The following is a 938,100-nucleotide window of genomic DNA, read 5'->3' on the forward strand; positions in this document are numbered from 1 at the left end:
CCGCACTTACTCTGAGAACCTGTGGTGTGCAATTTCCGAGATGAGATTTCCCATAGTTCCGCGAGCAAGCATGAAAGTATACATCGAGCTGGATCAAGGTGACTTAATAAGAACGAACTGCGAAACGATTTCCGGAAAGGTCGTTGTTGAATCGAACTCAACATTGAATATCTCCTCAATCACTGTCACGCTGTCTGGGATCTCTATTTCCAGGTCGAGAAATTTTGAGCGGAGCGAGACCCATAAAGTAATTGTTATTTTCCAATACCATTACAGTGGGTCCATTCTGACAAAGTTCAGCTTTTTCAAAAAAGTGAAAAGGTGTTCCCTGAAAAGAGTTTACCAAAGCATTCCTTCTGTGGCTTGCTTTTGGGTGAAGGAAAATATACGTTCCCTTTTTCAATAAGAGTAAGGTATCCCTTGGATAATAACCTTCTTTCTTCGAATAAGGATCTGACGGGTATATTTTAGTTCGCCCCGGTATCTGAATGCTATGGAGTGACATCAATCAATCCTCGCAGAATGCGAAGTGAGGAACCTCACGTTTTGCGTCGGCTGCCTCCATCATGCGGGTACCCGGGATCTGCAGCGGAAATAAAATATTTTCTAGAAGTTCTGACAATGGGGGATAAAATATTAAAATCTTACAACGTGGTTGAGTTTTACAAATGACGCTTAGAAAATTTAAGGCACATTTCTTTCTGACTCAAACTATAGACCCATGAAATATGCTTTTGCCCGCTTTCGAAACTGACGCCCACGAAATCACCTATGTGTCGGCAAGCATCTATTTGCATTGCGATGGGCGATCTTACCTCACCGGATGAATTCTCGTGTCAAATCAATGTAAAACTCCTGAACGGGCCGTGTCTTTTTTCTCAAAATTACATTCCGCTGGCCATCGAAATCAATCAATTGCGTGGAGACCGGTCGGAGCTTAGGTTAAACGACTTCCAGACTATGCTTATTGAAACAACAGAAATCCGCGTAGGTGACTCCATCGAGTCCCTTCAGCGCTGCTGGATCATTCAAACCATGACGAACATGAATGAAAGCCTTTTCGGAGAGGGCATGCCGCTTGGAGATTCCGCCGATCTCCCGAGTTCCATATGGTCGGCTCATCCGGTGCCTTCCTCAATTACCCCAAGCTTTGAGATCTGCAATATCAAGCGAACATATCAACTTGAGGTCCGGCTTGGCTTTCTAGTTGGGTCCTCCAAGGTAGAGCGGAGATGACCCCATTTTTTGATACCCCAACTTTTCTGATTCATGTTTATAGATCAAAAAGTTCATCCGGGAGTTTCATTTTCCCGTCTTCATCTTAGTGAACAATCCTAGTTATCAGGAAAGCCATATTAGGCTCTAGGCGTTTAAGTTCTAGAGTTCTGAGACGGGCTCAAAGAATGGGTGCAGATTATTATTCTGGGTGGCTGCTAAGAATGTGAGGGGGTGCAAAGAACTTGAAACTTGTTAAAACATTTTTTTGTTGGGGCAACTTAAGGTGGAGCTTCCCCAGGATTTGAAAATATCCACAGACCGTATCGAGATCCTCCCATGGTTTCTAAATATTTGATCCAGTTAGTGCCATGAAGAGCAACTAGTTCCTTTCAGGAGCCTTTCGTGTTTTCTTTCTTTTTCGTTTTCACGAAGAATACTGGTAATATAGTAGTATGGAGCGAGAACTGGCTGGCATTATATGTATGACTGGATGAACGAAACTCTCCCTGATGCATGCCCCAGAGTAATCATATTCCCATTTATTATAGACCCACTATCCCGATACTCGACAGGAAGCCAGACAGCCCTTTCGCCGTTTAATTTTATCCATTGCCCGTCGTCAATGGAAATGTCTGGATTCTCAGGTTTTGAAAATGACATTTCAACTTGCGAGAATCGCCAACCAGGCTTGAAGTAGAAACTGCCGCGGGAGAAAGCCGAAATATCGTAAATTTTTTCCGAACGCCAAACATTTGAGATTGTATCCGCAGCCAGATTCCAGAGGCACACCGTGCAATCATAGATGCACACCGTGCAATCATATGACCACGAGAATATACGACAAATGGTCGCAGCGAAAATGAATAATGGGACAGATAACGCCACCAGTCGATCAAAGTCGCTCTCGCCAGGCCATTGTGTAGGTAGGAAACGATCTGTTATGATCTCTTCGAAGCGATGATTGAAGAACAAGGAAATGTCTTTCTCGATGACCTCTAAGGGGATGTCATGGAGACTAAAATCCTTGTAATTCTGTCTTACAAGCTTTGAGAACCCGAGGCGAATTGGTAAATCGGGCCTGCTGGTCAAAAGCACTCTTGGGTATGTAGCAGTATCTGAGTCGTGAATTTGTGGAAGGAGTTGTAGTATGAGACGAATGTCACTATCTCCCTCGCATTCATCTAATGCATCAATAACAATGACATTGATATAAGATGAGACGTTAGAGCGGTCATCTTGCTTGAGCGTGTTAAGCTTTTGAAGAGGTTTAAGAATAAGTTTATCGAATTGCCCCCGCATACCCTTCTCTGCAATGTCGGGATTGTCATGAATTGCTTCGCGGATCTTTGGCAACAGGAGAGCATTATTGATTGCCAATTGCCTTGCATTTGTTGGGAAAAGCTTCCTTGCATTGCCCCTGTCACCGTCACCTCTCTCAAAGAAGAAGCTTGCTCCTAATTATCGTGTATCACTGAGAAATTTCGCGATAGTGCGTGAAATGGTCGACTTTCCCGTCCCAGTCCCATTTAGCCAGAAAACGTCTTCTTGGTGTGGTGAAGAATACCATTTTTTAATCTTGTCAAGGATATCAGTTCGTGTACCTGGGAGGCATTCATCCTTATGTTGGTTCACATAGGAGTCAAACGAAGCCTCTGGCACAGTTGGAAGTTTATTTTCAAGATCTGCATTAAACTTGGCACTGTAGACACTAGGCGAAGTCTCTGAAGATACCTGGTGCGAGATTGAACTCATTTGTGATCGACCCGTGGCTAATCCCTACGGCCAACCCATAATTGAAGCCACGAAGTGCGATATTCGTTTCCATAGCTCTTCCTTGTCGCAACTCAAGAGGAACCACGCGGGGTAAATCGCCCCCAAGTGACAATATTTCTCACCATCACCGGACAACCATCCCTCATACGGCGGCTAGCTTTATGCACCAATGACATTGAATGACATAGCGCACATGCAGGCGCCCTGGTATCAAGAGTAAGAAACTCGTTGTGGTACGCACTTGAGAGACCAAATTTTGGGGTCCACTCGTTTTCCGGCAGATTAGGCGGCGCTCATCGAAAGAAATAATAGCTCCTCCAGCTCTCAAGATTTGTTTGATGAATGCAACTGCTGGCCAAGTTCCAGCTTGATTGATCTGGGATGAGCATGCTCCGCCTGAGATGTATGGCCATCCGAAAGATCATCCGCGATGAAGCCGCGTGGTCGCAATAACGGCGATTCCGCCCATGAAGGTTATTTAAACAATGCAACCGAGCAATACAGCCGGATTTATCAATATATTGCTCAAGAAATCGTTGGATAGCTCAAAGGATAACTACGTTGAAGCTTTGAAGGTAGGCTGTTGTTCTCAACGTCGCAGAGAGAGACGTCGTGGGGCTCGGCGGGCTCGGCGCTTTGACATTCCGCCGAGGTCTACCTGCCGCTCCCAAGCATTTCAGCTTCGTTTCGCATCTTTCCATTCTCATCTACTTTACTTGCATGGTATAGATCGCGATACCATTTTCATTTGATATCATGCGAGGGCCCCTCGCGAATTTGCCTCGCTGCCCTGCTGTGCACTTGCACATCCCCTGCTTCGATGCCAACCGCTACTTGTCTACTATGGAGTCCCCCAGATCCACCACCGATACGCATTCACAAAAAGGTCAGTATTTCAATTATGAATCATGATTCTGAAACCTGTTTCTAACTTTAGAGTACACCAGGTCGTGCCTCCGACGGTTTATTGCGTTTAATGCCCCTGGGTGGATCCGTCACTCGGGGTGTTGGCTCGTCTCATGGGGCTGGATATAGGAAGCCGCTCTTGCAATTACTCAAAGACCAGGGAATCAATTCATGCATGGTAGGCTCGCGCAAGGATGGCTCTATCCCCAACAACGAGCACGAGGGCTGGCGTGGCTTTCGGATCGACGAAATCGAAAAGAAAGCCAAGAAGTCAGTGAAACGTTTATCACCAGATATATTCATGGTCAATGCCGGCTCCAATGATTGTATCCAGGTCTTCAACACTGCAGAGGCTGGAAGGCGTATGAGTCAGATGCTCGATTATCTTTGGCTCGCATGCCCTCAATCCACGATCCTGCTTTCTACTCTCATTCCCAATGCAGACCCACAGGTCGATTCGGTGGTGAGGGATTTAAATGATCAGTTTCATGCATTAACAGAGAAAAATAAAGACGAAAAAAAGAAAATCTTGCTGGTTGATATGCACTCATCGGAAGGGCCCGAAGCACATGAGCTTGTTGACGGTATACACCCTGATGACGGGGGATATGAGAAAATGGCCGAATTATGGGTTCGTGGTATAAAGGAGACTATTGAAAAGGGGTTTATCGATTATTAAAAATCCAATTACAGTCATTATCAATGTGTCTTATACCACTATGCTTCTTCCGACGGACTTGTTGGTATTAGCTTAGTTTCAAATAAACTCTGTTTAAAGGGGTCTTCCAGACACTTAGTTTGGGAAAACCTAGTCAATCAGCCAAGGATCCTCCAAACTTGGATTTATTAACTAATACCCTTGTATTCTAGCTATTTCAAAGAGGTAAAGGTCGAAACTTATTACTAGATACTGCGCTATTACAGTAATGATTACGGACGTCTATTCAAACTCCTCAATATTTCGATTCAGCTTGGTCGGAAGCTTGATAATCGCTTTCCGTACTAGATTATTTTGAGGCTTGAAGAACAAGATGGAATTGCGTAGAATTTTCTAAGATATCATTTCAATTCGACAATGGTGGTATGGATCGGAGACTCGGGTGTGAATGGCCATCTGGTAAATTGCATCAAAATTTCACACTGTGATTCTTGGAGATCAGCGGAGACCTTTCGGATTCGTTGGCTCTCCAGCACATCGTTATGATCCACAACAGTTCTGGCATTTTCCTCCTCGAGCTCGATCATTCGTTGCGCACACAGGCCGGAATATCGATCTTGCCAAGCTCCGTGGTAGAAAGTGGACTGAAGCATCATATTCACGGCTCTTCGCCGGATGAGGGGGTGGCGGCAGCGAGAGGCGACAAGGAAGAGGGGAGGAGTGAAACCAAGGTCGAAGCTGAAAAGCAAACTAAAGGTCTGTGCATCTTTCCATGAGCTAGTGATATTCTCAGCGAGTTCAACGGCGGTTTGAAAGTGACCGATATAGTTGTCAAATATCGTTTCACTCTCAGAGCCATATGTCTCGGCTATAATTATTGAGACGTGGTAGTAAAGATTCAAGAGCTTGATTGTGCAGTCTTGCAATATCGGCGGCTCTCCAGGGAATTGATATGAGCTAGAGTTGAGAGCGCTCTTCCACTGGCGTAAAAGAGTGCTAGAAGCTCGTCTTGGAGCTTCATCCCTCACAGGCATATCACGCTCTGAAGATGAGAATATGTAGTTCATCACTCGGTCAAAGTCCACGCGGGCGGAGTTAAGGGATGTGTATGATGATGGAATTATTGGAGGTGGTAGGCAAAGGGGAACACCGAGATCTTTTAACGCATGTCGGGAGTCCATGCATAGAGAAAACTGCACGCGCAGCCGCTGTAGGATCGGGGTAATCTGATTATTGACAAAGTCAACGGTTGGCCGAGAGTACTCCTGTAACTTGCTATATGTCGCAGTTTTGCGCCTCCACCAATATAGCAGTCTGAAACCTGCACTAAGGTGGAGAAGACAGGCAGCATCACCGCTTCGGAATTGCTCGAAACAGATAAAAAGGATACAAAGGATCAGAACAATATCCGGTCGATGGGACATGTCGGGTGTTTCCGTCTGCACAGATTTGATGGCGAATGTATAATGTCTCAGTGCTAACATTTGTGCTGAGATCTCGGCATGTTTCCCTGATCGACGTATAGAGGTAGACGCATTTCCAGGCTCTAAGCTCTCATGCAGCGAGGCCAATGCAGTTAGGGCATGCTTGACTGGGGCCTCTTTGTGACCAATTTGCAGCAGTGTGGGAAGCCAGTTCTCCACATCGCGGTGGCCAAATATCCGATGGGCGGTTCTACTGCGGAAAAAAAGGAACGCTCGGCGTTCATCATCTGTAAGAGAATCAAATGACAGGGCTTGCTGAGGGGAAGTTGAATAGCCCTCGCATATTCGCTTTGTAGTCACACAGCGCAGGCACGATGGCTTGGTCTCGTCACATTTGATACGTCTGCGTCGTGAATGGTCAGCTGGGTAGAAAGTACCTTGCTAGTTCAATGGTGTCTACACACCGAGACCTAGAATCCGTCGGTTAGCAAGGGTTGAATAGAACATTTGAGATAAACTCACTTGCAAGTAAGACAGCCACTACGTGTCTTGCGTTTTGATACTGCTGTTGAAGCACCAGTCTTCATTGTGGAATGAGTGCCGAAGGCAGTGGTTTCGGGGTTCCTCCGATGCGATAACCAGAGGCAGCCTGAAACTACTATCAACCTGGAAGGTCAACCGCGGTGAGCTCCAGCTCCGGCAGCGATCATTCTGGAGAGGTCATCAGACTTGTAGGATGGGGGATTAATGCATGATATGCGTCAGTGGGAAGTTCCTCTGAAGTCGGGCGGAGAAATGACTGCCCTGCCGCCTTATTTACCAGGTGTCGACAAAACCAGTCTCGGTCGAATTTCCTGTAGAAATAAAAACCTCGTAAAATTGTCGACAGGGCCCGCAAATCGTCTGACCAAATTGCCAATACTATAGTACTATGAAAACTGAGTGATGATTTACGATCCAAAACCTCAAAGAATTCTTCGTGGACAGCCGTACAAGAACATTGATCTATCATGTTTTCCCTTCTACATTCAAGGTTCTGTTTCTCTATCTCTGGAACTAGTATTTTTATTCGGAAAGTCTATATCTATGTTATTTTAGGCCTCTCGAACGCATTCTACTATCTGCAGACTTTTGCAATCTCCCTATCAAACTTTAACACACCACTTCCATTTCCAATCCAATAACGCCCATCGCGACAGCGTTATACTGACCATTCCAACAAACAATATTGCGGAATAAAACCCAATCAAAATTTGAGGGGTTGTCGACTGAAGCAATTTTCCGCCGACGGGGACCGTCAACAAAACTCCAAACGACGCCACACTATAGATTGTGCCATAAAACCGACCATAGTCTTCGGTTCGGCAGAGCTGCCCTGCACATACAGGGGCTAACGATAGCCATCCACCAGAGCCAAACCCAAATATGGCTACAACAGCGTATAGTGTAGCTTCATCTTGCGAGCCGAATGGGACCCATACTGCTGCCATGACGATCAGGGTAGCACATACCATCGATAAAAGTGTGTTAAATCGGCCAAGTTGGTCGGCGGCGAAGCCCGGTATAACCCTTCCGAAAAGACTCATGCCATTTAGGAGAGTCAATGAGTAAAATTGCACATCCTCCGACATATCCGCATAGCGAACGTATGTTGGTAGCAATGCAGCGCAGCCAAATATGATGAATTCGAAAGAGAAAACGGCAACGGCAAGAAAGCATAGACGGGGCGAGCTGAATGCTTTAAAGTCAATTGTTGACTTTGTCGTGTTTTTAGTTGGAAGACGCTCCTTAACAAGGAACACGCCAATCGCGTAACACCCTAGAGCTATAAAAGCAACGATTCGAATTGACCATAGCCAGCCGTGTTGCTTAAGTAGAAAACGGAGCATCAATGGAATAAGAGCTCCGCCGGTTGACGACCCTGCCATGCAGATTCCAGATGCCAGACCACGGTTTCGATAAAACCAGTGACTGAGGACTGCTATAGAGACTGTGGTGATGATAGCGGATGATATACCACCGAGAACACCGAGGCATAGCATAAAGTGCCAGTACTCGGTGCATTCTGCCAGTAAAATATAGCAGAGAAAGTTCCCTAGACTTCCCCCCTATGATCAAAGATCTTGAACCGTATCGGTCAAACAGAGGGCCGACTTGAACACCAAGGAAAAGTGTTAAGAAAACAAAAACCGCAGTTATCCAGCCGACATTACTGACGCTATATTCGGAAAGTTGATGGATACTGATGTAGTCTTGGACGGATCCGACTAAAAGCCGGTTAGCATGATAATTCATGGTACGCGGCGAGGAGAAGGTGCTTTCATACTCGCAGTCTGGAAGCCAAATGACGGAAACATCATCAGAAATGAACCTAAGAGGCATGACCATGCTTGTCTGCTATTCTCTGGGAATGTGTCCTTGTCATCCTCATCTTCGGACGAATCTGTATCCTGTCGAATCTCGGCCGACTTGTCGCTGATCGGCTGCTGATTTAAGGGCGCACGAGGTTCGGGTAGTGTTGATCGTCGCATATTTCTTTGAATTTTGTCTGAAACGTTAAGTTATTAGCATTTTATGGCAGGATAACTTGGAAGCTAAACTGGGTGACATCGTGCATACTGGTGACGTTAACCTCCACTTGGGTCAAAAGACAAGAGTTCCGTCAAGCAAAGCTATGAAATCACCCGGGCACCGTTGTGAGAAAAAGATGAATTAAGCTGCTGGTAATAAAGCAATCAAATCGAACATTTTATTTTGGAAATAAGAGAAAGAAAAGAAAGAAGAAAAGCTGAAGATCCTGAGAGGATATACTATTACGCCTCAAGACAACTCGGCGGGGGTATTCACTCTTCTCCGATTGGCCCGGTCGCTTTTTTAACTCAACAGCCAATCAGCGTTCGATTATTTTCTGGAGCCCGTGTACTTACTCGTCGATTCTGGTGGTTTACACTGATAACCAAAGATGAATTTTCATTGAGGCCGAGGTGCAGTTCGCTACTGTAGGCCTATTAGAGCAAATCATTTATCCTGGTCTTGATCTCGGCCTGGCTTCAGAACCGCACTGTCATTCAAGTTTGTCTAAACATCTACCAGGAACAAGCCCCTTTACATTCTGGGCAGTCTTTCTACGAGATGGACCAAGCTGGAGACTTACTATATTGATATAAACCTAACTAAAGAGCATTTTTACGTTATTGAACCAGTAGGTCACTTCAAGTGAGATGGATAGAAAAGAGAAAGGTTGTTTTCAGAGAAACTACAACTTCAACTCGAACCGTACGGGGAAACAGATTGAACACGTTAAAATGCATGAATTGCTATCGACTGTACATGAAAGGGAAATAACCTAGACGCGACAGGAAAGGGGATCAAACGGAGTAAAGGAAATATGGAGACAACCACCTCCACTGGCCAAGAAAGAATCATTACCTGCCCATAGGAGGGGTTAACGGAGATCTAGATGTAGAAAATTCGACCCATTCCTGCTTCTTTTTAGAAAGACGCTAAGAAATCAGGTTGCGGGAGGGTGAGGGAGGCTTTTCGTTTTCTTTTCATTTTACATGCCGGGGGAGATCAGCTTGCCCTCGGCACGGCTCTCGGGGTGCCAGCCACCAGCGAAGGGGGCACTGCCGAGCTGCTTCTGGTGCTCGCGGATGCGGGCCTCCAGTTCGGGACGGAAATGACGGATAAGACCTTGAATGGGCCAGGCGAAGGCCTCACCAAGAGCGCAAATAGTGTGACCCTCGACTTGCTTGGTGAGCTCCTGGAGCATGTCGATCTCACGCTCGCGGGCGTTACCGGTCTCCATACGGGACATGATCTGCTGAGTCCACTTGCTGCCCTCACGGCAAGGAGTGCATTGACCGCAAGACTCGTGGCGGTAGAAGGACGAGAGGCGGGAGATGGCGCGAACGATGTCAGTGGACTTGTCCATGACGATGACGGCAGCAGTGCCCAGACCACTCTGGGAGTCCTTGAGGGCGTCGAAGTCCATAAGCTGGTCGTCGGCGACGGACTTGGGGATAACGGGGGTCGAGGAACCGCCAGGAATGACAGCATACAGGTTGTCCCAGCCACCACGGACACCTCCACAGTGCTTGTCGATTAGTTCGCGGAGCGAGATGGACATCTCCTCCTCAACAGTGACGGGGTTGTTGACGTGACCGGAAATACAGAACAGCTTGGTACCGGCGTTACGCTCACGACCGAAGGAAGAGAACCAGCTGGGTCCACGGCGGATAATAGTGGGAACAACAGCCACGGTCTCGACGTTGGTGACGGTACTGGGGCAACCGAACAGACCGACGGCAGCAGGGAAAGGAGGCTTAAGGCGGGGCTTGCCGGCCTTGCCCTCGATGGACTCAATGAGGGAGGTCTCCTCACCACAAACATAGGCGCCCATTCCGCGGTGGATGTAAACGTCGAAATCGTAACCGGTGCCGCAGGCGTTCTTGCCGATGTAGCCGGCCGCATAGGCCTCGTTGATAGCATTTTGCAGGACAGTCGCCTCGTGATAGAACTCGCCACGAATGTAAATGTAAGCCGCGTTGGCGTTCATAGCACGGCCAACAACCAAGCAACCCTCAATCAGCTTCTGGGGATCCTTGCGCATAATCTCACGATCCTTGCAGGTACCGGGCTCACCCTCATCAGCGTTGATGACGAGGTAGCGGGGGCGGGGGTCCTTGTCCCAATCCTTGAAGTTCATGAACGACTATAATCGAGAAAACGAAGCCTCTGTCAGCCAATTGCCCGCACAATGCGTGGAGTTCCAGAACAGGTCGGCCTATCGGTCTATCCCACTTACGTATTTCAGACCCGAGGGGAAACCGGCACCACCACGGCCACGCAGGCCAGAGGCCTTGATCTCAGAGATGAGCTGTAGAATTGTGTTAGAACAGTCAATTGGAATTCAAGTTTCACCGTGTCCACCCGATCCTTGACCCGAGGTGGACGGGAAACGTCATGACACTCACCCAGTCGTGACCCTTGAGGACGATATCCTTGGTGCGGTGCCAATCACCATACTTCATTGCCGACTTCAGGTCCGCGCCATGGTGTCCGTAGAGGTTGGTGAAGATCCGATCCTGGTCTTGGAGGCCGCCATGGTGCTTGACTGGGGGTGCCTCCTGCACGGTTGCGAAGGAGCGGGCGGCCGCCCCATGGGCGCGGAGTGAGCGGGTGGTGAGCTGGGAGAGGGAGGAGGACGAGGGAGCCGCCGCTCGGGATATCATGATGACGGATTGCGATGTGTGATGGCGGGTCTCAAGCGGTCATGGAGAGGAAAGGAAGGGGAAGCTGCACGGCAATTCCTGCGCTTGCTGAACGATCCGCCTTTACGAGGCGCTTGATTGGACAGTGGGGGCACGTGATGTGCTGACTCAGTGTCCCTTCCGGTGGTTTCCTATTTCGGACGAGAAGTATTGTTCTTAGCATTAAGCACCCAGGACAATAAAAAGTATAGTGGAGTATGAACGAGAGTGTCGAGACTAAAGAGAGTTAAAAGTTGAGTTCTCGGGGCATCAAATCTGGGCCGTTCTATCACGTGCATTTGACCTGGGCGCGGCTGCCTGCGCGTATCAGGTGATATCACGATACTCTAGCAAGGCTACCTATCAGCTCTATCTTCTAGGAAGAACCTCTTGGTAATTAAATGGATTTTTCAATTTGCTCAAGAAGATTTGTACATAACCAAGTTCATTAGTACCTACTCAGGCGGCCAATTGGCCAATTGTTTAGGCTTCCAACAACCCGAGTTCTTTCTTATTTCTATCTATACTACTCCTGCGGTACATACAGCACCGCCTGCTTTGGCATCGCCGGGCTGTTGGTTAACACCTGGAGCGGATCTAAAGGAATCAAAACCATTTCCCCATTCACCACTCGCCAGGCCCATTGCAGCCACTTCGAGTTTAGCCACCCGCTCTCCGAGTCCAGCCAAGTTACCCCATCAGACTCAGCCCACAACTGTGCACCCTGATTCTGGGCGTATGCCCCCAATTTTTCGAGGACTTCACTACATTCATCCTCTGGGCTGTTCTGAAGAGGATACTCTTCCAGTAGAAAGTCCACCCACCGAATCAGACGTGACGACAGCTGGGACTGCGCTTGAGCTGAGCGTCGAGTAGCAACCAATAAGTTCACCACCAGCGCAAACAGAGCCTGCGGATCTGTCTTGAGGGCGGGGACGCGCTGGCTACTAGCCTCCTCCAAAATGTGGGCGAAACATTGCTGGCTCGGCGCTTGCATCTCAACTGGAAGTAAACTGTAGATCTCTCCCAGTCGGAACAACTCCCCATTCTTGGGGAGAAGAGACGGTCGCTCCAGCACACGCACACGAATCCGGGACATAATCTCATGAGAGAAATGATCTGCCGGAATCTTCTGCATATGATCGTTGAGAAGAACCTTGATATCCTCCCAGTCCTCCCCCCGCTGATGCTCCCGTGCACGAGAAATCGTCCACGCCGCAATAATCAAGGCAGTCTTGTCCAGTGTGATTTGTCCGTTGCGATATATTTGCGCAAAAGCCTGCTTCAAGTTCGATGGCTGTTCTGGCAAGTCTTCGGCAGTTTCCTGAAGGTGCGCAATATGCGCAATAAGCTCGAAGCTAATTTGCGCTAGAACTGCCAATGTGTTTCGTCCGCTACCGTAGCCACCGGGGATAGAGATACTGGTTTCTGTAATCTCTAACTTCCTGCGCTCGCGCTCATTGGCCTGCATGACTGCTATGGCGTTGAAAAGAGCTGGCGAGAAAATCGAGTGTTCCATTGGTCTTTCCTGTGCCAGCAGTGGGTAGAAAATGTTGAAGATGTAGTAATGGTCTTCAACGGCCTTGGCCAGCTCTGGGAACATTTCGGCCTGGCGGGCTTTCGCCTGACCAAGTGGGCTCTCTTCTGGGAGGCCAAGCTTGACAATACGGTAGTCCGTGGGGTTATTCAGGATACAGAATCCGTAGTTCACCAGCACTGTTTCATGTTAGATCTATCAATACCAATGCATCTACACCGGGGAGAGGGGGGACTGACACTGCTCATTGTTACGGGGTCCGTAGTTGTTGGAAATTTCCTCGCCAGGTGAAACATTTTCCTGCACAAGCAGACCAACATCTACATCTCCAGCCCGCCACTCCACCTTCGCCAAGGGTCGATGGTTAGGAAGATCGATCAATGGCAACAAGACCGGGACTGAATCTTCCGGCAGGTCAGCATCCTCCACAGCCCCGGACAAGACCTTGGGCGAGAAAGCCCGCGATGTGATAATAGTTGATGCCCACAGGTACAGTTCCCTAGAGGATGATCAGCCCGGCCCTTGAACCTGGAGTAATATGACCGTCGAAAAAAGCCCATCCAAACTCACCAAGTAAACATCTCCAACCCTTCAACACCCAACTCCTCAAGCTTAGCCATCCCCTCGTCAAATTTCTTATCCCAATGCTTATACCTAAAAACCGAAGCATCCGGAATTCCAGTACCCTGAAGCCAATCGACATCATGCTCGCCAAAAAATAAAGGCGTCGTCAATTGGCCCGGCTGAGGCAAAGTCCGCAGATCAGGGAAACCAAAATCCCTCCTCGCCACGCAGGAACTGACCCATTAGGTAAAACGCCGTCGTCTCCTCCCTCCCGACAGCCTCGATGAATTCCCTCGGAAATACGACGCCGTGGCTGGGGAATGAGCCCTTGGGACATGTGTAGTCGATCGCGTTGAAGTAGGACATTGTCACATTCAGTGGTGTGTTGATTACACGCGTCTCTTTGCTGATGGCTTCGGGCAGGTCTGTCCTCACTTGGATGTGGACGCCCCGGGTGTCGTCTTGGGCGACGAATACAGTATCAGCGATGTAGCCGCCATGATTTGTGACCCACTGCACTAGTTCTTTGTGTGATTCTAGTGAATGACCGTTTGATGGACTGGTTTGTAGGTTAGCTATTTTTGCTGCTATGGCTGTGGGAGGGGATATAAAAGTGCAATGGAATGATGTTGCTACTCGGATACTCACTCCTGAGACGCAGCCATGATTCAGTACTTAACCAGGCAGTCCCTCCTGGTCGGGCTAGTCTTAATATTATGACAGTTTATATCCGTGTTGAGCAAAGCGAGAGCGAAGAGTGATATCATCGAAAAAGTTCTGGCGGGATGGTGGGCGATCCATGAGCCCGGCCCACTTTTTTTTTCCGCTGCACGCCCACATCTAAACTTGAACCACCCCTCGGTCTAAAAAGAGTCGAACATTCCCCAGCCACGGCGTCGTATTTCCGAGGTCATCTGGGTGCTGTACTGCTTATCTGGGGGCTGCGATTCCCCCGCGCCCACAACTCCCGGCAAGTTTTAAGTTTGGGTGTCAAGTACAGTAACTTCAGTTTGTATCTCTACTGCTTGGTCATTTTCTCGTCAATCTAATTTTACCAAACTCTTTGCGACTCTTAGCGTGCAACTTAAATCAATTCATCTTCTCTCACAACTATCGTACAAGGGCATAAAGTCAACTCAATTGGAGACCAAGAATCATGGGACTCGTTAGATTCTTCACTCGGTGCAGGCGATGGCTCAGACTCAAACACCTCATAAAAATGCATATCCACCCCCAAAGATTCGAACCAAAGATGGAAAAAATATATACAAATCCCACATGGTATGGATGTAGGCCTCCCAGCGAGAAGCCTCGAAAGCAAAGTCATCGAATGCGCTCATCTAGATTTTTCCCCGAACAGCGGGCGAGTCTCGTAAGTATGCAGGCAGTGGGTCCAAAAAATGTAAATTTGAGATTGACGAGTGCTGTTAGATCATCCAGCTCTGGGCCCCTCTTTAGTTAGAGGTTGAGGACTTTCGACCCGGGACAAGGATTTCTACAAGCCCGTCATCCTCGCCGTCACTGCTGTCGTTCTGGTCGTCGTCAAAGTGGGATCCGCTCACAACCCGTGATCGGCGGAAGCTGTCGTACCGAGCTTGACTCGGGTGGTTGGAGTAGCCGAGAGACTCGTTAATGATAGCCTCATCCTCGTCGTCCGAGTCGATCATCCCAGTGGCGGTAGGTGCGACCATTTCACCCATCTCGTCATCATCTTCTTCGACCTCCAGCGGGACACGGACTCGCCGCCTCACGGATTCAGAATGGCCGTCTCCATCCTCATCAGAGGAATTGTCAGAGAATGAGTCGGGAGGACTAAAGCCCGAGTCATGGAATGTGGGAGAAAAAGGTGTGATCCGCATTGGATCCAAAGTTTGAGTTAGGGAAAGCCGAGCCGCCTCCATCCACGTCATCATCAATTCCAGCGATCACGAAAGGATTCTCGGACCACTCAGAGTCTCGAGCCCTGGCGTCTTCGCCGTGGTCATCACCATCCTCGTCAACATCATCATTCGCCTGTTGCTTTTGGGCAGCAAGGCGGGCAGCCAACTGACGCCTAGCTCGCGAAGGACCAAGGCTCAGAGGGGCAGGGGGAGGAGGTAGAATTGGAATTGGTTGGCTGGTGGAGTTTTCAGAAACCTAGACAAAGGCATTGTTAGCGCTAATTTCTGGAACTCATGGTTGGGCAGTAATGCAGTGGAGGTGCAAGGGTTCGTGAAGCTAAGCGCCACCTCCATAGGAAGGCAGCGCTGGTCAACACAATATGTTTGAGTTTAAGAGCAGCGATAAAACAGCCAGTTTCCTCTAACATCGATGAGGCGCCCAGAGAAAATACAAGAAACATGATCTCAAGAACGTGGTACATGCAGTGGATGGATCCAATTGAAATATGACAGATATCATAGACTAGGGAGGGAAGAGATGACTCAAAGATTGCAAGCGGAAAGATCAGTGTCTCTGGCGAAAAGCACATCGAACCAATCTACTGGCCGGTATAGCGCCATTCGCCGCCTGATCGATCCGATTGCCTATCTTGCACCAGTCTTGCCAGAGTCATTGAATCGACATCATTTAAAAGGTATTATCAAGGGTAGGTAAGGTGTATTGGGAGGTATTGTGCGCACGTTCGTCACGAGCCGTGTTCGTTAGGTGTTGATCGAAAAGTTACCCACATTCTCGGAGTCGCCTTGGTCGGCATGAATAGTGTTGTCGTCCTGGTCCTCCATTTCCTCGTCTTCATCGTCGCTTGAACTGGCAAAGCCGCTTAGAAGTGATGTGCCACCACCGGCTCCGAATGCTCCTCCAGAAACGCTTCCTGAATTGATGTCAAAGCCTTGGAATGTCGATCCGCCGATACCGCCGTTCAAGCCTGCGTCGGACAGAGCGGAAGAGTTTGAGAATCCTCCCTGGTTCGAGCTAGCCGAGGTGAGTACAGTCTGGCGAGATCCGACAGACATATCTGGGCGCACGCCGCCAAGGATCGCGTTATCCCGTTCCCTGGTCTCAGACAGGGTTTGCTCGACATAGTCGATCCACTCGGGGTTCAAGACCGACTCCATGACGGACCGTGAGAGCAGCTCAGGGGGGTGGCGTTCACTGAACTTCACAACTTCTTCGGCGACAAGGGTAAGATGGCCCATGTAGCCAAGTCGGATCTGCTTAGTTTTCTGCGCTTCATCACTGCGCTTTTGTCCCTCAATAATTGCAGTGGTGATTTGCCCTGTCTCAAAGACATTGATGGCCAGAGCCCGGTTATAACCACGCTCCATCGGACCATTGAAGACTTGTTGAACAACGTCATAAACAACATTGTGGAGGAAGTTGTTCCATGGGAAGCGGAAGAAAAAGCCCTGCGTATAAGTTAGTGTCGGCACCCTGATGAATTGATCAAGGTCAATAACTTACTAGTATCGTTGGAACCACCTTATTCTCAACGAACATAATCTTCAGATAGTCGCCAACAACAGGTTGTCCATCAGTATCATACTGAATATACTGCTCGGCAGGATCTTCAGCACTACCATCATTGATCCTCTCGGATTCTTGTACGGGTTCGGAAGCAGGGGGGACCTCTTCATGTTCAGCAGGCTGTGAGACGGGCTCTGCTGACTGCTTCTTTGGGGAGAAAAGTGGTGGGGGAACGTCCTCGGGTTTGGGTGATATGGGGTCCTTTTGCTCGACTGGCGTAGAAACTTGCTCCTCGCTTTGGGCTTCAGTTGCGAGCTTGATGTCGGAAACCTGATCCGCAAGAACGCCACCGGGGCTTTCTGGTGTTTCGGTCTTTATCTCATTGGTCGAATTAGGCTCGGTGTCTACCTCAGAGGTCTGACCAAAGACTTCGGTCTGTTCTTTGTCTTCAGGCTTCTCGCCAACCAAAACACCAGAAGCTCCGACGTCCTCGAAACCTTCTTCTTCACCTGCGCGTGGGCGAAGAGCTTCGGGTGACCCGGTGTCCATGGCAGAGCCATTGGTAAAATCTGCCGTTGTCTCATTGTACTCCATACCGGAATGGTCGTTTCGACTGGGATTGAAGAACCCCTCACGAATCAACTTCTCGCGCTCCGCATTGCGCTCTCGGACATAATCGTCACTGCCAGGCTCATTTAGAAGTCCCATGTTACTGCAGTGAAGAAGCTCCGCCATCAACTCGCAAGTCTTAAATCGATCAAAACCGAGGGGCTCAATCTTTCCACCCCAAGCTGAGTTAAGGCTGCCCCGGTCGACACTCCTCAGTTGAGTACCATCATGAACAGCGTGCTTGGAACTTTTGATTAGATCCATGAAATGGGGGATATGGCGAGCAAATAGACGGAGGAGATTGCCAAGGTAAATCGGGTCATAAGGAGTAGGCATAGATTCAGGTCCACTTAGGTTCTCGGGGTCATAGTCGGAGTTGTTCTTGCGAATAACCTCAATGACGATACCCACACCGACCGTCAACGGATTGCCACCTTTCAGCATAGCATCAATAAGCTGCTGCACACACTCAGCTGAAACTAATTGGCGGGTCAGGCTGTTGGGGCCAATGCAAGATTGGTCATTGGGAGTTGCGTTTGCGGAGATGGTGATGATCGCCTTCAAGAAGTCACCGGCGGAGGTCTGAACAGAACCAGGGTATTCTGGCGTGAGGAAAGAAAGCAGAGTTGGAATCAAGCCTTGGGATTTGAGCCAGTCTACTGTTCCTTGGCCTCCCTCGGCTTTCTCAAGGCTGATGATTTTCAACAACAGATCCATCACCATTGGGTTATCGACGTGCTGTAGGAGTGAAGGAACAATTCCATCCAATGACTTGAGAAAATCCAACATCTCCTCTGTCTTTTTATCCAGCAGTGTCTCATTCACCTTGGTGAAATAACTTGCTTGTTGGGAGTCCAGGGATGGAGGTCGTCGCAGGAACCCCCAGAAGTCGCGCAGATAGGTCGGACTTTCCATAATTGATTCCAGGATGGAGTATGTCTCTGAGGAAAGGATCTCGCAAGCGATGTAGGCGTGCTTGATGCGGTTCTTTTCGACCCTTTCCAGTTCCTCTGGACCCAGGACATCCTTGAGGGGATCGGACTCTTTCTCTTCCTCGTCCCCATTGTCTTCCTTATCCGTTTGTTCATTTAATGTGGCCTCTGCACCGGTATCCTCGGAGGGCTCCTTAGGGGACTCCTTTTCGTTGGTATCATCGTCATTTTCTTCGTCGTCATTGACCAGGCTCGGTGCGGTCACGTAGTCCATAAGCCGTTTCAAGACATGATCCTCGCGCAGGTATTCTATCAGTTTCGTATTATGCTGTTTCAGCTCCTGGATGATCTCCGGCTCATCCAGCAGGTCCTCGAGGGTCACCTCGGGCTTATCGAGAAGGGTATCGATGGTGGAGATACTTGCATATCCCCCAAAGCGCCAGAACATGATGGAGTATATAGCTAGGCAGAGAGATTCATGAGAAGTCTTTTCGTGTCGTCAATCTCCGAGGTGTCGTAACGGAGCGGGCTATGGTACACTAGAAAGGGATTCGGCAGGGTGGAAGTGGTGGGGTGAGGAAGTTCACCGGGAGCGCGATACGCCGGGAAATCCACACGCACACAAAAAGCTCACGAAAGGGCCCTGTTGGGGGGGGAGGGCACGTCGAGGCCGAATGTAGTATCGAAAAGAGGGAAGGATAGAAGGAGGAAAGTTGATATAGGCCGAAGCGAACCTAGCGCTAAAGCTGGAGTTAGCGATCGAGTGTGAGTGGTTGCATCAACCCCGGAGCGGATGGTGTGCACCACGGCGCAGGCGGATCTGGATCTCACGAGGCAGGATGCTGTGGGGCCAGTGTGAGAGATGAGGTGGGGGTGTGAAATTGCAGGGGTGGTGAGGTAGTGAGGTGAGATTGAGATGAGGTTGGGAAAGAGAAGCAAGGCGCACAACGTACCTCCGAAATGCAAAGAGAGTGACGGAGAAAGATATGGGGGGGGTTGGTTGGTGGAGGTGGAGGTGGCGGAGGAGGAGGTGGGAGAATTCACCCGGGAAGGTTTAAAGGGAGCCAAATGGAAGTACGAGCAGGAATGCAAGGGCTCACCGCGGGTCCATCAAGGAACAAGGGGAGGAGATATGAAGTTGTGAAGAGGACGGGGAGTAAGAGAGGTAGAGTAGAATAGGTAGTACTAGTAAGTGCAGGGGCGGACCAGATCAGTCATCCGGGAGTTGTGGGCGCGGGGGAATCGCAGCCCCCAGATAAGCAGTACAGCACCCAGATGACAGAGTAGGGATTAGTTAGTACCTCAGTATGGAGTATGGAGTATGGAGTATGGAGTACCCTTTACTACATTCTACAGTTGATACTTCTATCCATTCCAGCCATTCCAGCCATTTATATTCTCAACTCCCTGGCGACGGCCTGGATATGCTTAACTCCGCCCTGGAGTGTTCACTATTCGCCTAGACCAAGCCAGGCTGGCTCCAACTCAGTCCTAATCTTTCACACTGAATAATCCCGACACTCTTACTGCTACCACCAGTTCCAATTTCGTTCCAGATCCCAGTCATCTGGATTGATAATGTGGACACAGATCTAGCCCCGAGCCCCCGAAATGGACATGACACGCACGAGGGAAGTGCCCAGGGACTTGGTTCTTGGTCACGTCCACACGTGTGCCCAATCCACTGCCCAAGTCAAGTGTCAATGTGACGCCAGTATGAGTATACCTGCATAATCAGATAGCAAGAATTAGCCTACCAATATCAAATCAATGTGAGAAATCATACCGAGAGAACTAGCACCTCGTGATGTATTCCCAAGACTATCTCATGTAGTCATAGTTCCAAGGTTCTCGCCTTTCTCCTCATCACGTGTTCTGTATCTATATTGATGCCTCAGGCGTCAAGGCCCCACTGACGTCGGCCTCCGCATGGTTGTTGGTTGTTGGTTGTTACCTAGCTGTGAGCATCAGATCAAATCAGACCTGAACGGGAACAACAGCAGATTCGGTGTCAGGACTCAGCTTCCTACTTGCTTTTCAATATTTATTCACACCAACCCCCTTCCACCAAGACCGCATTGTCTTTGCAGCTCCAACCTTCGTACCCCTCGTCCACATCTCGCCCCTCACAATGAACCGCCTATTTGGCTCCAAGAGCACGGCTCCCAAGCCGACGCTCGACGGCGCGATCTCCAAGGTAAATACACCAGAGCTATACTAGCCTGCGAGTATATTATCCCCATAAAGCATACCCTAACAAACCAAACCCCCAGGTCGACGACCGCGTATCCAATATCGACGTCAAACTCGCTGCCCTAAACTCCGAACTATCCACCTACCAAGCCAAACTCTCAAAAATGCGCGACGGGCCCGGCAAAAACGCGCTCCGCCAAAAGGCCCTCAAGATCCTCCAACGGCGAAAACAATACGAGGCCCAGCGCGACCAACTCTCCCAACAATCCTGGAACATGGAGCAGGCCGGCATGATGCAGGATAATCTAAAGAACGTCATGACGACAGTCGACGCGATGAAAACCACAACCAAGGAACTGAAGAAACAATATGGAAAAGTCGACATCGATAAAATCGAGCAGATGCAGGATGAAATGGCTGATTTGATGGAAGTCGGTAATGAGATTCAGGAGAGTATCTCGCGAGCCTATGATTTGCCCGAGGAGGTGGATGAGGCGGATCTAGATGCGGAACTCGAGGCTCTCGGCGAGGAATCGATGTTCGACTCGGCTATTGGGGAAGATACTGTGCCGAGTTTCTTACAGGATGAGGTTGCTCCGCCACAGTTTATCGATGAGCCGCCTGAACAGGCCAAGGTTAAAGAGGCTGCGGGCGGTCTTGGATAAATGCTTAATTGATAGCAGAATTATTCTACTTATTATAACACCTGGCCTATGGGCCTTCGGAGTGGATGTTATGGAGTTCTCTGTTTTCTGTTGTTTTCCTCTTACTTGGGTTACCCCATTTACGACCATATCATCTGATAAACTATTTGTATTCATGCGATGGGATGCTTATTATCCGTATCGATAGCGCGAAAGCATAAGAATTGACTAAATATGCATGATAAAACCATAGTGACACTTCCAAGGACTGGGTCAATTCCTTGGGACGCAATAATTTTGCTTAAAAGGCGCTGCAGTGATGCTATAGCACCACGACGTAGATGCAATGTACATGCAGGGGGGGGACAACGCTATGCAATGGGCAATCAAGATGCTTTACCCATGCCCACCAACACCAGGAGAGCCACATTCATCACCACAATAATAAGCCAGACGAGGACTGCAATCACCGATGTAATAATGTGGTTCCGCATCGAGACCTGCTCGACCGATACCTCCCCATCGTTCTCGGTCCGTTCGGTGGGCACAGTCATGTAACGGTTAAAGCAAGTAAACCAGATAAGAGGGGCAGAGACGAAAGGAAGAATAACGCTCAGGACAACCTGGCTGGCAGTGAGAGTCTTGTCCAGCCCATCTCTGCCAACAGCCGCGGCAATGATGATACTGGGAATGATGCTGATAGAGCGGGTGATGATTCTGCGCACCCATGGTTTAACACTCCACTTTAGCATGCCTTCACTAACCATCTGGCCAGCCATCGTGCAGACAATACCAGCCGAGATACCAGATAGAAGGAGTGCAAGGGCGAAAACCAGGCCGGCAGCTGGCGAAATAGAAGAGGAGAGTAACTTGTGGATACCAAATAGATCGGCATCAGCGCCACCCGCGACATCGTAGAGAGAAGCACCGGCGACGATGAGAATGGCACTGTTCACGAACAAAGCGAATGTAAATAGTGATAGTGCCAGCTCAATAATTGAGTACTTCAAGCAGCCACGAATAGCCTGTAGGGTAGGGCGGTACTCCACCTCCCCATCACTACTCCCTAGAGGAACGGTGGATTCGACATAGCCTGCTGTGACATCGAATTCCTTCAAGCGTGACTGTACCACACCACTGCCAAGGAAGAGGGAGTGGGGCATAACCGTGGCGCCAAGGATACCACAGCTTTGATAAAGACTATATAGATCAGCTATTAGTCAAGTGAACAATTTGAAATAGAAGGTTGCATGGATCGCGTGCTCGTTTGGCTTACCCTTCAGATTGAACGATGGCCGAGGATGGGAGATATCCGCGGAACACCTCTCCGACTGATTGGTCTTTGATCAGAGAGAGCTGAATGCAAAAGCAGACAACGACTCCCAAGACCAGGGCCATGACGAAGAATTCAAAAAGGCGTAGCCCCCACATGGATCCATCGGGGCGGTAGAAAAGGAGAGAAGAAATAGGACATCAACCAAGGTAATGGCGCAGCCCGCTACGAGTGGAATCTTCAGAAGTAGATTCAACGCAATCGCGGATCCAACAACCTACATCACATGTCAGTCAAGCAGTTCGCGTCAGCATACGATTTCAGTGCAACATACCTCTGCAATATCAGTGGCGATAATGGCCGCTTCCGCGAAGATGTACAGGATGATAGTCAGCCAGCGCGGGAGGTGTTCACGACAGTTCTCTGCCAAGTTCAGGCCTGTCACAGTGCCCAGTTTAATGCACAGGGATTGTAGGAGGATGGCAAATAGGTTTGAGACGAGAACGATGAAGAGTAGTTTATACTTGAACTCCGCACCGGCCGCAACGTCCGTGGCATAGTTTCCCGGATCGATGTAAGCGACGGCGATCAGGAAGCCGGGTCCGATGAAGCGGCCGAACTTGGCCAGGCTGCGGCCACAGTGAAGAGCGGATGATGAAAGATAGTCGTTAAAAGGACGGCGAGGTGATCGGCCGGTCATCGAGGGTGGTTGGCACCCCGAGGCCGCGATCACCTCGCCGCTCGGGGACTTCTCGGTGGCGAGATCAGGTTCGTTCAAACTTTGCGGGCGAGAGTCAATGGACATGGTGTCATCGCCTATTGCACCACCATCGTTGCCAGGCCTCTTGCGATGAACTCGGGAGTTGGCGATTCCATTCAAGTCACTGCGGGTCGTGGTGTCCGGGCTGAAGGTCGGGGGGTTCTGGTTCCAGCCCGGATGCTCTAGATCGTCATCGGTGCGCGAGGGGCAATTCATTTCACGAGTGTCGTGTGTGTGTTTGTCCCGGTGTAATTTGCGACCTGTCTCAAGTGGGCTGCAGAAGGCTAAGTAGTTGAGAGTGGTGAGTGGTGCCTTGTGGTCGGGTGAAGACTCGGGAGCGTCTATCGGAGGAAGATCATAGACCGAAGGACCCTGGGAAGTCCGATACTGCCCGAATTTCGTGATGCTTGGCCGAGGAGAAGTCTTGTCTTTAGAATTTTTGCTTCATCCCAAGGGTCTGCTTCAAATTTGTGTTGTATGTTTTGAATATTTAGACAAAAAAATAGAGCAGAGTGGACTAGATTGGGGAAGTGTCTCAAAATCATGCAGGAGTAAATCGACGATTGCGTTGATCGACCCTTTGGGGAAAGAGAGGGGCATCGCAAACGGTAAAAGAGTGGACTGTCCCAGGATTGTGGGTCTCCCCAAGCTGAGACCACGCGATCGCAGATATATATACTCATCACACCAGGGCAGAATGTGTGTAAGAGTAGTATTTAGTTCAAGTTGTGGCCCAATTGCCCGAAACTTGCAGTGAAGCCCTGGAGATAGTTGGTAGTGGGGTTGGTTGTGCGACATGATGCTGCATAAACGAGCTGAATCCGGGATGTTGATCAGAATATGGGCCACGAGGTGCAGGGAAAGTAAGTTTGGGCTTTCAAGTTATGGAAGATAATGGTAAAGTACAAGTGTAGTCAATAGTACTTTTGGTGAGTAGTAGTAAATAGTGGGATGTGGTAGGAAGTGTGGTGTGGTGGTGCTAGTAGAGGAAAGTCACGGTCACGGTAGAAGTATACATTACTACCAATACTCTACTTCCACCACCACCACTTCTAGACCACCGCCCAACCCTGGGGAACAGGACCTTTGAACTTGAACTTGAACCATGGAAACAATCAGCATCGGCCATGTCATCCTGCAGCTCGTTTTCCCCTTCCCCTTCCCCTCACCACCATGACATGCTTGTCCAACTGGTCCAACGATTGACCGCCACCAAACGCTGGTTGCCCCCAGCAACCTCCCAGCCCGCACCAATGTTTACCTTTCCCCCACTCTATGCACCCAAGACCAACCCCGAGGATCGCCTCACACACTAGTTGACCCGGTTGAGAGTGAAGTGGAGATCTCATCCTGGATGTTGCCAACGGCAGCGACTGACCTGTGAGACTTGCTTCAAATTCCCGGGGCAGCCCGCTTTGTTTTCCTTCCCATCATCAGCCTTTTTTTTCTGTTCGACCATTTCACCCTGCATTGCATTTTGTTTTCTCGCTTTCATCGTTTATTTCTTCACTTGCTATTCTTCTTCTTCGCCTTCCTCATCTTCTTCTTCTCCGGTTCCTTTTTTCACTTCCCATCATCATCCCCGGTCGGGTGCCCGTTTGCGCGCTGTTCTCTGTTTTCAACGTTGATCATTCCCGTACGTATCACCTGTCCCTACCCATTCCAATCTTGACTGTCGACTAACCTTACTCGCCCCAGTTGCTGGCCAAAGGTGATAAGCAATGGCGTTCAGTACCTCCGGCCCTCAGATCTTTGATGATGCCAATCGTCCCCCGGCTCGATCTTCGGTCTTCCGGACAATCATGTCCAAACCTCACAAGCGAAACCAATCCGCCGATGATGCCATGGCTCCGCCCTCACCGACCAAACAACCAACATCGGTTCCATTCCCCTGGGCAAACGGCCCATCGTCAGGCCCTGGTCACCTCCCACTATCCGAGATCGTCCCCAACCGCGATGCCGGCGATAACGGCGGTCCCGCTCAGAAGATAGGAAGCAAGGGGAGCAAGGGTGCTCTACATAAGAAAACCAAAAGCGCTGTCTCTCTTAAATCCCTACGAAGCTACATGGGAAAGGACAAGTCCGACGAAACCAACAGTGTTGCGTCTGACGAAATGCAACCAAAGAAGACTAAATCGACCAACAGCCTGTCGGCGATCCTGAAGCGTTCCCAGCGAGGACGCAAAGGTGATGGCTCCAAGCAGAGCCGTGAGAAAGAAAACCGCAGTCCCACCGATCTCATTGACAATTTGAATATGCCCTCCCCGATGCCATCTCCAGTTTGGCTACAGTCGGCCCCGATCTACAATGATTCTATGACTCGTGCACGACAGAATTCCAACGCCGATAGACATCGAACCCTGGCAGACGAGGTCTCGCTCTACACCCCAAAGGGCTATAGCCCCGCTCAACAACGCAATTTCTATGATTACCACCAGCCATCCCTCACCAGAGCTGGGGAAGCGAAGCCCCGGCCCAAGTCCGATTGTCTACAGGGTAACAGAAAACTGAAGGATCTCATGGGAACCATCCAACGCGAGCAATCGCGGGACAGTTATGCCATGGAGAAGGTCGACACAGCATCCTCGAGGGGACCAAGACTCGAGAGGTCGAGAAAGATGTCCGCCCCAGAATCGCCTGCGAGACCGCAAGAGCAGCCAAGTCCCAAGAAGCTGTCTCGGGTTCAGGCAGCCATCTCTGCATTCAATGCAAAGGAAAAGACGTCGACGTCCACAAACATCTAGATTCCAAAGACCTCGAAAGCGAGTTCGAGAAACTACTGGTTGGTGCTCCGAGATCTCGCTGCCTTGCAGTAAATATACTTACACGTCTTTAGGATGCGAGGAACATTCCTCATAACATGCGGGACAAGATGCGGTCCCTCGATACCAACATCAAGGCCGACTTCATCCAGAAAGACAGAACCGAGAACGGAACGCCTCACAGCGCAGGTACGGCCGATAGCCGTCGGGGTCGCGGTAACGAGACAAAAGATTCTCAAGACCGCAGAGGTTCTCGCTCTCGCTCCAGAAGCCGTGGCTTTGCCTTTGGTCGCGGACCCTCATCCCCTGGGAAGAAAGCTCGGCCTGAGAGTGGAAGTAGCTTCCATCGTCCCCGATCGGTTGACCTTTCTCAGCCCGTTGGCGTCTACACCACTCTCTCGGCAGCTGGATCAACGGCCTCTCTCACTGATGCCGCGGCGGTAGACACTGCTGCGGATCCATCTGACTTTGTCCATTATCTGCGAGAAATCCAGAAGCCAGAGATGATTGAGGTAGGCAAGATTCACAAGCTCCGTCTTTTGCTCCGAAATGAGACTGTCGCTTGGGTCAATGGCTTCATCATGGAGGGAGGCATGGATGAGATTGTGCAGTTGGTATACCGCATCATGAAGATGGAGTGGCGGTAAGAATTTTTCTTTCAAGATGACATGTTAGATACATACTGATATACGATACAGTGAGGATCACGAGGATACCCTTCTCCACGAAGCATTGCTCTGCCTGAAGGCGCTCTGCACTACCTCTATTGCACTGGCACATCTCACCAGAATTGAGGCCGAACTCTTCCCCGCTCTTTTAAAGATGCTGTTTGGCGAGGACAAAAAGGGACCGAGCGAGTTTACGACTCGAGGCATCATCATCAACCTCTTGTTCACTCAACTCTCGGCCCTTGCCCCAGGCGAAGCCCCCGGAACGCGTGCCAAGCGCATCCTCTCCTACCTGCGCGACCCATCTCCAGAAGACGAAAGTCAACCCGTTGCCTTCATTGCGAATATATACCAGTCACGGCCATACCGTGTCTGGTGCAAGGAGGTCACAAATGTGACCAAAGAAGTCTTCTGGATCTTCCTGCACCACTTGAATGTCATCCCCCTCCCCAAGGGAGGTTCCCAAATGGAAGACCCCTTCACAGAGAAGAACACCTCGGGAGAGACTACGCCGTACTACCAACGTCACTTCCCGTCCGCTCGCCCCCCTGTTCCCGCCGCTCCATACGTCGGAGGCGTAGAATGGGATGCGACAAACTACCTTGCCGCGCATCTGGACCTGCTGAATGGCATGATAGCCTCCCTACCCACAGTTGACGAGCGCAACCAGCTCCGCGACGAGCTGCGAGCCTCTGGCTTCGAGAAGGTGATGGGCGGCAGCCTGCGCACCTGCAAAGAGAAGTTCTACTCAGCCGTGCACGAATGTCTTCGCACCTGGGTCGCTGCCGCAGCTGCAGATGGCTGGCCCTACATTGCCGTTCGTGAGGGTCCTCCTCGTGGCGGTGATCCTGGCTCTCCTACCAAGTCCCCCAAGAAAGCCCCCGGCAGTCCCAAGAAGGGTGCGCTGGAGGAAAAGCCTCCTAAGCTGGAGCTTGCACTCGACTTTCCCATGAGTCGACCACCTGCCGGTCCTGAAACTCCTTCGAGTGATTTGCGCAGCTGGCTTTGAACGTCGGATAGGATACAACATCCTACCGACAAGATGTTTTTTTTTCACTTCTTTCCTTGTGTTTTTTCTTAACCATTTCTTTTGCTTTTCTCCTCATGTTTCATGATCGGCGTTTTTGAGGGTTTGTCTTTTACCTTTACAGTGCGTACGTACGGTGCCAGCCTCTTGTGCTGACTCGTTTGTTTCGCTTTCGGAGTTCTCTTTTGGAAATCTCTTCTTTTTTACCTCTGGCGTTGGCATTACTGGTGTTTTTGGGAGTTGCATATTCATTTTGTCCGGAGAGTTCTTCTTTTGCTCCTGGAAAGACATGATGTAATGAAGTCAAGTTACGGTGCAGGTGGCGGGGAGAGGAGGAGGCAGAGTCCTGTGTCGATGTTATTTTTTTTAAACTCTGTTCTTCGTTCCTCTTCGCGGTATAGCGACGCCTGCTTTTCGGACTGGATTTGCTCATGATATTTGATCGATGACAGAAATGAGAATTGAATGATCATTCACTGATACACTTGATGGTTTGTTTGGTGGTTATGGTTATAGGAGTTCCGGTATATTGTAGTTATGTTATATTGTACAGTACAACAAATGACCAATAATGTACAGAAAGCACAATGACATGACAGATCGGTGATGCGCTTCGTATTTATCTTCAGTTGTTCTCGTTCGTCTTCTTGACAGGACCAGGGGGGTGGGAGCGGAGAAAACGCCCTGCAACCCAGAGAAGAAGTTCTCTCGGAGCTAAAAAAAGACCACTAGTTAGCTCACGGATCAGATAGACTCAGGTCTAACGCAATTTGTCAGATTATCAGAGATCAAAACTCACTCCATCGAAAGGTGTATCCTTGGTATCCCAATTCATAAACAGCACTGCATAAATCACGACAACTATATAAATCAAGGTCATCAGCAACTAATCTTAATTTCCTGAATATCCCAAATACGGCACAGGATGGGGGGTATCTATTAAAAGAAAACTATACTCACACCCGATAACACCCCACTGCACCAGGGTCACAGTCTTGATAAACTTAGGCCGGGCATACTTCAGCGCCGCGCGCCGGCGATACTTGCGCTCAAGGCGAAACTGGTGTTTGGGCGAGAGCTTGGACATATCCGGTGGCCATTGGCGCTTGGGCTTGTGGGGGCTGTAGTAGGCGTCGTCGTTGGAGGGAGAGTGTTCGTGTGCGTGTTTGTCGGAGGAGAGGCGGAAGGGTGAGGAGGACTTTTGGGTGGTGAGTGTGAAGCGCGATGCGGGCGTCGTGGAGAAGAGGCGGGTAAATGTGTTGAGGGGGGTTTTCTGTATCGTGGAAGTTATTGTTAGGATGCGCTGCTTGCTTTGATGGAGGAGGATTTGGTTTCGAGATCGTACAGCTTGGAGCCATGTTGATGGCTGGATGGTTTGGCCCTGGAGAGTTGCGCGTGAAATCGAGCAGCTGGATCGCGCTGCCGTAGTAGCAGCGCTGAATAATTGCCGTATCATCGGGTGTAAATGGTAAGCTGGGGTGGGCGAAGATTGAGAATGCCCAGGTGCCGGTGATTTGGAGGTGCTGGAGTGCGGAGGTTGATCGGGCGAGAAATTGGATAATTTGACCGCCGTGCTCCGCTTGCTCCACTCGGGCAGCCCTTGTACGAGTATGCAGTGCAGAGTCCTCGGGGCATTTGGGAGTGATTAATTATTTATCTTTATTTTTTGCCAGTGTTTATATATTCGTTGGTTTTAACAAGCTTGCTATGCGCCTACAGGTATCTTTCAATTCGCATTGTATCTGCTAGTACCGGTAGTGTCAGTGTTACTAGGGGTCAGTACTATTGGCCTGGTAATGTATCTGGCACTGTGATGCTACTACTACTAGAGAGCTACTGAAGTATACGTCACAGCACTGCTTTGTGGGCGGTATTAGTATGTGCAGAAGTAGACTAGAGGTGCCAAAACGAAATGGAATATCTGCGGAGGTAAATCATCGGCAGGGTGCCAATGTCTCCACAGTTAATATCCCAAGTGAGTACGTAGTATCACATTCAAGATATCAGCATAGAGCTGGGATGCCGAGAGGAATCGGTCCTGTGCAGGTTGTTCGGGTCAAGCGGGATCGACAGAGGCCCATATGACGTCTGGCCGTCAATGTGTTGAGCCGGGGTAACCTTGACTTTCACGTTCACGTTCATCTGATATGTACTTCGTAGGGGACTGGCATTTTCACATGTTCACATGTCGGGGATCCCTCAATATGGGGGGCCCATCCCGTGACTTCGCCTCGGAACAACAATGATGCGGGTGCCTCGGCTCAGCACGGCGTTCAGTATGCGGCGGATGTCCTTCGAACAAGGGAAATACCACCGGATCCACGTTTGCTTTAAAAGAGAGAGACACCTCCCCAGATTTCGTGGACCACTTTTCATCCTACCCCGTGGTGTTTCCCCCCTTTCTCATTCATTTCCCCCATACACCCCTCAGACCTCTTCCCATATTGACGTCATGTCTTCCGGTATGTACTTCTCTGTCAGCTGTCAGCAAAAAAGATACAGCAGAGCATCTACATGTCTTTACCGAGCATTTGAGCTCGACTGTTGAGAGAGAATCATGAGCTAACTATTTTCTTCAGCTCAGCAACGCCTGAACCAAGTCTCCTCCCACTTTAGTGGCAAGAAGGGAGCCGCCGGTATCACCGAGAAACACCCCGATGACATTGTCGTGACCTGTGCTCTGCGCACTGCCCTTACCAAGGGTGGAAAGGGTGGCTTCAAGGACACTGCCGCCGCTGACCTGCTGGCCGGCGTCTTCAAGGCCGTGATCAACAAGAGTGGTATCGACCCCAAGGCCGTCGAGGATATTGCTGTCGGCTCCGTCCTGGCCCCCGGTGGTGGTGCGACCGAGTTCCGTGCCGCAGCTCTCGTTGCTGGTTTCCCTGAGACTGCAGCCGTCAAGAGTCTGAACCGTCAGTGCTCCAGTGGTCTTCAGGCCATCGTTGATATTGCCAATGCTCTTCAGTCTGGCATGATCGATGTTGGTATCGGTGCCGGTGTTGAGAGCATGTCCTCCCAGTACGGGTGAGTAAACCTATATTATCACAATTTGTTCCCGTGAAGATCCAGCTAACCATTATTTTGAAAACAGCCCCGGTGCCGTCACTGAGTTCTCCGAGCTCCTTGAGTCTCACCCCGAGTCCGCCAACTGCAAGGTCCCCATGGGTGTTCTGTCCGAGGATATGGCCAAGGACCGCGGTGTCACTCGTGCCGCTCAGGACTCCTTTGCTGCTTCTTCCTACCAGAAGGCCCTCAAGGCCCAGAAGGCTGGCCTCTTCAACGAGGAGATCGCCCCCCCTTGATGTCAAGTGGACCGACCCCAAGACTGGCGAGGAGAAGACTATCACAGTTAAGGCTGATGATGGAATCCGTGAGGGCATCACCGCCGAATCTCTGGGCAAGATCCGCCCTGCTTTCGCCAAGGACGGCTCTATCCACGCCGGTAACGCCTCTCAGATCTCCGACGGTGCTGCCGCCGTCCTCCTCATGAAGCGCTCCACCGCCGAGCGCCTCGGCCAGAAGATCATCGGCAAGTACGTCTCTGCCAGCGTTGTCGGTGTCAAGCCCCTGCTCATGGGTGTCGGCCCCTGGGCTTCTATTCCCCTTGCCCTCGAGAAGGCCGGCATCACCAAGGATGATGTCGATATCTACGAGATCAACGAGGCTTTCGCCTCCCAGTGCGTGTGGTGTGTCAACGAGCTTGGCCTGCCCCAGGAGAAGATCAACCCCAAGGGTGGTGCCATTGCCTTCGGTCACCCTCTTGGCTGCACCGGTTCCCGCCAGGTCAGCACCCTTCTGACTGAGCTCCACCGCACAAACAAGAAGGTCGGTGTCACCTCCATGTGTGTTGGTACCGGTATGGGCATGGCTGCTGTCTGGGTTGCCGAGTAAAATAAGGCGCATCTTCTTTTCTTGTATTCTGCACAGCGACTTTTTTCTTCTCTTTCTTCTACCTGCACGAATTCTTATATGTATTGAATACCTCTGAGGATACCACCAGAGATTGATTGAAATTTCATGTATATTTTCACACTTCAAAGGACTTGCCTCCGGAATGGACCGGCGGATATTTGCTTCAAATTCCAGCACTATGCAATTAGTATAAGCACTTTCCAGTAGTACTAGTAGCCCGTGGACTTCATATTAAGCGCGAAAATCCCTAAAGGCCTGTGTAACAGTCATACCCTGCGCTACAGCTTCGATAGCCTTTTCGTCCATTGATATCAACTTTGGCATCAGCTCCATGACTGGGTCAAGCAAGTCGCGAGGAATGACGACCACTCCCTCGAATGGATCACAGAAGACAATGTCACCCTAGAAAGAACAACGCATTAGCTATCCAGTTCAGAACCGACAACTTGAAGAACACCCACCGGAGATACAGTCAACCCTCCAATAGAAATAGGCACATCACGCGCCACAGCCTTAGCTTCAGCACCAGTTCCCACAGTCGATGTAGACCGTGCCCAGATCTATACAAAATGGAAACAATTAGCCACATGTCCTTGACCTTCATTCACACCGATTATAAAAGGATCCAAGACACACCGGCAACCCAGTCGCTTGAAGCTCTCTCAAATCCCGAATTCTACCCCCAACAACAGCACCCTTAAGGCCCAACACTTTCATCCTCGTCGCCATTATACCTCCAGTTACAGCACAGTATTGATCGCCAGGTTGTTCAATAACGATGATAGATCCCGCATTCGCCGGGTCAGCCGCGGCAAAGTCGCCCGCATAGTCGACCCAGTGCTTACCCGGCGGGAAGCCGTGCTTTTCGGGGTTTTCCGTTGCGATAGTCGGTGGTGTGGCTCCCTTTGAAAGGAACTTGAAAGTTGTAGCTGGCGCGGCGATCTTCTTCGTTGTTTCATTTCTGCCGATTATCGGGGAGAAGGGGGCTGTTGATTCAATTATTAGTGAGGTGTTTTGTATCCGGTGGTGATGAGCGATGACCTGCGCCCTATACTATTTTTTTTCTCTGTGCTTTCAATCCTAGTGCTCACAGGAGAGCGGGAGTGGAAGGAGGAGGAGAGAGACTTGTAAAGCAAGTATTCAAGGGGAATCGTACCCAGATCAGCCAAATAGCCTGCTCGTGCCGTACCGCCCTCTGGCACTTTTTGTAGTTTGAGGAGGGCATCTGATATCTGTCCAATGTACTAGTCAGTTCAGGTACTGGAATCGGATGAAGCTGTAGCATGTTATGCGCATACTAGCAGCTCATATATATCTTCTTAGGCAGATCATACATCGCAGGCTGTGTACTTCTCCACTAGAGTCGCAAGTTGCTCATTGAGGGTGGACATGGCGGGGTGCGGGGTGCGGGGAGATGAAGACGCAAGGAATAAGATCTGGTTGTGCAGCGATGGGCGTTCGATTGTACTATATGCCACCAGAAGAGGATGTAAACGTAAACTGGTGCAGATGGTTTAATTGTATTGCCGATCAAGTCGCGCACATGTCCGCTAGTCCGGGTATCGGAATCGACTTCATCAGCCCACCCTATGCCACCCGAGGATATCCTGTTGCATGGTCCGGTTCTCCACTTCTAAGCGGAGGCTGTCCCAGGGCCATACTACACATCGATGTCGACACATATATCTGGGCAGTGACCTAGAAGATCTTCATGCTGTTAGGCTTATGAATGTGACAGAGAAACAAGTACCTAGGTAGGTCAATGGTATTCAACAGACGTGGTGGAAAATACTAGTAGAGAGGATAGTCCGAAGCGATCCCGTATGTTGTTTTCCAAAAGCTAAGTTGATAACTAACTATGCAAAGATTTGAAGAGTTGAAATGATGCCAAATATGTACTCCCTGCAATTCCATGGAAATAACCAGCGGCGAGCTTTATACATAGTATCAATCCTCCTCAGCACCTGGGTTGCTACTAGGCCGTCTCTACCTTTGTCGTCCCATCTTCGTACCATAGCCTCATCGCCATCTGACTGATACTATCCCCATCCCAGCCCTTTTCCATCAAGTCAAGTAGCTCAGGCTGAGACTTAAACTTTAGAACTTCGATCGCAGAATGACGTAGTCGATAGAGAAGCCAATGGTTGACAAAATTAGACTTATTTAATGGAAGAGGGCGTCCCGTTTCAAAAAAGGGCGATCGGTCATCCAATTTAGAGGCACGCAGTGGATCTGGAGATGGCTGATCTTTGGTGTAATCGAGGAGATACTCCTTCAACAAATCCCGCCATTCATCGTCTGTGACTACGACGATATCATCCTGAGGCATTTTGCGCCCAGGATGATTCTCGAGTCGAAGATGTGTTTCATTTAATCCCCCCTCAATGTTATTTCTTTCATCTTCATACTGTTCAAGGAACAGCTGCGCGTTATTGTCGAGGGGTAGACCATTCTGCCCGCGGAACTTCTGTTGATCAACTATCTTGATGTATTCCGTCTCACCTCGGGTAAGCTTCTCAAGTCTTGTACGAAGTACCCGAGCATCTTCGACAAGGGAGATGTATTCAGCTGCTTCGGGAGAAAAGTCGTGAGTATCTTCGGCAGGTACATTATGGTGCACTGGCGAGTCAGAGTGAACATCGATGTCGTGCTTCTCTTGGGCGAGGAGCGTAACATCTTTGCGTAGGATACCAGTAAGCTCTGCCATGTGCTTATCTAGATCTTGTTCTTTCTGCTCTAATGCATCTTCTACCATTTGGTATTCGGCTTCCAGCCCTAGATAGGATGCTGTGGCTGCCTGCAGGTTCTCGATAGTCTGGCTTATTCTCAAAGCTTTTGCATCCACCTCTTCAGGTATGATAGAATTGAGATTATTCTGGAGGGCTCGTCGAATCTGATTCTCTTGTTCCCGTTTGTGTCGAAGTACACTGCGGAAATTCCTGGCATGGGATCGTTGGACGAAGAGATCCTCCTGGAGGGCGGCAACCTTATCTAATATGGTTGCTAGATGAACGTCGTTATCTTGTATATGCACTGGCAAATTATCGGGGAGGTGGAATTGTTGGGATGAGGCTGAAGATAGGCAAGGCTGCGTTTCGTGGATGCGCTGAACTCTCGCGTTCAAATCTGGGTCACTTTCAATAACCTCTTCGGCAGGGTATCCATATAGCGGGACAGTTGATGTAGTTTTGGGAGGAGAATCGTCGGATATCCAACGGGAGTTTGGTTGCAAGGTGTCGGTTGCTGTTGAGACTGGGGACGTCCATACTGGGCAGTCCTCTGCTGGTTGCAGCATAGGTGATAACCTGGCGGCGTAGACCTCGCTCCTAGTATCTTCCCATGGATCTCCAGCAAATGATGCCTATAGTATGAAATCTTGAATATAAGCCAAAGAACAGGATATGTATCTATGCCGAATACGATGGCGATTAAGCTTACCAATGCAGAATGGCTCCGTGAGGTCCCAGGCCAGGATGCCATGACTAGTACTAGTTCAACATCAACTGATCACATCTCGATGTGAAAATCGCCGAGATTAACCGCAAATCCAGCAGGTTAACAGGGATAGTTTGCGGGATGGAGCAAAGAAGTATCCAAATGTATGAAGTGAAAGATACAAGAAGCACAGGTCGCGGCTAGTGTCCGTCGGGCGCAAGCAAGCGAGCCTCGCAGGGCGTCGAGCAGCCCAATCTTCGTTGTTGTGTCACCTGAAACTCTGGCCATTTAGCGCCCCGAGCTTCCGACGTGCTCCGTCGAGCTATCGGATTTCTACATGTTGTGGTTTGCCGTCTTTAATCGAGCTGGTAGCCAGTTGTTCAAGTTATTATAGATCGAATCCCGAGGCGACCGTTAATCGAGCATGAACGACAAGGTACCGTACTTTTGCATATATATCTGTACTTCATTCTCATAATATATTTCGCCATATCAGTCCAGGGCATGTGATTTTTCTTGGCGCGCGAGTGAGTTCAAAGGTTCAAGTTTCTATGATAATTCTTGATCTAGGTAGTGGGAATTACTCGGTCATTGCAGAGTGCCCTTGTCTCTCTTTTAGCTTCAGCCCTGGAGTACTACTACTAGTACTACTTTTGTAATGTAAGTCAGAGTATGAATGCACTTTGCTAACAATTTTGCGTTCTGTTTGGCAAGATGACCGAGTGGTTAAGGCGCCGGTATGGGAATTACTCAACATCCGATCATCATGATCATATCACTAACAAATCAACGGTGTTTAGGTATCTGTACTCTGTACAATACAAATCCCGCGGCTCGAAAGAGCGTGGGTTTGTCCCACTCTTGTCATATTTTTGCTTTTTATCGTAGCGTACTAGTGTTATTTCATAGTGTTGTTGCAGCCAGACTGCATCGTCTCCCGGGCGGGGTCACACGCCATCTTCCAGCTGCATAAAAATACAAATATTTCTCGGTGGACTACTTATTTCACTGCTCAATTCCACAAATATCTGACAAGGAGAATCATTCTTCTGTCGCCTATCATAGAGGCAGTAAAACCCGGCGGTCCTATTCTATTCAGAGGAATAATAAGTGGGTTATCAATTGACAAACCATAAGATACTACCCTACCCTACCCTGAACATGCATGTATATCATCACGACGGCAGAAATCCTCCCACGTAGACAAATAAATCGAGTCACAGATATAGTCTAGATTTCTTTCCTTATTGTTGCTCGCTCTACTGGAAGACATTAAGGCACCAAGGCACCAAGGCTAAGATTGACCGCCCGCAAAGATCTCACCGCCCGCCGAAATTTCCCATACAGATGCAGCATCTTTTTTTTCGTCCTCGATTAAATCACCACATAGCAACCATGAAGCGCAAACTGGATGCAAATGATGTCCCGTCACCCGAAACTGCGGGTGTCGAAGACCAGGAGCCTGACTTTGAGGCTTTGGGCCTGGATCCCCGACTGCGTCAAGCCTTGATTAAGGAAAAGTTCACCAAGCCGACTCTCGTACAAGCCAAGGCAATTCCTCTGGCCCTCGAGGGCAAAGATATTCTGGGTAAGTCACATTCGAGACAATTTAGATATTTACAGCAAATACTGACAGATTCAGCTCGTGCGAAGACTGGCTCTGGAAAGACTGCCGCCTACGTTCTCCCGGTTTTGCAATCCATTCTCCAACAAAAATCTGTTAGTCTTATCCAATCTACCACCGACGCCCCCAATGATGGGCCCGACTGTGGATTTTATTAATGCGTCAATCAATTAGGCCGATCCCTCGTCGAAAGCCACCACCGGCCTTATCCTCGTCCCCACCCGCGAGCTGGCAGAGCAAGTCCAGAAAGTCGTCACATCTTTCACTTCGTTCTGCGGAAAGGATGTTCGCTCCATCAACCTAACACAGAAAGTCTCCGATGATGTGCAGCGTACGATGCTCGCTGATTTCCCCGATCTGGTCATCTCAACCCCGACTCGCGTCCTGGCGAATGTCAACAATTCCGCTCTGTCGCTCGAGAAACTCTCTTACCTGGTAATCGACGAGGCTGATTTGGTCCTGTCCTACGGTTACGATGAGGATATCAACCTTCTTGCCAAGGCTATCCCGCGTGGTGTGCAGACATTCCTGATGAGTGCCACTCTCACCTCGGAGGTGGATACTTTGAAGAGTCTGTTTTGCCGCAGCCCGGTAATCCTGAAGCTGGAAGATAAGGAGGAGAAGGGCGCTGGTGTTAGCCAGTTTGTTGTCAAGTGCGCGGAGGATGAGAAGTTCCTTCTTACATATGTTATTTTCAAGCTCCAACTTGTCAAGGGCAAAGTCATCATCTTCGTCGGCGATGTTGACCGTTGTTACCGCGTGAAGCTTTTCCTCGAACAATTCGGTATCAAGAGCTGTGTCCTCAACTCAGAGCTTCCCATCAACTCCCGTCTGCACGTTGTCGAGGAATTCAACAAGGGTGTTTACGACATTATCATCGCAGCCGATGACCAGGAAGTCATGGGTGTGCCCAAGCCAGTCAAGAAGTCCCCGGAGGCAATTGAAGACGGAGCGGAAGAGAAGGAGGAAATCGGTTCCAGTGAAGATGAGGAGGTGCCCGAAGAAGAAAAAGGCAAGCAAAAGTCGAAGCGCCGCAAGATGACCAGCAAGGAAAAGGACTACAGTGTTGCGCGCGGTATCGACTTCCAGAACGTCGCCTGCGTCCTCAACTTTGACCTCCCAACCACTTCAAAATCATACACCCACCGCATCGGTCGTACCGGCCGCGCTGGCAAGGCCGGCATGGCCCTTTCATTCGTGGTACCCGCCGAACAGTACGGCAAGCACAAGCCCACATCAGTGTCTTCATCCAAAAAGGACGAGACCGTCCTTGCTAAGATCGTTAAGCGTCAAGGCAAGCTCGGCCACGAAGTCCGTCCCTACCACTTCGAGATGCAACAAGTTGATGCATTCCGCTACCGTATGACCGATGCTCTGCGCGCCGTCACCCGATTGGCGGTCCAAGAGGCTCGTGCTCGTGAGATTCGACAGGAGCTGATCAAGAGTGAGAAGTTGAAGCGCCATTTCGAGGATAACCCCGATGAGCTGCGACAATTGCGACACGATGGAGAACTGCGGGCAGCGCGTGTGCAGCCCCATCTGAAGCACGTACCCGATTACCTGATGCCTACTAAGGGGCGGAAGGGTATCTCGAATGAAGATGTGGGTTATGTTGGATTCAAAAAGGCTGGCAATGAGAACCGCATTCGCAAGGCGAGAGATCGTAATCGTGCCAGTGGAAAGGGCAAGGGAAAGAAGGCTGGTGGCAAGGTTGATCCTCTCAAGACATTTAATAGGCGGAAGTAGATTGGGTTTAGCTGGGTGACAGGAAGTCGGCGCATGATAGTATGATTGATACCATTGTACAGTTATTTGAAGCCAAAAAAGGAATCATATTTGCATATTTTTATTTTCTTCCATTCGATTCACTCTATGTATGCTTTTATGCACCCGATCAATAGGTACTATTGGATTTTCTTTCTACATGCGACACCAATATACAAGTTCAAAACTGCTACGCGCGACGGGAATCAACCTCCTCCATCGTGATAGGCCCCTCGATCCACTTGCCTTTGGCCTTCACTCTCAGATCCTGAATCTCCCGAAGCACCTTCTTGCCCAGAGAAACGGCATCTTCCCAAGCCTTCCGTCGTTTCTTAAAGCGTGCTAGAATGCGTTCATGCTCCAGATTCCACATCTCAGCCGGGGAAGCAGGCGATTGCTCAGACGCATGAATAGACGAGGCGAGCGAAAGCTCACGCCGACTCTCAGAATTCTCAAACCGCGCCAAAAGCTGAGTGTCCGATCTAGAGATCTCGTTCATCCACTGGCCATCCTTGGGGTACTCGAATCCTGGTCCCAAATTGATCCACTCGACATCTCGCCAGGAACCAGTCCACTCGGGCCCGTTCGAGCCAGGCCGGTAAGGTTGACCGTCGGGGTCAGTGCCTGTCCAGGTAATGGCGGCGAGCCAATCGCTGCAGCCTTCGAGATCAAGCCATTTCAGGCAGTAGATGGATCGAGATAGTTGGCGGAGAATAGCCGCCGACTCGGCCCAATTGTTCTCCATCGAGGCATACATGTCCGTGCCGCTGTAGGAGAATCTCAAGGAGCGGTTGGTTGGATGAACCAAAGTGGCATTCGTAGCATTGGGTGTGCGAGTTGGAACTGGCCAGTAGGCAAGTGACAAGTGTGTGATAGTTGGAAGATGTGACATGAGATGCAACAAAGTGTTCCAATTTGCGGCGCCTGAACTCGGATGTGCGAGCGAGAGGTAGTGGAGCTTTTTAAATCGCATTCCTTGACCAATAGCCTTCGGAATGATGGTAGTTGGCGGCATATGTGTAGACAGATCATCGGTAGGTTCCTCTAAGTCCAGATCTTGTTCCTCTTGCTCCCACGATGCTGGGACAGCTTCCTGGACATCGGGCTTCGAGTCAACAGCCGTGGGTTTCGTCGATAGGAGCAGCTCATGAGAAAGTTCTTTCAATGTAATCCAGCGGCCCAAGGCGCGGGACAGATCTAATCTGATGATAGTTGCATCGCCCGCAGTTGCAGTCGTCCGATGTCCAATTTCAGGATTATCGACATCGGCCAGGAAGAGCGGCTTGAGCCCTTTCATGCGGTCCCTCAATTCTGGACCATGGGAATGCATTGCTAAATAACTCAGCAAAAGCTGCTTTATGTGGCTAGGAAGCTGAGCTAGAAAGTATCCATCATAGTCTAGATGCCAACACCAATTACGAGCCATGGACATCAAGAGCGTATGCACGAAGGAGCGGTCCCCAGGGAAGGCAATTCCGGGCAACCTGTCGAGTCGATGGGTAACTTGAACATCTTCACAACCAAAATCCACTGCATCGTCCTGAGCCGAAGAGCTCGAGTTCTCGGTATCTCCCGATAGCCAGCTCGCGGGTGGCGGGGGTCCAGGGATAGGGCGGATTGGTCGGCTCCCAAACACCGTTCGACGAGGACGAGGCGGTGGGGTTTCTGGAAGATGTAGGAGGTTCCGAAGTGAGGGATGGACTGATCGAGGGGACACGAAAGATGGTGCTCTGGCCGGGCCTTCGTGGGAGACTTGGGTACGCCGCAGGTGACTGATCAAGTCGTTAACAGAGGGATCGGTGGTGGAACCTGCAGCTTGGCGGGACTGATCATTCTGGCGTATGCTGGACGGACCAAGAGAATGGTGAGGGGTGCTTGGTGGCTTGTAGACGAAAGACTTTTTCTGCTTTTTGGGCATGAGAACTTGAATCGTCCTTGCGGGGAGTTGTGGAGGAGAAGCGGCGACTCGGCTGGCAATCACATTTGGACTAACGTGGTCGCCCCCACGCCAGGTATATTAAAGGACAATGGTTCTATTAAACACAGGGCCCCGCATGTGCAGTCTTCTATCAAAAGCTAAGTCTATACAAAAATATGTGTACATCGTAATTTTTACAGTTGGATCAGATATCCCGAACCCAGGAATCATCCTTCATATGACCTTCCCGGTTGGGGCCCTCTTCCAGCCATGTCTCGACCAGACCCTCTTTCGGATCTTCGTCTGGAAGACCTCGTGATCGGCGGACGTCGAGGACGAGGTTTCGGATCTTAAAGGTGACTTCTTTGCGTAGCGCGACAGCCTCTTTGTCGTTTAACAACGCATCACTTAAGACGCCAGTAGGAAGATCTCGGGATTGCGGATCTGCCTTCTCAACCCTGGTCTTCAATTTCTGCCACCGGGATCTCACTTCGCCAAAGATCTCTTCAGTATCCACCTTGGACCCGAAAGTGACACTCACGTCCTTGCCGGGACGAGGAAGGAATCGTGGGAACTCGCGGCTCTCGTGCATAATATCATCAACGCCCTGAATCCACATAGGAACAACGTCGGGGCATTCCTTTGTTTCGAGAATCAGTCGAGCAACGCCCCACTTGAAATATCGCATCGTCTTGCGGGGTGCTTGGTGGATCTTTCCCTCGGGAAAATGTGAACCCACGAGTGGGAGTTGCATGAGTATGCGGATGGTGCCGAGTGGGCGTCTTCGCCATTGGTAGTATAGGCTATGGATAGATCTGAGAAAGGGTCGATGCAGACATTCTGGAGGCTGAACTGTTGGCGTTCGGGGCTGGCACGGTGGTGATCAACGGAGAAGGGACCTTTGGACAACAATCGGATGGCTTCTGTCATGGCAGGTTGACCCAAGCCACCGAAAGGAGAATGGGCTAGGCGATGTGTTGGTAGTACTTGTCCCATGGTGAAGAAGAATGACAGCGGTCTATGGCAAAATACAACGTTCCCTGTTAGCATTCATTTTGAAGCAACACGCGTAACACAGACTTGCAACTGACCTGGTTTGGAAACAGATATCATGGCTACCGAACGACCACCGCTTATTCCAAAATCGCATAGGCAGTAATCCCCAGATCAAAGGATCATCCATACTAATTCGTCGCAACTTGATGTCAGTCATCTATGTCGTGATCCGGCAATATAGACTTTCACGAGGGTAGGCAGTTCGAAGGTACATACACACTAATATGATTTGAAACTGAGACGAATTGATCAGCGATCAGTCCTCTTCAATCACGCTGGCGCAAATGCTGGCGGGGGGAGCCTTACCTGTAATCAAACCCTTTGACCTTTGCGCCGGGTCCTTTCTCGAATCGAGCAGGGCAGTGAACTCCTCATGGCCATGAAGTTCCGCATGGCACAGCCCTGAGAGGAATGCGCGGCATAGCCCGGCGACTCCATACATTGTCGTGTTTGACCAGACCCGCCAGGGGAGGGACGGGGCCTCGGCCGTTGAACCGGAGTCCATTGTGTTGGCTTGGGAAGGTGTTGACTTCATAGAAAATCCATGTACGATATGCGTGTCTCGGAGACGCAGCGAATGGTCTGGGGTATCAAGACCCTTCGTCAAGGTCGGGTGTGCGCAAAAGGAAAAGCGCGATTGGATGTTTCGGCGAACACATTTGTCCCATCGGAATCACATGATCTACTCCGGGGTAAACGTTCAAATTGTGTCACAATCGAGTAATGTATAATATTAGACAGTGACTGCGGCTCGATATATTCAAACCCATCCGTCCTAGTTTCCTCCCGATAATTATTATCATTTTGCAGTCATTAGTGGTACTTGAATGCGCGACAAAGTTTGCCGTCCATCCGGGATTGTTTTATAGAGTAGCGCACGGACCAGTCGCAGTTCCGACTTCGAGATCGATTTTGCTGCGGGTTAAACTCACCACCCGCAACGTCCAACAGTCATGTTTAAACCTACGAATGCCCTTTTCGGAGGTCTTCTCTGGTAAGCATTTCAGTTTCTCCCGGCTAGCTGCATTGATAAGAATGACCCTGGTGAACTAATACACCCTTTTGTGAATCCACAGGAAGACTCCGTGGCGCCTGTCCTCCCCCCAGAAAGCCCGGCAACGCAAGCGTCTGCGCGCCGTGGACAGCGTTGTCGATACCCTCAGTGCTGCCCTCGCTCGCAATGGACAGAGCGCAAAGGCTGTTGAGCGGTGGTATGCGGAAATGCCGCGCGAGGAGGAGATGCTCCCCAAGGACAAGTACACTCTCTTCGATAAGAAGGAGAAGAGCTACCGCAAGAGCATTCACAGTATGCCAAACCCACTTCCTCCGGACCTACCCTTGCTTTTTGTCTTGGGGAATTATACTAATGGATATTCCTTTCTTGCAGAGCTGCCCAAGTGGACTCGTGTCAGCCAACGTGTGAACCCCCCTGGTTTCTAAATTCGATTTTTGCAATACCCCGAACACGAAAGCACTCCTCCTATTCGCCGGCCAAAAGAACATCGGCATCTGTATTATACGCATCAACCCCGACCTGGCAGTGTCATTCATGCGTCCTGCTTGGGTAGTAAGGAAGGACCGGAGTTTTTGGCATCTGAGAAAATCGTCGTGGCTATTCCAAGAGGAGGCCAGACTTACAAGATTTTATTTTCAGCGATTAGAATTTATCAATTCAATTATCTTTCGAACAATGAGTTACGTCTAATCGATTCCTGATTGAGGAAGCTCGCAGTAGGGATAATATGTTCAAAGCCGGGCTCGACAGGTAAGAATATGACATCGGTGAGAAGTTATTTGAGATATAACAGGCTCCTGTGAGATAGCGAGAAACGAGTGAACAACAGCCAATTGCTATAAACTTTGCCCGGACGAACCATCAGGTTCTCACACCACAACCATTCCAGAAGTCGGGACCCGTTGAGCATCCTTGGAGACGATCTTAAGTGATGTAGACCGGCAACCTCTATGAACTCGACTAGCGACCTCTTTCACCCAGTAGCGGTTGACACGTCCCTCCTGGATGGTTTTGCGAAGACGGTAACCCCGTCCGATATGCTGCCAGTCTTCAAATGTCTCTTGCCAACCGGTCCCACCTTCGTACCACCCATTCTTTTGCTTGGTAGAAACCTCAAATCCCTGAGGTGGCCTCGGGAACATCCAGCATCCTGGGTCGATATGTCCATCGGGCGGCTCTTCAATGGAGTTCTCGTATAATTCCACGGTGCGCACTGCATCGCGAAGTCCAGATTTTTTTTCTCCGTCGGTTGACTGTGGCGCGCCACGAATCGATACGAGGTGTATAGGCACGCTTTTGAATAGGGACCGGGTATTTCGGCTTGGAGTCATATGTCGGCTCCGGATAAGGGACATTGAAGCGTGGGTCTCCCCACTCTCGTCTGGAATCAAGAGCCACTCTTGATACCGGATCGATGACTAGCCAGGTCTCTCTGTTTAACCAGTGATTTGCTAGTTGTGCAAAGTGATACGGCTTCTGGCCGGGAGTCATCTCGTTGAATATCCACACCAACTTGCGTTTCAATCCATCTATCAATCTGATCTCCCAATCGCAAAGCTCAGCATCAGATTGTCGGTCTAACCGATCCAAGAGAACCTTATCATTTTGCGAAGACGATCTAGGTCTGAAAGGCAAACGTAGTCTGACCTCCAGTCCCCTCGTGTGTCCTATTGTCTCGAAAATCGGGCTTGAAACCACTTCCTCTACTGACATGTGGCCCAATCGTCGACGAAATCTGGCTGGTAAGGTGTGGAACTTTGTGATTGTATCGAGAGGTGCCCTTGGAATTAGTTGAAAGCTTTGGTCAAGCCCGACCTGGTTAGCCGAATATCCAACTTCTCTGTTATTCCTGGGTTCTCGGCTGATTGGGATTGATTCTAAAGCAGTCTGTTCTGATTGGAAAGTGGACAGCATGTCAGTAAACGGGGTCCCCGGGGGGCCAGATAAGTCTCGTAATTCACATGGCACTAGCCTATCTGCCTTGACCTGCATTTTAGCAGACCACACACGGAACTTGCGTAATTGAGCATGTCGGCGCGGTGTCTCTGATATAAGCTCTGCTATCGGATGCCTGGGCATTCTGTGGGAATCCACATAAAGCCTGCAATCCTTCAGTTGCAGATTTCCTCGGTTCTCAAGGTGTTTATTCGGAGGCATGATGACTTTGCTGAAATCGGGAACGGACCAGGATTTGATCCCCAACGGAGGAACCCGAATTTGTGACTGCAGCTTCGGGGGGCAAGTCTTGTTTAACGGGGTTGGCGATATAGACTGCATTATTGCGGCAAACACCTCGCTTTGATGACTGTTATGCTCCTCATAGCTTCCATGCATATGCTCGAGCCGAGTAAAGCATTCCTGGTAAATTGAAACCTCGCTGGCTTCCGATATGTGTGTTCTTGAAAGTTCCTGTGATAACCGACTTAAGCTGATTGTCGAGCTCGCCATCGAGGGTTCTGTCATTTGATCGGTCTGGATCTCAATCATGTCGATCAAAGCGCCATGGCATTCGGTAGGGGATCCCGGGTTCCAAATTTGATCGGCTGGACGAGGCTCATACCTTTGAAGAAACCGAGGCATCCAGCTCGGGGTTTTGCTCCGCCGCTGGCGCTTCTGTGTCATTTCTTGACCCGGATCCCACCATACCCAGCTATAGTCCATTCTGCTCGACTCCCACGACAGCCAATCGAGAATACAACTGAATATATTCGTGATTATTCTTTTGTTTCTCTCGTGTACATCGAGCGGTACCCAGCCATACCAAGTCCTGGCATGGCGAGTGGTTGTCAACTTGCCCTCTCTTAGCACTCTGTGTCTGTTCAGCGATCGGACATACTTGCCAATTTTCCAGAAGAGAACGGCAAAGATGAATATACCGACTGTTCCGGCAAATAACTCGCCGAGAACAGCGGGGTTGATTTGGGCATTTACACTGATTGGGTGGGTGTATGGTCCTTTTGGTGGCCGAGGGGGCGATGGGGTAAAGGAGTGGTTCTGGCGGATTTTCAGTGGCGCCATGCTGGTGTGTGCCCATAGACGGAAAAGACTAGACTGGAATATTGATATGAGACATGAGTGAAGATGTTGGCTCAAGGGCGAGATCCAAGTGAGGAAGATCGTGGCTGTGGTGATTGGGAGCTGTCGGGGGACGCTGTTTACTTTGCGGCTCCGACGGGCTCGGGTGGCAGTTGCTGTCCAAGTTGCTCTGCATCATTTTGTAGTACTAGTACCTAGGTATGATTAATGATCTACTCACAACTCTTTGGAAGTTTTCGTTCGGCAAATTGAAAAGGCCAGAGTCGGACAGGGAGAGTCTGACACTCCGATTAGTCGTGGCGAAGTATACAGTACTATACACCTGGGCATTGCAACATTGAAAGAGGCAGGCTTAAATGAGGAATTCCTCAAACATGCTCGTTTTGATGGCGAGACGGTGATAATTTGCGACAAGAAGCTCACCAAATACATCAAATTACCGGGCGGGGACGAGCATTCCTCTCGCAGCCGACCCGAAATAGATCGGACAACCCTCCGCGATATTCTTCTGAACTCCGTACCACCACACCTCATTCGGTGAGGATGTCGCCTGCGTTCTATAGATAAAAACCGCAGACTGATTTTCGACCATGGCATAGAGTCCGGATACGACCTGGTTGTGGGAGCAGAACGAGTTTGGAGCAAGACTCGCAAACTCATTTCTGACCAAATGTCGACTTATGCTGGCTTGACAAGCTATCGTTGGAGAATACCCGATGCAATGAAAATAGCACCCGAGAGCTATAAGCTTGTCAACGGAGAATCGGTATTATCCTACTCTGACGGACGTGCGAATATGGCCCACAGCTTGGGGACGGCAGCCTGAATGTGTATACATTCACACCATTGGTTGGAAAACTGGAAAGCAAATGAACAATTTGACCTCCATGATACTGAAGCGACCAGGATGGCATTACTAGACGAATTCCACGACCGGGATCCGGAATTGCTGGATCTAGTTCGTCATGGGCAAGATCCTGCTCCCCGTTCTCTCTTTATGCTTCCTGTGGGCTGGTCGTGAGAAAATTGCCCTGGGATGACCTTGGTCGGGGATTGCTGCCCATGTCATGACACCCTTTGCAGGTGATGGCATCAATCTCGGCATGCGGGATTCTCTGCTGCAGTCTCGGGCCATACTTAAGGCTTCCAAATCGCCCTCACCCGAGACCAGTCTACTGGCCGAGATCAATTCTCTCGAGAAGCACCTGTTCGTACGAACAGGCCGCAAGTTTGACCAATTACATGCGGACATGGTTATTTTTCATTGATGGATCTCAGGGGTCTGTGATAGAGAAATAGATACTGCGGATGAAGACCTTTCACGAGAGGGGAATCTTGAATAACAAAGAAAAAAAACATTTTGAATTGAAAAAGCTGAAGACCAATGTGACGTGATGCTTGGTGCATTCACCGGCATTCAATGTCCACGTGGGGTCTGAAACAAAATGAAGTCCAAACGACAGGTCATATCAGTCTCCAGTAGTTCGTAGCCCCTCGTTGGTAAATGGAAATAATTGGGCTATTTCACCGTATGGCGGTGACTTTCACATGTCAGACTCAATCTTCAAGCCCGAAGGTCGAGCCCCAGTTCTCCAACAAGGTCCCGCCTTCCTGGAAAGAGGGATGATCCATGTTCATCCGGGAGAACGGAAGCAGGGAAGTAGGGAAACAAAAAGCAAAGATCTAAAACCGGCACGATCCGAAAGAGGTGATAAAATGCCGGTCTCTATCCAAGCGCCGGGTCCACCGAAGCTCGAGCCGTAGAGCCTGCCTAATCGGGAAGGCATAAGGTCCACCGCCACACCGCTCCAGCCACTCGCGCCACTCCCTTGCGTTCAGCCACAGTAGCCACAGCATCAGCCGCAGTGGCGGTGCGACTATTGACATCGGAGCGGGTCTGATCGGCCCCGGGTCCCTGTCCCTGTCCCTGTCCCTGTTCATGAGCGAACAAGGTTCATGGTCACTTGTCCTCCCTTGGAATTTTACTATTTTGTTGAGAAAATATGTCTCGGCTTTCAAGTTTCTGCTACGGGCTACGTGGAGGATCCGAACATTCCCGGAAATTACAACCTAAATCCCATGCATGGGATGACGAGTTGATGCTTGTCTTGTGTCATTCCCAGGGGATATCTTGGGCTCGCCTAGTCCTGTCTTGTTTGTTTCCCCCCAAAAGTTTAAATCCCGGAGTTGCATACCATGAACCATGGTTTGATCCTTTGAAACACGTCCACCTGATCTCGAACATGTCTCAAAGATGCAGATGGCCAAGAACAAGATCGTGATCGTGGACTCCGAAAACCTCCTCCCAGTCGAGAGTTAGCTGTCGATTGCCGAGATGACACTCGACCACGATCACTAATTGCTTTTGCACCCACCCTTTGCTGGCCTGAGTCCCATTTAACCGAATTGGCCCATAACAGTGGATGCGGGAAACCCCAAACCACGACCTGGGAGGAACTATCGACTGGTCCGTGTCAGATCAGCGGCATGATCGTCGAGTCTAGCCTCGCTGGGAGCGGGACGTGCCAAGCATCATACAGGACCTGACCGAAGCTTTTTCCGCGTGGAACACATCTCAGATTCTTGACCCCAAGTCGTATCCTAGCTCGCACATGGTGTTGCGGATCCGACCTCCCCTGATGGTCCCCGATGCGCAGAACAACCCCGAGTGGGGCCTGGCCTGGACGATTCTCGATGGGGCCAAAAAGTGAGGCTGACGAAGCTAAAAGTTGTGGCTAGTGAACGATGGAGTTCCATCACCCCATTATCCAAGGCAGCACTATTGCTTGGAAATCTGTAATATGCGTAACCGGGAAATGAGGAGAAAGAACATCGATCTGGCGCATTATTGCGCTCGACCCATCAAGCTCCAGCACGGCTGCCGAACACCTTTCGGAGTGACCGATGGATTTTGGGCATGATTACGAAATGCGCATATAGTCCCCATGCGCCACAGTTCGCCGTTTGTGGCTTGCATCTTCATGCCTAGAGGCCCGACTTCTGCAGGCTCTTCTCCCTTGATAGATTTCAGCCGTGTCGTCGTCAACTCTATTGTGCTCTACTGAGTTGTTGTCACGTTGTGCTCAAGGCCAGAGAAGCTACCACCTCCCAGAGAGCACTAAACATAGATATGTAGCTGCCTTAGTGGCACTCCCATGATTCGCCTTTCCCCCGCGGGACAGACAAAGCTGAATCTCCCCATGAAGAGCTTTCATCAGCGCCACGATGTGATCTAAACACGTCGTGACAGCTGCAACAGGACGGTTATCGCAGGCGGGGCAGCTCGGGGTGGATCCGTGCACGGAACTATTGGAACACCACCCGTCCTCTGGTTTGCCCCTGCACACGAACGTCGATCGTGCATGGCTAGGCGCGTGTCAAATGTGCACCAAGGTCGCCCCTAGTAAAATCGGTAAGAGAGCGCAAAGTGACCGAATCAAAATCCCGACTGCCAGACGGTGGGCCATGACCTGAAGTGCTCCAGAGTCGATCTACACGCTAGTATCAGATCTTCCTGCAGCGCATCTTCAATTTCTCAGATCTAGCACTTGCCGGCCCTGCCCCCTGCCCCTCTGCCCCTCTTCTGGTTTAACCATTTCCCTGTAAGAAGGAATTTGTCGATCATTCGGTTTGATTTTTTGATTTTATTTTTTCCCCCCAAAATTCATATTTCGATGGATTATTTTCTTTTACCACCCCAATTTTCCCGGAACGTGCTCCTGCAAGGATGTATGCAGACGCCGAAGAAACACCTCATCGGCCGTAAGATCTTCACTCATTCTTGCCCAGTTATTCGATTTATTTCGATTTTTCTCAATGTGAATTCAAATTTCCATACCCGCACGGCATCATAGCTGTCTTGGCCTCGTCCCAGGAACCTGGACACCGACCATTTGTGTAGTACTTTTGCGGGTGGCAACATGTACTAGCTCTCTGATGGTTGACCACACGCATTCTCTGGAACATGGCCCCTAGATGGGATATTGAATGTTCGATATTGGCGTCTCGGCTGCTGCGGGGACGTATATGAAGACCAGGCGATCTCCCGTGAACCATATTTTTTTTCAACCATAATCATAATTTCTCTCATCCCTTTTCAAGGTTCTCACTCCTCCCTACTCTTCAACGTCTATTTTACAGATCGTGGCTCTTGATCTGTCCTCATCTACACTGCGAAAGTTTATCTTACGATCCACCTACTCCAATTATACTTCTCCGATCTGTTTTCCCTATTGCTCCCCGATTGGTTCCATTCAGATCGCTTGGACTTTACTTTGTATTTGCCATACACCCAGGCTAAATATCTCGGCACCCCCAAAATCTTCAATTCGAAGGTTTCGCGATTTTTCTAAAAAAAGGGACAAAAAGATGGCGGCCCGTGAATTCAACCTGACTTTTGAAGTCGCTCCTCCTCCCGCTGTGCGCCCCGGGCTCCCTTTTACCATCCCCGTCATCATAGCCGTTCGGCCTATCGGTACACCTGCGCGAAATGTACAACATCTCGTCGTGAGCGCTAGTTTGCGCGATGAAAATAGTACAGCCCCTGCTGTTGGATTGGGTGGCAGTTTAACGGCCAGCGTTCGCAGCCGCAGCGATAATGCGATGAGCGGATACGCCAAGTTCCCCTCTCTCACAGTCTCGCGACCAGGGAAGTATCGTGTTCGCGTGATGCTGAGTGCAGCTTCTGTCAATGGGGTCGTCACCAAGGAATTCGTCGATTCGGGAGTCATTAATGTGCACGCTGCTGCTCCGGCGGCCCAAAGACCGAGTAAGTGGGGGTGATAAATCATCATTCAATCAATTGAATGCTTCTTATTCGTGTGCCCTATCTATTCCATTCCCCTCAGTGGTTCTCCCGCCATAACGGCCAGTTAGCCGTGGCATCGGGTCTGAGATCACAAGTGGCGCGGCCCCATCTTCCTTTTTTGGAATCTTGCTGATGACTCGATTTTTTTTCTCATCAGCCCCCCTCCAAGCTGGAACCTTGCAGCGACTGACAGCTGAAAATCTGGATATCTCTACAGCGGATATCGCGAAGTGGCAATCTGCATGATCGTATTGCAGTCTCGGAGGAAATGGAACCATTGTTATTGGGTGTTGATGTGGAGTTTCCTGGAGTTTCCTATTTGTTTTGATCGATTTTTCTTTCGATTTTGATTTCATTTTTGTTCGGTCGTCAGGTTCTTGCTTCTGCTTTTTTTTAGTTCTGGTCTTTCGATATTGTTCTTTTTCGTTTAGACTTTCTTTCATACCTTGGAGGCTTGCTACTACTTTGGGAGAATCGCAAGTTTTTTCCACCCCTCCATCTAGTGATTATGCAACGAGTAATGGACAGTCTCTACCAAGAGAAATTTTTTGGATCATCTTTGTTTTTTACCTTGGTTCTTTTCTCTCTTCTCTTCTTTTGGGGTCCCGGGATCCTGGGGGTTGGGAGGGGTGATTGTGATGACGTGACAAGAGTGTTAGTCCACTTTTTCCCTTATTTTTTTTTTTGCGAACGGCGAATTAGAGACTGTAAATCAAATTTAAGAAAAAGAAATCATGTGATATAACCTGGCTCTATTCGGAATTCATCAGAATCGCCGTATCTAATTGGTTACCAATACGAATTTTCATCCGCCCGAATCGCAACTCCATCTCTGTGTGGGTGGTCAATAGTTCAAGGCACTCTTATAGTTCCGAAGAATCCCCAGACTCTGTGCCGATCCGAGCACATACTGCAGAAATGTGGGATAGTCCCAGCCTATGCTCCCAGCTGCGAGTCCCATCAAGCTGGTTTGGTCGTCACGGCCAGGCCGCCCAGGCCCTGTGATATTCTGCAGGTTCGATCAAGGGTTAGCACTTTTCCTGATTTTTGCGATATTGAATATCATTTTGCCAAGCTTCTTCAGTTGTGGGTCATTTGCGGAAACAATCAACTCCGCAATGTCAAAGGAGAGGGGAAAGCCGCTGTCAATTCAGTCGCGCAAAACAGAGTAGGAGAAGCCACAACAAAAGCAATTTTTTGCCGTGCCCCACTATGTGTGGTTGGATTGGAACTGTGACTGATTGTGACCAGATTATGGCACATGCTGACTTACCGGCTTCATGTTTATATCAAATAATGCGAAATTAGTCCCAGGCCCAAATCGGCGAATATCGATCCTTAGTGGTGCGGTTGTCTTCAATAATCCAGCCACACCCTCGCATTCCCTCATAATATTGGAATATGCTGAGTCGCTCTCTATTTCCGCCGCTGTCACAGCGCGTGAATTGACCGTCACGGCTACATTGCCGCTATAGGGAGCTATTCCATCAACATGGTTAAATCGAGTGACGGGAGGCAATGCCCAATGCTGATCTCGTCGATCAGAGGGTGGCATTATGGTTATGGTACCCTCTTCTTCTTTTAAATACTCCTCCAAAAGTACACGGGGCGATTCGTCGAACAGGTAAGCAATATGTTCGCGGAGATCGGCTGGGTTTCGACAGATTTTCACGCCGTGGCTCCCCCTGCCACGCACTGGTTTCGCGACGATGGGATAGTCGTTCTCCTTGATCAAGGCAAGAGTTCCATCCAAGGTCTTCTGAAGGAGTGCATATTCGGCTTTACCAGACCGGGGATCATCCACTGTCCATGATTGGGGCAATGTAAATCCTCCATGCCGCCGTAGTTCGTCATTAGTAAATGACTTGTCGTCGAATCTATCTGCGCAGATTGGGGGTTGGCCGATGACTTTCAAATTGGATTCATAGGGCGTCAATCGAGTCGAGGTCTGTAGCGGATGTTCTGCAAAGAGGACTGTATTGGCCCAGAGGTGTGTCGCCCCTTTCTGAACTACCTCTAGAATCCCTTCTTCGGTGTCGGGATAGCACCATTGATTCTGATCTGCAGGGTCTGGATTTTCCACGGGTGTGAGAATAGTAAAACCTTCTCTTGCAAGCGCATATGCGACATCCGAGCCAGAATCTCGGTAACCTGTATTTTTGTCAGTCGGGTGGTGAAACTAAAGTTGGATGTCTTTTTAGTCTATGCACGAACCACCAGGTTTGGGCGGTTTGCTAACGCCGTCATACATAGGCGGCGCAAGGGCCTGGTACAGGACCGCGATGACGGGCTTTTTGGGGGCCATTTGAGAGTATTGCCTGAATGGTAAAGGAAGTGCGAGCGGTGGGATGGGGACTTGGACGTGGGGGCTGCAGCAGCGGACTAGTGGATGAAGGGGCAGGTTCAGGTTTTGGCGAAGAAGTCGGAACTTGAATCCACCGTTCATTGTATTTGACATGGTAACATGTACCTTTGGATCTTGACCATTCTCTTAAATGGTCAATGTGGATGTTTTCGATGGTCGGAGAACTGCCGATTCTCGGAGGCGGAGCGGAGCCATCCTGAATGAAGCGGAACACTCCGTCAATACGGAACTACACCGGAGAGAAGGGGAAATGGTAGAAAATCTTGAGTAGACAGCACAGCTGGGTCATTTAATTCATAAATATAGCGAGTAAGAATGAGAAAAAGATGAGAAAAAACAAAAGGGACATTGAGCACCAGCTCATACCCAAATATAAAACTAAGACTAGCGTAGCTAGATCACACATGACCAGCAGAGATGATGAAAGGGTATAACATAAGTCATAAGAGTGACATATCGGGGCAGGGAAATAATCCGCTATGAAATATGAAAGCGTGTCCTTCGATTGAAGTTGCAAAGCGATCAATACAATGACAATGCCTCAAGGAGGGAACCTGTCATCCTCGGTGCAAGACCAATGCATGTCCGAGACATGAAGCCTTCTCCGCACTCGGAGATGACATCAAATGTGGGGGAGAGACAAGGATGTTTCGATGGCGAATCAAATGTCGGTTCTCAATTCCTCCGTCGAAGAGATCATTGGATCGTCTCCGCGGCGGGGAGTAACGCATTGTTTGGGGGCCGAATATCGCACGGGGCAGGATTGCCAATTTTGGCTATCAGAAAAGGGGAGGAAAGATAGAAAGCTCATGGGCTAGTAACTCAACCATCCTTGTTGCGAAGCTTGTCAAAGCTGTCACGGACGGTCTCACGAACACTGAAACCACCGAAAAGCCAGTCATTGGAGTGTCGCCCGTAGTGGTTGATGGTTCCACTGTAGCGCTTGTGGTCGCCGCTGTTCTTGCGAGTCGGGGTGGGAGCACGCCTCGGGAATTCTCCTTTAGGTGAACCAGGTGACGATTCGTCGGGCGACATCTGAACAGGGCTTGTAGAGCCGTGATGTTGATCGAAGTAGGTGTGGTTGTGAGGAGCACTGCGGGGGATGTCACGAGGCTGAGACATGCTGGCGGATTTGTGTCTTGAATGACTCTGAGAAATTGCGATCGGGTTCAATGGCTTTGAGGCTGATCGGAATCGCCTGGTGATCGGATTGGAAGATGTGCTGGAGTGTTTCTTCTCGTCGGAACGCTGACTGGAGCGCGAGGAGGTGGTGGTGGTAGAAGTTTGGGACAGGGATCGCTTGGGATACTGACCAGATTGGTATGATTGAGAGTGCATCACCTGGAGAGGAGGGGAGAGGAGGGAATATAAGAGTTCCAAGTATGAAGGTAAAGTTGGAGGACACGGGCCCTCCGGGGATATTTATGTTTATGCTGTCTCTGCCAACTCACCTTCCCTCGTACTCCTCACCTCTCACAACCACCCACAACCACCCACAACCACCCACAACCACTTGCTTTCGCCCCAAGTCTCCTCTTGTGGGTGCCAATTTCCCTGTGATCGTCCTTACGGCCATAGGGCAACCACTTAAATTGCAGCGGGGGATGTCGCAAACCTACCCTCAGACCTGTCGAAAAGGAACGCCCCCAGCCGTCTGTCTCCAATCAGCTCTGCAGTTCAGCCCGAAGTCTCCATTGATAGCGGACCGGCCCTGGAATTCACCAACCGGAGGCTGCAGCAGGCGAACCCACGTATCCACTGGTAAGGTTTAGTCGTGTCGGTGAGAATACACCAAATCCCACCGCGTTGGCCACCAACGAGCCAATCCGCGTTTCTGTCTGCCTTGGAGCCTCCTCGAGTCCGAGCTGGGACCCCGCAGATTGACCGCTGCCCAGAGACACGTCGCCATTTCTGCCGCTATCTCTGCTGCATGCTTCTGTCCAGCTGGTTTCCGTATTCACGCGACCCATACGAGTACATAGGGCTGCACTGCAGAACTTCTTCCCCCCTATTCCCATTGCACCATAAGCACTACGGAAGATGCACATACAGACTACTAGTCAACTATCTTACCAGCTTGTCATGCGGTGAGATTTTGGGGCCTTGTCATAGGGCTGGCTTTTCCCCTTCCCGCGGAGTTAGGCAACCAGCAATTCTCGCTTTATGAAGATCATCCACTTTCTTTCGTCAGTCATGTGGGTCGTACAGCAGAAAGGTCGACCAATCCATCACGAGGCTCGGTCGCCCCGAGTACGACTTGCCAGCCCTATGGATTGGCAAAGATAAAGACCCATTCCTTGTCCGCTCCAGGGCGCTGCGCTCACCAATGAATTATACATCCCTGAGACATTGCCCTTCTAGCGCCCTTCGAGAAGGCCGTCCTAACCGAAGGCCACAGCACGTGTGTGCGACTGACTCATTTGGCCCCCACGCGTTACACGGAGCCAAGAAAGACACAGCTCAAGGCATTCTGAGACTCGGCACGGTCGCTCCGAGCACTGTGCTGCGGTGTTTCGTTGTTGGCACCATTCGGGTGCATTGCTGGCTTGTTTTGAAACGCGTTTACATCATTTGGCAACCCGGCTAAGGGATGACCACGAACATACCCTATGCCGTGCTCGCCTGATGCTATCGAACAAGCTTAGCTCTCACTCCCCGCCAACCTTACTTCAATTTACATATTTCTTGGCCCTAATGTGACATCATGGTATTGGCATTGATCGACTATGTTCTAACATAGTTCTCTTACATGGTCATAACACATCATTCAGCACCAACCAGCCAAATTTAAATCTTGCTGGTAGCAGATGCGGTCTTCGGTAGGCCGAACTTTGAGATATCCTCCACTGTCTGACCATCCACGGCCAGCTCCGCCAGAACTCGTCCAAAAGCCGGGGCAAACTTGAAAGCATGGGCCGCACCTAGACCCACAATCACGTCCTTGTGGTTGTCCAGTGGACTGATAACGAATCGTCGATCGGGGGTGATAGTATATTGACAGGTGACCGTGCGCAACGGCTCACGGCCCTTGTCGGGCATGAGCCTTTGCAGGAATTCAGTCAACTCCCCCTGCAACCGGGGCGAGGGTACATATGTACGCTCTTCGGGAGTCATCATATTCTGCGCAAAGTCGTGGGCAGCCTTAATAGTTGGCTCACCATAACAAGGGAAGCCATAAAAGCATGGAGCACCACCCCAGATCCAGGTCGGGAAATGGGGGGATTCAAACTCGGCTGGTTCGCTGGGCTTGAAGTATGTCACTTGCTCCTGCATGATCTGCAGAGGAATATGTACGCCGAGAGGAGCGAGCAGCTTGTTTGTCCAGGCGTCCGTGGTGAGAATCACCTTATTTGCATGGAAGGTTCCCTGCGACGTTTGAATGACAACGCCCTTTCCGGACGACTTGGGCGTAACGCGCTCGACACGAGTCCTCTCCTTCAGCACTGCACCTCTGGACCGGGCCACCCATTGCATTGTCGCAACTGTCTTAGACGCATGGACGATTCCCGTATCGGGGTCATAAACAGTATCGACCGAATCGGGTACATTGAACTGAGGCCATCTCTTATTCACCTCCTTGTTGTCAAGAAGCTCATGTGGGACATCGTTCGCAGTGAGAGCTTGTGTGTAGTTACTGGCTGGGATCGGAGCGTCTTTGGGGAGGAAAAAGAGACCGCCGGTGGTGGTTAGAAGCTTCTGACCGGAGATCTTCTCGAGCTCAGCCCAGTCCTTGTAGGCAGCCTTGACAAGCTTCACATATTCCGACTCGGAGTTGGATTTCCGGACGATACGCGATGTATCGTGAGATGCTCCGTGGACGTGTCCGAATTCGAATTGTTCCAGCCCAAGGACCTTGGCACCCTTGAGGGCGGCGTGGTATGAAGCTGCGCTTCCGAGGACACCAAGTCCAACAACGGCAACGTCGAAATGCTCCATTTCTTCTTGCGTGGTCTGTAGAAAATAATTAATGGTCTGAAAAGGTTTGATAGGCTACAACAAGACGACACAAGCCCATTTAAGAGCTAGCGATGGTGACTTCGTGAGGATGGCGGGGGCTTCCTCCGCTCACGTGGAACCAGCGATGAGGCGGGGGAGGCGGGCCTAGATGATACCAAAGCTCCCTGAAGAATGAAGCGAATGAGACCTTTATCCAAATCCGAGCTGATAGGGTTGGACAGCATCCACCCAAGTGGGACATACAATCCGGGGATCACCCCGTCCCCGCGTTTGGCGTATAGATATCGCTGCAAACCACTGGTGAGATAGCTACTCCGCACACGTGAGCGGAGATCCCCCGGTCACCCACCAGAGCCAAAGTAGAATATTCTTGAATCATCCCAATCAAGAAGCTAAAGTAACTTTTAGTAAGCTCTATCCCCGAGTTTTCTCTGAGGCCGGCAGAAATGACCTGCAAATTCTCATTATTCAAGTTGGATCTTCTGCACTCTTGCAATATCGGGGCAGTGGACGGAAACGACTTTCGAGGTTGAAGCGAGTATCATTATCTTGCTCTCAAAATGTGTCAAAATATTTTCCAAAAAGGTAAAGCACTCATAAATATTGGGGGCAGACGTAAAAGATCCCAACCAAGAGGATCCAGGTATTCATCAAATCGACCTATCTAGAGAAAAGTCAATTTCATACCCATGAGCTGTGACTAGTGCGGAATTTTAGGCTTTATTATAATATCATGGTTTTAACGTATTGATAAATAAACGTTTTCTGAAGAGAGATATTCGAAGTGACCGATACTGCTAAGAGAAGTTCCAGAGCACTGCATCGGATATTCTCCGATTGTCGGGATTTTCCCGCATTCCAAGATTGAGGGCGGTGCAATTAACACTACTCGATGCCTTTTAACAGGCCACAGACTTAAATTTCTCCATGGCACGCATCGAGGCAAAAACTGCTTGAATAGACCGTGAAATGGATTCTAAGTATTCAAAATACCCTTCGTTTAGCGACCTGCCTCTACAGCAGAATGGTCCGCACGGCAATTCTTGGGGGCTGTGGGGTCCTAATGACCAGATCGGAACTTTGAATCATCTCAGTGAGGACGTTGTTGCAAAGGCCGCAAAGCAGGAAATCAAATCTGGGAAGCGAGTCTGTCTAAAGTACGTTGTTTCATACCATTCCTCATGTTGAATTATATCAGCGAAGCGCAGATCCATTGACACAAGGGCGCATCCAGTTGGACTTTGACTGGCTCTTCCTATCCAACATTAGGTCGCAAAACTCTTGAGATCAAGTTGAATAATAAAGCCCCGCTCAAGATCGCACATGACGACGAGGTATGTTTGAGTCTTTGAGATCGCTATCTTTCAGGAAACGGAATTTCTAACCATGCAATTTCCAGTGGACCTTCAACTCTCAATGCAGCTCCCAGTGGGATGGATTTAGACATTATGCTTATCAAGAGGAAGAAGTTAGTTGCAACAGCATCATGGGTCTCTCGATTTATTAATACTGACGTATGTTTCAAGCTCTATTACATGGGCCGGAAAGCTGCGGAGTTCGCAGAATCTCCAGTTCCCAATGGCATCCAACGTGAGACAATTTGCCATTCCTGCTATTCCGACAAGACGAGAAGCACATCCAGTACTTCTTATGCTATAAATAGTACTGACTCTATACAGATATTGCAGAGAAAGGCATTGCTGGACGCGGCATTCTGGTAGATTGGTACAAATGGTCCCAAGAGAATGGCCATACTGTCGATGCCATGACTGCTCACCCGGTATCATTCAATGAACTACTCAAGGTACTAGAAAGCCAAGGGATTTCTGAAAATGAAATTCTTCCTGGCGATGTAATCCTCATCCGCTTTGGCTATATTAGCCAGTATGAAGAAATGGGCGATGAAGAACGGGCTCGTCTGGACCAACTCTACCGGAAACAAAAACCGGAAAACATCGGGATTGAGCCCTCGAAGGAGCTATTGGCATTTCTATGGGATAACAAAATTTCTGCGGTTGCAGGAGATACGCGATCCTTTGAAGTTTGGCCCTGTTCGCAGACAGAATGGCATCTGCATGAGTGGTTGCTGGCTGGTTGGGGAATGCCAATTGGCGAATTGTTCGATCTGGAGAAGTTAAGCAAAGCTTGCGAAGAAGCCAACACGTATACCTTCTTCTTTACAAGCTCTCCCATGAATGTAAGTATTTTTATCCTGGTTCCTATATCCACCGATGAAAATAAGAAGCTGATACCTCTCATGCGATCCAGGCACCTGGGGCGGTTGCAAGCCCACCGAATGCATTTGCGTTCTTCTAAATGACATTTATCCGCAATACTTGTCATTTAAAGCTGTCTGCCTTCGAGATTGACTTCAATTGTTGTGTCACGTACAATTTTGTGTTCAAGTCTAAACGCGATAAGAAGCCCCGGGTACGCCGGGGTAGTATACATCTTTCATGAGAAAATCTCAGAAGTGAAGATGGCTGGTTGGATTGTAAATCTTTAGTTCTCCTTTCTTCTAAATATAATCTAATTATATCTGGCTTTTTCATGACATTCAACCCACACTGATGTGGTATAATGTAAATAAAATATCAATAAGAAAAAAAGAAAATCAATCCTCGGCTATCAGCTACACATCAATTGGCTACAGTGTGTATCTGTATAGAGGACTGTTTTCTCCCATAGCCACCAGCTGCTCCGGGCTATACTGCTCCCTAGCCTCATTTTCATCCATTCTGCTCTTGGACTTGTTCAATCGCCAAAGACTATATTCAAGGGTGGAGGCGGCAGCTATACCAATGCAAATAATACCAAGACAAACCCCGTACCCAATCGTGTAGTGTGGCGCTTGATCTTCCAGGAATACGTTCGTTCCAATAAAGCCTGAAATTATCAATATCTTTCCTCGCTCTTCTGTGTTAGAAAAGGAAACTCACTGGCAGTATTTGCTGCGGCTAGAAGCCACGCAATTCCGATTGAACGTTTCCATGATTGGGGCAGATTGTTGGTCGTCCAACTTGATATTCCAGGAAGTAAGGGGTATATGCCGATTTGTGCAAGAACAACGGCAAAGTACATAGGACCTTTGTACTCTTCAATATTGGCCGACAATATTAAAAGAATTATGAAGGCCACTAGCAGCAAGCCCATTGGCATGACAATGAATGGAAATCGCCAAGCAAAGCGATCGGCGAGGCGGCCAGAGAGCCAACTTGAGACAGCACCGCAAAAGTAAGGCGGGATGGTTAGTAGCTGAGCCTGTGATGCTTGGAAGCCTAGTTTGTTGATGATTGTGGGCATGGTATAAGAAAATGCCGCATTTGGAGCCGCATTTACCATGGCCATCAGTACGGCCAAAAGAATTTTCCAATCACTCATCGTTTTGAGAAGAAGAGACCAATAAAACTTGTCTCCTTCTCCTGTGGTGGAGCGATGACCAGCCTGTCGGAATCGTAGATCTATGAACAGCTTCTCCTCAGCGCTGAGCCATCCTACCTTTTCCGGGGAGCATGGGAGAATCAATGGCAGAAGCAAACCAAAGATTGTCGGGACGACTCCTTCCAGTATGAAGATCCATCTCCACCCAGCCACGCCACTAAGACCGTCCATGTTGGAAATTGCGTATGCGAGGAGACCGCTAAAGGCCCCAGAGATGGCAGAAGCAGTGTAGAGAAGGGCTAGACGTTGTTGAATTACATTGGGAGGGTACCATTGTGTGACCAGATAGACGGCACCGGGGAAGAATCCTGCCTGAGGTCGGTCTGTTAGCTCTGAATTGTCCAAATAGGGAATTCTGGATGGTAGATTACCTCGAAAACTCCCAACAGAACCCGACACACTGTTAAACTTGCAAATCCTTGAACTGCGCCCATGCAGGTCATGACAATACCCCAGGTAACGACCTGTGAGGTTAGCCAATAACTTGGGTCGGTTTTCTTCAGCATCACGTTGGACGGAATTTCTGAAAGTCAACAGTCAGCGGTAAATGTGAGATCGATAAACTCGAGTCAATAGAATCATACCAAATATAATGTATGGGACAAAGAAAAGAGTACTCGCAATATTGTATTGATGTCCTACCAACCCCAAGTCCGTATTCATCCCCTCAATCTTCGCATTGCCTAAATTGTTTCGATCGACATGGGAGCACAGGTAAAGAAATGCCAAGACAGGGAGCAGATGAGCGTCAATCTAGCGATGTGATGAATAGAAAGCTTTGAAGTATATTGAGAAGAAGATGAAATACCTTTCGAATCACTTTCTTCCCTTTAGAGCCGTCATATTCGCGAAGAATCGCAGCCTCTTCTTCCGAAAATCGTGTGTAGGCGAGAGACTCGAGGTGCTTGGCATCGAAGTCCTCTTTTGAGTCTTCGGCTCTTTCTTGTGTCATTTTCTGATTTCGGCCGACTTGAATGACGAAATACTCGCGATTTGAAGCGTCAAAGTCCACGGGTCTAGTTAACGGCTCTTGTGAAAGGAGGTCGAATTGGTATAGAAAGTGGAAATATGTTTGCTCGAAGCTAGGGTCATACGATCGAAGCCCCTTTATCTTGGGAAATTCGATAGCTCCTTAACATCTGGGGTAGGGCTGGATCCATAGGTACCCCACGGGGTCAGTCCGACAAGGGAAATTTCCGAAACAAATCTGAAAAGCATTTCCTTCCACCAGAATGCGTCGGGAAAATACCGATGGATTTCCGTCATTGTCAACAGCGGTGTAGCCTATAAGGGCACCTATTTATCTCGGCTACATCACTCTAAAGACCAGAGTCGCCTGACAGCGAGATGGAATAATGATGAAAACTTACTGAGAGACCAGCCGGGACCCCAAACTAGCCGATTCTGCTGTTTTGGAATTTCAGTTTACCTGCGAGGAATGGGAGAGATACTTCTCGGAGGCTGATCAAAAGCAAGATGATTCGAGAAGTTAGGATGTTTCCGTGCCAAAATGCTCCCGTTTTTGTATTTAATTTTTAGCCTTATTCCTGGTCTACTATTCCGAAAGTGTCATGCTCTTATTCTTGTTGCCCCTAAAGAACGACGCCCAAATCTGAACTTAAATGCATTCAAACTCCAAAACGATGATTTGCCGGCCCGGCCTCCTCATTTCCTCCTTCCTCTTGTAGAGTCCACAGGGTAGCACTAGGTCTCCTCCATGCACGTGGTTGTTCGGAATGACACCGTCGATGTCGTCGCTCTGCGCCAAATCTTGTATCTTCACTCGCAGATAACACCGTTGGACGTCTATTTGTCATTGCGATCGGCCGCGCAGAGCTTCTCGCAGGCATCCAACCCGATATCATGAATTGATCGCGAGTACTTATGGTTGGCATAACAAATAGCGATCTAGTCTTATCGAGCGGGGGACGCCGAATTAGACGACGTAGGACACTGCGATGAACATGCTTCCGGGCTTCGATCGCAGATTCAGATGCTTCCAAGTCCTCATTTCTGTCCCTGAGTAAAGGTCGAGACCAAATCCGGTGCGTCCGGGGTATGTGTGATGGTACGATACCTGCCATCTCGGCGTCGTCGTTGGCAAACTCCTCCGTGATGAGAGGAACCACTGTTGCTTGCTGAAAAGACCATGGTGTATGGCCAGGGGCTCCAGTTCCAGGTTTGGAAACACGTAATTCGATCCTGCGTGGCTCTCGCATGCATATTTCAGAGCCGCAATGGGGCCAGGAGTGGTGTCTTCTGTGATTGCGAAGGTACGGCATCTTTGTCGCTGACATAGGGCGATCAAGTTGAATTAGAATTTCGCGATTTTGAGGCTCTTTACCCCGTCTTCATCATGCGTGTCGTGGATGGATTTGCTGGGCTAAGATGCGCAGATCTGAACAAAATTTCTCAGCTTACATCCGGCTGGCAGGTAGCAGCATTATAAATGAACGACAAAAACCCCCCTACGCCTCTTGGACTCGCACATGCTAGGTCAGGGTGCTGCGCCCAGGCCCGGGTGACTTCAATATCATTCGCTGTTTGAAATGACCCTAGGTTTGGGGCAACGTGGGGTAACAAAAATGCAAAATTACTACTAATAGGTACCACTGGCAGAGCTTCAAGTTCCGAGTCAACTAGAAGTTGGGGGGCGGTTAGACAATGGGCTCTTTAATTAATATATATCCCCGCTCAATGATTCTCCAAAAATAACAACAGAACTTGAAACTACCAATGCCACCAATAACGGTATAAACCTTGGAATAGTAAGTAAAACTCCGATTTCCAATGAAAAATCTTGTAGGCACTAACGGGTGCGGGATTCCAGTTTCAAATGATGACCGTTGGCGATGACGAGGTCAAGCGGGCTCGGCTGAGCGCCCGGGTCATCACCGCGGGCAGGTCGCATGACTAGGGACTCGAGCAAGACAAGACTTGGAATTTCCGTACATTAATGGACAAGACCGGAAATAGATAGACTTCCCTTAATTTCCTACTGACCGGAAATAGCTTGTAGGTGGCCATCTTCAATTTTAGCAGATGATGGGTAGCTTTGATTCCTTTGGTAGTCATCTAACTCATTTTAAGCACATCATAATGTTTCAGTGTAAGTCATATGACTGAATCAGGTTTCTTCAGATCGAGTTGAATGTCCAGTAGTCTGTCGTACTTGGTGCTTTGACAGACGAATTTTAATTATAGCGTTAAGATATAGGCTGATGTGGTGGTTAACAGGAGGATGTTGTAAATGTTAGGGTATGGGGCGCTGCTTCAAGCCGTTCATGATGCATAAATGTACGAATTCGGTATCAACCACCCCCAAGTGGTCGAGCAGTAACTCGACTATTTCATCTTCCTTGGTCTAGTGGTCATGATTTCCGCTTGTCATTAAAACCGATAAGCGCGGGAGACCGGGGTTCGATTCCCCGAGGGAGAGTTTCTTTTTGTCATTTCGTTTTTGACCTTTGAAAGGTTCTTCAAGAACCGAAAATGAAAATAGTTTTTTTATATTTTTTTTTTCGTTTTATTTTTTCCCTTCTTCCCAACCACAAAGCTAGAGAGCATGCTTGATTCATGGCACTGGCACTATGTATGAAGTTGCCGAAATGTAGATGGTATATTACAGCAGGCATTCAACGCAGCGATGCGATCTCATTAAACAACTCTCTCAATATCTTCAACATGCTCTGTCGCAAGTTTTACATCAATGGCCTTTGTGGTTGCAACGCGTAGTGCTTCCGCCTCCATTGCCTCTAATGGGCGCTTGGACTGCTTGGCTACCTTGTCACGTATCGGAATAATCGTGGGGTGATGGGAATCTCGATCAAAGTAGACATCGAGATCTTCCAGGGTCCGGTACGCAGTTTCTGGGTAAAGAAAGTAAACCACAAATATGAATGCGAGATTAAATACCGCAAATACTAGAGACCAGTCAGTTTTCCATAATCTTCCTGATGCAATTCGACGACATACTGATATAAAATCGATAACCGATATTCTCGATTCCGGTCGGAGTGAATTGGGTGCATATGAACCCAGCCAACTAAAAAGACTTGAGATATAGAAACATGGACATTAGAAAGGAGAAGGACCCTTACCCAATTCGTTGCAGTTGCAGACGCAGCACCAACAGTTCTCATGGCCAGAGAGTTGATCTCTGCCTGGTAAACCCACGGGACCATACCCCAAGTGCAACCGAATGCTGCGTAATAGAAGAACAAAAACGAGACAGCAACGATTCCCCACTGAAATAAGACTTAGCTTAGAATAAAACAAAATGCACTAATTCTCACTTACCTGGAATGGTGCTTGATCAAGGAGAGCAATGGAGATTGCAACCATCACATATGCTAAACATTGAAGGGACAGTCCGCTCAACATGAGGACACGGCGCCCGCATCTTTCAATCAGCCAGAAGCATAGGCCGGACGAGATCATATAAGATGTAGCATTGCAGCCAGTGAGGATTCGAGCCATCATTTCATTCATGCCGACATTTTTCATAAGAATGATGGTAAAGTAATAATTGAGAGCGTTTATACCACCGAATTGCTATGAATTGTTGAGCAACAAGTTTTCAATAATCAAGGCGAGGACCTGATACCTGCATAAACTGGCCACCACACCCGAGAAGAAGCCGCTTCAAGTGGCTAGATCGATCGCGCCGAGCCAAAACGTGAGTAAAAGAGATTTTTGATTCGCGCTCTATGAGAATTGCACCAGTGATAGAGTGATATTCACTTTGCACAATGGGATCATCAATAGTCAGTCCTTTCCCCAGATAGCGTCGTATAGCTTCCAAGCCCTCTTGACTTCTGTTCTGCATTAAGAGCCACCGTGGGCTGTCAGGAACTAGCGGGAGTAGTGCCACTAGAGCCGAGCATGGCACAAGCTAGACCAGTACGCATGGAATATTAGCGGTCTTGCATGTGAAAACTAGAAAAGGCAATTCAAAGTACCTGCAGTGCTAGAGGAAGTCGCCACTGATACCCTCCTTGGAGAAAGGAGCAACCTAATGTTATCCATGTCGCGGCACAGTAAAAAACGACGTTGTGAAGAACAACTATCACGGATAGCTTGCCACGACGATCGCTGCGACAGGACTCGGCCTGAAACACGCCACATGTCGAGCTAGTCACTCCTGGAAAAAGAAAACAGTCAAAAACTTGACGAGACTTTAGGAGCTACTAGATTGAACAAACCGTTTCCTACACCGTTTATAACTCGACCAACAATAAGTTGAGGGAAGGAATAGGCAGAGAATTGCAGCACAGCGCCAAGGGCGCTGATCATGGCACCAAATCTTAGCGTATTCTTTCTGCCCAGGCGATCACCATAGCATGCTGCAAGTAAGCAGCCCACTAGATTTCCAAGCTTCAAGATGATAAGAATCAGTGCATACTTTTGTGGTGTTGTGGTCATACCGAGAAGCAGCTCGCTGTGATTCCTTGGACAGATGAGACCTTGGTCTGAGGGAAAACATTGAGAAAATCGGGACTGATAAGAAGACCCGCGACAACACCCTGTCTCATAGCATTAGCGAGATCATTGAGATGGGAAACGTGGCTTTAAGAGGGAGCACAGGAACACCGACCTGATCCCACCCATACCACGATTGAGCAGCTGAGTTGGCGCCGGTTAATGCTATCTCAAGACTATACCCGTCTAACATCATGTTTAAAAACTTGAACCGACCAGAAGCGAGGTCGACAGAATATGTCAGAATTGAAACTTGGGAAATGGGGGAATTCTCACCATTTAAAGCTCCTCGCTGGGATCGCCGAGCATTCCTTTAACCAGCCACAAAAGGGGATAGGGGTTGTATAGTCAACCCCGGATTTTCCCCGCATAATCTAGCCACACCCTAATCCATCAAAGACGAGTGACCGATTGGACCGCAATCTACACTGCCGGGCCGTCTCCACAGGAGGAGCAATTTCTTACCCGCGCCGGAGCAGACATGGCCCGCGAGTTAAAGAGCTAAGATAAATTCCACACCAGTAGAAGATGATTTATTTTTTGGGTGAGAAGACTCGACGCACCTTAAATTTCAAGTTGGGAGGGCCTTCAGTATAATGAGATACAAGGGTGTCAACACTTGTTTATCTAATAGGTCAGGAATTCTCTCGAGATGGATGTTTGAAAACGTTTAGACGAGGTGTGATTTGGAAATATGCCTTAAATCCTTAACCTTGGCGGCACTTTCTAATATAATATGAAAGAAAATTCCTAGTTTTCATATCACGGAGTTCTGCTATCTTCATACTGCTAATCCCGGTGAAACATGGAGCCCGCTATCGCACCAGTCCCGCAAATCGTCCTTGATATTCAATGTAGAATATCGCAAATCAAAGAATCGCGAGGGGAGTGATGATTCTGAGATTAAAGATCTATGCTCTGAGATTGCCGTACGAATAACGCTTTCGTATCTTAGAGCCAATGGCCATCTCTTGCCTGAACAAAGTAGAGCATATGCCATGGATCTCACGCCGCTCGGAACATCGGCGTTAACTGTTTTCGCATAGACTTATGAGAAATTAGATGGTGTAAAAGAAATAGATGATTTAGGATTGAAATACCGATATAGTACCGTGCGACAGTGAACAAGCAGAACACCAAATGTGGATTACTGACACTGAGCTCTTCGTCAGTCATCTGGCGAACCTTGAAAACCATGTTGTCACAGGCATAAATGCAGCGATTGGTTGCATATTGCCACTAGAGATGTTAGAGGATTGAATAAAACTATTGACAAGAAGCTCTCACTGGTTCTGAGGACCGGTCAATTTCTTTAGGAATTGTAGACATTCTCTGAAAGAGAAGAATAACGGCCCTTCAGAAGTTAGCGAAAATAATGCGAAAAAAACCAGGCTGAACATACACATCAAGAACACAATTTGTTAGGACGATATTCGGATCCATTTCGGCACGCTCCTCTTCCGCATATTCCGCGTTGATCAGTCTATAAACCGCCGCAACAAATTCTTCACGCCAAACTGTGAGGCGTTCATCAATTTTCTGAGCTTCGGTCTGCCACTGGATGCGGTCGTGAGTGTTGCTGAGGTTCCATGTTTTCTGAAGGAAGTGATGAATAAACCACAGCTCATTTGTGCCAAATATTATACACAGCGAGAAGGCCGAAGAGTACCGGAATTGACCGAATGACCACACGTTAATTATATGTTCGGGAAAGGCCCACAAGGAATCGCTGCATGGTAGAATTCCATTTGGTATGGGCGGTGACGAGCCTGTATCCCAGTCCACACCGACAGTTGACATACTGTCTAGCATTTCGGACATCCAATATGCCCGGATCCGCTCCTCCCGATCAATGATTGTAGTCGAGAGTGGATGAAGGCGAGGAGGCACAGACGCAGAAGAGCTGAGTTGTTCCACTTGCTTTTTGACCAAAGTTCCACAGCCAAGTTGAGACGAAATGCTGATTTATTTTAGTAAGTACTATGCTAATAGGGTTGATCGACTAACCGTTTACATAGAGCAATCAAATTCCAGAATTGCTCAAATCGACCCTCTCCGTAATCAAGATTAGAGAGAATTAGTAAAGCCTGCAGACACTGAAGGGAAACCTGCTTCAAGGCTTGGCAACAGATAGCATCGCACAGGCTATTTGACCACTGCTTTCGCTCATCTATGCTAACCAGTGGTGACTCATAGTGTACTAGTGTTACCGCACAGATGGCTTTAATAACTAGATACTGATTTGAAGACTCTAAGGATTCTAAATGTTGCAATGAGGTGGTTAATGACGGCTGATGCAGAATCGGAAACCATGGATGGTATTTTTTGAACCAGATAGAGCAAAGCTCAGACAAGACGGGATATGATAGTGGATCAAATTGAATCGAGCGTCTAGAAAGGGTGTCGTTCTCTGAATTCGTATTTGGGGATGCAAGAAGCGGCCTGTTGGGTGGATGGGAGACTGAAAGCTCTTCATCTGGCGAGTAGACACCCCCGGCTAGTGTGACATCAGGCTCACTGGCAATAGGGGTAGTCATTTCTTGACCATTCGCCGAACTCTCTAAAGTTAGTTAGCTTCCATGTTGATATTCTGTATTGGGGTTGGCATGATTTTACCCTGAGAGGTACTATTTCCCTCAAGCATGTGTACTCGCTGCTCCAGTTCCACTGATACAGAGTTAGCAAATCGCATACCAAGACAAAATATCACGAAAAAGGGCATACCTAAACGTCGGTCTAATTTGGAAATATACCCTGCACGAACACCGGGCCGTCGTCCCGCCGCATACTGACATTCAAACTGATTCCTGGAGCAAAAGCCACAGTTTGGCTTTTGCCGATCGCAAGCGACCTTGCGGCTTCGGCAAGTAGTGCAACTAGATATCCATTAGCCTAGGATTACGATTCAAAAAACGGAGTCGACTGACGCGGCATTCAGTTTGGCCGACATGTTGACATGAGGGGGTTGGGAGTTCAATCTGGCCCCAAAGGCTGTGCGCGTTCAAGCTCGTGCGACGGGGTAATGCGGAGAGAATGCCGACCCTGCGAAGAGATGACGAGGACAACAATGTCAACAATCCTCGGGCTATCTCCCCTGTTTCGTGTCCCCAGAGGTCATGGGGATCCTTGGTTACCGTTGGGTATAGCTTGGAATTTGAGAAAAGACCGAGGATATTCCTAGACTTCGACCGAGTGCCCCCACTCTCTCCATATTTTGGCGTTGATCTGGGGATTTCCCCACATGCGCCCGTCTTTGTCTGAAAGCCGGCTTAGAGATGGCCCGCTTTACTTGAGCTGATTGGTGTCTCGATATTCTCTCCTCGATCAACACGGAGAAGCATTGCAGTCAACGCGCGACACGGAGCTCTCCTCTCCATCATGCGTGAAGGTGGGAAGGGGAGGGGCAGATGATGAAATGAATTCTCCAGCTTGTCGACATCTATTTAAACGCGACATGAAACGGGAGCAAGTCGGTCTTTCTCAAAATCTACAAGATCCATTTGAATCGACTGAAGACCGATTCCAAGATTTCATTTCTCTTCTACAGACTTTTTTCGCGACTTCCACGGCCCATCCAGCAACATGACAGCTGCACGGTACGACCACATTATTGATCTCCCCACGACAGCGCCTGTCGATTCTGTTGTGGATCCGCATCAGATAGCAGAGAAATGGCTCGGCAAACTCGAATCAATTTTTGAAGATGGAGATTTCTCACAGATCAAGGACATCTTCAACAAAGATTCGTGGTGGCGGGACATCATTTCGCTCCAGTGGGACTTTCGCACTATTCATGGAAATGAAAGGATTGAACAATTCCTAAGACAAAATCAGAGCCTTGGACCGATCACCTCCTTTAAACTCGAAGAGACCGGTCACTTCAAACCAAAGCTTGAGGTTGTTAAAAAGGACACCGGCTTTGCGTGGATCTCTTCTCTTTTCCATTTCGAGACACGCATTGGCCGAGGATCGGGGGTTTTACGATTGACCCAGGAAAAGCCCGGAGAATGGAAAGCATTTTCCGTCTATACATCCCTCCAAGAACTTAAGGGGTTTGAAGAGCCACTAGGAACAAAGCGCGCCTATGGAACGCTCGATTCCATGCCTGGTGGTATAGAAAAGGGAACTTGGCTTGAGCGCCGACAACGTCAACTTGACTTTCTGGATGATGAGCCTCAGGTGTTAGTGATAGGAGCCGGTAAGTTGCAAGCCAAATATTTCCGACCATGAAAGCTAACCCACAAAAGGCCAGTCTGGTCTCAACATAGGAGCTAGATTACAATCACTTGGCGTCTCGACTCTCATCGTCGAGAGAAACGATAGAGTCGGGGATAATTGGAGGCATCGTTATCGGGTAAGATAATTTCTCATTGTTATTTTCCAGTAAAAAAACATTTCTAATACAGATTTAGACTCTTGTCACGCACGATCCCGCCGAATTTACTCATACGGCCTACCTCCCTTTCCCAAAAAACTGGCCACAGTTTACCCCGAAGGACAAGCTTGCAGATTGGTTCGAGAATTATGCATCGATAATGGAGCTCAATATTTGGACAAAGACCAAGGTGACCAATACAAGCTATGAGGACGTGAGGGGCGAATGGACCGTGGATATCGTCCGTGATGGGAAGCCACGGACCGTGCGGCCTCATCATGTTGTATTCTGCACAGGCCATGCAGGCGAGCCCTTGATCCCTTCTTTCCCAGGCCAGACCGGGTTTAAGGGGACAGTTTACCATGGGAGCCAGCACGAAGATGCATCGAAGTACGATGTCCAGGGTAAAAAGGTAGTGGTTGTTGGAACTGGAAACAGTGGTCATGATATTTCTGAGAACTTCTGCCAGAATGGAGCAGAGGTGACAATGCTGCAGCGAAGTGGTACATATGTATTAACCCTAGACAAGGGCGTTTTTATTCTCCATGAAGGAATGCACTGTGAGAATGGGTGAGTTTCCAAAGCAGCATTTATTAGTACTTAATCGGCTCTAATAAGAAGGCAGACCACCCACCGAACAGAGCGATATAGTAGGCGAAAGTCTACCCTTCCCTGTTCAGTTTGCTCTCAATATAGATATGACACAGCGCATTGCAGACGAAGAAAGAGAGACCATCGAAGGCCTTCAGCGTGCGGGTTTCAAACTTGAATGGGGAATTGACGGCTCAGGAATTGCGAGACTCTACTACACACGCGGAGGTGGATATTATGTTGATGTTGGTTGCAGCAAGCTGATTATTGATGGGAAAATAAAGGTTCATCAGAGCCCCGAGGGTATCTCCGGATTCACACCTGATGCTGTTGTGCTTAAGGACGGAACACATCTCAACGCAGATGTTGTGGTACTTGCTACAGGATATGACAATATGAAAACAACAGTGCAAAAAGTGATGGGAAACAAGGTCGCAGATCGATGCAACGATGTCTGGGACCTGGATGAGGAAGGGGAGCTGAATGCAGTGAGTACTATTGAGCTTGCTTTCACTTCCACTTTATGGCTAACATCGATAAAATTTAGATTTGGCGACCCAGCGGTCACCCAAACTTTTGGTTCATGGGTGGAAATCTCGCCTTGTGTCGCATTTATTCAAAGTACCTGGCATTGCAGATCAAAGCAGCGGAGGAAGGGCTAATGCCATCGTCCATCCCCAACTAAATGGTGGACCGTCTTTTATTTACTGAAGATTCTAGATTGCCCAATATAGTTCTCGTTCTTGATTGATTGTTTCAAATATTCTATGAAAGCTTGCAGATAATTTGACTTGGCGGAGTAGGCAAATGAATGGGAATTCATGGGTATTCTGCTAGGTGAATCGAAGCTACCCGGAGATCTCATCCAGCGCAAACCCTTTCATAACCATTTGATCCTAAATTTGATATTAGTGAAAGATCAAATTAGTGAGCCAGGAATTTTACGCACCCTTATGAGAGCCCCTTCTCCCTCTGCCAGAGAATTCTTAACCATTTCTGCCCTCTCGCCGAGCTAAACCTTACCAGTCGGACCACCTAGTATATGGTCAACCACTTGATTTGCATATTCTTCTCGAGGCGTTTGCGGCATTCCATCAGTGGCCTGAACGACGGTCTTTATCTTCTCTTCGGCGGACTTGTATCGAGAATTCGCTGGAAGTTTCCAATCTCCAAGATAGGTTTGGCCATTTGTCTGGATGGCCCCGATCACGACCATGAGGCCTTTGAATTTGAAAGGCATCAACTCAAGACGGAAAACATCGGCAATCTGCTCCTGGGCAATCTTTGAAGCGCCATAAGTACCTGATGGTATTTTCTTCAAGTCAACTATTATTGCAGTATGGAACATTTCGGTTTGACACGCCCATCGTTGGAATAGCTCCGTGGCCTGCAATTGAAGTAATACTCACCAGTGTGCCTTGTGCCTCTATAAAAAGGGGAGCAAATGCTTGAGTCACAGCAAGAGGCCCCCAAACATTTGTTTCAAAAATTGCTTCCGCGGCATCAATATCATCATCAAGGAGAGGCATGAAATGGTTGCGTGCCGCATTGTTAACGAGACGGAAAAGCTTGCCACTTGTTTGAGAGGAGACAGCTTCAACCGCATCTTGAATATGGCTCTTATTAGTTACATCAAGGGCGAGGAGAGTGACGTTTGGAAGATCTTTTAAAGAGGCCATCTTGTTGGGTTCCCGGTTTGTGGCAAAAACATGGTACCCTCTTTGCTGAAACACATGGGCAAGGCTCGAGCCTATTCCTCCATCACCGCAGCCAGTGATCAATATCGAGTCTTTCTCCATAATTCCAACTTTCTTTAGAATTGTTATATCAGAGCAAAGATAATCAAAGTGCGTGAAAAAAATGAACATTGTTTCGACTGGGCGCGGGTGGATACCTTTGAATGCATTTTGAAAACGCTTTAGAATCTTCCGTAGAGCAATATAATCGGCTTTTCAAAATGATAGCCCAGAAATAAATACCATTCTGGCTCTAGTGGATATATGACGTGGATTCTGAGGTGCCCAGGTAGATCACTGTTTAGGTCACTCATAGGTCACATCTTGGGGCCAGAAGCCAACATCTAATCTAGCTTCTATATTTGTACTAGTGCCATGCACATTAGCGAGGGGACCAATCCGAAAGACTCAATGCTTCGTTCCTTTTCGCTTCGGCATATTGATTTAGAACGGTCTTCCCTGCAAGGCTGCCAAAAGGTCTTCTCGGTCTGTTGTGCATGAGACCCAAATTGTTAGCATGGCCCCTGATCGAATCTGGAATCATATAATGCTTACCGTGAGGTGTTTGGAAAACCATTGAAACAGCCCCTTCTCGAGAACCGACATTCATAGTTTTGGGATTGCGTGTTATGATGTTCGCCATATCTAGAACAGTTCCTCGGTTGTAAGGCAGACGTGGGAAGCTGACTCGGGTACCTTCTTTGGACGACTCGGAAGAATCTGAGGGCAAGGACATGGTAAACCATTTGTCAGGAATATTGTCGTCCCAGCGGGCAGCAAGCTGGAATCGATTTCCCCGACGCCAAAGTTGGGCTTCCGCCCCTCCTTTGCCAGACTTTTTAGAGCCAAACAGCGATTTGCCCTTGGTGGAGAGTGATTGGACCCGGCGAGAGAAAACGAGCTCGTATAGAGGGGAAAGTGAATTGAGAAATGAGCGAGAGACGGGCTCAGTATCAAAATGGATTATCACCTTCCTGGATTTTTTCTCACAATGAGAGAACCCGACTGGTTCATCAGCACGATAAAGCTGGTCAACGTGTGTGGAGATATAATCTGTATGGGAGATGGCAGGGAAACGGATGCTGAGAGATGAATGCTCGTAGGCGTAGTCGGTATTGCGATAGATGTAGTAAACATCGAGATATCGCCATGATGAGTGGTTCTGAAATAAGACAACTGCTTTGTATTGTTTATGTTCGGTTCCAGTATCAATGACCTCGTAAATACGACCGGAACTACTAGGCTCAGACCACGAAAAGTCAGGCCGGAAGCTCAGATCCATAATTGCCTTTTCGAAATCTTCGGCGCCTTGTTGTGTACCAAAATGTAGACTGAACCCGAGGTTTGGAGCATTTTCGTCGTAGCTATATGAGTAAAGAGTGTTGTAATTTCCATCTGTTCTGTCCGATCGTTCCTGACAGGCATCGGACCATTTGAGGAGAAATTGGCGAGACATATCCTCGTGATTGATTTGAACCCCACCTAATGGCATGAAAAACTCCAAACATCGTGGCATTGTTTGTGCGACGGAGGGGGTGATTACTACTCTTCGAGTAGACCGCCAAGCTTCCCCAAAGGTCCTTTCCAGGATACGAAGCTCGCAAGACTTTATCGTGACTGGTGGATTGAGGGGTTTCATAGTTGGAGGTTTCAGCTGTTCAAGCATTTCAACAGATCCTTTGAAGATAACGCTTTCGGTAAAGTCCTTAGAATCAATTGGCTCTCTCAGCCAAACGGCATCGAAGTAGGCCTTTGGAATGTTGATAAACAGCCCCATATCTGACTCAAACTGGAAGGATATTGAAACGCTCGTGTTATCGAACTTGAATGGCAATGGCTCTGAAACTCTAGCGCCCGGGAATCCAGCCCTTATAGCATTTTCGAGTACAATCATCGGCGGTAGATCGTCAGGCACGACTGGTGTATAGATCAGAGATTAAATCCCAATATTTGGTGAAAAAGACTTACAGTTTCTTTGGAGGTAAAGAGATCCACTTTGGTTGCACAGAATGAATTTTGGCTCACTTTCACCCTCTCGGGCGGCTAGCAAGAGCATATAAGGCGCACCTTTAGAGCGCATTCGGAACTTTTTGCCTCCAATTCCTGCGTTGACAAATGTCCTAAAGAGGACTATCTCTTCCTCAGCACCAGCATCTTCTTTATCAACGGATATCCATCGCGCATTGTCAAGGCCAAATGAAAAATCAAAGCTGCTATCAGGAGTCTCTTCCGGCTGCAGAGACTCCCAAATAGCGCAATTTTGCGAAAGGATATTTTCGGTATCTGGTATGTCAAGGGAGGTATACTGGGAAAACTCGTAGTTAATACTCTGTCGATACGTCAGTATCCAGGAAGCCACCACGTTGGCATTAGAAAGAAAACCGATGTACCTCTGAAAGCTCAGCAATTGATTTGCGATTCTCATCGGTCAAGAGAGCAGGGGAGCTTTCTTCTTTCAGAACAACGTCGTAAAGAATATACGATGCTTTCAGCAGGTCAACATAAGCCTGGTGAGAGCTCGAAGCGGAGTCTGTCGACGGGCTCAAGCTGCCTCGTGCGCTAGTATACTTATTCCTGCTACCGTTGGCGAGAGTCGTACGAGCTTTCAATAGCCACCAGGTAGAAATGCGTAACCAGTCTCGCGTGATTAGTCGCCGGACTTGGAGCTCTTCGTTGACAGAAACTTCGAATAAATAGATAACTTCTGGCATTGGCGTGTGTGCCGGGTTCTGTGGCTCATACCGAATTGGTCGTGCAAGCTGCTCCTTCAGGCGGACCTGGCGCAATTGATGCATGGCGTTTGATACAGCCTCCAGAACCCGATGGTGAGGATTTTCCTGGGAGCCCTCACTGCTTATCTCCAAACTTTGCTTCTCCTGGCTTTCCGAGTTATCTTCCCAAGACACCTTTTCGTGAGTTCGACCGTCAATCGTTTCGTTGGAGGGCTGCTCGCCCCTGCTTTGAGAGAGGCTGATTCTACCCATCATACTCTGCGAAGGGGAACGGGTTGTGTTGAAAGAGGTGGGAGAAGTAGGTGCGGTCCCTCCATAGAACGACCCGTCAGATCCGGAAACTATAGACTCGGAGGAGATCGAAGTATTTCTCCGTTTGCCGTTGTCGTGCCTTGCTTGACGCAGGGGTGCAACGTGGAGGCGATCTGAGTGGTATTTATCATGCGCGCTTGCATCTTCAGGATCACCGGATACAATTTCTCTGATGCTCCGAGGGGAGCCGAGGGTGTCGGAGTCCCGCCTAAAAGATGACTCCATGACATGCATGGCGTGTTCATCATCTTCCATCGCTTGTGCTATTGTTTGCTCTAACTGAGCGAGAGATGCACTGATATTGGTTAGTGACGACAAAGAAATTTTCGGCGTGGTCGCGTTCCCTCTGAACTTACTATCCAATAGAGCTCATGCAAAGACTCAAATTACACGTATGGACAATGATTTTAGACCGAATATCTTCGATCTGAACCCTCTGGGTAGACCATTTGATCCTTTGCCAGAAAGTCTTGCCTTCGCCAACACCCAAGTCGCGATATCGTCCGAGAAGAGATTTGAGGCGTTGGAGGGTTTGGTAGCATGCGCTCAGACATCTTTCTAGTGCTTGTCTTCGGCTTGTATCCATCTCCTGAAAAAAGAATGCGTTTGAGCTCACATCCTCACTGAGCGCTCGCAGGCTTCCCTGCAGCGACCCCAAATCATTAATCAGGTTTCGAAATCCATCTGGTGCATCTTTAGACAAAGGGTGAAATTGATTGTAAAGTTCCCAGGTGACCCTGGCCAGGGCAGGGATGTCGAGAATACCACAATTCGATGGCATGCTGGAAGAAGGGTCCCAAAGAATACTCAGTCTCCAGGTCAAAGGAAATTCCGTGGAGTACGAGGGCTCTGTTTCATCCTTCAAACGTAGAGGCTTAACTTTGCGCCCGTGCCGCAGTTTGAAGCCACCTAAGTAAGCGGCAGTTAGCCTCGCGGGAGAGGCGCCAACGACGAAGCTGCAAGAGTGGAAAGCTGCTAGTTTTTGCTCGGGGGGTTGGACAGCGCCAACTCGTTCCAAAGAAAGGACAGTGTTGGGGACAGCTATCAAGAAATTGACAGAGAGAGAATGACGATGATGGCGGAGAGAAGGATTTGACCCCTGTCAGTTTATTGAAAGACCTTGCCATGCTGACATCTTGCAGGGAAACCTAGTCGGGCACGAGGCGCTTGGAGCCAAGCCGCGATTTGGGGGCTGCTTCGACCATTCGACGCCGATCTTTTCGTATATTTCGTCATCTCAAGATAAATGCCCGTTTATAATTCTCTGAAGGTATTTCTACCTGGGAGAGCTCCCCTATATGAACTCACTTCTCCGAAATTTGGTAGTATTAGCATTTGTTGACATACTTGAGTGGAGTAGTGGAAAATAGATAAACTCCCAAAAGCGAAGAGCTCATCCCAGATTTATAGAAACCGCATAGCAAATATTCTGAGTCCTGACCACAATTTGATTCACACCTGGACAATAGTTGCTTAGGTAGTCTGAGCAGAAAGGGTGCTGCGAACTTGAACTTGAAGGGTCTTATGTTGCTTGGACCCCGGATTTCCCCGGATTTGGAGGATGCGGGGACGAGGCTGCGATTCTTCGCAAAAATGACGGCGCCAAAGCGAAAAATTGGAAGTGATTCGAAAGGTCTTTTGTCATCTTGTCAATGGGATTCAAAGCTACTAGTATATAATCCATGGATAATAGATCGAGGCCCATCTGCTCCCTGCCCTGTCATTTCTTTATCTTTCCTCCACAATCGAAACAATTACAATATCGACAAGGCTTTTTAAACCTCTTTTTGCGGAATGTACCAAATGGCCTTTTCTGTTCAACAAGAGGCTCGCCATTTTTACTCCTTTTTCTCAACTTAGTTTCGTGGTTCAGTTCTTCAGCTACATGCCCCACAACGACACCTGAGGCAGCATAAGTGATCGCCGTGCCCCTGATTGAATCCAATCCACATCTCAATCGCATCGCGATTGGTTTTTTTCTCTCTTATTTTTTTACTCTTCGCCCTCTTCCACGACCCCCGCGCTCTCCGCGCCCTCATTAACCTCACCTCAGCACCCCTCACACCATCGCGACTCGCGAAAATCCACCCACCATGTCGACAAGCGACAGCTTCGCCCTCGACACGCCAACGATGCTCTGCATCGCATTCGCGCTCTCCTTCATGCCAATCGCCTACATACTCGGAACAAGCCTAATCCCATCCACCCAAACCCGCAACCGCATCCTCTTCTTCTGGCACGCCTACGACGCCCTCACACACATCTTCATCGAGGGCTCGTTCCTCTACGAATGTTTTTTCAGCTACACTACCATCGCCGGCATCCACAACACGCGCGAGCCCTTCTTCCTAAACCAACGCGACCGCATCTACGGTCCAGCCTACGGCACCGGACCTAGCAGCCGTCTATGGCAGGAATACGCCAAGGCTGACCGTCGCTGGGCGGGCGCAGACCTCACCGTCGTCTCGTTGGAATTGTTAACTGTCTTCCTTGGTGGTCCGGCTGCCATTTATGTCTGCTACCAGCTTTATCGGGCTTCTAGTGAGCGGGTCGGTGCGCAGGTGCGTGGGTCTGCGAAGGCGAAGCTTTGGTTTGTTGCGCTTGCTTTGGCCGTTGCGGAGCTTTATGGAGGCTTCATGACTTTTGCGCCGGAGTGGTTGACTGGTAGCTCGCAGTTGGCGACGGAGGATCCGGTTTACATGTGGTTTTACCTTGTCTTTTTCAATACTCTTTGGGTCTGGATTCCTCTTTGGGTGTTGTGGGAGGGTGGTAAGGAGCTTCGTTCGGCTTTTATTGTACAGGAGACTCAGTCTGAACAGCGGAAGGGTCAGTGAATAATCAACCTGTTGGATGGTAATGTCACAGTACGGGTCAGGATGTACAGTCGTGGGGAGTTAGATCCTCCCCCGGAGTTTGAATCAGTCATGAACCTTGGAAGCCTTTGTGATATGTTGAAGTCAATGATGACCCGAGTTGTACATATGACCTCTTTGTTAGAGTGAAATTACACACATCTCAATTTGAACTGCCTGACAACCATTCTAAGGTCCAAGCTAAGGAGCATTGTTTCCTTATATTTTGTAGTATTATTAGTCTTTTCCCTGATAGAGCATCTACTAATATCTTTAATTCAAGCAGACTAGTACTACTAGTAGTACTTTGTTCAATTCGCTTTTACCTCAAAGTGGTACTAGTATCAATAATAAAATTTTGCTCAAGTCCAGATAGAGTAGATACAAACAAAGGAAAATGCAATTATATACTATACAACCAGAAAAAATAATAATCAAATGAATCACAGGCTCAATCTGGTCTGGCCGAAACGTGGAATCATTGAAATCAGCTCGGACCTATCCACTCACCCTCCTTCATTCTTTCCCAGGATTGTAACCGCGGTCTTTATCCCAAAACCAATGATAGAAGCTCTTCCATTCGGCCGCCTCATCCTCAACATAGTCACCAACAAGCTCGGCCGTCTCATTAATCTCGTCGTGAAGTGGTGGAACCTTCAGACCGGAAGAAGCATCCACGCCATGCCCAGCACTGGCATCCTTTGCTGCCGACGCCGCGGCCGCGGCCGCAGCATTAGAGCTAACATCAACATTGACGTTACCGGAATGGATGGTGAGAGCCTCCTCTGCACCCTCCTTTGTCCTCTCGACGAGATCGCGAGCGCCCTCGCGCGCGACTTCGCTGAATTCCTCCGCTTGTTCTCGCGCGCGCTGAATCAGTTCGTCTGGGGATGGGTAGCGGCGGAATACCATAAGCAGGAAATAATAGACCTTCACAATAGATGCATAGACGGCATCTTTGGCTAGCATGGTGAAACCATGAGAGAAAAAGCCCTTCAAGACTTCACCAGGAAGACCAGCATAAAGGGCCGAAATACCTTCCGTCCGAGCGATCGTTCCAACAGTAGACACAATCTTCGGCGTAACCGTAGAAAGGATCGAGCTCGAACTCTTTACCCCCGCGGCACTTCGCGAGGAACTCAACGCCTGCGCCCTCGTTTTCGCAAGTGAGAATGGATACGTAATCGACGACGCGGCCGATTTACTCAACGCGGCAAGTAGGAAGGTCACCGCAGCAGAAGGACGCTCGCGCTTGGCACGCGACAGAAGAGCGTATTTGAGGACTTCGTTCAGGAAAAATGTTATAGATGGGTTGAGGGTCAGGATCAACGTGGCCGAATATCCGGACCAAAAGCCACGAATGCCCTTCTCGGCCCTAATCTGCGCCGCGATATCGCTCGTTGATAATTCTTCGCCATCCTCTTTACCCTTGCCCTTGCTCTTGCCCGCCTTGCGAGCTGCGATTTGCTTTCGTGTCACGATATTTGACAGCGGGGTGGTAAATAACTTCGCGAACGAGCCCGCCACCACGCCAACGGCAAGCTCGTCGAGGATCGGAAGAACGATATTCTTGCTCTTCGCCGCCTTGGCCGCGCCCACGCGGGCGACTATCCGCTTTTGTCGGACTGTGTTGTAGGCGAGGAAAAAAGAGGAATGAATCCAGGACCGTCTTGAAGGTATCCTGTGCCAGACCTGGGTAGAATCCCGCAATACCTTGCTCCAGATAGATCTTGTATGCTGCATCGACGATATCCTTGTATTCTTCTTCGTCATCATCGGAGGAGGAGCCCTCCTTTGATTTGTCTGTCTTTTGTTGCGTTTGTAGACGCGCGACGATCACGCTGAGAGGGTATACGATGACGCTGGAGATGGCTGAGCCTACGGCACCGGCAACGGCATTGCCTAGGACTGGTAAGGCGGGGCCTCGGAGGGCTGCGGTTTTCCAGTCATCTTGCGGCTCCTGAGTTTCCCAGCGGTAGGAGGGGTGGAAGGCATCCTGGCGGTGGGCACCATGGTTAGAGTATGCGGTCGGAATGTGGTATTGCAAGACGTACCAGTTGTGACTCGTAGGCGAGCTTGAATTCTGGCATTGTGAAGGTACAGAAGGGGACCCCCCCTTGTCGTTGTTGAGGAAGGATCCGGGTGTCAGATGTCAGATGTCAGATGTTTTGGTCGTCAAGGGTGGTCAGATCGATCGTTTGGCGAGCTATACAGATGCCAGGGTGGAGTTTTCATGCAATTTTCGATGCCTCGCAATGCAAATTAGATGGCAGCGAAAGAAAGACCACGAGCGACCGGTAGATATTGTGGGAAGGGGTGTCTGAACGTGATGGTCTCGCAGTACAAGGCCGAGGTTGCGGAGATCGATTACATCATGCCGATCATGTGGTCTGTGCAGGGTGGGTTGGTGGATGTACGAGTACATACATTTAAGAATACAAGTTACAAAACTCCGATCTGGCATTTATAATAACAGGGTATCAGGGTAGTATTTTCATAGGGGTAGTATGATAATTGTGTGATCTTTGTCACCAGGTGGTCCTACTGATGATAAGAAAGTACTGGATGATTCATGCTAAGGCCGATTTTCCGATCCTATTGATTTAATAACACTAAAATAAATCCCATAACCTCAGATAACCAAGAGACCATAACCACCAAAACCCCAGCCAGTCGTGATCCAGTAGTGCCAGACCCGACGAGGCGAATATTGATTTCAGGACATAGAAAAAGAAAAGCAAGTTCCATCACACCATATCGCATAAAAACCCAACGTTGACCGTTAAAAAACAGCCATCAGGATGGGCGGACAGAAGTCCAAAAGAGTAAAGCATTGCAAAGCAACCGCTTAACCACCGAAACCGTACAGGGTACGGCCCTGGCGCTTGAGGGCATAGACAACGTCGAGAGACGTGACGGTCTTGCGCTTAGCGTGCTCGGTGTAGGTGACAGCGTCACGGATGACGGACTCAAGGAAGGACTTGAGGACACCGCGGGTCTCTTCGTAGATCATGGCGGAGATACGCTTGACACCGCCACGGCGGGCGAGACGGCGGATAGCGGGCTTGGTGATACCCTGAATGTTATCGCGCAAAATCTTGCGGTGACGCTTGGCGCCGCCCTTGCCGAGGCCCTTTCCACCTTTGCCGCCTGTTGAATGTGGGTCAGCATGGGGTTACAAGTTGAGAGAAGGGTATGGTAGTGTAGACAGAGGCCGATGAGGTCGAGGTAATGGATGGAGTAGATGGGGGTGATTTAGTGAGTGGGCAGACGATATGGGCTAGCCTGGTTGGGAAAGGTGAGATGCATGGTTGCCTTGAACCTCAGGCACAAAGGCACTAAGAGAAGGAACCACGCATCACGTGTTCTCCAGGGGCATCACCACCACGACCTCACGACAACAACACAAAGGGAAGACGACGAAAAAAAGAAATAGGAAGACCACTCACGTCCAGTCATGATGCTAGGGTATGAAAATTGATGGATTTAGATGGAAAATAGATGGAAAATGGGTGGGAGTCGCGTGTTGATGGTAGCCGAAGTGACTAACAAACGCGTGGAAAATGGGTGTACAGAGGATGGAAGAGAGAGAGAAAAAAAAGGGAAGCCAGTCAAAGAGCGGGGGGAAAATGGGCAATACTTAAATATGGGTGCCGACTACGCGTGATTTCGGGAGGTGGGTGGATTATCTAAGCAAGGAAATTCGCATTCTGCAATGCGGCGGTGATTGGCAGGACAAAAGGCTGTTATAACAGGCAGGTTTCGAGTGCATTTTTCTAAGCATGGGGGTGCCCGCATTTCCTGCTGGGCCGTTTTGCTGGGCCAGACGGCTGCACGGTCATGTGGTGATAGCTGCCGCGATAAGGGTGGGGCTGGGCTGGATTCCATACCCGCAGGGGGGGGGGGCTTGGCGCGCCACTTTGGGGAATTTACGTACTGTATGCACATACAGAGAAGTATAGAACTCATTTCCATTCCCCATTTTTGTATCAAAGGAGAAAAATGCAATACTATAAATCCCTGGGGCTGGGAAATACCCCTACCCTAACTACACTACCGCTTAAGGTCTACTTGGTCTACTTCATCTACACGAGGACAAAACCATGGCTCAAATCACATTCATTCGTATCCCTCATGTCAAGACTACGTCGTTGTGAACAGACCGTAGACATTCTGAACTGCGGATCATATCTCATGCAAATCAATCGCAACCTCCCCATCTGATCGGATCAGAAGCGATGAAGCATCTCACGCAATGAAACAACATATGAGAGAAAAAAAAACACGAGGAAAAAACGGCAAAGAAACAAGAAAACCACCCCGTAACACCATGCAAAGAAATCAGAAACAGGCAAACGAACACAAATGCATCGGGAATGGAGGCGGGCGAGACTAAAAGGTGACTTTTGGAGAGAAAATGGAGATCTGCGAACAAAGCAGAGAAGAAGAGAAATTGGGGCCTCAAGGATGATCATGTCGCTTTGCAACACAATAAGAACAATAACGGAGGAGAGGAAAGGGGGGCGCGACACAAAAAAAAAAAGTTGACAAACAAGCGGAAATTTCGTGTGCTCATCATGCGTAATCAAAACAAACGCGGGTGTGTTCGACAATATTCAAACACCCCGCGGTCAACGTGGCTAATTCTGGAGCCACATTGGGCAGCACTCACGTCGATAATTTCTCCCGACGCAAATTCTGACGGCCCAATGCCGGGCAAGTGCTTAACGACCAAGTTCCCGCGGTTTATTATACATCGCAAGAACCGGGATCGTTTCACAATTCGCCGCAGCATTGAGCAACCACGATCGGACATCAAGTGTATCTCGGAGCGAAAAACCTCATCCATGCAAAGTGGGAAGAAAGTGTTCATCACTGGGCGCCGACTAGAGGAAGGTATGAACAATCGGCAACAAGGGGGGAATAAAACGAATCAACCGGTCGATCCATCTCCAGGTAAGAAATATCGAAGTCTCTTTAAAGAAACTGTTAACAACATGCAAAGGTGTGGGCGAGGAAGGATAGCAGCCGGACTCCGTGACGGTCAAGCGTTTTCAAATGTCACTCACCCTCGGATGACTGGCGATGATTGAGGGTCCTTCATGAATCCATTCTGCAGGGAGTTGTAGGGGAAGCGAAAGGACAAAGAGGAAGGGGATACCCGCGGCGAAGATCGTGGACTAACAGCTGGCGACGATGAGGACCCGGAACGAGATTCGCGAGGCGCCTCAACTGCGGCTGGCTCTAATGGCGCGGGGGAGCGAGGTGAAAGAGGAGGCGAGGGAGATCCAGTAGAAAAGTACTTGGAAGCTGCCTCGCCATTCACGTTGACCGAGAAGCTCTGGGGCTTGGGGGGCGAAGATTTGGGGGTGCCGTACTAAATGATCGGGTTAGTCGAGCCCCATGGTGGACAGGTGAACAAGCGACCTACAAAGCAGTACTTATCCACCAACTCTTTGTACACCGAGGACTCCAGGCATGGTTTGCTAGACACCAGTGAGGATGGTTTCGGGACATCCTTCTGAGCGTGATCGCTCACAGCAGGCTTCTGGCTAGAGCCAGTCTCCGGCTCCTCCACAGTGGAACTTCTCCGAGGAGCGTCCGAAGTTTGACCCCATCGGGCTCGCGCGGTTAGCGTGGTCCGATCGACTGGTGGCTTAGTCTTCATGGCGGCGGTCAAAGACGCTCCAAAGTCATAGCGGTTGCCGAAAGCTTGTTGGCTCGGCTTCTCGCGTCGTTTGGGGGAGGAACGGTGTCGATGTCGTTTGATGAAGCCCGGCTCAACGGGGGTGACTTGACAGAGTTGAAAGGGTTCGAGAAAGGAACCTTCTTACTGGACTCGTCAAACGACGACGAGGGCATGGAGTGGGGACGAGTGTGCAGGCCGGTGAAGGATCGACTGCGGGGCAGGGCCGGGCGTGCTCCACTGGATGTTCTGGTATTAGATGGGTGGGCCGAGGCCATCGGCTTCTGAGTCTTGAGGAAGTCGACTCGGTAGTTCATGCCACAGTTGTTATCCCAATATTCTTGACCAGCGACATTGTATCGCATACAGACATGCATGGTCTTGCTCTCTAGCTTGGCTTGGTCGTCAAGCTTGATATCAAACGTGAACCGGTCATATCCATCATTCCCATAGGTGTGATGAACATCGTGACAATATGTGGCACTCACTTCCGACACCGTTCTCCAAGAGTCAAAGGTAAACCGCGCAGCGACGTTCTTGTGGAAATCAAGATTGGCCACCGCGACCGATCCAATCAACGTCGTCTTATCTGCAGACAGAAACAATCGTTCGAGGCGGACGGGGTTGGTGGAACGTGATGACGGATTCTTCGGGAAGTTGGAAAGTTGAAGTTCCCACTCCCATGACGAAGCACCCTTATTCGATCTGTTACCAAAAGGAAACTCGTCCTCGCCGTCGTGGTCGTCAACAGGCGATGTCTCTGCACTCACGGCCAAAGGTCGGTCGAGCTGCAAGAAGTGACGGATGTGTTCTAGTTGAGAGTCGAAATGCACGGCCTTTGCAAATACGGGGGTACCTGGCATGCTGGAAGGACGTCGTCGAGCCGTTGCCGGTCGAAGTGCTGGACGAACCAGTTCGCCAGACTTCTTTCGGACCATGGGTGGCTTTGGTGACAAGTCTGCATCGCTGTCATCGGGAGAACTTGTCAGTGCTTCCTCCCTCTTATAATCAATGGCTGTTTCGGTGGAAGAGCGGGAATGGGCAATCTTGCGGGCCTCTTTGGATAATCGGATGAGATTCGGTTTTAATGGCTTGTTCTCTGTTCTCGTTGTTGGTTGGCTCGATGAGGATCGAGCCTCGGTGCCCAGCTGGTCCGCAGGTCCCATTCTCTTCGGTTCCCTTTCCGGTGAGCTCTCCCGTCGCTGTTCAATCGATCGTACCGCAGCCTCTAGCTCCTCGAGCTTGATATCTCCAACAGGTGAAGATTCCTCGTCCGAGTTCTGGGTTGATTCGGGGGGTGAGATCACCGCCCCGGGTGGAATGGCAGCATTGGTTAACGGTGGCGGGGATTGACGGAGACTGGCATGGGGGTCAATAACAGGAGAGAGACGGGAAGCTGGTTCCGAGAAGGAGTGCACGGCCGATTTGTTGCCGATAGATGGGCTTCTGCGGTGCCGACGAACGTACGAGGTAGAAGAGTAATTGCGGGAGTTCTGCACGCGTGCGGAGGCAGATCGGGCCAAGCCAGGCCGCTCGGGGCGAGTGTCCTGAGAGGGATCACTGTACTCGATATGCTGCGCGGAGAGCAACGACTTCAATGGCGCAGTGTATGGCATCCGGCCGACTTGTGTGTCTCAACACAAGAAGGGGGGTAGTGGGGGAATGACGAGCTCAAGAATTGGAAAAGTCGACTCAAAAAGGTCCTGGAAGATAGTAAATGAGACCTGTTAGTTCAATGAACAGATATTAAATTTAGAAAGTGTGGCGAGACGAGGCGGAGAAAAACGGACAAGACAACCAGGGAAGAGGCATAACCATGTACATCAGACGAGATTGTGATGGGAAAGGAGGGACGAGTCGAAGCGGAAGTCGGGTTGGTGCAGGGAGAATGCAGATGGTGGTACCAGATGGCGAGAGGAAAGAGCCAGTGAGAGGAATGGAGGAAGTATCACGACACACACACAGTAACACCGACAGAGACAGAGCTGGTTGGGGAGACAATGGGAGGGAGAAAGGAAAGGAAGAAGTGGAGGAGTGATAGGAAAGGAAGGCAGCGAGCTTATCAATTCTTACGTTGAATAATAGATAGTGGTCGTAGTTGTAGTGGTAGTCGAGACCCTCGGGTTGGGTAGCTCCGGTGGTGGCGATATGGCGTATCTCGGTGGGTGGGGGAGGGAAAGTTGAGGAGGCCGGAGGGGGGGAGGGGAATAATAAAAAAAGGGAATATATAAAAACGCAGAATGCAAATGCAAATGCAAAAAAGAAGAAAAAAAAGATACAAAAAGCAGCAGCAGAATGTACAAGAGCTCCGGTGCAGCCGCGGGGGCGAATGGGATGATCGAGTAGGGCGATCACCTCACTTAGTACCTCAGATGTACCCGGGAAGTCGTGATGGCGAGAGGCAAAAATTTAAATTTACCAAGCCATTGCCGCTCTGACCGTTAGGATTGGAGGGAGTCGGGCCAGGATCCTTGGATTATCAGTCCTTTTAGGAGGATGGGAAGGGATGGGAGGAGAGAAAAAAAACGACGAGAGGAAGAGATAAGCCTGGCAATATACTTGAGTGGATTAGGGGGGGGTACCACCCTCTCTCATCCCTCAACCTTGAAAAATGAATTAGGAAAAAAGTAGAAAAAAAGAAAAAAAAAAAGTGGAACAAGATAAATAAAGGACCCCAAGCGCCTGGGAAAACCGGTGCGGCTTGCATTGACTCCGCTTTCGATGCTCGTCAGTGCGTCCCGTATACTTCTCTTGGGGACACGCAGTGGGTCGGAGGCTTTTTCCACTTTTTTTGGATTTTATTTCTTTTTTGATTTTACTCTTTTCTGTTCGTTTCAATTTACATTTACATTTACACAATACATTCACATTTACAGAATATCCATACTGTACCTCTAGACTAATCTTATGGTAGACTACTTTTGGTACATAGACTCCATATGGTAGTCTGCACGAGGCCCTGGCCTAACCCTGTCGCATCATTCTTCGGACTACAACCCTCCTGCTCAGCCCACTCCTGGCGCTAAACCTTGGGGAAGTCCACTCTTTCGCAATCTGTCTGTGTTCCCTGTTTCTGGACTGACGTATGTCCACTGTACAACTTTATGCCTGTACCCCCTGATGATTCCGATTCCGATCACGGGGAAGTGACCAGGATGTCATTAGATTAGAGATAGGAGGTGGAAGAGGAAGAGGAAGGGGAAGGGGAAGTGGAAGTGGAAGTGGAAGTGGAAGAGTGACCCTAGGACAGACTCGCGATACCTACCAAGGTACGTACGAGTATCTCTTATCAAGAGAGGCCCGAGTCACTCCTATTCGATCAGACCGTAGGTTTTCACTCGTTTTCAGTTTGTAGTTTGTACACCTGGGCTGGACCCAAAACCAAGAGTCCAGTCTCAGGCAACACTCGCTCCCCACAGCCCGCCTCGCCCATTCTTCATGCGCAACCTGGGGATACACAGTGCGCAGCGCACGTTGAAGCACCATCATACCTGAGATCCCTCGCTAGTCCCAAGTGAGATGCGACACGCAAATCGCCCCTCTCTGATCGCATCCCGCGTCGAGTCGAAAAAGAAACAGGTTCGAGATGATGATGGGGCCATGGGCCATCATGGGCCATGGAACTTGGAACGGGAACCACTCAATATTGTAACCATGGACGAACTGCTTTTGCTTGCACTCATTTTCGCTTTTTGCCTTGTTTTTAATCTTTCTCACTGATGCGATCGATGCAAGGAGTCGCTAACCCGAACCCGAATCCCCTCATCCTCCCCCTGTAGCGAGACGCACCGTTAAGAACACGAAATACTGTACGAAATACATATAACCTGAACCATGCCAAAAATAAGGAGAATTTAGCAAATGGAAATCCATGATTAGCCCTATTCAGACTGGTGGCCCCTCCCCCCCGCGACACAAGTGAAATTCCTCCGTGACATGCAGCGTGCAGTTGGTATCGCACGGTGGATCAGCGAGGCTGCACTCCGTACTCCACCGACTCCCCAGTGTGCCGCGAAGGCCGGAGACTGCGGTGCCGACCGAACCCGGGGTCTACTTACTACTAGTACTGCGGGTGGAGGAGCACTGGCAGAAAACAGGGCCGATAAGATGAACCCTTGAGGATGAAGAGATGGATCGCCCGGTCCGATCGGCTCATCTGGTAGTAATGACCAAGGTAATATAATAGATGGATATGGATATGTATATCCATGGAGATATGAGTATACATAATACTACAGTAGTAGAGATATCCAGCTTGAAGTAGATATACATAGTAGTAGATATACATAGTGACTTAGTTTATGTACATACATCGTCGTAATGCCACGGAACGTGGATGACGTCAAGATGCAGTGACAGGCCCGAGGGTCCGCGCACTTCCTTGGTTTGCGCCTCCTTGGCGAGGGTCTGGGCCCCAAACAGCCAATCCACTAGCGCCATTTCACCATATGCTCAGAGTATACGGAGTACGGAGTACTGGACTACTCGTAGACCTACGACTCGTGTGGTCCTCCAACTCTGCCTCAATTCGGAAAATATTTATCAGCCGCATTGCCACAACACTGCTGCTACTGACGATGCTGGAATAGCAACTGCTTCAATTTTTTTCTCCTGTATCACTTGCGACCGGGGGCCATGTTCACCGCAGCCAGTCCCACCATTGACCTTGTCGGTGGTTACACCGGAGCGCATTCTGGAATGGACAGTGGTCAACATAAAATACTTTAACTAGAAGTATATCAAATATCAAGTATCATATTACAAATATAATATAATATCATATACTCCGTATACTTCAATTAAATTACTCCTATACGAGTATTCATACCATACCAGCTACCTAACGGCTCCATAGCTACTCTATACGAACATCAAAACTTAACTATGTACTAGTAGGTATGCACATATGGGTCTACTCAAATCTAGATTAGTTCTTACCCTTGAAATAACACGATTAGGTAGCGCCTTGCTAACTACTTTTGTTTCATCGTCCCGTCCCAAACAGCGACACCGGCGTATGTCTCACAGAGAAGGCGAATCTTATTGCCATTTCAAACATCGTTCTTCTTATTTGATTATTCCTGTCAATTCAATTGCAACTCTACTCCCGGCGCCCGGACCACCGAACCCCTTACGAGGTTCTTTGTTTTCCCTAGCGGCGCAGAATTTTCTTTCCATTTGCCACCACCTGGTGGAAGTGCAGAGCTGGGAGGTGGCTCTACCATATTAGATTTCCCACCTTGCCGCGCTAAACCCCAGAGAGGACAAGCCGGGCTCTAATCCCACAGTTGGCAGCCGAGTCGGCCCCATCCATACCCCCAACAAAGGCCGAGACTGATCTAGCGTCGTTCATCTGACCAGCCTGCCGCGATCGTCCTTGGGCCTGCAGTCCAAGGCTCGTTGATCTCTCCAGATTTATTTTCACTCCCTCTTCAAACATGTCCATGCCCCTCCCCCACTCTCCTTCCCCAGGGACCACAAATCCTATCCCCCCCCCCCAGAGAGGGGTATCGCGTCCAGAGTAAGGGGATCCATGCATCTCCGGGCGTTCATCCTCAATTCGCTTTTAGCTTCCAAGAAATAGGGTTAGTTGGTCTTATCGGAATCGCAAAAAAAGTCTCGACCACACCCAAGCTCCTGCAAGGTCGTAGAAGGTTCAACCATAGCGGCAGCGACAGATCCAGGCGATAACGCCTGTTGGCTGGCCTCCCCCCCCTAATTGCTCATCAAAACCTGTAACAGCCTCCGTGCACTTTTCGTCCGATATCGATCTTGGGATGCACAAAATGCAATGTGCAATCCTTCTCTGTGTCGGTGGCCATCCTTCCACTCACCGAAATCGCGTTATGGACAATGTGAGCCCTGACTCCTGAGCATCGGCTCATGGCACCACCCGAATCACGCCTTCTCCCGTCGCAAATCTTCGTCGTGAAACCAAACCCCCCCTCTAATCCCTGAGGGCCGAAGCACCCGAGCGCTCTGACCATTCTGTATCAACGTCAACAGCGATTCCATCTCTGGGATTGGTAGTCCCGTTCGGAGAGTTCAGCCCTAGATCTTAGTCTCTTGACACATCGGTGTGCTTACTCAATGTTTACTCTATATCGCTCTGATTATAATTTTTGTGGAGATCGACAAGAGCTGCTTGAAACTCTCTTACATGGTTTTACTTCTCTAATTCCCCAGGACCCTGGGCCGATCGCCTAAATTCACACCGCTCGCGCGCCAGTTGCTTCAATTGCTGGGGCGATCCTTTGGCTCTCTTTTCACTCACCGGAGACAGACCATTCTCGCCGGGGCCTCTATACGGTCCCCGCCTCCCCTAGACGCTCTGGTGGCTGCGATGGCTGAACCTAGCGGAGGAGCTCCTCTTTCGGCAGGCTTGATCCCGAGCACAGTCCACAATTAGCACTTTGATCTAGGAACCATTGGAATGGTGAAACGAGCCATCAATTCATCTATCGCCCCTATATTGCCTGAGACGCCGCCGAGTACAGACCTCGATGTCTAGCCCGCCGCCACACGATTGCCACCAAGACACGAATTGATGAATGGGAATCACTCAATGGCTTAGGACGGGAAAGTCGATCGCGCGTCGTCTGGCTAGGCATGTATACGGAGAACGAATAGACACATACCCCGCGGTGGATCATCCCACATTCCCCAAACGTCAATCTTTTGGGAACGCACACCATTCGTGCTGGGGGGGTGTTTTGACGTGCGATTCCGCGGAGGATCTACTCTGGAGATGCTGACTGCAGTGCGGCGCTGAAGCCCCCTTGGTCATATTTGCGGGGAATACTGCCCTCTTGTGATAGGAAGCACAGCCCTCGAATAGAAGGTACTCGTGGTATGAGGTATCGCTTCAGCCTTATCTGCCTAGCCTAGCTATTTTTTTGAAAAATTTCGGTGTTATCCCGGCTCAATTGATATTTCGGAAGCACTGCCTGATACTGCCTAACCATCAATGTATACATCTACTTTAGGGAATATCAATTGCCCCACCCTTGGGCTAGTTAATACAGATTACAGAATACCTAGCTACAGGGTACATAGGTTTGTTTTCAGGGAGCTCGAAGAAATGTGCATGTTCCCCACCTCATTGGCTACTTAGCTAGTCTCAGCTTACACAGAAGTGTCTATCTGATAATCCAGTAGTACTTCGTATATCGAAGCACGCCAGCAAAACCTACTCATAGGCGCCCTCCGATGTGTTGCGGGGCAGCACATGACCATTGTTATTTCCTGCAGGAGAGGGACACGTTGTCGGGCAAAGTACTTAGGTACTTGGTGGTCGCAGGGGACGTGCCATAACGGCCCCCTGGTCACAGCTTGAATAGGGTGATCGTCTCCGCAGTATGTACATACAAAAAGCGACGCGCTCAGGCGATCATGGGCTGCAGCTTGTAGCTGGTCCGTGCGATTCAAGGTATACAAGAAGATACGGCATGTACATCCAAGCCTTAGCTCAAAAGCCCACGTATGCGATAAATAGCAACGTATACAAATTTGGACAACGCTTATGCATGGCATGAGACTGGCGCAGCCCACCTAGCCCCGCCAAGACACACGCCAGTAACCCAGTCGACCGTAGCCTAGATTTCTCCGTGCGGCAGTCAGTGCGTTGGATCCCGTTGATACAACTCGATGGTTGGTGGTTACGAGTGGGTCTGGTGGCTGCATGTAGCTTGGTGGACTGCACTCCGTACATAAGATGGTGCATTAGTGCGGCGAACTGACAATTTCGATGCACGTTGGAGGTCAGTGCATGGCGTCATCTGTTTTTTTTCCCACTCCTTTAAACGGAGTACCTCTCGGAGCACCGTTATCTCAGGGGCTATGGTAAGTATGGGGTTTTAGTCTCTTTTTTTTTGGTGAATGCGGAGGATCGCCTTCCTCTGCAACTTGGAAGAATACTCCGAGAAACGGAGCCTAGTTTCCATCCGGACTTGTGTTGTGCACCTTTATTTGCCGAAACGACGCTAAAAATAAGATAGAGGCAAAATAGAGAGAAAAAGATACCATTGTAATACACAAGGCCAATTTCGCGGTTTCAAGCTATGGCGTTTCTTCTTCTCGGCGGAAACTGCCTCCCACAAGTCACAGCTCTATAGTTCCACCCGGCCCCTTCGTATACAGCGGGCCTGAGAGCGGAACCAAGGTAGCTCCCGCCGTCTAGTCTACTCTAGTACACCCTAGTCGATCGTAAGAGAAAGGTCGCGCTAGATCATGAAATCTTTAAAAGCTCGGTTCTCCAATAAGCAACCAAGCATACCGCGAGAAGCGGTCGACGATCAGGCCATCCTAGCAAAAGACAAACGGGCCCAAGTACACTGCAAGTTGTCCGTGCAAAATCAAATCCCCCGAATATCGCTCGTGGGACTATGCACCGGCCCTGCAGCCCGTCATGAGACAACATTGCGCGATGCTACCAGAATCCCAACCATTTGATACGCCTTTTCCCAACCCCAAGCCTCAAATTTTCACCGTGGCGGGAGAGGCGCCCGCCGTCGCCGCGCTACTGCCGGACTGGAATCCACTCAGGAAACGAGACTGAGCGCAAGTCGGTGCACTCTACTCCTGATAACACACGAGAGCGAATCAAACTCAAACCACGCCATTATGTGCAACTGAGCCACGGCGCACTAATGACAAGCTGAGCTCCCCTAGTTGCCTTACTCCTGGCCCTGGCTCCGAGAAGTCTCCGATAGACGAGTTTGCTATGACTAGTACTAGTATGACATTAGTTAGTTAACTATGTCTCGGTGGCTGCGTAGAGTCAGCTTTCTATCTGGGCTGCTTGGGGGCTATTGTCGATTGACGGTTACAACCTGCCGATATCCCGTAGACGAGTTTCGCGCAGACAATAGTACTCAGTGTTATAGTATTGTGGCCACAGCCAGGGCCAAAGAGCAGGCCATTGGTGAGAGATATCCTATCTAACCTAACGAGAAGAGATCCCAGTGCTCACGGCCCCAATCTCCTACCCGCACAGGCACGCAGAAAGGGACAAGCCTCAGGAACCTGGGTTGGGTTAGAACAAGATCCAAGGTTATCATTATGAAAGCAAAATGACCTAGTATCGTGAATCCAGTTGCTCTAGACTTGTTCTATTATTATTGTTTGACTAATGGGCTTGTCCCAACTCCAACAGACTAATTATCTGGCACCGGCAACCCCCACTCAAGCTGATGCCGAGAGTCATTTCGGCGCATAGCAAGCACTAGTTGCCAACTGACTTCCTGAACAGCTAATGCAGATAGGGGGGCCTCCAGGTTCCAATCCCCTTGGAGACATGGGGTGCATATGTGGCCGAGTGGCTCTACTGCGGGGTGCGTCTTTTCTGCCCTCTTGTATCTGCAGTAGCTAGGGCTAGCCGCTGATGCTGCGACTACGTACGATTCTCACCTTCACAAGAAGTTCCCGAGGTCAATCACGAAAAGAGAGGAAGGGAGAGAAAGCCAGACCCCGCGCTCTTCCTAGCTTTCACAGCGTCAGCATTCGTGCCCCTCAAACGCTTATGCAGCAGCATTCCGCGTCACGAGGTAACGGAATAATCTGGAACATCCCTAAGGGGTCGAAAGGGACATCTATTTTTCACAAGAGCTGTAGCACGTCTTCATTCAACTTGTACGGCTCTCGCTTCCCCTCTTTTCGAGCTCGAACGAACGCTGTACTCCCCTCTTTCCCCGTACTCTTGTCAGCCACAACCGACCCAGGGCGTTCAGACCCCAGATTGTACGCCAGATGCATATTCTCCCCCGTTCCCCTCCTCTCCGATGCGCTGGGAGACTGGATGTTGGGTTGGGAAATATCTCTCCCCTCCTCCCATTCTGCCTATCCACACGGCTGCCTACCGTTTCATGCTTGCATCGTGCGCCGGGATCTCCGCGTTGAATGCCCTTCTGCAGATACTCACAAGAGCCCCCGGATGCTCTCAGTCACATAGCTGGCAGCTCGTACTAAACGCACATGATGCCTAAGGAACAGTCTGTAGTTCCGAAAGCTCCGGCCACGATAGATACTCAAGTTGCCATAGCCACTACCGGGCAGAGGGACTTCAAGTTCGAAAAGAAGGAGAAAAAAGGCAAAACATCGTAGCAGGGTTTAAAACAAATCTCACCATGCAAAAAACAAACACTTCTCTTCTCTTCCCCTCCCCCCCTCAGCATGCCCTCGGGGGTGTGTTGGTTGGCTCTGCGTAAAACTCACACCCACACTCAACCCATCGTGTAGACAAAGTCAATTCTTCGCCATCTATCGCTGTCTCAGACTCTTTGACGCTACATCTTTCCTCACCGCCGTGGCTCAGATCCCTCTTCACAGCGTCTTGCACTTGCACCGTGTCAAGCCACGTGCGCCACTGGCACTGAACTGCACAATCGACACGCCTAGGCAGAAAACTTTTGTAACTAACTAACAAACTTTGCTGGGTACTTTGTTTCCCTTTGGCCCCCTCATCTCCTCTTCTTCTGTGCCAGTGGTGGCAAAGGAAGAAGACAGCCAATATATCTCCTCGCGTCAATCTGAGGCCGGGACCCCTTCGAGTCCAGGCCGGGTACTCTGGTTGTCACTGGGAAGTATCCCTTCACCTTGTACAGATTTGTCTTGGTCGGTTGGAGGCTATGGCGCGAGGGACGTGTCTTGCATAACCGCCACCACAGATCAGCGGTAGATGTTGGGAAATCGTTAGATGGTCGTGTTCAATTTCAACTAGTGGCATGATGGAATATCCTAGATGATATTGATGTTTCAAATCATGATGGCAAACACCTAGCTCAATGAGGCGTAGTGATGATATTATGACATACTCGGCAGTGCAATTGAAGATACGCCGGTTGTATGCATTATATCAGGCTTGTTGATAATTAATCTTGAGGGATGGGTAGCATTGCCACAATGCGTCAGGTAAAACAGCAAAAATCCTTCGGCTGGCTTGCAGTACATCGATTGCAGATATAGACTAACTCATTGATAGAGTATAGAAGAAGAGATCTTGGATGAATATATGCCACCTAAAGCTAAAAATATGAATTTGCCTCTGCTGGAACATGAATCAGATCTTTCACGGCAACGGTGTTAGTGTTTCCATGACTCCATGAGTGATAAGCTTCCGCAACGCAACATAATAAGAGTTATGCTTCACCAGTCTTTCCCTGCGTTTTTAAGACAGAGGTTACTTGATCGAATCCATATATGTTTCCTCAATAGAGCACTTTTTCCTGACTCTCAAGAGGAAAACTGAGTTTCAAGAAATCAATACCGTCTCATGCCATCACGTGTGGGTATAAGCTGCCGAAGACAACAATCGATGTTCAAAAACACATCAATGCCGCAGATCGCTTGAACCATAGGTATCTGTTATTGACGATGCTCGGAGCTGAACCTCCACTGCTTTCAGGTGGAATGATTTAGGACAGTCGCGGGTTGAGTAGGAATATGCCTGTCGAGTCGCACACGTTTTGTGCCCAGGTAAGCGGCCCTGCGAATTCACAGCTAGCAAACGATCAGAATCATCAGCGTGACTGCATGAATGATGATAGGAGTTGCGCAAATGATATGGTAAGATGGCAGATTCTGAATTATACGAGTAGTCTCGTGGTCAAGATCAAGGTGAGCCGAACTCGTGGCACTTGGGTGCCCAACCCCGCGGATCTGCCACAGAAATCGGTTCTTTAAAAATATCACAGAGTCAATATTGTCGGAGATCTGGAAATGTGATCCAAATCGTTCACGTGCGGCATGGGTTCACATCGTGGGGTAGACTTGTAGCCCCGAGGACCAAAGAGATCGTGAAGCTTGGTGGGACAATGCAACCGCATTGCACTGCCGGCATAGCCATGAGCCGCAAGTAAAAAATTCCCAAGCAGGCAGCTGAGTAAGATAGTGAGAGGAGTGAGAGGAAAGAATCGTGAAGTGTAGTGTAAAGAGTAAAGTGGAATAATGTGGGAGGCTCGACTAAATTGATGCGGAGGATAAGCTTGGTGGAACCCATCGAACTTGCCCACCCGCACATCCCACTCTCCGAGCCTTGGTTGTGACCACCTTCGTTCCTTGGCTCTTCTCTCTATTTACAAGTTCCCCCCAACAACACACCCACTCATCACCAGATACGGCCCTGGTGGCTTCTTTCTGATGTCTCAAGTCCGAAGCCCTGGCTTGGCCGACCTTGAGAAAGAGCTGGGCTGCTCGGTAGGTGCTATTGTGCAATGTGCTCATTCCAGAAGCATTCCATTCCTCTTTGCCTCCCACTCTCTCTACCCCTTGCCTGCGACCTCTGCTAATCTAGACCCTTGTTGATAGATCTGCACCGAACTTCTCTACCAGCCCCTCACCCTCCTCGATTGTTTGCATACCTTCTGCGGTTCCTGCTTGAAGGAATGGTTCTCTGCGCAAGGCTCACGCCGCCATCCCTCACCCCGATTTACATGCCCATCATGTCGAGCCGAGGTACGGGGCACTCGCCCTAATGCTACTGTCACCACTTTATTGGACATGGTGCTTCTGGCTCAGCCCGACCAAGCAAGATCAGCGGAAGAGAAGGAGGAGATCGCACAAAGATATAAGCACGGGGACTCGGTCTTCCCTCCACCACGCGAGGACAACGAAAGCGAAGGCGATGAGGATGATAGACGGGTATTGGAAGAGGTCCGCGAATTAAGTCTTCGAGAAAATCGGGCGCAGGCGCGGCGCGAAGCCCGCCGGACAGGACATGGAGAGGATGGTCGCTCGAGACGGCGGCGTGAGGAAGACCCAGAGCGGCTGCGACGCCCGTCACGAAACTCAGATGCAGAGCGCACAAGGCGGATCGAGCACCAATCTAGTTTGCGCTCACTCTTGAGCCTCTCATCGGAAGCCGAGAACATGGAAGAGGAAATCATGCGGCAGATCATAGAAGAAGGCTTGCTGGATGACATCAACCTAGACAATCTCGGCCCTTCACAGGAGGAGGAACTTAGCGAACGCATTGCGGATGCATATCGCCGGAGGCATATGCAACAACCGCGTCCCCGCCCGGAGCAAAGAAGAAGACAGTCGCCCGATGAGAGTGGCCATACTCGCCCGCGATCTCTGTCTGCAAGGGAATCCAACGAAGTGGCTACGACAACTCGAGACAATAATGACCGGCGACCACCTATATCAAGACCTCATCTACTCGACTCAAACACATCCCGCCCTACTGGAGGACATCGGCGACGAAATTCTGAACAAGGTAGAACACAACGGGCTACTTCACCCATTCGCGTCAACCAGGCATCGACCTCCGACGACACTCTACGGCCTGCAGTTCGGTCTTCCAGCGATATGACCTCCGAGCGTACGCGCGGGGCTTTGGGCCATTCAATAGCAGAGTCGTCTAGCAGAACCCGACGGGCAACAGATTCTGACAACAACATTTCGGAGACATGGATGGGCGGAGGGCGAGAAAGGGCCTCGTCCAGAAATGTCACCAGTCAATCTGCATCCGATTCCCCTTCCTCGGTCCATTCACCCTCCAATTTATCACACAGCTCCACTCCGACTGAGCGCTCGGCCCCAATGCTATCCTCGCCACTTGTACCACCCCGGAGTGAAAGACGACCTAGAACATCTCGAACACAGTATCCCGAGCCGTCGATCTCGTGTGACGCATGTAGTAGGCCGGATATTCAGTATGAGCTACATAAAAGATGCCCGACGTGCAAAAACGGCAGCTACCACCTCTGTCTTCGATGTTATCGTTCCAGCCGGGGCTGTCTTCAATGGAACGGCTTCCAAAAAAGTGCGCAGGCGGCCTTTGAACGGATGCTTGCATCATCAAACAACCGACCAGCCCCGGCCTCTGATGCGGGCCACCTTCTCGTTTCCCAAAAATACGAAAAGCCTCGAGAATCGTTCCAAGTGGTGACAAACGGAGACAGAATTTTGACGAACGATAACCCTGCGCGACGTTTGCAAGCTGGGCTATTCTGCGACATATGTTCCTCCTCGGCAAACGAATGTTTCTGGAAGTGTAGTCAATGCAACGAAGGAGACTGGGGCTTTTGCAATCATTGTGTGAATCAAGGCCGGTGCTGCACAGATCCCCTGTTACCCATTCGGCGGGTTTCCGGAAGCCCAGACTCATCTACCACGACGAGTTCGACCGAAGTGGCGACCTCGACATCACCAACCTCACTTGCAGAGAGCTTCAAAATCCTGTCATTCTCCACCAACTGCGACATCTGCACCTACCCGATTCCGGCCTCGGTGACGCGTTTTCATTGCTCACAGTGCAATGATGGAGACTATGATGTCTGCACAAACTGTTATCGCAAACTCGTCATGACCTCGAAGATTACCAAAGACAATGGATACAATGGGTGGCGTCTTTGCCTAAAGGGTCATCGGATGATCATCGTAGGATTCGAGGATGGGCAAGATGGACAAAGACGAAAGATTGTCCAAGACCTGGTTGGAGGACACGCTTTAAAGGAGGAACATATGAATCGCTGGCCTGCGTCATCTCCTATTACCAGCGGACCTAATGCATCCCCGGAACTTGGCAGTGGCCATTGGAGCTGGAAGGAATCTCAAGGCCAAGAACGTCGCAAGAAAGCTTCACGTGTGCGAAGCCCCGTCTCCCAAAACGGCAGCTATACATATTCTCATTCAGATACCGCGGGTCAAACCAACGGTACGCCTACATCGCAGTACGCTCCTCCTCTCCGTCGTTTCCCTCCGGATGGAGGGGTCGGTCTCGTCGTTTATGCTATGTGGTCTTGTTATCCCGAAGAAGGGATTGATGATGAATTGGTGTTCCCGCGTGGTGCTCATATAAAGGAGGTAGAGAACATCAATGATGACTGGTTTTGGGGATGTTATGCTGGCCGAACGGGACTGTTTCCTGGCTCAATGGTTACTGTGGTCGGGGAGATTAAATGAGCATTGGCATCGACTTGGAGGGGTGTTTTCTTGCACTTTTTATGCCATTGCATGATGTTATTATTATTATGACGATGATGATTATGATACGCATGATTGCATGTACATCGATTGGAACGTAATTGATTGAACCAAGGAACTTTTTCTACGCTCTTTCTTGGAATATGGTATCCAGACATGACAATGTGGACTTGTCATCCACTCGACATTTCATTTCATGAGGGGCGTAGATCCATAAACTCATGCCAAAGGGGAAATAGAAAACTGGTATCTGATAAAGTACACGCAAAGTGAAGACCAAATGGCAACAACAATGAAAGCTGAATGAGGAAGACGATGAAAACTTTGAGAAAATCCAAAAAAAAATGGAAATGGAAATGTCATGATAACCCTGCACGCCTTTGGACTCTTACTCCAAAAGAGCAACCATCAAGCGCCCGTAATCACCGGATGTCTCCCCACGTACACGGTCAATCAGGTTTTTACCAAAGCGATGGCGATAGGCAGCCTTGACACGTTCCTTATGATTCCTGTTCCAATGAACCCGAACCAGACGAACAACAAGTTTTTCATCCTTAGTCCCCATGCCCGCCATGCACTCCTCAAGCAGAATAGCATCCCGCATAGCAGGATCCGTCGCCGTACGAAGCATATGCAAGAAAGCATCCTCCATATGACCCGAAAACTCCTTCTCGAGATGTTTCTCCAGCGAAACATTATACCGGCGATGGAATCCCTGATCAATAGCCCTGAGCTCCGCGTCCGACGAGCGGGCCAGAATCCCCGAAACTTCGGCGATGTTATTAACCATCCGGCCGGCGGTAGATCCGTGCAGCGTGCGCACTTCATCCTCGACAGCTTGCGGGTTGATGGGGACGGACTCCTCGCGACGATCGGCGCGGATAACAGCCTTGAAAAGGTCGGCCGTTTTGAAGGAGAGATCGCCGGCGACGTCGTCGCTCAGTTTGCGACGGTACTTGCGCTCGTAGCCTGTCTTGATGGCGTTGAGATCGGCGTTCGATCGACCCAGGACGATATCGTTTAGCATCCATTCCTTGGTGCCCATTCCGTCGATTGCTTCGTGGGCGCAGACTACGTCGTGCGCGAGCGGTCCTTCGATCACAGCTAGGAGGCCTTGCTCGAGATATCCGCCCGTCTCGGACTTGACGTCCTTGTACAGGTCGCGGCCGATGTGGGTGGTGTATGTGGCGCGCACGGCGGCCATTTGGAGCGGGTCTAGCGGGGCCAGGACGGAGATCAGGGCTTTCTCGTCGGTACCGAAGCCTTTCATTGCTTTGCGGAGGATGTCACATTGTTGGCGGAAGTCTCCTGGTGCTGTTTGACCGGGCGTATAGCCTAGTGATGGCATGGCTGGGGGTCCCATTGGGGCACCGTAGGGTGCGCCATGAGGTGCACCATGGGGAGCACCCTGGGGAGCACCATGGGGAGCACCGAATGCGCCTGGAGGAGGGGCGCCATAGCCGGGACCTCTGGGGGGCCCGGGGGGAGGGGCATAGCCGTGTTGTGGCTGGCCGTAGGGTTGTTGACCAGGTGGGGGGAGCTTGTCCGTACGGTGGCTGCGGTGATGGAGCGTGATAGCCTGCTGGGGGTTGAGGGGAGGGAGCACCGTAGTGACCCTGTCCATGCGGAGGCTGTGGGGGGGAGGCTGACCGTAGCCTTGCTGAGGAGGATAGTGGCCTTGTTGGTGTGGAGGAGGAGCACCGGGAGGAGCACCGTAGGGTTGTTGAGGGTAGGGAGGTTGCTGGGGATAGCCCTGGGGAGGATGACCCTGCTGAGGAGGGTATGCGCCGTATGGAGGCTCTGCTGCAGGTTAGGATAACTACTAGTAGTTCTTGAGATGATGCAGGATTCACTCACGGTTTGGAGGGGGGTATTGTTGATAAGACATGACGGGAGGTAGGGGATATAGGGAAGAGGGAAGAGGGAAGAGGGTAGAGGTAGAGGTAGAGGTAGAGGTAGAGAAAGCTTGACAGATCTAGAAGAAGATCCGGGTCAGGTCAGACTTATAACCTGGAATGGTTCCTGTGTCCCTCGAGTTCTCAGTTCTCTCGTTCTCTGGTTCGCAGTGTGGCGCAGTATCGAAAGGTGGGGGTGCGCAGCCCTGCTGGGCTCGTGTTAGCGCCTGTTCATCCATCAGATTGACGTGTGCCAATGTTCACTCATTCGCCCTAAGCCACAGGAGGGGGAATGCTGCCTGTTCCCAGAGGATTGGTGGCGCAAAGTCTAGACTGGATGAGTGGTAGTGGTAGTGGTAGTGGTAGTGGTAGTGGTAGTAGTTGGTCATTAGTAACCAGTACTACTCCTCCAGTCACCAGTATTCTAGGCTGTGCAACAAGGCTGAAATTAATAAATCACGAACAGTGGAGATGCGATTACTCGTACCGGGTATCATGAATAGAATATTAATGGAATATTAATAGAAGCACCTTAATTCCACTCCAGGGCATCTTGCCTGGAACCATGGACCATGGTTGGCGACATTCGCTCAGCTGCCATGCGATTTGCATCCGTGGATGATGATGAGGCTATCGTGATCTGATCATATATACTAGTAACTTGAACTTGAATATATGCAGTAAACTCCCAAACGCTCCTACTATCAAAGGTGTAGTAGCACTTGAACCTGGAACTTTCCAAGAAACCTCCTATTCCCCCTACTCGATAGCCAAGCACCAGACCAAATAGTTCCATCCTTGTTTGCGCCTTCCTAAACCTTGGAACACCTAGGCAATCAATCTTTTCTGATCAAACCTATCTTACTCAACTTGAACTTCTCCCGATGACGTTTCCCCGCAATTCCGATCTTTCCCAACCCCGTTTCGGCTATGACTACCAAACAAAGGGCATGATCTCCAACTACTCCAGCGATCATCATTTTCTTCGCTAACGAGACGGATCTCGCCGAGTTCCAATTCAAGACTGCAAGATGATCGTCGACAGGAGAAATATAAAATGATGGCATATCAATATCCAGAACGCCCGTCCTTGCCTAGATTCTTCTTCCAAGTGTTTTCATCAACACCTCTAACTCCGATTCATCAAATTCAAATTTAAGTTCAAGTTCAAGTTCCAAAAATGGGACCTTGTTCGTACCTAGCGGCCTTGCTATTCACTGGCTATGCAGGTGCAAATCTTGTCTACAAATCAAGACCCGACCTCGCCGCACCGGTGTTAAATATTACCATCCCAGCAACAAACGAAACGGCCGATGGGCTAATATTCTACACACCTGAGAGCATCTACGCGGATAATACCGGCCACGGGCCCGCACAGTCTGGGCCGTATATTTTCACCGACAAGGGTGATTTAGTATGGACCGGCTTTGGCTATGTCGGACCTCGAAGCGAAAACTTCCTTGTCCAGAACTATAGAGGACAACAGGTCCTGACGATATTTGAAGGCTCTCACAATTCACCGATGGGCCATGGACATGGCCACACCAGCATCTTCGATAATAAGTATCGGCTTTTGAAGCAAATTAAGGGTGGTGGACACAAACTCGCCGATCAGCATGAGTTTCTCATTTTCAATAACCATTCCGCTGTCTTCACTGTTTATGATCCCGAGATCGCCGATCTCTCTCCTTATGGAGCGAAATCGGATTCCCAGCAATGGATTCTTGATAATAAAATACAGAAGGTGGATACTGATACAAATCGTGTCCTCTGGGAATGGAGCTCTCTCGAACATATCGACCCAGCAGGAACCAACCTGACCCTGGAAAGCGGAAATGCCGGTACCGGCGTGAACTCGAGCCAGGCCTGGCATTACTTTTACATGAATGCATTTGACATAGACGTGGCAAACAACAAATATCTTCTCTCTGCCCGAAGTATGTGCACGATCTTCAAGATGGACGGTGACACGGGAAAGATCATCTGGCAACTTGGAGGGCCGAATTCGAATTTCTCTCTGGGAGAGGGAGTGGACTTTTGCTGGCAGCATGATACCAGGATGCATCAGAAATATCTCGAGCATGAGACGAAAGGATCCAAGGAAATTATTTCTTTCTTTGATAACTCTGCCCATGAAAATCTCGCCGGTGGACCGGATCTACAAACCCGCGCGTATAGTGCCGGAAAGGTTGTCGAGCTGGATACTGAAAACTGGACCTCGAAGCTCATTTCTGAGTTCCGAGCACCGGGGGGATCTCTCTGTTCGATCGCAGGGGAATTTGCAGCTGCTTCCGAATGGAAATGCGTTCATTAATTGGGGGTATGACGGGGCCATGTCAGAACATAAGCCTGATGGCACAACAATATTCTTTTCCGGAATGGACTCTGGGAAGCTTGGTCCCGGATCAGAAAATTACCGTGCGTTCAAGTTTGACTGGCATGCTTTGCCATATGAGGAACCGGCCTTGGTCGCATTCAAGGAGTCGAATGGTACAGCTTTATATGTTAGTTGGAACGGAGACACAGAAAGTAAGATGTGGAAGTTCTTCGGGGAAGATGAAAGGGGACAGAAAATGCTACTGGGTCAAGCGAAGAGGACCGGGTTCGAGACCGGCTTTCGCACTTCTCACACACCTATCCGCGTGGTAGCCGAGGCTTTTGATGTCCGAGGTCACCGATTGGTGTCCTCTTCGGTCGTTAAAACAAGGGATTACAAGCTACGACTTGAATATTCTTGAGGCTCGAATGCTCAAGACATCCCTGCAGTTTGCGAGCGGAAGCTCTGTGCAATATTTAAAGAAATTCATCCATTAAGTCCGGCTTATGAATCGGGTATCACAGAAAGCCAGCAAGATTACCTAGTGGGTAGAACCTTGAAAACTGCCGCAAATGCAAATTATTCAACGATATACACGAAATATCTCGCAGGAATCATTAACTCAAACGGCCCCAGTGCCAGCCGGGATATAAATTCCGCGCAAGAGACCGCGAGGTCAATGCAAATCTGAAGTCGTAAAGCTTGCCTCTCCATAATGTATCAAACACCAACAGGAAATGAGGGCAGAGTAAAGGACCGAAAGTCTTGCACAGGGATAAAAAGTGAATGGAAGAAGGCAAGAAAAGAAAAGAAAAAAAAAGAAGGAAATATAATGCTGTCGCAAGGGTATTGGATATATCATGCAAATCATATAGAAATCATGCTTCGTAATGTAATCATGTAGGTCGGCGTGGAGCACTGTTAAACGCTTGCTGTGCGACGCTTAACCTCACTCGGCTTCTGTGCATATGCAATGAGCATGCGGAATCCAGTGCCTCGCTTTTGACACTCGCGGAGCGTCTTGCGATCATTCCACATGCTGGGGTCGTTGTCGCCCGTATTGGGGAGAACCGGGTCTTCGTAGCATTTGGTATACCACCAACGACCAACACGAGCCACAATCTTGGCAATGGACTCATCATTCGCAGCAGAAGGAGAAGGGTCTGAGAGTAGGTCTCCCAGAGAGATATTATCATCTGAGGGGGAAGATTTGGATGCTGTCCGTGTGCTCTGGCTTCCTGTCGCCGTGGAAACAGAAGTAGAAGTATTAGGAAAGGAGAATCCGGTTGATTGGGTACCGGCTGATGCAGAAAAAGACCGACCCGAGGAAGATGTCGTTGAGTCGGAAGATCGAACAACCATTCCCGCGACTGGAATACGAACCATGCATCGGCGAAGGTTGTCAAATCCTTGAGTGCCAATTAGTCGCTGGACGCTATCGCTTGCCGGGCTGAGGCTGATTGTTGAGTTGGCAAGACATGTCATTTCTTTCAATCGTCGAACGGCTTTGCGGGTGCGAACACCCATATTCACCATGTCTCGGTCTAGCACACTCATTTCGAGGTAGCCACCGGAACGAAGAACTCGCCTGCACTCTTGAAGCATATTGCTTTGCACCGCCTCGGATGTTGCTGCGGGGAATCGTAAAACTGTAACTGCAAAGTAGTCCTTCGGAAATGGAAGAGGGTTCTGTAGCCCGGCATGATAGACTGTGTGGTGATTTGTCGGAGGTTGCCAGGCAGCAGGGTGAGATATCGCTGTGGAAACTGGTCGGCCGCTTAGACTGTATACTTCTGCATCTGGATAGGTCAAGGAGCAGTAAAATGACCAGTCATCATTCCCAAGGCCGTCAATCACAAGGATTCTCCCATGAGTTCCAGACTTAACATGGTTGTGTGCTGGACTGAAGAGAACACGACCAAATGATAGCCAACGGCTAGTCATTAGGGAGGCAGATCGCATATTGGTACGGGTCACAGCATCCCAGTCACGCTCGGAGGGCTCGTAAACAGTTCTGCGTCCATCCGGCTTTGGCTTCGTTGGAGGAACCGCCGCCAGGGAGTGCAAGAATGATGATTGCTGATGCTGGACATGGTCTGAAAATTCCAATTTGGGATTCCGAGGACTGCCGAGACTTTCTTCACGGTCTCCGTAGCTAGCAATAAGATCGCTGTAGGATGGTTGGGTTGAAGGGGCCATTGGTGAATACAAAGCAGAGACAATTCGTGAGCGGCGAAGGTGAACCGAATCACCGCTGTCCCTATTCGACTCCTCGCCTCTTGGCACAGGTGGTGGCTGAAGCGAGTTAGGGTTCTTTAAGCCATCCTGAAGGGCGATGCTTGCCATTGTTGCTTTCTGGAATCTAGATTCATCCTCGGGTTTGGCAGACTCATCAGGCTTAGGATCTTCTGGAGAGAAGTGATCTATAAGGTCATCGTACTCGTTCCACACCTCATCTTGGGTCGGCGCAGTGGCTGCACCGGGAACAACAGCAGTGACAGCAGCTAGTGCCCCGGAACTGCTTGATGAAACAGAGCCTTTGTGTGGAGGCGAGAAGTGTAGAAACTCACTAGCTGAGTAAGGGCCAGCAAGGAAGTCCAAGGCGCTTATTTGCTCGGGTGCGCTAAACACTGGGTTGTAGCCATATCCCCAGTCGAAAGGCTTGCTTGACGACACGTTGGGAGAAGATTGATCAAGTCGATGATATTCATTTTGACTTTCCACTACCGGGGCCGGGATAGAGAGCGACTCCGCAACACTGAAAGGTCGAGAAAATGACTGCATATCCTGTCTCAGTTGCCTATCACGCCTTGAGACAACCTTTGGAATGCGGCCCACTGAGGCAAGTCTTCTTGGCCGGCGGTCTTCGGGACTACCCTCAGGTTCAGGACCCATGATATTGCGATTGAACATGGCAGTCTTCGGAGAAGGTTTGTCACTATCGAATTCACCATGCATCTTGGGCGGAGAGCGGAGTAGAATTGATGGCTGTCTTTTCTTGATATTCAGACCAGCAGGAACTTCCACTGGCGCGACGGGGACTTCTTCTTCCGTAGGTGGTGAATGCTCAATGTTGCTGATAATTCGTTCAAGCTCGTCGGAATCTTCGTCAACAATTGCGTAGTGGGCAACGGGTCGGGTATTTAGAACAGGAGAGATAGCAGCATGAAGCTGGGCCGCGTGGGCAGCTCGCGCAGGTACAGGGACAGTTTGGGAAGAGCCTTTGACATCGTTGCCACGGCTTCTGTGGAATGGGTTCCAACGTGAGGATTTTGATTTCTTTACCAGCTGTTCTTCCGGCTTTGTAGGCTCCTGCTTGGTGGAGACATTCGGGGCTTGTTTTGTTGCTAAAGCTGTGTCATGGCTCGAGAGAGACGTGGTACCGGGACTGGATGCCAGCATACTCATTTTGTCTTTGGGAACCGGCATCCGTGACCTCTGAACCTGGGGATTGACAAGGGCTAGTTTCTTTACCGGGCTCTTGCTTCTAGTCTGTCCAAGACTCGCAACAGATTCGTTGGGCGTATTTGTTTCCCCGAAAGTACCCGTAGAAGTAGCCAATGACTCAATAGATTGCACAGTTGAAGATGTAAGTGGTGTCGGATGAGGAAGGTTTGAAGAGGTCACGCTCATGCTGCTGATGCTCTGCTCACTTTGAGTCCTTGAAAGAGTTCCCCCATCCATACCTCCGCCGGTAATGACGACCGGTTCAAGTCGGCTCGAGAAGAAGTCATCCAGCTCAAGGTCGGGTCGACTAGACATACTTCCTTTACTGCTGGCTACTGAACGAGAAACGCTCCTTGTTGTGCTCGTTGATCTCGTTCTCGTGCCAGTGCTGCCGCTGGCACTCGCTTTGCGGCCCCGCTGAGAATATTTCCCATATCCCTCATGGCCAGTCCCTGCAGCCGGTCCCTTGCGAGCCGTACGAGCTTGGTCGATCGATGAATCATCTAGGTCTGGTTTTGACTTCTTAGAGAAAATACCAAAGCGTTTGGGAGAAGCAACCACTGATCTTGTCTCGGATTTTTTCTCTAGGCGGCTCTTTGGTGAGTGTTCGAGGTGATTTTCGGGCCATTACAGGAGAGCCTGCTTCCCGTGATGGAATCCGTGATAGATCCTTAGACCGCAAAGAGTCTGTTGAAGTGGCAGCAGAGTGATTTGGAATGGGAGTGGTGCTTTTCTGTCCCTGCATCCGTATTCTTTCAGCCGATTCGCGACGTGTATGACCCGTCGATCTGAGATATGGTAGATTGCTTTTTATCACGGGCGAAGTTTCACGATCTAGACGCGGTATACCATCTCTACTAGGTCGCGGTGGAGTCTTTGGCACACTTGGCTCTGGACTCGAAATGACAGCTCTCGGATGATGGGAATTGAAAAGTTCCAGCTCAGCTTCTTCAACTTCTTTCTTGGCCTTTTCGACATCAATTTCAACATCCTTTGATGGGCTGAACTTCGTTGATGATTTCCTTGGAGGCGGGCTATGTGGCGGACCTCTTAAGATAGCAACAGCGGGTCTACTCAGCTGTTTGGGAGTATTGATAGCTGGTCTTGTGCCGGCAGTCAATGATGCAGGCAGCTTGGGTGTCGTCTTTCTCTGCGGTTTCAGGTCTGCGTGCTCAACTGTTGCACTCTGTGGACTTGTTGTTGTGGCTGGAGGCGAAAATACAGGCAATCTGGTTTGTGATGTGCTTGGCTGTCTCAAACGGCCAACTTTGGTCGAATGCACAATGCCTGGAGAGTATGAGGACAGCGAGGTTGGCGTCGAGCCGCGACTCCACATGCCAGGAGATTCCGAATATCGGGTCGAAGGAGTACTCGCAGAGGGAATGAGGGGAGTTGTTGAGGGTAGTAGGGGCTCATTGGGGACTGCTGTACGAAGACTTGCCAATTCGACCGGGCCATGTGTTGTTGGTGTATCCATCACATAATGATCTCTTTCATTGGCTGAGGTTTGTGCAGGTTTGTGTGGCTCAATTGATTGCGAGATAGAAAACGTTTGAGGTTTGGCGTCTTTCATTTCCACAGAGCGAAAAGTTTGGGGTATGAGTAGGCTCAGCTTTTGGGACTGCTGCTCAACATGTTTTCCTATTGTTGGTGCTTTTCTCCGAAGCACGTTGCGAGGTCGTTTTGGAGGGGAGGCTTGGTATGTAGGTACAAATGCAGATGGACTGGTGATATCGGGTGTAGATATAGACGAGGGTATCGATTGTGTTGAGAACTGAGGCGATATCGATGATGCAGGGGACGTTGATGATTGTGGTTCACCAGTACTAGGGCGTGGGAGCATCGACAGGCGCTTGGTACGGGTTGCTGGCTGTAGCGTTGACGTTGATAAAGCTGGCACTTGGCCAATTCCTTCTGCCGCAGATACAGACGATGCCCTATTACTTCGAGGTGTGAATTTGAGAGGTCGTGCTATTTGAGATCGAGGGATTTGAGGAGCGTATGTCATTCTAGAGGTGGTGGTACCTCGATGTGATATGTCTGCAGGCTGAGCATATTGATTATTCGACGGCATGCGACGGTCGCCATTATTGTACGACGACATGGTGCGACGTTGACAGAAGTTGGAGACTCCAATTTTGAGACAATATGTCTGCTAATGAGGACATGTGCATCGAAATCGTAATCATCACGGGCGTAAGCAATGTGGCAAGGGAAATTCACTAAGCGCCAGAGTTTGAATAAGTATGGAGAAAATATTCAGAGGTAGATGGCAAAAGAGCGTACAATCTTCTACCACATCAATCTCCACAGGTAGGGCTTTAAACCACTTGCCAGCGAGAATTGATTAATAGATAGAGTTGTGCGGACCCAGGGTATCTCAAAGCGAACGTGACGCCAACTATAGAGCAAAAAGGTAATTAGAATTAATAGTAAAAATTATGAATGACGAAAGTAACAAGAAACTTGCAGACGTCAAGTAGATAAAAGATGGAAATTCACCGACATTGGGCTGATCGGCGCCAGCGGAGCTGCAGCTGCTTCGCCACAGTTTGGAGCAATGTGGCACTCAGGGATTTCCAGCCTCGGCCACGTCAGAGGTGGGAGATCCATAGGGGCCTAAAATAAAAACCCCCAGAAAGGAAATCAAGTTTTGACCGCCGTGGATTATAGTCGTGGCCGAAGAGGAAAGAAAAATTCAAGACGTGATCAGACAACTACACCGCGAGGCGGACTTTATGTGCTGACTAGATTTCCCCCCTCTTGCAATGTGGGGGTTAGCGAGAAAGCCTCTGGGTACGCCATATAGAAAGCAGCGAGTGGCATCTTCGGATCAAGTCGACGGCGGACCCGGTACTGGCCAGGAGAAGCCGGCCAACTGAACCGTCATTGGGCGTAGATTTGTGACTACATTTGTGATGAGGACCGATGCGCGGACGCCAGGGTCTGGGGCCTGCGAGGGGCCCGGATCGTGCACGTTTGAAGCAGAGGCCCCGAAAAAAGACCAGACAAAGTTAATTCGCTACTCCTATCACGAACCGTCGTACTGTTTCAAGGGCCAGTGGCGCCGTGGTGGAAGGAATAGCGCATCGGCCCACGTCTGAACGACCTGGCGATATCCCACGAACGAGCTCGGCGAGTTCAGCGAGTCCAACAATCTCAGCTGACTACTTCCAAAGTGCGTAGACAGATACCGCTGATAGTTGAATAGAAGAGCCAACGGGAGGCTCACCGCGTCTGCGTCGTCTCGTTGCCAACGCATCGATCGGAGACGCCGAACCCGATCGGACTGCACCGTCGATCCGCCCAAAAAGCCTGACTTTGCGCACGTTGCTTTCTTTCTTTGGCTCATTTCGTGTGGAAAGATTTCGCTTGGTAGTACCCAGTACGGTGGCCAGCTCGCGACTGTTTCCCCAGAACTCGGAGAATTATCCAAGGGGGCACAGGTGCAGTAGCAGATGCAGCTGTACATACTAGGCATGGGGGTACATGGTACATTGGCAGGCGATGAGCTAGTGCTTTCGGGCTATCAACTATCCTCCCAGGCACTGTATGTTGAGAATTCCCTTTCAAAGCCGAAACTCGAAATTTCAAGACCGAATCCACTTGTGACCAAGTTAAAACCGTTATCCAGAGTCTGGTTCAGAGCAAGGCCCGTCCCGTGAACCAGGATAGGATGAGACCAGGGCCCCAATTCTCCGACCCCAAAATTGAGCAAGCACTGTTGATGCTATTGGTGGTGTTGGCTCTGTTGGATAGGTCAAGTCTCGTCCGCCAGTGAGATGTCGTAGATGGCGTTGACTCTTCTTGGTGGTTCAACCCCGGGGCTACGGCGACTCCACTTCGTAGCAACATGGCGTCCTCGATGCTCATTGCACGTCTTACCGCCCTAAAAATAACAGTGGGAGCGAACAAGAGCCCAGAATTCATGGTCTGGTCTCTTCTCGGTGGAGATGGCGCTAAAGACGAGCCCTGGCCATATCACATCCATCCCATCGGCCTCATTGGCGGCGGGGAAGTGGACCATCTCGTTCCGCACTGTTTGCTCATCCCGTCTCGAGACCGTGCGACGAAGCACAAAGTAAACCCCAAGCCGATGCCGGCGAGGTCCAGAGTATCACGTTTGAAGGCTTTCATTTCGACAGGTGGGTTCGTCGATCCCGTTGTATTGTGCCGATCTGGAGGGGCCAGCCCCGTTCTGAAGCCACACTGGCCAGCGCCCACGCTGCAGGAACAAGAGGCTAATGCACATTTCAGCTGGTGGGGTTTCGAAAGTAGACAGAGAGAAAAGCCTCTCCACGCTTCTTCGCACGGATTGGGGAAGTGGGACCCTTCAGGGAAAGGAAGTGGTGAAAGAGAGAGAGGGAGAGCGTTCCAAGGTTGATGACAATTGGAACCTCGAAGGAAAATGCAGTCTACTTTGGTCAGCACATAATACGCCTCTACTGGAGTAAACATCTACAATATGCATTGTTCAAATGCCTTCTTCCAAAACTGAAAATAAGTTTTTGAATCCAAATTAAATTCAGTTCGATTCCTTGTTAACATATTACAAACGCCCGTAAATAAGTAAATCCGATATGTAAAGCAACTTCCTTGAGGTTCACACTCCACCAAACTCAAGCCGCCTGTGCAAATCGCTTCTTGCGAGCCTCCATTGCTGCATTATCCTTCTCACTGAAGTTCGATTTAGGCCGGCCCGAGGCAGCATTGCCACCTCCAGCCCGCTTTTGTACTCCATCTCCACGTCCATCCCCACGACCGTTGCGGTTGCGGTTTCGACCCATATCCCGTCGCTTGCCTCCACGGCCCCCTTGGTCCCTGGGACCCCTCTTGCGGGACTTTTCGTTGGGAAGAGCCTGGTCAAGGCCGTGGACACCCATAGTGGAACCACCCTCCGCCTCGGCTCCAGTACCGAAGCGCTTCGCCCGGGACAGCTGCTTTTCGGCCTCCTTGACAGCTGTATCGTGGTCCTCGACGATGCCGAACTTCTCAGCGCGCGCCTTGCGCTTCTTCAGTTCCTCCTCCAACTCCGTGGCCGGAAGACCTCGAGTATAATCCACCGCAGGCTTCTTCTCCGCCTCTTCGACAGCAGCCTCAGGCTGGGCAGCATCGGTAACACCTGTCGATTCCACCTTCAAGTCGTCTGTCGCGGCGGGATCAACATCAAGTTTTTGGTTCGGGACGGCGACGGGGTTGGCAACAGCACCCTTGCCGCCAGCAGCAATGGCAGTCGCACCAGCTTCGGTCGATGCGTTGGCAGCTTCGGCGGGAACATCGTCGTCCCAGTCGATCACATCTTCGGCGGCGGTGTCGGCCTTTGTCTCCGCGGGAGCAGCGGCGTTCTTTGCATCATCCTCTTGGAGGCGCGCGACCAGATCCGCCTTCTTTCCAGTGTGCGCAAGCGAGCGCGACTTGAGAATCTCGACCAAGTCAGCGTTGGTCTTCTTGCCGTAGTCGGTAGCCATATTGAGAGGTGGCTTCGGATTGCGACGTGCGGTATGGAGAGGGTAGGTGTCGGGGGGTGAAGCCGGGTTATAGCGGGGAATGGCAGGTTGAGATAGAGGAGAATAGTAGGTTAAATGTCACTATTACTCTGCATGCCCTCTGTGATGGATGGATATGAAATGGATGCAATTGAAGGAGTGAATGATGTAGCAATTGCCAATGACGACGCGACGAACCGCCTTTGCGGTCGCGGCTGCCTTGCCACGTGATCGCCAGCCACAGTTCTATGTTTGAACCATGGTACGAAGTATACAATAACACTACAACATACAACATCAACATACAACAACTCGGCAGTCTCAACTGTGCATTGTGCATTGTGCACTCCGGTCAAGAGACATTATTCCTCAGCACACCATACGTGGACCCCTCATCCAACAGAGAGATGGCCATGTTGCAAGTGGCAAAGAACCTCTGCTGGCCAAGTCCGACACGCAATACACGGTTACAAACTTTGCCTATAATTTGTAGTCCCATGTAACATTCGGTGACTCCGACTGGGCGAGTATACTTTGCAACTTGTCACTGCTGGTTAGGATCAGCAACCCTGGGTAAGATGATGGCCAGTGCTAAGCGTTACTGACAGCTATCAAATCCTCCGAGCCGCCATCCAAGCGCCTGTCAGACAATGCTCGGATCAAGGTCGAAAGTTGGAGCTTGAGCCCTCGAAAAACTCTGCATCATCCTTGTCCTTTGAGTCATAATTGACAGCTGTCCGCTGAACATTCTGAAGTCCACCGGTGGAGCATGTGCACGGACTGCGCCACACCGTGAATATCCGACTGCGCCACGAATGCCATGGAGCTATTGGTAGGTTAAAATTTGCTTGTTCTTCTGGTTTCTTAGTGGATATTGCTGCAAGTTTTCGAAAAAAAAAGAAACTTTTTCAGGTCGAAACAAACTTCTGCATATTTTGGCTACTATTTAATATTTGCATCTAGAGTTCTGGGTCAAAATCGAATAACCAGATGCTGCTATATGATCAAAGATCAAAATTCACCAGGCCCTTTGCCAAAGAATCCCCCCTTGGTAACTTTCAGCCATGGAACGGAGTTAGCATCGTACGTGTTGGACCCAACTGTATTTCCCCACCAATCGAATTTGACAGCATGGTATCCCAGAGCGAAAAAGATTATGATTGTCGCAATGGCCGTTCCAGTATCCATAGCTGCTTGCAATAGGTCTAAAAACGAGAACAGTTAGAGCTTTGCCATTAGGGCGGATTGATTCATAGACTTACAGTTGTAACGTCTCCACCAGTCGAACGCGCGCTTGCGGATGAGATAGTTGAAAACAAAACCAACGATGAACCACAGAGAATATTGGGCTATTAAATTAGCCATTATTGGACAACATGCAATACAATCTTCGGACTTACTAGTATTTGCCGGTGGAATGTTACCCGCCGCATTGAAGAAAATTGGGACATTGATGTAACGAATCCAGCTATTGGGATAGCGACGGTAGAGGAGATAGACCATTCCAGTGACAACAGGCTTAATAGAGTTGTTAAAAAGACGAGATATACTACCTCAATAGATTTGAAAGCTTACCCCGATGATAAAAAAGTACACAAGTTTGTTGTATACTTGGCCAGATTGGAACATTCGCTGCGGTCCAATCGTGCCCCAGATTACTGAAGCCTGGTACATCACCTTGGCACCATTGCATGTGAAGCGTTCTTTGTTTGTCGATTCACAGAGGTCTTTGATATTTCCAAGCATCCATCGTAGAACTTCATTTGTTAGCGGAATAAGTTTTGCATCTGCACAACGAGAAATTTACCTCCTGTCTGGGTTGCCGTTGCTAGGATACTAGCATAGATCTGGCCGAAAAATAGAACGCGAGGAGGAATTTTCTGGAACTGTCAGCGGTATTATTCAACTCAAGGTTTCCCAGCACATACCATATATTGACCTAGCTTCAAGTCCTGCGCAAAGTCCATGCCATGTTTGACGGCATTATAACCATAGCACTTGACCATCAGATTAGCTATTGGCTTTCCGGGCCAGGCATACCCTGCGATCATCTCCGTTATTATGTTAAGAAAGACTCTTTGGTTGGTCGTGCCTTGAAGAAGCCCTTCGGGTACTATCAGCAGGGCAGCTAAGCCAAAGCAAACCACGATGAACCCCCAGACTGGCAGCTCAGTCTCCCAGTTCCTTATAGTCAAAATACCCAGTCCAAACACCACCAGAGTGAGAAGACCATACCACCATTCAGGAACCTCATCATAAGCATTCATCAGTCGCCGGTGGACATCTTCACCTCCGTGTCGGACATTTTTGAGTCTAGCCCAAATCTCGGAGCCATTGTATAGGTAGGTGTGCACCACGATCGCCGTCACTGCGGCAAAGGATAATCCGTACGTGAGAGAATAAGACATCGAGATATACATAGGAGAATAATCCTTGTAGTTGCTCTCGAGGAATTCCAAATTTTCCCCAACCACACGGGATATATTGTATGAACCGCCCGTGTTGTCGAAAGTGCTGGAGGATAACAGTGGAAGACTGGTCCATTAGCATAAGAGCTATCACCACAGAACCTAGTAGAAGTGAGACTTACTATGCGCTGTACCAAACATTCGAATAATACAGAATAGGCGACAAAAATAAATAGAACAACACGACGACTGCAAATGCATTACACGTAATGTAAAATGGGGTCGTGAGCGGGAATCCTGCGTAATTGATCTGCGTCCAATCAAAGCTAATTGGTATCAGACCCAAGCCGGAGTTCATCTGGAAAGTTAGTTACATCTCTCGGTATTATAAGAGATAAATTTTACTTACCCCGAAAATCGTATTGACCTTTTGGTTGTTAGGGAAAATCCACGTCATAAAAGCAAACGTACTGAGGCTTGTCCAAATGTAATCTGGAAACCAGAATGCCACGAATGCCATTGCCGTCACGTATGAGAAAAAGCGGTAGCGAGTGATAGTCCAGCCATTTGCTGGCTTGCGGCTTTCGGGTTCATGGAGTGCCCGGAAAAGTACCGTCGAAGAGAGAGAAGTAGGCCATATCAGCGCAGCAGGATACACAATCCATCGACGGGAGAGGCCTGTCAAACCAAATCTAGAGATGTTTAGTAGTTTATCGAGGTCTTTTTCTCGAAAAATCTTACCCTATCATCTGTGTTGTTAAGAGATACAAAAATGAGAAGCCGGCCCCAAGATCACGATTCCAGTATACAGGGCTGATTATTGCGACCAATGCACCTTGCGCATAAGCAGTGGAGGCGCTTATGTTAACGCACTAATTTTCCCGTTAGATATTTTTCTCTTCTGGTCCCTCCTGCGACCTAACTTACGATCACTATGAAAGCGTGCTCTTTGATGGTGAACTTCCCAGGGTTGATATCAAATGAAAGTCTTCCCAAGGGTACTCTCCATCTAGGAAGCTTTTCCCAGGCCCTACCAATAGGGAAGACCAGAATTTGAGCGACAACATAACCGATCGTGAGGGAAGGCTAAATCCAGTCAACAGATGTCTATTTTTGACGATCAGAAATACCGACATATCGTAAGCCAAAAAATTGATTGACTCCTGAAAATAGGATGACAAATATTGTCATCAGTATCCAGGCTCGGACGGCTGTGATAATTATCAGGCTAGGTTATATCGCAAAAGTTCTTCCTAGCAACTCACTATTGCATGCTATGGTAGGATCATCTTTATTCGACACACAAGCAGCGACCTCGGGAACTATGTGAAGGATGTGAGCTTGAACCCCATTTTTGGATCCACCATGTGTCGCATCAACATACAGGGTGACTCGTCTCCTTCAACATTCCACTTCAACGCTTCGACGGGTGTAATCTCTGTTAGCTCTGATCGATATAGCTTGTCGCCTGGATCTTGTTTAGAGGTTTCTGCTTCGAGATCTGCGGTCGGCCTTTCCGACTGATCTGGAATTTTATTGGAGTCGTTCCGCGGTTCCATCTTCTTTGAACTGATTTCAGATGAGCTATCGACTCGATGCAGAGATTCAGTACAAAAAAGTTCCCGGATATTATTCCTCCCATAACAAGGACACCTACTTATACTTCTTATGGCTCCTTGCAGCCCCGTATGCGATGGTCACGATATATGCACCAAAAATCGCAACAGGCCATCTCCGGTAGCTTACGCCGAGTTTAGTCCACTACTCTACTCACTAACCCTTTGAAGTCTCTAGCCCCGATATTGGCATATTTCCAAGTATTAACCCATCGAATATTCGATGACTTTATTCTTATGGCTCCAAGAATATGGCATTTCTGGTTCTTTTTAAACTTAACACAGAATCCGAGTTTCAATCGTCCCAATACCAAGGGTGAACTTTTGGTGCAATAGATGGCCTGAAACTGTTCCCAGTACCCAGGTTCTATGTGTAATAGATTGAGACAAGGTGGATTATTCTCCAAACTCAATCTAACTTGATCACGCCTGCCTGACCAGGTATTATGTGATCCTATGGATTTACGGGGGGGGGGGGGTTCAGGGCTGAGATTAAAGTTCTTATGCTTAAAAGCAACATTATATAGATTTTGATTGGGTCAGAGAGTTGAATCAATTTCTCAAATAAGCTAAGATCGCCAATTTTATACAATGTTTTCTTCTCCGGGCGAATTTCCCATGCCAAATAGGTACTAACTACTATTGCAACAGGTGAATCTTCGGAGTAGTTTCGGCACTACTAGTATGCTAGATCGCCTACATTAAATTTTATCGTTGGCGTGATAACGCCGCTTTATGGGCTTATCTCTTAGCTCAAAAAGACTTTGCCTAGATTCAGAACCAGATAGCACGAACAGTGAATTACAGTACCTTGCTTACAGATCATACAGTAGCTACATGACATGACTTATTGTGAGAATTCAGTTGAATTCCGTGGAGGCCGATAGTGAGTCTCTGTGAATTATGTGTCTACCCCTCCACTTCAATCTCGGCACTTCGAAAGACTCCTATGCATCGAGCTAGTTTAAGCATGCTTATTCAATAGCTTTTGACTTTGTAACTCTGATCGCCGATGACAGCAACAATGAGATTTCACATGACGACTATACGGTCACGTGGATCTGCGCCTTGCTACTGGAAATGACAGCGGCCAAGAGGATGCTGTACAAGCTCCACCATCAACTGCCCCAGCCCAAATCCGACAACTCGAGTATCCTTGGGATCGCATGAACTCGTCGAACAGGGAGCTTTAGCAAAAGGGGTAACTATCACCTACACAGAGCCCCTCCCCTGTCACCGGAAATAATTGGGCAAAAACCTACGTGCCCGAGTCAACCTGAAAAATACAACGAGATCGCACAAATTTCAAATCTCGTTTTCTCTTACTTGCTCAGTGAGAAGCTTTTGTACAATACAATAGGCAGTGCCGAGATCTGCCGGCATGGAAATTTGATAATTCCAAGACATTCATGAGTTTCCTTGATTGAACCTATGCCGTCCTAATTTTACTAGAGTTGTGGACAAAACCGAAATTGGCTGAGTATCTATCAAACAGGATGCAGTGGAGGCAGAAAACTGGGCGCACAGTAGAGACTTGGCACATAATTACCAAAGCTCAGGTGTGAAATGGAGAATCTGGGCGGTTGGGTGCGAGGGCCCGATACATCCTCCGACCTTTGTGCCATCTTTCCGGAACCGGCTTCAGAGAACCCAAATCAATCCGAGCACTTTCAAGCAAGGCCTGCTTTACTTCGGTATGACCGAATGTTTCGGCTGCACCCAACGGGTGGCATCCCCTCTGACACGTATGGTTTGGATCTGCGCCTGCCTCCAGCAGCATCTTCACCATCGCAAGATCTCCCCTTTTGGCCGCGTGCCAAAGCGGAGTCTCATCTTCTAAATCCCTTGGATCCGGATGCGCTCCGTGCTCGAGTAAAGACCTGACGATTTCACTCGTTCCCTGGGAAGCTGCAAAGTACAAAGCAGTTTCATTCCGTTCATTGTAGTGGTCTACTTCAATTCCAGGTACACCGAGGAGCAGGTTTGCAATATGCGGGGATTTGAGCGCAGAGGCGAGTAATAGAGGGTTTCTTTGCTTTCGCCATACAGAGCGAAGGGGACCAGGACTGCCCTGGATATTGAAGTCAATCTCGAGGCTAGGGCGATTGAAAAAGCTCCTGACAGTTTCGAGTGACTCTGAAACAACCGCGTTGATCAAAGGGGTGCGATCAAATCGGTCGTGCGCGTTCGGTCGTATCCCAGGAACATCTAGCAGTATATCGACCACTGTAGCATGGCCATTTCTCGCAGCTAGGAAGAGGCAGGATGTCGCGATCAGTCTGCACTCAGAGCTAGCTTCTCGAGCCTCCAGGACGAGGAATTCCAGATTCATTCGATCATCTTCCAGCAGAGCTTTGACGACGTCCACATGTCCTGCACTTGCTGCTAATTGAAGAGGGGTCATTCTTTCATTTTTGTCGCTTGAAATATCTTCATCGCTTGAATCATTGTCGATAATGTTCAGATTGACCTCTCTTTGTGTCAAAATCAAAGACACCAACGTAGCATGTCCATTCCTGGCCGCCTTTGCGAGAGCCTTTCCAAAATTCTTCCTTCTGGTTTTGCAGAGAGAGCTATTATTGATTGATAGTGAGGCTGTTTGAATGGAAACATTGTTTGACGCCCACCTGAGTGCGCTCATATCATGGAGCCAGGCATCAGTTCGATACAGGGATACAGTCAGATTGTTGCACAAATAACGACTTGCCCGAACCAGTGAGTTGATGTCTCGAGTATCCTTTAATTCATTTGCGATCGCTAGCAGAATTTCCGCTGGTAGGTTCTCCAGGTTGGGCATTTCTTTTGGCGAAGGCCTATGATACAGTACGAATATTTTTTCGCTCTAGCGAACATCAACGTCTGACCTCAGGACACTAAACTATATAAGTAAATTTGTTAGCCTGCTTACGTTATATCATACCGAGCACTAGAATACAGATAGTTCTCCACTGTGAATCATATCGTAGAAATGCTCGTGCTTTGTAGGGGCTAGATTGGGTGCTATTCTGATTTGACTACTTGGGATTGACTGCTATAATCTCCCCGTACCAAGGGACAATGATTTTCAAGTGGGGTATCAAGGTGTCAGATGTATGTATTAGTGTTACGAGTGAATACACCACGCCATATGTTCTGGTTACTACGCGTAAGAACCCATACAAGTCCACTGACAGGGGTGCTCTGGAGACACTCCCAATATAGACTAGTATGTCTTGGCAGGTAGAGTTCGAGAAATAATCAAAGAGTATAGATGGTGACACCAGTTTCGGGAACTACTGTAATAGATATGTGGTTAACATTTACAGGGAATTCTAGTATTTACTCTATACCCGCTCTCCGATCAGATAGCTCTTTCCACTCCCGCTCAGTCTACCTACTGCACCTCTCCTCCCATCCAGACTCTTCCCTCCTCCTTGCTTCTTCTTCTTGTTCTTCTTTTTATTTTCATTTACACCTCTCGCACCTCACACTGTTACCCTTCTAGGCTGTTTCGCCATTCGCTTGCACATCGCGACACCCTGGTTCCTTCACTTCGCCCTCCTCCTCCACCAACACCACCATTATTGTCACTCACTTCTAGCACTTATGCCTCTCCGATCTCACAAACGGCTAGTTCCTCGCTTTGACCTTGCCATCTGCGGCAAATACTGGTCAAGATAGCTTTTCAAGTTATCTCTCAACTGCAACACAAACTCCAATCTTTGGACCTTAGCCAGTCCAACCTCAAGTGCTGGGTCTCAACTCTAAAGCTAGGGTGATCTTACGGTATACCTCTCTGCTGCCCCTAATTCAGGGAAAATTCATTAGCTGACAACACTCACAGACTCAAATAATATAATATTTACATTCAAATGAATCACTTCTTATGGCCTGGGCGTCTCATCTTCCAGGATAGACTTCGTGCACAAGCTCAGTCTAAGTTAGTGGCCACCCCGGATGCACCAATTTTCAGACCAAGGGGAGCTGGATCGCGATTTTGATCTTCGTCCGCAACCTTCAGAGTCGAAACCAACCATTGATCATTGACAAAGCAGCATGATTTTCCAATACCCTCCCGTTAAGGGTCCTTTGAAGGGGCCGCTACGCGACGAGATTAACACTCATGATCGCAACCCTCTGAACTCATCTTCTTCTACCCGCAGGAGCGTCAGAGAAACGTTTGGCCTAAAAATCCTCATGTTTTCTCGCTTGCCTCGAGATAAACAATTCAGGGGTGTATAGCCAATATGCAGCAGATGCACAGGCAAGGGAACCAACAGACTCAGTCTTAGATACACAATCTGGCACGCAATTGGAAGATTTCTAATATGATCACCAAGTCCCGCTGGAAGGTCTTCTTCAAAGCGGACGCCGCAAATGAATACTGGGCCGTGCCCTAGCTCCCAAGTACGCATTCGAACAAGTGGAGGATAAAAGATAGAACCTTTGGCAGCGTGCAATTCGAATAGCTTTCGATGAAGTGCCTAGGTGGGTTTTGCAGGTAATCTGCTATGGGCGGTGATAATTTTCAAATTCATGAACTTTAATTTACATTTCATCCGTAGAACCAATATTCTGCGGCATATTCAACGAGTACGGTATCATTCTGCACCACGCATGTTGTTGGAGCAACTCCGCCGATGGTCATTACTCGATAGACTTCCTAGATATTGTGTTAGCATGGTACGGATTTGTAAACCTACTCGACTACTTTGCTTACCTTGACGCCCTTGCAATCCTTGCAATCAAGCTTTAACCATGGAACATCGCTCTCGTCTTTTCCAGATATACGAGAAACTCTTGTTGGTGCGCTCACAGACGCATCCTTCTTGCACGCCATCCAAGCATCTGACCCACTCATGCTCAAATCAAAGAAGGGATCTCCTGCGGCATTGAAATAATGTTCACCGATGATCAGGTTGCTCGAGTTTGTAGTTAGGGTCAAGGCCTCGGCCATGAGGGCAAAGGACCCCAGCGGAGTTTGAGAAATAACTGCAGGGAGCTCGTGGAGCAACGTCACTGACTGTGATGCTATACAAGAAGCATCAAAAAAGAAGAGCCACCGCTCCGACCGCTACCGGTGTGGCAGACTTTTTTGAGGAATGTGAGCTCTCGGTGGATGAACATGAATAATTTTGAGTACCACGCCCCAGGGCAATGTACTTGAGATGCAAATGAGGTGACGGCTCTGGGAGCTTGGTCTTGGTATAACTGATTGGGAGTGTCACATTATTGAGAGAGCAATTTCCCAAGCTGATATTATCAAGCTCGGTGGTGATGCGGGAGAAGGTAGAGGCCAGTCGCAAGGGGCCGGGAAGGGCAGATACTCCTAATAGACATGTAGTCAGGAGTATAAGCGGCGTCAAGGTGATTCGCAACATTATGGTAATGATTATATGGAGAATAATATCCGTGTTTCTTCGGGAATCGAGCCTCAGTCAAGAATGGAAAGATGACAAAGATGATAGAGGGCTAGAGATGGAATTTGGGAAATCAGAAACAAGAGGAGACAGGGTTTATTTAAATAAGCGGAAGCGCCTAGGAGGAGGAACCCCAGCACAAAGAAAGTTGAAGAGCATGTACCGTTTCTTTGGCTCGGATACTAGGCAGGAAGTTGACAAGGCTTACTCCAGTCCAACATGCTCCAACTTTAGATGCTGTGCAAGGTGGTCCTGTTTCTTTTGAGATCTACCACGCCAGAAAAGGCGGCTATGTCTAATCAGCCCAACAACAAAAGTCTTCAAGGCTTACAAACTGGGGCCAACATCGGGTCGCCTATACTAAAACTGGTCTCTTTGTTAGCCACTCTCGCAAAGGTGAACTAAAAGCTTGATGACTAAGAATCCGATCTATGAAGGTCCAGAAAGTAATTTTAGCTCCATTTCAGTGACCAATAAAAGGTATACATAGATGTTACTATCTAATATAGCCTAGAGAATGTTACATTCCAAAGGCAGTGTCCTACCAGCCGCCTGGGAAGCGTTGGTGTGACCTCTGTGCTCAAATCATATTTCATCTTGACTATCATGGGGCCGACAGATCTGAGACTTCGTTGAGCAAGTAGTTTCATCGAAATTCTATTTACAAACAGCATGACCCCGTAGCACTAATAAATTCTGTATCGAACAAGATTACTTCGTCTTGAGATACCAACAACCCGAGGACCAAGGCACATTGCCCCAAGGCGCAAATATCAACACCACAGCAAAACTTAATATATAAATACATAAATTGACTCTCTATCTAGATAGTGTTTAAAATAGTTGTATTGAGGGTTGTTCTACTGAAACGGCAAGTGTGTGACATAAATAGACCCTAAGCGCCCACCCAGCGCCACGGTGAGTTTGGTGTGAGGCATCCTCCGAGGTCAATTTCCCGGTTCCTAAACAGAAAATTTCTGTAAAAATTTGTGGCTCTCCATTTTCACCCCCAGACCAATACCTATGTAGAAAGATTGACACAATTGAAGTCTTCATGCATGACATAGATGGACAATATGTTTGGTTGCCATGTGGCCTGAGGCAGAAATTGATAGCTGATCATCGCATCACGTGAGTTCCACTAGCGCGACCGTCACGGGTGAAAATGCACGTCGCGGCAGGCCATCAAACGACACAGCTCCATTATCATCAATGCTGCCGTTCTAACGGTGCCCGATCCGGATGTAGCTGCTGTTACGCATTTTGCGCGATCATAAACTCATCCATCATATCTGATCCTTGACTCGACATCACCATGTCCGACGGTGCGCATCCTGTGACTCCCCTCACTGACCCATTGCTGATGACTCTGATAGCCGATATTGAAGCTGTCCGGCGGCTCCAGGCGGAGCGTAATGCCGCCGCTGCTGGCAAGAATGGCTCGAAGACTTTTGATCCCTCTGCTCAGCGCACTGACAACTCGACTAAGGCCTCCCTTACCGAATCCTTCGACACAACTCTTTACGAACGGGAAGGGGCAGATCGATTCTCAGGCTACGATACTTCGATTGCAGTGGACGGTGGCGATGAAGAAATGGAGGATGCGAACGGCGGCCACAACTTGGTTGGCCAATACACCGCTACCAGAAACCAAATCGATGAGATGGCCCGTGGCAACGGAGTCGAGGAGGAAGATATCTTGACAGGCCGTGAGAAAGCGGCGAGAATCGCGGATCGCGAAACCGATTACCAGAAGCGCCGATTCAATCGCGGTGCTCTGACACCGACTCGCGCCGATGCCTTTTCCGGAGACTCAAACGTGGAGGGACAAGGGCAGACGTACCGAGAGATTATGGCTGAGCGTGAGCTTCAAAAAGAGGAGGAACGTGTTCAAAAGCTGATTCAAGAGAAGCGAGAGCGTGGTGAAGAAGTTCCCGAGCACCAGCCCACTCTCAAGGCCGTGGAAGACAACAAGGAGAACGAGGATGATGGCTCAGCCGCCGCCGGACGCAAGCGAAAGAAGCGCTGGGACGTTTCATCGGAGTCCACAGATGCTACCAAGGCCCCCGAAGAGCCTGCCGAAGCGAAAACCAAGCGGTCGCGATGGGATCAAACACCCGCCCCGGGTGCGCCAGACGAAGGTTCCAAGCGACGTTCACGCTGGGATCAAGCACCGTCCCTCACTTCTGCTACTCCGGTCGGGAACCAGGGACTTGCTACCCCAATGCATCCGTCTCAAGGTGGTGGTGCCGCTACTCCAGCCGGCTTTGGAACTGATTTGTCCGGCCGAGGTGCTGATTGGACCGACGAGGAGCTTGATATAATGCTCCCCTCAGAAGGCTATAAAATCTTGGACCCGCCACCAGGTTATGCGCCAATCCGGACACAAGCGCGCAAGATGATGGCGACTCCAGCGCCTGTTGCCGGCGCGGCCGGTCTTGGAGGTTTTATGATGCAGGAGCCCGAGAGCGTTCGCTCGATGGGTAAGGAACTTCCAACCGACATTCCCGGAGTTGGCGATCTTCAATTCTTCAAGCCGGAGGATATGGCTTACTTTGGTAAGCTTATGGAGGCTGGAGACGAGAGCTCCATGTCAGTTGAAGAGATGAAAGAGCGAAAGATCATGCGGTTGTTACTGAAAGTCAAGAACGGCACACCACCCATGCGAAAGACGGCATTGCGACAAATCACAGACAATGCGCGAAACTTTGGAGCCGGCGCTCTATTCAACCAAATTCTTCCTCTGCTTATGGAGAAATCATTGGAGGATCAAGAACGCCACTTGCTGGTCAAGGTTATTGACCGAGTGCTTTACAAGCTGGACGACTTGGTCCGTCCCTACGTCCATAAGATTTTGGTCGTTATTGAACCCCTCCTCATCGACCAAGATTACTATGCTCGTGTTGAGGGTCGAGAAATTATCTCCAACTTGGCCAAGGCCGCCGGTCTTGCCACTATGATCAGTACTATGCGACCTGATATTGATCACGTCGACGAGTATGTTCGAAACACCACCGCGCGAGCATTCGCAGTCGTCGCCTCCGCCCTGGGTATCCCAGCTCTCCTCCCTTTCCTCCGTGCCGTCTGCCGCAGTAAAAAGTCCTGGCAGGCTAGGCACACTGGTGTCAAGATTGTCCAACAAATCCCCATCTTGATGGGCTGCGCCATTCTTCCTCACCTCAAGGGTCTTGTCGACTGTATTTCCGATAACCTCAGCGACGAGCAAGCAAAGGTCCGAACCGTCACTGCTCTAGCTGTGGCTGCTTTGGCCGAGGCCGCTAACCCTTACGGTATCGAAAGCTTCGATGAGATCCTCAACCCCCTATGGACTGGTGCCCGTAAACAGCGTGGCAAGGGTCTCGCTGCCTTTTTGAAGGCTGTCGGTTATATCATTCCTCTCATGGACGAGGAGTATGCCAACTACTACACCAGTCAAATCATGGAGATTCTCCTTCGTGAGTTTTCGTCTCCTGATGAAGAAATGAAGAAGGTTGTTTTGAAGGTGGTGTCACAATGTTCCAGCACGGACGGTGTGACTGCCAGCTACCTCAAGGAGCACGTCTTAACCGACTTTTTCAAGAGCTTTTGGGTCCGTCGCATGGCCCTTGATCGACGAAACTACCGCCAGGTGGTGGATACCACTGTTGACCTTGGACAGAAGGTTGGGGTTGGTGAGATTCTCGAGCGTGTTGTCAACAACCTGAAAGATGAAAGCGAGCCATACCGAAAGATGACCGTGGAGACGGTGGAAAAGCTAATTGCGTCACTGGGAGCTGCGGATATCTCAGAGCGACTGGAAGAGCGACTCATCGATGGTGTGCTCTATGCCTTCCAGGAGCAAAGCATCGAGGACCTTGTCATTCTCAACGGGTTTGGCACCGTGGTGAACGCCCTCAGCACACGATGCAAGCCCTACCCTCCCCAGATTGTCTCTACCATTCTGTGGCGGTTGAACAACAAGTCTGCCACTGTCCGACAACAGGCCGCAGACCTCATCTCACGCATTGCTATGGTTATGAAGCAGTGCGGTGAGGATGCTCTTATGGGCAAGCTTGGTATTGTGCTTTACGAATATTTGGGTGAGGAGTACCCCGAGGTCCTTGGCTCTATCCTGGGTGCCCTGCGTTCCATTGTCACAGTGGTCGGTATCAACCAGATGCAACCACCAATTCGCGATCTTCTCCCTCGACTTACTCCCATTCTCCGCAACCGACACGAGAAGGTACAAGAAAACACCATCGACCTGGTCGGTCGTATTGCCGACCGTGGTCCTGAGTCCGTCAATGCTCGTGAATGGATGCGTATCTGTTTCGAGCTGCTGGATATGCTCAAGGCTCACAAGAAGGGCATTCGTCGTGCTGCCAACAACACATTCGGTTTCATTGCCAAGGCTATCGGTCCCCAGGATGTCCTGGCTACCTTGCTGAACAACTTGCGAGTCCAAGAGCGTCAATCTCGTGTCTGTACAGCCGTCGCCATCGGTATCGTGGCTGAGACTTGTGCTCCCTTCACAGTGCTCCCTGCCCTGATGAACGAGTACCGAGTCCCTGAGTTGAACGTGCAGAACGGTGTTCTCAAGGCGATGTCCTTCTTGTTCGAGTACATCGGTGAGATGGCCAAGGACTATGTCTACGCCGTCACTCCTCTATTGGAGGATGCTCTTATCGACCGTGACCAGGTTCACCGGCAGACCGCTGCTAGTGTGGTCAAGCACATTGCCCTGGGCGTTGTCGGCCTGGGCTGCGAAGATGCCATGCTCCATCTTCTCAACCTCGTGTTCCCCAACATCTTCGAAACCAGTCCCCACGTCATTGACCGGATCATTGAGGCCATCGATGCGATCCGCATGGCCGTCGGTACTGGCACAGTGATGAACTACGTCTGGGCTGGATTGTTCCACCCGGCTCGAAAGGTCCGCACGCCCTACTGGCGACTTTACAACGATGCCTACGTGCAAGGTGCGGACGCGATGGTGCCCTACTACCCAGGTCTGGAGGCGGATGGCTTGGATCGACCAGAGTTGTCTATCATCATCTAAGGGATGGTGCTGTAATTTGACTGGGTTCTTCTGCTATTGTTTTCTCTCATGCATAACTACGTCTGGGATCTTTTGCTTTGCTTTGATAGCCGGTGTCTTACTATTTCATTTTTATTTCCTTGTTTCCTCGTTCATTCTTCTTCATGCAGGCACGATCGGACGTTCGGCGTGGGTTGACTGTATATCAAACTGCAAAAGTCATTTAGGAATATGTCGGATCAAATATGACCAAGACCATCAGGAACCGTGCTAGTAGTAGTCAAAGCAGTAGTCTGTATCATTTGCGACCGGTGGTAGACTATTTTACTAAGTGGCGTGGCTCCTGTCAGATTTACTTAGGCTGCGGCGTTTCGCGGTCGCAGTCGATGGGGCCAGCGGTGGCAACAGCTCAGAATTATTATGGACCGACGCGCACGACAGAGGCTTTTTCCAGAAATTGTGATAAAAATTAATTAATCCCTCACTTATGATTTAGTATAAGTCGGAGGAAAGTTGTCTCAGTACGAGTACGTCAGTGTCGATAATAAGCAAATTGATTTATAGTACCTAGGTACCTAGCTAGTACTAATAGTAATTGTATGAGGCGTTGTGCACACGACGATGCGTGAGATATAGTGTCCTCCGCTGGGGGCCGATTCTGGGGTGGCTTCGCACTAACAAAAAATATATATTGCAAGACAATCTAAATCGAACAGGACCGATCGCACTGATCGCGCGGTCTACGCCATACGCCACGGGCGCGATGTGGAATATCTTTAACTATGAATCCAAGCCAAAGCCAAGATAAGATGAGCCTTGAACTGTATAGAGTTGATCACCAACGATCCCTGGAAAGATTCAGCGGTGACAGGGGGGGTGGTTCACGTTTCCGAGCAGCGATCGCTCTTGACACGGACAATCATGTCAATCCCGACTATCTTCTCCCTCTCCGGGCGACAGGAGTCCGGGGTAGGGTTTCTGCAGCGACGCCGACGGAGTGGTGAACTAGCGAGGACCCTGGATTAAACAGATCCTGGCGCCAGTATGTCACTATTTACATAGACTATCTGACGGCGCGGCGTAGTTTACGGAGCCCGATGGAGACGATGGGCTTGAACTAGTTTGATTGACAATTCAGCTAAAAGCTGAGAGAAAAGATTTTGGACTGGGATGGGGGGAGGGGGGATTACTTCACCCCCATCTTTCTCTTCTCTGAATAATTCGACAATTTGCCACAGAGCTAAAATAGAATAAAAATGGGTAGAAAATCTTTAAAATCACCCAACACGTAAGATAGAGAGATACGAGTTACTCGAGCTCCGTTGAGAGGAGAGTATTATGGACAACAACAGCTACTCGTACAGGTCCGAAAATTTAGAAACCTCCCAGGGGATCCCTTGAGGCAAGCAGGGCGAACAGCCGCCAACCACCCAACAGCTTGGAAGTCAACGCTAAACCCATCGAGATTGCCAAGACGCGCCAAATGCCTAAGCTTGCCGTGAGAAGGCCTTGGCACAGGTTGTGGCCGCGTAAGCTCTCCATGAGGACGTCAGGCCTGCTGCTTGGCTGTGGGGAAGGGGAGAAGGGGGTTGCGCGATATTCGTGGTACAGGTCCAGTCAGGGACCCTTTTTTCCCTTTTAGGGTCTGGTAGGGTGGTAGTACTGATTTACCCAGGTTGGATTTGATTTATGTCATTTATTCTATTTTCTGCTCCGTACTCGATACTCTATTCTCTTCTATACAGAATCCTAATCCTCCAGAGATGTGGTACTATCGGGTTCCGTGGTATGTACTCCATAATAAGGAATTTAGATATACTCTTGGGCGGGGTGCCCGACAGAGATGTGCAATTGTCTCACTTTATTCCGAGCAAAAAGGGCAGCGATCACTGCTAACTCCAAGTTAATGTGAACTAAGCTCAAAAAAAGGTCGAAAATAAGGGCAAGACGGGTTGGATTGTCTCGTTCTCGTTCTCAATTCGGAGCAGAGAATAGATACGAGTCTGCACTAAGTAGTACTACGAGTACATACAATAGAGGAAAAATTCAATCAATCAATATTTTGTATACTGTACGAGTACTTCGTATCTACTCCGTTTACGGAGTACTCGGTACATCTACACAGCCTCCCCCTGATTTCAATGCTCAATGGAATCTCCAATCACGCCAGGCCCGCGCGCCGGGGAATGAAGATGGAGTCTGCACACTCTTCGCTACCGCAATTCCCATCTTCAATTTTCTACCAACTATACACACAGACCCTGCGATAAGGGGGTGGGAGGGGCCATTGGGGGCGTTGACTGTGTGTAACGCGTTCCCGCCATTTTATCCGGTTGTAGCTAGATCCATGATGCGAATTTTTTTGATTTGATGGGTTTTTCTTTTTTTTTCTTTTTTCTTTTTTCTTTTTCTCTGGGTCTTTAAATGGTGTGCCGGGTGGATTTTCAGGGTCTACGGGTTGCCGTTTTGGAGTCCTTGGGAAGGGCCTTGGGCTGCCGGGAGGGCGCAAATCCAGATTTAGAGTTTTTCTCTGTATTTTGATTTTAGGGAGATGGCTTTTGTCTAATTGCTTTTTTAATTATTTTTTTTGACTATTTTTCTTTTCTCCATTTGATACTTCACTTTGCTCTGTTAGTACGGCGGCTGGGAGCGCCTCCTCTCCCATTCCTATTCCTTCTGGGAAGTGCCAGCCTTTGGCTGGGCGTACGGAGTACTAGTTGCATAATGGAGACCATGACTCCCAAATAAAGGTTCAACACCACCAAATGCCCCCCACCGATGGCAGTCTCCATCTTAAGATCGTGGAGGCGTCGGTGGCATATGCAGGGTATGAGCGCTCAGGGTCCACTTCAGTGGGTGCCAGTGCTTTTTTGGATGTCCGTGGATATCATTTTCTCAGTGATTCGTGATCGCAGATTTTTTTTTTGCCGTCAAGGTTATACACGTACTGTAGAATTTAAAGCTATGCATGTGGAGTTGGGAGGGTCGCGTGCGGCAGGTTCTGCGAGGCCGCGTACCACACCTGTACCTGTCAAGCCATGTATGTATGCGAGATACCGCGGGTTCATGTGAGAAGTTCTCCGGGGAGCATCGAGCATGCAGAGCCAATAAGATCGGATTGGGCAGGGAATATTGCGCAAGAGGGCAGGGATCATGGATTGGGGAGAAGGGTTGCGCTCTGAATGATTGGTCCTGAATCAACAATGCAGGTGGAACTCGGTCAGGTTTTCCTTACAATGAATGTGTGGGTGCTATGGTGCTATCCTCGACCGGTCGCGAATAGTTCCAGACAGCTGGGACTATGTATGAGATACGAGTATGGTCGATGTTTTGGGCTACTGTATACTACTAAGAGGATATAGATTGGCTGAAATACAAGCATAGCTCGTTGAACTAGGTTAGAATAGACAACATTGTAAATGGTTTCATTTGCAAGGGACCGGAGACCCTGCATCGCGTACAACGACTCTTGCTTGACTACATATGAGTCCGAGTGCAGAGCGACATACGAGACGTCGCCTGGTCGATTCGGCGAGGGGGCGGCGCGTTTGGTGGATCGCCCTTGGGGCGTGCCCACCCTGGCTCAGGTTGGTGCATCCTTTTCAGATGTCATCCCATCCCATCCAAAGTCGCCCGCCCCCTTCCCTCCAGGGCTGTGAGGGCAGTTAGGGCACTCAGGGCCCCGGGTCGCATGGGTTTAGCTCCCCGATGCCTGCCAGTGACATCTGCCAAGGACATAAGCACTCCACTTTCTGCAAGTGCAGCTTTACCAGGGGAAGCTTGATCCGGGTACTGGGGATGGATGAGGAGCTACGAGTATATTTTGTGAGGATCAAGGAGCCCTGAGTTCAGTGAAGGTCAGATGGGAAGAAGAAAAAAGCACAGCGCACACCGTAACTTTGGGGAGGCGTTAAATGAAAGTACAGTAAACTTTAGGGAAGGATTATTGGTTTGTTTTCTTTGGACCAAACTTTTGGTGGCGGGGTCATCCAGCAGCCACCAGCAGCCACCATCACTCACACCATATCTCCAAAGGCTATCTAAGCTTCGAATCACGGGAACCCGAAGTACTCCGTTGGTACGGACAAGGCAGGACCGCGCGAAGAAAGAATGGAACGGGGATTGGGAGATGGGAGATGGGGACCGACGAAGGATCTCTCCATCGGAAAAGAACCTCGGAAATGGCAATATCGGAACATACGTAATGCCCAAAGGGGGAAATTAGAGGTTTCTGCTCTGGACGGAATCCTGCTCTCGATGTTAGACCCGAAGTGGCCCATTTCGATCTCGAACGGTTGGGGGTTTGTGGGTGAGAGTCCGGAAGAAGAAAAGAGCCAAAAGTGGATGGTTCGGGGAACAGCGGTTCTGCTCCACGGGCGTCAGCCCCCGGCGTTTCAGGTGTCCTTAGCGTTGACCCTGAGAGTGGCAGTGTTGTACCTAGCGGCAACAGCGGAGCCCTCAGGATCGAAGACAGGGATTGTTCTTTGCAAGAGGGAAGAGGGGCCAACGGGCTTTTGCGGGGGACTAGCTGCGCCTCGACGTCATGGCTGAACATGGCTTGCAGGGATGTGCTAAAGGGTAGAGGTTGATGTATACGAATCGTATACAGTATAGATGACTGCATGAAAACAGTACCTGTGCATCATGTATCCGTACATGGATGCAGCTGTACTCGTACCTAAACAAAAATAGCACAAAAATCTCCTCGAGCCCAGGAACTCTCGACTTTGGGACAGGAGAAAAGTCGCCTCCTCGAGACATACCACGTTGACCAAGACAACACTGCACGGGACAGACGCGTCAGCTCCTGATGGGGCACTGCTAAGCATCGGTGTCAATTGGTCGATCCCACACTGCCAAGGTCGGCTATCGACTATCTGCCGTCCTAAAGTGGAGACCAACTAACCAAATTTGAGACTAGTTCACCAGTGGGTAACTTCTGCACAAACAAGAATGTGGTGGGACTCCTCTGATCCGTGCGGAACCCAGTTAAACTACGGCGGATAAACCCCAAGCCCATCCCATTAGTGCGCCAATGGCAGTCACTAGCCCTTTTTCTTTTCTTTTACTTTTTTACTTTTTTTCTTTTCTCTCGTGGGAGAGTGAACGGGGGGCCGGTATCGGGTGTAATGTTCCACCCACCAATCACCGTTTATCCAAAGCTCCTCCTTTCCTTTTCAGGGGGGGGGGGGAAATTACCATTTAGCCAGTCTACTCGTTCTCCATACCAAGGTGGATCGCACCAGGTGTGCGGTTCTCTTGAACGTTTCAAACTTCTCTGGTGATAATGTGGTTATGGTAATTTCCTTTCTTTCTATCTATAGAAACATCAATAGCTAGATGACGCGGAAGGATGCAAAGAAGCATTGACTCCGTAAGAGATTGAAGATTCCAGTAAGTGTCATGAGTTGTAAATGCAAAAATGCAACGTTAACCCTCCCCTCACCCCCTCCCTCTCCAGATGCGCAATACTAGCACATGAGACAAAGTCAACCTTGAATTTAGAGGACAATCGCGGACGATCTGCCGTGTGGACACCGCCAAGATCGGAGCCCCGTGCAGATGACAGATGAACCAGGATGGTTTGCCCTAGGAGGCGTGGTTCCTGGATGATTGGCGTTTGGATCGTCGATGTCATTGTATATCCAGCGATCTTTGTTATCTGATGGTCGAATTCATCTACGTAGTGCTATATGGAGCATGAAGAATCGAACCACATATATTCTCAATCTTCGAAACTCTCGACGAAGTCAATCTGCAGTACTCGTACCGAGTACATACACAAACCGGCAATTGGTCTGGGGAAATGGGGATGATTTCTCCGACAATTCAGCGGTGCTGACCGCCCTTTTCTTTTTTCCCCTCTCGACAATCCTACGAGTAACCGTGCATAACCGTGAAGTTCGATGGGAGAGGAGAGGAGAGGAGAGGAGAGGAGAGAAGGACTTGGGGCAGCACCGGAGTCTGACATGTATTTTGGCGCGTTCCTCGGAAAGTCAACATGTGTCCAACACCGCACTGGGCCAAGCGTTATGCTGGCCATTTCCAGTAACGCGTCATAATCATAGGCATGATGGAAAAATGACATGCAAATCAGAGAAAGGGAAAAATAAAAACAAGAATCCCAAATCAAATCATTTCTGTGCCGTGTTACCCCTCCCACTCCCACTTCGACTCCCACTCTCTATTGAGGCCAAGAAGCGGTCAACCGCGTTCTCGCTCTTCCTCGACAGAGACAACATCCACGACTGCCCCACATCTCCCGTGTCATAAGCTTGGGCCTCCGTTTTCTGTCTTGATGGTGGGTGGAGCGATGGTTCGGAGATACACTTTGCGGATTCGCGATCGTCTCTGTATGTCCTTGGTACCCTGCCCATCCGGCTGCCTCCGTCTTCCCATGGCGGTTGTTACCCAACCGTCGGCATCAAAAATGTCCTCTCTTCAGGGGAGAAAGTTGGAGATTACAAGCGCCGGGGGGTAAATATCGTCGGGGATACATTGGTTTCAGCAACAGGTGAAACCGGGAGGCTTTCGTCACTCTCCACTCAATTGGGCACAAATCCCTACCAAGCCATATCTGTCATGCCCTCACCCTTCCCAACTAGGTAGTTACTACTCAACTGGCAGTCAACTAAAGCACAACCCTCCGAGGAGGACTCCATCTGTAGCAAAACAAGAATCTGACGTAGCTCGGTGAGTCTAGTGGACCAGACACGGCATAGGAAAAGGGGGCAAGACAGCAGCTTGGGTGCTTGTTTTTCCAGGTCGAGCCTCGAAACGGGGCCAAATGAAATTGCACTCCATCAAAAAGACCCGGACCAGACACATACTCTTCCTTCCGCGCTCCCGCGTCTGCTATACTATTGTCTTAACTATGGCCCGTTTCGTTCCTACCACGATATGTGTGTGTATCCCACTGAACCGATCGTTGCCCAACCCAGCTAAAGTCCGAGCCTGGCCTTCGAACAAAATCACCCCTACTAGTACATGAAGGGTTTGCTCCTCCGAATGGCTCATCTCCGTTTTGCCGTTCGGAATAGCGGGAGGATTTGTCGAATTCTGCCATCTCCGGATTATGATCCGGGAGTCAAAAACTAGTAGTACTAGGGCCCACGAGTACGGAGTATGGTTTTCAGCATTTAGAATTTAGGATTTGGAGTCGAACCACCGCCTCCCACGAACTCTGACCATTCACACGGGATCGTAGGGACCCACGGTTATCCTCGAGGAACAACTTCCCAGACCCATGGGCACGACATTGAAGTCTACCGCATGCGGCAAACCCACGCCGGGTTTTAATCTGAGAAACGAACTGCCGTTCGGCGTGGGATGGTTGTATCTAACTTCATTTTCTATCTTTCTTAACATTTGGCTTTTCTAGAAAACCGCCTAACCATGGATCATCCGGCCACCGTGGGACGTGGGCGACGGTATTTTTTTTTGAATTTTGGGTTGGGTGGAATGCGGAGAAGGAAATTACGAGTAAAAATCACCTGGGCGAGGCTTGCCAGTCCGTGGATCCGACAGGTGAATTTCCGAGCAGCTCTCCGCAGTGGCGGTGGTTCCCGAGAAGCCCGGAGGATCCCAAGACTCAAGACTCCTCTCTTGTCTCAAATGAGAAGCCATGGGACCGTAGGAAAGTGAATGGGTTATACTCCGGCGAAGAATTCCGACGATAAATTGTTCGTTGAAGAGAACCACCACTACCGGAATTAGTAAGGTGTAAAGTTTAACTACTCGTAGGAGGGGCTTCTTCAGCCTCCCTCGGCTCATCTCCTTGTGATCGAGAAGCTTAGCGGGGGGGGAGAAGAGGGGGAAATACTAGTCTCGGGTTTAGCAGTTGGCATCGATCAAAAAGAGCTCCACCTTTTTGAATCAGCGTGGATATCGCCATTGTAGCCTCGAACTCGAACTCGACCTCGACCACCTCGACATCGAGAAGAGTACGGAGTAGCTGGAAGGAGGGGCGCGATTTGCTCGGTCCTCCACTGTGATGTGTCCGATCCTGGGTAGCGCTCGCATCTGCCGCGCTATTGCAGGAGCCGCGCCGCTAATGTCCCCATGGCGGGATGTGCTGGTCCGCTCTCTGACGTCGTTGTTCAGCTGAGGGCTCCGAGATACGAGGAATGAATGACACACTTTACCCAGACCCCCGGTCGCAGGTTGCACGGCTAAGTGATACAGGTCGCATGGTGCCGAAAGGACGAGGACCCGGCTCTGCAGAGGAATCCATCTATAGTCATGTATTTTGTACATAGTAGGAAGTATGTATGTAGTAGTAGTACATACACCTCCGCGTGAGGAGGAGCATTGTTATGTAATCGGCGGAAGCCCATCTCGTATACCTAGGTACTCCGTATGGAGTACGGAATATCTTGATTGAGTGAAGGCGGGTAAAGTCTCGAAGTTCACGGAGTACGGAGTATGGAGCACGAGTTTACAATTTGCCATTTAAGAGTGGTGTTCGATGCGAACATTCCCAACCCCGACCATATACAGTAGTACAGAGCACATACATACAGCACATACATTCTATCATTGATCTATCCCCACCATGAGGTGTCGACTGGGTCCTGAGCTGGAGTAAGGCTGGGACTGGGACGAAACAGGGGTTCTTGCGCGTGGGTGTCAAAAAACCGTCGTCATCATGCGCATTTTTACCCATTGGCTGGGAAATTCCTCAAGAGAACGAGAGAGGAGAGGAGAATGTAGGCGTCAATAATGCACAGGCTATCGAATCGATAATGCTGGGTAATGCGATTTCGTCCCGAACACACACAGAGGCATGGAGTCAATCAGTATACTTCCAATGGCACCACGGCACTACCCCCAAAAAAGAAAAGAAATCAAACCAAACCAAATCAAATCAAATAAAGTCAACAGGTGAAGTAAGGTCGCCTCCCACGCTAAGCCTAAGATGGCCCGTGTCAAAGGCCTCCTCTCCCTCGCTATCCCACATGCAGTACTAATTGTCCTGTACATGGCTGAACGCCCTGCGTGAGAATCGTCATTTGGTTCCATTTGGTATTTCTCCAATTTTCTTCTTTTATTTCCCATTTGATTTTTCCCTTTTGGCCCGGTTTTTGCCTTTTTGCCTCCGGGAGGGTCCTCTCCCTGCACCAATAATGGGCTGCCCAAAGTTGTCCCCCCCGTGGACCTCCCCTCCCCCTCCAGGACTACTCCCACATTTGGGTTTGCCTTGAGAGGCGTAACCCTAACCTGGGGGTTCAAGCTTCACTTTTTGGGATTTATTCTTTGTATTCAAAATGAATTTAAATTACTTCCTTCGTACGGGGTAGTTTTATTCCAGATTTTCCTTATTTGTATCTATTCTCTCTCTTCTTCTTCTATCAACCAATCAAATATAGAAAGTAATCACTCCAAGACATACTAGAAAAGCCCCCCGACCCCCCACGCCAACGGGTATACCCTTTGACGTATGGGATCACCATCCCCGCCGCCTTGAAACACAGTCAGGGCGAACCTTGGTCGCTGCATCGTGAGTTTATTTCTTGGCGTCCCTTTTCTTTTTCTCCTTTTTCCCTCTTTGCGTTTAGCGGGCCCCGCCGACACGGCAGAGATGGTCCATTCAAGAGGCATTCCACACTGTGCTGGACATTCTCTTCCTGCCCGTCCCTCGATGCTCCACTCCAACAGAAAGTCAAGCGTGGACTTTCCTTTGCCCCCCCTCCTTCTCTCTCCCCTTTTTAGCGGGCTCTGAGGTCACCGACTGCTTTTTGGGTCCCATGATGGTTCCCCTTTTCGTATGATTTAGCCAATTTGTCGAATTCTGTCCGATCCCGGAGAGTTTGACTGGGATGGATGCCGAAGTCGTGGGTTCTTCGGTTCTCTGGTTCTCTATCACTGTCGTTCTTTGGTTCTTTGGTTCTGGAAACTTGAATACTTCACGATGGGAGGGAGCAATGGGACTCCATACAGGAACCGGCACATTAACATTACATTACATTCTTTGCAGCGCGTCTAAATCAGATGGGTTCTCTCGATCTTCCATTCTTCAACCTAATAGGTGCATCTCGAATGGGGGATTTATTGATTTTTGATGACGAGAGGATGTTACAAAAAAGCCCGAGATCATCGTCATATCAAGAGTAAGCAACAATCAAACCAAATAGTACGAGTAGAAGTAGAACAGTATATCTCGTTGAAGAGGGTCCGAGGAACTGGTTCCCTAGGTAGAAGAAGACAAGAAGAGAGCCACATTTGGCACTAAGCAATGCCTCCAATCCTGCAAGATAAAATAAAATAGAATAAAATAAGGGAAAATAAAAAAAGGGAAAGAAAATACAAATCAAATCAAATAAAATAAAAAAGAATAGTGGATCCCCAGGGAAAAGGTAAAATTACGAGTACATGTACTAAAAGTGTTTCGAGGATCTGCAACCGTCGTCAGTGGCTCTTGGAGTTATCGTGCCTCACATCTCTTGCTAGTACTAGTAGTGGTCCTACTAGAGTACAAGAGTACTTTACTCTAGTCCTGTCGATGTTTGTCCCTTCTTAAGCTTCGCCGATCCCCTTTCCCCAGACTGCCTTTTTCTCTTCCCTCCTGATCGATCCAAAAAAATAATTAAGAAATAAGGGGATCTTCTGCTTATCACTTGCTCCTTTCACCCTTTCTTCTACCTGATACTCTCTCTCTCTCTCTCTCTTTACATCTCTACTCTTTACCCTCCCCCTCTTGGATCATCAACAGTCGATCACTTCAACTTCCACCACTCCCCTTGTTCCTGTCTATCTTGAAGAAATTCGGCGCGCGACAACGATACACTCACATACACACCACCCTCAATGACGATGGTAATGGAAAACCAAAACCGCCCATATGGCGGCATGAGCTTCGACAATGTCTATCATCACACTCCTCCCCAATTCACAGACCCTTGGGCTGCCGCGCATACTACTTCGCACGCGACGCCTCCAGTCTACGCGACTTCGATGGGTAACAGCGCCAGCATTCCCGTCAACTCGGTGAAGCAAGAGGAAGTTGGCCGAGCGGCCGCCATGTCGATTCCTTACCCCAACATCCCCGTCTCCGCGCCCTCCCTCGTGCCCGCCAGCAACTACACAACCACTGGATATGGTCCTGAGGTGATGGGTCTGCAACATGATGTGCCACGCACAACCTTTGAGCAAGCTCCCTCATACACCACTGCTCCCCCCATGAGCAGCTTTGCGCCGCCCAGCTATGCGCCAGTCAGCTACGCCCCAATTCACCCCCAATCACAAGACGCTCGTCGCATTTCTCACTCGTAAGTCCCCAAACCGATCACGATCGCATACTCGCGGATTTCCCTCATTTCTGACCCTTGACCCTATAGAGATGCTCGCGTCGGCTCTTCGCAACCACCCGCGCCCACTCCCACCTTTGGTGATGCCCTCGACGCTAGCCGTGGAATGGTGGCGCTCAGCCAGGATTTGACCCCCCGAAACATCTACGGACCTCGCGGGACTCGAGGATCCGCTGATTCCTACGGATTCCCCTCCACTCACTCATCTGCCTCGTCGATCTCCTCGGGTAGCAACTACCCTTACTACAGCGCCTCCGTTGGCTCTGTCGACTCCTCCGTGACCGACTACAGCTCCACAACATCCGAGTCCTATGAGTCGCGTACTCTTCCCCGGCCAACCAGCCTCCTGGCTGGAAGCGCACCCCCAGGACCCCAGTCTATGATGAGCCAATTCAGCTCCAAGATGCCCTCCAACACCCAGAAGAAGCACAAGTGCAAGGTCTGCGATAAGCGATTCACTCGCCCATCTTCATTGCAAACACACATGTACAGCCACACCGGCGAGAAGCGTGAGTTTTTACCCACCACAATTTTTCTCTCTTTCAAAAAGAGAGGAATAAAACAAAATAAAAATATAAAACTTGACACTAACCCAGTTTACAGCATTCGCGTGTGATGTGGAAGGTTGCGGGCGACACTTCTCCGTTGTCTCAAACTTGCGCCGACACAAGAAGGTCCACAAGGGCGAGAAGGACACCGGCTCCCCCGATGAGGATGAGTAGATTACGCATCAAGTGCATAATCTTGAAATTTTTCAATTCTGCGACGAATGAACCTGCTTTCCTTTCGGCGCGCTCTCTTTTCCCCCCTTCCCCGGGTGCCCCTGACTCCATGGCCTCAATCCTTTCGCCAAATTATCCACACCTCCCGCCACAGCCGTCTTCCGTCTGGAATTGACCTGGCCAACTGCATTGGCTGGCCATTTCAGATGGCAATCCTTGTACAACAGCTTGGACCTCATCTTCACCCGCCCCTTTTTATCTCCTACATTCTCATCTCAACCTCCCGATCGGGTGTCGGGAGAATCATCTCATACCCAACACATGGGTCTGTGACCGTGGATTCTCTTTTTATTACCTCAGGGGCTGCGAAAAGAGAGAGCTTTATTTTGATGCTTGTCTTTTTTGTCGCCTATTTTCGTTTCTATTACCCCCCAAGTTATGACCATAGAGGTGCCGGCTGGTTTGCGTTCATGGTTTACATTTTTTTTCTTATTCTTTCGCTAGACCTGGGAGTCACCTTGTGCTTTTTCGATACCAATGGGCTTGTGATGATGCGATGTTTTCTTTTGTGGGGTATTTCCTACCGTCTTTTTTTTTTCTTTTCTTCTCTTCATTTTTACCTTCATCTTTCCTCCACCTCCACAGCAGGCCACCGTTTTTTTCTTCTCTTAATATTCTTCACCTTGCATCTGTCTCGCATGGTCTAGAGCCTTTTATTCAATTTCTCCTCCCTTTTCCTGTCTGCTGAGTCGTGTCTGCGAATGTGCTTCCAACTCTCCTTTCTGTCTGTTCCTTCCTCCGCCGGCTCTACTGTGTTTCAATCGTACCGTGTGTACAGTTTGGGATTTGGTGTTGGTTTGATACCCGTGGCATTGGTGTGAGAGTGGTTGTTTTTATATTTACCTTTCGGTGAACCTGGCGGACCTCTGTTGTGATATCAAGGCCGCTGGTGTATTCCACTACAGTCGCTATAGTAAAAACTATTGTCTAATAAACAATTGAACGCTTTAGTGAACATCTGATCCCTATTATAACACTCCACTCTCCCTTCGTCAAGCTCTAAAGATGACTGACCCCAGGGCTGTTGATAGTAGTTTTCGAAATCAGTTTTACCACTAGCATTCATTCTATTAAGGCGTTCTGAGGGTTCTATGTACTAGTAGTATTATAACGGGTTTATTATAATCACGTCCTTTAATGAGATATCGTCATTACCACCGCAGTTCTGCCCACCCTAAACGGATTGTTTTTATCTGCTAGCACTAGTTCTATACTAGTAGTATAATACTTATACTCTTATAGCCTACTAACAGCCCTGGCTGTCCCAAGACTCATCGCCGCAGCTCGTCCAGCCCGTCGTCCAAACACAGCACCCGAAGTCAACCCGCTTCCTCCGGGATAATTATCATGGAAAAGACCACCAAGCATCTCCCCAACACAATACAGCCCAGGCACCTCCCGCCCTGTCGTCTCCGAAACCACAGCCGCCGTCTCCGGATTAACAGCCAGTCCCCCAAAGGTAAAAGTAATACCAGAAGTCACTTTCACAGCTAAAAACGGCGCCTGATCAATCGGCAACGCCCAATTCGACTTCGGCACGACCAAACCCGTTGTACTAACCCCATCCTTAACAGCAGGATCCCACTTCTTCCCCGGTTTAACCGCAGCATTATATTCAGCCAGGGTATCCAGAAACCTTTCTCGACCAGTCAATCCAGCCTCCACACACCGATCCGCCAATTCCTCAACACTATTCCCAACCAAATGTTTCGTCACAGAAGCCCTATACTCCTCCTCCCGTAACCACCCCGTCGTCCGCGCATCCCAAACCTGAAACGCAACCTGACCCGGCTGCGCCAGAATCCGCCGCCCAATCATCGCATACGTGTAATTGCGCATATCGGACCCTTCATCGACGAATCTTTCTCCGTCCCGATTCACCATTATCCCAAGCGGATATCCCGATTTCGTGAACTCGTTCGATACACCCCGGTCTCCGCCGTGAGCAGGCGCATCGGCGTCCCAGGCTACACTGTGACACCCGGACCAATTACCGACGGCCTTTGCGGCAACGTCTCGCTGCGCTATCTGGAGTAGATCACCGGTGTTATAGGGTGTTCCCCGGACTCGTGCTGCGTCCCAACCGGGTCCGAGATATTGTGCTCGGAGTTGAGGGTTTGCTTCGAAGCCCCCGGCTGCGAGAATGACGGCTTTGGCGCGAATGGTGAACTTTGCATCCTGGGTTCTTGGAGGTGGGTTGCTAGCACTGGTACTGGAATTGGCGCGATGGTGAACTTCAACACCGATGACAGCGTCAGTTCCCGAGGACGAGTCCGTGAGAAGTTTGGTCACGGCCATATCGAAGAAGATCTTTACACCATTCTTCTTCGCGGCACGGATATGATCCTCAACCAGACCTTTGCCGCCATCTTCCGTTTTCAGCGCAAGACCGCCCCAGAACTTGATGCGGTTGTCTACTTCGTATGCTTGGCGATTGAAGGATAACTGGAAGCGAACGCCGTTCTGCGCCAGCCAGGCGATAGCACTGCGCGAGTCTTGGACTAAGATATTTGCTGGGCAGGATCTGTGCGGCCGTTTGTCATGCGGTTTAGGTCGTGGGTGAAGTTTGCTTCGGAGTAGATGGGCATGTCGATTCGGTTGGCTTTCTCGGGACTGTCGAGGTTGTTTACCAGTGGAAGGAGATCGGGTAGACCATTGTGCACGGTGCGAAAGGCTCCTGCGGTAAAGTAGCTGTTGCCGCCGGCCCAGGTTGAGGGACATTTGTCGATTAGGACTATGTCTGCTGCTGGGTTTGTTTGGGCAGCAGAGAGGGCGGCGGAGAAGCCTGCGTTGCCGCTGCCTATGACGAGGATGTCGCAGGATGCGGGGATACTCACAGTCATGATGAAGATTAAAGAGGAAGGTTTATGATTGAATCTTGGATTTCTGTGAATTGAACTCGCTGAGGTGCAGCGAGTTGAATTTATATAAGTTTTATACTTCTGAAATTGTAAGTGATGTCGGAGAGTTACCGTCCGGGGAAGCCCCACACCTCCCCCGCGGACGGAGAGTCACGTTCCGTTGGCTGCAACTTCAAGTTGAAGGTGCATTTGGACCTTTGAAGTCGACGAAGCCTATAGAATGTGGTGTGCACAATCGTAGCTGTTAATACTGTGATTAAATTCCAACTCAGATATTCTTGTAACGAGTGTAGTAAAAATTGGTCTTGGCTCGGGAAAGGTGGACATACTAACCAGACTTCGAACTTGAACATTAACTTGATAGATTGGGATTGCTTTCCCTAGATTACTACACACCGCTGAAGGATAATACCGCTGAGAATGTGAAAATTGGGTGACAATTATGATACTGAATTGATAGTCTAAATGGCTGGTCCAACATCCCACCAGCGCAGCGCAACACCGCAGTGGCACCAAATGCAGAAGAAATGAACGACCACCCAGAACGCCGTTATTTGTGATTAATATCCGTGATGAGAGGTCGTCCCATGAGGTCGACGTCAATGTCGATGTCGATGATAAGTGAACTGTACAGCACCAGGCATGTCCCAGCTCTTCCCGAATAGCTCGGATTTAATTGATGCGGTCCAGCTTGGCCCGGTTCATAGCAATCTGATCGTCGACGTAGTCGCTCTGTAGAAGAAATTGGTCAGAAAAATAGTCAAGGAGTATGAAGGAAGTCTCCGAGTACTAACCTTGCCAGTAATACGATCCAAGTGACGGTTCTGCTCGTCAAGCTCCTTGCCGGTGGCCTTGGCAAGACCGTTCAGCCGGCCAGCGGCACCACCGAGCAGGTCCAAGTTCTGTTCGATTTCGTCTTCCATCTGTTCATCCTCACTGTCGGCCTCGAACTGGTACTTGGCTCGCTCGGTGACATTGGCCTTCTTGCCCTTGCTTTGCTTGGCCGCATCGCGGTCGATATCACGGAAGACACGGTCCATACGGGCATTGGTCTGGTAGGCTTCATTGCGGGTTCCGGTACGTTGATCACGCTCCTCGCGGTGCGTGTTGAGGATTCGCTCGTCGCGCTCACGGCGGCGCGAAGCGCTGGTAAACGGATTGGACACGTGCACAGCAAACATGCTTCCGTTGAGGGTCTTCAATTCTCGAGCCTTTTCTTGCGCAAGACGGCCCTCCACTGAAGCCATGTCCAGGTTCTTCTCTGCGCCATGGACCATCTCACCCTGTGCACCCAGGCGGGCCAGAGTTGAACGACCAGTTTCCTCTGCCTGAGCTGCAACACGGAGGGCGTTCCGGGTGGAGGCAACATCGCCCTGTTTCACGAAGCGCATTTCTTGCTTGGTAGCCTGAACCTGTTCCTCCTCTTCTTCCTCCGCTGTCAACTGTCGGTCTTGGTAGGTGGCCATGCTGTACTCATTGCTGCCGCCACCGTAGTTGGTCGGCTGGTCGTTGGAGTATGGAGGCGGGGCGCCAGATTGGGGTGTCTCTTGGCCACCGTTACTGGCACCACCACCACCACCACCACCACCACCACCACCGAAAAGCTCATTACGAGCGGCATCGGCATTGGGATCGTTGGGGTCGGTGCTGCCTAGACCTCCATAGCCTCCATATCGTGAGGCGCCGGCGCCGGCGCCAACGCCAGAACTCCCGCTTCCGCTGCCAAATCGGTCACTGCCATATCCTCCCTGGTTACCATAGCGGTTGGGAGTATATCCTCCTCCCTGGTACTTATTATCACCTGGGATATCGTGGGGTCCTCCTGCGGGGGAGGGGGATCCCATGCCACCCGCCGGGAGGGGAGCTACACCGGCGTTGATCTTGGCCTTGGTGTAGGCATCGAGAGGGACAGGTTGGGCGTAAGGGTTGGTAGACTGCGCGGGGCTCTTGTTCTTTGATCGACCGAAAAGACCACGACGGGTGGACTCTTCGGAGTCGGCATCGGATTTATCGGATTTCTTGAAGATTCCCATGACGCAGGCGGGTATGAGGTGGGATTTTTCGAGGTAGGACGCTTTTGAGACGAATCAATAAGACTGGGATTCGGTGATGTGATGGGATGTGATATTCAGCTGATCAAACGGGGAAAGGAAATTAAAGGGAAAGAGAAGGGGAGGAGTGCGAGGCGAGAAATGTTTCGATTGAATTAATTGATTGGCGCCTCAGGGGAGCGCAGCGGCGGCGATGGGATGTGCCGTATACAACAAATAAGAGCGTGACGGGTGTGACAGGCAGAAAAAGTGGCAATTTTGGTCAGATTACCGCATTCATACATCAGTACAGCTGACTCAGCCCCGTCCTCCCGCTAGTCCCAAAGAAAGCAGCTACGCCTCTCCGCCCAACGCTATTTTTGGTGGTTTGGCTGCTTTCGCTTGTTGCCTGCCACTGTCACTGCCACTCTCCGCCCATCTTGACTTCGCCCCTTTCCTCGCTCAGATGGCACCCCAGGGAGATGCCGACTATTGCAGAGATCAGGCCCGCAGGGAACTGCTAGCCCTTCTTGAAGGCGTGAGTACGGTACTCTCTTACCATCCCCGAGCTCTCTGCTAATGCTGCCTAGGCTCGGGGAAAGAAGAACCTCGTCATCAGTCAGGAGCTGGCAGGTCCAGTCGGCCTCTTCGTCAAATTCTCCGAACTGCAGCAGTATGGCGTAGACCGGATCTTCCTGTTGGAAAATGCAAACATCGATTCGTCGCAGCGCAATGTCGTCTTCTTGGTTCGTGGTGAGAAGGCTCACCACATCCGGACCGTCGCAGGTACGTGACTTCTTCGCCCTTTTCCTGTCTGCTGCCATTGCATCGTTTTACCCCCACCCCCTGTCTTGTTGGGAATTCAGCAGTTACGTATGAGCTTCCATCTCTACGTAATCGGTTGTGGCTTCGGCCTACGCTCCCTAGATTGAAATCTGGTCATTTTTCGCTCATTTATCTGGCTTTCATCAAGTTGCCCGCCGATCGATAGTCATCAGATTGAGCTAACATCATCTCTCTTTTAGAACAAATCAAACGCCTACAGAACAATGGCAATGTCCAGCATGAGTTCTCTATTCTCCTCACCCCTCGACGCACCCTCGTAAGCAATGCCGTCCTGGAAGGCGCGGGAATCATCGGAGATGTCACAATCGTCGAGTTCCCACTCCACTTCTTGCCGCTGGAACAGGATATCTTATCACTAGAATTAGACGATGCCTTCGGTGACTTGTATCTGGTAAGTGATTTAACCCTTGCCGCGCTGTGAAGTCCTCGCTGACCCCCCTTAGAATAAAGACCCCGGCTGCATTTTCCATGCCGCCAAGGCACTAATGGGAATCCAACAGAGACACGGGTACTTTCCGCGTATCGTAGGCAAAGGCGATAATGCGCGTCGTCTAGCAGACCTTCTGCTGCGGATGCGGAAGGAACTGGATGCCGAAGAGAGCTCTGGACTGGCCGATACCTCCATGCGAGGTCTTCTTCCAAGCGCTGACACGGAGAATCTGATCATCATCGACCGTGAAGTCGATTTTGGAACGCCACTACTAACACAACTCACATATGAGGGCTTGGTAGATGAATTTGTGGGCATCAAAAACAACCAAGCCGAAGTGGAGACTAGTATCGTCGGCCAGGCTTCAGGGCCACAAGCTCAAGAATCATCCAAGACACCCCAGCAGGCCAAGCAAGGATTGAAGAGAAAGATTCAACTCGATGCGTCGGATCAATTATTCAATCAATTACGAGACGCCAATTTTGTTATTGTCGGCGACCTCCTGCACAGGGTGGCCCGCCGCCTGGAAACTGAATATGAGACACGCCACTCGGCCAAGTCTACGCACGAACTCCGCGAGTTCGTTAACAAGTTACCGACTTACCAAATAGAACACCAAAGCCTTCGGGTTCATACTAATCTTGCCGAGGAGATCATGAGGTTGACTCGCTCCGAGACCTTCCAGAAGATGCTGGAGATCCAGCAGAACAGCGCAGCAGGCATTGACCCCACGAATCAGCATGAGAACATTGAAGAGCTTATTGCGCGAGACGTGCCTTTAAAAAATATACTCCGATTGCTGTGCCTGGAGTCGTGCATGAACGGTGGACTGCGCCCCCGCGACCTGGAGAACTTCAAGAGACAGGTTCTGCAAGGTTACGGTCATCAACATCTCCTCACTTTCTGGGCACTGGAGAAGATGGAACTCTTGCAACCCCGGTCCTCGGCTACTGCTATGCTCCTCCCAACATCTGGTGCACAGGCAGGCACCAAGACGAATTACGGATATCTTCGAAAGAATCTACGACTGGTGATTGAAGATGTCAGTGAGAAAGAACCCAATGATGTCTCCTACGTTTACAGTGGATTTGCTCCCCTCAGCGTACGGCTGGTCCAATGCGTTCTGCAAAAACCTTACATGCTGTCCCTCATCAAGAATGGTACACCGGTTGCAACAGTAAACAACGCCAGTGCGGCGTCACCCGGCTGGCTCGGGTTCGAAGACGTGGTCAAGAGTGCTCGTGGTGCCACATTCAGTATCGTTCAAAAGGGCGATGACAAAGCTATTCGAGCCCGACAGACGATCAGTGGAAACAGCAGCCCGAAGAATGTCTATGTATTCTTCTTAGGTGGCATTACCTTCACCGAGATTGCTGCGCTACGGTTTATCGCAGCCCAGGAGGCTCCGCGTCGGAGAATTATTATTTGTACCACGGGAGTTATTAGTGGTGACCGTATGATGGACGCTGCCATTGAGAAAGGTAGCTTCGCCAAAACGGAATAAATAACCTATCCATCATGGCCTCAAATCTAGTTCTATCTAGAATAATATCACGACACGACATTTCTCAAAGTAAATTCTTTTTCATACTAAGTATGAGTAATTGGCTCTAGTATTTTATCTGGATTCCAAGTTTCAATACTTGAAGCCCGAGTTGACGCCCATCAATCGACCTTGATACCGCTCCATAACCTCTCCAAGTCGGACCATAACTCCAGCGGAAAGTGTCCTGACTTGCTCGTTTGGATCGGCTGTGGCACTGAGATTTGATTTATCGCTGGAGGGTGTGCGGTCAAAGACCTCGGAGGCCCATTCGCGTAGCTCGATCACTTGCGCTGCATACTCAGTAACCAGACGCTCCTCACCGTTGGAGCCGGAAGCGATGTTCAAGTCCACAATTGCGAGAAAGAGATTTAGCAGTGCGGCAGCAACAGTCGGTTCACTTGACGTGGGGCTCGTGTGTAGGGAAAGAAGCAGGGAGAGTGTTTCATGGGTCAAGCCCGGTAAGAATGGAGTATGAGGGCCTGCCGTCGAGACGATAAGAGAAACCGTCTGGAGGAAAAGGGTTAGGATGTGCGGAACGAAGAATGGGTTGTATGAAGGCGCAGATGATCTGGACTCAGTTAGTGACGACATTCTCCAACGGTAGCAAAGCTTAACGACTCACGAGGAGAACTGTAGCATCATGATTTCGAAGCGTCCTTGAAGAGGATAGAAGAAGCCCTCAGCAAGAACCTTGTTCAAGTCTTTCACCATGCCTTTTTGTCTTTGGGCATCACGATCCTGGCGCTTCTTTTCGACCTCCATGCGCGATGAAAAAGTGCGCACTTTTAATGCGCTGGGGCCGGCAAGCTCGTCTGCAGCGTTAGCAGCCAATGGCTGTAACGACGCCTGCGACATCTTCTGGGTCAATTTTGCGATTGGGGACTCGTTATCTGGACCCATGAACATAGCCTCCAATGCAGGCGATAGCCTTTTTGAAGGGAACGAGGTGTCCTGTAGCTTCGGGAGACTCAAAGCTCGAGAATCATCTTCTCCGTTTCCAGCTACTTCGCGAGCACTTAAGCCCAGGGCTGTAAGTACTGCAGATCGCTGGACCTGGGAGAGATCGCCGTCGAAAAAGATTGCAGTGAACCAGCGGCCCATTTTGAGGGGCTGCGAAACAATCAATGCGATCATGCTTTGAAGACGGGACTCGTGGAACTGCGGGTGTTTGTTGTCGTTGTTAAGGCCTACTATGATCAGAGCCAATTCCTCGATTTGCTCAGCAAGCTCGCTGCCAAAGCCAGTTTTGCGGCGAATCAAAGATGGAGCGGTGGTAATTGCAAGCTGATGACGTTCCACGTTCTCGGTATCTCGTAGGTAAGTGATGAGATCTCGTATATATCTAGGCATTGATTAGTGATGTCCTCATCTCGAATATCAATGGGTGACTTACACAGGGGCAATGGGCTTGTTTCGTTGGACAAGTGTTGGATCTTCATCGTCGTCGTCCTCGTCGTCATCAGGTTTTTCGTAGGGAATTAGATCTTCGTCTTCATCACTTGCATCACTACTGTCATCGATTTCTTCGATAGCAACGATCTTACTCCTTTGCTGTTGCCCTGGACGTGGTTGCGGTCGTTTGTCGCTGTTTACCCGAGCTCCCTTCTGGGGTTTCTGGTGTGTCATTGATTGTTGCGCCTGTAGTGCTTTGATGGATTCACGCGGCCCGACCTTGTCTTGCACTTTAGTGAGACTAAGGTACCAGCGTGCTTCCTCACTCCGCATCTCTTCGAGGTCAAATTTGAGTGATTTTCCTGGCTCTTCAATGATCTCAGATATCGCGGTGCCAACAATCATGCCGAGGAACCGCGCCCTATTTGACGATGCTGCCAGTCTGTTAGAGACTGCGTTGAGGAAAACACCAGTGCGACCGATATCCCTGACTTGTGAGGGGTCAAGTTGTCTCAAATGACCAGCTGTGAGAAGTATGGTTTGGGCATTGGCTGCAATATTTTGTCAGTCTCGAAATAAATGTAACTAGGATCCAGTATTGACACACCATTTTGGGTAATGAGGGAACGTGTTTGATGCCAAACTTGTCACCAAAATTTTCGAGGCTACGCACAAATAGTGATTTAAGAGAATCTGCTTGAATTGGTTAGACTTATACCTCCATACAAAATGAGAAAACGTACAACTTGAGTCGTGGTAGGAGGCCAAAAGTGCTCGACGCAAACCTATGGTCTGTATTGAGCCGCCTTGACTCTTAGATAGCCATTCCGAGGTTTGATTTTTTAGAAGAGACCGATCGCCAATAATCGCAGAGCACAAAGCCGCCACTCTGGAGACAATTTCGGTGTGCGTGGCTAGCTGTTCAGGGTCTTCTGAATGCTCTGCTGAGAAATAACGCTTCTGGATATCGCGGAATATTGCCTCGAGCATGACGAGTTGTTCTGACTGCCGAAGATGGTCTAGAAGCAGACCAAATCTATCCACGAGTTGTTGATCAAGAAGTAGGGCTGAGTATATTTCTCGTACGAGCTGATCTATAAAGAGGTTAGTATGCCATGTAGTTTGTAGTGATTTGTCATGCGTGCCTGCATATCCCAAACTTAGACCCCGGCCTGTCAAGAAAGCGAGAGATCCCCAGCCGCTTTCGTCGTCCACTTTGAGCTTCGAAGCCATATAAGCAATGTTATTACCGAGCCATGATGTATAGCGAGAGCCTTCGCCTGTCCAAGAAATTGAGGATGGAATTTCAGATTCACCAGAGACAGTAAGCGCCTCGGCTGCTGTTGAGAGGACTTTGCCAGCGCCAACAAGAGACGCTAGCTCCCGCCACGCAACCTGCTCTTTTGTTTTATTGCCATGGAGAGCTGAAATATCTGAATAAAGACGGAACAAAAGATCCCTAGGTTCCAATAAAGAAGCAAGAACGGAAAGAAGATCTCGAACCGCAAGCGAGGAACTTGAGCCTTCTGCTTGTTGGGCATTGGCTCGGGCTGATGCGATTTGAGATCGAAGCTGAGTGATGAGGGACCCAAGACCTGCCACGCTGCTGAGGCATCGTAAAATAGCTGCACGGGTCTTGGTTTCCTTCGACGTCTTGACTTTTTTATCCAGTGATGCCCAATGATCCGGGATGGTGGTGCTGACTAAAAGTCGGAGGATTTGAGCCGTTGTTGGACTGGGAACTCGAATGTCAAGATCTTGAATCTGTCTGAATGTGTTGAAAGGGTCGATAGCAGATAGCGTAATGAATAGTTCGTCCCGATCAGGATGGGAGCCCAGCACATCTAGAGCCTGTTGTGAAGATATATCATGTTGATCAAAGTCAATGGTGGGTTTGGTGGGATTCTCGCGAGCCTGAACCTCACTGGCAGCAGCGACCAGGGGTGAGTTCTGATCTCGCTTCACAGTTTTAACAGCGGTTAATAGGCCATCCATTGTGAGAGTTGGATCATTGAGAAGATGTTGAAACCTTGAAGCCGCTGTTCCACCTCAAGCTTAAGTTGTATGCGGGCCACCAACCACAGTCACGTGGCCCGTGCCTGCCTTGCCCACCAACACCAACACCAACACCAACTTGAACGCCGCCATGTCATCTCCATCCTCTCTCCACCATCACAACTTTCTTCTTGCCCTGGAGAGAAACCTCCAATATTCGAGACATAGAAGACAAGAGTGAATTTTTGTGAACACATTCTGACAGAACTTTCCCAGAATCCCCAAAATACATCGTTCCCTGCGAAGTGGGACTACACCCCCATCACTTCTAAAGAATCCGCGCGTGCACGCCAAGTGGACGATTTATGATTGGTATCGAAATGACAACATCGAGTGCGAACATGAAAGGCAAACAGGGCCAATGGTGAGATTTAACAGAAGTTTCCTAGTCTTCTCCGGTCTTGGGAATATGTTTACTAACCTCGTACAGGCAGCATCTCTATAAGGTCTTGTCGAAACCTGGTCCCTACAGTGATGAAGATTGGGTCCCTGGCGTGGAGACAGTCAATGCTCTAGAATCTTCGAAAATCTTGTAAGATGATTCACAGCTAGCTGTGTCGAAGGGAAGCGCTAACTAATTATGAATAACAGAGTGATGTTTGTCTCAGCATGAGTCTTATCTGTTCGAAAGTGAAGCCCAGACTAACCCATGTATCTAGTGGAGCTGGTGGACTAGGATGTGAAATATTAAAGAATCTGGCACTATCGGGATTCAAAGACATTCATGTCATCGACATGGGTATGCTCTTCCTTGGCTATTCGTTGGTCACCCGACTCTAACATGATAGGCAGACACCATTGATATCTCAAACCTCAACCGGCAATTTCTTTTCCGTCAGGCTGATATAGGCAAACCAAAAGCAGAAGTTGCCGCGGCGTTCGTGGAGAAGCGTGTCAAAGGGGTCAAGATCACACCCTTCGTTGGTAAAATCCAAGACAAAGATGAAGATTACTATATGCAATTCAAAATCGTCATCTGTGGTCTCGACAGTATTGAAGCTCGTCGTTGGATCAACTCGACTCTGATCGGAATGGTCGACCCGGAGGATCCGGAGAGCTTGAAGCCCTTGATCGATGGCGGAACTGAAGGTACGCTTTTCACGAGAAGACTATATGATGATGCAGTCTAACTGTGGACTAGGTTTCAAGGGCCAGGCCCGTGTTATTCTACCTACACTATCTTCATGCATTGAATGTCAACTTGATATGCACGCGCCTCGACCCGCAGTCCCGCTTTGCACGATTGCTACCATCCCGCGTCAGCCCCAACACTGCATCGAATGGGCCCACCAGATTGCGTGGCAGGAAAAACGCAAGGATGATTCTTTTGACAGTGATGACATGGAACATATTTCCTGGGTGTACAATGCTGCTCTACAACGGGCGCAGCATTTCCACATCCATGGTGTTACTTTCCAAATGACCCAAGGCGTGGTGAAGAACATCATTCCGGCCATTGCATCCACCAATGCAGTGATTGCAGCATCCACGACCTCAGAGGTGCTGAAGATTGCGACATCATGCAATCCTTACCTCGAGAACTACATGATGTATGCCGGCGAAGAGGGAGTATACACCTACACGTTCGAGGCCGAGAAAAAGCCCGACTGCCCTGTCTGCGGTAACCTTGCACGGAAGATGACTGTAAATGCGGACATGACGCTGGGTGATTTTATTGATAGTCTTGGAGAGAGAGCTGAAGCGCAGTTGAAGAAGCCTAGTCTGCGGACGGAGGAAAAGACTCTGTACCAGCGCTTCCCACCTCAGCTGGAGGAGCACACCAGGCCCAATTTGCGACTGAAGCTACGAGAGCTCCTCGAAGATGGCGAGGAGGTTGCTGTCAGTGATCCAGCATACACCATCGACTTCCGATACAGGCTAAACTTTCAATAAACTTTCCGTGTGCTGTTATTCTAGGCACGAGAAAAATACAATGAAACGACTGGAATGATTTTGAGATATAGCTTTATTCAAGTCTCTGGGAATTCATTTCCAAAGATAGCCACCTGCCCTCATTGATCTAAAACCAAGTAATATCCGGACTCCGGCCTCGTAAAGCCAACTTCTTGACCGAACTTTTTTTTCGTAAATGTACAACGCGAACGAAGCTCGAAAATTTCCAACGCCAGTGAAATGCATTATGAAGGTTATAACAGCGAGATTTGAAGGAACCCGCGGCTTTATGCCATGAGATCGTTCAAGCCACGCTTCCAACGCGCGCACTTCAGCTTGAGAACCTTGACGGATTCCAGGAAGAGGGTATCGCTCTCGAATTGACCGGTGCTCTCCACGTTGAAGATGAAGTGGTCGCGGATACGGCCGAGCTTGACCTTGCCTTGGAACTCCTCATGGCGCAAGCATTCACGGCTGACGGTGTCGTTGAAAGCATCACGGACGACAGCCTTTTGCTCACCAGCGTGGCCCTCATAGCCACTGCCCTTACTCGAAGCCTCGGCAGAGGTGACAGGCTCCAGAGCAATGACACCCTTGGGGAAGCACTTGGCAAACTTCTTGGCATCATCTCCAATGATGGGGCGCAGAATATTGATATCCGGCATGAGACGGTAGGAAGCGGTTGCAACGGGGGAGAACTTGGCGTGGTCGGCTCCGATACCCTTGATACAGTGGAGTTCCATATCGATCTTCTGACCGGGGCGCATCTTGGCGATCAAGATGTCCGGGTTGACAGGCTGGATGGCACCATCGCCAACGAAGTATTGATCCTGACGGCCGACGGGGGCGAAGGAGATATCCTTGGCGTAGACGTGGGCGTGGTTGTAGAGCTTGCGGGGGTCCTCTTCGTCCGGGTGGGCATTAGCATTCTTGGTACACTCGACCACCAAATGCATGACAACGGTGTTGAAATCGGAGGGACCATCATCCTCGGAAGCTTCCTCATCTTCAGCGGGCTTCCGGTACCAGCGCATCCAGTTGATTCCGTCCACTGAACCCTTCAGCGGGATCAGACCCAGACGCTGGGCGAGCACTTCGTCCTGGATCACGGAGGTGTTGTTGTGAACGAAGACGTATTCAATGGCCAGAGTAGGGATCTCTGCCATGAGGATGCGGCGAAAGGCATTGGCGACCGCGGCGTCCAGGCCGATCAGCGAAAACGAGGCCTCGTGGGGATCATTGCGGTGATAGTCGACCTTGAAGTTCTATAGTCGGAAAGAAGCGGTTAGAAAATAGCTCCGATGAGCAATGGGCTAGAAGCGGAAGATTGACATACTTCCTTGAATTGATCAAGGGCCCAGCCGTGTGACTCTCCGGGCCAATGGCCAGGGAAATCTGTGGAGGGGATGTTGGTGACAGTCTCTGCATTGATGTCGATGATCTGGGCGATGGATTAATATTTGCGAATGGGAGAAGAAGAAGAGGGAAAATCTGGACTCACACGACGACGCTGCAGCTCCTCCTGCGACGCGACAAGAGGTGCCATGGTGGGCGAGCTAGAGGGGACGGGTGAAGGTAGAGGTGAAGGTTGATCGGCGATAAGAATAATTTCTCATGAGGGTCACAACCCGTCGGCCTCAAAAAGTATTTCCGGTGGCCTGAGGCAGAAATGGCAGAAATGGGGTGGGCATTTAAAAAAAGAGCAAAATGACACCTGGGGCCACCAGGGAGAGCGGTAAACAGGAACTAGTCTAACCTAATATGGAATAGCGCCAACTATACTGGGTGCAGAATAGGTGGGGTCAGACTGACCAATCAAATCCGCACTGATGACCGGGCAGCTGGTAGCACGTGACTTGTAAAATGGAGCACGACGTGCAAGACGGACCTCGTCTCCTACGCAGGTTCCTTCCGCCCAGCGTGCCCACTCCGCCTCCAATCCATTGAATGCGCCTGGTCTGAGGCCCAGATTCCTTTCCTCGACCCCCCCGGACCTCTCCTCTCACTTTCCCCCATGGCCGCTTCATTCACCCGCCTCGCGGGCAATGCGCCCAAAAGGCTCTGCCTCCGCCCCTCCAATGTCCTGAACACATCTGTGCCTCGCTCCCGCTCAATTGCGACCACACTCCCTCGCCAGCAGGCTGAGGCGACTAGCTATCAGGCTACACGACTCATTCCGACTGACCCGATGTTCACTCATCTTGCCAACAAGCCCGCTACCTCACCCCCGGACGAGCCCGCTGGCCTTGAATCCGAAGCTAAGAGCTTGAAGGGTCGCAAGATTCGCCACTACACCGTCAACTTCGGTCCTCAGCATCCTGCTGCTCACGGTGTGCTTCGTCTGATTCTGGAGCTGAACGGCGAGGAGATTGTTCGCGCCGATCCCCACGTCGGTTTGCTGCACCGAGGAACCGAGAAGTTGATCGAGTACAAGACCTATATGCAGGCCCTGCCTTACTTTGATCGTCTTGACTACGTTTCCATGATGACCAACGAGCAGTGCTTTTCACTCGCCGTTGAGAAGCTGCTGAACGTTGAGATCCCTGATCGTGCCAAGTGGATTCGGACCCTGTTCGGCGAGATTACCCGTATCCTTAACCACCTGATGTCCGTTCTATCCCACGCAATGGATGTTGGTGCCCTGACTCCCTTCCTGTGGGGTTTCGAAGAGCGTGAGAAGCTCATGGTAAGTTTGCCGGAAACCCGGAGTTTCGTCGGGAAAGTAATCGGCAATGTGCTAACTCTTACTTTGTGTTATAGGAGTTCTACGAACGTGTTTCCGGTGCCCGTCTCCACGCCGCCTACGTCCGCCCCGGTGGTGTCTCTCAAGATATTCCCCTCGGCCTGCTCGACGATATTTACCAGTGGGCCACCCAGTTCGGTGACCGTATCGATGAGACCGAGGAACTTCTCACAGACAACCGTATCTGGAAGCAGCGTACCCAGGGTGTCGGTGTTGTCAACGCTCGCGATGCTCTCAACATGAGCTTCACTGGTGTCATGCTCCGTGGTTCAGGTGTGCCGTGGGATATTCGTAAGTCCCAGCCTTACGATGCCTATGACCAGGTTGAGTTCGATGTCCCCGTTGGTGTCAACGGTGACTGCTACGACCGTTACCTCTGCCGTATGGAGGAGTTCCGTCAGTCCCTTCGCATTATCCACCAATGTTTGAACAAGATGCCCGAAGGCCCCGTCCGTGTCGAGGACTACAAGATCTCTCCCCCCTCCCCGTGCCGCCATGAAGGAGAACATGGAGGCTCTGATCCACCACTTCCTGCTCTTCACCAAGGGTTACTCTGTGCCCCCTGGCGAGACTTACTCCGCCATTGAGGCCCCTAAGGGTGAGATGGGTGTTTTCCTGGTCAGTGATGGCAGCGAGCGCCCTTATCGCTGCAAGATCCGTGCTCCTGGCTTCGCCCACCTGGGTGGTTTCGACCAAGTCTCCCGTGGTCATCTTCTGGCTGATGCCGTCGCTATTATCGGTATGCATTTCTTCTCTTCACAATCTTGGCTCATCGTCTTTTCATCATGCTAACTCTAAATTAGGTACCATGGATCTGGTGTTCGGTGAAGTCGACCGGTAAAGCATCCTCGCAACGCAATAATACAAAAAATCATACCAAAAAAACAGGAAGAAGACTATGAAATGGCCTCCCTTTTTAGACGGCTTCTGTGCCATTCATTTTAGGGTTCAAAAACAGAGAGCAGGGATCTATCGACTCAATCTTCTTTCTCTCCGTGATTAACCCTTGGAACCCTCGACTCTCACCCAGGTGTACCAAATCCTCCATGTTTTCTCCCCATGGCGTTGTTTTATTATGTCCTGTCAATTTCCTTTTGTCTCTTTTCTGCCTCCTACCCCCCATCAGCCCCTGTGTATAGTGAACATCCGAATTTTTCCGAGACATGCTTTTTACTCTATTTTCCCGGTTATATCTCGTAGAATGACGTGGAGATCCCATGGTGCATTGTTTGTTTCTGGCGGGTAATTCGATACTGGATGCTTTTGACCTAGGGAACTTGAAATATATCGGCGGGACCTGACGAGTCGCTATGATTGGCGAGATCGCCTATATGACCGTATGAGGGTTCAATGTGGATCTGGAGAGGCAAAGAGGTGACAAATCAGACAAATCATAGCCCGACTTACGACCTCTGTAACTTTGACTCAAGAACAAACACTCGTTGAATTTTTGCAGAAGGGGAACACGTTGCACGAGCATTTCAATGAAGATCCCTGAAGGAGGGCCCGAGTGTCAGAACTTGAATTCACACCATGGCGGCTCCGGCTCCCAACGGGATCTCTATCGAAACCCATTTCAATTCCGGTAGCCCCCGCCGGAGGCGCGATGGCTGTACCGAATGTCGCAGAAAGAAAGTTAAGGTATTGAGACTTTGCTATATACTGTTGTAACACTAGGTAATAACTGACTGGCATGCATAGTGCGATCTTCAGAAGCCCGTATGCTCGCGATGCATCCGGTTTCCCAGACAATGTTCCTACGACTTGAGTATCATTGCTCTAAAGCCACAGAGGCCAAGAACACCGCGACGAAATGGCAGAGAAATCTCTTCTCCTGCCCCCAAAGACTCACATTTGTCGTTGAAATCCATGCCCCTGGTTTATCAACCTCCAATCAACCCGTCCCCATTCTTGTCATCAAACGAATCCAGATTTTTGATGCATATCTTTGGCACCCAGACCGCGAAGATGCTATTTCCAGCAGCTCCGGACTTCTTTCTCCAAAGGATGATTGGTGCTGCCATGGAAACTCCTCACTTGCTCTACGCTCTTCTGGCGTCTGCATGCAGTCACCACAGTCGTCTTATCAAAGACTCAACTCCGAACCCAAAGGTGACTTGTCTGAAATATACGAACATGGCGATATCTAGTTTGCGCGAGACGCTTCAAGATGCAAACCAGTCGCTCAAAGCTGAAACAATTACAACGGCAATGGCTTTGTGTACGAATGATGTCTGCAATGGAAACATGCATGTTTGGCGAACACATCTCCGTGGTGTCCTTCGTTTGCTGGCTGCGTGTCTGCAGCACCAAAGAGAGACATACGCCACCGACGATCCATTCTTGCTATCATTAGCCAAGTGGTTCAAGACTATGGATATCATCGCAGCCTTGTCGGGACTTGACGGAGAGTGCATTCACGATCCCGAGGATGGACCGTTGGATAGAGGTTCGATCTTGGGAAATGACTTCGTTGATAACATCTGCGGCTACTCAATCGACCTGATTCCGTACATGGCACGGATATCTCACATGGTCCACTCTAAAAGGCCCGAGAATAGGCCTGCGAGCACTAGCCTCGGTGAAGTGGCATCACCTCAGATGATTACCAAGGTAGAAGTTCTCGAAAGCGGCATAATGTCTTTGATAGACAAGCCTATTTCTGATCCAACATTCCGGGAAGGTGAAGCCTTTGCCACCGAGTTGAGAAGCACACATCTTGCTTTTGTGCATTCTGCTTTACTGCACCTCCACCGCCGAGTCCAGCTGCTACCAATAAATCACGCCAAAGTCAGATTAGACATCCAGAATATCCTCGACGCTGTTCGAAATATCAATCCCACATCAACGGCAAATATCTTGATCTTATGGCCAGTGTTCAGCGCAGGGTGCGAGACGACTATTTCCAGTGAACGAGACATGATACGAGAGCGAATGGGCATAATGCAAAACTTCGGAATGGGAAACTTTACGAGAACTCGTGATCTTCTGGAAAAGTTCTGGAAATCCGGCAGCGAGTTACGGTGGGATGAATACTTTGCACGACTTGGGCTTGAGCTGGTCCTCTTTTAGCCATACGATAATAACGAATTAATGGAAATTGGAATACTGTCAGTCACTACTAGTATGTACCAAACCCAACCCGATCGCACTCATTTAGTTGCAAGAGGTACACTCTCGAACCCATTCTCCATGAATTCCCGCAGAGCTTTCAATCCGTCCACCAATACCTGTCGCTCAGGAACATATCCCACGCGAACATAACCTTTAAAGTCCTTTCCGTCCCCAAAGCACTGGCTACCAGGAGCCAACATAACCCCATTTTTCTCGTAAAGGTGTTGGCAAAATGCCACATCGTCAACGGGGACTCCATTCTTGATGAACTTAATGAAAGCAGTTGTTCCAGCCCGGGGGCGGACCCACGTCGCCATGCTCTCATAATCACGGACAAACTCTTCCAAATCCTTCAGATTCTGCCGTGCAAGATCTGTATTACGCTTGAGTAGGTTTCCAACGCATGATGTGGACAATGCATGCGTCGCGACGCTGTCATCGAGTTGCCCAACCGAGATCAGGGTGTAGTGACGCGCGTCTGCGCAGGCTTCGATGATCTCGGAGCTTCTGGATGCGACCCATCCAAGTCGAATACCTGCCAAGCTGAACGCCTTGGACATTGAGCTCGTTGAAACTGTCTTTTCATACCCGAAGTCTAGGATAGATGGCGGGTTTTCTGGCACTTCTGGGCCCAGGAATGGAATAGTGGTCGGTAAACCTCGTCGCAATGAATCGTAATGTTGTGTTGTTTGGCAATATTGACAATCTCCTGTAGCGTCTCACGTTCAATGATAGCGCCAGTTGGATTTTGAGGATTACTGACAAGGGTTAGTAGAGTTTACTAGGAAAGGTATTTAAGGGTGGGGGATTCTCACTTGATGATGATCAGCTTAGTGTTTGGCTGAATAAGAAACTTCAGCTCTGCCAGATCCAACTTCCAATCATTTTCCTCTGAAGACTTCCAAAGAGACACTTCTGCTCCAAAGGATTTTGGCACAGAATACAACTGCTGATAGGTCGGGTAGTGACAGATGACATGGTCTCCCGGGCCGACGCTAGAATAGAGAGCGAGGAAATTGGCCTGAATAGCTCCATTGGTGACAAGTACATTCTCAGAGGTCAAAGGGGTAGTCGAGTCACTGGAATTGTATAATTTTGCAATATTCGAGCGTAGAGCCTTTGAGCCGCGAATTGCACCGTAGGTCTGCTTATGCGAGAAATCTATAATATCCGTCTCCTCTCCCGAGAGGGACTGGACATCTTTGAGAGAGAGGGATGCGCAGCAGGTCTCAGCCAGATTATGCTTCGCATTGCCCTCATAAAGATCCATCCACTTGAGGGGTTAGCAGAGGTCATCTTTCTTTTGGGGAAGTGGATTCTTACCTGCTCCACGGCAAATGTTTCGATTTTGACCATTTTGGCTTGATTCTGTACGCTTGGTATATTGATAGATTATGAGAGTGAGGAAGTAAAATCCAAATCGGCTGAAAACTGGCCGCATTATATAGCTTCTCTTCCACCGCGTAGTCTTTGGGTCGTAGAAATGATTGGTCAAATCGCCTGGATTACCTCTTTGGGACGACCAGCCCCACCAAGTTGATACCTAGGTATGCCACCAGAATGTTCGAAAGCATTGACTCATGTTCAACCTGGGGCAGTCCGAGTCTGATAATACTATCTGGTTTTTAAGAAAAGGTGTAATTTAATTGAATATTTTACAGGGTCAAAGATTAAAACTCCCAAGAGCTACTAGTGATATAGAAAGTCTCTATTCCATTTGTACAATTTAGTATTTAGTATACATATCTCAATTTCTAGCAGTATGAAGCAACTCCTTAATAACATGTGCCAGCCTTTGAATCCCTTCAACTATCCTCTTCTCGTCCTCCCACATGAAACACAACCTCAAGCTTCGATGAAGTTCCTTTTCCGGAGATCTACTTCCAGGAACTTCAAATACATCGCCACACCCAAGAGTCAAATTTTGCGTCTCGGATGCTCTCCGACAGACCTCAGCCGCCATGAGAGGAGCGGGAAGCTTGAGCCAAACACAATACCCCCCAGATAATGCTGTGCCTGGCGCACTACTAATACTATCAGAAGACATCACGGCACCGAGAGGACTGAGATATTCCCTTATGGCAGAGAGAATGGCCAAATGTCGCCGACGACCCTGTGGGATAAGAACCGTCGCAATATGCTGTTCTATCATCTTACTCTCGAAAAGCTCATTGACAAAAGTCGACATGAGCTGGCATGGTGCACCGCCGGAAATATTTTGGCCCCTAGCAAGGTGTTTTTCGTTAGCCTGGGATTTAATTCGATCAACGTTTCTATATTTCCTTTCATGAAACTTGAAATTTGAAGCTTCAAGGGACCACACTGGAGCACATACGCTTGCGAAAGGCCATATGCAAACTTCGCCGTCCCTTCAGCCCACCCAACACGACAGCCTGGACCAATAAGTTTGCTAAACGTGCCGTTGCTGACCACATTCCCGAAGCAGTCTGAAGGACCTCCGTCGAGAGTGCGATCGATATCAACAAGGCGCTGGAAGGGGCTCGGAATAGATTTCACATCTTGCAGATCCCAACCGAGAAAGTCGTAGACATCGTCGCAGACGATAAGCGCGTCGAATTTCCGCGCAATTCTGACCAGTGACTCACGTCGTGAAGTAGTCATAGTAGTACCCGAGGGGTTCGAGAAGCTGGGGACGCAGTAGATGACATGTTTGTATATTTTGCGGTAGGATTTGTTGGGCTTGGAAGTTTTCTATCGTTATAGTTCAAGTTATTATACACTGTCTGTGCACTCTGGAAGGAACACGAATCTCTTACTTTATCGGCATCTGGAGTTGAATTGTCTTCCTCCTGGAATAACTCCAGAGCTCTCTCGAGAGCATTGGCATCCATACCCTCCTCATCCTCCGGTATTCCCCTCATCTGATCATGGAAACCCGCGTCCTCGAAAGTGCGAAAAACGAGATGATAGGTAGGTTCCACTAGCCAGACCATCCTGGTCTGAAGAGGATCAGTGAAGACCGTCAGAATGCTTGTTAGATTCTGACTTGCGCCGCCTGTGATGCAGAAGCGTTCTGCATCGATAGGCTGTTGGGTCCTATAAAAGTTTGATAACCAACTCGCTATATTCTGTCTCAATGGGAAATACCCCTCGTCAGGCCCGTACCCCAAACCGGGATCTGAGACGGTTTTATCAGAAAGAGCTTTGACAGCGGCATTTTTGAGATGTTCTGTTGGGAGGAGGTCTGGTGCTGGTCGTCCTTGGAACAGATCAATCGGCTCGAGAGGCATCATTTTGGCGGTGTATAGTAATGACTATTAATGTTTATCCGTTGGCTGTATTTTCACGTTAAATTGGGATATCCCCTTCTGCAGAATGTTCCTATCTTATATACCCCATACTCGTACACTTTGGTCCGTTGTCGGACCCACAGCACCTAGTTTGGGAGCCCAAGCGACCTGACGAATCAAACCCAGGGATTCTTGGCCTATCGAGTCAAATCAGCGGAGAAGGTGATCAATAATTTCTAAGCTTGAAAGGGAAGCTGTCTCCGATTCTTTCTAGTCCACAGCCTTCTCTAGTCTTCTCAGGTACTAGTATCTATTGATATTTGTAAGGCGGCTGGCAAAGCCAATACTTTGATCCACTCCAGAGAGATGGTCCAAAATGATTGTCTATATACCATGTAGTATGTAACTACAAATGATGATTTTTCTGAAAGAAAGGGTAAATTCCAGTGAAAGATAAATTCGCTGAGTAATATGTTATGTTTCAACCGTGACGCCGTCATAACCCTATAACCCTCCCACCCAACTTGACTCAATGGTCGACCGCAGATAAAATCCAGCGCCAGTAATGCAGAGACGGAAAATATGTAAGAAATAAAAGCGACCAGCTGTAAGGGATCCTCGGGGGTCTCTCCTGGACGACAACGAAGCCCTTCTTGAGGACGATCCACAGAATGTTGGCTCAAGACTAGTCACAGAGCTGCCGCACTTGATCGCTTGGTCGGATTATACGTTATCGTCTTCGTAGACAAAGGGAATGTCTCGGATTCGGCGTCGGTTGTATGCAACGAATTCGCTGTCACCTGGCGGGCGCTCATCTCGGGTGTTTGCCGTGAGCATGCTTTGGAGACTCATGCAGACGCTTTCCACAGTCTGGACAGGGGACCAGCCGGTCGTGCTGAGAAGATCAAGGCATATGATTCCATTACTGTAGATGTGTGGGTGCATTGGAATCGGGCGGGGGGTATCGGAAGTGGTGGGGACATCGATGAACTGGACTTCGGGGGGGCTCTGTAATTGCATTGTCATTAGTTGGAGGACATAAGTGAGAGGGGTCAGTGGTAGGTGTACCGATTGGGTATTTGTTATTGAAAGTGAATTTGAGTCGGTAGGTGTGGCCTTTGTAGAGAGGGTTTTCATCGAGAACTTTTATATCCATCTGCCATTCTTCAAGACTGTCTGACTTGACGATGGTGATCCCCGGTGGGACATGGTCTTGCATCTGGTAGGAGTAAAATGTGTCAGGAAAAGGGTTGTTGTAATATTTTGAGTCCATGGTGTTCGCGGCAGGCAGAGAGAAAGGCAGGCAGGTTCAAAGGGGGCGAAATGCGACAGTTCATACCTTGATGAGCTCCTGTATGAAGTGACAAAGTTCCTGGTCAGCAAGGTTGAATCAAGTGAAGTACAGCTGGAGTTGATAATTCCAAGCTAAGAAACACAAACATACCTTGCTCAGACGTTTGCTGGCGAAAGAACTCGCCATTGTGATTTCCTTTGGTCGATGAAGTGAGGATGTACTTTGCTGATAACTAACAGACGCCGCTGCCTTAACCCAAGGTGGGTGGGGTCGAAAGATGGATGGAACCCACGGGGGCTGAATAGGGCGTTCGGGATATCTTTGACCTCCAGGTGGGATCGGGGGACCTTTAATGAGGGGTTTGCAGGAAATCGTTGGAAGTAGGAAAGTAGAAAGAGACGGAGGAGTACACAAAAACGCGCCTTGAGTTGGGGGAAGTTCGAAAGTTCCAAAGGTTCTTTGGGTTGGCGGGGATGATAAGGGTCACGTGATTGATACCCCAGCCCCGCCCCGGGGCGGTCACCGTGGCATACTCTTTCTAAGTGTGGATAGTAGGATAGGATAGTATCTACTTGGATTAAAATTATTTATTGAATGATTTATTGAGAGAGAGAGAGAGAGAGGTTTCAGTAAGGCATCGTGATGACCGCGACAGATTATGTGCACATTGTATTGACCTTGGGGAATCAAAAACTATATCCAGAATGACGGCAAACTACAACTCATGAACCAGCATTGAAAGAGACAGAGACAAACAGAGACGATAAACAAATGACCAAAATGATACCATATTAATGATGCGCAGCTTTTTCACGTGCCTCACGCTCCACCTTCTCGCGCTCCTCGTTGTCCTTGGCCTCACGAACCTTGGCCAGAACCACCTCGCGGAAGATAGCACCACGAGCAACCTTGCTAAGGCTGCGCTTCTTTGTGGTAGGCGCCGCAGAAGAATCACCGTTGGCTGATGATTCCTCTTCTGCAGATTCAGCCATGGCGACAGGGCTTGGAATATCCTCGGCGCTTTCGCCATCTTCTTCGTGCATCTTGAGAGCCTCGATTCGGTTGGCGAGCTTGACAATCTCGATACCGCGACGGAGACGGGCACGCGTAATGTAGGTGCGGATTTCGGGCAGCAAGTCGCGGTCGCTGGCGGATTCTCCGGTCAACCACTCGTGCTTGAGAGCCTCGTCGGAGGTCACGCGCTTGCTGGGATCCGGTTGTAAAAGGGTGAGAATGAAGTCCTTGGCATCCTGGGATACATCCTTCCAGTATCGCTCATGGAAAATGATACGGCCTCCTCGGCATTCTTCGATCAGATCTGTCAAGTTCTCGGCGCGGAATGGAGAGTAACCGCAGAGGAGGGTGTAGGTAATGACACCCAGCGACCACATATCGACAGCCTTTCCGTGACCCTGCTTGAGCATGACTTCCGGCGCAGCATAGCCGAAGGAGCCTGCCATGCTGGTGAGGACTTCAGTAGGGTTCTCCAGCATCTTGGCGATACCGAAGTCAGCTAGAACCAATTCTGAGTCAGAGGCGCGGGTGAGGTAGAGGAGGTTCTCGGGTTTCAAGTCTGGAGACTGGTTAGTATAATGATAATAGATACAATGAAGGTGTGAAATGCGTGGAAGGGGTTGATCTGACCTCGGTGGACAATGTTTCGGTGGTGCAGGTAGTTGACAGCGTCAAGGACCTGGCGAATTGTCTGTGAAGCATCCTTCTCTGTGAATTTTCCGTAGTCGCAAATGCGATCGAACAGCTCTCCGCCGGTTGCTAGTTGCGTGACGATATAAAATTTGTCCTGTTTGGCCGTCAGTAAAACTATGAATCTATCCAACTAGGGTTGAATTGAGACTCACCTTGGACTCGAACCAGTCCACAAAAGAGACAATATGAGGGTGCTTGAGCTTTTGCAACATCTCCAACTCGTCATAGACCATGCCTTCATTGCCGCGGACATTTTTCTTGAGGATAATCTTGACTGCAACCTTATCGCCAGCAGTCGACTCGGCCTCGCGGACAATTCCGTATGTACCAGCACCTAGAGTGCGTCCGAACCTGTAGAGAGCCCTAGAAGAAGCAGAAATAAAGCATCAATATACGTAGACAATATATCAATCCAATCAATTGGGGGGTGGGGACGAATCGTACTTCTTCTCGTAGCTCTCCGGCTGTCCAGACAGCTTGTTGAGCATATTTGCGACTGTAAGATTGGAGAGAAGTCAGTCAATCGGTCAATGGAGACTTGCAGAGCTGGAGTAAATGGAAAAGAGATCTGCGCAAGAGCAGGGCCAAGTATATAGATGTGCAGATCGAGAAACAGAAGAAGCAGAGGCAGACCATCGGAATAAATAGTGTAGAGAGCAAAAACAAGATCGGCAAGGAAGCTCGCGACAGCAAAGAACCCGACGAAAACAAAGGAGGCGAAACCGACTAAACACAGATTCCGCATGGTAGAAGCGCAATGCAGGTCGAGACCACCAGCACGAAGATGGCTTGAATCAAGAGGTGCGGGTGATAATAACCACGCGGCTGTTCACAGTCGGGACGCAACAAAGCCTGAAACCAGTGTATATAAGATTGACTCACAACTCATTGTGTGTGAAAAAAGGGCAGCCTATAGCCAAGTCGATTGGAATAGGATCGGTGTGCGACAGGCTTAATCGAGGAGACCCGTCGTCAGGTAGCAAAGGCGGGCTGGTGAACCCCGCAGCGGAGAGGGGCGGGGAGGGAGAAGTTGAGAGTTGAAGAGTGAGAGGAAGAGAAGAAGGAGAGATAAGAGTGGTGACAGTAGTAGGAGGAGTAGCAGTAGTAGTGGAGGTATATCTAGGAGAAATGGGGGTGTTAATGGAGGAAGACAAATTTCAGCCTTCAGCCTTGAGGGGCTAGCGGGGGGAGGAGGAGCTGGACAAAGTGTGGGTGTGGGTGCGGCTGACGAAGGTCTCCGCCAGGGGGAATGGGAATGGGAATGGGAATGGAAGTACCTTAGTACCTATGTATTTATCGGAAGGGGTTCGCTGTGACAGAGTGTTGACGAGGAGAGAATGGGAGGAGGAAGAAAGAAAAGAGAGAAAAGAGAGAAAAGAGAGAGGGGTACTCCGTACAACTCCTGAGTTCTAGACGCGCGATAGCACTTCCACTTCCACTTCCACTTCCACTACATTTCGGGGCTACAACGGTCGCACCGCCACAGCTGAACGTACTTGGGGCTAAATTATGTGTACGAGTATATCGTATGTACTCGTCTGCTCGTATCTACACCTCCATCTCAGCTATCTTCATTGGCTATGGGATCCTCCGATCGCTGGATTTGACTGCATCGGGTCAAGGGTGGCTCCGCCTAGCGCTGCCCTACGAGTTATGTATTTGTATACTGTACTGATTTACTTCCTATCATTGGCTTAGGCTTTTCAAAAGTCCGTTTACGCCTTGTAAGGTTGCTACCTGTCCTTTTATCCCCAGGGGCACACTGCTGCTATTCCCACCTTCATCGCTGAGCCCATGAAACACTAGCTTTAGACCATGGCGCGACCTCACCAGCTAGACCGCTCCAGCTATGATCCACCAGTGGCTGGTCACTAGTGACTAATTAGTACGAGTAGGTAAACATGTGATAATTCCGATGTATACAGAACCCCACTGGAACCAAGGAGATATCGAGTACAGTACCTAAAAGGATAGCAGCCATTCAATTCTCCCAGGGCAAGCTTCCAAGGTTATCTACTGCTGTCATCAATTAAAATTAATTTAATTCGGGACCCCCCTGCCTACTCTGAGTCTGATTTGTAGTGCAGACCCCACCGCGCCGAGATTGTGTTGCACGCAGCGTCATATCCCACGCCCAGGACGTCATAGGCTTGATACCCAAGAAGTAGTACGGAGTACATATAAATAATTAATCACCACCACCAGGGCTGGTAGCAGCCAAAGACAAACCATACTGAGACTCGGATTCACCACAACTTCTAAGAACCACAAAAATGTTCTACTTCATTCTTTATCTCGTCTCCCAGCTGGTCCTGGTGGCCGCATGGGTTTCCGGCACTTTGGACCCCTACCAGAAAAGGCTGCAAGAAATTCTGCTCGATCAAATGGGCGAGACAAAGGTTTCATTTGGTCTGAAAAGTAGGTTTGGATCTTTTATTTCCCTTTAAATCCTTCTTTTTTTTCTAGATGAAAAAAAAAAACCTATGCTTATACATGGCCATCTATCTAGAGAGCCTGACCGCTAAGAAGCTCATCGAGGATGAGAATCTCTCCAAGATCCAGGATCAGCTAGGGAACCAACTCGGGGGTATTTTTGGGAAAGGTGGAATGGGCCAGGGCTTTGGGTCTGTGTTGAGCAAAGGGCTGTGAATACATTCTACTGTTTTTTCGGACTGGAACATCAATGCCCTCAATTGTTGATAGCTCTGCCTTCAGGTTTGTCGCCAGGTTCAAGTTTACTTACTTCAAAGAAGAATGAGTTACTCTAGCCACTCGGAACAATTCAGTCACACCGTTAATCTTTCATGATTCTTAAAATAAGCTTCGTGTAACTCATCTGAACGCTGCAGATCCGCAGATCACAAAAGAATTCTCCGGAAAAAAAGGAAGATGAAAAAAACAAAACAAAGCAAAACAAAATAGCATTCAGATGGAAATCAAATCAAATCAAATACTCCAACCTCGAATCATCCATCGAGATCATTTCATTCCATCCCATGATACCCCCATCTCACTGATCCAGATACATCTCATTCATAACCATAGTGCAAAATTCCTGATAATACCGCGACCCCTTCCATGTACTCCGGGGCGAACGCAACCCAACAGTCTTCCATCCCTCCGACCGTAGACGAGCAATTCGCTGCGCCTTCGTCTCCTTCACCAAGAAATTGCCGAATTCATCTAGAATCGGCTCCCTATCTTTACCCGCACCAACTTCCCCTTCGTCGTCATCGCTCCTAGACTTGATGGGATCAAAGCTCCAGAATGAGATGGAACGCTGCATCTGGCGAGATCGACGGGCGCGTTGAATATTTAAGACGTGATCCACGTGCTGTTGTATCGAATTTATGTTTATTGTTATCTGTGAGCGCAGAGTCTCGATTCTGCGATTATGTCGGACAACTCTTGCCGCGCGCGCTGGTGTCATTTCCTCCGTGGGTTCCGCAGGCGCAGTGGTCTTTCGCGAAGTTTGAACATTGTGGTCCCCGCTGGAGAGAGAGGTTTTCATATTGCTGGTAGGGACACTTTTTATATCGCCTTTCTGAGCGTCGATATTTAGTTTTGTGGCTGGGATGATCCTCAAAGGTAAGGGCGGCGGACGAGGTCTATTCGAGCTTCGACCCAGGGACTTCGGAGAACTGCCGCTGCTGCTGATATTTTCGAAAGACCTTGGCTTGGTCAGGCGAGGTCCCAACTCCTCTGGAATTTTTCGGACGCGCAGAGGAGAGGGTATAAGGGTGGTAGTGGTACTCCTCTTAACTGGCTCTTTGATCTTGGCTGCCGATATTCTGGTCGGAGAGCACATAACGCGAAAGAGACGATCCTTTTCGGCCTTTGTAGCCAGATTTCTTGCGAGTGGAGATAGGGACAACATAAATGGGTTCTCGCGACCTTTCTCGTTATCTGACATGAACGGGTCGTCTTCTTCAAAATCCCAAAGAGAGATGTCAATCAGCCGGGTGATACTCCGAACGAGAGAATCACGCCTCGGTGACTGAAAGAGCCCCCCATCAAACGAAAGTAGACTGCATCTAGGTGTCCGAGGTGTCGAAGGGTAGTATACAGGCGGACTTGAAGGGGGAAGTGTTTTCTCAATCGCAGGGAGCTTCGGTAGAGGCATTGGCTCCGGTAAGACCGCATCGCAGTTGGTAAAGCAATCCAGCGCCGCATTCAAGAAAGATATCTTCATGCTCGAATACAGATGGGCTGCTTGTCCCAGTAGTTCATAAGATATAGCGGCGTAGAAATTGAGGAAGACTTGGTGGATAGGTTCGATCTGTAGCATGCATGGCTCGTCAACTGGGGATTCTCTCCCGCTCTCAAGAGGTAAGGGCCGAAGGAGGATCGGGAACATACCGGTGAACTTGGAGTTCTGAGAAGAGACGTGGCCCGTGTTGCACACTGTTTATACTGCTTCTGAAGATATAGGGATTTGACCTCTGTGAGCGCGTCATTCCATTCCTTGCGTGTCCGAGGTAGGGCTGGAACCAGCCGGGGGGCGAAGGCCGCTGGCGAATTCTTGCTAGAGAACCCTCCCAGCATGATGGAAATGAGCGAAAGGCTATTATTTAACACACACAAAAAAGAAGCACAAAGAAAACCACTGGAAGGGAAGAAAAGGAGAGGAGAGGGAAAAAGAGAGAAGTTCAATGTGTGTGGTTGTGGGTTGTCCGAGTCTGCCTTCGCCTGCTGTACTTGCCTGGAGTCACTGGCACTTAGTAGTACAGTACAAACACCTACTACTACTAGTAGTACTACTCAGGCTTAAAGTAATCCGAACATCTTCAATACCCTACTTCACATTGATCAAAAGCGGTAAGAATAAATAAAAGCATCACCTCCTTTTATTCCATAAAATCTGTCGTGTAGTATCAATATGGTAATTCCTATTAGTAGGGGCACACAATGAACGGATATGCAGGCGATGGCAATGCAAAAACTATAGCTCTCTGTGGAGATCAAGAGCTTGGAACTATTATTTAAACTCCAGTAAATTCAAAACAAATACCAAGATAAAGACTCGTCAACCTTGAGACTATGGTACTGCTTCGGCAGGGTGGTGAGCAACACCATCCGCTTTCGGCTCTGCACCAGCCCTTGAAAGAGCCTCTCCTGTCGCTGAAAGGGCACCCAGGAAGTCACCTAGCAGACGATCCAGCTCCGCTGTAACCGCAGCATCATCGGCACTTTCCATCAAGCTGTCGGCACTTGGGGGAATCAAGGTTGGAAATGAGATAGTGGGATCACTATCAGTCACCAGTGGCGCGGCAAATGAAGACATATGATCTCGACGACGAGCGGTCTGCAGGGGCTCCTCAATGATAGGTGACCCTGGCTCAGAGATCTCAACGGGCGTGTCACTGGGCCTGTCATACACCGGAATGGCAGTGGGCGGCGGCAAGTCATCCAAAGATATGATATCTGGTTCTTCCTGCCACATTGGATGGGACTCTTGGGATACTTCTTCTTCTTCTTCTTCTTCTTCTTCTTCTTCTTCTTCTTCATCTGGTCCGGGCCCATCAAGGACTCCGGCAGAATCATCATCAGAGGCGTTATCGACTAAGCTTGGGAATTCCGCGTCGAATGAATTGGGTTGTGATGAAGCCTTGGGGGTTGTTGGTCGGTCAAAGCGGAATGGATCATAATCAGAGTCAGACATAGTCGAGCTGTTGGAGGCTGAGGTTGACGGGCGAGAGATAGCGGGTGAATGTGTAGGTTGTCTTTGCAAACCAGATACAGGCGCTCTCACAGTATCGTGGCGATCTGTATCAGTGCTCACCTGTTCATCCATGGCAGGCATAACCTCTGGTTGAGACCCCATGACAGGGAAAGTCCACTCCATGGTAGCACGTTTCTCGTCTTGAAAGCTTTCTTCTTTGATTGGTTCAGTGGCTGGTTCCTCTTCTGCACCCTCAGCTTCGTTATCAGCGTCGGCCTCGGGTTCAACATCCTCAGGCTGTGCCATGGAGAATGAAGGAAATTTCCAGTCCATAGTGGGAGGTCGCGGGCCTGACGGTTTGAACTCCTCCTCGTGAGGTTCATTAACATCGGCATCGCTGTTCGAAGACTGGGAACTAGAATCATTAGATCCACGAGGAATGCGGATACTAGACCGATTTGCGCGAATGGTGTCCGCATTGGCAAGCTGGAAAGGCTGTGCGGACGGTGCACCAGCTGCATAGTGGGAGGAGTCAAAGGAGCCAATATCGATATCAATGAAAGTCGATGTCACCGATGATCGATCCGTGTTGGTGCGGAGAGGGAGATCGGAGGGTGGAGGGCTGGGTTGGATAGGAACAAAATCTCTCTTGGTTTCATATTTGTAACTTGGCATATCCTCGTTAAAAAGTCCTTCCATGGCTTCTGCACCACGGCGGACTCGCTCGTCGAAATTGGCTTTATCCTCAGGATCCAGCTCGGCTTCGTTAAATTCATCACCAAGATCGCTGTCGGGTGCTGGGGTTGTCGGACTGATCGCTTCTTCCATCTCAGCAAGGGAAGCGGCGATCTGATCGAGATCAATGACAGAGAATCTTCGTTCAAAGCCATCCGTCGTGCTGAAGCTCCAATCCTCTTCGGTTTCTTCGGTTCCTGGGAGCTCTGCCGCTGCTGCACCCCCAGGGTGAAATAAAGACACTCGCTGCCCGCCCCGTTGTGACCATTGATAGTAATTCCGAACAAGCTCAGCAACGGAGAGGGTCGGGTATTCCTCTTCTGTTTCGGCAATATAGGGGTGTGCGAGGATGTCTGCCATTGTTGGACGAGTCGCTGGATTGGAGTCAAGTGCATACGCAATAAGATCCTTTAATCCCTGACTATACTGGTCACTATCAAGCTTGGGGGCATTTCGATTGAGTTGACGTCCGATTTGCATTCGTTCGCGGAGTCCCGAGTTGGGAGGATTGCCTGTAGCAAATTCGAACAAGGTGCAGCCGTATGCCCACACATCAATCTAGAAGATGTCAGCAAATCTAGTTTATGGCAAAGAGAGGGATGGGCTTACCTCATTGCCATAATGGTGCGCCGGCCCCCTCATGGAGAACATCTCAGGGGGCATCCAGTGTGGCGTTCCGATCCACGTAGAGCGTTTGTCCTGATGCGATTGCAAGACACCTGCAACACCAAAGTCACAAATTTCCAATCGTCCTTCTTCGTGGATGAGGATGTTCGCAGCTGATATTTGTCAGCTGGGAATCTTAACCATAATTGAATATTATTTCAAATTACCCTTTACGTCACGGTGGATAATACCAGCTTCGTGAATAGCATGTAATCCAACAGCAAGCTCTCGTGCAATAGGAATGATGTAATTCTCTTCGAGTTTATCACCAGTTGCTCGCATCTAGAAGGGTCAATATAGAGGCCGATTACACGGGAGGCTAGAAGGGGAGCTCACCAAAGTTCGCACACTACCACCGGGGCAGTACTCGCAGACTAGCCACAATTGGGAATGGATGGAGATTGCTTCGATGAGCTCGTTGATGTTCTTAGCGCCTGAGTCTTTGACTTGCTTCATGACCTTGGTCTCATGAATAAAATCCTTGATTGACTCATCTCGAAAGTCACGCAATGACTTGTAGTCCAAAGAGTCAATATCAAGGACTTTGATTGCTACCAACCGGCCAGAAGGTGTTTCATGACCCTTATAAACTCGGCCATAGGCACCCTTGCCGATCAATTCTTCGAACTCGTAAGGCGGCACCTCAGTCTTTGCGCGGCGACACATCTCCCTAACAGCAGTCCCCTGCTCTCGTGCCAGCTTGATCGCCTCGGCTTTATGCCTGGTGATCGCTGTGATGGCAGAGGAGGGGTCCAAGAAAGTTGACGCACGTGAATCCATCTTGATGTGCTGGTATGTCTGAGTCGTTAGACCAGACAGGGTGGAGAGGTGTTGATATCGTGTTCTAGGGTGTGCCTGATCTGAATTTCTTAAAAATTCGAGAAAGGCGAACTTTAAACCTTCCCGTGGCTCCTCTTTGAATGCCTTGACTGGTCGAGGACCGTCTCAAAGATATGAAAGAAGAGAAATAACGATGTGCCCTGGGCGATTTGGGGCAATTCCCGATTGATCGCCGATGCGTAAGCTTTTCCCTGTCACTGTCCTGGACGCTCGATGAATTAGCCTGTGTGATGTTTTCGCAAGCAGCAAAAGCGCGTTGATTATTCCGGGGTATGGTTTCCAAATGATGTGCAGGACTATCGCCGTCATTTGCACATTCATCCGCCGGAAAGTCATCAACAACCTGCCTGTAAGACTGGCTCAAGGTGCGACCAGGAAGCTTGACGCCAGGGAGTAACGCTCGGGAATCCTGGGTACTCGAGCTGGAAGAGTCACGAAAGAAAGTTTCTGTCTCACCTAAATCGTTGTCGTAAATAGAAGGACTGGGCGGCGTGGTGCGTCCGTGGGTTGTACCCGGGTCAATAGCCAGGGGTGTTTCTCCTTCGAGACGTTCAAGCAAATCTGATAGTAGGCTATTCGAGTCTAAAAAGCTGTGGTCCTGAGAACGGTGTTCTATGAGAGCCGACGGCGGATCCTGGATTGGTGCAGCAGTCTCAGGAGGCCCGTAGTCTCGTGGTCCAATGACTGGTAGCTGGAAGCGTGCAAGAGAGTCCCTAGAATAACAATGAGTAAATAATGATCAAAAGCTACCGATATGGAATTCACATACTGTTGTGATGATCGCGCATCCAAAGAATCAGAGGCCTCTTCGTTTTGCGAGGACAAGGCGCTGGCGACCTTATGAACCGTCTCTGTACTGGAGAACCCCTGCAAAAACTCTGGATTTTGTAGCAAGCGAAGCGCAAAGTCTCTATCGGAAAGCGAGATTGAGGACTCCTCGCGCAGAAGCTGGATTTCCCGATCGAGGTTAGACATTTTGATATTCAAATTCGCAGTGGCGGGCAATAATGGGGAGAGAAGGTAAATAGGGTGGTCGCAACGGGCGATGGCGGGGTGAAGTAAAACAAGCCCGACACGAAAGCTTCGAAGCTCATGTGAGGGAATCTCCATGGGTACACAACATATAGTCAATGCTTACTTACCAACAGGTCGTTAATGTACTGATCAAATGCGGGAGGTACTTGATACTCGCAGATCAAAGGGTCCTTTGCCGGTGAATATCACCGCAAAATACCCATTCAGTGGGAGCCTCGATCCCTTCAAGCTCACGACCGTCCGATATGAGATGATCCGGTAGGTCTCAAACATATGAAATGCCCCGAATGCCCTTGCTGTGATATCTCTTTGAAGGTTGACATCTTCATCAACGCCGTTGGCGGTCGACGAAACATGGCCACGTGACTGGTGCCTGAGGCGAACATTGACATTAATACTCTCTGCCTGCGATTGGAGGCAACGAAATCGAACAAATACTTAGTTATAGAATTGAAGAGGTCGAAATAGATTGCTAGTATGAGCCCAGGAAGGTCGTCAAGGAATCCAATCTACGGTCAATTTGATGAAGAGCTGGAAAATACCTGTAGTTTTTGCCGTAACAGCTACAAAGCCAGGCCGGTTCTATTATGGACCGGTGAATAGAAAGGCGCAAGATTTACAAAATTGCATCAGGATCAGCAAGGATAATGTATTAATTCGTAATGCCATTGGTAGTGAGCCTAAGGCTTTTCATGGCTATGATCCAAGCCACTGAATACCATGAAATATGATTAAATGGGCAACGCAAAGCCCCCACAAAAGGTCACTAATGCAAATGGAAACAAGCTCCAAGTATTTGCTAAATGTCGATGCGATGCATTACAAACCTGGTGTTCGTTCGAATAAAACGCACCTCTTATTCGAATGATCATTTTCTTCCGCCATGATGCCCTCTAATATGCCGGTCTTTCCCGAGGCGATGTGAGGCGTACCGTGTGTCTTCCTCGCTGTCGCTGTCCATCTGGTCCAGAATACGATCGATCTCATCCCCTGCGTGAGCCTCTAGGCCTAATCTAAGGCTTTGGGATTTCGCATCTTGGCCGTAAATGGACTCGCCACTCTGTGGGCTTTGACTGTGTTGAGTTCCTGCTTCTGTTCCGTGCTTCTCATTGTTGCCATACAGCGATGCATTCAAACTTTGTTGCGTGGCAGGCGGTTGCAAGGGTCGAGGACTGGAGCGGTACCCGGAGTTCTCAGGGCTAGACATGAAAAGCAACGTTTCGATTGCGTCCTGCTCCATAGCAGTGTTCTCTGATTGGGTTCGTGATCCGTAATACCCGTTCGATGATGTAGGCGCCCGACTTGTTGGAGGGATGGACGGTGTTCCTGGCCCTATAACTCTTGGTGACCCATTAAATGGCCGGGCGAAGGGAGGGATCTTGATATGAATGATGGCGTCGGTGCCGGGCGTATGGGCTGCGATCGAATGGTTGAGCGGCCCAGTTGGGATTTGGTCGCCGCCGCCGGGTGTCTCCATTTGATGCAACGATATCAACGGGAGGCGCCAATCTGGGGATCTGAAGGAGTTTGCCAGGGGAGGAAATTGCTGAATGTGATCTATGGTGAGAATGATGATTTGACGGTGCGTCGGTTGATGACGGTCGTTGGCTAGGTTGCGAGTTTAGCGTAGGGGTCAAGTCTGAAGCGCTCGAGGGAATATTCGAAGTAGATAGACTTTCGAGCCCACGCAGCGCTAGTTCCGTATTAGATGGTGACTGCCGTGACTTTTCTATTTTTGCAGCCGCATATGATAGTCGTGTGCGGATATGAACGGACAGCTTTTCTTACGTCAATAACACTCAGAATGAGCATTCAGAGAGAGTCCTTACTTGAGCAATTCTGCTTTCGTGGGCTGGTGAGCCCGTGCTTTTTGACCGACGACGTGCTCCATTGACGTCCGAGGCGACAGGTGCAGCCAATGTGGAGATAGGTTTTACATCTCCAGTGACTGTTCGTTTGTGGCCCGGTGTATATCGCGTACCGGCACTCGAACGAAGGTTGGAAAGATTTGACGATCGCAGAGGTGACAGAGAGCCATTGCTCTGTTTTTCTAATTTCACTGCGCCGTTTGTGCCGCTTATTAACCCATTTCCATTGGTCTTCTTCAAATTATGCAATGCTTCCGAGGTTGATATTTCTTCATTTGTATTCGCCATCGCAATATCGCCATTCATGTAGTAGGGGTTATCGAGGTCCATGGACCGATTGGAGTCGTTTAGTGAAGAGGATGGTTGGCTGGGGGGGGTAGTCTGTGAAGGTACTCGCAGAGTGTAGTTCTGGTCGCTGGCCGTCGGACGTCTCACTACCACGGTGGGACGATTCGACATAGCTGACGTTAGAATCTCTCCGACTGTAAACCCCAGCCTCAAGTCCATTCACTTGCAGAGAAAGAGGTTGGGGTGAACGTGGAACCTGGACTTGTCCCGCGCGGCTCGAGTCTGTCGCAAGTGATGCGGCGGTGTTCACCAGGGTATCCGCACTGGCCTCCGAATGGGGAACCCCGCGACTCGAGGGCCCATTGTAGATATCATTCATGGTCAAGCAAAGGGGCCTTTGCGGGGAATTTCGGTCAAATGCAGAGCAAACCTAAGAAACCCAAGGCGCACACAGCACGCGACCAGGCGTCAATTGTGAAATGACGCGGCCGCGCAAATGATCTAAACATGCAAGAGGATCTTCTCGCGCCTTGTCGCTCGTCGAGACGCACCAGGAATGTCCGAGGTCAAGCAACCGAGGATGCGCTAGATTAACGGTCAGGATCTGAATGTCTGCGAGGACGGACGGGAGAATGCCAGAGACGCCGCGGTGGGTGCCAGGAGCATCTGCCCGATGCAGTGGCGATCGACCAGCACGCGCAAGGTTGAGCACGAGCGGCAAAGCGGCCGGTGAGCCCTCCAAGGAAATCCAGTCCGATGAACCCGATGGAATGGAAATAAATTCTTCAGAAATGCTAGTCAGGTGCAGGAGCAAAAGATCGAACCTCACGATGTACTGGAAAATCCAAGGTTTCCTGAGGGAAGTCGAATGCGTCGTCTCGAACGGGCCGGCGACGCGCGTGGTCACGTGTACCGGGTCAGTAATGCGGATGACTATAGGGTATAGAGTACGGAGTAGAAGAGAATATGATATGATTGATATAAGTAGTAAGGTATACAGGGGGTATTGAGAGAATACCGGGATTGGATGCTTGGTTTTTATTTATTCCAGCAATATCATAGTAGGCTTGGTGTACCTGGTGGATGAAGGATACTTGTAGCACTTGGAGCTTGAAGCCTGCCCAGGTGAAGATTTTGAAGAAACTAGAACCTCTTGAAGGTCAATGGTTAGGTGCTACTACCTATAATCTAAAATTATACGCCAGGGATCCTCCAAAATCCAGCTTGGGAAGAACTTTACGGGCAGCCACTGGAAGGATAGTTGCAGCTACTAGTCTCACCCCCTCCAGTGATAGAAACACCAGAGAAAGAAAAGTCCGAGCAGCTATCCGAGCCACAAAGGATGTAGTAGTCCTTGGCATCATCAGTGGCTGTACCGGTGACATCGGTGAAAGTGACTCCAGAGATAGTCACACCGTTGGTAGGTTCGCCGGTAGGACCGCCATTGAGATAATCCTGCTGGATGTCGATACCATAGTCGGTGATTCCAGAGACCGTGATGTTCTGGTAAATGATGTTGCTAACCTGTTTAGTTGATAACATTTATTAGCAATTGTTCTTTTCTTTCTCTTTTTACAAAACAGAATTTATCAAGAACGGGACTTAAACTCACACTGCCAGTAGTCTCAGAGTTGGACTTGATGCGGCATCCATTCGAGCTGTCCACCACCTGGGAGTTCTTAAATGTCACACCATCCACAGTGTTGTTGCTCTTACCACCAATAGACCCGATGCTTAGACCGTGACCACCAGAGCAATAGATGTTGTCAACGGTAATCTCGGTTCCACTAGTGACAGCAACGCAGTCATCCTGGTTATAAACGGAGATGTTCTCCAAAGTGACATAGTCACTAGCAGATATGTCGAAACCGTCACTGTTGTGAGCAGCTGCGTCATCACCGCTAGCGCTATTAGGCTCATCGCCAGCAGAGTTGTCCAGAGTCAACCCAGAAACGGTGAGGTGCTGAACACCATTGATATAGAAGCAGTGGACAGGCCAGTTCTTGATGTTGAGGGCGGTGATTTCGGAGTTATAGACGTGCTTCACTACAATGAAGTGATTGGGTCTGGAATAGCATGTTAGAACTGGTACGCATAATTGCTCTCATATCATTACTTACTTGTCTTGACCGCCGTTGGAGCCCTCACCATCCCAGTAAGCGGCACCGTTGCCCTCGATGACGTGGTCAGAGGTACCAGTAATGGTAATATCAGTTCCGGAAATAACAATAGGATCGAAGTCAGAGTCGAAAGTATCACCGAAGGTCTACACACCACGAAGAAAGACGTTAGTGATCACTATAGGGTGTTCGGCTTAGTTTACCACTTACGGTGGTACCAGCAAAGGTGACCGTAGCACCGGTTTGGAGGCTCTGCAGGTCGATGGTGCTAGAGGGAGGCGCAGAGATGTTGGAAAGAACGATGTTGGTGCAAGACTTGACAGCAGAAGAGATAGATGCGTATTCAGTAATAACGCAAGCATCCGAGGCAACAGAGGCAGCGGCAACATTGCTAGAAACTGTGGTGGGTGCTTGGGTTGTTTCCGGGACAGCAGCTGAAGAGGATTGGGTTGATGATTTGGTAGTCTTTACCAAAGTCGTCTTGGTCTCGACAGGTGTGCTAGTCGACACGGAGGGGACAGCGACAGTGCTGGTAACCGCCGCCGGGGCAGTAGTTGGCTCAGCGCTAGACTATACAGAAAATCGAACATTAGACTAAATATAATTGTAGACTATCGAGATCGATATTCTCTCACCCCCTCAGTGGAACCGGACCCGGCACCAGCCGTAGCCCAGGCTGTGTCAAGACAACTGCATGCACTCGACAAGTGTCCGGTTTTGAAGTCACAAGCCGAAGCAAAGCTGGGCAGACCAGTAGTAGCAGTCACCTTGCTCGCAGTGAAGGTGGCACAGAAAGCAGCAGCCTCCGAGCTGGATGCAGTGTATGCGGAAGCACAAGCATGGCTGGCAGGGTTATTGCATCCCAAGACCAGGGGAAGGAATGAAAGTAAAAGCGCGCTGCGCATTTTGAAAGAATAAAATCCCGAAAAGAATGAATAAAATAAAGAATGTATGAAAATAAAGGAAAGGGGCTACCAAGAACTTCGGGACCAGGGCGAAAAAAGAGATCGAACCATTCTTATACACACAGCTAAGCCGAGCAAAGTGAAGCTTGGACACTGCTTGATAGTCTGGGCTCCATCAGAGCTGGACCGATAGTTACTAGTATGCCAGTATACTCCACTGTTGGCGCTAAGCCGGAGAAACTTCGCCTCCAATGAATCTAAGCCTATCAGTCGGTTCATAATCTGCATGTCCCCTGAATATTATATTGATTTTTCCTGCTGGGTATAGGCTAAAGTGCGCTGCTGACGTCTTCCGGCGTCCTGGAAATCAAAGGTCCATGTTAGTAGTGAATTTTGGCGCTATTTCCATCAGGGGTACTTCTCCGGTGGCACCAAGTGCGAAGAGGGTGTTTCATCTTGATGGGGTGGGGAGAACGATGGTGCTGCGGCGTTCACTCGGCAGAAGGAAGCCAAGGCATGCTAGTACTATAGCGTGCTAGTGTGAGGCTATCAACGACCGTTGAAACAAGCCGAAACAAACCATCACACGCTTGGAACTAGTTCATCATGGTCGGCAGTCACTAGCGACATGGCGTGGGTCAGATGCCGGACATGCTATGCAAGAGATTAGGAAGTGTGATATCTAGACAATGAAAGGTTCCAGACCAGGGCATCAGATGTGGTTGGCTCTACCTCAGGCACGTAATACCGGGATGGTTGTCTGAGACTGAGGGAATTTTTGACAAAAATTGATATACATTGGCTTTTGGGACTCAAAACACCGTCTATGCAAAACAAAAATGTATCTATGTCCATAATGACATGTACAAGACTCCCAAGTGAGATTAACCGCGTCGCTTTCCACGACCACCAGACTCGCCATCTGGATTCTTGCGCTTCTTGCCCTCGCGACGCCAGTAATCGTCGCGCTCTCTCTTCTCGCGCGCCGCTTTCTTCTCCAGGCTGTCGGCCACCTTTGCACGATAGACCTTGCGGCGTTCTTCCTGCTTGGCCGACCGCTTCGCTTGCTTCTCGTTGCGCAGGGTGGTAAGCTTTTGCATCAGATCGCGGGCCTTCTTTTCTTCGCCGCCAAGAACAACAGCGCGCTTTTGCATATAAGTCTGATCCTTTCGACCCTTCATCTTGGTGATCTGCGACTTGAAAGGCAACTCGGCAGCCAGCTGCTTGGGCACACGCAGGGGGTTGAAGTGACGAGTAGGACGCTCGATCTTGTGGTAGGCAGAGTCTTTGTTGAGGGGAGTGGGGATGCCTTGATCCCGGCGGACTTCACCTGTAAGACGCATTCCTTGCCAGCCGCCATCGTCCATTTTACCGTCACCCTGATCAAGCAGGTTTGTCACAGGGTTGTAGAAACGATGGGGCTTGATGGGATACCATGCGCGCAGGAACACAAGGTCACTCATCAGGATCTTGTCCTCAAATGTAGCACGGAAGTGGCCTTCAGGCTTGCTGAGGGCTCGCTTGATTTGACCACGGATACCAGAGACGGTGCGGATGGAGGCACCCTCAAATTTGGCAATCTCCAGGAAGAGTTGAACATGTCCTTAATGAAGGCAGTGTTCTTGAAAATCTTGTAAGGAGCACCAGTGAGTTTGAGCTTCTTAACAATCTCAGTGTGCTCGTCCACGCTCAAAACCACGCCGGTCGCAGCAATACGGAAACCAGGGTTCTTGTTGGAGAATGATTGAACACAGCAGAAACCAGTGTTCGGGGCCACGAGAGGGCCGTAGAAGACACCGAAGCAGTGCATGTGCTCGGGAGTATACTTGAGCATACGGTTTCGAGTCCGACTGTCAGAAGTACTGTAGATTGGCAAGGACTGGAAACGACGCCAGCCCAGTGAGAATATCAAAGGATCGTTGCTCTTGAGAATCTTCTTGTGCCAACGGTGACGCTTGATACGGATCTGAACATATCCGAAACGGTCCTCGGTAGGAGCGAGTCCTCCGACAATGACGGGGTAACGAGGGCTGAACTTGGACGCAAACTCGTAAGGGACGTTCTCAAGGACAATTCGTGCGTAGGTACCGGCCTTGTAACCTTCAGCACGAGCTCGAGAGGACGGATCGAGGGTATCAAACTCAGCACGGTTGATATCAAGCTGCTTTTGCATCTTTGCCTTCTGCAGATCATACCAATCGTCCTCGCCGAACTCGCCATCCCCACCATCTCGCTCGCCTTCTTTAGCATTGGCAAAACCTTCACGATCCTCTTCTTCGAAACGAAGTTTCAATTCCTCCTTTTTCTGAGCATTGCGTTCACGCTCAGCCTCCAGATCCATAGGTTCTTCAGGCTCAGCCTCTTCGTCTTCGTTTTCCTCATCCTCCTCGCCATCTTCCTTGAAGCCATCGAAGGTTTCACCCGTCTCCAGATCCTCGAATGCTCCATCGCCCTCGTCATCTTCGCCGTCGTCGTCGAAATCATCCGAGTCAACTTCGTCGAGATCGTCGAGGCCACCAGCAGAGAGCTTGCCGGTGACAAAGCGCTGTTTAAGAGATTCGATCAATTCCTCGTCGCGCCATTTTCGCTCCAATTCGTCATAGTCGTATTCAGGCACGGCACGGTAGTCGGATTCGTCCTTCTTCTCGTTGTTTGTCTTCTTGAAGAAGTCGTCGGTTTCTTCCTTTTCAGCTTCGTCGTCGCTCTCTTCCTCATCATCATCCTCTCCACGCCATATTTGCACAACATCAGCGGGACTGATAGACTCGTCATACATCATACGCGAGAGATCGGCGACACGGAATGCAGGTCGCTTGCCGTGAAGAGCTTTTGCGTTGGCCACCATGTTCTCCTTCCATCGGGCATTCCCCTCTTCATCCTCATCCTCGTCATCTTCTTCTTCTTCGTCATCGTCCTCCTCCTCCTCCTCCTCCTCCTCCTCCTCATCGTCCTCTTCACCACCGCTCTCAAGCTCTTGGTCCTCGACAGAAGAGATGGAACCCAGGTCAGAGTCACTATCGGCGAACGCAATATCTTCATCATCGCCATCATTCTTGCCGTTCTGACGCTGTTTGAACTTCTTCTCGAAATCAGCTGGCGCGGAAACGTCGACTTCGTCATCATCTTCATCACCGCTGAAGTTCTCTTCCTCGTCATCTTCCTCGTCATCATCGCCGCTGAACTCCTCGTCGGATGCAGCAGCACCGTCTTGCTCGATATCAGCAATACGGGCGTGTCTTCTGTGCTTCCGACCACTCTCGTCATCTTCGTCCGCTCGGGAGATCGCATCACCACCACGGAAGAGGCGCACACCCTGATCGGCTTCACCAAGCAGTTTCCGCTCACCCTGTAGACCAACAACAAGCTGTTCACCAAGACCACGACGGTCCTCGCTATCGGATTCTTCCTCGTCTTCCGAGTCCCGATTAAAGGTTTGTGTCTTGATATCAATATACACGGCATCCTTGTCAACCAAGACACCGCCAACATCGGACATGGGAGCAAACAGTAATTTTTGTTTGTCTCCAAGTCTGCGTCGAGAAGTCTTGCCAGATGCCTTTGCTATTTGCTGGTCCATATGTGGGGTAGGGCAAGGATCAGGAAGACCCTCAATTCCAGAAACTGTCAAGTCGCCAACACCGGGAACATGCACTCTAGCACCATTGGCGGGAAAATTGGTACCTCGAAGATAGCCGTAGAGCGCAACGGTACGGTCACACTTGGGGTTGGCTTCAATGTTGGTGGGAGGAGTGATATCGAGGAAGCGATCGGCAAGCGCATACGGATGCGAATTGCGCCAGATGAGCGGACGGGGGTTCTTCATGATGGAGAGGAATCGAGATAAATTGTGGACTTCACGATCGGGATAGCGGCCGTTGATAACACCGGAGAGGTAGAAAAGCTTGGCACCCTGGTAAAGTTCGCTCCAGAAACGGTGCTTAAGGCGCTTCTTGGCCATGCGCAGGGTACTCTGTTTTTTGAAGAGATCGAGATGGGTGAGAATACCAAATACGTTACCGGGCATACCGCTGGTAGATAAGGCGTTCAAGAATTCCATTGTCTCCATCTCGAAACCATAGTTTCCGTCGATCATCAGCAGGATGATATCCGCGACCTTGGCCACATCGATCATAGCGGCCAGAGAGTCGGAAGGGCATTCGATAAATGTGAGGCGCTTCTTCTTCGACGTGACGACGGTCAAGGGTCCTTGGGGCGAGCTCAGAGTTTGCTTCGTATAGCGCTTAATCAAAGACTTGAGCAGAGTGGTTTTTCCGACCTGAGAGGAAGTTATTGTCAGTGCCGAAACGATATTCGAAAGATACACCAGCTAGAAACTTACACCAGAGGGTCCGACGAGCGCAACGACCGTCGGAGGAGCCTCCTCGGGCATGCGATCCACTTGGGGCACATGAAGACGCTTTTCCTTGACCTACCGCAGCAAACCAGGTTAGCAATAGTATAACAGCTTGGTCTAATGGAATTGGTACGTACATCGTGGGACCGCGCTTGCTGACGGTTGAGTTTTCCGGTTTTGGAGAATGTGAAGGCCTTCGGATTTGACCCTATAGAGTAGAATATCAAGTTAGCAAGATGTTCCTCCTCCATCGAGGTTTGGCCGCAAATTCAGATTGCGCGAGTTTGCTGTGAGCATACCTTCGAATTTCTTCTTCTCCTTTGCAGGTCGATGAGACCTGTTAGATTGCTGCTCCATTTTGGCAGCAAAGAGGTCCCTGACCTCAGTTCTCTTCTGTGAAAATTCACCAAAAGAGAGCACTGACAACGAGGGGACAGCGACTGGGTATGGCCAACGACTGCTCCAGAATTATTTTTTCGAGGCGGAGAGACCCGGCAATTTGAGAGGCGGTGGACCTGGAACGGAATGCTAAATCACGTGGACCGCCAAGGTACGGAGTATACGGAGACCACCCCATTTGCTAAATAGACCATTGTGGTAGCTATTGTAGACCTATATCTAGATCAGTATATACTCGAATATAAGATGGAGGCAGCTATATACCTTAATTTGAGACAGTGGCAAAGCTATCGAATCAGAGCAAGAGGAGATATAGGTATCGGAGGTCCTAGACATTAGACGTAGAGGTCGCATACCCAAGTTTGTATGGGAATTACACATTAATCTGGATTCGGAAGGACCATGGTCCATTAAGTAGAAGGGTGGTCCGTTCAGCAACCCTCATACGGATCATCTACGGATCATCTACGGATCACGGGTTCCAGATCCGGCCCGTAGCTTCCTGTTCAACCTCCGGGCTCCAGCTATAAACAGTAAACTACTACATTTCTACTTCCCGTATCGGTCATTCATCCGCTAACATCATGAACACTCTAAACGAGTCTCTTTCTCCCCTCGCAGACGCTTCTGATACCCCTGGTCAAGACTTTAATCAGCTTGAGTTTTTTCTTCTCGAGTCCGACAGTTCCTGCTTCACGAGTGTCCGGGGTTTCCGAAAAACTGTATACCTCCACCGAACAGCACTTTTACAAAATAAAACGTCAAAACAATTCCTCGTGTTTACTGAAGTACCTCTGTCTAATTTTTATACACTATCTTCGGATGACGAATCAAGACAACGTCGTCTATATTACAATGTTTTGACAAAAACATTAATCGTCAAAGTTCTACCTCACCAGGCACACGAAGTAGCGATTCGAGATTTTGACAAGTTAGTTGGGAGGGAAATCACTAGATTAGGATTGGATGATGAAGTTATCCCACTTGGTTCTGCAACAACAACAGTAGGAAACTGGAAAAAAGAAGCTGATTCAAATTGGGTTTCTATAACAGAACATCATAATCCAAAGCTTGTTCTCGAAGTTGGACTCTCCCAGTCACAACGACAACTTGACCTTGTCAGTCGTGGGTGGCTTGAGTCTTCTGATTCATCTGTTCAAATAGTGATCTCAATCGCGATTTACCGTGATGTTCCTAAAATCCAGATCAACCGTTGGGAACTTGTGCCAAACCCCAACTACAGCCGAGCAACACACTCATTATCCCTCATATACTCTCGAACTGCAACTAAACAAATCTCCCACGCTGGCAACGAGACGGTTTCTACTTCTGGGACCTCGGACCTTGGCCTTGATTTCCGAAAGGTGACTGGTCGCAGCCAAGGTCCGGAAGCGAACTTCACCTTGAGTGAAGAGGGGCTTCGAAGATTTGCGGAACGAGTTTGGTTCGTGCAAGATTTCCTGAGAAATTTGCTTGAAATGGGCACTTGACCTTCTGCCTCGTTCATGAGCATTCCTATCTGGCTCCAGAGAGCGATACAGCGGCGCCGCAAAAGCTTCCAACTAGTAGCTACCTGAGACGAAAAGAATGGCCAATTTATACCATCTCAGGTAGCTACTAGTCTACTATTCGAAGGCGATAAATAATGGTAGGCAATAGACAGCTGGAAACTTCAAGCTTACAGCGCCACTGTACCCCCTATAACTTACTCCGCTAACCCTTGTGAGCTAAACTCTCTCTCTCTCTCTCTCTCTGAGTCTTCTTATAAATCATCAATTTTTTCTTTGGGATATTCATTGAGATATTGGCTATAATTTAGAAGGATAGCAGCGTGCGGAAGTACCTCTATCTATATATAAGCTCTGGAGACCTCTTGAACAAGAACAGCCTGAGGTAGTTAAATGTCCGGAGTACAATGGACGTACTAGCGGAGGTGTATCTAAATTTGGATTGGGAATATATACTAACCTACTACTAGCAATAGACTAAGAAGGACCATGGTCAAATTTAGTAAAAAGGGTGGTCGAAATAGCACTGGGGACCGGAGGAGGAGCGATAACCCCGTCGGGCCGACAGGGATGGACGCCGTTTAGATCCAACTCCCCACTATCCAGGGCCGGTGAATTGTGAATGGTATCTTCATGCGATGGCGTCAGATTTATCGGGAAATCCTCCCGACAGTCGCGTTGCTGCGATAGTTCGACTAGATCACGTCAAGAGCCGATATCGAAAAAGAAGTACGTAAAAAGGTCCATTCGACTCCGCTCGTATCGAAGATGCGGGGCAATCATTGGAAGATCCAAGTCCCAACTCTCGGATGGACATACATATAGAATAGGTATAAGAATGCGAGTAGCGGAGATTTGCCGTACCGACTAGGCTACTAGTATATAAGTGAAATCCATAGCGCATTTAATTGATTAGGAATATTTCGTTTACTACTACTCTCTAATACTATCCTCCATCTCGAAAGATGTCTGCCGCTCGTCGACCCCCGCCAGCCTACACGGCCCCTCCTGACTCGGGCATACACGCTACCTCCCAACTCTACCAGTCAATCTCCAAAACTGCATCCGACCCAGCAGCTCGTCTCCCCAAGGAATCTTTCACAATTCGACCATGCTCCGGTCAGGCTTGGGTAGTCCCCGCCGGTCACATCTGCCGGTTGACTACACCGCAGGGCCCGCAAGTGGGTGATTTGAACATCTGGAATGCTAACAACCCCCGCGAGCGTATGTGGGCCGCTCGCACCCGTCAGATCCACGCTTCCCATGTGTCTGTTGGTGATCGTCTATGGTCCAATCTACCCTGCCTGCGGCCACTGGTGACAATCACCGGTGATTCCCTCGGCGGCGGGCAATTGCATGATGTACTTGGCCCAGATGGGACGCGCAAGCCAGAAGTTGAATTCGGGACCACACAGTTTGGAGGTCGAGTGCACGACTTACTGGGGACTCGCTGCGACCCCTACGTCAATCTATTAATGGGCGGCGAGACATTTGATTTCCACTGCCACTCGAATCTCACGCGTGCCGTGTTTCCCTACGGATTGACCGAGTTGGATGTTCACGATGTACTGAATGTGTTTCAAGTGACGGGGCTGGATGAACAGGGGAAATACTTCATGGAGACCTCCCCCGCAAATTCGGGAGAGTACTTCGAGTTTTTTGCCGAGGTGGATGTTCTTTGTGCGCTATCTGCATGCCCTGGTGGTACGTTTCACTTCTGACACGAGGGCGCGAATACCCTGGACAACATTTTACCAATTGTACTGACCTTGTTTTCTCAGGCGACCTCTCTAATTGGGGGTGGGATGACAAGGAAGGGGGTATGGGCGCGACCTGTCGCCCTCTGGGGGTGGAGGTGTATCAGCTGGCGGACCCCAAGGTGTTGGAGGGGTGGAAGACGCCGGATAGCCCCAAATATCAGGGCCAACACGGTATGCGGATGCCGCCTCGCGAGAAGGATGGTTATACTGGACTGTAGCAAAAACAAGACTCGGAGCAAGACCAGAAATGACATGCATTCACACGTACACGTGATCGCCAGTGCCCCGCGTTTTGAGGGAGTTCCAGGATCGTAAGTAATATCGTCATCGGGTATTTGCCGCATCGTTACATCAACTCGGACCAAACCTAAACTAAACTGGGCCACCAGAATAGAGTGTTGGTCCACACAATGAGGTAATCCATCAATGGCGCAAGCAGTGTGCGAGGCACATCATCATCACCGTCAGCCTGGTAAGCTGGATATGTATGTCCTAGACATACTTATGGGAAGTAAGCTACGTAGAACTACTGCCTTAAGGTGGACTAATTGTAGAGACAATCACGACATGTTCATGTCGGACAGTGTGGAGACCCGCCGTGTAGTGTAACCGGTCAAAGTCGATAACCATCCGCTAGGTACGGAATACAGGAGGTACTCTACGTAGTAGTATGGAGTAAACGAGTCACCCTTATCAGTTTAGCCCAGGTCAACCCATTTCAACTCAGTTCAGGTACTGCCCTGGTAATACTGAACTAGGAAGAAAGCCTGGAGGAAAGGGAAACTTGAACGAAGGGGAAGTATTTAAGTCGCCCCTCCCCCCCACCTCCGCTTCTTCTTATCTCCACCACAGCTCGACCCTCCTTCGCTTCCCCTCCAACTCCTCTTCCTCCCTCTGTCCCTTTCTCTTTCTCCCTTGCTCAAATTCTATTGCACACTCCCTCCAAACAAAACTCGGATCCTTACCTCAGTTCTATTCCGTTGATCCAAAATGCCTCTTTACAACGTATGTGGCTAGCTTATCTTCCTACATCTCCAACTCAAAGGAACATCCGCTGACATCACTCACATCCAGGTTACCCTGAAGCAGGACTCTCCTCCCGAGGAGCTCGAGAAGTTTGTCCACCTCGAAATTTGAGTACACCGTATCTCTAAGCTAACAAAATTTGTTCACTCAGGGCCAAGGACCAAGCTCGTGAGAAGGGAGGCACCATCAAGCATGAGTACAGTCTCATCAAGGGCTTCACGTAAGTTGACGCGCCGGTACCCCTCAAGCCCCTCAAACCCCTCTATCCCGCCCCCTCCTCTCCCTTTCCCACCTAAATCCGAGTTATCACCGTTGGAAAACTTACTCACCATCAACCTATAGCGTCGAGTACCCTGAGGACCACGTCGATACCCTGGAGTCATCCGAGCACATCCACGTGGAGGCTGACGGCAGCGTCTCGACCCAGTGATTCGATTTCCCTTTCTTGATCAGTCTGGCTGTACCGATGGACCGTTGACGCTTCATGGGCCTTTCAACCAGACCAGAAAGGAGAGCGGGGCGGTACTCTTGCTTTTGGCGTGATGACTCAATACTGGACACACGCTTCGCCGCCATCTGCCTATCTTCTGTACATACTACCTTCTTCGAGCGTTTGATCCCGACTGGGACGGTTCATCCCCCTGTGTACCCTAGTAGGGAATGATTTTAACGAATGTCAATGACATCTTTACGATGGATCTTTTGTTTTTCTCGGTTCTACGCGAATCTATAGTACAGGAGTACCCAACACCAGGTACCTCATGTTACCATCTTCATAAAAGGCGGTGCTGACGCATCCTGCACCTTCTTTGTCATGATATGCAGGGAGGCTCAGATCGTCATGCAGGGCGTATGCTGTATCCAATGTCGAGCCACCCCTCAAGTTCGCATGGTGGGGGTTTACACTCAAAAATTGAATTGAATATACTGCAAAATTTGAACATGAACAGATAAACTGTGTCGCTGGAGGTATACTTGCTTCGAAAGTATCAAAGATAAGCAAATACTTGCATACCAAGCAGGGAAGTTCCCTGATAGTGTCCACTGTCCACTAGTAAAGCATTGCCAGGCCGAGGATATCCGCCCCCAGCGGATCGTCACCGCCTCAACAAAGATGAGCACGACCGAATTATCTCCCACACCAACTTCTCCCCTCCTCTTGCCCCACGGCACAAAATGGCTGCCATAATGTCAAGAACTCTGCCGGTTGGAGTTCAAAGGCGACTCTTGTGCACGCCCCAGAGCCTACTTCGCCTGTCTTCAACATCGCGGCCGGCTCACAATTGGTCCCTTCACAGGTCCGGCTCGGATGCCGCCAGAGACGAGGTTGCTCAGCTAGCCTCAAGCCCGCGTCGACGCTTGACACTGGCAGATTTACTGAGGTATATGACTGTTGATTCTTCAAACCTCATTTATCTTGAATAGCGCTCACACATTCTCCATTGTCTAGGCAAGGACGTCCACCACTGTCCAAAGAAGCACTGCTAGCTTCGGCGAATTTCACCCTCTCCCTCCCCCCGCGCGGTTAGCCTCGCGGATCCAAGCCCTGCGTAACCTCCCATTTATCGTCGTCTCCAACCCCCATGTGTCGAAGATATACAACAATTACCAACACTCACTGTCGGCCCTACTGCCCTACCAACAACGGGAGATCACAACTCTCGAGGAAGAGAATCGTTTCGGTGACGTGCTCGCCGACCTCGTCCAAACACATACCAACACCATCCCCGTTCTCGCGCGAGGATTCCTCGAATGTCAAAAGTACGTGAGTCCGGAGGACGTGACACGCTTCTTGGACACCCATTTACGAGCACGTATCGGCACTCGGTTGATCGCCGAGCAGCACCTAGCTCTGCATTATGCCTCACAACCAGTAACCGACGATCCAGCGAGTCGAGCACAGGCCGAGCCAGCCTCGCCTAATAGCTCTATTCCACCCAACTACATTGGGGTCATAGATACTGGTCTACAGCCTTCCCGAATCATCAGGCTCTGCGAGGATTTTGTTGGGGAAATCTGCGAGCTCAAGTATGGAGTCCGCCCACGTCTCGAAATTGGAGGAGAGCCAGAGGCTACATTCGCGCATATCCCTGTGCATGTGGAATACATCATTACGGAGTTGCTGAAAAATGCGTTCCGCGCGACTATCGAGTCGGGCAATGAACGCGAGCCCATTGAGATTACAATCGCCGCTGCGCCTGATGTCCCCGGGAAAGAGCATCCGTATCAGGAAGAGGCCGATGCTGGGGTCGATCTAGCCGAGGATACGTCTTCTACGAATGAGGCGATCGGATATTCGAACCCATCGTCGCAGAGTATTACAATTCGCATTCGTGATCGGGGAGGTGGCATCCCCCCTGAAGTCTTGCCTCATATCTGGTCATACAGTTTCACCACATTCTCTGATATGGATTTTTCCAATTCGGCGAATGGGAATCTTGACGCCTTGAATACACTGTCTGGTAGTGGTGGCCATTTGAGTAGTATTGCTGGTCTTGGGTATGGATTACCTCTGAGTCGTGCCTATGCAGAATACTTTGGTGGTAGCATTGCTGTGCAAAGTCTTTGGGGATGGGTACGGATGTTTACTTGACTCTACAAGGCGTTGGTAAGGTTGATTGAAAGATGTCATAATGTGAACAATCCCGGCGCGAGCTCGCCAAATGAATGGGACTCCTTTTACAGTCTCCCTTTGGCCACTGGCCGAGCAAGCAAGTCCACCAAGTCCACAATCGGTGTATCCATGTTCTCAACAACCTCCAACATATGGGCTATCTCTGTCTCTGAAAACAGGTGTGCCATATTGCACATGAATTTCGTTTGCAAAGCTCGCTTGGTTCGGGCGTCTCGCACATGGCCAATCGGGTACTCGACTAGAACCTCTGGAAGTACTGTGCCGTCTATAAGAACGACTGTCAACCCTGTGCCAATACTCTTCATGTCTAGATCCAAATAATCCCGGGTGAGCTGTGGATCAGAGCGAACACTTATCTTGCCCCTGAGATGTGCCAACTCGGCACTGACTGCCCATGGGCTTTCATCGGAGTAATCGGTTGCTGCTGGAGCACTACCTTTCAGGAAAGACAGAGCGACAACATACTGAATACAATGGTCTCGATCTGCCGCATTTTGTAGGGGACCGTTTTTGTTGATGATCAGGTTGGCCGCTTCAGATGTGCGCAGCTCAATACGTTCGATATGCTTGGTCGGCTCAGGCAGCCCTTGGTCCACTATCCTCTGCCGCTGCACGATAGCTGCTTCCACGGCCGAGATACCATGCCCCTCGACAGGCATCGTTTTGAAGAAAACATTTCGAACAGTCCACGTGCCAAATGGCCTGGGAAACTCGAACCCTCGTTCACCGAATGTTCGAGCCAGAAATCCCCATGGCTTTGCGGTCAATGCCTCTGGTGCCCCGGGCTGGCCAGCCCTGATATATAGAGCGATTTGTACAGCCCTGTGAGCGGCATCACCTGCGGCCCACCCTTTGCGTGGAATCGTGCTGCTTTTAGAACGGTAGACCCGGGTCGGGTGCCCATCCATCCAGACATGAGAGATGGAAGCCATAGTTTGTTCCTCCGTCAAGCCCATCAGCCAAGATACAACAGCGGTAGACGCCAGCTTCACCAATACTACATGATCGATTCCATATTTGTTGAATGCATTCTGCATTTGATAGCATCCCTGTATCTCGTACGCTTTAATCAATGCCTCAAGCAAGGTAGTCATTGTCAAGGGTGGTCCTGCATGTCCAGGACGACCTGGTATGGAAGCGCGAGATAACCAATCCATAACGGGAAGAATGGCTGCTAGGTTATCTATATTCATTCAAGTTGGTCAACTTCTGTTTCTATCCAGGATCATTCTATCTTCGATATGAAATACCTGATGGGTGGCCCCATTCCGCTCCTCCCAGTGCATCATTATGATCCAGATACCGTATCAAAACCCCCAGGTCGAAAGCGCCCTCGACAGGATCGACTTTTAAACTTGTCCCCGGCACTTGAAACGCACCGGGGATGATCGTGTCCTGAATAAGAGGCTGGATTAGACTCTGAGCTTCCAAGCTTGTCACTGCCGTCTCTATCGCACATCCTAATGCATCAAGAAGTGCCGTTCGAGCCCGTTCCCATATTATTCCATCGCTCTTGTCGAGTTTGAAATGATAGACGTAGTGTGTCACGTCAGCTATGGCCTTATCATACGGGCGAGCCATAGACTCAAGCAGCCTTGAGTATGATATCTATGGTGTATGTTGCGGTAGGTGGATGATGTGTAATTCAACTGGAGCTCTTGAAGATTTCGGCTGGACTACACTCTACTAGTAGATCGTTTGTCTGTAATCGTGTGCGACCATACCAGGCTGCAATGTTGCTTGGCCGGGCTCGGTCCATTCATGAGATTACCAGTTTAAACTCGAATGTCCCGTTCATCGCCATCCTTATCAGCCCCATGGTTACAAGCAGTCGTATATTTCAAGTTCTATATCCATTTTGCATTTTGCCAAGCTTGAAGATATTCCACCAGATCCTCGTAGATTTCTCGACTAGCTCCAAAGAGGAATTATCTCCGAAAATGACAAGCTGCCCCGATACTAGTAGCAGCTGAATAATGCAGCAGATGTATATGACGAACGGAATTATATGACCGAGGCGTGTCACTAATACCTAATACATAAGATGTGGGGGGGGCCTAGGAAGTATTGTTAACCCTTCTCGTTCCTTAGCCATGTCACAGTCAACACCCGAGGTTGATCCCACGTCGATTTATTAAATGTGATAAAATCTACTGATCGCCTGGCTGGGAGAGGCGCATTTGTATGTAAAATAGGGTTCTTCGGTAAAGCAAGACCTAAGCTGGAGGAGATGCCCCCACGCCTCCACATCCGTCGGACTTGTGTCCGAAGTAATGAGGCACTGCCAGTGGCGCGGGCAGCGATTCTGCCCCAGCTTCCCCTCATTGAGGTTGATTAAATAGCCATTCGTTATTTATACCTCGCCAGCTACCTTTACCTTTTTCATGGTGTGAACCTTTTTGCAAGTAAGAACAAGAAAGCAATCATGTATGTGCACAGTCTAGTATCCTGGAATCCAGTCCTCAGCTCACCCAAGCCAGGGTTTATACCGCATCTTTTGCATTCTTTGAAGCTCTATGGGAGGTAAGTAATGAGAGCACCGACAAGATCTCGAGGCTTTGCTCATTTAATATCTACCAACCAAACCGAACCTCATGCTAACTACCATCCCAGGGAGGCGTAACCCATGTCTTCGTCAATCTAGGCTCCGACCACCCCTCAATTCTCGAGGCCATGGTCAAAGGCCAAAAGGAGAGAGGAGACCAATTCCCCACGATTATAACCTGTCCCAATGAGGTACGTCGCGGATCACACCATTCGAAGATCAGCACCTTACCCCTCCCCCTCCCTCCTCGGCTACCTTCGGAAGGCACATACAGTACATACTATTACATTGTACAACGAATGAATCACATCCATTGGAGTTGAGCCCCACTGACCTGAACACGATGGTAGATGGTCGCACTCTCAATGGCCGATGGCTACGCCCGTTTTTCAGGGAAACCGCAAGCAGTCATCGTCCACGTCGATGTTGGAACGCAAGGACTCGGCGCAGCAGTGCATAATGCCTCATGTGGACGCGCACCGGTTCTTATATTCGCGGGTCTTTCGCCGTATACGATTGAAGGCGAGATGCGCGGGTCACGCACGGAGTATATTCATTGGATCCAGGATGTTCCCGATCAGAAACAGATCGTTTCGCAGTATTGTCGATATTCCGGAGAAATCAAGTCCGGTAAGAATGTCAAGCAGATTGTTAATCGGGCCTTGCAATTCGCCACAAGTGATCCCAAAGGTCCGGTTTATCTTGTCGGTGCACGCGAGGTGATGGAGGAGGATATTGAGCCTTATCAGTTGAATCAGAAGGTTTGGGGTCCTGTTGCCCCGGCGGCTTTGCCTCCTGCCGGCATCGAATTGATTACTTCGGAGCTGGCTGCTGCAAAGAATCCTCTGGTTATTGTCGGGTATACGGGTCGACAGGCTCAGGCTGTGACGGAGCTGGTCTCGTTGGCAGATACCTTCAAGGGTATTCGTGTGTTGGATACTGGCGGTAGTGATATGTGCTTCCCAGCGGACCACCCAGCCTGGCTGAGTCTGCGATATCCTGGACACGAGGCTGTTCAGTCTGCCGACTTCATTTTGGTGATTGATTGTGATGTACCTTGGGTCCCTACCCAGTTCAAGCCATCTGAGACGGCTAAAATCGTCCATATCGATGTGGATCCCTTGAAGCAGCAGATTCCAGTTTTCTATATCCCATCCATGGCTACCTTCCGAGCAGATTCTGTTACCGCCCTCAAACAGATCAACGATCATGTCGCGAGCAACAGTGAGCTGCAGCAGTTTGTTAGATCCAAGGAGAATTTGCTTCTACACCAGGGCCGTGATGAAGTCTACCAGGCACGACGAAAAGGAGATTGCCGACCTCGCAGTCGTCCCGGAGGGTGGTCTCGATGCACCCTTGAATGTCAACTACCTGATGGGCCAAGTACGAAAGTCCTGTCCGTCTGATGCGATTTGGGCGATTGAATCCGTGACTCTGACACACTTCGTCGCCGACCAAGTAGCAGCCACTGAGCCAAATTCCTGGATCAACTGCGGTGGCGGTGGTTTGGGATGGAGCGGCGGTGGAGCACTGGGTATTAAGCTTGCTACAGATGTGCAGCATGGAGGACCTGGCAAGGGTAAATTCGTCGTGCAGGTGGTCGGTGATGGAACTTTCCTTTTCTCCGTGCCTGGATCTGTCTATTGGATCTCACGTCGCTATGGAATCCCTGTTCTGACCATCGTGCTGAACAACAAGGGTTGGAATGCTCCGCGTCGTAGCATGCTGCTGGTCCACCCGAGTGGTGATGGTTCGCGTGCCACGAACGAGGATTTGAATATCTCGTTTGCGCCGACGCCTGACTATGCTGGCATTGCGAAGGCTGCGGCTGGTGGGGAGATGTGGGCTGGTCGGGCGTCGACTGTTCAGGAGCTGTCAGAGAAATTGCCGGAGGCTATCAAGAGTGTTTTGGATGGTAAGGGTGCGGTTTTGGAAGCGCAGCTTGATGGAACGACCGGCAAGTATGTAGAGAAGTCATAGAAGTAGTTTAATTTTGCCTGGTACTGAATAGACATCTCGTCGCATTTCGGCAATAATAAGCCCATAGGTAGCTATAGTCTAGACTGAGGTACAGAATGAATTAATTACTAGTATGATTGACTAGAGTAATGGCTGTAGAAAATTCCATTTGCATTCAAGCTAAGCCGCCGATTGCTTTTCCGTAGTCTCAGGAGACCCGCGCGTAGAGTATCGCATGCAAGCCCACAAGACGAGAAGGAAAATACTGCTGAAGAGCAGCGTAATGTAGGCTATATTGTCGCCTATGACAGAAAACATCCGATTGTCCCAATTCGCCCACGAATTGCCATCCACCTGAGTGAAGAAGACCCAAGGGTCTGCACCAGGGCGCCCATCCATGAGAATATGATATAGAGGGGCGAGCCCAGGCTCGTCACTACCTTGGAGCCATTCTTCTTCGCGGGATAATAATGAGTGATATCTTTCCCACATTGCTGTAAAGTACCACTGGCCACTGGCATACATGATCGTGGCGTAGGGGAGTATGTAGTTCACTTGCCAGCGGAGTAGATTATCGGTCAGGAGGGAGAATAGTGGATGACCACGCTGGCCACCGACAATATTGTTACTCAGAGCTCCGTGGCCGCCGTCGGTAGTAAATGCTGGATAGTAGAGGAGTGGTTCAAGGTTTGCAGCACAGCCCTGGTACACACGTAAAAGTCAACCAGCGAATCGATGTAGACGAGAGAGAGAAAGATGTGCTGATTTAGAACCCACTCACATTATCCAAATCGATGTAGATCCCGCCATAGTAGCGAAGGACAAAGTATTTGATAACATCTACCTTCTGCACGGGATATGGGTATCGATCGTAGACGGGGAGGAACCAGGGGAACTTTTCCTCAATGAACTTGCGAGATGATTTGGTTGTCCACAGCTAGAGTAGAGCCACTCGATTTTAGCGCCGTGAAATAAATATCCAGTGAAGGTCTTGGGAGCACTTACCATATGCTCCCAGTCGGGATGAAGATTCACACAGGTTTTCCGGGCTGCGGCCCAGTCTGGCCGGAGAGTATCATCGTTCGCATCGTGCCAATTGTGGAAGATCTGGTGGATAATTTTGGGAACCAGAGGCTCTCGCGGATCGGGGTTGGTCTTATGGGCAGCTGCAATCTCGGCCTGGGTAATTCGAATGCCGGAATGGGGCTTTGTGAGACCGAATAATTGAGCAAAGGCGATGATGCGGGAGATGGTGTAGATCACAGCAGCGATGGCCAGCAAGGTGAGGGTAGTGAGTAGAACACGGCGATACAATCGTGGACCCATGATGGATTCACGATGGAAGAGGGTTAGAGATTAGAGAATAAAAGAAAGGAGAAGTGGAAGTAGAAGAAGTTCAAGTTTATTGATTGAGGCTGCCTTTGGTATGTGAAGCAGTGTTGGCGATCCCATGACTGCACGTGGTGGCCCTCGCGAGTTCATTGGCATGCAAGTATACCTAGGTACTATAGCAGTACTAGTACTAGTAGAAGTATACTTCATAGTTAATAGTTATATACTATTATTATATACGTAAATAATACTAATATTATGCTCTGCATCCTCATACTATAGACATAATGCTAGTAAGTGTAGTAACTACTGTAGCAAACCTGTATAGATCGAGTGGGTCACGGTCGCAGCTCTTCTTTAGCAGCCCCTTCGCTTCTCCAATTTGGAGAACGGAGACCTTCCCGCAATTGCCAGCTTCTCCGCATTCCCTTCTTCCCTCCCCCACCCCCATCAATCATGCACCATGAATATTATGAGCCATGAGCAGCAAGCCCTATCAGTGTCGTCGGTGCCCACGGGCCTTTGCTCGTTTGGAGCATCTCCAGCGCCACGATCGCTCTCGTCCGTCCACGCTCCTCCGCCCCACCTCAACCAAACCCGCTTTGCTAATCCTTCGACAGACACAAAAGAGAAACCCTACACCTGTGGTCAATGCCCCAAAGCCTTTACACGAAAGTACGTCGATCGGTCTCAAACCATGCGTGAGGCTCTCTGGCCACCTAGCCACCTCCTAACAGCGACCTAGGGACCTGCTGGCTCGTCATGAACGACTCACCCATCAAATCGGAGACACTCCCGCAAGCCATGTGCAACCGCCCTCGCCTGCCCGTCCCGTTTTCGATGGCCTGGATACATTGGCATCAGTCGTGGCCAACCATGGTCATCCTCATCTGCCACTCCCGGGGAGCAATGGCCAATTTCCGGACAGCCTGCCCGCTCGCCAAACCCCGGCGCCGTCTACTACCCAGCTGCAAAATCCACAAACCCCGTCGGCAGGCCCGACGACTCCAATGGATGGCTCGGTCTTTGGCTATGCGATTGATAGCTTAGCGGCAGGTTCATACGAAGGGAACGACTTCACCTCTTTCCTTGACAGCGTTCCTCTACCGAGTCACCCCTACTCCCCCGCCTTCCAGCCCCTTCCGCTATTCCCGCCTCTAGTGTTTTCCCCAGTTACGGACTATGAGCATTCCTCCGAAAGAGACCACCCATCTGCGGAGACGGCTTCAACGCCGTCAAGCTCTGTTCTGCCCCGTCATGGCGCACACCTGCCATCCCTGCAACCGGAGGGCTATCAAACTACGGCCAAGGCACGCCAACCAACAGGATTTGTTCCTGTCACAAGTCAATGCCGTGATAAAGTTCTCGCGCTTCTGGAGGGTTTTGCTACTGTAGCGCCAAACCCTTCGCTGCCTTCCCGTCATGCACTGTCTCGATGCCTGACGGGGTATCTAATGGGATTTCACGATCACTATCCGATCGTACATAGGCCGACATTAGATGTGGACTCCCTGGGCCTTCCGCTTTTCCTCGCCATGGCCGCTCTAGGTGCTCGTTATAGTCGAGAGCCAGATACAAGCATGCGCTTGTATCAGATCGCCAAACCTGTCACACTGGAGCATTTTCGCCGAGTCTTCCAGTCGGGTACTTTACCAGCCGTGAATGCAGCTAATGATATCGATACCCTTGAAACTATTCAAGCTCTGCTAATGCTCATGTCTGTCTCATCGTGGTTTGTGGATAATCCTCCATATCATGACGCGCTGTCGATTCAAAGTCTGATGGCGACGCTCCTCAGAAAAGACGGTGTTAACCTTTTACCGGAGCAAGATGGGTCATGGGCCAGCTGGATCCGTTATGAAAGTGTGAAGCGCACGAAACTGATCGTTTTCTGCTTTTTCAATATTCAAACAATTGTATTCGACATACCCCCAGTCATCTTGACCGAGGAGCTATCCATGGACCTTCCCTGCACGGAGCGAGAATGGCAGGCTTCTACCCCGGAACAATGGGAAGCGGCGAGAAGCCAAAGTCAAGGGGAGCCTGGATTTCAAGGTGCCCTATCTGCCTTGTTTAGCCCTGATAGTGCAATGGAGCCAGGATTCTCCTCTCTTGGCGGAATTGTGTTGATCCATGCGATGCTTCAAGATATCTGGGTGATGACCAAAGCGACCCGCTTGGCTCTGTCACGATATAACCGGCTCGGCTCACCTGTCCCTTCTACACCAGGCCTGCTTGCAGTTGAACAAGCATTGGAAAGATGGTGCCAGTGCTGGGAGCGCAATCAAGAGTCATCGATTGACCCACTCAGTCCACATGGCCCACTGTCCTTTACTTCCGCGGCCCTTCTACGGCTAGCTTATATCCGGCTGAACGCAGACTGTGGTTCCGCACGGCAGTTGCAGACTTGGGATCCGGTGCAAATTGCTGCCAGTCTTAATAATAACCTCTCAGTACAACGTGGAGATCGCCTCACACGAGCAGCGCTCCACTGTGCACATGCGCTTAGTACCCCAGTCAAGCTCGGGATCGGGTTTGTGGCCCACTCACAGGTCGCTCTATGGTCAAACCAGCACGCCCTATGCTCGCTTGAATGCGCGGTGCTTCTAGCTAAATGGCTCGAAGCGGTGACCGTAGTGAACCCAGATCCCGCATTAACGAACCAGGAGACCCGCTTGAGGGACTTTGTATTGGAGATGGTGATGGAGGCACAACATGATGTCTCACGCGAGTGGCTTCTTGCGACTAATACTCGACTCAGCGCAGCGGTCACCAGGCTGTGGGCACGCCTTTTCACTGCAGACTATATTTGGGAGATGGTGAATCTGATCGGGCGATCATTAAATAGTTATGCGGAACTTTTGGAGCAGAAGACGGCCCATGTTAGTTAATAATTAGATAAGACAAGTCTCTGTAAATTGGCGAAAAAACAGTGCTGGCAGATTTTCTGTACTCGTACTTATTCCCCGCGGAGATGTAGTGTATAAACCGCGACCGACTGCATTCTCGTACGTGCCGTGACCACATCCAAGCGGATCGATGCAATTCCGCCACTATTGAGCTTGACTAAGAGCTCATCCGTACTCGGTGACTCACCCAAGCCCTAATTCTATGAAGACGGTATTTATACTCCTCATCGCCCTTGCCTTAGTACACCAAATCCCACCAACACCAACGGTTTAGCCTGAATCAATCAATAGCCCATCCACCATCCACCATCCACCATGGCCCCATCCCCGCTCACTGCAAGCCCTCACCTCCAGGCTCACCTCAAAGCCCTACACTCTCAATCCTCCGTTCAAGAATCAGGTTTGGACTGGGCCAGCCTCCCCAAGCAATGCACCGATGCCTTCGACGATATCATGCGCGACAAGTTCATCGCCTTGGATCAGGATAAGTGCGAATTGATCTACCATGTTCTGCGCAGCATCAATGCCAAGACAGTCGTCGAGGCTGGAACTAGCTTCGGTGTAAGCACCATCTACCTTGCTCTCGCGGTTGCTCAGAATGTAGCCCGCGATTCTCAGTCTCAGGCACAACAGGGAAGAGTAATTGCCACAGAGAAAGAACCATCAAAGGCGAGTATTGCACGGGAGAACTGGGAGCGCGCTGGAGATGAGATCCAGGGCGTGATTGATCTGAGGGTTGGCGATTTGCGAGAGACTTTAGAGAAGGACTTGGGAACTGTGGATTTCCTCCTCTTGGATAGTGAGTATACCTCTTTCCCCTTCTGCGGACCATGGTTGACCTTTTTCCAGTTTGGACACCGCTGGCCCTACCTGCGGTCAAGCTTGTCAAGCCATATCTCAGGCCTGGTGCCGTGATCATGGCAGATAACACGCTCAAGGCGGATGTTGGTTATGAAGATCTTTTGGACTATCTGGATGCACCGGATAGTGGGTTCCGTCGAGTTACTCTGCCTTATACCGGTGGCCTGGATATGATTATATACCAGTAACCTGTGCACTATGTATATGAGGGACTATAGCTGCCAAGTCCGCCACATCGCAATTTCGCCTAGTAACCAGGAATCTTGCTGGCAGAAAAACCGACGCCCTGTCAATTTAAACTCTCTATCTTCTATATATCTCCAATATCTATTACGTCTAGGCTTTGAGAGAGAGAAGAGGTAAATTAATATTCATCAATACTATTACTAATCATTGATAATTAATTATTAGTTAAACAAGGTAAGAAGAAAGAATATATACAAAAAACAATCAGACAATAGCTACCTACTAAGTATATATTACTAATAGCCAAAAAATAAGATATTCAAAAAGTAATTAGAGAATAGCTATGAAATACTTTTTTTTGAGGAAGACCTCGGGAGTACATAATCATATTTAAGATCCAGACTCTTCCAACTTGTAGCTTCAATGGGCAGCCTCAAATTGTAACTTTTCATTTGTTTTCTAGGCAGAGCGGTGCTCATTTTCGCCTTGCAGGACCCAGTGGCTAGGGCCTATCGAATTCATCACGAGCCGGTATCTTTCATCACATAGAAAATAGTTGTTAAAGGAAGCCAGAGCATCCACAGATATTGTATCATTGCGTGGTTTGAGGACATGCCCCTCAAACTGAGAATAGGGATGAGGATTCCCAAAACGCCAGCACAACGCACCTTGAGCAGAACCAATGCCTCCAGCTCCCACGAGTAAAAAACGATATTGTGGTGAGGAGCGAGCATATATCGCATCAGGCAACAACGTCATGACATATGGACTGATCCCCGGCCTTAAGTTAATCCAATTGGTAGACTCGGCTTTCTCCAAGACCATAGGTTCGAATTTCAGGATCTTGAACCGTGACCTCTCCCGGGGCCTCACCCGCGGTTCGCCCCGGCTCAATAGACGGCAAATCATATTCTGCTCGTTTGGGTATATATGAGTGCCTACCCAGGGGACCTTGGGAGAGTATCGTAGTTCCTGTACCCGCAAGCACAGGCTAGGCTTCGACTTGATGGTCTCAAGCCCTCTGGGCAAAATCCTAGCCTCGACAGATATAAGACGGGTAGTCTTCAAGCCTAGGTCATCTATGGATTCGCGAACTTCTGTGTAGCGTAGGGAATCGGGTCTAATTCCAAAAGAGGGCCCATGCTGGGACCTTCGCATTGCAAGTTGAAGGTGAGCGAAACGGAATTGGACAGGTGGTGGGAGATAATAGGGGCCTCTCCGACGAGCCGGTTTTCCGCCTATACGGAGACCGTCTTTCTTTATCTCGGCGCTAATTATTGGATATTTTAACTCCGGGAGCTTTATATCCTCCCACTTATGAAGTCCCAGGCAGTCAAAACAGAAGTGAAAGTGCGGTAGCTTGGGATCCATCATTTTCAAGAAATTTATGCGATGCTTTTGAGCAAGCTGGAAAGAAGAGGTCTTTTTGAAAAAAAGACACGGGAAATGTCTTTGTAACACTTTCATCAGGCTGTGATTATATAGCGCGAGGCTGGCGATATCGACTGGTTTCAGGGAGTCGCAGATGCATAGTATGAGTTCAACGGGGAGGTTTCCCAGGTGGCATGGCATGGCTTCGGCCATTTTAATTTAACAGCGAGAGACGTGAAGGAATTTTAGAGTGATATTGTATGAGAAAAAAAATGGTGTTCTACTATAGTATAATGGACAATGGACGACAAGCCCGATGCCCAGTCGGGAAATATCGTAAGAGTAATTGTACCATGAAATGGACAAAGTTTATTCGGTCTTAAATCTAATTGAGAACACCAGAAAAGTATTAGTCAAAGGAGACATAAATTTAGACAGTATAGGAATACCAGGCAATCATGGTATTCAAGTTCACATTCCGAGGTTGTCAGTTTGAACTTCCAAAGGCTTGGGATACTCCAAACCCCGCAAAGCTCAGTATACTTCCCCACCCTCGAATTCCCCGCTTCACTTCACTTCACTTCAAGTTCGACCTCACACTCTATCTTCCGCCATTGACCCCCTCACAAACCCCATACACATCCAATGGCAACCAACAATTTCCATCAACCGCCCAAAAACGAAGAAGGCGCCTTCTGCGCCGGCGGTCCCACGCCAACCTTCAACCCACCCCAAACCCCAACAACAGCAAACTACCGCCTCAACCACCTCGCAATCCGAATAAAAGATCCAACCCGCTCTCTCCGTTTCTACGTCGACCTCCTCGGCATGCGCGTCGTGTTCTCTATGAATGCAGGCCCATTCACGATATACTATCTCGGCCACCCGCCGCCCGGAACGGAGGATTTGGATAGTTGGGCTAAAGAGACGAGTGAGATCCCGGTTATGACGCGGACGAGTGGGTTATTGGAATTGTACCATATGCACGGGACGGAGTCGAAAGGAGATGGTAATGGCAATGAGGATGGTGGTCAAATATCCAGTGGCAATGTGCCGCCCAATCTAGGCTTTGCGCATTTGGGATTCACGGTGCCGGATGTACCTGTTGCGGTGGAGAGATTGAAGAGTGCGGGGGTGACGGTTCTTAAAGATGTGGGTGTTTGTGAGAGGGGGCATGTTCCTTTGTCAGAGTGGGAGGCTGAGAGGGGCGTGGGTGTTGGGGAGATTCATCCTAATTATGCTTGGTTTTTTGAGAAATTTGCCATGGTGGCTGATCCGGTGAGTTCTTTCCGTGCTCTTGTGTCTGTGACTTGATTATATTGGCTGCAAGGATACACAGTATTCTATACTATATACGTGGGCCAGGTTTGCCAAGAACTTGAGCTTGAGCTGACGGCTCCAGGATGGATATTCTGTCGAGTTAATCCCGCAGAATATTTGAGCTTTATCGAATCCTACCTGTAGAAATATGGGCTAAGCTGCTTTACTTTTACTTGCGAGGCAGGAAACAGGTTGTGCGGGCAAAAAAAATGGGGCTGACTTTGAGCATCAAACAGCCCCAAGACGTATTTGGAAATAGGCCTATACATATCCAATGGTACACAAAGTGAGAATAATATTATGCTTTCACCAGCTTTCGTCCTCGGCCACGTCGTAATCCATCTCGTTGTTCTCTTTGCGCGGTGGTGGCGCGCTCACCGTCGGAGTCGAGTCCATCATCACGTCTTGCTCGTCATCACCGCCGCCATTCTTTGACTCTGCTGTTGGACCAGATGTGGGATTGGCGACCGGTAGGTTGGGAAGCCATGAAAGCTGGGCTTCACCAGAGGAGGTGAGAGACCAGGGACTGAACATGAACTTCTCGGCCTGGTATCGCTCTTTGAATGCCACGACGACGGAATCAGATTGGCCGGGGTTCGACTCTATAGATTCGTAGTCGCCAACGCCCTGGAAAAAGAAGAATAGTTAGCATTTTTTCCAGAGTCTTCTCCAACACTTGCGAAATGACTTACCATTAGATGCTGTCGCAGGGCTTCGTCTTTCTCCGAATGCAGTGACACGCCTGATACGGCAACTCGTCGAGGTCGGTTGTCTAAACGCAATACACCTCCGCGGCCACGAGGAGCAAATCCACCTCGGCCACGATATCCACCCCGGTATGAAGGATCGTAGGTTCCACGTCCGCGGTATCCGCCTCGGCCACGGAAGCCCCCGCGGCCACGATAACCACCACGACCGAATGAAGCGTCAGCATTAGCGTCAAGACCGAGGGTCTGAGCTTCAGCTTCGAGGGCAGCTAACTGTGCGCGGAGCTTCTTAGTTTCATCGCTCACATTCTCGTCCTCAACCTGCATGCTGGAATCTTCCTCTGCGCCTTCACTGCCGTTACTTGGCGCAACGCCCAATCGCTGGAGAAGACGTGATTTTTCTTCCTGCTGCTTTTTCATGAGTTCGTCACGCTGGCGCTCGAGAGCTTGCTTGGCTTCTTCGGCTTCTTGCCTCTTCTTCATTCGCTCCTCATGCGATTTTTGCGCCTCCTGCTGTTGCTTCTCAAACTCCTCTTGGTTGAATGCGGGCTCTTCGGGCTTATTCTCGCCGTTCCTCTCGTCACGCTTGGGTTTATGCCAGTAGACCTTTACAAAGCGGTTGTCGAAGATCACCTTCGGACTGGACCAGGCCTGCTTGGCCTCCGCGAAGGTTTCAAACTTGACCAAGGCGATCTTTTTGTACGGTTGCAACGTCACCTCCGTGATGTTGCCGAATTGAGAGAAAAACTCGCGCACTGCCTCTTCGGAGAACTTGTCGTCCGGGATTTGTTCCACGACAATTGTCGTGATAGATCGGTCCTCGTTTGGTCCTGCAGACGAGAAATCGGACCGGCCGCGTCCTCGTCCGCCGAAGGCACCACGGCCACGGCCACGTCCCCGATCATTGCCACGCGTGGACCCGCCATCTCTTTGTGAGTCGGACATCATTGTCGAAGATCGCGGATCATATTCTAAAGCAGTAAATCTTAGTAAAACAATCACAAAACAGCAAACAACTATTGCATACCGTTGGTATTGGAGGACTCGGGTCCCCCATGCTTGTAAGGGCAAGCCGCTCCCAAGTAGCAGATACCCTGATTCTCATACAACGGGCAAGGCTGGCTGGCCATTTCTTCGGCACCGGGCTGGCCTGGGCCTACAGGCATTCCTGGCATAGGCGGCATGCCGGGCATCTGGGGGGAAACCCATGCCTTGCATAGCCATCATAGCTGCCATAGGATCATTCGGGTCGAATGGCGGGAATCCAGGCACCATGGGGAAACCACCAGGCTGCCCTTGCTGAAACTGCTGCCCAGGACCCTGCATATGGCCTCCTCTGCCCATCCAGTCCCCACGAGCACCGCCGCGGCCTCGGCGCGGAGTTTTCATAGCACGATTCTGCATATTTCCACCATCACGCTCTGGCTCGCCTTGGAATCCCTCGTTGAATGACCGCTTGCGACTGTTGTAATCACCCCTGGGGCCGGTGGGTGCGCCAGTGGGTGCGCCGAATTGCTGCTGGAACGGGGCTGTGGGAACGGGTTGCGGGATGGCTTGGGCTTGAGGAGCTTGCTGTGCTGGTGCTGGCGCGGGGGCTGAGTTGGGGCCAAAGTTGGCAAAGAGCTCATTGACAAACGGGGTAGTATCTAGAGCAAGGTAAGCGACCGGTCAAAATGTCTCAGCGCAAGTTCTGACAAGCCTACGTTCGCGGAGAAAGTCTTCGAGGTTCTCTATCGAGACTTTTCGGATTTCATCATCTGGCGCGTCCGACCTGATAAGTGCCAGCACGTAATCTGCGAGAACATCTGAGTCTGCATCGGAGCTAGAATTGGAGCAAACGGACGGTCAGTAGGGATTCCTGGCGAGAAACGACAGTGTCTTGCGAGTGGCTCACATGTCCTCCAGCTTCTTGACAACCCAGTTCTTCACCCGGTCGGCTTCTGCGTCGGTAAGCTGCATCGCGACGAGGATCGCAGGGCCTTTAGTCACTTGAGAGACCGAATTGATAGAGGCAATGGGAATCGATTGATTAAGGCGCCGGTAATTGCAAGGATTCGGGTGACGGCAAGCTGCAGAAAGCTGTGGGACAGATTCCTCACACGGAGTTTCGGCGATTTCCCGTAAAATGCGAGGATAGCGGATCAAGTAGTGCAGTTTACGAGAGTAAATAGAACTCTCCTCCAACCACAGCAACAGGCGATTGAGAATAAAAGTTTGGAAGCGAAGAATCAACGGAAAACGCGATGGCGCGCGATAATGATCACGTGATGATATGATGGCGCCAAGACCGTCTATTCAAGTGTGGCTGATTGTGGCTGATTGTGGCTGGTGGTGGGTGAAGAGCTTTCACTCGTACTTGAATTATTCAGCTGCAAGACTATTATACTACACGGCTACAATTTCACGGTACTACAATGCTACAAGAAAACGCTACTACGAGATAATGCACAACGGTTTAAGTCTAGCATACCATATTGATTTTCATGTCCAAATGGCAGCCAGACAGCAAAAAAAAACATCAAAAGGAAAATCGAACATCATCAAACAATAACCATGGAGACAATAGCAAACGGACAGCGTCCAAAGGTGCCCGAGACATCCCTCGGCGCTCCACACTTTCTAAAGACGGCAGTGATTGAAGCAAGCCCGCCAAGCGGCGGGTATGAATTTTTGTTTGAACCGGGAAGTTGTATTGCATTCATCAATCTCATAAAAAAAGATTCCATATTTGGCTCCCAAGAGCGCAGTTTGACCGGCCGTTAACTTTTTTACAGCTTGTCGTAGTACTATTGAAATAGAAGTTAGTAAATGATCAACCAAAAGGCATGCAGTAAAAGATGAGTAAAAACTTACGTTCTCGTAGCCGGGAACAACCTCCTTGAGACCCTTGCGCTTACGCATCTCAGTAACAACCTGACCAGGCTTGGTGGTGGTGTCCAGAGGAGAACCACCGGGCAGGATAGCCCAATGATCGAAGACGGACTGGGGGAAGGCCTGACCACCGGTGGCGGAGCGCAGATCGGAGTTGAAGCCGAAGGACTCGTTGACGGGCAGGTAAGCCTTGACGTTGAACAGAGGGGTACCGGGGCGCTGCTCCTCAGTGTAGACGTGACCACGACGGCGGGTGAGGACACCGTAGATACCACCCATAGCCTGCTCGGGAACCTGGATCTCGACGTTGAAGATGGGCTCAAGAAGACCGGGCTCAGCCAGCATAGCGGCGGCGTACAGAGCACGACGAGCAGTGGGGATGATCTGACCACCACCACGGTGAATGGCATCAGCGTGCAGGGTAACATCAAGGATGTTGAAGCGGACGGAGCGCATGGGCTCCTCAGCAACAGGACCCTCACGGGTGGCCCACTGGAAACCGGAGACAACGGAATCCTTGATCTCGTTCAGGTACTGAACAGCCTTGGTCTGGTCAATGAGCAGGTTGGCACCGGTGGTGTCGGGACCGAAGCACCAGATCTTACGGGCATCGGTGACATCCCAGCCGTACTCGTCAGCCATGACACGGGCACGAGCCTTGAAATCGTCACGGGGAGAGACCTTGCCGGTCTCGATGGCCTGGGAGAGTTCCTCCTCCATGGGCTGAGCAGTCATGTACAGACGGTTGTGCTTGTTGGGAGACTTGGACAGAGCAGTCATGGAGGAGAGGGCAGTGACGGTCTCACGGTAAGAGACAACGGGGTCGGAGATACGGAGAGGGACACCGGCGTGGTCCTCCTCGAGATCCTTAAGACAGATCTCCAAGTGGAGCTCACCAGCACCAGCGACGACGTGCTCACCGGACTCGTTGATCATGGTCAGGACACAGGGGTCGGACTTGGACAGACGCTTGAGACCCTCGACCAGCTTGGGCAGATCCTGGGCGTTCTTGACCTCAACGGAGCGCTGCACAACGGGGGAGACGGAGAACTTCATGACCTTCAGGTTGTGGGCGGTCTCATCGGTAGTCAGGGTACCGGACTTGAGCAGGAACTGATCGACACCGACCAGACCGACAATGTTACCGGCAGGAACGTCCTCAATTGGCTCGACAATACGACCCATCATCAGAACAGTACGCTGGATGGCCTTGATGAACAGGTCCTCCTTCTTTCCGGGGACGTAGTTGGGGCCCTGGATGCGGACCTTAACACCAGACTTGACGGTACCGGCGTAGACACGACCGAAGGCGTAGAAACGACCCTTGTCGGAGGTGGGAACCATCTTGGAGACGTACAGCATCAGAGGAGCAGTGGGGTCACAGTCGCGGATACCAATGCAGGCCTTGTCGTCGAGGGGGACCCTCGTACAGAGTCTCGGCACGGTACTTCTGAGCAGTGACGGGGGAAGGCAGGTGGATACAGATCATCTCCAGAAGGGCGTCAGCGGCAGGCAGGAACTTGCGCATGACACACTTGAGGAGCTGCTTGCCCTCGAGGTCCTTCTCGTCGTTGGCGAGCTTGATGTCGAGCTTCTCCAGAAGGGTGGTGATCTCATCACGCTTGTTGTGGTTGACAGCAGCGAAGATCTTGAAGATGGGGTCCAGGATGAACTGGTTGAAGGCACGCTCAAGGGGCTTGCCATCGGCACCCTCACCCTTGTTGGTCCACTTCTTGGTCTTGGGGTTGAAGTAGTTGTCGCCCCACAGACGCTCAAGCATCTTCTTGCGGTCGACACCGAACTTCTTGGCGTACTTGATAGCGAACTGGCGGACAGTGAAGCACCAGCCGTGAAGACCGGAACCGAAGGCAATGGTACCTCTGTCGGGGTAAACCTGGACGTCACCGAGAGTCTTGTCGAAGTAGGTGGAGATGATGACGTTGACGGACTCGACGGTACGGGAGAAGGACTGGTACAGATCCTCCTTGGTGCACTGCAGCTCAAGAAGGGCACGGTCGACCTTGTTGATGCACAGAACGGGCTTGATACGCTCGGTCAGGGCCTGACGCAGGACAGTCTCGGTCTGGACACAGACACCGGAGATACAGTCGACAACGACCAGGGCACCGTCAGTGACACGGAGAGCGGCGGTAACCTCAGACGAGAAATCAACGTGACCGGGGGAATCGATCAGGTTGATCAAGAACTCGTGACCATCGACCTTCTGGGGGATCTCCTTAAGATCCTCGGGGTCGGGGAACTTGGCGTACAGGGAGATGGCAGTGGACTTGATGGTGATACCACGGTCCTGCTCATCAGGACGGGTGTCCATGTAACGACCCTCACCAGCCTTGGCGGAGGAAATGATACCGGCACGGTGGACAAGGGCATCGGACAGAGTGGACTTTCCGTGATCGACTGGATGAAGATGGATGATTAGATGGTGTGATGAGGGAGATGGGGATGGGGATGGGGGTTGAACATACCGTGAGCAATGACGGACATGTTACGGATGTTGGCCGGCTTGTCCATCAGGCCACGGATCTCCTCAAGAGTGAAGCTGGAGTGATGTTAGTTGGAAAATTCATCAAGATCCTCACGCTGCACATTTTTTTTCGGTGATGCTCTCCAGAGTTGACTTACTTGACCATCTTGGCGGTTGTTTCCTCAAATGAGCCCTAGAGGCGGGGTAATGAGAAAAGGAAGAGAGTAAAGAAGAGCAACACACACAAATGATCGAGACCGAGTATCAACCCGAGTACGATCAAAAATGCCTATGTGCAAATGCTCCTATAGAAGGGGATGGGGAGAGAAGAAAGAAACGGAGGTTGGGAGGAGGGGGGGAAGTGGGAGAAAAAAAAATCGAGAGCGAGAAGCCCCCACTTTTTTGGGAAAAAGCCCCGCTCGGGTTTGTGCGTTGCCTCTCCTACCTTGCCCTCCCCTCCACAGCAGGTTTACTCGGTTTACGGGTTTACCAGTACACGGGTTGACACGGGGTTTTCCAAAGTCATTTCAGACTCATTTCAGACTCATTCTTCTGCTTTCCCTGCAATCTTTTGTGACTCACTCAGATCTATGGCTATCCGAATAGATCCGTGGTTTCTACTCGTCAGAGCTAGTCTTTGGAACGTGACAGCACACACAGCTCTCAATTGCCACCCAAAGCTAAGCTAAGCAAAACTCAAGTCCTTCTCGGTTCACCCAACGGGGAAATCAATCCCTAGCTCTCCCTCTCTCAGCCCCGAAATGAAACCGCACCTCGTCAGGTCGAAACATCCGCCCCGCCACTCACCACTGCCCACCACTCACCGCCCACCGCGGGGTTGGGCGCTTACTAATGCTGATCCCCGCTGCACAAGGGTACTGATATCCTGCAACCAGTTGTACTCGGTAGTAATAATATAGTGTTTAATTCTATATTCAAGTTAAATCATAGATCTAGTCATCGTTGTTCAGGGCTCTAATCCTACTCATGCTTGTGGTGGCCAGATTGGTGGCCATTCAGTGCAGACCCGAGAGTGGTACAAGAAAACTGTTTGTAGAGAAACATGTAACTCCTTCACTTGGATTACTCGTACTATTGAAAAGTTTCAGTGGATCTCTAATCCATAGTTTAGATCTCGTCCTTAATCCATGGGTCACATGCCAATGCATCCTTTACATCCGAACACGAGATAAACACATATCCCGGGAAACCCTCCTCGAGACCTTTATTTCTATACCATATCCTATCGCGTCTCTGGTCCTTGGTCCACCAAAGCCCAAGATCTCCACTATGACCCTTATTCTTCTCATGACCAAAGAGCCCAATAATACAATCCTGGATCATACTTTTCCAGTTCATGCCGGATTCCTCTTCTCCGCCATTAACAGGATCGAATCCAAGCTCTTTCATTATCGCAAAACAGCGGACCATTGTCTGCCAGCAGTATTTGAGATATTTCCCAAGCTGCTCTCGATTTGAAGGGTGTAGAGGATCATGCGGTGGGTCCAATTTCCTGTGAACTGGTTCGTAGTTGGCGAATTCCATGATATCCAATGCTAACTCAACAGGTAGACCCTTAGAGCAGAGCGTCATCCGGACGCGGGTAGTATCAGAAAGCGAGGGCCCATCGGATAGATAAAGAGATGTCGACATTGACAGGTAATCATGAATCGGCTTCCTTCCATAAGGGCCTGGGTGCTCTTGCTCTCGGTCGGTTGCATATTTTCTCCATCTTGGTGGACGTTTTTCTGCGTTCTCTTCTGTTCTTATTCTCTGTTCAACTTGGTGTGGAGGATCCAGACCAAGGAACTGGTTATGCGGAAATTTTCTAACGGTAGAGTAGTGGTCATAAGGGAATATCGCGCAACGATCAATGGCTTTTTGGTAGAAAATCGTGTTGCGATAGTCCTTTTCTGCTCTCCTTTCGGATTTGGGCTCACATAGTTCCGGAAGCAATATTCTACGTTTAGGCACATTTACATCCAGAGCATGTCTCGACCTATCCCTTGCCATCCAATGTAGTTGTATCTTGACTTGAATCCCGTCAGTATCAAAATCCGGCCACGAGATTGATGCAAAGCATGATGAATGGATAGTTGGGACCTACACGACTACAATCGAAACGAACACGTTTATCATAGGTCCTTTTAAGATGCGTCTCTGGATGAGCACAAATACGAAAGAGAGCATCCATCTCTCCGTAAAGAAGCAATGTTTTCACAACTTCGAGATTGAAAAGTACAGCGTTGTTTTGACGAAATTAATGGCAATACTCAATGTTATCGAATTGACGAAGAAATGCAGACTTTTGTCTTTCTTTCATTGGAAGGGGTTCGCATTTGCAGGGTTCCGAATCAGGATCCCTCAAGAAACAGGTTTCGGAAGGGCATAACCTTTGAGACCACCCATGTTTTCGCCATCGCCGAACTGTAGGTGATATTTTTCGAACGGTGGCTTCATTGAGAATCACATCTGATGGCTGGGGAGGGACATCGTGTTGCTGATACTTTTTTTCGTTCACAGACCGCATGCTCCTCGAGATTCTTTACAAAGGCGTCGACGATATAATTCAGGTCAGCAGCTTGATTGGATTTCATGCGTGGCTAGAGGTTTGTTCCGAAGTTGTCCGAAGGTCTTGGGGCTTTCCACTCTAGATTTGATGTGAGTAGATCCCATGGGATATTGTGCGCTTGATGCGCCATGAAGTAACAAGTTGCTCGATTAAGATAGTGGGGAAGAGTGGAAAAAATGAAATAACGGCTTGAATGAGGATGGAATGTGGTGGGTCAATCAGATATTTATTATTTCTACTACTACTACTCTCCGACTCGGAGTCTACACTGGTTGGCACGTTTATGGCCGCCAACTGGAAAGGAATTGTTGCGGCGATTTGACTTATGGCCCCCAACTGATCAGCGGGCGAGTCACAGAAACTGTGTAAAACCGAGAAAAGTGCGATTACGATCCACCCTGGCCAGGTATTACTACTAGTAGTACGATTATATTTCAATTTTAAACAATGATTGCTAGTTTATGGTTTTTAAGTTAATATTACACCGTTATACCTACTATTTTAAACAAAAGTCTTACCGTGAAATATAAGCGGGGCGAACCGCTCAGGTCCTAAAGAAAAGCTCAAAATATGCACAGTCTACTCAGGGAGCAGCTTAAGCAGTGTTACCGTCACATTTTTTTACTACTGGAGCAAGTTCTCAGGCCGACCCGTACTTTGCCCCTCTACCGAAGCCTCCGCGGCTACTCTCACACTAGTGATGTCTTTGGAAGGGCAATTGGTTTGAAATTATCTCTTCCAAGGTTTCTCTGGGTGTGATTATCAGGATAATGGTATAAACTCTGAGTCTGAGTCGCAGATTGAGATCCAAGGTTGTGAAATTCCGGGGTGTCCGTACTAGTACTAGTAGGTAGTAATAATATATAACTACAACTGGCCGATGGTCGAGTGCCCAGGTGCCAACCGTGGAATGGACGGGCCGTGTATACTCTTAGAACTTTGGAACCCAAGATCTCGATGGCCTATAATTAATATCGAAGAACTAGTAACTCGTAGAAGAGCTTGAACTCTAACTACGGAGTACTCAGGAACCAGTGGTTTGTCATTGCTGACAAGAAGCCTTTAATAAGCGCCGTTTATCCGTAATTCCGCCTTGCGCCAAATTAACCGGCGGCAACGGATATACAACATCACCAGTTCCTTTTTTTAGCGGCCCTGCCATGCTTAAAAAACTGCGGAACTGCCCCGTCGATTTGTAACAATCCCGATCATTTTTAACAATTTTATCTACTAGTACTCTCAATCGCCCCGTTTATCATACTATTACTCTATTTAAAAACCCTTCCATCCGCAACTATGGCCACTCGTACTATTCTTCGACCGGCTTCCACTCTCCACAGCATCTGCCGAACACTGGGATCCACCTCAAGACCGCAAACCACATTAATATCGGCCCAACCCCCGTCAATTGCACAGCTATTTCTTCGTCCATTCTCAACTTCTCTCTCCAAGAACTCCCCCGCCACCCCCGCCACCATGACCACCGACGGCCTCCTGCAGGCGACCCAGACCCGCCGCACTATCTACCAGCTCGGCAAGAACAGCCCCGTCCCTGACTCCAAGGTCGAGGAGCTCGTCAACCACGCCATTACCCACGTCCCCAGCTCCTTCAACACCCAGTCCACCCGCCTGGTCGTTCTGCTGCACGAGGAGCACGACCGACTCTGGGATCTGGCCGCTGAGGCTTTCGCTCCCCTCGTCCAGTCCGGTGCTGTCCCCGAGGAGGTCTTCAAGAACCAGACTCTGCCTAAGCTGCAGGGCTTCAAGGCCGCTGCCGGTACCGTGAGTAAATCCCAACCAAAGCTGAACAAAAGGCAATGTCTAATCCATCAATCTAGATTCTCTTCTACGAGGACCCTGCCCACGTCAAGGGTTTCCAGGAGAAATTCGCCGCCTACGCCGACAAGTTCGAGCCCTGGGCTGACCACTCCAACGCTATGCACCAGTACTTCCGTATGTTGATATTTCACCACCCCAGAATAATAAAATAATAATACTAACAATGTAATTCAGTCTGGACTGCTCTCGAGTCCGTTGGTTTCGGCGCCAACCTGCAGCACTACAACCCCCTTCTTGACGCCTCTGTCGCCAAGCAGTGGAACCTGCCTACTGACTGGCGCCTGGTTGCCCAGCTTGTCTTCGGTAGCCCCGAGGGCCAGGCTGGCGAGAAGGTCCAGAAGCCCATTGAAGACCGCGTCAAGATCTTCGGCAAGCAGTAAATTTCGCCCAATGCTGTGCCTCACGCCCTCATGACTTTCTTTACTTTGTTCAGCCCTGAAACGGCTGTAATTGTAGATACACATAGATGCCGTCATTGATGTTCTAGAACCTGTCAATAGAATAGAATACCTACGTGTTTTGATATTAGATCTACAATACCTCGAGCATATAAAATGTCCCCAAGTTTAAAGATGAATTGTCTTTCCCTTAACACCATGAGAATATCAACAGTTCTAATGAAATGTACAAGATTTCCTTCAAAGATAAGCCTCTTCAACCCGCTTCTTCTCCCGCTTCAAAAACTCCGCAAAGGTACTCAATTCAATATTCCATCCTTTCACCTTCTGAAAATCAACGAAAATAGCCATGTCGCGCAAAAGCAACTGAGGTCCCAGAAAAGGATCCGTTGCCATCTTTCCCTTCACTTCCTCATCAGACAAAAAGACAACCTCCATGTCTCGCCCAGTGGCCTGGGCAATATCCTTAATGATGGCCTCTGCCCCCATCATTTGCGACGCGATCTCGACCTCCTTCCCATGGAATCGGATCGGATCGCATACTGCCGCAGCAGCAAATCTTCCGATATCGTAAGGATCAACCATAGGAAGGATCGTCTCGGGGGTAAAAGCCGTTGTGAATTTTCCAGTCTCAACAAAACCCTGATACATTCGAACGAGGGGGTTCAAGAAGTTCGACATGAAATTTCCCGGTCGTAGGATTGTCCAGTGCTCGAATCCAGCGTTGCGAACTTCCTTCTCGATGGATTGTTTGCCGAGAAGGACATTCGCAGCAAGGTTTGTGGGATCCCAGCGAGGTAAGCGTTCGGGATTGACGGTGCCCATTGCACCAGTGTAGATGATTTGATTGATGCCGATCTCTTTTGCGATGGATATGATGTTCTTTGCTTGGTCGAGTTCGGCCGATGGGTTTAGATGATTCGGGGATAGATTGAGAAAAATGCTGGTGCAGTTGGTCATGGCCTTTCGTAGAGTTTCTTCATTGTCGAAATCACCCTCAATCAGAGATACGCCGCGGTTACTGATCTTTTGAGCAGCTTCCGATTGGATGTTGCGAGTGATGGCGTGGACTTGGATGTTTTGTTGTAGAAGGTGGGTGGTAAGAGCACCGCCTTGGGTGCCTGTTGCGCCGCAAACGAAGACAATGGGAGAGGCCATGATGTACTAGCTTTAGAGATAATTGCTTGGATGATTTCTCTTCACAGGCAGGTAGTGGCATTTAGATCTAATTTATGTTTTCTTTGACTGATGTTCAAATAAATCTCATACTGCGCAACTCCGCCGGGTCGGCCCACTCAGTCGCAGTTGAACCTCTCCGATTGGCGGCCCGTCGCCACTTTCTTGCTTAGCGTGCGGAATTCCGCTCTAGGTCTCTGGCCTCATTCATGCTCTTCTTCCATTCCACTTCCTGGCCATAATCATCAGTTCTGATAGGCTATGATGGCTCATCAAGACCCAGCTCCACCTCGAAGAAAGTCTTGTGAGGCATGCAAGACGGCTAAACGGCGTTGTGACCTCGCCTTTCCCGCCTGTTCGCGATGTATCAGCAGAAATTTGCCCTGCAGTTACCCTGGTAGACTACCTGCAGCCTACCAAGATCTCGTGGATGAATCACCTCCAACCATACCCACGAATGCCATGGATCACATGTGGCTCACCACCGCCATGACACATCCTTCGCCAATTCACAACGGCTTGTGTGCTGAGTCGATTTTAGACTCCGCGCCGGAGCCACGAGAGCCTCAGCTAGATTGGAATCAATACGTTTCTGACGAGCTTTCAACCACATCATTTTTTGAAGGCCCCTTATCTCCCACAAACTTTGCCGTCGCTCTTCCGCGAGCGCGATCATTAAGACCACTTTCGGTTATAGTGGCGTCACATCTCCAATTCACCATTGACGTTCTTAAAACCGCGCCTCAAATGATGGTAATAGAGAATCGAACACCATGGTGTCATCAACAATTATATAAAAGCCATAATATGCCACAAGTCATGCAAGGTATAGATTCTCCGATATCCCCTTCATGTTTATTAGTGAGTGCTCTTTTAAACTGCCAGTGCTAACACATATCAATATAGATGCTTACGCATGTTGCTCTCTATACATGTGCAAAAACGACATAAACGCCCCAGTAATAATGAACCTCTTTGATGCACGCACAAGAGAACTCCTCTCAGCACCTGAACCAACCGAGACCCTTGACATCCTCGCTCGCACCCAAGCACTAATCCTCTACCAAATAATGCGACTCTTCGATGGAGACATCCGCTCTCACGCCACAGCCGATGCCTTATTCACAACACTCGAGTCATCAGTCCTCACACTAATGGCGATAGTGCCAACCCCCAAACCCTACGATCCGACCGAACTTCTCCCGCTATCAATGGAAGACGCTGCGACTTTCTGGGAGGGATGGGTTTTGCAAGAATCGGCGCGGCGCACAGTGCTGTTTACATATTACTTTATTCAAATCTTCAAAGTCCTTCAAGGAAGAGTACCTGTGTCGTGTGATGGCAAGCTGGGCCTTGAGCATTCCTGGTATCTTTCGGGTGACTTGTGGAACGCTTCCAGTGCTTTTGATTTCGCGGTCGCTTGGACGGAAAAACAGCACCATATTGTTTATAATCTTGATTTCGAGCCGGTGTTGCAGAATGCACAACCGGGTGAGGTGGATTTGTTTGGGAGGATGCTACTAGTCACGGCTTTGGGGATTGATAAGGCTAAGGCTTGGTTCCATATCAGAGGTGCTATATTATAAAGTCCATCATCATGGATGACCTCGACATAGCGGAAACAATAAGATTATCCGTTGAATGACACATTTACGATTGAAAGTAAAAGAATGCCCCAGAAGTATCAGTCTTCTCTCTCTCTCTCTCTCTCTCTCTCTCTTTTCGTAAATGACTCATCTGCGCTGGAAAAATGGCGGGGCTCCAAGGTTTCCAGTTGGCCGAAGCCTCGTGTCATGATGCAGGCGGGAAGAAAGGGGCTGAAACTGGTGGAAGTACAACGTAGTGCAAGGCTGCAGAACGCCGATCTGACCAGGCAGCTTTAGGCAGCGAGACGCTTGGAATCGAACCCAATAGTGAAGCCCAGAAGCTTAAAGAAGGTGAAGAAAAATATTAATGCGAGTATAAATCCAATGGGAAATCCCCAAAATTATTACTAGTATCATCCGGGAATACTACTAGTATTTCTCAAACAACCAACTCTTTGCGGGGAGACGACTTCTCACCCCACTCAACATGGACCCTTATTTATCCCGAACGCTCCAATCACTCACTCGAAGTAAAATCCACGAGCTTGAGAAACAACGAGATGCATATGAGCTGAGAAAAGTTGAGGCTCTCACGGGCGCGGACCAGTGTCCCACTCTGCGTGAGCGCGTCGAGCATCTCCTAGTCAGTACCAGGAAGCTGCTTCCAGTTTTGAACCGCGACGCGGAAATTTCGAACATCGAACACTGGGTTGATCAGGCACGCTTTGACTCTTCGATCCCAACCAAGAAACTTGAAAGTTTTGAAAAATATTTGCGCAATAAGTTGGAGCCTCATAGCCGCAAGCTCCAACTCGCCGATTTGTATTCGCGTCTTCTGACAGAGTGGATGAACCCACCGTCTGGAGAAAAGGAGAATCCGGAGCCCGCCTCTGGTGACGCTGATGAATTTTTGGTGGTAGAGGAAAGACAAAAGCAGAGGCAGCAGCAGCTCTGTGACCAGTTTGAGGACATGGTTTTCAAATCCCACGAGACGGATCCTAGCGAAATTGAGGCCTTTCTGGACGCTCTATTCCCCGATGAGGAACAAAAGCAACTTTTGAAAAACTTTCGTGATCAAGTGAGCAGAGCCACGGAGTCTATTTGGGAGCAAGAAGATCCCTTCACTGTCGACTCCCTATCAGCATGCATCCGGGGCATTCAATGCGAGGAAATTGTCACTGACGAAAAACAAGAAACATTGAAGCATTTTGTGAACAATAAGGTAGCTCTCAGTGAGATTGCTGATGTTCTCAACATGCGATATGCCGACCTAGTCAATTGGGATTGGCATACAGGTGAGGAGGGCGTACCTGTCTTACCTCGCCAACAATTGAACGGCAAATATCGAATCTGGATGGATGATGATATCCTAGAAACGATTTTCGTTGAGCATATCTGTATCAAGCTGTGTAAGGATTTAAAATCGGCTTTGACTTATCTCATCAGCGACGAAAGAATGTTCAACTTCGTGCAAGGACACAAAATGACCAAAAACGACAAAATCCGCCGAAGATACTACGCCAAATATGAAGCCAGTGGATCCACGGCACAAAAACGGCGAGAAGACTATTTCGAAAATTTCTTCCTAGCAGCAATGCCAGAAGGAGAGGACACTTTAGGAAATCGCTTTGGTGGATACGATGACGACCCCGAGACGCATGAAAGCTCTGCACCGAAGAGTGTGAAACAGAAATTGCTTCGAAAGATAGTGACTGAAACTTTGCTGGAACGTCATTTGAATGGAGAAGCAGCCGTCATTCAGACAGACTTGCAATGGTATGCGACTTCGATTCCACACAGCACGGTTTACGCCTTTCTGGCTTATGCCGGGTTTTCGGATCGATGGATCAACTTTTTCCGCAAATATCTCGAGACTCCGCTCAACATGGATCACTCTTTCGAGGGACATGAAAATCTTGGACCACGAAAACGAAGAAGGGGCATTCCGATTGCACATGCTTCAGAGAAGCTCATTGGAGAGCTTATCCTCTTTTTTATGGATCTTGCCGTAAACAAGGGAACTGGGATGCTGTTATACCGGCTTCATGACGATATTTGGCTCTCCGGAAAGCCAGAGAAGTGTGTTAAGGCGTGGGATATCATGCAGAACTTTGCCAAGATCACTGGACTCGAATTCAACAGGCACAAGTCAGGATCTGCTTATATGGGCGAATCCTGGATGAGACGCGAAGCCACCACCCGTCTACCAGAAGGTCCTGTAAGGATCGGCTTCCTTATGCTGGATATATCATCTGGCGAATGGATAATTGATCATTCCCAAGTTGATGCGCATGTCCGCCAACTGAAAACACAGCTCGATCAATGCAATAGCATCATTTCCTGGATTCGTACTTGGAATAGTTGTATTGGTCGGTTTTTCAAAAACACATTTGGAGAGCCGGCATACTGCTTCGGGCGGCCACATATTGATGCTATTCTCAGTACATATGAGAAAATGCACAAGACCATTTTCGAAACAGCCGAAAACCCAACGCAATGCACAGTCACTGGATTCCTAAGGCAAAAGATCGAATCTCGTTTCGGCACATCCGATGTTCCGGATGCATTTTTCTATCTTCCCGAAAAGCTAGGAGGTCTTGGTCTTCGAAATCCATTCATTTCAATTTCTCTCATCCGGAAAAAGCTCAACAAGACCCCAATTGAGCTGGTGGATGATTACTTGAGTGAGGAACTCTCCCACTATGAAAGGGCGAAGAGGAATTTTGAGAGGACTACCCGGAAAGATCGCCGTGCTCTTTTGGAGCACTTGCAGCCCGATCGCGCATTCGAAGATCTCAACATCATTTCCACAGAGGAGATGGATCAATTTATGACGGTTAATGAATGGAACAAATTGCGCGAAGAGGAAAGCTACTATTTTTCATTGCTATATGAAGAGCTCATGAATGTTCCTACCTGTGTCGGTCCTCGTACTACTGCTGTGGTTAACGATGCCATATCTGATGCTCGTGAAGATTTCGACCTTGGAAATCTGGGGATAGAGACGAAATGGGTTCTTGGTCTATATGCAGAGGAGCTGATGAGAGATTTCGGAGGGTTGAACTTGGTGGATAAGCAATATTTGCCTATGGGTGTATTGGACATGATCAAGGACAAGAAAGTTAGATGGCAGATGGTTTTGTAATTCAGAGTTCCATGAGATTGCTTTTGTGAATTTATCTCTATTCTGAGTTTGACTTTTTTTGAAATGATGAAGTAAAATAATCCAGTCTAAAACCCCCCTATTTCATCATGATACGCTCGGCGTTCTCCTTTCCACCACTCCCCCATTGATCCCAGGCGAGTGTGAATGAAAAAGTGTCTCTCCACAGGTCATTCGAATCAGTTCCAGCTGGTGGCTCCTTCCCATTTCCGATTTTGCCTTTCTCCCTGCCTCCGATAAAGCGAATATGCCAAGGCGTCAATCCTATTTTTTCAAACCCCATCTTCTCTGCCAATTTAGCACTGGCAGGGTTTGCCGCACTAGCTTGCCAATGAATACGGCGAAGACCCAAGCCACCATTCTCTGGTGTTTCGAATGCATATTTCAATGCAAGACCGACAGTATTTGTGGCAACATGGCTGCGCTGGTATGGTGGCAGGATAAGGATGAATCCAATCTCGGTACAGAGATTAACAGGCGACGTCCGAATAAAAGACACGGTACCAGCGAGTTCACCTTCAGGGTCCTCTGGTGACGCGGGGCGTGTTTTATCAATGACCGCAAATGCAATGGACTCAGGATTGGAGAATGACAAGATGTGGCTGGTCGATCGGTCCAGGAATTCGGCCTTAAGTTCGGCCAAAGAGTTGAACGGTCCGATGGGCATGTGTGCATATAGTTCTGGGTGCGACACAGAAAGGCGAAAGAACGTGTCTAGGTGGCGATCGAGATTGAGAGGGATAAGTTTAACACGATCATTGGAAACGGCATGGACCGGGAAATGAAATCGGGAAGACGAGGCCATCTCGACATTCGATCTCGATGAGCAGGGAGATGAATCTTAACCAAACTTTTATGGAGAAAAAAAAGACTTGCTATTCAGGTCCTGTCGTCGCTCATGATGAACCAACAAGAATTGTTTGGAGAAACTCGTATTTCTTAGAAAGCTCGATGAGTCATTCTTGAGCCTTGGTCAACGTCAGCCCTGGAAATGAAGATGACATCGTCAAATAAGTAAACATGGCAGATGTGAGGATGCTCAGATACTCACGGGGATCAGGATACGACGTAGCAATATCTGGCAAAGGAATTAGTAGCGGGTCGACGACACTGGTAGCTTGAGGGGAAGCAGGAGGAGGAAGCTGAGGTGGAACTAGGCGTAGATGCTAAGTGGATGCCGCAGGCGTAAGGCATCCGCGAATGGTAACAACGTCAGTTCGTTACAGCAGAAGATTCATCACAATTCGACCAGCAAAAAGAAAGATATTTTTGTATCTATGTCAACCCAGACTATTAAATGTGAAGGGCGGCAAAAGGGTCTGATTTAGATAGTAATTAATTTACGATGATTTGTCCCAAGGCAATAATTGCAACTAAAAATTCCAGAAAAAGAGTCAATTCACCCACCATGGTCACAATTCCTTCCAATATACAGCAAAGTAACCAAAAAATTGACCGACGCAGGGGTCGAACCTGCAATCTCTTGATTCGTAGTCAAGCGCCTTGCCATTGGGCCAGCCGGCCTGGGATGAGCTGTTCAGCAAAATTTTCGCTATGAGTGGGGGCTGTTGCGGGGCTACGAAGCTACTCCACCTAGAGAATAGAATAATCGCAATAAAATACAGAACTTTACTAGATATATTTAATGATTCATCACCAAACCCTCTTGAAAGGGACAGGGGCGGGCTTTCGGTGAATCTAATTGACTCCGTCAAGAGACACGGTCTTTGTATCGGGGAAGCAAGCTTTTAAATAACAGCCCAGGCGGTTTTCATAATGGCACTATGCGTATCGGCCAATTCCAAATGGAGACAAAAAGCAAAGGGGTCTTCGAGGATTATGAAGCTTGGGTCTAAATACAAATGATCAGATTTCTCAATATGGCGACACCATTTAATCCGGTTTAGTTGCCATCAGAATACCTGGCGTACATAAAACCACTAATGAATGACATGAACGTACCAATATTTGAATCATATTTGATGTACAAAATCTGTCTGATATTAAATTCTGGTTTTATGAGAATATTTGTGAGGATCGAGAATAGCAATAGGAACTACAATCATTCCTGATGATTCCTGGTTATTTCCGAGCAGCAGCTTCGTTTCCGCTCTAAGTCCGACTAAATCCGATCGCAACCAACACGCAGATAATGTCCCAATTATAAGAGAGTAGAAAGTTTCTGATTACAAAATCATTCTTCTACCCAACTACAAAGCTGCAAGACTCGGGCCATAAGCATAATTCCCAAAATCTTCTCGAAATGTCTTCGACAAAGAGTCAACTGAATGCACAACACTGTCGCGACTTTGTTTCGACTCTTCATACCACGCCTTACGATGCCATTAATCCCGCAGCGGTAAATTTGCCTTCTCCCTTTGTTGTATGCATCATTGGAGGTAGAGGTGCAGCCGGAGGGGGTTTGGCACGGGCATATGCTCGAGCGGGCGCATCAGGTCTAATTCTTGCTGCCAGGACTCGCACCGCCCTTGAAGAAACAGCGAAAGAGGTTCGCTCGATAAACCCAAGTTCAAAGGTAATCGTTTCTGAATGCGATATCACATCAGAGAGCCATGTCAAGTCTCTAGCAGAGACCGTCAAGACCGAGTTCAACGGCCGCTTGGACGTGGTTATTGTGAACTCTGGCTACTCGGGGCCGATGATTACAGATGTTGTGCAGGAATCTCCAGAGGACTACCGTAATGCCTTTGATGTGAACACTATTGGCGTTTTCTATGCCGCTCACCACCTCTTGCCGTTGCTAGTTGCGACAAATTCCGCAGCTATGAGCTTCATTGCGATCAACTCGATGGCGGCACCTACAGTGTCGGGTCCTTTTGCGCATGCTCATTACTGTGTGAGCAAGGCAGCACAGGCCCGACTCATCGAGATGATAAATGAACAATACTCTGCCAAGGGAATTTTCTGTTCCAGTGTGCATCCTGGTGGTATGCGCAGTGACTTTTTGAGGGGTGCGCCGGAATGGCTTTTCAAACGTGAGATAATAATTCATCACTATCATTTAAATAAAGTGCATTTTTGCTGACTGTCATCGGTTATGCAGTTCTTGTTGACAGCCCAGATCTGGTCGGTGCTTTCTGTCTTTGGCTGACATCACCCATAAATTCTGAGAGACGACGGCAGGTCTTGAATGGTCGATTCCTTTCCTGCAAGTGGGATGTCGTTGAGCTAGAAGCAAGGTTTGATGAGATTCTAGAGAAAGACTTGCTCAGGTTCCGTCTTGCCGTGGAATAGAGTCTGCGGGATATAATTACACATTAAATAAGAAAATTATCAGAATCTTGTTATCCCTCTTTTAGGAAATGGAGAAGAAAAAGGAAATTAATTTAGATAAAACATATTCAAACACCATGCAAGTCTGAAAGTCATGCCTCATGGCTAGGCCGCTATTGCTTTCTCATTATACTCCAATCTGAGCAAGCACATCAGGCGAGCTCCAGAAAGCACATCTCTTCGCGAGGTGCTCAGAGGTATCACCACTACCATCGATGGTAAACATCTCACCTCCATTGGGACCCCCGATGATCCTCACGCTGGGGCTCGAATGAGTCAAAGCATCAGACCAGCCAGGTAGCGTTCCATTTCTGTGTGATGGATCCCCTGAGACAGCAAATGATGCCCAGCTAGCACTCATCTTTGACGAGATCTCGACGTCAAGTGGAGTCGCAAGGAATGAATACCTCGTCTTGGCCTGATTGAAAACATAAGGGATGTCACTGAAGTGTGAAACGCCGAGGTATGATGTCTGCTGCTGTTTGTATAACGGGGTGAACATAGTCTGGTTCAGGATATAGAGATAGTTTGAAGTGCACGACTTGGAGTACTTTTTATTCATTTGCACCAAATGAATGCTCGGGCAAGTAAACTCATAGTCACGGGACATTTGGCTTGCACGGAAATACTGAGCCGAGATATTCTCACTCGGCATGTCTGAGAATGATGAAGGTGGGTAAAGAGCAAGAGCACGTTGCATATTTTCCTTGGAGAGATCCGGAATTGACGAGGAAAGGTATTCGATGACATCCGATTCAGTCTTGATGCTTGATGGCGTAAAAAACGACTGGTCATCTTCAGTCCAGCCGGTTATAACGTCAATATCATGCGCAAAGCGACCAGAAGACAGAAGCTTTGAGGGACTATCAGGAATAAAATCGGAGGGTGCGGTAGGCACAAAGATGTCGAAGCTCATCGAACCCTCAAAGCTGAATTCATATTCCAGTGCAGCAGGAAGTAGCTTTTTGAGAGGGATCTTCCGCAAGCAAGCAAGCTCATCAATACCGACCGAAGAGCTACAGTTGACTTTCTTGATGAACTCGGTAGTGCGGATAATAGTTTTGTTGGTCGCAGTACCTTGATCAGCCGAAGCACTACCGGACTGCATAATCGCTCGTCTAAAAGGAGCCTTTTCCTTGCCTCCATATGCCGTGATCTGGAGACCAACGCCAGTAGCACCGTCACTTTCTCCAAATATTGTCACGTTGTCGGGATCTCCCCCGAAGGCAGCGATATGTTCTTGTACCCACTCCAATGCAAGTCGCTGGTCGCGAAGTCCTGCATTTAAAGAACGGGATTCGTTGAGAGCCTGGGTAGCAGCAAACCCAAAGATACCCACACGGTAATTCATTGCAACATAGATAACTGGATATCCGTTCTGCCCCGCTCCATTGATCAAAGAAGTCGGATCATATGCTGTGTCGTAAATCTGACCAATGGAATCCCCACCTCCGTAGATGAAAGCCATGACAGGGAGCTTGTCTTGATTGGATTTCCGGGCGGGTCGATCGACGCGCAATGTAAGACAGTCCTCGGATATACGAGTGACATTATCAAAAACTTCCAGTCCTGGTATTGGGACTTTTTGTTGTGGGCATGCGGCACCTGGGAGGGATGCATTTACCACCGACCCTGAAGGATAGCTGAAAGGTTTGGGGGCGGCAAAGCGGTTGTTGCCTGATGTATCTTCGGCAAAGCGAATGTTCATGAATGATTCGACATTATTAGCTGATGTTCCTTCGAATCGGACATTATTTGAGTCTCCAAGAACGACTGTAGGGTGCGACCTGCGAAGAGGACCTGCAGAGCCGCAAGTTGATATGGCCAAGAAGGCGAGAAGCCCAATCGTACTAGTAGAATATGTCATGCTTCAGGATTTGGAAAAATCGAGAGATCTAGTATTGAAGTTGCGTATAGATGAGGTAGATAGATTTTGGAATTATATGGATATTTCGACTGTATTTATACTTGGTGGGACTGAGAAAAGGAATAGGAAAAAACAAGGCCAGCTTCAGACTTGCAAATACGAGCGGTACGCCCAAAAATAAGGTATATCGAAGTTCGATCCAGTCAGCGCAAGCGACCTAACCGAATTCAGAAACCATCGCGGTCTGAGAGAGGCGCAGAGGGCTGAGAGCCCCACTCTGCTAAGCATTTTGGGTAAGCATCTTGCATGCCGCTTTGGGAAATTGGCCTTTATATATTATTAAAGTTTCATCAGCCTAACTAATGTAGGGGCCAAAACTAACTTGAAAGACAGTCTAAATTTGAGTTAGTAGCTGTGGTGGTTATTCTTAGGCAGCGACTTCAAAGATTAGGCGCCCCATGACAAACCACAGAAACACCTTGGATGGGGCATATACAAGGGGCGCCTATTGGTGATTCCATATCAGCGACGACGCATCGGACTCGAGCGGATATAAGTGTAATACCGTCTCCCTTGCCTTATGTGAAGTGGCATTTTAAAACAGGATACCGACCCGAGTATGCAGATGCTGTATCTACTCTGCAGACTCATGCATGAGGGCTCTTCCAAGGCAGAGCTCGGTGCTAGCCCTGGATTATTCGGTGAGATCAAAACTGGATTCGAGCATCAACAGACCCTATTAGTCCATGGGTCTAGTCATATTTGCTAGTATATCAAATCCACAGAGTTCAATGTATGTAACACAACCCTACCTAGAGTATCGTTAGTCATCCAGACAGAGCCACTTACGTTCCCTCACCGCCCTGCGCCACACTGACGTCAGGTTAGCATCCCAGTTCACGACCAAGTTCCCGTTCCAGCTCAACTGCCCCAGGGAAGCTTGGATTCGATCATGTCAATGCCCAGCACTCTTGTGCTTGGTCTTGGTCTCGCTCCTGCTCCTCTGCATCCCCACAATTTCCCCTGACACATGCGTCATGAGTTGATTGCGCCCCCAACACTGCCTGCTTCCCCGACAATGCCCTCTTCCTCCTACAAACAAAAACCAACACCAACAAGATCACTCAGAAATATCATACTAGCAAAGGCCCCCCTTCTGCACCTCTGAGATATACGCCTTTGTTATGCGTCCACCGACACGGGGCTGCGTGTCCCTTTTGTCGGCTACACGAGGCTCCCTATCATGGCGAGGCATGACGGCACGACCTCTGGCCGGTACTACAACTGGGTTAATTGGCATCCACTGTGGCCCGCAGAGAACTTCACTCAGTCAATTACATATTCTCTCCCGGAGAGCTACCAGTGATACCCTTTCGACGCAACTCCGATCGGATCAAGGTGGATTGAGTGTTTCTCTACTTGCTGGTTGTCAACAAGCTCGGTACTTCAAAAAGGCAAACTATGTGGAAAAAATCGGTGACAATGAGAGAACGGAGGAGTTATTGGAATCCTTGGAGGAGAAGCATAACGAAAGAAAGACTGGCTCCTCGCGACATGTGTTAGACAAGGATGGGAAGAGGCCTTCGACAGAAGGCCAGGACAAGAAATGGTCTGAGGATATGACGAAAGGTAAGCCGATGATGGGGTCTCGAAAGTCCTCGCTAATCATAGCTAACACGAATAGGGAAACTGTTGACAACACCATCCCGACTATTCAAGCTTATCATCCCTTTAACAACGGTCGACAGCCGCGATAGCGATAAAGGTATTACTGGCATCCATCAACAGTTCCTCGGTAAACAATTCTAACAATCGACAGGCATCGAACCAATAGCTATCCTTATCCACCCCCAGCAACCATTGTCATACCTCGAGCGATTGATCCAGTCCGAAGTTCCCCCCCATAGAGGGAAAGCTCGAAAAGCTCCGCCCACCAGCCATATCCTTCATTGCTCTCCAGCACGAAGACAACGCGATCAAACCAAGAAAAAAGATCGACGAGCTTGAAACCGACGAAACTCGTCGTGTGGCGGTGGAAAAGCAATACAGCAATGATACGCCTGTCCAACGTCGACGCTCCCGAGAGGAAGATGCCGAGATATACAGTTACCCGCGCAAGACAGATAGCAGCTTGGACCCGCTAGACGGCGCGCCGGAGCGATTTGTCCGGTGGTCGCAAGCGACGGAAATCGGGGATTTTGTTCGTGACGCTGCGCGGGCGGGCGAGTTCATCGTTACGATCGAGGGGGCACCAGCGGGCCTGGGTCAGATCCGAGTTACGGTGCCATCTTTCAATGAGCGCACGTACTTTCTACGACTGCGAATGCGTAAGCTCTCACGACGGATCCAAAGTATTGCTGAAATCAAGACCAAATGTGACGAGCTTGCGCATCGCGGGGCCCAAAGAGTTGCCATTGGTGGTTTTGGAATCCTCTCGGTCTGGTGGTATAGTGTCTACAAATTGACTTTCGAGACGGATCTAGGATGGGATACTATGGAGCCTGTGACATACTTAGTCAGTTTGTCAACATTGATGGGTGGTTACTTGTGGTTTTTATATCATAACCGTGAGATATCATACAAATCCGCGCTGGACTTTACAGTCAGTACGCGCCAGCGAAAGCTGTACCAGCAGCATAACGTCGATCTTCAGCTTTGGGAGTCCTTGATTGATGAGGGCAAGACTCTCAGGAGAGAGATCAAGAGCATTGCTGCCGAGTATGATGCGGAGTGGAATGAGCGGTCTGACGAACAAGATGAGCGGGTCACAGAGGTGTTGCGGTCGAATCGCGGCGAGAAGGATGGGAAAAATAGGGACAAAGATGATAAAGACGGCGACGACGATGATTGAATTGGGATTCATTAGATCTGCATTCTGGGAATTGGCTTTCTACCATTTGCATTACTTGCATTACTCTCCTCTGTTATACCCGGTCATAACCACCGATCATCTCGGGCCACTATGAACAACCAACAAAGTAGATTCAGAAAACATGGAGCATTACAATCTAGAGTGTCCCATTTCGCACTGGGTCGTAGTACCCTTTCTTCGGCGAGGCGGTTTCTTCGTTCTGCTTTGCTTTTTTCGGATCTACTCGTAACCCAAGAGAATTAGCATCTTTTCCTTTTCCAAAACCCTGTCAATATCCCTCCAAAGGAACCGTTGCATGTCTTACCAATCTCTGCGCCGGAACTAGTCTCCCCCTTTCGCCGATTCCGATTATTTCTAACATCTCTGGACCGAAAAACGCTATACAGCAACCAACCCGAAACCCAATTCGGTCCATATTCGCCATTCGTTCCACCACGATCGAAGAGTGGGCGTGTGAGAGGGGCTGCGTTGCGCCAAATCTCCGTTATCGCCCAGCGCTGTCTATCTGGTCGAATATGGTGCCAGAAGAAAGGAGGTCGCGTGGTGGGGTCGGCACGCACACTATCAAGGAGATGTGAAGTATCCTGATGCATGCGGTTATAAACTATGATTGCTTCATCCTGCTGGGTGTTAGAAATGTATTTGGAACGGGTTTGTAAATGTCAAACTTTTTGTGTTTGATGAAAATGTAGTACTTACTCGCATGGCTCGGTAATACTGTTCATGTTGTGCATCCTGTGGGTTCAGTCCTAGCGCTAGCATAAATTCTTCCTTGGAGACTCGAGGACCGACAGGTGACATGATGACTGTATAGGTGGCGAATGATCAGGTACGTATTGTCTAGGACTAATGCGTGTTGAAGATGCTGTGCGTCGTACTCTGGTGCCAGGTATATGTGCGCGGAACACCGTCGTTGAGAGTAGAAAAGTGTGAGGAGACCGAGAGGGAATCTGTGACGGTGGAAATACAACTGAACACCGGAGGTCTCATGAATTCTCGGGATCTTTATAGCATGCCCCAGAAGTGAATGACCTCAAACAAAAGAAAAGCGCAGAAGCAACTCCCTCAGCGGCAATTAGCCCGAGCATGTACAAGATTTCCGTTGAGGAGCGAACGCAATCGGATCTCTTTTGTGACGGGATAGGACAGAGCAAGCGAACGGACGAGTGTGTGGACAATCAAGCAGGAAAGCAATGCGCAAACCAAGTGGGTAGGCGAGAAGGCGAGATCTAACAGGCGTAGACGCACATGCAGAGAGAGCCTGCGAGTGAGATGTCGAGGGTGAGGCAAAACGGGTAGCTATTGCCCAACGGCTTTTGTTGGCATGGCAAGGCAGGGCTAGGGTCCATGTGTCTCCGAGACACGCAGACGGGAATTTACTCGACTGGTGATTTGACATCTATCGTAAAGTGTAAGAACTAGTCAGACGAGAATAGATCGAGTTCACAGACAAGGACTAGGGGTGGATGCTGAACGGGATAAAAAAGCTTCATCTTGAACACCTGATCTTGCTAGTTCTCCAGTATCCGTTGGGAATTCTAATTTGTATAATCCAGGTTGCTGTAGTTCAATGCGTCTACAGGATTTGCTGCATCGTGGAGCGGCTGGGGTTGTACAATGCGCCTTTTCACCCATCTCAATCCTCGCGGAACTCACATTATGTCTACTTCAAGCTTGGCTAATAATGAAGATACTTGACTACGAATGTGGCCATGAAGTAAGCAATTTTCTGGGTTGACTAGTCCGCTCCCGAAGTGCTGTCCGAACGGTTAAGGTCCGGGCCGTGTGTGCATTTGCTCACTTCGATAGAAAACCACGAGACAAACGGGTAATATGGTTAGTAACGAACAGACAGGTGCTGCGGTTGTACACCCTGTCCCAATCTTCCATGGACATCTCGCATCAAATGCAAACACCATAAGACACGAAGTTGGGATGGAGGGACTGAGCGTAGCTTGGTCAACTGCTCGAGGGAAATTCTGATATCGAGTCCACCATCCGAGACAAAAAGGAGGGAAGTTATATGCGGTGTATGCATTGAGTCGTTCGACCTCGGTTTGAATATCGGGTAGAGTCGATACAGGGGATGCTGCAAGGCCTCAACGAGGTGGGTGTTGACCAATTTTCAGGAAGTATGTGAGTATCCGTAGACGGCTCGGGTCAAGTTACAATAAATGTATAACAGTCAATAACAACTCCGAAGAGGCTACCTAGACAAGCCGTAAGATTCTTCTTCCTCGAAATATTCCCCTGCAATATTGATTGAGTATTAATGCCAGATCCAAGAGCGACCATCTGAAGCACCATCTCATTTCTGAACTTCCCCTGGAGCCGCTAGCTGTCAGAACAATCTTAAAATCCAGCTGTCTATCTGTATCAGGCCGCGGCTCAGCGAGAGAAAAAAAGACTTGTTGGCCATGCCGTGTGACGCACCAGGCCGTTTCCCGGGCTCGTGCGCAATATTTTAATCTTGCGATAAGAAAAACGGCCAGCCTACTTGCATCTGCATCGGAAAGATATCCGTGCTGACTCCTGTGAAGCGTGCATGCAGTCTGGGGAATGCAAGCTCTTCGCCTGTGTAACGTGTACACATCGGGGCCGGGGGTGGTCTTGGGGCTGCTTGGGCTGAAGAGGTAACAAAAACATAGATGACTCTAGTATCTACTCAGACTTTTCACCAGTGAATATCAATGGAATTCGAAGTTTATTTACCTGAAAGACTCGATCCACCAAAAGTATTCTTCAATACGAGAGAAAATAAGACAGAGCATGATGAATCTATGAATAAGGGAAGCCAGAGGGCAGTTTCCCCAGAGCTGAAGACAGAAATACGGTATGGAAGATAATTTGATCAGCATTTCTATATGAAATCCAGAGAATGGACAGCTGGGATATCGGTGGGTTGTAAAGGAAGACGAGGGAGGTACAATCATCGTGGGCGGGTAACGCAGGGATGAGGACTCCCATCGGAACTTTTCGCATCGCCATTCACAGGAGATAAAATGCCTGGAAAAGATACGTCGCGTGTTTTCGTTTTCATTCCTGCACGCATCCGTTCCTTTCAATTTTTTGACAGCGATATCCCAACCTCAAACCTTACGGAACTAATTTCTTCAAAATTGTGATCGCCAACAACATCAGCAACCCTTACTACTACCAACCCCAAATATGGAAGGAGCAATAATTGAAGCCTTTTAAATCTCGATTGATGGAAGACATCAACGTCGCACGGCCCTCCACCACACCAAGCCTAAACATGCACGTTCCCGATATCCCCGTTTTGAAAGCCCCCATTCCTGCATGCAACTGCGGCTGCAGGCGTGGTAGGATGTCAGATTCCCTCCGTAATCTATGGGACCGGGGTTCTTCAATATGACAGCTAAAAGCTATACTTGTCAATTTGGTATTGGTGGCTGGAGGCTATGATTTCTACTACTAGACAGCGAATCAAGTGTCTATTGCTCCATCTACGGAGTACCATCAGATATTATTAGGTATAGCTTCATAGGTGGAACAACGATCCGTTTTTGTGCCTGGAATAAAAGATAACAACAGAGGTATTCATAATTAGTACTAGTAGAGAAGATCTTTAACAGCTAAACATGCTCCGCAATCGGACGCGGTCAATATTACTGGGTCCTACCATGCCAGAATACCGTCGTGAAGTGGCTACGTTCTCATATTATTCTTAGAATGATGAGGAACTCGAAGTAGTATACTTCTGAATGAATAAAAATTCATCTAAAAATTATTCCCGCTCAATCGCAGTATAGAAAAAGAGGGTTGCGACCAGTGTGACGCAAAGGATGAGTCTAGAGAAAACAATATCTACTACAACTTAAAATTCACCGCACTTTAGTTGCTGGGAGAGACCCGGCACATACGTCCATCTTCCGAGACAGTCCACTCATCAGAGCCAACGGCAGTCAAGCCATAGAAGAGGTGGTGAGGGTCATATTTGGCCTTGATGGCACGCAGCTTGTCATAGTTCTTGCCATAGAAAGCCTTCTGGAAGTTGGGCTGGTCGAAGTCGGCCTAGAATCGATTGATGGTTAGCATTTGTCATAAATCGTTTCTTATAATTAAGTTAATAGTATACCTCATTAAGATAGGCTCCTGACTCAGGAGACAGGTTGCTCAAGCTGGGAACCAAGACATCGGTCATCAACTTCCGCTTCTCACGCATCTTCTCTGGCTTGTTGAACTCCCATGGAGTAGACATGAGAACGTGGGCAATCGCGCCGCGCCAGGCCGGGTTCACAGCATTGTAAACGTCACCAGTGACCTCCTCGGTGACCTTGACACCGACAGTAGTGAAAGTGGCGCCGTAAGAAAGCACATTACGAGCCGCCTTAGTCAGTTCGTGTCTGGACTTGGGACTTTCAACAATCGAGCGGGGAAGAAGCCAGCTACCATACTGAGCGACTCCAATTTCAACAAGCGGGGTCTGGGCATTGAATTGATCAAGATAGTTGCTGAATTCCTCGGCTTGCATCTCATACTTGATGCCAAGCTTCGTGAGTCCGTCACGGAAAGGCTGGGTAAGGCTCTTGAGCTCCTTCAGAGAAATACCGGGAGCGGTCATGGGGGAAAGAGAGAAAGAAGCGTTGGTAAGGAAGTTCAGACTCATAATACCACGGTCCACGTAGGAAGGCAGGTGGGTGTTGTAAAGTTCAATGGCCTTGTAGAAGGTTTCGTCGGAGATACCGTCGGTGGTGAAAGTGAGGTTCAGGCCAGACACATGGCTATCCTGATGAGCCTTGGAGGTCATGGACCAGACAACACCGTAGGTTCCACCACCGCCACCGGTCAGAGCCCAGTAGATGTCACTATTATGGGTGCGGTTTGCGGTGAGGAATTGACCAGTACCGTCGATAACCTCCCATTCCAGGACCTGGTCCGCACCAAGCCCGTGCTTTGAGGCCAGAGACGAGTGACCTCCTCCCTGACTGTATCCGCCTGCGATGCCGACAGTGGGACACTCTCCGCCGACCATGCGCAGGCCGAGCTTGCGGGCTGCTTCATAGGCCTCGATTCCCTGAACACCGGCGCCGAGCTTAGCAACCTTTCCGGTATAATGCTCGTCCTTCCAGTTCTTGAACTCAATGTCCTTAAGGTGGTGTGTCCAGACCGAAAGAGCACCAGCGCCAGTGGACTTTCCGTTGTAGCTAAGAAGAGTCAGTAATGGTCAATCAAAGGTATTGGCTGGGAGGGCAGCATACTCATGACCGGTGTTGCGGATGATAAATCGAATGTTGTGCTTGGTGGCGAACCTCAAGGTCTTGGCCACATGTACGGGCGAGGAGACATTGACTGCATATTTGACGAAATTTCCAAGGGTGCATGGCTTGGAGACAGGGTGGTATGGGTCGCAGGTTCCATTGGTGAAGAAAGGAGCCATGAAAGACGACGAGGATTGATAGCTGAAGAATCCATCAGTTAATTACGCCTCGCACAATATACATGACTCTAAAAACTTACTGCTCCTCAAGGAGAAGCCATCCTTCCTTCAAGGCCGCACACTTCTTGTCATCGTATGAGGGGACATGACAGGGTGTTGCGAGAGGGACGGTGGCAACAAGACGTCCGTCAACAGATTGGTTGAAGGCTTTCCAGGTCGAAACGGAAGGCCAGCAGTCATCTCCGGGGAGGCAACGGCACGAGGAGCTCTCAGATGCCGCAATTGTGGGGGCAATTGCAGCAAGACCGAGGAACGCTCCGATCTTGAGGGTGTTGAGGGACAGCATCACGACTTGTTGTCCAGCCTCGTATTCCGTTGCAGGGGATGAGAAGAATTAAGTTTTTGGCATGTACTTATTTACCCAGCGTGCGGACATTCCGAGCTCGCACACATGCTCTTTCAAGCTAGTACGAACTAATGCAGGAGATGCACCGGCGTAGAAGTTAGGGATGTCCAGGCCTCCCTAATGAGATGTAGATCTGCTGGCGCGAATCCTTCGGACCCACCGCGGGTCGAAACGACATTTTGTTCTCCAGAGATTCCAAACTTTGAGCCACGCGGTGACAGGGATCATGACTCGTGTCCTGCTTCTCAGTATTTCAACTCAAAATCAAGGCATCTGAAGCCCAGTTAGCCGGGCGTTGAGAAAGATTCTCCGACCCCTTCCTTGCTTGGGGTGCCGGTATGTCGGCCATTGCGGAGACTAGACTTTCAGCCCCCAGAAAACATGGAAACCCCCGTTTACTTTTTGGATAAAAGGAAGTGTAAGCAATTCAATCCACTTGTGTCCTCAAACATGATCAAGAATTGGTTTTCGGTTGTACCATTAGTATTTGATACAGTGGTAACTGATGACGAACAACAAATACTGCGAGAACATCCACTTGCGCCCACTTAAGCTAGTATGGTCACCCCATACTCCGTGTTTATCACTGTGCTCGGACATATGCACGATGTCTACTCCGTACTCCATAAACAGTTGCCTTATGCAAGACTCTGCCGACATTGCCTAGCACAACGCCGATCCAAATCTTCAATTCTGTAGCAGCTGTCTCACGGCGATACCTTTCTTCGGAACTCCGCCGTAGGACAATCCATTCATTACATCCGAAGGATGCACTAGAGACGCATAGCCTAGGTCCATCGACCCAGCAGCCAACTAGTATGAACGTGGGCCATAGCGTCAAACGCCTCCACATCGCTGAACCTTCGAAACACACAGGAACGGTCCGACAGTCTCGGTTCATATGACAGTCATGACAGCGGCCCTAAATCTTCAACTTTAAGTATATTCTGCCTCAATCACTTGTGCTGCATTTCACCCTCGCGCTATCTATCCAAACTATACGCACTCTTTTATTCGTTTTTATACATTTCGCAACACTCAACATGGGGGAGAAAGTCGGCGTGATTCCTCCCCCAGCTGGGGTGACGCCTGATTTCGACTATTCCAATCCATGGGATTTTAAGGAAGATTTGATCATTGTTGGCATTGGACTGACTTTGAGCACGCTCTTCTTGGCTATGCGAATTTATACTCGAGCGTGCCTGCTATCTAAATTTGGATGGGATGATGGTGTGTCGATATCTCTCTAAATGGATTGCCTCGGTGCATTGCTAACTCTCTGAACAGTATCGATGATATTAGCCTGGGTAAGGAAAGCCGATATGACAATGCGATCTCAGCGACTCGAAACCCCTAACACCCTGACAGGTATTCTCCTTGGGAACGCAAGTCGTATGCATACGTATGTGCTACCTTTTCTCACCACCACCACAACCTTGGAAGACAATCTTTCTGACATGATTTCGCAGACGGCTACCGCTTCGGTGGAACAGGAATCCACATGTGGAATGTGACTCCAGAGATGTTTACCGTCTTCCAAAAGGTATGTACTCAATAGATCTATAACCATACCAAGCCGACTAATATTCCCGATGCAAGGTCATCCTCGCCGCCGCTGTTGTCTACGTCCCAGCCCTCGCATTCGCCAAAGTTGCCCTCATCATTCTCTACCACCGCATTGTGAATAAGCAACCAATCTACGTATGGTGCCTTCATATAATTTCGGCCGTCGTTTGCGGATACAGTGTTGCCATCGTCTTCGCTTTGATCTTTGCATGCAATCCCATTGAAAGAGGATGGAACGCTGCAATTACAACAGGCTATTGCGTCAATCGCAATGGCTTGTATATCGCAACCGCGGTCACAAACATTGTCACCGATATCGCTCTCTTGGTGCTTCCTTTCCCTCTTGTACTCGGCCTGCAGATGCCGCGTATCCAAAAAATTGGACTGCTTCTGATGTTTATTGTTGGTTGCGCGTGAGTGCCTCCTCCCCATCTCCGGGACAGGCTGCTTGGTTATACACCCTCAAGATATTTAACTAACTCTGGAACAGCACACTCATTACAAGTATTCTACGACTCACGACCTTAATCGCTTATCTCAAGACAACCGATTTAACATACCAGCTAGCTCCATCCCAGCTCTGGATGTAAGTAATACTAGTACTCCGCCTATGTGGATCATACTAAGAACTGATAATTTCTCTTTTACAGCTACGTCGAGGCCAACCTCATCATCATCTGCCCCTGCCTACCTTTCCTCCGCCAATTTATGCGCCGCTACTCACCCGCCTGGATCGGCGAAAGTGGTCGACGCTATTTCCGCGAGTACAGTTCCGGCACCACGGGCCTCTCACGCAGCCGTCGCAAGCAGGGACTCAGCCGTCTACATGATGATATCGCTTTGGCGGAAAATGCCGGAAGCACACACAGCCAATCACATATTGTCAAAGAAGTTCAATGGCAAGTGACGGAAGAGCGAATGGAAGCGGGATCTTCACGTAGTGACGCACAATTTCGTCGGGAATAACGAAATTCAGGGGAGAAAAAGGAAAAAAGGGGGCAGGGAATCAATACGGATCGGAGTTCAGATTAATCGCCGCTCGGCTACAATGTAAATACTATAGCGACAAATAATAATAACTGACATGAACTCACCATCTTCTCTCCACTTGTTACTTCGATTCAACGCAAATTCCGATCTAAACAGGCCCCCCTGTTTGGCAAAGTTACCGCGTGTCTGGTTGCCGAACGCCACGCAATACCGGCGGAATACTCGCAAGGCCAAAATTTCCTCGATGAATCCGACAAAACAGATGATCCTTCGGGGTCTGAACACTCTTCGAATTAGGCAAATTCCCATCTTCAAACAACGGATTCCGCCGATCGACCCCACGCCACCATCGTCCGCACTAGCGATTGGCGCAATGAATCCCCCGGAAAGACCGCACAGAAAGCCGAAGGCCCAAGCGGTCGTTAAGCTAGACGAGCGTGGGTCGCGCTTCTGGAACACTTCGTTCTCAAATTTCAGCTTGTACCCACTTAGCCTTCACCTAACGGATGTAAAAGAGAGCCTTGTAAGCCCGGTGGGTCGTGACAATTGTAGTCCAGTCCGAACGTTACTCGTAGTACTCCGTACTCGAATCCCCTAAGTGAAGTTTGCCCGCAATATCGTACACATGATTACGCCAAGCCAAGGCCAAGTGAGGCGCGACGCCCGGATAATGGATGTATTGTGTATGGAGTAATTGTTTTGTGCTTTGCAGTGGCGCCAATAGTGCGGGGCAATGAATCCTTCAAGATATAGTTTGTGGCCCTACGGACGTACTAAGTACTAGTAGTATTCATTTCTCAACGATTCTAGTATTTATTTTATCCGGGGCCGCTTTGATCAAATAGTCTTCCATAGTATTTGGCTTGGCCATGACAGATTCTTATATTCGCTAGTAGCGCCACGGGCGTGCGCCAAGTTTATACAATGCCATTCAAGTTTTGAGGCAAATTTTGACTTTATATAACTTGAAGCTCCGTGCAACTGCCGAGCATGGAATACTATGTACTAGTACTAGTACAAGACCAGAGCAAAATGTCCATACACTATTACTACTAGTATTAGTACTGACGAGGGTGTCGGCCACATTGAAACTATCTCATATGTACTAGAACTACTACTAGTAGTACGGGAATAGTAAGTCAGCACTTGGAGGATAAAGTTTCAAGACCCGAACTTCCAGAATAAACCATATTGTACGGAGAACTACCTCCAGGGCCGACCAGGAGTACTCCAGTGCTAAATAGTACCCAACCTTTAATGTCGGCACATGAGAAAATAAACACATCCTTCCAAGGTTCGCCATTGTCCAGACAAGTGCAGAGTTCTACACACACCTTGCAATCCACTATTATAAAGCTTTCTTACAATTAAAGTTGCTCTTTCAAAGATCTCACACTGCCAACCATGCTCCAGGTTCCAAGCCGACCCATCCAATCCGTAGAATCATGCTGCAGGGCTCTATCTGGGAAAGGTGTTGATCGCCTCACCTGAAAGAATTCGAAGTCTGGTCGGAAGGGAGATAGCAGGTAGTTAGTAGAAGCACCACCAATGTCAGTCCTACTAAATACAAACTTGAACCAAGTATGCATATGTACGAGTATGCACATATTACCCATCGATCAGATTTATTTCTCATGCTCCATAGAATCCGCCACAATCCAACCGTCGATCCACACTGCGGCCCGGTGCGAGCGAGCCACGATGTGGCGGGAGCTTGGAACCAATCGAGGTTGATGTGGATCGAAGTCCGGCACCTGGGCATATAATAAGATTCAGTACGAGTACCGAGTACATCCATGGATAGTAGGATGAATTGTTCTTCCATATTGCCGTTATATTTGAATTTGCTATTATATGCATTCGCGTTCACCCATCCACTCATAGGCTTGTACGCAATGGTCATTCCGCATCTATAGGCTCGACAGCTCGTCGGATTGGTTACAGCTACAAGACAAAATGGAATCTGAGTGGATATCATAAGATGCAGACGAAGCTCTGGTTCCATTATTCTCCAACTGGGTATTGTGACTATCGATCGAATCTGAGACCAGTCAAGACAGGAGTGGGGGATCTTGGGCTGGTCTATCCATCGGTGGGTGTGGCCAGGGTGTTGGGAGGTGGATTTGTATGTACTGCGGAGAGCGAGGCGATGAATAGATGGGAAGAGGAGATAAAAGAAGAAAAGAAGACGATGAAATCGTGGAAAGGAAGGAGGTGTGTGAGTATGTGTGTGGATAAGATGAGAATAAAGAAAGGCCATTGCAATGCTCCATCCGTCGCTAAAAAGGATTAAAAAAAGTGAAGGGTTTGCTGGAGATCAAAACAAGCGAGAGAGGGAGAGGGAGCAAAAAAGAAGAGCATGTAACGGAGCTTGGAATGTGTCGCCTGCCTTATTCAGATCCGGTCCGAATTGAATCGAATCAAGCCACGTGAAAGCTATCATTGTGTGTGGGCTGAGCCGAGTCTGGCAAAGCCTATTTCTTCGAGTCCTCCTTCTTGGGAGCCTCGTCCTTCTTCTCCTTCTTCTGCTCTACTTCCTTCTTTTCTTCCTTTTCTTCCTTTTCTTCCTTTTCCTCCTTCTTTCCTCCTTCACCTCGGGCTCGTCCTTCAGTTCCTCGCCATAGAAACGGCGCAAAAACCTCTCGACCTTGACAAACTCAACCTTGACCTCTTGGAGGGTGTTGTCGATGTTCTTCAAAGAAACGTTCTCATCAGGCTCGTCGGTGGTGCCGGCCTCGTCCTTGCCGGCGCCGAAGTGCTGGATCTTCTCGCACCCGTCCTTAACGTTCGTGAGACCCAGTGTAGCTGAGGATCCCTTCAGGAAATGGCCCAGCTGTGACAGTTCCTCCAGCTGCTTATCCGCACTGCAAGCTATTAGCACAATGCAAAATCATATTGAGCTCCAGCCAATCCGGTGGTAGAGATCTTTTGACAGAAACAAAGGTGGATGCTTACATCGCCTTCTCTATCTTCTCGAAAGTAGCATGTGCCTGGTCGAAAAACCCATAGACAATACCCTTGCTGAAATCACGGTCGTCATCATCGTCCATCTCTAGGATCTGCTCAAAGGTGCTCTCATCGATCAGCTCCTTGACATCGGAGAGCTTGGGCGGACCCGTCTTCTGCCATGTGTTAGCGACATCCATCTCGGCCGGCTGGGGGGGTCGGTGGACGCACGGGCTCTTCTGCCTTCTTGGGGTCTGTTGGCGCCATCTCGTCGTGTACTGAGGGGGTCTAGGTGGGTAGGTGGGATGAATGCACCTAGTGCGTGGGGGATCGGATCGTCAAAAGGTAGTAAGAATCAAGCCGGCTCGATCTGAATGAGACCAGTCGAGATCTGCGATAATGGGTTAGCGTTGCTTATTTGAGGACAGCGGCGCAAAGAGGCGCAGAGAAATGCAGGTAGTCGAGGCAGTGAATGGTAGGCAGGTGGCAAACAGGAACAGGGATGTGATGGGTCATCAGGTGTAGGCGGGTGTTCAGGTGGGATGTATGGATGTATCAGAGGCAACCAACAGCCGAAAACCCCGTAATCATACCCTCGCAGTCAAGTCGAACCAGTCAGATTGAACAGAGTTGCGAGCAAGTTACAAGGTTTGTGAATTACAGATAGAAGTTGTGTTTGGGGGTAGGTAGAGGGGATAGTGGAAGTGAGGCAGTGGGCAGCAGACAGTAGACAGTGAATAGATCAGTGTCTGAAGCTCAACAGGTAGGGCGGTGACGCAGCGAGAGGTCGAGGCAGGCAGTAGTCAATCACGTCAATCACGAATTGGCGGCTTACTATGAGAAACCGCTGGTGGCAGGGGGAGATGGAACTATGCGCATATAGAGTGGTGGTGGTGGTGGTGGCGGCGGTAGCACACGGTGGGGAAAGGTATCGCAGCCAGGTGCCGCCAACAGTAGAAAAGAAACAAGAAAGAGGAAGGAGCAAGTGATCGAGGGTTCGAATGAAGTAGACAAAGTAGGTATACAATGAGTAGATCAATCGGGTATCGTGTGGCTGAGGGGATTGGAGGGGGAGGGGCAGAAATTGAAGTCCGTTTGGGGGGGGGGAGAGGCTGAGGTTGGATTGGATGGCAGATTGCGGGGGGTGGGCAAGTCGGAGGATTCACCTTTTTTTTGTGATTTTATTATTTTGTGTGATGGGTGATCGACGTGGAGGGAAAAGGGGTAGAGAAGAAAGGAAAAGAGTCGAGAAGGGGAGAGGAGAGGGAGAGAAGAGGAAGAGAAGGAGAGAGGAAGTGGAAATGGAAGTGGAAGAGAGAGGGTAAGGGGCGGAGACGGTGTGGGTAAGCCTGCCACTTGACTGCCACTCTCTCTCTCGGGGAGGAAGATTATGAGGAATCTGGAAATTTCAACTCTTTTTAACTGATAGCATCAATGGGATCCCCTTGATACTATTCTTTACTCTTAATCAGATTCGATCTAGAGTTCTCTATCTTCCTATTTTACCTTATACAATAAATGGTGTGGGGGGTTGATGTGGTCCATGTTCCTCCAATGCTTCTACACCCTTCCATGCTCTTGCATTGTACTATTTGGTCTCTCCTTTTAACTCCGAATAACCCACACGGAGTGGTTCCCGTACGGAGTATTTCTGCGATATTAATACCTACTATTCTTCGGGGTATCTCATTCCCCCTTTTGCGGGCGCCCTACAATGAGTTGGAGTATTCTTTTGACCTTCCTATACCAGATCATTTCCGGGGCCCGATGGGCATTGTAAATGAGAATAAATGAGCCTGAACACCAAACCAGTTAATATATGGTTAGTTCTCCCTCAGCGGAAAGTGCGCGAGCCCCCAAAATGAAGGGTTTGGAAAAAGAAAAGAGAGGATGAAAAATCCATTCCCCCGGGTGTCGCTCCACTCCGTCCCGAACAATGTGAGGTCATCGGTCAGGCCCTATCGGCTCCCACTCAACCCTATTCGGTAGGAGACTGTAGGTGAACCAATGTAGCAGTGGAGAAAGAGGGGCTACCAGAGACAGCAATCTAAAAGAAAGATAAAAATAAAAATAAGATAGTGACAGCGAGAGAAAAGAGAAAAGAGACAAGAGACTAGCCGCAGCGGAGCAGCCGCAACGCGACATCACTCATCTTTCATGCATCACCGGGCGCCGATCTTCTATCAGCGCAATCGAAATGTAACCAGGGGTAGCAGCAGTACCATAGGTAGCACAATGACAGGATAGAATTGAAGAAGGCGAAAGCGGAAACGGAAATGGAAGCGAGGCAACTGGACGTGTGAAGGTCTTCCAGACAGACCAGCAGTAAAGTGCGAGTAGCAGCGGGTCACCTGGGTGGGACACTCTTAGAACAGGAGCTGGTAACCGGCAGCAAATCCCGTCGAGTTCAGGACAAAGAGCAAGGAGACGAGGGACCCGATCCTTGGACCGCAAGCGGACATGGCCTGGGCCTTCTGGGACCATACCGTCGACATTGGTAGGGCCAGAGCCCGCTGGCTTGATGGTTAGCTGGTTTGCTAGTTAATTAGCCCGTGAGCTGGTTTGATGGTTTTGGCTGGTCCGGACGCAGAGCAGGGCAGAGGTTGGGCTAAGACAGGATGCTGTCACCGATGACGAGGTCGGGCATGGGCCGACTGTGCTGCTCTGTTTCTGTTTCTTTTCTTTTTTTGCTTTGGATGAGACCTGGACCGACTGGCCTAGATTGCACTAGAACAGGAACAGATGACACAGAGCTGTCAGGACTTACAGTTTATTATGGAGTCAGCCTTGAACAGAAAGCCTACTCCAAGTGTTATTATATATGGACAGCGCAAACCATTTTCATTTTGGCAAATTCACAATTTGTGGTCGTCCCGGCAGGCTTCCACCAATCAGCGACAGATCCTTACGCCATGACATCATGGCGGGGAATCAGCCTCTGATGTCATAACCAGCCATAAACAGCCATAAAATACTAGAGTAGAGTAGAGTATGAGTATCTAGAGTATACGGTACTACGGAGTATGATCTAGCCTACCTTATTTAGGTACAGACCATCACTGCTAGTATAACCTGATGAAGTACGAATTATTGATAGACCAGCATACTCGTAGCCGCAACATGCTATAGTTACCCTCAAACGTACTACTAGTACTCTTACTACTAGTACTAATACTACACCAATATGCCGAGCACAATAGTACCCCCTGCATGATGTCAGGCTGCATCGTGCAACCTCCGAGTCGGACTGGGGAACATTGCCAATCAACTCGGTCACACACGCATTTCATCGCCGACAGCTTCGGCACATATCAAGGAACCGATCGTCCTCTCATTATCACCTGGACCGGCCAGCTGCTCGTATCGGACCATGCTGCAAACCTCGACTCGATCACTTCCAAAAATAGGTCGTCAGATATGCCAGGACTAGTGCCGGTGCCAATACCAGTGCCAGATACGAGATGACAGGCTGTGGAACACACCCAAGCCTACATAGGTTTAGCGGCATGTTAGAACTGACCGGCGTGGAAACTATCCGTTTGGCCCCCCCAGCCTAAACAACCAGACAAATCAGCAATGCGCGATATCATCTAGGCCGTAACCGAACAGACGAATGCACATGGCTAAGAGAGAAGCACGCTAGAGTTGGAGCAAATACCCGGTCAGTGCGAGCGTTGAGGGATGATCGCGGATGACTTCAAAACAAACGGGACTGGAGGACTGGGGGAACAAAGGAGAGGGAGAGAAAACAAGAAGTGCCCAGTCTATTGAAGCAACAGCCTCATTCACCTACCCCGGACACTCGGACACCAGGATTAATAGCCCCCATAGCCACCCGGGCCGCCGGGGGGAGCCTTCGATCACCCTTCTAGAAGGCTTATGTCATCATCCGAGGTCCGTTTTGTTGAGCTTCACCTGCAAGACTCCTTTCCCAACGCCAACCCCATCGTCAACGAGGAATCATTCCTCCCCTCCTGAGTCCTCGACTCGATTCAACCCCTTCATCAATAATCACGATATAGTCATCTACCAAAATGGCCTCCAAGCAGCCTCGCTCTTCCTCTCCCTCAGGCCTGACCAGAGGGTACCTCTTCCTCTACAACACAACCAATCTCTTCACCTGGGCCATCTGCGTGATCTATACCGCAAGCCTCATTCCCGCCGCCCTGCGAAATGATTCCCTCCATACCATCTTCCAGGAAACTGCCAACCCCCTTCTCATCGGGACGCAATCGCTGGCCATCCTCGAAGTTGTACACAGCATCCTCGGCCTCGTGCGCGCTCCCTTTCTCACCACCGCGATGCAAGTTGCGTCGCGACTGCTTCTGGTCTGGGGAATCATGGCAATCTTCGGTGGCGATATCGTTGGTGCCGAGAAGACGCAGCTAGGTGACTACGCTTATCTGGGCTGTGTGACAGCTTGGGGTATTACTGAGATTATTCGCTACGGTTTCTTCGCTATTACGCTCTCTGGAAACCAAGTCCCCGCTTGGTGGACTTGGCTGAGATATAATACTTTTTATGTCCTGTACCCCGTTGGTATTTCCAGCGAGTGTGCGCTTGTTTATCTTGCGCTTGGCCCGGCGGGCGAAATTGAGCCGCTTCTCAAGTGGTTCCTGGTTGCTGTCTTGGCTATCTATGTGCCAGGTAAGTCTTTGATGTCTCCCCCTGATCATTTGCTTGACTTTTCCTTACGGATGATTCAATTAGGCTCTTACGTTCTCTACACCCACATGATTGCGCAGCGCCGTAAGGCCCTTCGGGGTAAGAAGCGTGCCGATTAAATTCGGGCTGGACGGAGTTGCGGATTTTATTATTAGAGAGGATCAGCTGGATCTCTTGTTATTCCTGGATATCAATTGTATGATAGACGCCCGAAAAGTCGGGCTAAAAGTTCGACAATAATCTATAAGTTATAATATTCCATAGACCAACCTGTGCGTTTCCAGGTCGGAATAGATTCAAGTTGAAGGATATACAGTATCCGTCGACATCTATGGCAAGCTTTGGAAGTATTCACAGCTCACGCATTATATCCTGCACCGCTTTCGCAGCAAACCTTCTTCGCTCACTGTCTGGCAACTCGGAGCCCATATCTAAATGCACCAACCCGTTAGCAATGCACCAAAATCGCCAGAGAATCAACGTACCTCGTAGAGATTGCATGCGCATGATCAATGTCTCTATCGATTCAACTTTATCCTCTTCCTCATCGCCATCACTCTCCCCATCACTATCTCCATCGCCGCCGCCTCGCTCAATCGCCATCCGCAGACCAACCATTTCTCGCTCCAATTCATTTACCTCCATTCCAAACCCACTACCACCCTCCCGATCAAACCCAAGCAATTCCGCCTCAAGATCATCATCGAGTCCATCCTCCCCTGCAGCACTCCAATCATGCGTTTCAAGAACCTCTTTGACCCTCGGCATGCCCTCGTATTCTACATATATCAATTAGCATGGCCCCGAAAAAGCAGAGCAGGGTAGAGCAGCAACATACCACCAAACTTGTTCTTAGTCTTCTCCTTCTCCTCCCCAAGCGGATCCCACTCAACAACCTCCCATCCAAACAACCCCATATCAAAAAGTCGATCTTCCCACCACCCCACTGAGAGTGGTACATCTCCCCCAAGCTCATCCCCGCGTCCTCCTCAGGATCCCGCGCAGACGCGGAAGCAGACACGGGAGTTGACTTCCCACCAGCCCCAACAAGCAAAAATACACCAGGAACATCCATCCCACCCCGCTCCTCATCAATACATCCCTTCACAGCTCCGATGTCACGCATCAGCGCGCTCAGGGCAAGGACATCTTCGGACTGGGCGACGTCCACATCTGCATTTGCATCGTTGCGCGGACCAGGGGCCCGGACAGCGACGACTAGAGCGCCGACGGCTTCGCGGACGATTTGAGCCTCTTCGCTAAGGAAGTCGTTTTTCCATATTTCTGAGCCGGAACTCGAGTCGGGGGTGGAGGTGGAGGTGGAATTGGAATTGGAGTTGTTCTTTGGCGCGGGGAGGAGGGGCACCTCGTCGACCCAGATTGGTACTTCGGCTGTGTAGTATTTTGTACTTAGGCGGAGGGGGCTGTGGGTTGTGTAGCCTGCGAAGGAGGGTTGGGGAGGTATTGGCCTTTGCGAGCTTGTCTCTGGCTCTGTCTCTGTCTCTGTCTCGGGCTGTGTTTGGGATTGCGATTGTGTTTCTTGCTCGTTATCTTTTGATGATTCGGGGATTGGCTGTGAATTCGGGATCTCTGTTACGGGGACGCCGCTTAGAGTGTGCAGTAGAGGAGGAATGATCGAGGGGGATTGTGTTGGTGGGGTTAGGATGAGCAGACGGCGTGGATTGGGGACGTTCTTTGCGGGTGGTTTGGATGGGGCGGAGGTTGATGAGGGCATGGTGAGTCTGATATTGTTGGAGGTAGGTGTGTATCTCTGGATGATTGTTTCGCTCAAGGTTGATGTGGGTGCGCTTGGTTGAAGTTGTAGTGGGAGGTTGGAAGGTCGAAGTTGTCCCCGCATTGAGAAAAGTTGCGGAGATTCTGCTGAGGGGCAAGTCTCGAGTATAAAATTGGCCAGCTCTGTCTTTTAGGCCATTGGATACCCAGGCTGATGATTAAATGGAAGTTTGAGATAATTGCAGGGTATTCCTGTTTTATTTTTATTTTCAGTTTTTTTTGGGTTTCAATTTCTGCTTTGCTACGTTTGTCATTGTGCAGCGCAATGCCCTCGTGGGCGATCAAACAAGGCTCACAGAGCATATACCATTGACAATTGTAATAGAATAGCCCCACTGCCCGTGAATAGCAGTGCTATAGCATCCGTCTACGCAAACTTAACTGGACAGCGGTAACCGGGTATTCATTCGTGAGCGAAAATACAAGCCAGACGAATGACGCCCAAACCCAGCAAGAAGAAGCCTGAGAATTTTCCCCTAAACCAAAAACAAGTGAAAAAAATGACAAACGCCAACCACGGTAATCCTGCCAGGTCTCGTTGCTTCGCTTCGCTTCGTCCTCGTCGGGATACCCATTTTAACCCCTCCGCTGGCCGCGCGCGCGCTGCACGGTGGCCTTACCACGGGCCAAACCGACACCGCGCCCACGCACGCCTCGTGAGCGGAACATGGGGGCGTTCCTAGAAGAATATTCCGTTAGCAAATGTTGTTTCAGAAGATCCGGTAGCCCTCTTGGCTGCCGGTAGGATGCTAGTTGCTAGCTGCTACTAGCGCTTGACGTACCTCAGCATGTCCGGCACGATGAAGAATCGCACATGGCTTCCCCGGATGTAGACCTGATCGAGATGGGAGACGCGGCCGTCGCGGGCAGTAACGGTGATATCCTTCAGTTGGACGTTCATGTTGTCCTCGGCTGCGATTGAAAACTGTTAGCAGAGGTTCGAGCTGTGGCTGTGGGCGGATCTATTGCAATTGCCAGCCAGGCAACGTTCCGAAACCCTCCCAGATCCAGATTGCAAGCCCATTCAGCCGAGATATGATGATCCACGCACCTTCCAAAAGCTTCCCCCGGTAGACGACTCCCGATGTGATTTCGAGGGTAACGACATGGCCCTGCGATCAAGTTAGCGGTCTGCAATCACAAGCGAACGAGAACTCCCAAGGAAGTGGAAGAGCTCTCTTCTTTCTCTTCCGCTTCTTATTGCATTCTCGGGTAATTGGAAGCAATGAGCTGGACGACGACGGACCTGCGCTTCGTTGAGGAGCTTGATCGGAATGCCGATCGTGCTAGTGAGCTTGCCCATCGCGGCAGAGTGAGAAGGCGGAGAGAGGAATCGATGAGAAGGCGAAAATTGAATTCGAGGTGAGCTATCCCAGTGACTCTTGGTGTGTCACGGGGCGATGGCGGGGTGGATGAGGGCGAAGAAAGCGACGGTGTTGAGAGAAGAAGCGGAGGGCGCGAGGTGAGTTTTGCGGCGCAACTCCCTCCTTTCCGCTTTGGGCCACCTTTCTCCGCGAAAACCAACCACCACCACCACCACCACCCATTCACCAATCTTCATGGATTTACTACAATAACACTTCCCTCCTTCACCTTCACAGCACATCTCCTGGGTATCATCTAGCATACGCAGCTATGGCCGGCTCACCCAATTCCAACCTCCGCGCCTTCAACCACGCCGTCCACACCCTACTCAAACAACCCGCCCAGTTTCTCCCACACCTCACAATCCCAACCTTCACGTATCTCCCAGAGGAATTAGGGCCGCATCTCGTCAATTCAGACCCCCAAAATACCTCCAAAGCAAAAATCCCCACAATCAAAGCCCTGGTCCTAGACAAAGATAACACGCTCTGTCCCCCGAAAACAACAACCTTCCCTCCACAAATCCTCTCCAAACTTGCTGCTCTCCGACAATCACCAACCTCTCCCTTCCGCCACCCAAACAGCATTCTCATCGTCTCCAACCGTGCAGGAAGTCACCCCAAATATGACCATGAAATCTCATCACTAGAGTCCCAGCTCGCGCACCTCTCAATCCCAGTCTTCCGACTCCCCGCCGGCGTGGAGAAGAAGCCCTTCTGCGGGAATGAAGTCGTACAATGGCTTCGAGAGCGGGAGGTTGTTGATTCGCCGGACCAGATTGCCGTTGTTGGGGATCGGTTGGGAACAGACGTCGTGATGGCGGGTTTGATGGGTTCGTGGAGTGTTTGGTGCAAAGAGGGTGTTTTTGAGCCTGGTGAGGCTGGGAAGCCGGAGCGTAATATCTTGGAGAAGATGGAGGTTTGGGTTGAGAAGTACTTGAGGGGGAAGGGCTATAAGGCGCCAATGCCGAGGGGTTGGGAGAAGGTGTAGAGTAGATGGGTTTTGTATTGGGGGTGGAGGGGAGATTGTTCGAGTTTGTAGGATACGATTCTGAAGCATCTATATACCCAGAGCGGCGCGCGCACTTACATTATTATTGATACGACTACATTCCAGTACCTAAGTCCCAAGGTTAGTAGGTTCAAGTAAGAAAGCCATGCTACCAGAGTGGAAGATACCTGTGAAGACCATCTAACCTACAATATGGATCATCAGCGAGTCAGAGCTCGCAAGAACAACCGAAGTAAATAATTATGAACGCCAGTCTCGGTCTTGGTGGAGTGAATAAGTTCCCTGATTTCAAGTTCCTTCTCAATCTCACGGAGAACCCCCACAGTATATTCAAGGTTGTTGGTCTATGCAAGGAAAACTTGAAGCCAATAGCTCCGAGGATCCTTTTGGTAGTTCTCGGGTACAATTGATATTGAAGTCGCACTGGCAGAAACCAGGAGAAAAAGGCGCGATGAACAAAGACGAAACGAACTCGAACCAAGGTTGATAAAATAATGTAAAAGCAAAAGGATGAAGAAACTTGAGGCAAACCGCCAGAGGGGTCAACTGGTCTCTCGCACGCAGCTTACCAAGTTATCCATTGTGAAAAGTGCCGAATCACGATGCCAATATGACCTCAGGCCTTGAAAGGAACCTTGGAAAGCTGATTGGTTTTAGTATGCGAAGAACCCAGAGACGAACGATGAAGCCCAGACAACTTGAACATGCGGTACTAATAGTAGTAGTAGCATTTGACGAACTTGAACTTAATAGTACCTCCAAGTACGGGGAAGAAGACTCGGGGCCGTCCAAGGCTCCTCTATGTCCTCCAGGGCTGCACTATACGAACTATGAAAAATTTGAACTTGAAGTCTCGATAAGAAATGCAGTATCTTAATCACAGAATGATCATGCTTAGATATATCTCAGTACTATGCTTGACAAACAAAAAGTAGATTCGGGCCCAACATCAATCTCCCACTACGCCGCCAGACCAGCGCCCTCTTTCAGCTTCCAGAAGCCCGAACAGAGAATATCTCAACTCAGGCCGAACCCCTAGAAGCAACGCCGGAATCGCCAGTTCCCATAGGAGACCGACAGGACAGCTCGTGCAAAAAGACAGGCTCCAAAACTCGTAAAAGAATGATCATCAAACACGAGGGGGATGGTATGCAGACTGTCACGTCGCCATGGAAATAAATCCTGGAACAAGTCAAGTCTGATATGCCGCCCTCGGCTAAGCCAAAAAAACATTCAAACAGGAAAAAAAAAGTGGAAAATGAAAAGGAAATTCAGGGGGGATGGAAGTCGCCGTCCAAGCCGGTCGGTCTGTTTGGCATAACCGCGTAAAAAGGGCCCTGGCCAGCAAACCAAGGCAAGAAAAAGAAGACAAAATGAAAATGCTGGTTTGCAGACCAGGGGACGAAAAGAGAATTTCAGAAGTAAAAAAGGCAATCAATGATTCAACCGGGACATCCAGGAAACATTGAAAGGGTAGAATGTAATGAAAATAACAATCCAAAATGGAAAGAAAAGTAGCAAAAACTCGCTTTAGGACCGGCCCCAGAATGGAAAGGGTATTAGAACAACGCACAACAAAAGGGATATATGCCACGCAATGAACAGAAAAAGCAGTAACAAGTCCAGTCGAAATTGCTTTCCCGGTCATCGCCAGCGAGACGCGTTATCCGAATCAGACCAGACAATCATGTTTGCGCCAGCCAGACCCGGGTAACCATCGAATACATCCGAGATGGAAACCAGAACCCATCAACATAAGCGCCGTAAGCACTCCAAAGGCCGTGAAACGTGAAAAAGGGGAATCAAGTAAAAAAATGCTATAATCAATTTCTGCGCCAGAAGCATTTGATAGCTCCGTTCAGGACCCAGTAGGAAGGCCGTTTGAGTTGATCTCGTCGAGGTTGACCATACCATGGTGAGAGTAATCGGGCATCCCCGGAGAAGCATGGCCAGGCATGCCGTGCATCGGGAGGTCGAAACTAGGACCATCATGAGAGACGGTGTAGTTGACGTTATGATGCTTGGGGTACATATCGTTCATTGAAAGGCCGTCCTCGGCGAAGTCCGATTGCTGATCATGCGCGAAGCCATACATGTCGGATGAGCCATGGGACAGGTTCGACAAAGGAGGAGAGTGGTTGGCAATCATAGGATCCGCTGGGCTGACACCAGAGTAAGGCGATGGCGCATGCGATCCGACAGTGGATGTGTCGGAGGGTCCTGCAGAAATATACGAAACATTGAACTGCGGAGCCATGCTGGCGACTGGTGTTGAATCTCCTCGAGCGGCACTGCTGAACATCGACGGGCTGGCAAATTCAGATGGCGAACCCGCGGTAGTCGCAGACATGGGGTTCGGTCGGAAATCCAATCCATAGCCCTCGGTGTCGATGCGTAAATCTGTGGGAAGGGCGTGGACGGATTGCGGGATAGGCGCATAGATTCCAGAGTCGGTGTGGTTGAACGGAGCGGGCGTTTGCGGCATGTGGAAGGAGTGCATGGGGGCTTGCAGGGCAGAGATGTCAACCGCCGCCGGGACGGACCGACTACGCTGGCGCTTGTGACCACGAGCAGCGGGCATATTGAAGCCCAGATGATTGGCGTCCTGGTACAGTCCCACATAGGGGGCCTGAGCGTAGTGATTGGGCTGAGATGCAGGGCGCTGAATAAAGGGAGGCGACATCGTGGAGGGTGCAGCAGGTGTGGTAGGTACGGCGGGTACAGCAGGGACAGCAAAGTTGTTGTTGTTGGCATGGTATGCCAAGCGGTTCTGGAAGGATTCCAATGATACAAGCTTTGCGAGCTGGACACTCAAAACCTTGGGGTGACCCCCCTAGGTGATGAACCATGATCTGACTCGCTTGCTGCTCCTCGGTGAAATCACCACATTGGTAGAAGCCCCCTGAGTTGGATGAATCCATGTAAAACATAGGTGGACGGTTCAATTCCACCACTAACCCACCAGGCCGAGGTGGCGCGCCGTTCGGTCCTGGGGTCGGGCCCCTGTCTCCAATGTGATGTTCTTGATATGGGCGAAGGGGTACTCGATCTTATAGCCGGCAGAGTCGTTGTTGATATAATATGTCATGCAAGCCTTGTCAGGTGAGTAAAAAACCACCAAGTCCATGGCATTCTGGCCAATGCGCCGCCAGCTACCGATAGTCAAGGAGCGACAGGTGAAATGCGAAATGACTGTTAGTTGTTAGCCGAATGTTCAAATCGTGTGGCGCCCGGAGTATTGTATACACGTACCAACTTTCCCGGTAGGGCTAGTCTCATTCGCATACATGCTGGGAGCTCCGTATCCTGCCGAACGGCCAAAGGGGTCTCGAGTTCCGGGTTTGGTGGGGTCGAATTGCATCGCAAGGTAATGGCGCATCGACTCGGGAATTGAATCGCAGCCTTCGCCAGTCTCGATACTCTTCTTCGCAAGCATCTTGATTTTAGCGCGACTAGTAGAGTCAGCATTTTGATATTCTAGGGCTTCCAGCGTTCTTTGAGACCTACCGGTTCTGGAACCAAATTTGTACTGATCGCTCGGTCATATTGATGTCACTTGCGATTCGTTCCCGAGTAGCAGCGGTGGGGGTAGGGTTCTTGTTGAATTCGACTTCGAGGGTGACGAGTTGATCCTGGGTGGCCCGTTGACGCTTGTTGTTCTTCTGTTGTTGGGTCAATGTGCTCTTGCGCGGTGGGCGACGCGCAGAATTGGCTGTTGTGACGCTTGAGGTTGAAGGCGAAGGGGTGGAGTTTGTTGGCGAGGATGAGGCAGCGGTATGCGCGCCTGTTAAGTCAGGCGTTTCTGTAAAGGAAGACATTTTCAATGTTGCGATACGGCGATAAGCACAAATATTTCGAAGGGTTTGCCTAGAATGATGTCGCGAAAGTAATCCCGAGTATTTCCGTGTGCTTTTTTATGACTTTTTTTCAATTGCGGATGCCGTATGTGTTTCAAAGGGTGAAAAATGTTCGAAGCGTGACGATCCGGCCGACAAGTAGAGATGTTGGGGGGTGTGGTTGTAGAAAATGAGGAAGAGTCTTCCAAGTCTTGTTCTCTCGAAGCAGCGTCAAGCGCGAGAGGATAATTCAAAATGAATGAAAGGGATTCTGGGGAAAGATCGAGTCGAGTCAAATCGAATCAAATCGAGATCGCGATCGATGCTGGGCAGAAACCGGGGGGGGGGTTGGGTTGGGTGGTAAGGGCGCGTCGCAGAGGCGTCCCGTGTAAAGGAAGGTGGGATAAATAAAAGGCTGGCCTATGCAGCAGTAAAAGAAGGGCGGATTGATTCAGTGATCGACCTGGTCGGATAAAAGACTGGAGGTTGGATGACTGGAATCGCAAGGCCTAGTTGAATCGATCAACGGGTTGGGAACGTGGAATCTCTCTGTTCTTTTTGGGGGGAAAAGGATAGGAGAAGCCGGTTCGAGTGAAATGAAAGAATGGGTGGGGGATAGGGGGGATGGGAATAAGAATGAGCGGTACGGTCGTCGTGAAAGAGTGAAACGAACGACCTAGTCGAAAAAGAAAAGAAGGTGAGAAAAAGGGAATGAAGACGACACACGAGAAGAGGAACAGAGAGAGAGGCAGAGGAGGTGGAGGAGTGGGCACATCAGGAGATGCTGACTACTCAACTGGCAACTGGCAACTGGCAGCCACAGGCACAGGCAGAGACTATTGGCAGCTCGTGGGTCTTCTCCCCCCCCCCCAAGCACTACTGACTTCCTTGGTTTGCGACTATGGATCTGATGGATCATATGGATATCGACTGTCAAAACTATCTACTCCATAATCCTTTCTTAGCATTGCTTCTATTTTGACAATTACTTGTCTTCTCGTCCTCTACTCTGCCTCTATCTACTTCTCCCCGGTTGCCCGTTTGCCCTTGGCCCCATGCGTCTGCCTGCATCAACATGGGGCCGGACACTGGGCATTGGGACATCGCTGCCTCACCCTCGGGCTCCTTGCACAGAAAATCTGTCCCACTCGTTGTGCGACCGATCGTCTAGTGTCAGACTGGGGAATGCCCATGAGCGTGGGCATAGACATGGGCACGGTGGCGTCCCGAGAACCAGAACTGAACATCCCTCAGTCCCCTCCACTCTTTTTTTCGACCGTCCAGAACCCAAAACCCGCTGGATCGTCCGTCCCAAGTGCCGCCGAACGGCATCCAAACACGTGAGATCCGCGGGGGATCTGAAACGCTGGTACGAGATGCCTGTGATGCTGGAATGTTTGGAGGGGGGTACGAGTACGGAGTACGGAGTACCAAGATCTGAGATGCGACAGACCCAACAAGGACATGTTTGGGTCTCGACTCTCTCTCTTCCCCCTACTCGTAGTTTCGTTTCGCTTCGCTTCGCACCTGCGCTATCGACTGTCCGCTGTCCATTGCGCTGTCCGCGCCGCCCGCAGCCTTCCTGCAGTTCTGTTTTGTCGGTCTCAGGGACCAGCCAACCCCTGATTCGCGAACTCTTTCAGCCACGGGCTCCGCTAAGCGCCACCGCTGGTTTTCCCACGGTTGTCAGGGGCTTCTCCGGGGACTTGGAACCAATGAGAGTACAATTGGTACAATTGGTCACTGGCCCACGGTGCCCCGAATGTGCGGACAAGACGGACAGCCATTCAGGTACCCGCACTGCCGGTCATCATGATTGGTTTCGCCTGCATGACAGGTCATTCCAGACATAGGTTGGACAAGTTCAGTCCCGGTCCCGGTCGACTGTGGACTGTGGACTGTGGACTGCTGCAACTTTTTACGGGGGTCTAGCCTTGCCATTTTCACTAGCAGTTCCTCCCCCTCCCCTCGAGTTCCGTGCGCTATCTTACTGGGTCCCATTGGTGCGATTGAACCGAGACGGACAGCGTGAGGGACTACCTTGCAGCGCACGTCACAGGTGAGACTCCGTGCGCAGTCGCGTCTTCCGTCGCATCCGTATGAGTACTTCGTAGGAAGAAGAAGGGCTTTGTAGGGAGTACTCCGTACTCGTTCTGCGGTTGGTTTCAGTTCTGGTCCTTGTTCTGGGCCAGGAACATAAAAAAAAACTTTGTGGCACCGTTCTTGCCGTTACACAGTCCAGGCCCTTGGCCCCATCAGGCCCAAAGGCTAGGGAAAGGTGTTCTTTGGAAACAGAGTTGGAGTTGAAGTGGGCAATGGAGATCCTTGCCTGGTCGGATTCAGACTCTTCTGGTGGCATACCCAATTTAGTTAGTGCCATTCTACAGAGTACGAGAGCTCCTCGAGACTTGGACCTTGGACTAGGTGTGTGCGACAGTATTGTCAGATTCTATGTGTAATGAAGCATCAACTTGAACGTGGCTGTCTCTCTGACGTGGGATATGTCATATTATCTCCTTGGGCCAATGCAAGTTTATTTTCACTTCAAGTTCGCCTTTGTCATAGATGGCCCACATGTGATGAACCTTGGAACATCGCCACCCCCGGTTATATTTAGAAACATCTCCATCAGGGCTCCGAGTCTTCACGAGGATTTCACTCTCTCCGGTCAAAATGCAAACAAACAAGATCCTGCATCTAGGGCTTTAATCTGTCTGTCTGCACTCGAAACCGCCTGGTCCGGGTCAATCTCAATCATGCCAGTGTTCTTCAATTGTAACTCGTCCGTGATCTCCCAGACTCGCTCCGTGAGTCGCATCGCCATGTTGCGTTGTTGTTCCCGATAGTACTCGGTCATCGACCGATGCTTCTGTCGCACCCAAGCACGGTCGCTCGGGGTGACAGCCTCCCGAGCTGCAAGATAGAATGGTTGCGGCAGTGACGAGTCGGGGCCACAACCTGTAGAAAGACGATCCATCAAGCCAAAACAGGTTTGTGTAAGATGCTGGACTCGGCGACAGCGAGTTGGATCTCTAAACACGCGTCGCGCGAGTAGTAAATGAGCGGTCCAATAATAGCACTCCGTGAGAATGTCTAGCGGTGGTCGGCTTTCACACCCCGTCAACCCTGAGGTGATACCCGTATAATGAGAACCCCATGAGCGGAGATCATTTTCTAATCGATGAGCTTGAGCGAGGAGATCGCTGATCGACGCCTGTTGCTCCAAGCGATCCTCAACGTCACACGCAAGATGCGCAATCCTCACTAGAAAACACATCAGGGGTTGGGGACATCCCGTCATCTCGTGGAAAGAAGGCTCAGTCCCGTCCCACCGCGCCGCATCAGGTTGGTGCAGAATGAAGTTGCCAGGTGCGTACGGCCGTCGCTGTCGCGCGATGGCCAGCATCACGTCAACCATGGCGAACCGTTGCACCGCCATCCGGGTGAGGGCGCTGCGTGGTATCTGGTCAAAGTAGTCCAGCGTCTGCATGAGGAATGATGCGCATCTGACATGCGGTTCCAAGATCCCATCCTCTGACTGGGCGACGACAACCCCTTGTAGGACAATTGCTGTGAGTAGTGCCTCGTGATCGCAGGATCTGGTTGGTACTACTACGTCTCTCGTTTCACAGCCATTCCCGGCTTCAATCAGTCGCAGGTTTTGTCCAATTGTTCGGAGCATGCGTTGTTGACGGTGCGCTGCTGTTGACACGCTGCCCAGGCCAAAGTTGAGCATGTGCTCCGTAGCTATGCAGACTATTGTGTCCAAGAGGACCGGGGATGATAGTGCCGTCCATGAGAGTTGTCGGTACGGATTGTCTGGTCCGTCTAGCGCAGGGACGTTGGAAGAGACCAATCTCACATCTAGTCTGTGTCAGTGTGGAAACGTCACGGTCCTCACACAACGGAGACATACAGTATTCCCAAGCTGACTTTTCCTCACCGGATTGAAATAAATTGCCCGAAATAGTGAGAGGGGCCCGCTAGGTCCGTGTACACTATCGGGTTCCTGAGGCTCCTTGCGAGATCGATGTCTCGACACTGTAGGTTGCGCACGACCCACCCATTTCAGCGTCGAAGGGTACTGGCAGGTCAATCCTCGTACAGCGCAAAAGGAACACAGGGGGCGCCTCTCGTCGCATTTCTCGTGCTTTTTTCGACATGGTAGACATCCTACCGTGCCGTGTTAGTTTTGGCCTTGCGCATCATGCATGAGTAGTATAGGCGAGTTTCCTACCGGTTCGCGATCGTGTGAAACGCTCCCCACGGGGCATTCCGTTGATACGGTTGACAAATACAGTAGTACTTCAATCAATGCAAGGCAGGTGAGATGGCAATATAATTGAAGTGGGGAGTGGACCAGGCCAGCCACATTTCCCCGCTTATCGAGACCCGATCACATGATGAAGTTTAAACGACGCATTGGTTGAATTTGTTGTATTTTCATCAATAGGTTTTGTGAGGTTTAATTGCGAGTGTAGCTTGGAGTGGTGTTCATAGTATCATTTACTTTGTAAGTGCGTTTTGGTTTTTGTCAATTGGCGATCTCCAACGAAGAAAAGCGCTAGACTTTAATGCGTGGTTTCTACAAATAGGGCAAACCTTGGAAGATTTGAAAGATGCCTTTAATAGAATAAAATCCGAGAGATCTGAATGTTAATCCCCCTTCATAAGTCCCTTTCTGAGTTGGACAAAGACAAGGTATCCAAGGACCGCATAATCATTAGCAGTCATTTCCACTGCTAGTAGCCTCGACGAGAGGACATCTTGCTAACCTTTCAAAATATGGAGCAGATCATCTAATATCTCGATGTAGAGACAGTCAAATGAAAGGTACTCCTTCCAAAACAACTCAACAGAATATGATGACGCACTTATTTTCAAAGATTTTTCCAAAAATAGTCAAAATACGACTGTCGATCTCCAAGCCTTCCGCCAACTCTAAACATGATTCCCATTCAAGATCTTGGCTCTCCACTCCTCGTGTTTATTACCCCTTGATTAAACGAGGCACGGAATACTTGATTCAGATACGAGCAACACAGACCCGGAGGCGATCAACAACCTCCGATCTAATCAACATGTGTCGGGCCTCGTAAACTATTATTGGATATCCACTTGTCGTATTTTCTAACAATCAAAGGATCTTTCTCTGGGTCGTCACGGACTGGCCTGGAAATCCGACCAATACGTAGCTGGGATTTCGTGCACCTGGGTCGTTTAGTTCGCCTGGCCCCCATTTCATCAACTCTCTGCAGATTTATTTCTATCTTGATTCGCAGATCTTCATTCTGATACAATAAAAACACGATCTTGCATACTTGGCAATCAAAATGTCCATACTTGCGGTTCCTCCAGGCTATTCAAACTTGATCGCTGGGTGAATACTTAAAACCCGACATCCCTCGTCACTCAACGATACAATCCCAATCAAACGAATCTATAACTCGTTATCCTCAATCAATACTCCACAATCATGAAGTTCTTCGCCACCACTTTTCTAGTCACCTTAGTCACCAGCGCTGTCGCTGTCGCTGTGCCCCATTCAAACACCTCCTCCACCGACGTTGGAAAGAAGATCCTATCAACAGCCATGACAGCCAAGGGCACGCCCTATGCTTGGGGTGGTGGTTCCTGCAGTGGGCCTAGTGACGACCAGCCTCCGTATGACTACGGTGATGTTGGCTATGACTGTTCCGGTCTCGTCTGCTGGGCCGTCTGCAAGGTGACCGGTCGCGACCTTTTCACCGAGGGTCTTCGCGTGACTTCATCCATGTACTGTGCATCTGAGAGCAAACTGGGGTATAAGTGAGTGCATTCCTGTCGCGTGCTGAAATTTGCAAGTCCAGGTAGCTTATCAAACTGTCTGCAGGAAATATCCCCTGTCCAAGCGCCGTGCTGGAGATGCCATTTTCTTTGGTGGCGAGTGTGACTGCAATGAAAGTGGCAGCATTCATCACGTCGGACTTATGATGTGAGTTTCATTTCAGTTGCTTTCCAATTCACTGAGACTGACACGAATCTTAGGGATTCTGGCGATCGCATGTGGAATGCTCCCAATGATCGTGTCAACCAGGTTCAGGAAAATAGCATCAAGGGCTTTGGCGAAGAACCTTGCCCTTATGTTATTCGCTTTACATCGTAGAGACTTTGCTTGTTCTTGAGAGAATGGTTTTGATATACTGTGCTATATTGCGATAGAATTGAATTCGATGATGTGTAAAAGCTCCGGCAATAACGCATGGAATTGATTTCAACTCGAAATCATGACTTATGATAACTAGGAAAACGATTCATTATGGCAGAGCTTCTTAAATAGTGGCGGAAAGGATATGAGGCACCTCAACACTCCTACAACTCAACCAAGGACTTCCTGGATCACTTTTGATGCACGATCGACAATCAATTCAATCTCCGCTTTGGTGGTGTTGTACGGCGGAGCCAAGCAAATATGATCGCCATTAACACCATCTGCACCACCATTACCTGGCATCAGCGAGATTGCATACTCCGGTTTCAGGCCAGTTGCGTGGAGAGTCCATGCAATTTTCTTAGATGGAGGATAGGATTCCTTAGTACTCTTATTCTGCACGAATTCCAACTGTAAACCGGTAAGCTTATCTCAAAATATGTAAAAGCAGAGACGGGTAGCAACTTACAGCCCAGAAAAGTCCCCGGCCACGAATGTCACCAACGTGAGGGTTATCGCCCAATTTCTCGTGAAGGAGACAACCAAGATATTCACCCATTTCACGAACATTAGGAAGCAAATTGTCTTCTTGGATAATCTGTTGCACTCTGTAGGCAGCCGCACATGAAACAGGGTGACCCTGGTATGTCTGACTGTGAGCAAATGCTCCTGTGCCTCGAGTAAGGGTGTCGACCACATGCTTGTTCACCAGAAGACCAGCAATTGGAGCATATCCAGCGCCAAGCCCCTTAGCTATGGTCTGTAGGTCGGGAACAACACCTTCTTGCTCCCAAGCATGGAGAGTTCCGGTGCGGCCCATTCCAGACATGACTTCGTCTAAGATAAGTAGAGCCCCGTGACGCTCGCAGACTTCTTTCATGGCTTTCAGATAGCCAGGCAGCGCAGGCACACATCCTAGTGTCTTTCTATGGTCAGTTGTGGCTCATCCAGTCCCGAGATAATATCAAACTTACAGCTCCAGACATGGTCTCTGCCACAAACGCACATACTGTGTCTGGGCCCAGACTCTGAAACTTGTCCTCCAGTTCCTGTGCTAATCTTGCAACGTAGCTCTCGGTGCTTTCTCCGTCCTTCATTCCTCGATATGGATAGCACTGCGATACATGATGCACGTTCTTTGTCAAAATACTCTCATAGATAGCTCGGCGGGCAATATGATGCCCAACGGCGAGGGAACCAAGGGTATTGCCGTGATAGGATTGCGTGCGTGAAATAAATTTCACTCGTTGGGGCTGCGGGGTAGGAAGCTCTCTGAAGTACTGCATGGCCATCTTGACAGATGCTTCAACGGCCTCGGTGCCTGGGCGAATGGATACAAGTCAGTAATCAAGAGAGAGATCCGGCAGACGATGACGACTAACCTGAGCTCACGATGAACGCTCGAGACATCTTCCCACCGGTCGAGTCGACCAGAATCCTAGACAGATTCTCTGCGGCATTATTGGTGAAGTATAGCGAGTAAGCGTAAGGAATCTTTTGTAGTTGTTCCATGATAGCATCATGCACACGCTTATCGCTGTGTCCAAGGCAAGATACGGCTGCACCGCAGGTGGCGTCTCAGAATCTCGAGGCCATCATCAGTGATGAGATAGCTGCCTCTTCCACCGACTATGTTGAGAGGCTTCTGGCGAAGTTGGTGATAGAGAACGCCGCTATCATTGGTAGAAATATCCTTCAGTTGATTCCCTGTTGCGGCAGGGGTGGGCGAGGCAATAGTCTCGGGCTGGTAGTCACCCATAGTGGAACCGATATATGTAGTAGAACGAAAATACTAACTTCAAAAGTTTGGAGTAGTAGTAAGGGGACTCGAATGTGTATGTCTCATGAGATTGGAGCAGTTGAAGAGATGCCTTTTGAATTGGTCGGTCATACCGTAATTTATATGTGTTTGCCAGGAGCAGGCCGGCCGTTAATGACTTCCCCACGTCCTGAGACGTACAAGAACAACCCTCCAATTTACTATTGGCTAATGATAACTCATATTGCTCTGGTTCAAACGCCATAGCTGAGAGTATCTTCTCCAGTGCTCCAAATGGTGGTTAGGTATGGGGATTTTGTGGTTTATCGAGGAGAACACTAATCCCAAAAAGGAATTCTTTGTCGGCCCACAAGGTGCGGCGTCCAATTGGAAGGCGGTGGTTGGCGGCGGGGGAGCCATGGGTTGCAGATCGGCAGATCAGGCGATAAGAAATGCCTCCAGTATGCCAAGAGGCTCTAGCCATGTTCGACCGACCTAGTTCCTGGCATTTTGGATTGGCTATTAAGGCCGTCTCCGGTGTTTCAAGTGAGCTGTGATTTGTTCAAAGCGCCCTTCGAAATGACATCTCATATGTGTCGTGTAACCCGGAAACTGCATCTGTTGAAATCTAACTATGATGTGGGATGCCAATCGATGTTGTATCAACTATAGCCTCTAAGGTTCAGAATGAAAAAAGAAAGATATTTTATTTATAAATTGGAAAAAATCATTACTAACAATAATTCCAATCGTCTCCAACTTGAAGTTCCAAGGTTGGTCCAGTTGTGACCTCGGGACCTCACTGCCCGGCATATCAGAACATCCCAAGGTTGGAAACCTTGGAATATATGTTAAGTCGCCAAAGTTACTACTACCTAGGTACCTAGGAACTCAGTACTAGCAGGGCCGGTAGCACTACTACTTGCCCACTGGCAGGTGGAAGATTTCAGTTGAATCTTGAACTTGAAGAACCCCAGGGCTCCAAGTTGAACTTCCAAGTTGAAGTTTCGGGGCGTGATGTCCATTCCCACTGAATCGGGACAGGCAGTACTCTCTAAAATGACCATGATAAACAAAGCCAAACAAAGCAACTACTAATATCAAAAAAAATTGACCGAGCGATAATTGAGGACAATCATTAGTCTCTGAAACCAAATAACCACGCAATCTCACTGAATCGATCGCTGACCACCACAATGATGCAAATATACCAATCGAAATCATAACCAGGACCTGGATCCTGTCGAACCCACCATCTATGCACCATTCTTCCAGACAATTCTGTCCAGTGACAATTCACAAGACACATCATCCGAGAGCCGGAGCTTTTCCATCTATGAAAAGAAGCAGAACAAGAAGACAGCAAATACATGCCAGCGAAAATAAACACGCACGCAAAAAGCCATCGTCATAAGTCATAACATCATAACCATATTCCACAAACCCAACCAACCACACGACTGGCTGAGCCGAAAACTCCTCTCTCCCTACCTCATATCCAAATCCTAAGCCTCCTGCCTCGAATAAGCCAACTCCCTCGCCGAACCAGGGACCCCACTAACAATAACCCTCTCTCCACGCTCAAGCATGACCATTCGCTCGGGACTACTTCCACCACTCCAACTACCCCCACTACTACTAACCGAGGTATCTGTATCATCGTCTCGACTAGACTTGCGTCCCGTACCGATTGCAACGGGGATCCCCTGCACAATGCCGCCGTGATTTGTACCGGCAGGGTACTTGCCGTCATTGACGGAGAAATTGCGGCAGATCAGGTACGCGCGCATGGCGGCGCTTTCTCGGGCTAGCTCTTCGCTGCCGTAGACTGCGTCTGTCTGGTACTCGCGGTTGTTAACGCGTACGACGCAGGTGAAGCCCGTTGGTGAGGTGTATGCTTCGTAGGAGGGTTCTGGCCAGCGACGACGGCGGCAGAGGCCTGTTTTTTGTTGGTCAGTTAGTTGTTCTGTCGTTTTCTGGGCTTGGATTTCCTGTGTGTAGGGAAATATAGAAGAAAAAAAGTAGGTAGCAGATGAGGGGAGGGCTTGTGTGATGGTGCTGCTAGTAATATCCGGGGTGCGGATGATTTCTCTGAGATCTCAATTGAGATCTGCACCGGTGGAGACACAAGCGAGGAAATCGATTCGGGTCGAGGAGCAGCAGAGCATGATGAGGCTGTTCTGCGTCGGGATATACGTACTTGCAAGGTAGAGAATATAGTACATCTCGGCGAGTGGATCTTCAACGGCGAAAACGGCCACAGGGAATAGAGATAGAACGGAAAGCGGCGTTGCCACTGTCGACTTCGCAATCTGAGGCGCGGCTAGCCCGACAGCATTGAAGGGATTGGCTGATGAAGTGTGAGACGGGAGACGGGTAGGGCTGAGGCGGAACTGCGGAATGGAACTGCAGCTACAAGATATGCGGATGGCGATGCCCAACGGTGCTGTTGTCTATCATAGACTAGGCGAGCCAAGATCCGGGATAGTGGGATTTGGTCGGTTTTTCTTGCTTCTTTGTTCTTTGATTCAATGCTGACTGGTGGTTTTGCTGGTTGTAATTTTGACTTTCTTTGTTGGGTTGGGACTTTTTTTCTTTTATTTCCAATCCTTCCTTTCTGATTCAAACTTTTTTTTGGAGGCGTCGTTCGTTTCACGGGAAAGATGACCGAGACAAGATGCTAATGCAAATGTAACCACTCTGCTCACCACTCGAGGATTAGGAGGATATGGGAAAGGTGGAATATGGGGAGGAAGGGAGAAAGAAGGTGTGAATGAGGAACCAAAGGCTTGAAGAAGGAGGCATTAGAAAGATGCAACGCCACACACACATATACTGAATACACGTCCCCCTCCGTACCACGCAGGAAGGCAAAAATACAGGACGAGGTTTTGGTGCAAACAGAGAAAGAAAAATTAATTTTTTACCAGGCCTCGCAAGCTATGCTTAATTGATGGTTTTTTCCTCTACCGGAAACGGGTGGGGCATTTGCATTGATACAGAGTCATACCATGTGTTGTCCCCAGTGTATCCGAAACCTCTATGCGCCAGCACAAGAAGAGCAGCGACGGAGGTAGAGGGTCCAAGAGGGGGGACAAGGAATTGGACGGTTGCAATCGAGACAGCGCACAAAGGAGGCAAAAAAACCTGGTACCAAATACCTCACTAGGATCATACTAGAAGGCTAGGCTTACGAAGAGGGGGGAAAGGAAAATCATATTTGAATTCTGCAGGAAGGATTCGACACCGTTGTCTCAGTAGTCGCTGCAGAAACCTGAAGAGGTAAAAGATAGGACGGAGGAGACCGTTTCTCCTGGAGATTAGCATCTGCTTGCGCAGTCTAAAGAATTAGAGAGGGGGGGCTTTCCGGGACCAAAAGTACCCTGGTCATATGTAAAGTAAGAGGGAACCTTTGCTCTAATTCTGATACATCCTGAGAGAAAAACAAAAGAAACTCTCGGATTACCCTGGAACATGGGTCCGGGTTCAAGCCCGGGGGGAAGAACGGGAAATGTCTTGATGGAAAATTGAGTCGTATTGAGGTACAACGCTCTTAGGGAAGCATGTCATGGATGTCGCGGGAATGCGGTGACCAGATTGGCTGCGAACGAGGGGGAAAGGCCTCAATGGCCCAGGCTGTTACTCTGAAAAGGGCCCCAGGGCAGGGTCAGTGGGAAGCATCGTACTGTAAGCGTGCTGCGGTATGTTTTCTCGGTGGGTTTGGAAGCAATGATGCGCTGGCATAGCTGTTTGCCAGTCGAATCAAGCCGAATGGAGGCACGCCCTCTCCGGGGCCCGGTGGGCTTAGGGTTCCCCCGCCTGCAATTCGCCGATCGAAACAAAGAGCTCGGAGACTAAGCAGCTTATCCCGGGTGCTTTGTCTCGAGGCCTGGTCCTGGACTTGGACTGTAACTGAGCTCTTGGGTCGGGGATGGGGGCAGCTCGCCCCTTTTTTAGTTGACCAAATCTAGTACCTGATTTGAAGCTATCAAAATATCCGGCGACTGGGGTCTCGTCAGGGGCCAGAGAGCGGACAGTCGGCACGCATAATCTGCAGATACGGAACAAGTCCATTGCCCCTCGGTTCGTTTGAGTTTTGGCTTGGGCCCTTTCCATCGCCCCGCAGTAAACGCAGTATGAAAATTTGCCGCTGGATCTTCCTGGAGGCGCGCTGCAGGAATCCACCGCAAGATGGGCGTGATAGGAGCACTCTGTTGGCGCCAAGGAGGACCCGGGGTCGACGATGTTGTGCAGAACGCGCCTGGAATTGAGATCCTTTGGGATTGGAATTGGAATTGGAAACATAGTTTGAGCCTTAGGACATCGAATTTATTTTCGTCTTTTGTCAATCCACCCGGAGATGCGCTGGAAGAGATCAGATCAACTTCGGAGCTCGGGATCGCAGCCTCGAATGGAATCGAACAGACAAAGTTACTCGACAGGCATCAGATGCAGTGATGAGTTGGCATGCGGTGGGGGTGCAATTTATTTGCAGTGACGATGACTTTTGCCAAGTTGGGCCTCGTGCAGGTTAGTGAATGGCAAACAATGTTCATTTTGCTGCAGTTGAGAGGTGTGGGTGGCTACAATACGGTTGATATTTAGTCCACTACTCCGTACAGAGTATATGTTGGCATTCCTTGGAAGGTTTACATCTAGAGTCACATACAGACATCAATGCAACGAAAACGCCAATATTCCTAGTAGTATCCGAAACTTGCTTGGACTAAGAGAGAAACTAAATAACAACGCGTGCAATCATTGCCGATGTCGCACTGGCCAGATTGATCCCTTGCATCTCGCATGCCCTGATTCTAGCACTTTCTCTCTCTCTCTCTCTCTCTCTCTCTCTCTCTCTCCAGCTCATGAAGCTTGGACTCATCATTCGCGTGGCTCCCACGGGGAGCCCCGACCGGAGTGAAAAAAAAGTAAAAAGTAAATATTTTCCCAAAACCCCCTTGGACGGAGCTGTGGTGGGCCTCCCCGGCCCAGTTCCTTCTTTAGGTGACTCCTGCAGGTCGGACGCGTTGGTCATTCTCAGCCTCCTCGTAAAACCCATGGAGTTATATCATTCATTGAAGGTGTCAAGCCAGATAGGTTGTGTTTCACCATTGAATGGTGATCAGTTCACGCCCCTCGGCCGCTAGGTTACAAAGGGTTCCGCTTCATACCAGAGCCGCATCTTCTCGGCGGCTTGGTGCGGGATTACATAGATGGGGTGGAACGCCGTTAACCGGTCGCTCTTCTCAAATACATTTTCATCGGCGCTAGTTGGTTTCGACCGCCACGAAAATGCCGAGGAGAAATTTTTGTTGGCACAGGGGCTGGAGTCCGTGCGATAATGGTGGTGTTGTGTTGCGCTCAAGCCCGTGAGAACGTAGCAGCTGTGGTAAGCATCCGCATGCCTGAGTGTGACGGTCAGTGACTGCTGCAAACAAATATCATAAGTGTACCCGGGTACCCAAGCACTCACTTTCCAGGCTTATCGCGGAGACCCCCTTGGGGTGTTGGCAACACGCGAGAATGTATCGGTCCAATCCCTCGCGGCTGAACAGACTGCCAACCGTTGTTGACGGTGCACTAGCAGATTGCGGCTTGCCGTCCAAGGCAGATTGTAACAGTGGCCAACATCCGCCTACCCAGTGACTGTAGCAACCGTCGACGAGCTTGTTGGTACGCCCGGAAAACCCACCCTCTGGAGCATACTGACGTGCAGATAGCCAAGACAGCAGCAGGGGTAGATTCATGTGCCTTGAGGCGAAGTCAGTGTGACAGATCTAGATGAGCAGTTGGGAGGTCATACTTTGCAATGGTCTTTTCGGGAGGACCCAAAATGGAAAGACATGCCAATGCACAGAAAGCATAAGCACCATGCGCTTCAACACCGGGGCTCCCGGAGATACCACCTTCAAAAGACTGGCCTTTTAAGTCGGGTTAATACAAATTGTTTACGCAAATTGCATGGTACTAAAGTAGGGAGGTGTCTTACATCGCGACAGATACTCCCAAGGCCATCTGTAAGATTGTCAAAGCCCGCGAGTCGGGCCTCGGAAGTGGGAGGCAAGTCCAGGGGCAAATTTAACAGCGATATAATGACCGATGCGCAGTATGCGCCGCTGCAATGACGGGAACGATTAGAACGAAACAGGAAAACTTAGATCTTGCATCGATTGAAGCTGGAGACTTACCGCACGTCCTCTTCTCCGCCTTCGCAAACGCGAAATCCACCATCAGCCTGCTTCAAGCGGCCCAGCCATTGCCACCTAGAGACTTGGTCAGAGGCACGAGCTTAACAAGCTAAGGCAAACCCTCTAGGCGATAACTCACATTGCCTGCCGATCCACCAGTGCGAAAGCGTCCGAGCTCCCGACCATTGCGAGCGACAGAACGGCTGCATAACTGCTCGCGAGATGAGATATTTGACCATGCCCGCCACCAAAGCCACCCGTGGGGTTTTGCATGGGCCGAATTGATGCAAGCACGCTGCAGGAGCATAATTAGTGACATGTTTCTCAATGAATCTTGCTTCCTGTCATGTTCGAGTCTTCGCAGGAAAAGAGAAGGGGTATAAAGCAAAAAGCAAAAAGATATATGATCCATATGAGAACCAAATAAGGATAACATTGTGGCAATGAAGCGATTGAATCCGTGAAACAATCAATAATGTTGGTGACGGAAAAGCAAAAATGTCTGCAGCCGTGCCATATGGCCCGGGGGAACGAGAAAAAAAAGCAAACAAGGAAAAAAAGAAATAACACACCGTTGATGGACCCGACTGACATCCTCCCCCAGAAGAGTTAATCCTGCCAACCCCCAGTAGATCATCCAGGGGCGGCTGGAGTCCATGGCCACGAAGCCAGCGGGATAATCTTCCAAGGAATCATAGAGGTATTCGACATGATCGTCACGTTGGAGGGCAGGTACACCAGATGCATTAAAGGGACCCTTTTGGAGGTCGGAGATACCCTTGAGAAATGGCAGGCATTTGGAGAGCGTTGCGTCCTGCAGATCGGTGGTTTCTGTCACGAGCGGGTCGCGGATGGGCGGCGGCTGCGTGAAAAGGGCTGGGGTCCCCGGGTGAGGAGCTGCTTGGCTGGCCATTTTCCGGCCTTGAGATGAAGTGGAGCGAGTGTCCGGGCGCTTCTCCTGATTCTGATTTTGTTTCTGGGTCTGCTTCTGCGGTTTCTGTGCCGTGGTGAGGGGTGCAGATTTAAGATGTGCGAATGGGAAGCAAACGTTGCGACGTTTCCCCGCGACCGTCGGCATATGAATTAAAAGGAATTGGATGAAATAGGATGGGTGCAATTGATATAAATCGAGAAGAAGTCAATGGCACTGAATGGGGTACCAATGGGAAATTATTGATTGTTGCTGTTCCATGAATGAACCCGTCGAGGATTGACGTTGGCATTGTTCTTCCTTCCGCGTTCTGCCTCCCCCTCCCCCACTTCACTTCCACTGCTCCCTCTGGCGGGGCCCAACTCCAGTTCACTACACTACACTGCACTGCTCTGCACTGTTTGTCTACTGCCAGCATGCTAGCATGGCGACACCATATTATAGCCAATGATTCTAATTATGGATCCTTGACAGCGTGCAGGAGTTAAACTGAATCCTCCGGCGCCTGCATGTCACGACTCCACCCATACTCCCGTCCAATGCATACGAGTACACGGAGTACACGGGGTTGATGTGATCTATCCAATTTTTACGTCTGCACACGCAAAGTGGCTAGTGGTGTCATCGCCGTGTCTCATCGTGCAGAGTGGCTTGTTTCTCTTCCCCTCCTTGCTTCTTGCTTGCAGATGGCCCAACCGTGCAAGAACCCAACCCCTTCGCCTTCCGAACGATTAGACCTGTCGAGAACTTACATTCTGCCCGGACTATGATCAAGGTTCATGCTCATGCTCATGCTCATGCTCATGCTTCTCACAATTTGCTAAACGTGAACTCGCCGAGCTAGTATGCTTCGCAGAGATCATCGTCATCGGCTTATCCCTGTATGTCCACCTGTTCGGGGCCCGCTCCGGCCTCGACGCGGCCAATCTACTTCTTACGGACCAGGTTATGAGTATGACTATTCCATACTGGGAACAAGAAAGAAAGAAAAAAACTCTCTGCATGGCCCCCACCGTCCATGAGGGAATCCCAGGGAGAGACCCTGGAATATACGAATCACGGGCGTTGTGCACATCACCGACCACGATGATTGGACCCAAACCGGGACACCATTGCACTATCAACGATCGCATGTCAGATCGGCTCATGCACGGTCCTGGAGGATTGTGTGCTGGACCTTTCCCGGTCATACCTATTCCTATTGCCACAGCCTTTCAACACTCGGTTACTCCACTGATCTCCCGTCCCGCCATTCCCGTGGGCGAGACGCGGGACTCTCTCCCACGGTCCCCATTCATTTGGTCCAGCACTACATACATACATACATCCCTCCTCCAGTAAACAAATACACCACAACAAATATCAGGGCTCTGATCAACTGGTGTACAGACCAAAAAGAAGATTCAAAATAAGAATCTCATCTCACCAGGCGACCCGGGGAGAGGGGGCCAGCGACCCAGGCCGCATTCCGGCCATGCGGGATCATGGGACCAGAAACTAGCGATTCGCACTGCCTCTCCAAGTCTCCAAAGTCTCCAACTTCAACAAATCTCTGCTGGGCCAACAAATCTCGAGGAATCGCAGCCCTCGCGTGGCAGTATGGCCCCATCCATCGACGCCAGCGAGCAAAGCGCACGCATCAGCCAGCCTCCACTCTCCACACGATTTTCCCCTAGCGCATCTCTGCTCACCGCTGCTTTGTCCCCCCCACCGCCTCACTCGCCCACTTCTCTCATGGCTGTGTGACTCTCTCTGAAGAAGGCCTTTTCATCCAGGCTGGCCCTTTCCCTTCTTCTCCTTCCTGCCTTTCCCACGTTATTGGCATCAACAAGACGCCATGTCAAATGTCGATTTATCCAGCGACGGCCTCATCGGCGTCGATTACGACGCCAGAGGCTATCTCCAGCAGGCATGGCCTGTGGCGGCCGACCAACACCCCTCACGGTCAGACGAAACCCACGACCTGTCGCCTCTACAAACAAGCGGTCACCCCCTGGAACAGTCGGTGGCCCAGGATCCCAACCTCTTGGTCGACTGGCAATTTCAACAGCTCCAGGCCCCTCATCAGCAACAACTACCATATTCGCCCGAGGACCATTCATCAGCACCGCAGTTTACCGCCGCTAGCTATGGCATGGCCATCCAATCCTCCCCAGTGGACCTCATGTCTGGGCCCCACGGACAAATGAGCACCGGTTTTGTCGACAGTTCCTATCACTTACCCCTCTCCGCCCCTGTCGATATGGTACCATTCACCTACCACGACTTCCAGACGGATCTGATGGGGTTCCCGAATTCGCTCACAGATGTCTCATACGCGGCCCCGCACCCGGTTCTGGAGAGCAGTTCGCCGACAGACACCTACCTTGAAGTCCGTTCCCTATCGAGCAGCGATAATGGCTGGAGCACGGTGGATCACCGGCGTTCCTTCGACTTTGGTTTCCCCGAGCAAGGCATATTCGTCAACCCCACCCAGACGTTGCACGACCGCAGTCTCTCAGAATCGTCTTACTCGACCTCCTACGGTAGCTTTGTCGACCTTGCCAATCCGATCAACTCTCCCAGCTCTGAGAACAACATGGATCTGCCATACAACAACCCCCATGGTGTCAGTCTCGCAGGTACCTCGCCAACCAGCAGCTCCATTGTACGCCACGAACGCTCTTCACCGGGATCCCGCTCCCCATCAGCCGTCAGCCCTAGCACAGCCATGGTACGACCTATACCGGTCCCCATCAAGAAGTCTACTTCGCCAACTCGTTCTTCTGGTTCTCAATCTTCAGCATCACCGCCCAGCCGGAAACCATCAAGAAAGAGTCCCATTGCGGCCAAGACGGCGGAGACCAAGGTCCGCAAGCAATCCCAGACTGGCAAACCAGACTCTGAGAAGCGGGTTGGTAAGCGGAAGGGTCCTCTCAAGCCTGATCAGCGTAAGCAAGCCAGTGAGATCCGGAAGCTGCGTGCCTGCTTGCGTTGCAAGTTCCTGAAGAAGACTTGTGACAAAGGCGAGCCCTGTGCCGGATGTCAGCCGTCGCACGCTAGGTTGTGGCAAGTGCCGTGTACCCGCATCGACATCAAGGAGATTGGGTATTTCATGAAGGACTGGAAGGCGGACTACGAGAGACACATCTCGATGGGCTTCTCCGTTGGCAATATCAAGGGATTCTCGGACCAAGAACGTACCTTGTTCATCACCCATGGCTATGGCCAAATCCTACCTATCAATGCTCGCGAGGTCTACGTCCGTGACGAGCAGTGCTTTACCATCGACTGGGTCGAAACATTGCACCGCGAGCCTACACAATATGAAGTCGAGACCGCCAAACTCTCCGCTGGAATGGAGGGCATCTCGCACGCCATGCTATCTGACTACCTGGACCGACACATCGACGGCAACGGCACCTTCGAAAAGTTCGTAGACGACTACTTTGAAGGAACGCCGTTCCTCACCCAAATGCTCAAGACCGCATTCCGCTACTACTACCGCACTAAGCTCCCCGTCATCCGCAAGGCCTTGAAGCTGATCATCGCTTATAACCTGACTCTTCACGTTACGATGGTCGAGGGACTGGGCTCTGAGGATGATTTCATGGGCAAGATCCAAGAACCGGGCTCCAAGTTCCGCGGCAAGACCATGGCCCCAGTGATGATCAACTTCCAGATCAAGTGCGCGATGGCGAGCATGTGGCGTGAACTCCAGAAGGATGTCCTGGAGGAGCTCTCCTCACTTTACTCGAGTGTGTACAGTGGTGATAAGCTGAAAAACTGGCCGACTATCTTCATCCTGGCCTCAATTCTGCTGGCCGTATGGGAGGAGATGCAGTTCGATTGCCATTATCGCACACCCGACCAGGCTGCTGTCGACAAGTTTTGCACTGATATGGAGACCACTCCCGTCGGTGTCATTGTCGGTTTGTTCCAGGCCATCTCCCAGAAGCTGCCCCCCCTTTACCGAGTGGGACTCGCAGAAGCACCACCAACTGCTGTACTCCAACCCGGATGTGTGCAACACCATGATCGAGGTTCGCCAACATGTTGAGCAGCACGGTAAGCATTTTGAACCGCTTTCCTCTTTTAGTCCCCTCAAAATACTAACTTTCCCCTCAGAGAGCTATCTGCGTGGTCGCACCGGCACCAAATTCAACCGCGACGATTTTGACTGCCTTTCCAACAAATTTGTTTCCCGCCTTGTTATTCGTGCGAACTGAGAGACGACCAGATGATGCGCATGCGCATGATAACGATGATGTTTTCACCCACGACTACTGTTTTCCTTCAGCGACTGCTGTCCAGCGATTGAAGATTTTCCCGTCCACGATTTTTGTTTTCGCCACGCCCTGGATGATACAAGAATTCAATAAACTAACCCCTCACGCGAAACGGTCGTGACGATGCGCGAGCGCGTCTCCCCCGCTCTTTTATGAAACCAACCCCTGGGCTCTCTCCTAGTGAGATCGAACCCCTTGTGCTCTTTGTGACTCTTTTATTTCCCTCTGGTTTTTCTTGTTTCCTTAGCATTGTGGTTCCCAGCAACCGCCTATCTTTCAACCTTTCCTTTCTCTTTGGTGTCTACTCCTGTCAATTGTTTTTACTGTTTTCAACCTCCTGTGTTTTTTACTGTCTTTTGTGGTTATACCTTGCTCGCATAGCTCTCAGCGATGAACGAGGATTATGAACGTTATGACTGTGTACGGCCGACTTATAACTTGTTTCTTTTTCACTTTCCCCCCAATTCCGTTGTGACAGCACCTGGCTGGTCAACACCAGTCCCCGTCCCGGTTTCATCTTGAAACTGAAAGTCGTGAGTGTTGTCCGTCTCTCTCCTCGGTCGGGGAGAGATCGTGCCAGGGGAAAAGCGTGGGCACCCGTGTCCAACTGTTGTCGCATTTCTTTTTATCGTTTACTGCATGTCTTTTAGTGAAACCGGCGTGCCGAGAGGCGTCCGGGATGGGTGGAATTTTCCTAACGGCCTGCGTGTCTATATATCCTGAATGGATCTACCATTGCCACTGGCATCTATCCATAGTGTACTACCTGTAGTTCTGTCCACTCTATACTGTATCGGCAGTCGTCCGGATCCGGGGTCAGCTGACAGTCACGTGCAAGTATACGTAATCCACTTCGGGTGCATCACTGGGTACTTCGATGGTTTCAGACATTCTCACTGGCCAGAATGTCACTCAAATGGAGTTCGATGGTCTAATCTTGTCCTCAAATGTGGACACGCCCTGGTCCACCCCCTCCTTTTGCGATAAGCCCCTACTAACGTCATTGCCCCAGCCACTGCTGCCTTCGTACTTGTCATTGCCTGCAATGGCCCTGCGCCCCGGCAACACGGCACCCGTTTCGGAGCGGCAACTTGGGTGAAAACTTTGAATGTTATAGCGTAGCGTACTAGTAGAATGAGAGATGGAGTATTTCGGCAGGTACCAGCCAATGTACATGTAGAACCAGAAGAACTGGAAGAGCCTAGAGTGGCCACTGGTGGCGTCAATGACCCTGTTCCTCTTGACTCATCGGCTTTCTAGCAACTTCCCATCCTCGCGCTTGCTTCGTTTGTCACTGCCACTGCCACATCTGACTAAGGAACTCTCGCCCCCTCCCGGCTTTCATACTTAAGGCCTGTTCCCCTCTTTCACCACCGTCCCCTTTCCTCTCTCTCTCTCTCTCTCTTCTTCTCACACCCCCCTTATCATACCGCATACTCTCCCACACCACCAAACTACCTGATCGCACTCCCACCATCATGCAGATCTTCGTCAAGACCCGTGAGTCTCCTTCCTGCGTCTCCCCCGGCAAGGCCGCATCGCATCGCACCCGATGCGGCCTTGTCGCGATGTTGACCGCCACTTGCCAACACCGCATCCTCTACTCTCCTCCCTTTGAATCTTCCCTGCTAACTCGCCACAGTCACCGGCAAGACCATCACCCTCGAGGTTGAGTCCAGCGATACCATCGACAATGTCAAGTCCAAGATTCAGGACAAGGAGGGCATTCCTCCTGACCAGCAGCGCCTGATTTTCGCAGGCAAGCAGCTTGAGGATGGCCGTACTCTTTCCGATTACAACATCCAGAAGGAGTCTACTCTGCACCTGGTTCTCCGCCTGCGTGGTGGTATGCAGATCTGTATGTCTTCCTCTATTACCGTCGCCTCACCTCACTTAAGAATGACCCATACTAACTGTTTATAGTCGTCAAGACCTTGACTGGCAAGACCATTACTCTTGAGGTTGAGTCTAGCGACACCATCGATAACGTGAAGTCCAAGATTCAGGATAAGGAAGGTATTCCTCCTGACCAGCAGCGCCTGATCTTCGCAGGCAAGCAGCTTGAGGATGGCCGCACCCTTTCCGACTACAACATTCAGAAGGAATCCACCCTTCACCTGGTTCTCCGCCTGCGTGGTGGTATGCAGATCTTCGTCAAGACCCTCACTGGCAAGACCATTACTCTGGAGGTGGAGTCATCGGACACAATCGACAATGTAAAGAGCAAGATTCAAGATAAGGAGGGTATTCCTCCTGACCAGCAACGTCTCATTTTCGCTGGAAAGCAACTTGAAGATGGTCGCACTCTCTCTGATTACAACATTCAAAAGGAATCTACACTGCATCTGGTTCTCCGTCTCCGTGGTGGTATGCAGATCTTCGTCAAGACCCTGACCGGCAAGACTATTACACTGGAAGTGGAATCGTCGGACACGATCGACAACGTTAAGTCGAAGATTCAGGACAAGGAGGGCATTCCTCCTGACCAGCAACGTCTTATCTTTGCCGGTAAGCAGCTGGAGGACGGCCGGACTCTTTCCGACTACAATATTCAGAAGGAGTCTACTCTCCACTTGGTCCTCCGTCTTCGGGGTGGTCAGTAAACGCTCTTTATGATTGCTCGACTACGAGAGGTCCTTTGTGGCCTGCATGGCGTTTGGTCGGTTTCGAGGCTGCGGCTTCTTTCCTCTTTTTTTTCTTGATGGGTTTACGGGCATAACACTTCTCTTTCTCGGACACCCCTGACGGTGATCCATAGTCCTTTATCTATGAATTGAAACTCGCTATTCTTGCGGTTCACTAATATCTTTCCCACGTAAACATGCATATACTTCATAGTCAATATTCGTACCGTAACATCCGTCGCTTACTTCCACCCTAATAATATTTCTCGCTGACAGCCTGGGCACAAGCCATTCAATAATCGCCACTCCGTGTCAAAATCAGACGGACTTAAACAGTTTTTGCCTCTCGCCACCCCGGCCGTCCTTCAAGGCTGCCCTGGAACTGGCAGATCCGGGGATGATTAGTCATTGCCTTATCGCAATCAACCCACGTCGATGGGAACAACTGGGAAGTTCCTATGGCTTGAAACCCCCAGATGATCGATCTTATTGATGCCCATCCACAGTGTAAAGGGTGTAATCGCCCGGGATGCCCGCCTACTTCTATCATCTGATTCTTGAATTCTTTCCCGGCCCACAAAGCTCGTCGCCGACAACCTCGCTCGCTCTCGAATCCGCATACGAAGCACTGCGCCCATTCCAGAACATCGCCAGCTCCAAGTCCACTCATGCCTCCAGCGCAAATACCAACAACGAACTGACTCTCAACAAAATATCACGACATCGTTACCCTGACTCATCGAGTGATAGCGGACACCCAAGCGCCAGCGCAAAGACAGCTACAAGTACACCGAACAAAAGCCCCTCCTCATCACACACCCCATCTACCTCACTATCATCCTCCAATAACTCCACCGACATCCGTTTCGACAGTATCGCCATCGAGTGCATTGATATGGTTACCCCGGACTGTCCGCCGAAGCGTGCCCGCGCCCGCAGCACCGCGCAGGAAGAAGATAATCTCGTGGCGGCGGGCATCGGCACTGAGATCCTGAGGTGGAGTACGCACAAAGGGTCGCTATATCCCTCTCGATCAGAAAGTTGGCGAGAGTATCTGGGGAATCGTTCATTTGTATCGCGATGCGCGGGAGTCGTCCTTTCTTGCCGATGATGATGATTACCCGACCTATCTGAAAGGGTCTTCTGCTGCTGTTGCGCGACGTGGGCCCGACTCCGGGGGCTATGATGCTATCGCTGCTGGCAGTGGTCCGGGCGCGAGTAGCAAGCATGGGACCAGACACGGACATGGACATGGAAGGTCGCGGTCTGGAGCGCGGAGCCCTGATTTATCGGGATACCCGTTTCCTGTGATTGCGTCGTCGTCGGCACAGGGCCCTGAGGAGGATTGCACGACGCTGTGCATCCTGGCTGTGCCGGCTTATCTTTCTGGTTCTGACTTTCTGGGTTTTGTGGGCGAGAAGACTCTTGATGAGGTTTGTCATTTTCGAATGATTAGGACCTCGCGTGCCAATCGGTACATGGTTTTGATGCAGTTTCGGAGTGGGAGGAAGGCGAGAGAATGGCAGAAAGAATGGAATGGGAAGGTCTTCAATAGCATGGAGGTATGTCTCCCCTCTTTCGTCTTTTTTGTTGCTTGGGGGTATATCGGTTTGCTAACTGCCTCTAGCCTGAGACCTGCCATGTTGTCTTCGTCAAGTCAGTTGAAATTCAGGTAGCTGAGCCGGGATCTCTTTCTGGTTTCTCGTCCGACTCTGGCGCACTTCCGCCTTCCAGCAGTCAAGTCACGCCCCGACACGGTGTTGTCTCATCAACTGGACAAGCAACTTTATCCTCGAAACCCCTCGCCCCTCCAACACCAGCTCTCATCGAGCTCCCAACATGTCCCGTCTGCCTCGAACGAATGGACGAAACGACCGGCCTATTAACAATCATCTGTCAACACGTATTCCACTGCACGTGTCTCCAAAAGTGGAAAGGCAGCGGCTGCCCCGTCTGCCGCTACACCCAAGACGAATTCCGCAAAGCTAGCCAAGTGCCCTGCGAAGACGAAGACCCCGCCGAATGCAGCGTCTGCCAATCTGAGCTTAACCTCTGGGCATGTCTGATCTGCGGCAGCGTCGGCTGCGGCCGATACGACGGTGCCCACGCCTTCGACCACTGGAAACAAACCTCGCACGCCTTCGCCATGGACCTTACCTCCCAACGAGTCTGGGACTACGACGGCGACGCATACGTCCACCGTATCATCCAAAGCAAACCAGGCGGCAAACTACTCGAACTTCCAGCTGCTGATCACTCCGCGCTGGATCCGCCAGACTGGGAAGACGCCGTCCCACGCGAGAAACTTGAGAATATGAGCGTGGAATACACCCACCTTCTCACGAGCCAGTTGGAAAGTCAACGCGCGTATTTCGAGGAGATTGTTGAACGGGCTGCGGATAAGGCGTCGCAGGCTAGCGCGGCTGCAGCAGCTGCCGAGGCGGCTTCTTCCAAGACTACGATGGCTTTGGAAGATCTTCAGTCTAAATATGATGCTCTCTCCGCTGAGACGATACCGGGTCTCGAGCGTGATCGAACACGTCTTGAGAAAAGAGCGGATAAGTTCGAGGCACTTGCCAGGCGGATGGAGAAAGATTATCGCGAGGAGAAGACTATGAATCAGTCTCTTTTGGAAAGGCTGGATCTTCTTTCTGGAGAGAATACGACGCTGAAGGCTGCCAAGACGGATTTGGAAGATCAGAATCGTGATCTGACCTTCTTTATCAGTAGCTCGCAGCAATTGCAGGGCCAGGGGGAGGATATTGTTCAGGGAACTGTTAGTGTTCCTGAGCCTGAGGTGAAAAAGAAGAAAAATAAGGGCAAGGGGAGAAAGTGAACGACGATTGATTAGATTAGTCTCTTGACCCTTGTTTTCTAATAGCGGGGGTGCTTTGCTTTGCATACTAGATCTTTCTGGTGCATGGGGGTTCGAGAGTTGTATGATTATGATTTATGATTTGAATGAAACTCAACGAGAATACCTCGGTTTACACCGCGTTGTCAACTTGCATCTGTCGAGATATTCTGTAGTTTTATTAAAGCCCGGTCTACTGGGCTGCACACCTGGGCAGACAACTTGAACTTGAACAAGTAGATGTGAGCCTTCCAACTCGAAGCTTGAATACTCAGGAAACCTTGAACATGCTCAGGTACTGGCAAGGAGACTGGGATAGCTTTGGAAATTATTGGGCCTCCCTACCTAACTACATAGGTATGAACTTGAAGCTGGATGCAGGCTATAAATCTTGGAAAGCTATTCAAGTTTCTACTTTATAATTCAGAACAAGCACCGCCAAGTTACCAGTATGTTTCTCTTGAGAAATCGCGCTTCTAGTAAAGTTATTGTACAAAATGCATATATCTTACAAGGATATCTATTTTACGCCCTCAAATTCCCTTCTTCACAGCCCAGAAGTAATTTCCCCAATCCTCGGACCCGGGCACGATCTTCCACCCCAGGCCAGGCACATAAATAGTCCCAACGCACTTCCAGCGCATACCATCCAGTGCAGCGGGACCCGCGCGGGTCACGTTGGTATCAGCAGCACGCATGAGACCCTCCTGGGCCCAGGAGTACAATTCCGAGGGGTTCACAAACTTACTCCACTCGTGCGTGCCGCGTGGTACGACGCCAATGGGCCAGGGTGCTTCGGCAATGACTTGGTTTAAGATCCAAGATGGGAATGTGCGTGAGATGGTTGATCCAATGAGCCAGCCGCCGGGCTTAAGGGCTCGCAGGCAGTTTGCAAGGAAGGCTTGGGGTGTTGTGGTGGTTGGGTCGATGTGTTCAATTACTTCGAAGAGGGTGACCATGTCGAATTGCTGGTGTCCAGTTGGTGAAGATGAGGATGCGGGGGTGGAGGCGGAAGTGGAAGCGGGCGTGGAACCAGCAAGCACGTCTTCTAGTGTGGTGTTCAGGTATTGGAAGCGGCCACTACGCATGTGTGCCTCCACGGTGGGATCCATGCGTGCGTGGTCCCGTGCGATCTGGATAAGTGTTGTGGTTGGGTCGATTGCTGTCATGGAAGCGGCACGCGTGGGCGTTGGGGCTGAGGCGGCGCGATCGAGCGGGATGGTGCGCGCAAGCGATTCGGCAAAAATTCCCCCACCGCAGCCAATGTCGAGGTAATCGAGGTTCGCCGCGGTCTCGGGGGTCGAGGATTGGGGAACTGGGGAGCCAGCTGGCGCACTGTCTGCCAGACACGACGCAATGAATTCGTGACGGAGCGGGTTCATTAAGTGGAGGATTCGTGATGGTCCCATGGGGTCCCACCAAGAGCTGGCGAGCTTGGAAAAATGCGAGACCTCATCGGCAGAGACGGATGATGTAGAATGCGATCGGTTGTTGGGAGATCTTTGTGATAGGAGAGAGGGAAGACGAGAGGTGTGACGATATAAGGGTCCGGAGCTGGTTGGAGCTGTGCGGAGTGCGCGGAGCGCGAGTGATCGAGGCCGGAGGCTTGCCATTGTGCTCAGTCAGATCTAACTGGTTCAGACGGACCAGTGGTGGAAATGCGTGTTGTGTAATCGGGCGAAGTCTGGACGATTCGAATGGTCTGCGAGATTGGGTCGATAGAGATGGGCAGAAGGACTAATTCACAATTAGCGCACTGGCACAATCATTGACGATGATATTTAGAGCAGTATAACACCCACCTAGAATCAGTGCATCATCTTCATTGCTTGTCTAGAGGGCCGACCGGGAAGAAGGTCCTAGGTAGGTTGAAGCTATCCACATATCGCGACTCGGAAAATTTGCGGGCCGATACGGTTGGAGGCCGAGGTGCCCGCTGGAGGCCATGTCTCTCTTACTCCAGGGCTATCTGTCTTCAAGTTGTCTACCTAATAATAAGCCCTGAAGAGTCGAGAAAACCTTGTCCGAGTAATTCTATCATCTATGCCAGGAAATAGTATGTTGTATTTACACCTGATATTTGAAGCTAGTAACTTCTGTTTGCATTTCTACTAGGTGGTAGTTAAGTAATAGTTAGTTAGTAGATAGTACAAGTAGAAGGTATATCGACAATAGAACTTGAAGCACTAGTATAAATAATCAATTCTATTCTAATTAACTCCAAATGGTATCATAAAAGTCATAAAAATCCGCATATAGACCCGAGTCAAACATATCTTAGGAAAGCAGACAATCTTGATAATCAAGTTCAGCTCCTTGGGGCATCCCAGCCATGGTAATAGTCTCGATTCGCTTGCAATCGGCTTCATCCTGCAAGTCTCTGTTTGCGAATGAATCCCATCCATGCTCAACAGCCCATGCACTTAGCTGATCAGGCGTGGCAGCGCCAAGAGTAGGAAGAAAATTGCCAGTAGTGATTGTGCAATCCAAACCTAACACCGACTTGCAGCGGTCTAGTAAGTCCGGAAACAAATAAGATGGCGAGCCACGGATCTGCGACAGCGTGTGAAGTATACCCCAAAGCAGCTCCCGGGGATCGATCGTCGACTCGGAAAGCCGGTCGACAGCTTTCGAGCCAAGGGATCGGGTCACGTCGGCGACTGACGATCCCATGTCGAAGAGTTTTTGCTCCTGTAGTAGTTCAATTAGTATTCGTACACCATATGCTTCGAATTAGAGACCCGAAGGAGATCTTACCATTCCGATCCCATGCGCATCTACTGCACCCTGAGATGCAGATCCAATCACGCTCATCACGGCTTTTCCGACCAATACCGGGAGGTGAAAGGGCAATACCGAGTCATCACGCGAGCCTGGTTGGGTCGCATGGCTCATGGATAGCTTCCACATCATAGATTGTAACCATTGTTGTGTAATCAAGATATCCACTTGTTGAATCTCGAGAACACCCTCCAGTGATATGGGCTTGCAAAGACTGGACTGGATAACGGATGTCGGTGGTCTCTCGACCAGTCCATCGCCCCCTCCAGCGGCAAGCCAGTCGTAAAGATTAGCGGTGAGCTTCTCGAAGATATTGATCAAGTTGATAAAACCGTATGCTAGAATTGGATCTTCCGAGCACAGGACCTGCGGTTTGTGGATCGAACTGCGAAGCATGACTGGCCTAGACTGTTGAAGCGCGTAGCCCCTGATTCAATTAGCGTGTAACTCTTTCAGGGGTCGAATCGAATGCCAACCTTTCTGTTATAAATAGAAGCCAGAAGACTCGTCGCCTTTCCTCGGCCTCTTCTGGCGGATACTCTGCGTATCTTGACTCGCGATTCAAACCCAAAGTAAATACCATCGAAGTAGCCTGGCATAGATAAAACCAGGCTTGGCTTTGCTTGTCGAGATTTCCGTAGGAAGCAAAAAGAAAGAAAGACGTGAGAAGGTTCTCGATACTGATCTCTTCCACGATGTCACATTCGCGTCGCGCCCGCACGGCCTCCGCCAATAATTTCTCCCCGCAGACGAGGGAATGGCCATCGCCTAGACTTTGCAGGCGAATAGGATCCGGAACCGGAGTAGCTCCATCAAGCTTTAATTGGATATGGGTCGCCGCACACAGTGATGCCAGGAAAGCGTACCGGTGGGGAGAGAGTAGCTCTGGCTGGTGACTGTCGCGGCGCAACTCTTCTCCTCGGACGACCGGTATGATAGGAAACAAGTACTTCAAATAAACATTCACATGCGCCAAAAGAATCTGGGGTGTCAAGCGGGGCGAACGCGGGAGTGCCTGGCTGTTCGCCCATTCCGCTGTTGAATCCGTCGAATCCGGAGAGGAGACCAGCTCCGGAGGCGGTAGTTGGGAGAGTGTATCGGAGGCATCTTGAGAGGAAGCGTAGTGCGCATCGGAGATTGCAAATGCTGGCGAAGCAGGCGAACTCAGTCTAAAGGCGGAAGAATCGGGAAAATTGTCCTGGTCGGCATAGAATTGATCTCGGGGGGGTATCGCTTCGGGCCGAAAGGGGATGAACGGGGGCGAGAGGGTACAGCGTTCGGAATTTGGGGCCTTTTCGGCGCAAGACGTCGCTGTACGAGCAAGAGAGCAATAGGCGTTGGCATTTGTCGCAAGGCAGCTCGCGCGAACATTTGATCTTACGCCTGCGACAATTATCACATGCTTGTTTCGAGGATGGTTTGGATGGCGGTGCGAGGTCCATGGTTTGTCGCAGACTGGCGAAGAGAGCGTCAAGGGTCAGAGTAAAAGATAGTTGTAGTGCATGATACCAAGACAGAGTGACAGAGTAGTAGGTGTGGATGATAAGTTTAAGTTCCACTGGTGGGCTCACAGCTGGGCTGGGATGGTTGAATCATGGAATCATGAAATCATGAAACCATGAAGTTTAAGACTATTCTGGGGAAAAAGCGCGGGGCCTGCTAGCAGTTCAACCCCGCAAGGCCCATGCACGACGAAGGCCCTGATTGTACAGTATTACTTTGGCTATTATTACTCCGTACTCGTACATCCATTTACATCCACCCTTAGTCTAGCACTTCTATAACCTCAATCTGGCTCTGGTCAGATTTATGCCTGGCCTTTACGTTGGCCCCACGTTCTTATGCCCGTGCTTGAAAAGATTGAGAGAAGTCTATCAGGGGTCTAGGGTCCGTCCGTTTGACTTTCGAACCAATAACACGAGGATCTAAGACATCCATCCTTCCAGAATCATGCAAGACAGCCATGAGGCGGAAACCTTCGCCATCTAAGCGAAGCATTCGACGAGATCCCCCTGTTTATCGTCCCTTGGCAAGTATGACGACGAAAGAGAAGACACCCTAGGGACGGGGTATAGTGCCTTCTATTGGACTAGAGCTTGTCACTTACGCCCTGTTCACCCCCAGATGGACCTCTAAAGTGGAGGGTTATGCGGGGCGATGCGCGATTTTCTGGTTGATGAGTCTGACTATCACAGTAGCGTCCACCACTAAGCCACGACAAGCCAGCGTCTCTGCAAGTCTTCAACGAAGACGGCCTTTAATATCTGTGGAAATTTCTAGACTCCTAGGGACGGCCCAGCCGATCCAATCAGATGCCTCATCCTGCCGCTTCAGGCTTCAGCGGAATGAACAATGTGATATTTGGGAGGGGTTGCCATGCCGAGAGACTGCTTGCTTCCTCGGGAAGCCGAAATTGTGACGAGAAAGTTGAATGCTAGTCCAGCCCAGCTCATCAATCTTCTTGCCCCAACAATCATGTCACCGCTCGAACTCTAGCACGGTGGATCTTCGGAGAGTGCCGCCATTTAAGTACTCAGCTTGAAAACCCGACACTCAAAAGGTCCCGAGATTCCGGCGAGAAGATTCCCAGATGCTTGCCACGAGCAATGTCATATTTCTCAAGAAACAAGAGTATCCCGTCACCGGGGGGTCCTTCATTTCGATCGTGCCGCTAGCGTGAAAAGGCTCACCGGTTGAATCCAACTAGGCCCGAACCGCAAACTCTGGCGAAGCATAAGCTATCAAGGTTCTCCGCTTTCCGGGGTTGTTCACCTCAACAGGAGGGTTGGTTTGTGCATCGGGGAATAATTAGACTCCGCACTTCAGGGCTTTTAGAGATCTTGCTACTAGTATCCGTCTTCAGTGACGGACATTACAATATCCATGGTTTGCTTGCCTATTTTGAGCTGCCCGATTTCGGCTTATTTCGGCTTCTTTCAGCTTCTTTCAGGCCTATAGCACCACCTCTAGGACACCGACACCCACATGGGCACACTCTACTTGTAGTAACTAAACAGCTAGAGAGAGAAGCTCGGGCAATTATCGGACGACCAACCAATCACCGGCCTTGATCCACGGAGCGGCCTTGAGCATACGCTAGTGTATGACAACCTTCGGCTCTTGAAGGATCTCTGCCGACTTTACCATATTGGGTATGGATTGAATGGCGCCCATGGTAGGAGACTTCCCTAGGGAGGTGCTTAGAGGATGTTTACCTCAGAGTGGAATGCAAGTGGGATGATCTGCCCCGCATACCACCAAGCCCTCCTGGCCCCTTCTCCTCCCAACCCCGCAAAAACATTCAGCCACTGGCACTGGCACTCGCGCGCAGGGGCATTGCGCTTGAGCTCAAGTGTGTCCCCAACGTATTCACGGAGATTCGACGGAAATTTTATGTTGTCGCTCTGAGCTCACTTCCGTTTGATTCGGGATGCCCTCGGTGTATCCCCTGTCGGCGAAATTGCATCCGAGACTGTAGTGCTACGAGAGCTGCAGATTGACCAGCCCCGCAATCAACTATAAGAGAGGCTGGTGACAGGATCTAAAGACGCGTTCTTTTTCTCAGAACTCGACAGAAGAGAGACGAGAGACTGTTTTTTTCGAAGGGAGAACACCTCGGTCGCTATGGTTGGATTCGCAGACATACTACTTGGTGCTTGGCTGTTGCCGGGGGTCTATAGCGCTAGTTCCAGCGCGACCCTAACGCCAAGCAGCTCCATTTCCTCGGCATACCATCAGTTTACTATCCCCGCCGATGCAGACGAAGGGGCTAATCTGATCGCAAACATCGACGACCCCGAGGCGATTGATGCACAGACCGCCTGTCCTGGGTACAAAGCTTCAAATGTGAAGCAGACTACCACTGGAGTGTCAGCCAGCTTGGCATTGGCTGGAAAAGCATGCAATGCATACGGAACCGACGTGGAATCTTTGGATTTCTCAGTCGAGTACATGGCGAACGATCGTTTGAACATCCAGATCGTACCGAGCCATGTGGACTCTTCGAATGCGTCGTGGTACCATCTTTCCGAAGATACTGTGCCTCGCCCCAAGAGTGGAAAGCATGCGTCCCGCGAAAACAGTGATTTGGAGTTCAAATGGTCAAATTCTCCTTCTTTCAGCTTCAAGATCATTCGGAAATCCACTGGAGATGCAATCTTTGACACAACCGGCTCGGTTTTGGTATTCGAAAACCAATTTACTGAGTTTGTTACTTCTCTTCCAGAAGACTATAACCTTTATGGATTGGGCGAGCATATTCAGCAGTTTCATCTGCTAGAAAACTTGACCCTGACCATGTATGCCTCGGATATTGGAGATCCCATCGATACGTGAGTTGACAAGTTGACCTCATGGAGAAGAACAGTTGAACTGACCCTCTACAAAGAAATGTATACGGAAGTCATCCTTTCTATCTAGATACCCGGTACTATGAGGCCTCCCAGAAACGCGGTTCGATGTCTCCTGTTTCGAGCGACAAGATCGACAGTGCTAAGGACTATGTTTCCTATTCCCATGGTGTCTTCCTGCGAAACGCCCACGGCCAGGAAATTCTGACCGGACCTAAAAAGCTCACTTGGCGCACTCTTGGTGGTGGCATTGACTTGACTTTCTATTCTGGCCCTTCACAGGCCGAGGTCACTAAGAACTATCAAATTAGCACGATTGGACTGCCCGCAATGCAGCAGTACTTTACCTTTGGCTATCACCAGTGTCGATGGGGCTATCGTAACTGGACTGAGATGCAAGAGATTGTTGACACGTTTGAGAAGTTTGAGATTCCTCTAGAGAACATCTGGTGAGTTAAACACAGACGCTATGGGCTTTTGCATCGAATACATTTTGACGGCTTCATAGGAATGATATCGACTACATGCACGGCTACCGCGACTTTGAGAATGATAACAGCCGATTTCCCTACGAGGAAGCAGAAGTGTTTCTAGGAAAATTGCACGAGAGTGGCCGTCACTACATTCCGATCGTTGACTCAGCACTCTACATTCCAAACCCTCATAATGAGTCTGACGCGTAAGTAACCGGTGGAACATCCTACACTCTCAATGCATGAGCTCATATGTATCTAGATACGATACTTATACCCGCGGTGCCAAGGATGATGTCTTCCTCAAAAATCCAGATGGAAGCACCTACATCGGTGCCGTTTGGCCCGGATACACTGTCTATCCTGACTGGCACCATCCGAAAGCCGGTAGCTTTTGGTCCAACGAGCTCGTGACCTGGCACAAGAAGGTTGCCTTCGATGGTATCTGGATTGACATGAGCGAAGTATCATCTTTCTGTGTCGGCAGCTGTGGATCCAAGAACCTGAGCATAAACCCTGTCCACCCCGGATTTTCGCTACCTGGCGAACCCGGCAATATCATCTACGATTACCCGGAAGGATTCAACATCTCAAATGCAACAGAGGCTGCGTCTGCCTCCGCGGCTTCGTCCAGTCAAGCCGCTGCTGCTGCAACTGGTGATTCGTCCCCTACGTCCACTACGTCGTACCTTCGAACTACTCCTACAGCCGGAGTACGCGATATCAACTACCCTCCCTACGTGATTAATCACGACCAGTCTGGTCACGATTTGGCTGTGCATGCGGTGTCTCCAAATGCAACCCATTCCGATGGTGTTCAGGAATACGATGTGCACAACCTCTTTGGTCATCAAATTCTTAATGCCACTTACCATGGTCTCCTTGCTGTGGCCCCCGAGAAGCGACCATTCATTATCGGTCGCTCCACCTTCGCTGGATCTGGTAAATGGGCAGGTCACTGGGGTGGCGACAATGCCTCCAAGTGGGCATACATGTTTTTCTCAATCCCCCAGGCGCTATCTTTCTCGCTGTTCGGTGTTCCGATGTTTGGAGTTGACACGTGTGGTTTCAATGGCAACACAGATGAAGAGCTCTGTAACCGCTGGATGCAGCTCTCGGCCTTCTTCCCTTTCTACCGCAACCACAACACTCTTTCCGCAGTCAGCCAAGAGCCGTACCAATGGGAATCGGTCATGCAGGCGTCTAAAGATGCTATGAAGATCCGTTACTCCATTCTGCCGTACTTCTACACATTGTTTCACTTGGCTCATACCACTGGATCGACTGTCATGCGAGCTCTGGCCTGGGAGTTCCCCAACGAGCCCCAACTGGCTCGTATCGATACCCAGTTCCTTCTGGGACCATCTATCATGGTTGTTCCTGCACTTGCACCTCAGGTCGATACTGTGCACGGTGTATTCCCCGGTGTGAAGAACGGCGAGATCTGGTATGACTGGTACAACGGCTCTGCTGTCCAGGCTGAGCCTGGTGTCAACACTAGTATCCCTGCTCCCCTGGGTCACATCCCGGTTTTCGTGCGTGGCGGAAGTGTCATTCCCATGCAAAACCCTGCCTTGACAACCCGCGAGTCTCGTAACTCGCCGTGGTCTCTTCTCACGGCCCTTGACGCCAATGGAGCTGCCCAGGGAGATCTCTACATCGATGATGGCGTAAGCCTCGTTCAAAACGCCACTCTCAATGTCAAGTTCAAGGCAGCCTCATCTAGTCTCAGTGCCATCCCTCAAGGCGACTGGAAGGAAGAAAATGCGCTCGACAAGGTTACTGTTTTCGGTGTCAAGAAGAGCCCCCACTCAGTGACTCTCAACGGCAAGACCGTTCCATCTTCATCTGTGCACTATAATTTGACATCGCACTCTCTGTCAGTAGGTGATTTGCAGAAAATTACTTCAGAAGGGGCTTGGAGTAAGAAATGGATTCTGAAATGGTGAGCTTCTAAGGAGTCAGTAGCAGTCTAAGTACTAGACCGGGGTCGAAATTTCAATAGTTTGCCTGTTATACTCAAACAACCTGGTTTGGATCGCTTATCCTAATACGAATGAAGTACTCATGACCAAGCTCAGCACAGGACCAATAGTCCAAGCTATATCCATGAATTGAAGTAACAACAATCGTTTCGTTGAACCAATGGCCCTATTTTAACCCCGACTGTCAAATGTCCATGCATTCCGCTCCACGGAAATTAGTAGAAGTCGGCCTCGAACCAAATCAGAGAGTTTGATACGAGTATGTTAAGGCCGAAATCCGAATTTCGAAACACTGCTAGTGCATGCACCTCATGACCACTCCTTCTTTGCAATGTGGGACAACCTGAAGTGTAAACCGGTTCCTCCAAGCCGAATCCACCGTGACGCGGGTCCGTCTAGTGCTTATGCGTGAAACATGCGAACATCTACCCTCTCCACTTCCAAACAGACGCAGAACAGATTGCAGAGAGGCAGCCAGGTATCATGCAGGCATCGGGGACTTTGAGAAAAAAAACTATGGATTGCACTTGCTATAATATTGGCAGACCAATTTAATATCTACAAAGTTCAACGCTCGTCGGGGGAATATCAACAACAGGAATGCGATCGGCAGCAGCCCCCAAGCATTTCCAGCCCCCGTTGTAACCCCATCTGCGACCCTGGAAATTTAAGGTCCGCGATCGGGCAACCTGATTGATCGACGGCATGTCCGAGCAATGATTCTTTCAGACTAGGACTGTGATTTCGGACCCCCAAGGGCCTGGCGTTTGCAATCCTGCGTTAGCGTCCTGACATGTGGACTTGCTTGGCTAAATCTGTCATGGGTCAACACAATTGAAGTGGTGAACCAAGCCACCTAAATCGCGATCTGGGCAAATCACAGTGTGTATCATGTCTTTCGGGGTTTTCAGCGTGAAAGCCGATGATCTACCACCTTTAATATCTGGTTGTTTTGGATTTAGTCGCTTCGCCTCTGAGCTGCTGCACTTCGATGAACCTTGGATAGGGGGTTCTAGTACCCCATAAATTTTGCCCCTCTCTCGACCGTATATCCTACTGCGTGTTTTCCTAATTCAGATCTTTGCGACTGGGATCAGTCAACTGAAGAAAATTTACGACGATGTCCTGGTCGCTCTTTCGTTTTCTTAGAATACTTTGGTGAACATCAATTGTGTGTCTGGTATCAACCAAGAAGTACTCATTACTGACGCATTTGGAATCATAGTGAATCAAAAAAAGAGCTCACTATCCGACCTTATACATCCTTGATTTGAAGATCAAGTTTTGCAAGGACATTATGCTTCTGCGTTTCCCCCTCTTTGCAAGCCTGGTCGGTTCAGCAATTGCTGCAACTCCAGCTCAATGGCGGTCCCAATCTATCTATTTCATGCTCACTGATCGGTTCGCTCGAACTGATGAATCGACCACTGCCAGTTGCGACACCAAATACGGAGTGAGTCTTGATTGGAAAATCCTTTCGATCTCACTCTGGGACTAATGGATTGTCAGAGATATTGCGGCGGTACCTGGAAAGGCATTGAGAAAAAGGTATGACCTTGCTTCCAGGATATTCGGGGTAATACTGATGATATTTTAGTTGGACTATATTCAAGGAATGGGATTCACGGCCATCTGGATTACTCCCATTACTACTCAAATGGAGGGAACCACTGCCGATGGATCTGCCTACCATGGATATTGGCAGCAGGACATGTGCGTAAAATACGGAACTGAAACTTACCCTAAAGACAAACTGACTTCTTATCTGCAGCTATGGTCTCAATTCCGAATATGGCACGGCTGATGATCTGCACTCCCTCATTTCGGCTCTTCACGACCGGGACATGTACATGATGGTCGATGTTGTTGCCAATCACATGGTTTATCTCTCCGTATCAAATTCTTGCCTTCGAATGATAATCTGATTTATATGGTTTCTAGGGATATGACGGCTCCGGAGACTCAGTTGACTACAGTGTTTTCGACCCATTTGACTCTCAGAAGTACTTCCATTCTTATTGCAAAGTCTCCGACTACAGCGATCAAACAAATGTCGAGGATTGTTGGCTCGGTGACTCGACTGTTTCTCTACCAGATCTAAACACAGAAAGGAACGATGTTCAGAGCCTGTGGTATGATTGGGTTGGATCACTGGTGTCCAACTATTCAAGTGAGGCACTCTTCTCTTAACACGAATGTTGCCCAGCTGACAGAGTAACATAGTTGACGGTATACGCGTTGACACTGTCAGACATGTCCAGAAGGATTTCTGGCCGGGTTTTAACAAAGCTGCCGGTGTGTACTGTGTAGGTGAAGTATTTGACGGTGATGCGGGATTTACCTGTCCCTATCAAGAAGTCATGGATGGTGTCCTCAATTATCCGGTGTAAGTACAAATTGAGCCTCCTATGAAGGTTCCAATCGGCTAATTTTGCAACAAATCTAGCTATTTCCCGCTACTAAGAGCCTTCCAGTCTACTAGTGGGAGTATGAGCGATCTTTACAACATGATAAATACCGTGAAATCCACATGTTCCGACTCAACGTTGCTTGGAAACTTTATTGAAAACCATGACAACCCTCGTTTTGCTTCGTATGCTCACAAAGTCTCACCAGTCAGGGAGAATTTAACTTTTACTAACAAGTCTCAGGTATACGGATGACATTTCTCTTGCAAAGAATGTGGCAGCGTTCACCATTATGGCTGACGGGATCCCAATAATATACGCGGGTCAGGAACAGCACTACAACGGGGGTAGTGACCCATACAATCGCGAGGCTGTCTGGCTTTCCAAATATGACACAGACAGCCCATTGTATAAGCTGATTGCGAAGGGGAATGCTATCCGCTCGCGTGCAATTTACCAGGATGATGGTTATCTCTCTTACAAGGTATCTTGAACATGTTCTATCTCTTCAGAAAGTCTCAATATTCTCACACGAAGCTACTAGAATTATCCGATATATCAAGATCAAACAACCCTCGCAATGCGGAAGGGCTACAAGGGCACTCAGACCATCACAATTCTCTCCAACAAGGGTACTGATGGAGACGGATATACCCTTAATCTGTCCAACACTGGATATGAAGCTGGTATGAAGCTGACTGAGATCATCAGCTGCTCGACTATTACAGTCGGCGATGATGGGAAGGTGCCTGTTCCGATGAAGGAGGGCCTGCCGCGGATCTTGTATCCAAGTTCTGAGCTGAAGGGATCTACTCTGTGCTCGTAAACCTTCTTGGGACTGGAGATCATTTATCCTGTACGAAACGGGTTCTTATATTTAGTAACTCTTAAATAGATTGCGCCTTTCGTGTTCTTTGATCAAGTTGCAATATTTTGTATTCAGTATCTTTCCATGTTTCTCTGGGTGTAGAAAGCCAGGTTGGAATAAATTCAACTTTTGTACTCGTACACAACAGAACCTCCAAGGTTGAAATGGTTTTTTATTTTTCAATTCTCAGACGATTGTTTCATTTTTCTTTCATGGCTGCTCAACAGCGCAACAAGAAATTATGTCCGACATTAAAGAATTTACAAACCCGATTCCCCTTCAAGCCCCTGCCATAACAGTCCGTATCCTATTTGCCAAACCCGTTGTGCCAAAAATCATCAACATTAACTATGTACTCGCAGAAAGGAAACACTTGCAAACTCTTATTTTATTCACTCAATAATCGTGGAGTGCTCGAGGAACCAAACTGATGGGCATAGCACCACCAGTCACAGGTGCTGGGTGCTGGAATACGGCTGGCGCCGAAAATGCCTGCTGGGGTGGAACATATCCACTGGCAATGAGTTGATCATAACATCCGTATCCATCAACGATGCCGTCCATAGAGCCACCGGTAGGGATCAGCTGACCGATATCTATGTTCTCTGTGCGAGGTGCTTGAGATGCCACAAAAAGCGCATTGCTGGCACTGGGTGAGGTTTGATCAGCTGTTGCTGCTTCAGAGTAGCGGCGTTGAACTTCGCCGATGATGCAAGCGATACGGTAAGCGAGGTGATCGCTGCTCGGAGAAAGATGTAGCAAAAACGCCCGAACTTGATCAATGAGAGGATCAGATGGACTATAGTCGCACAATGTCAGAGCAGCATATCCAAGGATATAATAGACATTGTCTATCAGGCCTGGCGCAGCAGAAAAGCGCGTTTGAAGAGACCGGGATATGATCAAGCGCGCGTTGTTGCATGTTTCGGATATTAGTTGGTCGGACTCAGAATGCAGTCTTATAGCAGTTCGATGAAGAATCAGCTGGCAGAACCAAACACTGAGCTCTAAAGCGGATTTGCCTTCATTTGCTTGGAAACCGGTTAGCCGAGGGAACGCGAGTATCCGAAGAGAGAAAAGTACTCACAGAAGAGGTGTGTCCATTCCATTTTCCAGCGCTCGATCTCCTCATATTCAGTCTCGGCGAAGCGAAGACGATGAGGGGAGCTCTGAAGCTTGAGAGCAATGCGATATAATTGAATCTCTGCCACGATTCTGCCATCTTCAGGGGTAGCCCGATGGTGATCAAGAATACGAATACAGTGATCCAAATAATGCAGTTGCACGTTGAGAGTGCGACCGTATCCAAAAGCATAACTAAGAGCTGGATATTAGCGAAATTCGATTACAAGGAGAGGTGGACGCACTGTAAATGAGTTAAGCAGAACATATTCCAAAGACGCATCTGGGAGAGCATCTCATCGGTTAAAGCACTTTTTGAATGAGAAACGTTGAGAAAGCCGAAAGAAATCAAAGCGTGGTTCATCGAGGTCCCGCTCAACAACCAGCCATCGACAAATCCTTCCTTATGACCTGAAGTCAGGATAGAGACATAGTAATGCCAGGGCCTGGAGTACATCATTCGACAAGGAAGATTTCCCCCACATTGCCTGCGTGATAGCGTTCTGAACTTGAAGCGAAATGTTATGAATGGTAGCTTCGGGCATGCCAGGCAAATACCGAGAAGCTAATAGACATGCCGTATTAAAAAGAAGAGTATCAGATCGCTGAATACTGGATGCTGGATCTGTTGCCATCCATGAACTATAATATTCGACAAATCTAGAAGGTGTCAGTCAAACTTGAAACTAGACTGCAGGCCGATAACTCACAGTTCCATTAATTTGTAAGAGAGCTTTATGTCAATAATTCCCAAGGAAACCACATCTCCGATAATGTCGGCATCACCGGTGAGGCCATCTCGTCCACTGAAGCATTCAAGCTGTAGATCTCGAATAAACTGGACGGGTTTGATAGTGAAAGGTGGTAATGCTCCAATTTCTCCACTGGTAGATTCATCTAGACTTCTTGTTGCCTGGGGGCGTGGGCTGCCCGCCAAATTGGATGTGTTGTTTACCATCTGTCTCATCAGGTGGATCATTTCACCCATCCCGTGTTCCAGGTGGAGCAACCGTTCCTCGATTGAGGGGATGGCTCCATTGCTGTCCGGCCATGCCGAGGCCTGGTCCTGAAAGCGATCTGGGGTTTCTGGTAGCTCGCATTCGAGCCTTTTGAAGACAGTTAGCTTTTTGTTTGAATCACAGTTTGTCACGGCCCGGATTTGAAAGCAGGGATTTGGGGGCAGAGGAAGAAGAAGAAGACGAAGAAGAAGAAAAAGAAAACACTTACCTCAGTGATAAGCAGCGGCGACAAGCATGGCCACGAGGATCTAAATCACATCGAGTTTTCAGCTTGCGGCATGTGTTGCACGCAGTCATTGATCGGCGAATCCGCCCTCTGGGCCGTGAATCCTGGCCGACCGAGTCCATTCTATTGCCATCATCTGTAGTGGCAATACTTTTCGTCTCCCATGAGGCAGCACTGCATGTGGGTTCAGTTCGCGTCATAGCGATGGATTTTTACACTGTCAGGGAATCATTTAATCGGACGGGACAAAGAGTAAATAGTTGCGACAACAAGATCGGTTGGAGGGTAGCAGAATGATCAACCACTAGGTCATTAAGCCAAGTTTCAAATCCACGGAGATCATTCACCAGGTGGAGAGATCGAGGCTTATAAAAGATAGGAGCCCGTGTCGTGTTGGCCAATTGCGACAAGGCGCCGAGGACTGACGATATCGTCTCCGTCGGCGTGCGCAGGTACGTGATCCACTTGCAGTAGACCTGGGGTAATCGCAAGGCATCAACCAATCTCGACAGTCGCGACGGGCTTCTAGAAAGGTAGCGATGACCGTGTCAACTGCATATTTCCTGGAGCGAAGAGGGGTTATCGCGCATTGGCTCTTTTAACCCCCCTGTTCGCCGATGTGAGCCGTCTAGAAACGTTCCGGGCGGGAGGGGGTGATTGCCACCATGCCCAGTATGGTTTGGGTGGTCTGGGGTCTCTCGCTAGGTTTGCAGACAAGTTGTCGTTATCGTCAGGTCCTGCGTGCCGGGCGTTGGGCTTATCTTTTTGTTTTTTTCTTTCTAGATTATTCCTTCGCGAGAGCGGGTTTTATCCTGACGCCCACCCGCACATCTTACAAGGATACCTCCAAGGGTTGGCTACGACAACTCTTAGCTCTGCAAATATTGCCAGGATTTTTAACGGCCAGTGATCATGCGAAGTGGGGTTGATATCATATCATGCATCTAAGGTATATGTGACGAGTGGGTCGAGAGAGGCAGGAGGATAGGGTCAGGAGTGGAAACAGAACAGAACGGTGATTGCAAAGGCGAGAGGCAAAAGGGGAATCGGGATATCTGGGTCTAGCATGTGCAAGTGTCTCGCAGGAAAATAGACAGTCCAATGGGCTTGGCCAGGCAATTCGGGGATTGAGCCAGGGGGGTCTCAGAAGCAATGCGACATTGTAACTTTTCACTACCCGGCTAACGCCGGATCTTTAGCCGGTTTATGCATGGACCCCTGCTAGCCTTATCCTTAGCGACTAACATTCATATCGAGCGAATTTCACCCCCTCATTGTATCTACTATCGAAGGGTCAATTGAGATCGCGTTGGACCTTGGCTCACAGAGATAGTGGACAGCTGTCGATACAATCGGCGGCCATCTTTTGGTTGTTCCAAATACAATACGAGCTACCAGGATAGTTAGACTTCAAAGAGACTAAAAACGCTTCAGATAAAAACGTACTAGACCTAAAAACCGTAGAAGTGGGTCAGAATGGGGTTCTCTAGACCTGAACCGAACGTAAATCAACGGTCTTCGAAAATCTCTTTTCCTTCTCTTAAATCGCGCTTTAGCCAGCACTGCCATGAGCCAAAATAAAATATTCACCCGAGGCACATCTAGTAGTCTTTCCCCACTACTGGATCCACTTCTCTCAAAAGCCAATATAGTACACTTCCTGCAGTCGCTTTTGTGCCTGCCTGATTTGGATATAGTGTGATCCTAGACTTTATATATGAGGTTGGATAAAGGAGCGGTCAGAGCCGAATTGATTGGGCTGGTGGCTTGCCCAGGTCTCTTGGCTGTTTGCTGGACTCTGGGGTAAACATCCCGCCCAACGAAGGGCCGAAGGACTGGTCCACGATCCATCCATAATGGGAATGAAGGATCTAGCGTGCGTCCTGCTTCCAAGGCCAAGTGTGTCTGTTAGATATTACACTCGGAGTACTCCGCTTCAGTCTATATCACAAGCTCTGCATCTGTGACACAATTAATTGCGATCGTCCGTCGATTTGCGTGCCAAGCCCAAACGCTGCGGCTTGACTTGTGTCAAGCAATGCCCTAGTGGTCTGATATTGCGCCCCTCTCTGGTACATACTCGTATTCTTGCGCAAGCTCCGCACTGTATGTTAGACCCTTGACCCACTTGGGGTTGATACGAGGCGGATTTATTAGCCTTTAACTTAGTACGTGTTCTCCCCCGTCAGCTCATTCAAGATTGTTGCTAGGATACTTGACATAAGAGGACTCTTACAGGACGCCGAGCGCGCTTATGCAGGCCATCACTTTAGAGCCCCCGTCGATGTAACAGCCAAACTTTACTAGACAAAGATCGGGCCAATCGATGAACCTGGACTGGGTTCCACCTAAATCATGATTCCCATGAACTGAGGCCCGTCGTCGCAATTGGATGGAATTGCATGCAAGACCACTTGTTGATTGGCGGAGAAGAAATTTCCATTTCCCTTGTCTTCTAGAAGTTCCTGCGAGGCACGCCGAATATCTCCTCATAATCTCGAGCACTTCGCTTCATGCCTGATGACGACACGATTACCCCCGATTATATGCCATACCAGTCAGTGAAGTTCAAGGATGATAAGAGCTTACGAAAATAAACGGGCAAAGCCGATTTCATGTGTCTCAAAGATAAGAGCCCAGCATTAAATCATTTCAACACTAGAGGCATCGAGAAATTTGGACTTGCACCTCTGCTGCATCTACCTCTCAAAGTTATACTCGCAGCTTCGAAGTCCCTGGTCCATCGGAGATTTTTCCCAATGCAGACTCCACTAGTGCAAGAAATATGATCATTTGGCTTAAATTCTAAAGCAATCAAATTCCCCCCAGACGCGCACTTCACCGCACAAATTACATTCCTTATGAACACTCAGGGTTGAAGACCGCCCTGCGTCTGTATTCCAGCATACCTGGGACCCTTAAAGTAGGATCAAATTGGATATCCATGCTGACTCCATATGAACCTGTCAGTCCCGACTGCTCTGTGTTGTCCGAGTATCACGCTCTAGTGCAACCTAGGCCAACCAGACCAGGTCTCATCCAAGGAGAAAGAAAAACAGAAAACATACTTAGATGTATGAGTCCCAAACCCAAACCCACCCAGCGCCTACTTTTCCTCGTCCGCTTTCCTGCGCTCTCGATTTAGGTACAATGAGGGCATAATGGACCATGGTGAAATATGCAAAAGGGTACTTTTATGGTGGGTATGCTTACCTTAGGTCAGATATACCTTACTAGTAGTGAGGGTGCTCAGATACTCGCGGACCAAGATATGACGAATATGAATCAAGCAAAGTGTAGTAGTGGTTCGACGAAAGTAGCTGAGGGGATGGGGAAGCAGGAACTGGTAGGTACAAGGTGTCAGGTGTCAGGTGTCAGAGTGGATGCCATCCGATCTAGGCAACCAAGGCAACAAGGCTGCAAAGGTAATAGTTGATCATATGGGTTCATAACGATGACCAGTTGAGTGGTCACGTGGCACTCCCATTGCTCCATTTCCAGTCTCGAAAGTCTACGGATCACCAAACACTAGCAACATGGCGCAGAATCATGCCACTAGCCCACATAAAAACACGCTTCCTGATATGCTCGGACACCCATGGAATGGACAGTTTACCCGGCTTCATTCCGTATGCAGACGTCGCTATTCACTGCGGAGATCTCACTACCCAATCTCAACTCCATGAATACAAAGCATCAATCCGGTTGCTCCAGGCTATCGACGCACCTTTGAAGCTTGTCATCGCCGGAAATCATGATTTCACAATGGACATTCCCATGTTTCACAAAAAGATCGCAGAGGCCCAGTCATTAGAGCGTGAGCTCGTTGAGCAAGCGTATGGAAATGACGGGGAGGCTAGAAGATTGTTTGAAGGCACAGGAATTACTTTTCTCGATGAAGGCGTACACTCTTTTCATTTGCGGAACGGTGCTTTGCTGACTGTTTATGCCAGCCCGTACACGCCTTCACTTGGAGATTGGGGTTTTCAGTACCACCCCGATAAAGGCCATAACTTTATGATAGACGGTGACAGTGGTAATAACGCCGTGGATGTTGTGATGACACACGGCCCACCGAAGGGAATCATGGACTACACTCAGTCCGGTGAACGGGCAGGCTCCGCTGAGCTCTTTCGCGCCCTCGCTCACGCTCAACCACGACCGCGGATGCATTGCTTCGGTCACATTCACGAAGGCTGGGGCGCGAAACTTATTACGTGGCGTGACAGAGTTACCCCTGTGCCCTCTCACCTAACGGATATCGACAATGGACAGTCTTTTCCTATAGCGAAGCTCTCCGACATGAAAGATAGAGCTGGGCAAGGCTTAGATGGGAATGGCGTACCAATGAAGTACTTTGCTACTAGTCACTGTTCGGGCGATTCCCATCCACTGCGTTGGGGCTCTCAAACGTTGTTTGTAAATGCTGCCATTGAGAGGCTTCCCCAAGACATGAATGACCAGGAAGGAAATCCATCAATGCAGCTACCATGGGTTGTTGACCTTGAACTCCGAGCTTCTCCCTGAGGATCAAAGAAAGCACCCGGGCGAGAAAAGTGAACCTAATATGCAGCCTTCTATGGAAAATGTCACAAGATCAACTTTATGTTGTTTGGTATCACCTCTCGTAGGATCCAACCATAATTGGGACTTACCACTCATCGTGCGAGGAAATACGGTCAAATTTTAATCAACAGGCCTGCCATGCCGCCGAGACCTAAGACCTGAATATTTGAATACCGCCACTGCAACCGTATTATTCAAGCAATATAGAAGTTATCTGGCCATATGTGAGTCAACATACAGTGTTCCAACGGTATTTTAATAGAGACGTATTGTTTTTATAGTACTAGTACTACTTGTAGTATCTAATAGCATTTACTAGTATATCCGCTGTGAACGCTTCTACCCTAGTAGATACCTAGGTATATAGTATATCTTGATCCTTTTTTTTCTTTTATAGCATGCATAAATAGTGGCTGTTCGGGCATGCGATATGACAAAAGCTTCCTACTTAATAATTCTATTTTAATAATGGAAAGTAGGCACTTTTTTATTGGTAAAACAGTTCACCACGAGTGTTTCGTATCTGTTCAAGTAACTAGACCTCATTTTCAAGCCCGTTCCGAGCTGCTGCGTCAGTCTTCAAATTCTCTTTATCTTTACGCCAAACGAGCCACCATGAGCTCAATATACCCGAGATTGCCAAGCAAAGAAAGGAGAGGCAGATTATATATGACACATGGTATGTCGGACCAAAGACCGAGCTGTAAATATGAGGGCCTGCAATTCCACTGAACTGGGCCATGGCATTTGTCAGTCCAATTCCGATACCTGCAGCCACAGTTCCGTCGAGAGCGCGAATACGCTCTGGCCAAATCACGGGGTACGCAGACCCGGCACAGGCGGTGGCGACAATGAGAGCAATGTATTTGACGATCGAATTTGAGACCGTGATAAGTATGATGTAGCAGATAATAATGGTGCTTTCGACTGCTTGCTGTTAGAAATGCCCAAGTATAGATTTGAAAATACAAGAGCAAGAATACTGACTCGCTACTGCACTAGTCCAAGGTCTAATCCATCCTTTGTGGAGTAGGTATCCAAGAGTGTTTAGAAAGAAAAAACATGCGACGTATGGAGGCTATGAACCCCGACTTGAGTTAGAATATCTGGGATATCTGATCACGAGATACTGTGAACCAACTCACTATATTCATTAATTGAGATAATGCCGTGGAGGTGAAACCGAGCTCGTAGATTACCGTAGGTAGTGCATAGTTTACACCAAATCCGCCGATACCGTGTCCTATCCAATATACAGAAAATGTATAGAGGGTAGGGCTAGAGAATAGCGCCTTGATACCAGCCCAGTCCCAGCTTTTGTCTTTTCCTGAAGGAGCAGAAGAGGATAGACGGCCGTTGAGGAAAATCCGCTCCTCCTCGGTTAACATGCGAGCATTCTCGGGGTAGTCAGGAAGACCGAACAATGCCACAACAGATAAGACAATGGCAGGAAGACCTTCAAGAATGAACAGCCACCTCCAGCCTGAAATTCCGCCTGCCCCATCCATGTAACTGATGGCGTATGCCAGTAGCCCACTCAACGCGCCAGACACCTGACCGAGGGAATAGAAGAGAGCAATTCTCCAGCGCAGCTCGGATGGCTTATACCAGAATGCCATATGGTAGAGCACCGCTGGATAAAACCCGGCCTCTGCTAATCCGATCGCAAACCGCACGCACATCATCCCTGGAAAGTCCTGTGCAGCCCCTGCAGCACAAGCACAAACGCCCCAGGAGAGGATCAGAACAAACATGCATCTCGACGGTTTGATCCATTTGAGAAGAACCGTGTTAGATGGCTCGAAAATGAGATAGCTGTAAGAAAATATGGACTGTGTCCATGCCCACTGTGACGCGTTGAAATTAAGCTCCTTCTTGATTCCAGTGCCAGCTTCCAAGTTGATAATTGCGGCGTTGGCATAATTTTGGGAGTCGATGACACGGAAGATATAAACAAGTGAATAAAATCCAACAAGCCAATAGTCGATTTTTCGCATGACTCTTCTCTTCAGCTCAGCATCGTTCTTGATACTCATATCGTCACGATGTACCCCATTTGGCGGTGACGAAGTCACACTGGTGGTGGTCACCGTGTCTTCGCCCTTACTGAACGCCATAGCTCTTGTTCCGCTTCCACGAGGAGTCGATAATTGACTTCACCTGCTAGAGCAAGCTGAACAAAGAGGGAATCGGATGAGTTGTTTAGTTTTAAGTGTTTCTATCCCTCCTTTTTCATTGACAGCTTTCCTGGAGTAAGGTATTGATTTTGAGCACGACATATTATTATCCGGCTGCATTTATTCCAAGGAAGTTATGTCTATTCCAGCCCGGCCAATGTCTGGTGCTAATTGTGCCGCCAGATTGCGGAATACCCAGAAACCATAATTCTTATCAAGCAACCAATTTGCGAAAGTCATAGAAGTGTATATGTATTTACACCACGTGGTAGTGGATTCCAGCTTCATTCTCGCCTTTTGAGCATGATGTCGCAATCGTTTCGATGAAATCGGGGTTTTTCAAGGCTACAAGCTACTCACCAATTACTGACTGGTTATTCTAATTGGACGTTTATCAATAATAGTCAGCTTTCGGCATTAGAGGGCCGCGATAAATAACGCAATGCGGAGCAAAGATGATAACATCCGAGACCCCGCAATCTCCAAACTCAACGACAGTCGGATAAAATATAACAAGCTCGGATGGTTTTCGATTTATGAAATTCTAGACTTATATAGATATAAGTTGTGTTCAATCGCATCTGAAATTACCATCTTGGTACCCCATTGACGCTCTGTAAGTCAAGAAAAAGAAATGGCGCCGTCCGCAATTGAAGAGCAAACAGCAACAGAGCCGGTACTTGTCAAGCAATGGAGCCGCCCTGAGCCAACAAAAGAGAATTTGGACTGGGCACCACTAGTTGAGATTGATCTATCTCTTTTTGACCAGCCGGGTGGAAAGGAAGAGCTTGCAAAACAATTACACGACGCCGTTACGCGAGTAGGATTTTGGGTCGTGGTCGGGCATGGACTTGGTGATGATCAAGTTCTACGCCAATTCAGCATCGGAAATGCATTTTTCAAAGAGTCTCTGGACGAAAAGCGAAGCTTTCCATGCAATTTTGCCGAGGGCGAGTATTTTGGATACCGCGAGAACGAAAGATGGATTGGGGACACAGGAGTCAAAGACAATGTAGAAATGGTATGAACATCTCTTCTCCAACTCTAATTAGTGCTCGTGTATCTGATCAATCTGCATAGCTCAATATTCCAAAAGCCATTCCCGAATGGGACAGTGTTCCTAAGCATAGGATTACTCGTCAGAATTATCCTGAAATTGCAAAATTCCACCGTGACCTCTATCAGAAAGTTGTTGAAAAGCTGTTCGTGCTGATGGCTATCATTCTTGAGCTACCCGAGGACTATTTGGTCAAAGCCCATGCCTACAATCAGCTTTCAGATGATCACCTGCGTTACATGATCTATAATACCCGCACCCAAGAGGAATGGGACAAGGCACAGGGCTATACCAAAGGTGGCCACACAGACTTCGGCAGTTTGACATTGCTTTTTTCACAACACGTCGCGGGCTTACAGATTCAGACTCCAGAGGGCGAATGGAAATACGTGAAACCTGTTGAGGGTGGAATAACTTGCAATGTCGCTGATACGTTGTCATTTTTGACAAATGGTGAGCACTCATATCGAACACTACCGAGACATCACATTAATAGAACTGAAAAGGCTTCTTGAAATCAACAATCCACCGCGTTGTCACACCACCAAAGGACCAGATTCATATCCCTCGTCTTGGACTGCTCTACTTTTGCAGACCAGGTGATCATACCATAATGAGGACTGTCCCATCGCCTTTGCTTGAACGCCTTGGGCTTCTCACCGAGGAGGATAAAAATCCCACCGGGCCTGCTGCCACAGGAACTGAATATGTCCGTGCCCGAGTCAAGGATGTGCACCACAAGAAAGTTATCGATCGTCGAGAAAACACGTCGTTCGAATTCAAGGGACTTAAGGTACCCAATTATTACAAATAATAATCTGCAGGATTAGCTTGAGAGCCCGCGCCCATCAATTGTATCAAAAATTATAAGTTATGATGGATTGAATTGTATAAAAGAGTATTTTAGGCTTTGTAGTTGGCAATCAATAGACAGATTAAAATTTGGCTCGAAGCCATCCAAAGTTATCGGAAAAGTTGCAGAATAGTGGTTTGCATTCAAATCTGCCTTTTTTTGAATTTCTAGATACCATCCGCAATTGAATGCTGGATTATGATATTGCCACGTAGGAAGAACCCAGGGCTTGGCAAAAATGTTAATATGTACTTGAATCTTGACTCTGCAGCAGTCGACTTGCCCTACGGTATGCTATGTTGCATTACGGCTCTGAGGTCGTGTGCTCCACCGCAGACGTACGCATGTAGAAGCCACATGGGTTAAGGGATTCTTTAGCCAACTCACTAGTGCCACAGTTCGATGGAGAATTGCGGTCTGGATAGCAATAATCGAGGATATGCGAATATGATACCATAAATGTGATGGTGCTTTGCCGACTTCCCTTGCAGAATCTTTAGACGTGGTGCCAGGTTTTGGCACAATTGAGCAGGGAGAAAAGTCGGTGACTCGATCTGAATATGTCTGAGATCTCTGACACCTCTTCGTGCAGATGTATGCTTCTCTAGTACAAGACATACAGCCCTGGAGAATAATAATTACATACTAGTACTGCCCGAACTCTTGCATTGTACATTCAAGGAAGGGATCAGTGGGCGGAAAACTTATCTCGGATGTTCCGTATTATTACACACATATGTAGTACTACTACTAGTACATACAGAACTGACCCCCACAATGAAGTCAATTTGGATGGTGTTTCATGTCAACCACAATTCCTCAAGTCGTGCTAGATCATTACCATATGTATTTATTACAAGTGGGTAAAATATAGACTCCAAACCTTCTCTGAAAACTTCTCGAAGGATTCATAACCAGCCTAATTCGGAAGTCTCCGTGCGAATGCAACTCTGGAAAGGCTACTCGGCGCTATTGATTTTACTACGTGTAGGGCAGTGGGGCAGTGGGCGATCATGGCAAGAAGAGACAGCCCCACTAAAAATCAATAGTTCTGTCTAAAACTTTTGACAGAACCGTTGATTGCACGCACGGTACGGAGTATGGAGCAAGGTCGTAGCCTTTGCCCGACACTACCGGCCTCAATTTTAGTCGCTCGCCATTGTGAGTACGAGAGGCACAAGAATCAGTTTAAAAAAGCAACTGCATGACCAACAACTGGTCCACGGCAGCAAGTGCAAAGTCATGCGATACGAGAGTTCAGACGTGTCATGTTTTCTCCATGTACTCTGAGGCCCAGTTGCAATGAACGCAAGTCTACTGTACATATGTTCATGTACCTAGCAAGGCAGGTCATGCAGCAGGACTCTGATTGGCTCGTATGTAAATAGACCAGCGAACACATCACGAACACCTGATCGATCTGCACGCGATCATTATCGACGCTACGGCCTGACATGAGACAGCTCACATTTTAGAAATTGACAGGTCTTAAATGCAGACTTCAGCCATGACGGTTCCTCGTCACTACCCCGTACTCCGTGGCTAGAACGCGATGGTCGTCGCAGCCATAAAGCAGCGGTGGCACCCTATCGTGGACTCGAGCATGGTCCCAATTCACCGCCATGTGATGAATCAGGGATGTCGGATATTTTCCATCCGCCTTGATATTGATGCAGATATAGCGGTATTCTTGTTCCTGCGAGGGTTCCTGCAACAGTAGTGGTGTTTGAGAATGTGACTAGAGACTAGGAGGTGCATAATCGCGGCCGATGCCGGGCAACTATGGATCCCGCCCTGCACAGTACTTTCTACTCGTACTCAGTTTGGACCAATTAAGTATTGAGGTGGTCTCGTTTTCTTTGATTTCGCCAAGTTACCCTATTCGCCTGGACTCTGAGGTGTGGTACGAGACTCCTTCCTGAAAAAGCCAAGCTGGACCCCCAAATCGGAGACAACCATGTTTCCAAGGATGTGCCAGTGATATAATGATCATCCTCATTCCCGAAACTTTGCGACCAACATTTGACTTTTCGTCACGTCGTATACATATGTGGTCCGTAAGATAGGATGACAGCCCCAAATGAACTGTTCTTTTCCAGTGTATTTTTCTCTCTCTTTTTTCCATATTATTTTTCAAGCAATGGTTTTTAAATTGACTACGCATATTTTTAGATAGACAAATTTGCCATTTAGCCAAATGTTTCAGACTATGAGTGGGCAAAACGCCCAGGAGCGAAATCCCTGTTAGTAGGTGGAAGATAGAAGTATGGCTCCGCGTATCACACTTTGAATCACCAGGCTGCCCATGCCCATGCCCGAGGACAGGCACGCAGCTGGGGCCCTCGAAAGCCTAAGCCGAAAGAGCATGTAGCACCGAGAATTCTCCATATGGAAGCAGATCATCTAAGCACTGTGGAACAGATTGACTGCAATCCGGAGAATTCACGTGGCTGGATCCGCAATCTAATTTACTCTCTCCAAAATACAAAATTACAGGGTGAAAATTCCAAGACACTATGTTGGCCGACAGCCCAAACTCTAAGTGATGGCGTACCTCGTTTCCAAGTGTCAGGCCCGCGAACCAATATCCGAGATTTCTCTTCAGTACGAGTAGGTTGCACATCCGTTCTTCCCGGACTAGTACAAGGTACCAGAAATTGCCATCAGCCATATAAATCTGTCGAATTGAGAGTTACGAGTAGGCGATAGAAATACGAAAATCTTCTAAACAAGAACTGGAGAAATGTGACAGCTCACACCAAGATCATCGCATCGCATCGCGTTCTCGGCAAGTCACATAACCGCGCGGACGAACCGAACTCTAAGCGCTGTCAAAAAAGGTAGAGTCCCCGATCAAAAGAAAAGATCAAAACAAAAATGAGGAGCCAAAAAACGTCATTCATCACTTCTCCAGCAAATAACAGATCTTGATCACAATTTGAATTTTTAAGCAGGCAGCTGTCTGGGTCAGTGGGTCCAAGTGGCAGGTCGGGATAAGAGGTGGCTCCTATGATCCATTATTGAGATTGAGAAAACAGGATCCATGGTCTAAATTTTGCGGACCCAATATTGAGGTCGATCCGGCATCTGTCACAGCTGATCCTGCAGCCGTACTCCGTAATTTCACTCGCAGATTCTCTCTCTTTTCCCTCTCTCTATACTGTAGTAGGCAGGTACAGAGGCTAAGGCGCTTGCGGGATGGGGTTAGAACAGGGATTATTGGCTTCAAGGGAATCACATCCTTGTACAGTATCCCCCCCAATATCGGCATGCAACTATTTTCCGCCCGAGTCCAAGCCCCTGTTGATCCGCTGTTTTAGAGGGGGATTCAATACTCGTATGTGTCAGCCACCCACCATCGAAACAAAACTATTCAAGGATTTTCGGGAGTCGCGGGTAGATGATGAAGCTGAAAATGGTCCCGCGCCTCTCAGCTGGGGAGGCGGACTGAAGATCGGCAATTGGATTGGCTCGACAGGTGGTCCACCGCGTGCCGCTTCGTAAGGCATGATCCACGTTCCCGTCATGCGTGCAATAGATATTACGGGATCGTCGAAATTGCTCAGGGCGATGGCGGTAGGAATTGATTAGGGTGCATTATGTGCCTGCTTTTCCGAGATGACAGTGTATTACTTCAAGAGGAACTACTCTGTACGAAAATCGGAATACCCGACCCGTCATTCGGAGCCACGAAATGCTACTGTCTTCGCATGTACATAGAGGCGATAGGAATGTTTTAAAATGAATATATGCTATGTTATGCTAGACGTATGTTGCAAAAGTCGAGTGACACCTAGTAATGCAATTTCGAGTTCTCCTGCGCAGCGGTACACAGGCACGCGATGTGGCGAGATGCGATGCGACAGGCACCAGTGCAGTGCAACCTTGCCTAATGTCGAGGTCCATGCAACAGCAGACTCGGAGACATGCAAGAAACTTGGAAGAAAAAATATGTATTCCCATGCGATTTGAAGTACCTCTTTCCCGCTGTCCTAGCAAAACTCGGCCCGCTTGGTACATAACATCGAGAGTGTAAAAATGGGTATCAAAAGCGATATCATGAGGACTTACTTGTCTTGGCAAGCAAGGGCCCCCTTTAGAATCAAAATCAGAAAACAAATAAAACAGATCGAGCAATCTTAAGACATAATAAAAACACATAGGAGAAAGAGAACATGAATGTAGAAGCCAATGCCAGTCTATCCATCCACCTTTGCCGTAAACCAAAAAAAGACCCCGTAACTCATAGTAGAAAATAGGTGGGAGAAATAACTTCCCGGTCGTAATCAAAATGAACGCTGACGTTGCGAATGCCGTGTAACGTGTGCCGAAAGGCGTAGCAAGTGTAAATGAGGCCGTGAAATAAAAGAGGAGTAGAATAAAATGGAAGCTTAAGCCGAGGTTGGGCCGTCCAGTGCCATCGTATCAGCAGAAGCTTCCGCGTGTATGTGTGTCGAATGGAAACCAGAAAGTTCTAGTGGTGAGGAGATGGCAGGTGGTCGTCGATATCACTGAAAGGAGACTGCCGGGATGAATCTGGGTCTGCTCCGCCGCGCATTTGGTTGCGTAGCGCAGGCAGTTGCCGTCGTCGTGCATTGATAAACCAGTTACTGATCTGCAAGGAAGGTGTTAGCTGCTGCTGCGTTATGGATGATGGTGCATTGAATGCCGCTCTTACCTGGCTGATTGTGAGCCCAGTCCGAGTCATAAACATTTGCTTATCCTCTTCGCTGGGGTAAGGGTGATCGAGATGCTCGTGGAACCAGGCGCGCAAAATATCCGTTACTGGCTTGGGTAGGTTGCCTCTCCGGCGTCTTGTCCTCGGGTCAACCGGGTCTCCCAAGATACCGAAGTTGGCTTGATTTGGATGCGGCATCACCTGCGGCGAAATCTGTTCGAGGTCTCCTTGATAGGCCATTGCTGGGTGTCCGTGAGGGGCCTGGCCCTGCATAATAGGTGCGCCGAGCGGTTCAGGGTTTCGGCGATCCGACAAAGGAGCTGACATTTGGGCAACTCCACGATATTCGTGCGCAAAGGGGTCAGAGCGAGGGGCCATGTGGCTGTCCGGATAACCTTGACGTTCGGGCATAGAGCCTAGATCGCGTATCGGAGGCAACATCGGAGAGTTGTCTCTCATAGACATGTGGTCACTCATTGGTCGTGGGGGATGTTCACCGGTACGTGTGGTGTAATCGCGGGGATATTCGCTATAGGGCATTTGAGGTGATGGGTTTGATGGGTAGCCGGGGAGCGAACGAGCATCGGCGGCCATTTCATGGCCAGATGAAGGGCGTTCTTGAGACCGGCGAGAATGTTGATATGTAGAAGAATCGATTTCGTCATGGAGGTGTGGTGGGAGAAGCTAAATCGAGTCCACACGATCAGATACAATGGTACTTTTGTAGTATTGCGGCGCATCGCGCGCAAAGTGCAGTGTCTAGTGTCTTACCTCGCGAAATGACGGTAGCTGTTGGGCGTTTCCAGCCGGCGCTCTGCTCGCATAGGAAAGAGACATGTCGGTATCCTCGTCGAACTCACGGGACTGTGACATAGACGAAATATGGAGAGGCGTGAATGTAGAAGATCAAGGCGTCGCACAATTCAAGGACAACTATAGGTGGTGAGGTGCGATTAGAATGGAAATGGGGCTTTATTGCGAGGTATATGTGATTCTTGAAGCTGGTCCACGCAAGTATCCAAGAGAGGTGAGGTAAATAGGAGTGAGGGGAGAGAGAGGGAAGGGAAAGGAAAGGAAAGGAAAGAGAGGAAGGTAGATGGGGCGAATATGGATATTAACTCACCTGGGAAACTGGGCTGATTTTACGTTGACATCGCAGGATAGCCAAGATTATGCAAGGTTGGGGAATGAGGGCAGAAAGCGATTTGGGGCGTCCCAAATAATGCAGGGCGCTGTACATTTTAAAAAAAAGACATGTTCCGATGCAAGACCCAGCTGTTACATGTCCATGGAAAAGCAAGAACAGGGGGGGGCCCAGAAAAATGACGATCGTGGGCGTGAGTGGGTACTTGGAGCCACAAACTACGGAATACCAGGACTGTTCCGTATTCTCAAGGCATGCAGAGCGGAGAAGAGGGGTGCAAATCAAGAACCCTATGGAGCATCCTTAAGGTTGACCTTGACAGATAGTGCCAAGGACCTCTCTTTCTGGTGCCTGTCAAGCTGGAATAGTCCGTCGTGCTAGCGCCAGGATCTATCAGGTGGCGGGCCCTTCAGGAACTCCTGGTCCCCCCAGTCCCGCACTATTCTGTAATTAATTAATTATTTTTTATTGGATTTTTATTAATTTGTAGACCGAATCATGGCTTTTAGTTTTTTTTTTTGATTTTCCAATTTTGCAAAAAATAATTACAATAATAGTAATCTTAGTAATAATCTTAAAAAGTATTTATTGCTCGTCGGGCCAAAGGATTTCCCGGCACTAACCATAGAAATGGAAATGGAAATGAAAATAGAAATAGAAATAGAAAAGGTAAAGGTGAAAAGAAAAGGAAAACCCCCAAACCCTAGGTTTGCTCTTTACCCCATTATCCAAGTTTGGGACAGACATGGATTGGCGCCTTCAAAAACCAATACCTCGGTATTGGGACGGCAATGAAATCCGATCTCAGAAACCGGATCGCAATTTTGACATTACCATGTCAATTTTGGGAACGTGATCATGTTTTTTTTAATAGCAATCATGATTTTTTAAAATAATATTATTATTTTATTAACATCGAACGTCACAATCCTCGGTCTCTCCGGCCGCATACCGACAAAGTTGGGGAAGGAGGGGGGGGAGGGGGGGGATGCCGGCAGCAACAGCCGCAGACTCAGGCAGGGGGTGGGAGGGAGGACAAAAAGTGGAGAACGACATTCTGCCATTCACGATGTACCTGAGTCAGGCTGAAGTTAATTAAATCAAATACTCAACCAGACATTTGCTTTTTATGGTGGAGACCGGTGTGCCCCAATTTGTGACAGCGTTCGGGGGGGAAGGGGGAGGGAGACAGAGAGAAAAAGAAGGCAGTTCCCACGCGAATGGAAACACCGGACCTCACCCAGATGTTCGACCTAGGTTTAGGTTCCTAGACAGTCAGAGGTTTGCGGTACGGAGTACGGAGTACGGGGTGTATGGTAAAAGTCAAACCAGTAACTAATCTCCAACCCATCATCAGGTGGATCTCAGACCCCCCGAATCCAAGGAAAAGATCGCCAGATGTCCATCACTAAGCCAAGGGCTCCACCACCCAGCTTGGGTGTCAGAAGCCCGTTCGTGGCCTGCGACTGGCTACCAATAGATCGCACATCCCGAGGAGCTTATCCCCAGTGGGTAAGAACTACAGTACCCTGTAGGAGATAGCCGGTTTCCTCGATCCGTGGCCAGACGCAATACCATTGAGTGCATATCCAATACGCACACAGGTGCCAGATCAAAAAGGTCTTGTTCTGGATTGTTGGATGCTGGGGGAAAGGGGATGACAAAAAATGGCGGGCACTCTCGGATCGATCCCAAACCCAAGCCCTCTGATCGGTGGACACGGAGATCGATCGACGACCACAGAAAGGGCGAGGGGCTTGGTATCCATGGGTGGTGGGCAGGGATGGATAGATTGGCTGATCGCCTAAAGGGAGGGGGCAGGGGAGGTTCTTCTATTGTAATTCCCCACTTCCTTCGAGATGTGTGGCGCCGGATCCACGCTCTGGTCTCCCGTACGTCAGATCACGGAGAATCCCCAGTGATTCCTTTTTTCTTTTCCTTTTCTTTTTGAGGGCTGAATGAATCAAGCAAGCATATGATTGGCACGAGCATGACCAACCACCAACCAACAACCAACCTAGGTCAGTGCCCTTGAATGACCTATGTAGGTGCGGATGTCGTGTACAATTCACAAGCGAATGTGCACTTGCATATGATATCTTACTTTTTTTTTTTCGGTGGTCATGTTTCTTTTTTTTTCCCCTTTCTGCATCCGCTAGGGAGGTGGAGTGGTTGGGGTGGACGGACTGACGTGGTGTTGGGGCCCGGGATTTGACCACTCGATGTGACATGACTTTTTTCTCTTACCACTGACACTGCAGTTCCTCCGCTTCGATCCGCACTAGCATCGCTAGCATTTGCTCTGCGGCTCGCGTATCGCGTACGGAGTAAAGTCTTTCAACTCAGCTCGACGCGACCTAACTCACTTAGCACCGCCGTAGCACCGCCCCTCATCACGCCAACTCCAAAAATCAAGCTGGGCGCTGGACCCGCTTAGTGGAACTCTAGGCAATAATGGCGCAGGATACAGATGTCGGCCCCGAAATGCCATCAAAGATCCTCCTGTCGGTGGGGCTCCTTTCAGATGCGTCGGCCAAATGCCCTACAATCCATGAACCGAATCCTGTACATATGAAGTACTTACTTACAGAGGACAATGGGTTTTTACATACATATCCACTTTGCCCACTTGAAGTAGCCTCTCCGAGCTCTCCGAGAGGCCACTTTATGGATACATAGTGGCTTCGATCAAGTTCATCATTGCTCGGGTGGTGGCGTTCCTGGAGATCTCAGATTTGAGACCAACTCGTAACTGAAGTTTGAGCTCTATTCTTAGAGTTGAGAACCGAGGTGGAGATCAGTAACAACAACGCCCTGGATTCTGGCAGCGTTGGGCAGCGGTTTTGTTTCGCCACAGTTAGAGAATCCCTGTAGCCTTGTCAATGTGACACTCTTTGACACTGATCCTGCCGAGGATGAGTGGACATGCATATGTAGTAATTTAGGTTCGGACGCTCTCCGCACATGCGTTCGTAACCTTTTCGCTAGTAGACCTATTTGTAGGGCTTGAAATCTAGTGTCGGAATCGAGCTGTAACTACTCCGTACTCGCACTGAAATGGGAGTCAACCCCGGAGCCTATGGATCCTAATTTGTTACTGGCCGACGCCACAGCATGGTGCAAACAAGCGGAGGCTAAGAATCCCGGATTACCCACCCATCAAAATCGGATCTTTCCCCCCTCGGTGAACAGACCGGATGCCACTATGGAATTTGGATCCAGCCTCGTGGTAGGATCTATCTGCCGGCCCCTACTCCGTTTATAATTGGCGGATCATTCAAGGGCGAGATCGAGGCCGGCGGATAGCTCAAGAATTTCGCTTCCTTACTCGCGACCTTACCACCTACGGCAATGTTATCTGATTTCTTTTGTATTCCGCACATCAACTACTCGTCTGCTCACATTACTTGGTCACTAGTCTTCGAGTGGATTTTCCTTTTCCCTTTCTACATGCCTTGCTGACAGACCGTGGTTTTCTTTTTCTTTTTCTTTTTCTTTTTTCCGTACCTAAGATCCAACCGAAGAATGATAAAAGCCGAAGAATAGAAAGGGGAAAAGAGGCCCACCCCTACCACCCCCAGGCATGGATAGCGTAGTTGGAATTCTGGCGGATCATCATACCCATGCCCTTAAAGATCCGAGATCGTGCATAAAATGGAGTAGGGATGCAGATCATCGGATCTCACATCAAGCGCTTGCGCAGCCATTTTGATCGGGTAATGTCATCCTCAGACCCGGGAAATGGACCGGAAGTATTACTCCAGAACCACGGGAAGAGACGATCCAGCGTAGCGCAATGCGCCATGCAGGAATTTGTCATCGTGCAACCAGATTTCCCGGTACCTGGGTATGGCCGATCGCTCGTACTCGACCAATAACTTTTGCCGACCTTACGTATTGGGTAGCATGTGTTGAGCGTCTGCGCGCACTGCCAGCAACCAACTAACCTTAATTCCTTGTGGGTAGAAGGGTCAAAGCGGCCAGCGCGCCTCAAATTCGTGATTCAATATATCGATCAATTACAGTAGTTTTGCGGGGATCGTCACAGGGTCTGACTAGCAACGGAGTACGGGGTAGTATTTCATCCAGATCTCAGTTCCGGGAGGAGTTTGCGGCCGCTAGTTCATAGGTGTGAGCTCGAATTTTAGCAGCGCGAGATTCAAATCTCAACCGCATGTCGGGCGCCTAGTAAATATCGGTCTGGAATGTGAGGAGAGCGCCCGATCATGCAGGGCATCATCCAGTAAGGCACGAGGAAAATATGGGGAGGAAATCAAACTGCTCCTGTCGCCAGTCACTTTAGTCTCGTTGGCTGTCCCAGCCTCCTGGTTTCTGGGATCTCGCAGGAACTATCCGTTGAGCAAAGAAACCTTGTTCGAGACAGCCCGTGAATGGGATCCACGTCATCTACATTAGGAAAGTCTATATCGACATCGATATTGGCATCACCTTGGGCGATCGAGTCAGGGGCAGAAATAATATTTTCTGCGCTTCATTCAGAACCCTGTTCTCCGTAGTTTTTCCGCTGTATACCTATACCCAGAAAAATGAAACAGATTTTAACAAACATTCGGTCGTGTCTTTCCAACTTTTTCTTTTTCGTACCATGGTTCGGCCTGCCACAAATACCTCAATTGATGTTTGGTACGAGGTACATATCAAACATGTCCACAGACTCCTTTGTTTCAATAAGCATACTCCGCCCCTCCGTACATATCGTGGAATTCGTATTTTTGGGGTTGGCAGATGCAGGCGCATGTTTGCTCCATCCCGAGCACCTGGACAGGACAAACAACTGATCTGGAATCCACGTCATTTGGTAACCAATCAGCCCATGGCGTGGCTTGGGTGCGACCGTGACAAACTGCCTCTGGTAGAAAATATGTAGATGTTGGGGCCTAAACAAGATCATTTGAGCGACAGGCTTTTTGAATCTATGGGCAGCAAGCTACTAGGCCTGGAGGATTGTCGACCCAATCTTGTTGCATATGAAACGATCAATGACCTACAGAGGGGCTGTACTCCAGGGCTGGGCTTCGCAATCCCTCTTAGTATGGATACGCCCTTGTCAGGGGCATTTGTGAGTAAACAATATTACTTTTGAATAGAGCGACTAAGTGTCACCCAGTAGCGATTTCAAGCATCGTGCTACACACGTAGTAGCATATGCACATACCATCCTTCAAAACGACACGAACAGCCTGTGCTTGATGCATATTAATTTCCCACGATGCAGCATAAAATAAGCAACGTTGCTTGATGAAACGTTGACAATTGAAGAGAGAAAAAAGCAATCATGGAGAAGCAATCCGTTCCTTGAATCACCGAACGCCCAGTTTTGAGAACAAAACAAAACAAAGAACAAACTATCAAATTCACTAAACAACGACCCGGCATTTGTGATGACCTCTCGAACTGGGACGACACTTGCATATAAGCTGTCATCGCCATTGGCCCGATAGGATGCCGTGTCCAATGTGGCCCCGTTATGGCCCCAATACGTTGAGGGGCGAATCCCGTGGCAGTCGATGACAGACCAGGGGATTATCCTGTGCATGCCTGCACAGGATCCAGCTACGTGATATCAAGAATAAGCAAACATGTTGATGCGCAATGACCTGCTCGGCTTTAATCGGTGTCGGGGCTGGCGGTTATTTGGTTCTGCTGAGGGGTTGACCGATGCTAGGATAATCCTGGCTCGTTCTTTTTCTCTGACTCTCTGCCCACTTACCGAGAATTGCGTGGCCAGGATGTAGCGTTTTTGAATTCCATTTTACATCACACTATCACACTACAGATCGTACCTACATACTCCGTACTAGTAGTAGTACTAGCACTAGTTAGGTAACACTCTGGTTCAAGTTCCAGGTCTCGTCGGCTTTGGATGAAGCCCCTGTTTTACTACTACTACTTAGTAGTTTGCACAATACTAATATACTATACACACCCAGTCCATCAGTATAGCCTCCAAGTTTGCACAACCTTGGAGGCCAATTTCTGAATCGAGATTGTCTTCGCCTAAATCCAATTCACCTCGTCACAGTTGCATCGATCAAGCTCTGGAGGAGACTAGTACCAGACTAGAACTCTTTCATCCCTACTCCGTAGATGGTACTAGCATCACCTCATGCCGTTAGTTGTGAGCGAGCACGGAAATTAAAAATTGCCCAGACGGTTGCATTGTATCTCCAACCCGAATTTGTAATTCAGGCAGTATGACAGGTATCCGTGGTCCTTTTCAGAACCTGCAGTCCGTAAGCATCTAAATAACTTGAAATATTGCAGAAATGGATCGGCCGAACATGCCTACCTGGGAAGGCCAAGTCTGTGAGCGAGAGCGAGAGCTTCTACCGGGGCAATGTCGGAAACAGGTGCAGCTAGATACTAGTACTAGTACATAGTACTTGTGTCAACTCGAGTTGTCGAAGGTGAGAGAATCCAATGCTGCAGTCTCTTCCAAATCCGTACTAGGTACAGAATAGACAGGTAGTTATGTGCACGAAGAAAACCACCTCGACGGCATGACGCTGTTCGTGGCTTGATTAGTGTGTGATTGTCAGATTCGTTCCATCCAATGGAAATCAACGCATAGCGAGAGCTGCCAGTGTTCCGACTAGCTATGCCCGAGTCTAATTAAACTGGCTGAGTCGGTTTCTGAAACTTGAAAAGCTCAATTGGCAGTGACCTGCGTCGAGTATTAGTACTAATATATTACAAATTGACACTCGGGGTTAGCGTGTTCAACCAGCAATTTGGAATTGAATCAACAATATACCCTGATAAAAACCAAACACTTTGAAAGAAAGATTGATGCATTTCGATAATATCATTTTGCCTCTTCCGCTTCTATAAACAATCTATTTAGCAAGGGTGTTACCCAACTCCGCCGCCCGATCAGTCGCAGACTTAACAGCCTTATCAACAATCTCCTCGAAACCCTCCTTCTCAAAGGTCTGCAGCGCCGCAAAAGTCGTTCCGTTGGGACTGGTCACGTTCTTCCGTAATTGACCGGGCTCCTCGTCTGAGGTAACCAGCATCTTGCCGGCGCCGAGACAAGTTTGCGTCGCAAGGCGGGTGGCTTGTTCCTTTGAGAGACCGAGGGCAGTGGCGCTTGCGACGAGGTGCTCGACCATGGCGAAGAAGTATGCGGGGCCGGATCCTGTTCAGTGATTGAATTGTCAGTACGAATCGCAGCAAAAGCAGAAGCAGCAGCAGGGAGTAGAAGTGGAAGTGGAAGCGAAAACCCACCCGACAACCCAGTAACAACATCCAACAAGTCCTCCTTATCAACCCATTCCGTCGCCTTGCTGACACTGCCCAACAACTCATTGACAAGATCCTTCTCCTCGGGGGTGACATCAGCGGAAGCAAACGCGCCCGAGGCACCCTCAGCCACGAGGGCGGGGGTGTTCGGCATGACGCGAACAACATGAGGACGGCGACCATCGGGGGTGGTCGACCACTCCTGCAACGAAGAGAGGGTGATACCGGCAGCAATGCTGACGATAACGGGAAGCGACTGACGGCCAGCCCAGCTCTTGGCCAGCTCTTCACAGACGCCCTTGGTGACTTGTGGCTTGACGGCGATGATGATCAGGTCTGCGCTTCCACCTGCGACGACATTGTCTGTTGTTGTGTTCACGCCTGTTGCGGCCAGCTTGTTCCGGTTCACTTCCCATGGCTCGGAGACGGTGATGTTGGTTTTGGGTACGGAGTTGGAGAGAAGACCGCCGATGATGGCGGAGGCCATGTTGCCGCCGCCGATGAAGGCGAGAGTGCTTTGTTGGAGGGAGGGCATTGTGAGGGTTGCTGTTGCTTTTCGTGTGTGGAGGAGGGAGCGAGAGGGAGAGGGAGAGAGAGGGAGAGGGAAGAGGAGAAGTTGTGAGGTGATGATTCTCCGATGCGGCGCAAGTTGATTCCCCCACTTCCAATCGAGTTGGGCTTATCGGTGGGGCTGGAGGGGAGTTCGCTGTTGACGTTTGACAGTTGACAGACCGCCCGCAGTGTTGGAAGGTACCTAAGTAGTAAGCTGATAGCTGGAGCTGGACTGGGAGGTTCAATTGATGCAATTGAAGATAGGAAGTAATTTAAATTGGGAGAAATAGAGCAAGCAATTGGTCATTTCTCTGGCTTTATACGATTCCACGTGACTCATAGTAATGAGCCCGACATCGCGCACCGGCCCGGTCAACCGGCTTGCCCTCGTAGAATTTCCCCATGCGAAGTGCGGGGGCCAGGAACCGGGGTTGGATGATCGCACGCCCTATTGTGGGGTATATAGAGGGGTAATGGAAGATTGAAATATAGCCAGGGTCGAGTCATGTGGAGGGAGAGTAGGACTGCAATAGCGATAAGTTCAACCACTCCCCAATTCGTCATAGGAGCCAATAACTAGGACTATCAAAACAGATGAGAGTATATGTAAGACTTCTTTGATATTCGGGCCTCTAATGTAAAGTAGATAAAAGGAAACCGGGTTACAGAAACAGAGACGGAAATTTCAAGGTTGATACTTGCAGTACAAGAACTGCAAGCAAAGACGACCAAGACAAAACATAAAAAAAGTTCAAGGAGGTAGTTTAAAAGAGAAAGCCGACCCGCTAAAATACACGAAGAAACATTTGGTGAGACAGGGAACCTGACAAGATTGGTTCGGTTTCCCTTTGCTGGACCGGCCACAGTGATCACCGAGGGGAATGGTTAGATGAGACCATGGGAAATGCAATGCAGAAAGGCAAAGTGAAAAAGCGACGAAAAAGGATCGAATATGTACATCGAATGGCGCATGATGAATGATGAATGGCGAACGGCGGCCGAGGGTTAATAGATTGACGTGCAGAAGCAAAGAATGTAAAAAGGTAGAAATTTGACTCCGGTTCGGAACAAATCAAGATTACCAGGTTTCCTAGAAATGAAGTTAGTTAAACGGTTCTTGAGAGACAAATCACCGCCAGAAAACTTACAGCAATGTACTGGCCAGCCTCCTTCTTCCGCTGCCAGAAGAAAGTAGCCTCTTCGGAGTTGAGATTGCCCTTAGCCATGGCAACTTCGACGAGAGCAGCCTCGACGCCTTCTCCCATACCCTTGCCACTACCGCAAACAAAGACACGACCATCAAGCGCATTGATGACGTACCAGACAAGGTCAGCTTGGTGACGAACTTCCTCCTGAACGTAGCGGCTCTCGCCACGACGGCTCTGAACGACAGTGCGAACCTTGTCCTCATGCACACCCCATTCACCACTGTAGAGCTCGTCGAGAAGAGAGTCACGGACACCCTGGAGAACCCAAACTTTGTTGGCGCAGTTGGCTGACTGCAGACGTCGCTGAACGAAACCGCGGAACGGCGCAATACCGACTCCAGCGCCGATGAGAAGCATGGGTCCGTCAGAGGCGAAGCGCGTGGCAAGCGGGTTGGCCATGAGACCGCGGAACATGGGGATGTGGATATCGAGCTTTTCGCCCCGAGCTTCAGCAGCAATGGCCTTGCGTGCAAGACTCTCCAGGTATCCAGATCCAACGCCGGTACGAGTACCGTTATGCCAGTCATCAGACTCGGCGACAGTGACTGCGACTTCCACGAGACGGCGGCATTCGGTGCCCTTGAATTGGCAGGAGATCATGGGATCCTGGGACAAGGAGTAAAATCGGGGCATCAAAGTGTTCAGGACGGAGAGAATGTGGTCGAGAGGGGGTTGAGAGGAGGGGAAGGCGTGAAGAAGCTGAGACAGGCTGATGTGGGAGCTGGTGCGTAGTTCGCAGAAGGCACCTTGACCTTGGGCCGATGAGAGATATTCAAGAATCTTTCTCTCGTTCTCCTCATAGGTGTACTCGGCGAGGGTGCGGAAGAGCGCCTTGGTCGGGGCGTAACTCTGGATATCAGAACACCAACTAAGGACCTCGCGGCGAGAGGTGATCAGCTCGCGGGGCTTATCGTCACCCCAGATGGTGGGCCAGCGGCCCTTGGTGGTCCGCATGAGGACCTTCTTGTCACGCATGGACTTGGGAACGCCAAGCAGATTGAGTATATCCTCCACCTCTTCATCCTTGTTCTTCGGGCAAACGCCGATAGCACCACCTACGACGAAATCGACCATGCCGCTCTCGGCGGGGTAGTCGGTGACATCGATATCGAAGTGATAAGTGCGCTTCTCGGCCCCACCCTTGGTGAGCTCACGGGTGTGGTGGAGAGGAGCGCGGTACACCTCATAGGGAGGATGGGGTTGTACGAAGCGTGGGGGGTGATCTTCGGGGCCCAACTGGATATCGGCGGCGTGAGCGGGGGCGGGGGAGAAAGAGACGGTTTTTTCCGGGAGCGGGGCAAGGTTAGAGAGGTTGCTATCCAAGGTGAGGAGATCGACATTGAGACCAAGGCTCTCAAAAGCGTCATTATCTGGTGCGGTGATGGAATTGAAGCCAGAAATTGGACCGTCCAGAGGTTGGAGGGGGCGACCCCGGCAGCAACCCCCACCACAGCACATAGACTCAATTTTCTGAGTACCACCTGTGCCAACATTCTCCAATACCCGACGCATGTCATCCGAGTTCTGGGAAATCAGGATGGTCGAAGCGCGACGAGCGCGACCGGTGGGTTTACCAGCATTATCCTCTGAGATTGATAGGGTCTGCAGGTCGGGAGGAGTGATAGGGGTGGCGGGGGAATCGTCGCTGCTGGATTCAGTCTCTTGGGAGGAAGCAGGCGAGCCATTGAAATTGAAATCGGTGATTGAGAGGGAACGAACGCCTCGAGGCTCTTCGGGAATCGGATTATCGGGGTGAGAGGTGGAGGAGACGGGGATTTCCTGAAAAGTGCCCTTGCGGGGGCGGGCCACCGTCGAGGAGGGCATAACGATGGCGGGTTCGATAGCGTGGACTATGGAAAGTGGGAGAGGTAAGAAGGGATGTCCACTTTAGAGGAGGGCGAGAGCGAGGGAAGATTGCAGTGTTGAGGTTGTAGTGTTGAGGTTGGGGGGAGAGAGAGGAAGGGGAGAGATTTCACACGTACCCATGACAGACGGAAGCGAAGAACCGAGGGCCGGTGGAGTCGCGGGTCTCGCCGCGATGGAGGAGAGATAGAGATAGAGGAGGGGAGAGTAGTAGAGTAGTAGTCGAGGATGTAGTAGAGTAGTAGAGTAGAGAGTAGAGTAGTAGAACGGATACTTTTAGAATAATAAAAGAACCGGGTTGTCAAAAGACTCGGTGGAAAAGGTGGAAAAGGTGGAAAGGAAAAAGAGGCGGAAGACCTCGCCAGATTTGGGCCGGGAATTATCTGATTTTGCCACAAAAGTTAAAACACAAGCAGGTCTACTGTAGCAGGGGGATGAAGGATGAAATCGGGACTTGATTACTGGATACAGCTGGGACACGGTTGGCCCCAGATCGACCGTGCATGTACACTAGTACTTTACTGTGATTCCCTCCGTATTTTTGTGTGCTGGTCAGCCTGGGGTGGTGGGCTCCAGGGCTGTTATACCTAGAGCGGTATCGGAATGAGCGTAGTAGTAGTATATACTATAGTCGCCAGTCACTACAATAGTATACTACTAGCTGCCATATTCACTATTCTGTATACTGGATAAAGTATAGACATCCTCACAATACCTCCTGGTAATAATACAATACGAGTACCCTACTCTGTCCCCTAACTCAACATGATCCCACTCGTCCCATCGCAAGCCGACTTCCGGAGTGGGCCGACCGATTCCGTTATCAATCAATCTGATAATCATTGGCTGCTCACCGTATCCCTCATCCCCATACTCCGTACTCCATACTCTACCCCCTTTTTTCTCACACTCTCTCTTTTATTGTCCAATGTACGGAGTACTCACCCCCACTCTCCTTCGCTCGCTGTGCCCACTTTCCGAACTGTCGGTTTCTAGCCCATCCCTGTCGCTTGGCTCTCGGTAGGCTTAGCTCCAGACATCCCATCCAGTGGGTCTTTCTAGAACACCTATGGAGGCTCAGAAAAAAACGGAAAACGAAAAAGGGGGTACTTTTGCAGATGCCTAGATCATCCCCTAACTGCTCGACTCGCGCGTGCAAGCGAGATGAACTGGGCGGGATGGAAAGAACCAGATGATGGATCAGGCTGTGCGACATCTACCTGTCCTGTCTCGGGAAGTGCTCGGCACAGAACGGGGCCATCTGATAACTTAATTTGCAGACGGTTGAGACTAGGGGTAGGAGTTGGGCATGCCTTCCCCGAAACGAAACACGAGTCATGGGCCATAAAACTAAGACCCGAGGCTGAAATCGGTTCGAATTCTTCATGTTTCAAACCACCCTGGTCCTAGCATCACGCCATGTAGCAGGGATTATTGAACCACGCCAGGTCGGAAGTATGGAAGATTGATTGAATTCCGTCGGAAGTGAAAATCCGAGCCTTAACCCCCGTCCACCCTCTATATACTTGACGTCACATCATATCATCAACCTGGCTGGATGTCTGGTGTCTGTACTCCATATTCGGGCAGCCAGGCGTCTTGAATAAAATTAGGTACATGTCGAAAAAAAATAAATCCAAAAAAAAAAAAAAAAAGTAAAAATAGTCATCATAGCCAGCCCCCTGGGGGAAGACTCCTGATCCTCGGATATGCGGAGTCATTTCCGGCGCGGTTCGTTTTCGCTTCTACCTCCATTGAGCCTCGCATTTTGGCATGGTAAGTGAGCATGTCATAATAGTGACAAGGAGCTTGTATAGGTCAGAAAGTGCCTTCTCTCTTTACCAAAGCCACGGGCGGAATGAAATGATGCCGCCCTCTAGCCCAATAATATAGAGACGCCGATCCGATGACGCCAACGTACATGACGACACCCCAATTCATAGTTTCACGAGTGACCGGCGTCGACAAGGGGAAGAAGGCAAAAACAAATACTGGCAAAAGAAAGGCTAGTGCTCCCACGTTGACCGCCAGACCAAATCGACCGAGTGTCCAGCGGTGAGGCGGAAGCGATTCACCCCGAAGGCGCTTGAGAAGCACGCAACCGATCGAGATAATGTATGCAGACAGAAGCGAAGTGATTGTCAGCGAAATAACCGCATTGAGAGCTACCTCGGAGCCGATGTTGATGAGCGAGAGCAAAATGGTCACCCCCAACGATACCATCACCGAGTTCAGAGGGATGTTCCATCCTGGTGTAACCTGCCAGTATAGTCAGCTGGGCCTGTTTGAAAGTACGATCGGAAGTCTTAGGCCGGTGTGCTCACGTATGCAAAGAAAGACGAAAATGGGAGTCCTTCGTCACGGGCAAAGGACCAGAGTTGTCGCGATGCGGTCGCGACTTCGGTAATCGTGCTTGCGGTGAGTGTTACCACCAGTACTGCAGTCATTGCATTTGTCGCGGCGAGACTGCCAGTCGTGTTATAGAAGATTTGAATAAAGGGAAATTCTGTTGGGCTTTCAAGGACCGCATCTACTTCGCCCAAGGTGAAGCAGAGTGTCACCAACATAATAAATCCCAAGACGCCGTTTACCGCGACAGAGGACATCATGGCCCTAGGTAGTGTTTCCGACGCATCTTTAATTTCTTCGGCTGCAACACGTAAGTATAAGTTGTTTTCACGAACTGGCGCATTCACTTACACATATGCACAGAACAGTCGTAGCCGAGCATCGAGGTGATGGTGGTAGAAAGACCAACGAAGGTCGCTGTCCCGGCATCGCGCCAACCACCTCCGTTGTGAAAAGTAGTAAACACAGCATGAGCATTATTGCGCGGCGCAAGCACCCATAGTGGGATAATAATCGCAAATAGGCCGATAACATGGATGATTAGAATCAACCCTTCAACGAACGGGAGGTTCTTGGCGAGGAAGGTGTTGAATAGAATCGAGAAAGTCGAGATTGCAATCACCAGCATTGTTCCATGCCATCGCTGAAAATCGTATTCCGGTTGATTCAGCACGATAAGACCTTGGATAATAGTCCCTGCGAGATAAGCGATCGAAACAATTGCACATTGCCATCCCATTGCAGAAAGCCATCCTGAATTTGATATTAGCAGGCCATGGATCGATCCCGTAACGGAGATAGGGCGGATATTCGCACATACCTGTGATATAACTAAGGAACTTTTGTCCCGTTCTTGGTGCAAATTCAGATACCCAGTGATACTGTCCACCGGCAGTGGGAGCCCTATTTTCCGTCAGTCAGCATGAGGAAGTTGGCTTGCTTGATCTCACAGGCAGTCACATACATCGAGGCCATCTCGGAAATGCTGGCATATACCAAGGTGAAGCCGATGGAGACACCAACAAAGCCCCATATGAGACCAGCAGTTCCGCCATCGGTCAAGCCGGCAGCTAATAATCTGTTCGCGTGATAAGTATGCGCATCTACCGCCAAGAACTTGCCCTAAGGCCAAGCATGTGGAAGGGTGACAAACGTCAAGATAACCTCCCATGTGCAGATCAACGTGCAGCCAAATCCAACAATGGAAATAAATTTGAAATTTCTCTTTTTCCACGCGTTAGCCACTTCATCAGATAAACAAATTCGCAGCCGATGCTTACTCGCAGAACCTGGACTCGTCCAAGCGCACTCATATCCTTCTGGTCAGCCAATGTCCCCATATATCGGGGCGCGACGAGGCCCTTCTGAGGAAAGTCCTCCAGATCAGTGAGCGTGTCCGTCATCTGCGAGTCGTTCCCTGACCTATAGGTATGCACCATCTTTCTGGCGTGGGAGCCAAATCCGGCCTAGACTGGACAAGTCGAAGATGATGATCGAATGACAATCACAAAAATCGCGCCAGCAGGCAAGAATGAGAATGATCTTTCTCAGCGCAGCGGCACAAGATATCGCACGTCGCACGACCGTCTAAGCTAGATAGTATTTGCAAATTAGAAATAAAAGAAGGAAAGATGAGGGCTCCTAGAGCCGGAAGAAAGAGACCGCGAAGTCAAAGTTACTAGCAAAGAGCCGTAACCCAAAATAGCAGTTCCCAGGAGAAGGGCCAACAAACTGAGATCATACCGGGCGCATTGGGGCAATCGACTGGCAGGATTCGAGCGTGGTATCGACGTGGGAGCAAGGCGTGGCTAGGAAGAATTCTCGCGCGCCAGCCATGTGGGCAAAAGCCCGGGGAGAGAGGGTGCTACTAGCAGATTTCCAGACGATTTGCATGACACATCGAATGTTTGATTGAGAGGACGAGAAGGGGGCATGTTGCACTGAGCATGGACCGCTTCGAGATTTCATTCTCGATGGGACTGTGGACGGAGGACGGTCGGTTCCCCCTTGAATTTCGGAGGGTGTTGAAGAATGGGCGATGAAGCTATCGGCGCCTTGCATGCCAAGGGGGAAGATTGCATTTGTCCCTTACGAGCAGGCAACTAAGTATTATCGATAAAAATCGACGTGTGAGATTTATTCTGGAGCCTCATTTATTGCCAGGTGTGCAGACAATTGCTTTTGAATTCCTGTCTGCTTCCAAGATTTGTGTGAGGTTTCAACTGGTAAACAAATTGTATCTGCGATAACTGGGATATACTTCGAAAGGAATCGATAGCTTTTGCCCTGCGCCCCGCTGGGAACGCCGCGCCGGCAAAGCAGATCCAACACCCGAGTTTGTGACCTATCACCCACGCTAATGGCAGATCCCTGCGTGAATCATGATCCCATCCCTTGATGCTTAGCCAAACGAAAATCAGCACACTGCAAACCGAGCCGGCCAAGGGAGGATGCGCCGGCTAAGTGCGCCACCCCTCGCATGTTTGTCCAAAGGGGGAACAGCCACATGGTCCTATCGGAAAGCTGCCCTGTGGACCCACGAGCACAGAGCTGGCATGCTGGTTGATTTCCAGTATTGGCGTCGGGCCGAGGGATTGGAAAGAGACTGTCATACCGTCGCAGGTGGTCTCAGACGTGAGGGGAGACTGCTATGCCTTGTTCCAAGAGAGTTATATCAGAAAGATTGCTAGCTGGAGATACACAATTTTAGCATATCGTGCATAGTATTGCTTCTTCTTCTGGCTTTTCTTTTCTTTTTTTTCCTTCTTGACTTCTTTTATTGTTATTTTAGTTCATTCTTGTCTAGAAAGGGATGTCTCGATGGTAATACTATGTAGTATGTCACGCTGGACTCTTCTCGGCGTGGGAAAGCATAATCAGAGTGAGCGTAGCTGGTGCTCTTTCCTCGATGGAGCTTCCTGCTTCATCTTGTCCCAGTGCTCCTCGAACCGACTGAGTCTTACCGGTCGATGTCAAATATTGATTGCGTGGTCTCTATGAATCCCTGGTAGATCGGCCCTCTCCATTCGCTATAGCGGCCTCTTCGTCTTTCGTCAAATATAATCCGAGTCATCACACTAAGTGATTGCTGCGCGGCACCTAGGTATATATATCGATTTTGAGTCGGCCTGCCCTCCCCTTCGAGTCCCGCTCTGCGCACATGGGCGTGTCTGCTCCACATTCACGGTCCTTTTCATAAGCTCCATTCACTCATCGTCTTTCCTCATGATACAAGGTGTCGTTCGCTCAAGTGAATTCCCAGATTCCCCGTGATGGGCCCCTATGTGCCACCAGGACAGTCGCCGCCCTTTGAGGTCATCGACGAATACCACCGTGCTGCATACATCATTATCACGACGGCGCTGGGACTGGTGATATCGTTGGTGTGCTTTCAGATTAGGCTCTATGTTCGACTATATCTAATTCCGCCTTTTGCACGAGATGACTTTGTGTTATTGGGGGCGACAGTGAGTTCTGAAGCAGTCGAAGGAGTGGTCCACTGTGCAATGGCTAAAATTATCCCGTACGCTAGGTACTGGCTATATTGCAGTCCATACTGGTTTTTTACGCCTGTTCTAGAGGATTTGGTACATCGATTACTTTGCTGGACGAAAGTCGGCTGAATCAAATTCAAGCAGTAAGCTCAGTCCCAGCGCAATCTTGATCGAGAAGGCTAACTTACTTCTAACTTAGCTAGTTGCGACAAGTGATGTTTTCGCATTGATCATCATTTACCTTTCTAAATGCTGTGTGATTGCTATCTACTTCCGACTCACTCCACAAAAACAACACAACAGAGCTTCTGCGGCTACGTTGGTTCTATGTACAGCTTGGCTGATTCCAGCGGTGTTTATTATTCTGGTCAACTGCGAGCTTAACAAGCCATGGAGATCACAAGGAGGGCAATGCCGGAATCTGGTTTGTTTCTGATTTGCCACAGACATTTGATCATACACTAATATAATTCTTAGTACCAACGTTGGCAGTTCATTGCTGCCGTGGACGCGATAACAGAGCTCATAATTTTCGTACTCGCCGTTGCCCTTCTAAAGGGGCTTTTTATGAATCTGAGGCGCAAGCTCACTATTGGATTTGCTTTCATCTTCCGCTTTCCGTAAGCCGTTCTCGTGAGAATCATTCTATTGATATACTGACTGATGTCATTCAACCTCTAGACTAATAGTATTCACAATTCTCCATATCACAAAATTACACGCAGCACTCGGTGAAACGGATGTTACCGTCGCAGCGATCGAACCGTCTCTCTGGCTTCAAGTCCAAGTCCATTACGCACTGGTCGCTTGCAGCGTCTTCTGCCTTCGTCCATTTATGGCAGCCGTCAGCACAAACTATGGGACCGCGGGGGACTCGACATTAGAAAGCAGCGCATCCAGATCTCGCGGTACAAAAGAAAGCTCGAAATCAGGATCTAACTCAGGGTCAGGATCGAATTCACACTCAGCATCGAGGTCAATGTCAATGTCGCGGATACAAAGGAAAAGAGCAGGGACGGCGGCAACTCCACCTTGGTCTAAGTCCTATGCGATCCCACACTCCTCGTCGAAGGAAAACCTTTGTCAAGCCGGGAATATACAGCCCATCATTCAGGATCCAGAGATGCCCCGGAGAAAGCAGAAACAGGCTTCTCCCCAAGAACGAGAATCTGCAGTCCGCACACCTCAACGACGATCAATGTTCCCTCTGGGTGAGCCGAGTATGCCGCCGCTTCCGAAACCGCAGAGAGGAAAAGAAGGGACCAGGAGGCAAGCGCCTGACCAGTCCCTTTTAGACACCGATGCAATTGAACTCATGCCTCAACTTCATCGGCAACATGGTCGCCAGCAGAGTGAGGTCACAGTCGAGAGTGACGATTCCGATAGAATGGTCATTCGGAAAGAGGTCGGCTACTCAATTCAGTATGAGTATGATGATGCGCGTCGGAGAGGACAAGGGCCTTCTAAGAAGAGTTCCACTGATGCAGTGGCTTACGTTTAAGCCACCTGGGCACCAGATAGATAAATTTTTACACGGCAGTATATACATCGGGGAGAATTCCATTTATCAATAACTCTAACCTCACTTCCATAATAATTCACATAGAATCCCCATACTACTGAACCAAAATTTCTTGTTATCCAATCATGTATCGTCCGCTGATGACATTTTTGGGACAATACAGACTAAATATAAACCTTGGAATCTTGGAAGCACATTTCAAGTTGGAGCGAAGCAACGATGATAGTCACGATCTATTGGTGATTTGGTAACATCTAGTAGTAACTTCTATCAAACGATTACATTGCCAGTTCTATAAAGCCCTGGAAGACTTTTTTCGTCAGATACTTTATGGAATACTAGTAATGGCGTGGTAGTAATAATATAGGAACGACTAGTACATTCTAGCACTATATAGACCAGGCCCCATTACTACTTGAAAAGTGCTAGTCTCAGGCATTAGACGGCTTAGCAGAGCGCAACGAGATCGGAATCACAGTATCATCGTCAGTGACATTCCAGACCAGAGAGTAAATCCCTTCACCCGCGGAAGACGATCGGATGTAAAAGCTAGAAGAGATGTCACCGGAGTCATTTTCCACCATCACCCACTGTCCGTAAAAAATGAATCCAGTAGTGGTCTCATTTGTCATTTTCTTGGAAGTAAAGCCCATTTCGTGGGAGGAAGAAGAAGAGCTAGGGACATAGAGCATCTCATCTGACCAACTGTAATTGGCGTTTGTAGTCGTCACGTTCGGGTTAGCAATCCAGGAACTGGAGGAGGATGCCGAAGCGCGGGTAACTATATTTTTTCAAGTATTAGATGTTCAAGTTAATTCCATTGTTCATAATTGCGAATATCTAGGTTCATGTTCTTACAAGAAACAGGGGCTGCATCCGCGGCAGTCGAGTTGGTAGGATCACCAATCATGGCCTTGCCTGTGAACTTATTAGCCCACACTCAATGTCTGACTACCTGAGCGTTTAAAAGATATCGAACCTTCGGCGTAAAAAAGTGAAAGCCCGCCGATAGAGTCGCCGTAGGCATACAATCCAAACTCTTCATTCACATCCGGAGCATCACGGGTGGCCAATGCAGAGGCCGAGCCTATAAGGCCGAGAGCCGCAAGAGTGATCGAAGAAATGAACATTGAGAATTTGAGAAAAGTGATGGAGAAAAAAATTTGAAGGAATGAATATTCAAGCTATAAATATCGGTGGTCTAAATATCTTAGCTGTAGATTCGACCAAGTTCATTAGTACTAGGAGCGCGGTATTTAAAGCGTTGGACCGTGTCAGGCTACCCGTTAGGCAATAGTATAATAGTCTAATAAACTCAATTCGGAGACATCGGGCTATCGCGAATACAATTGACCTATTGCACCTTGAATGTTTACGTTGATAGTGCGGGAGAATTTGATACCCGGGCCGCGCGTTAGCTGACGTCTGTCTCGGTATTGCTGCGGGTACCTGAAGCCACCCGGCTCGTCCCAGTAAGCTTATGGGGAAAGGTAAAGCTTAGTGTTATTTTGCCCCATGATAATAATTCTGAGTATTACGGGCTTGGACGCAGTGGTATCAAGATGCTTGTTTCCAATGCGCTTTAAGTTCCCGACCTTGCAAATATAGAAGACAATTATCTCAAGAGACAAAATCTCATCATTGATTTATGGAATTGATAGGTACCAGAATAAAGGTTTGAAATTGTTTCAAGCAAACACCTTTCGAAACATCAGGTTCTTTCACTGATTCTGATGCCGCGCAATTGTACTTCTAAGACCCGTCCAGGTAGGATCCAGACTGCTGCCGGTCCACCATTATGCAGATTTGACCGGATCGGGTTTGCAGAATGCCAACTTTTAGGCCAAAAGTTCAAAAGTCCGGACAAAATAAAAATAACTAGCCAATTGACTTGTCTCCGAAGCCTCTCCGAGTGTCAACGTCAAAATGATTACGCCTCCAAACTTTCTTCGGTGGTCCCTTGGCATGTCATGCATAATGGAAGCCAATAAAAAACGAGATATACGAAACCAAACCTCTCTATCGCATTCAGCCCCACGAGTTGAACGATCATAGGTAATATTATATGGGACACGCGACATAAAAAAGTCCTGCTGTACTGGCCAATGCAACCTATCCATCTTCTATAAAGCTCTGTAGATTATTCAAATGCTCTAGTTGTTCTTTGAAACCAGTCATTCGCTTTCTTCTGCACAATTTCTATACCGAGCCACTACTTATTTTCTTTTACTTTCTTTTTATAAAGTGGCCAAAACTTCTTCGTGCGCCATGAGATACTTCTCATTCTTTGTTGCGCTCGTGGGAGTCGGCTCGGCTACATCTATGCATGGCCGTAAAAATAATCCTTATTGGGCACGACATGTCTCTCACAGGCGCGATACTTGCTCAGGAAACTCCGCTAGCGATAGACAGACTTGGTGCAACTATGATTTGAGCACAAATTACTACGATGTTGTGCCAGATACTGGGGTGACTCGGGAGTACTATTTCGATATTCAAGAGGTCACAGTCGCTCCTGACGGGTACTCCCGAACAGCCATGGCAGTCAACGGCTCAATCCCCGGCCCGACAATTCAAGCTGACTGGGGTGACAATGTTGTTGTGCATGTGACAAATAGCCTTACCTCTGCAAAGAACGGATCCAGTATCCACTTCCACGGTATTCGTCAGAACTACACCAACCCAAATGACGGTGTTGTTTCCATTACCCAATGCCCTACGGCACCAGGCAAAACAACGACCTACAAATGGAGAGCTACTCAGTATGGATCAACCTGGTATCACTCGCATATTGGGTTGCAAGCCTGGGAGGGTGTCTTCGGGGGCATTATAATCAATGGCCCGGCATCCGGGAACTATGATGAGGACAAAGGAGTGTTATTTTTGAATGACTGGACCCATCAAACCGTTGATGAGATGTACGATTCGGCTCAGTCAAATGGACCTCCAACCCTGGACAATGGATTGATTAACGGCACCAACGTATACGGAGACGATAATTCAACAAGCCAAACGGGATATCGTTTTAACACCTCATTTACGGCCGATACATCGTATCGCTTCCGCTTGGTGAATGCCGCTGTTGATACACACTTCAAATTCTCAATTGACAACCATACTCTCACTGTCATTGCCATGGATCTTGTTCCCATCGAGCCTTTCAACACGACAGTTCTGAGCATAGCAATGGGTATGCAAACACTAATCTTCTGTTTTCCTGGAATAGCGCTAACGGATTCGCGTATAGGTCAACGATACGATATTGTTGTCAACGCAGATCAATCCACCGGGAATGAGAGCTTCTGGATGCGCGCAATCCCCCAGTCAGCATGCTCGGATAATGACAGCACGAACAACATCAAAGGAATAGTGTACTACGGCAGCAGTCCCTCGACACCTACCACATCCGCATACTCCTATACAGATAGTTGCGATGATATGGACTCGTCTTATTTGGTTCCCTCCCTATCACAGAGTGCATCGTTGCCGTATTACAATGCTAGTGAGCCTGTCACGCTGGGAACCAATTCTGAGAATTTCTTCCGTTGGAAAATGAATGCGACCTCAATGCAAGTCTACTGGGATAACCCCACTCTGCTCCAGATCTGGAACAATAATACCTCGTTCACCAACACTAGTGGCGTGGTACACCTTCCTCGAGCCGATGAGTGGTCTTATGTGGTGATTGAGACGACCCTTGCTGTTCCTCATCCTATCCACCTCCACGGCCATGACTTTTTCATTCTTGCTCAGGGAATTGGAACATACAGTTCGTCGGACATAACCACTCTAACCAACCCACCACGTCGTGACACCGCAATACTGCCTAGTTCGGGTTACCTTGTCGTGGCATTCAAGACTGACAATCCCGGGGCATGGCTTATGCACTGTCATATTGGCTGGCACACGGAAGAAGGCTTCGCGATCCAGTTCCTGGAACGCTGGGAAGAAGCCCGTAAGCTAATTAACTATAGTACTCTCAACTCTACTTGTGAGAACTGGACTACATATACGACGGAAGCCACGCTTGAGCAGGATGATGATGGAATCTGAAGTTTGGTGTCAGAAGATAGAATAGAGACATGAAGATAGAAATTATGTCGCTCGCTCATTTCAAAAATGCTGTGCCGATATCGTTTGCCGACAAGAAAAGACAAAATATTCCAATTGGCCGCACTTAGAAGCCTCCGCTTGGACGCTTGAAAGGATGGGCCTCAGTACTCCTAAAGTAATTGGTCAGCACCTAAACATGTCACACGTATTTTGATAGTGTTGCTTACAAGACATAGTCATCCAGACTAATATGACTTGGCTCTGAAAATATGAGGTAGAGGTATTTGAGCGTCTCGGCGAGCCAAAAGCTTTCCATCTTGTCACTCAACTGTGGCTCGCTGTCACGAACGTCTTCGATGGACGAATGTCCAAATTTGGTGCGTGTTGCCTTGTCGATGTTCTTGAACATGCGCCATGCGGCATCTTGGAGCGATTTGTCGCCAGTAATTCTGTACATGATAAAGATTGATTCCAGGGCTTCGGGTCTGTAGAAAGGATTGTCAGTTTGAAAGTTTTCTCTCTTTCTAAGAATGATGTCTCACCGGAGCTTGTACGCCGAGTCCCGGAGGACAGTCACGCCTGCTGGGAGGCGCTCATGTTTGATCAACTTCTGCACTTGATGTCGTTCGCTATCCGTCTTCAGCTGGTCTCCCCACACACCTTCATACCACTTGGCATCATCGAACGGGCAGTTGTCCTTGTCGTCGCACGCAGCAACCTCCATTGCTTCAGGCATGATTCCCGTGGGCATGACGTCATAGGACCAGATACAACCGTCGGTAAGCTCTCGTGCGATGGACATGTCCTCGGTGCGATTGAAGATCTTGGCTGCGATACCGACAGTACCGCCTAGGAAGCACTTCAGGTGCTCCTGGAGAAACCGTTCTTGATGAACACTGCCACCTCGATTGACTACCAAGTTTGAGGTGAAGAGGATTTGTTTGTCTTGGTCCTTGAGCATGGGTCGGAATAGCATATGCTTCTTGATCGCTTCGATCGCATCGGTGTACATGTTGCGGTATTGATCTGTCTGCGCACCGAGAAGGATATGCTCTTTTGGCAAGTATTCGTAGGCCGAGTCGGCGCATCCACCGAGAGTGAATTCGGCGTTGTCGAACCAAAGATGATCGGCGTCAACAATTGTCGGCCACAGTCCAGGGAGTCGAGTCTCTTGTTGGTTCTTTTCTAGTACGTCTGTGATCCGCTGAACAGCATCGTAGTACTTTGGGTCGCCGGTCAATTGGGTGAGTCGGGTAAATTCAACCGTCAATGAGGCTAGTTCTGCGAGATTGGTGACTTCACCAGGTTGGATTTCCAGATTTTGGGCCGATTCAGACCACTCCCAGCGCATTTGGGGCATCCGGTTATGCGTATCGAATGCGTTGTAAATCATTTCGCCAAGCTCGACGGCTTTCTGGAGTAGGATGGGATGTTTACCATCAGTAAGGTCGTGAGCTGCAATCATTCCCCCCATATAGCGAATAACAATTTCGAAGACGTTGACGTAGGAGCTCGGAGTAGTCGTGAAATCGATTCGTTTCAACGCATCCAAAGCGATTTCAAATTCGTCATCGAGGCCCATGATGACCAGGGCATCTAAGGAATCGACGAGAGTGGCCCCCCAGCCACTAAATGAATCATCATATCTGCCACTTGACGGCGAGACCTCATCCCGCATCCACGCATGGTCCTTGTATCCACTCCACGCGTGCAAGAATGTTTGTTTTATAGTTTCCCGCTTCTTGAGCCTCGCCTTGCGCTCTCGTCGCGATTCGACAGGAAAGTCGTGTTGAATGCGGGGAATCGATACTGGCGATGTCGGTAGAGGGATGTAGGAGGTAACAGGAAACCTCTCTATTGAGTTATTTATATGAATATTGTTGAGCCGATGCCATTGCTTTTCTATGGCAGTCGGCTGGGCTTTGTGGGAGAAGAGTTGGTGGAGAGGCAGCCAAACAAGAAAAAAGTAGGCGACTAAAAGAAATAATATCGTGGTTGTGAGAGAGCGACCTTTGCGGTTGGATATCATAATGAAGGTGGGATAATGCTGCAAAACTGTGAAAAATAACTCGATGAGATTTTATAAGGAATGACAATCATGGGATGATTATAGCGATGGTGGGAAGGAGTGTACAAGCCATCAACAGCTTCAAAAAAAAAAAAAAAAAGAGAGCAACGGAGTCAAGAGGTAGACAGTCTATCACATCGCACAGGTGGAGAAGAAGACATCTGAACACGCGAGAACGCTAGAAATTCCCCAGAGCAAAAGCTAGCTAGGGATGACAGAAGTGCAACCATGTGGGAAAATCACGTCAAGAATTGTCTTTGAGGGGATCGGAGGGCGCAAGGTTTGTGATGCTCCGTTGATCGACAGGGTTGTCTCTGATAGTCGTTTGACACGCGTCCCCGGGTCCAAAGATACAACAGCAGAGCGATGATTGGAGAGATTTGGCATGTAAAGGGGCCGCAATGTGGCTCCCTACCCGTGCAAGCAAATGATATGCGATCTCCTACGTAAGGAGGAGCTCTCAGGGTCCAAACATGTATTCTTGGGATGTGGCGTTTTTATGTGCAAAGTCTAGGCCTGTCTAGCCATAGCTGTACTGTACGGAGTACATAGCTGCCATATTAAAAAGTATCCGCAACATTGGCCCGTGAGCTGCTGTCAGTACAGACCTCGGGCCCCTGTATCTGTCTTGATCGGGTTAAAAGTGGCCCAGCCGATGGCTACGGGGTTTTCAGGCCAGTGTGGCGGAGCTGGTCAATCTCTGTGGGTCGGTTCTCGTTTTTGTGATGACACGATTGGATTGAATTGCAGGTTAACTTTGCTCTATGTACTTGAGGATTTACAATTAATCCGATGGTATGGGGAAATTGAAACTATCGTTATGGACAATCTCTTCACTCTGCTAACTACATAAAACCTAACATCAATGTCATTATAGAGTACTCTGGCTAACAAGGAGAACCTTGGAAGTTGAGAAATGTTGGTTGCCTAGTGAATCCTGCCCGACTCCACTTTGTGAGCTCATAAGCCGTCACGGTGTTTAATGTCAGATCGCTGATGATCTTGACGCATCTGAAGTTAAGAGTCTTGCCAGTGTATTCATTTAGACGAAAGTAATCACAATTTACGAAATCAATTGACATTTCTGAATCCGGGATTTCTAGTAAAGGGGTCATAAATCATCACTTCTATCTGGCGGTCTATATTCTGCGGTCCGCCTCAAGAATGAACAAGTCTTTCGACACGGGTCAACTGGCTACCACGAAGCTAAGCAAGCTACCAGCAGCCAGGCCTCCGACCAGCATCGTGCCCATAAATCCTCCCGCCGCATGCCGTTCATCTGCAGATACCCAAAAGCTAGCACCCATCATGCAACTCGATGCCAGGTATCCGTTGGTTATGCCAAAGAAAAATTGCACAATGAAAAGATAGAAAATGTCACTTTTCACCGACGCTCCTTGGCCATTGATGTTGCATAGCAGATAAAGCGGGATGAACCCAAGTCGCAAGAACGACAGAACGAGGGCTAGCCACGGGCGGTGGCTGAGAGACAGCTGCGGAATGGCCACAGCAATTCGCCCGGCAAGATCACCGATGTTCCAGAATAGAAACGCGAGGGGAATGAAGACTGGGGCATCGTACAACCGCGATTTGCTCGGGTCATTGACCGAAAGAATTCGGGAAGTGTATACAGGGAAGATCATCATAGTGACAGTGAAAACCAAGAACACGGCACAGGCCAAATGCCGGAGTTTAAGAAACAGGGTCCAAAGACTGACGGATTTGTCTTCGGTGCCCTCAACCAGAGCCGTATCCTCATCGTCGTCATTGTTGGTTTTCGGGTTGGGACTCGGTCGGTTCCTGAGGAGGTACAAGAAAACCAACAATGTAAGTACGGAGACACCAGTCGCAGTGAGGAAGTAGATGAATGCGGATTTCGGCGAAGATCCCTGCGGCCCACCAGAGGCATTCTTTGGCACTGCCAAAACAGAGAGAATTTGTATAATGCACGGCAAGACACCGGAGATACCCTGTCCACTCATGATAGCTTGCATATATTCCTCCCGACCAAAGCCAGCGACATAGGCGAAAACGCCGTTTTGGTTGAGTCCGGTGGCGAAGCTAGTCCCAAAAACCATGACCATAACGAAAGCAAAGTATACCTTAACAGAAACATCTGTCAAAAGGACCGTGGAGAAAGCCAACAAGGTGAAGATGGCGCTGTTGATCAGCAGCGAGAGTGTAATTCGCCACGGGTAGGAAACATTTTTCTGGATTCGGGCAAAGGTGTATGCGGAGGCGAGGTTGGTGACGGTCGAAACGGACAATATGGAGGACTGGTAATGTGTTGCAGCCCATTCATTCGATTCAAAGCGACTGTGGAAGTACGGTGCGGCGGCGAGGAACATGTTCCTTCACGATGTTAGTTAAAGCGACAACATGAACGAAGCTCATGCTCTTGTCCGTAACTAGGAGAGGAGAGCACATAGAGTAGCACTTACCAGGCCCATAGCATCGCAACTCCTAGTATGAAGAAGACAGCATACTCCAGCCTCGAAAAGCGAGCCCATGGCCGTTGTCGTTCCTCTACCGATCCGGCGTCATCTTCCGGTGAATCCTCCAGTGGCTCGTATGCTGGAGTTTTAGCGATAACTCTGCGCAAATAATCCATAGTGTCGATATACCACAATCCTCCTCCAGGTTTGGGGCTTGGAGGGATCGCTTATGTTGAAAGTCACAGTCCACGCGGGTTGCGCAGGTGAGCTGCTATCGGAGACGTCCGCGTAGTCCGCGGATGATTCAGCGGGGGCGGCACCTGACCAGGCCAAATGCGGAGACTGATGTACATATGATGGATTGGCGATCTACACACCGATGTATTACATATGGGAGAGTCACTTATAGTCAAATTTATTTCAATGTTTATACACAGTATAGTGTCCGTTTAATATCTATCGCCAAAGAAAACCCCATATAAAGGCTGAGGCGCATAAGAGAGAAAGAGGAGGGGGGAGGGAAGAGAGTATCCAAAAAAGAGTAGCCCAGTCGGGCGCTGTTAAACATGTAATTGTGAGCGAGTCTAGTCCCTCTTCTTCTTCTCGGACTCTGACTCCTCTACTTCGTCTTCTTCGAGTTCCGGCTCAGGCTCCGTTTCCTTTTGGAGCTTGTAGAGTTCGTCGGGTTCAACGGACCGAGTAGGCGGGTTTTGGGCCTCCCCGCCGCTCAACTGCCATTCCATAAGCTTGGTGAAAGCTCCATCGGGGCGAGAGCTGAGCTCTTCATAGCTGCCTTGCTCTGCGACAGTGCCGTCGTTGCCAAGGACAATAATGGTATCAGAGCGTTTGATCGTTGAGAGACGGTGAGCGATGCTGATAGTGGTATTGTTACCCCGGAGAAGAGCGGCAAGCGCGCTGTTAACGAGTGTCTCGGACTCAGCATCCAGGGCGGAGGTAGCCTCATCCAGAATCAAAATGTCAGGCTCCTTGATCAGGGCACGCGCAATGGCAATTCGCTGTTTCTGTCCACCCGAGAGCTGGGCCCCGCGGGCTCCAACGTGAGTGTCGAGGCCATCAGGCTGCAAGTGGTATTAGTATGAGGGAATGCATGTGGCGCATTGATGGAAAACTTACGAAATCACTGATGAACTGGCAGTTGGCCTGGCGGGCAGCAGCAATGATCTCCGACCGTGTGGCGTGAGGGCGACCATAGGAAATGTTGTCTGCGATGGTTCCTGAAAAGAGCACAGGTTCTTGGGCAACCACGCCAATCTTGCGACGAAGAGACTTGGCATTCATTCCACTGACATCTTTGCCATTGATCAAGACACGACCCGCGGTAGGGCTATAGAACCGAAGCAGGATAGACGCAATGGTGGATTTACCACCTCCAGAGGGACCAACAATGGCCACATTGGTACCTTGAGGGATCTCAAAATGGAGGTCTTTGAAGATAGCCACGGCAGGGCGAGTAGGGTAGCTAAAGGAAACATTCTCGAACCGGATCGGCCCGCGAGCAGACTCCACCTTGAGTCCCTTTGTCGGGTGGATCGTCGGTTGTCGGTCTTGCAGTTCGAACAGTCGGCTTGCAGCACCGACACCTTTCATCAGCTCGGAGTAAAAGCTTGACAGACCAAACATGCTCGAGCCAGCGTAGGCAGTGTACATCAAGAAAGAGGTTAGCTCTCCAATGCTGATAGCTCCTGATTGGACCATGCCAGCTCCCACGTAGAGAAGACTCAAAATCGTCATATTGCCCATCAAGCCAGTCTAAAAGTTGTTAGTTAATCGTTGAAAGATAGGCGCCGCTGGGGTTGCTTACTGTACTGAAAAAGGTCGCACTGATCAGAGACTCCCGTTTTCCGAGATCGAAAATCTTGCGAACTTGGGTGTTGTAGCGGTTAACTTCCTGGACTTCAGCTGCAAAGGATTGACTAGTTTTCACATTTCCCAAACGCTCCTCGGCAATTTTTGTCAAACTACCAAGGTTCTTCTGGATCTTGCGACTGAGATTTCTGATTGCCCGTCCATAAAAGAGAGCGCCAAGTCCGATCGGTGGCAAGAGTATAGCCAGGATACTTGAAAGCTTCAAGCTGGTATATGCCATCAAACCGAAGCCTGCGAAACCGCTGACACCAGCCCGCAATCCATCTGATAGGTTCTGAGTGATACTTTTACCAACAATAATCGTATCCGAGCTCAGGCGAGAGATCAGATCACCGACTCGGTTGGCATCAAAGAATTCGGCATCTTGAATGAAAGTCTGGCGGAAAAGCTTCGAGCGGAGTCTCGCAACAATACGCTCACCCACGATTCGAAGAATGATTATACGGCCGTAGTTGGCGGCGGCACCAATGAGAAGAACTCCACCCAGAGCAGTATAGAACATGGGCATGCTCAAACCAAACAATTGACCACCGCCCTCTTCGACGCTCTTGGTAGCTCCATCCATGATCTTTCCAATGGAGAATGGGATCGACATAGTAATAGACGATGACACCAACAAGAAGAAGAATGCGAAACCAAGCGCTTTGGCTTCGGGTCGTGCAATCTTGAATAGTCGCCAAATCTCCGCAAATCCAGACTTCTTGCCCGAGGACCCATCCTTCGCCAATTTGGCTCGTAAATTTACTTGCGCTGCTTGCGCGGCTCTCTCGGAGAGCTCGAATCCTTCCTCTTCCTTCTTCTCTGCTTCCGGGGTGGCAGCGCCATTGGATTGAGTCGAAGTGGAGTCTGAAGACGGTGATGGAGGTTTCGCTTGGAGGAGTCGGGAGGTAGAGGATAGAGATCGTGTTTGGTAAATAATCCGAGAAGTGGAAGTGGTATGTGTGAAGCCATTCCGACGCTGCGAAAACGGAACCTCGGCTGGCCGGGGAAACCCCCGGGAGCGTCATGAAAGACCCCAGAGGCGGTTGAGAAGAGTCGGTTGGCAGCATTGAAGTCGCCAGGCCGGGATACCGTAGTGTTCGATTGCGTGAAGAGCTGGCGCAGAGCAGGGCTCTGTCTCACCGTCGGCCGAGAGCAGACACCCGGCGCCCAGGCCGACAACCGGAGGACGCGCATCGTCGGAGTGTGTCGATAAAAAGGAGGGAAATAGGAATAATGATATCACCGAGAATCACGGAAGGCCATTATCTCAGAGGAAAGCTCTCGCAGTGGCATTCCAACTTGTGAAGAACCTCGTCCCCGTAGCATGTGGAGGTCGGAAAGTCGGACAGCCGGGGGAGGTTCACCCCAAGTGCTCGCTTAGTCATTTTCCAGCCCGTCGTTGCCCGTGGAAGCTCCTCGAGCTGTTGAGCCACTTGCGCCTTGTTTTTTTCTTCTTCTCTAGTCTGATATTCATTCTGAGGATTCTTCCTAACGTGGATTAATTCTATTATCTGTCACCACTGCTATCTATACGCTTCCCAGAGATTCGCGCAAACCTCCGTTTGTCATTACATTCCTCTGAGGCTCTGACCATCCCACCATACCCCGCCGCCCACCTCGTGTTACTCACAAGATGGTCCTCGACTACAGCAAGTGGGATCAGCTGGAGCTTTCCGATGATTCGGATGTCGAGGTTCACCCCAATGTCGACAAGCGCTCATTCATCCGCGCCAAGCAGGCCCAGATCCATCAACAACGTGAACAGCGCCGCCACGATATCAAGACCCTGAAGTACGAGCGCATTATCAATGACGGTCTACTTTTGCGCATCGACAAGCTCCTCGAAACTCTTAAGAAGCACGAAGACACCTCTGCCTCCCCCGATCAGTTCCTCTTCGAGACCATCATGGAGTTTGCCAGCAAGCCCGCGGAGGATCAAGCCCCACCTCCACGGAGGGGGTTCATACACACGAGAAGGAACAGCCAAAATACTCACAGATGATGGGTGCTCTTGTGGATCAGGTCAAGCAGGAGTTTGAGGACTCCAAACCCGACAGTCTAGTCAAGGCATATATCCAAGGTGTGACGGGACACAAGACTAAGGTGCAGGATCTGCAGAAGGAACTGTTGACAAAGCTTGCCGAGCTTGAGAAGGAGGAGGGAAGCAAGATTACCAGCGATACACTGCACGAAGGCTTCAATACTTCCCATATCACAAAGGCTGCAGAGAAGGAGAAAGAGAAGGCCGCCGCTTCGGGAAAGCAAACAGAGGTTGAGTTGCTCAATCCCGCCTCGTCGAGCCAGGCTTCCAGCGGTGCAGCCGACTATGATGACGAAGACGACCCCGCGAATGTTGAGATCAGTGAGCTGGCCAAGAAGTTTGCTGCTCTCAAGCCCAATGACTACAACTCCTACCTGTCATTTATCTCTGCCAATCCTCAAATTGTCGCCGAGAAGGAGACGGATGGTCTTCTTGTTGAAGCTTTCAACAGCCAAATTAAGGGTGATGAGGCCTATGCCCGTCAATGTGTTCATCAAGGACTGCTCCTGCAGTATTGCCGATCCCTCGGCCCTGATGGTATCAAGCTCTTCTTTACTCGGTACGTCTATCAACCACATGTGCTCTAGTGAAGTCTTACTAATAACATTACAGCATCACCACACAGGCCCACCGTGCCTCCACTCTCTTCAACAACGATGTCAATGATACCTATAACCGTATCAAGACCCGTGCAGTAGAACTCAGCAAGGATAGCTCCGCATCCAACGATCCAGCTGGTGTGGAACAGATCCAACTGCACGCTGTTGATCCCAACACTAAGATCACTATCAACCTCCCCGCTGCCAACAGTCAAGACCCCACAGAAGTCGAAGCGCGTAAGATCTTCGATGCTTTCCCTGCAGACCTACAGAAGGCGTTGGCCAGTGAGTCACTAGACGAAGTGAACAAGGTCCTCGGCAACATGTCAGTCGATGATGCAGAGGTTGTCGTTGAGCAGCTGGGAAATGGCGGCATGCTCAGTCTTGAGGAGGGCATCATTGACAGCACCACGGAAGAAGGCCAGGAGAAGCTGAAGGAGCTTGAAGCTGAGGGCAAAGAAGATGTCGGGGAGCCGGGCGGCGATGTTACGGAGTTGGATTGAACATAAAAGTGCTACCTCTAACCTTTGAAACGCGATAACTGAATACATGCAAACATCCTTCATAAGCATCTGAGAGTCTTTTAAATAATCCAGTCTAGTGTAATAGTGTAATGAGGACAGGGTCCGTGGATACTCATTATCACGAACCTATAGTAAGGCCGCACTACTCCACTCAAGCTCTAAAACATACTACCAGTGATTAATTATATTATACTACTGTCAAAAATGGTTATTCATTATAGGGGGTAATTTCTAACTTGTAACAGCCTGAGACTAGCATGCTATGGTGGATCAGCACCCAGGTGGTCGGCGCCAACAATCATGTTAGTGTTTCGGAGCAACTAACATGAAACTTCCGAGACCATCTCTCACTGTCGGAGAAATACTCGATGTGAACATCGGAGAAATATATCATAATTTCCAGCATAGTGCGACACGGAGTAATCATGAATTGCTGGAGCAAAAGGATTTTCCCATTTAAAGTCCCTTTACAAGGCTTTCTATCCCACTCCCGACTGCAAAACAAAATACAGCCTCGTGAACAGCAACAATGAACACTCTCGGAAATATTGCAGCCCTCGCCCTCATCGGCTTTGTCAGTGCCCAAGACACTGTCGGATTTGGACCTGCCTTCTCTCTCGGCCCTACACAGTCATGGATCCGCGAAGCCAACACCACACTGGTCCTTCCCGAAACCCCAAGCCCCCAGAAAGACCGTCTCGCCCTGTGGCCTGGCATGGGGACAAGTGGTGGTGACTTGATCCAGGCTCTCGCTGTTTCTTTCTCCGACCCTAATGCGTAAGCCAATCAAGGAGAAGTTTCATGCGAGCACTGGCTAACTTTCCATAGTAATTGTGGAGCGACATCCGGGCAATGGTGCACCTGGGCTAGTACTCTTCAAGGAGAGCAGCTCGGTGGGAAGCAGGTCCCTGCTTCTGCCGGTGATGAGCTCACAATGCACTGTAAGAATTTTCTCGTTCACTATCCAAATTTTCCGGGGCTAACAGGAAGATAGACAAGTACAACGATGACACCGGCAAATATGACCAAACGGTCTACATCAACGGGGAGAGCGTTTCTACTCTTTCGACTAGTAAGTATTCTCTTTTGTCTAGATGAGCTCTATGCTCAAGCTAATTCTCGTTTTAGGCTCTGGACAAGCTCAGGGTTGGGGCACTGCTGTCGAGTGCCAGGATGATGCATGCCAAAGCACCACTGCAGCACATGGTGAGTTGCCAGCTCTGTAAGAATTCATACCTGGATCCAGTGCGCTAATAGACATGCTTCTTGCAGAATACCTTGACACCACTATCATCTTGAATGCTGCTGACTCTACCTTTGCTGGTACCTTGGGTCTCAATGAAGCCACCTCGTCCGGTCTGAAAACAACTGATAACAAGGTCTACACTGTGTCGAGCATCAAGATCCAATCTCACACTTATAACCTGTGATTGTGATTATTCGTCCAATTTGAGCATTTCTGTAACAATTATCACTTGAATATACTAGTATTTTATTATCGCAATGTATACGTTGACAACTATGGAAGTGTCATGTCTATTGACTCTGCTTTGCTTCAGAAGAAAGGATGATGTATAGAAGAGGCTAGTGATGGACACGCCTTTCTGGGCTATGTTGATTTAGTATTAAATAATGGAACCTAGGCATAAAGCCTGGTTTATGCGAGCAGGGGAGGTCCCTCAAGGTTCATCATTTTAAACAAGCTAAACTCCGAAGTGCGGCAGTGCATCTGACGTCAAAAAGGGTGCATTGTCTCCAATCTACGCCAGGCGGCTTTAATGATCATCATCTGCGTTCTTCTCACACTGCATGAGACTGGGTAGCCGAAAGTTTTATGAAATCTAATCATCCTTTGCGTATTCCGTGATCCGATTGTTCTGTTTCATCTTTCTCGCAGCGGTGTACATCTTCTGCATAGTATCGATATACTTGTTGACATTTTCTTCATCATCACCTATAGGGAATTAGGAGACGAAGTACCAGAGAACTTAAGTAAGGGGACTCACCGGCATATTCGCTAATGAGGTAGATGAACTCCGCCGTATGAAGCTTGCTTGGATCTACCGCTGAGATACACATAATGTCTGGCGCAAATAAGGTCAGCGAGTACTAAACATCCTTTTGCTAGTGTGGCAAGACTCACATCCGAGGACGCTCTTGTACTTGCTTGAAAAGCCCTCTCCGGAAAAATTCCAGCGCCACAGCTTTTTGTCATAAAGTTAGCAATCATCTGAATACGGTAAATTGATGGGCTGGCGTATGTACCTTTACATCGACTCTGATGATGGTGTTGTGAACCATGTAGACGAAGAACTTCTCCTCCGAGAACTCTCCTACCTCCACGTTGCCGAGGAAGACATTAAGAGCTGTTTTAACGACGCCCTGGTATTCTTTTAGCATTCTTTTCTGACTATACGTACCATCGAGTGCATACCTTGAAGCCCTCTTTCACTGCATTGGAGGTCTTTTCTCCTCCGGCGCTGAAGAATTGGTCGACGGTCTCACTGATCGAATCCGCTGGCTATGCAAAGTTAGCTTTCCTTCAGCTTTTCTTTATAGAGAGTATACTAACATTGTCGGAGATTTTAGTCAGGGAACGTCGTTCCCACCTGAGGGCGCGAATACCCGGAACCTGGGTCTTGGACGTCGCGTCTGGATTCAAGAACCGTCTGTTTGTAGAAAGTTGAGTGAGAACCACTACACAGCCATAAAAGGATCTTCCATCTTACTTACTCATTAATCTCAAACTGAAATTCATTCAGTTTTGAATCGACAAGCTTTTGAAGAATGTCAAGCTCCTGCTTTGCCTTTTCTTCGGCAATCTTGTCCGCCTCCTTGACGGACTCTCTCATGGCAGAAATAGCCTGTCCCATGTTGAAGAAGAGGGAAGAACTGAAAGTTCAAAGATGTTCTGCTAGAATCTTTTGGGTATGATATTATTCAAATGAGCGGTTTACGGGCAATCGGTGTCTTTTTATAAATAATTTGTCGACGTGCGCTTCCAACACGCCCACGTTCAAGTTCGATAGAAGAGCCCATAGTTTGTCAATCAGTGCCACGTCGCCTGCTACACCCTCCGAATTAAGCTCATCTAAACCAATAAATTTCATGACACTTCGCCTATTTTGACTCAAAAGGTTGGCTGGTAAGCATCCACCCATCGCTTGAAAGCTCAATGTGTTGAAAGCTTTAGGCCTCAGGCAATGGTCTTCCCCTCATCCCCCGCTCAGTGCACTTCTTTTCTTTCAAAGTAATTTCTAGAGAGTAAAAGTCTATCGATGTTTCTCTCCCTTTTTCTCATCTGACATTCAGTTTGATTTGTCAAACGTTTATCTATTTTTCTTTGTCGGTGTTCGCCCTTATTTCGAATCTGATGTATACTGGACTTCTAATTCTATCTGGACGAAAGCCCCAGAAAAAATATAGAACGCCGTACTATACTATTTGGTGGAAAGTAAGTGGACAACAGGTCAAACACCTTTTAAGCTCTGGCGGCTAGCTGCCGAAGGTTGGCATGGTTTAGCACACAACATACTAACCTTCAACAGCATCTATTGCTCAGCGGGCCATGGGAAATGTCCAGAATCGGCGCAGCCGAGTGGCTTGAATAGCCTCGGGTATTATGTCTTCGGTCTTTCAACATATAATACTCGTAACGGAGACAAAGTCTAGTAACTTGATGCTGCGCCCCTGGGAACTGTGGGGTCGGAGTGGCGGTTCTTCAGGGCCGTGCCGTTCACCGGGTAAGACCGAGGAGCTTGAACCTGTTCTTGCTTTGGCAGGATGACCTTTTGAGCAAGCCAAGAAGATGCAATTGACCAATTCATTCGAGACGAGATGGCAAAACTTTCCTGCGATTTTGAAATCAGATGATGCGCCATAAAGCTCGACCCGAAGCGGTACTCGAATAACACATGAAGATTTCCACGACGCCACTGTGTCAAACTCTCAGCCAGAACGCCGGCTTGCATAACTGAAATCACATAAAAGTTAGATATCTAGCTATGGCGCAGATAGTCATGTCCGGAGTTCCCGTCGTTTGAAGTTGTTCGCATTCCAGACAAAGAATGGTCATACATCGGCCTTTTAAGATATAAGTCCCCTCGTTTCCACAGTTGAAATCCATCAAAGAAACTTGAAGAGTCTTCATATATTCGCTCCGTCTTCCTTATATGACACAGATGAATAAATAATTCGCCGCTTTTCTGATCATATTATCATATTTTTCTCCATTGAGGAGCTTGTGACCTGGGGCGAGCCCCTGGGAGCAATGAGCTAACTTCTGGGGCTTCCCCGAGACCAACACGAACGATATGAGAAACAACTCTCACGGTGTATCGGTCTCGCTATTTCCACACGAAGAGAGGTAAACCTGCAACAATATTTCGAGCATGATTTCGTAAGCAAAATTTTTACCCTCGCCCTGGAAGTACTGCCACTCAGATGTCCATCCCGTCATGTAAAGCAGCTCAATGATCTGGGCCAGATTGAGGAGCTTGTCAGGAAGATCCATCCCACGGCCAACGGGACTGGGCACGCTGTTAGCGCCATTTTCAGCAATTTGATGCAAGAGGGCCCCGTATCCTGGAGTAGTGTTGTTGTTGTAGTAACGTCTAGTAAGTAGTAACAAGATGTCTCATATTTGCCATTTGCTTGTTTGGCAATTACTACAAAGCTATATCCATACCAGTGGATTGTCTGGGGACAGTACTAGGATTAACCTACTTCCAACCCCCAGAGCAATCATGCAGAAACTGATTTAGCATTGGCATGATCTATGGACCAGAGTTCTGATATACCGGTCTGTTCGAAGTTTGGGGTGTCATCATCGAGTGAGTATTCCCAGGTTCTGACTGTCAACCCTTGGGGTTTGAACTAGACCCGTGGACTATTATAACTGCACGTTTTAGCAGGATACAACGGATAAATCATGAGTACTGGTATTGACGATGCCATCAGTCTGAAATATTTAAATTACACATACCCCTTGGAGGCTTCGCTGCATGGAGAGAGAAGAAAAATTCAATAACAGGACAGGGTAAAATAAGAAAAGGAAAAAGAAAAGAGAAAAAAATAAACGAACACCTCTAAATCCAGACTGACGCATACTGCTGTATGGCTAAAGAAAAGAGCAGCAGTTCCTCAAGTTCACCAGACGCCCAGGCGTCAATGATCCGTGTCGGGTTCTGACATTTCGCATCTCACGTTCCCCCAACGTCCACCCATTTAACTCAAAACGTAAAGCAACCTAGATCCCGCTGGCGCCTGGGGCTTCCTGGTCTTTCCGCAATTCGACGAGCAACTCGCGGAAGCGCTCCTTGCCAGAGCCGCTGCCACCGCCGACGGAGCCCTTGCCGGAGACATCGACCAGCTTGGCAATGCGCTCCCAGCTGGTACCACCGGCAGAGGTGTCTTCGCGGTTGGCGAGGAATTGTTCGGCTTCGGTCTTGGTCTGGGCACGGTGCTTGTCGGCCTTGTTGTTGTATGAGACGTAAAAATCATCGACGTCCTCCTGGGCCTTCTTGACGGTAGCCTCCTTTTTCTCGTTCGAGACCTCTGCGCGCCGGGCGATCTCGGCATCACGCTTCTCGCGCCATTCACTGTACAAAGAGAATCCACCCGTTAGCTTGATCGTATAGAAAAGCGGGACAAGGGGGAACTGTAAACAGTACGCGCCCTGCCAGGTGAGGGGTTCCTCGGACTTACCGGACGGGCTCCGCCTCTGTCTCGGGCTCCTGAGTACTGGGGTATCCGGTGGGAGGGAAAGGAGATCCAGTGCCTGTGATGGTACCACCGGGGGCAACGCGCTATATCAATTAAACATCCCGTCAGCATATCTCCTTGGATTTCTAGGGGAGGGACATAACATCTAGCTCATACCTCATTCTGGTTCTGGGTCTCCACTGATGGGAATGAGGATTCGAATCCACCTAGGTCCTCCGCGGGGGTATCATTGCTTCCACCGCCAAGCAGGTCATCATTGCCGTCGGCGGCGTGGTCTTGAGGGGTCGCAAATTGGTCGGCGTCTTCACCCAGAGCGGCGCGCTCACGGGCCAGAAAGTCGTCCTGGCCGACGCCAGTGTTATCAACAGCCTCAGTTTGGCCTGAAGAGATAACAATGTCAGTTCATGATTTCGCGGATGGGGGGTCCTCGTGCAGGTGGGTGGAGTGTACCTTCAGAGAAGTCCTCCAGAGAAGGGAAACGGTCAGCCATGTCGCCGAATGGGAATTTGCTTTTTTGAGGTAGTGTAAAGAGAAAATGAACGGGAAGAAATTGAAAGCAGATCCAGAGAAAAGGTCGGAGATGTAAATGGGAAAGCAGAAGTGAGTGTTGAAGTGACAGTTGTTGCCCGGCGAGACCCCCGGAGTGCCCGTCCGTCACTGGCAAAGGCGGTGAGAACAGCTTGCCTCTTCAATATGACACAGCTTCACCTTTTCCTTTCACTGCATATGATCTTCACAATTGGTCTGGCTGTTTCTGTTCGTGCCTGTCCGGTCTGATATAGCTGGTGTTTATATTTTGACGGTGACACATCCTTATAACCCCGGTCCCACACGTCGCAGCCTGGCTACACCTCTTCACGTTTGCTATTGTTGCTCTTGCGATAACAGCTCCACACACCAACAACCCTCTTCAATCTCTCTTTTCTTACTCACAAGGCTCGTATTGATTGCCAAACATGGCATACACGGATGATGCCGTTAAGGCAAAGCTCTCTACTCTGAATGAGACCCAGGAAAGCATCGTTACTGTTGCTCAATGGGTCATGTTTCATAGGTACACTCTTGAGGTCTTTCGCTGTATTGTGACAACGCTAATCTGGATCTCTACTCAAAGGCGACACGCCGATCGAACAGCGCAAATCTGGCTTCAAAAGCTTCGTGATGCGCAGCCCCCGAAGCGACTTAGCCTTGTTTACCTCGCTAATGGTACGTGAAACCTCCAATCGCATTGCTGTTGTATCCAACTAACGACTACCCGAAGAGGTCGCCCAACAATCGAAAGCCCGAGGAAGGGGCGAATTCCTGGATGCCTTTGCGCCGGTGAGTTGCTGTCATTGTGGTTGGAAAATTCGGAAGTCAGGATTGACAAGAACATAGATTATCGCCGAGGCCTCGGCCACGGCATACAGAGGCTCCTCGGTGGATATCCAAGGGAAACTACGTCGGGTGATTGAAGTATGGAGGCAGCGCAATGTGTTTGATGTACCGGTACTCGATGCAATCGATGCCCGTGTGAACGGTAAGCTCCTTCGTAGCTCTTCGAAGCGACTTGCACTAGGTTTCTGACTTAGATCCGATTCCAGATATCGACAAGACGCGGTCTACGACCAAGAAGCAGCCTCTCGGGGGCTCCTTTTTCAAGGACGCTTCGAGCGGATCAACCCCAGCCGAAATCCAGCCCCTGGTTCCCTTGCAAGTCGCCCTTACCAAAGCCGCCATGTCCTCGAATACCTCGGCCGCGACCGCAAATGCGGAGTTCGAAAAGCTTCAGAACCCCGAAGACCAGCCACTTCCTCCTGTCCACGCAGCTCGCCTCAGTTCCTTGCTCAAGACCCTCGCCAATGCCGAAAGCTCTGTGTCGGAAGTGATCAAGTCGCGACGAGCCTTGATCGACGGACTTGAGAAGCTTCTTGCGACGAACCGCACGGAGCTCGCAAAGGAAGAGACCTTGGCCATTGAGCTGACTGAGAAGAAGACAGAAACGGATTCCAAGAGGCGCGACGTTGAGGATGCAATTGTTCGTGGGTTCACGGACGAGAGCGCCGGTGGTCAAAACCAAGGCGGCGATGGTGGAGATTATGCCCGACCCGAGGTAGAAGCATTGACTCCTCCGCCGGTGGAAGCCCTCACCCCAGTAGGGTCTCCCAAACCGGAGCAGGCACATGCACAGGCTAGCCATGGTCCCTTCTCAGAAGAGCCATCCGTCCCCTTGCCTGACGCCCTTGTCATTCCCCACATGGGCCAGCCTGACAATGAAATTTCCTTCCCAGATCCATCGGACCTCTCACCTGGCGGGGGTAACGACTTTGATCTCAGCAACAGTGCAGCCAAACGGCGTAAAGTAGCCCACAGTGAGGAGGATTATGCACAGTTCGCGAATGAGGATCTGGATGCGGATGTGGCAGAGCTGATTGCACAGCAAGGGCAGCAATGAGCATAAGCGGAGGCTTATTGCGCACTTCTTTCTTTCCTCTCAGATTCTACCTGTACGCAGGAGCCTTCTGTTTTGCGTTTATCTATTTGTCCTAAATGGTTCACGCGTGGTACATACTGCGTATTTCTGTACCTAGGGAGGGACGATGATCTTGTTATGAAAATACATCCAATGGATTCCATTTTCAGATTACGTCACAGTTTACCTATGCTTTCTTGCCCATACTAATACTAATAATATTAGTAGAGGATAAGTATTTCAAGGTTGCTACGAGCGGACTGGTCGGGAGGTATTCAATGTATAATGATACAATGGTCATTCGGCGCTTCTCTATTAACTATGATACTATGAAGAAGAATGAGATCGTTATCGGAATATATCCGGGTCCATCCACCTGTCTCTTGCAAATCGCCTTGACGACGAATGTCTTCTAAGACGATCTACCGACGCTATCACAGCGCGAATATTGTTGGAACTTTCATCCTCAGGTGGTGGGGATGGCGAGCTACTTTTCTTCGGCTTAATGACTAAGAGGATGATCAATCCAATAACCACAAGCGCCAATAATAACATCGCCTTCCGCTTGGTAGTCCGCCGTTGATAATTAGTGGCCTGCGAAAGCAAGTTAGAGCAGCTCTGGCCGATTGAAAACAAGTGAGAAAGCATCACTCTATAGAAGGAGACTTACCACTTTCAGTTCCGTATCTGCGGACTTGACATCAGTGTTCATTTTCTCGACATTGTAGTCGATGCGGTCGAGCATGGTCCCTTGGTCGATAATCATGCTTTGAAGTTCGCGGAAGATGTCGGACAGCTCGATGATACCCTTGGCGATGTCATTGATTTCCCGCTCACGTTGCGCGATCGCGGCATCATTTACGCCCGCTTGTCGTTGCGACGTCTGCATTAACATTGTCTGCGAGAAAGATTTGTCTGCGTCCGACTCCATCAGAGAGGGATCTGTATACGGGTTTTGGGCGGGCGTAGGTGCGCTATCGAATGGCGTTGAGATGCCGTCCAGGTCTCGGAGTTCTGCAAGGTGAATCGCCAGTCAGTCGTAGTTCCCTCGTTGATCATGGGGTATCTGGGAGGATCCATACTTCTCAAATACGTGCTCTGTTTCTTGCGGAACCTGGCACTGGATTCCTGAACCCTTTGTGCTAAGGAGATCTGGATATTCTTCGCCATGGTCTCCTCGCCGCTCGTGACACCAACCTGTTCACGAACCATGGCCTCAATCCGCTGGATAGCCTTCTGGCAATCGTGGAAGCTCCGGGTGATATCCTGCGTCAGACGCTCGATGGTGCCTTCGTCCTTTCTGCGTACATCTTCGTCTCCGAACCCAGGCAGTAGGTGCTTCTGATGCAACTTATCCAGTTCGGAGGACTTCTGCGCAATATCGGCCAAGTGCTCAGAGACCTCCTCCTGTACATCGACCCAGCGCGGCGGGAGCAGATCCATCTCAATAACCATGTCGCCATCTTCTTCGAAGCCGCCCGTCTCGGAGATCAGGCGGCGGCTCTCCTCCGGCTGGGATGTATCGAAGCCATTGGAGGGGCCGCCAAAGCGGGGCTTTTTAGAGGGGTGGTGTGCGAAGGATTGTCGGTAGGAGATATAGCTAGTAGAAGACGCAATCGATTAGTATCACGAGCTATGCTGTGGCTGCGAGGGTCGGGGCCTAGCTGTCGGGGTAATGTGTACAGATTGGTGCGATCCCGCCACATGGTGGCTATGTGGTAGAGGGAGGTAGATGAGAGAGGTTTATTGAGGGTGTAGTGTCGTATATGCGAATATCATTATCGGTGTGGGCGGTGTTGGTGTCGCATTCGAGGGAATGAATGGCGATGAGGTCAATCTGGAGTTGAACTTGAATGAGCCGCGATTGGAAGCTCCCGAGGGTCTCTCCGCTCCCGCCGCGCAGGGGCGGCCCCCAATATTACCCTGTATTACGCCGTTATTTACCGGTCTATTCCCACCAATTCTACCCGTATATTTGGTATGGCCTGTACTGGGTAAAGGGTGGACTATAGAGACGTTGATGCGTTCCTCTGTTCACACAGAAAGGTATGTATGTACTAACTACTAGTTAGTAGTACTGACTAATGAAGCTCTGTTATTTGCACCGGATGAAGCCACAGCCGCCGAAAGCGCCTGGACAGCAGTATCCGACCTTCTAGACTTTTCTGCTTATGATTTCGGCTCTCTACAACTATATAGAAGATGAAAGATAAGTACACTCTAGCCGTGTGACCACCTGAATGACCCCAGGGACCGATGAGTCTTTCGTTCTGGTTTACTCACGGATAGGTTCGCCGGGGATGGGGGCGGAGCTGGCTGATGCTTGTGATGAGAGAGAGGTTCGTTCAGCTTCAGCGGGGCGACTAAACTAACCCGATATCTACCAGTGGTTATAAATGACTATCATACCAAGTAAAATAGAATCACCATAGCAGTAGCAGTAATGTTGTTGTTGTTGTAGGTGTATACCTGTGTTTCAAACATCTATATTATTGTCTTGTTGGTCTTGGTTCTCTTTTCTTTCCTCTGCTTTGCTTACGTATCACCAAGAATGAGGTGTGTCATTTCTTTGCAGACTCACCTGGGCAGGATACGAGCCCCAATTATCATTCACACCGATAGGGGGGACCCCAGCATTAGGCAGATTCTATTTAGGGACCAGATCTACTAACCGAGTGATCCATCACTTCCCTGGTTTAAATTCACCTCCGAAATATATGCGCCAAATGATCCAATCAGTGTTGATGGTTGATTGAGGGCATCACCTCGTGGGAACAGGCCTCGATTGTGTAACCTTGGTCAAACAAGTGACACAGGCACGCATTCAGAGCGTACCTGATACGGTTATGGCCATGTGGTTCCCGCGGGCCGTTTACTACCTCTGCTTGATATTCTCTTGCTAATTTAAACGGACCATGAATGGCAGAGGAGACCAAGAGCATTTTCGAAGTACTTCTTGGGGGGAAAAACAATGACTTGGAGGCTTAGACTAACGGGAGCGGCCCGAAAGTCGGTGTAGTCTTGCAGCTGGTCTCTCCACTCCACCGCGGATGCAAATGTCATGCACATTAGTACTCCGTATACTCGTATGTGCGCGGGAAATGCGGGTTGTTTGCACGACCCGCGTGAGCATTTCTCCGTGATGAAAAGTGGCTGCAGGTGCAAAGTGGCTGCAGGTGAACACGTGTATGATATCACATCGCGTGCAGTTCAACGGCCAGCCTTATAATTTTACTTATTAGTCTTGCTTTTCTTGCCAGATGGCCCGGTATTCTCCAGTATTCTCTTCAAGCCGCCACTGGCCTTACAACATAATGAGGTCCAATCAATCCGATGAAGAGAACAAGCCCCTGATATCCCTACAGAGCAAAAGCCCTTGTACTTCGAGCTCTACTAGTATCGGTTATGACGACATTAGCGGGAAAGACCGAGGTTTCAAATCATATTGGGCGCGCTTTCGTCGACCCTCGGTATGCCTCAAATTCCCTCTGCTGATTCCCTGAAAAATAATTTGGGTATCGCGGCTAAGAACACGGTATTTTAGCCAGCATGGATCATCTGTCTCTACACCATTTACGTCATGGTCTTTGGCATCTTGACTGTCCCCGAGCTCAACTCTACATTTGCCTTGATATGTCACCAGCGATACTCGGAAAGCAAGAATTCCTTGGAGCAATCAGAAACTAAGGGCCCGGATCTTTTCAAAGAACTTGACAATTGTCTTGGGAACGAGCATGCACAAACACAACTATCGCAATTTTTACTCTACCGCGAAATAGCGTCCGGTCTTCTCGGTGCCGTTTCGACACCAGTATTGAGCTCTCTGTCGGATCGGATAGGTCGCAGGCGAATCCTTGCTTTTACCGCAGTAGGTCCTCTCATAAAGGAGGTCTTACTTCTCCTTCTCCTATGGTATCCCGACTCGGTAGATGTATACTGGCTTCTCGTGGGATATGCCGCCGAGGGCCTTAGCGGTGGATTTATCGTCTCGATGAGCACTTCACAAGCATATATCACCGATCTCGTTCTCCTTAAAGACCGAGCGAGGGTATTTGGCTATCTACAAGCTAGTTTATTCTGCACTCTGGTTTTGGGTCCTATCATTGCGGGTGTGCTTCTTACAGCTTTCAGCTCCTTCCAGTTAATATTTGAGGTCGCGGTTTGCAGCCACTTACTCCTCGGCTTGATCTTTCGCTTCGCCTTGCCGGAGTCGCGCCAAAGTTCTTCCAGTAGTATGGTTGATACAGAGCACCTATCAGACGAAAACGGAATTCGGTCGATGTGGTCATCACTCAAGTCGATTCGTGCGTCGAGTATCTCACGACGAAGAAATATGGCTATTCTAGCCTTCGTGGATTTCGTTGTCTTCGGTGTTTACCTAGGCATCAGCCCGCTTCAGTTGGCGTATCCAGGATATTTATTCCACTGGACGCCAGCTATCCAAAGTTTAGTGATGGCTTTGACATCATCGTGGAGTGTCCTAGTGCTAATCGTGCTATTTCCCACGGCAATGATGCTTGTGCGTCGGCGTGACAGGCGAACTTCTAGTGTCTCTCTGCTCAAATTTGGAGAGATGGGTGCTGTCAAGCTCTGCTTGATGCTCCAAGTTATGGGATACATTGGCATTTCTTTAGCTCGAACCCCTGGCGCTTTCATCACCTCGTCTCTGGTTGTTGCATCGTCTGCTCCCATATCTCCTCTTTTAACATCCTGTCTTACCGCGTACGTGTCCAGTGATCAAATAGGTCAGCTACTTGGGATTTTGAGCTTTTTGCATGCGATTTCTCGGGTTGTTATGCCTGCTGTGATGAATGCTACCTACAGCAGGACTGTGGGCATTTTCCCGGCACCGCTGTTTATGCTTTTGGCAATCTTTCAGGGCGTTTCATTACTGGCAACAATGGGTGTCAAAGCAGATGTTGTTTAATCAGTTTATCAAGAAGAAATCATTTAGTCCCGAAATTTTCCTTCAATTATTCTGAAACCTTCATACATAGACTTGAGTCAATATTGGTAAGCGAAGCTTGGTAAGCTGGCCTTGAGCAATACGAGAGCCGCGATTCACTTCTGTCTTTGGTGGAAAGTCTAATTGTATGCCACTTTTCTGAGATATTTGAACTCAAAGTACTTGAGTCATACTGACTATTTTTGATGCTAAACATCGATCACGATGAGACGCCTAGAGACAAATAATGCATCATCGAGGCAAATTTTATTCTATTGGTCAACAATCTTTTGCAAAAGAGGCCGCTAGGAGTACTAAAAGTAGAGGGTTCTTCGACCATTTACCTGAAGGAAAAGTTTATGTTTTCCGAATTTCCTGTGATATATGCGTACATCGATGGTGCTATTGCTTCTTTCCATATGCTGACGCAATTCGATTTGCGGGGTCCGGATTCACTCCGGCTCCTAGGCTGTGTCGGCGTCGGAATAGGGCTAGTCAAAAGCTTAGGGTGTAACCATGGATTAGCACCGAAAGCCATCATCGCATTAGATGCCTAATCTGTAAACCTTTTATTTTGTAGCCGCTTCGGTTAGATCGATCTATAGAAAGTACGACGTGAATGTATTTCAAAGCGGCGACTCTAAGCGGAAACTGATCGCTCAAGTGCTATGCGTCTCACTGGAGCCTTGGAAGGCTTGTTTCCCCAGTTCTGTCTAGGCAGCACGAGTCATCATCGTTCACTGGGAGTAAGCCCTGGGGGCTGAGTAGTTATCTCCGATATTACAGGAGGATGGCAGTGCCCATGAGTCATGATGGATTTCTAATAAGTGGTTCTAAAATGCTTATTTAAACAATAGTTCTCCCTGATCGAGGGTTTATAACTTCACTCTGCTATACTCCTCTCCCATTACAATTGGCTCTACTTGACGTACAAACATTCAACTTGAAGTTTATCATCAATTCAACATCTATATTCCTCTGATATAATAATCATAATGGCCGGCGCCGGTTCCCTTCAACGATCAACGGATGGCCCAACTCCACGCACAGATGTCCAAGTCGCAAAGGATGCGTGGAAGTTTGTCCAGCGAAAAGTTCAGAAACATCGCAGCCCGCCCTCAATTCCCGAAGAAGATTTACAGAAAACACTTTCACAAGATTCGGCCATGAGCAAAGCAAACACTCTCGTTGTTGCTTCAGATGATCAGCCAGCCAAGAAGGCTGAAAATTGAAATACGACCAGTTAGGTTGAAGAAGGAAAAAAAAGGCTCGTCGATAATTGGGTACTTGAAACCTGGGATCTTGGAAGTCTTAATTGGATTTTGAATGGTTATGCGTCTAATGTGGTGCCTTTGGAGTTTTCCCTCTTTTTGATTTGTTTCCCTTCCTTTATCAATATTACTACGCCCGCTAGTATGTTGCCGGCTTGATCTGCATGCTGGTGGGGTTGTATGGATCCCCCGACTCGGAGGACTTGAAAGATTACTATCTTCTTCAATATCTATGACCGCTAATTTATAAATGTATTCAATGGATATGTGCTAGAGGTTCCTTACTGAATGAGCCCTGAATTTTCGAAATACCTGCGTTGACTAGCATAAACATAGTCTTGTTCTCTCCGCATGGTGCCAACTACGGAGTACTTCCCAGGATGTTAGCTATGGGAACCCACCACTCAGCCCTACCCTCGGCAAAATAAGCAGGGGGAAGGAGATGGGGGTCTGGGGCTTGGCCTTGGCCTTGGCCTAGGACTTGGGGCCTAGCCGAGTACCCTCCGTGGCGAGTGGCAGCACCATGCTTTCCGTGGGGAGTAGACAGGGTCAGCTGCGGGGCTGATAGCACCACCAGGCTCGAATCCGCAGGGATAAAGAACGACCTTCATCTGCAGTCATGGTTCTTGGCTCGTACTAGCGGGGCGGGAAAGGCCAAACACCAAGCTTTTCTTCGATCCGCCGGGTGTCGTCAGCTGAAGGAGTGTTTCGAACACAGCCAGGGTAGATAGAACCACGAGGATCGAAGAGGGAAGCAGCTGTCAAAGCAGAGGATACCTTGGGTAGTGAGTACAGTACGTTATCTGTCAAGTACGGAGTAAACCTTTAGGAAAGCAACTTGAACTGTCAATAACTACCCACAAAGTACAGATGGAAGGTCACGCTGACCGCCTGGTCCATGGTTGTCTCTAATTGGCCATTCATTGTGTTCTGCCACCTCCGTAAGGCTGGCTTTCCCCTTAACTTCCTCCCCGCCAGAAACTCCATCGACCCCCCCCTCTCTCTCCCCATCTTCTGTTTTCTTTCCCCCCTCCCCCCTTTGCATATCCCTCCAGATCTAGCAAACATGGTATGCCTCTGTTTTGTTTTCCGCCCTCGTCGCTTTTCATCCATCCTGTATCGCAGAATGGAGAGCCTTCCTCTCAAAGCCCTTCCCCCGCACCTGCGGGACAGACCCTGTTGTCCTGTTTGTTGACTGACCGCGCCATCGCACCTATCTAGGCCGATTCTCTGACCGAAGAGCAAGTTTCCGAGTACAAGGAGGCCTTCTCCCTCTTTGTGAGTTATCCAATCTTCGAATTGAATTGCGATCGTGGGATCATTTAGGCTGACGAGTTATCTTGTGATCGACAGGACAAGGATGGCGATGGTAAGTGCGGCCTATGCTGAACACCTTGTGTCCTTTTCGCGGGCGGCGTTTCCTTCGCGATTGGATTCCATCAACTCATCGTTGAACCCTGCTAAAAACTATTTGCGATCTGTAGGAGAAATCACCACCAAGGAGCTTGGCACCGTCATGCGCTCCCTCGGCCAGAACCCCTCCGAGTCTGAGCTGCAGGATATGATCAACGAGGTCGATGCCGATAACAACGGTACCATCGATTTCCCCGGTACGCTCCCCCTTTCAATTCCGTTATCTACTCCTCCTCTCTTCTCGTCTCCTCCGCCCGTCAAAACAAGATGAATATTGACATGCGCCCACAGAGTTCCTGACCATGATGGCCCGTAAGATGAAGGATACCGACTCCGAGGAGGAGATCCGTGAGGCCTTCAAGGTCTTTGACCGTGATAACAACGGTTTCATCTCCGCCGCTGAGCTGCGCCACGTCATGACCTCCATCGGCGAGAAGCTGAGCGACGATGAGGTTGACGAGATGATCCGCGAGGCCGACCAAGACGGCGATGGACGTATCGACTGTACGAATACCCTCCCCCCACCCCCACGTCAAGTCGCAATCCTTGAAGACCCGCTGACCCAAATCGTCTACTAGACAACGAGTTCGTCCAGCTCATGATGCAAAAATAAACTTCCACGTCGCCATGTGTTCTCCGTCTTTAGCTGAAATCGCGATTTTCTCAACGAGGATGTTTCTCTATTCTTCCTTCTCTTATTGTCTTCCAGCTCAGTTCCCGATACTGTCTCTGTAGTCTATGCTTTTTTACTGGGCTATGGCTTGGACTCTTCATGATCAAGCGTGCACTTTGGAATGCAGGTAGCGAGGGATAGGGGGGGAAGATTAGGCCGTGGTGTGGGCTGCGTTTCATCGTACATCTATGAATTGATATTCAACTTCGCATCTACCAAGATGCATGCTGCTACCCTTCACTTCGCCCGCGCGACGCAGACCCAGTAAATAATGTAGATGATGTAGATGATGTGAATAATGAAACACCCAAAATATGCCCCAATCACCGATTAAACCGTAAAACCTCCATATACTGCCTCGCAACATCTGTCCCAGCCTGCGGATTAGGGTCATCCTCGGTAGGACCAGAAAGTCCACCCCCGGTATTCTTTGCACCCTTAATCTTCACCAAGCGCTCCTTAACTTCACTCCCAACCCCAGGAACAAGAATAGCCTCCCTAGCCCCTTCAACCCCAACCCGGACCCAAAACTCGCGAATCAGCAACGCCGTCGCCGCAAACTCAGCATCAACATCGCTCTCCTCCAACGCAGACAAAGACACATCGACGCCAGAGTCCGTCTCCCCATTGACATCGGACGTAACAGCGCCATCTAGAGAATCAATCACCGAAGGACCACGCCATTCGATCTCAACGACCGCCCCACGTACACGATTCGTCGGATAAGTCTGTCGCACATCGCCCAGTCGCACGCGGAAATCGCCGATATCATAGAACACGCCGTTCTGAACCACGACGGTTAATCGGTGACACCAGAAGGGTTGGCACGCGTAGGTAAAATGCTGGAACAGAGTCGAGTACGAGGAGTGCGGTACCGTCGTCATTAGCATCGGCGAGATATTACTCGTCGTACTATCGTTGACACTTCCCGTCGTCGCCGCGCCAGCGCCAGCGCCGACACCGGCACCGGCACCGGCACCCTGAAGCCCCGGCGTGGCCGGAGTAGCAGCAGGTGAGGGCGAGGCTGCATTATGTGGGTGGAACGGTTTCTCTGTCGGCTCTGAGGTATAAATGAAGCCGTGGTTGTGGTAATGGCTCAATGAGAGAAATTGCATATACCGTGGCTTTGAGGGGCGTTGGTTTGGACCCGAGGACGTGGGTAATAGGCCCGGTGTGTCACGCATGAGCTTCTGTTCTAGTGTCCACCGGCCTAGTTGGATTAGGTCTTCATCTGGGAAGGAGGAGCGCAGACGCTCTGTTATGTTTCCCAAGGCCGTGGAGGCGTTTGGGTGTGCTGGGATGAAATAGACTCTTCGGGTTGTTAGTTCGGTCACGGTGTGTATGGTTGGTTGTTCCTGGTGGATTTATTTACCCTGTGACTGGCATTTTGTGGATATATGTCTGCGTTCGCAGGAATTCAAGTTTATATAGACCACGGGGTTGGGGTTAGATGCTGATGCTCTGGCCTGTCCTGGCGATTGACTTTCCCAAATGAGGAGCCTTGAGGACGGCTGTTCTTCAATGAGATTGTCTAAGTCTCGGATCTCGCTAGAGCATTCGTACAAGTAGCACAAGCCCTTGCATTCGTCCAAGCTTGAACTGCGCCCAGATGACAGAGACCTGGTTGGTTAATGTAAGGTTATGCCAATTGATATCAATGCCAGATATGAACCAAGTTATGCAGTAAATACTCCGGACCCTATTCCATATTAGTACGTCCTCTTTCTTGACAAGCAGATGGAGGATATACCAGCCCAGCTTTGTGCAGTAATTCGGTGTCTTTAATTGAGTGATTGATTCAAGGAACGCAGATTAACGGCAGAAAGTCAGGCATCACCTCCGCCTCAGCCATCAGGCCTGGGCAGAATACGTAGGCGGTGTGGTTCGTTCATGGAGTATAAAAATGGTAGTGTAGTAGTGCGAGCTTGCTGAAGCGGAAATATATGAAAGCGAAAATTGGGGCAATTGAATTGTGGAGTAAGACTTTAAGGATGTTGAGGTAGGACAAGTAGGCAGCCAGGCAAGTGAAAGAGGAATTACAGAGGGCAAATCGACCAGTGCAAGTTTGCAAATCTCCCACTGCACTAGGTAGAAGACTTCGAAGGTTGATGTGAATGGTGATGTACCAACTTGAATGCTATAATGTGACTTCTTTGTACAAATCTCCGAGTTCTTCGCCAACCGACCCCAAAATGATGCATGCCAAACCGTAATACCTTGCAAAATATGCACCGCAACAACTCCAAAATGATATCCCAAAAATGCTAATGACAAATTAAGAAAAGAGAGAAAAGAGCACCAATCAAACGTTAGAAAAAGTCCTCCTCGACTAGCCATTGCGAATCCATGGCATAAGCGACAAGATCAGCCGCACAGCACATATCCTCATGTCCATGTTCCAGGTCAAGAAGATCAAGAACCGTTTCCATTCTACCCTCTAGCACCTGCTTGAGCTTTGCGATTTTGCTCTGCAGGCCCTTGCTCTGGTGTTCCTTAACAAGGGCACCAGCACCAGCGTGCTCTTTCGTCTTAGCTGGCTTGGCACTATCTGGTGCTCGACTGGTTGTCTTCCGGTTAGGCGAACAAGGCGCAAGTGCTCGTCGTTGAGGCTGGGCAGGAGGTACAGTTGCTACAGCCTCTGGCTTGCGGTTCTTGAGAAGATTCTTGAGGAGAAAGAGTAGCCAGACCAAGTTCGTCCGAGGCGCATACTCTGCCCAAATTCCGGGAATATCTTTGATCTTTTCTGTTTGCGAGGGATCACCCGTGTAGACTGTTGCGCGCATGCTGCCAGATGGTGTTAGAATGATACCAGCGGATAATGGAATATGGGATCAAACACATACTATCTGTACGTATTTCGCAGCAGAATCTCATCCTCGTCTTCACCGACCGCATCGAAGATTTGCTTCTTATCCAAGTCCGAAGAAGCAATTTCCACCACGCCTTCAGGGTCATCAGGCAGATCGGCCAAGCGGAGGTCGGCACGCGAGAGCGAGTAATCGATGATGGTAGTCTCGATAGAACTCGTGCCGAAACCACTGGAAGAAGACTGTCGCATAGCATCCAGATCCGAGGGAGGCTCCATGGAACCGTCTGGCCTAGTTGACCGAATGCAAACATTCCCAAGATGGAGATCGCGATGCTAAATCAAGATTAGAATTGGGTCGTCAATTCCCCACCGTATCGAAACTAACCTCAAACATCGCATATTCCTCAGCACGGGCAAGAGCCATAGCAACGCCCCAAAAGACATCATAGATTTGGAAGATCGATGACCAAGAGAATTTCTCCAATTCACAACCAGCATCATCCATCTCTACAATCGCCCACAACTGCGTATCCGCATACGACTTCTTACTAGAGGGATCAGGATTCAAGCAATCGTCCTTCGTCTCCTTATAATGATCCCACGCCTTCTGGAAGCTCTCGGGGAATCGACCCTGCACAACATGAATCTCTCTGAAGCGCGCAAACCCAGGGATTGGATCAAGGTATTTCAGCATCTTCGCTTCGGAAGCAATTTCCTCGATGGAAGTGAATTTCTTCGAGCCGGGTCCTCGCGGAGCATTCAGTGGGACAACCTTGAAGACACCATCTCCATATGCTCGCAGCCTCGCCAATCTTGATTTCGAGACCATCGGTCGCTCACCCTCCTCGCGCAAATGCAATTTGTAGACTTCGCCGTAGGATCCCTCGGCTAACTTTGCGACGTGAAACATCTTCGTTGATTTGGAAGCCCATGAGCCGAACTTTTGAATGCTTTGTGATGCGATTGGGGACAGGGCTTCGTCAAGGATTGGGCGAACGTAGGCGTTGGTTTTGGGGTCGTGGATGAATCCGGAGGATCTCCGTCCAGCAGAGGTCTTCTTCGTAGATCGCTTTTCCGGGGTGGGATTGTTGGGTTTGAGTGCTGCCTTTTTGGGTGTTCTTTGCGCGCGCGCTTCTTCGGAGGAAATCCGGACCTCCACCATTTCCTCATATCGCTTCATCTCTGCTGTCTTTTCGGCGGGCTGCTCGGTCGGAACATCCATGGACGGGGGCGTGGGCTGGGGATCGGTGGTCGTAGATGGTGGACCATCGGGGTACTGAAGTTTTGATTCATCTTCCTGGTCCTCTGCTGCTAGCCCCCCGTTCTGCGGCGTCTCTACCTTTTGCGCTGCAGATACTGGCTCCTCGTTGATGGTTATTTCAGCTAGCTTGGATTGGATGGCCTCGACGGTCGCATCAACAGCCTTGCATGTCTCTCTCGCTGGGCTCTTCTGATCAAACACTGCCCTGGGCGCGTTATTCTTCCGCTTCCCGTACACCCTTCTCTGAGCGACCGTTCTGGTGGTGGGTTTCCGAGTCTCCATGATTGTCGTTCGGTCCGCAGAAGGGGGGAAAGTGGGAGGATCGATATAGTCTTTAGGTCGCTGTCGGATCCCGGGCACGGTATAAATCGGCGAGAGGTGTCGACTGATAGCGGGAAGAAGAGTTGAATTAAGGGGATTGCTGTAGCTGTCAAACGCAATCGATGCTGGTCCGCCGACCGTATTGACGTTTGCCCAGAATAGGACTATCGGCCTGTTGCCGCGGTGACGCCATTCTTCCAACGGGCCAATCAGCGGCCCCCTTCATAGTAGTATACAGGAGTGGGCTGTGTACATTACATAGGAGAGGCTGGATCCAGATGGCTTGAATAATATTTGGTTGGAGAATATGGCAGAGACACGGTAGCCATCAACCAGCTAGACCCGCAGATTAATCCCAATGTACACATTGGTTACTAGTAAGATGCGGGAATCAAATTAGATATACTACGTATTACCTGGTACCTACCAGTTACTACTAGTAGTTAGTAGTAGCTGGAAGATCATAGTACAGTCACGGTTTTCAGGTTGAAGTTACCTACTTTTATCTAATATGAAGAACACTTCAACAAAGGATGAATTATTAATATTTGCAGGGGAATCTGTTGAAGCATAAACATACATAATCTGATGGCCGTGGGATGGGTTGGGTGGGGACGGGCAAGAAACATCGCGGAGCCACCGAAGGTCACCGCCGCCGGCTTTCAGAGTGGATGCCCGCCACCCAGTCACCTAGATCATGAGTTTCGCAATCATGAGATCTCATAGCCTCCGAGACGTCAGCAAAGAACTGCAGGGCCTTCTTGACAGAGGTTGGTCTTGAAGAGGGTACCAGTGGATGACCCACCTCGCCAATGACTCACTCTCTACTACTAGTATCCTTTAAAAACACTCTGAATCTCGGACCGTTTGGCTAACAATAATCTATCTATCTCTACTGACTATTGCCTCTCAGCTGAAATGGCTTCCACACAGGCCCCAGAAAAGCCAATAAGCGAGAAACACCGAATCAAGCTTGAGAAATTTGCTCAAAAGAAAGCGAGACAAGCACAACACCAATCTAATACAACCCCAAAAGAGAAAAAGCCCAGGAAGCTAGATGCCCTTGCCATCAATGCAAATGATTGGGTCGATGAGACCCCTCCTGGACATAAGAAAATTTTGAAATCGCTCGATGATGACTTCCTGAAAGCTTACGTGCCAAATGTTGTCGAATCGTCCTGGTATAGTTTCTGGGAGGAACAGGGGTTGTTCAAGCCGCGCACAAACGAGGACGGCAGTCTGAAACCGAAAGGTAGCTACGTGATTGCGATACCGCCACCAAATGTACGTAATAAAGTCTCAAAAAATTGGAAGAAATACTAATATAAGCTGTGAATAGGTCACCGGAAAACTACACATCGGACACGCTCTAGCGCTCTCGCTGGAAGACACCCTAATTCGATGGCACCGCATGCGACAGCTCTCAACGTTATACATTCCCGGCTGCGACCATGCAGGAATTGCGACGCAGGCTGTTGTCGAGAAGCGACTTGCAAGACAACCGATAGATGGAAAGTCTAGGAGGCAAGACTTCACACGGGCTGAATTCGTCCAACTGTGTCAAGATTGGAAAGAGGATTACCGCAAAGAAATAAATAAGACAACTCGCAGACTGGGGGCGTCGGTAGACTGGTCACGAGAGGCGTTCACAATGAGCCCACAGCTATCAAAGGCTGTCACCGAGACTTTTATTCAACTTCATTCAGATGGTCTGATCTACCGGGCCAACAGGCTCGTTCATTGGTCATGCCACCTCTCCACGGCATTATCTACACTTGAAGTGGATCAGCTCGAAATTGACGGGACAACAAAGCTCACAATTCCTGGCTATGATAGGAAGATTGAATTTGGAACTCTCACGTATTTCAAATACCCAATCGAAGGCTCGGATCAAACAATCGAGATCGCAACTACTAGGCCGGAGACCATGCTAGGAGATACCGGAATTGCCGTTCACCCTGACGATGACAGATATAGGAGCTTCGTGGGAAAGATCGCGCGACACCCTATCATACCTCACAGGAACTTGAGGATTATCGCTGACGAATATGTGGAGAGAGAGTTCGGGACTGGTGCTGTCAAGCTGACGCCTGCTCATGATCACAACGATTTTAATCTAGGCAAGAAGCACAATCTTCCATTCATCAACATTCTCAACGAAGATGGGACTTTCAACGAAAACGCTGGTCCCTACACTGGACAGAAACGGTTCGATGCCAGATATGGTGTTATCGAGGAACTCAAGAAGCTCGGCCTCTTCACTCGACAAGAGCCAAACAAGATGGTTGTCCCGATATGTAGCCGATCAGGAGATGTCATTGAATCGCTGTTGAAACCGCAATGGTGGATGAGAATGGAACCATTGGCGAAGCCAGCCATAGAAGTCGTTGAGAGTGGCGAGCTCGTGATTCGACCAGAGGCTCAGAAGCGACACTATCTACAATGGATGCGAAATCTCCAGGACTGGTGCTTGTCAAGACAGCTATGGTGGGGTCATCAGATCCCGGCATACTTCGTTACCGTTGAGGGCGAAGATAAGGCAGACGATGTCAATGATGACTATTGGGTGTGTGGGAGGACCGAAGAGGAGGCACAGGAAAAAGCTGAAGCGAAATTCCCTGGCAAAAAGGTTATACTCAAGCGGGACGAGGACGTCTTGGATACCTGGTTCAGCTCTGGACTTTGGCCATTTAGTACTCTTGGATGGCCGGACCAGACGGCAGATCTCGAAAAATATTTCCCAAATACGACCATGGAAACTGGTTGGGATATTCTGCCGCTATGGGTCAGCCGTATGATTATGTTCTCACTCAGATTGACCGGCAAAGTACCCTTTAAAGAGGTCTTCTGCCATGGTCTAATCCGAGACAGCGACGGCAGAAAAATGTCCAAGTCCCTCGGCAACGTCATTGATCCGAAAGACATAATGGACGGCATAAGCCTCGAGAATCTAAACAGAAAGCTACTGGTAGGTAACCTACCACAGGCGGAGGTCAAGAATGCCGAGAGGTATCAGAAAAAGGCCTTCCCACAAGGTATCCCGGAGGTGGGAGCCGATGCGTTACGCTTCTCGCTCGTTCACTACACACAGGTATCCGGTAGTGACATCAATTTCGACGTCAACACAATGCAGAGCTACCGAAAGTTCTGTAACAAGATCTATCAAGCCGCGAAATATGCTCTTGGCAAGTTTGGAAACGACTTCATCCCCCGCGCTAGCAGTGGACTATCAGGCAATGAGAGTCTAGCAGAGAAGTGGATTCTCTCGAAGATGAACACGGCCACAAAACAAATTAACCAAGCACTCGAAGAACGAGAATTTTCCCGTTCCACAGAAATCATCTATAGGTATCTCTGGGACGATCTCTTTGGCATCTACATTGAGAATTCCAAGTCCATCATTTCAGACGGTACGCCCGAGGAAGCGCGCTCAGCCAGGGATACATTATATACTACATTAGAGACAGGCCTGCGTCTCATCTCTCCATTCATGCCCTTTTTGAGTGAGGAACTTTGGCAACGACTACCACGCCGCCCAAGAGACGACACGCAATCCATCACGATCGCGCTGTACCCGGAGTACGAGCCCTGCATGGATAATCCTGACTCGGTAGAAGCATATGAGCTTGTGCTGGGTTGTTCAAAGGGAATTCGTTCGCTCATGGCGGACTATGCCGTGAAAGATGTCGGCGTCATGCATATCGGGCCTTTGAACGCAAGAGCGCACGATACTATATCCACTCAGCTTCCCGCCATCAGGTCACTCTGCTCTAAAATACCGACAGAGATAAGGATCGGTGTTCTGGGAGCTGGAGAGCGTAGTCCACCGGGCTGTGCTGTCTTTCCTGTTTCAGCAGATGCGAATGTTTTTCTCGCTATTCAGGGTCGCGGAATAGATGTCGGGAAAGAAGCCGAGAAAATTAGGGCGAAACTGGACGAAGCTAGGAGAGACCGGAATGAGGTTTATACGTCTATGGAAGAGCTGGGCAAAGTTCTTAATAAGGATGTTAGCGAAGCTATACGGTTGGCCGAGAGTCGAAGGCTAGATGTGGAGGCAAAGTTGGGGGTTTTGGAGGAGGCCGTTGCAATGTTGGAGATGTAGAAGGGTTTCCTTTTCAAATTTCTACTGTGTGTGATTTGTTTTGTTTTCAATGATTTTATTACTATCTGTTGGTGATTATAATATGTTCTTTTGACTACTTGATCCTTCCTATCGTATACTCCGGAATAAGGAGTATGTTTTTACTTTTCTGATATTGGACCCACTCAAGTGCTTGTGGACATGGCAAGTATGAAACCGCCATGCCGGTGATCTACGTTCCATATCCCTAGATGATGTTTCAGTAAGAGAAAGACCGGACGGTAACACAGAGAAGAGAAGACGAATAGAAAAAGATCAACTCATTTTTCCCTCTTCCCACCTCGACCCACCAGATCTGCGACGTCGCATTAGCACCGATGGAGCCCCATCGTCATCGCCAACACCTGCTCGCGTGATGACAGAACGTGAGCGTTATACTCCGGACATGCTCCCAGGGCCACACCGGCCAATCAGGCGATCAAGCGCAAGGAGAAGAGCATCCCCCGCTATGATGAGACGCGAGTGAAGGCTGGACGCGGGCGACCCTCACGATCGGCAATAAAACGGCCGATTGTGGCCCCGGTGTTTGACCGTGCACGAAAGCGCGTCCAGCCCCTATCCGGCTCTTCCAAGAAGATTGTGGGAGAGACAAAGTGGGCTGGGACTTATGCAGCACAGGCACATCACCGGCATCGGGTGCGATCTGAATGGCCGATAACCGCACCAAGTGGGAATACCCTCGGGGCTGGTCGGAAGGGTGGAGTGTAGGCAGGCTGTGACGTACGGATGAAAGGGGATGTACTCCGTACTCGAGAGGATAGTTCTGTCAACGGAGAGGAACAGAGGATGAAGTGAATTGTAGTAGAAGTAATAAATAAGTAGTATGTGGGAAGTAAGTAGAAAGTAATGACATGCTGTGAGAGTGGAAGTGTGCTGGTGAAAAAACCGGCAAGCAAAGAGCAAAGCAGGTGACGACCCTCGGGAGTGCTCAGTCCTTTTTCTCTTCCCTCTTTTTCTCCTTTCGCCTTCGTCTTTGCCATTCATCGCCCCCTCGCGTTAACTTGACAACCCTCCCCTCCTAGTCTTTTTTAATTTTATTTACTTTCTTTCCATTTTGTATTTCCCTCTCTCTCAATGCCCGGGCATGGCGTTCAACTTCAACTGGTCGCCTTTGATGGCGGACGCGAGTTTTTACTCTCGCGCCCAAGAACTCCTCACAGCCGCCCTCAATAAGTCCCCCAAACCACCCATTATTGTCGACGATATTATTGTCACCGAACTGAATTTGGGATCTATGCCTCCCAACTTGGAGATTTTGGAGATCGGCGATCTGGCCGAGGATCGCTTTCGCGGAATCTTCAAGATGTCCTATTCCGGCGACGCCTTCTTGACCCTCAAGACTCGCGTCCAAGCCAATCCTCTCAACACCTTTCTACTTACACGACCGTCTTTCGCCTCGCCGCAACCGCTTGCTGCTGCGTACGTACTTGCTCCAAAATACAAGCTCCCTCCTCTCTCTCAGCGCATGCGCATGCGCATCATACTGCCGACCAGGACGGGACTTGACTTTCTTTGATCGCGTGGGCTGACCTGTGTCGCATATAGTACTCCCCTCACAATACCTCTTCAAATTACCCTGATCCGACTTCAAACTCTCCGGCTTCGTCATTCTCGTTTTTTCCAAACAAAAAGGAATCACCGTCGTCTTCCGCAACGATCCGCTCGAATCGCTCAAGGTCTCCTCCACCTTCGATTCCATCCCGTTTGTGCGCGATTTCCTGCAAAAAGAAATTGAGGCCCAGCTTCGAATCTTGTTTATGGATGAACTGCCCGCTATTATTCATCGCTTGTCACTGCGCCTCTGGGTTCCCGAATATCGCTCTGGTGAGGAAAACCAAAACGAAACCGACAATACCGAAACCGCAACGAGTGAGGGGCCCGGCCAGGATCCCTTAGCCAGTCCCCCACAAGACCCTGTCGATTCTCTCGGAAACGCCTTGAACGAGTCGGAGATCGCATCGCTGTCCTTGGATTCATCGGTCGAGACCCATTCTCTCTTTTCGCAAAAGAACCTGCTCCGCCTCGCCGCCCTCACCGATTCCCAGCGCACTCTCTCGTTGTTTACCCCGTCTATCCAAGAAGTTGTATATCGCGCATGGACATCTCCGGCCGATGTTAGCGAGTTCCCCTCAAGTGTCGCCTCCCCGCTCAGCCCCGCCCTCTCCCGGACTCACTCCCATGTTGGTAGTCTGGCATCCTCCATCCACGAAACCTCCAGCAATGTTTCTTTACAAAGTCGACCTTCCATCGGTGGCCACTCCTACAGTAGCTATGGTCTGAATGTTAGCACTGGACGTCACTCAAAGGCTCACTCACGGAAGCGCAAGAAGCGAGTGGTGGACCTACGCCGTCCTAAGACCACCGATGACGCCATGAGCGTCAGCGATGACAGCTCTTTTAGAGAATCTACCAGCCCTCCGTCGATCTGCTCCGCGCCGCTGCCCGCCCTCAACGAACAGAACGATGACCCGGTAACACCACCGTTGTCCCCGGAGGCTGGCTTGCACCTCCCATCGATTCCTGAGCGCCATCGCATGAGCATTTCCCGTCCGTCTATCCTCCGCAACACGCAGGACATGCCAGAGCTCTCCTATTCCACTGAGACTATTCGTGCACCGAAGGGAGAGGACATGGATGCTACACCTCGCGCAACTGTGCGTGGTCGCCCCGAGAAGGCGGAAGCTGGCCCCTCATCAATCTCGACCCGCCCGCCACCGCCCGCCACTATCATTCCTCTCAATAAGGAGGAGAAACCCACTGGCGAATCTGTCGATCCCGTTTTGGTGGAACGACTGGCAGGCGAAATCGCTCGTCGTATCCGCGAAGAGAAGTTTGCGCCTAATAGCGCATGCAGCCCCTTCTGGAGCCGCGCTCAAGATGATTCACCACCCCCGGCCTATGGCCACTAAACACTCCGCCTTTTCTTTGTTGTCGAACACTTCTTTTCTCTCTCGAGCAAGACCTCGAGCCTTTTATGACCGTTACGACCTTTATTCATTTTTTTTTTCTTGTTTGGAAGCGGGACTGTACAAAAATCATGGGTTTCAAAGTTTTTGGCGTCTCGTTTCATTTTCCAGGGTTTTTCTTTTCTTTTTTTTTCTTCGATTTCTTTTGTCTACTCTTTTTTCGTTGGATACCACACTCATTTGAGTCATTTGTGTATTATCTTGGGCAATTGGGATACAGGGGGATATATCCATTATATATAGGACTGGGACTTGAATTTGGACATTTACTATCTATCCCTCGTGTGCTATTCCCAGATCATTGTAGTATACTAGGCATATCTTGTAGATACGAGTCGTGGAGTATGAGTACTCCGAGTCGTAGTTCTGTGCGGCAAATGGCAAAAAACTGGAGAAAGTCCGTGGGGGGCGCTAAGGCCAGCACAGCTTAGCTCCGCATTCGCATTTCGCCTTCTCTCAACCTCCTTTCCCTTCCATCCCCCAACATCTTCCTCCTCCATCGCAATCATGGCGGGTGTGTTCAAGAATGTGTTTGGCTCCCCTGGGGCTGCCAACCCTGATGATGGTGAGTGCTCAATTGCGCCATTGCTTCCCTTTCCCCCCACCCAACAACTAACAACTGTCAGATTTCGCCGACTTCGTCGAGGCCCCGAACCCATCGCCCGCGTCGCTTGTCGCCGACACGACCACTGTCCCAGCCCTCAACACAGCCGGTGCCGTCCCCTACACAAAATGGTACCGAGTCTGGGAGCGCACCTCGCCCAAGGACTTCATGCAGGAGGCCATGATCATGCCATTCATCCTGGTGATCGTCCTCTTCCACGTCTGGGGTACACGGAAGAACCGGAGCCAGGCCCGCAAGTGGGCGCAGGCTCATATCCCCGCGCTGCAGAAGGAATTCTCGGTTGTTGGCTTCGATGGAATCGCGCGTCCCGGCCCGGAGGAGGGCGCCGACTCCGTCACCGTCGAGTTGACCAACCCGGAGAACCTGCTGAAGGAGCGAGCGGCGAACGAGTTCGCCGCATATGCGACCGGTCGTCAGAACATTGCCTTCCTCGATATCTCGCTGAAGCTCCCCAAGCGCTATAACCCTGTCACCTACATCATGGAATATGTCTTCAGCTTCTTCTTCGAGAGCTGGGAGGCACCTACCCAGAAGTATGAGGCTCTGATGTACGCTTTTGACGGCAAGGAGAAGGATCTGATTCCGGTTCTGGGCAAGGATACTTCTTCGTTGAAGGTCAACCAGTCTACCTATGATGGATTCATCTGGGCTGTTGTTCACAAGAGCCACATGGGCAAGTTCCGCACCGATCGCTACGACGCCTCGATGACTTTCTCCAAGGACCACCCTAAGCTCCCCTCCTGGGTGACTGTCATGTCTGAGAGCGCCGAGATTACCGAGAACCTTCTTACGGCGGACTTGGTGCAGGCTATTGAGAATGCGGGCCACGACTTCGAGTATCTGATTGTCACTGACCAGCCCGTCGACAAGCCTACCAAGTAAGCAATGATCAAATGAGCTCATTCTATCAGCTAAGCTAACGGTCTCCCCAGGATCGATGAGACCACCCCGAAGAAGCGCCTTCAGTTGTCCGTCAACATCAGCTCCGACTACTCCTCGACTCTGCCTCTCTTCAACCAATACCTCCGCCTCCCCGACCGACTCGTCCAAGTGGCTCACTGGCGTGGAGAGGTCATGCGCAAGGTGCGCAATGCCCGCGAGGAGGAGATCAAGAAGCTCCGCCGCGTTGAGGAGGAAGAGAAGGCCGAGGAGCGCAAGCTGGCTGCGGAGAAGGTTAAGAAGGAGGACCGCGAGCGTCTTCTCCGCGGCATGAATGCCGAGGAGCAACGCAAGTTCCTGGACCGCGAGAGCCAGAAGAACCAGCGCAAGTCTCAGAAGAAATACAGCCGCAAGGGTTGAGTTTGAGTGATAATTATGGGGATGGTTCGCATGGATGATGACAATGGACGATGGCATAACGGGGTTATAGGGATGGGACCATTCACCTTTCGCCTTTCTACTCCCTCTCGATCGAATCCGACTGCAAGCTACGGCTACTATGGTCAGGTCCACATTGAGAGGGAGAATTGTTTTACTTCACCTTTTTTTATTTCCCTGTTTTCCCTCTAGTTTTGTTTTGATACCTTGGCCTGCAGATGTACTCATACCTGAAATGCCCGACAGTTCCGATCTTGGGTGGCTTAGTGCTGTTGTCCTCAGTGGCAGCCCTCTCTTTCCAATGCTAATCTTGCCTGCATCAAACCCTGCTTTTGCCTGCGTTTTGCTTGCATTTGCTTCCAATTCTCTTCTCGTGGCAGTCACGCTGTACTTTGCTTACTTTTCTTGCCTTTTCTTACCTCGCTGCACCTTCCTCGTATCTGCCCTTGCCAACTTGACGGCTTTGTTTGCTTGTCTTGGCTTCATCTTCTTCTTCTACCCGAGGGTTGACTGCTTTACTTCCACTTCTATTGTCCTCATCTCATACTTCCCCTCAATCTTATAAGATCCTCCCCCACCCACGCTGTTGTACTTTCACTCGTTCAGCACTTAGCAGGGCTGTCCCTCTTCTATACTTCTACTCTAAAATCACTCACACGCTCTGAACCCTATCAAAATGCATCTACTTCCTTTTTTGACCACAGTCCTTCCTTTCATGGCCTCTCTATCATCGGCCACCCCAGTCGAACTCGCCACCCGTCAGACAACCTCCAAAGTCGCCGTCGGCGCTGTGATTAACAGTTGCGTGGTCCCAGGTACAATCGCACTGACATTCGACGACGGGCCTTGGGACTATACCCATACTCTTCTCGACACACTCGCCGAGTACAATGCCGTCGCCACATTCTTTTTAAACGGAATCAACAAAGGCAGCATCACATCTTACCCGGACATACTCCAACGGGCCGTGGCAGAAGGTCACCAACTCGGCTCACACACGTATGTTTACGGAAACCACTTCCCCTTTCTTCTCCCTGTCTTGTCCTCAGATCCCTCGGGGAGATGTAGCCCATTCTAACAAACCCCGTCCCCAGTTGGAGCCACCCATACCTCGAAACCCTAGATCACGCCGCGATCCTCTCGCAAATGACCCTTCTCGAAGACGAATTCGTCCAAATTCTCGGCTACTTCCCTTCTTATATGCGCGTTCCATATCTCTCGTCCAATGATGCGATCCTAGCCGCTATGGCCGAGTTGGGGTATCGTGTTATTGGCGCGAGCATCGATACAAAAGACTATGAGAATGACGACGCGGGTCTCATTTGGAAGAGTTTCGAGAAATTTCGTCTCGAGCTTGATGCCGGTGGTTCGATTGTGTTGTCGCATGATACACATTTTTACACCGTTGAGACCTTGGTGGATAATATGCTGCAGGAGATTCGATCAAGAGGGTTGAAGGGTATGTTGTGTTGTCGCTCTTCACTTTATTTGGCTTCTTCTTCTCTTGGCTTTTGGAACGTGCTGACCTTTGTAGCTGTTACTGTTGCTGGCGTCTCGGAGATTCAGGCAACTGGTACCGCACTTCGCGATAGGCGTGGCTGGTCGAGGGTATGGTCACGATATAATATCGAGCTCCCGAAGTCGGTGTGCTGCGCGGATGCTATGTTTATTGCGTTGTTTCGGGTGAGGGTTGGCTTCCCGTATATAAAGTATCCTTATGGCGCATAGCATGACGAAGTGTTATCTGTTCAACTTCAAGTTCTCTACTAAATGGGCTCTCGCCTGCGGTGGACAACCCTGGAATCAACTGGCATTGTCGAAAGTACTAGTATTAGTCGAGCGTCGTTCTGGGAATTTTATCTATCCATTTTGAAGCAATAATCAATGCCATCCTCTTATCTATGTCAACTTGGATTTCTATTGTGTTAAATTTATGTACTCGACTTTAAGAGATTGATACTTTGATAACATTGCCTCTAGCTGAACGAGGAGCACAAAGTCCGTGTAGCACCTAGAAGTTTCAAGCATGGAAAATGGGTGTTTTACAACTAATAAATATGACAGTCATAATTTCAGTATTTATATGACCGCATTGGACCCATTGGTCGCCCAAACACTCAACAGCCGTCCCACATGTAAGCACTAGCTACGGAATTTGGAATGATGCTCCATGCTCCCGTTTTTAGGCTGCCCATGAAGAGTTTAAACTCATCAGCACAGAGTGTCATGTCATTTCCTTTTCTCAACCTCCTCCCACTAGTATCTTGATTTTACAGTCCAATCACAAGAAAAGCCCACGCCAAGATGGCCGCAACAGAAGCACCGCCAAAGAAAGCGACAGGCGACGGCCTACTCATTATCAACGCGGGCTTATTCCGCAGCGCCACCAAATCAATGGCCCTCGCATACCGAATCCTAGGCTTCAAAACACACCACGGTCTACTAGAAGAAGTCGCAGAAATACCCTGGGTCTCCCTCGAAAAAGCTGCCGAAGCGACATGGCCATCTACGCCAAACGCCCGGCCCCGAGCAAGCTTCACGCGTGAAGACTGGGACGAGCTGTGGGGGAATAAATACGACGCCGTCACAGACCTAGCCTCGCCTTTTACACTGGAACTCATAAGTGCCTACCCAAACGCAAAGGTGGTAATTGTGCAGCGTGACTTCGAGAACTGGTGGCCTAGTTTTCAGACTGAAATTCTCGACCGTGTCATGCTTCAGCCGATGGCTGCTATTAACGGGTTTCTGGGCTTACATCTAATGGGGATTCCTGCTGTACAGGCGATGCGGAAGATCCATTTTGGCTTCTTTGGTGCGAAGAGTCATGGGGAGATTCGGGACCGTGCGAGATCGGTATATGAGGCTTATTATCGCGATGTGAGGGCGATGGTTCCGGAAGAGCGGAAACTTGAATATCGGATTGGTGATGGGTGGGAACCTCTCTGTCGGTTTTTAGGGGTTGATGTTCCCGGTGTGCCGTTCCTCTAGGGATAATCATTCGGCTTCGCATGATCAGGAGGCAAGGGCTAGGGTGAGGCTTATTTGGACTGCTGGTGCTAAGGTTGCGGTGCCGCTTGTGCTTGGGTTGGTTGCTGTCTGGGCTGGGCTTGCGTATAAATAGTAGGATAATACCGTGCCTACTAGCACTAACAAAGGGTGAATCGAGGTGAATATCGGATATGTTCGCATTAGAAAAATTATATTAAATCATGGCATAGACACCAAATTGATCATGGAACGAAATGTTATATGAAACGAATTGAAATCTGAATTGCCCCTACCCAAATCATGGTGAGGTACTGCCAGTGTATAAAAATGTCCAAAGAAACAATAGTGATCGACTAGGCAGGGACTCTGCAATCCAAAGTCCCTTGACTTCATTATTTGTAGGTCTATAAGACCATCTAATAGCATTTCTCCAAGAAGGAAGGAGAAACTAAGAAGAAAAAATGAATGCTGAAAATGCTTTCCGAGATGAACACCCACGAAGTTGTCTTAGTTATCCTCAAGGGGAGCGTAGGTGATGCCAAAGTTGACACTGCGAATGGTCTCGTAGCCCTTCGAGCTGTGACGGTCACCGAAGATCTTAAGAGCACGCACAATCATAGTGTAGTTGCCTTCCGGAACATACGAGCCGTTGGCAAGTTGACCCTGCCAGGAAGTAACAGTAGGGGCAGTGCTGATCCCATCAACAGTTCTGGCAAGGGCAGTCTGCTCGGAAATCAAGAGAATGGGGCCACCCTTCGCTGACTTAACGCCAACGAGGAGCAGATCCGTACCCATGGAGAGAATGGGTGCGAAAACGGGGTAGGTGGTGTTGGCCTGCTCTGATGTGGCGTTCTGGTTTGACACAATGAATTGGTGGTCGGCCTTCACAGGCTCCTTGGTGCTGCTATCGGTCAGGACGTTGTTACCGTCCTTGGTGTCCATGATAGTAACGTTGCGCATGTCGGTGGCAACACCCAGATAAGGAACGGAGAAAGAATCGCTGGATGAAGTGCCGTTGAAAGTGATGTATCCGCTGTAGACAGGGATCAGGCGCGAGTCGAGACCCTTAGGGGGTGTAGCAGTGACCTTGAGGACAGCAGACTCACCAGCAGGGACGCTAACGCTGGATGAGCTGAACTCAAGCGAGGCGCCCTGGCTGGTGCGATTGACGAAATTACCAAGCTTGTTCTCCTTGGGGATAGTGCTGTTGCCGTCGAGTGTGAAGACAGTGGCGGCGCCGACGTGGCCGATAGTGTAAACACGGGGCGATGAATCGGTGTTGTTGATGCGGATATAGGCCGGGGCGATATGCTGGGTGTCATTGAACGAGATGGTGCTGATGTTGAACTTGGTAGTGGCGTGCACAAACTTGTAGGCATCGATCAGACCGCCACCCTGTTGGGCAACAGATCCTAGGAAAGGTGAAGCGGTGACACCGTCATGGAAGACATTGGGGTTGGCAGTGGTGGACAGCAGAGCCTTGATCTCGGCGGGACTGACCTTGCCCTTACCGCGAGCCTCCATCAAAAGAGCAACGCAACCAGCCACGTAGGGAGTGGCCATAGAGGTACCACTCTCGATAGCATAGCCACCCTCAGGGAGAGGCCAGGTCGACAGCATAAATCCACCCACTCCAGAGACAGCGGTCGATGGAAGAATCTCATTGCTAGGACCCCACTGGGTGAATTCACTGATCTGGCCGCCGGACTGAGGGTTGGTCTCGTTAATGAAGATGGTCTTTGCAAACTCGGCACTGGTCATATTCAGAGTGACATCGGCGCCAGATGCGACCAGGTTGACGAATTTCTCGCCAGTCTGGGCGGAGAGCATTCCATACCCACTCAGGCTGTCGTTCACAGCAGAAAACTCGTAGGTACCAGGCTCGTTGAGGTAGATCAGGATGTTCTTCGCTCCGGCCTGGATAGCATTAGCCTGCTGAACTCGACTGCTACAGCCACCATAGCGGATCAGAACAATCTTGTCGGAGAGGTCGGGGTGGGTTCCGGTCCACGGCTCGCAGGAATCATTGACGATAGATGTGTTAAGGCTGCCAGGGTACAGGCCATAGGTGCCGTTCTTGAAGTCGTGGCTAGCCGCCGGCTGCCAGCCGAACTGCTGAGTACCGTTGGAGGTGTGGTATGTAGCGCCAGTGAGCAGCAGAGGACTATACTTGTTGTTGAAGGATCCAATGCCAACTCCAGCAGGGTTGTCGATACCGTTGGAGCCCAGGAACACGCCGCTGGCTCCGTCGTTACCAGCGGCGATGAAGGAGGGAATACCAGCTTCGGCCAGCCTCTGGACTGTTTGTCCGAATGGCTCGTCACTCCAGCCCTTGTAACTACCAAAAGAGGCAGAGATGATGTCGACCTTGTCTTCGTACGCTCTCTTAAACGCGGCGGTGATGATGTCAGTGCTGTATGTCACCTTTTGTTTTCCAAGGATCTTGTAATGACCAAGAGTCACGTTCGGGGCCACACCAGTGAACCCGTAGGGGTTGCTCTGAGCAGCAATCAATCCAGAAGTGTGAGTTCCTGTGGAAAAGAATTAGACGACAAGTTTAACATCGTTTACCGATTGTCTCTGTGTGTGAACATACCGTGGCCGGAATGGCCTTCATACGGGTCAGTGGTGTTGTCCAAGAAATTCCAGCCGAATTCAACCAGGCAGCCCTTTCCAAAGCAGCCACCAAGGGCGGGATGCGTATAATCAATACCCGTGTCAATAACAACCACTTTGATACCAGTTCCCAGGTAGCCTTCCTGGCGCAGTTTGTCAACACCGGTCATAATGTGAGGATAGTCGTTGCTTTCGTGACCCGCGGTATCACGGCGACGGAAACCGTGAGAGCTAGCAGAGCGGCGGGCATGAGAGTTGTGCGCTACACTCGAAACTTCACTCTTGGGTTGTTCCAACTCCCTGACGGGGGACACCTTCTTCACTGCAGCCCATGAAGAGATCTGTTTAATAACGGCAGCTTCGTTCTTGTCATCCTCGAGAGTGAATGAACCACCGTGGAAGAGATCGAAAGACAGGTCATGGTTAAGAGTTGCTTGAATGCCGTGTTTGTTTAGAGTAGACAGGAAGCTTGCAGATGACTATTCGAATCAGTAGATTAGCAGATAGCCCGTTGATCCCAGTTGACGCGTAAGAATAGACGAACAGTCTGGGAGTTGGCAAACTCGACAATGTACTTCTGCGCGATGGGGTCACCGTGGCCAGCCAGAGCCACCGGAAGTGCTGCTAGGAACGCGCCCAGCCATGGCCAGAGAGGGGCCATATTTTAAAGAAAGTGGTTTGTTCCGGAGTAGTAAAAGAGTGACTGGGAACAAGAAGCAATGAGAGGATGACAGGGGAGGGGAGGAGATTTAGGTATATGCAGGCTGGCTGTCAAAAACAAAACACTGCAAGTGCCGGCCCCTGATTTCTCTTCCATACTCATCGATAATCCATCAAAATGTCAACCTTAATACCCTACTTTGTTGATTTTTCTGCTGATCCGAAAGCCCTTGATGGGCCCGAATCCCGTAATCGTTCGTGATCGGCATCGATAGCCGTCGATCTATGACTATTCCGGCTAGCGCATCGGGCCCGGCAATCAGGATCCAACCGTGATTGGCCTTTCGGAGATTACCTCAACCTTCGATCTGTGGTTCGTTCTGTGGTTCGACAAAGTCGGCCCTACAAAGCTCTCTTCAGCTGTGCGATCGGGGCAGTGCTATTGAATGCCAAGCTCGGCTTTTATTTATTACGTATTGGCACTACAGACAGTGTTGGGGTACCATTCACCAAATAGCATCGTTTATGAGGTACGAAGCGGTCGTCTGAAATTGTCCTCGTTCCAAGAACTATCACATCATACAGTTCTATCTACTGTCTCCTTTGATCAAGATACTTGAGTGCCAAGAGTCAACTATGGAATCGATCGTCATAGGCTCGCCAAGATAAATGACTTCTTTCTTCCTATGGGACTCCAGGTTGATCATACGGAAGTTCCGGTAGGCTGAGTGAGGTTCTCATTGAAGTTTGCTATTCGAGATAACGAGAAGAAGTGTAAATTCAATTTCATGCTATGTGCCGAGTACTCTATTTCCAAAAATAAAATAAAAAACCAAATACATCGTGAAATGAAGATATGTGAAGCCTTTGGAAGGCAGAAAAATAACAACAATCTGTCGAGCCATCGATCTGATCTGTGAGTCCGGAGACGCTCAATAATGACCTTTTAGTTGATCTCAACAGTCCGGTTCAAAGTCTCGAGGTAGGGGTAATTTCCCGCCTAAATTCCAGAGTTAGCCCAGTCTGAGTCTACAATCTCATCGGAATGAATTAATACTTACACCAACGAGGGCGAAATGGGCGATGTTGATCTGGGCCTTGCCATCCTTAATACTGGAGGGGATTGTGACAGTAAAGTTCTCGTAAGGAGGAGCGCTAGACTCGTGGTATACGGGCTTGAAGTCGCCGTGGTAAAGGATGGTGCCCATTGTGTCCGTGGGAGCCATGCAAGGCGAAGAAGCACACGAGGAGATACCAATTGCGACTGACAGCTCAGTCGATCCGGTCAGGGAGTTCTAGTGGTGATATTAGCAACTTGAATTCGTGAAACATGGCCTATGGTGTCGTTCTTCACACATACAGGTCGCTGGATCTGCACCACAGTATCGCTGCCAGCCTCGAGCTTTTGACCCTCGGCGGGATATCCAATGCCGGCATTCTGAGCCAGAGCGACGCTGGCGATGGCTGCGAGAGAGACAAGGAACTTCATATTATCGGCTGAGGTGGTAAAAAGGGTTGAAATACAGATATAAAACGTGTTTCAGAACGAATGTACAGTTAGAAGATGTACAGTTAGAAGATGTTTAGATGAAGATGGATGAGATGTGATTGTATCTAGGGTGTGGAGGAATATCATGGGGTATTTATAACCTCGAATAAATCTGGCCTGCAATTAAATCGACTTTTAACCAGAACAACCAAGGTTTCAAGACAACCATGGTCCCGGGGTGGTGATTCGCCAAGTCTCAGGCAGATCGCGGTGAAGTGTCTCGGTAAGCTGCCCAATGCCAATGTTTCTCATCTCCTTGTGGATCCCCTTTTTGCGGATGGCCCAATCAAGTCTACCCAGGGGGCCTTGGAATAACCAGTTTGTACCAAAGAATTGATTCTCCACGCCAGGACTGTGAAGTTCTTTTTTTGGGTTGGCCCCTTGAAATCCATCGGATGGTTACCCCGGGACTGGTGATGGCGGCGCGGCGATCCGGCACTTGAGGCGCCCAGGGCCGGGCGGGTGTCAGGGGGGCTAAGCCGTACGCCATCAAGCCACCGGGCTGCCTAATTTGCATTTTACATCACCCAAAAGCTCAACGGATGTGGCCGGATGTAGTAGTTGTTGTTGAGTAAAGCTATTTTAAGGGTGCTTCTAATGCAAGGCTTAGCGGTCTGCTCACCAATAAAATGTTTCAGGTAAGCTTCCAAACTCACAATGACCACAAGGCTGGAAACGCCTCTAGTCTACGTAACTATTACCAGAAAGGGGGTTTGCAGGGTCAGCTGTCTAAGACTTCGCCAAGGAGAAATTAGTAGATAGATCAACTTCTTATGGCTAATCTCACGAGTCGTTTCATCAATTTCAGATACAATCCACTCAAATGGCATAGGGTGCTTTAAGCTTGTAGGCTGGTGTTATTTCTAACCAACCCGTCTCTAATCAATTAGCTGCAACTGTGCTATTTTTACCAAGGATCACTGGCATGGTAGCATTTCTCTTATTTTATGCGAAATTGTCCTTATTTTCTGCTTTTGATTTATGAATTCCGATGAAGAGGTTGAATATAACCTTGGAAGTTTGTGACCTGCCTTTTTTTTTTTTGCTGGGGCGGCCTTTTCGTACAGGAAAGGGTTCTTAAGTTGGAGACTGCAGTGGCTAGGGCTCTAACAAAACTACTGACCTCTCAGACCTCTATGAGCTCTTAGGATATTGATGTCCTGAGGACGTAAAAATCCGATGTTACGCGAAAAGTTCATTTCTTAATGCCAAAATTAGATTGCGTAGATTGCGCGAAATTCAAGTTTGTGTTGCAAAGTCGAACTGATACCAAGGTTGATCTTGCTGTGGAATATAGCGAGTAGAAATAGATCAACGACCTACCAAATCAAGTTGAGAAGTTGGAACGCCTCAAATAGTACTATTTCACCTGATCGACAAATTCGTTACAAATTTTAATCCCACATAGTCCTCGTGCTTTTTCTCGTCACAACTTGAAGATGTATACAGGGCGTCGATCAGTACTGCCTCCACGCTAGGTGTCCGATAACTCAGTGCTAGTTAGTAGGTGTGTCTCGACCGAACGATAATTCGCGACCACTAATTCGCTTTCGATCAATAGAAACAGCTGCTTGGCCACTCTGCTTTCGCGGTTTCCTTGAAGGTAGAGAGTCACCGTGCTTCCGCGACGATCTTTAGATGAATTATGTCTAGAAAGTCCTAGCTCCACAATTGTTTAATTCATTGACAGGCTTCCCTCCATCTTGACTTTACCCTGAACTCTAATCACAATACAAGATAATGTAGATTGTGGGTATAACTCCAGAGAAAATGAACCAATTAGAGGAGCAGCACAAAGGCCAAATATTATAAGTTCTTTAAGAGACCGGTTATTTTGTACTATGAAGTGATCTTTTCTGTGGGCCTTTGGCCCTTTGCTGTGTTGAGGGGTGGGGGAAGTTCGAAGAGCCTTAAATGCTTAATTAGTATTGAGGTCAACTCTGTACCCTCGTGGCATGACCTCGAGAGACAGTGCTGGATTTATATCAAAATTTGGTAACCCAAGTGGCCGTAGATAAATTTAAGGCCCAATGAACAGGATTATTCTATCAAGATTCTTCTGAAACTATATGCGAAAGAAATCATGGGTCAGAATCTGTCTCATTTGTGTCGTCTCACAGGGAAGTGATCGGTTCTTTGAAGTGGCAAATTTTACAGAATGGCAACTTGAAGTCATTGATGGGTATTAACTTGTGTGCTCAAAGTACTCCTACCCCGTCCCCATGTGAGTTTGCAAAAGAATGACTTGTAGTTCGCAGAAAATACGCCGATCGCAACTTTATCAGGTTAGATCAATCCCAATCTTAGAGACCGGAACATAATTTCCTATCTCGGCTGGATTGACCTGACCGACCTCGGGATCAGATGTTTTGGATCAATAATCCTCAAGGCATCAGTATGTCACAAGATGCTTGAAAATAGAAAGGGAATGAACTGAGTTTCCATGTGAGTTCATGATACGAACTCCAACCTGCCATAAACAGGCGCTGAAGATTCTGTTGTCTTAGCGTCGCAAATTGCAATACGATTCTAAGCGCTAATGACGTCAAATCATGAAAAACATTCGACCAGTTAAAGCGACAGGGCGAGATCGACGGGCTAAATGGCGGGGTATAAGGGGGAACCTGGATGATGGATCCCCATGAACGCCAACGGGGTGTACCCACACCTCGGCTTCAGGTGGTCCGGTCAAAGAAATCAAATATAGATAATGTTCCTGATTTCCCCAGACTTATCCCCTCTCTTACACCATCAACACCTCTCCCAAAATGACTGCCCCTATGCGGAACCCAAAAGACTCTATGAAGTCCACCTGGCGACTATGGGACAAGTCAGAGTGGAATATGGGCCACTGGCTTCTCGAAGTCTTGAACGTCCATCATCTGAACCTGGGCGAGGATGTCCCAGTTCACCAAAAGACCGACAAAGTTCCCTATGCACCTGAAATGCAATTCCATCGTTGGGTTCTCATGCACGCTTTCATTCCACTCGTTATTCACCAACTATACATCAACTTCTTCGGCCGACCCCATGGGTTGCTGGTTTTCATCTTCTACAGCCTAGCTCTCGAATTCAATGCTGTACACGAAGTACGAGTTCTACGTCGTGTCGGCCACAAAATTGGATTTTTCGACGGGGACAAGCATGCTCGCGATGGTGTGCCTGACGTGGGCGTCGGAAAAACCGTGCAGACCGTGTTATCCGTTATCATCTTCCGCCCAATGTTCACCGTTTTCCTTGCCTATCGTGGCGACGAAGCCCCTGCCTCCATCCGATGGGGATGGCTTATCTTTGAAACCGGCATGTATGCTGTTGTCCTTGACTTCTGGTACTACATGTTCCACCGTGCCTCCCATGAGACGGAACATCTCTGGAAGTTCCACCGCACCCACCATTTGACCAAACACCCTAACCCTCTCCTGACTGCATATGCGGACAAGGTGCAAGAGTTTATCGATGTCATTGGCACTCCGGTTATCACGTATGGAACCATGAAACTGATGGGATTTCCCATGGGTTTCTATGAATGGTGGGTTTGCCAACAATACATCGTGTTCACCGAGGTTCTCGGTCATAGCGGTCTACGAATGCTCGCCACCGCGGTCAACCCATGGACTTCTCTTCTCAGATTATGCGATATGGAGCTTGTGATCGAGGACCATGATCTTCATCACCGCAAAGGCTGGAAGAATAGTCACAACTACGGCAAACAAACCCGGGTGTGGGATCGGCTCTTCAAGACGTGGATTCCTCGTATCGAAGGATATGCGGATAATATTGACTATGTAAACACGGCTGAGATTCCTCTGTGGTAATGGCCGTGACTGCTTGCTATGGAATTTTTATGCGATATATCTGTTTATAATTCACTCTTAGGAGGACCAGAGGGATAATTTGTCTATGTCATTCATACTAGTTAGTATACTATAGATCATAAAATTAGAAGCACAAGCAGGCAAATGAAGATTATGACCCATTTCAAAAAGGGGTTTTCAAATACTAGTACCCTACTCTTAATGCAACTGCCGAGCCAGATCTTCAACCTCAAGGTCAAACATTCCATGAAAACTAGTTCACATATTGCCAACGGAAGGGGTATGTAGTAAATACTTTCAAACTTTTGTATCTTTGTTTTAAGAGCTATGAGCCAATAATTTCAAACAAATGAAAGGTGCATCATAGCGAGGACATATTCACTAAGTCGCTGGGTAATTCCAGGTGTGCTACTGTGAATATGATCATAAATTACTAGGCATGCAAGTCTGCCAGTATGTTACAGGGCTAACCGGGATGCATGTATCTCGGCCGGGATGTCCAATGAAATTTCCTCGCTTTAAAATATCCGATCAACTTTGAAACGGAATTGGAAATTTGAAATGTCGGTCCTATTGGAAATGTATATAGGGGGTCAACCTTTAGAGAGGGATTAGTGAGCCCCGCATAGCCTACGCAATGAACACGCATGTAATAATTTGAGATTGTTGGGTTTTCTTCCAGAAATTCTTGCAGTTGCATACATAAATCTATTCTTCATCTTTAGAACTCATCCTGTTACCAGCATTTGATCATGATGTCATCCGCCGAGAACCACGTGGAAGTGATCGTTGTCGGTACGGGGATTGGTGGTTTGGCTGTCGCTTAGAGATATTCTCCTGGTATCAAAATTATCCCACATGGATGAGAAAACAAGGGATCCCTAGAACTTCAAGTTTTGATTTTACAACATCATGTCCCCTGGCTTGATGCTACAACACGGTAAAATAATACTTATTTCGTTCCCTAGCAAGGTAGAACTCTCTCCTCTGGTGCTGCCTGCGATCTTAGAGAAGTCATTCCAAGACGGAGTGATCTACGAAAGAAGAAAGTTTTGAAGTAAAGTCTGATCCCAATTTGTGCAAAGAAAGATGCTAAAACAAATGCTAAATACAAAACAGATTAAATATGACAAAATCATACAAAGCTGACAGAAATTTCTCCCTGCGTCACTTTTTTACAGTTCCTCTTCGATCTCGCCGTTGTTCTGTCCGAGATCCAACTCCCAGAACTTAATCTCGGTCTGGAGGGTGTCCTCACTACCCGCGGCCTTGCCACCACCAAACTTCTTGAGGTCCCACTTCTCAACGCCCTCGACGCCAGCCAGCTCGGTTTTGAACTGGTTGAAGACTTCGGCGTTAAGGCTCTCGTACTCGGCGTAGTCCTTGGGCCAGTCACCCAGGCGCTGGACGGACAGCTTGAGGAGCTGCAGGTGCTGGCGGGCGTGCTCGCCCTCGGAGAGAGTAACTCCGCTGCCAGAGTCGCTGATGTCCAGCTCGTAGGCGGAGCCATCCATGCTCATAGAGCCGTCAAGGCCACCCTCAAACTCAGCGAAGGAGGGGTCGATGAGAATGCGGAGGAGGTTCTCGTGAACACCGGCGCTCTTCTTATAGTACTTACCAGCCATATGCTGACCACCCTTGCGCTCCAGGTACTGCTGAGCAATGCCAGTGTACAGCTGGGAAAGGAGAGTAGAGATCTCCAAGGTGCTGTTGTGGTGAGCACCGTTGACACGGCGACAGTTGTAGACGACGTCCTCGGCGAGACGGGCAGCCTTGAGAGCGTCACCGGACAAGTAGCGGGCCAGAATGTAGCGGCGGGCCAGACCCAAGGTGATGCTGGAGGACCAGTTTTGCTGGTTGCGGCTGGCCCAGAGACCGGACAGCAGCCAGACAAGGTTCTTGTAGTCCTTCTGCTCGCCGAGCAGACCGATGAGGATGTTGAGGTAGTCCAGGCCGATCTGGGCCAGGTTGATTTTCAGGTCACTGATGACACGGAGAACCTCCTGGATGATGATGGCAGAGACGCCGGACAGCTTCTTCTGAGTGGTCTGGCCGGGCTGAGGCTGGCTGGTACGGCCAGTGATGAAGACACCGAGGGTGAACACGAACTTGACAACTGAAGGAGTTCGGAAAGAGTCGTGGGCCGAGATGTACTGGAATGCAGCCAGGGCCAGGTTGGAAGCCTCTTCATAACGCTGGGCTTGAAGGAGCTCCAGAACACGAGTGTTGCTGGCGATACCGACCGAGCGAATGAAGTTAGAAGAGGTGTGGGTATGGAAGTGGTCGACGATGGTCAAGAGGAAGATCTTGACCTGAGCAGCATCGGTCAACTTGGTTCGCTTGCCCTCAGTACCAATGAAGTAAGTGACGAAGTCGCCAAAGACGACGTTGGCAGCGGTGGAGCGGTTGCTGCGGATCAAGAACTGATACAGACGCGAGGCAGAGACAGAGACGGTGTGGAAGGAGGCAGTCTTGGAGGTGGTCAGGCTGCGGAACTCCTCAAAGTACACATACTCGGTGGTCAGCGCGGCCAGGATCTCGGTGATGGAGGATGTAGTCCGGCGCAGGCTGTGCTCAAGCTGGGCCAGGAAGACGAGGCTCTGGCGGCCCTGCTTGGAAACGTCAAACTGGGAGTTCTTGGTGTTAGAGGTGTCCTTCATGACAACCTGGCGGTACAGCTCCTCCGACATCTCAGTCGCCTTGGAAGACTGGTTGGTCTCAATATAGCTAGAAGCGATAGCGATAGCAGCAGAGACAAGACGAGTGGAGGAAGTCTCCTGGGTGAGGACGTTGATGGTGGATTCCTTCAGCTCCTTGGTGACAGCAGAGCTCTCGCTGTGCTTGGAGTGGAAAGAAACAATCTTCTTCAGCTCGGAGATAGACTCCTCGGAAGCCCAGCCTGTCTCCTTACGCATAGTGGTAATGCGCTTGCGCAGAACCTTGGAGGCACGCTCAACCTGGCTGGCCGAAACCGACTCGGACTTGGAAAGGGCGACGCTGGTCTGCTCCTCGTAGATGCCATCAAGAGTGGCAGAGATCTCCTCAAGATCAATCTCCGTGGTCTTGGTCTTCAGCAACTCCTCGTACAGAGCGATGGCGTCAGTCTCGTAACGCTTGGACTCCTGGCAGACCTTGGCGAGAGTCAAAGTGGCCTGAATAGTGATGGTAGCAGTAGCACCGAACACAATCTTGACCTTCGTCTGGAAGTCCACGGTGACCTTGTGAATCACAGAGTAGTCAGTGCGGACAGTGCGCAGCACGTGAGTGTAACGGTCGAAGATCTCCTGGACAAACTTGGTATCCTGGAAGCGAGGAGACTTGGGCTGGTTCAGGAAAGTAGTGAACAGCAGAGCGAAGTAGTGCACAGCATCGGAGTAGCGGCTCTGGGTCCAAAGCTCAGTGGCAACAATGATAAGAGGCTCAATAGCATCAGGCTGGCAAACCGGAGAATCCTTGTTGAGAGCCTTGATGATGCGCTGGTAGTACTCGACAGAGATAGGGCGAGGATGAGTCTTCTGAGCCAAAGTCCACAGAGTCTTGATAACAATGGGGTTCTCGGGGCCATAGTGCTTGATCTGGTCATCAAGGATCTCCTGCCAGATGCTGATGACATTGTCAGGCTGCTTAGAGATCTCGTAGAAGCGGATCAGCTCCATTGTGATGCGCTCACGCAGCTTGTCATCGACAGGGCGACCGGCACGAACAGCACGGTAGACGCGAATGCGAGTGTTCTCCTCACGAGGGAAGCGACGGCGGAAGTGGTAGCACTGGCTGAGGCGCTCGGCAAGGTCGACACACTTCTCGACGTGCTTGGAGGGCAGAGTCACATCCTGGATAGAGGGAGCAAACAGCGAAGGCCACAGGCCCTGGAGGACCTTCTTGACAACGCGAGTGGCATCCTTCCAGCGGTGCTGAGCAACGTACAGCTCAACCAGGGTGCTGGTAGCAGTGAAGGAGCTCTCGTCAATCTTGGAAATGGACGAGGAAGCCTCGTACACAATCTCCTCCAGAGTAGACTCGGAGGTGACCGAGGACGACGAGCTAGCCTGCTTAATCACTTGCTGGTGGGTCGACTTGATGCTCTCCTGGATCTCAGAGTAGGAGGAAGACTTGGTGCTGTTGGTGCTCTGGTAGTAGTGGGCACACTGCTTGAAGATAGACAGGGCAGCGGTCGACAGACCGACAGCAGTCATGACCTTAGCAATCTGGTGGAAGTGCTTGGTGGTAGACTCGGACAGAGCAAGGCTGGTGTGACGGTACTCCTCCCAGACGCTGGACAGGATGGAAGAGGACTCAGTCTCACGCTTCTGGGTGCGCAGGAACTCGGAGTACACAGTAACGGCCTGGAGCTTGATTTCCTCCCAGTAGGTGGAGTATTGGATGCGAGACTCCTTGCTGGCACGCTGCCAGATCTCAACGTACACACGCTCAGCCTGGGCAATCTTGCCCTCAGCAGTGTACTTCTGGGCAAGCTGCACAAGAGCCTGGTAGTCGAAGGAGTCCGACTCACGCTCATCCTCCTCGGCATCCAGAACAAAGCGGATTCCGAAATCGCTATCCTGGCGCTTGTGGCCCTTCAGGTGCACATGGAGATCACCACGAGTATCATTCTCGTATCCAGTATCGACGGTAGTGAGAGCCTTCAGAGAAATGGTGATCTCTTGCAGCTTCTGCTCCTCCTTGGTCAAACGATAGTGCTCGATCAGGGTGTTCAGGGTGCTGGTCACACGCTCAGAAGTCTGACCGTAGTGAACCTTGTAGCTCTCTAGGACGATCTTGAGGATCTCCTCACGCTTGATCATGATGTCGGTCCTCGAGGTGGTCACACTCTCGGTGGTCAGCTCAATGAAAAGAGCAGCAATCTTCATAGTAATGAGGTGCTTGGCGGTCAGCAGAGTGTTACTGATGGTTGTGAGCTCGTAGAACAGAGTGACGGCCTCAGGAAGACGGCTAATATCACGGTTGAAGAAAGCCAGAGTGATGATGGACTGCAGAGTCACCGGGCTGTTCGTGGTCAAAATGTTACGGAGCAGGTTGGTGACAGTGGTCTGGTAGGTGAGCAGGGTCGGGGTCGAGATGGAGTGCCACAGAGTGTTCTGAAGGAGAAGCACAGTGATACTAGTGGGGAAGACCTTGCTGTACTCCTTAGCCGTGGGAACATCACCTCCGGTGGTGTAGGTGGTGGTCTGGGTAAGGTGACGGGGCCAGTAGCGCACGGCAAAGTCCAGAAGAGGGTAGCGGTGCGTCAAGAGGTTGATGTCCTGGCGATCCAGAGGAGTGAGCGAAGGCTCGTGTTGCTCGGGAACAGCAAACTTGACGTAGACCAAAAGACGAGTGACAAAGTCGGCGTGGTGATCCTTGATGGTAGGAATCAGCTTCCCCTTGGAGAAGATATCCAAGACAGCAGAGCGAATCAAGCCGTGACGCAGATACAGCTGACCGTCCTGGAGGAAGATAAGAGAGCTCAAGGGCTGGAGAATCTTCATCGGCTCGACCTTGCGGTCGGTCACAGTGAGCTTCTCGGGCTGAACCTGGCTCAAAGCGACGAGCTCACGGGGCGACAGAGGACGGTCGGCCGTAGCGAGCCACAGCAGCATGTGCTTAGCATCCTCGGTGACATCGGTGTTTGACAGCGAGTGAATCACAAAGTCAGTGACGGTGATCTTGCTGCTGATGACAGTATCAACGGCCTTGGTCAGGTTCTCGGGAGAAGACTCGTGCTGGGCACGCTTGGAGCAAAGCTTAGCCCACAAGAAAGAGCCCTTGGAAGCCTCGGAGATCTTATCAATCACGGTCTCCTGGTCCATCTCAGGCATCTGTTGGAAGACCTTGCTGTGCTCCAAGTTGCTGCGCACCACAATAGAGATATCGTCGGCGATGCGCTCATCGACGATCGGGACATGGAGGACGTTGTCGGAAGCAGGAGGCTTCTCAGAGCCCAGAGTAACCAGCCTCACGTTGGTACCATTGGCAGAAGCAGTGGTCAGCTTCTTCAGCAAAGCGCTCTCGCCGAAAGCAGCCTCATCGAGGCCATCAACGATGATGACCAACTCCTTAGCATTGCGGAGGGCGGCAGCTAGAGCACGCTCCAGGGCGTTCCACAGAATAGCCTCGTAGTCCTCGGCAGAGGTGGTCTTGCGGCTACGCTCATAAGCGTCACCCAGAATTTGCAGCAGCTGAACATTTCCAATACGCTTCTCGAACAGTTGGGACAGAATGGTCTTCGCGACGGCAACGGGCTGGGTGGAGGCTGGGATGCGGGCGTCTATTGGGAGATATTGGTCAGATGACGGAGATGCTGAGGACAGTTTGGGTATACTCACTGATGGGAACGAAGAGAGTCTTATAGGTGACACCACCAATGGGGTCCTGAAGACGGTCGACGATGACTGAGGCCAGGACGGTCTTTCCAGAGCCAGGCTTGCCAGTGAATGACAGGGAAGACTTGTCACTCTTAAGGAAGCGAGTCAGGTGGGGAGCCATCCAGAGGCAGGTGTTCTCTTCACGCTCATGGGCAAGGTGGGAGGTGTTCTCGGCCAAGTGGCTGAGGACACGGTCCTCAGGTGCGAGCCAGGACTTGACAGCCTTGAGAACGGAAACTATCAACGATAAAACATTAGCTCAAGCCCTTAAGGTTGGCCCGGATGAGGCGCATTTCGAACTTACCCTTATCGGTCTCAACGCCTTCCCTGACAAGCTGGTGGCGCCACATGGACTCGGCAATCTTCTCGCAACGCTCACGGAAAGACCCAATCTGGTTGGGGAAGGTGTGGTAGATATCGACGGAGACAGATTCGGTGGTCTGGTCGTTGATGGACTGGTGGAAATAGATAGAGACACTCGCAACCAGGTTAACCAAGTCAGACAGAGCAAGAATGAGCTGCTCCTTGATCTCCTGGGAGACATCGAACAGCTCAGTGCGCTCCATCAGGTTGACCAGCACGGAAGAGGTGCTGTAGAAGAAGCCGAAGGAGAGCATGAGAGCCTTGGCATTCTCCTTTCCGAGCTATAGATAGTAAAAAATATCTGTTAGCAAAGCTAATTGCCATTCAATTGCTTGAGTCAATCGTCTTAATTTACCTGGAGGAGCAGATCACAGAAGCCATAAGACAGCTGGGTAGCAAGATGGCTGTCGCCAGCAAAGTGGTGGATGTTGAGCTCGAAGGAGTGCAGACGCTCGACGAACAGCTGCGCCCAACCCAGCACCTTATCGTAGCTGCTACCCTCAGCGGGCAGGTGGCTCATGCGCTGCTGGCGAATCCATTCGATGATGGAAAGGTGAGTGTGGTTGTGGCTCAAACGAGAGAAGGCACTAGCACCGAGCTCATTGCCACTGCGCGCATACCAGCTGTTCACAACGCTGCTGATCTGAGAGTTGCCAGCGCCAACAAGCTTGCGTGGGACTCCAGACTCCCGGCGCACCGAGCGAGACATGCCATTCTGGGAAAGACTGTCACTCTCGAACATAGCAGAAGCGCTGGAGACCTGACGCGAGCCGAAGCCGTTGTTATAGAGGGGGGAGAGGGGAGTACCCGGCACGGGGGAAATGATACCAGGAGCCATTTTGCTATTTGTTTCAGTGGTAATAGTTTCTTCGGTAACTGCTTTGCGAGTTTTATTTCTTGTGAGAACTTCGGGGATAGGTGCTCTTTCACTGTATACCGATGGGTTGCTTTTGGTTTCTCGTGGAGGGTGTTGATGCGAATTGGGATCAGATGTTTCTTTTGATGAGCAGCAGCTCCGAAAACAACAAATTAATCGAGACAACTTGGCGACGAAGAGTCAGGAAATCAAGAAGAGGAGGAAGAAGGAATTAAGAAAGCTGGGGGCACATTCGTGAGGGATCAGACTCAGAAAATGTTTGAAAAGCAAAATTTCCCTGGAGAGGAGGCATTCCACGCCTTTTGTAGCAGCTCAGCATGTGGAACTCCCACCATCTCCTATCTTAGCTAGGGTCCTGTGAATCCACATCTCAGTTCTCAATTGGGAGATGGCTGGGTGGTGGAGGCGAAGTATCTGTACGGTGGAAGCTCCTACGGAGTCATGTACTATAGGATTACGCCTTTTGGTATCAGTAGAGTGGGTATGGATAGAGCTTCAGCTGCAGGGTGGGCGCGAATTTTTGCCATCACCCCTCAAACTATCTCTGATCAGCTGCAAAGTAGGATTCCCCCGCTTCTCTTTGACAGAAGAGCTAAATCTAGTGTGGCAACAGCTTCCCATGATGTACGTATCTTGCATAGCCTTGCTGTATTTGGGACGGTCAAGGTTTCAATGCATGCATTGGCGTCCGAGACGAGGTGGTTCCAAAGCACAACCAGTCCAATAGTTGGTTAATCTAGCAGAGTACTCAGTATTGTTGAGTACCAATTATCCCGCGTCTCCGCCAGGTGGATGGTAGCGTGGAGAATAGAATCTGCATGATGATGAGGTTACTCGGTGCCTCCTCTCCACTCTCATCATCATAGTGACATATGATTCGGCATCAATGGTGTGAAACAGCCACACATTAAGGATCCATATGAGCTACGAAGAAAAAAGAAAGAAAAACGGGCACGGAGTAGATCTGTCCATTTCAGAGTCCAGATTTCGGAGTCACCGGTACATTGTAGCGTCGTTAGAAGCAGGAGGCAGTAGTTTCCTTACTAGTTTGCGTACTTTTGGTGTCATACTTCCATGTAGTACATACATACACCGTGCTAGCTGCCAAAGTGTGCACCGTGCACTGCACATGGCTGGCTGGCAACTCGTAAACTATTTTTCTCCCCTGGAATATGGTGCGGAGACGACATATGGGTCTGGCCAGTACGATGGTAGCCAATCGAGCCCACAGGATGAGTATAAATGTGGACAGTACTGTAATTCGGACGAACGGTCGATCGATTGGCATAAGAACATGCCGCTTTCATAGAAAACAAGTCGAGCAGTCGTCATCTTTGCGCGGGGTTGGGAGCCTGGGTCCTCTCCTGGGTCGCCGGTCGGTGCTAAATCGCGAACCATGCAGGATTCATAATGAATAGGATCCACTATGATAGGGTGAACGTGCTCCCGAGTACCCGAGAGACAGATCATTTTTTTCTTCAACTTTTCTCCGGACACGAGGAGCGCCTGTCATGCGGCAGCGGGAGCCCCGGCTGGGGCGGAGCTATTGATAGATCATCACGGCGGTTAGGGCAAGAAATTCAAGTCGTCAGCTCCGAAGTATAGTTCTAATATCAAGACTCCATTATGCCAGTCAACTCAATTCCAAATACTGTAGCTTTGTTTCAATCGGTGAAATCCGTAACAAAAAAGGTCGCGGCCAGGTCTGTGTTCGTGTGGTCGGATGTTTTCGCCAAGGTGCATTAGCATAATGGGGCGTGTGGAGGATCGATGGAGGGAAGTCGCAGAACAAGGTGGAGACGGGGGGAAGTCGTGGTACTGCTGGAGCTGAAGAAGTGATCCGCATCGGCTCGATACTCAATCAGAGACTGACTTAGACTGACACTTGAGCCCGAGTCAATGGGAGGCTGAGGCGAGACCCGCGCGGGCTCCACCGATTGCGCCGTCCTAAGGGGGTTGGCTGCATGAAAATGGACCAATACTCATTCTTCGGTAAGCAAACCCCTCATCGAACGTTACTAGCGCGTCTCCGCCATACATAAACCTTTGTTCCCGGCTGTCAAACCTCAGATCTCGGGAAATTTTGTATGTATGTAATAATCAGGGTTTTTGTGCCGATCCACTGTTCGTCCTGGCAACTTGGCCAAGCTAGTAGCTAGTGCGATCGCGAATCCTTCCTGGTTTTCTTCCTCCGTATAGTCAATCCCTTGAATGACACATCATAGCTTTGAATCGAACACTGTAGTGTTCACCAAACTGCCGTGTCTAGGTGGCAAGTTCCCGACGATTTAATATGGTTTGGTGTATAGCGTATGCATATCGAAGAGTTTATACTGCAGGACGCATGTGCAAGCGCCGACAAAAAACGCCAACGGGACAGATGGGGGAAATATTTCCCTTTTTTCTCTAAAAGTCGAATGTAGGATTACGTCCCATACAAAAAAATGTGAAAAAAAAGGCGGCAAACCAACCCATTTTCGAGGATGTCTTCTCCTCGATCCCCACTCCCCGTCAGCACCTTGTGCGGTCAAGTAAATAAGGAACTGTATATACGGAGTATACTAGTAGTATGTAGTAATGTTGTAGTAAGCATACAGAAAAATCATAGAGAGGAAAAAGAAGAAAAACGCCCGGATAGGAAAGAAGACACTGCAATAATACATCACCCCACACTCATTGCTCCGCCATGACTCGCTTCAGTTGGATTTCCAGCCCTTGCGCACCGGGCGGTAGATCGGCTCCATCGTCATTTTTGTCGAAATACAACCTCCATAGCTCTTGACCATCGACGATCCCCAGCTCCTGATCCGACCGATCCCGGGCCTCATCTTCCGACAATCGTACTGCCAACCACCCTTCCCACCCGTCTAGTGTCACGAATTGCTCGTCTTTAGTCCAGCTGTACGGCCCACATACGTGATCTTGACTGTCGGGGCGGCCACCCCAACGCATCTCGTGCGTTTGGGCGTCGAGGAATACCCATCGAAGTGTGGGGGGTTTCCTCTCCGCTGATGGTCACCATGCCAGAGGTATTATTGGGAGGAAAGTCGGGATGTTGATAGAATCCTCCATTGAAGGGGACCATAGATGAACTCGGGTGTTTCGTCATATAAAACTGTTGTTTTTGAGGAACAATACATCGTCAGTTTCGACTCAGATACCTCGTGCTCGTCTACAGGTCGGAGACTTACCTTCCCGTCCAGACCCACATAGACTTTGGCATTCTGAATCTGTTGCCGCAATTCGGGAGTGCCCTGGCTTAACGAACAGGTGGCCACTAGGTGAACGCGCTGTTTACGCTCTGTGGTTCGTCGGTTCTCCTCCTGATCGCGGCTCCCCTGAGTTGCCTCGTTCAGGCCAATCATGGTTGGCAGCATAGTTGCCATCATGACAACCCCAAGCACCATTTTGAGCGGACTTTTGGCGCAATAGAAAGGGGAATCACGGCGGGGTTGCGGTATTAGGGCTAGAGGTGGTGATGATGGTGCGGTTTCAACATCGGCACCAGAAAACAGATAAATACAGGAGAAATGTTTCCAGCCCTCAGAGTGGGGAGGAAAGCAGATGGCACGAAGTGGACTCGATTCGAGTGGATCCTGCATCCACTTTTGTCTCCATAGGTTGCATCACCTTCTCTGCGGCTTAACAAGAGCCGGATTGACCCAAGACAGAGTTTGATAGCCATGTACAATTGGGACCAGCAGTACGTAGATCACCAAGGGAGTGAAGCTCAGCTTGTGTTCCAAGCTGGACAACGTGCCGGTACGAAAAACTTGAAATAGCTCATAGCGTGGCTTCTGTTGAGTCGACCAGCTCCCCTCGCACTGTTCCATTGATCTATATTTTTCTTTCTCCCGCCCATCCCTCTCCAGTCTCCCATATTAGACATCCACAATGTCCGACAGGTAAATTCCCACCCTGAGCTACCACTTACTCACTTCCAATTCATTTCATTCTTCATTCTTCTCATCCCTATAACCCTCACATCACATATCTATCTGATGTCGAAAGGCAAAAAGCCCAAGAACAAGCCACGCCCGCCTCCAGCGCCGGGATCAAGGCGTGACACGCCACAAGACGAGGAGCTAGACCTAGCTAACTTGCCTCCTCTTCCATCCAGTCCCGCCACTTCCACTCGTCCTGACCTTGGCAACCGCAAGCCTGGCCAACAAGACCCCGTGAGCGATGTTGCCAGCCAGGCCGGCGATCTTGCCGACGACCTTACCGGCGGTCTCCAGATCCCCGGAAAGACCCAGGGCGGCGACGAGAAGGAGGGTAGCTTGCGGATCAAGGTTCACCTGAACCTGCACGCGAAGGTCCGCCTGGAGCTGGATGCCCAGATCTACGGTGATATCGTGATTGGTCTGCTTTAAATGATAATGGTGAGAAGAATCCTGTCCAGAATTGTACTGCTCGGTCATAATACTAACTAATTGGACTCTTATAGATCGAGGCGTTATCAATCAACTGGAAATTCACGAATGTATATCAAACGAGTTTAAACATGTCAAATTCAACCTTGGAATAAACGGGTTCTCCACCCCAATTCATTCACATAGTACTACTGCTGTGTAACAAAAAACGCTCCTGCATACATCCGTAGATCCACAGCAATCTCTGCGTATCCCAGAACTGCAACTCGGATGTTTTCAACGAGTCCTGTCAACCTGTCAAGCGAATTGCTTTTTCGTACTACAATACCTTAACCATGGTTGTCGTGTACATGGGTACAAGTAGTTTGGATCCGGGCCGAGCTGAACCAAACTTTTAATCCGACCCCATCCCTACCTCTACTAGAAACATGCTATACTACCCAACCAACACCGATCACAAAAACAAATAAAACAAGCGAACTACTCAAAAATCAGAATAATACATTTTTACAATCTTTCGTCGCCTTGCCCGAAACCAGGAGGGTGGATCCTAATTTTAATTCGTCGGGTCTCGGCAGGAATTGCCCACGGCTGTGATGGTGCCTGCAGGATGCAAGACAGTGGTAAGCAGCAGTGGCCGCGCAAGTCGACCGTTTGCAAGCCTGGGACTTTGACAGGGATCCATCCATGTCTGGCAGTTGATTTGGACTTCATACCCTGCTGCTATTTTCTCCCAAAGATCCGGGGTAGCGCCCGCATGTAAGAACTAGTCTCCAGTTCGTTTCGTGTCAGGCGACTCGATAGTTAGCTATTTCTAGTTCGTACCGTATTACCTGAGGTTTATTGCGACGGTATTTCCTGCCGATTGGTCTGTTCGGGCGGGGGGTTGTTCGTGCTGTCTTCCTAGGTTGCTTTTCAACGCTGGGTACTACTACCTAGTAGCTATTCCGAATCCGAGTCGGTAGATGTTCCTCGTATCCAGCACGGATTATCTCAAAACATATACATTGCTAGTGGTATCTCGCTCAAACCTTCCAAAAGAACCAGAACTTGAAACTCGATTGAAACTTTTAAGACCTCTCGTCGGACTTGAGCGAAGGTAACAGAGGCCCCGAGTCAGAGACCATGAAAGTGGTGGATTTATGCGAATGTGTAGAATATCTAGGAGAGAACGCGATAACAACTTGAACAGAAAGGCGATCATGGATGCCTGAGGCTCGATACCTCGTTACCATCAAAAGCTTGGAACATAGTAATCCCTGTTACATTAAGTACAAACAACACAAATAATCTCTATAGTAACAATTTATTCATGGTATATACTATCTAGGTAGAGTAGGTACGGTAAAACCAACCCAAAAGGAAAAAAAAGACCAGACTTAAACAGAAAAGTCGGGGTATCTCAACAAACAACGCCTTTTGCGTCCAATCCAGGACGATGAGGATGACTGAAAGGAAAGACGAAGGGAAGATGTGATCCAAATCAACAAAAGGTGGAAGAAACAAACGCTATGAGGGAATGACCGATGCTGAGAAGACGAATAGGAAAAGCATGAACGGCAACAGAAACAGAAACAATTCACCAAGCCACCCCCCACATATACATGATATACACAAGTCGGGTTCAATAAAAGTATAGACTTTGAGAAAGGGGAAAAAGAAAAAAAAAAGGAAAGGGAGGGGGTTTCCAAAAGTAGAACCAGAATGGAAGCGGAGCAGAATGGAAGAGAGGTCTTCACTTCACTTATCACTTCAACTGACCCTTCCGAATAGTTCCAAAGCCCTGACTAAAGAGCTCTTGAATCTCAACAGAGCGTCGAGGCGCACAGGAACCCTCCGTCTCCGTGTCCGGCGTCGGCGCGGACGGTACAGCGGGATTACCACTACTCGTAGTGACAGCAGGTGGTGGCGCAGGAACAGCCTGTACAACCTGCCCAGCAACCTGACGAGCGCGCTCAAGATCAGCATCAAGTTCCCGCTCACTGTCAACACGAGACTCGGACAGATCGGAATAACTACCCCCTTCGCCCTCGACCTCGATTTCCTGCGCAGCGGGTTTTTGTGCAGGCGAGGATGAGGGGCCGGTCATCACGCGGGGACGAGAGAGGAGTTCTTGAACATGTCGTTCTCTCGCGTCCATTTCTTCGTTCTCGCGGGCGATTTCGAAAGAGGATCGTTTTGTCCCGCGGTCCCAGCCTTGTTGGAGTTCTGAGGAGGCGGCTTCTTCGAAGCGTTTCCGGATGTCGAGGTCTTGTTCGTATTCTTGGAAGATGTCGACGTCCGTGGGGAAGAAGAAGGCGCGGAGGGTGGAGACAGTCAACTCGAAGAGTAGAACTGAGGCGACGGTGATCAGGAGAACGGTCCAGAAGAGCAGGTTGTGGCCGACGTGGTGGATGAAGTTATCGGGTACATCGTAGACGCCCTTTCCGGATTCGAGTTTGTAGCGTTCCGACAGGATAAGATTCCACAGGAACCAGCCACCGACGGAAATAACGATTATGATTATGGATAGGTAGGTCTTATTGTGAACTTCGAGGAGTTGGAGCTTGAAGTTGATGACGACGACGCAGGCGGAGAAGGTGAGAAGACCCAGGGCGAAGGTGTCGACGTCGCTGGGGTTGATTTGGACCATGCCGAAGAGTCCGTACATGCAGAAGAAGATGATCATTGCTTCGCAGGTAGCCATAAATGTCCAGCCTAGCCAGAGGCGGATGTTAAAGCCGCCATTTTGCTGGCCCTTGGTGTAGAGCTCTGGCACAGCGAGGAGGGTCGAGGCCGCGAGGTCTTTGGTAAAGATTCCCAGGAAAATGACACAGAGAGAGGTGAAGAGAGTATTGAACATACTCAGACTCCACGACTCGTACAGACTGGTTCCAGTGTATCCATTCCATCGCTGGTACAGGGCTTGCGTCAGGTAGAAGAGCATTTCCTTCCAAAAAGTGCCGAGCGTATACTTGCAGGCGCGCATGTAGTTCCAGCGGCCATGAACGAGAAGAAGTTTCAAGAGGAAGCGGAACTGCGCGATAGAGTAGTCCGAGATACGCGCAGCCTGGAGACCTTCTTTACCAGTGATGCCGATACCGACGTGCGCCTCCTGGATCATAGCGATATCATTGGCACCATCGCCGATCGCAAGAGTGATGGAATCCTTGACTTGCATGCGAATCGACTTGACCAGGAACGCCTTCTGCTTCGGGCTGGCGCGACAGCAAATAACCGAGTCGACCTTGATGGCAAGATCGAAGAAACGCTCACGCATGGTTTCGTCAGCCTCAATGGTCGACAGCGTCTGTCCATCGACAACAACGACAGAGTGAGCGACCTTGCTGCGGTTGAGATTTTGAGTAAGGCGGGTGATAGTTTGGTCGACATCACCATTCTCATCGTCGAGGATAGTCAAAGTCGAGTAGTCTTTGACCAAGCGGCAAGAGTGACCGACATTGATGGCAGTCTCCCGCTTGTCACCGGTCAACATCCACATCTTGATATTAGCACGACGCAGCTTATCGATCGCTTCGGGGACGCCTTTCTGCAGCTTGTCTTCGATGGCAGTTGCGCCAGTCAACTCCAGCCCCTGTTCAATCTGCTCACCAACCTCCTCAATCTTCTCCTGACGATCAACGATGCTGGTGCTCGCCTCATGGTAGGCGGTCTTCCAATTTTGGTAGCTCGACTCGTCGAGAAATCGGTGGCCATAAAGCAGGGTCCGCAGCCCCTCCGTCGCAAAGTCATTCAAGTGCTGGAAGCATCTCTCAAAGATGGCAGCCTCATTCACAACAAGAGCCTCCTCGACCAAATCCTCATCTTCTTCTCCATTGGTCTCGCTTCCAGAATCCGAAATCGCAGTCGAGAATCTACCCATCTGCGCCGAAGGACGAGGACTGTAATACTCAGGATCGTCACGGTTGAGAATACCACCCTCCGTCTCACGATCACGAAGCCAAACATCAATACTTTGACGCAGGGTCGAGGTATGATTTCCCGAGACCGAAGACCGGCGACGAGCAAAGCTAGGTCGACTCGCAAAACTGTTCCGGACGCCGCTATCCTTGCGACTTTGGTACTCGCTATTGCGGCGGATGATCTGGTTCGCCTCGGCAGCCTTGCGCTTCATGACGCGGTGTTCGATCTCAGTCGCCTTCTCTTGCGCCAGATCGGCCTTCTTGAGCAGTCGCATGAGTGTGGTATCGGCACCCTTGCAGAAGACGCAGATGCGCTGGTCGGGCATGCGAACAACAACCGACATGCGCTTGCGTGCACTGGAGAATTCAATCACATCCATAACCTCGTATGTTTCGTCCACAGATGGTTCGTTGGGACCATTGGGGTGATTGCGGATGGTAAGCGAATTAGACTGGCGATCTAGAACGAGGTAGCCGAGTTCCTGTGCAGCCAAAACCAGGGCCATTTCATCGGGGAGGCGGCTTGGAAGGTGACGGAGCCGTTCTCATCCTCTTTCGGGAATACAAGTGTGGCAGAGGGCGATAGACAGGAGGAAGAGCTTGGCCTTGCGAGCAAAAACGGTGTACGGCTTGCGCTGGATGTACTCGAGCATTTCAGCTGTGCGATAATTGGCAGCACGGCCATGGGGCCGCAGGGCATCCAGGCCGGCGGAGATATTAGAAGGACGAGGAGCCATGCGAGCATCTGAAACGTTGGACTTGCGGTTTGCAGTCTTCTTGCCTTTCAGATTCCGCTTCTTATGAATGAGCTTGTGCTGGTCGCCTTCGCGAGCAGCCTCCTCTTGCAGGTCAAGGTCGTGCAACCAGGCGGTACCCGCAACGCTCATCTTGCGAAAGCGCATGGAGTTGTTTGTCAGAGTACCAGTCTTGTCAGAGAAAATGTAGCTCACTTGGCCGAGCTCCTCGTTGATAGTCGAAGTGCGTGCTTCGAGGGGCGTATTGGTTTCCGGGTCGTACATGTCAATGTCGTTTAGAAGAAACATCTGGACGACCTTCACGATCTCCATACTGACGTAGAGCGAGATGGGGATCATGGTATTGAACATGATCAGGAATGAGGTGAAGATTGGACCAATTTCCACACTAGCATCGCTGAGGTACCAGGAATGCTTCTCCACATCATCAGACCAATAGGTGTAGGCAATAGTGCATGCAGCAGCCAAAATCAGAACCAACAGCACAATGAGCACGACCACGCGGTTGACCTTGCCTTGCAGAGCAGGCTTCTTAATGCGCGGGTTCTTGTTCGCATTCATGCGAATCTTGCACTCCTCGCCGGTATAGATAACCATACCGTATGCGCAATCAGTATTCCGCATAATGCTACCACGGTAGACGATTTCATTGTTGGTAAGAGGCAGCTTCTGCTGGGCATTGACCGTGACATGGCCGTCGAATTTGTACAGGTCGATATTCGGGTCCTCGACGACAAAATGCAACGCATTGCTGACTATATCGTCAACGGTGGCGCAGCCTTTGGCGACAGGCTGGCATGGTTGTTTATTCTTGAGATTTGTCTCGCCGTCCAAGGCCATGGTCTCGATGTAAGCGACCCCGTTAGGACCATTAGCATGCAGCAGGGCAAAATCCGCAGGAACGGGCTGGTCACGATGGAGTTTGATCACATCACCAACACGGATCTCCTTCCATTTGATCTCGACCCAGTCGTGAGCACCACTGGCCATGGACGCACCGTCCGTGACGGGCAACTGACCAGGTCGAAGAACCCAAGCGTATCGATTATTCTCCTCCTTGTCGAGACGATACCGGCGCCAGTCATCAAATCCTTCTTTTCCCATTGAGATACCAACAAAGATCAAAAGTGGAACGATGGTAGTGTAAGTTCCGGTCGTGCTCAGTCCCGGAATCATTTGCAAAATGGCGACAACCAAAAAATAGAAATTGGCCAACTTTGTGAACTGCGCAAAGAACTGTCGAGGGAAGAAACTCCAGAAACTGTAGCGGCTCGAGCGAATCCAATTGGAGATGTACGGTTTTCCGGTGCGCTCGTCGACCAAGGTATCAACTAATGACGGGTTGAGATCGATGTGGCGGCCGTCCTTTGTTGGGGGAATATCCTTAATGCGCAAGATGAACTTTTGCAAAGTGGTCATGAATGCCTCGACGCGAGTCATGATAACCGCTCCAGCGGCCTTCTTCTTCTTCCACTCGCCTTGAGCCACAGACATGTACTCCTTCAGCGGGCCTTCCGAGGGATCAGACCATACAGAGGTGGCGACTTCTTCCTTGGTGGGAACTTCAATCGTGGCTGTAGGGAGCACCTGTAACTCATGCTTCTCGTCGATCGGGCTAGGTGCGCCGGATGCAGGAGCTTCCGTTATTTCAACCGATGCCCGGGGGCTGATGCCGGGGGAGGCATCTTGATCGGGGCTCTGGATGGTTTTATTGAAAATGGACCGACGGAGCGAGTAGCCACGATTACGCGATCGGGAGCGATTGTTGGAGGACTCTGGACTCTGCGGCGAAGTTGGGGAGAGGGTCGCAGCGGCGAGAGGGTTGGCATTGGGGGAGATGGCACTCGGGGAAAGGGGGGATGTCGGCGAGCGAGCGGGAGACCGGACGGTAGGCGGCGCAAGTCTGGTGTCGATAGTGAGGCCTCGTGAGCCAGGACGACGGTCGGTGTCGGCGTTGTCATTGTCATTGTCATTGTTATTGGTATTGCCAGTGGCGGTTGCACTGGCAGTGGGATTGGGATTGACATTGCTGGCGCGGTCATCGCTCGGCCTCTCGAGATCGGTGGAAAAGCGCACGTGTTGGTGAGAGGCGCGGCGACCCGAGTCGGACATGGTACGCGACGAGAGCAAGGATGGGCGCCTCAGAATGTCGGGCTGCTCGTCCGGTCGGGTGTTCTCTTCATCGTGGTTGGTCATGGCGGGAATGCGTCGTGGATCAGGCCTGCGCGGAGGCGACGATCGGTGATCGTCTGGAAATCTGAAGTCTCCCCAGATGCCTTCTAGAATGAATCACAGTAGTCGAACTAATCAGAGTTCAAACGAGAATTCATCCTCTTTTACCACATACCGCGAGAGTGGTGTGATGCGGTGCGGTGGTGATGGTGATGGTGATGGTGTGGCGTTCACGATCAGATCTGGGTTTTGCAGAGAATGCAACGATCTCCGGTGATCGGTGGTGAACGAGGGGTATAGGGAGGGGATGAGACACGAAGAAGGGTCGGGTGAGGGAGAATCAGGGCAGTATGGAAGAGGATTGAAGGAGAGTTTAGGAGAGAATAAGAGGCGAGAAGGATAAAAGAGGTAGCCTAAAGGCGTACGAGTACTCGTACCAAGAGTGCACCGAATGCGGGTAGAGGCTTGAAGCGGTGCGCAAAAAGCCGAAAGAGAGATAAAGTTAACCCAGGCTAACGGTTAAACTGGAGAACAAATGAGGAAGAAAAATGTTTGGGAGGATTTGGATTGAGTGGAGACGGTTGCAGCGAAGAAACAGCAGAAGTTGGAGTAGACAGAGTAGACAGAGTAGAACCAGAGAGAGAGAGACAGGGCAACACAGCCCCCCGAAGAGTGCCAAGAGGTGGATATTCTTAGCACCCACGCCTTTCCCACGCCTTCAACAGACGCAACCGTGGATGGCCTGGACAGATTAGGCCCCGCCTGCAGTCAGATATTCCAATTCCCAAGGAACGGGCATGCTTCTAGAAGGCCACTTATGTATGATGTGGCAACCTCATTTGCCCTACCTCTGGTCCAGTATCTCAAGGCGCACCACAGGAAGTACCTCCCAGCACATACATACGCGGCCCATCATCTTCAGACCTTGGTGACTGTCGATCGCTACACGCTAGATGCACAGACCGGTTCGTCTACTACATGGTAATGGTGTGGTAGTATAAGAATATCCCTGTAGGGCCAGTGGATCTGAAACGTGGGATGACATTCCCCCGCCATTCTATGCTACTCATCAGCCCCCCGAGACTAGCACGGACAAAAGTTACAGAATAAGGTAAATGTCAAAGTTAAACTTGGGGAAAAAGTGCACAACAAAATTTCAGAAAGTGGACCCCCTAAGACCCCCCTGACGTCACTAATAACGACGCGGTGGCGGAGGATACGCGCCAGCCGGCGGATACCCTGGTGCGCCTCCTGAAGGGTGCGGCGATGACCCGCCATATCCATACGGCTGTTGCTGTGGCGGTCCATATCCTGGGGCTTGTCGACTCGCACCGGAGTACGAGGGCTGTTGTTGATGTTGAGGGGGATAGCCGGGCTGTGGGCTGTGGCCCTGGGGAGGATAGCCTGGGGGTGGTGCCCCGGGTGGTGCCCCATACCCTCCGGCTCCAGGCCCAGATGGTCCGGGCCCTGGCGGCGGCTGGTTGTATCCGCCGTAGGAGCCCTGCTGCGGAGGTGGTGGTCCAGAACGTGAGCTTTTCTCATCCTTAGTGTCATAAGAAGAGTCGATGGCTCCGAGCATGAGTTTGGCACACTGCAGAGACAATCAGTATGGAAAGCAACAGAAACATAGAAACTGAGGTTGGGGGAAATTCGACATACCCAAAGCTCACGAGTCAGGTGGATAGGCGGATTGGCTCGAGACATCTCATCCTGCTCAACTTCAAAGTCTATCGTGAAATCATCAGGTGAAGCCCTAATATTACATTTAGATTGTCAAGTTCCACTTACTCGAGGTGCAATCAATCAGATGGCCGATCTGCGGATCTTCATCCAGATCTCCGAGGAACTCGCGGGCGCGCTGATCAGTTCCGACTTGCGAGAATTGAAACGAAACCGACCCACGACCGTACCGAGTGCGTGAAGTCTCCTCGACGGCATAGCGAATGGCATCACCCACAGCACCGTGGGGCTCACCGGCCGGCTGTCCATCGGTAATAGTGATCACCAGCACAGGTTTGTCCAAACGGTTGGCGCGGGCCGGGCCTACGATCATCGGGTCGATCACCTTGCTCCTCAGGTTCGTGCCGAGAGGAGTCAATCCTGCGAAGCGAACCCGGTTGACCAAGTTGTTGACATCGTCGGCGTTACGGATTCCATCACCGCTCTCGGTCGAGTTCATGAATCGCACCGAGATACCGTCCTGGTCGAAGGTAGACGCGGCCGTGGCAACGAGACCGAGAATCTGTCTCAACTGATCCTTGCGCAGACCCTTCTCCTCAAATTCGATTGAGCCACTATCGTCCACGTAGAGAATCACGTCAAATAGAGAGAGCTTCATGACATCTGTCGCGACTTCCATCGGCACAGCCCATTCGTGGATGAGTCTTTGGAGTTTTCCCGGTGCCTCGTTCACCAGGCTCTGTACCAGGCGGTCCAGGCGCTCTGGTGGGTAGAAAGACTGCAGGTTCTTCTCTTGGATTGTACTAATCAACAGCTGGCGATATGCTGCGACTTGTTGCGGAGTGGCTGCAGGAGCCTGGGGCGGAGGGGCACCGCCGGGAGCACCATACTGGCCACCGGGAGGTCCAGGTGAAGGGCCGGGGCGGGTGCCTTGAGGGGGATATCCAGATGGAGGAGCGCCCTGGGGAGGGTAGGAAGGAGGTGCCTGGCTCTATGAGAGGTGTCGGGTTAGCATCTGGCATCCTCTTGAAGTTCAACATAACGCAGACTCCGTCGCCAAGCACGATACAAAGCTCAACGCAGTATCAGGGATACATAGGGCTCATCTGTACATAGGGTGGTTGCTGTCCAGGGTAAGGGGAGTGGGCTCCAGGATGCGGCGCTTGTTGTCCAGGGTAAGGTGAATGCGAAGGCGGTCCGGGAGGGTAGGGCGACGAGGAGGGTCCCGGATAAGGAGCCTGTTGTCCGGGGTAGGGCGATCCCGATGATCCATAAGGCTGACCCTGCGGTGGCGGCGGTGCTGGACGTGCATAACCTTGACTTTGGCCCTGGCCCTGCTGACCTTGCGGTGCGGGGTAGCCGGTGGGCTGTTGCGGAGGAGGTCTGTTGTAGGAACCGGCAGGCGGAGGACTGTAGGGCTGGTATGGCTGAGCAGGTGAGCCACCGTACGGAGGATATTGCTGATATCCCTGTTGGGAGTAGTGGCCTGACATGTTGCCGGGGACCGATGGAACCAAAGGACCGAGACAGACCGAGGGGTATCGTGGAGGATGGAGGGTGGAGGATGGAGGGGTAGCCGCCAAAAAAAAGTTGGGAAAAACAAAAACAAAACCCAAGTGGAGAAGAGAGGGGAAGAAACCAAGATGAAAGGGCTAGGGTGAGAGATGTAGAAGGGAGCTTACCGAGCCCTGAGGAGGAGGAGGGGATCCAGGATAAGCCTGGTACTGCTGCTGCTGCTGTTGCTGTTGCTGTTGCTGCAACCTGCGTGTCAACAACTTGCTCTCTCTGTCTCTTTCTCTCCGCCATGACGTCGCCAGATGGCCTGATCGAGTATTGACTTACATATCCACCAGCCCGCAATGCAGAGGGAGGAGGGCCACCTGTATATCCCGTTGGGGGAGCGCCGCTGTAGCTACCACTCATGGTCTGGTCTTGACTTGGTTGGTTTTGCTGGGGTTGTTGGTTCTGCTGATTCTGCTGACTAGCTGCGAGTTTGGCAGCGAACTGGGGCAATTAGCTGGTGAAGAAGGGAGGGTGGAAGATAGCAAGGGGATACTTACACCCATGGTTGTGAAGGAGTGAGAAAGAAAGATGGAACTTGAAGATGGTAAGCAGAACTTGCAAGTGACCAGGAACTAAGATGACGCAGTCCGATCAGGCGCCATCCAAATGGGGCAAGGCTGAAGGTGAGGCTGTGCTGGAGGCGGTGTTAACCAGTGATCAGCTAGGATACAGTTGATATTCATCCTAGTTCTAGTAGTACTAGGTATAATGGTATAGATATTGGTAATGCTAGAACTATAGAACTTGAATACTCTAAGTAAATACCAGCTACCAGGTACCAGGTCACATCACTGCATCTCAGTATACTGCAGTACAGTACTGTCAGTAACTAGTGTACTGTACTGTACTCTGCAGTACATGCTTTGTGTACCTGGCCCACCAGCTCCACTCTGCCCGATCTACTTAGTATATAGTAGTACTACATACACTAGTAGTAGTTATAGTATACATTCAGTGCCTTCTAGTAGGTCTATACAGATACGAGTATCCAATGTGATACAACATATTTCCCAATCCAATGGACCCAGTGAATCTACCCACGGTCGCATTCTGCGGAGGCTGAACCAACCATGTCTAACGTGTCCAACACGGTGAGAGCCCACTGATGTCACTGCCGAGCATACCAACTCCTTGAGTCCTGAGCTGAACCTGAAGGATTTCAAGTTCCATTCATACTTTCTTTGCCTAACCTTCCAACGTTCCATCTTGAACTTACCCAAGTTCCCCTGTTCACTCCCCCTTTCTGATCTCCCTTCAATGAACATCCCCTTTCATCTTCACCTTTATCTCACATCAACACCATCACAATCACAATCAGCATAACCCTAGGACAGCTGTCCTGACCCCTACTGCTGAGTCTCTTCAACGCCACCATGTCCACCCCGGTCCTGCGGCTTGGCATCTTGGGCGCCTCCCAGACCGCCGAGTCCATCCACCTGCCAGCTCTCCACGCCCTCTTCACTCGTTTCAGCCTTACTATCCTCCACGATGCCTCCACCGATTCTCTCAACCGCTGCCAGAAGCGTTTCAACTTCAAGGAGATCACTACATCCACCTCCGACGTCATAAACCATCCAGACGTCGACCTCGTTCTGAACCTCCTCCCTTCGAATATCATGAGCAACACACCATCGCGGCCCTCGAAGCCGGTAAACACGTCATGGTCGAGGTCCCACTGACTTTAAGCATCGATGGCCTCCGACGCATCCGCGCCGCTACCAAAAAAGGCACTGCCAACTCCCGCTTCGAAGGCGGCCCAAAAGTCTTCGTCGGATGCGCGCGTCGCTACGCCCCCTGCTTCACAGAGAACTTTAAGAAAGAACTCGCCTCTCTAGACCGGATCTACTACGCGCGATGCCGGAACATCGCCGGTCCCTTACCATCTTCCCTCAATCCGTCCACTAGTGACACCATAAGCATCAACGGCAACGGCAACGGCATCAGTAACGCCTTCGATCTGAGCTTGAATCTAAATGGAAACACCAACGGAAGCACCAACGGCTCTCTAGCCGTTCCCAACACTATCATCAACACAACCAAATTCCACACCCTACTCACCGACATCTTCGGAAACACAGACGACCTCACTTCCGACCGAATCGCCTTCGCCCGTTTCCTCGGCACAACAGGCTCACACGATCTCTCCCTCGTCCGAGAATCATTCGGCTACCCCGATGCTGTTGCCAACATCTCAATCACCGATCCCTTCTACAGCGCCATGTTCCACTACACCGACACCGCGAGGGACGAGCATCCTTTCACAATGATCTACGAAGCTGGTATCGACGCTGTTCCACGTTGTGACTCTCACCTCACTGTCTACGGCGCAGGCAAGACGATTAGCCTGGAATACGACTTCCCCTGTCCTTCTGGATCTGGCGAGGGCGCTATGCGGGTTATTGTCGAGGAGGCGGAGACTCCTGAATCAAAAGCCAATGGTTCCACTGCGAATGGAAATGGCACAAATGGAGCCGGCTCCGTCACAAAACCTCAAGTCAAGAGAACTGTTCACACAAGCACCGTTGCCGAAGCATACGAACGACAGTTTGAGGATATGTACTCCTTTTTCACTGGAAATGTGACTGCGAAAACAGATACAGCCGATGCCTTGAATGATCTCAAGCTCGTGCGCATGATCTTCGAACACTACGATCGACAGTGTGGTACTATCCGGACACCGCTGGGTTAAATTGATGGCGGGTCTATCTTCTCGGTTTTCTTTTTTTCCGACTTGCTCTCGATTGTCATCTCAATTGGCGTTTTCCATGGGATGAGTGGAGGACGGGCATTGAATGAACGATCAACCTTTCGGTTTCTTCTTCTGGGGCTTGTCGGGTTAGCTTTATGCGAAGACTGCCATTTGCAGCGTGTGGATTAGGTGTTCTGGAAATGCATGTTACCCTTTAGGCAAACGATAATGACCAAGCAAAAATATTAGCCCCAGTCATCGATACTTTAATCGAGTTGAAGTAGTTAAAACAACTCGATCAGCCCCACAAGTGGGTCAGGCCGATAAAGCATGTACGAGTAGGCATCGAAATACGGCAAGGCTGTCAAGATCGTACTTCGCGCAGTATGGATCATTAACCCGAAGATCAAGAAATGAACGACCTTCCAGAGTCTTCGTCATTTTCAGCCGCAGAATCGCATAGTGTGTCTACACAGCCATATTTGATGCTAGCAACTATTCTGGCGGTAAAGCACACAGGTGACAGGGCAGCAGGCTTGTTTGCCCTGCGAGCACATCTGCATGATTTCCCCAATCAGATGCTTTGGCTGTGGGCAGCGCCTCGACTCCGCCCCTAACGAGGCTGATCCTTCCAATCACCGCGAAGGAGCCAGTACGCCATGCTGGCAGGGCGACCAAGGTCGGATTACGCAGGACGAGGGCCCATGATGGAGAGGAGTCGTTTTGGCCCCCGTTTCCACCCCCGTGAGATGCCAACCCTCCCAATTGCTTCCCCGTCCGTTTCTACTGATTATTCACCTTTTCACATATTACCTGTGCTACCTCTTCTCTCATCTGATTTCCAAAGAGGCCTCCTCTTGACTCCACTCTACGGGCCCCTGCATGTCAGGCCGTTCTCTGGCTGCTGCGGCTCCAGAGAATAGGTCAATCACCCAAAATGGACGAGAGTGATTCCAGTACCCCTGATTATCGAGTTGCAAAGAGACAGAAAACGAACCACTCCAGCGATTTATCTGCTCTTCAACATGAGTCGTACACAGTCGCGTGGATTTGTGCTCTGCCTATCGAGATGGCAGCAGCCCTCATCATGTTGGATGAGAAGCATACCCCACTACCGACACGCCCCGGTGATAGTAACACATACAAGCTGGGAAGAATCAAGCAGCACAATGTCGTGATTGCTTGTTTGCCATCGGATCAGTATGGGAACGTTAACGCGGCCAATGTTGTGACGAACTTGACACGGACCTTCCCATCAATCAGGGCGGGATTAATGGTTGGAATTGGTGGCGGGGTGCCTAGCAAGTCTAACGATATAAGACTGGGAGATGTTGTGGTTGGATCAAGAGTTGTACAGTATGATCTTGGTAAAACTGTCGGCAATGGAGAGCTACAGACGACAGCTTCACCGAGATTTCCACACCAACTACTAAGCACTGCGGTTTCTGCGCTACGGTCGGAGCATGAGCGAGGCCCTAGTCAGATACCGTACATCCTGACACAGAGACTCGAGAACGACCCAAGTTTTCGTCGCCCTAAATTGCCGGATCGCCTCTTCTACACCAATTACGATCATGAGCTTGCTGATCAGGATTGTGATCAATGCGATCAGTCCAATTTGACTCCACGCGGCAAAAGAGTCTCCAGCGACATTGTAATACATTATGGTCCAATTGCCTCAGCAAATCAAGTAATGAAAAGCGGCACCACCAGAGACAATCTTGCTCGGCAGCTGAAAGTCATATGCTTTGAGATGGAAGCAGCGGGTCTCATGGACACTTTGCCCTGCCTGATAATCCGCGGAATTTGCGACTACTCGGACTCTCACAAGAGCAAAGGCTGGCAGAGATATGCCGCTGCGACAGCAGCTGCCTATGCAAGAGAGTTACTCGGGGAGTTATCAATGACCGAAAACGAATACAATCGCAAGCCCGCTTCAAATTTTGAATCCAATTCTGGTGAATTTATATTCCTTTTCTTTCAGGCCATAATATACGGTAGTTAATACTTTATAGCACAAGAAGGTCCGCATGACCATCGACAGGGTCTGCTAGACTCCCTGAGATTTGACCAGATTGCCTCCCGAAAGTTGAATATCAAAGCGGCCCATGCAAAGACATGCCGATGGTTTCTCAAACATCCTGACTACCAAGCATGGCTAGACTCAGCCAGACTAATACATCATCATGGATTTCTATGGGTCAGTGGTAAACCAGGCGCTGGCAAGTCAACAATCATGAAGTTTGTCTGCTTGGACATGCAGAAGAAATTACAAAAGTGCCAGAAGCAGGCTCTTGTTGTCTCATTCTTCTTTAATGCCCGAGGCGAGTACCTAGAAAGATCTATTTTGGGGATGTATCGATCATCACTCTTCCAACTTCTTCAAGGATACCCTGACCTCCAGTCAGTGCTGGATGACTCTGATGTTATCTCGCACGGATGCACTTCTTTGAATGTGCTGAAGGATCTCTTCAGCACTGCGGTTCTGAGACTTGGTGAGAGATCCTTGACCTGTTTTGTCGATGCCCTCGACGAGTGCGATGAACAACAGGTTGTGGATATGGTTCAGTACTTTGAAGACCTTGCCGAACAGTGTGTCTCTGAAAATATTCCATTCAAAGTTTGCTTTTCTAGTCGCCATTATCCCTATATCACCATCAAGCAAGGGATCCGACTTACTCTTGAGGATCAGATGGGCCATTGTCAAGATCTGGAGACCTATATCACAAGCCGCCTTCAAATTCAAGACTCGGCTCTAAACACGGAGCTACGGCCACAGCTTCTCGAAAAAGCTGCAGGTGTTTTTATGTGGGTGGTCCTTGTTGTGGACATCCTCAACAAAGAATACCGACGAGGTGGACTATATCTACGCAAGAGACTCAATGAGATTCCGAGTGACTTGAGCGAACTGTTCAAAGATATCCTCAGGCGGGATAATGAGAATATGGAGGAGCTTCTTCTTTGTATTCTTTGGGTTCTTTTTGCAAAGCGTTCCCTACAACCTAAGGAGTTTTACCATGCTCTCTGGTCTGGGTTAGCACTCAAAGGCCTTGTCGATGATAATCCGGTGGTTTTTAGTGACCCAGATTCAAGTGACAGCTTGAGTAGGTTCACCAGATGTGTCATCAGCTCTTCGAAAGGCCTCGCCGAGGTCACAAAGTCCAACACTCCAATAGTGCAGTTCATCCATGAATCTGTCAGAGATTTTCTGATCAAAGATAAAGGTCTTTATCAAATGTGGCCGGATCTAGGCCTCGACTGGGAAGACTCGGGCCATGAGATGCTCAAAAAGAGTTGCAATGTCTATCTCAAGCACGTCTTTGCTCATATATCTACCAAAAATCGCACGTCCTCGGCCGAATTCGAATCGAGCAGGGAATCACTTATGAACTCTGCAACTTCATATCCATTTTCAGCCTATGCTTGTCAGCAGTTGCTCTATCATTCTGAGATAGCGGCGGGATCCATTCCCCAGTGTGAATTCCTGGATGACCTCAATGAATTTCAACTTTCACGATGGATTGAAGTCAACAACCTGTTCGAAGAGTTCAAAGTTCGCAAATACGGTCCGGACGCGAGTCTCATCTACATACTTGCTGACATGGGACATCCAAATCTAATTCGGCAATGGTCTAGCCGCGATCCACATATTCACTTTAAGTGCCCGAAGGAGCGGTACAGATACCCATTCTTTGCCGCCATTTCCAGCGGCAATAAAGATGCTGTCGCTGCTATACTGAACATACCCTCCAGCGTTTACAATGGGTTCGACATCATGGAAGATTTCAACAGCAAGAAAAACCTAAAGCGGTACAAAGGTCAAACCCCGCTTACCTGGGCAGCTATGGAAGACCGGATAAGCATTATGCAGATTCTTCTGCTTCAAGGCATGGACCCGAACGAGAAAAATGATAGGAAGGAAACTCCGCTCTTCTGTGCTTTGAAACATGGTCAAGAACTTGCCACCAACTTTCTCCTTGATATTGGGGCAGACCCCTGTCAAAATTCGTTCGGATTTGTCTGTGAGAAAGGTTTCTATCGTTCTGCCATTCTTATGATCAGCAGTGGAATAGAAATCGATCGGCGGGGCGGTGATTTTAAAACGACTCCGCTTTTCTTAGCGTCGGAGAACGGTCATATTGAAATAGTGAGGCTTCTAATCCAGAGAGGAGCAGCAGTGAATGCTCTCGACAAGAAAGGAGATACGCCCCCTCTCTGAGGCGTCATTCTACGGACACAAAGAGGTGGTCGAACTCCTTATAGACAATGGAGCTGAGCTGAACACAGTCAGTGGCTCGAGCTCGCCTCTTCTTACAGCATCAAGCGGCGGACATGAGGCTGTTGTCCGGTTCCTCGCAGAGAAGGGGGCGGATATCAATGGGCAAGATTTATCCAAAAAAACGCCTCTTCTTGTAGCATCAAGTCACGGGCACGAGGCTGTTGTCCGGTTCCTCGCAGAGAAGGGGGCGGATATCAATGGGCAAGATTTATTCAAAAATACGCCTCTTCTTGTAGCATCAAGTCACGGGCACGAGGCTGTTGTCCGGTTCCTTGTAGAGAAGGGGGCGGATATCAATGGGCAAGATTCATCCAAAAATACGCCTCTTCTTCTAGCATCAAGTCACGGGCACGAGGCTGTTGTCCGGTTCCTCGCAGAGAAAGGGGCAGATATCAATGCGCAAAATGTCTCTGGAGACACGCCACTTCTTGTAGCATCAAGTCGCGGGAACGAGGCTGTTGTCCGGTTCCTCATAGAGAAGGGGGCAGATATCAAGGCGCAAAATGTCTATGGAAACGCGCCACTTCTCGTCGCACGCTGGTCCCCGAATATTGCGAAAATTCTCATCGACCTCGGAGCTGACGTCAACTCTAAGAATACGAATGGGCAGACGCCTTTGTCGTTTGCTAAAAAGAACAATCTTCATGATTTCATAGAGCTTCTCAGAGATCATGGGGCTGATGAATCTTCCTAGGTTGAGAGACCAAAAATTTACCTCATTTCTCTGATCTCGGCATCAGGCTTGGTCAAACTCCAGACTTTGTACCCCGGATTCCCAATAGCTTTTTGTCTAGTAACTCAAATCCCCCTTCCACAAAAAAGGGTATAGATTATTCAAGACAATTAAACCTCTCAAAATAACGTGTACTAGACAAGATTAACACCAGATACCTTCCCTGGAGAGCTATGCATTATCCATCACTAGTGGTAACTCAAGAATTCCTAACCATTCCCAGATCTAGCTGGGATCTTTGGATTTGCGTATGCTTCTTAATTCCACTGCCATTGAATATCACAATACTTGAACATTCGTGGGTAATCGATGCCTATGGCATAGTTTATTGTATCAACAGCTTGAAGTCATATCAAATATTCCGCGGTTTCAGTTGCCCTTTTCACCCTCTGACGCAATGGCCATCTCGGGTGCCACGGAGATAAGCGATTTTATAATCCGGTTTTACTTCGGAGGCCGAGGCCCAGGATCGAAGGCGGAGAACATGCATACTAGAATGTACTCGTCCGAGGAATCATTGGTTCACTTCGAAAGATTCAAGAATCCTACTGAGTAATCTTATCTCGATCTCCGACCAAGTCCGTTCTTCTGTTTCACCCAGAGCCTCTCATCGCCAAATCATGATCTCCAAGGTTATAGAGTATATGAATCGCTCAAATAGAATCTGGATCAGTACTTAGCCTCAATGTTTTTCCAAGGTTCTCTTTCAGTTCTCAGCCTTATCACGATTTATCTTCCTAGAAGCAAGACAAAATGTCACGTACCATTAGAAATGTGGCTCTCGCCGGGGTAAGGTCTAACCCAAAACTCCGCCAATGGATCCCGAATTTAACGATATTATTAGGCGAGTGGAAATGTCGGAGCTCAAGTACTCAAGGCATTGCTCGCCGTCAAAGAGTTCAATGTAACGGTTCTTAGTCGCAGTCCCAAGTCCTTCCCAGCTGGTGCTCAGATTAAAGTCGTTGACTTCACATCGATTGAAGATCTATCCACGGCCCTCATTGGACAAGACGCAGTGATCGATACTACTTCCTCGCCCGATGTTGCCACTCCTCTCCGATTGATCGAAGCAGCAGCTAAGGCCGGGGTTTACCGCTTGTTCGTGAATACATTTTCCTCATATCAAGAACAACCTAGCTTTGACTGATGCTCTACTCTTTTTCCACGCATGATTAGTATAACAAGCGACTTTGGATTAGACCCCGAACTACCAGGTGTTTACGACCTGCCTGTTTTTAGCCGAAAGAAAGCATCCTACGAAGCTGTGAAGAAACAAGCTGCTGAAAACCACATGACTTACACCCTGGTATCTTGCGGTGCATTTCTTGACTGGTGTCTCTCGAGTGGTTTTGCCGGTCTGAACTTCCAATCAAGAACAGCTTGGATCTTCGGTGATGGAAATAACGTCCATCCATGGACAACGTTGGAAGATGTTGGCAAAGCGACCGCCAATGTCCTCTTACATCCGCAAGAAACTCTGAACCGACCGGTCTATATCTACTCTGTTTTCATGTCGCAGAGCCAACTCTTCGACATCGCCAAGGAGGTTTCAGGTGGGGAGTGGACGGCCACATATAACGATATGGAACCCATTATGCAGAAGGCTTTGGAGGATCTCAGATCTGGCAATATTAGTGATGCAGCCTTTGTCGTGCAGATCCAATACTGTCTCGCTACCAAGGCCCTGGCGCACCCTGGGAAAGCGACGACAATCGTCTAGTTGGTTTGGAGGAATGGAAATGGGAGAAGGTGAAATCGCTGGTTCAGGATATCGCCAACAAGAAGGCTGTGTGAAGTTCCAATATTGTATTTTCCTCGGATGTCAGAGTCACTGGCAATAGAGAGGGTGATATCGGGACATTTCAGATACTAGTAGTACGATAGTCGCAAATATTCCACTCTACTTTCTGTACTCCAAATCGCCAATATCTACTCCTAGTAGGTGCTAGTTAGTACTAGTAGTATGCGCAGTACTAGGAGCAACAACTGGCTCACTTCAGGGCCGCCAAATGCTAGTAAGAACAGAGTACTATTAATATAAATCCTTTTATAATCCTACTAGTAGTCAATCCCATACGAGTGCAGTACGAGGAAAGAAACTCACGATTCACGGAAAGATTCATGCGTCAAGGCTCAAGCCTGAATTCTCATCTATGCAAAGACATGACATATACACCAGCAACAGAGTGATAAACTACCGCTTGCCCTTCTTTTTCTTATTCTGTTTGTTGGATACAACAGTGCTAGCAGGCTTCTGCTGAGCGGAGCTATCCAAACTCTCATTAACAGCACCACCTTGGGTACGTTCCGCAGCACGTTGCTTGCCCTTTTTGCCCTTGGGCCGGTACGAAGAGCGGTCACGGATGGGAAGCCAGCGCTCAGGGTCAGCCTGCTTTGCCGGGTCGTAGTCCTTTGGCAGACGAGAGTGGCGAACACGCTTCTTGACTTGACCCTCCTTGTCGGTGGCGGAACGCTTGCGGGCTTTGGCGAAGGCTGCCGCCGCCACGGAGGCGGAGGGCATGATGCCTGCTGACTCCAGGGCGGAGACGTCTACATCACCGACAAGCTCGCCGATTGCGGGGAGACGGTCGAGTTGCGATTCCACCTGTGAGTAGTCCAGTGTCGCTTGTGACGCGACGTAACCGGCGATGGCAATACGGTCTGCGGAGTCTTTCTGGTGCAGGGATCGGAAAAGGTCGCCGGCTGCGACCAAATCGGCTTTGTCGTCGGAGTGGAGCAGGGAGGTTGCAGCAGCGCGCAGGAGAGAGGTTGGGGCCTCGGGCTTCTTCTGCCAGTATGAAGCGGCTTGTCCCAGTGTAGAACGGATCTGGAGCTTCCGGCCCTCGAGCTGGTAAAGAGAGACGAGGGTGCTCAGCAGGCCGGGGTTGAATCGGGCATCCTGGTCGGCTTCGGAGATGGACTCCTCCAGGCTGCGTAGTGAGCGTTCCATAGCTGTGATTGCGGAGGTTGTGTTGCCAGCCTTGACATAGAGCTGAACAACAGTCAAAAGCAGACCCAGGTCCTTTGGTCGGCGCTCCAAAAGCGGGACAATCTTCTTCAGGGCCTTGGCGCCATCCTGTCCTTCCGCTTGGCCAGCGGCATTGTACACGGAAAGAAGGTTGGTGCCCGACTCAGTGGACGGGCAAGAGCTCTTAGCAAGGGCCTTTGCCGTTGATCGAACCATACCATCATATTTCTGAACCAGAAGGTCCGCAGCGTGGGCGTTACCCACCAAGGTGTTGTCTTGGAAATCGAACAAGCGGTCGTTGTTGGTAGCGTCGGGTGTGGAGTGGAGAGACTTGTAGAGGGTGAAAGGGTTGGTCGCTGTTTGACGAGCCAGGACAATGTTGTTCCGTGCGATCTTCTTGGTCGAGAGTTCGTGGATACTGAATCAATGGTAAGCGTAAACTCTTGTCCGAATAAGAGTGATGGCCATCTTACTCGTCCACGGAGATCTCCTTCAGAAGCGCCTCGGCCTCTTCATTCTTGCCCAGTCGAATCAAAACGTAAAGGTGTTGTACAGCAATTGGAAGCAGCTCTGCGGCCCGGTCTTCGGGTGTGAGGTCCTCCGATGTCTGGCAGATATCTGTATGACAGTCAGAGAAAGTTCACCGTGGGATACGTTCATGGAAACTCACTCTTCGCTCTGTTGAGAAGAACCTCACCCTGGGGCAAGGCTCCCCGCGCAATGTTCAAGCAAGCCGCGTTGAAGGTTGTCTCAAAGGATTCCAGGTCCTCCCTCGACGGCCGGTCGTGGCGTACATGTTCCGGCTCGCCTTTCCACTGAAGCTGGGCATCGGTAGCCCACGAGTTGATGCTCAGGTCGTTATCTTCATGGCGGTGCGCCTCCTTATCTTGGGACAGTTGTTCGTAGAGATCGGCAGCACGGCGGAACTGCTCAGCCCGGTAGCTCTATTCAAGAGAAGACAATTAGCGATTGTCCAGCGTTCCATATACCATAAGGCTCGGGATTCTAGGTAACATACCACTTGCGCATCGAGATGGTTAACGCCTCGGCTCCTTTCCGATTGGGACAGGACAGTCATAGACTCATTCAGTTTCCCGATTTTGTATAGCGCATATGCGTACTCGAAGCTAGCCCGTCTCTTCAAATCATCGCCTCCGGTCTCGAACACGCGGAGGGCATCTTCGTATCGGTCGAGCTTTAATAGGGCGATGATCTTAATGTGATGAGCGTTCAGGTCGGACTTGTTCTTGGAGAGCGAGTTGGTGCAAGCCTGGAGAACTTCCTCGTGATCGTCAATCGATGCCCGCTGAAGGAGCGAGCTCAGCGATTGCGCGACCATGGCGGGGTTGCGCAAGATATAAATTCAAACGATAGGATAGAAAGAATGCTTGCAAGCGGTGGTTGATAGGCGATAGACAAGTTGGGCGAAGTCCGTTGATATCCACCTCTCCGCAAGGCCAGAGTGTGCGGAATCAAACCTTCCCCATCGGGCCTGCCTGCACTTGCACTCCGACTGCCCCGCCGTAGTGTCACGTGAGCATACAGAGCACTGTTAGTACTAGCACAGGCAATTTTGATTCACTCAATTAATGAATATGTACTACGGAGTACTTAGGTACGCTTTGAAAAAATGTGAGTTTGTTGGAAATATCTGGCCGGAATGTTTGGTAAAGTTCAAGTTCAAATCTACTGATCTGGCCATAAAAGGGCCGTTTGATGGTTGGGGCTGGTCCTACTAGGTAGGTAACGGGATACCCCAGTATATATCTCCGACTCCGGGAACTGATTCATCGGCCCGACCGTGACGAAGTTCCAATATTGGCAATACTCGTAGTACTAATACTCCGAAATAGGTATGTTACTAGTTATTTAAGATTTGTAGTATTTTTTAAACATCCAATCCGTATTGCATTTGCACATTATGTACCCCTGACCCCGAGACCGAGTTCTGAATCGCGCCACAATCACAACATGGCTTGCTCTAGACCAGACTATACAAAACCAGGTCAGCCAATTAGGCATAGCGGGAATGCGGTGGTCAGTAGCTTCAAGTTCCAGTTCCGAACTTGAAGAATTAAATATTTTTTCACTTCAGTCAGATTGAACCAGGCTTCCTACAACTAGCGAATATGTATACGCCCATTGAGAGATAAATGAGTGCAGCATAGGAGGTCCGCCGATTGCCAAGGTTGAAATATGCGATAAGATCTCGGTCTTAGAGACGGAGATTGATACATGCAGGGGTTTGATGTGTACACCACAGCTCACAGGACCCTTGAAATTAATTGGGGTTCAGAATAGCCGAGCTTCCCGTATACTAGTAAGAGGGAGTTTGGCAAATGCAATCTATAAGAGGTCACCTGATCGCCAAAGGATTCGACACAGCCCCAAACCTGCAGACCAGATAATGTCCAGTTCAAGTTACATACAATAGGATAAAGATGCTGCCTTATTTCTAGCACAAAGTATCAGTACGAGGGGTAATTCTTGGGGAAGTATTTGGGGCCAAGGGCCCCCAACTTGCAATGCAGTACCGAAGTACCATTCGCCTCGCCCATCCAGTCTGGTTGGACCCTGAACCCTGAAAAGTCTAGGAGGATCAGCCTCGTGACTAGCACCAAGAGGGAGCGAGCCTAGAAACTCAACTGTTGAGACCCATTTGAACTCGGTGAAAGCGGGTCAAGGACAGGGGCAGGGGGCAGATCTGCGACACGATCGTCAGAATGAGATTGCTCGAACGATACAAAGATGCCCGATTGAATGTGGTGCCTTCTGGGTACTCGTATTTGGGATCAATCTTTTGATCTCTCTGGATTGTCCATTTGTTTCCAGGGTCTGGGATCTTGCTGCGGGGTGGGAAGGAGAGAAAGCCTTGCCAAGTTGGGATGGGCCCACTGTTCTCAGGTAAAAATGACGCGTGGACGTGGAGCTGGGCGGGTGGGCGAAGGCGAGTGAGAATTGGCGGGTGGGCTTGGCAGCGGATAAGGTGGTCGGAGTACTCGGAGAAGGGTCACTGTACGAGGCTCCGGAGTATACAGAGGATGTAGTTTATATAAGGATGTTCATGATGGTATTGGTCTAGATGGAAATATAGGATATACAGGGCAGAGTATAGAAAATAGAGTATTTTCTCCCCTAGACAGTACCCTGGTTATACTATCGAATATGTGAAATCTATGCACCTTATGTAGCAGTGGTCACGTGACCGACGTCACCAGGGCCCCTGGGCGCTTTGCCCTCCCATGGAACTGCGATCGTCTCTCGCTCCCGTCTCGTTTCCTCGTTTTCCTGAGAGGATTTTGCCTCATTCTTTCACTTCTTCCCTCCCCTCCCCGGTACATACCGTCTCCCTCTCGCCGCGGATCTCCAATTCCTTGTTTGTTTGAGTCCTTTCTGCGTCGGCCTGCGCAATGCGGATATTCTCCAGGTGACTTTCGCGAACAAGTACATAGGATCAGCCAGGCTTCAAAAAACCTCCTAAATTTTACAGAGAAGAGTATCGTCATGGTATTCAACCGGGAAGGGGCCATTCCGGCCTCATGGGCCTGGAAGAGAATGCTGCGCTTCGTCGTCATCTTCCTCGCCGTCGCCGGTTTCGCGACTTTACTCTGGCCCTCCCACAAGCAACACGCCACTCCCATGCGAACCCAATCCAACAACATCACCATTTCCTCAAAAGTACAATGCGACCCGGATGTCGACATGCTGCATCGCTTGAATATCAAAAAGCTGGCTGACTACACCCGCCGAGAGATCGTGGTGGACTTCAACCCGAACCCGCTCGCCGTCAAGCAGAAAGTCGACCAACCGCTGTGGGGCACGAAGTTGATGGGGGTTGCCAACCAAGAAGAGGGAGTGGTGCAGGATGGTTGTTCAGTCTCAGCCCCCCCTCACCCTCCAAGTGCCCGTTCCCCCCAAATCGACCGACGCATCGCACATTGACTTTGGCGTGGCGACTACTGTTTCCCGATTGAACGAGTCACTAGATCAGTTTCAACACTGGGCCGGATACACTCGAACTCGCATCTTTGCGCTGATCGAGCCCGATGAGACGAAAAAGGGCGTCCAAGAGGTGAAAATCAAGGCAGAGAACCTAGGGATCAACCTATTCATCACGGAATCAGCCGATGACTACCTCCATCGGTACTTCGCTCTTGTATCTCTCTTGGAGAAAAACATGCGCGAACAGACGAAATGGGCCTGTATAATCGATGACGACACCTTCTTCCTCTCCATGCCCGCGCTGGTCGATGCCTTAGCCGAATATGACCACACCAAGCCGTACTATATCGGCGGTGTCTCGGAAGGTCTTCCCCAGATTGCCGTCTTTGGAATAATCGCGTTTGGAGGCGCTGGCGTCTTCTTGTCGCGACCGCTGTTGAACGATCTAGCCGTCGTATACGACGACTGCCAGCAGATGACTTTCACCGGCGACCGCCGCATTGCCAACTGCATCTATCAGTACACCACCACCCACCTGACCATCGACCACCGCCTTCACCAGCTGGATCTTATGAAGGATGCCTCGGGATTCTTCGAGTCAGGCCGCGAGGCGCCTCTGTCCGTGCACCACTGGAAGTCCTGGTTCGAAGCCGACATGCCCAAGCTGAGCGTGATCTCCAATCTTTGTGGGGAATCGTGTCTGCTGCGCCAGTGGCATTTCGGTGATGGTTGGGTCCTGACCAACGGTTTCTCCGTCATCAAATATTCCCTACCTGTAGAGAATGAGATCGCCATGGAAATGACCTGGGAGCCGCACAACGGCGCTACCGATGAGTCTTACCTGCACGAACTCGGCCCGCTCCGCCAGAGAGACGATGGCAAAATTAGCTTCCAGCTGGTGGATGCAGTGAGCGAGCCGAACGGTCGCGTGACACAATGGTACATTCTGCGTGACAAGGATGGCGACCAAGTTTTGGAGCTCTCATGGCGAAAGCGGTGATGACGTGACCCTTTTAGCGTTTTTGCTTTCCTTTCATTTCATACACGCCCTGTTTGTCTCCCCCTTTTTGTAGTTGCTTCCTTATTGGGGTCATTGTGGTCAGGGTGGCCCTTTTTCTGGCGGTTTTCTGTGGGCCTTTCCTGTCTTCCATTTCATCAGTCCGGCGCTTGGTCTTAAGCACTTTGCATGGGATTCTTGTTTATAGATCGGTGATACACCTTTGTCTACACTGTTATAATGCCCCGGGGACGCACTTAATGTGACATGGAATACTTGCACTTGATCAGCAGTAGATTCGTAAAGTGATTCTTGGTAGTACTGTCAGCTGTGTTACACTGTGCGACGCAACACAATGGTGGATGTCGGTAATGATCTTGCTAGCACCTTTTGAGCAGCATAATCTTGAGATCAAATGCCATCAATACCGCCGATCTTACCAAAGGGTATATTGCCTAATAAGGCTAAGGTATTTCACTGCCCACACAAGTACTTCATCTTCAAATTCAAGTTTCTACCCACTTTTGAATGCATTGGGTTGGGAATATTTTCGCGTTATATTGCTGGGAGGTCATCTCTAGTCCTCCACAAGATTATTACTGGCCATCTGGAGCCTAGATATATGAGTATACTAGTACGATATGTCCGCGTTTTCTGTGTAGATGTAACTTGAATCAACCCTACCTAGTAGGTATCCATATGGCGCCCATGCTTTGGCTATAACCTCCACCATTGATTAGCGTAAGTTTGTATGCCTGAGTACCTGTATTCGATGTTGCTGAGAAGTACGCGGCATCGAAGTTTGAGGGAAACGGTCTGATGTTTTTCTTTATAAATGGAGATATGAAAAGTGACATGCAGTTTCCAAGAAACCATGAGCGGAAGCCCAGGCAAGTGGTATTCAATGGAGTGTATCAGGCTCGTCTAAGCGTTCGAGATGGGATCAGTCGACACTGCTACATCAGATCGTAAAGATCGGATACAGTGGGTGGCCAGGCTTAGAGGAATAAAAAGGGCTGAGAGATTAACAGTGAAAGTGAGGATCTTCTTCGTATTGACCTCAGTGACATATTTGGACTAGGTAACTACGATCTCAGAACTCGTGAACCAGTTTTTTTCGTTCGAAACTATGCGAGTCTACTCTCGGACTTCATGCTGACGCTATCACCGGAGCTCAAGAGATCTCTGTGTAGTGCAAGATGCTACGAAGCTGATATTATGATAGTGGTCTTCTATCTTCCCAATTTATCTGTTCCAGTGATAGAAAAACAGTTTGGAACCTCAAGATTCAGCGTGTTTAAAATATATCGAGCTTGGCTTGATATCTAGATAGCCTCGAAGTTCAGGATCTATTCAAGTCCCCAAATGGTCTCACCTCAAATTCTAGCTGCACTATCCTGGAATATGAAAATGGCGGACTTCAAGTTTAGTGAAGCAAAACCAGAAAATCCCTAACTTACTACGTAGTCGCGTTCTATAATTCAAGACGACCCCCTCATTCTAGAAAAGAGACCCATGGCCCTGATACTAGTTGGTTCATTTAATTTCACAAAGTCCATAAACAAGTCCCAATAAGCCAAGCCATGCCTAGAACACTATAGTTCGCGATCAGACCCAACCTTAGAAACAAAGTCGTCACTTCTACATAGAGAGTCGGTGTATACTACATGATCTACGCAAAGGACGTGCGCATTTTGCGATCCCAGATTTAATTTCCACCATCGTCTCCGCAAAGACCCTCAATTCTGAGAAAATCCCTTTCCCAAACCCACTTAGTCTCGTGTGTGTCATGCCCACTATTAGCGTGGTCTCTAGTACTCTGTAGTCTCTTGTTGCAAAATCCGCCAGGACATGCCTCATCCGAAACAGGCGGGAAAAGCGGGTTTGGCCACGATAGAGGGGCTTCTCATTTCGTTCGGCATTGTTCGGGCTCGCGTAAAGTGGAATTGATGGAATGGAGGCGCCATATGACGCGGTATCAGCTAATGCTGTGGGAAGAGAAGAGCGAGATCAGATAAATCCTTCCTTCTATTTTCTAGATCAGACGCCACAGGCGATAGAAAAAGATGTGGCTTGATAGTTAGGGCGTAGTGTGTTAAGTTTAGTCTAGTTTCGTCTTATCTATGCTTTCTTTTTCGATCTGACCACAGTGGCAGGCTAAGGTGAAGAATTGCTTTTTCGTTACGCAATCGCGGTATGCATCGAACTGGATCAAGGCAAGGCAAGTTTCTGCAAGTACTCCGTACTCGTAGCCTCGATGGGGCTCACTGCTGGGCCCTTTGGAGATTTTCAAACGGGACCACACTTAGCGAAATGAAAAAGGGCTGATCGATGGGGGATCGATCCGAACTATTTGATATTTGAATGGGTCGGGATGAAGATGAACGAGGCCAGTGCACGATTTCCCCAGTGACATCATCCAGGGGCCGCTGGTCCAAGCGTGACCGTTGGCCATGGATCAGTTGGATTGTATGTTTATGTTTGTGTTTATGCACAGAGTTTATGGCACCAGGTACAAAAGTCTTATGTACTTGGAGATGCTGGTCTTTTCTGCAAAGTTGTTGGTACACGCTGAAACGGTACTCTGCTGCCTTCCCAACTGCCAATACCAAATACGCGGGACAATGTGATTGTGCCACGCGTGTCCAGGGGTAATTTCCTGTTCTACTAATAGAAATATGGAGACTAGCGCGTTTTCAATACACCAAGACAACGTCTCAGCCACAACCATGTGGGCAGTGCCCCGTGCTAACGACCAATCGAGAGCCGCAGAGGCGGCTGTTGCCGGCGAATTCGACGACTCCCCAGCACTCCTCTCCGGTTGTGGTGCTGTGCGATGTCGATTATCTACCAGATGATTGGCTTGTCTGAATTTTGAGACCAGGTTTTTTGGGTTTGTTTTTTTCTGTCTTCCCCCTTCTCCTCTTTTTTGACCAACTCCCACCATAGGCCTAGTCTATGCTATGGGGTGCAGAAGTGGCTTGCTTTGTTTTTCGTCAGCCGGGTTCTTCTGCACCCCAGTCATTTGGCTCTGAGGCAACCAATCTCGGACAGCCTCCGCAGGACCGAGTACGAAGTTGCAGCTGCAGCTGCTTCCTTAGTGGCGGCGTAACGGTTGTCAGGGGTGTCTGAGTGTGTTGTAAGCGGGGGAAAAGACAAAAAGAGTTGATCACGACAAATAACAGGAAGTGTCCGGGACAACCAGTCCAGTCGATTGGCCCAGCCTCGTCGATGCCCAACCACTAGAACCTTCTCCCCTTCCCCTTTCCTTGACAGCCTGCCAATCCAATCCTGATCGAGAATCGGAACGAGACAAAGCAAGATTACGGTGTATGTAGGTGTTGATTCTGTATGGTTCGGAGCATCGACGTCTGCCCGAGAGGGGGTCAACCGGGGGTCCGCAAGGATGTGCACCAGTAGGGCTTGGACCCGATGCATCCGTGCAGGATGGGGTGGAAGCAAACAGTGACCGCTTTTTTCCCCCTTGAGCTGCTTCCATAGACCTTCGAAATCCTTCTGGCGGCCTTCCAGAAGGCCAGGAGAAGGCTTAGCGGGTCCAGTCCGGAGCGATCATTCAGCCCTCTGTCCCGTCTGTGTGGCAGTGAAGTGGATTCTCTGGAGGCTGAATCCGGCCGGCGCCTTCTAGCGTCCCCCAGAATGGAAAAGGGGCATGGACGAGATGGGGTTTTAATTACCGACGCCGGCCAAGAGGGTCCACTTGGGGAGGGAGGGGAGATGGATCGTCAGGAAATCTCACCAAAGCTCGCGTCCACGGGGAGAAGGGCAGAGTCCGTGAGATCAAGCCATGTAATTGTTCGGGGAGAGGTTGCACGATGAACAGGCAGGCGAGAAGGACCAGATATTCATTGTTTCACGAAAAAGGTGTCAGGAGCCACCTTGCGTCCCGTGTACTCCGTTGAAATGTGGGAGAGGAGAGGAAGGGGGCCCTTCGAAACCTTCTAGAAGGAAAAGCATGGATCGATTTTAGCCTTCCGCCGTCCAAGTCGGCTAGCAATAGTGGGATAGTGGGAACAGACTATCGAGATGGTGAGGCACATCCCTTTCATCCACAACCCGCATTTGAAGATCTACTTGCTTCCCCGTCCAGTCGCATCATCTCTCATCACTCATTGTCGCACCATTATCCAGGAGAGACAGAGACATGCATGTCATCATGTCCACCTGTCCCGTTTCCGACACACCTCTTCCCCCCTTTTTGTAGCAGCCGAAAAAAAAGGGAGTGAGATGGAGAAAGGGTTCCGGGTGCCCGGATACACGTTGCTTTTTGACAGCCTAGATATGTAGGGGGAGTCGGAGCCTGTAGCAGGCACTTCCCCCTATCATGCAGGCGCTGGCGGGCTCCACATCTGCCCGATCACAACTTGCGTCATGTTACCTGCTCTAAGTTTCTATAGCTCGTTTCACCCTCGGAGACTGATGTGGAAGGGTTGGGCAATGAGCAACCAACACCGTAGCTTTCCGTAAGGAGTCTGGATGGTATGCCATATGGAGTGCATATGAGTTGAAGGATGAAGTCGAGAGCCAAGAGTTGGAGAGGGTATATTCCAGAAAGCGTAATGGTAGAAAGGGAAGAAGAGATTGCGATTCAGATCGGCGTGGCTCACTTCGTATCCACCAGGAGTCGCGCCGGCCGCAGGGACGGAGAAAGACACGTTGTGGAGCCGGCAGAGTGACGGGGGGGGCTTCTGGCGCGGTCAAGTTTCCTTCTAGCGGACTTCGCTGGGGCAGACTAGGGGGGAACTAGATCCTAGTGGGAGCTTTCACTGCAGGAAATAGCCTTGGTGGCCCGGTCGAATGTGGTAAAGGGGAGAGAGAGGGAGAATAGGAGGTGAAGGAGGTGAGGAAGAAAAGAAGAAGTAGGCAACGGCAATATCAACGACACCTCAATAGACAGAAAATAAGAATAGAATACTCAAAGAAGGGTATGAAATGGGGTAAAAAATGAAATAAAAATAATAAATAAAAATCAGAATTAGAAAAAGACCAGAACAGGGTTTATTTTCCAGAACCACTCCCTACTAAAAGTGGGGATTGCGATGAAAATGGGAGAGCATCAGAGGGAGAGCCCAAGGTAAATAATGATGTCGTCGAAGGTGTGTAGGAGTAGGGTGTGTAGCACCTACCACACCTAAATACTTCCGACTCTCTCTCTCTCTCTCTCTTCTACTTCCCTACACCTACTCCCTCTACTCATACACATCTAGTCTACTATTCTACTATTCTATTACTCTACACTCTACACTCCATACGCTACACTCTACTCTCTACTCTCTCCACTACCTACCACTCCCACCCGGCTTTGTTTTCGCGATTTCTCTCCGACTTCCCGACTTCACCTTCCACTTCCGCCCTGTCACCCTGTCACTCCCTTTCTCCCCAAATCTCTCCAAACCTCTCCACATTTCACATCTCTCGATCCTCTCTCCCAGATCTGACAAGGTACGTTGATTGTTCCTTTCTTCCCCCTCCCTGTCTTCCACACCGCGCTTTCTCCCAACCCACCGCGACGCCGCTGCCCGACATGACTTTTTTTTTTTCCCGCCGCGCCCCTTTTCTTCCTCCGAGCACTTCCATCTACCATCGGAATCAAACTGGACGCTCTGATTCTTGCTCTCCTGATCGCTCTCCACGGATCCTTGGTGCCGGTCCACCTTCTTGGTCTCAGCGTGGCGGATCCCTCGGAAACCCAAGCACGAGGACGCCGACGCCGATGAGGATAAGCGGTCGCGACACTCGGGTGATGAATGCGCGATATTGGCAATGAACTGCATCTCCTTGAATATCTGAGCTGACCCTCTCTGCTTTTCCACAGACTTCCCACCTGTCTCGTCACTCCTTCCTCTCACTCCGCTCCTAGCCGGTTCCCAGAATTGCAACTTGACTCGATCTTAATTGCATCTCTCGAATCAGACTCGAGTACGCCTCATCTACGCAAATACGACCTTTCCCAGACGTGTCTTCTATTCGGACCCCAACGTCAGCACGAGTGAGCCCCAAGGCCCCCCAAACAAGCTCAGCTCGACTGCGCGGCCTTGCATTCCAGTGCATGAATTAGACCGCCATATCATTCTTCACCACGACCTCAAATAACGAGGCGCAGCCCGTGTTGCATCGCTATCGGCAGGAAGCTTATCTACCTGTCCTTGGCCACGGTCTGCAGCTGATCGTCGGGTCGGGTCATGGACATCACGACCATCTTGAACCGCAAGAATTCTGCAGCCGCTGCAGCCGCCGCCGCAGAAGCACAACTTCATCAACAATACCTGCAAAACTCTCAGCTGAATCAACCCACAATGAAGACTGAACCGGGTGCCGTGGACGACCCCGTCAACGCATACCCACCTCACCCACACCTCCAAATGGAACCGGGACTGGCTGAAACCTTCTATTATGCTCAACCTCCAGGTGCCGCGCCTCGGAATATGGGATACGTTCCGGGTGGATATGCTGGTGAACCGCAGATGCAACAAGCGCCAATGCAGACAGGGAGGTTGAGTGCGGACGCACCGCCCAAGACATTCCACTGCAAGACTTGTCAAAAGGGCTTTGCCCGACGAAGTGACCTTGCGCGACATGGTGCGTTTTACAGCATCCCTTTCCCCTACAGCAAGAACCATCGTTACTAACAGCTAATTATGCAGAGCGAATCCACACTGGCATCCGACCTCATGCTTGCGACTGGCCTGGCTGCGGGAAACAGTTCATTCAGCGCTCAGCCTTGACAGTGCATTCGCGGGTTCACACCGGGGAGAAGCCCCATATGTGTGAGCGCTGTGGCAAGGTGAATAAAAGTTATTGACCTCCCGCCAAGTTCCCTTTGCTGATTATTTTCCAGCCCTTCAGTGATTCCTCATCGCTCGCCAGACATCGTCGTATTCACTCCGGGAAGCGACCCTATAAATGCCCGTATGCCAACTGTCAAAAAACATTCACGCGCCGGACAACCTTGACCCGTCACCAAAACCACCACACCGGAACGATCGAGGAGGCTGCCGCCCAAACGGAGGCCAGTCTACGCCAAAATAAGGAACGGCGAGGCCCGGATGGCATGTTCCCTGATCATGCCTCTATTCAATCGACTCCTTCCCCAGCCCAGCATGCGTCGATGTCACCGCCGGGTGGTGACCTTCCACCACTGACTATGCACCGCTCGGCCAGTGACTACTACATGAACAGTGCTCCTATTCCGCCTCATGTGCGGGGAGACTTCTCCCAGGGTAGCCCTCGCGCTTCTCCAACTGCGACATCCCCTTCTCTGTCAAGCTTCAGCAGCGTGCCCCACTCTCGGCCACAGATGACCTCGCATCCTTATGCTCCGCCCCAACCGCTGGAGCCGCCTGCCAACAACGACCATCGGCCCAACAGTGTCAACGGAAGCCCACACATGACGAGTCTTGGATGGGCCTCGCCCTCTCATGGCAGCATACCCTCGCCGGGATCTGCCAATGACTTCACCTACCCTGAGCCAAATGGGCCAGCCTACCCGACCTCGATGCCGCCTCACATGTACTTCCCCAACTCTACGATCCGTCGACCTACCAGTACCGAGCCGGAGAACTATGAGACCAAGCCTAGGATGGCCGACCACCCCTGGGGAACTCCGGTATGAGGCGGGCTATGTCGGCTTACTATCTTGGATATTTTCATATCCACGCTTTCCTATGTTCGATCGATTTTCATTGCATTACCCCCGATTCCCATGGAAATAAAACTATTTCCATCGTTTTTCCAATTACCCCATGTGTCATTGTTTCTCTTATCATTTTTTCATTATTTCGCATTTCCTTTTTTTTGTATCTATACTGGGGGAAAACACACTACGGAGTCGGGACTATCCGCGTTGCAAGCTGGGCTTTTTTTGTCATGTTTTTAACGAGTTGGTCATTCCCCTTGACTGCTCAGCTCATTTTCTTTTGTTCAATTGCTTGCGTGCGGATGACATGGTTTTACCGAGACACGACCAGACGAGGAAACAGCATAGATAGAGCGTGGGACCGAGGATCTTCATATGGGTTAACATTGTTATTGGATTTGGGAATATGGATGTGGGTTTTATTTTTGCTGGGAAAGATCCCAACGGTGCGGTGTCTGGTCAGTATCTGGGTTATATTTTTGCTTTTTCTATTTGGTTTTTCCTTTGTCTGAGTTTCGCATACTGGCCCCTGTGTTTTTCTTTTCTTTTTTTGTCATTTTTCCTCCCTTCTTGTCTGTCTCATACATCTTACTCTTAATATCTTGTTTTTCTATTGCTACCTGTCTTTTCAGATTTTGCTTTGATGCTATTGTCGGATCTCTTCGCAACCAATACCAGCTTGTCGAGGTTGATTTTCCGTTTTTCTGTACGATATGTGTTAATAGAAAGTGCAGTCATATCAACCTTCTTTTTACCATAAGCTATTGGTCCTTAAATTATTGGTAGTAGAATTTCCTTATACAATTACCTATCAACACTGCCAGCGACCACGGCCTTAAGCTGAGTCCGTACCTAGGAAGCGTATATGGAAGCTTTATTCAGAGCTATGGTTCTCAATTAGCTAAGTAGCAATGGACAGGAGCAACCACAAAAGCCCAGAGTAGATGAAAGCGATAGCCTTCTAAATAGTCGACTCACTTCCTTCCGAGGAACATTCAAGCTGTGTATCAAAATCACTCAATGGAACCTTTGGATCATCCACACTGATCCCCCATACTGAAGCAAGGTAATAGCGATAATGATAGGGACCGCATTCATCGATGTTCCTGGCTCCCTCTTCATCATCAACATCATCAGAAAGCTCAAACGAATTGCCATATCTGTCTCGTCGATCGTGACCTAGGTTAACCTCTCGAATGTTCAAACAGCACCCACAGTCTAAAGTGCAGTGTCCAACTCCAAGTTGCCCAGCCGAACTCTTCGCACGTTGCGGACTGACACAACATCCACACTCAAGACCGCAACATCCTCCACGACCTATACAGTCTTCCACAAGAACCGGATGCATATACCACATGGGATTTAACCTCCATAAACCAAAGGCCCTCTTCATGGGACCCGAACTGCCCACTAGATAGCCGCTCCAGTACCACCAACTTCGGGATAAGCTCCAACTCTCTTCTTGAAGTTCATTCAGTGAATGCCCATTTAGTGTTTTTTGAATAGCAGAATACCCCTTCTCTACCTGTCTCAATGCCACTTCTTTTGGGCAGGTTGACCGTAAACGCCGTTCCCTCTCTAAAAATGAGACAATACCGTCATATTCCATCACCTTTGGGCGCATCTCGTGAAGATTATATCGGTATCTTTGTAGAGTAGCAAAACATCCTCTTTTCTCCAGTAGAGCTTCTTCCGGTGTTTTATCGCCTTGCAAACATAGTAGCTGAGGATCTAGAACCAGTTGCCTGCTCGGCTCACTACCCCGGGAGACTTCCATAGCGAGAAATGTGCTAGGTAAATGGGGAAATGTTTGAGGACGATATTTGTTTGTTCGCCAACCTTGACGGTAAAGAGGGGAAGTATTCTAGTAGTAGTGAGCGCTTACAGCTATCTAGTGAACGTCTCATAATGACGTTCCATTTCAATGGAATTGAGTCTGGTATTGATCGTCGGGGCTTAGAAAACATCAATAGCTATTTTGATAGGACAGATGTATTCCTAGAGTGGTATCTGGAATAATTAACTTTTGAAGGGGTGAGGTTAATAATGGTGTAGGTTGTTGCCGCAGTCATAGTACTTGGCTGAATTCAGGTTAATAGAAATCCTGGAAAAAAAATGTCAAATCCGCAGTGAAAAATTGAACTCGAATAATTCCAAAGCTATTGAACTGCCCCAAGTTCCTCAGACATGATATGGTTGCTCAATTGTATCTGGTTGTGGAGGCATATTCTTGAGGGCTAGGATTGTATGCAAATAGTATTCTATACACGATATACAGAGTAAGGACCCTCAGCATAGTACTCCGTACAAGGGGAGAGACAGGAGCCCCGCTGGCTTGAATGGGACCAAGATGACGAATTGGCACTAATTTGAAGATCAGCAAGCATGAAACGTGAGAGTCAAGATTAAAATACAGCGGGGGCTTGAGCATGTCGAACAAGGGTATGGAGAGCGTCTGAGCCTGAGGTCGCACAGGATCTGCCAATGAAGCAGAGATCATATTGATCAGAGCGCCATGATGGGTTGAAATCCGAATCCCAAGAATTACCTGTTGAAACTATTCCCCGTGCACCCCGCTCTTTATAGGTTCTGTACGACATGCTGACCCATGTGACTGACATACGGAGATCGAGCCCGCGATCTCAGTGCATTTGTAGCGGACAGTGATTTGTATTTGTATTTGTAGCTACAGGCAACCCGGCAAGGATGGAAATTAATTTAAAGTAATTAATGAACTTGAAATGGCAGACAAGTCACCAAGCTAGTAAAACTAGTTTCAATATTTCCGTACCCGAGGACCACTGGTTAGAATTCATCTCATAGGGGTTTTCAGGTCGGGTCTATCTATCCCAGGCACTGTCAGAGAGAAGAGAGAATCAGTCAATTGTGACCGATCGGCGCCAGTAAATCCGATTCCTCTCAATCATTCCACCAAAGAAACCCCCGTCCAGTCTAATCCAGTCCCATGCAGCCACAGTCCAGGGGCAGTCGGAGCTGGTGGAGCCAATAACCCAACAAACCCACCGAGAGCTCCGAGTGGAGAACTCGCCGTTCATCACGCTACCCAGAAGGAAGCTGTTTGCCCTGTAATTTATATTTTAACCCAGGCCTTGGGTTCTGCCGATGCCCGGGGGGGGGGTCTAGCGGAATACCAGATACCGTGACATCGAGAACAAAGCGCAAGGGGGATAGTAGGTGAATGGGTGAATGGGGGAAAGGAAAGAGCAAACCCGGAGCCCTGTCTCTTCAGCACTTTAACCAGGGAATGAAAGTACAATGAAACCAATGAAACCAGTGAAACACCGATGTGAACTATTTTTGACGAACAATGGGGCTGGGGGTTGATACAGCGAGGATCCCCGAGTCTAAGCCACCTCACGCTCGGTCGCAGAGTTGAGGAACCGTTCGTGGCAAATGGTCCGACTTGATGCGTGGACGGAGTACGGTGTACATACTTAGTGGTCGATTAATCAACAATTCAATTACCTGGTTCTGTATGTATTTGGTCAAGTAAGCATGATCCATGTTCAATGGAAGAACCCTGTTGTTTCCTGTGGAAGGTCTTGAGGCGCCCAATCTTGAAACTCCACCTCAGCCTCAGCCCTACTACGAGTATTATTCTTGTTACGGAAACCCAACAGGTAATGGTTGTTCTATATTCGGATACTACTTGAAAGAATTAGACCAGGCTGCATCGATTTGGTTGAGATCTTCTATGTAATTGATCAGGCGACGCCCGCCTATCTTTTCGGACAAATGGCCCCCCCCGAGGCATATCTGCTTCAAGGAGTGGTGGCCGGTGTCTCAGTTTCAAGTTCTTACTACCAGCTTACGGCCCGCTTGGGGTTCGTATGTACACTTGGCTCGTATTCTTGTGGCGACGACGACCGGGGTACTGAGGACCCTGCGACCGGGAATTGACTATTTATGTACAGAAGGGTGATGAGGCATGGGGTTCAGTGTACATAGATGACCTTGTATTCAGGTACCTGTGAAAGGGGATTGTCCAGGAAACAAGACCGTGGTAGGGATCGTACTCGTAGCTGTTCAACGGCAGATCTACGATGCTAGTAGTATGGAGTCCGAAGTCCGAAGTAGTACCATCATCCACCTCTCGAAGCCACAGGCCCTCTTCCCTCGCACTAAGCCGTGGGTATCCATTTCTCACCACCGACTAGGTAAGCCTTGCAGGACGCGATACGGCGACACCGATACGGGGTGGGGAAACCGAGTTCTGCACCATACCGAGATACTTAAGGCTGTGATTACTCATGTATGTAGTACCAGTATTAACATAAATGAGCAAAAGAAAAAGGCGAGGATTGACGGGGTCAGCCCAATGACCTCGGGGGTACCTTGGGCAAATGTTAGTTACTAGTGCTGGTACTTGGGTATGTGCTGGGTGGCGACTAAAGTGCTGGCCCACCTATAGCTATTGGCCTGCAAGGAGGACCTTCGTCTACCCCCAGGCAATGAGAGTTGTTGCTATGGAAATCTGTATTCGAGGGTCTTAGGACAAGTTACACCGGATTGTACTTACATCGCACAGCGGTATACCAAGAAGTACATAGCAGCAACTCTTTCCCTTGCGGAGATTCTTGTACATATCAGTATGTTCATCGACGAGACCAGGGTACTGAGTAATTAAAGTACTTGGTGGGGGTTTCTTGTCTTCCATCCTAGTATTGATCTACATACTCCTATGGTCCGCCTAGACGCCCTCGATAACCACCCCTGTGCACATCTACGTCCCGATGAACGCCGCGGTCGGGAGGGGACCCCGACGAGTGCCAACTGGAGTGGGTTATTTTACTGCCTCTGGTATAGCCGACGGGAGCGCGATGATGGTGATTCTGGCGGCTAACCCGGGCAGATCCCCGCTCTGCAGGTCCACCTTGACGGTGCCGGGTGAGGAGGTAATGGGTACATAGTATGTATACGGAGTAATGTAATACGTTTTCCTAGAGAACGATGAGGAGAGAGCGGGGGAAGCGACTGTGGCGGTTGGGGCGAGGGTATGTTTATTTGGAAGGTTTTGGCGAGGCCGTTCCGAAAAGTTGAGTTGGATTGGATTGGCTTTGATTTTGAGTGTGGGCGTCGGAACTGGGAATGGGCTAGAAAATGAGATGGGATCGAGATTGAGATTGGGGTTGCTGGAGACGAATGGGAAATCTGCAGGGTCCGAGTCATGTCATGATTATTTTTTTATTCCGTAGATGGAGTACGGAGTACTGTATCCATGTAAGTAGTCCAGAAAGCCGGAAGCGTTCCACGGGCTAGTCATGGGCTAGTCAGTGCGGAGGAAACCCGGCCGAGTCAGGCACCGCTTTCCAATCATCCTGCAAAAGTCGTTAGTAATATCCCCTGTCTCAGGCTATGTATGCGCAGTGAGAGGCGTGGCGCAAGGGATCCACGGCATGCTTATCCACCCAGATGGGATCGGATTAGAACGTGTTTGAGTCCAGTGAGCTGGACATAGGCATAGAGAGTATGGACCATACTCATGCTCATATCCAGAGTTTACTTTTCCTCTCGTCTGAACAGGAGAGTTGTATTGGTCAAGACAGAGCAGAAACGAGCAGAACAGAACAGGGACGGTGCAACGGAGCCTCGGTCGTACAGAGCCGTGACGAATGACCATGGGAGGCCGGGAAATTTAATCCCATCGACGACTGCTAGTGTAGTCAGTGGTACTCCGTCCCAGTGGTACACCTGCATGAGAGGGGTTCTGGCATTCTTCGGGTGATCGGCCGTCACAGCCCGGCATGTACAGAGCAGGGCAGCGGAAGGCAAAGCAGGGCAGCAGGAGTAGCAACAGTAGCAGTAGAAGCAGCATGATGATGCAAAAGTAGCAGACAGAGTAGCAGACAAAATACATTCTATACTCTGTCACTCTGGAGTATACTTGTGTATAGTAGTCCGGCCACTGTATTGTATTGAAGGAAAGACTCCGGCCACACCCGTCTCCGCTGGGATTTGGGAAGACCCATTCTGGACCTGTCGTCCCACTCCGATTCGGAGGTGAGTTTGTATGAGGGGGGGGACAGGGTTACAGCTCGGAGGTCTAGATTTCAGGTCGGCGGGAACCAAAGAGTCAAAAAAAAAAGAATGAATACAAAGGAAGAGAGTCAAAAATAAATGGGAAAAACAAGAAACAAAACAAAGCATACCATTGATAGAGGGGATTGAATGCCATAAGAATAGTACACTCTTTGGGGGGGGGGGTGTCATAAGAATAGACTGAAAGGTACAAAGACAAAGATACGTAAGTAATATAAATGGTATGGTAATACCCGATGGGGTCGTCCGTATAGATGGTGGCTTCCGGAGACCAACCCGGGTACGGAGTAACTTACTACAGACTAGTAGTCTTGCCTATTGGGTACCGTGAACTGGGTATTGTAATACCAATACACCCTGCACTGCGAAGACTCCCCTGCCAGGGAATCGCCCGTCAGCTCTCCCCACTCTCCGCTTCGCCTTATTCTCCTCCTCACCACTTCCGATTCTCCCTCTTACTCCTCCATCTGACTTTCTCTCTCTCCCCTCCTCACCCTCTCTCTCTCCCCCTCTACTCTGTTCATACCTTCACACTCTCTTTTCAGCGTCCTGCCAGTTTCGGCCCATTTGTTTGCTACCACCTTATGGCGTATGGTCTTTCCTCGACTCGTGCAGTTGGCCGCCTGACCTGCAGCTCTCACGCTGCCATCCGACCCTGCCCGTCTCGACGCTTCTTCTCCCTCCCCTCCCAGATTTTCTCATCTTCACCATGACTGTTTTGGAAATCCCCCAGGATGGTTTGACTCTCCGGGCGGAGAGTCAGGCTGGGGAGCCCGCCGCCACACGAGCCCAGTTCATGCGGCTGGCTCTCGCCCAGAACACCCTAGATGAACTCATCAGCAGTATGCAAAAAGGCCAATCGGCCCGAGTTCGTCTGGGAAAACATCCATCCCTCCAGTACGCTGGAAAAACCGAGTCCTTCCACGCCTACCCCGAAACTCACCGCTCCGAGGTCTACGAGACCTCCGATAAGCGGACCCTCTATTTTGCCGGAGTCCTGAGTCACAGCTTGGAGGTCGCAAAGGCCAAGGAGGATACCGAGGATGTCTCCAAGGCCTTGGAGACCCTGCAAGCGGGCCTCAGTGCCCACGAACGGGAAAAAGAAGCCAAACAGTCCTACCTAGTCTCGCACCCGGATGAGCTGAAGGCTCTAGCCAAGGTCAACAAGGGCAATCGGATGTCAATCCGCTCGGGAGGCCCTAAAGACAAATGTATTGACTTGCTGCTTTCACTACTGTGCTTTTGAAGACAGATGCTAACGTGATTACAAAGCCCGCCGCCTCGGAGCCTCTGGGATGGGGAGCCTGCACCCGAGTCCCAAGCTCGGCGCCGCCGGATCACCCGCCCTCGCCCCGACCTCCGCCCCCTCGCAATCCAAGAGCGATATTCGTCTCGAAGCCCTCAAGACCCCCTTCGTCCACCTTCTTGCCGTCCGCGCTGTTTCCACCCAGTACCTCTCCCGCCTCACATGCGCTCCTCCCGATGATATTACTACACTCGCAAAGAAGTTTGGCGTGGAGAATCGTCTCAACAGAGAAAAGTTTGACTTGAGAGATAAGATCTACAAGGATCTCGATATGTGGAAGTTCCCTTACCCAAATGATGACGACCGAGAAAACGCCATTCAAAACGCCATCTCCGCCTTCGATCGCATGCGCATCTCCCGAACCGACAAACTCTGGCAAATGCTACTTCCGAAGGAGGAACGTGGCAAGGGAAAATGCCTTTCACGCCTCAACCTTCACACTATAAGTGCCAGCAATGTGCCCACAAAGAAGGCTACCACGCCACGGATCCAGGTGGATGGTGCCGAGGACCGAGCCGACGAGACCGACCGTGCCAAGGCATCGGATGCACCTCGGCCAACTCAGAAATCCAAGGAGAAGGATGGATCGAAGAAGCAACTGAAGGGAAAGAGTGCCAATAACAGCACGCTGACGGGCCGAGTGACAAAGAAGACTGCCAGCAAGCCTGCTCCTGCAAAGCCCGAGGGCAAGTTCAAATCGGCGGAGTTCGTCAACTCTTCTGACGATGAGGATGACGATATGCTCGATGCCCCCTCACCTCAGCCTGCACCAGCTCCCGCTCCGCGTCCGAAGGAAAGCAAAAAGGCACCGGCCACAGCTCCAATCAAAAAGACCCAATCCGCGGCCAAACCCCAACCTGTGAAGCCCGTCGCTTCTACTCCTAAGGTCTCAAAGGCGCAGACATCCACACCGAAGCTCGAGTCATCTCAACCTACCCCTTCCTCTAAGCGACCTGCCCCTCGACCCTCGACCTCGCCCCAAAAGCCATCCCCTCTGGGTTCATCTCCTCCCGCAAGCGCATCTGAAAATGCCCATGGTCGCAATCGTTCCGACAGTCAAAACCAGTCATCAGGTTCATCTTCATCCTCGCCTCTTATTTCTCAACTTGCCCGAAACAGCAAGGCTACCGGCACAGCTGCACGCCCACCATCAAAACCTGCAGCGTCGGCCAATGGTCCTCACAAGCCCCTTCCCACCAAGGCCTCGGCCCAACCACCTCCGAGTAAATCTGCGCCTCCAAAGCCCGCCCCCAAACCCGTTCCCGCCAGACCAACATCCACCAAGCCTACGCCCCTCGACTCAACCCGTAACAAGCCAACTCGTCCAGGTCCTGTCATTGGCAGGACTGCAAGCAAGACCTTGCCCGCGGGAAATCCCCGGAAGCGCAAGGCGGACCCAGATCTTGGGTCCGAGTCTGAGAGAGATGGACATCTAATTACCACTGGCAACCTTGAGCACAAACGGCGCCGCGCAGTTAGTACCTCCAGCGGCAGCACGGGAAGTGCATCTCCATCTATGACCCAGGAGGTTCTCCGGAAACGATTGCTGGACAAATCGGAGAAGTTCAAGGAGTATTATGCCAAGTACTCGGCCTTGCATGAGACACTGGCCAAGCAAGCTCAGCCCATCCAACGGGATGTGGACAAACTAGAGAAGCAGCACAAACGACTACAGCAAATGAAGCAGGAGATCTGGGATGAGAACCGACGTCTCCGCGACGAAGGTATCATCTCATGATTCTTTATTTCCTTATTTCCTTATCTTATTTATTGTTTTTCTTTTCTTTTTGCATGGTGATCGATTGGTCCCCCTCAAACAGCGAGGTCAACCGTTCTTTTCGACAGATGGTTATTTCGGCGTTCTACGGCTCTACGGTCTTTTCCCGGCTCAGGTGATTATTGATATTTTACTGCCTTCATTTCTCAACTTTTCTTCACCTGCATGCCTTGTTTATCTCCCCATCAGCACATTTTTATCTGCATTCCCATGATCTGTGATATAGAATTGCATTCCCTACGGCTGCATCCAAGTGATGCTTTCCGGTTCATACGCATAGTATGTCTCTACGACATGCAATAAAAAAAAACTCGACTTGACGTCAAATCCTCTTCCACCTCATAGTCGTATATGTATCTCTATTTTCTCCTTGGCCGCAGATCAGCCTGGATTCTACCCCGGATTCGCGCATCTCTGGTTCGCTGGGCCGACTGTGGGCCGGTGGCGCTTGCCTCATGCTATCATTGGCAGGTAGACACGTGGCAGAGTCACGGGATCCATACGACCCATACGGTACTGATACACATAATATAAATTACATCGTCACCGTTGACCCCCACTAGTCCGTAATTGGTCTAGCGCGCTTGATTCTGTGCCAGCAGCAGCTCAACGGCGGTGGGATACTCTCGCAAGCTCCGAGTTGACCTCATTCTCCACGTCTTGTGCAATTGAAGTCCAATCCTCTTGGGCATAAAAGGACGCTTCACAATGACTCCCCCCGCTCGAGGCCGGGGAACCAGTCAACGCAGCCCGACCGTTCTGGTACGTATCCGCGAAAAGCAATTATCCCGTTCACTGCTGCTGCTGCTGCGGCGGCTGCCGCCGCAGCTTCATCTCCAACACCCAACGGAAAATCCCTTACATTTGCTGATGTACATTCTTCCCATTCACAATAGGTAACCGACTCACGCGACCAACAACAAGCCTCCACCCCCCGACGCCGCAGATCCCCCGCGACTCGCTTCATCACCGTCGACAATGTCTTACAATATGCCTCCGACGTCCCGTCCATGCAGCAGCGGCACCCGCCGCCAATTTCGCGCTCGCGCAGACTTGCTTCGGCCAGCGGTTTGATTGGTGGAGCAGGCAGTTCCACGACATCTAATAGCCGACTCGCTGCCCAGCCGCGCCTCCCACCACGCACGACGAAAGTTAGTGAGAAACTCGTGCTGTTGCCGGATACTGGGGGAGTAGGCGAGCCAGACGAAGGCGAGGACGATGAAGATGAGGATCAAGCGGATGGCCATGCTGATCAAGTAGACGAGGAGCTTGTTGCGCGCATCGCGCGTGATAAGCACGTTGAGCCCGAGGCTGTGAGGCAGGCTCTCCTTGCGCAGAAACGGCTCAGTGTTGGGGACTTCTCGATCGATAATGATGTTGCGCCACTGAGGGCGGATGAGGAGGTAATTCGCAAGCGACGAACTCCTGAGCGCGCGAAGAGTTATGCGGAGCGCTTGCCTAAGGCTAGGCGGACGGAGAAACTTGCGCGGGTTACAGCTTATTGTACGGCGCAGGCGTATAAAATGGGGTCTGTCGCTTCGTTTGTGAAGGAGTGGCATGGTGCTAGGACCAAGCTGTATGATGATTGTTTGTACACAGCGTATCATTTGCCGCTTGTGCCAGGCCATGAGGGATATCGGTTACGCAGTAGCCCCGTGTTGAAATTCCCGGGCGGCAAGTCGCTACTGGATGAGGAAATTGAAAGGAATGAGCAGAGAGACCATCACGATGACTGGATGGGAGAGGCAGAGGAGCATTCTGTCGGTGGTCGCAATAGGCCAGAGGAAGAACATCATCATGAAGCGTCACCACAAGACCCGGGTACTGCCTCGAGGGAGGAACATCATGAGTTCCTGACTCGGGTTTCTGAGGAGGATGCGCGGCTTCAGGATCGTACGCCCGATCCGGATGGCCAGTCGAGTGAAGAACACAATCTGGACCTTCGACCTCGTCGTCGAAGACACAGCTCCGATGATGGTCAAGCTCTGATGAGAGCTCGCTCGGCCTCCCCGGTCAAACCGTCGTCGTCCTCCATGCCTGACCGGCCTGCACGAACCCTGTACAATGTCGCCGAGATGTTTGTTTTCAGCTATGGTGTTGTGGTGTTTTGGAACTTTACAGAACGCCAGGAGAAGGATTTATTGGCGGATCTGGCATTCGCTACATCTTCGGCTACTGGTACTCCTATCCCACTGACAACCATGCCTCTCCATGAAGAGGATTTCGAGACAGAGGAATTTCATTTCGAATACTCGACTGAGATCTCTCGGCCTCGCGTTTACAACGATATGATCACACTCCGCAGTGGGGACCACATGATCAAACTAGCAATCAGTCATGGTATCTCTCAGAGTACCAAGTTGTGTTTCTTTGAGGAGGTTATGGCGCGTCAGATGGCTGATGCGAAGGATGTACCACGAAGACTCGCTATGACCGGTCAGCTCGGCATGAAGCGTGAAGAGGTCTTCCGGATTCTGGGACGACTTTTCAAGAGCCGAGTCGAGGTCAATCTTTGTGAGTGGGCACGTCATGCCATCAATACCATGCAACGCTAACAATCTCCAGCATCAAACATGCTCGACGTTCCGAATTTCTTCTGGGAAAGCGAGCCAACACTCTACCCCCTTTACATTGCCGTCCGCGAGTACCTCGAAATCAAACCTCGGATCCAGGTTTTAAATGAACGCTGCCGGGTGTTCCTCGATCTAGCAGAGATCCTCTCAGACTCCATCGCTGACAACCGCACATCTTGTACGCCACGCCCCAACCCATTGATTACTCACCGATGCATCTAAACAGCACTGACAAAACAAATCTAGATCAAACATGGGTTGTCATCGTTCTCATTGTCATCTCCATCCTCGTAACTCTCTCTGAAGTCTTCCTCCGTTTTGGCCTTCTCCACGCTAGTCAAGGCACAACGCCGGCCAGCATCATCGCCCGCGCAATGGGACGCTCTCCTCCGTCCCCATCCCCATCTCCAGGCTGGTCCTACCCTAATATCCCGGCAGGATGTATCTGCCCCTCTCTTGCTCCGACCGGCGGGCCTGACATGGGTGTCAGTGGCCTGATGGGAGGCCTCTAGGCGTTGCTCGCTCGTTCTTTCATTATGTATTCGATTTCAACATCGCACACGGAAATATGGAAGGTGTATGGAGTTTTGGACGGGCACATTATTCTGTTACGTACAGTTCTTTTTTTAAATTATCTAGTACTCGAGACTACTTCTTGACATCAATTAAAGCGTGCTATGCTTGAGCTACAAGTGTCGATCGCGATCTAAACTGACTATCCATTTGCGAGCACATACATACAAGGACCAAAATGTCTAGAGCTGTAAACGAGATCCCAAAGGTGGGATGGAGCTGCATTTTTGGTATTATTGATGGCTGGATGCCCCGAAACTAAGCACCCAGCCCCACAGTGCTAGCACAGGTACATTTTACCCCCTTAGGATTTAGGGGCATCTATAGACTATGGGGTTCGGCGGGTCGACATTAAAGCGTTTGACTCTAACGGGAAAATAAAGTCTCAACCTAGGTGAGGCTAATTCAGAGTCAAAGACATGCGAAACACGCTATTCTCACGAAACCTTCACTAAAGTCAGGGTGGGAGGAAAAATAACTCAAATTGGGGGGGGCCATTCAGGATCCTGTTCAAGTTTGAGAGGGATCATCGCGCAAACTAAGTTTGAACCTGCCTTGCGTCCCCCCTGTGGAAACAAGTTACCCATCACACCAAAGTTTGCTCTTGGCCTTTTCGCCTGAAAAAAGAGAAAGCGTCATATCTTTATATTACCTTAGCGCGACTCACTCGATTTTGAGCATTCCCCCGCGACCTTCGCAAAATGACAATGTCTGCTGAAAGACACCTGCCAGGTGCCAATCTTGTCCCTGGGGACATTTACCCGCTATACCCATTCGACAGCGATAAGACAAATCGCTGTTTCGTATCCTGGCTGATGAGATTTAATGATGTTCTTGACCCTGAACAATTGAACAATGCTTTGGCACGACTATTGGAGATTGGGGATTGGAAGAAACTCGGTGGTCGGCTACGATGGAAGGTAAGGGTATTTTCCTGGTTTGACCGGGCTTCACTAACGTCAATTAGGAGAACGGAGACCTAGAGGTCTGTGTCCCGAACATCTCGGGGGAAGAAGATTCAAGAAAGACTTTCTTCACCCATCAGACTTTCGACGTGGAAATTCAGAACCACCCGGTGGCTTGTCAATTCCCAACACGGACTGCCGGTCCATCAATCCAACCAATTTCTGAAGACTTCAAGCCATTTGTTACACGGCAAAGCTTCCCAACCTTCCAGCAGCTAGTGCAGGAGAAACTGCCATTGATATCTCTCCATATATCCTCTTTCCGAGATGCAACCCTGGTATCTCTGGTCTGGCCTCACGCGCTGATGGACGCGTTTGGGGGCCAGGCTCTCCTCGCTGCCTGGTCATCGGTATTAGCCGGACGCGAAGAAGATATTCCTACCATCAGTGGTTCACGGAAAGACCCTCTTCGTGAGGCAGTTTCGTCCAACCCCGAGAATTGGGAAGATCTGAAACTCGAAAAAAGGCGTCTGAAAGGTATGGGTCTTATCAAATTCTTATCTCGGTACTTGTGGAACAATACATGGGACGCCCCTCGAGAAAGGCGTGTTATCTTTCTTCCGAAGATCTTTTTGGACAGGATGAAAAACCTTGCCCAGAAACAGATTCGCGAAACACATTCGTGTCGCGATTCTGGAGTGCTCTGTAGTGGTGGGGATGCACTTATTGCGTGGGTAACGCGAGCAATGGCATTGTCAGAACCAACAATGCGCCCAATTACGATTTTGAGTCTCTTAAACTCTCGCTTTCGGCTTCCAGAGTTTATTAACTCAGCGGGGGTTTTTCTTCAAAATCTAACGCTGGGAACCTATACATTTCTCTCATCACAAGAAGCAAGAGGGCCGATTGGACCCATTGCACTCAGTCACCGCCAACATTTTAATGAACAATCCACAGAGCAGCAGGTTCGTGCTTTTATGAGAACCGGCTACCAAGATATCGACGCGGGTAAAACACCCGGGGTGCTTTTCGGGGAGGCAAATGCCCTACCAATAGTTCTAAATAATATGGTCAAGGCAGACTTAATAAACACGGTCGATTTTAGGGCAGCTGTTGTGCACCAAGGGGATACTTCGAGGGACAGAGTGAATCCGTTAGGAACGATGCTCATGTACTACTATGAAAACGTGGGCGAGCCGTACAAAGGCTTCAACCTTTTTACGATGCTTGGTCAAGACCATACTGGTAACCACTGGCTTATGGGGACGCTTTTACCACGGGCATGGGATAAGATAATAGAGGAACTTGGAAACGTTTGAAATAGTCAGGGTTATATCAATTAAAGAAATTATACTGCAATATACTAGTCTTATAGTCATGTTCATAAAACGAGTAGCGATCGAGAGCATGAGTTCTCTGTCCCAAGATGACTTTTATGAAGTTTAGAACTAGTACTAGTAACTGGTCTCAAAACAAACTACCATCCTCCAACGTAAAGATACCTACTTCACAATAAAGAACTGGAAGCTGCAGATTTTTATCTATGAGATGCCGAGGTTGATTGAAATATACACGGTGGGGCATTGTCTCACTAAATGTATTGTCTCGTCAAGAAGCTAGGCGGAATTCGAATTTAGCTTGAAGAATCAGAACTCAAGCGTCGTAAACACGAAAGGGTCGATCTTGTATTTGCTCTACAGGGCCAAGATCGCCCAGGGGTAGGCTCCACCCCATCGTATTTGGCTTGGCGAGCTGAGTTTCACAGAGTTGATGCGTATCGGATTCTTCAAATAGCTGAATTGATTTAATGGAAATAGCATTGACAATCTCTTCTTTAACTAGAAAACTATCGTTTTTTTCTTGAATATCACACACTTTGTACGAGGTCAAATCTGTCTCGACAATCATTCTCACGGAATCTTGTTCGCATTTGTAGGATTTGGAGACCTTTGATGCCTGTCTAGTCATCATGCCAAGCAATCCTTCGAATACGAGCAATCTCAAAATAGACGTCTCCGAAATCTTCTAGTCAGATACTATTGGTTTGGTTGACAATTGCTGTAAAAGGATGGGGTATCATTCCGCGAAGCAACATACTCATTGAATTTACTAGAACGATCAGCCAAGCTGGGGAAAATAGGGTATAAAGATCTTGAATAGGAATCCGATTTCAGTCTGCAAAATCTTCTCCGTCTCGTCTTGGTTAACTACTAGTATTTCCACCTGTTCCACACCAACTACCCAGTCCTTTTACACAGTAAGTTGCTTGCGTAACAAAGAAGGACAGTTAAGCAAAGAGCTCCCGACTTTTCTAACATTTTTTTTTAAAAAAATTTGAAGCCTATCGAAATGAAGTTCCTCGGAGGATTTACCACGCTTCTCCTCCCTCTCGGAGCCCTGGCTAGCACGGGCTACTTTTGCGAAAACACGCCCCACGTCGGTGCTGTGGCCCCCACCTATAACTGCGGAAAGCAGTGCGGACTGGACAGCTACAACACCCAATTCTCGACCTACCACTGCTGGGTGGATGGTGATGGTGTCAAGTCCTGCTTCAAGAAGTGTTGCAAGGATGCGGGCAGGGAGGTGGGCACTATCTCGGGTCTTTAAATATGCCCTGGAATGGCTCTGTTGATATGAAAAGAGCTGGTCCCTGGAGCTGTGGCAGTCTATATTGAATGTGTTTGGACGATTCCATGACAACTTGGCGACGACTTCCTCGAACTCATTGTGACTATACTAGTAGTCTACAGGCTTGTTGAAGGTTGGCTGAAATCATGATTCCTGTGGCACGAAAAGTTTTCTCTATGATGTAGTATAACGAAGCTCACAATATGAGATCTGCTAAGAGTTCAATTTGTTCCACACTAGGGTATAAAATGGTGTTGATACTATTCCCAGTATGGCTCAATGTTCCAATTAGGCATAGTGTAGTGATATTATCAGACAAAAGAAGTGCAGTTAACAAAGGCGGTGGCAAAAAGAGGGGGCGGATGGAGATGAACATAGGAGATCGACATGGATGACATGGAGATGAGAAGCATCATGGTTTATGAGACTAGAGGGAGCTGATGGTGCTATCTTATTTACTTTTTGGCGTCTATGGGTCATTCTCCCTTTGAAGTAAGTACGATCCACCAGGTATGCCTCACTCCGCTGACCATCAAGGCTCCAGTGTTGCGGCAGACCATGCCGATATCGAACCTGCATGAAGGGGAACCTATCAATATGCACCTTGGCGATCACGATCAACAGAATGAGTTTCAGCCTTTTCTTATGAGTGAAGAATCTGGCCCACGAGAGCGGCTTCCCCGGCGACTTCTAGGGCAACTTTCAAGGTCGTGGCGCAAGGCACAGGCGTTGATCACCTCTGAGCATGGCGTCAGTATCTTCAAGTGCAGCCTTGCGTATTTACTCGCATCTCTAGCGGTTTTTATTCCATTTATTGGGAAACTTCTGGGTCAGCAATATGGCAAACATCTAGTAGCGACCATCACCATTTACTTCCACCCGGCAAGATCGCAGGGCAGCATGTACAGGGCGCTGATATGCGCCTCCGTCGCATTTCTTTTTGCGACGTTTCTGTCATTGTCTAGCATGTGGGTGACCATTGTCTTCCATAGAAAGCATGACTTGATTGAAATAGGTCATGCTGTGGTTCTGGTCGTCTTCGTCCTGGGTGGTTTCGGGTTTATTGGATGGATCAAACAGAGACTCCAAGACCCGCTCGTCAATGTTGCATGCTCTTTGGCTTCTTTGGCCTCGATTCTGGTCATTACCAAAGAAGGTGCTATACAAACAGGTGATCTTTCCTTCACAAAAATCTCCCAGATACTCAGGATGCTGCTTTTGGGTATTGGAGTCTCAACGGCCGTATCTTTCTCGATAATGCCCGTTTCTGCCCGGAATAAATTTCGTGGAGACTTTTCTACCTTGATGGGTACAACCTCAATGATGTTGATGACTCTTACGGAGAGCTTTCTCCGAGGTACAGACCGGGAACTCAAAACAGCCGACTTCCTCCATCTCTCTTCACACCATGACAAAACCTTTGGCCACTTGAAGCAGCTACTAAGCGAGACAAAGCTCGAGCACTATGTCGCTGGGACGAATCGAGAGTATTCTCTTGAGGAAGAACTTGTGCAATTAATGCAAGATATTACCCACGGCCTAGGGGGTCTGCGCAGTGTACTGGCCTTGCAGTCTGAATTGCTTGCACCAACTAAATGTACAGAACTTCCACAGCCTTCAAGAATGAAAGGCCAGCTTTCTACCCCTCCTCTATCTGAAAATTCGAGATTGACGAGCGAGTCAAGTGTCGGCTCGCCAACATACACACAAGATGTCGACAATGAATCGTCAAGTTCGGCTTCACAAACTAGACAACAGTCCTCTTCGATTCAATCTCCCGCTGAAATCTTTCAGCAACTAACATCTCGTCTCGAGATCTCTATCGTAAGTGCGATCACGTAATCTATCCATACCCAAACTTTTTGCTCACAGATGCCTGGTAGCTATCGCTTGCTGTTGCCCTGAAAGAAACATTTGAAGAAGCTTCTTTCGGATCTGCACCCGACCGCCGTCTTTCAATAAGCGAGGGAGTGATTTCCCGCATCAATGAAGCAATAGACTTATATGAAGAATCTCGGCGTGCTGCGTTTCATTCGCTTCGACGAGATTGGCAGATGATATCTCCAGCTCAGGTAGACAAAGCGAGCCTTGAAGAAATCTTCGCTAATTGCGAATATTTCTCCGTTGGTTTACTCAAGCTGAGCGAGCAGCTGCGATCCCTTTTATTGGTGTTGGAGGATCTGCAGCTTGAGGTTGATGAAAGACCTGCCGGGAAGTCTTGGAGCTGGCTCCGTCTTCCATGGTGGCCGACTCGTCGGAATGAAGACGTGCGAGGTTCAGGTGAAGGTAAGTGAATGCATATAGATGTATAACATAGAAAGTGTTCGAGAAGAGCGGCACTAATTTGACTCTCGCTAGCGCCTTTGTCGGGACGCCACCGTGCGGTCGACACCCGAAGCTCTTTACAGCCGCTCAATATCCGTGGTCGGCCGCAAGACCCATACCGAGGACGAACACATCACCAAGGAGGGAGGAAGGATCCTGTGAGAGTGTTTGATTTCCTGCGAAAGGATGAGATCAAGTTTGCTCTAAAAGTAGGCATTGGAGCGGCGCTTTATGCCCTGCCTTCCTTCATATCCGTGACCAGACCACTTTATATATCATGGAGGGGAGAATGGGGTCTCATCTCGTACATGTTGGTATGCTCCATGACCATCGGGGCGTCAAATACCGCCGGTTTTGCTCGCTTCCTCGGTACATGTCTCGGGGGCCTTGGTTCGCTGGGTGCTTGGTACCTCGCAGGAGGTGATGCTTTTAAGCTCATACTTACGGGCCTTGTCATGGGGATTGGACCCTTCTACTTGATTATTGTCAAGGGGCAAGGGCCTATGGGCCGATTCATCCTACTAACCTACAACCTCTCTGTGCTTTACGCTTACTCACAGTCGCAAATTGATACTGATGATGGGGCCGAACATCTCGATATCACTTCGATCGTTCTCCGCCGAGTCGTCTCCGTCATTGCTGGCAATGTTTGGGGCATCATAATTACGCGAGGAATATGGCCCATTCGCGCACGAACAAAACTTGATGAAACCCTGCAATCGCTGTGGCTCAGGTTGGCATTCATTTGGGAATCAGACCCGTTGAATACCATATCCAGGGATGGGGCAAACATGCCTATTCTTTATATGAACGATCATGACAAAGCCGAGGTTGAACACCTTCTCTCTCGGCTTGACCCCATGCAAGCATCCGCGCGTTCTGAAATCGAATTGAAAGAGCCGTTTCCAGATTCTGCATACGGTAGCGTGATTCGCCGAACAAGAGATATTGTGGACAACTTTCATTCCATGGACCTGATTCTCTCTGGACTGGGTGTACCTTCAGAAGGGCAGCTTTCGCTTCTGCAACACACTACCACTGCTAGACAGAGAATGTCTGATTGCATCGCCAATTTACTTACAAGTAAGTTCCAATTTCACGATAACCGGTTTCACCGTTATCGACTCAAAGATTACACAAGTATTACTCTTTTCTAACGCCTGACTTCTCCTGCAGCTATAGCAGCGGCTGTTGAGGTTGGACATACCTTCAGCGATTTTCCTACGAATGTTGACCGTCCCCGTGATGAACTTCTGGCACATATATCTCGATATCGTCAAGATAAACGCGTGTCTGTCACGACAAATGATGAAGACTATGTCTTGCTTTACGCTTATAGTAAGTTCGCTTAAGAATGCTTTCCCCAGGGCCCCTTGAACGCTCCAGTTGTACTGACATGAAATAGTCATTATGAGCCGCCAGTTGTCGAATGAGGTGATTCAAATCACCACGGAGCTGGCTCACATCTTCCCGGCCCCGGAAGGAGATCTAATTGGTGCCTTGCGAGTTTGATCGAAGTAACTATATACAATGTACTACTAGTAATTCTGCCTTAGAATCGAGTTTCCCGGTCGTGCAATGACCTTGTGGTTCAAATTCCCAGAGCTGACATTCCAAGCACTGCCATCTGTGTCTGAATCCTCAAATTTTCCTGAAATGCTTCTCGCTCGTATGCCGCCTCCTCAGATGTACCGGCTTCCTTTCCCTTCACCCCGCGAATGATTGCTTCTGCTACTTTGCAAGTAACCATCTGACAGCTGTCGAGTACAATGTTGTACTTTTGACCGAACTGGCTCACTATATGAGTAATAAGTAAGTATTGGGGACACCTCTTAGGACACCCAACCCTAGAAGAGAACTGCCAGTGGAACTCACTAAGCACCTGAATCTTGTCGTTCACGAACTTGGTCCGTCCCAAATATTCATACGTATTTTCCATCTGTAGGCCTTTCTCGTAGTCGAAGGGGCTAACATGAGCCACCGCGTCTTTGTTGGTGAGTATTCCGTTTTTCGTAGAGACCCAGCTGAACATAAAACCCGTTGTCGAGGCCTTTGGTAAGCCGTCATTCTCTATGGAGTCGGCAACTAGGAGAGCGGAACGGAAATTGAAGCATGGAGCAGAAGACGATGGAGAAGAAGGATAAGCCCCCCATTTAACAAGCTAGACGTCTCTTTCTCGCATTTTTGGGTCATGCATCCCAATCTTCCATCCGAAGCCTCTGTTTCGTCTAAAATACTTTCCAAGCTTTCCAAACGATAAAGCCATTTTTGAAACGCACCAATGTGATACCTCGCGAAACAGCCGAAATCGACGGGCTTGAATAATTCTGGTAGGGCGAGAACCTTAGAACTATGAGAAAGGGGCACTGGACAGTGTCCATATTTAACTAGATTTCAGTGCGTCTGCTCTGGACGTGAATCATGAACCTTGGAACAGAGAGCACCAATTGGATTATAGAAACGACATAATGCGTTGCTCAATATCTTTCAAAAAGCTAAACTGTTCGATCCTGATAACATTTTTGGAGTAAAAGAACATTTCAAGCATATGCGTCTTGTAGGATGAGACGTTGTCCGATCCATCTGATGTGAGAAAGGCTGGCCGAGCTGAACATGCTGCATGGAGCAAACCTTACCGTTTGAGGCTGGTATTGCGATCGGTGCCGGGTGAGGTCGTTCTGGTGACCAGTGTGCCTAAATGATAATATTACAACATAGTGAGTCATTTCGGAGTTCTCCTGGTGGTCGTTCAATGGGTTATTTGTGAGTGGACGACCTGGCAGTCGGCACATGGGACTAGGGTTAACTCCGCCATGTCGTTCCTCGCCAGCCTCAGGCTCTAAAAAGAGCCAACTCAGTATGTGAATCGTCTACATTTACCAAATCGTCTACAGAAGAAAAAGAAAAGATGTGATGAATCCAAAATCTCCGTTGAGATGGACAAAGCCAAGCCATGCTAATATGAAACACAGAGACATTAGATATCAGTACAAGGGCCGCGAAAACCCAAGAGCCGCGCGATCAAAGGCGCATGCTCTTTGGTGCCCGATTCGATTCAATTCAATTCGATTCCAATTCCAATTCCGTTTTGTTCGTATCCAATTCCACCGTTTACCTCGTTCAACGTTTGATTTCCATTCTCAAAGTCGACCCATTTAACCGGTAACCTTGAAGATGGACTCGGCCAGACGCTGCACGTTGCCGGTGGTGATACCAGCAACGGAGATACGGCCGTCCTTGGTAGCGTAGACGGAGTGCTCCTTGGCGAGAGCATCCATCTGCTCGGGCTTCAGACCGGTGAAGGCGAACATGCCGATCTGGCTGGTGATGTGGGACCAGTCGTGCTTGCTGCCGAGCTTCTCGAGGTTGGTGCGGAGGAGCGAACGCATCTCAATGATGCGGTCGGCCATGCCCTTGACCTCACCGAGCCACTGCTCATTCAGAGAAGGGTCGTTCATGATGGCAGAGGCGACACGGGCACCGTGGATAGGAGGGTTGGAGTAGAAGGGGCGGATGAGAATCTTGATCTGAGACTCGACGCGCTTCTTCTCCTCGGCGTTCTCGCAGACGAGGGAGAAGGCTCCGACACGCTCACCATAGAGACCCTATTCGATTGTTAGTATGGCCAACTCAGTTTGACTTGCTGGATTCATGGCCCGGGATCAGACGTACCATGTTCTTAGCGAAACTCTGGCACAGAGCGATGTTGTGGCCCTCAGCAACGAAGTGGCGGGGGGCAAAGGCATCCTGGTCAGCGTTACCGCTGGCAAAGCCTTGGTAGGCCATGTCGAAGAAAGCGAAGTGGCCCTTCGACTTCATGACATCGCTGATCTGGCGCCATTGGGCCTGGGTGGGGTCAACACCGGTGGGGTTGTGAGCACAGGCGTGCAGCAGAATGATGCTGCCCTCGGGGGCGGCCTTGATGTCCTCGATGAGGCCCTCGAAGTCCAGACCAATGGTGTCCTTGTTGTAGTATCGGTACTTCTCGACCTCGAGGCCGGAGTCCTTGAATACGGCGTTGTGGTTGGCCCAGCTAGGGTTGGGCAGGTAGACCTTCTTCGCGCCAGGGTAGAAGCGCTCGAGGAACGCACCGCCAATGCGGAGAGCACCGGTTCCGGAGATGGTCTGGGTGATGACGAGGCGATCATCCTTGATGACGGCGGAGCCGGTACCATAGGCCAGCTCGGCAGCGGCGTTGGTGAAGGCAGGGATACCGGTGATGCCAGCATACTCCTTGTCACTGCGCGAGGCGACGACCTTGTCCTCGGCGGCGCGGACGGAGGGGAGAACGTAGGGCTTGCCCTTGTCGTCACCTAAATCGAGGCAAGACAGTTAGCAATTGATCGCAATCAAGAATTGGATGAAATAGAGCTTTGTTTGGACTCTCGCGAGGAGGGTTATGACATACGGTAAGCACCCACACCCAGGTTGATCTTCTCCTTGAAAGAGTCGGCCTTGAAGGCCTCAGTGATACCTAGGATGGCATCCTATTTATTTCGAAGAGGTCAAGTCAGCATTGGAGATGGCAATGGCATTTTCTAGACATCGGAAATCCAATTCCAAGCTTACCGGAGGGCCCTGGGGAACCTTGGACCAGGCCGAGGCTTGTCTGGCACCGAGAACGACGAAGTTAGCTTCGCGGGCAGCAGCCGAGCGGCTGGCGACACGCAGAGTGGAGAGCATTGTGTGTGATGATGAGGATGGAAAGAGTGATGGAATGGAATCAGAGAAGGGAAATCCCAAAAAGTAGGGGGGAGGAGAAAGTCGGGGAAGAAAAGGACGAAAGTCGGAGATGCTGCGAATGGGGCTTGACTGGCTTGACTCATGTGATACTTGTGCCCAGGTGTGTAGGTATTGAGTACCTGGATTTGTGTGGGGAATTACACCGGATGACAGGTACCCGGTACATCCCGAGTACTACTGCACAGCAGGTAGCCTCCGGAGAGATCAGCGACCACAACAAGGGGGATCTTGTCTGTGCTTTGATGTAAACAGGAAATACCTGTCAACTATTACTACGAGGAATACCTTTAATACCTTGTATAGTATTATACATAGGACTACCTGTATGTTGATCTATCTGTATCTATGTCCTAGATCAAGTTGTTTATGTTTACATACAGTCTGGCATAACGGCACTATACTCGTACAACTACTAGTAGAACCTCCACCCACTGCACTGCACTCACCTCCGACATTGCGCGACTCGGGAGGGCCTGCCCCGGTGAGCTGATCTGGCCGATTCTCCACCGGGCGCGCCTTTTCCCCTCACGCAGTTGGGGTAAAGCGAAACCCCGGTCATGCCATCCCATTCAGTAGGAATAAATAGTATGGTCTACTCACCGAGTCGGGCGCAGTCTCGGTTAAATTGAAAAAGGGAGGTGAAAAAAAGCAATGATCATAGCAAAAGCAAAAGCAGAGAGAATACATACGAATACTCCCGTAGACCCCCAAAAAAAAAAAAAAAAAAAAAAGAGCTTTCGTTTCAATTAACCCTAAATACCCGCGCATCCCCACACGCGGAGACAATCTGGAGTGGCCTGGAGAAAATTCTATTACGTAGCAACGCGGAGACACCCTAAGTAAGCCCTTCGGGTTCATCGGGTCGATCGGGAGACTCGGGAGGACATGACGAATACAGCTAGTACCTAGTAAACGTTCGGGTTCTTTCGTTGAACTTGAAGGGTTTCCAATTCCATTAAGGGGATATCGTAGCGCGATCTGACTTATACTACTGACCTACCCCATGGCAGCGAGGTACGTAGCAGTGATAGCTCGCGGCTCTATGTACGTCAACACAAAATAATCTCTGTCCTGACCAATTGGCTCCACCTCATCCTAGTCGCACTCCAGCCTGGCGCTTCTTACGCGCCGTCTCCTCCATCGCATTGTTCATGCCGGTATGTTGACTGCTGTCTAGTGCACTCATCGCCTCGCGCTTCTTTTCCTCCTCGATCTTCTTCAATCGCTTCTCCGTCTTCATCTTGCCGCTGCCCTTGCCGTGGAACTGGTGACTGAGGTGCTTGAATGCCTCCTTTTGGTTCATTGATCGCCCGTGCTCGTCCACGTATTTCAATTGCACATCGGGCTTGTACTCCCGGTTGAAGACTTGGGCCATTTCACGCGCCTCCTGTTGGTCGCGTTGCTTGTTCTCGTAACGGGCGTATTCTTCACGCTCGCGCGCAGACATACGGTCCAACTTGCCGGAAGCACGGTCACGCTCACGTTGTGTTCTGGCGCGGCGATCGGCATCGACCTCGCGATTGGCCTTGTCTGCGAGGAAACGTTGTCGGTCGCGGGTCAGGGCATTGCTAGATCCACTGTCTGTTTCCTTGACCAGGCCTCGTTGTCGTAGCATGGACAATGTAGATCCTAGACCCTGGTCTAGTGTAGCTTCTTCTTCTAAACCAGTGCCAGTGAGCTCTTGCTTATTCTCCTGGGATTTCTCGCGCTGGAGGCGTGCTGCAAGATCCTCGTCATCCTCAACATCGTTGTATGACCGCTCCATATCCACATCTTCAGTTTCTGCCTCAGGCTCCTCGGCAGGCTTTTCGATCGAGGGCTCTGCTCGTCGCTCTTCCCGCTCGGGAATGGTGGATTTGTGAAGATTGGAGACGAATTCCGAGGTTTCGTCAATAACAAGACCTGGCTCGTCGCCAGCTTCCTCTGGGGTCTCCACCTCCATGGGAGTTTGAGATTCTTCCTCACGAAGCTGTCGGGCGATATCTTCGGGGCGCATCTTCTTGCGTTTCTTGAATGCGGCGCGTCGTGTGGCCGCGAGAGAGGCTTGCAAATCATCGTCATCCACAAAAGAAACGTTCTGGTCGATCACCTTTCGTGGAGCAGGAGCCGATGCTCCATTCGTAGAGTCGATATCCATAGATGAATCGCCTGTTGGTGTAGCTCCGCCAAACAAGTCTTCATCGTCGATCACGGCTCTTTGTTTCGTAGTCTTGCTCTTCTTCTTTTTCGGCTTCTTAATCTTAACTTCGCTGATATCCATATAATCCGATGTCGGGACTTCGGGTTCGAGGTCGAGAGTAATGGCGCCCTTCTTCAGTCGTTCAGAAACCTCTTGTCGCTTGGCCTCTCTTTCCTCCTCGGTTGAACCCTTGGCATCGAGTGTAAACCTTTTGCGTTTTTTCCCTTCGATCTCTTCATCGTAGTGTGATAGGATACCCTGGTTTTCGGCGGTAGGGTCGTAAACGGGCTTGTTCTTCTTCAGTTCCAGTCTTTCTTGGGTCTTTTCCTTATCGACCAAGTTGACATCCTGGAGCTCGTCGCCCTCCTCATCGTCGTCCACAGCAGCATCCTTCAGAGTCAGGATATGGTCTTCGCCACCTTCAAAATCGTTGACAGCATGTCCAACCTTGACACCGGCAAGATCTGCAGCTGTGTACTCGACCGCAGCAGCGCGTTCCCGCTCCTCCAGCTCTTCGGCGAGCTTGCGCGCGCGCTCTTTCTCGATCTTCTTGGTGCGCTTCTTCGATTGCATCAACCAAGACTTGGTGTCGAGTTCTCCATCAGCCTCTCCAAGGGTGGTACCCTCGAGCTGTAAATTTCGCTGAGCCGCATCACGAGCCTTTTTGATGGCAGCACTCCGCGCCTCTCGCTTCTTTTTCGCTTCGGCATCATCCTGGAGCTTCTTCCAATTGTCATAACCTTGTGCTTGTCGGGTTTCAACTGTGCTCGCGGGCTCTTCTTCGGATTCGGAACCGCTGTCGCTATCGCTATCGTCTTCCTTGAAGGATGGACCGGCGCCGGGGACGGGGAGTGGAGCAAGGCCGAGTGCCACTCGGATTTTGTTGTTCTGTTCGATCGAGAGAGCGTCCGCCATGGTGAGAGAAGGTAGAGGAAAGGTAAGGTGACGGGCGAGATCCAAGAAGATCTGGCGGCGAGACTCTTCAATGGAGATTCTGGAGATTCCAGCCCGGCCTTGATACGCGGTAACACGTGATTTGATGGAACTAACCGTAAGCGGCTAGCGGCACAAAATCTTCGGGCGGTTAAAAAGCGAACGAAGCCGCCGCTTCTTCCTTTTCTTCTTCTTCTTCTTCAAGCGGATCTGTGTCCAGCACTCCCGTTCACCTCTGTGTTTCGGTCGAGCGCTGGGCAGTTCGACGATTTCGGAGCCATACTTTTTTATGTGTATGGCACTTAACGGTGTCCTGTCGACAGGTCCCAGATTAATGTTCTACGCCGGGTCACCCTCGGGTCTTGAGCTCCCGCCTTGGTGAGCTCGGCCTGAGAGCCTGGAGGTAGACGGCGTCATATTTCATGTCCCTTTGCCGATTGGCCATTGGCTAGTGAGGTTAGGGAAAAACCATGACTTGCCAACATCCCCCTTTATATAGAATTCTTTGGTAGGAATGAAAATATCCACTGTGCTCCTAACAGAGCCAGCCAAAGTCGCCCATATGGAGCGCATGATACAAAGCGTCTATGAACGCGAAGTCATCCTTCCAGGGTGCAAACCAGAAGCCGTCATGATGTGGACGCAACCAAAGTCGCCCGTTTGGAGCGCAACCCAAAGTCGCCTATCGAGAGAGCGCAAGGCAAGAAGCGTCTATTGAGAATGCAAAGCCGTCCCTGCTGGGCGCAAACCAATAAGTCCGCCTGTTCAGAGCGTAGACAAAGTCCGCCTATGCAGAGCGTAAGACAAAGTCCGCCTATCAAGAGTGCAAAACAAGAAGCGTCCATTGAGAACGCAAAGTCGTCCCTCGAGGCGCGAGTGAAAGTCGCCTATCAAGGACGCATAATGACAAGTCCAGCCCATCTAGAGCGCACATAATAGTCCGCGATATGCCAGGACGCCGATAAAACAATTCCCCGAGTAGCTGGACATCTTGCATAGTACTACTTAGCCGAAGAACTTTCTGGCTTCCCAGCGCAAACTCTTCCATAGAAATCACCTGGGGCATGGTGCCAGTGCAAATGCAAATGTCCATTGCCTCTCTTGGCCAATGCTCCTGTTGAAGAGCTATGTACGGCTGTAAAACATATAAATAAGGTCTGGCATAATCAGCTACGTGTGTGCGTCCCATTGATTGTCATCGACATCATGATCATTATTTTCTATCAGGCAGGGATACCATGAAATATAGCAACCATAGCCTCTGATGTATATCACAGCAGTACATTTTGTATTCACAGAAGCTTCAAGTGGCCGGTCACGTCGTCCACGACACTCTTCGGTCCCAGGATACCCAGCACCGTCCGGCTACCAGCAGCAATCTGCGTGCGACCAGCATCCTGGATCACACGCGCGCAGAGTCCCAAACTCATAGCCTGCGCCTGTAGCAGCAGTAGCTCCTCCTCTCCCTTGATTTGTAGCGCGATCTTCGCTTGGCCACCGCGTTCCCAACGCGACAGGATTGGGGACTCGGGCTGGTGCTCTTTGGAATATTTGTAGCAGGAAAGGGAGGCGTGGGAGGCTTGCGCAGCCATCTTGCCTGGAAAGAATTAAAAGAGAGGTTAGCACGATGATCTCATTGACTCGTTGCAGCAATTCTCCGTGGTAGAGTCGGCCAATTCTCACGTACCCTTGGTCATGCCCAGGTCTGTCCGAATGACCAGCACCATCTTCACCTCCTCGGCGTTATCCTTGAACTGCGCCAGTTCTTCGCCATTACCTTCATCTTCGCTATCATCCTCTGATTCTTCCTCCTCGTCCGAGGAGTCGCGGTGCACCTTAACGTCGTAGCTGTTAGGCCAACTTTTTTTCTCGTGGAACAGGCCGAGCGAGGCGCCTTGGCCAATGAAATATCCAACGACGCCGGCGATGATACCGGTCGCGATCACGTAGGCGGTTGTCGTTGGTGGAACGCGATCAAAAGGCACGGGAGCAGCCATTTTGTTGCCTAGGTGGAAGGGGAGGAGGAAGGTTGAAGTTGGTCAAAGGTGAGAGGCGAAGGTGAAGGTGAGGTGAGGTGTGTTGAACTTCAACGTGACTCGGCCGCCTTCAAGTTCAATACCATGAATCCGGCGACTATTTAACTACTACCTCGGAATTTTTGAGAACAAAACATCTAGGTACCAACCAAACTGGCTATTTTGGGTCATCCTTAAATTAAATAGTCTAATCTCAAGCTTTTGCTTATTTGATTTGGGCGCGAGCAGAAAATGACTTGGTGCCTCCGCAATATATACACCCAAGTAACACTAGGTGTACCAGTACTACTAGGTGCCTAGGTGTATCCATTCAAACTTCAACTTTGCCAACTTGAACTACCTAGTACTAGTAGGTACTAGGTACTTCTAGGACTAGTACTAGTATCCCGCAATTTGAAATGGTTGAACTTTGGAAGTAATGCCAGACGTACTTTTTCTACTCCACTCAAAATAAAATGCCCTTTTTTCAACATTCGAGATCAAACCTTCAGCTGGTGCAGCACCCGCTACAAGATCCAGTTCTTCGTTTTCGTCTCTCGTTCCAAGGCTTCAAGCTCCTCCTTGATCAATCTATAAAGCTCGTTGATGACAGACAGTGTGTAGTCCAGGCTTCCATTGATCTTCAACCGCTGGAGAATAATTTGTTTCATTTCCATCGTTAAGCTTCCGCTGATTTTCCGCTGCTGGAGGATACTCTGTATCAAGGGGTCTCCTTTCTGCAAAGAATGGATTAGGAGCAGAGAATATTTTCCTTCGTCCAGATCTTCACAGAAGCCTTTACTATCAATGTACTGCATATTATTAGCATGAATTTCTGATCACGAGGAACGGTACAATCTACTTGCCTCCGACGACGTCAGATTCTGGTAGTCTTCGCGGATTTGGAAATATCGTCCGACTAAAGTAGAATGATTTTCAAGTTCAAGGTGTCTTCGGCGTCGTTAGTCTAATTAACGCAGATTTTATCGTACGAGGGCCATTTTACTTGTTCGTGGTAGCTTCGACTCGACTCAGACGGGTGGCAAGACGAAACAACGCCGATGTTTCTAAAAGCAGCAACTTAGCAAGAGGGAAGTCAAAGATAAGCGTGAAACACAAGTGGTAGAAACATACTCGCATCAATCATACTCAGATACTCCTTCTCCGTCGGAACTATGCTATTCCGAGTCCAATAGAGATCAAGAAGTTTGCTAAATATACACATAAAATGGACCCTCAGCCCCCCAAAAATCAGTTTGTGATGGTTCGCTAAATCCATGATTACTCGTATGCTAATCTCCGTATAATTTGGCTAGTATGGTGCTCCGGTCGCATGGCGTTTATGCTAAGCAACCACAGATAACTAACGTGGCCTTGGATAACGACAAACAACCTTGAAAGACTCCGATATTCTCGTGGACCGAGAGCTAATATAAGGTTCAATCGAAAATTCTATTTCTTCTAGGGCAAAAGTGTCATTTTTTTAAGATCAGATCTTTTCCTCATTTCATGCTCACAACACCGTCAAGGTGGAGCTGATGAGGCCGATGTGGAGAGGTGCCCATACCGCGCGGGACGCTCATGCACGATCGTGATATGATCCATATTTACCTGCAGGCCACTAGTCAGCATTCTGCAAATGCGCGGGCTGAGAACGCAAGGAACGTGCGCATTTTCGATTGGGTTAAATAGTAGCCACACAGAGAATTTTACCATTAGACCCTGTGCCTCGAAATTGTGAACACTCCATTCGTCGAGCAACATGTTCGCCGGGTATCTTGGCAAGACTTTGGATTCCATCACCCTTTCACCTAGTTTGCTGTTCTATGCTACGGGAACTGTTTTGATCGCTCGATTACTGCAAGCTTTGACATGGCGATGGTGGTTTCACCCCTTTGCGTCGGTCCCCGGGCCACGGTTAGCAGCAGTCTCTAGTCTGTGGCAGATATGGCAAGATGTTTTTCGAGATGGGGACACTGCTCGAGCTATTGACAAACTTCATCAGGAGCATAGTGAGTACGCTTTCGTGACCACAAGGCTTAGTGACTAATTTTCTAGATACTGATATTATTCGCATTTCACCAAACCATGTTCACATCAAGGACCCCGACTTCTACTTCAAGTTGAGTTTTGAAAATATGTGCTATCTCGCTGCAAAAACTAAAGATAAAATAGGATCTATAACGTCGGTCCAGGATTTGATAAAGATCCGGATTTCTATTCTAAGCTAGGGGTTCCGCATTCAATTTTGAGCGCTGACACTAAATCCGCCCGAGCTATGCGGAGCAAAGCAAGTGCCATCGTCGCACCGCGAGACTGGGGGGGTAATGGTGGAGAAGGCCTATTCTACCACTAAGCATGCTTCCGATCAAGTTGCAGCCCACTCTCAAAGAGGCGAAGAGATCAATCTGTTCCATACAATTCGGACTATATCGGTACTTAATCAATGAGCTCTGCGCATCACTGTGTCAATCATCAATGGGTCCTGACTAAATTCCTTTTGATTAGACCGATATCATCTGCAATTTATGCTTTGGGTTCGCTCCTGGTTTCGTCAAACGGCCCGAGGATGCATCACAACTTTTCAATGTTCTTGACATGTGCTTGGAGGGGCTTTGGTTCAGTAAGTTTTGATATGTCACAGATTCCGGCACCACAATTGATTGATATCTTTTATTTTCAGCTGTGCATATTCCGTATCTTGCGGAATACCTGAATAGACTACCGAAGTGGTTGCTCAAGATTCTGCTTCCGGGACTGACATACTTCAAAAATGTAGGAGGCTCACCACCATCTTAATGATCGCGCTAAATTTGAATTATAGCAAAGCGGAGAGTGGGTCGATGAGACTTTGAGAAACAGCAGGAATTCCAGCGTGGAAGATCGCAAAACGACGATCATGGATGCTCTGAACCCTTCGCCCAACCAAAATATCGGCACAGCAGATCGCGATTGGCTAATTGACCAAGCCAATACGTTTGTATTTGCGGGCGTGGATACGACATCTACGATGTTGATGTATACTTTCCACAAGGTTCTATCTTCCCGCGAAATTCACAGCCGCTTACAACACGAGCTACGAAATGCCAATATTTCGATTCAAGAAGGTTACGATTGGAAGGCGGTCCGAGATTTACCCTATTTGGTACGTCTATTGAGGAGAGATTTCTAGTAGTCTCGTGCAAACTGACATTTGTGACAGACTGCAGTAATAAAAGAGGGACTGCGGTTGAGCGCTGTTATCCCAGGACGACTTCCTCGGACGGTCCCAGCTGGAGGGGTAGAATACAAGGAGACCTTTCTTCCCGGGGTGTATGTCACTTCAGCTACTCCAAAAATTCTCTGCGCTAATGGCAAAATGTAGACCGTTGTGTCGAGCACGATCTACTCGATGCACCATAATTCGACGATATTTCCCGATCCAGATATCTTCAGTCCAGACCGGTGGCTAGCTGAAAACAGCGTCGAGCTTGAGAGATATAACGTTGCTTTCAGCAAAGGGAAGAGGAGCTGCATTGGAATGAAGTAGGTTTCCTGTGTGTTGCACGGTTTGAGGAAGTAGATGGCTGATACAGCGATTCATTGCAGCCTGGCGTACTTGGAAATTTACGTCACAATGGCACTTTTCTTCAGTCGGTTCGATATGGAGTTGAATTACCCAGCACCTGGAAAGGAGTTGGATTGGGCAGATTGTCTTGCAAGAAGGTCAAAGGATTTCATCAAAGTGAGAATAGTCGCAGACAAATTTTCCACTCCGATTTAAGGGATCGAATTGTGTTAAGGGAATGAATTCGATTAAATTCAGACATAGAAATTCTCTTTGAATTTTCTCTTTTTTTCCAAAGCAAACAGTTTGTCTTGGCTTGTCTTCTCTGCCATCCACCCGTCTACTTTTCATAACCACAACCACCACAAATCCACTGGGAGCTGTCCACCCTAACCACACACTGGACGAGCACCTTCGTGGACAGAAAGCATAAATTGCAGCCGTGCTCATCCAGAGATCTACAACAACACCATCTGAGATGCCTTTTATTCCAGTTTCACCGAGCACATTAATGTCCTGGAACTTTGTTGATCAAGGATCGATCGATCGAAACTTCATCGTAGGAACCACAATCACTCATCAAGGCAAGTGATTGAAGCGTCTACCACTAGCCCTGGGAGAAGATGAAACCAATACACTGACATAGAAAGAACAGGCAAGCGTCAAACAGACATGCCGGACGACAAAACACTTGCACGGGCTGTTATCTCGGCAATGATGGTCTGCTTTGCCATTGTCGTACTCGGGATAGTGATCGCCAAGTACAAAGGCCGTTGCATCGATAGCTCCTTCGAGCTCGAGGGATATCAGCAACGAGCATCAGTTACTCCAGATCCTTCAACCCGTTCACAAGCACCGCCCACGCCGGCGTTAGACACTATGGGCTTCATCATAGATTTTCCTCGTCCCCAGCCATTCCATTCATACCACAGAGGGGATTTCCAGGTCGGGGCGCCGCAATATGGACCCGATTATCGACGCCCAAGATGTCAAAGAGACACCTTGACAGACGATTTCAGTCGATATGGAATTTCCACCACCCGCTTATGTTTGCTCCTCCTCCCTACAAACTCTGATGAGAGGAGGGAAAGAAAGAAAGAGTGGGGGACCCAGCAAAGTTAGGGCCATGGCAGTTTGCCCTGAGGTTTACCGTGGTCAGTAATAGTATGCAGTTTCAAGAAATCAAGATCATTCTCTAAAGTATACTACAAAGTATACTAGTTACTCGTACTCCATAGATAATGCCTAAGGTACAAAGTGGATTCCCCCCGCGTGCCAACGGGAGAGATGTGATTGGTCCGGGCGACAGTCGCAAGCTGGCCTGATCCGCGTGGAGCTGCCAATGCCATTTGCCTTTGCCTTTGCCAATCTCCAGCTTCCTTTTCCTTCTCTCCTTATCCCTCGGGTGCCGCTGCATTGAATCTACCATTAAGGTCCGTATCATTCTTCTATCTCTATCATCCCCTTGATCTCGCTCCACCTTCCCCTCCCGCTTACCCGCCACTGCCACTGCCACTGCCACTGCCACTGTCACTGTCACTAACACGCGTCACAGCCATCAAGATGCGTTTCACTTCGCTCGTCGCCCTCCTCCCTGCCGTCGCCCTGGCACAGGAGCAGGTCCCCCTGGCCGACCGTGTTCAAGGATGGTTCAACAAGGCCAAGGCCTACGTGCCAACCGCCGTCCCCGCTGCCCCCATCGAGAAGTTGGCCGAGACAGTCTCTGAGAAGAGTGTCACTCCGGTGACCCTTCAGAACTGGGAGTCCATCCTGACCCCCGGCACCCAGGAGGAGGACTGGTTCATCTTCATCACTGGTGGTAATAAGACCTGCTTCGGTCGCTGTGATCGCGCCGAGAAGGCCTTCAAGGTAAGCACCCATCGCGTCGCGACTCTCCCTGCACCACCATTTGAGCACTCGGACTCGGACTCGGACTCGGACTCCCTTGCTAATCCATCCATCCAGGAATCCGTCCTTCTCTTCTCTGCCGATCCTACCGCCCCCAACCTCGGTCTGCTGGACTGCGAGCAGGAGCGCGTTCTCTGCGCCGCCTGGTCCTCCGGTGCCCCCTCCGTCTACTACTACCAGGTTCCCCAGGCCCAGGCCGCCGACCAGGAGCGCCTCCCTTCGCCCCTGCACGTTCTCTACATGAACACCACCACCGTCACTCCCCAGGAGATTTACGAGATCCACTCCAAGAAGACCTTCCTGGATGTTCCCGCCTACGAGGGTGCTTTCCACCCCACCGACGGCTGGGTCGCCAAGTACAACCTCACCCTGCCCTTTGGTTACTTCATCTACGGCATCGGTGCCATCCCCAGCTGGATGTTCATGATCGGTATCAGCTTCTTCAGCCGTACCTTTATGTAAGTTCCACCTTGGTGGCGTATCCGCCGCGGAACTCCTCTCCTCATCTTACCCTTCCACGTCGATACTAATACGAAATCTGATTTAGGGGCCGTCGCATGGGCAACGTTGGCGCTAACCGCGCTCCTGCTGCTGCTCCCGCTGGCAGCGCAAACTAGAGAGATTTTGTTCGACTTTGGGTATGGTTGTACATAGTGAGCGGCCGGCTATTTGACGGGAACAGATGCAGTTAGGTTGGCCTGGCATGGCTTCCAGAAGATACCTGGTTGAGTTCAATGCGGGCACCATATTGATGGCGTTTCAAGAACTATTAGCTTTTTTTAATTGGATGGGTGACATTTTTGACAACTTGAACTTGAATCGTGTGATTATGTAGCGTGCCCCTGGCTAGGCTGGTTTCGGATTAGACGCGGCGTTCTCACCTTGGTTCTATGGTAGGGTAGGGTACGGCCAGGAATTGTCCGGCTGTTATTCTGTCGGGTACAGACCAAATTGTAGGTCCTGGGGTATATATACTAGTACTAATAGTATTTTGTACCTGGGGTATACTCGTAGTAATGGTTGGCTGATCTGCAGCGGCAATACTGGTTTATGTAGACAAAGAAGGGTTGAATTAATTAATGCTCGATTGGGTCATGCTGTATTTCACAAATTTCATTCGTGCTATTACCTGTATCTGTATCCATACGTACTGTATGTACAGTGTCGAATTCTTTGATCCAATTGATCCAATTGATCCAGACCGATCAATCTCGATTTCCAGTCTAGATCGACACTGCTTTGTCATGTGGCAAACCTCGCACTAATCAAGTACAGTACGAGTACTTGGGCATTACTTCACATGCGGGCACCTCCGAAATCCAGCCTTGACCTGTGAAGATAGAGAGACAAAGAGCAATTAAGCTCCATAATGGAGCACAGCCAATCTTTGGATTGTGGTTTTGTCTTTAATTCATGGCATGGTCATAGTAAGACCAAATTTGGGGTTGACCACTACGTATGACGTAGAGGAGTCGAGCTCCTAGAGGGGGGCATAGGACCATGGGATATGCTAGAGAACTCAAGATAAGCCCTAACTGGGGTACGTCAGGTACCCTAACTACAGAGTGGCTAGATGGACATGTACCATGTACCATAGACCAGGAGATATTGAGTGATGGAGTGAATAACTATGAGAAATTCCAGGCAAGTCCAACCCCGCCAGGCCGATGTCGGTTCCCCGCCAGCAGATCAATTGGAATGCAGAGAGGCAGAGATGAGCACCAGCAACAATAAACGAGGAGGCAAAAATAGTGCAAAGACTATGTATCCATGTGAAAAAGCCAAAGGCAAAGGCACCAGGAATGGAATGGAGTACAATGTACAGTACAAGAGGAGTCAAGGGCGTGCGAGTAATGCAGATCCAATTGAGTCATGAAAGCGAAGCCGGCGAGCAAAAAGGTAGAAAGCAGAAAGCAGAAAGCAGAAAGCATCAGAGTGGGGACCCAGTAAATTCCCCCACTGATTATTGGTGAACTGTGACTGGGTGACTGGGACTGCTGGGCAACCCGCGATTTTTTTTTTTTTTCCCTCCATTTGCCGCCTGCGAGACGAGGACTAATCGTGATTACTACGCACTGAATGACCCCACTGCCTACTATGACTCTTATTCTCTCCTTCACATCTCCATCATAAATATTCCCTCCTGCTTTTTCTTGGGTTCCCCTCTTTCACATCCGTCCCTTCGTGAATAATAACCCTTTCGCATCTTTTTCCCCTCCAAACCCCTCCACCCCACCTCTCCATATCCATCCACAATGTGCCCTGGCGCTGACCACGAGGCCAATGGCGCCCCCGCCGTCGCAAATGGTGCCGATGCCAATGGTATGTCTCGTGAACTTGCCGAAGATTAACCTAGTTATTCAATATCTACTCAAGAACTCGGAATTCTAACAGTTGTACTACAGGCGACCACCCCGGTTTCGTCGGCATTGAGACTCGCCAAAATCCCCACCCCGCCACCCGCAATCCCTACGGCCACAACGTCGGCGTGACCGACTTCCTGAGCAATGTCTCCCGCTTCCAGATTATTGAGAGCACCCTCCGTGAGGGCGAGCAGTTTGCCAATGCCTTCTTTGACACTGAGAAGAAGATTGAGATCGCCAAGGCTCTTGACGACTTCGGTGTTGACTACGTGAGTCATGGATCTGCAGAGAAAATATGCAGAGGATGTCCAATCTTGAAAGAAAACGGCGAGACTAACCCAGCACGGCTTGGATAGATCGAGCTTACCCTCCCCTGTGCCTCGGAGCAGTCCCGTGCCGATTGCGAGGCCATCTGCAAGCTCGGCCTGAAGGCTAAGATCCTCACTCACATTCGCTGCCACATGGACGATGCCCGTGTTGCCGTTGAGACCGGTGTCGACGGAGTGTGAGTTACCTAAAAATTCCACTCAAAACATATTCACGCAGGAATTCGACTTATGCTGACTTGGTAACAGTGATGTCGTCATTGGTACCTCGTCCTACCTCCGTGAGCACTCTCACGGCAAGGACATGACCTACATTAAGAACGCCGCCATTGAAGTTATCGAATTCGTCAAGTCCAAGGGCATTGAGATCCGTTTCTCCAGCGAGGACTCCTTCCGTTCCGACCTGGTTGACCTTCTCTCCATCTACTCCGCCGTCGACAAGGTCGGTGTCCAGCGTGTTGGTATCGCCGACACCGTCGGCTGTGCCTCCCCCCGCCAAGTCTACGAGCTTGTCCGTGTTCTGCGCGGTGTCGTGGGCTGCGATATTGAGACCCACTTCCACAACGACACTGGCTGCGCCATCGCCAACGCCTACTGTGCCCTTGAGGCCGGTGCCACCCACATCGATACCTCCGTTCTCGGTATCGGTGAGCGCAACGGTATCACCCCTCTTGGTGGCCTGATGGCCCGCATGATGGTCGCCGACCCCGAGTACGTCAAGAGCAAGTACAAGCTGGAGAAGCTCAAGGATATCGAGGACCTGGTCGCCGAGGCCGTCGAGGTCAACATCCCCTTCAACAACTACATCACCGGATTCTGCGCCTTCACCCACAAGGCCGGTATCCACGCCAAGGCTATCCTGAACAACCCCAGCACCTACGAGATCATCAACCCCGCCGACTTCGGCATGACCCGCTACGTGCACTTCGCCTCGCGTCTGACCGGCTGGAACGCCATCAAGTCGCGTGCCCAACAGCTCAAGATCGACCTCACCGACGCCCAGTGCAAGGAGTGCACTGCCAAGATCAAGGCTCTGGCTGATATTCGTCCCATCGCCGTCGATGACGCCGACTCGATCATCCGCGCTTACCACCGTAACCTCAAGTCTGGCGAGGACAAGCCCCTCATGGACTTGTCGCCCGAGGAGCAGGCCGCGTTCGCTGCCAAGGAGAAGGAGCTTGTCGAGGCCCAGGCTGCCGGTCTCCCCGTCAACTAAACTCCTTCTCACAAATGTTGAGAAGAATCATTTGCATATGACTGTTTTTTGAGCATGGGGGGACTCGGAACTGGGGATCTTTATACCTCCTTTCCCGGGACCGTTTGCCACTTTCTTTTTTTGCGCGTGGGATTTTCCTTTTCAAATTTGGATGCGACGATTTGATGTGATTTATGTTTGGGGATTTTCTTTTATATGTTCTTTTTTTTTTTTTAAACAAAACTTTCTTTTTCTGCTGGTTTCGATAAAAAGTGTTTTCCTTTGGATTCTGCTGGGACCCGAAAAAGAATTGATGAGGGTGGTGTTTGAGGAGAGTTCCTCTCCATCTTGTACATAAGCGCAGCAGCCTCTATGGCAATTTATAAGTTGTTTTATTACTTTGTTCGTTAAAATCTAGATGTAGATGTATCTGGTGGAAGAACGATGCGGATACTCTAGTCGGGTATCTTGAAGAAGAGGCTCAGGCCAATGTGAATCCTTCACTGCGTGAGGGGCGGGGGGGGATGGACGCCATCAAACTTGAATCACGCTTTTGAAATGAGGGGGAGCAAACATGGATTTTACTTCATGGAAGAGAGCATGACAATGCCTTTGTGCTTGCATAGGCGAAATATACTATGGAGGAGATAGTACTAGTGTGCCCGCCCATAAAATCCATTGAGTCCAGGCGCGCGCTCGATTTCAAGTCCAGCAAAATGGAGATCACGCTTTCGACTGAATTTGGAAAAATACAAATTTACAGAGAAAACTTGAATAAAATGTTGTATGAGTGACTAGCACTAGCAATTTCCTAATATATACTACTACTAGTACAGTCAACTCTCACTTATTGCACACCCGCTCTTAGCACACTCCCGCTTATAGCACACAATTCGCTTGGATGGGCCCACTTTTTCTTGATTTTACATACAAAACTCCCACTTTTAGCACACTCACCCTTTGCACACAATTTTCATCCCATATTTGCTGAGTCATGCGCTTAGTCAGTCATGTCGACCAATCAGAATGCCTGAAATCTCCGATCTTCCACCTCTTCCAACTGTCAGACCAGCTACACAAGCTGCTCTACCACCAGCAAAGCGTGCTCGATTAGGCATATCAGATGCCCAAAAGCAGGCATTACGTGCCTTCTGGTCTAATTCGAGCCCTAGACCAACCCAATCCGCGTGTGTAGATTGGTTTTTGTCCCAATTTAAACATAAGATTAATCGTACAACGGTCTCAAGAATTCTATCATCTCAATATGATTATCTTGATATAGGGCTTACTAAGGCAAATTCACGATTTTCTTCATCTTTCTGGCCTATTCTAGACCAGAAGCTTTCGAATTGGGTGAATAAGCATATTGAATCAGGGTTTCCCATCACTGGTCCTTTGATCCAGATCAAAGCAAACGAGCTTTGGTCTCAGATCCCTGAATATCGAGATCAACAAAAACCTGCTTTCTCAGAGGGTTGGCTTACGCGCTTCAAAAACCGGCATAATCTTCGATATCATACTTTCCATGGAGAAGCTGCTTCAGTCCCATCTTCTGTACACAATCATATGGAAGAAATTCGTACGATATGCGATCAATATGAACCATCTGAGATATATAATATGGATGAAACTGGCCTATTCTGGAGGCAGATGCCAAATGGGGGTCTTTCCCATGGAAAAATTGCTGGAAAGAAGAAAGATAAGACTAGAATATCTCTTGTCGTTACAACAAGAGGAAGATATTATATATGAAGATGAGACTGATGGGCAAGATATATATATTGATATAGAGAGCTCGGAAGCACAAGATATTGAAGAAAATGGGCCTCCACCAGAGATTCTGTCTAATTCTGATATAATGGGTCATCTACAGGATATATTACTATGGGTTGGAAGCAAGGAAAAGAGCACATCAGACCATATACGTCAGGTGACCCTAGAGGATATGGGATGGAAGCCTAAATAGGCAATGGGGCTAAGGGCTAGCTAATTTATTGATTATGTCATCCTCTCACTTATTGCACCTCCCGCTTATTGCACATGATTTTCCTTGGATAGGAGGGTGTGCAATAAGTGAGAGTTGACTGTATATTGAAGTACCTAGTACCCTCCAGGCTGCGACCCGCGTGCTTGTACACCTGGGCAATAGGTACTAGATAAAAAGTAGTCAAACTTACTATATGTAGGTGTTTTTTGCTGTAATACCACCTATTACATATGTCAATTAGTGCCATTAAAATCGGCCACCGACTCTAGGGGAATTGGGATATTTAGGCGCTGAGATACGATATCACTTATGTTACTTGGCTGGCTATGATATCATACTAGATACTTATTTGTAACAATTGAAAGCGAAGATCTTCTTGCAAGGGGAGAAAAATAAGGGAATCAAATCTAACCGAAGTCACCTTAATCAGGGTCCCGGTACTATAGTTATAGTGAGACACCGAAAGTACTACTAACCTGTTAACTTGTTAGTGCTCGTCATGTGGTAGAACCTCGGCAGGACGTTGCGCCACGACGGGACGGGGACGGACCTTACTTAACATCCTGTTCCGCTCTCCGCTCTCCGCTTCCCCCCAGGTCCCTCTCCAACATATTCTTATTGTCTCTCTTCTTATCGTTAGGGATACAATGAGTTCCGCGGCACTTCCAGTCGCTTTGCAGAATAAGCTGCTGGGCTATGGCCGGGCGTCCAGTGCCCATCTGTCCGCAGTGAACCTGGACCTGTAAGTGGCCTCGAACGTACCTTCATTCCCCGCGGCCGAACATTATCTTTGGTCTGGATCTGACATTATCTGGAATCAAACAGCCTACGAAATATCGTCTTCATTCTATTCCTCTTTCGATATACGCGCAAAACCTTCTACTCGCTCCGCGGCTACGGCCTCTTCGGAAGTATCCGCAATGTCTACGTCGCCATCCGTCTGTTCTGCTACTCCATCTTCCTCCGCACCCCCGGCGTGCGCGGCCAGGTCGACAAACAGGTGTCCACTGCCATCACCAACCTCGAGTCTAAGCTCGTGCAGAGGGGACCAGACGTGAACCGCTACCTGACTCTCCCCTCGGAAGGCTGGTCGGCAGATAAGATCCGGGAGGAGCTCAACAAGTTGTCCGGTCTTGAACACACACGCTGGGAGGATGGCCGTGTCAGCGGTGCGGTGTATCATGGTGGCGAGGACCTACTGAAGCTTCAAGCCGAGGCTTTTGGCCAGTTTGGTGTCGCAAACCCGATCCATCCGGATGTCTTCCCGGGAGTCCGAAAGATGGAAGCCGAAGTCGTTGCGATGGTACGCCTTTTATCCGTTGGAAGTTTTAATATCAGCCGAACGGACCAACTAATGTTGTTTGCAGGTTCTCAACTTATTCTATGGACCTACTGATGGTGCCGGTGTCACCACCAGTGGCGGTACTGAGTCTATTATCATGGCCTGTCTGGGAGCCCGGCAAAAGGCCTTTTATGAGCGAGGTGTGACCGAGCCCGAAATGTGAGTCTCGATTTTGTCTTTGGGTTGAATGTAAACGCGCAGTTGCTCATTCGCCATAGGATCATTCCCGATACGGCACACGCTGCTTTCATCAAGGCCTGCGATTATTTCAAGATCAAACTGCACCGTGTCCCCTGCCCTGAACCTGAGTTTAAGGTCGATGTCAACGCAGTCCGTCGTCTGATCAACCCCAACACTGTTCTTCTTGTCGGATCGGCTCCCAACTTCCCTCACGGCATTGTCGATGATATTCCTTCCCTGTCTCGCCTTGCTACCAAATACAAAATTCCCCTTCATGTTGATTGTTGCCTGGGGTCTTTCGTTGTCGCACTTCTCAAGAAGGCCGGCTTCCCCTCTCCCTATGAGGAAGAAGGCGGTTTCGACTTCCGTCAACCTGGCGTGACTAGCATCAGCGTTGACACTCATAAATATGGATTCGCCCCCAAGGGTAACTCGGTCCTGCTCTATCGCAGCAAGGCCTACCGCAGCTACCAATACTTCATTTACCCGGATTGGTCTGGTGGTGTCTACGCCTCTCCCTCCGTGGCTGGATCTCGTCCCGGTGCCTTGATCGCAGGTTGCTGGGCCAGTCTGATGAACGTTGGTGAGGCCGGCTATATCAACAGCTGCACTGAGATTATCAATGCCGCTCGCAAGTTTGAGTCCGCCGTGCGTGAGCACCCCGTGATTTCGCTTCATATGGAGGTCGTAGGAAACCCCATGGTCAGTGTTGTCGCCTTCCGAAGCAAGAACGGAGCCATCGACATCTATGATATTGCCGACGACCTTTCTTCCAAGGGCTGGCACCTCAATGCGCTCCAGTCCCCCGCGGCTTTGCATTGTGCCTTCACCATTCCTACTGCCAAGGCCGTTGATACACTGACCACTGATTTGGTCACTGTCATTGATAAGGAGCTTGAGAAGGCCGAAGAGCGCCGTCGTCAAGGCAAGAGCTATATCCTGAAGCGGGGTGATACCTCTGCTCTCTACGGTGTTGCCGGTAGCATCCCTGACAAGAGCATTGTCAGCCGTCTGGCCGAGGGCTTCCTCGACACTCTCTATAAAGCATAAGCACGTTTAAGGACTCGTCTACTGTATATCATCAACGATTCCTCGCTCCTGGCCTTGAGTTCCTTGCTTTCAAGCCCCCTTGTTAGCAAAAAATGGCTTGCACTTGTTGGCACAGCGGCGTTTGCGGTATTTTTAGGAAGCCTTCCCAGTGCACGCGAAACCGGCCGGCACTTTTTATCACTTATCCATAATTCAAATTGCACATATTTTGTTTCTTCTGAGTATATTGAAATAGTGTCCGGTATAGTACAGTCAGCGAGATAAGTGGACGTAGAGTACATGACATGAAAAAAGCCCGCTCCATGCAAAAGTTCGACAGAAAAAAAAAGGTAATAGAACAGAAGAAAAAGACCACCTCCCTCGTGGTCCAGGTATCCAAATCACATCAGCAATGGCAGAGGGAAAAAATGAAATATCAATTGCAGCCATGATTATCGAAACATCATGCTTGGTTGAATCGAGATGCGTCCCATCTTACTGTCCATTGATTTCGCTTCGTTCCTGCTCAGCCCTCTTCTCAACGTAGTAGCCAGGATCGGGCTTGCGCTGCAGATGCACTTCCTGCTTCGTCAGGCGGCGATCGACTTCCTCCACAGAAACAAGCTCCTTAACTTTCATAATCTGACCTGCCACAGACGGAGAGACGGCGTGGAAGACGGTGGCCATTCGCTTTTTCAAGCCAAGAGCCTTGAGGACATCTGTTGAGCGGCGAGGAAGACCGATAGCGGAACGGAGAAGGGTGACACGGAAGAAGCTCATTTTGAAGGTATTTTGAGGGAAATGACGAATAGGAGGAAGTTGGTATGCGGGAAATGCGTCCGAGGAGTGCTGTTGAATGTGTCGGATGTTCGAAAGGTTTCGCGGAGAACTGCAATTGATCTCTGCTTCGAAAAGGGCCGATGGGCGGCAGAAAGGTGTTCAAATGAGGAGTAATTGACTGGTTAAGGACCCAATCTTGTGGTATGAGTCTACCCAGAGAGCGAGGATGCAAGTGGTCTGTCGTTGACAATCGCGAGATCCGCAGATGCGCGGGCCGCAAAACCTAGGGCGGTGTATCACGTGGAACTGCATTTCTGCCGTGGGCTGGCAGCTCCGCAGCTACTTTGGGGCGCGAGTGGGACGGAAATGCATGGGGAACCCGCCATTCCCCCCATTGAACACTTACTCCTTGACAACCCTTTTTGAGCGCACTGTCAGTAACTGGTGCTGCAAGGCCGACTGATTCCCAACAGCTCGAAGCGTTTTGAAAGACCGAATCCGATCGCGAATACAACCACAACCGTCCGCCCTTCGCCGCTAAGGCCACCGTCATCATGGCGCAGAACGGCGGCAACACCGATGGCACGGTCGTCATGCCTAAGCTGGAGGATCTCCTGCGCCATCCGGAAGACCTGGACAAGATCGGTGGATTGAAGGCCGAATATCAACGAAAGAAGACCGCTGTCGACTCTCGACTTCGGGAGGGCCTTCGCGATCAGCTCGAAGCCGTGCAGCGGAGTATTGGTATCTTGACCGAGGGACAAAGACAAGTCTCCAAGACCAAAGATGAGCTTCAAGGCATCGACAAGCTATGCACAGAATCACAGGATAGCGTGGAGGATTTCGCACAGATCGATAAGCTGGCTAGCATCCAACGACAGTTCGACGCTACATTGATGATGAAGAAGGGACTGGAGAATTTTAATGCGGATATCCAGGAAGTGGAGGATCTTTTAAGGGAGGATGACGATGATCTGGAGAATCAACCAAACCTGCTCAAGGCGCATATGCAGATCTCTCGTCTACGAGATTTCCGTGACGAGGCAATGGATCAGATTCGCAAGGCGCAGGACAACAGCAGCGAGGAGACTTTGACAGAATACTTCCAAGGATTGGACTCGGTTATTGATTGGTTCGATGATCACCTGGGTACAGCGTGCATGAATATCATTCCGTTGGTGCAAGAAGATAATAAGAGCATGGTCGTTCGGCTGGCCGTGGTTGTGCTTAACGAAGAGAAGAACGATGATACTGTGCGTGCCTTGCAGGAGGCTCAAAAGGATCATAAGGACCTGGCGAGCCGCTTCAAGTCTATGAACATCGGCCCCAAGACTGTTCGGGGCTACAAAGAGAAATTCTTACAAGCGGTCGAATTCTACGCCCAAAATCAATTTGAAAACACAAAGGAAGAGTTCCTAGGTGATCCTGACCACCTTGAGAAGAGTTTCCGTTGGTACTTCAACGACCTCTTCACGGTGCAAAAAGGCATGCAGAACCTTGTTCCCAAGAAGTGGAAGATCTACAAGACATATACCGATATCTATCACCGAATGATGCACAATTTCCTTGTTGGGATGATTGACGACCCAGAGGTTCCTGCGGACAACTTGTTGAAGATCATCCACTGGAGCGAGAAATACTACAAGAAGATGAAGAAGCTTGGCTGGGCCCCAACTGACCTCCAACCTAATTTACTGGATGACCGTGAGCCAGAATTGGTCCGCCAATGGCAGAGTGTCATTATCAACGCCGTGGAAGAATGGATGGAACGTATCTTCGACACTGAAAAGAAGGGACTCATCGAGCGACAACCAGACGCATTGGAGAACAACTCCGATGGGTACTTCCGTACGAAAACCATTGGAGACATGTGGCGCATGCTGCACGAGCAGGTTGTGGCTGCAGGGGCCTCTGAGCGAGCAGACGTGGTTGAAGGTGTCATCGATGCCATGTTCCGGGCGCTCAAGGGTCGACAGAGCGCGTGGCAGGCATTACTTGACGAGGAGTGTGCCAAGAATAAGGCCCCCAGTAACGACCAGCCAGAGGGCGTTCAAATACTTCAGGACTGGCTAGTCGGCGTGGCCAACGACCAGATTGCCTGTATCGATGACAACGAAGACACCGGCCAGATGGGATACTTGACCAGGTTCAAGCGCGACATCGAGCCGTTGGTGACACCAAAGTACATGGCAACGCGCGCCAGCTCCGAGCTGGATGCCCTGCGCGATGGCTACGTCGATCTGAGCACACACTGCCTGTCACAATTTGTCGACATTGTGTTTAGCGTGGATCTTCCCACTGTTGTTACGGAGCTGTTCACACCGAAATGGTACGGCGAGTACGCGATCAAACGTATCACCTCTACATTTGACGATTATATGGCCGATTACTCGCCCGTACTGCATCCTTCATTGGTGGACATTTTGGTCGAGGAACTTTCAGATGAATTGCTAGTGCGGTATCTGTCTTCGGTTCGCAACCGGGGCGTCAAGTTCCGCCGCTTCGTGGATCCCTTCACGGAGAAATTCAAGGACGACGTCCTTACAGTCTTTGCCTTCTTCCAAAAATACGAAGATTCTTTCGAAGCCACGATCAAGCAGAAGTGGCGACTTGTCAATTGGTTGGTTCGCTTGCTCGAGGCCGACAAGGGTCAGCCCGTTGTCGATGTTTACGAGTCTTTCAAAATCGAGTATTGGGATCTCCAGTTGTCATGGGTGGAGGCTGTACTGCGTGACCGCGATGACTTTGAGCGCAGTATGCTCAGTGCTGTTAAGGCCAAGGCGGCTGAGATGTCTGTTGAGCGGGGCATGGAGACTATAATGAGCCGTGTGAGATAATGTAATCAGAGCCAACTCGTGTTGATCTGCATTTTGTCAACTGCGGAAGGATAAGGTCTTTTTCTCTGGTGAAGGTCAAATAACCTTCAGAAGAGCGCCCGCAGCCTTGGTTTGTTTGGGCATTATACCATCTCCACCACCTCAAGCGGGCTTGAGGTGGATTGTCTTCAATTATATTGCAAGTAACCTAAGAGCATGAATAATAGAAATGAAGCCCATTAGAACATGGATATTCTCATCGTGTAAAAGATGGAGAGCCAATATCAACGCAACCTGACACCCCCGTCGACACTCCCCTGGCTGATCGGCCTACTAGACGCTCCCGTGGAGCCAATATTCCGCTGCGCAACAACAGTGTACTTCTCTCCTAGCCGCGCAGTCCACAGCGCACTCGCTGGATCTGCCATCGCAGCATTATCAAGATCGAGCTTCTTAGCGCCCATCTCACAGATACAGATCGAATCGATGGGGATCTTGTCCGCCCAGATAAACGGGATCTGGCCTGCAGAATCCCTGGCATTTTCGTCGTGGTGGATAAGGTCTGAAAAGTTGCGAGGTATTGTCCGAGCTTCATCGATATAGTAATCGCGATATCTGGCTAAAAGATGCCTAGCATCGAATTCGATGCGCTTAGGTCCACCCTTGTGCTTTGGACCATTTCCGCGTCTTGCTTTCGGCCGGCCGCGGACATAGATCGTGTTGACTAGCGTAGCATGTAGTAATAAGGGTCGCGGTTTTGGCTTGCGTGCTAGAGCAGTCTCATATGGATCCAATTTCGGTTCTCGTGTCACTGTGAGGTGTCCTTCGCGATGTTCCTCTTGTTTTGGTGAAACATTGTCCTCAGCCGCCAGATCTGGACAGGTAGAGGAAGGCTGGGCATCTTTATTCGGGGTAATACTCTTCATGTCTGACTTCTTTTCACCCTCTCCTACAATGAATCCGGCTTCAATGAATTTATCCCGTAGCATAATGCAGAATGGATATAGGCGACCAGTTGGGTCAACCGGAGAAGCATGTAGGACCGTCGCCGTCTTAGCACGTGGCAAGGCATGAAGGGACTCCAGAGAAATCATGAATTCATTTGAATGATTTAAGGGTGCATGGCAAGATTCAGGAGGCGTATCGATGCCACGGAGATCCTTCGAGGATAATTGCGTGGCCCGCAAGTCACCAGCCACGCGCTCCGCCTCGCACATCAGAGCGCGTAAGTCCAACGAGTGGAAAAACGACAAAGCCTCACCGAGACGATCCTTTTTTGCAAGACTCATTACACCTAGAGTCAGGTGGAGAGTTCCCAGTGGACGCAGAGCACCATGGGGGATGAGCGGACGCGAGATGTCTTGGTGGACCGCGGGGCCTGGGCTGTGAGGCAATTCTGCTACCGGCACAGGCGGATATGCTGCTTTGAATGTGGCGACGGATGTCTCAAGCTGCGGGAGAGAAGCTTCATTCACGAGAGGCAGACACAGAAAATGTGTTAGAGGCGGCTTCTTTTCTGGACGTTGATTTCGAGGTTGGGGTTTGGACCCGGAGGCGTTACGCTTGGCCTCGGCCATGACTGGTTGGCTCAATGTTGAAAACGAGTTGCATCTAAAGGCTAAATGAATAGATAGAGAAAAGGGCCAGATCGGCCGATGTATGCCCATATGGTATAGTTTGAAAGAGTAGTTGAAGCGGGCAATGACAGATGATGGCCCGAATCACCTCAGTGCAAGTGGCCAATTTGATAGACGCACGGGCCCAGCTCTATACTAGTCTAGTAGTTAGGCTGATCAGGTTTATTCGGCTGGCCAAAAACAAATAGCAAATCTGTTGATATGTTAAACACGATGTATTTAAATAATGAAGTACCTAAGCCCTAGTGACTACTGGTATCTAACCCATACTCTATAACTCTATACCCCAGGGTACCCTAATACTAAAGGTACCTTAACTTCTCCCGCGGTGATAGCCGTTCTTATCGCCCGCCAAGCCCTTTCAAATTCGACCTCCCCCGAGGTCCCTCCATACTCAACTTAGGCTCTCAGCGAGTCCAACATCGCGATAATGAATAATGACCAGTTCCGCCGGATGCTGGCGGGGAACTCATCCTCAAATTCAGCCGAAAAGTCCAACACCCCAGCGCGCAATGCAGCTCCCGGCAGCGCAACCCCCGGTGGCCTCCTGGGTTCGCGAATGCGCTCCAGCATCCCCATGACCCCGTACGTCACCTCCCGAGAAATGGATTGGTATATTGTGAACTAATAGATTGATCTATTACCAGACGCTCCGTGACTGGAGTAGACTTTGCGCGCCAACTGGCCGAGCAACGCCGCGAAACCGACGACCGACCAAGCAAGCGATTCAAGTCCTCTGCCGCGCCGAAGGGAAGCAAGCTGCCAGAAGGGTATCAAGATCGCGCACAACAACGTAACACCGAAGACGAGAACCCAGATGATCTCCAAAAGCGCGTCAAAGCGTTGGAGGAAATGGTCAAACTAGGCCAAATCGACCAAGCGACCTTCGATAAGCTTTGTTCGGAGCTGGGTGTTGGCGGTGATGTCGGGAGCACACATATGATTAAGGGACTGGACTGGACGCTTCTCAAGCGAGTCAAAGCTGGCGAGGATATCTCTAAGGCAGCCGAGAAACCGGAGCCAGTACCGCGGGAAGAACCCCTCTCTGCTGAGATGGCCGAAGAGGAATTCGAGCAATTAATGGAAGAAAAGGGACTGGAACAAACTACGGCTGCTCCAAAGGCACAGAAGGAGAAGAAGAAGGGCACTATGGCGCCTCCCCCGCCGCGCAAGAAGACTCGCGACGAGATCCTGAGGGAACTTAAGGCTAGTCGAGCCGCACCGCGTCCACCGCCAGAGTCTACGTTGGGCTCCCGGTTCAAGAAGCTTGGGGATGACAAGCCAGAGAAGAAGCGATTTGTGGAGGTTGCAGAGAATGGTAGGCGCCGGGAGGTCCTAGTCATTACCGACGCGCAAGGCAATACCAAGCGTAAGGTGCGCTGGATTGACAAGCCCGGCGAAACGGCACCTTCTTCCGAACTTTCAAAGTCCGAGGATGCTAAGCCCTGGGGGATGGAGGTGCCTGCCGAAATTGCCGCTAAAGCTGCCGCCAATGCTACTCCGGATGACGACGACGATGACATCTTCGCAGGCGTTGGTGCGGACTACGATCCTCTTGCCGGGATCGAAGACGACGATGACTCGTCATCAGATGAAGAAGGCGAAGCCAAAGAGAAGCTCGGGAAAAAGTCAGACGCAAAGGATTCAACGGAAGACGGGGAACGTCTCGAAGACGAGAAGCAACCCGCCAAACGGAATTATTTCAGTACCAGCACATCCGATGCTGTCATGGAAGAAGAACCAGAAGACAGGTCCAACCCTCTCATGAAAGACCCTACAATCATGGCAGCTCTGAAACGAGCAGCCGCTCTTCGACAAACATCACCTTCAGCAGAAGATTCTGGCGAATTCGGCGAGTCCGCTCTCCGACAAAAGAAATTCCTCGAGGAAGCTCGGCGACGAGACGCCATGGACGCAGCAGATATGGATATGGGATTCGGTGGAAGTCGAAACGAGGATGGCGAAGAAGAGGATGTGCCTCTCCTCGACTTTGATGATGATGGCGACGGCCAGGAAAGAGGAGGAGCTAAAAAACGCAAGCGTGGGCCCAAGAAGAAGAAGGGCGACAAGAATAGCGTATCGGATGTGATGTCAGTCCTTGAAGGACGGAAGAAAGATTGATTAGGTAGAACATATGCGCCGCACTCTTCATGAATTTCAGGCTTGGGCCTGGGAAACTCTTGTTCGCTATTCAAATGCAGTAAATCCCCTAGTTAGTAACAGTTTGTCCCGTGGTTCATAATCCCTACTCGGATATCGTACCGATGGGAAGTCCTATATCATAAAGAATTAAAAGCCTCAGGCTTCCAACTTGAAGGTTCCAAGTTGAAACCGGGCGGAGATCATGCCCACCTGGCCAGGTAATATTTTAAGGTTCCAAGGTCTGAATGAGATTTGATCAATACTAGTAGTCTTGAGGAAACGGTGTACATGTTGCAATGGTACTACTACTAGTATACTCGCAGGAGCATAATATCACTAGCTACAAATACTGTAAACAGTCACCACGAGATGAGTCTTTTAATCCTGTAGGCACCCGGACAGAATAAAGCACACTGAATAAAACCTTGGAATGAGAGAAAAAACCACAACCCCAGTTCGCCATCAGATATATAATACTACCAGATCAAAAGAAAACCATGATCCAGTCACCGCTTTTATGGACTTCGTTAAATCGTTTCCCATCCACCATTGTTAATCTCCGATTCCAGCTTACGACTGATAGTCGCCGGAACGCCGTGCGAAAGCCATACATCGCGAAGAAGCTTGTCGTATCGCTTCTGGTTGAGGATTAGTTGGCGGTTGCGGCGGAGGCCGGGGTCAACCTCGCCGTGACGATCCAGGTATGGGGCAGTGTGCCAGGATCCGTTTTGGTTGTGGAGGTAGAGAACTGTGCACTTTCGGATATTGATAAAGAGACCGATATTCTTGCCACACCTGTAATTCGGGAAATGGGTCAGTGGTCTGATATATGGAGATCTAGTTAGGGAATGGAAATGAAAACATACTTCTGGACATGCTGATTGCAACCGCCTAGCTTGTTGTGCATGCAGCATACTGCCTGCGAGCAGAAAATGTCTCCACAGAAAAGACAGATGCTCGGGTCGCTAAGCTCCTTCTTTGAGTTGGGGCAGCGGCGACGGTTTGCCTCCTCGATGAGGCTGTCAAAGTGCTCAGGAAGACCAACAAGCTCAAAGATGGCGGGATGGGGGAGACTGGGCCAGAGCCGGTGATCTTCGAATCTGATACCCGAGCGAGATGCGTTCCAGTGGAAGATCCAGCCCGAGATAACTGTATCAAAGAGGTTGTTGCTGGTCCGCGCGGGGTTGATGGACATCAAGATTTCGTCCAGGGTCGGCAAATGCAGAACCTTCGTGAGTCGATCCAGCTCAGGCGCATCTATGTCGTTGAAGCCGGTATTGGGGAAATCGACACCATGCTGGACGTGAAGCAAGATTACGGACTTGCGCAGGAAGGTGAGTGCGTAATTAGAAACGAGACGTCGGAGTGCAATGATGATGTTGGGAGTCGCTGACTCTTCACCATCCTTGACGTATCCACTCTCAGCGGGGAAGGATGATCCCTCAGCGCGCCCAACGGAGTTTGCCTTGAGCTCTGCCACAATGGAATCAAAGAAATGCTTGGTAACTGCATATTCCTCGCCGGAGACATTTGCACCAGGCAGATCCTCTTCACCGTGCTTAGAGAGCTCCTCCTTCAGACCAAGAGGCCACAGAATGAAAGTAACGGCGACCTTGACGATCTCGGCCACATAGCACATCTGGATAAGATGACGAACGTCGATGTGAAGAACAGGGAGCAGAGAAATAGAACTTTCAGCCAGGAAGACAAATGTATCCATGGCCAGCAGGGGTTCGATGTTCCTAACATCGTTGAGAAGTGGAGTCCCGCTAAGACAAGGGTGTCCAACAAGCAGCTGGCAGATCTTTTGCCGGTGCAGTTCCTGGAATTCATTGCTCGGACGACTCTTTTGCGGGTTGCTAGAGACACATGCGACAGCAGCATATGTGAGTGCGGTCTCCGCTAGAACACGCAAATGAGTCAGTGTCAAAGGAGGAATCGTCTCCAGGAGAGTCGACCCGGGATCCGACTGAACACCTCGCTGGGCGATTTCAACAGCCGCAATACTCAATCCAAAGCTGCGAATCAAAGAGTCTGTGTGAGCGAGCTCATCCGAATTGATGTTCTCGGGAGTACTGCTGAAGATGGAGTTGACGTGGTTCATTTGGATGGTACTCTTGAGTCTCCTGACAATTTTCATGAGTTCAAAGATTGGCCCATCAGCAGGGGTCACAGCCTGTTGCAGCGGACTTGACGGCGACATGTCCTCAGTGCCTGGGAAAATACCTGGCATAGTCGACCGAGTTGATTGCAAATAACCCGACACACCGCCAGACAAAACAGGCGAAGACAACAACTGTGATATCTTCGACGAGAGTGGAGTGACCAATGTTCTCGATAGATAATCCTTGAACAATTCAGAATATGGCTGTTGGTATGCCTTTTCTTTCTCAGTCATGAGAACAGGATAGTTCTGAGACTGGTTTAGAGCCGTCTTCAGCCCAGTGTTCATCAATTCATCAAAGGATGAGGAAGTGTTTAGAGCGCCAGGGTAAGATTCTTCTTTGCCTTTCCAGACGATCGGGAGGAATGCATTGCCGAGAGCCTTGCACAAGGGGCAAACAAATTCCTTCAGTACAATATTTTCAGGATGTTGGCGGGCGATTTGCTGGTTTTGGCGTCGTTGCGTCGCGTTGTTGTAGGCATCAAAGCACGAGAAATGCATAATATGACCACATCCGGTAGTCACAGGCCCTCGCAAGGTATTTCGAGGGTTGAAGCCTTTGCTCAATCCGACCTTATTACTAATTACAGTACCACCGGCCGAATCAAGACGGCGTATCTCTGTCCGATTTTCCCCGGCAACACCAAAGGGACGAATGTCTTCCGCAGACCTGTCAAGACTCGAAGGAGTTTTGAGAGCTTCACGGATCCTGTCTGCATCCCTGATATCGGTCTGTCGCAAGATTGTGCTGTCTTGGATCATTGCAAAGGTACCGTAGAGTCGCGAATCGGCAGTTTCTTCTTGGCACCTTTCCTGGCACAAGAGACATGTACCGCTGGGGTATTTCCAAGTCTTGGTTTCATGGGAAGCCTCATCAGACTCAAGGTCGCTGAAGTCCTCTTCGCCCCAATCGATATCGCCTTGCTTCTCCAAGAAACTTTGCTGTTGCTGTTGGAACTGGGCCATTACCTTTGCATTTCTCTCAGCAGCATGCCTTCTCTTTGCTTCCTTTTCATTGTCGATGTCGATGGCTGGGGAGTTTGTATCGATGCGATCAAAGGGGAATTTGAGGGAGGCCGTTGCAGCCGCATAGGTTCGAGGTTGCTTTTGCCACAGTCGCTTGAGGATATGACGGATCTTGGGACCACACGAAGCAAATTCGCCTGTGACAGAGATCTTCTCCAGAAGACCCACAATGGTCAAATGACCAGCGGCAATCTCTCTAGTCTTGGTGAGAGCATGGAGGTTGAACGATTTACCTTGTTCGGTCTCCATGTCACCATCCCGAGGGTCATCCTCGAGGACTGATGCAAGGATGAGATGCAACAAAACTTGGAGGAATGTTTCCACGCGTGTCGGCGGGATGGAAGGTGTGCTTTGTTGGGACACAAGCACATATTCTAGGCATTGGTGCACAATCTGCGCAAACAACATAGTTCCGGTGAATCGAGGAAGATCGGAGAAAACACCAGAGCTGATGGGTCGAAGCTTCGGCTCAAACACAATGTCGGACGCATTCTTGCCAGTCTTCTTAGCCATCCACTCCTTATAGATATTTTCCGCTTCGTCACGCTGGTTCTTCGAGAAGTGGGTACTATAGGGGTCTACTAGATCCAAATACTCCTTTTTCAGTTCGAACTTGCCAGAGTCATTAACGCCCTCGGGGAAGTGGAAATGGGTGACTTCTTCTAGCACACCCTGGAACATATCAGAGTCTTGTAACTTATCGTTCAGACGAGTGGAGAGATCGGAGAACGACAGAGGCTTGAAGCACAAGACGTGGGCAATGTCGCGACTGATTGTTTCCTTTGTCATGTGAACGCTGTCATCAATTGCAGAGACAGAAGTTCGATCGGTCAAGAGGATAACCAGGAGATGAACAAACTCCTCGGCAACGTCAATGATCTGGGAATCCTCGTAACCAGGTCGAGGAACGTAATTGCGGAACATCCAATCAACAATTCCGAATCGATGTGCGATGGAGGCAAGGACTCTGCTGGGGTCACAGGTGACCAGCGCGGTTTGGAGAAGGAATATGTCCCGATAATAGGCGAAGTTGCGAGATGAAACACCGCGATACTGGGACATCTGGTGTCGAAGGCTGAGACCGTTGCGAACCCACATACCGGCCTTCATTTGTGCAAGCCAAGCACACACTCTGAGCGGGTAGTCAATCATGATCAAAAGAAGATCCTCCGGTCCAAGAGCGAGAAGGCTATCATCGATGGGCTGGTTGTTGGCAACCTTTGCTGCATGAAGATGTTCCCTGGCGGTCTCTGCAGCTTCGAAGAGAGTGCGACGCATCACGTCGCTGCTAATTCCCCGACCGCACTCAATCAGCCACGACAGGGTGTAGTGAATTGCGTGGTGGAAACTAATAGATCCCTTCTCGACGACAAATTCGACGACTCGGTGGCAGGGAATTTGGCCGGAGGCGCCGACTTCGAAGTCAAATGGCTGCAACGTTTTGAATCGGACCTCTTCTTTGATTTCTGCTTGGTCAAAGCGCTTGCGCTCAACACCAGCTGAGTGTAGGACTGCTGTGACGGTGGTCGTCTTAATTGCACGTAGCAAATTCTCTCCATTGTCGATCTCAGGGCTTCGGAAAGCTTCGCAGAACTGTTGACAGAGGCGGTTGATTTCGCGCATGAGAATGGAGGCGCTGATCCAGGCGTCGGTTTCATACTCCACATGTTCGCCCACCGCACGGACATTGGGACAGATACCCTGTGAAAGTTTGACGAGATCGAGGAATTGGGGTAGGTATTGCTCCTCGGTGCGAACGCGATGCTGTACATATTCGGACTGGAGGAGGTAGCGGAGATCGAGGAAGAAATGGTAGAGACGTCTGTTTGTGACCGAGCCGGCATCAAACGCCAAAGTTGCATTAGGGTTGACAGCATGAGGTTCTTCAACCTGTCTGGTTGTCAAGAAAGTGTACAGAATAGACATGACTTTGGTGAGGAAGTTCCCGCGGAGGACGATTTCCTCCGTGATAGACGGGGTGGTCAAAAGTTGTAGCGAAAGGTTCACAATGGAGTGGTCCGGCTCTCTGTCTGCAATAAGATAAAGCTGAGCCAGGGCTGTATAGAGTGCAGACAGGCGAAGACCCATAATGCGCTTGAACTGTGGCACATTGACAACTGTGCTAATGTAGAGGTCGCGAAGATCAGTCCTAGTTTTCTTCCACAACCTCAGATCATAAAGCACGAGCCAATCCAGACGGGTGCGTTGCCACAAATCTTCGTAAGCAGCAACCTTCTCCCCAGGAGCATGTGTTGGAGGCTGGACTTGCCAGTGGCTTTCTGTCCCTCCAGGTTTAGGCCTAACCACGTGTGAAGGTGTTCGCGGGATAGGGACATAGCTGTTGGGGTTGGGCGGTTGATTCCCCGTATCGACTACCGGTGCCTCTTCAGGGGGGGGTTTTGCTGCTCCGATGTCTCTTCCGGCTCCTGGGTTGCCGCGCGAAGAGGTGCTCGTCCACCACGGGCTAGGTCGGCCAGAATTCGCTCTGCGAGAGCCAGCTCTTCTTCGTCAATGACAGTTCCGTCCATATCCATATCTCCATCATCATCTCCAGGATCCTGAAGGTGGGCGAGGGTAAGCTCCATATCATCGTCCTCGTCATCTGCATCGTCATGGGCTTCCACATAGTCCTCGTCATCTTCGTCCGGGCCATTCTCGTCATCTTCATCTTCATCGATACCTTCATCCACAGCTTCATTAACCTGCACCACAATTTGCCCGTGGTTTGGCAATGAAAGTAGGACAGGGCGGCGTCGAGCATGCTCCGCAATCTCATGGTCATCGATACCTTTCATTCCAATATCTTCATTATAACCACCACTTCCCTTCCGCCATGGACTGAGGAGCTCTTCGCAAATAGCCTGTCGGAAGATTTCGTTGTCCTCCAGAATGCTGCAGCCAGCAATATCGGCGAGCCATTCAACTATAGTTCCACACATTTGTTCACGGAACGTGTCTCGAGAAGAGCGCACCGTAACCGTAACCTTGATCTGTTCTATAACGCGCGACACTCCGAGTAGCTTCTGCAGATCCTTCGAGTACTTGATGACACTACGGCCAATGTCATTCGTCTCATGGGCGCGGGCGATACCGAAGCTCTCGCGTTCACGGCATGCCCGCGTGACCTGGTTGGAGACGTCACGAATGGTATGTTTTTCATCGTTCCATAGTAATAGAGCAAACTCAGGCTCTTCCTCTTCTAGGTCACCAGCACCATACCAGTTCGGACGCAACCGCGACGCTTCTTCATCTGCCTTGATTCCTTCCACGGTTTTCGGCAGACGCAATTGCTCCGGGGAGCATGAAATGACATCACAGAAGTAATCCAACACGCGGGATATAGTCAACCGAATCGAGGACAAGAGTTCGGATGGAAGCTCGATTTTTCTGCGCTCCTTCTCCTCGTCGTCGCCATTGTCCGTATGAATCGCGCAACAGAGCGGTAATCGCCAAGCCTCGTCGTCACCGCAATCACAGCAACCGCAGTTCCCCGAAGATAGGGAAATTTGATATTGATGACCTGTGTGGTCGGACGAATCGAAGCATCGGCTACATAGTACACAGGTATCGTCCGAGGCGCAGGTCAAGCAACGGTAGGTAGCCTCGCCGGCACGGAAAATATGACCACATCGCTTGCCCCGCGCGGCCTCGCTATACTCTGCTCCTTCGCGAGCACCCTGAGATTCGGCCAGTTTCCAGGAACCTGTTGGGGCGCCATCGGGAAATAGGTGGTGTATGAGTTCTTCATTGTGTCCCACGAGCGACCGAAAGAGAAGCTCTAGCAAATCCCTCTCGGCCTGCGGGCCATATCGGTAGCCGTGCTGCTGTGGCAGTCGTAACAGACCATCGCCGAGGATCCTCTCACACTCTGCGAGCATGTGCATGGCTTACAGGGTTGAGCAGAAATCGAGAGGACCTGCCGCTCGTCTGTCACAGGTGTGAAGGTCGAGAGCCGTTGGCCCGTGAGGCGGAAGGTAGTCTGAATCGGGAGTACCGAGCGTATCGAAATCGTCCAGGATACTCGAACCAGTTGAAAAGAAAATCTCCGCTATAACTAGACAAGTCCTAAGAATGAGCGCAGTGTCAGGAGAGGTCAAATGGTTGTGTCTTCAGTCTGCGAGACTGGACGATCGTAGTGGGGGGAAGGAGGAATTACAGGCGAGATGTGGGCCGATGAGGTCGCAAAGCACGATCAACCTTTCCACTAAGCAATCACCTCGTCCGAATAATAGAAACGACAAGATGTAGGTAGAGAGCGAGTTGGGAGGGATGAGAAAAAAGTGGTAGTCTAAGGGTAGAGAAGAGAAGGAGGGATATGAACGATGGAGAAGCACTGGCATTTTTACCTATGACATCGGCGGAGCGGTCTCGCTGCTGCCCCAACGCCACAGCGCGGTCACCGCGGCCGCTACGCTACGGGCAATACATGCAATGCAGCCACCACTTTTCACTTTCGAAACTGGGCAAAAAAAGGGCACGGCACTCCAGAAAAAATAGTCAAGTCAAATACAGATTTCTGTCTATCGCGTACAAGCCCGCAGCTGGAATAAGTATAAGATCACAAGGCTGCGGCAATTGAATTCCTCATTCGCTTTTCCATCACTTCCTTCCCCCCCTGACAGTCTACCTATATAGACCGCAGGAATTAACCTCATTTGATCATGGGCGGATTTAATCATCATCCTCCTCCTCGGCCTGGACCAGGTAACGGGGCTTGATGTCCTTCCATTGGCGCTGAACATGGGGTTAGCAAGATATTCGGATAGAAATCGGGCGATCCGGGAGATCGGGTCGACCGAGGTATTCGAGAAAGAAGAGCGAAAACACATACACCGGCGTTCCAGGAATCCCAAACCTTGTTGGAGAAGGTGTCGAAGGAGCTGTTGTGCAGAAGTTTGGTCAGAAGTTGTTGTATAATATGGAAGGGGGGTGGGTAGGTAGGATGTAACGCACAGCTCGAAGGCGAAGGCACCGGCGAAGATGGTGGTCAGGAAGACCGCATTCTTACGAATGATGGACCTAGAAGACGGTTAGAGAGAGGAAAGGCGAGGGCGATTGCGACTGCGACTGCGACCACGATCATGGGGTTGGGGGTTGGGGGTGGGAGACATGCTGGTAGATAACGTTGGAGATCTGTGATCGCGCGACAACCAGTTAGCTCGGAAACTTCAAGCTGCAGGGAAAGCATTGTAGTCAAAGGCTTGAGAAAGACTTACGCCGGCCATTGTGAAGGAGTTGTGCTGACAATGAGGTGGGGAGTCGAACGGAGGGATTGAAGAGGTTGAAGTTGGCTGAATTCGCTGAGGACGAAAAGCAGCGGGAATTCCCGGCTCGCTGATTGGCCATTGACCGCGTCCCCTCCGGCCATCCGTTCACTCGAAGCCGCAGTTGGGCTTGCTTTGTTTTTGGGTTTTTTGATATTCTCGAATTCCTTTCCAGGACTCTCGACGATTGCTCTGTCGGGGGTAAATTACAGTCCTCTACTTAGGTTGGTGCATTCGATCATTTACAACCTTTTTTTCGTCTTTGTTTCTCCGATTCCCTCCTCCTCCTCTCATCGCCCTCGACCATGTCTACCAACTCCGGTATCACCACCGACGCCACGACTGGCGAACGCTACATTCCTTCCTCACTTCGAGCAGACGGCTCGAAACGCCGTGAGATCAAGGTAAAGCCGGGATATAAGCCCCCAGAGGATGTGGAGCTCTACAAAAACCGTGCTGCCGCCGCATGGAAAACTCGTGGAAGAGGTGGGGTGCCTGGGGCCGAAAGTGTGAGCAGCGAGGACGACAAGACCGCTCAAACCGCGGCTAGCAATAAGAACGCCAAGCGCAGGGAAGCCAAGCGTAAAACCAAAGAGAACGAGGAGTCGAACAGTCCCGCCGAGAAAAAGGGCGCCGAGTCGGAGAACTGGCGTGTCCCCGCCCCAAAGAAGGAAGAACAGCCTGCTCAGGACCCCGTCGACATTGAGGCCGATAAGGAAAAGAAAGCTCGCAACTTGAAGAAGAAGCTCCGTCAAGCCCGTGACCTGAAGGAGAAGAAGAGCCAAGGTGAAGCTTTGCTCCCCGAGCAGCTGGAGAAGGTCATCAAGATCCAGGAGCTTGTGCGACAGCTCGACGTCCTGGGATTCGATTCCAATGGCGACAAGAAAGACGATTCCGGCAAGGAGAATGCTTGATCAAACACTCCTCTGTGTGGTGCCTTCCAGCACCCCTACTTTTACCCATAATGGGACGCCATCAGTGTCACACGCAACCTAGGCCCTGGCAGATATGCAGCGTGCTATTACCACCAACTGAAATTCATGTCTAAATCACCCTGCAGACCTGCAGGTGCATTGGGCATATATATTACAGTCAGCACTCAAAACCGGCCAGCCTCAACCGACACCTCCAGTTTCTCACATACTGTCTGGCATATTCAACGGCGTGGCTGGGTAAGATGCGACACTCCGACCGCTCGAAATCAAAATCACTCTGAGATTGAGCTTTGTATTCATCCGATTCTTTCTCTCGGGTCGGTTTGAAAATTAGAGAGGCATTGTCGGAAATGAATCGCCCATGTATGTTCAACCTTGCCAGCCTGGAGCAACAGAACAGCAATAGTCTACCAAGAATTCAAGTTTACATTTGTCTACGAAGAATATACTTCAGTATACTGTTCTGGCTTTCGCCCTATGCATCCCTATTGTCACTACTTGCCTGGCTATATCGTACATAGTATATCTATATCTTATATTGATAGCTGTGAACTACCATCGGATTGAGGTTTCAAGTCCCCAAGGGCTTCAGTCCCAATCCACAGGACTTGAATTATCGAGGCTCCACATCCACGATCCGGACTGGCGCTGTAGGTATACCACCTTGCATGTCCCAGTTCTCGTAGTCAAATGACAAATGATGATCATGGACGACGAAGGAATCTCCACGTCTCAGCTCGGCCCTAGGTGGAAGTTTGAACCCGACACCATACGTTGCAGCCATAATGCCCTGTTTGATACAGTCCCCGACACCGACTCCGTTGTACCAGTTTCCAGCGAGGACAAGTCTCTGGTCAAAGTCACGCTTTACCGTCTTAGACAGCTCATACATGCGGTCCAGGTGACCCACGGTATATTGAGGGATGGCATCCTGTTGCAGTCGGCTTCGCGCAATAGCAGGCTTCTCCGTGACACCAAGATGCCGCTCAAGCATTTTGCATGCCATGCTGACGGCAGTTTCATGGTCTGGATAGTCGCCGGGTCTAAAATGGTCCCAGTAGTGACCACCCATCATCACGGTCAGTTTGGTACCTTTGGCAGTGTCCTGTGAGACGGGCTGCCTTCTAATCGTCCATGAGCCGTCGCCGGCTTCTTCGCATTCCCCTAATTCCTCGCCGGAACTGGAGTCAGTAGCGAATATAACACCCAGTCCACACTCCGGGTTCTCGCTAGCCGGCGTGGAGCGCGGGATGAGGTATCCGAAACCACTGATGGAAAGAAGGTTGGGGTTGGAATAATAAAGATTGACAACCATCACAGTGGTAGCATAATCGAATGACTTGAGTTTCTGGATCGTATCACTTGGCAGCTTCGGGCTAGAACGTCCCGTAATCTTAGGGTGGTTCGTCGATTTAGGGGGTGCGGCGAGGATTTTGGTCAGTGCAGGGGCGGGGATGGCAGCGATGACATGGTCGTAGACTTCCAGGCTTTCCGAGGTAGAGATCTAAGATGTATGTGAGCCCGGGCGAGATTCCTCGGCGATTTTGAATAAGCAGAATCAACTTACCTCCATAGGACTGTAGCTTCCCGGCTGGTGTGAGATCGTTTTTATATCCGCCTGGGTCTTGACATTGACCTTGTCCGATTTTCTTAAGGCGGAAACAAGCCCATCGATGAGCTGCTGTGTCCCACCTTTGAAAGTAAAAGTACTAGCGTAGCTACCCATTCCGCAGAGCCCTGGGAGCCTTCGGACAATCGTAGTTCCCGAATTGCTCAACCTTGTCTCCTCGGCAATCAGAGAATCATCCATCGGCAAGGATTTTGTGCGATTCCATGCCCTCATGATCATACTATACATAATGCCGCTGCCTTCGAGGTTGCGCATAGGACCTAGTAGAGTTTGGGCGCTCAGTTTATCAATATCTCCTGCATAAATACCATGCATCACTGCGGAGACAATGTTGTCTGCAACCTGGGAGTTAAAACGACGTGATATAAAATGTGAGACGGATTCATCTTTCTGCCATTGGTCGGGCATGCGAGCAGGCTTGATGTGTTCAAATAAAACGGCCGGAATTATTGGTCTGAGTAAAGGCTCCTGTATGAATGATCGAAAAGCATTTGCCAAATTCTGCATGTAGCTCAAACCGGGGATGGGCCCAGGCAAACGAACGAGATGATCGGGATAGTAGATATACCGATTCATTGCCGCCGATGCCGATTTGGGTGTGAAGATTACTTGATCGCCCAGTCCAATTGAGTCAGCCTGTATAGCAAAAATGTCAGCCATCGGCTTTGTATTTCCAGGGTATGCGTGTGCGTGGTGTATCTTACCATATCCATCATGCACTCTCCTGTTGTCGACGTCCATTTCAATGTGCGTGGGCCATACTCGAACACCACTTTGCCGTCACCGACAGGAATTTCCTCCGATTCCATCCATCCGCCAAATTTGTGTGATTTTTCGTAGAGTGTGATGCCGGTGCATTTGGGGTCTCGCATAAGTTTCCACGCGGCTGTCAGACCGGTGATGCCACCTCCGACGACGGCAACATTGTACGCGCGTCGCTGACAGGTGATTGCGGAGATAAGAGGTCGCGTTCTAGCTCGTATTCCATTCGAGATGTAGGGTAGGGGCATTTCGGCGAAAAAAAGACACCCAAAAGGTCCAAGGACGAGCGGAATTCTGGGGTAGTCGGGGCGGCAGCTTCCGTGAATCGTGATCCCAAAGGTAACGTGACCGCCTAACTATAAGAGAACTTGGATATGGATAGGGGGGGTCACAGCAACCATCAATTTAACTATGTATATATCTGTGACAGTAATTACTATGATTGGATATAATAGTCAAGAAAAGGTAAGCCCATTGCTAGATCTAGATAGGATTGATGCTAATGTTGACAGTATTATGGTTATCGAAAGCTGTGTGCGGTAGCTTCTACCCTGTAGAAAGCAGCCGAAGCTACCGAGTAGTGGGACCAGCTCTCCGTTTAGTACTAGTTCGGGGCCCCTGATGTATATGGTGAACCGTGGTGAGTTTCGTACTCGTAGTAGTTATCACCTGTCGAAGTCTATGTAGTGGAAGATGGAGATCGCCGTGTGGTGTGGGGCTGACAGTTAGGGTGGTTTGGGTTGGCAATATTTGGTGCCGACTTGCCTTCCGCGCACCGACATATCAAGTCGATTTGAACTTATTCTCGAATACTGGATCAGTGCTTAGAGGCTTTGCTCTCGATCAGATATGGGTGGTGTTCCCTTCCAGTCCAAAGGGTGCCAAACGTGTAAAAGCCGCAAAATCAAGGTGGGCAGATCACATCGCATCCGCCCTCGTGAATTTCAAGCCGACGGTGCATTGCTAATGTAGGGTACAGTGCGATCTCCAGCAACCCGAATGTGCACGGTGCATCAAGCGTGGTCTCTCCTGTCCAGGGTATGACAAGGATCGAACTTTTGTTCATTATAAATCCGCAAAAAGACTAGTAGCTGCATCTCAAATCGGGGTGACCGCAGCAGGACCCCAGTCGTCTCCCCTGGAGATTGCCCAAAATGTGCCTCTACCCGCGCCTGTTAATTCCCGCCCCGAGAATCGTTCCCAGATATTTTCTTCTTTTCTAAGCGCCTACTTCCCCCTTGATACAGTGGGACTCGTGGGCGCTGATGTATGGTACCATTTGATCACCGGCTTTGCTACTCTCCCCAGCAGGACCGTCACATCAGCATCATTATTGGACAAATCAATGTGTGCAATGACTTGTGTTGCTTTAGGTCAGATAAAGCAGGATCAACAGCTCGTATATTATGGTACCTCCCTCTATAACGCTGCAATAAAACACATGTCGAACATGATTCACCGAAATACCCCCAACGAAGAACTCCTTTATGCAACAGTGATTTTCCAGAGACTCGAGGTGAGCTTTCCCAGGTCGGTACGTATCAACATCTAATCTTACAGCCTTTCTTCTGTATGCAGCCTTTATTTTCTCCCCTTGGTGTTGAGGCCTGGATTGCCCATTCCGAGGGAACGAATGCCTTTTTGAGAAAATGCCATCGTGATGCTCCAAACAATCCCCTAGTCGAATCAATATATCAGCATCAAAAAATATTGGGAGTGGTATGTCGAGTATCCCGGTTTGAGTCTTCATACTCTTCTAATTTAAGTCATCATGATGCAGACGGACCCATTGAAGTCCTCAGAGACCGCTGGCAAACCCATTGCCGGGCCCTTCGAGATATACGCAGCATTCAAGCCCATCCTCGCCGGATTTAAGCAGCTGAACACTCTCAGTAGTCCTGAGTATTGCGAGAAGCTCCTCAGGGATTGCATTTCCCACAAAGATAAAATATCCGCCTGGTTCGCCAGCATAAAGCCATCACTTGGCACGGAGCCCACTTCTTACCCAAACTTCAAATCAACCTGTGCACATTTGCCCGCAACAGATGAAGTTTTCGGTGCCGCATATCAGTTTCCTGATCTCAAAAGCGCTAGGCTTCATGTTCTCTACTGGACGGCATTATGTCTCGTGTATCCAATGATCTACCAGGCCAAGATACACACCATGGCGCACGATGGACGCGCTAGAACTATGGATCCAAACACTGACCAGGACTACATGCTCTCCTGGTACTATGCAGACGAAGCTTGTCGAGGTATCCCGTATTGTCTGACGAATACTGAGCAAATATGGGGCGCCCAGGGCGTGATGTTCTCCATAGCTCAGGCCTCAATGATATACAGCAATATCAGATGGCGAGAGAAATTCATGTGGTGCCAGAATGCATTTACGGCTATAGAGTATCTCGGATTTGGACTTGCAGTTTGCCTTAGAGAGGCTGCCTTGAAACATTGGTTTGTCTCGGAGGATACACATGTGATGCCCACTACAGTTCTTCCATTGAGAGATGGGTCGCTGAAGACACCAGTGCCGTCAACGGGTGAAGGACCGAGGACAATTCTGGAGATAATTGAGCTATCGACTGATCCTTAGCTTTCTCATTCATGACCTACTACTATAGACATGCTTTCGGGGTCACAAGACGTTCTATACTATGGTTGTCGCTACATAAGTATCATACATATTTGAACTACTCAAAGTACTCCAGGGCTGTGTTTTAAATCGCCCAATAAAGGAGTGAGGATTCGTAAAGACACTTACAAGTACTTAGGGGGGGCTGAGGACCTTGGTTATATTGAGCACCTTGGAAGTCATCGTACGCCAGTGAAAGATTCAGTCGAGTCTATAAGAACAAGCGGGGCTTGTGGATAATTCGTATTTTCCAAGCAGATCAAGGGGATATCTATGTACAGGTAAAGTCGGGGCAAGCAAATGCATCATCAAGGTATGAACGCCCTCTCCATCCATCCATTCATCAATTTCAGATTGTACACAAAATAATATTTTCCGCGCAGGCATCGTGGCCAAAGGATATCAATTGAGGCGTAGTCACGCGGTCAGCTCCGGGTTCTGGGATTCATCGCCGTCGGGCTTAATGAGTTCCTCTGGGCCATCTTCGTTGGCGACAAATTTGCGATCGCTAACGTGGTTCCCGGAGTTCGGCGTCCAAACCTTGTCACCAAGGTTACCGCGCTGGCCTTCGGCGTGCTTATACGGACACGTGCGGTTCATACACGGGTTAAACTTGCAGGCCGTGTCCAGGTGGGTGAACTTGCAGCCTTCGGTCTTGCAGTCGGCACCGTTTTTGCAGAGCGGCATGCTGGGGTGCTTGAAGTGGCAGTTCGGGTTTGTGCAGTGGGGGAAGAATCTGCACATCTCTTCAGCCTGGTGGACAGATCGAACGGCTGGTGAAGGATGACGGCCGGTGCATTTTCGGTTCTTGCAGGCACCTCCAAAGGAACAGACGTCAGAGACATCGACGGATGTACCCTCGGGAGCGGCGGGTGATTGGTGGGCAAACTGGCAGTCGGATCGTGTGCATCGGAGGTTAAAGCGGCAAACGCCCTCGGCCTCGCCTTGCGCGCTTGGCGCGCCATCCATCGCTGTATCCATATCGGCATCGGTTGCCTCTCCACCCTTGTTGTGCTGGTTCTGTCCGCGCTTGTTAAAATTGCCACCTCCACGTTGACCACGCTGACCACGCTGGACACGGTCAAACAACGAGCGACTTTGCTGGCCGTTCTGGAAAGCCGGGTTGACGGCGGGGGGAACAAAGCCGGGCATGAGCTGGGACATCATTTGGGCTTGTTGTTCCAGCATCTGCATGAGCTGCATCTGGTTCTCAGGGCTCATCATGTTGCCTTGCATTCCCATATTACCGCCCATTTGGCGACCACCACGACCCATATTATTTCTAGCGCCCTTCATTTGGCCTCGGCCGTGACCACCGATGCGACCATTCCCTTGGTTTCCATGAACGCGGTGAAGCGCGGAGTCGTTTCGATCCAAATTGCGATTAATTTGGTTGAGCATCCGCCCTCTACCACCTCGTCCACCGCGCATCGCTTTCGGTCCGGTTGGTCTGTTAAAAGTAGTCAGCATTGTGGTCATAAGGCAAAAAGAAACGATGAGTCTGAGAATTGGTACTTACACTGAGTCACCGACATCACCCATCTCGGCATCTCCATTCATCTGGAATCCAGGCGCCTCGGGGTTCAGACCCGTGGGAGCACTTTGTTGGCCCCCAGCGATCCCATTCGATCCCACATCCGGTCCTCCATTAATCTGCTGGTTCAGCATTTGAACCTGGCCAAAAAGCCAATTTGAAAACTCGAGCGCTTGTGTATCGCCTTCGTCCAGGCCCAAGAAGTCGTTTGAAAGCTCATTTGCGAGTTGCTCTTGTGACTTGCCGTTAATGAGCATGAGTACGATATATTCAATCAAAGCAGACTCTTGGCCGTCATCTGTACTCCAACCCATCTCGACCAGTTTAGGCTGGATGACGCTGGCAACAGCCGCCGCGAGGGGCGAGTCTTGAGTGATGGTCGGGAGGACATCCATGTTGGGCGAAAAGAAAATGCGAAGATGTTTAGGTAGGAATCGGTCGGAGAAAGAAGTTATCAACGGCGGTTGATACTTTGCGCCACCGAGCTAGAACGGTTCTTCGACCGGGCTGGCGTGAGGAATGGCCGGAGGATTGTGAAAAGGGAGGATTTGTGCGCTTTAATATATTGAAGAGAATTGAATTCCGCGTGGCGGTCTGGTCGAAAGACGATTCAGATCTTCGTTCAGAGGTTGACGCGACAATGAAAGCTTGGATGTTGGAAGAGGACGAATTTGGAAATGCGCCAGGTTGTGTCACGTGGGCGGTACAAACTTGAAGGTACAAAGGGTGCAAAGGGTGCAAAGGGTGCAAACAATAACATCGCCCAAAGCGGATCTTGAAGCGGCTCCTTTGGCTTTGTTCCGGCATTGTATGCCTTGAAACACTTCAACTCCATTGTTTGGGTAGTTTTCTGGGTTAAATAAGGGTCGGAGGTCCCAAATATATATAAAATATAAAATATACGGTATTTTTGCCGGTTTCATCTCTTAATCTTGATTGATTCAACCAACTTGAATGCATCCCGAGGTCGCTGAAACTTTGAAAGACCATTTTGTATAATATTTTCAGTCAGTCTGGTATACTAGTACTAGTACTAGTAGCACCATGATGGATGCCATTCACCGGACAAACTAGTACCTACCAATGTCACGGACTCACGGTACAGCCCGGGGTCGGGAGAACGACCCGCCCTTCGAGGCCACTAGTATGTTTTAGTATTCAATTTAGTGAGCTCTTGGTTAATCTTTGACCGTATGGCAAAATCCCGGGGGGACTGGTATAGGACTTGTACTTGGTCAAATATATGGCTCTCAATATCATGAAAGATAATATTGAGATACTTCAACTTGAAGCAGATTTTATTGCATACCTAGAGTAGTATAGTACTACTCGTAGTAGTTGGTCCCTTTTTTCCCGCCCGGGGTCTCCTGACCTCGAGACTTAATTTATTAGTTACTAGTAGTACTAGGGTGTGCTCGTGGTCATGTCTGACATGGATGATTTTCAGAAACATCCCCACAGTAGCCGCAAGCCTCTCAAGCGACCGCGGGATCACGCTGGAGCCGCCCCGATGGTAATGTATAATGTAGCTTATGCACACTAAATAGGCTGCATGCTGGGTGATCAATACTCCCAGGCACCTGCACAAACTAGTCATGTATTGCTTGGCCAAAAGCAATGATGTAGATCTCCACACGGGAATCACCCCATGTGAAACCGGCTAGCCGAGGTCGTTCTCCACACATACTCTACAGTATTCCACAAATTTCACACGGACACGGACACGGACACGGATATGAACAGCATTTCCCCGGATTGTTGGACCACTGACGAGACCGTTGAAGAGAGGAGATAATCCGGGGGAGATCCACAGTAAGACGGCAATTGAGATACTAGGGACCAGTAATAGATCGAGGGGGCCTGGCTCTGACACATGATACCTCAAATGGAGGGATGTTGCACTGTGGTAGATGAAGTCATCCGGCGGGGCTCGCAAGCACCTCGCAAGGATACCTCGAAGAAGCCACTGGACTTTAACTTTGTGGGGAGGTATGAGATATCAGACTGCCGCCATAGGGCGAGTCCACATCCGGTGGAGCCCCCGCGTTGCTTTTCTCCGGGGGGAACGGGGTCCACGAATCCACCCAACCTTACTTCGACTCGCTTGCTTTAAATACCTTAGACTACCCCTCCCTCGCTCGCCTTACCGTAATGACTTGAAGACGTTGCGAAAACCAATCGTTGTATGTGCCCTTTGAGTCCTACAGAAGCCTTTTAAGCAGACTGCCGGTCCCTTTCCATGACGCCAAGGTGACAAGGGCACCTAGAACTCACAATCACCATGATTGAGGACCTCTTGATGGGCAAGATGCCCGGACAGGCGTTTCTCTGGACCGTATCACTCTTCGTTGCTATCCTCATTGTCCGCAAACTCCAGGTATCCGCTCAGATCTCTCGTCTTGGGGCTCGAGCTCCCAAGATCTCGTTTCATCTGCCATATGGTACGTCATCTGTCCAACTTATTAGCCACATTTGATCAGAATCGCTCACCACCCCCACTAGCTCTCGACTTCATTTACAAGGGCCAACAAGCCAACCTGGTCCATAAGGATATCGAGTTCTGGGATGCTTCAATAACCGCCGCAGGGGGGATGCGAAACTGCAAGACCGCCGAGCTTGATGCGGGCGTCTCCACTCGTGCAGTCATGACCAAAGACCCAGAGAATATCAAAGCTCTTCTGACCGGCCAATTCGCCGATTATGGCAAAGGCGAACCTTTCCACCGCGACTGGAAGGAATTTCTCGGCGATAGTATCTTCGCCACTGATGGAGAACTCTGGTCCAACTCCCGCAAGCTCATCCGCCCCATGTTTTCCCGCGATCGCATCGTTGACACCGATGTCTTTGAGAAGCATGTGCAGAAACTCATCCCGCTCCTGGGTGGTAGCACTTCGCCCAAGGGAGGCCGAGTGGTCGATGTCGGATCACTCTTCTTCCGTTATACCCTCGACGCTGCAACAGACTACCTGCTCGGCCAAGGCACAGACAGCCTGGAGAATCCTGCTACGCGGTTTGCAGAAGCATTCAGATATGTGCAACAGCGCCAGGCCAAGCTTTTCCGATTCGGGTAAGTGATTTCGATCTTGTGCGACGTTAAAAAAAATCCCCAGTCATCGAAAAGTTACACCAAAAAAAGGAAGATGACTCAATTTACTAACCTCAATTTTCACACAAACAGAGTCTTCAGCTTCTTCATGTCTCGCACAGAATTCCGCCGTAACTTGAAAATCATGGAGGAGTTCATCCAACCATACATCGAAACTGTCCTCGCTCTCTCCTCTGATGAACTCGAACAAAAGCTCTCCAAGCGCGAAACTTTCCTTGACGCCCTAGCTCGATTCACTCGCGACAAGCAAGTGCTGCGCGACCAACTCGTTGCCGTCCTCCTTGCCGGCCGCGACACAACGGCCGGAACCCTCTCTTTTTGCTTCTCTGAACTCTCCCGCAACCCAGAAGTCGTCGCGAAGCTGCGTGAAGAAATCAGCTCTCACCTGGGCGTTGGTGAGGCGGGTCAGAAACCCACCTATCAAGATTTAAAGGAAATGAAATATCTGAACGCAGTCATCAATGAGACTATGCGCGTTTATCCCGTCGTTCCGTTCAATGTGCGCTACTCATTGCGCGACACAACGCTTCCTCGCGGCGGTGGTCCAGATGGTCAATATCCTGTCGGTGTTCGCGCTAACACACGCGTGATATACTCGACCATGTTAATGCAGCGCGATCCAGATCTCTATGACAGTCCGGACTCGAAAAATTACTTCGATCCGGGCAAGTGGATTCCTGAACGGTGGGTTTCGGGCTGGTCCCCGCGTCCGTGGCAGTTTGTTCCTTTTAATGGCGGTCCGCGCATCTGCATCGGGCAGCAGTTTGCTACTATCGAGATGGGGTATACTATTGTTCGAATCTTGCAGGCTTATGAGCGTATTGTTGCGCTGCCGGTTAGTGGAAAGGATAAGGTTGAGGATCCCATTCTGCGGTTCGAGATTACGCTCAGTCCCGGCTCGGAGTTGAATTGTGTGTTTGTGAAGGAAGGGGAGGAATTTGCGCGCAGCTCCTCGCAGGCATAGGTTCACCTTTCATGTCGAGTCTGATTGTCGCAGCTTGATAAATTGTTAATGGCTTGGCTTAGCTTGAGTGACTTTATTTGGGGTATTTTTGCCGCAATACCGTCGAAATTTTATGGAAAGGCTATGATGTATATGATCACCACTCTGTGAATCTTGAAAGATAATGTTGATTTAATTGATCACGCCAATTTGACACAAGAGGAAAGGAGATATTTGAAGCTCTAACTCACACCTATCTAAGCCTGCTAGCATTCCCGCAATACGTAAGCTAAATGCGAAATATCATCACGAAATCCTGCATGAGGATGAGGACCTCACTAGAAGTAACCAAGCTTGAGTTTCCGGAGTCTCTTTAACTTTTGCAAGATCTCCACTTTTCTCAACTCTAGAAATAGATCTTCCTCATCCGCATCATCGAGGTCAGTCGATACACCGATGATCGATGCAATTGAAGGCGCTAATTCAAGGTTCCCCTTGGTTTTCTGTGCCTTGACCTTTATTGTGGTGTTGGCGCAGGCCTCAGAAACAATATCTGAGATCAACAGAGATGTATTTTGCGTAGAAGGTGGCTTTGGCGATGAGAAATTGCAATCCGCTAGTGGAATTGGTGTTCCGTTGAACTTTGGCTCTGACGAGTTGCTATTCGATGTTTCTGCTGTCTTCTCCGTCTCAATCCAGCCACGGCTCATTTGGACAGCCTTCTCCCATTCTGCAAACTTAACTGTGCCCTCCTCACGCGTGATCTGCGGTTCGAACACCGCGCCGCCTCCTCGGTTGATATCTCGTAGCTCGGCGAAATTACGCCATACGCCAATAGCGAGACCTGCTGCAATCGCGGCGCCTAGAGCGGTGGTTTCGCGCATTTTTGGACGGTACACAGGGATAGAGATTAGATCTGCTTGAGTCTTTGATTCAGGAGTTAGTCTCAATATGACTCTGTTTTAGGCAGTGCACTGCAAACCTGCATAGTCAAATCGGAGTTGCTCATTCCTCCATCCACGGCGAGCTCCGAGAGTGCCTTTCCACTGTCCTTTTCCATGGCGTCAAGGATAGCCTTTGTTTGGAAGCAAGTGGCTTCAAGTGTTGCGCGGGCAATGTGGCCTTTTTGTGTGTACTGGGTGATACCGACTGAACAAGAGTACATGTTAGACACCGGCAATACAAGGAAGTGAGGGTTGGGAGTCAAGATTTACAGATTGTTCCCTTCGCATCGTCAATCCAATATGGGGCGAAAAGTCCACTGAAAGCTGTGACAAAAACACAGCCACCATTATTTTCAACCGATAGTGCAAGGTCATTGACCTCCCTGGAATCCTGGAAGAAAGTCAAATTGTTTTGCAAGAACTTCACCCCAGACCCGGCGACTGCAATGCTTCCTTCTAACGCATAAACCGCTTTCCCTCCAAAGTTGTACGCTACAGTTGCCAGCAATCCATGTGTCGAGATGACGGGTTTATCGCCGACGTTGTAAAGCAGGAAACAACCAGTACCATAGGTGTTCTTCGCCATACCGGGAGAGAACCCTTTCTGCCCAACCAACGCAGATGACTGATCACCGAGACATCCCATGATAGCAACGCCCTCCAAAGCACCGGACGCCAACCAGCCGTAGGCAGACGAGTCAGATGAAGGGACAATGGTAGGAAGATGAATTTTGCCCTTAATGCCGAAGAAATCGAGCAGGAAATCATCATACCGCAGAGTGTGAAGATTCATGAACATGGTACGGGAAGCGTTTGTCGAATCCGAGACAAAATAGTTGGCACTGACACCGTTCAAACGGTAGACAAGCCAAGAGTCGACGGTACCAAACGCAAGGGTGCCTCGATCGAAGGCTTCTTTCACCTTGGGAACGTGCGCCAGCATCCATAGCAGCTTCGTGGCCGAAGAGTAGGTGGAGAGCGGTAGACCGCAGATGGCTTGTAATTCGGACGAGTTGGATCTCTGTTTCAGCTCGTTCACGATTGCCTGAGATCGAGTGTCTGTCCAAACAATCGCATTATGAAGAGGCTCGCCGGTCTCGTGGTCCCAAACGACGGTAGTTTCTCGTTGATTTGTGATTCCGACGCAGTGTATGCTGGACCGTGAGTAGCCTTGTGCTTCGAAGTCATGGACTGCATGGTCGATACAAGCTTCGACGGAGGAGACGAGCTCGAGGGGATTGTGTTCATGCCAGCTGGGGGAAACATCAATGTCAGTAGAGAAACACCAGATGTAAGCAAATACAGGACAGCCTTACCCTGGATGAGGATAGATCTGAGTGAACTCGACTTGATGGGAGGCAACGGGTTCTCCATCTCGATTGAAGATGAGGAATCGAGTGCTGGTTGTGCCCTGGTCGATCGAGCCGACGAAGATTTCTGAGTCCTGCATGTTAGCCATGTGTTTACTCGAAAGTGATCTTACGCAACAACGTCCTCAAATCCAAGGGGGAAAAGACCAGCAGACATCTTAAATAACCACTGCCTCACCAGGGTGACACAAATCCTCCCGCGCGGGGGAAACAGAGCTGCTTAGTGGGGGTCAACTGGTCTCTGGCCCTGTAGATTGGTGGGAATAATCCGCTGGTAAGGACCAAGACGATTAGGGCATTCACTGCGGCTTGAGCGCCCGGTTAGTGTGTGTGGGTGAGAATGTATTTGTGTGTGTCTGTCAGGGATCCAGGGATCCCAGTACGACGCAAGGCAATGCACCCTCGAGGGTCTGCAGTTTGATTATCATGACCTCCAGTTGTCGCCCTTGGAAGCCTTAAAACAAAAGCCATGCTGACGATCCACTGATACGCTCGACTCCACTGAGCGACAGCGACGATCCGGGGAAATGAAAGGGGCAGAACCCACGGCCGAAGTCGCGTCACGGGTCACGGGGTACAAAGTACAAAGTACAAAGTAGTAACTACTACTAACTACTAACTACTAACTACCTCTCATTCTGCGGGGTGAGAGAACTACACCTCCCATGACTATATTGCACTCTGCTAGTTACTCTCGCTGCAAAAATGTGATCAACGCCTGTACAGCCCGAATTCCAACGCTCGAATCCCAATTACAATCCTGCTAGTCCTGCGGGAATAACCGTGTCTTTGCGGAAGACAAGCACCTTGTTCTTCTCTCTTACCATTCACCACTAATCTTGCTTCTCGCTCCTAGCCTGGTCCATCCCAGCGCCGACATATCACAGAGCATGGGTTAAGGTGTCACACAGGCGTTGCGCAGGGGTGGTATCATGTCTCCATCGTAACTAGCCATGGTGCCAGATGTGACGCTCAAAGTTCAACAGTATAGCGCAATGCATAACTGGCAGTGATTCAGATAAAAGAAATAGGCCAAAGCGTGCAATGGAAAGACCGCCAGACCGACAAATCGACAGATCGACAGAAGAGCAGACTATGAAGCATGAAGCGAACAGCCGCCAGATTGAGACCAGCAGGCTTCCGCCATCGGAATTGTCAACTCCCTCCGTCTCCTTTCCAACTCTCACCATTGAGAAAGCTTCCTGACGGTAGGACAGCTCAACCTTCTAGAAATTACAATTGGGCCCGCGTGGACTTCGTTTTCCCAATGTAGTGACTGTGAGTAACAGAAGCAATGGAAGATTCTCCGTGAGTCTAATCTCCAACACACACACACACACAAGTTATCTCCCCCTTCCAAAGAATATAACCCCAAAAAAGATTAAAATTCAAGAGAAGATGGGAGGTCTACCAGGTACATCGCACTTTTGACAGGTGATGACACCCTCCATCTAGCCGTGTTACCCTAAAGTGGCCATGCAAAAAACCAAGATTGTCTTTCTCTCTGCCAAATGAGACCAATAAGAACATAACAATATACACCGTTCTTGGGAATGAACCAGCAAGAATCGGAAATGGGCCGGTGTTTTCCGGCTACCCAAAACCAAACGGCTGCTGTTTCTACAAACGGGGTTCCCGCAACCCTGGCGGCTTAGTCTTGGGCACGAGCTCCAGATCTATCACAATTCTGCACTATCCAAGAGTCGGTCCGGGGAAATGAAAAGTAGCAGTAGATAATCCGGTGTGCGTTGTGGCTGGCGTGAGAATCGCCAAGTTCACGGTCATCCCGAGTCAGTCCCATTTTCCTCCTGAGCCAGGCAGACCGGTGGCCCGGACCAATTCCCTCGCTTCTTTCCCCCTGCACGACTCACGCGGCCTTGAAAGTAGGCAAGATATACGCCTTTCTGTCGAGGACCCTGCGTCATCCAATAGACCCGAATTACGAGGGATCCGGTCAAGAGTTAGTTGCAGAGGTTACACGACTATGCCTGGTCAGCATTCGCTGATATATCGCTGGATCACCACGCCACTGCTGGCCGAGGACCCGTCCATATTCAACATCAAACAAGATTCCAATTTTCTATTCTTGAAGTTGTTCATCTCCATGGGCTCTTCGACTAGAGTCAACATTGATCCCATGCCGATTACTACGCACAAAGAGGTTGATATTACTGCGAGCCATGCTAGCGGGTCTACTTCTCTATCCTTGCGAAGTAAAAATGAACCATCTATCCATGACCTCGCTATGGAGATCGAGAGCTCTGCAATCAAACCGCCTTTGATATGGTACAAACTCAGGGCCTACGGTCGTGATGCATTCTCCGAGTTCTTTGGAACTATGATCCTGATTCTATTCGGTGACGGCGTCGTTGCGCAAGTCCTCCTCAGCCATGGCCAGAAGGGAGACTATCAATCAATATCTTGGGGATGGGGGTATGCTTTTCTAACAAATTTCTCCAATATTCTCCCCGCCTGACAATGAGCCTTCAGTCTAGGTGTCATGCTCGGAGTATATGTTAGCGGAGCCTCAGGGGCCCATATCAACCCAGCCGTCACGTTCGCCAACTGCGTCTTTCGTAAATTTCCATGGCGCAAATTTCCTGTTTATGCTATATCTCAAGTACTCGGCGCTATGTGTGGTGCAGCAATTGTTTACGGAAACTATAAATCGGCCATCGATGTCTTCGAGGGTGGGTCCAATATACGTACCGTGCCGGGGTACTCGGACACAGCAACAGCGGGGGTTTTCTGCACTTACCCTGCCGACTTCATGACCAAAACGGGGCAATTCTTCTCCGAGTTTATTGCAAGCGCTATTTTGATGTTCATGATCTTTGCTCTCAAAGATGACGGGAACATGGGCGCGGGACCACTAACCCCCCTCGCCCTCTTCTTTGTCATTTTCGGAATCGGTGCTTGTTTTGGCTGGGAAACTGGATATGCTATAAACCTTGCCCGTGACTTTGGGCCAAGGCTTACCTCCTACATGCTGGGCTATGGGCGTGAAGTATGGGCCGCTGGGAATTATTATTTCTGGGTATGTTATTTTTTTCTATTGCCCTTGTCTACGATGACGCCTTGCTTTGCCTCTTAGTGTACTAATTACCTGTTAAATAGGTACCTATGATTGCTCCGTTTTTTGGCTGCACATTTGGCGGCTGGGTTTATGATGTTTTCTTATACACCGGACTAGATAGTCCGATCAACACCCCGTGGATGGGACTCAATCGGATATTTGGATTTATGAAACAGAGGAGAGTGGTACTCTCGAGCCCTGTTTGACAGAATAAAAGAAGCTAGTCGAAAAAGGTCTGTTGGAACCTGTCAACGTCAAGGCTGGTCAGGTGCAAAAACGAGCCACAAAGCGAAAGCAAGGAGAACGCTAGATCGTGTCATAGCAATGATTGCACGCACAACGTCGTTCCAAGAATGATCCAAAAATAAAAGATAAAATGAAACAAACTACATAAATAGGTTACCCCAATGACATCTATTGAGCCACAAAAACTCGGACTGAGACCGCACCTGCATCCACCATGATGACAGAGGGGAGCGTCGCCGAGCCAAGGCCGGATATCCTAGGCAAATCCAGGAGGGGGGGTTTGCGCTCGATTTAGTGACTGGAATAATATAAACAAGGTATACTGCATTTCTCGTGCACACACGTATTGCATGTCACGCTGACTTTCTATTCGGGCCGCATGTCTCGAGAACAGGTACGCCGCCGCAGATGGGCTTTTTGAGCACATGACAGAAATGATGTTGTTTCGAGTGACAAAAGCTTCTACGGAGAGATTTAAAACTAAAGGCATTACGCCGTGAATAAGTTGATCTGGTTTGGGTGATATAAAGAGGCTCGGATGCATCTGCATCGGATTTTGGGATTCGTAACCATCTATAAACATAAGAATAGAAACATCAACAAGAAAGGTTCCAATAGTCATAAGCGCCAATATGCAGTAGCCATGCCAGGCCGAATGTCGTCAAAGTGTCATCAACGCCGTATGTTTTGCATCGAATCGTGATAATAATACAGATGAAATTCATCATCATAAAAGAACTTAGAGCAGCACGACGATGCCACCAAAAATTACACCACCCAAGATTGCCGACAGGACAGCAAGGCTCGCCGGGGACTGGTGCCGACTGGTGGCTGCATTGACCGAAGGGGCGTCATGAGAGGAGTTCGCCGTTGCCGTTGCCTCGCTCCCATCAGTGTCCTCCTCGGTATCTGTAGGTCGCGTCCAGTGCTTTTTGGTTGTCGTGGTCTTGTGCCGCGTCACACTCATCGTCGGGCTCTTAAGCCCAGAGGGGGAAAAGACAGCCGACGATGAAGCCAATGAAACTGACGTAGATAGGAAGGTAGACTGCGAAAGAGAGGATCCGGTCTTAGTGATCGAGTCCAGGGGAGAATTTGTGGGTGCGGGGGAGTGCTCACTGACTGATCCCCCGCTGGGCGGCTGGATACGGTTGGAACGGGATTCCCATCTGCTGGAATGATCGGCGGAGGTTGAAGATGGTACGTCTGTTGCAACCCAGGGCCAAACGTTGGGGGTAACCCAGCTGGAGGTTTCCTTGTGAGTTCCGCTCCAAGGAACGGGAATGCTGTCGACAGTAGCTGTGATTGCAGGGGCAGACTCGGTCGCCGTGGGCTCGTCGGCGCTGTTACCGTTCACCTTACCGCCGTCTGCAGTAATAGAAGACCAGTCGCCGGTCTTGTCGCCGTAGCTATACGAATTTCCAGTCGAGTAGTCGGTCACAGTCATGGACTTCATGTACATGCTGTACGGTCCCTTGCTATAGTCGGTCTCACCACCAGCCCAATCTACAATCCGTGTTAGCATCTCAATTCCGTTGCGGCTGATCAAAAGGATTCACGAACCGATAGTTCCCTGGGAGTTGTTCGGGTCACCGCCGGCCCAAACTCCGACCTTGACCATCATCGGTGTCTGAGGGTACTGGTTGGCGTCGGCAGTGTCAGGAGTCAGAACGCGCACAGTCTTGCCGTCGATGGCCCAGATGACTTGAGTACTCGACCAGTCAATTGAGTATGTGTGGAAGTCATCATGGTTGCCGGAGTTGTCGTGGTAAGCGCCGCGATTGTAGCTGCTGGTATCACCCTTGCCAAAATAGTTGCTCTGTACTTGAGCATTGTTGCCACCGAGCCACTCCCAGTCGATTTCGTCCAAGTCATCGGATTGTAGAACAGCACTGCTGACAATTCCAGTTCCAGGTGCGGCCTTGATTGTGTATTCCACACGTCCAAACATGATGTACCAGTTGGACTGGATCAGTGGCCCATCGCCTTGGTTGGCCACGGTGAAGGTCGCTCCATTGGTGTCATCGTAGGTGACACTGCCGGAGGCAGTGAATTCCGAAGAAGATCCGGATGTGAAATCGAACTTCTGGTCCGCCTTTCCAAGTGCGGGGTCCGCAGGGCAAGCTGCTTTTTGTTAGCGAATGGATCAATCACGGAGGAAAAGTTGAGATTGCCAACTTACATTTCTGGAGGGGATTGCAGTTGGTGTAAGTCTGAGCTGCAACCAGGGCAGAGGAAGAGAGAAGCGCAAGAGCCGCACCAAGATGGAGCTTCATGGTGGGCAATATCGTATGACGAGTTTGTACCGATATGCAGATGAAAATGGGAACGATGTAAAGGGAGAACAGCGAAGAAAAAATGTGGGCGAAGTGGAGGAAGAGAGAAGAAGAAGATGATGATGAGAGGAAAAGAGAAGAAAAGGGGAAGAGAGAGAGAAAGTGAGAAAGAAAGAAAGAGAGAAAGATCAAGTCAACATAGCCACAAGGCAGGCGCGATCTCGTCTCTCTCTTTTTCTCTTGGAAGGTGCAATCCAGCCTCCTCTATTTCGGCAGCTTCCTGATTTGCAGATCCGTGGATCTCCTCGGAATATCATTGGTCCATCCACTGTATAAAGTGGAGAATGCGCCACGTTGTGTGGGGTCGATGTATAAAGACTTCCCAGGGTTGATGTGGTAGATAGATAACAGAATAGAACCAAATACGAAGAGTCGACCTCGACCAGGCTACCGTACATTCCGGCCCGATCTCGATTATACATTCATACATTGGGATCAGCTCTTCCGACAATGAGGCCGGGTTGGCACACAAGAAAACAGAAATCGGTGGCAGGGTACACGTCGGGCAGAAGTGGGTCCTCCCCAGCCTCTCGATTTCTTCACCGTCATCGCCATCGTCTCTAGCCAAGATTGACAGATCCGATCCTCTAATTAAAGAAACTGTTTCTGATTGTCTGGCGGAAATAGTCATTTGCGTCAGCTAGATCCTCATTTCGGGGCCATATTGAGACATCCTGTACGTCATTCTCAAGTGCCTCGTAAAACTGAAACATCTTCATTGTTCTTCATCTTGGCTCAATCAACATTTTGTTGGGTGTGAGAACCCTACCCTGTTATATTCTCAGGCCAGTTCTGAGATGCATGCCGAGGTGTCAGTAAGGTTGGTCTAGACCTGACTCAAATGCAATTGCCGATCAACCCAGAGGCATTCCAGTTGGAGATCAGTGGCGCTACGGATCAAGCTAGTGACTAGGCACAGAAACGCTATTTCTTACACCCCGGACGATCATAATTATGCGGCCGAAAACCTCGTCGAAAGAAAGAAAGAAGCTCTCTTACGATATAATACTATCTCAGGATTTTCGAACCATCTCCGGTAACTATGACCTGCTCTAAATTACAGATACGCGAAGCCGACTTTCCATTCGAGTACGGGAGAGAAACGAAATTCGCATTATTAAATATGGAACAACAATCAAACAAAACGCAAAACCGGCCCATTCACGGTGTATCCGATTATAAAGACTAAAAAACCTCTTGACTGGAGATCGTCACATCGGATACCTTCGTCACAAAGGTTTTGGACTCGATGGTGTGCGACTGGGAAAACCCCTGCTGAAGATCATAATCAAAGGTTGTGGTATGGCTATAGCTGGCTCCAGAATTGTTGATTGGAGTGACCGTAGTTTCCCCCCAGGGTTTAGTCTCAATCATCGGCTGGAGCCCCCCGTCGGTGAAGCTCTCACCTAATGGCTGCTCAGTTGGCACTTTTTTCGTACGAGGTCCAGGGGGCCGGCGAACCGTCCGCACACCTGTTTTCAGCCGATCATCTAGGTCATCAACATAATTATAGGCTTCATCCCCAGATATGGCAAGCCGCTCATAGGAGTCGAGGCCGCCCAGTTTCCACTCAGGAAGGGGTCGCTTGGAGAAACCGATGTCATATTCGAAGAATGGATTCCCTTGAGCGTCGACCATTTCCCGACGAGAATATGTCATATTTGGACTTGAGTCGATTGGTTTGTAGATGGGGTGTTTGCTGTCTTTCTGGTTCATCTTTTTGAATTGTTCGACTCGGAAGTTGACAACCGGATGAATGAACTCGAATGTGTCTCCTAGAGGCTTGCCATTTTCTGCGATATCATATGCGCCCGGCGTACGCTTCTTGCTTCCATTTGCCCAGTACATGGGAGTAAAGCTGTCTTCCATCTCTCCCACTCCCCAGCCGTAAACACGACGTTTCTTGTAAGCAGGCTCGTTGGTGGGCGTGAGAGGGTGGGCGATGGCAGAAACGGTTGACTTGGCATGGCGCCATGCCCAATATCCCCAGGACTCTGTCTTTTGGATGGTGATTCTGGCGTCATAGTTTTCCAGTATTTGGTTCAATTGGAAAAATTTCTGCTCTCGATCGTTTTGCTCATCGATGATGAAGCCCTCATCGACAGAAAGAAACTCGTCAACCTGGTCCAACATCCAAGAGAAGACAATATTGGACATTTCTTCCATATCACCCTTGTTGGCAAGAGTTTCACTGGAACCTCCACCAACATTGATGTGGTAGCCAGGGAACCAAACCTGCTTAAGGGTTGGGTGTAACTCAAGTCGGTTTTGGAATTTCACTCGCCTGCGAGAGGCCTTATTCCAGGCTCTGGCAGCTTGATTAACTTCGTGCGCAGCGTCGTTCACATCCTTATCGGTGGCCTTTCCACAAGCCTTGAGGTCTTTAGCTTGTTTCAAAAGCTTCCAGTATTTCTTTTCGGCTAGGGTCTCCTCTTGTTTTCTGGCCTCAACTTCCTCCAGTGTTGCGGTCTTATTAGACAAATACCATACTGCCGGGGAAAAGGCATTGCGATGTTCATCCAGTGCTAATGCCTGGAAAGCATTCTTGATATCTGAATCATAAAATCAGCACGTAATCTGATAATCAGAATGGGGAATCATACTAGGTGAAAGTCCAACGTTATGCCAGCCATCATTGGAGGGAAGTTTGATGCCCAGGACCTCTGGCATCCCTAAAGACCCAACAGTGTCGTAAACACCGACCACCTCCACTTCTCTGGAGCCCTCCTGGGCCCAATCACCTTGTGGAGGCTTTTGGTAAACAAAGTCTCCTTTCGCCCCTTGGTTTTCGTCTGCCTTCCCCATCTCCAATCAAACCATTCCTCGCTGCGATGGAAACGCTTTCCATGCTTGATATTTTTGTAAACAGCCCAAAGATCCGGAAATTTATTCAAGTCACGCTTGTGACAAATTCCGATATCTGAAATCAAACCAGCGATTGTCCGGGCGGTATAAGCACCGCGGGAAAAACCGAAGCACATGATTTTATCTCCGGGGTTATAGTTCAGGACACAGAAGTTATATGCCTCGATGACATTTCCTTCTAGACCTTTACCAATAGCACCTTCGATGGCGTCTCCCATGGGGAGTGCAGTAGTGCCAACCCCCGAGTCATACCACACAATCTGTTGCCATTTGTCGCCATTCTCGTCGGTGCCGATGCTATTCAGAGAGCGACAAAGCCTGGTGACGTTGGAAGGGATATTTTTCTTCCCAGAGACCGCTGATTGCCATGTACCATCGCAGCAGATGATGATGCGCTTCCTGATAGGAGGGAGCTTGGTATCCTTTCTTTGTCGAAGAATGTAGTCCTCCCCGAGGAGCTCACAGGAAGTTGAATTCATTTGAGATATGATGAATGGAGAATAAAAAGCTGGAAACAGAAACGAGATGAGAAACTGCTATTGAAAAAAAGGGGCGACTTGAGATAGAAATTGCTCTATTTATACCAATGCAGCGAGGTATACGAGGACTTCAAAGTCCTCATAATCATGCAAGTAATCGTTCCCCTCTGAACCATTCTGTGAATACCGTGTGCATGAAGCGATTCAGGCCCAGCCCCAAACTCGGGCAAATCCTAGCGCCGCGATAGGCTATCCGGCAGAGCTGATTCGATTTTAGGGGGCTCAGCTACCCCGCAAATTTACTTTTTCTTCAGCTGCTGAGACGAGCGGCCACGCCTCGTAGCGTCAGCTCGGCTTGATATGCTCACTGGTCAAAAATGGCCCCAGTGTCTGTGCTCTACGAACATCTGTGCTCCACGGACACGAACACCTTCACGCTAAGTACGGGATGCTGCAGAAATAGCCGATCGCGTGGAAAGACACTCAGTCCTTTCAGAGACCGAATCACGTACTGGGTCGATCATGATTCTACATCACTAAGACAATGGTGGAATCGGCTTCGCCACCCTCCCATGGGAAGAACGGGAAATCTCTAATGTCGAACCCAGAACACATTTTCCAATTTGCCACTTGAACGACTCATCGCTAAGATAGAACCCTGATTGTTGCGAACTTCTCGATTATTGGATTGTTCTAAATTATATTTTTCGCTCAGAAACGACTTGATCGAAGGTTTGATGGACGGTGACCCGGTTTGGGTTGATGATCGGACTCGGGTCAACATAAAGGGCCTCCTGACTGCTGTTGTCGTCGTCGAAGGTGTTAGACCTTGGTGATGACACAGTATTCACAATACCTTTACCAGCGTCAATATCTGGTCTCCAATAGCTAGGGTTGCTAAGGGAATTCAGTTCATGACTGTGCGGTTTTGAGAGGGTATGTTTTCGAGAGCTTGTCCGGCCACTGCGCCCATTTCGTCCGTAAGACATGCTGCCGTCTAAAAGCCAGCGGAAGAGTGGTCGTAAAGTCATCAAACTTCCAGCAGTAATCCCAAGTCCCGTTTCAATCACTGACCAAACAGCAATTTGATAGGTGGAGTCTGTTGTGAAAGCTTAATTAGCGATTGTCGGTGATCACCGTGTTTGCTCGGGTGACTTGCAGAGGAAATCGGTATCAGCATAGTGATGCAGGAAGGGAAGTCTAATAATAACTGCCACGCTGGCACTGGATGAATATGTTAGTAGGGGCTCATCATATGTCTTTGACACTCGCAAACTGGCAGGTCACTTACACAGCTCCCAGGCTTAGAATACCCCCAACCGCAATCTTTGTTCTGTGATTCATTTGGAGGTTCCAAACTAGAAAAACCGGTAGTATACCAAGGGCCAGATCGCACACTATCGTGACAGAGCTATAAAAGTATGCAATGGCCAGTAGAGTGTTGATCGATGTACAAGTCCCAGAATGTGTCAGATCAACTTGATTCCAAAAGTAGGAAACCGGTTTGCAGTCGAAAAGTAGTACAAGCCAAAACATGAGACCGATGGCAATGACAGTGGATATCATTACCCAGACAAAGATCCGGTGAGACTTTTTAACGGCCAAGCGAAGCAGAGCAACGCCGATAGAAATCTTAGCCAGAGAAGTAGCCCATAGATAAAACATTTGATTAAGCCACCAAAACTGAGAAATTGAAGTCAGAACTATGATGCATACTTGTGACGATTAATTCTCAGGAAAAGGGCCCGCTTACCAAAAGCGCTTTTTTCAAAGTCAATATGCTCTTGAAATCCTCATTTTTATGACCAATTCCATTATCTGCTCCGATCATACAGGATACGGTCAATGTGATAAATAAAACCTGTGGATTTGTTAGTTGGTTACACAAGCACGACCAAAGCAGAGCCAATTACCAATGCAACCACCATAAGACTGTCATCCCATCCAAACGCCCGAACAACATAAGACCGAACAAGGCACCTCATAGCGACCGCTATGACAGAGACCGCCAGCATCACTGCGGAAGAGGCGAATATCGCCATGCTATGGCCCACCAGGGGCATTTCTTTAGTCATTTTGCCCGTTTTTTGGGTTTCGGTTGACAGCGTGCTGCTTTCAGGGTCGTCAATCGCTGGACCTTGGAACCATAGGATATCCCATAGGCTCGAAGCAATGCATACTCGGGATGAAGAGTTTGGGAAAGCAAGAATTTTCGCATCTCCAGGACATTGTGGCGATCAATCGAGATTTCACGATGAACGGCAGGGGCCGTGACTGCCGAGGTCACAGACAATGAGCCGCTTGAACCACCGAGTGGGGTTAAGGGGGGCCGTTTCATTTGAACTGAGATCGATTAAGTTGGCGAGGGCGATGAATGGAGGGATTCAGGGAAAGATCCACACACTACAGGTTCCACCATCCCGGGAAAGGCATAGATTCGCAGCGGCTAAGAACATCGGGGAGGGTTTTCCCCAGTCAGAGAAACGTGGTTCGCCAGCCTACCGAGCTTCTGGAACTATCTTAGCTAGACCAGGAGGATTGCGGAGTCGTGCCAGTGGGGGTGTTTTCTGCCGAGAAGGACGGCCTCACGATGCATATTCGGTTAGACGAGATCTAGAGCGCCCCCAAACTGTGGCGCCCACATAATTGAAACTGCCGGTGTCAATCCGATTGTTTTACCATGCTTTACTCGGCTGTCAGCGTAATTGCGCTCCTGCTGATCGGGAATCTTACTACGAGTATTACATTGGCGTTGCAAAAAGTTTGAAACCCCATGTTGACTGTTCTTGCCTCCGCCTTCTAATCGCGGACTAGGAGTTACCTGAGATGGAATAGATTGGCCTACTCGTATCTGTTCCATCTCAGGTAGCTACCAATTTCCCATTAGAAGGCGGTAAATCGTGGTGGGCAATATAGGGGTTCAAACTTTTGCAACGCCACTCTACCCCATGCAGCACTATACAGGGACCTACGAGTAGATAGAGTTTTGACACAACTGACATGACTCCGCTCAAATTGACCGAGGGGCCGGGAAATGTTACTAATATTACTACTAGTAGTACACATCGGTGGACATTGGCTTCCAATCAGAATTGGGATTACCCAATGCAGAAATTTCTAAATACATCTAAGTACTCGCACATTTCCCGCCAGTACAAACCAAGTCGTCCGAACAGTCGTCGCTAGAAGAGCATGCTGCGCCTAGCGATGTAGAATATTAGCCCTTGGAGAAAAAACTTCGATGTGACTGATGTCCTACCCGCGCAGTGACCGGTCCAGGAGCAAGAACCATTACTAGGCCCCGATGCACATTTTCCGTTCGTGCAGGCTAGATCCCCCGAACAGTCATCAGAGGAAGAGCAAGAGGCGCCTACGGACTTGGTCAGCAATGTTGAAAACACCCATCGATAGAACAATTTTTACCCGCGCAGTGACCAGGCCATGAACAAGAGCCAGTGGGCCCCGGTCCCGCTGAGGTCGAAGTGCTCGTACTTGTAGTGGTGCTTTTGGAACCACCCGGGCTTAGATCCAAATTTTTCAGAAGTGCGGTGATGAGCTTGTCTCCCATGGAGCGTAAGGTGCTAAAGTTAGTAATGTAGTTCTTATTGAGAGAGCTACTAGGGAGAACCGCATCATTTCCAGTGAAGAGAATATCTTCCGGGGTTAGCATCGCTTCTTGGAAAGGCCGTTGGCTGAACTTACAGGTAACATCGGCATTCCCATGACCGCTGTTCCCACTAAGATTCTCACCTGGGAAGCAAGTTCGTGCCATTAGCCACGACGCTTCCCCAATGACTTCCGGGTCATCACCATCCGAGTCCCCATAAATGCCATAGAACATCTTGTTGTCACTATAGAACACTTAGCATCGATCTTCTAGAGCACGAGGTCTTTACTACAAACCAGATTACGGCAGCAACATTATTGCCGGCCAAATCACTTTGATATGTAGTTCCAAATGTATCAGGAATCACAATAAACGGAACTTCGTAAGCCGCGAGGGCGCCGAAGTTAGTCTCGGACTGCCCATCTGGGTTTCCCTATGTCATTTAATCAGCAATATTCATCACACGACGTCGTAATACAGGCTGAAAGAAAGCAAACTTTACCTTGCACTTGTAGTCGATGCCATCGCAATCCACATCCATATCGGCGATCCACACAAAAGCTGCGCCCTGCGATCAAATGCATTGATCAGCGGCATGGACTTTATAAACAGAGGTTACTTACCTCACTAAAGTTTGTCCAGTCCTTATGAATGGTGACTCGCTTAGCGCCATTGTCCGAATTTATGGGATAAGTGGCATCCTTGGCCGCTTCACTAGCCTTCGCGGCCGCACTTTGCAGCGCAGCGACAGGGACAGTAGTAGCGGCAGCGAAGTAGCTAGCAGGTGGTCCGGCAGTTGGATTGTTATATTTCGAGCCATCCACACTTTGTGACAAGACGGGACTTGTCAATCCTAGACAAGCTAGCAGAACCCAAATGTTGAGAGCCATCGATGTGAACACGATTAGGATATTGGTATAAGGAAAGAGTTTTTGTTTTGTCAGTCGCTCGGCTGAAGTCTTGCTGGGCCCTTTATATTTGTGCTTCTGCTCGGAAGTTATTATTCATCCAGAATGATCACCCCCTTTCGTTTCATGCACCTGTCAGACTGCGGGGATACCGCAAGCCCAAACTTTAGTCGGGATATTTGCTTAGAGCAGCACTTTTGACTAGGTAGTACTATTCAGACAAAAGGGAGCTAGAGTAGCTTGAGAGAGAAATATGCCTGTCAGGGGCAAACTTTATTCGTGATGAGAAAAAAGTAAGCCTACTCATAGTGGGGGCCTAGTTTCACCTGCTCAGTCGGCGCCAAATATGGAATGACGAGCCAAGGTTATTTTCAACAGCATGAGGACAGATACGACCAAAAATGCTACTGAGTCTGTACTAGTATGAACATAATTTAACTATATAGCGGAAAAGGCGAACAAAGTTTAACTGTAACTTGGAAAACTGAAACGCTCGTATCCTTTTGGGTGCATCTAGTATCTCGGAAGGAAGGAGGGCAGCGAGAAGCGGCCACTCTTCGGTTACATCGTGCAGAAGACCCTGTTTCAGCCCATTCACAAGCCACAACTCGAAACACTACATTAGTACATAATATGTAAAGTACTAGTACGAGTAGTATGATTCAGAGCTCCTAGACAGAAAGCGCCCGCGGAATCAAGTACTAGTTAGTACTCGCACGTGCTGGTACTGGCCTCTAGTATGAAGAATCTTGAAGGCTTAGGTATATCCACTAAGTCTGTCCATGATATTATGACCTTTCAGTTTGTTTCTCTCCTGGCTGTCTTGACTAGTACTCTATCCTCGGATCCAATGCTTAGGGTCCTCAGGCTTCTCTAAAAACGAGCTATTCCCGAAATGGAATGGTGTATATCAATGACTAATCCACTCACGTGATACTCGGCGGTCTGCCAAACGCTCACCTCGAATTTCCATCGCATTAAACAACCGACCAATTCTCCAGGGACGTCGAGCAAAATGGCCAAGAAAGGTGCGTCAACATAGGAATACGTCTTCCTCGATACTCCGCGACCTCACATTTCCCCATCATCACCCCGAATCCCGGTGCGGTGGCGATGATGCACTTTCCATCCGCCCCGACACCGAAGAGACACTCCACGATGAACACCCGCTAACATACTCTCTCAATGCAGCGAAGTCTCGCACCATTGCCGTCCGGCTAATCTCCATGGCCATGACTGGCTATTATCGCACAATGATCCGCCCCCGTATCCACCGCCCCCTCTCCATGCTCAAGTACGACCCCGTCGTGAAGAAGAAGGTCCTTTTCCTCGAAGCGACTAAGGGCGGCAAGGCGAAATAAACGCCGGAAAAAGCCTACTTTGAACCGATTTACTGCCCCGATTCGCCTCCTTCTGATATCGAATTTGTCGTCCTTCACACTCGCGCGTTGTTTCGATACTTGGCTTCCTCCGATTTGGTGGTGCAGCGCGCATGCTTCAATACGTTAGCTCCCCGGTACTCGAATCTCTCACACGAGCCTCCAATACCCTATACACTCGACAAAACGACGGGCCATTACCATCCATGCGGATTAGCGGCGGTTATGGAAAGGTGGCAATCGGGCTGTGTAACCTTTTTGTGTACATTATATTCTGAGAAGTGTTGACAGAAGGACCACGAAGGGCATTTGTCTCTCCGTCGGCTCCATCTTTCTACGGCGAACTCCTTTTTTGATGGAGCATTATGTTTGGCGTTTACGAGTGTAACAGCTCTGGTTTTCAACTGAAGATAAAAATCAATTCCCTACTACATATATTTTCCCTGGATTGCCTCGTTCCGACTCCTGAACTGCATAATACTGCTCCACATCATGGAGAGTATGCTCCTGGAGATATGATAAGAAGAAACAGATCAACAAGCTGAATATCACGCTGGGGTCACGGTATCTATATAGGAAGCTAATAACTGCATCCAACGAAGCACAATTCGAGAAGTCAAGCGGCTCCTTTTCGGTAAGAGGTGTAGGTTTCGTTTGCGGAATCCGGCGATATCTTTCAAACAACTAATCCCCCCTATGCCTGGTGATTCTGACGGGATCATTCTTGATTGAAGCGGGCGCTGTAGCGCTCTCCTACACGCAAATGTTAGCCAACGGTCTCAATGAACATAACTGAATCCCGGTTTGAACTTACCTCTTGATCGACGCTTGCCTCGACCACGACTGGCAGTACGTTTGGACGCCTTGTTCCCACTGCTCGCCGAAACTAGCCCTTTGGGACTCGTTCGCCGCTCCACCGTGGGCATATGCGAGGTCTCAGCAGCCTGCTCATGCTGGATCTCGGTGCCTGAGCTGCGAACACGGCTATATGTCCATTTGTGAACATGTTTTGTCATCTTGCTCGGGCGTTCTGCTGTATCCTGCTGCACCTGCGTCAAGATAGACCTAGCACTAGAAGTTCGCGCGGTCATTTTCCCCGGTGGTTGTGACTTGAAGTCCACTGCCTTGCGCTTGAGCTGTTCTGGAGGTTGGTGAATTTTCGGAGAGGATCCAGGTATACTGGCCATCTCACGAGCCGGAGCCGGAGCCGGAGCCTTTCCGGTCTGAATTTCTTCTGGCACCTTCTCGGGGTTGATCGTAGACTGCTTCGCGTTGTCTACATTGAATGGCGATGAAGGACACAAATCGTCCGACATGAACAGCATCGCAAAGTCGCCTGGATCATAATAGGGCGAAGGTGCTCGTTGGGCCGAGAGCTTGTCCTGAATCTCTGAAAAGGGCACAATGCCACTCACTGGCACTTGCTTCAAAGGATCATTAGCTGTATTCGAAGCTAGATTCTGCTCCAGTTCATGAACCCGTTCATGTGCCTGTCTGAGCCGTTCTTGTAGGTCATTTCTTTCCAAGCAAGACGCCGCCTCCGACTCTTGGAAACGTTGTATCTCTGCTATTTGAGTGTTCATTCGTGTCGTGATCTCGGAGTTTGTTTCAGCCAGATGCTGGACTTGTTGCTCGGATTCGCGGAGCTGTAGCAATATTAGTACTGGTGAATGCGACAGGAGCCTTGGCCCTTACCAGTGCTACGCGCTCTTCCCGTTGTTCATCGATCTTTTTCTGTGCGTTGATCTTACTCTGTCAGCAACGCATTATTGAATGTTATTTCTCACACTCACCAAAGACTCCTGAACGCCCTGCAGTTGGCCAAGGAGTGCCCCAGTCTCGTCCTTGAGCCTTTCCTTTTCTCTTTCAATGGTACCAATTTGTAGGTCGTGATGAAGCTGCATCTCATTCCTAGAGGTGATCTTCCCCTCATCTATCATCTTCCGGGCGTCTTCCTTGATAGATTTTATTTGCTCCTGCAAACAAGTATTCTCCGCTTCCAGTCGCATCCCGCGATTTTCCAAAGATTGATACTTTGTATTCGACTCTGCCGTCGACTTTTGCAATCTTTGATTCTCGACTTCTCGCTCGTGCAAACTCCGGCGAAGACTTTCAGTCTCAGAAGAGATGGTTTGAAGGCGAAGTTGGAGCTGGGTATTCTCGGAGAACGTTTTGGACACTTCCAACTCAAGTAGCGGGTTGTTGAGCGGGGGTTGAGACTCGAGCAATCTGTGACTGAGGCCCTTCAATTCATGTACGAGATGATTTCCACTGACTGTCAAAGATTTCACCGAGCCATCGAGATCATTCAACACAGGAGAAAAGCCTTCCAGTCTATTACCAAGAGATCCATGAGCAGCATTGCAACGATCAAGCTGTCTAGAAAGGGTCGAATCGGATCCAAAGCTGCTCTCAATCATCTTCGTGTTTGCCTCAATGCTTTGCGAAGCTTGGAGGTTCGTTCTGGTGGTCACTTCAGCATCTGCCATCAAACGCGCTGCCACTACATCGATTCTGAGCTCGTCGTTAGCACGGTAATCAAAAAGCCAATTCTTGCTTTGGGGGTCCGTAAACTCACCGGGCGGCAACATCATGAATGGTGTTTGTAAAGTCTTGAACATCTCTTGTTTCGGCAGAGCATCGTTCTCCCAGATCTCGAACCGAATCCCGGCATTCTTCGAGAGTAGATCTGATTTCGGACAAAACCGCATCTCGAGTGTTGTTTGAAGCTTCGGAGATGTCCTCCAGTCCTGAAATTAGCTTCTCCCGCAACTTCGCGTGATCTTCTCTGAGAAGATTGACCTGTCTGATCTGACTGCGAGAGTAGTTTTGGATGTATGACTCAAGTGTATTGCTTCGCTTCTTTTCATTGGCTAAACCGGAGATAGATTCCTTGAGCTGTTCTCTCGAGGCAAGTAGGGCTTGTTCCAGACCCGCCACTTGCTTCTCATAGTCGGCAATTTCCATTCGCTGATCATCGATTGTGTCTTCTGCTCGCACAATTTGAAGCTTTATCTCATCGATAGAGCTGGTCAAGGCATGCCGCTCATCTTGGAGAGACGAGGTAGTCGCCTTCAATCTATCTGAGTCGAGTCGCAGCGTTTCGAAGTCGTGGCCGAGCTCATTGATGATCTGTTTGAACTTGGTGATCTTTTCCTTCCAGCTAATTACTCGGTCCTCTTGAGATTTGCATTTGGCTTCCAGACTCAAAAGCTTTCCCTCGTACACCTTCCCCTGGCCTCGAAGGCTCTGGTTTTCCCTTTTCAGCTGCACGTTGTCCATTTCCAGCTGTTGTTGCATATCCGCGGCGGCTGCTTCCTTCTCTTCGCGGATTCTTATTTTTGCAATGAGAAGCTCAAAAAGCATTTCCTCGTTCATCTGAGGGGGGTTTACTCTCACGGCGAGATTTGGTGACCCTGGAGCCATCGCTCGAGCGGATCGTGGACCGAGGGAGGTTGACTTTCCGAACCAAGGGGTCGCGAATTTTGTCTCGCTTAGAATCAGGAGCAGCCTCTGTTGTATCTGCGGCATTTCTGTGAGCAGACTTGGGGCCAGATCGTGGGTGCTTGGGTAGATTCGGGGGTAATTGATTATCGGTATTGGTGACCAGCAATCGAGATAAATCGTCTTCGGGATGAGAGCTAGTCGGACTGTAGCCAGATTAAATTGCAGGTAAGCAGTCGGAATAAAGCTCCGAGGAAAAGAAATTGAGGCATACCGCTCTTGATGCAAGGGCTTCAGGTTTTCAAATCCCATTGTCTTCAGGATTGAGAGACTGGTGGCTCCAGGCGGAGGAGGGTTGATGCGTCCTGGTTTTGGCATACCACGTAAGGAGAACCCTTGGTGACGTGAGGCTGGTTTCATGAATGAGAATTCGGACGGATCAACTCCAAAGCTCGGTGGACGCTGCATAAGCAATGGAGCCCGTTTCTCAGCCTCGTCATTGGGGATGTCAACTAACCCTGGGGGTTGGGGCTCTAGCGAAGGGGAATCTAACCCTGCTTGGATGATTGTCTCGTCATCCATTTCTCTTTCGTTCTCTTTCCACGGTTCTTCTCAAAGAGAGTTATCAGAGCGAATGAAGGTGTGAGATGGGAGGAAGTTTAGGAGAGAATAGCTGAAATGGTTGAACTGGCAGGCACCAACCGCATCACCAGATGGGATGGCACATGACAATCGGTCACGGTATCTACGCGGAGTAGGCCAGGGGGTCTACCTAAAGGTAAGATAAGGTACTAGGATAGAATATGGGGCATTTATTATAGAAACAAGAATACATGATTGAGCATTGAGGAAAATGCGGTTGGATAGTATCATGCAGAACCAACGATTACCTTCACCACCCTCACCAGAAGACAATACGACGACGACCACCAGCAACACCTGCACCAGTATTACCACCTGCACCACCTGTACCACCGCCGCCACGTCCACGGCCACGAGCACGGCCACGAGCAATAGGACGACCAGTACGACCACCACGACCCGCACCTGTGCCTGTACCACCTAGATTTGCACCAGGTGGAGGGCTTGCCACAATCTGTAACTGAGGACCTCGATCTTGCCTCCACCTATGTGTGATTGGGAGGGTTGTGTCAGGAATTTTTGTGAGATCGGACTTCTTGGAAGTGAGATACAGTTCTCTGTTTCCATTGGGAGAAGTAGCACTGAAAAGCACATCTCTCACCACCCTGCCGCTTAGCCTCAAGGTAGGTCGACCGCTGCCAGCTTGCACAGTGGCGATCACGTTGATAAAAGGCATTAAATAGCCATCTGGAGTATCGGGGTCGGTTAAAGCTAAAGTTAGCTCGACTACTCGCCACCATACTGTATGACTGACTGTTGAGCACTCAGCCCATCCAAGAGTTGTAGTACTACTGCGCGGATTTAGTTGAAGCATTTGTTCTAAATCACCTTCAAATATCGATAGAGTATCGGCTCCAGTATCGTCTATAAAGTCAAGTTTAAGCGGGATACCGCCGCCCGGGGGAAGTATTGCAATGTTTAACTAGAAGACAACATGGCGAGTCAGATACTAGGTATAGATGTCGTCCAATATGGAATAGAATCATACATAATGTTCACCGTTTTGTCTTGCCGACTGCGGAATTGTCGTCAGTGCGCGAAGCCCGGTTTCCAGTGGTGTAATCTAGAATAAGGGTTAGCCATAAAATCTTCGTTTTTTTAAATCACAGTGACCGCTGACGTACGCCTTCTACCCAGAAGCCCTGGGTGGCTGAGTAATTCTGCGCAAGTCTTTCACATTCTTCCCAGGTGAAGTCTTTCGCTGGAGTAAGACGCTCTCCCCGCCCCCAGTAGGTAACTTTACCAGGAATCCAGCTCAGCGATCCAGCTATATACTCATCAAGCATAGCCCGGATGTTGGGGATCTCCTTATCCGGATCACCATTATCCTCAAGAGCTTCCTTGATGTTTATGAGGGAATTTATACGCAGCACAACGTTCCAGTCAAGCCCCGCCGGTAAGCCCTCTCTCAGTTTTTCATCATCCTTCCGTCTCTTTTCATAGTTCTCTAATCTTGTCTGGAAGAACTTAGGCATTATATTGTCTTTGATTCTCTCGTGACATCTTCTAATCTGGCCCACTATGTCATCGGGATCAAGGTCTGGCTCATCCGGGTTCCATCCATCCGGCACTTGCTCGGGATCTTCAATGGCCTTGGCTCCAGGTGCCCTCCATCTTTCTTGTCGTGGCCGCAGCTTGGGTTGAGAGGGTTTTGGAGCCAATGGTGGGGTGAATGTCGAATCCATATCTCCGATCGAGTACGTGCCGGCCAATTGACCCGCTTGTCGTTTCCTTTTAACGTGCCAAAATCCGATGACGGAGCTATTAGCTGGACGTTTATTTTCAAATTGAGGGAGCTCTTCGCCTGCCATTTTTGCAAGATTTGAGGGTTGAAGAATTGATAAATGTAAGAAAGTAAAGGTCTGGGTTTTCAATAGATTCTCCACTACGTTCGTAGACGGCGACAATGGTTCATATTTATCTTGAAACCATTCTATTGTGGAATTCGAATGCAATAACTGCCTGGAAGATATAACTGAATGGCCTCCGAAATTGACATTAATGCTTATGACTATTTCTGACTCAACAAAGGTTAGACTCTATCTATTTCTTAGAAAACCTGCTACTCTTTGTAGCCATTGGCCTCAACCACGGTTACATGTCTTCGAAGTTCTTTCAGTCTTTCATCGAGGCACCTGGCCCCGTCAAAACCAACACTCTACTTCAAAAATCACTCGTAATATTACATTAACTTATTTTGGATGCCTGAGAAGATATGTTTTCCCTCGCGCCTATGAGAGTTTCTCATACGATTTTCCCAGCTCCTTATGCCTAGTCATTGCTTCCGATGCGGCACCCAAGCGTTTGATCACCGTTAGCTTAGCCCCTATGGCTCATGTTATATGCCTCTAGGCACATATGGCTTTAGTCTGGGCTTCTCTTTGTCCGGTGCTGGAGGTCAGTTGAGTTTTCAGAGGTCAATGAGCCCATGGATAACACCATGGTCTTTCATCTTTTTCTCTTTGATTCGAGTCTTGTAAAGTTTCCTCGGTAGAGCTTTGAGACGTTTGCCTCGACAGTCTGCCCAGTACCAAATTTAAATTCCCGTGAAGTGCCCAACCTTGGAAAAAGGCCTCCCCCAGCCGGGTGCAGCGTAATTCCTGAGATTCTAACAATATACATTACGGAGAAATCCAGTCTGCAATATTATCAGAATGAGCAACGAAAATTCCCCAAATCGGGTTCCAACTGGTTAGTAGTATTCAAATCTCAGTATGTCATGCCGAACACCGCACCTAATGTCACAAGGATCCGCACCGAGTACCGATGAGACCCCCGCACGTCCCCGATATGAAACTGGGGCGCACCTTCTCATGTGTCCCCTCACATGCCCCCCGAGAAAGGATGATAATTTTATCAATGTGGTTTCGGAGTACCGTAGTGAGATTGACAAGTACCTCGATAGTGCAACTCCGTTCCAAGACGAACTTCGAACTGTTGTCCTGTATTCCAGCGGGGTGACAGGAAAGACTACTCTTGCCGTTCACTACGCAGTGACGAGATCCTTCCTCATCGGAACCAGATTTATACTTTGGGTTGACTGTGGCGATATCGTTTCACTGAAGAGAAGCTTCAGTGATATAGCCGCGAGGCTCCAGCTCCCTGGCTACGATTCTCGAGATCATGATACGAATCGGGACCTGGTATTAGACTACCTGCAAGACACCAGTGGGTATTCTGCATCATTTTCCAACGGCCTACTCTTACATTCACTCTAGATTTTTCATGGATTATCATTTACGACGATGTAACTAGTTTCGATCTGATCAAACATTACTGGCCGGATGAGACTTGCGATGGGCGAGCTATCATCACAACAAAAAGTGATGCGCTCGGTCTGGGTAGCTTTGGCAAACTTCCTTCGCTGAAGCCTGAAGCATTCATAGAGTTGAAGGCAATTAATATCCAGCAGAAGAGTCTCGATGAGACATTACGCGACCTGCTCAAAATCGAGGCTCATCTCCCCATGGGGTCAACCCTCAATTATTCCAATGACGAAAAGGAAGATATTTACCACCTCTGCAGCAGACTCGAAGGTAACATGCAAGAGATGATAATGATGGGAGCGCTCCTCGGTTGGAAGATATGCACCATTGAGGCCATGGGTGATTATTTTGAAAGGTTTGGGTATCAGCCTAGTGACTACCAATCACCAGTTTGGCCCTTGGTCTTTGAGTCTCTAAGTTCCAACTCTCGGAGTCTATTAACAATTATAGCCTTCCTACACGGTGAAATGGGCATTCCCCTTGATTTGTTTAGAACTCGGCCGCTCCCTGAGGATATGGCTTGGTGCAAAAATGATGCGGAGTAAGTCTCGAATCCCAATCGTCGCTTTTCAACTGCGGCTCACTATTCAAACAGGCTGCGAACAGTACTTCAAGAGCTCGGTGATCTATCTCTTATTTCTTGGGTGGATGAGCTACATCTTGTTGGAATTTCACACACCACGCAAACAAACTTCCTCAAATGGCTGGGCGAAGAAGGTGTGTCCGTCGGCTTGGAAAGAGCCACAAAGCTTCTTCATGAACTTCATCACGTGCAAATCCGTGACAATGTTGAGAAACAGAGCATGATAGACTACAATGTCTTCTTTTTTTGTCTACCACATGTACGTAGTCTGAAAGATAAATTCAGAGCGGCACGACAATCGTTTCCAATGATTAAGGGCTCCCGTGAGCTTTGCGAGCTTTTAGTTGGATGTGCTCGGTACGTCCCGGTTTCTTCCAAGGTTCCTTATCTACTGGGGAAATGGCCCAAAATGCTGATGCTTTTTAACATAGATACATGTTACACGAAGGCTTTCTTTCAGAGGTCTTGGACATGATAGAAGTCCACCAGTTGGCTTTTGGGGCACTTCCCCCCGATCGGCAAAGTTCCTTGAATCTAACGAATACATTATATTTAAAATGGAGAGTCCATATTCATCGTGGGGAAAAGGAAGAGGCTCTTGAAGCTGCAATCAAAATACACGATGTTTATGGCTGGACTCTGTCCCAAGAAGCTCGGGTATCCGAGGGATCGAGCTACCTCATGGCCCTGTCTTATATCTCGACGGGAAATTATTCAAAGGGCCTTGAATGGTTTTGGAGAGTAAGTGATGCCTGGAGGGAAAATGCTTCCGTTCCCCGGGTACAAGCCGTGATAGTCTGCCGTTGCCTCCAATTCTGATGGCCCAAGAAGGCTGGGCCTGTTTGTTACTCAATGATCTAGATTCGGCAAAACCGCTCCTCGAGGCGGCACATGAACACATCAAACCAGAGTATCAATATGGCCCGGAAGCTACAAGCAAAACGGAATTGTAAGACCACTAGTATCAGCTACATCCACCTCAAGATATAATTTAACATGTCTCTTAGTGTGAATTTCCATCTTGCCAAGCTACGGATTCGCGAAAAGAATTTCGCAGATGCGAAAGAGAAGCTGTTGACTGCACAAAACTGTATAAGGAAATACCCTTTGCAGGAATTCTCGCAGTTCCATGCTTCATATCTATACTATCTTGCTTTGTGTGAGAAGGAATTGGGAAACCTACAACAGGCCAGGTAAGAATGCCATTTCAGGATCTATTTTCTATTACTAACTTGGATTTCTCAGAACATACATTGATTCTACAGCTCGCATCACACGTATCTACCAAGATGAGATGCCCATGGAACACGCTCGTTGTCTTCATATGCTAGCTGAGATCTCGAGCCGACAGCCACCACAGAATGAATCCGTGACCCACGAGGCCAGACTGGCAGCTAATCTTTTAATCCTCAAGCATGTGCACGCAGGTGGGGATGCTGATGTTAGACACATCGCGTTCGAAACCGAAGCTCCACAGGCACGATTTGAAGAGGCTCTTGCGGAGAAGATATTTTGCCTTTGGCGTTGATTTTATTTTTGAACGATTGACCTTGCTATTTTTATTTGGATGTTTGAGTGCTGACTAGTTAGTGGACAATATTATGTATGTTGACATTGTTTTGTAAATTGAATTAACGAGTTGGAAAAACACTACATTTACGCGATTTACATACATAGATACTCTCGGCATAATAGTTTTTACTTTCGTTGAGAAAGAATAGATTACACATGATAGCTCCGAAGATAATTCTTCCTCGCCATGACTTGCATCGAACAAAGCGGAAATTCGGGGAAGCCCGAGCGTCCGCCCCATTCAGTGCGGGTGCGAGGCCCACCCATCAAAGCCCAGCTCGTATCGGCTCATCTTAAAAAGCTCGTATTGGACTATTTAGGCGAATTAAGATCAACGGCTACTAATCCTTTTGGCTACATGCTTATGCGACATCATCTATATCCACCTAACCTCAATATAGCTCCACGAACGGAAGATCAGTGGGCCAGACAGTGGCAGGGAGGGGGCCAGGAAGATTGCGGTGGCAAGGATGGGACAGAGGGTACTTTTTTGCCTTCTTTGTTGAAAGGCCGATACAAGTTCTAGGCGTGGATCGGCAATGGAAAGCCTCCTGCTGACCCGGTCGGTTTCTTTGATCGGAAGTTGGGTTGACTTCAAGCATCGTACCCAACCAGCGTCTGACAGCCATCGGAAGCAATGGCCCCTGACTCGGGTAGGGAAGGAGGAAAAATAAGCCGAATGAAAGGAGGGCCCGCTCAGGAAAGGGTGAAACCGTCCGGTTTGTAGCGCGAGCCACCTTTTCTTTGTCAAGAGACAGATGAAACGCCCCTCTAACGAGGATTATGGCGATAGTCGCCCGCCCCTACCCCCAGTGGAGCCCGATGTGGACGGTCTCATAACTTTAATGGGCCTCTGCCAAGAACCGGTTCTCTGCCAGGATGAGTAGCTGGTACATGGAGTGACACAGATTGAACGATTCAGCGGAGCGTAGGTCCACTTCGGGGGAAAGAGAGTAGATAACTCGTAGAATATTGAATATGATGAATACGATACATAGATATCAAGAAAGGTCTGATCTGGTCTCTTCGGAGACAACCTTAGATCTCGGAAGGATCCTATCGATCTGTGGGTGAGATACTCCTTAGATTGAGCATACATATGTGCCCTAACCTGGGGCTGGAGCGAATGTTCGACAGGTGTTCCATGACCGTTGCTGTACGACCAAGACAGCGATGAGCCATGGGGGCGGTCAGCAACGTGGCGGCCACGAGAAAGCAAGAGACGTAAGCATAAAAAGTATAACCTCGCGTGGCAAGGCAGGAGATTGACCGATCACACAGGATGCAGGTACCGGTACGAAGTACGGAGTAGCGAATGCTAGTTGGTTCAATTGGGAGTGTGATGAGTCGAGAGAAGGAAGCTGTGTGGCATCCTTTTTACTCATAGGTGCAGGAACTAGCCTTCGATCCTTCGATCCACCAACGTCCCGCTATGGATTAAAGGCAATTCATCGATGGCCGGACAGGTCAGTTTCTGCAGTATCGACTGTACTCTGCATTAGTCTGGGAGCCTGTAGCGATCTAGAGTGTGGGCCGCAGGGAAGTCCGCTGGAGGACGAAGGGGGACAAATGTCCGATCTCTAGACGCAATCAATCAATAAAAAAACAAGAGATCAAAAAGAGAGCACTGTACTCCGTACTCCGTACTCCGTTGCGGCATCTGCGCATCTGCATCTGCATCTGCATCTGCATCTGCAGGCTGCATCTCTGAAAAGGACTTGCAGGGGAGGGAGGGAAGAGAAAGTACGGAGTACAGAGAAAGCAAACTAAACTGAAATTCGTAGGGATCGCCCGGTGCCTTCCCCTTTTCTCCTTTCAACTTTCCCTTTTTCCTTTTTTTCCTTTTTGTTCCTGCAAATCCGCGTGATTGGTCGTTCTGCCACCTTTCCACTTGACCGCTCGCTCCCCTTTTGCTTTCATCCCTCCGCAAACTTGCAGAGAGAGAGAGACCGAGAGAAACAGTGTCAGTGTCAGTGTCAGTGTCAGAGACAAGAAGAGACACTTTGTTGCTGGAATACCAATTCGTCCGGTTTCACTCTCCCAGCCTTTACTTCCATCTCCTCCCGTTAATCTCAACGGCTGCCGCTCAGGTCTCTCGTCGCTCTCGGACCTTGGTCCTTTTTCCTTGAATATACTTAGTTCCGCTACTGCTCTCTCCAAGTCTCCTTTTTTCGCTTGGGAGGTATCCTTTTGCTGGTTACATTTCATCCATCGATTCCGCATCACCTCCTCGACCTTTGACTTGAGGTCCGACTCTTCGTTCTCACCCCGTCGTATCTCCGCCCAACGTCATTGGATCCCCCTCCGTCCCCCCCCCCCGCGCGCGCCCTGCGAACCCTGCGAACATATACCAAACCAACTGCGGGACACCATCTTCTCCTATGGAAATCGTGATTCACGCCCCATAGTTACCATCCAATTTTTCCTTTTCATTCCGTTGTTCCTTCAACGGTCCTACCCGACGCGAACGATCCGTTTTCGAGCCCTTGGACAAGTGTGATGTGGCCAGGAAGCTTTATCTTGCAATAATCACTCTTCAGTCATTGCCCGAATCCCATCACCATGGGAAATTCTCAGGGAAAGCCAGTGGCTTGTAATGATGCGGGTAAGTTGACACCTATCCCACCGATGCTTCGGCCCTTTCTCGGCACCGTGTTTAGCATGTGCTAACATGCTCATCTAGTTAACCTTAACCACTTCCGCCTCCTCCGCGTTGTCGGAAAGGGTGCCTTTGGAAAGGTCCGCATTGTCGAGCGCAAAGACACCGGCTTGACATTTGCGCTCAAGTATATTCGTAAAGAGGAAGGTGCGTTCAATTATCTCTATCTCATCCCGCGAATTCGCTGGAGCTCGACTGATTGCGAAAATAGTGGTTCGTTCGGAGAGTGTACGAAATATCATTCGTGAACGAAGAATGCTGGAGCATCTGAATCACCCATTTCTTTGTAACTTGCGCTACAGTTTCCAAGATATGGAATACATGTGAGTCGCCAAGTCGAAATATCCAGAGTCTGGTTGCTAATCGCAGAATAGATATATTGTGGTTGACCTCATGAATGGCGGTGATCTTCGATTTCATATCTCGCGGAAATGTTTTACGGAAGAGGCCGTACGGTTCTGGATGGCCGAGCTTGGTTGTGCCTTGAAGTATATCCATTCGCAGGGCATCATTCACCGAGACCTGAAGCCAGACAACGTGCTCTTGGACTCTGAAGGACATGTCCACTTGGCTGACTTTGTATGTTTAATACTTATATTCTACCCCCTCCCCTTTACCTCAGTGTACCACGCGGGAACGGCAACTGACTTCGTTCAACCCAGAATGTCGCGTCGGACTTTCGACCGGGCAAGCCTCTTACAAGCAAGTCTGGAACCCTGGCGTATCTCGCCCCAGAGGTGTACGAGGGTAGTGGGTACTACTTTGAAGTCGATTGGTGGTCTCTGGGTGTCACATTCTATGAATGTATCTACAACAAGGTATGCAAGTTCCCACCTACCATTGTGGCCGATCTAATCTTTTTCCCCATCACTAGCGACCATTCGAAGGCCGAAGCCAAGATACTCTGAGTGAAAATATCAAGAAAGCCCAACCGAAGTACTATGTCACCAACCCCGCCGTATCGGTTCCCTGTTTACGTGCCTTGGGATCATTGATGGAACGCGACCGGAGTCGTCGAATTGGTGCTATCGGATTCGAAACCTTCACCTCCCATATGTTCTTCGCCGATATTGATTTCGCTGCCCTCGAGCGAAAGGAGATTCCTCCTGTTTTCCGGCCCTCCAGCGACAAGACAAATTTCGACGCGACGTACGATTTGGAGGAACTGCTCTTAGAAGAGGCACCCTTGGAGGCTCGAGCTCGGCGACAGAAGCCTCGGGCGGAGCTTCGTGAGGACGCCACTGCGAAGGAAATTCGAGAGGATGAGCTGCATCGGTTGATAGAGACTATGTTTGAGCCTTTCGACTATACTCTCGTCAACTTCCAAGGGAATGCTGCCGACGCGATCGCGGCTGCAACGTAAGTACTCCTAGCTGATACACATCAGCGACACTTTTGCTTATATCTTTCGTCAATAGGAACCCCGAAGATATTCTTCCCATCGCCACTGCGACCACAACCGTTCACGCCCGCCATCCCTCGCATCCTGAATCCTCTATGCCCCGCCCGCAGCATGAAGCGCCATTGCCCCCGTTGCCTCATAATGAGAACCTGACCACAGTGAGCGAGAATCTCGATCCAAATGACCCGACCTCTCCCTACCCGCCTCCTTCTCCGTCGACTCGGGCATCAGCCTCCCCCCCCCCCACTACTCCATCCTTCCATCGCCCATTACCTCAAGCTCGGCCGCGCGGAGCCATAAGGAAACCAAGCAAAGGAGGAGGTGTGCAAATGGTTCTGGACGAGGCTGGAAGCTGGAGTGAGCTTTCCAATCACAGCTCGCTTCCTGCAGAAGGACTCGAAGGCGACAGCAAGGGAAAAAGTTCAAACAGCGGCATGCTCTCCTTCCTTAGTCGGAAAAAGGGCCGTGACCGTAGCCCCAAGCCCACCGAACCGGGTGTGCTGGGCAAAGAAGGAGCTCGACAGATCATCAGCAGCTAAGGCGCTTCTTCTGGCAATAGTACACGATCACTGCGTGTCAGCGAACACTGGTTTTCCGAACAGACATGTGTGATCGTGGTATTGGTTGCTTTCCCCCCAGAACAAGGCCCGGCGTGGCTTCCTCTCCGTGTGATAACCTTGGTCCGTGGTTGGCCCAGCCATTCCGCGCCCTCATTCTCATGCCTGGTTCAAGCCAGCAGTACTGCTACGCCCGTTCCACCGCTTCACTTTTTTGGCCTGGAAGACGCGAGGCCAACTCGGTTATCCCTGTACAGCAACTCTCAGGGCCCCATATCTAGGTCATGACCAGAGACCCCATGGGGTCCCATAACATCTTCTGCAACGATTTGCAGCAAGGGTTGCCAGTGGCACCCATTTTTCGTTCTTCTAGATTCCCCGGGCTCAGCGACAATCTTATATTCTTTCCTCTTTCCTTTCTTCCGATGTTTTCTTTCCTGCCTTCTTTCCTACATCAAGTTTGTACCAATGGACCTTCTCATAGGTCATTCGGTAGGCTGTCTGCACTGACATCTGTTTTCATACGTTATTTTTATGTGTTCCTATCCTTGGATCTTGTATTTTTGTTGGAGTTCGCATACCCTGATTGATCATGACAGTTTATAGTGTTGGCCTAGAGAGAGACTGGCGCTCGTTGCATTTGAGGGAGGACTGGTGTATTTAATGTCTGTTCAGCCATCTGGAATCCAACAGAAGGCACATTGCAAGATGCTACCATATACAAATGGAGATAGAAAATCAAATAGTTCAAGCTGGTCTTCTCATTAATTACACTTCACTACTTCATTACGTCACTCGATTTACGATTATCGGCCATCAGGCTGAACCAATTCGTTGCTCCGCAACAGCGAAGTCGCAGACTCCACCTAGATCCAAAGATAAGACACAATCCACAACCAAGAATCAAGTTTAGATCAAAAAGTCATCCCTCAATTTACGAGTAGCTAGCATCGAGCAACCGCCAGTCATCAGAGTATTACCCGGTGTGTATGCGCGGCCTTCCAAACTAACGCGCATGCGGCAAAACCTAAACAACAAAAACTCCGAGATTCATCCACAAGCGCATCCATCCCCCCTCCGAGTCCCCTTCGTCTACTCAACACACCCAACCCAAATTCAGTCCAATCTGAAGAAGAACCCAAGGAATGGCCGGTCCATTTCTCTAAATTCCAATTCCAATTCCAATCCCGACCAATTCCTTCCCATAACCCCCCCGATCCGCAGACATAGGGCCCCGGCCACATCAAGCCAAGAGCCAAGGTCACGCCAACACGTTTCGCGGGGACAAAATAAGACATTCTCAGAACGACATTCCACACCTTCCACACCCCTGAATTCTCTAAGAAGGACCTACCAAATACGATCGCCGATCGGCTAGCCGAATAGTCCACATACATACCTGGTCTCCGAACGATCAACATTCCACGAACCCGATGCCCGACCACTCACGCAGCCGTGACCGGTACGGCTCACGCGACCGCGCACGCGAGTCCCGACGAGAACGCGATCGGGACCGGGAGTACACCCGCGGCCGGGACGATGAGGGGGATATCTCCAGTCCTGGAGCGCGGGGCAAGTATCGATTTCGCGGCCAGGAGTCGGGCTACGAGTCGCACGATGCGGGGGCAGGACGGAATAGAGATGGAGGGAGCGAGGATGAAGAGCGCAGACGGGAGAGGAGGGAGCGCAGGGAGAGACGACGACTGCGCGAGGAAGAACGGGCTTACAATGAGGCTGTTGAGGAGCGCAGGAGGGAGAGAGAGATGTCCAAGGCGAAGGAGTCGCCTGCTACGTCACCGGTTAAGAAGCGGGATCGAGAAAGGGATCGGGAGGGTTATAGGAGGGGACGATATGAGGATGATAGTCGGAGCCCTGCGAGAGATGTTAGGGAGAGGAGATACCGGTCTAGAGGCGATGATGTTGACAGGGAGAGGGATGCTGATACTGATGCTGAAGCGAGGCGGCAGAGGCGAAGAGAGAGGCATAGAGAGAAGGAAAGGGAGAGGGAAAGGAGTATGGAGGCTGCTGCTGTTGCTGCTGCTGCGTCCAAGTCAAGAAGGCATCAAAGTACCGAATCGACGAGCAGTGCCTCACATCTACTGAGTGCTGATGCGTTGGCCAGATTGGCAACGGAGAACCAAGATGCGGATCAAGCAGAGCGGACTCGAGATAAAGACGAAGCTAAACGAGAGCGTCGTCGACAAAAGAAGAAAGCTGCTGTGGCTGGTGCTGGTGCTGCTGGTGCCGCGGGGGCTGCTACTCTAGGTGATGATATCGTCGACAGGTCAAGACACAAATCTGGTACCAGGATCGTGTCTGGCTCATACTTGGAGGAAGGCCGAAGTCCTGAGATGAAGATGCGTCGGCGTGGAGGTGGTGGTGCTGCTATGGAAGATCACTGGAAGGATGAGGCCAGCTGGGATGATAGCTTCCAAGATGACAATCGGCAACCACGCTGGAAATTCTGGGCCAATTGGTCTAAGAAAACGCGCATTATTGTCGGTGCTGTCATGCTGGTCATTTTGCTCCTTGTTATCATCATCCCGGTAGCTGTCACAGTATCGAAGAACAAAAGTAGCGACTCTGGCAGTGGCGGCGGTTCGTCTGGTTCCTCGAGTCCATCCAATTCCAATCTCGATGGTATCAGTCGTGATAGCATCCCGGTGAGTCCTCTCTGGCGTGTCTTCGATGTCAAAATATACTAACTTATCTTCCAATCTAGGCCTATGCAAAAGGAACGGTGCTTGATCCCTTTACTTGGTATGATACTAACGGCTTCAACGTGACTTTCACCAATGCCACTGTCGGGGGCCTTCATCTCATGGGCCTAAACTCGACGTGGGATGATTCTACAAGAGCCAACGACAATGTTCCTCCGCTCAACGAAAAGTTTCCATACGGCTCCCAGCCCATCCGCGGCGTTAATCTTGGTGGATGGCTTTCAATTGAGCCCTTCATTACGCCATCTCTATTCTCAGGCTACTCCAGCACTGACAGTATAATTGATGAGTGGACGCTGACCAAGAAGCTCGGCTCGTCCGCAGCTGATACCATCGAAAAGCATTATGCAAACTTTCTCTCCGAATCGGACTTTGCTGAGATCCAAGAGGCCGGGTTGGACCATGTACGCATCCAGTACTCCTACTGGGCAGTGACTACATATGATGGCGATCCCTACGTTCCAAAAATTGCCTGGCGTTATCTTCTCCGTGCGATCGAATATTGTCGCAAGTATGGGCTACGTGTCAATCTTGATCTCCATGGGATTCCAGGAAGTCAAAACGGCTGGAACCATAGCGGTCATCAAGGCAGTGTAGGATGGCTGATGGGAGACGATGGCGACTTGAATCGACAGCGATCTCTCGACATTCACGATCAGCTCTCTCAATTCTTCGCGCAGGATCGATACAAGAATGTTGTGACGATTTATGGTTTGGTTAATGAGCCTTTGATGCTTTCTATTCCGACTGAGAAGGTCCTCAACTGGACACAAGAAGCAACAAAACTCGTGCGCAAAAATGGCATCGATGCCACTGTCGTTCTTCACGATGGGTTTTTAAACCTTGACAAGTGGGATAATATGTTCAAAGACCGCCCGGATAATATGTACCTGGACACTCACCAGTATACTACCTTTAATACCGGCGAGATCGTCCTCAATCACACAGCCAAAGTGGAAATTATTTGCAACAGCTGGTATAGCATGCTCCAGGATATCAACAGCACCAGTTCAGGGTAAGTGATATTCATTATCTTCTCTATGATCTCACGTTAATAACTTTGGCAAAATAGATGGGGTCCGACTATATCCGGCGAATGGTCTCAAGCAGACACCGACTGCGCAAAATATGTGAATAATGTCGGTCGTGGTACCCGCTGGGAAGGTACCTATGCCACCGACGACTCAACTGCATACTGTCCCACGGCCGATTCGGGAACGACCTGTAGCTGTTCAGGTGCCAATGCCGATGTTTCGGACTATTCAGACAAGTACAAACAGTGGCTTCAAATGTACGCCGAGGCCCAGATGTCTGCTTTCGAGACTGCGCAAGGCTGGTTCTATTGGACATGGCGTACCGAGTCGGCCGCGCAGTGGAGTTACCGCACAGCCTGGAAGAATGGTTTCATGCCCAAAAAAGCATATTCGCCTTCCTTCAAGTGCGGAGATGATGTGCCTGACTTCTCTGGACTGCCGGAATACTACTGATTTTCGCTTTCACCTCCACTTACGCCCGTGGGGTGGATCTTGCATTTTCTTTTCTTACCATTGCATTGCTTGAACATGTTCATATACATTTTAGATCAACATACCCCTTGAATTCAATCATCCGCATTTATGAACATTGTCACCAATTCCCCTTCATTTCTTGTGTGTAGGCTCGTCTGCATCATGTCTTTCAAACCATCCACCTTGTTCCCACATTCCAGGTCGGTAGACGCAACTGTTCCTCGCTTCGACACTGGACACTCCGTTCAAAAGAACATGGACCCTTTGGAAATCAATCGGCTTCATGATCCATCCGACGAAGCCGCTGTCGATATAAGCCTGCCTGTCTCGTTCCACCAGTGAAGCTGAGACGGCGAAAATAGGGATACAGTCATTGCCATAGGCCAAGGTCGACTGCGCTGATGATAACTCGAGCTCGTGCTCGCGAATCATCTTGGTAGCACTCGAACCGTCAATGATAGGCATCTTCGTCTTTTGTCAGTTTGCTAAATGATAATAGTGGCTATTGTTACTTACTTGCAGATCCATCAGCACTGCATCGAATGCGTGAATGTTCTCTTGAAGAACAGAAGCGCACTCCTTGCCATTTCCCGTCATTCGGACGGAGTATCCAAATTTCTCAAGACGTTTCCGTACTATGGTGCTGTTTATAGGATCATCCTCTGCAACTAGAATATTCATTCTCGCTGTTTTCGAATCTGCGTTCGAAGCTGGATGCGGGCCGGCTGTGAACTCGATGGTGGATTGCTGCGAGGACGAAAGTGCAATGCTTCTTGACTCTCCACACTTCAAGGCGACGCCAACATCAACAAGTGAGCCGTTCTGCTGACCTAGCTCCTCTATATTTGACACATCGTCGCCGCAACGACATGATAATGGATCTGCATTTTCCTCGACCTCTTCGTCCTGCTTATTTTGAGGCTGCCTGTTGTCGCAGAACGCCGACGTCTCTTGTTTCTCATCGGATTTTCCGTCTGATGACCGAAAAGCATCTTCGTGCTCTGGCAACGGAAATTTGAGCCGTATTTTGAAGCAGCTCCCACTGCCTTCCTCCGACTTCAAACTGAGCTGTCCATTCATGTTTCGCACGATTCGTGCCACCAACGCCAGTCCCAGTCCAAGAACACTCTCCTTTTCCAATGGAGCAGTACCTGGGGCTTTCCCACATGAGGCGGAACTCTCCATGTCGCCTTTGCTAGAAACCTGCTCGAGCTGGCAGAACAGAGTCTCCACGGATTCCTGTGGCATTCCGGAGCCGGTGTCATGAATGGCGACTTCTATAGCAATGTGACCTGGTTCGCAGCAGGGATCCGAAAGTATACACGACTCGATTGTCACTGCGCCAACTGAGGTATGTCGAACGGCATTGCTGATTAGGTTAGTTATGACTTGTCGGACCCGACGCTGGTCACCTAGCACTGGGGGTAAGGCTGAATGCTGAACGACCTGCAGATCGACTTGTTTCTGTCTGGCCTCTTCCCAGAAAATATCGGTCGCCTCGCAGAGAGTTTCCGAAAGACTGAAAGCCTCGTCTTTTATCAGATTTTGTCCATTCTCTGCATTTGTGAGGTCCAGGAGGTCGTTGATGATGTAAACGAGAGACTTGGATGCAGAGTGTGACCTGGAAAGACTCTCTCGCGTTTCTTGGCTGAGGTTTCCGTCTAGAGCAATCTCTAGATAGTTGATGATTGCATTCAAAGGTGTTCTGAATTCATGCGCTGAGTTGGCGAGGAGAAGTTTCAATAGCTTGTCATTTTGCATCGCAGCCTCCTTTTCCTGCCAAATATCCGTGAATGTGCGGTACATCATGGCTAAGATGGAAGCTTTCCCAAATTCTCCTGCGGGCCACTCTTCTTGGCGAGTTTCCAGTTGCCTGCTGTTTTGTTCCAAAATTCTTCTCGAGTGGGATGACTTGTTCTCAGTTCGAAAGAAGATAATAAAGTCATGCCCTTCAGGTGAGAGAGGTATGTAAAAGAGCCCTGCAAGATGGTGAAATCCTGGCGCGTATTCTAGATCGTCGAAATCAGACAGAATATCTGTTGACCAGATAACGGTACGTAAATCTTTTGCCCTCAGATATTCAAGCAAGGCCAGAACTTCTTGCGAGTCTGGTGGCTTCCCCAGGATCTTAGTCTCGCCTAGGATGCATACTGCAGCATAGTCGGCTCCAAAGTGAATAAGAAAGTCGCTCGATAATTCACTTTTTCCTATTTGATCTGTATTCAATGGGTCGGTGCTTTTATCACTCAGTTGAATGGGCAACGTGTAGGAAAGTCGCTCAATGTTGCTTGAGATAGTCTGACCCATGAGCCACGATGCTCTCTGAAGGAGCGGATGGAGCCTGAATTTCGCGTCGTATGATTGACAACATACCAACCCCCACAGCTTCCCAAAAGCGTATATCCCAATTGACATGTAGACACTTATTGATGGGCTATTCTTCTGTAAGACCCTTCTGGGATTTGTTGTCAAGTAACAATGAGAAAGGTCGAGTCCCATTTTGTTTGTCGACGAGATGTAAGCCAGCTCTGCCTCATCCTTGTGGGAACTGTACGAGAGGCAAACGGTGTTCCGAAGATGTTTTATTTTAGAACCTTCGGTGAACGTGCTGTCGTCAAAGCTCACTCCTTCGAAAGACTCGATGTCAAGGGAGGGATCCACTGAATCTGCCATCACGATACCGTTGTGGTTTCCATCAAAATGATACATCGTTACGCGATGGACTTCAAGTAATTGCATCAAACCTGATACGGCATGGTGGATCAACGCATCCATCGTTTGAGAGCTCGAAATTCGTTGAATCACAGGGGTCAATCTGTTCACGGCATCCAGGTCGAGAGTATTTGTATCCGAAGTCGTACTATCCTGTTTTCCCTGTCTGGAAGGAGACGCAAACCAGGGCTCTTCGGCCAAAATCGGCTCACCTGGGTAGTATGTATTCTCGCTTCCCTCGAGAGGACTGTATCCGACGTTGGAATAATCAGGCTTCTCTGCCTCGAGCTCGCAAATGATATAGTCCTTGTAAACTTTGCTGGTATGCATTGTGCACCAAAATCGTTTCCCATTGCTTCCGGGACATCTTATGCAGAGTGGGAAAACCTCGGGCCCGGAAACTTCCACGTCATAATAATCATCCAGGACATTTTCTGCATGGGAATAGAATGCTTTATGATAGGGACCTTGCAGTATATTATATATTGAGGGTACTTCGAACAGGTCATCGGGTGAATAGCCGATAACATCTCTCGAGTTGTTGCTCGCGGCTTGAATAGTGAGGTTGCCCTCGAGCTCAAAGATGACAAGTATGACCCCGAATTTTTGAATTCCGATGGACTCATCATCATCATCATCATCATCATCATCATCATCATCATGATTCCCATCCCTGGGGTATTCGATACCTTTCTCTATCTTCTGTGTTTTCAGAATGGTCCCACCTTCATGATTCAAGTCTTTAAAGCGCGTGTTGGCATCGGTTTTTAACTGAGACCCAGAGCTTCCGTCATGGCTTGTTTCACTGGGGTCGCAGAACTGTGTCCCATTTGAAAATCGAGGATCATCGCGTATAGGCAGATTCAATGTCGATGTTGATGATTCTCCAACCTCGTGTTTCTGATCTCGCAGTTGGGAGAGATGATTCGGCCTCCTAGGTCCGCATGTCCAACTCTCGGCTTCTTCAGTTTGTTCTGAAGACTGGCCCTTAGGTTTCTCATCCAGTAGTGCACTTGCTCGAAATCCCTCCGAGAATGGAGAGATTGGGCTTTCCAATTTCTCGATGGATGGAGTCTGAAGAGCTGAAGAAGGCGTCGAATCAAAAGAAAGGACCGAGCGCACTGGAAACACTCTCTCGACGGTGTCACTTCCGAGCTGGGGAAGCTTCAGTCTTGGTGGATCGAGTTCCGTTACCGTAGGTATTTCGGTCTTAGAGTCGGACAAAATGCACATGGACTTTGGTATTGACAGAGTATCGGCAAGTGTCTTTCTACCATCTGCCACCCATTCATCCTTTTCGTCCTGGTCACTGTAAACGACTCTCCAGTCGCCGTGGGTGCTGAATTTAGGGGACGAGCTCATCGCCACGGTGATAGATGAGCCATCGGCTTAGTGTATATAAGGACTTAGTCTGTAATTCCGGTGAAATAATTTGTTAGTCTTTGAATCCGGCTTGGCCAGCGTTCGGATGAAGAGCTGGAAAAAAGACACAGGCACTCACTTCCTCACCCCTCTGAAACCCCAAGCCAGAAGTTGAATAGCGAGCTATGAGTTTTTACAGGTGCTAGGAATGAGCATTTAAGCTAGGCTTGACCCGAGAATGTAGCAAAATTTATGGAAAGAGAGAGACATGCTAGAGCTGTCTATTCTAGAGAATGTCCTCTTTCCCCGGAAAATGGACTCACCCCTTGCCCCCAAGTACCGAACAACCTCAATGCATTTCTCCGTAAACTGAGGCCTATCCAATTACTTGGTGCACAGAATGGAGCCTACCATTTAGTGTCTATTTATGGTTACCCCGTCGGGTTTGTCAGGGCCTAGCTCCGCAGGTGCTTCTTCTTCCGCGATCCGGCGTCCATGAGCCATGGAATTTTTCGAGGGGCATTTTCCACAGTCCTGGCCTGCAGATGCTAAACAATAAATATTTCATTGGGGTTTTTGACCTGTTCGATCTGAAACTTCAAGTTGCAAGTGATTGTCCCAAGTCAGGTTCGCCAGTCCGTCGAATTGACATCTGGGACGCATGTTTAGAGCAGTACACAGATTTGCCATAATTTGTCTTTCCACGGCACTCTCACGGAAGCAATCGACTGGAGAATCTGCCGCTTACAAAGTAGAGCCACGAGTGATTTCTGGCAGGGGGTGTGACCCTTGGTTGGACCCTGGTCTCAGACAGGCGTCTAGTTGCCTCAGAACATGGTCTCGGTGCGGATCACCCGGGTGTCCCTTAGTAGCTAAAGTTAGTCTACAGTCAAGTCTATCTGTATCATCGACCTAGTCGTTTTATGTTCCTACATTCATCGAGTACGAATTCTTGTGGTTAGATGAAAGACTGAAAATGGCAGTGACCAAGTATACGATCCCAGTCTTTTCGTGCACAGGTGTGTAGTACGCAATTCAAACCATGGCCCAAAGAAAAACAAAAACAAAAACAAAAATCTCCAAAGCATCAGAAATCGAAACTCCAAGGAGAATAACTCCAGACAAGTTGCCCTTTCGGGGCTCACTTCCGGACCGCGTGCAGATTTGCCATGGGCTATGGCTTGCCTCCGCAATTTGACTCGTGGGCATTAGCTCCGGGTTTAAGTATTATCCCGCATGAGCCATGTTAAATATCCCGGTTTATCCATGGGTCTGGTTTAGAGAAAGGATTCAGTTTATGCAGAGAAAAAACTCGGAGCATCGTACAAGAAGGAAGAGCAGAAGCAATCATTTCTCATGTACGCCTGCGGCAAGTAAAAACAGTAGAAAGAAAATAACAGATCATGTCCTGGTGGAATACAAGTATCCCTATGTATCTATCACTCATTAAATTGATTTCATCAAACTCTTGATATCATTCGTCCAAGGCAGGTCTACCAACGCCGACCATAAACCGAGTCCTCTGGGCTGGAACGATTCGACTGTTGCCGCCGCGCCTGATCTCGGGAATCAGAACGGGCTGAATTCTGTGAAGAAGGGGCATAATCTTTGTCTTCGTCAGGTCCTCGGAGAACGCTCGGCTTCTTGAAGTCCAAAGTGTTCTGCTTGTCCTCGAAACGAGACTCCGCATCGCGACCAAACAGGGCCATCATGTCGCGCATGGTCAGCTTGCCTGCGGCAGACTTGCCTTCGATGGTCATATTAGCGAGTTCACGCTTTCGGTTTTGGAGATCGACGATTCGCTCCTCGACACTGTTCTTAATGATCATTCTATAGATCTTGACGTCGACTGTCTGGTTGAGTCGATGAACACGATCAATAGCTTGTTCTTCCACGAACTAGATCAGATGCATTAGTAAAGTTTCCGCGGCATTTTAATAGAAGATTGAAAACATACAGGATTCCAGAACGGCTCCATAATCACGACGCGGCTGGCTGCGGTCAAATTGAGACCAAGGGCACCGGCCCGCAGACTGCAGAGAAGCACACGGGTACCGCTGTTATTGCGAAGCTTGTTCAGACTCGCCTCGCGGTGATCGTTTCTCATTCCACCATCGTAACGAGCGAAGCCGATATTAGAGCGTTTCAGGAAAGGCTCAACCTTGTCGAGCATGGACGTGAAGACCGAGAACACGATGAACTTGTAGTCCGCCGACTCTTTGTTGAGAATCTTCATCAAGTGGCGAATCTTGGTTGAAGGCAGCACGCCGTCAGCTGCTATGGGGGTTTCATAGATATCCTCATCGGATTCGGATTCGGATTCGGATTCGGATGCTGTTTCATCTTCAGAATCACTCAAAATGATAGGCTGGCTCTTTTTGCGTGAAGGAGAATCAATCTCGTCTTCTGTACCCGAGTCAGATACGCCCAGCCAGTCTCCCCCGCCTTCAGCATCTTCATCTTCAGAGCCTCCAGCCTTGCCGAGGTTTGGCATGTCGCGTTTGTCTTCTGGGACAATCCACTCGGCCTCCTCATCCTCCTCGTCGTCATCACTATCCAGAATGACACGTCGGTTCTTGCGGGATCGCGCTGCTTGGGAGGCGGCTTCCGGGGCGGCTTCCTTGAGATGTCGGTGAGGCTTCTTCTTCTTCTTTGACCTGTCTTTCTTGGTCTTAGTCTTGGTCATGAAATCCGTGTTCAGATTGGCCTCGCACTCGCCGCAGCGGCTTGCGCCACTCTTTCCTTCCTCCTGGCTGAGTTCGGTCTGGCAAACATCGCATTTCTTCGTGACGACACTCAAAGCACCGAAAAGATCGGCCACGTCGTCCAAATCGTTCGACTTTGTCTCCTTGGACTGACTACCATTGTTGCCATTCTGCAAAAGAACGTCCTTATCCGCAGCCAAGTCACTCTTAACCAGATCGGGGTGGTTGCAAGCTTGACGAAGACGCAAGAGCAGGACCAACGCCCCGGCATAGTCAAGCTTGCCTCCCATCATCTCCTCCAATCTGTTTTCTGTGCGTTTCTCGAGGCGTTTGTAGAAGTTCAATTCGCCTTCCATAAGCTCGCCGTCGACCCTGATGACTTCACGCTTGACGATATGGAAGCCATTCGACTTTTTATTCTTCTCGTCTGCGCCAGCCTTCAAGTTGGCGTTGTTCTTCAGGACGTCCTTGGTGCGACGTTTCATAAAAGCCTTCAAGTATACTTGTAGGCGTTGGATGGCGAGACCACCACGGCCGTTGTTGAGAGGACGACTAATCTGATCTCGCCAGGCAGCCAGCTCATCGTATGGCTTGATTCGGAGGAATCTAATCAGACTCTGTAACTCATCAAGATTGTTCTGCATAGGAGTTCCCGTCAGGCACCAGCGGAACTTGGCGTCCAGAGAATAGGCTGCCTGAGTTGCTTTCGCGTTCCGGTTCTTGATAGTATGGGCCTCATCGAGAATAATGCGATACCAATAAACAGAGAAGATTCCAGATTTCTTGGCCTTGTCTGCGGCGGCTGTTCCAGACTCCGACGTGAGAGTTCCATAGGTGGTAATTACAACATCATAATCACCCAGCGAAGTGGCCGTTTTCGCACGGTTTGTTCCGTGATACACGCAGACACGAAGTCTGTGTGTTTTCTCAATTTTATCGAGGATCTCTCCTTCCCATTGCTTGATCAGCGCCAACGGTGCCACAACGAGTGTCGTCTTGCTGAGCTTGGCTGCCGGTGGTGCATAATCGTCTTTCTTGGCCGCAGATGAATCGAATTTATCGCTGTGTTCGTATTCAGACTTGTTGTTTTGGAGCATTAGGGCGATGGCTTGGACAGTCTTTCCTAAGCCCATGTCGTCGGCGAGGATCCCGCCTTTAGGGTAAATCCCCTTAGTCGTACGTTGTCCCGTTTCTTTGTTGCACATCCATTTGACGCCCTCGACTTGATGAGGAAGAAGGTTGACTTTCAAGCCTGGGATGATTGCGTCGTCATCCTCTTCTTCATCTTCGTCTTCGTCTTCTTCGTCATCTTCCTCATTCTCAGCCTCTGCATCATCTTCCTCATCCTCATCCTCCGGATCGGCGACATCGTCCTTCTCCGCTGCCTCCGAGTCCGATGCTCCTCCTGAGGTACCAAGCACCTTGGTATCAAGCTCCTCAGGCTTCGGCTCGGTTGTCTTGGGGTCATTGACAGTAACACCTTCGAGTTGGGCTGCCAGGTCATCAAGGTCATCACTTGCGTCCTTTTTCTCCGCCTTAGCGGGTTCAGTAGACTTGACCTTATCCGCAGCCTTGGCCTTCTTTGACTGCTTCTTCTTGCCATTTTTCTTGGATTTGGACTTAACAGGCTTCTCCTCATCCTCATCCTCAAATGCACCTTCCAGGAGAGCCTTGATGTTTTCATTCGCCTTCTCGGTATCAACGTAACCGTTGACGTCCATGGCGCCAAAGCTAGGCCCATGGCTAGTGCTCTGGGAGTCTCTGTAAGTCTGATGGGGGTCATCTTGGGTCAAGTCTATGAAAGCCTGAAGGTTTTTCGATGCATTTGAAGCTTTCGGGGGGCCTGCTTTAGACTGAAAGATAGGGCGCGGGGCAGCCGGTGTTGTGTAATTGATATGCTCGGGGCGTTTGATCGGGGTCGCGCCTGTTTGATACGAGGGGCGGTGATCATTGTATGCCGAGGGCCTGACTGGCTTAAATGGGTCGAATGGCCGTTTTGCGGAGGGTGTTGCCATGCCTGCGCCTGGTGTTGGCGCACCTTGTGGTCGGTAGTGTGATGGTCCGTGTTGTTGGGTAGCAAAGGAGGATACGGGGCGAGGGCGGGGCGGTGATGCTCAGGTCTTGAATGATTGGATTTTGGAATATTAAAGGGGTGGTTGGAGTTGGCTGGGCGAGGCTGGGGCTGTTGTTGGCGCTGGGGCGGTTGTTGGCGCTGAGGTTGTCCCATCGGCGAGGGTCTGCCAAACTCCGGATGCTGGGAGGCGGAGCTCTGAGACTGCTCATTCGTCTTCCGCGGGGTTATACCCTCGACCGGAGCATTGCTCTCTCTAGCCATGGTTGGTGTTTGGTGGAGGGTGTTTGGGGATTCTCCAACGTGGCGACGTTTGCGGATTTGACAACTTGGGATCAAATAAGTTCGAGAAGCTGATGGTTTGGTCTGGGCAAATGTCGAGGGACTGTTTGGAGACTTTGATCGTCTAATTCGATTTCGTTTAGCTAGAATAGGAGGAATCAGCTTGTGTGTCGTAGCATTGCAAGTTACCAAGTATTCAAGGTGGGCTTGTCACGGTTTGGCGGGGTACCATAATAACCATCAACAATCAGTTCCACTGGACTGGTGTGGTGTGATTACCATGGTGATCCACAGTCTCCGATCAGAAAGTTGAAGATTTCAATCGAATACTCACCTGAAGTTAGTACACCTGTCAGATAAATCGACGCGCGGGGGCGGGGAGATGAGAAAGAATCGAGAATCCGAATGGCACGGCGTTATCGATAGACAATTTGTTTTCGCCCGGCGGATTCCCCAGCAACGGTCTCTGCCTGAGGCTACAACACAGATCAACAAGATCAACAAAGGGCAAACACTCAACCTTCAAGTTGGAGTTGGAACAACAAATGAGGATATCGAGAACTCGCCTGGTTTAAATTTTAAGAGCCGGCTGCTTTCCATCGGTGGTTGACCCGGTAATGAATCTTGGAAGTGGTGATTTTTCAGCGTAGTTATCAAGATGTACACTGTAGCTCTACCTATAGTACTCCAGGGAAAATCATACATCATTATCATGGTATCGAGGCAAAGCACTTGCTTTGATTTAATTCTACACTGCATAACATAGGACCATTCAAAATCTCCAATGTTATTATTCCTATGAAAACTTCCAATAATCAAGCCAAATGTAACGCCATGCCATGCACCATCCCGATCAAATCTCACCAATCACACTCTTCAAAATATCTGGGAGGATGACACTCGCATCACCCTCGAAAAACCAATCAGTCTCTTGCAGCGGCTCCGCCCGCGAACTTTTGGGGGAGTAGGGCTCCATATTGATCACGGCTACTCGTGCTCCCTGGTCACGGGCTTCATCAACGTAGCCCGCAGCTGGGAGACCTGAGCGCTCGTGCCGATGACGAGCATCAGATCAATAGGCTCAGAGTCCATCCAGTTCTCAACTGTTTCCAATGTAGTGGTGGGCAGGGGCTCTCCAAACCAGACCACTCCGGGTCGGAGAAGACCCTTGCATTCCGGGCATTGGGGCAGCTCTTCATTCGAGATATTGGGGATATGATTGCTGATGTCGGAGATGTCGATCTCTTCATCGGACTCATCTTTGTTCTCTTCCTTGCACTTTTTCTTCTCATCGCCCACCTTCTGGTCCTCTTCAGCCTCCTTCTCTTGATCGCCATACGGTTTATCCGTTTGCTGTGCCACCACATTTTCTTCTTTCTTTTCATTATTCTTGAGCGATGACTTCTTGGGAATGGCCAAAGCGGGAACAATAGGGTCAGTAAAATCCTCCCGGGTGTATTTGCAGTAGAAATCAGTGCATTTGATATCGAAAAGTGAGCCGTGGAGTAGATGTAACTGTCCAGGAGGGTGTTGTGCTCGTTGCGATAGACCTGAGCCCCCCCGACATAATAATCACGTTAAACGAAAGTTTCGCAAGACCACAGAATTGGGAAAATTAAATTATATCCAAGGATCTTACCGTCGACATTCTGAGAAAGGGTAATAAAGTCTCTATTCTTTCGCGACAACTCCGCCAACGCATAGTGTCCCTTATTCGGGGCTGCTTTCAACGCCATGTGTCGACGAAAGCTGTAGAACTGCCAAACTAGGTCCGGGTTTTCGTCAAATGCTTCTGGGGTCGCTAGATCGGTTGCATCGTGGGTACGCCAGAGTCCTCCAGCGCCGCGGAAAGTTGGTAGACCCGAGGCTGCAGAGAGACCAGCACCCACCAAAGCGACGATACGCCGACATTTCTTTAAATGAGCAGCAAAAGACTCGCGATCGGTCAAAGGAAGAGCGGCACGGGCGGCCTGTTTGGTAGTTGAGGCCATGATGAGGAAGGGAGAATGAGGATGAGGATGATGAGGCGAAAGAGAAAGCAAAATGCTGATGGATATAAGTATATGAAGAGCTGAGTTCCCCAATTTTGTTGGAGAAAATGGCGTGGGGCGCCGATCTCAGCGGGGCCCGTCAAAGAATTTAGAATTTCCCGAGTACAAGAACTACTTTACTTTACTCCGTACTACTCGTAGTTACTACATAAGTCACACTCGCGTTATGCTGGTCTGTCTAGTTTTTTTTTCACTGAAATAGATCCTGCACTGGTTTGATTCTTTGACATCGCTTCAAAGAAAGCCTCACACGTGACCAACTTATGTGTCAACAAAGAGACAATCAGTAAGACTCCGAGTCCTGCTCGAGAAGTGAGTCACACAGCGATCTTGTGAAAGAAAGTAACAGAATTTCGGCCCTGGTAGTCCCAGGCTGTCATGGGTCCTTCATGGATGCCCAGGTGGATCTTGTACGGTGGTTACTATGTACTAGTAGTCCATACAGCGTCGGAACATTTACTTGGCATCAAAAACAAATATAAATCAGCTATCATGTTCATCTATCCTAGCAATAATCTTAGTGCTGCTCCTCAGGGGGCAGCTTAACAACAACAGCGCTCTCTGCCAAAGCCTGATTCTGCTTATTCTTGGTCTCAATGTAAGAGGTGATATGCTTGGGAACCTCCGCAAGTTTACCATTACCACTAGGGACCGGCGTGCCAAAACTCTGCCAGACAGGCACAACGCCCGTCCAAATACGACCAGTGATCTGCGGATCCTCGGTATCCTTGCGCTCATCCGAGACGCCGCCATCTCGAATCTTGCCGCTGCCATCCATGACCTTGACCTTCAGGATAACAGTGGATGACATCTCTGCCTTGTCTGGAGGAACGCGGGAGTTATCCCAGCGATCGTCAAGAACGGAGTTTGTAATCATCTTCATGGCCCATAGTTTCTCCTGTTCATCTGTGACGAGGTTGGCGTAGCCGTGCAGGACGGCGGAGCGGTAGTTGTAACTATGCGAGTTGGGCGTCAGAGATAGGATTAGACCATCTACCTGGCTGGTTGCCACGCAGATGGGTAAACCCTCGCCGTCAGAGGCACGGGCGAGATTCATTATGCGCGAGCTGACGTAGCCGTGGAGGTAGCATTCCAGCGGCTCGTCAATGGTCGCGGAGGGGTACTCGAAGGAACCCATTTGACCGATCATCGGCAAGATGGTGGGGAAAGGGTCATCGGGGCCTGGATTAAAGGACACATGGAGCACTGGCGAGGCATTAATGATGGTGTGGATTGCACCAAGGTCATATGTAGCTGGAAGGGTAGTCCACAGTCAGTAATAGTACTGGGGCTTCGTCAGGGTGCAATACTAGTAGCAAAGCATACCACGGTGCTTGTATCGGTTGACGGTGTTCGACGACCGTTTGGGGTAGGTGAGGGTTCTTCCCATTTTGTTTCAACTATTGAACTAATAGGAAGTCTGCGGATCTAGTAGCCTGAGGTGGTTCAAGTTGTGTACCAAGTTTTCAAGTTGAAGTTTGGGAGATGCTCGTTTATATATCTGTTGAGAAGCAGCAGCTCCTTGACCAGCTGGACAGCTGGATATCCAATTTACCAGTGCCACAGTCTTCTATCATCATTTCCAACTGAATACGACGCGCTTTAGCCCGCCTATTTGAGTAGGTCCATCCGTGCCAGCGTCGACGGCGATTGGCCGCGAGCCTTAACTGAACCAGGAAAGGGTTGCGCCAGAAGCAGATTGACTGGAAGATGGGTGTTCGCCCGAGAATTTGAAACTATATACATGACATGATGGCCTTGAAGAGGTAATGATCGGTGAATTCTATGTTGAAGGGCGTAGACCTGGGAACCCTGGTAGATCCAAGATGATAAGGTAGATACTGTACAGTACTAAGGTAGTAACTACTGCGATGTATGCTGATTGCAACGCTTTGTTGGTGATTGGTCCACACCGCCGACGGGGGCCATTTCGATCAATTGGAAGCACCCTGGGGCACCTCCAGCAAGCTATCGTTATCACCGGTCACCTCCGTCAGGGTATACACATCGCAATGGCATGCAGGTCACTCGCCCGATGCGCTCGCCTGCGCCCTTCGTCTCGCCCGAGTCTGTTCAGCCTGACACAACCGTCCCGTCACAATTTCCTTCGTGCCCCTTCGCGCTCGTCCAGGACTTACGCTACCTCCGAGTCCGTCTTCGCCGCGGACCTCAAGTTCGGCCAGCCTTTGCACGAGACACACCCCCACCTCCTCGATCCCGGTGAACGTATGTGCATATACTTGCTGTTTCGAATCTTCCTAAGTCGCTACGAAGGATTGGACTGACCCCCAAAATATTATAGTTACTCCGGGAATCACCGCACTCGAATATGCCCAGCGTCGGTCGCGCCTCGCCAACAAGCTCCCCAAGGGCGCCGTTGCTATTCTCGCCGCGTCCGAGGTGAAGTATCGCGCGCCGGGGATCTTTAATGAGTATCGACAGGAGTCCAATTTCTTCTACCTTACAGGTGGGTACAATCAAGGGCGAAAGTCGCCAGAGGTAATCATTTTGACCATGGATTAGGATTCAACGAGCCCAACGCACTTGCAGTAATTGGAAACGATGGATCCGGAGATAATCACACCTTCCACCTCTACGTAAGGGAGAAGGACGCTCGAGCTGAACTCTGGGATGGTGCAAGGTCCGGCACACAGGCTGCCGTGGACGTCTTCAACGCGGATGAGGTGGGTTCTGCACGTCGCGTAGTCACAGGCGCAATTAAACAAAATGGACGGAAACAAGGCTAACACATCTGGGTATACAGACAGGGAATATCGAAAACATCGGAGACATTCTCCCCAGAATTGTGACCGGCGCCTCGGAGGTTTACTCAGACATCCCCTCACTCGATAACGCGAGGTCATCCCTGCACCGATATCTCTACGGACCGACCGTTGCGTCAGAGAAGCTGAAGAAATTCGTGGATCACCGCAAGGTCAAACCCCTCAAGTCCATCCTTAATGAGATGCGAGCCTTCAAGAGCGAGAACGAGGTAGTACATATGCGCATGCTGGGACAGGCCGCTGGGCGCTCATTCACGGACTCGATGCGTCAGACTTTCGCTACAGAGAAAGCTTTAATGTCGTATCTGGAATATCAGTTCAAGGTGAACGGCTGTGATGGGAGCGCTTTTGTTCCCGTCGTTGCGGGCGGACAGGTATGCGATGCTAAGGACTTTTGCAAGGATAAACACATGCTAATGAAAAGCAGAATGCACTGAGTATTCATTACACGAGAAATGACGATGCTCTGCGGTATGTCTCTGTCTCGATTTGCGATTGAGCCATATAACTAACGAAATTAATAAGGGACGGAGATCTCATTCTTGTTGACGGTGGTGGTGTAAGTACCCGACAATCCCGGCTTTCCTCTATCAGATGAGGAAATGCGAAATGATAGTTCTGACCGACTTTTAGGAACTCGGTGGCTATATTTCTGATATCACAAGAACTTGGCCCGTCAGCGGCAAGTTCACTGATCCCCAGCGGGACTTGTACAATGCGGTGCTCAACGTGCACCGCACGAGCCTGGCTCTTTGCCGTGAGAATGCCAATCTCTCGTTGGACAAACTTCACGGCATTGCCGAGAACGGACTCAAGGACCAGCTAAAGCAGCTTGGATTTGACATGTCTGGCACAGTATGTAGTACTATCCCCATAAACTATGACGAGGGGGCCGCAACTGACACTATACCAGGCTATCAACACCCTCTTCCCCCACCACTTGGGTCATTATATTGGCCTCGATGTACATGATTGCCCGGGATACTCCGGGGATATAACCTGAAGGCTGGACAGTGTATTACTATCGAACCGCAAGTTCCCCCCCCTGCCATATATCCCAGTACCATGTCACTAATCGACTACAGTGGTATTTATGTCCCGAACGATGAGCGATGGCCAGAGCATTTCCGTGGTATTGGCATTCGCATTGAAGACAGTGTCTGCGTTGGAGATGAGCACCCCATTGTTCTGACTCCCGAGGCTGTCAAAGAGGTATGTTTATGTTTGTTTAGATCGACATTGTCTGAGTGAGGGGCTAACTCGAGTACTAGGTTGATGATATTGAAGCACTGCGTAGTTAGAAATATCAACATATGTATAGTAGCTGTCAGATACCCTCTTGAAACCAAATGTACAATACTTCTCCAGCCCCCTCTCCCCCGCTCGACGTGACGTGGGGGCTATTACTTTCTAGGGTGGCTGGCCGGTGGTTAGCGGTGGTTGGTACTATTTCTTTGTTGCGATGACCAAAATAGACGAGGAAAAGGAAGAATAAGGAAGTCTGGAATTTCTCGAAGAAAATTAAGTCGAAAATCAAATTAGCATTAAAAATCCAAGAAATGCCCGGCACGTCGCGCCCGTAGGAATGTAATGTTGATGTTCATGCTTCGCGCGACCCTGTTGGTTGTCCCGGCGCAGGCAAAACAAACGGAGCGGGTCTCCACCACACCCATTTTGCCCTTCGACCTCTTCCTTCTTCAACCCCAATTTCACAACCTCAACTTCAACCTCCACTTGCCTGTCTACCCTCGTTGTGAAATTGAATTCTCCCTCCAGTTCGAACTCGACCGTTCTCTGTGCTACCATGCAGTGCTCCCTCTAAAATCACTGTCGGGACCAGCTAAGGACGTGTAGCACGTCGCGTGCTTGAACTCGAATACCCCTCTCTGACAGCTTGACCCTCAGCTGTGCAGAATCGAAGCTATCGACACGCTTGATCTGTCAAGCAGAGATATTGTGTCCATATGGCCGCTGTATTCGTGCCCCCCTCCCCCCAAACCTCCCTGAACATGTCGACTCGACGCCCTCTCGCCAACGTGCCGAATGCAACCAATTCTCCCCATAGGACCGGGCTCCTGCCTGCCAAACGAGCCCGGTCAACTCAAATCGAGATTCCGTACGGCCAGCCTCCGCCCAAGAAGCAAGTGATGGATGTCGCGGAACAAGAGACTCGATCTCCCTCGCGGAGTAGATCCACGCTTCAACAAAGCACTGAGTCTAGGCTCTTTGCTCGCCGGTCCAACAATGCCAACCCCAGCGCGTTTGAGAAGAAGCTCGTTGCGGCGAGAGATCGGGAACGGCAGCCCGTCGTGAAGGGAACCAAAGGCGAGAGGCCATCCGCGGATACACTGGATAACATTCGTCAATGGCAACGACATTACCGCAAGGCTTTCCCACAGTTTGTCTTCTATTTCGATAGTATCCCGGAAGATGTTCGCCAAAAGTTCTCGCGTCAGGTTGTTGCACTTGGAGCTGTAAGCGACTCCCTTCCCGTCCGAAGATGCATCGCGTCTAAAGATGTTGGGCCATTTCGTCCTGTTATGGAATTGATGAACGTCTTATCTTTTGTTCGGACTAGTTGCTAACATTCATTTATAGCGCGAGGAGAAGTTCTTTTCACGACTAGTCACCCACGTCGTCACCTCTCGTCCCATCCCTGCCGAAGCCGTCACGAGCCCAACCGAAGAGTCCACAGCTACACCAGAAGCCAGTGGTGATGCCCATGTTCAAACCGTCAACCCATCGTTACTGGACAAGAGTGCTGGTCGCCGGGATCAAGGAAGCATGGATGTCCTGCAAAGAGCTCGACAGATGGGAATGAAGATCTGGGCACTGGAGAAGTTGCAACGAATGATCACGACGATCAATGACAATGAGCTTGCTGGTCAGCATGATGCTGTATCGCGAAGCAAAGCTGCCGGTGGCCATGCTTCACATGGCAAGGGTGATAATGACCTCTCACGCGTCCTTCGCCAAGAGATGTTGAATGGGCCATCGGACCGCGATCCATTGGCGTCTATGGAAATGCTGGTGTTCAAGGGGCCTTTTATTTACATCCACGACATGAACGAGAAGACTAAGCCGGTCATGGTTCGAGAATATTCGCGTGTAGCCAAACGTCAAGATGGGTCTTGGCCCCAGTTTCGAAGTGCTCCACTGGGCAAGTGTCCTTTTATCGATGAACCTCCCAGCCGCAAAGAATATGATCGACACCGCATGCGTCAAGCCCAGAAGGAGAAGAAGGCCACTCGACAGAATGTTGAGGAGCCCCAGCCTCAACCCGCCCCTACTAACGAAACACCCGTTGACACCAAAACATCTACAGAAGCCTCCAAGCCACAGACGTCAATTGAGGAGCATTTCAAGCCTTCAACTCAAGTCGAAATCCCAGCCAAGCCTTCATTCGAAGAAAGCCATGAAAGGAAGAGCTCAGAAAGCTTCATCCCTCCTCATTTCCCTCGTACTGGTCCTTTCTATACTGGCCGCGAGCCTGCGGCATCCGGTGTCCAACCATCTAATGTCACTTCCGCTATCCGATCACAGATGATCTCTTCCACTGCAGCTGCGCCCGGTGCCAAAGCAGGACTCAGCAAAGAGATTCACGGGCTGAAACGGAAGGTTCTGGAAAAAGGGGACTGGTGGTATCATCACTGGATCAATGGCCGCGCCTCAACGTCCCAGCAATGGATCGTCACTGAATCCCACCAGAGCTCAATCAACCGAGTCTAACAAATCAGCTGTCCCCGAGAAAACCGGTCAGGAAGAGGATGGAAATCAATCTGAAGGTGTTGGCAATAAGCGCCGGCGGGACGAGCGACGGGACAACCAACAGAAAAAGCCCGAACAACGGCGACGGGACCCGAAACCTGGGTACTGCGAGAACTGCAGGGACAAGTTTGATGATTTCGAAGAACACACCCTCACGCGAAAGCATCGGCGATTTGCACAGAACACTTCCAACTGGGCCGAACTGGACGCCTTACTCTTCGAAATCCAACGACCGCTCAAGGACGAATATCAGTTTTGATAACTTCGAAGAGCGCATCCTTACGTGAATGCCCTCCAATCCGCATAGAACACTTCCAACTGGCCTAAACTGGACGCTTTGCTTTTCGAGATCCAACGTCCGCCCAAGGAAGAATATGAATTATATTTTTTTCGCGAGTTAATCTGTCGATGTCGATTCACCATGGTTCACCTTTGAAAATACGAATCTAAGCCTCCATCGACTATTGTTGCATTTTGCTGCCGCCGGCCCTTTTTTCCCTATCTTTGTCTTCCTTTCCAACGCTCGAGATCTCTTAATTTAGCATTGGATTACCCACGTCTCCCTACCCAGGGAAGTGGCATCTTGGATCGCATCACCATACCCAACGGCATCGATACATCTGCATCGCATTATGTGGAGTTTTCATTATCACCTCGCATCAGCACTGCCACGGCAGCTACTTAACTGATACAGCAACCTGTCTTGACCTCCCTGAGTGAGGTCGTCCATTCCTTTGAGCCCATCTTTCTCCTTTACTACCTTTCTCCCCACTGTATTTTCTATTCAACTTTTTCTTCTCATTCTTGCATGAACGCATTCGTTACGGAAAACGCAACTACTTATACAATGCCTCGGTGTACCAGGCTTTACCAAATCATGATTCCCACCCATATTTTCCTTGTTTTGTTTTGTTTCTTTTCTCGTGCCCAGGGGGTGGTGCACCCACTCCGCGGATCTTCTATCCGGATGTCTGGAGGCTCACTGTCCACCGTGGCCTCGTGGTGTATGGGCGGTTCCTGTCGACGTTTGACATGACTGCAAGGAGGGGTGGTGCATTGCATTGCATGGCATTCCTGTTACATGATCCCATCTGTCAAAAGTGCCTACGGGCCTAATTGTTCGCTCATCTACCCTGTTTTCTCTAGTTTGTTCGTCCGGTGGAGTCCTTTGTACCTTTTCCCCTTATTTTTCGGGTCTTAATACCCGGCGCAAGTGGTGGTTTTTTAGTTCTGTTCACTCCAGTAGTATCTACAATCTATTGACTCTACAATAATCACTTTCTGTTTCCTCCCTGTTGTAGCCGGAATCCCCCCCCTCACGAGCTCTGACCATGCGACATCGGCTGTTAATTTCACCCGCCGAATCTGTTCATCCTCGGTTATCACACGATATAGTCTAATGCTTAGTTCAAATACTCCAGTCAGTTCCCAAGTCCCAAGTATACCAAGCAGTCCTCAGCACTCTCCCCGCACTAACCCCAAAACAGCAGTTACCTCGGCCACGCATTCGGGAAGCGGTGAGTCGATTACGCCGAATACAGGAGATACGGTACTTAAGTATGTATCTACTGTACTATTGGTTTTCCACAGCTCATCGAAGAAACTAGATCCAAACCCAATTTTTATTTTTGTTTTAGAAATAGACAGCCAGAAGCTATGCAATCATCACAGACCGAACAATGTATACTATATGCCCAGCATCAAACTACCCCACCATGTCTCGCCCCACCAGGTAGAGCAGATCACCAGTAACCGCAAACAACCGAACTCCGGTAATGGCGGTATTGGCAGTACTGGCAGTACTCAGTGGCGGGCATCTTTAATGCCGCGGCGGGTCGAAGCTCAACCTCGAGATTCTTTTTTTAAGCGGAGATGCTCCCGTCTACGCTGCATAACCCAGAACTTCCCGGACAGATGGAAGTGGTGTTTATCCATATAAACGCCCTCATATTGAGAGAAGCAACAACGTGAAATCTACCCCAGAACTCCAGAAATCACCCTTCCTTTCCTTCCACGTGCCGAGGAATTTTGTGAGGTCATTGCCGTGACATCTGGCTTTGAGCTTCGTTGCACTGCGAACAATCGGTCTACAGCTTGGTTTTTCTCATTTGATTTTCCTTCTTATACCCTCTGAGTGTGAAGTGTGAGCTTGTATTGATCTGTACTGCTTGAATCCTCTCGCTTTCCGCTGTCCTCCGGGGCTTCTTCCCTCACACCGTCTTGCCTCACTACCTCCATCGATCTGATCGGCGACACTATGACTGTCCCTACTTCGGCCCTACGGCCGCTCTCACGAAGAAGCTTCCTTACCCCATGCCTACTGGCTTCGAACGCATTGCGCGCCACTACCCCCCGCTTCCAGAAGAATGTCACAGCCTCTCGATCTCCCGCTCTCTCAACTCCCTCCTCGCCGCTTCGCTCCCAGATCCGATACAGCTCCTATAACTCTCCTGATCCCGCGCCGAATACTCCCAATGCCCGAAAGAAGGTCACCATGCAGACATTGAAAACCCTTTATAAGAAGGGTGAGCCGATTACCATGTTGACGGCGCATGATTTCCCCAGTGCTCACGTGGCTGATGTCGCGGGGATGGATGTCGTATTGGTCGGTGATAGTCTGGGCATGGTTGCGCTAGGATTGGATAACACGACGGAGGTGAATATGGATGATATGATCTTGCATTGTAGGAGTGTGGTCCGTGGGGCGAAGAGCGCGTTCATTGTAAGTTGCCTTGTGGGTTTGTCCCGGTTTCATATTAGCATGGACTGACACTTTGCTTCTCTCCTTAGGTGGGTGATCTGCCAATGGGGTCTTATGAGATCTCCCCCGAACAAGCGGTGGAGTCTTCTCTTCGTCTCGTGAAGGAAGGTCGGGTGCAGGGAGTCAAAATTGAAGGTGGCGAGGAATTGGGTCCGACGATCAAGCGGATAACACAGGCTGGGATCCCGGTCGTCGGACACGTGGGGCTCACTCCTCAACGTCAGAATGCCCTCGGTGGCTTCCGGGTCCAGGGAAAGACGTGCACGAGTGCGATGCAGCTCCTGAAAGACGCGCTGGTCATGCAAGAGGCTGGAGTATTCATGTTTGTCCTCGAAGCGATGCCTCCAGAGGTAGCCGCTCTTATCACGCAAAGGCTCAAGGTCCCGACGATCGGGATTGGCGCTGGCAACGGCTGCTCCGGCCAGGTGCTGGTTCAGATTGATATGACTGGCAACTTCCAGCCGGGTCGATTTGTTCCGAAATTCGTGAAGAAGTATGCAGACGTTTGGGGGGGAGGCCGCCCGTGGCATCGCACAGTATCGCGACGAAGTCAAGAGTCGCGCATTCCCGTCACAGGAATACACGTATCCCATAACAAAGGAGGAACTGCAAAAGTTCGAGAAGACGGTGGACGAAATTTATGGCAAATAACGGAATCCTCCGTATCATGTAAACCATTTGGGAGGTATCATTTGCATGTTATTTGGGTGTCAAACAGCATCTGTACATAGTTCATTCATCAGTTCCGTGCGGCGATAGGGTCTCATTGTGCTGGCTCAACCGAATGCCGGCGTCATTGAATAAGCAACAATTAACTGATCATCGCTTTTGAAACACTGCGATGTAATTCATTAGCGGCTTGATCTAGCAAATAGGAAAGCACAGGACGAACTCTGAATAACCCGCCGACACCCTCGTCTAAACCGGGTGCGAAAACACTGTTAACGTAGCAGAAAACGGAGTCTGTATCTTTGCAGTCAAGCTTCTTTCGAAGGAACTTGACGACCGTTTCGAATTTTTGAGAGGCGCTAATTTTGAATACCCGATTCTTGAGTATTGGGGCGGATGGAAGCGGTTGAAAGCGAACAGTGACTAGAGACGTTAGTCGGAAGTTCATCAGATTAAAGAAAACAGCCTTCGCTAAACCAAAAAAAGCAGTATCTCCACATGAAGAGAGGGACAAGGTGGGCGTATCAGATAAGAATCATCCAGTCATACCTTTGCCAGCATCAATGGCCTCAACGTCAGCCAATGCTTGGTGGGCATCACGGGGTAGACCAGTCAGCATAACAGATGCCGTCATGTTCATTGGTAAGTCTGCACCATGTTCGTCGTCTGGAATCGGAGTTTCCAGGCTTGGGGAGTCTGGCCCTGGCCGTTGTCCTTGACGGCTGGTATTGCCTATATTAGGACTGGGTCGATGGCTGAGCGGGGTGCCTCCGCTGGACAGATTGGGAGAGTTGCGAGCTGAGCGCTCCGATGGTGATGATGGGTCCATGTCGATGCTCTTGTCCCAAAAGCCAAAGAGGACTAACGACGTGTTTAATGTTTGGAGGTCAAGGTGGGGGGGAAGTTGGGGAAGTTGGGCTTGGGCGGGAGAGAGACAGGGACAGGCAGAACCACAGCTGATCTACGTTGGAGCTTAAATCCCAAGCGCCGCCATCGGCCGACTTTAAAATCAGTGCCTAGAGTGATATATGCCAAAAGTATCAAGGGTTGAATAGAAATTATACCTAGAGGTACTCTATAGTCACTAAATATGAAAAGATTTTGCACAAGAATACTCTAAGGTTGCCCACTGGCCATAACTAATACAATGTTATAGCATACTAGTTCGGCTCCTGTGGTTAGTTAGCCTCTCCAGACTTGATCGTGTGCGAGTACAACACATCAGGATTGAGTAGGTTTACAAGGTGGCCACGTAACATCTAGTTAGTACCCAGCCGCTAGTTGGGCACAATTCTCTTCTGCATACAGATAAAATAGTTATCTTTGGATATCCAATGAATACAAAGGTAAAATAAAGTGGACAGTTGCGTGTATTCTGATCCATGGATCCCGGCTGAGTCATCCGTTGTTCACCTGCTACGCTCCAAATGGGCAACCCCCTCTTCCTTTCTCTTTCTTCCTTTCGCATTGCTGCTACTGATACCTCGGAAATAACTTGCTGGACATATCTAGCTAGTTTGGGAGATCTTCACTGCCCCTTCGGCCTCTCCTCGGCCTCTCCTCGCCCTCTCTACTTTTACCGCTGCTTCTACTTCCGCTCCCCCGCTCCACCTCCGGTCAATCTCGCGGTGACCTCATTCTCTATTTCTCGTGGTTACGCCCTCGACCAAGCTTCCCCCCACTTCGCAGGCCAGCAGCTTCAACACCTCTTCTGTTCGCTATTGCTGGGAAATTACCCTCTGCCCCTCCACGCCGCCACCATGAGCAGTCCCAAACGAAGAATCGAGACCGATGTGAGTACCCCCGGGCGCTTGGAGATAAGCTCCCACGGTCCCCGCAGTCGCTAACCTGTGACTCTTTTACTATTATAGGTCATGAAGTATGCTCTACAAAGCTTCCGCGCAACTCCTTCGGCACCTATGCTAACTCTCATCTAGGATGTACGCTCGCCCGTCCCCTCCCCCGCACCTCCCACCACATACGATTGAACGAAGGACATACTAGTTGGGCTATGAAGCATATCTGACCTTCTATATAGGTTGATGAGTGACTATGAGGTGACACTGGTGAACGATAATAGTAAGAATTTGTTATGCCCCTTCGACAAGTCGCAAGTTCAATTTCGCTAACTAATACCCCATGCAGTGTATGTACCAAACGCCTGCGAAAATTGCCAAGGAAACGACTTACATGATTATCCAGGCAGGAATTCTATGTCCGCTTCAAGGGCCCAGAAGAGAGTATGTGCGGGCTTGCTCATAATGGTTGGCGATCACATCATGCTAACTCTCCCAGCACCGTTTACTGGCGGACACTGGAAGATCCATGTGGAACTTCCTGACCAATATCCTTACAAGAGTCCGAGTATTGGATTTGTCAACCGGATTTTCCATCCCAATATCGATGAGCTGTGAGCCTCCACAGCATCGCATCTTGACTATGGGGTTCTGATTTCAATTTGCAGATCTGGCTCTGTTTGCCTCGACGTCATCAACCAGACATGGTCACCCATGTACGACATGATCAACATTTTCGAGGTTTTCCTGCCACAGTTACTCCGCTACCCCAATCCGTCGGATCCTCTCAATGGAGAGGCTGCCGCATTAATGATGCGGGAGCCTAAGGCATATGAAGCCAAAGTGAAAGGTTGGTATTGCACTCACCGTAACGTCCAGTTCGAGGTCCTAACTAGAGCGCATAGAATACGTCGCCAAATATGCCAGTAAAGAAGCCGTAGACGAGGCGGGTGAAGACACCGAGTCAGAAGACGAACTCAGCTCAGCAGGTAGCTATGAGTCTGGCGGCGAAGAGCCCGCCGGCACAATGGACGACGTTTGATCGCCTGGCCATCAAGCTCTCATCTGATATACCTTTGTTTTCCCGAAATCGGATCCGCACGCACGAACATATTGCATCTCAACTCTTCTATAACACTTTATTTCGCCATGGGATAGGATAGCGGGCGTTTTATTTATTTCCATGGAGTTTTCCTCTCGTTTCCTTTCCTACTTTGATTTCAGTGCGTGGTACACATGAGCATTATTCTGGAAGGAGTCAGCGACGGACCGATGCGCGATTTTTCACCACATGTGTTACAGCTTAGTGGAGTAGTCTAGCCTTCCCAGTTGCTGCGCCATTTTTGAATCGATTCTTTTGGTATATTTGAACACCCAGCCCTGATTTGAGTGGCCATTTAAGTCGATCGGAGTAGATGGTTCTGAACGAATGATGGGATATTGATGATCGTCGTCCCTAGTACCCCAATCTCCAGGGCTATATTGTGAGAACTTCTTTTTTGTCCCTGATGTCGCCGAACTGATCTGAGCCTTTCTCTCTCTTAACACTGGATGAGTAGGAGATCTTCTCGGCTGCCGATTTGCCATGGTTACTTTTTTGCGCTTGCAAGAAAGCCTGGGATATTTAATTTGGGTATCAGATGATGATCTCCAGGGCTTGTGACGAACATTTCCCCTGATTAGTTTTAGTTCAAATTTTCGGTATTGGCATTTTCTACATAATGGTTAGTAGATTGACTGATATTCTGTCCAAATTTGATAGGCCTTTGATGTTTCCAAAGTCGCCGCAAGGTAGATCTGCTCAATTCGACACTCTAATAGTACTATTAGAAGACTGGAAATCCGAAAGGGACAATATCTTGATTAAATCTTCCCATTGGATCTCCAGGGCTGAGCCTAACTAGATCTTTTGGGAGTGGGCCGCCAAGGGCGCATCATCGATTGTCGTATTAGGTGATCGAATACGACAACTCATGGTACCAATCTTTTAAGTTGAAGTCGCTTACGTTGGAAATCGTATACGCCCATTTGGCGATTTTTAAAAAATTCTTGGTCACTGGGACTTTTCGCTAATAAGCCCAGAGAAGGCCAAATTCCGAATCGCGATACGCCTTTTTGAGTGTTTTAACCTTAGGCTGCGCCATTCCAGGAAGGGGCTCAGTCCAGTGACAGGATCCATAATCGAACTAGTGCATTCTCCAAACACGGTAAAAGAGTGGCTTGCTTACGGAAACTCTTCGCCTGGTACTAGTAGAAGTCGGCGATGCCAATAGCTACCGCTATTTGGAATTAAAGCACAGCCTCCCGCACCACACAGGACATGCGCCCCATCCATCATGATGTCTTGTCAGATTGATTTGTATATTTGCTTTGAAAAAGTCCAGAAGCCAGCTTATAAAGAAGCAACGATCATATCCTATGCCTACTACTAATGCAAGCAATTTCTTTCTATCTCATTCTACAATACCAACGGATTGTCAAACAGGCCATTTCTAGAGTCCTCTTATCAGCCGTTCATCCACCAAACCGCAATCTAGCCTCCAACACTTCGAAACCAACCAGAAAATCCTACTTCTACTTTTCCTTCACAGCAAGCATGGCGACCGACGACTGCCTTTCAGGGTATTATTATACAAACGATGGCTGTTATCGAAGCGGTTGGTACATTTGGGGACGATGGGTTGTCCTAGTCGCTATTGCTGTATTCATTTTCACTGGCATCGCTCTTTTCACGTACGTTCCCTGTGTATTTATGGTGCAAGAAGTATGTTTGCTGACCTTATTTCTAGATTTATCGCTCGCCGCCGTCGCAGTAGAGGGTTGAGCCCGTATTACGGCACTGGATGGATGGCGCCTCAAAGGCCAACACCTCGACCTCGAAATGGAGATAATGTAGAGATGCATAATCCACAGAGGCGAGCCAACACCGAGACCCTGGAAAACCCGCCTCCGGCATATGACCCGCAACGCCTGCCTCAGTACGAAAACACAGCCACAACCACGATACCAAACAACGGTCAGGACAAGCCTGAAAATCAGCAAGTTCGCTCTTAGGGTGTAGAGGCTAGCCCAAAAGAGGTGATTCAAGTTACACGAGCTCTAATAGTATTATTTCTTTACAGAGCATAAGTTGACATCCGTGGCGTGACAATGGGAATGTTACTTGACTAATAGCGACGCAGCAGGCTTCGACTAAATGTATGATATGTTCGTTTTAACCTTTGTCTGTTTTGTTATTCTTTATGATTGGGACTTTTTTGATTTTTCAAGCCGAATGACCATAATGCCTGATATGTTTTATTTCGAAGGAAATTGGGACGTTGCTGCTTTTAAGAAGCGTATCTTATCTCTTAGCACCAGGAAATCTTATTATATGACCTCTTGTAACCTTTTTACCCTTAGATACTTTTTCTTGCTTCTGATCTTTCGATCAGGATTGGGGGAAAAAAGCACGCCACTCGTGATACTAGTTAGTAGTCATGTCACTTGCTGGATAAACGGTTCTCTCTGCGCGGGCCGAGACCGCGAAGGGATCGAAGGGTTTGAAGTTTGGCCAATCTATGCCTCAAGTATACTAACCAATCCGTTGGCCTATTATGTGCAGTGCAAGCACTATGTATCGATCGTTGGTTGAATCTGGCATCGAGCCAAGCTCTTGGGTAGTCTTTCTTGGAGGGGTGGCGGGGTCGGCATCCAAGGTGTTTGGGGATGCGTCCCATTGTGGTTGATACTGGCGAGCCAAAGAGAAAGTTGGCAATGGAAATGGGAGCCGAAGCATTCGTAGATTTCCAGGAAGGTAGTGCACCTGAGGCTGTTATCAGGATCGCCGGTGGAGTGGGGGCGCATGCTGTGTTTGTTACTGCTCCTGCTGCATATAAAACCTGCGCGGAATACACTGGTGACAGGATTGGGGCCATCGTGATGTGCACTGGAATACCACCAATAAATACCATGACACTCAATGTGGGCCCTTGTCAGTACATATTCAATAGCTTGGAAGTCAAGGGAACTCTCGTTGGTAGCCGGAGTGATACGGCGGCCGCATAGAATTTCGCACGGCGAGGCCTGCTTCACCGGATTAGTGAGGTTTATCCAATCAATCGGTTAACGGAGGCTGTGCAGAAATTACAGAGAGGAGAGGTTGCTGGTCGGATTCTCGTTGATTTCAATATAGAAGAGTAGATAAAAAGTCAAATACTAGTAGTAAAAGTACTACTAGTACTATATAATGTGAAGATATAGGTAATACTCAGGCTACTATGCCCTCCCAACTTGACCCACGAAAGCGTATAACTGGAGATGTACTTACTATTCTTAGCCGGTCATAGATAAGCAAGGATAATGAACTCCAGTAATAATCCAATGAGCATAGATACCTAGGTATAGATACTTGGAAGCAGTCGCTTCCCATCCGAACGTGGGGTTGCCACCCGTACACGTGAGCGGCTCGCGGGCAGATCTCCGGACGCCAATGGTCATTTGACTTTAGTTTGCTACACCAGACCTTTGGGAAGCCAATCAATTTAAACCGGGATCGTTCCGATAATGGTAACCTCATCCATTGTCGAGAGTGTATACTGGGCCCAAGCTCTTATCAACTGATCGCCCTCGGGACTTGTTGAGCTTCCAAATGATGGAACTCCCACGATTTTTCGCGAGCTTTGCTATGCAGCATTGAATCCACAAAACAGCTACCCTTGAACATTTATATGAGTCTATAAGGGATCAGTCTTGTCTATCATATCAGACTCCACTTTTACTCATTCGGGAAAAGGAACCCTTTGCCTGGGGTCGGTATACTTATCCAACTACCGTCCGAGCCGATGCGGGGCCTGGACTACTTTTCCCACAGTAGGATGATAGCTATATCATCATCGCACGATCTGCGAGGGGAAGTAACCCTCCCCCGCACGATATCAAGAAGGTTCTGGGTCTGTTGTGAGGCGCATACATAAGAGAAGCCTTGCCCCGCAGGTTTGTCAAGCTAATCATTCGCTCCTTCACAATGACTTCCACGCAGCGTGTTGTCATTATTGGCGCCGGGATTGTCGGTACCAATCTCGCAGATGAGTTGGTCTCTCGGGGATGGAAAGACATCACAGTCGTCGAGCAAGGCCCATTGCACATGCCGGGTGGCTCGACATCACATGCCCCCGGACTCGTCTTTCAGACCACCCCCTCCAAGACGATGACACACTTGGCTCGATATACGGTCCAGAAACTTCAATCGATTGAGAAAGACGGCCAGGGTTGTTTCAATCAAGTGGGTGGGCTGGAGGTGGCGACAACCCCTGCACGACTCGAGGACCTCAAAAGAAAGCATGGCTACGCTTCGTCATGGGGAATCGATGCACGTCTCGTCAGTGCCGAGGAGTGCCTTGAAATGTACCCTCATCTCAATAAGGACATGGTTCTTGGCGGCTTGCATATCCCTAGCGACGGTCTAGCGCTCGCAGCCCGCGCCACTCAGCTGCTTATTGAACGTACCAGCAAAGCTGGTGTCCGTTATCTCGGCTCTACCCCTGTAACTGGTATCGAACGTGCAAATGGCCGGGTGACAGGCGTGACCATCCCTGGTGGAACCGTTCCTGCAGATATAATCGTTTCCTGTGCTGGATTCTGGGGTGTTGAGATTGGTAAGATGGTTGGTTTGCCGATCCCTTTGCTGCCTTTGGCGCATCAGTACGCAAAGACGACTACCGTTCCCGCTCTCGCCGGTCGAGACCTCAACAACAAACCAAACGGTCTGAATGCAACCCTCCCAATTCTTCGACACCAGGATCAGGACCTATACTTCCGTGAGCATGGTGGACAATATGGAATTGGCTACTATGGCCATCGCCCTATGCCAGTCGTTGCTTCGTCCTTGGGGCTCACTTCTCAGAATGTCGACGAGAAGAACATGCCCTCCCGCCTCGAATTTACCACAGAAGACTTTGCTCCTGCCTGGACAGAATCTCAGAAACTCCTTCCCGCTTTACGGAGTACTCAAATTGAGGATGGATTTAACGGAATCTTCTCGTTTACCCCGGACGGAGGACCCGTCTTCGGGCAGGCACCCAACCTAGATGGCTTCTATGTAGCCGAGGCTGTATGGGTCACACACTCAGCCGGTGTCGCCCGTGCCCTGGCTGAAATCCTTACTGAAGGCCGCTCTCAGATTGATATGACTGAGTGTGAGCTCACTCGCTTCGAAGAAATTCAACTCAGCCATGACTATGTCAGCGAAACTTCCCAACAAAACTTTGTCGAGATCTACGACATCCTACACCCTCTACAGCCAAAGGAATCCCCTCGAACACTTCGAACCAGTCCATTCTATTCCCGCGAGAAGGATCTTGGCGCATATTTCCTTGAGCTTGGAGGTTGGGAACGTCCATTTTGGTACGAGGCAAATGCAGGGCTCCTCAATTCCCTCCCAGCTGAATGGAAGCCCGTTGAGAGGGATTCCTGGTCTTCGCAATTCTATTCACCAATCGTCGCTGCAGAGGCATGGAAGACACGAAATGCTGTTGCGATGTTCGACATGACCTCTTTCCACCGATTTGAAGTTGCGGGTTCTGGAGCTCTTCAACTACTTCAGCGACTGACAACTGGTGACATCGCCGCATATCCAGGTACCATATCTTGGGTACTGCTTCTGAATGATCAAGGTGGTATCCGCAGTGATATATTTGTGTCAAGACTGGAAGAAAATGTGTTCCAGATAGGCGCAAACACTGCTACCGATTTAGCCTATATCTCCCGTGAAGCCCGCCGCCAAGGGCAATGGGTGCAAGTTCGTGATATCACCGGCAGTACTTGTTGCATTGGCCTTTGGGGACCTCGTGCCCGGGATGTGATCAGAGCGATCAGCTCTGACGATTTCTCCAATAAGGGTCTACGTTATTTTGGCGTGAAGAATGCAATCATCAACGGCATCCCAACAACTGTCTTCCGAAAATCATATGTCGGTGAGCTCGGCTGGGAGATTCAAACAAGTGCCGAATATGGTCAACGGCTATGGGATGCTATCTTCCAAGCAGGCAAGAACCATGGTCTTGTCGCAGCTGGTCGCGGTGCCTTCAATGCACTAAGATTAGAGAAGGGCTACCGAACCTATGGCATCGACATGAACACCGAGCATAACCCATATGAAGCAGGTGTCGGTCACATGATTCGAGCAAGCAAGTGGGAAGAATATGTCGGCAAATCTGCGGTGGATCGTCTCTCCAAGCAGAGCCCTGTGCGTCGTCTGCGCTGCTTGACTGTCGACGACGGCCGGTCCATGGTCCTAGGAAAGGAACCTGTCTTTAAAAATGGCAAGGCTGTTGGCTATGTGACGAGCTCAGCATTTGGATATACGGTTCGCAAGCCGATTGCTTATGCCTGGCTACCTGGGAATCTAGGCGAAGGGGCGGGGGTTGAAATTGAGTATTTTGGCCGACGTATTGCCGCCACCATCACGGCTGAGCCATTATACGATCCGGAAATGAAGAAGATGCTGACTGACGGGGATTATAATGATCCAAAGCTTCAGAAGCCTGCTCGCTCTCGACTCTAAATATTGCAATACATGATCTATGTTGTTTTAGATGTTTGGTGTTTGATGTTTACCTAATGACTGTTTATGATGATGGGGCCTGGGCTAATGAGCGAGCTCAGAGATGAGGATTTTTCTTGCAGGAGGGATTGATTCTTTTGTGGATACTAGTTATATCAACAATCAATAGAATTCTAGTATGAAAACTGTACATTATGCATACAAGGCGGTCAACAGTGGCCGGTACAGTACAGAGCGACCCACCAACGAAATGACGTCGGAGCTCTTGCCACCCGTGGCGGTAGCAAGCTGACTCGGAGGGACAATTTACAACCTACAATCTACAATCTACAATCTACCACTTTCTTCTCTGCATCCACAGCTTCCATCCATCTCAAATCCTACCCTGCAACTCTCACCTTATCTACAATCACCGATACCAAATCTCTCCCTACTACCAGAATGCCTATCCCGACTGCCGACATCTTGGACAAGGAGCGCCAGAACAACACGCACGCGACAGCCTCCGCTAGCTCCTCAGCTGAATCAAACAATGGCAGCCACGGCCTCAGATCTGGATCAAGCACTACCAGTGATGCGTCGCGATTTTCACAACTTGCCGAGGGGGATCGGACCCTCAGCAGAGAAGAGGCTGATCGCCTCTACGAGGAGCGCATGGAGGAGGAATATGCAAAGAGAGAAGGCGGTGCATAGGCTGCTGGCTCTTTGAATAACAAGTGACTGGAGTTCCTAGGCACCTCATCTCATCTCCTCCGCTATACAGCTTTATTCCTGTTTCGCGACTGCGACTGCATGCGCAGAGTCAGTTCTCGACGCGATCCCACGCATGCAATTATGCATTACGAGTGTACACTATATTCAACATATTCTGGCGTTCAACATAATATCAAGTTTATAATCTACTGCTATGTTTATTGGTATCTTCTTTGAATCATCTGGCTCGTTGCTGCGTAAAGTGGGGGCACCTGGAAGAATGAGTCAACATCATGATGGCACTCTCAGTCAATCTCAAAACAACCAATAGTCTTCCCCCTCGGATTCCAATCTTTGCGCTTGCTGGATTTATCAAACCCATCTTGCCGCAAAGAGTCGACACAACACATTCCCACGCCGATCTGACACCTACAGAATGAAAGCTGCACCACAGGTCCCCACTAAGGGAACTTTGTACCCGGCGCAGCCTGTCAGAGTTGTCGTACCTCCAAATCCGGACGTGATTGAAACTAAGAATCTTCGCTTGCGTCCCTTGAGATCAAGCGACGCGGCACACGTCTTCGAGTTTCGATCTCGACAAGACGTAGCAGAATGGCTGTAAGTTCACACCCTTGACTTACCTTGGAAGATTGCCCGGTCATATCTAAGCAGAAAGCTCCCAGGCTCATGGGAAGGTTGGCTAAATTATCTAGATGGCCAAAAATACCCCACAGTCATATCGAGGAAACAGAAGCAAACATTGCCGGTAAGGTCTTTCAGACTCCCGACGCAACCGGAGCTATTAGGAAACAATTCCACTTCGCAATAATCAGCGCCAAAGACCCCACACAAAAGGTTATTGGTACAGTTGGAATCAATTCCCTTGCTCCAGCTCCTTCAATTGGATATGGTCTCCACCCAGACTTTTGGGGCAAGGGATACGCCAGTGAAGCTGTGACAGGAATGATAAATGCGTGGTGGAAACTAGACCGGATAGACCCGGCACAACTGAGACCAGCGTCAGAGAAGGAAAGATTATTCGCTGCGTGTAATAAAGCAAATATCGGAAGCATGAAGGTTCTCCAAAAAAGCGGATTCAAGGTCTATCAGGAACTGCACCTCGATGGAGATACGCTTGCCCTCTTTGATCTAGAAAGACCCCAAAGTTAGTGACTATCACCTACTATCTTGGGAATGAGTTGTGCACCATCTGGTACATTCACCCCACATATTCAGTGACGATCCCTGCCCAGAACTGTGAAGAGTCCTTGTTTTTGCCAGGTCCCAAAACCACAGATCGTTAATCGGGACTTGACTCGGAAATCCCGAGTATCCACAGTCACTCGGCGCTTAGGCTCAACTGAGGCGATGTGCTGTCCCATAGATCATACATAGCTTTGATCTTCATTCTTTATTCTCAGAAACTTGAATATTTCGAGCTTTTCCCACTCTCCTCGTTTTCAGCCCATTCTGAGTCTGTATGGGAGGTACTGGTGTGTATCCCGATTAGATAATCGGTTCAGGACGTATGACGATCATAGCAGTTCAAGGTATTTTCAAGCATAAATTGAGATCTTCAGGTCGGATGTCCCTTTCTCCACCGACTATGATGACGCGGGAACCCAGGGAGAACCACCTTCAGTCAACAATGTTACCTAGGTATGAATTTGGATAAATATGTAAACACCTCCACCATGTGAATCGAAATCACAAAAATCCCTCTTAGCCTCGCCCCCAATGAAACTGCCATTCTTGCCTTCAGCAATGATTGGGTCTCGGAAGTTGCTACGCTTTCGTCGCATACAGTTCATGTCCCCTCGAACGTCTTGGGGTATAACGTCACTGCTGCTGGAAGTTTGGCCGTGCATGCCAAAACTGGATCACTTCCAAGTGACCATCTCTTGAAACTCTCCAACGGCAAGACATTCAACATCTCGGCAAACACGGCTTTGTCTTCGTTTTCTTTGAATAGTTGGAAGCTGGTTGCCGAGCATTGGGAGGCTCCACACATGTCAGTCGCGACGATCGTAGCTGAAAAGCACAACACGACACATCATTTCAACTCTTTGGTATCTTGGCTAGACATCCCTGGGTTGCAAAACGCATCAGGCGTCGGGTATTACTCGACACAATTCTCATGGCCTCCAACTACTTCAAACAGCACTGGGTCGATTGACGGGGCGTACATCTAGCTGCCACAAATTTCTCACGGCCTGAAGCTGTTTGTCAATGAGCAGCCTGTTCAAACATTGAACTTTGCCAGGCCCTAAGTCGATATCGGTCCCTTACTGCGGAAAGGTCCCAACCGCGTGGTTGCTGTTGTTCCAACTCTAATGTGGAACTACATTAGCAGCATCTATGACGATCTTGAAATATCGGGGTCAAAGCCCATATTAACCTCGCTGCCTAGCAAGGTCGATACTGGATTGATTGGCGAAGTCAGAGTCATCCCTTACACTGCCCACCACATTTCTCCATAGATAATTGACCGGGTAGGTTCGAGGAGCAATCGGCTCATCTTAGCAGAAAGTCTATATATAATACACTGGTCGTTCCCATACGGTTTGAGCACCTGCTCAATCACAAATTATGTTTCTCTATCGTACATCTCGCGAGATTTTCAAGCGCTGTAACAACCTTCCATGCTCGCTCTGATTTTGAGGGCTCACCACTCAATTTGTCTTCTTGTTCCCCTAACTCTCGAATCTGAACCGCCATCTGCCCGATAAGCTCTAGGTCGCTTGTAGCCTCTGGCGCTTGTGGATTTGAGATGATGTAGCAGAATATTGACACGATGGCCGAGAGGGGATAAAATAGTATCAACCTAGAATTATGATGGTAAGCCCTAGATAAGTTCATGAGTCTGATGAAGCGACACGTACCAGAAATCCTTTGGAGCCAATGCATAGCCCACTGCCAGTAGATAATAAAGTGAAGAACGGCATGCTGCAATCGAAAGGATTAGGCTAGAATTCACACCTTGGATCTCCGGACCCTGCATGCCAGACCACGTTCCATATCGTCCGCAGGCTTGATGAATGTAGGCCATGCAATAGTGATATTCCAGGCGCAACATCAGGGATCTAATGTTAGGTGCAGGAGGTCTCCGGCCTTCCTGTGAAAAGAGCAAGGTTGGGCGATACTCCGCCGGAATAGACATGCGCCATTGCTCTAAATCTACATCAAGCTGGCGAATACCACTGAGAATGAGGGCATCGCTTTTGTCCAAAGCTCGTCGGGAGTAAAGATCGATGTATGCCGTTGACTTGATCCGGCTTAAACGCAGGTCACCTGGATAAACCACATTGTCATCTCGTTCAAACTTGAGTGAGAAGTTGAGATTTTCCTCGTAGGCGGTTGGAAGATTGAGGTCGCAGTTATACTCGAAAAGAGCCGGCGGTTGCCCTGAGCGAATACATAATTCTTTGTCCTGTTGGTAACAGATCCAAAATAGATTTCTTAGATGGTAGTCGCGTCGGAAGTTTTCATCGCCGGTCGAGAGGAAAGTGTTAGCTTTTGAGTAGCAGTCTCTCGTGTGGGCTCCGAGCCATAGAATGTGGCGTGCAGCAATTGTATTGCTCATCATGCCGGCTTGGACATTGCCCGAGAGCAAGTGAAAGGTCACAAGCATCGTAATGGCCTCCAGTAGCTCTAGGTGGGGTTGTTGCAGTAGGTTGATCGAGGCCATTATAGATGTCATGATTTCAATTCGTTGTGGAGCTGGCAACGCGGAGGGCCTTCCGGAAAATGGGGTGGGAAAAGTCGAGATGAATGCCCAAGTAGCCCATACACAGATCGTTGCTGTATGAACTCGGTAAGGCGCTTCCTCTCGGGCTCCGTACGCTACATCCATGGTGTCTTGGAAAAACACCTCGTCAGGGATTGGCCAACTTCGACTATGGACGGTGTTCCAGTAGGCGTTAGTGAGTTGAACCATAGTTTCCCGGTCGGGTAAAGTCATTTTATCCAGAGGTACCGCGTTGAGGCATCTCTCTGTGTCAACGATTGGATCTCGTTCCCAGGGTCGCGAAGCTGCCAAACAAAGATCTGCTGGCATTTTCTCGCCGGTCAGATCCTCAACCCATTTCTGGCCTTCGGGGGAGAATAAAACAGCGCCATCGCTGAGATTGATGTTTCCAACATGATGGATGAACGGGCGAACTTGAACTTGATTGGTAGGTTCTGCAGGGCATCTTAATAATTTGAACACGGGATATTTTTGGAGTATATGACAAACCTTGTTCTTCTTTTTGTGGTTCTTTCTGCGGGGAGGCAGTTTCACGCACTCTCATTAATTTCTTGTTGGTCTTCCTTTATTTTTTTCGATACGGTTTCCAGGTCAGCCAGTCAAATTCAAAATAGTCGCCTAAAGCCGGGGACACGCGGCATACCGCTGGGCAGAAGACCCTCGAGGACCTCGTTGCCTTTTCCGGTCATAAGTACAGGCGATGCCTCGATGAGCACACCAATTACATTGAGGTTGTGCATCGTCACATTTGATCTGGTAGGTGTCGTGAGTCTTCATTCTTGCATCATCGGGGGGGGATTCAGGGAAAAACGAAGCACCCACCTTCTGTCGGAAGCAATTGTCGCATGCCTGGGAGCTTCTGTCCTTGCTATTCGTTACAAGGAAATTGACCATGGCGCCCGCGCTGGTCGGCTAGTGCCCCATCGGATATGGGGTTCTCACAGGAGTAGATGAGGAGTGAGCGAATCCCCAAGCAAAAGGCCGGGTTGGGCTTTCCGGGGAATAAGGTTTGGCCAGGCGGCAGCCCGACGATCGACCAGAAGCGGGCCGGCCTCGTGCGGCTGCGAAATTCAGGAAATATCGAGCCTGGCTCGCTATGCCATTGTGAAACCAGAAGTTCGGTCACAGTGGGGGGGTAGAGGGATGAGGACTAGCAATGCCAAGAAAATCGAGCGGCATGTGAAGTGCGAGATCCCGATATCTGTGACTTGTGGTTGGCTCAAGGTTTATACTGCTATATGTACTTTGTATTATACGGGATAGTTATGCTCAAGGTTGTGTACTACATACGCAACTGAATGAAAAAAAAAATGAAAAAAAGGAGTCAGAAACTCCCGCTCCGAGTTTCGAACGGGCGATCAAAATGTTCAACCACCCCTCCTACCTCAACGAAGCATCTGTAAGGGAAAAAAAAACTGGTAGCTTCTCTTTGATTGAGCGTGTCATCCTTAGTGCAGGGGCCATGCTAATCTTCTCTGTATATTTTCATTTGACCAAATGTCCAAAAGGACATGAGGGTGGCCTGATAAGTGTGCTATATAGGCTAACAGGTGGCAGTAAATCACCGCCTATGGGTTTTGTCACATGATTAGTAATCACTCTCATGCAGCACAGGCAGACTGTGCGAGAGCGGCTGTGGGAGGAATTGTTTCTCCAGGTATGATGGAATGACTGTCTCCAAAGAGAACAGTAATATCAGGTCCAGGTATGTCAATAGAGAGAGCAAGAGGACCCAAAGAGAAGGTTAAGGGACAAGTTCTGGGCGGGGTCGAAGTGGGAAGAGGGGGAAAGGGTTCTGGATCTGTTGCCCTAAAAACCGCCCCGGTTTGGAAAGGCAACCAAGATTATCTACTCGTAGTCCTTCCTATGTACATCGCCGAAGATCGATTCATGCAGAGTATAGATAAAAGCTATATAGAGTATCGGTGACATTTGGTTCATCGCAACAAAGTTCGAGGACATAAATTGCAGAAAAGGCCGACCGTTCGGTTGTATCGAAAGAAAAGAGAAACTTTTGGGGGCATTGTCAAAAGAACAAATTCAAAACTATAGTCACCCATACTCGATTACCACGCGTCTCAACTCTGAAACACTCCTTGGAACCTCGACCTCGAATATACTGTACTCGTATCGATGGGGCTGCTGTCGAATGACGACGCAGGTGGAGGCGCCACACGTGACATCACGTGAGCTCCGACCAGGTCAGAGAGTCCAGGAGGTAGCTTCATATCCCCGGCCGACGCCGTCATCTGTGTCCCTCTTTTATTCTCTCAGATCTCGAGATCTTTTCCCTCTCGGTGTGCACATTTGGTGGAAAGGCACGGCTCCAAGAAGCCTTCTATCCACCATGGCCCCCCAGGATACCTTTTTCCGCTCGTCGGACATGAGCCTGACCCAGCTCTACATCGCCAACGAGATCGGTCGTGAGGTTGTCAGCTCACTCGGTGAAATTGGCCAGGTTCAGTTCAGGGATGTATGTGGCTTCCAGAATCGAAAAATCTTCCTTTTGCGATGTGAAGATGACTGAATGCGCTGACGTTCATGATGTTTTGTCTAGCTCAACCCCGATACCAACGCTTTCCAACGCACGTTCACCAAGGAAATTCGCCGTCTGGATAATGTGGAACGACAACTCCGTATGTTGAGAATGGTTCCTTTGTGAACGACTTTGATTGTACAACGTGAAACACCTGCTAAACTTGTTATTTGCATGTTAGGATATTTCCACGCTCAGATGGAGAAGGCTGGCATCACTATGCGACCATCGAACGACTTCTCGGATACACTGGCCGCCCCTCTAGCCTCGGAGATTGATGAGTTGGCCGAACGCAGTGAGAGTCTTGAGCAGCGCATTGCCTCCTTGAATGATAGCTACGAGACCTTGAAGAAGCGCGAGGTCGAGCTTGCCGAATGGCGCTGGGTCTTGAGAGAAGCTGGTGGCTTCTTTGATCGGGTCAGTCTATGTTTATATAATTAGCCGCGATGTATGTGAGACTGATAAGAAACCGCAGGCCCACACCCAGACCGAAGACATCCGCCAATCCTTCGACAACGACGAGGCGCCACTTCTACGCGATGTCGAGCAGCATGGCCCTGCTGGTGCAAATGGAGATACCCAAGGACAGCAGAGCTTCTCGGAACTTAACATTGGATTTGTCTCAGGTGTTATTCCCCGTGACCGCATCGGGGCTTTTGAACGTATCCTCTGGCGAACACTGCGTGGCAATCTTTACATGAACCAGTCTGAGATCGCCGACCCCATCATCGACCCTACAAACAACGAAGAAATCCACAAGAACGTGTTCGTGATTTTCGCTCACGGTAAGAACATTCTCGCCAAGATTCGCAAAATCTCGGAGTCCCTGGGTGCTTCCTTGTACGGTGTCGATGAGAACAGTGAATTGCGACGCGACCAGATCCATGAGGTCAACACTCGCCTGGGCGATGTTACCAATGTGCTCCGAAACACCAAGAGCACTCTGGATGCGGAACTCTCGCAAATCGCCCGGTCTCTCGCCGCTTGGATGATCATCGTCAAGAAGGAGAAGGCTGTCTACGATACCCTAAACAAGTTCTCCTATGATCAAGCCCGGAAAACTTTGATTGCTGAGGCATGGTGCCCAACAAACTCGCTTGCTTTGATCAAGTCGACTCTCCAAGATGTGAACGATCGTGCCGGACTCTCTGTTCCGACAATCGTCAACCAGATCCAGACCAACAAGACCCCTCCCACCTATGTCCGGACCAATAAGTTCACCGAAGCATTCCAAACCATTGTCAACTCCTATGGTATTCCCAAGTACTCGGAGGTCAACCCGGGAATCTATACGGTCGTCACTTTCCCTTTTCTCTTTGCCGTCATGTTCGGTGATTTCGGTCACGGATTTTTGATGACTTTGACTGCAACTGCTCTTATCCTATTTGAGAAGAAACTGGCGCGCACTAAGCTGGATGAGATCTCATCTATGTTCTTCTACGGACGTTATATTATGTTGTTGATGGGTATCTTCTCCATGTACACCGGTTTCATCTACAACGATATCTTCTCTCGGCCTTTTACCTTCATTTCCAGTCAGTGGCAATGGCCCCAGGATATCACCGCAGGCCAATCCGTCGAGGCTTCCATCACAGAGGGTTATCGTTTCCCAATTGGTCTTGACTGGAACTGGCACGGTGCAGAGAACTCTTTGCTTTTTTCGAACAGTATGAAGATGAAGATGAGTATCTTGCTAGGCTGGTGCCACATGACCTTTGCTCTTACCTTCCAGTACATCAATGCCCGACACTTCAAGTCCAAGGTCGATCTCTGGGGCAACTTTGTCCCCAGCATGCTGTTCTTCCAGTCCATCTTCGGTTACTTGTCTCTCACAATCATCTATAAGTGGACCATCAATTGGCAGGAGACTGACCTTGCTCCCCCGAGTCTGCTCAACATGCTTATTTTCATGTTCCTGAGTCCCGGCACAGTTACCGAGCGACTCTACTCTGGCCAGAGTGCGGTGCAGGTCATCCTTCTTCTCATCGCTGTTTGTCAGGTTCCTATCATGCTGCTCCTCAAGCCCTTCTGGCTTCGCCACGAGCACAATAAATCGCGCGCCCTTGGCTACCGTGGACTCGGAGAGCAAACCCATTTCAGCGCTCTTGATGAAGATGGAGATGCGAACGGAGGGTATGGCGGAGCTCGTGACAGCCTTGCCAGTGACGGCGAGGGTGTCGCCATGCTAGCACAGGACATTGATGAGGAGCACGAAGAGTTCGTCTTTGGCGATGAGATGATTCACCAGGTTATCCACACCATTGAGTTTTGTTTGAACTGTATCTCCCACACTGCTTCATACCTCCGTCTTCTTTGGGCTCTGTCGCTGGCTCATCAGCAGCTCTCCATTGTGCTTTGGAACATGACTCTTGGTGGTTCCTTTGAGACCGAGAGCCCTGTTGTCCGTGTCATCATGATTGTCGTCACTTTCTACATGTGGTTTGTCCTTTCGGTAAGTCTACCTATAAGCCGATTTCTAAAATGCAATCATATGCTAACTTATACTAGGTCATTGTCCTGTGTGTCATGGAAGGAACCAGTGCTATGCTTCACGCTCTTCGTTTGCATTGGGTCGAGGCAATGAGCAAGCATTTTATGGGCGAGGGTACTCCATTCTTGCCATTCAGCTTCAAGACCCTCTTGGAGGAAGACCCAGTCGATTGATCTTCTCGGTCTTTCCCCAGTTCCTTTCTTTCACAATATGCATCTTTCGCTCTAGCATCCCTGCGGGATTTCTTTCATTCTCCGGGTTTCCTTGTCTCCGTGTATTGTATGGACTTAGAATATACATTTCTATTGAGTGTTCGGGACTTATTGTAATCAACCTTAGTGAAACCTTGGGCATAAATCAGGCCATATCCATGGCACCTACTACTAATACTGGTGGTAAAAGGTATGCTAGTCTGGAGTACTAATTACAAGTGCATGTGGAAAGAAGTAGTATATTTTAAAACTTTTTTTTGAAATTCTTTTCTATCGATGTAATACTTTTCCCAAAACCGATAAGTCGGAATAAACCCAGGGCGCTGAAATCAACGGCAACAAGTAGAAACAGACGTTATAGCTCATGAGAGAGCAGGAACACAAACCCATTATCGAGCTCAACACTCCCAGAGAAAAAGATGTATAGAGGTATGGTTTAAAAAGGGCGAGGTAAGGAAGAAATGAGGTTGAGCTGCGGATGGGGGTATATAGGTTCCAATAAAGGGGGAGGGATGCGCACATTATCTATCAGATGAGAAGCGCTTATTTTTTTCTGGAACTTGTTGTACATGTCGATGACCTTCTGGACCTCGTCCTTGGAACCAAGGAAGACACCACTCTTGTCGTGGATGTGCTCGGGGCAAACCTCCATCAGACGCTCCATGCGCGAATTGACGGCGAGACCGCCAGCGTTTTCGAAAAGCATAGCCATGGGCGCGCACTCGTACAGGATACGCAGCTTACCCTTGGGACTCTTGGAGTCGGCGGGGTAGGCGAAGATACCGCCGTAGAGGAGGGTACGGTAGGCGTCTGCAACCATGCTACCGATGTAACGGGCGCTGTAGGGCTTGCCGTCGTTCTCGGGGTACTTGAGGCTGTTGAAGTACTCCTTGCACCAGTCGTCCCAGTACTTGGAGTTTCCTTCGTTGACGGAGTAGATGGCGCGGGAAGCGGGGAGGCGCATGTTGGGGTGGGTCAAGATGAACTCGCCCAGCGAGTTCTCGAGGGTGAAGCCGTTGACGCCACCACCACGCATGGTGATGACGAGCTGGGCGGAGGCACCGTACATGGTGAAGCCGGACGCGACCAGGCTGGTTCCGGGGTGAAGCAGTTGCTCGGGGCCGACAGACTTGCCAGCGCCCAGGACCTCGTCGGGCAGTTGGAAGATACCGAAGATGGTGCCGACGGAGACACCAGCGTCCAGGTTGGAGGAGCCATCAATGGGGTCGCAGACCACGGCGTACCGGGCGTCGGGGTGCTCGTCGAACTTGATCACTTCCTCCTCTTCCTCTGAGACAATGATGCGGCACTTGCCTGAGCCCCGCATGGCGGAGATGAAGATGTCGTTGCCAATGACATCGAGCTTCTTTTGGTCATCACCGGTAACGTTGGAGGAGCCAGCCAGGCCAGTCAGGTTGATCAGAGAAGCCCGTCGGATGTAGTAGGCGATCGACTTGAAGGAGAATTGGAGGGCGTGGCAAAGCAGGGTGAAGTCACCCGAGGCCTCGGGATACTTGGTCTGCTCCTCAGTGAAGAAGCGAGAGAGGGTGATAATATCGGTATTGATGTTCTCGTTACCAACGGGGGATGTTTGGTTTGACGCCATGATTGCGATTTGGACGATGTTTCGTACTCGGTGGGGGTTGATGTAGGGAGGTGTAGAGAGCAGCAATTGGGATCAAATCAAATCGGCGGCAATGGGAGAAAGACGCAGACTTTAAAAGAGCAGCAGCAAGGAGCAGTGGCGAGCTCTTGAACAAGGCAGATCAGATATAGTGGGGAAAATCCACGTCAGGAGGGGAGGTAAACCGGACTACTTAAAGGAGTGGGGGAGTGACTTCACTCAAGCCGAGTCCCGCTGGTTTTCGTCATTCTTCCCCGCGTGACCGGCCGACCCTGTTTGCTCCGGGTTTTTCCTTGCCGAGAATGCCCGGTTTACAGCTGGGCTAGAGCTGTTTACTGTGTCCTACATGGATATAGGAGTATCTGATTTGTTATATCTATATAAATGATGATTATAATTATATACCGAGCAGATAGAAAAACACCAGAATACCAGAATAGCCAATACACTTATGGACACCTATGGACACCTTAGGTATACCTATGGTACTGACTAGGCAAGTTGCCCGAGCCTCCATCTAGAATCGATCGCCAGGCCGAACGCCGTCGGGAAAAGCACCCGGCCCCAGCTCATCCCCGGAAGAATGTAATCCCTCCACTGCGGATCATGTGCACCCTCGAGTTTTTTTCTTGCTTTTCTTTATTTTTATTTGCATTGATCCACTCAGTGGATTGGGAGTCAATGGTTTCTATGATTCTATCTTGGGTTGCGGATCATTCCAACCCCGTAACCATAATTGGCGACCGGTCTATACACAAACCCCCTGATCGACCATCACGAGATATACATACTAGTACCAGGTAATAAACATCTCGTTTTCCGGGTCACCAGAAAAATCCCTCATCTTCCCCTCTTTTTTCAATTTCAATTTCAATTTGACCAGAGGACCCACGGAGAATAAGTACATACAGACCTCCTTTCCTCAGCTTCTCCTATATCATGTAGCATCGGAGCACATCGACTTCTTACCGCGGCTAGACCCGGAGACCGATCTAGATCTTTTTTTTCTCTCGCAAATTCATTAGAAATACTAGAAGTGCTTCCGGATATGTTGCCCTTGATTCTAGCACTCTAGGGCCCACTAAAGGTTTCGTCTCATTCCAACTTAAACCTAATCGGCTTGATACTATTGATAGCTTATCTTCTCGAGTATGGGGCAGTTGCTTTTTTGCGTCCTCAAAGCTAAAAGGTTTGACGACTGCAAAATGAAAATTGAACAATATAAAGTATGGAAGAAAGTTAAATGACTGGTCAAAGAAGAGCCCCGAGGGAGAAATCCTTGGAATATAAGAAGGGGGGGTATAATGAACAGTTAATAGTTGTTGAGGCTTACATGAAGAGGACGAAGGGCACGAAAGTGGTGAATAAAGGGAGAAAGAGAGGCTAAGAATACAGTATGACAGCTAGACTCATCCATGGAACACAAAGCAGAATGGCTAAAAACACCAGGTATTCCCCTGGATCTAGGCTAATCTAGTTACTTTTCTGGGTATACCTTTCTGTAGCGGTCTGACCCGAAATCATAAAGTTCGCAGACTGAGGTTATGCATGATTGGATCGCAGACCCATGGGTACTAAATAGCTAATTCCGATTTAAAGAGAAACTAATTGAGTATCACAATCATCACAAAATCTCTCTGCTGGATATCTCTACATAGAAAATGGCAACCTTGACTTGTTTTATACCTGTTTGACCAAATGCATATTGCTTCAAGCTACCGATCCCGACCGACATCAATTGTCCCATGGCTCGGAAACTGCAATTTGAAAATAAATTTCCTTCTCTTTTAGTTTTTGTTATGCAGCTAGATGTAAATTCCTACCTCCAGGTTATCGAGTACTGTTATGGAAGTTAGTGGAGCGGACGGCGGGTGAGCCTAATTTTTTTTTGGAGCGGAGGTAGATCTCAATCAGAAAGAAGTGCACTCTTCCCATGGTTATAGTATATCTATATTGGCATGGATATGTTTAACAGACAAAGTTAATGTTTTTCTGAAGCAAATGAAGCAACTTGCTATATCTTTTGTACCTGATAATGCCATAAGGCTGAGCGTGTGGCTGGGGAATGCCCTTGCCGAGTCAAGGAGCCAACTCCAGCTTCGCGCGTTTCAAGGGCACGGCACTTGTACTGACAGTGTCAGGGTCAATGCTCAAAGGTTATTGTCTCCGCGAATCGGCTGGGTGCTCGGCAAGGCTTGTCAAAATTTGGCGATAGCGTCGCAATTTGCACCATTGAAGGCCTGCGTTATCCTCCCGATCGATGGCGTGCTCCGGCTAAACAGCCACGACTCAAGAATGCCGTCGCTTCACCCTGTCTGAAAAAAAAAGTTTGAAAGGATACTGAAAGTGGTCGCAAGAGTCTAAGGAGAGTCGCGATCATGACTTCCATTCACGAAAAATCCCCGCAAACAGTCGAGGCTGCAGAGAGCAATGCCGAGCCGTCGAAGGAGATCTCCGCACAACTGACTGGCCCGGCATCGGAACGCCAGAAGTGGTATCAGTGGTTTGCGCCAACTGATACACCCGCCGAGCGACGTCTGATTCTCAAACTGGATGGTTTAATTATTGTGTTTGTATTTTTGGCATACTGGGCAAAGGTGTTGGATTCGTCCGCCACAAGTACGGCATATGTCAGTGGGATGAAGGAGGATCTGAAGTTGTATGGAAATCAGTTGAACTATCTGAATACCGTCTATATGTATGTCTTACCACTCTATTTATTGTGATCCATTCACAGGCAAATGCTAATGTTCATTTCGCACAGGGTTGGATTCATCACCATGCAAATACCCTTGACACTTGTGGTTCGTCTCATTGACTCATCAACAAGCCGAGAAAGAAAGAGAGAGAATCTAATCCTTTACAGATGACTCGTTGTCCAGTGAATTATTTCCTCCCGGCAGCAGATCTTCTCTGGGGGGTATTCACCCTTGCGCAGTACAAAGCCAGCAATGTGACTCAGCTATATGCCCTGCGCTTTTTCGTTGGAGCACTCGGTGGCTTTTTCTTCCCTGCAGTACAATGGTACCTAGGCAGTTGGTACAAGCGCTCAGAGCTTTCTCGCAGAGGTGCTATCTTTTTCATTGCTAGCCAAGTCGGTAGTATGAGCTCTGGATACATACAAGCAGGCGCTTACGCTCGTCTGGATGGACGGTATGGAATTGAAGGATGGAGATGGCTCTATATCATCTGTGGGTTTCGCTTTACGCTGTGTACGATCCAAGTGTGGCCTTACTAATTCCATAATAGGCTTTGCGTGCACCATTCCAATTGCCTTCATGGGACTCTGTCTGCTACCTAGCACTCCCGACAAGTGTCGTTCTCGGTTCCTAACCCAAGATGAGATTCTCCTTGCCCAGGAGCGCATGGCATCTGAGAATCGCGAACCGCGTCAGCCTTTCACTGTGCCGAGAGTCCTTCAGATTCTGAAGGGATGGCGACTATGGGTCCTCGTTGCATTCGCCTTTTTCTTCTCCCAAGCCGACGGCGTTTTCTCCAACAGTGGCCTTTCCTTGTGGCTGAAGGCAGAAGGGTATTCAGTTGGAAGCATCAATACGATCGCCACGGTGTCGCCTGCTGTGACAATTGTCTCTTCGATTATCTGCGCAGTGCTTTCTGACGTATACAACGCCAAAGCTAGCCTCATCGCCGTTACTGCGGTACTCAACATCTTTGCCTGTGTTGTTCTGGCAATCTGGAACGTACCGGTCGGACTCAAGTTCTTCGCATTTTTCCTTTCTGGAACAGCCGACGGCATCGCGGCTATCATTTATGCGTGGGCCAATGAGATCTGTGCTCATAGTGCAGAGGAGCGCGCGTTGGTGATCAGTGCCATGAACACCATTGGTAACACCTTCGGAGCTTGGCTTCCCCTTTTGTAAGTGGATTAACTTGCCTGTGCTGCGAGCATTGCTAATAGCCTATGTAGTGTCTGGAAAACTGTCGACGCACCTCGATACCTCATTGGGTACAATTGGACCATTGCCCTCGATGTGTGCATGCTGCTCATGCTCGTCGTTTTGCAGCATTTCTGGACTCGCGAGCAGAGAATTTCACGATCATAAGTCAGCCCACTATCTGACATGGTACTTGTTCCGGCGAAGAAATTATGAGCATAGAATAGAATAGTCGAATTATCTGCATATTTTGAGGATGCTCAGATGCTCACAGAGATCAACGTACGGCGTAGCATACGAAGCAAAGGAAACAGTAGCTGTTCGACGAAAGTAATAGCTTGAGGAGAAGAAGAAGGAAGCTGAGATAGAACTAAGTACATGTAGGCGTGGATGCCTAAATGGATGCCATCTACGTCAGGCATCCGCGAATGGTAACAACCCCAGTTCGTTACACATATAGTACTCTTAATACAAGCAAACTTGAAGTTTTGATGAATGAACAATATATTGGATGCCTAATATCTGAGGCGGCAAGGCCTGACATAAGCTAACCGAGGTTTCTGCCTGAGGCGTCAAGAAAGGAAGCTAGGGCCGGATCGATGTTCTTCCGGGCGGAGCTCATTGAAAAGCTCGAAAAATCGAACTCTGACTTTTCCCTTCCCCCAACCGAGAGCGAGTCCCCCTCTGGCATTCAATGTCTTTGCCATTGGGTTTCAAGCTTGAGTGTTTTTGTTTTCACCATGGTCTCACCATGGTGTACTGCCTGCTCTGTCACTAACCGGCTGTTGACAGCAGCACCAGGCAAAAATGGTAAGCGATGGTCTCGGTTTTTTTTTCTGCACTATTCCACGGTACTCTCTTTTATGATGATACCTATAACCATTTTCAAACTAGAGTCTTTGACCCACAAAGGGAATGAAACTTCTGTTATTTGCACGTCAGGCTGATCACCTTCACACCTACATTGATTTTGTCACATCTGGTTGTGGACCGAGACAGTACGCTAACTGTCCTCGAATAGGACTAACTTGACTCAACTTCACATCTCGCCAGTTGAACATCTGTTGATGGTGAGTAGCATTCTCTTGCGATTTCCCCTTCACCTCTGCACCTTCACATGATGAACGCACACGTATTATATACGCTGGAAATTACCGTCCAAGGTCTTCGGATCACTGACGATATCAAATGGCTATTTCTGAACCCCATTCATACCTCTGCACTCTTGTTCTGGCAAATTGTCTTGGATCTTTGCTGATTGCTTTGAAGATAGATACACAATGCCCTCATCGGCACTGCAAATGGTAAGCCCTCGGCTCATTCAACACTTCACCCACTCCACCCTGTCACGAAGATGAAACGGCACTGGGCTCCGACGGTCGTTATAACGTCCGGTCATGAAGGATACGCCCATTTTGTGGCAGGCCTAGAAAACCTCGCCCACTGAGACATGTCTCTCTATCATCATTGACTCACACCATCATTCCATGACGAGTCACTAATCATATTGAGCAGTCGCTAGTCAGAATTGATTTGCATCCAATCGTAGAACATCCCAAGAGGTATGCGAATATTGTTATCTTTTTTTTGCCTTTGCCCATCTTTTATGATGATTCCCTTTAGATGACGAGTCTTATCGGAGTTATCCATGCAGACAACATCTTTTATAATACCATTCATGCCTTTCTGACATTCATTTCCTCTGACTCATAAATTATTGCCATTTGACAACCAGTGACTAACATTTATCTGGTACAGTGATCTCCATGGGCTGTGAGCTAGGCCTCGGCCTTTGCACGAGTGTAGGTGTATGTCACTTCGCATCCTCTCTCTCCCTCAACCATTTCATGATGAATCGACTTTACCAAAAGACAAGCATATGTCCAAGTCAGCTTGCTGGCCAAGACGAGAATTGTCATGTCTGATCGATCCCAAAACACCGCCGATGCCTTCAATATCCAGTCGGTCCTCGATGCTGATGGATTTTGAATAGGGTGGAAGAAGAATTCGACACTAATCTCCAGATGGGCATTCAATTCCCATCTGACCGCCAACAACTAACGTGAGTGTCATGGTTCTTGCTTTTGTTTTGTTTTGTTTTGCTTGTATAATATGATGATTTACTCAATTATCACGACGGTCAACATAAGGAATTTATATTGATGACCACCGCCTGTGACAGGGCATATTATCTGATATTTTTTGTTTCAAACATATTTTTGTCGGTCGCAACGTGTTGAATTTGACACTAATCTCGACCAGTGAACTCCGCAGCTCTTGATCGACCATCTGCCAAGCAGCCCTTTGGCCTCGCTACCTTTCCCGGCCGAGTTGGGCCAGGAAGCTCCCTGGTTTCGGTGTTGCATTAGCGTGCAGTAGCCTTATGCTATTGCTTAACAATATATTTTCATTTCTATCTATTTTTGAATATCCTGGTCATCTCTCCCTGGCATACCTTAGTGTGGTCTGCCCACAGCACTCTGATTGTAGCGATATGGTACCTCGATCGAAATGCTACGAACCATGCCAGCCCTGTAAGTGTTTAGGATAACTGGATGATACGCTGCGGCCCCTATATAATGGAAGCCCCATGGGGATGGCGAGTTTGGTTTCCACTCATGACTCGGAGTCTTTCCTGGAAAGGACTCTTGAAAGACATTTACCCTAAATTGAGACCCTCTCTATGTAGGTTGAGTTGGTGCGAGAATGAGGGTCTGGCACGATTCGAAAAGGATGAAGTCTATTACGAGTTACTGTTCACAGGAGGGATCCTCATGCCATTTCCCTATATCAGCAGGACCCCTGCAGGCCCTTAACCCTTTCTGAACAGATTAACTGGCCGAATTCGTCGTGCTGGACGCTGGTTTGTCCAGCCTGGGGCCCGTGTCTGCGGGGACATCAGCGTTGAGCCTCTCAGCGACGACGATAAGCGCCGGACTCGGGTCCGCGTGTGATGAGAACCTCAGAGCTGCAGATGGCCCTCCCCGCTGTGACCGTCCTCCCCACGAGGAGAATTACACTCTTCTTTGTGTTCCAAAATTAGCTATCGCCCCCCTCTCTCGGTGGAGTGCGTGCCGTGCTCTTGGATCTGCAGTCATTGGCCCTATGGACTAGGGTCTGGGGGTTTGTTCTCTTTCATTCTCAGCTCTCCGCTACAGTTGCGGCGAATCTCCAGAGAATTTCTGTTCTACTGGTCACAGAGAGCCTCGGATTGTCCTGCTCCTATCGCTCTCGATTTGTCATTCCATCTCCCAGCCCGACACGAGGAAATTATGGCCTCAATCCGCGCTCTGTCTTGATTGATAGACACGCTACGATGAATAGGTACGCTTGGCTTTCTTGGCTCTCGTTGCATCCAGTCTCCTATGCAACGCGCGAGACATTTGCACGACACTGATTCCTGTTCTTCTAGCTGGACGGCTTCTAACTATGCGGCAAACGAACAACCGATGAATCCTCAGTATGCCGGCTGGTCGTCGTCGACGACTGGCAATCAACCTTCACCCGGCCGTCGAGAATTTGCAGTTCAGCCGCCTCTCTTGACGACATCTTTAGGCGGTCCTCAGTTTCACGCCGTGAATACACCTCTGTCAACTACATCGCTGTCAAGCCCATTTATACAGAGTCATTCTCCCTATGTCGCCTCCCCAGCAAATGGAAGATCTGCGTCATCTTCATCCTCAATGGCATCCAGACAGGCTGCGAGCTACAGTGTTCCCTATAACCCACAGGACTGGGGTCCCATGGGCGGTGGCCCTGCTCAAGCCCCCTATCACCAGTCTAGCAGCGCACCTCGAGTCGCATCGCAGCAGAGGACGTATGCAGGTCGGTATTCCTTCCCATGGTATGGACAATGAGAGTTTCTTCGCTAACAGCCAATGTAGATGAGTCTCTGTCACCACCTCCCCCACCGTACTCCCCTCCAAACAACCCAAATCGAGGGTCGCCAGATGCATATGGATCGCCAAACCCGAATATCGCCGTGACTTCGGTCCCATCACCACCCCAGAGCTTTGCGCGAGAAAATGAATTTGAGGTCCCGGCCGACTATCAAAGGCGCTCAGTGCAGCGTCAACGTCCGGTTTCCATGGCGTATGGAAATGAAACTGGACCTTCTCGACAATCATTACCTCCTCCGCCACCTCCGCCGCAAGGTCATCCAGCATCGAGATCTGTTTCGCAAAGTCGCGTCGATGTATACCAGGCAGCACCTTACAACTCGGCTGGGCCGCACCATAGACCCAGAGTATCATCATCCAACTACGAACAACCCTTTCCATCACCTTCCCTAGGAGGAGACATGAACGGGCCGTCCTTTGGTCATCTGGGAGCACCCGAAAGACCGCCTGCATCCAGGCGGGCCGCATCGGCCGGGGCTGTTGTCAGTAGTGCAGGGAGTTCGCGGGCAATCAGTCAGACGAGAAACCACTCTCCATCGAACAGTGGCTGGGGACCTGGCATGCCACTCCCACCGCCTCCTCCAGGACCACCTCCTGCAAAATCAGTCAGTGTGAGCGGATCATCCGAGTCATCTTCTGCACGAACCGTTCATGGACCAAGTAGAAATCGACCCAGAGCGCCGGGATTCGGTACTGGTCTTGGTAGTATCCCACCCACCCCGGCCGATTGGGTAGATGAAGAATACATAAACCATCGCCCGACTGCCGAAACGGAGGTTCTCTCTATTGATACCACCAAGGCCCGAGCACATCAGGATCCAGTGCATGATCCTAATTCCAACGATCCATTGCAATCTCAAAGAACACCAGGAAGTGGAGGAAGTGGCCTCTTCCGCAGCTCAGCAATCCGAGACCCTAGCGCCAAAGGAATCCGAGAAAGAAGAATCGAGCGCCGCAACCAACAGAGTCAGAATGTTGAAGAGATCCGCAGTGCCGTTTCTAGCAGTGCGAATCCCTGGGCGGATTCGTTGGAGCAAATCAAACCATCGAATCTGGTCTTTCCAGACCATGAAACAGCCAGTCCGGAGCATATGCGCCAGCCCGCATCTTCCAGAGCCACCCCACAAAGTAGTCGCAGCATGGGATCTGATGGACGTACTGGATCTCGATCTCGCGCATCTTCTGGTGGCCTTTTCTCTGACCAGTCCTCGCATGCAACACCCAAGTGGGATTCAAGCCCTGTTGCGCCATCAGCGGCATTCGCGCAAACACCACCATTTTCACCAAAAGGCGAATCTTCCTCATCATATTCAAGAGAAGTTCCACGGGCAGTTCCTCCAAAGTCATTGCCCACCCCGCCTTTGAACTCTGCAAATGATCTTAAATCACGCCCCCGTGCTCTGTCTAGGGGGGCCAGAAGAACGCCCTGTCTCGCACATCTTGCATATTCCCAATGAAGCTATTTCAAGTATGAAACCATTGTCACCACGCCGAATCCCAGGACAGCAAGCGGTGCAACAGCAATCTCTGGAGTCGATCATGAAGCAAGACACCAATTTTTCACAGGACGCCATGCAACGACACAAGGAGTTTATCGAGAGAGAAGCAGCTGCGGTAAACGAAGCTGAGGCCCTGAAAATTTTCACCGAGTTCATGATAAACGAGTCACAGATACGCCGCACTCGATATGCTGCTGTCTGGGAGTCAGACCCGGCCGTTGTGGAGGATGTCTCTAGCAAGCTCTTTGCGGTGCAGCCTATCCAAAAAGCGAAGCCAGTGAGGCCAGCTCCAACCCTAGAAATACCTCAGAACCGAACAAGTCGACCTGATTCTGCTTGGTGGAACAACTATCAGCCCTGTTTATCACCAATTGCCAGTCTCGGTATGAGTAATGATGAACAGAGTTCTCGAGGCCGCGCACCGAGTCGTTGGTGGGAATCAAAAACCGGTTCCAGCAGCGACGAAGCTGGGAGGCGAGTACAGCGATCAAAACGAGAATCGAAATATATGGGATTGCCTCGAGACGGCATGCAGTGGGACTCGGAAAAGACACCCTCGAAACTCGATGATGCAGACGCACATTATACTGGGGATTTTGCGGCTTACGGACCTGATGAGTATCCGCCGGAGAAGGTTGGCTTGCACGATGAAATGTCTCCTTATTCAACAAACAGGAATGGAAACCCATACGGGCAGTTCCAAGCGAGTCGAAAGCTGGATATCTCACGTTTGATTACCCTGCCACCTCCATACCCACGCCACTATCCCGCAGTCAACAATAGCCACCCGGACCTTGTGTCCTACAGGACTATTGTTCGTTCAATCACCGACCTCTCGGAGATCAAGTCTACCAGAGGACGATACCAGGAGGATGTTGAAAGAATGTCACAAGAGCAGCAAGGCCAGTCAAAAGAGGCTCGTCGTCAATTCAAGGCCAATATTCAAAGCCAGATCCAGGAAGGAAGCCTCACGTTTGCGGAGGCTGCGGAAGCCGAAGCAGCCATGCTGGACGAGGAGAATAGGCTTGAAAGGGGATTAGCAAAACGCCAACTCGATGCATACCAGGATATTGTTCTGAAGCCAATGCACGTCATCCTTACAGATCGGATTGATAAAGCGACCGCTTGTATCGACGAGCTGAGTAGCAAGTTATTCGACGATGCACGAAATGAGACCCCAGATCAGACTCAGGAAGAGGGCGACGAGAAACCCGAACTTCTGGAGAAGCTGACCCAGCTGAAGTGGTTATTCGAGGCACGGGAGCAACTTCATCGAGAAGCATTTGACCTAGTTAGCGGCCGCGATGACAAGTACAAGGCCCTTGCACTACTGCCGTACCAGCAGAGCAAGAACAACGAAAAGCTCTGGGAAACGCAAGCGTTCTTCTCAAAGGATACTATGGATCGACGCGTGCAGTACGAGACATCGGCACTTGCTCGCCTTGGATCATTCCTGGACGTCATTGAGCAAAACGTTGTTCGCGGTGTGGAGATCCAACTTTCGGCATTCTGGGATATCGCCCCATCACTGTTAGTCATGGTTCAACAAATCCCCGAAAATCTACATGGCTTCCAGGTCCAGATTCCTTCGAATGAGTATAAGGAGAATCCAAGCTACCACGCCCACCCGCTGCAGTACCTCTATACCTTGCTGTCACATGCCGAGAAATCGAGCTATCAGTACATTGAGTCACAGACCAACCTCCTTTGTCTGTTGCATGAGGTTCGGTCGGCCATGATGCGAGCGAATAGGAATCTTGCCGAGGCAGAGCGGATATGGCAAGGCGAGCCTGAAGAAGGCGTGCGTCGGAGCATGCAGCAAAGCCGTGCCGACGAGGAAGTTAATCTCACCTCTGACCTGAAAGAAAAAGTTGCCACTGTCGAGGGACAATGGGCAGAGGCTCTCGGTAGTCAAATCCAAGAGTTGCGAGAGCGAGTGAAGGGACAGCTACTTGGTGAAGACGGGTGGGAAGATCTGGAGCGATTGGAACAAGAATAGAGAGGGCAGAAGGAAAATTTTGGGTGGAAGCTTTGTGATGACATTGTGCTTTTAAGATATCCCCATTCGTTCGCTGCAAACCGGGCTTTTATACATAGTAAATATTGACTGAACCATTGGATCTTCAAGTTCTGATTATAGGCTGGTAGTACGGAGGAAGTACGGAGGAAGTACGGAGTATAGTTCTGCACAGGTGGACTTGGCTTGGCAGAAAGGGATCCACCGAGGTCACGTGCGCTCTCTAGAAGCTTCCGTCTTCCGCGCTCAAATATCCTTCTTCTTTCCTTAACACTCCCTTTTCCTTTCTACACACAATCGCTGATCCTAGGCTCATTGGGGATATACTCGTCTGAATTGTAAGTTTTCATTGTTTTTCCAATTGCCCTCATCAACCTGCACTCTTCCCCATTGTGTCTTTTCACCCACCTGGGTGCAAAAGGCACACCCACCCACTCAAATGATGAGACTACAGCTGGCACCAGTCAGAGGCGGATGGATTTATTCATTCGCACTGCTGATAAAGCTTTTCGTCCGGAAATATACGCTCCAGGACCTGAAATTTTGTGACTTTGCTTTACGCAATTGTCCTAATTCTTCTTCTTCACCCCGCCACACAAGCTTTTGCGAGAACTTTTTCGCTAACTTGAAATCAATCAGCACCTAGCATCGCTTGGGATTCAAACAGGAAACAAGAGACCCTCAAAATCTTCCACCTTTCAAACAAAAACAAGGCGAGATTCGCTGGAGCAAGAATTCTTTCGGCCCTCCCGAATCACAATCATCCCTTTCAGAGATTTTTCTTCCATAGTCAACATTCATCATGGTTCTTCACAACCCCAACAACTGGCACTGGGTGAACAAGGATGCCGCACCCTGGGCTCGCGCTTGGCTTGACCAAAACCTCACTGTGCTCAGCGCCGAGGAAGGTGGCGTGTCCGCCAAAGTAGAGAAGGTGACCTCCATGGATGGCGACGTAGACGTCAGCCAGCGCAAGGGAAAGGTCATCACCTTGTACGATGTCAAGCTGTCGCTAGAGTATTCAGGTTTGTAGATTGCAATTTTCCAACCTCGAGGGAACTGGCAGCTGAGACTGTTCAATAGGTAAGACCAAGGACGAGGAGGATGTCACCGGCTCCATCAGCATTCCCGAGGTAGCCCACGACACCGAGGAAGATGAGTACGTCGTACGTTCCCTAGAACCCCTGAATATTCTGGCCCACCGGAGTCAGAGCCGTGGAAGTGTCCCAAGGCTAATAAATGGGTTTGTCTTGTCCAGTTCGAGATTGAGAACCACGCAGATGCCTCTTCCAAGCAGCCCGTAAAGGACCTCGTCCGGTCGAAAATCCTGCCTCAACTCCGCCAAACCCTGGCCCAGCTCACCAACGCTCTGGTTTCCGAGCACGCAAAGGATCTCCAGCACGCGCCCGGCGTCAACCCGTCCGCCGGTTTCCCCAAGGCCACCGTCCACCCCCAGGGCAACAAGAAGGAGGATGCCCCCGCCGCGACCACCACCACCTCGACCACCGGCAAGGTCGCTGTTAACACCACCACCGTGACCGCCTCAGATGAGATGCGCACCACTGCCGAGGAACTCTACAACACCTTCACCGACCCCCAGCGTATCGCCGCCTTCACCCGCGGTGCTCCCCGTCAGTGGGACGGCGCCAAGGTTGGCGGCAAGTTCGCCATTTTCGATGGTAACGTCTCCGGCGAGTTCGTCAAGCTTGATGTCCCCAAGCAGATCATTCAGACGTGGCGCCTCGCTCAGTGGCCTGCCGACCACTACAGTACCCTCGAGATCAACCTCGACCAAAACGACGTTGACGGTGTCACCCAGCTGCGTGTCTCCTGGTCCGGTGTTCCTGTCGGCCAGGAGGATGTCACCAAGCAGAATTGGGAGCTGTACTACGTGCGCAGCATCAAGCAGACCTTCGGGTATGTATCTCTATAATATCCTTCCCAGCACTCGTCCCTGCTTTTTTTCTTCTTTTTCGAACCTGGCATTTGACCAATGCGCGGGTTTTTCGCTCTTCTATAGATCCAAACCTTCCTCCTCTTCATCATCTTCTTCGTTGCTTCGATACCCGTTACTGACTATTTCCTTTTTCCTTGTTGGTTTAGGTTTGGCACTATTCTCTGATCGCCTCCGTGATTTTCTCCCCACTGCTTGATGTGGAAAATGACCCCCCAATTTGCATTTCACATCTTTCTTCCCCTTGCAACGCAAAAGCAAGAATACACAACAGCAACACATGCCCATGGAAAGTAGAAAATCAATATCGACCCATACCATCATGGTGCTCGATCTTTGATTGCATAGCCCTTGCCATTCTGCCTGCTTCGGAGCGATGAGGGCAATGCTTGTGCTATGTGGTGATTTGCCTGGTTACACTGCCATTCCTCATGGCGGTATTCCGTGCATCTACATCTACATCTCCCCTTGGACTTTTCTATTGTTTTCTTCTCTTAGACTTTTCTGTGTTTGCTCTTTTTTTTCTTCGAGCCCCGGTCTGCTTGCACTGGTGTTGACTTGGACCGGGGTATGCAATGATGATACGATAGAGGAAAGTGATTTTTCATGATAATGAATCCAAGAAAGAAGATACTGATGAGAATAAGTTTTGTTGAATATCTAGAATACTAGTGTGTATTCAATCTAGACAGCTTGAAGTAGCTACTGGCAATTTCTTAAAAGTATTGCAGTATTACAGCTGTTTACTCATACTAGTATTGCATACGAAAGTAGTCTCCTCGAATTATAAGTTTGGAAAGTCCCGAACCACGGGCGAACAGGCACTCTATTCTCATGCAGTTATGGATAATGTGAGGTGAATAATGATATGCATAGATAGACAATGGCAGGCAACGCTGCTAATGCTTGGTATATGGAAACAGGATGATCAGTCGGGGTCGCCAAACGCCACGAACACCGCTGGATGCTGATAAAATAAAAGAGTAAACAGGGTAGTCGGAAATAATAATAAAAAGAGAGAAGAGAATAAATGCAACATGCTCTAAATGCCCTTCACCTTGCCTTGACGCAAGACCCTGGCATCCAAATCCTCCTCGCTAGACTCCGGGCTGTCTCCGGCAAAGTTGCCCTCAGCCTCCGGGTTCTGACGAGACTTGGAGATGCGGCGTTGCCAGCCGAGCATGACGGGCAGGAAATGCCAGAGATCGAACTCGGGCCACAGGACGTCCAAGAAGACGATCTCGGTGTTCTCGTGGCATTGCCAGAGCATGAAGTCGCTCAGTCGCTCGACGGCCGAAGTGCGGATTAACATGTCCAGAGGCGGAGTACCCTTGGTCAACATGTGATCGGACAGAGTTTGGCGTGTAATTGTTTCGGGGGAGATGAACGCCGGTTCGGGCGAGTTTCCTTGGGTCGCACCCTTCTGAGGGTGTCCATCTTGCTGGCCGAGGTGAAGAGTGGTGGAGGAAGAGAATGACGAGCCGGAATCATAGACTCGGTGGGGGTAATCGTTTCGTAGGATGGGGTCGTCCTCGTTTGTGGAAGACTCGGCGGATATAGAGTCGGAGTCGCTGTTCGTATCGTGGTGTTTCGTCCCCAGGTTCTGCGCCCGGATGTTATGCGTGATATGGGATTCGGAGAAAGGTGTCCGACCGGCTCCATTGGTCGACTTAAGAGGCGTGCTGTAATCTTCCACGGTCTCGCGGATGGCGGAGGTGATTTCATCGCGGGAGGTGTAGGGGAAGCAGATGTTCAGCACGCGGTCGCCATTGCGGCTGGTCAGGTCGACTGCCTTGTTCACGGCGGCCAGGACGTCGGGTTTGAGAAGGTCGAGTCGTCCGAGGACGCGCACTTTGGCTCCGTATCGATCTAGCAAGTCCCCATGCTGTGCCATTTGTGAAAGCTTCACCTTCGCCATATCCATCAGCGCATCCACCTCGAACTTGGATCGCTTGAAATTCTCAATGCTGAACGCGTATATGGTAACAACCTTCACCCCACTCTTGTAGCAGACCTCGAGAATCTAGGGAATCAATCCGTTAGCTTTGCGACTGGGGAAAGCTGGACTTTGTCAAGTCCTCGAGCCCAGCCTGTTCGCTCCGGCCTTAGGAGAGACCACCTACCCTTGCCAATGCCTCGAAACCCAGATTATGACCCTCCACTGTCTCAATTCCATGTGATCTGGCGAAGCGCCTGTTTCCATCCATGACGAAAGCGACATGTTGCGGGATGGGACCTTGTCGAAGCGCACCGATCAGGAGCTCCTTGAGGTTGGTGATGGCGAACTCGATGGGCGGGGAGGCGAGAAACCACTTGCGGAGACGAGACAAATGTATTGAGTCCGTCATGATGCGAAACGAGGATTGAACAGGATCGGAGGTTTCGGATGTGACGCGGGGAAAAAAAAGAAAAAGGGAAGGCGAGAGCGGAACGGATGCAGCGGGCAACGTGGTCAGACTCGGAGTTGAATTGAACTAAGACCAGCCTTGGAGTCGATACGAATGCGAGTGGGGTCGGAATGGGAGAATATATGATACTAGTACAGACAGACGTGAAAAGAGGAAATGCGATATATTTATTAGTACTAGTACTAGTAGTTCCTTGTAATTTGCACAAAATAAATAGTAGTACGCAAAAGGTATGGCTATGGCGAGGCGATGCCAGGCTGCACCATTCCCCGTTGGTGGCGAGGTCCGCGGTTGAACTACCAAGACTTTGGTTAACCTCGGTGTAACTACAAACTTGAATTTTGAATTCAAGGGATCACTACCTAGGTACTAGTACCAATACATTTTCATAATCATGTTTCTATGTCATTGGAGTATTCATGAACAGGAACAGGAACAGGAATAGACAAAAAACGCAACTGGGATATCTCGCAGAGGGGTTATATAAACGCAGCAAAATGGTTCAAATGGTTCCAATGGTTATGTAGATGCCTCTGATGTCAAGCACCGCCGCTGTGACACTCGTCAAGACAAGAGAAAGTTTGGGGTCCAAACAAAATAAAGAGGAGAAGAAGAGAAGCCACCGTAGCACCAAATCATAGATCCTTTCGTGTTTCATCGCCACTGGATGGTGTTCGTGATCCCGAGCTGGCCATGTCCCAGCTTCCGTCCTCGCTTCGTCGGCGTCGGCGCTCCCCACGCTCTCTCATGGCATCTCGGATTCGCGAACTGACATCATCTAATGGATCTTTAGGAGTCATGGGACTCAGCGGCTTCAGGCCATGTCGCGAGCCAGGTCGGGGCCCAGCAGAGCTGCTACGGCTCCGGTTGCGGCTAGGAGGTCTCGTGGAGAAGAATCCGATATTGGCTAGGTTGTGGAATGACTCGTTGCGTGGCAGAGGCTCCTGGGACGAGAATCCCTCGCTTCGATCGGCCGTTTGAATACGCTTGAGCCCTGGCTCATCGTCTTCAATAGCTTCTTCGTGGTTTGGTTCACGGAATGGACCGGAAACGATTCGTGCAGCGTCGAAGTCTGGGAATAGCTCTGGGCCCATGGTGTTGATAGCTTCAGTGACTTGCTGGGCAAGCGCTGCACGGGTTTGTCGGAGCTTCACCAAAGGGTTCGTCGGCGAGGGGTTGAGGGACAAGACCAGAGGGCGAAGTGACTTGACAATGTCCATTCCCACCTCACCAATGCGAAGGGCAGCAAAACTGATCGTGGGGAAAAGAACCACGCCAATCACCACCACCAGCCAGAGGGGTACCCAGTCAGGCATGAAGCCCTGGATGCGATTCCTGTAGGTCCAATAAGTGAAAGCGGCTGTGTAGGCCGTGTAGACGGCCGGAGCAAAAGCGAGAGCAATAAGAAGTTTCCAAGTAGCCATGACGTCTCGGCCTTGTAGCTTGACGCTAGAAGCAGCCAGTGCCTCCTTGGACTTGATGATCGACAGGTACTTGGTAGCGATGAAAACCGGGGTAAATAGCACCAGGCCAGGAAGGGTTCCAATGGTAAGGAGAGCGAGCTTGCCCAGACGATAAATGAGGGTGGCGATGATCTGAATGATGGAGAATTTGGCATAGTTGACTTGGTGGTCTCGAATTCCCAAAATACGCAGCTGTTTGTTATAATCCACGATACCCTTTCTGAGACTGACGATTCGTGGGTCGTCCTTGAAATGCGCGTATCCTGTGACGAGGCGACGGTTGAGCTCCACCACCATTGGAAGAGGAAGTTTCTTGCCCTTGGTGTTGTATAAACGACGGGCAGCTTGGATGACCTATAATTTGTTAGTGATCGCGAGAATTCCAAGGTAGGCGAGAGTGACTCTTACCATCAGTGTCTCATAATCAGGGCTAGTAACGGTGACGGCCACAAGGCTTTGGTAGATAATATCCAGGAGCGCTCCCACAGACTCGCGACGCTCGCCTTCTCTGAACTGGTCTACCAATTCCTTGGGCACTTCGATCGGGTTTCCAAACTCGATCACAGCGCGAGAGCGGAACTTATGTGCATGGAAGTAGTTCATACCACAGGGGACAATTTTGAGACCACAGTCTGGGTTGTCCGCCAGAGTGCCGAGGGCCATGAGCGCAACGCCAGCTAAATAAATACGTTAGCACTAAACCACTCTAGAATCAGAATATGCGAATAGGCCTTACCCTTCAATGGCAGAAGAGACGGACGGTCGTGGCTACCTCCTCGGGGAAGATACCCACGCAACCACCGGCGTTCAGTCTGGCAAAGACGGCCTTGTAAACCGCGGTTTGGTCGACGTGGGGGGGCAACCTTGAATTTGGTGCCCTTAAACTCGGGGTCCTGGTCGGCAGACTCTCCGGTGAAATGTCCGTCCTCGTCAATGTCCTTGCGGCCGGTCAACTGCGATAGAGCGTCCCGATGCTTGAAAGGCTTCTTGAGAACCAACTCCTCTGGTCCATTGATTTCCGCGATCGCCGTACTGTGGGAGGTTCCGTTGATGGTCGGCAGAGCAATTGTTCCTTCGGTCTCAAATCCAGGTCCTTCAAAGTTGGTGCCGACACCGCGCAGGAGGGTCGGTTGGTTGATAGGGTCGGGGAGGTATATGGTGCCGGTACCGGGTTTCAAATTGTCCATTGCGCGCGCAACGGGCAGCGTCCCAATACCCCGCGCGAGAAGGCCGATAAACTTGCGACGAAAGGATTTTTCTGCAATAAGCCATGAGATTCGGCGATGGGCCTCGCTACGGATGACGCGCATGAGCACGAGCGAATCGACGAACTGGGGGAATCGACATGGTTAGCTTTGATTGCGGAGGGGCAACCTGAAAACACAAGGTTCCGAGGACGCGCATGACATACCTGGTTCGCATGAGGGGCGGCGACGATAATGATAGGACCTCGGCGGGGGATCTTCCATGACCCGCGAGGATGCACTTCGCGGAAGAAGAGGTCGATGAGCACAGAGAAACTCCACAGGACCAGGTCGTACAGCCACCCGATGAGGGGTGGAATGTACGCCTGCTTCTTCCCATGGTTCCGACCGTGCCTTAGATGAGTAGTTGTAGAAGGCTCCGTGAAGACAATTGGTCGGAAGGGTAGAGGAGAGGGGGAGGCTTAGTAGTTCAGGGTCGGAGGGTTTGACATGGAGCGGCGTTCCCGGAGATAAATTAGTCGCGACCTTAAGCTTGGACCCGCTTCGTTTTGGGGTCGACAGAAGATAGGCGCGAAGTCGTCTCGCTTTTATTGTGATACCTGTACCAGGAAGCAAAGAGATTTGGTAACTCTGCAGCTTTCGATAGGGGAATAGAGTAGGAGAAAGGGAGAAACTGGGCGGGGGGCGAAAGAGCGAGGTGAAAGTTGCTCAAATCCGGAAAGTTTGGGAAGTTTAGCGCGCTTTCGTCTTTTTCGGACGCTTCTAGAACCCACACAACCGTTGAATTTGCATTAGTATGGGTTATATAGAACTGGATTTAATAAGAATATTGTAATACTATTACTATGATTATTACTACTAGTACTAGTACTAGTACTACTACTACTACTACTACTACTACTTCTACTATTCGTGTCATCTTTGACAACTTGAATTCATTTACATTCTTGGATATCAAACTTCAAAACACTGTCTTATATCCGTATTCGTATAGTGACCCCACGTCCATTACTATTCATTATTCATTAACTCCGCACATCAGGGGGAACAAACTTCCCAACAGATTAGCAATATTCATAGATGCATAAGCATAATATACTACTACTACTAGTAGTATTCCATATATAGAGTAGCGTTTGTTGGGGAGCTCAAAGGTCATGCAGCTACTACTGGTGCAGCTGCAGCTATGTACACCAGCAGCCAGCAATATCCATGGAATTCCCCGCCTGCCCCGCAACTCTTTTTGCCTTCCCTAAGGTTCCCTCGAAGGATCAGCTTTCTCCCCTCTCCTCCTTTGTGAACGGAGGGTTCCAGACCCTGCAATATTCAAACTTTGTTCCTTTGTTGGTCTCACTTACTTCCCATCGGCCGATTAACTGCTTATCCTCTTTCTCGATTTCCCAGTTCCCCCACCCCAAGACCACCCTATCAACCCTACTACCCTAACCTCAGTCGCATGACTATCTGCTATCAGCATGTCTATCAAGTAAGTCCGCCTAGCCTTGCCTGAGGATTCCCCCTTCCTCCCTTGGCAGTCTACTGTTGGCGCCAAGATAAGAACATCCCTCATGCCTAACTAACACATCGTAGCTGGGTGATGCTGAATGACCAGGAAGGCTTCGTTCGTCTGCCAAACGAACGCCTGATATACTCCTCGCCTCCCCGCACCAGCCTTGCACTGACGCCGCTTCCCAACTACAAGGGGCCCGAGAGCTTATCAATCCAAAGCAGCGCTGGCTGTATCCATCTCACAAACCAAAGAGTTCGTTTGACCGCTGCGTGCAGATCTCCACTACTTGAAATACTCTGATACTGACAGTCGTGGAACTAGCTCGTCTACCTTCCATCCCAAAAGTCCGACACCCTCCAATCCTTCTCCTCTCCTCTCCTCCACGTCCGTGACTCTCATGTCTCCGCGCCTTTCTTCGGCCCCAATGTCTGGACCGCTCTCGTTCAACCTGTCCCTGGCGGTGGTATCTCCGCCAACCTACCGGCCGTACAGATCAAGGTGACTTTCAAGGAGGGAGGGGCATTTGACTTCCACACCAACTTCGAACGAATAAAGGAGCGACTAGAGCAAGCTGTCGAGGTTCAAAATGATGGTGCCCGCGGTCTACGAAGTGTAGACCTGTCAGCGGTACATCTAGAAGAACTGCCTGCCTACGAGGGTCCCGGAAATTCCAGCAACAGCACTGTTGTCGGCGAGGCGCCCGTGGCGCCAGAACAAACTCGAAGGGCATCTCAAGCGGGCCCAGAGCCCGCTGAACCTCCGCCTTGCTACGAGGAGGTCCAGAGCCAAAGTGTAGCTACTGAGCTGGAGGAACGGCTGCGCCGGGCAAGTTGAAAAGTTTCCTGGGAAATCAAACTCAACTCATAACCCCGATATTTCGACGATATTTCGTCTGTATACTATGATTTGTCGAATAATGATTCCAAAGCGGTAGCCCGTACTAGAGAGCGAGCATTGGCGTGCACCGGTTTTCTCCCCTTTGCTATGAATTGATGAACCCTGACCAAGAAAATTTGCATCCTAACCAAGTAGAGGCACTTTTAAATATCTAGACATAGACATACTTGTAGAATAACCCCCCCCCCCCCATGCAGCCGGTCCCGATGGGCGACTGGGGTCGACTCTGGTCGACTCTGGTCAGCAAACAGTCGTTGGCCAATCACGTGCGGCATAATTCGCAGCGGCCGGGGCGTCCCGATTTTCCAGCCCGAGCTTGGAAAACCACATCCTCGACTTAACCGCAACCCCTACCTACAACCCCATATCCCCCCCACTACTCCACGACCTCCGGTCACTGTTGCCAATTGACAGTCGCAATGGGTTTCACCGACTTTTTCACTGACGTCGTCTCCTCCCTGGGCTTCTCCGAGGCCCAGGCTGAGGCTCCCGCCGCCGATGTTGAGACCTCCTCCACCCCCCAGGACGAGCCCGCCGAGAAGACCGAGGAGGCCACCGAAGAGTCCGAGTCCGCCGAGGAGACCCCCTCTGAGGAGTCTTCTGAGGAGGCCCCCGAAGAGGAGGAGGCCGCCGCCGAGGAGGAGGAGGAAGAGGAAGAAGAGGAGGAGGAGGAGGAGGATGAGCCTGAGGACATCAAGCCTAAGCTCGAGGAGGGTGAGTGACCCTTCTATCATTCGGATGATACCATGATCATTGAAGGATTGTTATTCCATACTGGCGAGTCTTGGTGTTTGTACGCGCTGGGCGAGCGGGTGTTTCGCATTCGTTCGCTCGGATCATCGGAATCACACCATCTACCCCCAAGGACTCAATGGCATTGGAACCCCTTCAATTCATCCGATACCATCCCAATCGAAGACATGACTGACCCAAATCACATCTAGACTGCGCCAACTCTGCCAAGTGTGCCCCGTACAAGCACCACTACGACGAGTGCGTTGAGCGCGTCACCCGCCAGGAGGAGGAGGGTGATGACTTCAAGGGTGTCAAGGAGGACTGCGTTGAGGAGTGTATGTTTATTACCACGGGACTCCCTCGCGAACCCGGAAATCCACCGATCGATGACAATGTCCCATGCTGACACGAATAATCTAGTCTTCCACCTCACCCACTGCGCTACCGCCTGTGCCGCCCCCAAGCTCTGGAGGGAGCTCAAGTAAGCGGATCATCTTAAGGCTCCTTTTCGACGCTATATTTCCCACTGTTCCACATCGACTCGACTGCAAGGTCCCTCCCAACCGGGGCCTGATATGAGCGAACCTCCCCCGGAACGCCACGTCGAAAAACGAAGTTTATTACCGCTCTCCTGATGACTGTCGTATTGGTCACTTGACAGTCTGCCGTTTATGTCCTTTATTTTTGTGTGTGTGAGAGAAAGCACGAAGTGATTAGAGGGGAACTGAACCCCCTCTGTTTTGGGGTGTACGCATATGGTGTTCCAAGGCAGGGAGGAAGGAAAAAGGAAAACGATAATAGACCCGCCCTTTTCCCTGCCTTGCATGTACAGATAGCTGGTCTTCCGCCTATTCGAACTGTGCTCGTGTTTCATTTATTTGGTTTTAAGACGAATCTCATCTGTTAAAACGGAAGTTTAGATTGAAGAGACATATCATCTATGGTCTTCAAGTTCCATTGTAATCCAGGCTATCAATAATAGTAGGCTTCGATGAATGGGGCAAGCCCGGCTCATCCATGCTAATAAACACCCCAGCTGCGGCGGCTCAATACCTCCGGGTCGTGACTGGCCCTGGGTGACGACCTAATCAACTCTTCATTGCTCTATCCATTCCAGAGCCACCTGGCCATCCGTGTCCATATTCTACGTGAGTCATGTAATTAAATGATGAGAACCGCATTGAATACCACTGGCTAGTAAAGAGACAAGTCATCAACATGAAAAGGGTATAAGCTCGGCAGAGCAGAAGGTATCAGCCCAGGGTATGTGCATATGTGCAATTCCACAAATTACGGCAATAGCCTTGAAACACGTCGAACTACTATCCAAGTTCAGACGCTCTTCAACCCGGATTCTCGATAAGCCGCCGAAGCCTTATCCGGAGCAAACTCCTCCTCGGGACCATCATTGGAGTTAACCTGTAACCCAGCATCTGCAGCCGACAACTCAACCCCGCGATCAATCTCCAGACGACGACGAGTAACAACACGACCAAAGAGACCAAGGGAAAGCGGGAACGGAGCGGCAACCGCACAAATAACAGCAGCAAAGATCAACGCATTGCGCATATTCAACGGCGGATCCGCATCTCTACTCGCCTTGAGCGCATCTTGGATGAGGATAAAGCATGCACCAAGTAACTGCCCACCTGTCCAGCAAATGGTCGATCCAATCTCGGGTGAGAATGGGTAGGTAATCTCAACAAGATACTCCAGCACAATGGGAAGTAGTGCGAACGAGGAAGCGCCCATCAACGCCATAACGACGTACGAGGGCCCAATTCCGGCCGGACTGGATGGTGCGAAGATCAGTCCGATATAGGAGGCTACCACGATGGGAACTAGTACTCGAATTGAGCCCAGATAGTGCTTGTATTTGTCTGTGATCGGCGACATAATGGCTGCGGTGACGAGACCGACTACGATTAGGATGGCGCCTGCGATACCTGCATCTGTCTCCGATGCGCCGTATGGGCTGAGCATTTGATTCAATAGTGATGAAACACTATTGAAAAAACCCACGTAGACGGCGAATGGAACTAGAATTAACCAGAATTCTAGCGTTCCGAGGAGTTGGCGAGTCGCGAGTCGCAATGGGGTCCGAGGGATGGCGGATGAGGCGCTGGGGGGAGTCGGAGGTGCAGCAGGGATGAAGAAGGATGGGATCGCAGCAACACTCGACTGATTTGATTCAATGGATCGTTAGCGAAAGTGTTCCGGTGGCTTGCATACTCGTACTAGTAGGTACTAGGTACTAGTTTTCCTTAGTGATTTCAACATGCAACTTGAACTCACAATAATCGAGATGTACAGGACCATATTTGGGATATCCGATGGCTTGGTTGCCCATTCCGAACCGACCAATTGACCAATTGCCGCGCCTAGCGGGTTGGCTAGACTGGCGACAGCAGTTGCGCTCGTGCGACCTTTATCCGAAAACCATAGATCGCTGTAGCGAGTGGGCGCGCATAAGCAGAAGGGTTGCGCCAGGCCAATCAGGATCTGGGCGAACATGGTCAGGCCAAAGATGCCCCCATTCGCCTTGGTACCTGCATAACGCAGCCAGTTTCCGATGAGTAAGAGCGAGGCAGTTGTAATTATGGCTGGTTTGGGGCCGCCTTTGTTCAAGACCCAGATGACGAATCTGTCACACAGAGTGAGCGAGGTTGATGCAATAGATATATGGGGAGTATACTACTAGTACTAGTAGTATATATCGATGGATATACTTACGGGCTTGCGACACAGAAAGCGAAGAGATAGCCAGTACTTAGCCAGTTGATGGCACTCTCGGAGACTTGGAAGTATTCGGCGGTGGTGGTGGAGATGGAAGAGAAGGTTAACCACTATGAAGGATACGGTGATCAGCAAGAGATCGCTACACATCGGGCATAGGTAGGCAATAGGCATAGGCATAGGCATAGGCAAATCATACATCCCAACTGACGACGATGTTGAGTAGAACCAACTGTGCCAAACCCCAAAAGCGTCGTTTGTAGACTCTAAACTGGGGTTGTGGGGTTGAAGACAAGGCAGAGTCTGGAGGCTTGGGGGCCATGGCGGAGATCACAAGACATCAGGATGAAGGGGAAGAGGAATAGGCAATGGAAGAGGGGAAATAAGTCAGTAGATAAAGAGCCGGACACAAAGGAACCTTCGAATCCATCTCGAGTTAGCTTCCTCCGGTTCTCCAAGGCTTTGCGTCTTGAATGACATGGCCGGTACAGGCAACCCCACAGGTCTACGTAGTATACGTCAGGTACTTCCAGGTACCCCCCAGATCCAGCTAGACTTCATGTATTATCTTCTCCATACTACCCTAGGCATGTGCCAACGCCATGGGCTTCGCTTAAACAGGAGTCGGGACAGAAATGAACTCCGTGGTGTTTTGGCTCGTCTTTTTAATATGAAACCAGGCTAAGAGTAGTCATGAACTGGATCATCCGGTACGAGGCCCCTGATCCACGGGTGATTTACATGGGGTAGTCTTGTATTTTGACATATATTATATATACTATATACCTTATAACCATAATATAACCATACTCATACATATATGGTCATGGCCATGTTAAAAGTGTGGCTGAGGCATCTGCAGATCGCGCGGCTGGTCTTTTCCCTCCCCGCCATCTTCTTTTTTGCTCTTCACCTTTTCTCTATTCACCTGGGGCCCTACTTCTCGATTTCGAGCCCATCTCCTGTGGACTTGAATACTTGACTCCTACATTACCGATCAGTTACTTGCTACTATTCACAAATTCCAGGATGTGCGAAACCCACTCTTGAATCCCTGAAACCCCCCGAGTGTCCACATATTCCCCCCCCAGGCTATATTACATTCCTTTGCGCCTGAGACCCCCCATCATGAATATCAGCCTTCGCTCCAGCCAGTCTTCTTATGGCGATCCTCGCTATCTCTCCACCGCCACCATCTCCGATGCCAATGCTCCCATCGGGAAATCCCTCGTCGACGGCTACCGTGATGCTGTCCACCCTCAACATGACGACCGATCACGGTACAACCCGGTAAGGGGAACCCCCCATACTCAGGATTCCCACCAACCCAGGAACTTCTCCAAAGCTAACAGAAAACTTCCCGTCAAACAGCTCAATACCGCTCACCCGCGCAGCTCAGTCCTCGTCAATACCAACGACCCCGTCACGATGTACCTGTTGACCGAGACCGCGATAGGAGACAGCAACCACTTCGAGATCTTGTCCTTTGAAGAAGTCGAGGACTTGAAGAAGGAACGCACACTACTCTCCGGTCGAATCGAAAGCACAAAACGCAAGTTGGCCCTCGAGACCAAGCTGCGCGACGCCGCTCAGTCGATCGGTCGACTCTACAGTCCCCCCAGCCCCCGGGACAGCGGTGAATACGGCATCAACGGATCCTCCAAATCACACCGCAGAAGCCGCAGTATCTTTGGGAAGAATGGCACGACCGATGTACTGGACAAGAGCGATTCGGAACTGGCGATGAGCCAGCGCAAGTGCGAGGACCTGGCCCAGGAGCTCTGGAAGCTCGAGCGCCGGTCTCAGCAGATCGGTCAGCGCCTGCTAGAGCATACCGCGGGTGTCCTGCAGATGACCCATAAGGGTATGAGAAAGGGCCCAAAGAACCTTGACGCACCTTCTGACGAACTTTACGGTGGCCACGAATTCGACGACCGCAGTCTCTACCGCACACCCGAGCATTTGGATAACTATGGCTTGAAAGGAAGGATCGAGGTCAATGCTCCATCGTCTGGCCTATCCTCGGACGCCGCAGAAGCCACCCAGAGGAGACTGGAGGAACTCAGCGAGCGCATTTGCAACATGATGATCGAAGCCACTCCGGATGAGTTTGTTGATCCTCCTCCTAAGTCCGCGAACCGATCCCTCGATCCCGCATCTGCCGCCGAGGCGCACTTGTTATACCTTGAGAATAGCTTGAACAACCTGGGTTCGCGCCCGGCCGCTGCAGCGGTGGGTGTCTCCGCTCCTGGTGCAGCCCCAGCTCCGGAGATCGAGGGGGGCCTGGAAGCAACAGATCACCGACGTCAACGAGCGTCTCCAGAACATTGTTGACCGCTTTGGATTAACTCGCTCGCCGACACTCCCGCCGCCCCCCTCTGCCTACGATGGTGATGGGTTAGAGGAACAACTGTCATATCTCCAAACCGGTGTCGATGGTTTGGCAAGCCGGGTGGACGGTCTGCTTGAGCAGAAGAGCATTCTGACCACGCAGATCCAACAGCAACGCGAGCTCAACTCAAAGTCCGACGCCGAGCGTGATGCCCACATCGGCGATCTGACTGAACAATTGTCCCACGCACGCAGAGATGGCAAGTCCGCCCAGGACGAGCTTGATGTCGTCATGCAACAGTTGGAGGCCATGCGCCACGACGGTTCTTCCCAGGACGAAGCGAAGGCTTCTTTGGTCCAGGCCGAAGGCGAGATCGCACGTCTGCAGAGTGTTGTGGAGTCGCTGCACCGCGAGGCTGATGCTCGCACGGAGGAAGTAAGGGAAACCCGCGACCGCGCCGAGCATGAGGCGTCCCAGTCCGAGGCTCAAATCGAGGAAATGAGAGAGGCTCGTGATCGTGCTGAGCGCCAGGTCACACAGCTCGAGGTTGATATTCAGCAAATTCGTAGTGACTCTGACTCCCGCATGGAAGCGGTTACCTCTCGTGGGCTGGAGTCCGATTCTCGTATTCAGGAGGCCGAGTCGCGTGCACAGGAAGCTGAATTCCGCTTGCAAGAAACCGGGTCTCGTCTACAGGAAGCCGAGTCGCGCCTGCAAGAGGCTGAGTCCCATCTTCAGATAGTTAGTTCTCGCGGACTAGAGGAGGATTCTCGTGTGCGGGAAGCTGAGTCTCGTGCACAGGAAGCCGAATTCCGTCTCCAGGAAGCTGCTTCCCGCGCCCAGGAGGCCGAGTCTCGTCTACAAGAACTCGATGCTCGTGTGCAGGAGGCTGTCGACCAGCGTATCCAAGCCGAAGAGAATAGCACCCGCCTACAAAATGAGATGACTGATATGGAGGGCGAGGTTGTGAGAATCACGACCGAACTTACCATGGTCAAGGCTGAGCTGGATGGTGCTTATGGTACGCGGGCACAGCGTGCAGCAGAAGCGGCCGCCAACCCCGAATTCCAAAACGAGATCGATGCCCTCAACACCCGCAACATTGAACTTACCGAAGAGCTTGCCGCTCTCAAGAGCCAACGCGGCGGCGGCGATCTCCAGCAACGAGCTGACACTCTTGAGAAGGAGCTTCGGGAAACCATTGATGATTACGAGGCCATGACAAAGGCCAGCATTGAGTTCGAGAAAGAACGGGAACGTTTCGAGGGCGTGATTGATAGTCTGCGGGATCGCAGTGAGCAACTGGAACAGCAGCTGAGCGAGGAACGTATCAGCTGGATGAACCTCAGCAGCCCGACGTCGATGGGCCGCGATCCAACACTCGAGACCACATCCACTATGGTGTTGAAGAACGAGTTTAAGAAGATGATGCGTGATACTCGCAATGAGAACATGAAGATTCTGAAGGTCAGTTTCCTTTTCCACCACAACCCTCTCCCCCCCCCCTCTCTCTTTTCAAAGCGAGGCTAACTCTGGTCACAGGCGGAACAAGAAGAGCGCCGCAGGATCGAAGGACTGTTGCGAGCCCTCAAAAAGGAGCATGCGCAGGTGACGGGCAAGCCTGGCCCAAGTCCCATTGGCACCCCCTTATGATGATGACCTGTTCAACCCGATTTTCCCGGAAAATGTTACTGTAACTGTACATATATAGATTCGACTCTTTCCTTGTTTTAGTTGTATGATAATTGCATGTGGTGGCAGGCGCGATCTTGTTGACCAAACTTGAACTTGCCCTCCCTTTTCTCTCTCAATTACCTTCTTCACCTCCTTCACCTCTTCTTCCTTCAAATATCCCATTCTCTTTCCACTGACCAGCTCTTATTATTCCCTCCTTCATGGCATTCCGACAGAGACAGAGCCGAGGGCCATGCTATGATGACCCGGAAGCCGGCCCCGGCCCCAGCACCGCCAGATTCTATTCCAGGTCAGACACTGCACCACATGTTAGTGATGCTTACAACTCTACTTCAACATCACCCGACGACGATGCGAGAGCCCTTTACAGCGACGAGGAACTCATAGTCACTGCTGACACGTACCCTACGCCAAACGATGATCACCAAGTTCCTGATATCCAACCTGTTGAAGAGGAATTGGCTTCGCATGTAGCCATGTTTCTTCCATCGGGCTCATCTCAGGATGACTTGGTCCCTCAGACGCGAAATGGCAAGATCCCAGGACAAAGGAGAGAAGGCTTTCGGTGGTGCAACGAGTTCGTTACTGATGGCTTATACAAACCATATTCACACGCGGAAGGTGAACCGTCGGTGGAAATGACCACTCTTCCACCCACACGCCGCAGGGCAATTTCACTCGATACTTTCGACGGAAGCGCCGCAACTCCTCAGTGGCCTGGGAACGTACCAGCTGTAAGGGTTCATCAACCTCCCTTTCCACCACCGGCAAGGATACCTACTCCCCAGGGGTCCCATCATTTGGCACCCCGGAAGCCATGGCTGCGTCTGCTCAATTCACCAGGGGGCCATCCCCGCCTACTACTAGTAGTTGGCGCGGACGTTCTCCCAATGGGGCAATCTGGAGATTGTTTGGTCTCCAGTCCCCAAGTCAGTCTATACCTACGCCTTCGCCTTCGCCGCCGGCCACGGCCACGGCCACGGCTGCCACAGCTATACAATCAGTTCGGGGTATTGGAAGAGCGCCTGATGGCACAAGGGTACTTGGTGGATTCGGACCTCGACAAAGTGGCCATGGAATGGATCTCGCACAAGGTTTAGATGATCATACGTTTCACGTGGATAATATACCACTGGCAGCTACCCAAGCTACTGCAGCTGAGCCTAGCCCTGTTGAATCCAGAAGGACAAGTGTTGGGACAGCAGCCGAAACTTCTAGCTTTAGGAGTACCTTGTCTCTTCCGAAAAGATACGCCAGACTATTCCGACCTTCTATCGCGGAAATGTTCGCTTCAACGTCTCCGGAGCCTGGATCATCACCTGCTCGATCATCTTTTCGATCACCTGTTCGATCACCTTCTCGAGATCCTACTGGAGATTCTACCCAAGATCCAGTTGCTATGATAGCACCTCCGCGAAACCCAGCTAGAATCAGAGACCAGCGCCGACAACGCCCAGGCAGGACAGTCCATCTAACTCTTTTCAGAGACACACAGTTGTCAACCAGACCATTCAAGAAGAAGAACCAGGTACCGAACCTGTACCTGTACCTCAGCCAAGCCCAGCTTACAATATTTTGTCTCGAATTTCTATGCCATTGCCTCTATGCTGTTGTTTACGCGGCCGAATTGTCGATGTTGTCAATCAAGGAACAGATCAGGGAACACCACTTGGGCCCATTACCTCCCGAGATAGCTATACAACAGCACCAAGCCGGTCATCTCCCGCTCGAACTGAAGGTCCACAGCATCATGGGAGTACTGGTATTCCAGAGCACCCCGAACGCCACGTGTGGACACCGGCGGCTAACTTTGTTCGTCGGGGTGCCGCTGTTTTGAAACAGCGTATCCCATAAATATCCCATACGCCCTTCCGCTAAACACTAGATTCTTTCCCCATTTGTCAATCCTTCTGCTTTGTCCTTCCTCCACCAGAAGCTCATTATTGTTAGATTAGATTTCAGTCCGCGCTACACTCTCTCAGTGTACTCTGCCTAGCGAAGATCACCCATCGGACAGACAAATAAGAACATTCGTTTTCACATACAGAGAGGGGTGCTTCAATTCAAGTTCTTGATCTATATTACATATCGTACACTTTCATCTGTTCGGCTCTCACCGCACCATTGTATTCAAGATCCCAGTCTCGAGCAGCAACTTGGCATACTGTAAATGCAACCAAACCGCAAATCCCGGCATTGGAGGCTGCCCAGAATGCTTATCTCCCGTGAAGAAAATAGATTTGAATCCAAAATCAACCGCTTGCTCATGCTCCTGAATAACGGTGGACAATTCTAAAATCACGTCGAACTGTCGGAGCGCTTTGTTTGAGGGAGAATCCCCACCGCGAACCACTATCCGGCCATCTTTCTTTTCTAATACCTCGAAAGAGTCGGCTATAAGTGTACCTTCACTGTAGTCAGAAGACAGCATGTCCTCGCTAGTCCAAAGGTGATTTTGATTCAAGTCATTTCGCGCCCGTTTCAACAGGGCTCGTTGAATTGAGAATCCTACACCATATCCAAGAATTGAAACGTGTTAGCTAAACAATCCATATAACCTAACAGACACGAATAATACCAGGGTGGAAAACATTACCCCAATCACTCCAAACCCCAGCACAAAAAGTCTTTGTCAACTCAGTAGGCGAATCCCGAAGCTCAGGGCGAATATCACTCAGTGAGACGCGTCGCACGTAAAAATCGTGAGTCGTCGGATTACGATGCGGATTCCAACCCTTTTGTTCGACAAGCTTGAAGATAGGATCAGATTCGGCGATAGAAGTGAATTCCGCGTTCCGAGTATAAATAAAGAATGAGCCGAGTCCAATTGCGCCTCCGGCGGTGGCTACCTTGGCCGATTGTAGGAAGTAACGAAGAGTCGGTCTCATGGTTGTCACACTGCCCGGAGACGGATTTGCGAACTATGATTGAGTGGCAAAATCAAATTGCATGTTAAAAAGATTAAAAAGCTCTCATGACTCGGGCACCGAACCTGTAATTCCTTTCAGCGTTCGCGCAATCTAGGGGCCGGGACCGGAGAGCTCGGGTTCCGAACGGACATCCGAGGTATATTCCAAGGCTTGTTTTTGACCATTTCACGGTGAAGTTAAAGTTGACTGTGTCACTCGTATTGAATCATTCCTAGGTACTACTAGTAGTAGACTTGATTGTATGAAAACTTTAAATGTTGGATAAATATTCCGAATTGGAAACCGTGAAAGCAGAATGCAAAAACATTACTAGTAGGCAAGTGAAGAAAGAAAAACGCCTGGTCTAATTTTACCACTAATTATTCTATCATTAATTATAAAAAAATGGAGATTTCCCAACGGAATTGCATGGCATCTCAAAAGGTACCGTTCCCGTTTGATGGATCAAGACCAATGAAATCAGACTCAAAGCACTCCATTGACAACTGGCTGTTCCATAGGTGCCACATAAGTTCATCGGTCGGCGGATACGCTTGATCGCCACGGGATTGAATTTGTTGTGGTAATGCAGGCGCCACAGGATTTGCGTAGGAAGAGCCACCGTCGACCGAGAAATTGGGTTCAATGGTCGTTGAAGTCTCCGGCAGCGCCCCAGTCATCGATGGATACCACGGGGCGACTTTGGTTTTTGGTCCCAAACGCTGCTTAGCTTCAATCAAGGGGATGCAGAAATTTTGAAGTGACTCGAGGAGTTTTAGCAACTTTGAAATATATGGGCTTGCGGCAAATGGAGTCAGGCTTTGGGTGATGTCTTGGATTAAGGTGTAATCATCGAAGTCGAGTTCTCCGATAATATTGCAAAATAGAACGAAAAATGGACTCAGTGGGTATAGGAAAATTGTCCTGAATCCTGTTAATTTTTACCCTTGTCGGAATATTTGGAATGTGAGGACAGCTTACCATGTCAGAAACGTCGGGTAAGGGTCCGCAAAGCCTGGGCTCTTGCCGGGGTTCTTTTGCAAGTATCGCAGTGCTTTGAGAGATTTGCGAGCACATGCTACGCATTCCTTGTGCGTGAGGGGTGAAAATGAGTACTTCAATCGAGATCGAAGAATATCGACCAGAATCGCATAATAGCAGAATTCGCCTGAGATCCAATCACAAGATAGAAAGTCATTGACAGATTCCCGAGTCTAAAGATAACAGAATTTTGGATTAGCTAGCCAGTTCCAATGTATCCGTAGTCAATACTTACCGCCTGCAAACTGGACTTTATGACATCCATCCTCTCTTGAAGCTTTGAGTGGTTCGCAAGTATTTGACGGGTACTATCTGCTTTTCCACAGCTCAAGAGGTCACCCTGTACTTGTGCCAGCTCCATAAGAATGCGAATCAATGGTAGGTGAGGCTGTGATTTGTCTGGAACGACGAGGTCTACAGGAGAAATAAGTGGCTCGGGTAATGATAAAGGTCGAAGGAGGAGGGCGCTGAGAGTGCGGTCAAGATAATAACACCAGTATAAAGAGCTTTGGATATCCTCATTTGGATCGGACCTCGGAACAGGGCTTCGAACTTCATGGTATTTCAGTGCGACGATTTGGCGGGCGGCATAGGAATTCATGATCCAGGCTTGGCTCATGTTACCAGTGTATTGCATCAAAAATGCCTAAACGAAATTATTGATCAGTAATGGCCTTTTCTTGAAAGAGGTTGAAGACATACCGCAGATATCAGTGATTGAATAAAAGGGAGGGTAGGGTTACTCAAAAAGCTGAGCTTCTTCAAGGCATGAAGAGCATATGATTCATACAATCTTTTTGACTTGAGAAATTGCTGATTGATAGTGGAGTTTTTGTAAACTCTTGGCATCTGAGCAAGGTGGAAGATAGCCTTGACATAGATGCAGACGCAGTATTGGTAGAAAATCTGTCCCTGTGATTCACCATTGATCAAAACGGCAATCATCCTCTCGAGACACTCCTGCGAGATATGGTCCGGCCATTGTATGTTCAGTGCTCCAGCTGCGGTTGTGGGCTCTGTTATTCTTTCAGTACGTGCTCTCAAAGTAGTTGCGGGGGTTACTTACCTTTGAAAAGCATGTAGAATATCTCGGGGGGCGGTGCAGCGAATTCTGTGACAATTTCACTGTCGCCTCGTATTTCCGACTGAACGCCTTCTTCGAGATTTGAAACCTTCCCCTGTGTCATGGCACTTACAAAGTCTAAAGCAGATCTCAGAATAGACTGCCTTTCAAGGTTCATACTTTCATTTCCTTCAAGCTCTCCTTGGAAGACAGCTTTGGCTTGCTCCGCATGATGTGTCGATTCATCCGGGGTGACAACAGTGCAGCTACTGTGGGGAGACTTGGATGCATTTTGTAGATGGGAGACAACGTCTAACCTCCGTCTCTTGGGTCCTCTATCTTCTTCCCCTTGGTTGACACTATGAGTTGGGCTTGTGCTTTCAGTCGTCCTGGGAGATGTTAGATAACGACATCAGAAGAATGTGAACGAAAGACTGTACTCGTGGGGATGAGAGATTGCGCTTTCCAATCTGAAAAGTCTTTCGCCAAGAGTGGAAATACTAGATAAAATCAGTTACAAGTTATGGCGGATCAGATTTAGTAATGGAATGTACGTTGTAGCTGGAGGGCGTGTTGGGCGCCGTGGACGAGTTCGCTGACACTCTAGACCAATATCGACACAGTTTGCACAATTGAGTTGCCGGTCGCAGCGAACCTATTCCAAAAAAAAGGCTAAGCACTAAAACAGATGTTCAGACTCCAGACGAATGTCAAATTCATACCTTTCTGGAGTGACAAAGGTCACACTAGGGTTGATAACAGTTAGCGTGGATGTTCGCGATGTGGAGGTCGGGCTCCGGGAGTGAATAGTATAGAACAAGACCAACACTTACGGCACGCAGAGGGTCGTCACTCATTGGAATGTGTTGTCAAAGCCCTCGCTTTCCGAAAATCTCTCTTGAGGGGTCCTTCTGATCTCGAAAACCATCTAAACTACCTTGCTCCTGCGTGCTCTCGCCCGAGCTTTCCGAAATCGCTGAGTCATTCCTTCCAAAATCCGACGCTTTCCCTTTTTCGCTCGGCTTCCGAATGAATGAGGAAGTAGGAAAATCAATCCAGACCGTTCGTTCAACAACCGCTCGACTGGAAAAATCTAGTGATCTGCAATAGCTTACATATTACCAAGCTAAAGGTTACCGATCAAATTTGTTTTCGTTCCCCGTTTTAGCAGCCAAGTCGAGGGTTGCCGGCGAATGCCTGCTGGTGCGATTTAGCCCTTCGTTTATGCACCCTGTCCTGCTTATAAGATAAGCAAGGCCGCACTAAACTCATTGACTGTTCAATATGCTCTATCTTACGAAGCGGATGGATTCATATTTTTTTGTGTGCACCCGGGAGTGAGTACTACCAATTCGAACTGAGCATGGGGATATATGCTAACTATTCATAAGTGGCTTCGAACAGATATGGGGGGGCAAGGATGGCGATCTTTCCGCAGAGGAAGGTGCAAACGCAGTCACTTATATCATTTCCAGTGCTGATCAAGACTCCAATGGACTCTTCAAGAACATCTGCGTGCCGGGCTATGATCAGTATAATGGAAAGGAAATTGCGTGGTGAGTAACAATACATACACATCCACACGCCTCAAGAGAGCCCGCAAAAAGGATTTTGCAAATTTGGAGAAGGATCCAGATATACAAACTAGACTTAAGAGCCGATTAGATCCATGGATGCCCACTGGCATTGAAACGGTCGAGGAGACTGGGGAAAATCGGGCAACCATCGAACTTAGTTCCTGTTCCAGTGTCACCAAGTTGCCTACTTTCCATTATAGTATTGAGACGCATTACAATAACTGAATGATATTAACCTCGTAGAATGTTGCTACGGTGCTCATTATTATTCAGCTAAATGGGAGACTTTAGAGCAGGTTCAATGTAGCATAGAAACATGATCACTCGATTCGCTATGCAAAGCCCCAGGCAGAAATGGAGAGAGGAACAAAAGAAGTGCCTATAGGTTCGTGTCCAAAAGGTACATAAGAAGAGGGGTGGCTCTGCGATGCAAAGAAAGATATAAGTCAGGCACAGACATAACCGATGACTGGGCCAAAAAAGAAACAAGGACGATAGGATGGAAGAGGGTACATCATGACGCGGTTGAATAGTTAAGGGAATTAAGTATCACGTATGCAAATCCAGCAACATTAGTGCTGGATGCTCCTTTTCGTGAAAAGAATTGGGCATTATGCCATCTTGGCAAGGTAGCCGAAATTCACCGCTCAATTTTGCAGTAAAGATTGGCAGAATGAAGGGCGAGGGAATTATGATAAAAGCACGGCTATGAAAGCCCTTGGAAAAAAGGGCATGCTTCCAAAATCTCCTCGTCCCCACAAGCAAAGTCCCATCCAATGATTCGGGGATCTACACTGGCGCAGATAATCTTGCGGGAGTCGAATTGCACTTTGAATACCCGGGATGATGGGGGTTGCGTCATTTGTCGACGAGCTTGATGGGGGTTGATGCCTTGCGGCGGGTTGGGGGCAGCTAATTGCTGGTGGGGTTGTGGTGTGGCATGGACTGCTGGTGTTGGAGTAGGAGCAGTCGTTGGTCCGGCTTGGGGTGGATTTCCAGGCTGAACCGCAAGCGGTCCTTGCGGTAGAGTTGGGGTTGGGGTTGGGGTCGGGTTTGTGTTGTTAGGAGATTGGGTGCCATCGCTCGCATCTTGGTCTGGTGTTGCCTCTGCACTCTGCGCTGGCGCGGCAGCCGCTCCATTTCCAGTTGGCAGGGCAAGCAGGGTTTGCGCAGCTTGTAACTGTTGTGCCTGTGCAGAAACAGTAGCTCGAGCAGCCTCGCTGAGAGTGGCTCGAGCAGCGTTAGCCGCAGCGTCAGCTTGCCGGAGACGATGGCCGATAGACCATGCTCCATCCCGATCCTTGTGCCAAATCAAGATGGATTCGTCGTATGATCCAGACACAATGCGAGCCCAAGAGCTACCCCCACCACCGGGAGGAATTTTAGCACCAAGTGCTGAAATATTGCGAGGATCCCGAGAGCCGGCAGTGTTTGAATAGTGACCAGCACGCCGTAAAGCCCTTGGGCCAAGGTCAACGGGAACGCCAGCCTGCTGCGCTTTCCAAAATTCATTTTCAACTTCTTGGGCCTCGAGCCGCAGTGCCTCATCGGCGCCAGGAGGGTCACCAAAGCCTGCCTGAACAGTGCGAACAAGGTTGTTATGGCCGCGTAGACAAGCCACCTCGGCACCGGAAACATGGTCGTATATTCTTACAGTGTTATCGTTACTACCACTGATGATTCGACGACTGTCAAATTGGACACAAGCAATTCCCTTTTCATGACCCATCAGAGTCTTTAGACAAGCGCCGTTGCGAATATTCCAAACTTTGATCATGCGATCTCCCGAAGCAGTGACAATCTCATTACCGTGGAGTTGCATAGCGTTCACTGCAGCTCCATGACCTTCCACTGTCATCAAATGGGTGTAGGGTTTCAAGGATTTGATGTGACCATGGGCGATGCTGGCCTCAAGTATGTTGGGTGCCATATCACTGAGATCGACAATATATGAGGGATATGTAGCTCCGCCGCCTTTGCAGATACGAGGATAATCCTCATCCATTGCCGATAGCTCCCGGCGACTCCATATCTTGACTGTGCGATCCTTAGAACAGGTCACCAAGTAGCGATGGTCGAATTTGAGGTTGAGTACTGAGTCTGCATGGGCATTCGTAATTTGATGAATCTTCTTTCCTGTGGAGAATTTCCACAGTATCACACTCCTGTCGCTGCTTCCAGAAATGATAACATCCTGCTCCGGACTCGGGTCGAATTGAAGGCACAGCACTGATTTTACATGACCAACCAATGGGCGGTGCCATAATCGTTTACTCTCAAGGTCCCAGACTCGCACCGTCCTATCCCGGCTTCCACTGACTAGCCATTTCCCCTCGAACTGAATTGCATAGACACATTCCCGGTGCGCCTCTTCAGGGTGGGAGGGGTGCGGAAGTTGAAAGTTTGTGAAACGACCCTGGTGCCAGTTTGCTTCAAGACGACGTCGTTGCTTATAGAGGTGAACCCAATTCACCTTAACGGTTCCGTTCGGGGATCGGGTGAGAAGAGAGGACCTGAGTGGCGGTTGGAGAAAAGATGGAAGCCGAGGCAAAGAGCTGGGGGTTGCCGTCAGAGAGCTTCTTCGGTCGTTTGCATCGGCCATGTGGTGATCGCCTTCGTCATCTGGTTCGATAAACCCATGTCCCTTGGCGTCAGACGGACCATCTCCTTCATTGCTGCGAGAAGCCAGCCAAGTTGGAGGTACACGCTTCTTAAGCTTCGGCTCTCCCAGATCTGGTTCTGAATGTTGAGGTCGGGCCCGACGCGTGAGCGGTGACATTGCCTCGGCATGTTCCTGTTCGAAATTGCGAATGGCGCGCATATCTACCCGCCAGCCTTCGTTGATGTAGAGCACCCTCCATAAGCCGGAGTCCAGAATACGAGCTCGCCATGAGCGAGACGCAAGCGAGGCAGTCAGAAGGGTTCGTGGGTCAAGATATGAAAAGATCTCAAAGGTAAGCTCCGGAGGTAGCTTGACAACAGGGTCCATGTGTAGCAGGGGATTGAGACGATCGACGACGGCGGCGAGGGTGGAGGTTGATAATGATCGAAGGAGGCTGTATGCGAGTTCTATTGTCGAGGGAGGTGTATGGGTCAGCAGGCGGAGAAGTCAAGAGGAGGGTGCGCGCGAATCGGAGACGGTCTCCGGGGTCACCACAAAAGTCTCAAGAACAGGAATCTATTATCTTACCAGCTCGATCTGTTTCGCTCTGGGTCAATACCCATTCTGGTAGCATCATGACATTTTCCGGCATAAGCTCTTTGTCAGACTGGCTCCGGGTATCGTCCGAATAACCTTCATCCAACTTGAAGGAGGGAGAAAGGGAGGGCGCAGAGTACCCGGGGAAAGTTGTCGCCTGCAGCTGCAGCGCTGGGCGTGTGGGGGATCCAGGGACAAGATCTGCATCCATGGGTGCTGATGTTGACCCTGATGTCTCAAGGCGAATGGCGATGAGTCGACGCGGCGATTTTGGGAGAGGGTCGGGGGACGTTATCGATCGCAGGGGTCGCAGGGAAATCGCAAGTGTGTCGCGCGATCTCTCTCTCTCTCTCTTTGTAGTCTCCGGTCGCACTCAGAGGATTCACGGGAGGGATCAACCCTCGCAGTATCGACGTTGGTTGGATAGATATGATTTGGGAGGGGAACTTCTAGGCCTGGGACTGCATATCACGTCACGTTGGCAGCGGGATCCACCTCACAATTGGGGGGATGGAGATGATAGATCGGATCGAGAGGTCCAAAGTATGAGATAGATGGGATGGAATGGATAGAATCGATCGAGCGAATGTGACGCGACAAATAGGAAATAGGGAATAGGAAATAGGAAATATAAAATACACACAAGTCAGTGCTATGTAGGGTCGGGCGCTGGAATCTGCTAGATACTATGTACAGTCACGTGGCAGCGGCCTCAAGTATGCGATGGCGACAAGGGAGAAGCAGATTCAAGTCTACTGTAGACAGAGGTACAGAGTGAGAACTGCTAGGAATGGGATGGAATGGAGGGTGGATTTATAGCAGGTTCCCCACCCCGCATCGTTCTTTGTTTGAAGAATGCTGGAGAATGCAGGGCAGTACGAGTATATAGAGAGGGAGGAGTGTTAGTGAGTGCCTTTTAGGTCCAAGCTGTGATCCTATCTAACTTAGATCTACTCTATTCCATACTAGACTCTATACTACGATCAGCTAGAAACTGTCACTGTATGTAATCCTTCCCTTCCATCACTCAGCCTCCTGAGACTCGTTTCATGTAAAGTACGAAAGTACTCCATAGAGTCTCCATCCCATCCACCGCCAGCCGCTTCTCCATTTCCATGACTAAGCACCCCTCCACGCATCGACCACAACCCGCGAGAGTCGTTCACCCCCCCCTACGCTCTCGCCCATCTCTTTTCCTTGTGCCTTTCACCCTGTTAATCTTGGACCCTTGTGGGACTCTTTTCTTCTCTTCTCGGAAGTTGACTCTTCCTCCCTCTCCTTGCCGCTCCGTCCCAGTGACCGAGCCTCGTTACCTTCCGACACCTAAGGGGGGGGTTTGAAACCGCCTCTTTCGTCCGTGAATCGGCACGCCTGCCCGGCCGCAGTGTCGTACCCGAAACTCGAGTGACTCGGGCTCCATCGATTGGAAATATCACAGATATCTCGAGGAGACTACCTTCACCGCTGTTGGGTGGTTCAACTTCAACTGGAGGAAAAGTGGCGGTGCGCATTCCGACTTTCTGACTGTTCATATATATACACCACCCTCATTTCCGTACCCTTTGATCGAGGAATCGTATCCTCACAAGCACATACACCCATCAAAAATCGCATTACGCATCCATCGTCTTGATCGTATCTTCAATCCGCGGCATTCATATTGGCCTGCAACCACCCGCCCTCACTTTCCACAACTCCTCGCGCCGCCGGCAATCCATGATCGGCATCCCGACTGCTCGACGCTTGTCGCTTTCTCCGATCATACATACCTCGGGTCTGCTGCGCGGATCTGAGTAGAGACTGGCTGGTTTGACTGTTTAACCCGCTGAAAGTCATCCAAAATGATTGACTCCGCAACCATGAGCGGTGCTCCAATCGCCGAGGATAATATCATCAATCGACGTGGTGGAGAGTCGATTTATCAAAGTTGTGTGAATCTCAGGAGGCGACTCTCCGAGGTTCCCAACTTTGAACCGTATCTCCAAGAAATGGACGAGGAGGATCGAGAGAAGGGTAACACAGACCCCGTGTCTTCTCTGTGGCAATGTCTGCGCAATGGATATCCACTGTTGAGCATCTACAATGCCTCTGGACCAGACGAGCAATTAATAGTTGACCCGGCGAAAGTCACAGAGGGTAAACGTCCAAAGGCCGCAACCTTCAAGTTCCTCCAAGCCTGCTTGCAAGATCTGGCGTTTCCCCAGCAGGATTGTTTCTTAATCACCGATCTCTATGGCGAAAGCACAACTGGCTTCATCAAAGTAATCAAGATGGTAAATCGAGTGATCGACATCCTTGAGATGCAGGGCCACCTGAAGCGCTCTGATGTTACCGATGCGCCGGTTGGCGCGCAAGGGGTCGTGAAACTCACCAAGCGTGAACACATTCTCAAGGAGCTGCTAGAGACGGAGCGCGATTATGTCCATCACTTGCAGAATCTCCAAGCGCTCAAGAAAGAACTGGAGGAGACTGGTGCGCTCACTGGTGACTCTAGTCATCAAATTTTCCTCAACCTAAACAACCTATTGGATTTTGCCCAACGATTTCTCATCCGAATGGAACAGCATTATGCTTTACCTGAAGACATGCAAAATTGGGGAAATCTTTTTTCTTCGCATGAGGAGGCCTTGCGGCAGTATGAGCCATTCATCGCAAACCAGATGCGCTGCGATCAGGTTTGCTTGAAGGAGTGGGATAAAATCCGGGCAGCCCCGCGCCATATAGACCTCCAGCAGATGGTCGCGCAGCCAAAGACCCTGAATGGTTTCTTTGTTAAGCCCTTTCAGCGGTTGACGAGATGGCCGCTCATGTTGACGGTAAGTTATTCATTGTACCTCTATTCTACTATCGTATGCTGACTTACCCTTTTCCGCAGGAACTTCGGAAACAAACAGAAGACCCTCAGCTCCAAGCCGATATCACGCAAGCAATCGATACCATCCAGGATGTCTTGGATCAGGCGAATGAAGCAATCCACAAGGAGCATTTGGCCGCGGCGGTTGTGGACCTCTCAGAACGAGTTGACGACTGGAAGTCGTTGAAGATGGATACCTTTGGGGAGTTGCTTCGGTTTGGCACTTTCGCTGTAGTCAAAGGCGATAGTGGCAAGGATAGCGAGCGCGAGGTTTGTGGTCACATTGGTTCCGCGAGGTGGCTCTGATTCATACATCGCTGACATCTCTCCCAGTACCATATTTTCTTATTTGAGCGTATTCTACTGTGCTGCAAGGATATCAATCCCAACAAACAGAAGACCAAGCTTATGATGGGTAAAGATAGGCCCAGCCTCACCGCGAAGGGCAAACCTCGTCTTCAATTAAAGGGTCGTATCTACATGGCAAATGTCACAGATATTGTCTGTCTCCAGAAGCCAGGTAAGCATTCGGCAGTTCGCATCCACAATCCAAAGCCATTGTCCTAACCAACAACAAAAAGGTCTTTACCGTATTCAGATTTTCTGGAAGGGCGACCCCGGTGTGGTTGATAACTTTATCATTCGTTACTCAAACGAAGATACAATGCGCAACTGGTACAAGGACATCGATACTCAACGAGCAATTCAATCGGAGCGACGCACTCTTCGGCACACTGGTACATCTGATAGCGAATTCACCTACATGGAAGGCATGGCACATATGCCAAACCCATACCAACAGGAGTATGATGCGGACGACAATACCAAAGACCCATACTACTCGGAGTTCACAATGAGCCGAAATGCCTCGAGCACGAGCTTGCGCACTCGTTCCGCCACCGGCGGTAGTTCAAACTCTGTTCCCCATGCCAATGGCCGACCTCGTTATGGGGTTAATGACCCGACGCTTTCTGTGCATACCCAATTCCCTGCTCCTGGCAGCATGTCACCAAGCGAGCGGAACACGAATTCATATTTCTCCCCTACGGAAACCCCCTCTACACGATCGAGTTCCCAGTCAGGGTTTTCGTTTGGACGCCAGAATACCAACTCGACAACCGCATCGACGGTCTGGAATGAAGAGTCGAACCGATACACAGCACCGGCCTTGTCCCGTGGTGCTTCAAGAGACGGGACGACCCCGACCGGATATTTCCCTCCTCAGCCCCAACCCAATGGGCGGGGTGCTCAACGCCCGTCGCTGCCTCCACTTTCTGGTCCACAGGGACAGGCTCCTAATGGAACGGCCCAACGCATGCGTTCTGCCAGTAGCCCAGACATTCACCACCACAACAACGCACCTCCCGAATCCCGCCGGTATATGGGAGTCCATACAATGCAGACGGTTGACAATGTGCCAGTGCCCCCTATCCCCGCGCACATGGCCAATATGAAGGCGCCCGTCAACCGTAGCCAAAACAACTCTCCTACCAGCCAGCTTCCTATGCGATCTCAACCCCACGTTCACACCACACAATTCACCGAACCCGAGTACAACGAAACACGCGGCTCGGGGCAGATCTCCGACCATGCTACATCGCCCTTGTCTCACGAGCCCGATGGAGATCCTTTCATGCCAACCCAGCTCAAGGCCAAGGTGAATTTCGACGATAATTACGTCACGCTGGTGATTGCGACCAATATCCTATTCCGTTCACTGACGGATCGTGTGGATGCTAAGCTGGCCCGTTTCACGAACCGTTCGATTGGCAACAAGACGGTCCGGCTGCGGTACCGCGATGAGGACGGCGATTTTGTCACCATTGACAGTGACGAGGCCGTCCAACTTGCTTTCATGGAATGGCGGGAGCAGCATCGTGACATGCTCGCCAAGGGCATGGTGGGCGAGATCCAGCTCTATTGCCAGGTAGTTGACTAGATCTAGTCAACTATCTCCCTCTCCTCATTCCTGTTTCTTTCTCGCGGGGCTCATTTGATAGGTCCCCCGCCACCTTGGGAGTTCTTTGCATTGCCTTAGCGCCTGGTCCCTTATTCTCTCCTCTCTACTTCCCAAGGGGATTGGCTTGGGTCTGTTGAACAGCCACGCTTGGAGAGATGGCCCCTTCCCTTTTGGCCCCGTCACCCGCTCTTCCATCTGGTCATGCCACCGTGGTTTGCATGTGGTGGAACCAGGGCGGGTTGAACAGACTTTCTGCATAATGAGTTAATTGCGGCAATGACGGTGCCGAGAAACCCTACCCTTGGCAACCTTCACCATCTTCCTATCTTCTCATCTTCCCCTGTATCCCCAGATCCCCCTTCGCCCCATTTTTACGTCCTGTTTCCTCGGGCTACTAGTTCCGTGGCGGGAGCGCATGATAACTGCACTATTGATCAACGTTGTCCGAATTTCCACGAACGTATGAAGCACCTTCCATGATGTATGCATACTCTTGTTTGGATTCTGTACTTTGTGGTAGCCTGCATGCAGGCATAGTCCTGGCGCTTTGGAATTTAACACTATTTGATCCTGATTCTGATATTTTTCTTTCTTTTTTTTTCTTTTTCTGTCCCTTTTGGGGGGTATCCTTAGAAGGCCTGGTCCTTTATTCGTAGTCATTGGGTCTTAAATCTGGAATCTGGGGAAGAATTGACGATGGCGTCATTGACCAATCGGGATGCCGTTCTTTCGGAAGTCTCGGCTTCACAAAGCTTGGCAGAGCTCTGAAGTATAAAGGGCAGCCTATCTCGGTATTTTGACGTCTTAAATCAATGGTACCTGAGTCTGAGGTTGTATCCGTACCTGAACTCTATGTTTGGAGTGACATGAATCCTCTGATCATTTTTTAAATAAAACCCATTAGCCACTGGGACTCGGCCACGTTGCAAATCCTGGGGGCTGAATCCTGAACCTGATCCGCCTTTGGGGATATGCAATTCATGAAAGATAAATCACGCAAACCATTGGAATGAACGAGCCAGTATCGGGTCCCTGCGAAGGCAGATGCGGCATTTATGAGGCCCCAAAAGGCTAAATGGGGAGTTTTGGTTTTAGTTCCAGTTTCAGCGGCAGTTCGGAGGTTTCGTCGAATGGCCGGGCAGTTCTTCAGCATTCGTTGATATAAAGAGTGGAGTGGGTTTCTGTTGTTGCGGTCAACGTCAACCCCAATGGAAAACCAGTTCCCTCGACGCCCTCCCCCCCCCCTCTTCTATTTTTTTTGCCCCCCCTCAACCTTGCCTCCCTTTTGAATATTTCCCTGGGGACGGAAGCTTTTTGAACCTCTACTTCTTCACTGCATCCATATTACGCTAATTCAATAGTGGATCAAGGCTTGCATTAACATTCAAGTTAAATCGTGCAATACTGCCAAGAATGTCTTTCTCCGGCCGCCGCGTCAGTATTCTGCGCCCCTCCAACCGGCGCCTCTCCGTCAGCAAGGGACTGTCCGAGAACGGTGAGTGTGTTCTGCTTTTGATTTCCTCCGAGTTTAAAACAAGAAAAAGAAAAATAAGATCCGGACTAACGTCCCGATCTCCCGATTTCAGAGGAACGGTCCGAGACTCATCGTCAATTCCGAACCGCCCACGAGGGTCACCGTCCCCACGCCGGTCTTGACGCATCCCGTGCTTCCACTGGTGTTGTCTGGTGCACAGAACGTGCCTCTGAGCATGGATATTCTGATGATCCTTCAGGTTGGGCCAACCTAGGTCAAGGTGCCCCCGAAGCCGACGATGATATCGAGGGAAGCTTTCCCCGCCCGACGTCGATCCCCATCACATCTGCCTCTCGGGAATACGGCCCGACCGCCGGTATCAAACCCCTACGTGCCGCTGTCGCTCGTCTGTATAACGAGCATTACCGCCAAGGCAAGGCCAGCCAGTATACCTGGGAGAATGTGTGCATTGTGCCCGGTGGCCGTGCGGGTTTGATCCGTATCGCTGCCATCTTGGGTAACTCGTACCTCTCGTTCCCGATTCCCGATTACTCTGCATACAATGAGATGCTCACCCTGTTCAAGAATGTATGTGAGACAATTGTCTCGGAATGAGCGCCCCGTTGCAATTGCAACAACGATTGACAACCATACGTGGATGGCATGTATACTAACCATGACGTGAAAATACTAGATTGCCCCCATCCCAATGCCCCTGTCTCAGGAGGACCACTATCACATCCATCCCAATAAGATCGCCGAGGAAATCGCGCGTGGCACTCAGGTGCTGCTGACCTCCAACCCCCGTAATCCCACAGGTCACTTCGTATCGCACGAGGAGCTCGCTGAGATCCAGGATATCTGCCGTGACCGCGCGACACTGATTCTCGACGAATTCTACGGCGGGTACAATTACACGACCGGCTGCGATGGCAGCACGATCAGTGGAGCCGAGCACATCGTTGACGTTAACCAGGACGATGTGCTCCTGATTGATGGTCTCACCAAGCGCTTCCGTCTTCCCGGCTGGCGTATTGCTTGGGTCGTTGGACCTAAGGACTTCGTCGACGCCCTCGGCTCGGCCGGTTCGTACCTGGACGGTGGCGCAAACGTTCCCTTCCAAGAGGCCGCGATCCCCATGCTGGAGCCGTCGCTCGTCCGTGAGGAGATGAAGGCACTGCAGTCGCACTTCTGTGAGAAACGTGACTATGTCCTGGGTCGACTGCACGAGATTGGATTCCGTGTCCAGGATGTCCCTCAGGCGACCTTCTATATCTGGCTCGACCTGACTTCTCTCGACCCGCCACTACCCAAGGAGGCCAACATCTCTGATGGTCTGAACTTCTTCAACGCCTTGCTGACTGAGAAGGTCATCGTCGTACCGGGTATCTTCTTCGATCTGAACCCGGCTAAGCGTCGTGACCTGTTTGATAGTCCTTGCCACCACTTCGTTCGTCTCAGCTACGGTCCCAAGATGGATGTCCTGAAGATGGGTCTGGACGGTATTGAGCGGGTCATTAAGCGGGCGCGTGAGATGGGCATCAAGAAGCAATGGGAGGACGAGGTTGCCATTCAGGATGATTAGATGTCTTCTGATTTTGGACCTCGACGAAACCCTGCGATGATTTATGACATATTATTGCGGTGAGAATTCGTCTGGCTGTGCCTGGCGAGTGATTCAGCACAAGTAGTAATATACGAGTTTCCTTTACTACTCAGAGGTTGTCATTTTGTAGATGGTAGTATAATCCGTAGCGTAACGGGCACTGAGTGCCGGGCTCTTTTGAAAGGCTGTTTTAGCACAACTGCTTAAATAATATGTTGAAGTCAAGTAGTATGGAGTACTAATCTAGGAAATATGAGACATCTATGTACTTTGGACACCGTAGACTTTGCGGGATTTTCTACATGTGGTGCATGAGACCGACAGGGATCCACAGACAATGAGGTCTACATAGTATGTATACTCCGTATAGTAAAAATCTATAGCTCTGAGGTCAAATCCTTTGCATATCATCTACTACTATTTAGCCCAAAAAAACAACCCCCAGTCAGTAGTATTATTAGATATTTAGGTCGCCAACTGTACGATCAGCTTATTTGTCGATTCAAACAATTCCTCCATATGGTCTCCATCTCTTTCCATTCGCGCCGTCATTAATTTGCGACCGCCATCAAGCCAGGAAAAGTACTCCAAGGTAGTATACGAAAACGAGGACAACGAGCCAAGGGATATTCATATTACCAACACGGTATTAGATACCCTAGATTGATACAGCAGTACATACTATACATACAGCATACGCAATAAAATACGAGACCGAAATGACCGGGGGGTAATAAACCCCCACAGCCACTCAGACCGCGCGGATGATTTGCAACTAACTTGAAAAAGGAAAGGCAGCGAGACCGAGTGGGCCAATGGCTGGCGGCAGAGACCGCTATTCGTCTAGATTTACTGGAAGCAGTTTAGTTGGAACTTGAAGTGGATTGGTGTTGGTGGGAAACAACTACCAGATATTACTCGTACACCCTGATAGACACCAGTAAATTACCCTCAGTACAACCTCACACCCTTTTCCTAACCAGGCAGCCCAGAGGGCCCAGCTTCCAACGAACCAGGCGAACGATAAAACTAAATCTCATTTTGCCGACGAGAGTTCGATCTGACAGCAATCTCCCCACTTCGCCACACGGTTATTGACTCGTTTCTCCGGCTGCCAGGCACTGCGTGGAAAAAAAACCCGCGCTAAGGCGCATGATCGATGACCCAGGCCAGTTTTCCCGGCTGAGTATACCGCCGGTCGGGGTTCGAATCTCGCCAAGTGGAGAATTTCCAGCAGCTCCAGCTCCAGCAGCTCCGGTGACACAGCGTCCAGCGTCAAACGAGAAGCCAGCCAGCTCACTGGGCAGACGTTTCTCTTGATCTGGGCCCTCGACCCTTTCATTCAAGTGTTGTGGTCTATCGTTATCAATATGGATATTTGCGGCTCGTCCAATTATAGACTCCAAACAATCATTCTGAAACTCTCACAACCACTTCTCGACCCCCTCAATCGAAAACAATAGAGTTGCCGAGAGGGTTTGGGTTCGGCCTGAGCCGCGACACAACGCAACCTTCCCCCACCAGTCTCGCGCAGGTATCTGTCTATCTGGGACTGGTCACCGGTCGCCGCTGCGAATAGGATGGAGACGTCGAATATCTCAGTCGGCTCGGCTCCAGCGGGGTTTGTGGGTGGGATATGCGTGTCGATCGCTCGTATCCTCAGAAAGTCCTGCCTCAATATGGCAACGGGACGGTTTCTCAATTAATTTTGTACGGCCTCGACTCTGACCCTCCCTGGCCCCATCAAAGCTTGTTTTCTTCTGTTTCCCTGGCCAGGAGATCGAACTAGCCTGAAAACAGCAAATGCCACTTGGATCATTATGAAGAGGTGTCAGGTTAGACGGGCACGCGTTGCACTTGGCATAGTCCTGGTCCTGGTCCCTTTTCATTCAATAGATACACTCTCCCCCTTCATTATTACCTCCTACATGAGTTGGAAATTTTGATCAAGATAACTCAATATGAGCAAATGGTGGAATTCGTTGACCCTACTTGCAGAATTTCTTCCCCAGACGGAAACTGTTTCCGTAAGTATTCCTTAATAGAGGAAGCAAGGCCGGGCGGGTTTCGAGACGATAGCCGACTTGAGGTCCAACTGGGGAATGATATTAACCAGTCAGCGTTCACCTTGCGGGCTGACCAAACCTCTGGGTTCCGTGGACAAGTCAGGGACAATGTTATTCACATTTCACCTCATCCAGTGTACTCCGTACAAGTGCCATACATGGCTCCATCGTTCCAGCAACCAGGAACCCCCCTCTGCGGGCCTAGTGGACCCCGGGAACGGTCAAGTAGCGTACTCCGCAGCGTATCTTTCGGTTACACCTATACCCTTCTTTGCTTTTTTCTACATTCTCTAGTACTTTACGCTTTACACACGACGGGACGCACCCACCACTCCCTGGTGCCTCCCCAGAAAAGCTCCCTCTTCCCACCTAACGTCGCGCGGCCCAAGCTCCTTCAGTTGACAATCTGCAGCTCGGGATTGGACAGATGCGAAGTGAGCTTTGCATTTTTCCCCAGTTCTAGGCCGATCGTTTGATAGATCGTCTTTTCCCACTCCCCTTCCCCTTGGTCTTGGCACTCTCTGTTTACCCCTTGCGTGGTGCATGACCTGGGAGTCTCGAAGAAATTGGTCGGATATTCTCGGAGTTTTCTCAGGAGTGTTTAGCATTTAGCGCTATGCGTGCTGCATATCGGTACCAATCAGTCCTATCTGTCGTGTGACAAAGGGCAAAACCTTTCAACTTATCTTTCTACTCTGTACTCTGTCTTGCATGGACTTGCTTTCCCCCGGCTTTTTTTTTTCTCAATTTTTTTTTTTCAATTCTGCTATCACCATCCTCTTTCTAATAGTATCTTTCAATATTACCCTATGTATTCCAGACAGTGTCTGGATGCATCCACGTTCTCCACCGCCCCGCAGCGCGCCAATACAAGCGACAAAAACTCGGCGCCTAGAACATCGGAGTTAGGACTTGACCGAGGCGCAACTTTCTTACTAGCTTGAACTATGCTACGTCACTGCTCGGCTGGACGAGACGGGGCCAGGGAATATCCCTGTTCCAGACCCAACCTGCCAACCCAACCCCCTTTTGGTCAGAACAGACTAACACCGGAAATAGAGTGCGAAGTTGAGTTCCACCTCCTGGAACCCATCTCCGCAGATCGTTCTCTCGGTTGGACTTCATACCTAGTTGAGATAGGATGAATTTTCCCCAAGTTGACTACGAGTACTCCACAGAGTGCAGACCCTCTGTCTCCCTGTCCGTACCTATGTATCTAACAAACGGCAAGCTGCAGCCCAAATGACCAAGTACATATCATTCAAAGTTTCCCCCGGCCGATCGCACCATCAGAATCACCCTACTGCACACTCCATCCTTCCTGTGTCCAATTAAATGCACTTATGCTGTACATACAATGCCTGCATTCACAAGCATGTATAGTGTATATTACTAGTCTCCGTAATGGAGATACAGGAAAGGTCGCCTGCTGGCCCCATCGTACTCAACCCCTTCGACGCCTCACCCACTCTGATTGGCACTCGATTCGCTAGGCGCTTGGTCTTTCTCACCAGCCAATCCAGCTCAATAAGCGGGTGGATTACGATCGCCCGAGATCGAGAGGGGGAGGGTGGCCAGCTAGCGTAGCACGCGATGGTTTGCCTTCATTAAGTATGTCGTATTGGGATGAGTGGAGTGGCTGGCGTCTCGCGTATCAAAGAGAGGGGGGCCGTATTCAATATAGTGCATCCGTATTTAGTTCGTACATAAAAAGAAAGCTACAATATACCGCCAAGGCACAACTTGGGATACTAGTACGGGCGCGCGATGCAACTAGGCCAACCACCCGACCCAACCAACCAACACTCCAGATATACCCAAACTACTGTAACCAACTGGGTCCGGCGTGGAACCCCCCACACCGGTGCTCCCGGTCGAGGATCACTAGGTGCAGAAACGGTGATCCTGTGGCGCCGTGGGCCTTGGGTGTTGAGAGTGGCCGTAGGCATTATGCGGGTCGTTTTCCTTGTTTCAGTTATTGTTGGCATTAGTGTCTTCTGTCGCCATGCACTGGGATGCCTGGGGCGCCCGTGGATAGTCCCAGCCCGTGGCTAGTTTTATTCCGATCATTTTGCATACATACACTACTACGATCAGTCGATCACTAGTGACGACGCCCGATGATCGGGGTTCGATTCCGAGCTTTCGGTGAGACATGTTGGCATTGAAGGAAAGTTGTATTCGAGGTATACACATTACGGAGTAGACTACGGAGTATGTGCATAGTACGGAGTACTCCATATTTGATATGCTAATTTGCATACTCTCATCAAAGCCGGTGAGGAAATTGAAAATGAAATTGCCCTTCGAGCTCGGAAATGTGAAACCACGGTCGTAGGTATAGATCCACTCTACTATCATGGTCGCTTCCTACTCGTAGTCTGTAGACGAATGGCCCTAAGGAAATGAGTCGGCCAAGGGTTCCTGGTCTTGCTCGTCGACGCATCTGCATGTCGCTATCGCCATCAATGCGCCTAGACTAAATTTTTTGGTGGCATGCACCGACGATCCTGGTGCTCTAGTCTAGCATATAGTGGAAATTGGATGTTCTCAACAATATAGAGTACTTCATATTTGTGGAATGAATGGCGACAGCGATTTCGATCCCGAATTGCTTCTCTACCATATCGGGTCAATGTAAGAAGTAAGATAAAGTAGCTCGAGTTGCCTCGGCTATGTTGATATCCATAATGTGAACTGCACAGGCTAGAGACTCGGACATTAGATGAGACTACTGCTGCCCATCCGACAACCCGATTTGGGGATGAAATCATAGCGATCCCGTTAGTTCCTTCGTCTACTTCTGAAGCAAGTAACTACTCCGGACTAGGAGTACCTAGAAAACGGCGATCCTTTAGGCCCAGCCGTGGGACCTGTCGGGTGGATGTGATGCACACATTCGATTGGTGGTAAGGGTGGGATTGACGTGAGCTTGCTCCGATCGAGGGTTGGGTCAACCCCATCGGCGTCAAAACTAGCCCCAAAGCTGAAATGAACAGCGCCACGCCGCTCCATCCTGGGGAAAGACGAGCGCCGAACAAATGACCGGTTGAAGATAGATCCCTTTCTTTCCCGATGGTGACAATATCTGTGCCCCTTTGCGGCAGACGCTGTTGGAAGCACCTCCGCCAAATTCAGTATACAGTGCTGCACTGGGCAGCTCAGGCCTCCTGTAACCGCGACTGTGGGGAACCAACCCATTCAGCCTCAACTCCTGGGAAACGAACCATCCAACCAGAACGAAAACTCTCCGAGAAGGACGAGTATGCGTCCACTGACGTCGTTCGCCCCAGGGGCTTACCTTGAGGCGTTTCCTACGGGTTGATGCATTGCCAGGTACACCCAGCCGTGTCATCCGAAGCGACAATTTACTAGCAGGGCTCAAAGGTTGGCCCCCTAGCCCCCGTACCTCCCGTTGATGAGGGATAAACGATGGAAATTCTGAGTCAAGCCTTGTCTCGAGTACAACACGTACGCACTGTAGTTACATAACTAGAGAACAACCCCTGTCGCGATCTGCGTCCCTCCACCATGGGTGGGTTTAGTTCGGCCCGTCCGGAGACTCCGCATTTACGCTGGATTCTCATGTTTTGCTTGGTGTCGTTGCTTTTCCTTTTCTTTTTCTTTTTTCTTTTCCATCTCCACTTCCATTTGGTTCTCGTTGGCCCCCAATCCACATGAAATAATTTCGGTTTCCCGGCCACCGTTTAACCCAATCAATATCTTAATTCTACGAACCAATCTTTAGTTATCGTGTTTAGGCAAGCGAAGGCTGTACTTGCTTCGGGGCCAAAATAAACCTAAAATAACGCCAATCATCTCATCAGGTTGAAAGTTAGATAGAGGGGAAGAAGAAAAACCAGACCATAGTTTGGAAAGCAAAGTAACTAAGACACCGGATTACTCCCTACTTCATAGTAGCTGCATAGCCCCCTCCGCTCTTCTCCGGTGCAGAGAGAATGTCCACTGCCCTGATATCACTTCCAAACTCCTCTCAAGCGCAGCCGACATCATCCTCGAATTGCAGAACGATCAACATGAAAGCGGTGACGAGAGCTGCATTTGAGTACGGCAATCAAGTGCGAGATCAAGTTTGCTCTGTACCCTCGGACGAGTTCGCAGTTTGTTCGGCCTTCCCCTCTTCTTTCTTCAAGTGTATTCCTTTGTTCTGTTCTTCCTTTGTTTGACATCCGTGCCCATTCTTATTTTCTCATTCCTCACAATTTTATGTAGGTACGCCCGGACATTCATGTAACTACTTTATTTCCACTATTGGAGATACTACCTCGTGAATACTAATCCTGGCAGGTTTACCTAGTAGCTCCATATAGATCCCACGAATAGCAACTCGCTCGGCTTGCCAACTGCAGTTCTAGCACTGTACATGTCTCACAAGGTTGCGAGCGTTCTCGCTCTCTCCTTTTCTTTCTCTGCCTCACATCGTCATATTGCCACTGAAGATTCGCCGCTTGCGCAGAAGCGCCTTCTGTAGTGTCGATCTGACAAGCCCACGCGTGCATACTGTACATACCAGTGGCGATCCAGCCAAGAGGGACGGGCGCAAGTATAGATCCTTTTTTTTCTCTTTTCTCTTTTCTCTTTCCACGTTTCACTTTGAACTCCTGCATTCCGCCTAAAACTTTCAATAATGAATGCGTAATGAAATCACGAATATAGTGGCTACTATTTTCGTGTTGTTTTCAAACTAGTCCTGTCTAGTAGGTTGCTGATTCGGGTTGAACATTCTTTGTCTCTCACTCCCTGTCGCCGCCGCCTTCAGACCCAACCAGACGGTTCGCCTCGGAACTCTCCAAACTCAACGAATGCCAACGTCGCACCCTGGTCTCTTTCTCTGCTCTGGCCCCCTCTGGTAAGCGATTGTGACCGCACGAATGGGAAACCCTCGCCCTATGTTACTTAGGTCAATAAGGACCTCGCCGTTCTCCAACCTGACTTTGGAAGCCTTGGCTTGACCAACCAAGCCCCACTTCCAAAGCCACGAGTCCTGCACGCCATGCATTCCTCGGATCGTAGACCAATCTGGGCGGTGCATTCATTGCCTGTCAGCACGAAGACCAAAAAAAATGCGAGGGGTGATTTCTTTTGGCTTTGGGGTGCTTTTTTGGCTTTTGGTTTGGCTAAGCTGGATTCCGCTACAGCGCGTACATACTCCGTACTCCGTACTCCGTCCCTGTACCGGAGTTGGGTGGGTGTACTCGTACCTGTCCTGGATACATTGAACTTGAAATGATTCAGGACAGGCCCACTCGGCGCGTCTCGGCTCTTATCTAATGGGTCTGGGGAGGGGGCCATTTTGGCGCCACAACATCGTAATCATTGGCTGATCGGTCCTTCGGGAATTAGATGTTGTTGTTATTTCTACGAAGTTACCTAGGAAGCTTGGAATGTGTTGCCATATTATGCCAAAGTTCACTCATCAGAATTTCTTCGTACCTCGTAGACAGATGGAAGGAAGGGCGGCAATGAAAGAAACCCCAAGAAGTAAGGGAAACGAGTAACACATCTCATGCCCCAGGTATCAAGGTAGACAAACCAGCGCAAAGCAGAAGAAAATATGGGAGACGAATAAAATAAAATAGAAGAATGGACCAAAAAAAAGTGTAAAACATCTTCCCGCTCCGTTTAAGACACAGATCACCAAATGGAACAAAAAATAGGAATAAAGAAAACCAACCACAAGAATTCTGAGAGGGGAGGGAGTCCAAACAAAAAGAAAAGCTCCCTGGAAAGCCTAGGCCAGAAAAGCCTCACAAAAAAATAGTGAAAGAGAGAGATGGTGGTAAATAAAGTAAATATAAAGAGACGAATACAAACTCGAGAGATGCTGGAGTGTCCCACCTGTTCTTGAAACGCATGCAGGGACATCAACGAAACTGGGAATCGGGAATCGGGACATAGAAAAGTCGTGACGGGCATCATTTCCACACATACACTTTATGCCGGATCTCTTTTTATCCTACTCCCAAAAAACCCCAGTCAGTCCCCTCCGGTTGGTTCAAGATCCGGGTAGGGGGTTTGTACTGGTGGAAATTGGGATGGTATCCCACCATCATGGGCTGTCCATCTGGCATTTGGTGACCCGGAAATTGGGGCTGGTGGTATTCTGGCGGTAGGTAATTTGTTCGTGGATTGGGATCGTAGCGCTGCTGCATCATATGCATGTATTGCTGTTGTTGTTGGTGCTGCTGCTGTTGTGGGTGAGGATGCGGGTGTGGGTGCGGCGGGGCGTGTTGCTGCGGAGCATGGGGCAGGTTCATAGACGAGGTGACGGGTACGTTTTGTGTGACGATCGGCGGTGCGGACTCATGCACTGGTACTGATCCCATCTGAACACTTGGTGGGGAATAGAAATCATGGTTTGGCGTCGCGGAGTTGGGGTAGTAGGGCTGCTGGGCGAGGAGATAACTGTCATTGCCGTTGGGGATAGACACCGTCACGGGGGTGTGATGTTGATAAGAGTGTTCCGAGGTCGCATCTTCTGAGGATGGTCGAGTCAAAGACCCAGGAGGGTGCGAACGATGTTGGTGCTTGGTGAGAGTTGTTTTGCGGCAAAAACTGGATGGGTGGGAAGAGAGTCAGAGTCAGAGTCAGCTTTAGGGAGAGAAGGAGTGTCCTCATGCTTTGCGACAAAGCTCTAGGTTATGCGCGGGCCTACCTTCGTTCACATGTTGGTTCCTGACAAATATAAGGCCTTTTCCCAGTGTGGATTCGTCGATGACGAGCTAAACTGGAAGACTTCGGGACAGTGTGTTAATATGGTGGAACTTGAAGCTGGTAAATTGGGGGCGGGGGCGGGGGGGAGGAGGAGGAGGAGGAGGAAGCGGGCTTGTGTAGCTTACGTCGGAGAAGGCCTTCTGGCACCCATCATGGTCACAGACGTGCGGCTTTTCGCCAGTATGGGTACGCGAGTGCACGGTCAGGGCACTGCGTTGAATGAAACTCTTGTTGCAATTCTCGACATTACAGTGATAAGGTCGCTCATTGGTGTGTATGCGATAATGGCGACAGAGATCTGACTTGCGATTGAAGGACTGGTGGAAACGAAGGTCTCAGGTTAGGGGCCAAAACACCGGAAATCGGATGGGGGAAAAGAAAAGAAACAAGAACATACCTTGCCACAATTCTCCCAAGAACAGTTGAAATCGCGCCCACTACGAGAAGCCATGACTGCGAGTGGGATCGAGGTCGAGCTTCAGGTTGCGGGGAAGCGGGTCGCGGGAGTAAAGCGACGTGGAGATAAGAAGGGAAGTAGGGTTCTTCGAACGAAGAAGTGGGAAGAGAGGGGGGAAAGGGAATGTCAGCGCATGCGAGGTGCAAATAATCCACAGGGATTCCGGGATAGACCTGGTCAGGCCGGATGAATAGTAACCGGGATGGTCAAGTAAGCCTGGGGCATAATAGAGGTTTATTATAAAGGCAGAAGAGGAACCAAAAACAGATGGGGAAGAGAAGGGGCCGGGGGGAGGGGGGGGATGATAGACGATATAAAGAGGAGGGGGGAAGAGAGACCATTAAGAAGAGAGAAAGATGAGAGCGAGAGAGCGAGAGAGAGACGCGCCAGAGAGACAGAGAAGAGAGAGTGAGAGAGCCACAGAGAGTAGCCACAGCTATTACTGGAGTGTCCCAAGTCGCCTTCAAGAACAAGATCTGGGAAGGGAAATAACGGTGCGGATAGGACCGTAAAGGGCAGTTTTATTAGAAATATTACGATTTTCTTTTTTAGGGAATTTGGGCTTGGATTATTTTAATTATTATTATTTTTTGAGGGAGGATTTAATTTTAGTGGGGGTACTACTTAGGTATGGGGGAGGACTACTCTCACTGACAGTGAGGGACATTCAGAGTATGAGAGAATACCTAGAAAGAGTCAGGTCACTTCTCACTCGAGCAAAGGTATTCTAACCTTCGAATTAGTTCATGAGAGTGCTCTTTTTTTCCCTTTTTTCTTTTTCTTTTTTTTTTTTTTTTTAATTTTACTTTCTCTAGTACCAGCGGTACCAGCGGTACGCGATGGGGGGATCCACCAGTCTGATTACACCTGGCCCCGCCTGTCATGGTGTAAAAAAGGGGGTATTACTAGGTACTGCTAGGGTACGCCCATGTAACGGGGGTACCGCGTCGGAACTGTGTAATACGGCAAGTCCGGGTATTTTAGTGCCTCTGATAGGCAACAGTTGGGATTGGGATTGGGATTGGGATTGGGATTGTGATGCAGGCATATGATGGGTATCTGGTACGGAGTACATACTACCATGTTATACCAGGTACTAGTATTATGCCATACTAGTACCAGTAGCACTATACTATAATAAATCATCCATGGATGAGGCTATGCACATTATAATACTAAACACTTGACGAAGAATGATGAATGAAAGTATACTAGAATACATCAATGGTTCCCGAGTACTCAATGAATGGAATGAATGAATATGGCATGTCCCACACGACCCAACTCCCAGGCCCGACCCACAACCCGAAAGACCAGGCTAACCAGCTTAGCCCCGACTTGTGTGCGTGGGGATACGAGGTGGGTATCCCATCGGTACGGCTCAAGGGGCAGAGGCAGAGAATAAAGTTAGACAGCCTTGGGTTAGGATGGGATCTGAAACTGCGCCCCCCCTAATTCGCAATCCTGGCAGGAGTTGGGGGCCACTAGGCCATCTGGGCCACTTAGGTCCACGCGGTCCTCGGTGAGGTCCTCTCAAAGAGCCGGAGAGAAAAAGAAGGCCAAAAACCGCGAAAGAGAAAAGAAAAGAAAGAAAAGATAGAAAAGAAAAGAAAAGAAAAGAAAAGAAATCCTTCTATGCCCCGGATTGCCCGGTTCAGTAAAAGAGAGAGAAAAGAAGAGGGGAAAAGAAGTAACCCATGATATCATTTCTGGCGCTTGGCTACAGAGGCAGCCAACTCTCTTCCAATCAAGGTACACTTAGTATCTACATACATCCAAATACCCCGTATAATCACTCACCCACTCACTTACGGCGACTACGGAGTTCTCGCACCATGTATACTGAATCAGTTGGAAAGCCAAGCCACCTCACTGTGACCGAGTTACTCCGGACTCGAATAGTCCAGTTCCACTTTCCCACTCCCCGCGACGATCTTCCCAAGGGAAAGCAGGACAGATGAGAAAAGCAACTAGCAATTCCTCCCCAACCAAACTCCCAGCTAGTCGCTAGTGCAGATGCTCTCTAGTTCCAGACTGCTCTCTTCTCTTCGCGCAGTCCCTTTCCCCCGTTAATCCTCCGTCCCCGCAATTCAACCCGTCGAATCCGGGAACATTACGAGTGATCGCAATATGTACATCAGAAAAATCCCTCCTTCAGCAAGGGATAGAGGGACTCATGACGCGGCGTCTGCAGCGCGGGAGAAGTTTCTTTTCGATCCCGTCCTGGATCGGAAGCCCCAGTTTCTAGGGTCTGCTCGTCAATTCAATTCCCGATAGACCTGCCTATTCCTTGTCCTGTCGTCCTTACTAGCTTTTCTAGCTCGCTATCGTAGAGGGTCCCCGAAAAGGTTCCCGAGTCATTTCTTCCCACCCCTTAAGGTTGGAAGCGGCTATCTCTCCCGGGAGCAACCAAAGAAGAGGAAAACGTAAAATAAATAATTAAATAAAAAGAAGATTCCTGGCGACCTTTCTCCCTGGGCCTCTCCAACCTTGGTCGAGGTTTCGGTTGTTTTCAAGTTCTCAAGGGAAAGAACTCTAATTCCTAAGTTACTAGCGGGGCCGAGGAGAAACAACCTTGGAAGAAGGAAACACTAAGACCAATCCCGGGGATCTGGATGACAGATTGGATCATAAGCTCAGAGTATATAAATTTGGGCTACTATGTATATACTAGATGTACTAGTAAGTCAACTAGGGAGCAAAAGGGAAAATACATACTCTGAGAACGAGTCCCTGTAGGTCCCCGGCACTAGCAGAAGGGACGATCTAGTAGTGTCTGGTAGATTTCCAAGTCGAGAGAGTAGCGGACCCTGATACGCGGGTATTGCAGAATGAGAAACACAGAGTACCGTCCCCTTGGGTCATGTATACCATCAACAAGAAGACTTCTCTCGCAGCCACCTTCATTTTTACGTACACACCGTCTTTATGGAATATACAGTGGCCCGTAGTGGAATCAAGCGGGCCATTTCATGTTCATTTCTTTTTCCCAGCAGCCTGTTCCAGGGTCTGGGGCCAATCTCGGCAATGATTATTTTATTTCAATTTGCCGCCAACCTAACAAACCTAGACGGCACATCAGGCAGGAGAATTCCTGCATGGGGCTTTTTTCTGTCGCTATTTAATTGTCGGTGGCGATGATTATGATGAAATGGGAAGGTCTTAAAAGGTCAGAAACGGCCAGCACAACGCCTCTTCACAAGATAACGGTTGGCCTCGGTAGAGCGACGCAAATCGTTTTCGTCCTATTTGCCTCCCTACGATTAGCACTTCCAAGAAAGGAATACCCATCGAAAATCATCGTGATGGCCTAATATGTACCTGTACCTGTCCGACTTACTTCCACCGTTTTAAAAAAAGAGATGGAAAAAAAAGCTGAGGCACCTCGGTGGCATCTGCTCCTGAACGTGGGGATCCACTCAGTGTAATCTTAAACCAGCGATCCTCTGATCCCCCAAGTCTGATTAGCTAGAGAAAGAGTTCAAGGGTTCAGCCACGAGAAACGTGAGTAGTTGACCACCAGTCCAGGCAGGGAGAAAAAAAAAGCAAAAATAAAGGAATCCCGCGAGAAGAACCAAGGACGTACCAGATAATTTCTCGAGGGCGTTCAAGATCGGCAAGGTGTGTTTTGCCTCGTCAGAGCTTCTCATGCATCTTGCATGTCAATTTCCCTCATGGCTACGTCTGTGGAAGGGAGGCTCATTAGTTCCACAACCAATAGCGTCTGCAGCGAGCATGAAGCTGGCCTCCTACTGGCTTTAGCCATGCTGCGAGCATCGCAGCCCTGCAAATGACCCTCCTCAACTGGAAAGAATCAACACCATGCACCTCAGCCATTGGCGTAATCAGGCATTTCTGCGGCGTGGCGTTCTCGCTGGCGCTAACAGATCACCCAAAGTGCCACGGGCAACACGCGACGAGTGGAGACCTTTTGCCTTGCACCGCCATCATTTGGCCCCCTCTAATCGAAAGGGGGGCCTTTCTCTCTTTGTTAGTTTTCCTGGCGTGTCTCTTTCATTTCACCTTTTTTGTTTAAAAAAACCCCAAAATTAAAATCTGTGGGAGCTTTTTTCAGTGGCTTCTAGGAGTATCCGTACGGCAGGCTTCCCGGGTCAACGGGGGCGTTTCCAGCGGCGCATCCGATAGAGGTCCACAGTTCAAGCTCAAGGTGATTTCAAATGACTGCCAACACGCGTCGTGAATACCTACTCGTACAGTAGGTAGAAACACAGCCACCAATTTTTATTTATTTATCCCCCATTCATAGGAAGCTTGAGCTTTGAGTCATGTAATACGGGGATTTGAACGTACGCTAATTTAATCGGCGAAAATACTAAATAATCAAAATAAATCTATCTGTACTCTGTACGCCCTAACTACTATCGGTTATCAAACCTACATACTAGTAGTAAGGGTTGTTCCTATAGTTCACTAGCGAGGACTGACCGCTGGAAATTCCAGGAGCTGAGGAACTCATCTCATCTCATCGCCAAGATTCCAGTCATCCGGCATATGACGAGGTCGATATCTGACAGTGTCAAACTCCCCCAAATTAGCATGAAGGGATGAAGTATCCGGGACAAGGATGAGGTAAGGATGGTGTGTTTTTGTTATTTTTACTTTTTGTCAGCGGGTCCAAGCTGGGATCCTTTTTTTTTCTTCTATCTCTCTCCTTGTTAATGACACAACAAGGCGTGCCTTTTGTTTTCTCGGAGATCCAGGGTTTGTGTGCTCACATTCCTTGTCACGCGTCGGGATATTGTGATGGAAGTTGCATATTCGCCAAAAGGTTGGCGGCACACAGCTTGGCGTTCATACTAGGAGTCGCCATTTACCCCGCATTTTGGAATGGGCTTACGAATGATGCAATCCGTGAGTTAGCCCCAAGCTGTTGGGTTTCTACCTACGTGAGATACGTGAGATACGTGAGATACGTGAGATACGTGAGATCGAGAGACGCAAACTAAAAAAATTTAATTTCAAAAAAGTAAAAATTAAAAAAGAAAAAGAAAGCAGAAGGAAAGAACTGGAGAGATAGGAAGATAGCCAGGAAGAAACGAAGAAACGAAACTGAAAAGAAAAATACATCAAGATCCCCCTCTTCTGAGCTCTTCTGAGGAAATCTGTTTACTCCAGAAGGTTGAACTATGATTAGCCGAGCTTTACTTCTCTTTCCTCTGGGTTTGCCTTTGGGTGGAGTACGACCGTGCACTGTATACCCGCCAATGCTTAACTTCTAGACCCCCTTGAACCCATGTGAAACTAGATTAGATTTCGAGAAAGGAAAAAACAACAACAACAGATGACCAGAGAGTGATGGGGGCTAAAGGTTGTTGGTCGCTTACGAAGGGGCGACAACACAGGGAGATACGATACGGAGCAAAAGAGTCATCCGAAAGAAGTGTATGTATCAAATTCTAGGCGAAATCATTGGCAAAAAGCATAATGTAATCTCCAGATGGCGTTTTTTCACTTTTCAGATGATTACTCAAAGCGCGCGCAAGCACTCGGTTTTTGCTGTTCTTGTTGACAAAGCATCAACCAACGAGAATGGACGCAATCTATTTCACCTCGTATATGACTGGCGCATCACACGTCCAGCTGTTCAGGACGATCATTTCACCTATTCTACTTCCAGCTGGTGCGTCGTTCGTGTGTCCGATTTTCCTGCCGGAGTTGGATTCCGACCACTGCGACATCAACGATGCTCGATCTCTCTATCTATTCTCTACACGTCCAAAGTGTCGGTCAGGGGCAGGTCAGCCAGCCGGTGCAGAACTCTCACCATGAACCTGCTTATGGCTATTCTCAGACAACAAGCTTCCCGGTAAGTCTCCGAATGTCCATGTCCAGCAGTGTGGTCATTGGGGCTGAAAAGAACGCAAGCCACCTCTTGCTGTTTCGGCGCGCTTCCTTCCCAATGCAAATGCAAATGCAAATCCCCTACGTGATATGTATAGCGCATTTGATTGACTATCATCGCTATGAAACCCGACTCTGTGGAGAAAGGATGAGGGGGTTCTGGAAAAACAGACCCCACTCATAACGACAACATCAACATCAACACCAACACCAAATCGCCTCCCACCTCCTGATGACAATTCGAAATATTCCATTTACCTCCCCCCACGAATCCACCACAGATGTATCAATACTGCCTATCGGTGACAACGCCACATGCGATGCTGATACGCTCACCTCCTTACCGATGAACCCCGTGTTTGCCGCAACAGTAATCATCTCCGGAATCTGACTCTCACCGACAAGGATAGGGACGGAATTTTGGGACAGAATGGCGACCTCAAAATTTAGAATACGGGAATTATCATCCCTAGAGAAGTATTATCTTGCCATCTCCCCTTTTTTGTTGGCTAACCCGAGGCCGGCGCGGCGGTGGGGGTGGGTTGGTCAGCCAAGACGAGACTCCATCCTGACTAGGGCTGACACCCTTGGCGCGCGGTGGTTCTCACATCCCTGCGCAGTCATCTGATTCCTTTCCGGCCATGTCCCCGAGGGCAGTAGTAGCACTAGAAAAGTATCGGAAAAGGGACTGTGATTGTGACCGTGACGTCGTCTCCCTGCGCGGCTCGGCCGTCGGGTAGGAGAATTATCATGCATGCCCGCGGTTTCACGAAGAAAAGGAGGGGTTGGAAGTGGAAGAATCGGGTTTATCTCGACGCAGTAGCCGGCCCCCTCCCTTGTTGGGCTGTGGGTTCACAGAAGTACCATTCGGCAACGGGTGGCTTTTTCCACTGTAGAATTGGATATCCATACTCCGCAGGTATAGTTGTGGGGCCATCTATATGTAGTTCGGACAATAAGACAATAAGACAATAGTCTCGTCTCAACTATACCACACACACTCTAGTAAAAGCATCACTCTGTACAGAAATGGCAGTACCCTAGGGGAAATAAGTCACCTTCCTGGATTGCTGCAGGTAACCCGTACTTTTCCCTCGGATCCTTGCCGACGAAAGGTGATGCAAAATAGCGCCGGAGCTTTCAAATGGGGCCTGTGTTGCCATACTGGTTCTGTGAGCTGTCTCAATTCATGACTCTGCTGAACCGCTGGTCCAACTGTCATTAACAGTTGCAATTGTAGACCGAGGAGGCGTTATTCTGGACCGGAGCATAGAGCTCCAGGATTAGATTATTCCACGCCCACGCCACAAAAGAAAGGTCGCTTGCCTGATGGCGAGTGTGTACATCTTCCGCCATGAGAAGTACTTCGACTGGGACCTTGTCCGTATCCTCGCTTGAAATGGGAGCCATTCACAATTGAAACCCCACAGCGCCACATCCACCCGATGCATTTACGATGGCAGGCCATGGACACGCCATGTCGTATCCCACGGCGTGGCAAACGGCGTAGAAACTGAATTCGGATGAAAAGCTGCGCAAGCCACGCCCGAAAGAAAATGAATCCGGTTGGTCCTTTTGATTCCTTGTCATTCTTCTTGCTACCATGAATCTTATGCATTCTATTCACAATGATTATCCAAACATGCGGTTCCATCTATGTCTCCCCACCCGGCCAGAGGACGAGGCAAGAGAGGGTGAAAATTGGAGGTAAGAAAAAAGGGCTAACTTGACTAGCACTGGAACCTACCAGCTCGTCAACCCGCGCTGGCGATCAAACCCAGCCCTCAGTTGAGATTCAGGTTTGAGGACTTTGCCTTGCAGGACAGTATACCGAATGATGTTTTCACACTCCTCTGGCCGCACGCGTGCCAACCAAATGCCTTGAGAAGCACCTTCTTCTTCATCTGCAGCGCGTGTTTCCTCGCGCTTGTACCAATCAAAGTCCCTGCGACGGTATACGATCACATTGGCTGAATACTTGTGCCCACCAACATGGTTAATAAAATATATGCCCACGCCGCCAGGTCGCTGATCATCCATGTCACGGTACAGGCCCAACGGCCGCAGATGCCGCTCAAATTCCTTGCGCAGCAGGGGTGCGGACTGGCCGCAACGTGCGTCGCGGGTACGCTGCGAGCAGAGAAGAATCACAGCGGCATGAGGGCAAGGGTGAGATGTGAGAGGAGTTGATGTGATGGATGTATTGGAGGGGTGCGGTGGCTGTTGCTCCTGCTGCTCCTGCTGCTCCTGCTGCTCCTGCTGCTCCTGCTGCTCCTGCTGCTCCTGCTGCTCCTTGTCTGGAGAGTCCACTCCATCCTCGCTCTTCTTTTCTGGAGGAATGCCGCCGAGTGGTGTGGTTGTTGTCGGAGAATTGTTGATAAAGTTTGCAATCAGATCGGGTGCCAGCTGTGGAGTTACATTTTCCACGATGGTGAAGCTGGGTAGCAGGAGCACATTTGTTGGTTGTTGCCCTGGCTCATGCATGTGGTATTCATCTGGTACCGGCATGTTTGAGGCGGATAGTTTCAATCTCTGAGCGGAATATCCCACGTTAGTTTGTTTGCTACCCAACGTGTTTGGAGGACAGATAGCTTACCCCGTTGCTGGGCTCGACTCCTCCCTTCTCGATTGCTTCCATGATGCTCCCTTTCTCATCTGCAACATCGCGCACCCAATCTGATTTGCCAGTAGCAACGAGCATGTGTGTCGCCCACCCATTCACATTCCCGTAAAGCTCATCCTCCAAGTCCACGTCAAATTTTGCGGGGTATTTCACAGTGCAGCTTGAGCAGTCGTGGAGGCATTCTTCGCCATCGATAGATGCTTCGGGCTTTGTGAAAAGCTTATCAGATGCTGAAACAGACTGGAATCCTTCCGTAGCGAGAGCGCTATCCCCCACAGCGTCGGTGGTGATGTCGGTCTTAGAGGAGGCGAGTGAAACGTTGGACGAACTGAAGAGTGAGGAGGTACCTCGGCGGAAGAGATGCATTCTGACGGCCGAGGGAGTCACGCGTTGTCGAATAGGAAATGGTGATACTAGTTTCGAGTCAGGGGGAGAAGAAGCGACCGAGGGATGCCTTTTTGATTTCTAGTTTGGATGACGCGAGCGCAAAGTGATCTTATCAATCACTGTGCATTCCCGCTAAGCGTTCGGAATGTTGCCGCGTGACTAAGCCCCCGCTCGGGGCCGATTGATATCGAGTGGTCTTCTATTCACTAATAATACATATGATCTGAATGGATTTCTCGGGTGGGGGAGAGTGGGCCTATCTACGGCCTGCGTAGTTGAAATTATATGGCAGATCCCCCGGGTTTTGCGGCTGGGTCAGCCGAATCACACTTCCTCCTGAACTACCAGACTGGCCCGACTGTACACGCCGCAGTGACTGGGTTGATGGTGTACGCAGTGGGCCCCTTCCAATACGAGCGCTTCTCACCGATGACATCCCCGAAGCGGGGCTCTGTACTGCTGGTGCGGTATCATAGCCTGACTGTGTGTCCCACGTCGACGCATTCGACGGGCGCAGACTATTGCTTCGCATCGGTGTAAACGTTCCACCATAATCGAAATTTTCCACAGTATCCGTTTCTCCCTCCTCGTCAGAGGGTCCGATAATTGACTCAGTGTCCGTCCGGTGGTAGCTTGCGCTGTCTCGGATTTCCTCAATGGCTGGCTGTGCTGGGGCTGTCATTCCCCGTAGAATTTCCGCAAATAGGTGCATCAGTTCGCGGAATTCCGTCTCGTGTAACTGATGTGAAGAAAATCGTGCTCGCTCATAGAGTGCTAAGAACTCGGCTCCGATCTCCGGTGGGTTGATCACTCCTAGAAATGTGAGATGGCCGATGTATTGGCGTAAGCCCATAGAGACCGGTCGCTGGAGCACTTCCACCACGCGCATATCTGGTAAAGACTCCATTGCAACTTCGCTAGTCGGGTCAAAGGGATTGGGGTCATTAGGGTATAATGTATCGGGAGGGGCGAGTGATACGGCTTTCGCCTCGATAAGGTTGGGTAGTTCTTGGACAACAGTGCGGTATGGTAGATCGGGCAGGTCAGGCGAGGCGGGTGATGACCAGCCAGGGTGCTCAACGCGACCCCATGGCGGGTGCTTGAGGTTGATCAGAAGCTCCTTGTGGTTCTGAAAGCTCCCGAGTTCATCTGAGGTATCGCGCGGGCGAGCCTGGTACGCAAGAACCACACTTTTGGCTATTCCATCCTTGACCATATGCCTCACACTCTTGCTCACGTCTTCCTTTTCGACGGGGATCCAAGCTTTCGGAATGCCAGCCAGGGTACTGCGATTCGTATATATGCGTGTCGCATAAATGAGGACTGCAAGGAGGAATGTGATCACATAGGCGCCAGTGATGAAAAAGATATTCGTGAGTCGGTTGGTCTCGTAACACTGGTAGATGGCGTCGGCTGGGGTCAGGAGGATTAGACAGAAAAGGATTACGGCAAAGAAGAAGAATACGCTCGAGTTAAAAAATATCTCGAGTCCCGCAGTTGTCATGATGTTCCGCGCATACTGTGCAAAGAGCACGGCATCTAGTGGAAGACTCGAAGCTTTCGAGGATGTCAAGGGCGAGGGAGCTGCCGCGGAGATAAGCCAATCACGTGTTAGCGCAAGTATGGGATTCCGTACGGTAGCTATGCAGAACCACCAGGCACCAGCCAGGGTATATGCCATAAGGTAGCTGCTAGATGAATCTAGATTTACCAGTTTCTTGCGTACCTTTCCCATAAAGATACTTCGACCTTGAAAAAATTGCGGTGTTCTCGGCTCACTTGTTGGTACCTGGGTATCACATGACCCCCTATCGGCCAAAAGTGGCAGTCCCTGGATCGCCGAATAATTTCAAAGTCAAGCAAGCCATGGGCGAATACATTCCTCTTCAGGAGGAGCGGGATCTCTACATTCTAGTAACAGGCGCAAACAGGTACGCTACTCCACATTGGCCAAGCAGTTCACACCCTCCGCCACATACCCGTTTGTTTCGACGCTAATTGATCCTCCGCAGCGGCCTCGGCTTTTCGATATGCTGTCGCCTCGCAGACGAATTCCTCTCTTCGCACCCAGATGATGAGTCCCTTACGATCATCTTCACGACTCGCAGCGCTCGCAAAGCCCAAGACACTCGCCGCCAGCTAGAGCAGCACCTTCAATCCTCCAACCCCTCCCCCTCGGACTCCGCGCGCGTGAAATTCGTCTCTGAGAGTGTCGACCTAGGAGACCTTCTCTCTGTCCGCTCGCTCACCCGCAGACTTCTAGAAAACTTCCCGAAACTCGATGCGATTATTTTAAATGCTGGGATCGGTGGTTGGTCGGGCCTTGACTGGCCAGCTGCTATCTGGGGCGTCTGCACCGATCTCATCCACCAAACAACCTGGCCAAAGTACAAGCTCGCAGCGGTGGGCAAATTGACAAACAGGCAAACAAAGGAAGAGGAGGAGCCACAGCTGGGTAATACCTTCTGCTCCAACGTGTTCGGTCATTACATGCTGGCACATAACGTGGTGCCATTGCTGAAGCGAGCCAACTCGCCCAACGGGACGGGACGGGTTGTTTGGGTCTCGAGTATCGAAGCGACGATCAAGTTTTTTGACATCAATGACATGCAAGGTCTCCGGACTTTGGCACCTTACGAGTCTTCCAAGGCTCTGACCGATGTCCTGGCTTTGACTTCCGATCTCCCTGGTACTGCCCCCTGGGCAGTGGATAGCTTCATGCGTTCAGATACCGAGCTAGAGGGAACCAAGGCCAAAGCTCATTTGAGCACCCCGACGGTTCACGTCTCTCACCCGGGAATTTGTGCCACGTCCATTGTTCCCCTTATCCTCCCTCTTGCCTGGGCGATGGTAGCGGCATTCTTCGGTGCGCGCCTCCTGGGCTCTCCGTGGCACACCCTGGACACGTACCTCGGCGCCTGTTCTCCTGTTTTTCTTGCCTTGTCACGGCAGTCCGAGCTGGAGGATGCCGAGTCGCCTTATCGCCAAGGTGGGGGAGGAAGAGTAAAATGGGGCTCATCGGCCTCTCGCTGGGGCAAGGAAGGTGTCGCTTCAACTGAGACGGACGGTTGGGGAAATGGCGGGGTGGTGGGCGCTGCTGTGGTTGATGCTGATCGGAATCGGCGTCGAAAGCGCGGCATGGTTGATTTGACTCAGGAACAGAAAGAGAGCTTCGAGGATCTTGGGCGCCAATGCTGGAAGCAAATGGAAGAGCTTAGGATCAAGTGGGACGGGATCCTCGACCAGGCTGAGCAGCGCGCGGCGGCTGAGAAGACACAATAGCCTTGAAAAAGGCGCTAATCGGCTACTTGCAAGCTTATGGCTCTCTTCTTGGGCCACTGCCAGCTGATGAAAACAACACTAATTTCATGTAATATATCTAAAATTACCCTTTTCGGAAGGCGTAAAAATCATTTTAATGCCGACACTATCCATGGATACCTATTGTTATCTCAATTACCTAGACTCAAATGAATTTAATTCTATATCCTTTAAATTCTGCCTCCAGAATCATTTTACATCAACAGAGCCGCACTATCCGTGATGATTTTATTAAGTTCAGACGATGTGCTATTGATTTCTATTTTCACTAGGATGACTGGAACCTTGGGAAACCGGAAAGCAAAAGGCCCGACATGCGCACGATGGGGATGTATGAATATTTTGAAATTTCGGGTCAAATAAGTGACTAAAATGTGATAATGTTGCAGAAAAAAAAGGAACCGAGTATCCACGCAGGTCTGCCATCTAGGCTTCGTGCCGCGGTGGCTTTGTCATGAACAGGATTAAAAGGTTTTCGCCAGCGCAAAGCGAAGGCGATAGACTGTGACGGGCAAGAAGCAGGAAAACAAGGACCGAAGAGGCTCGGGACAATAGAAGATAAGATCACGCAGAAAACGACTCCGGTTCCATGCATCAAGACGGGGGAAGAGAGGTATCGGCAGGTGAGAGGGGATGTAAATTTGCGTAGCGACGTGAAAAAAGAGAAAAAAGGGGGAGAGAAAAGATTACATGATAATCGCAGGAACTGTCTCGGAGGTTAGCATTTAATTCGGGTACTCTTATAGGCATAGATTGCATCAACTTACCATCAATGTTTTGCTTGATGCTCTTATGGGGCAGGATTGAGCCACCGTTGACATATACCTCGTCGGCGATGGTAACATCATCACCCAGGACGGTGACATTCTCAAGACGAGCCCAGCGGCCGACGGAGCTGTTCCATCCGACGATGGTCGACTTGATCCAGGCATGGTCCTTGACCTTGCAGTTCTCCATCACGACGCAGCGCTGAAGGCGAACACCATCACCAATCACAACATTGGGGCCGATGACAACGTTAGGACCGATGCGGCAGTTGTTGCCAATCTTGGCGGAGGGATCGACCATAACGTTTCCGCCGTGGACGAAAGGCTCGGAGTTGGAAGCAAGCTTCTTGGGGTTGCGCTTGGCGAGCGAGCTGAGGTACAGGCAAGTACCAGTGAGGAAGTCCTTAGGTTGACCGACATCCATCCAGAAGCTCTCGAGGTCGAACGAGTGGAGCTGGCCGTCCTTGCAGATCGCGGGGAAGGTCTCTTGCTCGATTGAGGTCGGGCGGAGCTCAATGCGGTTGAGGACACTGGGGTTCAGGATGTAGATACCGGCGTTGATACGGTTTCCAACAAACTCGACGGGCTTCTCGACGAAGCGGTCGATGCGGGAGGGGTGGTTAGGCTTGTGGACGACGACACCGTACTTGGAGGGCTCGTCAACCTTGGTAACGACAATGGTACCCTCATTACCGTGGGCCTTGTGGAAGGCAGCGAGTTCCTGGAAGGGATAGTCACAGATAACATCGGAGTTCAGAACGAAGAATGGGGAGTCGTCTTTGCCCAGGATCTTCTCCGCCAGCTTGAGCGGGCCAGCCGTGCCCAGCGGTTCCGACTCGACGGAGAACTCAATGTTCACGCCATATTGCTCCTCGTACTTCTTGAGAGCGGCAACCATAACATCAGGGCGATAGTTGACAGCGAGTACGATATCGGTAACACCAGCAGCAGCCAAGCTCTCGACTTGATGCAGGATCATAGGCCGGTTGCCGAATTCGACGAGGGGCTTAGGGAGAGTGAGAGTCTAGGTGGAGAGAAAGGAATGCGTTAGCCCTGTTGACTCCGAGTTCGAGAGAGGCATGGCGATGGCCAGTCAAGAGACAAAAATCAATTGGAACGGTCAATGCGAATGAGAGGATCGACAAGGACTCACCAAAGGACGCAGACGGGTACCGAACCCTCCGACAAGAATTAAAGCTAGGAGAGGGTCAATGACGGGCGGGGAGAGAGGGGGGAAGCATTGCATGGAGGGGTAAACATACCTTTCATGATGTGTGGGGTAAAAAGGGTGAATCAAGGAAGTAAAGATAGAATCAATCAGATCGATGGGGTGGAAGAAGATGATCCAAAGAACATCGGACCTTGATACTCTCAGGGAGGAAATAGCATTATTTAGGGAACACCTGGCCGTTGATGGATTTATTTTTGGGGGGGGGAAAGACTTGAGTGGGGCACGTGCGTGGCCGATGATTGGGGAAGGCACACGTTTGCAGCGAAAAGGGGTGGGTGGAGCCATTATTGCCTTGTCCAGTACAGGTACGAGTCTCAGATACTCTTCCTACACTACATGTACAGCCCTACTCTGTCGAGTATGGAGGATTCATGCGAGACCAGTCCCGATGCATTCAATTGACCAAATATATCCCCGTTTGCATGGAGGGTACGGATATACAGAGTAGGTACAGAGTACTCCCTCCTTCACTGCGGGACTTCCCTGCTGAAGTCGCCGCATCTCAGACGGGTCACACTGGGTCCAGCCCCTAGCCCATCCCAGCCCATCCCGGCCCCGATACCTCCATTGCCGTCCTTGACTGGATCGGGACCGCCGAGTTGTCTTCCCCGCGAACTTTCAAGACGCCTCCGTGTGTACTCCCTAAGTACCCTCGTAGGTCAGACGATGTCGCCCCTGAGGAGGGTGGCACTGGGTAGTCATAGTTGTAGTCGTTGGTTTCGGTCTCGTGGAATAAAAGGTCTCTCCTTCCGTCGCACCATCCGATCATCTGACTGGGACGCTGCCAACTGCGGGCCCCAAGAGATTGATTCCCTGCTCCCCTCCCCCCTTTTATTATTGCGTGTCCGGAGGCAGCCGATGACCAGGTGTTGTTGGCATTCCTGAATAGTGACCGCCTGCTTCATCCGTTGCACATACGAATTGGAGAACCCATTCACTTACCCGGCGAGCTTTCTGAAGCAAGAGCGGCTGATCGACAAGCAAGTCATGAAAGCTACCCGCATCCGTCATCTCCACTGGCCGCCGGTGTAAAAGGTCAACTTGGGTCATTCCCCCCCGTAAGGTTTGTCCATAAACCCGGTTCTGGAACGAACTTAACCCTACTGTCCGAAGTAAGATGATATCTTGAGGTCGAAGCATGGCCAGCGATCGGCCAAGGCGATCGATCTGCTTGGTCTTGGCAGCCACCACGCTCCGCTCCTGGGGGAGCCAAATGTTAACCCCAAACCCCGTCCTCGTTTCGTCTCCAACCACCATCTCAATAATGTCGAATTCGGTCTTCCACTGTCGTGTAACCACACTACGTGGTGGTTGTATCGCAATGATGCCCACGATTAGATTCACCGTCATAGTTTGCGGAACGATTGATTCGAGATAGGTTGCTGTAGGAATGTCCTGCAGGTCGCAGATTGGACCACTCATCCTGAAAGATGTTTGTAGTCTAGCTGCATCGTCCTTTTCTCTCTCTCCTTGTGAACTGATAGTGGAGACCATGCTGTTCGAGGCTGTCCCGCTTTCCTGCGTAATGTATTCGAGTTCGGAGACATCAATCTCGGAGGTCTCATGGACGGCAAATGAATGATTGTAGAATTCTGATAAAACCGAATCTCCCTCTGTTGATATTTCACCAGTGGTGACTAATTGGTTCGTCGTCCAAAATTTTGGATCTTCTGGCCCGTAATAGAAAGTAGTATGAAAGTGGTCTGGCTGGCAGCTTGGCAGAGGTTGGAGAATTCTCCATTTCGCAGAGGGCGGGTCTGGGCCAATTGATGTCTGCAGACAGTGGTTCAAGTTCAATTTGTGGTTGGGGATTTCGGGATCTTGAAATGGTGGCAGGGAGGTGTCAAGAAGTTCATCATTTTCCCAATCTAGACTGCTGGGCAATGGACTTCCCACTAGAAAGATCATCTTTGGAGCCATTCTGCCTCAATGTACTTAGGAAATCTCGGTGATAGTCCTTCAGGCTCAGTTCTTGAGTCTCTTGATGCTATGCAGGTGAAGTTTCTCGATCCATGCTTTCATTGTTGAATGGAATCCGGGTGATTTGGAGGCTGTGAAGCTGAAGCTGGTGTCACGATATGAAACCAAGCAGCAGGCATTACAGACGAGAACTTTAGGTTGTCTGCGATGGTACTTTGCTGCAGAGTGGTTGATGTTTCAACTAAGATTGAAGTTCAAGCTCTGAGGAGGACTCGGGACTCGGAGGTTCAAACTTGGAACCGAACCATGGGCCGCCGTATTCGGGATGGAGTGTCTAGACTCGGATCCAACCTTGGGGGTTTCAAGTTATATGGAGGTAGTAGTACATATGCAAGAAAATCAGAAAGCTCAACATATCACAAGGAATCTTAATATTCCAGGCTTCCAGCCTAGTACCCCGGCACAAATTTATTGTTGCTTATATTGCTCTCATCTAGGCGAATGATTAAATAACTTATCCAAGCTGGCTGGTAACCGGCTCACTAATACGAGTGGTGGTAGAACCGGCCCTTCCGCCTATGTTATACCCCACGTGATCTACGGATACTCAGACCGCCCAAAGTGGCAACCGACATTCGCCGCAGCGGCGGAGTAAAAGCCATCGTCACCGTTTCCCCTCCCCTTCGCCTCTACTTTTCAATCAGAGATAGCCGTTGGCTCAACCTAAAGGTCATCTCTTTTGGATTATTCCCCTCGGTCATCAAAATATTCACCCGAAGAGCAGACTCTTCCTTCTCACGCGGCCAAGCGCCGCCGTTCATCGGACAACTATGGCCTTCCAAGGCCTTCCCCGGCCGGTGCGAATTCATCCTGACCTCCTCTCCACCATCTGGATCCCCATCACTAACCTGTGCGACGATGATTCAGAATGTCACTGCTGTGACATCCGATCTCTGGCCCTCTATGTCTAGTCTTTTCGCGGCTTCCTTGAAGCGGTCCGGCCGAAGTCCGACTCTCGTCCGCGCTTTCGCAGTCCCGGCCACTCGTTCCATTTCGACAGTGTCACCCTTCCGCTTCAAATCGTTACAGACCGCACCAAAGCCACAAGGTCTGTCACAGCTCCAACAACAGAGGTTCATCTTTGGAGGCTCTTCGCAGAATCTACTGGCACAGAAGGAGAAGACCGCGAACAACAATCCGAATAGCGCCAATGCCCAGAATGCCTTCTACCAAGCTCTTCTGCGTGCAAACATGCCCGCGATCGTTGTGGAAAGATACCGGACCGCTCAATTCGCAAGCAACTCGACAACAGAGGCCCTCTTCACTCAAGCTCTGCAGCGCGTCGGCGGTGCTGAGGCCATCGGTTTTGGAGCGCAGACCCAGGGTCTCAAGTCTGAACAGCTTCAGGCCGTTGGACAGGCCGTTGCTGCGCAGAACGGTGGAGGTCAAATTGGAATGGCAACTCGGCAAACTGGCACTGGCGCGAAGGAGGCCCCTCTCTACGTTGTAGTGGATGAGTCTCTGAGCAGCGTGGTTTTCCGCTGGGTTAAATTCCTTTTGATCTTTGGATTTTTCTGCTATCTCTCCCTCGTTGTGGTTACCGTCTTGATCGAGACTACCGGTGTTATGAAGAACATTCGCGGCGCACAGACCAATGAAGCCCAGCCTCAGCAGCAAACTGTGCGGTTCAGTGACGTTCACGGTTGTGACGAGGCCAAGGATGAGCTCCAGGAGCTTGTCGAGTTTCTTCTCAACCCCGAGCGTTTCTCATCCTGGGTGGTAAGCTCCCCAAGGGTGTTCTTCTGGTTGGTCCTCCCGGTACTGGTAAAACCCTGCTCGCCCGTGCTGTCGCGGGAGAAGCCGGTGTCCCGTTCTTCTACATGTCTGGCTCCGAATTCGATGAGGTCTATGTCGGCGTTGGCGCTAAGCGTGTCCGCGAACTCTTCAGTCAAGCCCGTGGCAAATCCCCCGCCATCATCTTCATTGATGAGCTGGATGCCATAGGTGCGAAGAGGAATGAGCGTGATGCTGCCTATGTCAAGCAAACCCTTAACCAGCTGCTCACCGAACTTGATGGCTTCTCCCAGAGCAGCGGTGTTATCATTCTTGGCGCTACCAACTACCCCCAACTACTCGATAAGGCATTGACCCGACCTGGTCGATTCGACCGCAAGGTCACTGTCGGTCTTCCTGACGTCCGCGGCCGTATGGATATTCTTCGACACCACATGAAGGATGTTCAGATCGGCACTGATATCGATCTTGCTGTTATCGCCCGTGGCACTCCCGGTTTCTCTGGTGCAGACCTTGAGAATCTTGTCAACCAGGCTGCAATCCACGCCAGTCGTGACCGCAAGACCAAGGTCGGCTCGTTCGACTTTGACTGGGCCAAGGACAAGATCATGATGGGTGCTGAGGCTAGGAGCCGCATCATTCAAGATAAGGATAAGCTTTCGACTGCCTACCACGAAGCTGGTCATGCTCTTGTTTCCTACTTCTCGCCCTCCTCTACCCCCCCTGTATAAGATTACTATCGTCCCTCGTGGCATGGCTCTTGGTTTGACTCACTTCCTGCCGGAAATGGATGCCGTCTCGCGTAATTATTCCGAGTTCCTGTCTGATATTGCTGTTGCTATGGGTGGCCGGGCTGCCGAGGAGCTGATCTATGGCCCGGAGAATGTGTCGAGTGGTATATCTGGAGTGAGTTTTCCATACGTCCTTCCCCCTCAAAAATCCATCAATAGTACTAATTATGTTCATAGGACATCCAACAAGCGACCGAGACAGCCTTCACCCTGATCACACGTTTTGGATACTCCAAGAAGCTCGGCAACGTTGACCTATCCAGCAACTACGACAGCCTATCCTCCGAAACAAAGCAGGAGATCGAGGGCGAAGTCCGTCGCCTCGTCGAGGAGGCACGGGATAAGGCCACCAAAATTCTGACTGAGAAGCGCGATGAACTCGAACTCCTGACCAAGGCTCTGATCGAGTACGAAACTCTCACCAAGGACGAGATGGAGAAGGTTCTTAAAGGAGAGAAGCTCGAGGGCAAGCTTTTGGCGTCGCCCACTGCACCGCTAAAGTTGCCAGAGGCTCTCCAGGTCCCTAGCCTGAACCCCACTGGGACTGAGCAACCACCCACAGCGGCGGACTAAACTCATATTTATCCCGAGTCTTTATTTCATTTTCATTTCTCTCTGCGTTTTGTGTCTGATTAGGAACGGGTCAGTTGTTCCCTCATTGTGCATTCCCGGATCGTTCGGGCGTCTCTACTGAAAATACCATTTTTATCCCTTTCCCGCTCCGCTCCCCATCTTTGTACCTTTTTTTCTTGTGTGTGTTTTCCCCCATTTTGTATTGTTGTGTACATACACACTCTGTATGCCTACTATACCTGCACGCAAATACTATCATTTGTGCCCAGTATTTACCACTCAACCGCTAAACTGTAAAGCCTGCATCGCTACCGCTACCGCTACCGCTATCAACATTGTCTCATCTAAAGCCTTCATTAGGCCATAATCAAGACCACGAGTATTGCTATGCTTTCAAGCTTGATTCTTAAATTCCCGTCTCCTTGATAACCCCCCCCCCCCACAGTCCCCACACTAAGTGATGTCATAAACTCTGGCTTGCCGCGACCCCTCAATTGGTGCCTGGTTCGAATATCCTCGATGCAGGGCAGAGAGTCGTCACATCATACTAGTTCTAAACATTGGCATGATGCAGAGGTGTTGTAATTTCCGAGTCTAAGTCTGTTAAGAGGTGGAGCCAGTCAAAAATCGCTCTCGGTGAACCTGATGGTGGAACTGAAGTTTTTTCCAAGGTTGTTAGGCCAGTACCTGTTGGAAGTCCGATTGAAAGGTCAAGTTCAGTTTTAGTAGTATTACGCGTATAATAAAGAACTAAGTGATTTGGATTTTTTTTATTCATTTCCTCCTTTGTTTCTAGTATATATACATATTATATATATATAGAACAGAAGATTGTTTCCATAAGAATCCGGATGGTATGTACACAAGATAAAAATGCATCGTCGACGCTTGGTCGACAGTCAACCGCCAAAAAACGCGAAGAAAAGAAGAATTCGAGGCCAAGGGAGCAGAAAGAAAAAGGGAGGGAAATGGTGAAGAGGTGAAATGATCAAGAACCCAGCTCTCTCCGAGAACCAGAGCTGGAGAAATGTAAAACACAACCATCGTCAAGGTCATGAGGCGGGTATGTAGCGCAGCATCCCAAGTCGCTACGCCAACCAGCGCACCTATTAGGATAGCGAGGCTATCTAAGAAGACTCTAAATATGTATAGTGGAAGATGAGGGTGAATGTTTGTCCTGGTGCGCACTCGCAGGGATTGGAAAAGGTGAAGGTCATGGCCGAGGAATCCGAAGAGAGGGTGTAGAATGAAGGGTCATAGAGGATGATGGGTGGATGAATGGGTAGGTGTTCGGTCCTCGGTTAAATGACAGGCCTCCCGGGAGGATGGCAGACCGGCTCGCGGTCGTATCCCGTAGGTAGAATAGGTAGGTAGGAAGGGTAGGAAAGCGGATATGGCTGGTGCGCGCTTTACATGTCGCCCTCGAATAGCTCTTTTTTACGGTCAAAGTCGTCGTCGTCATCCGACTCTTCAGCCTGGTCGTTCATCCAGCCTCGAGACATCTCGACGGCCTTGGACCACTTCGAGTACATGCGTGTACTGGCCTTCGGAGAGATATGTGGGGTGAAGGTGGCGCGGTTTGCGCGATTCATATGCTTGAGATCGGAGAAATCTTTCCACACATCGATGGCGAAAGCTGCGGCGATAGCGGCGCCGAGGGCAGTGGTTTCGTGCATAGCGGGGCGCTCGACGGGGATTTGGATGATATCGGATTGGGTCTATGAGAGAAGGGGAGCCGTCAGTATTCGAAAAGCCAGTCACGCATGCAAAGAAAATGAGTTCTTCTTACCTGCATGCAAATGTCGGAATTACTCATGCCACCGTCCACGGCCAACTCTGTTAATTTCTTGCCACTGTCCATCTCCATGGCGTCCAGAATAGCCTTGGTCTGGAAGCAGGCGGCTTCCATTGTTGCACGGGCAATGTGACCACGCTGAGTGTGGTGGGTAATGCCCCCTATCGAATGGTCAGTTGGTCCCATTCAGACAAGGTCACACAGCAGTATCAATACTTACAAATAGTTCCTTGGGCATCATCAATCCAGTAAGGGGCGAAGAGACCACTGAATGCAGTGACAAAAATACAACCTCCGCTGTCCGGGACAGTCGCGGCCAGGTCGCTAACCTTACGGGAATCGCGGAAGAAACCCATGTTGTTCATTAAGAAAGATACACCACTTCCTGCCACGGCAACACTGCCTTCTAGGGCATACACGGGCTTGCGATCCCGGCCCAGCTGGAATCCAACCGTGCCGAGCAGGCCATGTTTGGAGATGACGGGCTTTTCGCCCACGTTGTAGAGAAGGAAACAACCGGTACCATATGTGTTCTTGGCGCTTCCTGGGGTGAAAGCGCAGTGGCCGACCAGGGCGGAGGCTTGATCACCCAGGCAGCTGGTGATGCGGGTTCCTTCCAGGGGACCCTCGTAGATTTCACCGAAGCCTTCCTTGTCGGCGGAGGGCATGATTTCGGGGAGGCGGATTTTCTTGGGATCAATATCGAAAAATTTCAGAAGGGTATCGTCATATTTGAGAGTTTCGAGGTTCATAAACATGGTCCGCGAGGCGTTGGTGACATCGGTGACATGGCGTTTATTCTGAGCACCGCCGTTCAAGTTATAGAGTAGCCACGAGTCGACCGTACCAAAGGCGGCGCGGCCATCGTCATAGGCTGACCGGACATCCGGGAGGTTGTCCAGCATCCAGCGTAAAGTTACGGAAGAGGGGTATGTGGAGAGGGGGAGACCGCACAGGTTGACCAGGTTCTCGGCCCCGGGTTTCTCCTTCAGTTCACGCACCAAGTTCATGGTACGAGTATCGGTCCAAGTGATGGCGTTATGCAAGGGTTCACCAGTTTCCCAATCCCAGACCAGGACGGTCTCTCGCTGAGTGGTGAGACCGACGGCTTCGACGTCGGATCGTGAATGGCCCAATGCTAGGAACGATTTCATCGCCTCTTCGATACAGATGAAAACCGACTCCACCAACTCGTAGGGATCTTGTTCGTGCCATCTGTCAAACAGCAAGAATATTGTTAATTGGGCTGTGCTAAGCAGTCATTTGCAGTGTGGCATGTTTGCTTGCTGGCCGAGCCAGAAGGAGGGGAGAGGGTTTGAGAGAGTGGGAGTGGGATTGGGGGGAGGAGGGGGAGGAGGGGGAGGAGGGGGAGGCAAAACCTACCCAGGATGTTCATGAATCTGGCGAAACTCGGTTTGATATTTGGCGATGGGCACCCCTGTGCAGTCGAAGATAATAAAGCGAGTACTGGTGGTACCCTGATCAATAGTACCGATGAAGCGTTCCTTCAGGTCATCTCCGCGTCGCTCTTCGTCCTGCAAGATGGCGCGTTCACCATCATCGTCCTCTTCGGGCGCTGTAACCACCTCGAATTGGCGACCGTCGATCTCATCAATGTCGTTCGCGGGCTTGGAGTCCCCATCCACACTGGACTCGTCAAACTCGAAGAAAGGGTTGCGCATTTTTTCTTCTGTGTGATGTGGTGGTGGTGGGTTGTGGTTGTGATGGTGGTGGATGGAGAGAGGGGGGGGGAAAGGCGGATGTGGGGGTGAAGAGAGAAGTTGAATAGATTACGCGGAGAGAGAGAGGCAGAAAGAGAGGGAGAGAGAGAGAGACAGAGAGAGAATGAATCTACAAGTGGCGGAGAGAGAGTACTTTCAAGTTGCCCCAAGTCCACAGGGCCAAGGCAGGGCAAGAGTGGAGCGCGTTGACGTACGAGGGGCGAAGGCAAAAAGAGAGAGCTCTCTCACTCATTTGGGTCTCTCCAGGTTGACCTACCTTTTTATCCAACAAAGTGGATCGACATTTGAACGCGAGTGGGGGGTCCCCCCAAATCCGGTTCGGGGGGGGGTTTTTTTTCTGATCAGAAGACCTCATCACTCCCCACTTGGCCGTGCATCATTTGTGGTGCATCATCCTTTTTTCTTTTCTTTTTCCCTTTTCCATTTCCATTGATCGGAATTCTTATCTGGTATGCTTAGGGTACTCCGTATACGGAGTACAGATATCTCAGATCCTGGATGTATACTATTATCTTGCGGAGTCCGGAGTACTCTACTACTGTAGTATGTAATCCCCCGCCTATAATTGCCCTCTCTTGCACGGAGTATATAGAAGTATCTCGGTATAACCACCACGGTATACTGCCAATGCCCCTAACCACTGGCAGCTAACTCACCAACTCCCACCAATGCGATTGTCCCCTTAATCAATTCTCTGGAAGTAGTGGATATCTATCAGCCCCGTCGATCGCACACATGACACGATCCATTTTTCCCCTGCGGTCCCTTTAGTTGGTTCTAGACCCCCCTTTTTTCCGATGGCTGTTTCTTTTCCTTCTATCGAACGAGCTAGTCCCCTCCGGGTCACTTTGCGCTACTCATCTGATTCATGGAGAATTCATGGAGAAATGCGGAACAATTGTTGGCTGAAGAGGCTGGAGACTGGGGACCGGAGAGAGGGGGGGGGGGCAACGAAACGAACTACCCGGTTACGAGTACCGTAGAATAAAAACCTTGGAATCAAAAGAAACCACTCTAGTCGCAGCCAAGAACAACCCTCGAAGCCTTCAAGTTCTTCTGCCCCTGCCACCCCCCTTCGAATCCACTTTGCGTCTCCATAAATCAATTTTTCTCCAAGACTGTGGAAGTCTGGGCAAGCATGCCCCGGCCCAGTCAACAGCCACACGGTGGCTCTATAGATAGATTCCAACCTGATCCCCAGGGTGGTGACGTCTTAACCTTAGTCCTGATGCATATAAGATGCAATTGAAACCTTCGATCCAACACTTTGGAAGGGCTAAAAAGAACCGGTTCTCCCACCAAGCCCAAGCCCAAGACTAAGACTAAGACCCTAAGCCCCCCCTCGCACCGCGGGGAAAAGGGAACCGTCGCCTGCCAGGGACGGGGACGTGCACTGGGAGCAGATCACGCGAGGAGTGGGCGACGATCCGACAGGAATCTGGCGCGTACGAATACAGAGTATAGCTGGGCCTCTATCGCAACCAAAGAATGAGGAGGGGCCCGTTATGCACCATTTTTAGCCAGTCAATGGGCCACCCTCTTTTTAAAGCCCTCGCTCTACCTTCCTTCCGTTGCCAGCCACACCCAAGGGTTGACACGCTAGATCCGCCCAGATCAACTAGATTGGGTTTCCATTTGCCCCCCCCTTCTCCTCTCTTCCCCCCCCTCTCTCTCCGTACTCTGGCTTCCCTTTGGTAATGCAGGTGACCCCGTGGATTCGGATTCGCGGAAGACGGGAGGATAACCTTGGTTTTAAGCTAAAGCCCGAGCCGATCAATGTAAACGTAAAAATTTACTAGCTTTAAAAAAAATTGAGAGATTAGCTGCTACTGTACGTCCAGGCACACTACAGTACACACGGCTCTTGGACCCGGGAGTCGGGGATCGTCGTTGGCAACCGGCTTCGGCCCTTGCAAACTTGAATGGGGACCCGATCGGTCACGGCAACCCGGTTTGCTTTTTTTGGTTCCCCCTCAGTTCAAGTTGATTTCTTTCAAGTCGGCGAACAAGTACATCTCGTATGCTTTTGGCGGCCCAATCCGGTTTAGCACCATTTGACCTCCAGGTCCATCCCAACTGCCGCACGTGGGTACACTGGTCAATCTGATCCATTGACTTTGCAGCTTTTTATAATTAGAACTTGTACTTGAACGTCATGGATGTCATGTCACGTCATGTCACGTCCACCCGGGCGGTCATTTCTCAGGAAAGACAAATGGAAACATATATTTTCGAAAGTCTTTTGGGGACACTCCAATTCAAACAAAGGAAATAAACAAGCTTTCAGCCCTAGTGCGTTCTGCGTATATTCTACATGAAATCACGGGGAATGTAACAATCGAGAGAGAACACGGGGGCTCCCACCAATCAGCCCCTCCCCTTCAACACAACTTCAAAACATGGTTTCGTCCGAATTTACTCCGAGTCCTCGATCTCGGCCTTGCGGCGGGCATCGGCCTCCTCCTTCTCCTTCTTCTGCAGGAAGAGCAGGGCCTTGACCTTGTCCGAGATGGTGTGCTCGGTGTTGATGGTCGACTGGATCTGCTCACGGCCGATCAGGGTGGCGACGATGGAGGCACCGACAACGAAGGTCAGGACGAAACGGTACATGCCGTACCAGTGGGGAGCACGGCCAACGGCGGCAGCGCGGGCGTCGTTGTAGTACAGGAAGGTGAAGGCAAGGAACTGGGTGATCAGGGCGTACTCAGTGGGGAACAGCAGAGTAGGCCAGGCCACGGCAGGAGCGATCACACCGGCGGCGTAACGGCGATAGCCGAACTTGCCGCCGTAGCCAGCCCACTCAAGACCCCAGTGGATGGCACCAAGGAAGGAGAGGATCTATAAGAGAGTTTAGCGAGTGGAGATCTCCAAATTTGATGCTGACGTCAATATATCTACTTACAACGGCACCGTAGGTGACCTGGAGGGGCTCGAGCATGTGCAGGAGCAGCTCAGCGCTCTGACCGGAGAAGAGCAGACCATCGCCAAGGGAAGCGGCGCGGTTGATCTCATAGGAGAGGTAGACAGTCTCCAGAGAGGTGGCCAGGTAGGGGATGACACCGGCCATGCCGAGGTAGAGAGCCTCCTTGGGAACCTCAGCCAGGCTGAAAGTGTCCTTGATGACTTTCTACAATGTGAATTCCTAGGTCAGTCTCTGCTCCAAGGCAATTGATTGAAGAAATGAACGCATGAGGATAACGTACAGCCTCGGACTTCATACCGGCCATCATGTCGACATCATCGTCATCCTATATCGAGGGTTAGCCAATTGATCAGTGGTATGCCGCACGGGGTCGCGCGGGAATCTGGAAGCATCTCCTACCTTGCTGGAAGAGGAGGCGTGGCGAACAAGGGCGGTGGTGACGGGCTTGTGAGCAGCGAGCGCGAAGTTGGACTTGACGGACGGGCGGACCGCATAGCGGGCGGACGAGGTCAGCTGGGCCTTGAAGACCGGGTTGACCAGGGTCGAGCGAGCCACGGAGGCATTGGAGCTCGAGATAGCCCGGAGCATAGAGCGGGCGGCGGTGGTACGGTACAGCATGGCGGGGATGGAGGAAGAAAGAAGCTTTTCGTGTGCAGTCGGGTTAGCAAGCCGCGCGGGAACGAAAAGCCTCTGGGTATGACTAGATAGGCTAGTCAACTCACCCAATTGGCCTAAAATGAAGCTGAAGAGGAGGGTGAAGAGTGGAGATGAGGGTGTTAACCCAGAAAGAGACTCAAGATCGAAGTCGGGGAGGCCGTAGGTTTCCGAGACGGGGGAGCAAATAGGAATATCCAGAATGAAGTGACTTGGTGAGGTGCCGGCATTCCGGTGGGCCACAGGGACCTGAATGGCAGTTTCCCGTTGGCGGCAACTTGACACCTGAGGCAGTCACACTGGGGATTCCCCCCAGATCCCGTGATATACACGTGACTGTAGAAGTTCAGTGCAGTTCCAAGCTGCACGGGACTGATGTCACTCTGCGCGCACACCAGTAAACAAGCGTATACTCGGGTACAATACAGGAGGGGGGGGGGCAGACGGAGGAGATTAATATGCCAATAAATCAATTGTTATGGTTTTCTTTGGTTTTCTAATGCTAATTCTCACTGCGAATATAATAAGGTCTTTATTTTCTGTAAATGTTTGTATTCTTTATGGTAGCTACTGTGGTTAGAGTTGGTATACACTCCAGGTTCATTCTTGGCAGTCACGGGAGTGCTTTCCTCCCGCCCCTCGTACTGTAGCTTTACCCCCCCCGTACACGCCGCCTTAGCGTAACAGATAACCAAGTGGACGGCCCTTCTTGATCCACGCAATCAGGGCCATTGGCTTGGCTTCCATACCCAACATTTACTTGCGATCCTTAGTTTGCTTCCTCAACACCCTTACGTCATTCTCACCCTACCCTCACACATCCTGGACCCTGGCTCTTTCGCTCAGCTTGAAGGTGGTTTCTCCGCCTCGGTATCGCGTGCGGCCTACCCTGTTTGGATGGCTTAAATTACTTCGATTCGATCAGAAAGAAGACCTGGGGTATTGTGAGAGCTTGCCTTGTCCCCTTCAACTAGCCTCATTGAATCAGATCACTAACAGACCTATCACTCAAGAGCTAAGATCGCCTTTCATTGATCTCGACCCACCTTATTTAACGACATCATTCCCGGCCATCGAGCCCAACCACCTGGCCCGGTCGACGGCCCCATCTAGCTATCATGTTGGAAGGTGTAGTTGCAAACCTGCTCAACCGCTTTCTGGGGATGTACGTGAAGAACTTCGACGCGACACAGCTTAACATTGGAATCTGGTCGGGCGATGTCAAACTACGGAACCTGGAACTGCGCCGGGAAGCGCTGGATCAACTGCGCTTACCCTTGAACGTCGTGGAGGGTCACCTCGGACAACTCACATTATCCATTCCATGGTCAAATCTGCGGGGTAAACCTGTCAAGGTCGACATCGAAGATGTCTTCCTGCTCGCAGCCCCAAAGGAGGATGCAGAATACGATGCTTCGGAAGAAGACAAGCGGGCGCATGCCCTGAAGATGGAACGGATCGAAAGCGCTGAAATTCTCCGCGACCGCAATGCCGAGGGTATGAGCCAAGAGGAGCAAAGACGAAACCAAAGCTTTACCCAAAGTATGGTGACGGCAGTCGTCGACAACCTGCAGATCTCGATTAAGAACGTCCATTTTAGATACGAGGATTCTATCGCCTCTCCTGGCCATCCGTTTGCTGTGGGATTGACTTTGAAGGAATTGAGTGCTGTCAGCACTGACTCCGAGTGGAACCCTACCTTTATCCAATCCACCTCCGATACAACACACAAGCTAGCCGTGCTCGGTGCCTTATCAGTATACTGGAATACGGATGCAACCCTGTTGGGAACTGGTAGAGGTTCCGATATTGGTGCTGAAGCTCAAGGAATCAGCCATGACGACCTGATGACAAAATTGCGTGACGCCATCGACAATGGCGACGGAAATCAATTCATGCTTCGTCCCGTTAGCGGTCGAGCTGGACTGGAGATGGACAAGTCCGGGAAATATGACCGTCCTGCCATGAAAGCACGATTGCTATTTGATGAGTTGGGCTTTGTTCTGGACGACAACCAGTACCGCGATGCCTTGATGCTGGTAGACCTCTTCCATTACTTTATCCGCCATCAGGAGTATAAACGATTCCAACCCAAGTGCACGGTCAAGGAAGATCCTCGAGCCTGGATGAAGTTTGCTGGAGATGCAGTTCTCAGTAAGATTCATGACCGCAATCGGCGATGGACTTGGGACTACGTGAAAGAGCGCAGAGATGATCGTATCGCGTACATCAAACTCTTCAAGAAGAAGAAAAGAGAAGAGACATTCACTCCAGAAGAAACAGAAGAGCTCGAGAAGCTAGAATGGAAGCATAACTATGAGGATATTCGATTCTGGCGATCGCTGGCTCGTAATCAGCTTCGCAAAGAGAATGTCGGCATCAAGAAGCCTGCCCAACAGCAGAGCTGGGGCGAGTGGATCTGGGGCAGTAAGAAAGAGGAGTCTGAGGAGACTGCCATGACCGACGAACAACGACAGGAGCTATATAATGCCATTGATTGGGACGAGAAGAAGGCCCTATCCGAAAGTGTCGATGTTCCCAGGAATGGGCCAAGCTGCAAATAAATTGGAGTCTTCGTGCTGGTAGCTTTACATTAAAGCAAGATCCGCATGGCGCTGCGAATGAGGTTATGAAACTTGTTTTCGACAATTTCCGCGCGAAGGCTCTTCAGCGACCGGACTCTTATCTGCTTGATCTTGATCTTGGTGGATTGAAGATGTATGATGGCACCACTGCCGGGACTCTTTATCCGCAGATAGTCAAGGTCAAGGACTCCATTCCCGAACCGAAAAAGGCCTTGGAGCAGGGTAACGACGACGACGATGATGACGATCTTGCCTCCCAAGCCAGCGCAGATGACCTGGAAGATGAAGACAGCCTGTTCCATTTGCAACTGGAGAAAAATCCCCTCGAAAGTGACGCAGACTCAGCGGTCAAGGTTAAGCTGAAGAGTATTGAGGTCATCTACAACCCGCGATTCCTCGTGGGAATTGTTAAATTCTTTGAACCACCCGAGCGCCACATGGAGTCAATTGGAGCGCTGCTGGACACTGCTGGAGCTACAGTTGAAGGTCTGCGGCAGCAAACTCGAGCAGGTTTGGAGTTTGCACTGCAAGAACACAAAAAGGTTGATGCACAATTCGATGTGCACGCGCCTTTGATCATCGTGCCCGAGAGTATCACACAGGAAAGCTCGCTGTGTCTCATCATAGACGCTGGTCATGCAAGTGTCAACAGCGAACTCGTCGACCGACAGGCTATCCGAGAACTTCAATCCAAACAGAAAAAGCAATACGAAGAGGAAGATTATAAGCAACTTGAACACTTGCTATACGATCGCTTCCTTATCAAACTGGATTCCACTCAAGTACTGATCGGTCCTGGTGTGGAAGCAACAAAAGCACAGCTTACCTCCGCCGTCGAGTCCAAAAATTTCCACATTATTGATCGAATCAATGTCGACTTTGTTCTCGAAATGTGCATTGTTCCAAAGGTTACGCAACTCACCCGGACGCGCATCTCCGGAAACCTGCCGGAGCTGCATGCTTCCATGTCTGACACCAAATACAAGGGGCTGATGAAGTTGATCGATATCGCGATTCCGCAATTTGACAACGCCAGCAGCTCTTCAGGTCCGGCAGAAGCGAAAGCTAAGGAGGAAGCGGCAATCGCTACTCGGGCTAGAGCAGCTTCATTCCTACCCCCGGCGCAACGAGATCTGCCTGTTGTCGATGATGAGGATGAACATGAAGGTGACGCAGAGCATCACAAGAAGAGCCTTGATACCCAGAATAATATTCATCGCCGGGATTTTGAGTTCAAGTTCAACGTCGGTCGTCTTCGTGGCTCGCTATTCCGGGCAGACTCGCAAGATCCACTTAAAGACAAATTGCTGGTGGAACTGGTTGCTGAGGGCTTCGAGCTTGACTTCTACATGCGTCCCTATGATATGGTAGCCGAGGTCATTCTCAAGTCCCTGAGTGTTGATGATTACATCGAAGAAAACCCACTACCAGAGTTCAAGCGGATCATTTCATCCAAGGGATTCAATGCAGATGAAGATAAAGATCTTTTCCATTTGAAGATGGTCCGTGTGAAACCCGAATCCCCAGAATTTGAGTCAACCTACGAAGGAGTCGCCATGAACCTCGATATCTCCGTCTCGACCATCAACCTTGTGGTGACGAGAAAAACGCTGCTTACTCTTCTGGACTTCATTCTTCTTACTTTCACGAGTCCTGAACAGCCAACCGATCAGGATTCACAATCAGGGAAAGTCTTGCAGGAAGCACAAAATGAGCAGGAGACACCACAGCAGGCCGGGAAGATTCGTATCAAGTCTAACTTGAAGAGTATTGCTCTTATTCTCAACAATGACGGCGTTCGCCTGGCAACCTTGAGTCTCAATACCGCTGATGTCGGAATCTTCCTTGTTGGTCATGCTATGACCATACAGTCCCGCATTGGCAGCTTGACTTTGGTCGATGACGTTAACCTGGGTGCTTCAGAAGATTCGGATGTCCGACGTCTCTTGACGATTGAGGGTGACAATTTCGCTGATTTCAAATATGAGACGTTTGACCCTGAGAGCGATACTTACCCAGGCTACGACTCCGAGGTCTATCTGCGGTCAGGCTCAATCAAGATCAATTTCCTGGAAGAGCCATATCGAAAAATTATCAATTTCCTCGTCAAGTTTGGTAAAATGCAGGCAATTTTCAACGCTGCTCGACAGGCTGCTGCGAACCAAGCGAATCAGCTCCAGGAGAATGCTTCACGGATGCGTCTAGATATCGTCATCAAAACTCCCATTGTTGTTTTCCCCAGAGTGATGACTGACGACCGACCGCGGGACACCATCACTGCGCACCTTGGTGAGATTTACGCCAAGAATGAGTTTGTTCCAATGGACGAGTCCAAAGATAGCCCGGCCGTTAACGTCATCTCCACCGGCGTTCGCAACATTCGCCTCACGTCCAAGTTCCATTTCACAGATGGTGTTGTTGAAGAATTAGATATGATTCAGAAGGTCAACCTAGAATTCAGCATATGCTATTTGGAACATCAAACCAACAATCCTCGCCCAGATATGGAGATCGAAGGTTCCCTGTCTCCAATCAATCTTCGTATATCGCAGAGTCAACTCAAGTTTCTGCTTGCCCTTTCGAAGTCGATACCTGGCGCCTTCGCCACCGATGCTGAGCAACAAGAGCTTGAGGCTATGGAATCTCTGCCTTCATCTGTCACTGAGCCCACAAGAGAAGCGACTTCCAAGGCAGTACAAGCGCAAAAAGACCAAGAGACGGACCCAGCAACTGGCAGCGAGACCAAGGAGAATTGGGTACGCCTTGACATGATTTTCAAGGTCGATAGTGTTGGGTTGGAGCTCATCCTAGCCAATGACAACCAACCTGCGGGCCACTTGGAGGATTCTAGTCTGTCCAAATTCTCTCTCAATGACACGAGAGTTAAGCTTCGCATGTTGACCGATGGGTCCATGGAGTCAGAACTCTTGATTCATTCGTTCTCAATTCGCGATAGCCGGAAGCAGGACACGAATAAGTTCAGGAACATCATGTCCTTGATCAACAATGATGTGCAGCAACAATTCATGGCTAGCGTTTCCATGTCTCCTGGACCAGACAAGCATCTCATTGCGATGTTGACTATCGACAGTCCTCGAATCATGTTCGCTTTAGACTATCTGTCTGCCTTGCAGTCTTTCAGCAATTCTGCGTTTACTTCAGACGAGGTCGTGGAAGTCATTGAGGAGGATGCTGAGTCTCCCGAAGAATCAGAGCTTGGCTCCGACGATGCTACATCCCCTGAGGGAACCGAAACTGAAGTATCTGCGGGCGATTCCTCTACTGGAACGACAACGGTTTCATTCCGAGTCAATTTGGTTGATGCTCAGGTTATCATGGTAGCCAATCCGGCGATCCCCCACTCTGAAGCTATTGTCCTCGGCACCAAGGAGATCCTTATCTCTCATCAGAATGTGTCGACTCTGCAGATCGAAAAGGTTGGCATGTTCCTGTGCCGCATGGATAAGTTTGAGACTAGCCGCCTTCGGATTTTAGATGATTTCACCGTTGAAGTGTCTGTTGACAGTCGTCCACAAGATAAGGGGTCTGCGCTCACCTCGATCGAGGCGCATATTGAGCCTCTGGTTCTTCGGCTGTCTTTGCGTGATATCCTAATGGCCACCCAGATCGTCAACAAGGCATCTGAGATGAGAGCTGGAAATTCCCAGCCCCTTGAGAGCGGAGAAGCAAAGAAGATTTCAGATGCCAAAAGCACACGAGCAAGATCTGGGAGCAAGACATCTTCGACTCTGGCCCACAGAACTCGTCGTCGTGTCAGTCAGACAGTTGAGACGCCACACAAGCATATCGAACCTCAAAGCTCAGCTGTCCTGAAACGCGAGGAGCTATCTGCAAAGATTGATGGCCTCAGAGTTATTCTTATCGGTGACTTGCATGACTTGCCATTACTGGATTGGAGCGTAAAGAAATTCAACGTGGACGTCCGTGACTGGTCTTCCACCTTGAATGTTGATACGCACTTCGAGACTTTCCTCAATGTTTACAATTTCTCGAAATCCGCTTGGGAGCCTTTGATCGAGCCGTGGCAGCTGGGATTCCACATGGCCAAAGAAACGAATCCCGATGTTTTCTCCATTGATGCTTACTCCCATAAGACCATGGAGCTGACAATGACGTCGGCCACGATTGCACTGGCCTCCAAATCCTTCCAGTTCCTCAATACAGATGAGGATGTGCTTTCTAAGCCAAGAGGCGCCGATGCCCCTTACAGAATTCGCAACTACACTGGCTTTGATCTTCGAGTGTGGGCCGATGTTAGCGCAGGCGAGGAAGGCCCGGCCGCCAAACTAAGCGACGGCGAGGAATACCCTTGGCGATTCGAAGACTCCACTGCCATTCGAGAAACCCTTACCCCTGAAGGCCATGGTGGAATTGTTGGTGTCAAGCTTGAGGGTAGCGGATTTGACAGTGTCAACCGCATTCCCGTAGTTCGAGAAGGCGAGGTTATCTACGGTCTCAAGCCCAAACGGGATAACATTCTTCACCGACTCTTGGTGGAGGTCACGCTTGGAGCAGACAATGTCAAGTACATCACCTTCCGCTCGCCCCTCCTGGTGGAGAACAACACCCAGATCCCTGTGGAGCTGGGCGTCTTCAACCCAAGCGATGGCCATCTATTGAAAATCGAGAAAATCCTGCCTGGCGATGCGCGACCTGCGCCTGTTGGATCAGCTTATCTTCATTCTGTTGTAATTCGACCTGACCAGGGTTTCGGTTACGATTGGTCACATGAGCAGCTCTTCTGGAAGGAACTTCTTCGTCGGCCTACTCGGACCGTCAAGTGCGTTAGCGAAGGGGGTCAGCAATCTCCGCCATTCTATTTCCAAGTCAATGCCACCTTCGACAACAAAGACTCTCTTACGAGCTCATATCCCTACATGAGAATTCGAATCTTTGCTCCGGTGGAGATTCAGAATCTTTTGCCCTATGACTTCAAGTATCGCATCTATGACAAGAACACCAAAAAGGACTGGACGAACTTCTTGAGGAAGGGCGGCGTGAGCCCTGTGCATGTGGTGGAACTGTCCCACCTCCTCTTGCTTAGCATCGATCTAGAGGACACAGTCTTCCGACAAAGCGAGTTTGCTATTGTCAACGGCAATGCCCAGGATTATCGCAGAGAGCACACCCTATCATTAACAGATGAGCATGGCCTCCAGCTGAAGTTGAAGCTTCATTATTTCAACATTCCTGACAGCGGGGGCGCTTTCAAGGTGTCTGTCTACAGCCCATACCTCATCTTGAACAAGACTGGACTTCCCATGGATATCCAGAGCAAGGCCTTCCTGCAGTCTGCGCGCAGTGCCGCAGGCCAAGGAATGAGAGTTGACCCAAGAGAGGGAGGCCGTGCCCTTCCTTACATGTACTCATATGGTGCCGATGACAAGAAAAACCGGTCCATTTTGAAGATTGGCGATTCGGCCTGGAGCAAGCCCCAAAGTTTCGAGGCTATCGGTAGCACCTTTGAGGCTGCTTTCCCCGACAAACAGGGAAGATCTGAGTTCCACTCCGGTGTGTCAGTCGTCGAGGGCGAGGGCAAGTACAAGATGACCAAGGTAGTTACGATCGCGCCAAGGTTCATTTTGAAGAGCAAGCTCAATGAGGATCTCCTTGTTCGCGAACCCGGTTCATCTAGCGTTCTCGAGATCAAGAGTGGCGAGCTGGTTCCACTTCACTTCCTTCGGCAATCAGCAGATAAGCAGCTTTGCCTCTGTTTCCCTGGTGTCAACAACCAATGGTCTTCTCCTTTCAACATCGCCGATGTTGGAACAGTTCATATCAAGCTGGCCAAGGCGAACCAACGACAGAAGCTGATCAAGGTCGATGTCATTCTCGAGAATGCCACTCTTTTCTTGCATTTTAGCTTCGAGACTCGCAACTGGCCATTCTCGATGCGTAACGAGAGTGACACGGAATTTATCTTCTACCAAGCCAACCCCAACGTGGAAGACGATGAGGAAGACCGATCCACTAGTTGGAAGCCTATCCGCTATCGCCTTCCTCCGCGAAGCGTTATGCCCTACGCGTGGGATTACCCCGCTACCAAGAACAAGTCGCTCACCCTCACCTGCCAAGGAAAAGAAAGACGCATTAAACTTGCTGAAATTGGCAACTTGATCCCAATGCGAATCCCACCCCGACAACCTGGCGAGTATCAGAGAATCATCGATATCAACATTGTTGCCGATGGACCCACGCAGTCTCTTGTTTTGTCCAACTTTAAGGCTTCTAAGAGTCTGTACAAGCAGCAGAAGAGTCACTCGTCACAGACAAGCATGAGCACTGGATTTGAAGTAAAAGAGATGAACTCGGATGTGAACTTCAAAGCTCAACTTCGCCTAGGTGGCATCGGTATCTCCTTGATCAACCAAAACTTGAAGGAGTTGCTTTACTTGACATTCCGCGAAATCGAAATCAAGTTCCGGGAGTCAAAGATCTACCAGACTCTCAACACAACCATCAAGTGGATCCAGATTGACAACCAATTGTACGGTGGTATCTTCCCTATCCTTTTATATCCTAGTGTGGTGCCCAAGACTGGGAAGGAAATGGAAGCCCACCCTATTTTCCATGCGATGATAACCAGAGTCAAGGACGACTCGTACGGTGTTTTGTACATCAAGTATGCCACTTTGCTTCTACAGCAGATGACACTTGAACTGGACGAGGACTTTGTTTTCGCTATGTTAGACTTCGCCAAGATTCCCGGTGCCTCGTGGTCAGAACCACAGGAGGGGGTGCTTTGTGATGGAGACCTAAACATCCCTGAGCCTCAACAGAATGACGCCGGCCAGGATGTTTACTTTGAACTGCTACACCTCCAGCCCATGCAGCTCGATATTTCATTCATGCGGACAGAACGCGTCAATGTCGAGGACACTATGCAACCATCGAATCCCCTGATGTTTGTTGTCAATGTCATGACAATGTCGATGGGCAACGTCAACGATGCACCGGTTCGCCTCAACGCTTTGATGCTTGAAAATGCTCGTGTCTCTTTTGGAAGATTGTTCGGCAACGTTCGCGCTCACTACACCCAAGAGTTCCTGCGTCAAGTCCATGTGATTCTCGGATCTGCTGACTTTATTGGAAACCCTGTTGGTCTGTTCAACAACATCAGTTCCGGTGTGGCTGATATCTTCTATGAGCCATACCAGGGTCTTGTCATGACCGACCGTCCGCAAGAGCTTGGCGTTGGAATCGCGAAGGGTGCCACAAGCTTCGTCAAGAAATCGGTCTTCGGATTCTCTGATAGTATGGCGAAGCTCACTGGAAGTATGTCCAAGGGCCTGACCGCTGCGACCCTAGACAAGGAATTCCAGGACCAACGCCGATTTTCCAAGTCTCGCAATCGTCCCAAGCATGCACTTTACGGAATCACGGCCGGTGGAAATGCATTTGCTACTAGTTTAGCGAGTGGCATTGGTGGCTTGGCACGTCATCCTCTACAGGGCGCCGAGAAGGAGGGAGTCGCAGGATTCTTCAAGGGTGTCGGAAAGGGTGTTATCGGCCTGGCTACTAAGCCCGCAATTGGTGCCTTTGACCTTGCTTCGAACCTAGCAGAGGGAGTCCGCAACACCACCACAGTCTTTGATGCCGAGGGCCTGGATCGTGTACGACTGACTCGCTTCATTGGTATAGATGGCATCGTCCGTCCCTATTCACAACGCGAGGCCCTTGGCCAATTTTGGCTCAAAACGACCGAGAACGGAAAGTTCTTCAATGAGGACTACATCGCCCATCTGGAGCTTCCCGGTCGTGAAATCATGGTGCTGTTGACATATGTCAGAATCATGCTCGTACGCACGAAGAAGCTCGATGCGGAATGGGACATCCGCCTCAAGGACATCCAGACCATTTCCAAGGAACGCACAGGAATGAGTATTACACTCAAGGGTGGTGCCAATGGACCCTTCATTCCTGTTCAGGATGAGAGCTCTCGAAACTGGCTTTACAGACAAATTGCCGTTGGTAAATACTAAATGCCCTGAGTTACCGTGACTTCCCAATGCTAACTAATTTTCCCAGCGGTGAACGCATTCAATGAAAGGTATAACCGGGGATAGACAGGCGCCTTGCCGATCTGTAACGATGTCATGAAAACGGGCTGCACTATCATTTGGGCCAAAGAGCACAAAGGAAGGAGAGTCACTCGCTTCACTTTATTCTCTCGGTTGTTTTGTTGGAAATTAGAATGTTCTCCTTCAATTCACGTATATAGTTCATTCTGCACATTTTGCTTCTATGTTCTTTTTTTGGGCCCGTCTCTATCCTACCTATTCGCACCATACGTATACAAAGCGAATATCAATATACTTTAGAGGGTTTATAAAATATTGTTAGTAGAAATACCCACCCAGGCAGTAGGAGTTGTAAGATTCTGATAAGCAGATTCATCTCTAGTCCTTAATCTCTTAATAGAATCATCCCCTAAATTAGTCGCAGGCTCGCCGCTGAGGGGATCCAGAAGGGTTCTGAGAAATACCGAGGACGTGAATCTTCTACAAGTAATCAGTTAGAATTGAGCTGTGTTACTCAACGAACTTGGACTGTACTGGTCGTTGGATGCTAAGTCGCCCGGTCATCAATAACTCATAAATCATCTCACTGAATTATTTCACATGAACTTGTGCCTATTACACCCGGGCATGTACTCGGTTCTGAGTGTGGGAATGCCAAGATACTGGCAGAACAAGATATAGTTATATACCAGACAATGTAGTAGTATTCATTCGACGAAAGTAATAGCTTGAGGAGTAGAAGAGGTGACAAGAGATAGATATAGGTGGATACCAAAGGTATAACTAGTTAGTTAACTATAGTAGTAGCACTACTATGACAACTACCTCATGTAGCCATAATTTTGTGATCAATATCATCAAAAGGCAGTTTGGCCGAGTGGTCTAAGGCGATTGACTAGAAATCAATTCTCTTCGGAGGCGGCGGTTCAAATCCGCCAGCTGTCGTTTTTTTGCTCTCGCCTTCTTTTTGAAGTTATGCTAGGAAAGGGGAATCACAACCATACACATACAGATATGTTTGTTCACTGTAACGACCCAGGGTTGCCTTTACGTGGATGGCATCTTGTTACAGCACTAGTATTTATAAGAATTGTATGCTTTCGAATGGCTTCTAATGTTATGTTAAAATCAGTATATGCTGATATCATAGCGGGGACAAGGGTCATAGGTTATGTCTCAGACATGCTTTGTTGCTGAGTATACAGGAGGATGCTCAGATACTCATAGATCAAGATACGATGAAACAGACCAGGCAGCGTATAGTAGCGGTTCAACGAAAGTAATGGCTTAAGGGAAGGAGCGAAGAAGATGAAGAAGAAGAAGGAACAAAAGCTAGGTACGGGCAGATGCCATCACAGCACCGATAAAAAATTCCAGTTCGCCTCCTTGAAAAAAAAAAAAAAAAAGGAAAAAAAAAAAAAAAAAGGCAGCGTCCTAAGGCTTTGGTTATTCATTATCGTATTCAATTGAACCGATATTCATCCGATTACCACCACCAATATTACCATTGCGGGTGCCATGGCCTTTGCCAGGCTTGGTCGAGTTGTTGGGTCGTCCCCTTTAGCATCTCTAAGTGCTTGAGCATCGATTGAGAGCTTGAAACCTCTAGGTCTGGGAGCAGAGGTTTTAGGTAATGAGACGGTTAAGCTTGAGCTTGAGTGAGAAGCTGGGAATGACCGTGCAGCAGGTTGGCTTGTACTTACTGCTTCCGACATAATGGCTGAGGTCTCTTAGGGGTATTTACTACGCACTGAAGGGTATTGGTCTAGGACTAGAGTCCCTGAGGGGTGACACGAAGCTGATTAAGATCCATATCGAAAGAGTTAAAAGTGATAAAATAAGGTCGACAGAACGACAGAGTAATAGGGCGAAAGATTAAGAAAGTGACGAGGTGACAAAGTGACAATATGGAAAAAGGGTTAGAAATGACCTCTATCGCCGCGGATGACGGATATAGCATTATTCGTGGATCTGCAGAGATTACGGGATCTCAGAGGTAAAACTAACAAAGCTTGGCTTATCGAGTTGTATCCGTTTCAGGGCGTGCCCATATAATACTCTGGGCTTCGAGTACAGGAAGCTATTATGATGTGAGGATACTTAGATACTCACAGATCAAGATATACGTAGATACCAGGCAGTGTAGTAGTAGCGGTTTGACAGAAGTAATAGCTTGAGGAGAAGAAGAAGAGACGAAGGCTAAATACAGATGTAGGCTGTGGATGCCTCCACGTAAAGCATCAACAATACAATAGTAACAGTTCTGGTTGGTTACACACTTCCCAGTTCATCCTGGATCTAACAGTCAATGTGACGAGCCTATATTATTACAGCCTGGTTGCCTTATCATTAACCCTCTGTGCCAATTTCCTGCCTTCTTCTTCTTCTATCACTCTCTTGGCCCATTACTTTTGCCATCTGTTACTACATGTTACTTGATCTTCCTATTCGATGTATTTTGATCTTCGCGTACCTGGGCTCTTCACAGTCAGAGACGAACTGTATTATAATTGCATCTTAATGTTGGGGAAGGGTGTTGCTGTGGTATCTCAGTACTTTCTTAGGATCGAATAAACCAAGGACGGTTATGGGCAATTTGATATCCGATGACAAGGACTTACTTCTTTTCGTAATGACATTAAGACTTCCCAGCCCGAATCAGAATCACTGCATTATAACAGCCCTCCCCGGTCATGGCCATGATACTTTATTAGTAACCGACCGGGCGTACACTCTAGCATTTGCTTCATCGAGTGTTTCCCTAGCGACCGCTCTCTTTTTTTTGTCTGGCCTCTATAAATTAGAGCAAACTATATCATATATCTACTAGTAGTGGAACGTTCGAGTCAGTATTTCTTCAATGGTTCAAGATTCATATACAAGTGTGACGAAATGGTATTGTTTGCATTCGCGGATGCCTTGCGCCTGCGGCATCCCACTTGGGCATCCATGCCTACTTGTACCTAGGTATGTAGTTCCATCTTAGCTTCCTTCTCTCTCTCCAGGCTGTTGCTTTAATTAAAACCGCTACTACTTCCTCTACCTGATTCGCTACATAGTATATTGATCTCTGTGGGTATCTGAGCTTCCTCACAACTAGTACATGGCATATATATATATCAGGAGAAGTATTCTAGATCCTCCAAATTAGTGCATGATGGCTAACTTCAATATAATATACTACTAGTACTATAAGAGATTCAAAACTATAATAGAACTATGTTAATACATGCTACTAGTAGTATATATACACACTCTTTATAAAAAGTATTAGTAGCTACTATATCAAAAAGAGGAGGAGGAAAGCGGTAAGTAAATTGGTTACTTTTCTACTTCATGTCCAGGAGACATGCTTTTCTGCCATTTATATATGTTAAGGCAGTTTGGCCGAGTGGTCTAAGGCGATTGACTAGAAATCAATTCTCTTCGGAGGCGGCGGTTCAAATCCGCCAGCTGTCGTTTTTTGCTCTTTTTCTCTATTAAGCCACATCTTTTTAACTGTCAGTGAGGTGTCACTTGACTCTGAAGTATTTACAATAATAAGGCAGTTTGGCCGAGTGGTCTAAGGCGATTGACTAGAAATCAATTCTCTTCGGAGGCGGCGGTTCAAATCCGCCAGCTGTCGGTTTTTGCTCTTTTTCTCTATTAACCTAAGCTTTTGCTGTGCTACTAAGGTGTCACTTGGCTCTTAAGTCTTTACAATAATAAGGCAGTTTGGCCGAGTGGTCTAAGGCGATTGACTAGAAATCAATTCTCTTCGGAGGCGGCGGTTCAAATCCGCCAGCTGTCGTTTTTGCTTTTTTTTTTTTTTCGTTTTCTCAACACTTGACTTGGTCTAAATTATTTCAGTGATTGGATTGATCTAATGTGAATAAGCAGCATAATCCATTCCCTCCCAAAGCCAACATCTGCCTGTTCTTTTTCTTTTATTTAGGTTAGCCTAGTACAGAGTGGGAATATCTCGACAGCTTTGTATAGTTATCCAGCGACTCTAGGTATGGAGTTTCAATCAATTGACTCAGTGTGACTCGACAGTGGGACCCTGGTGAAGATGAGTCGGATTTACGGTTGCCGAGATCCCTGAAACTATGGCAACGTATTTCAACCTCGAGGAAGATACACCGTAATCTGGGATTGAGGAAATAATATTGCTTCGTTATCCAGTGAGAAGGCGAATTCTGCGAACTCCGATGCCAAGTTAAATACAGGAGGTCATCCTTTAGTAATCGGCGAGTCTGAATTTTCCAGTACGACTCGAGTCCAAATGAGCCTGACATAAAGCCACCGTAAAGGCTAGAGCCGCGACTGAATTACTACAAGACCACATATCCAGGAGCTCATCTCCCACATGCATGGCTCAACACCGTCATTCCTTCAACCACAACTTCCACGACTGATCTCGCTGGGCACGGACGTTTTGCCATCTTCACCGGAATTGGAGGGGGGAAGTGGAAGATATCTGCACCCGGGTAAGAACTATCCTCGGGTCGAATATCGCAGTCTCCTCGGTTGGGCACGGTCAGGACTATGAAGACCCTTACTTCGAATGGGAGGATTAATGAGAAATTAACATGCCCGGCGCTATTCTATTCCAACCAGACCGTTCCATAGCATGGGCCAGCAAAATGGTGGAGGCTGACTGTGAAGCCACGCTTTTAGCCGTACTTAGAAGAACTTTGTCACTCTAGAAGGAATCACCACCAGTGCCAAATTGCTTTTACATTTATACAATCCCATATTATTGAAGGCTTTAAATAATGAGCAATATGTTGGATTAGGTCTATTACATTCTAAATATCGAGCTCTTGAGCTGCTAGCCACTCTTGGAATTTCAGTAATGCCTGATAACGATGGGACAATCCATTCTAGGCCAAATTTAGTTTCAAGCATCATACCCGAATAGTTTGAAAAATCCCATACCTTTTTCTCGTGCGCCATTTCCGCAAGGGTTTCGCCCTTGTGCTCAAATATTGGCTCCCAGCCTGATGTGCATTAGTAGAATATTCGAATATGCTCATTGATGGAAAACGGTATTTACCAAACACGGGTGGCCCTCTTGCAGAAACGATTTGGCCCTTTTGTATGAATCATGAGTAACTGCAGCTGATATGAAATTTAGTTACGGCGATTTCGAACAAACCTCGAGCCTTCCTTGGAAGGTGATGGGGTCGATAGAAGGCCCTGGGGTAAATGCAAATGTGCACACAGCTTCTGCCGTTTTATCGGCATATGAATGCAACAGTTTATTGAGGCCATCATTTCCGAGGAGCTCGAGAAATTGCTTTCTGATTTTTAGAAGAAGTATCAGATAAGCAAATACCAGTGGTGTATATTCTAGTATTCGAGGCAAACGCTTCTTCTGTTCCAAGGTTGGTATACTCACATATAAGGACCCGGAAGCTTGTTCATAGCATTGAATTCCAACGCGGAATCCTCAACTATTACCGGTCCTTCTACCTGTAAATTAATCAGAATCAGAGATGATATCAACAGGAGTCTATAAGATGACTCTCTGACAATTTTGGCAGCGCGTCGACATTTGTCTATTGCGATTTCTTCCAACGTGCCTTGGATTTCTGGAAGGTCCAATGCACACGGCTCTATCGATATTTTCTCCCCCAAGATAGCATTTACCTCGATAACCTTGTTGGGGTTACCGGTCACGAACGTACACGTCTTCATGGTGGATAAGGTCTGATGTGTACATTGCTCACCACAACGGAGAGAGGAAAGCCTTTGTGAGGGAGGGGAACACTAAACCGCATTAGGCCTAACCTAGTTTTACTAGTAGTTGACGCAGTGAATATCTCCAGGTCTACGACCTGCGATTGTCTGAATAGATGGTGAATTTTTGATATTCTGTTTAATACTAGAGTTCAAATGATATTATCTGCTGGACGTTTGACAGAATATGCTAAGTTTTCATGTTCCTATCCACGTCGCAATGAGCCCATAGTTTGGGCATGGATAAGTTGGCCGAGTGACTTCGAAGGCTAAAGGACCTCTAACAAGCACCGTATGTTTACCCCAGATTTTCAAGTTCATATCCGGTGTCTGACCCGGGTGGTAAAATTTGCGGGCTTTGAGTGGACGAGAGAGAGCTTGCCGGGTATCCGTCGGTTAACTGGCGCTCGCTTGTTGTTTTCGGCATATCTTGATCGATTATTAATACCGCATGTCCAAGTTGCATTTTAGCCATCATCGATTTTTATTCTTCTTAGAGTTTAATTCGCTGTATCTTTTCTACAGTAGATATTTTTGCCTCAGAGCCTCGCTAAAAAAAGAATTAGTGCCCTCATACCTAACTTAGTGAGTCACCCATGAACTTGACACCCCTTCTGAATTACAACTTGACGTCACGCGCAATCCAAATATCGCAAAAACTAAGACAAGCACCGATTGTTCAAACTACTGAACTTACTAATTTTATGATTCTTTCTCCAGGAATCATCATAAATCTCGCACACTTAGTATGTCGGATTCGCAAATGGAATATGTTCGGTACGAGCCCCGCACCTGGAGCAACTTGAAACGTCACAGCAATATCTGGTTACTTATACTGACAATTAATGGGATAAAGCCTGGGAAACTCGGGCCTAAAGATCTCCAAGATCATTCTAGGTACCATGTCATATGGCAGCAGACAATGGCAAGACTGGGTCCTGGACGAAGAGGAAGCCTTGCCCCTCATTGAGCATGCCTACAAGAAGGGAATCAACACGTGGGATACTGTAAGTGAACTGCCATTTTGGCCTGCAAATTCGTAAATTCCACCCATTGAAAATCGTGCTCATTTGTGATAGGCGGATGTCTATGCGCATGGCCGATCTGAGGAGATCGTCGGCAAAGCCCTGACGAAGTACAACATCCCGCGTAATCGCGTCGTGATCTTGACAAAGTGTTTCTACGGTGTTGACGACGAGGGCAAATTCCCATCTATCGCTGCCACAGCACGTAATGGCGGCGACTTTGTCAATCGCGTTGGTCTGTCGCGCAAGCATATCTTCGATGCTGTAGACGCCAGTGTCAAGCGCCTGGGAACCTACATTGATGTACTGCAGATCCACCGCCTGGATCGTGAGACCCCTCGCGAGGAGATCATGAAGGCATTGAATGACGTGGTTGAGAGTGGAAAGGTGCGATACATTGGTGCCAGTTCAGTAAGTAATCAGTCTGCAAGGCGACACTTGTACACCCGGGAATTTCTTTTTCATGGCAAATGGTGCACCATACTTATGATGATCCACAGATGGCCGCTTGGGAATTCCAAACCCTTCAGAACATCGCCGCCCGCAAAGGCTGGCACCAGTTCATCTCGATGCAAAACTACCATAACCTCATTGCCCGCGAAGAAGAGCGTGAGATGATCCCCTACTGTCTCGACAGTGGGGTGGGACTCATCCCATGGTCTCCCATGGCTCGCGGTGTTCTCACCCGACCTTGGGGCTCCCGCTCGAGTGTTCGTGAGAACACCGATGGCGCATTGAAAATGCTTATTCGAAGCCGCGAGACTGAATCAGACAAGGCGATCGTTGATCGCGTGGAGAAGCTGGCGGGTAAGAAGGGAGTGAGCATGGCACAGATCTCTCTGGCTTGGTCTTTGAGTCACCAGAGTGAGAACCCTATTGTCGGACTGAGCAGCATCGAGCGAATTGATGAGGCCGTGGCCAGTCTGGAGGTTAAGCTTACCCCAGGGATATCCAGTATTTAGAGGAGCCCTATGTGGCCAAGGCTGTTGCTCCTCTGGAGCGATAAAATGAATGATAGATCGCATCCATGGTGATAGATGTGGACATGGACATACATAGAGGTTATTCCAATACCTAGGTATTTCGCAACAATTCTGAGTCCAAATCGGGTTACACATTTTATCCTAGGTTAAATCTGTAGTAATTAAGCGTGGCTCTGATAGTATCTCCCCCAAACGAGGTTTCATCTATGGATGAGGGCTGCATCCAGCAATGTAAGTCAAATTTACACTGGCCTACACTATGTAGAAAGTAAAGTCCATAGGCTCGCGATCGACTATTTCTATCCACGTCATGATAAGGAGTTGAATTTGAATTCAAAGGGCCTTTATTCTCCCATCGGTCATACAACTCATACGTTCTATACGTCGATGCGGAAATTAAGGCCGGAATATTCCGGAAATGTTCACTCAGCCTTGTATGACGATAGATGGCCGAATCGATCTCACGATAGCATGCAAGTTTTAAAATGACCTTTTTTCATCAGCATGGATTCCTAGTCTAGATCTAAACAGGCTTAACAGAAGAGAATTGTTCCAAGTTTGTAAAATCTGACGGTTCAGAGAGACTCTTCTCAGCTACGTTGGGTCGGGGATCTGTTGGCACCAACATTCGCCTGGAATGTCGATGATTGTATCCAAGACTCCTCCTTGCAGTCTATACAATGATGAGCTGAAATTTGAATCGACCATCGTATTCTGCCTGAAAGCATAAAGCCATTACTTCTCTGGGCTCCGAGACCTCGTCATCATTGTCTTACCTTGGTCCTTCCTTTTCTATTAGCCCCAGTCATGTCCTTTGCCGGATTCCTCTATACGTAGCTAGTCTAGCCAATCCCACGTTTAATCATGCGCTCCTTTAATATTGTCTCGAGCTTGATGCTCACAGCCTCAGCCGTCGCCGTCGTTCCTACTGCGACCTACACTAGCGATTCCTCTTCGAAAGATGTACAGCTCCGTATTGGTAACGGCGGTGCTGGACAAAGTGGTCTTATCGAGGGTAAGGTAGCAGAGAATTAAAAAAAAAATCCATTGCACCCCAAAAATCCTAATTCTAAGCTTTATCAATACAGCCCTTGCCAATGCTTTCATCAACTCCAGCGTGAAGAACGGCTCCAACCCCTTCGCCATCGAATGGTACAAGAGTGACACCACCGAGTCGATAAACTATCTAAAAGACAATACCGTCGATATCGGCATCACCTACAGTCCCGCAGCAGAGCAGATCGCCATCAAGAAGGGAATTGCCAAGGACCCAGCCTGGTACACCTGGCGCGATCACTTCCTCCTAGTGGGCCCCAAGTCGAACCCAGCCAAGATCTCGCACAACCAAGACATCAAGAGCCAGTTCTCAGACATATACACCGCTGCTGAGAACGGTACCAGCGACCCCCCCTGTACGCTTCCTGACTCGCTACGACAAGTCCGCCACTAACATCAAGGACTCCTCGTTGTGGCTTTCTATCGGTCAGGTCCCCTGGGCCATGAAATACTCCCCCTGGTACCACCAGTGTATTGCTTATCCGATCCAGGCCCTGAATGCTGCCATAAAGCTGGAGGAGTATACCATCACCGACCGCGGCACGTTCCTCTCAATTGAACAGGATGTCGCGAGTAAGGCTGTTATCTTCAAGGCTTCTACTGATGAGCCTTCTGACCCGCTTCTCAACCCTGCTCATATCCTTGTCGGCAAGAATGCCGAGTACGAGAAGATGGCTGATAAGTTCGCTCAGTGGGCTATCGGCTCTGAGGGCCAGAAGGTTATCACTGGATTTAACAAGAATGGCCAGCAGCTGTACACCGGTGCGCCTGCTAACCGGACGGCGCAGTTCTAAAGTGGCGGTCTAACTTGGATGTGCTGTTGGCGGTGGCTGAGTGCTGTTTTGACCAACTGCAGGAAATATGAATGAGTGTAGGTGATGAAGCAACTTCTTTTGTAAACCAGCAAGATATTATTTAATGAATGTTGGTCATGACAATGTTGATTGGTATTTATTCGTAAATAATTTTCTGAGCTGGGCATCTTTGTGTCATAGCCGAAGCTAAACTAGGCCGGAGCCGAGTTTTAGTGATAGGTAGAAAAAGAAAAGGTGCATACAGGAAGATAGCAATGGTATGCAACGATAAAATGGTTGACCCGCTTGTACTGTACCGCAGTACCAGAAATGCTCTTCTGAAGGTGGGACCCATGGAAGTCACATTCGAAGGGGAATGGACAAGACCAGGCTAGAAAGAAAAGAGGTAGTGAGACTCCGTACCGGACGAGTCATATACCAGAGCAACGCCTATCCCAGATGCAATTGGGCACCGAGATAATGCTAGATAGAAATTACAGACAGATCGCTGACAAGATGCAGATGCAGGGGTATAAGTATTTGAAAAGAGAGGAGACTTGGCAAAGGGGAAGAGGGGGATGCGAGGTGAGGGTATCAATGGACCGTTCCTTTTCGGTGAAACACCGTAAAGAGAGAACTGAATCGGTGGCGTCGTTTGGTCTTTGCGGGATCGATGTCCTTGCCATGATCCTGCCATGAGGCGGGGTATGCTGCTGGGTGACGATCGAGAGTAGCCCGGTCAGGTTGAAGAGGTGGCTTGGAATTTTCGTTGGTGCCCCGAGGGTTGGATTTGGTCTGGGACCGGTCGGGACGTTGGATAGTATCATCGGGGTCGAAGGAACTCTGGCGCAAGGACGCGGGGCGAGAGACGACGACTTCACGACCGTTCTCGCCCGTGGCAGTGAACATACTATGTCGGTTGAGTCGGGTTGTGATCCCCGAGGCGGTCCGTTGCTTAGCTCTTTCCATGAACGCCGCACCAGTTGAATTTGAGCGCTTGTTTAGACTGCCGAAGGATTTATCCCCTTCCGCCGGAGCTGTGGTGATTGGCCGGCGGAAACTGGATACGGACATACAACGTTTGCCGTTGCTGGTAACTTCCTTCATTGGGCTTAAGTCATCCTGCTCATTCGTATTTTTGTTTTCGTTCTTTGCGACAGCCGGCGAGCCATTTCGAGATGAGGTTGGGGAGACAATTGGTTTGCCGTTGGAGCTAGACAAAGGGTCGCGGTAGCTGAAGTTGGGGGACCAGCCTTCCCGGAAGGCAACCCATATGCTTGTCGTGATAATCAGTGTGCGCAGGCCATCGTCGAGAGTGACGACGTCGTTGGGTTCGATAGGGGCCTCAGCGTCAGAGAGGTCACTGATGACGGACATCGCGGAAGTGGGGGTCGTCGGGCCAGTATTCGATCGAGCTACCGCAGAGTATTCATCGAAGATCTCTAACTGATTGCGGGTCATAGAGGCGATGACAGGGTGTCGACGAGTCTGGGGGTCGATGACGCTAAAGGTGAACCGCTTACCCTCTTCGCGTGGCTGAGTGACTGGGTGGACCGATGAAGATCGGCGACTTTTTCCAGCACGCAAGGCCCATCGCATCACTCGCAGACCGTTCTCCGTGCGCGCGACGAACTCATAAGAACCGCTCGGCAGCGGAGTTGCTTCCCAGATGGGGCCGAAGTTGAGGCATATTTCGGCCTTTCCTTTCAGGTGCGCATCCTCCTGGAGCATCTGACAGATGGTTGCTACCACTTCTCGGTGATCGTGATTTTCAGCCTCCGACTTTGGCGCCTTTTCTGGGATGATTGAGACAGTGCGTTCGTATAGTTCGCTCATGACTATAACCAGGTCATTCGGGCCCAGCCCATTTCGCCCACGGAACAAGGCGGGAAACTTGCCCGCGAGAAGGGAGTTATAGATCGTGGATGGTAGAATATCTAGGATGGGCAAAGGACGCGGTGTTTGGGACACCTGCTGGAGTTGAAGCAATAGCCTGGGGCGCAGTCTGAGTCGTTTGTGACGTGCATGTGAGGCTGGGTGGGCGAGCTGGTACGAGGTCTTTGGCCGCGTTGGCTTCCGATTCGTATACGAGCTGACACGAGGCTGGGCAAGAGTCGGTGGTGGCGTTGGGGTTTGAGAGGACTCGCCTTCACGAGGTGTCACCGCAACGGGACTCATGGCCGGAGCGGATGCAGATTCCGCGGGCTGGACAGGACCATCGATTTGTTTGGTGTTTGGGCTGTAGAGAGTTCCCAGAAATGGTAGAGCTGGGAGTAATAAGCCCGCGGCGTAGCAGGACGGAGAACTGGGAGCTGAAGGTGTATCAGGTTGAGGAGAGGTGGAATCGGTAGAATGGGCTGCTGCGGCATCCGCTGTGAGGCCAAGATTCAGCAGCATTCTTGGACTCGGCGGAGCCACATTGATGGGTCTTGTATTTTGACTTGGAGTATGTATAAAGGTCACGGTGTTGTTAGTTGACCCCGGGAATTCGCGTACACATCCAGGGTCAACGTGTCAGCTGTGGGGGGGATTGAAAGTGGGGGAAGAAGTCAAGGAAAACAAGGGGAAAAAGAGAGAGAGAAAGAGAAAGAAGTATGTGTGTGCGAGGTATAGAAAGAATGAAGGTGGTCAGAGTAGAATAGTGTGAATACACCTGTGGGCAAGTGATAGTAGTAGTAGAAAGTAGGTCAGGTCAGTGTTGGACCAAAGGGAAAGAGAGAATCCAGGGAGTCACGGGGATGCAAGGGATCGTGAGGGTGCCCAGCTGCTTTTCTTGCTTCTTTTCTCTCTCTTTTAGGTGGGATTACACCGAAGTTGACAGTTGACAGAGAGCAGCGGTCAGCCTTATACAATTGGATCAAATTGAAAAAATGAAAATGAAAATACCCAAACAAGGCCCACTTTGCAAGCTATGAAAGTAATGAATGGAGCGGATCGGCGATTGCGGCCTCCGACACATCCGGCGGCGCGATCGCCCTAAAAGCGTGAGCCATGTGAGGCTCCGACTCCGAGAATGCGTCATGCTGAAGTGAATGAAGAGAAATCCCCTCATTTGTTTGGCCTCTTTGGTTCTCTTTGGTCTTCCTTGGGCCTGGGCGTATCTTGGCGACGCCCCAGCGGCTTTGACGATCGCTTTATTGGTCGATCAAAAAAGTGGCCACTGACTTAGTAGTACTAGTAGATACTGGCGGCGCCGAACTTCTTCAGCTTGCTAGCTCTACTCTGGTTTGACTCTAGGGAAATCGACCAGGGTGTGCAGCTATGCAGCACAGTGTCTAGATACATAGTATTATTATACTAGTACTACTACTAGTATACTATGTACTAGAAAGCTATCCTGCGTGTCTCATCCCCTACAAGGAAATACATAGCATCACCCAGGTCGATCTACTCATACTCCATAGGAAATCTTAGTACTAGGTGTAAACGGAGTCGATGTATAATCATTAATCATTAATCATTATTCATGAGGGTCCGGACCAGGTGGGGAAAAAGTCATGCCAACAGACTTTTCTTCGTGGAACTGAGAAAAAGCACCGGGACAACCATTAGTCATTAGACACTAAACACGGGACAAACCTTGATCTCTGGAAGAGCTACCGAGGACTGTGTGCTGTACGGAGTAAGAAAGTGGTAGCAAACAAAGGCCGCGGATAGACCTCGCGCCGCGGAAGTCGGTAGGGAAAATGACCGAATTCCTTCTCGCCGGCTCGGTTCGCAGCCCCGCCAATATTGGCCAACATTGGCCAACATTGGAAGGTTACGGAGGATCTAGATAGCTCTTGGTATTGGAGGAGACAGTTCAAAGCTACAGTTAACACACATATAGTTAGCTAGGTGAATCCTGGGATGTACTAGTACAAGTTGATGCAACTGGGAGATCCCATAGTTATTCTCTGCTTCTCAAAGGTAAGTTAGTAAGCGGCTGTCCGAGAACACGGTAGGGCTGAGAGCTGCCAGGTGAGGGCCGAAGGGCCGAAGGGTCTACGAGTAAATGTCTGGTCTCGGGGTGGGTCGATTCCAAACATACAGTAACAAATGTTAAAAGGTTGTGTCTGTTTACGGATACAGTGGATTCACTCGATTTGTGTCGGATGACCAACTGCCAAGATGGGTCTGTCGTGTGCGTACAGCCAGCGGTGGCCAGCGGTTGCCACCGGATGGGCGCTGATAGTAAGAAGATCCTCTAGAAAGTTCAAGTTTCAATCAAGATTGGAAAAAAGGAACAAACAGTATAAAAATAGTGCACGAACACTATAGCAGCGGTGTAAAAAATAATGCGTCAGCGCCAGGGTTCGAACCTGGGCACCCGAAGGTACTAGATATCTGAAAGATTTATCCTCAGGATAGGATCCTGTAAGAACATTCAAGTCTAGCGCGTTAGACCACTCCGCCACACTGACAGTTGCTTCTTTTGGGTACACAGTGTTGGTTATAGCAGCTATACACTGTAGCACTAGGATAGTATGTTCGGCACAGCGGAAGGTCCCACATCCGCTGACTCACTATTCGTGCATAATTTATAATTTATGCGCATCCTTGACCACCAGCACTACTCCTCTGGCCCTGGCCCTGGCATCTCCTGGACCTACTCCGAATGAAGTACCCATACTAGTAGTAGCTAATCACTGCCTCGGTTACTTCCGAGCCCTTTGCTAAACGCCCCTTCAACTTCAACTCAAATGACCCACAGAGTCACGCCACTTGGGAATGTCCTCAATTGGTCGTGGCGCCGCCTTGTTGCGACTGGATAACCCTGGTCGGAGCTTGACCGTGGCCTTTACCCTCTGGAAAGCTCTCTTGTTCCTCGCCGTCGTTGCTTGTCCAGGTCCCGGATACGATACCTCCACCACGCTCCTCACCAACGAGCATGCCGGCCTGGCCCCTGACAGCCCGGCCGCCGCGCTCCCTCTGTCTTTGAAATTTGCCCGATGGGATGCAATTTACTTTGTGCATACCGCCGAACATGGCTACGTGTTTGAGCAGGAGTGGGCTTTCAGTTACTCTCGAGTCCTCGGTTTCTTTCTCTCCGGTAAGTAGTCATGCCTAGCCTGCTTGCAAACCTCGGGGGGTTTCATCTTGTTGATTTGTTATCATTAGGAATCCGCCAGTCTGGCGGTCTGAGTGGACCGGTCACGGCGGCTTTAATCGGCGTGGCCTTGTCTCACGTTGCCCATTACCTCTCCGTGTTGGCCTTGTATGGTCTTTCGGCCAATGTTTTCGGCCATGAAACTCCCACCCAGAGACTCATTTGCTTCTTGTCGGCTGCCTTGCACATTATCAGCCCGGCGGGTGCCTTTCTCTCGGCCCCGTATGGAGAACCAATATTCTCATTCCTGAATATCTCGGGCTTCTATCTTTATACATCCTCGCTCATTGCTGATCACAAGGGCGCGGTCCGTTTCCGAGATATTCTCGTTATCACAGCTGCCGTGCTTTTCGCTCTGGCGACACTCGTCCGCAGCAATGGTATCTTGAGTGGATTCTTATTTGCCTACGATGCTGCCATATTAGCCTGGTCGACTGTGATCCAGGGGCCCTCTCGCCGTACCCTTCGTCGCTTGGCCGTGATCATTTTTGGGGGCTCAATTGTGGCATTGGGAATGACCGTGCCACAGATCCTGGCCTACCGCGAGTACTGCTTACTGGAGGTCAATGCTCGGCCGTGGTGTAGCTGGACTGTGCCTAGCATCTATACTTGGGTGCAGGGTCAGTATTGGTATGTGATACCCCCCCACGCCTGGCCGTTAATTGAGTTGAGCACACTTCTAAAGCCTTGCTAACGAATTTAGGAATGTTGGTTTTCTTCGGTACTGGACGGTTTCCAATATTCCTCTATTTTTACTGGCAGCCCCAATGCTGGTCATTCTTTGCAGATCGTCCTGGTGGGCGCTTCAAGCTCCATCAACCTTGGCGTCTGGATCTGGTGGCCACTCCGCCTCGGGTGTTAGTCCGGGGTCGATGCTCTTCCGTCTTGCGGTACCCCAGGGTCTGCTGGCGATTATGGCATTGACTAGTTATCATGTTCAGATCATCAACCGAATCTCATCTGGATATCCTCTATGGTATTGGTGGTTGGTGTCGACAGCTATGGATGGCTGGCAGGGGCCCCGCGAGAGCCGGAGCCGCAGTCTTTTCTCGGTCGCAACCCAAGCCATGGTGGGCTATGCGTTGATCCAAGGGGTTCTCTTTGGTTCTTTTTTACCGCCGGCATGATAATTTGTGCCTGTGAAAAATAAATCAATCACTAATGATAATCTTGTGGTTGGACTCGGGTACTCTTAGTGTTCCGCTTGCGTAAGGTATTGTCTGCCTAAGTTGGGCTTGGGCTGGTGAGGCGTACTCGCTGCCTAGCAAAGAAAACCAAAAACTTGAAGCCCGTATCCCCGTATAAAGTAGGTGAATCAGATCCTAAGATTTAAAAGAAACATTTTTCAATCATCGAAACAGCTCCACTTGAGATATAATAGTATACTACTAGTACACTACAGTATACTATACTATGTACTAGTTCACTGCTGCAGCTCTTCTCTTTTTGGCAGTTACGTGGAATTATGTCATCCAGCTCCAACTGAGCCAACTGCCAGTGAGACCTCTCATCCTTCTGGTTGAACCTCCCAGCCTTCCCAAGGTTGTTGATTACTCCCTCACAGAACCATACTCCATCGATTACTAAGAGCTGGCGCCTAAATTGAACTTGATCGCCAGCCCACTTTGGAGCTTCGCGTTGCTTTCCCCGAGAGCCCAGTACCTCATGCGCTTTCGGCCGTGTGCAACACTTTCTCCGGCCTCATCTCTCCTACCCAACGGCGTGGAATTCCGAGCTTTGTGCTGAAAAAAGGTATGCTAACAATCAATTCCCTGATTCCTGTGATATGACAGGTGATGCTTCCGAGGACCTTTTTTGGGGGGGGGCTTGCTGACGTATCTCAGATCAGACCCCGATCTGACCTCCACGCCAACTCCCTTCCTCGCCCCAATCTCCACCTTCTCCCCTCACCCTCCTACCCCCTCCCTCGCATGCGATTATGGACGCCTCAAGCCTCAAGGCGATTCTGACATCCGATAATTTCCCTCATGCCTCAGAGATTTCCCGGGCCACCTCACCGGGTGGTGAGCCTGCCGCGGTAAACGGCAGCAGCGAACCCAAAGCCCGTGTTCGCCCGCGCACCTATCCATACTTTGATTATCTTCCATATCCGTTAGAGGATGAGACAGAACGGGAAAGAACTCTGAGAGAGATCTTGAATCAGTTATATGTCTCCGTGGAGGCTGGCGATTTCAGTCCGGGAGCTGTCCACTGGACACGCGAGCTCCGAGGATGGCTATCGCTGAAGTTCGACCCGACTCGAAAGGAGCGGATCAACCTCGTGAAGCTGTACTACGAGCTTTCGCTAGCTCCCGGGATAGATCCCGGCGTCTCTGAGCGATTCGCGAGCATGTTCATGCTTCTTACCAAGTGAGCGATACCCGGATAACCTGGATGAGCGGGGAAGCTTTGGTGCTAACCATAACGCAGGCGCAAGCACTACCTTCGACCCGTGAAAGACCTGACTCTTGACTGGAAGCCTCTCTACAAAGAACTGAAGGCCTTTGTACTCCCGACCGAGTCCGGATTGGTTCACTCGACAAACCTGAAACGAAATGTGAAGACGTTGACCAAACTTTGCGCCTTCGCGCAGCTGTTCATCGACCCGTGCGAGGTTCCCGCGATGCTCGAAGAATTCCTACCTCACTACACAACCTCGTTCTCCGAAGGTGCTTTCGTGGTTGCGGGGTTGATCAACCTGTTGCTTCCAACATCGCCCGCCCCGGCGGACCGACAAGACCTCCTCCCTCAAACCTATCTCCCGACTCATTTCCACCTATGGTCTCTGGTAGGGCGCTCGAAGACCTTCGACACGACATACTTGGACTATTTGTCACGATTGGCTCGGGATTCCTTGACAGCCGCTCAAATCCCATTCTCCGAGCATGGTCTTTTTACAAAGGAACAATCCTCACTTATTTTCACGGCGACCCTACGACTTTTGGAGATTCCAGTAGGACAGTCTTCTTCGCCTTACAGCGCCTTGGTAGATATTTCTTCCGGGTTGGGTATCATGCTTGATCGCGATACACGGAAGCACCCCTGTTGCCCACCACATCGCCCGTTGGATAGTAATGTCGCTCTCTCCTGCTTGTCTGGAGTCTGAAGATTCCGTTCTTTCACATTTGGAGGGCCTCATTCAGGCCGTTGAAACATTCTTCCATCCGTCGAACTCGGGTAGCTGGACAAAAACCCTATCACAATTAGTTTACTATCTAACAGACTTCTTCGTGATGCGTTGGAATCGTGAGCAAAGTGGAGAGATGGAAGTACCAGCTGAGCGACGACTGAGTGAGCCACTGAAGCGCCGCTTTGTGTTGTGTCTGAGAGACGTAATCTTCATGGGCATCTACGCCAAGAGCAGCACTGCCATGACCTTCTCGCTGTCAACCCTTCAAGGTCTTGCCTATTTGGAACCCCATCTGATCCTCCCCGGGGCCTTGCAGAGAATCTATCCCGCTCTACAGGGTCTGGTCGAGGTTCACCGGACAACATCCTCCCTGCGCGCCATGCAAGTACTATCCCGCGTCATCACTCGAACTAAGGGGCTACCGTTGTCATATGACAACTCTCCTTGGTCTTTCTTTGCCTGGTATCGATGCCAATGATCTAGAGAAGTCGCTCCATGCCCTTTCTTTCATCCAGTCAGCATGCTATAACATCCCTATGGTTGACATGACTCAGGGAAGAGAGGATGTTAACTGTAACATGCTGGCCATGCAGTGGATTTCTGGCGAAATGGAGCGAATGGAGGAGGAAGGGTCTGATGTGCAGTTCAATTATGATACTGAGCTTGACGATACAACCGAGGAAATGATTTTGCGATCATCGACCTGTGGTTTTGGTGATTTTACCATCTCATTCCTTGGCCGCGTCTTCACGCTTCTCGAGAACTTACCAGATGTAACTCGCGTTCGCAACGGCTCCCCAGAAGAGAACATCGTGAACACACTGCCCGCCACCTTCATGCCCCTCCTTGCTTCCCTTTCACCCGAATACTACGACATTGCCCTCTCCAAGATCGTCGATTTTGTGTCCAACCACGTTATTCACCAGGCTCGAGACGCCATGGCCTTCATTTGCAATGCACTTTGCAAGGTCAATCCTGAAAAGGCGCTCAAACGCTTCATCCCAGTTCTCACCCAAGCGATTCGCACCGAAATTGAGGATAATGGTGCCGGATCGACACGAACAACTGGTACGGACGTTCTGCCTCGTGATCGTGGTTTGGTTTGGAACGTCAGCATGTTGAGCATGTGTGTGGTTCATGTTGGCGATGCCGTCCTGGCTCATCGCCAGGAGCTCTTTGACATCGCAGTCTATATGCAGAACAAATGTCGCGGTATTCCGACCGTTCATATCTCCAATTTCATTCACCATCTCTTGCTTAATCTCACTGGCACATACACCAGTGATTACTCCCTCTACGAGAAGGCGGACACAGCTGGCGGAATCGAGCCGAAACACTGGAGCTACAGCGCCGATGTGCGAAATCTCAACATAAATTGGCATGTGCCTAAGCGCGAAGAGCTGGAGTTTGCCGTCGACGTCTTCAAAAACCAGGCCGAATCGGCTTTGAAGCATTTGACCGGTCTGACGAATGAGACCTCGAGCATCAAGCGAGACGGCAGCGGCAAGGAATGGTCTGATGAAGTTACCCGGAACTTGGTGCTTCTGCGACTGCTCCTCTCTGGTATTTCTGTTCTCTTTGATCCCAAGGCGGCGGCCAAGACCTCGCCCGATATCTTGAAGAGCGCATCTGCCGTCTCTAGTGAGTTTGAGCAGGCTGATGATTCTGCTTTTTCGAATGGAACAACCGATGAAGAGACTGAGACTGCTCTCGATAATACTGATGAGGCCCTTATCAGGGAAAGTTTCCCTTACCCTACCGGATATCCGCTACAAGAAAGCGATCCTCTCTACAACGCCATCCATGAGATTCGCGAGCGAGCAGGTTGGGTCCTGCATGAGACCCATCGTTTCTTAAGTGACAAGCAGGAAGATGATGTGCCTTGTTTCGGAGCCCTCTATTCGGCATTTCGATCCTGGTTTGTGGACGTTGGCATCGAAAGATCAGCTCACGTTCTGGACCGTGTCACACGACTTCTAGCTGCTGACATTCACCCATACAAGATGAGCGGTATTCGCAAAGACTACCCGAGAGCATTGCTTGTGCGAAGGGCCAATGTGTATCACCTGCAGCGGCTCCGTCATAATGCTGCCCGCGTCCTCGATCTAAGCTCGACGAAGTACTACTCTACGATCTTGCTGAATCCTGCGTCTCTCTGTACACAGAGACTCGACGTAACGCCCAAAATGCTGGCGAATCAGCACTTAAGGCAGTGTGGGGAGCTCGCAATCTTATTATTCCGCCTCTTCTCAGGGCTCTGCAGAGGGGCGTGAAGGAGAATGACTATGCGCGCATCAAGGGTGCACTCTTCTCACTTCTTCTCAGCAGTGTTGCAAAGACAGCAGGCAGGAATTGGAAGTTTACGCCGGCCTTAATTCGGACCTTCATCGATGCCAGCGCTGTTGATAAACCTTCTGTCCAGAAGATCTGCTCTGGTGCCGTGTTCCAGATTATGGATTACGGTCGCGCTATGGAAAGGATGGCTATCCTCGATCGCGACATTGTGGAAGCAATTGCTCCAATTAACGATTTCAGTGATGAAATTGAGCAGAAGCGAAAGGTTATCAATAAGAAACGTGCAACAATCGAAAAGAAGAAGGCCGACCTTGCCGAAGAGCTAGTCAACCTAGCACGCGTCTCACACTGGAAGATTGCTAGCCGTGCTGCGACAATTGTAATCACAATGGGTCTGCGTTTTGACTACATTGCCAGCCAGAATTTGATTGAACTGGTTACCCTTGGCTCGATCGATGACCATCCCGGCCTGCGGGGCATGTATTCTCAGGCGCTCATTGCGTTGTTCACGATGATTGACGTACGAGCTATTTGCAGCCACGAGTACAAGAACTACATTCTGGGCCACCAGCGGTTCCCTTCGAAGATCAAGGTTGCGACGCGCCCATATGAGAAAGACTGGACACAGGAGTATTTGACCAGCTTTGCCAACCCCGAGGCCGAATACTACGTGGACCATGATTTCCCTGGATGGCTGGTATGGGGCAAAACTATGCCCGCATATAAGTCTAACGTGGCTCGTGATATCGAGTACGACGAAGTTGAGTGGAACGTACGGACTCAAATGGGCAAACTTTTCACCCGCGAGTGGTTCTCCAAGTTCTTCGCCTACTTGAAACAGGAGCCTAGAGATCCCTCTGCAGACAAGTTCCGCATGTCGTGCGCTATGATGCTCCTCTATGCTTTCGAGCTTATGCTTCGTGATGGACTTACAGCTGTTTCATTCAAGGATATCCAGGAAGAGATCCAAATTGTCTTTGAAGACGGTAGTGATAAGCACCAGCACCGCGCCACTGCTGAGATTCTTGGCGCCTTGATCAGTTCAGTGACTGACTCGAGCGTGGAGAACCGCGCCATGGTTTGGGAATATGCCTTCCCCATCGTAAGGAAGGTCTTCACAGACGGTCTGACACCCGAAAACTCTGGGTACTGGACAACTTTCCTTCACATGATCCTTCAGTGTCGCGACCCGCGACGAGCCTGGCCTTTGGTCGATTGGCTTGCTAGCTTCCGGCTAGACATGTCAACTAACGCAGCTTTTAAGGAAAGCTCGAAGATCAACCTGCTCCATCAATGCATTATCGACGCTGGCTGGCATTTCCAGTTGGAGAAGCCGATCGTCAAGGATTTCCTCGCGCACTTGGATCACCCCTACAAGGGTGTTCGTGAAGCCATGGGTCAAACCCTTGCCACGATCTACCGCACCAGGTATCACGAGTCGTATCCTGATCTTCAACACCTCTTGGATGCTCAGAAGTCCGCATCATCAGTTGGAAGCTATCCATACACTCCTTCCGATGAGTTCTCATCAATGGTTCGCGGCGTTTTTGACCAAATTGAAGAATGGCGAAAGGCCAGAACCCCTGGTCAGCAAACGCCAACGTCCTACACATCTGGCAGCAAAACTGTACTTCTTTGGCTGGATTCAACCCTCTCCTCCCACGAATGCACACAGTTGGTCCCCTTCTTCCCTGATGTCTTCACCGCGCAGCTTCTGCATATGATGGATGTCAAGGAAGACCCTGAGCTCCAGTCTCTTGCCTACCATGTTTTCCGCCACCTTCCTAACATCCCCTACCCTGCCGAGAAGGACTCTGAGTTCATTCAGTCCCTTATTCGTATTGGACAGACATCCTTATCGTGGCATCAGCGTCTACGTGTCATGATTAATATCCAGATCATTTATTTCCGCCGCCTCTTCCTGCTCGACCCTGCCGACCGGGATAAGCTATTCGAGTGCATTGCATCCATGCTTGAAGACCCTCAGCATGAAGTCCGCGCAGGCGCCTCGGCTACCCTCTCAGGAATGATTCGCTGCTCGCCCATTTTCTTGCGTAACAAGATGGTCAACCGATTCCAGGAGCGTTTCACCAAACTCCTTGCGGATAATCCGCTTCCCAAAAAGCCGAAGAACTTCCGCTCTGGAATTTCCTCTGCGGTCTCTTCTGGCGCCGGAACCCCTACCCCCGAGCACAACCGCCTGATTATTGTCCGTCACGGCGCGGTGCTGGGACTTGGCGCGTTGATCCAGGCATTCCCATACAGCAGTCCCCCTCCACACTGGATGCCAGAGGCTTTGACTACACTCAGCATTAGGGCTGCAAATGACCCTGGCGTCGTTGGTTCCAGTGTGAAGTCGATAATTAGTGAATTCAAGAAGACCAGACAAGATACCTGGCATATTGATGCGAAGGTGAGTTACCATTGCAATGCAATCTTCACTCTAAGTTGAATACTGACGCCATTCTAGGCATTTACACAGGATCAACTTGAGGATCTTTCGGGTGTTCTTTGGAAGAGCTACTTCGCTTAATCCAAAAATACCATTCCCTGCCCTCAAAAGGTTTGATATCTTTGATAGCATCATGAATACACTTGTGGATAATCAATTTCGAAGTGCATTGCTACGCCATGGGCATGCTTGTAAAGACTTGAAGAGGCTTCCCAGAGGGGGCCATTAGATTATCACGTTCATTGTCTGAACATACCCTGATCAGGCTGTTCTTTTGAAGTTCCTACTTTTTCCTTCTGTTCTTGTTTTGTCCATACCCAGGTCGGCTCTCTGAATGGAATTCATTTCTTAATCGATTGAGTAATTATATGAAAGTTCCCAGTCATGGATTAAATGTAAGCACTAAATAGTATAATTTCTTGAGTTTCGAGCGCTGCTAGAGACTTTAAATGCAATATGGTAGTATACGTAGTACTATGATGCCCAAGATAAGGGTCGAGGGGAAGTGATCTAGATTGTCAAGCCGGGACGCAGTCAAGACTGCGTAGTAATGACATCGTCGTCTCAGACACCCGGCACCGTGTCCCTACCTGTCAATGACTAGGAGTGGGAGATCGGCAACGCGACTTGGTACTAATATAATCCAATTGCTACTATTCGACAAATCTGTCGGGCTATGTGATACTTGGCGACACCTAGGTCGGCAACTCACAATGGACCCGGTACTGGGATTGCAACTCCAAAAGCCCCCGAGGTTTAGGACTAGGAGATCACTACGCGTGCGCCCGGCAACATGGATGCGATGGCTTGGATATTTGGCCTTTGCGATGACTGTTCTTGAGACGTACTCATACCTCTCTGTTCATCCGGAGCTCTCACTTCTTTGTGCGTTGGTCTCATATCAGAAGCCGGGAATCCTTCGTCCTGGCCAATACCATGATGCTGATGGGATCGAATACGTTTTCGTCCCGGGCGAGACCGAAGTCGAAGACCGGCGCGAAGTAGATGACATGGGGTTCGTGCATGCGAAAAGGTTTGTCCACGGGCAATTGAAGTTGGCATTAAATTGCGTGATGAAGCTCCTACTACTAGTAGTAGCGCTAATGTATATGGCACGTAGGGATATCAGATTCTACATTGGCGGAACCTTGACCCTCACCAGCAGTGATGAATTCGACACTCCCGACCCCGCTCACCCAGAGCCTTCGATATACGACCCTTACCCTCGATATAACAGTCGAAAATGGAAGAAGGAGAATGAGGGGAATTTTGAACCCTGCCTAGGCCCAAGAGGCCGAGATCTTGACCGAACCCGTTTCGAAGATATGATGCTCGTTTACAAAGGGAACCAGATTGGATTCCCCGAGTCTCAGTTCGGCTCATTTGATGTCATGGGTCTCGATGGGAACGTCTGCACCGATCGATACTCTCGCTTTGGAGCCTATGGTTACGATGAAATGAGCGAAGAAGACGTCCCTGGGTTTACCCGTCCTCTCCAGGTTCCTTGGTCTGAAGTTGATTGGCATGAGCTACAATCTCTCTGCTTCGAGAGAAATGCCGACCGATATCGTCCGGGATCGGCGACGAATCAATCTCAAGAACGACCTCTCTCGTTTGAGCTGAGACGGCCTCCGCAAAAGACTTACGACTCCTATGATGCCCCTTTGCCTGGTAAGAAGCGGCATCATAATAGGTCGGCTTTACTTATACGAGCGTGGCATACTATGGCCTGGACCGAGAATCATCGTCAATACCTTCGAGCTTTAATCATGGAGCTTTCTCTGCATTCTGGGGCGGAGTATGAAGTCTTTCTTTTAGTTCATGTGAAGGATGATGAACTCCCCATATTCTCTGATGCAAAAACGATGAACCGACTCCGAAACTCGATTCCCGCAGAGTTTCGCAGCATGGCTCTCTTCTTCAACAATAAGCTACTCGAGGCGTGGTATCCTAAAATTGTCGAGCACAGGTAAGACATTTGCTTAGGGTTATCTGCTAATAGTTTCAACATTGCTTGTGCTAATTCCAACTTATTGGTAGCCCCATTTTGCAACACCATCAGCCACTGGAAATATTCTCTCAATTATACCCCAACTTCGATTTCTACTGGCAGCTAGAAATGGATGGTCGGCATACCGGTCATGTTTACCACTTCCTGGACAAAGTGGTGTCATTTGCGAGAAGACAGCCGCGCAAGTACCTATGGGAGCGCAATGCCTATTTTTATACACCTGGTGCACATGGAAAATGGGAGCAATTTACTAGAATGGTCGATGAGAGCCTTGCAGAGGTATCAGACAATACAGTCTGGGGACCGATATTCGGAACTGGAATTCGATCGCTCGGTCCGAGTCCGCCGACCGCAAGCCCGAAAGATGACAACTATACCTGGGGTGTTGGTGAAGAAGCAGATATGATAACCTTTCTTCCAATTTTCAACCCGAAAGACACAGTATGGACATTCCCGGATATCATTTGGAACTTCAGGTATGGCATCGACACTCCACGCCGCGCAGCAGTTATTACGATGGGCCGGTATTCGAAGCGTCTACTGGATTTGATCCACAATGCACAAGCGACAAAAGGATTGGGCCTTGCATCGGAAATGACCGGCGCGTCATGGGCTATGTATCACGGTCTGAAAGCAGTCCACGTTCCACATCCAATCTATGCGGACGGCCAATGGACATCTGAAGAGCTCGCACGCATCTACAATCGAGGGGTGCCGGAAAATATAAATGGTGGTCCAGATAGTATCTGGAACTTTGATCACCTATATGATCACATCATGTACCGACTTTCGTACATGTTCACCACTCATACCGCGGAGGACATGTATAGACGGTGGATGGGGTTTCGAACCGCAGCTAATGAAGGCGGAAAGAGGGTATGTCCCATATTTCTTTCTAAATTTATTTGTCATTCACACGAAGGAGCTATTTACTCCTGGGAATCGCGCTAACTTCTGTCCTACTGCAGTCAACAGAGGTTTTCTATGGTCGGCATTGCTTTCCATCTATGTTTCTTCACACCGTGAAAAACACGGCCCGGAGGTTTGGGCCTGACAGGGCTGTACCATGAGACCAGACCAAAATGTCTCATTTATTTTCTTTTGTACTAGTACCCTTTTGACTCTTAATTGCTTTGTTTCATTTTTCTTAATTGTGCTTATGACGGGGAGCGGATCTTTTAGATGTTACCTGCAGCTTTCGTTTCGTGCGTTGGTAATGATTAGACCTAAACTTCAGAAATACTTAAACATCATATATTTGAAAATTCAGATTGGGTGAATGGTGAACGCATTCAAGACTAAAGCCAGACATTGTCGCCATCGTAAATCTATTCTGTCGAGCAATATCTTGTTTCGTCTGCCATGGATGCCGTCATCGGCTGCAGCGGTCCCCAGTGGCCACGAACGGGGTTGATACGAATCAGGTGAAAAGGTGTGATTGGGTTATGCTTAATATCCTGGCTCCTTCAATAGAGAATTTCCCCAGGCCATGTGCTCATCAAACCAGCCACAACCCCTCTAACCCCGCAAAATTCCCGTATCGTCCGGGCCAATATTAGTAGACGTTGGCCGGGGCAAATTTCCCGTTTTTGCAAGGGCAACTTTCCCCGTCCCTCCAAGACCCACTCTGGCCACAGAGAGGTCATAGGGTGAACGGAACGATCGGTTATTGGCAGCCTATACTGATACACCCTGCGGTACGGAGTAGATGATCTGGTTTCTCAAACCCTTACCAGGAAATCGTCGTCGAGGAACGCGGGTTGTATTTCCAGGCCAGGTGGTATGCAGCCCCTCCACACCTGGCTGACCCGTGGGGAAGGCATCTGAATATAGTTTGAAAAGCTGGGCCCAAATTTCAAAATGATACTTATATCGCCATCCACCTGGGCAGTTGGTTTTATTTCAAGTCCCAAGTCAGACTCGGAGTCATCAGCTTTTATTTCTAGTTTCTTTACAGTCCTGCTCAGGCCTTTGGTTCTAAGACTATCTTTGCCGAGAACTCTCTTGTTCGACATGGCCTCTTTGGCAGCAAACCTGAGCCAATCCGGCACTATGTGGTCGGTTATCTCAGTGGCTCCATATGCAATTGGTCTTAGCTTCTTTGCTTTCGCATACTTTGTCATTCTACCGTATATCGAATATCTCCGCGATCCAAAGGGTATGGTACCAAGCATCAGAGACATATTGCAGGAGATTGCTAACGGCAACTAGGATTGCGCAAATATCCCAACCTCTCTCCCTTCTCTGGATTTTCAGCGATTCCTTTTATGCTCATGGCTGGAAGAGGCTTCCGATCAAGGGAGCTAGCAGAGCTACACAAGACGCACCCGGTTATTAGAACGGCCCCCAACGCGCTCTCCTATGGAGACGCTCGAGCTATCAAAGACATCTATGGACACAACACAAAGTGCACCAAGGACGGCGCATACTCAGTCCCTGTCGGAAGTCATTACAATTTGGCGGATGTTGTCGATAAGCCTGATCATGCCCGCAAGCGCAAGGTTCTCTCGTCGGCCTACGCCTTGAAGAACCTAGAGAGCTGGGAATACAAGGTTACTGATAAGATCCAACGAATGTTCAGGCATTTCGACAAGGTCTGCACTCTGGCTCCTAAAGAGGATGTGGCATCTGGAAAGGTAGCACCTGACCAGAAAGAACTGACTCTGGACCTACGTGGCTGGAACAACTTCTTCACTCTGGATGCTATTGCCGATATTGGACTGTCCGAGAAACTGGGGTTCCTTGATGCCGGCAACGATATGGTAACTGCTGAGCGAAAGGACGGCTCGACATACCAGACTAGCCTTCGTGAAGCACTTTATCCCACTGCTCGAAAGCAATCCTACCTTCTGTGGGATTACAACTGGTACCTGACTATCAACAAGTTGGTGGATGTGATCCCATTCTTTAAGCGCATGTCGAAGTCAGCCGATGACTGGGAAAACATTATGTGGCACCGAGGAAGCAAGCGTCTAGAACGCTACGAGAATGGCGAAAAGCTCGACGACTTCTTCCAGGCACTGATGGAGGATAAGAATGGCAATGCCAACAATCTCGAGTGGGGCGAAGTTGTTGCTGAGTGCAACATTATGATGAACGCTGGCAGTGTTACCACTGCTGTTGCTATTACCAACGTTATGTACCAGCTACTACGCAACCCCAAAGCTCTTATGAAGTTGCGAGAAGAGCTTGATTCTGTCTTGGATGAGGATGAGGTTGTCGCAGATTATGACAAGGTAAAACACTTGCCGTATCTGCGTGCTTGCCTGGATGAATCTCTTCGCATCTTCCCTCCCACTTCCCACGGACTGCCCCGTGAGACTCCCGCCGAAGGCGCCAACATTCTCGGAGACTGGGTGGCTGGAAGTACCACTGTGAGCATGTCTGCTTTTGTTGCCCATCGCCTTGAAAGCATTTTCCCCAACGCCGACCAGTACATCCCAGAGAGGTGGCTGGGAGAAGAAGGAAAGTCCCTTCAGCCATATCTCATCGCTTTCTCTGCTGGCGCTCGTTCCTGCATTGGTCGGAACATTTCTTATCTGGAACAAGCAAAGGCTGTGGCATCCATGGTGCATCGATATGACTTTGCCCTGGCCTACCCCGGATGGGAACTGCAGCGCGAGGAGACAATGAATCTGATCCTGGGAGACATGCCCGTTAAAATCTGGCGCCGGGACAGGAGTGCAGAGGCATAGATACCTTTTTGGCAACTTTCCTTTATTTTCTATCATGATTACCCCCTTTTTTGATCATACTCTAGTATTTTGATGATAACTGATGAGACGATACCTTAAAGAACACCGAATAGACCTTTCTCGATAAACAGTCGGGAATTTTACTAGAAGTTTAAATTTACACCTTTAATCCGTCTGAATAAGCTTCCATAGGAATCAGCCATGTAGTTCTAAATCGCAAGAATCTCACAAATCCAATTTTGAGCCATGGCCAAGGGTCGCGTAGAGCTTGCATGCTGCATGTCTCGCAGATCAGGCGCGTGATCGACAGCACACGTTGGGAGTAACGTTGAGTCTCAGATTTGCATGATATAGAATTCTAGCCAACTTCAGATAATCAAAATGATACCCCGCGACCTCGCCACCTCATACACCTCGAAAGTCTCGATTATCACCGGGTGATTTTCCCCCGCGCGGGGCCTTTGCCGGGGGATTGGAGATTTCCCTCTCGTTCGGGGAAATTGCCCCGGCCATCTTCGTCTGTTCTAGGCGATCTATTTTTCGCTTGCATCATGACAATAATTCCTCGAGTACTCTCGTAGGGATCTATCAGATCTCGAAAAGTCATTTGCCGGTGTTCAAACGTTATTCGGCAAACCAGCGTATAACACCCTGGCCTTGCAGGATGGCGTCCATCCCTCACACCCATAGCATTGTTGACTACCAGATCATTTTGTTTGATGAATAGATTAACCGCCACAAAGGTAAAATCTTGATGCCAAATAGCTTCATTTCTTTATCTACGGAATATTGGTTCTGCATTATCCGCGGCCTTTGGATCTCCGATACTGGAGGGTGGTGGAGACTAAGGTGGCATAAGGCGAAGTTCGTGCTTCTTCGTTTTGCCTGTTTGGCCGCTTCGGGGGATATTTTCCTATGGATGCAAGCCCCCACAAGTGTGGAATTTTGCACTCTAATCCCTCGATCCAATCAGTGAGTGGGTGCGATGATTACCCGCAAGTCAATGACCGGCGATACCCTCGCCGTGCTGGGTAATTTTCCCCGCAAGGACGTGGGGAACTTGAGCTTATGCAGATCTCAAGTCTATTTTTCGCCCCAATATCAACTCCGATCGGGATTTCTTTCTCAATTTCGGTGTACTGGGATATGCGGGGTGAAACGCTAGCTGCCCGCGGATTTGATATTTGAACGCGAGAAGGACCCCGGATTCTGTTTGCCTGGCATTGACTGATTTCCACTCACAAGTCATTTTCACCTCTTCGTCGCTCCAAAAATTTGCCATATATACATACATGCGTTGATCCGTTCTTGTCCAGAGAATTGATATCTCCGTACTACTGTCATTGGCATTACACCATGGCATCACTCTCGCAATTAGCGTCGCAGTGGAATATTCCACCGGAGTTGCTCGATGAGCTCTCCAAGTATGCAACGCCAACCGGGCTCGCCGATTATGCGGCATTGGCCGTCATTGCTGGTGTATCGGGCGCCTATATTTCTCGTGGATACCTCTGGGATCAGCCTGACCCGTATGCCTACCTGGCATATGAGAGACCGCAGCTGAAGAATGGCGGCCAGGCTGGCGCCAATGCCAACAAGGAAACGCGGAATATTGCTCAAAAACTCGAGGAATCTGGGAAAAATATCGTTGTTTTCTGGGGATCACAATCTGGTACAGCTGAAGGGTTTGCCCATCGTCTGGCCAGAGAAATATCTGTTAGATGGGGCCAGGAAAGCATGACTGCAGACCTCTCCGATTACGACCCAATCACCATCACAGAAATCCCTAACACTAAGCTCGCTATTTTCATTGTTTCTACCTACGGCGAGGGTGATCCTAGCGACAACACGGTCGACTTTTGGAGCTGGATCAACAAGGCCAAAGATGTCTCCCTTCCCTCTCTACGATATGCCGCATTCGGACTGGGAAATACCAACTACAAGTTCTACAACAAAGTCGTCGATGTTATTGTGGAGGGGTTGGATAAGTTTGGTGCCCAGGCATTGATGCCAGTTGGAAAGGCAAACGATGCAGAGGGTGCGACTGAAGAAGATTTCATGTCTTGGAAAGATCAATTATTCTCAGTCTTTAAGGAGCAGCTGGGCTTCCAAGAAATCGAAGCCAAGTACACCCCAAGCTTGCTGATCCAAGAAGACGAGTCTTTGGAACCTATCGACTTGCATCATGGAGAGCCTCATGGCCAGGCCGATGGAAAAGCAAACCAATCCTCGGCGGTTCGCACGCTGAGCATCTCGAATTCGCGGGAGCTCTTTACCTCATCTGACCGTCACTGTCTACACATGGACCTTGACTTGACCAACCAGCCAGAACTTACCTATAAGACTGGTGATCATCTGGCTATTTGGCCAGGGAACCCTGACTCCGAAGTCGAGCTTCTTCTCCAGGTTCTTGGTACTTCCGAACGACGCGATATACCTCTCCACATCAAGGCCATTGACTCGGCCACCAAGGTCACTATCCCATCACCCACAAGCACAAACGCGCTGTTCCGCTACTACCTCGAGATCTGTGCTCCGGTTAATCGTGACAATGTTCGTGATCTTGCACAATTCGCACCAACCCCAGAGGCAAAAGCCTACCTTACTCAACTCGGCCAAGACAAGGACAACTACGCCAGTTTCATCAATCGCACCCACCTAAACCTCGGTCGCCTCCTGCAACTTGCATGCCCAGGCCAGACGTGGTCTGACATTCCACTCTCATACCTGACCGAAACTCTGCCTCATATTCGCCCTCGTTACTACTCTATCTCATCAAGCAGCGTGGTCTCCCCACGCAAGCCATCTATCACCGCAATCGCCACTACGACTCCTCTACCTGACAACTCGAGCGAACTTGTCCATGGTGTCACATCCAATTACCTTTTAGCCATTTCTCAACAAGCTCAATCTCAACCGCACCCTTACGGAGTTACCTACCACCTCAATGGCCCTAGTAACGCTTTAGAGGGTGGTAAGGTTTTCGCTCACATTCGTCGAAGCAAGTTCAAGCTGCCTATAACTGGAAAGACCCCGCTGGTCATGGTTGGAGCCGGAACAGGTCTTGCTCCTTTCCGCGCATTCCTTTCGGAAAGATGTCAGGTCCAGAAGATTGGAAAGGATGTTGGCCAAATGATTCTTTTCTTCGGATGTCGCAACCCGAACGAAGACTTTATCTACCAACAGGAATTGGAGGAAATGCAAAAGGTCCTTGGCGATAAATTGCGTGTCGTGACGGCATTCTCGAGAAAAGAAGGTACCCCACGCAAATATGTACAAGATCGAGTTTCGGAGTTCGGTGATGATGTCGTGAAGCTCATTGACGAGGGAGGCAGTTTTTATGTTTGTGGGCGCGCAGGAATGGCCCGCGAAGTTGAAAAGGCTGTTGGGGAAACCATGAGGAAGGTCAAGGGATGGTCTGAAGACGAGGTGAACAACTGGAGCAAGGCAGTTAAGAGGAAGAATAAGTGGCAAGAAGACGTCTGGGGTTAGGTTTTTTCATGTTCGTGTTCCTCGTTTGCTAGGGGGGTTTCAAGTTTCAAGGCGCATTGGCTTGACTGTGATATCTATAGTTATATATTTGATTTGACGGCTAGACATTCAAGTTAGACATCAATTACGCTGATTATGAAAGATATTTCAAAATGACACAAGAGATTCGAAGTAACATCCCTGCGGGATTGAAAAGGCCGTCGCTTCCGGCAAGATCTGGCACCTGTCATCTCGCTACCAATGCCTATTCTACGTTTCGTGTTCGGAAGGGTCTTGTATTCCGATTGGTCGAATAAAGAAATCGATCTAGTTAAGCTATCATGATGTCATATCTCAATGTTAAATCTATTGCTTACCAACAGTCGGGTAGTCCGTGTAGTGGAAGACATTGTCTTCAAACGGCCCGTAGAAGCGAGTGCGATCATAAGGTGTCAAAGGCAGCCCCTTGGCCAGACGGTGCACCAGATCTGGGTTACTGATAAAGTAACGGCCGTAAAGAAGTCCGTCATACTTTCTGGATTCCACAATACCCCACGAATTGGTATCATCGAAGCCTCCAGCGGAGAAGAAAGGGGTGGAGCCAAAGATCTTGCGGAACCGATCAAGAGTCACATCCTTCAGTCCCCAGCTCTGGAGGAAGGTGTCCTTCTCTTCTTCACTGAAGATTTGCTCAAAGCGCTGAATAGAAATGTTAGCCTTTCGAAAATGTGCTAAAGGATGTAGGGAGATATACCGGCTCAACGAAGCTCACGTAAGAAAGGGCAGGGTGATCCTTCTTCAGACCCTCGCAAAGATGAGTCCAGGTTTCAAGACGTTGCTCTCCGCGAGCCTGGTTGAACAGACCGAAAGGCGAAAGGCGAATTGCCAAGTTCTGCTCGCCAATGGTCTTCGCAACCTCGGCCATCAACTCGAAGACAAATTGGCAACGCTTCTCAGGAGAACCACCATAGTCATCGGTCCGCTTGTTGACATTCGAGCTAAGGAATTGCTCAGGGAGGTATCCATTTCCGCCATGGATCTCCACGCCATCGAAGCCAATTTCCATAGCTGTCTTGGCTGCTTTGCAATAGTCTTGAATGGTCTGCTTGATATGCGCCACGGACATTTCAATAGGCGGATGATTGGCGTATGGGACGGGCTCAGTGGATCCCACGGGAGGATGGGAAAAACATTCCGTGGGAGAGTCCCACACGCTGGCTGAGGGGCAGACAGCGGGCGATCCAGTCATCTGGGGAATTGTCGCACGGCCAGCATGCCACAATTGACAGAAAATGAAGCCCCCCTTTGCGTGCACGGCTTCAACGACTTTCTTCCAGCCATTGGCCTGTTCGGGAGTGAAAAGTCCAGGCACACCAGGCATGCCATTGCTCTGTTTTAATTTGCCAAGGGTCAGACTCCACATGAAATAGTCAATTGAGCCATGGGTACTCGTATGTAAGGTAAGATAGGGCACGGGACGGGAATAGGTACCTCGAGTGAAGGTGGAATTCCCTCAGAGATGAGAAGACCACCCTCAGTGGCACGCTGGCTATAGTAGTCGGCAATGAGGTCGCCAGGAACCCAGATACGATTAGGATTCTCGGGAGTACTGATAGGGTTCAAAGGCACCCCGCGGTTACGGGTCAGAGGCGCATGGATGATACGGTGGCGGAGAGTGAGGGAGCCATTGGAAATATCCAGAGGCCGGAAGAGGCCAGATTCTTCGCCGCTGATGTAGTGGATAGTCATGGTTCAGGCAAAAGGAACAATGGGATTATGTTTATGCCAACTTGAAACTTGAAAGAATTAAGAAAAGAAATCAAACATTCAGGTTACATGACAAGTCCTCATCTCCCCCTATTTTTTTTGTTGCTTGGCCTGTCAAAACTGTCACCTCGGCTAACCCAGAATTAGGGTTTATGTGAAATCCACTCATGCCACTTGGTAAAACAACGGTGGCAATGAACGTGGGAATGAGACTTTGCTGGCGTGCAAAGACTGCAAATACGAGGCCAGGTACCCGCAGCACTTGACTAAAAATGGAGAGTGGAGTTTCTGCAGTGGATGCTTTTTCATTTCGCGGAACTCGCGAAGAACTATTCATCGGGCCCCGGCCACGTAATAGTTTCCGATATCCGGGCTCGTCCAAACTATATCGCGTCAGTAGTCAATCAGGGACTATTGGAGACAAGGATTCAATAGCGCTTGGCCCCACTTTGGTATAACTTGCGCCTATCTTTATCCTAATTTTTCAGTCGGAGGGCGCCTAGCGGCTTGTGGTTCAGCGGAGATCTGCCTGTCAGGACCTTTATGTGTCACTCACACCCCCCGGCTTTCCTCGCATGATCGATTTCTAAGTTATGTTCACGAGCTGAGTGACAGCTTCAAAAATAAAATGGCCGCTGGGAACACCTTGGGGCCCACCCCAAAGGACGTGTATCGCACGCTGAATCTGGTGGTGCAATGTCTGTGCATTCCGATCGTATCAGCGGCTGTCGCCCTACGATTTTACACTCGTTTTCGATTTAAGCAGCGCCTCGGAATTGAGGACTGTGAGTTCCGCGGCAAACCCCCTTACTGCTTGAATCTTTACTGACATGAAAACACAGATGCATGCACTGTAGCTTGGGTACGATCCATATGACTGACTACTAGTCCCCTCAACGATGATCAATTACTGACTAGATTTCCAGGGCCTGTTCATGGCATATTGCGCTATTGGTATCCTCAGTAAGTCTTTTTGATACTTGGATGGGGCTATTATTGCAGAATACTGATGATCTTACTTTTATTTACATAGTTGGTCGCCATGGAGGAGGTTATCACGTCGACGAAGTCCTGGCTTGGAACCCGGCGGAGATCATTCAATTCAAGAAATGGTGCTACATCGCCACCCTTCTTTACTGCCCTATGGCACTATTCGTCAAAATCGCCCTACTCTCGATCCTTACTCGCATCTTCGCTCCCTATCGAAACAAGGTCTTCTTCATCTACGGCCTTCTCGGCGCACTCTGCGTCTACTACACCATCGCCCTGATCATCAAAATCCGCATCTGTTACCCCATTCCATATTACTGGCTGGGAGATGAGCTCGAGGGTGGTGGAACTTGTCTCGACCAGACGGCCGCCCTAATAGCCGACTCCGTTATCAGTGTCGTTAGCGATATCATTATTCTCATCCTACCCTTGCCGTTGACCTGGTCACTCCAAATGTCTAAGAACAAGAAGCTACGTGTTATGGGTTTGCTCGGAGCCGGTGGTTTCGCTGTTGGCTTCAGTCTCTATCGACTCGTGTTGGTGCTTCAAGATGGTACATCGCCCGACCAGACTATCGTCTTCATGTGTGTCATTATGTCTGGGTATGTGTCCAACCTCCCCTTTCCAGTCCGAAATTGCCCCTTCTGACTTATCTTTAGAAATGCCGAGGGTGGTGTCGGTCTGATCTGCGCTTGTCTCCCCGTTCTGAACGTCTTGCTCGCTCATTACCGGAAGAACTACTCGTCCCAAAAGTACTACAACCAGAGCTCCGAGATTCAACTCGGTGACCGCAAGACAGGGTCCACATCTAAGAATGCGTCGCAATCGCAATGGGACAAGGCAACGAACTTTGGTGATCAAAGTCACCTTATTTCCTTTGCTGGAGCCCCCGAGGCAGCGGACTCTCTGTATAATGAAAATGGTATCCGCAAGACAGTTGCGGTAGAACAAACTGTCGAGAGCCGAGACAGCGATAGCCGCTGACCAAGTTAGACGCCGGGCATGACCGCATGAAGATGTATATCTTATTATAAGAAGCCATATTTAATCATTCAAATCATCATTTCATTTCTTTTTGTGAAAATATTCTGGGTATCTGTGTGGGCGGGAAAAATTATCGCACAGAAGGATTCGGATCGAATAGACCCGAGTTGTGCCACAGACCATCGAGGCCAGCGTCAAATCCTGCGGCCCACGATGCATCAATGAAGGGCCATTGGAACATGTCCGTCTCGAAGTCAGGATGCCCTGCTAATATAGTGCCGTCTCTGTTAAAAAGCGAGTTATCGCCTTCAAAACTGGGTGACGATGCTGCCCGGTGTATGTTATGTGAGCTTTGGGTGTTTCCAGGCTCGGAACTCATTGCCCTTGGGCGAGAACGAATGTCACCATATTCATCGAGTGTTCCTGCTAAAGCAAACCTTCTAGGGCTATGCATGCCGGACTCGGGGTGTGTCTGAGAGTTCTTCACTGTTTCGTAAAACCGGTTTGCTTCTTGTACAGTTCGCCACTTTGATTCTAGTTAGTGTCAAGACTGCTAGATGAATTTGAATTTAACTCACCCAGCTCCGACCGACTGGCCATAGTTTACTGAGTCGCTCGAGATAGGCGAGATTCTGAATTTTCTCTTCCTCTGCTCTCTCGACTCCTCCAGGATAGCGTGCTGGGGCGATAGTACCGTACATATTGATGTGCACCGCGACAAATACGCTGAACCCGGAGTAGGGGGTCATGACTGCTGCTTTTGAATTTTCAAGTGCCGATAGTACCCCTCCAATGTTCTGTGCAGCTTCAAATAACTGCTTGATTGTGTAAGGCTCGAATTGGTCATCGTGGTTCATGTCGTGAAAAACGTCAGAGTGCGGTTTGAGATTTGAGAGAAAGCGATCGCGGTGCAAAAATAAAATACTTGAACAGGGGTCAATGTTGTTTCGGAGCCATTTGTGGGCGAGAAATAACTTACCTCATGAAGTAGAGTAGATTTATGTAGGCAAACAGCTCCCCATATCCGAGGGAAACATGTGCTTGGGCGGCTGTGTCTGGGTAACGGACTGTCCTATCCTGGAGTGACCTCCATTCGTCCAGCTCTTCTTTGAGCCGTTGCCAATCCCGATGAAGTGGCGACGCTTCGGAATCGTCTGAAGTTAGAGAAGCAAGAGCACGGCGATGTTCATTTGCAAATCTCAAGATCCGCACAAATATGTCGAAGCCACGGGTAACGATCGTCAGACCGTGCTCAATTGTTAGGTTTCTTGCAAGACTGCTTTGCTTGTTCATATCGGCCGGCATCAGCCTCCTTTCTGGTACCTGGTTAAAGGCGAAATCTCGGTCGCTAATTGGAAGCGGGACTGAAATGTGAGAAAATGATAGAGCAAAATGCTGCCGAGCTCCGGAGCTCAGTTCGCAATCTTGCGCAAAACAAACCCAGTAAGTGCGGACGAGCTGTTCGTATTGGGTTTGGGAAGCATGGAATTCTTGGGGATTATGCTCCATGCTGTCGTCGGCCATTTTGAGAAGCGATTGAATCATGTAGGTGGCCATGCCTGGCAGTGTCAAATGTCAGAATATCCCATAAATGATAGAAGGCTCCAGATGAACTTACCACTGTACATCCAAGCCTGGTATGGGCGCCCAGTCCCCCATTCATAAAACGAAATAATAACTAGTGATTGAGCGAGGTATAATGAAGGAGCCTCGAGGACACGGTGCGCAAGATTTCTCCGGGCATAATCAGCGTAGATGTCCTCATCCCCAAGCGCATCCCCGGCCATGAAACGCCTGCACAGAGATAAAAGGGAGGCAATGAATATCGGCTCTATGGATTCGAAATTAGAGGAAATGTCGGAAATTAAAGATGGGTAGTGCAGGAAATTCGCGACCGGGAATTTCTTTCGATATGTTTCGACGGCACTGATCACAGTGGCTTGCGATAAGGTTGAGATCGGATTCTCCTGGCTGTCAACGAGATTACCAGGTGTCATCCTGCTGATGCTGTGATCGCTCTCAAGCGTTGCAGACAGTTCGGAGGTAGCCTTTCGCTTCCGCGAAGCCACGGATTTCGCGTTCCCTTTTGGCTTGTCTGGCCTTGAAACGCGGGGATCTGTCAGGCGCATCCCTGGGCCTTGAGTCGTTGGCAGCGCCCACAAGGAGGGCTGCCATCATGGACACATTTCACTTTGGCTCGGCTAGTTCAAATTAGCGAATGTATGAAGCATAGGCATAGTGAGACTTCGGAGGATACTTACCGACAACCATCACAAGATATAGATAACCTCATTGGGTGGGTGGATGTCGATAATGATCAAGCAAGGCTGCAATGGCAGACCTGCAGAGTTTCCTTGCAGATTCCGACAATTCATAGGAGCGGGTATTATCGGACTAAATCGATGCTGCCATTTAGGGGACTTTGAATCTTGGAGCCTGCAATGGAAGAGAGGAGGAAGGTAGGATTCCAGAGCCAAAAGCTAAGGCGTCGATCTCGACGGTCATGTGATTTCGATCTATAGAGTGCTTATCTCTTACTTGTGTACAAAGACCAGGATTGCCAGGCAAATATGATACTTTCATAGCAAAAGGCCGTGTCTCATTAAATTCTATTAATTATGCAATAATTATGCAATGGTATATGAAGACCAAGCTCTAAGTGGCGAATTCCTTAGTCGCCGCCGTCCACTGCCTCACCCACGCATTGAACTTGTCGACCTGCAACTCGTCCGTAGCCCAAGATGTCACGATTCTCACGACAACTTGACCATCATCTAACTGATCCCAGATGTAGAATCGGAACCTATCCTGGAGCCTTTGAGCCAACTGCTGCGGCATCGTAATGAAGACTTGATTTGTCTCTGTTTCCGCCGCCAGCTGGTATCCTAGCTCTTCAAAATTGGCGGAGATCTTCTCAGCCATGGTATTGGCATGTGTGGCCAGCGTGAAGAAAAGATCGTTTTTGAACAATTCCATAAACTGCACACCCATAATCCGTCCCTTTGCTAAGAGTGCACCGTGCTGTTTGAGATGGAACACAAATCCCTCGGCGATGGCCTTCTTGACGACAATCGCCTCTCCCATGAGCGCACCAGCTTTGGTGCCACCGATCCAGAAAATATCAGCGAACTCGAAGATATCTCGTAGAGTCATGTCGTTTTTCTTTGAGCACATGGCTGTTCCGATCCGAGCACCGTCCACCAGAAGTAAGAGGTTCATCTTTTTGCACAAAGCAGATAGACTGCTCAGCTCGCGCTTAGTATAAACCGTACCGGTCTCCGAGGCATTGGAAACATAAAGCAGTCGAGGCTTAGCCATGTGAGGGAAGAATTGATTCTGTTGCAAAGCCTTTTGCAAATTTGTCGTCGTCATTTTGCCGTCAACGGCCGGGACGAGGATAAGCTTGTGGCCGGTGGCTTCAATTGCGCCAGCTTCCTTGCAGGCAATATGGCCCGAGTCCAAGGTAATGACAGCCTCATAGGGTCGTAAACAGCTAGCGATTGAAATGAGATTTGCTGATGTTCCGCTGGGCACGAAAAAAATGTCTGCCTCATCTTCGCCACAGTCGATTCGCTCTCGAATCATTCGCCTCGCCGCATCTGAATATTCATCATTTCCGTAAGAAACTTGCTGGGTAGAGTTTGTGCGGAGAAGAGCTTCAAGAATTTGTGGGTGGGCTCCTTCGCTGTAATCGTCCATGAGACTGTATGGAGGACATGTCTCGTCTTGGCAGAGACTGGTTGACGGCATGTTCAGAAGTCACTCTAATGGGTTTGATTGGATGAAGAAGAATGTAGAGTTGTCGAGTAGAAGAGAAAAAATACTGAGATAACCTGTCTGACTCAAAGCTTGTGTGGCGATTCGAGTCCAGACTAAATAAAGCAGTCAAAGTAGTCGGGAAAGCAGAAGCAGTGGGAAAGAATCTCGGGAATAGCGGACCCGCGATTGTTAATAGAAACCTTGCAGTTCCCGTTCAGGCTTGGTCCAGTAATTGTATTACTAATTTGTAATCAAATTCAGGGTGTCTTCGTACCCATTGTGTCAGCAAATACGTAATAATGATACCGCACCATGCCTATATTGGCAGCAACAGACCCACAAGCCGAAACTGAGCCCGGGAATACTGCCTATTCCCGAGCAGATCCCTTGCTTGATCCACAGACCAGGTTCTTTTCATGTAATGCGTGGGCCTGAATATTGGAGAACGCATTCTTGTTGAGGATCAAGCACCTATTCGTTGATTATTGATCAATGATCACGCGCCTCCATCATGGAGAGACAGCTACAGTTGAGTTAGTATGTAGACTCGTGGAACGCTGGAACCTTTCGGAACTCCGGCGGTCATCTTCTAATGTTTCACATAGAATCCGCGTCCCGAAAATAGCAAATTTGCACAAGAACTCGACATTGGCAATGCATACGCGGGGATGCCAACGTTGCATTCAGGTTACGCGGGGATCTCGTCAATTTGGAGATCCCCCGCCGTCGCTTTCCAGCGGCTTGTGGGGATGTTGGACCGTTGGGTTGGCCTGTCAGATATGATCAATTAAACTAGTAAGGAAACTCTGGGATGACCTATCATTTGTTGCAAAGATAGCATTTCAATGAGAAAGATTGAATGAGCTTGGATATCAACTAACCTAGGGCTATACATGGCTATTTACAGATGAAAGCACGCCTTACCAGTGTAAAACACTAATGTACAACAAACTCCCGCAGATAATGCAAGACTGGAATCCGAAGAATTCCCAGCCAACGGAGAATCAATCGTCTTCTGACTGACGCAGGCGGGTTTCTTCCTCAGGTAGCCCTTCTTCCAATTTAACTTGCTGATAGAACCGGACCCGCCAGCCGCGAATCAGCATGAAGGCTCCCATGACGGTGGCCATCATGGCGAGGAGGAGAACGAGGGCGAATAGACCGCCAATGTTGCGGACGGCCGACTGGGCCTTTGAGAGCATCTGCGTCGCCTTGATAACCTCTGCCTTTGCAGTTCCATCTGATGATGGCACCGGGCCATTGTCAATGTCATTCTCATCCGCAACGCCATCTCCGCTCGGGTAGAGCACGCCGGGATCTTGTGGTTTGGGAAGTTCTCCGGAAAAGCCCGTCCAACCAACAGCGTCCCAGTCAGGGAAATCAGTTCGGTGGACGTTCGAAGAGCCGAGGGCCTCGCCGTTGCGATCAATGGCCTCGGCGGTGATCCAGTCCAGGTAGCCACGGGCAATAAACATGGTTTCAAAGTCAAGTTTCGTGACGTTGCCGATGAAAACGGGGTTGTCGAATTGAGACTTGCGCGCGTAGAAGCTCCATGTAGCCACTTCCGTTGCTCCGTTCCAGCTCACCCAGATTGAAGTTACCAGGTTAGTCTCATCTGTGCCATGAACGGAAGCCACCATGTCCGGGGGAAGGGTCGGGCGGCCGACGAATTCATTTTTATAGGCGCGATAGTTCGAGAAACGTGGGGATGTGAAGCGGGCAGACATGACCAGCTCACCATCCTCAGTAAATTCTGAGATATAACCACCTTGACTCCAGCAAGCGAACATGTTTTTGTTCGGGAGAACTTGAGCGTTTCCTCGGAGCCGGGTAAGATCTTCGTCAGGCCGTTTGTAGCGCCGGATTGCCCTCGCTGTCATGGGAGTAGTACTGGTTTCGATTTCAATTACCAAAGCGGATGAGACACTCTCGTCGTTAAACTCTTCATCGGACGCATTGTTGAGTAGTGAGATGATATGGTGAGTTCCTTCCGAATGGAGGAATTTGGCGTCATGCTGCTTCGAGAAGATGAAGTCTTGGTCGAATTCGCCATTACGTCGACCATTTAATCGCCACATAATGTGCCCGTCGGCTCCAGATACCATATAGAGGGTGTTAGTGAATCGCATGGAGAGTAAATAGTCACCGGCGCTATTTTTGTCGACTGAATTTATGTGCACGTAGTCCCAGCCAGGATCTTCTTCCACGCGAGACAGGGGAGAGTAGTGAACGGTCTCGGCCAGCGAGATCTGATTGTATGATTTCCACTCGTGGAGAACCTGGGCAGTAGTGAGGTCCAGTTCAGCGAAGCCGCCGACCTCCAGTTGTGTTTTTTCATCGGGACGATTGTACTCCTCCAGGGAGATTTCTTGCGTCGTATAGGTGGTGACAAGGGCCGACTTGCCAGTGTCGAGGACATTGAATTCGTGGATATCGAACAATCCGAGATCGCCTCGCAGTGCGACCTTTCGGATGATCTCGAAGTTGGGATTCATCACCAACCCGTAGCCTCGGTGGTCGTCATTGAAGGGAAATTGCTGAATCATCGAGATGTGAGTTTCATTGCCGAAGCTGTTGATACCTCTGAAGTCGAAGACATTGTGGTTGTCGAACATTATGGAACCGGTCCACACAAGACGCTAGAGTAGAGACCAGGATTAGCATTAGCGCGTGTTGGCATTGAAGGGTATGGATCCGAATCAGGATCGGGTCGGGATCGAGATCGAGATCGAGATCAGGGTGACCCGAGGGACGATGAACATACCCCGTCCTGGTCGTAGATATGCGGGCCGACCTGGAAGGGCTCGAAGGCACTGGTCGGGCCATCCGGGGCAAAGTGCAAATAAGGCGACACGAACCAATACCCGGGGGCAGCACGGTCGCGATCAAGGTGTTCGATGTCGAATTTGACCGCCCTGACATCCGGTAGCTAGGAGGATGACGCGATCTTAGCATGGGGTCGTCGCATTGTGGGTTGCACACCACTTACGGTCTTGAATGTCATCAAATCATCATCCGTGTGTTCCCAGGCAGCAGCTACATTGTGCAAGCACAGTAGCAGCAGGCCGGACCAGAGCATGATGACGGCTGGGGGTAAAGAAGAAAGAGGGAGGAAAAGAGCGACAAGATTAGAAAAGAGTGGCCATGGAAGAGAAAGAAGGAGAGGGAGGGATTGAAGGTACGAGTATCCGCCACGGGGAGATCCTGGGAAGGCTCAGACACAGGCTCAAGCACAAGCACAAGCACACCGGCACAGGCACAGCACTTGACCAACGGGGGGGTGGGCAAAAAGGGCCGACCTAGCCCCGTTTCAAGAACAAATTCAAATTCAGTGATGAGACTGGCCCTGCTCTGGTGGGGCCAACAGGGGTAGGCCAAGCATTTTGGAGTGATGACGCGGGGCGGCAGACAGTGGACTCTGGTAGGTTGAGGCAGACAGCAGAACAGCATTGCCAACTGCCAGTGGAGGAGGTTCTTGGCACTGGTATCTACGAGTACGCGTGTACAAGTACACATGGAGTACATCATTCCACCGATCTTCTTCAGCTTCCTTCGTATGTACAGAGTGTACAGAGTGTACAGAGTGTACAGAGTGTACAGAGTGTACAGAGTGTACAGAGTGTACAGAGTGTACAGAGTGTACAGAGTGTACAGAGTGTACAGAGTGTACAGAGTGTACAGAGTACAGAGTACGGAGTATACGTACACGCAATGCTCTTTGATCCACTAGCGCCCTCTAGCGGGAGTTTATCCCTAGCCCCATTCCGGCATTGCTTGTCAGCGGCCCCGTAAGGTCTCCGATCCGGAGATGTCATGGCTCGGGTATGAGTAGTGTAATTCCAATATCGTATACTCGTAGGTAACTGGTTATGTATACGAGTAGGTACGAAGTATAGATCTTCCATCCTTAGTGGAGCAACGTGGCGCAGCACGCATACCAACAACCAAACGAAATTGGCCGAACAGACCTGGGCAGAGAGTGATGACGCTCAGGGGTGACGATCATTTGGTGTTTCCCTCACGTGACCGACGAAGTATACTACGAGTATACTATCTAGTAAGAGCATGGTATTCAAGTTGTGTCCTGAGACTTGGTTCATTTTGGTTACTATGTTTTATCCATGGTGCTTTCACAGACACTCTAATATCTTATTGCCAGCCTCGCAGAAATATGCTTATTTGAAGAAAAAAAAGTGAGATCAAAAGCCTTGTTCGATGTAGAACTCGACTTCTCTAGCAGAACATGGGCCATGCCCTATGTTCCTTCAATATATCCATCCAACTGTATACACGCTCCTTGTCATAATTTTCCCATAACCGGGTCATCACGCATCTGGCTACCTGGAAAGGCGGGAGGCGGCAGTTGTGGTCGGACTTTTCGAGTAACTCCAAAACCGCATTTCGTTTGTCCTTCGTCATCGCTTCGCACCCTGCCATGAATACTGGCCAAATTGTACCAGGGCCAGTGTGATCAACCGTCGGCAGCTCAGCGTGTAAAGCTTGCAAGGAGCGAATCACAATGTCCACCTGCCCTGACAGAATCCCCGGGTGGACCTTGCGGACTCTCCTATAGAACAATATCACCAGCCCTGCATTGAATGCCTTGACAATATGGGCGTAGGCATCTGAGGACTCATCTGGAGAGATAGAATTAATGCTGGGGGTGATATAAGAGTGAATAACGCTCTCAAGACGGTCGCTTCGCTCTTGAAGAAATCGCGATATCTTAGAGTCCACCTGCATGTCTGCATTTTGAGCAGCCCTCACCTTCTCCAGTACGTTCGCTAAGCGTGTTGTTTGCGAGACCAGACTCAGCCACGTCTCTGAAATCCCATAAACCTGTTTGGCAAGTGTTGCTGCAGATTTTCGGGAGTCATGAAGATGGATATCGGGGATATCTTTCCTGGAATCTTTTGGTGAGTCGATATCGAGATCATTCTCCGAATGTTCCATATGAAGAAAGTCATCATGGTGTGTATTTCGATCGCTTATAGATTGTGAGGACCCTCTCATACACTCGGGGCGACATGTCTGGATTTGATGATTAAGGGCATCAATGAATTGTTGTGAAGCTGTGAAGTCTTGAAGGACGTATGTGCTTTCGCCGACAATTCGCAGCCATGTATAGACATTCACTAGGAGACGGCTTTTATATGAAGTTCTTGGCTTGTGAATTCCTCGGCGACGGAGGAGTCTTTCTGCTTCGAGAATAAAGTATCGTGCATCTTGTTGTTGACCATTGAAGTTCTAGATATGATTTAGCAAAAAATTCAGGGTCTCATACGACACAGCGACCCCTTACCGCAGCTTCTATAATCGCGCACATTGCCATCGTACGATCCTTATATTTAGCTTTGGGCATGCCAAGTGGCTCTTTCATAAAGATGAGTGTGTGCTCTTTGGCCTCATGATATGATCTGGTGGCAACTTGGTGCCAATGCGTGAGTTGGTTGTCTCCATCCGACTCAGTGGATGGTTTCTTTGCAAGAAAAACGGCGGCACACGTGAGGAGACTGTATAGATTGGCCTGTCGAGCGTGACTGACCCCCTGCGATTCTAAAATAGTCAAATCTCCAATTGTAATTAGTGCAGCTGGGAGGTTCATTATGTTCCAAGATGCTTTCTTTCCAAAGGGAACAATTGTTAATTGAGGCACAACATGCTTCTGGAAAATATGCAACAAAAAAGGAGCATCACCCAAGATATCGACGTGGGTCGTTGGGTTACTAGCAGTAGGAGTAGTTTGCAGGGTTTGGGATAGCGACATGAAATCTTGACCTAGATGCCCTGAAGATATCTGGAATATTTCGGTAGTAGAGTCAAGTATCGTTGGGGAAGATAAATTGCATGTTGTATCGTCGTATGTAAGCCAATCTGGATGGGCGGAGAAATCGGGGTAGCTCATTAAATTCAGGGGAAAGTTGGAGGTAACTCCATATAAGTCGTCATCAAGCCCAAATATAGTATCAGACCATTGTAAGAGGTCGTCTGTAAGCTCTGGCAGTTCTGCCGGTAATGGCGACCCTCGAACTGGTAGTACACTGTCGGCTGGAGGCTCAACGATCGGTTCAAGTTTGGAAGCACCGCCAGGCGGCAAGTCGCGTACTTCCTGATCGACATCATTGAAGTTCAGGACCGCAAATGGGCCAATTCGAATGTCATTAAACGGAGAAGCGAACGGCCCACATGATCTTGCGTCAATCTCCTCGATGGTCGAGTCAATTGAGCCTGAGAAGAGGCCTTTATTCAAGATAGCCCCCATAGAAACCCGGGATTGCTCTAAAAAACGAATCAGCCAAGCAGAATTATTGGAGGGTGCCCATTCATGCACGATGGACCTATCGCATATTTACCTGAGTATAGATGGCGTCTCAGACCATTTCGTTTTAGATGATTTCCCTTCACAGATGACTTCTCGTAGGTAGCCGACTGTCCCGTTTCTTGCATCCACCGCACATCGTTTGAGAATCCTTCACACGTGTAGCCTGACGCGGAACATGTTTTACATGCGGGTCGCTGCTGATCACATTTAACATGTCGACGTTGGCATGTTGCACAAGCCCCGAGCAGATGTGTTCGGCGGGATCTCGATCTACGGACCATATTGACCACAGAGGGCCAGCAAGACTCGGAAAGTTATGCTTCGTCGGTGTTTTTGTGTTTTCTGCTGCAATGCCATTGATTGACCGGATCCATGACAAACACATGCCTCTCTGATTGAAATCGCGCAGTCCGTCAACCCCGTGACCCCGCCCGGAAACACCTTCCTTCGATAGCCACACGATAATGAACATGGCCCTTGGGCATTTCCCATCCTCCCCAACAAATCCCTCACAAAAACCACATTTCGATAAGTGCTCGAATAAATTTGAAGTTGAATTTTCCTCATATCCAATGGGGGGCATTTTTTTTTCGTTATATATCATTTCGAAAAATAAGCCTACTTGCAATTAATACCCCAGACGAAGCAATCGGCTATCCTGCCGGCTCTCTGTGTCCCACTAGCGTGCCTGAGACTCTGGGTCGAGTATGAGCACCCTCGAAATCGTGTTAAATGGTAGCTGACTAGTATTTAATTCCAGCAAGACCATAAAGCCAATATGAAATTGTATTAAATGAGAAGCTACTATACTCATTTATCAGGGGGCGTTCAAGATGTTTGCTTGACTAGTTGGTTAACTTGATTGAAACATGTGTATTGAAAATTGCGAATCAGCTTTCCGTCTAAAGACTCTATGAGTCCGGGTATCTCAGAAAAATCAAGCCTATGCAGGCTTAGCACTCTTGCGAAGGGTAAGCACAGTCTGTACATGCTCAATGTTAAGGTCCTTCTTCTGTGACCAAGCCAAAAGACCCGCAGTCTTGAGCATATTCTTAATCTGCCTTCCATTCAGCTCCACCGCGGCAAGACGATCCAGCTCTTCCTCCGAAAAGACCTCAGTGTTCGCAGACCGGGCAAGGAACTGGCACCAAACATGGCGACGCGATGTGAAATCGAGATTCTGGTATGCCAGAGAGACATGAATTCGAGACTCGAAGGCTGGATCGATCTCGTCAGCACGGTTGGTGGTTAGGAAGAGAATACCCTCATAGTATTCGAGCATGCGAAGGAAAATAGAGACCAGCTCGTTGCGCTGCAGGTCGGCTGAGGTACGAGCCTCCATAAATACGTCCGCTTCATCAAGAAGAAGGACGGCGCCCCATTTGGGAATCATGCGGAGGATATCCTTGAGGTTATTCTCAACCTTATAGGCCTCGCTCCCTAGATCGCCGGCGCTCATCGCGTACAGAGGAACTTGCATGACCTCTGCGACACTTTCAGCGGTCATAGTCTTGCCAACGCCAGGGGGCCCGCTCAGCTGCATGATAATACCGCGACCCTTGCCCTGAACGACATCATCGAACGACGACATGGAGTGAGACTTGGCGAATGCGAGGATGAGGTCCTTGAGGTTCTCTTGCTCTTTGGGGAGGACGAGGGAATCAAAGGCAGCCGAATTCCATTGAATTTCCGATGTGCCGTCCAGGTGGAATCGTAGCCACTCTTTGTCCCGTAGAGAGTATCCCCAGACTGAAGAAGATGCGACGAGCCGGTGTTCATCAGTTAGTTCCTCAGGAAGGTCACCCCAGACCCAGATGCTCTTGTGGGGGTGGAAAACGTTGAAAGCCTCGGTATCAATAATGATACGACTTTTGACATGGAACTTCTTGGTTTTATCGTCATCCAGGAATCCAGTGGCAGTGCCCTCATATTGCTTGTAGTGGTAACCCTTGTGCTGCTCCCAGACCTTTCCACGTGCGATCAAGCTTTCGCGAATAGACTCCTTGTCAGGATGGTAGCGCAGGGGGAAGGCAGGCAGAGAGGTGATTGGAGTAGTGCCGATAAAGACAGGAACTTCGAATCTATCGTCACTGTATCCAAAATCATCACCATCAAACTCAACAAATTTGACTTCGAGAATGATCGCCTTGGTTCGGCAGTTGATTGCATCGTCGGTGAAGAGGTATGCGTTCCGGCGACCTCCTACGGTGGCAATGACCACATCATCTGGCTCAAAGAGAGTCCATAGTAGAGAGTGAGTAATGACCCCATTCCGAATCAGGTCCTTCTTTCGTGCCAGGATGTCGCGCAGCTCCTCCTCCAGAATTTTGTGCAAAAGATCCACATGCTCCTTCGTAGTCTCGTCCAGTTCCTCTTCTTCCCGAGCCTTTAAGAAGTCCTCCCATCTGTGGACCAAGGGCTTGAAAGGAGCGGTAAATTCTAGGCGTTCCAGTGTAACTGTGATTCCAGGGTATCCTTCCAAGACCTTGCCGAGGAAAGTCTTTAAGAATTCACTTTGGATGACGATGGAGTGGATTGATAAACTCTTCCGGCCATCGTAGCACTTGACATTTCGCACGATCAGGGCATACTGAGCCGACTCCGCATCTTCTGCAGGATCGATGATAGTTTCCGGCAAGTCTTTCGACCATGATGTCTCTTCATTCTCGTCGGGTTTGGTCTGATAGACATTGTGCACGCCGCAGAGCGTGCCGGGTTTCGCGTACTTGATTTCCTCATCCTCGGATTCAGCTTGACATTCACGCATGTTAGACTTGTGTATCTTGTTTGTAATTTCTTCTTTGTCTGCTCAGTGATAAACGTACTTGGAGTATTTGAGTCCTTCGCGATGGGCTTTTTGGCTGTGTCCGAGGCCGCGGCCATGGTGGGTGCATCCGAGTCAATCGCCATTGTGAAAATATGCCTGACGCTTGTTCGAGGAGTATTGTATTTGGAAGAATGTAAGAGAGAAGGAAAAAGAGGATGAGATCGAAGTGAGGATATGAATTGAAGACCCAGCTGTCGGCAGTGAAGTTGTTGAGCTCCCAAAAGCAGGGGGATCTGAGCTCTTTTTATACCCGTAGAAAGGAGGGATCTCGCAAATATCAGCCTGCGATGCATCGATGCCTAGAATTCTGCATAAACCGTGAAAGCGGGGAGCCAAAAAAGTGTCCGACGTTGAGATCACCAGTCAGCTCACCCACTCGATGTATGAATGCACATGAATGCATACATTCGACGTGGCACTGGGACCCACTCCATCAGCCCCTTCGAAAGCCTCACTCTTCCATCTCTCGCTACAAGCCGTACGGTCAATTGAGTCAATACCACTTGGTATCAATTAGTCTTTCCAGTTTACTGTCCCTATAGGGTGCCCGAGGGCTGTCAGCCTTGTTGATGGCCGATCGCCACTGTACTTCCAACGCTTTACGGCAAGTTTGGCCCCCACCAGCCCCGCTGGTGACTCAAATCTAGATGAGGCTGACACTGCAGAAACAAAGCAGCGAGGGACATCCAATGGATGCCATGCAGTCAGATTGACCCGCTTTCGCAGCCCAACAAACCATGTAGTTCCCCGTAGGGAGTAGGTGAAACATGAAAAAGTCCGGCGCAGAGCCTCAATGAAAGAGAAAAAATAACATGTGCTAGTCTGATTCAAAATACTAGTTAGTAGTAATATCTTTATAGATTGCACTCCCAGAACTACTAGTAAACACTCGTAGAAAATAAATATAGAAGGGATTGGTTTATACACCACTAGTAGTACTAGTATTTACTAGTTTAGAATTTACAATTTCCGATCGAACCTACCAAAACGTCCAAATCCAAGGCTAAGACAGACAGCACTGGCAGGTGCCCACAATCTACAAGATCAGCAACTACAAATATGCTTTGGTATACTTCTCCAGATTCAGCAGGCGCGAACCTTCTGACTTCTAGGTACTAATACAGACTCGGAGTATCTAGTTTCAGGCTTAGAAACAGACCCACGGATGTTTGTGGCCACCACCACAACTTTAATCGCCATCCACACTTTGCAAGCGCCGAATAGGTTACTAGGAGCATGGACAAGGTGCTGACGGGCCTTTGGGACTTACACTTCTCGGCTTCCCTGGTCGTTTCGCCTGCTTCAACTGGAAGCAGAAAAAGAATGACCCGTAAGCTAGACACCATTATCCCTTCAAAAACCTTTTGGTGCCTTTCGGGGGCTGTTTCACGGGCATTAACAGGCCTTTCGTTACAAAGTACCAACCAACATGATAAAAGCCATAGAGCTACTTCCCCTAAGCGGCGTGATTGTACACATAGGAGCCCTGGAGGTAGAGGAGAGGAAAGCATGAAAAAAAATAACCCTTCACTGGTAGAATGTCCATTTCTAGCTGCCAATGGCGTTATGCCTTTACCGCTGCCAAAGAACTTGAATACATCGTCGGCGCCAGGGTCCAGCTGGGCACCCGGAGGTACTAGAATATCTGGAAGGACATTCCTGAGGATCTAAGAATTCCTTAAAGGAAATTCAGACTATCACTTTAGACCACTCCGTTACACTGACAGTTTCTGTAATTAAATTAAAGATTACGAACTTAGTACCTTAGAAGTTGTGCCGGGGCAAATTATCAGTAGCCTGGGAGGATTTTCCCAGATGATCTTCCACTTCTTGAAACAGAAGGGGTAATATTTCTGACCGCCGTTGAATAATGGCTAAGGCAATCGCCATGCAGTCAGCCCAATCTTCACAATTAATAAAGCCACCAGTAGTACTCCATAGGAAGAAGGTGATTAATGAAATACTCCGGCGCGGAGCCTCCATGAAGGGAAAAAAATATTTGTTCAAATCAATATCTCGCTAGATCGCGTCTCCAGAACTAAACACCGCCTGTCTTTGTTCGTAAATTCATCGTTTCCCAAGCTGCAAAACACCAAAAGCATCATATGGTCTATGCTCTTCCCAATGTGCACCAACTCTCCTCTATTCACTGTTCATTCGCCCTTCTCTTTTCCCATGGGAGAGGAGTTTCAAGTTTACTCGGTCTTGAAGGCGAGGAGACGGTGCTTGAGGGAGTCCTCGGTCTCCTGAATGTCCAGCTCGCGAAGAACACCGGAGGCCACATCGTAGATAAGACCGTGGACCTGGAGGCCGCGCTCCTGGATGGCGTTCAGGACGGCACTCTTCTGAGTGACGACACTGAGACCCTCACGGACGTTCAGCTCAACCAGCTTGAGAGCGGCCTCCTCGTCCGACAGGGACTGCAGCAGGGACAGGTTACGCTCACGCACCTGGCGCAGAGGCAGCAGCCACGGGTCTAAGATTCCCAGCTCCTTGTTACCCATTGCGGCGGCGACGCCACCACAGGAAGTGTGGCCGCAGACGACGATGTGCTTGACGCCGAGGTACTTGACGGCGTACTCGATGACGGCGCCGGAGCTGAGATCACCGGGGTGCATGATGTTGGCGATATTGCGGTGGACGAAGACATCGCCGGGCTGGAGGCCCAGCATGCTAGTCTCGGGGCATCGGGAGTCGGAGCAACCCAGCCAGAGGATCTGAGGTTTTTGACCGGTCGCGAGAGTCGGGAAGAGTTCGGGGTGATCGCGCGCGGTGTTGGCGGCCCAGTCTTTGTTCAGGCGGAGGCCATCGGTGTACTTGTCTGCTCGCAAGCCAGCCCTGTTAGTCTCGGGATCGGAGGCATCAACAGCGGCACTGGAGGGCTTGTGGTTTTTGCAGGAGAGGGGGGCAGAGGTCGCGAAGGGAGAGGCGCGAGGCAGGGATAAGGTCAAGGGTCGACTGGCAGCGTTGTGCGCCAGAACACTTCGAGCCATGAGGCCGGGTCGAGCGGCCAATCCTGCAAGATTCATGACGAACGGTGGGGGGAGGGGAAACATGTGATGTGTTCGGGGTAAGGGCCCAATTATATTAAATTAATTTGGGAGTATGTCTCACCAACCACCAAAGTACAGAGTAGAAAGATCGATATCTCTCCTCCTGTTCTCTGGACTTGGGGGGGGAGGGGGATGGATGTGCGAGAATAACCGAAGAGCGTGCGGGAATCCAAAGAAAAATGTTGGGGAGGAAAAGAGAAGAGCAGAAAAAACAAACCGGGGGGACTCCCGCTAAGGTTCACGAGGGTCTTTTCAACTGGACGTACCTGAATCCATTACGCAGGGGGGAGAACCGGGAAAGTTGGGGGATGGAAATAGAGGGTGGAGGAGATAAGAGAAGAGGAGAGGAAAGAAGGTAAATAGTTATGATGGGAAGAGAGAGAGAGAGAGTCAAGTCAGTCCACGGACTTGCTGGCCGTTGCAGTTTTGGTTTTGGAGGGGCGAGTCTTCCCGAGGGGAAAGGCGAGATCGGCACGTCTTTTTCGTTGACCGGCGAGTTTGGCTGGGCTGGGCTGGGCTGGGGGGTTTGCACTCTACTCAACATTTTATTTTATGATACCTGTCATTTCTAGGCATTCTTATGCTTCTTGCATTGCTCGTCGAACATCCTAAACTATCCATATATGCTTTTTCACCATCGCGGTGCGCAAAAAACTCTATCAAAATCATTCATCCTTCTTATATTTACCATTCAACCCTACGCGGCTCCACCACGGCCACCAACCCCGAGGAGTGTCTTCTTCTGCTCCTCGGTAATACCTGCAGCCGGTAGGGGCGAGCTCCGGCAATAGTCGGAGGAGGTAGGAATCCAATCTCAACCAGGTAAGAGGCATACTTGCCAACCAGCTCCTCGGTCACACCAGCACCGGCAGATACATCAACGCCAGACCAAACCGCATCGGACTTGAGAGCAGCGGCCGCGTTACGGTCATCCAGCTCAGGGGCCTTGGTATTCGCCGGCAGATCGTTCGTGACGAAGTGATAAAGTGGCATCCTGCATTGCGAGAGTTAGTTTGATGAAGCCCGCATCGGGTGGTAGTACAAGTTGGTGAAACTTACAAGGCGTGCTGAGAATCCTTGTCATCATGCTTGCCGTCGTTGACGTACTGCTCAAGGGACAGAGCCCAGGGAACATAATCAACCTGCGGAACATCGTAGCCGTAGAGCTCGAGCGCGCCCAGGAACTGGTTAAAGCGGAGGCGAGGGTGGCCCGTAACATGGGCGACTCCAACAGGGTCGCGAGGCGGATGGAATGCTGTGGCAATGACGATTCTCGCAACATGATCGCATGGCACCATGTTGACACTGTTGTTGACTAGGAGGAACATTAGCATATAAGCGCATTGCGTCAATGCGTGGATTGGGATACTTACTGTTGGGTCGGGCAGAGAGCTGGATGCATCCACGGAGCATGCGAACAAGGAAGTCGTCTGTGTTGGTAACAGCGGTGTTGGAATCACCTCAGGACGTATCCGGAACGGATGATGGTAGCCCTCAGACCACGGCGGCCGGCTTCGCGGACAAGGTATTCACCAGCCCACTTGCTTTGACCGTAACCCGTACCGAGACCGACGGCACTACCCTCCATGTCATCCTCTTCGCTGACACCATTTCCACCCTCGGCAATGCTGCGCTCAGAGAGTTCCACGTAATGATCCTTGTCCAAAGCACTAGTAGAACTGACAAAAGCAAGTTGCTTAGCCTTGCCAGTAGCGCACAGCTTCAAAGCATCAATGGTACCCAGGACGTTGGCAGGTCGCAGGGTCGAGTAAGGGTAGACCCAGTGCACAAGGGCACCGTTGTGAATAACCGCATCAACACGGTTAGCCAAGTCATCCCAAGTAGCATGGGGCAGACCGAACTGGGGATTTCCAAGGTCACCGGAGACGGCCTGGAGTCTGCTGGTCCAGGTCTCATCCCAGAATCCATATGCGCGGCAGGTAGAGCGGACTCTCTCAAGGGCTTGCTCGTCGCTCTTGGCGCGAACCAGGGTAACAACCTTGGCACTAGGGGACTTGCGAGTAATCAGGTCGCGCAAAATATGAGCGCCCAGGAAACCGGTTGCACCGGTGAGGAAAATGGTCGGCTCGCTGGCGAGCATAGGTTCACTACGGGTGGGGAAGCTCGCAGGCAGCTCGTTGACCAATTGCTTCGCATCCTTAGAGTACTCATCGTTGGGCGCCTCGGCCGTGGCACCGGCGTTATCGCTTGTGGCGAAGGACTCCGAGTCAAGCAGCTTGTCGATCTCACCAGCGAAGCCCTTAAGTGTTGGGCTGCGGAAGATAGCGCTCATACTAATATCGAGAGCACGCCACTGACGGCGCAGGTCGAAGAACATTTGCTGGGCGAGGATACTATGGCCACCCAGATCGAAGAACGAGTCATCAGGTCCAATCATTCGAGAAGTAACATTCGGAATACGCTTGGCCCAGATCTTAGCAAGTGCTTGCTCGGTCTCACTCAGGGCCTGCATCGCAGAAGAGCGACGGCGCGGGGCGGCGGCACTCAATTCTGCGGTGTCAGGGAAGGGGAGGGCAGGCTTGTCAATCTTGCCATTGGGGTTCAACGGCATGCGCTTGAGAGGAATGATGACAGTCGGGACAGCATACGCTGGGAGCTTGCTACGCAGGTGATCCCGGGCGTCGTCGCGGAGGGGACGGAAGCGACGAAGTAAACCGACCATGCCATCCGCGGAATCGTCATCCTGGAGGCCCTTGCTTTCAAGCCACTGGGCCCATTTGCTCATATCGGGCACGAAATAGCTGACCAGGGTCGGCTCCTCGAACTTGTCACGTCGAACAAGAGTCACATTCTCACGAACCAGAGGGTGGCGAGAAAGATGGGTATCAATTTCACCGAGCTCAATTCGGAAACCTCTGATCTTGACCTGGCTATCAGCTCGACCAGAACATTCCACGTCACCAGAAGGAGTGTAACGACCCAAGTCACCACTGCGGTAAAGACGGTCTCGAGGACCAACGTAGAATTCCCTCCAGGGCTCGTTCTTGGACTCCGCCTTATCCTTCTCGGTCCAAACCTCGGGCTTCACGAACCAGTTGGTCAGGAACTTGGTGGCATTGAGGTCCGGGGTTCCCAGGTAGCCCTCGGCGAGACCAGCAGCACGGACGTAAATCTCTCCAACCTCACCAATTGCGCAAATGCGGGTGGGGTCGTAACGGTTGACGACGAGCATCTGGACGTCGAGCATACCGTGACCGGCGGGGATAACTTCCTTCATGGTATCGAGGAATCCCTCTTGGCTGGAGTAGCTAGGGATCTCGTAGTAACTGACAGCACGCTGGGTCTCAGTGGTTCCGTACATGTTGACAATCGCAGTGTTAGGAGCAAGGCCTTGCAAGGCCTTGCAATCTCTCTTTGATCAAAACGTCTCCGACGAAGAAAGCATGGTGAAGAGCGGGGAATTGCGCGGAGGCACCACCGACCAGAATTTGGCCCATGGCTGGTGTAAGATGGGTGATAGTAGCACCATAATTTTGCATCCACTCGGCAAGCTTCTCGTTTTGAATATCCTCCTTGGCAGGGACCAGCAGCTGAGCACCCAAAAACAGAGGGGTGAAAATATCACGCTGAATTGGGTCGTGAGCAATTCCACTCAGCATAGTGAACTTCTCATCGGGAGTAAGCTTGAAGGTCTCAGACATCCAAGGGAAATAGTAGGCCAGGGAAAAGTGGCGACCACGAACACCCTTTGGACGACCCTCAGAGCCAGAAGTAAAAGAAAGTGTGGGTGTTGAATCAGGTCCAACAACAACACCGACGGGCTTGGACTTCAACTCAACCTGCTTGGTGAAAACATCCTGGCCGTTGATAGATCCACCAGTCAGAGTTCCGTCATCGTGAAGAGCAAGAGCCGACACCTCAGTGCGAAGCTCCAAGGTCTCATTGATAAAAGATCGAACAATGCCCGAAAGTTCACCAGCATCCTTGGTAGCCTTGGCGATGTTGATCAAAGCACGGGGGCGAGCAACATCCAAATAGATGTTCTGACGCTCAGGTGGATAGGCCGGGTCAATGACCGAGAATGTGGCACCAGCCTTCAAGATACCCATGACAGCAACCACCAGGTCCACACCACGGTAGGCATAGACCATGACGACCTCCCCTCGTTGGATTCCAGATTGAACGAGGTGGTGACCCAAGATATTGGAAGCCTCGTTGATCTGCTTATATGTGAATTCACGGTGGGCTTGGGAGCTCGACTTGGTCTCCACCACGCAGAGCTTCTCCGGGTGCTTCTCGGCATTCGCAGAGAAAATGTCATGGATGGCACCACGGAACTTGGACCAGTTCAGGTCCCTTGTGGGGTCTGGAAGGAGAGCTAGCTGATCATCGCTCATGAGATCAATACGGCCAACCGCCTCCTCAGCGCTGGCTGTGCTGGCAATTTGGGCCAGCTGCTGAAGGATGGTGGCTATCCGAGCACTAGAGAACAAACGCTGGTTGTAGTAGGCTCCGAGTTCAAGCTCCGATGCAGATCCGGTTGTGGCGATGTTTATGACTAGATCGGTGTTGTCGAATGTGTTGGCAGGGTACTCCTGAGAGGCAGCAGGGGCATCATATGCGGCGAAACGGAACAGAATTGGAGTTTGTTCGGACTTCGACTTGTCCTGGATATAGGAGCGAAGGCTACCGAGAGGGACTATTTCGGAGGCACCTTCTTGGAATGCCTATGGGGTCATGATATTAGCGATGGAACAGAAGTTATGACCTGCTGGAAGATATACTACATACCTTGTCGACCTTAGCATAGAGCTGGGCAAAGGTCTCGGATGCCTCGTAGGGCACACGAAGGACAAATGGACGACCATCGTCGCCAACGCTTGTGCCCACCGCGATATCTTCGTCACCAGTCAAACGAGCCACCAGGATAACCAAAGCAGTCAGAAAAACGGTGAAATCCGAGGAAGATGAACCAGAAAGCTTCTTTAGGGCCAATTGAGCTTCCTGGGGCAGTTTGATAGATTCAAAGGCCTCGATGGCCCGCTTCCCAATGCCATCCTGTTGAGTATCTGGGTAATCGCGAGTCAATGGCGACACTGTGAGATTGCTGAGGCGCTGGGACCACCTTTCCAGGCGATCCTGTAACGAAGCCGTTCCCACAGCCATGATTGATAGCTGTGTTCAATTGCTTCGAGAGGAATGACAGAAAGAAAGATGAGTCAAGTACCTCCGCCGGCCGGAGGGAGGGGCACACTGAGAAAATCCGCTTTCGCCGCGATCGGCCCGCGGTGATTGGTCAGTCGCTCTTTCCCCCACACAATTTTAGGTCTCTCACCGCCTTGACACCTTGACGCCGCTTCTTGCGTCACACAAAGTACTAAACAAGGTTGATACTAGTAGTAGTACTATGTACAGCTGGTGGCATATACCAGCTTGTAGCTTTTAATTTTTAATTTTTATATTTTATTTTGGTCGGTTACCTTCACCACTCAACTCCTCTCTTCTGTAATGTTGCGAGCTCGATCCGTGGATTATCGCTAAGGAAACAAGTGATGATGGAATGGATGAGTCAGCACTGATGCCTCAGGCGTCAGATCTACTCCTGAAGAAGATTGGCATCAGGAGAGCTGGTCTTTGCATCTGACATCATTGGATCTTCCCAAGTCAGGAGACTAAGGCGATTCCATCCGATCGCATTGATTTCATCCGATGGAATAACTTTTTGCTCCTTTTTTTTTGTTCTGCAACTGCGCTGCCTCCTTACCAAGTTTGGAGCGCGTCACTAATTCCGTTGTATTCTACAACGCATACCAACCAACCCCAGGAGAAAGCAGTATTGCGGGCGAGACTGCACATTTCTCTCAACCTTCTCTCCATTGCACCTCCACGGCATTCGCCCAGGTCTAATTACGCGCAATCAACGAGTGAAAGATGATTCCGCATCGAAGCACAGGCCTTCTGGCCATCATTGTTTTTGTCGCCCTGTTACTCTTTATCTTCTCCTCGTCCCTGTTCCCGACCCTGACCCTGAACCCACTGCCGAAGGAGAAAAGGAAAAACAAGAACCTGCCGGTCCGCGAAAATTCCTCACAGTTCCGCAGCTCCCATCGCTGCCCGAATTCCACCTGCCGTCGTTCCGTCCCCCTTCGCACGAGGCGCCCCCAGAGCAAACAAACAGTACGAGCGGCGAGGCAAAGTGGTTCTCCAACTGGGAATGGCTGAACCCATTCTCCTCGACTATTACCCTGGATGAGGATCGATCAGTGCTTCCGCCCTTGCCTGAACGCCGCGCAATCTATACCTATTATAATCCGAAATACAATCCAAAGAAATACTCCGCCAACGATTTGAAGAAGAACCAAAATTCTGATGGGGAGCTTCTCCTATCCTGGCGGCGGGCATGGTACGCGCAAGGATTCCGCCCCGTTGTATTGGGGCCTGGAGATGCAATGAAAAATCCTCACTATGAGTTGGTGCAGAAGCTTCAATTGACTCCGGAAATGGAAAACGAAGTGTTCCGTTGGTTGGCATGGGGCCACATGGGTAGCGGTCTACTTTCTGACTTTACCTGCTTCCCCATGGCACGCTACGACGATCCTCTTCTTATTTCATTGCGACGGGGCACCGAGCCCGATTTCATTGTACGATTCGAGAACTTCCAGGGTGGTCTATTTTCTGCAGAGAAACATCGCATCGACGAAGCGATCGATGTCAGTGTGAAGAACCTGGCCGACAAATCTACATCTCTCGCAGAATTGATGCCCGTCGAATTGTTCAAGGTCCAGCAGCCAAGTTCTTTGGCATACTATAAGGGTTCCAGCATCAACTCCCGCTACCCAGAGGTGCATGAGAAGATTGGTCAAAACCCTGCGGAAGGTCGACTTCAGCTTGTGAAACTTATCAATGCCCATCTCCATAACACCTTCCAGAACGCATATCCTGCCGGGTTAGCTGTGCTCAAGCCTTTCCCCCAGCACACCACCGCCTTGGTGGAACCAGCTCTCCGACTGGCAAAGACCCTGATCGAATGCCCCGAATCCCCAGTGCCCAGCTCTTGCCCACCAAACCTGCCAGAATGCCGTCCTTGTGGCTCTGCAAAGCAACCTATGCGCATTAGCCAGCCTACCAGCTTCAAGAATACACCTTTCCTCTTCACTATCGGCACTCTACCTCACCCTTACACACTCGTTACTCTACAAAAAAGTTCCGAAGAGGTTACCGTGCGACAGATCCGCCGTGAAACTGAAAGAGACCCTTGGTTGACAGGTGTCACTCAGGATAATCTTGGCGAGGATGGACATGAGCTGAGTGCCTCATACCGAGGGGTGATGTTCAAGCAATTCGTTGCAGGTGACCAGGCCATCTCGAACTCCCTTTGGATGACGGTCGAGTCCTTGCCCGCCGAGGCAGGCCAAAGTCTTCCCTCGGAGCTCTTGGACGAATTCGAGTGGCAATTTGGCTTCAAGATTCCCCGCGGAAGCACAATTGATCCTAACACCGCCGGCGACAAGGAAAGCGTCCAGAACAAGACCCCCAGCCAACAGGGTGTCTCTCGCGAGTACGAACTGATCAAAAGGGCTCGGGAGGCAATCAAGAGCCAAGATCCTAACCGAGTCAATATCAAGGCTGTCTCCGAAGCCTGGAATATGGCGGACACCGAGGTGTGGCGATTTGTGAAAGCGTATCGGTAAGTTGCGAAGTTGTGTCCAAGCAACAACCAGTTCTTGTACCTGCCTATACTGACACTTTCTACTCTAGTGCCCGCAGCGTGGTCGAACGCAAACAGTGGCAAGAGGAGGAGAGGAAATTCGCAAGTTCCTCGCAGTGATCCTGGTGAGCATGCTGGATGTTCTGTACTACTTGCTATAATCCCATTTTCAGGTGGAACCTGTGTTTTTATTTTTATTTTTTTTCTTATTTTTTTTTTCTCTCTCTACATCTCTCCCTCCCCATTATTTGAGAATCGAGCATATCTGGCGCAATTGGAATAGAAATCAATGTCTTTCTTTTTGGTTCGATTTGGTCAATTCCACCCGATTTTAGTAATCTCGAATCGCTGTACAGTATTGATGCTTCTTGTATCGGATGGTGGCGATCCCCGCAGTTGAGGTTACGACGGTGCCATGGTGGAGTGCGGTGGGGACGCGCTTGGGCGTTTGTTCCTATCACGCGGCGGGGATTGCACAGCGGCCCAGTTAGTCGACCCTCGGCGAGTGTCATACCGGCGGCTCTGATAGCTGATCTCACCCGCAGCTCACCCCTCTTTGTTACACTTTCGGATGGCGACCTGTGACTATTCTCGTTTATCGTGGCGATAACATTAGGAAGGTCTTTGCGGTCTCGACATATATGACTTGCAGTATGATCCAGCTACACCGCTCGTGATAACTCTCACCTTTGCTTGGTTTGCTGTCTACTGATTGCCACGACCTGTCGCGATGGCACCTGGCAGCAGCATCGATACTGACTCCGCGGGGTCTACTGGCGAAATCGAAAAGCCATCGACCCTGTTCGAACTGACCGAAGATTGGGATGACACTATTCGCTTCTACCTGAACGGCACCAAGGTTGCCCTCGACACCGTCAATCCAGAGGTCACGCTTCTGGAATATCTACGAGGAATAGGTCTGACGGGAACCAAGCTTGGATGCGCTGAGGGAGGATGTGGTGCTTGTACAGTGGTGGGTACACATTTCGGCATCCCGGTCGATCCCCTTCGGAATGGTTATCAGCGCGCTAATTCCAACTTGCGTTGGCTCATTAGGTCGTTTCCCACTTCAACACCACGACAAATAAGATCTACCATGCCTCCGTGAACGCGTGCCTCGCCCCCTTGGTTAGTGTTGACGGAAAGCATGTCATTACGGTGGAAGGACTTGGCGACGTGAAGAATCCCCACGCAGTTCAGCAGCGGATCGCGATTGGCAACGGTAGCCAATGTGGCTTCTGTACTCCAGGAATTGTCATGGTGCGCTCTTTTCAACTCAAAGAACTGCAAACCTATTTTTTACTAACCCCACGAAAGAGCCTTTACGCCTTACTACGCAATGATCCAACTCCCGATGAGCATGCCGTGGAGGAAGCTTTCGATGGTAACTTGTGTCGCTGCACCGGCTACCGACCGATTCTCGATGCCGCCCAAAGTTTCAACTCGCGAAATAACTGTGGCAAGGCTTCTGCAAACGGCGGATCCGGTTGCTGCATGGAGAAGAAAGAGGGCGGCGGTGGTTGTTGCAAGGGATCCTCAACTGAAGGCGACAAGCTTGGCCCCGACGAGCCGACATTCCCTAGGCCCGACTTCAAAGCATACAGCCCCGATACGGAGCTAATATTCCCGAATGCTTTGCGGAAACATGAGTTCAAGCCACTTGTCTTTGGTAACAAGAGGAAGAAGTGGTATCGACCTGTAACGGTGGATGAATTGCTCAGAATCAAGAATATCCACCCCGAGGCTAAACTGATTGGCGGAAGTACCGAGACTCAGATCGAAATCAAGTTCAAGGCCATGCTCTACAAAGCCTCAGTCTACCTTGGCGATATCCCTGAGCTGAGGACATTCAAGTTTCATGACGACTACCTGGAGATTGGCGCCAATATATCACTGACAGACTTGGAAGCCATCTGCGAGCAGGCTGTCGAAAAGTACGGACCAATTCGCTGCCAGCCCTTCAAGGCTATCAAGAAACAGCTGCACTATTTTGCGGGAAGACAAATTCGAAACGTCGCATCCCCGGCAGGTAACTTGGCTACTGCTTCGCCTATCTCAGATTTGAACCCCGTGCTCGTGGCAACAAATACTATCCTAGTCGCCAGGTCCCTCTCGGGTGAAAAAGAAATCCCGATGACCGAATTCTTCCAAGGTTATCGTAAGACAGCTCTGGCCCCAGACGCGATCATTGCCAGTCTTCGCATTCCGGCTGCCGCTGAGAAGGGCGAGCATATGCGTGCTTATAAGCAATCTAAGCGAAAGGATGATGATATTGCCATTGTTAACGCCGCCCTTCGCGTTTCCCTGTCTGACACCAACGATGTGACCAGCTGCAACTTGGTATTTGGTGGTATGGCCCCATTGACGGTATCTGCGAAGAACGCGGAGGCTGCTTTGATTGGCCAAAAATTCACCAGTCCGGCAACTCTTGAGGCTGTGATGAGTGCATTGGAGAAAGACTTCAGTCTTCCATTCGGTGTCCCCGGTGGCATGGCCACTTACCGCAAGTCTTTGGCGATGGGTTTCTTCTACCGTTTCTACCACGATGTGCTCTCGGGGATGGAAGTCAAGGCCGAGGACATGGACGAGGACGTGGTTGCAGAGATTGAACGTGCTATCTCGTCTGGAAAGCAAGATAACCAAGCCTCGGTTGCCTATCAACAAAAGATTCTTGGTCAAGCTAGACCTCATGTTGCCGCGCTTAAACAGTCAACCGGCCAGGCGCAATACACCGATGATATCCCTGTTCAACAGAACGAGCTGTTCGCATGCATGGTTCTTTCTACAAAGGCCCACGCGAAGATTTTGAGCGTCGATGCCTCAGAAGCACTGGAAATCCCCGGAGTGGCTCATTACATCGATCACACGGATATGCCCAGCCCCGAGGCAAACTGGTGGGGAGCTCCTGTTTCGGACGAACAGTTCTTCGCCGTGGATGAAGTTAGAACTGCTGGTCAACCCATTGGTGTTATTTTAGCAAACTCAGCCAAGATTGCAGAACTGGGAATGAGAGCCGTCAAGGTTGAATATGAAGACTTGCCTGCAATCCTGAGTATCGAGGAGGCTATTGAGGCTGAGTCTTTCTACGGCCATTACCGCTTCATCAAATGCGGTGACACTGAGGAGGCATTTAAGAATGCCGATCATGTCTTCGAAGGTATTTCTCGCATGGGAGGACAGGAGCATTTCTATCTGGAAACGAATGCTTGCTTGGCAATCCCCAAGCCGGAGGATGGTGAAATGGAGGTTTGGAGCGGCACTCAGAACCCCACTGAAACGTAAGTTGCCGAATCATATCATGGTGTGTATCGAAGCTGACAAGTCCGCTATAGACAAGCATACGTTGCTCAAGTCACTGGTGTAGCCGCGAACAAAATTGTGTCTCGCGTGAAGCGCCTTGGTGGTGGTTTCGGTGGCAAGGAATCGCGATCGGTCCAGCTGGCTGGAATTTGCGCTCTTGCTGCCCACAAGACCCGACGACCAGTCCGATGCATGCTCAATCGTGACGAGGATATTATAACTTCAGGCCAGCGCCACCCCTTCTACTGCAAGTGGAAGGTCGGTGTGACAAAGGAAGGAAAGCTTCTGGCTCTTGACGCCGATGTCTATGCCAACGGTGGCCACACACAAGATCTGTCTGGCGCCGTTGTGGAGCGAAGCTTGTCGCATATCGACGGTGTGTACAAAATTCCCAACATGTTTGTCCGTGGCCGGATCTGCAAGACAAATACCGTTTCGAATACTGCATTCCGTGGCTTCGGTGGTCCTCAGGGCCTGTTCTTTGCCGAATGCTACGTCTCGGAAGTTGCAGATCATCTCGGAATCTCAGCGGAGAGGATGCGAGAGATCAACATCTATGAGCCAGGTGAAACCACGCACTTCAATCAGGAGCTCAAGGATTGGTACGTGCCATTGATGTACAAGCAAGTCCTGGACGAGAGCAACTACTACGAGAGACGGAAGGCCGTGGAGAAATACAATGCATCTCATAAATGGTCCAAACGGGGCATGGCTATCGTCCCAACCAAGTTTGGTATCTCATTCACAGCCCTCTTCCTGAACCAAGCAGGAGCTTTGGTACACATCTACCACGACGGCAGTGTGCTTGTTGCTCACGGTGGTGTTGAGATGGGCCAAGGTCTTCACACCAAGATGGTAATGATTGCTGCTGAGGCTCTTCAAGTGCCTCAGGACAGTGTTTTCATTGCCGAGACCGCCACTAACACTGTCGCCAATACATCTGCTACGGCCGCATCGGCCAGCTCGGATCTCAACGGCTACGCCATTTTTAACGCATGTGAGCAGATTAATGAGCGACTGCGTCCTTACCGCGAGAAGATGCCGGGTGCTAGCATGAAGGAGCTCGCACACAAAGCATACTTCGACCGAGTTAACCTATCTGCGCAAGGCTACTATCGCACTCCCGATATTGGCTACGTATGGGGCGAGAATTCTGGGCAGATGTTCTTCTACTTCACTCAAGGTGTCACCGCCTCAGAGGTCCAGATCGACACACTGACTGGAGACTGGACTTGCCTGCGTTCCGATATCAAAATGGATGTTGGACGCACTATCAATCCATCCATCGACTATGGTCAGATAGAGGGTGCCTATGTTCAGGGACAAGGTCTTTTCACCACCGAAGAGAGTCTCTGGCATCGTGGGTCCGGTCAGGTCTTCACCCGCGGTCCGGGTAACTACAAGATTCCCGGTTTCCGTGATATTCCACAGATCTTCAATGTCAGTCTACTCAAGGATGTTGAATGGGAGAATCTGCGCACTATCCAACGTTCTCGCGGAATTGGCGAGCCGCCCCTTTTCATGGGAAGTGCTGTATTCTTTGCTATCCGTGATGCCCTGAAGGCCGCACGAAAGCAGTGGGGCAACGAAGAGGTCCTTAGCCTGGTCAGCCCGGCTACCCCAGAGCGCATTCGTGTTAGCTGCTCAGACCCTATTTTGGAGCGGGCTCGAGTTCATCCAAAGGATGGCGAAAAGAGCTTCTTTGTGGCTATTTAAAGACCAGATTGTTCGTTTTATGATTTATGTTTGTATGACAATAAACCCATCAGGGGAGTGTTCTATATAGGCAATCAAATTGCATTGATGATTTATCTACAATCTACTTATTCCTTCCTTAAATTTCAAATCTGAAAGACCATTACACAGGTGTTGTTTGGATTCAAGTTGTAATATTTTCATGTAGTATTTTGATTCTTTGGAAGATGCTATAGATCAACTTGAACGCCGATAGATGTGCAATTCTCAAGCAAACTCCTGAGGTCGCCGGTACCTCATGCTCTTAGTACAAAGAAAGGAATTTAGAGTCCATGCGACTCAGGACTATCACCTCTTTACATCATATTCAACATAGTTACTCTTCCTCATAGAAGCCGAGTCAACATGATAACTTCTGTGCCCTGCAAATCCTAGCTTCTCATTAGGGAATTCAGATCCACCTCGTGCCACGGAGCTCTCCACTGGGGTTTCATATTGCGGCGTCGCATTGATAGAGCCAAGGCTACCCTTCGGAACAGCAGTGAGTGGGACATCTGTGAAGCCAGCTCCGGATGAACTTGGAGCTGGTGCAGGATGGTTGGGTATCGCGTCCATAGCATGACCGCCGCCCTCACCACGGATTCGATCATGTCCCCACCAGAGCGCCATGGCGCGCACGACACCGATCAGGACGATTATCACCCAGAGGAGAAGAATACAAGTGGCAATGATGGCTTCGACTCTGAGACCGGCGTAGAGCTTGTTGATTACAGACGTCACGACTTCGCTGATCTTGTTGGAGGTCTCATCGCCGGCATCAGCTAGGAAACTCTCTGATGGATCGGAGCCGTCGGAAATACTGCTCTGTGCGCCGCGAGAAAACGTGTCGTTTGGTAGTAGGGGGAAATCAATGTGAGCATGGTCGCTGACCCACGTCAGACCCTGCTGCACGCTCTCAACTTTCATTTCGATGAGACAATCGAAGATGCCCTTAATGGGCACGTAGAGAAGAGTGTCGCCGAAAGCGTCACTCAGGACGCCGTTTGTCTTATTAATGAAAGCCTCGAGAGTGTCATTAATTGCACCGGTGGTTGTATTCACCCACCCCAACACGTTATGATTTAGATCATCATCAAAATCAGTGATCACCTTGTTGGCGCCGTTTGACCAGTCCGCTGAAGCATTTTGAAGCGAGTCGACAACTTTATCAGCGAAAGCACCGACCTCTGTAGTCAGTGCTGGGACTGTCTTTGCAACTGCCCTGAGCAATATGTATTGACACAGGCAGGCGAAAAGGGCGGCGAGGGCGAGGGCCAGAACTAGGAGTGCAGTTGGTGATGTAGCATAGGCTATTGCCCAGCGAACCAGGATTTGACGACGACTGTTGCTGAAACGGCTGGCAGCCTTGATACCTGCAGCTGCGGAGTAAGGTCTTGAAACGATATAAACGACATCCATCGGGTCGTGGGTGTCCTTGCGCACCAGCTGTGAGCGTTCATTCATATGTCGCCAACGTCGGATTTCTTGCCATGCCACAGGAACGCACGCCAGGATAGCAGCCACGACCAGCACGGCAATGAAGATTCTTTTGGCGGTGGAGACGACATCCCTACCCCATCAAAGAATCCGTTGATACCATCATTATCATTGCAGAATGTCAACTGCTTCTTTTGGGGAACAGGAAGCCCCGAGCGGTCGAATGTGTAGTTTCCCAGGTGGAGATTGAGCAGCTTCTTGACTTCTTCGAAGGGCAACCGAATGATCTTTTCGGTCTCGTTTTGAACTTGGTCGAAAGTGGGAATCGAGCTGTTGAGTTTGTCGAGCTTCTCATCTATTCCTGATGGGATAGAAAGGTCGATGCCTTTTATTGAATCGATAGTGCTGGTCAGATTCACGTCGGGGAGGTCCTCACCCAGGAGTGTGGCAGCTTTGTTGACTTGGCTCATAATGTCTCCGAGTGCACTCTCAAATTTGTCCGCTGTTTTCGTAAGACCGCTGCTGATATCGTGTAGAGTGTTGTTTAATCCATCAAGCACATCTTCAATCAGCCCGGTTGTCACTGATACAGTTGCGCGCACAGCCAGTGTGATAAGGCACAAATATGTCTGATACATCATTTTGATAACGAAAAGAATGAGCTCTTCCACGCCTGTGATGGTCAACAGCAGCATTGATCGCATACCGTGGACCGCCTCCTCGATACCCGAAGCGGTAAGTTCATTGACGCCCTCAGAAAGGTAATGCGGCATCGACGCCATCGCACTGCCCATCGATTCCACCGAAGTACAAGCAGAAAGAGCTTCTCTTTTTGCGCTCGACATATCGCTATCCACACCCGAGGTTGCTATGAGTACTCGGACGAGCACAAGTAATAACAAAATCGTCCAGCGATTGATCCACACTTGTGACAGTCGAGCTCGCAAGCCGAGATAAGGAGTGAGTCCGTCAGGGTGTGATGGAATTACCCGTCCATCATTTGGATCATGTGCCCCGTATGGGGGGAAGGGGAAAGACTGATCGCCCTGATCGTGAGAATATCATATTGTCGAGTAGTCGTAAATGAGTCGTATCTTTTGCGCCAGCGCTTTGAGTATAGGAAGGGAAAGGAAAAGAGTCGGTGTCTCAGAGAATATTTGAAAGATGGAACACAAATAGGTAGTGAGATAGGAAAGTAGAGAGTAGAGATCTAGGCTGAAGGTTTCTATTCAAAGCCCATATTGTGTATTGTCAAGATTGATTAGGTATGGGTAGTGAATGGTGAGCGGATTCACTAGAATGTGTCGTAAGGAAAGGAAAAGGAAATATGCAAGGTGACGGCACCAGAGAGGATGAATAAGAGATCAAATACAAGGTCATCGACGGCTTCTCTGAAAGAATCTTTGAGTAAGCTCGGCGCCAACAATATCTACAAAACGCCCAATCTTTTTATAGAGAGGGTCCATCGGTAGCAACTCGCAACCACGTGACTCCCAGCAACCAATCAGGCAGGGAGACACCAACCTGGTTAACCCAAAGGATGAGTAAAAATAAACCCTGCAGACAGGTGACCGGGGTAGTGTTTGTTTCATCATCTTGAAGAAAGGCGCGTAGGTTTGTGTTGTTGCAGACAGCGCCGGCTGCCAAATATAGCCCCACCCGGCGCTTAGCCCCTGTCGATGAGAGCCAATCATTGGTAACCTTGAAGGCAAGGCTCAAACAAAATCCTCTTTGATGATTTTATCCTCTGGTCTACAAACCTGCTCATAGGTCGGAAACTAGGCAGCTGATCTTTGTTGAGTTGAGACTCGTGGTTTGAGAGTCTTTGTCATTGTTTCGGAGTCTAGCTGTCGTATTCCCAGGCAACTCACCCCAAACAGCCAACCAACCTTGCAACACTAGACCCCTATGCTAGTGAAATGCTTAAAAATTTCTGCAAGGGTTATCTCTTCTGCCTTGAATGCTAGATAAGCTGAGACTCAGTGAGCGCGCTGGGGGAGGGCATGGCGGGTGGGAGATCGGCAGTGGGGCGCACGCGAGATGCGAGATACTACGTAGTTTTGTACTAACTATGTAGAGAGCACCACCAACAAGAGCAAAGGCGTGTGACTATATAAATAACATTTAGAGAGTACTACTAGTATTAGGGAAAGAAATGCCATGCTACTATGTATAAACAATATCCGAGCCATAGTACCCCAGGGCCACCACCTACCTACTAGTAGTAACTTGAATATATCCACCTCAGGCTGCCGGGCAGGCATGGATACCTACCTAGGTACCTATATCATAGTACCATGATGTAGTAGTAGTTATACACTACTAGTACTAATCGAACTAGTATGGAGTAACCATTTCAAGTTATTAGTTTAAACAGTACTTTCTTAATATCTATCCTTATATACTATTACTACCCAATTAGTACTAGTCTTATTAAAATCTATAAATTTTGAAATCCTTCCAATCCAACAGTTGTCAAAACATCGAGTTTCCTGCTAGGTTATTGTTCAAAGGAGACATTTCTTCAATCCAGTCTGATATCACTACTACTCTGAAGCTGAAAGCGCAGCTGGGATCACGACTCGGGGCGATTTAAGTTGCCCCCGACTTGTTGCCGTGGATCTGACATCAACGTACACTGCTAGTGGATTATTCTAAACAGAAAGTTCCAACAAAACTTGAAAATCGAAACTATTAATGCTGGTAAAACCTACCATAGAGATCTAAAATATCGAGTTGGTCAACGAATGAAAGAATAAAATAAAATCATCAGAGAATAAGCATGGAAATGTAGGGGACGGGGGAGGGCTCTGATGCCTGAGCCCAAGGTCCCATTGCGCGAACATCCAACAAACTGGACAAACGATTACCTCTCAGGCACCAGAAGTAAACAGATGTCACTTAGTAGATTTTCCCTTCACAACCTTTAATCTCTTCGTCACTCCACCTCGCAATCCTCAACTCTCCGCTCCCTGAGCTTCCCATCTGTGTTTGGCCCAGATCTCTCTTTTCTCACTCCCTCCCCAATACACACCCTCGGAGATATGAGTACCACTACGTCGAAGGGCCCCGAGGGGAGTGAGGATTCAATCCCCAAATCGACCGAGCCTTGCGCAATGAGGCTGACGATCAGGAATTGGCTCTCGCACGAGCGATCGTTCCAGGTGGATCCCTACTCAAACCTAGAGCCCTCGGGCTCTGACTTCAATTACCAGATTGATTGGGTGATGGACCTTGTAGAATTCTCATTCAGCCTTCCTCATGACTACCCTGATACACGAGAGGGGCTCCTTCGCAAAACCCAGCAGCTCATTCAAGGAGCCAATATCCTCGGCATGAGAACAACATACACGGGAGAGTCGGAGGTGACCACGGTCAAACAGGACTTGAAACGGAAAACCCACCTGAGGAACTTGAAAAAATGTCAGAATCGCAAATCCAATAGTTTCGGGTGCAACCTCAACTGGATTCGGCGTGCGGGACTTTGCTATCTCCAGTTTGAAGTTGACTCCAAAGACCACTTGATCGTGACGGTCGATGAAAATGATGCTGAATACCAAGGCGCTGGATTAGATCCCGTCAGAGCTCTTTTCCCCCTCTCCCAAAGGCTTACGACTAACTTTTGATAGGTCAAGTTCTCAAAAATCATGGTCCTCCCGGTTCGAATATGGCTACGGTTTCAATATTGGACTACACTGTATCGGAGAAAGGATGGATTTAGCATGCCAAACCTCACCACCGCACTTTATTTCAAGGCAAAGACCGCAATTTTGATGGCAAGGACCTCCGGTAACCTGCTGGCTGGAATAATTGCGAGCCGGTTTCAGAAAGCGCATCCGGACATAACTTCACATCGAAGGAAAACGAAAGGCAAGGGACGACTGAAATTAGAAAGCCAAGAAGAACATGGAGACGTGTCCAGTCTTAAAATGGAAAGAGGAACCTTGAGCCGAAAGCCCAATTCGCTTTCTGTAGTGCATACGCCGCGGAGTAAAAATGCACAGAAGAAAGCTCGCCAAAGGAAGCGACGACAGACCCAGAAGCGAGAAGAGATAGCAGCAACTTATTCTAAGCAGCACGAAAAGCTTGAAACTCCGCTCATGGCAAGTGAACCAGCCATTGATATCTCTCCTCCCACTTCGCTCTCGTCCGCTGAAAGTGTTCTCAACTCAACTGTTGTGGGGACTCCGTTCACTATATCGACATCAGGCACCTTTGACCCCCCAACTACATGTCCCCCCAGCACACTTTGGGTCTCTCTCTCCAACAATAGTTCAATGGACCTCCAGGCTCGGCGTAGCTTCTGTGAAGGATTTGTAGATCTTGAATCATTAAGCGACGAAAAACAAATCGTTCAGACGGCAGGCATCCACGGCAAGGAGCGCATGACAGACTACGTCAGGGACTGCGAATCTCAGCAACACTTGTTATGCGGAGCCAGTGCAAACACCACGAAAGGAGGGAAATTTCCAGTTCAAAATTTATCCTCGCTTATCGATAAAATGTCCGCGTTTGTTGGTGCAGTTCAATCCAGTGCACCTCCGATGGCTTCTTTCACTCCACCACTACCACCCACCACCCACACTCAACCCATCACACAGATACCTTTGAAAAGTCGCATGAGTTCATCGAGCTCGACCTTGACAGAAATGAAAATTGACAGCTCAACTGATCCCTTCTGCACAGAATGGACGACTTCAAGTTCTCCGAACCTGGCAGCAAACTCTCAAAGTTTCCCAGGTCCTATTGCTTCGGCTCTCGCGTACATCCCGCGGTCCATTCCAGCAAACCGACAAATGGCCCAGGATTCCATGAGATATCAAGCGTTAGCAAAGCCAACAGATGGGAGCTTCTTCATTGACTTGATGTACCATCACCTAACATGCCGGAAAAGCGGATGTCAAAAGATCTGCAATCTGTACGATGGATCAACGGTAATCTGCCCATGCTGTGGGCCATATTCGAAAACCAGATACTGCTGCGAAGATCACCTGTTTCTCGATCTTCAAAGCCACTGGGGCTCCGAAAAACTGACCTTCGATCACTATTGCGTTCCAGATTCAATCCCAGGCAATGTCCGCGAAAGCATTCCTTTGCTGATCAACATCCATGGCTGGGACACTCCTCAACGCCACCGACAGGCTGTTTGTTTCAACACCTCACATAAATCAGCTGACTATTGCGTTTTTAATTACAGCAGTCCCAGCGCTACGGGTCAGGAGAACCCCTACGCACAGCAGAAGATGTCTGTCGTGCCTCTCTATCACCTCAAGTTCGACGATCCCGAGGAAAGGGACCGATTCCGCAGATGTCTGGCTATCAGTCTCTTCGCTCCCGTGACCAATTCTAGATTGGTCGAGTACTTCTTTCGACTGGTTAGGGACAAGATGAAGAGGCTTAATCTATGGAATTGCTACAACGCAGCCCTTGTGCAGGACCAGATCTTCCGAGAAACTGGCCTCGATTTTCCTCCAAATATCGTGGGCCCAAAACACGCCTGCCAGACAGAATGGAACGGCAGAAACCCCAACCACTGCCACAATGCAGTCTGTTACAGTGAACGTCTACAATATATGATGGGAGACCAAAGAACGAGAGTTTTTCACCGATTGGAATGCGAACGGTTGGAATCTCTGCACTGGATCTTGCGTGTCAACCGAACTACTCATCCAACAGTGAAGAAAGCACAAGATCGAATGCGCGGTGTGGGCTTTGGCGATGTGTTACTCGAACACCAGCGCGTTTTCCGACGCGGTGAGCAGTTTGAAGGGGCAGGATCTGGGCCGATTGAACTTGAAGGGGTCAATTGCTGAAGATATGAAGGAGGTGGTCAGGCTTTTATTATTTTCGCGGTGATACTCACAATCTCAAAATTGAAATGAATACATGGATCTTGTATGGATTATAAGCCCCTGTAGGATTTACGTGAAGTTCGTATTGGAACGACCCGTGGGCGTTGGAATAGAGTTTCCCATGTGGATCTTGGCTCTAGTAGAAACAAGTGACAAGACAAAATCATGAACTTCAGGGACATTGATCAAATCCGAATGTGATAACGGATATCCAATCTCAATTTTACATCAAGCTATTTAAAAGAGATTTGTTCGATGATGTTGGGTTGGGCCCACTCTCTACGCTATGTGCCTCCACCTCTTTATCCATCTATAAGTAAGCATAAACACCTCTTTTCTCTAGGAAATATACTTCTTGAGACCCCGGAGTCTCTCCTTGGCAGTCTCAAGAATGTCATCATTCTTGCAAACGGCAAAACGGAGGTAGTCCTCCGCGATGTGTGCGTTCGCATCGGTGTAGAACTCTGTTGGAGGGATGGCAGCCACCCCGACCTCATGAATGAGGAACCAGCAGAGCTTGAAGTCACGAGGGCGGTTAGCGACATGAGGCGGGAAGGGATAATCGGCTGGCAACTTGACAGAGGCCATGTTAGCCAGCACGAAATAACCACCTTCAGGCTCGGAGTACTAAATGCTCGTTAGCGGCGTTCTTCTTTGAAATAACACATAAAAAGATACTTACGGGGATCTTCAGTTCATCAAAGACCTCGCAAAACAGCTTCATCTTCTGCTGCATCTCATTCTTGCTCTCTTCCCAGAAACCCTGCTTGTCTGCCTGCTCGAAGGCGACTGCGGCCGCCTCTTGAAGCGGAGACACACTGCTGTAACAGATACGGGTATGCGCAGCAGCGACGTATTTGATCAGATGCTCGGGTCCGATCAAGTAGCCGACGCGCCATCCAGTGGCGTAGAAGGCCTTACCCGCCGATCCCACGGTAAGGGTGCGCTCGTAAAGTTCGGGGGAAAGAGTCGCGATTCGGGTATAGGGGACATAGAAAAGACGGTCGTAAACCTCATCAGACAAGATGATGAGATTATACTTCACGCACAGATCACCAATGCGTTGGAGCTCCTCTCGGGAGAAGACCTTGCCTACGGGGTTGTGGGGTGAGTTCAAGACCTTTTTTCATCACCAAGTTAGCATTCGGGTAATAGACGAACGGTATAGGTTTAGAAACTCACAATCATCTTGGTCTTGGGGTTGATGGTGTTCTCCAGCTCCTGGAAATCGATCTTCCACTCCGACGCGGGCGAAGTCTTGGTCGCACCATCCTTTGGTGGGTGGAGGGGCACATATCGGATCGTCCCGCCGGGCATTTCGATGTTGCTGATATACCTATTTCCCACTTGTTGAGCACCCCGATAAACCTCGGAAAGAATGCCGAAACTCACTGGTCGAAGAAGGGCTCGAAGATGATGACTTCGTCGCCAGGCTCAATGAAGCCCATGAAAGCACTGAGCATTCCTGGTTATATAGTATCCTTCGTCAGCTGAATATTCCGGGATCGCACGTATGACTGACTGTCGCATAGTCTCACCTTCGTTGGCTCCAGTCGTGATGGAGACCTCGGTCTCGGGGTTGATTGTCTTGCCGAAAAAGGGCGAGTATGCATCTGCAATAGCCTGCTTGAGGCGAGGACGACCCTAGTTTACTGTGAACAAATTGTTCTGCGGTTTCGGTGTGTTCAGAACATGCTCACCTTCGTCGGGGAATATTGGTTGCATTCTACCCGGTCCAGGGCATCCTTGGCAGCATCAATTGCGAATTGGGGAGGATTGTAGCCACTGCAGAGAAGAAGATAGAAGAAGAGCTTAAGTTAGAGCAGTTCAATTGACAAACGACCAGGGCATGTATATCATATTCCTGATTACTCACAAGAACCCTTGACCCATGTTCACGATCGGTTGAACTGGCGAAGCGGCAGCCGCTTCATTGACAATCGACCTGTATGTGCAAGATTAGCGGTGCTTGCAAGGTGTGCGCTTTGCCAATTGATGGGCGTACCAAACATCCTGACGTTGGCCAGCCACTCTCGCTGCTGGCTTGAAAGGGTCGGGCCGCGCAGCGGTTGCCGACATTGTTCTTGCGCCGTAACCGGAGATGCGGGGTAGAGGGGAAATGGAGGCAAATTGTCGCGAGGGGCGCGTAGATCGAGCAAGGGAGAGAAGAGGATATCGAGTTGCAAGCATGGAGGAGGGTAAGTGCGGGGGAGAACAGAGCAAATTGGCAATGGAGTCACGGTCTCGGAGCCACGGAGTCACGGCGGATTGCGTGCTAGCTTTCCGAGGTCGGGACAGTTTTCTCCGCAGGGTACGAGTAGTATGCAGAAGTACTATGTAGTAGTACTAGTATTCGGAGAATACCTAGTGTTGAGCTGTTCCATGAATTGTTATTTCTTATTTATTGCTTGTTAATTATTGATTAATTCCATTGAATCCTACTATTGAATTATCGACTGCACTTTTTCTTCTTCCCCTTTGTATCCATGTCTTTTTTAGCTCTTCTCTCCTCCAGCTCTGAGGTTGTCAGGCACTCAGGCAGAAACTCCGGATCACGAGCTGACTAATCTACGCGTCGCGTCGCTTCAGCCAATCAACCATCAGAGTCATCAACCATCATTAAGCTGTGTCAACTCAACTGTACCAGTTCTACCTGGCCTCGCATGTACAACTCCCTTGCCCTACCCAGTCCAAATATACCATGGTGTCCTGTCCGATTTGCAGCAAGTCTGTTCCACAATTAAAGATCAACGATCATATCGATTCCGATTGTCAGAACTTCTTGGAAGACTCATCGTCCTCTCCCGGAGATCAGCCCTCGTCCCAAAAAGGCCCAGTACCCAGCATCTTCCAACCACCCTCTGCTCGGAAAGCATCTACTCAACCCAATACTACCAAAGAATCCCCCTCTCGCTCTTCCGTACCGACACCGCGCCCTCTCAATGGCAAGAGATCGTTTATGCAAGAGACACCGCCTCGAGACAAGGATACAACAATCCAACCAAATGGAAACAGTGCCGAACCACAAGGCAAGCGCCCGAAGGTGAACGCCTTCTACAAAGCAGCTCCGCTTGCTGAGCGCATGCGACCTAAAAACCTGGATGAAGTCTGCGGCCAGGAGCTTGTCGGGGAGAATGGCGTTCTTCGGGGGCTCATTGAACAGGACCGAGTTCCTAGCATGATATTATGGGGAGGTGCTGGAACCGGAAAGACCACCATCGCTCGGGTGATTGCTTCGCTGGTCGGGAGTCGCTTCGTCGAGATTAACAGCACAAGCAGTGGCGTTGCGGAGTGCAAGAAGATCTTCTCCGAAGCTCGTAGCGAACTGGGCTTGACAGGTCGGAAGACTATCATCTTCTGTGACGAAATCCACAGGTTTTCGAGGAGCCAACAAGATTGCTTCCTTCCAAGTGTCGAGTCGGGACAAGTAACTTTGATCGGTGCGACCACTGAGAACCCATCCTTCAAGCTTCAAAATGCTCTCCTTTCTCGCTGCAGGACATTCACCCTGGCCAAACTTACCGACGAGAACATCGAAGCGATTCTGCATCGCGCAGTGAAGGTTGAAGGTCCAAGTTACAATCCTACAGATCTGGTAGATGACGAGCTGATTCGCTATCTTGCCCGATTTGCCGATGGGGATGCCCGAACTTCCCTCAACCTCCTAGAGCTGGCTATGGATCTTTCCAAGCGACGAGGAATGACAAAGGAAGATCTAAAAGGCTCTTTAACAAAGACTCTTGTCTATGATCGGGCCGGGGATCAACATTATGATACGATATCCGCTTTCCACAAATCCATCCGAGGAAGTGATCCAGATGCAGCTTTATACTATCTAGCACGTATGATCCAATCTGGAGAGGATCCACTATACATTGCCCGACGTCTCATTGTCGTGGCATCCGAGGATATTGGACTTGCAGATAATACCATGTTGACTCTGGCCACTTCGACACATGCCGCCGTGGAGAAGATCGGTCTACCAGAGGCACGGATCAATCTTGCACATGCGACTGTTGCTATGGCACTCTCGAAGAAGAGCACTCGGGCTTATAGAGGGTTAAACAATGCCTTTGCTGCTCTCAACGAGCCAGGTGTGGCAGGACTGCCAATTCCAATTCACCTGAGAAATGCCCCCACAAAGCTGATGAAGGAGCTCGGCTATGGGAAGGAGTACAAGTACAACCCTCATTACGTCGACGGTCAGGTGGAACAGGACTATCTACCTGACCAAATACTTGGACGAACGTTCCTTGAGGATTTGGACCTAGGCACGCGAAGAGACCCTGCTCGATGGTCTGCGTAGCGGTAATGCAGTCAATCACCCGCATCCATTTTAAGCGAAACCAGTCAACGGAAGCGACTACTAAGCCGAGCTTAACGACGACTTCCTCTTTAGGACAGCTGGCAATCGTACTTTCCATATCTTGCCTAGTCGTTCCTGCTCGAAATGTTCCTCAAGAATAGTCAGGTCGACTCACGGATTTTCTTGAACCCCTATCGTTCTCCTCCCCAAAATATATCCCCCATTATCCAAACTGTCGGGGTTGGCCTAGCCCAGGTATATCAGAGATACGACGCGACTTGACTTACCTTGACTCTCATTACGGTGCAACTCCTACGTCCAGTATCATTTTATACACCTGCCTTCTTTCTCATCGCTTCTCGGTCAGCAACCTTCCCAAATATCGATACAGAGGATCACCGAGATGTCTCTCCGAACTGCCGTCCAGCCTGACTCAGGGTCGGTGAAGAGATCGGCATCGTTCGACTGGGAAAAGCCAAGCAGAATCAAGACCGCTCCAGCAGATATACAGATTGGACACATCGGCTCGTATCTTGGCTCTCAGGGGACCCATGTGGATTTTGCCCGTCTGCTCATCACCTTACACCCGAATATGCAACCACCTTGTAACAATATTCGATGGATAGACCCTACGACAGCAGAAAACTATCAAGCGCTGGAGACACCCTCACCCTCAATATTACCTGGAGCGTTCGCCCATGCCCCCCATCTTCCAACCGCTCCAAATCCACATCTTCAGTTTAGAAACGGCCAGGCGTCTCACCCCTCTCTTCCCGACAGCGCCAGGGAATATCGAGGGCATGGGTTCGCTGCCACCCTTGCCACTCCGCGTCGATATATCAGAGAGCCATCCCCTGAGTGCAATTTCAGGATCATCATGGAAGATCCGGCCAATTCAAAGTCTTACCGCGAGAAGGTGATACGAACTGACGAGGAACGAGCACAGCAGAAGGAAGACGGTCGACGTTTGAAAGAAATCGGCGGAGCATGTATTTCATGCTACCAAAGCAAGAAGAAATGTGGACTGGGTAATTCTTGCCCACCGTGTAAACGAAGTGACAAAGAGTGCATCCGAAAATACCCTGGCAGCTCTAGTCCATCTCCGAGTCGATCCGACAGTGCGCAACCATCTACGCCTGAGTCTTTTGGTCAAGGTTGTTCTCACCTGAAACTGCCTAGCAAAGACAACCCGGCAGACCTCCCTTGCTTTCCGGGTCCTCTAGACAATCTATCTACCATGGATCCGAGTATCCCCTCGGTACAGTTGGGACAATGGATGACCTCAAATGATGACCATGGCAGTATTTCTCCTCTTGGCCTCAGCCTTGACGGCGCCTTTGAGGAGAACGGGCTCGGTTACTACTATCCCCAGTTCGTATAAATATTTAGAGCTACCTACGAAGCTTGATCCTCGAATGGAATCGATCGTTTGTGACCTTTGAGTGTGTAGACTCACATGTGATGTTGGTATCGAAGCCCTGTTGATAATTTTGCGGTCCAAAGCACAGGGGCAGGCTGAGGCTGCACTTGCACACTCTTTTGTACACACTATCAGATTGCTGGTTGTTCCACCGCTGCTACACTTCGCTTCCCAACACATTAGCTTAGAAAATGGAAATCATCAACAAGCTACCACTAAGTAGTAAGTAGATGCATGCATATCAGCATTCTAGAAGTATGTAACAGACGAACAACCAGCGCCTTTTAGTCGCGGACTAGTAGCTACCTGAGATGGAATATAGTAGCTAATATATTCTATCCTGAGTAGGTACTAGCCTGCTATTAGAAGATAGTAACTAGTAATGGTAGAAAATAGGGAGTTAGAAACTTTCACAGTAGACATAGATTGAGTGTATCCAAATTTGTATGGAGATTACATACTAATCTGAATTCAGAAGGGCCCATGGTCCATTTAGCAGCCCTCGAATATAGGTATGGTGAAGGATTCCAGGTTTGAGATAGGCTCTCAGAAGAAGCAGGCTTTATTACAACTTACGATAAGTGGGAAACATACTAGTAGTACGAGGTCAACTTGAACTGTGCTGGCCCACACACTCCACGTCGGTCCTCTCATTCCGCGTCCCGCGCGTCTCAAGAATCTCTCCACCGCCAACACCTCAACTCCACATCGGGCCGCGAGCCCCAATTCTCCCAGAGGCTATCTGCTATTAACATTCTTGAAACCCTTGCCAAACCCCCGACCCATCCACCATAATGGCCTCCGGCCAACCTTTCGCCTCGCGCTCATACGCCGGGACCAAACTTCCAGATCGCTCTACCAACACAAACGCCATGCCCTTCAGCGCCTCTTCGTTCTCCAGACACCGTCCCTTGGGAGGCACCGGTCCGGCCGACTACCCTGGTGTTGAAGGCCCGAAGCCACCTCAACAATCTTCTGGCCCCGCCGTCGCGGCGCAGTCTCACGGACCGGCGCAGGATGCGAACCCGTTGAACCGCTTGACGGAGGAGCAGAGAGAGGAGATCAACGAAGCTGTAAGAATCCGGACTCAATGCCCCCAAGATTCAAGGCAGAATAATTCCATGCCATATATTCTCTCGCATGCGCCAAATATGATGAAACAGCGGACCAAGCGGGCGCCGCGCAATTCTCATCTTCAGAATGAAGAAAAGCAATGTAAAGGCTGACATCTGAAAAAATAACAAATAGTTCACTCTCTTCGACCTCGACCGTGACCGCCACCTCGACTACCATGAGCTCCGCGTCGCCTTCCGAGCCCTAGGCTTCACTCTCTCGAAACAAGAACTCATCTCCCTCCTCACAACATATGGCGTGCCACGCCCACAAGTCCAACAACAACAACAAAACAACGCCAACCCCCAAGCGCCAAAGGGCAACGCAGGCGCAAACCCGCAACACCCTTCCAACCTCCTCATGCCCCTCTCCTCTTTTCAAGCCGTGACAGCGCTGAAGATCCTCGAGCGGGACCCGCGCGACGAGATCCTGCGCGCCTTCGAGCTGTTCGATGAAGGACAGAAGGGATTTATTGACCTCGAAGATCTGCGGCGCGTGGCGAGAGAACTTGGTGAGACTGGGCTCGAGGAGGAGGAGCTTAGGGCTATGATTGAGGAGTTTGATTTGGAGGGTGCTGGTGGTGTTACCCGGGAAGCATTTGTTGGCATTTGTTGGCAGTAGCGTGGGGATTTCTTTATTACTTTCTTTTGTATGAGATATATGCATTTGTTTTTACGTTTTGTTTTTGTCAGGCTGGTCAGATTGATTGATGGGCTTGCTTGCATGGGATTCTATTTTTGTGCTTTCACTGGTGTTGGGTCCTTCGTTTTCTTATTGTTTAGTGTGAATTCTTTCTCTTACTGCGCTGAGCCTACCTACAACTTTGATATTGAAGATGAGCCTAATTCCCGATGGAGGAACTTCAAATACAAAAATACGTCTAGTCTGATGAATTGGTAGTTGAGAATACTTTCTCTCTAGAATAATAAATTGTTTCCAGAACGAACTTTAGACACATCCACAAGAAGAGAAGCCTCACAATGCAAAGAGGAAGGAGATAAAGAAATCTCCAACCCCATCGACCAATTATCGTTAACGCCGAAGAGAGTGCTAGGCATTTCCCAAGGCACTTCCAAAAGAATCCATATTATCCAAATAATGCAAAAAGGAAGGTTTATCGTTAAGGTGGAAAAAGCAAGGCAATCATCAAGCGTAGCGGGGCGGAGGCCCAGGTGGCCCGGGTGGTGGGACATTTTGATATCCATAATTAGAGTATCCATACCACTGGCCCTGCGGAGGTCCACGGGGAGGCGGAGGGCCTGCATAGCGACCCATAGGGGGTGCCCCTGGCGGGGGCCTCTTCGCTAGACGACTCTTGGCCTTAGCCATGCGACACCGGTTGATCAAGCAGAAGAATATAGCAAGGAGAATGAGGCTGCCTACGCCAACACAGATGCCAATGACGAGATTCTTATGATCCCTGATCCAGCCTGCAGCTGATGAGCCCTTGCATTGACCGGATTCGCAAGTGCCACCAGATTCACAGGGCGTCCCATCGAGATAGTTTTGATTCATCTCGATACAGGTGCCATAGGGATATTGGGTGAAAGATTTTGGCGCGCCGCAGACGAGGGAGCACGAGGGCTGGTCGGTATTGTCGCAGGCCCAGGTGTCGTTGCTGTTCAGCAAAGTACCCATCACAGAGCGACATTGGCGGTTTCGGCTCGTACACTGGCCACTAGCACATTTGAGGCCGTCACCACAGGAACTTCCGTCCTTTTCGTACGCATCTTCCGGGCAAGAGCTAGATTTCCCGTCACACTTCTCCTCCTTGTCACATTCACTGGTACTGGCCCGGCAAACAGTGGTGGCAGAGGCAAACTGGCATTTATTGCAACAGTTGTCGTTAGAGTCATCGCAGACGGCGTTGTCCTTGAATTTGCATGTTTTGGCATCACAGCAGCTATTGTCACCGCAGCCGGATTCTCCTCCACAATCGCAATCTTCCCCGGACTCCACGATACCATTGCCGCATTGGCTGCCGCTAATGGTCACAACGCCCTTGTTATCTGACAGACAAGATGACTTGACGCTGTTGCGGCCGATGGCTGCACAGATGTTGCCGATCGTGCACTGAGAGAACTTGGTCATTTTGTCATCGGCATAAGGGTTCATTATGTACTTGGCATCGGCATCGCAGGTTGACGACGAGAGCGGACAACACTGGGATGACTCATTAAGATCCTCCTGGCATGTTTGCGAATCACAGTCATGCACGGCACCGAAGGTGTGTCCAGATTCGTGTGCGAAGATTTGCCAAGTTGATCCTGAATTGCCAACTACAACGTTGGCACCAGTGACTGAACTGCCTCCACTACTGCTGAGGCTTGATGAGCATAGTCGACTCATCCATGATACGCCGACCTCCTGGCCCGTTGGGCAGCCGGTCATCAAGGTCCAGTATGCATTATCGTCCTCGTGATCAGAACGCCATTTGGAGAACTCGTTCAGGCGCCAAGTGATATTGCCGCTATCACAACCCATATTCCAAGGCGTCGCATCGTTGGCCGTGGTGGGACACGAAGCGTCGCTAACAGTCAGGTTCCGCAGACCGATAGACACGTTGAAAGAGTCTTCATAGAGGCTAGATGCGGTATTCACCAGGTTGATAACCCACTCCTTGGCAGCATCCTTGGGGGTGGAGTTGGACTTGAACTGATTGGTCATTTCACAGTCGGTAGCCACGCCAATCAACGCGACTTTCTTTGTCTTGGGGCATCCTGACGTATCTCCGATTGTTGATTTGAGATTCACGCCACCGGAGCTGCCGGAGACTCCTCCAACATCATTACGTTTGCTCATGCCAAACATGGAATTTAGTGGGCTAAATCCCCATTGGCCATCGGGCATGTCGATGCCGACCGGAAAAAGAGAGCTTGTCAATTCGGAATTATAGTCGAGTTTGTCCGCTTGGCAGCCGGTGGAATCATCGAGGGATCGCTTGAGCTCGACGTGGCCGCGGATCATATCGGTGTCTCGATATACCAACATGTAGTCGTACGCGCGGTCTTCCACGTCGGCATCGATCGCTCGCTGCTTGGCGGAGTAGGTCGAGTGCAGTTCGACATGATGCTTGTTCTCATCAACGCTGAATACACCCTCAAACAGCGGTTCAGGGCCATCCCTTCGGATGTTGACTCTTGCCCAGCCGGTAGGGGTCCATCTTCCCTTTCCCGATCCCACAAGGGCCCGGCCACGGAAGACCTTATGGGCACTCCTTTCAAAGGGTTCATCCTTCCAGTTGCCGTCACCGTCCATGTATCGCACATTCGCATCATCGGCGAGAATGTCGAGGTTAGGCTCGAGCTCCAACTTTATCCGCTTGCCATCGCGATGTAGCTCGAAGGTGAGATCGAAGTGGGAGGTGTGCTCTATTTGGTGGGAGGGTGTGTGAATCACAGCATTATCGATCGGTGTAAGTTGGCGAATCGCTTGTGAAGCGCGAGATCTCGCTAGGTAGGCTATGAGCAGACGTTCAGAGGTACGGAAACAAGACGAGACATACCTTGAACAGGCGCGATCAGAGCGGACAATGCACCGATCACGGGCAGAAAGGCCCTCGAAAACTTCATGGCCCAGGTGGTTGAAAATGTTCAACCAGAGGGAGATGGGTGGACTCAGTCTCGATAAACTTCAAGGGACCAGGCAACCATGGGGAAACAGATTCAGGGTCTCGGAGATGTCGGGATCGGCACAGCCACACCCAAAGAGGGGCTGGAAATATGCACGGGAGTAATTTGTCCGAGAAAGGATTGGAAAGAGTATTCAACGAAGGTGGTATTGAAGGAGGCAATGAGTGAGATGTAAATAACGAGTGGTGTTGAGGTAGACTGGAGGTAGATAGAGAGAAAGAGAGACAGAAAGAGAGACAGAAAGACCAAAAGGGCCGCCAAGCGACGAATCCGCCAGCCTTGGGCCTTGGCAAGCCTTACGTGAGTTGGAACTGGAACTTGAACTATTCTTGGTTCTCTCCGTTTCAGAGATCGATCACTTGGATTAATTTCCCATTGGTATTGGTAGATGCCAGAGTACTCTGCAGTCTCTGCACTCTGCACTCTGCACTCTGCACTCTGTGTCCCGTGCTCTGTATGCATACACAAAGCAGTTCTTCATCTCCCATCTCCCACTTGCTTGCCGCCCATGCCCAAAATCACCTCCCCATCTTCTCGGTGGTGGCGCATTCATAATCGCCGGGGGCTGAGCTGGTCCATTCTGCTGCTCCACTGACCCACTCAGTGTCACTTCTTGCCAAATCCCCCGCTTCCACTATCATCTGCCAAGGCCGCGTCTTCCGGAAGGCCCGATAGATTATCCCCTATACCCCGTACATATATGTAGACTGCTACGATTATGTACTCATAAATCATTATCCATCCCAGGAATGCGACTGCCTGCTGGGCTTGCATTGAAAAGTGGTATCTCCGAGTCCTCAGTCAGTACGGAGTACCCAGGAATCGTCACCCTAAAAATACTTTCATATGTGATGTATCCCATCACTAATCAGATCATTCCAATCCATTCGAAATTCCACTTGATCTAGACCCACGCAGTAGAGGCTCATACTAGTAAATACTATTATGCTCATGGATCTATTCTCAGTTAAAGTACCAAGTACCCGATCCCAAGCTCATTTGTGTATTTTCAATTCCCCCTTAATTGCCACCCCATTTCTTGTACATCATATCATAGATCTGAAGATCCTTCTTAGCATCCTCCGCAGTTGTCTTGATATCTTTGCCATTGGCAAAAGCATCGTACATGACCTGTAACTCGGCCGTGTAGGCATCCTCATAAGAGGAGAGCACATTGCGTCGTTGAATTTCACCCTGCTCGTTAACCTCCTCCACTTCGACGTAAATGGGCAAGCCCTTGACATATGGGCTATCATACTTGATGGTAACCCGCTTGGTGTCGCCGTACACAGTAATGTGGGCATCGAATATGGGCACTCGGTCAATGCCACTCTCGTAGGTCGTGGAATAGGTTGACCCATCTTGGTTGCGGAAGGTCATGATGGCACTATAGAAAGGGTCGTTGGCGGAGACTCCGTCCACGGATTCAGGAAACCCGAGTGTCTCGCGCATAAGAGAGATATCGTGGGATCCCAAGCTACCCAGGAATCGGCAGTACTTCTTCTTCTCCTCTGTGATTTCCTGGTTGGGGAACGCCTCTTTGAAAAGCGCATCCAGGCGCTTGTTGCGCTCTTCTGTGGAACTGACAGGGTAGTCGGCATTTTTGACTTGGAATGTACCACTCTGGTCCACAAATTGCGCATTGGGGCCACTGAAGTCCCGTACTCGAGCATACAGGATTTTTGGAAGAGTCGCAATTTCACGCTTGAATGCATTCAGGTAGCTGGGGGCATACCGACGCATATAGCCCACAAAAACACGGGCGTTACCCGCAGCCTTCGTTTCGGCGTCAATGATGGACTGGACCGAAGGCAAGGAAAGAGAAACAGGCTTTTCGATGAAGACGTTTTTGCCCGCTTGAAGGCTAGCGATGGCTAGTGGGACATGACTATCGTCCGAAGTCAAAATAAAGACCACAGATACCTTGGGATGTTCAATCACGTCCTGCGGCGTGGTGGTCTTGTGGGGGACAAAGAATTTGGTGGCGCAGTGATCGACTGTTGTAGGTGACAAATCACAGATTGATTCAATTTTAAACAGGTGGGATAGAAGTAGTAGGCAAGGCCCATGGCATACTTGAAAGACCTCCTGGACCGTTCGTTAGCTCGAATGCATTGGCTTGAAAGAGGGTTTGGACGTACGCCAGCCCCGATAATCCCGACTCCCAATTGACGAGACGAAGACATTCTTATTAGGTTTGAAGAATGTCTGATTCAGAAGACGACAGGATTGGAATTGATAAAGCAAACCGTTGAACGGACCCTGATGTTGAGCAGACCGTTAAACTTTGATCTTTTGATATTTTGAGGTGTTGAAGGTGCGTCATCGCGGGGCAACTCGCTTGGCGGTCACTTTGCGCTATTCTAGAGCCAGGGCTCCCTTAAAAATATAATATTCTAGTGAGATACAATATTTTGAAAATGTTTTCAAAAAAAAATATGACTGTTGACAGATACGGTATCCCAAAACAATATAGTCTAGGTGATCGTGACTATTCAACAGCGGGCATGGTACGGATAATAGTACACAGCCATGTTTCATTTTCAATGCAGTATCACAACCTTGCGCCAGGGCCTTTAAGATCCTTCTGGATTCTTTCCCATGACTCTACCCGCGGATAGCAGCGACTTCCGGTCTGCTATTCTCATCGCGCATACGACGGTCAAATGTTTCCATAGACACCCAGCCCTTATATCCCTTTTCGACAATCCAGGCACGCACAATTTCATTGACGGGCATGTATCCTCCCAAATCGGTTTCACCAGGGAATGGTCGTGCATATTTTGACCATGTAAGTTGGTGTGCCTCGCCCTCTGTATACCACGGGTGTGCCTTGGAGAATGGCGGATCGAATTTTTCCCCGTCAGATAGCTGGACATAAAAGACTTTGTCCATGGGACAACTTTTAACGAAGCGATCTAGCGTATCTTGCAGAGCCTTCTCTGCGTCCGGAAACTTGCCCGACGACACAAATGGATCGGCCCACAACTTCGTAACGATATGGAAGGTATCTAAACACAGCCCGAAATTGGATCGATTAACCTTTTCAGCCAGAGGCACTGTTGATTCCCAGGTTGAATAGTAGGTTCCCCATGATAATGCTTCGTATGCGATAGAAACAACCGGACTCTCAGCATTTCCAAGATCGGCCAGTTGTTGCAATTCCGAAACAATAACAGATTCGTCCCCAATGGCATCGAGTTTGAATTGAGAGGGGACTTGAAGATAAGGCGCCCCAATGATCCTGGTTATTTGGATCCAAAGAGTGGCGGTTTGCAGCCGTTGACTCAGCGGGGATCTGTCACCTTCGTAGTTTTCGAAGGGTGCTAGCGAGATTATTTCGATATTGAGACTATCGCATAGTTGCTTGATCTTTTTGGCCGCATCGAATATTGATAGTCCGTTCGTTCGAGAGTACCCTTCGAGGTCTGAGAAGACTAACTCGATCCCAGAATATCCAGCAAGAGCCGATGCTTTGATCTTGCGGTCGAGGGCATGGGAAGGGTGCTGACCCAGTGAAATAGTGCTGATGGCCAATTTGTGGGGGAGCATGATTTTGTGTGAAAGATACTTAAGGTAGTAGAATGGATGAAAGACCGATTGGCTAATGAAGGTGTTCTCTGCGCTGTCTAAGTATCTGCGGGATCGGAAAATCATCTCCGAAAGATCTAAGAAACTTGAACCTCAAAACTTCGATGTCTGTTTCCTTTATTCTAAAGGTTCTTTTCTTTTCTTTTCTTTTTCCTTAAGGCCCTCAAGCAATTGGGCTCCCTGTTATCTTGTGCCGTGGTTCAACAACAATCCTCTACTTTGATAGGTACATCGAAGTATGTTGGTCCAATGATATTGCTCAGATGCCAAACCATAACCTTGGAACAATATTGACTCTTATGAGAGCTCCAGCTACAGTGGCAACCACCGAGGCAATATCGCGTGAAACTTCGGGGAAATACACCCGAATGCACAATATTCGAGCTGTTGTAGCTACTACATTGCTGGGTGGGTGGTCAACACGGAGGGGTCACTTTTCAGTTGATCCTGAGCAACACTTGAGCAAATGATTTGGAGCTGAGAGACGATGCCAGGATACAGAACTTCAGTATTTCGGATGGATTGAGCAATGCCAATGCCAATTCAAAGAGACCACGCCATGCCTGGTGCCTGAAATCGCGGCGTCACCAGTTGGCGCGAGGCTGCCGCCAAGAAGAGATGCGCTCCGCACCATCGATCGCCCGCAGATCGAGGGGCAGCGGGGGCGTAACTCTGCTTTTCGCCTGGCGCATCCCTGAAAACAGAGGAAAAAGTGTCTATCCTGATATCCGTCCAGTTCTCCCTTCTTCAACTTCCAATTCCACCCCATTGTTGATCTGCCTCTAGCATCGGAGACCCTTGGTCCCCTCCCCCCACAATCCACCATGGTAGCCGAGCACCTTACAATTCGCAACAACACCAGCACGCCGATCGTCCTGAAGCGCATCGAGCGCTTCGCGGCCCCAGAACAAAACAAGGGCGTCGACGATATCACCTCTCTGGCCAGGAACTTCACTCGCGTCCTGACCAATCAAACTCGCACCGCCGAGCCGGTCAAGTCCATCAACGATGATACCCGTCCATTCGATGAGGTGAAGGGCATTGATTTGCGCATTGAGCCCTTCACGACTAAGAAGACCGAAAGAAAGGCTTTCGTTCATTCGGAGAAGGAGCGCATGCGTCTCAGTCTTCGAAGTCGATGGCGAACGTCACCAGATCCAGACGCCTGTCCCTACCACCGAGTCCGCCACAATGAAGGCACTGACTGAGAACCCTAAGCACAAGTTTACAGGCGTCTACATTACGCCCGAATCATACCTGACAATTTTCTCGTCTGCCAACCTGGATGCCTGGATGCGTGAGCTTCGCGATGATACTCTCCTCTCCGCACTATCCATCCCAGGCACGCACAATTCCCCCACCTGTCATCTCGCCCCGCCCTCGGTACGCTGCCAGGCTGTTAACCCGCGCGAGCAACTGAAGAATGGCGTGCGTTTCTTTGACATTCGCGTGCAGCCACAGTACCCCGATCGACCGGAGAAGGATGAGCTGATCCTGGTGCACAGCGTGTTCCCCATCTCACTGACAGGCAACAAGTACTTCAGTGACCTGATGCGCGAGGTCAACGAATTCCTTGAGCAGAATCCCTCTGAAACCCTCATTATCTCCCTCAAGCGTGAGGGCCCTGGAAATGCCAAGGATGAACAGCTTGCGCATATCCTTCAACAGCACTATGCCCGTGCCGACAGCCACTGGTGGGTTCGGCCCAAGATTCCAACCCTCGGTGAGGCTCGTGGCAAGGTCGTTCTCCTTCGTCGGTTCAACTTGCCGGAGGACCTGCAGAAGGAGCACGGTGGTACTGGATGGGGTATTGATGCTGCTGCGTGGGCGGATAACACCCCACACGCAAGCTGCCCCAGTGGCCAGCTCTGTATCCAGGACTTCTATGAAGTGCAGGAGTCCCTCAATATCGAAAAGAAGATCAAGTTTGTTACCGAGCAGATCGACCGTGCTGGTCACTGCCGATATCCTTTCGGAATCCAGCAGAATGTGCAGGAAACGAAGAAGTACCCCTTCTTCATCAACTTCCTAAGCGCAAGCAACTTCTGGAAAACTGATACATGGCCTGAGAAGATTGCTGCCAAGGTCAACCCTGCTGCGGTGGATTATATCTGTCGCCAGCAGCAGCAAGGCGATGGTGACTGCGGTACTGGCATTCTGGTCACTGACTGGGTTGGCTTGGATGGTAACTGGGATCTTGCGCGTTGCATTGTCGGCATGAACGCTAAGCTGCGACTCCGACATGAGTGAACATATGCAGTTCGAGAAAGGTTGGATCCAACCTTGGTTGTCTGCGGGGACATTTGCTTTTCCATCACCGTTCTATACCGCCTCATGAGTCAATGAGATACGTTATCCCATTTCGAGTTGAGAAGAATTTCAATATTTTGATTCTCACGCAATATACACCTATCCTAGGCAAAAGATATAATGAAAATAAAACAAGGCTCGAGCCCTCTAGGATGCAAAACCAACAGTGTGACCTATTATACAAAAATCAATGCATATGGACGGAGCCATATTAGGACGACTCGTCCTTCCCACCCTCGCTCTTAGGGTTCTGCTCTTCCTCCAGGACGCTTCTCCGGCTCTCCATGGTGAAGTAAAGGCTCTTTCCAGCGCCTTCCAGAGTGCTGGTAAGGCTGGAGCCCATGCTCTGCAAAGATGTAACAAGCTGGGAGCGTAGGCCATCCATACCACCCTCAATGCTACCGACCCACTTGGTCTGATCAATATCAAAGACCTGGCCATCGACACGGGCAGCCAGAAGGTTGATCTTTCGTAGACCGTTTTGAACAATAGGGTCGTGGTAGTCAGGGTTACCTTTGCGGGTAGGCGCAGGGAAGCCAGCCTCCTTCGGCGTCAGAATCGACAAGGCAGCCTTCATGTGTTCGGGAGAAACGCTCGGAATGGAAAGAACAGCGATGGGACCGACCAAGATTTCGGCAAGCTCGTGTCGACCCTTCATGTGCTTCACAGCAAGGTGAGCAGCACGAGACAAGTCGTGAGTCAGGGAAGGGTCATCCTTGGAGCCGGAGATCGTGGGGATTTCGGCGGAAGTCTGCGTAATAGGGTCGACGGCGCTAGGGGGGTTTTCCGGAAGCCTGGGCGGCATCATTGGGACGGAAATATTCCACGATGCGCAGGGCAACCTCGAAGATGCTGGTTTGAACGGTCTGGACCTTAATATAAGGAGCCAGGGCTGAAGAGATTCTGCCTTCAGAAGCAATCTTCTCATCGACCTTCTGGAGGGCCTTGGTAAGTTCTCGGCGAATGGCAGCCCATTCCATAGACTTCAGGTTGTTGTGCTGGAACATGACCAGAAGGGGAGATGTGCGGAGGAGGGAGGTGTAGGCGCGGAGGAGCTGTGATCGGCGATACTCGGGATTGCGGTGCGAGGGAGGCTGGGTAAGGGGAGTACGAGCAATTGGGGCTTTCGACTTTGTCATTTGTTCGATGGGAGCAGCTGGTGTGGTTGCCGGAGCCGCAGCGGTGCTGGCACTCCTGGCAGCGATGCGGAGTACATTATGGCATTGGAAGGCCCGTTGCCGAAATGTCGTAACACGTAGCCGGGGAGGCATTGCGACTTGAAATGTCTGCGAAGATCACGATGGAAGGAATTGGAGATGAACTTGGGGTGGACCGAGATGAACCTCCGACGGCGCGACATTTTTTGAGATCCAAAGATGGCAGGCGGTGTTGAGGGCGGGTTCTGCCGGCAGCGACAACGCGGCGTGAGGGGCTTGAGTCATTCAGTGGGGTTGGCATCATCCATTTGCGCTGCTTTTTAAAGTGACCCATTGAAGCTATTCTACGCAATAGATCGTCAATTGGATTTTCGATTTGGGAACTATGACCTCCACTCAACCGGCGCAGAGGGCCGAAAAGCCTGAGGTTGTTTCAATCTCCCCTCTGCTCCAACGCTTAGCATACCCCTCTACAGCTGAAATCCGCGTCAGCGCAGAGGACATTGCTTCAGCTTTTGCTCTGATTTTTGAAGACCGACTTTCCGATATTCAAACGGCAGCTCTTCTAACTTTGTTGCACTCGACTGGTAAGGATAAGGATGCTGCCGTCATTGCGAAATGCTCCCACCGCATGAGAGAAGCTGCTTGCCAAATCGACAAAGCTGCACTCAAGAAGGTTGTCAAAGCCCGGGGGATCCGTGAGGGTAACTACAAGGGTGGCTTGGTAAGAAACACTATTAAAACATTGGAGCTTCATTTGGCTGACATATGTTTCTTTGTTAGTGTGACATTGTTGGTACGGGAGGTGACTCTCATTCCACCTTCAACGTATCAACTACCTCCTCGATCATCGCCTCGCCACTTCTCATGACCGCTAAGCACGGTAACCGCGCGCAGACATCCTTCTCTGGATCCGCCGATGTCCTCAATGCTGTTCAACCGATTCCTCCAAACATCTCTGCAATTAATGCGGACAACGTGGCCAAGGTCTATGAAAAAACGAACTATTCATTCTTGTTTGCCCCGAACTTTCACCCTGGCATGATGTATGCGAACCCTGTTCGCCGCAGCCTCGGTCTTCGAACAATTTTCAACCTCATGGGCCCTCTCGCGAATCCTATTGAGTGGGCCATTGAGGCCCGTGTTGTTGGTGTTGCTTACCAGAGCCTCGGCCCCGTGTTCGCCGAAGCTCTCAAGCATGCTGGAGCCAAGAAGGCGCTGGTTGTGTGTGGTGCGGAGGATATGGATGAGATCAGTTGTGCCGGCCAAACGAACTGCTGGAGATTGTCAGAGTACCCCAACCCGGCATACAAGGAGTCATCCGGTGCCCAGGATGACGACTCAAGTGAAGACGAAGAAAACCCGCGCACGTTGGTAAAGATTGAACCCTTCTCGCTCCATCCCTCGGATTTCGGCTTGCCGACTCATCCTTTGACCGAGGTTTATGGGCGAAAGATGCCCAAGGACAATGCTGCCAAGCTAATGAGCATTCTCCGCAATGAGTTGCCACGAGAGGATCCCATCTTGGAGTTCGTCCTCATGAACGTTGCTGCCCTTCTTGTCACCTCCGGTATTTGCGAGGCTGAAACGAGCAACCTGGGACACGGTGATGATGGAAAGGTCATCACTGAGCGTGGCCCTGGAGGTGGTCGCTGGAAGGAGGGTCTGCGCCGTGCGCGCTGGGCGATTGAGAGTGGCCAGGCCCTGAAATGCTTTGAGCAGTTCATCGAGGTCACCAACCAACTTTAAAACGTGCAGTGCACAACAAGTTGCCAAGTTGCATATTTTCAGACATATCCAGCTTTTCGGTCTTCTCTTCTGGTCAATTAATGAGTCGACTTTACATTTCTTTCTTGTTCTTATTCCAATAATTGAGTGTGAGCTCGGGCCCACTTTTATTTTCGACTCAGATATTCCAGACGTACACTGGTCACGGTCATTCTGCTTGCAACTTAAAACAATAAAGGAAAACCAGAGTTCGAATTGATTGCAGGTAATTTTCAAACTCAACAGCTCCCCCATCCTACAATGATGGTAGAGCAACATAACCCTTACTGATACTTTTTGTCAATACTTGTTTTAAAGAGGATGTTTCCACGGAATCGTAGTCTCGTGTGATTCATATTTAGTTCTGTATAAGAACTCCAAAAACGCCAGTTGATGCATCATTCGTCGCAAGCGAGAACAGAAATAGAAGAAACAAAAAGAAGTGACAGTTCGCCAGGTCGCGAGTCGCAAACCCCATCAACTCCACCATATATCCCAAGGCCGTTAGACCGGGGTTATTATTATTCATCGGACTGAGATTCGATTTACCGGGCCTGGAACTGGACCATACTAGATAAAGCAAGGTGAGTCAGTGAATGCGCTCGGCGTCGTTCAATAGCTCGACCACAGCTGAAAGAGGATCTTACCGCTTGGTCCGCTCCTTGTATAGTACACGGTGACCACAGTCCTTGCAGCGAATCTGGTCGCCGCGCTTCAGAGGAACACGCGCGGAGCACTCGCCGCAAAGGTAGACGACAGAGGGGCTATCGACAGCCATGGCGCTGAATCCGTTGTCGGCGCCGAAGCCGTTCTGACCGCCGCCCATCGAGGGGACCTGGTATGCTTCGCGGGACATTTTGGAGATGGTTCGGTTTCAACGGAAGGTGCGCAAAGGTTTGATAATCGTGTGTCGAGGACAACGGGGTTTGGAGAGGGAAGCGTGGATGCGGAGATGTCAAATGTCTCGCGAGATTCTTTTTTCGCGGAGGATTTCTGCTTACCTCATCAAAGCCCCACCCACTTCCCTTTTTGGGACTCAATTTTCACATATGGGGTTTATAAGCTTCACAGCTTCTATGCCTTAATCAACTTTGAAGCACATTTAATCTGGTCTTCTTACTCTTGAGATACATTTATAGTAGCTTCGGGATTCTGATATTTAAGTTTATACCTATATTTAATATTGATGAAACGATCATTTACCAGCCAACAGCTATGTATCTAATACGCCCCAAAGAATGGTATCTCCCCATAAATGCAACAAATAGCCATCCCAGCGCCATGCAATAAATAAAATGTGTATCATAGTATGGGAGGAGTAGCAAAATGCTTTACCACCCACCGCCAATCTTCCCAGCAAGTTCGACCACTCGACTGGTGTCATTGGATGCATTTTGTTCTTTTCCAACATCGCTTTCCACTTTGCGATAAGTGGTATAAACAAGCTTCGACAAAGGAATACCCATGAACTGCGACCAATTTTCTAATCCTTCATGGATTCTCTGCTCCTTATCTGCAATTGAAAGGGAATTCTTGACGATTTCCGGTTCGACCTCGGAATCGGATTCCATCGAGAAATATGCTTCATCCACACGAGCGAGCCAGGCACGCTGTTCGTGAGGCGTCGGTTTCATAGCCCCTTCAGTACCCTCCGATTTTCCTGTGCTTTCTAGCGGATGCGTGATCTCACGAGCATCTTCCACTCGAATTTGCCCTCCACCATTGGTGCAACCTCCGGGGCAGGCCATCACTTCCACATAGGAATAATCCGAGCCGGAGTTTCCAGCAGCAGCATTGCGGGACATTGGCTGACGCCGGCTTGCAGGCAAAGGCTTTGCCCCAGGGAGTCTGGATACTCGCGCGGGTTTCAGTTTTCGGACCAAATTCTGAATGTTTCGGAAGCCATAGTAGCGGGCCGCCTTCATAATCGGTTGCCCGTCTTGAGAATTTAGCACATACTCAACAACATCAGCGTTGCGTCCACGATTGGTGACAAGCTCGCTGCCTGGGTTCCGGGCCTGGAATGTCCTCAGAACGTGGTGGAGGTAACCCCCGGAAGTAGAAGTTTCTAGCGACTGTTCAGTTGCTGAATGTTTAGAAGAAATAAAAGACTCGAAAGTCTTCTCCGGGAATGGTATATTGAAGGGCCCTGAAATCGGCTGAAGAGGCATGCTCGGCAGAGAGAGGCCTCGAGAGGAAGCCAATGAAAGGATTTCTCTTGTGGTGATAACACAATCAACATCACGAACAGGTTGAGAAGTTCCAAGTGCATCTTTGCCTGATTGCCATGATATATCGGTAAGTTCCTCTCGACTAGCTTCCAACTTTTTATCGAAGCATGGCATCACTGCCAAGTGCCAGATTTGGGATGCCGGGATGCCGAGAGATTTGCTCAGAACAGTTTTGAGAAAAGTTCCCGATAAAGCTTGTGGAGACTTGAGTCTAGACAAATGAGGCAGCACAAATGGGTGTGTCTTTTCAGCATAGCAAATCCAGCCTGGGCATGCAGAAGATAAGATTGGCCGCTTGGGAAGAGGAAATTCTTGACCACCGGCTAGGATAGACTCTGGCGCATTGATCGATTCCGACACCTCGTCAGCGGTAAGCACCAAGACTGCCTCACGCATGGTGTTTGTGTCGACCACCCACGAAAATCCACCGCCATGTTTCCCGCCACTGCGCAGTCCCTGCGGCCCGCGTAGGAACTGGTCGATCATATACCCAGCCTCCCTCTCAGAGATACCATAGGTAGCCGCCAAGCTGGCTCGTACCTGCGGGCTCACACTAGCAACGAAGACTCTGCCTGGGTTGGGTGTCTCGGCATTGCTTGATACCGTCGCATCGGTTTTCTGTCCCAAGGGGATCTCGGGGTGGGCGTCGAGGGTATTGAGGACTTCAGTATGTGACTGCAATGAGATCAAGACTGCTTCTGCGGATGTCACACATCCCGAGCAAGCAAGGCAGTCGGTCAAAGAAATTTGGGCGGGTGGAAGGTTCTCGGGCTCGACTTTGTCTTCAGTGGTAACTTCGTAAGGATTCTTTGAAATGAAAGGCAGTCAGTACCAAATAAAAGAGATGTGTGGTCGGATGACAGTTCGACAAACCTCCTCCTTTGTGCTCTTTTGTGGAAGGGTTTCCACTGGCTTTATACACGCGACCCCGGGCGAAATGAAATCGTTCAGATCGTCCGCCGACAGGATCGCGCTCATGGTGGCGGGGTACCGCTGCGGGCGAAACGAGACCACACAATTAGATAATAGGCCAGAAAGTATTGCAAGACAGTTCGTCAAAGGACCGTTTGCTCGGAGGTATGATTTAAAAGTAAAAGAAAGGAAGGGAGATAATGCAAAGTTACAAAATAGTGCAAGAGTCCAACGGAAGCCCTCGAACCAACAAGGTTGGCCGTTTTGTCATCCAATCTCAATCTGGTGGCGACATCGGCGCACCGATAAGCACTGACCGCCTGCCTTGCGGGGCACTGACAGCCTTGGCGTCCTCTCATTGGCCGCTCGCGATCTATTCCCTCTTTCACCCTTTGAATCCGCCTAGTATGGTAGGGACTTTGACATCAACTATCAAAGGATTGAAGATTCTGGTAATTGACTCGCTCATTACATCCGAAATAATTGGACATTCATGATCTTCTGTCTCTTTCATGAAATCAAATACCACATCAGTGCTCAAAGAAATCACCGAACCTCCCATTTGCACTTTGTAGTCCAGGCGACATTTCTTTTAAAGATGAGGTCTGGTCTCCTTCGAAATGAATGCTCGAGGGGAAAACAGTATTTCGGAGCTAAAAGCAGCTACATAATGAGCGAAAGCTTTTTTATTTTACTTTTTCAATCATACACTCCCAGCACCAGGTCGAAATAATCAAGACCAATTTCTTTAGCCATGTCACCCCCACCGCTGAAAAGGACGAGGTCGGGAAACGATCCAGTCTTTGTCAGTCCCCCGAAAGAGCACTCGAGGAAAGACCTAGTCAATGTCACCAAAGACACACTCGAAGTCATTCCATATATCATCAAATCTCTAGAAGCACTTGGTGAAGCCCCTCGGGCTAGTATGGTCTACGAGCAATCTGAAGAGAGCTGTCCACCACTAGATAGGGAAAACCCTTATTTTCCAGACCAAAAGACAGATGTTAGAGTGGTACTAGAAGATACATTCGATGCCGCTCTGGCACTTGGAAACATGCATCAATACTTGGGTAGCCAAGATCGAACTCCCGTCTGTGTTTTAAACTTTGCGAACAAAACTTATATCGGAGGAGGATTCTACACCGGATCTAAGGCCCAGGAAGAAGATCTTTGTCGCCGAAGTACCCTTATCGAGACGCTTCATCCTCAATTATACCCCATGGATGACGATGAGTGTATATACTCCCCAAGTGTCTTCGTGTTTCGAGAGAACGCCTCAAAGAACCATAAGATCATGTGGACCGACCGTGTTAGCATTTTGCCTGAAGTCAGCGTCATTTCCATGGCTGCAGAGCAACGTCCTACTCTGAACCGGGCCGGAGATGACTACGCAAATTCACCGTCCCGCGAGTTGATGAAGAATAAGATGCGTTTGATCCTCCGTGTAGCTGCCAACTCCTACCATCGCAGACTAGTTCTCGGTGCCATTGGCTGTGGAGCATTCGGTCATCCATCGAAACGTGTAGCCGAGCTCTGGCTTGACGTGCTATCGGAGGAAGAATTTGGAGGATGGTTCGAGACAATCGTGTTTGCTGTTTGGGACCCAAAGCCCCCTCATCAGGTCTTTAAGGATTTCTATGGCGTCCTTGCTGGTCAAAACCTATGGCAATATCACGATAGCGAAGAGGAGAGTGAAGGCTCAGTGGATAGTCGCAGTGGCAGTGATATTGATGATGGTAGTGATGAGGGCCTGGAGGAGGTACCTGAGACAGGCCATAAGAGAAAACTTGACGAAACGGAGAGGGCAGATGAGTCAGACTCGGAGCAGGAGCAAGATAGGCCCGCGCAGGAGGAAAGCTCCGACTCGGAGGATGACGATGATAGCAATTAGGTAGTAACCAGTAGTAAAGGCAGTACTACCACTAGGTAGTTCTATAAGCCCTGGAGTGTTTGAGGAAGCGACAAAATATTCCACTCACTTCGCAAGGGTATGACTTGATATGTTTTTTTATTATTTTCAACAATATACTGTTCTATATAATTCATAATTCCAACTTTGAAAACGCATCAAGTAATGGCGTCAATCTCTGATTCAAGTTCGTTGAGGTCAATGACCAATATCATGCTAGGTATCGATAAATAGGGGTTTCTTAGATCTCAATCAATCTCCAAACCAGCCTTTATGTTGCCGTTTGAGGATTTTGGACTTTTATGGATTTCTTTCTTTGGATCTCGGGTTATTTATTGAAGCACACGAGAAAGGCTAATAAGCTTCAATATTGTTCTTCGCATGTGAACACTTGAAATTAAATCACGTCCCACCTACTACCATTGACTATCAAAGCTGCCAGTGTTCAATCTTATCTGTGCTCCTAGCTTCTATGATGAGACTCAGCTAGAAATCTTGCTCTTGATGAATGTCAAAGCCTGTGCGCCGTATTCTGCACCATAGCCCAGGTGAGTTGCTGCATTGCTGCCATTGCAGCAATATGGGTCCGAGGCATCACAGTACGATTGGATCTTACTGGCAGATGGGCAAGTAAATCCCGCAGGACGTTCGTCGAACTATTCGATTGTCAGCTCCAGGATCGAGACAAAAATATCAAGGTAAAAAATACCCCTCCTGCACTGCAGGTTCCAACATCATATGATAAGCCTGCCCTGAAAAGGGGATCTCCCATAAAAATAGCAGCCTTGACCATATTCACGGCAGAGGAAGAAAGCCGGACCGATGTATCGGTAACTCCTTGGTTGGGAACACCCCCACCACACAAAGCAGCGTCCATAATCTCGCCTCCCTGACTTGGTCAGATTTCGCGTTCCTCTCTATCAATTTGAAGTACAGAGCATTGACGAACCTGGGAGTACCCGACTAGGACTAATTTGGTGTCAGGACACTGCGAATTGAAGGAATTGACAGCAGAGGCAACGGCCTGGATTCCCTGCGCAACTGAACTAGAATAGCTCACGCTCCCACATGAGGATTGCCCACCGCAGGCAGGGTAACTGATAGCTTCAGCTGTCGACCCAGAATAAGCGCTTAGTACCTCGTTGACAACAGTGCTGGATGACCCGTAGCCTGGGGAGACAGTGGTCTCACGTGCACCAAAAATATGGACACCAGGACAGGCTGCACGTCTGTTGATACCTGCGTCGAGCGGTGTAGCGTAGGTTCCGCCGACGAGAAAAGAGACTGCCAGTAATTTGGACCACATGGTGCCAACAGAGAATAGGTGGGAAAAAGTGAAAAGAACTTGTCAGCTAGCAAGAGTGAGAAAGATCAAGATGAGGTTGGTCTGGGATTATTTGTATGAAACCGGGCTCAGATGAGGTCCTCTTCAAGTGAGCGGAGACCGCGCCCATTTATAGAAGTAGTCCGAACTCCACCCCTCCTGGGCGATCATTGAGTCCAGAGCCCTAGAAGACTTCGCTTGCTTCCTCAAGGCCATCCATTCGCGGGTGTTGAAGAGCTCCTTTCGACCGAAGAGATAATTTGCCTAATAACTCAGCAAGCATGGATCTTTTGTCGATCAAGCGTGGATGTTCTCTGGACTTGCAATGAGGCATCTCAAGATTAGCCGTGAAGAAATGCATCCGGGATTCAGGCTGAATCAATGGATGTGTCACTCTAAGAAGCCTAGCTTGGCGCCCCGCCAAAGTATAAAAAGGGTTGTACTAGTAGTTTTGGATGTGGAACATGTTTCAAGGGATGTACTCCCCCGCATCATTTAAGGTAACTAAATAGTAGATCACCTGTCATGGAATAGCTTTCATTGCGCGTTTTCACATACCATATACCATCAAAAAACCAGGAATTATTCGGCAAACATGTTTATCAGGTAGGCTTTCCTGTCATGTTTCCAAATTGAGTCATTCGGGCAGCTGGGAGAATCATGCCTTAACTGTGAAATCAAGGAGGCTTGGAGATGGATGAAGCATTCGCGAATAATTAAGCCTTGCCAAAATAAGATAAGATGGAAAATAAATTTATAATGGCGTATGTTAGACTTCTGCTAATTGAGGGGCTTTCTGGCCCAAACACGTCGTCTGAAAATGGTAAGTTGACGCTCAGCAATGGCCAGATCTGGAAGGTGACTTACGCTCTTTGGTAGGCATGAACCTTAGGATTCTTCAATTCGGACCGAATTTTTCCAACGTAGGTCTGTACCTGCTCTGGAGGCCACGGACTTGGTGCGCCAAATCTGGTAAGAAGCCACATCCCCCATCCTTCTAAACCAGCGGACCACATATGATAGTTCATTAGCCCTGCCTCCTTGAGCTGCTTATCTTTAGGCCAGGCACCAATGGGCCACTTGTTGCTCTTCTCATTTAGATGAACAAACCCAGCACGCTCGATTGAGGAGCTCATCGTATTAAGAGTGTCGATTCGGCGACCAGACCTCTCTGCGCAGCCAAATGTGGCATCTCCCCAGCTCGCAGCCATACTATCGTCCGGGACACTTTCATCGTCGGCTTCGAGATGCGCATCTAGCTCTAGTTGTTCGATCCAGCCACCCGGCTTGAGATTTCTGAATGCCAAAATGAGAATTCAAGACAAGGAAACTTTGATCTGAAAACAGAAGCGTAACTTACTCGTAGCATTTTTGGTAGACAATGTCCCACTCTTTCTCTGTGAATGCGCCAAGCATGATACGCAGGTGGATGAAGTCGAACGGCTCACGCCAGGTCCATTCGCGCAAGACATCATCCACCTCCAAGATGCAGTTCGGTGGCATCCATGTCACAGGGGGTGGGAAGATATCTACACCACGAACGGTAGCTAGGAAAAATATTAGTGCCTGAGAAATGGGCTTGCGAATATCCGAGTCACCTTGAGGGAACATGTCTGCAACGTCGCTAAGATAAAATATGAGGTCAATTTGCGAAACAATATAAAGGGAGAAAATTCAGCATACATAGCCCATAAGCCATTTCCAGTTCCGATGTCAAGAATATTCTAGTGATTTGAGTGTTGAGGATATGGTTTTGGGGGTTATTGATTCTGTTGACCTACCTTCGCCGAACTTCCGACAGGGGCTCGGAATAGTGGGTTTGGTGTATCGGATTCCAAAACCACGGCAACAGCATGACTGCTCATGTTTTATTAACTTCGTTCTTGTGTTTAGGGGCCATAATGATATACCCTGCTTCTAAGCTCTCAAATTGCAAATCGTCGGCCGGGCTCCTAGTGCAAGGTTAGAGCCAAAAATATTGTTCTTCAATTTCTCTGTTTCCCTCTGTGTAGTGTTCTAACCAGTATGCATCTTCTCTCATGGTTTGGTATCTGACATATTGTTAGGAAACGCGGCTGATGAGTCGGCATAGCTTGCTTACCGCCGACCATTTTCGATCAGACCTCTATAGATTGAGGAAGAAACTGAAGTGGTTTCACTGCGGCGGAGAAGAAAAAAGAAATGTCAAGAATCTGGGCGCTTGCAAAGGTACAGGTTGGAGCATACGATTGATTATCCTCTTCGGTGCTCGGATTTGCTATATAGACATCGGGATCCTTGCATGAAAATCAGACGTTGTGCCATTGAGTGCAAAGGCGACTTTCAAGATCTCAGTCACTCACCACCGCGATTCTTTCATTGCTATCGGCTTCAGACATAACGAAGGCGATGGAAATACCTGGTCAGAGTACACTGAATGGGTTTGAGGAAATGCAAATTAAACGGAGGGGGAACGGGTACTCGTACTTTTCCTGTTGTTGTTAAACCATGTGGCTGCAACTCTATGCATTCGATATGGGGCCTCGTGGTCTATTGGTCGAATTGATCGACTCGTACCCATACTCGCTGCATCAAACAACCCATCCATGGCAAGCCGACCAATCGTGTCACTGTTTACTGCTGATCGTTTCTTCCTCTGTCAAGCGAAGGAAGCGTTGAGGGGCCGCGCCGAGGGGCCGCGCCGTTAGTCCCGGACTGCCTTTCCTCCGGAGAGCTCCACAGGTGATGGATATGCCACCTTCATTGACCCGTTTCGATCAATTCAGAATGCATCTCATCTGGATAGTGAAATAACTTTGAGAGTATCAGCATCCATTGTTTGAGTCACGTCAGTAAAGCTCATCGAGATGCATTTCGGTATTCATCTGATGCCAGCCCTTGCAACGCGAAGGATCGCTCGCATGTGGGGCACGAGGCGTGTCATTTAGATTGCTACATTAAATGATTTATGAAAGAGTTTATGTGTCATGCATTATCTTCGTCATATGAAGATCCTCCAGCTGGTGTAAGGTGCCCTCGTGTGCCTGCTGGGGACACATCGAGAAAATCGACAAGAGAACTCGAATACAGATTTGGAAGAGGATTGAAGACAGAACTAAAATCAGACACTCATTCACTTTCTGGAGCGTGTTGAGCGACGCCGCTCCACAGGGCCAACGACGTCTTTCTCTTCGCCATCCTCCTCCTTTTTAATGGCGGAGATGCTCTGCCTCTTGGGCCCGCGGCTTTTAATCTCGGGCTTGGACTTGTCATCAACTTCAGAGTCGTCTTCCTGTTTCGTTGCCCTCTTCCGTTTTGATGCGCTCGAAATTTTCTTCGAATTTTCATCGCCGGTACTATTCGTGGCGAGGCCGGTCTTCTTTTGGACTGCTGGAACAACAGCGCTTGTTCTGCCGCCGACTGTGATGAATGTTATCTTGTCGCCGTTTGGAAGTGCCGACGATTGATTCTTCTTGCCCTTGCCCCATCTATGCTTGAAGAGCCAATGCTCAGGAAACTTTTCAGAATCCGCAAGAACTTCAATTGCAGTAGAGCAAACATAATGCATTGCGGTGTGAAGCTCCTTGACCTGGTCAGCGGACAGTGTATTACTGTACTGTTCCGGATGGATCTTGGCGTGGTAAAGAATTTCGTCCCTAGAGATAATAATGTCAGATGTTGCAAAAAGATATTAGTTGGGCATACTTGACAGGGCTTACCCCATCCAATTTCCGATCCCGCTGATATTCGCTTGGTCGAGCAGAAGTGCCTTAATGGGTACTTTCCTGCTCTTCAGCTTCTCTGCCAGCCAGCCTTCCGTCAGAATGTCTTTATCCGCAACAGGTTCCGGCCCATTTTCCTTCAGGGGAGTGTATTTTCGGATTTCATCAGCGGGGCAATCGACAAGACGAATTCGACTTAACCTGCGCGCATCGACGAATGCCGCTTCGGCCTTCGGCTCGTCGCTTGTTTCCAACAAAAATTTCCAATATTTGGGCGGCCACTCCTGGTCAACAGGCTTGTCCGAACGGTAATAATAGGTATCAGCGCCCTTGATCTTCAGCCAGCCAGCCATGCCAAAATGCATCACGGCATGTGGTGGAGAGGACATTGTGATCCAGAAGTATTTCCCTTGCTGCCCGGCACCCATGACCTGTTTACCCTGCAGTGCCTTTTGAAATTCGGCCGCAGTGGTCCCAACCTTTCCATAAACGATATCATCGTGCTGCGCCTGGACCTTGGAGAGGGTCTTGCCAACCAGATGTTGTCGGATGAAATGCACGATACGTGCAACCTCTGCGAGCTCAGGCATCAAGAAACGTGTATTATTGAACGAGAGACAAATGCAAATGATATAAACAAGTTGATGCAATATATGTATGAATAGTAATAGGGGAATGTAGTCTCGCAACGACGTGTCGCGTTTCTGATCACTAGATCACCTGACTCGAACTACATTTAAATGCAATTAGTCAGCCACGGCACTAGTCCTAATGGCGCGCCATTCGATGACGGAGGCTGCGGCGAGCTACCAACCTCGCCCATGAATCAGTAAACTGACCTTTGATCGAAGCCCATTTATACAAATATTACACTGTTGTTCCTGGCGTATTATCCCGTGTTCCGATCAATACCGATTCTTCCAGCCTTCGACAACTACCCTAAGTACCGGGAGCATCATCCGTCTCCACTCAAGCTGGCGTTGTTCTGGGCTACAGAAACGACTCGAGAAAGCGGAGGAAGCGACGGTGAAAAGATGACTGAAGCATCGTCAACAGAGGCTCCAGCATTGACTCCCCAGTTTTGCTTCAATGAAAGACTCCTCAGAGGTTCGTTGACCGAGCAGGTCCCACGAATTCCATCCGACTGACCCGTGTTTTCTTTCGTCTAGACTTTTTGAGTCTTTCGCGGTCGACTATCGACGATTCGATTACGCAGAATCTTAATGCGTTAATAACCCCAGCCCGTGAGGGTTTCGATCCATCTTCTACCGCTGTGCGACAAATCGATTCCAAAACCCGGAAAGCGATCGATCCAAGAAATTGCCAGGGTTTCAAGGACAATGTGCTATTCCCGTCATGGCAGACTCGCTCCGACGTGTTAACCTACTGCGCCGGTGTTGCGACAAGTCCGGACCCCGATGATCCTGACCTGATCCTACGGGAGACCGAATCTGCGAGGGATCGAGAGCGAGTTGTGAATGAACGACTGGACCCATATTCAGCACGTTTCTTTCCCCGGGAGGCTAGAACAGAGTCACTCGCGAACTTAGTACGAAACCAACGGACCGTGGAAGATATCATCCGCACGAGAACCTGGGGCATGGTGACCGAAAGATGTGGTGGCTCTACGTCATGGGAGGATGCATTGAACAATTGGCGTCACAGCAATCAACGATGAATCAGTTGGTGGTAAAGTCAATCATTGGCGTCATGAATTGGCTGCTTATATTATACGGCTTTATTGGCTCTGGTTAAGCTTCTTTTGGGCCCGGTTGCTCTACTCTTCACTTTCATGTACAATAAGTATTGAATACATCACAGCATACATAGCGTTGTCTTTACGAACCTGAACATCATGCACGTGTACCTGAAAGTTTCCATCTAGATATCATGATGTCAAGTTAAATTTTGTCAGTTGGAGGAAGAGGGGTATGGTATAGCAAGTAAGGTATTTAGGCGGTAACTAGTAAGACCTTGCCATGAAAAGCTTTACAAGAACAACCCCTTATCGGTTACACAAAAGGGTTGCCACTCTGGGTGAATGCAGTTAAATTTCCTAGTCTCTGCATTCAAATGCAGACGTCAAATGTAGACGCGAGCCCATCGACGAGATTGAAATTTCTCTTCAGCCTCGTTCTGAGCCTTGGGCTATCTTATCGGCCCAGCTGGTTCTGCCAAAGTCGGACTCGGAGACGCCGCTCCCCGCACACATCGATTCCTCACTCGCACAAGTCAATTCACTCCAGCCCCATCGCCCACCATGCCGCAACCATTGAACTCCAAGGACCAGTCCTTGTTTCGTCAAGTGGTTCGCAACTTTGAGCAGAAGCAATACAAGAAAGGTCCCGCCTCCCCCGCACCCTCAATCGTCCCGCGTCAGCTAACACCGTTTTCATCATAGGCATTAAAACGGCAGACCAGGTTCTTCGCAAGAACCCCAAGCATGGCGATACACAGGCGATGAAGGCTCTGATCATGAGTCATCTGGGTCAGTTGGAAGAGGCGTTTGTGCTTGCCAAGGAGGCTCTGCGAAATGACATGAAGTCGCACATTTGCTGGCACGTGTACGGCCTGCTATACCGACAAGAGAAGAACTTCGATGAAGCGATCAAGGCCTACCGCTTTGCCTTGCGACTGGATCCCGAATCCCAACCTATCCAGCGGGATCTGGCACTCCTTCAGATGCAGATGCGCGATTTCCAGGGATATATCCAGAGCCGCAGTGCTATGCTTCAGGCGCGCCCGGGTTTGCGACAAAACTGGACCGCATTGGCTATTGCTCACCACCTTTCCGGGGATCTGGAGGAGGCCGAGAAGGTTTTGACCACCTACGAAGACACCCTGAAGGATGGTATCCCACCCGTTGCCGATATGGAGCACTCTGAGGCTTGCCTGTACAAGAACACAATCATCGCGGAGACAGGCAACCTGGAACGAGCCCTGGAGCACCTGGAAAAAATTGGCTACCGGTGTACCGATGTGCTTGCCGTGATGGAGTTGAAGGCAGACTATCTCTTGCGACTTGGCCGCAAATCAGAGGCCGAAGAGGCATACACCGCTCTGTTGGAGCGAAACCCCGAGAACTCAGTCTACTACAATGGCTTGATTCAAGCGAAGGGAATCCCGGAGACTGATCACAAGGCGCTGAAGGCTCTGTATGATGAGTGGGTGGAGAAGAACCCTCGCGGTGATGCGGCCCGTCGCATTCCCCTCGACTTCTTAGAAGGGGAAGATTTCAAGCAGGCCGTCGATGCCTATCTGCAGCGGATGCTGAAGAAGGGTGTTCCCTCGCTGTTTGCAAACATCAAGTTCTTGTACTCCAACTCTGCCAAGCGCGACGTAGTGCAGTCGCTGGTTGAGGGATATATCTCTGGCAAGGCTGGTTCGCAGGCGAACGGCTCTGCGGAAGGCAAGCAAGATAACAACGAGTTCTTGACATCCACCTACTATTTCTTGGCCCAACATTACACCTACGAGCTGAGCCGCAACCTCACAAAGGCCATGGAGAATGTTGACAAAGCCATCGAACTGTCACCTAAGGCTGTTGAATATCAGTTGACCAAGGCACGTGTCTGGAAGCACCATGGAAACCCTGTCAAGGCAGCGGAGGAGATGGAGAAGGCTCGACTTCTTGATGAGAAGGATCGGTATATCAACACAAAGGCCGCCAAGTACCGCCTTCGTAACAACGAAAATGAGAAGGGTCTGGATCTCATGAGCAAGTTCACCCGCAACGAAACCGTGGGAGGAACATTGGGTGATCTTCACGAAATGCAATGCGTTTGGTTCTTGACAGAGGATGCCGAAGCGTTCCTGCGTCAGAAGAAGCTGGGCCTTGCGCTCAAGCGTTTCCACTCGGTCTTTAATATTTTTGAAACTTGGCAGGAGGACCAGTTCGACTTCCACAGCTTCTCCCTTAGGAAGGGAATGGTCCGAGCCTATGTGGATATGGTTCGTTGGGAAGACCGCCTGCGTGAGCACCCCTTCTACACCAGAATTGCTCTTGGTGCCACCAAGGCATACTTGCTTCTCAATGACCAGCCCGATCTTGCCCATGGACCCATTGCAAATGGTCCCAACGGTACTGGGGTTTCGGAGGAGGATCGCAAGAAGGCTCTCAAGAAGGCCAAGAAGGAGCAGCAACGCCTCGAGAAAATCGAGTCTGACAAGCGGGACGCCAGAAAGGCAGCCGCTGCCAATGCCAAGAGCCAAAGCGTGGACGGAGAGGTCAAGAAGGAGGACGCCGATCCCCTTGGAAACACTCTGGTGCAAACGAAGGATGCGCTCAAGGATGCTATGAAGTTCTTGACACCCTTGCTCGAGCTCAGTGCGCAGAATATTGAGGCTCAATGCCTAGGCTTCGAGGTCTACATCAGGAAAAGTATGTTTTAAGCCCGCCCTCCCCAAATTCAACACATTTTATTAATTCGCTGCACCAACAGACAAATACCTACCCGCCCTGAAGTGTCTCTCAGCCGCTCATGCCATCGATCCCTCAAACCCTACCCTTCACCTCCAGCTCCTGCAATTCCGCAAGACAATTGACAGCCTTACCGATGCCCTGCCCGCTGAAGCTGCGGAAGTCATCGATACTGAGTTTGAGAAACTTCTTCCCAAGTCCCAGAACCTCGAGGAATGGAACGAGTCTTACCTGTCAGCCAACAAGAACAGTGTTGCGCATATTCAAGCCGCTTTGTCAGGCCGTCAGCTCCTGAAGCCTGACTCGAAGGCTCAATGTGAGAAGGACCTAGTGGCCTCTCTGGACACTCCCTACCGTCACCATTGAAGAGGCCGTCGTTGCTCTTGAGAGGTTGAGCAAATGGGGCAGCGACCCGACTGCATACGCCGAGAAGGCTAGCAAGAAGTGGCCCGAGTCGTCAGTCTTTCAGCTGAACTGATTGCGCCTTGAGCTAGCAACGATCTTGTTCTCAGACTTCCAATGCCGCTTTTATTGATCGGTCGCTTATTATAGCGACGTTGGCCCGAAGGTAGCAACGTGGATGGAAGCAGTGGCAGGTATACACATACTCAGCTAGATATCGAATGATGGAGGACATCTCGTCGAAAAAGAGAAATACTAGAAACAGTCTTGAAATCTATACCTTTGATATGTATCTCAAAAAATTCCAAAATACACAAATGAATCAATGTCCAAAGTACAAGTATACGTACGATACCTGAAAGAAACATGAAGTACTACAAAGTATTCCAACTTGAATGTTCGTAGTAATTAGTGATTTCTTGAAAATTCTGGAAAATTCTCAGAACTTTTCCAAGTCTAGAATGCACATGTCATGTACACGCAAAGTAAAACAAAACACACAATAGAAGCGCCTCTAATATACAAACCGAGGAGGGAGGATGGATATGCAAGTGACAGAAAACGTGAGATCTCCCCATACAAGGGGAGTTTGGGACAAAAACACCCGCAACCTTCTATGTATACACATATAATTCAGACACCTTGATGCTGTTTTCACGCATCCTCTTCGCCATCAATGTTACCTAGGATGGGTTTGCGGCGGATGGTTTCATCGTCCTCACCATAGCCGTAGTTGATCCACATACTTCTCCAGAATGAAACAGGCGCAGGACGCTCTTCGCCGAGAATGTATTCCTTCTGCTCGGCAATGCGCTGTGAGCGAGCCTCGTCTTCGGTAGAGAGGACGGAGTGCTTCATGCGCGAGGAAATGCGTGAGTCCAGAGCAATGTCATTGATCCACACGCGCTCCCTGTCCTCGTCAATTGAGTTGTAGATAGATTTGTGCCATTCTTTCTCTTCCTTCGCTAGAACAGTCTGCTGCTCGTGGTTGCCGTGGGGCAATTCTGCGCCGGAGTCATCGGGCGAAGAGAAAGGAGTCGCATCGGTAGAGGATCCGCTGAGCTCGGAATCGAAGCCGAGGGTTTCATCGCGGTAGGGACGAGCGGCGGAGGCCAGAACAATGCTGGCAACATCACGACCAATGCTCTCAGCGAGATGACGTTGGTTGAGGTAACGATACATACGGATAGGGGTGTTTGTGAAGCCCAGGATGTGAGGGAACTCAATGGGGATAGAGCTGTCGAGAGACTGGGGGAGAGTGGAGGGAAGTTGAGCAGTAGGGTAATCGGCGGTGGTGATGTAGGCGGGCTTAGGGCCGGTAGGCTTAGAGGGCTTTTCCTTCTCTTCCTGCTCGGCCTTAGGCTCTTCTGTCTTGGTGTCGTCAACCTTGATATCTTCGAGCTTGGTGACTTGACCATTGTTAGCCTCATCGGGCTTGGTCTCGGGAGATTCTTGCGTGTCGGATGGCGACGGGCTAGGCTGGTCGCCCGTGGCAATGTCCTTCATCGTCTCCTCGGCACCTTCTGGAACAGCAACTGCCTCTTCGACAGGCGCGGGCGGCGGATCAAGAGGACCCAACCAACCCTCGTGCAATCCACGGACATATTCCTTCCAGGTGTGTCGGCCAATCACCAAATCACCCTTGGGGCCGGGTTCGTCGGTCACGCCCATCTTCTCTCGCGCCTCCAGAACAACGGTCTCCACGCTCGGCTCTTCCACGACGGTGGTTTGTTCACCGGCCTTTCTCCGGATTTTGCGAATGTGCTCCGCGGCGCCAGCGCGCACTTCTCCTTCCCGGCGTCCCTCGATCACGTTATAATCCAAAGCTGCGGCGGTCAAGATCGGCTTGACATATTCTTTGAAATGATCACGGGCGACACGCAAACCATCACCGGGGGGGAGCCGCGAGGTACACAGTCAATTTCCGGCGCATTTGATGCACATCCAATGGCTCGTTTGCAAGATGAGCCACGAGATCGCACCACTTCTGTTGGGTGCGTCGCTTCTCACGTCGGTCGTAGACGATTGCGCTCGTCAAGGATCCGGTGATGGTGAGGAAAATCATCCAGTTGCGCGAGGGGAGTTTGAAGCGGATGTTGGGTAGTCCTAACGTGGTTGATCGTGTCAGTGGTCATGGTCATGGTCATAGTCATGGTTATGATTATGGTTATGGGCTTGATCAAGGATCTCAACATACCCATCATTTTGAAAACCGGGTTAGGCGGCTTGGGAGCAGCCGCGGGCTTGCCGCCTGCAGGGGCTGTTGAGCTTGAAGAGTCGGCCATTTTCAATTGGAAAGTGGCAATCGCACACTCTTTTGGAGACTTTCAAGACTTTCAAGACTTTCTCAAACTTCGGGGAGAGTCGCCGCATCCCGAAAAAAGTCTCGGGCCCAGGATGATCCGCGTCACGTGAGAACAAGGAGTATACTTTTGGACAGTCCAATATAAAGTAGAGTAGAGTACCAAGAGAGTACACAGAACTTGGATATAAACTACTAGTATACTCACATTTATTGAGATAGGGGCTCCTGTAGCCCGGTTTCTCTCTTCCGAGTTATGGTTCCTTGTTCCTTGGTCTATTCGGACTAATTGGATTGACTTGTGTATTCTCAGCCCACCAACCACGCTATAGGATGTTCTATAACTCAGGTGTGAGAGCTCCCCAGGGACCCAAGTCCTAAAAAAAATTGCAGATCCAACTGGCTTGGAATGCACTCCCCCCTGGCTCCCACTCTGTACCAATAGAATCGGCAACATCTCCAGGATCATTTTTGACAACACCCACAATGCTCAGCACGAGGGGTTCGCGGCTACGTGTATCCACTGGGCCCAGGCGATCCAGGGCCGATCCGAGGGACGGCATACAGAGTACTTCCATGTAAAAAGTCAAGGGCCTCTTGATGGCAGCACCCTGGGAGAAAAGTCATAGCAGGCCGTAGCACACAGGGACCACAGACGGTTTCAGCCTTCCAGTAAAAACACCAAGAGAAGTTTGATCAGGGGCGGAGGCATCGAAGAAGTGGATTGTCTTTGCCTCCTGAGACCGCTTCTTTGCTCCCCGCCTTCTCCTTTCCCTGTCCCACTCCCATTCCCATTTCCATTTCCATTCCCAATTCCATCATCCACTTTCGAATTTCTCCAACAACCCCTCCACCTGCCTGTTGACTCCCCCACCCACCCCCGATTGATCGATTGGAGCTCAGACTGTCAAGATGGATCCCAATAACAACAACAATCGCCAGAATAACAACATGAATTACGGCTACAATGACCGGAACTACAATGCGGCCAACAGTCGCGCCTATCCCACCACCCCCTCCGCCTTTCCCCAACCCATCTATCAGACTCAGGGGGGTCAGGAATATGTTGATCCCGCCAATCCGGCCTATTCTCAAGGTTATTTCATGACCAACCCCTACCCTCCTCAGACACAGCAACAACAGTACGCCCAGCAACAGCAGTATGCGCAGCAACAGCAGCAGCAAGGCCTCCAGTCGCCTCAACCCGCCTATCAAAATCGGATGGGCTACCCCCCAACCGATGGAACCAATGGTCTCATCCAGCAATTTTCCAACCAGGATCTGAACGCCAATCGTGGCAATTTCTTCGGTCGGGGGAACTCCCCCGCCGCTGCTCAGCGCCCTCGTACTGCGGGCGGTTCACCTGCTGGTCCTGCGCAGGCAGCACACTTGGCCCCTCCGGTGCCTCGCAGCCCTCGGCCCCCGTCGGAGAATGAGGAGCTACAGCGTTTCTCGGATAGATACTCGGAGAATGTGCACAAGCGGGGCAAGGCCGCAAAGGAACTTGTCACCGTTTTCTTCCATGAGAACATCGAGCGTGCCCGTGATCGCAACATGCGGTACGTACTATTATACTCTAGCCTTTGTGAAGCCACTGTTTGATCTGAATAGCTGACATTGACTCTCTCTTCCTCGTATAGCTCCGTGGACCTTGACAAGACCCTCCGTGACCCCGCCGTCGTGGGTGACAAGAAACGCCAGGACGCCGAGACAATCTCAAAGAGGGAATCGGACTTCCTTCGTTTCCTCCGAACCAAGGAGACCCCGCAGAACTTCCAGACCATCAAGATCATCGGAAAGGGTGCTTTTGGTGAGGTGAAGCTGGTGCAACGCAAGACCGATGGCAAGATCTATGCCCTGAAATCTTTAATCAAGACGGAAATGTTCAAGAAGGATCAGTTGGCGCACGTTCGTGCCGAGCGTGATATCTTGGCGGATTCAAAGGATAACCCTTGGTTGGTGAAACTGCACGCTTCCTTCCAGGATACAGCCTACCTTTACTTGCTCATGGAGTTCTTGCCTGGCGGTGATCTGATGACCATGCTGATCAAATATGAAATCTTCTCGGAGGATATCACCCGATTTTACATGGCCGAGGTCGTGATGGCTATCGAAGCTGTCCACAAACTTGGCTTCCTTCACCGGTACGTGGTTCGACTCATGTTCTCTAATGTCGCAAGAGAAACTTGTCCACGTTCTTGCCATCATCGTTCATCTCATACTGACGAATCTCAATAGTGATATCAAACCTGACAACATTCTTCTCGACCGCGGCGGTCACGTCAAGCTTACAGATTTCGGTCTTTCAACCGGTGGAAAGAAGACCCACGACAACGCCTATTACCAAAACCTCTTGAAGAACTCAACATCGAAGGATCGCAACCGCAACTCCGGTTACTTCAACGATGCTATCAACTTGACAGTCTCCAACCGTGGTCAAATCAACACTTGGAGGAAGTCTCGTCGCGCGATGGCCTATTCTACCGTTGGAACTCCTGATTATATTGCTCCCGAGATTTTTAACGGACAAGGATACACTTATCTTTGCGATTGGTGGTCTGTAGGTGCTATTATGTTTGAGTGTCTTGTTGGCTGGCCACCATTCTGCGCCGAGGATACCACCGATACTTACCGCAAGATTGTGAACTGGCGTGAATGCCTTTACTTTCCTGATGAGCTGGTTCTCTCCCGTGAATCCGAATCTTTAATTCGAAGGTATGTCTTTCCCCCTATCCGGAAATTAAATTGCTGAACCCGAACTCACTTTCTTTCAACAGCTTCTTGTGTGACCCCGAGCACCGTATCGGAAGTGACGGCGGCCAACACGGCGGCGCAAGTCAGATCAAGAACCACCCCTTCTTCCGTGGCGTTGTCTGGGAACAACTGCGTGCCATCCGTGCTCCGTTCGAACCCCGACTCAGCTCCAACATCGACGTTTCGTACTTCCCGATCGACGAAATTCCCCAGGAAGACACCAGTGCTATTCACCGTGCCCAGGCTCGTGCCATGCCAGACTCACAGGAGGCAGAGATGAGTTTGCCATTTATTGGATACACCTACAAGGCTTTCAATGCCTTCCAGGCCTCCTAAACCTCCAGTTTTTGAGAACACATAGCTGGTCAGCGCGTTGTATAGGAGGGCGCAAGAAGCAGGCGGGGCTTGCATCTACTTCTGTACCAGCATGGACCCGGGCTGCTTGAGGCTTGGGCGTTTTCATCTCTCCGCCACGAATCGTCATTCAGCATATCAGCGCGATGTTTTCCGAGTCATGATCCCGAGCGCCGTCTTTTGATTTTAGTTCTGGATATCTAGCCCATCTTTTTATCATTCCGATATACCTCATGTCGGGGCCGAATGGGGCTTGTTAAGAAGTATCACATATTCGTCCTTTTCGCATTTCAGATCTCGATTTTGCATCTCATAGTCTGGAAAAACAAAAAGATCTGCCCTTGTTTACATATAACCGCTATAGTCATAGATTATGATAAGCTAACTTGCCACCTCTTTCTACATGTTAGCGCTCCAGTCTGGTTGGCATTTACTGAATTGGGATTCTTGGAAAGAAACGAAAATCAATTTCGGTGTACTCTCCACATCTAAACTTTACCATCCATGGATGATGCTTAGTGCCAGTAGAAGATATTCGGCTTTGAGAATAGTTGTCATCAATCAAGCTCAAATGGTATGCGGTTGCTCAAGTATCATAGAAATTATCAACAGGAATTAGCCCCAAACGCCAGTTCTCCATTTCCCACCACAGACATGACCAAATTCGGTTTTTTGAAGCCAGACGGCAAAATAGCCGCAAAAGATGAAAAGTCGTCCTCACATCTGCATAGGTGCCAAGCCAGGCACGCCACTGAACCGCTCCTCGCGCTCAGTCTTAAACATAATCTGCACCCAGAATTGCTTGCTATCCTCATCGAACCAAGTCCAGTATCTTCCCGGCCGGCGATCAATCTCGCGAGCCTGCAGCTTGAATCCGCAAGTCTGGTATGGCTCAGCAGCCACAACCAGGTATTGATAGTCATTATTCGGGTCCTCGATCTTTTGTTCGTAGGCGGACATGAATCGCACGCGCGGCACAACACCCGGGGTAATCTCCTGGAACTGCAACTGGAAAAGCAAACCCATTTGGCGGGTCAATGGGTCGCGGACCTTGGTAATCTTGTATCCGGGTCGACCGATCTTGATGGTCTGTTTCTTGACCTGCACACCCATAGCACCAGGCATGGAGGAAGGGTCTTGATTCTTGCCTTCGCGTTGTTCGCGTGCGGCTCGGCGGGCGAGGTTCGTCTGGTGCTTGCGCCCCTGCGTGTGGGCGAGATAAGAGCCGTCATTTTGGTGGACGGTCAGACAGAGTCGGCACTCGAAGCTTCCGACGTGGTTTTTGAAGAAATAGGGGTCTTTATCGAGATCGATTGATTCCAGCGCGAGCTTGCGCAGGCGCTCGCGACGGTCGGCGTTGGTTGCCGACTGAGAGGCGACACCTCCGCCGCCGAACTTGGAGCCTGCCCGGTTCTGGGAAACGTCAGTATCAGTAGATTCACGATGTGTATACTCGCATAGTTCCAGGGCATATAGCTGAAACATACCTGGTAATCCATTTTGGCGTGGCGTTCTCGTTGCGAAGAGTTGTAAAGGGCAAATCTGCGTGGATCGGGATAGACGTGGTTAGTAAGCGGGTTGCGGGCCCAGGAGAGGTACACGCCTCGCTGCTCTGCAATAGTTGACGGATCCGAAATTACGACAAGCTGCTGGTAGTAGGATCTTTACTTTCGAGTCAGATGGATCACTCGCTTGTGGGCCAGCGTCGGTCCTTTGATGGCCAGCTGTGCACCATCCGCTACGTAGGCAGTGTCCAGGGCACCGCTGGCGACTGGCTGGGTGTTGAGTGGGACGACGCAACTCGAGGAAAACATGCGGGGGAGCATAAAGGAGTCCGTTATTTCACATGTATGTCTTTTCCGGCCCTTCATAATTGTAATCATTTTATTTAACCTCATCTATAGGCAAAAGCAAATACCCCACGGCGGGGTCTTTCGTCCGTCCCTCTAGGCCATCAGATCCGCCCAGAAGTTTTTTGGAGGGACTGCGTGAAAAATACGCTTCTGAGTCCGAGCAGGAGCCTTCACAGCAAGGCAATCCAAATGGACCTTCGTCTAAAAAGCTGATTGAAATTAGTGGCAAGGTGGTTGAAGAAGTCGGCTTCGACAAGATCCGCAAACAGCTTGCAGAATTGCAAGAACTGCGGATTGTGCTACTCGATGGCCTACCAATTGCCGGAGTTCTGTCATCCTATGACCAGCCGGAGGATCAAGTTGAACAGTCTGTCGAAAGTATTGCAGCCACTTGCCCGAAAATCACAGAGCTGGACCTCAGCCGCAGTTTATTGACGAGCTGGCGTAACGTTTGGCAGATCTGCAGCCAGCTCAAGAAGCTGAGAAAGTTGAAAGTGAAGTAAGATTCATTGTCTCCGCAGATATTATATGTCTAGAGTTGATAGAAGCTGATTACCGTTACAGTGGCAACCGGTTTCATCCTTTGGAAAATGGATTCCTCTTCGAGGGGGTCACTGAGCTCCATCTGGAAGAGACATTATTAAGTTGGGACGAGGTACGGAGTTGGAAGTATCTTTCCACGAACAGAACCACAACTCACATTATGAATCCAGATTGTAGAAGTGGCATCACGATTCCCAGCCCTTAAATCACTCACGGCTTCTGGCAACCAACTCTCTACGATCTCTCGACCACTATCTGGCCACATCACCAAGCTTGTCCTCGAAAATAATGATTTCTCTTCTTTATCAGAAATCCGCAATCTAGCAGAATACTCGACCCTGGAACATCTATCACTACGAGGAAACAACATCAGTACCGTCAATGGTGATAACGACACCATCGCAGACTTCCACTTCTCAACATCCCTCCACTCGCTCGACCTTTCCCGCAACAGCATTCCTTCATGGGCCTTCCTCAACAAACTCTCAATCATGTTTCCAGCTGTAGCAACCCTCCGCATATCTGGAAACCCTCTTTATGATCTCTCCCCGCTTCCACCCGCCGTCGCAGCAGCGACATCTACCATGAGTGCCTCCAAACCAATGACGGTCGACGAAGGCTTCATGCTCACCCTTTCCCGCTTCCCACCTTCCCTCTGCGTTCTAAACTTCAGTGTCATCTCGCCACAAGACCGCTCGAATGCAGAGATGTATTACCTTTCACTGATTGGAAAGGAATTATCCGCCACAACCGCCGCGGAAGAATCACCTGTCCTCGCCGCTCACCCACGGTACGCTGAGCTGTGCGATCTATACGGCGAGCCAACAATCACAAGGGCTGTCATTGGTGATGCCGTGGGGGGTAGAGTGATCCATCCGAGGTCCGTAGCGGCAAGACTAGTCAAAATGGCATTCCGTTTACATGGAAAGTCAGGTGGATCAGACGCGGAGACTCAGGTGAAAGAGATCCCCACATCTCTCGATTCATACCAAGTGAAAGCTCTAGCATCTCGGCTTTTTGGACTTGAGCCATATGGGTTCAAGCTTATCTGGGAAACGGATGAATTCGACCCTGTGGAGAAAACAACAATGGATGATGGTGCAGCCGACTGGGACGAGGATAGTGATGGCGAGATGCGTGTACCTGATCAGGCATCTGCTTTTCCTGATAGTACGAGCCGGTTCGTGCGAAGGGAAGTGGAATTGTCGGAATCAGCAAGGGATATTGGCTTCTTGTTCCAAGGCGAAACGGGAGAAGTTAAGATTAGAGTAGAAGTGCCACATTCATAGTGCATCTATTGTCGTTGCATACTGGCATCCATCGTCGGAGAAAACTACATTGGTATCAAATACGAGAATTAGATTTCAGAGAATATGTTGTTATCTTTTTCTATTCAAATAAGTAACCGTTAAGCATAGAGGCGTGGGCTATCTAACTAGATTGTTAGATGCCACGGGGTATGAAGCTCCCCCGCTAGCGAGGGAGATATGCACGAAAAATACAAGCCTTCGCATGGGAAAGAAGCAAAGGTGAGAAAACGCCGAAGGACTTTGCTTGCTCATCGCCTATTTCCTCAGAACCCCGATGTAAAAGCAACTGCAAAAATCACATCATCCAAAATCAAATCTGAAACGCCTGGGCCATGATGCTTTTTGAATCTCGAGTAGATTTCGAGCGTGGACACAAAGGAAAAAAGTACAAGAAAGGCTCTAGGTGGCTATAGAGCTTTGTATGGACGTGCGTGACCGCAAGAGAGGGGGGAGGGGATTGGGAGAGACCACTGCATCAAACTGATCATTCGCGAGCAGCCCACCAAGAACGGACTGCCATGCAGCAAATTCGCTTGTAGATCTGCGTAGTGCCCTTGCCTTCGGCTTCTTCCTCAATGAACTTTTGGGCAACGAAGAGCCTGGTGCCTGCCTCCTTCTCGGTTGTGTAGCCAACCTTAGGCAGGCTATTAGGGAAATCCGCCCATCGTTGGCCAAGGTGTCGTGCGATAGCGATGGAGTAGATAATGTCTCGGTTTTCATATGTGTCCAACAGTTGACGGCAGCGTCCGAGTGTGTCATCAATTTGCTTAGCCGAGCTCGCTTCGTTATCGTGGAGAGTGAGAAATTCGCCGAGCTCACCCCAGAAATCCAATTGGCGTTGCAAGAACTGATCTGGGGCATTTGGCGGGTGGCAGCATCCATTCCCATCGCTCTTGACAAGGAGTTTTGATCGAGGTGGCTCCAGCTCAAGAGGGCCTCCATTGCGTTGAGACGAGCGGTCGTGGCGACCAAGTTCCAGTCCTGACCGTATTGACCATTCTCTGAGTTCGGCACCTGGCGACATAGCACCATACTCCTCCAGATAATCGAAGCTTCGAAGCTCTCGAGACGAGCCACGGTATTTCCATCGCTGAGATTCCAGTCATTGAATGCGTTGATCAAGGCAGAATAATCGGCCATGAGCTGTGCATCGGCCATGAGGACAGGGAGCGCCTTTTCCGAGTACCAGCGAACCTCTAGGAGCTTGTCGATCGCAGGGGCGTATGTTGCGAGGAAGACGGCCTGGATTTCTTCGAGTCGGCCGGGAGGAAGCGACCCGATAGGATGAGGTAGGGGAGGTGGAATACCTCTCAAGGACATCAAGTCATTGAGGCTGAGGTTTTTGGCTATTGGGATATGCTATGTTAGCTGCGTTTCAACGACACAGAGCGATGATTTTTGAGAGGGGAGGGAGAAAAAATCGCATCGACAGTTCAAGCGCACCTTTGTATGTAGGCTCCGAGACCTGGTGGCCATGATCATTCGAGTTTTGCATATTTATTTGGGGTAGTGGGTTGTTTGGTGGAAGAGAAGACTCAAGGGAAGCTCCGTGGTCAGGTTGATCAGTTGAGGTGCTGGGTGATTCAGAATGAAGAGAAGGAGCAAAAGGTTGTGAAGATGCGGGCATGTACCCTGGAGGTGCTGAAGGATACGAAGGTATCGAAGGGGCAGGAGGGCCTTGAGGATTGACGACTAGCGACGGGGGAGGATTCGGAGCTGGTTGGATGGCCGAGGGAGTGGATGCTTGAGGCCTGAAAACCGGGTCGTAGCCTAAACACTCGCGCTTGCTTTTCACGCAATTTCTGCACACTGGATGACCTTCGTCGCACTGTGGAAAATTAGTTGATGGCCTATAAGTAATCGGCGCAAAAGGGGGTGGTTGAGTCGTGGGTTGAGCGGGAGATAAAATAGACGATGGCGGGGTCTGCGGGCACAAGCGAGACTTCCGCCCCGCGAAATGCGCGCAACGTGCAAAAACTCAACGCATCACATACCTTAATTCTTCGTTTGCGACAGGTCAAACATCCGGTTTTCGTCCGTCGCTTGACCTCCTTCTTGTGCCTCCCACCCGACAGAATCTTATTCGGATCCCCAGGCATTGGATATCCCATCTGGTTCGAGTTCATGCCCGGCTGCGGTACATTGGACGGATACCCAGTCATGTACTGTCCCATAGATGCCATCGGAGGCATGTTGGAAGGCATTGGAGAGCCAATTGGTGCTTGCGGTACTTGTCCATGTTGTCCCTGGCCATTGTTTCCAGGGTTTGCGTTCACAGAAGAAAATCCCCCTTGATTATGATACATATCAGAGTTCTGCTGCTGCTGCTGATAATTCTGTGGCGGTTGAGATTGAAATTGGTGCTGAGCCTGAGCCTGGGATTGCTGGTGTCCGTCGTATTGCTGTTGTGGTCCGGGGCTTTGTGTATACTGGTATGTGCCATTGGATTGCGTTTGGTAATGATTCGAGCCATTTGCAGAACCCGAGTGCTGGCCCATGTTGTGGTTGTGGTCGTGGTCCGTTGAGGGTTCAACAGTATGGTCGTGGTCGTGATCGTCAAAATGGCTGTCGTCAAACGTATGGTGCTCGTCCATGGTCGGAATATCGGTACCAATAGCGGGTAAAGAAGAGTCCAGCGAGGGGAGAGTTGTGTCGATAGCTGGCAGCGATAGGTCTGGGGCCGCAGAAGATCCCACAGAAGGAAGGGCCGAGTCGAAAGAAGGTAATCCGGTATCATCAAAGGACTCCGTACCGTCCAGGCCCGTTGTGTCCATTGGTGGGAGTGACGATTCTATAGAAGAAGTGACATTCGCGACCTCCGTAGTTTGGCCAGCCTCTTCTTGAATGTTGCTGACAGCCGTCTGCTGGTTTGCGCTTGTATCCAACTGTGCGACTTCCACCTGGGACTCATTCACCGGAGTTGCATGTTGATCTTGTTGTTGCGGGGACGTTGTCTCCCCTTCAAACGAAGTCTCAGCATGTGCGACAGATTGGCTGGTATCTGTAGTTGGCGCATTTGGTTCGGTCGGCGGATTGGCTGGGTCTCCAGGATTGGTCTCTGTCGGTTCTGCCATATTCGGCTGGATTATCTCCGCAGCGATGTAGCGGGTTCTCTCGTTGCGTTGCGCGCAAAATTATAGGATGAAAGCCCCGTTCAAGACAGGCCAAGTTTCGAGGTCAAAGGTCAAGTGTGTTGTTGCTGGGCAAAGGCAGCACACCAATTCGATCGGGATGGGACGTAAGAATCATTTATCTGCTGTGGTCTTGCAAGGGCATTGTTAGCAAGATTCTTGTCTGGAATCTCTCGTGGGCAGTGTAAGTCATTGTCAGAGGCAAAGAGAAGAATCCGGAGAAGCACGCGATCGTATCGGAAATGGGCAGAGTAATGGCGAGGGGAATCCTTGGGGTCTTGCAGGAATCAATGCCTCGCAGTCCAGCGCCTATCGGTGGGCTGCGATGTGCCGAATCCTCAATCTGCTGAGACGGCCAAATTGCACCAACAGCTCCGAGGCTCTAATATTCCCAGTAGGAAGAATCTAGAAGTAGCAAGCAAGTGCCCTGGGAGACCCATTTTCTCCCTTCGCAGTGTTCATGCCGACCGACCGAGTTTTGCCAGTCGCATTCTTTCCTGCGAAGACTCAGGCGAGGTCCCCCGCCCGCGCTTTACCCCCGACCGGTGACCCAATATCTCAGGAGACGACGAAAGGGGCAAAATGCACCAGGGATAGGATGAACTCGATCGCGAAACTGCCGAGGGGGGGGAATCCGAGACACCTGCGCGAGTGGGAAAGAATGCGCTCCGAGGGACAAGATGGGGTTTGCTGGGGCTGGAGGAAAGCATGCAACTGCTGTCAGATTGAACAAACTCACCGTATTGAATGCCCTCTGGGGGTGGTGGTAAAGGTGGTAGGGGTGTTATAAAGGAAAATGGAAGGGTGTTGCTGGGAAACTCGGCGAGTCCGGGGCTGGCAAGTAGGAAGAGATGCGCGAAGTTGGGATTGAACTAAAGGAGCTTTCCTTTCCGGCGATCCAAAGACTCCGCTTCGACGCCAAAAAAAAAAAATTGGAGTGGCAAGTCTATAACCCCAGGAACATGAATATGAAGTATACACAATAATATTAGTACATAACATATGTAGAATAATCAGAGATTTCAGGTTACAATAAATACATCTAAGAAATAATATTTCAACTTTGTTTGATTCAAAGTTCATTCATTCAACTAGTATTGTCATGTACTCTACCCACCCCTCACACTAGACAAGGAGTGGACAGATCTATATGCCGGTTCTGCTCACACACCTCAGATACAATTCACCTTATTTGTCGTGCAGAAGCTGAGCGAATGACCGAACATCTTAGCCCACGAGCTTTCCCAGTGGGTTTAGATATTGGAAGGCCAGATCAAGTCGGCGATTGCCGATGTAACGACCCTCAAGTTGAGAGCCTCATTCCGATCCCAGGGAGATTTCTGCGAGTCAACCTCCCGATCGATTTTGAAATGTGAACTGCTCTTTCGGGGATAGATGTGCTATTTTGACGGCACAGTCGCTATTAGTGGCACTAATGGGCCATCTCAAAACTGCAAACCGGCACTCTTCCTAAGAAAATGGATTTGGCGACAAGTGCAATCAAGCGCGTCAATATTTCCGATAATATCATTCGAAAAAATGTTATTTTCTCATGACCTTAGGTTTGCGCTTTTTGAAAGAAAACCCGGTCGCCTCTTCAGCTGGTGGTCTTTCGTCCTTCGGGGCCACTGAATCGACCCCAGGCGTTTCGGTCTTCGCATCTGATGACTTGTCGGCCTCGGGGGCAGCTGATTCTGACACCTCATCCTCTTGCTTTACGAGGGCAGGAGGTTTCAGCTTTTTCTCTTCGGACTCAGCATCGGCAGATGTAATTTTAGGCTTTTTAAGCTCCTTGTTAGAGGAAAGCAAGGCATCCAGATCGTCGTCTTCCCCATCCTGTTCTCCAGGGTATGTTCTCAACTTTGAACCCCAGCCTAGGCTAGTTGTCTTCCCGGGAGCATGCTCGTCGACCTCTCCTTCTTCCTCATCGCCCTCGTGTTTGCGTTTGCGGACTCCAATAGACTTGCTAGCTCCCTCGAGGCCTTCGGCGGCGACATTTGTCTCTGAAAGTGTCTGCCACTCGCCAACCAAAGACATGTCCGCACGGTACTCCTGAGGGATTGAAACGCCCATTTCTGCCAGTTGCGACATCTGTTTCTTCCGATCTTCTATGCTGGCCGATCTGTCGCTAGGCTTTGGTGCCGGCGGTGCTGTGTGTGTCGGAGTGGCATCTTTCGCCGTAGAGGATCCGCCCCCGACAGCTTGTCGTAATCTTTCAACTTCGCTCCTCGCACGTTGGCTATCTCTTTGTTGAATTTCATTATTTTTGTGGATATCTCGGAGGAATCGCTTCAAGCTGCCTTGGTGTTTCGGGCTAGCTTCATGTTGGGTCTTTTCGAAGGGCGTGTCGCGAATAAAGATCTTGCACTGCTTGCACCAGTGACGAGGCTATGGGGAGAAAACCTGTCAGTAATTCACATGGACAGAGACAAATATGAGGTACTCACCGCTGACTTCCAGTATTCGGCCATGGCAGACTTGCTGTGGATGGAAATTGTTGTTGGCGCAAAGTAGACCTCCGAATCCGCCCCGAGCTGGAGGTGCGATAAGATCAGAAATCGATCTAGCCCCAATGCGGCAACCGCCGTAGTACCACCAATTGAATTATATATGTTCGTTTATTTCTGGCGTTTTGGGTCATTTAATTTTTCAAATTTCAAAATCAAGTACGTTATACATCGGATAGTTCTATTAGTCTTATTCAAGCTTGCCCCGTGACCCACTGGCATCTATATATTCCGACTCGGAGTCCGTTGCCATGTAGTAAGTAATATACAGACGACTCGGATCTATAATCGTCATTTCAATTTATCTTGCTCTGGAACCGGGCTCTTGAGCTTTCCTGTTTCAAGACCACGACGGACGTTTGCAATCGCCCACTCCTCCATTGCGGCCATGGTCTACAATATTGATTGTTAGCATGAAAAGTTAGGGTGCTGGTTAAACATAAGAGGCTTTGCTCAACTCACCTCGACAGTATAGGTACCCATATGAGGCACGAGCATAACATTTGGGTTGCTAATGAGGCCAGGATGAACCTTAGGCTCTTCTTCGAATACATCGAGGCCGGCAGAAAGAACCTTGCCACTATCCAGGGCTTCGACGAGGGCCGCCTCATCCATGACAGGACCGCGAGCAGAGTTCACGACAACAACCCCATCCTTCATCTTAGCAAACTCGGGCTTTCCGATGATATGACGGGTGTTTTTCTTTGAGGAGTCAGTGGACATCCTTCGAAGCGCGAACCAAGGGCCTTGAATTACTCACATTCAAAGGGAGATTCAAGCTCAGCACGTCGCTGGTCGACAGCAACTCATCAAAAGTCACGTATTGAGCTCCACCTGACAGTTCATCGCTCAATGGACGACGATTATGATAAACTACTTTCATCCCAAATGCCTCGGCCTTCTTTTTCAAATTGCGTCCGATGCCTCCCATGCCCAATATACCCAATACCTTGCCTTCCGGATCATGGCCTAGGGCCGGGGCAGGCTTGCCAATCCATTTGCCCTCACGCAGAGCTTGCATGCCAGTGTTGAAATTTCGTAGGGCTCCAATGATGAGAAACATTGTCACGTCGGCGGTGGCATCATCCACCGCGGTGGGGACATTGGAAACATGAATAGGAGGACTACGAGCGCTGCATGCATGGACATCGATTGAGTCGTAGCCAGCACCTAAATGATGCAATATTTAGACAGGGATGATCATAAATATTGCGTTTGAGGCCGTTGTAAAGGACTTACCACAGTGCGAAAGATACTTTAGGGATTTTGGCAGCACATTCACAAGCTCTTCATCGATAAGCCCGGTGATTTTGGCTGAGGCGAAAGTACGATAGGCTGCCACAACTCCATCGAGCTTTCCATCACGACATTCTTGAATGAATTCTGCGCGATTTTTGGAGGTTGGTTGAACCAGCTCACCCAATTCACTCAGTGCTTCCCATGACTTTTGCGCGCTATTGTGGTTATCGTCAGCTCTGGCTCATTGAGAAAATCCCCTTCTTCTATACGTACTGCGCGATCTGTCCTAGGAGAAGGATTCTGGGCCTGGCGTCATTAGATCCCATATTGACTAGGCGGTACTGGAAAGGTCTTCATCAAGAAAGATTAGCTTCTGCAAGGTACCAGTGTGAGATGTTCGTTTCCCGGCCTCTAGGGTAGGGCTGCGGGGACGGCCTTTATCAGCACCAGATAAGTCAATTGCTTATATGTGCGAGAATATGGGAAGACAGTGTTTGAATTTCAAATCTACCTAAGGAGCAGATAGTTTCAATGAAACAAATAGCTGGGTTGCAGTTTGCGCAACTCACCGGAGAAGGGGGGTAGATCGGCTACTATGTCCGACTGCACTTGAAGTGGAAAACAAGGTCGCCAGGCGCAGTCGTCTATTGAGTGAAATATATCTCGGCTGGTATACAGGGAGCTTGATAAGAGAGAGATTGCGCAAGGGAAATGAAACAATTCCAGCCATAAGAGTCATAAAAGATACGAGACATCGGCCGAGAAGAATTGCCCCACGCAGAGTTTATATCGGAGAGTTCCCCGCATGGCAATGGATTCCACTCGGAGTGATGCGCGCGAATGAGATTCCCTGCCTGGAGGCACTAGGACCAATGTGGCGAATTGACGGCGGCTCTCTTAAACACAAATTTCTTGAACAGGTAGGCAAGGCAACGATTCGGAGTTGAACCCTATTATAAATGGCCTTTACTAACTCTGAGTCGGTAGTGCGGTATATCACGATCCGAAATCCCATGGCAGCTATCAGGACAGCCTGAGAAACTCGACGTATATATAGGGACGCGAATCAAGGTCCTGAATGGCATAGTGTAATCAAAAAGGAAGGTTGTTCCGGGCTGCATTGGTTTATTCAATACTGCAGAGCATGTCGAGTTCCGATCATAATATACAAATCCAGTAAAACATGGTTATCAATCTCATTCATCCTTCAACGAGAACACGAGTCCAATCAAATTTCCTCCAGCGTTTTCTGAATCCTTCCATTCTTCGATCACTGCCTCGCTGCCAGCGGCCTTGTCGCTTGATAACATCAGGGGCAACATCGAGCATACCTCCAATTACTTCACGAGCAAACAAATCGCCACGAGGCCAACGGTTCTCATCTTCGACGATGTGACCTAGACCACCATCAAGCTCGAACCAGACATGGAAGTAGGGCATCTCCTTAACCAGTGTTCGACGGAATGCAGACCTTCCCAGGCCTTGCTTAGATTTTGCCAGAGTATCGATAAGTTTGCGGTGCTGGGACCATTCGGACTCGGCGCTTAAAATAGCCTCTTTGAAGAACGCGGGTGATGTCTCGCCGAGGCTGTATGGCAGAGGAACCACCTCCATGGATGCATGACGCTTTCGCTGAGGCTGAGCGGCGTTTTCGTAAAAGATAACATCTCGGCCCTGGTCATGGTACATTCGTGTCAAACTTTTCATGAAATTACGGATCTCCTCCCATTCGTCGTCGTCGCATTCCATCAAGTTCGTCCGGTGCTGAATCGGGACAATTGTGGCACCACCCTCGCTGATTTCGGGCTCCGTTGGAAAGGTGAGGAAAACTCTGGTCGCTAGGGAAACGACGGGTGCAACAGGTGGCGTATTGGTGTCTTCGTGATGGCAGAGGGGGCAATTATCTAGGATCCGGTTCATCTTGCGGAAATCGTTGATAGTTGTGTTCTTGAGATCAATCTCGGATTTGTGCACCCTCTTTGCTAGCTTGGAAGCATTATCGTCCATGTACTCAAGATCATTCTAAATAGAGGTTAGAGAGATGCCAAAAGGACGTGCAATTAATCATGTCACAACCTACCGCAAACTTGGAATCACGCGAAATGCGATCCGCCAAACGCGAACCCTCTCCGCCAAATTGACCTCGGGTCTTGCGTTCCTCGCGAACCATGTCTTCAATGCTCATGTCATCATTTGCTTCCACTTGTCCTCTTTCACGCCCGCGTTTCGTATCGACCGCTTTGACTTCGTTTCTGGCACCAGCTAGCATGCGATTTTCCTTGACACCAAGAACCACCACGTCTGATTCTTTACGATTGGCCATAGCAGCTGCGGCGGTATTGTATTGTTCTTCGAGTTCAGCTGCTTCTGGAGCTTTCTTCAACTTTGCTTTCATCATTTGGGCTTTCAGGCGATTCAATGCCGTGAGGTCCAATGGTTGTGTGACGTTGGACGGAAGCTCGGTCTCCATTTTTTGGCCCTGTGACGGCGGCTCGAGTTCTTCCACTGAGCCATGCGCGTGTCTGGCTGGACCACTTTGTGAATTTTGCTCGAGCTTTCGCTCCTGGAACAATTCTCCGCTTGGTTTCTCTTTGCCCACATAGGATTCGCCATACATCTTACGGCGATCCACCTCGGTTTCTTCTTCTCTAGCATCGTCAAATGAGCGCAGATCCCCAAAACGTTCGACTGCAATCTCATCCACGGCCCTGCCGCTGGACTCAGCTTCTCTGTAGACGCCCTTGAGTTTGGTCATCCTCCATTGGGACCCCGAGTCCCCGAAGGTGTAGTCGACCTCATGCTGCGCAGGTTCCTCGTTGATGTCCTCGAGCGCCTTTCCTTCCTTGAGATCGCGGAGATGATTGTTGAGCTCCTTGTCGTGAATCTTTAGCTCATAGTCCGCCGAGAGCATCTTCGGCTTCGTAGGTTCTTCTGCTTGTTTGGGGTCCGGTCGGTGAACATAATCGATATCAAGAGCTGAAGGCGCTTCCATCCAAGAGTCTCGCTTCAGTTGGTTAGGCTCATCTTCGGTAGCGGCGGTGGGCGCAGCAGGCTCTTCACCATCCCTACTGGAGTCCTTGTGTCGACGCTTGTGGTCGCGGTCATGAGAATCTCCATGGTCAGTCGAGTGACGTGAGCGCTTGTTCCGCTGGCCATCATCGTCTCGACGTCGAGATTCACGGTCGCGGGATCGAGATGAGTGTCGTCGATGGTGGTGGCTGGAACGATGGTGGTGTCTCGAGCGCTCTTTGCTGCGGTCGCGGTCGCGGTCACGGTCGCGATGATCGCGGTGACGTCGCTCCTTGTCGCTCTTTTCCCGGCGTTTATCTTGGTCCTGAGCCAGAGATTTCTCGAAATCTTCTAGCGTCATTGTGTTTTCCGGTGCTTGGGAAGTGGTTAGCAGAGAAAAGAGAGAGCTCAGGTCGAATGACGTTTGGCCGCGCTGGGCGGTCCCAGTGCAGATCTTCGGGTTCCCCGCGACCAAAGAATTTCAGAAGAAAAAAAAAGTTCACCCACTTCACAACTTCTCTCTGTGCAAGCCTACGAACCTGTTTCTCCACTACGAACTTCCCTACCGTCTCAACTTATCGCTTCGGCAATCTCGAAATAAATCCCACTATACTATGGCGTCTCCGGCAGTCTCCGTCGTCTGCATAGGCATGGCAGGTAAGGCAATGGACAATACCCCTCAAGCTACCTCATATAGGAAAATCGGATGATTGACCTATCCTTGTTCACTTAGGCTCGGGGAAGACAACATTTATGCAGAGAATCAACTCCCATTTACATTCCAAAAAGACAGTGCCATACGTTGTAAACCTTGACCCCGCCGTGCATTCGGTTCCCTTCGAGAGCAACATCGACATCCGAGACTCGATCAACTACAAGGAGGTCATGAAGCAATACAATCTTGGTCCAAATGGCGGTATCTTGACATCTTTGAATCTCTTCGCCACAAAGGTCGACCAGATCATTTCGCTGCTCGAAAAGCGCACCGCACCCAACTCCGAAAACCCCGCTGCAAAGCCAATCGAACACATCTTGATCGATACCCCGGGTCAAATCGAAGTATTTGTGTGGAGCGCATCAGGAAGCATCCTACTCGAGACCCTCGCTTCGTCCTTTCCAACTGTCATCGCATACATTATCGATACCCCGCGGGCCAGTTCGACAAGCACTTTCATGAGCAACATGCTATATGCGTGCAGTATCCTTTACAAGACCAAACTACCCATGATTTTGGTATTCAACAAAACCGATGTTAAGGATGCTGAGTTTGCTAAGGAGTGGATGACCGACTTCGACAAATTCCAAGAGGCTCTGCGAAAGGAAGAGGAATCCGGCGCCTTCGGAACGGAAGGTGGTGTCGGTGGGTTTGGAGCTGGTAGTGGATATATGGGTTCGCTCTTGAACAGTATGAGCTTAATGCTGGAGGAGTTCTATCGACACCTGAGCGTTGTCGGTGTTAGTTCTATGACCGGCGATGGTGTCGATGAATTCTTCGAGGCTGTGGAAACAAAGCGCCAAGAGTTCGAGCGCGATTATAAGCCCGAGCTTGAGCGCAAGAAGCAGGAACGGGAAGAAAGCAAGGCCAATCAACGGGACATCGAGTTGGGTAAGCTTATGAAAGACATGAATGTCAATAGCTCGGGTCGCAAAGAACGCAAGGGCCCGGAGACCGGACCGGAGACTGTTAGCGAGGCCGAGGATGAAGAAGAGGATGAGCTTATCAAGCGGGGTCTCGCTTATGGTGAAGATGACAGCGATGATGATTACGCTGAAGCTGCCGCTGGGGATGACGATGGTCTCTCCCAGCGCTACCAGGATGCTCTCTCGAACACTCAGAGTGCCCCCTCGGATCAAGACAACAGCTTCACGAGATATCTTCGGGCTAGCAATATGAACCAGCAGTGATTGATTTTTTGGGACGAGGAGTTACAACATTGGCTTTGGAGTTGGCGGCCGTCATGGGTGAAATCGTTCTACTTTCTTTTTCATTATTTGTGCATCTCATGTAAAAATTACATGGATGATTTATGGATCTTACCTTATCGTTAAGGAGACATCATCGCTCTCACACACCCATAAGAACCTGAAAGACAATACTTCTACACAAATCTTTCCTCCCCCATCATTCTTCGTCCCGGGCTAAAATGGGAGTCGTACTATACCTCGAAACTCTATTCCGATCCAAAATCCTGACGTATTGTTCTGTATTGTGGAAGAGATTCAACGTCTCCTGTTTCTCGAGTTTGAATGAGAATAGTTCCTATATAGGTATATAGCCAGGCTGTTTAATCTCCAAAAATGAGTAGATAAAAACATCGGGGCACCTTGACTGTTACATACAGCTCGGGGCTGCCAGTGAGGCAATTCTTATGACGTCACTCAAATTCTGGGCAAGTCGCGGCAGCTTCTCGCCAGGCTGCAAATCCTCTCCCCTGCACCAATATCAACACCCCCAAAATCCGTACAATTCTCATCTTTCCATCACAAATTATGGATGTAAGTTGCTACCGGCTCTATCTCCGAACAATCTATGAGCCGGAGTATCGTTCGCCTTTATATACTTGCTGAGACGACATCTACAGGTCTTCCATGCCTACACATATTCAACGGCCGCATGGCTTTCATTGCAGGGCCTGCCTTTGCTAGTAGGCCCAAGTATGATAGTAGCCTTGCTACTAGATGAGGCCAGATCTGCATCCTGTACACTCTCACTCAAAATCATCCCAACCTGAATCGCCCTGCTAATTCTCCAAAAGTGATCGAGGTCTACTTTGCTCGTTGCCTTGGAATGGGTCTTTTGACTATCGCAGTATTAACGGTGATGCTAACGGGCTCGATTCCGCTCAACGCCACCATTGCCGAGCCTGTGTCAACAGAAGAGTCGGATCCCAAGGCCCCGTATGCTCTACCAACTCTGATGGTTACTTCGGTGCTTCATGCTTCGTCGGCATTTTACGCGTACACATGGTACGCTACCGGGGGCCAGGGAGCATTTGCTTTGGCAGTTCTGGGGAATTCTATCCTTGCGGCCATCGGCTTGTGGTGTTTGCTCTTCGCTAGCAGTAATGGTAGGATTAGTCGGCGAACTGGAGCAGACAAGAGAACGACTGGCTTTCCCTTTGCCAATTCCGAGGCAGCTAAGAAACATGAGGGCAAGAAAGGCCTTTGAATGGGCTTCCTCTCGCTATCAGCCTATGATTGATAATCGGAATGCACTAGCAAGGCAAAACTGCATTAGGTGAATGTTGATGACAGTTATTTCTCTGATAAAGGGGTATCCGAATCAAATAAACCAGATCTCCATGTCTCTTATAAATTAGTTTCTAAGGGACATCTTCGAACATTCTGTCAGCGTAGAGTATCAGCTACAGACTGCTTACCGACGCCCTCCGAAGCCTTGTCTACCCTGCGTCAGAAATATTATCGGTCCAGATTTTGAAAGGAAAACCAAAAATTTAATTGTACAAATGATTTCTAGCCAAAGGTGAGGTTGAGTTGAAAGGATCAAATGATAATACTAGTACTCTGGTCTGCAACTCCTTGCTCGGGTACAAGTCCCCGCCGCTTCAACCGCCCTCCCTTTCTTCTCCGCATCGCCAAAAGCAGCGTCCAACTCCCCACAACGCGTACGAAGTACTACGCACCCATGGATTCTAACTTGCAGCAGAACCCCTCTGCTCGGGCCTTAGCATCGATCGAAATTATTGATGAAACTCCAAATTTAGCTGGACAGCTAGGCTCTTTCCCCCCAAACGCGCAACCATTTACGTCATTCCGCAACATCGACAATGTCGCGGCGAGGCCTCATCTGCACAACTCCACTCGACCCCAAGACACGATCACTTTAGAGAACAATGTGCATGATAGCTCGAGTGATGGAATTTCACTCTTGCCATCGGCGGATCCGTCCTTTCCGCAGTCCGGATATGAAGGACTGGCACAAGACCCAACGGCCGCAAGTTTCGCAGGCCAATTGCAGGGCATGAGAATGGTACCAGATCCGCCAAACTTGGAATATTGGAGAAATCGGTTATTCCATGTGGATGAAATGATTACGCTGAGCGAGGATGAGTATGTTGGCCATTCTTCATATCTAACCTCTTCAACTTCTTTCCTCGATGGAAAAGAAACTACTACTGATAAGCCTAGTGAATTAACTGGTTTAATAGGTTCCAGACCTACTTCCCACACGTCGACAATGTCTACTCTCATCGTTCAACACAACGATACAAACGCAGGCCATTCGTATCTCATTATTGGGACTGTCGACTCAAAGGTCGCCCTCCAGGAACACCAAAGTCCGACGATCCCAACAAAAAGAAACGTAAACGCACCGCCAGAGAAAGAGATCTCTGTGATGTCAAGATAAAAATCACAGAATACTTGCCAGGTGCCACTACGGTTGACAGAGCAGGCGGATTCGAATCTTTGCCCGCCGACCTATTGCCAGGAAGGCATACTTTATTTCCAGTCCAAGGCGACCAGCCTTTTGGCGTACTTGCACCAAGCCCCAACCTTGCATCAAGCCCTTCAGTAACAGGTGGTAGAAGATATTATACCATACAGCGAGTGAATGGTAATGGTGCAAATGGGAAGAATGATGGCGTGAGCGGGCGTCATCGGCACACACTCGAAGAAAGTGATCGTGTCAAGAAGAACAGTGTCCAGCGATATCTCTTGAAAGATAAAGGGAAGAAAAAAGGCTCGGTACGTTTGTCATTTAGTTCAGAGTACGCTGCATTCGACAAGTTGGGGGCTTGGCACCCCGCAAATACTGGCTACGTCACAGTCGAACGTCCGTTGCTTTCGGATGCCTTTTTCTCTCCATGCTACACCACTAGATCCAAGTCCAAATTTTGTTTGATTTTAGGTTAAGTCTAACCCTCCTATCTATCACAGTTCCGAGTCATGTCTGCACAGATTAAATCATACCACACGAAAGCGACAGGCCCAGCGGCTGTGACGGCCGTGAACCGTTCCGCCGAGACGAATCTCAAGTTATATGGGAGTTGCTTTTGGTAAGCAGGTACCCATAAGAATGGATATTTAGAGTTTTCCTTGCCGAGACGCATTGCTGACTGTTTGGGTGTCCATTTCAAGCCCCTTTGTCCAGCGAGTATGGATTTCTTTGGAATTGAAAGGTATTCCATACCAGTATATTGAGATCGACCCATATGAAAAACCCCAGTCTCTGTTGGAGATCAACCCGCGAGGTCTTGTTCCTGCATTGCAACATGATGACTGGGGCTGTTATGAAAGCAGTGTGATTATGGAATATGTAAGGAGCCCACAACCAGTATAAACTGTTTCTCACTTCTCAATGTGCTAATTCTTTCAATAGCTCGAAGATCTGAAGCTTGGGACGAATCTTTTCCCGCCGGATCCGAAATCGCGTGCTCATTGCCGTCTGTGGGCGGACCACGTTCGTATTTAGCCTTCTTAATGATGCGGAGATTGATCGCTAATAGACCAACAGATCAACCGAAATATTATACCGAACTTCTATCGGGTGCTTCAGGAGCAGGACCCACAGAAACAAGTTGAAAATGCCCAGGAACTTCAGGATGCTTTCAATCTGCTCATCACAGCAGCCCATCCAAGCGGCCCGTATTTCATGGGAACCCAAATCTCTTTTGTGGATATCCAAGCCGCCCCATGGGTCATTCGGCTGGCTCGGGTTCTGAAGCCTTATCGGGGTTGGCCAGATCCCGACGGGGGAAGCAGGTGGGCTTCGTGGGTGACTGCCATTGAGACCAATGAGCATGTTCTTGCCACAACCAGCACCGATGAGCTATACTTGGATAGCTATCAACGCTATGCTGGTGAGTCCGCCTATGATTTGCATAGACTGACCGATATGCTAACTCCTAGATCCCGCGGTTGCAGAGAACCGTCCAAACACGTCCCAAGTCGCAAATGCGATCAATTCCGGGCGTGGTCTCCCGTAGACTCTTGCTTGGTTTGGAGGATGGTTTAAATAGGCCGAGAGAAGAGACCGTAGTCTCAGTGCCATCGCCATTGGCGCGGGCACGGGAAACAGGCACTTCCCTATGTACCTTAGCTTGCTCGTGCACCTCTGTTGGCAAATCCAAACCCGCCCCTTCCACTTCCATCCGGGCCTCGTGGGTTGCGTAATGGTTGTTGGGGGGTGTTCTGCTTATCCGGGCTGTTCTGGTTGCCTGGTTGACGCTCGCGGCGTTGCTGCGATGATCCATTCGGCTTAGCTGAAGTAGAAGGGTCGAAGAGATGTTTTGACTTGGTCGAAGAAGCTGTAGAAGAATCCCTTTTCTCGCGGTATTCCCGTCCTCCACTTCCACCACGGCCCTTGCCCTTGCCTCGGCCCTCAGACTGGGACTGGCGAGGCGGTGTTGTACTTCCCGGGGAAGAGTTTCCTGATGTGTTTGCGGATGGACTGCCAAAGAGCCTCTCGCGCACCTCTTCGTACTTTCGTTGCTTCTCTTCACGGTTCTTTAGTGCTATCGCTTGGCGTTCCTCTAGGGTCGGCTCGGCACGCTTGTTGGTGTCTTCATCGGAGTCCTCGTCGTCAAGACCAAGTTGCCCCAATCCAGCTGCTGCACGGTCGATACCACCCGACGAAGCTGAATTTCGGGTCGCTATTTGGGGTCTGCGACTGAGTAATGTGACTGGGGGTTTGAAGTCTTGCTTGAGCGGTACTTCAGAGCGTGCTTCCACAAAGTGAAATGTCTGCGGGGTTTCTCTGCAAATGGTCGTCGTGTCAGGACTCATATACATCCAATCCAAAAGTTAATCTGATAACATACGCTTCTGCCCATAACTGCCTGTTAAACTCAGCTTGTTGTGCTCTGCGTTGGGCCTTTGTGACCTTGGATGAAACTTTTTTCTCAGACGGCGGGGTAGGCTGATCGGCTAGTTTCTGTAGTCAGATGCGAGATCAGTAAACAATTCGTAAAGTATACTGCATATTGAAGCTCAGAGATCGTGAAACTCTCGTAATATAGCAGATGATTCGAGATTTCCACACATACGTCAGCTTGGGACTCCCAATCTTCCTCCCATGCGTCGGGCGCTTCAGGTTTGGAGCTCATGGCTCTGAGCAAAATCGTGTGAAAGAATCTGGGTACGAAACAAAACAGCCGGTTCGGCGAGACTTCAAATCATGAGCAAAGCCCAGCAATATGTTCAGGGTGTATATAATGACTGAAAGGTGAGGTGAAGGAGAAAATTCGCCGAATGCCCAAAGAGGTGGACACCGCCTGGTCCGCCGTAATCTCCGCTCCGCCTCGCCTTCATCCACTTCGATCTACTCTTACGAAGCTCCCCCCGCCCAATACTAGTACTGTCTTCGACATGGCTCATGGTTAGTCTTCCTCTTGATAACTACTCCTAGGTGGTCAAGCTCGCGATTTGGTTCGATTTCGAAAACCTTCGCTCCGTCCGCTTTGCACTATCCTATGGTGGTCTTGTCCTTATCGTCTCAGATCCCCGCTAACCCACCAATTCAACTACACAGATTCTAAGGATCCCGACGGCGACTCCGAGATGGCCTCTTCTGTCGATTCTGTCCACACCGACTCCGATGGCGCTGGTCATGGTGCACGTACTCCGACTCGTCAAGTTCACGCATCGGCTGCCACCGCAGCAGCAGCCACGTCAGAACTCTCCCCTCCAGGCTCCCAACCCCAAACAATCCCAGGCCTATCTACAGTCGGTGCCTTGGGATCTCTAGGAGAGCTTGATTCAACACAAGCGAATGGAAAAGGCTTTGATGCGCCCATCGCATCCTGGAAAAGCAAACGTTCCCAGGAAGAGTATCAGCGGGCTATGGAGAATGTGATCGATCAAGACTTCAATTTGAGTACGCATATCCAATACCGGCATGTATAAATATTTTCAGCTGACACTTTCTTGCAGATGAATTCGGAGATCCATTTGATGAGCGTGATCTGGAACAAAAGCTACTGTGACTATTGGACGGAACGGCATCCGCGATCTCTCATCTGCATCTGCGGCACCGTATGATACGAATTATGAGAAACGAATTTATCACGGCTATTCCTCACTATCTACTCTGGATGTGACAGAGTAATCTAGCAACGTCCGTAGATCATTCGGGCTACTATATTCTCTTCGCTGGTTCAGCATTGCCTAATCATTTCCCTTATGCAAAGGAAAGATCCATGTGGCATGCTTTCAAGATATTCCGAATGGAGTTTAGCCGTGTTGCTGCCGAATTGAGCATACATAGAACAAGCAGGTATGGAGTTTTCCAGAATATCCGGAATGTGACTGCATAAATTAAAGGACGTTGGCTTCGATCAACGAACTCGCTCAAAATCCGAAATTACCCCCGATGATTGCATGTTCTGACTCACATCCAACTTAAAGGCTCTACTCGTACACACTAGTCCCCGTAAATATAGTGTAGAACTTGAATAATTTCATACCTACCGCGCTGCGATATACCATCTACCCTCCCCCCCCCCCACCTTAAGGTATCCCATAGGTTGATCGACCGGTCTTCCTTTTTCAATGGTATCAAACACAACCCCCACGCTCGCCTGAGTAAGTGCGAGTCCCTAACAAGTCAAGTCTACAGTTGAATTGCCACGTTGGCAATCTGCACACCGTACTAGTATGTACCACGCGAGCTGTCGTGGCCGTTGTGGCCGTTGTGGCCCAGCAGAGACTAGCGGCCGTTGACGGGGCAACCGCGCTTCGTTGAAAGCAAACCCGTCGAACACATCAGAACCATCGCCCCTCAGCATCTTTACGACCTAATGGATTAAGTGCTATTGATCCTCCCGCCAGCACAAATTATAGTTGATACTTATATCTCCAATTCGCTTCATTTATCCCACCAATACGAGGGCTTCCCGACCAGAATTCCGTCCCCCGTTTGACACATTCCACACGCGTCCACACCAACAATGGGCACAGATCCTACCCAGCCGCAGGCGCAAGCATGGTGGGTTCCATTTTTCCCCATCAATTCCGTTGTCTTGTTCAAATACCCCCTCCCCTGGAAGGAAAGAATCGCAAACGCCCCTAGATTAGGGGCTGCTTCTCACATTCCATGTTTACCACGACATTGATCCCGCTAAATCTTTGGCGCATTGTCACATCACACAACTAATCTCAAGTGCCTTGGCGCACACTTCTCTACAGTGGCCTCTCCGACTCAGCAGACGATAATTCCTTCAGATTTACCCCTATCAAAGCCATCCGAGCTCTGCCCCGTCTGTGGGAGCGCAAACCCGCTACACCCTTTAAGGGCGGACTGAAACCGCGGAAACTTTGGAAGCGCTTCCAAACATCCTTTTCCAACATGCAAACCCTCCAAGACACGACTGCTATTATCGAGAACGACGTACTGCAAACCGCGATCAATGCATCCAAGGATTCGAATTATGTCCGTGGCACGAAACGCATGCGTGTCGGTTCTGAAGAGACTCAGAATCACACCGAGGCTCCTCAGGGGGGACGTTCATTCTTCGAGACCAAATGGGACTCAGAGGCTGCTCGGAAAAAACGTAAGTGTCTAAGATGGATGCGTCGTACGTGTCGCATAACGCCTTTGCTAAATTCGCGTAACAGGAAAATTGCCCGACGCGCCCTTCGATATTTTTGACGAGAAGAAACAAAATACCCCCCTCATTGCCGGAAGCCAATTTGATGGACCTGCAGAAAACGCTAGCGCGAACGAAATCGGGAAGCATCTTGAAAACGTGAATATGGATTTTGCGACGGCCACATCCTCTCAGCCTCTCGGAATGCTTCAAGGCCCCTCAAGGACCCCTGTATACCAAGACGACGCCCATGCTGAAAGCTCGGAACCTTCAGGTTCTGACTCGATGGCCGCAATCGGCGAAGCGTCCAGTTTAGCAGCTGAGAAACAATCTGCAGATGTCGTCGAGGACCTACAGAGCGAGAAAGCAGCCGAAGCGGCAGCGACACCCACTAAGGCCGTACGAGGTTTGACGCAAGAGCAGAAAGGGAAACTAGTACGCTCCGCATTGCGTAGCTCGCTAGATGGGGAGGACGCAGAGCTTCTCAACGACTTCTTATCGAAAGCCAAAGCTAAGCGTGCGGCTAAGGCAACGCTAATGAACGCCCAAGAACCACATGTGGATGCTACCGAGAAGTCTTCGAGCCCCGAAGATTCACCAGATGCTGAATGCTCAACTCCACGATCACGCCGGGCTTTGGAGGATTTGGATACGAATTCACCATCGACAGTCAAGGTCCAGGTCTCGCCCTCGAAGAAGGGGAGATAGTCTATGACGACGAAACTCGAGAAATCGTTGCCAAGAAAGATCTTCAAGACGATGAGCAAGCTCCCGCCAGTCCTGCATACCGGCGCAGCAGTCGTGTCAAAGCTCCGCCAGCAGAGGCACCCGCCGCGCCTAATGCAATTTCTCTTCGACGCGCCAAAGGAACCGAATTCGTTTTCTTGCAACGGACCGAAACCCAGGAGCTGGCGTTAGCCACCAAGCGCAACACTCGCAACAACAGAGGCAAATCGGTTATGCCCAAATACGTGCTTGAGGCGATGTCACAGCAAAATGAGCCGTCGGAAGCTACTGAAAGCGATCGGCCTGGACGGAAAGATCGAAAGGACACCAGTCACCGTCAATCACGCAAAAATGTATCTTGGAACGAGGAGCGCCTTGCAGAGTTTGAGGATGAAGTTCAGACCTCAGAATCCCAGGAAGAAGAGGCGGGTGCAATCAGCAAAAATGACGTCGGCGGTACTTCTCGTGCACGCTCTGGAGCAAAGAAAACAGAGAAGAAAGCAGTGTCCAGCAGCCGCAGCAGCCGAAGTCAAGTACAACAAGAGACTCGGGATGAATCCGCGAATGTTGCAAGCGGCCCGACCACTTCGACTTCTGCAGCACCGCGATCACGACGGGTGCGGCGCCTCGGCGAGTCGACGATGACCTCGAGCACCCCTGTGAAAACAGGCAGTGGACGGGTCAGCAAGCCTCCCGTCGCTTCTACCCCCGCCGTGGCTGCTGTAGGGCCCTCAACTCCTACTAAGGGTCGCCGGAAGCTCGTTCCCAAGTCTCCTAGTTCGTCAATGCTTCCTACCCCGGCTACAAAGAGCGCCGACCAGTTTTTTGCCAGTGGAATTCCAACACGAAGTCTCACCGGCGAGGGGCCGAAGCGAAAGAGCATGCTGGAGGCCAGCGCAGGGTGTACGCCTATGCCGAAGCGGGTGCGAGCTCGGACTTGATTATCTGCAGCCCTAATTTTCGCTACGTGCTCTGGTTGGGGAGTGGTGTTGGTTTTGGCGTTGGCCATGGCTGATCATACTTTGGCTGAATCTTGTCAAAGCGTATAGTCCTACTTATCCTATGTTCAAGGGCGTTTTGCTTGTTTTTCAAAGATACCAATGGCGCATTTCTGTTTCTCTGTTTTTGTTTTTACAAGGCTAGTTCTTTTTTTTGTCTTTGACCTTTCAATGCACGGGCTTTGAAGTATGTCCTTTCTGCGTACGGAGTAGCTGCATATGTACTTGACAGAAGATGCACTGCACCATGCCATCTGCAGGCTGACGTCTGTGTCGCTTTCTATGCCTAGCGGATTTTGACTCATGGTGCTCTTCGGGCTCGCTACTGGGATCTGATAATGAGAAGATAGTACGAGGCCATACTTTAGATTATTCAAGATTGATCACCACGCCTACATATGTATGCTGCCTACCCCATCTGCGGGGTAAGTCGAATCCACCCCCGCGAGGCAGTCGGCTGAAACGAGACACTACTAGTACAAGAGATATGCCATTGAAAAGTTTGGAAGACGCTAAAGATGTTCGGGCCTTCACTTTCCTTATTGATCTAACTGGGGAAACTAGAGCGGACAATTCGCCCATGGAACCTTTGGGCCTCCATCCAAATCCGGACATACTTCGATTTCCAAGAGGTCGTACGCCTGTACGGTATACCGCCAAGCACGCCAACAAGCCATCAAAAGCCACTGTATTGCCCCGGTTTGAGAAGACGCTCCCTTTTAGACAGCCACCGGGATTTCAACTCGGCTCTGGAGTCAGATTCTAGGTATTCCGTACAAGCATGGACCGATATACCCTTGATTCTTGGATCCCGAGGATGTATATTCCGTAGTATCACAGCTCTATATACTAGTAGTTGCCGGCAACCCCAAAACAAACCTTTTCTACTAGTATTTACGATGAGTTCTATCAACAAATTCCCCAGGGACTTTTACTAGAACCGGTAAACGACCGACTACTTGCCGTTCCTCATCCTGCCCCTCCCCCGCTCATCACCAAACCCAACCTGGTGGGATTGGGAATGGGAGTGGGGTACCTGGACCATATGCGGAAATTTGGGAGAGTTCAGTACCGAGTACTGCTTATGCGAGATGCCTAGGTCTGCGTAGAGTTAATGCACTCATAGAATCCTACCCACCATGGGTTTCAAGAGTTTGGAAGTGCCTGGGCACTCGCCAATGAACATACGAGAGGCTTCTTACTTGATACCACCGTCGCCATCTCACTCTAATCTGACATTAGGCCCGAGGCAGACAATGCCTCATTCGGATACTCGGTGTTAGATAGACACCGCATACGGAGTACCTGGTACTAGTACGAGTTAGTTAACCTTGATATTGAGGGCTTCGGAGTAGTATATCCTTTCCACCTTGACTGCCACCCCGGCAATACCCGGAGCTCGACAGGCACGCTATACTATATACGGCAAGGCGTTAACGCTAAGCCCTGAACCTCCGTGGCGCAGGGGGGGGCTCCGAGCCACATAGCGGGATGGCATTTTGTTGTCGGAGCATTCTGCTCCTGTCCAGCCTGTTAAATGGCCAGGCAATGTTGAGTTGGATGGTGTAACCCTGCCAGGGGAAGTATTGTTTTTGGCTACATTAGTCGCTCGGCTCCGAGTCGTCCCTAATATGTACGGAGTACGTAGTACGGATTACTTCAGGTGAATCTCGTATGCCTTCCAATAGAGTTTGCCTTGAGGGCTGAGGGCTGATTTGGCGTTGGCAATGGCGTTGTTGGGCTAAAGGAGGCTTTCCGCATTTGCGGGATAGTTTCCTTCCGAGGTCCTCCCCTGTCTCTTAGCAAGGGATCAATGCGGCATTTGCATTTGCATTTGCATTTGCGTTTGTATTTTTGTCAAATTTACAACCCGTAGAATAATACATTGCTGTACGGTATGCGAACTCTGCAAATTTGCTCTTTTTATCAAACCTGTTGAATTGAAATGAGTCTCAATTTGGGAGAAGGAAATTTCCGCAGATCCTCCTGCGGGGTAAGGTGAATAGCAGTGTAAGAGAGCGAGGGAGAGAGAGGAAGGAAGAGTTGGCTGCTCATGGATCTCAATTGCAAACCGGTTTGTAAGGATCTACGAGGATTATCAAACGCAAACCAAGGTTGTGGGAAAAACTCGGATATATCTTATTCATCTATTCGTTCGTGTTGGATTCATTACACGTTCCCATCCAAGAAACCCTTAAAACTTTTGGGTATCATCCTCACGCTCTTGCTCTTGTGTTCATAATTTCGCATGGATTCAAGCAGACAGGTTCTTGGCAGTCTCCTCAGGCCAGACATCGTAGCCGAAGGTGTCCTTCATGTTGACGAAACGGAAGTGACGGCCCTTGGCGACAGCGTTGATAGCGGCGAAGTCGGCATCGCTGAGCTCGATGCTCTTGAAGTTGGACTCAATGCGGGCGGGATTGGAGCTCTTGGGGAGGACAACGTAGCCGCGGCGCAGACCCCAGGCAATGAGGACCTGGGCGAGGGTGTTGCCGCCCTTCTGGGCAACCTCGTTCAGAGTCTTGTTCTCGCTGACTCGCTCACCGGTGGTGGGGACCTGGTTCTGCGAGCCCAGAGGCGAGTAGGCAACGGGCAGAATGTTCTTGTTGAAGCAATACTGGACCAGCTCCTCATTGGGCAGGAAGGGGTGAATCTCGATCTGGTTGACGTGAGGTGTCACCTTGGCGAACTTGGCCATCTTCTCGAGGCCGGGGATGGTCCAGTTGGAGACACCAATGGCCTTGGCCTTGCCCTGCTCATAAATCTTCTCCATAGCGCGCCATGTGGGCTCGGGGTTTTCGGTGAGATCCTTTAGGATGACGTACTATTTTCAGGTATTAGTGGGGGGGGAGATAGCTTCCACAAGCTCAAGGAGCTTATGCTCACCTTTCCATCAGGGCCAATCTTGGGGGTCTCCTGGGTCTCCTTCTCAGCGGCAATGGGCCAGTGAATCAGGAAGAGATCAATGTATTCCAGACCAAGACGCTCGAGGGAGTTGTTGATCGACCACTCAACATCCTCGGGGCGGTGGAGGTGGTTCCACACCTTGGTGCAGACGAAGATATCCTGACGCTTGACGGAGGGGTTGGCCTTCAGGAAGTCACGGATACCCTCGCCAACCTCACCCTCGTTGAGGTAAAACCAGGCACAATCCAGGTGACGGTAGCCAGTGTTCAGAGCAGTGGTGACAGCTCTGTAGGTCTCGCCCTTGGATCCCTCGCTGGCGAAGGTACCAAAGCCAACGCCGGGGATCTTGACGCCGTTGCTCAATGTGAAAGATTGTCCGCTAGACATGATTGATATGGATGTGATTGTGAAATCAATTGGGTAAATAGAATTATTGAAAGGGAAGAGAAGGAAGAGAAAAGAGGAGGGAAGAGCAATTAATAAGGGAGAGGTAAAACGGCGGCAATGACGCTGTTAGCGGGCGAAGGTGGGGTGGTGGTGAGTGGTGGAGGGGTACTTTAGAACCCCTCCTTAGCAACACCCATCAACACCCAAAACAAACTGTCTGAACACCGTCTATACTATCGGTTTCTACATACCCCCGCGTCGATCGTGCCATACATGTTCCCTGGTGACTCTCTTGGCTCCCTCTACACTGCCAGAGACTAGCCCACGCCGAGAATCTCAAAATTCCACGCGTAATTTTCAGAAATCCAAAAAGCGCGCCATGACATCACCTTCACCCCAAAACGGTGTCGAAAGCGTTTGACCCGCCCGATCGTCATCGGCTCCATCGATCTCATGCGGTTCCACGGGCGAACTGTGCTCCTCGCCCAATGAGCCATTTGATACGGATGGGAGGGCCTTTTTCTGCCTTACTCTGACCACTCGGCGTGCTGAACGCCTTCTCGTCGGCCCACCGAGACCCGTCGACTACCCCTTTGACCAATCAATCATGCTCAATTCGACTTGCCCGGAGCAGACCTGCCCAGCTCCTGCCTAGGCCCTTGCCCTGGATGTTTTGGGGAGGTAGTACTCCGTGCGATGTATACTGAGCGTGCCGTGTATACGGTACGCGGAGAAACATCAGGGCAGCCACCGTGACGCAGGTACCCTATACGGTTACAGCCCGTGAATTGACTCCAGACCACCACGGACCACCCGGCCGCAGCAGCATCGGCAAGATCCTGTTAACATATGACGATAATTCTTAGGAATAATCATGTTTTCCGGCAAAGTGGATCCTCCCCCTCTCGTAACCATGCAGACAATAGCATCGATACCTGCGCCGCGTCTTGTTTGCCAGGGAATTGAGTGGTATTAGAACCGGTATGAGATAGGGCCTCTCTGTATATATACGCGGCTGCCTTCTCCTGTTCAGGATTCCCCGTTTCCTCCTCTATCTTTTCCTCTCTCTCCCTATCTCTCTATACTATCTCTCTCTCCGAGTCTTTATATCTACCTTGATCCATAATCTAATTGGGTCCTGGTCTCTTACTACTATCCAGCGACTCTCTTCTTGCCCCAAAGATTAGCAGATCCCTCCTCCACTTCCCCGTCTCCACCTTCCTACCTCCAACCCCACTCAGTGTGCATATTATCACGATGCCTCGTTTCGACGATGCTGACTTCGCGGTTGTGTCTGCCCCAGGCACTCCTCGCACTGAGGGCCCAAATCCCTTTGCAGCTGTCCGCCCTGGTGTCTCGAGAGGCAACAGCACTCTGGCCATTCCCGGTGGAAATGGAAACACTGTTGAGATTCCTGCCTCCCGCAGTTCGATCAGCGACGCCGCTGCATTGATGCACAACTTGAGCCTGTCGCCCTCCATGAAGGAGCGTCGCGGTTCGCGCAACTCATTTGGAACATCGCTCCCGATTCCTCGTTCTCCCCGTCACTCTCGACTATTGTCGAAGCGACCTGGCGTTTCTCAAGACATCCTGGCCTCTCAGGTCCAGGACATGTCCAAGGAAAAGGTTGCCGCCGCTAAGAATATGGCATTTGCTTTCGATATCGACGGTGTATTGGCACATGGCAACGAGCCTATCGAGGAGGCCAAGCTAGCTCTGAAGATGCTCAATGGCGATAACGAGCTAGGTATCAAGATTCCCTATATTTTGCTCACCAACGGTGGTGGTAAGACTGAGATTGCTCGTTGTGAGCAGCTAGCTGGGCTTTTGGAGAGCCCTATCTCCACCGACCAGTTTATCCAATCGCATACTCCTATGCAGGCCCTGGCTGAATATTACGAGACCGTTTTGGTGTGCGGTGGTGAGGACTTCAAGGTCCGTGAGGTCGCTGAAACTTATGGTTTCAAGAATGTTGTTCACCCTAAGGACATCTTGGCGTGGGACCCTACCGTTTCCCCGTGGGGTATCTTCTCTGAGAAGGATCGCGAGAACGCTAAACCTCGTGACTTCTCCAAGATGAAGTTCGACGCTATTCTGGTTTTTGCCGACTCGCGTGACTACGCCACCGATTTCCAGATCATCATGGATCTGCTCCTATCTGAGAACGGCAAGCTTCTCACCCGCGCTAAAGACCCTGTCGCCAGCCGTATTCCCATCTACTTCTCGCAGGGTGACTTGGTGTTCCCTACCAACCACAAGGGACCTCCCCGTTTGACCCAAGGTTCTTTCCGTATCGCTATCGAGGCCCAATACAAGGCCCTCACTGGTGTTGAGCTGGAGCGTGTCGTTTACGGCAAGCCTGAGCGTGCTACTTACACCTATGCCGATGAGGTGCTCAAGAACTGGATGGAGCAGATCCATAACGAGAACACATTGCCCCAGAATGTCTATATGGTGGGTGATAACCCGCAGTCTGACATTATTGGAGGTAACATGTACGGCTGGAACACCTGCTTGGTCCGCACTGGTGTCTTCCAGGGCAAAGGAGGGTGAAAATGATGCTCACAACCCTGCCAACTTCGGCGTCTTTGAGAACGTCCTTGAAGCCGTCAAGGCCGCCGTCCGCAAGGAGCTTGGCCAGGATTTCAAGTTGAAGTGGAACCCTAAAGTCAACCCTGTGCTTCACGGTGACGATTCTTCAGCCGTCGCATAGGCAGCTCAATATCGCCACTTGAAGACACCCTATCACCTAAACAACACATTACGATATAACAGAACAGACCTTGGTCTTTTCACGCCGAGCGACATTTGAAACCCATATCAACGGCGTGCTTTGCGATACTGGGAGGGCTTCCCTTTTCTGGCGTTGTCTTTTGTCATTTTTAGACAGATAATTTTCTTTCTTATTTGTGCCCCTCGTGTTCCTGGTTGAATTTCGGGGTTCAAAGTTTGCTGATATTTACCTCCACATCTATGGTCGTCTTTTATTTCCTCTGGTCTTGCGTTTGAGCTCGAACTATCTTCATTTTGATTTCTCTACAAATACACTTGATGTGATTTAGACTGAATAATTCATTATTCTTGTCAAATGATTCCTGATGAAACTGTAGTAGCGAAAGAACTGTTGAGCTGTATCCGCAAACAGCCTCACCGGCCACTTGACATCATGATATAATTCATGAGTATCTCTGATTCAAATCCTTCTAAACGTACAGTGCCTAGAATTAATATTTCAAGTTGCTTTCGCCCCTTTCACGTTTCTTTTAGCTCTTTGTTGGGGCCATGATTTACGAGCTTGCGAAAACATGATCCAAGATAAAGAATGCATTTCCAAATACACATCATAGTAGTACATAACTACCAAGATTAGCACCGGAATACGGATAAAATTTATTTTCAATTTCCTTCAACAAATAACAAAGTGACTTGAATCCAAGTCTGTCTTTCGCCATACTCGTGCGCCCTTACATTTTCTGCATCAAGACAACCCTAAGTTCTCGGTACGAAAGCGAAAAGGAGAAAAGTTCAAACCAAGACATTGAACGTTCTAGAGCCTTCGAGCTGAGACAAGTTTTGATTTTCTGGAAAATCTCAATATGGACTCGGATAGAAAAAAAGGGACAATGTAGGGAATCGGAGCAGGTGAAACAACCGAGCTCAACCTGAGATAGCTCAAATAGCTGTAGTGGCCCCGGTAGCCAGTGACCAGTGACCAGCAACCAGTAACCAGTAACCAGTAACCAGCACTCAATATTCAGAAAGATCAAGTTTAGTGCTTAGTACCAGCTGTAGGATGGCTCCTTCATTTTCGTGCGTTTGCTCGAGAGACAAGGGATCGCGGAACCGGGGAAGAGGAACCCAGGAATCAAAACACGGGATCGGAAGGGCGGGAATCGGGTAGCTGCACGATGCTCTACCAGAGCGTCGGTGAAGGTCTCGGAGTCTCTGTTTCTCGGGAAAGGAGTAGTTCATGCGTAAAGGAGAACAAGTTTATGGCGGGCCGCATGGACAGGGGCTTTGATTTCGGGTTACTGGGTGATGTGGGTTGGTTTAATACAAGAGTCGTATGAACAGCCAGGAATGAAATGAAAATTTACACCGTATTATTCTCTTAATATTTGAAAACTTGAGTATTAGTCAGTGCTTAGTACACGCGTGCTGTTTCTCAGGTATAACATAGGTGAAGGTATAGTCAGTTCATCCGCATCCACCTGTCGTCCACAACCAAAAGTGGGCTTTTTAGCTTCTGACTCCAAGGTTTTATAGTTTCTGTATATTTGTATCTAAGATTTTATCTTTCCATTGAAAATTTTTCTTTTTTTTGTGGTGGGATGTGAGTTGTGTCAACTATATAGAGTCCTAATATGATGCTTCAAGTTAATTTACTACTACATCAAGGACACTTCCCGACAGAAGCTTGAGCAAAATACGCGGCGTCCCCGGTTTCAATCAAACTCCCAGCCAAACATGTTCAACTACTAGTTGAAATTGAAAATTGGAGCTAGGTACTATATGGAATATGCTAGCTAGTGGTTCAGTAAGAAGGCAACAGCACCCGGTAGAAAGGCAATGTAAACTTTTGATAAACCAATTTACTTTTACAATAATTCTCAACTCTTAAGCAGTAGGTTAGGAGAACATAGACTTGAACGCGCCTACAGATTCGTCCGCTGTAAGTCTATTCAACCTTTCCTCCCCAAGCAAGTAGATCTGCGGCAGACCGGGTACACTCCCTTCCCCAAGAGCCATTCGGGCTATTCCTTCACCACATAACCAAGCTTTGTCCATTCCGTGTCCATTATATCCGGCTGCGATCCATTCTCCTTGACCCTCTCGACCGGATATTGAGGATGGAATTCGACCAACAATTGGACAGCCATCTGAAGTGAAGGCCATAATTCCAGACCAGACCTGTCGCACTTGATGGGGCTCCACATTGGAAAAGATACTTGGAAGCACTGTCGAGAGCTTCTGTTGTGTTGTTTCCCCAACGGTCGAGTCATCACTAGTAAGTAGCTCTGACAATTTCTGACATTCGCCTCCAATCCAGATCTCTCCTGTTTTCGCATTTTGCTGCACATAGTGATATTGCGTATCCCAGGCATCACTTTCCGGGCGGTAGGTAAATTCATTTATCGAGGACCAAGAGAAATGATCTCCCAACAGAGGGAAATCAGAGCCCGGTTCCTGCACTGACATCGTACCGCGAAGAGGGTATATAGCTCCGACCAGGTTCGGTACCAGATGACCCGCAAAGCCATTTGTGCAATGAAGGACTTTGTGCGCTCGAATAATGCCCCGTGGCGTGATAATGGAATACGGCAGCGATTCCGATTGATTGAATCTAATGGTTTGAACCGGCGTGTCTGTCTGTAATGTAAAACGACCATCAAATTCCTTCAAAAGTTTTTGGAAAATTGCAGTGATCAGGCGATAGGGCCATACTGCGGCTGCACCGTGTTGCTCTACCAAACCGACAATGTCATCTTGGAAGGAAAATTCCTGCCATCGGTTGTTAGACACTAGCTGCATAAGGATTCTGCTAGACAATGAAAGAAAGAAATGACATACCTTGATCCGATCCTGATCTTCCACGAATCTGAATTTTATAATACTATCTGGATATTCTTTCTCGAGTAGTCTCACGGCAGCCTTGAGACCCTCCATAGTTTCAGCTTTTGATGTAGAGAGCCCTAGTACGACGTCCCGCAGCTCTGTTGCTTCGCGGTCGTTCTCTGCCAGGCTCGCTGCAACCTCCCTCAGTCGGATAGCATTGGCTTCACTGAAACGGGCCGTCTCGAGAGCAGCTTCTAGGCCATGTGTATCCATATTGTGGGCAAAGCTCTCGAGAATATTGGAGCAGATGTGCCCACCGTTCCGACCAGTTGCCCCGCTGCATGTCCCTCGGGCTTCAAGAAGAGTTATGCGCAGCTTGGTGGCGTCTGGGTGATGCAGTAAGGCATGGGCGGCACCACAGCCAGTGACGCCGGATCCAATTATGACAATATCTGCTTCCTCGGCGAGATCTGATTGTATGTTGGCAACTGTCGGATGAGGGGGCTGCTGCCATGATGATTGCGTTGGGTTTGGATTGGGCAAGCCTGGTGCCAGGGTGATACGCTCTTTGACCTGAGCGGCTATGTCTGTTTACTCTTGGATTAGCTCTTGGAGGTGAACTTGTTTGCAAATCAAACGAGGACAGCTGACTCGATAATTTAATGGCTTTTTAAAGCTGCGAAGATGATAAGAAAAAATGGGAGCGGGGTCATTGGCTTTGACGTACCAGTAATGTCCATGGTGATGAGCTGGGAAGCGCTGTTTGAAGAAGGTTCAAGTTCAAGCAGCGGTCGTACAATTTCTTAATTTAGGACTGAACTGCCAGTCAAGCTGGCTTGCGACGGGACTTAAATATATGGGATTGGCATCTATTTGCCATGCGTGGGATTGTATGTCAATCGAATCAAAGGTACCCACGACTCGAGCTTTAATAGAGATTCTGGCTCGAGTACCAATCAAAACATGGAAAATATGCCGGTCGCTAGCCAGATCAAGCTACTACCAAGCCCTCCTGCCATCAATTCCAGAAATCGACCAGTAGCTTAGGAATGCGCCCTGATGGCCTAGATTCTAGTACGCATAATTCACCAATGATGTGTTGAGAAAGAAGCCGGTTTGTTGACCACACTTTCTCCACGCTATGTGTCAGCAAAATGTTACATGGGTGAACTTCGTTCCCATATTCTAAAAGGGTGGGGTCGACTTGCCTCTTAAAGTAAGGTCTGTGGGCCACAGCCTACCTAAGAGCTCAACGGAAGATGAGAATCTTCAAGTATTAATAACCCGTCACCTGCATAAATGGAGCTGTTTTCGTTTTCCCTCATGGTAATCACCAAGAAAAATATTGTCGATTAATATGGTATGCTGACCACTCCATCAAGAATAAGTTGCCAACCCACCCACCTCTCTCTCGACCAACTAGACTATGTCGCTCTTCACTGAAGCATCATATCATCCGCTATGTTACCATAGAATCATAGTTAGTCTTAGCCGTGGGTATTTTGAATTTCAGGGTGAAACAATGACACACCTATACTTTTCTCAAGGCTCGTCACAATTATAGCCGTTGCAGTGATGAGAGAAAGAGCCGAGAAGTCCAAAAAGCAGCAAATTATCACACCATATGATGAATCTGTTTGCCAGTTGAGTGAACAGCGAAAATGAGCCTCATCCAATCAGTCTTCGTGGATTTAAGTCATAGTATCAATACTAATTTCGCGGTTTGTTCTTGCGAAGGCTAGCACTGAAATCTCGCTCCTTCCAAGCTGGTTCTAGATAAAATATACGACTCTTTGCCAGTCAATACTGGCGACTGATGCAAAGAAAGACAAGCGAAAAGAAATAATGACAGTTCATACTTCTATGAGAAGTATCTGTTTTGCCAACGCAAAATGGTCAATTTCACAAAAGACCAGCCAACACATAGTTCAGCATGATTTCACTGTACTATTCACACCAGGAGAGTGCTTGGGGGCCGCGGGGGAATGATATACATGAATGGCTAGCTGGTCAGTAAGCCCCATCGCAAGACATCATCTCGCATTGGGAATTCCTACGTGGTCGGGTACCCACCCGATTGACCACAAGATTACTCAAGGAGGTTATTAAAATAGGCTCGGAAATCTCTCTAGTACTACTACTATCCAGAGACCGTTTATTATTAGACAACGGGTTGTCACAAAACTGACGAGCAAATATTGGGAGTTGCTCATCACCTTGTGACACAAGGCTCAAATGCTCGCCTTTACGGGCCGGCATGCCAGGGTTGATAGCAGGGGTGGCTGATCCGTGATGGGGCGATTCGAATACGATTCGAATCTTGCTGATGGTGTGTTACTTCTGAGTACATAATTGCCTGACGAGTCGGCAGACCATTCTTACTTTGGGGATGAAGCGGAGGCTCTCGGTTGGGTGCTTGGGTACTTGGGCTCCACCAAAATGCCGATGCGACGCATGCCGGGAGTATCTCCGCGCGGGTCACGCGGACAGCGGGTTGATTATCCGAGCTCTTCCTGCAGGATCGGGATCATTCTTGGTTTCCTTCATTTTGAGAAAGGAAAATAAAAAGGAGCTCAGCAGGGGCGCGAGGGGGCTACTAAGGGGTTGCAGGCCATGACTCTCGGCGGTGCACCGGCATTTGTAGAGGGGGAAACTATTGTCTTGTCGACATTACTGATTATCAAGATCGCCGGCGCTCCGTAGTTCTCCACGGAGAGTCAGTTAGTACTCCATACGAGTAGATAGAGTAAGAAGATGCAGATCCCGTGATCCACCCCCCCTGCCACCGTGTTTTTGGGGCCGCCCCTCCAAACAGTTTAGTACTTACTCCATCGTCCGCCGTCTTGGCGCGATTGGAGGCATTATGTATGCCAACTGGATTTGATATGAAACGTACGGAGTACGGAGTACGGAATACTGCTTTGACAGTGTTATTAGATGAAGTGGTTCTGGGAGTTCTACGAGCTGGCATTACCGCATAACGTCATCTAGCATGTTAGTCTCGCAGCCGACCGGGGCCAACTACCTCTTGTACCTATGGTATCCCCGATGACCCCGATAGCGCCGGAACTAAGCCTTTGCCAATGCAGCTCCATCGGTTGTACAGTGGACCGGAGACGCAGTGCTAGTCAGCATCGCGAGGATCATAAATAATTAAATGCAAGGACACATAACTAATGGGCCGGTTGTAATGTGAAGATGTAGGTTCTAGGATTCCCGAGATCCCAGGTCCGCGGGCTCAGACCGAATCCGAGACAAGAAAAGAGGAATGCAGGGCCAGGCTAGGCAGGGGTGCATCCCAGAAGCTGGTTTGACTTGGCCTGAAGGATCTACTTTTGGGATGACAGGAGGAAGAGAAAGTCAATGCCAGTGTCGGTAAATGCTGGAGAGTAAGTAAATTGGAGCGAAGCAATCTGTGGACTAGCTTACTCTAGTTTACTTTTAGTTTGGAGGTGTATACATTACATAGAGCAGATCAGGTGATTTCTATTTGGTAATGACAACCCTGGAACCGCCAAAGGTCCCACATGATCGGCCGCATTGACCAATAATTTGTAGAGAATCTAGTTAGCCTTACCTAACAAGAACTCAAACGTGGCCGGCTAGTCTGGGGTACATTTTCTTTTCTTTTTTTGGGGATTATTTTTTATTTCCGTGCTCAAGTACTCCGTACTCCGTACACCAATACTGCGATGTAAAGGTTGCACTACCCTCATATAGCTTGGAGCCACTCCCTCTAACCGAGTGGTCGCTGACCAGCGCATTGATCCTCAATGGAAGCTACCGGTGCACTGGAGGCGCCAACGGGGAAAGAACACTAGACCAAAAACGATGAATTTCCTTATGTCATAGATTGCTCTCCCGGGCGCAACCAGATCCGTTGGAAAGTGGAAATGGAAATGGGGCAGGTGATTCCCAGAGATCCTTGGAACACCTAGTATTTTATTGATCCCGTGCTTAGCTTTGTATGTATGTACGAGTATTCTGGAAGTAATCAAAGAGTCAGAGTCTACTCTGTACAGACACTGACACTCTTGACTTCCATAAAATAAAGAACCCCAATGACGACATGCTTCCGCTTGCAGACTATAAAAATAGGCAGACTAGAATCAAAGAAGAAAAGAAACAAACCCTCCGAAGTAATTGTAAAAAACAATAGAAAATAAAAATAATAAAAATCCCCCCCCCAAAAAAGACAAAATCGGCTCTGCAGGGGTAGCTTGTTTAGTTAACCGCCGCTGGCCGAATGACTCTGCAGTACATCCGCCACCTTCGCCTCTTGACCCCAACACGGACATCTCTCTGTCTCTAACTCCTCCTACTTCTCCTCACTCCCGAATCTTCCTCCTCTTCTGATTCCTCCTCCTTCGTATTCCTCTAAGATTCCTTGGTCCATTCATACTTCCCATTCATATTACCTATTTGACACTTTCAAGTGGCACCACCGGTGGACACTTGCCCACCCAGCCGTGCAACGCCGGTTCGCACTTTTCCGTGACTAACAGCTTCGACTTTTCCTTCCCCGCCGCCCCTCTTCTTTCTTCTCTTTTTTTCTCTTTCTTGAAGCCCTAACCTCCCCTTGTTCCCATTGACCGACTGCCTCTTTTCGTTAGGAATCCGGGGAAGCTTCTTCTAGTCTCGTTTAGTTTTGCACATTTTCTTTTTTTTTTTCTGTTCCACTATTTCCCAAAGGTACCACTGAGCCGCGTGCCTAGGGCCCTTTATAGAGGGCCCGCTTTCACCATGGCCTCTCCCACCACTGCCACTGGCACTTCTCCCCCTTCACACTCAAAGCCTATTCTTCCTCGCTTTACGATTCCCTGTGGTGACCACTTTCATTCGCGCGAATCCTCGCCATCTTCGTGTGACACCCCGGACGGCTCGAGATCCAGCAGTCGCCGCCGCCCGTCCTTTGGCTCCATCAAAGAGGACGCCGACGACGGTACGTTTGTTATGCCCTTTGTGTGCGAGGCTATACCTACGAGGTCACTCGATGTACTTGATTTAGCCCCATACTGATGACTGCAGATATTGCGCAATCTTTCGTGGACACTCACCATCCTCCTTCCCCCAAGGAGCACTGCAAGCCCGCGCATCGGGAGATGCAGCCAAGCCCCGACTTCTGTTGTCCTTGTGGTGGATTTCTAGGATGGAAGCAAATTCGTCTGGGCGGAAAGAGCCTGAGTCGTAGTTATGGAGACCTGCGCAACATCGGCAACAAGCAGGCGAAGGGTTGGGCGTGGGAGGATACCGAAACGGGAAGGGAGCTGATGCCTCCCAAAGCCCCCGCTGTGGTCGAACTATCCCAGCCGCCTCCTGGTACATCGGCTCTCGAGAGGCTACCCCCTGAGGTTCTTGGTACGAAATATCTGGGAGAGAAAAGAAGAAGGAGGAAAAATACACCAAGATCTATATGGCTAACCGATTATCAGATCAAATTGTCTCGAACCTGGCTGTGGATTTGCCTCCCAATGGCTATACCCCCCGCAATGTCGACCTGATCTCATGCCTTCTGACCTCACACACTCTGCATGCAGCGACTCTAGGTGTCCTCTACCGCAACATGACCTTCCCGCACTCTATCATCTTTTCAAAGGCCCTTAACCATATGTCGCAGTACCCGGCACTGGGTACCTTGGTCCGCCGCCTCGACTTCTCACACTTTACTTCTGTCGGATTGGGCCGTACTAAGCAGATGAACGCGGAGATTCAAAACTTGACCTCGCGCACGCTTTTGAAGTGCTTGGACCTTTTGCCCAACCTGAAGGAATGTCTGTTGCAGGAACATCTAGAGGGTGATCTTAGCGTGGAGGTTATTCGGAAGTTGTTTATGGGCTTGCCGAACTTACGTGCTGTGGATTTCTGTGGTTGCTCTACTCAGGCCTTTTCTCAAGTCTTCACCGAGGCTCTGTCCGCAGGCCCCCCTTTTGCCCATGAGTCTGCCTAGTATGAAACGCCTCTCGCTCCACGAATGTAGTACCATTCCAGCACCCATGTTCGATCAATTGCTTTCACGACTGATCAACCTGACGCACCTCGATTTGACCCACACCCAGGTCAACGACTCCGCCCTTGCGGCCATCCCGGAGACTGCTCGCATCAGTCACTTGGGCTTGTCCCGGTGCACACGTCTGCGTAGCTCCGCCTTGATCGAATTCCTGACCACTCACCCTGCCGTTTGCGAATCACTTGTCTACCTGAACCTCTTGAATGACCCAACGCGATTCCGTCTGCTTGAGGAGGAGGATGTTTCGGCATTGCTGCCCAAGCTCCCTTCGACTCTTCGCTCCATGAACCTGGGTGGCGCCAAGGTTACCTCTGAGCACGTGTCCCTCTTGATCCCTCTGACCAAGCACCTGCATGAATTGGGTCTTAGCTCGGCCGATCTCTCAGTCAAAGACGTGAATACATTCTTTGCCAAGGACGACAACGCAGCTCCAAGCACTCTCTGCTATCTCGACCTTGCCAAGGTGCCACAAATGACCATCGGTGCTATCTTCAACACAAGCTCATGCCTTCTACTATCCGAGCAGAGCTATCCTCTGCAGGTGATCGAGTTTAGTGATAAGATTATCACACCGCTCCGTGAGCGTGCCAAGACCCAGCGTGTGTCTGTGGGCTGGACCGTTCGTGACCTAGGCCGCCGCGGTTGGTATGTTCGCGATCCCGCATCGCTGCCAAATGAGCCTTTGGACGACGGTTACCGCTACTGGAAGATGGGAGCGCGCTGGTGGGGCATGCGCAAGATCCCTATGGCCGTCGGCGATGTTGGCGGCATCTATGGACACTATATGTTCAAGAAATGATTCTAGCTGGGACTATGCTTCTTCTTTTTTGCCTCGCAAAAATCCCGCACACCGCCACTTGCATTTCCTCTCTGATCTGATTCTCTCTTGCTCTCTTATCGATGGCGTGGTGTCAATACCCTGGTTTTTGTCTGCTTTCTCCCTTCTTATCTCTTTTTTCTCCGCATCTTCTTTTACTCATGGTACTATCTCGGGCGGGTTCTCTTTGATTTTTATGAATGATGATATCCGGTCTATGCATGGCGGCGCGCAACATGGCTTACGAATTTCGGCATTCCAGCTCCTTGCTTCGGGTTCGTTCTCTCAATCGCGTTCTGCAGGTTTTGCATAGCATTCAGGATCTCCTCAGCGTTTTCTGTTTTGTCAATCTGCTTTCTGGCGTTTTATGTGATCGATTGAATGGCGTACCCACATCAACTCTGCTCATGTTCACTTTACCTATCCCAAAACTATTTATTGTTCACCGAAACATCGTAGCTTAGTAACAAGATCATTGTTGAATGGATAATAGTTTTCTAGAAACGTTGTCTTGGCCTCTTAATATTCACTCAGTCAGCATTGGTCATCAGTTGAACGGTTTAGGGTATTATTCACCAGGTGATGTATCACGTGATGATTGGATAAAGAGCTGCGGCTCTTCTTTTGCTAGTTGCATTCACTTCACCCGCTGTCTCTGCGCGTCGAAGGCCTCGGTCCTTCTTCTTTTCGGCTTCACCCCAGGGGACTGGCTTATCCCGATGGGTCGTTTCGCTGTCATTTTCCAGGACAGTGAGAGCTGTCAAGAAACGTGACGATGGCACCTCCCAGCGGAGCCGCTTCTTACAAAAAGAAGGATGGCATCTTGACGCTGACCGCAGATGAGCAGACGCTCACCTGGACACCAGCAGCAGCTGGTGCTTCAGCTCTCTCGATCCCGGTGACTACCATCTCAAGTACGCAGTTATCCTTGATCGCCCGTCGAGCAACCTCACAGGACTTGCGCTGACTCGAATGACTAGATTTACAGCAAACCCCCGCTTCAAACCCGAAAGTCATGTTGAAGATCTTCGTTTCGGCCACCAACGCTCCTCCGAATAGCACCGCTGAAGCATATGTCTTTCTTTTCACGGCCGGTCCGGAAGCCCGCCCGCAGGCTGATGCCATCAAAGACACACTTAGCGCTCGAGTCAATGCGGGCAAACCAGGCACACCCTCCCAGACGCCGACACCCGGGGGAGGTGGAGGGAGTGTGTCGGCGGCCATGGCGATCGCGAATGCAGTTTCGTCGGCAGGATCGGCGAAGAACCCGTGGGATGACGATAATCGATTGAAGGGAGACGTGGAATTACAACAGTCGCTGCTGAAGGCGGATTCAACGCTGCAACGAATGTTCATGGACTCCCTGCACACAAAACCAGAAACGCTAGGCTCAGCACAGTTCATGTCACAGTTCTGGTCAACTCGATTGCACCTTCTCCGGGCACATGCCATTGAGCGCGCGCAGACAAGAGGCTCGTACAACGTTCTATCGTCATTGAAACCACGCGTCGAGGAAAACGTGACCCGGTTGAATATCAGCAAGGAGCAAATCCAGCTAATTTTCACGCAACATCCTCTCGTCAAGCGCGTATACGACGAGAATGTGCCGAAGTTGAGCGAACAGCAATTTTGGTCGCGATTCTTTCAGAGCCGACTGTTTAAGAAGTTACGCGGCGAGCGCATCTCTGACGCAGATGCCACAGATCTTGTGCCAGATAAATACCTACGGGATGATATCGCGGACATGAACCGCGAGGCCAATATCCCCCACTTTTTGGATATGGCTGGCAATGAGAGCCACAACAGCCAGCGCCGTGGAAACCGACCAGATCTGGACATGCGACCTTCCGGCGTGGACAAAGTGCCCATTATTCGGACCCTCAATAACCTGAGCGAGAAAATCATGGCTAATGTCGCACCAGCTGATGGCGACTTGAGCGCTCCCATTGGTGTGAATGAAGAGGCTTGGAAGAAAATGCAACTGCGCGATCTTCGTGGGGACGAGGAGCAATCTCGTATTGCACTCAATATCAGTGACCAGAATCGCTTCTTTTCCCATACCCAAGAGGATGACCAGAAACGGGCACTCAAGCAACAGGACCCAGACAAGATCCTGAGTAGTCTCCGCTCGGAGATTGCCCACAATTTGCCACCAGGTGGAATAACGCAGCTGCAAAGGCTTGTGGATCCAGGAGACGATGAAGACGAGGAGATGGAGGATGCGCCTGCGAGTCGTCGACCCGCTGGGTCCTCGGCAGCTCTACACGATGCATTTGTTCAAATTCTGGGCGCAGTACGTGAAAGGCGCACTCAAATGAGTGAAGCATCCACATCGGATACCTGTGGCTTACCGATAGCACTCTACGATCGGTTAACGTTGACCCACGCGACATCCACGGAATTCTTGAATCAATTCTGGCAGGCCTTCCTCTCAGGCAACCCAGAGCGTGCTGGTGAAGTGACATCTCTATCGGAGTCATTGCAGCGCGCAAAGGACCGTATTCAGGCTGTCGCAAATGACGCCGAGGCAGAGCGGCAAGTCGAGGTCAATCGCCTCAAGACTCATGCTCGCGAGGTCTATGAAAAATCCGGAAGGAAATTGAAAATGAATCTAGCGGGGGTTGAAGGCGGCCAGAAGGTTGTCAATCAACTACTAGGGCCAACTTTAAACGCCTTGGACCTCGCATTGAATCGGTACAAGACAGCTTTGGCGGAAGAAACGAAAGAAGCAGCTTCGTTGGCTGTGTAGATGAGACGACGCTTGCAGCAGAAAAGGAGATACATCCTGGCGTTGGTGGGATTGAAAGAATTGTATAATATATCACATACCATGATTTTAGTTGCCCTTGTTGCATTGATTATATTCCATACTCATGTTTCCTTTGTTGTTCCTTCGCGGTCTTTAAAAATAGGTGCTACTAGTAGATCGACTCGGCATGCCGAGGTACCCCAGACTTCCCGAGCTGCCAAGCTGGCCTCCCAACTTCCGCCCTCCATCCACTTAACACCCGTTGAACCTCAACTACACCTCCCGGCAACATCACCCTGCGCGGATTGCGATCGCCCCGAATGATCCATTCATTCTTGACTATAAAATAAACCCCAATCCCTTGGCCACAGCCTCGACCGTCCAAAATGCTTACGTCCGGTCTCACCAACACCCCGCTCACGAAATCCCTCTTAATCTACATCATCGCATCCTCAATCGCACTCTCAATCCTCGACATCAAGCATCTCGGCTCAATCTATGTATCTCCACACCTCTGGCCATATGCGCAATTTTGGCGCACTCTCATCTGGCAAGCCGCCGGCTTTGCCAACTCCACCGAAGCGCTCTTCGCCGCCATGTTGGTGTATCACCTTCGCGTCGTTGAGCGGGCATGGGGAAAGCGAAAGATGGCCGTAAGTCAACTTTTGCTCTTTCATTCTCTACAATGCATAAAAAGGTGGCAACCAACTCATCAGCACGATACTAACTATTCCTACAGACCTTCCTCCTCACAACCCTCCCGTTTACCACCATCCTGCCACCCCTCCTCCTCGCCATCCTCGTCCGCCCACTCTCCCTAAACAACCTTAACTACCTCCCCTCCGGCCCTACGGCAATGATCTTTGCCCTGTTGGCCCAATACCACGCCACAATCCCTCACACTTTCCGCTATCGCATCGGCACAACATCTTCCTCCAACACAGCAACCACAAGCACGACTAACAACAATACCCACAACAATACTGACAATAGAACCCCAAGCCCCAAACCACCCCCACCAAGCCTAACTCTTCTTCTCTCCGACAAATCAGCAACCTACATAATCGCCGCCCAACTCGCCCTCTCCCAATTTCCCGCCTCGCTCCTCCCAGCCCTAACAGGATGGATCGTCGGCACAGCCTGGCGCGCCGAACTGCTTCCAGGCCTCTCGCCCGCAAGCAATGGCTTCCGGGTCCCGGCGTGGCTGGTCGGTGAGCGTGAGCGAAGGGATGGAGGCGCCGCGAGTGCGGCGGCTGAGGGGGAGAGGGAGCGGTTTGAGGATATGAGGCGAAGGCTTGAAGGTGAAGCAGAAGCTTCTGGGTTGGAGGGGGCTGCGCCGGGACAGAGGCGGAGAAATGGGGGTAATGAGGGTGGTGGACTTGCTGAGAGATTGAGGGGTGCTTGGTGAAGTGCATCATGTATTCTTGTCTTTGGTTTATTTCCAGCTTATCATTTTGGAATGGAACCCATACTGGTGTTGTATGCCAGGTGAATGAACTACTTACCGGTCAACTCATATTCAGTAGTGCCCACCTAGTTGAGTACCACTGGCACACGATATCAATGTCTACTGGTAAACATTCAAGGAAATTTAGCTTTATAGATGTCGATGTAACATAGGGTACCTGTAGGTACTACTAGTAGTATGAGATTAAAGCAAAACACCGATAACAGTGGGTATGATTGTGCCAACTTGAACGCTAGTCTATATGTTATCCTGAACCAATTTTACCTCAACGCCCACGCGTCGACCGCATGCCGGTCTTACATTCATCACAATACCATTTCACTGTGTAGAGTTAGCATTGTATCCAGCACCGGCTTAGTATAAGCATGTATGGGATTGGACTTACCATTCTTGCCAGGCGGTTTTGTCATTCCGACACAAGACAGATGGAACCATTCGCGAGGACAAGCGTCATTATCGCAAGCCACCATCTCGCCAAAGCTGATTTCATTACAGTAGCAGTATCGAGGCTCGCCCTCTTCGTCTTCGTCGTCACCCTCATGAAGAGATTCCTCGTCAGAGGGGATAATAGGTGCAGGGGCTGGAGCCGTTTTCTTGGGATTTCGTTTCGGCGCTGGGTCTGTACTTCGTGTAGGTCGTGAACGCGATTGAGTAGTTTCTGCAAACGCGGAAACGGGCGTGGTTGTCTTCGAGTTTCGTCCTTTGGCGGACTCAGCCTCGGCCGATTCGGCTTTTCTTCCGTCTCCCTCATCGCGTCGGACTCCCGCAGTGGCTGCTCGTACACCTGCCTCGCCATTGTAATCCCGGTTTCCATCTCCATTCGCGACTTCGTTCTTGACGGAAGATGTGTCGCGGGGCGTAGACTTGGCATCGGATGGCTTTGAAGCATTCCCTTGAGCAAGGCGGTTGGAAGTCGAGGACGATGGTCGTTGGCGGGCATTGCTCGTTTGACCAGCATTCTGCTGAGCTCGTGACGACTGTGGCCGGGCTGTGCTCGGGCCTGGGCTTGCAGCTCCGCGTGGGGCATTGAATGTTCCGATAAGAGGCGAGGGGGCCAGGACGGGTGATCCAGCATTGGATGTGACATTCGGCCTGTGGAAGAAGAGACGCACAGTTAGCACTATGTGTATTAGGGGTAACTTGGCCGGAAACATACTTCTTGCGCGCTGCCGCAGCATTAGAGTTTGGTGCACGAGATCGCTTCTTCTCTGTGCCATCCTTTGCGGACGCTCGCTGATTGCCTGTGCCGCTGGCGGAACGCTCCATCGGAGCGCCCATATCTATCGCCGTAGGCCGCTCTACCTTCCGGCGCTTAGGTGCCTGATCTGCAGGCGCATTATCTGCGCGAGACTTTCCGGTATTAGTTTTGCGAGCAGCACCGCGGGGTTCCTCGTAATCCGCGTCAACATGGTTCCGACGTCGCCGCGCTTGGACAGCTTCGCGCCGAGCTTCACTGCGACTAGCCGCTTCAGCTTCGTGAATCGCGTAGGCAATGTCTTGTCGCTGGGATACTGCTTCCCGGCGGGGTCGTTCATTGGTGGCTGCTTTCGCAGTACTCTTGTTGGAGTATGCCCAGTGTGTCATGCTGCCAAGGCGAGCCTCCTCGCTGATTTCCCCCGCGATGTACGGGAACACTGTATCCAACCGAATGATCTGGCGATCCAACTCTTCGTTCGCATTGGAAATTACATGGTTCTTTTCATCAGCTGTCATCATGAGATCGGAGAGGCTCTGTCGTACGCGATCAAAGAGAAGTCGACGGCTTTGGCTGTCGGGTGTCTCGGGAGGCTGAGTGACGTCCTAAGGAGAGCAAGTCCATTAGTATGAGTTCTTGCCCCTTGAAAATCTTTGGAGGGCACATTTGAATCGGCTTACCTTTGGCAGAAAATCTTCACGAACGACACCCCAACAATGGGCGTTGGGATTGGAGGGTGAGGGACGGGCTGTGACTCTGAGGAGTACTTTAGCAATTGCAGCAAGTTCTCCTCGAGCGCCCACGCCTTGGCGTCAACTTCCTTCAACAAGGAATTGTGTCGGCGAAACTCGCGAGGGAGCGCGGTGATTGCATCAGTGAAGTGAGTGAGGGCAGGGTAGAAGCCATGAGGAATGGGGGCCGTCGCAGGACTCTCAGCATTTGAGGGTCTACCGAGGCCAAAAGAGGACCGTCCGGTGGTCTTGGAGGTCCGCGATGGATTTGTCCGTGTTTGGCGAGAGGATTGTCGGACGGCCGGGCCCTGGGGATTCAGGGTTGACGAGGAGACGGCAGACATGGTGAAGGGTAAGGTCAGGCCGGGAGTTGCAGCGCTAGAAAAGCTTGCGAGGCGGGCCTGGCCTGCTGAAAAAGTGCACAGGAGGGGTATGAGATAGCAATGTTGGTATGTGAAAAGGAATACAGGCAAGGCTTGGACAAATTCCTGAAAAACAGCTGTGAGATGGCGAAGGAGGAGCAGCGGGAGGTTTGCGTGCGGAGAAGAGCGCTGGGTACGCATGAGGGATCAGGTGAGTTTTGGCCAAAATTGTCAGGCAGAAATAATTAGTCAGCAATCTACAATGATGTCATCTGACAGCATTCAGGTACATCCAGTAACTATAAACTAACTATAAACTACAGACTACAGTGTATGTACTACAGTATATGCAATAGAATACTGCGATACCATGTGCGGTACTATATAGTCTTCTAGGTCTCACAAGGTATCTAGGCAATACAATAATACAGTCATTAGTTCGTATTTTCGGTAGTGATGACCTGTAAAGAAACTTGAACTGCTGTTTATCAAGATGAAGGCATGGCTCATGCTGGCTGAATTTGGCACCGCAACCCCAAACGTCTACTTACCATTTCTACAGCTACCATCCTCCTATATTAGTAGTAATCACGGTTGAAACACATCTGGGCCATATATCGACCCTGGGCCCAATTGACATGGAAGAGAGAAAGTTATCTTTTCTTTTGCTGCCTCCTATACTAAGATGAGAATCCAGATCTAAAAGAGCTGACTATACCAGTACTAGTATTGCCTCATTGGAACAATCAAGTGAGAGCAAACGAGAACTTGAAGCCCCTTCTTGCGGACTTTCTTTACCCACACAGCCTTCATCTTCGTCTACTTTTTCCCTCAGCCTCTCCCTCCCCCTCCCCCCTCCCAGGTTCTTCGCTCTTCCCTCCCCCCCCCATCTGTTTCCACTGCCTCTTCTTTTATCCTCTCATTCTCACCCTCATCCTCCTTGTTGTCACCATCATATTATCTGACTCCGTTCTGTTGCATCACTCGCTCTCACCCCAGGGGCTGGACTCAGGGCTCTGCTCCTCACAGCCCTGCGCACCACCATCTTGCGTGTCAGTTACAACTCTCATCTTTCATTCAAGCCTTTCCCGCACAAAAGCAGCTAACATGAAAGCTCCAGCTAGCCAGCCCAGTCTTCCCAGAAACCTGACCATGCAACAAAAACGGCAAATCATGGTGGCCCTCTTCGCTCGCGAGGGCCACTGCTTCTCCCAAGACCGAAAGAATAACCGTCAATTCGAACATAACGACTTCCTCTGGAGTATCATAATTCGTCCCAAGAGACCGCAAGGTCACGACAGCGACTGTTTCGACATCCGACACACAAGCTCAGAGCCAGTGCGTCGCAACCAGCCCAAGCCAAAAGGACAATGGCAGTTCCGGACCATCACTCAATACGAGCCCACAAAGGACCACCGCTTGCTGGGACAGTTGATGATCGGCAAAATTCCTCATGAAGTCAGTCACAATGAGATCATGGAGCTTCTCAAATCGATTGATCATCCGCGCAAGGACGCTGAACATCATGAGAACGGTATCAACTGGATCAGAACTGCTATTAGGCATCTCCAGATGACTGGGATTGGGGAAGAGTTTGATGTCGATGAATTCTTGGATCACGCGCGTGATCGTGCTATGGTCGCGAGTCATGACGGTCGACCTTTTACTATCAACTACACCTCCCGACCCATGTAAGGCAGGCAGACAGACAGACAGGCAGACAGGGCCGAGGGCGCTGACATGCCTCATTGATGCTCTATCGGTAGAGCTAGCGGGCCGCAGTCTTCTTTTGTATCAAGATTGATCGATTGATTTCGTTTACCCATGACAATCTACTACTAATAAACGCCGGTTGACTTTCTACAAAGCAACAAGCTACACTAATCTACTTTTCAATATGCAGCAAACTCCTCGCTAACCGACCAGTTTTACCACGCACAATCAACTAATTAACAGTACATGTCGCCTGCCCTCCTACAAGATCAAAGATTACATTGACTCAGAACTAAAGCCTTAAAAGTCGACCAAAGGACGTTTGAATACCGTGAAGCCTATTAAGACCGATGAACCCTGAATGCAACACTAAATGAGATTTGTATTTTACAAAGACATAGGTCTATGTATAGACAGGTCTGTCTATCAGCAGGCAAGCCAACGACAAATAACGGGTCGTATACACAAAGAACGAGAACACGATACAACCCATGCAAATAATAGGAAAGGTGTTACAAATGAAACAAGATGGAGCGGACGCTAGCTCGCACGCGCCCCAATGAACATAACATTAGGAAAGCAACCAAATCGAACATTCAAATGCCGTGGCTCCCACAAAAGACCCGCTATTAAGGGGTCAATTCGCCGGGGGCGTACATGCAATGAATTTACTCGCCCTTGAGGCGCTCCTGGTGAACGGAGAAAGCGTCCTCCAGGAACTCCTGCTCCTCCTTCAAGTGGACGGCCTTGAGACCGGTGGCCACGGAAGCACTGGGGGCACGACCGGCGTACAGGACGTGGCGGCGGTTGTGGTGCTCGGTCGAGTTCAGAAGGGTCTCGATACGGGGCTGGGCGTAAGACCAGGCACCGGCGTTCAGAGGCTCCTCCTGGCACCAGACGATGTCCTTAGCGTTGGGGTAGCTGTCAAGGTTCTCCTTCAGCTGAGCCCAGGGGAAGGGGTGCAGCTGCTCAATACGAGTGATGGCAGTGTTGCGGATACCCTGGGCCTCACGGTGCTTGGTGAGAGCGGCGTAAACTTGACCAGAGCACAGGACGACACGCTCAATCTTCTCGGGAGCCTCAATGGAGGCACCGTGCTCGGGGTCGGGGATGATGCACTGGAAGTGGGAGTCGCCAGTCATGCTCTCCAGGTCAGAGCGAGCGATGGGGTGACGCAGCAGAGACTTGGAGAAGAAGATGATGAGGGGCTTGCGGAACTGGCGGTGGATCTGGCGACGGAGAACGTGGAACAGGTTGGAGGGCTCAGTCATGTAGACGATCTGCATGTTGCAGTCCTGGTGTTGGCGGTCCAGTCTGTCAGCAACGGGGTACTGGCGAGGCTCCTCGTTGCAAAGCTGCAACCAACGCTCCATACGACCGGAGGAGTGTTCGGGGCCCTGGCCATCATAACCGTGAGGCAGAGAGACAACCAGACCGGAACGTTGCAGCCACTTGGATTCACCAGCAGCGATGAACTGATCAATGATACACTGAGCGTTGTTGGCAAAGTCACCGAACTGGGCCTCCCACATGACAAGAGCCTCGGGGGAGGTCAGGGAGTAACCGTACTCGAAGCCAAGACTGTGGAAATAAATTAGCCTCTTGATATCATGTTAAACTGACCAAGTTGTTTGGAACTTACGCGCCGAACTCGCTCAGAGAGGAGTTGGAGATGACGAAGCTGCCCTGCTTGTCGCTGATGTGCTGCAGAGGGGTGTAAGTGGTCTCGTTCTCCTGGTCGTGCACAACGGCGTGACGCTGGGAGAAGGTACCACGCTCGACATCCTGTCCGGAGATACGGACATGGTAACCCTCATCGACGAGCGAACCGAAGGCAAGAGCCTCAGCAGTAGCCCAGTCAATGTTCTTACCCTCCTCAACGGTCTTCTTGCGGTTGGTCAAGATACGCTTGAGGTTGCGGTGCAGGGTGAAGCCATCGGGAGCGCCGGCGACCTTGCCGGCAATGTGCTTCAAGGAGTTCTCACCCACGGCAGTGGGCAGGTGAGGCAGAACCTCGGTGGCCAGCTCCTTGGGGGTCTTGAAGTTGTTCCAGGCTGAAGTCAGCCACTCCTTACCGGTGGGCTGGTAGTCCTTGCTGCGGTCGAAGCTGTCACCCAGCATTCCCCAGACCCACTTCTTGTGCTCATCGATGTCCTCCTTTGTGAAGGTACCCTCGGCAATGAGCTTCTCGACGTACTTGTCGAGCTGCGCCTTCTGAGCAGCAATACGCTTGTACATCAAAGGCTGGGTGAACGAAGGCTGATCAGTCTCGTTGTGACCCTGCTTACGGTAGCAGACCATATCGATGACGACGTCGGTCTTGAACTCAGCACGCCAGTCAGCGGCAACCTGGCAGACGTAGTTGACAGCCTCAACATCGTCGGCGTTCACGTGGAAGACGGGAGCATCAATGGACTTGGCAATGTCCGAGCAGTAGGGGGTGGAACGGGAGAAACGGGGGTCGGTGGTGAAACCAATCTGGTTGTTGACAACGATGTGGATGGTACCGCCGGTGGAGTAAGCGGGCAGAGAGTGGAAGCCCATGGTCTCGTAGACAACACCCTGACCGGCGAAAGCAGCATCACCGTGAAGAAGAACACTCATGGCAGAGTCGTAGTTGGTCTCATCCTTGTTGTAGTGCTGGATAGCACGGGTCTTACCCAGGACGACGGGGTCCTCAGCCTCCAAGTGAGAGGGGTTGGCGACCAGAGACAGCTGGACACGCTTGCCAGAGGGAGTAGGGCGCTCGAAGTTCATACCAAGATGATACTTGACATCACCGGAGCCCTCCTCGGACGGCTCAGTGGAACCGGCGAACTCGCTGAAGATGGACTCGTTGGGCTTGCGAACGACGTTGGACAGAATGTTAAGACGACCACGGTGAGGCATACCGATGACAATGTCCTTGACGCCATAGTCGACACTGCGGTCAATGAGCGCCTTCATACCAGGCACAAGGGTCTCGCAACCCTCAAGACCGAAACGCTTGTCGTTGGGGAACTTGGTGGCCAGGAAGGACTCGAAGCTGGAACTCCAGATGAGACGGTCAAGGATGCGGCGCTTATCATCGACAGAGTACTTGAAGGGCGCGGGGATCTCGAAGCGGTCGCGAATCCAGTCGCAAGGCTTACGGTCGGGAATGTGGATGTACTCGACACCGTAGGAACCACAGTAGATCTTTTCGCAGGCAGCAATGATCTCGCGCAGAGTCATCTTCTTGCGCTCCTCAGTGAGGAAACGGGGCAAGATACCGGGTCCGAGAGCGAACTCTTGGTCCAGATCGCGCTCGGTGAAGCCGTAGTGGTCAAGCTCAAGCTCCTTGGGTTTGCTGTAGCCGAAGGCCTCGGCCTCGCCACGAATACCAAGAGGATCAATCTTGGCCTTGTGGTGACCGCGAGCCTGGTAGGCGCGGCACAGCAGCTGAACCTTCAAGTGATTTGTCACATCAGCTCCAGCGGCCATACCGGCACCGGGCATATCTTGGGGAACACCACCAGTGGGTGTAGGGACGAGGGTTGGGGGAGGAGTGAAGGCCTGGGAGATGGGCATGTTGCCATCTTCCATGTTCTTGAAGTAGGTCTGCCAGGAGATGTGAACACTGGACGGATCCTGCTTCCACGCCAGATACATCTCATCAATGTAGTTGGCGGTGCTGCCAGAGAGGAAAGAATCGTTAGGATCCTATTTCGCAAAGTCGCACCGTTACGTTAGTCAAGTGTTCAAGAGATTTTATATGACACTTGCTCATCGCATGCTTTCATGGAATTGGGAGCAACCAGGGGAGATTGATTCACTTACCACTCCGACAGAGGAGGAGGCGTAGGGCCGCGCGCCATCGAAAGCGCGCTCGACGACGGCGAGAGGTCGGCGGGCAGTCAGGTTAAAACCAGAGCTCTTCGAGGCATTGCGAGCGCTCGAGGCCAGGAAGAAAGACCTCCGGGCAGTGGCGGAAGACACACCACGCATGTTGGTGGCCTTTAGGGCGGTGTTTCTGAACATTGCGGGATTTTTCCGTCAAGGACGTAGGAAGAATCGGATGGGGGAGAGAGAAAGATATATGGGGGGAGGACACTGTGATTATCGTCTTAAAGCCGTAATGAGACCAAACTGAAGCAGTCTAGAACCAAGCCTAGCAGAAATATACTGGTCAGCGTCAAGTTGCCAGATTGTTTGTTCTCTCTCCTGCCGAGAGTACCGAAACACGGAGGAAAGGAAAGCTAAGGTAACGTAGATGGAACACGTACAGATCAAATAGCGCGAAAAGCAGGTGTCGACTAGTATTGCCGTAGCACCTGTATAGAAATGGAACTCATCAGAGAGCAGAAACACTGCTAATGACAAGGCAAACTGGAGATAGGAGTGGAGAGCAAGAGCAAGAGCAAGGAAAAGAAGCTGGGCGCAAAGGCAGAACTCAGCCTGGCAACCGGGCCGGAGAGTGGCTGGTGCGCTGAGTCAGCCCGAAGGATAGCCGACGTGGTACTAACACTACTGTTAACACACTGTTAACACTAGTAATCTTCCCCCGAACGAGCCACCACTCGCCACGGCCGGCTAAGCATTTCGGTGCTTCACGGGTGATTTCGGCCCAATCGGCCGGTTTTCAATTACGATGACGCTATAGTAACTATATACACAACCAGTCACAACCCACCACAGTAAATGCCTCCAATACATGTATTCAATGACTTCCAGTTGATCAATAAAAAACCATAATTTTGGGGTAATTGCCATCCAAATGCTCCAATTGCAAACGTTGAAAAGAAAAAGAAAGAATAAAACAATCGAACTCGAGACATGTCATTAAATCGTGAATGAATGACCAAATTAGCGCTTCGGTCCCTGAGCGTATTCATGATATGGACCCAATTATTATATCCAAGGCGAAATGGGATGTTTTTACAAAAGATTGAAGCGTTGAGGTCCTCCGGTCGTCGGCATTTCACCATCGTGGTTCGGGCAACCTGAGCCGTCCGTTCCGCTGGACGGGAGATCGGCGAGATGCCCATGGTGACCCAGATGCGCGCCCTTGAGCGGTGAAGCGGTAGAAGTATGACTCTCGTCAGGGGGATAATTATATGGTGAACTGATTCCGCCACTCCCTTCTTCGGCAGTGGGCCGCGCATCAATCGGACTAGCTTCCGCGAAACTAGCACGGTTGGAGGAAGGTAGGGTATGTGGAGGCGGACTGCTGGCGCTACTCCGCAGACTGCCATTGCTTCCGCCCCATGCCCCCCGACGCAGCTTCATCAGGGCACTCAATGTCATTTCATCATCCAGGTTACCCATATCGGCCAGCTGTGCTAATCCAGGGCTTGCCAGAGATGGGTTTGAATGGGCAGCCCCGTGTGCTTTCAGCGAGATCATCGAGTTGCGCGTGCTCCATTCACTTCGTTCCGTAATAGGGGTCAGACTGGGTTCTTGGAACTTGCCCCGGCTGCTAAAGCTGCGTGAGATGCCTTCAACTCCTCGCGGGCCAAAGTAGCCTCCATTTGTCAACTCGGAGGCTCCATGTGCTTGTGCGTAGAAGCCAAACTCCTGACCGTAGAACCCTTCGTCGTCATTCTCCAGTGCCTCTGCGTTGGCTGCCGCGACAATAGCATCGTCGTAGTATGAGTCATCGTCTTCGAAAGCATGATCATCATAGGGATCCTCGTAGGCTGCCATGTCAACAACTTGGCTGTCATCCGATACCAGCCCTGGTTGTGATTCGCCTGTATGCGATGCCTGCGAGAGACTTTCTTGTGCTTGAGAGCGCTCACTGGTACTGAACTTCCGTTCAAATTGGCTCTTGACGCTTGCTTCATTTGCTGCAAACGCCAGGGCATTATGCAGAAGATCCAGATTCTGTTCCGTCAGAACTCCACCATGAGCCCGGGTTGGTCCCATGTTGGGTATCGGCTCGCCAAGCGGACCACGTTTAATTGAAGGCGCCTGATATTCACTTGCGACACTAGGCATGTGTTTAAGACCCTGGCTAGCGTGCTCCTCGAGTAGAATCTCCCTTTCTAGAGCATCGCCGCTAGGATCGGGTTTCTGTTGTGGAGGGGCGGCTGGGGGGGCAACTGGTTTTCGTTCGTAGAGATGGCTGGTCTCATCATCGAAGATAGACTCGTCGAACCCTCCATCTTGATCGTCGCTGTCCAGGTCTCCAAATTCACCATCGTCAAAGTATAAATCATCATCTTCTTCATCAATGACTCGATTGCTTTGATCTGGAGGACCCCTACCAATACCCGACGACCGACGCAACTCAAGTGGTGGTGGAATGTCATCTTCTCTGGGTTGCTCGATTTCATCCAAATCAGGCGAAGGAGTCTTCTGGTCTTCTGGTGGGATTGATGTAGGTGGTAGTCCAGGAGGCGCAGGAGTTATTGGGCTTGCAACCACAGGCGATAACCCTGGTGCAGTCCAAGACTTGATTTCAGCCATTGAGGGGGCGGAAAAGTAATCTTCATCAGCGTCTGCATTCACACCAGGAATTCTTTCTTCCAAGCCATCGATGTCGTCTATCATATCTTGATCGAAATCCTCATCGAAATCATCAAAGTACCCATCTTCCATTTTGCGCTCGGCCTCCTTCGCTTTATGTTTTTCTTCGAGGAGTTTTTCCTGGGTAGAAGACTCCACTCCTCCCATGTCAAAGCTAAAGCGTGACGCATTGCTCTTCAGATGTTTGGGCAAGCCGGACGAAGAAGGCCGGGGTATGATCGGTATAATATCGTCATCCTGTTGGGGAGGTGGTGGGCTCGTCTTCGGCGGGGTTTCTGGGATATCGCCATATAGCTCTGCGAGGTGTTCTGCAGGGAGCTCGATCGGCGGAGAAACGCTTGGCTCAACGTTCTCGGTGCTTTGATCGGGTAACCGATAGGGCAGGTTTCTAGCAAACGGCGGCAAAGACTTTTCATTCCCGAGTTGAGCTTGATTCGTCAAAAGGCTTGACTGGAGATAGCCCTTGTTCTCAACCTGCAGCGCATTCTGGTCGTCCTCGAAGTGCTCCTTAAAAACCGGAGAGTGATCACTATGCTTCCTCGTTTGATCACTGAGTCGACTCGCTGGGCTCTGAAGTGTGGGTTGCGATGGCGATGCATCTTGTGCGCTATAACTTGCCCCATCAGGCGGACCACTCTGGGTGCCTGATACGTTTCGGCGAGGTCGTGGGGCTGAGAAGTCATGCACAATGCTTCCACGAATTCGAGGATCGTAGTCGTCTGGGATGGCAGGAACCAAGTTAGAAGACTTATGTTTCACCTCGTCTGTTCGATTGTTGCTCATTTGAGCGGATCGCCGGCGAGCAAGTAAAGACATCGGATTAAGAAGATGCAGCATCGCCTTGCCCGATTTGTGATGGGCATTATCCACAGGAACATCACGCTCCGCTGTCCGACGAACCATTGCATTTTCTGATCTGATATCTCTCGGTGGCACAAAGGATTTGTCTACCGGCAGGTCTTCGGGTGAAGGCATCATTCGGAAATGGTTTGTGCCCGGTCCCGCAGTTGGCGAACGTTTCTGGGTCTCACCGGTGGGTGTCTGCAAACTTCGTGTACCTTTCCCACCGAATGAAGGCCGGAAGGGAGAGGTTGGCTTGAAATTCGAGTCGCCATCGCCCTCTGGCCGTTGAACCCCGCCTGACGGCTGTAAAGTATTCTGTTGCGACGCCCACGCAGGCTCGGATTCGGGCTCAAGCACAGGTCCATGTTCCCCTAGGCTCGGGTGAGAGCTATCCTCTTTCTCCAGCGACGGGTGATGAACGGCAAGGCTAACAGAGGAAGACAACGGTGCGACAGAAGAGCTGAAGTTGAGCTTCGAGGCATCGTTCTCCAGTGGCAAGTCGGCCCAGGGCGGGGCATCATAGGGTGACCGTTCATCGAAGGGTGTGGTGAGGATAGGAGTATCTGGGATCTGAGGAAGCTGAGGCGGGGTGCTGAGCGGGCTGTCTATGGGACCTTTGAGACCTGGAGACGACGCGGGCGACGATACGGGCGGCGCGGTGGAGCGGCGATGGTCTCGACGCCAGTATGAGAAGACGGTGGACGGGGGCATTGTAGCCGGTGATCGGACCCGTACGGCACCAGTGGATAGCGTAGTTGCTGTTCAAGGAATATGCGACTCCATTGCTCTCAGGTATTCGCGTGTGGAGGGCACTGATTAGAGGTCGAAAGGAGGTGGGCCATCCAGTCTCACATACCAGACACCAGTGGGGCATGCAGCAGCCACTGGGCGTTGGGCGACCTAAAAGAGCCGCCTGCGGTGAGATGAGAAAGTGGCGAGTGAAACAAATATGATATGCAAATAAGTTGATGGTTTAAAGCTTGAAATCAAACAAACAAGAGAGAAGATTCAAGTTCAAGTTCAAGTTCAAGTTAAAATTGTCAACGTCAACAGCGGAAAAACAATCGGCCCCGAGTCCAACGAACCACCCTAAGTTTGGAGGAAGACGTAATCGGGCTGAAGCTCGACCACGGGACGATGTACAGGTTACACTGGTTCAGGTGCCTGGACCGATCTATACTTAGTACCGAACCTACTTGTAGCTACTTGCAGCTACTTGCAGCTACTTGCAGCTTAGAAGTTGAGTCAAGAAGGCGTGAATTCCTCCCCTCAGATCATACACAGGAAATAACTCGCACTATTTTACATGGATATCCTTCAATAGCAAAGATAGAATAAGAAAGGACGCCCAGAATGACAACGCTATAACGACCGACAAATTCAAAAAAAAGAATGAAAGTATTCCAGAAAAAAGGAACTTCAGGCGTAGCGGATGCTCTGCCTCCAGCGATCAATGACATCTTGCTGTGCAGTCTCAAGGGGCTGTCGCAAGGTTGGACCGCAGGTGCTGGGGTAGGGCATGTTGTTGTAGGGATAAGGGGACGGATAAGGCATCCCATACCCAGCAGATTGGCCCATGGGATATCCTGCCATTCCCTGGGATGCCATATTTACTGGCAACGAATACATCGAGGAGCGATGTCCAAGCTGGGGTCGCATGCCCTGCTGTTGGGGAAAGACATCGTACGACGACTGGCGCGCGACATATGCAGGACGAGATTGCGGGAGAGCAGCCATGCTTCGTCGCATTTGGAGATTTCTAGCATCCCCACGCTGTGTATTGTTTTCTCTTTGTAAACGAGCGCGTCTTTGCCCAAGAGTTTCTTCTTGCTCCGGTGCTGGCTCGCTGGGCTTCGGCTCCTCCTTAGGGGCATTTCCAGCTCGGGTATCGAACTCGGCCATGAGGCCACTGGTAAATTCACTATCCTCGGGGTTCTGTCCCTTCAATCGTCGCAGCCGCTCAGCTAGGGTTTCAGTCTCGTTGTCACTCTCATCCTCGGGTTCGGACTTGGGCTTCTCCGGCTTAACTTCCATCGTAGAGTAGACAGTAACGGGCCGTTTCTCTGGGGCTGGTTCTCCCCGAAGGCGAGCGCGACGAGTACTCAGGGGTTCGTTTTCTTCAATCTGATGTTTTGCCATCAGACCGACCGGTCGGTTCTCGTCGTCCACATTGATCTTCTCAGGATACAGCATTGCCAAGGGAACATCGTCGTCATCGGCATTATTGTTAGGATCCCATGCCAGAGTAACCGGCCGCCTGCGTCTCTTCTCACTTTGCTTTTGGGCCATTTCATCCATTTCCAACAGAGTAGCACCCATACCTTGGGCTTGAGAAGCGGTAGGAACAGCTGTACGAGTCCGCTGTTTCAGCTCTTGCTTCCGTAACTGTAGTTCCGCGAGAAGCGTGTTCGGTGGCCCGACATAATCATCTTCTTCGTCTTCCTCCTCCTCGTCTTCGCCGCTTTCTGGAGAAGATGAGCCGCTCTCCATTTCGGACCCACTGCCAGACTGACCATCGTGCGATCTATGGTGGTCGTGGTCGTGGTCACCAGGTTGTTGAAGTTCTCCAACTTCTGAGTGAGCCGAACCTTCCTCGCTCTCTTTGCTCTGCGGTTGACCCATCAGGTATTGAGAATTGCGGTCTAGCTTTTGGCCAGGAAGAATCTTTGTAAGGGTCTTGCGCTTTGCATTCCCATACACATGGGAGCCAATCTGACCAGCAAAAGGGTGGTCGGTGAAGGCCGAGACCGGTGCATATGTCGAAGCGTCGAGAATGCTATCGAGTGTCGCGACAGCAGAGTCCTGTTTAACCTGGATATCGAGAGGGGCACTTGGCGGATCGAAAAAAGATGCTTGCGCGGAGTTGTTGGGGAACAGTCGATTGACGTTTGTCCTTCTGGCCGTCTTTCGTCGTTGTTTTCTCTGCCAATTTGTCTTCGGCGGCAATCGAGTTCATAAGCTGGGTGCGACGCTTTTCACGGTCCGAGATGGGCTTGTGTGACAGCTTCGGTGGCAGATTTAACATGCGAGGGACAGGTGCTGGATAATAAACCATTTGTTCCCCCGACTGCGGAACCTTGTACGATTCCGGCTTGCTTGCAAGGGGAGGCTGGATCAGGGAGAAACGCCGTCCGCTTTCCGCGCGCTCCAAAGGGTTGAAGTGAACACCATCAAAGTCATTAAACAGCGTGCGGGCCTGGTGAAAGGTATCACCCGATGCGGCTGATGCTGGCCGCTCAACTTCCTCCGTGGCATCATGGCCACCGCCATAATGATTGTATTGAACTTCACTTGTTTGGCTATAGATCTGGGGTTGTGGGGCGGGTAGGATCGGCAACGGCGTAGGGAAATGGTCGGCATCGCGCCCGTTCTCGTCATGATCGGGCTCCGTGACCTGGGCCAGTCGCGAGGCGCCGGATACGGAACGCTGGCGTGTGGAAAAGGTCGATCCATGAGCGGAGGCCACAGTCACCGGGGAGAATGCACCATTCCGCATAATGATTGAGTTTGAGGCGGAGCTGCATGAACGCCTCTTCTGCTCCTGATCCATCTTGCGTATTTCACTGCCGATATCTGCAGAACTTGAGCTCAGGCGCTCTGCTGTCATTTCCAATCGCTCTACATTGCCTACATAGGCACCTTGGAGCGATTGAAGGTCTGGGATCGGATGGCTAAGAGGGAGAGGGATGTCGCTGGAGGCGCTGTGCAAGGGGGGGATCGGGGGAGGAATGTTGCGCGACAGCTGTATTGAGCGGAGGGATAGCGCGGGAGCTGCTGGATCGCTGATCGTGGGAAGGATCGGCATCGTAGTCATCATCTTCGACTACATCGTAGCTGGTTGAGGTCATCGAGCGGATCATCGAGGCTAGATCTAAACCAGCCTTGTCGGACGTTTTGGCGGACTCCAGATGGCTTCCACCATCGAGGTGATCGGCATCGCGTAGTTGTTGGAAAGGTCCATGTGAGGGCGATGGGCTGCGCGACAGGTCGGAGCCGGAGTGAGAGGCGACCTCGTCCACTTGGGCGACGGCGTTGTAGGCCATGGTCTCAGTGTAGGTCATGCGACCGTGTAGGTGTAGGTGTAGGTGGAGGTGGTGGAGGAGGTTGCGGAGGAGGAGGAGAGGGTGAGGGAGCTCAACAGTTGGCCTCCAGACACCCCGGGGTGGAGGATGAATGGGCTCAAAGACTGGGGCAGCAGAGGGGAGAGGAGAGATTATGTATGAGTGGTACTACTCGTACCATCTGTTAGAGGGTGAAAGCCAGGGACGAAAGTGAAAGTGAAAGTGGACTGAAACCCAGGAACCCAAAAGGACCACTCGTGTGTCACTCGAGGTTGTGATTTTTTAATTATTTTATTTTATTTTTTTTGCCTCTGAGGTTGGAGCTAAAATTGGAAGTACGGAGTAATACAAGGCACAATGTCTCTGCCCCATCTGCCCCATCTTGCCCCCCCCCCCCCTTGGAATGCTTCACAAAACAGGGTATTGAGTATTGAGCACTGAGGCCAAGACAAACCGCCCCGTGGGTGTGGGACCCAAAAAGGGACGAGCGCGCGGTCTGGCCCGTGGGGGGCTTCTCCGTGGTTCGGAAGTATACACTCTCGTATGTGGCGTGGTTCGCATGATTGCTGCTATAGATGCAGCCAGGTGGGATTTCAATTCAAATTTAGTCGTACACTAGTATCTGGCTGCAGTTGAAATCTTGCGATAATATAAATATAAAAATAAATACTAGTACTAGTACTAGTTCTATGTAGTACTCCGTACCAGTATCATCATCTCTCCAATCCCGGCAGGGATCGACTCGATCTACAACAAACTTCTTCACCCAATCCCCCTTAAAAAAGTCAATCGGAACTTCGGTTTTGGTTCTAGACAATTCCCAATGAACAAAGAGCCTGGCAACAAAGTAAGAAAAAGGAAATATAGAAGTAGTATAGTGTACGGGGGAAATATAACGAAGATCTATCTATGGATGCTGAATCAAGGCTTGACAAAGGTCAAAAAGTCCAGCGACAGATCAGTAAAGAAGCTGGCCCCACCCACGGTCTTGGGTGATTAGACTCGGTCACATTGCAGTACTCAATGAAACTGCCTGCTTTCTGGCTCTTTTTCTTGAGAAGAGAAACATACTTGGACAAGAGACAGCTCTTACCCGGTCCATCATGGCAGCTCGCAATAGGATAAACCGCGTCATTGAACAGCACCCGAACATAAGGCTCAGTCGAAGAGTCGTGTTTATTTCCAGTACTGCAATTCAATACCTCAAATGCGACCGTGCCGCGCATGGTAATCCAATGGGCAATATTATAAAGGTGATTCTTTGGGATGCGCGTGGAAGAAAGGGGAGCTTCCTCGTCGAAAATCCCCATGGCTGCCGTCATCTCCGCAATCTGATTGTCATTTAAAAACGCCATGATCAAATTGGGGACCGTAAAGGGATTCCCGTCAGCATCGACGCCGGTTTGACCAGGTCCCTTGCTGAGCAGTTCTGTCAGACTCTCAAGGAACGGTAGGAAGAGCACCGGCGCAGGTCCATCTGCACCGGGGCCGACGCCATAATAGTAGCTCAGATCCTGGGAATACGCATAGTTGCGCAACTCATCCTCGGTGAACACCCCACACCAGGGACTGAGGTTGCCAGTGATCTGACTCTCGTACCCGCACAAATAGGGGAAGAAGAGGATGTCGGTCTCATCAAAGGTGAGATTCCCTTTCACCAATGAGTTGATACGTTTCAAGGCTTTGGGGACCCATGTATCGTCGACTGTGAATAGAGTTAGCGATATGGTCATCATAGATCACAAGGTCCGGGCTGGAATCATCACGCACAGTCTGTTACATTGTTGCCTCCGCTGGCGGTAGACGCAAAGGTCGGACACGAGTCTGATGGCCCGAGCGAGTTACCAATGGCATTCACGGAGCCGGTTGAGTTGACGCTGACAACCGTTCCGTATGTATCGGCAAACTCATAGAGGTAACCATTCACGAAAGCACGAGCGGTTTGGACTACTCGAGACTCGTTGATGGGGTTCTTGTATTGATTCGCCCAAACGTAAAATGGGTTACCATCCTCGTAAAAGCCAGGATCTGCACAATAATTAGTAGACATCGACAGATATTCATTGCAATGAGAATCTTACACCGAGCTCGAAGTTGATAACCAAGATCACTAGCCTATAGCCAATCAGCTTCCTTCTACGTTGGAGGGAGCGGTCACCATACCTCTTTCCATCCTGTCATAGACTCCTGGGCTATTTGGAGGGTTGGATTTGTCAACACCGGACTCCAATCCTCGATGAAAGAAAGTGAGCCGCGAGCATTAAAGCCCGTGCCATTGACGGCAATTTGAATCTTCATACCAAGCACTCGGGTAAGCCACTGTACAAATAAAATTCCTTGAAAAAGCAAACCTTCTCTTGGAGTGCCACCCAGCTATTGTACGATCCTGTATCGGGGAATCTGAAGTAGAAATTTAGCCAATTATCTCAGGCTTCCCCTGTTATCGCTTACCTGCTCCCGTGTCTCACAACATAAGCAGCCTGTTGCACTGTGCACTTTTCAGGCGTCTCGTTGCTCACTCCGTTGACATTCGGACCTGCGAAGTAAGGGCTATTTCCACCTGAATACTGCAGAGGATTCTGTGCTGTTCCGCTGGAGGGAAATAGAATATCATTGGCCGGAGCGAGCACTGCGGCGTTGCCCGTAGCTGCTAGCAGAAGTGAAGATACTGCAGCGGTTTTGAAGTAGTTTGCCATGGTCGTATTTATTGAACAAAACGCATACTCCTGATTCTTGTGGCGAATTCATAACATTATATAGCTACCGAAGCCGGCGATGTTGCGGACCTGCGTTAGTTTCGCCGGCTAGTCCGTACGCAGCGCCACGAAGGGCTGGCCCCGCGAGCCTATTACCGGCGCACGTGCCGGAGTAATTACGCCGTGAGATTTAACCGAGATGAAGCCGATAATTAAACTGCTTCCAATCTCATCTAGAAGTTCGATGCCTTAAATGGCTTTCTACTTTAGAAAGGCTCGGCCACGTCGGCTACTACTGGGAGCGTACCAAGCCCCAATGATTGCCTATCATTTATAGAACGTGCCCGGTGGTCTAATCAATAAAATCCTGGTGTTTATAATAGTCTATCTATGATGGAAGATTGCATTTCTTGATAATTATCTATGCAGGAGTTGAGTTAAGCGACCTATCCAAAAAGCCCTGCCCTAGATTCCTCTTCTTCATGGATGACTTGAGCGCCGACACGCTCTTCTCGATGTCGGCAAAAATACCCGTCATGGTCGACCGACCGCAGGCATGTTCTTGATGCTTGGCAGTACTGCCAATATCTCGCTTTTTGAAGTTCATACCAGGCGAAACAGTTACGCAATTGTATTGTGACTCGCCGGCCCTCAATTGGCAGATTTCCTCGGTTTTGCAGTCGCCCGAACACGACTCAACTTCCCATCCTCGAGTCTTGCGCGCGATGTAGTCCTGGAACACCGAATCCTCGTTTTCAAAGAGTGCAGTAACATTGTGCCAGAATGCAGGTGTGAGTTCCGCGGCATCGTCGGTTACGGCTGGCTCAAGAAGCGAGCCGTATGTTTCCTTGGCAGAGTAATATTTATCCCAGACTGGATTCTTCTGGTAGCCCGGGGTTGACATATTTGTGATGTAAACGGTGAAATCCAGCACGCCAAAAGTCACCGGGTCGACCGAGTAAACGCGGAAGGTGGGATTTCCAGAAGTTGGGGTCAAGGCTGGGGCAATATAAGACATCATGTTCGCGGTGTCAGCCGATTTGGCGGTATAATTAGAGTAGGATAGCTCAAATTCGTCCTTGTGGGTGTGGCCGTAAAAGGCCCCAGCAATAGTCGTGTCGTAACGTTGGATGATTTGGTTGAAGTAGTTCGATCCATCATGAAGGGTATCTCCAGAGCCCATCGGCATGTGTCCTAGAAGCCAAACTCGTTCACCAGCCGCCTCCGCTGCACTAAGCTCCGTGACCAGCCATCTCAATTGGCCATTGGGGTCCGTTTCCATGGTCTTTTCATATAGCCAGAAGTTCTCTCTGTAATAAAAGTTGGTGTTGAAGGAGATGATTCGCAGGTTGCTACCAGGGTGTTTTACCGAATATGCACCATAGTTGTCTGCCGATGTCGCTGCCGTTGATCCGATCCACTTGCTCCAGGCAGAGGAAAGAGTATCATAGACCCACTGGCTGGATAAAGTGGTATCAATCGCAGCGGTTGGGAAAGAGTTGACAGGCGCCGCGTCGTGGTTGCCAACAACACCGTACACCTTATTGAGATAGGATGGCATTCGTTTGTTATAGGCATCGTTCAGATCATTTGTCACTTCGGTTTCATTGACAAGCCAGACGGCACCTTCGACCACGTCGCCGGTAAAGATGGTGAAGGATGCATCAGGAACGAATTGATCAATGGCTTTGTACATGCTTTCCTCTAAGCTCAGGGGTGAATCGCAGTTTGAATTTCCATATTCACCAGCAGGGTAGCTTGTATTTCCTGGGGCATCGGCATCGGTGTATGGCCGACAACAGATATTCTTTGTGCAGTTATAGCTGGGATCATTAGCAAGAATCGTGAGAACCAGGAGCTCAGGGTGATATACTTTGCACCAACTTCATAAGAAAGATCGACATGGATGTCACTGATGTGGACGATTTGAAGAGGAGTCTGACCGCTGGAAGATGGTCGAGATGCATTGGAGGGTTTAGCAGAGGGGAAATCTATCGTATACTGGGTCACGTCTGGATAATCGCAAAGACCAAAAACGGTCGAGCAGAAAAGAACTGCATTTGTGGATGGGATGTCCATGTTGCGGAGATCGTGTGCCAAAATTGGCCCTTCAAGAGAGATCGCTCCCTCGCAGACATCCTTGTCCTCGACCTAAAACGCCATTAGATGTCGTCTTTATACATAAAAAGGATTCAATTTACCCCAGCCAAGACACAAACATCGGTGATCACGTCCACAAATGCATCATTGCCCAGGTGGGCCAAACCCTGCAAGATACCAAGTAGAGCCTTTATTGCAGATATACGGTCAATGGATTGCACGTTTAGGAGCTTTGCTGACCCTTGATATCTAACTTACCTCACAACTGCCGCAGGTCACTGCATTTTCAAAGTCGGAGAGAATTTCATTCGCAGTAGTCCTCTTGGCAACGTCGTCTCCCTCCGATAAAGCGAATGAAGCACCTAGCAGGCTTGCAGCTACGATCCACTGACGAAGAAACATGTTCGATCCCAGTGCAGAGAACCAAGGGCCAGCAGCTTTGACTTGTCCAACTTTTCCAGCTTTGAGCGACGACCTATTTAAAGTGTGCAATGTGGTACAGACTAACCTTTAAACCAACCCCACGACAGAATTCCACTGCCTTGCACTAACGCAAGTCCGATGAAATTGGCTTCATCGCACGTTGGGCTTCTTTCAGTAGTGATTGACTACATACTGCTAAGCGAAGCGGAGTTTGTGCCACAAGTATCGCAAACCGTCAGTCTACCCGCACGAGGGGCGCTGATCGCTTGATGCCCATTGGCGCCTTCGGGGGTTCGCCATCAAGGGATAGTACAGTAATTACCAGCTTTCCATGTTTGGAATGGTTTCTCCGAAAGTGCCGGTCGGCACACTATTAAGGCGCTAAAGACAATCTATTCGCTGAAGAACACGCATCGGGCTCAACGGCTACGGGGAATTTACCCCTTTAAATGGCCCACCAATCCGTCTTATCTCCACCGGATACGGAATAGAACTGACAACGCCGATCATTGTGGGCTTTAAATAGCTCGTGATTTTATGTCCTGGAAGATATGACCGTTCCTACCTATGGATACTAGTATGGATTCAAAGTTGCAGGTTGCCCACCTGCCAAGGTGGGCATGACAGACTCGGGAGCGCTGATCATAGTAGGAGGCTCTCGATGGAAGTTCGGACTTCTGTTCTACCACGGGCATTATGGTTGAGATACCTATTCAAGTAGAATCAAGTTGATGCTTACTCCAGGGCTATTTCTCGGACTTGTGCCCACGAAAATAAATTATGAGCGCGACTGTTCAAGTTGTTGCCCAGGTGTATATATACCGCCCAGGTGCCCATGTGCCCAGACATTTAAGGTACAACTACAAACCTTGGAACTAATAGTAGCCGAATCGCGTGAAGTATGTAACAACATCAAGGTTGTGATGACGGTGATAAAGAAGAGGGTGTCGACAATAGATGAATCGAAAACCATCGTCGCCAAATTATTATGACGCGTTTGGGTTCTGCCACGGTTTCAATATTGCGTTGTCAATTCTAGTAGATGACCTGGAAAGGGAGTCACGGCCGAACAAGTAAATAACATCCTGTCTACTGGGCGGAAGGAGATGTTCTCTAAAAGGAGACGTAGGAAGCTCTATTCAATCACGATCTCTTAGTGACAAAAACACTTTGCAGCTAATACAAGGACTGTGTTCAACATCTGAAGATTGTGGGTGGGTCGGATTCCCGATTAGGACAGTCATCGTTAAGATGCACGTGATCACGCGGCGCGCCGGCCAAAACGGCGGGACGCGCTGGACTCGATTCCCCGGCAGCGAGCGACGAGGCATCATTCGCCAGAATGTCGTACTATGACGTTGATTCCATCTTGACAGATGCACAGGTAAATTCAGACTGATTTATGATATGACTACTCAACTCAAGAGCTAACAGCTGGTGCCAGAAACTCCCTTGTACGTTCGAACTAGAAGTTCCAGGACTGGGCATCCTGGAAGGAAATCCAGGCGAAGATGTACGTTTTTGAACACCCACAGTTCTGGAAGAATCATCCTCACTCATACATCTTAGATTAAACCGGGTACTCGCATCGATCTCCCACTATGGCTGGGCGAGATGCTGTCCATCGGGTAAGACTGCGGCCCCCGCTAGGCTATTTGCCAAGTTAAAAGGCAGGAATGGCAAGTCATTTCTGACATTTGATTGCTACAGTGCACGACTGGGGACATCCCGTTTGGTCACGCTTGATATGCCGTCCGCGCTGTCTGAGCGAGTGATGAACGCACTGAAAGCAGACCCACGAACGGTTGACCTGCGTTCCTTGGCACCGCATTTCTACAGCCTAGGCGAGCGGATTCTCGAACTCTTTGAGGAAGAGGAGTTGGTCGACGTTTTGATGGAGGTATGCTATTGGCGGTGTTTCCCAGAAACCCTTGAGTGGGAATTGGTATTTCTGACATGGATTCTAGACCTTCAAAAAACGGGCGGCTGAGGTCTCTGATCAAGCTCACAACCCGCGTGGAGCCGTTGGAGACGGAGTGGATTTTCTCCGAGGTCTCGACGAGACAGAACGTCAGCGTAAGTTGCAGAGACTATTGTTCCGCCCGGCGGGGGCCAATGTGCTTTATTGGATCGAACTGACAGATTGCAGTGTTCCGAGCGGCTCATGATCGGGCTAAGGAGATGCGGGTCTGGAGCGGAGAGGCGAAGCGGAAATGATCAGTCAAGACCGACTCGAGACTCCGACTGAGCTGTGCTCGTTGAGAGAGTTCGGGGGCGGGAAAGTTGATCTATCAGGTCAAATTTAACTACATGAACCATAATAATGACTGCATGCCCAAAGGAGATGTGATCCACAATCAGCGGCATTTTCGATACCATTGTCGATCCGAATGAAAGTAACTTTGTCTTCCAATTTGTAGGCAAATTTCTTGAAACCTCCAAAAGGGGTACAACTAGCAGTACGAATAGCTTCCAGCTTATCGCGTTGCGCATGGATGATGTGGGGGCAAGTCAACCTTGGAAGATGACAGTGAAACTTGTCGATGCGACCTGTCCAGTGCGAGTCTTTATAGGAATATAATTTATATTTTGTACTTTGATACCTAGGTACTCTTGTGTGCTCCGGGTGATAGGTACATCCATTGCATACATATATACATAAGTTCCTTAGTTTGGATGGCTGCACATAGTGGGGCGGGCCACGCGATTTCAGTTTTGCTTTTGCTTTGCATGAACTCTTGGACTGAGAATCTAGAATGTTGAAGTCCTTTCTGTGCGAGTATCCGTACTTTGTACTCCCAGGTGCCAAAGTCAGAATGGTCCAGGATCACCTGGCCAGGCAAATGGAATCCTTCGACCCGAGCGTAAGGATAGCTGAAACCGACCCCACGGGCGCCATCCGATTGGGTTGAACTGATGTCAGGCACAGTGATCGCCCCGATGATCTCGTCCAGAGAGCTAGCGGGGGCTGGTTAGCCTCTCAGCTAGGGGAAGGCGGAAAAAAAAATAAAAATAAGTCGAGTCGAGTCAAGTCAAGGCGAATCTTCCATTCCTCGCCTCATTCCAGTCGTCTCCATGGCGGGGGCTTCCTCTCTCTCACTCTCACTCTCACCACACTCATTCTTTTAATCCTTTCTTTACTACTATCACAGGGTAATGCTACGTGCGATTCATTACTTCGCCCCGCGTGACTCGTCACAATCTCTCTCGATCCCTCACCTCGATAACCTCGATCTCAATCTCGATACTTTATACCTTCCCCCCCCCTGGTGGATTGCCCCTGCACAGCCAGAAACCTTGTATTGGTCCCACAAGTTCTTCTGTTCGCTTCTCGTCGCCTTCAATCTGCATCCCTCGCTTCCTGCAGTCAAATCTTCCTCTGCGCAACGTCGGATCATCCAATACATTGCCTAGCGATCGTCTCATTGTGGCACCAGGCCTTCCAGATTCGTTAATTAATTATCCGATGAGAGTGGAGAGCTCCGCTCTGAATTACTTTTCTCAGAGTTCCGATTGCGCAGGTCGCACACGGAATCGCAAACGGGGGATCATCGCCGCATGGGAGTACTAGTACATACAGTACTCGTATGCACAGTGCACAGTAGCCATGGATGTAAACGACCGGAAAACGCAGCGCCGCAGCTCGGCCGCTCCCTCGCACCCGCAGTCCCAGCCGCGAGGCACAGTATATCACTCTGAGACTACCCCATCCACCCGCAGTGCCTCCTCCAAGCGTTGTCCCAGCAGTAAGCCTCTCCACCCCCTTCCGTCCTAACTGCCCAAAACAAAACATCCGTCGAGCTAACCTTCGCTTCTCCTCACTTCAGATCAATCTGATCGTCCACAACATCCGTCCTTGAACCGAGTGAAGGGTAGAGCCAATATGAATACTCCTCCCCGGAAGAGCCCAGAGATGTCCTGGCTCAAGGATCAATCTCCTGTGCGTGGGACACGAACTCCGCCTCGCCCATGCAGTAGGTCCCCTCTTCCTCCCTGTCTAGGAATCATTGGGCGAATGCATCTAATGCTGGATTTGTGATTGCGACAGAAACATCTGAGCCTGGTACTCCAACCACATTGGTGAACCCGGCCTCTAGTCTTCTCCAAGATCTATTGAAGGAGCAGCGTGCCCATCGTGGTTCTCGAGGAACCGGATCTGAAGAATGGAATGATAGCCGCCCCAGGACCCCCGAGAACCGTTCCGTCCAGGAAGACACCGCCTCTGAGAAATCACGGAAGATGAAGGATACTTTTGCCGCAAGCTCACGGGAACAGCCGAAGGAGATGGGCGTCCGAGAGATGGATCAGGTGGGTCCCTCGGTAGAACCGATCGATCGATTAACACAAATCTGACCCCTGGAACAGTATGTTTCGAAAATCACCAAGCTGAACTTCGACCTGAAGTTGGAGATCTTCCACCGCACCCAACAGCTGGGAACTATGGAGAAAAAAATGGAGCGAATGGAAGAGATGGAAGAGGAGCTGCAACAGATGCACAAACTCGAGGAGGAAGTGGTGGAGCTCCGTGTGGCTAAAAAGCAGAACCACAGCCTACAGGAGTCTAACGATCGGCTTCGGGAGGAACTTCATAAGCGAGACCAGGCTGTCGCCGAAGCCGTACAGTTCATCTGCCAACTGGAGGCTAAGATCGACGAGATTGAATCGGGCGGACGCACTTCCCAGGCCTCATTTGGTCGTCTTGTGCTCGATGGGCCCAATGCAACACCGAGGAAGACAGCCCTTGAAATTCCAGAGCGAACGTCATCCAAGCGAGCATCTTTGAAATCGCCCGAACGCACTCTCAACAAAGTCCCCTCGTTCATGCGAGGAGACAGCGAAAGCACTTCGGTCCTGCGCAGCTTATACGTCCCAGAAGTGAATATGTCATACTCAGCTATGAGTCAATTGACGAAATCGGAAAGCTATAACACTATGAACGACATCCTGGAGCCGGGATCGCCCAGGCTCAGTGTACTGAGCGAGTGCAGCGAATTGCATCCATTAGATACCCCTACGAAATGGGATCAAGCTGACAAGCTGGATATTCCTGTGCGCAAGGTTTCATCTATGGATTCTTTTGACAGTTTCAACCCCCGGCTCGAACGCGAGGAGAGGATAAATCCCCAAATTGACGAATGGATGGAGCCGCATCAAGATATGCAACAGACTATAATCAGACGGCGCATGAATCGAGTCGCGTCAGATGCTTCCAAAATCCCAACAGCCCCATTCAGGATTTCGTCTAACCATCAAGGACGCGGGCGTCTGGACGAGTCGCTCTTTGTCGGTGTCAAACTTCCACCCACCCCCGATACTATGAGTACCGCTCATGTGGCAGGTCGCAACGGCTCAAATGGTAGCATGGCGGCCGCTGCGCAGAGAAGTCCCAAGCCTGAACACGACCTTTGGCTTGCTGGTCGACCATTGGAACGGCATCGCTCTGCTGATGAGCTCACAACCCGAACTCGCCGCAGCTACACTGGCAGCGACGTCACAGACAGTATGCAAACAAACTGCAGCGATACCCCTCGCCTGGGCTTCATGAACGATAAAGAATCCCCCTCCATGTTCCCTTTCAACACGGTTGCCTCGAAAGCCAGTGAACTACTTGGGCCTGGAAGTCCCAACAACCCTGTCGTTGATCCATTCGGGGGTCTTCTCCGTCAAAACAGCAATGGTAGCCAAGATGAAGCAGTGCCTCCGGCGATTGCTGTGTACCAAACCCCTACCAAGACTGTTTCCAAGTCTCGGTCCATGGAAGATGAAGCGTCACCTCCGCTCACTCCCCAGGAGTGGATCGCCGCTGCAAGGCACGCTCCTCGGTCTCGCAAAGAGCTAGCTCATGGCCTTCGGGTTGAGCGAGAGGGGCGTGATGACCTGCCACCCCGCAAAGTTATCAGCCAGGCCGCATTCCATGACGAGGATAGTGTTGACTCCTACCCAATGGAGCATGATGCGCCAGGGGTCCCGACCCTCGACATGGACACACTCAATATCCTTGAACAGCCCATTGCTGAGGTCCCTGAAGACCCCGTTCCGCAGCAGAAATCCGAGCCTGAACAGCGCCGGCGCTTCAGCTTCCGGCCCCCATTCCTGAATCGTGCAAACCTCCCTCGCCGTCTCCAGCCCTCGCAGACTGTACCTGACCTGATGGACGACGATGAGGAGGACGGCGCGCCGTCGCCAATTATCCCGAAGACTCGTAATGTGGGCGGCGCAGGTCGTCGTCCTATGTCACAGATAATCGCCAACTCAACGGACTACTACTCATCCAGCGTCCCTGCTCCAAACGAGAGATTCGGAAACGAGAACTTCACAGTCAAATCCTTTCACCAATCTCTAATGGAGAGTCGCGACGAAAACCTTCCCCCTATCCAGAATGGATCTGCCACCATTTCTGGACGTCCCACAACATCCCACAGCGCAGATCACAAACGTCGCAGCTCACTTGGAATCTTTGGGTGGATGAAAGGGATGAGTGCTAAACGCCCAGAACCCGCAACCCCTGCTGATGCAGAGGATTTTCCCGAATCTGTGAAAGACCCGCGTCCAGTTTCGCGTCTTACACATGAGACCAGTCGGTTGACGTTGGGGCGACCTTCCACTCCAGATTCAATGGACGCTCCTCATGTTCGTCCGCGCTCGGAAATGACAATGTACTCCGACGACCAGGCCCGTCGCCCACGTTATATGGGTCGTCGCGCTCGTTGGGGGTAATTCACCCCGATAGCAAACTTCTGATGCTTTCCCAACTCTCGCTGTCCTCGCTCACCTCCTTGTACTTATGATACCCACGTCCATGTATAACAACAAAAAAGAGTGGGCAGCTTCAGGAAAGGTGTTATCATCCCAAGACGGCCGATTCCTTTCGTTCCTCGGGATGTGAATTTGCGATGGTTTTGTACACTCTCCTATGTATCCATATTTCAATTCTTCCTGCCGGACAGGAAGAGTGCTCATGTTTTAAACGATTTAAGTGCGCAGCATATTTCTATGGAAAGGCTAAAATGAAAACTACCGGATTTGGGTTTGCAATATAGCTAATTATATTATTCAGTCTCTGATGATTTTAAAAATTGCATCGAATCAAATCCTGCCCTTCGGGATTCTCACCCAAACATTTTAGCCCTCTATCGTAGATTACGCCTAGTCGCTTTTCATTGATGTTCACTCTCAAAAAATCCGTAATTTTGTGGCATCCAGGCCAATTCGTCACCCGTTACTCCATTACCTGTCCTCGTCATCAAACGCCGTCCTTTGAAAAGGGTACCAAGATTTTTTTTTAAAAAAAAATCAGATAATACACGAAAGAAACAAAAGGATTAATTAACCGCGACCTTCAAGGTTAATACCAATCGTTACCCTTTTCTCCTAATTTCTTCTTTTTCGGATTGAGAGAAATCACACGTTGGCCGGGGAGCGCATCGGCAGTAAATGCCGCCTCAAAGATACTCGCGATTCCACGCTTAGCATAATGAGCGAAAGCGTCGTAATCATCGCGTTTCCCATTCACGGCTCCCCACTCCAGGCCCTGTGGAGACATACCATTGCCTAGGTCACTCCAGCGTGTCACAACGATAGCTTGTCTAAACACGCCGGGGCGCGAGTCACCGCGGTCTTCAGAAAGCTTCACTTCGATGAGATATTCAGTCGGACACTCGGGGCACCGACGCATAGGCCTGCAGAACCCACAGAGCGTAGTCAGGGCATTAGGATCAAACCCTGATCCCTTCCAGCGATCCTTGACTTTGTGTTCGAGGCCCTGTAGTCCGCCTGTCTCGCGTGGTCTGGGGATATGGCCTAGCGCGCACTTACAGGCGGGCATGAGTTCGCCGTCCCGCCAATGTGCGCAAGCAGAAAAGTAGGGCCAGTAGTCTTCGCGTGAGAAGAGGAGGATTCGTTGTGCTGATGCAGGCAGGTCGGCTGGCGCAAATGCCTGGCTAGTTACCCGCATCATCAGCCGTCCTTCATGAATGTGGAATCGTGAGCTGAACGACCAGCCATCCCGTTGCCAACGTCTACCCATGTCCTCGACAGGGATTCCATATCTCGGCCCGAACCGATGCGCACGCATGACGAGCTGGACAAAGGAATATGGGAGCATTCGGCCGTGCGTGATGCGGTGCCGTGGCGCTGGATTAAGCGCGTTGAAGGCATTGGCGCAGTTGAACAGCGGGTTGATAACGTGGGCCGGCCTCATGCGTTCCTGTCCTTCCTGTATGCGGCGATGATACCGGCCACAAGGGAAACAAAGTAAATGATGCGGCAGAGACTGATCAAGTCTGGCCAAGAAATCAAGTTTATAATGTAAGTTCTGCGACGCATCCAGCGAGAGGAAGTACCGCGGTCCCAGACGGCGGTACAGTGTAATCGTCGCAATTGCCAAGCTAGCCGCATCAGCCGGATCCAAGTACCAAGCAATAAGCGCCCACAGTCGCGATGGCAGCTTGGCAATATCCCCTTCTCCAGGTTCTCGATGGTCCTCGAGCTCCCCGGTAGGCCCATAGCTGTCAACCGGATCCAACAAGCCAAGAGAGTGGATCATGGTCGTGTAATCGCGGCGCTCCCCCAATTGCGTGTCAACATTAGCATGCATCTGCTTATATTTCTCCCGGTGCATCTGCAAGGGCGCAAGATTAGGCATCGGAGGTGGTTCATCGGCGCTGGGACATGCGGCCAGCCGCAGGTCGGTCGTCGAGCGACTGCCCTTCCGGAGGGTTTGACGGGATTTCTTGGGTCGCAGGGCGTTGGTGAATAGGGATCGGAAGCCCCCTTTCGGGCCGGGACTCTCTGCCGACATGGTGAATTGCGCACGACTTGGAGGTCTGGGGTCCTGCGAGTGGATTTCGAGTGGATGTTTGTAGAGCCTTGAACTTGAACTCGAAGACCCTAGGCTGCCCCGAGGGCTTACGTGACGGCCCGCGTCGGCCCGGGTGAGCCACATCTGTGGCTGTTCTATATATAGTGTTTTTGAGTCTGCGATTGTTGTCCGATATTTGGATGTATTCAAGTTGATAATAGGTTATTGTTTTTAGAATTCCTAGTTAACTTACTTGGATATGCAGGAATTCGGCATCTGACTTGGCACGTATATGTACTCACCGAAATATGGACGTGTTGGAGTATGAAGCCCTGGAGGGACAGGTTATAGACCGTGAAACTGCCACCATTACTAGTAGTAGTACATAACTTAATCTTCAAAGATCATTGAAGCATGGTTTATTGAGCCATCCCGACGTCACTCGACCCAACATTTTCTCATACATGTTCAAGTTTGAACCACTTCAAGTTTGAAACACTGAAATCTACAACAAGCAATTGGGAATTGGCTATCGCAACACGCCAATTGCTCATTCTGGTACTCCGTACTAGTTGGAGCATCTTCTAAAAGTTACTAGTAGCACTAGTAACGGCAACTATGACAGCCTACTACTAGTGTGCAGCTGGTGGCCAAGACCGCCCCTTTATCCCCCCGCCTTTTCCCCACCAAAATATGGGGTTAGTACTACGAGTGTCTGACTGTAATATGGCATTCATGGTGGGAGTAAATACTATATCATGGTCATATCTAGTACTATATGATATGTCTACGGCTACACATCTAGGTAGACGGCTTCAAGTTGATATCCTCTCAATGAGCAACTGTCGTATATACTCTGAAGACAATAGAGAACATATTCCATGATACTATATATAGTACCATTCGTGTTTTCCACTGGCACTACTAGTAATAGATGTACCCTGTCCATGGATAACGATATTAGTAGAGTTACACCCCAACCTTGGGAAATGCCGAGGTTGATAACAACCTGAACATGCAACTTTTAAAGTGCGAGGCTTTCTCACGGCCGAGGTTCGCATACTACTAGTAGTATTCGGCTTCTTTGTAAAAGCCAGATGGTTTTCTACCGCTAATTCTATTCTCCCCAACGCAGGGTCATGTGGTAGTTTCCACAATAAATCAATTGACCTGTGAAGCATCCGTTTACGCCTGCTGAACCTACCTCGGATATTGATGTTTGCGTCAAGTCCGAACATGAAGTACAGGAGCCAGCGGACCTTGAGCCTCTAAACAACCTTGGCCCTAATACAAGCATGTTGTTTATACGCGCTCAGGCGAAAAAAGAGTCTGACTGCAATGTTAGCTTCTACACCAGACACGCCGATGAATGGCCATGGCTTCGCTGATTTCTGTCAGTGGATCATGTGAAGCTTCTGTTACAGATCGACTACAATTGAAAACGTATTGAGAGGCTTGAATTGCTGAATATTCAGGATAAGATGAGGACCATTGCGTCGAAAACGCGACCGACTCTAATGCAGATTCTAGCGGTGCATTTTCTCTTGAAGGACCACCTGGATCGAGGTGTCTCATCCAGCTCGACATATGACGTGCTAGAAAAGAATGTAGTCGAATATCTACGCGCCAAAACATGTGCCGATTCCGAGTCCGACCCGGTTTCTCGACCGTGGCAAGATCTGAGCATATGGCCGCGTCATTTGAAAACGATCTGGCGAATATTCAGGTGATGCATCGCAGGTATGGTATCAGATAGAAATACAAAATGCCGCTAGGCATTGATTTAATATACGCATGCTACAATACATGGTAAATTTAACTATCCATCTCAAAGGTATACATATCAAGTCGCTTTCAAAAGGGTCACGGTGCAGTCCACTTAAGAGAAACGCTTCTCGACAGTCTTCCAGTTGATGACCTCCCAAATGGCCTTGAAGTACTCAGCCTTGCGGTTTTGGTAGTCGAGGCTAAATGGAGGGTTAGCAAGTAGTTGGGTGGGGGACTCTTGGTGGTGGTTATGCTTACTAGTAGGCGTGCTCCCAGGCGTCAATACCAAGGAGGGGCTCGAACTGACCGACAACGGGGTCCTGGTTCTTTTGGTGTGTCAACAGTTGTTATTCTACTCCTGACGGAAACTAGATTACTTACGGCGTAGGTGCGGATGCTGATCTGGCCAGTCTGCTTGTCCTTGACGAGCCAAGCCCAACCGCTACCCTGGATACCAGCAAGAGCAGTGTTGACCTTGTTCTGGAACTCACCGAGGCTACCGTAGGTCTCATCGATGGCCTTAGCAAGGGCGCCCGAGGGGGGCTCACCACCGCCGGCGCTCTTGGGGGCCAGGTTCTCCCAGAAGAGAGTGTGGTTAAGGTGACCACCGCCGTGGAAGTTGATGGCGGGCTTCAGGACAATCTGGGTAGCAATGTCACCCTTGTGCTGAGCCTCCTGGAGCTGCTCAACAGCGGTGTTGTAGCTGTTGACGTAGGTGTTGTGGTGGTTCTTATGGTGGAGCTCCATGATCTTGCCGGAGATCGACGGCTCAAGAGCGCCATAGTCGTCTTGGTGTCACGTTAGTTCATTGAGTTCTTTCTAGATATGCGATTCGATTCCGAGTGAAGTAATTCCGGGGGTACCGAGGAAAGAACAACTTACAGGAGAGGTCGGGCAGAGTTGCCTTGCCGCGGGCGAAGGTCAAGCCCGCAGCTCCGGCCTTGAAGGAAGCGGACGCTCCTGAGCGCAGAGCGACGCGTGCAGAGTTTGCGAGAACAGCAGCCATTTTGAAAGGTGGATTGGGGTATTAATGAAGACGGAGTGTGAGAAGAAGTATGTGGGAGGCGGAAGGGTTCAATTGAAGAGGAAAAGAAAGGATAAGCGGGAGACTCTCATAGCTAATGAAGTAACCGAGCTTAACGTCATTCTTGCTTTCGCCGGTCGGGTGAGAGTTTCTCCGCCCCCGACGTGAATTTCATATGACAACTTGAGCAACCAAGTCATTGATTACATTAATCCTCCCCACTTCAAGCTGCGAGGGACCAGCGTGGAGCTATGGAGTCGCCATCTCCTCCATATGCCGGCCAAAAGCGCAAAGTCACCGACATGAGCTCCTCCGACGAAGAGGATGCGCGCCCGATTACCGGCTTCAGCGGCTTTGCTAGAGCCCGCGATCGTTCCGAATCTCCTGCCACCATGGGTGGTCTGGGTAGCACGTCACGCAATCCTCGGAATAACATGTCAAATTCGAATGCACCTTCGCGAGGGGGAGCAGCCGGTCGCGGTGGAAAGGGTGGAGGCGGCAGCTCGTTCGCCGCGCGCATGATGGCGAAGATGGGCTACAAAGAAGGACAGGGTCTAGGAACCACTGGACAGGGTATTATCAATCCGATTGAGGCTCAATCGCGTCCGACAGGTGCCGGTTTAGGTGCGGTCCGCGAGAAAACCAAGCAGGCTCGCGATGAAGAACGCCGAGAAGCCGAGCGCAAAGGCGAAACGGTCGAAGACAGCTCCGACGAAGAAAAACGAAGACGGAGAAAGAAGAAACAAGAACGCCGAGAAGCCGAGCGCAAAGGCGAAACGGTCGAAGACAGCTCCGACGAAGAAAAACGAAGACGGAGAAAGAAGAAACAAGAACGCAAGACAGAAAGTCGGAGTGGTACGGGCACCCCGGTTGCACGCGTCAAACCTCAATTCCGCACGGCAAGAGAAATGGAGACCGACATGGAAGGATTGGAGGTGCCAAACGTTCTTAAATCTCTTGTGGATGCTACAGGCAAGGAACAACGAGTCCTGACCTCGACGGCGGGCTTGATGACATCGCAAGATTTTGTGAGCCAAGGAGAAGGAGAAGCTTTGAAGATTGCTCGCCGCGCTCGCAACGACCTTGAAGCTTTCGCAGACGAGTGGAAAGGCTTGACGGAACGGAAGAAGTTCGTCGAGATTGAGGAAGCTCAGGTTGTCGAAGAATTGGACGAATACCAATCTCGAGTCGACCATCTTACAGGATTGATTGCGGCTGTGCAGGAGCTGGACTTCTTTGAACATGACGAAAGCATTATATCTAAGTTCGACGAGATGACTGGCAAGCTTGAAGCGATGGAATCGAAGTACCGCGATATTATGGATGAATACAAACTGGCGGAGGCCGCTGTGGCTGCCATACATCCTCTATTTCGGCAGGCCATGGAGGAGTGGGAGCCACTACAGAACCCTACGTTCCTCGTTTCAAACCTCAGTCGTCTCCAGCCGCTTCTCTCTCGCCAGAACAAGAAAGGGGAAATCCGACAACGTCAGTCAACTTCTCCATATGAGACTATGATATACACTCTATGGCTACCACGAGTCCGCTCAGCACTCATGAATGACTGGGATGTCTATGAACCTTCTACTGCAACAAACTTGGCAATGGCCTGGAAACCGGTCATACCGCCATTTGTATTCACAAATTTACTGGATCAATTGGTGGTTCCAAAGCTCAGTGGTGCGTTGAAGCAATGGAAACCCCGAAGCAGCCGACGACATCCGTCTGAGCATGATGGACAGTTCCCTTGGTGGTTGTTCACATGGTTACAGTACTTGGACGACCGACACACCAACCCCAGACAACCAACAGGTCTCATGTCGGATGCCAAGAGAAAGTTCCGTGTGGTGTTAGATTCCTGGAGCCTGCGCCGGGGCCTTGTGAACGGCATTGAGTTGTGGCGAGATGCATTAGGCCCAGAGTTTGATGTATGCTTGCGCAATCACCTACTACCTCGCCTTGCACGTCATCTTCGTGAGGACTTTGTCGTGAACCCGCAAGACCAGGATTTGACCACATTAGAGGATGTCCTTCGCTGGAGAAGTTTTTTTAAGCCCAATGTTATGGGCATGTTGCTAGTGGCGGACTTCTTCCCGAAGTGGCATGAGATCTTGTATATCTGGCTCACCAACGATCCTAATCACGAAGAAGTCGGCGAATGGTTCTCATGGTGGCAGACTCAGGTCCCGGCAGAGATCAATGATCTTGCGATGGTTCAGGATGAGTGGAATAAGGGTCTGCAGACTATGGATCATGCCTTGAATCTTGGAGATCGCGCCGCGGCCGAGTTGCCGCGCCCCGCACTTCCCATGCAGCCAGCGCTTCCCACGCGAGAAGATGCTGTGGCCGAGGCAGCAACGGCAGCACCGGTTCCTTCGCACACCAAGCCCCAGGCGAGCAAAGAAGAACCTGCATTCAAGGATATTGTGGAAAGTTGGTGCATGGAGCAGGAACTTCTCATTCGTCCATTGCGGGAAGCGCACCCAAAGAATGGCCTGCCTCTGTTTCGGATCACGGCGAGCGTCACTGGAAGCGGTGGCGTGGTGGCATATTTACAAGGCGATGTCGTCTGGGTTCAGAACAAAAAAGCCAAGGATGTTTGGGAACCGATGGGCTTGGAGGATCAATTGGTGGAGCGTGCCGAAGGCCGATAGGGCCTCCCACCTACCACATAGACTATGTACAGTTCCATGTTTACCAGATTTCATTACGAAGATATCCCCAAAATTGCATCACCCCATCTGCACTCCAAAGAACAATTGCTGCGATGTGACGTGGACCTCGCAGGCCTTCAAGGCTGATTCGACCCACTTGACCCACCGCACATCTGGGGGCCATTCTTTCATCGCATCATGCCAATCTTGCCCAAAGGGTCCGGCTGGGCGCCATGGGGAACTGGTTGTGTACGACCTTGATCATCGATGCAAACGCGTCCATGTACAGACATACGTTGGTCATCCCGCCACAAAGGACCAGGGTAGTGCCAGGGACCAGACAAGAAAGAGGACTCATTCTTGACGCCATACCCTACGGGTCGACGCAAGCCAAGAAAGTCCCCAAGCAGCTCCAAGCAGCCGGGCACTCCGCCTCAACCGGATCTTCATTCAGTTTCCTTGTTTCGTCCTACCCCAGTTTTTGCAGTTCAACCACTGGCCCTGCGGCTCCTTGACCCCTGCCCCTCCCAGTTCTTGGCCAAGGCACTGCCTGCTGGGCTGTCTGGGAGCCACGGTGGTTTTATTGGTCGCATGAGCTCCATGGGGCGATGGGATCTCCACGGATGGCACGGCGTACAAATCATCTTTCAGCTTCGGTGACAGCTATTCGTGAATCCCTCCCGAATATGAGGGGTGCCGATAATTTTAGATAACCCAGGCGTGATCAAACTCTCGGCATATTATTGGCATGCCGTAGTATTTAAAGGGTATTGCATCTCTCTGGAAAATCGACCTCTTCCCCCTGCAGAAAATTGAAGAAAGACAAAGCCCCTCACTCCATCTTTCACAAACCGACCCCGATCCATAAATCCCACAGCCACCATGCAGACCAAGGTTGTCGTTTCTTTGCTCCTCGCTAGCCTGGCAGCGGCGGCTCCTCAGGCTACAGGCTCAAGCGACTCGGATATAAACATTCCAGCCAGTATTCAGGGCGAACTTTTCTCCGCTCTACCTACCTCGGTGCAATCAGAGCTTCTGGCCGACCCCACTGGTGCTCTCCCCTCAATATATAGCGAGTACGCGACTAAGACCGAGTGGATTTCGAGCCTGCCATCGGATGTCCAGAGCTGGATCAGCGGCGCCGAGTCCTCGATCTCTGATAGTGCGTCTGGCTCTGGCTCTGGCTCGGCCACGGCCACTTCCACTGCTACTGGTTCTGCTGCCACTGGCACTGCTACAGACAGCGACAGCACCACCCTCACGGGCTCTTCGTCTGGGACAGCCACCGACTCGACTACTGGCTCCAGCAGCGTAGTCGCAACCACCACCGTCGAGTCGACCGCAAAGACCACTAGCTCCGAGACTGGCTCATCGACCGCCGCCAGTAGCAGCGATGGGGCTTCGAGCAGCGCCGGATCGGAGACTTCGACTGCCGGTGCCCCCGCTGCCACTGGTATGGGAATGGGCCTGGCAGGTGCTGCCGGAGTCCTGGGCGTGGCGCTTTTCCTGTAAAGGAAATACGGCGAGTGAAGATATGTACATACGCTTGGTCTCCAGTTATGTCCAGTTTAGTCGCAGGTGGTCTCCATTATTCTAATCTGTTGGGACTTTGTGGTGGACTAGTTTTTGGATTTCTTTGTTTCCATGAATAATGGGAGTTGTGGTTGACTCCGCTGTATTTGCAATAATTGAATTCCCATGCACCAATGTTAGTCTATGGTTGTTATATTCTATTCCTAAGGTACCAGTAGTAATCTTACTCCATACAACCCTTGGAGGTACATTTGTACTACTAGTAGCTATTAGTAGGTGTCTATTAATTTAAGGTTCCCGCTGATCCGCAACGGTTCGTGTAATAGTGTGACGCTTTGTGGTTGATAGTACCCATTTACTGCTTGTAGTACACTTGATCCTACGATTCACATGTTCTTTTACCGTTCAGTCAAAGAAAAGCAAAGAAAAAACAAAACCCCACCAAGAGAGATGCCACTCCAATAGTAACAAACGGTGTACGGTGTACGGTGTACATAGCTTCCTACAATGGTAAACTCCGAAGAAATCAAGCCTCAGTGGATCGTATCCAAGGTAATCCCGAGCCCTAAAACCCGGGAATGTCTCCACCACCAATCAGCGCCAAACCATTGCCAGTCGATCCAGATAGATCGCCGAGTGCAGCCAATCACCTCATCAATAATGGTCAGCACGATCATCACCACCAATCGCACCTCATGTATTTGTCGTCGCTTGCAGCTCTTGGAACTGACCTTGCACCTTTGGAGAACCTCAAGACCGGACGGGTTACGGTCGCTGACCTTTCTAATGCTCCTGATTGGTGTATCGCCCTCGAAATGGAATGCATCTCCAGTTTTTTTTTTCTTCGACTTTCTCTGCGCTAATGAAGTTTTGCGTTTCCAGAGCGTTGAGAATCGGTGAGGACTGTGGCCAAAGGTTTTGCACAGAGTTATAAGGGACGTGCGTGGTCTCTTCTAAGACATATTGAGAGTTTTCTACTTCAAATCCATCTGTTTCAGCTCCTCCTCCTTCTCTGTACTTCAAACGGGGAGTATCATTGTTTTCGTTGTTGCTTTCTGATCCACCACCAAGACGGGTTCCACGACTCCATCCAGGCCTGGCTTTGACGACCGATCCCCCCCCTTTTAAATCCCCCAGACTTCTCTCGCCTTTTTTCCTTTTTTTTCTTGCTTCGCCCTTCAGAGCTCCTCTTGCATTCTCTTTGCCCTTTCCCGTAAACGTGAATCTTGACGTCAGAATTGCTTGCCACAGCTTGCATAGCTCGGGCAATCCTTCGAAAGTCAATAATCTCCCGGGTTCCAGGCCACTCAGGATCGACACTGGGCAGAAATTCTGTCAGATCGATTTCAATCGACGAAATCATAACAGTTTGGGAAGAATCAAAACATAGCATCACTCAGCATCATGGCCCTCCTCTTCATCAAACAGAAGCTGTTCCCTATACAGCAATCCAACAAGTCTTCCAGTGAGTATTCTCCTGCAATATGGTTTCATATTTGCTTTTCCAGAACAAAGCAAAAGGCAAAAACAAAACAACGGTTCGAAGCTAACCCATTTTCACCTAGACAAGCCCCTTCTTGCTCGTGGAGATGACGACGAGACCCTCCGCGACAGCGACTCCGACCAGGACCTCGAGTCCCAGCGTTCGTACGATACCTTCGGACGATGCGTGAGCAATGATGATTCCACCGCTTCCTCAAGCAGCACACGGTCCCGCATCAATCCTCGTATCGTTTCAGATGCCATCCTCGGCCTTTCGGATGGATTGACTGTTCCTTTCGCCCTAAGTGCGGGTCTCTCTGCCCTGGGAAACACCAAGGTTGTTGTACTGGGTGGTCTGGCGGAGCTTGCTGCGGGTGCAATCTCTATGGGACTTGGAGGCTACGTTGGAGCTAAGAGCGAAGCGTGAGTTCAATACCCCTTTGGTCTACCGTTCTTTATATGTGCATCGACTAACAAGGAACCTCGCTATAGTGAATCATATGAAGCCACAGTTCGTGAGACACAGGAGTTAATTAAGAGTGACCCGCTCGAAACACAGTCCATGGTGCGCCAGACGTTCGCTCCATACGGACTCTCGCCCACTGCCATTGAAGATATCACCCGCGACTTGCATGCTTCGCAAGACCGATTGCTCGAGTTCTTGTTGGCCTTCCGCCACCGCGAGTCTGCGCCTGACTGTAATCAGGCCTGGATCTCTGCCATCACCCTGGCTCTGGGATATTTCGTCGGTGGATTCATTCCTCTCATCCCCTACTTCATCCTGACTCATGTCATCACCGCGTTATATTGGAGCATCGGCGTCATGGGCATTACCCTATTTGCCTTTGGATACACCAAAACTGCCGTTGTACGTGGATGGTGCGGACGTGACAATGTCATGGCAGGCATCTGGGGAGGTGTACAAATGTGCCTTGTTGGCGGTATTGCGGCCGGCGCAGCGATTGGATTGGTGCAGTTGATTGACGCCGGTGGTGCTCAATAAACCTCTCCCCACTGGGATTCAAAAACTGCCTCGGCGATTAACGATTTCATGTCAGATTTTAAAAGCATTCTCGGAGTTTTATCTTCCTCTCGACTCTCATCATGACTCTCCATGGGTCTCATCAGCGAGCATTTATTTTTTACATGTTATATGATTAAAACATAATTCATTTCCCCTCATTGCTCCAATCGTAAATACTTACTAGTAGTACTTTTATTACATATGTTGAATTATACTAGTAGCGGAATACTGAACTCACTCCAAAATGTGAGACAAACATATGTGTAGATACCACCTATTGGGATATCATTCACCCGGCCAAGGCCCTCTGGACCAAGGTCAGCGCTCGCTCCGATAAATTCAGCTTTAGCGCCTCGTCCCGACCAGCAGGGGACATCTTGCCCCAAGTCTTGCGCAAGATATCAACCATCTTCTCCTCATCCCCGAGATCCTTTTCAAACTTGTCAAACTGGTCATCTAAGAAAACCAAACAGGCCACATCCTCCAACGTTTGCGTATCGGGGTCACCGGCCTTCAAATCGGCCTTTTGCACCATTGCCCCAACGCGTGCTGCCTCCTCCTCGCTATACCCAGCCTCGACACACATCTTTTTCACCAACGCAGCCTGTCGTCGCTGTAGTCCCGCACGCCAGGAGTGATATCCGATCTTCGTGGCGGGGTAGGAGCTGCGCGGGACTTCCCAGCGGCGGAGGTGCTGGGCGCGAATGGCGAGGCGGAGAAGCTCGGGGGCATTGGGATTTAGGCGCTCGAGATAGAATGTCATTTGCTCGGCGTAGTGGAGTTCGTAGGGCTTTGTGGTGTTGTTGGTGGTTATTGTGTTCGGGTCATCTTTGTGTGCGGCATCGATGCGCTCGAGGGCGCCGTCATATTTCGACATGGTAGATTGCAAGCGAGCTGTAGAGAAACAAGTTGGTGCAAAATCGTTGTCCTTTGATTGAGGTCTGGAGACTGTCTCTTATCAAGGAGGGTTCGCGAAGGAAAAGTGCCAAGGTGCGGTCCGAATTAACTGCGGTGCGGCCGATAAGGTTGATGGGGCTCCAATTTCCCAAGGTCGGAAATGGAATTGTGCCGTCGCTGATTGGCTCTGGCGAAGTATACCCGGCCAGGCTCGGCCATCCGTCACACATCCCCTGGTCCTATATCTTGGAGGGTTTGACTATCCAGGTTCAAAACTAGGGCTGATCTGTACCCCTGCAGACCAAAAGAGGAAAAATAAGCGTCCCAATCGTTCGCAATCAATCCATCACGCTTGTAATCGCCAAGATTATTGGCACGACACAGCCATCCTTGGCGTCGACACCCTTAACTGTCAGTTTTTATCTGATCGGATCTTTTCTCTCCAGGATATTGCCGGTCTAAACCTGAACTTTAACAAGCTTCAGAGAATTCTCGGCATAGCAGTCATCCAAAATGGAGGCGGATCCCTTTAACCTCCAACAATACAAGGCTGAGATCAGCTCGCAGAAGAAGAATTGGCTTCCCCTCCCCACCCAGCCAAGCGAAAAGGTCAACAACTTCTACATTGAGCAAAATGAACTCATCGATGGCTTTCTCTCCAGTGGTGATGAAGAGCGCCTAAACGCTATGGACATCGCGCAGAACGGCGGCAAGGTGAAACTTGCCGTGCGAGCTAGCTTTGTGGTCAACTTCTTTCTCTTCGTCATTCAACTCTATGCAGCTATCTCAACCGGCTCCCTTGCTCTCTTCGCTACGGCTGCCGACGCCTTCATGGATCTCGTATCTTCGATTGTTATGCTCGTTACCTCCCGCATGTCCACCCGCCCTAAACCATACAAGTACCCTGTTGGACGCCGTCGCATCGAAACAATGGGGATCATCATGTTCTGTGCGCTCATGACGGTTGTTGGAGTGGAGTTGATTATTGAGTCGGCCAAGGCTTTGGCTGATGGAGAGACAGAGTCAAGTCAGCTCAAGTTGATTCCGCTGATCTGTGTTGGAGTCGCTATCTTCTCCAAGTTCTGCCTGTTCCTATACTGTTATAGCCTGCGACGGTACCCCGCTGCCCGCATATTCTATATCGATCACCGAAATGATCTTGCAGTTAATGGCTTCGGCCTTCTCATGTCGATTGTGGGAAATCGTCTTGTGTGGTATCTTGACCCCGTCGGTGCTTGCTGCATTGCTCTTCTCATTCTATTTTCTTGGGTGTCGACTGCATTCGAACACATGTGGCTTATTGTGGGCAAATGTGCGCCCAGATCTTTCGTAAACAAGTGCATCTATGTGACGATGACACATGACCAAAGGATTCAGAAAGTGGATACAGTGAGTAATCCTCCGTGACAGAAGGAGATGAGGTCAAATACTAATAAAAATAGTGTCGCGCATACCACTCCGGCCAGCAATTATACGTGGAAGTCGACATTGTAATGGACCCGGAGACCAAACTGCGAGAGTCACACGACGTTAGTCAAGAATTACAGCGCAAACTGGAGGGGCTGGCAGATGTTGAGCGTGCCTTTGTGCATGTGGACTACGACTACCATCATGATGTCAACGAAGAGCATAGGCCTCTATATGATGCTGATGGGACGGGCTCATCGATCCGGGAACTGGTGAAACGATTGTGGACCCGGTATGATAAGAATGACCAGGGAAGTGCGGTGTAGACGGGAAAGCCTCTCTCTGTACTACACAGAGAGATCTGGCATTCCCAAATTATGGCTGATAGTAAACCAAGTAGACAAACTACGCCGATTGCATGTATCTAGGGTACCGAAGTGGACTGGGTCGCCAAGGTCTTGTCTCCCATGCCAAGAAGGGCGCAGCAAATCCTCCCTTTTATAAAGCGAACATAATTTCTCCCCAAACCCTGCAAGTGTATTTAGTCTCTTGCTTAATATGGACGGCAATATTGCCCTCGAAAGCGGGAACCCGGCGGCGTTTTCGTCTGCCGCGGATCCCTTCGATCTGTCAAGCAGACTGCAATCCCCACCAGAGGCTAACACCTCTCGCAAGAGAGCTCTGTATTACAGCCCATTCAACAAATCACAAGCAAAATCAAAGAGCTTGACCGACTACTACGACACTCAAAATAAACAGATTGTCCGTCTCCTCAAACCTGTCCACGAACATGTCCGTGAAGCCGCCGAGACAGAAGAATCCCAACAACTCCAATATCGGATCGCCGTGTACTCCTCCTTCGTTTGCAACATATTTCTCTCTGGGCTCCAGGTATATGGTGCCGTGGCTTCGGGCTCTCTTTCTCTCTTCACAACCATGGCGGACTCGATTTTCGATCCGCTCTCCAACGTGACCCTCATCATCTGCAATCGCCAAGCCAAAAAAGCCGTTAGTCACAAGTTTCCGGTGGGAACATCACGCATTGAAACAGCGGGGAACATCTTCTTCTCTTTCATCATGATGGCGGTATCCCTGATCCTTGTAGCATTTTCCTGCCAGGAACTTGCCGAAGGCGGATCAACAGCCTTCCATCTCCCTTCCGTGATCGCAGTATCCGTGGCATTCGTCGTAAAGTTATGCCTCTTCATCTACTGTTTCGCCCTACGAAATAAGTATTCGCAAGTCCGAATTCTCTGGGAAGACCACCGAAACGATCTCTTCATCAATGGCTTCGGTATTCTCACCTCAGTCGGTGGATCGAAGCTCAAATGGTGGATTGACCCAATGGGTGCAATCATCCTTTCACTTCTAATCTTGGGCCTATGGCTTAATACTTCGATTGGAGAGTTCAAGCTGCTCATTGGCGTTTCGGCCGATGCCGATACGTTGAATCTTATCACCTATATTGCTATGACACATAGCGATCATGTTCAAGCGATCGACACCGTCCGTGCATATCATTGTGGTCCACGACTTATAATTGAGGTAGATGTTGTCATGCGTCCCCATGAGACACTGAAAACATGCCATGATATTGCAGAGGATCTTCAGACAAAGCTGGAAAGCTTGCCTGATGTTGAGCGCGCTTTTGTCCACATTGACTATGAAACAACGCATCAACCTGAGCATTCAAAGAAGGATATTTAACTGGGGTTTCGAACAATTGATACAAAAAGGCTTTCAGAGTTATTTCGACATAAAATTTCGTGTTCAAGAATCAAACTAAGCGTCTGAACCTTTTTTTTCAACCTTGTAGTTGACCTGGCTACCTGATTGGGGGTGTTGGTAACGCCACGGCAAATTTTTAGACCTCCCACTGCAACAGCATTTTGCTTATGTTGCGTGGTCACATGACTGGCCATCGGGAACACCGGACTGTATCACACCTTTTACCATTTGTAGTAGAGTAGTTCAGTAATCCCCGCGTTCCCCCGAGATTTCGCCTCAGCTTGATCCAACGTGCCCAAATCTTCCAGAAAGGGTGAGCGAAGCGGCGTTGCTGAATTTTCTTTTACTGGCTGAGATCATGACGGCCTGGTTATGACGGCCTGACCACGCAATACGTAGATGATGATTGATTCCTGTCAACATGGCGACAGTTGGCCTCGCTCGACGCTCCCATCGAAAGTCAAGAACAGGTTGCTTGCAATGCAAACAGAGAAAAGTCAAGGTATGCCTCGAACTGTTATCTCTCTCTTGAAAATATTTTAATCTGATTCTAGTGCGATGAACACAAACCAAGTTGTCGTAACTGTACAAGACGCGATGTGCGATGTGCCTTCGCCGAACTTCCACGTCCAATTCAATCCAGCCATGCAGTGCCTACTGTGCCTGCGAGGCTTGATATTATACGCGAAAGTGACAGCCCAGCTACCTCTCTCACATCTTCAGATCGCAACCAAGAATCTGGCTCGCAACTTCCCATGAAATCTAGCCATGCAAGCTTAGACATCTTTGACATGGAACTCTTGCATCATTATATGACGACCACTTCTTATACCTTGTCTCGGGCCCCGGCTGTCCAAGAAGTCTGGCGTGATGAGGTCCCTCGTATTGCATTCAATATGCCGGGTGTATTGCATGCCATGCTAGCCGTCTCGGCCCTACACCTTGCCTGTTCGGATCCATCTCGGACAACAAGCTGCATTGCCCGAGCGCATTTGCATCACAACGCCGCAGTCCAGGATGTGACGCCGAATGTTCAATCTCTCGCCTCCGATAATAGTGCCGGGTTGTTCATATTTTCGTCACTGACCTGCATATTTGCATGCGCCAACGCCCAATCCACCTTCCTTGTTTTGTTTGAACACGGCCATCTTTCTGAATGGGCCCTCCTTTTCCGCGGAGCTAAAACAGTTATGGACTATACTAGTCAAGATTTCCATGAGGGGCGACTAGGTCCGATGTTCATGCACGGTACTAACATATCGATGACTCGCCGAAGCGCCGAAGCACTCCAACAGGGTCAGATTTATGTCCGAGAGCTGAAACAAATGATCTCCCGTGAGTGTTTGCACGACCTTAAACTCAGTCATGTGTATGAAGAGACACTGGAGGGGTTAGCCAGGACATTAGGCGTGGCTATGAAACCCATTGAGGGGCGGATGCTCCAAACCTCTGATGTATTTGCTTGGTTGCTTGAGGTACCAAACACCTACCTTGAACTGCTACGGCAAGAGGCACCTGTCGCAATCGTCATCTTTGGATACTTCTGTGTGGCATTATGGAAGATTGAATCAATGTGGTGGATGAAAGGACTGAGCAGTCGGCTTATGACACAGTTAAATTCTGTGTTGAGTGAAGATTACCGAGGCTGGTTGCAGTGGCCAAAAGATCAGATTGGTTGGACTTTGCCCAGATCCGTATAATTACGGGAGAAAGGGATAGATTATTGGTGAATTTATGCCAGCAGGAGTCTACAAATTTTCCAGCGATCAGGCTCAAATTAGATATCAAAGAAAGCTCATGAATCAAATATCGCTTCGCTTCGAGTGACTTCCCAAGCTACCCCCACTCGATTCAATGTGGTGGGGCGCATTGCATGACTCAGTTTGGCTTTCAAACCTTCGAGGTAGTAGTCTTGCCCGCATCTCTGATTTACTCAACCTCGACAGTGACAACACATCATAATTCTTCAAGATGAGCGGATACACACACTCAGAGCCCTTCGATGTAGGCCTACTTCCTGTGGGTGCAATTCATAGAATATACTACGAGCAATATGGCAGAAAGGATGGAAAGCCAGGTCCGCCTCCCACAGACCCCACGTCGAGGTGAAAAGCTGCTAATTATCAGACAGTTATTTTCTTGCACGGGGGTCCTGGGGGTTGCACTTCAAGAAGTAACACGACCTATTTTGATCCGGCCGTCTATAGAGTGATCCTACTCGATCAGCGCGGCACAGGGAAATCCGAGCCCACGACTGAGCTAATTGAAAACACCACGCCTCACCTTGTTTCCGACATCGACGCACTGCGTCAGCATCTAGCAATCTCTAAGTGGCATCTTATCTTCGGTGGGTCCTGGGCACGACGCTCGCTCTGTTGTATGCCCAAGCTTACCCGCAGTTCGTGCGGTCGATGATCCTGCGGGGAATTTTTACGGCCAGCAGGTTGGAGGTTGCGTGGTCAAGAAGTTCATTGGGCGCAGCCAACGTCTACCCAGAAGCGTGGCATGTCTTCCAGCGCTATCTGCCCGAGGATGACCGTCATGATATGATTGCTGGCTATTATAAGCGGCTTACGTGCGATCACCATCCAACACGTCTAGCAGCAGCCAAAGAATGGAATCGGTGGGATTTGAGCATTGGAGAGTTGAAGGTTGACGAGGACGGCTTCAAGAAGTTAGATGATTATGAATGGTCTTGGGCGCATGCTCTCTTGGAGGCGCATTATGCGGTGCATGGCTTTTGGTTGGAGGATAGACAGATTTTCAAGCCGAAGAACTTGGCAAAAATCCGACATATTCCTGGTAAGCAGATAAGGTCTCCCTTCTGGATTTTGCCCCTATTGATATTTTGTAGTCACCATCATCCAGGGCCGATATGACATGGTCTGTCCCCCGCAAACTGCTTGGGAGCTACATCGATGTTTGCCTATGTCACGACTTATTTGGATCCCTGACGCCGGTCATAGTGGAAGGGTATGGAATAATCTTCGTGCTGACATATCTGTTTTTGGACTCGGACATATACTGATATCGAGCAGGAGCCCGGGACCCGTCTCGAGTTACTTCGAGCATGCGATGAGAACGCCGGCCTGGATTTCGATGCCCACGACTAACTTCGATCAATAAAACGAGAGTGATCTTTCCAAGTTACTGACTTAGTCAAGGTCTGACGGCTTGAGAAGCTTCATAAGTAATTCAACAAATTTAACAAATTCGTGACTCATAATGCCAGAGGCAGTTAGAAAACATAAAACCATATGGACACGCTCCCTTCAATCATTCTATGTCTCTGACGCTTTAGCAGAATCTGCAGCTGACGTGTCTTCCATCTTGCCTTCCTCTCCCTTGGCTTGGGTTCCATCAAGAACAATATCTCCGTCCTTATCGGCTGGGTTTGCTTCAGAAGTAGAGGCTTGAGGGTGAGTGTCAGCAGGACCATCCGCTCCCGCACCCTGGGATTCTTGTTCACCAAGCGTCATCTCTACTCCTTGTCCGTCCTGCAAACCTAGATCCTGAACGCCCAAAAGCGGGGGTCCGCGAGCGTGAGGAACCTCCTCAGATGAATCTGCAGGTGGGGAGCCAGCGGTGGTAGGACTGTCTTCGGGTTCAATCGGAGGCATAACACTATCCGGGGCGTGTGACCCTCCGGTTTCTATATTGTGAGCTTGCGCGGATGTCGAATCTTCTGTGGACATAATTGTTAGCTCGAACCTCTTAACGACTCTTCGGTAATTGAAGAGGGGTGCAGAAAGCTAAAAGGTGATGGACAAACCCTCTTCCATTTCTGATATACCCTCGGCTCCGAAGGAAGCATTGGTCAACCACGGAATTGGGGTGAGAAGCGCGCCACCCAAGGATTCGTCGCTCCCCAAACTATGCGCGTAGTCAGGAGCAAGATACGTCCCGGTGCTGTTGCTAGGTTGAACAAACCCATTTGGCTGGGCGTTCGTATTTGCTGGTGTGGTGAATGGGAAAATAGCCGCATCGCTGGTCACAGATATGACACGGTCCACAGCACGCAGATAAGCGGGTAATGTTCGGTAGTGAGCGGTCGGGCGAAGGATAAGCTCAGAAAACCGCTGAATTGTATGCGGCGGCTTGCTCGTGAAGAATGATTGGATCGACGAACGGATAGAGCTTAACAGTTGTGCAAGCTGGGGAGGAAGGGCATCGTTGGCTTGTAAAGACGATTGGGGTTGCGAATCTGGCACGCCCTCGGTGGACGCAAGTGGGGTAGTCGCCGCCTGCGGCTGTGGAAGGCTCTGCGGGTCGCCTGGAGCTGCATTCTCTTTGTTGCTACTCTCAGGGGGGACATTATTGGTGTCGGTTTGTTGGGATAGAAATTGAGTGTACGGCTGAGATCTCGGAGGCGCCTTGGGCATGGGAAACACATTGTAAACGATCTAGAAAAGCCCATTAGCGATTACTTATCTTGAATAACATCACACAGTCAACACATACATCTTCCAGCCGTTCTAGCAGTGGTTCGACCATAGCAGCCCATTTATCACTGAATTTAAACCATCAGTCTCGTGTCATCCATAGCACACCTTGCTCCATAACTGCACACGTACAGATCAATCGAGCCGCCATTGGCGACGGTCTCCAAGGCTTCTTCATCTGTCGCGACCACATTAGCTTTGTTCACGCCCCAGAATAGGCTAGCACCACTCACCCAAAGACATTGTGATGGTTGGAGCTACTCGGCGGCACAAGCTGCGATGGGATGTCGACCATAAATGGGGCGGTGGCGTAGAAAGCTTCTGATTGGCCAGGACTTGAATCTTATCGATAGCGATTATCGGGGCAAATCGCAACACGTGACTCTCCAATTTTCGGCGGGGCAGGAACGAATGAGTCGATGAGTCTTGCGCGCCCTCTTTCCCCCCAGGTTTTTGCCTGTTCCGACTGGAATCTCCCATCAACCTCCCGAATACCTTCTCTTCGACCCCTCAGACACAATGTGGAACTCTCCCAAGGTGGGAATTCTTGGCGGCGGCCAGCTGGGCCGCATGCTTGTTGAGTCTTGCAACAGGTTGAACATCCAGGCCAACGTCCTGGATGCTGAGAACTCCCCAGCCAAGCAGATCAGCTTCCACGATGGCCATGTGACAGGATCATTCAAGGAACGTGAAGCCGTTCGCCAATTGGCCAAATCTTGCGACGTTATGACCGCCGAAATCGAGCATGTCGATACCTACGCCCTCGAGGAAGTCGCCTCTGAGGTTCGAGTCGAGCCTAGTTGGCAAGCAATTCGCACAATTCAGAACAAGTTCAACCAGAAAGAGCACCTTCGCAAATACGGCATCCCCATGGCAGACCACCGTGAATTGGTCGAGAATACCCCGGAGGAGTTGGCTCAGGTTGGAGAGCAGTTGGGCTATCCGATGATGTTGAAATCGAAGACAATGGCATACGATGGACGTGGTAGGTGTCCTTGCACAAAAATCCTTTGGTTTCCAATAGGATTCTGACGATTCTTACTAGGTAACTTCCGCGTGAACTCCAAGGCCGATATCCCCGAGGCTCTCGAGACTCTCAAGGACCGGCCCTTGTACGCAGAGAAGTGGGCTTACTTCAAGATGGTACGCACTACCCAAACTATGCCTACATCTATGTTATTTCAAAGAACTAGTAACTAATCATCTATCAGGAATTGGCCGTCATGGTCATCAAGACCAAGGACGAGGTGTTGTCGTACCCCACCGTGGAGACGGTTCAGGAGGACTCAATATGCAAACTGGTCTACGCGCCAGCTCGCAACGTACCCGAAGCCATCAACAAGGAGGCGCAGGCTCTTGCACGGAAAGCCGTTTCTGCCTTCGAGGGCAAGGGTGCCTTCGGCGTAGAGATGTTCCTTCTTGAAGACAACAGCCTCATGCTGTGCGAGCTTGCTAGCCGCATTCACAACTCAGGTCACTACACCATTGAGGGCTGTGCTCTGTCACAATTTGACAGCCACATTCGCGCCATCATGGACCTTCCCATCCCCGCCAAGAGTCTTGAAATTCGTCAACCCTCTGTCATGCTTAACATTATCGGTGGTGCTACCCCCGACTCTCACCTGAAGGCGGCCGAGCATGCTCTCTCGATCCCTAATGCCAGCATCCACCTTTACAGCAAGGGAGCCGCCAAGCCTGGCCGGAAAATGGGACACATCACAGTAACTGCTGCTACCATGCACGAGGCCGAAACGATGATTCAGCCTCTGGTCGACGTCGTGGATGAGATGCGGGCTCAGCGTACTGATATCAAGACCAAGGCACAGAAGTCAGGTCCTTCGAAGCCCGCGCCCCAAGTTGCAGTTGTCATGGGCTCCGACAGTGACCTGAAGACACTTGTGCCCGGTCTGAAGCTGCTGCAAAACTACTTTGGTATCGAGCCCGCTGTCGAGATTACTTCTGCTCACCGAACCCCTGATTACATGGCGGAGTATTCGGCTGAGGCCGCGTCGCGCGGTATCAAGGTCATCATCGCCGCTGCTGGTGGCGCCGCTCATCTTCCTGGCATGGCTGCCGCTCACACTGCTCTTCCCGTCATTGGAGTTCCCGTCAAGGGAAGCTCTCTGGATGGGGTCGACAGCCTCTACAGCATTGTCCAGATGCCTCGTGGTAAGTTTTCCCGTTTCCTTTGACTTGATAGACGAATACTAATCAGAATTCTAACAGGTGTTCCCGTGGCAACCGTGGGAATCAACAACAGCATCAATGCGGCGCTTCTGGCAGCCCGCATCCTGGGCTCCTTCGACCCGGCCATTCAGCGCAAGGTCGAGGCCTATGCCGAAGAGGCACGCGCTGAGAACATGGAGAAGAAGGGCACCAAAATGCGCGATTTGGGCTGGGAGAAGTACTTTGAGCAGATGTAGTGACTGTTCTTCTCTGCAATTTCTATTTTCAAACATGCTACAGCGTGAAAGCCCCGTAAGAGGGGAAAAAAGGAGCTGGATGAAGAAAAAAGGAAAGTGATTGCATTTTCCAAATTTCTCCATCTGCACATGATACGGATACTATATTCCCGCGATTTATATGATAGAGAGGACACTTTTGATACGAGGTTTTAGACGACAATGAATGACATATCCCAATCAGTAAATTCAACATCAATTACATCACGGGGTTGAGGCTGTGGTACGTAGGAACCGCAAACCGAAAATTTTAGGTTTCATGGAAAAATATTTGGGCTTCGATCAACCTTCTACGAAGTTTTACCGTGGAATGGCCGAAGATTAAATGTCAGGAGTATATTAGAATTCGGCCGGAGTCCGACTTCACGCCGTGTAAAACGTCTCGCCCATGGTCATCCCTACCGGATCCTATCAGCCGTGCGTTGAGGGATTATAATTTATGGTCCAAGAAAGTCTAAGCCAAAGCTACCCCGGGCAACGAAGATGTTAAGGATAGCACTCGTACCCCCGGGCAGGTGCCAGTGGTTCCTCAGGTTGGCCCAATAGACATCGGTATCATTCACCGCCCTCACGTGCCCGTCGGGCGTAAAGGCACAAAAATTGGAATTAGTAAAACTTTCACTCCGTTCTATATTACTAACGGACAACAATAATCTGGGGACCATGGAAACATCCCTTATCTCTGTGAGCACTGGGAGCTTATTGGTCAAAAATGACACCACTCAATGCTTTCACATGAGAACTACTGTAGGAATTGAGAATGAGAGTGAGAACCCTGTCTACGGAGTACGGAGTACGGAGTACTCGTCATGGATTTGAATTGAACCCAGTCCCATACTGAATATCACGAACACCTTGGCCCATCTAAAGGGATCGAGGACACGAGACATCTCCCCAATGCAGTCTCTCCCAATTGGACGGCAGACGCCACCGTTATCGGGGCCAAAGCAATTAACCTTTCCAAATGGCTGGGTTCCCCTCACGCGGTTCACCTATCGCACTTCGTTCTCGGGTCGCCTCCATTGCTTGTCTCCACAAAATGAACTCTCTAGGCCAATGGTCTTCAGGGCATATCGACTACGGGGTCGGTTATTATCTCGCCTTCTCCGCCGCCTCCTGTACCTTTTTTGCCTCACATCTCACTTGCGTCTCTCTTTTGCTTGATGCCTTCCTAGCCTTCTTCCTATACACATCCAACCCCACATATATCTTATATCTTACCTGTCTATACATATAAACCTCGTCTAATCCTACCCTAAGCATCCCGCTTACTCCGCCGTCTAAGCCGCCATTGACTTGGGTACAAATTCGATGAATCTCCTGTAACCTCCAACCTCCCAACCTACGCTTCTCGACACTCGACCGCGGCCAGAGAATATGCCCTTATGTCCAGCAGCGACATCTCCGGCAGTAACTACGGCCTAGCCGCACGTTCATCTACTGGAAATATTGCTGAGCGTACCGCCGTTGCATGTCTCACCGCAATCGCCTGGTACAACGCATTAGAGCTTATCGTCCTTTGCTTCACCACCTTTAAACGCTATGGCGGCTGCTACTTTTGGTGCCTCCTCATCTCCTCAATCAGCATCATCCCTTTCGGCTTGGGATACCTCCTCATTATCTTCGATGTCTACGACAGCTATTTCTCCGTGGCGATGGAGCTCATTGCCTGGATTTGCATGGTAACCGGTCAATCGCTGGTTCTTTGGTCACGATTGCATCTAGTCGTACATAGCCCAACTGTCCTTCGCTGGACCCTCGCCATGATAATCGTCGATGCGATAATCTTCCACATCCCTGCATCCGTCCTCGAACTCGGCAGCCACTCCAATAAAGCCGACCTCTTCACACCAGGCTTCAATATTTTCGAGCGCATCCAATTGATCGCCTTCTCCGTCCAAGAAGCCATACTGTCTATGATATACTCTTGGGAAGCAGTGCGACTACTGAACCTCCGCCCCAGAGGCAATTACCGGGGCACTTTGGTCCAATTATTGGTGGTCAATCTTGCGATGATCTGCATGGACGCCGCAATTATTGGCGTCCAATACTCCGGTCTCTTCGATGTCCACGTTACTCTGAAAGCCTTCGCCTACAGTGTTAAACTCAAATTAGAATACGCCATCCTAGGCAAACTGGTCGACGCCACGACGCAAAAGTTCGGCAGCAGCGGAGTTTCCGCCCCGACCGACCTGTCAGATTTCGTGGATCTTTCCCACAATCCCAACAACCAGCCACCGGCGGATAGCGACAGCCAGGCGCGAATATGGGATGACCCGGAAAACATTGCTCTGCAGCAGACGCGTGGGTCATCGAAGTTATCTTCGGATCCGCGCGTGAGTGAAACTGCAACGCCTGATTCGAATCGGAGCGTACTGCGATCATGAACTTAATGTAAATAATCCTCTATAACGACCTTGTATAAACTTGAAGCGAAATACATCATGTATATATTTAGATTTCTTTTCTTTTCTTCCAGCTGCCGCGGGACTGGCTACCGACCATTTATGCGCTATGCTAGTAATGAACAAGCACATCCATTCGGGAAGGCAACAGAAAAATTCTACCTAGTAACCTCTAACATGCTAGGCATTATTAGTAGCCCTTGTCTCATATCAATGCCTGCTGTTCCATGTAGTTTTGAGGAACTAGCCCATTGATAGGCTTTCATGGTGTTGGTCTATCTGCAGCTGGTTCCACATGAGCTTGGGCCCTAGCAAAGCCACCGGCTTCTTGCCAGGCTGACTTCTACAATGATTCTCCAAAGTGTTATTATCAATCAATTCACAAAAAGTGCCAATGAGAATGCCATACGTTAGCTAGCTCCCGGCGTAGGGTTGATTATCTCCATTCATTTGGCATATCTTGGCCTTCCTCTAGTGACTTCATTGTCTGCGGCTAGTTGACCCTGTGTGGTTCTACATCATTCCCCCGGCCCGTGGACAAAATATAGAAGCCTTCGCATTATATGGAGATTAATGTTGCAGGGTCTCAAGTTTTCTGCATGCTTCAATCTTCGTTCTTGAGGCTTGCCTAGATAAAGACAATATAGGTGTGCCAAATTGAAGTCAGCACCTACAACTTGAAGGTTTTTGTCGAATGCGAGAGAAATCATTCAACAGGAATAGAGTACTATTCAAGGTTATAACCTTCAAGTTGGCTAGAACGACAACTCCGTTCCAGTCATGCATCATGCCTCAATTGGATATATCCTGGGCTAGCCTTGGCAAGTCAACAAACAAACCACAGATCATGACTCGCCCTGATTTCAAGTTGATGGTATTCCTGGAGGCAAGCAGGCCTATACTACTAATCCTCCATCGAGTGTAGTAAAAATTGCTGAGTGGTATTGATGTCTATCGGGTGAGGGGAAGCATTTCCCCGCCCTTATCGTCGGATGCCGCCGCATGCTTCAAGTTTGATGAGAGTTACGTGATGCCAATATATCTTGTGCCTGTATCCAACAATCAGTACCCCTAAACATCGAGTTCATTTTCCTCAGCCTCAGCCCTGGCCTTGACAGCAGATATCATGACAGCGCCCGTCACTCTTTCCCCATTGACCCCTGCACAGCTCGATGAGGGTGCATCTCGATGCTTGGCCCTCCAGCAATCCGGCCAAGATATACATGGGAAGAGACCCTTCGCGGCCATCTTGCTAGCCCCGGATAACACGACACAGCTCATGTCATCGCTGTCGTTGTCGCACGTTCGCCATGCGGAATGCGAACTTGCCCGTAATGCTGCCGACAACTATTCCTGGGAGTATCTCGCCGGGTGCACCATGATATCGACCTGGGAGCCTTGCGCCATGTGCGCGGGAACCGTTTACTGGGCGCATATCGGTCGACTGGTGTATCTTGCCTCGGAGAAAACACTCCAAGGCTTGATAGGAGCAGGAAATCCAGAAAACCTCACATTGGACCTACCTTGTCGCGATGTGTTTGTGGCCGGGCAAACTCAGGTAGAGGTGATAGGGCCATTGACGAGCGAGGGATGGGAGAGGCGCGTGGTTGAGGACGCCGGGCGGTACTGGTCCAAGCACGGCCAGTAGTGAGGGATCACATGTCATGCAGGAAATCGCCTGCAAAGATGGCTTGAAGGGATTGGGCTGGAAGATGGATAGTGTGTAAGATTTTTGACCGATCAACATATGACTGTCTACGGAGTAGCCCCGAGAGTATTGTTTGCGGATCCTCATCTGCATGTAATTCTGTGGCCTGATTGTATCTTCGAGAAATTGCAAAGAACGGGCGATCTTGCTCCACGGAGCTCGTTATGCCCTGATCTCATTGTACATAGAAATGAAAGAGGCTAATGCCGAATCGGGAATTAGAAAAAAGAAAAGGAGACATCGATCTTCTGGAGGATGAAAGCACTCCGCTGTGGATAATGGGAGCTTTACCCAAGCTCAACCCACCTGGCAGAACCTTGGAGAGCAACATTGAAAAATTTGTCAACCAGGAAGACTTAACCGTTCCAGGAAGGAATTTCGTAGAGATCTCCGAAGAACGGACAACGCCGCGAAAGTACACTGTACAGCCCCGGTAGCCACAGATGTTCTGATCTACTCCGTACTTAGTACTTTTTGGGCATTTCTACCTTAGTGTTAAGGAACGAGAAGAGCACTATTGAAGAGCCCACATCGGTTTCTACGTGGCTGTATTCAAATAACCAGAAAGTTAAGGAGCGGGAGCGCAGGAGTCGCATGCTGATCGCTGGGAGGAGCAGGCGCAGCCGAAATCAATAGTTCAGGCGCAGGGGAGTCAAAAGGGGAGCAGATCCCAGAGATCCCATTGACGACACAATAATTGTTTTAGGTGGTACGCGGCATTGATTGAATGCATCAGACGGGAGGATATTGGATGGTGCCATGTCATCTCAAACGACGCAGGATTGACGTCAAGTTGATGCGGAGGATCTCAGATCATCCAGGTTTCAGGACCACACATTGTCGAAGCTGGCTGGGACCCACCTGAGACCGTGGAGCCACGCAGAGCGCGCGTGCGTGCCAAGACTGGAGCTCAAGCAGGAGTTTTGCAGATCAGGGAGCTCGATGTGGATTAACGCAGAGAAGGTCAGACAGACTAGCCAGACTAGTGGCGTCTATGACTCGATCCCAGGAGCCTGGAAATCCTAACAGCCTTATGGAGGTAGGCTTCTCCACTGGGGACATCAATGCCGAATTCATGCCAGAGCCAGAGTCAGAGTCAGAGTCAGAGTCAGAGTCAGAGTCAGAGCCAGAGTCAGAGCCAGAGTCAGAGCCAGAGCCAGAGCCAGAACAAGATCATTGAATATAACGGAGTGTAAAAAGAATGAAAACGGTGGACAATGGCACAATCTGGACACAACTGAACACCAACTGGACAATTGGGGGAATCGCAGTCCGCGAAAGAGCGACAACGTGACGTCACATGTTGCGTCAAGGAAGGAACCTGCGTTGCTCCTCCCTCCAGTAGGGATCGTTTGGAGTACAGAGCTTGACTAGTAAGTACGAGTAACACTATGTATGTAGCAGTACTCCGTTAGCATACCACCACACCAGCTAGCTCTACCTACAGCTCATATTTAATCACTTCGTCATCCCTTCTTTCGCCTCCTCCCCTCCTCTCTCCTCCTCCCCTCCCCCCATATTTCCCCTTCATTCTTGTGATACCCCAACCCCTTGTTTTTTTCTTATTCCAAGGGATCGTCTACCACTCCCCCTTTCCAATAATTCCTAATTTCCCAATCACTCTGGTAAGCAATTGATGGTTTGTTACTGCTGCAAACGAGCAATCCTGCAGTCCTGACAGGCCCGATCTCGCTTGCTGACCTCGTGCCCAGTAATATTACTACTCTACTGCCGTTTGTCGGTGTTCGATCCTTCTTATTACACGATTGTCACGACTCTTTCCCATCATGTCTGTCAACAAACCCACCGACGTGAAGCAAAAGGAGCAGGTATGCAGCATCTTCCTCTTGCCAGAGTGTGGCGGTTGCTAGAGGAGGTCACTGATAAGAAGTCGCCCCCAGGATATCAACCAGAAGCTTCAATTGTTTGGAATCTTCCATGGTAAGTTGACCTCCACAATCCATCATTTGTGAATCATCGCAGTCGCTCATGACCTCCATATAGCTTTTAAGAATAGCAAGCTCCCCTCGGTTAGTTTCGCTGGTATCCCATCCCATCCCGTCACTGAACATCATACTAAACATGACTCCTTCGCACCGCAATAGAACAAGCAGTGCGATGTTGCCCTCAACTCCGCCTTGAACTCCAAGGCTCTCTCTCTTCCCCGAACCAGGAGCTGTCTGCCGAAGGCAAGGTCCTTGTGAAGGACCTGCGCAATGTCATCGACCAATCCAAGAAGCTGTTGTTGTCTAAGAACGACGGCGAGCTGCTTCAGGACTTTATCTGGCAAGCCCAGCAGATCACTGCGGGCGATGCGAAGGCTCCCAATGTCCCCGTGACTAAGGACGATGGAAAACAAGATGCAAGCAAGGCTGCTGATGGTCTCAAGACTCTCGGCACGTTGCTCATCACAAATGGAGAGTTCCGCAAGATCTGTGAGTTTTGACACGTTGGCAGATGGTCTCAGTTCTTCCTAACAATCTTCAGTGAGCGATGCCACCGTATTGATTCGTGACATCGCCGCGGACGCTTCCCAGAAGGCCGCTAACCAGGTTCGCCCATCCGAGGAAAAGCTTGCCCAGATCGATGAGCCTGCGGAAGAGAACACCTGGCACGAGAAGCCCAACATCAATAAGGATGATATCAAGGGAAAGTTCAAGAAGAATAAGACTGTAAGCTATGTTGAACTCGAGAACGCCCCAGACAGCTCTAACACGTTTGGCAGGACAAGTCTAGCGTCGGGTCGCCCTCGATTGCCGAATCCGAGACCGGTACTGCCGGTGATGCTTCCTCTGTTACCCCATCAGAGGCGAGCCGTCGCAAGAAGCTGGCGAGCCAGACCAAGGAGTATCTGGCCGATAAGATCCCGAAAGAGCGTCGCGAGCAGACTATTTGGCGTCTCAAGAAGATGATCATCGAGGTCCAGGGCCATGCTGATTGTAAGAATTTCCAAAGGAAGGATACATATCTCTCACATTCAAATACTTACCTGTGATACAGACCAGCAAGCCATCGAGACCTTGTTGACCATGGCTGAAAAGTACGCCGGCCACACCAAGACCGCCACCGGCGAGAGCGGCAATGCCGTCCGCGATGTTCGTGGCACCGACAGCGTCAAGGCCGTGGAGTACAACCTCCGTACTTTGATCGAGCGTTTCGCCAACAACACTTCGCTCGCCGACTTCTTCGACTCGCTCAACAACATTTACCGTGATGCTGATAAGGATCCTGAGCTCCGTGGCTGGTTCTCGAACATCGATACTTACATTCGTAAGTGTCTGCGCGAGCAGGGCTTTATCATGGATGAAGAGAGCAACCGCGAATGGAATGTGCTATACGACAAGGGCCGCTACCTTCTTCGCGAGCGCTACCGTTCCCACACCGATCGCATTGTCGACGAGATCAAGTTCCTTGCCGAGCAATTTGATAAGGACCCCCAGAACCACGCTCTCGCTCAGTCGATCCAGAAGTTGTTTAAGGATCTTGGCCGTGACACTGAGGGCAAGGTTGTTTTCAAGAAGCACCTGCTCAAGGATATTCGTGATGTCATTCTGCCCGGCATCGTTGAAAATGTCCGCTACATCCCCATCCCTCGTATCGAGGTCTCTGACCCGATGGTGGATGTCGTTGTTGAGAACCTTGTCATTGAGAGCGACAACCTGATGCCAAACGTTATCGAGTTTGGTAGCGACAACTACTTCCGTTGGGGCCGCAAGAAGGTTTCCAACAAGCGGAACAACAAGATCATGATCGCTGCATCCGGTATCCAGGCCGATCTTCGTGATGTCAGCTACCACATCAAGAAGAAGCAAGGCTTCCCCTCGATCACTGATACTGGCGTGATGGACATCATCTTGGGTGGCGACGGTCTGAGCTTCAAGATTGCGGCATCCACAGCTGACAAGAATGACAAGCAGAACTTCGTCAAGCTTGACAAGGTTTCTGTTAGCATCAAGAACATGGACATTAAGTTGAAGAAATCGAACCACAAGGCTCTGTTTGCCACCTTCAAGCCTATGCTTTTCCGCGTGGTTCGTCCCGCCCTGCAGAAGGTCGTCGAGGCACAGATTCGCCAGGCATTTGCTGATGGCGATGCTTTTGCCAAAGAGATCCACGGCGAAGCCAAGAAGGCCCAGGAGGCTGCGCGTGAGGACCCTGAGAATGCTCCCAGCATTTTCTCCCGCTATGCCGATGCCATTCGTGCCCGCACTCAGGCCAAGGCTAAGCAGGCCGAGGGAGTTGTCAAGCGCGACACCAAGGTTCAAACCGTCATGACCCTGAATGAATCTATCTTCCCCGACATCAAACTGCCCGGTGGTATCTCAAACAAAGCTACTGAGTATGCCGAGCTTGCCAGCAAGGGAGACCGTTGGGAGTCACCCATTTTCAGCATCGGTGCGGCTTCTGAGTCTAGCGACATCCCCTCCCAAGGTCCAGTCACTCGCAAGACCCACACCACCGCGGATGGCGTTGCCTCTGCAGGTGCTGCTGTGGGTGGTGGTGCCGCCGGCACTGCTGCTGCTGCGGGTGTCTCTGGCGCTGCTGCCAATGCTACCAACGGCACCAAGGTGGACAGCTACCCATCCCGTGGCTTCTCCGATGAGGTTGATCAGGCTTTTGTCAACGGAAAGACCTCTCACCTCAGCGATGGCGTTAAGACAACCACTAATGGTACCACTCACACCAACGGTGCTACCCATGTCACAAACGGATCTGATCGAATCGGTTAAAAATAGCAACGCAATGAAAGTACAGCGTGCGAAGAAAACATTTGTCGTGGCATCCACATATACGACATGTGCCACTTTTGGTATTACCTTCGCACATCTATTTCATTCTGACAGTATCTACTTAGTTTGACTCTTTTTTTTTTTGATTTTCTGGTTTATGATTTCCCCATCTGCAATTTGTCTTTGTATGAGTATGATTTATACAGTCGGTAGTCTAATAAATAATGCAACTTACTGTCCTGCGAGCCACTATTACCTATCCTAGATCCTACTAAGCAGCATTAGATATTGGTACTGTAGGGTTTCATGGCGCCTTTTTTATGTTGTTTCAACCATGTGGGTCAAGCCTCGGGAAGGCTTTGGTTCCATGGTTGAGTCTTGCAGGGAGTAATTTTATTCGTTGTCACATTATGTCCGGATGTATGTATGCAATAATGAATAAAAAACTCTAGGCTTTAGGTGAACGCAAGTCAATTTCAATTTCATGTAAGATGGTGTACTATGTGGTGCTTGCTGATGAAGAAAAAGAGGGGTGATCGTGGGACAACATCGCTAGTCCTGTTTGGGAACACTACCCACCCCATTTTCAACTGAGCCGACTCTGCCCAAAGCTGAGCACACCAAGAGCATGGCGATAATACGGCCCATCACCCACGCCTCCAATCCGTGTCATGAGCCCAGATGAACAGAATGCCCGTCTCCTGGACTGGTTGCAAGGGTCAGAGCACCGTGCACCTTCCAACTCGCTCCGTTCAAGTCGAAACAGATTGTCGACGACCGAGGAGCAAAGCCCAGAACCTAGTGAAGCAAGCGACGCTGCAATCTCGCTAAAAGATGTGCTACGCAACGATCCATGGAATCACAATGAGATTCCTGAGGCAATCCATTTACCAGACTCCCATGCATCGTCTTCTACAGTCAATGCGAACCTTTCTGGTCTCAACATGACGAACGATTCTCTGGAGGCCATTTTGCACTCTGATGGACCGGTAATACCATCTATGGTTCCACTTCTGGGGCCGGTGCTATCCTCCGCGAGTTCACAACAAGCAGAGGACGTATTTGTGGGTACAGTAAGGACAGGAAGGCCTCATACCCGGAAGAAGAAACGAACAACCCGGTTAACTTATGACAAAATCATTGAAAATGCGGGAAGATCTCTGGATCATATCAAGGACGGGAATGTCGGCAAAGACTCGCGTCACAATAGAGCCTCAGTTATCTATTACGATTACACCGATAGTTCCAGGTCCAGTGCGGTTCATATCAAATCTTCTGGACGCATAGCAGATCTTGGATATCCGCCGCCCAATGTCCATCTCAGACTTCTTGTTGTGGAGGATTTGTCGACATCAACAATCCATTCGCTTGGGGAGACATTTAGTATCAATCCTGAATTCTTTGAAGAACACTTATTGAATTCGGGATATGCGGGTGCAGATTATAACATGATGCCTTCTCGGTCATGGGCGACGGGTTCTTTGGAAAAGTCATATTTCTCAATGAGGTGGATCAGGCCCGTCTTTCGACAGCCCATGTATTCTTCGAGTCGCAGCATGAAAGATCTTGTGAAAGCCAGTACTCGCATGACGAAAAGGGTTGAAGCTGTCAGTGAAACAGGTGATGAAGACGACCCCGAACAGGACAATCAAATGGGGGTGGAGCATTTTACCCCTTATGGTGCCGTTACCACGACTGTTTCCACAAACATTTTTCGGTCGGATTGGCCGTTGTGGACAGACCCAGGAAAGACAGCAAATACGAAAAGAGAGTGTGGATTGGAAGAGAGGCTGACAGTCTGGAAGGGAACCTTGACGGGTCGTGACTGTGATATAAGTAAGCTGCCATGCTGACCACAAAAGCTATTTGTAAATCAGAACTGACCGATCATGCAGTTATCATTCTCTCGGACCCTTTGCCGCAGGTGAAAGAGGATCATTCAGCATCCGAGACCAGAGATCATGATACAGATGTCTCCGAGGCAGATACTGATCTAGCCGAAAAGGGTCTTGCCCAGATGTTTTATGAGAGGCCACCCCGCATTGTTGGGGATACTATCTTGTCTATGCCTTGGGATGACTTTCGGCCCTGGAAAAAGCGCTCGTTTCTTAAAAGACGGCCCCAAAGGCCCGACCAAGCCGAGAAGGAATCTGGAGCGGGGAAGAGGGCGCGGCGTTACATGCTTAAACGAGAGCGCGATACTACGAGGAGTGACTCTGGTTTTAACAGGGGCCTCACGGACGCCTCTTCCCACAAGGTCATTATCAAGCAGATTGTACCTCGAGACAAGGTCGCGGTTGATCTAGATCAAGTTTTCCGATCAAAATCGACAGCCAAGCTTCTTGGACACAATCTCACCTCTCCAAAGTCGACTTCGGACGCAATATGCAGTGGGCTAGAGAAAAACACAAAACAACTCAACTTAGCTGAGCCGCTGTTCCAAATCATCAAGCAAGATACTTTGTCACTTCTCAAGCAGCTAAATCATGTCTTTGACGAAGTGGAGACAGGAATTCTTGACGATGCCATGATGGAGGATCGATTATCTTCATGGCGTCGGGTCATCGGTCGAGCCCAACGAGAATTACCCGAGCTTAGAGCCTCCATGAAGCCCTTCTTTGGTTTCATTGCTCTGCTAGATCCTCATGGTGACACAACCACTGAGGCTAACTTGACCAATAAGACGGAAAAATCCCAAGATCTTCGGGAAATTTTGAAGGAAATCAATCAAGCGGCTGAGCGACTTCGACGGACATCCGCTCTTCTGACATCCAATATGGGATTGTTGGATAGCCGGCGCTCCATTGATGAAGCACGAGCTGTGAGCAGATTGACAGAGCTTGCTTTTATCTTCATTCCACTCTCATTTGCTACCTCTGTTTTCGGCATGCAAGTCGAACCGTTTGCCGACCATGTCCCATTACGTTCCTTTTTTATCGTTGCGGTCGTCGTAACAGCTTTTGCATACTTAATGCGAATCACAATGCGTAGCCGATGGCTCGTCTATCTGAAAATCTTTACGAGGAGTGAGATCCAGAAGTATGCAGACAGTCATGGTCTTCCCACACCAACCCGGTCAATCCCTATTCTCCTCGCTATCCGATGGATGGGAAGCAGGCCTCGCCCAGCTGCCAAAAGACTTCGCCGATGGATTTCCAGAATAACGAGGAAGATTTGGGGAATTTTCGGCTTCGTAGTCTTGTTTGTCCTGTTGAATGGGGCAGTATCGGCAACACCACTCGCTCTTATTTGGACACGAGATCTAGACTCCAGCACGCAAGGTGCTGTCACTATTGCAGTCATCTTGATTGTAGTCAGCTGCGTCGGAATTCCGTTCTGGCACCGTTCTGATTCGGGATTCCGATCCGCATTACCAAAGTGGATCATCTCTACTTTCAGTATTCCACCCTGGGCGCGGAAAATATTCATCTTTTTCATTTTTAGTGTTGTACTTTTGAGCGTCACCTTGGCACCCATCTGGACCAGCCCTCTTGCTTCTGGTATCAAGGGCGGAGTGACGATTATTATGCTCGTGCTAGATATTTTAGTCATCTCTTTCTGGGTTCAGTGGTGGAGCTTTAATGGAACCACTTTCTTTGTTTCTTGAGAGTTTAATCCTAGGTAGCTTCCTCTGTTCCGACAGGAAGTGTGGCTTGGGATCGGGCGTTCTTTCTTTTATGTGGGACAGCTTAGACGACTAGTAGCACATTCGTTAGATATACTGCACAGTAGTTCATGTTTGGGGCTAAATACAATGTCATGACCGTATAGATACTGCAAACGTATTTTGAACTAGTGCCGTGATGCACGTGATGTGTTCTTCACTTAATGAGGGGCTCTCCTCTCTTCTTCACATTTTGCGAGTACACAAAACTACTAGTACTGGGATACTCCGCCATTCCTTCTCACTACTTATAATTAACCTCCAACTTCCAAGGCTTACACCGCGCTCAAGCTACTCCATAATGGGAAATATGAGATTGGCGGAATTGTGGGCGTAAGTGTTTTGATGGAATGGAATGCGGTGATCGATGCTGACCAAGATTGGTGTGAAATAGAAGGTGGATTCCGATGATAGGTTATCATCATGTCTTGATGATTGCCTTAACATTCCCAATAACCATGCTTTGTGAGATTGTTCCAACAACTACCTGGGTAGTAAAGCCTATCTATTATTTCGGTCATTTGGTTAATACTATCAGTACTATGTTCTCAGCTGTTTTGCTGTCCGGCTGCACGTCGAACGGAATGAGCAATATATATCTGCTTTCTTTGCACTACAATAATCCAGAATCTCCGATAGTGACTGCCCCTGGGCAAGTGAGCCCGGCTATTGCAAATGCTGTTTTTAATGCCTCACAAACGGGGAATGGCACTGCTTTGGAAGTTCGTGCAGGTTACATGGGATTGTGTATAGGCAAAACAGGCCCAGACCTCGACGAGACTCGTGTCTGCTCAAGTAGCGCCAAATCATTGGCTGCCTTTGTCCAGGCAGAGAAAAAGACAATTGATCTTGGGAATGTGAGTATCACCATCATACCGGATCCGCTCAATTTGATCATGATTGCGGAGGAGTTTAGACAGAAAATCGTGTTCGATGGATTGATGTGAGTTGAGCTTCATTTTGAACTATGCGCTACAGCATATTGATAGATTTGACCCTGAACAGATATGTGGTTATCGTGGCCTGCGTTATAGCGTTTATCCTCTTGTCAACTTTCCCAGGGTGGCATGAAGAGAGAGATGAGAATGGTTCTGACGTCGAAATCAAGCCGTTCCCTTCTCGCCCGGTATCACAGTGCGTTCTCATCGCACTGGTGCTCGGTTTCAGTCTTGGTATTATCTCTATTCTATGGCAGCATATAAATAGTAGCTCCACTGCGTCCATGGCTGAAATCCTCAATTATGGCGCGGTGTCGGGCCATGTTGGAGTTGGTTCAATGGCACTTGGCTGGATTGCAGTGATCATCATTGGAATAGTTGCCACTGCAATGCTTGTCATGATCATGAGTATTTCTCTAATTCGAAGGTTGACCGACGATGAGGAGTAGGTGGGAGGCATCGGATTGAATCATGGCAGAGGTTGATTGGTTAATATTGTCCTTATGTTCCTGGCGGGAACTATCCAATATATTATCCCGTTTGAACCAGGGTCTCTGTGTGAAATGTGGCAGCTCAAGATTCGTATATAGACGTACAGAAAAGAGGGCGAAAAAAGAACTCTTGAATTTTAGCCGAGTCTGTGGACTGCAAGACCACTCCCGTGTTTCCGGTAGGTGATGTGAGATATCCCACCAAAAGAATTATAGAGCATCTACTATTGGGCCCGAAATGTGGTAGTTCAAGTTGATAATAGAAATTGTTTCGTGCGTGGGCTTTCTCAATAATATGTAAGCGAGCGGACTTCGAGTTGAAGAAAACTAATGGCGAGTCGGCAGAAATTAGTCTGCGATTTTGGCAAATTAAAGCAGATAAATGTGTACGTGCCTTGAATGCTATCTGGGTGAGCCACTCCTTCATTTAGTTAATTGATATCAAGTGAGTTTGACCTGACTCATGACTCCCCTCTCACATCGAATGGCCAAGTATCTTGCCTTTCATATCAGAGTTGATAAACCATGACTACCAATTGACCACACTTGACAATCAGAGATTAGTTGCAAGCCATATAGCGGTCAAAGCGACCCATCGAATCTCACATAAAGGGCATTAGCCCAGCTCCTGTCGGTCAATGCGAGTTGGGGCTAGATAAGACTGGACCTGCTGGGGCTAAGAACACGAACAGGGGCGGCCCAACCTGAGATGAGTGCTAGTGAGTATAGTTTGTACCGTCCCGGAAATGGCTCGTCCGCTAGCTCCAATTTGAGCTCTGGCCAGAGCTATAGACCTACTATTGCGGGGCATAGAGGTCAGCATACTGGTGACCATTCCAGGTCGACGAGAAGCAGACCCAAAAGCTACTGTAGAAGGGGGATGGCTGCCCTAATAAGGGTTTTCCTTTGGCCTGCTGCGTATGGATATGTACCATATAGAATGTATTTACCCATTAGGTTCTGATGAAAATACAGTTCACGCAAACCCTAATGAGACCAGCGGGAATTAGCAAGGAAATCGTTGGCCGACCTGTGGCATTGGTGGAAAATATACCCATCACCAACCGGCGGAGCCAGATGTACGAGGAGCATGTATCCTCAACCCGCGCTGCGGAGTTCTTTGGAACGTCCTAGAGCTATTGACCCGCTACGTAAATCTCATCCACCCTGTACGAAATGGTGCATTGCGTGATTCCAACAAACAGAGCACGCACAAGTCGTTGCATTATTCTTGTCCTGAGCTGGCATGTGAAATGGGTATTTGATAGAAATGCAACAATTTACAAAGAAGTTGCCATAAGCCTCGGGCCAGGCACAGTGCAAATCGAGATCGAGATCCATCGGGTGAGACGGCAAGCCCAGAGATATCGGGGTGATTCCCGTTCTGGGTCGGGATGGAGTTTCTCAGCCGTGCTGACCAAATTCAGTGATCACCATCCAAACACTCCATTTTCAGCGCAAGAATTTTCTAGAAATTGCGCACAGTGCTATATTTCGAACTAGTTGGTTCAATTGATCTCTATGGGTACTTTAGTGAGCATGTATCCGATAGTTTTTACGAATGTCAAGTTACTCGATCCGTAACAATCTCCCCCTCGGCCGAGTTTGTACATAGTAACCGTACACTTCGTGCGCAGTATATGTACACCGTGTTACGCAGAGTGCGGGAAGTATTATCACCCCAAACAAGAAAGGGCAGAGTTCCCGGAAACCAGAACGAACTGTGGACACACAGGGTCGACCCTGACCCAAAGGAATAACAAAGGAAATCCGCGGGTGAGGGCAAGGGAAGTGGAGCGGTTGTGATCAGATCTGGGAAGCGGAAGAGCTGCGATCGATGGATCGAACGAATTGGTCAAAATCCAGCTGGTGGCGGCCATGGCACCAAACTCTATCGAGGAATTTGTCTTATCCATGGGTGGTTTGTCGAAGACTATCGGGGAACTGTTGTCTAGCAGAGCCTAAGGAGATTAGGATGGTCTGTTTAGTCTACAGACATGACGATCTTAGCACACTAGTACGCCCGGGGAATTTCCGGAGCACCCACCGGGGGATTTGTGTGTGCCTGGGGAAAACAGGGACAATCGAATCTTCTATGCAGCATCAGGGGGGGGGGCCATGTGGCTCGAAAAACGTGAACGTTAAGAGGAAACGGGTTGGTGATTTGCATGAGACGTTGAGTGAGGACACTATTGAAAGTCTGGTGTTTATTGGAATCCCAATTCTTTTTTTTAAACCAAGCCCTACTTGAGATGATGCAGGTGGCTCATGAAGCTTTAGCGTCTATTGATATTGTTCACCCAATTGCCGGTGGCGCACTCTAAATTTGAGGTGGCGGATTCGTCCGCTTGGCTTCTCCTTCTCACGGGGGCTTTCCAGTGGCTACGGAGTACGGGAGGAGCTGTAGGTAGGTTCATTTGAAGTCGGTGTACGGGATAGCCCCTGGCCTTCAGTGGAGACAGGGACCAAAGGGGTAGTGGAACTCAGTCGACTGGGAGGGCAAGTGGAGGAGCCCCAAGCCCCAAGCCCCTAAGCCCCTCAGCCCCTCAGCCCCAAAGCTCCCAGACAAATCAGGGTGGTGCTTGTCCAATGTCATCATTTGAGTTCGGCCTATGACGATTTTTTATTTGTTTTCTTCCATGATTATTTTTTGAACAACCCTGGCGGGTAGTCCTAACCAGTTCTTTCAGGACCGAGTGGGTCGATCGACACTGTTGAATACCGCACGCTGGTTGGCCTACCTGGCGCCACATCTCTCGTACCTTTTTTCTAACTTCGTGCCTTTCGGCACTTTGCTCAGGCGGGCGATGTAAAGACGATCCCCGACCCGCCCCGGAGGACTCTTTTCTCTTCTTCCGAAACATTCAGTGACAGGAAGAAGGATATCAGCTTGGGGCATCAATCCCTGAAAACCACATATTGGGGTGTGCTGTCTTCTGAGACACGTCAAAGCCGTCAAAGGCATCATATTAGCCGCAATCGCCCGAATGGCTGTCTCAAATTTGTGTTGTTTACTTTTCACACATAATGCTGGATGAGCGGAGCTCCCGTCCTCGACACCCAAGCTCGTGATCGACGGCATTATTGATGGGTCCCCGGAGGTATTCGGTCCCAGCGGGTCCTTATAAGCTCATTCCTAGCCAGCCACAGCACACGATCCCGTATAGTGATGAACCTTTGACTCCATCGCCCCTCAAGCTACACATGCTGATCCCAATCTAGTCATTTGGAAGATGTATTCGCTCTCATCGACCTACGGAATTCCGGTGATCTCCGGTTCGATCTTCCGAACAAAGACAGGGAGAGATACGAGACACTCAATGCATTCACTGACTGGCTGATGCAATTTGATTAGGGTTTTCCGGTGCCTGAATATCCCAGTATTGTCCATCTCGCATCCGTCCGTGCAACTATGATGTACATAGAGTTGCTGTACTATGGACGTTACGATATGTGCTTTTGCTTCGAAACCTGATATGTACATGACATCGGCACGAGCACCATGACATAGGGATATAAATCCGGCGAGGCAATAATGGACCCAGCTTCATTTCCCATGTCTTCCAGACCCTGATAGAATATCCACAGGGGATCCTCTGATCAGGGTTTCTATGGATTCCCGATTTTCTGGATTAGGTTTGACACGCTGGAGACGACTGGTCCACCCTGGTACATTTGTCAATAACCACCTCCACGGAGGATGGAGTAGTGTATGGGTATGGGCGAGCAAGGTGCCCACTGCGGCCTTTCCGGGTCATCTGGGCTGATTGCAAGAGACCCGCTGCTTGGAAAATTGGGATGTACTAGGGCATGCCCAGCAACGGGAAATCCTGAGGCGAAAACCTGGTCGTATAAGAGTCCTTGTGCCGCATTGAGTTTCTTCTTTCTTTCCTCATCCCTCACAGTCATTCATTTAGTCAATCCGACTCCAGTCACTCTTTAGACATCTTTTTAATCGCATCACCATGAAGGCCTCTTTCGTCACCCTCCTGGCCATGGCCTCCGCTGCCATCGCCGCCCCTACCCCCGCTGGTCTCTCCGACCTGACCTCTGGTCTGTCCGGTTTGACTGACCTCACCAAGCTTGCCGGTCTCGATGGTATCACCAAGGACCTCAAGCTCGGTGATATCACCAAGGAGCTGAGCCTCGACAACCTGCCCGTTGTCTCCAAGCTCGGTGACCTCACCAAGGTCCTGAACCTGCCCACTCCCTCCAACGCCGACCAGTCCGTTGGCCAGTCCGGTCACCTCGTTCAGGACCTCGGCCCCGAGCTCAACAACGTCCTGACCGTCGCCGGTCCCAACCTGCAGACCCTGCTCATCCAGCTGAGCCCTGAGGTCACTGCTCTCGTCTCCGGCCTGGGTCTCCCCGGCCTCGGTGTTCCTCTCGGTGGCGTTGTTGCCTCCGCCAGCGGCCTTGGTGACCTTGTCACTGGCCTTGGTCCCCACGTTGACGGCCTCGTCACCGTTCTCGGCGCTGATGTCGGTGCTCTGCTCATCGGTCTGTCCCCTGAGGTCGCTGGCCTCGTCTCTGGTCTCGGTCTCCCCACCGTCGGTGTCCCCGTCGGCACTGTCGTCGCTGTCCTCGGCAAGAACGTCAAGCGTGATCTCCCCACTGGCAACATCGTCGGTGACCTCGCTCCCCAGGTCAAGAGCATCCTGACTGTCACCGGTGGCAACGCCAAGCAGCTCCTCGTTGAGCTCTCCGCTCCTGTCACTGCTCTCCTCACTGGCCTCGGTCTCCCCTCCGTCGGTGTCCCCGCTGGCAAGATCGTCAACACTGCCTCCAGCGTTGGTGACCTCGTCAAGGACATCTCCGGCCCCACTGAGGACCTCCTCACCGTCACCCAGAAGGATGGCTCTGCTCTGCTCATCAAGCTCTCCCCTGAGGTCGCTGCTCTCGTCACCGGTCTTGGCCTGCCCTCCGTCGGTACCCCCGTCGGCACCATCGTCAGCACCGTTGGCAGCAACCTGTAAATTCGGACAACTTCTTCGTCTGAATTAGGCCTTTTTTACGCCGCAATGGAATAGCGTTTTGGGAGCCGTTGCGAATACCCCGCAATTATCTTGTGCATATTTTTGGACACTTGAAAGGGTGGTTTCTTGTATGAACTTCTGAAGACAGCATGGGACTTCTTTTGTCCTGTCTTCCCACATTTACTACTTTTTTTTATTCTCTGTCCGGTCAATGACATTAATCTAATGTTAAGAGAGATCACACTCTACTTTTATTCTGTTTGGATACCCTTTTATAGAGTGCAATGATCGAAAATGTAATTTTATCCGAATTTCAAAGCTATCGCTTGTCTATATCCTTCCTTTTCTACTGTATCCCGAACTAGTAGTCTTACTGCTATTGCCTTTTCTCACCATCCCTCATGAATTCTTTACCGATTAGATTTCGCGGCAATAGCTTTAACCAAAAGCCATTTTGCATGTCTTGCTGTTCCAAGGTTGCCCACCTGACTTCATGGAATATGTGTAACGGGCCTAAATAGAGTATACTAGTATGTTTAGCCAATGCCACGAGGATGCTAGAAGACCCCCATGCACAATGTCTAATAGTACTAACTACTAGTAGTAGGTAGATGGAACCAATTTGAAAGGTCCTTCGTCTGATCAACTTTAACCTTGGAACCCGAAGTCGAGGAGAACTCCCAACCTGGAAATTGCTCAATACCAATAAAAGTAGCTTACTTAGCACTGATATCGGCATGTAAACCCCTCGATAGCCTTAGCAGTGATAAAATCGCACATCTCTCGCGAAGTCTGCGCTCCATGTTTTGAGTTGATTTGAAGACTCACCTCTTACGTGCTATGCGACTAGGTCGTGGTTTTGTATCATTGCGATCGACTCTGTTGCTTTGCAAATGCGATCTTGCCTCGCCCATTTCACTGGGCACTACAAGTACTAGTAGCATTTTCATTTCCATCATCCACTTTGGTGGCCTCAACTTCTGTGGGAAGGAGGGTCACTCCCAAACCGAAGTACGTAGTATTCAAGTTGATCAGTATAATGCACCTTGCAACATACTAGTACAACTACTACGCATCCTACCACTAGGAGTAATGTTGAGACGTCAGAGTTCTTGACATAGGTACAGTCAGCTGATTTGCCATTATAGTACAAAGGCACTAGCTGCTCTCAATGACCTTTGACGACTAAAATGATGGGTTGGAATTATAGCGATCCGCTGGTGGTACCTTCGTTGCACCAAAGGGGTAGATGATATCGAGATCAAAAAATATATAGAGAATCCAACAACTCAAAGTTGGGACAGGTATAAGGTGATGAAATTCCAGCCAGGAGTGAGACATGATAGCCTCAAAAATATTACAGAGGCTATGGCTGCGCATAGGTACAAGCAAAGCAAATAAGATAGATAATCGTGTATATCTTCTGACATGCAAAGTTTATCCCTAGTGGTATGCAGAATATCCAGTGCCGGCCAGCGGCAGCCTAGACGCCGGCGCTTGCGTAAACACGCCGTAATTCGTGGCATAGTTGTCCGACAGCATCGTATTCAGATGGGCAGACTCCTGTTCAAAATTTTCCAGGAGGAATCGGAGGTCCCATTTCCGCGAACAGAATTGGAGGATATCTCGGACATATGCGAGACAGCGAGTTGCCCGAGGACGGCAATTGATGCGGTCTTCTTCGCCTAGCATCGGTGGATCGGGGGGTTCCTTCTGGGACCGGAGGGGGGCAAGGAATTGTGGGACTCAGGAGTAGATCGAGGTTCTCGGACAGCACTTGCACGAATCGTAGTCCTACCTGATGGACGCGCTGGATATCTAGGAATGTGAGGAAAGGCAGGACGCTCGGATTCTCCAGCACTTGGTGAATCTGGCTGATGAAGTCCATGCACCGGTCGAACAGGATTGCTTTGCTATAGTCGCAAAGTACGGGGTATCGATGAGAGGGTGAAACAAGAATGATGATGGTGTATAATAGTTCAAGTCGGTATAGAAGGGAGAAATGGTTGGGAGCGTTCTTAGGGCATTCGTGGAACCATTGTCGGGTTTTGTAGCAGAGATTCCACGTTTGGACGAGTGGTTGCGCGGACTGTTCCCGTGAAGCATAATACATATCTTGATACCCAGCAGACAATATTTGCCGTATCTTAACGATGTGAAGAGCTGGCGCTGGGCTTCGCAGGAATATGTGGCTTTGTTCTGCGGGCGATGACCCATTCGATGTACTGGGAGAGGGCATGGCGACATCGACGGAGGCGTCTGAGAAGGAAAATGTCCGTTGGGTCGCAGTACTCATTCCCCTAATTGTAATTCTTAGCAATCAGGTTCGATCATAAAACTATTGGAAGACTCGGGATGGGGGCATACCTGTCGAGGCAATAGAGACAATGGAATACTCGCCGACGAATTTCGAGTCGGTCTGCGTTCGAATAAACCTCCACCGGGGGATCTTGATGGAGGCCTAGGTCTACAGCGACTCGGATCGCCATTCCTACTAAGTGCCAGCTGCGGAAGTGCCCCGGGTCGACCAGGGCATACTGAGCGAGAAGGATAATGGCTTGGATACAGGTGATTGATCCTGGTCGAAGAACCTCCTCAGCATAATTCAATGCATCGGAGACCAGGGCCAAAGCTTTCTGATGGCTTTTGTCATTGTTTTGGTACGAAACTGCAGCCGAGGCGATTGCAAGAACCATTCGCAGCATCCAATGGTCGAACGGCTTCGCGAAGCGGCCGTCAGATTGATAAACGGCATCCACGGATGTCCAAAAGCTCGTTTCCACAAAGAAAGGTAGCTGAACAAAGACGTTGTCAAAATAATACTGTAAGAGGGGTGTTGCCTCGTGGCGTGCGGGCAATGAGCGGGGGGAGTGCGGTGGGGGATCCCCCACTGTTGCGACAGATAGAAGCAAGTTGGCGAAAGTGGTCTTGGAAGTGATCCCATGAAAGTCGCGTGATGTGGCATTGACGGATAAGAAGCCAAAATCGCCGACGAGATCATCAATATCCGAGACCTCTCGGCGGTGGGCGGGGGCTAAGGGGCCAGCGGAGGAGGTTGAGGTGATGGACATTTCCCGGGCGACACCATTACCTTCAAGCGAGAGGGAGGATTGGCGATCTCGTAAGTGGGAAATCTTCTTTTCCAGCTTCTCACAGTAGCCCTCCAGAGAAGCCACATAGCTGCGCTCCTTGCCTTTGGCAAATTCGTCGCTGGCGCCGGAGCAGGTGCTCGCCTTGCCGACCTTATCACAGGCCGAACAGGCGGGGAGCTTGCCATCACACTTAATTTTGGCGGTGCGGCATCGCGAGCAGGCGGCGACAGGGCGGCTGACCTTGAGCAACGGGTTATCCAGGAAGGTGGTGGCTGTCGGCATCCTGGCTGTTCATGCTCTCGTATTTTGCCTATCCGGAGTAGATGGGATGCCTCGAAGATTCCAGGATGGGACTGGGGGGTGGTGAGGTGTGGATACTCAACTGGTACGGAGAGCCACTATGGGAATCCTTGGTTAGCGGGCAGATTCACATTTCTCTCTGTCGTGACTTGCTCTTGGGCCACTCTTGGGTCACTCTTGGGCCACCCTTTGACCCTTTGACCCTTTTTGCGGGAAACCCCCACCGGATCGCCGTTAGAAACTCACATGATGAGAAGCGAGTCAGTTATACTTTTTTTGTTCTTTTTTCTTATGAATATTCCTTAATTGTCGCTGGGGACCGTTGCGCTTGTTGTTTAGCCCCTCTTAGGACCTGCATAAGTCGCAAAGCGGTAAGCGAGGATTGCTGCAGGCCGATATTAATTACGCCAGCCTTAACCGGAGGGCAAATGGCAATGGAAGTAGAAAATAGAAAGAAAAAAAAGAGGCTTGACATTGACCCTGGAAGGATTCCTTAGGATCCACTCTTCTTTAGAAAAGGAAGAGAGAGAAGAGAAGAAGAAGAAGAAGAAGAAGAAGAAGAAGAAGTTAGAGATTACGAGTACTCGTAGTTGCCAGTTGCCAGTCACGTTTCCGGGGACACACTGGGACACGCAACTGGGAAGGAGCGATGGAATGCGACTGCTCTACGACTGCTCCTGCCATTCATACACTTCCACACTTCCAGTGAACTGTCATAGCTTACTCCTAACCTCTCTTCCTCTCTCCCTCTCTTCCTCTCCCTCTCTTCCTCTCCCTCTCTTCCTCTCCCTCTCTTCCCCCCAATTCCAATTCCAACTTGAATGGTTCCACCATTTCAGCTGCCACTGTCCATTTACAACCCACCTGGAGCCTCCAAGCTACAAATCGCATCGCATCATATCACCCACCTATCTTTTTCCCCCACTCCCCGCCCTTCCGTCGCTTCCAAACTCCAGTCCCCGTCGATCTAGATCTGGACCGAGGCCTGACCTGCTCTCTCCTCTGCCCTGCCCTGCCCAGGTTTCCCACCATGCCCTGTTGATAACCCCCCTTTGAGACGTTTCCGACCGTTGGATTTACCCGACTTTGAGGCGCTTTTACTTTGCCTCTTTTCCACTCGGACCCCCACCCCCCCCCTCTTCTTCCCGACGGATCATGTCGACTCTGCCAAGAGCAACTGGTGGATCGATTAAACGTGCCGTGAACGGTCTCATTCTACACCATCTGTATCGCATGTGACCTGCTTTTCTTTCTTTTATTCTCGCTGCGGGCCCTGGGCTCAAAGGTCATCGACACGCCATGACCCAGAGCGCACATCCTGCTACAGCCGAGCTGTCGCCCGAATCCCCCTCGTTTGAGCCGCCCGACGGTCGCATCGCGCACACTTTGACAGCCTGCACCAGGTGTCGACAGGTACGTTGTCGATGCTACCTTCCAAGACCTTCCCGTGCAAACAAGCTCAAACCCCACGGTCCACATACTCGCGATCGAGATCGAGATCGAGCTCCAGATTATGATCATGATCGATTCCTTTCCTACCATTCCTTGCTAACAATGCTCTGTCTTCCGTAGCGGAAATCCAGATGTGACCCTGGCATCCCACGATGCGCCCCTTGTGAACGAAGCAACGCCAAGTGTGTCTATTACGATTCAACAAGAGACACAACTATACCAAGAACCTATATCGTCTCGCTGAGAGAGAAAGCTCGAGCTCTCGAGAAGGAGCTTGCCCGGGCCGAGAAGGACATCCAACATGCCGCCGACGCCGAGTTGATGGTGCGGGGCGCTGGTCGCATCCGTTTCAAAGACAATGACGAGCCACGATACTTGGGGGCCTCGAGCGGCATTGCCATCACTCGATTGGTCATGGAGATGGCCAAGCAAAACACCGACTCGAAAAGCATCAAAGACGTGGTGCCCGAACTGACTGCTCACGAAATCAAAGCGGCCTTCGCGCAGGAAGACTCGAAGCCGACATCCAAAGTCTATCCAATGATCAGCTCAATACCACAAGCCAATCTGCCCCCGCAAAACTTGACATATAAATTGATCGATCTCTTCGTCGCAAAAGGTACTACAAGGCCGCAAGGCAGAACATTGATATAATGCCTTAAGTTGCGATTGTAACTAACTTTTACTAGCACAAGCACTTCTCCCGACTTTACACGAACCGAGCTTTCGGCAGGAGGTTGAAGAGGTCTTTAGTGGCTCGACGGACCCGTGTCATAACTTTCAACTTCGAATGGTCATTGCGATCAGCATGCAAAAGCTTAGCCCCGACTATGCTGGACTGGCGGACAGCTACTACCTGGCAGCTCTTCCGTATCTGGAGCCCACTCTCAAGCAAATGGATTTGAGAGCATTACAATGTTTAGTGCTAATTGCCCAATACTCCATGCTCACTCCAACGCGCACAGCTGCATACTGGGTTGTCGGAACAGCCGTGAAACTATGCCAAGAGTTAGGGTTGACGGAAGAAGCTACAATTACCAAATCCTCTTCTGGTCAAAGTTTCAATCCTTTGGAGATTGATATGCGGCGGAGATTATTCTGGATCGTTACTTCCATGGAATTTGGGCTTTCTCATAGTCTTGGCCGTTCCAGTTGCTATAGCGTCACTCACGACAATCTCGACGTAAAATTCTTCGAACTGGTGGACGATCGATATATTACGAGCGAAGGAATCATTCCAGGGGCAAAGCCGATCATCCCAAAATGTCTTGCCGTTCATTTCTTCAAAATGCGACTGCTTCAGTTGGAAGGGCGACGAGAACTCTACCTCAACCGATGGGACACTCCTGTCGATGACCAAGACCCCTGGTTTGCCCAGATGAATGCCAAGCTCGATCACTGGATGGCAACTTGTCCCAAGCACGACGACGGCAGTGGCTTAAATATCAAATGGTATCTATCACATGTCTTTTCTTCCTAATGCATCCTTGGAATTTGACTAGCTAACCGGCGTTTCTCTACTGTTCTCCAGGTTTCAAGGGCGGCGGAACACAATTGTCATTCTCATGTACAGACCATCACCTCAAATCCCAGAGCCCTCCGTGAATGCAGCAAAGATCTGCTACGAAGCTGCCACCTTCAATATCGCTATGCACCGAGAGCAGATGCTTACCGGCTCGGTTGATCTTACTTGGATATTCACCCAATCACTCTTTATGGTCCTCAATACCGTTCTCTGGGCGCTTTCATACCCTGAAATTCGAAAGGAGCACCCCGAAGATGAAGTACAAGGGTATCTGGATATGGCTCTGGAAGTCATTGTCTTTGCTGCTGAACGGTGGCCAGGTGTCCAGTCCGCTTTACTCCTCTATAAGCGGCTTGTCGCTGCCTGCTTGAAAGCATACAACACGGAGGAGTCGTTCGTCGTGCATTCTCCTTCTAACCACCCGACTCCCACATCTTCCCAGGGTGTCATGACACCCCCAGCCATGTCCAGCCCATCCAGTACTACGACAGCATCATTTTACTCCCATTCGACTTATCATCATAACAACCCTTCTATTGGCGACACTTCATCAACCGGTACCTTGTCAAGAGGCCATTCTGCCGATCCTTCGATACCATTTCAACAGCCGACACCTCCAACTTTCACCACCGACCCATTTAAAACTCCGCCGATCCCTGCCACTGCCTCCTCTTTTCGAATGCAGTCAATTTCTCATGATCCAGGAGAGGCTGAACAGCTCACAACTCAAGCATATTGTGCACCAACGACTCACTATCCAGATGTGTCTATCGATCCCAATACCCCTTATAACACGATTCCTTCGGTGGTCCCTGGGCTACAAGGCTGGGATCCTCATTTTTCTCTTGCGTCTACGACCGCTGGTCACCTAGCTTACGTGGATGCCACCGTCGATCCCATGCAATGGACGACCTCTATTGGGGATCAGTATTCCCAGTATTTTAATGAGCCTTTCCCAATACCAGCATGGCGGGAACGCACTTTAAGTCAACAGGAGCAGATTGAATTGATGGCGTCATTGGAGCACGACATTCCAGACGTATCTGCCCAGTTGGTTCGCGAGTCAAACGCATTTTACCAGTCATGATATCTCTTGGAGGTTGGGGTTCTCTGACTATCTTCCCATTTGAAGAGACATTTGTGAGTTAATGGGGTATCGGCGATATGGTTCTTTGTTGGCTTTGTTTTGAAGTCCACTTGATTTCCCTTTTTGGACTGGCAGGTCTCTTTGACATATACTTATTATTATCAATGCTCATAGAACCCATGGCCAATTTGGTGGAGATTTTGGCGGCCTTTTATCCTATTCTGATGACATAGTCTATAGCCAATTTGGTCTGTTCTAACCCTTGGAATCAATTCCTAGAATACCAGATATTAGTCCTTTGTATTTGAGGCCTGGTATATAGTAGCAAAGGGGGTATTATTTCCTTTCTTGTATGCGTTGCTAAATAGCTGCGAGTCTGCATGATATCCATCTTTTCCTCTTTGCCGTTACACAGTTTGTCAGAGCTGATCACATCATACTTCAATATGAACGATTTATCCTTCGTGGAGGTTACATTTGTCATTCAGTAATGTTGTGTAGTATGCTCTGCCGTATGAAATTTTTACATCCAAGCGTTCGCGGGGATTGGGATCCCGATCCCGATCGCCAATCATTGGAAGGGCTGATGGTTATGCGATACGGCAGCGATCAGCCTAATGAAGTTCAAATCGACCTAGGCAGAGATATGTGGCATATCAAGAAATATTTCTACCGGGTGAAAGTAAATTGTCCTAAATGAAAGAAGACATAGAAGACATCAAAAAGAATACTCATGAAAAGCCTATACTAGTACATACTTTTGGCCCAAAGAGAACCAGAACCGTCTCCCCAATTTGTCTTGTATCTTATTGTTAGGGAGTATAAGATCCGTAAAAGATAGAAGAGGCATTGGTGAGCTCCAATTAGATCTACAAAGGCCTTACTGGGCCAAAGGGCATTGTCGGGAGTACGTACTTTTGTACAGTGTAAATTACCAAAGCCGCCTTTGGACGGTCAAGGCCCGAGGATGGTCACGTTACCTGTCGCCGGGCCGTTTGCCTCCATCTCAGCGCCGTCTTCGACCTGCATCTCGACCAACCCCCTCCTCCGCCCACTATCCCATCAACCAACCACTCCATTCCCCTCGTGCGGAGCTTCTTCGGTTGTTTGGAATGCATATGACCTGACCAGGCCGTCGCACGACCTGCTCGCCCGTCGCCCGAGCGACCAACAGTCGACCGACAGCCCCCTCCCAAGTACCAGCGCCCAGCGCTCGTGTCGAAGCCTGCGATACGGGACTAACGTCGGTGGATCGGAGTCCATCTCAGCTTGGAAGGCACCTGTGGATTGATCAATCACCAGGATCTTCATGTCTGAGCGCGATCCCTCAACAACCTTCCGAGCCGGACCTCCTTCACCCTCTTCACCCGCTGCCGGGCTTCTCAAAGAGAACCGCCAGCTCCCCATCTCTTCGGATCACATCCCCCAGACCCCGATATCACCTCCGTTGATGTCGGTCAGCGATTCAAACCATGTCTCCAACTTTACATCCTCCCAAACATCACCGAATCAGGCGCCCTCTCAACCTCCAAACACCTCATCTCCTCCTTCATCCGCGCCGATGTCAACCCAAGTTTCCCAGCAACCGACTATGAGCACGACAAACTCATTCCCCACCCCCGCGAGTAGTGTGAGTGGACAACATGTGAATGCGACGTCTGGGGAGGACGCAGATCACAAATCCTTCAACTCCATCGCGCAGGACTCAGCACGGACCGCTGAAACCTCAGATCATCAAAAAACAGAATACAGACGAACAGATCACCAACGGCAATCTTCAATGACAGACACAGGAGCAAGTGTGCGGGACTTTGCCAAGGAACAACCCGACGGAGATGCCATGGACGTGGATAACGAACCTGTGGTACGGAGCGAGGCCCAGAACCTCGGCTTGGATTCCCTTCAGAACGATTTCACTTCGGCTTTCCATCTCTGCAAGAGCTGTAAGAATTCCCCAAGTTTGGTTATGACTGCCACAGGTGCAGTTGCGTGATTGCTCTGCCCTTTGCACATTCTTGAACTCAAACTTATTAACGCTATCTTTCTATTTGCTTAACAGTGCCCACTGTGACTGGACCCGATCCATCCTTGGATCTCGTTTCCCTCTATGGGCTCGGCTCGGTCGCGCAATCGGTAGCACGGATAGACCCCAACACGGGCGAGAAAATCAATCGGCTAAGAAAATCCTATGAAGGAAAGTTGAAAGGACTGGGACTGGCCGGACGAAACAAACCGGTCAAGCATGATGTTGCAGGAGCACCTGGCACTCTTAGACATCTCACTATGTGGCCGGAGGAAGAGTGGCAAAACCAAAAGGTCTTTGGAAAACAGATCAAGGTCTCGGACATTGACAGCGCTCTGCAGGGTATCCAGTCCCGGGCAATGCAGCTGGAGCCAGGGATGGTACCAAACAATGATTTCTGGGAGGATATTCTGGGCCATGAAAAGCCTGCCAAAAGCCAGGGCTCTGGCGATATTGGTAAAAAGATGGCTGCGCCCACCTCAGGGAGCCGCTCTGCCCTTCCGGCAAACTCGCCCGCATCGGGAATGCAGGAATCCGAGCGACCCCGGGCCAGTCGTGGTCGAAAGAGACATTACGATGACAACAGCTTCGTTGGTTACGGCGAAGGCTACGCGGATGACGATGATGATACCGGATTCTACTCAAATGGCGAGGGAACCGGGAAGAAGAAACGAAAGAAGGTATGAGGCCTTTCGACTGAACTTTCGCCTGTTGTCATCAGAGCCTATGTACTAATTGAATGAATAACAGGATCATGTTTCTAAGGTCTCCACTCCTCTTTCTGAAAGAGGCGGGAGCTACGGCGTGGGCATGTTCGGAATCGGTGCAAGATGAAGACGTATTTTGGATTCAAAAAGCAGGTTTATTTTCATGTCATGTCTTCTTTCTCATATCGATGAGGGCGTGGGCCAGGACGATCTGATGTCCCGACGAGCTCAAGACCCCCTTATTCTCTGTTTGATTGACCTTTTTTCTTTTGCTCTTCTCAGTACATGTTGCATCACGGTGCTGGATATACCCGGCTTCATCTATCGGACGGCGTTTTTTTCTTTTGCTATTGCCTTTGCTTTCCTTTTTTACTGGGGTGGGAAATAAGTATTCGAACAGGAATACGATTGATCAATGTTGTTTTTTCAGGTCTGTCTTCTCCCTGCTGTTCTCTATATGTTGTTCCCTGATATTTTCACCGCTGTAATGGTCGGCTTTTTACACCTTTTGCGCGACTGGTTCATAGTTATCCGAAACTTGTTGTTTGTTGTCTGCTTGATTCCGCCGATGAGTGTCCTAGGTCTTATTGCCGCGCTAGCTCCGAGGGGCTCTAGGCTGGTTTGAACCAGTGAATTGATTGAATAGATAAAACTTTTCTCTCCGTGTAGAACGCGTAAGCCGGGTAGAATCTAGCACTTCTCAGGTAGCCACTGCCAGCTTTTAGGCTGGTGTGTTGGGAGGTATGAGGCGTAAGACAACCGCTGAAGCCGAGATGTCCTTATCCGCCAACACAATATCTCGGGCTTCGATCAGGTTGGATTAAGGCATCATACGTGGCGGAGGCTTTTTGGTCTTGGGTATAGCTTGTAATGTTCTCGCTAATTCCTTAATGGTTGACATTGCGCTGACAAGCGTCCCCGAGCCCTAAGAGCCCAAAGTTTGGTAAGCCATCTCAGCTACGGTCAACCTCCGGTGGCTTGAAGAAGCAGGTTTGAGAACGGGGACAAAATCCGAGGTAGGGCTAGCAAGCCGAGAACCGGAATCTACTCGTAGTAAGCAGCTGGAAAATTCGATGTTCGCTCTGAATTTCCTGGTGGTCGAGGCTCTCGGTCCGTCGCGCCACACACACTTGCGCCGTCGGCCAAAGACGCCGGTTTATTCATCGGGGCCGGAGAAGGGCCAACTTGAAATTGGAATCACCGAACCATCAAATTATTTGAGACATCGGTAAACAGCACTATCATGCAGTACCAGTGAGTTGTGCTATCTCTTGTGGAGCAAAAACGTCCTATAGATTGATCCGGTGGGAAGTAGGTCCGCTTTGTATACTTTTTTTACAAGAACCGGCCTCCCCCGAACAGATCAATTGCATAAGCTCCGAGTCCTTAGACCAATAAGACATTCTTTGTGGGGATTTTAATCATTGCATGCCTGTCATTTGAGGCTCGAGAACCGACAACTGACTCGGGCGTCCTATTTTAACCAATTCGGCGATGCCGAGAGACTCTAAGCCAACTCAACGTGCGTGGCTGATCGTCTATCGGACATCCGGCCAATGGAACGCGTTCTTGCTCCGAGCTGTAGCAGCCCCGGAGGTGGGTGTTGGTACACAAGGTGGGAAATACAAAGGGAATCTGTTCTGGATCGTAACTCGGCACATTTCTTGAGGTCATATAGTTGGGATCGGCATTTTCAAGAGTCGTGATAGGTGGTTTACGATCGTACACAGATGCAAGGTTGTCCACATTTGAGCGAGGGTTAATATCATTCAGCTGATGCCGGTAGCAGCTGCATATTTACCGGGGTAAATTCATAATATGCGCGGCTAGGATGCCTTATTCATGGGGAGGGTTTGAACTTTGTAGATCTATAAATTTGTTGATTGTCGCTATATGCTCGCTCTCATTCACGCCTTGTCATATTTCTACAGGTTGAAGTAGTTAGACTGCAGACCAGAAGACCATGTCTGATATTGCGAAAGAATATCAACCGCCCGACTGGCACCCCACCTGGCAGCTCAAGTGTATATTTGCTGTTGTTGGCCTGCTGAACTTCGTTGCTGCTCTTGATGCTACCTCGATTTCGGTTTCTCTTCCGGTAAGCTATCCCGAATTATATCTGACATCATTATCTAACTCGAAAACCTCTTCGTAGACCATTTCCGATAACCTCGGAGGAACGGCTACAGAGGCCTTTTGGGCTGGAACATCATTCCTTGTAGCCTCTTGCGTCTTTCAACCTATCTTTTCCCTCGCATCTGACATCTTCGGACGCAAGTATATCCTCATAACCGCCGTGGTATCATTCACTCTGGGTTCTATCCTGGCTGCCGTCGCGATGGAGTTTTCTCTCCTTCTCGTTGGGCGGTCATTTCAAGGCGTGGGTGGAGGAGGGATCATGGTTCTCACCGAGATTCTCATTGCCGATCTGATTCCTCTGCGTGAGAGAGGAAAGTGGTTCAGCATTCGCTCGGGAACCTGGGCTCTTGGTACGGTCGTTGGACCACTGATTGGCGGTGGATTCACAGAATCATCTGCCTCTTGGAGGTGGATCTTCTGGATTAACCTCCCCTTCTGTGGCCTCGGATTGATCTTGATTCCGATATTTCTGAAGCTCGACACCACGAAGATCTTTCCACTGCGAGAAAGTCTTAAAAGGGTTGACTACATCGGTTCATTCTTGTTCGTCGCTTCATTGACATCTTTTCTTATCCCAATCACCTGGGGAGGGACCATGTATGCATGGGATTCGTGGCATACTCTTGTTCCTCTTGTGCTGGGGGTTGCAGGATTGATCGGATTCTGCATGTATGAGCGGTTCATCGCCACACAGCCGCTTATTCCACTTGTTATTTTCAACAACGTGACCATGTCAGTAAGCTATGCTGGATGTTTCCTCCACGGTGTGATCCTCTGGGCAATTGTCTACTACCTGCCGCTATACTACGAAGGCTCACTAGGCTATAAGCCGGTGATAGCGGGTGTTGCAATGTTCCCAGAATGTTTTACTGTAGCCCCCATCTCTGTTATAACCGGATTTATTTGTGCCAAAGTTGGTCGATACCGCTGGGCGCTCTGGTTCGGCTGGCCAGTCACAATTCTCGGAATAGGACTTCTCTGCCTGCTTGATTCCGAATCAAGCATTCCTAAGTGGCTCTTTATCAACCTTGTCGCAGGAATTGGCGTGGGCACCCTCTATCCTACCGTGATGCTAGCTGTTCAAGCTGCCGCAGACCCTGATTATCTTTCTATCTCCGTTTCCATGACGCCCTTCTTCCGGGTATTTGGCCAGGCCGTTGGAGTTTCGATTGGTGGTGTTGTTTTTCAGAACCGTATTATACATGAGTTTGGCGATCATCCTTCTCTTGGCCGGTCCGCGCTTGCCTATGCAGAGGATGCTTCTAGCCTGGTACAATACATCCACACCCTACCGACGAGCAGTGTGGAGAGGAGCTTGATTGAAAGCCTATACGCAAAGGCTCTTGTTATCGTTTGGGCGGTTATGTGCGGGATTGGAGGCCTGGCTCTGTTATTGAGCCTTTTGACCAAGGATTACACATTAAATCAGGCGTTGAGTTCGAAACAGGGTCTTCAGGGCCCAGCACCTGACGACATAGAGTCTAGTGGTTCTAGTGCGATTAGCATGAAAGGGGAAATATCAGCATAGACAGATACTAGTGACCTACTAGAGGTTTATTTTACTTTGGACTCTAGGGATTAATGAAAGATTATAAAATTTGACCCAATATCTGATGAAGGCAAAGCAAACTGGCCTTTGGACCAATTGACTGCTTTCTAAAGGGCTGAAATCTAACTAACCCGGTTCGAAATTGCAACTAGCGCGAAGTAATAGCGAGCATTTGCCTTTCTCTCTTGTCCTTTCCGCCCCCATTCATCATGCTCCAACTGCAACCCAGTAAAGTTTAGAATACTTACTAAGCTCGTGTTTGATGTGAGTCGTTCATCACTACCGATTCAGGGCGTAAGCCGAGGCTGAGTGCCTTCAAATGAAGTTTATCATTTTAGGCTGCAACCCTATTAAATGCTCTTCTAAATTTACCATGAAAAATATCTTGCACATTATCACATTTTACTTCTGAGATCAAATTTTTGCGCTCTACCTTCCACAGCTCGCCGCAATGCGGACCATAATTTTTGCCACTTCTCTCCTAGCAGGCACTATGGTCTTGGGTCATGAAGGGTGCCGTCCCAAGGCATTGATATACCGCGGACCTGCTGCCTGCGAAGATTGCCCAGAGTCAATAGCTTCGCGGCTCAAATCCTCAGCATCTCATTTCGAGGTCAAATTTGCAGGACCAAATGAAGACATCGATATTACTGCAGAAGCCTTGAAGGACGTACAACTATATGTTCAGCCAGGTGGCGGTGGTAAGAAGAATCTTGTTGGCATGGAATTTAAACATTATTTGACACTTGTAGCTCACCTTTATAGATCTTGATCCGGCGTGGGAACATACCAAGAACTATAAAAAGATCATTCGTGACTATGTGTCGCAAGGAGGTCGCTACGCAGGGTTCTGCTTGGGAGCTTACCTGGCCGGCAACGATCGTGGATTTGACATCCTTCCACCCGGCTCTAACGCAACCGACGAAATTGATCAACCGGGTAGACAGGTTCCAGACCAACGCGATACTGTTATTCAAGTTGATTGGACCTTCCAAACAGGCAAGAGGAAAGGGGAGACGGATAAAGGGCGCTGGGTATATTTCCAGGATGGTGCTGTTATTCAACTGTTGCAAGAGGGTTCTGCGACTATTCTGGGGAGATACTCAAGTAATGGTGACATTGCCGCCTCGGTTACACCTTTTGGTAAAGGTTGGGTTGGAGTTGTTGGGCCGCATCCTGAGGCGGATGAGCTTTGGTGTGAGTACTCCTCTTTCGTACTCTAAGACATTTTACTAAAAGGCGGACTATTCTCCTAGACGAGGGGTTGAACTTCACAAACCCAGATGGCGTACGGTTTGATATTGTCCATGACTTCATAGAGGCGATTATGGCTCAGTGAACCTGGACGTTGTTCGTGGCTGCTGTGAAGTAACAAGTACGAGATACTATCCAAAGCCGTGAGTCGCATCCAGGGAGTACGATCGAATCAGAATAAACTTGAAATGTTGAATGCATTTGTGCAGCAGAGGTATCGAACACGTAAACAAATAATTTCCACAGGCGCCGTCGTTTGTACCAACCAAAACCAAAGCCCAGACCCGAATGCCCAATAAACACAATTGAGATCATACAGATATCAACATATCGAAAACATGCAAAGAGTAAATATCATCAAATGTAGAGTCCCGACTAGACGGGAGAGTCCACGGTCTGAAGCAGGACATAACCCTCATCCTCACGGATAACGGTCCGCTTACCGGTAATCATCGACCATAGCGCGGAGGCAGTATCACCAACCCGACGCAGTAAAGCTGGATGGTCCGTTGAAAGAATCTTCGCAGGTGCCCACCAACTAGATTTACGGCCATGACGTGCGCCATTGATGGGAATGGTGCCGGAGCCCAGCTCCTTTTCGAGACGTTCGGTGTCCATCCATGATGGACGGCGCCAAAGTTTCAAAAGTAAACTGCTGACAACTACCGAGACACTGGACAGGGCCATTGCGGCTCCTGCTGCCATTGGGGGAAGCATGAGTCCTGTAAATGGTAGGAAAATGCCCATGGCGAATGGCAAGCCAATGATGTTGTACAAGCAAGCCCACATCAGGTTCAGCTTGATCCGCGTGAAAACTGCGCGCGAAAGAGAAAGACTGGCAGGGACAGAGAGAAGATCATCTGGACGCATGAGGACAATATCTGCTGCCTCCACGGCCACATCGGTTCCTGATGCCAGGGCGATTCCCACGGATGCGGTTGCAAGAGCGGGAGAATCGTTAATGCCATCACCGACCATTGCAACACAGTCTCCGTTTGATTGGAGAGCAGATACAATGACACGCTTGTCGGATGGCGAGGCGGATGCATGAACAGAGGCAGAGGGGATTCCGACAGCGGAGGCGATTGTCAGTGCTGTAGACAACGTGTCACCGGTCACCATTGATGTCGAAATTCCCATGCGATGTAGGGCTGCCACAGCTGCAACGGCTGTAGTCTTGAGGCTGTCCAGGAGAGAGATAGTTCCTGCATATCGGTTGTCAATCGCAACATGAATTCGGGTGACACCGGAAACAATGTTGGGTTTAGGTACTGCGGCAGATGCTGCACTTTCTGGAGCATCGGAGGACTCTTGGGTCCGCTGAAACAGGGACAGGAATGTCTTTTGACCGAAGGAACTCCGCATTTCCAATAAGAACTTGGTAGCGAATGCGCTCGACACTTGATGTAGGCTCAACGGTGGCAGATATACCCTTTCCCACACAGGCATCGAAGTCGCCGACACTTCCAGGCAATCCATCCTCTATCCCATTTCCAGATTGGGTTTTGGCCTCGGACATGATGGCATGCCCGATGGGGTGCTCACTACCCATCTCCGCGAGACCAACAATGAGCCACCAGAGTCGACGCCGCCAATCATTGGCAGTCCAGTAAGGCTCGATCTGTGCTTGGGACACGCTCATTTTGCCAGTTGTTAATGTGCCAGTCTTATCAAAGACGACGTGGTTGACCTTAGTAGCAGCCTCTAGAACGGCGCCTCCCTTGACAAGAATGCCATGCTCGGCACCCACGCCAGTGCCGACCATGACTGCCGTGGGAGTGCTGAGGCCTAGAGCGCAAGGACAAGCAAAAACAATGACCGAGATGCAAAGCTTCAGGCAGACCATGACTCGACCACCACTATCTTTAGACTGGAATATCAGTGGCGGATTGTTCAAGACATGACTGAGGAACATCCAGCCGAAAAAGGTAATTAAACCCAGGCCGATAATTGTGGGGACAAAATAGCCCGCCACAATATCCGCCATACGTTGGATGGGTGCTCGGCTTGTTTGCGCGTCCTGGACCAATTTGACGATTTGGCTGAGTTGGGTATCTTTACCGGCCCGGATGACTTTGAAATCGATGGAGCTGGTGCCATTTACAGTTCCGGCGATGACATGACTGCCTTTCTTCTTATGAATGGGCAAGGCCTCGCCAGTGATCATACTTTCGTCGACATAGCTTTCGCCTCGAATAATCACCCCATCGGCAGAGACCTTGTCACCTGGACGAAGGATGACAATGTCGCCGACTTGAATCAATTCAGTGGGGATGATCTGTTGGTTTACCGAGGCTTCGTCAGTCAGAGTCGAGTTGGAACCATCCGGAGCGCCTTCGGGGTCCCAGCTAGCGGCCAATTTTTCGGCCGCGATGGAGTCCTCGTAAATACTGGTCTTAGAGGGGGTCAACGACATTAACCGAGACAGCGCAGCAGATGTCTGTCCCTTGGCGCGATTCTCTAGCCAGCGCCCCAGTGTGATAAATGTGATCAACATAGTGCTCGTATCAAAAACAGTGCTCGGTCGCATATGTTGGTCGTCGAGTAGAGCCATGATCATGGTGAAGCAACTGTAAAAGAATGCGGCAGAAGTTCCTAGAATGACCAGGACATCCATAGTAGGGGACTTATGCTTGAGAGATTTATAACTGGTGACATAGAATCGTCGCCCGATGCCGAATTGTACAGGAATCGTCAGGCAGAGGCAGAGTAGATCTCCCAAGTAGAGGCCTGGGAGGATTCTGAACTTGCCAAAGTCGAGGCCTGGCAGATACATGGGCAAGATCATGTTGATGATGAAGACGGGGATCGCAAAGGATAATGAGGTCATGAATGCCCGTCTCCATTCCTGAATCTCTTTTGTTTTGGCCAAAGACTCAAGTTGTGCATTGGTGTCATCCGTATCTGTAATCAGGGCATTATACCCAGCCGCCTCGATGATCTCAAATATAGACCGAACCCCGATGAAGGATGTGTCGAAGGCCACAAGTAACTGATTGTTGGCCATATTTATCGAGGCTGATTTGATCCCGGGACGACTTTGGAGGTCGTCTTCCAACGCCACAGCGGAAGCGGCATCCCGCAGGCCATGCATACTTAGGTTGATTTGCTGGGTTTTCTTTGAGAGTGGTTCCTGGGCTTCGGATGATACGATCGACGCATCAAATCCAGAGTCCTCCACGATGGCCGCAAGATCTTTGGCCGACAGGATTGACGGATCATGCACAATGACAGCACGCTCGGCTAGGAGGCTGATATTGAATTGGAAAACACCATCCACGTTGTCAAAGGCATTCTGAACACTGGATGTACATGCGCCACAGGTCATACCTCCCACTGCAATGGTGGTGACGGTGTGACCGGATTTATTTTCAGTGGTGTCGGCGAGGTTCGAATGACTTTCGGGGCCCGATAAAGGTTTTGATTCCAGCACGCGTGCTCCAAAGCCTCGATCTTCAATGAGTTCTGCGATTTGTTCTGGAGAAATTTCTCCCGCATTATGTTCCACCACCGCGCGCTCCGATAAAAGCGATACATTTACAGAGGTCACACCGGTGACGTCCTTTAGCCCGCCTTCCACTGCAGATGTACATGCGCCGCAGGTCATGCCTTCGACAGCGAGGGTCGTCGCGGAGGGACGCGCGGAGGAGAGATCGGAGGAGCCGGTGTCTGTAGTCTGAATCCGTTCTTCCGTTGACAGCACCACGGCATCAAAGCCGCAGTCTTCGATCATCTCCGCTACCTTGGCTGGGGCCAGTATGGAGGGATCGTGTTGAATGGCGGCGCGACCCATGATGAGACTGACAGAGACATCTCCAGCACCGTCGATACCTCTGAATGCGCTTTCTACGGCCGAGGTGCATGCTCCGCAGGTCATTCCATCGATCTTGACGGTGGTTGTAGCCATGGCGGGGATTCGCTGGGCGGCTATCGCATCAGCCGCACCACTTCGTTCGGCGGACATGAAGAGGGGATGGAAGGAGGAGGAGGAAGTAGTGGCGAGACGATCGATTATTGCATGAGGGCGATAGTTATTAGGACCGCGCAGGGCGAACGAGAGCCCCTCGAGGCGATGTGATGAGAGGATAGCGTGATAAAGGATAAAGTGACGGATGGCGTCGGATCGACCTTGTCCGATCAGATCATTCCCGCATGGAGAGGGACAAGACAATAGTGGCCGAACGAAACAAAGCAAAACAAAGGCCACGTCTCTGAAGAGGGGAAAAATGGAAGTTCAAATACCTCTCGTCGGTTAAAGGGAGCCTGAAAGAAAGAAAAGAGGGAGATTACGCATGGGCATGGGGGGGGGGTGGATCGGGATCGTCTCCGCCGCGTGAAGGAATGCGTCGCCTACTCCGCCCTTTCAAGCCAATGTATGCAAGTGAGTACAAGGGCGGACCAGTTCCCAATTGTAGTCGCCGAGGAGCTTGGAATTCTTCAGATATATCAACACCGGAATTGAAGGGTCTACTGGGATGGGGGCATGAAACAGTTGTGGTGTGTCAGAGGGCTGTCAAATACTGTCAACCCACCCTTGAGCGTTTCAAAAAGAACCCTAGGAGTCCCTGGCTTTGCACAGGCAATATAGCCAGGTGGAGGGGTCGGAACAGGGATTACTACCTACTCATGGGACTAGCAGGAATCAGTACGAACTGGTACCAGCAGAATCCATGAACCTGTGCAGTGCAGTGCAGTGACACCATAGCGAACTATATCTACGTTATGGTGCTAGGAGGGTACCATGAGAGTTAAATCCTCAGATCAGGCTTGGCAAGGAGACTGTGATAAGATCATTCTAGCCTTCCAACTCCGTATGATATCCACTAATCAAATGGCCGGAATGAACTGAATGGATCCATTCCCGAATCTGGTAAGGTGTGGTTTACATGCCTAGTAGTGATACCTTGAGCCCGACGAGTAGACGTGATTTCTAATACTATACATCTTGATATCTTCCAAGGTTGATTCTTAATCTACTGTACGGAGTACAATCCCTCACCTTTGACTTCTAGAATACTAGTACCCTGGGTACCCTCACCCATGATTGTTATTGACCTGTGTACAAATACTTCGGGGCAGTACTCCCTGTACTACCAGTCCATACAATGCAAACAATGCAAACAAGCTCCGCTCCTCTCCCTCTCCATCTCCGTCTATACACAATTCAACCCATCACGCTCTCTTGTTTTACAAGCCCACTATCTCCTCACTTACTCTTGGCAATTCACCCAAATATTGAGGCGACGCAGGCCACTCAGGCTACCAGCTGATTTACCACACACCATGGACCAAACACATGTCCGAGCCCTGGAGGCTCTACAGCCATTCATCCACCTCGCCAACTCCAATAGTGCCACCTCCCCGCGCTTCATAGCCAATCTGATTACGAATGCCACATCGAGTCCCCAAACCTACGTCTTCGCCGAGCTCCTCGAAACCGAAACAGTTCAAGCCCTAGCCTCTCCAGACACCCCCGCCGAATACCAGGCCTACCTGAAGCTGCTACAGATCTTCGCCTGGGGCACATGGCAGGAATACCAGGGTAGGATTACCTCAAGCCCCTCAACTATTATTTCGAAAATAGTCCACCTGGTGTACGGTGAAAGCTAACTGCATCCCCTCCCCTCACAGAAACCCCCCAACCTCCCGAAACTGAGCAGCGAACAATCTCTCAAACTCCGCCTCCTCTCTCTCCTCTCTCTCGCTGCATCCGCCGAATCTCTAACCTACCCAGCCCTCATGAACGCACTCTCTTTCTCCTCAACCGCCGAGCTAGAGTCCCTGGTTACAACAGCCATCTACGCAAACTTGATATCCGCCCGTCTCTCCCCCGCAACGACCCCACCCAATGTGAACGTCACCGCCGTCGCACCCCTCCGCGACGTCCAGCCACAGGCTCTCCCGAAAATGATCTCCCTCCTGACCGACTGGGAAGCTCGATGCGGAGAAGTAGTATCCGACCTGGAAGCCGAGATTGCGCGAGTTAAATCCAATGCGACGGCGCGCCATGCCAAGGACCAGGCATACCAAAAACGCATCGAGGAAGCCATGGAACGGCGAAAGGCAATGGGTGGCTCCTCTCTCGATACCTCTTCAGGTGGCTCGTCGCGTGGGAAACTCGGTGCTTTTGGGCGTCGGCCGGTTGGGCGGTGGGCCGCTGGCGGCGGGGCTCCGGGCAATAAGCGGGAGGCCGATGATATCGATCGCGATGATGGGTTCTGGGAATCTGGTGAAGGTGCTGAGGCTGGTTCTCGGATGGATATTGATGAAGCGCCGGCGTCTCGTGGTGGGAGCAGGCATTCAAAGCGCATACTCGGGGGGAGAAAGGCCTAAGTGAGAAGCCAAGTAAACAATACGACGCATCTGAGATGTACCAGCCAGCATATGGCTCTACATTTGGTATCCTGATGAATGTTATGACTCTCATTATTGACTAGATTTACTCCTTAAGGTGGTGAATTTTCATTGAAATGATTCCGTATACATTGCTTCTGTTCTTCGACAACAAGAAATGTATTCGTGATGCCCTAGTGGCAAGACTCGTAGAGAACATAGATACAAAAGACAATAGATGGAAGGTCAGAAGGGGTATTGGTAGAAGGGAAAAAACGGCAAAAGAGATGGCGAATATGGACACGGCAAGGAGAAGAGGCATGGTCGCCAACGGTTGATGGTGAAAAGGGAGAGAGAGAGGGGGGGGGGTAAAGTCACACTCGGCGCAATTACACTGCCTAAGAAGGACAGGCTGCGAAGCGAACCGAGAGGAACGGGCTTTGAGATATTATGCTTCGCAGAAGCAAGCCAGAATAGAAGAATCCAGACGCCAGCTTGAGAACCATTCCACAGAAGGATACGGATGCAGACACTGAAAGAACCTGGGTCACGCCTCGGACATTGCACGGGAATTAGAAAACAACAGAGCGGTGGGTTTGATCATTAGGGCAGGGAAAAACTGGCTTAAAGCATAGTACCAGGGACGAAGATGAACAAAATACTCAAAGCAGCAGCGCTCAGGAAAGCGATTGCCGCAGTGACCAGAGCGCGCTTGTTGAGGAGTTTTCGGACGTACGGTTCGCGGATCGGGGCCCAGTTCATGAAAGTGTACTCGCTATAGCCAAAAAATGCCATGGCGGGATCTATCTTGTACTGATAGGAGACAATGAAGTAGGCCGCCACAGCAAACGGGAGAATAACCCAGCAGCGAATACCGCGAGGCTTGTTGCGGAGCACCACGTAGAAAGCACCCCAAAATCCACCTCCGAAGCTGATAAGGGCGAAAGCGAGACGAGCGATAATGCTCAAAGGAACGAGATTTCCCAGTGCCTTGGCCTGCAAGAAGCCTGGGAATGCATCACGCTCCATAGCTTGGAAGACGTAATCCTTGGCGGGGTCGAATACCTCGGGATCGTCACGGTTGTCGTCTTCGATCAGGTTGATGATGGTGGAAACCATTGTTTCGGGGAGGATAATTTCTCGCTCAGAGCCAGGTAGAAGGTAGGTGTAAAGAATCTTTTCGGCACTTGCGCGGATATCGTTACGAGCCACAGTGTGTCCAGGAGAGGTCGAGTCACCATTCCGGGTACCATCGCTGGGGCGCGGTTGCACATCATTGGATGGGGTGCGATATGCTGATTGAGATCCAATGCTGTTCTGGGGCGAGTGTGAGGAGGGAGCGCCTTCAGAGCGCAAGAAAGCAGAGAGGCGGTGGTCGGCATCTCTGTCCTTCTCGTTGGACTGCAATCGTGAAGGCCCAGCCTCCACTAGCGGGATATCACCCAGGTTTTCCAGGTTCTCCAACATCGCAGATGACCGCTTGCTGTCGGCCCTCTCCATATCAGGCGTTGCGACAAGGACGGACCGACGAAGTTCCCGAACATAATGGCGGCATAGGGACATGTGCTGTGAAACGTCCAACCTGCGTAATGAAAAGAAAATAATTAGAATCTGAATTGATGAGTAGGCGCACGGCCAGCCTTACCAGAAGTCCAAGTAATCCACCGAGCGCTGCTGGTCTCGCATGTAAATGTAAAAGGAGAAGAGGTCGACGGGTGCGAGTGTGCGGCGACTGAGGACTTCGAAGAGAGTGGGCAGACGGTTTCGCTGCTCCACGTCGAGAAAGGAATCTGGCGAGGCCATTTTGGGCAATTTGTCGACGATTCGTCACCGGTAAATTTTCCAGCACCAAAAGTTCAAAAAGTCGAGGAGGGGCGGACCGCAAAAGGGGGGTAGAGAACGTGTTGGATCGAAAATCGCGTAGATAATGGGGTGTCAACACAACAATTGGTCGTAGCAAACTTCAAGAGGTTTGCCGAGAGTCTGACAAAAGAACGAGAGAGACCCTTGTGGATATCCAAAAGAGGAGGTAGCGAAAAGAATCGAGTCTGGCGTCGCGGGACACGCAATGTTATCCGGATAGGAGAGAAGCCCCTGGGAACCACAGTTTTGTCGCACAAACTTGGCCAACAGCCGCGCTACAGCAGCCAGGAACTCGGAGGAATGATAAAGTAAAAAAATCCCATGAACTAGGGGGGTAAAACGAACGAGACCAGGCTCAGTCAGGGCGAAGGTGAGGGCGAACAAGCAGATCGCCCAGCCACACTCGCCAACTGCCGTCGCCCAGGATTCTCGGAGATGAAACAACACCGCAATAACATTCATCCGGCCCCACCTGTCACTACGCGTGAGGAACATTGCATCATAGGGGGGGATCTTAATATTTAATATTGAGTATTTAGTCTCAATATTGAATACTCGTATACTAGTATTATAATTCATTTTCTTGATCACTCATATTTTCATAGCACCTTTCGGTTCTTATGCTCCTTAAAAACCGGTATCCACAGGGTATTGCTAAACCGAGTCCCTCCGAACGCCATCCCATCTAAACACCGTCGCGAAAAAAAGAAAGAAAACCAGGGAGGACTAGGCGTCCTAATGCCCTTCGCCCAGATGCTAGAGAATCGGATGTTAGCATGCTCCCTTGAAGGCGGGCCCTTGTAACCTTTGCACTTACCGACCACTCAGGAATGTTTCGTATCTGCTGATACATAAACTTCTCAAGTTTGTTAGCACTCTTGGCATAAGGAGTGCTCTCATTGTTATAACGTCGACAGTTATCAAATATTAATGTCGCATCCTTGATAAAATCCTGTGGAGTGGGGTACATGTCCTTCTCGTGTTTCTCTTCCATGGTGGACAAGTCCATCGGTTCCAGGATCACCTCGTAGTAATCGGGAACCTCGTCGCGATTGACAGGTTGGGTGAATGGCCAGGCCGCACTGTGGTTTTGCATATCATTGAGCAGATGCAAGAGTTGGTTGTAGTTCGGCCCATGGCGTGGTTGGCGAGCTAGCTCATCCATGTCCGGAGACCATCCAGATTCCTTGATGGCAGTAATGGAGAGAGGATCGATTTTGCTGACGCCATTCTTCCAGTCCTTTGGTGCCTGGTGAACAATATGCGAGCGGCTGAATGCACGAATCTTCGCTTGGACGGCCTCTTTTTGCTTCAGAAGCATGCGACCCATTTCAAGGTACCGTATCTTTGGTAGCATGGTGCACTGCATAATAGTACCTCCCTCGTAGTCCTTGATATAGCCCATCCAAATAGATTTGTCCAGCGTGATCTCCTTTGTAAACCCTTGTTTTTTGAAGTATCCAATGGCGTAATTGTCGGCATAGGTGAGAAAATGCATGATGGGAGAGGTGGCTTTCACATAGTCCTGCCCAATAAACATTAGGCTTGGATAGCCTGGTGGCTGCAGGTTTTCGAACATACCTTCAAATGGGACATAAGATGCGCACCATAGCCTTTGACCTGCTGGTCGGACGAAATGGCACAGAATACAATCTCGGCAAATTTGCGACTATTAAACGGGCGATATGTAATTCCTCTGGGGTGTTCTCGTCAGCATCATCCATGTATGGTCCCCAAATTCAGTTGCACATACCCGACCACTTCCAACGGATGTTTCACGATTGCAATAGACAAATGTGATCGATCATACACGAGTCGGGCGATGTAGTCCTTTGGCATTTTGGGAAGTTGTTTTTGAAAGATACATTTCAAGCCTGTGAGGACAATGAAACTGTCGTGTGATCCATCGTTATTGACTACGCGGAACTCGATGTCTCCACGGCGTTCTTCTAGGACGGCAGGCTAATCCAACATGTTAAAAGGGGATCCATTATGGTTTTGCGCCTATGGAGCGTCGAGAGGGGCGATGCGATGAGGGGATAGGCAGCTCTCACCTTTTCGGGGAAAGGCACGATGCGCAATGGGGTCTTTTCTAGCGGACCATCCTCCTAGGTAGTTAAAGTCAGCTGTGTCTTAGAGCTCAAACAAGCATCCAATCGTCGAACACACCTCTTTCTCGGGAGAATCGGTGCGCGCTTTCTTGCTAGCTTGCTGTTGTGAATCCGGGGAGGCGGCTTCCTCCGAGGCCTTCCTCTTGGAGCCTTTAGATGAGATGATCAGTCAGTATGTATTCCAACTTCTGAATCTAACTAGACTCACTCTTAGGTGAAACAACGGCCATGATGGGTGGATTGAGAGAACGATGACTGCGACCGCGTTCCTTGGGGGAGCATGTCGTCCCCGGAGTTTGAAGGGTTACGTAATCGGACCAGATCAGCCAAGCGCGTTTCTACTAAGACCAGCTATGTAACTATTCCCCGTAACAACTCATCTTTGTTACCTAATTGACACTCTACTCTCTCCCATTCCATCACCACCTATCACATCACTCATGTCTCTGAACGAAGTCTGGGAGGCAGCCTCCGCATCTCCATTCCAACCTCTTGTGCCCAAGGATAGCCAATTCTTTGTCGGCTTCTGTCTACTTCTGCTCGGTACGAACAACTGGCCTCATGTTGGTTGCCATTACTGACTCAATTCTAGCGGTGATTTTTACTGGTCTTTTTGGCCTGAGTGAGTTCCTTGCCTAACAACAATGAAGCCAATTCCGAATTGCCTTGACACTAAATCCAATCAGACCGTTCATTCCTGAGCCTCGCCTCCGTGGGTCTGCCAGCTTCATTACTCTTCGGGTAAGTAAATACGACATCACGGGTACAATCCGGTTCTTTTTGGAGGCTGACCTCGTTCCCATTAATAGTTTTGGATCTGTCTTCATGATCTGTGCTGTCGGAGTCTATGTTTAACGTGATACCCCCTACCAACTCTCTTTCCTCCATGTACGATAAGCGGGGAATCCAAAGGGACCTGTACTGCTAGAACCTCCCAAGTCATTACAAGCTCGTGACCTCCAAACTTCCTTCGCCGCCTCACCCACGCTATTCAGCCAACCGGCACAGTTGCAACAATGGAGCCATTGTTTACCTGTGTCTCCAATAATGCCCATCACCTCTATACCCTACTCTCTTGCATTGGCATCGCCTCCAAGGCCACGGTTCAAATCACCCCCGATGGCCTACGATTCTCGGTAGAGGAAGGTCGCGTCATTCAAGGCCTAGCTTTCCTCGACAAGTCTCTTTTCAACAGCTACACTTTCAACCAACAACCCGTCCCAAATAATCAAGGATCTACCGAAAATGACGATTCTTCCGAGCACATTACCTATCCGCACTTCGTCGTTTCGCTCTCCGCTCTGCTCGAAACATTGAAAATCTTCGGCATCAACGATCTCAACGAACCCAATGGCATTCGAGATACCAATCTTCCACAGACAAACCCCGCATCTAGTGCATTTAGCGCTCCCACATTGCTCATGGACCGCTCATGTACCTTGCAATATGCACAGCACGGCAGCCCTCTGAGCATCGCGATCACCGAATCTGGCGTGAAAACTACCTGCGAACTAGTGACCTATGAAGCAGAAGACGCGACTGACATCCCCCTTCAACGCGACGCCATCATCATGAAAATCATCATGCGCTCAGCCTGGCTACACAACGCCATTGCCGAACTCGATTCGTCCAATCCAACAATCCTCAAGCTATCCGCATGTGCCACGCGGGAACCCTTCTTCGCCCTTTCCGGTGCCGGTGGTCCCTTCAGTGAATCCACAGTCGAATTCTCAGTTGACCAGCATAATGAAATCGTCGGCGGTGCCAGTCAAGCCGGACCGCAGTCACAGTCGCACAAGGTCTTGGCCGATGATGGCTCTTCACGCGCACGCGCAACGAGGGCAAAATTGGCTCCGACTGTTACAGAGACTTTCCTCGTGTCCCCACCGTCTTCAATGGGGGAGCGGATCGCGCAGAACTATCGGTTTGCTCTCATCAGGAAGGCAGCGCGTGCTATGTCTGTTGCGAACAAAGTGAGTATCCGGGGCGATCGACAGGGCGTGCTCAGCTTGCAGTTCATGATCGAATTGGATGAAAATAATGCGGTCGGTAGGCCTGTCGGTGCTGGTATGAAAGCCCCGGCAGGCACAGTGTGTTTTGTGGATTTTCGTTTCGTGCCACTTCTTGATGAAGAGGATGCTGAAATGGATGTACCGGTTGATAATGAATAGCTTGATCAATTCAAACAGAGTGTACCATTGTGAATGATTGCCTAGCATTTCATACCTAATGTTTTGACGTAAACAGGCCTAGTGAACCTAAACCTAGAAACCACGAGCTTTCTCGTTTTACAGCAAAAGGAAATATGTACTAGTAGTATGTTTTATGTGTTCAATCACTATTTACTAGAAATAAGTTGCATTGATTGGCATGGCCTTCCTCGCCACCGAGACCTGGATATGAGCAAGATGTTGTACTCCACGCTGAACGCACGGCTTTGAAATGAGAGTTAAGAAGCTTCGCCGAGATAGATCAAATTTACATAACCTGCAAGAGCAATGTTAGTTTGGATAGGCATCCCCAAAAATATATTATACTGTAAGCATACCTCGGCAATTGACTGTCGTTCGATGATCGACTTTTGTTTCTCATTTCGAGAAACACGGTAGTAATAATCACTGAAGTCGCCACATTGCATATGGCGCAAGAACTCTTCGTCGTGTGTAATGACAATTAACTGGAAATTGGACTGCTGCTGTCGAGCACGAATGATATCATGGAGTGACTCGGCAAGCGAGCGAATGTTGTCACGATCCAAGTTCGTAGTTGGCTCATCAAGAGCGATGAGACCGCAATTGACTCCGAAACACTCTGCCAGTGCAAGACGGATGATGATACTGGCCAGAACCTTTTGACCCGCACTGCAGCGGCCTCGCATATCCATTTCTGCGCCAGACTTGACCATGCAGACCCGGTAATTGTATGAGCGGTTGCCCTTGGCATTCTCATTGTCAGATCGAATGAGAATCATATCGACATCTGTTCCGCGGTATGTTTTTTGCCAGAGCTCTCCGATGATAGAATTGATTTCTTCCATCTTCAGTCCGTGGTATGCCATGATTGCCTTGTCAAGAGCTCCTCCGTACCGTGCAAGATCCTCTACCGCGGCTTTCGTGGTTTCCACCTTGATATGAGATTCTTTGTATTTGGATGAGGCGTCCTTGTAGTCTGTATTCCAGTCTGCCAGAAGTTGCATCAATTGATCATCCTTGGACTTCATCTCACCCATCTTGCTGGCTTGTTTGGCAGCAAGAGCATTGTGTTCACGGGTCCAACGTTCCGACTCTTGCTTAAATCGGCTGCGGTCGACCTCGGCATTTTGTTCCTCGAGCTGTCCAACCTCTTCCATAACCTTGCCCAAAGACCGAGTGGCCTGGCGATATGTCAAGTTGTCCGAGTACTGCCGTTTTGTGTTCTCGCTGTCCTTAAGCTGGACAGAGATCTTGTTGATCTCTCGTGTGATCTCGTTTTGCTCAGCCTCGAGCTTCGTAATCTCCGCTTCAATCTGCGTAAGCTCTCGATTGCTCCGTTCAAGCTGACTTGGGCCACCTCGCTCGTTATATGAATTGATATCGTCATTCGCAAGATCGAGTTGGTGAATACTTTCTGAGACACGATTGATCTCATGCTGCAAATCCCGTTCACGTGTGTCAGCCCGCTGGCTGATATCATCATAGCGGGTCTGAGCTTGCAGTAGCTCCGGCGAAAGACTTTCAATATCTTTCTCGGCCTTGTCGATGATTTCGCGCTGTTGGGAGTTGAGTTTCTTGTATTCTTCCACCCGGACGAGCAGATCCGACTTCTTTTCCAGTTGGAACTTGGCATTGTTGAGCTGATCACGAACGTCTCTGAGCTGAAGCTCCAGCTTGTTAATCTCAGATTGCGTCTGCTCCTTCTCGGCCGTGAGGGCTGTGAGGGTTTTCTTGAGCTCACGAGACTTCTCGTTTGCAGTCTTGAGCTCATCCTGGATATCGTCCGAAGTACGGCCTATGGGAATGTCTTGTTCCTTTGCCACAAGTTCTTCGATCTTCGACATGTTTGTCTTGATCTCGGTATCGTATTTGACAATTGTGCTGACTGTCTTGCTGAGGGCTTCAACGTCTCGCTTGCTTTCAGACATTTCGCTAACTGTCCGGTCATGTCCTTCAAGCTTGTCAAGAAGTTGGTCAAGTTGTGCTTCGCATTCCTCCTCCTCCTTCTCTAACTCTGGGATTTCGGTCTCCTTGATACGAGTCCATGAATCATATGCTGCACTAGCCTCACGCGCAACCTTGAGTTCTTCTTCGAGGCTTTGAAGAGCCTCGTCTTCAGCATCAAGGCCTGCTTTTTTCACGAGGGCTTCCAATTTCTTGGTAAAGCGTTGAAGTTCTGATTCAGTTTTGAATGGTCGAGCGCAGGTTCGACACGTCTTGGCTTGTCTTGCTGCCTCGAGACAGTTGTTGAGGTATGTACCCATTCCAGCAAATTGGTCGGCATCTTTGCGGGCGAGGTCAAATTCGACTTGGCGTTTCTCGAGAGTTTCGAGATACTCCGTAGGCTCTGCCTCAATAGCCTCGCGAATCTCTTTTGCATAGTTATCGAGGTCTTTCTGGCGCTGCTTGAGGGCCTTCTTCGCATTCTTCAGCTTGAATTCTACTTGCTCCAGCTCCCGGCTCACGCCATCACGGTCCCTCTCAGCATCCGCCAGCTGCTTGGTCTCGGTATCGACAACATGCTGAAAGTCCTGTTCAAGAGTGTCAGGTTGCCAGTCCGCACCAACGACCTTCGAAAGGCGATCTCTATGGGCTCCCCTCATTGTTTGCAGGCTTCGCTCTTTCTCCTTGGCGTCCTTTTTGAGATATTCTAATTGAGCAAGGTCCTTTGCCTTCTTTGAAGACTCAATCAGTTCGTTATTCAGCTTCAGACCCACGTCTTCTAAATTCTGGATTTGAGCATTGATATCCTGGATTTTTTGGTCCCAGGAAGCAGTAGCCGCTCGGTTCTTTGCATGATCAAGACTCGTAGTGATGTCCTCCCACTTTGCCTCCAAAGAGCATTGTATGCCTTCGTCAACGTCAATGTCATTGAGCTTTCTCTGGTACGCGGCCGCCTCTCCGTCGTTTGCTGCAATTTGTCTCTTCGCGGCATTCTTGCTTTCTTGAAGAGCAGACTTTCTTTGACCAATGTCATTAAGAATATCTTGGACTTCGCGAAGTTCCTTTTGTGCCTCTCTTTTCACACGGTCAAGAGACTGGTTCTGATCACGCAACAAACGTCGAATCTTCTGCATAAATGCATCAACATCGCTTTGGTCCATGTTGTCGTCGACTCCGCGAATATTGTTTCCGCGAGCGATCTCGGTGATCATATTTTGGCGCCTCTGTAGCTGTCGCTCGAAATTCGCCTTGTCATTTTCGTATTTACCGTTCTCAGCCTGCTTCAAGCCGAGTCGGTATCTGGTTTGTTCAATCTGCTCCTTGAGATCCACATAGTTCTCTTTCTGAGCTTCTTCCTGTTGTTGATACTGAATTTGTTTTGTCTCGAATTGCTCGAGGGTAGATTCGAGCCATTCGTCGGAGTCATCCAGCTCCACCAGATGTCGTTTGAGGTTATCAATGGTGGTTTCGATGCTTTTCGCTTCAATTCGCTTTCCCTCGAGGGCACCAAGAACCTGGGCATAACTCTCAGATTCCCTCCATGCCTTGTCAGCCAATTCCGCGACCCGGCGCATCTCTTTTGACATTTGCTGGGTCTCTTCGCGCAATGCCTCAATTTCGTCTTGAAGCTTGACGGATCGCTTCTCGGCTCGGTCGGCCTTGTCTTTGTCTTCTTTAGCATGTTGCTCCATGATCTTGAACTTGGCCAGCTCCTCATTCTGCCTTTTTCTCAGGGCTTTGATGTTGTCGATCGCCTTGGTGTACTTCATAGCTTCAAATATCTCATCGAACCTTTTCTTGAGTACAGATGGCTCGCTCATTGGCCACAGGCTTTCATCTTGGTGACAGAAAATGACGGAATCCAAGACCGCCTTGGAAACGCCTAGGTATTGGGGCATGATCTGGTCCAGCTCTGCAACTCGTGAAGAGATAGATGCACGTTCACCGTTTTTTACCATGACCAACTGTCCCTCCAGTGTCTTCTGTTGCCTCGTAGTTTTCTTGACCGTGAGCTGCAGGCTGCGTGTGGCAACCATCTTTGCGCCAGAGGTGCCATTGAAGGAAAGTTTCACCTGGGCGAGAACTTCTTTCTCGCCGCATAACTTGGGATCGTGAATGAAAGCTCCACCTTTGCTATTCGGAGGGAGGTCGCCCGTTGTGGCATATTTCAGGCATTCGATGATGGTCTAGATGCTGTCAGCTCTGGGCTTGCTTGCGCCTGCCATGGGCCAACTCGTACCGTTTTCCCCGATCCGTTGTAACCAACGATCAAGGTTAAAGGGGTGTGGAACTGGATGGTCTCGCTGCGCGTGTTATCGAAGGAGCGAACTCTAGAAACCAACGTATATAGATTAGCGCATCGCCATCTAGCAGGTATATGAGCAGGGCCATACCCCAAAATCGAGAGTTTATCGATCTTCGCTGTTCATCGTCATGTCTCCGGTCAGATTCGGTCGGGTCGACTGGTGTATGGGCCAGACTTACACCTGTTGGCCCATTAGTACTGTCAAAAGTCCGCGGGGAAATGGTCCGCACTTACATTTTGGGTCGCGCGGCACAGTGGGCGCTTTCAGAATGTCACAAACTGTGATGGTCGTAATCTTGCCACCCACGCATCCAGCGCTAATGCTGTTCCAGCCGTCCTGGGTGTGCTCGGTTCGTCGGTGGATTTGTGATGTATCGAGCTTTCTCCACTTGAGAGCGTCGCGCCTCTGCGACACGAAGTCACGTGTGTCAAATGGGACGTTATTAAGCAGCCTCGACCCCCACATAAGATCGGCGAGCGCAGGTTGACAGCAACTGGTTCGGCTCATATTTCCTATCTTTTCCCACTTCGCCCTCCCCAGAGTCCAGAATATCTGTGCAATTGGCAAGGGAGAGTTCGAGTACCTAATCGAAGTTTGTGGTCGACTTGGCTTGGCTTCGTGGATTCAGCAACCTCTCCTCCACACCCACTCGGCCAAGAATGGTCATTTCCGCCACACATCTATATACCAGCTGTGGCTCCTGAGAACTCTCCAGGGAATGCGCCCGTCGATCTCTCGTGATTCCTAAACTCTGTGGTCTCCTCTGAGCTCTGAATGCATGTTACCATAGCGATCCTACCACCAGCGTTAACTTTCAGTTTCTCGCTTTCCCTATCCTGATCCACGCCCTTTTCCTTACTCGGGATGGCACTGAGCCAACAACAGTCCTACGACAACATGCCCTTGCCCGCCCCACCGTCCCGAACTGGCTCCAACGAGGGGAACCTAGGCTACCTTTCTTCTCAACAATCAAATGTTCCAGGATCATATGGTCACTATGGCTTTCAGGACCAACAGCAGGGGGCATACTCCTCTCAAAATGACCCAGGTTGGATTCAGCGAGTCTTGGAGGAAATGAAGGACATGCTTGTCCTACTTAACGCGGACGGTCGCATCAACTATGCGTCACCATCAGCGAAACAAATTACCGGCTGCGCTGCGAAACAGTTTGAGGGTACCTTCCTTACCCAGTATATACACGACGATGACAAGCACATCTTTATCCGGGACATGGCCGAGTCGGTCACGTCCAACCAACCATTTCGGACTCATGTGAGACTCCAAAAGACCAACAGCACGCATGGCCTCGTCGAAATCTATGGGCATCCGCATATCGCGAACCAAAACCCATCCCAAGGCCGAAATGAGTCGAGTGAAGACCGTTGTGCGGGGTTCTTTCTCATGTGCCGGCCCTATCCCAACAAAACCTCACTGCTCCTCGACTCCTTCCTGGAACATAAAATCGAAAACGCGCGATTGGTCCAGCAAATCGCCAAGCTCAAACAGGAGGAGGAGGAAGAGGCAAACATAACTCGCATTCCATACGGCAAGGTCGATGAAGATAAACCTTTCAGCGAGAACCCACCTGCCACTAATCAAGTAGTCTTGAGCGACCAAGAATCTACCGAGACGGTCGCTCCCAACTCAGACTCATCCGACGAGAACCCTTCGATTGACTTCTACTCGGACGACCCACCACGACGTGCCCAAAACCTCTCCCATATCGATGGCATTGAAGTTATGACCGGTCTCTACTATGGCGACGGTGAAAGATCGCATGGCCTCAGTACCGGTCTTAATCGGGGCAGACTGGTACATTGTGATATTGATATCACAACGGCAGCAGACCAAGCACGCAATGCTCAAGAAGGCGACCGACGAAAGAGACTGAAGGGTCAACATGTCTGCGGCGACTGTGGTACAGCCGACTCTCCTGAGTGGAGAAAGGGCCCTGGTGGTCCTAAGACTCTTTGCAATGCCTGTGGTCGTGAGTTGAGCATCAATCCCTTTGACCTAACATACAAACTAATCAATATGTCCCCCTTCAGTGCGTTGGTCAAAAAAGGAGAAGAAACGCCAAGATATCACATGAATTCTTCCTTATTAATTGTTAGCTACTGGTTTTCTGGTGGCCATATGGTGATGAATTCTCTCTTTCTCTCTTCTTGCCTTCTGGTCGGTCTTCTTAAGATACCTATCTCGACATTTGAAATCTGCTTTGAGCCCTTTAGTATTTTCGATCGACCAGATGCTTACTGGGAATTCACACCTTTGCGTTGAAAGCACCGAGTCGGTGGTGGTCCTATGGATGATTGCCATTATTTAATGAAGTCATGACTTGTTTTTCTTCGAATCTGATTTAAATGGTACATAGTTGTGGGCTTCTCGCTCGGGCTTTAAGGCAGTCTCTCCTTGCACATGATTTATCGACATACGGCGGGATCGGATAACTATGAAATTTATTGTGTTTTCTTGTCATTGTCAATTGTTGATTGGTAGTAGATAATTATGGTGCGAGGCTCCAGGTCTTAAAGCTGGACTAGTAGTCTCATGTTGAAACGCCTTCAGATGATATGTACTAAGCGTATTTTAATGCCTCGAAAGGCCATTCCAGTTCGACCAAATGCCATGTGGGGGGTCTCTTTGAGAATAAATAAAAAACCGGTCGGAGTCACCGGGAATCTTAATCAGAAAAGGAGGGAAGTGTCGATGAAAAATGATGAAAAGATGGTATCATGGGCGACATATGCAAGTTCAGAACGCATGAGCATGAATAATTTAATTCTTTGATGCCTTCTTCGGCGGTGGCGGGAAGTACATCGGTTGACTTGATGAGCCCTGGGCCTCTGTTGTTGGCGGTTGATATGGTATTTGAGGGCTTGGCATGCTGCCATTGTCCCTTAATGGTAGATCGGACGATGTGCTACCACTTCCGAGACGATTGAAGGCCAAATGACGTGTTGTGAATGGCGATATCGGAGCCCCATGTCTCACGACGGGAGAAGAGGCGATCGGAGGAAACCCGGGGGTTCGAGGAATCATCCCAGGTGCCGACATAGGGAGCATACTGGGTGATTTCAAGATCTCTTCCTCAAACTCCTTCTCCACGCGCTTCTCCTCTCTTAACTCCAAGACCTTCTCCTTTTCTTCTTTTGTGATGAAACATGAGTGAACGCTGATTCCAAAATCGACGGCATATAATACACTGCAGGAGATATTAGCCTTCTTATCTGGTGCTAAGACCGGGTTCACATACATGACAATCACAGTGATTGCAAAGAGCGACTTGGCTTGCATGCAGTATCCAAGATTTGACTTGTGCGCAGCCACGCTGCAGCTTTTCGTAATATACCATGGAGGTCCTGGCTGTGGATGCTGTGGATCTGATGTGTCGCTGCCAGCTTGATATCGAGCTGCCACGATGTAGAGTATTAAGAGTGCACCGTGGGTCGCCGCTGCGATTGGGGGAAAGAACAGATGCAGAGCATGGAGTGGTAGCTTGACAATCAGCATGAATGTGCTTAGGACACCAATCACTAGATTGAAATTGGTGATGCTATTATCAAGTCAGTCGCGAATCATTCGCTGGGTGTCCAGCAGAACGAAAGAAGACATACAACGATGACCACACCATGGGTGGTGAATAGGGACGGTGGTTAGCGGCGGCGTATAGCGCTTCATCAGGAGCGCTGTTGAAGCCGTTGTCGGCACCATCCTGCCACAGTAATGTCCGGTACGTATTGTGCGATGCAATTCCCGTCAGAGTCAGAACAACGACCACAAAGGGAAATTCAACGGCCATCAACCAGTAGGCCAGCTTGTAGTGCCGATGCTGCCTGGGGAAGAAGAACTGCATGTTGGCGGTGGCGAGCGAGCGCGATCAACTCCAGCTGAAACACTGCTGCTCCAAAATGGCGGGCGACGACAATAATAATGGAGTTACAATGCGATTTGGCCAGGCCGGCTGGCTGAGACCTCCAGTGCTTCGCATGTAAAATTCAGAAGATGAAGCTCCTGCGCAGGAATGTAAGAAGATCAGAACGGCACGAGTTTGGGCGATCCGGACGATGGGCGTTAGATATGAGGTCGAGGGCCTCAGACGGCCAACCTTTCCGTCGCCCATGGCCGGACTGCAGAGAGGGGCACGAATCAACAGCGCGAACGCATGCAGCAAGCCCTGGCAATGTGTCTGGGAGATGCATCTGACCAATGCTTGCTGGCGGCAAAGCGCCAGCACCAACACCCCGACAGGGCTGTGGCACCAATGAGATGGCGGAATCGGGGGATGAGCTGCCGGTCGTCACACACTAGTGAGTGTGATGAGAAGACGGATCTGCACAATCACTCCGCAAAGAACTTCGGCGCACAAACTTGGACTAGTTGCATGGCGACGAGCAGCGCTTGGCGAAACGCTGCGGTGGGGGAGCTTGTCGAGTTCGTTCGTGATCTGATCTCGTTGCATGCATCCCGCCCCAAGTTCAAGTGCTTGTACAGAGGATTGAGTACGAGTATGTACTTTCACATCAATGGGGTGTTAAAGGTGGTCCCATGTCGATGGACCTGAAAATGACATGAGTCCCCTGTCATCAGAGTCAGCATTTTCCTCCGTAGAGCAATCAGACCATGCAAGGAAATAAGAATTTGGTGACAGGGTTGGCAGTGTCCAGTGGGTGGTACCTTTGAATGTGATGGGATGGAGAAAGTCATGTGGTCTCCCATCACTTCACATCACGGCAACAGCAACAGCAACAGCATTAGCAACGATCCGCTACTCCACCACTCCATCACTCTATCACTCCATTGGACGTGACCTGAGTACCCATTTTCTGGCCACATTAGTACATATCCTTGCCCTCGGTTATACGTTGCATCCCCACTGCATTACGACGGGGTCTAATGAGAGCTTTCCGACCGTACTATCGGCCAATCCAGCGACTAGCGCTTCACCAAGGCCAACCCCGACCATCAGCCAGGCAATTCCATTCCGGAAGGCGTATCAAGATGAGCTCCCAACGTGAAGACTCTATCCCGCACGAGCTGCGCACGGCGGCAGAACCCCGGCAGAACCGACTGTATCCTGTGCGTCTATCACATGTGGAGCAAGTCAACTCCTCAGTTCGACTACTGCAGTTCGCCATACCTCCCCAAGAAAGTAGTGTACGTCAATACCCACTCCAGTCTAGGAACCGCCATCTTGGTGGTCTCTCCAAGAAAAAAAAAGCCCAGGGTCTAGCTTCAATTGAGGCGCCTTCTATATCACTGAGTGGTACTTAATCGATGATATCCAAACTACCATAAACCACGCCAAAAGGGATTCGGAGTATCAGGCTTATACATTGTACCATAGGATACCCAGCAACCATTTTCTTTTCTGCCCGGCCAATGGCTAGATGTTCACATCCCGTCCATTTCTCAGGCAGGTGGTTTCACTATTACTTCCACCCCTGCAGATGCTCAACTTTTACCGCCGCTTGATTCCCCACCAGGACCGATGGCTAGCGAGGAAGCGGATATAACCATAGCGTCACAAGGTCGTGCTCCATACGTGGAGCTAGCCGTGCAGGAATCTCCTTCAAATCCATCTGCCGCGTGGCTTTGGAAACCGAAGGAGGATATCCTCGGCAAGGAAATCAATATTCGTGTCGGGGGAAGCTTCGTTTGGCCACCCACCGGGGTTGATATCCATGACGTTCATAATGTTGTTTTCGTTGCTGGGGGTGTTGGTATCAAGTACGATTCCCTATCTCTCGACAAGCAATATCATTGGATTCATGCACATCCGCTGGTATACAGTCAAGTACATCGCGAACAAAAGTACTAACACGGTCTCGACTCTCTAGCCCTCTCATCTCCATCTTGTCACATCTTAATAGCCAATCTTTTAACGCCCATTCTATCAACGTTCATTTCCTCTATTCCAGCCGACTGCCAACTGGGTTTGAAACCGCATCATCTCAGGCAGTCCTGGAACAGGTGTTGTTCCTATCACGGCTTCGGCAGATCATCCGCACCCAGTTGCATTTGCAAAAGTTCAATATCTCTCTACAACTTTTCCTTACTAATCTCAAGTCTTCTCTAATTGAGCCCTCCGGCCGCCCCGCTGACCTCGCTATTCATTCACGGAGAATTGGCGAAGATGATCTCCGTGCAGCAATCACAGATAGGGATGGGAAAAGAAACCCACAGAAAACGGTGTCTTATGTCTGCGGACCACCTGATATGACAGATGATATGGTCGATCGCTTAAAGAAGGTTCTTGATGATCCAGAGGGACAGCGAATCTTCTACGAGAAATGGTGGTGAGTGTCGAAATGCAACGCCCAGAAGACTTTTCAGCACATGCTTGGTCTTCAGTCCCGGGCGCTGGAATTTCAAGACAGGGACTACAGATATTCACAAAACTTGAGAGATGGAAATGTTGAAATATTCAATAAAAGATAGACACCTTACAGACGCCGACTTCTTGCAGGCCACGGGAGGAAAAAAGAAAGATAGTATATGTACAGAGTAAAACGGACAAAGCCGTAAGCACAGAAACGACAGTAAAACAAGAGCAGAGCTCATGTGGAAAAGTAGACAGATAAGAAAAGAAAAAGAAGAAAGATGGAAAGGAGTATGCTTTCTGTTAATATGATTCGCTGGAACCTTTGACAGCGCCCCCGTCGACAATCATCATATCATCGAGTTTGGCCTCAGTCTGGCCCCATTCAAGACGTTTATAGGTCGTCACACGGCCGGGGCCAATGTCGAAGTCAAAGAAACGAATTCGTCGAACGTAGTTGTCATAACCACCGTAGCCCCCCCATGCCAGCACCACCGCCGTAGCACATCCAAAGGGAGGGTTTATCGTTGGAATCTTGATCCAACATGCAATAGTCATTGGCATGGTCGCTGAATAGATGTTAATACCTGCAGAAAAGCAATCACAAAGGGAAAACGCAAGTGACTTACTGCCCACCAGTGACAAATAGAACGCCCTCTTCTTCGAGAGCATTCTTGAATCCGGAATTGAATCCAGGTGCGGTTGGGGCTTCTTTCCATTGGCCCCTCCAATATCTGTCTGTGCTTCGGTACTCAGGGAGTGGAATGTGAATGAAAGCCACATTCATGTGGATGTGGGAATATTCCCGGTGTTTCTTTTTCAAACTCTGGGCGGTGTTTTTGAACCAACGAATCTGACTTGGTTTAATCCAATCGTAGCCCCTAAATTGGCGTTCATCAGGCGAATAGGAATGTGTGTCAAGGAGATAAAAAGTGAGAGCAGAGTGTTGGCTCTTTCCACGGTCGAGAACCTCAACAATATAGTTTCCGACCCCATCAATGTCTTCGGGGCCTGCGGTTGCAAGGGAGTAGGGTAGGTCTTCGTATATTGACATGAGTTGTGCCCGACTGAGGTCGCCTTCGTCATCATGGTTACCAAAAATGGCTGCATAGGGAATTTTGCGGTCGACAAGAAGTTTCACGGATTTGAAAAGCGCACTCTGGGCATCAGGCGCAGTTTCGCCATTGACCTGATCACCGGTGAACACAACCATATCAGGCTTCTCCTCATCGAGGAGACGTTCCACGAACTCCAAGGTTCGAGGATCGGCCTCACACTTCTGCCCTGGCGTAGTTTCAACTGGGACAGGGTCACGGCAGTCACCAAGACCAGTGCTAAAATGAAGATCTGCCAGTTGCATCACCTTGAACTTTCCGTGTTCGTTAATCCTGGGAATAGGCCTCTTGCTTTTAGTGGGGTTTCCGCGTCGAATACTGAGACGAGTCTCCAATTTCTCCGTCCGGCCATCCAACAATAGAGGAGTATCTTTGACCTCCCAATTTGGACGAGGATCCACAGCATCTGCGCCAAAAAGGACGTCGATGTATGTTACTGCCTTTTCCGAATCGCTGGCGTGGCGTGAAGAGGATCGCTTTAACCAAATACCGCCTGGCCGGGACTCCCAGGACTCAACCTCTCCTTTGGCGTTATTGGCGGCGCTATAATCGGTCGGTGGGGTGAGTCGACTGATTTTCATATCAATAACGACTCGGTCATCTGGACCCAACTCCTCTTCCTTCTTCCGCTGGAATTGAATATAGGCAGTCGAGGTCCAGCCCGAGCGCAGGTAGAGATCTTTGTGGACGCGGTGCCAAAGATCGAGGTCCGTGTTGCAAGTTGAGAAAGGGTTGAGTGAGGAACATTTAATGATTGTAACATCGGTGATCACGTATCCGGAATAGTGCATAGGCAGGTGGCCATGGATGGACTCGGGGAGGACACGGAATCGATTATCGAGGAACAGAACAACGAGGAGGACAAATGAAACGAGTAGGCCGAGCTGTACGCCCGTACGGACCTAATAGGAACAGTCAATATTAACCAGAAATAGTGAGAACCGAGAAAGGAGGCCATACGAGCCGGCGAGCCATGATGAAGCTGGTATCACCCTGGCAAGGACTTGGTCAAGAGGTGGGAGACGCAGTGTCGCATGATGCCACCCACGTTGAAGGGGGACAAGATCCGGGTCACGAGAAGACCGTTGGGTTCAAGTCAGCTCACAGAGCCATGGAGCCACAGAACAAAAAAAAGAGAAAGATGAACAAGCGGATAGTTGTTTGGGAACAACGACACTCGAGGCTGGGCCACGCCTGGACCCGCAATCACAAGGCGGTCACCCCAACTCCTGAAGAGTCCCGTCTCCCGTCGCTCTCTCCGCTTTTTCTCCGTACAAGCCCTAGTGTGTACTCAGTTTAATTGGTATAAGTATGACTAGTGTACTACATCAGATCAAGATTGAAAATTGAACCCATTGGTCTCTATTTCTTTATATTTAACCATTGGTTTTGCGCAATTATATCATCTAAGTCATCTAAATCCTGGTCATCGACCATCAAGGAATGGCCGGTTCATTTATAATTCTCCCAACTTTTCTTAGGTTCCGTCGAATCTATGCACTGTTGGTGGCGACATCAGCGGGTGACACCTTACCGGCAAGGATATCTTGGGTGGTCGACAGGATAGTAGACCAGTCCTGGAAGGTTGTGTAGGGCATGCCTCGGCGCTCGCAGAAAGTCACCAAATCTATAAACAAGCCCGTCAGTTCCCGATGCTCAACAAGCGATGCTGGAATATGTTTGCCAACTTACCTTTACCAGCCTTGGCGAATAGGAGGTTGGTCTCCGCGGCAGCCGACAAATCGGACACACCGTCACCGGCGTACAGAAGAACTGGGCGTTCACTGTCCGGCAGAGCAGCGTAGGGCTTGATCTCAATGGACTTGTCGTGGCCGAAGTGGCTAGAAAAGGCACAGGTGAGCACTACCAATTCAATACAGCACTTATGTTGGAAGACACTTTAAAAGACGTACCTCTCGTCGTGGTACTGGATTTGCCAGCCACCCTCGCTGTTGATATCCTTGCCGTCGCGGGGCACCACCTCGTTGCAGACGATGTGAAGGTGGTTTCCGGGCTTGTGGCCGAGGAACTTCTCGAGCAGCGCACTAATGATGGGCTTCATGCCGGAGGACAGAATGACGATAGGAACATTGTTGTCACGGGCCCAGTAGTAGAACTTCTCGAAGTATGGGTCCAGCTTCATGTTCTTCAAAAGTGTCGCGATACACTCGTCGTAGGGGGGTCTTGATGCTTCCGAGCATCTCACGGAAAGCGTCACTAGCGCGAAGGGGTACAAAGTCAGAACAAGCGCCTGAAACAGTTGAAGGTCTCCCCATCCTTACCGGAACCCAAGGGTCTCATCGAGGACCTTCTCGTTCAATTGTTGGCGACGCTCGCGGCCAAAACCGAGGTTGTCAATCTATGCGAATACCGTCAGTCGAGGAATGCGAATATGGGGCACGAGACGCGGACCATGAAGTCATTGCCTGCAGTATTTATTAGTATGCGCACTCAATCCCAGACCCAGGGTTGAAGAGTTCAGTACTCACTATCGTCAACGGTGATCGTTCCATCGAAATCGGTGAAAAAGATCAACTTAGGCTGAGTTGCCATGTAAGGCAACGCGATAGAACCCATTGTGAGAGGAATGAACAAGGAAGATCACAGGATATTTGTAGCGGAGATCAAAAGGTGTAAGTTCGTGAGGTGAACAGGTTCAAGTTCAGCAATTGCGTACGAGTAGAGGAGAGTCGAAAGATCTAAATGGAGGGGTGGTCCCCCCGGTGAGCGGCGAGGGGAAGCCGGGGGAGTGGAAGTGGAACTTGGTGGGTCACCGTCACCGCGGGCTTTTGGGCGCCGCAGCGAGATTTTCCCATTCAGGACATCTTTAGCTCCAGCCATGGCCCGTCTCCTCCAGTCATTGCGGCGACTGCTAGGCGTGACGCCAGCTGTTGGTCCTGCTGGCCCCCGATCCCGGTCTTTTGACCCTAATTTCTCCATTTTTCGAGGTACATAGGCCCCGGATCGACTACCCCCATTCCAGTCTGTGGACGTGGTTAACACAGAAGCGCAGAGGGTGATCGCATTGTGCTTCACAACAAGCAACCGGTGTTGACGAAACCATTGAAGAAGGGCGACAAGACAAATCTTCGTCGTGGACAACTGGACCATGATCGTGTTATTGGAAATCGTGTCTGGGATACTGTGCAGGCTCACAAAGGTAAAGCAGGTATATGCCTTCGCGGTGGCGATCGACGTGACTTACCATGGAACAGGCCCCGAGGTTCGACCAAGCCTTCCAACGCTAGATGAATACGTTGCTTTGACACCTCGCCATGTGACACCGGTATGCCATTCGCCTGATTGAACAATTACAGGAATCCCAGTTGAGACAACTGCTCACGCCAGTAGATCTACCCCCACGATGCCAATTTGATCGTCTCCCTCCTCGACCTCCACCCTAATACTCCAGCCGCGGGTATGAACGAACCTCAGATAGAGATCCTTGAATCCGGCACCGGCCATGGTTCCTTGACGCTGCACCTTGCGCGTGCCATCCACGCCGCCAACTCGACGCCGCCGCCTCGTCCATTGAAATCCCAAATCCGATTCCTCGAAGATAGAGCTAAACGACCTGGAGAAGAGGACTCGGAACAAAGCGAGGGTAGCCAGTATCAAAATTCCGATGCCGATACAGTGCAGGAAGAGTGGGATACATGGCGAGCGCAGCGCAACGCAATCATTCACACCGTGGACGTCTCAGCCAAATTCTCCAAGCTTGCCGAGAAGAACGTGCAGGGATTCCGTCGTGGAATGTATGGCGGAGATGTTGATTTCTATGTGGGCCCAGTTGAGGACTGGATTGCAGAGCAGAAGAAGCAGCGTACCAAGACCGGCGTGCTATCTTCGTTGACAGGACAGAGCTCGGTCGAGCCGTTCCTGTCACACGCGATCCTGGACATGCCGTCTGCACAACTTCGAATCCCGCATGTTGCGCCCATGCTGAAACGCGATGGCTTCCTCGCTGTCTTCGTGCCAAGTATTACTCAAATCGGGGATTGCGTGCGCCTGATTCGCCAGCACCATCTGTCTCTAGTCCAAGAGAGGGTGGTGGAGCTTGGCATGGGTATTTCTGGCGGCCGTCAATGGGACGTTCGACTCGCGACAAAGAAGTCGGGAGCCGATCCTGCCTCGTGGAGTCCATCCGCCGAAGGCGAATCGGACGATGCGTCGGCTGACCCCGCTGAAGACCTTACTGATATCCCCGTTTCCGAAGTCCCATCCAAAGTGGATGAGATGGTTATGGTCTGTCGACCGAAAGTCGGACTGCGGACTATGGGTGGTGGCTTTGTGGGGATCTGGAGACGTATTGAAGATCTCCCTATACGGTGATTTCTGATATACTATACCCTCGTCTCCATTGTACTATACCATTTGCATCAACCTGTGTACCACTAACTCCTGTCGAAACCACCATGAACAATACATAATATATACTCGCTACATATATATAGAAGTGCGATCCCGAAAATATGTTCAATTTGCCCACCCACCTATCATCTTCAAGTTTATGATAATCACAGCTTAGACTGGTTCTCCCCGGATTTACCGAGAATCCAATTCGAGACATCGCGGCAGAACTGTGCCCTAGTATCAGGCAACTCGGCCTGCAATTTATGATAAGCACCCTCGTAAGAAGTGAAAACGACATCTCCCTTCTCGGCCAGCAACTCAGCCAAGCGCTTCGTAGCCGGATGGCTCGTAATGCGATCCTGGTCGCCATGAGCGAGCCACATAGGCAGAATATCAACGCCCTCAAGCTGATTCTTCGACAAATTCTCCAGCCACAATCCACGATCCAGCATGCCAGCCAAACCGCCAAAAGTTCCAGTCTCGTGGCACAGATCATCGGCCTGGAAATCAGCTATCACCGATTTCTCTCGAGATACATGGGACGGGTCAAGGGGGAGTGGCGCTGCATCCGAGGCAGAAGCTTCGCAACGACTCGGCCGGCCGAGACTATGAAGCCCCAAGGGCGCGATGCTGGATCCAGTGCGATGAGCGGCGAAAGTACGAGCAAACCGGCGAGCTTGGGCTGAGAGCCTGCTTGGCGGTATGGCGAGTCTGGGTGCAGAACATAATTCAGTACTTGGCCGCCGCCCATACTGTGGCCTGCTAGGAAGAGGGGTATGCTCTGGGCTTGAGCTTGTGTGGCTACACTGGCAATGAATGAGTGCATGTCGGCGAGGACGACTGTTGTGCTGCCACTGTTACCGCGGTCTTTGAGGCCGTTGAATGTGCGGCCCCAGCCTCTGGTTTTGAAGGTTAGTTGGGTTTTCGACTCTTTTCACATATGTATTATCAGATCAAGACAACAGGGCATATGATAATGGCTCCCTGTGGGATCTTTTGCGGCACATACCGTTGATCAAAGGCTCTGACCTCGATTCCAGATGCAGCAAGGGTTGGAAATAGGTCATAGTGGGTGTTACCTGATCAAGTCAGAGATTTGTTTCAAATTTGTGAACTCTCTTGTGTTCCAAGGCTTGCCGGGGGAAACGTACAGTGATCGCTGAAACCATGAATAAAGACTAAGATTGCGCGAGGTGATTCGGTTGTCTTATTCCAAGTTGGTCAGACTGGTATCATTTCAAGGGGTTACAACATGGTCCAACCTTCCAAGCCTTGGAGTAGGCTTTTAGCCCATCGGGCAGAGTATGAGTACCTTCTTCGGTGGACATTGTTCGGATGGATCGGTTTGAAAGCTATTGGGGGTAACAAATGTTGGGGTGGGTTGGAAGCTGTAGCGGGTCTGGGGCTACCTGCGTAGGTATGTTTACCGACTTGATTTGACATGTGATGCTCAGGTGTGGAGCTGAGCAGTCAGCATCGGGCTTGAATGCGGGCCTCGACTTAAGATCTAGTACATCTTACTATTTTACTACGTAGTCACTAGGAATTGTATGAAAACTTGAAGGCCATGCTCTATTCTCAACTGGATAGATAGTATGGCAGGACATGGACCAGACAACTCCCATCGCCGGTAAAAAACAGACGTAAACAAAAAGACATCAAGAGAGCAAACCCGCAAAGCCCTTCGGCCACCTGGTCCACCTTAACACCAACCCCCCGCCCTAAGCGTCGTGAAACCGTTTCAGATGACGTTAGAGATTAGGTGAGATGAAACCGAGAGATATCAGGATAATACCCAACAGGAAGAGCAGTCGAGAAAGGGAAAAGGAGGGAAGGAAGGAGGGAAGCACAATACCTCGTCGAAGTGGCTACTTGAAATAACCTCTTCGATGGGCTAGCCGGTACGGCTGAGATATGCTTGAAAGCAAGAGGTTAGGGGAAAGCGAGACGGAGAGAGGGGGAAGAAAAACAGGAAAGGAGACGAGTTCATAATCACGGAAGGAGAGAAAAGAGAAATAGAGAAAAAGAAACGACAACAAGAAAGATAAGTAGAAGACAAGACGTAAGGCAATAAGAGAGCAGGCTAAGTAACCCACCACCACCAAAGATTCCGAAATGACAAGCACTAAAGAGGAGAAAAGATGAAAATCCCGACTACACAAACACCCGTCTCGAAAAATCAATGCTCCGCATCAGTGCCGTTGTGGCCCAAAATCAGCCTCCACAACCTTACCCCTTTTCCCCTTAATAGTAAACTCCGCGAACAATGCGACATGATCAGAAGGAAAATGGAAATTGGGGAATCCAGGAACCCGTCGAAGGTAGTCCTTGTCCACCTCCCCAAGCAGCGCCGACACATGTAGTGTATTGGATGAGTACCACACATAATCCAAAATGTCTTTGAAGTCGGGCGTGTAGTTGGTGAAACTGAGCTCCCCAATGGAACCGTATGCCGATTTCAGCTTGAACGGATGTGTCATACCAACCTTACTCAGGTTGCCGTATAGGCGCTTTTCCAGATCGGGGTGCGCCTCGATCAAACGTCCACTGGCAATTAAGGTGTATGCCGCGGACCCAGGTGAGGAGTTGAAGTCACCACACATGAGAAGTGGGATTTGATCGCCGCTGGAATACTCCATAGAGGGTGCAGGTTCCACGATGGGAGCTTTCTCTGAGCCAGTTTCAGCCTCGGAAAAGCGGAATGCAGTCTTGTCAGTGCAAGCGGGCCACTTGGCGTAGTTTTCGGAAAGCTTTGTGATTTCTTCCATCATAATGGCGGTCTGAATGAGTTTGACGTCCTTGAAAGCCGGGTCCCAGTACAGATGAGCATTCACAACTATGAATCGTGCGCCTGTCTGTCGGTTCTCCAGGAAGATGACAACTGCAATATGATCCTTTTGCCACAGTCGGTTGTAGATATCATCCTGTCCCTTAGCATCTGGTCGCCGCACAGCAGTTTGTCCAAAGTTAATCAGCTGTTTGTCCAGAAGAATATACTTGCTTCCCTTGAAGAAGGTGGCACATCCATCGATGGTCTTGGCATCCTCTTCTTGCATGCCCATCGCACGTCCGCGTGGCCAATAGACACCCTTGTAATCGTTGTATGCAAGTTGCTCGCGGAAGAAATTGTTGTAGCTTCCTTGGTCAACCTCCTGCAGACAGACAATGTCCGAGCTGTGGGATCGTAATTCGTTTAGGATGAGTTCCCGGCGAAACTCCCAGGAAAGTACACGGGCGGGGGCATAGCCATAGTGGGATGCGGTGGCAGAGGAATCGCAGAGAGTGTTATATGATAGGACCGTGATCTTTTCAGTGGGACTGTTGGTCGTGCTGGCGGTTTCATCGAGGATGACCCAATCACGATCAGGGGGTGGGATATGAACTGAGAAGGGAAAGAAAAAAGAAATTAGTTGACCTGTATAAGAAAGCCTGACATGCGATGTTTTAATGACTTACCTGGAGCCTCTTCCTTGAGGTATTTGATGAGGGCTTTCGTCCCATCCTTCATCAACTGAGATTTGAGAACCTCATTGAGTGGGTTGCCTTCGATTCCCAGTGTGTCCAGCCGGTAGAGATAGCCCACTTCGTAGGGGAGGGTGCGGATGTTGTTGTCAAAGAGGAGGAGGTTCTTAAGGTTGGAGAGCATGCCGATCTCCTCAGGAATCTCGGTGAGGTCATTGCCGGACAGGTCAAGGTGGGTGAGTTTGCGCATCTGTCCGATCGCAGCGGGCAGGGCCTTCAACTTGTTGTGGTTGAGATACAGCTTCTCGAGGAAGTTGTAGTTGAATAGCGTGGGAGCCATGGCCCGAAGGCCCTGGCCACCGAAATCGAGCGCATTCCAACCTTGCCGCGAAACTGCCTTCTTTGCAGGTGTCCCATTCCGAGCTTCATTCCCATGTTCCGAGGAGTCGGTTTGGCTGGGCATGATTTGGATACCTTTAGACTGCTGCGCCATGATCCGGGCGTAGTAGTGAGGAGAATTGGCCTGTCGTGACTCGACATGAAGCTGAAGTTGCCGGGCCCAATGCTCGCTGATTTGATCGTCCATATCGTCATCTACCGCGGTCGGCCCTCCATTCTGAAGGTGGGAAGTCGTGAAATGAGGGGTCGTCGTGGCCAAGGCACCGCCGGAGAAGGTGTGCTGGGCGATGTTGTGCTGGGGCTGGGCATGGTGAGGGTGATGATGTTGCTGATTGTGGTGGGGGTGATGAGTTTGCGACTGATACTTGTTGTTCATCTGCATGGCAAACCGCTGATGACTCTGACCGCCATTCATCATGACATGTTGTGGATGGCTCTGTCCGTACATAGTGAGAGGGTTCAGCGCGGCTGATTGGTTTACAGGCGGAGATCGAGAAGGAGAAGGAGTGTCGTGGCTGAACTTCAGTCGACCCGGAGAATTGGTCCCGTTTGGAATGGCGTGTCGTTGGTGCGAGTGTTGCTGCGGTTGTGTTTGGAAGTAGAACTGCCCGGCCCCAGGCTGCTGGAACCTGTAGGTACCATCTGCCATCTAACGGGGCAGACGAGACCGTGGTTTATTTCCCTGGCGGACGACCGGGGGGGCGGGCGAGTGGCAGAAGGTTCGGAGTGGAGCAGACGAGGAGAGGACTTGGGGATCGGTTACGGTCTCTTCTCTTCTTCCACATAGAGGCCTGCAGCTGAACCACTCCGTATGAGAGAGTAAAATTGGAGTTTGGCGGTCACAGCAGACCTTGCGCGGAGGTTTGAGTCGCAGACCGTCCCGGTTGGGATTCAGCGTTATCGAAAGGGCGGGAGGTGGGATGCGTCAGAAGGTAAAGAACACGATCTAATTCAATTGTCGAAGGATGGTTAGATAGAAAGATCTTGGGTATTTGAAGCAGCACGGCCAGGGGGAGGCAAGTACGTACGATTGTCTTGTTGGGAGGGGCGTTGATAGCAGGGACCAGATGACCCAGCTGGTTTGGTTGGAGGTTTGAGAGGCGGGAGATCCAGTCACGTGATTCAATTCACACCGGATATGACTGTGCCAAGAAAAACCCAAGCAGCAACCCTGTCGGCTCGCTTTTCCACGATGATTTCGCTGGGTTAGGGGTTGGTGCAGGATAGCCTTTCCGGTCGGGGATTTCTAGTGAATGGAATCGTCGAGTCATCATAACAAGGCGCAAGGTCCTTCACGGGGAACAGCATCGTTTACCATTGACTATGACCATGACCACCACCACGATGTACTATCAATTAGGAAAATTAACATGGTTCAAAGAAGATATTCCAAAAAAAGAGAAATCTTCTCTTTGTTCGTAATCTGACTGGGGCCTTGGGGTACTTTATATACCTACTAGGTACTAGTAGTGGTATTAGGCAAACAATGGGCATAGCCAGTCACTCGGATAGTAGTAAACGACTACCTCCTGCACCCTGGGACAATGGCATCCTGGGCATGAATGAACTTGGACTTAAACTTAGTAGTAGAAATCCGGTGTCAAATATACATCACATCAGTATCAGTTCAGCTTTATTTTAGTTTACAACTTCGCTGCCTAGGTATTATCGAAATAGTCATTGGCCTAAGGTAACCCCTCTATTACGGCACTGTCGATATCCAGTGCTAGGGTACCGATTATCGATAGAGCCGCTAGAGAGTGATCATGTGTACGGAGTACCCCTAGTCGCCATTCACATACTACTCTATTATACGAATCTCCCCCATCACTAATTTAGACATGTCATGGTCCTCAATTGATGCATAATGCACATGCTGATTCACATCATTTCTGATCGTGTACTCCGTGGTTGGATCTCTCTGTACACCACTTCCAAGGTTGTGTGCCCAGGTGTTCAGATGTTCTTGTCTTGAGAGCCTGCCATTCAGGACAGCTTCCTCTCACTTACCCTTATTATATAACTACTAGTTACTTCGTTGTTGGTTAAGACTGACTACTCCGTATGTGCTGCTCCTCCTCAACCTCTCGTTATCGGGAGGTAATCGTGGCCCGTTTCCCCCGGGATTCTGCCGGTGCACTAACAAGCGCTCGAAAGTATAAACGCAGCTAGTGGTATCTCCAAACTCATGCACTATCGATCTTGACTACCCCAAAACCCAAATGGAGAATCCAAAAAAGAGGCGGGTGTGAATGACTCTTTCCCATTATTGTCGATCACGCAGCCCCACCCCCTGCATTTCGCCTCTCCCTCTCTCACTCTCCCTCTCCGAGTCCCACTGCCACTAACATCCGTGGACGGCCGCCTGGGAAAGTCGCCATCGTATGAGTTGGCAAGCCCAGTGGTCACCTGCGACAAACACTTGCGACCACCCCGCTAAATTGCCGCCACCACCACCTCTCCGATTCGTATTGGCGTCAAACTCAGCGAATCAAGTGGTGGCCAACACTACTCGTACAGCGAGCAGGTGAAGAATCTGACGAGTCCACACAGTTGTGCAAGCAAAAGTACTGTCGATCAGCTACCTGGCTGGGCCTGCAGGTACCAAGTTGTGTTGGCAAGGACCCAGTAGGATGGTGGGATCGGTGGGGAGAGTGTCAATAAGATGCCGTCCCACTGGGCTAACGTCAGAGCGCAGGGATAAGACAGCCGGACAAAACACCGGCCAGACCTGAAGAACGGAGAAGAAAATCAACCGCCATCAGGGCACGGGGCAACCCGGTATCAGATAGAAAGGCGAAGCTAAACCTGGTCAGTCGCTAGTGATGCGCCGGGTACCTGAGAATTGGGACGACGGTGGACATGGCGGGCAGGGATCTCCGTCTGAGACAGTATGGATCCCGTACTGTGACCACTCGACGTACAGTACGGAGTACTCAAGAGTAATCCACAATGGAGAGTCTTCACCCAAGGTGCAAGTCCAACCTCCAGGGGTTCTCTCCATATGATTTAAGGGGTACGAATACTCGTATACTATGTATGTAATAGACGATGTCGGATGGTAGGTCCATGCTGTACTTTTGGCCGTGATACATCGCATTGCATCCTCAGTCTCTGCTATCCGAGCATCGCGGAATGCGTGAATATGAACACCAGAGGCAGAACAGGCAAGCCAACAGAGAAATGCCGAAGACAGTTTCAGCCAGGATCTACCCCGATGCCGCACGTGTCAATAAACGCACGCACCGGACGGAGACCCCGGCGAGGATCCTTCGGGTCGTGGCGACCCCGCTAGAGGGGCAAAGACTGAAGATGAGAGGCAAAGGTTGTCAGCTGAACATGCAATTTTAGAGGGAAAATAGGATGAAGCTTTCCGCAGTCCGTACGGAATACGTAGACGCTGTATTCCACTCAACATGTCAGATACTGGAGTCCCATAGCATGCAGGAG

The 938,100-nt window shown here is 49.8% G+C and overlaps 355 protein-coding genes across 355 annotated transcripts; 172 read left to right on the plus strand and 183 right to left on the minus strand.

Annotated features, from left to right (window-relative positions):
• Positions 1-1,878: 1,878 nt before the first annotated feature.
• Positions 1,879-2,970, minus strand: N7509_010579 (uncharacterized protein; the record flags this gene model as incomplete). Its single annotated transcript, XM_056635216.1, is given in 2 exon segments — positions 1,879-2,672; positions 2,691-2,970. Coding segments are annotated over 2 exon segments (1,074 nt in total), but the record flags the coding sequence as incomplete, so codon positions are not given.
• Positions 2,971-3,967: 997 nt separating this feature from the next.
• Positions 3,968-4,576, plus strand: N7509_010580 (SGNH/GDSL hydrolase family protein; the record flags this gene model as incomplete). The annotated part of the gene is made up of 1 exon (XM_056635217.1): positions 3,968-4,576. The coding sequence occupies one exon, from the start codon at positions 3,968-3,970 to the stop codon at positions 4,574-4,576; it is 609 nt and encodes a 202-aa protein (XP_056485837.1).
• A 380-nt stretch (positions 4,577-4,956) lies between these two features.
• On the minus strand, positions 4,957-6,566 carry N7509_010581 (Zn(II)2Cys6 transcription factor domain-containing protein; the record flags this gene model as incomplete). Its single annotated transcript, XM_056635218.1, has 3 exons — positions 4,957-6,382; positions 6,444-6,449; positions 6,502-6,566. The coding sequence occupies 3 exons, from the start codon at positions 6,564-6,566 to the stop codon at positions 4,957-4,959; spliced, it is 1,497 nt and encodes a 498-aa protein (XP_056485838.1).
• Positions 6,567-7,124: 558 nt separating this feature from the next.
• On the minus strand, positions 7,125-8,510 carry N7509_010582 (MFS monocarboxylate transporter; the record flags this gene model as incomplete). The annotated part of the gene is made up of 3 exons (XM_056635219.1): positions 7,125-8,044; positions 8,109-8,246; positions 8,306-8,510. 3 exons carry the CDS (start codon positions 8,508-8,510, stop codon positions 7,125-7,127), a joined length of 1,263 nt encoding a protein of 420 aa, XP_056485839.1.
• A 1,025-nt stretch (positions 8,511-9,535) lies between these two features.
• Positions 9,536-11,213, minus strand: N7509_010583 (NADH-quinone oxidoreductase subunit NuoF; the record flags this gene model as incomplete). The annotated part of the gene is made up of 3 exons (XM_056635220.1): positions 9,536-10,693; positions 10,787-10,858; positions 10,956-11,213. 3 exons carry the CDS (start codon positions 11,211-11,213, stop codon positions 9,536-9,538), a joined length of 1,488 nt encoding a protein of 495 aa, XP_056485840.1.
• A 544-nt stretch (positions 11,214-11,757) lies between these two features.
• N7509_010584 (SET domain protein) lies at positions 11,758-13,997 on the minus strand (the record flags this gene model as incomplete). Its single annotated transcript, XM_056635221.1, has 5 exons — positions 11,758-12,947; positions 13,008-13,267; positions 13,339-13,422; positions 13,541-13,891; positions 13,981-13,997. 5 exons carry the CDS (start codon positions 13,995-13,997, stop codon positions 11,758-11,760), a joined length of 1,902 nt encoding a protein of 633 aa, XP_056485841.1.
• Positions 13,998-14,786: 789 nt separating this feature from the next.
• On the minus strand, positions 14,787-18,726 carry N7509_010585 (SAPS family protein; the record flags this gene model as incomplete). Its single annotated transcript, XM_056635222.1, is given in 4 exon segments — positions 14,787-15,227; positions 15,238-15,468; positions 16,002-16,679; positions 16,735-18,726. The coding sequence occupies 4 exon segments, from the start codon at positions 18,724-18,726 to the stop codon at positions 14,787-14,789; spliced, it is 3,342 nt and encodes a 1,113-aa protein (XP_056485842.1).
• Positions 18,727-20,409: 1,683 nt separating this feature from the next.
• Positions 20,410-21,136, plus strand: N7509_010586 (putative SNF7 family protein (Cta1); the record flags this gene model as incomplete). The annotated part of the gene is made up of 2 exons (XM_056635223.1): positions 20,410-20,475; positions 20,552-21,136. The coding sequence occupies 2 exons, from the start codon at positions 20,410-20,412 to the stop codon at positions 21,134-21,136; spliced, it is 651 nt and encodes a 216-aa protein (XP_056485843.1).
• Positions 21,137-21,501: 365 nt separating this feature from the next.
• Positions 21,502-23,364, minus strand: N7509_010587 (uncharacterized protein; the record flags this gene model as incomplete). Its single annotated transcript, XM_056635224.1, has 4 exons — positions 21,502-22,315; positions 22,392-22,471; positions 22,618-22,665; positions 22,723-23,364. The coding sequence occupies 4 exons, from the start codon at positions 23,362-23,364 to the stop codon at positions 21,502-21,504; spliced, it is 1,584 nt and encodes a 527-aa protein (XP_056485844.1).
• Positions 23,365-24,869: 1,505 nt separating this feature from the next.
• On the plus strand, positions 24,870-25,892 carry N7509_010588 (Diaphanous GTPase-binding; the record flags this gene model as incomplete). Its single annotated transcript, XM_056635225.1, has 1 exon — positions 24,870-25,892. The coding sequence occupies one exon, from the start codon at positions 24,870-24,872 to the stop codon at positions 25,890-25,892; it is 1,023 nt and encodes a 340-aa protein (XP_056485845.1).
• Positions 25,893-26,008: 116 nt separating this feature from the next.
• N7509_010589 (uncharacterized protein) lies at positions 26,009-27,587 on the plus strand (the record flags this gene model as incomplete). The annotated part of the gene is made up of 2 exons (XM_056635226.1): positions 26,009-26,553; positions 26,609-27,587. The coding sequence occupies 2 exons, from the start codon at positions 26,009-26,011 to the stop codon at positions 27,585-27,587; spliced, it is 1,524 nt and encodes a 507-aa protein (XP_056485846.1).
• Positions 27,588-28,386: 799 nt separating this feature from the next.
• Positions 28,387-29,061, minus strand: N7509_010590 (uncharacterized protein; the record flags this gene model as incomplete). Its single annotated transcript, XM_056635227.1, has 2 exons — positions 28,387-28,466; positions 28,566-29,061. The coding sequence occupies 2 exons, from the start codon at positions 29,059-29,061 to the stop codon at positions 28,387-28,389; spliced, it is 576 nt and encodes a 191-aa protein (XP_056485847.1).
• Positions 29,062-30,057: 996 nt separating this feature from the next.
• Positions 30,058-31,496, plus strand: N7509_010591 (3-ketoacyl-coA thiolase peroxisomal A precursor; the record flags this gene model as incomplete). Its single annotated transcript, XM_056635228.1, has 4 exons — positions 30,058-30,067; positions 30,185-30,629; positions 30,697-30,871; positions 30,930-31,496. The coding sequence occupies 4 exons, from the start codon at positions 30,058-30,060 to the stop codon at positions 31,494-31,496; spliced, it is 1,197 nt and encodes a 398-aa protein (XP_056485848.1).
• A 252-nt stretch (positions 31,497-31,748) lies between these two features.
• Positions 31,749-32,908, minus strand: N7509_010592 (RraA family protein; the record flags this gene model as incomplete). The annotated part of the gene is made up of 5 exons (XM_056635229.1): positions 31,749-31,919; positions 31,979-32,077; positions 32,154-32,503; positions 32,674-32,749; positions 32,852-32,908. The coding sequence occupies 5 exons, from the start codon at positions 32,906-32,908 to the stop codon at positions 31,749-31,751; spliced, it is 753 nt and encodes a 250-aa protein (XP_056485849.1).
• A 584-nt stretch (positions 32,909-33,492) lies between these two features.
• On the minus strand, positions 33,493-34,997 carry N7509_010593 (uncharacterized protein; the record flags this gene model as incomplete). The annotated part of the gene is made up of 2 exons (XM_056635230.1): positions 33,493-34,878; positions 34,956-34,997. 2 exons carry the CDS (start codon positions 34,995-34,997, stop codon positions 33,493-33,495), a joined length of 1,428 nt encoding a protein of 475 aa, XP_056485850.1.
• Positions 34,998-36,347: 1,350 nt separating this feature from the next.
• Positions 36,348-38,322, plus strand: dbp9 (ATP-dependent DNA/RNA helicase; the record flags this gene model as incomplete). The annotated part of the gene is made up of 3 exons (XM_056635231.1): positions 36,348-36,540; positions 36,595-36,671; positions 36,751-38,322. The coding sequence occupies 3 exons, from the start codon at positions 36,348-36,350 to the stop codon at positions 38,320-38,322; spliced, it is 1,842 nt and encodes a 613-aa protein (XP_056485851.1).
• Positions 38,323-38,530: 208 nt separating this feature from the next.
• Positions 38,531-40,258, minus strand: N7509_010595 (uncharacterized protein; the record flags this gene model as incomplete). Its single annotated transcript, XM_056635232.1, has 1 exon — positions 38,531-40,258. One exon carries the CDS (start codon positions 40,256-40,258, stop codon positions 38,531-38,533), a length of 1,728 nt encoding a protein of 575 aa, XP_056485852.1.
• Positions 40,259-40,463: 205 nt separating this feature from the next.
• Positions 40,464-41,819, minus strand: N7509_010596 (tafazzin; the record flags this gene model as incomplete). The annotated part of the gene is given in 5 exon segments (XM_056635233.1): positions 40,464-40,976; positions 40,994-41,276; positions 41,350-41,442; positions 41,531-41,549; positions 41,621-41,819. The coding sequence occupies 5 exon segments, from the start codon at positions 41,817-41,819 to the stop codon at positions 40,464-40,466; spliced, it is 1,107 nt and encodes a 368-aa protein (XP_056485853.1).
• Positions 41,820-42,267: 448 nt separating this feature from the next.
• On the plus strand, positions 42,268-42,754 carry N7509_010597 (mitochondrial 54S ribosomal protein mL60; the record flags this gene model as incomplete). Its single annotated transcript, XM_056635234.1, has 3 exons — positions 42,268-42,308; positions 42,391-42,620; positions 42,702-42,754. 3 exons carry the CDS (start codon positions 42,268-42,270, stop codon positions 42,752-42,754), a joined length of 324 nt encoding a protein of 107 aa, XP_056485854.1.
• Positions 42,755-43,198: 444 nt separating this feature from the next.
• Positions 43,199-45,347, minus strand: N7509_010598 (uncharacterized protein; the record flags this gene model as incomplete). Its single annotated transcript, XM_056635235.1, has 3 exons — positions 43,199-43,542; positions 43,607-45,096; positions 45,166-45,347. 3 exons carry the CDS (start codon positions 45,345-45,347, stop codon positions 43,199-43,201), a joined length of 2,016 nt encoding a protein of 671 aa, XP_056485855.1.
• A 1,085-nt stretch (positions 45,348-46,432) lies between these two features.
• N7509_010599 (oligopeptide transporter) lies at positions 46,433-46,633 on the plus strand (the record flags this gene model as incomplete). Its single annotated transcript, XM_056635236.1, has 1 exon — positions 46,433-46,633. One exon carries the CDS (start codon positions 46,433-46,435, stop codon positions 46,631-46,633), a length of 201 nt encoding a protein of 66 aa, XP_056485856.1.
• Positions 46,634-47,619: 986 nt separating this feature from the next.
• N7509_010600 (uncharacterized protein) lies at positions 47,620-48,076 on the plus strand (the record flags this gene model as incomplete). Its single annotated transcript, XM_056635237.1, has 3 exons — positions 47,620-47,680; positions 47,786-47,832; positions 47,870-48,076. 3 exons carry the CDS (start codon positions 47,620-47,622, stop codon positions 48,074-48,076), a joined length of 315 nt encoding a protein of 104 aa, XP_056485857.1.
• A 1,657-nt stretch (positions 48,077-49,733) lies between these two features.
• Positions 49,734-50,418, plus strand: N7509_010601 (uncharacterized protein; the record flags this gene model as incomplete). The annotated part of the gene is made up of 2 exons (XM_056635238.1): positions 49,734-50,133; positions 50,330-50,418. The coding sequence occupies 2 exons, from the start codon at positions 49,734-49,736 to the stop codon at positions 50,416-50,418; spliced, it is 489 nt and encodes a 162-aa protein (XP_056485858.1).
• Positions 50,419-51,016: 598 nt separating this feature from the next.
• On the minus strand, positions 51,017-52,630 carry N7509_010602 (glutathione synthetase ATP-binding domain-like protein; the record flags this gene model as incomplete). The annotated part of the gene is made up of 3 exons (XM_056635239.1): positions 51,017-51,181; positions 51,446-52,323; positions 52,387-52,630. The coding sequence occupies 3 exons, from the start codon at positions 52,628-52,630 to the stop codon at positions 51,017-51,019; spliced, it is 1,287 nt and encodes a 428-aa protein (XP_056485859.1).
• Positions 52,631-53,359: 729 nt separating this feature from the next.
• Positions 53,360-53,875, minus strand: N7509_010603 (uncharacterized protein; the record flags this gene model as incomplete). Its single annotated transcript, XM_056635240.1, has 1 exon — positions 53,360-53,875. One exon carries the CDS (start codon positions 53,873-53,875, stop codon positions 53,360-53,362), a length of 516 nt encoding a protein of 171 aa, XP_056485860.1.
• A 1,449-nt stretch (positions 53,876-55,324) lies between these two features.
• Positions 55,325-56,473, minus strand: N7509_010604 (putative sarcosine oxidase; the record flags this gene model as incomplete). The annotated part of the gene is made up of 1 exon (XM_056635241.1): positions 55,325-56,473. The coding sequence occupies one exon, from the start codon at positions 56,471-56,473 to the stop codon at positions 55,325-55,327; it is 1,149 nt and encodes a 382-aa protein (XP_056485861.1).
• A 990-nt stretch (positions 56,474-57,463) lies between these two features.
• N7509_010605 (uncharacterized protein) lies at positions 57,464-58,810 on the plus strand (the record flags this gene model as incomplete). Its single annotated transcript, XM_056635242.1, has 6 exons — positions 57,464-57,651; positions 57,729-57,828; positions 57,894-57,962; positions 58,021-58,084; positions 58,174-58,691; positions 58,763-58,810. The coding sequence occupies 6 exons, from the start codon at positions 57,464-57,466 to the stop codon at positions 58,808-58,810; spliced, it is 987 nt and encodes a 328-aa protein (XP_056485862.1).
• Positions 58,811-59,141: 331 nt separating this feature from the next.
• N7509_010606 (MFS transporter) lies at positions 59,142-60,887 on the minus strand (the record flags this gene model as incomplete). Its single annotated transcript, XM_056635243.1, has 5 exons — positions 59,142-59,380; positions 59,434-60,247; positions 60,307-60,458; positions 60,520-60,688; positions 60,744-60,887. 5 exons carry the CDS (start codon positions 60,885-60,887, stop codon positions 59,142-59,144), a joined length of 1,518 nt encoding a protein of 505 aa, XP_056485863.1.
• Positions 60,888-63,592: 2,705 nt separating this feature from the next.
• On the minus strand, positions 63,593-65,612 carry N7509_010607 (sugar porter family MFS transporter; the record flags this gene model as incomplete). The annotated part of the gene is made up of 9 exons (XM_056635244.1): positions 63,593-63,858; positions 63,911-63,980; positions 64,036-64,182; positions 64,235-64,489; positions 64,542-64,829; positions 64,897-65,078; positions 65,104-65,338; positions 65,362-65,460; positions 65,532-65,612. The coding sequence occupies 9 exons, from the start codon at positions 65,610-65,612 to the stop codon at positions 63,593-63,595; spliced, it is 1,623 nt and encodes a 540-aa protein (XP_056485864.1).
• A 585-nt stretch (positions 65,613-66,197) lies between these two features.
• On the minus strand, positions 66,198-68,366 carry N7509_010608 (Zn(II)2Cys6 transcription factor; the record flags this gene model as incomplete). Its single annotated transcript, XM_056635245.1, has 8 exons — positions 66,198-66,463; positions 66,517-66,655; positions 66,704-66,770; positions 66,819-67,376; positions 67,424-67,976; positions 68,033-68,083; positions 68,141-68,292; positions 68,344-68,366. The coding sequence occupies 8 exons, from the start codon at positions 68,364-68,366 to the stop codon at positions 66,198-66,200; spliced, it is 1,809 nt and encodes a 602-aa protein (XP_056485865.1).
• A 632-nt stretch (positions 68,367-68,998) lies between these two features.
• N7509_010609 (flavin-containing monooxygenase) lies at positions 68,999-71,067 on the plus strand (the record flags this gene model as incomplete). The annotated part of the gene is made up of 5 exons (XM_056635246.1): positions 68,999-69,614; positions 69,664-69,770; positions 69,829-70,361; positions 70,417-70,870; positions 70,930-71,067. The coding sequence occupies 5 exons, from the start codon at positions 68,999-69,001 to the stop codon at positions 71,065-71,067; spliced, it is 1,848 nt and encodes a 615-aa protein (XP_056485866.1).
• A 327-nt stretch (positions 71,068-71,394) lies between these two features.
• Positions 71,395-72,181, minus strand: N7509_010610 (uncharacterized protein; the record flags this gene model as incomplete). Its single annotated transcript, XM_056635247.1, has 2 exons — positions 71,395-71,769; positions 71,792-72,181. 2 exons carry the CDS (start codon positions 72,179-72,181, stop codon positions 71,395-71,397), a joined length of 765 nt encoding a protein of 254 aa, XP_056485867.1.
• Positions 72,182-72,562: 381 nt separating this feature from the next.
• On the minus strand, positions 72,563-75,943 carry N7509_010611 (uncharacterized protein; the record flags this gene model as incomplete). The annotated part of the gene is made up of 5 exons (XM_056635248.1): positions 72,563-72,606; positions 72,674-74,035; positions 74,087-74,447; positions 74,509-75,457; positions 75,519-75,943. The coding sequence occupies 5 exons, from the start codon at positions 75,941-75,943 to the stop codon at positions 72,563-72,565; spliced, it is 3,141 nt and encodes a 1,046-aa protein (XP_056485868.1).
• A 1,312-nt stretch (positions 75,944-77,255) lies between these two features.
• N7509_010612 (EXPERA domain-containing protein) lies at positions 77,256-77,996 on the plus strand (the record flags this gene model as incomplete). Its single annotated transcript, XM_056635249.1, has 1 exon — positions 77,256-77,996. The coding sequence occupies one exon, from the start codon at positions 77,256-77,258 to the stop codon at positions 77,994-77,996; it is 741 nt and encodes a 246-aa protein (XP_056485869.1).
• Positions 77,997-78,530: 534 nt separating this feature from the next.
• On the minus strand, positions 78,531-80,104 carry N7509_010613 (putative mitochondrial carrier protein; the record flags this gene model as incomplete). The annotated part of the gene is made up of 3 exons (XM_056635250.1): positions 78,531-79,628; positions 79,681-80,010; positions 80,069-80,104. The coding sequence occupies 3 exons, from the start codon at positions 80,102-80,104 to the stop codon at positions 78,531-78,533; spliced, it is 1,464 nt and encodes a 487-aa protein (XP_056485870.1).
• A 758-nt stretch (positions 80,105-80,862) lies between these two features.
• On the minus strand, positions 80,863-81,473 carry N7509_010614 (histone H4; the record flags this gene model as incomplete). The annotated part of the gene is made up of 2 exons (XM_056635251.1): positions 80,863-81,164; positions 81,464-81,473. 2 exons carry the CDS (start codon positions 81,471-81,473, stop codon positions 80,863-80,865), a joined length of 312 nt encoding a protein of 103 aa, XP_056485871.1.
• A 1,606-nt stretch (positions 81,474-83,079) lies between these two features.
• N7509_010615 (protein phosphatase regulator GAC1) lies at positions 83,080-85,316 on the minus strand (the record flags this gene model as incomplete). The annotated part of the gene is made up of 3 exons (XM_056635252.1): positions 83,080-83,391; positions 83,446-83,807; positions 83,849-85,316. The coding sequence occupies 3 exons, from the start codon at positions 85,314-85,316 to the stop codon at positions 83,080-83,082; spliced, it is 2,142 nt and encodes a 713-aa protein (XP_056485872.1).
• Positions 85,317-95,139: 9,823 nt separating this feature from the next.
• On the plus strand, positions 95,140-98,604 carry N7509_010616 (SH3 domain protein; the record flags this gene model as incomplete). Its single annotated transcript, XM_056635253.1, has 2 exons — positions 95,140-95,172; positions 96,004-98,604. The coding sequence occupies 2 exons, from the start codon at positions 95,140-95,142 to the stop codon at positions 98,602-98,604; spliced, it is 2,634 nt and encodes an 877-aa protein (XP_056485873.1).
• A 409-nt stretch (positions 98,605-99,013) lies between these two features.
• Positions 99,014-100,513, minus strand: N7509_010617 (annexin; the record flags this gene model as incomplete). The annotated part of the gene is made up of 2 exons (XM_056635254.1): positions 99,014-100,425; positions 100,483-100,513. 2 exons carry the CDS (start codon positions 100,511-100,513, stop codon positions 99,014-99,016), a joined length of 1,443 nt encoding a protein of 480 aa, XP_056485874.1.
• Positions 100,514-101,700: 1,187 nt separating this feature from the next.
• On the plus strand, positions 101,701-102,834 carry N7509_010618 (uncharacterized protein; the record flags this gene model as incomplete). Its single annotated transcript, XM_056635255.1, has 1 exon — positions 101,701-102,834. One exon carries the CDS (start codon positions 101,701-101,703, stop codon positions 102,832-102,834), a length of 1,134 nt encoding a protein of 377 aa, XP_056485875.1.
• Positions 102,835-102,898: 64 nt separating this feature from the next.
• N7509_010619 (uncharacterized protein) lies at positions 102,899-103,258 on the plus strand (the record flags this gene model as incomplete). The annotated part of the gene is made up of 1 exon (XM_056635256.1): positions 102,899-103,258. One exon carries the CDS (start codon positions 102,899-102,901, stop codon positions 103,256-103,258), a length of 360 nt encoding a protein of 119 aa, XP_056485876.1.
• A 500-nt stretch (positions 103,259-103,758) lies between these two features.
• On the minus strand, positions 103,759-108,388 carry N7509_010620 (uncharacterized protein; the record flags this gene model as incomplete). Its single annotated transcript, XM_056635257.1, has 2 exons — positions 103,759-106,878; positions 106,916-108,388. 2 exons carry the CDS (start codon positions 108,386-108,388, stop codon positions 103,759-103,761), a joined length of 4,593 nt encoding a protein of 1,530 aa, XP_056485877.1.
• A 2,515-nt stretch (positions 108,389-110,903) lies between these two features.
• N7509_010621 (SAP domain-containing protein) lies at positions 110,904-111,752 on the minus strand (the record flags this gene model as incomplete). Its single annotated transcript, XM_056635258.1, has 1 exon — positions 110,904-111,752. One exon carries the CDS (start codon positions 111,750-111,752, stop codon positions 110,904-110,906), a length of 849 nt encoding a protein of 282 aa, XP_056485878.1.
• Positions 111,753-112,781: 1,029 nt separating this feature from the next.
• On the minus strand, positions 112,782-115,737 carry N7509_010622 (uncharacterized protein; the record flags this gene model as incomplete). The annotated part of the gene is made up of 13 exons (XM_056635259.1): positions 112,782-112,975; positions 113,033-113,119; positions 113,171-113,288; positions 113,346-113,527; positions 113,578-113,650; positions 113,699-114,305; positions 114,361-114,536; positions 114,588-114,870; positions 114,920-115,050; positions 115,106-115,264; positions 115,313-115,389; positions 115,444-115,500; positions 115,563-115,737. The coding sequence occupies 13 exons, from the start codon at positions 115,735-115,737 to the stop codon at positions 112,782-112,784; spliced, it is 2,319 nt and encodes a 772-aa protein (XP_056485879.1).
• Positions 115,738-117,349: 1,612 nt separating this feature from the next.
• Positions 117,350-118,591, minus strand: N7509_010623 (ankyrin repeat domain-containing protein; the record flags this gene model as incomplete). The annotated part of the gene is made up of 1 exon (XM_056635260.1): positions 117,350-118,591. One exon carries the CDS (start codon positions 118,589-118,591, stop codon positions 117,350-117,352), a length of 1,242 nt encoding a protein of 413 aa, XP_056485880.1.
• Positions 118,592-120,328: 1,737 nt separating this feature from the next.
• N7509_010624 (uncharacterized protein) lies at positions 120,329-120,730 on the minus strand (the record flags this gene model as incomplete). Its single annotated transcript, XM_056635261.1, has 2 exons — positions 120,329-120,436; positions 120,494-120,730. 2 exons carry the CDS (start codon positions 120,728-120,730, stop codon positions 120,329-120,331), a joined length of 345 nt encoding a protein of 114 aa, XP_056485881.1.
• A 1,778-nt stretch (positions 120,731-122,508) lies between these two features.
• Positions 122,509-126,231, plus strand: N7509_010625 (U2 snRNP complex subunit HSH155; the record flags this gene model as incomplete). Its single annotated transcript, XM_056635262.1, has 1 exon — positions 122,509-126,231. The coding sequence occupies one exon, from the start codon at positions 122,509-122,511 to the stop codon at positions 126,229-126,231; it is 3,723 nt and encodes a 1,240-aa protein (XP_056485882.1).
• A 10,785-nt stretch (positions 126,232-137,016) lies between these two features.
• N7509_010626 (C2H2-type zinc finger protein) lies at positions 137,017-138,238 on the plus strand (the record flags this gene model as incomplete). Its single annotated transcript, XM_056635263.1, has 3 exons — positions 137,017-137,477; positions 137,547-138,025; positions 138,120-138,238. 3 exons carry the CDS (start codon positions 137,017-137,019, stop codon positions 138,236-138,238), a joined length of 1,059 nt encoding a protein of 352 aa, XP_056485883.1.
• A 1,296-nt stretch (positions 138,239-139,534) lies between these two features.
• On the minus strand, positions 139,535-140,596 carry N7509_010627 (uncharacterized protein; the record flags this gene model as incomplete). The annotated part of the gene is made up of 1 exon (XM_056635264.1): positions 139,535-140,596. The coding sequence occupies one exon, from the start codon at positions 140,594-140,596 to the stop codon at positions 139,535-139,537; it is 1,062 nt and encodes a 353-aa protein (XP_056485884.1).
• A 203-nt stretch (positions 140,597-140,799) lies between these two features.
• On the minus strand, positions 140,800-141,141 carry N7509_010628 (uncharacterized protein; the record flags this gene model as incomplete). The annotated part of the gene is made up of 1 exon (XM_056635265.1): positions 140,800-141,141. One exon carries the CDS (start codon positions 141,139-141,141, stop codon positions 140,800-140,802), a length of 342 nt encoding a protein of 113 aa, XP_056485885.1.
• A 690-nt stretch (positions 141,142-141,831) lies between these two features.
• N7509_010629 (putative plasma membrane SNARE protein (Sec9)) lies at positions 141,832-143,192 on the minus strand (the record flags this gene model as incomplete). Its single annotated transcript, XM_056635266.1, has 2 exons — positions 141,832-141,891; positions 141,954-143,192. The coding sequence occupies 2 exons, from the start codon at positions 143,190-143,192 to the stop codon at positions 141,832-141,834; spliced, it is 1,299 nt and encodes a 432-aa protein (XP_056485886.1).
• Positions 143,193-143,655: 463 nt separating this feature from the next.
• N7509_010630 (Sec1 family protein) lies at positions 143,656-145,969 on the plus strand (the record flags this gene model as incomplete). Its single annotated transcript, XM_056635267.1, has 4 exons — positions 143,656-143,727; positions 143,780-143,975; positions 144,215-144,426; positions 144,479-145,969. The coding sequence occupies 4 exons, from the start codon at positions 143,656-143,658 to the stop codon at positions 145,967-145,969; spliced, it is 1,971 nt and encodes a 656-aa protein (XP_056485887.1).
• A 132-nt stretch (positions 145,970-146,101) lies between these two features.
• On the minus strand, positions 146,102-149,398 carry N7509_010631 (telomere length regulation TEL2 family protein; the record flags this gene model as incomplete). Its single annotated transcript, XM_056635268.1, has 6 exons — positions 146,102-146,579; positions 146,634-147,353; positions 147,405-147,954; positions 148,007-148,096; positions 148,147-148,497; positions 148,564-149,398. The coding sequence occupies 6 exons, from the start codon at positions 149,396-149,398 to the stop codon at positions 146,102-146,104; spliced, it is 3,024 nt and encodes a 1,007-aa protein (XP_056485888.1).
• A 401-nt stretch (positions 149,399-149,799) lies between these two features.
• On the plus strand, positions 149,800-151,351 carry N7509_010632 (NEDD8-activating protein UBA3; the record flags this gene model as incomplete). Its single annotated transcript, XM_056635269.1, has 6 exons — positions 149,800-149,822; positions 149,889-149,990; positions 150,050-150,055; positions 150,118-150,197; positions 150,251-150,547; positions 150,600-151,351. 6 exons carry the CDS (start codon positions 149,800-149,802, stop codon positions 151,349-151,351), a joined length of 1,260 nt encoding a protein of 419 aa, XP_056485889.1.
• A 287-nt stretch (positions 151,352-151,638) lies between these two features.
• N7509_010633 (DNA-directed RNA polymerase core subunit RPC40) lies at positions 151,639-152,897 on the minus strand (the record flags this gene model as incomplete). The annotated part of the gene is made up of 3 exons (XM_056635270.1): positions 151,639-152,616; positions 152,688-152,792; positions 152,853-152,897. The coding sequence occupies 3 exons, from the start codon at positions 152,895-152,897 to the stop codon at positions 151,639-151,641; spliced, it is 1,128 nt and encodes a 375-aa protein (XP_056485890.1).
• Positions 152,898-153,365: 468 nt separating this feature from the next.
• Positions 153,366-154,935, plus strand: N7509_010634 (NADH-quinone oxidoreductase subunit D; the record flags this gene model as incomplete). The annotated part of the gene is made up of 4 exons (XM_056635271.1): positions 153,366-154,037; positions 154,112-154,543; positions 154,596-154,833; positions 154,898-154,935. 4 exons carry the CDS (start codon positions 153,366-153,368, stop codon positions 154,933-154,935), a joined length of 1,380 nt encoding a protein of 459 aa, XP_056485891.1.
• A 1,127-nt stretch (positions 154,936-156,062) lies between these two features.
• N7509_010635 (transcription factor domain-containing protein) lies at positions 156,063-157,166 on the plus strand (the record flags this gene model as incomplete). The annotated part of the gene is made up of 1 exon (XM_056635272.1): positions 156,063-157,166. The coding sequence occupies one exon, from the start codon at positions 156,063-156,065 to the stop codon at positions 157,164-157,166; it is 1,104 nt and encodes a 367-aa protein (XP_056485892.1).
• Positions 157,167-157,246: 80 nt separating this feature from the next.
• On the minus strand, positions 157,247-157,768 carry N7509_010636 (aminotransferase; the record flags this gene model as incomplete). The annotated part of the gene is made up of 1 exon (XM_056635273.1): positions 157,247-157,768. One exon carries the CDS (start codon positions 157,766-157,768, stop codon positions 157,247-157,249), a length of 522 nt encoding a protein of 173 aa, XP_056485893.1.
• A 35-nt stretch (positions 157,769-157,803) lies between these two features.
• Positions 157,804-158,564, minus strand: N7509_010637 (uncharacterized protein; the record flags this gene model as incomplete). The annotated part of the gene is made up of 3 exons (XM_056635274.1): positions 157,804-157,966; positions 158,024-158,481; positions 158,532-158,564. 3 exons carry the CDS (start codon positions 158,562-158,564, stop codon positions 157,804-157,806), a joined length of 654 nt encoding a protein of 217 aa, XP_056485894.1.
• Positions 158,565-158,955: 391 nt separating this feature from the next.
• N7509_010638 (aminotransferase-like domain-containing protein) lies at positions 158,956-160,462 on the minus strand (the record flags this gene model as incomplete). The annotated part of the gene is made up of 3 exons (XM_056635275.1): positions 158,956-159,433; positions 159,544-159,855; positions 159,975-160,462. The coding sequence occupies 3 exons, from the start codon at positions 160,460-160,462 to the stop codon at positions 158,956-158,958; spliced, it is 1,278 nt and encodes a 425-aa protein (XP_056485895.1).
• Positions 160,463-161,182: 720 nt separating this feature from the next.
• N7509_010639 (ubiquitin-conjugating enzyme E2) lies at positions 161,183-161,732 on the minus strand (the record flags this gene model as incomplete). Its single annotated transcript, XM_056635276.1, has 2 exons — positions 161,183-161,454; positions 161,528-161,732. 2 exons carry the CDS (start codon positions 161,730-161,732, stop codon positions 161,183-161,185), a joined length of 477 nt encoding a protein of 158 aa, XP_056485896.1.
• An 812-nt stretch (positions 161,733-162,544) lies between these two features.
• Positions 162,545-163,948, minus strand: N7509_010640 (serine/threonine-protein kinase; the record flags this gene model as incomplete). Its single annotated transcript, XM_056635277.1, has 4 exons — positions 162,545-163,326; positions 163,398-163,554; positions 163,613-163,823; positions 163,905-163,948. The coding sequence occupies 4 exons, from the start codon at positions 163,946-163,948 to the stop codon at positions 162,545-162,547; spliced, it is 1,194 nt and encodes a 397-aa protein (XP_056485897.1).
• Positions 163,949-165,733: 1,785 nt separating this feature from the next.
• Positions 165,734-166,109, plus strand: N7509_010641 (uncharacterized protein; the record flags this gene model as incomplete). The annotated part of the gene is made up of 2 exons (XM_056635278.1): positions 165,734-165,878; positions 165,970-166,109. 2 exons carry the CDS (start codon positions 165,734-165,736, stop codon positions 166,107-166,109), a joined length of 285 nt encoding a protein of 94 aa, XP_056485898.1.
• A 361-nt stretch (positions 166,110-166,470) lies between these two features.
• On the minus strand, positions 166,471-167,817 carry N7509_010642 (uncharacterized protein; the record flags this gene model as incomplete). The annotated part of the gene is made up of 1 exon (XM_056635279.1): positions 166,471-167,817. One exon carries the CDS (start codon positions 167,815-167,817, stop codon positions 166,471-166,473), a length of 1,347 nt encoding a protein of 448 aa, XP_056485899.1.
• Positions 167,818-168,498: 681 nt separating this feature from the next.
• On the minus strand, positions 168,499-171,303 carry N7509_010643 (putative serine/threonine protein kinase; the record flags this gene model as incomplete). Its single annotated transcript, XM_056635280.1, has 4 exons — positions 168,499-170,415; positions 170,467-170,636; positions 170,691-170,805; positions 170,860-171,303. The coding sequence occupies 4 exons, from the start codon at positions 171,301-171,303 to the stop codon at positions 168,499-168,501; spliced, it is 2,646 nt and encodes an 881-aa protein (XP_056485900.1).
• A 672-nt stretch (positions 171,304-171,975) lies between these two features.
• N7509_010644 (uncharacterized protein) lies at positions 171,976-172,473 on the minus strand (the record flags this gene model as incomplete). The annotated part of the gene is made up of 1 exon (XM_056635281.1): positions 171,976-172,473. The coding sequence occupies one exon, from the start codon at positions 172,471-172,473 to the stop codon at positions 171,976-171,978; it is 498 nt and encodes a 165-aa protein (XP_056485901.1).
• A 793-nt stretch (positions 172,474-173,266) lies between these two features.
• Positions 173,267-174,725, minus strand: N7509_010645 (uncharacterized protein; the record flags this gene model as incomplete). Its single annotated transcript, XM_056635282.1, has 2 exons — positions 173,267-173,955; positions 174,278-174,725. The coding sequence occupies 2 exons, from the start codon at positions 174,723-174,725 to the stop codon at positions 173,267-173,269; spliced, it is 1,137 nt and encodes a 378-aa protein (XP_056485902.1).
• A 1,065-nt stretch (positions 174,726-175,790) lies between these two features.
• Positions 175,791-177,579, minus strand: N7509_010646 (glycoside hydrolase family 28 protein; the record flags this gene model as incomplete). Its single annotated transcript, XM_056635283.1, has 5 exons — positions 175,791-176,078; positions 176,167-176,620; positions 176,675-176,820; positions 176,885-177,244; positions 177,310-177,579. The coding sequence occupies 5 exons, from the start codon at positions 177,577-177,579 to the stop codon at positions 175,791-175,793; spliced, it is 1,518 nt and encodes a 505-aa protein (XP_056485903.1).
• An 884-nt stretch (positions 177,580-178,463) lies between these two features.
• On the minus strand, positions 178,464-182,290 carry N7509_010647 (GTPase BMS1; the record flags this gene model as incomplete). The annotated part of the gene is made up of 5 exons (XM_056635284.1): positions 178,464-179,182; positions 179,224-181,855; positions 181,919-182,008; positions 182,071-182,141; positions 182,233-182,290. 5 exons carry the CDS (start codon positions 182,288-182,290, stop codon positions 178,464-178,466), a joined length of 3,570 nt encoding a protein of 1,189 aa, XP_056485904.1.
• Positions 182,291-182,916: 626 nt separating this feature from the next.
• N7509_010648 (uncharacterized protein) lies at positions 182,917-183,822 on the plus strand (the record flags this gene model as incomplete). Its single annotated transcript, XM_056635285.1, has 1 exon — positions 182,917-183,822. One exon carries the CDS (start codon positions 182,917-182,919, stop codon positions 183,820-183,822), a length of 906 nt encoding a protein of 301 aa, XP_056485905.1.
• Positions 183,823-184,805: 983 nt separating this feature from the next.
• On the plus strand, positions 184,806-185,818 carry N7509_010649 (urea carboxylase-associated family protein; the record flags this gene model as incomplete). The annotated part of the gene is made up of 2 exons (XM_056635286.1): positions 184,806-185,544; positions 185,622-185,818. The coding sequence occupies 2 exons, from the start codon at positions 184,806-184,808 to the stop codon at positions 185,816-185,818; spliced, it is 936 nt and encodes a 311-aa protein (XP_056485906.1).
• Positions 185,819-186,757: 939 nt separating this feature from the next.
• On the plus strand, positions 186,758-187,056 carry N7509_010650 (uncharacterized protein; the record flags this gene model as incomplete). The annotated part of the gene is made up of 2 exons (XM_056635287.1): positions 186,758-186,846; positions 186,969-187,056. Coding segments are annotated over 2 exons (177 nt in total), but the record flags the coding sequence as incomplete, so codon positions are not given.
• Positions 187,057-187,814: 758 nt separating this feature from the next.
• Positions 187,815-189,219, plus strand: N7509_010651 (alpha-ketoacid dehydrogenase kinase family protein; the record flags this gene model as incomplete). Its single annotated transcript, XM_056635288.1, has 2 exons — positions 187,815-188,018; positions 188,077-189,219. The coding sequence occupies 2 exons, from the start codon at positions 187,815-187,817 to the stop codon at positions 189,217-189,219; spliced, it is 1,347 nt and encodes a 448-aa protein (XP_056485908.1).
• An 86-nt stretch (positions 189,220-189,305) lies between these two features.
• N7509_010652 (putative 2-methylcitrate dehydratase (PrpD)) lies at positions 189,306-190,842 on the minus strand (the record flags this gene model as incomplete). Its single annotated transcript, XM_056635289.1, has 2 exons — positions 189,306-190,444; positions 190,512-190,842. 2 exons carry the CDS (start codon positions 190,840-190,842, stop codon positions 189,306-189,308), a joined length of 1,470 nt encoding a protein of 489 aa, XP_056485909.1.
• Positions 190,843-191,354: 512 nt separating this feature from the next.
• N7509_010653 (uncharacterized protein) lies at positions 191,355-193,786 on the plus strand (the record flags this gene model as incomplete). Its single annotated transcript, XM_056635290.1, has 5 exons — positions 191,355-191,386; positions 191,742-191,784; positions 191,875-191,997; positions 192,157-193,043; positions 193,102-193,786. 5 exons carry the CDS (start codon positions 191,355-191,357, stop codon positions 193,784-193,786), a joined length of 1,770 nt encoding a protein of 589 aa, XP_056485910.1.
• A 159-nt stretch (positions 193,787-193,945) lies between these two features.
• Positions 193,946-195,091, minus strand: N7509_010654 (glycosyltransferase family 32 protein; the record flags this gene model as incomplete). Its single annotated transcript, XM_056635291.1, has 3 exons — positions 193,946-194,467; positions 194,547-194,702; positions 194,771-195,091. The coding sequence occupies 3 exons, from the start codon at positions 195,089-195,091 to the stop codon at positions 193,946-193,948; spliced, it is 999 nt and encodes a 332-aa protein (XP_056485911.1).
• Positions 195,092-195,560: 469 nt separating this feature from the next.
• On the plus strand, positions 195,561-197,988 carry N7509_010655 (transcription factor domain-containing protein; the record flags this gene model as incomplete). The annotated part of the gene is made up of 2 exons (XM_056635292.1): positions 195,561-195,772; positions 195,843-197,988. The coding sequence occupies 2 exons, from the start codon at positions 195,561-195,563 to the stop codon at positions 197,986-197,988; spliced, it is 2,358 nt and encodes a 785-aa protein (XP_056485912.1).
• Positions 197,989-198,321: 333 nt separating this feature from the next.
• N7509_010656 (O-methyltransferase) lies at positions 198,322-199,055 on the plus strand (the record flags this gene model as incomplete). The annotated part of the gene is made up of 2 exons (XM_056635293.1): positions 198,322-198,805; positions 198,856-199,055. The coding sequence occupies 2 exons, from the start codon at positions 198,322-198,324 to the stop codon at positions 199,053-199,055; spliced, it is 684 nt and encodes a 227-aa protein (XP_056485913.1).
• A 2,014-nt stretch (positions 199,056-201,069) lies between these two features.
• Positions 201,070-201,865, plus strand: N7509_010657 (putative lactoylglutathione lyase (Glo1); the record flags this gene model as incomplete). The annotated part of the gene is made up of 2 exons (XM_056635294.1): positions 201,070-201,702; positions 201,827-201,865. The coding sequence occupies 2 exons, from the start codon at positions 201,070-201,072 to the stop codon at positions 201,863-201,865; spliced, it is 672 nt and encodes a 223-aa protein (XP_056485914.1).
• A 185-nt stretch (positions 201,866-202,050) lies between these two features.
• Positions 202,051-203,399, minus strand: N7509_010658 (RNA-binding protein; the record flags this gene model as incomplete). Its single annotated transcript, XM_056635295.1, has 2 exons — positions 202,051-202,371; positions 202,437-203,399. 2 exons carry the CDS (start codon positions 203,397-203,399, stop codon positions 202,051-202,053), a joined length of 1,284 nt encoding a protein of 427 aa, XP_056485915.1.
• Positions 203,400-203,552: 153 nt separating this feature from the next.
• Positions 203,553-204,410, minus strand: N7509_010659 (PWI domain-containing protein; the record flags this gene model as incomplete). Its single annotated transcript, XM_056635296.1, has 3 exons — positions 203,553-204,097; positions 204,155-204,273; positions 204,346-204,410. 3 exons carry the CDS (start codon positions 204,408-204,410, stop codon positions 203,553-203,555), a joined length of 729 nt encoding a protein of 242 aa, XP_056485916.1.
• An 809-nt stretch (positions 204,411-205,219) lies between these two features.
• On the minus strand, positions 205,220-206,666 carry N7509_010660 (uncharacterized protein; the record flags this gene model as incomplete). Its single annotated transcript, XM_056635297.1, has 2 exons — positions 205,220-205,237; positions 205,305-206,666. The coding sequence occupies 2 exons, from the start codon at positions 206,664-206,666 to the stop codon at positions 205,220-205,222; spliced, it is 1,380 nt and encodes a 459-aa protein (XP_056485917.1).
• Positions 206,667-206,700: 34 nt separating this feature from the next.
• On the minus strand, positions 206,701-207,973 carry N7509_010661 (Translation elongation factor EF-2 subunit; the record flags this gene model as incomplete). Its single annotated transcript, XM_056635298.1, has 3 exons — positions 206,701-207,740; positions 207,809-207,882; positions 207,966-207,973. The coding sequence occupies 3 exons, from the start codon at positions 207,971-207,973 to the stop codon at positions 206,701-206,703; spliced, it is 1,122 nt and encodes a 373-aa protein (XP_056485918.1).
• Positions 207,974-208,935: 962 nt separating this feature from the next.
• Positions 208,936-209,460, minus strand: N7509_010662 (uncharacterized protein; the record flags this gene model as incomplete). The annotated part of the gene is made up of 1 exon (XM_056635299.1): positions 208,936-209,460. The coding sequence occupies one exon, from the start codon at positions 209,458-209,460 to the stop codon at positions 208,936-208,938; it is 525 nt and encodes a 174-aa protein (XP_056485919.1).
• Positions 209,461-211,675: 2,215 nt separating this feature from the next.
• N7509_010663 (nitroreductase family protein) lies at positions 211,676-212,598 on the plus strand (the record flags this gene model as incomplete). Its single annotated transcript, XM_056635300.1, has 3 exons — positions 211,676-212,161; positions 212,218-212,332; positions 212,393-212,598. The coding sequence occupies 3 exons, from the start codon at positions 211,676-211,678 to the stop codon at positions 212,596-212,598; spliced, it is 807 nt and encodes a 268-aa protein (XP_056485920.1).
• A 258-nt stretch (positions 212,599-212,856) lies between these two features.
• Positions 212,857-213,774, minus strand: N7509_010664 (NmrA/HSCARG family protein; the record flags this gene model as incomplete). The annotated part of the gene is made up of 1 exon (XM_056635301.1): positions 212,857-213,774. The coding sequence occupies one exon, from the start codon at positions 213,772-213,774 to the stop codon at positions 212,857-212,859; it is 918 nt and encodes a 305-aa protein (XP_056485921.1).
• A 282-nt stretch (positions 213,775-214,056) lies between these two features.
• On the plus strand, positions 214,057-215,378 carry N7509_010665 (Zn(II)2Cys6 transcription factor domain-containing protein; the record flags this gene model as incomplete). Its single annotated transcript, XM_056635302.1, has 2 exons — positions 214,057-214,618; positions 214,699-215,378. 2 exons carry the CDS (start codon positions 214,057-214,059, stop codon positions 215,376-215,378), a joined length of 1,242 nt encoding a protein of 413 aa, XP_056485922.1.
• Positions 215,379-215,865: 487 nt separating this feature from the next.
• N7509_010666 (reverse transcriptase) lies at positions 215,866-218,523 on the plus strand (the record flags this gene model as incomplete). The annotated part of the gene is made up of 1 exon (XM_056635303.1): positions 215,866-218,523. One exon carries the CDS (start codon positions 215,866-215,868, stop codon positions 218,521-218,523), a length of 2,658 nt encoding a protein of 885 aa, XP_056485923.1.
• Positions 218,524-218,620: 97 nt separating this feature from the next.
• N7509_010667 (GNAT family N-acetyltransferase) lies at positions 218,621-219,346 on the minus strand (the record flags this gene model as incomplete). Its single annotated transcript, XM_056635304.1, has 1 exon — positions 218,621-219,346. One exon carries the CDS (start codon positions 219,344-219,346, stop codon positions 218,621-218,623), a length of 726 nt encoding a protein of 241 aa, XP_056485924.1.
• Positions 219,347-220,804: 1,458 nt separating this feature from the next.
• N7509_010668 (SDR family NAD(P)-dependent oxidoreductase) lies at positions 220,805-221,796 on the plus strand (the record flags this gene model as incomplete). Its single annotated transcript, XM_056635305.1, has 2 exons — positions 220,805-221,537; positions 221,606-221,796. The coding sequence occupies 2 exons, from the start codon at positions 220,805-220,807 to the stop codon at positions 221,794-221,796; spliced, it is 924 nt and encodes a 307-aa protein (XP_056485925.1).
• Positions 221,797-221,962: 166 nt separating this feature from the next.
• N7509_010669 (carboxylesterase) lies at positions 221,963-223,702 on the minus strand (the record flags this gene model as incomplete). The annotated part of the gene is made up of 1 exon (XM_056635306.1): positions 221,963-223,702. The coding sequence occupies one exon, from the start codon at positions 223,700-223,702 to the stop codon at positions 221,963-221,965; it is 1,740 nt and encodes a 579-aa protein (XP_056485926.1).
• A 1,184-nt stretch (positions 223,703-224,886) lies between these two features.
• Positions 224,887-226,553, plus strand: N7509_010670 (uncharacterized protein; the record flags this gene model as incomplete). The annotated part of the gene is made up of 3 exons (XM_056635307.1): positions 224,887-225,331; positions 225,387-225,489; positions 225,590-226,553. 3 exons carry the CDS (start codon positions 224,887-224,889, stop codon positions 226,551-226,553), a joined length of 1,512 nt encoding a protein of 503 aa, XP_056485927.1.
• A 157-nt stretch (positions 226,554-226,710) lies between these two features.
• On the minus strand, positions 226,711-227,375 carry N7509_010671 (uncharacterized protein; the record flags this gene model as incomplete). Its single annotated transcript, XM_056635308.1, has 3 exons — positions 226,711-226,793; positions 226,879-227,197; positions 227,274-227,375. The coding sequence occupies 3 exons, from the start codon at positions 227,373-227,375 to the stop codon at positions 226,711-226,713; spliced, it is 504 nt and encodes a 167-aa protein (XP_056485928.1).
• Positions 227,376-230,429: 3,054 nt separating this feature from the next.
• Positions 230,430-232,321, minus strand: N7509_010672 (FAD-dependent oxidoreductase; the record flags this gene model as incomplete). Its single annotated transcript, XM_056635309.1, has 4 exons — positions 230,430-230,609; positions 230,674-231,742; positions 231,797-231,997; positions 232,056-232,321. 4 exons carry the CDS (start codon positions 232,319-232,321, stop codon positions 230,430-230,432), a joined length of 1,716 nt encoding a protein of 571 aa, XP_056485929.1.
• Positions 232,322-233,424: 1,103 nt separating this feature from the next.
• On the plus strand, positions 233,425-234,913 carry N7509_010673 (uncharacterized protein; the record flags this gene model as incomplete). The annotated part of the gene is made up of 6 exons (XM_056635310.1): positions 233,425-233,611; positions 233,669-233,773; positions 233,851-233,924; positions 233,981-234,360; positions 234,438-234,533; positions 234,598-234,913. The coding sequence occupies 6 exons, from the start codon at positions 233,425-233,427 to the stop codon at positions 234,911-234,913; spliced, it is 1,158 nt and encodes a 385-aa protein (XP_056485930.1).
• A 2,554-nt stretch (positions 234,914-237,467) lies between these two features.
• N7509_010674 (Hpt domain-containing protein) lies at positions 237,468-238,150 on the minus strand (the record flags this gene model as incomplete). Its single annotated transcript, XM_056635311.1, has 3 exons — positions 237,468-237,801; positions 237,893-238,059; positions 238,115-238,150. 3 exons carry the CDS (start codon positions 238,148-238,150, stop codon positions 237,468-237,470), a joined length of 537 nt encoding a protein of 178 aa, XP_056485931.1.
• A 2,099-nt stretch (positions 238,151-240,249) lies between these two features.
• N7509_010675 (uncharacterized protein) lies at positions 240,250-240,802 on the minus strand (the record flags this gene model as incomplete). Its single annotated transcript, XM_056635312.1, has 2 exons — positions 240,250-240,396; positions 240,743-240,802. 2 exons carry the CDS (start codon positions 240,800-240,802, stop codon positions 240,250-240,252), a joined length of 207 nt encoding a protein of 68 aa, XP_056485932.1.
• Positions 240,803-241,917: 1,115 nt separating this feature from the next.
• N7509_010676 (protein tyrosine phosphatase-like domain-containing protein) lies at positions 241,918-242,667 on the plus strand (the record flags this gene model as incomplete). The annotated part of the gene is made up of 1 exon (XM_056635313.1): positions 241,918-242,667. The coding sequence occupies one exon, from the start codon at positions 241,918-241,920 to the stop codon at positions 242,665-242,667; it is 750 nt and encodes a 249-aa protein (XP_056485933.1).
• A 232-nt stretch (positions 242,668-242,899) lies between these two features.
• On the minus strand, positions 242,900-244,283 carry N7509_010677 (adaptin-binding domain-containing protein; the record flags this gene model as incomplete). The annotated part of the gene is made up of 2 exons (XM_056635314.1): positions 242,900-243,327; positions 243,461-244,283. 2 exons carry the CDS (start codon positions 244,281-244,283, stop codon positions 242,900-242,902), a joined length of 1,251 nt encoding a protein of 416 aa, XP_056485934.1.
• Positions 244,284-244,918: 635 nt separating this feature from the next.
• N7509_010678 (putative small nuclear ribonucleoprotein SmD3) lies at positions 244,919-245,645 on the minus strand (the record flags this gene model as incomplete). The annotated part of the gene is made up of 4 exons (XM_056635315.1): positions 244,919-245,021; positions 245,125-245,254; positions 245,394-245,454; positions 245,589-245,645. 4 exons carry the CDS (start codon positions 245,643-245,645, stop codon positions 244,919-244,921), a joined length of 351 nt encoding a protein of 116 aa, XP_056485935.1.
• Positions 245,646-245,977: 332 nt separating this feature from the next.
• On the plus strand, positions 245,978-246,697 carry N7509_010679 (phosphatidylglycerophosphatase; the record flags this gene model as incomplete). The annotated part of the gene is made up of 1 exon (XM_056635316.1): positions 245,978-246,697. The coding sequence occupies one exon, from the start codon at positions 245,978-245,980 to the stop codon at positions 246,695-246,697; it is 720 nt and encodes a 239-aa protein (XP_056485936.1).
• Positions 246,698-248,576: 1,879 nt separating this feature from the next.
• Positions 248,577-250,536, minus strand: N7509_010680 (homeobox domain-containing protein; the record flags this gene model as incomplete). The annotated part of the gene is made up of 5 exons (XM_056635317.1): positions 248,577-249,521; positions 249,565-249,620; positions 249,677-249,910; positions 249,971-250,170; positions 250,226-250,536. 5 exons carry the CDS (start codon positions 250,534-250,536, stop codon positions 248,577-248,579), a joined length of 1,746 nt encoding a protein of 581 aa, XP_056485937.1.
• Positions 250,537-253,222: 2,686 nt separating this feature from the next.
• On the minus strand, positions 253,223-254,760 carry N7509_010681 (uncharacterized protein; the record flags this gene model as incomplete). Its single annotated transcript, XM_056635318.1, has 2 exons — positions 253,223-254,423; positions 254,732-254,760. The coding sequence occupies 2 exons, from the start codon at positions 254,758-254,760 to the stop codon at positions 253,223-253,225; spliced, it is 1,230 nt and encodes a 409-aa protein (XP_056485938.1).
• Positions 254,761-256,030: 1,270 nt separating this feature from the next.
• N7509_010682 (C40 family peptidase) lies at positions 256,031-256,699 on the plus strand (the record flags this gene model as incomplete). Its single annotated transcript, XM_056635319.1, has 3 exons — positions 256,031-256,362; positions 256,427-256,528; positions 256,582-256,699. 3 exons carry the CDS (start codon positions 256,031-256,033, stop codon positions 256,697-256,699), a joined length of 552 nt encoding a protein of 183 aa, XP_056485939.1.
• Positions 256,700-256,912: 213 nt separating this feature from the next.
• On the minus strand, positions 256,913-258,503 carry N7509_010683 (uncharacterized protein; the record flags this gene model as incomplete). The annotated part of the gene is made up of 5 exons (XM_056635320.1): positions 256,913-257,155; positions 257,214-257,666; positions 257,719-258,065; positions 258,127-258,281; positions 258,310-258,503. 5 exons carry the CDS (start codon positions 258,501-258,503, stop codon positions 256,913-256,915), a joined length of 1,392 nt encoding a protein of 463 aa, XP_056485940.1.
• Positions 258,504-260,008: 1,505 nt separating this feature from the next.
• On the minus strand, positions 260,009-260,671 carry N7509_010684 (uncharacterized protein; the record flags this gene model as incomplete). The annotated part of the gene is made up of 2 exons (XM_056635321.1): positions 260,009-260,442; positions 260,620-260,671. The coding sequence occupies 2 exons, from the start codon at positions 260,669-260,671 to the stop codon at positions 260,009-260,011; spliced, it is 486 nt and encodes a 161-aa protein (XP_056485941.1).
• A 2,975-nt stretch (positions 260,672-263,646) lies between these two features.
• Positions 263,647-265,769, minus strand: N7509_010685 (CAAX farnesyltransferase subunit beta RAM1; the record flags this gene model as incomplete). Its single annotated transcript, XM_056635322.1, has 8 exons — positions 263,647-263,908; positions 263,977-264,083; positions 264,143-264,254; positions 264,307-264,419; positions 264,493-264,619; positions 264,692-264,766; positions 264,831-264,986; positions 265,264-265,769. 8 exons carry the CDS (start codon positions 265,767-265,769, stop codon positions 263,647-263,649), a joined length of 1,458 nt encoding a protein of 485 aa, XP_056485942.1.
• A 1,690-nt stretch (positions 265,770-267,459) lies between these two features.
• N7509_010686 (Zn(II)2Cys6 transcription factor domain-containing protein) lies at positions 267,460-269,830 on the plus strand (the record flags this gene model as incomplete). The annotated part of the gene is made up of 2 exons (XM_056635323.1): positions 267,460-269,644; positions 269,730-269,830. The coding sequence occupies 2 exons, from the start codon at positions 267,460-267,462 to the stop codon at positions 269,828-269,830; spliced, it is 2,286 nt and encodes a 761-aa protein (XP_056485943.1).
• Positions 269,831-273,043: 3,213 nt separating this feature from the next.
• On the plus strand, positions 273,044-275,350 carry N7509_010687 (putative RING and UBP finger domain protein; the record flags this gene model as incomplete). Its single annotated transcript, XM_056635324.1, has 3 exons — positions 273,044-273,515; positions 273,556-274,076; positions 274,142-275,350. 3 exons carry the CDS (start codon positions 273,044-273,046, stop codon positions 275,348-275,350), a joined length of 2,202 nt encoding a protein of 733 aa, XP_056485944.1.
• Positions 275,351-275,901: 551 nt separating this feature from the next.
• On the minus strand, positions 275,902-276,981 carry N7509_010688 (3-demethylubiquinone-9 3-methyltransferase; the record flags this gene model as incomplete). The annotated part of the gene is made up of 1 exon (XM_056635325.1): positions 275,902-276,981. The coding sequence occupies one exon, from the start codon at positions 276,979-276,981 to the stop codon at positions 275,902-275,904; it is 1,080 nt and encodes a 359-aa protein (XP_056485945.1).
• Positions 276,982-277,645: 664 nt separating this feature from the next.
• N7509_010689 (putative C6 transcription factor (AmyR)) lies at positions 277,646-279,591 on the minus strand (the record flags this gene model as incomplete). The annotated part of the gene is made up of 4 exons (XM_056635326.1): positions 277,646-278,059; positions 278,126-278,576; positions 278,626-279,460; positions 279,531-279,591. The coding sequence occupies 4 exons, from the start codon at positions 279,589-279,591 to the stop codon at positions 277,646-277,648; spliced, it is 1,761 nt and encodes a 586-aa protein (XP_056485946.1).
• A 2,182-nt stretch (positions 279,592-281,773) lies between these two features.
• N7509_010690 (glycoside hydrolase family 31 protein) lies at positions 281,774-284,920 on the plus strand (the record flags this gene model as incomplete). Its single annotated transcript, XM_056635327.1, has 4 exons — positions 281,774-282,480; positions 282,537-282,947; positions 283,007-283,177; positions 283,234-284,920. The coding sequence occupies 4 exons, from the start codon at positions 281,774-281,776 to the stop codon at positions 284,918-284,920; spliced, it is 2,976 nt and encodes a 991-aa protein (XP_056485947.1).
• Positions 284,921-286,253: 1,333 nt separating this feature from the next.
• N7509_010691 (alpha-amylase) lies at positions 286,254-288,190 on the plus strand (the record flags this gene model as incomplete). The annotated part of the gene is made up of 9 exons (XM_056635328.1): positions 286,254-286,409; positions 286,466-286,504; positions 286,554-286,669; positions 286,728-286,836; positions 286,898-287,126; positions 287,180-287,342; positions 287,403-287,549; positions 287,608-287,848; positions 287,909-288,190. The coding sequence occupies 9 exons, from the start codon at positions 286,254-286,256 to the stop codon at positions 288,188-288,190; spliced, it is 1,482 nt and encodes a 493-aa protein (XP_056485948.1).
• A 438-nt stretch (positions 288,191-288,628) lies between these two features.
• N7509_010692 (Transcriptional activator of proteases prtT) lies at positions 288,629-290,799 on the minus strand (the record flags this gene model as incomplete). The annotated part of the gene is given in 6 exon segments (XM_056635329.1): positions 288,629-289,263; positions 289,320-289,549; positions 289,600-289,765; positions 289,785-290,014; positions 290,065-290,460; positions 290,582-290,799. The coding sequence occupies 6 exon segments, from the start codon at positions 290,797-290,799 to the stop codon at positions 288,629-288,631; spliced, it is 1,875 nt and encodes a 624-aa protein (XP_056485949.1).
• A 3,349-nt stretch (positions 290,800-294,148) lies between these two features.
• N7509_010693 (metallophosphoesterase family protein) lies at positions 294,149-295,289 on the plus strand (the record flags this gene model as incomplete). Its single annotated transcript, XM_056635330.1, has 2 exons — positions 294,149-295,014; positions 295,085-295,289. The coding sequence occupies 2 exons, from the start codon at positions 294,149-294,151 to the stop codon at positions 295,287-295,289; spliced, it is 1,071 nt and encodes a 356-aa protein (XP_056485950.1).
• A 411-nt stretch (positions 295,290-295,700) lies between these two features.
• N7509_010694 (Major facilitator superfamily domain general substrate transporter) lies at positions 295,701-297,282 on the minus strand (the record flags this gene model as incomplete). The annotated part of the gene is made up of 3 exons (XM_056635331.1): positions 295,701-296,092; positions 296,153-296,243; positions 296,311-297,282. The coding sequence occupies 3 exons, from the start codon at positions 297,280-297,282 to the stop codon at positions 295,701-295,703; spliced, it is 1,455 nt and encodes a 484-aa protein (XP_056485951.1).
• A 694-nt stretch (positions 297,283-297,976) lies between these two features.
• N7509_010695 (uncharacterized protein) lies at positions 297,977-299,213 on the plus strand (the record flags this gene model as incomplete). The annotated part of the gene is made up of 3 exons (XM_056635332.1): positions 297,977-298,363; positions 298,423-298,852; positions 298,906-299,213. 3 exons carry the CDS (start codon positions 297,977-297,979, stop codon positions 299,211-299,213), a joined length of 1,125 nt encoding a protein of 374 aa, XP_056485952.1.
• Positions 299,214-303,726: 4,513 nt separating this feature from the next.
• N7509_010696 (homeobox domain-containing protein) lies at positions 303,727-304,803 on the minus strand (the record flags this gene model as incomplete). Its single annotated transcript, XM_056635333.1, has 3 exons — positions 303,727-303,867; positions 303,931-304,614; positions 304,702-304,803. The coding sequence occupies 3 exons, from the start codon at positions 304,801-304,803 to the stop codon at positions 303,727-303,729; spliced, it is 927 nt and encodes a 308-aa protein (XP_056485953.1).
• A 7,128-nt stretch (positions 304,804-311,931) lies between these two features.
• Positions 311,932-312,872, minus strand: N7509_010697 (pyrroline-5-carboxylate reductase family protein; the record flags this gene model as incomplete). Its single annotated transcript, XM_056635334.1, has 2 exons — positions 311,932-312,233; positions 312,323-312,872. The coding sequence occupies 2 exons, from the start codon at positions 312,870-312,872 to the stop codon at positions 311,932-311,934; spliced, it is 852 nt and encodes a 283-aa protein (XP_056485954.1).
• A 1,095-nt stretch (positions 312,873-313,967) lies between these two features.
• On the minus strand, positions 313,968-316,083 carry N7509_010698 (FAD binding domain protein; the record flags this gene model as incomplete). Its single annotated transcript, XM_056635335.1, has 3 exons — positions 313,968-313,979; positions 314,038-315,947; positions 316,080-316,083. The coding sequence occupies 3 exons, from the start codon at positions 316,081-316,083 to the stop codon at positions 313,968-313,970; spliced, it is 1,926 nt and encodes a 641-aa protein (XP_056485955.1).
• Positions 316,084-317,778: 1,695 nt separating this feature from the next.
• Positions 317,779-319,748, minus strand: N7509_010699 (putative GABA permease; the record flags this gene model as incomplete). Its single annotated transcript, XM_056635336.1, has 6 exons — positions 317,779-318,219; positions 318,285-318,610; positions 318,661-319,062; positions 319,130-319,212; positions 319,274-319,431; positions 319,590-319,748. The coding sequence occupies 6 exons, from the start codon at positions 319,746-319,748 to the stop codon at positions 317,779-317,781; spliced, it is 1,569 nt and encodes a 522-aa protein (XP_056485956.1).
• A 1,833-nt stretch (positions 319,749-321,581) lies between these two features.
• On the plus strand, positions 321,582-323,304 carry N7509_010700 (uncharacterized protein; the record flags this gene model as incomplete). The annotated part of the gene is made up of 5 exons (XM_056635337.1): positions 321,582-321,776; positions 321,842-321,946; positions 322,003-322,227; positions 322,281-322,423; positions 322,485-323,304. 5 exons carry the CDS (start codon positions 321,582-321,584, stop codon positions 323,302-323,304), a joined length of 1,488 nt encoding a protein of 495 aa, XP_056485957.1.
• A 452-nt stretch (positions 323,305-323,756) lies between these two features.
• On the minus strand, positions 323,757-324,455 carry N7509_010701 (uncharacterized protein; the record flags this gene model as incomplete). The annotated part of the gene is made up of 2 exons (XM_056635338.1): positions 323,757-324,106; positions 324,305-324,455. 2 exons carry the CDS (start codon positions 324,453-324,455, stop codon positions 323,757-323,759), a joined length of 501 nt encoding a protein of 166 aa, XP_056485958.1.
• A 1,138-nt stretch (positions 324,456-325,593) lies between these two features.
• Positions 325,594-327,378, plus strand: N7509_010702 (Multicopper oxidase type 3; the record flags this gene model as incomplete). Its single annotated transcript, XM_056635339.1, has 2 exons — positions 325,594-326,515; positions 326,573-327,378. 2 exons carry the CDS (start codon positions 325,594-325,596, stop codon positions 327,376-327,378), a joined length of 1,728 nt encoding a protein of 575 aa, XP_056485959.1.
• Positions 327,379-327,502: 124 nt separating this feature from the next.
• N7509_010703 (glycoside hydrolase family 47 protein) lies at positions 327,503-329,407 on the minus strand (the record flags this gene model as incomplete). Its single annotated transcript, XM_056635340.1, has 3 exons — positions 327,503-327,548; positions 327,606-327,863; positions 327,921-329,407. 3 exons carry the CDS (start codon positions 329,405-329,407, stop codon positions 327,503-327,505), a joined length of 1,791 nt encoding a protein of 596 aa, XP_056485960.1.
• A 1,226-nt stretch (positions 329,408-330,633) lies between these two features.
• Positions 330,634-332,057, minus strand: N7509_010704 (nucleoside transmembrane transporter FUN26; the record flags this gene model as incomplete). The annotated part of the gene is made up of 2 exons (XM_056635341.1): positions 330,634-331,798; positions 331,888-332,057. The coding sequence occupies 2 exons, from the start codon at positions 332,055-332,057 to the stop codon at positions 330,634-330,636; spliced, it is 1,335 nt and encodes a 444-aa protein (XP_056485961.1).
• Positions 332,058-332,465: 408 nt separating this feature from the next.
• Positions 332,466-334,944, minus strand: mdr2 (ATP-binding cassette permease mdr2; the record flags this gene model as incomplete). The annotated part of the gene is made up of 4 exons (XM_056635342.1): positions 332,466-332,960; positions 333,016-333,651; positions 333,704-334,726; positions 334,783-334,944. The coding sequence occupies 4 exons, from the start codon at positions 334,942-334,944 to the stop codon at positions 332,466-332,468; spliced, it is 2,316 nt and encodes a 771-aa protein (XP_056485962.1).
• Positions 334,945-335,383: 439 nt separating this feature from the next.
• Positions 335,384-336,893, plus strand: N7509_010706 (Hsp90 co-chaperone CDC37; the record flags this gene model as incomplete). The annotated part of the gene is made up of 3 exons (XM_056635343.1): positions 335,384-335,689; positions 335,749-336,350; positions 336,404-336,893. The coding sequence occupies 3 exons, from the start codon at positions 335,384-335,386 to the stop codon at positions 336,891-336,893; spliced, it is 1,398 nt and encodes a 465-aa protein (XP_056485963.1).
• A 550-nt stretch (positions 336,894-337,443) lies between these two features.
• Positions 337,444-338,344, plus strand: N7509_010707 (uncharacterized protein; the record flags this gene model as incomplete). The annotated part of the gene is made up of 5 exons (XM_056635344.1): positions 337,444-337,691; positions 337,743-337,855; positions 337,909-337,986; positions 338,043-338,120; positions 338,187-338,344. 5 exons carry the CDS (start codon positions 337,444-337,446, stop codon positions 338,342-338,344), a joined length of 675 nt encoding a protein of 224 aa, XP_056485964.1.
• A 411-nt stretch (positions 338,345-338,755) lies between these two features.
• On the minus strand, positions 338,756-339,787 carry N7509_010708 (uncharacterized protein; the record flags this gene model as incomplete). Its single annotated transcript, XM_056635345.1, has 7 exons — positions 338,756-338,868; positions 338,921-338,998; positions 339,058-339,118; positions 339,180-339,296; positions 339,349-339,435; positions 339,487-339,583; positions 339,648-339,787. 7 exons carry the CDS (start codon positions 339,785-339,787, stop codon positions 338,756-338,758), a joined length of 693 nt encoding a protein of 230 aa, XP_056485965.1.
• A 795-nt stretch (positions 339,788-340,582) lies between these two features.
• Positions 340,583-340,885, minus strand: N7509_010709 (uncharacterized protein; the record flags this gene model as incomplete). The annotated part of the gene is made up of 1 exon (XM_056635346.1): positions 340,583-340,885. The coding sequence occupies one exon, from the start codon at positions 340,883-340,885 to the stop codon at positions 340,583-340,585; it is 303 nt and encodes a 100-aa protein (XP_056485966.1).
• Positions 340,886-342,162: 1,277 nt separating this feature from the next.
• On the minus strand, positions 342,163-343,128 carry N7509_010710 (clathrin light chain CLC1; the record flags this gene model as incomplete). The annotated part of the gene is made up of 4 exons (XM_056635347.1): positions 342,163-342,514; positions 342,621-342,721; positions 342,795-343,018; positions 343,089-343,128. The coding sequence occupies 4 exons, from the start codon at positions 343,126-343,128 to the stop codon at positions 342,163-342,165; spliced, it is 717 nt and encodes a 238-aa protein (XP_056485967.1).
• Positions 343,129-343,594: 466 nt separating this feature from the next.
• On the plus strand, positions 343,595-345,072 carry N7509_010711 (CTD-interacting domain-containing protein; the record flags this gene model as incomplete). Its single annotated transcript, XM_056635348.1, has 4 exons — positions 343,595-343,844; positions 343,900-343,958; positions 344,016-344,157; positions 344,210-345,072. The coding sequence occupies 4 exons, from the start codon at positions 343,595-343,597 to the stop codon at positions 345,070-345,072; spliced, it is 1,314 nt and encodes a 437-aa protein (XP_056485968.1).
• Positions 345,073-345,438: 366 nt separating this feature from the next.
• On the minus strand, positions 345,439-346,796 carry N7509_010712 (t-SNARE syntaxin TLG2; the record flags this gene model as incomplete). Its single annotated transcript, XM_056635349.1, has 4 exons — positions 345,439-345,684; positions 345,761-346,104; positions 346,173-346,690; positions 346,774-346,796. 4 exons carry the CDS (start codon positions 346,794-346,796, stop codon positions 345,439-345,441), a joined length of 1,131 nt encoding a protein of 376 aa, XP_056485969.1.
• A 1,874-nt stretch (positions 346,797-348,670) lies between these two features.
• Positions 348,671-350,017, plus strand: N7509_010713 (uncharacterized protein; the record flags this gene model as incomplete). The annotated part of the gene is made up of 1 exon (XM_056635350.1): positions 348,671-350,017. The coding sequence occupies one exon, from the start codon at positions 348,671-348,673 to the stop codon at positions 350,015-350,017; it is 1,347 nt and encodes a 448-aa protein (XP_056485970.1).
• A 1,013-nt stretch (positions 350,018-351,030) lies between these two features.
• N7509_010714 (uncharacterized protein) lies at positions 351,031-351,267 on the plus strand (the record flags this gene model as incomplete). The annotated part of the gene is made up of 1 exon (XM_056635351.1): positions 351,031-351,267. One exon carries the CDS (start codon positions 351,031-351,033, stop codon positions 351,265-351,267), a length of 237 nt encoding a protein of 78 aa, XP_056485971.1.
• Positions 351,268-352,372: 1,105 nt separating this feature from the next.
• Positions 352,373-353,297, plus strand: N7509_010715 (calmodulin; the record flags this gene model as incomplete). The annotated part of the gene is made up of 5 exons (XM_056635352.1): positions 352,373-352,375; positions 352,528-352,584; positions 352,660-352,675; positions 352,791-352,916; positions 353,011-353,297. The coding sequence occupies 5 exons, from the start codon at positions 352,373-352,375 to the stop codon at positions 353,295-353,297; spliced, it is 489 nt and encodes a 162-aa protein (XP_056485972.1).
• A 418-nt stretch (positions 353,298-353,715) lies between these two features.
• Positions 353,716-354,778, minus strand: N7509_010716 (uncharacterized protein; the record flags this gene model as incomplete). Its single annotated transcript, XM_056635353.1, has 2 exons — positions 353,716-354,703; positions 354,765-354,778. The coding sequence occupies 2 exons, from the start codon at positions 354,776-354,778 to the stop codon at positions 353,716-353,718; spliced, it is 1,002 nt and encodes a 333-aa protein (XP_056485973.1).
• Positions 354,779-355,701: 923 nt separating this feature from the next.
• Positions 355,702-357,744, minus strand: N7509_010717 (uncharacterized protein; the record flags this gene model as incomplete). The annotated part of the gene is made up of 3 exons (XM_056635354.1): positions 355,702-356,176; positions 356,236-356,534; positions 356,587-357,744. 3 exons carry the CDS (start codon positions 357,742-357,744, stop codon positions 355,702-355,704), a joined length of 1,932 nt encoding a protein of 643 aa, XP_056485974.1.
• Positions 357,745-358,701: 957 nt separating this feature from the next.
• Positions 358,702-361,885, plus strand: N7509_010718 (uncharacterized protein; the record flags this gene model as incomplete). Its single annotated transcript, XM_056635355.1, has 2 exons — positions 358,702-359,067; positions 359,123-361,885. 2 exons carry the CDS (start codon positions 358,702-358,704, stop codon positions 361,883-361,885), a joined length of 3,129 nt encoding a protein of 1,042 aa, XP_056485975.1.
• A 233-nt stretch (positions 361,886-362,118) lies between these two features.
• N7509_010719 (uncharacterized protein) lies at positions 362,119-362,632 on the plus strand (the record flags this gene model as incomplete). The annotated part of the gene is made up of 2 exons (XM_056635356.1): positions 362,119-362,126; positions 362,320-362,632. The coding sequence occupies 2 exons, from the start codon at positions 362,119-362,121 to the stop codon at positions 362,630-362,632; spliced, it is 321 nt and encodes a 106-aa protein (XP_056485976.1).
• A 376-nt stretch (positions 362,633-363,008) lies between these two features.
• N7509_010720 (MDM34 family protein) lies at positions 363,009-364,833 on the plus strand (the record flags this gene model as incomplete). Its single annotated transcript, XM_056635357.1, is given in 3 exon segments — positions 363,009-363,343; positions 363,470-363,537; positions 363,557-364,833. 3 exon segments carry the CDS (start codon positions 363,009-363,011, stop codon positions 364,831-364,833), a joined length of 1,680 nt encoding a protein of 559 aa, XP_056485977.1.
• A 564-nt stretch (positions 364,834-365,397) lies between these two features.
• N7509_010721 (CCDC47 family protein) lies at positions 365,398-366,814 on the plus strand (the record flags this gene model as incomplete). Its single annotated transcript, XM_056635358.1, has 3 exons — positions 365,398-365,455; positions 365,517-366,393; positions 366,448-366,814. The coding sequence occupies 3 exons, from the start codon at positions 365,398-365,400 to the stop codon at positions 366,812-366,814; spliced, it is 1,302 nt and encodes a 433-aa protein (XP_056485978.1).
• Positions 366,815-367,508: 694 nt separating this feature from the next.
• Positions 367,509-368,884, plus strand: N7509_010722 (chitin deacetylase; the record flags this gene model as incomplete). The annotated part of the gene is made up of 4 exons (XM_056635359.1): positions 367,509-367,831; positions 367,927-368,291; positions 368,367-368,440; positions 368,813-368,884. 4 exons carry the CDS (start codon positions 367,509-367,511, stop codon positions 368,882-368,884), a joined length of 834 nt encoding a protein of 277 aa, XP_056485979.1.
• Positions 368,885-369,136: 252 nt separating this feature from the next.
• Positions 369,137-369,820, plus strand: N7509_010723 (sulfotransferase family protein; the record flags this gene model as incomplete). The annotated part of the gene is made up of 1 exon (XM_056635360.1): positions 369,137-369,820. One exon carries the CDS (start codon positions 369,137-369,139, stop codon positions 369,818-369,820), a length of 684 nt encoding a protein of 227 aa, XP_056485980.1.
• A 507-nt stretch (positions 369,821-370,327) lies between these two features.
• Positions 370,328-373,097, minus strand: N7509_010724 (uncharacterized protein; the record flags this gene model as incomplete). Its single annotated transcript, XM_056635361.1, has 3 exons — positions 370,328-372,351; positions 372,417-372,915; positions 372,981-373,097. The coding sequence occupies 3 exons, from the start codon at positions 373,095-373,097 to the stop codon at positions 370,328-370,330; spliced, it is 2,640 nt and encodes an 879-aa protein (XP_056485981.1).
• Positions 373,098-374,042: 945 nt separating this feature from the next.
• N7509_010725 (uncharacterized protein) lies at positions 374,043-374,585 on the minus strand (the record flags this gene model as incomplete). The annotated part of the gene is made up of 3 exons (XM_056635362.1): positions 374,043-374,096; positions 374,158-374,391; positions 374,457-374,585. The coding sequence occupies 3 exons, from the start codon at positions 374,583-374,585 to the stop codon at positions 374,043-374,045; spliced, it is 417 nt and encodes a 138-aa protein (XP_056485982.1).
• A 2,828-nt stretch (positions 374,586-377,413) lies between these two features.
• On the plus strand, positions 377,414-378,460 carry N7509_010726 (sterol desaturase family protein; the record flags this gene model as incomplete). The annotated part of the gene is made up of 1 exon (XM_056635363.1): positions 377,414-378,460. The coding sequence occupies one exon, from the start codon at positions 377,414-377,416 to the stop codon at positions 378,458-378,460; it is 1,047 nt and encodes a 348-aa protein (XP_056485983.1).
• Positions 378,461-379,635: 1,175 nt separating this feature from the next.
• Positions 379,636-386,023, minus strand: N7509_010727 (NACHT domain protein; the record flags this gene model as incomplete). Its single annotated transcript, XM_056635364.1, has 4 exons — positions 379,636-384,725; positions 384,784-385,059; positions 385,127-385,466; positions 385,541-386,023. 4 exons carry the CDS (start codon positions 386,021-386,023, stop codon positions 379,636-379,638), a joined length of 6,189 nt encoding a protein of 2,062 aa, XP_056485984.1.
• A 2,712-nt stretch (positions 386,024-388,735) lies between these two features.
• On the minus strand, positions 388,736-389,469 carry N7509_010728 (uncharacterized protein; the record flags this gene model as incomplete). Its single annotated transcript, XM_056635365.1, is given in 3 exon segments — positions 388,736-388,961; positions 388,975-389,177; positions 389,254-389,469. The coding sequence occupies 3 exon segments, from the start codon at positions 389,467-389,469 to the stop codon at positions 388,736-388,738; spliced, it is 645 nt and encodes a 214-aa protein (XP_056485985.1).
• A 594-nt stretch (positions 389,470-390,063) lies between these two features.
• On the plus strand, positions 390,064-390,435 carry N7509_010729 (uncharacterized protein; the record flags this gene model as incomplete). The annotated part of the gene is made up of 1 exon (XM_056635366.1): positions 390,064-390,435. The coding sequence occupies one exon, from the start codon at positions 390,064-390,066 to the stop codon at positions 390,433-390,435; it is 372 nt and encodes a 123-aa protein (XP_056485986.1).
• Positions 390,436-392,182: 1,747 nt separating this feature from the next.
• N7509_010730 (uncharacterized protein) lies at positions 392,183-394,843 on the minus strand (the record flags this gene model as incomplete). The annotated part of the gene is made up of 1 exon (XM_056635367.1): positions 392,183-394,843. The coding sequence occupies one exon, from the start codon at positions 394,841-394,843 to the stop codon at positions 392,183-392,185; it is 2,661 nt and encodes an 886-aa protein (XP_056485987.1).
• A 39-nt stretch (positions 394,844-394,882) lies between these two features.
• N7509_010731 (uncharacterized protein) lies at positions 394,883-397,288 on the minus strand (the record flags this gene model as incomplete). Its single annotated transcript, XM_056635368.1, has 1 exon — positions 394,883-397,288. The coding sequence occupies one exon, from the start codon at positions 397,286-397,288 to the stop codon at positions 394,883-394,885; it is 2,406 nt and encodes an 801-aa protein (XP_056485988.1).
• Positions 397,289-398,456: 1,168 nt separating this feature from the next.
• rfeF (uncharacterized protein) lies at positions 398,457-401,010 on the minus strand (the record flags this gene model as incomplete). Its single annotated transcript, XM_056635369.1, has 7 exons — positions 398,457-398,855; positions 398,924-398,991; positions 399,053-399,933; positions 400,057-400,430; positions 400,627-400,698; positions 400,787-400,948; positions 401,005-401,010. The coding sequence occupies 7 exons, from the start codon at positions 401,008-401,010 to the stop codon at positions 398,457-398,459; spliced, it is 1,962 nt and encodes a 653-aa protein (XP_056485989.1).
• Positions 401,011-401,880: 870 nt separating this feature from the next.
• On the plus strand, positions 401,881-403,196 carry N7509_010733 (uncharacterized protein; the record flags this gene model as incomplete). The annotated part of the gene is made up of 2 exons (XM_056635370.1): positions 401,881-402,156; positions 402,177-403,196. 2 exons carry the CDS (start codon positions 401,881-401,883, stop codon positions 403,194-403,196), a joined length of 1,296 nt encoding a protein of 431 aa, XP_056485990.1.
• Positions 403,197-405,432: 2,236 nt separating this feature from the next.
• On the plus strand, positions 405,433-408,169 carry N7509_010734 (ankyrin repeat domain-containing protein; the record flags this gene model as incomplete). Its single annotated transcript, XM_056635371.1, has 2 exons — positions 405,433-407,343; positions 407,396-408,169. The coding sequence occupies 2 exons, from the start codon at positions 405,433-405,435 to the stop codon at positions 408,167-408,169; spliced, it is 2,685 nt and encodes an 894-aa protein (XP_056485991.1).
• A 792-nt stretch (positions 408,170-408,961) lies between these two features.
• Positions 408,962-409,928, plus strand: N7509_010735 (aromatic alcohol reductase; the record flags this gene model as incomplete). The annotated part of the gene is made up of 3 exons (XM_056635372.1): positions 408,962-408,997; positions 409,053-409,306; positions 409,385-409,928. The coding sequence occupies 3 exons, from the start codon at positions 408,962-408,964 to the stop codon at positions 409,926-409,928; spliced, it is 834 nt and encodes a 277-aa protein (XP_056485992.1).
• A 474-nt stretch (positions 409,929-410,402) lies between these two features.
• Positions 410,403-412,515, minus strand: N7509_010736 (signal recognition particle subunit SRP72; the record flags this gene model as incomplete). Its single annotated transcript, XM_056635373.1, has 4 exons — positions 410,403-411,594; positions 411,650-411,794; positions 411,847-412,120; positions 412,195-412,515. 4 exons carry the CDS (start codon positions 412,513-412,515, stop codon positions 410,403-410,405), a joined length of 1,932 nt encoding a protein of 643 aa, XP_056485993.1.
• A 2,165-nt stretch (positions 412,516-414,680) lies between these two features.
• N7509_010737 (glycosyltransferase family 31 protein) lies at positions 414,681-416,118 on the plus strand (the record flags this gene model as incomplete). Its single annotated transcript, XM_056635374.1, has 2 exons — positions 414,681-415,010; positions 415,060-416,118. 2 exons carry the CDS (start codon positions 414,681-414,683, stop codon positions 416,116-416,118), a joined length of 1,389 nt encoding a protein of 462 aa, XP_056485994.1.
• Positions 416,119-422,315: 6,197 nt separating this feature from the next.
• Positions 422,316-423,745, plus strand: N7509_010738 (putative C2H2 finger domain protein; the record flags this gene model as incomplete). Its single annotated transcript, XM_056635375.1, has 3 exons — positions 422,316-422,712; positions 422,778-422,917; positions 422,972-423,745. The coding sequence occupies 3 exons, from the start codon at positions 422,316-422,318 to the stop codon at positions 423,743-423,745; spliced, it is 1,311 nt and encodes a 436-aa protein (XP_056485995.1).
• A 6,793-nt stretch (positions 423,746-430,538) lies between these two features.
• Positions 430,539-432,873, plus strand: N7509_010739 (uncharacterized protein; the record flags this gene model as incomplete). Its single annotated transcript, XM_056635376.1, has 2 exons — positions 430,539-431,040; positions 431,102-432,873. 2 exons carry the CDS (start codon positions 430,539-430,541, stop codon positions 432,871-432,873), a joined length of 2,274 nt encoding a protein of 757 aa, XP_056485996.1.
• A 747-nt stretch (positions 432,874-433,620) lies between these two features.
• N7509_010740 (RMD1 family protein) lies at positions 433,621-435,997 on the plus strand (the record flags this gene model as incomplete). Its single annotated transcript, XM_056635377.1, has 4 exons — positions 433,621-433,674; positions 433,809-435,426; positions 435,478-435,663; positions 435,732-435,997. 4 exons carry the CDS (start codon positions 433,621-433,623, stop codon positions 435,995-435,997), a joined length of 2,124 nt encoding a protein of 707 aa, XP_056485997.1.
• Positions 435,998-436,759: 762 nt separating this feature from the next.
• Positions 436,760-438,282, plus strand: N7509_010741 (uncharacterized protein; the record flags this gene model as incomplete). Its single annotated transcript, XM_056635378.1, has 2 exons — positions 436,760-436,978; positions 437,026-438,282. The coding sequence occupies 2 exons, from the start codon at positions 436,760-436,762 to the stop codon at positions 438,280-438,282; spliced, it is 1,476 nt and encodes a 491-aa protein (XP_056485998.1).
• A 1,030-nt stretch (positions 438,283-439,312) lies between these two features.
• Positions 439,313-439,570, plus strand: N7509_010742 (uncharacterized protein; the record flags this gene model as incomplete). The annotated part of the gene is made up of 1 exon (XM_056635379.1): positions 439,313-439,570. The coding sequence occupies one exon, from the start codon at positions 439,313-439,315 to the stop codon at positions 439,568-439,570; it is 258 nt and encodes an 85-aa protein (XP_056485999.1).
• A 579-nt stretch (positions 439,571-440,149) lies between these two features.
• Positions 440,150-443,428, plus strand: N7509_010743 (FUSC family protein; the record flags this gene model as incomplete). Its single annotated transcript, XM_056635380.1, has 5 exons — positions 440,150-441,415; positions 441,475-441,877; positions 441,950-442,999; positions 443,093-443,254; positions 443,322-443,428. The coding sequence occupies 5 exons, from the start codon at positions 440,150-440,152 to the stop codon at positions 443,426-443,428; spliced, it is 2,988 nt and encodes a 995-aa protein (XP_056486000.1).
• Positions 443,429-443,507: 79 nt separating this feature from the next.
• N7509_010744 (uncharacterized protein) lies at positions 443,508-443,948 on the minus strand (the record flags this gene model as incomplete). Its single annotated transcript, XM_056635381.1, has 2 exons — positions 443,508-443,713; positions 443,792-443,948. The coding sequence occupies 2 exons, from the start codon at positions 443,946-443,948 to the stop codon at positions 443,508-443,510; spliced, it is 363 nt and encodes a 120-aa protein (XP_056486001.1).
• Positions 443,949-445,071: 1,123 nt separating this feature from the next.
• On the minus strand, positions 445,072-446,599 carry N7509_010745 (uncharacterized protein; the record flags this gene model as incomplete). The annotated part of the gene is made up of 4 exons (XM_056635382.1): positions 445,072-445,521; positions 445,589-446,229; positions 446,325-446,403; positions 446,486-446,599. 4 exons carry the CDS (start codon positions 446,597-446,599, stop codon positions 445,072-445,074), a joined length of 1,284 nt encoding a protein of 427 aa, XP_056486002.1.
• Positions 446,600-447,749: 1,150 nt separating this feature from the next.
• N7509_010746 (U4/U6-U5 snRNP complex subunit SNU66) lies at positions 447,750-449,753 on the minus strand (the record flags this gene model as incomplete). Its single annotated transcript, XM_056635383.1, has 1 exon — positions 447,750-449,753. The coding sequence occupies one exon, from the start codon at positions 449,751-449,753 to the stop codon at positions 447,750-447,752; it is 2,004 nt and encodes a 667-aa protein (XP_056486003.1).
• A 1,310-nt stretch (positions 449,754-451,063) lies between these two features.
• Positions 451,064-451,768, minus strand: N7509_010747 (aminoacyl-tRNA hydrolase PTH2; the record flags this gene model as incomplete). The annotated part of the gene is made up of 2 exons (XM_056635384.1): positions 451,064-451,368; positions 451,459-451,768. 2 exons carry the CDS (start codon positions 451,766-451,768, stop codon positions 451,064-451,066), a joined length of 615 nt encoding a protein of 204 aa, XP_056486004.1.
• Positions 451,769-452,313: 545 nt separating this feature from the next.
• N7509_010748 (uncharacterized protein) lies at positions 452,314-452,604 on the minus strand (the record flags this gene model as incomplete). The annotated part of the gene is made up of 1 exon (XM_056635385.1): positions 452,314-452,604. One exon carries the CDS (start codon positions 452,602-452,604, stop codon positions 452,314-452,316), a length of 291 nt encoding a protein of 96 aa, XP_056486005.1.
• Positions 452,605-453,548: 944 nt separating this feature from the next.
• N7509_010749 (cytochrome P450) lies at positions 453,549-455,315 on the plus strand (the record flags this gene model as incomplete). Its single annotated transcript, XM_056635386.1, has 9 exons — positions 453,549-453,798; positions 453,845-453,913; positions 453,982-454,110; positions 454,160-454,221; positions 454,295-454,409; positions 454,470-454,561; positions 454,611-454,931; positions 454,989-455,096; positions 455,151-455,315. 9 exons carry the CDS (start codon positions 453,549-453,551, stop codon positions 455,313-455,315), a joined length of 1,311 nt encoding a protein of 436 aa, XP_056486006.1.
• A 1,581-nt stretch (positions 455,316-456,896) lies between these two features.
• On the plus strand, positions 456,897-457,858 carry N7509_010750 (uncharacterized protein; the record flags this gene model as incomplete). The annotated part of the gene is made up of 2 exons (XM_056635387.1): positions 456,897-457,699; positions 457,789-457,858. The coding sequence occupies 2 exons, from the start codon at positions 456,897-456,899 to the stop codon at positions 457,856-457,858; spliced, it is 873 nt and encodes a 290-aa protein (XP_056486007.1).
• A 1,638-nt stretch (positions 457,859-459,496) lies between these two features.
• Positions 459,497-461,146, plus strand: hcsA (homocitrate synthase; the record flags this gene model as incomplete). Its single annotated transcript, XM_056635388.1, has 4 exons — positions 459,497-459,563; positions 459,647-459,873; positions 459,961-460,109; positions 460,180-461,146. The coding sequence occupies 4 exons, from the start codon at positions 459,497-459,499 to the stop codon at positions 461,144-461,146; spliced, it is 1,410 nt and encodes a 469-aa protein (XP_056486008.1).
• A 2,613-nt stretch (positions 461,147-463,759) lies between these two features.
• On the plus strand, positions 463,760-465,684 carry N7509_010752 (sphinganine-1-phosphate aldolase DPL1; the record flags this gene model as incomplete). The annotated part of the gene is made up of 4 exons (XM_056635389.1): positions 463,760-463,854; positions 463,938-464,415; positions 464,480-464,613; positions 464,673-465,684. The coding sequence occupies 4 exons, from the start codon at positions 463,760-463,762 to the stop codon at positions 465,682-465,684; spliced, it is 1,719 nt and encodes a 572-aa protein (XP_056486009.1).
• A 474-nt stretch (positions 465,685-466,158) lies between these two features.
• Positions 466,159-466,443, minus strand: N7509_010753 (mitochondrial 54S ribosomal protein uL30m; the record flags this gene model as incomplete). The annotated part of the gene is made up of 1 exon (XM_056635390.1): positions 466,159-466,443. One exon carries the CDS (start codon positions 466,441-466,443, stop codon positions 466,159-466,161), a length of 285 nt encoding a protein of 94 aa, XP_056486010.1.
• A 554-nt stretch (positions 466,444-466,997) lies between these two features.
• On the plus strand, positions 466,998-469,280 carry N7509_010754 (SNARE-binding exocyst subunit SEC6; the record flags this gene model as incomplete). The annotated part of the gene is made up of 1 exon (XM_056635391.1): positions 466,998-469,280. One exon carries the CDS (start codon positions 466,998-467,000, stop codon positions 469,278-469,280), a length of 2,283 nt encoding a protein of 760 aa, XP_056486011.1.
• Positions 469,281-469,543: 263 nt separating this feature from the next.
• Positions 469,544-470,836, minus strand: N7509_010755 (uncharacterized protein; the record flags this gene model as incomplete). Its single annotated transcript, XM_056635392.1, has 1 exon — positions 469,544-470,836. The coding sequence occupies one exon, from the start codon at positions 470,834-470,836 to the stop codon at positions 469,544-469,546; it is 1,293 nt and encodes a 430-aa protein (XP_056486012.1).
• A 490-nt stretch (positions 470,837-471,326) lies between these two features.
• Positions 471,327-473,017, plus strand: N7509_010756 (uncharacterized protein; the record flags this gene model as incomplete). Its single annotated transcript, XM_056635393.1, has 2 exons — positions 471,327-471,481; positions 471,544-473,017. 2 exons carry the CDS (start codon positions 471,327-471,329, stop codon positions 473,015-473,017), a joined length of 1,629 nt encoding a protein of 542 aa, XP_056486013.1.
• A 548-nt stretch (positions 473,018-473,565) lies between these two features.
• Positions 473,566-480,112, minus strand: N7509_010757 (putative ubiquitin-protein ligase E3 component (UBR1); the record flags this gene model as incomplete). Its single annotated transcript, XM_056635394.1, has 3 exons — positions 473,566-473,833; positions 473,905-478,566; positions 478,605-480,112. The coding sequence occupies 3 exons, from the start codon at positions 480,110-480,112 to the stop codon at positions 473,566-473,568; spliced, it is 6,438 nt and encodes a 2,145-aa protein (XP_056486014.1).
• Positions 480,113-480,899: 787 nt separating this feature from the next.
• On the minus strand, positions 480,900-481,596 carry N7509_010758 (cytochrome b-c1 complex subunit 9; the record flags this gene model as incomplete). The annotated part of the gene is made up of 4 exons (XM_056635395.1): positions 480,900-480,962; positions 481,060-481,108; positions 481,182-481,247; positions 481,445-481,596. 4 exons carry the CDS (start codon positions 481,594-481,596, stop codon positions 480,900-480,902), a joined length of 330 nt encoding a protein of 109 aa, XP_056486015.1.
• Positions 481,597-481,797: 201 nt separating this feature from the next.
• Positions 481,798-482,406, plus strand: N7509_010759 (putative RNA binding protein Pym; the record flags this gene model as incomplete). Its single annotated transcript, XM_056635396.1, has 1 exon — positions 481,798-482,406. One exon carries the CDS (start codon positions 481,798-481,800, stop codon positions 482,404-482,406), a length of 609 nt encoding a protein of 202 aa, XP_056486016.1.
• Positions 482,407-483,040: 634 nt separating this feature from the next.
• On the minus strand, positions 483,041-485,067 carry hem14 (oxygen-dependent protoporphyrinogen oxidase; the record flags this gene model as incomplete). The annotated part of the gene is made up of 3 exons (XM_056635397.1): positions 483,041-483,931; positions 483,995-484,693; positions 484,762-485,067. 3 exons carry the CDS (start codon positions 485,065-485,067, stop codon positions 483,041-483,043), a joined length of 1,896 nt encoding a protein of 631 aa, XP_056486017.1.
• A 601-nt stretch (positions 485,068-485,668) lies between these two features.
• N7509_010761 (Zn(II)2Cys6 transcription factor domain-containing protein) lies at positions 485,669-487,412 on the plus strand (the record flags this gene model as incomplete). The annotated part of the gene is made up of 4 exons (XM_056635398.1): positions 485,669-485,728; positions 485,799-486,335; positions 486,398-486,538; positions 486,600-487,412. 4 exons carry the CDS (start codon positions 485,669-485,671, stop codon positions 487,410-487,412), a joined length of 1,551 nt encoding a protein of 516 aa, XP_056486018.1.
• A 456-nt stretch (positions 487,413-487,868) lies between these two features.
• On the minus strand, positions 487,869-489,380 carry N7509_010762 (mRNA-binding protein NAB2; the record flags this gene model as incomplete). Its single annotated transcript, XM_056635399.1, has 2 exons — positions 487,869-488,901; positions 488,971-489,380. 2 exons carry the CDS (start codon positions 489,378-489,380, stop codon positions 487,869-487,871), a joined length of 1,443 nt encoding a protein of 480 aa, XP_056486019.1.
• A 1,886-nt stretch (positions 489,381-491,266) lies between these two features.
• N7509_010763 (cytochrome P450) lies at positions 491,267-493,055 on the plus strand (the record flags this gene model as incomplete). The annotated part of the gene is made up of 3 exons (XM_056635400.1): positions 491,267-491,426; positions 491,488-492,052; positions 492,164-493,055. 3 exons carry the CDS (start codon positions 491,267-491,269, stop codon positions 493,053-493,055), a joined length of 1,617 nt encoding a protein of 538 aa, XP_056486020.1.
• A 317-nt stretch (positions 493,056-493,372) lies between these two features.
• Positions 493,373-495,437, minus strand: N7509_010764 (glycerol kinase; the record flags this gene model as incomplete). Its single annotated transcript, XM_056635401.1, has 4 exons — positions 493,373-493,960; positions 494,017-494,183; positions 494,249-495,231; positions 495,295-495,437. 4 exons carry the CDS (start codon positions 495,435-495,437, stop codon positions 493,373-493,375), a joined length of 1,881 nt encoding a protein of 626 aa, XP_056486021.1.
• Positions 495,438-497,332: 1,895 nt separating this feature from the next.
• On the plus strand, positions 497,333-498,630 carry N7509_010765 (MIP/aquaporin family protein; the record flags this gene model as incomplete). Its single annotated transcript, XM_056635402.1, has 3 exons — positions 497,333-497,781; positions 497,839-498,385; positions 498,466-498,630. The coding sequence occupies 3 exons, from the start codon at positions 497,333-497,335 to the stop codon at positions 498,628-498,630; spliced, it is 1,161 nt and encodes a 386-aa protein (XP_056486022.1).
• Positions 498,631-499,409: 779 nt separating this feature from the next.
• N7509_010766 (glycoside hydrolase family 16 protein) lies at positions 499,410-500,943 on the minus strand (the record flags this gene model as incomplete). The annotated part of the gene is made up of 3 exons (XM_056635403.1): positions 499,410-500,173; positions 500,231-500,791; positions 500,850-500,943. The coding sequence occupies 3 exons, from the start codon at positions 500,941-500,943 to the stop codon at positions 499,410-499,412; spliced, it is 1,419 nt and encodes a 472-aa protein (XP_056486023.1).
• Positions 500,944-502,188: 1,245 nt separating this feature from the next.
• On the minus strand, positions 502,189-504,347 carry N7509_010767 (T6SS phospholipase effector Tle1-like catalytic domain-containing protein; the record flags this gene model as incomplete). Its single annotated transcript, XM_056635404.1, has 3 exons — positions 502,189-503,555; positions 503,607-503,795; positions 503,843-504,347. The coding sequence occupies 3 exons, from the start codon at positions 504,345-504,347 to the stop codon at positions 502,189-502,191; spliced, it is 2,061 nt and encodes a 686-aa protein (XP_056486024.1).
• Positions 504,348-505,045: 698 nt separating this feature from the next.
• N7509_010768 (uncharacterized protein) lies at positions 505,046-506,422 on the minus strand (the record flags this gene model as incomplete). Its single annotated transcript, XM_056635405.1, has 5 exons — positions 505,046-505,446; positions 505,507-505,571; positions 505,639-506,030; positions 506,101-506,208; positions 506,261-506,422. 5 exons carry the CDS (start codon positions 506,420-506,422, stop codon positions 505,046-505,048), a joined length of 1,128 nt encoding a protein of 375 aa, XP_056486025.1.
• A 1,052-nt stretch (positions 506,423-507,474) lies between these two features.
• Positions 507,475-508,844, minus strand: N7509_010769 (glycoside hydrolase family 75 protein; the record flags this gene model as incomplete). Its single annotated transcript, XM_056635406.1, has 7 exons — positions 507,475-507,548; positions 507,607-507,717; positions 507,771-508,001; positions 508,050-508,198; positions 508,251-508,387; positions 508,457-508,522; positions 508,578-508,844. 7 exons carry the CDS (start codon positions 508,842-508,844, stop codon positions 507,475-507,477), a joined length of 1,035 nt encoding a protein of 344 aa, XP_056486026.1.
• A 1,033-nt stretch (positions 508,845-509,877) lies between these two features.
• N7509_010770 (mitochondrial 54S ribosomal protein bL33m) lies at positions 509,878-510,223 on the plus strand (the record flags this gene model as incomplete). The annotated part of the gene is made up of 2 exons (XM_056635407.1): positions 509,878-509,890; positions 510,054-510,223. 2 exons carry the CDS (start codon positions 509,878-509,880, stop codon positions 510,221-510,223), a joined length of 183 nt encoding a protein of 60 aa, XP_056486027.1.
• A 736-nt stretch (positions 510,224-510,959) lies between these two features.
• On the minus strand, positions 510,960-514,267 carry N7509_010771 (uncharacterized protein; the record flags this gene model as incomplete). The annotated part of the gene is made up of 5 exons (XM_056635408.1): positions 510,960-510,994; positions 511,056-511,887; positions 511,937-511,987; positions 512,035-512,755; positions 512,820-514,267. The coding sequence occupies 5 exons, from the start codon at positions 514,265-514,267 to the stop codon at positions 510,960-510,962; spliced, it is 3,087 nt and encodes a 1,028-aa protein (XP_056486028.1).
• Positions 514,268-514,586: 319 nt separating this feature from the next.
• Positions 514,587-516,138, minus strand: N7509_010772 (uncharacterized protein; the record flags this gene model as incomplete). Its single annotated transcript, XM_056635409.1, has 3 exons — positions 514,587-515,249; positions 515,316-515,390; positions 515,452-516,138. 3 exons carry the CDS (start codon positions 516,136-516,138, stop codon positions 514,587-514,589), a joined length of 1,425 nt encoding a protein of 474 aa, XP_056486029.1.
• A 927-nt stretch (positions 516,139-517,065) lies between these two features.
• On the plus strand, positions 517,066-517,545 carry N7509_010773 (uncharacterized protein; the record flags this gene model as incomplete). Its single annotated transcript, XM_056635410.1, has 1 exon — positions 517,066-517,545. One exon carries the CDS (start codon positions 517,066-517,068, stop codon positions 517,543-517,545), a length of 480 nt encoding a protein of 159 aa, XP_056486030.1.
• A 4,765-nt stretch (positions 517,546-522,310) lies between these two features.
• Positions 522,311-524,348, plus strand: N7509_010774 (serine/threonine-protein kinase; the record flags this gene model as incomplete). Its single annotated transcript, XM_056635411.1, has 7 exons — positions 522,311-522,353; positions 522,432-522,554; positions 522,619-522,730; positions 522,782-522,986; positions 523,070-523,225; positions 523,282-523,766; positions 523,826-524,348. The coding sequence occupies 7 exons, from the start codon at positions 522,311-522,313 to the stop codon at positions 524,346-524,348; spliced, it is 1,647 nt and encodes a 548-aa protein (XP_056486031.1).
• A 1,451-nt stretch (positions 524,349-525,799) lies between these two features.
• exg2 (putative exo-beta-1,3-glucanase) lies at positions 525,800-528,573 on the plus strand (the record flags this gene model as incomplete). The annotated part of the gene is made up of 3 exons (XM_056635412.1): positions 525,800-527,029; positions 527,089-528,101; positions 528,159-528,573. 3 exons carry the CDS (start codon positions 525,800-525,802, stop codon positions 528,571-528,573), a joined length of 2,658 nt encoding a protein of 885 aa, XP_056486032.1.
• A 153-nt stretch (positions 528,574-528,726) lies between these two features.
• On the minus strand, positions 528,727-532,668 carry N7509_010776 (hybrid sensor histidine kinase/response regulator; the record flags this gene model as incomplete). The annotated part of the gene is made up of 2 exons (XM_056635413.1): positions 528,727-529,059; positions 529,111-532,668. 2 exons carry the CDS (start codon positions 532,666-532,668, stop codon positions 528,727-528,729), a joined length of 3,891 nt encoding a protein of 1,296 aa, XP_056486033.1.
• A 1,493-nt stretch (positions 532,669-534,161) lies between these two features.
• N7509_010777 (putative SNF2 family helicase/ATPase) lies at positions 534,162-537,708 on the minus strand (the record flags this gene model as incomplete). Its single annotated transcript, XM_056635414.1, has 3 exons — positions 534,162-534,566; positions 534,626-537,346; positions 537,412-537,708. 3 exons carry the CDS (start codon positions 537,706-537,708, stop codon positions 534,162-534,164), a joined length of 3,423 nt encoding a protein of 1,140 aa, XP_056486034.1.
• A 1,005-nt stretch (positions 537,709-538,713) lies between these two features.
• On the minus strand, positions 538,714-539,717 carry N7509_010778 (uncharacterized protein; the record flags this gene model as incomplete). The annotated part of the gene is made up of 2 exons (XM_056635415.1): positions 538,714-539,276; positions 539,366-539,717. The coding sequence occupies 2 exons, from the start codon at positions 539,715-539,717 to the stop codon at positions 538,714-538,716; spliced, it is 915 nt and encodes a 304-aa protein (XP_056486035.1).
• Positions 539,718-540,294: 577 nt separating this feature from the next.
• On the minus strand, positions 540,295-541,167 carry N7509_010779 (pyridoxamine 5'-phosphate oxidase family protein; the record flags this gene model as incomplete). The annotated part of the gene is made up of 2 exons (XM_056635416.1): positions 540,295-541,031; positions 541,104-541,167. 2 exons carry the CDS (start codon positions 541,165-541,167, stop codon positions 540,295-540,297), a joined length of 801 nt encoding a protein of 266 aa, XP_056486036.1.
• Positions 541,168-541,789: 622 nt separating this feature from the next.
• N7509_010780 (aminopeptidase P family protein) lies at positions 541,790-543,861 on the plus strand (the record flags this gene model as incomplete). The annotated part of the gene is made up of 10 exons (XM_056635417.1): positions 541,790-542,003; positions 542,080-542,244; positions 542,301-542,461; positions 542,542-542,934; positions 542,988-543,031; positions 543,086-543,119; positions 543,194-543,415; positions 543,474-543,524; positions 543,575-543,772; positions 543,832-543,861. 10 exons carry the CDS (start codon positions 541,790-541,792, stop codon positions 543,859-543,861), a joined length of 1,512 nt encoding a protein of 503 aa, XP_056486037.1.
• Positions 543,862-544,524: 663 nt separating this feature from the next.
• N7509_010781 (protein serine/threonine kinase activating protein nimO) lies at positions 544,525-546,587 on the plus strand (the record flags this gene model as incomplete). The annotated part of the gene is made up of 3 exons (XM_056635418.1): positions 544,525-545,034; positions 545,159-546,250; positions 546,285-546,587. 3 exons carry the CDS (start codon positions 544,525-544,527, stop codon positions 546,585-546,587), a joined length of 1,905 nt encoding a protein of 634 aa, XP_056486038.1.
• A 1,998-nt stretch (positions 546,588-548,585) lies between these two features.
• On the plus strand, positions 548,586-549,740 carry N7509_010782 (3-methyl-2-oxobutanoate hydroxymethyltransferase ECM31; the record flags this gene model as incomplete). Its single annotated transcript, XM_056635419.1, is given in 3 exon segments — positions 548,586-549,050; positions 549,119-549,574; positions 549,591-549,740. The coding sequence occupies 3 exon segments, from the start codon at positions 548,586-548,588 to the stop codon at positions 549,738-549,740; spliced, it is 1,071 nt and encodes a 356-aa protein (XP_056486039.1).
• A 125-nt stretch (positions 549,741-549,865) lies between these two features.
• Positions 549,866-550,587, minus strand: N7509_010783 (ubiquitin-like protein ATG12; the record flags this gene model as incomplete). Its single annotated transcript, XM_056635420.1, has 3 exons — positions 549,866-549,925; positions 549,982-550,181; positions 550,308-550,587. 3 exons carry the CDS (start codon positions 550,585-550,587, stop codon positions 549,866-549,868), a joined length of 540 nt encoding a protein of 179 aa, XP_056486040.1.
• A 931-nt stretch (positions 550,588-551,518) lies between these two features.
• On the plus strand, positions 551,519-552,596 carry N7509_010784 (E2 ubiquitin-conjugating protein UBC8; the record flags this gene model as incomplete). The annotated part of the gene is made up of 5 exons (XM_056635421.1): positions 551,519-551,551; positions 551,904-551,973; positions 552,054-552,168; positions 552,223-552,404; positions 552,460-552,596. 5 exons carry the CDS (start codon positions 551,519-551,521, stop codon positions 552,594-552,596), a joined length of 537 nt encoding a protein of 178 aa, XP_056486041.1.
• Positions 552,597-554,150: 1,554 nt separating this feature from the next.
• On the plus strand, positions 554,151-554,608 carry N7509_010785 (resistance to Congo red protein; the record flags this gene model as incomplete). The annotated part of the gene is made up of 2 exons (XM_056635422.1): positions 554,151-554,287; positions 554,344-554,608. The coding sequence occupies 2 exons, from the start codon at positions 554,151-554,153 to the stop codon at positions 554,606-554,608; spliced, it is 402 nt and encodes a 133-aa protein (XP_056486042.1).
• A 1,951-nt stretch (positions 554,609-556,559) lies between these two features.
• On the plus strand, positions 556,560-559,097 carry N7509_010786 (GcvT family protein; the record flags this gene model as incomplete). Its single annotated transcript, XM_056635423.1, has 1 exon — positions 556,560-559,097. The coding sequence occupies one exon, from the start codon at positions 556,560-556,562 to the stop codon at positions 559,095-559,097; it is 2,538 nt and encodes an 845-aa protein (XP_056486043.1).
• Positions 559,098-559,538: 441 nt separating this feature from the next.
• Positions 559,539-559,790, plus strand: N7509_010787 (uncharacterized protein; the record flags this gene model as incomplete). The annotated part of the gene is made up of 1 exon (XM_056635424.1): positions 559,539-559,790. One exon carries the CDS (start codon positions 559,539-559,541, stop codon positions 559,788-559,790), a length of 252 nt encoding a protein of 83 aa, XP_056486044.1.
• A 436-nt stretch (positions 559,791-560,226) lies between these two features.
• Positions 560,227-560,960, plus strand: N7509_010788 (GNAT family N-acetyltransferase; the record flags this gene model as incomplete). Its single annotated transcript, XM_056635425.1, has 2 exons — positions 560,227-560,408; positions 560,504-560,960. The coding sequence occupies 2 exons, from the start codon at positions 560,227-560,229 to the stop codon at positions 560,958-560,960; spliced, it is 639 nt and encodes a 212-aa protein (XP_056486045.1).
• A 478-nt stretch (positions 560,961-561,438) lies between these two features.
• N7509_010789 (uncharacterized protein) lies at positions 561,439-561,982 on the plus strand (the record flags this gene model as incomplete). Its single annotated transcript, XM_056635426.1, has 2 exons — positions 561,439-561,449; positions 561,517-561,982. 2 exons carry the CDS (start codon positions 561,439-561,441, stop codon positions 561,980-561,982), a joined length of 477 nt encoding a protein of 158 aa, XP_056486046.1.
• A 388-nt stretch (positions 561,983-562,370) lies between these two features.
• On the minus strand, positions 562,371-564,278 carry N7509_010790 (fungal specific transcription factor domain-containing protein; the record flags this gene model as incomplete). Its single annotated transcript, XM_056635427.1, has 3 exons — positions 562,371-562,614; positions 562,673-563,972; positions 564,182-564,278. The coding sequence occupies 3 exons, from the start codon at positions 564,276-564,278 to the stop codon at positions 562,371-562,373; spliced, it is 1,641 nt and encodes a 546-aa protein (XP_056486047.1).
• A 1,607-nt stretch (positions 564,279-565,885) lies between these two features.
• On the plus strand, positions 565,886-568,738 carry N7509_010791 (H(+)-transporting V0 sector ATPase subunit a; the record flags this gene model as incomplete). Its single annotated transcript, XM_056635428.1, has 5 exons — positions 565,886-566,011; positions 566,096-566,174; positions 566,256-566,491; positions 566,550-568,526; positions 568,583-568,738. The coding sequence occupies 5 exons, from the start codon at positions 565,886-565,888 to the stop codon at positions 568,736-568,738; spliced, it is 2,574 nt and encodes an 857-aa protein (XP_056486048.1).
• A 475-nt stretch (positions 568,739-569,213) lies between these two features.
• Positions 569,214-570,383, minus strand: fbp1 (fructose 1,6-bisphosphate 1-phosphatase; the record flags this gene model as incomplete). Its single annotated transcript, XM_056635429.1, has 1 exon — positions 569,214-570,383. One exon carries the CDS (start codon positions 570,381-570,383, stop codon positions 569,214-569,216), a length of 1,170 nt encoding a protein of 389 aa, XP_056486049.1.
• Positions 570,384-572,779: 2,396 nt separating this feature from the next.
• N7509_010793 (uncharacterized protein) lies at positions 572,780-574,465 on the plus strand (the record flags this gene model as incomplete). Its single annotated transcript, XM_056635430.1, has 5 exons — positions 572,780-573,099; positions 573,166-573,205; positions 573,268-573,592; positions 573,651-574,278; positions 574,330-574,465. 5 exons carry the CDS (start codon positions 572,780-572,782, stop codon positions 574,463-574,465), a joined length of 1,449 nt encoding a protein of 482 aa, XP_056486050.1.
• A 3,197-nt stretch (positions 574,466-577,662) lies between these two features.
• N7509_010794 (uncharacterized protein) lies at positions 577,663-581,694 on the plus strand (the record flags this gene model as incomplete). Its single annotated transcript, XM_056635431.1, is given in 3 exon segments — positions 577,663-578,122; positions 578,182-579,591; positions 579,605-581,694. The coding sequence occupies 3 exon segments, from the start codon at positions 577,663-577,665 to the stop codon at positions 581,692-581,694; spliced, it is 3,960 nt and encodes a 1,319-aa protein (XP_056486051.1).
• An 820-nt stretch (positions 581,695-582,514) lies between these two features.
• N7509_010795 (AHA1 family protein) lies at positions 582,515-583,865 on the plus strand (the record flags this gene model as incomplete). The annotated part of the gene is made up of 4 exons (XM_056635432.1): positions 582,515-582,737; positions 582,796-582,878; positions 582,971-583,629; positions 583,733-583,865. The coding sequence occupies 4 exons, from the start codon at positions 582,515-582,517 to the stop codon at positions 583,863-583,865; spliced, it is 1,098 nt and encodes a 365-aa protein (XP_056486052.1).
• An 843-nt stretch (positions 583,866-584,708) lies between these two features.
• Positions 584,709-586,014, minus strand: N7509_010796 (undecaprenyl diphosphate synthase family protein; the record flags this gene model as incomplete). The annotated part of the gene is made up of 2 exons (XM_056635433.1): positions 584,709-585,689; positions 585,790-586,014. The coding sequence occupies 2 exons, from the start codon at positions 586,012-586,014 to the stop codon at positions 584,709-584,711; spliced, it is 1,206 nt and encodes a 401-aa protein (XP_056486053.1).
• A 695-nt stretch (positions 586,015-586,709) lies between these two features.
• N7509_010797 (putative glycerol-3-phosphate acyltransferase Sct1) lies at positions 586,710-589,534 on the minus strand (the record flags this gene model as incomplete). Its single annotated transcript, XM_056635434.1, has 5 exons — positions 586,710-587,891; positions 587,946-588,214; positions 588,274-588,868; positions 588,949-589,202; positions 589,516-589,534. 5 exons carry the CDS (start codon positions 589,532-589,534, stop codon positions 586,710-586,712), a joined length of 2,319 nt encoding a protein of 772 aa, XP_056486054.1.
• A 683-nt stretch (positions 589,535-590,217) lies between these two features.
• N7509_010798 (GRAM domain-containing protein) lies at positions 590,218-591,086 on the plus strand (the record flags this gene model as incomplete). Its single annotated transcript, XM_056635435.1, has 3 exons — positions 590,218-590,228; positions 590,333-590,504; positions 590,574-591,086. 3 exons carry the CDS (start codon positions 590,218-590,220, stop codon positions 591,084-591,086), a joined length of 696 nt encoding a protein of 231 aa, XP_056486055.1.
• Positions 591,087-591,568: 482 nt separating this feature from the next.
• On the plus strand, positions 591,569-592,369 carry N7509_010799 (cytochrome b-c1 complex subunit 6 family protein; the record flags this gene model as incomplete). The annotated part of the gene is made up of 3 exons (XM_056635436.1): positions 591,569-591,863; positions 592,094-592,219; positions 592,305-592,369. 3 exons carry the CDS (start codon positions 591,569-591,571, stop codon positions 592,367-592,369), a joined length of 486 nt encoding a protein of 161 aa, XP_056486056.1.
• An 847-nt stretch (positions 592,370-593,216) lies between these two features.
• On the minus strand, positions 593,217-594,942 carry N7509_010800 (putative cell surface receptor/MFS transporter (FLVCR); the record flags this gene model as incomplete). The annotated part of the gene is made up of 4 exons (XM_056635437.1): positions 593,217-594,065; positions 594,180-594,528; positions 594,618-594,730; positions 594,820-594,942. The coding sequence occupies 4 exons, from the start codon at positions 594,940-594,942 to the stop codon at positions 593,217-593,219; spliced, it is 1,434 nt and encodes a 477-aa protein (XP_056486057.1).
• An 806-nt stretch (positions 594,943-595,748) lies between these two features.
• N7509_010801 (involucrin repeat protein) lies at positions 595,749-598,605 on the plus strand (the record flags this gene model as incomplete). The annotated part of the gene is made up of 4 exons (XM_056635438.1): positions 595,749-595,910; positions 595,992-596,852; positions 596,944-598,419; positions 598,495-598,605. 4 exons carry the CDS (start codon positions 595,749-595,751, stop codon positions 598,603-598,605), a joined length of 2,610 nt encoding a protein of 869 aa, XP_056486058.1.
• Positions 598,606-598,847: 242 nt separating this feature from the next.
• Positions 598,848-599,747, plus strand: N7509_010802 (uncharacterized protein; the record flags this gene model as incomplete). The annotated part of the gene is made up of 1 exon (XM_056635439.1): positions 598,848-599,747. The coding sequence occupies one exon, from the start codon at positions 598,848-598,850 to the stop codon at positions 599,745-599,747; it is 900 nt and encodes a 299-aa protein (XP_056486059.1).
• A 1,013-nt stretch (positions 599,748-600,760) lies between these two features.
• Positions 600,761-601,535, minus strand: N7509_010803 (uncharacterized protein; the record flags this gene model as incomplete). The annotated part of the gene is made up of 2 exons (XM_056635440.1): positions 600,761-601,155; positions 601,226-601,535. 2 exons carry the CDS (start codon positions 601,533-601,535, stop codon positions 600,761-600,763), a joined length of 705 nt encoding a protein of 234 aa, XP_056486060.1.
• A 458-nt stretch (positions 601,536-601,993) lies between these two features.
• Positions 601,994-604,517, minus strand: N7509_010804 (fungal specific transcription factor domain-containing protein; the record flags this gene model as incomplete). The annotated part of the gene is made up of 7 exons (XM_056635441.1): positions 601,994-602,480; positions 602,538-602,770; positions 602,833-603,243; positions 603,300-603,613; positions 603,664-604,049; positions 604,179-604,315; positions 604,494-604,517. 7 exons carry the CDS (start codon positions 604,515-604,517, stop codon positions 601,994-601,996), a joined length of 1,992 nt encoding a protein of 663 aa, XP_056486061.1.
• A 427-nt stretch (positions 604,518-604,944) lies between these two features.
• Positions 604,945-605,220, plus strand: N7509_010805 (uncharacterized protein; the record flags this gene model as incomplete). Its single annotated transcript, XM_056635442.1, has 2 exons — positions 604,945-604,983; positions 605,065-605,220. The coding sequence occupies 2 exons, from the start codon at positions 604,945-604,947 to the stop codon at positions 605,218-605,220; spliced, it is 195 nt and encodes a 64-aa protein (XP_056486062.1).
• Positions 605,221-605,943: 723 nt separating this feature from the next.
• N7509_010806 (F-box and WD domain protein) lies at positions 605,944-608,647 on the minus strand (the record flags this gene model as incomplete). The annotated part of the gene is made up of 2 exons (XM_056635443.1): positions 605,944-608,306; positions 608,428-608,647. 2 exons carry the CDS (start codon positions 608,645-608,647, stop codon positions 605,944-605,946), a joined length of 2,583 nt encoding a protein of 860 aa, XP_056486063.1.
• Positions 608,648-610,277: 1,630 nt separating this feature from the next.
• N7509_010807 (Rho family guanine nucleotide exchange factor CDC24) lies at positions 610,278-613,229 on the plus strand (the record flags this gene model as incomplete). Its single annotated transcript, XM_056635444.1, has 4 exons — positions 610,278-611,252; positions 611,312-611,560; positions 611,624-611,810; positions 611,872-613,229. 4 exons carry the CDS (start codon positions 610,278-610,280, stop codon positions 613,227-613,229), a joined length of 2,769 nt encoding a protein of 922 aa, XP_056486064.1.
• Positions 613,230-614,663: 1,434 nt separating this feature from the next.
• On the plus strand, positions 614,664-616,309 carry N7509_010808 (pyridoxal phosphate-dependent aminotransferase; the record flags this gene model as incomplete). The annotated part of the gene is made up of 3 exons (XM_056635445.1): positions 614,664-614,745; positions 614,837-615,312; positions 615,419-616,309. The coding sequence occupies 3 exons, from the start codon at positions 614,664-614,666 to the stop codon at positions 616,307-616,309; spliced, it is 1,449 nt and encodes a 482-aa protein (XP_056486065.1).
• An 8,059-nt stretch (positions 616,310-624,368) lies between these two features.
• Positions 624,369-625,582, minus strand: N7509_010809 (putative C2H2 finger domain protein; the record flags this gene model as incomplete). The annotated part of the gene is made up of 4 exons (XM_056635446.1): positions 624,369-624,972; positions 625,073-625,152; positions 625,257-625,448; positions 625,529-625,582. 4 exons carry the CDS (start codon positions 625,580-625,582, stop codon positions 624,369-624,371), a joined length of 930 nt encoding a protein of 309 aa, XP_056486066.1.
• A 7,611-nt stretch (positions 625,583-633,193) lies between these two features.
• On the minus strand, positions 633,194-634,439 carry N7509_010810 (sucrase/ferredoxin-like domain-containing protein; the record flags this gene model as incomplete). The annotated part of the gene is made up of 2 exons (XM_056635447.1): positions 633,194-633,982; positions 634,047-634,439. The coding sequence occupies 2 exons, from the start codon at positions 634,437-634,439 to the stop codon at positions 633,194-633,196; spliced, it is 1,182 nt and encodes a 393-aa protein (XP_056486067.1).
• A 277-nt stretch (positions 634,440-634,716) lies between these two features.
• Positions 634,717-636,141, minus strand: N7509_010811 (uncharacterized protein; the record flags this gene model as incomplete). The annotated part of the gene is made up of 1 exon (XM_056635448.1): positions 634,717-636,141. One exon carries the CDS (start codon positions 636,139-636,141, stop codon positions 634,717-634,719), a length of 1,425 nt encoding a protein of 474 aa, XP_056486068.1.
• A 185-nt stretch (positions 636,142-636,326) lies between these two features.
• N7509_010812 (3-keto-steroid reductase) lies at positions 636,327-637,742 on the plus strand (the record flags this gene model as incomplete). The annotated part of the gene is made up of 2 exons (XM_056635449.1): positions 636,327-636,391; positions 636,473-637,742. 2 exons carry the CDS (start codon positions 636,327-636,329, stop codon positions 637,740-637,742), a joined length of 1,335 nt encoding a protein of 444 aa, XP_056486069.1.
• Positions 637,743-638,467: 725 nt separating this feature from the next.
• On the minus strand, positions 638,468-639,817 carry N7509_010813 (mannose-1-phosphate guanyltransferase; the record flags this gene model as incomplete). The annotated part of the gene is made up of 4 exons (XM_056635450.1): positions 638,468-638,487; positions 638,549-639,572; positions 639,702-639,745; positions 639,811-639,817. 4 exons carry the CDS (start codon positions 639,815-639,817, stop codon positions 638,468-638,470), a joined length of 1,095 nt encoding a protein of 364 aa, XP_056486070.1.
• A 796-nt stretch (positions 639,818-640,613) lies between these two features.
• N7509_010814 (uncharacterized protein) lies at positions 640,614-641,699 on the minus strand (the record flags this gene model as incomplete). Its single annotated transcript, XM_056635451.1, has 1 exon — positions 640,614-641,699. The coding sequence occupies one exon, from the start codon at positions 641,697-641,699 to the stop codon at positions 640,614-640,616; it is 1,086 nt and encodes a 361-aa protein (XP_056486071.1).
• A 918-nt stretch (positions 641,700-642,617) lies between these two features.
• On the plus strand, positions 642,618-644,224 carry N7509_010815 (uncharacterized protein; the record flags this gene model as incomplete). The annotated part of the gene is made up of 2 exons (XM_056635452.1): positions 642,618-643,436; positions 643,493-644,224. The coding sequence occupies 2 exons, from the start codon at positions 642,618-642,620 to the stop codon at positions 644,222-644,224; spliced, it is 1,551 nt and encodes a 516-aa protein (XP_056486072.1).
• Positions 644,225-644,279: 55 nt separating this feature from the next.
• N7509_010816 (Intermembrane space AAA protease IAP-1) lies at positions 644,280-644,857 on the plus strand (the record flags this gene model as incomplete). Its single annotated transcript, XM_056635453.1, has 2 exons — positions 644,280-644,399; positions 644,462-644,857. 2 exons carry the CDS (start codon positions 644,280-644,282, stop codon positions 644,855-644,857), a joined length of 516 nt encoding a protein of 171 aa, XP_056486073.1.
• Positions 644,858-646,266: 1,409 nt separating this feature from the next.
• N7509_010817 (glycerol kinase) lies at positions 646,267-648,334 on the minus strand (the record flags this gene model as incomplete). Its single annotated transcript, XM_056635454.1, has 4 exons — positions 646,267-646,575; positions 646,647-646,813; positions 646,873-647,867; positions 648,036-648,334. 4 exons carry the CDS (start codon positions 648,332-648,334, stop codon positions 646,267-646,269), a joined length of 1,770 nt encoding a protein of 589 aa, XP_056486074.1.
• Positions 648,335-650,809: 2,475 nt separating this feature from the next.
• On the minus strand, positions 650,810-651,935 carry N7509_010818 (DUF3429 domain-containing protein; the record flags this gene model as incomplete). Its single annotated transcript, XM_056635455.1, has 4 exons — positions 650,810-651,232; positions 651,297-651,521; positions 651,598-651,642; positions 651,717-651,935. The coding sequence occupies 4 exons, from the start codon at positions 651,933-651,935 to the stop codon at positions 650,810-650,812; spliced, it is 912 nt and encodes a 303-aa protein (XP_056486075.1).
• A 1,154-nt stretch (positions 651,936-653,089) lies between these two features.
• On the plus strand, positions 653,090-662,643 carry N7509_010819 (membrane morphogenesis protein VPS13; the record flags this gene model as incomplete). Its single annotated transcript, XM_056635456.1, has 3 exons — positions 653,090-654,505; positions 654,571-662,548; positions 662,606-662,643. The coding sequence occupies 3 exons, from the start codon at positions 653,090-653,092 to the stop codon at positions 662,641-662,643; spliced, it is 9,432 nt and encodes a 3,143-aa protein (XP_056486076.1).
• A 4,745-nt stretch (positions 662,644-667,388) lies between these two features.
• Positions 667,389-668,352, minus strand: N7509_010820 (non-canonical purine NTP pyrophosphatase; the record flags this gene model as incomplete). The annotated part of the gene is made up of 6 exons (XM_056635457.1): positions 667,389-667,463; positions 667,519-667,580; positions 667,637-667,673; positions 667,739-667,883; positions 667,982-668,055; positions 668,116-668,352. Coding segments are annotated over 6 exons (630 nt in total), but the record flags the coding sequence as incomplete, so codon positions are not given.
• Positions 668,353-669,070: 718 nt separating this feature from the next.
• On the plus strand, positions 669,071-670,309 carry N7509_010821 (aldo/keto reductase; the record flags this gene model as incomplete). The annotated part of the gene is made up of 4 exons (XM_056635458.1): positions 669,071-669,099; positions 669,179-669,329; positions 669,402-669,758; positions 669,848-670,309. 4 exons carry the CDS (start codon positions 669,071-669,073, stop codon positions 670,307-670,309), a joined length of 999 nt encoding a protein of 332 aa, XP_056486078.1.
• Positions 670,310-671,194: 885 nt separating this feature from the next.
• N7509_010822 (uncharacterized protein) lies at positions 671,195-671,780 on the plus strand (the record flags this gene model as incomplete). Its single annotated transcript, XM_056635459.1, has 2 exons — positions 671,195-671,345; positions 671,419-671,780. The coding sequence occupies 2 exons, from the start codon at positions 671,195-671,197 to the stop codon at positions 671,778-671,780; spliced, it is 513 nt and encodes a 170-aa protein (XP_056486079.1).
• Positions 671,781-671,829: 49 nt separating this feature from the next.
• On the plus strand, positions 671,830-672,180 carry N7509_010823 (uncharacterized protein; the record flags this gene model as incomplete). The annotated part of the gene is made up of 1 exon (XM_056635460.1): positions 671,830-672,180. One exon carries the CDS (start codon positions 671,830-671,832, stop codon positions 672,178-672,180), a length of 351 nt encoding a protein of 116 aa, XP_056486080.1.
• Positions 672,181-672,774: 594 nt separating this feature from the next.
• Positions 672,775-674,577, minus strand: N7509_010824 (uncharacterized protein; the record flags this gene model as incomplete). The annotated part of the gene is made up of 1 exon (XM_056635461.1): positions 672,775-674,577. One exon carries the CDS (start codon positions 674,575-674,577, stop codon positions 672,775-672,777), a length of 1,803 nt encoding a protein of 600 aa, XP_056486081.1.
• Positions 674,578-676,890: 2,313 nt separating this feature from the next.
• N7509_010825 (uncharacterized protein) lies at positions 676,891-678,396 on the plus strand (the record flags this gene model as incomplete). Its single annotated transcript, XM_056635462.1, has 3 exons — positions 676,891-677,212; positions 677,281-677,899; positions 677,973-678,396. The coding sequence occupies 3 exons, from the start codon at positions 676,891-676,893 to the stop codon at positions 678,394-678,396; spliced, it is 1,365 nt and encodes a 454-aa protein (XP_056486082.1).
• Positions 678,397-679,208: 812 nt separating this feature from the next.
• N7509_010826 (uncharacterized protein) lies at positions 679,209-680,375 on the plus strand (the record flags this gene model as incomplete). Its single annotated transcript, XM_056635463.1, has 2 exons — positions 679,209-679,639; positions 679,700-680,375. The coding sequence occupies 2 exons, from the start codon at positions 679,209-679,211 to the stop codon at positions 680,373-680,375; spliced, it is 1,107 nt and encodes a 368-aa protein (XP_056486083.1).
• Positions 680,376-680,502: 127 nt separating this feature from the next.
• On the plus strand, positions 680,503-680,877 carry N7509_010827 (uncharacterized protein; the record flags this gene model as incomplete). Its single annotated transcript, XM_056635464.1, has 1 exon — positions 680,503-680,877. One exon carries the CDS (start codon positions 680,503-680,505, stop codon positions 680,875-680,877), a length of 375 nt encoding a protein of 124 aa, XP_056486084.1.
• A 100-nt stretch (positions 680,878-680,977) lies between these two features.
• N7509_010828 (proteasome activator BLM10) lies at positions 680,978-685,227 on the plus strand (the record flags this gene model as incomplete). Its single annotated transcript, XM_056635465.1, has 3 exons — positions 680,978-682,573; positions 682,663-685,107; positions 685,165-685,227. The coding sequence occupies 3 exons, from the start codon at positions 680,978-680,980 to the stop codon at positions 685,225-685,227; spliced, it is 4,104 nt and encodes a 1,367-aa protein (XP_056486085.1).
• Positions 685,228-685,859: 632 nt separating this feature from the next.
• On the plus strand, positions 685,860-688,183 carry N7509_010829 (DUF3405 domain-containing protein; the record flags this gene model as incomplete). Its single annotated transcript, XM_056635466.1, has 3 exons — positions 685,860-687,115; positions 687,187-688,033; positions 688,133-688,183. The coding sequence occupies 3 exons, from the start codon at positions 685,860-685,862 to the stop codon at positions 688,181-688,183; spliced, it is 2,154 nt and encodes a 717-aa protein (XP_056486086.1).
• A 987-nt stretch (positions 688,184-689,170) lies between these two features.
• N7509_010830 (cytochrome P450) lies at positions 689,171-690,852 on the plus strand (the record flags this gene model as incomplete). The annotated part of the gene is made up of 2 exons (XM_056635467.1): positions 689,171-689,315; positions 689,369-690,852. 2 exons carry the CDS (start codon positions 689,171-689,173, stop codon positions 690,850-690,852), a joined length of 1,629 nt encoding a protein of 542 aa, XP_056486087.1.
• A 1,356-nt stretch (positions 690,853-692,208) lies between these two features.
• Positions 692,209-694,344, plus strand: N7509_010831 (NADPH cytochrome P450 oxidoreductase family protein; the record flags this gene model as incomplete). The annotated part of the gene is made up of 1 exon (XM_056635468.1): positions 692,209-694,344. The coding sequence occupies one exon, from the start codon at positions 692,209-692,211 to the stop codon at positions 694,342-694,344; it is 2,136 nt and encodes a 711-aa protein (XP_056486088.1).
• A 345-nt stretch (positions 694,345-694,689) lies between these two features.
• N7509_010832 (alkene reductase) lies at positions 694,690-696,072 on the minus strand (the record flags this gene model as incomplete). The annotated part of the gene is made up of 3 exons (XM_056635469.1): positions 694,690-695,022; positions 695,078-695,713; positions 695,815-696,072. 3 exons carry the CDS (start codon positions 696,070-696,072, stop codon positions 694,690-694,692), a joined length of 1,227 nt encoding a protein of 408 aa, XP_056486089.1.
• Positions 696,073-696,718: 646 nt separating this feature from the next.
• N7509_010833 (uncharacterized protein) lies at positions 696,719-698,064 on the plus strand (the record flags this gene model as incomplete). The annotated part of the gene is made up of 5 exons (XM_056635470.1): positions 696,719-696,875; positions 696,933-696,952; positions 697,017-697,053; positions 697,124-697,682; positions 697,740-698,064. The coding sequence occupies 5 exons, from the start codon at positions 696,719-696,721 to the stop codon at positions 698,062-698,064; spliced, it is 1,098 nt and encodes a 365-aa protein (XP_056486090.1).
• Positions 698,065-698,194: 130 nt separating this feature from the next.
• Positions 698,195-700,193, minus strand: N7509_010834 (fungal specific transcription factor domain-containing protein; the record flags this gene model as incomplete). Its single annotated transcript, XM_056635471.1, has 4 exons — positions 698,195-698,590; positions 698,643-698,988; positions 699,044-699,623; positions 699,683-700,193. 4 exons carry the CDS (start codon positions 700,191-700,193, stop codon positions 698,195-698,197), a joined length of 1,833 nt encoding a protein of 610 aa, XP_056486091.1.
• Positions 700,194-700,719: 526 nt separating this feature from the next.
• N7509_010835 (threonine aldolase family protein) lies at positions 700,720-701,814 on the minus strand (the record flags this gene model as incomplete). The annotated part of the gene is made up of 1 exon (XM_056635472.1): positions 700,720-701,814. The coding sequence occupies one exon, from the start codon at positions 701,812-701,814 to the stop codon at positions 700,720-700,722; it is 1,095 nt and encodes a 364-aa protein (XP_056486092.1).
• Positions 701,815-702,827: 1,013 nt separating this feature from the next.
• On the minus strand, positions 702,828-704,902 carry N7509_010836 (uncharacterized protein; the record flags this gene model as incomplete). Its single annotated transcript, XM_056635473.1, has 3 exons — positions 702,828-704,462; positions 704,588-704,752; positions 704,813-704,902. The coding sequence occupies 3 exons, from the start codon at positions 704,900-704,902 to the stop codon at positions 702,828-702,830; spliced, it is 1,890 nt and encodes a 629-aa protein (XP_056486093.1).
• Positions 704,903-706,056: 1,154 nt separating this feature from the next.
• Positions 706,057-708,426, minus strand: N7509_010837 (Zn(II)2Cys6 transcription factor; the record flags this gene model as incomplete). The annotated part of the gene is made up of 3 exons (XM_056635474.1): positions 706,057-707,070; positions 707,126-708,102; positions 708,177-708,426. 3 exons carry the CDS (start codon positions 708,424-708,426, stop codon positions 706,057-706,059), a joined length of 2,241 nt encoding a protein of 746 aa, XP_056486094.1.
• Positions 708,427-709,088: 662 nt separating this feature from the next.
• On the minus strand, positions 709,089-711,055 carry N7509_010838 (ATP-binding protein; the record flags this gene model as incomplete). The annotated part of the gene is made up of 2 exons (XM_056635475.1): positions 709,089-710,896; positions 710,971-711,055. 2 exons carry the CDS (start codon positions 711,053-711,055, stop codon positions 709,089-709,091), a joined length of 1,893 nt encoding a protein of 630 aa, XP_056486095.1.
• Positions 711,056-713,167: 2,112 nt separating this feature from the next.
• On the minus strand, positions 713,168-714,001 carry N7509_010839 (carbonic anhydrase; the record flags this gene model as incomplete). Its single annotated transcript, XM_056635476.1, has 1 exon — positions 713,168-714,001. One exon carries the CDS (start codon positions 713,999-714,001, stop codon positions 713,168-713,170), a length of 834 nt encoding a protein of 277 aa, XP_056486096.1.
• Positions 714,002-714,709: 708 nt separating this feature from the next.
• aarA (L-aminoadipate-semialdehyde dehydrogenase) lies at positions 714,710-719,152 on the minus strand (the record flags this gene model as incomplete). The annotated part of the gene is made up of 6 exons (XM_056635477.1): positions 714,710-715,019; positions 715,085-715,340; positions 715,399-715,455; positions 715,505-717,398; positions 717,469-718,713; positions 718,778-719,152. The coding sequence occupies 6 exons, from the start codon at positions 719,150-719,152 to the stop codon at positions 714,710-714,712; spliced, it is 4,137 nt and encodes a 1,378-aa protein (XP_056486097.1).
• Positions 719,153-719,917: 765 nt separating this feature from the next.
• N7509_010841 (uncharacterized protein) lies at positions 719,918-721,814 on the plus strand (the record flags this gene model as incomplete). The annotated part of the gene is made up of 3 exons (XM_056635478.1): positions 719,918-720,058; positions 720,088-721,673; positions 721,745-721,814. The coding sequence occupies 3 exons, from the start codon at positions 719,918-719,920 to the stop codon at positions 721,812-721,814; spliced, it is 1,797 nt and encodes a 598-aa protein (XP_056486098.1).
• Positions 721,815-722,424: 610 nt separating this feature from the next.
• On the plus strand, positions 722,425-726,710 carry N7509_010842 (putative xanthine dehydrogenase HxA; the record flags this gene model as incomplete). The annotated part of the gene is made up of 4 exons (XM_056635479.1): positions 722,425-722,667; positions 722,751-722,954; positions 723,012-724,972; positions 725,027-726,710. The coding sequence occupies 4 exons, from the start codon at positions 722,425-722,427 to the stop codon at positions 726,708-726,710; spliced, it is 4,092 nt and encodes a 1,363-aa protein (XP_056486099.1).
• A 327-nt stretch (positions 726,711-727,037) lies between these two features.
• On the minus strand, positions 727,038-728,947 carry prm1 (pheromone-regulated protein PRM1; the record flags this gene model as incomplete). Its single annotated transcript, XM_056635480.1, has 2 exons — positions 727,038-728,298; positions 728,352-728,947. The coding sequence occupies 2 exons, from the start codon at positions 728,945-728,947 to the stop codon at positions 727,038-727,040; spliced, it is 1,857 nt and encodes a 618-aa protein (XP_056486100.1).
• A 2,865-nt stretch (positions 728,948-731,812) lies between these two features.
• N7509_010844 (uncharacterized protein) lies at positions 731,813-733,978 on the plus strand (the record flags this gene model as incomplete). The annotated part of the gene is made up of 1 exon (XM_056635481.1): positions 731,813-733,978. The coding sequence occupies one exon, from the start codon at positions 731,813-731,815 to the stop codon at positions 733,976-733,978; it is 2,166 nt and encodes a 721-aa protein (XP_056486101.1).
• A 378-nt stretch (positions 733,979-734,356) lies between these two features.
• On the minus strand, positions 734,357-736,207 carry N7509_010845 (kynurenine--oxoglutarate transaminase; the record flags this gene model as incomplete). Its single annotated transcript, XM_056635482.1, has 8 exons — positions 734,357-734,644; positions 734,700-735,137; positions 735,200-735,353; positions 735,410-735,482; positions 735,556-735,661; positions 735,718-735,802; positions 735,894-735,962; positions 736,023-736,207. 8 exons carry the CDS (start codon positions 736,205-736,207, stop codon positions 734,357-734,359), a joined length of 1,398 nt encoding a protein of 465 aa, XP_056486102.1.
• Positions 736,208-736,718: 511 nt separating this feature from the next.
• Positions 736,719-738,323, plus strand: N7509_010846 (ssDNA-dependent ATPase MGS1; the record flags this gene model as incomplete). Its single annotated transcript, XM_056635483.1, has 1 exon — positions 736,719-738,323. The coding sequence occupies one exon, from the start codon at positions 736,719-736,721 to the stop codon at positions 738,321-738,323; it is 1,605 nt and encodes a 534-aa protein (XP_056486103.1).
• A 403-nt stretch (positions 738,324-738,726) lies between these two features.
• On the plus strand, positions 738,727-739,704 carry N7509_010847 (uncharacterized protein; the record flags this gene model as incomplete). The annotated part of the gene is made up of 1 exon (XM_056635484.1): positions 738,727-739,704. The coding sequence occupies one exon, from the start codon at positions 738,727-738,729 to the stop codon at positions 739,702-739,704; it is 978 nt and encodes a 325-aa protein (XP_056486104.1).
• Positions 739,705-740,537: 833 nt separating this feature from the next.
• cdc31 (putative cell division control protein Cdc31) lies at positions 740,538-741,477 on the plus strand (the record flags this gene model as incomplete). Its single annotated transcript, XM_056635485.1, has 2 exons — positions 740,538-740,816; positions 740,992-741,477. The coding sequence occupies 2 exons, from the start codon at positions 740,538-740,540 to the stop codon at positions 741,475-741,477; spliced, it is 765 nt and encodes a 254-aa protein (XP_056486105.1).
• Positions 741,478-742,002: 525 nt separating this feature from the next.
• admB (uncharacterized protein) lies at positions 742,003-744,428 on the minus strand (the record flags this gene model as incomplete). The annotated part of the gene is made up of 2 exons (XM_056635486.1): positions 742,003-744,317; positions 744,362-744,428. 2 exons carry the CDS (start codon positions 744,426-744,428, stop codon positions 742,003-742,005), a joined length of 2,382 nt encoding a protein of 793 aa, XP_056486106.1.
• Positions 744,429-745,508: 1,080 nt separating this feature from the next.
• Positions 745,509-746,674, minus strand: N7509_010850 (Gfo/Idh/MocA family oxidoreductase; the record flags this gene model as incomplete). The annotated part of the gene is made up of 2 exons (XM_056635487.1): positions 745,509-746,576; positions 746,630-746,674. 2 exons carry the CDS (start codon positions 746,672-746,674, stop codon positions 745,509-745,511), a joined length of 1,113 nt encoding a protein of 370 aa, XP_056486107.1.
• A 421-nt stretch (positions 746,675-747,095) lies between these two features.
• Positions 747,096-748,040, minus strand: N7509_010851 (sugar phosphate isomerase/epimerase family protein; the record flags this gene model as incomplete). Its single annotated transcript, XM_056635488.1, has 1 exon — positions 747,096-748,040. One exon carries the CDS (start codon positions 748,038-748,040, stop codon positions 747,096-747,098), a length of 945 nt encoding a protein of 314 aa, XP_056486108.1.
• An 863-nt stretch (positions 748,041-748,903) lies between these two features.
• On the plus strand, positions 748,904-750,329 carry N7509_010852 (phosphatidylinositol-specific phospholipase C; the record flags this gene model as incomplete). Its single annotated transcript, XM_056635489.1, has 2 exons — positions 748,904-749,173; positions 749,235-750,329. The coding sequence occupies 2 exons, from the start codon at positions 748,904-748,906 to the stop codon at positions 750,327-750,329; spliced, it is 1,365 nt and encodes a 454-aa protein (XP_056486109.1).
• Positions 750,330-750,600: 271 nt separating this feature from the next.
• N7509_010853 (mitochondrial 54S ribosomal protein uL10m) lies at positions 750,601-751,660 on the minus strand (the record flags this gene model as incomplete). The annotated part of the gene is made up of 2 exons (XM_056635490.1): positions 750,601-751,140; positions 751,217-751,660. 2 exons carry the CDS (start codon positions 751,658-751,660, stop codon positions 750,601-750,603), a joined length of 984 nt encoding a protein of 327 aa, XP_056486110.1.
• A 271-nt stretch (positions 751,661-751,931) lies between these two features.
• N7509_010854 (anthranilate phosphoribosyltransferase) lies at positions 751,932-753,295 on the plus strand (the record flags this gene model as incomplete). Its single annotated transcript, XM_056635491.1, has 2 exons — positions 751,932-752,270; positions 752,330-753,295. The coding sequence occupies 2 exons, from the start codon at positions 751,932-751,934 to the stop codon at positions 753,293-753,295; spliced, it is 1,305 nt and encodes a 434-aa protein (XP_056486111.1).
• A 563-nt stretch (positions 753,296-753,858) lies between these two features.
• N7509_010855 (Rpo12/RPC10 RNA polymerase subunit family protein) lies at positions 753,859-754,169 on the minus strand (the record flags this gene model as incomplete). Its single annotated transcript, XM_056635492.1, has 2 exons — positions 753,859-753,883; positions 753,961-754,169. 2 exons carry the CDS (start codon positions 754,167-754,169, stop codon positions 753,859-753,861), a joined length of 234 nt encoding a protein of 77 aa, XP_056486112.1.
• Positions 754,170-754,644: 475 nt separating this feature from the next.
• Positions 754,645-756,522, minus strand: nar1 (iron-sulfur cluster assembly protein NAR1; the record flags this gene model as incomplete). Its single annotated transcript, XM_056635493.1, has 2 exons — positions 754,645-756,351; positions 756,418-756,522. The coding sequence occupies 2 exons, from the start codon at positions 756,520-756,522 to the stop codon at positions 754,645-754,647; spliced, it is 1,812 nt and encodes a 603-aa protein (XP_056486113.1).
• Positions 756,523-757,210: 688 nt separating this feature from the next.
• Positions 757,211-758,347, plus strand: N7509_010857 (uncharacterized protein; the record flags this gene model as incomplete). The annotated part of the gene is made up of 1 exon (XM_056635494.1): positions 757,211-758,347. The coding sequence occupies one exon, from the start codon at positions 757,211-757,213 to the stop codon at positions 758,345-758,347; it is 1,137 nt and encodes a 378-aa protein (XP_056486114.1).
• Positions 758,348-758,847: 500 nt separating this feature from the next.
• Positions 758,848-759,671, minus strand: N7509_010858 (putative acetyl xylan esterase (Axe1); the record flags this gene model as incomplete). Its single annotated transcript, XM_056635495.1, has 2 exons — positions 758,848-759,021; positions 759,315-759,671. 2 exons carry the CDS (start codon positions 759,669-759,671, stop codon positions 758,848-758,850), a joined length of 531 nt encoding a protein of 176 aa, XP_056486115.1.
• Positions 759,672-760,469: 798 nt separating this feature from the next.
• N7509_010859 (class I SAM-dependent methyltransferase) lies at positions 760,470-761,730 on the minus strand (the record flags this gene model as incomplete). Its single annotated transcript, XM_056635496.1, has 7 exons — positions 760,470-760,503; positions 760,557-760,985; positions 761,050-761,313; positions 761,373-761,413; positions 761,471-761,546; positions 761,600-761,641; positions 761,711-761,730. 7 exons carry the CDS (start codon positions 761,728-761,730, stop codon positions 760,470-760,472), a joined length of 906 nt encoding a protein of 301 aa, XP_056486116.1.
• A 1,071-nt stretch (positions 761,731-762,801) lies between these two features.
• N7509_010860 (putative formamidopyrimidine-DNA glycosylase) lies at positions 762,802-763,980 on the minus strand (the record flags this gene model as incomplete). The annotated part of the gene is made up of 2 exons (XM_056635497.1): positions 762,802-763,324; positions 763,388-763,980. 2 exons carry the CDS (start codon positions 763,978-763,980, stop codon positions 762,802-762,804), a joined length of 1,116 nt encoding a protein of 371 aa, XP_056486117.1.
• A 444-nt stretch (positions 763,981-764,424) lies between these two features.
• On the plus strand, positions 764,425-765,068 carry N7509_010861 (MIX23 family protein; the record flags this gene model as incomplete). Its single annotated transcript, XM_056635498.1, has 2 exons — positions 764,425-764,497; positions 764,560-765,068. 2 exons carry the CDS (start codon positions 764,425-764,427, stop codon positions 765,066-765,068), a joined length of 582 nt encoding a protein of 193 aa, XP_056486118.1.
• A 582-nt stretch (positions 765,069-765,650) lies between these two features.
• On the plus strand, positions 765,651-768,288 carry N7509_010862 (peptide alpha-N-acetyltransferase complex A subunit NAT1; the record flags this gene model as incomplete). Its single annotated transcript, XM_056635499.1, is given in 5 exon segments — positions 765,651-765,732; positions 765,792-767,771; positions 767,833-768,085; positions 768,108-768,126; positions 768,142-768,288. 5 exon segments carry the CDS (start codon positions 765,651-765,653, stop codon positions 768,286-768,288), a joined length of 2,481 nt encoding a protein of 826 aa, XP_056486119.1.
• A 578-nt stretch (positions 768,289-768,866) lies between these two features.
• Positions 768,867-770,497, minus strand: N7509_010863 (Tim22-complex subunit TIM54; the record flags this gene model as incomplete). The annotated part of the gene is made up of 3 exons (XM_056635500.1): positions 768,867-770,057; positions 770,128-770,318; positions 770,410-770,497. 3 exons carry the CDS (start codon positions 770,495-770,497, stop codon positions 768,867-768,869), a joined length of 1,470 nt encoding a protein of 489 aa, XP_056486120.1.
• Positions 770,498-771,426: 929 nt separating this feature from the next.
• On the plus strand, positions 771,427-772,116 carry N7509_010864 (serine/threonine protein kinase CBK1; the record flags this gene model as incomplete). Its single annotated transcript, XM_056635501.1, has 1 exon — positions 771,427-772,116. One exon carries the CDS (start codon positions 771,427-771,429, stop codon positions 772,114-772,116), a length of 690 nt encoding a protein of 229 aa, XP_056486121.1.
• Positions 772,117-774,339: 2,223 nt separating this feature from the next.
• N7509_010865 (spliceosome assembly protein PRP11) lies at positions 774,340-775,121 on the minus strand (the record flags this gene model as incomplete). The annotated part of the gene is made up of 2 exons (XM_056635502.1): positions 774,340-775,035; positions 775,110-775,121. The coding sequence occupies 2 exons, from the start codon at positions 775,119-775,121 to the stop codon at positions 774,340-774,342; spliced, it is 708 nt and encodes a 235-aa protein (XP_056486122.1).
• A 180-nt stretch (positions 775,122-775,301) lies between these two features.
• N7509_010866 (uncharacterized protein) lies at positions 775,302-777,307 on the plus strand (the record flags this gene model as incomplete). The annotated part of the gene is made up of 4 exons (XM_056635503.1): positions 775,302-775,470; positions 775,527-775,974; positions 776,040-776,130; positions 776,189-777,307. 4 exons carry the CDS (start codon positions 775,302-775,304, stop codon positions 777,305-777,307), a joined length of 1,827 nt encoding a protein of 608 aa, XP_056486123.1.
• Positions 777,308-777,812: 505 nt separating this feature from the next.
• Positions 777,813-780,402, minus strand: N7509_010867 (putative C6 finger domain protein; the record flags this gene model as incomplete). The annotated part of the gene is made up of 4 exons (XM_056635504.1): positions 777,813-778,309; positions 778,363-778,674; positions 778,772-779,156; positions 779,323-780,402. 4 exons carry the CDS (start codon positions 780,400-780,402, stop codon positions 777,813-777,815), a joined length of 2,274 nt encoding a protein of 757 aa, XP_056486124.1.
• A 1,599-nt stretch (positions 780,403-782,001) lies between these two features.
• Positions 782,002-782,930, minus strand: N7509_010868 (putative formin binding protein; the record flags this gene model as incomplete). Its single annotated transcript, XM_056635505.1, has 2 exons — positions 782,002-782,847; positions 782,907-782,930. 2 exons carry the CDS (start codon positions 782,928-782,930, stop codon positions 782,002-782,004), a joined length of 870 nt encoding a protein of 289 aa, XP_056486125.1.
• A 327-nt stretch (positions 782,931-783,257) lies between these two features.
• Positions 783,258-783,626, minus strand: N7509_010869 (uncharacterized protein; the record flags this gene model as incomplete). The annotated part of the gene is made up of 2 exons (XM_056635506.1): positions 783,258-783,359; positions 783,429-783,626. 2 exons carry the CDS (start codon positions 783,624-783,626, stop codon positions 783,258-783,260), a joined length of 300 nt encoding a protein of 99 aa, XP_056486126.1.
• Positions 783,627-783,678: 52 nt separating this feature from the next.
• Positions 783,679-784,029, minus strand: N7509_010870 (uncharacterized protein; the record flags this gene model as incomplete). The annotated part of the gene is made up of 1 exon (XM_056635507.1): positions 783,679-784,029. The coding sequence occupies one exon, from the start codon at positions 784,027-784,029 to the stop codon at positions 783,679-783,681; it is 351 nt and encodes a 116-aa protein (XP_056486127.1).
• A 1,376-nt stretch (positions 784,030-785,405) lies between these two features.
• On the minus strand, positions 785,406-787,575 carry N7509_010871 (putative cell cycle control protein (Cwf19); the record flags this gene model as incomplete). The annotated part of the gene is made up of 2 exons (XM_056635508.1): positions 785,406-786,227; positions 786,286-787,575. 2 exons carry the CDS (start codon positions 787,573-787,575, stop codon positions 785,406-785,408), a joined length of 2,112 nt encoding a protein of 703 aa, XP_056486128.1.
• A 253-nt stretch (positions 787,576-787,828) lies between these two features.
• Positions 787,829-789,119, plus strand: N7509_010872 (putative ATP binding protein; the record flags this gene model as incomplete). Its single annotated transcript, XM_056635509.1, has 2 exons — positions 787,829-787,871; positions 787,948-789,119. The coding sequence occupies 2 exons, from the start codon at positions 787,829-787,831 to the stop codon at positions 789,117-789,119; spliced, it is 1,215 nt and encodes a 404-aa protein (XP_056486129.1).
• A 585-nt stretch (positions 789,120-789,704) lies between these two features.
• Positions 789,705-793,162, plus strand: N7509_010873 (glutathione S-transferase family protein; the record flags this gene model as incomplete). The annotated part of the gene is made up of 10 exons (XM_056635510.1): positions 789,705-789,710; positions 789,797-789,869; positions 789,971-790,282; positions 790,736-791,285; positions 791,384-791,921; positions 792,114-792,232; positions 792,315-792,492; positions 792,556-792,636; positions 792,691-793,036; positions 793,086-793,162. 10 exons carry the CDS (start codon positions 789,705-789,707, stop codon positions 793,160-793,162), a joined length of 2,280 nt encoding a protein of 759 aa, XP_056486130.1.
• Positions 793,163-793,271: 109 nt separating this feature from the next.
• Positions 793,272-794,281, minus strand: N7509_010874 (uncharacterized protein; the record flags this gene model as incomplete). Its single annotated transcript, XM_056635511.1, has 3 exons — positions 793,272-793,932; positions 793,997-794,109; positions 794,222-794,281. 3 exons carry the CDS (start codon positions 794,279-794,281, stop codon positions 793,272-793,274), a joined length of 834 nt encoding a protein of 277 aa, XP_056486131.1.
• Positions 794,282-794,543: 262 nt separating this feature from the next.
• On the plus strand, positions 794,544-795,160 carry N7509_010875 (uncharacterized protein; the record flags this gene model as incomplete). The annotated part of the gene is made up of 3 exons (XM_056635512.1): positions 794,544-794,553; positions 794,707-795,051; positions 795,108-795,160. 3 exons carry the CDS (start codon positions 794,544-794,546, stop codon positions 795,158-795,160), a joined length of 408 nt encoding a protein of 135 aa, XP_056486132.1.
• Positions 795,161-796,338: 1,178 nt separating this feature from the next.
• N7509_010876 (uncharacterized protein) lies at positions 796,339-798,429 on the plus strand (the record flags this gene model as incomplete). The annotated part of the gene is made up of 3 exons (XM_056635513.1): positions 796,339-796,726; positions 796,791-797,443; positions 797,467-798,429. Coding segments are annotated over 3 exons (2,004 nt in total), but the record flags the coding sequence as incomplete, so codon positions are not given.
• A 2,311-nt stretch (positions 798,430-800,740) lies between these two features.
• Positions 800,741-801,780, minus strand: gldB (putative glycerol dehydrogenase (GldB); the record flags this gene model as incomplete). Its single annotated transcript, XM_056635514.1, has 2 exons — positions 800,741-801,310; positions 801,373-801,780. 2 exons carry the CDS (start codon positions 801,778-801,780, stop codon positions 800,741-800,743), a joined length of 978 nt encoding a protein of 325 aa, XP_056486134.1.
• Positions 801,781-803,037: 1,257 nt separating this feature from the next.
• N7509_010878 (phosphatidyl synthase) lies at positions 803,038-804,493 on the plus strand (the record flags this gene model as incomplete). Its single annotated transcript, XM_056635515.1, has 2 exons — positions 803,038-804,275; positions 804,319-804,493. The coding sequence occupies 2 exons, from the start codon at positions 803,038-803,040 to the stop codon at positions 804,491-804,493; spliced, it is 1,413 nt and encodes a 470-aa protein (XP_056486135.1).
• A 1,916-nt stretch (positions 804,494-806,409) lies between these two features.
• Positions 806,410-808,076, minus strand: N7509_010879 (NAD(P)/FAD-dependent oxidoreductase; the record flags this gene model as incomplete). Its single annotated transcript, XM_056635516.1, has 3 exons — positions 806,410-807,282; positions 807,352-807,923; positions 808,064-808,076. 3 exons carry the CDS (start codon positions 808,074-808,076, stop codon positions 806,410-806,412), a joined length of 1,458 nt encoding a protein of 485 aa, XP_056486136.1.
• A 4,003-nt stretch (positions 808,077-812,079) lies between these two features.
• Positions 812,080-814,142, plus strand: N7509_010880 (Leucine Rich Repeat domain protein; the record flags this gene model as incomplete). Its single annotated transcript, XM_056635517.1, has 4 exons — positions 812,080-812,278; positions 812,365-812,694; positions 812,769-813,246; positions 813,314-814,142. The coding sequence occupies 4 exons, from the start codon at positions 812,080-812,082 to the stop codon at positions 814,140-814,142; spliced, it is 1,836 nt and encodes a 611-aa protein (XP_056486137.1).
• A 793-nt stretch (positions 814,143-814,935) lies between these two features.
• N7509_010881 (TFIIH subunit TFB1 family protein) lies at positions 814,936-816,909 on the plus strand (the record flags this gene model as incomplete). The annotated part of the gene is made up of 2 exons (XM_056635518.1): positions 814,936-815,074; positions 815,141-816,909. The coding sequence occupies 2 exons, from the start codon at positions 814,936-814,938 to the stop codon at positions 816,907-816,909; spliced, it is 1,908 nt and encodes a 635-aa protein (XP_056486138.1).
• Positions 816,910-817,295: 386 nt separating this feature from the next.
• Positions 817,296-818,317, plus strand: dscB (the record flags this gene model as incomplete). The annotated part of the gene is made up of 2 exons (XM_056635519.1): positions 817,296-817,562; positions 817,649-818,317. The coding sequence occupies 2 exons, from the start codon at positions 817,296-817,298 to the stop codon at positions 818,315-818,317; spliced, it is 936 nt and encodes a 311-aa protein (XP_056486139.1).
• Positions 818,318-818,642: 325 nt separating this feature from the next.
• On the minus strand, positions 818,643-820,647 carry N7509_010883 (putative PHD finger domain protein (Ing1); the record flags this gene model as incomplete). Its single annotated transcript, XM_056635520.1, is given in 5 exon segments — positions 818,643-818,698; positions 818,763-819,469; positions 819,534-820,177; positions 820,253-820,328; positions 820,340-820,647. 5 exon segments carry the CDS (start codon positions 820,645-820,647, stop codon positions 818,643-818,645), a joined length of 1,791 nt encoding a protein of 596 aa, XP_056486140.1.
• A 1,125-nt stretch (positions 820,648-821,772) lies between these two features.
• Positions 821,773-822,360, plus strand: N7509_010884 (uncharacterized protein; the record flags this gene model as incomplete). The annotated part of the gene is made up of 1 exon (XM_056635521.1): positions 821,773-822,360. The coding sequence occupies one exon, from the start codon at positions 821,773-821,775 to the stop codon at positions 822,358-822,360; it is 588 nt and encodes a 195-aa protein (XP_056486141.1).
• Positions 822,361-823,046: 686 nt separating this feature from the next.
• On the minus strand, positions 823,047-826,377 carry kgd1 (alpha-ketoglutarate dehydrogenase KGD1; the record flags this gene model as incomplete). The annotated part of the gene is made up of 3 exons (XM_056635522.1): positions 823,047-823,959; positions 824,021-826,059; positions 826,177-826,377. The coding sequence occupies 3 exons, from the start codon at positions 826,375-826,377 to the stop codon at positions 823,047-823,049; spliced, it is 3,153 nt and encodes a 1,050-aa protein (XP_056486142.1).
• An 897-nt stretch (positions 826,378-827,274) lies between these two features.
• Positions 827,275-830,421, minus strand: N7509_010886 (uncharacterized protein; the record flags this gene model as incomplete). Its single annotated transcript, XM_056635523.1, has 1 exon — positions 827,275-830,421. The coding sequence occupies one exon, from the start codon at positions 830,419-830,421 to the stop codon at positions 827,275-827,277; it is 3,147 nt and encodes a 1,048-aa protein (XP_056486143.1).
• Positions 830,422-831,129: 708 nt separating this feature from the next.
• Positions 831,130-833,317, minus strand: N7509_010887 (uncharacterized protein; the record flags this gene model as incomplete). Its single annotated transcript, XM_056635524.1, has 2 exons — positions 831,130-832,521; positions 832,586-833,317. 2 exons carry the CDS (start codon positions 833,315-833,317, stop codon positions 831,130-831,132), a joined length of 2,124 nt encoding a protein of 707 aa, XP_056486144.1.
• A 64-nt stretch (positions 833,318-833,381) lies between these two features.
• N7509_010888 (uncharacterized protein) lies at positions 833,382-833,753 on the minus strand (the record flags this gene model as incomplete). Its single annotated transcript, XM_056635525.1, has 1 exon — positions 833,382-833,753. The coding sequence occupies one exon, from the start codon at positions 833,751-833,753 to the stop codon at positions 833,382-833,384; it is 372 nt and encodes a 123-aa protein (XP_056486145.1).
• A 956-nt stretch (positions 833,754-834,709) lies between these two features.
• Positions 834,710-836,467, minus strand: N7509_010889 (phosphoglycerate mutase-like protein; the record flags this gene model as incomplete). Its single annotated transcript, XM_056635526.1, has 6 exons — positions 834,710-835,476; positions 835,542-835,799; positions 835,853-835,886; positions 835,935-836,090; positions 836,123-836,171; positions 836,223-836,467. The coding sequence occupies 6 exons, from the start codon at positions 836,465-836,467 to the stop codon at positions 834,710-834,712; spliced, it is 1,509 nt and encodes a 502-aa protein (XP_056486146.1).
• A 421-nt stretch (positions 836,468-836,888) lies between these two features.
• On the minus strand, positions 836,889-838,969 carry N7509_010890 (sphingomyelin phosphodiesterase; the record flags this gene model as incomplete). The annotated part of the gene is made up of 4 exons (XM_056635527.1): positions 836,889-838,290; positions 838,341-838,618; positions 838,669-838,797; positions 838,826-838,969. 4 exons carry the CDS (start codon positions 838,967-838,969, stop codon positions 836,889-836,891), a joined length of 1,953 nt encoding a protein of 650 aa, XP_056486147.1.
• A 1,363-nt stretch (positions 838,970-840,332) lies between these two features.
• On the plus strand, positions 840,333-841,207 carry psf3 (DNA replication protein PSF3; the record flags this gene model as incomplete). The annotated part of the gene is made up of 6 exons (XM_056635528.1): positions 840,333-840,374; positions 840,435-840,503; positions 840,560-840,618; positions 840,701-840,890; positions 840,958-841,066; positions 841,140-841,207. 6 exons carry the CDS (start codon positions 840,333-840,335, stop codon positions 841,205-841,207), a joined length of 537 nt encoding a protein of 178 aa, XP_056486148.1.
• A 1,390-nt stretch (positions 841,208-842,597) lies between these two features.
• N7509_010892 (uncharacterized protein) lies at positions 842,598-845,707 on the plus strand (the record flags this gene model as incomplete). The annotated part of the gene is made up of 4 exons (XM_056635529.1): positions 842,598-842,736; positions 842,818-842,964; positions 843,039-843,298; positions 843,356-845,707. The coding sequence occupies 4 exons, from the start codon at positions 842,598-842,600 to the stop codon at positions 845,705-845,707; spliced, it is 2,898 nt and encodes a 965-aa protein (XP_056486149.1).
• A 628-nt stretch (positions 845,708-846,335) lies between these two features.
• Positions 846,336-847,790, minus strand: N7509_010893 (uncharacterized protein; the record flags this gene model as incomplete). Its single annotated transcript, XM_056635530.1, has 1 exon — positions 846,336-847,790. One exon carries the CDS (start codon positions 847,788-847,790, stop codon positions 846,336-846,338), a length of 1,455 nt encoding a protein of 484 aa, XP_056486150.1.
• A 1,879-nt stretch (positions 847,791-849,669) lies between these two features.
• sod2 (superoxide dismutase sodB) lies at positions 849,670-850,563 on the minus strand (the record flags this gene model as incomplete). Its single annotated transcript, XM_056635531.1, has 4 exons — positions 849,670-849,757; positions 849,816-849,883; positions 849,939-850,345; positions 850,440-850,563. The coding sequence occupies 4 exons, from the start codon at positions 850,561-850,563 to the stop codon at positions 849,670-849,672; spliced, it is 687 nt and encodes a 228-aa protein (XP_056486151.1).
• A 269-nt stretch (positions 850,564-850,832) lies between these two features.
• On the plus strand, positions 850,833-853,235 carry N7509_010895 (putative G-patch domain protein (TFIP11); the record flags this gene model as incomplete). Its single annotated transcript, XM_056635532.1, has 1 exon — positions 850,833-853,235. The coding sequence occupies one exon, from the start codon at positions 850,833-850,835 to the stop codon at positions 853,233-853,235; it is 2,403 nt and encodes an 800-aa protein (XP_056486152.1).
• Positions 853,236-854,117: 882 nt separating this feature from the next.
• N7509_010896 (uncharacterized protein) lies at positions 854,118-854,747 on the plus strand (the record flags this gene model as incomplete). Its single annotated transcript, XM_056635533.1, has 2 exons — positions 854,118-854,397; positions 854,476-854,747. The coding sequence occupies 2 exons, from the start codon at positions 854,118-854,120 to the stop codon at positions 854,745-854,747; spliced, it is 552 nt and encodes a 183-aa protein (XP_056486153.1).
• Positions 854,748-856,172: 1,425 nt separating this feature from the next.
• On the plus strand, positions 856,173-857,253 carry N7509_010897 (VIT1/CCC1 transporter family protein; the record flags this gene model as incomplete). Its single annotated transcript, XM_056635534.1, has 3 exons — positions 856,173-856,233; positions 856,334-856,673; positions 856,743-857,253. 3 exons carry the CDS (start codon positions 856,173-856,175, stop codon positions 857,251-857,253), a joined length of 912 nt encoding a protein of 303 aa, XP_056486154.1.
• A 310-nt stretch (positions 857,254-857,563) lies between these two features.
• N7509_010898 (DUF4202 domain-containing protein) lies at positions 857,564-858,151 on the minus strand (the record flags this gene model as incomplete). The annotated part of the gene is made up of 1 exon (XM_056635535.1): positions 857,564-858,151. One exon carries the CDS (start codon positions 858,149-858,151, stop codon positions 857,564-857,566), a length of 588 nt encoding a protein of 195 aa, XP_056486155.1.
• Positions 858,152-858,684: 533 nt separating this feature from the next.
• N7509_010899 (cation diffusion facilitator family transporter) lies at positions 858,685-859,578 on the plus strand (the record flags this gene model as incomplete). Its single annotated transcript, XM_056635536.1, has 1 exon — positions 858,685-859,578. The coding sequence occupies one exon, from the start codon at positions 858,685-858,687 to the stop codon at positions 859,576-859,578; it is 894 nt and encodes a 297-aa protein (XP_056486156.1).
• Positions 859,579-859,664: 86 nt separating this feature from the next.
• Positions 859,665-859,904, plus strand: N7509_010900 (uncharacterized protein; the record flags this gene model as incomplete). Its single annotated transcript, XM_056635537.1, has 1 exon — positions 859,665-859,904. One exon carries the CDS (start codon positions 859,665-859,667, stop codon positions 859,902-859,904), a length of 240 nt encoding a protein of 79 aa, XP_056486157.1.
• Positions 859,905-860,136: 232 nt separating this feature from the next.
• N7509_010901 (cation diffusion facilitator family transporter) lies at positions 860,137-861,285 on the plus strand (the record flags this gene model as incomplete). Its single annotated transcript, XM_056635538.1, has 1 exon — positions 860,137-861,285. One exon carries the CDS (start codon positions 860,137-860,139, stop codon positions 861,283-861,285), a length of 1,149 nt encoding a protein of 382 aa, XP_056486158.1.
• Positions 861,286-861,727: 442 nt separating this feature from the next.
• On the plus strand, positions 861,728-863,006 carry N7509_010902 (Zn(II)2Cys6 transcription factor domain-containing protein; the record flags this gene model as incomplete). Its single annotated transcript, XM_056635539.1, has 2 exons — positions 861,728-861,808; positions 861,861-863,006. The coding sequence occupies 2 exons, from the start codon at positions 861,728-861,730 to the stop codon at positions 863,004-863,006; spliced, it is 1,227 nt and encodes a 408-aa protein (XP_056486159.1).
• Positions 863,007-863,277: 271 nt separating this feature from the next.
• Positions 863,278-864,419, plus strand: N7509_010903 (proline iminopeptidase; the record flags this gene model as incomplete). Its single annotated transcript, XM_056635540.1, has 5 exons — positions 863,278-863,383; positions 863,438-863,653; positions 863,695-864,108; positions 864,161-864,279; positions 864,345-864,419. 5 exons carry the CDS (start codon positions 863,278-863,280, stop codon positions 864,417-864,419), a joined length of 930 nt encoding a protein of 309 aa, XP_056486160.1.
• Positions 864,420-864,587: 168 nt separating this feature from the next.
• N7509_010904 (uncharacterized protein) lies at positions 864,588-865,966 on the minus strand (the record flags this gene model as incomplete). Its single annotated transcript, XM_056635541.1, has 4 exons — positions 864,588-864,991; positions 865,079-865,709; positions 865,768-865,816; positions 865,881-865,966. Coding segments are annotated over 4 exons (1,170 nt in total), but the record flags the coding sequence as incomplete, so codon positions are not given.
• Positions 865,967-866,267: 301 nt separating this feature from the next.
• On the plus strand, positions 866,268-868,171 carry N7509_010905 (phosphoribosylaminoimidazole carboxylase ADE2; the record flags this gene model as incomplete). The annotated part of the gene is made up of 4 exons (XM_056635542.1): positions 866,268-866,733; positions 866,794-866,891; positions 866,960-867,917; positions 867,975-868,171. The coding sequence occupies 4 exons, from the start codon at positions 866,268-866,270 to the stop codon at positions 868,169-868,171; spliced, it is 1,719 nt and encodes a 572-aa protein (XP_056486162.1).
• A 1,424-nt stretch (positions 868,172-869,595) lies between these two features.
• On the plus strand, positions 869,596-870,597 carry N7509_010906 (uncharacterized protein; the record flags this gene model as incomplete). The annotated part of the gene is made up of 1 exon (XM_056635543.1): positions 869,596-870,597. The coding sequence occupies one exon, from the start codon at positions 869,596-869,598 to the stop codon at positions 870,595-870,597; it is 1,002 nt and encodes a 333-aa protein (XP_056486163.1).
• Positions 870,598-871,741: 1,144 nt separating this feature from the next.
• Positions 871,742-872,263, plus strand: N7509_010907 (nucleoside deaminase; the record flags this gene model as incomplete). The annotated part of the gene is made up of 1 exon (XM_056635544.1): positions 871,742-872,263. One exon carries the CDS (start codon positions 871,742-871,744, stop codon positions 872,261-872,263), a length of 522 nt encoding a protein of 173 aa, XP_056486164.1.
• A 1,054-nt stretch (positions 872,264-873,317) lies between these two features.
• Positions 873,318-873,503, plus strand: N7509_010908 (uncharacterized protein; the record flags this gene model as incomplete). Its single annotated transcript, XM_056635545.1, has 1 exon — positions 873,318-873,503. The coding sequence occupies one exon, from the start codon at positions 873,318-873,320 to the stop codon at positions 873,501-873,503; it is 186 nt and encodes a 61-aa protein (XP_056486165.1).
• A 607-nt stretch (positions 873,504-874,110) lies between these two features.
• On the plus strand, positions 874,111-877,053 carry N7509_010909 (uncharacterized protein; the record flags this gene model as incomplete). Its single annotated transcript, XM_056635546.1, has 7 exons — positions 874,111-874,152; positions 874,225-874,264; positions 874,328-874,353; positions 874,497-874,758; positions 874,811-874,995; positions 875,049-875,262; positions 875,324-877,053. The coding sequence occupies 7 exons, from the start codon at positions 874,111-874,113 to the stop codon at positions 877,051-877,053; spliced, it is 2,499 nt and encodes an 832-aa protein (XP_056486166.1).
• A 671-nt stretch (positions 877,054-877,724) lies between these two features.
• N7509_010910 (Mg2+ transporter protein CorA-like/Zinc transport protein ZntB) lies at positions 877,725-880,660 on the plus strand (the record flags this gene model as incomplete). Its single annotated transcript, XM_056635547.1, has 2 exons — positions 877,725-878,889; positions 878,949-880,660. The coding sequence occupies 2 exons, from the start codon at positions 877,725-877,727 to the stop codon at positions 880,658-880,660; spliced, it is 2,877 nt and encodes a 958-aa protein (XP_056486167.1).
• A 599-nt stretch (positions 880,661-881,259) lies between these two features.
• Positions 881,260-882,104, plus strand: N7509_010911 (Fig1 domain-containing protein; the record flags this gene model as incomplete). The annotated part of the gene is made up of 2 exons (XM_056635548.1): positions 881,260-881,660; positions 881,723-882,104. The coding sequence occupies 2 exons, from the start codon at positions 881,260-881,262 to the stop codon at positions 882,102-882,104; spliced, it is 783 nt and encodes a 260-aa protein (XP_056486168.1).
• A 4,007-nt stretch (positions 882,105-886,111) lies between these two features.
• Positions 886,112-887,122, plus strand: N7509_010912 (uncharacterized protein; the record flags this gene model as incomplete). Its single annotated transcript, XM_056635549.1, has 1 exon — positions 886,112-887,122. One exon carries the CDS (start codon positions 886,112-886,114, stop codon positions 887,120-887,122), a length of 1,011 nt encoding a protein of 336 aa, XP_056486169.1.
• Positions 887,123-888,565: 1,443 nt separating this feature from the next.
• Positions 888,566-890,496, minus strand: N7509_010913 (Zn(II)2Cys6 transcription factor; the record flags this gene model as incomplete). The annotated part of the gene is made up of 3 exons (XM_056635550.1): positions 888,566-888,835; positions 888,921-889,422; positions 889,490-890,496. 3 exons carry the CDS (start codon positions 890,494-890,496, stop codon positions 888,566-888,568), a joined length of 1,779 nt encoding a protein of 592 aa, XP_056486170.1.
• A 1,317-nt stretch (positions 890,497-891,813) lies between these two features.
• Positions 891,814-894,578, plus strand: N7509_010914 (uncharacterized protein; the record flags this gene model as incomplete). The annotated part of the gene is made up of 4 exons (XM_056635551.1): positions 891,814-891,927; positions 892,087-892,585; positions 892,656-893,418; positions 893,498-894,578. 4 exons carry the CDS (start codon positions 891,814-891,816, stop codon positions 894,576-894,578), a joined length of 2,457 nt encoding a protein of 818 aa, XP_056486171.1.
• A 1,309-nt stretch (positions 894,579-895,887) lies between these two features.
• Positions 895,888-897,435, plus strand: N7509_010915 (uncharacterized protein; the record flags this gene model as incomplete). The annotated part of the gene is made up of 3 exons (XM_056635552.1): positions 895,888-896,521; positions 896,638-897,281; positions 897,352-897,435. The coding sequence occupies 3 exons, from the start codon at positions 895,888-895,890 to the stop codon at positions 897,433-897,435; spliced, it is 1,362 nt and encodes a 453-aa protein (XP_056486172.1).
• A 1,836-nt stretch (positions 897,436-899,271) lies between these two features.
• Positions 899,272-900,975, plus strand: N7509_010916 (uncharacterized protein; the record flags this gene model as incomplete). Its single annotated transcript, XM_056635553.1, has 2 exons — positions 899,272-899,406; positions 899,464-900,975. The coding sequence occupies 2 exons, from the start codon at positions 899,272-899,274 to the stop codon at positions 900,973-900,975; spliced, it is 1,647 nt and encodes a 548-aa protein (XP_056486173.1).
• Positions 900,976-901,489: 514 nt separating this feature from the next.
• Positions 901,490-902,219, plus strand: N7509_010917 (uncharacterized protein; the record flags this gene model as incomplete). The annotated part of the gene is made up of 2 exons (XM_056635554.1): positions 901,490-901,697; positions 901,762-902,219. 2 exons carry the CDS (start codon positions 901,490-901,492, stop codon positions 902,217-902,219), a joined length of 666 nt encoding a protein of 221 aa, XP_056486174.1.
• Positions 902,220-902,625: 406 nt separating this feature from the next.
• On the minus strand, positions 902,626-906,214 carry ctpA (Cu(2+)-transporting P-type ATPase CCC2; the record flags this gene model as incomplete). Its single annotated transcript, XM_056635555.1, has 2 exons — positions 902,626-903,570; positions 903,629-906,214. 2 exons carry the CDS (start codon positions 906,212-906,214, stop codon positions 902,626-902,628), a joined length of 3,531 nt encoding a protein of 1,176 aa, XP_056486175.1.
• A 1,319-nt stretch (positions 906,215-907,533) lies between these two features.
• N7509_010919 (COP9 signalosome complex subunit 7) lies at positions 907,534-908,583 on the plus strand (the record flags this gene model as incomplete). The annotated part of the gene is made up of 2 exons (XM_056635556.1): positions 907,534-907,842; positions 907,882-908,583. 2 exons carry the CDS (start codon positions 907,534-907,536, stop codon positions 908,581-908,583), a joined length of 1,011 nt encoding a protein of 336 aa, XP_056486176.1.
• Positions 908,584-909,207: 624 nt separating this feature from the next.
• Positions 909,208-910,386, minus strand: rgsB (uncharacterized protein; the record flags this gene model as incomplete). Its single annotated transcript, XM_056635557.1, has 2 exons — positions 909,208-910,165; positions 910,229-910,386. The coding sequence occupies 2 exons, from the start codon at positions 910,384-910,386 to the stop codon at positions 909,208-909,210; spliced, it is 1,116 nt and encodes a 371-aa protein (XP_056486177.1).
• A 795-nt stretch (positions 910,387-911,181) lies between these two features.
• gcnE (histone acetyltransferase GCN5) lies at positions 911,182-912,787 on the minus strand (the record flags this gene model as incomplete). The annotated part of the gene is made up of 7 exons (XM_056635558.1): positions 911,182-911,202; positions 911,264-911,971; positions 912,028-912,115; positions 912,200-912,408; positions 912,501-912,554; positions 912,616-912,707; positions 912,766-912,787. 7 exons carry the CDS (start codon positions 912,785-912,787, stop codon positions 911,182-911,184), a joined length of 1,194 nt encoding a protein of 397 aa, XP_056486178.1.
• A 210-nt stretch (positions 912,788-912,997) lies between these two features.
• N7509_010922 (OST5 family protein) lies at positions 912,998-913,412 on the plus strand (the record flags this gene model as incomplete). Its single annotated transcript, XM_056635559.1, has 4 exons — positions 912,998-913,100; positions 913,150-913,179; positions 913,244-913,298; positions 913,367-913,412. 4 exons carry the CDS (start codon positions 912,998-913,000, stop codon positions 913,410-913,412), a joined length of 234 nt encoding a protein of 77 aa, XP_056486179.1.
• Positions 913,413-913,573: 161 nt separating this feature from the next.
• On the plus strand, positions 913,574-914,728 carry N7509_010923 (putative DNA repair protein Rad1; the record flags this gene model as incomplete). Its single annotated transcript, XM_056635560.1, has 1 exon — positions 913,574-914,728. One exon carries the CDS (start codon positions 913,574-913,576, stop codon positions 914,726-914,728), a length of 1,155 nt encoding a protein of 384 aa, XP_056486180.1.
• A 307-nt stretch (positions 914,729-915,035) lies between these two features.
• Positions 915,036-919,506, minus strand: N7509_010924 (MRX complex DNA-binding subunit; the record flags this gene model as incomplete). The annotated part of the gene is made up of 4 exons (XM_056635561.1): positions 915,036-915,044; positions 915,106-918,879; positions 918,933-919,021; positions 919,233-919,506. 4 exons carry the CDS (start codon positions 919,504-919,506, stop codon positions 915,036-915,038), a joined length of 4,146 nt encoding a protein of 1,381 aa, XP_056486181.1.
• Positions 919,507-919,896: 390 nt separating this feature from the next.
• Positions 919,897-921,091, plus strand: N7509_010925 (GATA transcription factor LreB; the record flags this gene model as incomplete). Its single annotated transcript, XM_056635562.1, has 2 exons — positions 919,897-920,986; positions 921,048-921,091. 2 exons carry the CDS (start codon positions 919,897-919,899, stop codon positions 921,089-921,091), a joined length of 1,134 nt encoding a protein of 377 aa, XP_056486182.1.
• Positions 921,092-921,777: 686 nt separating this feature from the next.
• Positions 921,778-922,855, minus strand: N7509_010926 (uncharacterized protein; the record flags this gene model as incomplete). Its single annotated transcript, XM_056635563.1, has 2 exons — positions 921,778-922,555; positions 922,617-922,855. 2 exons carry the CDS (start codon positions 922,853-922,855, stop codon positions 921,778-921,780), a joined length of 1,017 nt encoding a protein of 338 aa, XP_056486183.1.
• A 1,076-nt stretch (positions 922,856-923,931) lies between these two features.
• Positions 923,932-925,302, plus strand: N7509_010927 (FAD-dependent oxidoreductase; the record flags this gene model as incomplete). Its single annotated transcript, XM_056635564.1, has 3 exons — positions 923,932-924,156; positions 924,347-924,729; positions 924,840-925,302. Coding segments are annotated over 3 exons (1,071 nt in total), but the record flags the coding sequence as incomplete, so codon positions are not given.
• A 322-nt stretch (positions 925,303-925,624) lies between these two features.
• On the minus strand, positions 925,625-927,411 carry N7509_010928 (uncharacterized protein; the record flags this gene model as incomplete). Its single annotated transcript, XM_056635565.1, has 3 exons — positions 925,625-925,890; positions 925,958-927,338; positions 927,397-927,411. 3 exons carry the CDS (start codon positions 927,409-927,411, stop codon positions 925,625-925,627), a joined length of 1,662 nt encoding a protein of 553 aa, XP_056486185.1.
• Position 927,412: 1 nt separating this feature from the next.
• N7509_010929 (uncharacterized protein) lies at positions 927,413-927,736 on the plus strand (the record flags this gene model as incomplete). The annotated part of the gene is made up of 1 exon (XM_056635566.1): positions 927,413-927,736. One exon carries the CDS (start codon positions 927,413-927,415, stop codon positions 927,734-927,736), a length of 324 nt encoding a protein of 107 aa, XP_056486186.1.
• A 193-nt stretch (positions 927,737-927,929) lies between these two features.
• Positions 927,930-928,989, minus strand: N7509_010930 (putative Phosphoserine phosphatase; the record flags this gene model as incomplete). Its single annotated transcript, XM_056635567.1, has 6 exons — positions 927,930-928,063; positions 928,129-928,277; positions 928,350-928,619; positions 928,719-928,795; positions 928,849-928,862; positions 928,926-928,989. 6 exons carry the CDS (start codon positions 928,987-928,989, stop codon positions 927,930-927,932), a joined length of 708 nt encoding a protein of 235 aa, XP_056486187.1.
• A 286-nt stretch (positions 928,990-929,275) lies between these two features.
• Positions 929,276-930,768, plus strand: N7509_010931 (tRNA (adenine-N(1)-)-methyltransferase; the record flags this gene model as incomplete). Its single annotated transcript, XM_056635568.1, has 4 exons — positions 929,276-929,384; positions 929,450-929,596; positions 929,652-929,722; positions 929,788-930,768. 4 exons carry the CDS (start codon positions 929,276-929,278, stop codon positions 930,766-930,768), a joined length of 1,308 nt encoding a protein of 435 aa, XP_056486188.1.
• Positions 930,769-930,953: 185 nt separating this feature from the next.
• On the minus strand, positions 930,954-932,117 carry N7509_010932 (acylglycerol lipase; the record flags this gene model as incomplete). Its single annotated transcript, XM_056635569.1, is given in 5 exon segments — positions 930,954-931,315; positions 931,333-931,688; positions 931,799-931,868; positions 931,941-931,995; positions 932,052-932,117. 5 exon segments carry the CDS (start codon positions 932,115-932,117, stop codon positions 930,954-930,956), a joined length of 909 nt encoding a protein of 302 aa, XP_056486189.1.
• An 864-nt stretch (positions 932,118-932,981) lies between these two features.
• N7509_010933 (CCR4-Not complex 3'-5'-exoribonuclease subunit Ccr4) lies at positions 932,982-935,299 on the minus strand (the record flags this gene model as incomplete). The annotated part of the gene is made up of 2 exons (XM_056635570.1): positions 932,982-934,171; positions 934,246-935,299. 2 exons carry the CDS (start codon positions 935,297-935,299, stop codon positions 932,982-932,984), a joined length of 2,244 nt encoding a protein of 747 aa, XP_056486190.1.
• Positions 935,300-938,100: the final 2,801 nt, after the last annotated feature.

The sequence above is a fragment of the Penicillium cosmopolitanum genome (assembly GCF_028827165.1).
Source record: "Penicillium cosmopolitanum strain IBT 29677 chromosome Unknown utg000009l:1.0-9042332.0:1.0-9050551.0, whole genome shotgun sequence".
Classification (NCBI taxonomy): Eukaryota; Fungi; Ascomycota; class Eurotiomycetes; order Eurotiales; family Aspergillaceae; genus Penicillium; species Penicillium cosmopolitanum.